This window comes from Triturus cristatus, chromosome 9, assembly GCF_964204655.1.
Source record: "Triturus cristatus chromosome 9, aTriCri1.1, whole genome shotgun sequence".
In the NCBI taxonomy this organism is placed as follows: domain Eukaryota; kingdom Metazoa; phylum Chordata; class Amphibia; order Caudata; family Salamandridae; genus Triturus; species Triturus cristatus.
This window is the reverse complement of record NC_140592.1, coordinates 211,775,701-212,929,133: the sequence shown is the minus strand read 5'-3', so window position 1 is coordinate 212,929,133 and position 1,153,433 is coordinate 211,775,701. Positions and strand designations below refer to the sequence as shown.

The 1,153,433-nt window shown below is 45.2% G+C and overlaps 2 protein-coding genes, 2 non-coding genes and 1 pseudogene across 5 annotated transcripts; 1 reads left to right on the top strand and 4 right to left on the bottom strand.

Annotated features, from left to right (window-relative positions):
- Positions 1-189,694: 189,694 nt before the first annotated feature.
- Positions 189,695-707,347, bottom strand: FAM3D (FAM3 metabolism regulating signaling molecule D). 2 transcript variants are annotated; one of them, XM_085624737.1, is made up of 12 exons: positions 707,080-707,215; positions 566,567-566,614; positions 449,493-449,639; positions 449,344-449,400; positions 448,340-448,447; positions 432,132-432,155; positions 405,759-405,882; positions 362,239-362,297; positions 330,100-330,150; positions 281,593-281,677; positions 263,621-263,747; positions 189,695-190,031 (listed from the first exon to the last, which is right to left on the bottom strand). In XM_085624737.1, the coding sequence occupies exons 2-12, from the start codon at positions 566,577-566,579 to the stop codon at positions 189,942-189,944; spliced, it is 885 nt and encodes a 294-aa protein (XP_085480863.1). In that variant the 5' UTR covers positions 566,580-566,614; positions 707,080-707,215; the 3' UTR covers positions 189,695-189,941. The 2 variants fall into 2 exon arrangements, with proteins under 2 accessions (XP_085480863.1, XP_085480864.1); XM_085624738.1 differs by lacking the exons at positions 449,344-449,400; positions 449,493-449,639 and having other exon boundaries at positions 707,080-707,347.
- On the top strand, positions 240,472-241,045 carry LOC146797627 (cilia- and flagella-associated protein 20 pseudogene; annotated as a pseudogene).
- TRNAT-AGU (transfer RNA threonine (anticodon AGU)) lies at positions 594,752-594,825 on the bottom strand. Its single transcript has one exon. It is a non-coding gene; the product is annotated as a tRNA-Thr (tRNA).
- LOC146797625 (uncharacterized) lies at positions 615,929-617,272 on the bottom strand. The gene has a single exon (XM_085627627.1). It carries the CDS (start codon positions 617,270-617,272, stop codon positions 615,929-615,931), a length of 1,344 nt encoding a protein of 447 aa, XP_085483753.1.
- A 3,473-nt stretch (positions 707,348-710,820) lies between the features above and the next one.
- LOC146797623 (U6 spliceosomal RNA) lies at positions 710,821-710,927 on the bottom strand. The gene has a single exon (XR_014969345.1). It is a non-coding gene; the product is annotated as a U6 spliceosomal RNA (small nuclear RNA).
- Positions 710,928-1,153,433: the final 442,506 nt, after the last annotated feature.

Below are 1,153,433 nucleotides of genomic sequence, written 5' to 3'. Positions count from 1 at the left end.
CTCAAATGACATCACTGATGACATTAAATGGTGTAAAGAAACTCATATGTACATATCTACCTCGGTAAGGGAAGAGAGGGAGCTGATTAAGGGCACCGTTAGGGCCCACCAGCTCTGTAAAACAACACCCTCCATGGAACCTTATCTTGGATTTGTTACAAAATGCAAATCACCGTTTTCTTTTAACCAGATTTAGATTGAATCAATTACATCTACTGATTGGAGCTAAGAAAGGTTGGAAAAGGGCGTTGGACCTTGGCCCTTGTTCTTGTGATAATTTTTCCCCCCAGGATATGATACACTTTTTCTTCTTCTGTGAGCACTTTATTGATATTAGGAAACGTTTTTTAATCTCTATATTAAGAGACAAAGGCTTTGCTCAAGTGAGACCTGCTTTCTTGTATCTTCAGCTGTTAAACAATGTATGGGAAACTTTTAATATTGCGAATTTTTTAACTGTGGTAATTCGCTCCTTGAAGAAATGAACTGTACCCTTTTAATGTTTTTAATTGGACACGTTGCCCTGTTAAATTTATCTGTGTCAATGTGTTTTTTTAGGTATGGTAATCTACCAAAATGAATTTTGTCTTTTTAATATGTATTTATTGTAGTATGCTTTTATGGTTTGCACTTAAACCGAATAAAGAGTTTATGACTGACTGACTGTGTGTTGATAGAATACGTTGCACTTCTGACTTCTATGTGTTGTTGAATATTAAAAAAAACGGTTCATATGGAAAATTAAAAAGAAACCAATAGAGAAGTTTTGAAACCTAAAAGAATCTAGGAACTATTCTAATTTATTCTTTACATGTATTTATGTGTGCAGCAACACAATTATAGACACAACAGCACTAGGAAAAAGAAGAAGCAGGGAGTGGGGGTAGGGGGGGAGATGGGCAGAATGGCACACATGCACAATTAAGTACAACACACATATAGACTAACAATGGCCAAAATGAAACACACCAACAAGGAGCACAAGTCACACAACCTGCCAACATCACACCACTGAATGAGCATAGAAGTGAAAACCACGCTGCATTCATAGAGGATGTGTACAAAGGCCAGTCGTTGGTGTTGTGGGATGTCTGCGACCGTGGTCATCATGGATGAGATGCCCAGCATGTGGCACATGGTCGAGTTCACTGTGTGTTATGTTGCCAAACGGCTGCTCCTCCCTTCCACAAGCCCCCACACTTTTGTACGGTGAGCTGTTGTATCTCGTGCACTCGTACGGCACGCCATTGTAATGCCTATTTGCGCATCTCCTGCTACATTCCAACTACAACATCACAGTGCCGTTTGGAGGTGGTGCATGCCACTTTACAACATCGACTGCTGCGGCTCTTGTAACAGGCCACACCAGAACACAGAGACACACTTACCGCACTTCCTGTACACAGACATGTCCGAGACACCCCGTTCCCCTTGCCGGATAGGCACACCCCTGCACTGACCTGTGAACGACAGACCAGCACACGCCAGTTGTGCATGCAGGAGGATGCGTACATAGCTACACATCCAGGCTCACTGCCAACGCTGAGGTGACAGCACACTGTGATGTTGCAGGGCTCGTGCCTATCATGCTAAGACAATGACCACAGGGACACACTTACTAAGATGTGGGTTTGGGGGGCATTGGCGGTCCTGCAGTTGTTGAGATGAGTCTTCTGGCCCTCATGGCTATCCCTGTATCATGCTCATTGACTCTATGGCACCTGTGGGTGTTCTGGTTTGGCTCTTGGCTGTGTTCCCTTTCATGGTGCAGGTAGTTGTCCTGCTTAACACCAGCAGAAAGCAGGTGTAAAATCCCTGGTGCTAACGTGTCTTATTGCCGGAATTTGTTTTGCATTGCAATTGGTTTGAAAGTTGTGATGTGATTTTTTTCGTGTGCACAACAATATACGAACTGAGCAGTGTATCTCGTCAAGATCCAGCACCTGACGCACTATTCCCAATCAATATAAATACAATGAGATTTCTTAATAGATTTTGTGTGTACACTGTAAGTGCAGCCAATACCTCAGTGCAATACAATACAGGATTTTAGTATTTAGAATAAATCGCAAAGGTGCACCTCGTGTCTTTTTGTACGGGAACGGCTACTCTCCATTTCATTATCAGCACTTTAACGGAAGTAAAGTTGAGATAAATCTAACACACTATTCAGAAGTTGGTGCAAACTGCAGATATCACCAGTACTCCAGCGATAAGTGCCCCAAAATTTAACACCATGGTGGACTCCATCAAATAACAGTAATAAGAACAAGAAAGAGTCACACAGCAATTAAAAGAACAACCAAAAACATTATTAATTTTTTTTCAAACTTTATTTTTTATAATAATAAATATATAAACGATAAACTATTTTCAAACTTATTTTTTTATTAGCATAAATATAAACAATAAACTAATAAACAAAATGTAACAACAATAATACAACAAGGCGGAACACTCCTGTAGGAACCACGGATGTCGACGACAGACCTGGAAAATCAGAAAGATTGTTAAAAAAACAACAACATGGTATTCTCAACAAAATACCACAAGAAAAAAAATAACAGATATATAAAATGTAAACAGCTAACAAAATTTTGTAAGTTTAACTTACAAAAACTGTAAATGTTGCCGCTTTAAAATATTTACCGAATCTGAGGATTTTTTTTGCAGAAGGCACCACGCCCACAACGTTTTTCTTCAGTGGTGAAGAAATTTTTAACTTTTTCCAAGGGGCAAACAAAGACCAATGCCACCTTCTTCATTCGCAAGATTTTCCAAAGAGTTCTGTTACGAGGGGATCCTAACAAAAAAAACTCGTGCGACACAGCGAGTATGATGAAACACCTAAGGACCCTTCATCCAAACAATCTTGCATGAGAAGAGTGCAAACAGATGAGAAACACTCCTGTTCTGTATCTATAAAAAAGAATCACAAATAAATGTATATTAATAACTTTCAAATTTATACTATTCCATTACTGTACAAACACATTTTATATAAAAACTGACTAAGAAACTATAGCCTTGAACCACAAGTGTGACGATCGTTAAAACACTAAATGCATAGTGTATACTACTTTGAAGCAGTTCATGCCCTAAAGCCTACCTCACTAAAAGACTACATGCTAACTGACTAAATGATTACAGTAGTATAAGGAGACACACTGGGTGAGTGACATGGTGTTTGCTAGAAGAGTATGAATACTAACTAGGGAATTGAAGGTGTGAAACACAACTGTGTAGGTGATTAGAGGACTGCATCCATACTGCATAGGCATTTAAAGCAGTCCATGTGCTAAGGCCTGGCTCACTGCATTACTTCTTGGGTACTGCCTGAATGATTAGAGTACAGCAAGGAGAGTGCCCAGGTGAATTTATAAGTGCTAGGCTTTTTGCACAGGGAATGGATTAGTACTTGGTACTGAATGGGTAACTAGAGTAGTGCAAAAGCAGTCACAAGTGCTGGACTGTATGGATACTGACTAGGAAATTTAAAGTATGAAAGACAAGTGTCTAGGTGGTTAGAAGACTGCATGCATAGTGCATAGGGGTTTGAAACAGTCCATGTGCTAAGGCCTGGCTCAGTGTATGAATACTTAGGCAGTGACTGAATGATTAGAGTACTGCAAAGATAGTATCTTGGTGAATTTATAAGTGTTTGGGTTTTAGCACAGTGAATGGATTAGTACATGGTGCTGGATGGGTCACTAGAGGACTGCAAAGGGAGTGACAGGGTGTTTGCTGGAAGTGAACAGATACTGACTGGGGAATTGAAGGTGTGAAAGACAAGTGTGTAGGTGCTTAGAGGACTGCATGCATAGTGGATAGGGGTTTGAAGAAGTCCATGTGCTAAGACCTGGCTCAGTGCATGAATACTTAGGCAGTGACTGAATCATAAGAGTACTGGAAAGAGAGTGTCTTGGTGAATTTATAAGTGTTTGGGTTTTGGCACAGTGAATGGATTAGTACATACTGTTGAATGGGTCTCTAGAGGACTGCAAAGGAAGTGACCGGATGTTTCCTGGAAGTGTATGGATACTGACTAGGGAATTGAAGGTGTAAAAGACAAGTCTATAGTATGTTAGAACACTACATGCATACTGCATAGACATTTGAAGCAGTCTATTTGGTACTTAGAAACTGATTAAATAATCAGACTACTTCTAGGACAGTGCTTAGGTAAAACTTTTAAATTTTCAGTTCGGCCACAGTGAACAGAATAGTACATGGAACTGCACCTTAGTGTCAAACCCTGACTCATTTTATCAATGCATGAGCAAAGACTAGCTCCTAATGCTACTAAAACTTGACAACATGAGAGGTTTTAATTTAGTTATCTGTCAGCAAATACACAATGTTACCAAATGCTTCTCTCACAGTGGTTCTCAAATGCACACAGACTCACAGTGTAATTATAGACAACAACCACTATACCTAGGAGTTTACCAAAAATCATTCACTACTGTGGAAGTGGTAAGCGAACTGCACACAATCTTCATATTTCAGGACTGCACTTTTGTGTCAAAGCCTGACTCATTTAATCAAAGCATAAGCAAAGACTGGCTTCTAATGCTACTAAAACTTCACAACATGACCGGTTTTAAAACAGGTATATGTCAGCAAATACACGATGTTACCAAATGCTTCTCTCACAATCCTTACCCAAATGCACACAGACTCACAGTGTGATTTTAGACAAGCAACACTATCCTAGGAGTTTACCAAAACTCATTTACTACTCTGGAAGAGTAAATGGTACTGCACACAATCTACATATTTAAGTACACCACATCAGTGTCAAAGCATGACTCATTTAATCAACGCATAAGCAAAGACTGGATTCTAATCCCACTAAAACTTCACAACATGACAGGTTTTAAAACAGTTATCTGTCAGCAAATACATGATGTTACCAAATGCTTCTCTCACAGTAATCCCAAATACACACTAACTCAAAGTGTGATTCTAGACAAGCGCCACTATCCCTATGAGTTTACCAAAACTCATTCACTACAGTGCAAGTGGTAAGGGAACTGCACACAATCTACATATTTCACTACTGCAATTTACTGTCAATGCCTGACTCATATAATGAAAGCATACGCCATAACTGTCTTCTAATGCTACTAAAACTTGACAACATGACATGGTTTACAACACTTATCTATCAGCAAATACACGATGTTACCAAACACTTCTCTCACAGTGGTTCCCAAATGCACACAGACTCACCGTGTGATTCTAGACAAACAACACTATCCCTAGGAGTTTACCAAAACTCATTCACTACAGTGGAAGTGGTAAAGGAACTGCACACAATCTACATATTTCACGACTACACTTTAATGTCAATGCCTGACTAATTTAACCAACGCATAAGCAAAGACTGGCTTCTAATGCTACTAAAACTTGACAACATGACAGGTTTTAAAACAGTTATCTGTCAGTAAATACACAATGTTACCAAATGCTTCTCTCACAATCCTTACCCAAATGCACACAGACTCACAGTGTGATTTTAGACAATCAACACTATCCTAGGACTTTACCAAAACTAATTCACTACTGTGGAAGGGGTAAGGGGACTGCACACAATCTACATATTTAAGTACAGCACATCAGTGTCAAAGCATGACTCATTTAATCAACATATAAGCAAAGACTGGATTCTAATGCTACTAAAACTTCACAACATGACAGATTTTAAAACAGTTATCTGTCAGCAAATACATGATATTACCAAATGATTCTCTCACACTGATCCCAAATACTCACTAACTCACAGTGTGATTCTAGACAAGCACCACTATCCCTATGAGTTTACCAAAACTCATTAACTACAGTGCAAGTGGTAAGGGAACTGCACACAATCTACATATTTCACGACTGCAATTTACTGTCAATGCCTGACTCATTTAATGAAAGCATAAGCCATAACTGTCTTCTAATGCTACTAAAACTTGACAACCTGACTGGTTTTAAAACAGTTATCTGTCAGCAAATACACGATGTTACCAAATGCTTCTCTCACAGTGGTTCCCAAATGCACACAGACTCACTGTGTGATTCTAGACAAACAACACTATCCCTTGCACTATATCAAAACACATTTCTTCATCTAGAAGTAGTACTACATTTTAGTATAGAAACATAACATAACTCATTTCACAAATTCATAAACAATGACTGGTTTCTAATTCTACCAAAATATAAAAACTGCACAGTTATCTGTCTACAAACACATGAAAACACAAATGCCAATCACAGAATGGTTTCTACATGCACACACATTGTAGAGAAAAAAAGTACTCCCTACACTTTAGCAGGAAAAATACATTAGTCTGATTAAAATCAAAATAGTCTACATACATCCCCTCACAATTAAATAACTCATCTTTCAAGTTCTTTTGTAGATTAAGGAGTATATCAATCACTCACCATATTTTCTTTTACAGAATCTCTGCACTGTGCACCTCTCAGCAAAAGCAAAGAATGAAAAAATTTCCCTTTCATTTTCCACACATATACATGTAAACATCAAATCACAATCCTTCGCACATAAACTCAAAAGCAAACACACATTTCTATTGGTTAAACATTTCAACCCTTTCCAACTGAAATACATTTCAACCCTTCCCCCAATCTGCCTTCTGCCTGTTACCATAGAAATAGGTCATAGAACACTGCACTGAGCTCACAGGTCACAAGTTCAGCACACAATGTTCCTACACAAGACAGGAAGTGTGCTTGACTTTTCAACATATCAGCTTATCATATATAATGTTCCTTACAATCTGTTTTTGTTAACCAATAACAATCATACCTTTAAAAAACAAAAATATACACCCTACCTTTCAGTGTAGAAAGTTGTTATGCAACCAATGATTTATTGTCGTTGTTCAAAAAACTTTGCCGTGGATCCGCGCACCCACCGCGAGAGAATCCGTGCATCCAACGCGATAGGATGCGTGCACCGTGCACGCATTTCGCCGCTTTTTTTTTTTTAAAAAGGGGGGCCACAGGGGGTCCTTCTGGGACCCCCTAAGCAGATCTAGAGGGTCAGAGTATTTCCACTCTGCCCCCTTTATATCTTTTACACACTTATTCCCCTTCCATCTTCAGCCTCGCTTCTACCGAGGCAGAAAATGGCCGCCAACAGTTCCAGGTTTCGAATGTAGAGAGACGCTCGACAGCCAATTAGCATTCAGCGCGCGATCGGGAGGGTGCGTGCTCCGTTCGGGGAGGGTGCGACAACAGATCCTATGGGAAATTGCATGGGGAAAACATGTTTTGGGACCCCCCTTTTTTCTCGGCCCCCGCTTCACGGACCACCGCAAACCTTTCAGGGTAGGAGCGGAGCGGAGCGGAGCTGGCCAAAAGTTTGGAGAATTTTGCGAAGATTCGTCAATCGGCGCCAAAGATATTCCCAATAGAATGTTGCGGATTTCCAATTGAAAATAGGTCCTAACTATAACTATCTACTGGCGGCCGCCAGTAGATAATGTATGTATATATTATCTACTGGCGGTCGCCAGTAGATACTTATAGTTAGGACCGAGTTCCCATAGGAAATCTGAAAATTCTATTTTGAATAACTTTGGCGCCGGTTGACTTATCTTCGTGAAATTTTCAAAACTAATGGGGCGCTCCGCTTAGCTCCTACCCTGAAAGTCTCGGGGTGATTCGTCAAGCGGGGGCTGAGAAAAAAGGGGGGTCCCAAAACACATTTCCCCATAGGACCTTTAGTCGAAGGTACAGCCCGAACGGCTGAACAGAATTACTTGAAATTTGGCAAAGAGGTAGTCCTCAGGTCAGGCATGTGCCTTTTGCTTAAATGGTGTAAATCCGTTCTGTAGTTCCTGAGAAAATCAAAAGTTAAATCACATATCTATCTGGGCGGAGCCTAACCACACATCTCATCGTGAGATCTGATTGGCTGTCAGCACTTCATCCAAGAAGTGTTGGCAGCCATCTTGGGACCAATATACATGATAGCACCTCATTAAAAAGCATTCCAGTTAATAGAAGGTTTTAAGACTTTAGTTACATTATAAATCATTTGTTGATTTGTACCATACTCATTTTAGGAATTGTGGTGTGTTCTAAGGTGATGTTACCATGTGAAAAAGCCTTCTGCTGTGATATCATGAATCATGTTTGAGAGAAAACTATTTTCTCATGCTTTCCCACAGAGGTTTGGAAGGTGATCTATAAGCTAACTAAGAGCTAACTGAGAGCATATTTTCTGTAAATTCACATTATCTTTCTCAGTCATGTGAGAATGAAGTCTGACATTCTCAGTAAAACATGTACACCCAACAAGGGCAGAGACTGTCAGTTGATTCCTTTGTGTTCTACTGCAGCTTCCCAGAGTGTTCTAAAGAACAACTAGAGCGCTAACAGTCCTACTTATGACAAACGTATGGCACACCTGAAGCCATCTTGGTTGGAATAAAGTGGTAATTCTTAAAACTTACTTTCAAGCCGTGAGGGGAACGAGCAGCGTGTCCAGCGTGCCCAGCAATAGCGCTCCAGCTCTCCAGCCGTGAGGGAAACGGCCAGCGCTCGCACACCGACGCCCGGGGGAACTTCAGTACCCAGGTGCCCCGGCGGCGGAAGTGACGCCGCACGAGCGCCAGGAGGCGCCTTAAGGCACGGAGCGCCCTGAGCTCCTCGGGGGACTTACTTTCAAGCCGTGAGGGGAACGAGCAGCGTGTCCAGCGTGCCCAGCAATAGCGCTCCAGCTCTCCAGCCGTGAGGGAAACGGCCAGCGCTCGCACACCGACGCCCGGGGGAACTTCAGTACCCAGGTGCCCCGGCGGCGGAAGTGACGCCGCACGAGCGCCAGGAGGCGCCTTAAGGCACGGAACGCCCCTCGCACCCACGAGTCGCACCCGCGGGAGAAGCCCGGGACAAGGGCGGGCCCTCTGTGGCCCTCAGAGGCCCGATTGAGGCCGGGACGGGCCCCTCCACTAAACCGTAAGACTTTGGATTGTTTTTAATTGTGTGGCTATTAAGTTTCATTAGGCTTATTGACACATGTTGGCGTTGCCGCATTTGTGTTAGTTTAATTGAAGTTTTAGGCCCTCCCAGTGGTATAATAAAACATGGCTAAAGCGATAGCAGGAGGTAAATCGGCGCCTATCTCTACGTTGGATAACTACCTAGTTAAAGTTGTCACTAAAATCAACAGTGATAGACGGAAATCATTAGGCCATGGTTCAAACACATTGCCTGCTGGTCCTTTGTTGAATGATACAGACATTGTACTCTCTACTTCATCCCACGTCACAAATTGTGTAAATGGAAAGAACGATTTAACACCTTTGGATGATCACATCCCTAGTGAACAGGAACTACGTGAAGTAAATAGAGATTTAACAACTGACGTTAACGAGACTGTAGAAGACTCTCCGGAACGGCCATCCCAGAGAATGTTAAGATCCCGTAAACGGACTCATCTTAAACAGGGTCCCACACGAAGTAATCATAAGAAGACGGGCTCTGTGCCAACTACTCAGGCCACTAAGGATACAGCCATTACTAATCATCCTATGGCTAAGCTAGATTCTGATCAACTTGAATCCTTGTTAGGCCTCGTAGAGTCTAAAATCTTGAAAATTGTTGAACCCCTAGTTACCAAAATTGGCGAACTATCTGTTGAGATTGAAGGTCTACGTAATCTTTTGGCAAATAAGACCATTTCTTCTGAGAACCCGACCAAAGCCGCGGAGGGCCTACCTGTCTCTGTTGATATTATGAGGCCCTCAAAGGACATTCTAAATAGCACAGCCCCATCGGTGACTGTTCCACCAGTAAATGAGAAGATTACCTTTCCCCCTGGCAGTTGCCTAAGCAATAATAATGCAACATCAAGTACACACCTGGGAGGTGCAAAACCAGATCTCCCCCCTGACTGCGCACCTTTTGTTATCGTGCTAAAAAATGTTCCTCCTTTGAAGGATGTTGCCCAGAACTCCTCCTCTGAAACCCATGAATCTCTTAAAAACAAATCAGTCTCGTGGCTAAACAGGAATTATGGTTTTCCAGTACATCTATCTCATCTGATTTTAACCGCGAGAAGAGTTTCCTGGGTTGGGCGATCACGCAAGACTATAAAGGGGGATTGTGTAATAATAAACTTTAGTAATCCCCATATAGTGCACAACATTCTATCAAAAGCCACCCTGCTTCCTTACACTGGTGAGGGTATTACCCTGCATTCACTGGGTCATTTCTATAAAGAACAGAAAATACTACCTCACAGTGTTCTATGGGAGTCTAGAGTAAGTCATCCTGAAAGCCAGTTTCCTCAGGGTCTTGCCGTTTCAAATCGCTTTCAGGCCCTGAGTAACTTAGACTCTAATGATTGACTGCATCATGGGGGCACTATAAGACTTAGCATGGAGAACTTGTCCGTTGTGGAGGGTGAGGTCATGGCACCAGGTGGTTCTGTATCAACCACATATGGAGAGGACATACAAAATGTCATGCCTGTGTCGAGGACTGTCAATGATGAAAGAGTGGATACGACTGTCAGTATCCCTCAAATGCCCCTTGGCACAAGCGTCCTTAGTTGGAATATAGCTGGATTAAACAACAAACTTCATGACCCTACTTGGAGGGATACTCTATTAGGTCATGAAATCATTGGCTTGCAAGAAACTTGGGACACTGAAAACACCTTTCTACTTGACGGATTTTGTGCCTTTTGGTCACCAGCGGTGGCCTCAAATAGGGGAAGGGCTAAAGGCGGCCTTTTGACCCTTATTGCACTAACCATTGATGGCAAATATAGCAAAGTGGAAACGGGTTCGCCTTACTGTTTAGCAGTCGAAATTAATTCCAACTTAAATGGGATCTGGCTCATAGTAAATTTTTATAATTCTTTTATTCAGAATATGCCTAATGAACACTTACGCAGTCTATTTGATTTTTTACAAATGTATAATGAACTTTGTAAAAATCCGTATTCGGTCATTGTGCTTGGCGATTTTAATGTTCATTTATGTTTTAAAGATTGTTTTATATGGGACAGTTTAGGTCCACAAGATCAAGGTAACTCCCATTTTGAACACACACCACAGGGGACTTTTTTAGATGAGCTTCTAGTTGGGAATCATTTGGTTTATCCCGTAAATGATATAAATGACACCCCGACCTTTAAAGGAAGTGGAATAGGATCCACTATTGACTACATTTTTGTTACATCTAATTTAGCTGGTAATGTAAGTCATTATAAGGTTAATTGGTCTACTCTTAGTGACCATAATCCTGTCCAGTTAACTCTTACTGATGATCTTAAAAAAGGAATAGCGGATAAACCTACTGTCAGTATACTGGACATAAGGCCGACAGACCAAATGTGACGCCTGAAATGGTGTCAGTTGGTCCCAGAGGATTTTACCAAAAATTTGTGGGAGACGGTTGGGGACGAAATACTTTTGTGTTCACAGGATGGGATCTGTAGTGATGCAGTGTTGACAGCTTATCAAAAAATCTGCTGTCAGGTGAACCGTGATCTTAAAAAAGTATGTAAGGATAATCCCAAAGTTGGGGAGAAATGGTTTGATCACAGTTGCTCATTCTCCCAACGGAAGCTTATGTCAGCTCTTAAAGCCGATCCACCGGACAGAGCGGAAATTGCCATCTGTCGGAAGGCCTACAAACTGGCTCAGAAGAAACGTAAAACCGAAATTAGGGAAAATGCATGGAATGACTTACTGTCTACTGATGTCATTAATAATAGTGCGAAATTTTGGTCCATCATAAATAAACCTTTTTTTAACGGTAAAAGTAACACTGAGCTTGAATGCGGCATCCAAGAGGATGCCTGGTATGCTCATTTTAAACTGGTTTATGATGGAGATGGTTTAAGGGCGGGGCCCTTATTTAATTTTGATAATTATACGTTGACCTTCACAGAAATAGAGGTGACAAATGCTATTTTACAAATGACAAGTAATAAGGCGCCGGGACCCGACGGAGTCCCGGCTGACCTTTTCAAATCAGATATTAAACTCTGGTCTAAAATTCTTTTTAATGTTTTTATAAATGCATGCCAAAAGGGCCTCCCATCAACATGGACGAAATCGGTCATCGTCCCTATTTTTAAAAAGGGGGATAGAGGCGACCCGAGCTGCTATCGACCAATTTCTCTTATAGACTCCTCAGTGAAAGTCCTGGGGAGAGTTGTTCTTGCCCAACTAAATGGTTGGCTAGAGGAATCTGGAAAACTCTCTATGGTCCAGTATGGATTTAGGAAAGGGATGGGCACCATAGACCAATGTTTAAACCTACAACTTTTAATTGGTAAATACACGGTGGCCAAAAAAGGAACCTTATTGGTTGCCTTTATGGACTTGTCCTCGGCCTTTGACCGTGTTAATAGATCAAAACTATGGCCTATGCTCCTAGATCTTGGTGTTGATAAAGAGATTGTCTATTTTTTAGCGGACCTACATAGAGAGTTAATAGCTACAGTTCGTTATGATCAAAAGGGAAATTGTACCAAAGATATACCCATATCTTATGGGGTTAGGCAGGGGTGCATCTTGGCACCTCTCCTTTTTACTTTATATATAAATGATCTGGACACTACCCTTGTCGCCTCTTGTAAAGATATCCCCCATGCGGGGAAATATTCAGTCCCTGCCCTCCTTTATGCTGACGATGCTGCCTTAATTGCCAGAACGGGAGTGGGCCTTCAGCTACTGTTAAATTCTTTCGCTGATTTCATGAAGGATTTGGACTTATCTGTTAACTTTGTTAAATCTCATGTCATGGTCATTGGCCCTAAATCTGCCAAATTCAAAACTTTTTCTTGTGGGGGGCATCAATTATCGAGAGTTTCTTCTTTTCCTTATCTGGGCGTCCTCTTTGATGATCGAGATTCCGGGGTAACCCAGATACAGGCAAAAAAGATTGTGTTCTCAAGAGCTACAGTAGGAGTCCTGGGCTTTGCAAGAAAACTGGGAGCCAGACCACTGAAGGCTCTCATCCAAGTCTACAAGGCTAAGTGTCTCTCCATAGCCTTGTACGGAGCTGAGGTCTGGGGCATTAAAAATGCTAAAAGCATTCAGACTGTCGAGGATAGATTTTTAAAAAATCTCCTCTCAGTACCAATTTGTACGGCTAATTATATCGTCCACCAGGAACTAGGAATTGGTTATCTTGAAGACAGCATTGCCCTGGCCCCGATCCTGAAATGGATTAGCATCTGGCTCAACCCGGATTTACATTTGAACCACACCATTCTGAGAGATTGTCTCTCGCTCGATCATGGTTCGTATATACCTTGGTTGAAATACATTCGGACCCTGGCCAAAAATCTCGGGAGACCAGAGCTGTATCTTTCTCCTGAGACTTTGGTAAAAGGCGACATCAACTGGTGTAAAGAAAGTTATAGTTGCATATCCTCTTTGGCAAGGGAAGAGAAGGAGCTGGTTAAGGGTTCCGTTAGGAGCCACCAGCTCTGTAAAACAACACCTCTTATGGAACCTTATCTGGGATATGTAACAAACCCAAATCATCGTTTTCTTTTAACCAGATTTAGGTTGAATCAACTACATTTATTGATCGGAGCTAAGAAAGATTGGAAAAGGGTGCTAGACCCTGGCCCTTGTTCCTGTGACAATTTCTCCCCCCAGGACATTATACACCTTTTTTTCTTTTGTGAGCACTTCATCGACATCAGGAAACGTTTCTTAATCCCAATTTTAAAAGATAAAGGCTTTGTCCAAGTGAGACCTGCTTTTTTGTATCTACAGCTTCTAAATAATGTTTGGGAAACCTTCAACATTGCAAGTTTTTTACCTGTGGTAATTCGTACCCTGAAGAAATGAACTGTACCCTTTTAATGTTGGTATTGTATTTTTAATGAAATCTCTGTTTTTAATATGTATTTATTGTAGTATGCTTTTATGGTTTGCACTAAAACCGAATAAAGACTTTATGACTGACTGACTGTGTTCTACTGCAGCTTCCCAGAGTGTTCTAAAGAACAACTAGAGCGCTAACAGTCCTACTTATGACAAACGTATGGCACACCTGAAGCCATCTTGGTTGGAATAAAGTGGTAATTCTTAAAACATTTAATTTAAAAAGGAACAAAATGAGGGGGTTCATTTTGCCATAGAAAGTATGATTAGTGCTGCAGAAAGAAACATTAGGGCACATTTTGAGTGACTTCTCAAATCCTATTCTATTTCATTAAAAAATTCTGACATGCAGACTGAAACATGCACTTTCAATACCAGCAGCAGACTTCCCTGGTGAGCAGTAGCTTTACTACAGTGATCTAATAAGCATCTAGAGTGCTAACATTCTGAATTTATGGCAAATTTGTGACACATCTGAATGCCTTCTTGATGGAATCAGAGTAAAAAACTGAAAGTATTTCCTACTGAGGAGACTGTAGTAAATGAGGAAATTAGGAAACATCATAACAAATAAGTCTCCCAAAATGGCCACCAGAGACAAAAGAGCCCAAATGTAGCCCAAATATCACCCAGATGTAGCCCAAGTATAGCCCAATGACAGAATGTCCCAGAGTGTTCTAACGAACAACTAGAGCGCTAACAGTCTTACTTATGACAAAAGTATGGCACACCTGAAGCGATCTTGAATGGAATAAAGTGGTAACACTTAAAACATTTAATTTAAAAAGGAACACAATGAGGGGATTCATTTTGCCATAGAAATTATGATTAGTGCTGCAGAAAGAAAAATTAGGGCACATTTTGACTTCTCAAATCCTCTTCTATGTCATAAAAAAATTCTGACATGCAGACTGAAACATGCACTTTGAATACCAGCAGCAGACTTCCCTGGTGAGCAGTAGCTTTACTACAGTGATCTAATGAGCAACTAGAGTGCTAACATTCAGCATTTATGGCAAATGTGTGACACATCTGAATGCCTTCTTGATGGAACCAAAATACAAAACTGAAAGTATTCCCACTGAGGAGACTGCAGTAAATGAGGAAATTAGGAAACTTCATAACAAATAAATCTCCCAAGATGGCCACCAGAGACAAAAGAGCCCAAATGTAGCCCAAATATCACCCAGATGTAGCCCAAGTATAGCCTAATGACAGAATGTCCCAAAGCGTTCTTAAGAACAACTAGAGCGCTTACTGTCTTACGTATGACAAAAGTATGGCACACCTGAAGCCATCTTGATTGGAATAAACTGGTAACACTTAAAACATTTAATTTAAAAAGGAACCCAATGAGGGGGTTCATTTTGCCATAGAAAATATGATTAGTGCTGAAGAAAGAAAAATTAGGGCACATTTTGAGTGACTTCTCAAATCCTCTTCTATTTCATAAAAAAATTCTGATATGCAGACTGAAACATGCACTTTTAATACCAGCAGCAGACTTCCGTGGTGAGCAGTAGCTTTACTACAGTGATCTAATGAGCAGCTAGAGTGCTAACATTCAGAATTTATGGCAAATTTGTGACACATCTGAATGCCTTCTTGATAGAATCAAAGTAAAAAACTGAAAGTATTTCCTACTGAGGAGACTGTAGTAAATGAGGAAATTAGGAAACATTATAACAAATAAGTCTCCCAAAATGGCCACCAGAGACAAAAGAGCCCAAATGTAGCCCAAATATCACCCAGATGTAGCCCAAGTATAGCCCAATGACAGAATGTCCCAGAGTGTTCTAACGAACAACTAGAGCGCTAACAGTCTTACTTATGACAAAAGTATGGCACACCTGAAGCCATCTTGAATGGAATAAAGTGGTAACACTTAAAACATTTAATTTACAAAGGAACACAATGAGGAGATTCATTTTGCCGTAGAAATTATGATTAGTGCTGCAGAAAGCAAAATTAGGGCACATTTTGACTTCTCAAATCTCCTTCTATGTCATAAAAAAATTCTGACATGCAGACTGAAACATGCACTTTGAATACCAGCAGCAGACTTCCCTGGTGAGCAGTAGCTTTACTACAGTGATCTAATGAGCAACTAGAGTGCTAACATTCAGAACTTATGGCAAATGTGTGACATATCTGAATACCTTCTTGATGGAATCAAAGTAAAAAACTGAAAGCATTTCCTACTGAGGAGACTGCAGTAAATGAGGAAATTAGGAAACTTCATAACAAATAAATCTCCCAAGATGGCCACCAGAGACAAAAGAGCCCAAATGTAGCCCAAATATCACCCAGATGTAGCCCAAGTATAGCCCAATGACAGAATGTCCCAGAGTGTTCTAACGAACAACTAGAGCGCTAACAGTCTTACTTATGACAAAAGTATGGCACACCTGAAGCCATCTTGATTGGAATAAAGTGGTAACACTTAAAACATTTAATTTACAAAGGAACAAAATGAGGGGGTTCATTTTGCCATAGAAATTATGATTAGTTCTGCAGAAAGAAAAATTAGGGCACATTTTGACTTCTCAAATCCTCTTCTATTTCATTAACAAATTCTGACATGCAGACTGAAACATGCACTTTGAATACCAGCAGCAGACTTCCCTGGTGAGCAGTAGTTTTACTACAGTGATCTAATGAGCAACTAGAGTGCTAACATTCAGAATTTATGGCAAATGTGTGACACATCTGAATGCCTTCTTGATGGAACCAAAATAAAAAACTGAAAGTATTCCCACTGAGGAGACTGCAGTAAATGAGGAAATTAGGAAACTTCATAACAAATAAATCTCCCAAGATGGCCACCAGAGACAAAAGAGCCCAAATGTAGCCCAAATATCACCCAGATGTAGCCCAAGTATAGCCCAATGACAGAATGTCCCAGAGTGTTCTAACGAACAACTAGAGCGCTAACAGTCTTACTTATGACAAAAGTATGGCACACCTGAAGCCATCTTGATTGGAATAAAGTGGTAACACTTAAAACATTTAATTTACAAAGGAACAAAATGAGGGGGTTCATTTTGCCATTGAAATTATGATTAGTTCTGCAGAAAGAAAAATTAGGGCACATTTTGACTTCTCAAATCCTCTTCTATTTCATAAACAAATTCTGACATGCAGACTGAAACATGCACTTTGAATACCAGCAGCAGACTTCCCTGGTGAGCAGTAGTTTTACTACAGTGATCTAATGAGCAACTAGAGTGCTAACATTCAGAATTTATGGCAAATGTGTGACACATCTGAATGCCTTCTTGATGGAACCAAAATAAAACATTGAAAGTATTCCCACTGAGGAGACTGCAGTAAATGAGGAAATTAGGAAACTTCATAACAAATAAATCTCCCAAGATGGCCACCAGAGACAAAAGAGCCCAAATGTAGCCCAAATATCACCCAGATGTAGCCCAAGTATAGCCCAATGACAGAATGTCCCAGAGTGTTCTTAAGAACAACTAGAGCGCTTACTGTCTTACTTATTACAAAAGTATGGCACACCTGAAGCCATCTTGATTGGAATAAACTGGTAACACTTAAAACATTTAATTTAAAAATGAACACAATGAGGGGGTTCATTTTGCCATAGAAATTATGATTAGTGCTGAAGAAAGAAAAATTAGGGCACATTTTGAGTGACTTCTCAAATCCTCTTCTATTTCATAAAAAAATTCTGATATGCAGACTGAAACATGCACTTTTAATACCAGCAGCAGACTTCCGTGGTGAGCAGTAGCTTTACTACAGTGATCTAATGAGCAACTAGAGTGCTAACATTCAGAATTTATGGCAAATGTGTGACATATCTGAATACCTTCTTGATGGAATCAAAGTAAAAAACTGAAAGCATTTCTTACTGAGGAGACTGCAGTAAATGAGGAAATTAGGAAATAAATCTCCCAAGATGGCCACCAGACACAAAAGAGCCTAAATTCAGCACAAATATCACCCAGATGTAGCCCACATGTAGCCCAATGACAGAAGTGTGCAAAACACTTATTTTTTGTGTATTTGCAGTTTTATATAGTGCAGACTTGTCAGGCATTGGAATGCTTTACATGAGCATTGGTTACATCACACAAGATCAAATTTATTTTGGTTGTAGACATGGGGAGATTAAGTGATTTGACCACAATCACAGAATGTTGAGCTTAAGCAGAAACTCCAACCTGGTTCCCCAGTTGCAAAGTCTGCAGCTCTGGAAGTAACACCACATCCTCTCGCCAAGGTGCAACATTTAATCAAGTGGTCAACTGGATAAAAAAACATAAAGATTACAAATAATTTAAAAGTTCTTTGTCGCTATTTGAAAATTCAGAAAATATGTCCTCATTTTAGTTTTTTAGAGCACTAACCATAATTTTGATGCAAATAAGACCCTCTCATATATGTAATTTCTAAAGAAAATACTCTAGGTATTACAGTTTTGATTACATCAAGATGACGTCAGGCGTTCCACACTTTTGTAATAAATATAGAATGTTAGCAATCTAGTTGTTCATTGGGATACTGTTGAGAGGCAGAGGCCAGGGGCACGGACTCTGAAAATTGAAGGAAGGTAGGAGAGTGCAGAGGCAACAATTTGACCACACTGGGCAGGCAGGAAGGGCAGTGGCAGCACAACAGACTATGGAGGGCAGTGGAAAGGGGGGCAGGGGCAACAAACCAACAATACAGGACTGGCATGAGAGGCTGTGGCAATATAATAGACCATTGTGGGCAGAAGGAAGAGGCAGTGGTAGTACAACCATACATGCCAACAGACCCGTTTCAGCCAGGAAACGTCCAATGTTTTTAAGCTCAAATGGGCTTTATTTGATCTGTCTTCTGTCTACAATCTCCTCTTTTTCAATGTAACTCAAAGGGGAAAATCAATACCCCAGTTTTTTTGCAAAATCTCCCTCTTACCAAGTTCAAAATGTTCGCAAGTATGGTACATTGAATCATGGTAGGCAGGAGGAATTGGGGTAGGGACATGGACTTGGATAACATAGGACAGGAGGGACATGGAGAGGTGCACTAAACAGACCCTACAGGGCAGGCATCCGGGTTTGCAGCAGCACAATACACCACACAGCACATGCGGGACGGGAGTGCAGCACAACAATCCATAGAAAACAATAGGGAGGGGACAGGACCATGCACATGGACAACAGAGAACAGATGGGAAAGAGGCAATGGTAGCTAGCTGACCATAATGGACAGACAGGAGAGAAAGCTGCAGCATAACGGACCATAAAGGGCAGGAGGGACGGATCAGGGGCATTACAATGGAACAGACAAGCCAGGAGGGAGGGAAAAGGGGGTCTGCACATGGAAACAGAGGGCAGGGGGCAAGGTGGCAGGGCAGGAGCAGCAAGATGACCATGGAGGTCAGGCAGGATGGGCACTAGAAACAAGACACACCATGGAGAGCAACAATGAGACTATGGTGGCATACACACAGACCATGGAGGGAAGGTGGGAGGGGGTCAGGGGCAACTAGCTGACCACACAGGGAAGGTGGGAGGGGCCATGCCAGCACAGAAGACCATGCTGGGCAAGCGGGAGGGTTAGTGGCAGCACAATGGCTATGATGGGCAAGAAGGAGGGTGCAGGGGCATGCACAAAGGACCATGGAGGATAGATGGGAGGGTCAGGACCTGGGCACAGACAAGAGAGTTCAGAGGAAGGGGCCTCACAACAGACCGCGCGGGGCAGGCAGGAGGAGCAGTTGTAGCACAACAGATCAGGGAGGGCAGAAGGGTGTGGCAGTAAAATGGACCATGGAGGACAGGAGGAAGGGGATAGGGGCATGGCATGTGGACAGGCAGGGTGGAGGTGGCAGGGACAGGTTACAGTCATCTGACAATGCTAGGCAGGTGGGAGGGGAGTGGCAGCTCAACAGAACACTCAGAGTAGATAGGAGTGGCAGGTCCATGGAACATAGTGGGCAAAAAGGATGGAGCAGGGGCATGCACAAAGACATCGGAGGGCAGGGGGAAGGAGAATAGGGGCAGCAAGCTAAGCACAGAGGCTAAGCAGGAGGTCAATGATGGGCCATAGAATTGGGCAATGGAGGGCAGGAGGAGTGGACTGGTACATCATGCTAAATTGAGGGCAGTGGCAGCACATCAGACCATGCATGGCAGGAGGGAGGAGGCTAGTCCATGGATTCAGACAACAGAGGATAGGGAGGAGGTGGATGGGGCAGCAAGCTAACTGTTCAGAGAAGGTGGGTATTAGGAACCTTATTGTTTTTAAAATGTGTGTCTGTGCGAACTACTTAAAATATGAACAAGTATGCAGCAAAATCTCACTTTTATTCAGGAAGAAGAGGACGTTTGTGACTGTGACTCCGGGTTCACTTGGCAGAAACACCCCCTGACCCTCCACACCCATCGCAAAATGTAATGCCCGTGGAAAGGGTAGGTGGACGCGGTGTTATATATAACATAGTCCTGAGAGCACGATTGAAAATGAAAACTAGATGTAGTATATGGTATAAACTATGCACCAAAAAGTGTGATATAAGATGAACCGGGGCGTGAAATATAATATGCAATACATTGTGCGCAATGACAGATTCATTGGAGAGCGCAAGATAGCACAAGCACTAGCACGTGCTATGCGATATGCGCCTTGGAGTGTAATATGCACAGGGCAGTGTTGTGTAACATAACGAGTCTCTAAAGTTGTAATATAAAATATGTGCTGGAGAGTGTAACGTTGCATATGCACTGTGACAAAGATATGGATCCCAGATTGTAATATGTATGGCATAGCGCTGTGCGTTATAACATACACATCGAGGAAGGCACGTTAGATGGGGCAATATAACCCGTGTGAAGGCAAGTGTGGCATGACATATTCACGGGGTGGTGTTACAGTGCACATGGGTTAGAGAGTGTCATAGCATACGCACTAGCTGGTGGAATACAACACAGAGGTGTGAGGCAATCGGCGGGCACTGGTGGGTGTAAATAATACAACAAGGAGTCTGTCAGTCTGAAAAATAGGCACAGTCACCAAAGGGATAGAGATAAGCGTAGAGTATGAAAGAGGAGCCTCAGAGTGCTGTTGGATTTCTTAGGATTTCCATCAATAACCAGTGATTGGTAAATATCATCATCTGGATATCCAAACCTTCCCACCACTGTGATTCACTCCATCTTGGAGTTTCATTCGTGGTAAGTTATTGACCGGAGCACGTATTCGAGGCCCGGGGAGGGGGAAGGAGAGAAGACAGCCAAGCCGCTAGCTAAGGCAAGATGTGTGATATATACCGAAATGATAAATAAGTGGTGCAGTGCAGTAAAGTGAAATATTAAAAAAGGATAAGGAGGAAAAAAGGCAATTTATTGAGAAATATTCCTGCCAATCCTTATCTAAAAATGGTGCAGAAACAGCTTCTAACAAATAGGCTGTTTTTCAATAGGGTCGACATGTTTCAGCCTGCTTGCCCAGAGGGTCAAATGGCTTTCGTCGGGACCTTCATTATATTTATCGCTACTGCAACAACAGTGAAAAAATAAACTGTGAAAGTATTAAAAAAATACGACCTTATTGTGGTGTATAGCTTCTTCGTACTGTCAGTATATACATGAACATCTGATCAGCACGAGAAGTGAACCTCACCTCACCCGGTAACAACTCAGGTATGAAGGAGGCCCCGCCCTCTCCGTCGGTACCTCAATGTAGGATCTGAGCCTCCACAATGCCACTCATCCATAGAGTTACTCACACACATAGTCACTCATGCTAATAAAGAATCAAACATACATTTACTTGCATATACAGTTATACACACACCACCACACCACCATGAGTAAAATGTCCGCTAAGTAGAACGTGTGTGAAACCTATGGTTTTTTCACTGAATTTGCAAGGTTTTTTAAATGCTAATTCCTAACTATAACGTGTGTGAAACCCATGGTTTTTTCACTGAATATATATATATTCAGTGAAAAAACCATGGGTTTCACACACGTTATAGTTAGGAATTAGCATTTAAAAAACCTTGCAAATTCAGTGAAAAAACCATAGGTTTCACACACGTTATAGTTAGCGGACATTTTACTCATAAAAAACCAATGAAATTCCCCCGTTATAGTTAGTTAAGCTAACTATAACTCGTGCACCCGCAATCCACTGCTGATGACGTCACATATTACATCACTCATGACATGGTCAGTGACATCACTCATGACATCACTGATGACATCTCAAATGACATCACTAATGACATCACTGATGGCATCATCCTTGTGATAGAGTGGCAGACCTCCTCTTCCCCTAATATAACCTTTGATACACACATTCAAAAATAGAAACTACAATGTTCAAAACAATGGACATACCAATACCAGTTACAACAACCTATTCAGTAATTCTAAGATCCACATACACATCCACTCATTCACCAACAGTCCTATACAGTCACTCATACATGTACTCACTCATCATATGTACTCACACACCTATTCATCCTGTTACACAATGCCACTCATCCATAGAGTTACTCACACACATAGTCACTCATGCTAATAAAGAATCAAACATCCATTTACTTGCATATACAGTTATACACACACCACCACACTTACTTCTACAGAAACTTACACATACTTAGTCTTTTGAACAATCACTTATAGAAATACATACTTATTCATACAGGAACTCTTTCAATCTCTCACATATACTCACTTATATACACCAATAGTCACATATACTAGTTTAAAACATATGTAGTTACTCATAAAGACACTATTGAGACAGTCTATCACTCACTAACACACCCATGCACACACTCATCCACCCATACAGTCCTGCACACATGCTGTCTTCAAGACATACAAACAGTGAGTCACTCATTCATGCACCTATGCACTACGTAATACCCCCCACCGAACCATACAGACACTCAGACACTCATACTGATGCTCAAAAAACCAACTAATAACCTATATAGACACTCATGTAGCTACTCACCAACCCATGCAGCCACTTATACACAAAGTGAGAGACTGATACAGATATTTACACATTTAAACATTACTCACTAAGCCATGTAATCACTAAGATACACTTAATCAGTCAGTTATACAATCAATTTTTCAAAAACAAATCATCCATTTAGACACTTATATACCCATTTATTCTTCCATCGACCTTGAGATATACATATATAAAACATATGTAATTTTCAGAAAAACACACATTCACTGGATGATGTCATCAGTGATGTCATTTGAGATGCCATCAGTGATGTCATGAGTGATGTAATATGTGACGTCATCAGCAGTGCATTGCGGGCGCGTGAGTTATAGTTAGCTGAACTAGCTAAACGGGGGAATTTCAATGGTTTTGTACAAATGAAAAGTCCAGCTAATTATAACGCCCCTGAAACCTATGGTTTTTTCAGTGAATTTCTAAGTTTTTTTAAATGCTAATTCCTAACTATAACGTGCCTGAAACCTATGGTTTTTTCAGTGAAAATATATATATACATTTTCCATACCCACTGTGGTGTTTATTTTTATCAAAATTGACATTGCATTTGAGCAGCTCACTGTAGTGTTAATGCGGCACTACTAAGACCAGCAGGCTCTGGGTGAGCCAACGCCCACTGGGGCAGGTGTTAATCATTAAAAGATGCCGGTGCTCTTTGCAGTGTTAAAGGAAGCCTCTGAAGAAATGCTCGAGGAGCATGAAACGCGTCAGGCAACAAATTCATTTGGACTCTGTTTTCATTTCCCTGCGCTGTTTTCCTGCACATTAAAACGAAGATTTATCTACCTGTAAGCTGGCTCTTCTAAGTGGGATACTTTTGATGTTGGATGTTTAACGGCCGATCCCGGTCGGGGAAGAGCCCTGCCACAGAGGTGTGGACCGAGCTGCAGGTATTTTGCAAGCAGCATTGAGGGCAGGAAGGTCGTGATGCAGGTTTTAAAGGGCAGCGCAGAGACTTTGTGACATTTTCCATACCCACTGTGGTGTTTATTTTTATCAAAATTGACATTGCATTTGAGCAGCTCACTGTAGCGTTATTGCGGCACTACTAAGACCAGCAGGCTCTGGGTGAGCCAACGCCCACTGGGGCAGGTGTTAATCATTAAAAGATGCTGGTGCTCTTTGCAGTGTTAAAGGAAGCCTCTGAAGAAATGCTCGAGGAGCATGAAACGCGTCAGGCAACAAATTCATTTGGACTCTGTTTTCATTTCCCTGCGCTGTTTTCCTGCACATTAAAACGAAGATTTATCCACCTGTAAGCTGGCTCTTCTAAGTGGGATACTTTTGATGTTGGATATATATATATATATATATATATATAGATATATATATAGTTCCACAAAGTCGCTCCTGCCGACAGACGGGGGACCCAAGGAAGGTGGCGCACACACCGGTGGAGCACGCCGGTAAAATAATCCAGTTTGAAGGTCACTGATAGTGCGCTCTCAGTAAACGAATCACAGGAAACTGCAGAGGATCCAAGGGTGTTTAATTACGATGCGTTTCAGCTTGCAACGAAGCCTTGTTCACGTAACCCAACAGTGCAATGTGAAACCATGACTGATAAAGCTTCAATTACTAAACATGAACAAAGGACAAAAGTTATCACATTGTGGTTGTCATGGCAGACATCTTTGAATGGTGACGATTACCGACGTTCATGGTCAGAACAAAATACACTTAATGTGGCCATGTATTCAATGCTGTGTTTGAATCGCACTGTGAGAGATCATGTCGTATAGTTGAACATGATTCTTATGCAGATTAGAATAAAGGCAAGGTGGCGTGCATCATGGACAAACTTAGTTATATCGAGGCATGTCGGCAGATATCTTAGAATAGTAAAACGCCCCTTGTTGTTGATAAACATCTTAATACAAAAATGTGCTGTTGTTGCCATAATATACAGGACCTGCTCATTGTGCAAAAAGATCCATCTGACCACACAAACAAATTATCCAACAATGCCCTAATGTAATCGTTAATAATAACAGAATATGGTAAACATACTGTGTATCTCGAATAGATACCGTCAAATCATGTAATAGCATTATAACTACATAGTGTAGAAAGATTCTAAAGGCATCTTACAAAATAAATTGCTGCAAGATTGCCCTGGGATAATAGTAACACGAATACTGACTACATGGAGCAAAAGAGCATAGAACACATTGATGCACATAGTGTGCATTTGCTGTTTATCAATATTGTCACGCCACTGTTACCCTCGCAAGAGTGAACCACAATAAAAGGGCAAGTGCCCCTGTGTATCATCAAATCCTCATGAAACCCACAGTTTTCTTATTTGAATGTCAGTGTGTAGAAAAAACTCAACCATTATATAATACATCGGACAAGTGCTGGTCTTGCAAAACAATGTCCAAATACCCCTGCGACAAATGCCAATGAGTACTTCCTACGTGATCTCAGAAGCCAGCCAGTCATGGTGCTATGTGAAGAAAAGGGGGAAAAGGGTAGGTTGCCCGTGAAGTGAACGTGCCAGTGTCTGGGCCCCTTCCTTTTCTCCTGTGAAAAGAGAGAGAAAAAGATAGTACACTGATGCCAGAATAGATCTATTTAAGTTCATCAGAAAACTGAAACTTAAAAAATGGCACAAACTAAAAAGACTAGGGGAAACGAGAAAAACTAGGATACACACCCCCAGGGACCAGGACAACATCAATGTGGGTGATATTGACACCCTCATTGACATGATTCAACTTAATCAGAATGAGCCCATTAACACCACTGAACAACTCACGCAGACGTGTGAACATATAGGCCTTGTCACTGACTGTAGTGCATCTTCAGGCTTCAGACCCAAATCTACATTTTTTCCCACACTTCCTCATGACACCATTGACACTTTTCACGAAAGTGTAGGCAAGGCTTTGTGCATTTTTAGGGACAGGAGTAAGGGTCACATCTCTCCCAGGAACAACCTCTCATTTGTTCAAAAACAGGCACTTAAGTCACTCATGGATGACACTGATATTGTCATCCGTCCAGCTGACAAGGGTGGCAATGTCGTGATCATGGACAATACATTGCAGAAGCTTATAGGCAACTTAATGACGTCAGGTATTATGAGATTATTAGTAGTGAAGGTTACAACAACAGCATCACTGAATTTTGGGACAAACTTACTACCTGGAAAGATAAGGGCATCCTCGAATGGGAGGAATTTTGTTATTTGAAAAATGATTATCCCATTCTGCCGGTTCTATATCTGCTCCCCAAACTTCACAAAGATCCCATTAATCCCCCAGGTCGTCTCATTGTCTCCTCTAGAGGAAGTGCATCAGAACATATATCTAAGTATGTGGATCACTTCCTTAGGGATAATGTCATCCGTCTTCCCAGTTACATCAGGGACACTAAAGACTTTCTCAACAAAATAGACGGTCTTGAATGGGATGATGAGCTCCTCATGATCACTCTGGATGTACAATCCTTATACACTATCATTGACCACCAGCAAGGACTAGAAGCTTGCAAATATTTCATTAAATCCAGACCTGCCCATTTCAGAGAACATAACAAAATGATTTTGGAAATGATCAAATATTGCCTTTCTAATAACATCTTTCTCTTTAATGGTGTTCTGTACCGACAGACTGTCGGTACAGCGATGGGTTCTTGCTGGGAGCGAACCTCTTCATGGGGCACTGGGAGGAAGAGATTTTTACCAACCCTGATTGGAATGTTGATCTTGGTCATGTCCGTATCTGGATGCGGTACATTGATAACCTGTTTATTGTGTGGAAAGGTGATCATCAGGAGGCGATCCATTTCATTGACAGGCTCAATATCAACAATAAAAATATTGTTCTCACGAGCAACATTAGCAAGACCCATGCTGAGTATCTTGATGTTAGTCTTGATATTAGGAACAATAAAATACATACCACTTTCTTTAGGAAGAGCACAGCAGGGAACAGTGTTTTACATGCCCTCAGCAGCCATCCTGAGACACTGAAATGGAGTATCCCCTACGGAGAGGTACTGAGGGCTAGCAGCAATTGTAACACGGAGGAGGCTTACCAACTTGAGAGCAAAGAAATGATGGTTAGATTTAAAATCAGAGGTTATCCCAATTGGGTGTTACAGAAAGCCAAAAAGAGAGCAGACGCAATGCCTAGAGCTCTTACCATAAGTGACAAGGAGACTGAAGTCCCTGACAGTGGTGATGATAACACCCGTTTGATCCTGACCTAAAATGCTGACTCCAACAACATTAGAAGAATCCTGGCCAAAAATTGGGACATTCTTAAATGTGACCACATGATTGGTAATCACATATCAGACAGGCCTACTATAACATACAGAAAGGGCCGGAGCATTAGGAACATGTTGGTTCACAGCGATGTCACTGTCTATCCCAACAGACATGAACATGGTCTGAAGGGATTTTTTCCTTGTGGACATTGCAAGGCATGCAAAAACAGCATTTTTGTCAAAAGTATTTCGTACAATGGTGTCACCTAAGAAATTGCACAATTCCTTACCTGTAGCACTACTTTCGTTATTTATGACATCGAGTGCCCATGCAAGCTTTGGTATATAGGGAGTACCACCCTGTTGGCCAAGAAACGTGTATTGGAACACTACCGAGCTATTACACACAATGATGATAAATATCCAGTGGCTCGTCATTTTAGGGATACACATTTTTCTAATCCAGCCCTTTTGAGATTTTTTATTCTGGAACAAATTACCATCAACCCTAGGGGCGGTAACAGAGTACTGAAACTAAGACAAAGGGAGTCTAAGTATATAGTGGACTTCCAGACTAAGGCACCGGGCGGGCTAAATCAGGATGAGGAATTGGCGATACACCTCAGAGAACATTAGACGATTCTGATTGTTCCCTTCATGCTATGTCCTACAGTTTTCCTCAGTGTTTAATGGTTTTAATATATCTGCGAGAACATTAGATGATTCTGATTGTTCCCTTTATGCTTTGTCCCACAGTTCTCCTTAGTGTTTAATGGTTATAATATATCTGCGATATATTTTTAATGTGCAATTTATGATTCTTCTCTCTTCCGTGTGGTGGATTTGTGCATTTGAGAACATTAGCAAGCTATATGTGTTCTATATACATTTTATATACATTTGTTTTTTACTATCTCTTTTTCTCTCTCTTTTCACAGGAGAAAAGGAAGGGGCCCAGACACTGGCACGTTCACTTCACGGGCAACCTACCCTTTTCCCCCTTTTCTTCACATAGCACCATGACTGGCTGGCTTCTGAGATCACGTAGGAAGTACTCATTGGCATTTGTCGCAGGGGTATTTGGACATTGTTTTGCAAGACCAGCACTTGTCAGATGTATTATATAATGGTTGAGTTTTTTTTACACACTGACATTCAAATAAGAACACTGTGGGTTTCATGAGGTTTTGATGATACACAGAGGCACTTGCCCTTTTATTGTGGTTCACTCTTGCGAGGGTAACAGTGGCGTGACAATATTGATAAACAGCAAATGCACACTATGTGCATCAATGTGTTCTATGCTCTTTTGCTCCATGTAGTCAGTATTCGTGTTACTATTATCCCAGGGCAATCTTGCAGCAATTTATTTTGTAAGATGCCTTTAGAATCTTTCTACACTATGTAGTTATAATGCTATTACATGATTTGACGGTATCTATTCGAGATACACAGTATGTTTACCATATTCTGTTATGATTAACGATTACATTAGGGCATTGTTGGATAATTTGTTTGTGTGGTCAGATTGATCTTTTTGCACAATGAGCAGGTCCTGTATATTATGGCAACAACAGCACATTTTTGTATTAAGACGTTTATCAACAACAAGGGGCGTTTTACTATTCTAAGATATCTGCCGACATGCCTCGATATAACTAAGTTTGTCCATGATGCACGCCACCTCGCCTTTATTCTAATCTGCATAAGAATCATGTGCAACTATACGACATGATCTCTCACAGTGCGATTCAAACACAGCATTGAATACATGGCCACATTAAGTGTATTTTGTTCTGACCATGAACGTCGGTAATCGTCACTATTCAAAGATGTCTGCCATGACAACCACAATCTGATAACTTTTGTCCTTTGTTCATGTTTAGTAATTGAAGCTTTTCACATCGCACTGTTGGGTTACGTGAACAAGGCTTTGTTGCAATCTGAAACGCGTCGTAATTAAACACCCTTGTACCTCTGCAGTTTCCTGTGATTCGTTTACTGAGAGCGCACTATCAGTGACCTTCAAACTGGATATATATATATATATATATATATATATATATATATATATATATATATATATATATATATGCATGGTAATATTCACAGAAAAAAACATAGGTTTCAGGCACGTTATAGTTAGGAATTAGCATTTAAAAAACCTTAGAAATTCACTGAAAAAAACATAGGTTTCAGGGGCGTTATAGTTAGCTGGACATTTCCCTCGTACAAAACCATTGAAATTCCCCCGTTATAGTTAGTTCAGCTAACTATAACTCGCGCCCCCGCAATGCACTGCTGATGACGTCACATGTTACATCACTCATGACATGGTCAGTGACATCACTGATGACATCACTGATGACATCATCCAGTGTCTGTGTGTTTCTATAAAGTTTAAATATGTTTATTATATATAGGGGAAGTCTTATTGAAGAATGAGTGGGTGTATAAGTGTGTGAATGGATGATTTTGTAGGTGCGTGACTGACTGTATAAGTGAGTGATTAAACGTATCTTACTGAATGCATGGGTTAGTGACTAAACTGTGTGAATGTCTGTGTCTGTCTGCTGGTGTGTAAGTCGCTGTATGGGTTTGCAAATTGCTACATGATTGTCTATATGGGTTATAGATTGGTTGTCTGAGTATTTGTATGGGTGCCTGAGTGTTTGTGTGTGTGGGGTGTGTGTGACTCTGTGCTTAGATATGTGAGTGGGTGATTCACTGGGTGTGTGGTTTCAAAACTAGATCTGTGATGGACTGTATGGGTGGGTGAGTGTGTATGGTTGTGCTAGTGAGTGAATCTATATTTCATTAGTACATGTGTGATTTAGTACATATGTGAACAGCAGTATATATGTGTGTTGGAGTACAGAAATGGCTATAAGTGAGAGTGTATGATTGTGAGAGTGGCTGTATGGATGAGTGTGTACTTGTATCATTGATTGTATAGGAGCGTAAGAATGTGCTAGTATTTGTATGAGTAATTGAGCTAGTGTGTTTATAACTGTAGAGGTGAGTAAATGGCAGTGTGATTAATTATTTGCATGACTGAGTAGGTGTGTGAGTACCTCTATGGATGAGTGGGGGTGTGTGAGTGTCTATATAGGTGTATGAGTGCATATGATAGTCCTGTACTGAGTGACCATAAGTATGAGTGACTGTACGGGTGAGTGAGTGGATGGGTGTGTAGACCTAAGAATCAGTGAGTGGGTATGTACTTATTGGTGTTGGAGTGTCTATGGTTTTGAGAATGGCAGTATGTAATTTAGAGTGGGTGTATCAAAGGTTATATTAGGTTGTGAGAAGATGCATCAAATTATCACATGGATGACGTCATCAGTGATGTCATCAGTGATGTCATTTGAGATGTCATCAGACATGTCATCAGTGATGTCACTGACCATGTCATGAGTGATGTAATATGTGACGTCATCAGCAGTGCATTGCGGGGGCGCAAGTTATAGTTAGCGGAACTAACTATAACTATAATAATTTTTTTCGCATTTTACCCCTGGGATTTGGCACCCTGGGGGCTAATTATTAAGGAAGCGCAAAAGCCTGCGCTTCGTTTGTTTGTTTTTTACGGCTGGATACGAGCACCCTGCACGCATTTTGCGGTTAAAAAAAAAAGGGGGCCCTGGGAGTCCTTCTGGGACCCCCTAAGCTACTCTAGAAAGTCAGAGTATTTCTACCCTACCCCCTTTATATCTTTCACACACTTATTTCCCTTACTTACTACCGAGGCACAAAATGGCTGCCAACAGTTCCTGCTTTCGAATATTGACAGACACTTGACAGCCAATTAGCATTCAGTGCGTGATCGGGAGGGTGTGCGCACGGTTCGCAGAGGGTGTGCTCAGGGTGCGCATAGGGTACGCGGATCCTGCGAGGCCATAGATATATATGTACTTTTAACTCTAATTTCCCCAGGAACTACTGAACGGATTTACACCATTTAAGCAAAAGGCACGAGTCTGAACTGAGGACTACCTTTTTGCCAAATTTGGTGTAATTCCGTTTAGCAGTTCGGGCTGTAGCTGCATCAAAAGGTCCTATGGGAAATTGCATGGGGAAAACGTGTTTTGGGTCCCCCATTTTTTCTCAGCCCCCGCTTGACAATTCACCCCGAAACTTTCAGGATAGAAGCGGACTGGAGCTGGCCAAAAGTTTGGAAAATTTCGCGAAGATTCGTCAACCGGCGCCAAACTTATTGGGAATAGAATGTTGCGGATTTCCTATGGAAAATAGGTCCTAACTATAACTACCGACTGGCGACTGCCAGTAGGTAATATATATATATATATGTATCAAGTTCTTAGTCTCTCAATTCCTTAGACTAAGGAAAGAACGCACTCACTCGTAGTTTTCTATCATGAAAAGGGCTTTATTTTCTTTTGCCAAACCCTACGCGTTTCGCCTCTGCAAAAGGCTTGATCACAGGATGAGGTTTTATGGCGTACCTCTCTTTTATGTTTAGCACACCTTCACTTCCTGTTAATTTTTAACTAGTACATTATGGTTAATGAAGTGAAGTGTATTAAAGTAAAGTGAAATAAAATAAAATACATTTGTGCTCTTTTGTCAAGTGAAATTAGTTACATTGTGTTTGCGCATTCGGACTTTTATCAATGAACTTTTTATACTTTGGTGTACTTGGTACTTATTATCATCTTTTGATGTTTGCCATATTCGTTTCTCAGTCTTTTGTTCCCCATTATTCCTCGTGGTTGTTGTTTGGGGGGTTTCTTTTTGATGAAGTTTTCTAAATTTTTTTTGCTCTCTGGTGAGCATTGTTTATCCAGTTATTTTCCGAACAGTCTTGTATTTTAATTACACCAAAGTATAAAAAGTTCATTGATAAAAGTCCGAATGCGCAAACACAATGTAACTAATTTCACTTGACAAAAGAGCACAAATGTATTTTATTTTATTTCACTTTACTTTAATACACTTCACTTCATTAACCATAATGCACTAGTTTAAAATTAACAGGAAGTGAAGGTGTGCTAAACATAAAAGAGAGGTACGCCATGAAACCTCATCCCGTGATCAAGCCTTTTGCAGAGGCGAAACGCGTAGGGTTTGGCAAAAGAAAATAAAGCCCTTTTCATGATAGAAAACTACGAGTGAGTGCGTTCTTTCCTTAGTCTAAGGAATTGAGAGACTAAGAACTTGATACATAATTATCGGCTGGATCCTGCCGAACAGACTCGCACCGCGCTGAAATATGAGCGCCTACGTCAAAAAGGGATTCAAATCGTATTCTCCATATATATATGGGCGGGACTCTAATTCAAATTAATTTGTTGTTCTTACGAGCCCGCTTCCTGCTTCATTGCCGCCAGTGATCAAGAGCTGGATGCAGCTCGAAACGCGTATGGCCCACGAAACGCTTGCAGCCTGCTGACTACACTGCTGCCTGCGGTGATTTGTGTTTGACCCCGATGTGTGTGGCATCTTCATGAGGGCAACTCTCTTGCGTTTGCATATATATATATATATATATATATATATATTCACTGAAAAAACCATGGGTTTCACACACGTTATAGTTAGGAATTAGCATTTAAAAAACCTTAGAAATTCAATGAAAAAACCAAAGGTTTCACACATGTTATAGTTAGCTGGACATTTCACTCGTAAAAAACCAATGAAATTCCCCCGTTATAGTTAGTTCAGCTAACTATAACTCGCGCGCCCGCAATGCACTACTGATGACGTCACATATTACATCAGGAGACTCAGCACAGTACAGAATCTTTTTCCCTGATTTACTATTATCTGCTCTTGCAAACTTTCCAGATAAAATGCAACATTCAGCACTACATTAGCGTAGCAGTTGACACCAGAGCTATTTTCAAAATAACATCCTACAACCTGTTCTTCATTTTCCTTATTCTTTTTGCTTGCAATTACATCACTCCTCTTTTTTTTCCTCCTCTCTACATCTTCATTACAGATATTCTCATTTCTCCTTTTACGAGAAACTACACGTTTCTCCAACACAGGATACTGACCTAAATGAGGAGCATAGCTTCTTCTTAATCTATTATACTCCTTTACACAGTTTGTATCAGCACTAACTTTTGAATCATCAAAGTCTATCATGAATAAACCTGATAATGTTTTCACTCGTGACAAAGCAACATATGCCATACCTTCTTCGAACACAGTTGAACCAATGTTCACAAATGCACAATCTACAGTCAATCCTTGAGACTTGTGAATAGTTACAGCATATGCTAGAGAAAACGGAAACTGCTTCCTACGTACATATAAGTCTTTCACAAGCATGAAACGAACTGTACAACGACAAATATCTTTAACTTCTTCTATCTGATCAAATTTTATTTTTAAACATTCAATTCCATCTTTTTTCTGATAATTAATAAAACCCACAACTCTTCCCATAGCTAAATTAACTAAACCTTTTTCAACATCCAAATTTCTCCTTAAAAATACTCTACAGTTCATGCAAACATATAGATTTTTTTCTAATCCAGCTGTTTTGGAAATCTTCTTCTCTAGTGAATCCAATTTATTTTTCAGCGTGCCTGTCAATTTTGTCCACTGCTTCCAATTTCCTGATATCTTCCTTTTCCAATTTCAAAAGCTCCTCATTGAATATTGAGCATTCACGTAGAGTTGGCATTAAGCAGATGACACTTTTGTTTTCTGCAATGTTCTTGTATATCTTCTCTGCAACTATTTCTTCCTATGGAAATAAATTATGTAGCAGCCGAGTCTGTAATGCTTTTTTGCCAGCTTCTGTGAGTAGTCCAATCCTGATATCTTTCAGAATACTTCCATATTCTTCATCGTTTGCTTGCCTCATATTAGTTGTAAGTTCCTTGTACTCAAAGAAGGACCAAATATTTGCATTACCGATGCTTCCCAATGACTTCTTCGTGTCTTCATGTGTCACAGTATTAAACACTGGTTGTCCTTTAACTGGAGTAAGTTGCAAAAGATCTCCAAAAACTATGACGTGTTTTCCTCCAAATAACACGTCATAGTCTGACTTCAGAATTTGCTGCATTCTTAAATGCACAAAGGCAAGCATTAAGTTCGATACCATGCTCACCTCATCAATAATGAGAACTTGCATCTTCTTCAATACTCTTGAAACTTCCAAGCATGCTTCTCCAGTTAGCTTGTTGTATTGTATTTTGTTCTCATGCTCCACTGGTAACATTAGCAAATGATGTAAAGTGATTCCTTTTATGTTATATGCTGCTAACCCAGTTGGAGCAGTAACCACACAAGACAAAGTAGAATCCGTTTTTTGCTGTAGGTAGCTTCTGATGACTTTTATAAGGAAACTTTTTCCAGTTCCAGCTTGTCCGCTTACATACATCCTGATTGGATGAAATGATGTGCATGAGCACTCTTTTTTTTCATGTAGAAATCCGTGATCAATTTTGTTTCTGATCTCTTCATAAATTTGTTGCTGCTCTTGATTCAGTTGTCTTTCCAAATTTTGTAAGTCTATAAATTCTTCTTGAGCTTGATTCATAGCTGTTTCCACTTCATTCATGGCTATTGATGCTTCATTTTCAATGATTGGTTGTCCTAGGGGATCTTGACTGAGTGTTCCTGAACTTTGGCTGTCTTGAGAACTGTCTCTAGCTACTTCAGCTGCAATTGTAGTTTCCTGTTCAATTTCTTCATTTAACATTTGCAGATAAGTTGTGAATGTTCTGCATTGTATGCTGTCTTTGCAAGCATTAAATGAATCTTCATAGCTTTGAAATTCTCCCAGTAGTTCATCCTCTGTACGCCATGGTTTAAACAGCTGTAAAAGAGCCAAGTAGTAAAATTCCTTTTTGTCAGTAGTGTCGCAACTCAGCTTCCGGTGATTTATCAAACTTCCTTTTGTTTGCTTCACCAAACATCCTTCCTCACCAATAACTTTATATTTTCCATTGTTGATGTCTTCTGCGGCTTTCCGTGAATAAATGTAGTTCTGCAGCACTTCATAGAGACACATGTTCTCCAGATGATGACTTCTCTTTGGGTAATATGTATCCAACATGTTTGATTTCAAAATATCTGTACTTTCTGGGTCATTCTCGGCCAAATATTCAATTTCTCCAACAGATTTCAGTACCCGATTTCTCATTGCTGCAAGGCCTAAACTTGCCCAAATTATTCTTCTTGATTTCGAGTAGAGACTTGCAGAAGATAACCTATCTGAACATTCGTAGGATCCAATTTCTCGATGCGATAACATCTTCAAACTGAAACTGTACAGCTTATTACTGACAGTTTTCTCGTGAGAAATCTCTTCCCACATTTCCTTCAATTCTGTTTTTTATGATTTCGTAATGTAAGACGTTACATATCGAGCAACAGCAATGGAATTGTCAGCTACATACTGTATATCCATGTTAGCGTTCCACATGGATAAAATCACTGGGTTGTAGTCATTTATATTTTTTGATTCTTCTTTTCTTTTAAGGTTATAGGTATTCTTAGGTGATTTTCTTGTGATAGTATGTCTCACAGCTGACATAAAACTGTTAACTCTTCCATTTGAAAGAACAGGTCTAGGAAATCCAAATCGACATTTAGTGTAGTATTTATCTTTGCTCTTGTATTTCCGTCGACAGTATTTTCCACACCGATGACTTTGGAAACGTAAAACTTGCTCCTTTAACTTTTTCTCTTCTGTGCTTTTTGGTATAGCACATGTTGCATATTCTTCAATGTAAGATAACACTGCTTCATCAGTATCTGTTCCAAACTTTGGGGCATCCTTGATCCACAACAGCATATGAATATGAGGAGCACCTCTTGCCTGGTACTCTTTTCTCCAAAAGAAATCCACTACTTCTCCTAGAGGTGGATTTTTTTTATTGCAGATGAAGGACATCATAGCCTCAAATCTATGATTGAAATATCTGCAAACATTAACCGGATCCAATGAGCACAGTTCTCCTGCTGTCTTGTATTCGATGTTTTTAATGTTTGAATTTGCCTCTCGTAGAAAATCCAGTAAATCATCCCAAGCGTACTCAGCACAGCTTAGGGTAAGGAACCATGTTGGTGTTCCTAAATTCCGTAACATGCATTTTAATTCACCATGGCGTCGGTACCAATATTCATTTGTCCCACGCTGACAAGCCATCAGATTGATCAGTTGTGTTTCCAAATGATCATCTCGGTGCTGCACTTTCTCCATAAAATCCTTAGCAGACACATTTTGTAAATGTACTCCACTTTTTAAAATGTGATTTACTGCATAAGACAGTGCAGACAAGTCGCTTTCAAATAAAAGATGGAACAAATAAGGAATACTTTGTCGAAATCTGGGATCTTCAGCATATAGTCTTGTAGTCCGATACTCAGAAGCTGGAATCTGTTCCGGACGTTCATCGTATCGTCCTCCTTTTCCTTTAGGAAACAGCTGGGGAAAACATCGAGCTTCCAAGCTCTCCTCCCATACACTCACGGGAGTTCCTTTTGCTTTCTTCATCTGAAATAGATCAATATTGTCTCCCATAACTTCTTTTGAATGAAGAGGATGTATGCTAAAATGTTCATAAATTTCTTCTTCCTTTGACTTGTCCACTTTTTCAATTTGTCCAGTTGGTGTTTCTGTGTCTTCTTGTAAATCTTCTTCTTCTTCTTCTTCTATATAAATTGATTCATACCATTTGTTATTCCTTTTCAAATACAAATTTGCTCTTTGTACTTTCCGTACATCTACCAGCTCCTGCCAAATCTTCTTATTCTTTGTAGGTACACCATTAACCAGAATAATTAATGGTTCAGTGTCCAAAGTATCCGCATCAATAGTTTCCATATTTTTTTTCAAATCCAAGGGCAAATACACCACTCTACCTTTTAAACCTCTCAGTAAATCTGAAGGAGGTAATTTACCAGTTTTGGGCTCCATACGTACTATGGTCTGGAACGGATGAACACATTGAATGAGTATAGACTCATATGTATTTAATTCAGAAAGTTCAGCAGGAATAGCATCCAATTCTAAATTATTATGTACAGCTCTGGTCGGCATTCTATTTTCCTCTAACTTGTTGTAACAGTATTTACAAATACGCTGAACTTCACCCAATTCAAAACAATTTTCAAGAAATATATAGGTGGCAAAATCCTTCCACTTATAATTATCTTCATTTTCACTCTTTCTGTAGAGATCAACATACCTGGTTTGTTTTCTATAATGAGTTCTGCGGCAACAAATACAAGTTATATTTGGTCTTTCATTAGAGATTATTGCAAATTTTGTTATGTGATCATTAAATGTCTTACTTACAGAGGGTTCTACATTTTCTTCCACTTCTTCCTCATTTACTGTGTCCTTCTCTGCACTGTTTTGTTCAGGACCAAAGTAACAAAACTGAATTTCATCAACAACCTTCTCTACATCTGATACCGTTCCACGGAACAGAGCCCTATTCAATTCATCTAACTTTATTGCTGGACTTTTAGCAAAATACAACCGTCTCACAAACTTTCTCATTTCAGTATGATGAACAGCCAGCATCCTAAAATGATGGAAAACACTATTACACACTTTTCTAGATAGACAAGCCAGAGAATGACCCTGCAAACCAGTATTCTCTCTCACTCTGCATGGATCTAGACTTTGAAGCACCTTAATCTTCTGTTTCACACTTTTTTTGCTATATTCTCTTAGAAACTCACGAAATTTATCAATAGATTCCTGACGCACAGTGCAAATACTACTACAATTCCAAGTGTACACTGGGGCTTTAGGACGTCTCCCCATAGCCTCATCCGCCATCACTTGTACCTCATCTCTTGGAACCATTATCTCCTTCTCCATTATGCAACCATTTTTCACTTCATAAGCACGACCTCTGGTGTCAACTGCATGCAGCAAACTATTACTTTGAAAATAGCTCTCTTCATTAAAAAAAGGTTCACTACTTGAACTATGCATCCATTTTCCTAAAAACACTTTACAAAAGTTTGTTCTGTTCACTACTCTTTTCCTTTTGCTATGTGATTTCAGTACATTAACCATTTTGTCTAATGTACGCATCCTATTCAAAATTAAAATGAATAGTTTCCTTTTTAATGCTAATGCCTTTGCTGCAATGGCTTCAATTTCTTTTTTTCTCTTATAAAACTTTGCCTTTTGCTTATATTTCTTCACATCCTTTATCAAATTGGACATAACTCTCCTCTGAAACATTTTTCTACGTATCTCTTTAAACGCTGTTTTTCTGTTTAAGTTTATCTTTTGAGTTGCAGAAGGTATATTTGCATTAACTAAATTCTCAATTTTTTCCTGTCCTTTTCGATTCAAATCATTCTTTCCAGTACAGACATTTTGTACATTTGTCCTTTTTTTGAATATGTTCCTTAGAAAATCTTTTTTTTGCTTACCAGAAGATTTTTTCTTCTTCCCAACATGAGCATCTTCAACTAACTTAGGTCCTCCAGTTGTCTTCAAATATAGGTTTTTTTTCTGCTCTTTTTTTACTCTGGATTTTGTAGGCATCTTAAATGTTGTTCACTGCTCTTCAGCAATACCTGAAAAAAACTAAAAAAAAATTCCGTTATTTAATTTAAATATATTACTACATTTGTTTTCACATTAGTCACAAAACGAAATTTCTTTGCCAATTTGAAAGCACACTTACTGCTCTTTTTTTTGGCAAGTAATAAACACTTTTACAGACTGACACATTATGAATCCACTTTTCAGATTTTTTACAAAGCACATGTCCAAACTGCTTTTTTAGACCAGCATCATTTGTAACCTGGGTGTCTGCCTACACTCCAGCAAGGGCAACCAGCCTTAGTGATGCTGAATGTATTTGCATTACTGACTGAAACCTCAAACCCCACTCGCTTGTGAATACTGTGCATGATTTCACATGGTAAGCAGCTACCTGTGTGCTAAGAGTCAGCTTCTGCACCAAAAAAAGGCTCCCCCTTTCCTTCTAATGCAACTGTGAAATCACCAGAGCAATACGCAATAAATCTCTGCCTGTAATTCCTATTTGCACACAGAGTCAAGTTTTCACATTAGTCACAAAACGAAATTTCTTTGCCAATTTGAAAGCACACTTACTGCTCTTTTTTTTGGCAAGTAATAAACACTTTTACAGACTGACACATTATGAATCCACTTTTCAGATTTTTTACAAAGCACATGTCCAAACTGCTTTTTCAGACCAGCATCATTTGTAACCTGGGTGTCTGCCTACACTCCAGCAAGGGCAACCAGCCTTAGTGATGCTGAATGTATTTGCATTACTGACTGAAACCTCAAACCCCACTCGCTTGTGAATACTGTGCATGATTCCACATAGTAAGCAGCTACCTGTGTGCTAAGAGTCTGCTTCTGCACCAAAAAATGTCTCCCCCTTTCCATCTAATGCAACTGTGAAATCACCAGAGCAATACGCAATAAATCTCTGCCTCTAATTCCTATTTGCACACAGAGTCATGTTTTCACATTAGTCACAAAACGAAATTTCTTTGCCAATTTGAAAGCACACTTACTGCTCTTTTTTTTGGCAAGTGATAAACACTTTTACAGACTGACACATTATGAATCCACTTTTCAGATGTTTTACAAAGCACATGTCCAAACTGCTTTTTCAGACCAGCATCATTTGTAACCTGGGTGTCTGCCTACACTCCAGCAAGGGCAACCAGCCTTAGTGATGCTGAATGTATTTGCATTACTGACTGAAACCTCAAACCCCACTCGCTTGTGAATACTGTGCATGATTCCACATAGTAAGCAGCTACCTGTGTGCTAAGAGTCTGCTTCTGCACCAAAAAAAGGCTCCCCCTTTCCTTCTAATGCAACTGTGAAATCACCAGAGCAATACGCAATAAATCTCTGCCTGTAATTCCTATTTGCACACAGAGTCATGTTTTCACATTAGTCACAAAACGAAATTTCTTTGCCAATTTGAAAGCACACTTACTGCTCTTTTTTTTGGCAAGTGATAAACACTTTTACAGACTGACACATTATGAATCCACTTTTCAGATTTTTTACAAAGCACATGTCCAAACTGCTTTTTCAGACCAGCATCATTTGTAACCTGGGTGTCTGCCTAAACTCCAGCAAGGGCAACCAGCCTTAGTGATGCTGAATGTATTTGCATTACTGACTGAAACCTCAAACCCCACTCGCTTGTGAATACTGTGCATGATTCCACATGGTAAGCAGCTACCTGTGTGCTAAGAGTCAGCTTCTGCACCAAAAAAAGGCTCCCCCTTTCCTTCTAATGCAACTGTGAAATCACCAGAGCAATACGCAATAAATCTCTGCCTGTAATTCCTATTTGCACACAGAGTCATGTTTTCACATTAGTCACAAAACGAAATTTCTTTGCCAATTTGAAAGCACACTAACTGCTCTTTTTTTTGGCAAGTGATAAACACTTTTACAGACTGACAAATTATGAATCCACTTTTCAGATTTTTTACAAAGCACATGTCCAAACTGCTTTTTCAGACCAGCATAATTTGTAACCTGGGTGTCTGCCTACACTCCAGCAAGGGCAACCAGCCTTAGTGATGCTGAATGTATTTGCATTACTGACTGAAACCTCAAACCCCACTCGCTTGTGAATACTGTGCATGATTCCACATGGTAAGCATCTACCTGTGTGCTAAGAGTCTGCTTCTGCACCAAAAAAAGGCTCCCCCTTTCCTTCTAATGCAACTGTGAAATCACCAGAGCATTACGCAATAAATCTCTGCCTGTAATTCCTATTTGCACACAGAGTCATGTTTTCACATTAGTCACAAAACGAAATTTCTTTGCCAATTTGAAAGCACACTTACTGCTCTTTTTTTTGGCAAGTAATAAACACTTTTACAGACTGACACATTATGAATCCACTTTTCAGATTTTTTACAAAGCACATGTCCAAACTGCTTTTTCAGACCAGCATCATTTGTAACCTGGGTGTCTGCCTACACTCCAGCAAGGGCAACCAGCCTTAGTGATGCTGAATGTATTTGCATTACTGACTGAAACCTCAAACCCCACTCGCTTGTGAATACTGTGCATGATTCCACATGGTAAGCAGCTACCTGTGTGCTAAGAGTCTGCTTCGGCACCAAAAAATGTCTCCCCCTTTCCATCTAATGCAACTGTGAAATCACCAGAGCAATACGCAATAAATCTCTGCCTGTAATTCCTATTTGCACACAGAGTCATGTTTTCACATTAGTCACAAAACGAAATTTCTTTGCCAATTTGAAAGCACACTTACTGCTCTTTTTTTTGGCAAGTGATAAACACTTTTACAGACTGACACATTATGAATCCACTTTTCAGATTTTTTACAAAGCACATGTCCAAACTGCTTTTTCAGACCAGCATCATTTGTAACCTGGGTGTCTGCCTACACTCCAGCAAGGGCAACCAGCCTTAGTGATGCTGAATGTATTTGCATTACTGACTGAAACCTCAAACCCCACTCGCTTGTGAATACTGTGCATGATTCCACATGGTAAGCAGCTACCTGTGTGCTAAGAGTCTGCTTCTGCACCAAAAAATGTCTCCCCCTTTCCATCTAATGCAACTGTGAAATCACCAGAGCAATACGCAATAAATCTCTGCCTGTAATTCCTATTTGCACACAGAGTCATGTTTTCACATTAGTCACAAAACGAAATTTCTTTGCCAATTTGAAAGCACACTTACTGCTCTTTTTTTTGGCAAGTGATAAACACTTTTACAGACTGACACATTATGAATCCACTTTTCAGATTTTTTACAAAGCACATGTCCAAACTGCTTTTTCAGACCAGCATCATTTGTAACCTGGGTGTCTGCCTACACTCCAGCAAGGGCAACCAGCCTTAGTGATGCTGAATGTATTTGCATTACTGTGTCCAACCTCAAACCCTTAAACTATTCTTTTATTATACCAGTACACCTTAATTTATTGTGAAAACATAGTCCATATTATTTTACATGTTCCTCACATTTAAATTTCTCCCAAAACAGAAAATAATAAACACAACTTCAACAAAAAGAATTGCATTTCTATCAGCAGAACCAGATAATGGCAAACTTTCCCTCTCTTTTTCCACACATATACATGTTAGTTTCAAATCTCAGTGCTTGCCCCTTTTTTTCAAATGTAATCACACATTTCTATTGGTTGAAAACCAACCCTTTTCCAAAAGTACCCTTCCCCCAACTTGACTTCTGCCTAGTACCCTTCCCCCAACTTGACTTCTGCCTGCTACCATAGCAACAGCTCATGGAACACTGCTGTGTGGAGTCAGGTCAGAAGTTCGCCAAACAATGTTTCAATTCCAAAGAGCAAGAGTGCTTGACTTTTCAAACCTAACAGCAAATCCATAGTACTGTTCTTTGGTAACACATTTTTCTGTACCAATACAAAAAATGCTTCTATTAATTTACACATACAGCCTAGTTTTTATTCTAGAATGGTATGAAACAGCCGATCAGTTCTTTTTTTTCTGAAAAAAATATGTATGCCTCCATTTCCAAACTGTCTTTCTTTTCATATTGCCATTCTACTGAAAGACACCTCCTGAGTGCATCCAGTTCTCCTTTGAAGATGTTCACAGTGTGGACGAATCCTCGCGAAATTTTCAAAACTAATGGGGCGCTCCGCTCCGCTCCTACCCTAAAAGTCTCAGGGGGATTCGTCAAGCGGGGGCTGAGAAAAAAGGGGGGTCCCAAAACACGTTTTCCCCATGCATTTTTCCATAGGACCTTTAGACACAGCTACAGCCCGAACGGCTGAACAGAGTTACTTGAAATTTGGCAGAGAGGTAGTCTACAGGTCAAGGAAGTGCCTTTTGTAGGTCTGGTGTAAATCTGTTCAGTAGTTCCTGAGAAAATAGCATTTAAATCAATATATATATCTGTGGCAGCTTACCGTGCGCTTACCGTGCGCTTACGGTAAGCTTACCGTACGCGTACGGTGCCGTGCGCGAGCTCAAATCTGATTGGTTGTCACATGACTGTAAACATTCGAATCGGACGAAATCAGGAAGTGTCGGCCGCCATTTCGTGTGTTTCACACAGAAAAAAAAAGGGAGATAACTTGAAAAGGGGACAAGGAAGAGAGTTACAGACCCCCTAACATTTGAAAGGGGGTCAAAGAAGGACAGAAAAGTACAAAAAAAACATTTATTAATTTAAAAAAAAATCACGGGGTACGCGTACGGTAAGCTTACGGTAAGCTTACCGTACGCGTACGGTAGAAAAAAAAAAAAAAGAAAGAAAATTCAGATTTAAGTGTTTAGATATTAGGGGGCTCTAAAAAGAGCCGTTGTGTTTATGAAGTGATTTTTTAGTGGTACCTACAAGTAAGTACCGATGCAGAGTCTAAGGTTCAAGAGGAAGACTCTGTTCCCTTCATCAGTGAAGTGTACACCATCTCCTCTATAAATGTCTTGCATGTCGTAACGCAAGTTGTTGTGGTAAATGGAACCCATACCATAGTCTCGGAGGAAAGCAGAAACAGATTTGTTGACGTGCTTTCTTGCTTTGTCAATCTGCGGACAAAAATGATTGGACCAGTTCCATTTTTGCCTTTGGCATATGTTAGAATATGCAAAGGCAGTTTTAGGGAAAAGTGAAAACAGTTGTGCAAAGGTCTCCTTCATAAGCATTTCCAGACCTACCCCAGTCAAAGTGCCTAGGTCATTGCCACCACAGTGCACTATTATGAGGTCAGGGTGTTGGATTTGCATGAAGGATTTCACCAATGGCATCAATTGGTGCCACTTTAACCCTCTCTGACCAATCCATTTAATGTCTACATTTGGCAAAGCAAGGTCTCTCACCATACCTGTTTTCTCTGCATACTTTTCACTCCAGAAGACATAGCTGTGCCCTACAATCCACACTGTGAACATCTTCAAAGGAGATCTGGATGCACTCAGGAGGTGTATTTCAGTAGAATGGGAAAAAGAAATGAAACACATTTTGGAAATGGAGGCATACATATTTTTTTAAAATAAAAAGAACTCATTGGCTGTTTCATGCCATTCTACACTAAAAACTAGGCTGTATGTGTCAATTTATAGAAGCATGTTTTGTATTGGTACAGAAAAATGTGTTACCAAAAACAGTACTATGGATTTGCTGTTAGGTTTGAAAAGTCAAGCACTCTTGCTCTTTGGAAATGAAACATTGTGTGGTGAACTTCTGACCTAACTCCACACAGCAGTGTTCCATGAGCTGTTGCTATGGTAGCAGGCAGAAGTCAAGTTGGGGGAAGGGTACTTTTGGAAAAGGGTTGGTTTTTAACCAATAGAAATGTGTGATTACATTTGAAAAAAAGGGGGAAGCACTGAGATTTGAAATTAACATGTATATGTGTGGAAAAAGAGAGGGAAACATTGCCATTATCTGGTTCTGCTGAGAGGAGAGAGGTGTACAGAACCGAGATCCTGGCTCTGATAATCTGCTGTTTGAGTGCCACATTTCTTTCACAACTAACTAATTTTAAAGGTGAGTTATGAGTTTGAGAGGGGATGTATATGGTAAATTAAGAAATGAATAATAGAATTGGAATTCCTTTTGTTGAAGTTGTGTTTATCATTTTGTGTTTTGGGAGAAATTTAAATGTAAGGAACATGTAAAATAATATGGACTATGTTTTCACCATAAATTAAGGTGTACTGGTATAAATGAGGAATACTTTTAGGGTTTGAGGTTGCAGTCAGTAATGCAAATACATTCAGCATCACTAAGGCTGGTTGCCCTTGCTGGAGTGTAGTTAGTCACCCAGGTTACACATGTTGCTGGTCTCAAAAAGCTGTTTTGGACATGTGCTGTTTTCAGAATCTGAAAAGTGGATTCAAAATGTGTCAGACTGTAAAAGTACTTATCACTTGCCAAAAAAAAGAGTAGTAAGTGTGCTTTCCAATTGGCAAAGAAATTTCGTTTTCTGACTAATATCAAACCATGACTCTGTGTGCAAAGAGGAATTATAGACAGAGATTTATTGCGTATTACTCTGGTAATATTACATTTGCATTAGTAGGAAAGGGGGAGCTATTTTTTCTGCAGAAGCAGACTCTTAGCACACACCCAGCTGCTTATCCTGTAGAATCATGCATAGTATTTACAACCGAGTGGGGTTTGCGGTTGCAGTCAGTAATGCAAATACATTCAGAATCACTAAGGCTGGTTGCCCTTGCTGGAGTGTAATCAGTCACCCAGGTTACACATGTTGCTGGTCTCAAAAAGCTGTTTGGACATGTGCTGTTTTCAGAATCTGAAAAGTGGATTCAAAATGTGTCAGACTGTAAAAGTACTTATCACTTGCCAAAAAAAAGAGTAGTAAGTGTGCTTTCCAATTGGCAAAGAAATTTCGTTTTCTGACTAATATCAAACCATGACTCTGTGTGCAAAGAGGAATTATAGACAGAGCTTTATTGCGTATTACTCTGGTAATATTACATTTGCATTAGTAGGAAAGGGGGAGCTATTTTTTCTGCAGAAGCAGACTCTTAGCACACACCCAGCTGCTTATCCTGTAGAATCATGCATAGTATTCACAACCGAGTGGGGTTTGCGGTTGCAGTCAGTAATGCAAATACATTCAGCATCACTAAGGCTGGTTGCCCTTGCTGGAGTGTAATCAGTCACCCAGGTTACACATGTTGCTGGTCTCAAAAAGCTGTTTGGACATGTGCTGTTTTCAGAATCTGAAAAGTGGATTCAAAATGTGCCAGACTGTAAAAGTACTTATCACTTGCCAAAAAAAGAGTAGTAAGTGTGCTTTCAAATTGGCAAAGAAATTTCGTTTTCTGCCTAATTTCAAACTATGACTCTGTGTGCAAAGAGGAATTATAGACAGAGATTTATTGCGTATTACTCTGGTAATTTTACATTTGCATTAGTAGGAAAGGGGGAGCTATTTCTTCTGCAGAAGCAGACTCTTAGCACACACCCAGCTGCTTATCCTGTAGAATCATGCATAGTATTCACAACCGAGTGGGGTTTGAGGTTGCAGTCAGTAATGCAAATACATTCAGCATCACTAAGGCTGGTTGCCCTTGCTGGAGTGTAGTCAGTCACCCAGGTTACACATGTTGCTGGTCTCAAAAAGCTGTTTGGACTTGTGCTGTTTTCAGAATCTGAAAAGTGGATTCAAAATGTGTCAGACTGTAAAAGTACTTATCACTTGCCAAAAAAAGAATAGTAAGTGTGCTTTCAAATTGGCAAAGAAATTTCGTTTTCTGCCTAATTTCAAACTATGACTCTGTGTGCAAAGAGGAATTGTTGACAGAGATTTATTGCGTATTACTCTGGTAATTTTACATTTGCATTAGTAGGAAAGGGGGAGCTATTTCTTCTGCAGAAGCAGACTCTTAGCACACACCCAGCTGCTTATCCTGTAGAATCATGCATAGTATTCACAACCGAGTGGGGTTTGAGGTTGCAGTCAGTAATGCAAATACATTCAGCATCACTAAGGCTGGTTGCCCTTGCTGGAGTGTAGTCAGTCACCCAGGTTACACATGTTGCTGGTCTCAAAAAGCTGTTTGGACTTGTGCTGTTTTCAGAATCTGAAAAGTGGATTCAAAATGTGTCAGACTGTAAAAGTACTTATCACTTGCCAAAAAAAGAATAGTAAGTGTGCTTTCAAATTGGCAAAGAAATTTCGTTTTCTGCCTAATTTCAAACTATGACTCTGTGTGCAAAGAGGAATTGTTGACAGAGATTTATTGCGTATTACTCTGGTAATTTTACATTTGCATTAGTAGGAAAGGGGGAGCTATTTCTTCTGCAGAAGCAGACTCTTAGCACACAGCCAGCTGCTTATCCTGTAGAATCATGCATAGTATTCACAACCGAGTGGGGTTTGAGGTTGCAGTCAGTAATGCAAATACATTCAGCATCACTAAGGCTGGTTGCCCTTGCTGGAGTGTAGTCAGTCACCCAGGTTACACATGTTGCTGGTCTCAAAAAGCTGTTTGGACATGTGCTGTTTTCAGAATCTGAAAAGTGGATTCAAAATGTGCCAGACTGTAAAAGTACTTATCACTTGCCAAAAAAAGAGTAGTAAGTGTGCTTTCAAATTGGCAAAGAAATTTCGTTTTCTGCCTAATTTCAAACCATGACTGTGTGTGCAAAGAGGAATTATAAACAGAGATTTATTGCGTATTACTCTGGTTATTTTACATTTGCATTAGTAGGAAAGGGGGAGCTATTTTTTCTGCAGAAGCAGACTCTTAGCACACACCCAGCTGCTTATCCTGTAGAATCATGCATAGTATTCACAACCGAGTGGGGTTTGAGGTTGCAGTCAGTAATGCAAATACATTCAGCATCACTAAGGCTGGTTGCCCTTGCTGGAGTGTAGTCAGTCACCCAGGTTACACATGTTGCTGGTCTCAAAAAGCTGTTTGGACATGTGCTGTTTTCAAAATCTGAAAAGTGGATTCAAAATGTGCCAGACTGTAAAAGTACTTATCACTTGCCAAAAAAAGAGTAGTAAGTGTGCTTTCAAATTGGCAAAGAAATTTCGTTTTCTGCCTAATTTCAAACTATGACTCTGTGTGCAAAGAGGAATTATAGACAGAGATTTATTGCGTATTACTCTGGTAATTTTACATTTGCATTAGTAGGAAAGGGGGAGCTATTTTTTCTGCAGAAGCAGACTCTTAACACACACCCAGCTGCTTATCCTGTAGAATCATGCATAGTATTCACAACCGAGTGGGGTTTGAGGTTGCAGTCAGTAATGCAAATACATTCAGCATCACTAAGGCTGGTTGCCCTTGCTGGAGTGTAGTCAGTCACCCAGGTTACATATGTTGGTGGTCTCAAAAAGCTGTTTGGACATGTGCTGTTTTCAGAATCTGAAAAGTGGATTCAAAATGTGTCAGACTGTAAAAGTACTTATCACTTGCCAAAAAAAGAGTAGTAAGTGTGCTTTCAAATTGGCAAAGAAATTTCGTTTTCTGACTAATATCAAACCATGACTCTGTGTGCAAAGAGGAATTATAGACAGAGATTTATTGCGTATTACTCTGGTAATTTTACATTTGCATTAGTAGGAAAGGGGGAGCTATTTTTTCTGCAGAAGCAGACTCTTAGCACACACCCAGCTGCTTATCCTGTAGAATCATGCATAGTATTCACAACCGAGTGGGGTTTGAGGTTGCAGTCAGTAATGCAAATACATTCAGCATCACTAAGGCTGGTTGCCCTTGCTGGAGTGTAGTCAGTCACCCAGGTTACACATGTTGCTGGTCTCAAAAAGCTGTTTGGACATGTGCTGTTTTCAGAATCTGAAAAGTGCTTTCAAAATGTGTCAGACTGTAACAGTACTTATCACTTGCCAAAAAAAGAGTAGTAAGTGTGCTTTCCAATTGGCAAAGAAATTTTGTTTTCTGACTAATATCAAACCATTACTGTGTGTGCAAAGAGGAATTATAGACAGAGATTTATTGCGTATTACTCTGGTAATTTTACATTTGCATTAGTAGGAAAGGGGGAGCTATTTTTTCTGCAGAAGCAGACTCTTAGCACACACCCAGCTGCTTATCCTGTAGAATCATGCATATTATTCACAACCGAGTGGGGTTTGAGGTTGCAGTCAGTAATGCAAATACATTCAGCATCACTAAGGCTGGTTGCCCTTGCTGGAGTGTAGTCAGTCACCCAGGTTACACATGTTGCTGGTCTCAAAAAGCTGTTTGGACTTGTGCTGTTTTCAGAATCTGAAAAGTGGATTCAAAATGTGTCAGACTGTAAAAGTACTTATCACTTGCCAAAAAAAGAGTAGTAAGTGTGCTTTCCAATTGGCAAAGAAATTTCGTTTTCTGCCTAATTTCAAACCATGACTCTGTGTGCAAAGAGGAATTATAGACAGAGATTTATTGCGTATTACTCTGGTAATTTTACATTTGCATTAGTAGGAAAGGGGGAGCTATTTTTTTTGCAGAAGCAGACTCTTAGCACACACCCAGCTGCTTATCCTGTAGAATCATGCATAGTATTCACAACCGGGTGGGGTTTGAGGTTGCAGACAGTAATGCAAATACATTCAGCATCACTAAGGCTGGTTGCCCTTGCTGGAGTGTAGTCAGTCACCCAGGTTACACATGTTGCTGGTCTCAAAAAGCTGTTTGGTGATGTGCTGTTTTCAGAATCTGAAAAGTGGATTCAAAATGTGTCAGACTGTAAAAGTACTTATCACTTGCCAAAAAAAGAGTAGTAAGTGTGCTTTCAAATTGGCAAAGAAATTTCGTTTTCTGACTAATATCAAACCATGACTCTGTGTGCAAAGAGGAATTATAGACAGAGATTTATTGCGTATTACTCTGCTAATTTTACATTTGCATTAGTAGGAAAGGGGGAGCTATTTTTTCTGCAGAAGCAGACTCTTAGCACACACCCAGCTGCTTATCCTGTAGAATCATGCATAGTATTCACAACCGAGTGGGGTTTGCGGTTGCAGTCAGTAATGCAAATACATTCAGCATCACTAAGGCTGGTTGCCCTTGCTGGAGTGTAGTCAGTCACCCAGGTTACACATGTTGCTCGTCTCAAAAAGCTGTTTGGACATGTGCTGTTTTCAGAATCTGAAAAGTGGATTCAAAATGTGTCAGACTGTAAAAGTACTTATCACTTGCCAAAAAAAGAGTAGTAAGTGTGCTTTCAAATTGGCAAAGAAATTTCGTTTTCTGACTAATATCAAACCATGACTGTGTGTGCAAAGAGGAATTATAGACAGAGATTTATTGCGTATTACTCTGGTAATTTTACATTTGCATTAGTAGGAAAGGGGGAGCTATTTTTTCTGCAGAAGCAGACTCTTAGCACACACCCAGCTGCTTATCCTGTAGAATCATGCATATTATTCACAACCGAGTGGGGTTTGAGGTTGCAGTCAGTAATGCAAATACATTCAGCATCACTAAGGCTGGTTGCCCTTGCTGGAGTGTAGTCAGTCACCCAGGTTACACATGTTGCTGGTCTCAAAAAGCTGTTTGGACTTGTGCTGTTTTCAGAATCTGAAAAGTGGATTCAAAATGTGTCAGACTGTAAAAGTACTTATCACTTGCCAAAAAAAGAGTAGTAAGTGTGCTTTCCAATTGGCAAAGAAATTTCGTTTTCTGCCTAATTTCAAACCATGACTCTGTGTGCAAAGAGGAATTATAGACAGAGATTTATTGCGTATTACTCTGGTAATTTTACATTTGCATTAGTAGGAAAGGGGGAGCTATTTTTTTTGCAGAAGCAGACTCTTAGCACACACCCAGCTGCTTATCCTGTAGAATCATGCATAGTATTCACAACCGGGTGGGGTTTGAGGTTGCAGACAGTAATGCAAATACATTCAGCATCACTAAGGCTGGTTGCCCTTGCTGGAGTGTAGTCAGTCACCCAGGTTACACATGTTGCTGGTCTCAAAAAGCTGTTTGGTGATGTGCTGTTTTCAGAATCTGAAAAGTGGATTCAAAATGTGTCAGACTGTAAAAGTACTTATCACTTGCCAAAAAAAGAGTAGTAAGTGTGCTTTCAAATTGGCAAAGAAATTTCGTTTTCTGACTAATATCAAACCATGACTCTGTGTGCAAAGAGGAATTATAGACAGAGATTTATTGCGTATTACTCTGGTAATTTTACATTTGCATTAGTAGGAAAGGGGGAGCTATTTTTTCTGCAGAAGCAGACTCTTAGCACACACCCAGCTGCTTATCCTGTAGAATCATGCATAGTATTCACAACCGAGTGGGGTTTGCGGTTGCAGTCAGTAATGCAAATACATTCAGCATCACTAAGGCTGGTTGCCCTTGCTGGAGTGTAGTCAGTCACCCAGGTTACACATGTTGCTCGTCTCAAAAAGCTGTTTGGACATGTGCTGTTTTCAGAATCTGAAAAGTGGATTCAAAATGTGTCAGACTGTAAAAGTACTTATCACTTGCCAAAAAAAGAGTAGTAAGTGTGCTTTCAAATTGGCAAAGAAATTTCGTTTTCTGACCAATATCAAACCATGACTGTGTGTGCAAAGAGGAATTATAGACAGAGATTTATTGCGTATTACTCTGGTAATTTTACATTTGCATTAGTAGGAAAGGGGGAGCTATTTTTTCTGCAGAAGCAGACTCTTAGCACACACCCAGCTGCTTATCCTGTAGAATCATGCATAGTATTCACAACCGAGTGGGGTTTGAGGTTGCCGTCAGTAATGCAAATACATTCAGCATCACTAAGGCTGGTTGCCCTTGCTGGAGTGTAGTCAGTCACCCAGGTTACACATGTTGCTGGTCTCAAAAAGCTGTTTGGACATGTGCTGTTTTCAGAATCTGAAAAGTGGATTGCAAATGTGTCAGACTGTAAAAGTACTTATCACTTGCCAAAAAAAGAGTAGTAAGTGTGCTTTCCAATTGGCAAACAAATTTCGTTTTCTGACTAATATCAAACCATGACTCTGTGTGCACACAGGAATTGTTTTTAGATATTTAATTTGTGATGGTGGTATTGTGATTTTCACTTGTAGGAAAGGGGTATATAGTATTTTAAGATTTGAAAAGATCATAAAAAATGTAGTAATATATTTAAATAAAATAAAGGAATTTTTTTTTAGTTTTTTTCAGGTATTGCTGAAGAGCAGTGAACAAAATTTAAGATGCCTACAAAATCCAGACTAAGGAAAAACCACAAAAAAAATCTATATTTGAAGACAACTGGAGGACCTAAGTTAGTTGGAGATGCTCATGTTGGGAAAAAGAGAAAGTCTTCTGGTAAGCAGACAAAAGATTTTTTAAACAATATCTTCAAAAAAAGGAAAAATGTACAAAATGTCTGTACTGGAAAGAATGTTTTAAATAGAAAACAACAGGAAAAAATTGAGCATTTAGTTAATGCAAATATACCTTCAGAAACAATAAAGATTAACTTAAAAAGAAAAACAGCGTTTAAAGAGATTTGTAGAAAAATGTTTCAGAGAAGAGTTATGTCCAATTTGATAAAGGATGTGAAGAAATATAAGAAAAAAGCTAAATTTTATAAGAGAAAAAAAGAAATTGAAACCATTGCAGCAAAGGCTTTAGAATTAAAAAGGAAACTATTCATTTTAATTTTGAACAGGATGCGTACATTAGATAAAATGGTCAATGTACTGAAATCACAAAGCAAAAGGAAAAGACTAGTGAAAAGAACAAACTTTTGTAAAGTGTTTTTAGGAGAATGGATGCATAGTTCAAGTAGTGAACCTTTTTTTAATGAAGAGAGTTATTTTCAAAGTAATAGTTTGCTGCATGCAGTTGACACCAGAGGTCGTGCTTATGAAGTGAAAAATGGTTGTATAATGGAGAAGGAGAAAATGGTTCCAAGAGATGAGGAACAAGTGATGGCGGATGAGGCTATGGGGAGACGACCTAAAGCCCCAGTGTACACTTGGAATTGTAGTAGTATTTGCACTGTGCGTCAGGAATCTATTGATAAATTTCGTGAGTTTCTAAGAGAATATAGTAAAAAAAGTGTTAAACAGAAGATTAAGGTGCTTCAAAGTCTAGATCCATGCAGAGTGAGAGAGAATACTGGTTTACAGGGACATTCTCTGGCTTGTCTATCTAGAAAAGTGTGTAAAAGTGTTTTTCATCATTTTAGGATGCTGGCTGTTCATCATACTGAAATGAGAAAGTTTGTGAGACGATTGTATTTTGCTAAAAGTCGAGCAATAAAGTTAGATGAATTGAATAGGGATCGGTTCCGTGGATCGGTATCAGATGTAGAGAAAGTTACTGATGAAATTCAGTTTTGTTACTTTGGTCCAGAACAAGAAAGTGCAGAAAAGGACACAGTAAATGAGGAAGAAGTGGAAGAGAATGTAGAACCCTCTGTGAGTAAGAAATTTAATGATCACATAACAAAATTTGCAATAATCTCTAATGAAAGACCAAATATTACTTGTATTTGTTGCCGCAGAACTCATTATAGAAAACAAACCAGGAATGTTGATCTCTACAGAAAAAGTGAAAATGAAGATAATTATAAGTGGAAGGATTTTGCCACATATATATTTCTTGAAAATTGTTTTGAATTGGGTGAAGATCAGCGTATTTGTAAATACTGTTACAACAAGTTAGAAGAAAATAGAATGCCAACCAGAGCTGTACATAATAATTTAGAATTGGATGCTATTCCTGCCGAACTTTCTGAATTAAATACATATGAGTCTATACTTATTCAATGTGTTCATCCATTCCAGACCATAGTACGTATGGAGCCCAAAACTGGTAAATTACCTCCTTCAGATTTACTGAGAGGTTTAAAAGGTAGAGTGGTGTATTTGCCCTTGGATTTGAAAAAAAATATGGAAACTATTGATGCAGATACTTTGGAAACTGAACCATTAGTTATTCTGGTTAATGGTGTACCTACAAAGAATAAGAAGATTTGGCAGGAGCTGGTAGATGTACGGAAAGTACAAAGAGCAAATTTGTATTTGAAAAGGAATAACAAATGGTATGAATCAATTTATATAGAAGAAGAAGAAGAAGATTTACAAGAAGACACAGAAACACCAACTGGACAAATTGAAAAAGTGGACAAGTCAAAGGAAGAAGAAATTTATGAACATTTTAGCATACATCCTCTTCATTCAAAAGAAGTTATGGGAGACAATATTGATCTGTTTCAGATGAAGAAAGCAAAAGGAACTCCTGTGATTGTATGGGAGGAGAGCTTGGAAGCTCGATGTTTTCCCCAGCTGTTTCCTACAGGAAAAGGAGGACGATACGATGAACGTCCAGAACAGATTCCAGCTTCTGAGTATCGAACTACAAGACTATATGCAGAAGATCCAAGATTTCGACAAAGTATTCCTTATTTGTTCCATCTTTTATTTGAAAGCGACTTGTCTGCATTATCTTATGCAGTAAATCACATTTTAAAAAGTGGAGTACATTTACAAAATGTGTCTGCTAAGGATTTTATGGAGAAAGTGCAGCACCGAGATGATCATTTGGAAACACAACTGATCAATCTGATGGCTTGTCAGCGTGGGACAAATGAATATTGGTACCGACGCCATGGTGAATTAAAATGCATGTTACGGAATTTAGGAACTCCAACATGGTTCCTTACCCTAAGCTGTGCCGAGTACGCTTGGGATGATTTACTGGATTTTCTACGAGAGGCAAATTCAAACATTAAAAACATCGAATACAAGACAGCAGGAGAACTGTGCTCATTGGATCCGGTTAATGTTTGCAGATATTTCAATCATAGATTTGAGGCTATGATGTCCTTCATCTGCAATAAAAAAAATCCACCTCTTGGAGAAGTTGTGGATTTCTTTTGGAGAAAAGAGTACCAAGCAAGAGGTGCTCCTCATATTCATATGCTGTTGTGGATCAAGGATGCCCCAAAATTTGGAACAGATACTGATGAAGCAGTGTTATCTTTCATTGAAGAATATGCAACATGTGCTATACCAAAAAGCACAGAAGAGAAAAAGTTAAAGGAGCAAGTTTTACGTTTCCATAGTCATCGGTGTGGAAAATACTGTCGACGGAAATACAAGAGCAAAGATAAATTCTACACTAAATGTCGATTTGGATTTCCTAGACCTGTTCTTTCGAAAGGAAGAGTCAACAGTTTTATGTCAGCTGTGAGACATACTATTACAAGAAAATCACCTAAGAATACCTACAACCTAAAAAGAAAAGAAGAATCAAAAAATATAAATGACTACAACCCAGTCATTTTATCCATGTGGAATGCTAACATGGATATACAGTATGTAGCTGACAATTCCATTGCTGTTGCTCGATATGTAACGTCTTACATTACTAAATCAGAAAAAACTGTATTGAAAGAAATGTGGGAAGAGATTTCTCACGAGAAGACTGTCAGTAAGAAGCTATACAGTTTCAGTTTAAAGATGTTATCGCATCGAGAAATTGGATCCTACGAATGTTCAGATAGGTTATCTTCTGCAAGTCTCTACTCGAAATCAAGAAGAATAATTTGGGCAAGTTTAGGCCTTGCAGCAATGAGAAATCGGGTACTGAAATCTGTTGGAGAAATTGAATATTTGGCCGAGAATGACCCAGAAAGTACAGATATTTTGAAATCAAACATGTTGGACACATATTACCCAAAGAGAAGTCTTCATCTAGAGAACATGTGTCTCTATGAAGTGGTGCAGAACTACATTTATTCACGGAAAGCCACAGAAGACATCAACAATGGAAAATATAAAGTCATTGGTGAGGAAGGATGTTTGGTGAAGCAAACAAAAGGAAGTTTGATAAATCACAGGAAGCTGAGTTGCGACACTACTGGCAAAAAGGAATTTTACTACTTGGCTCTTTTACAGCTGTTTAAACCATGGCGTACAGAGGACGAACTACTAGGAGAATCTCAAAGCTATGAAGATTCCTTTAATGCTTGCAAAGACAGCATAGAATGCAGTACTTTCACAAATTATGTGCAAATGTTAAATGAAGAAATTGAACAGGAAACTACAATTGCAGCTGAAGTAGCTAGAGACAGTTCTCAAGACAGCCAAAGTTCAGGAACACTCAGTCAAGATCCCCTAGGACAACCAATCGTTGAAAATGAAGCTGCAATAGCTATGACTGAAGTGGAAACGGCTATGAATCAAGCTCAAGAAGAATTTATAGACTTACCAAATTTGGAAAGACAACTGAATGAAGAGCAGCAACAAATTTATGAAGAGATCAGAAACAAAATTGATCACAGATTACTACATGAAAAAAAAGAGTGCTCATGCACATCATTTCAACCAATCAGGATGTATGTAAGCGGACAAGCTGGAACTGGAAAAAGTTTCTAAATAAAAGTCATCAGAAGCTACCTACAGCAAAAAACAGATTCATCTTTGTCTTGTGTGGTTACTGCTCCAACTGGGTTAGCAGCATATAACATAAAAGGAATCACCTTACATCGTTTGCTAATGTTACCAGTGGAGCATGAGAACAAAATACAATACCACAAGCTAACTGGAGAAGCATGCTTGGAAGTTTCAAGAGTATTGAAGAAGATGCAAGTTCTCATTATTGATGAGGTGAGCATGGTATCAAACTTAATGCTTGCCTTTGTGCATTTAAGAATGCAGCAAATTCTAAGGACAGACTATGACGTGTTATTTGGTGGAAAACATGTCATAGTTTTTGGGGATCTTCTACAGCTTACTCCAGTTAAAGGACAACCCGTGTTTAATACTGTGACACATGAAGACACAAAGAAGTCATTGGGAAGCATTGGTAATGCAAATATTTGGTCCTTCTTTGAGTACAAGGAACTTACTACTAATATGAGGCAAGCAAACGATGAAGAATATGGAAGTATTCTGAAAGATATCAGAATTGGACTACTCACTGAAGCTGGCACGAAAGCATTACAGAGTCGGTTGCTACATAATTTATTTCCAAAGGAAGAAATAGTTGCAGAGAAGATATACAAGAACATTGCAGAAAAGAAAAGTGTCATCTGCTTAATGCCAACTCTACGTGAATGCTCAATATTTAATGAGGAGCTTTTGAAATTGGAAAAGGAAGAGATTAGGAAATTGGAAGCAGTGGACAAAATTCAGCATGAAAGAATTACTATTACATTAACAGGCAAACTGAAAAATAAATTGGATTCACTAGAGAAGAACATTTCAAAAACTGCTGGATTAGAAAAAAATCTATATGTTTGCATGAACTGTAGAGTATTTTTAAGGAGAAATTTGGATGTTGAAAAAGGTTTAGTAAATGGAGCTATGGGAAGAGTTGTGGGTTTTATTAATTATCAGAAAAAAGATGGAATTGAATGTTTAAAAATAAAATTTGATCAGATAGAAGAAGTTATAGACATTTGTCGTTGTACAGTTCGTTTCATGCTTGTGAAAGACTTATATGTACGTAGGAAACAGTTTCCGTTTTCTCTAGCATATGCTGTAACTATTCACAAGTCTCAAGGATTGACTGTAGATTGTGCATTTGTAAACATTGGTTCAACTGTGTTCAAAGAAGGTATGGCTTATGTAGCTTTGTCAAGAGTGAAAACATTATCTGGTTTATTCATGATAGACTTTGATGATTCAAAAGTTAGTGCTGATACAAACTGTGTAAAGGAGTATAATAGATTAAGAAGAACCTATGCTCCTCATTTAGGTCAGTATCCTGTGTTGGAGAAACGTGTAGTTTCTCGAAAAAGGAGAATTGAGAATATCTGTAATGAGGATGTAGAGAGGAGAAAAAAAAAGAAGAGTGATGTAATTGCAAGCAAAAAGAAAAAGGAAAATGTTGAAGAGGTTGTAGGTTGTCATTTTGAAAATAGCTCTGGTGTCAACTGCTACGCTAATGTAGTGCTGAATGTTGCATTTTATCTGGAAAGTTTGCAAGAGCAGATAATAGTAAATCAGAGAAAAAGATTCTGTTCTGAGTTGAGTCTCCTTTTTCAAAAGCTGAGTAATGATAAAACTCAAATAGAAAGTGCTACTGAAATTAGAAAACTTTTAGATGTATGTTCAGGACGAACACAGTTTTCTCAAAATGTACAGCAAGACGCACAGGAATTCTTGATGTATTTTCTTCAGGTACTGGAAGAAGAAGGGGTACACATTGAAAATATGTTTGGTGTCTCTTATAAATGGGAACATAGTTGTGAAAACTGTTTCAATACATGTGGCTCTAATGTTGATTCTGAAAGGTTTATTTATTTAACATTGCCAGACAGTAAAACAGTCACTTTTGCTAAATTAGTTAAAGATGCTAATCATAGCATGGAATGCAGTGAGTGTAAATCTGACATGTTTTCAACGTTAATTTTAAAGGACTACGGACAGTATGTAATTTTAATGATGCAACGATGTAGAGCTGATGGTTCAAAATTGGATACTTTAATAAAGAAGTTTATAGGACAGCAATTATCAATTTCAGGAAAAACTTTTGTAACAGTTGCAATAATTTTCCATGAAGGACCTACTGTAACTTCTGGACATTACACAGTTTATCTTAAATGTGAAAAAGGCTGGACACTGTGTAATGATTCCCAATTGATTTTCAAGCAACGTTTGCCTTTTGGTTTAGCAAATTCCTATCTAATCTTTCTGAAACCTAAATTTTAGAGAGAATTGGCATGATCTGTACAAAACAATTTTACCATTTTATTGGATTACCATTGGAATTTTCAAATAAAAAGATTTTTCAAATTACCATTTGGCCTAAAGGAAAGGTAACCAATTGTATTGTGGACTTATTTAATTCCCAATGAATCTTTCAGAAACCAAAAATTTGGAGAGAATCGGTAACATCTGTACAATTTAAATTTTGAAATTTTATTGGATTACCATTTGAAATTTAATCAAAAAAGATTTTTAAAATTACCATTTGGCCATAAGGAAAGGTAACCAATTGTATTGTGGACTTATTTAATTACTAATTAATCTTTCGGAAACCAAAATTTTAGAGAGAATCAGTAACATCTGTACAATTTAAATTTTGGAATTTTATTGGATTACCATTGGAAATTTAATCAAAAAAGAATTTTAAAATTACCATTTGGCCTAAAGGAAATGTAACCAGATGTATTGTGGAGTTATTTGAGATATATTATTTTTGTGATTATGCTTCTGTAACAAAATTGTCAGACGGTATTTTAAAGAAATAGTTATTGTTATTAGATTATATTTTTTTTGAATATTTTGCATTTCTATAATGTTATGTTTAAGTGAAAAGAGATTCTGGGCTTTTTTAAAACAATCTTTGAGATTGTTATTTTTTTTTTGCCCGCTGTTAAGTGATGAATGCAATTGCTTTCACGATTTATAGTGAGATGCAATATATTCTGAAAACAGCAAAAAAATGGCAAAAAATTGTTTTTGGAAAATATGTAAATACGTATACTGTATTATATAATGATTTATTAAATATTAATACTTTTTTCTTTTTTTTCAGATTGTGAAAGAAAATTTTCGGGAAAAAAAACAATTTTTACAAGTAATTTCAATTAAATTTTAATTAAAAAATAAAATTGTTGGGTGGGTCAGGTAAGTCAGAAATTAGATGGTCCCTTTCTTCCAGTTCTCCTCAAACAGATTTTCAGTATTTAGTTATTAATCCCTCAAGGACCTTGTAATGTGGTAATTGTTTTTTAGTGTTTTAAAAAAAAAAAAAAAAATACGCGTACGGTAAAAAAACAAAAAAAAGTTTTTAGGAAAAAATTTAAAAAAGTTGAGAGGTAAGGTTGGCTCTTAAAAGAGCCGTTGTGTTCATGCAGGGACAGAGGAAAGGAAGAATGGGAACATTAGCTGGTAGGACAAATGTGCTGGTCTATTTTGTTGTTAATGAGGGGAAGACTGGTCTCCCTATGAACAATTAGACCATGGCAAAATGAACACCGCATTGTAACCCTCGCAAACCGATGGTTAGTTTCCACAGGACCAGAAAAAGGTGAATCTGCCCCCACAGATGAAGTGCTCAGCTGAGCTTTCGAAGATGGACTCGGCTGAGCTGCTGTGGATGTGCTTGCTCGACTTTCTGAAGGGTTACCTCTAGTATGTCGTGCATGTGTCCTAGGGTGTACATCCTCAAGGTGTCGTAACATAGTGTGATTCCCGAAGGAATACTTCTTGTTAGGATTACCTCTTGAAAGTACACGCTGGCACAGCTTACAAGTCACCAAAGCAGCATTGACTTTTTTCTCGCCCTCAGGAAAAGTAAAATACTCCCATATAAAAGAGCTCTTCTGTTTCCTCTTTCTCTGCCTGATGGTGGTGCTGCTAGCCTCACTCTCAGCAGAGGAGTGCTGGTCTGCCATCGTATCACAAAGACAACTCAGCTCCTTCTCCTAAGGGATCACAAGCAGAAATGAGTGGAATGGGTGTGGTGTAGGAGAGTTCTAGAACTGAAACTACTTTGAACCAATCAAAAGTTTTGTTTCTTGATCACATGACCCACCGTGCGCGTACGTTACGCTTACGGAGCGCTTACGGAGCGCTTACGGTAAAAGTACGCATGCGCGTAAAAAAGACATGCGCTCGCGTGCATGCGCATAACAGGCACGCCCCAACACTTCCGCGTAACGTGCGCATGTAGCGTACACGCTTACGCGCCACGTACGCAGTACGCACGGCTACGTAAATTGCGTAACCATACGCAAAAAGAGTAGAAATATTACGAACATTACGCAAACCGTATGCTTACCGTAAGCTTACCGTACGCGCACGTAAAAAAAAAAAAAAAGGAAAAAAAAAAATCACTATGTTATACTAATATATCTTACCTGTTTGGTAAAAAAAGAAAAAATGAGAAAAAATAATATATTGCAGAATTTTTAAAAATTAAGCATAGTGTTTTAAGAGAATATAAAGTAAAAAAAAAAAAAAAAGTAAAAAAGCTTGCAATTAAAAAAAAATAAACACATGTTTAATATAAGAATTTGTATTTAAAAAACCATACAAAAACAATGAAAAAACCATGGGAATCACACATGTTATAGGTAAGAATTAGCATTTAAAAAACCATACAAATTCACTGAAAAAACCATGGGTTTCACACACGTTATAGTTAGGAATTAGCATTTAAAAAACCTTGCAAATTCAGTGAAAAAACCATAGGTTTCACACACGTTATAGTTAGCGGACATTTTACTCATAAAAAACCAATGAAATTCCCCCGTTATAGTTAGTTAAGCTAACTATAACTCGCGCACCCGCAATCCACTGCTGATGACGTAACATATTACATCACTCATGACATGGTCAGTGACATCAGTCATGACATCACTGATGACATCTCAAATGACATCACTGATGACATCATCCTTGTGACAGAGTGGTAGACCTCCTCTCACCCTAATATAACCTTTGATACAAACATTCAAAAATAGAGACAGAAATTTTCAAAAAAATGGACATACCAATACCAGTTACAACAACCTCTTCAGTAATTCTAAGATCCACATACACATCCACTCATTCACCAACAGTCCTGTACAGTCACTCATACGTGTACTCACTCATCATATGTACTCATACACCTATACATCCTGTTACACAATGCCACTCATCCATAGAGTTACTCACACACATAGTCACTCATGCTAATAAAGAATCAAACATACATTTACTTGCATATACAGTTATACACACACCACCACACCACCATGAGTAAAATGTCCGCTAAGTAGAACGTGTGTGAAACCTATGGTTTTTTCACTGAATTTGCAAGGTTTTTTAAATGCTAATTCCTAACTATAACGTGTGTGAAACCCATGGTTTTTTCACTGAATATATATATATTCAGTGAAAAAACCATGGGTTTCACACACGTTATAGTTAGGAATTAGCATTTAAAAAACCTTGCAAATTCAGTGAAAAAACCATAGGTTTCACACACGTTATAGTTAGCGGACATTTTACTCATAAAAAAACAATGAAATTCCCCCGTTATAGTTAGTTAAGCTAACTATAACTCGTGCACCCGCAATCCACTGCTGATGACGTAACATATTACATCACTCATGACATGGTCAGTGACATCACTCATGACATCACTGATGACATCTCAAATGACATCACTGATGACATCATCCAGCGAATGTGTGTTTTTCTGAAAATTACATATGTTTTATATATGTATATCTCAAGGTCGATGGAAGAATAAATGGGTATATAAGTGTCTAAAAGGATGATTTGTTTTTGAAAAATTGATTGTATAACTGACTGATTAAGTGTATCTTACTGAATACATGGCTTAGTGAGTGATGTTTAAATGTGTAAATATCTGTATCAGTCTCTCACTTTGTGTATAAGTGGCTGCATGGGTTGGTGAGTAGCTACATGGGTGTTTATATAGGATATTAGGTTGTTTTTTGAGTATCAGTCTGAGTGTCTGCATGGTTTGGTGGGGGGTATTACGTAGTGCATAGGTGCATGAATGATTGACTCTCTGGTTGTATGTGTTGAAGACAGCATGTGTGCATGTCTGTATGGTTGGATGAGTGCGTGTATGGGTGTGTTAGTGAGTGAATGACTGTCTCAATAGTGTCTTTATGAGTTACTAAATATGTTTTAAACAAGTATATTTGACTATTGGTGTATATAAGTGAGTATATGTGAGAGTGAGAGATTGAAACAGTTCCTGTATGAATAAGTATGTGTTTTTATAAGTGATTATTTAAAAGAGTAAGTATGTGTAAGTTTCCGTAGAAGTAAGTGTGGTGGTGTGTGTATAACTGTATATGCAAGTAAATGTATGTTTGATTCTTTATTAGCATGAGTGACTATGTGTGTGAGTAACTCTATGGATGAGTGGCATTGTGTAACAGGATGTATAGGTGTATGAGTACATATGATGAGTGAGTACACGTATGAGTGACTGTACAGGACTGTTGGTGAATGAGTGGATGTGTATGTGGATCTTAGAATTACTGAAGAGGTTGTTGTAACTGGTATTGGTATGTCCATTTTTTTTGAAAATTTCTGTCTCTATTTTTGAATGTTTGTATCAAAGGTTATATTAGGGTGAGAGGAGGTCTACGACTCTGTCACAAGGATGATGTCATCAGTGATGTCATTTGAGATGTCATCAGTGATGTCATGAGTGATGTCACTGACCATGTCATGAGTGATGTAATATGTTACGTCATCAGCGGTGGATTGCGGGTGCGCGAGTTATAGTTAGCTTAACTAACTATAACAGGGGAATTTCATTGGTTTTTTATGAGTAAAATGTCCGCTAACTATAACGTGTGTGAAACCTATGTTTTTTTCACTGAATTTGCAAGGTTTTTTAAATGCTAATTCCTAACTATAACGTGTGTGAAATCCATGGTTTTTTCACTGAATTTGCAAGGTTTTTTAAATGCTAATTCCTAACTATAACGTGTGTGAAACCCATGGTTTTTTCAGTGAATTTGTATGGTTTTTTTAAATGCTAATTCTTACCTATAACATGTGTGATTCCCATGGTTTTTTCATTGTTTTTGTATGGTTTTTTTAATACAAATTCTTATATTAAACATGTTTTTTTTTTTTTTTATTTGCAAGCTTTTTTACTTTTTTTTTTTTTTTTACTTTATATTCTCTTAAAACACTATGCTTAATTTTTAAAAATTCTGCAATATATTATTTTTTCTCATTTTTTCTTTTTTTACCAAACAGGTAAGATATATTCGTATAACATAGTGATTTTTTATTTTCCTTTTTTTTTTTTTTTTTACGTGCGCGTACGGTAAGCTTACGGTAAGCGTACGGTTTGCGTAATGTTCGTAATATTTCTACTCTTTTTGCGTATGGTTACGCAATTTACTTAGCCGTGCGTACTGCGTACGTGGCGCGTAAGCGTGTACGCTACACTCGCATGTTACGCGGAAGTGTTGGGGCGTGCCTGTTTTGCGCATGCGCGCGAGCGCGTGTCTTTTTTACGCGCATGCGTACTTTTACCGTAAGCGCTCCGTAAGCGCTCCGTAAGCGTAACGTATGTGCACGGTGGGTCATGTGATCAAGAAACAAAACTTTTGATTGGTTCAAAGTAGTTTCAGTTCTAGAACTCTCCTACACCACACCCATTCCACTCATTTCTGCTTGTGATCCCTTAGGAGAAAGAGCTGAGTTGTCTTTGTGATACGATGGCAGACCAGCACTCCTCTGCTGAGAGTGAGGCTAGCAGCACCACCATCAGGCAGAGAAAGAGGAAACAGAAGAGCTCTTTAATATGGGAGTATTTTACATTTCCTGAGGGCGAGAAAAAGTCAATGCTGCTTTGGTGACTTGTAAGCTGTGCCAGCGTGTACTTTCAAGAGGTAATCCTAACAAGAAGTATTCCTTCGGGAATCACACTATGTTACGACACCTTGAGGATGTACACCCTAGGACACATGCACGACATACTAGAGGTAACCCTTCAGAAAGTCGAGCAAGCACATCCACAGCAGCTCAGCCGAGTCCATCTTCGGAAGCTCAGCTGAGCCCTTCATCTGTGGGGGCAGATTCACCTATTTCTGGTCCTGTGGAAACTAACCATCGGTTTGCGAGGGTTACAATGCGATGTTCATTTTGCCATGGTCTAATTGTTCATAGGGAGACCAGTCTTCCCCTCATTAACAACAAAATAGACCAGCACATTTGTCCTACCAGCTAATGTTCCCATTCTTCCTTTCCTCTGTCCCTGCATGAACACAACGGCTCTTTTAAGAGCCAACCTTACCTCTCAACTTTTTTTAATTTTTTCTTAAAAACTTTTTTTTTTTTTTACCGTAAGCGTATTTTTTTTTTTTTTTTTTTTTAAAACACTAAAAAACAATTACCACATTACAAGGTCCTTGAGGGATTAATAACTAAATACTGAAAATCTGTTTGAGGAGAACTGGAAGAAAGGGACCATCTAATTTCTGACTTACCTGACCCACCCAACAATTTTATTTTTTAATTAAAATTTAATTGAAATTACTTGTAAAAATGGTTTTTTTTTTCGAAAATTTTCTTTCACAATCTGAAAAAAAAGAAAAAAGTATTAATATTTAATAAATCATTATATAATACAGTATACGTATTTACATATTTTCCAAAAACAATTTTTTGCCATTTTTTTGCTGTTTTTAGAATATATTGCATCTCACTATAAATCGTGAAAGCAATTGCATTCATCACTTAACAGCGGGCAAAAAAAAAATAACAATCTCAAAGATTGTTTTAAAAAAGCCCAGAATCTCTTTTCACTTAAACATAACATTATAGAAATGCAAAATATTCAAAAAAAATATCATCTAATAACAATAACTATTTCTTTAAAATACCGTCTGACAATTTTGTTACAGAAGCATAATCACAAAAATAATATATCTCAAATAACTCCACAATACATCTGGTTACATTTCCTTTAGGCCAAATGGTAATTTTAAAATTCTTTTTTGATTAAATTTCCAATGGTAATCCAATAAAATTCCAAAATTTAAATTGTACAGATGTTACTGATTCTCTCTAAAATTTTGGTTTCCGAAACATTAATTAGTAATTAAATAAGTCCACAATACAATTGGTTACCTTTCCTTATGGCCAAATGGTAATTTTAAAAATCTTTTTTGATTAAATTTCCAATGGTAATCCAATAAAATTTCAAAATTTAAATTGTACAGATGTTACCGATTCTCTCCAAATTTTTGGTTTCTGAAAGATTCATTGGGAATTAAATAAGTCCACAATACAACTGGTTACCTTTCCTTTAGGCCAAATGGTAATTTGAAAAATCTTTTTATTTGAAAATTCCAATGGTAATCCAATAAAATGGTAAAATTGTTTTGTACAGATCTTGCCAATTCTCTCTAAAATTTAGGTTTCAGAAAGATTAGATAGGAATTTGCTAAATCAAAAGGCAAACGTTGCTTGAAAATCAATTGGGAATCATTACACAGTGTCCAGCCTTTTTCACATTTAAGATAAACTGTGTAATGTCCAGAAGTTACAGTAGGTCCTTCAGGGAAAATTATTGCAACTGTTACAAAAGTTTTTCCTGAAATTGATAATTGCTGTCCTATAAACTTCTTTATTAAAGTATCCAATTTTGAACCATCAGCTGTACATCGTTGCATCATTAAAATTACATACTGTCCGTAGTCCTTTAAAATTAACGTTGAAAACATGTCAGATTTACACTCACTGCATTCCATGCTATGATTAGCATCTTTAACTAATTTAGCAAAAGTGACTGTTTTACTGTCTGGCAATGTTAAATAAATAAACCTTTCAGAATCAACATTAGAGCCACATGTATTGAAACAGTTTTCACAACTATGTTCCCATTTATAAGAGACACCAAACATATTTTCAATGTGTACCCCTTCTTCTTCCAGTACCTGAAGAAAATACATCAAGAATTCCTGCGCGTCTTGCTGTACATTTTGAGAAAACTGTGTTCGTCCTGAACATACATCTAAAAGTTTTCTAATTTCAGTAGCACTATCTATTTGAGTTTTATCATTACTCAGCTTTTGAAAAAGGAGACTCAACTCAGAACAGAATCTTTTTCTCTGATTTACTATTATCTGCTCTTGCAAACTTTCCAGATAAAATGCAACATTCAGCACTACATTAGCGTAGCAGTTGACACCAGAGCTATTTTCAAAATGACAACCTACAACCTCTTCAACATTTTCCTTTTTCTTTTTGCTTGCAATTACATCACTCTTCTTTTTTTTTCTCCTCTCTACATCCTCATTACAGATATTCTCAATTCTCCTTTTTCGAGAAACTACACATTTCTCCAACACAGGATACTGACCTAAATGAGGAGCATAGGTTCTTCTTAATCTATTATACTCCTTTACACAGTTTGTATCAGCACTAACTTTTGAATCATCAAAGTCTATCATGAATAAACCAGATAATGTTTTCACTCGTGACAAAGCTACATAAGCCATACCTTCTTTGAACACAGTTGAACCAATGTTTACAAATGCACAATCTACAGTCAATCCTTGAGACTTGTGAATAGTTACAGCATATGCTAGAGAAAACGGAAACTGTTTCCTACGTACATATAAGTCTTTCACAAGCATGAAACGAACTGTACAACGACAAATGTCTATAACTTCTTCTATCTGATCAAATTTTATTTTTAAACATTCAATTCCATCTTTTTTCTGATAATTAATAAAACCCACAACTCTTCCCATAGCTCCATTTACTAAACCTTTTTCAACATCCAAATTTCTCCTTAAAAATACTCTACAGTTCATGCAAACATATAGATTTTTTTCTAATCCAGCAGTTTTTGAAATGTTCTTCTCTAGTGAATCTAATTTATTTTTCAGTTTGCCTGTTAATGTAATAGTAATTCTTTCATGCTGAATTTTGTCCACTGCTTCCAATTTCCTAATCTCTTCCTTTTCCAATTTCAAAAGCTCCTCATTGAATATTGAGCATTCACGTAGAGTTGGCATTAAGCAGATGACACTTTTCTTTTCTGCAATGTTCTTGTATATCTTCTCTGCAACTATTTCTTCCTTTGGAAATAAATTATGTAGCAACCGACTCTGTAATGCTTCCGTGCCAGCTTCAGTGAGTAGTCCAATTCTGATATCTTTCAGAATACTTCCATATTCTTCATCGTTTGCTTGCCTCATATTAGTAGTAAGTTCCTTGTACTCAAAGAAGGACCAAATATTTGCATTACCAATGCTTCCCAATGACTTCTTTGTGTCTTCATGTGTCACAGTATTAAACACGGGTTGTCCTTTAACTGGAGTAAGCTGTAGAAGATCCCCAAAAACTATGACATGTTTTCCACCAAATAACACGTCATAGTCTGTCCTTAGAATTTGCTGCATTCTTAAATGCACAAAGGCAAGCATTAAGTTTGATACCATGCTCACCTCATCAATAATGAGAACTTGCATCTTCTTCAATACTCTTGAAACTTCCAAGCATGCTTCTCCAGTTAGCTTGTGGTATTGTATTTTGTTCTCATGCTCCACTGGTAACATTAGCAAACGATGTAAGGTGATTCCTTTTATGTTATATGCTGCTAACCCAGTTGGAGCAGTAACCACACAAGACAAAGATGAATCCGTTTTTTGCTGTAGGTAGCTTCTGATGACTTTTATTAAGAAACTTTTTCCAGTTCCAGCTTGTCCGCTTACATACATCCTGATTGGTTGAAATGATGTGCATGAGCACTCTTTTTTTTCATGTAGTAATCCGTGATCAATTTTGTTTCTGATCTCTTCATAAATTTGTTGCTGCTCTTCATTCAGTTGTCTTTCCAAATTTGGTAAGTCTATAAATTCTTCTTGAGCTTGATTCATAGCCGTTTCCACTTCAGTCATAGCTATTGCAGCTTCATTTTCAACGATTGGTTGTCCTAGGGGATCTTGACTGAGTGTTCCTGAACTTTGGCTGTCTTGAGAACTGTCTCTAGCTACTTCAGCTGCAATTGTAGTTTCCTGTTCAATTTCTTCATTTAACATTTGCACATAATTTGTGAAAGTACTGCATTCTATGCTGTCTTTGCAAGCATTAAAGGAATCTTCATAGCTTTGAAATTCTCCCAGTAGTTCGTCCTCTGTACGCCATGGTTTAAACAGCTGTAAAAGAGCCAAGTAGTAAAATTCCTTTTTGTCAGTAGTGTCGCAACTCAGCTTCCTGTGATTTATCAAACTTCCTTTTGTTTGCTTCACCAAACATCCTTCCTCACCAATGACTTTATATTTTCCATTGTTGATGTCTTCTGTGGCTTTCCGTGAATAAATGTAGTTCTGCAGCACTTCATAGAGACACATGTTCTCTAGATGAAGACTTCTCTTTGGGTAATATGTGTCCAACATGTTTGATTTCAAAATATCTGTACTTTCTGGGTCATTCTCGGCCAAATATTCAATTTCTCCAACAGATTTCAGTACCCGATTTCTCATTGCTGCAAGGCCTAAACTTGCCCAAATTATTCTTCTTGATTTCGAGTAGAGACTTGCAGAAGATAACCTATCTGAACATTCGTAGGATCCAATTTCTCGATGCGATAACATCTTTAAACTGAAACTGTATAGCTTCTTACTGACAGTCTTCTCGTGAGAAATCTCTTCCCACATTTCTTTCAATTCAGTTTTTTCTGATTTAGTAATGTAAGACGTTACATATCGAGCAACAGCAATGGAATTGTCAGCTACATACTGTATATCCATGTTAGCATTCCGCATGGATAAAATGACTGGGTTGTAGTCATTTATATTTTTTGATTCTTCTTTTCTTTTTAGGTTGTAGGTATTCTTAGTTGATTTTCTTGTAATAGTATGTCTCACAGCTGATATAAAACTGTTGACTCTTCCTTTCAAAAGAACAGGTCTAGGAAATCCAAATCGACATTTAGGTGCCAATTCCGATCCGGTAAAAAAATTCCCCGTCCGACTCGTATCCGGATTTTTTTCCGTCCGAATCGTCAAAGTAGCGTACAAACTGCCAAGTACGATTCGAACGGAAAAAAGTCCATACGAATCGCATTGGGAAGATTTCCCCACACGTCCTCGGGTCGGGAAAAGTCACCGACACGTCCCTGGTCGAAAAACCCACCGTGCGGAAAAATAAAGTCCGACTGCGCAAGTACGATCCCTCCCGTCCTCCCCATTTCACAACCGTACGCAAAAAACACCGTCCGAACCGAACTCCCATAGCAACCATGGAGACATGTGCCCGCATACGCGCCGAACACCCCACCACCCCCCCGCCCGCGTATGTACGCACCGAACCCCCACCCCAGCAGTGCATGTACGCCCCGAACCCCCACCCGTGTATGTACGCCCCGAACCACCACCCGTGTATGTACACACCGAACCCCCACCCCAGCAGAGTATGTACGCCCCGAACCCCCACCCGTGTATGTACGGACCGAACCCCCACCCGTGTATGTATGCACCCAACCCCCACCCCAGCAGTGTATGTACGCCCCGAACCCCCACCCGAGTATGTACGCACCGAACCACCACCCGTGTATGTACGCACCAAACCCCCACCCGTGCATGTACGCCCCCGAACCCCCACCCGTGTATGTACGCACCAAACCCCCACCCGTGTATGAACGGACCGAACCCCCACCCGTGTATGTACGCACCCAACCCCCACCCCAGCAGTGTATGTACGCCCCGAACCCCCACCCGAGTATGTACGCACCGAACCACCACCCGTGTATGTACGCACCAAACCCCCACCCGTGCATGTACGGCCCCGAACCCCCACCCGTGTATGTACGCACCAAAACCCCCACCCGTGTATGAACGGACCGAACCCCCCCAGCCGTGTATGTACGCACCGAACCCCCCCCAGCCGTGTATGTACGCACCGAACCACCACCCGTGTATGTACGCACCCAACCCCCACCCCAGCAGTGTATGTACGCCCCGAACCCCCACCCGAGTATGTACGCACCGAACCACCACCCGTGTATGTACGCACCAAAACCCCACCCCTGCATGTACGCCCCCGAACCCCTACCCGTGTATGTACGCACCGAACCCCCACCCGTGTATGTACGCCCCCGATCCCCCACCCGTGTATGTACGCACCGAACCCCCACCCGTGTATGTACGCCCCCGAACCCCCCCCCAGCCGTGTATGTACGCACCGAACCACCACCCGTGTATGTACGCCCCCGAACCCCCACCCGTGTATGTACGCACCAAACCCCCCCCAGCCGTGTATGTACGCACCAAACCCCCCCCCAGCCGTGTATGTACGCACCGAACCACCACCCGTGTATGTACGCACCGAACCACCACCCATGTATGTACGCACTAAACCCCCACCCGTGCATGTACGCCCCTGAACACCCACCCGTGTATGTACGCACCAAACCCCCACTCGTGTATGAACGGACCGAACCCCCCCCAGCCGTGTATGTACGCACCGAACCCCCCCCAGCCGTGTATGTACGCACCGAACCACCACCCGTGTATGTACGCACCCAACCCCCACCCCAGCAGTGTATGTACGCCCGAACCCCCACCTGAGTATGTACGCACCGAACCACCACCCGTGTATGTACGCACCAAACCCCCACCCGTGCATGTACGCCCCCGAACCCCCACCCGTGTATGTACGCACCGAACCCCCACCCGTGTATGTACGCCCCCGAACCCCCACCCGTGTATGTACGCACCGAACCCCCACCCGTGTATGTACGCCCCCGAACCCCCCCCAGCCGTGTATGTACGCACCGAACCACCACCCGTGTATGTACGCCCCCGAACCCCCACCCGTGTATGTACGCACCAAACCCCCCCCCAGCCGTGTATGTACGCACCAAACCCCCCCCAGCCGTGTATGTACGCACCGAACCACCACCCGTGTATGTACGCACCAAACCCCCACCCCAGCCGTGTATGTACGCACCGAACCACCACCCGTGTATGTACACCCCCGAACCCCCACCCGTGTATGTACGCACCCAACCCCCCCCCAGCCATGTATGTACGCACCGAACCCCCACCCGTGTATGTACGCACCAAACCCCCACCCCAGCCGTGTATGTACGCACCGAACCACCACCCGTGTATGTACGCCCCCGAACCCCCACCCGTGTATGTACGCACCCAACCCCCCCCAGCCGTGTATGTACGCACCGAACCCCCCCCCAGCCGTGTATGTACGCACCCAACCCCCACCCGTGTATGTACGCCCCCGAACCCCCACCCGTGTATGTACGCACCGAACCCCCACCCGTGTATGTACGCCCCCGAACCCCCCCCAGCCGTGTATGTACGCACCGAACCACCACCCGTGTATGTACGCACCAAACCCCCACCCCACCAGGGAATGTACGGACCGCACCCCCACCAGTGCATGTACCGACCGTACTGACGCCAAAAAAACACGTACTGAACCAGGACAAACCATACTTACACAAGGAGAGTCAAGTAGAGTTTCCCCACACCACCAAACATGCCCAACAACCCCACAAACATCACATACACTCACCTGCAACTGCCAAACTGCCAAACAGAGGCCCAAAACTCAATCACTCCTCATAACACACCCACACAAATTTCAAACACAGCCACACCCACAAATGGACCAATAAAAATGGACCACACACACAAACCATGAGCCTTTGCAACAGACCCACTGCTGCCAGAGCCCACAGACGACCCACACCACCATACTTGAACCTCACACTTGCATACCTTCACACAACCACCTACACAAACACCCCCTCATCACATTCACACACACACCTCCACTACCACACCCACACACCCACAACCATCCACACCCACACCCCCACAACCATCCACACCCACACCCCCACAACCATCCACACCCACACCCCACGCCATGTCCACCACCAAGAATCCAAAGTTCACAAAGGAGGAGCTGGAGATCCTTGTCGACGAAATCCTCAGAGTCGAGCCACAGCTCTTTGGGACATTGGTCAGACAGACCAGCATATCCGAAAAAACGGCCATGTGGCAGAGGATCGTCGATTCTGTGAATGCTGTTGGGACCACCAGAAGGACCAGGCACGAGTGCCAATCCAGGTGGTACGATCTGCGGAGGACGGTCAAGAGGAAGATGACTGACAATCACAACCAGGGGAACATCACTGGAGGAGGGCCGCCCCCCAGACCGGTACAATACCATCCCTGGGAGGAGAAGGTGATGTCCACGCTGGCGGTGGAGGGACTACACGGACTGCCAGGACTCCCAGACCCTGGTGAGTACACAAACAACTCACCTCACATGGGGGGGATGCCATACACAATCAATCATGCATGCCACCCCCCCCAAGCCACCACCGGACACAACAACACTCCACAAACACACACATGCCACTAGCGCCTCCATGCCCCATGCATCAATCAGGGCCATGCCAAGTCACAGGCCACACAAAACACCAACACAACACAGGATGTGGTCGATGCTGGGAGTGGGGGCATCAAAACTAACATTGAGCAACTCACAAGCACACAACAATGCCCTCAGCCCATATGGCCCAGGGCACAGCCATACAAACTGTGTGTACCCACACAGTACTGTCTTGCCTGCAAATGGTGGCTGCCATGCAGGATGACATGGGTCTGAAGGCACAATTTGCACATAACAGCAGACAATGAAGATGCATCGCTCTGATAGAGTCTCAGCACACACCGCCACAGCAGCAGCCTACACTCAGACACACTGCCCAATGGGTGCCCGGAGAACAGGGACTAACTCACATGAACAAGCCAATGGCCATTCAAAGACCGGCTAACTGTGTGTGCCCAGGAAGCTGGCCTGAGGTGACAGAGAGTGACAAAGAGAGGGAGGGAGAGGGGGAATGAGAGGGAAGGAGACAGAGGGGGACACAGGGAGACAGACAGAGGGAGGGAGTAGGGTGACAGAGGGAGACCGACAGAGGGAGGGAGGAGGGTGACAGAGGGAGGGAGGAAGGGAGACACAGGGAGACTAAATCACCCTTGGGTGGTGTGGCCATGTCCACTCGTCAGCCGGTGGACTGTGTGCATGCAGACCAGGTCTGGCAGTGCCTCAACCCCCCCTTCCGTAGTTGAAGACCGGTCCATGTGTCAATCTGTGCACGAGTCCATCCGTGCTGCAGGCACAGACCTAACCACACACCCAGTATACCCACCCACTGTGTCGGTAAGAACCCTGTCACAAATGCTTCAGTCCCCTACCTGCAACATCAAATTGCCTTGGCAAAACACCATTTGGCCACGTACAGTGCAACACGTAAGGCGCCTCTGCATGGCTCGCTACGCCCGCACACCACACTGCTGACTGTGTACCCAAATAGATGCATCAACTAAGATTGTGTATCACACATGCGTAAAGCCCTGACAGCTGTGGCCAAGGGACATAGCCATGCACAAGTGCACTGTGAGAGGAATGCAGGACAGATCCAACTACCCAGAGGAAGAGTGCCAAATCAGAAATGCATGCAACATGGATGCCACATGTGACACTGTTAACATTGTCTCTCTCACACACAGGTCAACGTCGACGAATACCCCCCAACACTGGGGGGAAGTCTCACAGGACCAGGCTCCGCGGGATGAGGACCCCACCGCCAGCGATGACTCTCACCACTCCGTGGATGACCCAGACCAACCTGGCCCCTCTGGTGTCCAACCACCTGCAGCACCTGCGTCAGGTACAACTGTGCCAACCACCACCCCCATTCCTGCCACATCCCAGGAGACGTCCAGGAGCCCTGCCCGCACACGACCACCCAGCCAGTCTGCCCAGGAGGGACACGGTCCTCCGGGCACCCAGGAGGAGGCAGGCGGCAACGCAGATGCCATCCCTCAGGGGTCCCGGAGACCCGATGCACCCACAACGGCAGGCCAGGTGCACGTGGGCAGGGGTGGCGGGAGTGGAGGACGGCGGAGGCGCGAACCTGACCAGGCAGCTCAGGACCCGGTAGTGTCCCAGGTCAGCAACATCCTGGATACATACCGGCGTGACACCAGGGGCATGGACCAGATTGCGTCCACCCTCAATGACATCAAGGGGACCCTCCAGGAGATGAAGACCCTGCAGTCCCAGCAACATGCCTGTCAACTGCAACACCAAGGAAGGATGGAGGATAGACAGGCTGAGCTCGTGGCGGTGCAAACCCAAATGACCGGTGTACTCCGTCGGATTGCCGACAACATGGGCAACCCTCCCTGTGGCACCAGGCGAAGGCCATTACCAGACACAGGGAGGGATCAGGAGGAGGAGGATTCATCCGACGGAGCGTCACAGACATCGTCACGGACTGCTTCCGAGGGTCCCCGCAGGAAGGTGGGTCGTCCACGAAAAAGACTGTGAGAGTCAGCAGAACATCACCATCTCCCAGGTCACCTGGCCTGGCACCTGGCCCTCTGGCCCAATAGCAGCACATGACATTCTCTGCCACATGGACTTGCTGGTCACTGTCTGACCTATGTTGACGAAGACTGTGGCATGGACTCTGACATTTTGCTACGGCAAGGATACCAACTCCCCCAGTGAACTTTGGATTCTACACTCCCGCTGTGCACCTCTTGTCATCCCCACAAACCCGTACCCCACCACAAATAAATTAATCACACTTACAAGATGATGCCGTGATTCTGCATTATTACAATACATGTGTGTGTCGTAAAGTCAAAGCATGCCTGATCTCAGAATTAACTCCAACCATCCAAACCGTGGGGTCGCAGTCTTGCCCAGGACACACATGGGTCCCAATGTATCATCTGATACAGACATGGAGTACCATACTCACCTGTGCTGGGCCCAACCAGCTGAGTGGTTCCCGCACAACTGTGGCTACAGACACATTCAGGGGAGCAACAGTCATGCGCAGAGGTCAGGGATCATGTGGAGTGACCTGGCTTGCCGCTCCCAGGTATGTCTAGACATGTGTCCCTACAATGTGCAGCATGCTTGCGTCAGGCGGATGTTGAGAATGGTGGCTAGGCCAAGGTTGGATGCATGGAGATGCCAGAATGCAGTTTAGGATCACAGTGCCACATGGTTGTGTTGGGGTTGTGGGCTGCATCATGAGTGTGGGCGTGGATCGAGAAGGTCATCCTGCAGCTGGCTGTGAAACATTCCCCCCATCCCGTTTGGACGTTGATGTGGCCTGGTTGCCCGACGCAGTAGCAGAGCTGTGCAGATGCACTCCGGATATGGACAAGTACCATGGGAGTCGTAAGGCACATGTCCGTAGACTGCAGGGTAGGATTCGACACGGATGTTGTAGTTGCCCTGGGGGATGGTCTCTCTTGCCTTGAGGTGGATGGAACTGTGCATCTTGTGCATAATACAGTTCCCACTCCCTGACAAACCCCTAGCATCTTGTCACTCTACACATAGACACATATGCACCACCTATGAAAACTATGCCAGACATGCCGCACGCACAGTGGCAACAGGCCACCATTGACAGGGAAGAGGCACCTTGGAGACAGAGGGACACATTTATTAGTCATGTGTGTTGGAATGACAATGATACTCTGTCAACACATACACAGGTCATGTGGATGAACATGTGGGAGCAACACTGGCACCCCCCATTGCAACACAGATGCTGGTATCCCATTGACCTGGCACACAAGTGACGGATAACAGCTAAACACCCCCTGCTGCCACGGAGAGGCCGCTATACACCATTGAGGCCCTGATGGGGCAATCACACACCATGTCAACCCGGTGCAACCTGTATGTTTCCGAGGCCAGTGTTACACACAATGATGGCCTCATCACAATCCCCAATCCCCTGCCACATGACAGTCACCAAGTCTGACCATGGCTCCAGGTGAAGCCTGCCCCATGTCATGTTCCCCATGTAGGATCACCATGTATGCAAATGGAACACACATGAACCGGAGAAGTGCACACAGACTACAAACAATTCACACACCCAAAACGACGTGAGGCATCCCTTACCCTAAGGAGATTTCAACACTTGCCCGTGCATGTGACGCTGAATCAGCACATGTTGCTGTGTTCATGAGGAGTAGCAGGAGCACAACAATGCCACCAGCAGACAGCATGCACATGGACCTGTGGAAGAGAGACAAACAAGGAGTCAGCACAAAGGAGCACATCCGCAAGCATGTACTCAACACGTATCATGTTGTCAACATGACAGGTGACAATGATGACCCTCAGACAACATCCTTCCATTGCGCCATCACTTGAGTGACACTTCAATACACACCACTGACTCACTTGGCAGACATGCAGATGGACACACACATTGCAACACATGCCACACACGGCCCAATGCGTGCACACTCAGACACTGGAACTCACCACTAAGCAAAGAAGTTGCGTATGAGCCGACTCCGCATGTCCTCCACAGCCTCCTCCTCCTCCACATCACTTGCCCCGTCACCAAGGCCTTCATCCTCCACGGGTGGATGGTCCTGGTCATCTTGATCCAGTATGAGTGGAACAGCTTCCTCCACTGCCATGTTGTGCAGCATGCAGCAGACGATGATGATCTTGCACACCTTCACCGGGGCATATGGGAGTGCTCCGCCGGTCTTGTGGAGGCACCGGAATCGGCTCTTCAGAAGTCCAAACGTCCTCTCAATGACTCTCCTGGTCCGCCCATGTGCGTTGTTGTAGCGGTGCTCGGCAGCCGTGCTGGGGTTGCGGACAGGCGTCATCAGCCATGGCATGTTGGGATAGCCAGCGTCCCCTACAAGGAAACATCATGGACAGAAGTGTGTCAGCACAGGCAGTGAGATTGGAAGATGACGCCAAACACTGAACTGCCAGAGTCTACCCACCAACAATACATGCTCGCTCGTTCCGCAGCTGCAGCATCATTTCAGGCAGCCTGCTACGCCTCATGATGAAGGCATCGTGTGCTGATCCTGGAAAGCGAACACAGACATGTGAAATCACCATGTTGGACAGACACACCACAAGGGCATTAATGGAGTGATAATGTTTGCGATTCCTATACACCACCTCCTGTGCCTGTGGTGGTACCAACGCAACATGTGTCCCATCTATGGACCCAATGACATGGGGCATCCCTCCCAGGGCATAGAACTCACGCTTGACATCTGTCAACTGCTCACGAATTGGGAATTTAATGTACTCATCCAGGTGAACCAACATGGCCTCTAAGAAATCATGCAGAACACGGCTGAACATCGTCTGGGACATGCCCCCGACATCAGCAATGGTATGTTGGAACGTACCCGTGGCAAGGAAATGTAGGGCTGCCATCACCTTCAACTTGGGTGTCAGTGCACTGGGATACCTGTGGCGCGGGAGGAGTTGTGCTTCCAGCCGGCCAGTCAACTCATCAATCAACCGTTGGCTGAATCTGTAGCGGCGTATACAGTCCCGTTCATGCAGGGCAGCCATGTCTGGCATACGTCGAGGGAGAGGCGGAGCCCTGCAGTGAAATGGAAGGAACACCGAAGAGTGAGCACTGTACAACGACATCGTCAATGCACTGAGCACATGTTACACAGCCAATACACATATGCCACGTTGTGAGTCAGGTCTGTGCCACATTTCCTGGACACGTACGCCAGTCAGGTGACACTCCTACCAAGGGACAGCCACTAACGGAGGGGGGCAAGATCACGATGACATGGCATGAGACTAGCTGTGGGCCAGTGTGAGTGAACATGCACACGCATCACAGGATTCACAGACATCCACACATGTGCAGAAGTAGTATGCGTATGGTACAGACAGGTAGTTGGATGCGATATGCACTGGTCACATGTCATAGGAATAGGACAGGCCACACACATTGCCTTTGAGGAGTACCTGTCGAGACAGAACATACATAGGGAGCATGTGGATATGTACTTGTGTTGATACTCCGTGTAGTTGCATACATACACACCTCATGGCAAATCACATATGTGGGCTGGTGTGCGGAACAGTGTGCCATGCCCATCGACACACAGACAGATGTTGGCAGCAGCAACTGCTGATGCATTGAACCACACACCTACAGCAAAATCATGGAAAGACATGCCACACACATGACATGGTTGCAGCGTGCAACGCAGCCATACACATGTCATGTGTAATATTCCGTGTACCTGGCATCAGGGGACAGGTGCGGGTGTCCGTGACTGGGACATGCAAGTGACTCATGGCTCCACTAGTGTGTACGACATGCACACATGTCAAATGAGTGCAGGGGATGTGTTGTACAATGCGCACCATCACACACGACATGTGTACACAGCTCATCGTACATGTGCTTTGCCCACACCTCAGGGGTAAAGTGCCACATCACATCCTGACACACCTGTGTCACACACATGTGGTATTGCACAGACAATGCATTGGTGTCCACCCTTGGCAATACCTGTCTGCTCCATTCCTGTCTGTGTGCCGCCTGTCACCACTGACAGTTGTGAAACGCACCGTACATACGCTCGGAGTGCGTGTATAGGGTCCCTGGGCCAATATTGCCGCTGGCGTATGCGTACGCCACAGTAGTACGGACCGTACAAGCGCTTGTGCGGTCCGGATCACAATATGGGCGCTGGCGTATGCGTACGCCACAGTAGTACGGACCGTACAAGCGCTTGTACGGTCCGGATCACAATATGGGCGCTGGCGTATGCGTACGCCACAGTAGTACGGACTGTACACGCGCTTGTACGGTCCGTACTACTGTGGCGTACGCATACGCCAGCGCCCATATTGTGATCCGGACCGTACAAGCGCTTGTACGGTCCGTACTACTGTGGCGTACGCATACGCCAGCGCCCATATTGTGATCCGGACCGTACAAGCGCTTGTACAGTCCGTACTACTGTGGCGTACGCATACGCCAGCGCCCATATTGTGATCCGGACCGTACAAGCGCTTGTACGGTCGGTATCACTGCTTGTGGGGTGCCCTAGGGCGTGGAACGCACCGTACCTGTGTGTAAATGTATGAAAACACATAGGGGACACATGAGGGACAAGTATAAGGGCCTAAATGCATGATGGTTGCCATGGAGACTGAGTTAAATTTTTGAATTTGAGCACCAGGTGCACAGCAGAAGTCAGTTTGAAAGAATCTACATTGTTGCAATGTGGATATTGACTTGACATCATTATCAAAACTGAAACCATGCAAAGCCACACACTGGGGTAGGTTTGAAGGGATTGGATGAAACGTAGGATGCTAATGTGACTGACCAATCAATCTGTACTCCTATACATGAACAGGCCAGCCAGGCATATATAAGGCAGCCAGGTCCCATGAGAGAGCACTTGCCTGCACATCCATTCATCCATGACCACTGCTGCTGATAGTGATTCCTCTGGCACCATGTCCAGGACTGTGGAGAGGTCACAGCCATTCACCCAGGAGGAGAACCTTGCCCTGATAGATGTGATCCTCCCACAGTTCCAGAGCCTGTATGGTCGACCAGGGGTTCAGGTGAGTGCAGACTCCACTAGCTTAGACTGTGCCCCTTTTGTGTGACAGTGACTTCTGGCATTGTGTCCATGTGTGACAGACATGCACTGTTGTTTGGAGTGGGTCCCAGGGTGTGGAAGGCCTCATGTCACCCATGCAGAGCATGCTGTGTTTCCTGTGTGCACTCCTCACTTGCATAGTGCCTACTGTGACAATGAATGCAAGGTGCATGCCACATTCTGCCTGCATACTCCTCCTGGGGATGTTGTTTCCACAGTCCTGATGTGATCCTGTGTTCCCCCCAGTGTGACAGGTGTCAGTACCCATGGATGTGTGTTTGTTCAGTGTACCTGTGCTGTGAGTGTCCAAAGGCCGTGTTCGTCCCCTGCACATTGGTGTGTGTGTTAGTCCCCTGTCATGTGGGTGAGTGCATATGGGGAGTGTTGCACACAAGCAGCATGAGGGATGGATATGGCCTGGCCATCCGATGTGAGCAGGGAGCAGTGCTATGTGCATGCCGTGCTGAGCCAGCCCCACACCTGTGACACCCCCGTCTACTGGCACATGGGCAGAGTGAGGTGTGTACCCGCAGTTGGCAATGCCATGTGATTGTCCTGTACCTGTGTGTGTCTGTGTACTCTGCTGAGGTAGCATCAGTGTGCTGGGGCAGGTGACTGCTGTGAGGTGCTGTACATAATCCTGGTGTAGCCTGTGAGGCACAGTGTGATCCCTGGTCAGTGAGTGTGTGGTACCCCTCATGCCACCCGTGTGCTTTCACTGGCACGTAGTGCATTTGGCCTTCCACAGTGGATAATGTCCCTATGACAAAGGTGCAATTAGTTGCATGCATACCATGGCCTGTTCATAATGAGGATTGTTCTATATGTGTGTCTCTGTGTCTTTGCTCATGTGGATTAATGTATTCTCTCTTTTGCATCCTCACAGGTAGGCGCCATTGCCAAGGGGGAGATCTGGAGGGAAGCCGTCAGTGCCGTGAGGGGTACAGAGGGTCGGAGGCGGAGCCTGTCTCAGGTGAGGAAACGCTGGCAGGACATCCGGTGCTGGACGAGGAGGATTGCACGGCTCCTGCTGGGGGACTCACCTGAGAGCCGTAAGAACCGTGGGCGCCGTCGTCTGACCCACATCCAGAAGCGTGTGCTGGCGGTGGTCTTCCCCGATATGAACAGGCGCCTACAGGAGAGGCAGCAGCAGGAAGGGGGTAGGTACATGTGTGTCAGTTGTGTGTCCCCAGCCAATGTAAGTGTGCAGTTGCATGGATACACTGCCAGGGTTTGATTGTGCAGTGCGTCAACTTCTCCACAAAGTAGCACAGTGCTGTTCTCACTCCCTCCCTTCCCCTCCTTGCAATGTGTTCCCTGGTCTGTCTGTAGCCACTCTTGCACAAGGTTATTTAGGCAGGCAGTTCATGCAGGTGCCCTATGCTATCAGCATCATGTGTGGGGGTGATGTGCCACAGGTATGGGGACCTTGCGTGTGCCATGGCCAATTTCAGTCATTGTGGTGTCCATGTCACTTGGCACTGATTGTGAATCACGACATAGGGGTGTGTCTCCAAAATGTACAGCCTTCCAGCATGCATGTCCAATTGTGTGCCCTCTGACATGATGTGCCTGAGTGGGAGGCCTGCTAAGTGCAGGGACGGTTGCTTAATTTGCAGTCATGTCCATCCTGGACCATGGAGGAGTGTGGGCACTACTGTGCCCTGGGGCACCTCTTCCTAGGTATCATGTGCGTCATCCAACAATATGGCCATTCACTGTGTCTTCACCATGGGTTGGGTAGGGTGGCATTGTACCCTGGGCTCAACTGTTAGGACCTACAGGTTGCTACATGTGTCCACTGTACAGGGGGACCCATTTTGCTTGTGCATACTCACAGTGGGCATTACCTGTGTGTGTTGTTGAGACAATCTGATGATGTTTGCCTGTCAATGATGTGTGGACATGGCCACCAGGGGCTGTGTGTGTACAGTCATGAATTAGTGGAGGCCATGTGTTTCCATCCCAGAGTAAGAGGTGTACATACTTTCTCCGTCTCAATGAGATTGTCTCAGGTGTGGGTGGTTTGTGCGTACAAGGCCTACATGTCAGAAGCTTCATCCTCCTTGCTGGGTTTAGCCTGTGTGTGATGTTTGACTGGACATACGCTCAAGGTGCAGTGACCCTGTCATGTGTGGCCTGGTTTCATGTATTGCCTTTGCAGCATGCGGCAAGAGTAAATGGATATGATTCATGCTCATCCCTTTTTGACGACGCAGTGTGGTGCAGGTGCTGTGCACATTTGTCCCCAGAGGCTGGCTCCTCTCTAAAATTTCAGGTGCAGTGATTTGCTGTTGTGTCATGATCTCCATTGTGTCTCAGTGGCATGGTGGGTCGAAAAACTGTGTGTTCCATGGCCTACATGTGTACATTGTTTTGTAGGTGTTACTCCTGTTGCTTTTCAGGCTATGCAATGTGACCTATGTATATTTGACTCATGTGACATATGTGTACAGGTGTCTGATTTTCTCCTGTCTCTTCACCTTGCCCACAGCATCGCCGGGGGACACGGAAGGAGACACTAGCACGGACCGGGAGGAAGGATTGAGCACCAGTGCCAGCAGTGCTGTCCTGTCTGGCACATGGAGTGGCACGGAGGCCGAAGGGAGTGAGGCAGAGGACCTGTTGACTGCCAACACAGACTATGACGCAGACGGGTCCGAGGCTGAGCTCCCAGAGGTGGCGGAGTCTGCCCCCCCAGCTGATGGCAGCCCTCCACATCCCCCTGCCACCTCAGGTTCCATCACCGGCCTCCCACATGCTCGTGGCCCTTCCCTCCGTGCTCGGTCCCCACATGTCTCCTTCCTGCCAGGCACCGCACCCCCTGCCCCTGTCACCACTGCTGCGGTGAGTGCGGAGTCTGTGGACATCCTGAGGCAGTTGCAGGTTGGTCAGACTGCGATGCTAAATGTCCTCCATGCCCACACCCAGGTGCTGACCCAGATGGAGGCATACATGGAGGGCATGTCGGCTGCGCAGTCTGACCAACGGCAGTTGCTGAGGTCCATAGACTCCACACTGACTGCAGCACTGGATCTCCTGCAGCGCTGCGTAACACCCCCTACCCCTGCCCCATCCACAATTCCCACTCCCGTGCCTGTCCCACGCACATCCAGACGTCAGCGTGCACGCACCCCAACAGACACAGGCACCACACCACCAGGGAAGTCGAAGCGCACACCTCCTGTCACGCACACACAGGGTGAGGAAGGCACACCCACTGGGTCGGGGGGGAAACGTAGAACACGCAGCCACAGTGGGAGTCCGCATTCCACACAACCCACTCCCTCCAAATCCACTCCCCTTAGCTCTCCTGGCCAACAGTCAGTGACAGCATCATCCACTGCGAGTGTGCCCCCCAGCCCCAGGATGACACCACCCCGCAAGCGGTGGAGGCGGGACCCAGCCAGGGGAGTTGAGTCCCCCACCCTGTCCACACCCTCCCCCAGTGGCGCTGCGACCCATCCCTTTGCCCCCCCCCCCCCTCCTTGGGGCCTGTGGTTGGATTGGGTGCGGGGGAGTCGCTGGGGGAACTTGCCGACGTGTGCAGCGCCATTCTGTCCTCCACCTTTGGCGCTGGCACCCCCCCTGTGGCAGAATCATCCCTCCCTGCACCCACAACACCTACCCTTTCCCCTCCTGTCCCTGCGGTGCCTGTTTCCACCCTCCCCCCTGATGCCCCCTCTTCTGTGGATGAAATGGACTTGTGAACTGTGCAGGCAAGCTAGGGGACACACGTCCCGATGTGTACCCCCCCCCCGGACTTTGCTGCTGGGCTGGCCCATGGCCCTTGTACATAGTGGACATTTTCTCAGATATATTTTCCTGCTGAATAAAGCCTTTTCTTTTGGTTTTGCACACTGATGCTTTCCTGGACTTGCTGTTGGTGCTGGTGCTCCCTGCGTTGGGGTGGTGATAATGTGTTAGGGGTCTGTGAAATGTTGGAGTGTGCTGCTCATGGGGTGTACCCTGCCATCTGCGTGCCATCACAAAGGTCTCTGCCAATGGTATTTGGTCATGTTTGCTCTCACTGTATGGTGACATTGTCCCAAGGTGTGTTCCATCCTCTGTGGAGCAGGCCATTTTCCCTGCAGGGTGTCTCCCAAATGCTGTGCTGTGCTGTGTCTACATTTCCTGGATGTGTGAGGGTTGCCGTTCAATATAGCCATGCTGGCTCAGCGATGGCTCCGCCTGCATCTGGGGTATCACCCTTGTAGGTCACTGAACTTGTTGATGGGGTATATTGTCCTATGTCTGGGCACTGCTGGGAGTGATAGGTACACACCCCTCCTGTGTCTGGGCACTGCTGGGAGTGATAGGCACACACCCCTCCTGTATCAGGGCACTGCTGGGAGTGATAGGCACCCACCCCTCCTGTGTCTGGGCACTGCTGGGAGGACTCTGCACCCACCCCTCCTGTGTCTGGGCACTGCTGGGAGTGATAGGCACACACCCCTCCTGTCTCAGGGCACTGCTGGGAGTGATAGGCACCCACCCCTCCTGTGTCTGGGCACTGCTGGGAGGACTCTGCACCCACCCCTCCTGTGTCTGGGCACTGCTGGGAGTGATAGGCACACACCCCTCCTGTCTCAGGGCACTGCTGGGAGTGATAGGCACCCACCCCTCCTGTGTCTGGGCACTGCTGGGAGGACTCTGCACCCACCCCTCCTGTGTCTGGGCACTGCTGGGAGGACCCTGCACCCACCCCTCCTGTGTCTGGGCACTGCTGGGAGGACCCTGCACCCACCCCTCCTGTGTCTGGGCACTGCTGGGGGTGTTTGGCACACCCCATTCTTATTGCAGGTTCGGTGCGTACATACACGGGTGGGGGTTTGGCGCGTACATACACGGGTGGGGGTTCGGTGCGTACATACACGGGTGAGGTTTCGGTGCGTACATACACGGGTGGCCGGGTGGCGCTTGGGTGCGTACATACACGGGTGGGGGTTCGGTGCGTACATACACGGGTGGGGGTTTGGTGCGTACATACACGGGTGGGGGTTCGGTGCGTACATACACGGGTGGGGGTTCGGTGCGTACATACACGGGTGAGGTTTTGGTGCGTACATACACGGGTGGGGGTTCGGGGCGTACATACACGGGTGAGGTTTCGGTGCGTACATACACGGGTGGCGCTTGGGTGCGTACATACACGGGTGAGGTTTCGGTGCGTACATACACGGGTGGCGCTTGGGTGCGTACATACACGGGTGGGGGTTCGGGGCGTACATACACGGGTGGGGGTTCGGGGCGTACATACCAGGGTGGGGTGGGGGTTCGGTGCGTACATACACGGCTGGGGGTTCGGGGCGTACATACACGGGTGGGGGTTCGGGGCGTACATACCAGGGTGGGGTGGGGGTTCGGTGCGTACATACACGGCTGGGGGTTTGGTGCGTACATACACGGGTGGGGGTTCGGTGCGTACATACACGGGTGGGGGTTCGGGGCGTACATACACGGGTGGGGGTTCGGGGCATATATACACGGGTGGTGCTTGGGTGCGTACATACACGGGTGGGGGTTCGGGGCGTACATGCACGGGTGGGGGTACGGGCCGTACTTCCACGGGTGGGGGTACGGTCCGTACATACCCCTGCCCACGCTCTGCGTGCCTGGGTACGGGCCGTACCCATGCCTTTGGTGGGTGGGTACGGTGCGTCCCCCCATTGTTGCGGTGCCGTGGGGTCCGCACCGTACACAGGCCTTGGGGGCGTGGCTACGGGTCGTACCACGCGTACCCCTACATGACCCCAGCAATGCTGGTACGAGCTGTACCAAGGCCTTTCTGACGTGGGTACGGGCCGTACCGCCATTGTTGGAGTGACGTAGGGGGACGCGTGGTACGTTCCGTACCCACGCTCTTGCGGCCTGGGTAGGGTACGTACCGGTTCGCGTGACCATCCACTTCCGTTGTGGCGGACGCTTGCGTTGCTGGCCTCGCCCCCACACCCTGGCAGTGTCCAGGCCCTGATGGTCAGGTATCTCCAGGCCATGTGTGATTTGGTACCATGTGTTGGTGTTGTGTGTCCTGCCCCTGCCCCCCCCTTTGCCCCTGGTTGTTGTGCTGACCTTCTGCGGCGTCTGCGTCGGTTCCTGTACGCCAGGTGGACTGCTAGGAGGGCAGGGATGGCACGTAGGTTCGGGTCCATGTCTGTTCGTCGCGTCCAGCTGCTCCTTGCGTGTGTCGTCCTGATTTCCCGGCAGTTTTTGGCAGCCGGTAAATATTTACCGTGCGGGATGACGTCGGTTCGAATCGTACTTCCTGGTTCGTGAAACGTAGGCTGGATGCGTACCGACGTCACGTCGGCGCCTTTCAGGATCGGAATTGTGTTTAGTTTCTGTTCGGTCGGTGTTTTGTTCGATTCGTACGGAAATGGTGTTTCCGTATGAATCGTACTTGCATTTTCGGATGGATTTCGCACCGGGTACGAGTCGGACGGAGAAAAGGCTCCGTCCGACGGTTCGTACCCGGTTTTTACCGGATCGGAATTGGCACCTTAGTGTAGAATTTATCTTTGCTCTTGTATTTCCGTCGACAGTATTTTCCACACCGATGACTTTGGAAACGTAAAACTTGCTCCTTTAACTTTTTCACTTCTGTGCTTTTTGGTATAGCACATGTTGCATATTCTTCAATGAAAGATAACACTGCTTCATCAGTATCTGTTCCAAATTTTGGGGCATCCTTGATCCACAACAGCATATGAATATGAGGAGCACCTCTGGCTTGGTACTCTTTTCTCCAAAAGAAATCCACAACTTCTCCAAGAGGTGGATTTTTTTTATTGCAGATGAAGGACATCATAGCCTCAAATCTATGATTGAAATATCTGCAAACATTAACCGGATCCAATGAGCACAGTTCTCCTGCTGTCTTGTATTCGATGTTTTTAATGTTTGAATTTGCCTCTCGTAGAAAATCCAGTAAATCATCCCAAGCGTACTCGGCACAGCTTAGGGTAAGGAACCATGTTGGAGTTCCTAAATTCCGTAACATGCATTTTAATTCACCATGGCGTCGGTACCAATATTCATTTGTCCCACGCTGACAAGCCATCAGATTGATCAGTTGTGTTTCCAAATGATCATCTCGGTGCTGCACTTTCTCCATAAAATCCTTAGCAGACACATTTTGTAAATGTACTCCACTTTTTAAAATGTGATTTACTGCATAAGATAATGCAGACAAGTCGCTTTCAAATAAAAGATGGAACAAATAAGGAATACTTTGTCGAAATCTTGGATCTTCTGCATATAGTCTTGTAGTTCGATACTCAGAAGCTGGAATCTGTTCTGGATGTTCACCGTATCGTCCTCCTTTTCCTGTAGGAAACAGCTGGGGAAAACATCGAGCTTCCAAGCTCTCCTCCCATACACTCACAGGAGTTCCTTTTGCTTTCTTCATCTGAAACAGATCAATATTGTCTCCCTTAACTTCTTTTGAATGAAGAGGATGTATGCTAAAATGTTCATAAATTTCTTCTTCCTTTGACTTGTCCACTTTTTCAATTTGTCCAGTTGGTGTTTCTGTGTCTTCTTGTAAATCTTCTTCTTCTTCTTCTATATAAATTGATTCATACCATTTGTTATTCCTTTTCAAATACAAATTTGCTCTTTGTACTTTCCGTACATCTACCAGCTCCTGCCAAATCTTCTTATTCTTTGTAGGTACACCATTAACCAGAATAACTAATGGTTCAGTTTCCAAAGTATCTGCATCAATAGTTTCCATATTTTTTTTCAAATCCAAGGGCAAATACACCACTCTACCTTTTAAACCTCTCAGTAAATCTGAAGGAGGTAATTTACCAGTTTTGGGCTCCATACGTACTATGGTCTGGAACGGATGAACACATTGAATAAGTATAGACTCATATGTATTTAATTCAGAAAGTTCGGCAGGAATAGCATCCAATTCTAAATTATTATGTACAGCTCTGGTTGGCATTCTATTTTCTTCTAACTTGTTGTAACAGTATTTACAAATACGCTGATCTTCACCCAATTCAAAACAATTTTCAAGAAATATATATGTGGCAAAATCCTTCCACTTATAATTATCTTCATTTTCACTTTTTCTGTAGAGATCAACATTCCTGGTTTGTTTTCTATAATGAGTTCTGCGGCAACAAATACAAGTAATATTTGGTCTTTCATTAGAGATTATTGCAAATTTTGTTATGTGATCATTAAATTTCTTACTCACAGAGGGTTCTACATTCTCTTCCACTTCTTCCTCATTTACTGTGTCCTTTTCTGCACTTTCTTGTTCTGGACCAAAGTAACAAAACTGAATTTCATCAGTAACTTTCTCTACAACTGATACCGATCCACGGAACAGAGCCCTATTCAATTCATCTAACTTTATTGCTGGACTTTTAGCAAAATACAACCGTCTCACAAACTCTCTCATTTCAGTATGATGAACAGCCAGCATCCTAAAATGATGAAAAACACTTTTACACACTTTTCTAGATAGACAAGCCAGAGAATGTCCCTGCAAACCAGTATTCTCTCTCACTCTGCATGGATCTAGACTTTGAAGCACCTTAATCTTCTGTTTAACACTTTTTTTACTATATTCTCTTAGAAACTCACGAAATTTATCAATAGATTCCTGACGCACAGTGCAAATACTACTACAATTCCAAGTGTACACTGGGGCTTTAGGACGTCTCCCCATAGCCTCATCCGCCATCACTTGTTCCTCATCTCTTGGAACCATTTTCTCCTTCTCTATTATACAACCATTTTTCACTTCATAAGCACGACCTCTGGTGTCAACTGCATGCAGCAAACTATTACTTTGAAAATAACTCTCTTCATTAAAAAAAGGTTCACTACTTGAACTATGCATCCATTCTCCTAAAAACACTTTACAAAAGTTTGTTCTTTTCACTAGTCTTTTCCTTTTGCTTTGTGATTTCAGTACATTGACCATTTTATCTAATGTACGCATCCTGTTCAAAATTAAAATGAATAGTTTCCTTTTTAATTCTAAAGCCTTTGCTGCAATGGTTTCAATTTCTTTTTTTCTCTCATAAAATTTTGCTTTTTTCTTATATTTCTTCACATCCTTTATCAAATTGGACATAACTCTTCTCTGAAACATTTTTCTACGAATCTCTTTAAACGCTGTTTTTCTTTTTAAGTTAATCTTTATTGTTTCTGAAGGTATATTTGCATTAACTAAATGCTCAATTTTTTCCTGTTGTTTTCTATTTAAAACATTCTTTCCAGTACAGACATTTTGTACATTTTTCCTTTTTTTGAAGATATTGTTTAAAAAATCTTTTGTCTGCTTACCAGAAGACTTTCTCTTTTTCCCAACATGAGCATCTCCAACTAACTTAGGTCCTCCAGTTGTCTTCAAATATAGATTTTTTTTGTGGTTTTTCCTTAGTCTGGATTTTGTAGGCATCTTAAACTTTGTTCACTGCTCTTCAGCAATACCTGAAAAAAACTAAAAAAAAAATTCCTTTATTTTATTTAAATATATTACTACATTTTTTATGATCTTTTCAAATCTTAAAATACTATGTACCCCTTTCCTACAAGTGAAAATCACAATAACACCATCACAAATTAAATATCTAAAAACAATTCCTGTGTGCACACAGAGTCATGGTTTGATATTAGTCAGAAAACGAAATTTGTTTGCCAATTGGAAAGCACACTTACTACTCTTTTTTTGGCAAGTGATAAGTACTTTTACAGTCTGACACATTTGCAATCCACTTTTCAGATTCTGAAAACAGCACATGTCCAAACAGCTTTTTGAGACCAGCAACATGTGTAACCTGGGTGACTGACTACACTCCAGCAAGGGCAACCAGCCTTAGTGATGCTGAATGTATTTGCATTACTGACTGCAACCTCAAACCCCACTCAGTTGTGAATACTATGCATGATTCTACAGGATAAGCAGCTGGGTGTGTGCTAAGAGTCTGCTTCTGCAGAAAAAATAGCTTCCCCTTTCCTACTAATGCAAATGTAAAATTACCAGAGTAATACGCAATAAATCTCTGTCTATAAATCCTCTTTGCACACACAGTCATGGTTTGATATTAGTCAGAAAACGAAATTTCTTTGCCAATTTGAAAGCACACTTACTACTCTTTTTTTGGCAAGTGATAAGTACTTTTACAGTCTGACACATTTTGAATCCACTTTTCAGATTCTGAAAACAGCACATGTCCAAACAGCTTTTTGAGACCAGCAACATGTGTAACCTGGGTGACTGACTACACTCCAGCAAGGGCAACCAGCCTTAGTGATGCTGAATGTATTTGCATTACTGACTGCAACCTCAAACCCCACTCGGTTGTGAATACTATGCATGATTCTACAGGATAATCAGCTGGCTGTGTGCTAAGAGTCTGCTTCTGCAGACGAAATAGCTCCCCCTTTCCTACTAATGCAAATGTAAAATTACCAGAGCAATACGCAATAAATCTCTGTCTATAAATCCCCTTTGCACACAGAGTCATGGTTTGATATTAGTCAGAAAACAAAATTTCTTTGCCAATTGGAAAGCACACTTACTACTCTTTTTTTGGCAAGTGATAAGTACTTTTACAGTCTGACACATTTTGAATCCACTTTTCAGATTCTGAAAACAGCACATGTCCAAACAGCTTTTTGAGACCAGCAACATGTGTAACCTGGGTGACTGACTACACTCCAGCAAGGGCAACCAGCCTTAGTGATGCTGAATGTATTTGCATTACTGACTGCAACCTCAAACCCCACTCGATTGTGAATACTATGCATGATTCTACAGGATAAGCAGCTGGGTGTGTGCTAAGAGTCTGCTTCTGCAGAAAAAATAGCTCCCCCTTTCCTACTAATGCAAATGTAAAATTACCAGAGTAATACGCAATAAATCTCTGTCTATAATTCCTCTTTGCACACACAGTCATGGTTTGATATTAGTCAGAAAACGAAATTTCTTTGCCAATTGGAAAGCACACTTACTACTCTTTTTTTGGCAAGTGATAAGTACTGTTACAGTCTGACACATTTTGAATCCACTTTTCAGATTCTGAAAACAGCACATGTCCAAACAGCTTTTTGAGACCAGCAACATGTGTAACCTGGGTGACTGACTACACTCCAGCAAGGGCAACCAGCCTTAGTGATGCTGAATGTATTTGCATTACTGACTGCAACCGCAAACCCCACTCGGTTGTGAATACTATGCATGATTCTACAGGATAAGCAGCTGGGTGTGTGCTAAGAGTCTACTTCTGCAGAAAAAATAGCTCCCCCTTTCCTACTGATGCAAATGTAAAATTACCAGAGTAATACGCAATAAATCTCTGTCTATAATTCCTCTTTGCACACAGAGTCATGGTTTGATATTAGTGAGAAAACGAAAATTCTTTGCCAATTTGAAAGCACACTTACTACTCTTTTTTTGGCAAGTGATAAGTACTTTTACAGTCTGACACATTTTGAATCCACTTTTCAGATTCTGAAAACAGCACATGTCCAAACAGCTTTTTGAGACCAGCAACATGTGTAACCTGGGTGACTGACTACACTCCAGCAAGGGCAACCAGCCTTAGTGATGCTGAATGTATTTGCATTACTGACTGCAACTTCAAACCCCACTCGGTTGTGAATACTATGCATGATTCTACAGGATAAGCAGCTGGGTGTGTGCTAAGAGTCTGCTTCTGCAAAAAAAATAGCTCCCCCTTTCCTACTAATGCAAATGTAAAATTACCAGAGTAATACGCAATAAATCTCTGTCTATAATTCCTCTTTGCACACAGAGTCATGGTTTGAAATTAGGCAGAAAACGAAATTTCTTTGCCAATTGGAAAGCACACTTACTACTCTTTTTTTGGCAAGTGATAAGTACTTTTACAGTCTGACACATTTTGAATCCACTTTTCAGATTCTGAAAACAGCACATGTCCAAACAGCTTTTTGAGACCAGCAACATGTGTAACCTGGGTGACTGACTACACTCCAGCAAGGGCAACCAGCCTTGGTGATGCTGAATGTATTTGCATTACTGACTGCAACCTCAAACCCCACTCGGTTGTGAGTACTATGCATGATTCTACAGGATAAGCAGCTGGCTGTGTGCTAAGAGTCTGCTTCTGCAGAAGAAATAGCTCCCCCTTTCCTACTAATGCAAATGTAAAATTACCAGAGTAATATGCAATAAATCTCTGTCAACAATTCCTCTTTGCACACAGAGTCATTGTTTGATATTAGTCAGAAAACGAAATTTCTTTGCCAATTGGAAAGCACACTTACTACTCTTTTTTTGGCAAGTGATAAGTACTTTTACAGTCTGACACATTTTGAATCCACTTTTCAGATTCTGAAAACAGCACATGTCCAAACAGCTTTTTGAGACCAGCAACATGTGTAACCTGGGTGACTGACTACACTCCAGCAAGGGCAACCAGCCTTAGTGATGCTGAATGTATTTGCATTACTGACTGCAACCTCAAACCCCACTCGGTTGTGAATACTATGCATGATTCTACAGGATAAGCAGCTGGGTGTGTGCTAAGAGTCTGCTTCTGCAGAAAAAATAGCTCCCCCTTTCCTACTAATGCAAATGTAAAATTACCAGAGTATTATGCAATAAATCTCTGTCTATAATTCCTCTTTGCACACACAGTCATGGTTTGATATTAGTCAGAAAACGAAATTTATTTGCCAATTGGAAAGCACACTTACTACTCTTTTTTTGGCAAGTGATAAGTACTGTTACAGTCTGACACATTTTGAATCCACTTTTCAGATTCTGAAAACAGCACATGTCCAAACAGCTTTTTGAGACCAGCAACATGTGTAACCTGGGTGACTGACTACACTCCAGCAAGGGCAACCAGCCTTAGTGATGCTGAATGTATTTGCATTACTGACTGCAACCTCAAACCCCACTCGGTTGTGAATACTATGCATGATTCTACAGGATAAGCAGCTGGGTGTGTGCTAAGAGTCTGCTTCTGCAGAAAAAATAGCTACCCCTTTCCTACTAATGCAAATGTAAAATTACCAGAGTAATACGCAATAAATCTCTGTCTATAATTCCTCTTTGCACACAGAGTCATGGTTTGATATTAGTCAGAAAACGAAATTTCTTTGCCAATTTGAAAGCACACTTACTACTCTTTTTTTGGCAAGTGATAAGTACTTTTACAGTCTGACACATTTTGAATCCACTTTTCAGATTCTGAAAACAGCACATGTCCAAACAGCTTTTTGAGACCACCAACATATGTAACCTGGGTGACTGACTACACTCCAGCAAGGGCAACCAGCCTTAGTGATGCTGAATGTATTTGCATTACTGACTGCAACCTCAAACCCCACTCGGTTGTGAATACTATGCATGATTCTACAGGATAAGCAGCTGGGTGTGTGCTAAGAGTCTGCTTCTGCAGAAAAAATAGCTCCCCCTTTCCTACTAATGCAAATGTAAAATTACCAGAGTAATACGCAATAAATCTCTGTCTATAATTCCTCTTTGCACACACAGTCATGGTTTGAAATTAGGCAGAAAACGAAATTTCTTTGCCAATTTGAAAGCACACTTACTACTCTTTTTTTGGCAAGTGATAAGTACTTTTACAGTCTGGCACATTTTGAATCCACTTTTCAGATTCTGAACACAGCACATGTCCAAACAGCTTTTTGAGACCAGCAACATGTGTAACCTAGGTGACTGACAACACTCCAGCAAGGGCAACCAGCCTTAGTGATGCTGAATGTATTTGCATTACTGACTGCAACCGCAAACCCCACTCGGTTGTGAATACTATGCATGATTCTACAGGATAAGCAGCTGGGTGTGTGCTAAGAGTCTGCTTCTGCAGAAAAAATAACTCCCCCTTTCCTACTAATGCAAATGTAAAATTACCAGAGTAATACGCAATAAATCTCTGTCTATAATTCCTCTTTGCACACAGAGTCATGGTTTGATATTAGTCAGAAAACGAAATTTCTTTGCCAATTGGAAAGCACACTTACTACTCTTTTTTTTGGCAATTGATAAGTACTTTTACAGTCTGACACATTTTGAATCCACTTTTCAGATTCTGAAAACAGCACATGTCCAAACAGCTTTTTGAGACCAGCAACATGTGTAACCTGGGTGACTGACTACACTCCAGCAAGGGCAACCAGCCTTAGTGATGCTGAATGTATTTGCATTACTGACTGCAACCTCAAACCCCACTCGGTTGTGAATACTATGCATGATTCTACAGGATAAGCAGCTGGGTGTGTGCTAAGAGTCTGCTTCTGCAGAAGAAATAGCTCCCCCTTTCCTACTAATGCAAATGTAAAATTACCAGAGTAATACGCAATAAATCTCTGTCTATAATTCCTCTTTGCACACAGAGTCATATTTTGAAATTAGGCAGAAAACGAAATTTCTTTGCCAATTTGAAAGCACACTTACTACTCTTTTTTTGGCAAGTGATAAGTACTTTTACAGTCTGGCACATTTTGAATCCACTTTTCAGATTCTGAAAACAGCACATGTCCAAACAGCTTTTTGAGACCAGCAACATGTGTAACCTGGGTGACTGACTACACTCCAGCAAGGGCAACCAGCCTTAGTGATGCTGAATGTATTTGCATTACTGACTGCAACCTCAAACCCCACTCGGTTGTGAATACTATGCATGATTCTACAGGATAAGCAGCTGGGTGTGTGCTAAGAGTCTGCTTCTGCAAAAAAAATAGCTCCCCCTTTCCTACTAATGCAAATGTAAAATTACCAGAGTAATATGCAATAAATCTCTGTCTATAATTCCTCTTTGCACACAGAGTCATGGTTTGAAATTAGGCAGAAAACGAAATTTCTTTGCCAATTGGAAAGCACACTTACTACTCTTTTTTTGGCAAGTGATAAGTACTTTTACAGTCTGACACATTTGAATCCACTTTTCTGATTCTGAAAACAGCACATGTCCAAACAGCTTTTTGAGACCAGCAACATGTGTAACCTGGGTGACTGACTACACTCCAGCAAGGGCAACCTGCCTTAGTGATGCTGAATGTATTTGCATTACTGACTGCAACCTCAAACCCCACTCGGTTGTGAATACTATGCATGATTCTACAGGATAAGCAGCTGGCTGTGTGCTAAGAGTCTGCTTCTGCAGAAGAAATAGCTCCCCCTTTCCTACTAATGCAAATGTAAAATTACCAGAGTAATACGCAGTAAATCTCTGTCAACAATTCCTCTTTGCACACAGAGTCATGGTTTGATATTAGTCAGAAAACGAAATTTCTTTGCCAATTGGAAAGCCCACTTACTACTCTTTTTTTGGCAAGTGATAAGTACTTTTACAGTCTGACACATTTTGAATCCACTTTTCAGATTCTGAAAACAGCACATGTCCAAACAGCTTTTTGAGACCAGCAACATGTGTAACCTGGGTGACTGACTACACTCCAGCAAGGGCAACCAGCCTTAGTGATGCTGAATGTATTTGCATTACTGACTGCAACCTCAAACCCCACTCGGTTGTGAATACTATGCATGATTCTACAGGATAAGCAGCTGGGTGTGTGCTAAGAGTCTGCTTCTGCAGAAAAAATAGCTCCCCCTTTCCTACTAATGCAAATGTAAAATTACCAGAGTAATATGCAATAAATCTCTGTCTATAATTCCTCTTTGCACACACAGTCATGGTTTGATATTAGTCAGAAAACGAAATTTCTTTGCCAATTGGAAAGCACACTTACTACTCTTTTTTTGGCAAGTGATAAGTACTGTTACAGTCTGACACATTTTGAATCCACTTTTCAGATTCTGAAAACAGCACATGTCCAAACAGCTTTTTGAGACCAGCAACATGTGTAACCTGGGTGACTGACTACACTCCAGCAAGGGCAACCAGCCTTAGTGATGCTGAATGTATTTGCATTACTTACTGCAACCTCAAACCCCACTCGGTTGTGAATACTATGCATGATTCTACAGGATAAGCAGCTGGGTGTGTGCTAAGAGTCTGCTTCTGCAGAAAAAATAGCTCCCCCTTTCCTACTAATGCAAATGTAAAATTACCAGAGTAATACGCAATAAATCTCTGTCTATAATTCCTCTTTGCACACACAGTCATGGTTTGAAATTAGGCAGAAAACGAAATTTCTTTGCCAATTTGAAAGCACACTTACTACTCTTTTTTTGGCAAGTGATAAGTACTTTTACAGTCTGGCACATTTTGAATCCACTTTTCAGATTCTGAAAACAGCACATGTCCAAACAGCTTTTTGAGACCAGCAACATGTGTAACCTGGGTTACTAACTGCACTCCAGCAAGGGCAACCAGCCTTAGTGATGCTGAATGTATTTGCATTACTGACTGCAACCTCAAACCCTATAAGTATTCCTCATTTATACCAGTACACCTTAATTTATGGTGAAAACATAGTCCATATTATTTTACATGTTCCTTACATTTAAATTTCTCCCAAAACACAAAATGATAAACACAACTTCAACAAAAGGAATTCCAATTCTATTATTCATTTCTTAATTTACCATATACATCCCCTCTCAAACTCATAACTCACCTTTAAAATTAGTTAGTTGTGAAAGAAATGTGGCACTCAAACAGCAGATTATCAGAGCCAGGATCTCTGTTCTGTACACCTCTCTCCTCTCAGCAGAACCAGATAATGGCAATGTTTCCCTCTCTTTTTCCACACATATACATGTTAATTTCAAATCTCAGTGCTTCCCCCTTTTTTTCAAATGTAATCACACATTTCTATTGGTTGAAAACCAACCCTTTTTCAAAAGTACCCTTCCCCCAACTTGACTTCTGCCTAGTACCCTTCCCCCAACTTGACTTCTGCCTGCTACCATAGCAACAGCTCATGGAACACTGCTGTGTGGAGTTAGGTCAGAAGTTCACCACACAATGTTTCATTTCCAAAGAGCAAGAGTGCTTGACTTTTCAAACCTAACAGCAAATCCATAGTACTGTTCTTTGGTAACACATTTTTCTGTACCAATACAAAACATGCTTCTATAAATTGACACATACAGCCTAGTTTTTAGGGTAGAATGGTATGAAACAGCCAATGAGTTCTTTTTATTTTAAAAAAATATGTATGCCTCCATTTCCAAAATGTGTTTCATTTCTTTTTCCCATTCTACTGAAATACACCTCCTGAGTGCATCCAGATTTCCTTTGAAGATGTTCACAGTGTGGATTGTAGGGCACAGCTATGTCTTCTGGAGTGAAAAGTATGCAGAGAAAACAGGTATGGTGAGAGACCTTGCTTTGCCAAATGTAGACATTAAATGGATTGGTCAGAGAGGGTTAAAGTGGCACCAATTGATGCCATTGGTGAAATCCCTCATGCAAATCCAACACCCTGACCTCATAATAGTGCACTGTGGTGGCAATGACCTAGGCACTTTGACTGGGGTAGGTCTGGAAATGCTTATGAAGGAGACCTTTGCACAACTGTTTTCACTTTTCCCTAAAACTGCCTTTGCATATTCTAACATATGCCAAAGGCAAAAATGGAACTGGTCCAATCATTTTTGTCCGCAGATTGACAAAGCAAGAAAGCACGTCAACAAATCTGTTTCTGCTTTCCTCCGAGACTATGGTATGGGTTCCATTTACCACAACAACTTGCGTTACGACATGCAAGACATTTATAGAGGAGATGGTGTACACTTCACTGATGAAGGGAACAGAGTCTTCCTCTTGAACCTTAGACTCTGCATCGGTACTTACTTGTAGGTACCACTAAAAAATCACTTCATAAACACAACGGCTCTTTTTAGAGCCCCCTAATATCTAAACACTTAAACCTGAATTTTCTTTCTTTTTTTATTTTTTTTTTCTACCGTACGCGTACGGTAAGCTTACCGTAAGCTTACCGTACGCGTACCCCGCGATTTTTTTTAAAAATTAATAAATGTTTTTTTTTTACTTTTCTGTCCTTCTTTGACACCCTTTCAAATGTTAGGGGGTCTGTAACTCTCTTCCTTGTCCCCTTTTCAAGTTATCTCCCTTTTTTTTTCTGTGTGAAACACACGAAATGGCGGCCGACACTTCCTGATTTCGTCCGATTCGAATGTTTACAGTCATGTGACAACCAATCAGATTTGAGCTCGCGCACGGCACCGTACGCGTATGGTAAGCTTACCGTAAGCGCACGGTAAGCGCACGGTAAGCTGCCACAGATATATATATTGATTTAAATGCTATTTTCTCAGGAACTACTGAACAGATTTACACCAGACCTACAAAAGGCACTTCCTTGACCTGTAGACTACCTCTCTGCCAAATTTCAAGTAACTCTGTTCAGCCGTTCGGGCTGTAGCTGTGTCTAAAGGTCCTATGGAAAAATGCATGGGGAAAACGCGTTTTGGGACCCCCCTTTTTTCTCAGCCCCCGCTTGACGAATCCCCCCGAGACTTTCAGGGTAGGAGCGGAGCGGAGCGCCCCATTAGTTTTGAAAATTTCGCGAGGATTCGTCGACCGGCGCCAAAGTTATTCAAAATAGAATGTTGCGGTTTTCCTATGGAAACAGGGTCCTAACTATAACTACCTACTGGCGACCGCCAGTAGGTAATATATATATATATATATATATATATATATATATATATATATATATATATATATATAATATCAAAACACTACCCTTTCAGGCGTAGAATGAAGAATAAATTATGCAAAAAAGAAGTAGTGAACTCTGGGTAGTTCTCAAATTTAGGTGGAAAGCAACTCCTGTATAGAGCACTCTCAACACCAGTGACACTCTAGATCTGCTCACCTCAAATGTCTGTAGTGTAAATAAACGGCTAAATAAAGTTAATATAGCTAGTTCCCATAGTTATTTTAAAATGTATCCACCCCACACTTTACTCACTCTTGTTAATACACCACAGTTCCCACACACACACCCACTTCATCTACGGCTAAAACCACAGGGAAAAGATCTCCTGCAAAGAGCCCCTCTTGCGGGGCCTATTGGGCATTGCAGCACCAGCTCAACGAGGAGCTGCCCTATGATGAAGCATAATACCCCCCGGGGTGTGTGAGGGCCCTTGCTCCTTATAGGAGCTAGTCCCCTTTCCTTTAAAGTCTCCAAACCCATTTTCCTTCCTTCAGTGTGGAACAGCACACCTCATGATTTACAGTTCATACCTTGGGGCTCGTGTGCCAGACCGTTATTTGTCCCTGGTCCCCCCCTGTTAATGTCTCACTCACATACCAACTCTCAGAGCCACTGACAGATCCTAGAAGAGCCTAACAATCATACCACCACCGTAAGAGGCCCTGCTGCACGTTCCTGCATGGTGTGGCATGCACCATTTCGTGCAAGCCACACCACGCAGAAACAAGGGTGAAATTCCATGTGTGCACAACATGTGCCTCCCCGCATGTGCCCCCAGGCTGCATGTCCGCCACCCTTTTCATGGCTGTGTAGTGTGCCCTTACCTTCATGTCCCCCACCCTTTTCATGGCAGTAACCCTGCAATGAAAAGGGCGGTGGATATGCAGGTCGGAATATGCTCGGCGGTGCTGGCATTGGCACTGCTAACATATTCAGGCTGTTGCCAGACCGCCGCTACAGCAGGATCCTTGATCCCAGCAGAGGCGGCTGTCTTGTGGTGGTCCCTGTACTAGGGCGGGCAGGTCCCAGGGCCGCCGTACTCATAATAAGGCCCTTAACCTTTTTATGTGTGTTCAAGTAAGGAATTTTATTAAAACGTTTGCATGAGCCAGACATAAACCATACAAAGCCTAATACAAAGAAAATACGAACGAAGCATAATTTGCATGTGCAGTCAGGTAAGAACAAGAGTATGCAAAGAAAAGTCAAATCATACATGTGGGGTTGCATAAGTGGCAGGAGAGAATCAGTGTGGAAGTTTTCTGATGATTTACATACATTGTGAGTACCAACGTTATGACATCATACAGAAGTAAATCTCCAATTATTGAAATATACAAACAATGTATGTAGCATACTTTGAGATCTGTACACATTTGCATGAGAAAACTAGACTAGACTAGATAAGGACACTGACTCATAGTTCTTGGGGTATTCTTTTTAATATTGGAATAACATGGGTGTCGTAAGCAAAGTGCAAAATATATTATATCTGATTTAGCAGCATACATAAATCACTGATTCCTTAAAATTTGGTGTGATGGAGTTCAGTATCTGTCTTGTTTATTGTAAAGGCATGGACAACTGCACAAAACAACAATTAAAGGAAGCAGGTACAGACTGAACATCACTGTTGATTTTTTGGGCCATGTCCCTTCTGCACCACAGGGATTTTATTCTCTTCTCATTTCTTCCCTGTCACAAAACTACACTATTTGCTTTTTCTCTGTTTCATGATTTTGTTTTGTAGTTTGTGCCTTTACAGCACTCTAAGGGGGATATTCTCAAGAACGTGTGATAATCATCGCAAAATTAGCTTAACACAACTTTGCACATTGCAGTCAATCGCGGAAAAATAACACTGTGGTAACGTGGTATTCTCAAGCCGGTGATACCATGCAAGAGGCTCACAATAACGTGTCAAATGTCCGTGATAAAGTTAACGCGAAACACAAACGCTAAAAAAGCTGCAATGAAGCCAATTGCGATACAAAAATCAGCGAAAACCAACGACAGGCCTGCAATTCCCACGCGTCATGTGGGAAAAGGCACTATAAAAGCAACAAAAAAAAGGGAGAAAAATAGAAACTGCGTATCACCATGGAATTCGGAATCACAAACGTGTTGTGTCTATGGTCTTTCAAGTGCGGTAGCATGGATGAATGTAGGGTCAGTGAATTCCTCTTACGTCCATGTGGCTCATGTCGTTGGACTTGGGTCACAGGGTGACACATTGCCGAATGTTGTCTGGGTGTCGCCGACACAACCACAGCGAAACACGCATTTGTTACTTCCTTGTCCAGCCCCGTACAGAACAACGCCCAGGGCCCCATGCTCATTGTTCAAACCCTTATGCTGGACTGGCATACGCCAGGCCAGCCCACTCCACCTACGCTCACAGGGGGTACGACAACGCTGCATGTCCCAGGTCTTTCATGTATGAATCTGCTGGTCACAGGTCTAGTTGTCAGCATGCCACAGCCACTCCCTCACGGCTAGTGTACACCCACACCACACCCATCCAGCACACGCATCACAGCACATGTGACCCTGTCAATAAAAAGAACCGGGCGCACGTGCTGGACGCCATTTCCAACCTCTCTCAGTGTGTATCGTGTGGTGTGCATGTAGGCATGGGGACCCAGAGGCCTGCAACATCACATTCCACAGGCCCAGAGGTGACATGATGGCATCCGTATCACGTGACCCAATTATAGAGGGTCCATGAGTTGCAGGGCACAGGCTTGGTGGCACCGGATACATTGCGGCCGGCACAGGTACACCGCCATGGGACTGTGACTTTCGGTGCACTGAGGTAGGGGTACCTTAAGTGCTGAGCGGGTGTGCAGCCTGCGATGATGCACCGTCCTGGTGGTCCGGACTGCTCAGGTTTTGTGTGACCTGCTGGACTGCAGTGTAGGCCTGAGCCTGCGGACAGGGGGGGCCTATTGCCATGTGGTGTGGCCTTGTGGGTCACAGGGTTAGTGGCACCTCAAGGGCTGAGCGGGTGTGCAGCCTGCGATGAGGCTGTGTGCACTAGTGTGTCCTCTGCCATGGCGAAATCAAGACCCAGCACCAAAAGTGAGACCTGGTGGCCTGCAGAGCGGGGCTCCATGATGTGGCGGATGCCATGTCCGCGGGCCCCGGGTTTGTAGCTTGCAGCGGCACGTGGTGGGCCCTCATTGCTACACTCCAAGGGCGGAAGGTGAGCAGTGAGACCTGGGTGTGCAGGGGCGGGCATGCACTACCGGGTGGCGGGAGGGGCTGGGGTGCAGCTCCCTGGGTGCGCAGGGGTGGGCATGCACTGCTGGGCAACGGGAGGGGCTGGGTGCAGATGCCTGGCTGCGCAGGGGCGGACAGGCGATGATGTTGTGTGCACTTGTATGTACTGTGCCATTCATGTATCTGGACTCTGTTACAGATGATGGGTCTGTCTCATATGTTTGACCTGGTGAACTGCTCTACATACCGGCATGTGGTTGGAGACACACCGGTGGCAGCAGGTGAGCAGTGTGGTCTGGGTGTGCAGTGTCAGCACTCTGTCTCCCTGTCCCTCTCTTTTTTTCTCTATCTCTCTCACCCCTCTCTGTCCGTCTATCTCTCTCTCCCCCTCTCTGTCCGTCTATCTCTCTCTCCCTCTCTTTCTCTCTCTCTCCTTCGCTCTCTCTCTGTCCCTTGATGTGTGCAGGACACACCTCCTCATCATAATTTTTGTGTTGCATGCTGTGACCTACGGAATGTCCCGAGGGGATCCGCCATGTGTCTTCATTTCTGTTCTGTGTGTAATACATTTTCATTTGTTGCTTCGAAGGTGAATGTGTGATGTTCATTTTCGTGACAACACATGCATGTCACCAGATGTGATTGTGCGACATCAGGCTGATTATTTGGTACATGATTACGTGTAGTTGATGTGGCATGTCTTTGGCCGGGGGGGTGCCAGGGAGGGGGGGTCCTGGGGGTGGTGGCGGTGGGTGTTGTGGCCCTCTTGGGTGTCCAGCACGCATGTTCAATGGCTCCATGGCATCTGTTGTTCTTCAGGTGTGGCTCTGGGCTGGGCTCCCTTTTCTGTTGCAGGCTGGCGTCCGACTTTGCACCAGGTCAGAGCAGGTGTTATTTTTCTGGTGCTAACGCGCCTTATCGCATGTTTCGTGGTCTTTTTGCCGATGTGGCTGGTCATTGAAAATGTTGCGGAGTGGTGTTGTCGCAGCTTTTTGCTCGGGAACACCTACTCTGCATCTCATTAGCGAAAGTTGCCGGGGTCATCTGTGACGATGTTTTTTGCGGCTGCTATCTCAGGTAAACTGGTGCTATGGGCTGTAAGCACCAGCTTGTGAATGGGGTGATACATTTATCACAAGTTTGGCTGCGGTAAAGTGCCGTTAACTTGGCGATAGCTCCTTGAGAATATGGCCCGTCATCTTTTGCATTTCTCAAGGTCAATTTGAGTCAAGTATGATGTGCTGCAATGTGACCTCAATATGGCTTAGTAACGCCACCTGCTGGAATAAAGCAGTCATACAAATGGCGGGAAGCAGAAGACACAGCCTGCAAATGGCATTGAATACGCATGCAGGGGTTCACGGCATACAGGTCTTGATTGACTAATAACACACCAAGCCACTGCATCACTGCTGACCATACCAAGCACACATCGCTTTAATTGGGAGGTAAAGCAACAAGACAGCACCTAGAGGTATATTCACAAGGACCTATCTCCAATTTATCTCCACCTTAACACATCAAAAGTGGAGATAGATTTAACACCCCATTCACAAGCCGGTGCAAACTGCAGACATCGCCAGTATTCCCGCGATGACTGCCCCAAAAAATATTTCCACGGTGGACAACACCAACTAACCCTAATGAGATGCAGAGTAGGCGTTCCCGTGCAAAAACACACAAAAAAACCACAACACCACTTTCACAATGACCTGCCAGATCTGCGATGCGAACCAAAAACAGGCGATAAGCTGCGGTAGCAGCAGGGAATTAACACCTGCCTTTTGCTTTGTGTTAAGCAGGATGACTACCTGTAGCATAAAAGGGAGCCCAGCCAAGAGCCACATCGGAAGACCGACAGATGCCATGGAGACAATGATCATGTAACGCGGAAACCCATGAGGGCCACAACACCCACCGCAACCACCCCCAGACCTGTCCCCACCCCACCTCCGGACATACACATACTGTGTACGACAAAAGCACATGATGATACACATTGCCAAAAATAAACACACATGTGTGGCCAGAAGAATGAGAAACAGTCACACAGCACTGAAGTTAGAACCAAAAAATGTATTGAAATACAACACAAAACACCAATGCGGAAGACTCCTGTCGGGTCCGTCAGGGACAACTCGAAGTCACAGCCTGGAAAATAAAGCACAAAATCAGGACGTGCGTCATGCGCACATCAAAGGAGCGAGACACAGAGAAACAGAGAAGAAAAGAAAGCTAGAGAGAGAAAGAGAGGGAAGGAAAGGAATGGAAGGGAGAGAGAGAGAGAGAGAGGGAAGGGAGAGAGAGAGACACTGCCACCCCTGCGCACCCAGGCCCCACTGCTCACCTGCTGCCACCGGTGTGTCCATCAGTGGGCACACCATATGCCCATGCAAGTACCAGGCCCCGGACCCGCGACCATGGCATGGTCCACATCATGCGGACCCGCCCCGCGGCCCATCAGGTCCCACATATGAGGCTGAGTCCTGATTCATCAATGGCGGAGACCACATCAGTGCACACATCATCATCGCAGGCTGCACACCCGCTCAGCTATTTCAGTGCCACTAACCCTGTGCAATGCCAGTCAGCGCCATGTGGTGGTAGGCCTGTGATGGCTGCAAGGCTTTGGGTGCCACTAACCCTGTGCAACCCCAGTCAGTGCCACGTGGTGGTAGGCCCGTGATGGCCGCAGGGCTTCGGGTGCCAATGACCCTGTGCGCAACAACTCATGGGCCCATTATGATTGAGAACCGTGGAGCGTCTGTCATCCAGTCACCACTGGCAGAGGGGAATGTGATGTTGTCTGCTCCTTATATTTGCGGGGTCACATGGCCTGTGATGCCTGTGCCGGATGGGTGTGGTGTGTGTGCAAACCAGCCTTCAGGGAGTGGCCGTGACAACTAGACCAGTGACCTGCACAGCACCAGCGAGTACGCCTGCGACAGGTAGCTATGTGGGCCCCCCCTCGGAGCGTAAGCGTAGTGGGCTGGCCTGGCATACGCCGGACTAGAGCAGGGCTTGCAACAATGACTCGGGGGCTCTGGGCGTGGTTCAGTCCATGTCCAGACAAGGAAGTGACCAATGCGTGTGTCCCTGTTGTAGTGTCCACGGCACCCGGAACACAATAGGCAATGTAGCACACTGTGACTGGCATCCCACTAGATGAGCATCATTGACAAATCACTGTTCCTACATCCATCCGCGCATTCATACATGAATGATGAAAGACATGACACAGCAGTGTATTACTGGATGTTTATTGCACATCCAGTGGAGGTTTGCAGCTGGAGCGGTACAGGGCCATGCCAAGCACACCACACAATATGGGCCCATGGAGGGCCAGCCAGAGTCTATCCTGGGATGTCAAGTACTGCAGAAGAGGAAGGGTACAGTCCGCAGTCTATCAGGGGTCAGTGGAAGGTCATGGGGTCATGTGCGGCACCAAGCAGAAACAGGCCAGGTGGCAGAAATGAATGCTAGGGCCTCCTTCTGAACTCAAACCCATCAACGTCCTCGGATGTGTGCTCTGCCCCACCTGTGGGTGTTGCAGTACCGGCTGCGGCACTGTGTGCCACTGACACATCAGGGGCCGGAGGAGGATTGTCGGCCGCACTGTGTGGCAGTGACACAGCAGGTGCTGGAGTGGATACGCCTGCCACACTGTGAGGCACTAACACACCAGGAGGTGGAGATGTGGATGGTGTGGGGGCAGCAGCATTCACCAGCGCCACGCCTTGTGGCATCAATGCCATGATGAGAATCTGCAGGGCATGGTAAATCCCAGCTACATTACGCTGATGTGTAGCAGTGGCTGCCATCCTTTCCGCCTCCGTCCTCACTATGTTCTCCATGAGCCTCCACATGTGTGCTAGCTCATGGCTGGCATCGCTGGAGCCACTCTGAGCGTACAGGTGTTCTTTTCTCCGCGTCATGACTCCAGCGATGTCAGTCAGGGCTTGTTGGAGACCATGGAGCGGGCCTATACACCATGGATGGCATCCAGTTTGGTAGCCATGATGTCGAACCCCACCCACACCTCCTCAGCCATCTCCCTCTGGCCCTCCAGCACACGGCATTGGAAGGCCATGTGTTTTTCCTGGGGGTCTTGGGAGACTGCCGGGGCTGTGGGTGCCTCCCGCTGGGTGGTTTGGGTAGTGAGTGGGGTCTCCTCAATGCAGCCGTGATCCTGGAGGTGAGTTGCAGATGATGTCAATGATGTCTTGGAGGGCTTAGGTGTCGATGCTGGGGGTGTCCTCCTCGTCATCAGTGAAGAGTGGCTGGGACTTCTCTGCAGGAGGTGTTGACGGTGCCCCTGCAATGTGAAGGGGAGATGGTGTATTACAATGTGTCCACAAGTATGTAGCCGCATGGGACATGTTGACATTCAGACAGCATGACATTGTACATTGTGTCTGTAGATCAGGGCCATGACCCACAGTCATTGTGGTTGTGCACTGTGCTCTGCTTGATTGTGCATGTGTGCCATTGTGGCCATCTCCACCCGTCCCCCCAGTACCTGGTGGTCACTCACTCTGTTGCGGTTGTGTTGTGTCCTATCGAGCAGTGTCTGGTCCCCCGACTCCAGCCACAGTCTCCACACTGATGACTGTTGACACTAGCTCCTTCATGTCATCGAGCACGAGCTGTGGCGCTGGGCCCCCACCTCCAGTCTGCATTGCTGCCTTCTGGTTGGTTGCGAGTTTATCCCTGGTCTTGCGCTTGATGTCAGTCTATCGCCTCTTGACCTCATCCATTGACCTCTTGTGCTCTCCAATGGCCTTCACCTTGTCCACGATGTCCCTCCATATTCCATTTTTGGTGCCCAATGACACGTTGGAGGTGAGGAACAGTTGTTGATGGTGTTCCATCACCTCCGTGACTAGGATCCTGTTTTCCTGCGGATAGAACTTCGTCTTCCTCTTCTTCTTGTCCTTGCCCTTCTTTGTCTCCTAAGTCCCAGGCTGGTCCTCCGGGGTGCTTGTGGGGTTGCGCTCGTCCTCTGCGCCTGCTCCGGCTGCCTCCAAGGTGCTTGGGTGTTGGTCAGTTTGTGTTTGAGTGTTTTTTCTACTTTTATGGTGATTTTTCCCACCTGCCATGTGTGTATTGCAGGCCTGGCGCTGCTTATTGCTGAATTCCTCATCGCGCTTTGGCCCATTGCATGTTTTTTCGCGTTGAGGTTTGTGTTTTTATCTCTGTCGAGGTGGTTGTATCACGGACATTGGCTGCGTTTTTGGCGGACTATCACATGGTACCACCGTGTTGTGAATTCCACGATGACATGGGGTTATTTTCCCGCGATAGGCTGCGATGTGTAAAGTTGCATTAGCATTCTTTGGTGATGTTTAGCACACGTTCTTGTGAATATACCCCAAAGAATCTTAAGCATCGAAAACCATGGAGAGCATACCCACACTAGATGTTTATTATCACGCCCCCGCATCTGCCCAGAGCCCCAGATGGAAAGTGTAGCTGTGGAATGCCAAAGAGCACTCCTTCTCCACCTTTTAGAGGCAGACATCTACAAGTTATGCCACACACTCAACATAGCAATGGCCAAGTCAACCACAACCGTTTCAAATTCTGACAAGCTAGGGAAGAACCTGAGAAGTTGCTAGACACTTTACATGCGCGGCTGAAAAACTGGTGGCGACCTGTACCTTCACTTATGAAACAGAGGAACTGCGGGCCAGATTATCCAAGGGTGTCCATTTTCTAAACACTGGGGATGCCTCTGACCAACATCCTCACACTGGCCCACTCGCTAAGGTATCCACCCAGGCAGGAACCACCACTCTAATCTGGGTAAGCTAGATGCACACTAAAAGATAACCTGTGCTCACCCTTTGGTAGCTTGGCACAGAGCCCAGTCAGGTTTATCTAAAGAGGCAATGTGTAAAGTATTTATGCAACACATCCACCTAGTGACACAATGAATACACCACAAAACGACTCCAAAAAGGTTTATAAAGATAGAGAATATTTATCCGAGTAAAACAAAACCACAATGAATACACCACAAAACGACTCCAAAAAGGTTTATAAAGATAGAGAATATTTATCCGAGTAAAACAAAACCACAATGACAAAAATCCAATCAGTAGAAGTCGAGAAATTAGTTTTTAAAAATTAAATGCAAAAACAGTGCGTAGAAGTCTCGAGCGACCTATGCAAATCCAAATTTCAAGTTGTCTACATGACTCTCGCCGGTCCCGCTAAGAAAGTACCCAGGATGGAACAAAGCATTGACGCTGAGGGCTCGATGCGTCGATCTTTTTTTATGCAGTCAGGTCGTTGTGTCATCGTCGAGCTTTGCTGAGGTGAAGGTAATGCATTATCTTCGAGCAGCACAGAGAGTCATCATTGGGCAGTGCAGGCTGTGGAACCACTGACTCTGTGTTGGCATCGAAGTGCAACGTGTCGTTCCGATCAGGGCAAAGGTGATGATGCATTGGTTTTGTAGCAAAACAGCTGTAGACCCCACTCATGATGCTCAGATCCTGAGGAGGGCACCTCAGGCAATGGTAGTATTCATAGATGACAGAGTCCAGCAGCCCCAGCAGGACTGCAGGAAGTTTTTTGTGTCCCTGAGACTTCAGAAAACAGAAGGCAAGCCAGCGAGTTTTGGAGATCACTTGGCAGGAAGGCAGAGACCAGCTCTCCTTCGGCAGAGTCAGGGAGCAGCAGGCAGGAGGGCAACATGCAGAAAAGCAGTCCTTCCAGAAAAGCAGTCCAATTGAGTCCTTTAGGTAGCAGAGTAATCCTTTTGACAGAGGTTCGGTTCAAGATCCAGAAGTGTCTGATTTTAGGGGGTAGGAGACCCAGTACTTATGCCCAAAAATGCCTTTGATGTAGGGATGACTTCAAAGCAGCTCTCTGAAATGCACAAAGATCCCTTTCTACTCAGTCCTGTCTGCTAGGCTATCTGTGGGGGGTAACCGAGTGCTTTGTATGTAGGCAGGACCCTAACTATTAACATGTTAGTGTCATCCCCTCCCATTCCTCCCTGCCCAGGAAGAACCACCAGAATGTAGATGAATGCAGATGAGTCCTCGGAATGCAGATGAGCCTTGCATTTCATTGTTTGTAGCTGTCTAGAGGGAATGCACAAAGTGTGTCTGTCACCCACCCGAGACGTGTATTGGAGACAGGCTGCCAGACATATAGAGCAGTAAGTGCAGAGAAATGTCCACTTTCTAAAAGTGGCATTTCTAAAACAGTAATGTTAAATCCAGCTTCACTAGTAAGGAGGATTTATCATTACCATTCCAAAGATATGAAACATGAAAAAGCTACTTCTCTCTTATCTAGAATTACAGCTTAAATGTAAATTCCCAATGTTGGCCTATGAGAGGGATAGGCCTCACTGTAGTGAAAAACGAAATAGGCTGTTTGTCACTACCAGGACATGCAAAACAAAAGTACAGATCCTCTCTTTTACTTACACGGCACCCTGTATTTAGGGTTACTTAGGTCATACCTTAGGTATGACTTATATGTAATAAAAGGAGAGTTCAAGGCCTGGCAAGTAGTTTTAAATAGCAAGTTGAAGTGGCAGTAAAATGCATACACAGGCACCGCAGTGGCAGGCTCTGGGTCTGGTGAAGGACCAGTATCTTGGTAGAATGTTTCGACTATCCTTTGAGCCAGAACCCCAGAAAGTAGTCAAAACAGAGGGAACCATGATCACAGCACAATGTAGAGAAGAAGACATCACAAGGAATGTCTCATTTTTCAAAACGTAAGCTGATCAACAGCAAATGGACGAGAGAGGCAGTCAGGGAGATGAGGATTGAGGTGATTATGACACTGGCTGCAACACTGAGGTCCAGATGACAGCACGAGTGTAGCAGTTCTGCTCGTCCTTAAGCTGGAGATGTGTCAGCTAGGATTGTGGCCAAAGACGCAACACTGCCAGCAGTTCTGAGAGGAATGACAGGGGACTTCCAGGTACTGTCCCATAGCTTCGCCACACCATCAACTGCTCCAATGAAACCGCCACCTTCCCCAACGACGGGAAACATTCCAAGATCAACCCTCTGCTGAAGAAGCCATTCGCCGACCCGACAGACTTCAAGAACTTCAGACCCATCTCATTTCATTAATACACTTCAGCTACTCCAGGTAAAAACATGTATTAGTTTAAAATCAATGCATAGTCAAATTCCTTCACCAAAAGTGTCTATGGCCATCTCCACGGTGCAGGACTTAAGCATACCTCGTCAAATTAGTGACAAAAAAATCAAATAATTCTTCGGCCACATCAATGGTTTCAACTATGCTTAACCTAAAAGTTACATCAGGAACGTGGTGTCAAGGGGACGTAGAATCTCCTATGATGTATTCCTAGCATGGATGAAGAGCATGGCATTGAAGCAGGAAAACATATTTTCATTTTCATTCAGAAAGATCCACAGCAGTAGAAGCTGGATTAATTACAGATGAGGCTCAAAGTAGTAATCCAATCTGCTCAAAATAACCTTTTGCAATGTATGTAAGCAAAAGACGAATGAAGAAATTGAAAAGACTGAATAAAAATTTTCAGAAAAATAAAGCTAAAGAGTCTGGCATTGCTAATTCGAGTAAATCAATGGGAAGACACAAAAAGCACTTGATTCTTACAAACCCATCCAATTGTATACTAATACAGAGTCCTCTTCACATTTATTTAAGGTTACCAATGAAAACTCTACTATGGAAACCATGATCACTTAAATGGATATCAATCAATCAATCAATCAGTAAATTTGTAAAGCGGGCTACTTACCCGAAAGGGTTTCAAGGCGCTGGGGGCGGGGGGGGGGGGTGCTGTTGCTACGGGTCGAAAAGCCTGGTCTTGAGTTGTCTCCTGAAGGTCAGTAGGTCTTCGGTTTGTCGTAAGTAGAGGGGGAGGGTGTTCCAGGTCTTGGCGGTGTGGTGGGAGAAGGAACTGCCTCCAGAAGTGGTTCTACAGATGCGCGGGACCGTGGCCAGGGCGTGGTCAGCAGAGCGGAGTGTCCTGTTGGGTACGTAGAAAGAGAGTCGGCTGTTGAGGTAGGCTGGGCCGGTTTTGTGGGGTGCTTTGTATGCGTGGATCAGGAGCTTGAAGGAGATCCTTCTGTCGACGGGGAGCCAGTGCAGGTTCCTCAGGTGGGGGGTGATGTGGTCACGGCACGTGGTGTCGAGGATCAGGCGTGCAGAGGCGTTCTGTATTCTTTGTAGTATGTTGATGAGCTTGAACGAGGCTTCGGCGTAAAGGGCGTTTCCGTAGTCGAGTCTGCTGCTGACTAGGGCCTGGGTGACTGTTTCCCTCGTGTTTGTCGGGATCCATCTGTAGATCTTGCGGAGCATACGGAGGGTGTTGAAGCAGGTGGAGGAGACTGCGTTGACTTGTTTGATCATGGTGAGTTTCGAGTCGAGGATGACGCCCAGGTTGCGTGCGTGGTGGGTAGGGGCCGGGGGGGTCCCCAGTGATGCGGGCCACCAGGAGTCGTCCCATGCTGAGGGGTTGGACCCGAGGATGAGGATCTCCGTCTTGTCTGAGTTCAGCTTAAGTCGGCTTTCCTTCATCCAGTCGGCGACGGCCTTCATTCCCTGGTGGAGGTTGGATTTGGCGGTGAGAGGGTCCTTGGTGAGGGAGAGGATCAGCTCCGTGTCGTCAGCGTAGGAGATTATGTTGAGGTCGTGCTGTCGGGCGGTGCGTGCTAGCGGTGCCATGTAGACGTTGAATAGCGTCGGGCTGAGGGAGAATCCCTGTGGGACGCCGCAGATGATCTTGGAGGCCTCGGATCGGAACGGGGGAGACGGACTCTCTGAGTTCTGCCGGAGAGGAAGGAGGTGGTCTAGTCCAGGATCTTCCCCCGGATCCCTGCGTCTTGGAGGCGCGTGCGTAGTGTGTGGTGGCAGACAGTGTTGAAGGCGGCGGAGAGATCCAGGAGGATGAGGGCCGCTGTCTCGCCGTTGTCAAGAAGGGTCCTGATGTCGTCTGTGGCGGCGATGAGGGCGGTTTTGGTGCTGTGGTTGCTGCAGAATCCTGATTGGGAGGGGTCCAGGATGTTGTTGTCTTCGAGGTGACGGGTGAGCTGGATATTAACTATCTTCTTGATTACCTTTGCTGGGAACGGAAGCAGGGAGATGGGCCGGAAGTTCTTGAGGTCGCTCGGATCTGCCTTGGGTTTCTTCAGTAGGGCGTTGATCTCTGCGTGCTTCCAGTTCTCAGGGAAGGTAGCGGTCTCGAAGGAGAGGTTGATGATGTTGCGCAGGTGGGGTGCGATGGAATTTCCGGCTTTGTTGAAGATGTGGTGTGGGAGAGGGTCAGACGGGGATCTGGAGTGGATTGTGCCCATGGTCTTGATTGTGTCCTCGATGCTCACGTTGGCCCTGGTTGTCAGGGAGTCGTGGACGGTGGGGTGCGGTGGGTCCGGTGCGACGAGGCCCGCAGGGGTTGTCCGGGGTTTGAAACTGTCATGGATGTCGGTGATTTTTTGATGAAAGAAGGTGGCGAGGGAGTCGAATAGGGCTTGCGATGGCGGGATGCCATTGGCACTGGAGCTGGGGTTGGAGAGTTCCTTCACGATGTTGAAGAGCTCCTTGCTGTTGTGAGCGTTGTTGTCAAGGCGGTCTGTGAAGGAGGTCCTTTTGGCAGTCCTGATGAGGTGGTGGTGGTTGCGGATGGCGTCTTTGTGGGCTGCGCGGCTGTCCGGCATCTTGTCGCTATGCCATATGTTCTCTAATTTCCGGCAGGTGCGCTTTGAGGCGAGGAGTTCAAGGGTGAACCAGTTGGCTCTTTTGCTCGTGTCTCTGTTGGTGCTTTTTTTTTTTCAGCAGGGCTACGGTGTTGGCGCAGTCGTTCATCCAGCGTTCGAGGGTGAGTGCACCATCATCGGGGTTGGTGGGGTTGGGCGGAGGGTTGAGTGCGAGGCTAGTCTGTAGTTGTTCTTCAGTGACTTTGCCCCAGCAGCAGTGGGGGATCTGTAGGGTGCGGTGGTGTGTGGGGGGTTTTCGGAAGGAGAAGTGGATGCAGTGGTGGTCTGTCCAGGTGAGTTCAGATGCGTGGCTGCAGGTGACGTGGGGGCTGGAGGAGATGATGGCATCAAGGGTGTGACCGGCGATGTGGGTCGGCGTCGTGACGAGCTGTTTTAGTCCGAGGTTGGCGAGGTTGTCGATCAGGGTGGAGGAGTTGTTGTCGTTGTTGTTTTCCAGATGATAGTTCAGGTCTCTGAGGAGGATGTAGTCAGTGGAGGTCAGCGCGTGTGTGCTGATGAGGTCGGCGATGGAGTCGCAGAGTTGAGGCTGGGGTCCTGGCGGTCTGTAGACGAGGGTGCCTCTTAGGGTGGTCTTGGGGTCCGTGTGGATTTGGAAGTGTATGTGTTCGGCGGTGCTGAGGGTGTCGTTGGTGTTTGTTGAGACCCTGATGGTATTTTTGTGGACGATGGCGATTCCTCCTCCGGCCCATTGGTGCGGTCTCTGCGGGTGATCTTGTAGCCGTCGGGGATGGCTATGGCGATCTCTGGTGAGGAGGCTTCGTTCATCCAGGTCTCGGTCAGGAAGGCGACGTCCGGGCATGCGGTGACGAGTAGGTCCCAGAGCTCGACGGCGTGTTTGCGTGCGGAGCGAGTGTTGATCAGGATGCATCTAAGCTGGTTGGGTTCCGTCATGGCGGGTGTCTCGGTCCCTTCGAGGCATGAGAAGCTGCAGTTCAGGCAGGTGAAGGGACCGTGGGTGCGCTTCGGGGCAGCCTTGCAGCAGGTGTGGGTCCTTCCTGGGTTGAGAGCGACGAAGGTGTTGGCGTCGTAGCGGAGGCGGACTTCCTGGCTGGTGCGGGGGGCAGGGGTTCTGGCGCTGGGCGCGGTCCAGGCGCGGACGGACGCAGACAGGCTTGCCTTAGGCGCGCCTTTGACACACCAGCGGCGCGCCCGCTGCGCGCGGCCGCCATATATGGGGAGGTGGGGAGGGTGGAGCAGCTGGGAGGTGTGTTGCAGGGGCAGCGAATGGGCGCGGAGGGGACGATGCCGCAGGGGAAGCAGTGGCGGGGACGGGGGCTGGGGAGCGGAGCGGAGCAACCGCGGGGAGGAGAAAGGCAGGGGTCAAGAGGGCACAGTAGTCAGCGAGAGGAGCACAGAATCAAACGGGGCAGCAGCAGATGAAAATGGGGCACAGAGTCAAGGGGGCAGCAGTAGAAGAAAACGGGGCACAGAATCAAACAAGGGGGCAGCAGCAGATGAAAATGGGGCACAGAGTCAAAGGGGGCAGCAGTAGAAGAAAACGGGGCACAGAATCAAACAAGGGGGCAGCAGCGGATGAAACAGGGCACAGAGTCAAAGGGGGCAGCAGTAGAAGAAAACGGGGCACAGAATCAAACAAGGGGGCAGCAGCGGATGAAACGGGGCACCAAATCAAGAAGGGCCACGGAACAGAACGGCAAACGGGGGGGCACAGAAGAGGAGTGGACAGGCAGAGAAGGCACAGAAGAGCGGATAAAAACCAAGGCCACCACTGGCCACCAGGGATGAGGCGCAGGTGGAAGCCTGCGGGTGGTGGAGGGCCTCGACTTCGGCGGCGATCAGGACACTTCAGTGGGGGTGCAGGCGGAGCTGCAGCGGGGGGGAGCGACCTACCAGGAAGGTCAAGGGTCGCTATCTCAATACCCTGTAAAGTTCCAACTTACAGTTAAGCTGTAGTACGGAGCAATTGCGGGCAGATTAGGTAAGTGTCATGTGAAGTGAGGGCGGGGTGGGGGAGTGACAAATGCCTTAATAGGTAAATAAAATAATAAATAAATAAAACTACTTACCTTGCACTCACCACATTCCCGAGTCGGCGATGTGGAGAGAGCAAGGTAAGTGGTTTTATTTTATTTTTTTACCTATTCCGTCAACTGTCACTTCCCCACCACGCAAGATAAGTGGTTTTATTTATTTATTTTATTTTACCTATTCCATCATCTGTCACTTTCCCCCCCGCCCGCTCCACGCCACACCGCGCTTCCCTGCTTGTCCAGCCGCAACTGGTAGGGAGTGTCTCCAATCTTCCTACACAAACAACTCAATTGCAATTAATACATTTACCTAAGAAGGAGTTAGGTGAACCATCAGCTAAAAATGTAATCACTGTTAAAGAGCAGCAAATCCCAGACACTATTGTGATTTCCATTTCAGATCGAAATTTGAAGAACACATAACCATTACCAAGCAACACAACTGCACAATACAGTCAAGTAGTAATTTCTCCCAAGCAACAGCAATACGTAATATACCCTAAGGATTCAAACCCTAATGAGGGATTGGAGTATCTAACTAATCAAGCACTAAGTAGCACAACAGGACAGCACGGATGTAGCAATCTAAACCAATTCAGGGACTGGATTCCTCAACTGATCAGACATCATGTGATGGCTATATTAAATCGTATGGCTGTCGGATTGTTAACATTGGTTAACAAGATGTGCGCACAAAGTCAGACGAAAAATGGACCGCTTACTAAATTCAATCCAATGACTGAGCATAACTTAAAAATGCCAGTTTGTCCAACAATCCAGGTTTGTCTGAAGTCTTCCCTGGATGACTCGGTCCCCGAAAGTCTGTTGAGCATTGAGCTCACTTGTAAAGTATACCAAGAAGGCCACAATCAGGGAATATTTGACTCACATGACCCAGTGAAACCTGTGAAGGTAAATCAAGTTTTGGATTTCAAGCCACTCTACCAATTGAGGGGTTGCTAAGATGTATTAAATCGGCATAACCTTTTGACAGTAAGAGTATCTCAGTTCAGTGACCTCAGCCGATCTCTTGTCAGTTTGTTTTCTTGCTGATAAAAACAGTAATGTTGAATTCCTCAGAGAAAACTGGCGCAATTAAGGATATCGCACAGAAGATCTGGGCCAGAAAAGAGGAGCTGGAGGAATGGGAAATTCTAAGAGCACAAGTGAATGAAGCCAAATAACTGCTCATGTTCGTATTGTCAAAAGAACCGTGCTGGAAGAAGAACAGCTTTAATTCTAAAACATTGTGTACAAGGGATCAACATACCTAACATTAGTTTTAGAGACAAAGAAGATCATCAGAAATGTATCCAGATATTTTGATGGAATATCGCTGGCTTTGTGCACCACTTGAAAAGTTAAAAACATGATCTTCGCACTTTCTTAAATAGGTTTTATGTGGTATGTCTGCAAGAGTCCTGGGGAATAGACAACTGTAGCATAACCAACTTTAGAACTTGTGAAAAATAGGGCACAAAAGCAAGATTCAGCCGTCCATCCGGTGGGTAGCTTACCCTAAACAATTACCAATTTAATCTTAGTTGTGAAGAGATTCTGACTCTCTCAACACATTTTGGCCTTTAAGGCAAGCAATTTCAAGAAGGAACATCTTTGTTTTATAAATATTATGTTCCATCCTTTAGGACAGACTTGGAAAATTTCATTAGAATCTTGGAAGAGCTAAAGTATTTAACTGAACTGAACTTTACAGAAAGTTACCTTGCATAGTTTTACGTGACTTCAACAAAGATCTTCTTGAAGTTGTTTTGGACTTGAGTTCATTACATGAAGGGCTAGATGAAGCTTTTTTCATTCCTCAGCCTATGTTTAAGAGAAAAACGTGAACCCATTCTCAGAAATTCAAGCACCTGAAAACATTTTTAGTAAAATCAGGATTTTGCTGCGTCAGTGGGCAATTTTCAAATGACCAACTGGCAAGAAACAATTTGCGACTCGCAATTAAGAAATATTTAGGAATCGCTATTTTGTAAGCGATTTCTACATGCATAGGCTTTTGCGATTCCTTATTAGCGAATCCTTATTTTTCGCTAATAAGGAATCACAAATGGCATTTTTGATGCATGTGCTAGCTAGTTCTATGCCAGCTTCTTCATGGTCGTAAATAATAAAAAGGTAGGATGGTATTTGAAATTATCAGACAAGATTTTATGATTAGCTACCAACTCAGTGTTAGGAGAAGCTCTAAATCAATTTCATAAACTCAAGTAACAGAATTTGCACTTGGAGTGAAAAGTGGGACAACATAACAAGAATTATCTCTGTTCATCTCTTGCAGGACACTAGAACCACCTTACAGCCTCGAGGAAGTCACATCGCTAAATGATCTAGGACAATATTAATTATAAAGAGGAAATATAGGAGATCAATGAGGAATCTCTTACTTTTTCTGCAGAGTTTGGAATGATTTTATGCTATTGAATAATTGAGAGTGGTTTTGAGGAAATCTAGACAGATGAAAAAAACAGATGAGGCCGATAAGAAAAAGGCCTCACTGCATAAAGCAATTGAAACACAGGATGCAAAAAAATCTGACAACTAGTGGTGACCGGTTCATATTCACACAGGTCAGTAAATATGACATTCCTTTCACAACATGGGAGATGTGATGAAAGTAAGAAACTGGTCGAGGTTGAAGAATGATGTTTATTCAAACAAATGATGCACAACCTCAAACCACATCAAAACCTCAAACGGAGTCAGATCAACTGTCACAGACACCGTATAGAGTGCAATGGAATGCTCTATGACAAGAATGGAAGGGAAACATACCAAGTGCTATATAAATATGTTATATATAAATACTGAGTGAAGGTAAATATCAATCAAGATCACCTATATGAAAATGCTACCCTAATACATTATTAAAGGAAACCACAACATATTTCCTTCACATAGTAAAATATACTTTGTTCCCACACTATCCAAATTTAGCATATAGAACAATAAGCAAGCGTCTCCGATATGCAGTTGTTGGAAATCATAATCCTTATGCCAATTAGGTGCGCGATGTTGACGGGGTTGGAAACTCAAATCATTTTGATTTCCTTGTGATGTTATAGGTAATGCCTGCACACCACAGCTCCCCAACCCAGAACTACTGCACTTATAGATCCTATCCATGCTCCAGACCTTGCCATCTTCCAAGGCTACAACTTTGGGGTTTACTTAGGCTACTCTCAGAGGTTTGGAAAACTTACAGACCCCACCTCTAACATAAATAGCTTTTTTTACCACCACCCATTCTCCTACATTCCATTTTCTATCTATCACGCCATGCCTGCCATCACATCTTCTCTTGTAATCATCTCGGTGCTGCCTGACCTTTTCCTCCACTACATCTTCATGCACCCACCTTGTTTCACCCCCCCAACCAATTGGGGAATAGCTCAGTACCAGGAAGCCTACCTTTGAGCAACATAAAAAGGGAAACCCCAGTAACTGAATCAGGCGCAGTATGATATGCCCACAACTGTTTTTTAACCACAACATCTACAGGTACACCAGATGCATGCGCTGATTCAATCAGGTTATTATAAGCGCACTACTCACTCATGAGGGTCTCAAGGCACTGGCGTGGGGGGCAACAGTTCCATTTCAGTTGAAAGCCAGGTCTTCAGAGCCTTCCTGAAGGTGTCCAGGGAGGGGGCATGCCTGATGTTAGTGGGGAGTTCGGGCCAGGTCTTGGCCGCGATGTAGGAGAAGGATCTTCCACCTGCTCTGGCTCTCCGGATGCGCGGGGTTTCAGTGAGGAGTAGGTTGGTGGAGCGGAGGTTTCTTTTGGGTATGTGGAGGGTGATTCGGTCATTGAGGTACTGGGGTCCGGTGTTGTGTAGGCATTTGTAGGCATAGGTGAGTATCTTGAAGGTGACTCTTTTCTCGACAGGGAGCCAGTGGAGCTTGCGTAGGTGTTGGCTGATGTGTTCGTGTTGGGGGAACCTGAGGATAAGTCTGGCGGCGGTGTTCTGTATTGTCTGGAGATTGTGGAGTAGAGACTGATTGAATGCACTCTTTTAGCATGCAGTTCACCCTTTCAATGAGGCTTTTTGCCTTAGAACAATGCAATGCAGTTTCTTAAGTGGATAATACACACTCTTTCAAATATTCCTTCATTTTGTCCGAAGTGAATTGGTCACCATTGTCTGTTATAAGGGAGCTAGGTATCCCCTTCTGTCATGAAGGTGTCTGACAAGAATTCAATCATGTCCTGAGTTGTAATGTGACTGACTACTTTGACAACAATAAAGTGAGAATTGCAGTCTACCAATACTACCATAAACTTTCTGTCCATCTGGGACTTTTGAGAGGACCCATAATGTCTAAACCAAGTTTGTCCCATGGTTTAGTAGGAACTGTTACAGGGGATAATGGCACTCTCCTTACAATTTTACTTTTGTCACTCAAGGAACATGTAATATAGTTACTTACTTTCGATTCCACCATACTATCAATTCCAGGAAACCAATACGTTACCCTAACTTTTGATTTAGTGATACTGTGACCCAAATGATCCTCATGAGCCAAATCCACAACTCTTTTCCTTAAGTACTTGGGAGGTATCAGTTTGTCATCCCGCATAATCATGTCATTATGGATGTACGATTCATGTCTAACTTCCCAAAAGCAATGGATATCTTCCCTCAATCCATTAGGTTTGGGTGGCCACCCTAGTATGATTTTGTCCTTCTGAGCCAAAAGAATGACATCATTTTTTGAACATTTCCTCTACTCTTCCCTGGTTATGCTTGGAAAAGTCACCAGAAACACAGAATCCTCAGTACACATTCCATCAACCTCCTTCCCTCCCTTCCAAGGTAAATAAGGTAAGCAATCAGCCACGTAATTTTTGTTACCAGGAACCAAATAAGTTTTAAAGTTATAGCCCTCCAGGTCCAGAATCCATTTGGCTATCCAAGGAGTAGCGTGCTCTCTCTGCTTGGAGGAAAAAATATACGTCAGCAGTTTATAATCTGACTTCAAGGTAAAAGGTAAAACCCACAAAAATAATCTAAAAAGCATTATAGCCCAATAGCATGCAATATATTCTCTTTCTATTATATTGTACTTCAGCATCCTTCAATAATCTTGATGCAAATGTGATAACTCTCTCTTTTCCATCCACAACTTGCATCAGAGATGCACCTATTCCCTTTCCACTCACGTCGGATGTTAGGATAGTTTTCCTTGACATGTCAAAATTTTCAAGGGATGGTGACTCAATTATGGCTTGTCTGACTAACTCAAAAGACTTTCCACAAGGCTCATCCCGCTCAAAATGTGTTCCTTTTTTAAAAAGATATCTCATAGGTGCAGCATTTTTAACAAATGTCACCATGTACTCAACACCTCTTTGTTTGTGGGTGGAGGTGCTTCTGACTACATCAATTTTAGGTTTAATTCCATCTTTAGATATATTGTGGGCCACACAATTTACTGATTGCACATAAAATCTGCATTTGTCGACCATGATAGTTAAACCTGCATTCTTTAGAGTAGTGAGAACTGTGTCCAATGTAGTATGGTGATCTCCCAAAGAATTACCATATACAAACTTGTCGACCTAAAAGTAAAGGATATTCTTTATATCTTTTAACAGTTGGTGCATGACCGTCTGGAAGACAGCTGCCGCAGATGCCAGACTGAATGGTATTCGGCAGTACTGGAATGCCCCAAATGGTGTGATAAATAAGGTGGGCGAGTTTGAATCTGGGTGGAGCTCAATTTGATGATAGGCCGAGGAAAGGTCTAATACAATAAAATACCTTGCGTCACCTATTATACTGATCATTTTATTAAACTTTGGAAGGGGAAATCTGTCCACCCAGATGTTGGTATTTAAATCTGAGATCCACAGATAGACGTATGCCTCTGCCTCCAGATTTTTGAGCTCCAACTATGGAAGCAGGCCATAATGAGCTTTCAATCAGCTCTATTACGCCTTGCAACTTTAACCTGTTCAATTTTTCCTCTAGTGCTTCACGCATAAGATTAGGAATGGTTTTTGCTTTATATGCAATCGGAACTGCATTACTTTTTCGTACAATTCTATGTTGAAAATCATTTAAATGTCTCAACTGTTCAGTAAATAGCTCTGGGAATTTTTCTTGGAGCTTATTTTTTAAATGCACATTTGCAATGTCCATGACAGATTGAACACTATTCGGATCCAATTTAATGCCTAGTTCTTTTTGGTGCTTCCAGCCAAGTAAATTTGATCCTCTCTCAGCAACATAGATTTTGGCTACATTTGAGTGTTCCTTAAAAGAAATGCACATTTCTGACATACCCATCAAGGGTATAGGCTCTTGATTCACCCCCAGCTTGATATCTGCACAATTGAGAACATTACCATTATTTTATTTCCCAATTTTTCTTCAAATGCTTTGTGATCAATAAAGGTATATGGGGAGCATGAGCCAGCAAATTCTTTCTTCTTTGCAACAACAAGCTAAATTTCACAAACAGGATAGTCACTGCCATCCTCTATCATAACTGACTTGATTTGGAAGACATACTTGTTAGCAGGCACATCAGTCTCTTCTACGGTATGAATGTGCTTCTTTTCTTTCTCAACAGCCCTACAAACACGTCCAAAATGACCTCTTTTGTTGCACTTACTACAAATGCTTGACTTTGCTGGGCAAATAGGACTATTGGCTAAATGGTTATAATTGCTGCAGCGATAGCACTTATACTTTTTTTTGCCTCTGTTACTTTAAACAGGTTTATCAAATTGTGTTGCTTGTTTTTGTCTGCCACTATTTCCTTCCTTTTAGACTGAGTCTTCACTACATGTACTGTCTCAGACACATTGCTTTATTTCATCTCTTTGATACATTCGGCTGTGTGCTCCTAATTTTAGCTAAATCTATGGCCTCTTTCAAATCTGGGTTATGAGCAAGTAACGTTTTCTGCACCCTAGAGTTATTGGTGCACCTCATCAACTGGTATCTAATGAGGGAGTCACATAAGGAATCACATTCACATAAGTTGGCCATGCCCCTTAAGCTAGCAAAATAACTAGTGACCTTCTCCTCTTTTCCTTGGAGCCTACAAAATAACTTATGTCTTTCTAGCACTATATTTATTTTCTTCCCAAAATGTTCCACTAACCTGTGAAAAGTCATGCCACAAACATCCTCAAGATCCTCATCATCATCCTCTTCCAGAGGAGAATATACCAAATTTTCATACACTCTCCTGACCTGTACACCCAAATTGTGCAATAAAATATCCTGTTTGCTCAATGAGCAAAACCTTTTACCCCAATTGCAATCAAATAAGATGGGAATATTTTTTCTCACTCCTTCCATGATAGAGAAGGTTCACATTCTTCATCCAGAAATGATGGTGAATGTGCCATATTTGCGACAGCCATGACGTATTGCACTTAAGCTCAATAGGAATAAATATAAACAGAATTAGCAAAATTATAAAAAACAGTATAATGAAACAATAAAGCTACTACACAGTCATGTGCCACCCTGCAAAAGAAGAATGGGTTAATAATTTCTCCATCATCATTCCCTGTAAGGAAGGAAAGGGTTAACTCTTCTTGAAAACAAAGAAACTTCCTAGAGAGGCATGGCTCGTCACACAGACTGGAAAGAGGGAAAGTGGCTCCACCAAGGGGTGTCCCTCAGTGCCGATGAATAGAAGGAAACTTCCAAAGAACACCAAGAGTGGATGCTCACCGAACAGCTCCAGCACTTTGATTTCCAAAGCCGGCATGTAGAAAGTAAGTCGATGATCAGATTCCTGCCTTGAATATTGGAATACAGCTGCAGTCACCAATAATAAACTTGCGCTCATTTTTGATCTGTGAAAATCTACCATTTCAGTGCAGCAACATTAAATGGCAGAAGGCAAATCGCTGACTAGATGCGTAGCAAATGACCCTCTCTGGAGTAGTCTTCCCAGCTTTTATTCCGAGCGGATCTGTGCTGGATGTTTTGTATGTGTGCTCTTGTCTTAAAGGATCTTGTACAGGTGTGAGATCAGTGTCCTTTAGATCTTCTTCCCCAAGAGACATTTCTCTAGTTTTGTCAATTTCTCAACTTTCTAGAGACCTTACAGAGTGTTGCAACACCCACTACCATACTTGGTAATAGTGGAATTAATTCCCTGATGTTATGCTCTTGATGGACTCAAATGCTATGATACCATCTCTCTCAAAAAGCTCACCTTTTTCTGTTGCAGCTTCTTTGGCTCCATATACTAATTTAGTGAAATCAGGTGTAAATAGACAGCTGCTTTGATCAGTATTACATCCCAAACTTTCAGTGTTTCCGTGGTAACTGAACATTAATACAAACCCCATGATCTGTGCTTTTGGGCCAGCCACATGCTGCACTAATGATGGCTACACAAAAGCCCCAGGAGCTGCCTCCGCTACCCCTTGACTCAGCAGTCTAAAAGACAATAAGTGGAGTGTTGCCAATAGGAGTAGGACATTCCTCATCTCTCTCTCCTGACCTTCACAAAAGCAGGCCATTTCCCCAATAGTAGGTGGAAGAACCTGGGAATTGTGGTTGCTCATGCACAGTGCAGACAACAGAGAAATGGTGGATGCTGCAGGAGATCAGTTTGGATTCCCACGACAGAGGTCCACAGAGAAGCCACAACTGTTGCCTACACTGATGTGGCCATCAAGCATAGGAAGAGAATGGGTGCTTAGGGGGGCCTGGCCCAGGAAGCGATCATGTACAACACATGCATGGATGAGACTAGAGGAGAACTGGTGGAGTGCAGCAGTTGGGATGCCTCTCAGGCTGGTGAAGTGTCAGTAAAGAAGGAAGCAGATATCCTTTTCAGATGCAAGATGGTGCCTCATGGCTGGCAGCATAGGGGGCTGAGAGTAGTCATTACAGATATAATGGCCTTCTGGAGAGGGAATAGAGACCAGTCTTCAAAGATTTTAGTATACCCTACACTATATAAAGCATACACATAGAGTAAGACTAAGTAAACAGAATAATACCTTCTCCTCGGAAAACAATGTCTCTGAAGCTACTATCAAATGAAATTCACAAAGGACCTCTTTCAGGTGCTGATACATAACTTTCCTCCTTTAGATGGTAACTAAACCAGGAACCACAGTAGGTCAAACGAGATCTGAAGGAGCTGGGAAAATGAGTGTATTCTTTGGAACATATAAGTCATAACAGAGCTGAGAAAGTGGATTTCCTGAGACAAGAATCCCTGGTGCAAAGATATCAGAATGTGGCATGCCAGAGTCACACGGAAGATCTTGAGAAACTCGGTTCTCTCTGAGAAACCATAGAAGGACCTGGGGAGTCCCTAGAGGGTTACAGGACAAAAACATAGAAGACTACATTCTAAAGATGTTCCTGGTGCTTCTCCAATTGGACTATTAAGAACGTATTGAACTAGACATGGCTCATAGAACAACACTTGTCTCGTCCAGGGGAAATAGGCCCTCTGCCATACTCAACAAAATACTATCACAAACAAATACTAATCTACAGCTAGCAGGGGCACGCACAGAAAAAAAGTACAAATTGGAGGCAAGCCCTGATGTTTAAATGCCAGAATCATAAAATTGAGAAACAGAGGAGTGTCTCAAAAAGAAGAGGAGGCATGTTTAAGAAACTGCATTATTATTTGGGGTGGGTGACTACCCACTTCAAGGAACAATCACAACCCTTGCCAAGGTGAACCCCCAAGTCACTACATTAACTAAGCCCTACTCCCTGGTTGCCATGACACAGAGAGGCTTAACTTATGGTAATGTAAAACAAAATTGTGCAGTACAAAACAGGAATAGGGTCAAAATATAAAACAATAAAATCCCAAACTGAATTAGAAAGGTATACTAAAATGTAATTACACAAACAAATTAGACAAATCCGTTAAGTGGAAGTGGAGATATGAACTTAATTTTTTTCATTTACAAATAGCACCAAAAAGCACAATCAACAATGATAGTCAATGGGCCCAGGAGTGTGGCACCTAGGTTCAGTTTGAGGCTGACCACAATGAATGGTGGGTCGTATACACCATCCAGAGTGTTCTTGGTCAAAGATTTTATCTGCTCACTCAGTCTTTTAAGTCCCAACTCACCAAGGAAGTACACTTCTAAAACCCCTAGGACTTCAAATGAGGCACCTAGAGACTCAAAGGGTATCAGGCAGAGGCCAAGAACAGGGCCCAATCTGTGCCCAGTTGCCATTGGCCAGTTGGGAACTTTCAGGAAGAGGCCTCTTGTAGCTTGTTGTAGCGCTGTAGCTTGCACAGGAGGTTAGCCTTCTGACCCCTGGAGCCCACTTCTTTGTCCTGGGTACAAGTGTGAGCAGGGCCAGTCCATCACTGATATCAGGTCATAGACAGGAGGTCCAATCCTTATTTGATCTTCAACAGGTCTAGAAGGTGTTCGCTATTAGGTGCCTGGAGATGCAGCATTTATGCCTGGCACTAGGTGTGGGTGGGAATGACTCCTAGGCACCCCCCAAAGAATGAAGTTAACGTTCCTGTGCCAGCCCTGCCCACTTTTGGCACTTTCTAGATGACAAAAGTCTTTGACCACACTAAACTTGGGTTCTAAAGGGTGGGAGTCATTGTGAGGAGTGTACTATGGTAATCCAAGTGTCTAACTACATCTAACACTAAAATACACTTTGAGGTAGTATAGAAAGGTGGAGTATAATGTGGCGATGCTGGTTAGGCTTTACCATGTAATACTCTCACTGACCCCAAATATGGTCCTTGGATTCCCAATAATAAATCCTTAGCTCATCTTGGCAGAGTGGCAAAGAGCAGTCAGGCTTTACTAAGGGAACATGTGCTAAGCAATTTAGACAACATGGGCGATAACTAATTGACATGACTCAATAGTTTATTTTTATCTCAATTTAGCTCTAAAATAAACATGATCAGATACATATACCTGGAGTTATGGATTTTAGAAGGAAACATACATCATAGCAATTCAATACTTCAGAACGTTTGAAATACGGTCAATGAGAAATAGTGGTAGTGACAATCGGTCACTTGCAGGTTGACTTGCATGGAATCCAAGGAGGGTTAAGGTGATGCGGGTCCCAGGACCAACCCAAGACATTCATTTCAATTTTATATGGGCTGTGGAACCTGAGTGCAGAGTTGCCCTGGCTGCCCCTGGTGCTGTACCGGAACTGCAGGAGAGCTGATTTTTACTGCTTACACGGTGCTTCGGGAAAAAGGGTCCAAAATGTGGACAACCACGCAGCTGCTGACATCGGATGCAGGCTTTGCGGAGTGCCCTGTAGGTGCAGCATCGAGTGAAGGACTGGTGACCATCAAGCTTTGGCAGTGGTAAGCACGTAGCAGATAGTTACTTCAATGTCCAGTGGTCCCAGGAAAGACGGTAACTGCATGAAATAGTTCCCACAATGCACTAGACTATCTGCTTTTGGGCGATGCTTTGGAGAGCCCGATGGCCAGCTATTCTTTGGATCCGGAGCACAGATTTACCTGCAGTTTACAGGGGACTAGTACCGCTAGTCCAAGGTTGTCTGAGGGCGCTTCTGGCTCTCACAGGGGCCCCTCTGTCTGGGAGAACTGACCTTTAGTCCAGGACAAATCTAGTTCATGCAGTTCCAGGAGTGTTGCCATTGATGCATAGTGGCCCTCTTTTGGTTTATGCAAGTAATGTTGCCACAGACACGGGTCTCTTCTTTGTCCTCCTTGATGCAAGTTGGATCATAAATGTCGTTCTGGTGTCTGGGGGGATCCATTAAATACTAGCTTCAGGGGAGTTACGGGTGTGGGAGCATGTAGCCAATAGGCTGCTAGTCCTTGCAGCTAGTCCACCCCTAAGGTGATCATTCAGGGTTTAGATCAGATTTTCTACCCAGAACCTACTATTTTTACCACTTTTTAAGAATGGCAGAATTCGTCCTTAGGTTTAAAGACCAGGTAGCTCATCCTAGAGGTGTGGCTGCCCTTCTGGGGGTGTGACCCTCCTGCATAGCTAATTTCCCTCCAGCCCAGGTGCAAATTTGCCTTGTGCAGTGGAAGGGCTGTTTACTCCGGGAGACATCCTGGATGCATAACAGAGGTGATGTAGCCTTTTAAGCACACCACCTTGATGTGCCACTTCACAAGCCATACTGAGAGGCAGGAGCTGTGACCACCTTCCTGCTCGGAATTTTGTTCCTGACTCCTGAGAGTGTTCGCACTACCTGGCAGGAGGTCAGATCATGTCCTGCCAGAGCACAGTAAAGCTTGGGCAACTAGGTGGGCAACCTTTAAGGTAGTCACCAGTGTGCATGGCATATCGCCCTTGCCATGAGATTTGTGTCAGGGCTGAGAAGGCACATTGTTTGATATCAAACATGACATACTTAGGTGGTACCATCATGGAGCTAGTGACCCCAGGTTTGTCTGGGTGCAAGCCAATGTTATCCTATGGACTGCCTATCACTTATAGTGTACTTTAACGGAAAAGGCCACTTTATGGACATATAAGCTTGCACTTACAGGTTCATACCTTTAATATAAGCCACCTTGCCTCCTGGGCTCAGGAGGCCTTCCCTAACGTTGATTGACATATATTAAAAGCGGTGCATTGACTTTGCCACACATGGTGAGGTAAAGTCAAAATGGAGCAGTTTGCACTGTTCCTGCAGTGAGCAATGCAGGCCTGCTGTCAGCAGTGTAGTTGGGTCACTCAAGGTGGAACTAACAGTGCTGCAAGCCCTAGGGACCCCTTTAAACCCCATGCTCTGGGTTTCACTGGTACCACATATTAGGGACTTATAAGGGGGACAGTAATTGTCAATTGGGGTTGCCAATCTATACATAACTGTTTTAGGGAGAGAGCATTGCCACTGGGGCCTGGTTTGAAGGGTTCAGTTCACTGCCAGAGTTGAAAACCAGCATCTAGTAGTACAAATGGGGACAACAAGTTGGGGGACATCTGCAAACAGCCCTGTTTCTTACAGGCAGGCAGTGTACTCACAATAAACCCAGGGACAGATGGCTGATAGTAGAAAAGCAGAGTCCATTAGCATCCAGACAATGGTTCCACAAAATATGTCTTGCCATCCTTTTCTTTTTACCTTTCAAGTGTGCTCCAAGAGGTAGATGTAAATCCAGCAGACTTGTTAAGCAGGATGTGACACTCAAGCAGCAGTTGACACTGTAGTAACAAAAGATATGCCCACAGCTCTATCCCTGCATATTCTGCTGGGTTCAGAGGAGTCATCTTTGCCCATTCAGGTCAGCCTATTGTTTGCTCTTGGTAAACCTTTCACACCATTTTTGCAACCTATTGAATTACTTATTCCTGACTGTGAGAAGTTGGAGACCAAGTGCAAATTAGCTGCAGGGAACCTCAGGCAAGGAAAAGGTAACTTTCTAAAAGTTACTTTTCCTTAATATTTATTACAAATCCAAATTAAACATTTAATTGGATTTTTAATAGCTATTAAAATGCTTTTTTCTATCTGCTCACATTCCTGAGATGCAGTTTGTGTAATGTAATATGTACTCTGTTTTTCTTGATTGGACAGACAGGCCTGCCAAGGAGAAAATAGCTTTTGGCTGCATGCAACTGTAAGGACATTTTAGCATTATCTTTCTATGTGTCATATTTTTAAATGCTATACACCTGTGTTTATTTTGTCAGGTTACTGGGAAGGTTTTGCACTGCTACAGTAAGGCTAAAGTGGTAAGCTGACGCCATGTCTCCACTGCCACTATAGTGGATGGCACAATAAGTTCTGCAGTCCACTAGTGGTATTTAACCTTCAGATCCTAGGGTACATTTTGTACCATATACTAGTGACTTCAAGGCAAGTAAATATACCAATTAGAAATATTCCAATTTAACCATGTTTAAAGGGGGAGCACAGGCATTTTACTACTAGTTAGCAAGGGTATAATACACAGAATTTTAAAGCTAGTAAAAGTATTCACCACGTAGAAAACGTAGATTTCCTGGGGCATGGAACTCAACATGGCCAACATTCACAAAGAAAGGAAGGCGCCATTAGCCAATTCTGCAGAGCTGATTCCAGAGGCCCACAGCTGTTTCCACTATGCCAAGCCCAGCTGTAGAATGTAATGACTACAAAAAGAGAGGTCCCAATGTACTTCCTTGTTAACATGAAGAATTACACAGTAGCTTGAGAGTACACTTTCAGGAGACTGGAACTGGGCAGAGGAGATAGTCAGTAGGAGGAAAAAAGGTGACGAAGAAAAGAGGATGAGGTATTTGGAAGGTCCAGATAACAATCTAGGATAGTTCAGTAGAGGAACTGATCGAGACTTAAGGAGTTTTGTTTCTGGTTGATTATATTGGGAGGGTGTTTGGTTTAGCTAGAGATCTAACAATCATACTAAAATCCACATCAAGCTGGGAGTCCTATGCACATTATTAAAGGGGGTAACTGTTTACTAGCATCAGATAGCCAGAAAGTCACATTGTAGTATTGATATGGAGGCACTGTGGTCCTCTCCAAGGAGGAAATTGGTGATTAGCTGAGGTGCTAATTGTATAAGGATGGAAGTACCTGATAGAGATGGATTGCACATATTATTCTGCATCGGCGCAAAACCTATGCTAGAATAGACATACTCCCACTCGATCACTCCCTGGAGTTCTGCCACTCTGGATTTTGTTCAGGTGACAGGCACATTAAGCTGGGGGCAACTACCATAGTTCTGAGGCCCTAACTGATGCCTTAAAGGGCACACTACATAAAGTTCTGATATCCAGGGTAGCCATTACTCTGAGATTAAAGAATACCTACTTAACAATGACACAGGTGATTGCAGTGTGCAAATCATTTGTAAAATTCTTAAGGCAGTGACTGGAGGCATATGCATATCAGAAGTGGCCACACGTTAAAATATAATGTATGACGTTATTCATGAGTTACAGACTGAATGAACTAAGTACACTAGAACTCAGACCCGGTCCCAGAAAATATGGCTGAAAATATTGGCAGTTCAGGGCAACATTTGCACAATGGACATTAACGAGGTGAACCATTCATTATCTAAAAATCAAATAAAGTGGGCAAATATTGTGGCGACAATAAGAATAAAACAGACACAAGCATGTATTGGGGTTATTGAAGTGAGAGAGGAAGTGAGGCTAATCCAGGAGCCAGAAAGCTAGAAGCCTTACAGGAATCCAAGCAGCATCAATACCCCAAGGAACCGCTAAATCCTGTCTAAATGGCTGTGTACATGGAGGAACCAGACCTAGATATGATATCCACAGCATGTTGGGTGGGTCCAGAGAGCCCAGTTATATCTGAAGAAATGATCAAGGTGATCAAGACTCTGCAGCCAAATAAAGCTCCATGACCAGGTGGATATTCTCCAGCTTTTATTTATTATTGTAACTAAGCTCTATAATACAGTTGCAGGGACAGGAGGGGTTACACCTTCAATGGCAGAGGCCGGACACACTGTGCTGTTGAAGCCAAATAAAGACACAGAGTAATGCAGTTTATCCAGTCCCACGTCACTTCTGTTTGCGAATGTTAGGATCTCTGTGCAAGTTTTGGCCACAAGTTTATTTTTTTTATTTTCAAATTTTTATTTAGTCAAAACAGACAATTTTTTTCTCAATTTTCCATACATTGCAAGATACCACACAAAAGGAATTGTTTCTGTCCCACCCTTCTCACTCCACCCACCACCCTAGAGTTGGATCTAAAAAAGAAGAATTACATTTTAGCGAAGGAAAAAATAATACATCAGAAAAGAAAAAACAACAAAAGAGAAAGAGAGAAAAAAGAAAAGAGAAAATAGCTACAAATCCTATAGCTAAAACATGCAGCATATCTGCAGTTATTATTCCATTGCTCCTTCCATCCACTGTTTGATTGGAGCCCAGACTTCCCTACCCCTTTTCCTAGCATTGGCTCCCCCACGTTCATAAACTGCTGTTTCAGAGCGATATATAGCAAGAAGTCTCCCTAGCCATTGCTGCCCATTTGGTGGTTCGGGGTCCAGCCAAGCTGTGGCCAGACACAGTCTTAGAATAGTCATGGCTATAAGTAGAAATATCTGGTGTCTCCAAGGGATCTCCATATCGCTCACTCCTAAATCTAATTAACCCGGTGAAAGAGGAATAGGAAAGCCTAGCTGTGCTTCAAGTATTTTGCCAGCCTCTTTTTCAGGTTCTCAAGCTTAGGGCAATTAGCAAATAAATGATTAAGATCTGCGGCAAAACAGCCACACCTTGGACAATAAACACCCTTGGAGCCCCCCATTTAACAATCTTCGGCAGAGTGATGTAAAGATTGAACCTTGTTTTATTACATTGGATCTGTAAATTAGCAGCGATAAATGAAACCTGCGCAAGATATAGGGATTCTTCACAATCTCCTGACTCCATATGTAGAAGCTCTGACCAGCGAGCAGAATGTTTCAGTAAATCATCTGTCATTTCTTTGTTTAATTGTTTATATATAATGGTGAGGCAGGGTGAAGATTTTAACATTAAATCCACAAGTTCTACCCGATTGAAGCCAACACTTCCGCCTCTTTTTTTAACCAAAAATCCCTAATTTGTAAATACTTAAAAAAATGGGTATTACTAATGCCAAATTTGTCCTTTATTGCATCAAAGGAGAGAATCCCTACTTCATCTACCAGATCAGCGATCACCTTCATCCCCCTCTGAATCCACTGTGTCATATATCCATCTTTAAAAATATCTGGTAGTAGAGGATTATCATCTAGAGGGGTATATCTATTTATCCTACCAATACCAAACTTCTTTCGGACAGCTGTCCATACCTTAAATGTGCCCATGATAAACTTAAATCTAACCCTTTTAAAATATCCATATTCAATCTGACAAAGGAGACAGCCTCGAGCCTCAATGCCCATTATCAATTTGTAGATAGATACCGGATCTCCTTCCTCTGAGCTGGTTCACGCAGAAGTTAGAAGTGTCATCATCTGTTGAAGTGTTGACGTATAATAATATCATTGAAAGTTAGGGACTGCCCATCCCCCTCGTTCTCTTGGCAGAGTCAAAAAATGTAGAGCTCTTCGGGGGCGTTGCCCGGCCCATAAAAACCATGAAGCCAGCTGATTTAGAGATTTAAACCAGCGGCTTTCCACTTCCAGTGGGATGGCCCTTAAAAAATACAGTATTCTGGGAAGAAACAACATTTTAATCACATTACTTCTCCCTATTAATGTGAGCATAAGATTATTCATTTGAGAAAAATCAGTTTTGGACTTCCGTAATAATGGGCCTAAATTTAAATCGACAATGTTCCCAACATTTGCTGTTATCTCCACCCCTAAGTATTTCGCCTTGGGAACCACCCGAAAGTCATCTAGTTGGACAAATGCATTTATTACCACTAAAGTTTTACTTTGATTAAGCAAATATTCAGAGAACCGTCCAAAACTGGCAGCTTCCCTTTCAATTTCCCCCAAGGCATCCGATGGATTGGGAGTGGTAATGGCCAGGTCATCCGCGAATGCGAGAATCTTAGTATCAACCCCCTTATTATGCATAGCAATAATACTAGTATTATGCTCGATCTTTCTAATAAGGGGGTCGATATACAGCGCAAATAAGAGAGGTGAACACGGACACCCTTGACGGGTCCCCGACAGATCGAGACGAGCTCAGACATATCTCTCATTACAACGACCCGAGCAACTGGATCACGATACATTGTCTGTACAGCCTTAATAAAGCCACTGCCTAGGCCCTTTCTATCTAATATAGCCCATAGGAAAGGCCAGGAGACCCTATCAAAGGCTTTCTCTGCATCTAGCAGGATTAAAGCCATAGGGTCTCCGGCAATTTTGAGGCATCAAACAGGGCGATTGTCCGCCGAATATGATCCGTGGTACTACGATCGGGAACAAAGTCATGCTGGACAGGGGAAACAAGCCTCTTGATCACTTTGGATAAATGATTGGCTAATATTTTGGCATACATTTTTATATCACTATTAATCAACGTGCTAGGTCGGTAAGACCCTAACTCGTGTGTGGGTTTATCCTTTTTTGGAAAGACCACGATATTAGCATACCTCCAAGAATCCGGAGCCTCCCCACCTAATTGGGCATTCATAACTATCTCTCTCAGCATATCATTTAAGCATGGATAAAAGATTTTATAAAATTCCCCTGGGACTGAATCAATTCCAACCGTTTTCCCACTTGGTAAGGAATTGACCGCACTGCTTACTTCCTCCTCTGAAATTGGAACCTGAAGGAGCTCAGCCTCCTCCGAGGTTAGTTCTCCAAAAGGTAAATCAGAGATATAATCCAAATATTCGGTGTCATCAACGTGAGAATTTTCCTTGTATAAGTGCTGATAAAATCTCTAAAATGCCGAGCGGACAGCTAAAGGATCGGAAATTGTGCCCAGGATAGGATCCCTTATTTCTTAGATGGCCTCTTATACAATCCTCTCCTTGGTACATCTTACTAGTAATTGTCCCACCCTTTTGTTATTCTCATAAAGTTTACTGTGCCATGCCATATACTTGCCAGCTGCCTTTTTAGCCGAAATCTCTATTATTGCAGATTTCCCAACTGCTACTCTGGCTTGTGCTTTCTCGAGATTCCCTCCAGCCGTGATTTCCGCATCTAAGTGTCCTTCGGTTTCTATTAACTCCGTATATAAATCCTGTTCTAATTTCTTATTCTTTCTCTGCTCCACCCAGCCATAACTCAAGGTCTCCCCCCTAACCCCCGCCTTGAGAGAGTCCCACACGATATCTGGTCGAGCACTCCCCTTATTTTCTATAATAAATCAGGGAATCCAAGCCTTCCTATGCTGTATATATCCGCTGACAGTAAAGCCATGTCAAAAGTCTAACGTGAGACTGGAGATGTATTATCTTGTATAGTTATTTCAAGGACGAGGAGGTTATGATCGGACATAACCCTGGGGTATTTATGGATCTGACCTCTCTGTGCAATTGCAGGAGATACAAAAAGGTAATCGAGTCTGACATGAACTTGATGAAGGGCCGAGGAGAAAGTATAGCCGGGGTCACCAGGTTTAAGCATGGCCCAGACATCCCAAAGACCATGCAGCGCACATAAATGTGCAACAGACATAAACCTTGGGCTTGCGGCCCTGGTATAATTTTTCCCCCAGATAGCCTCCTTGCGGTTTTATATTTATATTAAAATCACCACAAATGACTAGAGGCAGAGGTCAGACAACTAGTTCAGTGCTCAGCCAATCAAACAATACAGGGTTGTCTAAAACAGATCCATACACGGAGCATAAAGTAAATGAGCAAGCATTCATGACACATTGAACAATAGCCCATCTCCCCATCTTATCAGAGCTTAGGCATGGAAACTTAGCTCTACCCCTTCGGGCCATAATAGCAACACCCTGTGTTCATGTCCCTTGGGTTTTACAGGTACTTAATTGGTAACAAGCCAGTTCTGCAACTTTCTGGCGGCCAGCTTCTATGTGGGTCTCCTGAAGACACACAATACCTGCCTTTACATATTGGATGGCCTCATTAATTCTGCGTTTCTTCTGTGGGTTACTTAAACCGCAGATATTCACAGACGCAATCCTTACCATGCCCTTAACCATTTATCCCCCGTAAAAAAGGTCCCATTCTCTCTGTCCAAAAATCCCCTCCCTTTACAACTAAACTCGTGATTAAGGATCCAGACCTGCCCAACCCCCCCAACCCAAAAAACCCAGCAAAATAGGTACGATGACCCTTGTGATGCCTCCTGCATCCTGCTGTCACCCGATGCCGCCACCTCCCCCCAGAAAGAAACCAAGAAATAACATAGAGAGAAAATTAAGAGAAAATACAAAACATCTTAACCGTGAGGAATCGAGAAAATGTTCATTATTTCCCTGCAACCGATATTTCCTACAGGTACTCTTGAGCCTGAATTTCTGAATTGAACACTCGGATCACCCCTTTATATATAACTTTCAGACGGGCAGGGCTCATTAAGTATACTTCACAGCCTACTTTCTGAAAAGGAGTAATCAACTGTCTGAGTAGCCACCTTCTCTCCACTGTTGTGTGGCAAAAGTCAGGCCTGACAAAGAAAGTGTACCCCTCCGCTGAGCGTCTGGCTTCAGGTCAGGCCTTATCAAAAACTGCCTGTCGCAACAAAAAATTACCAAGGAAAATCAAAATAGCTCTAGGTTTATCTTCGTGAGCACCTTGTCCCTTTTTTTTCTCAGCATGAGGGGGAACTGTGCACTCTCTGCTCTTCTGAGTCCCAGTCCCAGTGCTTCAGCTCCGGGAAGGCTCCCCTAAGTAAACGCAGGACAAACCCCTGGATATCCTCTCCTTCTGCATTTTCGGGTATGCCAAGCAGCCTCAGATTATTTTGTCGCTGACGATTCTCAAAATCCTCGAGCTTCCACATGACGTCTGTCATTCTGGCCTCATTTGCAGTTGCTTGTTGCCCACCGGACTCAGCCCCTCGAGTGCCACTACCCGCTCTACTAGTGCCACAGTCCGCTCCGTGATCTCAGAGCAAGCTTTATTGATTTTTCTTATGGCCCCCTGCAATTTCTTTGTCACCACGTGGGCCCGTTTGTGTTCTTGTCGGGCTTCAATTTGCATTTGTTTAAGGGTAGAATAGATTAAACCCATTGAAGGAGAGGATTCGGCGGAGGCATTTGGCCCAGAAGTAAGCTTAGCTGTCTCCTGCTGGATGCAGTCCTCTCCTATTCCTTTAGCCTATGAATCCAGGAGGATCTCCGAATAATCCCATTTCATCTGCCTGGACTGGCCAAAGTCTGATTCATACCCCTTAACTTGCAGCGATTTCCCAGTAATATTTTTCCATTTTTTTAGTGCAGAAACCCGTTTCCGAGTAACGGGCTCAGTTTTAGAACTATCTGATTCTTCTCTGGAATTGTCAAGGTTCGAACCACCCAGCTCACTGTCCATAGAAATTTCGGAGTCGTCAGTGAGAGAGTAAAACTTATCAGCCTTCGGTGTGCCCACTCCATTTAAATTGCCCATAATTACATTAGGCTCCGTGGGCATACTAGGCCCCCCCAAGTCCAACACTCCTTCTTGTCTCACGAGAGAACCTATCGAGTCACCCCCGCCGCACAAGTATCAGGCAACATACTAGAAGAGCTAGAGAAAGTATCAATTTGTTTTGCAAGAGTCTGAGCCAAAGTCTCTTTTTTTAAATTACTCACATTTTGAGGAGTGTCTCTCAGTTCGGTCAGATCAGCCTGTTCCTTACTGTCAGGTCCCTCTTTTCCACTTGCCTTCTTGCTACCGGAAGGTCCACGTCCCGAGAACATCCCTGGGACGGTTGGCTGTTTAGTTTTTCCTGCAATCTCCGAGGGACGCTGCTCCAGAGTCTGACGTCTAGGATTGCCCTCCTCCTCCTTCTCACTGAACGTTGAGGGAGTAGCGTCCTCACCCTTGCGGCCAGCCAGCATCTTCCGGGAAGAAGATAAACCTTGGGTCCCCCCGTGGCTATCACCGCTCCACTCTCTGTCCGGTCCCTGGGGGGCTTCACTGCATTCGGCGGCATTCTGCACCAAAGCAGATGAAAACCGGCGTGATCAAAGAACCTAGCAAGAGCGCCCGACACCAGCTGCACAAGTCGTCCCGCAATCAGCCCAATTTCAACTCCAGAGGTAATTTTTATGGCTGTAATTTCCTTACATCTCCATTCCGTGGAGTGGGAGCGGCATACACAGCAGTCACGCAGCCGCCATCTTGCCCAAGAACCAGGCCACAAGTTTAAATGAGTTAATGCCTCAGATAATACAAACAGCTCTGGTTTTCTATAAAAGATGTAAGTGGGAGCTAAAGATGGCCCATCTGATAGCCCTAGCAAACAAAAAAGTAAGAGCATGAGCTCCTGTCACTGCAGCCTTTGATAGAGTAGACATGGGTTTTCTTAATGCTAGTCTACAAGTCAGATTGTTTGTCCTACGGTTTCTGGAAATGGTCAAAACAGGGAACTTATGTGTTGCTAATTGCTCGCATTGGGCCAAGGGCAGGGACTTCCCTAAAGTACACATGTAAAGGGGCACTCAACAGGGATGTCTATTGAGCCCCTCCTTCTTATTTGTATTATATCTGGAGCTGCACGATGAGAAACCTTGCTTGAAAAGAGGAACATTTGGGTAAAATTGTGAATTGAAGAATTCAAGCTGTCTGTTTTTGTAGACATCTTGAGCTCCCTGTCAGACCCAAGCAACTCCCTGCAAACCTGAATTGCATTTCTGTGCAACATCGGGATTTTAGCTGAACATACACAAATCAGAAGCTTCAAGTCTCATTGGTCCAATTGATGACCAGTCCTGGCTTATAAAGCACTCTTCATTTAAATTGAGCTCTTCCATCATCACATACCCAGGGATACACCTTACAATATTTAGCTCGAGTCTACAGCTCCTTAAACTCCCTCAATTAATGCAGGAAGATAGGAGCTACTTATTGATATGGCACAGCCACCCTCTTTCCTGGCTTGGACAAATAGTCAGGGTCAAGATAATAATATTACTCAAAATATTATTCCTGTTTTCCATTCAAGGTGATCATAAACATCTGGTCCAAATACAGCAGATCTGTACCAGTTCTTTTCAAGGGGGACGTAGGGCACAAGTCTCCTCCAAAATTGCCTTTAAACTGGCCACTAAAGTGGGTTTAGGCATCCTAAATATATTGCTTTATTACAAGGTATACCAACTCTGTTATTTCTTGATGTGGTCCGGGGCCGAGACAGAGAAGCATTGGGGCTTCTTAGATCAGTCCTTATCAGGGAGACCATTGTTGGAGGTACCTTGTTGAGCCCCCATGTATGAACAATATGAAAAGATCTCCCATCACAACAGCCACGCCGAAGGTATCACACCACATAAGAACACGATTTAGACTCACAAGTTTTCCATTTCCTTTAGATACCAGTTTGGGAACTGAGAATTCTCCCATGGTCATGAACATAGGTCCATTAAAATGGGCAACTTGCTTGAAAGGAGGGTGAAGAGATCTTTTAATCAACTCAAAAGAGACTGTTCTCCAGGAGACTGAAATGTACATGCATGCTCAGGTAAGATATTGGACCTTGACTTGCCATCTCAGACGAGCTGCAACCTGCCCTCTGAATCAGTGTGAGATACTTCTCTGGAATGTGAAAGATGGTTCACATCTAATCCCTAGACTCTATAAGGTGTGTTTTGTAGGGGAGACCAAATAGAGAAACACCTCTCAAATCAAATAAGCAGAGGAATTAGGGCATTCTTTCACAGAGGCTCAATGGGGAATAACGTTCATATATAACTTATTGGACTGTTCTTCTATTAGAAGAAAGTAGTTCAGGCCCCTGAATCCTTAGTGGGCGTTAGGTCCCTAAAGACTTAGGGGCAGATTTACAAGAAAGTGACTCATCCCTAGAGATGCGTCACTTTCCCTGCGCCACCTTGAGGAACCATTGCACCACCATGGATGCACCGTATTTACAATACGGCGCACCATGGCGCAAGGATTGACCGATGCGTCAGAATTTCTGACGCATCTGCAGGGGTAAAAATCAGTCATTGCTAGAGTTGTGTCGCAAGGACGATGCAACTCCAGCAATGCAGTTTGAGGCCTATTCCCACTACACTGCGTCACTCCTTACGCCTGCTTCAAGCAGGTGTAAGGTTTTGACGCAGTGGCGTCCTAGAATTGACGCAGTGAAATTTTGTAGATTTCACTGCGTCACTTTTACAACGCTTTCCTGCGTGGGAATGCCCACCCTGCATACATTATACCTGATGCAGGTATAATGTGACGCAGGGTTTTACAACGTCACGCATCTCCCTACATGTGTCACGTTGTAAGTTGGCCACATTTTTTACGCCGCCGCTGTGTCACAAACGTGACTCAACAGAGGCACAAAAGTGTCGCAAGGGGCTTGTAAATCTGCCCTTAATGTGGTATAATGTCGGGATGGATGTCTGAGGTGACCCGTAGGGGTTAAAAAAGAGGTTTTACACTGCTAGTATACTGATATGATGTGTGCTAAACAATCAACATTAACTAAAGGAGGCTCAGCTGCAAATGGAAACGATTTTGTTGTCTTTCCACAGGGCTGAGAAATGCCTTTTCATCTGTGTGGCGAACTTCCAGCATATCTCACAGAAGCCTGCAGAAGGGTTATGTCCAAGCTTCCAGAGCTGCTGACTTTCAAAGTGTGGAACTAGGTTCAAGCCATGGCGGCGGCTCAGCATATTGTGATCCCTTTCCAATCACTTAATCTTCCTGTGCCTAAAAAAATGAATCTGACCCTCTATAATGTTATCTGGTGCTCATGTAGAGCCCTCTAATGGACTTTTTCCAAGTTAGAACTATATAGAACTGGAAAAAAATTAAAAGAAATGCTTGAAGTGCTAAGGGCGACACAAATAACGGAGGGATTCCGCTGCAGCTATGGTTTTGGGCGGATTTAAGAGGGGAAGTCAGAGAAAAGTTTAATTTGTTGTACCTGATCTGAAATGCCCAAAACCCTGTGGATACATGGAAGGTATCAGGAGTAAAAGGAAGTAAACAAAAGCCCTTTGTTAGAAATGGGATTTCTGGTTGGCTAGGGCTTGCGCCAAAGCCAGACAGAAACCACCACTCTAGTCAGGGCTGGGGAGTTACACGCCAAAGATAACCCCTGCTCACCTCCTTGGTAGCTTGGCACGAGCAGTCAGGCTTATCTCTGAGGCAATGTGTAAAGCGTTTGCGCGCGCACCCAGCAACAACACCCTAGGCCCACCACAAAAGAAACTCCACACAAGGTATTATAAAAATAGCCTTTGTATTATAGCAAAACACATTAGATAATAAATACACACTTTACAATGTGCCACTGGCACAGGGAGAATTTACAAGGGAATTATTTACAGGGGACAGGGTCTCATGGACCACTGTCAGGAATAAGCACTTGTAGAACTAGCACTTTGTAAGAATAATACTTTAGGGCATAGCACATACAATCACTGTAGCACCAACTTAGAATATATAGCGCACAACCAGGAACTACTGGTAACAGGTGAGTCCCACCTACGCAACCCTAACCACCTTAGGAAAATATCACGCAGGGAAACATGAACACACTAGCATAACTACCGCTAGTAAAAACAATCTCCAATGCATAAACACAGTTTAGGAAGGAAAATATCATGAAGACATTGCGCAGGCGCAAAAGTACATATATGCAAATCACCAGGTACCCTAGGGGAGGGCACAATACAGAAAAACTGTCCCCAGGCCAACTGGCCTCTCAGGGGTGCAGAAATGACCAATCCAATAATGTCAGGGCGCGACTGCGCAGGCGGCGCAAGCCAGGCGCGCAATGCACAACCTAAACGTTGCAGCTGCCCACTAAGTGCTGGGCAGCTGGAGAAAATGAGCGTGGGCACTACTGTGCCTTTGGAGCCCTCTCTGGGCTGCGACAATGGGCTGCCTCGTGGGCTCAATCAAACAAATATGGCCCCCAATAATGTTGGAGAGCACCAGCGCTCGAAGAAAACAATGCGGGGTGTTGGAGCCTCACGAGCGCTCTAAAATAATATGCCCCCACGATGGAGCACGCAGGGCGCTCTTGACCACGAAATGCGGGCATCGTTGGAGCCTCTCGGAGCTCGGAAACACTCACGGCGCCGCGTGGGCGCCTCGTGTGTTCATCCCACACCAGAAAATGCCCCTGGACCTTTGAGCGCTGAGCGAGGCTTTCACTTTACAACGGGCCCACGCTGGAGGCGGGGGCCGCTCGAAGAATCAGCCGGTCTGGGACCGGCACCCACAGTACCCGTGCGGAGTCCCCAGCCCTTCCCTACTCACCGGGCTGTTCTGTGGGGACTCCGCTCCTCTGCCGGCAGCACTTCTTGGTCGCCGGAGCACGGGGTGGGCTCCCGGCGGCTCCCTCCGTAAGCGACATCCTTCCTGGAGGCCCCGATCACGTGGGCCACACTCCCTCCCGCTGGACCAATCCCAGCGCGGCAGGGGGATGACGCGGCCGGGACTCCGGGCTGCAGCGGTGATTTCTCCTTTCTCTTCACCGAAGCACGGGGCGGGCTCCAGCCTTCGGTTGGCGATACGATAAAGCAAGCGGGGTGGGCACCCGCCAACGAGCACACAATGCGGGGTGGGCACCCGCGAAGGCTGGCACAAATATGCGGGATGGGCTCCCGCAAAAATAAAGAGATGAGCGGGGTGGGCACCCACCAACGAGGGCCACAATGCGGGGTGGGCACCCGCTTTAAATCCTGGCCACAGCGGGGGAATCCCTACGTCGGGATTCTCCCGCAAATACTCGCAGCTCAGCGCTGCTGGCCACAGGTGAAGGCACTCCTCAGCAACAAGGGTGCAGCGCTTCCCAGGCGCTTGGGGGGAGGAAGCAAGTCCAGCCAAAGTCTTGAAAAGCAGGGGGGGCAAAGACTGGGCCCAGGGGCCAGCTCACAGGGCCCTCCAGCAGGGAGGCATTCCCCAGTGGCGGTCTCTCCTGGCGCCCAGCAGCAGCAGGCCCCCCTAAAGTTGGATCAGCAAGAGAACAAATTGTAAGGGGACACAGCCCCTTTTTATACAGTAAAAGTCTTTGTCTGAAGGTGCAGGGAAGGGGCGAACCAGTTACAACAGGTTCCTGAGCACTTTGTTTTGCTCAGCCCCTCTCCCTATTCACTGGCAGGGCTAGGGTCATTAGACGCACCACAGGGGCCGGAGCCAGTATTGTGTGGGGAAAGCCCTGTCCTATTCAGGACCCAGGTGTACTCCTCCCCAGCCATCAGTATGCTAAACTCCCATTCACCACTGGGTGACTCCTCCAGACTCTGGGGAATCCCTAGCCCGTCACATGACCTCCACCAGCCAATCGCCAGACAAGCCACACATTTCATACTGCACACCGAAGTGCCCACTTCTAGAAGTGGCACTTCCACACTAGGTACATGCACGCCGCACACATCATCGCGCAGCATTCAATCACACGAGTCCGCACATACCAAACTCGGGCCTGCACACCCCACGCATCAGGAACTACCAGGACACATACATTCCCCCATGCATTCCTATGGGAGGGCAGGCCAACCTCACTACACGCACGCACTTTACCCTGGGACACAGCGGTAAAGTGCGCAGAAACCAAAAATCACTACACCAAGTCACCAATAAAAAGGAAAAAGTCTCGGGGGTGATCCTGCCAGAAGGGCCAAGTCCAATACAACCCCCTTCCAGCCAAAACGCAGGGTAGACCAATCACCACCGTGATGGTCTTCCCTGCTTGGGGCGATAAAACACGGACGCAGGCCCGCAACGGCAGGGACACTCTCCGGTTTTACGCCACTCTGAACTCACATGGTTTCCTCTGAAAAAACTCGGCGGACCAGCTGGGCTACCCCCCTGGTACTCCTCAGCAGTCCGTGGCCAGGACCAGGCCCTAGACCATCTAGGCGCCACTGGTCCTTGCCTAACTACAGAGTGGGGGGTAGTAACCCCTGGCACATAGCGGCCACTCTCCACTCTACCCCTCATCAGGGCAGTTCTAACCTGCCACTGATCCTCCAGCCCAGGGTCTGTACCCTCAAGCTGACCAACAGTCACGGGTGAGGCTCTCCTCCCCCTACCTCTTCTTCTAGGGTTCCGTCCTCTCTTCCTCTGAGAGGCACCCTCATAACTCAATTTACCCACCAGCTCAGGACCTCTCCCTGAGAACTGGTCTCCCAACCTAGGGTTTAACCCCTCAGGTTGCACCGGGGTCAGAGGTGGGCTCTCCCACCCTCTGCATCCCCTTCCAGAGTCCTGCTCCCTACCAACTGAGGCGGTACCTCTGGAAGAAGAACCGGTCAGGACACTGGTTACAGTCGTCCTACCCTTCAGGTCAGGCTGAACCTGGCCTCCCAACCTCTGGTCTAGAACCTTCGGTGGAATAATTGCCTGGCACTCCAGGACTTCGGGGGACTTACACACCATCCCCCTGAGAGTAACATATGCCTCATATGTTGCATGACAGTCTGCCTGGCGCAGATCTCCCGTCCCCTGTCCACCTGACAGTGCGCGAAGATCCCCCAGGACAGACGTGTGGTCACCATGGTCACCTCTAGGAGACTCAGCCCTCACGGCTGGTCCCTGACCCACTGGCTCCTCCACCGGGGAACACAGACCCATGCCACTCCTCTCGCTGGACTTCTGTACCCTCCCTACTGGAGCGGTACTGCCTGACACCAGAACCACTGGAGCTCTATTTACAGAGACTCCAGGTTCGCCATACACTAGGCGATCCTCCTCAAGTGGCCTAACAGGACAGCCTAGGCCCCCAACCTGGTGTTCCCTGAAGAAACCATCCAGGCCCTGAGACTGGGTTTCGGGCCTCTGGAGACTCAAAGTCACCCACTCACTCCTATTCCACTGAGATAGGCCGTGAGCCCCTACACCCCTCTCACTACTCTGGGACCTAGCTGGGCTACTCTGAGCCTCTTCCCCAATACTGGACGGGAAGATACCTGAGCCACTACTATTGGACGTACTCTCCCATGCTTCATCAGAACCTTGGGCACTCTCCCAACGGTCCGCTTCTATTGCCAGGACCCACGGATCCAAGGCGTCACATTCGCACAGGTGTTGGCGCAACCCGGGATAACAACTCCTGAGCATCTGCTCTTTGAGAACCAGATCAAACAGTTCCCTAAAATCACATTCCGGGTTAACCCTCACCCAATCGCACAGTGCATCATCACATTCTCCCACAAACTCCTCCCACGACTGGTGAGACAGCTTCTTACTGCCCCTGAATTTCAACCTACATTCCTCCTCTCGGGAACAAGGTAACATACTCGGGGAATCGGGAATGGGACATCCTGCACTAGACTCTCTATCGCTGCCACCACTGGACTCCACCCTCTCTGGGGAATCCAGAAAACTACCACTGCGCTCAGGGAACAACTTACCCTCTAGAGCTAATTTCTCCCTGGCAAAAGGCCCTCTCAGCCTCCGCCATCTGTTTCTGAGCTAAGACCCTCTCGGTCCCCTCGGTCTCCAGCTTGGCATGCTCTAACCTGAGCTTCTCCATGGCCAGCTGATGCTCCCTCTCTTCCCTCCTATCCACCCACTCCTCTGGGGACAGGAAAAGGGATGGGGCGCTGCTCCTGACACTGGACCCAGCAAGGGACTCCCTATCTATGGGGTCTTCACTGTCTACTGGCGTCCCTGTCAGGTAACCTTCCTCCTCCTCAGACTCCTCAGGGCTCCCCTCAGACCCACTACCCTCACGGCGTGCGGCCCGGGCCCTATCTTCCTCACTGCGCTCTCGCTCCCATTCATCCTTTTGCCATAGGATCAGGTTGTCCCTTAGTTTGGACTGGGTATCTGACTCACCCACCTCAATGTCTCTCTCTTCACAGAATCTGACCAACTCCAACATACTGTATCTAAACAGACCACAGAAATTAAAAGCAGGCTCCATTTTGGCAGACGTTCTCGAGAAGAGTTTAACACAAGGAACCTGGGGGTCTGAGCTAACACAGGAGTACATAATTCACAAAGGATACAGTAAGCCCTCTATCCAGAGAACTCACACTCACTTGCCTAGTGCCACACACCACTCATTTACACACAACCCTCCCCTCGGACTGGTAAGGCAGTTTCTACCACCCCTGATTCCTCAACCTGACCACAAGTGACACAGGTACCAACTCTGGGCGCAGGACGGGGGACAAATGTACTGGACACAATTACACAATGATACCTTCAGGAGAAGAAATAATGGAACTTCAAAAACAATAATCCCCAAAATCTGATTATCTAAAGGCAGAGTTTTGTGGTGCAGCCAGTTGCCGCTGCGGTACAGCGCAAACGCAAGTCCAAATCCCACCGCTGATCACCAATGTTAGAAATGGGATTTCTGGTTGGCTAGGGCTTGCGCCAAAGCCAGACAGAAACCACCACTCTCGTCAGGGCTGGGGAGTTACACGCCAAAGATAACCCCTGCTCACCCCCTTGGTAGCTTGGCACGAGCAGTCAGGCTTATCTCTGAGGCAATGTGTAAAGCGTTTGCGCGCGCACCCAGCAACAACACCCAAGGCCCACCACAAAAGAAACTCCACACAAGGTATTATAAAAATAGCCTTTGTATTATAGCAAAACACATTAGATAATAAATACACACTTTACAATGTGCCACTGGCATGGGGAGAATTTACAAGGGAATTATTTACAGGGGACAGGGCCTCATGGACCACTGTCAGGAATAAGCACTTGTAGAACTAGCACTTTGTAAGAATAATACTTTAGGGCATAGCACATACAATCACTGTAGCACCAACTTAGAAGATATAGCGCACAACCAGGAACTACTGGTAACAGGTAAGTCCCACCTACGCAACCCTAACCACCTTAGGAAAATATCACGCAGGGAAACATGAACACACTAGCATAACTACCGCTAGTAAAAACAATCTCCAATGCATAAACACAGTTTAGGAAGGAAAATATCATGAAGACATTGCGCAGGCGCAAAAGTACATATATGCAAATCACCAGGTACCCTAGGGGAGGGCACAATACAGAAAAACTGTCCTCAGGCCAACTGGCCTCTCAGGGGTGCAGAAATGACCAATCCAATAATGTCAGGGCGCGACTGCGCAGGCGGCGCAAGCCAGGCGCGCAATGCACAACCTAAACGTTGCAGCTGCCCACTAAGTGCTGGGCAGCTGGAGAAAATGAGCGTGGGCACTACTGTGCCTTTGGAGCCCTCTCTGGGCTACGACAATGGGCTGCCTCGTGGGCTCAATCAAAAAAATATGGCCCCCAATAATGTTGGAGCGCACCAGCGGGGTGTTGGAGCCTCACGAGCGCTCTAAAATAATATGCCCCCATGATGGAGCACGCAGGGCGCTCTTGACCACGAAATGCGGGCCTCGTTGGAGCCTCTCGGGGCTCGGAAACACTCACGGCGCCGCGTGGGCGCCTCGTGTGTTCATCCCACACCAGAAAATGCCCCTGGACCTTTGAGCGCTGAGCGAGGCTTTCACTTTACAACGGGCCCACGCTGGAGGCGGGGGCCGCTCGAAGAATCAGCCGGTCTGGGACCGGCACCCACAGTACCCGTGCCGGCAGCACTTCTTGGTCGCCGGAGCACGGGGTGGGCTCCCGGCGGCTCCCTCCGTAAGCGACATCCTTCCTGGAGGCCCCGATCACGTGGGCCACACTCCCTCCCGCTGGACCAATCCCAGCACGGCAGGGGGATGACGCGGCCGGGACTCCGGGCTGCAGCGGTGATTTCTCCTTTCTCTTCACCGAAGCACGGGGCGGGCTCCCGCCTTCGGTTGGCGATACGATAAAGCAAGCGGCGTGGGCACCCGCCAACGAGCACACAATGCGGGGTGGGCACCCGCGAATGCTGGCACAAATATGCGGGATGGGCTCCCGCAAAAATAAAGAGATGAGCGGGGTGGGCACCCGCCAACGAGGGCCACAATGCGGGGTGGGCACCCGCTTTAAATCCTGGCCACAGCGGGGGAATCCCTACGTCGGGATTCTCCCGCAAATACTCGCAGCTCAGCGCTGCTGGCCACAGGTGAAGGCACTCCTCAGCAACAAGGGTGCAGCGCTTCCCAGGCGCTTGGGGGGAGGAAGCAAGTCCAGCCAAAGTCTTGAAAAGCAGGGGGGGCAAAGACTGGGCCCAGGGGCCAGCTCACAGGGCCCTCTAGCAGGGAGGCATTCCCCAGTGGCGGTCTCTCCTGGCGCCCAGCAGCAGCAGGCCCCCCTAAAGTTGGATCAGCAAGAGAACAAATTGTAAGGGGACACAGCCCCTTTTTATACAGTAAAAGTCTTTGTCTGAAGGTGCAGGGAAGGGGCGAACCAGTTACAACAGGTTCCTGAGCACTTTGTTTTGCTCAGCCCCTCTCCCTATTCACTGGCAGGGCTAGGGTCATTAGACGCACCACAGGGGCCGGAGCCAGTATTGTGTGGGGAAAGCCCTATCCTATTCAGGACTAGGGGTGGGCGGAATTTGCGGAATTAACCTTCGCAAATTATCGCGAGAATGTTTAAAATTATCGCAAACAAGCAGAAATATCGCGAAGATGCGGAAGTTTTTTTCCGGCATGTTCGCGCGATTTTCTGCATGGTTGCGGGTCGCCAACTTACCCATGTGGCTGCTTGCGGGCGCGGCCATCTTGTTTTGAGTTGTTCTCGCGGTGCATGATCGCGAGAAGAAAGACGTGATCGCGCGACGCATGACGTCACTGCGGGCGCGAACTGTCGCGAGACAGCGCAAATGGCTAAAAACAATACAACATCTCATGGAGAACGCGACCGGATCAAGAAAACTTGTCGGCGAACGCAGGGATTCAGGTAAGGCGATCGCGCGCGCGCGAGAATGTATCATTTAACAGCGCGAGCAAGAAACAAATTATCGCCAAGCTGCGGAAACCAGAATTTTTGACATTTTCGCGCTCTCCGCGGAACGCAAAAATGTCAAATTATCGCAATTTCCGCGAACGGAACGAAATTTTTGCCCAGGCCTATTCAGGACCCAGGTGTACTCCTCCCCAGCCATCAGTATGCTAAACTCCCATTCACCACTGGGTGACTCCTCCTGACTCTGGGGAATCCCTAGCCCGTCACATGACCTCCACCAGCCAATCGCCAGACAAGCCACACATTTCATACTGCACACCGAAGTGCCCACTTCTAGAAGTGGCACTTCCACACTAGGTACATGCACGCCGCACACATCATCGCGCAGCATTCAATCACACGAGTCCGCACATACCAAACTCGGGCCTGCACACCCCACGCATCAGGAACTACCAGGACACATACATTCCCCCATGCATTCCTATGGGAGGGCAGGCCAACCTCACTACACGCACGCACTTTACCCTGGGACACAGCGGTAAAGTGCGCAGAAACCAAAAATCACTACACCAAGTCACCAATAAAAAGCAAAAAGTCTCGGGGGTGAACCTGCCAGAAGGGCCAAGTCCAACACCCTTTATGTAGTGTTCACACCTTGCAATTCTCCTGTCCCTTTGGGACCAAAGATGAAACTGTTGAGAAACCAAGGTTAGGGCCAGGGGTAAAAACCGTGATCCCATTGTGTGACATCACTTCCACCTCCCCAGGCTTTCTGCAGAATCAGAATATTTAAATCCAGTCTTCATTACTATGGTCAGACATGTAGACTATATCTCCTTGTCTTCTTTAGCAAATAAGGGGGCAGTGTAACAAGGGCTTTATCAAAAAAGCGGAGATAAAACTATCGCCCTATTTACAAGAGAGTTCTAACATGCATAATCGCATGTTAGCACCTTTTTTCCCAACGCCTCCCTTTGCATCTCTAATGAGATGCAAAGTGGGCGTCACTGGACTACCTTGTAAAATATCGCTGATGTTCACATCGCAATATTTACAAGGCAGCCCACGGGATTTCAGCAGACGTGAGATTTTGGCGAAAACGGCGGGGCAATGTGTGGCGCAAGCTGCGGCGGCCACTTCACACGAGCCCTGACACTTAGGGGCAGATTTACAAGCCCCTTGCGACACTTTTACGCCGCCGTTGCATCACTTTTGTGACGCAGCGGCGTCGTAAACATTGCGCCATGTTGCAACATATTTAAAACGTGACGCATCTACTTTATACCTGCGTCAGGTATAATGTATGCAGGGTGGGCGTTCTGACGCAAGAAAGCCTCGTAAAAGTGATGCAGTGAAATCCTTAAGATTTCACTGAGTCACTTTTACGACACCACTGCGTCAAAACCTTACGCCTGCATGAAGCAGGCGTAAGGAGTGACGCAGCACAATAAGTATAGGCCCTAACAAGAATGGATGCCATACGCATTTGTCTATCCTTGTGCCACGGTGCGCCGCATTGTAAATGCGACGCATCCGTGGTGGCGCAAGGGTATTTTTGTGTGTCACATCTTAACTGCTGCATCCCTGCTAATATGCAGAGATGCGGCAGTTCTTGTAAATCTGCCCTTTATTTTCTTTACAAATTAAGAACTGTGAGGCCCCTTGCGCTGCCGGAACTTCACTTTTTGTAACATTCCCTGGCGCAGAAGCCTGCGTGATATAGCACATGGCACTTTTTTTGGCTTGTTACTGCCTGATAAATATCGGTCCCTTTAAACGCAGTTTTCTGCGTTGGAGGGCCGTGCAGTGGGTGTTGCTGGGGGCGTTACCAGCAACATCCATGGCTTTTGACACTGCCCCGGATTTACGAGAAATCGTAAATCTGAGGCAGTGCCAAACTCTTACGCCTTCCCAGGCGCCTTCTGCAGCACACAAAGAAAGAGGAAAAATCCTCTTGTGATTATTTTTGTGCCGGAAGTTTTCCCTTCCTTTACAAAAATAATCATCCCCGCAACGCGAGCACCCTTGCACCATGGTGCACTGGTGCCTGCGTTGGCCCGCGGCAACCCATTGTGCGCCGGCGCAGGGGAAAAGGACAGGAATGCGCCGTATCTGATAGATAGGGCTCATTCCTGCCCCTTTCTTTTGTCGTAGGGCAGCGCAGAAGGAAGGCCTGCTGCACTGCCCTAACACAAAACCTCATAAATGAGGCCCTGCGTGCCTCTAAAGAGGCTGAATTCTCTACACATGGCTGGCTACTATTAGCTGCAATGAAAGGCAATCAACCACTTTGTCAGCGGTAGATTTGCCCTGGCTGATGATGAACAAGATCAACAGTAAGAAGAAAGGCGCGCTGGGAGCGTTCACATCTTTTAATAATACTTACCATCTCCTGGAACGTGATACCTCTCACGTTTTGTGTTTTCCATCATATGATAAAACCACTGCTGAGTAATGGAAAGTTTGCCTTTATGTATCAAGGATGTAGATTTTACAGAACAGATTACAGCAGTCACAGCTCTTTGAACAGCCCGCCATTCCCCGGTGAGGGTTCTGCTCTGTGGATCTGAAAAATAAAACTGCATTCAATAACTTTCTGTGGCTCTTCCTGCTGATGGTCCCCTTGGAAGAATCCGCAATATGCGGAAATAAATCATGCGCGCCTCTGCAGTGAAAAGTGCCATCCAGGGACGCGGGCTGCTTGGAGGGATCTCAGTGGAAATCTCTTACACACTTAGCGCTTCCCCCTTAGTGTCGACCAAGGGACTGGAGGAGAGACAGCTGTAATACAGCTACTCTGACAAATGAAAATTATGTCGCTGTTGCTGCAGTAGAAATTCAAAAAATATGTTTTTCCTCATTTCCCTGCACAGGTTCTTCAGCTTTAAATGTTCAATCCTATTTGTACGAGTGACATATCAAATCAGTGTCTAAAATGTTTTATTACACAATGTACACCATTATCATAGTTCTGAACAAGCATCAGCAATGCAACCGGGATGAGGAGTTGGTCTAACGGTTAGGGCGGTTGACCTTCAAACTGGCGAACAGGGTTCGAGTTTCGGCAATGACGCATCCTGTGATTCTGGGAACATCACTAAATCTCAACGTGCCAAACAAAAATGAATGTGTCCTCATGTAGTGCAGCTGGTGCTTTGTAAAGTGCTCTGATACCCGATACCTTCCGATCAAGTTAACCGCTGATTAAAAAAAAGAAAGCTACTGTTCTAATGTAGACTGCCAGCCTTTTGGCTTTGTCAATGCTTGGGTTTGTTTTGTCATGGCTTTCGTAAAAGTTTATTTCTGGAGGAGCTGCCAGGCCTCAGTGAGATTAGCACAGAGGACTTCAACCTTTTTTGCTCTGAGCGCCCCCTCATCCCCAAGCAAGGTGTTTTGAAGTTGGGCCTCCCCTTCAAACCTATATGGCAAGGAATTAGGGAGGGGAGGGATGCTCGTCGGGGGAGGTCATTTCAGGGTTGATTTTCTGTAGCTCGTAATCCACACGTATTGTGGGACTTATAAAAAGGCAAAAGCATCAAACAAGAACAGAATGGATCAAAAACACTACTGCCCATAATTGGGCACCTGTGGGCACTCCACCTGCTGCATTAATGATGGCTGTAGCGCTGAGAAGCAGGTCATCTCCTCTTCGTTCACTCCTTCCCCACCGCCTCTGACCATCACTTCAATCTCAAAGCAAGTCGGGTCTCTTTCTGAAATAAAATGAGCTACTACATGCTTTCCCCCTTTTGTTGCGCCAAAGGGCCATCTGCCTTAATGCTAGCAAAGAAAATGAGCCCTCATGCCCACTTTTCATTGTAAAGCATTCATAATTGTGATGGAGTGTCTCCGTGGGAAAAAATATCACTACACCTGTTTCACTAATAATGGCTAGTGCCTTGCTGTCACCTCTGATGCTTGTTCACAACATGGGCTTCCATCTCACACCATACCTCTCTCTCCCATCTCTCATCATCTCTCTCCGTCCCTCCCATATCGCAGCACAGTGGCGGCTGGTGAACTTGGAAAGTGGTAGGGCGAAAGTACATGTCTTAGATCCAATTTAGTAAGCGAAGTGAACAATCCCTTTGCCCTTGAAAGGGATTTCTAGGAACTTTGAAAACAGCCTAGACCTGAAAATATTTTTGAATTGGTAAAACACTTTTTACACTAGCTGTGCAGCCATAGGCTAACGTTTTGAGTTGGTAAACTAAAGCTTTGCACTAGCAGTGCATCCAGGGGATGTTGTTTCGAGTTGTTAAAAGTGTATTTCCCAGCAGTGTAGCTCTAGTTTGCCCTTTAGAACAACTGAAGTGCAGACAATTTTTTCTAGGGTATTTCAACAGCGAAAGGATGTTTGTAAAAGATTTCACATGTAATTACAGTGGGTTTTTTAAGTGGACATTTTATTACTTTAGTGCACAAGCTGGGTCTGGTAGCTTGATGGACTATGCACAAGCAAGACAAACCTGTTGATTCTGCCTTATCCACAATTTAGGCTAGTGGAGTGCAGGAATTAAAATCGGTGTCTTCCGATTTGAAGGTTGGAGCATGTCCCACAAGTGCCCATAAGTGTCTTGTAACAATGAAAACATGATTTGAGGGAGAGAATGTTATGAGTCAGGAAACATTGAAAGGTACCTACAGCAGTTACAGGGAACGTTATGCACTGGAGATCCGATGCTTGTATAATATACGGCCAACGAGCGTCTCGTTTTGTTTACCTTTAGTGCTTGCTGGGACTCCACGGCTATGTAGGTGTTGGACCCGGCCTCGTAACATGGCTCTACTGGTCCCCACCCCACCTAACCTGGTGCCGGCGGCCCCAATCCCCCGGCCTCACCAAGCCTTTCCACCAGAACACACGCACTCAACCCGGACACCCTCGTCCATGGCCTCTCTCCTTTCGGCCACCCCGGGCCCGCGTGCCCACTTCATGCACCAAGATGGCCGCCCGGCCCCAGCGCGACCCGGGCCTAGAGGCGCCACTCCGGCTGGAGGACATCACACTTCCAGGGGTTGAGAGAGGGAGGAGCAGTTTCTATCGCACCTCTGAACTCCCCTGGGACGATGGGTTTCGATCGGCCCTCCGGCCTCCCTGAAGGCTGGCTCCACGCCTGCTGGGTGTCTGGGACTCCTCCCGACCCGGCCCTGAAAGGATCAAAAGACAATGGCAGGAAACCCCCGACAAGCGACCCCCAGGTGACAAGACCCCTGCCTGCACAGACTCCGGACATCAAAGAGGGGTCGACCTATAACCAGGGGTGCTCTGGGACTGTCCGGCAGATTCGACGCTGGAACAACGAGAGCCTGCTGACGCGGTCGCGGCTCCTGGAACTTAGAACTACCTGAGCCCTGCTGAGTGACTCGCGGCTCCCTGAAGATCGTAAGACCTCCGAACTTGTACCTGAGCCCTGCTGAGTGACTCGCGGCTCCCCGAAGATCGTAAGACCTCCGAACTTGTACCTGAGCCCTGCTGAGTGACTCGCGGCTCCCCGAAGATCGTAAGACCTCCGAACTTGTACCTGAGCCCTGCTGAGAGACTCGCGGCTCCCTGAAGATCGTAAGACCTCCGAACTTGTACCTGAGCCCGCTGAGTGACTCGCGGCTCCCACAGACTCCACTGGTCCCGCCGGACCCCACGACAACCAGCCTACCCCCCAGCTCGAGGATTGTGAGCTGTGCGCCGGGTACATCCTTACCTTGAACTTTTGTGCCAAAGACTGTCCCGCTACCCCCTATCCCTTCCGAGACTCATTGAGCCCGCGCTCTCCTTGTACATATTTGCAGTGCTAACCTATTTGATAAAGATTGGTTCCTGAGAACGCACGGTGTGTTGTTTCTGTGTCGTGTGGTGCCCAAAGTACGATCCTCGAGACGAGACTTCTCCTCCTGAGGAGTCTCCCGCCAGTGCCCGGCTACGATACTTGAGGGTGGGTCTCAGGGTAGTCAGGACTCCCTTCCCGGGCTCCTCTGAGGTCGCCGTCTAACATTGGTGGCAAGCGACGGGATTCGGGCCCATCACCGAGAGATCGTACTGTGAACGACGGACGCGCTACCAACAAAGATGGCAGAAGGAAACACCGTGATCCCCGCAGAAATCAACACCAACAGGGTGTTCCAGGTGGAACAACTAGAAGAATACACACACAAAGAACTAAAACAATTCTGCAAAGAACTTAGAATCGCTACCACCGGTCTCAACACCAAGGAAGATTTGCAGAAAGCACTGAAAGCCTGGGTGGATACCGGGGCCTCCCGCCCGGAAAACACGGGGGAGCGCCCCGACGAGGCCGAACCTCCCCAAGGCGAAAGCAGCAACAATCAGGTGCGAAACATCGTACCAGAAGGGGGCCTATCCCCGGATGAACTCGCGGACAGAGAGAGAAGCCGCAATCACGAACTCGAGTTAGCTAAGCTCAAAATCGAAGGAGAATTAAAGTTAGCAGAGAAAAAGCTAGCAGTAGAGCAAATGCGCGTGCAAGGCGAGCTAGAAGAGAAGAAGCTCCAACGGGAACACGAAGGGAGGAAGCTCCAACTGGAGCACGAACGCAGCTTGAAGGAAATCGAACTCAAGGCCAGAAGTGAGGAAGGGAGGCCCCCGGGAAACCGAGAGGCGACCTCCCCAGCGGAGCAGAAGGTCCACATCCCCAAAGATGTGGTCAAGGAATATTATAAAAACGATGACATTCAGCAATGGTTCAGGGCCTACGAGGTCGCCATGACCTCTCATCGGGTCCCGCAGAAGGACTGGGGGGCAGGGTTGTGGGGACGATTTCTGAGCGAAGGAAGAGACACCCTGCTCGACCTACCCCTCTCTCTGCAGACCTCCTACAGCCACATGAAAGAGGCTCTACTCACAAGGTACGGTCTCACCCCCGAGATGTACCGTCAACGATTCCGGGACTGCAGGAAAATCCCGGGCACCACCTGGGTAGAATATGTAAACTTTTTTAGTCGGGCCTTCGATGGGTGGGTCAAGGGCAGCAAAGTCACCACTCTTGAGGAACTCACCGACCTCCTATTGTGGGAACACCTGGCTGCGAACTGCTTTGTGGAACTACGCCAGCATCTGCTCGACAGCAAACTCACCGATCCCAGGAAGCTGGCGGTGGAAGCAGACCGCTGGACCAACACCCGGGTCACCCGGGGCATGGTAGGAGAATACCCCCGAGCCAGTCAGGGACCACCCCGCCAGAGAGGAGGGGGGAACCAGGGAGGCCAGAGAGAGTCCCAGCCTAGTCCTCCGAAGACCCAATCTCCACCTTTCCCAGCGCCCCCCCCACCAGTAACCGGACCCCCCGGGAGACGGGGACACAGAGTAACCGTCACTTGTTTCCGTTGCCAGAAGCCCGGGCACTACGCCAATGACCCAGAGTGCCCCATGGCCACCCAAAACACCCCTGCAAGAGAGATAGCCAACGTAGCTCTGGAGGAGGAGGTTGAGGAAGCCGGGGAATGGGAACCCGCAGCCATGGCCCTAGTATCCCTGGGAGATAGGGAGATGGTCCCTGGTAGCCTCCTGCCCTCCAACACGAAGAAATACGGGCAGCTCGTTAAGATCAATGGCCACCAAATAGAGGCCCTGCGGGACACCGGGGCCAGCATCACCGGTGTCCTCAGGCACTTAGTCCCCGAGGAGCAGATCCTCCCCAACGTCTTTTGCCCAGTCATTTCCGCCGATAATAGAGAGAGTATGTGTCAGGTAGCTCTGGTGCCGTTTGAGTGGGGTGGAGTAATAGGCAAACTGAGGGTGGCCGTAAGAACCTCCCAGCCGGTCGACTGCCTCCTAGGGAACGACCTGGAGAGTTCACCCTGGAAGCACGTCGAACGCAAGGCCCACCTAGGGATGATGGGGCTCCCCGAGTGGGTGTGCGCCACCACCCGATCTATGTCAGCCCGACTCACCCCCCTGGGAGAAGTCGAAGACGCCCCGACTGAAGAAGTCAACGCAGTAACCCCCGAGGGTCCTCCCGTCCCCCCATCGGAGGGGCCCGTCGCCAGCGACAAGCCCTCCCTGCCCGACACCACCCAGGTCCCTGAGTTAGGCGATCTACCCGAGTTGGCCCAATGGCGCCACGAGGGTGGACCCACCCGGGAGGAGTTTTGCCGGGAGCAAGCCACCTGCCCTTCCCTGGTCGGACTGCGGCGCCAGGCCGAGGGCCAAGCCGCAGGCGACCAAACTGGCACGCACCGAATTTATTGGGAAAATAGCATTTTGTATAGTGAGCAGAAGTCGGTGGAGCTGGGATCCGGACGGGTGCTGGTGGTACCCCTCCGCTTCCGAGACTTCCTCCTGGGCTTAGCCCACGACGTCCCCCTTGCCGGCCACCTGGGTCAAGACAAGACCTACAGCCGTCTCGTGACCCATTTTTACTGGCCTAAGATGAGAGCAGCCGTAGAAGCCCACTGCAAGTCCTGTCCCACGTGCCAAGCTAGCGGGAAGAGTGGGGGGAAGCGCAAGGCTCCCCTCCAACCCTTCCCGGTCGTCAGTAACCCCTTTGAACGAGTCGGGATCGACATCGTGGGGCCCCTGGACCCCCCCACCTCCCAAGGTCACCGTTTCATCCTGGTCCTGGTGGATCACCCCACCCGATACCCTGAGGCGATCCCCCTACGCACCGTCACGGCCCCCGTAGTGGGCCGGGCCCTGATGGGGATCTTTTCCCGGGTAGGGTTCCCCCGCGAGGTCGTGAGCGATCGCGGCACTAATTTTATCTCGAGGTACATGACGTCCCTGTGGCAACAATGTGGAGTGTCCTACAAATTCACTACCCCGTACCATCCCCAGGGGAACGGCCTAGTAGAGAGGTTTAACCGGACTCTGAAAGGGATGATCACCGGCCTAGAAGAGCCCCTCCGGCGTAAGTGGGACGTCCTGCTCCCCTGCCTCTTGTTCGCTTACCGAGAGGTCCCCCAGAAGTCCCTAGGCTTCAGCCCGTTTGAGTTGCTCTATGGACACCCCGTCCGGGGTCCCCTCAGCTTGGTTAAGGAAGGGTGGGAGGCGGCACCCCAGACCACCCCACAAGATGTGTTCCACTATGTGCTGACCCTCCGGAACCAGACCAGGAAGTTCCGAACACTGGCCGAGGCCAACCTAGAGACAAGCCAAGAAGAGATGAAGCGCTGGTACGACCAGAATGCCACTCTGGTCGAGTTCCAGCCGGGCCAACAAGTATGGGTCATGGCTCCCGTGAAGCCAGGCGCCCTCCAGGACAGGTGGACCGGGCCCTACAAAGTGATTGAGCGGAAGAGCCCAGTCACATACTTGGTGGACGTCCAGTCGCCCCGGGATCCCCTCCGGGTCCTTCACGTGAACCGCCTCAAGCCTCACTTCGTGCGGACAGAACTAAGCCTCCTGCTGGCCACCGATGACGGGGCCGAAGATGAGTCCGATCCCCTCCCGGACCTCCTGTGTGTCAAGGAGCAGGATGGCTCCGTGGAGGGAGTGAATCTCTCCCCAGCTCTCACTACCCAGCAGCAAGAGGACTGCCGCCAGCTACTAGGACAATTTGCCGACCTCTTCTCCCTGATCCCCCGAGTCACCGAATGGTGTGTCCATGACGTGGACACCGGGGACAGCCAGCCGGTGAGACACCGAGCCTACCGGGTCCCCGACCGGGTCCGGTCCTGCATTCAAGCTGAAGTCTCAAAGATGTTGACCATGGGAGTGATCGAGCCATCTGACAGTCCCTGGGCCAGCCCCGTGGTCCTGGTCCCGAAGGCAGCGGCCCCCGGTGTCGCCTCCGAGCTCCGGTTCTGTGTGGACTACCGGGGGCTCAATGACGTCACCCGAGCCGATGCCCACCCCATCCCACGAGCCGACGAGCTCATTGACCGACTCGGGGCAGCACGGTTCCTCAGCACCTTCGACCTCACCTGCGGATACTGGCAGATTGCGCTCACCGAGGGGGCCAAGGAGTGGTCTGCCTTCTCCACCCCAGATGGGCATTACCGCTTCCGCGTAATGCCCTTCGGAATGAAAAATGCCCCGGCCACCTTCCAGCGACTGGTAAATAGAGTCCTGGCTGGGCTAGAACAGTTCAGCGCGGCATATCTGGACGACATCGCCGTTTTTAGTTCCGGATGGAGTGAGCACCTCCAGCACCTCCGGAGGGTGCTAACCGCCCTGCGCCAGGCAGGCCTGACAGTAAAAGCCAGCAAGTGCCAAATTGGACAAGGATCAGTAGTCTACCTGGGGCACCAGGTCGGGAGTGGCCAGGTCGCCCCTCTACAACCAAAAATCGACGCCATCGTGGCCTGGGAACCCCCCACCACCCAAACGGAGGTCCGAGCCTTTCTGGGCCTCACTGGCTACTAACGCAGATTCATCAAGGGGTATGGCAGCCTTGTCGGCCCCCTCACAGAACTCACATCCAAAAAACAGCCAAAAAAGGTTCAGTGGACAACCGCCTGCCAGGAGGCGTTCGATGCCCTAAAGAAGGCCATGTGCACGGCCCCCGTCCTCCAGGCTCCCGACTACTCCAAGGAGTTTGTAGTCCAGACCGATGCCTCCGAGCATGGCATTGGGGCCGTCCTGTCCCAGATGAATGACCAAGGCCTGGACCAGCCCGTCGCCTTCCTCAGTCGGCGGCTGTTACCCAGAGAACAGCGATGGAGTACCATTGAGCGCGAAGCCTTTGCCGTGGTCTGGGCACTCAAGAAACTACGCCCTTACCTGTTCGGCACCCATTTCAAAGTCCAAACCGATCATCGGCCCTTGCGATGGCTTATGCAGATGCGGGGAGAAAACCCCAAGCTACTGCGGTGGTCAATCTCCCTCCAGGGGATGGATTTCACCGTGGAACACCGTCCTGGGACGGACCACGCCAACGCCGATGGCCTCTCCCGGTTCTTCCGCCTCAGCGAAGAGAACCCCCCAAGATGATGGGCAGTTCTCTCCGGCTTTCAGCTGGGGGGGACGCGTGTTGGACCCGGCCTCGTAACATGGCTCTACTGGTCCCCACCCCACCTAACCTGGTGCCGGCGGCCCCAATCCCCCGGCCTCACCAAGCCTTTCCACCAGAACACACGCACTCAACCCGGACACCCTCGTCCATGGCCTCTCTCCTTTCGGCCACCCCGGGCCCGCGTGCCCACTTCATGCACCAAGATGGCCGCCCGGCCCCAGCGCGACCCGGGCCTAGAGGCGCCACTCCGGCTGGAGGACATCACACTTCCAGGGGTTGAGAGAGGGAGGAGCAGTTTCTATCGCACCTCTGAACTCCCCTGGGACGATGGGTTTCGATCGGCCCTCCGGCCTCCCTGAAGGCTGGCTCCACGCCTGCTGGGTGTCTGGGACTCCTCCCGACCCGGCCCTGAAAGGATCAAAAGACAATGGCAGGAAACCCCCGACAAGCGACCCCCAGGTGACAAGACCCCTGCCTGCACAGACTCCGGACATCAAAGAGGGGTCGACCTATAACCAGGGGTGCTCTGGGACTGTCCGGCAGATTCGACGCTGGAACAACGAGAGCCTGCTGACGCGGTCGCGGCTCCTGGAACTTAGAACTACCTGAGCCCTGCTGAGTGACTCGCGGCTCCCTGAAGATCGTAAGACCTCCGAACTTGTACCTGAGCCCTGCTGAGTGACTCGCGGCTCCCCGAAGATCGTAAGACCTCCGAACTTGTACCTGAGCCCTGCTGAGTGACTCGCGGCTCTCCGAAGATCGTAAGACCTCCGAACTTGTACCTGAGCCCTGCTGAGAGACTCGCGGCTCCCTGAAGATCGTAAGACCTCCGAACTTGTACCTGAGCCCGCTGAGTGACTCGCGGCTCCCACAGACTCCACTGGTCCCGCCGGACCCCACGACAACCAGCCTACCCCCCAGCTCGAGGATTGTGAGCTGTGCGCCGGGTACATCCTTACCTTGAACTATTGTGCCAAAGACTGTCCCGCTACCCCCTATCCCTTCCGAGACTCATTGAGCCCGCGCTCTCCTTGTACATATTTGCAGTGCTAACCTATTTGATAAAGATTGGTTCCTGAGAACGCACGGTGTGTTGTTTCTGTGTCGTGTGGTGCCCAAAGTACGATCCTCGAGACGAGACTTCTCCTCCTGAGGAGTCTCCCGCCAGTGCCCGGCTACGATACTTGAGGGTGGGTCTCAGGGTAGTCAGGACTCCCTTCCCGGGCTCCTCTGAGGTCGCCGTCTAACAGTAGGTATCTGCCAGGCTGAGCTGTGTGCTCCTATGCAACTGCAAGTGGGTCTGTTGAACTCCTGATCGGAAGTCAGTATAGGGCTGGGTCTGAACTTGCTTCTCCCCGCTCCAACCTGTCTTCTGATAGGGTGCTTGGATAGCGGGATGAAATGCCTCCCCGCCCGCGCAGGCTCCATTTTTCAGACATGCTGCGCTGATTTGGGCATGAGCAGCATGTCTATGGCTTGCGAATGTTTGAAGGGAGCTGGGATGTAAAGTACCCCTCAAACATGCGCAGTCCCCAGAACTCTGCTAGTAGGACTTTCCTTTTTACTGCTGACATGCGCACTTAGCCCTGACAGCACACAGACAACAGAAATGAAAGCATTCAAAGTGACAGGTGTGTCAGTTCATCTGCTGTCATTTCTGCTGCTGTAGCTGCAAAAAGCAACTTGTTCATGTTTTTCTGATTAAGTTAGTGAGGTTGCGCTCCAGCTCACCCCACGGTCCAGCCGCCCCTGTCTCAGCTTCCCTCTTATTTCTCTGATGCCCAAATCATGGTGTCTACTCTGCTTCATTTTTCCCCTTCCCGTGGGCCATTGCTCCAAGGCTCAAAGAAACACTGGCACAGGAAGTATGCCCTGGGCCTCTAATGCAGCTGCAGCACCAATGATACCTACAGCTCTGCAAAGCAGGCAGTCCTCTCTGTCCACTTAGGTGGGTCATTACCTCTAGGCCAGATGCCAAAGCAGGCTTTTCTGCCACTTTGTGTAAAACACAACAACAAAAAATACAGTTAATAATAATAATAATAATAATAAAACAATTTCTAAAGCGCCTGGTTACACTAGAACAGTGTGTCCCCGCGCTGACAGATGCTGCTGCTCCTCAAAAGACCAAGGTCCGGGGCACGCCTGGATTCCTGGAAAAAAGGCTATTATTTACGTGGGAATAGGTGAGTTTTCAGTTTTGATCTGAATCTTATCCCCTTTCCTCCCATGTTACTTGGATCATGTTCAGTGCGCAACAATGGTGACCTGGGCCCTAATGCTAGCAAGGAAAATTAACCACATCTTCTTTTTCAAAGTAAGATTGCCATAACTGGGGTCCAGTGCCCACTCACAAAGGGCAAGGAGGGGGCTCCTGTGCTGTGAAACAGATAGTAGAGAACTATGGAAAACACATGCCATCTCACCAAGGTGTCTGCTACCTGAAAGAAACGTAAATATGTGCAATGGATAATCATTAAATATAAAGGCTGCTTTGGAGCAAGTGTAGCTTTTAATTAATGGAGTCACTCAGCTTCATGGTGACAAATATGTATTCCTATAGAGAGGTAATATTTGTGTCTGTTAAAAGGAGTGGAACCTTTTGATGGACATATGAAAATATTTACACTAGATATAGTATGGATGCTTATCACTATAATGTGTATTTTTAAAGCACTTGGGCCAGATGTACGAAGCATTTCACTGGTCGCAAACAGCCCATCTGGCCGTTTATGACCTGTAAAATGCATTTTTCCATGTACAGAAGGCAAAATGCGACTCAGTAACTTGTTACAGAATTGCACTTTGCTTTTGCAAATCGGTATTATCCCTTCCTAATGCTCAATAACACTGGCATGTATGAATGTTTTGCAACCGAAAATGCGGTCGCAAAACAGTCACAGTTACCACCAACTCAAGTAGGTGGTATCCCATTCGCAAATGGGAAGGGGGCCCAAAGGGACCCCTTCCGTTTGTGAATGTGGGTGCTAATATTTTTTAAGAGCTCTGCCTGCTCCTAAAAAATGAAAAGGTAGCTTTAAATTTTTGAAATGCATCCCATTTTCTTTTAAGGAAAATGGACTGCATTACAAAAAAATATATTTCTTTATTTAAAAACCAATCGCAGGCCACCATCCATGTGATTGCAGCCATTCACAATGGGTAGCAAACTGCGACCTGCCTCATGAATATTGATGAGGCAGATCCATTTGCGACCCCACTGTGAATAGCTGTTGTACATTGCAGTTTGTGATTTCCTATTGCTAAAATTCACTAATAGGAAATCTCAAACACGCTATTTTGTACATCTGAATCTTGTTTTTTTCTGAAACAGAAGCTTGTTTTATGCAGTGTAATTCAACTTAACAATAATGACATTCACAGTGCTTTCTGTTACCTTTTAGCACTTTAAATAAGTAATGTTTCCTCACTGCATCAATCAGGATTTACTTCTGTGACTCTCCAGTCACACACAAAGACATCTGCAGTGATCACATTAGCCAAATGAGGCTTCATAAGATAAAAGAGTATATATCCCTTTGATTAGTTTAAATTGCATTTATTTTTCATTTGAGGTGCGTTCATGTTTTTGTGTGCAGTTACCCAAATGTGAACAAAAAACAATGAAATGCAGATTTCTTTCTTCATTTTAGTCATGTCTTTGACCCCGACTTCACATTCACTGACCCTGCCCCATGTCACTCAGTAGTACCGTCCTGACACTTTGTTATGGGCTTCGACTCCTGCATGTAAATGAAGACAACCTAGAAAGGCGCCTTTCACGCTTCCAGGCTATATTTATCTACATGTAATTGCAGACCCATTTGCATCACCCCTCTCCCCGGGAACACATCCACAGCACCGTGGGGGCCATGCCCCACAGTTTGAAGACCTCTGGGTTAGCCAATGGCTAAAGTGGATTGATCATTGCTCCAAGCAGTATGCTTTAGCAGGCAGAAGACAAACATAAGAACAAATCCATGGATTAAGAGGGCTGGCTGAAAGTCCTTGTAGGCAAGGATATTATATATTAATAATTTTAGTGTGTTAGAAATGGGATTTCTGGTTGGCTAGGACGTGCACCTAAGCCAGGCAGACCCCACCACTCTAGTCACGGCAAGGGAGTTACACACTGAAAATAACCCCTGCTCACCCCCCCTTGGTAGCTTGGCAGAAGAGTCATGCTCATCCCAGAGGCAATGTGTAAAGCATTTGCGCAACACACTCACACAGCAGCGACAAACTAGGCACACCACAAAAGAAACTCCACACAAGGATATATAAAAATAGCCTTTGTATTGACCATAAAACACATTAGAACATAATCACATATATACACAGTGCCACCAGGCACTTGTCATGACTTCACAGGTGTTGCATAAATCACCTTGCCCATCGGGCAATTGTCATAACATTACATATATCACAAGGCCAATCGGGCCACAGTCATGACCACTATAGTTATGGACCAGTAGCTACTGGTAATATTGCACTCAGCACAACACGGTATGTATACATATGATCATCAGTGCACCAGTACACACTTGCCACCATACACGTATTGTGAGCACCTCATGCCCACTTTAGCCACATGCAGATCAAATATGCCCTTTAGCGTGGGGCACACAAAGTCAGGTCAGGCAACCACAAGGAACAGCCTCTGCCCTCCTCTTATGCGGCTCGGGCCTCTCAGGCTACTGGGCCATCTGGCCAGCTAACACCAGGAATGCAGCAATTACCAATGCTGATCGGGGCCTCAATGCTCCTATTTCAAATTGAGGAGCAGGGGCCTCCGTAACGACAGTGCCCCAAAGGTAGGTACACCCGGGAGTGGAGGAGGTCCCTCGACCCACGTTGGCAGCAGACCTCTCTTCGCAATAAAGGTGGTTGCTCGCGAGTGCGCAGCCCCCACTGCAATACACAGCAACCTCAGTCCCACTCACCGATCACAGGGGGGCTGAGTGGTTCAGTTTGCAGCCAGACAAGGTACCGGTCCTTCTTGACTTTGTAAGTCACCCCCGGCAGCCACGTCCCGAACTTTCTCTCCCAGGCTTCGGTCTCAGCACCCAGCCCACAGGATGCCTTGGGGCGTCCTCGTGGGCATCTGGGGGTGTGGCTAGGCCCGCCCTCTTCCAGCTTCAGCATGAACCCCCGGGACAGGATTCCTTGCTGCTTGGGTGCTTTTTCCGTTGCAGTCAGGAGCGCATACCCGCTTTGCCCCGACCACCACCAGGCTCAGGCAACATGCGGGGCTCTCCTCTTCTACAATGGTGCCCCGTCCACAGTCAGGCATCCTTTGCCTGACTTCCGGTGACTTCCACAGCCACAGAATAACGAAGTCTCCCCAACTTTCTGCTCGGGCCTGATTCCTCTTCGGTGCGATTACCCTCCTCTGCGTCAGCCGCACTTTTAGAGACTGAGCCCACGTATCGGGCTCTGACAGCAAATTCAGCCCCTGTCACGCGTTGCTGTTGGTAGGCACAGCGCTCACCATACACTGCTTTTAAATCCCTGGGAGATCACTGGGGGCCCGAGTAGGAAGTCGGTCCAGGCCAGCACATATGGCTAAGTCCAGATGGCGGTTCCCTGGTAGCCCAGCAGTCCTCTGGGGCAGCATACAGGACCAGCAGCATCTGGTCCCAAGTCCAAGCAAGCTCAAAAGACATGGGACCACAGCCCCAATATTTATAGTCCATAAAGTCTTTGAGGTCTGCTGGCACAGGGCTCTGAGCCCAGTCCAAACCAGTTCTAGGGTGCACTTAAAATACCTTTACAGTGCACAACACTTCCCATTGTAAGTGTATGCCCTGGCCCCGGACAGACCACGGGTGGGGCGAGCCATCATTGTGGAAGGCAGGCACAGCCCTATTCAGGTGCAGGTGCTATTTCTCCCACCACTCCAAATGCGACCAGACCTATTCATCCGGACTCTCTGGAGCCACTGCACCTCCCCAGCCCCTGTCACTCCAAAGCCAGACAGTCAATATACATCATAGCAGAGGACCAAACACACATAGCACACAGAAATGCCCACTTGTAAAAGTGGCATTTCTAAAATGGTAATAATAAATCCGCAACCACTAAAAAATGTATGTGTCTTGTAAAGCGCACTGCTGCCCTGAGGCGTCGTGGCGCTGTAGACCGCTGGGGAACCCGTCCTGGCTATCCCTGTGAGATGGTCCCTCCTGGGTTTCTCCAAGGTGAAACCAGGCATCCCCGGCGAATGTGGGGGGCCGTTGTGGAGATGAGGCAAGCTAATGCCCAGAGTTGCCGAGTGTGTTCCTGATTAGAGTAGGTACCGAGGCGAGAATTATCGAGTCCGTTTTTGACCCTGGTCCACGACCCTGCCGCGTCGGGAATTGAACCCTGGTCCCTGGCCGATTCTCTGCTTGCGGATCTGCCGCCTCTAACCAGTGAGCCACACCTCTCCACATAGCATTTATCATCACTATTCCAAACATACCAAACTTGATCACGCTACCCCTCTCATATCAGGAATTACCACTGAAGCACACATCAGGGAATCCCCAATGCATTTTCTATGAGAGGGCACCCTCACAGCAGTGAGAAACCAAATAGGCTGTTTGTCACTACCAGGACATGCCACACAGTTAAGGCACATGTCCCAACATTTACGTACACCCCACCCTGCCCATAGGGCTACCTAGGGCTTACCTTAGGGGTGACTCATATGTAGCAAAAGAGGAGTCACAGACATGGCATCCACTTTATGTGCCACGTCACAGCAGCAGTAAACTGCGCACACAGGGCCTGCAGTGGCAGAGGCATGAGACAGATTTGAAAGGCTACTTTGATAGGCGGCGCAAGCAGCGCTGCAAGCCCACCAGTAGCATTTGATTTACTGGCCCTGGGTATAGGAGATACAACTGTACAAGGGACTGACAGGTAAATTAAATATGCCAAACAGGTGTAGACCAATCTTAATAAGTTTACCATCGAGAGCGCATGCACTTTATCACCGAACAGCAGTGATAACGTGCCCAGAGCCCTAAAACCACCAACAACAGGTCAGAAAAATTACAGGAGGCAGGCAAGAAGTTCTGGGTTGACCCTGCAAAAAGGGCCAAGTCCAACACAACCCCTTTCCAGCCTAAAGCCAGGGTAGACCAATCAATACCTTGATGGGCTTCCCTGCTTTGGGCGAAAGAACATGGACGTGGGCCCACAACTGCAGGGGCACACTCCAGTTCTATGCCAATCTGAACCCATGTGGATCCCTTTGTCAAAGCTCCCAGGACAAACTAAGCTACCCCACTGGGACTCCTTAGATGTCCATGGCCAGGACCAGGCCCTAGGCTGTCCAGATTTCTCTGGTCCTTGCCATCTCACAGAGTGGGGGGTGGTAGCCCCAGGTAAATAATATCCATTCTCAACTCTCATCAGTGCAGTTCTACACTGCCACTGATCCCTCCACCCATGGTCTGTACCCTCTGGATGACCAGGGATCACGGGCGAGGCTCTCCTCTCCTACCCCTCCTGCTGGGGTTCTGCAATCTCCTCCTAGAAGAGGCACCCTCAGAATCAAAAACTGTGTGGGCGCTGATATCACCCTCCCACACAATTATCCCACCAGTTCAGGATCTTGACCCTGCAACTGGTCTCCTAACCCAGGGACCAAACCCTCAGGTTGAACCGGGGCCAGAGGCAAGTGCTCCCTCCTTCTGCACCCCTTCCAGAGTTCTGCACCCTCCCACCTGGAGTGGTACCCCAAGCAGACAAAATGGTAGGGACACTGCTTACAGATGTCCTTCCCTCCAGGTCAGACATTACCTCCTGAACCTGGCCTCCCAATCCAGGGACTACACCCTAAGGCTGAGCACTTGCCTGGCAAGGCAGGACTTCCTGGCGTTCATGCAGGCCTCCCCAAGGGTAACACATACCTCATGTATTGCGTGACAGTCTGCCTGCTGCTGATCACCTGACACCTGCCCATCTGACAGTGCTCGAAGACCCTCAAAACAGACACAGTGTCACCATGGTCATTCCTAGATGGCTCAACCCTTAGGGCTGGCCCCTGACCAACTGGTTCTCCCACTGGGGACCGCATCCCCTCTCACCCCTCCATCTAGACTTCTGCACCCTCCACTCAGGAGTAGCACCACCAGATACCAGAAATAGTGGAATGCTGCTTACAGACGCTCCAAGTTCTCCTGACACTAGAAGAACCTCCTACAAGTACAGCCTAGGATCCCCACCTGGGGTTCCCTTAGGGAACCCTCCAGGCCCTGGAACTGGGTTTCGGGCATCTTGGGGCGCATCCCGTTCTGCACTCCCTCTCCGCAGAGACAGGACGCGAGTCCCTACACTCTTCCCACTACACCGGGACCTATCTGGGCTACTATGAACCTTTCCCACCACCCTCGGTTGGGAAATACCGGAGCCACTCCCTTTAGGGTCACTCCTAAATGCCTTTCCAGACCCTCTGGCACTCACCCAGAGGTCTGCCTCCCGTGCAAGCTCCCTGGGTTCAGAGAACTGACACTCCAACAGGTGTTGGCATAGCCCTGGAAAACGGAGCATGTGCTCTCTGACAATCAGATTGAACAGCCCTTCAAAATTGTTTGCTGTGCTACCCGTCACCCAATCCTCCAGTGCATCACAACATTCATCCACAAACTCCGCCCCAAGACTTGTGAGACAGTTTCCTACTGCCCCTGAACCTCAACCTATACCCTTCACTCGTGACACCCTCTGCCTGAGAACTAGGTACCATGCTCTGGGATCTGGGAGTGGAACTTCCTACACTGGACTGTACATTGCTGCCAACACTGGACTCCACCCTTACTGGTGAATCCAGACCACTGAAGCTCCACTCAGAGGACAACCTATCCTCAAGAGCTAGCTTTTCTTCAGCGCAGGCCCTCTCTGCATCCACCATCCTCTCCTGCGCTAGGCAGGCAAGGCACATAAACACACACAAGTGCAACATAAGACTCCTAGGCGTTAGAGCTGAAGCAGGACTACACAACAAGAAAAATGATGAATATGAGGAGAAACAAAAAAATTCAGGAGAAAATTCAGGAGAAATCCCAAAACACGTGATTTGTCTAAATGTAGAGTTTGCAGTGCAACCATGCATCACTATGGTCCTGTGCAAACGCAAGTCCTATCCCACCGCTGCCACCAATATTAGAAATGGGATTTCTGGTTGGCTAGGGCATGCACCTAAGCCGAACAGAAACCACCAATCTAGTCAGGGTAAGGGAGTTACTCGCTGAAAATGACCCCAGCCCACCCCTTTGGTAGCTTGGCAGAGCATTCAGGCTTATCTCAGAGGCAATGTGTAAAGCGTTTGCACTGCACACTCACACAGCAGCGACACACTAGGCACACCACAAAAGAAACTCCACACAAGGTTATTTAAAAATAGCCTTTGTATTGTCCATAAAACACATTAGAACATTATCACATATATACACAGTGCAACCAGGCACTTGTCATGACTTCACAGGTATTACATAAATCACCTTGCCCATCGGGCAATTGTCATAACACTACATATATCACAAGGCCAATCGGACCACTGTCATGACCATTACAGTTGTGGACCAGTAGCTACTGGTAATATTGCACTCAGCGCAACACGGTGTGCATACATATAATCATCAGTGCTTCTTAGTACACACTTGCCACCATACACATATTGTGAGCACCTCATGCCTACTTTAGTCACATGCAGATCATTTATCCCCCCTTAGCGTGGGGAACACAAAATCAAGTCAGGCAACCACAAGCAGCAGCCTCTGCCATCTTCTTATGCGGTATGTGGTGCTCTGTGCCTCTCAGGCTACTCTGCCATTTGCCCAGCTAACACCAGGAATGCAGCAAATACCGCTCCCGATCGGGACCGCAATGCTCCTATTTCAAACCGAGGAGCTGGAGCCTCCGTAACAACAGTGCCCCAAAGAGAGGCGCCCCCTCGACCCACGTTGGCAGAGGACCTCTCTTCTCAATAAAGGTGGTTGCTCGCAGGCGAGCAGCCCCACCTGCAATACACAGCAAGCTCAGTCGCACTCACCAATCACAGAGGGACAGAGTCGTTAAGTTTGCAGCCATTGGCTGCCGAACAAGGTACTAGTCCTTCTTGTCTTTGCAGGTCACCCCTGGCAGCCACGTAGCTAACTTCCCCTCTCGGGCTTGGGTCTCAGCACCCAGCCCGCAGGATGCCTCAGGCGGCAATGACCCGGCGTCCTCGTGGGCTTCTGGGGGCGTGGCAAGGCCCCGCCCTCTTCTAACATCAGCAAGAACTCCCAGGCCAGGATTCTTTGCTGCTTGTGTGCTTTCTCCGTTGCGGACAGGAGCGCCTTCCTGCCTTACCCCGCCTACCACCAGGTTCAGGCAACAGGCGGGGCTCTCTTCTTCCTCACAGGAGCCCCGTCCACAGTCAGGCATCCTCTGCCTGACTTCCGGTGGCTTCTGACAGCCACAGAATACGGAGTGAAGTCTCCGGAACTTTCTGCTCGGGCCTGATTCCTCTTCAGTGCAATTGCCCTCCTCTGCGCCTGCCACACTTTTAGAGAGTGAGTCCACGTCTCGGGCTCTGACAGCAAATTCAACCCCTGTCACGTGTTGCTGTCGGTAGGCACAGCGCTCACCATGCACTGCTTTTAAATCCCTCTGGGCAGGCCACAGCCCCCTGGGAGATCACTATGGGCCCAGATAGGAAGCAGGCCCAGGTCAGCAAATATGGCAAAGTCCAGATGGTACCAAATAAATCACAAGTATGGGAGCTTGTGTTTTCTGCACACTGTATAATCCAATTTTAGACCACCAGTGTGGGTTACTCATGATATGCTGATGTTTGAAAGAAGCCATGAAGATATTGGCAAATGCTGGTGCCCCAGAAAAACCCATTGATGTACCTGAGAGTTGTGCATAATATGTTTCATTCCATTTGAAGTAACTGTGGTGTAAGCAGTAATGTAAAAGTTGTAGCAGAAAAACCTTGTCTGTGTTAATATCATCTAATTCCAGTAGAGCCCACTCCTGGTGGGTCTTCAAGATTTTTGTGTATCTTCGGTATCATGTATAAACAAGGTCTTCGAGGGTTAACTGTTGTCAAATATTGTCTAGTGGGACCATCAATCCATTTCATGTCTACTGCATATTGTAAAATCTTGTCCAGTAGCTCTAAAAGGTCCAGCGTTGGATCTGGCTACTAAAGGTACGGTCTTTTCAAAACGCTTTGACAACAATTTGAGTTAACATACACCTCTACAAACTGTGTTCTTTACATGTTTTTTGAGCCTCCATTCGGACATACATGTAATTATTTAAATTATTTTGTCATTTCAGACATTGCCCCTGAGGAAGGAACTTGTATGTTCCGAAATGCATAGGGCATGGGCACCCTTGAATGTATTATTTTGCAAATTTGTAATTGCATTGATGATTTCTGTTGTAGTACTTGAACATTGTAATTCTCAACAAAATATTGAATTCTATGTCATTTAATATAAATGCATGTAAATACCATGCAACTATGGTTTGAAATGTTTCTTTACAAGCAAATTATTGGTAAAAAGTGTATACACGTCTAAAGACTGTTGGTTATAGACCTTTGAACAGTGCGCAGCAAACACAAGCTCCCATACTTGTGATTTATTTGGTATTTTATGAGCAACTGCTGACAGCTCTTGCTTGCTGTAGCACCGGTTGATTCTTTCATCAGCTTGAAAAAAAGAGGAGTGCACCCCCTACCCCATAACTCAAGTCCAGATGGTGGCACACTGGTAGCCCAGCAGTCCTCAGTGGCAGCATACAGGACCATCTGCATTTGGTCCCAAGTCCAAGCAAGCTCAAAAGACATGGGGTCACAGCCCCAATATTTATAGACCATAGAGTCTACAGGCACAGGGCTTTGAGCCCAGTCCTAAACAGTTCTGAAGGGCACTTAAAAATATCTTTACAGTGCACTACACTCCCCATGGTAAGTGTATGCCCTGGCCCCAGACGCACCACAGGGGGGAGGGGCCATCATTTTGGAATTCAGGCACAGCCCTATTCAGGTGCAAGTGCTTCTCCTCCCACCACTCCAAATGAAGACCAGGCCCATTCAAACCTAGTGCTGACTCATCCACACTCTCTGGAACCACTGCACCTCCCCAGCCCCTGTCACTCCAAAGCCAGACAGTCAATAAACATCCTAGCAGAGGACCAAAGAAACATAGCACACATAAATACCTACATCTAAAAGTGGAATTTCTAAAATAGTAATAATAAATCCGCGACCACCAATATGCAGCATTTATCACCACTATTCCAAACATACCAAACTTGATCATGCCACCCGTCTTATATCAGGAATTACCACTGAAGCACATATCTGGGAATCCCCAATGCATTTCCTATGAGAGGGCAGCCTCGCAGCAGTGAGAAACCAAATAGGCTGTTTGTCACTACCAGGACATGCCCCACAGTTAAGGCACATGTCCTAACTTTTACCTACACTGCACCCAGCCCATAGGGCTAGCAAAGGCCTACCTTAGGGGTGACTGATATGTAGTAAAAGGGAAGTCACAGATGTGGCAACTACTTTATGTGCCACGTTACAGTGGCAGTAAACTGCACGCGCAGGCCCTGCAGTGGCAGGGGCCTGAGACAGGTTTGAAAGGCTACTTTGGTGGGTGGCACAAGCAGCGCTGCAAGCCCCCCAGTAGCATTTAATTTACTGGCCCTGGGAATAGGAGATACGACAGGTACAAGGGTACAAGGGACTGACAGGTAAATTAAATATGCCAAACAGGTGTAGACCAATCTTACCAAGTTTACCATCGAGCGCACATGCACTTTAGCACCGAACAACAGTGATAAAGTGCCCAAAGACAGGTCCGAAAAATGACAGGAGGAAGGCAAAATGTTCTGGGATGACCCTGCAAAAAGGGCCAAGTCCAATATAGTGCAATGAAAAGGTTTTGACTTTTGCCAGGCTGAAAACGCCCTGATAATTCATTTAACAATTGCATTCTATCTCTCCAAATTCATAAGTTCCACAATTATGCTTATTTAGAGTGCAGGAAAACCTGAAAGTAAAACAGTGCAGTGGTAGTATCTTTTCTGCTTGATATTACCTCCTGAATTAAGCACAGCTTTTCTATCGCTTTCCACCAAGTTTGTTCCACTTTTGTGACACAAACCCGGCGCAAAATGTTGGGGTGTGATTTATTATCCGACACAAACCAGGATTTGCATTTGAAAGTATCCTAAAGTAACAGAATGTTGCACTATGAGCTACTTTGCACTACTTTGCTTCAAGGGGCGTTAAATGGGCACTAAATTGATGTTCACATGGAACCACACGAGTTTACACTAAAATCCCTATCTACGAATAATATTCGTAGACATGGATTTGCACCAAAACCTTACATCCCCTCATGGCAGGTGTAATAAGGAGAAATATTTTTATTTCTCCTTACTATTCCAACTTTGCATGTCTGCTGCATTGCACACCACATATATGAAGAGGAAAAAATCTTAAATTATATTTTTATTACTGAAAGGGTCACTTCCCAGTTCAAAATCTATGCTTTAGGGAATCTTTTCACTACGGCACAAGGGTGTGTGCATTACCATGCTGCATCAAAGGAAGATTTTATTCTCTATCTCTTTGACGCAAGGCAGCACCACTTTGGTTGCTGTACTGCTTTGCATCACATTTTTACAGATTTTATACAGAAAAATACAGACAGAAAACTGCATATTTCCTGTCTGCATTTATTTTCAAATGAGGTAACATAGAGAAAATGTGGATTCTTTTGAGTGACTCTCCATCCTGTGATTGATGAATGAACTTCAGGCCAATAGCTATCCAGATTCAAATGACAGGGATGTTAACAATTGAATCAGATTTCCTTAAATCATTGCACATCTCTTCATATGTTTCTACTATTATGCTAATAAGTTCCTGTGGGTATATCTTTTATTATAGTTGGCAGGAAATTGTGGTAGACCCTGACAGGCATCAAAGTGTGAATGGACATTTATCATATAGATTATATACATTTAGAAATATATGAGTTATGGCTTCATTTGTTCAAAACACAAAATAAGTATGGATAAATACCAATAAGCTGGCCAAAAACATAAATATGAATGAATACAATTGGCAATGTTAAAAAATATATATACCATAAAACAAGGATCCCTGGTATACGTTCCCACCCATTTTGATGCATGTATTTTTGCTTGGTATAAAAAAACAGTCCTATTGTTTCAGTAATGGGATGCAGAAATGGTGAATCAGCAATGATGCAACACTGTATCACTCCAAATCTGCAGAAGGGCAAAAATAAGTAATTTTGTTCCTGAACATTTTGGCCTGAATATACACCAGATGCTTCGTCTGATAAATCCCATACATTCTCCTATCAAAATAGGTCTATTTTCAAAAGCAAAACATATGGTGACACTGGTTTAAATTACCTATGTCATCAACATGCTCGATTTTCAAACGCACTTTCTAATTTTATTGGATGGTTTTGAAAATGCTGTTAATACAAAACAAGTGCTTGGCCCTGTTGAGCTATCAGGCTCCATGTGACTGCGCATTTACAGACAAAACATTGATACATGCACAGAGACATTAGACCAGATGTACGAAAGATATTTGTATTTGCACATTGTCCAAATTGCTATTTTGGCAGTTCGTGAATGCAAAACTCCCTTTTTAAAAGTACAAAAGGCAATTTGATAGTTCTTATTTACATTTTATTTCATTTGGTAATCTTTATTTTTGCAATTCCAAATAGGGAATTGCAAATAGGAATTTCCAAATAGTGAATTGCAAATAATATGTATGAAACATTTCCTAATTGCGACTAGTTGCAAAATGCGGTTTAGGAACTGCAATTACCACCAAATCAAAACAGGCATTAATCAGGTTCAACATATATCAAGTTGCCCAAAATGCATCAAACCCTTACACAGTGGCAGCTGTGTATGCTCTGGCAAGGATGAGGATGATTTTGGCTAGTATGCAGAGCACGAGAATTGAATTGAATTGAAAGGACATTTATAAAGCGCATGGCTACCCCAGAGCATCCCAATGCTATAGCACTCCCAGAGCAAGTAGAAGAAATTCCGGAAACAGAAAAGTTTTTAAGCATTTACGAAACAGAATATAATTGGATTCAGATCGAATGGTCAATGGTAGGCCATTCCAAAGCTTCGCAGCATTGTAGCCAAAGCATCGTCCTCCACTACGCATTCGTTTTATAACGGGTACTAAGGCCAGGTGTTTATTTTCTGATCTCAAGGATCTAGCCGGACAGTAAAACTGAATAAGAGATCTGACAACTGGGGGGCCCTTGAAAGAGCCTTGTGAGCAATACACAAGGCTTTAAAAGGAATCCTTTGGGGGACCGCCAGCCAGTGAAGTAATGCAAGAGAGAGTTTGGCAGACATCCACCTAGCAGAATTGGTGAGAAGTCGTGCTGCACAGTTCTGAATGACTTCAAGTCTATTAATGGCCGCCAGAGGAACTCCCAGATACAGAACGTTTGCATAGTCCAGGCGCGACAGAATAAGCGCCTGGACCACTGTTCTTCTGACAGTGAGTGGGAGTAGATGAAGAATCTTCCTTAACATTCTGAGCAATCCAAAGCAGCCAGCGGCTACCTTACTCGCTTGCTTCTTAAAGTTCAGATCATGGTCGATCCAGACTCCCAAACTCTTAATTTCTGTTTTTGGAATCGGAGCGGGGCCGAGACAGTTAGGCCAGAAGGGAGCTATGGTGGATGGAGAACAATTTCCAAGAAACAGGAGCTCCGTCTTGTCACCGTTAAGTTTTAGGTAAGAAGCATCCATCCATTTTGACACTTCTTGCAGACACAGCATGAGACTAGGAGCAGACTTATTTTCTTGGCTAAGTGATACCACTAACTGGGTATCGTCTGCGTAAGTAATAATCTGAATTCCATGAGGGATTACCAGTTCGGCAAGGGGACTCATGTACACATTAAAAAGAGTGGGGCTCAGGGACGAACCCTGAGGGACCCCACAGCCAAGAGGCAGAGGTTCCGAAGCAACATTTCCATCAAAGACCACAAATGAGCGGTCCTCAAGATAGGACTGTAGCCACTTTAGTGCCATATCAGTAATTTGAAGGCCTTTGAGTCTTTGAATTAAAAGTTGATGGCTCACGGTATCGAAAGCTGCGCTGAGATCGAGCAGAATCAATGCAGCACAGCCTCCATCATCCGTGATCCTTCTTACACTTTCCGTCACAACTAACAAAGCTGTTTCCGTACTTTGTTGGGCTCTAAAGCCCATCTGAGTTGGATGGAGGCAGTTGTTAGTTTCCAAGAAGGATGAGATCGTAGAGTTGACATATTTCTCTGCCAGTTTGCCAGTGCCCGGCAATAGTGAGATAGGACGATAATTAGACAGTGTTTCAGGATCCAGATTGGGTTTCTTTAATAAGGCTCTGACCATAGCTTGTTTCCATAAAAGGGGAACAGAGCCTGATTCTAAGGAGGTATTGATTACTTCAAGAACAGTCGGGGCAATGGTTTCAAAAACTCGGTTTAAGATCGTAGGGGGGGGCCACATCTGAAGGAGTCCCAGATTTAACCTGGTTAAAAATATTCTGAAGAATAGTCAAATTTATAGGGGGAATAGTCTCTAATTGATTAATAGCAGAGCGTACGGGGGGTGTTATCTGTGATTCTAAGCCCACAGGAAACGCTTGATAAATAGCTTGGATTTTTTCGTTGAAGAATTTAGCAATTAGATTATAGTGTTGGAGAATATCCTTGTCGATGCTAGAGGAAGAGGGGGGGATAAAAAGAGATTTGGCAATTTTAAAAATTTCACGGGGGCGATTTTCAGCTAAAAGAATTTCTCTTTCGTAGAAAGCGGATTTAGCTAATTTTATTTCAGGGGAGGATTTTAGAATAACACTTTTTGATCAAATAGAGGAGAAGGTATTTGATAAGTATATGCTTAGTAGTCAGGTCATTTGGATTTAACAGCTGATTTACATCCATGGCTACAGAGCGCAACAGACAGAAGCAATGCTATTCCACCCCATGTGCAGGTACTGTGTTGTCTACACCTTTTAGCTTCTGGAAAATACCAGGGAATAATACCAGTAGCAGGAGGAGTGTCTCAAAGTGTGTTGTCACATTTGTATCCATAGGTTTCTTGATCCTGCATCACCCCAGGACTTAAAACATATCAAACTCTTATTTTATTGTCTGCCACATTGTCCCAATGTTATAGGATTATCTGTAAATTAATTTATTTTCCTTCAATATGCAGGTTGTGTGTGGTGCGTCCTATGAAATAACAGACCTTGTCTCCCTGTTTACAGGCAGTGAAGATAATCAGGGCCGGCTTTAACACTGGTGGCGCCCTGTGCGGCAATGTTTGTTGGCGCCCCCACGGACTCCCTCACTACCACCCTTTAACTACAAGGTGAGTCACATGTCATCCACACTGGTAGACAGTATAATTTGCGAGTGCTTGGTCTGGAGAAGCACAGACTCGGATTTTAAAACATACCCCCATGGTTGGGGGTTACATTTAATAATAAGGATTTTGTTTTTTACCGAAATGAACCCTTTTTGAACCATTAGAGTAATGAAAGACAGAAGAAAAAAAACATAATGCTGTAATCTTTACCTTGCAGTCTGCATGCAGTGCTTTGATGACAGTTATTAGATCACTGTTCCATGTTAGGAATTTAACATCTACACTGTCAGTAACAAAAGGATCTCTATGACAAAAGCACTGATCCATTTAAACTATATGCACTTTGTAATCTGCATGGTACACATTCATTGCAGCAGGGATATTAGCCCTCTGTTCTACCATAAAATGAGTTAAAACTTCCATCAGACAAAACTCCTTCAGGCACATACATCAACCATTTTTGCGAGCGCAAATGGTACGATTCGCAAAAATCGGTCGTTTCCGCCCGCAAAAAGGGCATTTGCGATGCATCAAGGTTCAAGGCACTCGCAATTTGAGAATTCGCATTTAATTGCGATTTCTCAAATTGCGATTGCATTAAAGGAATCGCAATTTGAGATTCCTTAAATGCAATGCAAGAACCACTTAAAAATAGCGATTTCAATACTAGGGGGCGTAAACTACCATGCAGTTGGGAAGAGGTGTGGCGCTACGGCCAGGGCGAATGACGCTGGAATCTGGGGCTCACGGTTCGATCCCCAGCATCGGCGGCAGGTCAGCCCAGCACCATGTGACTCTGGGCATTAGCTTGCTTAATCTTCCCTACGGCCCCCAGCGCCGGGATGCCTTCGGGTAGCTGTTCGTGCTTTACAAATACTGGATTTACATTGACATTTTACAGGGTGTCCTTTGGACACCCTTGCACCCTTGAAATTTGCTTGCGCAATTTGCGAGAACCTATTGGTACTCGCGTTGCACATGAAATCTCCCGTTCATTCCTATGGGCCTGTGGGCCCATAGGAATGAGTGGGAAGGCATTCCTTAATTGCGACTCGCAATTTGCGACTCACAATTAAGGAATGTTCAGGAATCGCTATTTTAATAGCGATTCCTACATGCATAGGCTTTTGAGAGTCCTTAATTGCAATTCCTTAATAATCGCAATTAAGGACTCGCAAATAGTTTCTTACTGCATGCGCCTACTTCTCTCTCCTGGAAGCACATTAATCACAGGAGTTATCTTGACATTTTTATTGTTGTATGAAAATTGCCGGAGGCCAGCAATGCAGCAGCAGGTGCTTTAAAACCATAAAATACTTCCAAACACGGCGCCCCCGGGAAGAGTCAGCAACCGATGAGGCGACACCGGTCGCACTGCCCTAGAGCGAACCCTGTAGATAATTCCTATATGTTGGGCCACAGTGGGATATATAAAAGGCTGTCTCAAGGTGATTTTGGGTATGGTTTTCTAAATTGTTAGCCAAAATTAATTATTTTACACCCTCTTTATCATGCAAAGTAATAACCCGCATTAATATAAGCTTCCTTTACTTTTTAGGAGACAGTGCATATGCATTATGGCCTTGGATCGAAACGTCATATTTAAACTCAAGTGTACAGAGTGAGCAGAGATACAACCGTGCTCACAAAACTACATGCTCTGTTATATTAAGGACCTTTGGAATACTAAAAGGATGCTTAAGGTGTATGTACAAGAACGGTGAAGCCGTCCAGTACCATCCTGGCATATATGCTGCAAAACCATTGTTACATGTGAAGTTTTGCATAATCTTGCTACGAGGAGGGGCTTCTCGATGTGGAAATTGATTCAGAATCTGATCTTGAGGAAAGAATACCACAAATACAACACCAACAGGATGGTTCTCATACTACTAAGGGTAGTGCATGTCATAGAGATATTATTAACAATTATTTTTTATGGTAAGTGAAAAGAAAAAAAGGTAAATAAATACAAGAATACATGTTTGATTTGCTTTTAAACTCACAAAAAAACTTTTATTAGTGAGGCAGCAAAATGTTTTTTTTACAATGTATCCAGACACAAATTTGTCCTATAGTTTTGTGTTTTGCCAAACAAGATGGCCAAAAGTAAGCAGCATATGAAAAATACAACAATCAAATCAGTGTTTTCTTCTTGCTCTGCTTGCACTACTTTTCTCAGCAGTATGTTTTTCTGGAGTACCACTAACATCTGTACAAGATGCATGCCAGGGTGTGTGCCTAAGGTTGGAGACTTCAGACACTGAGAGACTACTTAGGCTTGATGTCACACGCTACATCTCTACAGCAGTGACCCATATCAGTGTGGCTATCTACAGTGCACCAGGAGAAAATGTGGGAGTAGCCTGTGCCAGACGGTTAATTGATCTACTCAGTATATCAAATCGCAAAATGTGTTGGTGATGTCTTCGTTTTTACGTTGTATGGTTTTGTTGCATTGTTGTGAGTTTGTCCACAGATTCTGAGTTTAGCAAAATTGTAATTCCCCATAATTCGACCATCCTCAACAATGTTTCTAAATCTTTCTTACCCATCAAGCAAGCGTGACATTGTACGAATCATATACAACTACTTTTTATATTTCTTGCTTGCAGGCTCTGCACAGAAAACATTGAGGCCTCTAAACCCCGCCCCCCCCAAAGAATTGAGATGTCTTCGAACAATGATCTTTTGCAAGAGCACCAGTATTACGAGAAGCTGCTGCAACACCCTGCAAAATATCTGTCTGGCTTTCAAGGATGTTGGGGTAGTTTCCCTGACTGTGGTTGTTTAATGTGCTTCATATTCAAACTCCGAGAGGGGTAAACCTGTAGCTCTTCTTCTGGATGGTACTTGAGGTGTCTGTGGGGCAGGTCTTTCTTTGAAATCCTCAATATCACAAGGACTTTCTATAGTGGCAATTTGCACCCTATCAGGCTCTTTCTGTGAAACGTCTGTGATAAATATCCAAATGTACTTTAATATTTGTTTTTTCTTTACTTAAAGAATATTAAATTTGTGTTCAAGGTACTTCTCTCACCACTGTCTACTTTGAATGGGAAATTGTTTAAAGCTCAAGCAATGTACATGTGTTTCTAAACTTAAACAATAAGATTCATTATTTTCACTTTTACAATACCTTCCATAATGCATTAGAAAGTTATAAAAGCATATAAATGGATCTATCTTTCAACACTATGATTAAGTTATTAAGTAAACATACTTTCACATCTATGGAAATTACATGTGCATTTTATAATGTTATCTTGAGTTGTAGATGGTGAATCAACATTGGAAACACCCACAACACACTCAGGATGAATTGTTGCCTCAATTAGAGTTTCCATGGTTGTTGGGGCTGCCTGCTGAGATAGTCCTCCACCTGCCCCACATGCCTCTGGCAAGCGACTTGCAACATTCTCTTTGGTTTGCGATCTTGAGTTATACCATCTTTTGCTTATTTCAGGGATGGCACAATGTGTGACACCAATGGAATTAACCTTGTCCAGGATGTCGGTCCAGATGACATTCTTTTGGTATTCTGGCACACTTAAGAAACTCATTCCAAAAATACCCTCATGGGACACTCCTCAGTAAGGACCTCTGGCTTCTTCTCTAAAAACCTCATCTGGTGCTCTCTAGCAGCAAGATCTTTATCACCTTCTTTTCTTGACATAGTTCACCTTCTTTGCAGTGCAAAAATCCAGTGTCTTGACAAACACCATCTTTCCCTGGGTGTTACTAAACACTATTAAGGGGATGTATTTATCAGCTTCCTCATCATTCTTCTATCAAAACAAAACTTTTTCTACTTGCAATTTTCTAATAACTAAATGCATTTGAGAGATTCCCTATTAGGAAATCCCTAAATCACAAATGTAAATTGGGTGCAATCACTATTTTATAAACACTAACCAAAATGTATGTATATCTAGCCCTTGGTGACTGATGTTTAATGTGAACCAATAGAAATTCCAAATCCACCAGCTCTGCACACACACAAATGACACCTTATCGATGTTAGAGTTGTCACATTATACAAATGCTATGAGAAACCTCATGAGGATAGGCAGAGCAAAACACCTGTGAGCTGAATCCTTTGTATTTACTTGTGAAATTATATTCAAGATTAGTTGGCTTTGGAACTTGTACTTAAGATATTTTGTGGAAGTCACATTCACAATTAACGCCCATCATGGCATGGCAGGACACTAGGATTTGTTATGTTCTTTCTATTGAAACAATGCTAGTCTCAGTTTTTTTCTTATTTTTGGAAACTGGCAGGCAACTGAAGCTTAAATGACTTTGCATCTTCTTTTCACAGCCTTCCTACTTTATGACAAATTGCTTTTTCTGCATTCTGACAATTGATTTATTTCAACTGACATAGTTTCATCATACATAGTGTCTATCCAGAAAGCCCTCTGCCAAAGGTTTCCAGATCAAGAGACACATAGAAGACAAGGTCTTGAGGTGTTGATAAATGTTGTATTCATTCATCATAGTATCATGATTCCTGATACATATGAGGGACATCAACATGCCTGTGATGGTGGGAATGGAGGATGGCTTGCCATTGGAATGCATTTCGCCATCTGAATACAAGCTAGATAGGCAGACAAGGCAGATTGGAGAAGATTCTAGGGTGGATTTTGAAAAGCCAAGATGGGTCACGTGAGTTGGTTTTGCTAGAAGCAACACTAGGAAATATCGTGCCCTGTGGCAGTACCCATGGGGTATCTTATGTAATATCACTTACAATTTAGTTGTGCAATGACCACTACAATTAACAAACTTGTTTTTGGGGCATCAGGAGCATGGAAAGATTATTTTATTAGGATTGCAGCAGTACTAATGGCACCTGAAGCACAGTTGCTTGGGGGAGAGTTTTTACTATGTGATAATTTGTCTACTGAGCACTACAAACAAAATGCCTCTTCAACAGACAGCACTCCAAAGAATGAGAAAGCAACAGCATATGGAGACCGACAGCTGAACTAACCTCCCAAAAAAAAATTAAATAGTTGGCATATGGCTGGCCCAGAGCAGGAGCAGATAAATAGTGGTACTCAATGTATCAATAGTTGGCATATTTAGATCATATGATTAGATTCTGACAATTCAGAAAGAATATGATCATAATACTGGATGTGTTATGGACACCAAGGGCATGCCTTTTATCCCCATTGCTTTCTGCCCACTCCTCCTTACTACCTCCACCGCTGTTTATCTTTTCCCCACCCATGCCCTCTTCCTTCTTTCCTTTTTAACGTACCTGCACATTGTTTTGTTCCTCTTTCATTTTTTTTATTTATTTTAAAATTTTCAGTCTCCATCCCTTTCTTAACCACTAGCACCTGCTAGAATTATTTTTAAAGTTCATGATTTTAAGCAGCAAATAATATAATATAATCTACAGAATTGTGTCTAATAATGTCATTTATTTATGCCACATTTTGGTGAAAACTCCGGATGTATGACGTTACAACGCACACTATTACAACGCATGCACTTACAACGCATTTTTTACAACGCATAATCCATTACAACGCATGACATTACAACGCATGACACTACAACGCATTTTTAAAAAATACCTTTACAACGCACTACCATTACAACGCATACTACCTTTACAACGCATACCATTACAACGCATAATATTAAATTACATTTAAGGTAAGTATTAGATAGTATAGGGGTAAAAATTACTATTCTAACTCCAGGGGGTGCAACAGTAGGGTAAGTGTTGGATAGTGTAGGGGTAAAAATTACTATTCTAACTCCAGGGGGTGCAACAGTAGGGTAAGTGTTGGATAGTGTAGGGGTAAAAATTACTATTCTAACTCCAGGGGGTGCAACAGTAGGGAAAGTGTTGGATAGTATAGGGGTAAAAATTACTATTCTAACTCCAGGGGGTGCATCAGTAGGGTAAGTGTTGGATAGTATAGGGGTAAAAATTACTATTCTAACTCCAGGGGGTGCATCAGTAGGGAAAGTGTTGGATAGTATAGGGGTAAAAATTACTATTCTAACTCCAGGGGGTGCATCAGTAGGGTAAGTGTTGGATAGTATAGGGGTAAAAATTACTATTCTAACTCCAGGGGGTGCATCAGTAGGGTAAGTGTTGGATAGTATAGGGGTAAAAATTACTATTCTAACTCCAGGGGGTGCATCAGTAGGGTAAGTGTTGGATAGTATAGGGGTAAAAATTACTATTCTAACTCCAGGGGGTGCATCAGTAGGGTAAGTGTTGGATAGTATAGGGGTAAAAATTACTATTCTAACTCCAGGGGGTGCATCAGTAGGGTAAGTGTTGGATAGTATAGGGGTAAAAATTACTATTCTAACTCCAGGGGGTGCATCAGTAGGGTAAGTGTTGGATAGTATAGTGTAATATTATGCGTTGTAATGGTATGCGTTGTAATGGTAGTATGCGTTGTAATGGAATGCGTTGTAATGGTAGTTTTTAAAAATGCGTTGTAGTGTCATGCGTTGTAATATCATGCGTTGTAATGGATTATGCGTTGTAAAAAATGCGTTGTAATGGTAGTGCGTTGTAAAAGTTGCGTTGTAAAGGTTGTTCCCCGAAAACTCCACATTGGATATAATGGATGCTGGTTCTGTCTCTGTTTCGTACTCCTGTATTCACTCCCTATCATCCGGTTACCCTATGCATTTTCTCTACCCAGAGGTTCAGCAACAGCAAAGACAACTTATTTAATATTTTCGTAACAGCCATAAACACTAAGTAGTATTAATAAAACTTTTAGGGCCATATGTAGGAAGCCCAATACCGGTTGGTAACGGCCGATTTTCGGTAATTATCCCGTTACCGACCGGTATTCAGGCTTTTGGTATGTAGGGGGCACATTTCAGGATTCGGTAATTTACCGAATCGGTAAAATTACCGAATCGGTAATTTTACCGATTCGGTAAATACCGAATCCTGAAATGATATGTAGGGGGAGTGTGTGGTTGTTGTGGGGATTCGTTATTTACCACCAACTAAAAGTTGGTGGTAAATGACGAATAGCTGGAAAAAAGCATTTTTTTGCACTTTGAAGTGTGCAATGTGGCAGACATACATGCCCTTAGGGCATGTATGTCTGCCACATGTGCACACATGCAGGAATCAGGGGTGCAACAGGGTGTCACTGTGACACCCTGCCACCCTTGATTGTGCTCCCCCCATTACCGAATCGGTATTTACCGATTCGGTAATGGTAACTGGCTTCCCATTGATTCCTATGGGCCTCCTGGCCCATAGGAATCAATGGGAAGCCAGTTACCATTACCGAATCGGTAAATACCGATTCTAAATTACCGACCCATTCCGAATCGGTAAATATTACCGATGGATTACCTACATAGCATTTACCACTTCATAAATACCGAATCGGTAAAATTCGGTATTTATGAAGTGGTAAATGTTAGGCTACCTACATAAGGCCCTAAGTGTACTAAGTACATTGCAACATTCATGGTTTCTTCTGCTGTGTTTCCATAGTTTAGCCTGATCTTGCACGTTCATGAATTGCCTTTAATAAATGCTGCATATTTATTTCCGGATGACGGTGACCGGGAAAGCACAATGTTTTCTTAGAAAAGGGGATAGTGTTAACAGATACTACTGCTGATATGAATTACTCTGATTTGCCAAAGAACTGTTACATGGGACCTTGCCATACTAAATCAGTGCTATTAACTAATTTACTATGCAAGAATTCTGTATAACAAGCCCTTGATTTTGAGGGTGAGCCAGGGGACTTTCCCATTCCACTAGAGACTTTGTCTGATTATTTTGTGATTTAAGAAGATTTTTCTTTTTCCCTATTTGGTATGCTGTCTAATCATTTCTTTATTTTGCTGCTCATTTGGGACTTTAAGAGATTTTAGTTTTTTAACTACTTTGTACTTATTTTGCACTTTGAGCCTTCATAGCATTTGTTCTGTACTGCTTGATTTTGAAATGTTTGTAATAAAACGTTGCAGCTTTTTCCTTACCTAGAACTCAGTTATTGAGTGGTCTCAGTTGCTTTGTTTTGACTCTCTGTGAAACTGATGTTGGGTGGGTTTGCTTTCTCCAACTTTGTTTCTTGAGGGAGAACCACATGAGGTAAAATCTCATGTTTATAAATGTTGGGGTGTTCTGAAATATTGGGATGCCGTTTTGCTCCCACACCCAATCCATTGTCTTGCCTTTCCTTATAGGGATAATCCACAAAATTGAAAGAGGAAAGACAGTGGAACTAATTCATTTAATTTATTTTTCCACCAGAAACAAGAACTTAAGTTACTCGAAAGAGGAAAAACAAAACAATTCAAAGAAAAAAATTTGAATAACTAATTAACATTTGCCAGTGGTAGACTAGGGTAATTATTAGCTGTTGACACATGATTTATATGGCAAGGAATACGTTGTAAACAATATAAAAAGTTAAAACAGGCCTACAAAAGGCCAAAAATGGCCCACACATGGACCATTCAGACTAACCCGTTGGGCACCTTATGAAATTTCCTTTTTGGCCAGTCAGGGTAAGTGAGATCAATTAATGAACGTGAACACCTGTATGAGCTCAAGCTTGTTGTGCTGTAGCTGTAGTGTTAGAAGTAGCACTGTGTACTTGGATCTATTGTTTTTTTTAGTCTGGTTTGCCATGTTCACTGTACTCAGGCTGCTTTTGCTTTTAATAAAAAGCGATTTATTGAAAACTTAATTATGTGTTTGCAGGTTCCAAGTCAAACAAAGCAGGTTAAATAAACATATTTGCATGCCTTAGTGTGATGTATGAAATGGATGTTATATATGCAGGGTCACTGAACTAGTGATGCCCGGATGAAGGCCGATGACTGGTAAGGGCATAAGTGAAGGTTGAAACATGTTGGCTAGGTAAAAGTGGTTAGATGATTCATTATAACTCATCAAGGGTTTAATCTGACTTAAGGTGGTCTTCCCCAAAACCTTTTGGCTGCTTACCTCCTCTTTTTTGCTATATCTTTTTGTTGTCCTTAGGACTCTCAGCACTTCGCCATTGCTAACCAGTGCTAAAGTGCATGTGCTTCCCCCGTAAACATGGGTACATTGGTGTATACCCAGTTGGCATATTTAGTTTACTTATAAGTCCCTTGTAAAGTGGCATACCATATACCCAGGGCCTGTAACCTAAATGCTACTAGTGGGTTTGCAGCACTGATTGGGCCACCCACACAAGTAGGCTTTCAATCCAGTCTCAGGCCTGCCTTTACAGGGCCTGTGTGAGTAGTTTACTGCCACTTCAAGTTGGCATTTAAAACTCCTTGCCAAGCCTTAAACTCCCCTTTTATTACACATCCCTAAGGTAGGCTCCAGATAGCTCTATGGGCAGGGTGCCTTGTAAGTCAGAGTTAGGACATGTACTATTAAGTTTTACGTGTCCTGGTAGTGACGAATAGCTAGATTAATTTTTCATTGTTGTGAGGCCTACTCCTCTCATAAGCTACCATTGGGAATTCTTTTTAAGATGTAGTTCCTGATTAGAAAGAAGTAGCTGCTTAATGTTTGATATCTGTGAAATGGTAATGATAAAACCTCCTTACTGGTAAAATTACATTTTAAATTATTATTGCCACTTTTAGACAGTGTACATTTCTCTGCCCTCACTGCTCTGCGTGCCTTGCAACCTGTCTCCAATTCACGTCTGTGTCGGTGACAGCTACATTTTGTTCATTGCCTCTAGACTGCACAAACACTGGATGGATGGATGTGACACAGTACTCATCTGCATTCATCTGCATTCTGATAGCTTTTCCTGGGCAGTAAGAGAGAGTGGCAGTTGACACTTACAGCTGAATAGGCAGTGCCCTGTTTCTAGGGGTGGGCGGAGGTAGCAGAGTTGCACTCCATGGAATTCTGCAGAGCGGAATAAAAACTCAGTGGAATTCCGCATAGTTACGTGAGCGGGTAAAGTCGCTCCACTCGTCCACTCCTTGGCATTACATTGGCTGTGGCTGCTTTTTAATAGCATGCGATGTGTACTCGTCGCCTGCCAGACTTCACACTTAATGTTCTCCATCAGAAGGCAAAGGGGTGGTGGAGCTTAGTGTTCAACAATAAGAACAGGCTGCTGCAGTGCAGCTGACGGTTACGAAATCGAAACCTTAGTCACAAAGAAAGCCTCTACAGGTGCAGAAGCAGCTGAAATGCCACACCCATCTACCATTTACATTATGTGAAGATTATTTGGAGAAAATCAAGGCGCAGTAACTATAGCAGGGTTGTCCACCTCACACAGCCCTCACTCACCTCAGGATCAGAGCCACCCGCACAGTGCTCTTGGCCTGCCCACCGCTCGTCATGCCTGCAGCTGCCCAAGCCGGGGAATCTGGTAGCTGTATACCTGGTGTCTCTGGCTCTCTGCGAGCCAAGTTGTGGCATGGTGCTGGAGGAGCTGCTGCCTGTAGAAGTGCGCCCACTTTACCCAGCCCCACTGGGGGTTAGCTATGATGCTGGGGCTGAATGGTGCTCAGAGAGGCAATGTGGAACCGCCTGGCTGGGCCTCGGCCTCACATCCTCCACCCTCTGTGCCTCTCTCAGGTTTGCTGTCTGCAAGGCGTCACCAGCAAGGCCCCACCCTGCCTGGCCAAGAATGTGGCTGCTTGTAGACGGGTGGCGCAGGTGACCGTCGAAGCATCTGGGGCCTGGGGGTGACCTGAGCTGTTTGGCTCCCTGTGATGGTGGTATGCAGTGTTTGTATTTGGGGCTGGTGTTTTATTGCTTTTCTAAATCACGCTGTTGACAAAAAGACTCTGAGGCGACATAAATAATTAATAATGGGTGCCAGTAAACTCCACTATGTGATGTAGGCTGAGTTTTTGCCAAACTCAGCCCTCCAAGCGGAGTGCAGAGTGACAAAAACTCTGTGAACTCCACCATCAGAGTGAAGTTTACTGCCCACTCATCCTGTTTCCCATACAAAGGGCTGCTTACTCCCTACTGATAGTCTGGAGTAAGGGCGAGGAAGAAAGGACCTGAGTGCACTTCAAAGACCCTTCTTTAAAGTCACACCCACTTCAAAGGCACAACTGGGTATAAGTACTGGGCCTCTGACCCTACCAAGACTGTACACAACTGGACCTTGGAAAACCTCTGCCAGGAGCAAAGACTGCTGTGCTGCAAGGATTGCCACTCCTCTTGACTGCTGCTCTGGAAGATCTGGAAGAGACTATCATGGCCTAGAAGCCTCCCAGAATCCAGACTGAGGTCAGAGCATTCTTGGGCCTCACTGGGTACTACAGGATGTTTGTCAAGGGATATGGCACCATTGCTGCCCCCTTTACACATCTGACTTCTAAGAAGCAGTCCAGAAATGTGTTTTTGGCGGTGGCATGACAAAAAGCATTTGACTCTCTGGAGCAGGCCATGTGCACAGTCCCAGGGCTCAGGGCCCCTGACTTCTCCAAGGAGTTTATTGTTCAAACAGATGCCTCACAACATGGCATAGGGCCAGTTTTATCACAGCTAAATGAAGAGGGCCTAGACCAACCTGTATCCTTCATCTCCAGGAGATTACTCCCCATGGAAAAGTGGTGGAGTACTATGGAAAGAGAAGATTTTGCCGTGGTTTTGGTACAGGAGAAATACCTGTTTGGCAGTCACTTCCGTATTCAGACTGACCACAGGCCCCCCCAGGTGGCTAATTCAAATGAAGGGTAGAAATCCAAAACTGTTGAGGTGGTCCATTTCCCTACAGAGAATGGACTTCAGGGTGGAACACAGACCAGGGGTAGATCAAGCCAGTGCTGATGGCCTATTCAGGTTCTTCTGCCTTAGTGAGGAGAACCCCTTAGAGGTTGGGTAGATCTCCCCACTTTCAGCTGTGGGGACATGTGTTAATCCTGTCATCCTTAGGGGGGTTTACCCCCCAAATGTTTTGGCTGCTTTTCTCCTTTGTTGCTGTATCTTTTTGTTGGCCTTAGGACTCTGAGCACTTTACCACTGCTACCCAGTCCTAAAGTGCATATATTTCTCTATCCGGCTGGATAGTTGAAATATAGATTTGATTGCATTCTATATTTATTTAACTTGCATTACTTGTTACAAGGACCACTGTCCACGTTAAGACTAGTGGCCTTGCAGCACTGATTGCCCTAATAAAACAAGTAGCCTTTCAAACCTGTCTAAGGCCTGCCATTGCATGGCCTGTGAGGGCAGTTTACTGACACTTTGCCTCTGCATTTCAAACTCCTTGCCAAGCCTTAAACTCCCCTTTTGTAACACATAAGTCACCCCTAAGGTAGGCCTTAGGTAGCCCTAAGGGCAGGGTGCTGATTTATTAAAAGGTAGGACATGTTTAAGGTTTATATGTTCTGGTAGTGACAAACAGCCAAATTATTATTTTTTAACTATAAGGCCTACTCCTCTCATGATTAAAAGGAGTAGCTGCATCATGTTTCAAAATCTGTGAAATTGTAATGATAAATCCTCTTTACTGGTAAAGTAAAATGTAACATTACTATTGCCACTTTTAGCAAGTGGACATTTCTCTGCTCTTACTGCTCTGTGTGCCTTGCAGCCTGCCTCCAATACTCATCTGGGGTGGGTGACAGCTGCACGTTGTGCATTCCCTTTAGACAGCCACAAACACAGGTAGGATGGGCATGACAGAGAACTCATCTGCATTAATTTGCATTCTGACAGCTCTGCCTGGTCAGGAAGAGAGAGGGACAGCTGACAGTTACACCTAAATATGCAGTGTCTCCCACGCAAAGGGTTGATTACCCTCTGGGACTAGGGCTGGGAAGAAAGGACCTGAGCGCACTTTAATGATCCTTCTGTGAAATCAACCCATTTAAAAGGCACAACTGGGTATAAGTATTAGGCCTCTGACCTTACCAAGACAGTACACAACTGGACCAGTGAAGAATTCTGTCAGGAGTAAAGACAGCTGTTCTACAAAGATTGCTACTCTGCTTGACTGCTGCTCTGGAAGAACTGATTTTCTGCTTTGCTGTGCTGCCCTGCTGCCTGCTGATCTCTGCCCTGCTGAGGACAAGGACTGGACCCATCTCAGTTGAATCCAGAGTGACTCCAATGGATTTCTAGCTTGGTCCCTGAAGTCTCAGGGCACCAAACACTTCCTTCAACCATGCAATAGCACCGGGACCCCATCTGTGAGTCCTGCCATGCCAAGTGATGCCAATCCGGTCCAGGTCTCTTAAAAGGTTGCTGTACAAAACCATTCAAATCAATGTAGTGACAACTTAGCACCAATCAGAACTGACACATTGCCTTCTACGCCAATGCAGGAGCTGATTTATGACATAGCTTTGACAGAATATGCGGCTCGATGATGACAGATTGCCTGCATTGTAAAGGGTTTGGTCGACGAAGCCTTCATCGCCTGCGCAGATTGGAACCAGGCATTGAGTCTTCAATGTTGAGGCTAGCTCTACAGAAGGTACTTTTTCAGCGGGACCTTTGCGAGTCCTGTAGAGGCCTGCAGTCCACGTTCCAGCGTGACCTTGATCTTGCTTTACTCATATAAATATATGTATTTTTCCAAGTGTGTGTGTGTGTGTGCGTGTGACAAATTCTTTACACATTGCCTCATTGGAAAAGCCTGATTGCTCTGTGGCAAGCTACCAAAGGTTGAGTACAGGTTATCTTTTACTGTGTATCTAGCTTACCATGACTAGGATTGTGATTCCTGCTTCGACAGGGTGCATACCTCTGCCAACCAGAAACCCTATTTCTGACACCAGCTCTTATGTCTAAGCAATCATTGTCTACAAATGACATGATTAAAGTTCAGTGATAAAATATAGTTTGGCAATGGGCACACTGTGCATGGGTAAAGCAACCCTTGTTACCATACAGAAATATTGCAGGGAAGGCAATGTGTATGGTGCAAGTCAACCATGATGCACAGCCAATGTCTTAGCTACATGCAGGGACAGATTTATCAACATGTTGCTCCAGTGCAAAGTCACAAAACGTGACATAAATCAATGCAGTGCTGATATAGTATTTACTTTCTAGCCCAAAACTTCATTTGCGCGGGAAAGTATCCTTAAAGTAACACAAATAGGCTTTGCTGTAATTTGCATTGAAGAAGCATGTCAAAGGTTATACATGTGCATTCCCATGCTATCATCCATTGCTTTTGACACAAAGCTCAATGTTCTAATAATGCTAGACAGGGCCTTACACCCTAAAATAACGCATCCTCTATTAATTTCTCCAAACATTTCCTACTTTGCATGTGTGCTGCACATCGCACATCAATTGAGTGAAAAGTTTTAAAGTTAGCCTAAACATAGTATTTTATACTGGAATGTTACCTTTCTAGTACCAAATCCTAGGCTTGACATCACACACACACCTTTGCCCTATTGATGCTGGGCACATGTTAGAGCACCACCACAAAGTATGACAACAGCCATGAAAGACCTTAGTAGATATGGCGCTGCACTGTGTTTTTCCCTGTGCACAATGTATTTCACTAAGTTGCTGTGCTGTATTGTGCAATTTGTTTTAATTAACCTGTCCCATAGTGTAATTTCCACTGATGTGAGAAGACAATTTTCTCCAAAGTGAAACAGACAGACCTATCTTTCTATGTGCTGAGTACTCTGGCCCAACTAAGGAGTATCCACAGTTGTAAAGTTACTATTAAATCATAGTTTGCAAATACTGATAATGAATAAACTCACACAAAAGTGTAAGTTTACCTTTGTGAATCAGGCTCAGGGTTTGAACTACAATGGGGGTTAACATTGAATTTGGCAGTTACCGAAATAAAATCTGCATGTCCCAGTGTTTGCTGTGGAAGTTTCCAACTGTAAAAGTTCCGCAGGTTTAACCTGCCTAAATTGAACATTAAAATATTGCACCTGATAGTTACTGTTTGCAATAAACATCTGAACTTTTATAAATGCTAACAGCTGATTCAACAATATACCAACAAATAGACACATACAACTTTGTATTTACCTAAGGGATGTTTCTTTTAATAAATAAAAAAATATATTCACACCACCAATTGCCTGCAGCTTCGCCTTAAACCAGGATGTCTTATGTGTAAATCATCTTTGCATTTGAAAGAGCTATAGTAGTCCGTGTTAAAAGGAGTATTCAAAAGGCACACTGCATCTTCTTCAGTAATCATCGCACCTCCTTTAGTAACGCAATGCACAAAAATCTTTTGATCGCTGGCCTTAAACAAACGATTAACCCATCTTCCTTGGGATGCAGCCCTCCATTTCCAAAACCTCCGGCCAGCCATCATATTTGTTTGACTGTTTCTCATTCTTTAGGTGCTGTGAAATAATAAACCATAAGAAGGTTAATATGAGCTATTTGCAGTGCTGTTTAAACACATTGGCCATCTAAGGACCCATTGAGAAACATGTCACTCTTTTGACTTGCCTACTGATGGTTGCCATTAAAATAATGCAACTTTCTATGTAATGAGCACAAGTGATCAGAGGTACCTCAATGCTGACATAGACTGTAGTAGTGCACCAAATAGTTCTTGACCTTCAACAGACACATCTGCCCCCTCAGCAATATCAGAAGAGTTCCACAGGAGTCAATGTAATGTACAGTGCCTGGAAATGTGATTACAGAGTCTGGGGAAGATGTGTTACCAAACAATAGGAGGGATGCAATCTGATCACTCACTGCTGGTGGACTGATCACCGTCGTCTCCTATGCTGATGACACCTAACACAGCATCTCACCGATGGACAAAACAACCACCAACAGAACCCACCTCACCAACCGCATGACCATGGTAGCAGACTGGATGTGGACCAACTGCCTGCAGCATAAATCCGACAAGTGGGAAGTACTGGTCTTCGGCAACAAGACCTCTCCATGGGACTCTGCATGGTGGCAGTTGGAGCTAGGACCAACACCCACAGACCACGGAAGAAATCTGTGGAGAGGGATCATCCTAGACTACAAGCTCAACATGACAGCTCAAGTCAATGCAGTGTGTGCCTTCTGCGTCCATGTCCTACGCATGCTGCGAAAAATCTTCAAATGGTTGCCTCAGAACATCAGATGGATTCATCATCAGCAGGCTGCACTAGGGCAGCACTCTCTAAGCTGGAATCTCCAAACAAGACCTACACAGACTCTAGACCATCCAGAAGACCCCTGTAAAACTCATACTGACCTCCCATGCAGCACCCACATCACACCACACCTCAAGAAGCTTCACTGACTCCCCATTCACAATCACAGACAATTCAAACTTCTCATACACACATATAACGCCCTGAACAATACAGGACCAGAATACCTGAACAGCTGTATACACTTTCACCAATCCACCAGAAACCTATACTCTGCCTCACACTCACTTCGTCACATTTCTTGCACACACAAAAGCAAAACTGGTGGTCGCTTATTGTACTACATTGCACCCAAGACATGAAACAACCTCCCTCAACACATCAGCCCCCTCCTCACTTCTTGAGTTGCACAAGAAGCTGTAGACCTGGCTCTTGGGATAAGCACCTTGAGGACTGAAAACATACACACCTGCACAAGCGCCTGGATATCCCCTGGTGATTAGTGCTCTATACAAATCAATGTACCATAACATAACTACTGCAACCCATTCCGCAGTGGAAATTTGCTAACAGTGAGGGTCATTTACATATCCATGTAGAAGAGTCTAAACTACACCACAGAATATTCAAAAATGTCAACAAGTTCGGACATTACAGTGAGAAAACCAACAAAGTGGGTAGGGGAATGTGGTGTTACTGCCAGAGCAAGGGAACCAGGTTTGAGTCAGCGTCTATTCAACCTCCTGTAATTCTGTGCAAATCTCTTACTCTCTCTGTACATAAAATCAAGAAAATGAATGTGTCCTTGTGCAATGTAACTGGTGATCATGTAAAGCATCCCAATATATTTGGGTCATGATTGCGCTATATAAAGCTTAAAATAAAAAAGCACACACATCAGTTACTTCTTTTCCACACACACTCACACATACCCACATGCCATAATTCTTGCATTCTCAGTACATTCTCCCTACATCTCATCTCACTTACAACCATTCGCCACCCCAAACAGAACTCACAACATCCAAAAGTCATAAAATGTAGTCTGCATCTTCACCAGAGTTTGCCTTCCCCTATACCACGCATAAGCATTCCTTACTCTCTTTGCCGCATATCCCTACACACTTGAAGAAAGTGAACCTTTTTTGTCAGCACTATCGCCATCTGTCATCTGTAAAATTAATGCACTGCGGGTTAAAATTGGAAAAAGAATATTATATTATAGTAATCAACACAGTGGTAGTGCTAACCTAAATTAAGAAACCTGGTCAAGACTGCACATAAATGTATTGAAATATGCCTAGCGTCACTCAAGTATGCATTTCAGTCTGTTAAACAGGTGTTTGCCTTGGCACAATGAAAAAGATTTGTATGATATTATATCAGCTCACACTTGGCATACATATCAATTATACATGTAATAGTATTTTAGTGTAGTATAGATCACAGTATAGGCTAAAGTACTTCCAGACATTAAACCAATACATTAGCCAAGCCCATACATAAATAATAACAGAGGGACAAGACATCTCTAAACGAAGTACACTTTTGCGACTATTGAATAGATACAAAGACTTTGAATGAGATGGCTTATTCCTCTCTCCTAAATGAGGGTAAGTCAAGGTGATGGTCCCTGCCCATGAGAGCCTTTATCTAGAATATATTCACACTCCAACCAAAATGGGAAATAAACACTGCCATGGTTTTTGTGGAGAAGCCCATTTGCATTTCAGGAATTCTGCAGTTTGTCTTGGAAATATTTTTTAAGAGTAAACCAAACTTCAACAAGCACATTACAGTTTGGGGTAATAACAACACAAATGCTCTAAGATAGTGGTTTCTTAACTGTTTAACTTCTGTTGATCCCCACTTAATCATTACTAGAATCTGGGAACCCCCACTGAACCATATTGGAATCTGGGGACTCCCACTGAGTCATTATTGGAATCTGGGTACCTTGGCCTAAGGAATTCCATGGATTTGAACAACAAAACAATAAACAAAAATATGGACACAAGCATTTATCAAACAAATGATGAAATAATGTATTTAATTCACAAATATACAAAAAATAAAAAATACATTTTATTAAGGTTGTAGTTTTTCTGAATTCAATGGAGGCCAACCTTCATCGGTACTATATTCTGTTTGACTGCTCCCACAAATCACTCTGAGGATACCAACGTAATTTTTAGTCTCCAATTTCAAATGCCTTCACATTTATAGATGCTTTTAACATTTCCAATTAAAAATGTTACTCCTTTGTTTATAAACACATTGTTAATAATGTTTTACTTTCTAAACAGTTACAGACCACATAAGTAGGCATTGTGGACCCCAAGGGATCCCGACCAAAGGTTAAGAACCACTGCTCTAAGATACCCCTGATATTTTCATACATTAATTTTAAGATAAAATACTTTGTGAATGGTAAGTCATGCTAGATCAAGAAGATGTGACCTTAAGGTCTCCCCTACTGATAGTGATTTGGATTTGTGCACCAGACTCCATTTTTAGAAATCACTTTACCTATTCCTAGTAGTAAGATTTAAATATGTTATTTTTGATGTTATTGTGACAAGAGTCTACATTCAGCAGCATTTTCCTGTTATTTTATTAGTAGCATATGAGACATAAGTCTTCCTGAGGTTCCCTAAAATATCAATGTTATAGGGTTGTCTGGTATATATGTGATATATAACAGTGATACGTGCATAAAGGGGTCGCTTTTGGGGAATACTTATGCTGGCTGGTATTTTCCCTCACATTAATATCCTGCTCGTTACGGACTATCAGTTAGATTAGGCAGTAGTCACTGTATTATATAAACATGGGAATTGGACAACTCAGGTTAGAGAGGTTGTCACCCCGAACTGACCAGAGCACTGTTAGATTTCTAGACCGCTGGCTACCATCCTTCCTGGACCTAAGATTGAACGATGGAGCTAAAACTGAGATTCACTGAACTCTGCCAGCAGCAGGCACCCTATTCACTGCCTTTATCAGCTGAAGCTCTCATAACACAGAGGCCCTCTGTGAGTTGGGAGTAAATAGTGATAAGGTTGGTTGTAGGAGTGACGGTATCTGGTGCTGTGAACCATGATGGAAACATTCATTGTGTTCCCTTGTATCCTGACAATATTAATAGCAATCTGCTTTATATGGTTGTTGGTCCTGGCCCATGTACTAATTCATAGGATGTTGCAATGCACATTGTGTCATTATTAGTAGAGATGCTTGAGTTTGACATTCTAAGTATGAAATGTGTGTTTCCTGAATACCACTGCATCTCTGGGAAAAGGACAGTTTAGTTTAAAAGAGTGCTTACTTCTTCCCATAGAATGGGGCAAGATGCAGGTCTGTGGTAAATCGGATCTGCCTTTCTCATACATAATACATTAAGTTCACTGCCTTACAAGAGTGAGCTTGGATGTCCAAACCCGCAGACTCAGGGTTTATCCCTAAGATACATAGCACTACTAGCACTTAAGAAATGTCAGCACATGATACACTGAGGCTTTCAACCCCATGCACATCTATAGCCTCTATATGGCATAGGAGTGTTAAGCTGTAAGAAACAGGGCACATTATTGCTGTGAGCTGTGACTGAGGTATAACAAGAAAAAACTGTTTGAGCTGTTTGATCTACAGAGTTTTTTGAGGAACACCTGGCTCACCCTTGGTAGCTTGTAGCAAACAGGAAAGCGTTCAGGAGTGTGGCTCAATGGTTAGAGCGGCAGACCCTGAAGCAGAGTTCTGGCCAGGGAACAGGGTTCGATTCCCGCCTCGGCAGGGCTCGGGCTCAATTTCCTCGGACCTGTCTATTCTCGCCTCGTGCCTATTCTAATCACAGGCCCCACGCTGCAACTCTGGGCAATAGCTTGCTTGGCCCCAACAGCGCTAAGGATGCCTGGCTTCACCCTGGGGGTGCCCAGGAGTGGACACTTCACAGGGAAAGCCAGGAAGGGTTCCACAGCGGTATGAGTATCAGCGCCAGGAAACCGCAAAAGGCGACACCGCAAGGTGGCCGTCTGGTGACACTGCGCTCTATAAGTACCTTGACATTTACATTTACAAAGCAGGTTATTAAATAAAACGCAACTTCAGTGTCACAGAAAATAGGACAACCTGATACAGAAATCAAAGGTTATGACATAAACACCCATTGAAAGGTGCTGAGAAAAGCTGTGTAACCTCTCAATTGAGGTGGTCGATAGCATGCACAGCTCACAAATAAGTGTATGGGATGATCACAGACAAACATGTGCAGGCCTTTTGAAACACCGTTAAACTGAGTTTAGACAAACTTAGTTTCATATTTGAAAAATGTTGCAAATGCAGAAGTTCATATGAATTTATCTTGACTGCTCTTTGATTTGTTCAGCTCCACTCTCATATAACAGCAATATAACAATGTAATGTCAGTGTGTATACTGTGTAAACCTATGTAATGTGAAGTATTTCCCATTTGTGTAGTGACTTTTGTATAGCTAGAAAATCACTGAATATAATGGTGTTAAAAGTACAGTAAGGTATAAAATGTTCAATGTAAACAACCTGATCTCTTCTGTTTGTTCAATCCTTCCCTGTCCTCTCCTCTTTCCTTCTATATCTAATCTATAACTATTCCTCTTTCTCTTGCCCTCATCACCGTCTTTCCTTCCCTTCCTTACCCTTTCCAACCAACTTTTCATTCACATCTACTAACCTATCTAGCTTGTAAACTCCCCCATTGTTTTCTGTGCTTTTACCCTCACTCATTACTTTGTTGTAGTCATAGGAAGGTACATATGAAGAAGGTGCTGCTCAGTACTGCTGCATGAGAAGGAAAAGAAAAAGTGGTTTCATTAGTCAAAATTAGATGCTTGTGTGACATTCTAACCCAGAGTTATGGCCCCAAAGTACATGAAAGAGCCAAGAGAGTATGCACTTTATTTGAAGATAGTTTGGAAATATGCTGGTTAAATAGTGCAAATTACACTGTACAATATTTAATTTCTGTATTAGTTATAACATGGAATGTTTGTGATTAGGTTACCCTTTCTTGTGAAGTTATAAAATCGCTGATTATAATGGTATTAAATAGATAGTGCCTAAGACAGTCTTCAATGTGTCTCCAGATTTAAAAAATGTATCTGTCCATATACCTCCCTTTCACTTCTAATCCATGGATTGAACTCTCTGGTCTTCTCTCCTGTCTCTACTCTTTCACCTCTTTCTGTTCCCCTTACACCCCTTGTTCCTTTTATCCTATCCTTTCTGTCCTCCAGTCTCGATTAACCTTCGGACTTAGAAGACATTTGGAAGAATTTTCTTGAGAAAGTAGAGTTCAGAGGGGCAAGGCTGCAGAAGGTGTCGGAGGTAAAGGCATTGTTGTCAAGGAGCTACTCAAGATTTTTATCTTTGGACTTTATCACTTTTTTGGAAGTAAAACATCTCTAGCTGGACATAGCTGCCGGCTGTAGCTTACGAAAATTCCATGAGGCTAGATACATTTGCCGATAGGTCCCACTGAACAGGCTTTGCTGCTGAGGAAAAGAACATTGGGCAAAATTGGGCCAACTAGTGATGCACCTTGGGCGGATCGGCTGGCAGGTAGATCACTGTCTTCTGTCAGTTCTCAGAGCACTTTTTGGTGAAAAGCCTTATAAGTCATAACTTTTAAGGTTAGGGAGGAGCAGCACCTCTAACACCACTTACAAGGTCTAGGACAGGGGACACATCAGAGGGGTTTATGATTCACTTGGGCAGAGTCCAGGTGCAGGGATCAAGGTCTCTGAAACTTGTTTTATCCCTGTAGCTCACACAAGAGTCAGCCAACTAGCCCTTGGAATCACTTCAGGTGGTCCTGGGTACCATCAGATGGTCTAGTTCTCCTGCAAGCAAGAAGGCAGGCCTTCCAGGAAAAGGCCAGTCCTCTGGTAGCAGAAAGACAGTCCAGGGGGTCCAGACAGTCATTCTAAAGTATTCCACTAGTCCAGGAGTGTATTGAAGTAGTGTTCTGAGGGTCCAATATTTATACCTGGTGCCAGCTTTAAAGTGGGTGGACATCCTAGGCTAACCCCACATCTGGTTCTGAAACGTTCTTCCCTTCGTCTGTCAAAGCTCTAGTAAGTCTGGGGTGACAAACGACTAGTGTCAGGTTCCTGTTTGTGTACTGGAGGCAAGCCCCTTCGAAATGTAAGTGGGTCAGGGAACAGCTCTGACATCTGCAGTCCTGACAGGATGACTCTTCCTGCCTACAACCAGTCCCCTTTGTCTCACTGTCTGGCCAGAACACCCCCACCCCCAACAGTACAACCATTTAAGTCACGTGACCCAGGACTGTGGCAGCAGGCACCTAATGATTAGGGCAAGAAAATGCCAACTTCCTAAAAGTAGGATTTTCAGAATTGTGACTTAACATCCGCCTTTACCATTAAAAAGGATTTGAGACTGTAATTCATTTGGGTCCAAAGATGATAGTTGTAATGCCCCCAATCAATAGTTATCACTTATTAAATACAATAATGTAGCCTAGCGTTCTCCAATAGGAGAGATAGGCCTTACAACAGTGAAAAACAACTTTAGGAGTTTTTCACTGCAAGGACATGTAAAACCTAAACACACGTCCCAATGTTTACATCACATGAACCCTGCCCTATGAGCCTTTAGGGCCTACATCAGGGTGTACGTGCACGTATTTAAAAGGTAGATTTAAGTCTCGCAAAAGGTATATTTAACTAGGTTGAAATGGCTGTTTAAATGTGCATTACAGGCTGCAGTGGCAGCCTGGGACATGTTTCAAAGGGTTACTTTAATGCGTGGTGCAATAAGTGCAGCTGCCCACTTGTAGCATAAAAGTTACAAGCCATGGGTATATGTAGTACCACTGACTAGGGATGTACAAGTAAATGAAATATGCTAACTAGGTATAATCCAATTGTACCATGTTTTATGGAGAGAGAAAAAGGTTAGCAGGGAAAAAGAGCCAACGGAAATGGGTTCAGCTGGTTCATTTGTTGAAGGGAAGGCCCTTCAACAAATGGCCAGGTTCAACATATACCCTATTTAATCTATGTGCAACCTACTCTGTTGTTTTTTATCCTGTCCTGTCAACTTCCCTAAAGCTCCATTCCCCATACTTTCCCTCACTTCTAGGTTGCAACTAACAGGAGGATGTCTGTAACAAAATCAGTTTAATTAGTTCTCTTTATGCAAACCAAACAAACTCAAGGGCAAACTCTACTAACTTATCCTTAATACCTAATAGATCCATGTCAAGGCTCATTCCCACAGCAGGAGTCTACAACGAGTAACTTAGGAACTACTGATCGCTTGCCATCACCATGGAAGCCGCTCTCAGAAACAAATCTAACACAGTTACTCATAGCATATGGCCACATTAAAGAGGGCTGCTTTGATCATCTCTAGACCCTTGAAGTGGCAGGCGGCACAGCCAATGACAGGGTCACACATTAACAAAACCACACTTAACCTGCATCATGAACATGCTTTCAATCTAGGAATGTCACAAGGAGATTAGTCATGTTGCAGGCTTTGGCATAATAATTGTCATACTTAGCAGGTTTTGGAATGTCTTTATCTAATCATGGCAAATTGGCATCTATCACTGGGACTTTCTAAGAATCATTGACCTAAATGAGGCCATCCATTGCAAACTGCCCCCCGGCATTATACTGAGCATCCTTGGCACAATGGTTGCCTGTGCATACCATTGGCATCATTGACATGTTATAGGCATTCTTGGCATTGTGGTGCATCTCCATGGCATGAGATGGTAACACCTGGACAGTAAAGGCAAAATCTGTCCATGTGAGGCATTTGTACAGGTGAGGTGGAAATTACAAGATGATGTTTAGAGAACACTTATTTACTCAAAATAAATATTAGTGTAGAAAGAAAAAGGAGTTTTTCTTCGGTGAACAATTGTTTTTTTAACCCAAATTGGAAGTCTGAAAATATGTTTCAGGCATAATCTGGTCTGCTGAGTTTGGAAGATAAAATTGTAGCATTTCCAAAGCATATTTAATGGCAACATTTTAGTTATAATTAGTGCTGAGTTGGGTGTCTTTTGTGTTATATATAGGGCTCTTGCTGCTATCGCTCCTCTTTCATTACTCATGTGGAGACAGCTTTACCCGATATTGCGGTTAATAACACTGTCTTACACATAGCGTGGTCCCTACTGCATTTGTTGTTCAATTTTGTAATGTTGAAGGATGTGGTCAAAATTTTAATATTTATTTGCAGCTTGGGATGCTTTTCCTTGATCAGAAAATTAGTTAACCTTATAAAAAAGCTTGGAGACTCGAGGTGTAGCACAATATGGGCTTTTAAGGAATCAAATAGCACAGCGCATAGCCTGTCAGCCAAACCTCAAGTTCCACATCTATAGACAACTTTATATTCTTCTCATACGTCCTGATTATACATTTCCAAATGAAGCCACCTGCGGCCCCGTTACTGACCCCAAATAAATGACAAGTAAAACCTAAAACTAGGCCTGAACAAGTATGAAAACTGCAGTTCCAATAATGCCCGGCTTTCACAACCCCTTTCTGTGGAGCAATTCCAAAGCACCGCTAATAAGTACATTAGAAATGCATATAACTGAGATCAATAGGTAAATGTACAGGGGACTATCCAAAAAACACCTCAATTTCCCCCTAAATCATGAATAGCGCAGAGACAACAGGTCTGAATTGAGTTGAAACATGTTAAAATTCATCAAACCCCACTGAAATTGACCTCAAGAGCCAATCTTGCACAGCTAACCCAAACGCTTCTCACCTTTAAAATAGTGAGTGAGTTGAAGCTGAGCTGTTTCTGGCTAAGGTGGTACTGCACACTGATATTGTTAAATAACAGAAAACGTGGTAAAGTCTTGAATTTAATAGTACACTGTGACAGTGTATATTTAGTAATAGAAAGCAATCTGTCAGGACAGTGCTATTTCTTTAAAAAAAAGTATATTCAATAAAACATGTCATCTTTTTTGCAGCATATTCACAAGTTCCTGAATACAATATCCCTACAATACTTCAGAAAAAGAAGAAAGAACATCAAAATCGTTATTGAGAAAATAACATAAACGCATAACAGATAAAGATTCAGCTAACAGCCTAAATTCAAAAATAAATCTTGGTAAGAAAAGTAGCATGCTTTTTAAAAATTCGTCAACTAAACAAAGACCAAGAAATGGACGTGGTCATACGAAATATGTGAGAGACCAATCAGGAACACATACAATGGATTAGGAAAATCAAAGAATGTATCTAAAGGTGAAAATGAAAACAGGACTGTAAGGAGGATGATAATTAGCGACCTTTGATAATTTATTTTCAGGATACAGTAATAATGAAGATTATGACATCAATGAAGCAGGTAAAAAGGAGAATGGCTGTATATAGCCAGAGGCAGTTTGCTGAAAATTTTTTAGAAAAGTATTTTTCTCCGAACAGGAAATTGCCTATTCTCATTCAGAAATAATCCAAAAAATGTAGATAGACTGGTGAGTATATCAACACAAAAATATGATGGACAGAATGCTGAACAGTGTCATTCACTTTCAATCACAAATCTGGATTAAATCCATCGATGTTTTTGCTCACCATGCGTGGGTTTTTTATGTGTGTTGTGTCTTACATGTTTAATGTATTGGTGTTTTTAAGTAACATGCTTCACACACATGTCTCCTAAGTTAAGTCTACCTGCTCGCAGACAGCTTCCAAGGGTTGAGCCTGGGGCTAATGTATTGAGACCTTTACTGGACCTTATATTGTGTTGGTGGCCTTTTTGCTAGTTTTAGGTACACTTAGCCCTACCGATAATCCACCTTCCGACAGCAAGTAGACACCTACCACTAGTAATAAGGCTACAATCACAATAAAAGGTCCAGTCAAGGTCTCAATAAATTATTCCCTAGATCAACCCTTGGTAGCTGGCAACGAGCAGGCAGCCTTAACTAAGGAGACAGGTGTTTAATGCATTTAAAAACACCAATATATTAAATATGTAAGACACAACACACTATAAAAATCCAACACCAATTTATAAACATAGGAACTATTTTTATAATTACATTTTACACCAAAATGAAAACAATCCAACGCTGGGAACCAGAGATAAGAGTTGTTAATGATTAAAAGTAAAACTAGCACTTAGAAACAAAAGGCACTCAACCGGTCAAAAAAGGTCACACTGGACCGGGACAACATCCAGAGTTCAGGCCACCCACGATGTAAAAATGTAACACTTACTTCCAGAAGTGTTTCTTAATGCAGGAAAGTGGTCCACAGCACCAGCCAAGGGTCCAGTTGCTGTGGTTTGCCTCTAGGGGTCTGGGACTACAACTGCCACAATGCACCTTGTCAACTTATGTAGCTTTTAACAAAAGTTGCTCCAAACTTCTCCAAACTTCTGGAATGTCTTCCTGAAGTTTCTCTTGTGGGTTTAAAGTGTCCACAACATCAATCTAGTGGTCTAGAATCTCTAAGATGGTCCTTGGAATGTTGGGACTACAATTCCTACTGCACCTGACCAAATCCTTAAAAGTCCACTCGACGCACTCCAAGCTGGGGACTTCTTGGTGGAGATGATGCAGGTGGTCTCTGTTAACCTGTAGCTTCAGGTAGTCTACTCCTTGATCCTTGTCAGGCAAAGTCCTTAGGGCTGTGGTACCATATTGTGCAGCAGGTGCAGTCCTTCGCAGTGCTGTCCTTCGGGTGCAGACCAATATTGACCCTCCCCTGGTTGTCTGTCCACTTTGGGAGTTAGCGAAAAAACAGTGTGGGAACTTGGTATATGACTTTTTATTAAAGGTCACCATTTATACATAGACAACTTCTACACTGGTGTGCAATTGTTCAGGAAATTGTTCAAAGTGGACACTGTTGCTTGTGGCACAATCTGCTCTATCCATAAAGGTTACCCAAAAGAGATTGTTTATAAAAGAAACTTGAGATGGGACAGTGAGGTGCTCTGCGTAGTTTTGAACTTGTGGCATAAAACTTTTCGGACAGGAGAGATGTCTACATGCTGACCACCATCCATGATGAAAGTACTTCACCTGTGACTGTTCGGGGTCAGGTTGCTGAAGTGTGCAAACCTGTGTGAATTTTAGACTACAGTAAGCACATGGGAGGAGTAGATAGAGTACAGAGGTTGGAACCTAACACTGCTGTTAATAAGGCTTACGTTGGTGTAATAAGTTGGCTATCTATTTATTCCATTTAGCAACCTTCAATGCTTTTGTGGTATTCAAAGACTGTTTTCCAGAGTCAAAGATTACATTATTTTACTTTCAGCAGTCTGTGATAGACAGCCTTGTCATAGAGGAACAGGCAAGAGTTCCTGGAGTTGCAGCTGTGGAGGATGTGGCTAGATTGAAAGATCACCTCTTTCCTGATCACATTCCTCCCATGGCCCAAAAAAACATTTCCCAGTAACAAATGTAGAGTCTGTGCCCGAAGAGGTATATGGAAGGAGATTCGTATGTACTGCCCGATTGTGCTTCTAATCCTACGATTGTGCTTCTAATCCTGGCTGTGTGTGTACACATGTTTTAAATTGTACCACGTGCAACTGAGTTTTTGGGTGCAACTGTGAGCGAAAAGTAAACTGACTGGTCTGTATTGTTTTATATTTTTGGTTCAGATTTCATGGTTGACATTAGTGTGGTGTATTTAGTTAGAGCTATTCTGTTTGTAGTTATAGTTTTGTATCTACCTCCAATTGGTTTGTGTTTTCTTGTTTGTTAAAAAAAATGTGATGGTAGTGTGCGTGGACTGGGGCTTGGCTGGTGGTGTGCTTGGACTGGCAATTGGCTGGTGGTGTGCGTGGACTGGCGTTTGGCTGGCAGTGTGCAAGGACTGGCACTAGGCTGTCGGTGTGCGTGGACTTTCTGGACTATCTATCACAAAATGACCTGGTTTTCCAAGGAGGTCACCTGCGTTTTTGGTCCAGGATCACCTGCGTTTTTGGTCCAGGACTCGGTGGCCATCTAGGAAAACCTACCAGACCCAGACATTTCTGAAAACTAGACTCATAGGGAAGTCAGGGAGGTGTATTTGCATGCATCCCACAAAGGTTTCTTACCTGGAGTCCCCTGCAGACCTGATATTTAGCTAAAACAATCATGTTTTCCTGACATTTCTGTGTTGGAAAGTTGTGGGATCACTAGGCCGGCACTAGGCAGGCATACTTTCCTACCAGACAGCATTTTTGCAATGGGGAAAAACAAAATTGGCAGTTTATTCCTCACCAGGGCTAATAAAACATCTTATATAATGTCCCTGCTTATGGTTCCAAGGTACCCTACACCTGGGGCACCTAGGGGTAGTTTACTACTTTGCAAGTACCTTCAATTCCAAAGTCGAATTTTTATATGATTTCAATCTAAAAGCAGCCTGCAAGGCAGGGCTGGCTTTTAAAATGACAGTAGCATAACAGTGGTGCACACTTAAGTACATCAAGTCTTTTGGGCCTCTAGACCAATATACCCTACTATATACTAGAGACTTACAGGCAGATTGTCAGTACCAATTGTAATTATACCTAATGTACTTTTAAGAGCACCAGCCCTGGGTCTGGTTAGTGGAGCTCAGGGCATGTTCAGAAAATAAGCATCTTTTCGTCAAAATGGGGTCATAAAGTGGAGGAAAACTTCAAACAGGTCCTAGTGTCTTACATTTCGAATAAGATATTTTGGACCACAAAAAGAGATCGAAGAAAATGTAATTGAAGCACAAGTTTTCAAGGCAGCTATCACTTCTGAAATTGTGTTAGATGGTTTTAGGAAAGAATGTTCTGAATGTACAACTAACTCTAGAGTGGTATATGAGTGTTCCCATGGAACCACCTGTTAGTTTAGACACAAATCCTTATGTACTAACAAGTATACAGAGGGATCTGGGCCAAAATATTACATCTCCTTGAGACAAGCGTAACAAGGAGAAATACATTTAATTCTCAATACATCCCCAAATTTGCCTGTACAATCCACATACAAAATGGGAAAAGACCCCTTTCAATACAGTCATATGCTTCACAGAATGCACACACACTTGTAATATGGTGCAGGGTATCTTCATTGATTCATGACGCTCAAAGGTGCACCAGTTCTTAGTGGATATGATTTATTTTTTGACTTTGCCAGAACTAAGTACAGCATGTTTGCACGGTGCACCACGTTGCACCAAAAAACAATAAATATCCACCTTAAAATATAGTATAGACATACTAGACTACACAGATAATCACAGACATGGCAAACAATACACTTTGGGCCATATTCTCAAGGAGCTATTGCCGAGTTAACGGCACTTTAGTGCAGCCAAAATCACGATACATTTATCACCCCATTCACAAGCTGGTGCTAATAGCCCATAGCACCAGTTTACCTGCGATAGCAGCCGCAAAAAACATCGCCACAGATGAGCCCGGCAACTATCGCTAATGAGATGCAGAGTAGGCGTTCCCGTGCAAAAATCCATGACAACACCACTCTGCAACAGTCTCAACGACCAGCCACATCGGGCAAAAGACCAGGAAACATGCAATAAGGCGTGCTAGCAGCAGAAAAATATCACCTGCTCTGACCTGGTGCAAAGTCCGACGGCAGCCTGCAACAGAAAAGGGAGCCCAGCCCAGAGCCACACCTGAAGAACAACAGATGCCATGGAGCCACTGAACATGCATGCCGGACACCCAAGAGGGCCACAACACCCAACGCTACCACCCCCAGGACCCGTCCTCCCCGGCACCACCCCCTGGCCAAAGACATGCCACATCAACTACACGGAATCATGTACCAAAGAATCAGCCTGATGTCACACAATCACATCTGGTGACATGCATGTGTCGTCACAAAAATGAGCATCACACATTCACCTTCGATGCAACAAATGAACATTTATTGAAATAAACACAGAACAGAAATGAAGACACATGGCGGCTCCCCTCTGGACATTCCGTAGGTCACAGCCCACAAGACAAAAATCATGATGAAAAGGTGTGTCCTGTGCACATCAAGGGACAGGGAGAGAGCGAAGGAGAAAGAGAGAAAGAGAGGGAGAGAGAGATAGATGGACAGAGAGGGGGAGAGAGTGATAGACGGACAGAGAGGGGGAGAGAGAGATAGACGGACAGAGAGGGGGAGAGAGAGATAGACAGACAGAGAGGGGGAGAAAGAGATAGAGAAAAGAAGAGAGGGAGAGGAAGAGAGCGTGCCGACACTGGGCACCCAGGCCACACTGCTCACCTGCTGCCACCGGTGTGTCTCCAACCATGTGCCGGTACGTAGTGCAGTTCACCGGGTCCCACATCTGAGACAGACCCGTCATCTGTAACAGAGTCCAGATACATGAATGGCACAGTACATACAAGTGCATACGACATCATCACCTGTGTGCCCCTGAGCACCCAGGCAGCTGCACCCCAGCCCCTCCCGCCGCCCAGCGGTGCATGCCCGCCCCTGTGCACCCAGGCCTCACTGCTCACCTTCCGCCCTTGGCGTGTAGCAATGAGGGCCCACCACGTGTGGCTGCAAGCCACAAGCCCAGGCCCACGGACATGGAACCCTCCACATCATGCAGCCTTGCTCTGCAGGCCACCAGGTCCCACTTTTGGTGCTGGGTCTTGATTTCGCCCTGGCAGAGGACATACCAGTGCACCCGGCCTCATCGCAGGCTGCACACCCGCTCAGCCCTTGAGGTGCCACTAACTCTGTGACCCGCGAGGCCACGCCACGTTGAGGTCGGCCCCCACTGTCCGCTGGCTCAGGCCTACACTGCGGTCCAGCAGGGCACACAAAACCTGAGCAGTCCGGACCGCCGGGACGGGGCAACATCGCAGGCTGCACACAAGCTCAGCACTTAAGGTACCCCTACCTCAGTGCACCCAAAGTCACCGTCCCGTGGCGGTGTGCCTGTGCCGGCCGCAGTGTATCTAGTGCCACCAAGTCTGTGCCCCGCAAGTCATGGACCCTCTATGATTTGGTCACATGGTGCGGACGCCATCATGTCACCTCCGGGCCTGTGGAATGGATGTCGCAGGCCTCTGGGCCCCCATGCCACATGCACACCACATGGATACACTCCGAGAGAGTTTGGAAATGGCGTAGAGCATGTGCACGCGGCCCTTTTTATTGGCAAGGTAACATGTGCTGTGATGCGTGTGCTGGATGGGTGCGGTGTGGGTGTACACCAGCCGTGAGGGAACGGCTGTGGCATGCTGACAACTAGACCTGTGACCAGCAGATCCCTACAGGGAAGACCTGGGACATGTAGCGTTGTTGTCCCCACTGTGAGCCTAGGTGGAGCGGGCTGGCCTGGCCTGGCATATGCCAGTCCAGTGGAACGGGTTTGAACAATGAGCCCGGGGCTCTGGGCATTGTTCCATACGGGGCTGGACAAGGAAGTAACAAATGCGTGTGTCGCTGTGGCTGCGTCGGCTCCACCCGGACAACAAGTCCAACGACATGAGCCACATGGACGTAAGAGGTATTCATCCATACTACCACACTTGAAAGACCATAGACACGACACATCTGTGTGATTCGGAATGTTTAATGCACATTCAGTGGAGTGTTGCATCTGGAGCAGTACAGGGCCATGCAAACCCCAGTTTCAAATGTTGGCCTGTGGAGGGCCAGCCAGAGTCCTTCAGGGAATGACAAGTCCAAAGGAAGAGGAAGAGTTCAGTCCGCAGTCTGATAGCTGTGTCATTGGCAATCATACAGAAAATGGCAGTCTATTGCGAGGTCCAAGGTGAGTGTCGCAGAGTGTATCGGGGGACATTGGAAGGTGATGATGCAGAGGGCAGAATCAAGCTGAAACCGGCCATGTGGCGGAGATGATTGCTACAGTTTTCTCCGTACCAGTAAGGCGCTTTCATCTGCATCTTCGTCCTCTGCTGTGTCATGTGCCTCATGTGTGGGTGGTGCTGGCCTTTCTCCAGCACTGTGTGGCAGTGACACCTCAGGGGAAGGAGGTGGAATGTGTGCCGCACTGTGTGGCACTGCCACTTCAGGGGGCGGAGATGTGGATGTAGCGGTAGCAGCAGCATGCATCGGCGCCAGGCTTTGTGGCAGCAATGCTATGAGGGTGGTTTTGAGGTCATTGTGGAACCCAGCTCCCTCTCGCTGGTGTGCAGCTGTGACAGCCACTCTTTCTGCATTGGCCCGCTCCATGTTCCCCATTAGCCTCCACATGGTTCCCAACTCCCGGGCGAGCTCGCTGGAGCCATTCTGACTAGACAGTCGTTCTGTCTCAGAGTCAGGACTCTGGCGATGTCAGCCATGGTTCATTGGAGTGCATGGAGCAGACTGTGGGTGTCCGTTAGGGACTGTGTGTGGTCCCTGATGGGACTTAGACACCCATGTATGGCATCTAGTTTGCCTGCCATACGGTCGAAGCCCATCTGCACCTGTTCAGCCAGATGATCCTTGCATCCCAACACACGGCATTGGAAGGCCATCTGTTCTTCATGGTTGTCCTGGGAGGCAGCCGTGGTGGTGAGTGCTGCCTGCTGTGTGGTCTGTGCAGGGGGTGGGGTGTCCCCATTGCAGCTGGGCTGCCCTGCTCCTGGAGGTGGGCTCCGAAGACTGTCAATGAACTCTCGGAGGGCGTCGGAGTCGAAGCCGTGGTGGTCCTATTCGTCATCAGAAAAGAGAGGTTCGGGCTGCTCTGCAGGAGGTGTTGACTGTCCCTTTCAAATGTGAAGGGGAGATGCAGTTTGACAATGTGTTCACATGTGTGTTGTCGGCTTGTGTATGTTCACATACAGACTGCATGACTGTGTACATCGTGGCTGTTTTGGAGGGGCTGCCTATTTGCTGCGGGACAGTGGACATTTCAACAACATCACAAATGTGTGTTTGAACTTGTGCATTGTCTACTCACATTTCCCTGCAATGCCAATTGTGATTGGCCAGTGTCTACACCCAGTGGGCGCCAGTTGTGTCCTGTGTTCTGTTGTGGATGTGTTGGGGTTTGTGCCACTTTGTTGTCAGTGATGATGTGCTCTGCATGTTATATGTGTGTGCTGCATGGGGGGGTTGCACCTGCTGCTCTGTTTTGCTGCCACTTATTCCTTTCATGGGGTGTGCCTTTGACTTCTGTGCTTGCACAGTGCTGACATGTAGCATACTTGGGTACATTGTTCTCTTTGTGGGAGTTGGGGTCTGGGGCATGGTTTGTCTGCAGATGTGCTCAGCTCAATTGTGCATGTGTGCCATTGTGCCCATCTCCCCCTGTCCCCCCAGTCCCTGGTCGTTACTCACCTGGTGCTGTTGTGTCCGGTCCTGTTGAGCAGTGTCCGGTCCCCCGACTCCTGCCACCGTCTCCCAACTGATGACTGTGGACAACATTTCCTCCATGTTGTTCAGCTCCTCCTGTGGTGCAGGACTCCCACCTCCAGTCTGCATTGCTGCCTTCCGGTTGTTGGCGAGTTTCAGCTTTGTTTTGCGCTGGACGTCATTCCAGCGCCTCTTGTCTGCTTCCTTTGTCCTCTTCAGCACTCCGACTGCATTCACCTTGTCCACGATGGACTGCCATAGTCCATTTTTTGTTGCCAATGACACAGTGGAGGTGACGAACGGTAGTTGATGGTGTTCGACCACCTTCGTTATCAAGATCCTGTTTTCCTGCAGACTGAAGCGCTTCTTCCTACTCTTCTTGTCCTTGCTCTTCCATGACCCCGAGGTCCCAGGCAGGTCCTCCGGGGGGCTTGTGGGGTTCTGGTTCTCCTCCGTACTTGCTCCGGCAACATCCATTGTGCTTGGCTGTTGTTTGGCATTTGTTTGTCATTTTTTTTCCTACTTTTATGGTGAATTGCAGGCCTGCAGCTGGTTTTTGCTGATTTTTGTATCGCGATTGGCCTCATCGCAGCTTTTTTTGCGTTTGCCTTTCGCATTTTTGCGGTGTGACGTTGATTTAATCGCGGTCAATTGAAGTGTTATCTGGGGAATATCGCATGGTACCGCCGTGTTGTTAATACCTGGTTAACACTGCGTAAATTTCCTGCGATGGACTGCGATGTTGAGGGTTGTCTTAAGTAACTTTTGCGATGGTTATCACAAGTTCTTGAGAATATACCTCTTAGTTTCTATTTTTAAACCAATCGAGGAGGTTCTAAAACCAACTTTTTATTGGGTTTTTTAAAACAATAAAAAAAAAATCTTATTGAAGTTTTCTATTTTTATGGATTAACTATAAATGAAAGCAAAGCAGTGTGTCAGAACTTAGGTACAAAAAATACTTTTATAGGTGGCTTTGTGGGCAACCACCTTTTTAACTGAGCTCTGACACTCTGCTCAGCCCTACAGATATCACATAGCCACAGGTGAGGCAGTGCAGTCCAATTATGGTGAAGCACAAGTGAGAGTATTGCTATTTTTACTTTAAGGACATCCTGGGGAAGTATATCTCCCAGTTGCACCATGTGATTCAAGGCTGCAAAACAGGTAGATGCCCCCCATTTTCCCTACAGATATCACATAGCCACAGGTGAGGCAGTGCAGTCCAATTATGGTGAAGCACAAGTGAGAGTATTGCTATTTTTACTTTAAGGACATCCTGGGGAAGTATATCTCCCAGTTGCACCATGTGATTCAAGGCTGCAAAACAGGTAGATGCCCCCCATTTTCCTGTCCTTTGCATTTGGCAGCATTACATGGTGGGTATGCCAGGCATTTGCATACTTATGCATCCCAGAAGTATCAAACAAGTTATTTTTGTGAGTGCCATCCTTAATTCCTTGTGGCACAGGCTGGAGGTCACCAACTTGGCACTTGTTTTCTTCAGCTGGTATGGAGACAATCTCATAGAAAGTGGACTTTGGAGTGCTCCTGTTCTCCTGTTTGACATCATGATGCTATTCAGGTTGTCAGTGGTCTCTTCCTGATGCAATTTTCCTGAAAGTCCGGAGGTAAATCTAAAAAGACAGGAAACCCTCCAGTAAAAAAAACACAGTGAACAAGGCATGTACATAGTCAAGTGCTGATCCATAATCATAGCAAGAAGATTTGAACTACTTAAAAAAGAAAAAATACAGTGATAGAAACCAACCAGAAGTAGTTTTGTTAGGAGATATTAGATCGGTTTTTTTGGGTAATGCTCTACTGCAACTCTTAAAAACGCACAATACTTAGGAGAAGAGATCCCAATATTTTGCCACAAAAACAGTCAGGCTTAACTTAAAGGCAATGTGTATAGTTTGTATGCAGCACTCAAACTGTAATAAAGTGAAAACACAACACAAGAACACTCCAAATAACACCAATTTAGAAAAATAGAGTAAAATGTAATGCATTATTTGACACCAAATCCAATCAGTAGAACCAGAGTTAAGAATTTTTAAATGTTTTTGTGCATCTAGTGCCTAGAATATCAAAGTGTCAACCGTGGATATCTAGTCGTGTGAGTTTGGGGAAAAGTTAAAAGTTATAGCTGACTGAGAAAAAGCGCAGTCCGGATATAAGCAGTAGATTAGGCGTGGTCTTGCCTTATCTTTGGACTTAAAAAAACATTTTAAGAAAAAATGTCAGAGAACGTAAAGTTCAGCAGGTCAAGGCAGCTGAAGGTGTCCAAGGAGGAGGTATCGTTGCTGAGGAGCAGCTGGACAAAGTTGCAGCAAAGATTACTATCTTCAGACTTAGGGCCTGAGTTAGATCTTGGTTGTAATGGTCCTGCAGTAATTTTTTCAACAGAATCACCACCCGCCTACTTGGCGGCCCAACTACTCTATTTAGAGTTTGGCAGGTCAATGGACAAAAGACAGCCAGAGTCTAGCCGACCCCACAAGGATTTCTCACCGCGTTGATGGTGTCATAGGCAAAAGCAGCTGTCGGCAGGAGTCTAGCAAGATGACCACTGAGTTACTCTCAATTTGGCTTTCTGTCTAGGCAACTGTGGGGGAAATACCTCCTACTTTGGGTTGGCAGAATCATAGGCTATGAGGTAAGAACTTACGGTTTTTACTGTTTTCCACTGCCGTTTCTGTTCTGAACCCCATCGTCCAGGTCCCTTCTTTGCAGCTCCATCCCCATCACAATGCCAAACAACTCTGTTGTCGCTGGGATCTCAGGTAAGCAACTTTTACAAATGACGTACTATGAATCGTGTGTTGACAATTGAAAGCCTTGTGTATTTTTACATTGCTCTTACACACGGTATTTTCTTAAGTGTAATGCAGTAGGTCATTTCCAACATTTTCCAACTTAGCAAGGTAAAATGAACACACCTGTATTGATACTTAAAAAAATGGTTTTGTGGTGGTTGTGGGTGTTGTGCTTGTGGTGCCTGTGGGTCTACATTCAGTAGAGTGTGTATGTTGTTTGTGGGGCATGCAATATTTAACAAAAGGGAGCATCACACATTACCTACATATGTTTATGAGGCAAACACAACATATATGTATAGTGATATAAAAAATAAGTTGTTCTTACCATTCTTCACTCCATCAGCAAACTGCCGCTGGGACCATACCAGCACAACGGGGACATCTAAATAGGCTTGGCGGAATACTGCTGGCCTGTTGATGATGGAGCCAGCAGAGCAGGCATAGAGGTAAATATGGTAGGCGGGGCTCCGTCAACTCGACAGAGCACTTAAAACTACACCACGGAGGGATGGCAGGAGTACCACCAAGATCTAAATCAGGCCACTAGTCTCTTTTTTGAAGGTCAAAAATCTTCAGTGGGACAAAGCTGCAGGCTGTAGCTGACAAGTGCTCCATGAAGCTGAGTAGCCGTCTCACAAAGAGTTGCTGAAAAGGATTTTCTGCTGTGGGAAAGAACGTAGTGGGAACTACAGCAAAGTCAGGCCAACCGGCTATGCAACTTGGGCAGATTGGCGAGCAGGTAGTCCTGGTCTCCTCTCGGTTCTCAGAACGCTTTCTGGCAGAACACTTTTTAAGTCCCAAATATTGCATTTTGGCTGGTTGGGCACCTTTAGCACCACTTCCAAGGGTTCAGAACTAGGGGGAATCACTTGGAGAGTTAGGACTCACTTCAGGCTGGTTCAAAATCCACTTTAAACATTGTTGGATCTTTTTGTATCGCCTTATCTCTAAGCAGGAGCCCGGCAAACTGGCCCCTGGAGCCACTCTGCTGGTCTTGGGTCCAAGCAGAAAAGCAGTTCACAAACAACAGGGCAGTTCTCTAAGGGCACTGCAGGCCTCACGCAGCAGTAAAGTGATGGATCAAATGCTTTGATTAATCTCAGCCACTGGTAATTATTCGGGCCGCGTCCCAATCAATCGTTATTGACACACCATCTCGCGTACATTTGGACCCAGCCAAATTCAAATCAATCTCGACCCTGCTCCAATTGGAACAGTCCAGTCAGCACTGTCAAGCCAGGTCCTCCCTGAACCGGAACACAAGCAACCCAGGACTGGTTTCGCCCTAGTTATGGGCTCATCAGCCGGTTCCAGTGGTCCAGTGTGCATGGAACCCACGTCTGGACATACTCGCCCCACTTAGGGTGACATACTAATGTATACAAAAAGTGATGGATGGAATGCGTGAACTAATCTCCGCCACTGGTTATAACTCGGGCCGCATCCCAATCCATCGTTATTTTGCACACCATGTCACCTCTGTTTGGACCCAGCTATATGTAAATCGGTCTTGCCCCCGCCAGAATTGGAACAGTCCAGCCCTAACTGCCAAGCCAGGTCGTCCCGGGACCAGAACACAAACAACCAAGAACAGTTTGGCCCTAGTTATGATAGCAGGTCAGTCCTCCGAGTGTCCTCCGCAGGTACAGAAGTGAACTGAAGAGTGGGTTTTTATAACTCGTGTCCACTTTGAAGTGGAACAAACGTCTACATTTTCCCCCCAAGGATGGTTCTAGAATTTCCTTCCTCCATCCCAAGGCTTGTGTGAAGTTCTTTGTGTTTTTGCTGTGACGGCTCCTTTGAAATGTAATTGGGACTTGCACAGCTAGGCCCCTCCCATCCTGTAAGGATGACCTATCCTGACAACATTTAGATCCCCTTTGTGGCTGTCTGGGAGGGATACACAAAGGTTGACTGCTAGTTACACCTAATCATGTGACCCAAGATACAGGTTGCAGACACCAAATGGTTAGGATAAGAATATGCCAACATTCTAAAAAATCTTTTTCAGACTTGTGTCTTAAAACCCAACTTTACCAATAACGAGGATTTTAAATTTAAATTCTTTAGAACAAACATAAGATTTCTGCCTGTTCTCAAACAAAAGTTATCAATTAGTAACTGTAATAAGGTAACCCAATGTTATCATATGGAAGAGGTAGGCCTCACAGCAGTGAAAAAGGAAGTTGTGAGCTGTTCACTTCCAGAACACGCAAAACTTAAAATACAATGCACCCTGTCCTATGGGCTATTAGGGCCTACACTAGTGGTGACATATATGTAATAAAAAGTAAGTTTTAGGCTTGGCAAAAGGTTTATTTTGTCCAAATCAATTTGTCAGTTTAAAACTGCACACAGGCTGCAATGGTGGGTGGCACAATAAATGCTGAAAGCCCACAAATAGCATTTAATTTGCAAGTTCTTGGTATACGGTGTAACACTTTACTGGGGACTTATAGGTAAATTAAATATGCCAAACAGGTGTAAGGCAATTTTTCCATGGTTTAGGGAGTGAGCACAAACATTTTAGCACTGGTTAGCTGTCATAAAGTGCACAGAGTTCTAAGGCCAACAAAAACAAATTCAGCAAAAATGAGTGAAAAAAGCAAAAGGTTTAGGAGAAGACCAGTCTGAGGCTGACAGGTCTAACAAATCCCTTCATAGTAAAACCTAATTTTGAAACAATTTCAGAATCCTACTGTATGTTTGTTTTGCAAAACTTAGTAAAGGCCTTGCAAAAGTAATTCAATACTCTATCATTGTCTCTATGGGTGTCACAGGAATACCGCTGTAACAATAGGACACCAAAAACAAAAACATGAAAGCAGCCATCTGATTGTCCTATAAAGTGTACATTACTCAGAAATTAAGCCCTCCATTTTCAGAAATAAACAGATGGCAATTTCTTCAACACCATATACACATTTCTTTTACAGATTGGACAATTGCTGTTCACGTAATCCATTTCCAATATCACTTGAGAAAATTGTCCAGAGCAGGAGCCATCTACTATTGTACACACAGGAGTTTCTCCTGCTGGGAAATCACAACATGATGACGTAGTAGTGCCATAACATCTGCAGCATAGCAGGGGTGGACGAGGACAAGAAATACGCCAGGCATCAAAATAAAAGTGGCCCCCATTAGCAAACCAGATTGCAGTTAAGTGGCCCCTATTTTTACAACAGGGCAGTTTGAAACTTGTAAAGACAGGCTGTATGGCTCTTTGCAAAGTGTCTGAGATTGTGTATATTTGTTTTTGCTGCAGACAATGCTTGTGGTAATATCAGTGAAATCAAAAAGAAAAAACCTGGCCCACCTGGCATAACACTGGCCCACAAGCTGCTGAAAAACCGTCCCACACACTGAGCTGAGAGACAGGCCCATTGGGCACTGCCTGATTACCCTATAGGCCAGTCCGACCCTCCAGCCCTGTCTACTACATGTGTCAAACAGGAACTGTAGTATGGTTTCCTCTTTGACCTGGGCAAAAGAAAATCAATGCCCAAAACATTACTTGATTCTTGTGCAAAACAGACTATGCCATATTATTTTGCTTAACAAAGGGCAACCTGTAGAGAACTCAATGGGCACTAGTGGTATGTAGAAGAACCTGCATGTTCTCCATTCTCACCACGTTCTCTGGGCAGAGATTCAGGGACAAAATCAGAGAGAAGGCGAACAGTGAGAAACTGCCACACAAGTACTGCCAGACAATAGCAGAACGACCATCCAGCATGCAGTTATTTAAAACATACTACAAATAATGTATGGAAGTTGTGCCATCTGGAAAGACAAATACCAGCGATGAAAACTCTGCTACAAAAAAATCACAAAGCTTTGTGCAAAACAGTCAAAAACGTTATATGAAAAACTAAATAAAATAATAAAAAACATACACAAGTTCATAAGTAAAAAGAAAAAAGAAAAAAATATAAAAAATGTAAAAAGGTTTTTTTTTAAAGTAGGAGAAAGCTTCAAATTAAGAGCCTTTAAATTTGTTGGAAAAATGTTACTGTCTGAAAATTGTGTACTATCGCAGGTGCTGTAGACTTGTATTTGTGTAACAAAAGGACACATGCAAGACACTTTAATAACCAGAAAAAATGGAGGAACCAATTTTGGCAGGTGTAACATTTTGTAGACATTTGCACTACATAAATTACAAGATATAAGATAATACTTTCAAAATACAGCACTTTGCTTATGTATTATTTGCGGATTTATAAAAGTTGGGTGACATGGTTAAACATGACACATGTTTTAAATAGAGGAACATTGTGAAACAAAGGAAAAAAAACATGTGGCCTAACAAAGCTCAAACATTCATTGAAAAAAGATTTAAGTGACGTTATTGGAAGGTGTTGAAATGGAACTACAACACACGTATATAAACCTAAAAAGCTCTGAAATTTGCCATAGTTCAGTGAACTAACTGTAACTTGCACCCCCGTCATGCACTCCATATGGCATCACATACTACACCACTCATGACATGGTAAATGAAATCATTGATGACATCACTGGCATCATCACCTTGTACTAAAGCTGTATGTGATATCTCCAGAAAATAACATTTGAATTAGAACTACCTCAAACCAAGTCTGAAAACTTAGACAGTGGATCCACATTACTTATCTGGAAAATCAGTTTAACAGTGGGAATGCAAACCACCCCTCATTTTTCCAGTTCTAAGTTCTTGCAAAAGGAAGGAAGTGCTATGCAGTGCACTCGAAGGACCACAGTGTGACCATGCTGGTTGTGTGCATGGCAGCCAATCTCAAAGAGATGAAGGGACATCTCCTGAAGTTTGTACTTCTTGCTGTAGGAGCTGAGGGTTTGTTCAGCAACTAGAAGATGGAAGGAGAGTGTCTGGCCCTGCAGGAGGAGACACTATTTAGGAGGAGAAGCCCACTGTAGTCCTGGCATGAGGAAGAAGCCGACTGCCAGTAGGAATGAAACCAGGAGCGACACATTGTGTGGAGTCTTTCGTTCTCTCTAAGCAGGTACTGCTGTGAGCTGCACCAACCTAAGTGAGAAGCAGCATTGTGTCTTCCAGCACCCTGCCGTGCTCCCGAAGGCTAGTACTGCTACTGCTTTATGCCCAAGAGACACTGAATCACTGCCAATTCAGAGGTCCTGATCAGCCTGGAAGGCTACAACTGTCAAAGAAATTCACCAGCTAAAGACCGGGCCTGGAGGCTGCAACTGCTGTGATGGATCAACTGTCCACAATTGGCAAGGATAGCTGCAATTGCTAAAGATAATTGCTGTTGTGCACACCTGGCCACCAGCAGATATGAAGAGCTGAATCTTCCTCTCTACTTATCTCCTACCAGTTTTCTGTGATCTCTAAAAAAGTTAGGGTACCTCATATGAATATCAAGCATCTGGTGATAGCAAGGACAAACCCACCAGGTTAAAACAGGTGGAACATAATTAGAGAATTTCATGTTGAATTAGTGTGGTAACACAAATTTCACCTAGTTATTCCACATTCCTCATGTTCATTTGATAATGGCCCTCAAAATATTTAACAATGGCATGTGGCGTCAGTAATAATAGGTGCGATATTGCAGTACCTTGTTTACAGACCACTCGAAATTAGGGTCTATGAGCTCTGTTCTGCTTTCAACTAGGATATTACGGCTTGGTTGTTGTAATAAATGCGACTGAAATATGGTGCATACACCTTAGATTTTTCTAAAAGCACTAGGCAGCAATAAATGTGGAAAACTCCATATGTCACACACTGTTAGAAATTGGGTCTCTAGTTGGCCAAGGTTTGCCCCCTGCACAAGTAGGGACCATAGTCCTAGTCAGGATAAGCTAGATACACACTTTAAATGAACCTGTCCTCACCCTCTGGTACCTTGGCACAGAGCAGGCAGACTTAATTTAAGAGGCAATGTGTAAAGTATTTGTGCAACACACACACATACTGTAACACAATGGAAACAACACAAAAGACTCCACACCTTAGCCTTAGAAAGATAGAGAATATTTATGTGAGTAGAACAAGGCCAAAGCAACAAAAATCCAATCAGTAGACGTTAAGATACAAATTGTTTTTAGATTTAATGCAAAAAACAGTGCTTTGAAGTCAATAGTGCTAAAAGGTTACTTGAAGTCACAAGGGACTGGGGTAAATCCAAAGTTCAGGCCGACTGCGATGAAGAGCAGGCCGGCTACGAGATTCATGCAGGTCCCACTAAAAAGTACCTTGGATGGAGCAAAGCGTCAACGCTAAGGGCACGCTGCAAAGATCTTTTCCATGCGTCGTCATCGAGCTCTATTGGGATGCAGTTAATGAGTTGTCCTCGAGCCGTGCAGAGCATCGTCATCGGGCTACACAGGCTGTAGAACCACTGTCATTGAACAGCCTCTGTGTCTGTGTCGAAGGTCGAAGCGTCGGTTCTGCCTGGAGCAGAGGGGGTGATGCACAGGTTTTGTAGCAAAACAGCAGCAGAACATACTTCTTAGGACCAATACTGGAGGGGGCATCCCAGGCAAAGGTAGGACTCACAGTCCTTGTCATCAACAGGGCAGAGATCACAGGCAGCAGGGTAGCTCAATGAAGCAAAGAAGCAGTTCCTCAGAAGAGTCAGTCCAGGTAAATTGGCAATCCTTAAAGCACAAAAGTCTTTACTCCAGCAAAGTTCTACCCAAGTCTAGTAGTGTGCTGTTTGGTAGGGTCAGCTTCCCGGTACTTATACCCCAATGTGCCTTTGAAGTGGGGGGGGGGTGACTTCAAAGCAGCTCTTTGAAGTGCTTAGGCCCACTTTCATCCCAGACATGTCTGCCAGGCTATCTGGGAGGGGGTGTAATCAGAACTTTGTGTTTGACACAGGACACTGCCTATTCAGCTGTAAGTGTTAGCTCCCACTCTCCTTTCATGCCCAGGAAGTCAAACAGAATACAGATGAATGCAGATGAGTCCTCTGTCACATCCACCCTTCCTGTGCTTGTGGCTGTCTAGAAGGAATGCAAAAAGTGTAGCTGTCACGTAGCCCAGACGTATATTTGAGTCAGGCTGCAGGCACACAGAGCAAAACTAAGAGCAGATGAATGTCCACTTTCTAAAAGTGGCATTTCTGTAATAGTAATGTGAAATCCAACTTTAACACTAACGATTATTTATCATTTTAAAAAATATATATATTTTATTAGTTATTTCTATGCACTTAAACATACAGTTGTACATGTATTACATATAGCAAAAGAGTTGCTGTTATGATCCTGTATATGTTAAATCGGCTTTTCCATCATATAAACACAGCAATATATACTATATAAATAATTGTAGCATGCGTACTTTTATGTATGTATAAAATATCCCAGTCTTCCTTTATGTTGGACCCGGCCTCGTGGCGTGGTCCCGAACCCTCCTACCCGACCCGACGGGGGCAGCCCCCACCCTTCGGGGTCCCTCCGGATTGTACTTTGCTATCCGCACCAGCCTACGCGACACGGCTCGCCCCGGCCTCGGCCCCAGCAAAGCCCCGACATCGCGGCACCAAGATCTGGCCAGGGGGCACCAAGTGGCCACTCCACCGATCCCGGAGGAGGGGAGTTTCGATGGGACCCTGTGGCATTCTACACTGAGATGTTGCTAAGTAACATGTAACATGACCATGTCACACATTGGAATCTCTGAGGTCATAGATTGTTGTAAATAGGAATGTTCTGTGAAGTCAGTTGTTTGATGTTATGCTGGCTGATGGATGGGATCTTCTTTCTTGGATTAAACTCACTACAACTTTATACCTGTCTTATCCATTCTTTGGACCTGGAGAATACTTCACTGGCGTAGTCGGCACAGGAGTAATGAAGAGTGAAAGAAAGAGAAGATCTCAACAACTATTTGGCTGCATTTAATGCCTTAAGGAACTGTCTCGCGTTTGAAGAAACTCTCTGCCACGTATTAATATCTGATTCATCACATTGGAAGGTCATTCAACTTAACACAGTACTCTGAGGGTGTTAAAAGAAACTCTCAAGTGGTGTTTGGATCGTCGTTACATCTCTGTAAGCTGCGAGCATTGTCAGAAGCTGCGAGCAATGTCGGAACATCTATACTGATTCCCTTCATCGCGTAATTGCATCTTGGACATACGCGAGGAATTGGTGTTCATGTAATGCGGTAACGTATGTGTATTGATACATGCGCAGACTGTTCCTGTTCTTTTTGTGGTGCATCGGAGAGTGGTATGAGAATATATATATTTCATCAATGTCGTGCTGGTTCCATGGCATGTAGGGATACTTGAAACTACATCGTGGTCGTTCCCCGGCATGTGTGAACATTTGAAATTTCATAAGTAAACACCGGGATCCTAGGTGACGTGACACCTTCTTACCTGGAACTTGGATTTTCTTCTGTCCGGTTCGTTCCATGTTCTGCTTCTTCGTCGTCCATTATCCTCAGCCTCTTGCAGCGTCAGCAGTCTCTTGAACGCACTGGAGGATGTCATCACGCACCACGCTACTGTTTGCGCGTGCGTGGTAGCCATCTTGGTGACTGTATCCTAGCAACAGTAATATCATCATGCACCACGCTACTGTTTGCGCGTGTGTGGTAGCCTCCTTGGTGACTGTATCCTAGCAACTGTACAAACTTTATTTACAAGCTTCGAACAGCACGCGTGGATGTGCTAATTTCATTTCAAAGGAGGCGAACGAAGTTTCATCAAGGGAAGTGTACGAGCAGCACGCATGGATGTGCTACTTTCGTTTTAAAGCAAGCGAAGGAAGTTTTATCTGGGGAAGTGTCCTGTAATAGTTGTTTTATTATGAATAGCATGTGGGAAAATTCAACAGTTTAATTAAAATTGTATTTGGTATACAGTGTTAAAAAAATGATACAAAAAGATTAATACTACTTACTGTATCACAGTAAATAAGCCTTTTGTCTGTATAACTTCGGAGCTAGGTAGTTAACTCTCTGTTATTTATATCGGTTGAAGTCAAGTTACCTCAAACATGCAGAATGTTACTGCTGCTCCATTCTTTTTGTCGTGTCCTGGGTCACCTCCCATTAAGTGGAAAAAATGGAAGGTGGTTTTTGAGAGGTACGCCAGAGTGTGCGGACCATCTTTGAGCGCAGAAAGGAAGTCATCTCTGCTTCTGCATTGTTTAGGTTCTGAAGGTCAGGATGTATATGATCACTTGCCAGAGCTTCCAGAGTCAGAGGCGGGGAGATTGAATGATTACGAAATATGTATTAAGAAACTTGATAAACATTATCTTCCTAAAGTTAGCACGATTCTAGAAAGATATCAATTTTCAAAGAGGATGCAAGCAACTGAGGAAACTATTGAGGATTACATAACCCAACTAAGAAAATTAGCGTCATCATGCAAATTTGACAATCTGACTGATGAACGCATTAGGGATCAATTTATGTTTGGGTGCACTATTGAAAAGATTAGAGAGGAATTGTGGTTGAAGGATGAACCGACGCTGGATGAGGTGTTAACAATTGCCAAACGAATTGAACATTCGTTAAAATGTGTTGCTGTTATTAAGAGGGACGCTGAAAAAGGGTCTAAAGTTGAATCTGTGAAAGTAGAGACTAAAGATCCCAAAAACGAAGTAAAAAGTAATCCTGAAAAGGGGTGGTCTGAAAGAAAATGCTACAGATGTGGCAAAGCGGGACACCTTGCCAATGACAAGAAATGTCCGGCGCTCAATCAAACATGTTCCAAATGTAAATTAAAAGGGCATTTCACGGAGTTATGCAAAACAAAATATAAACCTAAGGTAAAAGAAGTTGAGATATACCAAAGGGAGTTGGAACAGTCGGAGGATCATGTGTTTGGGCAGATAGTAATACAGGTTGATAGTAAAGGCAATACTAAATCTTGTCCTCATGATGAAATTGTAGTAGATGGAGAAAAAACGAGAGTACTATTTGACTCTGGGGCAAAGATTACCATTGTGTCTAATGAGTTCTATAACTCAAAGCTCAAAGGAAAGATCAGTTTGATGAAACCCGATATCATTCCTTTGGCGTATGGAGGAGAGCCAATAAAACTTCATGGATACTTTGTGGGATTGATTGAATATAAAGACAGGATGGCATCGGGAAAAATTTATGTGTCAAAGCGGGGTGATAGTATAATTAGCTGGATTCACCAAGGCGATTTAGGGGTGTTTTTAGATCCTAACGCTAATCCGTGTATACAGCTAAAGGATAGGATTCAATCAGTGGATAGGTACGCCAATGAGGAGTATGTTCAAAATTTAAGGAGGGAGTATCCAAATGTATTTAAGGAGACTTTAGGCTGTTTAAAGGGGTACCAACATAAAATTCAGCTGAAAGGTGATGCGATTCCCGTGTGTTGTAAGGTGAGAAGTGTGCCATTATCAGTTAAGGAAGACATGAAGAAGGAAATACAAAAGTTAAGCAGTTGTGGTATAATTGAGGAAGTAGAGGGATCAGAATGGTTGGCTCCAGTTGTGGCAGCACGCAAACCTAATGGCAATCTTCGTTTACGCATTGATTTAAGACAACTTAACAAAGCTGTGGTGGTGGATAGGTATCCATTGCCAAACATAACTGAATTGTTGACCTTACTTGATGGTGCTAAAGTTTTTAGCACCATAGATCTCACTTCTGCATATCACCAGATAGAGCTAGATGAATCATCACGGGACTACACATCTTTTGTCACACCCTTTGGAACGTATAGGTTTAGAAGAATGCCTTTTGGATTGGTGTCAGCCTCTTTAGTGTTTCAGAGGGTGATGGAGAGGGTGTTAAAAGATTTACCAGGGGTATGTGTATACCAGGACGATATCTTGGTGTTTGCAAAAGATGAGATGGAACATGACTTGAGGTTGAAATCCGTTTTGGGGAATTTGTGCAAATATAACCTTACGGTTAAGGTGGAAAAGTGCAAGTTTAGATCTGACAACATCAATTACCTGGGTCATAGTATTTCTGGGGAAGGAGTAAAACCTAAATCTGAGTTGATTGAGACTATTACGAGGATGTGTTCTCCTTCTGACAAAACCGAATTGATGAAATTTCTAGGCATGATAGAATATTATGCAAAATTTGTTATGGACTTTGCTGTGGCAACGGTGAACATGAGGCGATTATTGAGGAAAGGTGAAGAAGAATTTTTATGGTCTGAGATGTGTGAGAATGAATTTATAGCCATTAAAAAGAAGCTTAGTCAAGCTCCTTCTTTAAAAAGTTTTAATCCTGCAGGTAAATCCATCTTGGTGACTGATGCGAGTGAAAAAGGTCTTGGAGCAGTTCTGAAACAACATGGGACCGATGGCATGCGCACAATAATGTTTTTGTCAAGGAGTCTTAGAGATCCTGAGACATGATATTCAGTGGTGGAAAGGGAAGCCCTAGCTGTTGCTTGGGCTGTCAAGAAGTTAAAGAAATTTTTGTGGGGCGTTGATTTTGAAGTCCATACAGATCATAAACCCTTGATTGAAATATTCAGTAAAAAGGGGTTAGACCTCATTTCTGGAAGGATAACTAAATGGATTATTGGCTTACAGGAATATAATTTTAATATAAAATATATTCCTGGTATTGAGAATGGAATTGCTGATGTTCTTTCACGTCTAGTTCCAAAGAGTAGTGTGCGTGAGGACTGTTGTTCTGACGATGATGAGGAGGATGAAATAGTGTGTGCAGTGGATCATAGTATTATTTCAGAGGAAAGGTGGTTGAGGGAGTTGAAAGATGACGTGACATTGAGTGAAGTGACATCTTTGTTAAAGAAAGGGTGGATGTCTAGTAGAGAGGGGTCTGAAGGCACAAGATCCTTTTGGACAGTACGTAATGAATTATCGGTTGATAATAACTTGCTATTTAGGGGAACAAGATTGGTTCCTCCGGCTAGCCTTAGAAAATAATTAATTGATCTAGTGCATGTGGCGCATTCAGGGTTGTCGAAAAGTAAAGAAAGACTTCGCATGTCATATTGGTGGCCTGGAATGGACAACATGATAGAGAGAATTATTAGGGATTGTGTTACTTGCGCAGTAAGTGATAAAAATAAATGTGTTCATGTGCAACTTATGGTCTTGAGGAAACGCCCTAATGGTCCGTGGCAGGAAATTGCTTTGGACATTGTGGGTCCTATTCATGAGAAAGGATCACAGATTTACATTTTGGTGGTTATTGACATGTTCTCTAGGTGGCCTGAGATTTTCTTTCTATCAATGATTAATACTTCTAAGGTGATAGAGTGCTTGAAACTCTTATTTGCTAGAGAAGGTTTCCCAAAATCAATATTGTCGGACAATGGAGTCCAACTGGTTTCGAAAGAAATGGAACAATTTTTAAATGCTAGAGGTATTATTCACAAGACCTCTGCCCTCTACCATCCTGAAGCCAATGGGATGGTGGAAAGATTTAATAAGGTTATTAAGGAAACTATTGTATTGGCTAAAGGTGTGGAGTTAGAGTGGAAAAAACAGGTTTTGGAAAAGGTTGAAGAGTACAGATTGGCTCCCCATGCAACAACAGGGAAGTCTCCTTTTCTGTTGTTTCGGGGTAGAGTACCCAACACTAGTGTAGAACCTTATTGGGTTAACAAGTATGAACTTGCTAAAGGCAAGGAGTGTGTGTGTGATGGTGAATGCATGCTAAAATTAGAAGATGAGAAGGCTAAATCTAGAAAGGCATATTTTGATGTGAAACATGCAGTAAAGAAAACTAAAGTAGATATTGGTGATTGGGTCAGGATTAGATGCCCTGGGTTGTTGGGGAGCTCTATGTCAAAATTCATGAAGCCCATCAAAGTAATTAAAACATTTAATAATGCCATCCAAACGCAAGACCATAGGATTTGGAATCTAAATAGAGTTGTTGTGTGTAATAATATGCAGAACTTAAATAAGGAGTCAGTTTCTGCTAAGGATGTGGAGGAAAAGGAGTTGAACTCTCAAAGAAAGTCTTCAAGGATGGTTAAGAAACCAAGTTATCTTGCTGATTTTGTTTGAGATAATTTTGCAATTTTTATTTTAGAAAGGGTAATGATGGGTTTGGTACATAGGTTAAGTTGTGTTGAGATTTAGCTTCATGTTTAGTTCTTTTGGACTTTGTATTAATTCAATGTGTATTTATTCAATGTGCTTGTATGTTCTCTTATGAGGAAGGGAGATGTGTGGCATTCTACACTGAGATGTTGCTAAGTAACATGTAACATGACCATGTCACACATTGGAATCTCTGAGGTCATAGATTGTTGTAAATAGGAATGTTCTGTGAAGTCAGTTGTTTGATGTTATGCTGGCTGATGGATGGGATCTTCTTTCTTGGATTAAACTCACTACCAGAACTACCGCCCCATCTCGCTCCTTCCTTTCCCGGCCAAAGTCATCGAGAAGGTCGTCAACAAGCAACTGGCAGCCTTCCTCGAGACGAACGGATCCCTCGACCCATCACAGTCCGGATTCAGAGCCAACCACAGCACCGAGACAGCCCTCATCGCAGCCACCGACGACATCCGAGCCCTGCTCGACAACGGCGAAACAGCGGCACTCATCCTCCTAGACCTCTCCGCAGCATTTGACACTGTCTGCCACCGCACACTAGTCCAACGCCTCAACGACACCGGCATCCAAGGGAAGGCTCTGGAATGGATCATCTCATACCTCTCCGGCAGAACACAGAGAGTACGCCTCCCTCCGTTCCGCTCCGAGGCCACCGAAGTCATCTGCGGCGTCCCGCAAGGATCGTCGCTCAGCCCTACTCTCTTCAACATCTACATGAAACCCCTCGCTGCCATCGCACGCCAACACAACCTCAACATCATTTCCTACGCCGATGACACCCAGCTGATTCTCTCCCTCTCCAGAGACCCCGACACCGCCAAAGCCAGCCTGCACGAAGGGATGACAGACGTCGCTGAATGGATGAACATCAGCCGCCTGAAACTGAACACGGACAAGACAGAAGTCCTCATTCTGGGACCATCACCCTCCGCATGGGACGACTCCTGGTGGCCCCCGGCACTAGGCACCGCACCTGAACCGACGGACCACGCACGCAACTTGGGCGTCATACTGGATTCCTCCCTATCGATGACCAGACAAGTCAACGCCGTCTCCTCAGCTTGCTTCCACAACCTCCGCTTGCTCCGAAAGATCTTCCGATGGATCCCGACCGAGACCAGGAAGACGGTCACCCACGCTCTCGTCACCAGCAGACTAGACTACGGAAACACCCTCTACGCCGGTACTACAGCCAAGCTTCAGAAAAGACTTCAGCGTATCCAGAACGCCTCCGCCCGACTCATCCTGGACGTCCCCCGTCGCAGCCACATCTCGTGCCACCTGAGAGACCTGCACTGGCTCCCTGTCAACAAGAGGATCACGTTCAGACTCCTCACCCACGCACACAAGTCCCTCCACGACCTAGGCCCAGGGTACCTCAACAGCCGCCTCACCTTCTACACGCCCACCCGCCGGCTACGTTCCGCTAACCTCGCCCTCGCCGTCGTCCCTCGCATCCAGAGAGCCACCGCTGGAGGAAGGTCATTCTCCTACCTGGCAGCTAAGACTTGGAACTCCCTTCCCGTCCACCTGCGGATGACCCAGGACCACCTGGCCTTCAGGAAACAGCTCAAGACCTGGCTGTTCGAGCAGTAGCAGACCCCCTTCCCCAAGCGCCTTGAGACCCTTACGGGTGAGTAGTGCGCGATATAAGTTCCATGATTGATTGATTGATTGATTGACTACAACTTTATACCTGTCTTATCCATTCTTTGGACCTGGAGAATACTTCAGACCCCCAACCGTCCCCCAACGCCTGGTTTCGATCGCCCCCCGGCCTTCCTGGGCGCTGGCGCCTCTCCCGCTGGGTGTCTGGCCTCTCCCATCCCGGCCCCTCCGCCCCCCAGGCGCAAGGGTCCGGACATCAAAGGGTTCCAGACCTATATCTGGGGCAGCTTCAAACCAGGACGGCAGTTGTATCCTGGAGTCGAGAGCCCTGCTGATCGGATCGCGGCTGACCCTACGGAGAAAGACTCATTACTTGGAACTTGGAACTCTGAGCCCTGCTGACTGCGTCGCGGCTCCCCCCTTGCTGAGAAGAAGACCCTCACGGAACATCGGAGCCCTGCTGACCTCGTCGCGGCTCGACCTCGCAGAAGTAAGCCATCGGAGCCCTGCTGACCTCGTCGCGGCTCGACCTCGCAGGAGTAAACCATCGGAGCCCTGCTGACCTCGTCGCGGCTCGACCTCACCGCAGCAATCCCCCGAGCCCTGCGGACGACGTCCCGGCTCCCGGAACCCCCCCCGGCTCGAGGATTGAGAGCTAGGCGCAGGGTGTTCCAGTACCAGGCTAATACTGAGACTGTCCCGCTACCCCATCCCTACAAGACTTTGAGACTCTTTTGGGTCCCTCGATCCACCTGTAAATATTACCACAGAAATCTGCCTTGGTTACCGATAAAGACATATGAGAATTGATACCCTGGTTGTGTCCCTTTGTGGTGGTGGGGTTGCTTGGCTGATACGATCATAGGAGAAGGACCTCGCCCAGGAGCCTTCTCAGCGGCGCTCGGCTACTCGCCTACGGAACGGTGGCCCTCGGGGTGGTCAGCCCGACACCATCGGGCTCCCGGAGGGTGCCCTTCTAACACTTTACATGTGTGTACTGTTACCTCTATTGACATAACAGTGTTTGCATACCATGAGTGCATATTCCTGCCAACTGTTTGAAGTCTTCAAATTCACCTAAGTGTTTACCATTACTCTCTGCATATATATCACGTGCCAGAACACCAAGAATAATGGCACATAAGCAATATTCATGTACATCTTTGGAGGTGATAGATATTATTATTTTAGTGTGAAAACTACAACTAAAAGAAAAAGAAGAGAAATCAAATATAATGCCAGTAGTGAAAACAGTGCAAAAGGTGTGGTCTAATGTATGTTGTAGCTAAGCCGAATTGTTGGTAGGCAGTTCAAGCCGCGCTTCATGTTTTGTTTATGGCTAAATGGATGTCAGGGTGATGTATAACAAAGTTTGCTTTCATGGAACGTTTCTCAGTCACGCAAGTTCAGGTCTCATCTCGACAGATGCTCCATGCTTCAACAACACCTGCAATGTGGTGTACTCACTGGGCGTTATCTCCAGCATTATCTCCTGCCTGCTGCGGAGGAGGTGTATGCATTACAGCATTAGGATGTATAAGTGCTTTGAGGATGTTATCCCAGGATTGTGCTATTGGATACTTGCGCAGCCCTGCCATTTCTTCCCTGTGGAGAACGGTGCTTTCTGCCTGTGCCCATACCTCTAGGGATTTCAACCAGCTAGCCATCGCAGGAGGATCCTTATGTTTCCATCGTTTGGTAATTAGCCTTTTTGAAGTTATTAGACCCAGGTTGTGGAATCTAGAGCTCACCCTATTGTCTTTGGTGCAAACATAAAACCCCAGGATACAGACCTCCCTTGTGTTGGGCACCTGGGAGCTGGTACACTTTGCGAGTGTCTCTGTTATCGTGTGCCAGTATGTCAGGAGTAAGGGACAAGACCACAACATATGCAGGAAGTCAGCGCCATTGAGCCGACATCGCGGGCAACTAGAGGTATTGATATCGAAATATTTGTTTATTTTATCTGGTGAGAGGTACGCTCTGTGCAATATGTACGTTTGTATAGTTTTTAACCTGGAGTTACGCGGTATGTATGTAGCGCTGGCTAATATGTGTCCCCATTCTTTAACAGTCCAGAGTTGGCCTCTATCTTCAGCCCATTGTGCACAAAGACTCGTTAATGGTTTTAATACGTGTATGAGTAAAGCTTGTACTAACCAGTGGATCACATGCGATCCCTCCCCCATAACATGCAAATACTGTATCAGCAGATGTGTTGGAGGCTCAGTTGTCAGCTCTCCCCATGCTAGCGTCAATGTCCGCATTATAGCCATGTGCAGGAGAAATTGGCCCACAGGCATGCCACTATCTGCTGCCAAGGTTTCAACGGGTGAAAGTGTGCCTTCAACATACAGGTCTCCTAGTGTTTCCACGCCTGGCTCACCCCAGGGCACCAGCTCTATTTCTGTCACAGCGTCTCTGCCTCTGGGGGTTCCGGTAAGTGGCAATGTCGGGGCGTAAGGGACTGTGTCTCTGGTGAGTTGTAGACTCCTCCGGTAACATCTATGAGCTAGCTCAATATGCATCTGAGGCGGGCGGGAAAACTTTGCAAGCGGGTGAAATACACTATATAATTGGGTCTGTGTCCATGGAGGCGACACGGTTGTCGTGTCCTCCAGGTTTTTGCCACTCATCCATTTTGGGACCCATTGTAGCTGGCTGCTAGGTAATAGAGTTCCATGTTCGGAACTGCCAAACCACCTTGTTCTGGTGGCGCATGCAATTTCTGTAATGCTATTCTGGGCCTGCCCTTATTCCAGATCAAGCCTCGGATCAGGCCCTCCAGTTCTCTAAACAATCTGACTGGAACATATACTGGAAGATTTGCAAAATAGTACAACAATCTCGGTAGTATTATCATTTTGACTAACGTGATGCGACTCATTACGTTTAATGGGAGGGTCTTCCAGAACTGTATCTGTGCCTTAACAGAAGAGATGGCTCACACCAGGTTGCTATCCAATATATCCGTTGGGGAACTATATATGTAGATGCCTATGTATCTGAATGTGGTCGGGTACCAGGCGAGGGCAGTCTCATTGATGATTATGTCTACCTCTGCCACATTATTATTGAAAGAGTAGACACCCAATTTAGACCAGTTCACCCGGAGTCCCGACATCGTTTCAAAAGTTCGAAAAAGTTCCGATATAGCTGGGGGAATATTATGCAGGTCTTTCACATATAAAAGCAGATCATCCGCGTATAGGGAAACCGCGTGTAGCCCATCTCCCAGGGGAATGCCCCAGTCTGTGCCATTCTCCCGAAGCAGGACTGCTAATGGTTCCATGGCGAGAGAGAAGAGCAATGGGGATAGTGGGCACCCTTGCCTGGTTCTTCGTCTCACACGTATAATGTCAGAGATTAGCTTTCCCGTGCGGACTCGTACCGTAGGGGACTTATATAGTAACTGTACCATTTGCAAATACCCATCTCCCAACTTGTATTTGCTCAATACTGCTGCAAGATAGGGCCATTCCAAAGAATCGAAAGCTTTTTCCAGATCCAGCACCAGATAGCCAGAGCGTGGGCAGCGTTCTAATGCAAAATTGTGAATTCTGAACAGCCTACGTATGTTTAAAGAGGTACTCCTAGTTGGGACGGATCTGTTTTGATCTTGGTGTATCAGAGTTTTGACCAATGGGGCTCTACGTTTGGCTAATATGGAAGTAAATATTTTATAATCAGTGTTGAGTAGTGCCAGCTGGCGATGGGAGCCTAGGGATTCAGGATTCCTGCCTGGTTTCAAGAGGGAGATCAACAGTGCTTCGTTTTGCGTGGGTGTGAGTGCTGAATCTTCTGTTGCTTCTTTGTATACCCGTAGTAGCTCCGGTATTAATATGTCCGAGTAAGCTTTATAAAATTTTACCGGCAACCCATCTGGACCTGGAGATTTACCATTCGAGAGGGAGAAAATGTTTACTCTGATTTCCTCCGGTAGAATAGGATCATTCAATTCCTCTTGTTGGCGTGGCGCTAGTTGTGGTAGTGTAAAATTGGTAAGAAAGGCCTGTATGTCTGCGACTGTAGTTTGCAAGTGAGATTTATAAATTTCGGTATAGTGTTCTACAAAAGCGCTATGTATGCCTCTCTGCGCATGTACAGTGACTCCTCGCACGGTGCTTAAAGATGTCAAAGGTGTGGTCACAGCATCTTGCCGTATCAGCCATGACAGTAATTTACCCGGTTTGTCCCCCATATGGTGAGTCCGCGCTGAGTGCGCTGCATAATTTAAATGGCGGAGTCGCTCTAGTAGTTGGGAATGTTCCTCTCTATCCTGCGCCAATGGTATTGTGGAGCCCCTCACCGCCTCACCCTCTCTCGGAAGCAGTTTATTTTCAAGGTCTGTTAGTTCAACCTCCAGTTGTCTTCACATACCCACCTGCGCGCATAGGCAATCACCTCTGACCACTACCTTAAATGCATCCCATTCTACTTGTGGCATTGTGGCTGTATCCGCGTTGTAGATTACGAAATGGCGCATCTAATCGGACATCAGGTTGCAACCGCCAGGTGAGAATCAGCAGCCTGGTGCATTCCCATTCTACCTCTAACACGTGCGGGTTATGATCCGAGTGCGTCCTACCCAAATAATATACCGCGGAGATATGTGGAAGCAGCTCCTCTGAAAGCATGTATCGGTCTAGTCGCACATGTAACCCATGAGCTCCTGAGTAGTAGGAGTATACTTTATTATGGGGGTTGCGATGCCTCCTTATATCCCTCAAGTACCATTGCATTGCCCAGCTATTCAACGCCTTCATAGCGATGTGAGTACTCGTGCCTGGGAGGGGCAGAAAGGAGCGGTCCAGAGAGATGTCTAGTACACTATTGTAATCTCCCCCCAAAAACATGGGAATGTCATGCCATGGCGCCAGCACGTGCGATAGAGTGTCTAGGAAAGCAGCCTGCTATGTGTTGGGGGCATAAAGCGATGCAATGACAATCTGCCTCCCATCTAGTGTGCCTCTAACTACTACATACCGGTCTTCTGTGTCTACCAACGAATCCGGGATTTTAAATGGAACCCCTGGCCGAACCCATATTCGTGCTCCTCGTGCAAATGCCAAATACCCTGTTGCATATAATTGGCCACGCCAGTGGCAATGTAGGTGTACAATTTCAGCTTTAGCTAGATGTGTCTCTTGGAGGAGAGCTATTTGTATTTGGTGTCGCTTAAGATACGAATATATCTGATATCTTTGTGATGGTGTGTGCATGCCTCTCACATTCCATGTGCTGATCTTAAGTGAAACCATAGTGTTTGCAATCTACTGACATTAGATGTACACATGTCCGCTTGATAAACACACTTGGTGCAATAAACCCAGCAGTTAACAACTCGCCCAGCCGGTTGATTTGCAGCATTCCGCGCTTCATAGTCTGGCATATAAGAAATTATATCTAAAAAAAACCCAATAACAACATCGTTCTCTTAATAAATTCCAAAAGGGCGAAAATGCAACTAGCAGTCGTCCAAACCATCAACAAAGATAACAGTCAAAGAATGTTGAGGGGGGGTGTGCTTCGCACTGCGCTGTGCTAAATATCAAAATGTGTGGACTGTGTCTCAGAGGCTCCCCATCTCCGACCTAAATATAGAAAAAAAAGGAGGCTACCCTCACCAACATGCTGCTTTCCGTGGAAATATAAGTACATACAGGAGCGCAAAAGTCGGCAACAAAATAAGTGAGCTAAACCATACCTTCCCAATCTGGACCACATACACACCCCAGTTCCCATGTCCATATTTGAGTTCTTATCGATGACCATCTTGTAGAACTATATCGTAAATGGCTGTACACAACTTCACTCAAACCTTGGGACCTCTGCCAGCATTACATCCAATGGCGGTGTCCTTCTGCGTTCATACTATATCATCAGCCGTTTGCGGGGTAACAGTCGGTTGGTCGCCGGAGTCCTGCGAGGTTTGTATGCCATAAGCTCGATCATCATCGCTTGTTTGGTCATTATGGCTGGAGTTTGAGGCATCTTTGGTTAACAAGGAGCCACTGATTTCAGCTACTGCCTGAAGAGCTTCTCGCTGTCCGCTTAGGACCAATTCTGAGTGTGGCACCGCAGTAGGTGACGATGGTGTTTGCCCCCTCACTGACCTTCGCTCTCTTCTGCGGCGGCAAAAAGGGGCCTTTAACTCCGGCATCTTTGCCACAGTGTCCGAGCCCCGAGGTCCCGCGGCATTGAATGTGTCCATCCAATTCTCCGCCTCCTCCGATGTGGAAAGAAAATGTGTTTTGCTGTTAGCAACCACTCGTAGGTGGGCCGGAATTAACAGGGAGTATTGTAAATTGCTCTGCCTGAGACGTTTCTTCACCGCCATGAATGTAAATCTCTGCCTCTGCACTTGTATAGTGTAGTCCGGAAAAAACATTATTTTGCGATTGTCTATTTGAATGTCCCGTAGCTTTCTGGTTTCTTGCAGTATAGTGTCCCTGTCCCTGTAGTTGAGGAGCCGAATGAGAATGGGCCGCTGATTCAAACCCGTAGGAGGGGGTCTCGCTGGGACTATATGTGCGCGTTCAATTACAAAGTGGGGTGAGAGGGTCCCCTCCGGTAGCAGATCACAGAGACAGTTTTCCACTTAAGTGGTGGGTTCCCTCCCTTCCTTTCCCTCCGGTAGACCCACTATGCACACTTTATTCCGTCGTGTACGCCCTTCGGCATCTTCAGCCCTCTCCTCCAGGAACTCCACTCGATTTAATACATTTTGCACATGCTTATCCATTTGCGTCACCTGCGGTTTGATGTCGGCAAGTGTGGTCTCCAAAACTGTGGTACGATCTACCAGCTTCCGGTGATCTGCCTGTAGAAGGGTGAGGTCTATAGCCACCTAATCTATTTTGGTCTCCAAGGAGGTGCGGGTTTGATTGATGGTATCTTCCAGCCTTTCCACTGCAGCAAGTACTGCATCTAACTTGTTAGAGGTTTGATCCGTGAGCCCTTGTTTTGCCATCTTGTCCGACTTAGATTTAGTTGAGAGAGGTAGTGCTTGTTCTCCTCCCGTTCCAGTCCGTGCGCGGTTGCCACCCAACATTAGACGCAGGATATATACACAGAGTGTCGCGCACTGTGTGTGATGACCCTGGTGCTGTGTCTCTGGACTTGCAGGTTTCACAGTTTATTTTGCGTTTGCGCTAACTAGGACCAAGCATGTAGCGCTTTACAACCAAGAATGCTGGCAAAGGGTCCACATGGGTTTTTCCGGTCTCTCCCACTGCAATGCGACCGCTTCTCAGTCCTGGCTTGGGGGCACTTATAACCCAGTCCCAGCGCTCAATAACTCGGTCTAGGGTTTACCGTGATGGTGACCATGCATCCAGGGCAAAGGTGCCGCCGCCCAGTCAAAAGCAGCCACGCCTTCAGGGATCATCCCAGGGGCATAGATGGTCTTCTTGAGGGCAGAGTGTGCCTGGGAGCATGTGGCAAACCGTGTTTCAGAGCCCACGCCACGTGTTGCATCACGGTGTTGCATCACGGTGTTGTTGTGACAAGACATCTTTTGCACTTTGGGAGATGGTCTGCGTTTACCTCTGCGGTCGTGATCTCTGGCGGTGTCCACCCCAGGACTGGCGTGCTTGATCTTAGCCCATGCCTCCATGGTCAGTACTCTGTGGTAACAGGGTCCTGGTGTATGGCGTAATGGAGAGAACCCCGTTTGTCACTGAAGGCGATTACGTCCCACTGCTGCTGTGAGCATAGGTTGAGTTCACTACCAGGCAGCGTCTGGTCTTACACGTGACACCAGCAGGGGGACCTCCGGAGCGGGCCACATGGGTCACCTTCTAGGGCAGTTGTAGGGGCCCTCCCCGTGCGGCAATGCTGGCGGCCCCACAAACAGAGCGGAGCCCCAGGCGTGTGCAGACAGCCCCGCTCATGGGAGTTCCCGGCGCCTCTGGAAGGAGCCCGGCAAAAACAATATGCCAGCTAGTGCAGCAGGAGGATGTGGAGACTCGAAGTTGCGATGGGGTGGTGCCTCATCTGACAGAGGCGATGTGAGGGCGATTCCGGCCCGGGTGAGCCCCTTTCGCTTTGGCTCAATAGTGCCAAATTCCCCGCCTGGTTGGGTGAAGACAGGCACATGCGGGCGGTCCCGCTACAGCCTTGGCAAGGTCTTGCGGCTCCTCCGAGTTTGCCGGTTAAGCCGTTGTTGGGGGGGGGCCGCAGTGATGAACTCCGGACTAGCTCTATACGAGCTGCGCCATTTTTCGTGGCCTTGTGGGCGGAGTCAAGCCGCAGGCTCGCGTAGTCGACCTCACCCGCGCAGCAGCGGCTCGCCAGGCAGCCCACGCATCCAAGGATCCCGATGCGGCATGCGGGGTCCGGATAGGCCGAGATCTTCAGCGGAGTGTCAATCCATGTTCATGTTAGTGCAGGATTAATTGGGAGCCCTGGCCGATGTCTGCAATCGGAGATTTAAGACTGGTGAAGGGAGCCTCAGACGGAGCTCTACCCAGGCACGTCTGCTGCCATTGCCTTCGTAGCCACGCCCCCACTAACGATTATTTATCATTACCCTTCCAAATATATGAAACATGATTTGGCCACTCCTTTCTAACCAGGAATTACAGCTTAAAAGTGTTTTAAGGAATTCCAAATTCTAGTCTACGAGAGGTGTAGGCCTCACTGTTGTGAAAAATTAATTTAGCTGTTTGTTACTATTTCGACATGTAAAACTTAAATGTACGTGTCAAACCTTTTACTTACACAGCAGCCTGCCCTTGGGCTACCTAGGGCCAACCTTAGTGGGTGACCTACGTATAATAAAATGGGATCTGTTGACTGGGTGTGAGTGTTTGATTGGTTCTGATGCTCCGTCCATCACCACCCCCTTTTGTACTGCTTTGTTCGCCATAAGTTGGCAGGGTATGCTCAGACGTGAGTCCCTTGCGCACTTTGCCACTGGATTCAAGCAAGCCTGGCTGAAGATGGCTGAAATGCCAGAAACCGGTCCTAGGAAGCTTGTTTCCGGTCCAGGGAAGGCATGGCTGGGCAGTTCGGGCTGGATTGTTCCCATGAGGCACAGGCTCAGACTGATTTGCATATGGCCATGTCTGAACTGGGGTGGCAGAGTGGGCTAAAGAACGGTGATGGATCAAACCCAGATCTGTTGACTGGGTGTGAGTGTTTGATTGGTTCTGATGCTCCGTCCATCACCACCCCCTTTTGTACTTATTTAATTCAGAACAACTTCCAAGGTGAGGCACACCAACACCTGCAGCAAGTTGTCTCAAACACTTAAAAATTGCACAAAGAATGGACTCAGGTGAAAAAGAACCAAACGTGTTTCTGCACCCTCGAGCCTTGATCACGGGTGAAAGTCTTTAAATTTTAATTGCCCACGTGTTTTTAAAGACGCAGTTACATCATCTTTCAGAGTGCACAATTACAGTGTTCCATACCTCAAAAGAAAGCAACGTGATTTTTCTTTCAATTCTAATATTCAAACTGTTGCTGTCCTGTATTTCAATAAATACCGTTTTACGTGCACTTCTCTCATTTTAACCTTTGTTTTAACCTTTTACCTCTCCGTGCAGCGTTATCTACTCTTGCGTGTCATGAGTAATGTAAAATGAGAGGTCATGTCCTGAATGATATACTGTGCCAGGTCATAATCAGTGCATGATGGGAGCACAAGTTAATTGACAATTTACAGTTTTATTTGGGGTTTTTAACATTTCTTTAATAGTGTTTTTTTTGTGTGAATATATGACACTGGTCAGTTATAGTTAGGACAATGTTTCCAGGGGGAAAGTACTTTTATTTTGCTCATAACTTTGGAGCAGTTTGATGATTATTCATGAAACTTTCCAAAAAGAAAACTCTCATCTACATGAACTTCTTCCTTGAATAATCCAACAAGCGGGAGCACTGAAACGGTCCTAAAACAAGTTTTCCCAATTCATTTTTCCAATTTGAACATTTATACCACAAAAGACAACTGATCGGAATTACACTAAATTTAGCAGAAAGCTTCATTTTGCTCCAGAAAGCATTATTTTTGTGGTTTGGTGTAATCTGTTCAGTAGTTTTTGAGAAAAAATTTCAAAATGCATTGTATACCATGGAGCTCACAGATTTAAAGATAAGATCTGATTGGTTGCCACCACATCAACAAAGATGTGGCAGCTGCCATTTCAGGACTCAGGGGCACAGTCCCCTGTCCTGAATTTCCCTCCAAACAAATAGGACGCCAGGGTAGGAATACCCTGCCGCAGGCCTTGTGGGTAGAGTCTCAGGGTCCCAATTGGGCCAAAGCTTTTTTTTTTAACTGGCATGGCGTAACTGTAGTGAATACATGGATCCTCGAAAATTATAATTAAAAAATGTGGGTTTAAGTACACTTTTAAATTCAAGGTCCAGAGGGGTTTTTATGTGCCCGAGTTAGGCGCAAGTAACTTGGCTGCCCATTTTCTTACATTGTTCTCTTTTTGCACAATAACATTACTGTTGTGACCTTTTGCACATATTGTCATGTGTGACAATGTTTAGTTTTTCTGAAACTACTTCTGTTTAAACATCTGGCTTCATATATCATTATCACGATGCCTCGGACACCAAGTACAAGGCTTTTACGCACGATGTACAAATGTCATTCTATCTTCATCCACAGGGTGACAGGGCTATCTACTTACTTATAACATTGCTAATCTATATGTACATCGCAAGGATGCTTTTAAATATAAATAATAAGCATCTCAGAGGATTAGCAGAGGAGGCACTTCAGCTGACACTGAGGGTCCCTGCATGCTGAGACATCACCTCGCAGCTGTCTGACATGTCTTTGAGGGGGTATCCAGTTCTTTACCAGGACAGAGTCCTACATTCTGTCCCAACAGGTAATAGGGTTGGATCATCCTGTGGGGGTATTTCTTGGCTATACACCTGCACACACTCTAGACATACACAGCATAAGGATTGCATAGTAAGAGTACGCCTGATTACTACCCTGTATTATATGCCTGCAAATATACACTGTCTTACCACCATGGTAGGACTATATCTGCTATTTACTCTTTGGCGCTTGTAATCACTTTTATCTGCTTCTGTCTACTGATTATTGCAGCACATGTATTTTATACAAGAATAACGTTGGCTGGTCTCTAAGTCAACACATCATGTGGGAGTGCTTGGAATCAGTCTAGACACCTCACCCAAGGTTTATGTTGTGTAACAAATGCGCAGATCCTACGGATTAGTAGGAACTACACAGGGTTGTAGATTTATTTTTCATGGGGGGGCACAGCACCCTCCCCAATCGTTTTTCGGGCCTAGGGGACACCATCCCTCCAGGGCCATTTGAATTATAACTAGGAGGGGGGATAGAGCTCCCTTCCCTAGCCTTTTGGAAGGCCAGAGAACCCATCCCAGGTTTTAAAAAAAATTAAGATGGTCATCAGCCCCGGGACCCCATCCCATGGGGCCTGATGTGAGAAGTGCCCTGGGAACCAAATCCCCCAGAACACTGCTGCTTCATACCCAGAAGAGTGCGGGCATTCCCTGTTCACACTCTCCTTGGCAGGACACACAACTTTACTCTCGCCCAGCTCCTACCACCATCAAAATGGGTGCTGACCGGGGAGTTGGCAGGCTGCAGGGGCATTGGGTCTCCACCCGCAGGCTCCATAACATTTGGTGCTGGGTGCCCAGGGGGAGCATCAGGCCACCCACTTTATAAAAAACAAAAAGGAGATCCCACCAGTACTTGGTATGGATGTTGTCTGGGAAGCTGACCAGGGCCACGGGGACTTTGGGGCTCCCCCCACTACTCTCAATGGTTTTGGTAATGTGGTAGGGTAACCAGATCTTGAGAACCAAAAACCGGGAGATTTTGGAAAAATAGAAGGACTACACATTTTCATCCACGGAATGGCTCAGAATGACAGCTGTCATCAACATAGGATCACAGAAGATGCATTAAGAAAGTAAATAAAATGTAATTTCTACAACCAAAATCATACCTATTAATTAAATTGCTTACTTGTAACAGTTGCTAACTAGCTAAGCTCTAGAATACCCAAAAAGTGCCTCTCACTATTTTCAGTCAACATCCTCTAATACCGGGACATAAGCCAAAATTTCTGAAATCTGCTGTGACAGCTGGTGAAAAACCGTGACTGTCCGGGCAAATCCGGGACGTCTGGTCACCCTATAATGTGGGTGCCCTGGGTGGGCACTGGGGCACCAAGCTTTAGAAAAAATAGACAAACAATGAATACCAAATGAAGGAGCAGGGGCACCACCAACTATTTTTTCAATATAGTGGAGAGCCTCCAAGGAGTGCAGCGCCCCCCAGCAAAATAGAAAAACACAGTAAGTCTCCTGGGCCATTCAAACCATGACCCCCAGCAGAGCTTACTTGAAGAGCACATCAACATATATAAAGCAGGCCTATTGTCAAAGAGGCTCCAATAACTATAATTCTATAAATCTATACCCTTGTCGCTGAGAAGTTTGGGGGAATTTTCCTCCTTTAGGAAGGGACTAAAAACACATCTTTTCCCTAGGTCAGATTAAATTCTTCTGTTACTGTGTTTTGCGTGTATTGGTAAAATGTCTAAGCGCCAGAATACCCTTCGGGTGACAGTTTGCGCTATACAAATACGCGATACATACATACATACATAATCAAATGTATGTTTTATAAATTTACACATTGCAATGCTTAATCAAAGTGATTGTCATAAAATATTTATTAAAGCCATAAATGTTTGTCTCATGTCTATGAGTCTTTTTCTAACATTTTTCAGGCCAAGAAATGTAGCCATAGTACCAACCACAAGGGGTCCCAGCATTGCAGATGAAGAGCATACAGCTCCAGCTCAGAGATCTTTAAAAACATATGGTAAGCTCCTCTGAGGTCATGGATTCAATGACCCAGGAGACTTACTGTGTTTTCTTAAATATTGCTAGGCAGGTGCTGCGTCTCCAGGCCTCAATAAAATTAACAAGGGGCACCATCAGGGGCAAAACATATTTAAAAGTCCTCACAGGGCATTATGGGATGCTCAAAATGAGAATTTCCTTCCACTCAATTTACTTTATTTACACTTTGGGTTATTGTGGGGGGCTCACTGCTACTTGCTCCACAGACAGCACCCTTTCTTGTTGCTGGCGGGGGCTGGACACTTGTCTTTTCCCGTGGGTGTCCTGAAGCCCGTCCGTGGCACCCACATTTTTTTATGTTGGGGCTCGCAGGGGAAGCCCCAAAACCCCCGCAGCCCCTGTTGGCTATCCAGCCACAACCCTGCATGGGGCCAATCATTTTTAATTTACATGGGCACTCGGCCACCCACCAGGGGTACACCAAACATTTTTTCAAGTTGGGATCCATGGGGAAGCCAGGCGATCCCTGCAGCACTTGCCAGCTCCCCAGCCAGCACCCATCCTGGGTGCGTTGAGAGCCAACTCCATTCCTTTGCTCCCACCCGGGCAGGAGCAGCTTTTCTCTGTTCTTCTGCTGGGTGGGAACAAAGTTGTGTTACCTGCTGGGGAAAGAGCAAGCAGGGAAAATGTGTATTCACTGCTCCTACACTCTCCCAGGAAGGGGATAGCAGTCCCCCTGGTGGTGGGGTCCCGGGACACTGCTCTAATTGGGTCCTGGGAGATGGGGTTCCACTGGCTTGTATGTCTCATGGAGACCTCATCTGTTACAGCCAGCCGCTTCATTCCACTAGAGTTCATCCAGCAGCTCCCTGACGAAGACACCTTTGCCTCGAACACCGCAGTTGACATTTTGCTTCAAAAATTCTTTAAAGGGTGAAGGAAAAATGAGAATGGGCCAATTCACTTTATATACCTGAACCCCACCTCAACAAGGTTGGCTAAAGCTTTTGACTTTGTCCCATTCTCATGTGAATAGATGTCCGTGGTTGGCACTTTCATCATTTAGGTGCCAGTATTCACTAAAAAATTATAATAAATCATAACTCATGTTCTTCTTATTGGATTAATAATTTGTGTTGGTGTCATTCTATTCATTACAGTTTTCTCCATTGTTCTAAATAGTTATGGGATTTTTCTTGTGTTATATTTCCACATTATCACTGTTGAAGTTCTGATTAAATACCTTAAACATCCACCTTAAGTTAAGCCTGAATGCCTGTGTGCTCAGCTACCAGAGGGTTAAACATAGGTTAATTTAGTGACGTTGATGGCTCACTTTGACAGGGATTTAGGTTGTTGCTTGAGAAGGATCTTCACCCCCTCAGTCAAAAAGTCAAAAAACCCATTTCCTACAAATGTTAAAAGCAAACTATGTGTCACTGAATGTAAAATGATGTTAGCTAATAAACCAGGGCTGGTTGGAGGGGTCACAATTGAAATGAGGATAACAATGATCTAGTCTTTAATAAATAGTACATCAAAAAGATTTATTCTTCCTTATGTGATTTCTTCCTTGTGAGGGAGAAGCTTCAAATGGCCGCATCAATTAAAGTCATTCAAACACTCCTCAGCCTTTAGTTTTGCCAGTTTAACTGTATCACACATATACCATTCTTTGTAGGGAAACAGGCCGCGTGAAATGATTTGTCTCTTCTTTAATAGTTCATCCCTGGAGTTGACGCGAGCCTTTCGTCTCCACTCTTTTCCCTCAACTCAATGTTAGCATTTATCTATTCAAGAAAGGATGCCATTTAAAAATAAGTACAGGAACTGTTTTCGCAAAACAGAAAATGCTTGGGATCCTCATTCCCAATAGTTCCCATCCACTTTGACATCTTCTCCCAATGTTTCCTTGCAGATGACCACAATGATGGAAGATGTTATCCGTGTGTAGAATAATGGAAATGGAATACACAGAGTGAGAGCCAGCACACGCTACGGCAGGCACATCCAGGGAGCAGGAGAGACCAGCGCGAGCCAGCCCAAGAGACCCACCCGGCCCACAGCCGGCACCATGTTTGAGAACACCTTCCAGAGTGGCTTCTTCTCCATCCTCTACAGCATCAGCAGCAAGACGCTGCAGATCTTCAAGAAGTTCAGAAATGGACACATAAAAAGGATTACAGGCAATGACATGCAATCTCTGGTGCTGGAAGTGAAGGGAACCAATGTTAGTACCACGTATATCACATGTCTGGCTGATCCAAAGAAGACCTTGGGCATTAAACTCCCCTTCCTCATGATGATCATCAAGAACCTCAAGAAATACTTTATGTTTGAGGTGCAGGTCTTGGATAATAAGAATGTGCGCCGGAGATTCCATGCAAGTAACTACCAGAGCACAACACTAGTAAAACCGTTCATCTGCACAATGCCAATGTGGCTGGATGATGGCTAGAACCAAATTCAGTTCAACCTGTTCGACTTTACCTGACAAGCGTATGGCTTCAACTACATAGAGCAGCTGTGTGTACAGGTCCAAGCCAACTTACACAAGGGTGTATTTCTCAAATCGCCCGTACTCAGAGGATGTAATCCCTGCAGAATTCAAGATTTACCTCCAGGGGCTGAACACGGCAAAGCAATGAGAGGATGATAGCACCCGTTTCGGACCTCAGAGCCACATCCCGAATATATATATATATATATATATATATATATATTATCTACTGGCGGTCGCCAGTAGATAGTTATAGTTAGGACCTATTTTCCATAGGAAATCCTGCAACATTCTATTCCCAACAAGTCTGGCGCCGGTTGACGAATCTTCTCGAACTTTTCCAAACTTTTGGCCAGCTCCGCTTCGCTCCTACCCTGAAAGCTTTGTGGTGATTCGTCAAGCGGGGGACGAGAAAAAAGGGGGGTCCCTCAGAGCCACATCCCGAATATATATATATATATATATTATCTACTGGCGGTCGCCAGTAGATAGTTATAGTTAGGACCTATTTTCCATAGGAAATCCGCAACATTCTATTCCCAATAAGTCTGGTGCCGGTTGACGAATCTTCGCGAACTTTTCCAAACTTTTAGCCAGCTCCGCTTCACTCCTACCCTGAAAGCTTTGTGGTGATTCGTCAAGCGGAGGACGAGAAAAATAGGGGGGTCCCAAAACGCGTTTTCCCCATGCAATTTCCCATAGGATCTGTTGTCGCAGCTACAGCCCGAACCGCTGAATGGAATTACACCAAATTTGGCAAAGAGGTAGTCCTCAGTTCAGACTCGTGCCTTTTGCATAAATGGTGTGAATCCGTTCAGTAGTTCCTGAGAAAATTAGAGTTAAAAGTACATATATATCTATGGCCGGGGAGGACCTGCGGACCCTACCCGCACCGTAAGCGCACCCTCCCCGAACCAAGCGCGCACCCTCCCAATCGCGCGCTGAATGCTAATTGGCTGTCGAGTGTCTGTCTATATTCGAAACCAGGAACTGATGGCAGCCATTTTCTGCCTCGGTAGAAGCGAGGCTGAAGAAGCAAGGGGAATAAGGGCGTAAAACATATAAAGGGGGCAGAGTGGAAATACTCTGACCCTCTAGAGGTGCTTAGGGGGTCCCAGAAGGACCCCCTGGGGCCCCCTTTTTTAAGGGTTGGGTGCGCGGATCCAAGGAAAAAAAAAATGAAAAAAGACAAGAAATCATTGGTTGTATGACAACTTTTTACACTGAAAGGTAGGGTGTATATTTCTGTTTTTTAAAGGCATGATTCTTATTGGTTAACAAAAACTGATTGTAAGGAACATTATATATGATAAGCTGATATGTTGAAAAGTCAAGCACACTTGCTGTCTTGTTTAGCAACATTGTGTGCTGAACTTGTGACCTGTGTGCTCAGTGCAGTGTTCCATGACCTGTTTCTATGGTAACAGGCAGAAGGCAGATTGGGGAAAGGGTTGAAATGTATTTCATTTGGAAAGGGTTGAAATGTTTAACCAATAGAAATGTGTGTTTGCTTTTGAATTTATGTGTGAACGATTGTGATTTGATGTTTACATGTATATGTGTGGAAAATGAAAGGGAAACGTTTCCATTCTTTGTTTTTTGTAGATTGTGTGCAGTTCCCTTACCACTTCCACAGTAGTGAATGATTTTTGGCAAACTCCTAGGGATAGTGGTTGTTGTCTAGAATCACACTGTGAGTCTGTGTGCATTTGGGAACCACTGTGAGAGAAGCATTTGGTAACATTGTTTATTTGGTGACAGATAACTCTTTTAAAACCTGTCATGTTGTCAAGTTTTAGTAGCATTAGAAGCCAGTCTTTGCTTATGCATTGATAAAATGATTCATGCTTTGACACTAATGTGCTGTACTTTAATATGTAGATTGTGTGTAGTCTCCTTACCCCTTGCACAGTAGTGAATGAGTTTTGGTAAGCTGCTAGGGATAGTGTTGCTTGTCTAGAATCACTCTGTGAGTCTGTGTGCATTTGGAAACCACTGTGAGAGAAGCATTTGGTAACATCATGTATTTTCTGGCAGATAACTCTTTTAAAACCTGTCATGTTGTCAAGTTTTAGTAGCATTAGAAGCCAGTCTTTGTTTATGCGTTGATTAAATGAGTCATGCTTTGAAACTAATGTGCTGTACTTAAATATGTAGATTGTGTGCAGTACCCTTACCTCTTCTAGACTAGTGAATGAGTTTTGGTAAACTGCTAGGGATAGTGTTGCTTGTCTAAAATCACACTGTGAGTCTAAGTACATTTGGGTAAGGATTGTGATAGAAGTGTTTGGTAACATCGTGTATTTGCTGACAGATAACTGTTTTAAAATCGGTCATGTTGTCAAGTTTTAGTAGCATTAGAAGCTAGTCTATGCTTATGCATTGATAAAATGAGTCAGGGTTTGACACTAAAGTGCAGTACCATGTACTATTCTCTTCACTGTGCCAGAACTGAAAATTTAAAAGTATTACCCAGGGACTGTCCTAGCAGAAGTCTGATGATTTAGTCAGTTTCCAAGTACTCATGTTGTGAACCATACATTACCACATAGACTGCTTCAAATGTCTGTGCAGTATGCATGCAGTCTTTAACATACTATACACTTGTCTTTCACATCTTCAATTCCCTAGTCAGTATCCATACAGTCCAGCAAACATCCTATCACTCCCTTTGCACTCCTCTAGTGACCCATTCAGTACCAAGTACTAATCCATTCACTGTGTCAAAAGCCAACCACTTATAAATTCACCCAGGCACTCTCCTGGCTGTACTCTAATCATTCCGTCAGTTCCCAAGTACTCATGCAGTGAGCCAGGCCTTAGCACATAGACTGCTTCAAATGCCTATTCACTATGCATGCAGGCCTCTAACCAGATACACAGTTGTCTTTCACACCTTCAATTTCCCAGTCAGTATTCATACACTTCTAGCAAACACCCTGTCACTCACCCAGTGTGTCTCCTTATAGTACTGTAATCATTCAGTCAGTTAGCATGTAGTCTTTTAGTGAGGTAGGCTTTAGGGCATGAACTGCTTAAAAGTAGTATGCACTATGCCTGTAGTGTTTTAACCATCGTCACACTTGTGGTTCAGGGCTATAGTTTCTTAGTCAGTTTTTATACAAAATGTGTTTGTACAGTAATGGAATAGTATAAATTTGAAAGTTATTAATATCCATTTATTTGTGATTCTTTTTTACAGATACAGAACAGGAGTGTTTCTCATCTGTTTGCACTCTTCTCGTGCAAGATTGTTTGGATGAAGGGTCCTTCGGTGTTTCATCATACGTGCTGTAGAGTATTTCTTGTTAGGATCCCCTAGCAACAGAACTCTTTTGCATATCTTGCACGTGACTAAGGTGGCATTGATCTTTGCTTGCCCCTCGGGAAAAGTAAAATATTTCCACACCACTGAAGGAAAACATTGCGTGGCGCGTCCTCCAAAAATTCATCCTTAGATTCGGTAAATATTTTAAAGCGACAACATTTACAGTTTTTGTAAGTTAAACTTATAAAATTTTGTTAGCTGTAAGCATTTTATATATCTGTGATTTGTATCTTGTGGTATTTTGTTGAGAATAGCATGTTGGTTTTTTTTTAACAATCTTTTTGATTGTTTTTTTTTTGCCCGCTGTTAACCCCTTCTGTGCCACGCCCTTTCCCCCTCCTGTGCCGGGCGTTTTATTAGTAGGTGGGGTTCATGACGAGATAGTCTCGTCATGGGCACAGCGCGACCGTGCTCCATGACGAGACTATCTCGTCATGGGCACTGAAGAGGTTATGTGATGGGTACGATTGAAATCACTATTGTTAGTGAAATTTAATATATTCTGAGAACAGCAAAAAAGGCAAACAAATTACTTTGTGGAAATTATGCTGTGTTGTAAAAAATGTATTATTACAAGTCATAATTTTTTTTTTCTTTTCTTTCACAGATCCAAATTTAAAAATAAGCAATTTTCTATGAATTTAGATTGCAATGAAAATCTGAAAAAAAATGTATACCATTTTTTATTGCTATTACTGTGAAGGTAAGTTTAACTAAGTCTCAATATGCAGAATGAGGAGGTCTGCAAGAAGCTACAAAGTTGAAACACGTTTCTAAAAATACTCTGTTTATACCTATGTAGTTTTGAAATCTGACCATAATCAGATATCATGTGACCTGCAAAAAAAGAGATTTCAGGGGTTCATAATATTTCCCATTGTAGCTATTGAAGGACCGCAATTATTTCAATCATTCTTCTTTGAACATCTTTGCAGACAAAACTCTGTGAAAAAGTCAGTCAGTCAGTCAAATACTCTTTATTCGAATCGTTAGACTCATAAAAGACATTAAAAAACAACAGTACAAATTTACAATCACAAAATACACATATGAAAAAATTGAAAAAAATAAATAAAACATAAAGGGCCATATGTAGGTAGCATAACATTTACCGATTCATAAATACCGAATTTTACCGATTCAGCATTTATGAATTGGTAAATAGTATGTAGGTAATTAATCGGTAATCATTACCGATTCGGTATATATCGGTATTTATAAATCGGTATTTACCGAATCGGTAATAATGCATCCCTTCCCATTGATTTCTATGGGCCTGGAGGCCCATAGGAATGAATGGGAAGCCAGTTACTATTACCGATTCGGTAAATACCGAATCGGTAATAGAGGAGGCATTATAATGGGTGGCAGGGTGTCACATTCACACCCTGTTGCACCCCTGATTCATGCATGTGTGCACATGTGGCGCACATACATGCCCTAAGGGCATGTATGTCTGCCACATGGCACTTCACAAATTGCACAAAAATGCTTTTTTAACGGTATTCGTCATTTACCATCAACTTGTAGTTGGTGGTAAATAACGAATCCAGACACCAATTATGCACTCACTTGAGTGCCCCCTACATAGCATTTCTGGATTCGGTATTTACCGAATCGGTATTTTACCGATTTCTTAAAATTCCGATTCGGTAAATACTGAATCCAGAAATCAGCCACCTACATCTCAAGTGCCTCAATACCGGTCGGTAACAGGATATTTACCGAATTTCGGCCGTTACCGACCGGTATTTGGCTTCCTACATATGGCCCAAAGTTTTGAAAATATAGTTTAAAAATAGTTTTAAAAATATAAAAACAATATTTTTAAAATACCCAATAAAAACAAATAATATTTTTTAATTTTTAAAAGAATTAATTGAAAAAATAAGTTTAAAAAATGGTGATAAAATAGTATTAAAAAAAACATAATTAATGAAATTGACACACTGAAATTGAAAAATATAGAAATCCAATGAAAATCATTAAACATGATATCTTTAGAGATAAGTTATAGATGGGAATTAGCATTTAGAAAACCTTTGAAATTCACTGAAAAAACTATAGGTTTCATGCACGTTATAGTTAGGAATTGGCATTTAAAAAACCTTTGAAATTCACTGAAAAAACCATAGGTTTCAGGGGCGTTCTAGTTAGGTTTTGGCATTTAAAAAACCTTAGAAATTCACTGAAAAAACCATAAGTTTTAGGGGCGTTATAGTTAGCTGGACATTTCCCTCGTACAAAACCCTAGAAATTCCCCCGTTACAGTTAGTTCAGCTAACTATAACTCACGCCCCCGCAATGCACTGCTGATGACGTCACATATTACATCACTCATGACATGGTCAGTGACATCACTGATGACATCACTGATGACATCTCAAATGACATCACTGATGACATCACTGATGACATCTTCCATGTGATAAATTAGTGTATCTTCTCACACCCTAATATAACCTTTGATACACCGACTCAAAATTTCAGACGGCCATTTTGAAACCCATAGATACTCCAATACCAATAACTACATACCCACTCATTAACTCTTAGGTCTACATACACCTCCATTCACTCACTCACCTGTACATATGCATTTATACACCTATATGGACACTCACAAACCGCCAATCATCCATTGAGGTACTGACACACCTAGTCAGTCGTGCAAGTAATTAAACACAGTCCAATTTACCTACCTATACAGTTAAACACATTCAAGTTCACTTAATCATAAAAATAGTACCACATTCTTAGGCTCTTATACAATCATTGATACAAGCACACTCTCATCCATACAGCCACTCTCACAATCACACACTCTCACATATATCCACTTATATACTCTTACACACATATATACTGCCTTTCACATATGTAGTTAGTCACACATGTACCACTGAGATATACATTCAATCTCTAACACACCCATACATACACTCATCCAACCATTCACTCCATCACAGATGCACTCTTAAAACCATGCACCCATAGAATCACCCACTCACACATCTATGCATAGAGTCACACACACCCTACCCACACAAACACTCAGGTACCCACAGAGATACTCAGACAACCAATCAATAACCCATATAGACACTCATATAGCTATTCACAAAACCATGTAGCCACGTATACACCTACACACAGACACATACAGACATTCACACAGTTTAGTCATTAGTCTGCAGTAAGATACATTTAATGACTCACTTATAGAGTCAGTTACGCAGCTAGAAAATCATCCATTCACACACTTGTACACCCACTCATTCTTCAACAGACCTTTCTATATATATATTAAACATATTAAAACTGTACAGAAACACTGGATGATGTCATCAATGATGTCATTTGAGATGTCATCAGTGATGTCATCACTGATGTCACTGACCATGTCATGAGTGATGTAATATGTGACGTCATCAGCATTCCATTGCGGGGGCGCGAGTTATAGTTAGCTGAACTAACTATAACGGGGGAATTTCTAGGGTTTTGTATGAGGGAAATGTCCAGCTAACTATAACGCCCCTTTTCAGTGAATTTCTAAGGTTTTTTAAATGCCAAAACCTAACTATAACGCCCCTGAAACCTATGGTTTTTTCAGTGAAAAAAAAAAATATATATATATGTATATATATATATATTCAACAAAACTTCCTCTCAAGTAGGAAAGTCGACGCCATGTCTTTGTGCTCCAATAATTCCCTTTATTAAGTCAGCTTAAAACGTTGGATGCGTTTCGCTTGTCCTGCAAGCTTGTTCACCAACCTTGGTGAACAAGCTTGCAGGACAAGCGAAACGCGTCCAACGTTTTAAGCTGACTTAATAAAGGGAATTATTGGCGCACAAAGACATGGCGTCGACTTTCCTACTTGAGAGGAAGTTTTGTTGAATGTTACCGGACCGTGCTTGGGAGGTCCGTTCGTCGACGCGCCCCCTGGTCTGGAGGCGGTAGGCGCACCTGAGCAAACGGAGGAGCAATATATATATATATATATAAATATGTATGTATATATATATTCACTGAAAAAACCATGGGTTTCACTCACGTTATAGTTAGGAATTAGCATTTAAAAAACCTTGCAAATTCACTGAAAAAACCATGGGTTTCACACACGTTATAGTTAGGAATTAGCATTTAAAAAACCTTAGAAATTCAATGAAAAAACCAAAGGTTTCACACATGTTATAGTTAGCTGGACATTTCACTCGTAAAAAACCAATGAAATTCCCCCGTTATAGTTAGTTCAGCTAACTATAACTCGCGCGCCCGCAATGCACTACTGATGACGTCACATATTACATCACTCATGACATGGTCACTGACATCACTGATGACATCACTGATGACATCTCAAATGACATCACTGATGACATCACTGATGACATCATCCTTGTGATAGAGTGGCAGACCTCCTCTTCCCCTAATATAACCATTGAAACACACATTCAAAAATAGAAACTAAAATGTTCAAAATAATGAACATATCAATATCAGTTACAACAACCTATTCAGTAATTCTAAGAACCACATACACATACAGTCATTCACCAACAGTCCTCTACAGTCACTAATACATGTACTCACTCATCATATGTATTCATACACCTATACATCCTGTTACACAACGCCACTCATCCATAGAGTTACTCACACACATAGTCACTCATGCTAATAAAGAATCAAACATCCATTTATTAGCTTATACAGTTATACACACACCACCACACTTACTTCTACAGAAACTTACATATACTTACTCTTTTAAACAATAACTTATAGAAACACATACTTATTCATACAGGAACTCTTCCAATCTCTCACTCTTACATATACTCACTTATATACACCAATAGTCACATTTACTAGTTAAATAGATATGTAGTTACTCATAAAGACACTATTGAGACAGTCATTCACTCACTAATACACCCATACACACACTCATCCACCCATACAGTCCTGCACACATGCTGTCTTCAATACATACAAAGAGTGAATCACTCATTCATGCACCTATGCACTACATAATACCCCCCACCGAACCATAAGACACTCAGACTGATACTTAAAAAAACAACTAATAACCTATATAGACACCCATGAAGCTACTCACCAACCCATGCAGCCACTTATACACAAAGTGAGAGACTAATACAGATATTTTCTTATTTAAACATTACTCAGTAAGCCATGTATTTACTATGATACACTTAGTCAGTTACACAAAAAAAAATTCAAAAACAAAGCATCCATTTAGACACTTATATACCCATTTATTCTTCCATTGACCTTGAGATATACATATATAAAACATATTTAATTTTCAGAAAAACACACATTCACTGGATGATGTCATCAGTGATGTCATCAGTGATGTCATTTGAGATGTCATCAGTGATGTCATGAGTGATGTCAGTGACCATGTCATGAGTGATGTAATATGTGACGTCATCAGTAGTGCATTGCGGGCGCGCGAGTTATAGTTAGCTGAACTAACTATAACGGGGGAATTTCATTGGTTTTTTACGAGTGAAATGTCCAGCTAACTATAACATGTGTGAAACCTTTGGTTTTTTCATTGAATTTCTAAGGTTTTTTAAATGCTAATTCCTAACTATAACGTGTGTGAAACCCATGGTTTTTTCAGTGAATTTGCAAGGTTTTTTAAATGCTAATTCCTAACTATAACGTGAGTGAAACCCATGGTTTTTTCAGTGAATTTGCAAGGTTTTTTAAATGGTATTTTTTTTTTTTTCTTCTTTTTTTTTTACATATTTTTATTTTAATTGTCTATCCTTTTTTAAAGACTATGGTTAAATTTAAAAAATTCTACAATATGTTTTTATTTTACAATTTTTTTAAAATAAACAGGTAAAATTTATTAGCAATACATTTTTTTTTAAATTTATTTATTTTTTTACCGTGCGCGTACCGTAAGCGCACGTCGCGCCGTAATTATGCTAGTTTTCTACGCTGTTTGCGTTCATTTACGCAATTTGCGTAGACGCACGTCACGCGCGCATAGCGCGCAACGCGTACGCTGCACGCGCACGTTACGCGGAAGTGAAGGGGCGTGCCAGTTTTGCGCATGTGCGCGTGAGCGTGTCTTTTTTACGCGCATGCGTACTTTTTGCCGTAAGCGCACCGTAAGCGTACCGTAAGCGTACGGTAGGTCATGTGATCATGAAACACAACTTTTGATTGGTTGAAACTACTTTCAGTTCTAGAACTCTCCTACACCACACCCATTCCCCTCATTTCTGCTTGTGATCCCTTAGGAGAAGGAGCTGGGTTGTCTTTGTGATACGATGGCAGAACAGCAGAGCTCTTCTGAGAGTGAGGCTAGCAGCACTACCTTGAGGCAGAGAGCGAGGAAACAAAAGACCTCTTATGTATGGGACTATTTTACTTTTCCAGAAGGCCAGCAAAAGGTAAATGCACCCTTAGTGACTTGTAAGCTGTGTAAGCGTGTACTTTCAAGAGGGAATCCTGACAGTAGGTATTCCTTTGGGAATCATACCATGATGAGACACCTTAAGGATGTACACAGAAGGACACATGCTCGACTTACTGGAGGTAACCCTTCAGTAAATCAACCAAGCACATCCACAGCAGCTCAGCCTGGACCATCATCTGCAGGGCCAAGTCCTTCTTCTGCAGGTCAGGTGAGCCCTTCATCTGTGGGGGGAGCATCTCCTTTTTCTGGCCCTCTGGAAATTAACCCTCGGTTTCTGAGGGTTGATATACGGTGCACCACTTGTCATGATCTAATTTGTCATAGGGAGACCAGTATTTCCCTAGTGAACAATAAAATAGATCAGCACATTTGTCGTAGAGACTAATATTCCCAATCTTTCTTTCCTCTGTCCCTGCATGAACACAACGGCTCTTTTAAGAGCCAACCTTACCTTTCATCTATTTTTTATATATGTTTTTTAAAACTTTTTTTTTTTTTTCTACCGTACGCGTAATTTTTTTTTTTTTTTTTTAAAAACACTAAAAATCAATTATCACATTACAAGGTCCTTGAGAGACTACAATTAAAAACTGAAAATGTGATTGTAGAGAAGTAGAAAAAAAGGAACCATGATATTATTGACTTACCATACCCACTCAAAAAAATATTTATTCATTTATTTATTTTTTAAATTGCTTTAAAAATGGTTCTAGTTTTCGAAAATTTTCTATCTCAATCTGAAAAAAAGAAAAAAGTATTAATATTTTTTAAAACATTTTATAATACAGTACACATATTTACATATTTATCAAAAAATATTTTTGCCTTATTTTTGCTGTTTTCAGAATATATTGCATTTCACTATAAATTGTGAAAGCAATTGCATTCATCATTTAACAGCGGGCAAATAAAAAATAACAATCTTAAAGATTGTATTAAAAAAGCCCAGAATCTCTTTTTACTTAAACATAACATTATAGAAATGCATAATATTCTAAAAAAATATAATCTAATATCAATACTTATTTCTTTAAAATACCGTCTGATATTTTTGTTTCAGAAGTATAATCACAATAATATATCTCAAATAACTCCACAATACATCTGGTTCCATTTCCTTTAGGCCAAATAGTAATTTTAAAATTCTTTTTTGATTAAATTTCCAATGGTAATCCAATAAAATTCTAAAGTTTAAATTGTACAGATCTCACCGATTCTCTGTAACATTTTGGTTTCCGAAAGATTTATTAATAATTAAATAAGTCCACAATAGAATTGTTTACTTTTCCTCATGGCCAAATAGTAATTTTAAAAATCTTTTTTGAAAAAATTTCCAAAGGCAATCCAATAACATTCCAAAATTTAAATTGTGCAGATGTTACCGTTTTTTTCTAAATTTTTGGTTTTCCAAAGTTTCCTTAAAAAATGGAAAAATTCCACATTACAATTGGTTACCTTTCCATTAGGCCAAATGATAATTTGTTAAATCTTTTTATTTGTAAATTCCAAATGGTAATCCGGTAAAATTGTTTTGTCCAGATGTTGCCAAGTCTCTCTAAAATTTAGGTTTCAGGAAGATTAGATAGGAATTTGCTAAATCAAAAGGCAAACGTTGCTTAAAAATCAATTGGGAATCATTACACAGTGTCCAGCCTTTTTCATATTTAAGATAAACTGTGTAATGTCCAGAAGTAACAGTAGGTCCTTCATGGAAAATTATTGCAACTGTTACAAAAGTTTTTCCTGAAATTGATAATTGCTGTCCTGTAAATTCTTTATTAAAGTATCCAATTTTGAACCAGCAGCTCTACATCGTTGCATCATTAAAATTACATATTGTCTGTATTCCTTTAAAATTAACGTTGAAAACATTTCAGATTGACACTCACTGCATTGCATGCTATGATTAGCATCTTTAACTAATTTAGCAAAAGTGACTGTTTTACTCTCTGACAATGTTCAATAAATAAACCTTTCATTATCAACATTAGAGCCACATATATTATAACAGTTTTCACAACTATGTTCCCATTTATAAGAGAGACCAAAAACATTTTCAATGGGAACCCCTTCTTCTTCCAGTACCTGAAGAAAATAGATCAAGAATTCCTGTGCGTCTTGCTGTACATTTTGAGAAAACTGTGTTCGTCCTGAACATACATCTAAAAGTTTTCTAATTTCAGTAGCACTTTCTATTTGAGTTTTATCATTACTCAGCTTTTCAAAAAGGAGACTCAGCTCATAACAGAATCTTTTTCCCTGATTTACTATTATCTGCTCTTGCACACTATCCAGATAAAATGCAACATTCAGCACTACATTAGCGTAGCAGTTGACACCAGAGCTATTTTCAAAATGACATCCTACAACCTCTTCTTCATTTTCCTTATTCTTTTTGCTTGCAATTACATCACTCCTCTTTTTTTTCCTCCTCTCTACATCTTCATTACAGATATTCTCATTTCTCCTTTTACGAGAAACTACACGTTTCTCCAACACAGGATATTGACCTAAATGAGGAGCATAGCTTCTTCTTAATCTATTATACTCCTTTACACAATTTGTATCAGCACTAACTTTTGAATCATCAAAATCTATCATGAATAAACCTGATAATGTTTTCACTCGTGACAAAGCAACATATGCCATACCTTCTTTGAACACAGTTGAACCAATGTTCACAAATGCACAATCTACAGTCAATCCTTGAGACTTGTGAATAGTTACAGCATATGCTAGCGAAAACGGAAACTGCTTCCTACGTACATATAAGTCTTTCACAAGCATGAAACGAACTGAACAACGACAAATGACTTTAACTTCTTCTATCTGATCAAATTTTATTTTTATACATTCAATTCCATCTTTTTTCTGATAATTAATAAAACCCACAACTCTTCCCATAGCTCCATTAACTAAACCTTTTTCTACATCCAAATTTCTCCTTAAAAATACTCTACAGTTCATGCAAACATATAGATTTTTTTCTAATCCAGCTGTTTTGGAAATGTTCTTCTCTAGTGAATCCAATTTATTTTTCAGTGTGCCTGTTAATGTGACAGAAATTCTTCCATCCTCAATTTTGTCCACTGCTTCCAATTTCCTGATATCTTCCTTTTCCAATTTCAAAAGCTCCTCATTGAATATTGAGCATTCACGTAGAGTTGGCATTAAGCAGATGACACTTTTGTTTTCTGCAATGTTCTTGTATATCTTCTCTGCAACTATTTTTTCCTTTGGAAATAAATTATGTAGCAACCGACTCTGTAATGCTTTTTTGCCAGCTTCAGTGAGTAGTCCAATTCTGATATCTTTCAGAATACTTCCATATTCTTCATCGTTTGCTTGCCTCATATTAGTAGTAAGTTCCTTGTACTCAAAGAAGGACCAAATATTTGTATTACCGATGCTTCCCAATGACTTCTTCGTGTCTTCATGTGTCACAGTATTAAACACTGGTTGTCCTTTAACTGGAGTAAGTTGCAAAAGATCTCCAAAAACTATGACATGTTTTCCACCAAATAACACGTCAAAGTCTGTCTTCAGAATTTGCTGCATTCTTAAATGCACAAAGGCAAGCATTAAGTTTGATACCATGCTCACCTCATCAATAATGAGAACTTGCATCTTCTTCAATACTCTTGAAACTTCCAAGCATGCTTCTCCAGTTAGCTTGTTGTATTGTATTTTGTTCTCATGCTCCACTGGTAACATTAGCAAACGATGTAAAGTGATTCCTTTTATGTTATATGCTGCTAACCCAGTTGGAGCAGTAACCACACAAGACAAAGTAGAATCCGTTTTTTGCTGTAGGTAGCTTCTGATGACTTTTATTAGGAAACTTTTTCCAGTTCCAGCTTGTCCGCTTACATACATCCTGATTGGATGAAATTATGTGCATGATCACTCTTTTTTTTCATGTAGAAATCCGTGATCAATTTTGTCTCTGATATCTTCATAAATTTGTTGCTGCTCTTCGTTCAGTTGTCTTTCCAAATTTTGTAAGTCTATAAATTCTTCTTGAGCTTGATTCATAGCCGTTTCCACTTCATTCATGGCTATTGATGCTTCATTTTCAACGATTGGTTGTCCTAGGGGATCTTGACTGAGTGTTCCTGAACTTTGGCTGTCCTGAGAACTGTCTCTAGCTATTTCTGCTGCAATTGTAGTTTCCTGTTCAATTTCTTCATTTAACATTTGCAGATAAGTTGAGAATGTACTGCATTGTATGCTGTCTTTGCAAGCACTAAAAGAATCTTCATAGCTTTGAAATTCTCCCAGTAGTTCATCCTCTGTACGCCATGGTTTAAACAGCTGTAAAAGAGCCAAGTAGTAAAATTCCTTTTTGTCAGTAGTGTCGCAACTCAGCTTCCTGTGATTTATCAAACTTCCTTTTGTTTGCTTCACCAAACATCCTTCCTCACCAATGACTTTATATTTTCCATTGTTGATGTCTTCTGCGGCTTTCCGTGAATAAATGTAGTTCTGCAGCACTTCATAGAGACACATGTTCTCCAGATGATGACTTCTCTTGGGATAATATGTGTCCAACATGTTTGATTTCAAAATATCTGTACTTTCTGGGTCGTTCTCGGCCAAATATTCAATTTCTCCAACAGATTTCAGTACCCGATTTCTCATTGCTGCAAGGCCTAAACTTGCCCAAATTATTCTTCTTGATTTCGAGTAGAGACTTGCAGAAGATAACCTATCTGAACATTCGTAGGATCCAATTTCTCGATGCGATAACATCTTCAAACTGAAACTGTACAGCTTCTTACTGACAGTTTTCTCGTGAGAAATCTCTTCCCACATTTCCTTCAATTCAGTTTTTTCTGATTTCGTAATGTAAGACGTTACATTTCGAGCAACAGCAATGGAATTGTCAGCTACATACTGTATATCCATGTTAGCGTTCCACATGGATAAAATGACTGGGTTGTAGTCATTTATATTTTTTGATTCTTCTTTTCTTTTAAGGTTGTAGGTATTCTTAGGTGATTTTCTTGTGATAGTATGTCTCACAGATGACATAAAACTGTTTACTCTTCCATTTGAAAGAACAGGTCTAGGAAATCCAAATCGACATTTAGTGTAGTATTTATCTTTGCTCTTGTATTTCCGTCGACAGTATTTTCCACACCGATGACTTTGGAAACGTAAAACTTGCTCCTTTAACTTTTTCTCTTCTGTGCTTTTTGGTATAGCACATGTTGCATATTCTTCAATGTAAGATAACACTGCTTCATCAGTATCTGTTCCAAACTTTGGGGCATCCTTGATCCACAACAGCATATGAATATGAGGAGCACCTCTTGCCTGGTACTCTTTTCTCCAAAAGAAATCCACTACTTCTCCTAGAGGTGGATTTTTTTTATTGCAGATGAAGGACATCATAGCCTCAAATCTATGATTGAAATATCTGCAAACATTAACCGGATCCAATGAGCACAGTTCTCCTGCTGTCTTGTATTCGATGTTTTTAATGTTTGAATTTGCCTCTCGTAGAAAATCCAGTAAATCATCCCAAGCGTACTCGGCACAGCTTAGGGTAAGGAACCATGTTGGTGTTCCTAAATTCCGTAACATGCATTTTAATTCACCATGGCGTCTGTACCAATATTCATTTGTCCCACGCTGACAAGCCATCAGATTGATCAGTTGTGTTTCCAAATGATCATCTCGGTGCTGCACTTTCTCCATAAAATCCTTAGCAGACACATTTTGTAAATGTACTCCACTTTTTAAAATGTGATTTACTGCATAAGACAATGCAGACAAGTCGCTTTCAAATAAAAGATGGAACAAATAAGGAATACTTTGTCGAAATCTGGGATCTTCAGCATATAGTCTTGTAGTGCGATACTCTGAAGCTGGAATCTGTTCCGGACGTTCATCGTATCGTCCTCCTTTTCCTTTAGGAAACAGCTGGGGAAAATATCGAGCTTCCAAGCTCTCCTCCCATACACTCACGGGAGTTCCTTTTGCTTTCTTCATCTGAAATAGATCAATATTGTCTTCCATAACTTCTTTTGAATGAAGAGGATGTATGCTAAAATGTTCATAAATTTCTTCTTCCTTTGACTTGTCCACTTTTTCAATTTGTCCAGTTGGTGTTTCTGTGTCTTCTTGTAAATCATCATCTTCTTCTTCTTCTATATAAATTGATTCATACCATTTGTTATTCCTTTTCAAATACAAATTTGCTCTTTGTACTTTCCGTACATCTACCAGCTCCTGCCAAATCTTCTTATTCTTTGTAGGTACACCATTAACCAGAATAATTAATGGTTCAGTTTCCAAAGTATCCGCATCAATAGTTTCCATATTTTTTTTCAAATCCAAGGGCAAATACACCACTCTACCTTTTAAACCTCTCAATAAATCTGAAGGAGGTAATTTTCCAGTTTTGGGCTCCATACGTACTATGGTCTGGAACGGATGAACACATTGAATGAGTATAGACTCATATGTATTTAATTCAGAAAGTTCTGCAGGAATAGCATCGAATTCTAAATTATTATGTACAGCTCTGGTCGGCATTCTATTTTCCTCTAACTTATTGTAACAGTATTTACAAATACGCTGATCTTCACCCAATTCAAAACAATTTTCAAGAAATATATATGTGGCAAAATCCTTCCACTTATAATTATCTTCATTTTCACTCTTTCTGTAGAGATCAACATTCCTAGTTTGTTTTCTATAATGAGTTCTGCGGCAACAAATACAAGTAATATTTGGTCTTTCATTAGAGATTATTGCAAATTTTGTTATGTGATCATTAAATGTCTTACTTACAGAGGGTTCTACATTCTCTTCCACTTCTTCCTTATTTACTGTGTCCTTCTCTACACTGTTTTGTTCAGGACCAAAGTAACAAAACTGAATTTCATCAACAACCTTCTCTACATCTGATACCGTTCCACGGAACAGAGCCCTATTCAATTCATCTAACTTTATTGCTGGACTTTTAGCAAAATACAACCGTCTCACAAACTTTCTCATTTCAGTATGATGAACAGCCAGCATTCTAAAATGATGGAAAACACTATTACACACTTTTCTAGATAGACAAGCCAGAGAATGACCCTGCAAACCAGTATTCTCTCTCACTCTGCATGGATCCAGACTTTGAAGCACCTTAATCTTCTGTTTTACACTTTTTTTACTATATTCTCTTAGAAACTCACGAAATTTATCAATAGATTCCTGACGCACAGTGCAAATACTACTACAATTCCAAGTGTACACTGGGGCTTTAGGACGTCTCCCCATAGCCTCATCCGCCATCACTTGTACCTCATCTCTTGGAACCATTATCTCCTTCTCCATTATGCAACCATTTTTCACTTCGTAAGCACGACCTCTGGTGTCAACTGCATGCAGCAAACTATTACTTTGAAAATAACTCTCTTCATTAAAAAAAGGTTCACTACTTGAACTATGCATCCATTTTCCTAAAAACACTTTAGAAAAGTTTGCTCTGTTCACTACTCTTTTCCTTTTGCTATGTGATTTCAATACATTAACCATTTTGTCTAATGTACGCATCCTATTCAAAATTAAAATGAATAGTTTCCTTTTTAATTCTAATGCCTTTGCTGCAATGGCTTCAATTTCTTTTTTTCTCTTATAAAACTTAGCCTTTTGCTTATATTTCTTCACATCCTTTATCAAATTGGACATAACTCTTCTCTGAAACATTTTTCTACGTATCTCTTTAAACGCTGTTTTTCTGTTTAAGTTAATCTTTTCAGTTGCAGAAGGTATATTTGCATTAACTAAATTCTCAATTTTTTCCTGCCCTTTTCTATTGAAAACATTCTTTCCAGTACAGACATTTTGTACATTTTTCCTTTTTTTGAATATGTTCTTTAGAAAATGTTTTGTCTGCTTACCAGAAGATTTTTTCTTTTTCCCAACATGAGCATCTTCAACTAACTTAGGTCCTCCAGTTGTCTTCAAATATAGGTTTTTTTTTGTGGTCTTTTTTTACTCTGGATTTTGTAGGCATCTTAAATTTTGTTCACTGCTCTTCAGCAATACCTGAAAAAAACTAAAAAAAAATTCCTTTTTTTTATTTAAATATATTACTACATTTGTTTTCACATTAGTCACAAAACGAAATTTCTTTGCCAATTTGAAAGCACACTTACTACTCTTTTTTTTGGCAAGTGATAATCACTTTTACAGACTGACACATTATGAATCCACTTTTCAGATTCTTAAAAAAGCACATGTCCAAACTGCTTTTTCACACCAGCACCATTTGTAACCTGGGTGACTGCCTACACTCCAGCAGGGGCAACCAGCTTTAGTGATGCTGAATGTATTTGCATTACTGACTGAAACCTCAAACCCCACTCGCATGTGAATACTGTGCATGATTCCACATGGTAACCAGCTGGGTGTGTGCTAAGAGTCTGCTTCTGCACCAAAAAATGGCTCCCCCTTTCCTTCTAATGCAACTGTGAAATCACCAGAGCAATACGCAATAAATCTCTGCCTGTAATTTCTCTTTGCACACAGAGTCATGTTTTCACATTAGTCACAAAACGAAATTTCTTTGCCAATTTGAAAGCACACTTACTACTCTTTTTTTTGGCAAGTGATAATCACTTTTACAGACTGACACATTATGAATCCACTTTTCAGATTTTTTAAAAAGCACATGTCCAAACTGCTTTTTCACACCAGTACCATTTGTAACCTGGGTGACTGCCTACACTCCAGCAAGGGCAACCAGCCTTAGTGATGCTGAATGTATTTGCATTACTGACTGAAACCTCAAACCCCACTCGCTTGTGAATACTGTGCATGATTCCACATGGTAACCAGCTGGGTGTGTGCTAAGAGTCTGCTTCTGCACCAAAAAATGGCTCCCCCTTTCCTTCTAATGCAACTGTGAAATCACCAGAGCAATACGCAATAAATCTCTGCCTGTAATTCCTCTTTGCACACAGAGTCATGTTTTCACATTAGTCACAAAACAAAATTTCTTTGCCAATTTGAAAGCACACTTACTACTCTTTTTTTTGGCAAGTGATAATCACTTTTAGAGACTGACACATTATGAATCCACTTTTCAGATTTTTTAAAAAGCACATGTCCAAACTGCTTTTTCACACCAGTACCATTTGTAACCTGGGTGACTGCCTACACTCCAGCAGGGGCAACCAGCCTTAGTGATGCTGAATGTATTTGCATTACTGACTGAAACCTCAAACCCCACTCGCTTGTGAATACTGTGCATGATTCCACATGGTAACCAGCTGGGTGTGTGCTAAGAGTCTGCTTCTGCACCAAAAAATGGCTCCCCCTTTCCATCTAATGCAACTGTGAAATCACCAGAGCAATACACAATAAATTTCTGCCTGTAATTCCTCTTTGCACACAGAGTCATGTTTTCACATTAGTCACAAAACGAAATTTCTTTGCCAATTTGAAAGCACACTTACTACTCTTTTTTTTGGCAAGTGATAATCACTTTTACAGACTGACACATTATGAATCCACTTTTCAGATTCTTAAAAAAGCACATGTCCAAACTGCTTTTTCACACCAGTACCATTTGTAACCTGGGTGACTGCCTACACTCCAGCAAGGGCAACCAGCCTTAGTGATGCTGAATGTATTTGCATTACTGACTGAAACCTCAAACCCCACTCGCTTGTGAATACTGTGCATGATTCCACATGGTAACCAGCTGGGTGTGTGCTAAGAGTCTGCTTCTGCATCAAAAAATGGCTCCCCCTTTCCATCTAATGCAACTGTGAAATCACCATAGCAATACGCAATACATCTTTGCCTGTAATTCCTCTTTGCACACAGAGTCATGTTTTCACATTAGTCACAAAACGAAATTTCTTTGCCAATTTGAAAGCACACTTACTACTCTTTTTTTTGGCAAGTGATAATCACTTTTACAGACTGACACATTATGAATCCACTTTTCAGATTTTTTAAAAAGCACATGTCCAAACTGCTTTTTCAGACCAGCACCATTTGTAACCTGGGTGACTGCCTACACTCCAGCAAGGGCAACCAGCCTTAGTGATGCTAAATGTATTTGCATTACTGAGTCCAACCTCAAACCCTTAAACTATTCTTTTTTTATACCAGTACACCTTAATTTATCGTGAAAACATAGTCCATATTATTTTACATGTTCCTCACATTTAAATTTCTCCCAAAACAGAAGATAATAAACACAACTTCAACAAAAAGAATTCCAATTCTATTATTCATTTCTTAATTTACCATATACATCCCCTCTCAAACTCTTAACTCACCTTTAAAATTAGTTAGTTGTGAAAGAAATGTGGCACTCAAACAGCAGATTATCAGAGCCAGGATCTCTGTTCTTTACACCTCTCTCCTCTCAGCAGAACCAGATAATGGCAAACTTTCCCTCTCTTTTTCCACACTTATACATGTTAATTTCAAATCTCAGTGCTTCCCCCTTTTTTTCAAATGTAATCACACATTTCTATTGGTTGAAAACCAACCCTTTTCCAAAAGTACCCTTCCCCCAACTTGACTTCTGCCTAGTACCCTTCCCCCAACTTGACTTCTGCCTGCTACCATAGCAACAGCTCATGGAACACTGCTGTGTGGAGTTAGGTCAGAAGTTCGCCAAACAATGTTTCAATTCCACAGAGCAAGAGTGCTTGACTTTTCAAACCTAACAGCAAATCCATAGTACTGTTCTTTGGTAACACATTTTTCTGTACCAATACAAAACATGCTTCTATAAATTTACACATACAGCCTAGTTTTTATTCTAGAATGGTATGAAACAGCCAATCAGTTCTTTTTTTTATGAAAAAAATATGTATGCCTCCATTTCCAAACTGTCTTTCATTTCTTTTTACCATTCTACTGAATTCCACCTCCTGAGTGCACCCCGATCTCCTTGAAAGATGTTCACAGTGTGGATTGTAGGGCACAGCTATGTCTTCTGGAGTGAAAAGTACGCAGAGAAAACAGGTATGGTGAGAGACCTTGCTTTGCCAAATGTAGACATTAAATGGATTGGTCAGAGAGGGTTAAAGTGGCACCAATTGATGCCATTGGTGAAATCCTTCAAGCAAAACCAACACCCTGACCTCATAATAGTGCACTGTGGTGGCAATGACCTAGGCACTTTGACTGGGGTAGGTCTGGAAATGCTTATGAAGGACACCTTTGCACAACTGTTTTCACTTTTCCCTAAAACTGCCTTTGTGTTTTCTAACATATGCTAAAGGCAAAAATGGAACTGGTCCAATCTTTTCTGTCCACAGATTGACAAAGCAAGAAAGCACGTCAACAAATCTGTTTCTGCTTTCCTCCGTGACTATGGTATGGGATCCATTTACCACAACAACTTGCGTTACGACATGCAAGACATTTATAGAGGAGAAGGTGTGCACTTTAATGATGAAGGGAACAGAGTCTTCCTCTTGAACCTTAGACTCTGCATCGGTACTTACTTGTAGGTACCACTAAAAAATAACTTCATAAACACAACGGCTCTTTTTAGAGCCCCCTAATATCTAAACTCTTAAATCTGCATTTCATTTCTTTTATTTATTTATTTTTTTACCGTACGCTTACCGTACGCGTACCCCGTGATTTTTTTTAAAATCAATAAATGTTTTCTTTGTACTTTTCTGTCCTTCTTTGACCCCCTCACAAATGTTAGGGGGTCTGTAACTCTCCTCCTTGCCCCCTTTTCTTGTTATCACTCTTTTTTTTCTGAGTGAAACACACGAAATGGCGGCCGCCGCTTCCTGGTTTCGGCCGATTCGAATGTTTACTAAGATCTAAGAGCCAATCAGAATCGCGCTCGTGCACGCCACCGTACGCGTACGGTAAGCGTACCGTAAGCGCACCGTAAGCTGGCTCAGATATATATATTGATTTAAAGGCTATTTTCTCTGAATCTACTGAACAGATTTACACCAAACCTACAAATGGCACTTCCTTGACCTGAGGACTACCTCTCTGCCAAATTTCAAGTAATTCTGTTCAGCCGTTCGGGCTGTAGCCCTGTCTAAAGGTCCTATGGAAAAATGCATAGGAAAAACGCGTTTTGGGACCCCCCTTTTATCTCAGCCCCCGCTTGACGAATCCCCCTGAGACTTTCAGGGAAGGAGCGGAGCGTAGCGCCCCACCTATTTTGAAAAATTAGCGAGGATTCGTCGACCGGCGCCAAAGTTATTCAAAATAGAATGTTGCGGATTTCCTATGGAAACGTGGTCCTAACTATAACTACCTACTGGCGACCGCCAGTAGGTAATATAAATATATATATATATATATATATATATTTTTTTTGATAGTGTTATGAAGGGCTGTTAACACAGATCCATTTTTATAAATTATGGAAAGAGTGTTTGAAGGCAACTAATGTTTTATTTGTTTGTGGTTTTCTTTTTTTTGTAATAAATCAATTCCCCATGGTATCTTTTTGTTCATACCATGCCTTGTACCTTCTGGGCCATCGTGGGCTGATGGCCTTAGGAACCATCTGGACAATTTTAAAGTCATGTGATACTCGCCGGTGCTTCTCATTCAAGACCCTCCATTCCTGCCATGCCTCTTCCAGACAGCTTCCTGATCGTCTATGAGGAGGGCAGTCCTACTGAGAGGCTTGAGGGTAGGACATGTGTTGACTAGTTTGAGGACTGAACATAACTCTAGTGGATTTATACATCGCCTTTACTGTAAAGTGAAATCAAACCTTCCTGCTTCCTCTCCCCAAATAAAGACTGGGTTAAGTGAAGAAAAAAATAGAAAACAGGATAAACAACTATATTGTCATTGTCAGGCATGAGCTTATCACATGACTCAGACTTGAAACCCCTCCTCAAAGAGAAATCCACAAAAAAAAGTAACACAGTTTACATGTGAAGATATTAATATGGTGTCCATATACCTCTTCAAAGGGGCTTTTGCTCTTCAGGCCTTTTCCTCCCACGAAAATCCAGTTGTCTCGAAAAGCCAATTTGCTTGCAAAGCTGCTTCCCATATCAGTAAATATTTTACGTGCTTCGTCGGTCAGCCTGAAGAAAAAGAGCCAGAAACATTTGAAAGGTTCACTTAATCTATCTTATTTCTCTCTCACTTCTTAGATGGGAGTTACATTTTCGGTTGCTCAGTGTTTTTCACAGATGTGTGCTGATAGGTATTATACATGCAAAAAGAACTATTGATGGACAGAATGCAGAACAATGTCATACATTCACCCCAGTACAGAGATCTGGGCCTAAATCCATCGTTTTTTGGCTCACCATGCCATTCCAGTTTGGACCCAGTCATATGCAAATCAGTCTTGACCCTGTGCCCACTGGGAACAGTCCAGCCCGAACTGCCAGGCCAGGTCCTCCCTGGACTGGAAACAAGCATCCCTTTGAAAGGATATCTTGTGTTTAAGATTGGATCTCTAATACTATAGTTCATGTTCGCCCATGCAGCTTCTCTACCTGCCATACTACATTGAACCAAAAGCTTATTAGCATTCCTATCTACATTATAAATAGCATTGTATCTCCGTTTAAAAACCTAGAAGGCATACAGGTATGAGCACTTTCTATTTCTGTTTATGTTATAAATTTGAATCATTTATATTGATTTACCAAACTATGAAGTGCTGAGTAGTACTACTCATGTACTATAAAATTCATGTTACAAATCTACTGCCAGAGACCTCCTCTTCTCCTATCTTTTCTGTGAGTGAGTACATGAGTGCCTGAGTGGGTTTGTGAGTGCATGTGAGAGTGTCTGAGTAGGTCTGTGAATGAGTGTGTGAGTGGGTCTGTGAGTGGGTGTGTGAGTGCCTGAGTGGGTACCTACATGCCTATGTGGATGTTTCAGTAGCTGTGTGAGTTACTGGGGCCACTGAAGAACCACACCTGTGACTTAATCCAACAAGACTCCACAGTTTAGCACAAAATATCTGCCCAAATGGAGTACTATCTACTGTTTTTTTAGTAAGTGCTACCGCCTTGGAGAAATGTCCAGCATGAGGAAATGTCACCAGTGACCTTGCGTGTGTTTTGGCAATGTGATTGTTCCTGGTGCATCTTCTTTATCCAGAAATATGTGATAACATAAATCTCCTTATAGAGAAGATAACAAGACTTCAAAGAGGTAAATCTCCACTAAACAAGGGTCTTCTTAACGCCTTCCCTGCGGGGGTAATTCCCCCAAAGTGCGGGGGGAAAGGGGTCAGCGGCGCCGCTGTGCTCGTGATGAGCTCAGCTAGCTCAGCTCGTCACGACTCACAGTGGAGCTGTGCTCATGACGAGCTGAGCTCGTCACAGCCCCGCGGGCCGCGGCCGTTATGACGAGCTCAGCTCGTCATGAGCACAGCTCCACTGTGACTCAATGAGCATGGAAGGAGTTAACTATATGAAGCAAGTGCTTCTTTGTTTGGTGGAGATGTCCTCAATTTTTTCGGCATCAACAATGCCTCACTAATCAGCGGGAAATGCACTGCAGTGGGTAGTGGGTGCTTGTTAAGCTCGCCATCATCCTGGCAAAAGGCAGGAAGACCTTTGCATACTACTTGGGTGGGTGGGGCCAAACGGCGAAGCTTTCAAGTGATTTGTACATTTGAATTCTTGTAGCAATTTAAAGTTAGAACCATGGACTCTGCTCTCACCCGGTAAGGAAAAGAAAGGACCCACTCATCACAGTCACTACAGATAAACAATCCATTCACTGCCACAAAGCATTTCTAACCTGTCAATATGGAATTGCTAAGAAAACACACTTGCTTTGACTTTGCCAACCCAGGAGTCAGAATCAATTGGCCTTTGCAGAATGGAGCTTCAGCTGGGGCACCTGCTATGTTTATATTTGTAAGTGCTACCAGTTGAGTTTTAAGTTCTTTGAAATGAGCATTAGGACCAGAGCGGCCACGGGGACCCCATGCTCCTGGGGCCCAGCCACGACTTAATGGGGGAGAGGGGCTGCACGGCTCCCCTTCATGGGCAGATTTTTGCCCGGAAGACCCCATTCTCAGGGTCTGGTCATATCTCTCTGGGTGCAGTGGTCCCATCCAGGGCACCCAGTGTGACCCCAAGGTCCCAGCCAGCTCCCTGCCGCCTGCGGGAGCAGGCATTGGTCTCACACACAGGGAGCTGCTGGAATTGTATCTCCCTGTGTGCAAGAGCAATCCTTTCATCTCTTTCCCTGCCTGCATGTCTGAGGCAGGGAAAGAGATGAAAACTTTGCTTCCTACAAGCAAGAGCAGTTTGACAGCTCCCGCTTGCTGTGAGCAGAGAGTTTGCTTTTGCTTGGTGGGAGCTGTCAACGCTCCTACCAAGCAAAACCAAACAGCTATCTCCCAAGGGTGGGCACCTCAAGAGATAGCAGGAGCTGGCCCTGGGGAGTGGTGGTCCCCAGGGCCATATATGGCTCCAGGAATGGGACCGCACAGCCCCCTTCCTTTGTTATACTAGGGCCTGCTCCGGGAAGGTGGTGGTCCGCGAAAGCTGTATATGGCCTGGGACGGAGGTCTCGTAGTCCCCCTCCTTTTCAAAAATGTATTTGGCCCGTGCCACCCTATCTATTTTTTTATTCATAGGCCCGGTGAGGTGGTTGTCCCTGGGCCTTTGGAGGTGTCCACGAGCCCCCCGAATATTATTAGCTTGAGCCCTGGGACGGAGGTAGATACGCTCTTTGAGGGGGGCCCTGTGCGCTTCCTTCTATTTTTTAATAAATCTTTTAATTCCCCCGGGACCTGGCCCACATGGGGGCTTTCTTTAAAAACAAGAGCAGGAGACCACAATTGTTTTTTTTTTCAATTTTTGCAGTGAATTCACAAATTCTCATTATTTTGCAGCAAAAGTTATAAAGAAATGCTTTTTTTGCCCCGATGGGGCATCTCTGGGACTCCAGGACCAAAACTAGGGGGTTAGGGTATTTGTGTGTGCTGTTTTTTGGGACTCGGCTGATTGGGAGTACCAAAATGCCTACCAACACTTCATGGTTGAAGTGTTGTAGATCTCTGCATGAGCTCGTCATTATTAGCAAAGGCTTTGAGCCCTAGCTATACAAATTTGGATTTCCTTTAAGTTCTCGAAAACTACTGAACAGATTTACACCAAATAACTGAAAGTGTGATCTGCAAACTAAAAGAGACCCTTCTGCCAAATTCAGTGTAATTCCGTCCAGCAGTTCTTGCAGCAGGCGTGTCTAAAGACTCTATTGGAATGAACATGGGAAAAAAACTTTTTTTTATCCCCGTTTTTCTTACCCCTTGCTTGATAGATCAACCAGAAACTTTCTAGGCATAACTAGAGTTGCTGGCAGAATTTATTTGAAAATGTTCGTGAAGATTCATCAAACTGAGCCAGAGATATAGGCAAGACATAAAACCATTTGCTGTAGAAACGACTGCCACTAGGTGTAGAAATATATACATATGTGTGTGTGTAGGAAGCTGACTGTATATATTATACCAAAGTAAGGTATAGCATGCACAGAGTCCAGTGGATCCCCAGAGGTAGGCAGAGGTTAAACCTGACCCTTTATTTGTGGTAGTGTGGGCGAGCAGTAAGGCCTTATCAGAGGGTAGGGCTAAGCATGCATTGTACAAATTGGGTAAGAAGTTATTTCGAATACTCAAGGACTGAACTCTGACAAATTGGTTTGTATAAAACAATTATTATTTAGCTATATATATTGTCTAGAAACAAGCCAGGCCTGGTACAAGCATATGCAATTTATATACAGTTTGGATGCAGTGAATTAATTCACAGTAGAATTACTTTATATTTGCAGATAGTCAGAAATATTTTGCAATTTTCTTTTCTTACGGAGCCAGGAATTTCTAGATGCAAGGCTGGTGCATTTCCTGAGGGAAGGAAAAAGGAGGCAATTTGTTTTGCAAACTCAACACAGGTTTACAGTTCTGCTCACGAGCCACACCTAGTCCTGAGAAGGCAGAACCGTGGGTGAGATTCAGTCAAATGAGCACTCAAGTCGCACCCTCAGCGGCACAGAGGTGGCTGGGTGTAGAGTGCAGGGACCACAAATATTAGCCAAAGGGCTAGGCACGGTAGTGGGTTTGCAGATTGCGGCGCACAGGCCACCAGGTTTGGAAAAGAAGAGCTCCTGGGGTCGAGGTCAGTGCTGAAGGGCCCAATGGCCAACACAAGACCTACACCACTAGCAGCACAGGGGCAGCTGGGTGTAGGATGTGGTCTTGGCTGATACTGCAGATTCGGTCACGGTTCCCTCAGAGTCGGGCAGCTGCTGTTGAGGCAAATGGGGTCTTTGGAATTCATCGTTCTGTGACCGCAAGCGTTCAGTGATGGAGTCGGTCAGACGGTCGTGGTTGCTCTTTCTGTACCACACTGGTTACGGGTCGGTCCAGGTGTTACCTTTGGTTGCGGTTGAGGGTACCTTCCGGTTGTTGGCTACAGGTTGGGTTTGGGAGCTTATAGAGTTTCAGGGTTCACTGGGATCCAGGCTAGGATCGCTGGGAGTACCTCCTTAGGGTGTTGGCTCACTCGGGCACTGGAAGCGGAATGATGGAGACTCACAGAGTCAACCAGTCAGAGCTGGTTACTTTTTAGAAAATCCGGTGATCACGGGAGACAAAGTACTTTTTAGTTGCAAAGGCAGGGCAGGTTCTCCGTTCTTTTTTAGGACTGCTGGCTCCAGGGCACACCGAGGTTCTGATGGAGGAGTCTGAGGTTGGGACAGGACAGTAGGACTGGGGCCAAGTCAGTTGGTGTCATCCTCTTCTTCTCTCTGCACAGCTTTTCGGTCCTTCTTCTTCTTGCTTCTTTTTGGCTCGGGTCCGAGGAGACAAGGTTCATGGCTGCCCCTAAATACTGAATTTAGGGGCGTTTCAGGAAGGTTCAGCTCGGACCAGTAGGTCCCTTCCTTGGGGTGGGTACACCCCCTATTATGCTGCCCTCCAGTGGGAGTGGGGCATAGGCCTCACTCTGGTTGGCTGGGTCCCCCATCTGCAAATTGGCGTGGACTGAGAGTTGATCTTCACCTAGCCTCCCCCACCTGGGGGGTGGGGTTGGCAAAGGTGGACATACCCCTCTTCCTAACTTGGTTTTCCCGCTGATTCTCCTGCTTAAAGTGGTTGGTCAGAACTGGTGGGGGCCAGTTGCTGGGAGCAGCAAATGGCTGGGGTAGCTCACAAATTTAGCAGGTCTTTGAAGCCTCCCCTTTGTGGACCCTGCCCATTCTAGGGGAGGAGGCATGGCACCTCGTCCCTGGATATGCTTTGTTTCAGGACTCCAAGAACGGCAGGCTCTCGACCCAGGGGTCCAGAAACATTTCTGGTGGTGGTAACTGGTGAGAAGCCACTCAGCCAGGACACTAGAGTTAGGTTGTTTTTCAGGGGGCATCTCCAAGATGCCCTCTGAGTGTATTTTCCAATAAATCCCACACTAGCATCACTGTGGGTTTAATGTGCTGAGATGTTTGGTACCAAACTCCCTAGTTTTCCTCAAAGCCATTATGGTGCTGTGGAGTTTGTCATGACAAACTCCCATACTATATACTCTTTATGGCATTACTGCACTTACAATGTGTAAGAATTGACTTAGACAATGTAGGGGTACAGGGCTTCCCTATGCCAGGGCAGTGGGTTGTATGCATTGCGCACAGGTATGTGTGCCATGTCGACTCTTCACTTTGTTCTGCACCAAAACATGCTGGCTGCAAAGGCAGTGTGTGTGTGTAAAGGTACAGCGCCTATAAGGGTGGCGCAGTGCGTGCTGCAGCCCTTAGAGGCCTTCCCTGGTCACAGTGCCCTTGGTACCTGGGGTACCTTTTACAAGGAGCTTACATGTGGCCAGAGAGTTGCAAATTGGGATTTGAAACAGTACAGTTTTAGGCAAAGAACATAGACCTAGATACCTAGTTGGCAGGAACACAGGGCACACTCTGTCAATGTACATCAATATTAGGCAAAAGGTGGGGGCAACCATGCAAAGAGGGGTACTTTACAACATCAACAGCATTTCGGCCATCCAAGCGGCCTTGCTCACTGATGATGAGGAACCATTTTTTTAGATTTTCAAACACAAATGCTTTCCAGGTAAGTGAAAAAATACTATGCTCAATACCGACCTTTATTACAATCAAAATTGCATGTTAACATTCTGTAAGAATTTTTTTTAAATATACCATACAACTGTGTAATAGTTGCTCTACACAAGCATTTGACTATCTCAACAATTACTGTGTTTGCAGGCAGACTTACAAGCAGAGTCATATTTCAGTTTCTTAATTTTTTCCCTTTCCAGTCTCTCTCACTCGATCTTTCTCCTTCAGTGTGTTGCCGACCAGTGTCATACTCTTAACAACTGCCAGTGAGTTGAGATTAAATACAGCTGTCACTCCACAATGTGCCCATATGATGTATTGCCATGCTCTGCTCAAATTGTATTCTTTTGCAAAATAGTAGAGAGCCCAAAACCATTTCGTACATTTTAGAATGGCATGTTCATAATGGATCTGGGTTCATCTAGGTATGGCTTCCTGGTGGAAAATTCAAGTAATGAGATGGCTGGTTGTGCACCTGGGTGAGCCTGTTTGAATTGTGGCTAGGGATACCTGCTTTAGATGGTGCCCTACCCAAGTGGGTCATCTTTCCTTCGGGTGTATTGGTCAATCCCATAGTCACTCATTTGTGTGATGTCTCTCGCATGGCCTCACAAAGTGAATGGTATTGGAAGCCATATCTTTACCTGTAGTCATGCCCAAGGGGGCCTACGAAGAACCATGCATGATCTGCTATTCTGATTCCATGTTTTGTGATGTCTGAGGTTCCTAAGCACAGTCTAAAATAATGTGTGTGCTAGCACCCTTAAGTGACCCCCAATGCTTACCTATTTCCTGAACCCTTAAAATTATAAAATGATAACTGAAAATTGTAAAAAATATAATCCATATGGAAGATATTGTTATCCCACCTAGAGTTCTGGAGGGAAAGTATCTACTGAATCTCTCTAATATAACTAAAGATGTGTATACCGATCCTCTTCTGTATAGAAGCCCCAGGGTGCTTCTGTATCCATCCCTATTATGTACCTTGACTTCAATTTTCTCAGATTTCTTTCTCTCCCTTGCATATTGATGGGAATGGAGTCGAGAACAGAATGCATGAGGCGTGAAACCTCGTTCCTGATGGAGAAAGATTTTTGCTAATGAAATCTGCTCGGGAAAATCCCACCTTGTGTGTGTTTTAATTAATGACTAACGTGTGTGAAAACCGAAATTACTAAAACATGAAGACTTAGAAGGTACGATAAAAAATGTGCAAGGCTGCACGGATTTTTAAGAGTCAGAATAACACATGTAGTATGGAAGATTTCTTTATAGGGTTTTAAATAAAATAATAGAATGAGAAAAAATTATTAATTTGTGTGTCTTATATTAATGTACTTATGTTTCCTGAACTGCAAGGAATATTCAAGCACAAACACGAAAAATCTCTTTTATTCTTCGTGAAAGTAGAGTCTAGAAATGTAGAAATGATTTTTCTTTTCGCTCTGCTTTCCTTGCTAAAACGTGTAGGCCTAAGCAAATGTATTGGTTAGGGGATGTGTTTGCATGCTCCTTTGTGTCTCTTCATGTCGTTTCCTGATGTCCTTGTAAAGAATAACATTTACACCCTTAGAGAGCAGAGAATAGTACAACTCTTTCCTGTCTAGGCGAGGATTTAGAATGAAACTGTTGCTATATAGTTACAAAATGTGTAATTGTAGTTTTCTTCTTCTTCTCTAGGAAGTTAAACAATTTTAGACAAAGACTGTTTAGAGAAATGTGTAAAGTCATCGTTAGGAGATGTTTGCCTCCCCTAGTTCTGACCAATGAGAGTGACTTGTAGGGTTTAGGAGAGTTTCTAACTTAGTGTAACAAAGTTGCGAAGTCAGTATAAAGACGTTGGTGGGAAAATGATCATCGGCTCATTCACATTCTGGTGACCTATCCTGCATCCGTGGTATGCTGTCTGCTGTGCTGTGGTGTGCTGATTCCTGAACTGGCTGGCAAACCTGACTGCGGAAACCCTTTCACTAGAGACTTTGCACATCGACTGGTGATGCTGCCTACACTATTCTCATACAGCCATGGAGATAGTTATCTTGACTAATTGCATGCTGGGCATTAGTTTTCTCTAATTTATCGAGAGGTAACTGAACTATAATTTCTCTCTTGTTTCCTTGTTCCCTCTCTTCCACCCTTATTTCTCACCTGAGTTTGATGATCTCTCAATTACTCAGCTTGTGATAGCTGTGATGTTTTACCTGTGATATTGTGAACAAAGAGTTTATCTTATGATTTTAAGCATTTTGAGAAGACCGAAACAACAACCAGCCAACTTCTTAATGTGCGTCGAAAAGGAGAGACTCTCATCAAACCACCCCCACAGATTTTTAACAGGCTTCCCTGTAGAGGTGGGCATGAGGAACTCAGGTGGCCAGAGATATTCTCGGAAGTTGGAAGGAAATTTCCTAAAAATAAGAATCTCGGACTTCTCTTCATTGCACTTGAGCTGTGCATCCGCCAACCATTTGAAGATAGAAGATAGACAGTGTTGGACCGATAGAACAGAGTCTACATTTTTGTCCCAGGTAAAATGCAGCTGGGTGTCGTCAGCATAGGCCATCACCTTGGCCCCCAGCCCCTCCGCCAGATATATCAGAGGTGTGACATAAATATTAAAAAGAAGGGGGCTAAGGGAAGATCCCTGGGGGACTCCAGTTGTCACTGACTGAGGGGAGGAGGAAAACTGTGGAAGCCAAATCTGCTGGACCCGCCCCTCCAGGAAGGACCTAAGCCAACCCCAGACAGTGCCCGACACACCAATCCAGGCAAGTCGCGCAAGGAGAAGTGAATGAGGGACCGTGTCGAACGCCGCCGAGAGGTCCAGCAAAATTAATGCTGCCCTCCCGCCGGAGTCCAAGCACTTACGGATGGCCTCCGACACCTCAACCAGGGCTGATTCGGTACTATGAGAAGCCACAGAAGCCAAGATGGAGACACACTAGCTTGGGCCAAAGGGGACGTAAAGCTCTGAACAATAGCAAAGATTTCTTTGGAGTTGTTTCTGGCCGAATCAATGCGGGCTGAATAAAATCGCCCTTTAGCCAATGTTATGGCTTCATAGTAGACTTTTTGCTTGTCTCTAAGCTTCCGCTTATCTGCCGGGCAATATCCACTCCGGTGCCAAGCACGCTCAAGAGTCTTACATTCATGCTTCAATGCTTTAAGGTCCAAGTGGTTTAGAAGGAGATTCCCTAGCCAGCCTGGTGGGGCGTTGTGGGACTAACATGTCCACTGCCTTAGAGACCCAACTAGTGAATCCAGCCAAACAATTCTCAAGCTCCCCTGCCAGAATAGGCCTGGAAGTTTCCAAGGCCTGATTGAATTCAAGTGGGTCAATTTTACCAAAGGCTGGTTTGCAGTATGAGGGCGTAAAAGGCTCAGCAATGGACACTTCCCACGAAAAGTAAGTTATAAAGTGATCCGACCATGAGACCGGGCAAGGATCCCTTAGTAGAATAGGGAAGTTGGTACAAATAGGGTCCAGTATATGACCAGCCTGATGTGTAGGAAGGCTGACCTGCTGATCAAGTTGAGCCAAGTGTAAGATTTCCAACAGATCGCGCGTGTCCTTGGTGTCCACTTGATCAAGATGGATATTAAGATCACCCAGGATCATATAGTGAGAAAATCTCACAGGCCTGAAGAAAAGATCCCACCGGGCCAGGGGACATATGAATCAAAGAGCCTCCCAGGGTAAAATGTTCTGAGAAGCGGATGCTGAAGTCAAGGGCCTCACAACCTCCCCACGAAGTGACATTCCCCCTGCGAAGGTCCCACTTGTTCTTATAAATGATAGCCACTCCGCCTCCTCTCCTCTCAGCTCCGGTCAGCTCTAGAGATCTTATAACCCACAGGCGTGGCAGAGTCGAGCCAAGTTTCAGTCAAGAACAGCAGATCAAGAGAACTGTCCTCTAGAAGGTCAAAAACATCTTAATGATGTTTCCTAAGGGAGTGAGCATTAATCATGGCTGCCAGAATAGGGGGGGCCCTAATCGGCTGACCAGAGAGAGTACAAGTTTTATCCAAGGTAACAAGCCCAAAGCACAGCTTACACCCGCAGGATGGATAAGCGTCTTTGGTCCCCTCAGACACATCCCAGTTACCTAAATGGCGGCAAGTGGCAAGATCGAGGGCCCGTAGGGCAGCCCCAGTATAACTCCGTCTGCACTCAACTCCTGGAGCCTTGCGGCAGCGTGACTGGTGCTGGCCGCTTCCGGGATGCTGACAGGCACAGACGGGCTTAACCTAGGCGTGCTGTTGGTGCGCCAGCAGCGTGCCCACTGCGCGCGTCCACGCAGAGCGCATTTAAGTATCCCCGGGTGCCAGAAAAGCTAGAGAGCAAACTGCCAAAGATGGCGGCTCTCGCTGGCACTGCGGGTAACCAGGAAGTAAACAGCACCAGCAGGCGGCTTCAATGCAAGGCAGTAATGAGCAATGATAAAATATTTCAAAACATCAGTTTAAAATTTTATAGTGGAAGTAAGTGGTCAGAGGTCAGTGGTCTGTGCAAAATAGCAATTTAACAAGAATGAATTCAGCAATAGCGGAGCGGCAAACAGGAACCCCTAAGGCACTCGCGTCCGCGCAGAACGCATTGCACCATATATATTGCAAATTTAGTTCTGCAGTTGAATTGACCGCTGATGTTGACCCCTGCTGTTTTTCACATGTGAAGAGGGAGGGGATTTAAACTTCACCAAATTCTTCCTGTGTTTGCTATGCTTTTCATCTCCCACACTTCCAGAATCTTGCGCTCTTTGTTAACCATAAGGATTGAGTCAGAGTGTTGTTCTCTAGGTTGCTCTTGACCAGATCCTACCTCATTGCTTTTGCCTTCCGGAAAGTATTCCCCGGTCTCCAAGGGGCCATGCTTCCCACTACTGGGTTGTTGAGGATCAGGTGCCAGTATTTGTCTAGAATGGCTCTAATGGTGGCTTCCTGCTTATTAGAATTAGTTACAAGCCTAAAGTGAGGGTCTATTTTTCCAAGTATCCTGTTGCTTGCTTTATTGAACAGAATCTGGCCTTTTGTTCTAGATTCAGCCTTTGTGATGGCATCCTCCAAGGTTTTGTTGGAGTAACCTCTAGCTCAGGACCATATTCTCAGATCTTCCACAGCACTCTCCTCCTCCCCCTGTTCACTGCAGTTTCTCCCGACCCTCAATGTCTCTCCATATGGGAAGCTCCTGTTGGGACTATGGGGGTGAAATCACTTTGAATGTAAAAATGTTTTTCCTGCAGTGTGCAGTGGGTTTTCTATATAGCTTGTGGGGGCTAATTCCAATTAGGGGGGGGGCCTCGTGGACCCTCCCGGCCCAGAGACCACCATCTCCTCAGAGTCAATTAAATTATTATGAGGGAGCTCGTGGACCCCCCTGCCCCGGGGACCACCACTTCCCTGGGGGTTTACATGTTTGGGTTGGAGGGGCCTCATGGACTACCACCTCCCAGGGCCAAACTCTAAAATTGGGGTCCGCCTCTTCCAAAGCCCCTAGTCAAGGAAGGAGAGGGGGCCATGTGGCCCCCCCTATCCGGGCACCCTCGATCGCCCTGGGGACCGCCACCCCCCTGGGCCAGCTCCAGCAATGTCCCGGGGTGCCCACCCCTGGGACATTGCAGTTTGCTATGGCTTTGCAGGAGCACCGCTCCCACCAAGCCATAGCAAAATCTTTGCTTTCAGCAAGCAAGAGCTGAAAATGCTCTCACTTTCTGAAAGCAGATCATGTCTGTTTCCCTGCCCATTGTCAAGCGAGCAAGGAAACAGACAATGCTTTGAGAACCAGGGAACTGCATGTTAGCTGCTCCTTGGGTCTCAAAGCAATGCCGGCTCCCGCAGGAGGCTGGGAGCCAGCAGGGACCTAGGGGGCCTTGAGGCTTCCCAGTGGTCCCCAACAGAGAGGCCTGGCCCTGGGTCCCCAGGGCCAAAGTTGGCCCTGGAAGAGGGGTCATGTGGCCCCTCTACCTTTTAGAAAAAAATATATTGAAGTCTGGCCCTGGGGGATGGGGTCCCCGGGACCAAAATAGGCCTGGGGACTTATAAAGGCCAGGCCCCGAGGACGAAATTGGCCTATGGAGGGGAGGCCACACGGCTCCCCTCCCTTTTTTAAACAAAAGGAGGCAGGCCCTGAGAGATGGGTTGCCTGGGGCTGAAATCAGCCCAGAAGGGGGGCAGCGCGGCTCCCCTTCCTCTTTTTAAAAAAAATATAAAAGAGGTAGCAGGCCCTGGGTATTGGGTCCCTGGTGCCAAAATCGGCCCAGGCGGGGTGGCCGTGCAGCCACCTTCTATTTTTTATATAAAAAAATAAAATAGGGTGAACCCCTTCCTAAAAAATAAAAAAATTAAAAAGCCGGCAACTCACCCGAGGTCCGCCCCCTTTCTCCACTACTTGGCAAATGTGCCTCTTGGCGTGCTCCTGGTTGGTGGATGAAGTTCCCTTGGCTGCTGAGGGTCCTTAGAGGTTACCTCCAGTAAGCCCCACACACTGGGATTGCTGAGAGCTGGTCAGAGGCCCAGTCCCCTTTCTCCGCCACTCTGCAAACGCAACTAGCAGCTAAAAAAACAAAGAAATTCACTGGAAAAAAACAAAAGTTACAGGGACGTTATAGTTAAGGCTGTGCGGTAAACTTCACTCCGCAGGCAGAGTTCATGGAGTTTTTGACACTCTGCGCTCCACCTGGAGTGCGAACTGTGCCAAAAACTACATCTACCCTGCGTGGTGGAGTTTACCAATGTTTGTGTGATGAGGTCCCTGCAGTTGTGGCACACTCCTCAACAGTGCTGTGTTTGTGAATGCAGGGGGCCACGCGGCCCCCCGAAGCCCCGGCGACTGCAACCTCCCCACACAGCCCCCCCACACAGCCCCAGGGGCCATCACCTCCCCGGGGCTACTTTGCAAATTTGGGGGCCATGCGACCCCTTCCTGGAGCTTCAAATGGCCCTGGGGACTGCCACCCCCAGGGCAGGGTCCAGCAATGTGGGACATTGCAGTTTGCTAGAGGATGGCTCCCACCATCCCATAGCAAACAAGTACATTTTGCTCTCACTTGTTCAAAGTGAAGCACTCTGCTTTTTACCTCCAGGGAGCTGTAGCTTAGCTGCTCCCCGGGGGTAAAAAGCAATTCTTGCTCCCGCAGGAGGCAGGAGCCGTTTGGGATGGCTGGGGCTTCAGGTTCCCCCTGCGGTCCCAAAGATGATGGCCATGCTCTGGGTGATGGGGTCCCCGGGGCCAAAATTGATCTGGGGAGGGGGGCCACGTTGCTTCCTCCCTTTAAACAATAAAAAAAAAGGTATGACCTGGCGCTAGGGGATGGGGTTCCCGGGGCCAAAATTTACCCGGGAGCGCTTGGTCCCACCCTCATTAAATCCCCCCCAAAAATGTTTAAAATGTCCAGGCCCCAGGGGATGGGGTCCCTGGGGTATATGTTGGCCTCAGGAGGGGGCAGCACGAATCCCCTCCTGTTTTATTTTTATTAAAATTTAAAAAATGGGTGAGGCACTGGGGGATGGGGTCCCCGGGAACAAGAGGGTCAAGGGAAGGGGGGCCACACAGCCACCTTCCTAAAGTAACCTTCAAAATACACAAAGCCCGCAAGTTGCCGGAGGCCCCACCCTCTTTCACCACTACTCTGCAAATGCACCTCCTTGAGCTTCTGGTTAAGGGATGAAGTCCCCTTCACTCCTGAGGGTCATTAGAGGCCAACTAGCCCAGCTGTTAGCTGCAGTAATCCCCACACAGTGGGATTGAATGAAAGGTGGTCAGAGGCCTCGCCCCTTTTTCTACCACTCTGCAAAGGTGCCTCTCAGCGCACTGCTGGTGGGGCGAAGAGGTCCCCTTACGTCCTGAGGACCGCAGGACTAAAGTGGACTATATCCCCTAAGCAGAAGGCCACCAGGAGGTGTGTTTGAGACTGGTGAAGAAAGGGGGCGTGGCCTCTGACCAACTTGCGGAAATCCAGCTGTGTGGAGCTTACTGGAGGTAACGGGAGGGCTAGTTGGACCCTAGGGACCTTCAAGAGGCAAGGGGACTTCATCCCCCAAATAGTAGTGCGCTATGAGGTGCGTTTGCAGAGTGGAGGATAAAGGGGGCAAGGCCTTTGAGGACCTCTCAGCAATCCCAATGTGTGAGGCTTACAGGAGGTAACAGGTGGGCTAGTTGTCCACTAAAGACCCTTACCAGCAAAGGGGACGTCATCCTCCCAACCAAGAGCGTGCCAGGAGGAGCGTTTGCAGAGTAGTGGTGAAAGGGGGGCGTGGCCTGCTCTCAGAACTCAGTAATTCTGCTGTATGGGACTTACTGGAGGTAATAGGAGAGGTAGTTGGCCCCCAAGGACATCCTTGGGGGCCAACACCCTTCCTGGTACCTCCAGTAGGTCCCACACAGCAGGATTGCTGAGAAGTTCTCAGAGTTACACCAATTTTGTCAGGAAGCTTGATTTCTGTTGGCAGACTGTGATTTTAGTGATTTGGTGTAAATCTGCTTATTAGTTTTAGAGAAATTAATGCTCAAATATATTTGTATAGCTGGATGGTTGGGCTTGAGGGATTCTTGCGAGACTCCTTCAAAATCTTTCTAATTGGCCTACGGCGACTTTGCTCCCATGGGAGACATGCTCCTGTGGGAGAGAGCAGTCTGATTGGCCACCAGCAACTTAATAAAACTGTTGCTGGCAGTCATTACAGGCTTCAGGTACTGACTCCTCTGTCCTGAAGCTTGAAAAAAATATTGAACATGTGGGGGAAGGGTAGGGATACCCTGCCCCCATAGGCTCTGTGTGTGTCCCTCTGGGTACCCCCACAGGGCCGATGGTGGCAGGGTATCCCAACCCTGCCCTCTCATGTTCAATTGTTAAAATCCAAAATACCCCAAAATTTCACAATTGTTGCCACAATCCTATTGTCACACAGAGGTATTAGGCCCGGTTAAGAAATGGCATTTTTGCATGCTCACATTTTTAAGCTGCCTTCTCTTCCTAAACACGGTGACATTTGGCAAACATTTATTTGCATGCACATATGAGATAATATTCCTCAAACTCAGTTTGCTTTCAATACCACATCGTAGGCACTGTATCAGAACACCCTGAACAGTCTGTACAAGGGCTACGTTCAGCTCACAAGATGTTGTTATTTGTTTTTGACCGATCGGCAACAGGACTATAACAATAAAATAAACAATTGCGGCCTGACTGGGGCTTCAGCATTGCAACATGGAGGAAATTATATATAATATGACATCAGGTCCTTGTTTATTCAAAGGAGCACTTCACTGGCACTGAGGTCGATCCATGCCAGAATTGCAGCTCAGCTGATTCCTGTCACCTCATGTGAGGGATGTTGTCCAACTCTACACCTAGATGGGCAGCTTGCAGATCTTAACCCACAGGTAATGGGGAGTTAGCCTACCCAATAGGGATTGGCAGATATATACACCCTAGACGTAATAGGTTAGGATGTGCTAAGTAGGAGTACATTTTATGTATTTTATTACAGTACTTGTATACAAGCATATATTCTTTGTAATAACCAAAATGTCATCCTTGTTATAATGCTAAGCACGTTATTCTGTTTCTTCCTATTAATTATTGCAGCGCATGTATTTTACGCAAGAATCACAATGATTCGATAAATATTAAAAAGCTTTACTGTGTACCTCTTTGGGTATGCATTAATAACTAAGCAAAAATGTACAAGATCTGTTATCACAATTTCCTTGGGGAGTCAGGGTTGTCATGTGCTGAGGCTGAACATCCATTTGTCTCTCTGTAAGGTTAGTGGTACAGGTGGTACACTGTGACCTATCAGGGCTATATGCCAACATATCCTGAGGGGTGCTCAGAATCAATCTCACACCAGTGCAATGATTATGTTGTCCAACAAAACACAGTTTTACTTAAGAAAGTATAAGCCATATGACAGACGTCCCACAGGGTCGCAGAAACAACAAATGGCAGCTGCAATTTTTTATATATGTATTGGGTGGGTTGTAAGTAGTGCTCTCTCTCTGAGCCCATTTTGGGCCCCGGGGACCCCATCCTAGGAAGACAGGTATGTTATTGAAGGGGGGGGGGGACACACAGCCCTCTCCCGAGCCGTTTTTGACCCGGACCACAATGTATGAATTAAGGGGAGGGGAACCATGGCCCTCCTCCTTGAGCCGAAGGAGGCCCCAGGGATCTAATCCCCTGGGATGAATTCAACCAGAAATGGGGTAGGGCCAAGTGTCCACTCTCCCTGGCCCTAAGGAGGACTGGGAACTCCATCCCCGGGGAAGTATACAATTGAACGGGGAGGGAGGCTGCACAGTCCCCCTAATCAAAGCTTAAATAGGCCCTTTTGGACCCCATGCCCTGAGGGCGGTTACTTCAATTAAAAGAGAGAGGGGCCACGTGGCCCCCCTCCTTGAGCCGTTAATAGCCTGGGAACCCCATCCTCTGTGACCAGCTCACTTACTGTGTCCTGTGGGGCCAACCCACTGGACCCAGTAGTTTCCATGCCCGTACTACCGCAGAACAGAACACAAGTCTGCTCCCAGCCAGAGGGAGCATTTTTAAATCTCACTGACATAGTCACCTAACTATAACGTCACTTTAACCTTTGATTGGCCGGAGACACTCTGTAGTGTAGTTAAAGTTAGGATTACTGGAGTTAGGAATTCCTCCTATATTTAACTAGCTACTCTGCGATGCACTGTGTTCTCACAAAAGATATGATTTGATATGTCATAGCTATTAGTGTATAGAATATTATTTAAGATGGTATAACTGATATAAAAGGGTAAAAGCAGTGCTGGAGAAGACACAAGCTATAGTTAATGCAGTGTAGCTACTGAGTTTGATACAATTATTGTGTTTCTTGGTATAGAGATGCGAGAGTTATAATACTTTGAAGGTGTTGCATAAATTATAAATTGAAGTTATAAATTTAAAAATGCTCATTTTTGTGTACTTTAACATTTGTTTGTACCAAAAGAATAACATAAGCTATAGAATTTTAAAGGTGGTGCATAAAGTGTAAATGTAATGAATAACAATAATTGAAGAATTTCTAGTGTATGTGTATCTTAAGTTGGGTTTGTATAGAAAGAATACATAAAGTTTTTCTAACTATGACAATAGTTTAACCTTTGTTTTTTCATTGATATACATATACACACACATTTGGAAACATTTACATGAAGTACCAACATATGTTTTTAACAAAATGTAGTAAATAAGAAATAAAAACCTAAGTGGGGGTGAGTAATGTTTTCAAAGGATTGTTTAAAAATATTATTTAAAGTTAAAATCATGTATTAAATGAATTTATCATTTAACAGTTTTGTGTTATTAGTTTTAGGTTAATTAGATATTTTTTTAATGAATTTGCACGTATCTTGTACATTAAACTATTTCCTGATATTTTGTTTTCAAGAACAATAAACTTTAATCATTTTCTCATTTTCCTATAACCTCGGTAGTGAAAAGATATTAGTTGTAGTTTCACTCTTTACTCTTGGATATTCTGTTATGGGTGACTCCATCCTATGATTTCAGGGGCTGGAAACATGTAAATCTACACATAGGTGTAATCTCCACTCAGAAAAGGTGAACAGCAAAAAGTGGAGAGTTATACCTAGGTGTAGTGGTAAATATACAAATTAGTATATATGCACATGTATTTACCTTTGTGAATCAGGCCTTTATCGTTTACAAACCTAACAGATCTTAACAATTGCATGGTTTATTTCTCAAAAGCTGTATTTAAATATTAATGTATTCACTGAAATCATTTCATGAGGGTCTCGGTACTCTACCAATGAAATGAGGCTCTATGCATACTCACTTTGTGGCTGGATCATCAAAAGTGGCTAAAAGTATCAGTGTTCCAGCCTCTATGTTTTTTAAGAACTTTAGCAGCAACTTTATATCTGCAATAAGAAATACAGGTGATGTTACATATTCTTCTACAGTGTGTCACAGGGCACTACTGAAGGATGTTCTATTATAACCAACAGACCTTTAAATAAAACAAATACTGCCAAACAACAGAACATTGAACCAAAATTAATATTACAATAAGCAAGGTGGATGGGTGCGGAATCGTAAAATGTTAAATAGTGGTATGTTAGAGCAGCCATCCATAATGAGTGACATTTAGTTACTACTAATTTTTCTATGTTCACCTTGATTACTGAGCATGTGGTATTTGTAATCTATGAGGTGAGATGGAATTCAGTTTCCAGCATTCTTTCAAGATATACGCCAACATTTGAATATCTTATCCTGACTAGGTACATAGCCCTTACTCCATGTTACATTTTATTTGGCTCTGCATTGCAATGTGTGTCCTTGATCAGACAGTCAAGATAAAAAGGTGTGGTTTTACTGATTTGCCAATTTTTGTTCATTCTGCTGCACACTGCTACATAATTCTGCATCAATGCAAGGCTAACTTGCATGCACATTTGCATTACCTAACTTTTTCAAAGGAGGGACATTCAGTGATAGGTCGTGCAAAAATGCCTTTCTTTTATGTTTTGGTCAATGCTAACTAGCTCCAGTTATTGTTTTAAAAAACCTAAAGATAAGCAAATCGTCATTCAAACTAATTATCAGCAGATCAAACATACATATTGTACGTCATGAAAAACAGGCTGTAATTTATCAGTCATCGATTCAAGAGACCCTCATAAGGAACAGATATAATTTCATCAAGTGTTAACTCTTCTGTTTCCAGTCATCAATACTTGATTATTAAGAAGTAAGGATTAGTGCCACTTACAATTTTCAACGGTTTTAGATCATTTGCATCTAATAGATATCCTAAGCTATTTAAATGAAGAGTAGTATTTCCCTTGACTATTTTCATGGTTAAAAGATTATTTAATACTAATCATCTAACATTTTTTGGGCGCATCACTAATTCAAGGCATTTCTTTGCACACAGAGTTATTTAGCTGAAGGGTAGCCACTGTTTCATCTCAAGCTGCAGGGCTCACGTGGTAGCCAAACAGCATGCTACTGGTGTGTTTAAGGCCATGTCAATTAAAATCACTGACACATGGTGCCCAATTCACTACGGTAAATATAAGCATATTTTGATATTCTCTATTTCCGAGTGTAGATTTACACCTATGTGAAGTATTACTCATCTCTAGCCCTTCAAATCAGGTGTTGAAGCCTCATACTACTGGATTGCTGGGTGAAAAGTTACTACTAGTAACTTTGCTCAAGTAGGTGGAGATTTTCACTATTGTGACAGAGATCTCCTCATATTTTCCATAATGTATATCTATCAATCTCTCTCTCTCTCTCTCTCTCTCTTTCTCTCTCTCTCTATATATATAGTGAGCAAGGCGGTCCGCCGCCGAAACGCGTCTAGGTCATCTGGAATAAAGAATCTTTCTTTGGCAGAATTTCCCACGGAGTCAGCGCCTTCTTTATTGAAATTAGGACTGGTACTATATATATATATATATATATATATATATATATATATATATATATATATATATATACACGCTCCAAACCTCCTTTAGTTTTCAAAGAAGGAAAAGCGGCACTCACGGGGCTTCATTGTAGTAATTTATTAATCTTCAGACAACAGATGCGTTTCAGAAATGTTCCTTCGTCAGTGTTGTTTACGTGACGAGCTGGGCGGCAACATTTAAAGCATCACACATATTATCATGAAAACTGATGACAAAACGCTATATTATGGGCACCATTTTGAAAGAGTATATCTCTTAGTTGTTACAAATAAACATGTAATTATAATGCACCACCAGTCAAGATATATAAATTCAACCATGACACAATTGTTTTTTCTAATAATTGATGCAGTATAAACGTGATAAAATACAGAGCAATCTTGCCGTGTATCGGCATTGGCAACCTTCACTACCGGTTGCAGGCATGCTCATGTATTTCATGTATAATTCTGCAGTGTATCAGCATACACTGGATGCAAAATTAAAGGAAGTTAAAGATAGCTGCTCTAGGGTCCCTCAAATGGACCTCTTCATTAACTATCACAGAATACTAATTAATTGCCCACTATTTAATCCATTCGGGGATTTTGTTTGTAGGTCCATGATGTAACGGGACTCCAGTCTCCTCAACCTCAGCACTCTATCACTTCCTCTGTCATTTAGGGGTATACAAACGATGCTGAAATACTGTAACAGATCCCTGTTACTTTTGTGTTTTATAGCAACATGATGTGCCACAGGATAATTAAAATCCTTTTTCACAATGGCACGCATGTGTTCCAGCTCTCTCAATTTCACACTTTTTATGGTACTCCCTATATAACTAAGTCCTAATGGACACCTGAGACAGTAAACTACATGTGTTGTTTGACAGGTCATAAATTTGTTGATCTTTTTATCTGGTTTCAAACCATTAATCTCATAGGTTAAAACTCTTTTGCTGAAGGCGCAAGCTTTGAATCTCCCGCAGATAGAGAACCCCTTCATTTCATTCAAGGTTCCCTGTTTCACTGGAATACTGTCCAAGTGACTGTGTTCTAGTCTTTCTTTCAATGAGCGTGCCTTCCTGAAAGTTATCAATGGTGTCGCTGGAATATCGGCACCAATGATAATATCCATTTTTAACACATGCCAGTTCTTCCTCATTATATTTCTGAGTGTATTATCATCATCCGAGTAGGTGGTTATCATACGAACTTTTCCATTTTCCTGTCTTTGTTTTTTCTGTTCTAGCAAATCTTTCCTGGGTAGCAGTTCTACTTTTCTTAAAGTCTTTTCTAAAAGTCCTGCATCATATCCTCTTGCTAAAAATCGATTGGTACTCTCTTTGGCTGCTAGATCAAAATCAAATTCTATGGAGCAGTTCCGTTTTAACCTCAAAAACTCCCCATAAGGAATACTGTCCTTTGGTTTTTGTGAATGACTGCTTGAGCCATGTAGCGTACTATTCCCAGCAGTGGGCTTTCTGAATAGAGCCGTAGTTACCTTTCCATCTTTGATCTCGACTCTCAGTTGCCACCAAACTAATCCCACCGAGAATCGCAAATTGATCTCGTTCTCATTCAGATGTGCTATATAATCATTAGCCTCACTGACTATGCCTCCCCACACCAAGAAAAGATCATCGATATATCTATACCATGATACTATCTTGTTGGTACACTTCTCATTGATGGGGAACCAGGCCACCTGCTCCTCCCACCAGCCTACTAATAAATTTGCATAACTGGGGGCGAAGCAGGTGCCCATCGTGGTCACCGAGACCTGCCTATAAAGCTCTCCCTGAAAGATAAAAATGTTACTAAACAGGCAGAACTCTATTAATTCAAGCAGCATGCTGTTATGAACCGCAAATTTCAATGGCCTTTTTTGCAAGAAATATTTTACAGCATTCAAACCTTGTGAATGATTAATGCAAGTATATAGACTAGTGATGTCTAGTACTATCAGACAATAAGATGGCTGCCATTCAAGTGCTTCTATATGATCAATAAAGTCGGTGGTGTCCTTGATATATGATTTCAATTCAAGTACAGCACTAAACAGGAAATGATCTAGAAATCTTGAGAGATTTTCTGTGAGACTTCCCATAGACGAGACTATCGGCCTCCCTGGTGGTTTGTTTTTGTCTTTATGCACCTTCGAAAGATGATAAAAAGTGGGTAAGATAGGGTTGGTAGTTCTCAGAAATAAATGTTCATCAGAATTCAACATGATTTTTTTATAAGAGCATGCAGTTGTCGAATACTCTCTTGATATACGTTTACAGTGGTCAGTTCATATTATTCTCGATTTCTCAACTGCCGTAAGGCCTCTTCCACATATTGTTCTCTTGACATGAGGGCAATGTTCCATCCCTTATCCGAGGGTTTGTAGACAATTGAGGTATCCTGATCCAGATTTATATATATATATATCTATAATATATATATATATATATATATATATATATACCTACTGGCGGTAGTTATATTTAAGATGCAGTTTCCATCGGAAGAGCGTTTTTTAAATTAGCCAATAACTTTGGTGTCATTTGACGAGCCCGGCCGAAATTTTCAAAACTAATTTGACATTCACTTCAGCTGCTGTTTTGAAACTTCCGGGGTGATCAGTCACGTGAGGCCCGAGAAAAAGAGGGGGTCCCAAAACACTTTTTCTCAATGTTAATTTCTATAGGAAATTTTAGACACGGCTACAGCCTGAACTGCTGAACAGAATTACACAAAATTTGGCAAAAAGGTAGAGCTTGGTCCAGGAAGTTACCTTTTTGTTGAATGATGTAAATCCGTTCAGTAGTTGCTGAGAAATTCAAAGATTTCTCAGAAATTCAACTGTGGCCGCAGTGGATCTGCGGGCCCTCCCAATCTCATGCCTGAGATCTGATTGGCTGCCAACACTTCAAACCAGGAAGTGCTGGTAGCCAGAAAAAGTGTTTAAAAAAAGATAAGGGGGCAGGGTAGAAACACGCTCACCCCCGTAGGCCTTTTGGGTGGGTCCCAGAGGGCCTCCCCAGGGCCCAAAAGGATTTTTTTAAACATTTCAGCGGGAGTGACGTTGGATCAGAAAATCCAGCCCAAACTTTTCACACGCTTTATTTAATTAGGCCCCCCGGGTGGGCAGGTCCTGGGGACAATTACATATAATGATAGGATGGCCCTGTTGGCCCTCCACAGCCCCGTGGACCGCCACCTCCCTAAGGCTATGTTAAATATAAATGCATTGCGACACCAGCCCCCCGCAGCCCCAGGGACCGCCACCTCCCTGAAGCTTAACTGATGTTGGAGGGGGGCCATGCGGCCCCCCTCGGGTAGCCCTACATGGCCCTGGGGCCAGCTCTAGCATTGTCCTGGGCTGCCCACCCCCGGGACATTGCAGTTTGCTATAGCATGTCAGGTCTGCTCCACTTCATGGAAGCAAGAGTAGTAATAGTGCTCTTGCTTCCATGAAGTGGAGCAGAATTGTGTTTGGACAGAGGGAGCTGCATGTTTGCAGCTTCCTCTGTCCAAAAGCAATGCCGGCTTACACAGGAGATGGGAAGTCGGCAGGGACGGCGACGGTGGGCCTTGAGGCTTTCCCCGTTTTCCCCAACGAGTTGGCCATGCCACAGGGGATGAAGTCCCCAGGGCACTATCTCCCCATTTGAAAAAAAAATGATGAAGGCCTTGCTCCGGAGGATGGGATCTACGGGGCCGAAATAGGCCTGGGAAGGGTGGCCGCATGGCCCCCCTTCATTTATTTTTACAAAAAGATATATAAAGGCCTTGCCCCGGGGGATGGGGTCACCGGGGAAGACATTAACCTTAGGAGGGGGCAGCGTGACCACCCCTACTATTTAAAAAAATAAAAATAAAGGGCCGGCCGCAGGGGATGGGGCCCCCAGGGTCATCATTGGCCCAGGGAAGGGGGGCACACAAACCCCCTTCCTATATTTTTAAATAATAAAAAAAAGAAAAAGGTCAGGCCCCAGGGGACGGGCTATAATCGGCCCGGGGAGGGAGGCCATGAGGCCCCCCTTTCCATTAATACACAAAAGATTGGCCCTGGGGATGGGGACACTTGGGCCATAATTGGCAGAAAGAAGTGGGCTACAACGCCCCTCTTCCCTATAAAAAAAATGTATTAAAAAAACTCTAGCAAGTTGCCGGAGCCCACGCCCCCTTCACCAGCTCTCTGTCAACGTGCTTTCTGGTGCAGGTGTGGTTGGGGAATGAAGTTCCCTTGAATGATGAGGGTCCTTGGGGGACAACAAACCCTCTTGTTAGCTCCAGTAAGTCCCAGACAAAAGGATTGCTGAGAGGACTTTGCAAACGCGCCTCCTGACAGACTTCTGTTTGGGGAAGGAACTCCACTTTACTCCAGAGGGCCTCAGGACTAAAGTGGACTATTTCCTCTAACTAGAAGTGCGTAAGTAGGCGCGTTTGTAGAGTGGTAGATACAGTGGGTGTGGCCTCTGACAACTACTCTGCAATCCAGCTGTGTGAGTGCTACTGGAGGTGGCAAAAGGGACGGTTTCCCCCGAGGACACTTAAGAGCCAATGGGACTTCATCCCACAACTAGTAGTGTGCTAGGAAGCACGTTTAAAGAGTGGTAGAGAAAGGGGGCGTGGCCACCGAACACCTCTCAGTAAACCCATTGCGTGGGACTTACTGGAGGTAATAGGAGGGGTAGTGGCCCCCAGGGATCCTCTGGACCTAAGGGGACTTCATCTCCCGACTGGTAGTGCACCAGGAGCCACGTTTGCACAGTGGTGGAGAAAGTGGACGTGGCATGACAACCTATCAGCAATCCTGCTGTGTGGGACTTACTGGAGGTAACAAGAGGGGTAGTTGGCCCCCAAAGATGTCTTTGAGAGCCAACTACCCCTCCCGTTATCTCCAGAAAGTTCCACACAGAGAGATTGCTAAGAGGTCTTTGGAGGCCACACCCCCTTTCTCCACTACTCTGCAACTGTGGCTCCACTCATGGTGCATTACTGGTTGAGCGATGAAGTCCACTTTAGTCGTCGGGGACCTTAGGGGCCAAGAAGCCCCCCTGCTACCTCCTGTAAGTCCTACACAGCCTGCAAACATTATTACTACTTAAAAAACAGAAATTCACTGGACGTTATAGTTAGGAATTCACTTTTTGCTGAAAACCTTCAAAATTCACTTAAAATAACCAAAGGTTACAGGGATGTTATAGTTAGGGCCAGATTTCACTCATACAAAGCCAGAGAAATTCAGCAGTTATAGTTAGATGAGCTAACTATAACATGGGCCCCTGCAATGCACTGCTTATAAACTCACATATTACATCACTCATAAGATGGTCAGTGACATCACTGATAATAACACTGATGAGAAACTTCCCGGGCCACTTTGGTAAATGAGCTGTCCATCAGCCTGGAAAATGTCGGGAACACCATTGAATACTGTTAATGTGGAGGAGCGGGCCAAGCGGGTGGAGCTTGTAGATGATTTTGCACATTTGCATACTCAGCAGTAATAAAAAAAGAGAACCATGGACAATGCTCTCAGACCGGAAGACGTCAAGAAAGAACCCACTCGTCTTGGAAAATCACTACAGAAGAGATTGCACTCCAAAAAATATGGCGTAGGGATATTATCAATAATGTCATAAAGATGTCATGAGTGATGTGATATATGTGGTAATTAGTAGTGCATGGCCAGGGTGCAAGTTATAGTGTCCTTAGGGCACAAGTTATACTTACTTAAGATAAGTATAAATGGTGAACATCTGTGGTGTTTAGACTTGACTCTAAGGGACATCACCAAAAACAAAATATATGTAAGTAGTGCTCCCAGGGCATTTTGGGGTATTCATTGATGGGCGTGTAATCAAGGAGGGGGGACACGAGAGCTGGATATTTAGAGAGGTCCTGTTCTAATGCTCCCAGTGGTCTACGTAGGAAAAGACAGGTAAGAGCAGTTCCTCTAATTGGCCAATTTGGAAGTATAGTAGTAGTTACTATGATCTGAGAAGGGAAATTTCAAATTCAGATCTTGTTGCCCTCACACACCTGTTAGGGTGTCATGCTTCATCATTGGGCGTGCTCCTCGTCGGACCGGCGGTGCAATGTCCGACGGGCCTGGTGGCTTCTTTTTCGGAGGTCTTTTGATCTGAGTACGCCGTTTTGTATGAAGACCATGTGAATGATTATGGAGGGTAATAGCTCCTAAGAATGTGGGGATTCAAGAGAAATTAAAATAGGCCCTGGCCCCTCAATAGTTTTAATAAGGTTAAATAGGGCTGGGACTAAATAAAACCAGGGAGGCTACTTATGTGATGCAAGGTATCAGGGTAGCCTATAGTTGACAAGGGTCAACATGTTTCGTGTCACGGTGCTCAAGATTGAGCGACACTTCTTCAGGACCGTGGGACCAGTAAAGAATTCGTATACCTCAGTTTTCTTATAACGGGGTATTACAGGTCAACCACATACCAACTGGACCTAAGTATGGTTCAGAATAAAAGGCTCCGCCTCAGAGTGAGGGGTTCAAAGCTTCATAGGTAAGGGAGTAGTAACCGGACCACTGGAACGGTCCCTCCGAACGTTGACGGGGGCAGGTCACAACAGGACGTGTCTACTCCTCACCTGGATATTGATGGACCAGTGAATATTAAATGAGTGGCTGTGGCTGCTCATTTATCATTCACTTTTTTTTTTGTTTCTCTTTTGGCCGTGGTCCCACCCGGGACACCCAGTATTTCTATTAAAGGGGCCGCAGGGGAAGCACCTGGATCCCCGCCGCCCTGCGCGCTCCCTAAAAGCACCCTGTTTCATAAGGCCACCTAGGAGCCCACATTTTGTTATTTAAGGGGTACCCCAGTGCCCAATCAGGGCACCCAACACCATTATTATTTGTTGGGGCCACTGAGGGGCCTCAAGGCTCCCATGGCCTTGCTGGCATTTTCTTTTTTTTGCTATTAAGTGCCATGCCTTGGTGCCCATCTGGGGCATGCCATAACTAACCCTATCATTTTTTTCTAAGTGGGGTGCCCACCCGGGCACCACACAATGTGTCCCTCATTGGGGCGGTGAGGGGGAGACCCTGGGCAGCGCAGGCTGGCCGGCTCCTCTGCTTGTACCCATCACATGTGCAGCAGGAGCTGGCATTGCTCTAACCCGGAGGGAGCAGTTTTCTTTTGCTCCCATAGGATGGGACAATTAAAGCATTTCCCTGCCTAGGAGCGTGAGCAGGAAACTGTTTTGTTCTCCCACTGTGCGTGAGTAGCTTTGTGCTCCCATCCGGTTGGAGAACTTGGCATTTTCCCTGCTCGTGCCCACAGAAATAGACGGTATCCCGGGGGTTCGGGACAGTGCGATACCGTCACTGAGCCGGGAATATGGTCCATGGGGCAATTGTATGGCTCAGGGAAGGGGCCTGCCACACTACATTACCTGTAACTTGCCACTGTACCATGCAGTGTGTTCAGGCAGATCATATATTTTAAGGTTTCATAACTGTTTCAATTTGTGCAGTGATTTCATATGCTCTAACTTCTGTAACATGCAAGCTTACATGTAGTGCATGGAGAAAGGGCCATTTTTAATGTATTTAAAGTTAGCAATATTTGTTATTGTTGTATATTTGCAATAGGTGGATGTAATTCATGGCAGTACCACAGTACGTGGTTATCAAAATTCATTAGCTGATTAGGTAATCATTGGCTTTATAGAAGTTAAAGGCAAACATCCTGTTTTTAGGTACATTTTCCAGACGTTGTGCGCCCTCTGATGTAGGTATTAGGTTTAGTATTTTTGCCCTAACTATTACCAGTTTAGTAAAGTGGTAATAGGTAGAGAAAAATATTGATATTTGCTTTAAAAAGTACAGAGAGTGGGGGAGTACTGCGGTACCCTACATTTTTTTCCAAGGTTAACATTTGTGATTATAAATGTTTCTATATTTTTATACCAATGTACGGTGAACTGGATTTTTATTTTTAAAGTGTAGCATGGTAATAATTACTAATTAATGAGCAGCTCCACACACATTTTTGTTAATATTTCAATATGTAAAAAATTGAAGAAACATTTTAGCACATAATATGATTAAAATACAGAACCATATAGTGTACTTCCATTTTTTTGGGTGGTACTGTGGTACTCCCAATTTGAAAACAAATATATATATATTACCTACTGGCAGTCGCCAGTAGGTAGTTATAGTTAGAACCTAGTTTCCATAGGAAAAGCATTTTTTGATTTGCTAATAACTTTGGCGTCATTCGATGAATCTTCGCGAAATTCTCCAAAAAAAGAAGTCTATCCAAGTCAGCTCCTATCCTGAAAGGTTGGGGGTGAGAAAAAAGGGGGGGTCCCAAAAAGCATTATTCGTGTGTTAATTTCCATAGGAGATTTTGAGACAGGCTACAGCCCGAACTGCTGAATGGAATTACACCAAACTTGGCAAAAAGGTACTGCTTGGTTCAGAAAGCGACCTTTTTTTTAAATGGTGTAAATCCGTTCAGTAGTTGCTTAAAAATTTTGAAAAATAAGAGTCCAAAAATCAATTTCCAATAGGAAACTTTAGGCAAGGCTACAGCCCGAACTGCTGAACGGAATTACCCAATTTGGCAAAAAGGTAATGATTGGTTCAGAAAGTGACCTTTTTTAAAAAATTGTGTAAATCCGTTCAGTATTTGCTGAGAAATTAAAAAAATAAAAGTTTCAATATCTATGGCCAAGGTGGATTCGCGAACCCTCCCGACAATGAGCTTTATTCTAATTGGCTGTCAACACTCCAAACCAGGAAGTGTTGGCACTTGGCAGCCATTTTGTGACTCGGTAGAACCGAGTCACAAGAAAACAGAGAATTAAGCATGCAAAACAAGAAAAGGGGGCAGGGTAAAAACACCCTGACCCCCTAGGCCTGCTCAGTGGTCCCAAAAGGACCCCCAGTCCAAAGAAAAGAATTTTGTTGAAAAGAAATCGGGAGAATTTGCGCTGGGTGCGCGGATCTGGGACTGAAAATTAGAAAAAAAAACCCAGGTGGGCCATATCCCGGGAGTACTCATAAATTATGTTGCAGGGGTCCATGGGGGCCCCGCAGCCCCGGGGACCACCACCTCCCCAGGGCTTATTAAATTAAATACAGGGGGCACACAGCCCCCCCGTAGCCCCAGGAACCGCTTTCCCGGGGCTTTCTAAAGAAATATGTGGGGGGTCCTAACTCCCCATGCTGCTCCGGGGACCGCCACCTCCCCAGGGCATTTATCTAAATGGGGGGCATCGTGGGCCCCCCGAGCCCTAGGGACCGCCACCCCCGGGGCTACAAAAAAAAATTAGTGTGGGAGGTCTCAAGCCCCCCCCCCACTGCCCCGGGGACCTCCACCTCCCCGGGGCACTTAATATTGAAATATGGGGGTCCGTGGCGGACTCCCAGCCCTGGGGACCACCACCTCCACGGGGCTTCACACATGTTGGGAGGGGGGCCTGGAGTCCTCAATGGCCCTGGGGACCGCCACCCGCCAGGGCCGGCTCCTGCAGTGTCCCGGGGTGCCCACCCCCAAAACACTGCTGTTTGCTATGACAGGGCGGGAGCTGTGCTGCTCCCGCCCTGTCATAGCAAACACTGGTTTGGATTTTGTAAGCGAGAGCAGGTTTCCTGCTCTCGCTTACAAAATCCAAACAAGATTGCTTTTCCACAAGGGGAGCTGCATGTTAGCAGCACCCCGTGCGGAAAAGCAATGTCGGCTCCCGTAGGAGGCGGGGAGCCAGCAGGGACCGTGGGGGTATTGGGGCTCCCCCCACGGTCCCCAACGGAGTGGCCAGGCCCTGGGAGATGGGGTCCCCGGGACTAGAAGTGGCCCAGGAGGGGGGCCACGTGGCCCCCCCTCCCTCAATCAAAAAATAAATAAATAAAAGAGGCATTGTCCCTGGGATGGGGTCTCCGGGGCCAATAGACGCCTCAGGAGGGGGGCCACACAGCCCCCTCCTTAAAACATATATTAAATAAAAATCTATATGTGTGGCCATGCCCCGGGGGATGGGGTCCCTGGGGCCGAAACTGGCCTTGGGAGGGAGGCCGCGCGGCCTCCTTCCCGTTTTTTTTTTTTAAGTAAAAAAAAAAGAGCAGGCCCTAGGGGATGGGGTCCCCAGGGCCCCAATTAATGTAAAAGAAGGGGGCCACACAGCCCCCCTTGTAAAATAAAAAATTAATTTAAAAAATCCGGCATTGCGGCTAGGCTCCGCCCCCTCCCTGCAGCACTCAGCAAATGCACCCCCTGGTTTGTTGTATGTTGGGGAATTAATTCCCATTGAATACTGAGGGTCCCTGGGGCCCAACTAGCCCACCAGGTACCTCCAGTGTGCGCCACAGAGCTGTGTTGTAGAGAGGTGTTCAGAAGCCACGCCCCTTTTGCACCTCTCTGCAACGCAGCTATGTGGTGCTTACTAGAGGTACCTCGTGGGCTAGTTGGCCCCCAGGGAGCCTGAGGATTCATGGGGAATAAATCCCCCAATTTACAACGCGCCAGGGGGCACATTTGCACAGTGATGCAGGGAGGGGGCAGGGCTTGACATAGCAAGTGTGCAAACGCACCCTGTGGCAAATTGTAAATTGGGGGATTAATTCCCCTTGAATAGTGAGGGTCCCTGGGGGCCAACTAGCCCACCAGGTACCTCCAGTATGCACCACAGGGCTGCGTTGCAGAGAGGTGGTGCGAGGCCACGCCCCTTTTAACACCTCTTTGCAGCGCAGTCCTGTGGCACTTACTGGAGGTACCTGGGTGGGCTAGTTGGCCCCCAGGGACTCTCAGGACTTAAGGGGAATAAATCCCCCAATTTACAACGTGCCAGGGGGTGCGTTTGCACAGTGGTGCAGGGAGGGGGCGGGACTGACATAGCAAGTGTGCAAACGCACCCCCCTGGCACATTGTAAATTGGGGGATTAAGTCCCCTTGAATACTGAGGGTCCCTGGGGGCCAACTAGCCCACCAGGTTCCTCCAGTATGCACCACAGGGGAGCGTTGCAGAGAGGTGGTCCGAGGCCACGCCCCTTTTTACACCTCTCCGCAGCACAGGCCTGTGGCGCTTACTGGAGGTACCTGGTGGGCTAGTTTATTCCCAGGGAGCCTCAGGATTCAGGGGGACTTAATCCGCCAATTTAAAACGTGCTCTCTTACGCATTGCAAAATGGGGGATTAACTCCCCTTGAATCCTGAGGGTCCCTGGGGTCCAACTAGCCCACCAGGGACCTCCAGTAAGCGCCACAGAGCTGCGTTGCAGAGAGGTGTAAAAGGGGCGTGGCCTCGGACCACCTCTCTGCAAAGCAGCTCTGTGGCGCTTACTGGAGGTACCTGGTGAGCTAATTGGCCCACAGGGACCCTCAGGATTCAAGGTGACTTAATCCCAAAATTTACAACGTGCTAGGGGGAACGTTTGCACAGTGGTGCAGGGAGGGGGCGGGGCCTGATATAAGAAGTTAGCAATCCTGCTGTGTGGGACTTACTGGTGGTAATCAAAGGGGTAGTTGGCCCCCAAGGTTGACGTTGGGGGCTAACTACTCCTATTGTTACCGCCAGTAAATCCCACACAGTGGGATTGCTAAAACGTGTTTCGAAGGCCACGCTCACCTTTCTCCACCGCTCTGGAAACGCAACTGGTATGTTATAGTTAGAAATTAGCATGTCAAAAACCTTTGAAATTCACTGGTGCCCTCTTGCCATGTGACTTTAAAAAAAAGCTTTTGATTGGTTCATAACATTTCCCATTGTAACAGTTGGAGGACCCCACCCATTTTAGTCATTCTCTCTACACTGTTTGATGAGAGACACCTCTTCTGCTTACAGAGCTTTTTTGAAAACTTTTTTGCTGTGTACACATATCTTATAGCACACACAACATGCAACGATCATCTTGATCAATAATCATGCTCTATACAGTAGCCATCCACGTGTGATAGTCATGCATCAGAAACGTTACATCAAAAAACAAATTTGTGTTACACGATGCCCCTGGTGTGTGTGTGTGCGCCCATTATTGTGCTGCCTTTCGGCCTGGGTATTGGTGGCTCGAAGGGGTATCATCAGCCACGGGCAGAGAGCACATCCTAGATCACATGTGACAAACAGTAATGAGTAATGTCTAGATTTGTGTTGCAGTATGCTCTCTTGTCAGGCTTTACCAGTATAGTAGTGTGTCATATGTGAGACTTTCAGATTCACGTTTGACATGCATTGCTTGACTGTAATGAGCGTTATCACTGTGTATGACGTAGCCTCACTGCTGATCCTCCCTCCATCCGAGCACATTCACATGTGTGCGCTTCGCGATAGCAACATTTTCAATAGTACCGCACACCATTGACATGCATGTCTGCGCATATCCACAAGCTTGACAACGACATGTGATGTTGTCCATTCATTGTTTTCGGACAGCATCTCATTATCGATAGTTGCCGCCCTCCCGGTACATGCTACATTAATGTAAATTGCGGATTGTGCGACGTCAAAACTGCAACAAGGACACACACATAAGTACACTTCCTGCCCAGGCAGGAACTGAACAACGCCCAGGTCCCGGGAATAACTATTCACACCCCTACGCTGGCCTGGCGTACGCAAGCCCAGCCCACTTTGCGTATGTATAAATAGGATAACGACGACGCCACATGTCTCAGTTCTTCCACACTGCTTCAGGTGATATGCCCGCATCCACCTTGGATATCACAATGCGCAATAAATAAAGGGATCCATGAGGTGTACATCATCATGGCAATCAAAACTCCATTTGAATTGTGAACCCTGCTGGCCGTCGTGTTTGGACACACAACAATGACAGCAGGTGAGCAGTGGGGCCTGGATGCACAGGGGCTGCAATTGAGCATGGTGCTGCGGGAGGGGTGGGGTGGGGTGGGGTGCATCAGCCTGAGTGGCCAGGTGTGAACAAGCAATGTTGCCGGCTGTAATGATGTGATCTCTGACCTCATTCAGTCAAATCTGTGTCTCATTTTAAGGACCTGCTGGACCGTACTGTAGGCCTGAGCCAGCGGGTAGCAAAAGCCCTACAGACACGTGGCGTTGGCTTTTGAGGCACTGCAGTGAGCGGATTACTAAGTGTACATGTACAAAGGCTTGCCCAACTGCATTGCACGCGCACATTATCCTTCTAGCATGCGCTCTGATCCTTTGTATGTGAACGTTGGCATAATATGTTATTATTTACCCTTGTGTATTCTCGTGCACTCACACTCCTCTTTGAACCACGATTACCCCTAACAGTTGGTAGATCGTACTTCAAGAGGAAGGATGCACTCAACTGGTGTTCTCTCTTAAGCTTGAAATAAACCTTCATTTACCTTAAGACGTTTCCACCATTATATTATTTCTGCCTTTTCAGACACTGAGTTAGTTGCACGAAAAAGCACGCAGCAGGTTCTCAACCGGTGCTGATGCTTTGGCCTTTCTGACGCCTTCCATCGTGGTATCAAGACACCGTCCCCGACCGGAGACCTGCTGTGCCACCCTGAGAGCAGCACCCCGGAGTTCGAGCTTGCACCGGCACGTCGTTGGACACACCGGTTGTGGGAGGTGAGCAGTGAAGCTTTAGTGCGCAGGAGCTTCAATTGAGCATAGTGCGGGGAAAGGGGCTGGGGTGCAGCAGCCTGGGTGCACAGGTGCAGACAAGCGATGTTGCCGTAGATAATAATATAATCTCTGGCCTCAATCATATCTCTGTAAGACTTGCTGGACCGCACTCTTTCTCACAGACCCCAGCGTCCCAGACACATGGGTTTCGGGAGGTGAACAGTGAGGGCTGGGTGCAGTAGGCCGATGCTCTGTCTCCTCCTCCCTCTGTTCTTTTGACTCTCCCTCCTCTTCTCCCTTCCACCCACTCGCTCTCTGTCCCATTCTCACTTTCTTCCTGACTACCTTTCTTTTTAGGTCTCGCCTACGCAGTGCATATGCAATGCATAGGAGACCTTTTTGTCGTCGTGCAGCTCTTTTTACAAAGCACATACTCGTGCTTGTGGCAGCATACGGCTTGCGGGAGTGCGCAGGCACGTGCCACAAGCACGAGTATGTGCTTTGAAAAAGAGCAGGATGTGCGATCACGCACCTGCTCATCGCCAGCGCACTCATTCAAGCTCCTCTGAGCACCACTCGCGTGCTTTTTTAAATTGTCTTTTAGCGCGCGCACAACTCCCGGGCTTGTTATTTCATTGTATTTATTTGGACGTTTTTAGAGTGCCTAAGTGGCGCCTTACGAGAACTTCAGGGCACATGCTGGTATTGCCTCTTTTCTGATGCCAGCTCATGAGCGCGGCTTAAGGCTGCCTCTGGTCTCATGCGGTGAGCCAATGGTGGTGAGTTTTAGGTATAGGAACCTCATACTGTGAGCAGGAGCCAGTGTCACTGGGCAGGGTGCCTAGGGTCAAAGGGAAAGGAGCCTTTAGTCTTGTGCAGAAGGCGCTTGCTTGAAACGTACAGTACGTAGGGCTTTAAGTGGGCCGGGTCCCTCCTGGTCGTAGACCTGCCAGCAATTAACAAGCATTTGCAATGCAATAGGTCTCGCATTTACGCGAGTTTGAGCTATTGACAATGCAAATAACAATGCCTTTTATTTTTAAAAAGGCATTGTCATTTACAATGCCAATAGCTTAAACTCGCGTTAATGCGAGACCTATTGCATTGCAAATGCTTGTTCTCTTGGACATGGCACACATACTTATGTTTCTTTTTTCTCTTGCACGTTTTGTACGCTACTTCTGGAGGAGTCCCACCCACTTCTTTCATGTTTTACTGTTGTTCAAATAAAGTGATGTTTCCATTTATTTGTGTTGTTTTAATAAGTCATTTTTTTTACCAATCAATAAGTGAGTGTATGGGTCTTCTTTTTCTGACAACACTTGTCTGTAGTTTATTGTGAAAATCGGCGGTTGATAGTAAGTTATGAGGGAAAACATTTTTAATTTTGCGGTGCACCTACCAAATATAAACCAATAGACTATTACATAAATGAAGCCTGAGTAATTCTACAACGGCAAGGGTTCTATGAGTGTATCACTTTCAGTTTCTCAGTATCTCAGTGTCATACCCAAGTGTAGCAGCATCTCATCTCAGCACCATGTCACTCTGAGCAACACCGCACTTTCAGTCCGGTAGGAGTGACTACTTCATTTCACACTAACCCACAGAGGTTACCGTGCTCCTATCCTCCTGTTTCCTACTATTTTTGCCCTTTTTCCCCCTTACTTGTTTCAACAGAATCACAAAATGGCTGCCAACACTTCCTAGTTGCAACCGCTCGCACTGCTTGCATCCAATAAGCAGCAAACTCGATTCGGGAAGCCTAATGGAGGGCTTTAAAAACATTTATCCTGCAAGCAATCGTGGGCAGGTAACCCACTGGAGGGGATAAATGGTGCTTAAACAGACTACGCTGCCCAGAATGCAACAATATCGGCACACCGGAGGCCAATTAAGGTACTGTGTACTTAAGAATGCGAGGGGCGGCGAGTCATGCACGTAACTTTTTCCTGCTCACGAGGCCTCTGAAGAGATGGTGAAAGTCCATCGAAACGCGTCAGGCCACAGGATGTATTACGGAATCGGAAGCTGCCTGTTTCCCATATATAAGGATGTTTCCTTCTTCGCAGTATTGTGCGGCCTCAATTGCTGGGAAATTTTTGGTATATATATATATATATATATATATAATTCACTGAAAAAACCATAGGTTTCACACATGTTATAGTTAGCGGAAATTTTACTGATAAAAAACCAATGAAATTCCCCCGTTATAGTTAGTGCAGGCAACTATAACTCACGCGACCGCAATCCTCTGCTGATGCTAATACTGTATTTAGACACTTATTTGCCCATGTCTTCTTCCATACATTTTTAGCTATACATATATTACAAATATTTTTTTTTCATAAAGACACATATGTCATCAGCAGAAGATTGCGGTCGCGTGAGTTATAGTTGCCTGCACTAACTATAATGGGGGAATTTCATTGGTTTTTTATCAGTAAAATTTCCGCTAACTATAACATGTGTGAAACCTATGGTTTTTTCAGTGAATTTGCAAGGTTTTTTAAATGCTAATTCCTAACTATAACGTGTGTGAAACCTATGGTTTTTTCAGTGAATTTGTACGGTTTTTTAAATGCTAAGTTACTTTACGCCATTCGTGGCGTGCGCGCCCACTTAACGCAGCTCGTTCCATGCGGGCACGGTGCGCTTCGCGCACCGCGCGCCCACTTTACGCAGTTAGTGCCGTGCACGCACGGTGGGCACGCGGTACTACGCGCACCGCGTGCCCACGTTACGCTAGATGGGCCATGTACGCACGATGCGCTTCGCTCACCGTGCGCACATGGAGGACATATGATGCACTTCGTTTTGAAAGGTAATATTTTAATTTTTCGTAATTCTTATAAGCCATGCACAAATGGTGCCCTTCGGGCACCATTTGCACACGGGGTGGACAGAGTGTGGATAATTTTTTTTTTTATTTATTTATTTTTAAATATTATAGTTTATCTCAACTGTTATAAGCCATGCTCAATTGGTGGCCTATGGCCACCAATTGCACACGGGGTGGGGAGAGTGTGAATAATTTTTTTTTTTATATAATTTTGTCCGGTACGCGTACGGTAAGCGTAATCGGCAAAATTAGCGGAAAAAAAAAATTCCGTTTTTGGCCTTGGGGGATCTTTGGGGACTCCCTCAACATGGCTATGTGTGTGGGAGCTGTCTAAACAGCCCCTTTACATGTTTTTGGGCTTTGTATTTTCATCTTCACTCTCAGTGCAAAAGAGAAAATGGCGGCCGCCGCTTCCTGGTTTCGGCCGATTCGCATGTTTACTAAGATCTAAGAGCCAATCAGAATCGCGCTCGCGCACGCCACCGTACGCGTACGGTAAGCGTACCGTAAGCGCACCGTAAGCTGGCTCAGATATATATATTGATTTAAAGGCTATTTTCTCAGAATCTACTGAACAGATTTACACCAAACCTACAAAAGGCACTTCCTTGACCTGAGGACTACCTCTCTGCCAAATTTCAAGTAATTCTGTTCAGCCGTTCGGGCTGTAGCCCTGTCTAAAGGTCCTATGGAAAAATGCATGGGAAAAACGCGTTTTGGGACCCCCCTTTTATCTCAGCCCCCGCTTGACGAATCCCCCCGAGACTTTCAGGGTAGGAGCGGAGCGTAGCGCCCCACCTATTTTGAAAAATTCGCGAGGATTCGTCGACCGGCGCCAAAGTTATTCAAAATAGAATGTTGCGGATTTCCTATGGAAACGTGGTCCTAACTATAACTACCTACTGGCGACCGCCAGTAGGTAATATATATATATATATATATATTCACAGAAAAACACATAGGTTTCAGGCACGTTATAGTTAATCAGTGATGTCATTTGAGATGTCATCAGTGATGTCATGAGTGATGTCACTAACCATGTCATGAGTGATGTAATATGTGACGTCATCAGCAGTGCATTGTGGGCGCGCGAGTTATAGTTAGCTGAACTAACTATAACGGGGGAATTTCAATGGTTTTGTACAAGTGAAAAGTCCAGCTAACTATAACACCCCTGAAACCTATGTTTTTTTCAGTGAATTTCTGAGGTTTTTTAAATGCTAATTCCTAACTATAACGTGCCTGAAACCTATGTTTTTTTCTGTGAATTTCAAAGGTTTTTTAAATGCTAATTTCTAACTATGCCTACAGAGATAGGACATGTGAAGAAAGAAGAAAAAATGCACAGAAAGAAAAAAACAGAAGTGCAGAAAGAAGCAACAGAAGTCCTCAAAGACGAAGAAAAGTGCAGGAAGAAGGATAACGTGCAGAAAGAACAAAAAGAAGAGCAGAAAGAATCCTTGTTGCAAAATCATCCTGTACCCTCAACTTTTTCAGACGGATACTGGTGGTAACTGAGTCTGACTAAACAGTCCTAGAGCCAGTGCTATGTTAAAAGACACTTAGAATACAGTGAAAACACCTACATAGACTAGGGAACATTATGCGTTGGGGTCCCCCTGTGATTAACATGACCTCCTCTGTAAGCCCCTAGTATATAATAGGGCAGAGGGATTAAAACTACCTCTTAAAACAGGCCACAGGGCGTTTTTGCACACTTTAACTCAGGCCCCGTCCCCTCCCTTCACCACTGTGTAAACACGCCCTGTGTCCATTTTTAGTTGGGAGATTAAGTTCATTTGAATCCTGAGGGTCCCTAGGGTCCAACTAGCCCACTAGGTACCTCCAGTAAGTGCCACAGAGCTGCATTGCAGAGAGGTGTAAAAAGTGGCACGGCCTGGACTACCTCTCTGCAATGCAGCTCAGTGGCGCTTACTGGAAGCACTTGGTGGGCTAGTTAGCCCCCAGGGGACCTCAGTATTGAAGGGAAATTATATCCCCAATTTAAAACGTGCCATAGTGCGTGTTTGCACACGTCACCTCAGGCCCCGTCCCCTCCCTTCACCACTGTGTAAACACGCCCTGTGGCTGTTCTAAGTTGAGAGATTAAGTTCCCTTGAATCCTAAGGGTCCCTAGGGTCAAACTAGACCACTAGGTACCTCCAGTAAGCGCCACAGAGCTGCGTTGCAGAGAGGTGTAAAAAGGGATTTGGCCTCAGAACACCTGTCTGCAGCGCAGCTCCCTGGCGCATACTGGAGATGCCTGTTGGGCTAGTTGGCCCTCAGGGACCCTCAGTATTGAAGAGGAATTAATTCCCCAACTTACAAGTCGCCAGGGGGCGCGTTTGCAGAGTGCTGCAAGGAGGGGGCGTGGCATCCGGCACGATGCCAGTCTTTTATTTATTTTATTTTTTTAAGAAGGGGGGCTGTGTGGTTCCCCTTCTTATTCTAATTTATTGGCCCTGATGACCCCATCCCCCAGGGCCTGTCTTCTAATTATATTTTTTTGATCCCAATCCCCAGGGCCGGCCACTGTTTTTTATTATTTTTAAAAAATATATATTTATAGACACACCTAGGACATGCTGGACAAACCATACGTACCTATCACCATGACGATTTGCGTGATATTCATTAAAAGGCGACTATGCATACAATGAATCCACGTGGAATGTATTTACACCACTAGTGAAGCTCTGACATGTCTGATGCCCTACCGTGCCCTAATCCCGGTAGACACCCTTGTCGTTTATTTATACAAACATGGGTAGCTATTGACGGGCACATTTAATACACATGCACACCAAGCCATTCAAAGGGGATTCGACAAAAATTCGACCAAAACTATGCGAGAAACCCCCCTCACGGTTAATAAAACACACATCCACTGCCGGATGTGTAATACTTTTTATTTTACTCTCTGGAAAGGGGACGAACATCACTTGAGAGTCACAGCGCACTCCTGGCAGAGCCCAATGCTGTGTTACACCCACCATTGCCTGCCGAGTGCCACACACCTCTGTGTTGTATTCCACCAGCTAGTGCATATGCTATGACACTCTCTAGCCCATGTGCACTGTAACACCACCCCGTGAATATGTCATGCCGCACTTGTCTTCGCATGGGTTATATTGCCCCATCTAACGTGCCTTCCTCAATGCCTATGTTATAACGCACAGTGCTATGCCATACATATTACAATCTGGGATCCATATCTTTGTCACAGTGCATATGCAACGTTACACTCCCCGGCACATATTTTATATTACAACTTTAGAGACTAGTTAGGTTACACAACACTGCCCTGTGCATATTACACTCCAAGGCGCATATCGCATCGCACGCGCTAGTGCCTGTGCTATCTCGCGCTCTCCAATGAATCTGTCATTGTGCACAATGTATTGCATATTATATTTCACGCCCGGTTCATCTTATATCACACTTTTTGGTGCATAGTTTATACCATACACTATATCTAGTTTTCATTTTCAATCGTGCTCTCAGGACTATGTTCTATATACCACTGTGTTCACCTACCCTTTTCATGGGCATTACATTTTGCGATAGGGGGTGGAGGGTCAGGGGGTGTTTCTGCCAAGTGAGCCCGGAGTCACAGTCACAAACGTCCTCTTCTTCCTAAATAAAAGTGTGATTATGCTGCATACTTGTTCATATTTTAAATAGTTCGCACAGACACACGTTTTAAAAACAATAAAGTTCCTAATACCCGCCTTCTCTGAACAGTTAGCTTGCTGCCCCATCCCCCTCCTCCCTATCCTCTGTTGTGTGAATCCATGGACTAGCCTCCTCCCTCCTGCCAAGCATGGTCTGATGTGCTGCCACTGCCCTCAATTTAGTATGATGTACCAGTCCACCCCTCCTGCCCTCCATTGCCCAATTCTATGCCCCATCATTGACCTCCTGCTTAAACTCTGTGCTTAGCTTGCTGCCCCTATTCTCCTCCCCCCTGCCCTCTGATGTCTTTGTGCATGCCCCTGCTCCATACGTTTTGCCCACCATGTTCCATGGACCTGCCACTCCTATCTACTCTGAGTGTTCTGTTGAGCTGCCACTCCCCTCCCACCTGCCTAGCATTGTCAGATGACTGTAACCTGTCCCTGCCACCTCCACCCTGCCTGTCCATATGCCATGCCCCTATCCTCTTCCTCCTGTCCTACATGGTCCATTGTACTGCCACACCCTTCTGCCCTCCCTGGTCTGTTGTGCTGCAACTGCTCCTCCTGCCTGCCCCGTGCTGTCTGTTGTGAGGCCCCTTCCCCTGAACTTTCTTTTCTGTGCACAGGTCCTGACCCTCCCTTCTATCCTCCATCGTCCTTTGTGCATGCCCCTGCACCCTCCTTCTTGCCCATCATAGCCATTGTGCTGCCAATAACCCTCCCACTTGCCATGAATGGTCTTCTGTGCTGCCATGGCCCCTCCCACCTTCCCTGTGTGGTCAGTTAGCTGCCCCTGACCCCCTCCCACATTCCCTCCATGGTCTGTGTGTATGCCATCACAGTCTCACTGTTGCTCTTCACGGTGTGTCTTGCTTCTAGTGCCCATCCTGCCTGACCTCCATGGCTATCTTGCTGCTCCTTCCCTACCCCCTTGCCCCCAGCCCTCCGTTTACATGTGCAGACCCCTACTCCCTCCCTCCTGGCTTGTCTGTTCCATTGTAATGCCCCTGATCCGTCCCTCCTGCCCTTTATGGTCTGTTATGCTGCAGCTTTCTCTCCTGTCTGTCCATTATGGTCAGCTAGCTACCATTGCCTCTTGCCCCTTTGTTCTCTGTTGTCCATGTGCATGGTCGTGTCCCCTCCCTCTTGCTTTCTATGGATTGTTGTGCTGCACTCCCATCCCACATGCCCTGTGTGGTGTATTGTGCTGCTGCAAACCCTGATGCCTGCCCTGCAGGGTCAGTTTGGTGCACCTCTCCATGTCCCTCCTGTCCTCTGCTATCCAAGTCCATGTCCCTACCCCATTTCCTTCCATGATCCAATGTACCATACTTGTGAACATTTTGAACTTGGTAAGAGGGAGATTTTGAAAAAAAACTGGGGTATTGATTTTCCCCTTTGAGTTACAGTGAAAAAGAGGAGATTGTAGACAGGAGACAGATCAAATAAAGCCCATTTGAGCTTAAAAACATTGGACGTTTCCTGGCTGAATCGGGTCTGTTGGCATGTATGGTTGTACTACCATTGCCTCTTCCTTCTGCCCACAATGGTCTATTACATTGCCACAGCCTCTCTTGCAAGTCCTGTATTGTTGGTTTGTTGCCCCTGCCCCCTTTCCACTGCCCTCCATAGTCTGTTGTGCTGCCACGGCCCTTCCTGCCTGCTCAGTGTGGTTAAATTGTTGCCTTTGCACCCTCCTACCTGCCTTCAATTTTCAGAGTCCGTGCTCCTGGCCTCAGCCTCTCAACAGAATCCTAATGAACAACTAGATTGCTAACATTCTATATTTATTACAAAAGTGTGGAATGCCTGACGTCATCTTGATGTAATCAAAACTGTAATACCTAGAGCATTTCCTTTAGAAATTACATATATGAGAGGGTCTTATTGGCTTCACAATTATGGTTAGTGCTCTAAAAGACTAAAATAAGGACATATTTTCTGAGTTTTCAAATAGCGACAAAGCACTTTTAAATTATTTGTTATCTTTATATTTTTTTTTCCAGTTGACCACTTGATTAAATGTTGCACTTAGGGGAGAGGATGTGGTGTTACTTCCAGAACTGCAGACTTTGCAACTGGGGAACCAGGTTGGAGTTTCTGCTTCAGCTCGACATTCTGTGATTCTGGTCAAATCACTTAGTCTCCCTATGTCTACAACCAAAATGAATATGTTCTTGTGTGATGTAACCAATGCTCATGTAAAGCAGTCCAATACCTGACAAGTCTGCACTATATAACACTGCAAAAACACAAAATAATAAGTGTTTTGCACACTTCTGTCATTGGGCTATATTTGGGCTACATCTGGGTGATTTTGGGCTACATTTGGGCTCTTTTGTCTCCGGTGGCCATCTTGGGAGATTTATTTGTTATGAAGTTTCCTAATTTCCTCATGTACTGCAGTCTCCTCAGTAGGAAATGCTTTCAGTTTTTTACTTTGATTCCATCATGAAGGTATTCAGATATGTCACACATTTGCCATAAATTCTTAAAGTTAGCACTCTAGTTGCTCATTAGATCACTGTAGTAAAACTACTGTTCACCATGGAAGTCTGCTCCTGGTATTAAAAGTGCATGTTTCAGTCTGCATGTCAGAATTTTTTAATGTTTTAAGTGTTACCAGTTTATTCCAATCAAGATGGCTTCAGGTGTGCCATACTTTTGTCATAATGAAGACATTAAGTGCTCTAGTTGTTTTTAAGAACACTCTGGGACATTCTGTCATTGGGCTATACTTGGGCTACATCTGGGTGATATTTGGGCTACATTTGGGCTCTTTTGTCTCTGGTGGCCATCTTGGGAGACTTATTTGTTATGAAGTTTCCTAATTTCCTCATTTACTGCAGTCTCCTCAGTAGGAAATACTTTCAGTTTTTTACTTTGATTCCATCAAGAAGGCATTCAGATGTGTCACACATTTGCCATAAATTCAGAATGTTAGCACTCTTTTTGCTCATTAAATCACTGTAGTAAAGCTACTGCTCACCAGGTAAAACTACTGCTGGTATTGAAAGTGCATGTTTCAGTCTGCATGTCAGAATTTTTTAATGAAATAGAAGAGGATTTGAGAAGTCACTCAAAATGTGCCCTAATTTTTCTTTCTGCAGCACTAATCATACTTTTTATGGAAAAATGAACCCCCTCATTTTGTTCCTTTTTAAATTAAATGTTTTAAGAGTTACCACTTTAATCCAAGCAAGATGGCTTCAGGTGTGCCATACGTTTATCATAAGTAGGACTGTTAGCGCTCTAGTTGTTCTGAGGAACACTCTGGGAAGCTGCAGTAGAACACAAAGGAATCAACTGACAGTCTCTGCCCTTGTTGGATGTACATGTTTTACTGAGAATGTCAGACTTCATTCTCACATGACTGAGAAAGATAATGTGAATTTACAGAAAATAAGCTCTCAGTTTAGCTTATAGATCACCTTCCAAACCACCTTAGAACATACCACAATTCCTAAAATGAGTATGGTACCATCAACAAATGATTTATAATGTAACTAAAGTCTTAAAACCTTCTATTAACTGCAATGCTTTTTTAATGAGGTGCTATCATGTATATTGGTACCAGGATGGCTGCCAACACTTCTTGGATGAAGTGCTGACAGCCAATCAGATCTCAGGATGAGATGTGTGGTTAGGCTCCGCCCACATATATATATGATTTTACTTTTGATTTTCTCAGGAACTACTGAACAGATTGACACCAGACCTGCAAAAGGCACTTCCCTGACCTGAGGACTACCTGTCTGCCAAATTTCAAGTAATTCTGTTCAGCCGTTCTGGCTGTACCTTGGACTAAAGGTCCCTATGGAAAATTGCATGGGGAAAACGCGTTTTGGGACCCCCCTTTTTTCTCAGCCTCCGCTTGATGAATCCCCCCCGAGGCTTTCAGGGTAGGAGCGGAGCGGAGCGCCCCACCTATTTTAAAAATTTCGCGAGGATTCGTCAACCAGCGCCAAAGTTATTCAAAATAGAATGTTGCGGATTTCCTATGGAAACACGGTCCTAACTATATCTATCTACTGGCGACTGCCAGTAGATAATATATATATATATATATATATATATATATATATATATATATATATATATATATATATATATATTACCTACTGGCGATAGCCAGTAGGTAGTTATAGTTAGGACCACGTTTCCATAGGAAAACCTCAACATTCTATTTTGAATAACTTTGGCGCCGGTCGACGAATCCTCGCAAATTTTTCAAAATAGGTGGGGCGCTACGCTCCGCTCCTACCCTGAAAGTCTCGGGGGGATCCGTCAAGCGGGGGCTGAGATAAAAGGGGGGTCCCAAAACGCGTTTTTCCCATGCATTTTTCCATAGGACCTTTAGAACGAGCTACAGCCCGAACGGCTGAACAGAATTACTCAAAATTTGGCAGAGAGGTAGTCCCTAGGTCAAGGAAGTGCCTTTTGTAGGTTTGGTGTAAATCTGTTCAGTAGATTCTGAGAAAATAGCCTTTAAATCAATATATATATCTGAGCCAGCTTACGGTACGCTTACCGTACGCTTACGGTAAGCGTACGGTGGCGTGCGCGAGCGCGATTCTGATTGGCTCTTAGATCTTAGTAAACATTCGAATCGGCCGAAACCAGGAAGCGGCGGCCGCCATTTTGTCTCTCGCACTGAGAGTGATTTTTAAAATATCAAGCCCAAAAACATGTAAAGGGGCTGTTTTGACAACTCCCTCCCACATAGTCATGTTGAGGGAGTCCCCAAACATCCCCCAAGTGCAAAAACGGTTTTATTTTTTTTTCGGCAATTTCGCGGGGTACGCTTACCGTACGCTTACCGTAAGCGTACGGTAAAAAAATAAAAATAAAAAAAACACTATCCACACTTACCCCACCCCCTGTGCTTTTGGTGGCCGAAGGCCACCAAATGTACAGGGCTTATGTTAAGGGCAAAAAACACTATCCACACTTACCCCACCCCCTGTGCTTTTGGTGGCCGAAGGCCACCAAATGTACAGGGCTTATTATAAGGGAAAAAAACTTAGCATTTAAAAAACCTTGCAAATTCACTGAAAAAACCATAGGTTTCACACATGTTATAGTTAGCGGAAATTTTACTGATAAAAAACCAGTGAAATTCCCCCGTTATAGTTAGCGCAGGCAACTATAACTCACGCGACTGCAATCTTCTGCTGATGACATATGTGTCTTTATGAAAAAAAAATATTTGTAATATATGTATAGCTAAAAATGTATGGAAGAAGACATGGGCAAATAAGTGTCTAAATACAGTATTAGCATCAGCAGAGGATTGCAGTCGCGTGAGTTATAGTTGCCTGCGCTAACTATAACGGGGGAATTTCACTGGTTTTTTATCAGTAAAATTTCCGCTAACTATAACATGTGTGAAACCTATGGTTTTTTCAGTGAATATATATATATACACACACACACACATATATATATATACATATATATATATTTGTTTTCAAATTGGGATATTTATATATATATTCACTGAAAAAACCATAGGTTTCACACACGTTATAGTTAGGAAATAGCATTTAAAAAACCTTACAAATTCACTGAAAAAACCATAGTTTTCACACATGTTATAGTTAGCTGGACATTTTACTCGTAAAAAACCAATGAAATTCCCCCGTTATAGTTAGTTCAGCTAACTATAACTCGCGCACTGCTGATGACGTCACATATTACATCACTCATGACATGGTCAGTGACATCACTCATAACATCACTGATGACATCTCAAATGACATCACTGATGACGTCATCCATTGAGTATGTGTTTCTGAACAATTTTAATATGTTTAATATATATAGGGAAAGGCCTGTTGAAGAATGAGTGGGTGTATAAGTGTGTGAATGGATGATTTTCTATGTGTGTGACTGACTCTATAACTGATTCATTAAATGTATCTTATTGCAGACTAGTGACTAAACTGTGTGAATGTCTGTATGTGTCTGTATGTTTGTGTATAAGTGGCGGTATGGTTTTGTGAATAGCTATATAAGTGTGTATATGAGTTATTAATTGCTTGTCTCAGTATCTGTATGGGTTCCTGAGTGTTTGTGTGGGTAGGGTGTGTGTGACTTTATGCATAAATGTGTGAGTGGGTGATTCTATGGGTGCATGGTTTTAAGAGTGCATCTGTGATGGACTGTATGGTTGAGTGAGTGTATGTATGGGTGTGTTAGGGATTGAATGTATATCTCAGTAGTACATTTGTGACTAACTACATATGTGAAAGGCAGTATATGTGCGTGTAAGAGTATGTAAGTGAGTAGATATGACAGTGAGTGATTGTGAAAGTGACTGTATGGATGAGTGTGTGCTTGTATGAATGATTCTATAAGAGGGTAAGAATGTGGTACTTTTTTTATGACTAAGTGAACTTGAGTGTGTATAACCGCATAGCTGAGTAAATGGGAGTGTGATTATTTGCGTGACTGACTAGGTGTGAGAGTATCTCTATGGATTATTGGTGGTGTGTGAGTGTCTATATAGGTGTATAAATGCATAAGATAGTTTTGTATGGAGTGACTGTAAGTATGAGTGACTGTACAGCTGAATGATTGGAGGTGTATGTAGACCTAAGAGTTAATAAGTGGGTATGTAGTTATTGGTATTGCAGTATGTATAGTTTTGACATTTGAACTCTTAAATTTTGAGTTGGTGTAACAAAAGTTATATTAGGGTGTGAGAAGATGTGCTAATTGTTCACATGGATGACATCATCAGTGATGTCATCAGTGATGTCATTTGAGATGTCATCAGTGATGTCATGAGTGATGTCACTGACCATGTCATGAGTGATGTAATATGTGACGTCATCAGCAGTGGATTGCGGGCGCGCGAGTTATAGTTAGCTGAACTAACTATAACGGGGGAATTTCATTGGTTTTTTACGAGTAAAATGTCCAGCTAACTATAACATGTGTGAAACCTATGGTTTTTTCAGTGAATTTGTAAGGTTTTTTAAATGCTATTTCCTAACTATAACGTGTGTGAAACCTATGGTTTTTTCAGTGAATTTGCAAGGTTTTTTAAATGCTAATTCCTAACTATAACGTGTGTGAAACCTATGGTTTTTCAGTGAATTTCAAAGGTTTTTTAAATGCTAATTTTGGATTTTTTTAATATATTTTTTATATATTTCTTTTACAAAGATTTCCCTATGTATGCATTTATAAATTATCTGTATCCTTTAATTTTGTGTGGGTCCTTTTTTTTAAACTTTGAATTTGGATAAAGTTGAACAGCATAGTTAATATCTTCTATTAACTTATGTCCACTTTATTTCTTTTTTTTTTTCTATAAATATTTAGGGTGTGCGCACTGAGCGCGAACCTAGTACGTTTGCGTACGTTTTTCATGTATGCAGGCGTACGTTATCTACGTACGCATACATACGTTTTAGTGCGCGCTCGCAGCGCGCACCTAGTACGCATGCGTATGTTTTTTGTGTACGCATGCGTGCGTTATATACGTACGCATACGTACGTTTTAGTACGCGCTCGCAGCGCGCACCCAGTACGCATGCGTGCGTCGTACGTGCTCCACGCGCTACACTCGCGTATACGCGTAGAGTACGTGCGCTGACGTTCGCGCATGCGCGCATGCTGCGTATGCGCGTTACGTACACGCATAATACTTATGCGCATGCACGTGTACGCGTTTGCACATGCGTAATTGCACCGTGCGCGCTCGGAGCTTGCTCCGTGCGCGCACCTCGGGTTATGTGATTAATAAAACAACAATTTTAATTGGTTTTTATTACTTTCAGTTTCAGATTGTTTCAACACCACACCCAATCCCCTCATGGCAAGTCATGTGATCAAGAAACATCACTTTTCATTGGTTCAAAGTACTTTCAGTTCCAGATTCTTCCAAAACTACACCCACTCCCCTCATTATTAGTTCTGATTCCCTTGGAGAAGGAGCTACTCTGTTTTTGTGAGACAATGGCAGAGCACCAGCCACCTTCTCAGAGTGAGCAGGACACTCTTGAGAGACAGAGGCAGAGGAAGCAGAAAGACTCCTTCATATGGCAGTTTTTCACTTTTCCTGAGGGACAAAAGAAGGTGAATGCACCAAAGGTCACCTGCACACTGTGTCACCGCACCCTGTCACATGGGAATGCTAATAAGAAGTACTCTTTTAGTATTCACACTATGATGAGGCACGTTGAGGCAATGCATCCTGTCACTTTTCGTCAAGCTTCTGGAGCAAACCCTCCACCTGCTCAGCCGACGACATCTGCAGCAGCTCAGCCGAGCACATCTTCGGCAGCTCAGCCGAGCACTTCTTCTGCAATGGTGCCTTCACCTTCTAACACACCTCTGGATATTCGTCCTTGTTTTGGGAGGATGAGTACACGGTGCATGGATTGTGCTACTCTTATTACTATGGGTGAGAGCAGTATTGATCTCATTCAGAGGAAATTTGAGGAGCACCCTTGCACTAGGCCATAGTTTTGTTATTTTTTTTTCCGTTTTTCTCTTCCTCTGTCCCTACATTAACTCAAGGGCTCTTTTTAGAGCCACCTAAAATCAAAACACAAAAACTTGTTTTTTTAATCTATTTGTCTTTTTTTTTTTGGGGTGCGCGCACCCTGCGCGCACCCAATGACGTTTAAAAAAAAATCCTTTTTCTCACCTTTAGTAAACCTTCAGGGACTCCCTGACAAAGAGAGGGGAGTGGCAAAGTAATTAAAAAAGAGATGGTGTGCATTTCACAGATGAAGGGAAGAGAGTCTTCCTATTAAACTTTAAACTCTGCATCAGTACTTACCTGTAGGTACCCAAAAAAGATAATAAGCTCATTTTAGTGCTGCATTTGAATTGGCTGTATTTACAAGGAGAGGAAAAGACACACAGAGTGGCTTATCCTCTCCTTGTAAATATGGAAAAGCACCCTGCGCCACTAGTACGTCAAGAAAAGTGACGTAGTGGTGACGCAGGTGGCTTGTAAATCTGCCCCAGAGATGTTAAGGAAATTAAGGGTAAAACAGACAAACAGAGAGTGACAGATAAGGAGACACAGAGCAAACAACTGAGAAGGAGTAAGGCAGTTAAAAAGACTAAGACATAAGGATACAGAGAAAGAAACATGGATGAAAAATTAGTGATGGAGGTAGTAAAGGTAGGGGAGTAGTAGAGAAGGAGTGAGGGAGTTACAAAAAAGTAGTAAAGCAGGAAGAGTGAGTGAGAAGAGAAATGAGAAAAGCAGAGTAAGGAGAGGTGAAGAAAAGGAAGCATGAAACGAAAGCAGTGACACATACAGATATTTTAAACTTACCTGACCATCAAAGTAACTTATTTAGAAATAAATGTTTTTATTTAATTGCAAGGAAACTGAATTACATTTTCTAAATTTTCTTTCTAGTTCTGAAAAAAAGTATTAATATTCAACAATACATTTTATCAAACAGTACATGTTTTTTCATATTTAGCAAAGCAATTTTTTGCCCTTTTTTTGCTGTTTTCAGAATGTTTTGATTTTCACTGAAAATAGTGAAATCAATTGTATTCATCATTTAACAGTGGGCAAAAAAAAAACAATCTGAAAGATTGTTTAAAAAAGCCCCAAATGTATCCTCACTAAAACATACCTTAATAGAAATGTCAAAAATACCTTTTAAGAACAATAACAATTTACAAGAAATAACGTCTGTAAACCTTGTTGCAAAAGAACATTTTCCAAAATAATATCTGTCAAAGAAGTCCACAAGTGTTTGTTTTACCTTTCCTTGAGGCCAAATGGTAAGTTTAAAATCCTTTTTGAGTGAAATATCCAATTTTAATCCTTTAAAATGTAAATAATGCTTTCTTCAGATGCTGAATTTAGTATTTAAAATTTGGGTTTCAGAAAAATTAAGTAACAATTGGGTAAATCATAAGGCAAACGTTGCTTGAAAATCAATTGAGAATCATTACACAGTGTCCATCCTTTTTCACATTTAAGATAAACTGTGTAATGACCAGAAGTTATAGAAGGACCGTCATGAAAAATTATTGAAACTGCTACAAAAGTTTTTCCAGATATAGATAAAATTGATTACCAACAAACTTCTTTAGTAAAGTTTCCAATTTTGTTCCATCAGCTCTACAACGTTGTACCATTAAAATTACATACTGTCCATATTTCCTTAAAAATAACGTTGACAACATTTCAGATTTACATTTAGAACATTCCATGTTGTGATTAGCATCTTTAACTAATTTACTAAAAGTCACTGTTTTACTTTCTGGTAATGGTAAATATATGAACCTTTCAGAATCAACATTACTACTGCTTGTGTTCATACAGTTATCACAACAATGTTCCCATTAATAAGAGACACCAAATACATTTTCTACTTCTACTCCTTCATCTTCAAGTACCATCAGGATATACATCAAGAATTCCTGTGCATCTTGCTGGACATTTTGTGTAAACTGTGTACATCCAGAACATACATCTAAAAGATTTCTAACATCAGAAGCACTTTCTATTTTATTTTTATCATTACTCAGGTTCTCATAAAGGAGACTCAGCAAAGAACAGAATCTTTTTTCATGATTTAGTATTATCTGCTCTTGCAAAGTTTCAAGATAAAATACAACATTCAGTACTACATTTGCGTAGCAGTTGACACCAGAGCTATTTTCAAAATGACAACCAACAACCTCTTTCACACTGTCCTTTTTCTTTTTGCTTGCAGTCACATTACTATCTTTTTGTTTTCTCTTCTGTACATCCTCATTACAGATATTCTCAAATCTCCTTTTCCGACAAACAACACGTTTTTCAAACACAGGATACTGACCTAAATGAGGAGCATAGCTTCTTCTTAATCTATTATACTCCTTTACACAGTTTGCATCAGCACTTACTTTTGAGTCATCAAAGTCTATCATGAATAAACCAGATAATTTTTTCACGCGTGACAAAGCAACATATGCCATACCTTCTTTGAACACAGTAGACCCAATGTTTACAAAAGCACTATCAACAGTTAATCCTTGAGACTTGTGAATAGTTATAGCATATGCTAGAGAAATCGGAAACTGCTTCCTACGTACATATAAGTCTTTCACTAGCAAAAAACGAACTGAACAACGACTAATGACTTTAACCTCTTCAATCTGATCAAATTTTATTTTTAAGAATTCAATTCCATCTTTTTTCTGGTACTTTACAAAACCCACAACTTTACCCATAGCTCCATTCACTAAACCTTTTTCTACATCCAAATTACGTCTTAAAATTACTCTACAGTTCATACACACATAAAGATTCTTTTCCAAACCAGCTGTTTTTGAAATGTTTTTCTCCAGAGAATCCAATTTAGTAGCCAATTTGCCTGTCAATATAATAGTTATTCGTTCATGTTGAATTTTATCCACAGCTTCCAGTTTTATGATCTCTTCATTTTCCAATTTCAAAAGTTCTTGATTGATTACAGAGCATTCATGTAGTGTTGGCATTAAGCAGATTACAGTATTTTGTTCAGCAATTTTCTTGTATATTTTCTCTGGAACTATTTCTTCTGTTGTAAACAAATTACTCAGCAATCGACTCTGTAATACTTTTCTGCCATGTTCTGTGAGTAGTCCAATTCTTATATCTTTCAGAATACTTGCATAGTCCTCATCATTGGCTTGCCTCATATTGGTAATGAGTTCCTTATACTCAAAATATGTCCAAATATTTATATTGCCTATACTTCCTAACGACTTTTTCGTGTCTTCATGTGTAAGTGTATGGAATAGCGGTTGTCCTTTAACTGGAGTAAGTTGCAAAAGATCCCCAAAAACTATGACGTGTTTTCCTCCAAATAACATGTCATACTCTGTCTTCAGAATTTGCTGCATTCTTAAATGCACAAAGGCAAGCATTAAGTTTGATACCATGCTTACCTCATCAATATTGAGTACTTTCAATTTCTTCAATACTCTTGAAACTTCCAAGCATGCTTCTCCTGCTAGTTTGTGGTACTGTATTTTGTTCTCATGCTCTACTGGTAACATTAGCAAACGATGTAAGGTAACTCCTTTTATGTTATACGCTGCTAACCCAGTTGGAGCAGTAACAACACAAGACAAAATGGAATCCATTTTCTTCTGTAGGTAGCTTCTAATTACATTAATTAAGAAACTTTTTCCAGTTCCTGCTTGTCCACTTACATACATTCTCATTGGTTCAAAAGATGCGCATGAGCACTCTTTCTTTTCATGTAGTAATCCGTGATCAATTTTGTTCCTGACTTCTTCATAAATTTGTTTTTGGTCTTCATTCAGTTGCTGCTCCAAATATGTTAAGTCTACTAAATCTTCCTGAGCTTGATTCATAGCTGTTTCCACTTCATTCATGGCTATTGCTGCTTCATTTTCTACGATTGGTTGTCCTAGAGGATCTTGACTGAATGTCCCAGAACTTTGACTGTCTTGAGAACTGTCTATTGCTACTTCAGCTGTAATTGTTGCTTCTTGTTCAATTTCTTCATTTAACATTTGAACATAAGTTGTGAAAGTACTGCATTCTATGCTGTCTTTGCTAGCATTGAAGGAATCTTCATAACTCTGGAATTCTCCAAGTAGTTCGTCCTCTGAACGCCATGGTTTAAACAGCTGCAAAAGTGCCAAGTAGTAAAATTCCTTTTTGTCAGGAGTGTCGCAACTCAGCTTCCGGTGATTTATCAAACTTCCTTTTGTTTGCTTCACCAAACATCCCTCCTCACCACTGACTTTATATTTTCGTGTTGTTGATATCTTCTGTGGCATTCCGTTTAAAAATGAAGTTCTGCAGCACTTCATAAAGACACATGTCCTCAAGGTGATGACTTCTTTGTGGGTAATATGTGTCCAACATGTTTGTTCTTAAAATGTCTGTACTTTCTGGTTCGAACTCTGCTATATATTCAATTTCTCGAATAGATTTCAGTACCCGATTTCGCATTCCTGCAAGGCCTAAACTTACCCAAATTATTCTTCTGGATTTGGAGTACAAACTTGCAGATGATAACCTATCTGAGCATTCGTAGGATCCAATTTCTCGATGCGATAACATCTTTAAACTGAAACTGTATAGCTTCTTACTGACAGTCTTCTCGTGAGAAATCTCTTCCCACATTTCCTTCAATTCCGTTTTCTCAGATTTAGTGATGTAAGATGTGACATACCGAGCAACAGCAATAGAATTGTCAGCCACATACTGTATATCCATGTTAGCATTCCACATGGATAAAATGACTGGATTGTAGTCATTTATATATTTTGACTCTTCTTTTCTTCTTAGGTTGTAGGTATTCTTAGGCGATTTTCTTGTAATAGTATGTCGCACAGCTGACATAAAACTGTTTACTCTTCCTTTTGAAAGAACAGGTCGTGGAAATACAAATCGACATTTTGTGTAGAATTTATCTTTACTCTTGTACTTTCGTCGACAGTATTTTCCACATCGATGACTTTGGAAACGTAAAACTTTCTCTTTTAAGTTTTTCTCTTCTGTGCTTTTAGGTATAGCACATGTTGCATATCCTTCAATGAAAGATAAAACTGCTTCATCAGCATCTGTTCCAAATTTTGGGGCATCCTTGATCCACAACAGCATATGAATATGAGGAGCACCTCTTGCTTGGTACTCTTTTCTCCAAACGAAATCCACAACTTCTCCAAGAGGTGGATTTTTTTTATTGCAGATGAAGGACATCATAGCCTCAAATCTAAGATTAAAATATCTGCAAACATTAACCGGATCCAATGAGCACAATTCTCCTGCTGTCTTGTATTGTATGTTTTTAATGTTTGAATTTGCCTATGGCAGAAAATCCAGTAAATCATCCCAAACGTACTCAGCACAGCTCAGGGTAAGGAACCATGTAGGAGTTCCTAAATTCCGTAACATACACTTCAATTCTCCATGGCGTCGGTACCAATATTCATTAGTCCCACGCTGACAAGCCATCAAATTGATCAATTGAGATTCCAAATGATCATCTCGCTGTTGCACTTTGTTGAGAAAGTCCTTTGCTGACACATTATGTAGATGTACTCCAGTTTTCAAAATGTGATTTACTGCATAAGATAGTGCAGACAAGTCACTTTCAAATAAAAGATGGAACAAATAAGGAATACTTTGACGAAATCTGGGATCTTCTGCATATAATCTTGTACTCCGATACTCCGAAGCAGGAATCTGTACTGGACGTTCATCATATCGTCCACCTTCTCCTGCAGGAAACAGTTGGGGAAAACAACGAGCTTCCAAGCTCTCCTCCCATACACTCACAGGAGTTCCTTTTGCTTTCGTCATCTGAAACAGATCAATAGCGTTTCCCATAACTTCTTTAGAATGAAGAGGATGTATGCTGAAATGTTCATACATTTCTTCTTCTTTTGACTTATCCACTTTTTCAATTTGCCCAGTTGGTATTTCTGTGTCTTCTAGTATTTCTTCTTCATCTTCATCCATATAAATGGCTTCATACCATTTATTATTTTTTTTCAAATACAAATTTGCTCTTTGTACTTTTCGTACATCCACCAGCTCCTGTCAAATTTTCTTATTCTTTGTAGGTACACCATTAACCAGAATAACTAATGGTTCAGTTTCCAAAGTATCTGCATCAATTGTTTCCATATTTTTTTTCAAATCCAATGGCAAATAGACAACTCTTCCTTTTAAACCTCTTTGTAAATCCGAAGGAGGTAATTTACCTGTTTTTGGCTCCATACGCACTATGGTCTGAAACTGATTGACACATTAAATGAGTATAGACTCATATGTATTTAAATCAGAAAGTTCTGGAGGAATATCAACCAATTTTAATTTTTTATGTACAGCTCTTGCTGGCATTCTATTTTCTTCTAACTTGTTATAACAGTATTTACAAATACGCTGATCTTCACCCAATTCAAAACAATTTTCCAGATATATATATGTTGCAAAATCTTTCCACTTATAATTATCTTCATTTTCACTTTTTTTATACAGATCAACATTCCTTGTTTGAATTTTATAATGGCTTCTCCGGCAACAAATACAAGTAATATTTGGTCTTTCATTAGAGATGATAGTAAATTTTGTCATTTCATCTTCAAAATTTTTACTAACGATGGGCCATATGTAGAAAGCAAAATTGCGATCGCAAACGCCGAAATTCGCCAAATTTCGGCGTTTGTGATCGCAATTTTGCTAAGTGGGATTTAGGAAGGCAAATCTGCATGCAAAATAAGGAATCTCAAAATTTGCGATTCCTTATTTTGTAAATGCATTTAAGGAATCCCAAATAGCGATTCCTTAAATGCAATGTAGAAAGCACCCAAGTTGTGCTATTTTGGCTTAAGGAATCGCAAATTACCACCAACTTCAGGTTGATGGTAATTTGCGATTTCTTTCAATAATGCAGTTTTTTGCATTATTCAAAGTGCCATGTGGCACACATACATGCCCTTAGGGCATGTATGTGCGCCACATGTGCACCCATGCTCATTACAGGGGTGCAAAAGGGTGTCATATTTTTTGTGCTATAACAACAGATCTATTTAAATATTGGGCCCTTACTAATTTACAAAAAATAACAATGTTAAAAAGGAAACGGAGAAGGCTATTAACCACATTACGCAAAGAAAAAGAGGATGCTATCTGGGTAAAAATAAGAGAAGCTGCAATTAACGGGGAAATGAGGCAATTTTGGTCCCTTATAGGTGAGGGGTGCGGACTGAGAACAAGCCCTTTACCCATCCCTATTGAGGAACAAATATGGAGGGATTTTGTCTCTAATCTTTATGCAAGCAATAATACGGTGACCTCGCAAGTACGGCCAAACGAAATGAGCTTGTCTTTAGAGCCATTTACAGAAAAGGACATAGACTTAGCTATTGGAGAAATGAGGCACTCCGGGGCTATGGGCCCGGATGAATTGCCCATTAATGTACTAAAACAGAACAGGGCTAAATGGAGTATGCTACTCTGTCCAATTTTCAATATTTGTTTATCTAGAGGTAAGGTTTTACCCTCTTGGAAGGGAAGTATCCTGGTACCATTGTTTAAAAAGGGAGATCGTTTATCCCCTCAGAATTACCGCCAGATTGCACTGTTGGATGCAATAGGCAAAGTTTTTACAAGATGTCTGCTCAAACGAATAAATGATTGGGTGGAGCATTTAAATATTCTTCCTCTCGAGCAGACAGGTTTCAGGAAAAACCACAGTACCATGGACAACTTAACAGCCCTCCAGGTAATAACCGATAAATATATTGGAGCCAGAAAGGGGAGAGTCTATGCGGCATTCATAGATTTCTCCACGGCCTTTGATAAGGTCGACCGACAAGTACTGTGGAGAAAGCTACATGCCCTGGGAATGCCTCATAGACTCTTATGCTTGGTACAAGATTTGCACGATAACACGTGGTGCAGAGTGCTATTGGGGGGTGAAAGGGGCTTATCCCAGCTTATTCCATCGGCAAATGGCCTTAAACAGGGCTGTCTTTTAGCTCCTCTTTTGTTTTCCCTTTACGTTAGTGATCTCCCCCTTATCATATCTGTATGCGAAGGAATTGCCCCACGTCTGGGAGACAGATATATCTCTTGTTTAATGTATGCGGACGATATATTAATCCTAGACCTTACTCCAAAAGGCCTTAACAACCGTCTGCATTCATTATACGCATTCTCCGAAAACCATTTCCTGAAAATAAACATTTCCAAAAGCAAGGTAATGTGTATGGAGGGGCGAAAAAAACTGAAGTTGGAACACATTAGCTGGGAGCTGGGAGGCCAAAAACTAGAAAGAGTAACATCATACGTATTTTTGGGTAAGGTTGTAAATAGCAACTTGAGCAACAAATCCCATATAGAAAATAGTTCCCGCAAGGCAAAGTCGCAGGGAAATGGGTTAAGAGCATTATACAAATCAACCGGTAAAAGACACTTTGGTTATTTACTGGAGGCTTTCCGGGCAAAAGTCCCCCCAACTTTGCTTTACGGCATAGAACTCATCGACCTAGTCGAATGGGGTTTTTTGGACATTATCGAGGGCTCCCTCTTGAGAAGCTTAACTTCAGTTAATAATAGTTGCAGTGCAGCAGCCCTTCGTTTAGAATTCGGTCTAAGAAGTAGCTGGGCACAGGGTCTGGCAGGAGTCATTCGCTGGGTTATCTGTTTGGTCAAAGGAAAGCCAGCCACACTAAGATCCCTAATCACAAAAGAGTTGATGGGCCCACTAAAAGAGCATTCGATTCTTATAAAGAATTATAGGAAGGCCATTACACTCTTGGACTTAGAGGAAGCCACTCTTTTAGACCTTTCTATGCAACAATTAAAATTTACATTAAAACAAGCCACATGGAAGCTAAGCTACGAAAGGGATCGTAACTTGATTGTACAAAAGAAGGGGGCCACCCAAGCTGTTGATTCCTATTTGTTTAAGCAAATACAACCTTACGCCTCCTGGAATATACCCCACGGTTTGCGCCGTTTTTGGCTGCTTCTTAGGCAGGATCTCCTTCCACTGAATAAGCTGTTGGCCAAATGGCATGGTATATCTAATATATGTAACCTTTGCAATATCTCAGTCCAAGACTCTATACATGTCCTTCTAGTCTGCCCAGCATTAATGGCCCACCGTCGTCTGTGGGTAAAGCCTGTATGTATTCAGTTTGGTATTTTATCCGCAAGATCTCTGATAGATGCTATCTTCAGTCCCCCAAACGAAATTTTCTGTAACAGAATTTTTAACTTTTTCAAATTTTTTTTAGAATTGTATTAGATGAACGGCATGATAATCTGTACATTTTTTGCTAGAAAAAGTCGATTATATGTGGTCTCATTTTATTATATTTTGGCTGTTATTTTGTAATATGTGGATCTCCAAGGAGTTCCAAAATCATATTTAAATAAAATTGAATTGAATACTACAATTCCAAGTGTACACTGGGGCTTTAGGACGTCTCCCCATAACCTCATCAGCTATCACTTCTTCCTCATTTCTTGGAACCATTTTCTCTTTTTCCATTACACAACCATCCTTAACTTCATATGCTCTACCATTGGTGTCAACTGCATGCAACAAACTATTACTGTGAAGATAACTCTCTTCATTAAAAAATGGTTCAGTACTTGAACTATGCTTCCATTCTCCTAAGAACACTTTACAAAAGTTATTTTTTTTTACTTCTCTTTTCCTTTTGCTTTGTGACTTCATTGCATTGACTAATTTATCTAATCTACGCATCCTGTTCAAAATTAAAATGAATAGTTTTTTTTTTATTTCTAATGCCTTGGTAACAATACTTTCAATTAATTTCTTTTTCTTATAAAATTTGGGTTTCTTCTTATATTTTTTCACATCCTTTAGCAAATTTAACATCACTCTTCTCTGAAACATTTTTCGACAAATGTTTTTAAAATCTATTTTCCGTGTTAAGTCACTCTTTCTTACTTCTGAGTCTACATTAGCATTTTGTTTTTGCTGTCGACTCTGTTGTTGTTTTGTACTTGAAACACTGTTTGAATTTATCTTACGATCATTTTTTTTTTTTTGGAAGATATTTTTTAAAAATTCTTTAGTTTGCTTACCAGAAGACTTTTTCTGTTTTCCAACACAAGCTTCTCCTCCTATTTTTTTTTTACCAGTTGTCTTCAAATATAGTTGTTGTTTCTTTTCTTTTCTCTTTCTTGACTTTATAGGCATCTTTATATTTTTTCACTGTTGCTCAGCAATACCTGCAAAAAACAAAAAAAAAATACCTTTATGTAATTTTAATTCATTACAATTTTTTTCTTCAACTTTTCAAATCCTATCACATGAGCTGATCCTTTCCTACGAGTCCAAGTCTTACAAAACAAGAGAAACATGAATTAAATCTCTGACAACAATTCCTGTGTGCACACAGACTCATGGTGTGATTCTAGGCAGAAAACGATATTTGATTGGTAATTTGAAACCACATTTACTACTGTTGAGGAGCAAATGATAATTACTATGACAGCCTGACACATTTTTCTTATATTTTAGAGAAGCAGAAAAGAGCACATGTCCTTACACCTATTTGAGACCATGACCATGTGTTACAGGGTGAGTGATTAAACTAGAGCAAAGGAAATGAGCCTTAGTGACATTGAATCTGTTTGCGTTACACACTGCTATCTGAAACACCACATACAGCTGAGTAGTACGCACGGGAGTGTAGGAGAAGCTGCTGCGTGTGTGCAAAAAGTGTGTTTCTGGAGACTGTGTATTGTCAGTTGCAAGAGAGATCTGCATGGAAACTTGCACAACTGCATGAAGAGTGCAGACATGCGTATAAGAGTAGATGTGTGGTAAGGGTTAATTTGAGTTTTGAACATGTAGGAACTACCTCCGCCATTGCAAGATTTGATGGTAAATCTACCCTGTGGTTTTCAAATGTGTTAGCATTTGCCTCTCATTTGTGAGATAGTGATTTCTGCTGAGTGCTAACCATCACAGTTGAAGAAAACAAGCTGGCCCTTTCCTGAAAGAGCAAGTTTTACAGAACAAAAGCAACACAAATTAAATCTCTGACAACAATTCCTGTGTGCACACAGACTCATGGTGTGATTCTAGGCAGAAAATGATATTTCCTTTGGCAATTTGAAAGCACATTTAGTACTGTGGATGGAGCAAGTGATAATTACTGTGACAGCCTCACACATTTCCCTTATATTTTAGAGAGGCAAAAAAGAGCACATGTCCTAACAGCTACTTGAGACCATCAGCATGTGTTACAGGGTGAGTGATTAGAGTAGAGCAAAGGAAATGAGCCTTGGTGACGTTGAATGTGTTTGCATTATACACTTCTATCTGAAACACAACACAGAGCTGAGTATTATGCATGGGAGTGTAGGAGAAGCTGCTGCATGTGTGCAAAGAGTGTGTTTCTGGAGACTGTGTATTGTCAGTTGCAAGAGAGATCTGCATGGAGACTTTTTCAACTGCATGAAGACTGCAGATATGTGTGTAAGAGTACATGTGTGGTAAGGGTTAATTTGAGTTTTGAACATGTAGGAACTACCTCAGCCATTGCAAGATTTGATGAAAAATCTACCTTGTTGATTTGAAATATGTTACCATTTGCCTCTCATTTTTTTGATAGTGATTTCTGCTGAGTGCTAACCAACACATTTGAAGAAAACAAGCTGGCCCTTTCCTGAAAGTGCAAGTTTTACAGAACAACAGCAACACAAATTAAATCTCTGACAACAATTCCTGTGTGCACACAGACTCATGGTGTGATTCTAGGCAGAACACGATATTTCCTTTGGCAATTTGAAAGCACATTTAGTACTGTGGATGGAGCAAGTGATAATTACTGTGACAGCCTCACACATTTCCCTTATATTTTAGAGAGGCAAAAAAGAGCACATGTCCTAACAGCTACTTGAGACCATCAGCATGTGTTACAGGGTGAGTGATTAGAGTAGAGCAAAGGAAATGAGCCTTGGTGACGTTGAATGTGTTTGCATTATACACTGCTATCTGAAACACAACACAGAGCTGAGTATTATGCATGGGAGTGTAGGAGAAGCTGCTGCATGTGTGCAAAGAGTGTGTTTCTGGAGACTGTGTATTGTCAGTTGCAAGAGAGATCTGCATGGAGACTTTTACAACTGCATGAAGACTGCAGATATGAGTGTAAGAGTACATGTTTGGTAAAGGTTAATTGGAGTTTTGTACATGTAGGAACTACCTCACCCATTACAAGATTGGAAGGAAAATCTACCCTGTTGATTTCAAATGTGTTAGCATTTGCCTCTCATTTGTGAGATCATGATTTCGGCTGAGTGCTAGCCATCACACTTTAAGAAAACAAGCTGCCCTTTTCCTGCGAGTGCAAGTTTTACAGAACAACAGCAACACAAATTAAATCTCTGACAACAATTCCTGTGTGCACACTGTCTCATGGTGTGATTCTAGGCACAAAACAGTATTCCTGGGTGATACCAGGCCCTTTCCTGAAAGTGCAAGTTTTACAGAACAACAGCAACACAAATTAAATCTCTGACAACAATTCCTGTGTGCATGTTGTCTCATGATGTGATTCTAGGCACAAAACAGTATTCCTGGGTGATACCAGTACATCTTAACTTATGGTGAAGACATACTCCATAATATCTTTCAAGTTCAAGGCACTTAAATATCTTCCTTAACATAAAATGTAAAACACAACTTTTAAAGTGGTAGGAAAATGTACCATGCTATTTTCAAATGTGTTTGCATTTGCCTCTTATTTTTGAGATAGTGATTTCTGCTGAGTGCTCACCAACACAGTTGAAGAAAATGAACTGCCCTTTCTTAAAAGTGCAAGTTTTACAAAACAACAGCAACACAAATAAAATCTCTGACAACAATTCCTGTGTGCACACAGACTCATGGTGTGATTCTAACCACAAAGCGATATTTTGTTTGGCAATTTGAAAGCACATTTAGTACTGTGGTGGAGTAAGTGATAATTACTGTGACAGCCTGACACTTTTTTCTTATATTTTAGACAAGCAAAAAAGAGCACATGTCCTAACAGCTCCTTGACACCATGACCATGTGTTACAAAAAACAAGCTGCCCCTTTCCTGCAAGTGCAAGGGTAATAGAGCAAGACCAACATGAATTAAATCTCTGATAACAATTCCTGTGTGCACACTGTTTCATGGTGTGATTCTAGGCAGAAAACAGTATTCCTGGGTGATACCAGTACACCTTAACTTATAGTGAAGACATACTCCATAATATCTAACATGTTCAAGGCACTTAAATATCTTCCTTAACATAAAATGTAAAACACAACTTTTAAAGTGGTAGGAAAATGTACCATGCTATTTTCAAATGTGTTTGCATTTGCCTCTCATTTTGTGAGTAACTGATTCTGCTGAATGCTAACCATCACACTTTAAAAAAACAAACTGCCCCTTTTCTGCGAGTGCAAGGCTAACAGAACAAGAGCAACACAAATTAAATGTCTGACAACAAATCCTGTGTGCAGACAGACTCATGATGTGATTCTAGGCACAAAACAGTATTCCTCAGTGATACCAGTACACCTTAACTTACAGTGAAGACATACTCCATAATATCTTACAAGTTCAAGACAGTTAAATATCTCCTAAAACACAAAATGTAAAACACAACTTTAAAAGAAGAATGACAATTCTAATATTTATATCAAAAATCACCACATACATCCCCTCTCAAACTTATAACGCACCTTTAAAATTAGTTAGTTGAGAAAGAAATGTGGCACTCAAACAGCAGATTATCAGAGCCAGAATCTCAGAGCTGTACACCTCTCTCCTCTCACCACAACCAGTAAATGGCAATGTTTCCCTCTCTTTTTTCACACATATACATGTTAATGTAAAATCACAGTCCTTCCCACATTTTTTCAAATGGAATCACACATTTCTATTGGTTGCAACTTTCAACCCCTTTCCAAATCATCCCTTCCCCCAACATGACTTCTGCCTGCTACCATAGCAACAGGTCATGGAACACTGGTGTGAGCAGAGAGGTCAGAAGTTCAGCACACAATGTTTCTAATCAAAAGAGCAAGAGTGCTTGACTTTTCAAACCTAACAGCAAATCCAAAGTAATGTTCTGTGTGAACACATTTTTCTGAACCAATACAAAACATGCTTGTAAAAATCTAAACATACAGCCTAGTTTTAACTGTAAAATGGTTTGATTCAGCCAATCAGTTCTTTTTAGTATGTATGCCTCCATTTTTCAACTGTCTTTCTTTTCATATTGCCATTCTACTGAAAGACACCTCCTGAGTGCATCCTGTTCTCCTTGGAAGATGTTCACAGTGTGGATTGTAGGTCATAGCTATGTCTTCTGGAGTGAAAAGTATGCAGAAAAAAGAGGTATTTTCAAAGACCTTGCTTTGCCAAATGTAGACATTAAATGGATTGGTCAGAGAGGGTTAAAGCGGCACCAATTAATGCCTTTGGTGAAAACCTTTCTACATCTCCCACAGCCTAACCTTATTATTGTGCACTGAGGTGGAAATGACCTAGGCACTTTAACTGGGGTAGGTCTGGAAATGCTTATTAAGGACACCTTTATGCAATTGATGTCACTTTTTCCACAAACTGCCTTTGTATATTCTAATATATGCCAAAGGCAAAAGTGGAACTGGTCCAACCAATTTTGTCCGCAAATTGACAAAGCAAGAAAGCACGTCAATAAGTCTGTTTCTGCTTTCCTCAGAGACTATGGTATGGGTTCTATATACCACAACAACTTGCCTTACAACATGCAAGACATTTATAGAGGAGACGGTGTACATTTCAATGATAAAGGGAACAGAGTCTTCCTCTTGAACTTTAGACTCTGCATTGGTACTTACTTGTAGGTAGGGGTGGGCGGAATTTGCGTAATCGCGTTATGCAAATCTCCGCGAAACGGTAAAAAATATCCGCGAACATGCAGAAATTCCGCGAACACTCAGAATTGCTTGTTCGCGATGCTTTTTTCCTGTTCACAGTTGCTGTTTGCGTGCTGGGGAGAAATATCTCGCGAACACGCATTTTGAGAACGCGAACAAGAAAAAATTTCGCGAAGTCGCGGAATGCAGAATTTTGGGCAATTTTGCGTTCTCCGCGGAACGCGAAATTACCGAAATTCTGCAAATTACCACCCAAGCCTACTTGTAGGTACCGAAAAACACTCAATGAACACAAGGGCTCTTTTTAGAGCCACCTAATATCTAAACACTTAAACTTGTTTATTATTTCTATTTTTTTTACATTTTTTTTCGGGTGCGCGCAGAGTGCGCGCACCTCGCGATGTTTTTAAAAAAAATTAAAATCATTTTTTTTGCCCTTCGTGGTCCTACTGTGACCCCCTGACAATGGCTTGGGGGTCAAGAACTCCCTACTCTGCCCCCTATTCACGTTCTCCACCTTTCCTTTTCAGTGCGACAGACAAAATGGCGGCTGACACTTCCTGATTTCGACCGATTCGAATGTTTACTGACATCTAACAACCAATCAGAATTACGCTCGCGCACGGCAGGGTGCGCGCACAGGGCTTGCACAGTGCGCGCACCCTGCGCGCGTATAGATATTGATATGCTTTTAAATGCTACTTTCTCAGGAAATACTGAACAGATTTACACCAGACCTGCAAAAGGCACTTCCTTGACCTTATGGCTACCTCTCTGCCAAATTTCAAGTAATTCTGTTCAGCCGTTCGGGCTGTAGCTGCGTCTAAAGGTCCTATGGAAAAATGCATGGGGAAAACGTGTTTTGGGACCCCCCTTTTTTCTCGGCCCCCGCTTGACGAATCACCCCGAGACTTTCAGGGTAGGAGCTGAACGGAGCGCCCCATTAGTTTTGAAAATTTCGCGAGGATTCGTCAACCGGCGCCAAAGTTATTCAAAATAGAATTTTGAGATTTCCTATGGAAACACGGTCCTAACTATAACTATCTACTGGCGACCGCCAGTAGATAATATATATATATATATATATATACTGACGAAAGCTACGGCTGAAACGCGTCTGTTTGTTTATTTGTTGCACGAAATAAATCCTAATTGGATTTAATACCAACGGGAGTGCTGGTCCTTTCTGCCTTGAAACAGCAGCGGAGCGCTATATATATATATATATATATACTTAGAACTATTTTCCCAACCTATTACCACTTTATAAAAGTGGTAATAGGCATGGGAAAAATACCAAACCTAATACTTACCTACATTGAATAGCATAATACAGAACACAGAGAAACTATACGTGAAAACAAAATAACTGCCTTTAACTTTTGTAAAGGCAGTCATTAGCGAAGCAGCTAATGACTTGTCATCACTATATACCTCAGAAGTATAGCGGTACTACCAAGGCCACAGATATATGTAAATTAAAACTTATAAAATACTTACCCTACTAATTTCATTAAAATCCGACTGACGGTATTTGCTCTATGCAAAATACAAAAGTCTCTGTAAAATGCATTGGATTCTATGCCCGCATTGGATTTCGGACCCCCCGTTTTCCTTTCTATCCCCTTTACAAAACGCTGCAAAACTTTCAGAACTCCAAGAATGAAAGGGGCACATCAGGTTTGAAACGTTTCGTGGACATTTGTCATACAGATGCAAAGTAATTATGGGCCAAAAATCCCTATCTCTGGTCACTCAATATATATATGATTTTGATGTTAAAAGCATTTAGTATTAGTTCCATTGGCTGTTGTTTTATTTCCCTACCTCCACTGTTATCTATGGGAGTGTGTTGCAGTACATGTGAATGGCCAAGTGTGATGCTTGACTTACTCCAAGACTGGGCTGGAGTACATTTGTGACTGTTGGACACCATTAGGGCTGTACTAGCTTTAGAAGTGTAGTTGGTGAAAATTAATGACTATATCCCCCTTGAAGCGGTTTAGAAATAACATCACCCTCCATGGAATATCACTAGACTTAGTTGAGTCTTTTGGTTATTTGGGCATCCATGTCACCAGTGAAATGAAGTGGAGTTCCCATTTGGCAAAAATGTTCTTAAACCACAAGCGGGTATCCGGGGCGATCTTAAGAGAACAACAACTCTCTGTAAGCAAACCAATATCCCCGGCCCTTGTGGTTTATGAAGGTAAAGCACTCCCCTCAGCCCTATACGGGGCTGAATTATGGGGCTTTGAGAACATCACTGACTTAGTAAGATCGGAGAATAAATTTCTTAGAGGTCTGGTTTCCCTTCCAATCTCTACTCCATTGAAGCCCCTGTATTTAGATCTGGGCAGACATTCCATCAAGGATATTGTACGCATCCGCCCTTTACTATTTTGGGCCCGTATTAGATCGACCCCAGAACTGTCCAACTATGCCGCAGCTTTTAGCGATGTCATCAAAGCGGATACAGGCCAGAGGGTCAAATGGATTTTAAACCTTAGGCGTCTCCTATTTGATATAGGTCTGGGGGAGGCATGGGTTAACCAGACCCCGCCTCCTAAACAGGATATAAAGAAGGCTTACTGGAATTGGGTGGAGGTGGTACAAGCGACCAGTGCGGACAGGGAAACCCTCACTGAGCGGTTCCTCGAACACAAGCCTGTTCGGAAATTGGAAGCATATCTTGATTTTATCCAAATTCCAAGAGATAGGTCTCTGTACATGAAACTGAGAATTGGAACTCTCCCCATTAATGATCTAATAGCGAGCTGGAGGGGGAGCGACCGAACTGCAGTAGTAACAGTAGCAGCTCCATGTCCAGGATGTGGAGCTCGCACAGAGTCCATTGCCCATTTTATGTTTGCCTGCCCAGTATACAGACACATATGAAGTAAGTGGCTAAAACCTGTTTGCATATTGTTGGGCTCAAGAAATTATTTGTCTGTTTTACCCCTCCTTAGAACAGATACTACCTCCCTTACTGTGATCTGTGGGGTAGCTAAATACCTGGGATGTGCATGGGTGAATCGCTCGAAGTTTTTGGCAACAAAAAATATGGGTTAGGCTTGTATGAATTGCTCTGTATTATATCGCTCTGCACTGCTTTTTATGATATTCAAATTTTATGGGTCTCTCCCTATCTTTTATCTTTTTACAAATTGAATTTTACTTCTGTAAATAGCAAATTTGTAATGAACTTCTATTGCTAGTTTTATGTCATGTTTTTATGAATTGTATAAGGATTGACTCTGCTTTTATGATATATCTTTTGTATCGAATAAAGCATATCATATCAGTTTGTGAATAGCAACAGGCTTACTCTTTGGGGGGTGTTTGCATTAGCATGTCTCTTCCTAACTGCAGCAAGCACACCCATAAATAATGGCTCGTAAGACACTTACCCCCAGAATACATATCGAAGAAACCAGTTTTTATCACCTCTCCATTGGATCCTGTGAAGATATACAAAGCAAATGATTCATTGACACACAAAAAACACAATGAAAGAACAGCATGTGGAGTATTTTCTCACATAATCTCACATCATTCTCCTTTTAGAAATAACTATCCTTTACCTTAGTTAGGTTTTTATATAATCATTCCCCACTTTGAATAATAATAAATACCAATAATTTGATGTTTTCTTAAGTCTATTAATTAATATGTTTATGTTCATAAAAATGGCATATTGATGGCACCTGAAAAGGAGGTAACTGGACGCCACACTCCGAGGATGTATTAATGATTCAATACTTCAGTGAACTAGAAATCAACATTTTGGTTGGAGTCACTGGTCGATTTAACCCAAGTATTGTCACCAGCACAGGCAAGTGAACACTCCGTCATTTGGGAAAAGGCACAGTATATGTATGATCTGTAGGTGTTGCTCCTAACCCAAGGACTTATCAGTAAGGTTTTGTTTCTTGATTTGAATGGTGATATATGTGACACGGTTCACAGGGTGTGCTACCAGGACTTTGAGCACTACTAACAGCACATATATTTTTATATATATTTTTTTTACACTGCAGTTTATACCTCTGGCCTGGTTGATAAAGAATTTTACAAACTTTGGCATATGTCACAATAGGCAGTGATGCTAAAGTGGTAGCCAGGAAGAAACATGGCATATTTAACTTAACAATGCAAGGGGGCGTGGCTTGCCACTTGACGAGGATTACTGCTTGATGAGGAGCTCCAGAGCATCTGTGGGGATATTTCCAGCTGGCCGTCAGCTTTCCTGTCAAAGACTACACCCACAGTGACATGAGAATAGCAGAACCCCTTCTGCTCAATCAAGTCTGTCTGCCTCTTGTGCTAGCTGACTTTGGGTGAAACGACGGGATGAGCACTGACAGTGCGGTCGCGCCTACAATTTTGGTAACAATGCTAAGGTAAATGTTGGCTCACAAAACATTGCGCCTCTACAGGTAAGCCTGCATTTTTTCAGCACAAAAACTAAGCTTCATATCCTGCCCACTTGGTCTTTTTGGGAGAATCTCTGGTATTGCTTCCTTTTACTAATGCATTATTTATTCACTGAATTCCTAACTGCTTGAATACATAGTATTTTTTACAGTGTGGAAATGTACAGGAATGTGTGCCTTAAACTCTTCTTTTATAAAATTCATCAGGTGTTGTTGGTGATTTTTCCCGCTGACTCCTATTCAACCATATGGCCATAACCAGAAACCTTAAACTAAATACACCTGTTACATCCTTGTCTGCACAATATTCTATTGACACAAATAACTCCTTCGCCACTCTTGACCCCGCAATGGAAGATCTTGGTACTCTCCTCATGAGAATATGCCATCCTGGTAATTCTTCATTCTCCCATCCTCCACTAAAATTGTCTCCATAATTCCTCTGACAACTCCTCGACCAAGTAATAAAAGACTGAAAAAAGATCCTCACTCAGCTGTTAAAACTATCACCTCTTTCTCCATTGAGCTCATTCTAGAGGAAATTAAAGCTTTAAAACCTTACTTGGAGGACCCAATAAGAAACATCAGCACCTGGATGACAAATGGTCTTTAATTGAGAATAGAGTTGGAGACATGTATCAATGGATCAGAGACATACGGGACACTGCCCAAGACGTTAAACTTCTCCAAAACGAAGTGGCACATCTTAAAAAATTGACAGAAGATTTAGAGAACAAAACAACCTCCGCATTTATAGTCTTGAGGAGGGGGTGGAAGGCGCTCAACGTATTTAATTTTTTCAGTCATTCATTCTCAAAGTATTGGATATGCCAGAATCTACCCATTTGAACACACAAAAAGCTCATGCGCCTTACACTCCTGTGATGCCCATTTTGGCCTATTTCATCCATGTATCTTTAAAGTGACATATGAAAATAAAACGAGGACGTATGAGGGTACCTCTCCATTGCAGAAGTTTATAGATAAATGTAAAATTGAAGCTACAGATACCTCTTAATTTCCATATCCTAAAATACTCCTCCTGTGGTGTGTCTGTATGTTATTTATAAATGACATGAGCCCATGGTATTAAGTTTTGGTATTCACATTCTTGTTTTACTTACCTCATGTGCGATAACAATGTATGTCTTCTCTTTCTCCCATAGGTACCATCCTCCTCATGTCCCTCATGGTTGTATTTACATATCTATATATGTAGTCTTGATTATCCCTTCCTGGTGGCCTCACTACCCCCACTCATTAGTTTGCTTACCGGTTTGTTACTTGTATCCTCCTGTCCTCCCAATTATGGTTACATTCTCCTACTTTTCTATTCTATTTTCTTATTGAGCTCTTCTTATTCCTTCCGTTCTCTCTCTTTCTTTCATTTGTTGCTTTTTTCTAGTCCTCTTCATTTTCTTCAGTGGTCTTGCACTTTTTAAATGTTATTCTCTTCCCTTTTACTTCATGTTGGCAATTTCATGTATAAAGTTCTTTATTTTATGAGTATAGGGTTACATAGCATATATCTGAGAGTATTTTATTTACAGTAACACTGGGCAATGCTCTCCGCTCCGCTGCCACGGAATTCAGGCAAACACTTGATGCCAGCTACTAAACTGCACCCACAAATGCTTTGATAAAGCAACTTTACATGCTAAAAATCATATAACCAATTCACAAAAGTGAACTTTGAAAATGAAAAATATCAGGCAATGAGAGAGGTGATGATTTTGGGGTCCCCCCTAACCTAGGGGGAGGACCGAGCAGATGTCTTGAACACAAAAAGCATATCATGCTGAACGATTCAGTATCAAATATCAAAATAATTCTACAAAGAGGTGCAGTTCAACTAGTCGTTACTAGGTGTCCCTCACGAGTCAAATGCAAAAGCATTGAAATTATGACATTAAGCTGCAGTTCAACTAGTCGTTGCTAGGTGTCCCTCAAGTTAAATGCTTTTACATTTGACTCATGAGGGACACCTACTAACGAATAGTGGAACTGCAGCTTCATGAAAGGGTTTCAATGCTTTTGCATTTGACTCGTGAGGGACACCTAGTAACGACTAGTGGAACTGCAGCTCTTTGTAGAATTATTTTGATATTGGATACTATAATATTCACTGCCCACTGCTAATCTTGTCCCATAATGCTTTTCAGGGCCTTTGGTTGGGATTGTACTTTTGCCCATAACTGTGCTTGGGGGGTCCTAAGAGGATGGGACCACCAGCGAATCGTTCAGCAAGATGTGCTCTTTGTTTTCAAGGCATCTGCTTGGTTATCTCTCTAGGTTAGTGAGGATCCCAAAATCATCACCTCTCTTACTGCTTGCTAAATTTTAATTTTCACTTTTGTGAAATGACTATATGCACTTACGCATTATTAAGTGTATGAGGTTTCTGTTTTATTAATTGGGAGTCCGACGGAACGGAAGTTGCAGAAGTTTTTGTTCAACTTTGTGGAATTCCACGTAGTAGTACTCAACGAATTATGCCCACCCTTAATTTACATTATGCATAGTTCTCTATGAATGTGTAATGATGTATAATGTTAAAGGGTTGTATCCACCCATCAAATGTCACTTAGCCAAATTAAAAGCTGACAGGTTTATTACAAGAAACCCATATTGTTGACCTAGAAGTCAAGAAACTAGCATGACCAGATTGAGAGGTTACTAGCTTATTTCAAAATTAACAATCAATAACATACCACTTACTATTTTTAACATACATGCTCCACACAACTTGATAAATCATTCTGCTGCAATAATATTCACAAATTGATGTCTCCCTTTGATGACTGTTTTAATCTTTGTGGCAATTGCAACCTAGTAATGTTCCCTTTTTTGGATAGGTCCTCCAAGACTCCTTTTGTTTTCTCTTCCATGCACAAACAATCCACTTCAACCATTCACCAAAGACCCCTTATAGATTCTTGGAGTATTTGGAATCCCTTTTCTCGAGAGTACGCCTTCTTTTCCCCTGTCTATTTTTCCCAATCCAAAATTGACCACATATTCGCCTTTAAGCATTTATCTTAACACGTTATTCATGCTGATATGGATACCATATTAATCTCAGACCTTGCTCCGGTTCTGTTAGACTTAAACACCTTCCCACTCATCCAAAGAGAAGACACTGGAGATTTAATACTTCTCTTTATTATACACTACTTTTACACAGCATTTTGATTATTTTATATCTGAGTTCTTTTCATTGAATGAATCCCCGAATATATCATATCAATATGTTTGGGACTCCTTTAAAGCTTTTTTTAGAGACTTTTGGTCTCATTGCAGCTCGTTGGTGGTGGTCCGCCCGACATCTGAGGAATTGGTCCGACCACCATATTACGATACAGGCGGTTCGTTCGATGCCTGCATGGGAAATACACTCCACCTCCTACAGGCTCAAGGAGCCCGTCGGGCTGGATGAGCAGATCATAATCCCCAAACTGGAGGTGGTGCCTTCTCAGGCACTGCCGTGGGGACTACATGGAACCTTTCGAACAGCCTTTTCATGTCGGTTCTGCCACCATGAAAAGGCTGGCAAAAAGGGTCTTTTGGGGCTCCCTAGAAGAGGCCCTGTCCCCTGTGGCCCTCTGTTATGGGCCCTAGGGTGCACCTGTGGTGCCCCACTAAAGATCCATGCATCATGGTGCCTACCTCGTGGTGAATGGAAGTGTATTTTTCCTATTGCGGTTAGTGCTGCGGCCCGCAGCTCAAGCTGCAATAGGAGAAATACACTTTTCGGTGGTCGCATTCAAATCATGGTAGCAGGACCACAGACTCCTTGTCAGGTGGTTCCATTTCCGCTATGATACCAGTTGGACACTCATTCGGCTGGCATCGTAATGAGGCTCATTATTATTACTTATGTGACAAGCAAAAATCAAATAAAGCTTTGGATATCATGAAACGCTTTAAAACACTAGAACATTCCCACTTTTCTTCCAAATCTAAGTCCTGCTTAGATGAATTGAAAAGCTATATTTGAATTCAATAAACTCTCTACAGAAGATGCTGACTATTTTCTTCCTAAATCCAGTGCCAAATACTATGGTTATGGTCAAAATAAGGCAGATAAACTTTCAGCAAACTATGTTAAAGTTAAGAAAGATCAAGTCAAAATAGATACTATTTTATGAGAGGACTCTAATCCTATTTTTAAAGACAACAATATCTTGGCTTAATTTACTTCATATCTATCTTCAATTCATTAAGAATTTGATTTAAGTACTGATTTTTCCCACCTAGCTGAGAACATTGTTATTCAGGACATGAAAAATGCAATCAATTATATCAACAAGGGCACAGCTCCTGTCCCAATGGATTCCCTGTCGAATTATATTTTCATTTCGCCAGAAAGCTACTTCGTAAGTTACTTTACTTATTTACATTTTTGCTTCTTCTAATATTGCTACTGGTAACTTTTAAGATGCTTTAATTTGCCTTATTCCTAAAGACAAAAAAGACCACAGATTGTGTGAAAATTATAGTATAATAATTCGGACTATAAGATCTTTGCTGCTAAAATTCTTTCTTTACGCTCAGACCCGCTACTTCCACATTTAAATGGTGAGGAAAAAGCAGTTTTTTGTAAGGGCAGACATCTTTCAGACAACACTAGACTCTTTTTGACATCTTAAGCGAAACCAAAGCCTACAAACATTCACTAGCAGCTAACTTGTTGGACACTGAGAAAGATTTTGATCGCATGCCATGGAACTTTATTTTTTCTACTCTTACTTAGTTCAATGTTGGGCAATTTTTCATTAATTTAGTGTCACTTTTATACTCATCTCCTAAAGCATCAATATTTGTCAATGGCCTAATTTTTACTCCCTTTCCTCTTCACAGAGACGTCCAACAATGATGCCTTCTTTCCCCTTTCTCTTTATTCTTACACTTGAACCATTTTTATCCAAGATTCAACAACATAGGTGCCGATTCCAATCCTGTAAAACCCGGGTACGATTCGTCGTACGGAGCGTATTCTCCGTACAACTCGTACCCGGGAAATCCACCGTACAATCCAGCAAGTACGATTCGTACAGAAATACCATTTCCGTACGAAACGTACAAAACACCGTACGGCTAAAAAATACCAATGAGTCTGATCCGGGACAGCGCGTACGCGACGTCCGTACGGAGTCAGGCAGCGTTTTACGGACCAGCAAGTATGAATCGTCTCTACGTCACTCCGCACAGCTATTTTTTTACGGCAGCCAAAAATTCCTGGAAAACTGAGTCCGACGCGAAAACGGAGCCCCGGTACGCGACGGACAGCCATGGACCCCATCCTACGTGTCATCCCGGCCCTCTTAGCCTACAACCTGGTGCACCGAACCCAACGCACACGCCGCAAAAGGTGAGAACAACACCCGGGGGCCAAGGGGGGGGGGGTGAGGGGCAGGAAACATACACCCTACCCAAATTAAAACCTACAATATTGAGGACATACATTACCTCCAGGGTCTGGTCACTTCGGGGGGTGTGTCCACCAATCTCTGCGTCCCGCAACAAAGGAAGTGGCTGTGTACGCGTACCCCTGCGGTAACACTACAATAGTGATACGCACCGTACTCACACATCCATAGCGTGGGTACGGTCCGTATCACTATTGTAGTGGGGCCGTAGGAGTACACGTGGTACGGACTGTACACACGCTCTCAGTGCGTGTGTACGGTCCGTATCACTATTGTAGTGGTGTCGTAGGGGTACGCGTGTTACGGACTGTACACATGCTCTCGGAGCGTGTGTACGGCCCGGACCACACGTACTCCTACGGCACCATTACTATAGTGATACGGGCCGTACACACGCTCTCAGAGAGTGTGTACGGTCCGTATCACTATTGTCGTGATGCCGTAGGGGTATGCATGGTACGGACCATACACACGCTCTCAGAGCGTGTGTACCGCCCGTATCACTATAGTAGTGGTGCCGTAGGGGTACGCGTGGTATGGCCTGTACACACGTTCTCAGAGCGTGTGTACGGTCCGTATCACTATTGTCGTGGTGCCGTAGGGGTACGGGTGGTACAGCCCGTACACACACTCTCAGAGCGTGTGTCCGGCCCGTACCACGCGTACTCCTACGGCACCACCACCATAGTGATACGGACCGTGCCCACACATTCATAGCATGGGTACGGGCCGTATCACTAATGGATTGAGGCCATAGGGTTACGTGTGTTACGGACAGTACACACCCTCTGAATGCGGGGGTAGGGTCCGTATCACACGTACCCCTACGGCACCAGTACATTTGGCATACAAGGCGTACACACGCCACGAATGTTATCTTACGGCCTGGTGCAGCATATCACCATTATATTGGTGTGTGTGGAGGCCCAGGACAGCAGTGTACTGCACCAAGGGGGTGGGTGTGTGGCTGCATCGGACTCCCAGCAGTGGACAGACATATGTGGGTGGGTGCATATCACTACCAGCAGTGGACAGAGACATGGGGGTGGGTGCATATCACTACCAGCAGTGGACAGACATATATGGGTGGCTGCATATGACTACCAGCAGTGGACAGAGATATGAGGGGTGGGTGCATATGACTCCTAGCAGTGTCTACACATATGAGTGGTGGCTGCATATGACTCCTAGCAGTGTCCAGACATATGAGGGGTGGCTGCATATGACTACCTGCAGTGGACAGAGATAGGAGGGGTGGGTGCATATGACTACCAGCAGTGTTAAGACATTTGAGGGGTGGCTGCATATGACTACCAGCAGTGGACAGACATGTGAGGGGTGGGTGTAAATGACTACCAGCAGTGGCCTGCAATATAAGGGGTGGGTGCAGAGGACTCCCAGCAGTGTCCAGACATATGAGGGGTGGCTGCATATGACTCCTAGCAGTGTCCAGAGATATGAGGGGTGGGTGCATATCACTCCTAGCAGTGTCCAGACATATGAGGGGTGGCTGCATATGACTACCAGCAGTGGACAGAGATATGAGGGGTGGGTGCATATGACTACCAGCAGTGTGCAGACATATGAGGGGTGGCTGCACATGACTACCAGCAGTGGACAGACATGTCCACTTGGACCCAGCACCAATAAGTTTCCTCAAGACCATTGCTTCAGTAATCGTACCCACTGTCACGGATCTCATCAACAGCTCGTTCGCCCACGGAACCGTTCCCGACAGCTGGAAGAGTGCTGTGGTTAAAGCTCTCTTAAAAAAACCTCAGCTAGACCCATCGGACCTGTCTAACTACAGACCAATATCTCTACTCCCTGGTATCAGCAAAGTCACTGAGAAACTGGTAAACACCCAACTATCCCAGTTCCTTGAAACCAACCACCTGCTTCGACAATCCCAAACCGGATTTCGCCCGGGCCATGGAACAGACACTGCACTCCTCGCAGTCATCGAGGAGGCAAGGGGCATACTGGATTCAGGAGGATCAGTGGCAGTGATCCTCCTGGACCTGAGCGCAGCCTTTGATACGGTCAACCACCGTATCCTTCTGCATAGACTGGCCGTTGCAGGACTTACCGAGACAGCAATCAAATGGGTTGAATCCTTCCTTTCAGGGCGCACTTTCCAAGTGTGGGATGACAATCATCATTCATCTACCCTCCCACTCACAAGCGGCGTCCCCCAGGGCTCCTCCCTTAGCCCGACGCTTTTTAACGTCTATATGGCCCCACTCGAGGACGTGGTAACCCCATTTAATATAAAAATGGTGAGCTACGCTGACGACACCCAACTAGTCGTCTCCTTGTCCCAGTTGACTGACCATCCAGAAAATCTGACTAACTGCCTCATAGGAATTCATAACTGGATGAATAACTCATCACTAAAACTGAACGGGACAAAGACAGAAGTGATGCTGCTAGGAAAGCAATGGACGACCATCCCTCCAACACTCTGGCCCGATGTGTTCGGAGAAATCCCCCACCCAAAACGTGAAATCAAGACACTCGGGGTGTGGCTCGAACCACAGCTCACGATGAAAACTCAAGCCACTAAAATCTCTGGCACCTGCTTCGGGCTCATGCGCACGACCCGCAAAATCCTGCCCTTACTGCCACCTACTTCCAGGAAGCTACTCATCCAGGGACTAGTGCTGTCCCGCCTAGACTACAGCAACCTGGTTTATCTGGGAGCCCCCGAGTCCACCATCACGAAACTCCAGCGGACACAGAACGCGGCGGCACGCATGCTCACTAACACCCCCTCCAGAACGTCTGCCAAGCCGGCCCTCAAAGCCCTTCACTGGCTCCCGGTGCGCCAGAGGGTGCAATTCAAAGCGATGTGTACAACACACAAGCTGTTCAACGGATCTGGTCCAGCGATCCTTAGTAAAATGATCACTCCCTACATAGCCACCAGATCCCTACGATCGCAGAATGAGAACCTTGCCAGCACCCCTAGATTCAAAAGAACCCGTACAGGAGGTCGACAATTCTCCGTTCAAGCGGCGAAGGGCTGGAACGCACTCCCCCGCTCCCTCAGACTGGAACCCAACTATCTGGTCTTCCGCAAGAAACTAAAGACTTACCTATTTCCTAAATAAATTCCTTCTGTTGCTCTCCCCCCCCTCTCCTTCCCCTCTACAGGACTTCAAGTCACATAGCGCGGGGATGCCCTTGGGTCACCAGGCGCTCTAGAAATCGCTAAAATAAAATAAAATAAAATAAATAAATAAATGTGAGGGGTGGGTGTATATGACTCCCAGCAGTGGGCTGCAATATGAGGGGTGGGTGCAGAGGACTCCCAGCAGTGTCCAGACATATGAGGGGTGGCTGCATATGACTCCTAGCAGTGTCCAGACATATGAGGGGTGGGTGAATATGACTCCTAGCAGTGTCCAGACATATGAGGGGTGGCTGCACATGACTACCAGCAGTGGACAGACATGTGAGGGGTGGGTGTATATGACTCCCAGCAGTGGCCTGCAATATGAGGGGTGGGTGCAGAGGACTCCCAGCAGTGGACAGACATGTGAGGGGTGGGTGTATATGACTCCCAGCAGTGGGCTGCAATATGGGGGGAGGGTGCAGAGGACTCCCAGCAGTGGACAGAGACATGGTGGTGGGTGCATATCACTACCAGCAGTGGACAGACATGTGAGGGGTGGGTGTATATGACTCCCAGCAGTGGCCTGCAATATGAGGGGTGGGTGCAGAGCACTCCCAGCAGTGGACAGACATGTGAGGGGTGGGTGTATATGACTCCCAGTAGTGGGCTGCAATATGAGGGGTGGGTGCAGAGGACTCCCAGCAGTGGACAGACATATGTGGGTGGGTGCAGATCACTACCAGCAGTGGACAGAGACATGGGGGTGGGTGCATATCACTACCAGCAGTGGACAGACATATATGGGTGGGTGTATATGACTCCCAGCAGTGGCCTGCAATATGAGGGGTGGGTGCAGAGGACTCCCAGCAGTGGACAGAGACATGGGGGGTGTACATTATTATCAGATGACCACAACTCCATGGGTGTATGTACGCATCCCTAACTTTGGACTATGATGATAGTGCCATAACAACACATCACTAACAGCAGTGTCCCACTCCCAGGAGGATGGCTGTCTTTCCCCCACTGCATGACACACAACATGTGGGTGTGAGGACAAATAACACATGCATACCCACCCCTGGCGGATGCAGCACAATACACACACTGAGATCATGCCACAAGACTGTATAGTCATGTCACTGCCTACTAAACTAAGAGAGCCAAAGGGAACACACACTGTCACGCACATCCCAGGACTGATAGGAATGAACAGGTGCTGGGCCAGCCACCAAGATGTTTTCTCTCATGGAAGGAATAGGGTGGAGTTCCCGCAGATACAATGCCCACAATTGTGAGTCAGGTGCCCAAATACCCTGCAGAACAAGTACCATATGTGTGCTAGGCCGGGATTACACACATGCATAGTGCTGAAAAGGGAGAATTTCTCCATGAAGGCATTTCAACATACTCAATACACAAGTACAGTGACTAGCAAGGATGGCACAGACGATGCAGCCGGAGACATTGCTGAGCAGGCATGGCCATAGTTGAAGGGATCCGTCACCAACAAAGGAAATGTAGACACAGGTCAGCACAACAATTGTGCAACTCTTTGCAGGGAAGATGTCAGGTGCCACAGAGGAAGGAACACTCCTTGGGACAATGTCTCAAAAACAAATGAACACACACTACCAATGATTTTTTCCAGAGACCTTGTGATGGCACGCAGATACCATGGTCCACCTCATGACCATCAGACTAGAACATTTCTCAGAACCATAACACATTACCACAACACCAACTCCTGGAGCCTCAGCACCAACATCAATACCAGAAATGCAATAGTGTTCAAAGTAAAAATAAAATGCTTTATTCAGCATAAAAAAGAAATTAAGAAATAACACTATATACAAAGGCCAATGGCCAGTCCATAATAGAAGTCCTTGGAGGGACACATGGGCATGTGTCTCCCCTAGCTTGCCTGCACAGTGGAACCCTCAGGTTTGTCGACCGGGGGGGGGGCATCATGTGGGGAAGGACCAGGCACCACAGGGACAGGATGGGGAAGGGTAGGTGTGGTGGGTCCAGGGGTGGACGTCTCCACCACACGGGGTGGGGCAGCGCCAAAGGTGGAGGTGAGCACGGCGCTGCACACTTCTGCCAGGGCGTCCAGAGTAACCCCTGCACCGGAAGAAACCCCAGGGCCAACGGAGGGGGGGGGGTGGCTGAGAAGATGGGGTGCAGCGCTTTTGGGGGAGGGGGTGGACATGGGGGTGGACTCAACTCCCCTGCCCGGGGACTTCCTCGCCCGCTTGCGGGGTGGTGTCACAGTGGGGGTGAGGTCCTGCTCAGCCATGTAGACCTCTTTGGGTGACAGTTTGGCAGGGGAGCCAAGGGGAGTGCTTTTGGAGGGACTGGGTTGTGAGGCCTGCGGACTCAGACTGTGGCTGCGTGCATGTCTTTTTGCCCCAGACCCAGTAGTTGTGCCTACATCCCCCTGAGTGTGCGTGCCAGGAGGTGTGCGCTTAACCCTTACTTGGTGGTGTGCTGCCTATGTCTGGTGGGGTGCGTGCTTGGGAATGTCTGGGTGTGCATGGGACAGGTATGGGAGAGGGAAGTGTGGATGGGGCTGGGGTAGGGGGGGACGAAGCGCTGCAGGAGAGTCACAGCAGCAGTGTGGTTGACAGGAAAGTTGTGCAGGCAAGTGTCCTCTCATGGGTTCTGGCTGACTTATATCTGTCTTGCTGGGGGCTTTCATTTATAGGAGTACAGAGTGATTGGTCAGACTCATTTGCATCCTACGTTTCCTCCAATCCCTTTAAACATACACCAATGACACGAATTTGCATGGTTAAAATTTTGAGCATCAGAGCAAGGCAAACACCACTTTGCAATATTGTAATTTTTTTCCCAACTGACTTTTCAAGCCCACATGATGGCCACATTGCAACTGAAATCTCTGTATCCATGACAACCAGCATGCATTTTGGGCCTAATACTTGTCCCCTATGTAATTTTAGAATCCAAAACACATGTACGGTGCGTTTCACACGTACCGGTACACGTACGGCACCACTACAATAGTGATACGCACCGTACTCACACATCCATAGCGTGGGTACGGTCCGTATCACTATTGTAGTGGGGCCGTAGGGGTATGCGTGGTACGGACCGTGTGTACAGCCCGTACCATGCATACTCCTATGGCACCACTACTATAGTGATACGGGCCGTACACTCGCTCTGAGAGCATGTTTACAGTTTGTACCACGCGTACTCCTACGGCACCACTACTCTAGTGATACAGACCGTACCCACGCAATGGATGTGTGAGTACGGTGCGTATCACTATTGTAGTGGTGCCGTAGGAGTGTGCGTGGTACGGACCGTACACACGCTCTGAGAGCGTGTGTACGGTCCGTACCACGCGTACTCCTACAACACCACTACTATAGTGATACGGGCCGTACACACGCTCTGACAGCGTGTGTACGGTCCGTACCACGCGTACTCCTACGGCACCACTACTCTAGTGAAACGGGCCGTACACATGCTCATGTGTGATGGGGGACTATGTGGCACACTTCCCCTTCACACTTTGCACCTGTGTGCCTGTAGTACAAATGTGTCAAGCACACCATCACTGGTATGGCACAGTCACCACCATCCGCAACTATCCCCTGATGCCAGGGACAGGGACACTAACAACTGACATTTCACGATCAGCGTGCCCTGATGTGACTATGTCATGTGTGTGTCATGTGTTCCCATGAGCTTGCTGTTAGTGTTCCGTCAACTACATTTGCTGTTGCTGCATCCAACACGTGTCTGTGTGGAGATGGGCATGGCACACATCTACGCACACCATGCCACATGTGGATTCCCACGTAAGCAGGGTCTGTATGCATCGGACATGATATTTTCACATGAGGACATATCTGCGTCGTCTCAAAGTCTGTGTTTTCTGTTTTTACGTGTACCCCTTCATTGCAATGTGTTTGACCTGTACATTTGACATGCCATGTGACCTGTGCGTCTAGCTTGACGTCAGCTGTCTGTATGAGATGACATCCTTTAAATGCAGCTATGTGAATGTATGTCACTCCTGTGATGTCTCTGGCTGTTCCCTCAGACTGGCCCCCAGGTCGTTTCAGGGCATGTCATGTAGACTTGCCAATCAACGGGTGTATCTGGCTTTTTGTAGGAGTGTTTGACTTGTCCCTTTTCCCTGAGTGAGGGATCCTGTGAAACCCACTGATCTTGCCCAGCAGTAGGAGGACCCAAGGAACCTCTGCCCAGCCTGACTAGGAAGGGCCCCCTACCCCTCTGTAACAGAACCCCTTAAGGGCGCCAGATACATCTGCGCCATCAAGACTTTCAAGAGCAAACTGATTGCCGGAACTGAATGCTGAGACTGCTTGTCCAGACTAAACCTTGAAACTACCTACCTAACCAATTGTGGTATCGCTGAGGATCAACCAGGTCTTAGCGCTGTGACCCCTGCGCTCCCTGACCTGGCCTGGGATCCCCGGCAGCGTGCTCCGTTGAGCGCGGAGCCCCCCAGCTTAATTTGAGCCCCCCCTGTGGCGTGGAGGCTGAAGCGCGCACCCCGCTGCGGCCCGGAGGCCGGAAGAGTGCCCCTCATCGTCGCGAGGCCCGAGGAGAAGCCCGGGGCCCCGTCGCTGCCGTCGCAGCTGTGGTGAAGGAGCGTGAGGCCGTGGCCGGCCCCCGTCGCAACCGGATCGCCTACGGATTTCGGAGCCGGTGTGGACGCCTTCCCGACGTCGAGCAAGGTAAGCCCGGAGGCTTGGGACTGACCCCGGTGCGCCCCCTACAGGCTGGGAGCCACACCGCACCCTGAGCCCGGGTTCCCTCTCCGTGGGAGTCCCCTGGTCACCACGACAGAGAGACCCCTCTGAGGGATTCGCCCCTTGTTCCCCACTGACTATTCCGGAACTTTGTGTCTCCCGAACTGCACCGGAGTACGAGAGGCTCGCTCCGTGCGACTCGTTGTGCTCCGTGAACTGCTCCGTTCTGAAGTACTCATTGCTACGGATTACCAGTAGCGATATGTTCTAAATGCTCCGCTCTGAAGTATTCATGGCTATTGATTACGAGAAGCGCTATGTTCTAAATGCTCCGCTCTGAAGTATTCATGGCTATTGATTACGAGAAGCGCTATGTTCTAAATGCTCCGTTCTGATGTATCCTTTGCTATTGATTACGAGTAGCGCTCTGTTCTAAATGCTCCGCTCTGAAGTATTCATGGCTATTGGTTACGAGAAGCGCTAAGTTCTAAATGCTCCGTTCTGAAGTATCCTTTGCTATTGATTACGAGTAGCGCTCTGTTCTAAATGCTTCGCTCTGAAGTATTCATGGCTATTGGTTACGAGAAGCGCTATGTTCTAAATGCTCCATTCTGAAGTATACATTGCTATTGATTAAGAGTAGCGCTATTTTCTAAATGCTCCGTTCTGAAGTATTCATGGTTACTAATTACGAGTAGCGTTATGTTCTAATGCTCAGTGCTGACGTATTCACTGCTTACTGATTACGAGTAGCGTTATGTTCTAATGCTCAGTGCTGAAGTATTCGCCGCTTACTGGTTACGAGTGGCGCTACGTTCTAATGCTCTGCTCTGAAGTATGCACTGCGTGCTGGTTACGAGTGGCGCTGTGTTCTAATGCTCTGCTCTGAAGGTGTTCGTCAGATTTGTCCCAAGGTAGCGGTAGGCCCGCGAGGTCTGCCCTGGGTCCCTGCACGCCCCCAGGAGTAGCGCTACAATCCCCAAACCCTACCACGGGAAGTAAAATATAGAAGGTACTGCTGAATATCATACTGGTGAATATCATACTGGTGAATATCATACTGGTGAATATGGTGCTGGCGGATCAAACGCTGACATAAGTGAATTGCCATTGTCATCTTCTTAACTGAATTTATATCTCATGAAGTGCATATATATGTTATGAATTGCCTTGTTATCCCATGAACTGCATTTATCTCGAACTGCTTGGATAAACTTGAGTTATTTGCATAAATCTCTACAGTGTGGCGTCCCTTATTGTGTGCGTTCCTTGCTTCCATGGATGTGCGTGTTGTATGGTCGCTTTACACACAAGCCTTTGGGTGCCCAGCCGCTCGTGTCACGTTACCCCCTTAGGGCCTGGAGACCCCAGGTCTTACATTGGTGGCGAGCGGTGGGATATTAGGACCTGTGACCATACAGCACCCTTCCGTGAAGCGGAGGGCGCCACAATTAAACGCCTGTTGTTTCAAAGCTCTGCAACTAGTAATTGCTGTATTTATTGATTCCACTGTCCAGGCTGAGAGTGTAAAAGAATCCTGGTTAGCTGGTCACTGTCACCCAGATCCTAGGAATTTCTTCCTTAGTATCTAGGTCCCCACCTGTCAAGATGGAATTTCGGTGAAGCAACTGAGAGAGTTCGGGCAGGGGATGGGGGTGCCTGAGGTGCGGAGGGCCAAAGGACCGGAACTCCGTACCGCTATAAGGGCATGGGTAGAGGCCCACCCAGAAGGGAGAGAGGATGAGGGACAGGAGGCGCCAGATGCACCTCAGGAGGAGAGCACCCAAGAAGTACTAGACATACTTAATGTGGATATGTCTGAAAATGTGCCCCCAGGGAGACGTTCTGGGGCCAGTAGTAGGACAGGGTCTAGGAGGAGCGCGTCTCCAGAGGAGTATGAGGACAGGAGGGAGGAGGGAGGAGAGGCAGTTAAAGTGGGAGCTGGCCAAGTTGGAACAAGAGAGAGAAAGGGAATTGGCCAAATTGGAACAAGAGAGAGAAAACAAGAGATGGGCAATGGAGGAAAAGAAGCTGGCGCACGAGCTTCAGCTGAAAGAGTTGGAACTGCGCGCCCTCCAATTGAATGCGTCCAATAAGGACAATGGTGGCAGCATACCAAAAGATCCCCAGGAGCCAAAGTTACCCAAGGATGATATCGCCAGGGTGTCTGAGGAGGCATTGGTGGGTGACCCTGAAGGAGGTGGTGCAGGGATCTTCCAACCCAGTGAGGTGGGAGAGGTGGCGGATAGCCCAGCTAGGTCCCAGGAAAGTTAGAGGGTTGTAGGGCCTCACGACCTATCTATAGGAATGCGTGAGATGGGGAGGTGTCCCGAGGTGCCCCAACCGCAGTCTCAGGGCCTGGAGAGTTCCGTAAGTGAGCCCCAGGTTGGGAGCCTAGGCTGTCCTGATGTGCCGTCCAGGGAAGGGGAGCCCCTAGTGTCAGGAGGACCCGGGGCATCTGTCAGCAGAGCTCCTGAGGTTCTGGGGTTGGCCCAGTCGCAGGGTTTAGATCCTGGGCTGGGATGCCAGGTTCAGGGGTTGCCTGACCTGGCGGGTGGGACGTCTGTTAACAGTGTCCACCCAGAATTGACTTCCAGGGGTACCTTTCCAGGTGGGGGGGTGCGGAACTCTGGAAGGGGGTGCAGAGGGAGGAAGGTCTCGCCTCGGGCACCGGCACAGCCTCAGGGTTTAGACCCTAGGTTGGGGAACCTGTTGAAGGGTAAAGGCCCTAGACTGGGGAGAGAGTGGTGGTCTGCGGGTGCCTCGCATGGGAGGAAGGTGAGGAACCCCAGAAGGAGAGGTATGGGGAGGAGAGCCTCGCCCCTGAAAGCTGGTCAGCCTGAGGGTGCGGACCCCAGGTGGAAGGACCAGTGGCAGTTTGGGACTGCAAGGAAGAGTAGGAGAGTGGTCAACGGGCACTACAGGCCTGGGGCTACTGCCCCCCACTCTGCGAGACCACATGGGCCAGAGACATCTGGATGGCCCAGGCCGGTCCTGGCCACACCTATCTAGGGAGCCCCAGTGGGGTGGTTTCGTTGGTCCAGGGAGGTCTGAGAGGGAACCGTCGAGTTCCAGAGTGGAGGAGAACCTGCGGGTGCTCCTGCAGTTGCGGGCCTGCGTCCACCTTTTCTCGCCCCAAGCAGGGAAGCCCATCAAGGCATTGATCGGTCTACTCTGGCTTTCGGCTGGGGGGGACGTGTGTTGGACTTGGCCCTTTTCCCTGAATTTTTTCGTTTTTTGTATTTCTCCCAAGATGGCTGCCACAGGCCCCTGCTACTGCAGAGTGGTCTTTATTAGTAGCACCCTAGCTGCCAGGAGCTGGCTGGAACCCCACAACAATGTTGCGACACCAGCCCGCCTTTTTTGTCCCATAGGTAGAATGGGCAAGCTCCTGGAATGTGCTGGAACCTTCTAGAAGGGAGGTGTGGTTTTACTTTTGCCGCCTTGGCTAGAGATCACCTGACCTAGGGATACATAAGTGAGAGGGGGAACTTTTTCTAGTCAGTTGGCCAGTGGGGTAAAGCAGAGCTGGAGAATCCATGCAGGAGTGTAGGCGGTAGGGCCTAGCCAGGGACTTATGCCTCTGAGAGTGACAGGATTTAGGTGCTGCCTCTTAAGTGAGTGAGGGATCCTGTGAAACCCACTGATCTTGCCCAGCAGTAGGAGGACCCAGGGAACCTCTGCCCAGCCTGACTAGGAAGGACCTAGTCGCCAACTCACCCCCTACCCCCCTGTAACAGAACCCCTTAAGGGCACCAGATACATCTGCGCCATTAAGACTTTCAAGAGCAAACTGATTGCCGGAACTGAATGCTGAGACTGCATGTCCAGACTGAACCTTGAATCTACCTACCTAACCAATTGTGGTATCGCTGAGGATCAACCAGGTCTTAGCGCTGTGACCCCTGCGCTCCCTGACCTGGCCTGGGATCCGCGGCAGCGTGCTCCGTTGAGCGCGGAGCCCCCCAGCTTAATTTGAGCCCCCCCTGTGGCGTGGAGGCTGAAGCGCGCTCCCCACTGCGGCCCGGAGGCCGGAAGAGTGCCCCTCATCGTCGCGAGGCCCGAGGAGAAGCCCGGGTCCCCGTCGCTGCAGCTGTGGTGAAGGAACGTGAGGCCGTGGCCGGCCCCCGTAGCAACAGGATCGCCTACGGACTTCGGAGCCGGTGTGGACGCCTTCCCGACGTCGAGCAAGGTAAGTCCGGAGGCTTGGGACTGACCCCGGTGCGCCCCCTACAGGCTGGGAGCCACACCGCACCCTGAGCCCGGGTTCCCTCTCCGTGGGAGTCCCCTGGTCACCACGACAGAGAGACCCCTCCGAGGGATTCGCCCCTTGTTCCCCACTGACTATTCCGGAACTTTGTGTCTCCCGAACTGCACCGGAGTACGAGAGGCTCGCTCCGTGCGACTCGTTGTGCTCCGTGAACTGCTCCGTTCTGAAGTACTCATTGCTACGGATTACGAGTAGCGATATGTTCTAAATGCTCCGCTCTGAAGTATTCATGGCTATTGATTACGAGAAGCGCTATGTTCTAAATGCTCCGCTCTGAAGTATTTATGGCTATTGATTACGAGAAGCGCTATGTTCTACATGCTCCGTTCTGAAGTATCCTTTGCTATTGATTACGAGTAGCGCTCTGTTCTAAATGCTCCGCTCTGAAGTATTCATGGCTATTGGTTACGAGAAGCGCTATGTTCTAAATGCTCCGTTTTGAAGTATCCTTTGCTATTGATTACGAGTAGCGCTCTGTTCTAAATGCTCCGCTCTGAAGTATTCATGGCTATTGGTTACGAGAAGCGCTTTGTTCTAAATGCTCCATTCTGAAGTATACATTGCTATTGATTAAGAGTAGCGCTATGTTCTAAATGCTCCGTTCTGAAGTATTCATGGTTACTAATTACGAGTAGCGTTATGTTCTAATGCTCAGTGCTGACGTATTCACTGCTTACTGATTACGAGTAGCGTTATGTTCTAATGCTCAGTGCTGAAGTATTCGCCGCTTACTGGTTACGAGTGGCGCTACGTTCTAATGCTCTGCTCTGAAGTATGCACTGCGTGCTGGTTACGAGTGGCGCTGTGTTCTAATGCTCTGCTCTGAAGGTGTTCGTCAGATTTGTCCCAAGGTAGCGGTAGGCCCGTGAGGTCTGCCCTGGGTCCCTGCACGCCCCCAGGAGTAGCGCTACAATCCCCAAACCCTACCACGGGGAGTAAAATATACAAGGTACTGGTGAATATCATACTGGTGAATATCATACTGGTGAATATCATACTGGTGAATATGGTGCTGGCGGATCAAACGCTGACATAAGTGAATTGCCATTGTCATCTCCTTAACTGAATTTATATCTCATGAAGTGCATATGTATGTTATGAATTGCCTTGTTATCCCATGAACTGCATTTATCTCGAACTGCTTGGATAAACTTGAGTTATTTGCATAAATCTCTACAGTGTGGCGTCCCTTATTGTGTGCGTTCCTTGCTTCCGTGGATGTGCGTGTTGTATAGTCGCTTTACACACAAGCCTTTGGGTGCCCAGCCGCTCGTGTCACGTTACCCCCTTAGGGCCTGGAGACCCCAGGTCTTACAAGGAGTATCACCAAGCTGGCATACATGTCCTGGATGTATTGCACAGACCAGACTCTGTATTTATCTGATGTGTAGTAGCAGTTTAGCATGTGCTCTCTTCATTGACATTGATGTTGTTATGCTCTAAATCTTCGTTATTCAATACAATTTTCTGCAGGGCACAGCCTGTCCGCGACAAATGCCAGACTTGGGTGCCATGAGGGTACGTGCCTGCATCCGACGTTACAGATTCACTCAACAGTTGATTGAGGACTTGACCGACAAGCTGGCACCACACCTCCAACCGCGACACATGTATCCTACTGCGCTGACCCCCAAGATGAAGGTGATGGCAGCCCTACATTTTTTTGCCACAGGTACGTTTCAATTCACCATAGCTGATGTTGGTGGCATGTCACAGACAATGTTCAGCCGTGTCCTGTGTGATGTTTTGGCAGCCATGTTGGAGCACCTTGATGAATTCATCCATTTTCCTACTGCTGAGGCGTTGACAGGTGTCAAGGGTGATTTCTATGCCCTGGGAGGGATGCCCCATGTCATTGGGTCCATTGATGGGACACATGTGGCTTTGGTACCACCACAGGCACAGGAGGTAGCCTATCGCAAACGTAATCATTACCACTCTATAAATGCCCTTGTGGTGTGTCTTCCTAACATGCTGATTTCCCATGTCTGTGCACGTTTTCCAGGGTCAGCACACAATGCCTACATCATGAGGCGTAGCAGGGTGCCACAAATGATGCTGCGGCTGCACAACGAATGAGCATGTCTTGTTGGTGGGTATACTCTGTTTGTCCTATGTGTTGCGGTATATTTGGCTCTTACGGCATCTCCTGACCCACTTATTTACACGATGTTTCCATGTAGGGGACTCTGGCTATCCCAACATGCCATGGCGGATGACACCTCTCCGCAACCCAAGATCAGCTGCAGATCACCGGTAGAACAATGCACACGGGCAGACCAGGCGAGTGATTGAGCGGACGTTTGGCCTCCTGAAGAGCCGATTCCGGTGCCTTCACAAGACAGGCGGGTCCCTCCCATATGCACCGGCAAAGGTCTGCAAAATCTTCCTCGTGTGCTGCATGCTGCACAACATGGCAGTGGAGAAGGCAGTGCCACTCAACCTGGAGCAGGATGAGCAGGAACATCCACCCGTGCAGGATGAAGGGCTTGGTCACGAGGCAAGTGAGGCGGAGGAGGAGGATATCCAGAGTCAGCTCATACGCAACTTCTTCTCATAATGGTGAGTCACTGGGTCTGAGTGTGCACGCTTGTAGCCTTGGGTGGCATGTGTTGCAATGTGTGTGTCCAGCTGACTGTATGCTAAGTGACTTAGATGTGTGTTCTGATGTGTCACTCGAGTGATGATGTCATTCCACACATTTTTGCAGAGACACTTTCTTTTAAATTAGCATGGGGACACAATAGTTCCTGTTTAGTAAATGACCATGTGTGCGGAGAAAAATCTTTGAGCTGACTTCTCGTGTGTCTGTCATTCGCAGGTTCTTGCGCATGTTGTCTGCTCGTGTCATCGTTGTCCTCCTGCTATTCCTCATGAGTATTGCAACGTGTGCTGAATCAGGGTTCCATGCACGGACATGGGGAAATGTCATTTTGGGTAAGGATTGCAGCCAGGCATTTTGGGGGTGGTACGTGTTTGGAATGTGTGGGGACTGCTTCTGTGCATGTTGTGTTACCATGCATACATTTCGACTCACCATGGGGCACATAACATGTAGCATGACTCCCATGAATTGATAGTCACCCTTCGTGACAGTCATCTGTAATGGATTTTGGATTCTGCTGAAGGCATCAATGTGTGTAAAGCTTCCCTCTGAAACATACGGGATGCTACGGGTGGACATAGTGTGGGACATCCCCATAACAGGCTCAATGGGGAATTGCAGCCTCTCCGTGTGCAGCAGGAGGTGTTTGGCTCATCCCCTTAACTTGTGTTCCAGTTCATTTGGATTTACAACACCCGTGTTGTGAAGGGGGTGTCCAGCGTAGGTCCCACATGTTCAGACAAATGACCTGTGAGACTGTTCATATTGATGCATTTCCCTTAGTGTGAGTTTGAGTAATAAAGGTGTTCCTCACCCTCCAAAGTGCCTCATCTCTGTCAATGCAGGTCTCTTGCCACTTTGCATGCGTCATCTCTGGCATAGTTGTCAAAGAATGTGCATATGAGTGTATGTGTAGTTCGGCAACATGCATGCAGTTCTTCATGGCTAATGATCTCTATTGTGCATGAAGTCCATGGTTGTGTATGTATTTGGGCAGGTTGCTCCCCCCAACGGGCCGTCAAAGCCTGCTGAGGGTGTGTCTCCTGTGCACAGCTCGGCCTTCTGTTTCCTGATCCTGTGTCAGTCGTCTTTGGTAATTGTTCATCCATTTTCTCTGGGTGAGCAATGAGTAACCTGACACTCCTTCCTTTACGTACGCCTGTTGCAGTTGTCCTTTCTGACATCCTTGTCTTTGTGTGCTACTTTCGGCCTAGTTTCCAGTGCATGCCGCCTGCTGCTGCGGTCCCTGCGGCAAGGGTCCACCAAGTTCCCGGATTCTGCAACCCACACGCCTCCAAGATGCTCCTCCCTTCCTCCCTCCACCCATTCATTAGGCTGTCATCAGCTTGTCTGTGCCACTGTTGCGGCCACGCGGTGCAAAAGGCAGGACCGTCAGCGCATGCAACATGCACATTGCACGACCCTCATGTCCTTGCATGACCCACATCACACAACAGTCTCATGTTGCAGCCACCCTCCAAGCAATGTCCAACCGAAAAGCAACCGCCTGCTCTCAGGCATACCCAAAGCGCACACACGACACCTTCGCATGCTGAGTGTGCAACTCCAACTGCCTACACAGCGCTGCCCCGCCTTCAAGGCCCTATCTCACCAACCAGGTCATGTCCCTCCTACTCCACACCGGCTCCGTCCAACAGCACGCCATTGGACTCTGTTACCTCCTCAACACAACAGGCTCACACATCACCTTCATGACAGTGACCTGGATAAAAGCATCCTCAGCACACAACTTCTTCATTGCCTTCTCAGACGGATACAAGAGCACCCGCAGGGACGGCAATAACAATCCCGGAGCATGAATTGATATCTATTCCCAAGTACGCACTCAGGGTCACAAATCTGGTTTGGCACAAACCCCCTGCAAACCCTCAGAGTAACACTCATCTACAGATCTCCAGGCCTACATCCACAATTCCGCAAAGCCATCAACACGTCCATCTTTACGCACGCCCTCACATCCACAGGACACATGTGGCTGTGGGCTAGGAACTTCTGGCTGGATGAGAACCACACCAGCATCCATCATTGGTCCATCCACATTAGCATCCACGTCTCCGACAAGCAACACACTGCCACACACCCCGCTACCAAGGATGCTTGATGTAAGTCAACACAGACATGCTGTGTGGGACACTGGAACCAACACCACCGCCACACCCTGCAACCTCACACACTGGATCAGCAACTGATCCAACAATCTAGCCACGTTGATTGACTTTCCTGTGACGCACATCAACAATTAAGCCACCTGGGACGAGGCAGACCTACTGGACTCATACACATCTAGCAGGACTCTTGTGTACAGCTTGCAACACAAATAACCATCAGTGGCCTTACAACCCAGGAAAACGGCACACACAGCCATCACCATGTCATCAGCAAGGACAATTGGAGATCCTTCAGATGGTGCTGAAGCCAAAAAAGCGCAAGACATCAAGGAGCTCATCAGCATTGTGAGTGCACTGACATCAGCTCTCCATCCAAAAGACACCCCACCCTTGCAAGGCTGAGCCAATCCCTTGCAACTTTCTACCACTGCAAGCTCATGGACATGCACGCAAGCCTTGGCACACAGAGGCAGAACGCACTATTATATGCAGGACCAAACCCCTCAGGTTTAGCACTTCCATCATCAGGAGATACAACACCCGGCTCATGTGCAACATCCACTGGGGATCTCCATCAGGCCCCTTCCCACATAACATCTCAACCACATCATTCCCCATCCTTGTAGCCCCCGTCCAGCACGTCATGTATGTATCATTAGAGTTAGCCACATTCCATGGTAGATAGAGGCATGCAGTGACCCAGGCCCTTCTTAGACAACGGACGGCAGGAACGCAGGCTCTCAAGGAACATCACTGTGCTTCTCTAGCCAGCAAATGTCATCAGGAAGACAGGCAACGAGCAACTGACAAACTTCCTCCACGCAAAGAGCGCCAGGCAACCTGCACAAGACCATCTTCCACAGTAATCACCCCACTGCAACCGTCATCATTGTCACCAACTCTGACAACTTTGCCCTGCTCAACAATGGTGAGGCCACCCCCCTTGACCTCTCCACAGCATTATACATGATGTGCTCACACACTGTCAGCTCACACATCTCCAACACTGGTATCCAGGGGATGGACCAGGATAAAATCACCAAGTAGCTCACCAGCAAGGCCATGGGAGTGGGACTCAAGCCTTAAGCATGTAGTACAGTGGCATCATCTGGCACATGGCCCAGTGCTCATCTCTCAGCGTGTCAATCTTCAATGTGTACATGACCCCCCTCTCCACCATCACATGCGCACACAACCTCATCATCATCTCGTGTGCCATTGACAGCCAGCTGCTCCTCACCTCACCAAAGACACAGCCATTGCCAGTTCCAACCTTCAAGAAGGCATGAGGTCCCTTGATGAATGTCTGAACATCAGCCACCTGTGGCTGGACTTGGCCAGGACTGAGGTCATCATCTGAGGATTGTCCTCTTACAGCTGGGTCAACTCCTTGTGTCCCACCCGCCAGGGCACTGCACCAGCACCCAGTGGCCACACACGCAAGATGGTGTGCATCATGGACTCCTCGCTCACAATTGCCATGCAACTCACCAGCATCTGTACCTCATGCTGCAACACCCTCCGCATGATGCACATGATCCATAGATAGATCCACTCCAAGGCAAGACAGACCGTCCCCCAGGTCCACGACACCAGCCATGTCAACTACAGCCCCACCCTATACAAGAACAGCCAAACTCCTGGAAAACTTGTCCACATCCAGGGTGCATCTGCACACCTCAGCTTCAACATCCCGTGCCCCAGCCACATCACCGTCCACCTGAGATAGCTGCAATGGATCACTGTGTTCTGCAGGATGACCTTCACACTCCTCACCCACACTCAGGAGGCAGTCCACAACCCCAGACCCCAAACCAACCTTGGACGTCTGTCATCCAAGACCCCGTTGGGCCAACTCCGTGCATCCAACCTTGCCCTGGCCACCATTCTTCACATCCACCAGCATGCAGGAGATAGTTCTCCCACCTGGCCAAACATACCTGGGACTCCCTCCCCGGGAACCTCCACATGAGCCATGACCTCTACGCCTTAATGATACTCTTCCAAATTGGTCTGTCCGCACAGTATTGCAAGCCCCCCCTCAGCAGCTTGAGGCCATCACGGGTGAGTATTGTGCTCCATGTCTGTATTGGATGATACATTGTGACCCATGTGTGTCCTGTACCGGACTCGGATCCCAGGGTATGGATGGCTGGAGTTAGTTCAACACTCAGGCATAGTTTGACATTTCTCCACACATATGTTGTGGACTCATGCAAAATCACTGCAACATCAATTTAGAGAAATTTCGTTTTATTCTCGGTGGGGGGCGTGTTTTGTGGGAACAAATAGGTGCTATACAGTGTGGCTAGAATCCAAAGTTCACAGGGGGAGATGGGATCCTTGGCATTTGAAGTCATCATAGTCCAGAACACAGTGTTTGTCATCATTGGTCAGACTGTGACCAGCAAGTCCATGTGGCAGAGAATGTCAGTGAATGAGGTGATGCTGTTGCGCATGAAGACCAGGTGCCAGGCCAGGTGACCTGGGAGATGTGGATGGTCCGCTGCCTCTCACGGTCTTTTCCGTGGACGACCCACCTTCCTCGCGGTACCCTCATATGCAGGCCTTGACGATGTTTGGGACGCTCCGTCAGACGAATCCTCCTCCTCCTCCCTCCCTGTGGCTGGTGGTGGTCTTCGCCTGGTGGCACAGGGAGGGTTGCCCATGTTGTCGGCGATCCGACGGAGTGAACGGCTTATGTCCATTTGCACCGCCAGGAGCTCATCCAGTCTTACCTTCATCCGTCCTTGGTGTTCTTGTTGACTGGCGTGTTGCTCGGCCAGCTGGTTCCTAATCTCTGTGAGGCTCTACACTACCTGGCTGATGGCCCTGGTGTCACGCCGGTTTGCGTCCATGATGTTGCGTATGTGTGACATACCGGTCCCTTCAGCTGGCTGGTCAGGCTCTCGCCTCCGCCTGCCTCCACTCCCACCACCCATGCCCACACGAGCCTGGCCTGCCGTTGTGGGCACATCGGGTCTACGGGACCCCTGAGGGATGGCAGTTGCGGGGTTGTCTGCCTCCTCCTGGGTGCCCGGCGAACCTTGTCCCTCCAGGTCAGACTGGCTCAGTTGTTCAGAGCTGGCAGGGCTCCTGGGTGTCTCCTGGGATGTGGCAGGTATGGGGGTGGTGGTTGGCACAGATGTTCCTGAAGCAGGTGCTGCAGGGGCGTGGACACCAGAGGGTCCAGGTGGGTTGGAGTCATCCACGGAGTGTTGCGAGGCGTCGCTGCCGGTGGGCTCAGGTTCCTCCCGAGCCTGGGACTGTGATTCTTCCCCCCCATTGTTGGGGGGAGATCCATGAGGTTGCCCTGTGTGTGAGAGAGAGACAATGTTAATGCTGTTTAATGCGACATCCATGTTTCATACATATTCTAGTTGGCACAGTTCCTCCAGGTAGTTGTATGTGCCTAGCATTCTCCTCAATGTTCACTTGTGGATGGGTGTGTTGCGGGGGACAGATTGATATGTTCTCCTGAGTGTTTGACATGTAGATTTTTGGCTTGGATGCTTCTTTGGCTATGGATTGATCTTGTTGTGTCACATGTCCATTGTGAGAGTGGGTAAATCCATTGCCTGCCCCAGGATGTGTGCTTGTGTAAGGGGTGTGTGTGACAGGGCCTGCTGGTGGGTGTAGTGTGATTTGGCAGTGGGTCTCCCAGGTGATGTATCTGCCCCCCCATGGAGCATGCTGTCATGACAGTGAGTGTGAGTTCCTGTCCTAGATATCTGAGCTTGTTGTGTTGGTGTTTGAGTTTGCAGTGGTCACAGGAGGGCCTTGTGCTGCCTACAGCAGGGCCAAGTGTCAGCTACCTTGTCAGTACTTAGCCAGTCCCTGTGCATTGAGCATGGTGCATGGGTATGTAACTGGGCCATATGGGCTGAGGGCAATGGTGTCTGATTCAGAGTTGTACAATGTGTTTTGTGAGCCCCCCTCTCCCAGAATCCCGGACATCCAGTCTTGGGTTAGTGCTTCGTGTAGCCTGGGACATGGCATGACCTTGCTTTGTGAATGGGGCATACACATGTTAGTGGCATGAGCGTTGTTTTTGAGTGTGGTTGTGTCCGGTGAGGGCTTGGGGGTAGTTGTGAGCATTTTGTGTAGTTGGGGTGTGGATGCTAGTCCCCCCATGTTCCATGAGTTGTTTGTGTACTCACAAGGCTCTGGAAGTCCTTGAAGTCCGTGTACTCCCACCGGTGGAAGCAGGGCCATCACCTTCTCCTCCCAGGGATGGTAATGTACCGGTCTGCGGGGCAGCCCACCTCCAGTGATGTTGCTCAGGGCGTGGTCCTCGTTCATTTTGCACTTGACTGCCCTCCGCAGATCGTACCACCTGGCTTGGCATTCATTCCTGGTCCTTCTGATGGGTGCAACAGCATTCACCCTATCGACGATCCTCTGCCACAGGCGTGTTTTTCAGCTATGCTGGTCTGTCTGACCAATGTTCCAAAGAGCTGTGGCTCGACTCTGATGACTTCGTTGACAAGGATATCCAGCTCCTCCCTTGTGAACTTTGGATTCTTGTCTGTGGGCATAGTGTGGGGTGAAGGTGTGGATGGTTGTGGGTGTGTGGATGTGAATGTGAAGGTGTGTGTGGGAATGTGAAGAGGGGTATGTGTGAAGGAGTTTGTGTGAAGGTGTATATGTTAAGGTGTATGGGTGCAGTTGTTGGAGTATGCTCTGTAGCTGCAGTGAGTCTGTTGCAAAGGCTCATGGTTTGTGTGTGTGGGCCCTTTTTATTGGTCCATCTGTGGGTGTGCCTGAGTTTGAAATTTTGGTGGGTGTGTTATAAGATGTGGTTGTGAGTTTGGGCCTCTGTTTGCCTGTTTGGATGTGCCAGGTCAGTCATTTTTATGTTTTTTCTACTGTAGACGTGTTTTGTGGTGTTGTGCGAGTCGAATTGACCCTCCTTGTGCTGTTTTACAGTGTCCTGGTTCAGTACGAGTCGTTTTCGCGTATGTAAGGTGCGTACATACGTGATGTTGTTGTACCGTGCTCGCATACGCAATGTTGTTGTAGGGTCCGTACATACGCGATGCTGGGGGACGGGGCTGGGGTACGGTGCATCCAAGTACAGGGCTGGGGTATGGTGCGTCCAAGTACGGGGCTGGGGTACGGTGCGTCCAAATACAGGGCTGGGGTACGGTGCTGGGGTACGGTGCGTACAAGTACGGGGATGGGGTACGGTGCGTACAAGTACGGGGCTGGGGTACAGTGCTGGGGTACGGTGCGTAAAAGTACGGGGTTGGGGTACGGTGCTGGGGTATGGTGCGTACACAGACAGGGCTGGGGTATGGTGCGTCCAAGTACGGGGCTGGGGAACGGTGCTGGGGCACGGCGCGTACAAGTACGGGGCTGGGGTACGGTGCTGGGGTACGGTGCGTACACGGACGGGGCTGGGGTACGGTGCTGGGGTACGGTGCGTACAAGGACGGGGCTGGGGTACGGTGCGTCCAAGTACGGGGCTGGGGTATGGTGCGTACAAGTACGGGGCTGGGGTACGGTGCGGACATGGGGGGTACAGTGCTGACATACGGGGGGTACGGTGCTGACATACGGGGGTACGTGCGGACATACGTGGGGCAGAGGGGGGGGCTGTACGACTCGTATCCCAGGCACAAGTTTACCCAGGATACGAGTGGTACGGAGTTCGCTACGTACGGGACGTTTTACATACGCTTGTGTATTCGGAAGGGCGGTACGGATCGTACTTGTGCGCTCGGACTTCAGTTTTACGATTTGTACGTAAAACTGTCCGGGTGCGTCTCGTAGACCTTTTCCCGATACGAATCTTATGTATTTTTCACGTACGAATCGTACTTCACCGGTGGGACGGGACTTGTACGAATCGTACGTAAAAATATACAGATACGAGTCGTACGGGAATTTTTTTTACCCAATCGGAATCGGCACCATAATAGTATACAAGGATACAAACACTGAGATGAAGAGATTGAATTCTCAGTTTATTGAGACAACATTCTTTTATATATGTCTTCTCCTGGTTCCTCCTTACAACCATTTCTAGACACAGTCTCTGCTTTTACTTTAATCTCAGGCAATAAATGAAATTCTGATAAGCGTGAGATCCTTCCGCTAAATAAGTTGTGTCTTAAACATGACTTTTTATCATCAAACTTTCTCTGGACTCCAGTAAAATATGTGGGTATTTGGTTTTCTGATGCTGTTAAAACCACAATCACCCTTAAGTCTTCCATCTTCTTGCTTCTTTAACAACTTCTAGCTCCCAATGGAATCCATTGTTTCTTTCTTGGTTGGGTGGGTTGGATCCAATTTATCTTTTTTTTAATGCAATCCCCATCAATATGCCAACTTCTATTGTTTAATAAAATATATACTATTTTAACTTCTTTTTTATGGAACAATACAAATCCTTGTTTGTTTCTCAGTAGGTAATTTTCAAGCATACCATAATGCTTTCTTTTTGAAGCATTCGGTTCTTTATCAAAATCACCAATACGCAAGTGACTCCACCATATGCAGGGTGTTAGAATTGTTTTTATTCATCTCTTTTCTTTTTCAGAATTGTTGTTGTTTACTCCACGCCCTACTTCCATGTCTCTTCCTGTTCTTAAAAATGCTTGTTGGCTATTGCTCCCAATATATGTTTATTTTTCTTCTAATATTGATTATATTCTTCAATCCTCAATTTGGTATGATAAACTTATTAAAATTAACAACAGAACTGTCTATTGGAAAACCCGTAGACATGCACATTTTTTATGGAGCCACCAATTATTTCAAGAACAATCCTGTATTTGCTTCTCTCAATCTCAATCCCATTTAATTTCCCTCCCTCATATGAAAACAAATTAAATTCTTTGATTCAGGGCATTTCTAATTCTTACAATACTCTATATTCAAGTCCCACTCTTACTTCTACTACTCCCTCTACTACTTCCAATCTACAACCTGTGTTATCAACCCTTCCCACAGCCTCGCGTATTTACAGCATTCTCATTTCCTACCCAGCTATTAGACAAAAACACAATATTGGAGTTACAATGAGAATCTGATTTGCAGACTTTGTTTCCTACATCTCTATGGAGCAAAACTTGGCTTGAGATCCCCAAACATCTTGTTCCGCTAACACAACCCAAACTCTATTTTTCATTTACAATAGGCTCATGGTCACTCCAGCTATGTTACACAAATTTAATTCCATTGTCTCTCCATATTGTTGGTCACACAACACTTCTGGTTCAGATGTAAAATATATGTTATTCGAATGTCCGACTACTTACCAATTTTGGTTAAAGGTTTGGTCACAAATCAACTATAGTTTCCATACACATATATCTTTCAGTTTTACAAATGTAATCTTAGGTGGTCTTTCTGATGATTGGAATGACTGTACTTTTAATGTCCATATATTTTTTCAAGCAGGGTGGTATGGTGTATATTATAATCATAGACTACATGGAGCATATACCACCCCTTTATCTTTACATATTAAAAGGCAAATTCTCTGGACATAAGTAATGATTTTCCTTGAAGAAGTATATAAACCTCCTGTAATTACTTGTTTACTTCATTGCTAATTGTACCTATATGCATTGCTTTCATTCACTATATTTTACCATTTAATTTATTCTGCACTGGTACTTTCTTGTAGGTACATCAGTTCGCCTCATTAGTAATTTATTATAATTTTTTATGCAAATATTCTTACTTTCTCTGTTTTTCTTTCTTTCCTTCTACGCTTTGGTTATCTAAGAACTTTATTATAATGTTACTAGATATCTCACTGTATGCATTATAATATTGATTTATCACATTGTTGATTCTAATTATTGTTTCTTTCTTTAATAAACTCTATCCTAAAAATTTAACAGAGCAAGTTAATATCTAATAGCAAGAAATTTAAATAGAAGTCAATTCAATAATATGATGCAAAATTGGAAATAAAAAGGCAAAACATCTGTGAGCCTGGAAATATACACAAGTATGTTAGTTTTTCTTGCGGTGATCTAAAAGGATTCTGTTGCTCATGTTTGTAAAAAAGTTATTCAAAGGCATTAGTTCCAGACAGTTATATGATTGAATAAGGCATGCCAAAACAACAAATGCATTTATGATGCCATCATTATAATGCATGACTTTAGCACGCATGCATCTACAATGAAAACATTTAGCATGCATATGCCTTTAGCATGCCTGCCTGTACAATGAAATTTTCATGGTAAAGGCATTCTTGTTGAAGACATTTGTGTGGTAAACGTTTAATGGTAAGTATAAATCTTATTTGAATATCAACATAAACAAATTTCGGAGTCTGTGAGGCTTACAGTGCAATGGTCTGATCGTACACAAATAATGAAACCTGAACAGTGATGACAGACTGATCAGGGGCAGCTCCTCCACTAGGGTAGAGGAGCGTCACCCCACTGCTTTCTTGCAGTGCGAGCAGAAACATAAAATGGTGATGACTTTCAGTACGACAGCAGAGACATGAAAAATAGTCATGTCCTATTTTTTGTTTAATTTATAAATATTATTTATTTATAGTAAATTTTTATGTGTGACATCTCTACCCTGACTGTGGAATCTCCACAGTCATAAAATTGCCATCAGTAAAATTCAAATATTAGTTTGTGAGCACCTAAAGAAAATAGTAAACTTACACAAAAGTGTAAGTTTAAGATTGTGAATCAGCCGCCTGGTGTGCAAACATTTTAGACAAGCACCAAAGAAGTTTCACAATTTGCTGTCTCCCGCTGGGTTGATTAACATAATTACAGGAAGTGAGAAAGAGTAGAGATTTTCAAACATTAAACTTCATCTCACCATTTAAAAATGCAATGTTTAGTCCTCGACCAATGTTATTTTTTACACTGCTCATGATTCTGAAATACAAAAATGAAAATTTGTAAGAAATTATTTACAAGTATAATTATTATTCATATAACATTTTCAAATGCATTTGCCCTCCATCCGTGTCCCACACACGCAAGAGAGTGAGAATCAAAGTACAGAAACAATGAGGATATAAAGAGCCATATCATGAGGCTATTCTCTACGCTACAGCAATGCAAAAGAGGTCTGTGCTTTCTTTCTTGTTTAAGCATATAAAGTAACTCAGAAAATCTCAAAGTTACTTCACAGGCTGCAAAAAGCACAGCTTAGAAGCATAAGTAAATAATTCATTCTTTAGGCCACATAGATAGGTTTTTTTACCCACATTTGCTGAGCAGAGCTGTAAGGAGGGAAAAACACACAGTCTTCCACTATGCTTGCTGGTAATTACCCTACCATGCGCAACTCACAGTCACTCGGACAGACACTCACACACAGATTGAGACAGTCTCACAGCCACTCAGATGACATATGTTAGAAATAGTACAACTCAGTAGTGCAGAAAGTTTGGTGGTTTAACTTATGCAGTAACTTAGTATACATCGATAAGTGTAAGAAACTTTTACCGAACACAAACGCACTGGATGATGTCATCAGTGATGTCATTTGAGATGTCATGAGTGATGTCACTAACCACGTCATGAGTGATGCAATATGTGAGGTCATAAGCAGTGCATTATGGGGGTATAAGTTATAGTTAACTCAGGTAACTATAACTGCTGAATTTGCATGGTTTTGTGCATGTGAAATCTGAATGGAACTACAATGACCCTGTAAACTTTGTTTTTTCAGTGAATTTCAAGGCATATTTTAATGTTATTTCCTTACTATAACATCCTTTTAGCCTTTGGTTTCTTTAGTGAAGTTCAAAGAATTTTTTATTTTATTTCCTAACTGCAACCTTTGAGAGTGGGTGTGAGTGGTTGTATAGAATGGTGAGTGGGTATGTGGTGTGAGTGTCTTACAGGTTTGTGAGTGGGTGTGTAAGTGGTTTTGTGGGTATGTGAGTAAGTGTGTGAGTGGCTGTATGGGTCTGTGAGTAGGTGTGGGTGTGGATTTGTTGATATGTGAGTGGCTGTATGGGTCTGTGAGTGGGTGTGCGAGTGGCTATATGTGTCTGTGACTGGGTATGTGAGTTGCTATATAGGTCAGTGACTAGGTGAGTGAGTGGTTGTATGGGTCTATGAGTATGTGTCAGCGGTTATATGGGTGTGTGGCTGTATGGGTATGTGAGTTGGTATGCGAGGGATTTTGTGGGTGTGTGATTGGTTGTGTGAGTGGCTGAATGGGTGTGTGAGTAATTTTATGAGTGTGTCAGTGGCTGTATGGGTCTGTGAGTGGGTCTGTGAGTGGGTGTGTGGTTATGTGGATGTGTTAGCAGGTGTGTGAGCGGCTAAATGGGTGTGTGAGTGGGTGTGTGAATGGTTTTGTGGGTGTGTGAGTGGTTCTGTGAGTGACTGTGTGATTTATTTATTTTGTCATTCGAAAAACTGTATTCGATTCTTACGAATCATGAAAGTACATAATTACAGTGATAAAATATATACAATGCATAAAAATGATTCCATATTACATTTTGCAAGAACTTAGTGAAACCAAACAGCATATATATTTTTTTTTCTGTAGGCTGCCAATTTCTTTATATCAGTCCAAGGGTGTCAGAATAAAAATATAGCTTAAAATTACTTAAAGCCCTATTCCCCAATTTCCCTATCACAATTCATATATTTTCCTGATTTGCAAAGCAGTTCTAATAAAATTTAACACAGCGCAACAAATGACAGCATTGGACAGAGATCGTAAATGATTAAAACCGTCCAGGTATGAACAAGGGGCAATTTCCCTCAGAATGGGCCTAATAAAACGTGCCCTTACATCTTTATATAAAGTGCAAAACAGCATAAAGTGCATTGTGCTTTGTTCGGCTGAATTATTGCATGGAGTGAGTCTCTCACACCAACTCGCCTGGATAGGAAAAGCCGCTAGAAAGTGCAATGTGCAGAGACTAAACCTCGTCAGAAGGAAGCGGGAATGTGTATGGGTACTAAAAGATAAATAAAATTGTTGTATTTTTGGCGACACATAGAATGGGGTCTCATAATCCAAGTTAGGTATAACTAACTCATTATAATAGGCATTTTTAATCATTGATTTTATATTAGATGGTGTGCCATCCGGATTTTCAAAAATATTTCCTAAGCCAATCTTACTTAAAACATTTTTGATATAACAGAGCCAGGGAATAGACGAAACATTTTCTAAACTTAGACAATCCCTTATGATCGCTCTGGTAATTGATAACTCTTCCGATGACCACACTTTCCCCCATAAAATCAGGGGTGCGATTTTGACTCAACAAAATCCAATCCCAGCTCTGAATGGCAAAATTTTGTAGGAGAGCTGGTGGGAAGCATCAGCAATCTTTTTATGAATTTATTTTCCCAAATTTGCAATTGACTGTTTTTTTTACATCCCCATACTCCTGCCCCATAGGTTGTGACTGACCGACACTTTGATTTATATACGGTAAGAATTCTGCCACTGACTTATGACCCACTTTGGACGCAAAGCGAAACAGGCCCTCTATGATTCTGCTGGTCTGTTGGGCCCTAGTCGCAATCGAATTATCCCAGTTTAATTTGTTGTTAAAAGCATTCCCTAGATATGTGAAAGAAGGGACCTTTTCAATGTGTCTACTGTTTACCACAAATTTCCTCGTTTTTGTGTTTTTCGGGCCACAGACCATAATAAAAGACTCCGTTATAAAATCAGTAAAAGCAATCAGGGCTTTTTGTAGACTATTGGCCGTCAAGGTCATCAATACGGTGTCATCCACGTATGATAACAGGGGAACCGGATTTCCTCCTACAGTCGGGTAATCCAAGTGCTGCTCTATTAGAATTTCTCCATCCCATTTGTGTATAAAAGAAATAAAAAGGGGGCCAAAATGCATCCCTGATGTAAACCCTCTGTGGATGCGATGAACCTAGATTTTTCTCCTCCTGGTCCATAACGTATGGAAACAGAGGTAGATGAATGCATCCTACGTAGGAGGGTAATAAGTGCCTCTTCAAAGCCCATCTTTTCCATGAGTAACCACAGCTTCCCCTATTAACTGTGTCAAATGCACTGGATAAGTCCATGAAGGCCAAGTGGATCGATCCTCTCTTGGCCTTCATGTATTTACCCATAACTAAGGTCAAATTGAGGCATTGTTCGTTCGTACCCATCCCCTTTTGGAAGCCTTATTGTGAATGGGATATCAGGCCAGACTCATTCGCCCAAAGCTCAAGATGGGCAAGAATTACCCTCCCAAGACTTTACATGTTGCGTCAATTAGGGAGATAGGCTTGTAACAAGTGGGATCATTCCTACTGCTCTTCTTGTATATTGGGACCACCACGCTTCTTTCCAAGAATCAGGGATGCGGCCCACTATTACCGATCTAAAAACATTTGCCAGCAACGGTGCCCATATTAGGGGATTACCTTTAAACATATCTAAAGGGACACTGTCTGGCCCTGGGGCTTTTGCAGAAATGCCCTTCAGCAATGATGCTTCAACCTCCCCAACCGTAATGGACAGACTCAATTGGTTTGCAGTTGCAAAATTAATGGCTAAGTCTTCTTTTTGGTTTTGCAATGATACACCCTTGGGATTAAAAAAATTTGAGAAATGGGCTACCCATGCATCTTCATTTATTAATGATTCCATGTTCCTCACCTCGTCTGTAAAGAGTGGGTCATTTATGACTTCCCAAAAGCCTCTGGAGTCCTTGAGGGCACCAGCTTGCTCCAGGTCATCCCAAGCAAGGCTTCCTAACTCTTCTTCTCTTTTCCCAATTACTAATTTATAGGTTTGTCTTGCTTTCCTAATTAAATCCCCAGCACGGGGGACCATGTCCAGGGCTTTTTTGAGATCTTTTTGGGCCTTAGAGCACGCAGCATTTAACCATTTTACAACCTGTGGTTCTTTTCTCTTTATGGATCTTGTCAAATTACTAGTCACGTCTCTACAAATTTCTTCAAAACTCTGTATGACCTCCTCCGAACTAAGGACTTTGGATAAACATATCATAACCTTATCAATATTAGAGCGTACGATGTCCTCTTCGAATTCAACGGGGTTTATTTTACTCCATTTTAATCTCACCCCTTGGTTAGAGTTATAATTTAAGGCGAGATCATCACTGTTACCCATTGCTACCTTTATTCGTAAACTGACGGCAAAGGGGTGATGATCACTAGTGGGGTTGGGTTCCACCGCAACATTTTCCACCAAATGGGAACATTTCCTAGAAATCAATCTAAAGTCTATAGTACTTGCCCTACCCCCTCCCTGGAATGTTGGATACTGATTAAGTGGAGTACAAACCAGAGTATCAATAAAACATAATTCGCTAGTTACGATGATATCATTTAGAGCCTCACCCTGGATAGTGTGTTTAAAGTGTGGGAGTGGTTGGTTTTCAATGTCTTGCACCCCACAAACCATGTGCGAGCTATACTAACATAAGGTGCAATTGAAATCCCCCAGCCAAATTATACAAACAGGAAAACATTTTACTATGGCCTTATTTATCTCCTCTTTTAAATTAATAATGACCCCACTATCATTGTGATCAAAAATGTTATGATACCAATTAATTAGTCAAATTGGAACATCGGTTAGGTTTGAGACCAGGATGATCTGAAACCAAGGGGAGTCCATAATATTCTCAATTTTTATCGCTCCATATTTTACAGAGATTAGGGTAGCTATACCACCCTTTGCCCTCCCTGCAACAGATGGAATTGCCTGGACACTAGATGAGCAGAAACCACCAATAACCACCTCATCCCTACTCCAAGTTTCTTGGAGGCAGATGATGTCAAACATCTTAACATATGATAGCCAGGCCTCATATGAGATTCTTAATCTAATACCCGCAATGTTCCATGAAGCCATTCTTAGAACTTGTGCATTTTGGGTGGGTATGACCATTTCACCCACACTAGGGTCAACATCGGGATGTTCTAATGACAAAGTACTCATTTCCACATTGTGTTTCTCACAAACTACAGGTAAGGGATGATCAGAATTATCTACCTGATCGGTTACATGTAAACAATCTACCATGTCATTAAAGAGATTGGAAGCTTTCCCAGGGTTACTATTTATAATTTCCAGTTTCTGCGGGCCGCTAATGCTAAAAGCCAGTCAGTCTATATCTCCAAGGTCACTCAATGGCTCATATTGATTTGAATGATACCATGGGGGGTACATAGGATGTTGGTTAATTTGTCTTGATCTCACTCTTTCGGTGATAGATCCCAGGTCTCTCGGTGGCAGATAGAAGAAACCCAGTGGTAAGATGGAGACCCCCCTAGGATACAAGGACGAGGTGTTAGACCTTTCTAATATAGTTTTAACTAATCCTGGAGATCTGAAGGATAGAACAACACAGTCTCCCTGAAATTTCTTGGTTGATTGCCCAACCCACCCAATCCGACGAACCATTTTAAAATCTGTGAACAGTGAGTCATCCATCCCCGTCTTCTCCCTCAAGAAATGGAGTGATCTGTTCCTCAATGAAGACCAGTGCTCAAAAACACCTGGTAACAGTGGAGGAACATTGGCTAATATTACCGTAAAGGGGGTGGCTTCAGGGGGCAGATGGAGGTTTGTAGGTACACCCTCAAAAGATTTTTGCTTTCCTCCTATTGGGCTTGGGATATGGCGTTGATTACTCCCGAACTGGTTACCATTTGGGGTATTTACTACCCAAGCATGAGTGAGGGCTAAATTCCTTTCAGATGAAATGTCCTCCACTCTATGCTGTGACAGCCCTTCCCCCGTGCATGACAAACTGTTCTGATTATTAGCAGTATTAACAGTATTAACAGTTATGTTTTTATCCATATTTCTATTAATAACATAAGTTTCCCCCTATTAAAAGTAGTTGTGATCATGTTGCTGTTTGTCATAGTTCTTTCAAGGTCCGACAATCTAATTTTAATAGCCAACAGCTTTTGAGTCAGTGGGTCTAGAAGTGCCGTTACCATAGTTTCAAGCTTTTTCCAGTAATCAACCTCTATAGGGAATGGCCCCCCTGGAACAGCCTCAGCGTTGGATATCTTTAACTCATGGATAAGCTCCTTGTCGGTGGATTTATTCCTCCGAAGCTTGGGTAGTGGTAGCTGTTGTTTACCTGCAGCTTGACCCTTTCTCTTCTTTGAAGGTGGGGCAGAGCTATTCACATGGTTGGTTTTAGATTTGGATTTTTGACCCCGAGTAACCACATTAGACTTAGTTGGAAAGTTGGAGATATCATCATTGTCCTGTGTTTTTTGGCTTTCTGTATTCTCGGTGTCTTAATCTAATATGACTAAACTGTTGTTTTGGGTTACAGGTGCCTCTTGGGCAAGACCTGAGGCGGGGGCAGAAACAATAGAGGCTAGGCCCGTAATGTCAGATCTGTTGTCAGTATTTATTGCAGGCTCAAGGGAAAGTCTCCTCTCGGTTAATCTAATTTGGTGCATCAATACTGACTCAGCCCTTAATAAAAAAGAGTCCAATGTCCCCACAACCCCCTGACCATTTCCAGGCCTGGACCTACTCATGCTAGCAAGGCCTTTCAGACTTTTCAGGCTATGATACAGATTTAAAAAAAAAATGTTTTTTAAATGGCTTAATACCTTTCAAAAACTGAGAGTCTGCTGAGAGTCCGCAGTCTGCGGACAGAAATAGATGATAGATGATAGTAGTATGGCCCAGCCTCGACAGTTTTGATGACATGCCCTTGAGGAGTAAGGCAGCGCTTTAAGCGCTGGGTGATGCCTCCTCCTCGCGAGCGGTGGCGGCGGCAGCTGAGAAAAAGTGACTGGTGCACCCTGGGACTTGTGGTCCCACCAGGGCGAAGTGCTCAAAATCAAAAATGCGTGTGGCAACTGTCAGGGCAACTGTCAGCGCTACCTGGGACTTCGGTCCCATCAGGAAGCTTGCAGGGATCCCCTAGATATCAGCCCAAACACAGGAATCAAGGTAGCAATATATCAACATTGGTTTTTGCAAATGAACATGTACACAAGCAGTTCCACACGTTCCATACGTCAGGTTAGTTATTCCTTTTCTTGAGAAATTGGCATTGAATGCGGAGCAAGGAACAGCTCAGCTGGTGTGTTCACAGGTTTTTCCAAACCTTATAATCTAAGTTTACAATTCTCTCGTGATCCACAACTGCCTTCTGCCTTCTTCCTCCCCCTTCCTCCATATGGGATCGCCTGTCACAGCAGTGCCTGCCTGCCTGCTGGGGGACATGCTCCAGGCCCCTGGCTCCTGGTGGTAGCCTCCAAATGTCCCCGATATGATTCTACCTACAGGTTCCACACAGGCTCCACACACTATGCGAGTCCTCCGTGCCTCCACGCAGGAGGGGTGACCACTCAGCACCCCGCCTGCCTTCCGTAGATCCGAAGAGCGGTGGCGGGTCAATGGGCACCCCTGTTTTCCCTACACCCTGCTGTGTGTAAAATAAAGGGTGGGCCGCAAACAGGGAACAGAGCGTGGGGGACTGGAATCAGGAAACGCCGAGAGCAGCCGGCGTCCTCCTCGCGCCTCCTCGATCAGCGCGAAAACCCGGACTGGACTGGAGAAGCCTGGTCACTTGCTGCACTTCCTCTCATCTGAGTGAGTGGGTATGTGAATGTCAGAGTGGGTCTGTAAGTGGCTGTATGAGTATCTGAGTGGGTCTGTGAGTGGATGTGTGAGAGTACGAGTGGGTCTGTGAGTGGATGAGTGAGTCTCTGAGTGGGTCTGTGAATGGGTGTGTGAATGTCTGAATGGGTATGTGAGTGGGTACTTGAGTCTCTGAGGGGGTCCGTGAGTAAGTGTTTGAGTGTTTGAGTGGGTCTGCGAGTGGGTATGTGAATCTCTGAGTGGGCCTGTGAGTGAGTGTTACAGTGTCTGAGTGGGTGTGTGAGTGGGTGCATTAGTGTCTGAGTAGGTCTGTGAGTGGATGCTTGAGTGTCTGAGCGGGTCTGTGACTGTTTGTATGTGTCTCTGAGTGGGTCTTTGAGTGAGTGTATAAGTCTCTCAGTGGGTCTGTGAGTGGGTATGAAAAAGTCTGAGTCAGTCTATGAGTGGGTGTATGAATGTCTGAGTGAGTCTGTGAGTGAGTGCATGAATGGATCTGTGACTGATTGTGTGTTTCTGAGTGGGTCTTCATGTGGGTGCGTGAGTATCTGAGAGGGTCCCTGAGTGGATGTGTGAGTCTCTGAGTGGGTCTCTGAGTGGGTGCATGAGTGTTTGGGTGGGTCTGAGGGGGTAATAGATAGTCAAGCCTTTGTACTGGTCTGGTGTGTGCCACATATGGCCCTTTCCTGGAGCTCGAGGGCCAACTCGTGTTTTCCCTTTTACAGTGATTGTATGTGTTGAACCGAAAAGTATATAACCTCATGTTTGAATACGAGCCAACAGTCTTCTCGGCGCACCTGATGGGTGAGGTTCGGAGAGGCTCCTCTATAGAGTACTTTGTTTAATAAACGATTGAACCTTCTTCACTGCCAACTGACTGATTATTTGGTAATGGTATTGGGACTATTGGAAAGTATAGTCCTTTAGTTTATTTTTATGGTACATCCCACGGTCACCCAAGTCCTCATCACTAGCAGACTTGACTACGGCAATGCACTCTAAGTCAGCATCTCAGACCAACTCACACAAAGACTTCAAACCATCCTGTACACCTATGCCAGCCTCCTCCTAGACTTCCCCTGAAGAGCGGACATCACTCCCTACCTTATGGAACTTCACTCGCTACCCATCCAGAAACATTACAAATTAAATCTTCTCATCCACCCATACAAAGTCCCCTACCGACTCACGCCAACTCTACAAACCCTCCAGACAACTACGCTGCACCTTTCCCTTGCACAAATCTCCCACATCCGCAGAAGCAACACAGGCTATCGCCACCAAAAGCTGGAACAAACTCCCTCTTCACATCAGGACCACCACTCCACTTCTCAACTTCAGCTTCCTTTAGTTGCCCAAGAAGCTGAAGCCCAGGCTGCCTAACTAGGAGCACTGCCGGACCTATACTCCTCCTTCAGGGCCTGGATACCCTCATGGGTTATAAGTTGTGCCATACAAATCTACATAACATAACATAGCATATATCATGCAGTTTGCATGCAGCTCTTTGATGTCAGTTCATAAGTCACTAAAGTCACTAGGCCTAAAAGTGAAGTAAAAGAGTGCTTATTTAAATTACTGTTGTTGCCATGTTAACTGAAAATAATACATTAACCCCTGCTGTGCTGAGGACGTAATCATTACGTCCTGGCACTGGCCCATGGGGGAAGCACTGGCGCTCCCCCCATGGGCCGCCCACCTACATGCCCCCACTGGGGATGGCAGTGGAAGCACTTCTACTGCCACTCCAAATGCCCCTCTGCAACGGATGATGTCAGAGTGCTGAGGGTGAGCTGGCGTCATCATAGGCTGCTGGGTACGTGCTGAAAGCCACTTGCTTCCAGCACGTCCAGAGAGAGAACGTGTTTCAGGTACGTCTTTCTCTTGGGGAGATTCTTTGGGGAAAACAGACACAGGGGCAAAGGAAAGAGTTTCCTTTCTTCTGTACCTGTTTTGAATGGATTCCTGCTCTGCAAAAGCGGGTGGACAACCAGGGATTTTTTTTGTCTTGTTGGGAGAGCGACCCCTTAGGCAAGGGTCACTCCCCTGGGTGCATGTGTAGCCGGGTTTCGGCCTCCTGGGGGTTGATGCCGCCATTCTTTATGCGAGCAGCCCCCAGGGGGGCCAAACCCACTGGGTTCGAGGGGATTTCATTTTGTGAGTGAACCCTTGGGCAAAGATTTTTTCCCAGGGGGCAATGTCCTTTTTCCATGTTTTGGACTCCACTGGGGCTAGATTGGCCATTTTTTTGCAGGTATTGATCCCTCGGGCAAGGATTGCTCCCATTTTAGGGATGAATTTTTTGACAATTTAGGACCCCCTTGGTAACAGATCGGCCCTATATGTTTTGGCCATCTGTCCCCAAGGGGGGCAGAAGCCACTAGATCACAATGGATTTTATCGTTTATGGTGCAAAATGTTTTGGGGAGTGGCCCCTGGGGCAAGGGTTGATCCCCTTTCAGGAGGGAATATTTTGGCTGTTTCTGCCTCATTGGCAGATAGGTGTTGTATTTTTAAGTCCATGTGCCCACAAGGGGGGGGGGGCAGAAGCCACTAGACCACTAGGTAAAGTTTGTGTTAAATGTAGTTCAGCTGATGGTCTGCGTGTTTTGCCATTATTTGTGATCGTAACATTTTTTCCCCTTTTTAGTTTAGTGCAAAGCTTTTGTTTTACTTTGGTGTAACTTGTGCTTGCAGTTTTGATATGGGTAGAACTGTAGTTTTTGTAGTTGCAAGTGTTTGGTAAGGACATTTTTTTAATATTGTTTACTCCAAATGAGTACCAATGGTATGCATGAATGTGTTTTTTTTAAAAAAAATGTTGTAATAAAAGCAGCCTTCTGTAGCTTTTGTTTGAATTAGTGGGACATTATCCTTGTATTTGTGAACAATGTGTATTGTGTTGCCTTGTGTGTAATTTTCTTTTTTTTTCTTCTCTAGTGGGATATCAGTGCTTGCTGTGTCTGTGCAGAGTAGTCTAGCAGTCTCTGGCAAGTGAGTGGTATTGCTTTACAGTATATAGGACTTTGTGTGCTTTGTATTGATGACTTTATCTTGCAAATGCTATATGCCACTAGGTTTTCTTTTTGTTTTATAAATCCGCGCTATGTTTATTACTTTTTTTACACAGTGATTGGTACTGTTGACTTATTTGTCCAGATACTTGTATACCTGAGGATTATGGCTAGCTGCAGGATGACAGATCAGTAGGTTTTTGGTATGCTTTTTAAGTCTTCTTCTGATCATGATTATGAAACTGACTCTGCATCTGAGTCAGAGGAGGAAGGCCAGGATTCTGCAAGTGAATTTTCTACCCTAGAGGAATCATCTCACAATGAAGCCACTGCTTTTAGAGGAAGACACTGGTGTACCTATAGTACAGCAAGAGCCTTCTGGATTGCAGCATGGGGCTTCAAGGCTCCCCATTGGAAGTGCTGGACTCTGGATTGACACAAACATGGTGCAGCCGGTTTTGCCTGCCTATAGTGTTGTTACAGGGTGTAGATTAAATTGTGAAGATTTTTTGCCTATAAATTTCTTTCAGTTGTTTTTGGACAATTTATTTTTTGCTGAGATTGTTGAGCAGACTAATTTGTATGCTGAACAGTTTTTGAGGGACAACAGTGCCAGACGTAAGCCCCACTCTGGTGCTACCCAGTGGATTCCCACAAGTTTGGATGAGCTGAATAAGTTCTTGGGTTTAACTTTTGTGATGGGCCTAATAAGGAAGCCATCGCTGTCTTCATATTGATGGCAATGGCTATATTTCCTGCACGCATGAGTTGAAATCGGTAGTTGCTTCTTCTTCGGATGTTGCATTTTGTTGCTAATGCTTCAGTGTAGACACAAGATAACCCTGATTGTGACAATCTTTTTAAGGTTTGGCCTGTCCTTGATCACTTTGTATATCGATTTTCAGAGAGCTTTGTGCGAGGGAAAGAAATAGCTGTAGGTTAGGTTTTGGTCCTGTTCAAGGGCCCATTGGTTTTTAGGCAATATTTCTATCAAGAGGGCATGTTATGTAATTAAGATATATATGCTGTCTGAGAGTAGTACTGGATATGTCTATAATTTCAGGGTCTACACTGGTAGGGATTCCAGTATTGAGTTTGACCCCCCTGGTTGTCCGTCCACTTTTGGAGTTACAGAGAAACATGTGTGGGAACTTCGTAGAGGACTTTTTAGCGAAGGTCACCATTTATATGTATATAACCTTTACACTGGTGTGCCATTGTTCAGGAAATTGTTCAAAGTGGACACTGTTGCTTGTCGCACAATCTGCTGTAACCGTAAAGGTTAGCCAAAAGAAGTGGTTTGTAAAAAAAACTTGTGAAGGGATAGTGCTATGCCTTGCGTAGTGATGAACTTCAAGCTCTGTAATTTTCTGACAGGAGAGATGTCTAAATGCTCATGGCCCCCCTCGCAACAATCGTCAGGAACCACAGGCTCAACATCGTCTCTTACGCCGACGACATCCAGCTGACCCTTTCCCTCACTAATAAACCCAACATCACCAAACACAACTTCCTAGAAGGGATGAAAGCCATCGCCACCTGGATGAAGAACAGCTGCCTGAAACTCAACTCATCCTTGGCTCCAGCCCCTCTGCCTGGGACGACTCCTGGTGGCCTGCCACCCTCGGAAATCCCCCAACCCCGACAGACCACGCACAAAACTTTGGCATCACACTAGACTCGTCACTCACAATGAACTGCCAGATCTACGCCGTATCCTCGACCTGCTTCAACACCCTTCACATGCTTCAAAAGACTTTCAGATGGATCCCAACCGAATCTAGGAAACCTGCCATGCACACACTTATCAGCAGCAGACTGGTCTACGGCAATGCTCTCTACGTCGGAATCAACAAGAAACTCCTTCGCAAACTCCAGACTGTCCAGAACGCTGCAGCCAGACTGATCCTCGACATTCCCTGTTGCAGTCACATCACCCAACACCTCCGCGATCTCCACTGGCTCCCAGTCGAAAGAAGAATGACCTTCAAACTCCTCGCCCACGCATACAAGGCCTGTCACAACACCGGACCCGCATACATAAACAGATGCTTCTCCTTTCATGCACCTAAAAGACACCTCCGATCAGCCCATTTCTCTCTGGACACCGTTCCAAGTATCATCAAGACCAGACCAGGAGGAAAGTCCTTCTCCTTCCTCACAGCCAAAGCCTGGAACATCCTCCCCTCCACCTCCGGCAATCTTCCACATTGCCCCAGTTCAAGAAGGACCTCAAGACCTGGCTCTTTGGATGACCCCAGCACTCAACGGAGTCGCCCCCCTCCACCCCAGTGCCTTGAGACCCTCACGGGTAAGTAGCTGCACTTTACCAACCCTGATTGATTGATTGATTGATTGACTACCATCCAAGATGAATTTACTTCACCTGTGACATTTTGGGGTCAGGTTGCTGAAGTCCGCAAACCTGTGTGCAATTTAGACTACTATAAGCACATGGGTGGTGTAGATCGAGCAAATCAGAGTTTGGGACCTTAAACTGCTGTTCGTAAGGTGTCCAGTTGGTATAAGAAGTTGGATATCCATTTATTACCTTTAGCAATCTACAATGCATTTGTTGTATTTAAGGATTGTTCGTCAGTTTCAGCAGTCTCTGATTGGCAGGCTTGTTTTAGTGGAACAGGCAAGAGTTCCTAGAGAACCAGTGGTGGAGGATGTGGCTAGATTAAAAGATCGCAAACACAAGGAGATGATGGACGGAGTGCTGAAGCTTTTCAGACACTCCCCCCCAGTCACAGATCTAGTTTTAATCCATCATCATTCTTTAGCACACTTTGCCACCCCAGTTCAGTCCCAGCCATATGCAAATTAGTCTTGGCCCTATGTCTCATGGGAACAGTCCAGCCCGAACTGCCAAGCCAGGTCTTCCCTTGACCGAAACAAGCATCCTGGGACCAGTTTCAGGGTAACACCCCTTATCAGCCAAGCTAGCTTGAATCCAGTGGCAAGGTGGGCAAGGGACCCACGTCTGGGCATACCCTGCCAACTTTGGGAGAACAAAGAAAAGACAAGAAGATGATGGACAGAGCGCTGAAACGTTTCACGCCCAGTCACAGATCTGGGTTTAATCTGTCATCATTCTTTAGCACACTTTGCCACTCCAGTTCAGACCCAGCCATATGCAAATCAGTCTTGGCCCATTGCCTCATGGGAACAGTCCAGTCTAAACTGCCAAGCCAGGCCTTCCGTGGACAGGAAACAAGTATCCTGAACTGAGGTGGTGAAGCGAGCTAAAGAATGAAGATGGATTCAACCCAGATCTGTGACTGGGGGGAGTGTCTGAAAAGTTCAGGGCTCCGTCCATCATCTCCTTGTGTTTGCTCGACTGAAAGATAGCCACTTTCCTGATCAACTTCCTTCCACGGCCAAAATAGGCTTTCTCACTAAGAAATGTATAGTCTGTGCTTTCCTGATCAACTTCCTCCCACGGCCAAAAAAGGCTTTCCCACTAAGAAATGTATAGTCTGTGCCTGAAGAGATATGCGGAAACATAGTCGTATGTACTGCCCCTATTGTCCTTCTAATCCTGGGCTGTGTGTGCCCACATGTTTTAAATTGTACCACATGCAACTGAGTTTTTGGTTGCAACCGTGATCGTGAAAGTAAACTGACTGGTCTGTATCGTTTTATATTTTTTGTTCAGATTTCATGGTTGGCATTAGTGTGATGCATTTTTTAGAGCTGTTGTGTTTGTAGTTATAGTTTTGTATCTATTGCCAATTGTTTTGTGTTTTCTTTTTAGTATAAAAAGTGTGATGAAGTTGTGCGTGGACTGGCGCTTGGCTGGTGATGGCATGGACTGGGGCTTGGCTGGCAGTGTGTGTGGACTGGCGCTTGGCTGATGGTGTGTATGGACTGGTGCTTGGCTGGTGGTGTGCGTGGGATGGCGCTTGGCTGGTGGTGTGTATGAACTGGTGCTTGGCTGGAGGTGTGCATGGACGGGCGCTCGGCTGGCAATGTGTGTGGACTAACACATGGCTGGTGGTGTAGGTGGAGTGGTACTTGGCTGGCAGTGAGCATGGACTGGCGCTTAGCTGGAGGTGTGTGAGTAATGCTGGTCACTACACCCACTGCTAGCCAAACGCCAGTCCATGCACTCCATCAGCTGGTGTGGTTGCTGTGTCAGGCATGTGGGCGTATGAAAGTGATGGATCCTTGAATGGCGCTGCCTGTTGATGTGAGTATTGTAGTTTGCTGGGCCCACGGCTGACAGCGTGAATGGTCTTGTACGTGTCATGAATGAAAGCTGTGTGAATGGACTTAAAGAGGTTGGAGCCTTTTCGTAGCTTTACAGCTCCCGAGCTGTGAGTCAATGGTTCAGGTTCTTAACCTTTTGATTATTAGCAGTGCATATCTCTTATTAATACATTTTTACGCTTTGAATCTTCACTCACCCGTGTGCCAAGTCAGATTCCAGAACTGTGTCTTTTTATACAACTTTTGAGGTTTCAACCGATTCTGGGTAACAGACCCTCATAAGAGCCACACAAGTCACCCCATCCTGGATATCCTTGTGTGTCTAGTTTTAAAGAATGTACAGGTTCCCTAGATTTCCATAGGTGCCGGCTGAGCTAGGGCCCAAAATACACAGCTAGGCACATTGCAAAAAAAGGGTTGGCTTTCTGTGGAAAAATGTGATGTGTCCGTGTTGCGTTTTGGGCCATTTCCTGTCACAGGCAATAGGCCTACCCACTCAAGTGAAGTACCATTTTTATCGGGAAACTTAAGGGAGTGCTGGTTGAGTGGAAGTTTGTGGCTCCCTGCAGATTTCAGAACTTTCCATCACAGAACTGTGCAGAAAATGTGCTTTGTATTTTACAAAGTTTGAGGTTTGCAAGGGATTCTGGGTAACAGAACCTGATTAGAGCCACACAAGTCACCCCATCCTGGATTCCCCCATGGGTCAAATTTTTATAAATGTACAAGTTTGCTTAGTTTCTCTAGGTGCCGGCTGAGTTAGGGCACGAAATCCACAGTTAGGCCCATTGCAAAAAAGGGTCAGTTCTCTGTAGAAACATGTGATGTGTCCACATTGCGTTTTGGGCCATTTCCGGTCAATGGGCACTAGACCTACCCACACAAGTGAGGTCCCATTTTTATCGGGAGACTTAGAGGAATGCTGGTGGTTGGAAGTTTGTGGCTCCCTGCAGATTCCAAAAGTTTCCATCACAGAACTGTGAGAAAAAAGTGTTTTTCTTTACAAAGCTTGAGATTTGCAAGGGATTTTGGGTAACATTACTTGGTGAGAGACACACAAGTCACCCCATCCTGGATTCACCTCGGTGTCTAGTTTTCTAAAATGCACAGATTTGTTAGGATTCTCTAGGTGCAAACTGAGCTAGGGCTCTAAATCTACAGCTAGGCACATTACAAAAAAAGCGTAAATTTTCTGTTGAAAAATTTGATGTGTCCATGTTGTGCTTTGGACCATTTTCTGCCGCAGGCAGTAGGCCTACCCACACAAATGAGGTACTGTTTTTATCAGGAGACATAGGGAAAAACAGAATAGTAGAACTAGTGTTATTACCAGTAGTATTTCTATGCATTTCTGCCTTCCAAATGTAAGACAATGTGTAAAAAAAAGACAATTTAAAAAATGCCCCCTAATTCACATGCTAGCATGGCTATTTTTAACGTGGAGACTTGGAGGCATGTTGGGTCAGTGGATGTTTGTGGCTTCCTGCATATTCCAGAACTTTCCAGCACAAAAATGTGAGGAAAATGTTTTTCTATTCACAAATTTTGAAGTTTTCAAGGGATTTTGGGGAGGAGATCCTTGTGAGAGCAACACAAGTCACCCCATCCTGGATGTCTCTGGGTGTCTAGTCTTAAAAAATGTAGAGGTATGCTAGGTTTCCGTCAGTGCCAGCTGAGTTAGGGCCCAAAATCCACAGCTACGCACATTGCAAAAAAAGGGTCAGTTTTCAGTGAAAAAATGTGATGTGCCCATGTTGCGTTTTGGGCCATTCTTTTGTCACAGACTCCAGGCCTACCCACACAAGTGAGGTACCATTTTTATCGGGAGACTTGGGGTAATGCTGTGTGAGTGGAAGTTTGTGGATCCCTGCAGATTCCAGAACTTTCCATGACAGAACTGTGAGGAAAACGTGTTTTTTATTTACAAAGTTTGATGTTTGCAAGGGATTATGGGTAGCAGAACCTGAGGAGAGCCACACAATTCACCCCATCCTGGATTCCACTGGGTGTCTAGTTTTCCAAAATGTACAAGTTTGCTAGGTTTCCCTAGGTGCTAGCGGAGCTAAGGCCCAAAATCCACAGCTAGGCACATTACAAAACAAGCATTGGCATAGCCAATAGGTCTCGCTTTTGGGACTTTATAAGTATTTAGTTATGTAGCACAATATCTTGGGGCAACAACATTAACTGTTGTATGGTTAAACACTTATAAGGTCCCAAAGGCGAAACCTATTGGCTATGCAGTACTGTTACTGTTGCTATACGGTTTTTTGTAGTGCGTGGGATGGACTTGTTTATGGCTCATATGCGGCTGGGTAACGTCATCCGTAGCAGTGTTGCCTCTTCCGGTGCAGCTGGGGTAGAACGACGAAGTAGGTGGAAATAAAGACAAGTGCCCTGAACCTCCCACCCGATTCTGGAGGGTTGGCATGTAGGATCCCTGTCATATTGGTAGGAGCCCTCAGTCAGTTTCTTACAGAAAAGTACATATGCAATTGCGGCGTTTATTTTTTATTTAATAAAATTATTACACCAATGTTGTGCACAGGTTTAAAGAGGCTCCTCCCTAGTGTCACCAAATGAACAAATGTGCATGCTTTGCCGCACACACTAAGGGGTCCAGTGCAGAAGGGTGGATGTGCCGATGGAAATTAGTTAATTATCAGCACAAAACGAACTTGACGTTCAAAATACGACGTTGAAAAACGCAGGCAGAAAGCAACAATTAAAAAGCAGACTGGGTGAAAGTGCAGATGGAGGTCCGCGATGGGCAGAAAACAATTTTTAAAAAAGAGTTCTCCTGAAGGACAGAGAAGGAACGTGAGCGTAAGTACACTGTGTTCGCCCGGTGCGCCTACTCAGATTTAAATGGAAGTGAGGCATGGCTGAGCAAACGAGTTTGGAGGCAGTCAAGAAGAGCGGCATTGAAGTGAACCGATGGCAGGCAGGGGCGGGGTAAAAGTAATTTTGTATTGAATGCAACAGGTCTTGTGGGCACTGAAGCTCGACCTGTGAAATAGCAGCAGGGAAGGGGGCGGAGAGGAGGCTACGAGGGAGAGCGACGTAAAGCTATATGGCTGCTTTGCGCGCGTGCACGCCTCGTGCACTGTAGCTCTATGCCAGCGGTAGCACTTTGAAAAGTCCCTTACAAAATGTCTCTTCGAGACAGCGCATGCGCTGGGCTCAGCGAGACCTAAAGAGGGTCACTTTTCAGTGGAAAAATGTGATGTGTCCATGTAGCATTTTGGGGCATTTCCTGTAGCGGGCACTAGGCCTATCCATGTAAGTGAGGTAGCATTTTCATTGAGAGACGTGCGAATGCTGGGTGGGTGGAAGTTTGTGGCTCCCCGAAGATTTCAGAACTTTCAATCACAGAAATTTGAGGAAAATGTGTTTTTTTGACAAAGTTTGAGGTTCGCATGGGATTCTGGGTAACAGAACCTGGCGAGAGTCACACAAGTCACTCTATCCTGGATTCCCCTAGGTGTCTAGATTCTAAAAACATACAGGTTTGCTAGGTTTCCTTTGGTGCCAGCTAAGCTAGGGCCCAAAATCCACAGCTCGGCACCTTGCAAAAAAAAGGGTCTGCTTTCTGTGGAAAAATGCGATGCGTCCATGTTCCGTTTTGGGCCATTTCCTGTCAAGTGTACTAGGCTTACCTACACAAGTGAGGTACCATTTTATTGGGATACTTTGGGGAATGCTGTTTGAGTGGAAGTTTGTGACTCTGTAGATTCCAGAACTTTCTATCACAGAAATGTGAGGGAAATGTGCTTTTTGTTTTTTTTACATATTTGAGGGATTCTGGGTGGCAGAACCTGTGAGTCACACAAGTCACCCCATCCTGGATTCCCCTGGGTGTCTTGTTTTAAAAAATGTACAAGTTTGCTAGGTTTCCTTAGGTGCCGGCAGAGCTAGGGCCCATAATCCACAGCCAAGCACATTGCAAAAAAAAGAGTCAGTTTTCTATGGAAAAATGTAGTGTGTCCACGAATCATTTTGGGACATTTCCTGTTGCGGGCACTAGGCCTATCCATGCAACTGAGGTAGCATTTTTATCAAGAGACTTGGAGTAATGCTCGGTGTGTCAAAGTTTGTGGCTTCCCGGCAGATTTCAGAACTGTCCATCACAGAAATTTGAGGAAAAGTGGTTTATTTTACAAAGTTTGAGGTTTGCAAAGGATTCTGTGTAACAGGACCTGGTGAGAGTCACACAAGTCACCACCTCGGTGTCTAGTTTCCATAAATGTACATGTTTACTAGGTTTGCCTAGGTGCCGGCTGAGCTAGGGCCCAAAATCCACAGCTAGGCACATTGCAAAAAAAGGGTCCTTTTTACTTGTAAAAATGTGATATGTCCACATTGCGTTTTGTGCCTTTTCCTTTCACGGGCCCTAGGCCTACCCATGCAAGTGAGGCACCATTTTTATCAGGAGACTTGGGAAAAGGATGGGTGGGTGGAAGTTTTTGGCTCCTCACAGATTCCAGGGTTTTCCATTACAGAAATGTGAGGAAAATGTTTATTTCTGTACAAAGTTTGAGATTTGCAAGGGATTCTGGGTAACAGAACCCGGTGAGAGCCACACAAGTCACCCCATCCTTGATTTCTATGGGTGTCTAGTTTTTTAAAAAAAATATACAGGTTTGCTAGGATTCTCTAGGTGCAAGCTGAGCTAGGGCTTGAAATCCACAGCTAGGCACATTAAAAAAAAAGGGTTAATTTTCTGTTGAAAAATGTGATGTGTCCATGTTGTGTTTTGGGCCATTTCCTGTCGTAGGCACTAGGCCTACCCACACAACTGAGGTACTGTTCCTATCAAGAGACTTAGGAGAACACAGAATAGTAGAACAAGTGTCATTACCAGTTGTATTTCTATGTGTAAAAAAGAAGACAGTTTATAAAATGTCAACTAATTCACATGTTTTGTTACAAATTTTGAGGTTTGTAAGGGATTCTGGGTATCAGAACCTGGTGACACAAGTCACCCTATCCTGGATTCCCCTGGGTGTCTAGTTTTTAAAAATGTACAGATTTGCTAGGTTTCTCTAGGTGCAAGCTGAGGTAGGGCTCTAACCCACAGCTAGGCACATTGCAAAAAAAGGGTCGGTTTTCTGTTGAAAAATGTGATGTGTCCATTTTGTCTTTTGGGCCGTTTCCTGTTCTGTCGCACTCACTAGGCGTACCCACACAAGTGAGGTACCGTTTTTATCAGGAGACTTAGGGGAACACAGAATCGTAGAACAAGTTATTACCAGTTATGTTTCTATGCATATCTACCTTCTAAATGTAAGATAATGTACAAAAAAGAAGTCACACATACTCAGAAATGTGCAAATAACCACTGCTTCTAAACTCCATATCTTGATCCCATTTCAGAAATACATAGGTTTCCTTGATACATATTTTTCGCTCAACAACGTATTGTATTATTCCTGGTACACAATAAAAAACCAGTGCAAGGTCCAGCTCAGTTATTTGCTTCGGGTACCTCGAGTTCTTTGTGAACCTACAAGCCCAATATATCTCCGCAATCAGAAGGGTCCAGCAGACATAATGGTATATTGCTTTAAAAAATCTAGCATAGTTAGAAGAAGTTACTAGTGAAAAAGAGGGAACAATCAGCTGTTTTACTTCAACTCAATTTCAATATTTTTTTATTTCAACTTTTACTCTGTATAGGTAAACCTTGAAGAATCTCCACAAATGACCCCTTGCTGCTTTTAGAATGTTATCTTCTTTTTAAAAATGTATAGCTTTCCAGGATACATTATTGGTTTATACCCATTTCTACCTCTAACTAGGAGTTTGAAAGCACAAGAAATAGGAAAAATAGGCTATGTCCCAGTAAAATGCCAGAACTGTGTAGACTTTTTTATTTTCTGATAAAAGGCTGCCTGTTCCCGAAATCTCAGAAGATAGAGATTTTAGCACTACAATCCTTTCATTGATACTATTTGCAGGGGGAAAAAAACACAGACGCTGGCTTCTGCAGCACTTTTATCAAATGTTTCCGCCAAAAACCTAAATTTAGCTGTATTTTGCCTAATTCTTCAGTCCCCTCCAAGGGAATCCACAAACTCTGGGTACCTTTAGAATCCTCAGGCTGTTGAAAGAAAAGGACGCAAATTTGGCATAGATACCTATGTGGCAAAAAGTAATGGGACATAAGCGCAAACTACCCCAAATAGCCACAAAACAGTGTGGCACGGGGGGGGGGGGTGTGTTAACATCAAAGGCTTGTTTTTCACTTTGAAGTGATATTTTCCATTAAATGTTTTTCTTTTTATTTAAGTTTGAGATGCTATCCTCCAGATAGTTTGAGAGAGAAGGCTTGGAGTCCTTCAGATGTTGAGAAAGAGACTCAGAGGTAACCCTCCTCCAATTCCTTCTAAGATCTTTGGCTCTCCCAACGCTTGTCAGGTGTAGTTGGAAAGGGATCAAGAAGTGATCTGACCAGATCACCGGAACAGGTGGATAGACTACGATGTCGGGGAGGTTAGAGCAAATCAGCTCCAGTGTATGGCCTGCCTTGTGTGTTGGAAATAGTACGCGTTGAATTAAAATGCAGCCGACTAGTGTGGAAATGATGTTGGTACAATGCAGGCAGGTAGGAACGTCCACATGTAAGTTCAAGTCGCCTAACATCGTAAAGTTGGAATACAGCGTGCTTGCCTCAGCAACGTAATCCACAAGGGTGGGGACAAATTTAAGGCTGGAGTCAGGTGGTTTGTAGAGCAGGAGCCCTGAGCAGGAGCTGGACGCAGAGAGTTTGATACAGAAGGGCAATCCTTCGATGGAATCAATCTGCTCAAAGTTGGACGATACGATCTCCCATCTTGTTTTGTGGATGATTGCTAACCCACCCCCAGGTCTCCCACTTTGCTTATTAGCACAGACTATGCAATAGTCCTCAGAGTTGGCCAGAGTCAGCGCGGGATTAGAATCATCACGAAGCCACGTCTCAGTCAAGAACAAGAGGCCCCAGTGGTTTTCTACAAGGGACTGATGTATGTCCAAGGCTTGTTTGGGCAGGGATCTGCAGTTGATCAGGCAAGCCTTTAGCTCAACTTTCGTGGGTAGTGTAGCAGGGTTAAGACTAAGGGTCTTACTTTGCTTTATGAGGCAGCTGGTATTAGGGATAAACCTACAGCAAGGGCATATGTAGGTTCCTTTTGGACCTCCAGGGGTCAAAAGAGGCGGGTTGGTGCAGGGTGGGGGCCTGAGGGAAAGTAACTCCGTCCGACTAAACATATGACGGTGGACGCTGGAAATTAGGACAGCATCACTGGCCCTGGCCGCCGTCCCACCGCGGACAGGCGCAGACGGCCTTGCCTGTGGCGCGCCTATGGCGCTTCAGCGGTGCACCTGCTGCGCGCATCCGCTGCACGTCGGCGCCATAAGCTCTAAAAATAGCCCGGCCGAGTTGGAATGCTAGAGCGTCACCCTGCCAAGATGGCCGCTCATAGATGTCCCTGTAGCATGGGGTTGCTGCGGTGGACCGGGGAGTCGGCGAGCACGGAGGCGAATAGCGAAAAATGCAGCACAATTGTCTGCACTAGTGCCGGGACACCCCGTTTGGGGTAGCTGCACACTCTACAAATGACTTTTATTTTATTTGTTCATTTATTTGTTTTTCTTTTTGCTGTTAATGTAACTTTCCAAAAGCCTTCAGTTAGTTAGTGAATATACACTTGTTTTGTATTAGACAACTTCCAGTGAGGTACTCACCGGGACAGGGGGAAACAACAGGAAGATGTTTCTTCATAAGAGCAGTCTTGACTGCACAATGTGAACAATGTAACTTTTCAAGGATTAAAGCGTAAAGACTATTGTACGAGTGTGAGAAGATGGGGAGTTTACCTATTCCCACAAGCTTACTGAAATCCTATTTGAGGATGAAGAAGATTAAAGAAAATATGTTGCTATATGTTGCAAAGTCATTTTATGCCCTGGGCACCCCCATCTTGTTTTGCTGAATGGTACTGGTGGTTACTGACTCTAACTGACCCAGGGCTCTGCCTAACTGCTGAATACACATTTACATACACTACAGTACACTATGGGTTACGGTACCCCTGTGATTGCCATGACCTTCCCCATAAGGCCCTAGTACATAATAGGCCAGTGGGAGTGAAACTACCTTTACATCCCTAGTGTATAATAGGGCATTACAGTTTAGAGGCCAGCAGCTCTTTCAGCACTTGCATGTGTGCACTGCTGAAGCCTGAGATCAGTGTAAAATGATCCCTGTGTTGCAGGACTGCTTTTAAAATGCAAATTGTGCCCAAACTCGACTTTGGAGTTTGGGACACCTAAACAATGATAAACTAAAAAGTTTGGGCATATTAGGTTCCCCCAGGCTCTCCCCTATGTGTCCCAGGGGTGGTGGGGGCACGTCTTTATAAAGAGGACCCTTATAAAATGATTTGTATATGTCCTGGGTTTAGTGAAATTGCACATTTCACTCCCAACATTGTGGCTAAGTGCTTCTCAAAATCTACTTTTGTGCTAGGAGCACTGTGGAGTGGGGATCTGCAATATTTTTACATATTCAGAACCCCTAAAATCCCCCCTAAGTGTTCCAAGGGTGTGGGTTCCTGTAGATATTGGTAGATCCTTAGAAAATATGTTTTATAAGCCCTCATGTTGGAAAAATGACCCGAGTCATTTTTCCCATTGCAAATCTCCAGCCGCACAGGTTAACACTGCACAAGGTTATTTACTAATAACAAATGTCAAGGTATGTGATAAAAATATCATTCGGTGACTTCCTTGAATGGTACTGATAAATCCAACAATGTGGTATTGTTGAATGCATCCTAATATGTACAGACAAGAAGTTATAAGACGTTCTTGTCTGTCAGCCAAAATTCAGACATCCAGTGGTCTTTCCTGATGGGTCAGAGTTAAGTGGATTAGCCAGGCTCCTTTGATGAGATGATAAGTAGCCCCTGGGGTTATAAAGCCTTTTTGGGAAGGCAGGGTTCTGCTGGATAGGAATGCCAGAGCAGGGGGAGGGGTCATAAACAATATTCCTCAATAGAAGGTGGCGACAAGCAGAAGAGGCCAGTTTCATTTACACCTCTACTCTTTGTGCCCAGCCAGATGGTAGGATTAAGGAAGGAATGAGCAGATGCAAGGGGGTGAGTCGATGGAGATTAATCATCTAGCAAGCTGTTCGCTCTGCTAGAAAATCAGCCCTGATGTATTTTGGAGAAATGGTACTCTCTGGGATAATATAATGCCATACTTAGTAGGCTGTGGTCATACATTGGGGTATTGCCATGCACATCACTGGACAGGAGTGTCCTACTACTTGACCCAGAGAACTTGGAATAAGTATCTGAAAGGGGCAGAGCCTCTCAGATCTGCTGCTTGAAACTTAAGGAAGAAGAAGTGTTGACTCTGGAAGTTTGATTTGCCCCAACCAGGCCCTGTACTCTGACTGGCTGCGCCTGCTGCACAATCTGGAATTACAGCCCTGTCGACGTACCTTGCTTCAAAAGGACTAAAAATGGACTCCTTGCAATCTACAGGTTAACAGAGCTCACCTGGAACATCACCATCAAGAATCCTCAGCTTGGAGCACTACCAGTGGATTCGTAAGTGTCTTGTCCAAGTGGATTGTGGGAATTGAGGTCCCAAACTTTCAAGGGCCATCTTGGAGCTTCCAGCCCTTTTGAGTAAGTTTTGGACACTTTGGGACCCTCAAAGGAACTTCAGTAAGAAGTTCCAGAAATGTGGAGAAGTTTGGAGCAACTTTGGAAAAAAAAGCTCCAGAAGTTGACCGACTTGACCTGACCAGCCAATCCCGCAACCCTCGACGACAAGCCGGCCGGCTGTCCAGGTTTGTCCCCCTGAAAAGCTCCTGATGTCTGACTTCCAGAGTTTGACCCGTAGTAAGCTGAAATGCAAGCCGGCGGACCCTCACTGAATCCAGCCTGGTGAAGAGCAGCGGGGGACCCCTGAAGAAAAAGCTCCGTATAGGTTTCTACGTCCGAACTAAGGAGAGGTGACTGGGACAAACCCCGAGACTGGAGCCTCCCACCTTCAACCAAGAGCTGGCCTGGATCCCTGGTTCATCCTGCTGGAAAGCTCCGGAGGTCAGACTTCCACAAGTTAGACCAGGAGCTGGTCGCAAGGCAAGCCTGCGAACTCTCACCGATTCCAGACTGGCTGAGTGTTTCGAGGGACCCTGGGAAGAAAAGCTCAAAAAATGTTTCTAAGTCTGAAGGTAAAAAATCTGACCGAGACCTACCGTGAGCAGTAGCCGTGCACGGCTCCATTGCGGTCATCCTGAAACTTTGACTTTGTCTCGGTCTAGTACAAACAGATGTCCCAATGGGCTATATAGGTTTAAATGTGCTATATATTGCTAAATCTTTACAAATTCATATCTCCGGTTCCCTACATTGGATTTTTTTTCATTTTGGCTATTGCTCTTCGATGTCTGCTGAGTTATCGCTGATAATACTGTCCAACATATTATGCAAAGGCTATATACTTGAGCATTGATTCTCTCATCAGAACTCTTTATTAAGTGTCTGAACTGACACTTTATTTGACTTTATTCCAACATATTTAAATTAAGGAACTTCCTTTATTGAACATGCTTGCTACATTATTACGATATTTATTGTTATTTTGACTAATATTCTATCTTACTTTATATTGAAATATCAATTATCAAATTATGTTCCCTTCTAATGCTGATAGTTAAGAGACTAATTCTTTTTTAATTAATTATGAAATATTCGTAGAACTGAGAATAAAACCCTTCAACTCAAACAAAATTGTCTTTATTGACTTACTAAAAGCCATAATGATTTAACATGCTCTTCGATTGATGTAGTTGGTTGCTCCGTCTTATTTCTCCTTGCCGACAAACAATGGCCCTTATGCCCAGGGACAGGGGTTAATTAACAATTACATCGAAAAATAGAGGTATAGAAAACCCCGTTCCTTCATCTGCCTGGTACACTTTCCTTGCAGCGGGCATATTAACCTTCTGTGCTACTTTATAATGAGTCAAATTGCCACTAAACAAAACTCTGATTTCTCTCCAGCAGGAATAATAATTACTGGAGTTATCTTGACATTTTGATTGCAGCATATATCTACAGGATGCACAATGAACTCTTTAGCAGGTGCTTATAAAACCTTGTTATTTCTAAACATGGCATCCTCCCCAAGGTCAGTGCCTGGTGCAGCTGCACCGGTTACACTTCCCTAAAGCCAGGCCCGGTTCTGCTTGCATGTACTGAGGTATATTCAAGAGGTAAGAACAGATAGATTATTATTAATTAGTGACAAGTTTTGAGAAGATGAAAATATACTGCAGACTTCCTGCTCGCTCTCCTTCTCTCATTCTCTCAACTGACTCTCAGCAATAAACTCCAGCAGCATGCTGTGTGAAATCATATATTCTAGACTGAACAAGGTAAACAGTGAAGCATACAGCAGAGGAAGAGATAATACTAACCCTAATGACATGTAAAGTGCTTAACTGTCTATTGTAGGTAGATTCTTGCTATGTACTATGAATATGCTTAATAAGATAAACATGCAAATATAAAAGTGTATAATTCTAAGCAAATATTAATGAGCAAACTGTGGCCATAAACAATTACCATATATATATATATATATATATATTATAAAAAGTATTCCTTACACGTCCTTGCCCAGATATATACCAAGTATAATGTGATATGTACCTATATGATAAGAGAAACATCTCAAGTTTGTGTAGGACGTGCTAACTCTGGGGGAAGTAGACTTCCCTCCGCCATGCAATAACTAGGCTTGGGCAGAGTTTTACTCTGTGGAACTCCGCGAAATGCCAGGAAATCTCTACCGCACTCCGTGGAGTTCTGCCAGAGGCAGGTTCTGCTAATTTGCACTGCTCATGCTGATTTTTAGTGGGGGGAGTTTGTCCCATGCTGGAAAATCAGCGCAAAGGGTACCACGTGTCGTACCAGAGGGCGTTGCTGCTTTCTGCTGCCTGAGTAGGCATTTTACCCGAGCAACAGCTTCCTCAACCCAAAAACTCGATGTCAATATGAATAACAATACACTCACGTATAAAAATGAAATTGCATCGTTATTGACAAATTCACCCGTTGTGAACTTCACGTCAACCCCCACTCAGAAATACGTAGTGAGGCAGGCCCTGAGACCCAGGCCTGAGGTCACTGATTGACAGATTACAGGTGGGGTGGCATGTAGGCAGCAAACAAACATGGAAATCCCTGATTGATCCCCCAGATAGGCGCAAAGTTAGATAAAGTTACCTCCATTGCTGGATGGATCAGGAAAATGGATCTCATGCTTTGGGAAGAACACCAAGGGAATAAACCTAGCCAAAGGGCGATATCAAAAGTCTGCTAAGTAGTCTCATTTTAGGCAGACCAACATGCTGTTCACCCAAGCTCACATCCCAGCAATTATGCTGAAAAACACTAAGCATAATAGGACGCATTCAATTCATAGAGGCACCGAATATGAACATCCCTGAGGGAGATGTTCCCTGACCGCCCTGACGTAGGAGGGCCAATGGCAGAGACAGTAACTGATTTTCTGCATAGGATAAGGTAATGATGGGGACAGGAGACAGGAGAGCCGTGGACTGACACAGGCCCACAAGTTGCATTTTTTTACAATATTCTCAAAAACGGGCTTCCCATCAAGATAGAAAGCATATTGGACAGAGTGGTTAGATTAGACACGAAGCCTTGGTGGGAGATACAAATCCATATATTTCATTACCACAAAAAAAAGGGAAGGATAGAGAAAAACAGGAGCAAGCCCAGTGAGACACCGCTAAATTGGCCCAACACAAATTAAAAAAGACCACCCTTGAGGGGTGGTGTTGGCTGCTAACGTGCAAATGGCACCAGTTTTAAAGAGGGCTCCACCGTAAAACCCCAAAGGGTTTCAACCTAGCTATAGAAGCAGAGGCCAAGGAGTTCGGCAGCAACCAGACCTTGGGGAATTTTACTATTGCCACAGGATGAGCCACCTGGCAGATCGATGCTGGTAAAACGCATACCATGAACAGAAATCGATGGCCAGGGTCAGCCACTACAAAAGAAAGCCCAGGAAATCCAAAAACACCTTACAATCAGCCACAGGGAGGCCAGTCAGCTGCCGCATCCCATACAAGGGATCAGTTAGTTGGACAAACACGTGGCAACAGAAACCACAGACAGTGAACTCAGCCCAACAGGGACCAGGGCCACAGCCTCAGCAGGGATGGATAACTGTCTGTGGAGGTAATGCCTTCAAGCAAACACAGAGTCCAAATGCACAGTAAGATAAAACCCCAGAGTAAAATGCTACCCATTCACCGACATCCCAATAATTAACTGTACCAAAGCTAAAAGAAGGAGATGATGATGAAATTACAAACTTTTACTTGCATCTGGGGATTCAGGGCTCCTATCTGTGTTCTGTCAATCAGGTAACCTCACTAAAGTCCGCCTGTTAGAACTGGGGGTCTCTAGTTGGCAGAGGTAGGTACCTTTGACCAAATAGGGACCCTTGCTTCTAAGTCAGGGAAAGGGGATTACACTACTGGATAACCCCTGCTCACCCCCTTGGTAGCTTGGCATGAGCAGACAGGCTTATCTCAGAGGCAGTGTGTTAAGCATTTGTGAACACATACAGTAATACAGTGAAAACACTACAGATGGACACCACACAGGTTTTATAAAAATAAGTATTCTTTATATAGACTTAACACAAGACCTCAAATGACAAAAATCCACAATACTGTACTCAAAATTGACTCAAAGATGGTAGAATTAACTTAGTTCAAGTTGCTGGTAAATGCGACACAGTTCTCACAAAAGTACCTGGATGCGTAACGCAAAATAAACAAAAGGCTTGCAGCATTGGAGATGCGTCAGTTCCTTGCTTTGGGGGAGACGATGCATCACGTCTCAATGCTTGCGCAGAGTAGGGGATAAGTCTTGATCCTTACCGGAGAGGAGGTGATGCGTAGATTCTTGTGCTGCAACCCGGTTGCAATGCGGCAAGACGGCACCTCGATGCGATGCGACAATCTGGTGCGATGCGATAAGATGGCACCCTTGATCCGACGATGTGAAGTCGTTGCGTGCATGCCCTGGCAGCCTTGCGGCTACTCTGTACTTTGGAGCTGCGACAGGCCCTGTGACACGCTTCTCCGGTGATGTGACGGTGTCCCTCACGGTGGCGACATGCTTCTCTGGTGATGCGACGGCAGACAGTTGCGACAAAGACATGCTTCTCGGGAGATGCGGAGGCGGCATGCTTCTCAGGTGATGCGACGACAACAGCTGCGGCGGCGACATGCTTCTTCTTGTTGCGTTGCACTTCCAGCTCCCAGCGACTTGCAGGCTTCTGCAGATAGAATTTCCAGCAAGGAAATTCAGAGCGGAGCTAGTGGTGAAGTCTTTTGTCCCTAAGACTTCAGCAGGAGGCAAGCACAAGTTCAAGCCCTTGGAGTAATATTCTGTAAGATGAGGAAAGTTCTGTAAAAGTTCCTTCTCCTTTCCTTGGCAATGAAGACACCACTGCAGGCCAACCCAGCAAACAGCACACTGGCAGAGGGGCAGTCTAAACTCCTGCAGCTTCCTTGGTTCTTCTCCTTGGCAAAAGGTTCGTCTTGTTCCCAGAAGTGATCTAAAGTCTTGGGGTCTGGGTCCCCATATTTCTGGTTCTGGTCACTCCTGGAGCACTTTGTTGACAAGACTCCCTCTTTCCTTTCACAGTGCAGGGCAGAGACATCAGACGAACCACAGGAGGTGGAGCCAGCATTGTGGAGGGAAGGCACAGCCCTATTTAGGTCCCAGGTGCAACTCCTCCCACCCATCTTCATGCAGATCTTTCTATTCAGCCCTGTGCTAACTCACCCTCTCTCCTGGAATCCCCCAGCCCCTGTCACTCACAGAACCAGACACACAATACACAACCTAGCAGAGACAGTTAAGCAAGAAAAAAACTACTTTCTAAAAGTGATATTTTCAAACACAGAATGTTAAGACAAACTTTACTAAAAGATGTATTTCATCATTCTGAGTTCAGGCATACTAAACTCGAATTTCTACCATGTTCCCTGAGTCAGTTCGGATTATAAAATGAAATAATCCAACTGCCCATTCTGGCCTATGGGGAACAGATAGCCTTGCAATTGTGAAAAACTAAAATGGCTATAATTCACTATTAGGACATGCCACACACACCAGGGCATGTCCTACCTTAAACTTACAATGCACCCTGCCCTTGGGCCTACCATAGGGGTGTCTGATATGAAGATAAGGGAAAGTGTAGGGACTGGCAAGTGGGTGCACTTTGCCAGTCAGCATGGCAGTACCAGACTGCACATAGGCTCTGCAATGGCAGACCGGAGACACACTTTACAAGCTGCTTCTGTGGGTAGCACAACCAGTGCTGCAAGCCCACCAGCAGCATTTGATTTACAAACCCTGGGCACACATGGTGCACTGTACTAGGGTCTGACAAGTAAATCAAATAACCCAATCATGGAGTCACTAATCAATACATCAATTTACAATAGGGAGCACTTGCACTGTGGCACTGAATAGCGCTGGCACAGTGCCCAAAGCATCTAAACCAGCAAAACATATCAAAAACAGAGGAGGCAATCAGAAAAAATGGAAGGGAGACTCACGCAATGGTACCAGGTCTAACACCGCCATTAAGGGTGCCTGCGTGAGCCAAGGCCCCACTCTGCTGCTGATCACGCATGGCGGGGTTGGCTGACCACGCTCCAGGGGAAGGGAAATCTGATGTGAGGTGGTACGGCTCCCATACCAAGTACTGAAAAATCAGGCACCAAGGTCCCCGCATCTAAAGTTAATGGTACGGGTTCCAATGACCAAGTCAAAAGCTCCCCATTCTCGGGCATATGGCCCGGGACCCATATTTTCTGTATGGAGATTAGTTCCAATAGTGCCCCAAAAACTAGAAGTCTTTGGCCAGATGGAGGCCCCCTTTCAGTTTAAAACAAAGCTGTCCTCAAGTGGTGGGATCCAGGATTCCAGCACGCTTGGGATAGTGAAGATCCCAAAACCTCCAATGCACACGCACAAAAGTCAATAAGTTACGAGGTGCCCGCATAGCGCTGAGTCGCTTGAGAGGTTTGTCAGGTTAGCCAGATGTCACGGAGCTGCTTGGCAGTCCTGGTCCATTTATCACCCCTAGGCAAAGTTCGGCGAGGGTTCCTGGCCTCGGCCCTGGATTCCCCAAGCTCTTCTGATCTCGGCAATGTTTTCTGCTCTTTCCTTTGGGTTTTGTTTAAATATCCAAAGTCTGGTCACTGCGCCATAGCCCTCCAAAATAAGCAAGAGGAGGATGCCCGCTAGCTGAAAGTCCCTAGCCACAAGCCAGGAATCGTAGATCCAAACCTGACTGAGAAGAAGTGGTCTGAGGGAGAGAGGGGTGCCTGGGAGAGGGGAGGCCGTAAAGTCCATCACAGCTCCAGATGAGAGTGGAACACAGAATGTGCTCACCCCCGTATCAGGCCTAGCATTTGACCAAGACACCAGGTCTCACATACACCATTTGGAGAAAGCAGTAATCCCGGCCTCGGACACCAAAAGACAGTGATCAAGGGTACATGGGAGCCACAAAACGACTTTCTGACCCCTCGCCTCATGATAAGTGAAATAGAAGATCAAGCAAGATCTAGAAAAATGTCCAAAACCCCAAAAAAGGGCCCAAAAGTTAGCCCAAAAAGAGAAGCCTCTAGAGAAAGGGTGGATCTGAGATATCTCGCTTCACAATGGAGGGGCACGTTGCATGCCATATGTTGAGACACACTTGATCTTGGGGCACGTTAAAACCACCAACAACACTCAACAGTGACAACCCCCCTCCACATACAGTTCCTCGCATGTGTAGGCTGAAATGTACCTGCCCCAGTGGCGCTCTCAGGCACACATCAGGAGAGACAGGGTCTCGGGAAACTGGCGACACGCATAAAACCCTAGATAAAAACTGTTAGATACATACCTATAATCACAAGAACACTCCATCAAAACCTAATCCAAGCAACCACTTAAGTACAAGGACTCATTAAATAGATTATTTCGCCTGATTACCCATAAGCCACCTTTAAGATTTTAACCATCAAAAATATACTGCCACGACCAGGGCCACCATCGGGTGCCCCACAACAAAATAGAAATTGAGTAAATGGAGTGTGGAGAACACACCCCTGAGGTAAATACAGGATTCCCGAAGAAACGATCATTAACAATGATGCACATGCAATGTTTTTCTGAAATAACAAATGAACCAAGGTCTTAACCAACAGGTCTGCTGTTGAACAACCATTATGCCGCTCATGGCGGGCCCTGCGGCAGACGCCCTGTGGTGGCTGTGTATAAGAGCAGGGGGCTGCTGGCTATTCGTGTGGCAGCCACCCCGTGACATCCGCAGGTAAGATCTGGGGAAAGCCACTGCCCCAAAAACTTGTGCCGCACAGGCAGACCCCGACCACCCCAACCCCCTTTGCTACGCCACTGGAAAACACCCAATAACTAGAGTACCACAGACATCTCCCCTGGATCCATATCAGAGACCTACAATGTTCAATCACAAGGTATGTATTTTTGCACTTCTTGGTACCCTCTGTCTAGTTTAGGTTCTACTGCACCTATTTGCTGCCAAAGAGCCACCTGGCCAAATGGATTCTGTTCAGAATCCATCACAGGGCTTGTGTATCGATTTCTCCCATGTCACTTATAATTACTCCAACTCAAACACTAGCATCCCACATGCACTACAAAGTGCAATTTTACACAAAACGTATCAGCTCATGACTGCTGTGGGCTCTAAGACATCATCCAGGTGGTGTTACGTCTGTTTGCTGATCCCATATGCAGTAGGTGCAGAAAGACTTTACTTATCTCAAGAGGTAGCCCCGGAAAAATTAAAATGCATTCTCCACTTAAACCTATGCCAAATCTGGGCCAAAATCCAGCCTAACAAGGTAGACCACCACAGAGTAGTAGTGAATCTGACCCGATGCAAGACCAGCCCACGGCTTTATAACTTTTCATAGAGTTTAGCGATATTCAAACTGAGCTAGACAGGATGCGCAGGAAGGGAACCATAGAGGAGGATACTGTTTGGCCCTGAGACTTCACAAAAGAAGAGATTCTTAGAGGAAGCAAAACGCCAAACTCAATGCACAAACACATCCAGTCTTGCCTCTATTTGTGGTCCAAGGGTGGCCCTTAGCATATCCGTGCCATTCTTCTTTAACAACAAGTGGACCCCCAACATCAAGTTACTGTGTAGGGCCATCCAGCTCGATGATACAAAGGGAAATTAGTCTCATAGGGAAGGGTTGAACAAAAGCATAGACACCCAATGTCAGGAAATCTAGGACACCAAGGTGAGCAGATACACTTGGCTTGAAGGGATGGGGCCACCCCTAATTGTATTGAAACGTACACTCTATTTCTTATGTTTCAGAGGCAAAGGAACGCTTCCACTGGGCATGAATGAAAACTGTGGCACAGCCCTGCACATGCTGGATATGTAATTGGGACAGCAGTGGCCCGTGCAGGTAAGAGCGGTGGGGCGGTGGAGCCAGGTTGCGGGTGGGTATTGGACAGACAACCACAAGGGAAAATTAAATAAATAATTAATTTTCCCTTGTCGTCGTCTGTCAAAATCCCTCCCACCCGGCCCCACCACCCCACTACTCTTACCTGCATTAGCCACTTTTGAATGGGGCATCTCCAGGCTGATGGATATGTACTGACCATGTGGCGCATTTGCAGACACTCAGCTCGTCCCCAGATGGTGCAGACTTTGCTCTCTCGTCACCATACACACCCCTACCCTGGTCATTCCCGGAGAAGAACTCTCAGACTTGTATCATTACCCGCTAAAGAAGAAGACAACATGACATTGCACAAGAATTTAGACTGTTCCCGACGTCACAAGTATCAGCAGAAGGGTCCATGCCCTTCTTCACCACGCAGAGGAAAGCTAATGGCCGCTGGCTTCAAATCACTAGATGGAATGCTTAAAATAATGAACAGCACTGAGTTTGGCCTTAATTCAATCAATGAGGAACTGAGAGCAATCTGCCTCATACTGATGCAGCATCAGTATGTGTTAGAGTTAACGACCGCGACGGAGGGATTGGTGTGTGCCAAGATTGGTGTGTCCTGCTGCACATTTATCCCAGGGAATCACCTGGATAATGGGAGATTGACTCTTGCCAATCACGCACTGCACCATTTTCAAAGAGACATGCCATGAGTGCCCCTGAGCCGGACATGTTGCCCACTGGCAGCATTGTGTCCACACAAGGTCGAGTCACACCTGTATTCCTCATCCAATACCTTCAGTTATGGCTTCTAAAACAGAGGTACACATTCTCTACCAAAAATGGATAGCTAGAAACAATCTATTGCATTCAATGAACTGTATTAAAGTCTATGTTAGATGGATTATAAATTGAGATAGTCCTCAGACCCTATGCTTGTGACTGTGCTCCCGGCCGCATTGCTCAATTAAAGGAACTGTTCCCGTTTTGCCAAATGCCTCTTGTCGCATATTTTTTCGAGGTATTTCATGCTAAAGCAACAGCATATTCTGAATAGGTGCACAGCATATTCTGAATAGGTGCACAGAGAGTATTTTAAAAACTAATAAGGTATAACTTCTGCTTTTACTAGTCAAAAATATATCCTAGGCATAATCTTACAATGTACTTTTTGTTTTTCCTTTTGTTGGAATTGGTTTCATACACAATTCAGAATATTTTATGCCCTTCATGGCTTCTGGCATTGCCATTAATCTAAGTAGAGTTGAAGATGTAAATGAGTATATATTTCTTTACTTCAGAATTCAAAACGGATTAACTCTTTTGCAAAGTAAATTGTATTAAAACTCACAAAGATATCTGAGCAAACAACGAGAATAATTTCTGCAGAATTTTAATGCCTAGTAAAATATTAGAAATGTAGTCATATTTCTATGCGGCTTTAGATTTACTCTGTTCAAAGGCATTTTGTACAGTTACATATTTTACTCAGGGAGGTAAATCTACCTATGACACCGGAAAAAAAACGATGGACTCTCGGGGCATCATTTATTAGTTGTTCAGTAATCTGCTTGCAATATATTTCAGGAAATCAGAACAATAAATAGGAAGGGGCGAAAACATTTCTCTACTTTAATGAAGCAATTTGTATGTTTTCCCTTAAAAGGTATTAGAGTGTAGTAAAAAACAAACTGGTGAATCAAATATTATTTCAAAACAAAGGAAGTGAGCATTCTGTATATATATAAATATTTCGGGCAAGAATGGCCGTGTAACTCTCAAAGGAACCGGTATCCACAGTGAGTGAAGCCCCGGCTTTGCACCATTGAACGCAAAAGACACACAATTGATGGACGGAATGCAGAACAAAGCAAAACATTCACCCCAGTCAAGAGATCTGGGTTAAATCCATAATTCTTTTGCTCACCATGCCACCCCAGTTTAGACCTGGCCATATGCAAATCAGTCTTGACCCTGTGTCTCATGGGAACAGTCCAGCCCGAACTGCCAAGCCACGTCCTCCCTGGACCTTAAACAAGCATCCTAGGACCGGTTTCGGGCTTTCACCCCTCTTCAGCCAGGATAGCTTGATTCCAGTGGCACAGTGAGCCCAGGACCCACGTCTGGGCATACCTGACGCACTTAGGGCGAGAAAGCAAAAAACACACAATTGATGGACGGAATGCAGAACAAATCAAAACATTCAACCCCAGTCAAGACATCTGGGTTAAATCCATAATTCTTTTGCTCACCATGACACCCCAGTTTAGACCCGGCCATATGCAAATCAGTCTTGATCCTGTGCCTCTGTACTGGAGTGATTTGCATATGGCTGGGTTCAAACTGGAACGGCATGGTGAGCAAAAAAACGATGGATTTAGGCCCAGATCTCTGTACTGGGGTGAATGTATGACATTGTTCTGCATTCTGTCCATCAACTGTTGTTTTTTCATTTGTCACCCCGAGTGGGAAGGGTATGCCCAAACGTGGGTCCTGTGCTCTCCATGCCACTGGAATCAAGCTATCCTGGCTGAAGAGGGGTGAAACCCCAAAACCGGTCCTAGGATGCTTGTTTCTAGTCCAGGGAGGACCTGGCTTGGCAGTTCGGGCTGGACTGTTCCCATGAGGCACAGGGTCAAGACTGATTTGCATATGGCTTGGTTCAAACTGGAACAGCATGGTGAGCAAAACAAGATGGATTTAGGCCCAGATCTCTGTACTGGGGTGAATGTATGACATTGTTCTGCATTCTGTCCATCAACTGTTGTTTTTGCATTTGCACCATTGAACAACAAATATATATGATCAATGGAAAAACAAAATACAATTCCGAGGTTAACCCCCAGTTTTGGAAATAAATAGGTGATTCGACGTAGGCTGCGTGAAGCCCTCTTTTGCTAAACTGTGCTAATAAAGAAAGTTTGTAGCTCTACGCCTTAATGACCCCGATTTAAAGTCGGGAATGCACCTATGTTTTCAAAATTGTAACTATGTTTGAAATTAATAAGAAAAGCAGGAATATTCCTTTGAATTGCATATTTCCTAAATATGTAAACATTTAAGGACAAGGGGTGCACGTTTTCGCCTGTTGAAATCGACCACGAACATGCATTTGCACTTTGAAACATTCATGTTTCTCTACGAGGTAAATTTTTGCTCCGTAGATAAATCCGTCGCTCACACCATTTTGGGGCGTCACCTCCACATTCCCACACGGAATGCATGCACATTTATTTGTTACCATGAAAGGAGTACGTCTATAAGCATATTCGGGGCGGGAAGTCATCAGCAAAAAACTGAATTCACCCCGGAAACTGGCAGCTGAGAGCAGATGTGTTCAAATAGAATTTAAACCATGGAGGCAAATAGCCATGTGAGCAAATCACATTTGCAAGGGCAAAATTACACTATGCATGCATCTGTGAATCCAGAATTAGATTGTGCCCCCATACAATATTTTGTTGTGTTTTACATAAGTGTGAAACTATATTTGTAAATTGCGTTTTACCCTATAGTATTTTTTTTATAACACTTTCACATTTCTTTATTCGTGTTTAGCAGGGGGAATAGAGTCATAGCAACAGGGTATACACGTCAGTATAGTGTAGTGTAGTGGAAGCCCGCAGAAACCACTAAATCCATGGGCACATATGGTACATAAGTAGGACACAGCACCACATAAACATCCGATGATAAGCAGGCAAACCCAGGACAAGAGGAGGACGGAGAGAGGGGGGGGGGGGGGGGGAATCCCGTGGTGAGGGAGGGGAGAAAAAAAAGGAAGGGGACGGAGAGCCCCCCCCCCCCCCCCAGTCAGGGGAGAGAAAAGAGCAGGGACGATAGGAGACGGCAAAGAAGAGCAAGGGAGAAAACAGAGGAGGAAGGAGCGAAGGTCGAGTGAGGGAAAGGGAAGAGAAAAGGGGGATATCAGAAGAGGGAGGGAAAGGTGGAGGAGAAGGTGAGGAGGAAGGACAAGGAGTTGGGGTCCAGAGGTAGGTCCACAATGACAGCAGCAACCCATGAAATGGCCAGTGGGGGATGACCAAAGCTTGTGGGACCACAATAAATTAGAAGACCCATCCAACGCAGAAACAGTGCGGAACGCTCAGCACCGCCTTCCTGCAGGAAGGGCGTCCAGGTTCAGAGGAAGGTCTCCGCCTTGTCTTGTGGATTTTAAATAACTCGCTCATACAAGGCCGTCTGCTACGTAACTGAGAGCCATTCTTCGTGCATTGGGGGAAAAGAGGGGGGGGGGCAATGCCGTAGAACAGAGATTTTTGCCTTTGCAAGGGAGGTGTGGAGCATTCGTGTCAGGACAAGGTTGGAGAATCCATGAAATCATGGAGCAGGATCAGGGCTTGAGCTTGCAGCATAGGAATTGGCAGAAGATATCCAAAAAGGGCCGGACAGTGGGGCAGTCACAAAGAATTTGAACCAGATTGCAGCAGCGTACATTGTTGGAGTGCCAGCAGTTGGAGTGGGGCAGCAGTCCTGCTGCCGGTGACTTTGCCAGGATCCAGTGCCAGTCAGGGAGTGATTCAAAAAGGCAAAACTGCAGCTGGGCCTCCCTGGCTCCACTGCCCAGAGCCTCCAATAGTTCCGCCAAGTCTTACAGCTCATACTCTACCTGGAGGCGAGCCTGCCACTTGCTGCGCAGACTGTCTATCAGGGGCGAGGAATTCCAATGAAGGATCAGGAGGCTGTAAAAGCTGGACATCGCCCCTAGAAGTGTTTCCAGACCTTTAAGTTGCACAACACTATGGAGGGAGGGTCCATGGCCGAGGGGCCTAGGTGGTGGGCGAGATAGTGACTCAGCTGGAGGTACCTCCAGTACTGATGGGGCGGCAGACAACTCTTTATGGAGTGCTTCAAAGGACTAGAGGGACCCTGGGCAAGCACATGATGGAGGGTAAGAATCCCTGTAGTGCACCACACACTCTAATAAAGCACCTCACCACCAATGCGAGGGCCGGCATTGCCCCACAAGGGCACCTGATCATGCAGGCAAGCGTCCACGAGAAGAGACGGTGTGACACACCCTGTATTTGGCCATAGCCTGGAGCATTGGATTCCTCAAACTGGGGTTGGAAGCATCATACCAGGAGATGGGGTACAGCCCCCGTGGGCACTCCAGGATGTTTCGTTCAATTGTGACCCATAGCGGGGGTATGGGGTCTAGGGGAGCATGCAGGCAAGTTGCACTAAGTTCAAGGCTAGGGCATAATTCTAAACTAGGGGTGGCTCAGTCCGCCACAAAAGCGGTGGGCTATGAGTCTGCTAGTGGCCAGCATGGGCGGGATTACCCCCAGAAGAAGGACCTGATGCCCTTATACAATGACCGCAGCAGTAAGAGAGACATGAGCAAGGGAAGCATGCCCAAAACGTAGGTGAATCTAAGCTGAGTCACCATGTTGACCACCTGCACCCTGTCCCACAGCGAGAGACCGAGGTGGGACCACTTATCCCAGTCCAATTTTGTGCATACCAGTAGCGGGTTGAGCTTGTCTGCCACCATGCAGTCCAGACCTTGGTTGCTGTAGATCTGCAGGTATTTGAGAAGTGAGGGCTTCCACTGAAATGGTTAGGCAGATACAGCTGCTCAGGTGGTCACCCGCAATATCAGAGATAAAGGGTCGGCGCTCCCTCAGGGATAGGAATGCCTGCCAACCGTGGTGACTGGTGGAGGGACACGACCAAGGCTCCACTGCCAGGAGGAAAAGAAGGGAGATAAGGGGTGGGGGTGGCCCTACCGGGCCCCCCTGCGACGGGGAAAGAGTCTGAGAGAAAATCCCTACAATTGACCTGAGCAGTAGGGGAGTCATAAGGTCACTGGACCTTGGCTATAAAGTCCGCTCCGAGGCCAAACTGCCGGAGTGTTGTAAAGAGGTAGCCCCACTCAATCCTGTAAGATGCTTTCTCAGTGTCCAGGGAGAAGGCCAGGGCATTCTTTAGCAGAACCTTGGTGGACCACACTGCATGGGCCAGGATACGGAGGTGGTTCTGTGATGAGAGCCAGGAAAAAAATCCACCTGGGAGTGATGGATCAGTGTCCAGATCACCACCTCTAGAAATGTGCCACCAGAACCCAGCCAAGATCTTGATATCCCTGTTTAGCAGAGAAATGGGCAAAAACAAAAGATCTCCAGAAAAGAGCACACTTGCGTTTGCCAGTTGGGCATTGTAGTGCTGGCTAACAAGTAGCATGCCCTATGATGAAGCATGACACCCTTCTGGGTTTGTGAGGTCTCTTGCTTCTGAGCAATCAGACTCCCACCTTATTGATTCCTCAGCTCACTACTGACCTGTCTCCCTTATATCTCTTTAAAGGAACTGCACACTCCTTTGTTGTGATGCTTGACTTATTGAGGAACCTGTAAGCTGGACCTCAGTCAGCAAGCTTGTTACTGAGAAGCCAGAGTTCAGAGTCCCGACCTGGGAGCAAGTTGGGCCGCTCCTCTACGGTCAACAGATGGTGCTCCACCCTTCCACCGTATCACTGAAACTGGCAATGTCAACCCATGTAAACCTTAACTCCACTGCAAGGTCGGCTATCTTGGTGCCCATGCCCTCCATGCGATGATCCACTGTGGTGATTTATTGCAGAATTCGGTCCATCGTGGGGTCTTGAGGTGGGTCAGTCGCAGGACAGAACAGCAAAACAACCTCCGTGAAGAACAGCTGGTGGGTTGATTTTCCGGAAGGCATCCTCAGCACTACCGATGCAAGGAAGGCCCACGTTCCCTCAGTGGACCCGGCGAGTATCCTACCAGCTGGCTAAGCGGTCTGCATGGAGGGAGGAGAGGCAGGTACCGGAGGTCCCGGAATGAAGGTTGGTATGGGCTTGGGAAGGTTACTGGCACACTGCCTCGTATGCAGCCTCTTATGAGGTTGGTCGCCCAGCCGGGTTGCAAAGCAGGCACCCACGTGCAACCTGAAGCCACAACTCATGAGGGGAGAGAGGACCTGAGTAGGCAAGGTGGGATGGCCTCTGCGGATCAGTCCAAGGGGCCAGGCACGCAGCTTACCAGATGCAACACCACATGGTTCTCCACCGCCCAGTTAAGGATGGGATGCAATGCAATGCCCCATGCCACATGGGTCCCAAAAGGCATGTCCAGCAAGGGTTGAGGAGATGGAACAGTGGGAAGGTGGCATGTCCCACCAGGGGGGAGTAAGCCCACGGAAGGCCAAAAGCATCCCCCAGTCCAAAACAAGCCCTAGCTGCATGTGGTGACAGGAACCGGCCGTGCTCCTACTCCAGCAGTGCGAGGGCGCCCAACTGTCCCGGGATGCCCCAGGCAAACAAACAGGGCACTAGACTCCCCAGTCCAGCCTCAGCTCTAATCCAGGTGTGGCCGATGAGGGGGAAGGGACCACCGATCCTGCACAAAGTCACTACCGGCACCAAAGGAGACAGGCAGGGAGGCGGGCCCAACGGTCTCTATAGGGGCCAGCCAGCCATGACCCATGGAAAGCTGATGAGGCTAAGAAGAGGGCAGTGGGCCCTCCAAGAGGTCGAGAGCTCACCCGGCCCTGGCAAGTCCCAAGCTAAAATGGGCTTCTACCAGAGCTGCATGCACACACCGTTCTCCACCCACAGCTGTGGGGGAGCCAGGACCTCCTCTCTGCAATTGGCACAAAAAGGCAACAGTTAGCCACCGTACAGGTGTGCAGTCCTTGCACCGCTGCACGCCAGCCACCTCGAGGGCCCCAGTGGGGCTGGCCCACGCTCCAGGCGAGGGAGGTGCCCTTTTGCAGGTTTGACTCAGCTGGTGATGCTACTGCATCCCCTGTGGTCTCCTGATTCAGCAGAGACAAACTCACAGGTGCCCATTTCCATTGTTACCATAACATAACATGTGTATTTGTAAAGCGCACACTCACCCCAACAAGGTCTCTTAGTGCTGAATTACAGATGTTTATTGTTACCCAACTCAATAGTACTCATTTAAACAACCTCAGATGGATGAAAGGCTGAGTGGATCGACCAGGATTTGAACTTCTGACCATGAGGTCAAACACAGGCCCCTGCAGTGGATGCATTTGTCCAATGAGCCACAAGACCCGACTCTGTCCACTATTGTATTTTATGGACATCAGTTCTTAAGAGGCCAAACACCTAAACACCTCAAAGATAAGCTAGTTGGAATATTATGAGGGATTATCTAGAGCTGATTCAATGCAGCGTCCTTGCATTGTATGTAGGATTATTTAAAAAAAAAATAATAATAATAGGCTTCCTTGAAGTGAGCAATATATATTTCAGCCAAGGACTCCAAATATTTCCTTTTATAACATATATCTTAGTTGACAAAAGAAAGAGGCAAAGACATAGGATCATAGCAAGAAAATGCCACAATATGAGAAAGGAGTAGGAAAGTAAAAGAAGGAGTAGGGAGTAGGAGGGAACATGGAGGCATAGAATGGGGAAACTACACAACTTGGAAGAAGTGGGATCAGGGGACACCAGTTGTGGAAAGAACAACCTATGGTTTCAAAGCATGTTGGGGATATCAGTCGATTAAACAGTAAAGATTGGTGAACTATTGCTGGGAAGTAAATATAAATGTGCATTTATTCATAATTGGTAGCACGTTGATAATGGCGAGACTGTGGAAGTCATCCAGAATGGACATTATTGGAGGCATACTTTGAATGTGGAATATTAGTAGACCTAAAGAAGAAATGAGAGAGACCCCTTTGCAACCAGGGGATTAGGGTACTACTAAAGGTAGTGAAAATGTATTAACCCTTGGTGATAATAATACGTTTAAACAATTGAGTTAAGTCCCAATCACACCCCAAATTTTGAGCCCATGTGTTAGAACGTCACAGCTTCAAAAGACCACAACAATCACTGTATTTTAAAAATATTTGTGTACAATTTATTAAAAATACATTGCGAATGCAATTAAAAATAGACATACAACTGTCTAATGTCTTAAAACAGAAAACATGTAACACAAGCTTCACATATAATTGATAGTAACTTACTCTATTGAGACACTTAGCTGTAACAAACAGATAAAAGAGAGACAACAGAAGACAATATTTTTGTCATTAATTAACACATCCGTTCTGTCAAAGATCTTTTCTTAATAGTTCATCCTAAGCTTTTTATCTAATTCTATTTTGTTAGGAGAACCTCTTCCAACAGATTATGTAGCTCTCCTATAATTGGCACTGGTTGGTTACCATTGTATCACACCCCCTGTTGGTAAATTACATCATATTAAATTCTTTACATTCATATTTGCCAACAGGGGGTGTGATACAATGGTAACCAACCAGTGCCAATTATAGGAGAGCTACATTTTTTGGTCTTGAAAAAGATGGAATATTGAATAAAGCCATCGAAATGCGTCGACGCCGAAATCAACATAATCCGTTGGAAGAGGTTCTCCTAACAAAATAGAATTAGATAAAAAGCTTAGGATGAACTATTAAGAAAAGATCTTTGACAGAACGGATGTGTTAATTAATGACAAAAATATGGTCTTCTGTTGTCTCTCTGTTATCTGTTTGTTACAGCTAAGTGTCTCAATAGAGGAGGTTACTATCAATTATATGTGAAGCTTGTGTTACATGTTTTCTGTTTTAAGACATTAGACAGTTGTATGTCTATTTTTAATTGCATTCGCAATGTGTTTTTAATAAATTTTACACAAATATTTTTAAAATACATTGATTGTTATGGTCTTTTGAAGCTGTGACGTTCTAACACATGGGCTCAAAATTTGGGGTGTGATTGGGACTTAACTCAATTGTTTAAACGTATTATTATCACCAAGGGTTAATACATTTTCACTACCTTTAGAATATTAGTAGACACCAGTCATCATTTAACATTCAATATATAACCACATCATGTGAACTGGCGGTAACAAGAGTGAACAGGTTGTTAAAAGGGTAGCACAGTAAATAATACAGCAATACAACTATAGCAGCAAACCTTTTCTTCCCCCAAGACTTACGTTTTGTCCTCGAAGCACATTGAAGGGCCAACAACATTAGCTGCTCCACTTATTATTCTAAATGCGTAGTAATTTTCAGGGCAATGTTTTTCAATTCCACATTTCGTTGCTGGTGCTTTTGTAGCTAAATGGAAAGTAAACAGAACACATTTCTTAATATTTCAGGTTTTGTTTAAAATTACGACAGTGGTGCTTTATGATTGTGTGGTAGCCAAGGTTCCCAGGATAGAGGATATACATGTCTTGTGCATCTCTTATCCCATGAGATCAAAGAATGGTGGGTAATCAATTTATTGCTATGACATGTGCTCCTGGTTGTTACAAGCCTCTACTGTAAAATGGGGATTTCAGGAGTCTGATGCGATAGTAATCTGATGGCACCCCAGCGCAAGCAACTTCATCGATCGAATGCAGTCGATACACAGAAAAAGCACGAATTAAGAGGTGTGGCTAATCAGGGAGTGAGAAAGAGTCGCCAAATGAGCGACTTTATATCAGTCCTTAGAGGCTCTGAAAATCAGCCTCTAATTAACATTGGTTCTGTATAAAAAGGTTCGGTATAAAAATGCTATCTAGTACTGCATTTAGGGCACGGCACTAGAAGGTCACCACTTTTGCCACGACTAGGACGCAGCTATCACTTGGTCCCAATAAGCAATGGCCACATTGCTGGATAATGAGGATGAAAAAATAGTGCTTAACCAGAGGCACCATAAAACCATGCATCCATCCTATCATTAATATAACATAAATACAATGGTTTGCATGTATCATAAACCCTGTACTAAATTACCACATCACTTCTTGGAGGATGGAGGGCTGCACATAGTGATTTCTTCAGACAGGGTAGTGAACTATGTCTCAACCATTATACTTCTCAAGGTAAAAGGCTGCATGGTTCACAGTAAAGAACAGGTAGGAAAGAAATACCCATGACACAGACGGTCCATTCCAATGATATAGTAACAATGACTCAATATTGTTGCCTGTACTCTTTTTATATGATAAATGCTTCTGGAATGCTTGATAGTATTGCAAAGTTCAAAAATAAGAGGAATTTCTTACAGTATGTTACTTGGATTTTTCTGAGGACCAAACATAGGGGCTTATTAGGATGATGGGCGAACTTCAGTCCGCCCGCCACCCTAGCGGTGCTGGGACCAGCTGCCAGCGGTGCGGCGGTCCCGCACCGCCAATTAGGATGTGACCGCCACCCTGGCAAGGGGCCCCCAAAGCAATTCCCGCCAGCCTTTCTGCCGCCATAGAAAGGCCTTGCCAACCGTCAACATAATATGGTTGGCGGTGCTTGGAAGGCACTGCCAGCATGTTATGCCCCAGCTACGCCCGGCCGGCATTCGTAACGATTGCCGACTGGCGGAAAAGAGGCGGACGGACTTTCTGCCCGCCGCAGTGCCCCCCGCCATGATAATATGGCAGGGTAAATCATGTTTTGATGGCGGGCGGATCTCCGCCGCCAGCCAGGCTGTGGCCATCCACCCACCATCATAATGACCCCCATGGTCTCTAAGCCCTGTTGAGGAGTTGGTTACTGTAGTCTTCTACAGTTAGTGCCCTTAACCTGGAACCAAGATCATAATCTATTACTTGTTGAGTGTTCAACATACGGGTATTATGGTGAAGGTGTGTGGGTGGTTAGTCACAATGGAGAGTCATTGCAACCTTACCCTAAACTAAGCATGTTCAAGGATGGCAGTGGTTAGGGATGGTATAGTATGTATGCTGCTTATTGATCGGTTTGTGTGTGCTTCCTTAAAATGTGTTTTTTATGTCTTGTTCCATCAGAGGTATTGTTAATGGCAGTCGGTCGTCCAGGCCATCATGAGAACTCCGAATTCACATAAATGAGTTACAGTGTACAGAAGGTAGGTCTGTGTGTGCATGTAGGCAATTGTGTGATTTTGTGATGTGTCCTACACGTGTACTATGTTGTCTGCTAAGTATAATTGTTGGACAGTACTTACCTGAAGAGGCTAATGTGGTATGTTGTCAGAAACAGTGTCATAATACAGAGGAGGAGAGGACATGATATGGAGGAGCAATGAGGTATGGTGGAGAGTATTGATAACTGATGCAGGATACCTTGTTCTTAGAGTTCTTATGCAATGTTAATAGTTGAAGTAGCATTTTCAGAACCACTTTAGGCATGGGTGAACAACTTGGGATTATTTGCATTATGGTATTTTGTAGTGTGTTAAAGTTTAATGGTATTCCCACTGATGCTGTGTGGTGTGAATGTTAGATGCATGTGTCCCATTCATAGCCTTGTAAGGATTGATCCGACTAGTGGCACACAGCACAGGCATTAGTGGTGTGGTGTAATATGATGAGGTTTGCAAAGATGTGAAATAGCTGTATGGAGATGTATAGTGAGGTGAATTAATACAGAAATAAGCAGAAGAACATAACTTTTTTTCTAGCACAAAGCACTGTATATGGTTTTATTTCAGATGATCTGTCAATACTATTAGTGAAGTCCACAACTGCTAATGGGCTGTTTTCAAGCCTTGGGGTTTCATTTAGATATTGAGGGAGTAGGTTCAACTCCCTCTCCACTCTCAGGGTTCATCTGCCTCTTTCATAGATTGGCAACGTGCTAGCTTACAGACATAGGAGCCTCAACTGGCTTCAGCGATGGAAAGCCTTGACAGACTGCACATCCGTCGTTGGGCCGTTTGTTACTACACATCAAAAAGGCCCATCCTCTTTAGCGTGTTCATTCTAACGTTCATTTTATCCGTTTGAGACCAAAAAGAAATCTCGGGGAAAAAATCCAAATAACCAAGGCGGTCCGTGAGAAAACACACAGAGCCCGATTCACAAAGGTAAGCTGAGACAAAAGTTAAACTTTAAGACTTTCAGTATTCACAAAGGGCATTTGGGCATTTATGAGTAGTAAAGTTAGAAGTTTGTCTCAGTTTAACTTAAGATTTGTTCTTAAGTCTAACTGAGACCAAACGTTTAGGTAAACTGAGACAAAAGTCTAACTTTACTAATTGAAAATGCCCTTTGTGAATACCAAAAGTCGCAAAGTTAGACTTTCGTCTCAGCTTACCTTTGTGAATCGGGCCCAATGTACATAAGAGATATTTTTGTTTTTGTTTTTCAGACACAACCCCATGCCTGAGGGGGTTTGCTTACAGAAAACAAAAACGTTTGCCAGCTCATTTGGAAAACGTCTCCTCCTTCTGTGCATTCACATCAGCAGCAGATGTACAGAAGGCATTGAGATCATCGCCAGGATGTTAGGATCTCAAAATATGGCAGGCAGTCTTCCACTAAGGAAGGAGAAGCCAAGGCCTCTATTGACCTGTCAAGTTGGTGGGATGTGTGCCAATGTCTATGTGACCTCTTAATTCATTTTTGGAAAATGTTCTGGGTAGAATGAGATTCCAATGAAAATGGAGATTATGAATTGGAACACAAATCAATAAGAACATTTCTCCCTTTTTTAATAATGACTGGTACCATGGCATGGTGAGCCTGGTCGAGCTTAATAAATCATATGTTCTGAAATTGGGGAAACCTTGTGCAGATATGAGGTAACACATTAAAGGGTTCCCAGTGAAGAACATGTTCTAAGACTTACTGTGGTGGAAGACTTGGAGCAGTCCCAAGACAGATGTTTGTGAAATACTTTCTGTTGTCTTTCCATATGTACTTAGCCTTTTAAGACGTAATGCAGCTAGAAACAAGATAATCAGTATGTTTTGTATTTTTTATATGGTGGCATAAAGGTGGAAGAATCGGTATCCTTATTTTCAAAATCTTGTGTGAACCCATAGACAGAGCAATCGCAGATTAACCCACAATTTAGTCCAGAGGTATACAACCTACTGATATGATAAAAACAGCCAAGGCAAGCCTGCAACCAGGTCCCTTGCTCACATATACCCTCGTAAATGGGCACTCGCTGGTTGCAGCACTCATCATGAACTGACCGGTACTCACACTGACTAGAGAAGTATAATAAAGAATGAAGAAAACACTATTTCATCTGAGTGCCTTGTTTGTCCAAGAAATGATGCACCCAAAAGCCTAAACCCAACGCAAGAAAAATACTGACTTGCGTCTGAAAGGACAGGGTTTTAAAACGAGGAATTAAGTGCACTGTCATTCTTCTGTCAGCCGCATATATTCAATATTTTCACCTATCACTGAACTTGTCTGGAGTTAGAATAAAATTAAAGGTACAGTGATTCTAGTCCGGGACCAAAATAGCTCTGAAAAGCACAAAATACCTCAATGCAAATGTAATATTATCCTGAAGAAAATTCAAGAGCACAGACAGTTTCTGTGCACCATTCACTGATCAGAAGTCAACTTCTTAGACAACAGAAGACTGCAGGCACTATTTTGCAGATTTGCATAGGTAGATTGTCCATACAGACTAGTGCATCTCAAAAGTAAATGAAAAGCTGGCCAATAACATCCTTGGGATGCTAAGCACTGCTCCCAGAAGCCTCAGATTCAAAGTTTTAGATTCATTACACTAATGTAAAAGCCTTGCAACTGTACTAATCCTGTGGCAAGCCTCAAATCTGGTGCGCTAAGTAATCAATTCCTTTCTCAAGACCACAAAAGAATGCTGAAAGCTCACACCAAGCTAAAGACATGGTTACCATTAAGCAAACATCAAGCCCAAAAGTCAGTAACTCCAAAACAACTTGACTCTCCGTTTAGTACAGCCACCTAGCTCCATTCTGATGGGAACACCTTTTCTCCTGAACTACAGCCAGAGGCCAGAACCCATTTAGGTATTTAATTTTCAGTGATAGTGAAGAAAAAAGGTAAAGTCACCTTTCTTTGCAATATTAAATATTTACAAATCTTGGAAAACATTAAGACCTGTAATCATTCCTGTTATGTTTCCGCTCTGGGTTTTACTGTTATCAGTGAGCTTAGTAATTCCAATGGTGAAGAAATATTGTAAATCATGCGTTTTTGGGGAATGTTATGCAGAAGTTGGATCTACTGTTTATACGTCCGCGTATATTTCACCAGTATTCCACCTGGTGCATTTGCCTGTTTGAAGCAGGTGAGATCTGCAGGTGGAATTCCACTTTATGATGTTCCTGCTGAGCTCATTATTCCCATGTCCCAGAATTACAGAGGGGCCTGTGAACCAATCATGTTGTGGCCTTTGAAGCAGCCTATCAGAAGGCAGTTTAGGCAATAAATGTAGTGTGGCCCAAATGCTGTTTTAATCTGTGGGGCTGAACCTATGAGGATGGAGGTTTCGAAAACGCGTCAGGCTGCTCCTGCTTCGTGTATGGTCTGCTGTGCATTGCTGCTGCCCGAGTGCTCCCTCAACCTGTGGGTAACTTTGTAGCAACATATTTTCACGGCTGCCCAGCCGTGGAGGGAGCACCACCGCTAGGATTGGCAAAGCAGGCTAGGAGCTGGAAATACATCCAGTTCTACATGGGGCAAGCAGTGCCAGGAATTCAGACTGCGCGCACAGCGGGGCCCATTGGAGGGTTATGCATTAAGGACCCAGAGGACACAGCACCCATCAGGGTGAGACTGCCGCACTACATGTCCCAGAATTCCAGAGGGGCCTGTGAACCAATCATGTTGTGGCTTATGAAGCAGCCTATCAGAAGGCAGTTTAGGCAATAAATGTAATGTGGCCCAAATGCTGTTTTAATCTGTGGGACTGAACCTATGAGGAAGGAGGTTTCTGAAACGCATCAGGCTGCTCCTGCTGCATGTGTGGTCTGCCGTGCATTGCTGCTGCCCGAGTGCTTCCTCAACCTGTGGGTAACTTTGTAGCAACATATTTTCGAGGCTGCCCAGCCGTGGAGGGAGCACCACGGCTAGGATTGGCAAAGCGGGCTAGCGGCTGGAAATACGTCCAGTTCCACATGGGGCAAGCAGTGCCAGGAATTCAGACTGCGCGCACAGCGGGCCCATTGGCATTAGGGACCCAGAGGACACGGCACCCATCAGGGTGAGACTGGCGCACTATATGTCCCAGAATTCCAGAGGGGCCTGTGAACCAATCATGTTGTGGCTTATGAAGCAGCCTATCAGAAGGCAGTTTAGGCAATAAATGAAGTGTGGCCCAAATGCTGTTTTAATCTGTGGGACTGAGCCTATGAGGAAGGAGGTTTCCGAAACGCGTCAGGCTGTTCCTGCTGTGTATGTGGTCTGCCGAGCATTGTTGCTGCCCGAGGGCTTCCTTTACCTGTGGGTAACTTTGTAGCAACATATTTTCACGGATGCCCAGTCGTGGAGGGAGCACCACCGCTAGGATTGGCAAAGCAGGCTGGGGGCTGGAAATACGTCCAGTTCTACATGGGGCAAGCGGTGCCAGGAATTCAGACTGCGCGCACAGCGGGGCCCATTGGAGGGTTATGCATTAGGGACCCAGAGGACACGGCACCCATCAGGGTGAGACTGACGCACTACATGTCCCAGAATTCTAGAGGGGCTGTGAACCAATCATGTTGTGGCTTATGAAGCAGCCTATCAGAAGGCAGTTTAGGCAATAAATGTAGTGTGGCCCAAATGCTGTTTTAATCTGTGGGACTAAGCCTATGAGGAAGGAGGTTTCCGAAATGCGTCAGGCTGCTCCTGCTGCGTGTATGGTCTGCCATGCATTGCTGCTGCCCGAGTGCTTCCTCAACCTGTGGGTAACTTTGTAGCAACATATTTTTGGGGCTGCCCAGCCGTGGAGGAGGGAGCACCACCGCTAGGATTGGCAAAGCGGGATAGGGGCTGGAAATACGTCCAGTTTCACATGGGGCAAGCAATGCCAGGGATTCAGATTGCGCGCACAGCGGTGCCCATTGGAGGGTTATGCATTAAGGACCCAGAGGACACGGCACCCATCAGGGTGAGACTGGCGCACTATATGTCCCAGAATTCCAGAGGGGCCTGTGAAACAATCATGTTGTGGCTTATGAAGCCGCCTATCAGAAGGCAGTTAAGGCAATAAATGTAGTGTGGCTCAAATGCTGTTTTAATCTGTGGGACTGAGCCTATGAGGAAGGAGCTTTCCGAAACGCGTCAGGCTGCTCCTGCTGCGTGTGTGGTCTGCCGTGCATTGCTGCTGCCCGAATGCTTCTTCAACCTGAGGATAACTTTGTAGCAACATATGTACATATATATATGAGAGTGTGGTAGAAGAATTAAAATAACTAAACTTGAAAACTCGAAACACCGAATGGAAATTCATCAAAAGAAGCCATGAATACGATCAACTCATGAGAAAATTGAAGGAAGACAATGGTATAGTCATTCGAAACTCTGTCAAGGGTGGTAATATTGTGTTGATGTCCACAAGTGATTACACCAATGAAGCTTATAGACAATTCAGAGACAACTCGTGCTACGTAAGAGTACCATGGCAGAAATGAAATCCACGAATGCAAGATACTATAACCAATTGTTGGCATGGAAAAATTATGAAACTTTAACAGCCCAGGAATATAAATACTTGGAAAAAGGAACATCCAGTTGTGCCCACGATTTATTTTATTCCTAAGATACACAAGGATCCACTCAGACCACCTGGTAGGCCAATAATATCAGCCAGGAACAGCCTACTAGAACATACCTCTCAATATGTTGACTTTTTTCTCCAAGACCTAGTGAAAGCCCTACCATCTTATGTATGTGACACTGGGAATTTTCTTAGAAAACTCAAAGATTTCAACTGGAAACCTGGATATTTGTTCATAGCTTTAGATGTGAGCTCATTATGTACCAGTATTCAACACCACGACGGATTGAGGACACTGAGATTTTACTTGGACAAACTAACAGAAATGCCAGTGGACCAAAAAGAAATGTTCATTGTAATGGTAGAATTTTGTCTAAGGAACAATATATTTATGTTCAACAATCTACTGTATAGACAAGTCAGAGTAGTAGCCATGGGTGCCAGCTTCTCCCCCAGCTATGCGTTTTTGCATATGGGCTGGTGGGAAGAGCTGGTACTGAAAACCCAATACCAACATGTGATGATTAAGAACATAAAAATATGGTTACGTTTTATAGACGACTTGTTTGTGGTCTGGGAGGGTAGTATTAATGATGCCAATGATTTTATCAAAGCTCTGAACATCAACAACTTGAACTTACAGTTTACAGCCACTATCAGTGACACAGAGGTGAGCTTCCTAGACACCAAAATCTATGTGCGGGATGATAAACTTAAGTCCAAACTATACCATAAGGAGACCGCAGGGAATTCCACGCTACATGCGAGCAGCTCCCATGCCAAGGCTCTGATTAACAGCATCCCCTATGGGGAGATGCTTCGACTGAGGAGGATTCACAGTAATGATGATGATTTAAGGGACGCTCAGACTGCAAGCAAGATCAGGTTTCTAGAGAGAGGGTATACTAGAAAAGTGATTGATAATGCCATCCTAAAATCTATGCGCAGGGACAGATTTGAATTACTTTCTACAAACCACCCTAGTGAGTCAAGTCCCGACATAAAACTTTTAGCGAGTGCTAGTAAAACCAGTTAGGAGTTCAGAATAATCATACAGTATAGCCAGCAACAAAAGCAACTTCAATCAATCATTTCACGCAACTGGCCCAAGTGATCTTATCATATTGAAGGATTTACCAACTCGACCTTCCATCACATACTGTAGAGGTTTTTCAATGGGGGATGAGTTGGTGAAAACTAGCCCAGAAGTCATTGAAAATACGAATTGGCTACAGATACACAAGGGCTTCTTTAGGTGTAAAGCTGTAAGGCATGTCAGCAGGGAGAAAACCGAACAACTTACATGACCCCATTTAGCACAAGAAGTATTAAAATATTTAGGGGCATATGTATCAAAAACAGTATTTGCGATTCTCAAATAGCGATTTTTTGAGAATCGCTACTTGAGAATTGCAAAACAGGATGTATTTAAAAATTTGCACATATTTTGCGCATTCTTAATATTCCTTAATTGCGATTAGCAAATTGCGAAATCGCAATTAAGGAATACCTTCCCATTCATTCCTATGGGCCAGGAGGCCCATAGGAATGAATGGGAAGTCATTCTCCAATTGCGATTCGCAATTTGCTAATCGCAAATTGTGAATAATTTCAAAGGTGCAAGGGTGTCATGATGACACCCTGATGCACCCCTGAAATGAGCATGTGTGCGCATATGGCGCACATACATGCCATAAGGGCATGTATGTGCGCCACATGGCACTTTGAAAAAGCCAAAAAGTGCATTTTTCAAAGAAATCGCAAATTATCACCAACTTGAAGTTGGTGGTAATTTGCGATTTCTTAAGGTGAAATCGCACAACTTGGGTGCTTGTTACATAGCATTTAAGGAATCGCAATTTGCGATTCCTTAAATGCAATCGCAAAATAGAGAATCGCAAATTTGCAATTCTCTAATTTGCGATGCCCCTTTGGGATGATACATCCCAAAAGGCCTTTTCCTGTTCGCAAACGGGGCGATTCTGAGAATCGGCTCGCTTGCGAACGGGAAAAGGGCTCGATACATATGCCCCTTAAACTTCTAACGTACAAAACCGAGTTTGCGGTATACATACTAATTTGCCTTTGCAACCTACATTATGTAGGGAGCACCAAATTACCGGTGCATAAAAGAATTTTACAGCACCTTAAGGCAATCAGTAATCGGGATAACACCTACCCAGTGGCACGCCATTTTAGAAGTAAACACGACTCAAGAAGCCAAGACCTCAGATACTTTGTGAATGGTACGGTCTCACCAAGTAGACGAGGGGACAACAGGGAACATCGGTAATGTCAGTTGCAAACCAGATACATTTTAGAGTTAAACTCCAAACATCTAACAGGACTGAACGTGACACAGGATATGTACACTTGCTTATGAACTGGCTTTTTGAATGGGTATTTTAAAAATGTGGCATTTTTATCGAAATTATCTGTTAATTTATATGAAAAGTTTTATCCTGGGTCTTATCATGGTTTTATCTATGAATGGTTTAACAATGTATATAGTTGTTTTAAGTCTAGTATTTTACTATGATTTTTTTTATATTATTGTAGTTATTCACATGATGATGATTCTTTCAATAATATTATATATCTTTATACATTTATGGCTATAATGATAGAAACCTTCGAGGGACTCAGGAGTAAATTTGCAAACTGCATCAGTACATTGACAAGGAATTTGCACAATTTGCACTTAAACCAATGAATTAGCAAATTTTATGCACATATATTTATATATTTGATTATTTATCCAATACAACTTGCATTATGCACTAATCGGGTATTAATACCGATATCATTGGCAATATGTAATAATGTAGATGCAGAGAAATAACAAGTAAAATAACAGAAAACCAAAAACCAAACCACCAGATGAAGGTCATATTTTAAATACCCTTGTAAGACCATGCAACATTTTGACATAAGCATCACCGGGAATTGGGGCGCCAATACCCTTGCACGCAATGAATACCGAAAACAAAAACACACAAACTAAAAAAGAAACGCATTTGGTTATATACAAATTAATGTGACTTTGGTGAAAACCATGGGCACTTACAGCACTAAGGATATAAACAACAAGCACTCTTGCACTTCATTCGCACATATTCACATACCCCAAACATTATGGATCAGAATATAGATTCAAAGACAGGATATATATCAGGGTTTGAGGTTGAAAGTCTGAATATATGTTGATTTTATAAAATTGTTTTTTATTTATCTTTTATCATCTAAACTTTTTTACATCAACAAGATATTGAATTGAAATGTTAACCCTGTATCCATGTAACACCTCAATAAGGAACTACAATTGTATAGACCAAAGAAAAACTACAAATGTAACTTTTCTATCTTTATGGCGTAGTTTGCACAAGTGATTTCAATTACATTTGCACTTGGTTCTTTAAAAAGATTGAATGTAACGTAAGACTCCCGTGTGAGCTGAAACGCGTCATGCCGATCTGCACTAAATAAAGGAGATAAAGCACTTACTCTGTGGTCCGGTTCCGTCTTTGGGCTATCCAGTCAGAACACAGAAATGAGTGGATATATATATATTCACTGAAAAAACCAAAGGTTTCAGGGGCGTTATAGTTAGGAATTGGCATTTAAAAAACCTTAGAAATTCTCTGAAAAAACCATAGGTTTCAGGGGTGTTATAGTTAGCTGGTCATTTCCCTCGTACAAAAACCTAGAAATTCCCCTGTTATAGTTAGTTCAGCTAACTATAACTCGCGCCCCTGCAATGCACTGCTGATGACATCACATATTACATCACTCATGACATGGTCAGTGACATCACTGATGACATCACTGATGACATCTCAAATGACCTCACTGATGACATCACTGATGACGTCATCCATTGAGTATGTGTTTCTGAACAGTTTTATTATGTTTAATATATATAGGGAAAGGCCTGTTGAAAAATAGGTGGGTGTACAAGTGTGTGAATGGATGATTTTCTAGGTGCGTAACTGTGTCTATAAGTGAGTCATTAAATTTATCTTACTGCAGACTAGTGACTAAACTGTGTGAATGTCTGTATGTGTCTGTGTGTTGGTGTATAAGTGGCTGCATGGTTTTGTGAATAGCTATATGAGTGTCTATATGGGTTATTGATTGGTTGTCTGAGTATCTGTATGGGTGCCTGAGTGTTTGTGTGGGTAGGGTGTGTGTGACTCTGTGACTAGATGTGTGAGTGGGTGATTCAGTGGGTGCATGTTTTTAAGAGTGCATCTGTGATGGACTGTATGGTTGGGTGAGTGTATGTATGGGTGTGTTAGTGATTGAATGTATATCTCATTTGTACATGTGTCAGCAACTACATATGTGAAACGCAATGTATATGTGTGCAAGAGTATATAACTATCTATATGTGAGAGTGTGTGATTTTGGGAGTGGCTGTATGTGCCATAGTGCAAGGATATCTGTGTCATGTGCTGTTTGTTTTTCTGCAGGAAGACACAGAATTTGTTAGTATTTTTATGAGTAAGTGAACTTGAGTGTTTTTAACTGTATAGGTGAGTATATTTTACTGTAATTAATTATTTGCATGACTGACTAGATGTATCAGTACCTCAATGGATGATTGGCGGTGTGTGAGTGTCTATATAGGTGTATAAATGCACAGAGTGACTGTAAGTATGAGTGACTGTACAGGTGAGTGAGTGGAGATGTATGTAGACCTAAAAGTAAATGAGTGGGTAAGTAGTTAATGGTATTGGAGTATCTATGGTTGTCAAAATGGCTGTCTGAAATTTTGAGTGGGTGTATCAAAGGTTATATTAGGGTGTGAGAAGATGCACTAATTTATCACATGGATGACGTCATCAGTGATATCATCAGTGATGTCATTTGAGATGTCGTCAGTGATGTCATCAGTGATGTCACTGACCATGTCATGAGTGATGTAATATGTGACGTCATCAGCAGTGCATTGCGGGTTATAGTTAGCTGAACTAACTATAACAGGGGAATTTCTAGGGTTTTGTACGAGGGAAATGTCCAGCTAACTATAACACCCCTGAAACCTATGGTTTTTTCAGTGAATTTCTAAGGTTTTTTAAATGCCAATTCCTAACTATAACGCCCCTGAAACCTTTGGTTTTTTCAGTGAATTTCAAAGGTTTTTTAAATGCCAATTCCTAACTATAACGTGCATGAAACCTATGGTTTTTTCAGTGAATTTCAAAGGTTTTTTAAATGCTAATTCCTATCTATAACTTATCTCTGAAGATATCATGAAAAGCATTCTTTTTTAAAAGTAGGGTGCACATTCGTTTTGTGGAAAAGCATCTTTGTGATTGGTTAAGAAAAAGCAGTTTCAACGTGGAGTACATATCATAGGATAAAATTTGCTCAGCTCAACCACACCTGCTACTTGCATTTGGAAGGCACTGTTCGAACTTCAAACAATCGTCAACTTTTAACCTGCATGTGTCGTTAAATGTTCAAGAAAATGTTACAGAAAAATATCGTAAAGTTTTAAAAAATGTATGAACTTTTAACCTGCACGTATTGTAGAATGTTCTAGAAAGTGTGTTGATAGAATACGTTGCACTTCTGACTTCTATGTGTTGTTAAATATTTTAAAAAACGGTTCATATGGAAAATTAAAAAGAAACCAATAGAGAAGTTTTGAAACCTAAAAGAATCAAGGAACTATTCTAATTTATTCTTTACATGTATTTATGTGTGCAGCAACAACATTATAGACACAACAGCACTAGGAAGAGGAAGAAGCAGGGAGTGGGGGGAGGGGAGGAAATGGGCAGAATGGCACACAAGCACAATTAAGTACAACACACATATAGACTAACAATGGCCAAAATGAAACACACCAACAAGGAGCACAAGTCACACAACCTGCCAACATCACACCACTGAACGAGCATAGAAGTGAAAACCACGCTGCATTCATACAGGATGTGTACAAAGTCCAGTCGTTGGTGTTGTGGGATGTCTGCAACCGTGGTCATCATGGATGAGATGCCCAGCATGTGGCACATGGTCGAGTTCACTGTGTGTTATGTTGCCAAACGGCTGCAACTCCCTCCCACGAGCCCCCACACTTTTGTACGTTGAGCTGTTGTATCTCGTGCACTCGTACGGCACGCCATTGTAATGCCTATTTGCGCATGTCCTGCTACAATCCAACAACATCACAGTGCCATTTGGAGGTGGTGCATGCCACTTTACAACATCGACTGCTGCGGCTCTTGTAACAGGCCACACCAGAACACAGAGACACACTTACCGCACTTCCTTTACACGGACATGTCCGAGACACCCCGTTCCCCTTGCCGGATAGGCACACCCCTGCACTGACCTGTGAACCCCAGACCAGCACACGCCAGTTGTGCATGCAGGAGGATGCGTACATAGCTACACATCCAGGCTCACTGCCAAAGCTGAGGTGACAGCACACTATGATGTTGCAGGGCTCGTGCCTATCATGCTAAGACAATGTCCACAGGGACACACTTACTAAGATATGGGTTTGGGGGGCATTGGTGGTCCTGGAGTTGTTGAGATGAGTCTTCTGGCCCTCATGGGTATCCCTGTATCATGCTCATTGACTCTATGGCACCTGTGGGTGTTCTGGTGTGGCTCTTGGCTGTGTTCCCTTTCATGGTGCAGGTAGTTGTCCTGCTTAACACCAGCAGAAAGCAGGTGTAAAATCCCTGGTGCTAACGTGTCTTATCGCCGGAATTTGTTTCGCATTGCAATTGGTGTGAAAGTTGTGATGTGAATTTTTTTGTGTGCACAACAATATACCAACTGAGCAGTGTATCTCGTCAAGATCCAGCACCTGACGCACTATTCCCAATCAATATAAATACAATGAGATTTCTTAATAGATTTTGTGTGTACACTGTAAGTGCAGCCAATACCTCAGTGCAATACAATACAGGATTTTAGTATTTAAAATAAATCGCAAAGGTGCACCTCATGACTTTTTGCACGGGAACGGCTACTCTCCATTTCATTATCAGCACTTTAACGGAAGTAAAGTTGAGATAAATCTAACACACTATTCAGAAGTTGGTGCAAACTGCAGATATCACTAGTATTCCAGCGATAAGTGCCCCAAAATTTAACACCATGGTGGACTCCATCAAATAACAGTAATAAGAACAAGAAAGAGTCACACAGCAGTTAAGAGAACAACCAAAAACATTATTAATTTTTTTTTCAAACTTTATTTTTTATAATAATAAATATATAAATGATAAACTATTTTCAAACTTTATATTTTTATTAACATAAATATAAACAATAAACTAATAAACAAAATGTAACAACAATAATACAAAACAACAAAGCGGAACACTCCTGTGGGAACCACGGATGTCGACGACAGACCTGGAAATTCAAAAAAATTGTTAGAAAAACAACAACATGGTATTCTCAACAAAATACCCCAAGAAACAAATCACAGATATATAAAATGTATACAGCTAACAACATTTTATAAGTTTAACTTACAAAAACTGTAAATGTTGCCGCTTTCAAATATTTACCGAATCTGAGGAATTTTTTTTGCAGAAGTCGCCACGCCCACAACGTTTTTCTTCAGTGGTGATTTTTTAAAAAACTTTTTCCAAGGGGCAAACAAAGACCAATGCCACCTTCTTCATTCGCAAGATTTGCCAAAGAGTTCTGTTACGAGGGGATCCTAACAAAAAATACTCGTGCGGCACAGCAAGTATGATGAAACACCTAAGGACCCTTCATCCAAACAATCTTGCACGAGAAGAGTGCAAACAGATGAGAAACACTCCTTTTCTGTATCTGTTAAAAAGAATCACAAATAAATGTATATTAATAACTTTCAAATTTATACTATTCCATTACTGTACAAACACATTTTATATAAATACTGACTAAGAAACTATAGCCCTGAACCACAAGTGTGACGATCGTTAAAACACTACATGCATAGTGCATACTACTTTGAAACAGTTCATGCCCTAAAGCCTACCTCACTAAAATACTACATGCTAACTGACTAAATGATTACAGTACTATAAGGAGACACACTGGGTGAGTGACAGGGTGTTTGCTAGAAGAGTATAAATACTAACTAGGGAATTGAAGGTGTGAAACACAACTGTGTAGGTGATTAGAGGACTGCATCAATACTGCATAGGCATTTAAAGCAGTCCATGTGCTAAGGCCTGGCTCACTGCATGACTACTTGGGTACTGACTGAATGATTAGAGTACAGCAAGGAGAGTGCCTAGGTGAATTTATAAGTGCTAGGCTTTTCGCACAGGGAATGGATTAGTACTTGGTACTGAATGAGTCACTAGAGGAGTGCAAAGGCAGTCACAAGTGCTGGACTGTATGGATACTGACTATGAAATTGAAAGTGTGAAAGACAAGTGTCTACGTGGTTAGAAGACTGCATGCCTAGTGCATAGGGGTTTGAAGCAGTCTATGTGCTAAGGCCTGGCTCAGTGTATGAATACCTAGGCACTGACTGAATGATTAGAGTACTGCAAAGATAGTATCTTGGTGAATTTATAAGTGTTTGGGTTTTAGCACAGTGAATGGATTAGTACATGGTGCTGAATGGGTCACTAGAGGACTGCAAAGGGAGTGACAGGGTATTTCCTGGAAGTGTATGGATACTGACTAGGGAATTGAAGGTGAGAAAGACAATTGTGTAGGTGGTTAGAGGACTGCATGCATAGTGGATAAGGGTTTGAAGCAGTCCATATACTAAGGCCTGGGTCACTGGATGAGTACTTGGGTACTGACTGAATGATTAGAGTACTGCAAGGAGAGTGCCTGGGTGAATTTATTAGGGTTTGGCGCAGTGAATGGATTAGTACATGATGCTGAATGGGTCGCTAGAGGAGTGCAAATTGAGTGAGAGGGTGTTTGCTGGAAGTGAACGGATACTGACTGGGGAATTGAAGGTGTGAAAGACAAGTGTGTAGGTGCTTAGAGGACTGCATGCATAGTGGATAGGGGTTTGAAGAAGTCCATAAGCTAAGACCTGGCTCTGTGCATGAATACTTAGGCAGTGACTAAATCATTAGAGTACTGGAAAGAGAGTGTCTTGGTGAATTTATAAGTGTTTGGGTTTTGGCACAGTGAATGGATTAGTACATGCTGTTGAATGGGTCTCTAGAGGACTGCAAAGGAAGTGAGAGGATATTTCCTGGAAGTGTATGGATACTGACTAGGGAATTGAAGGTGTAAAAGACAAGTGTATAGTATATTAGAACAGTACACGCATACTGCATAGACATTTGAAGCAGTCTATTTGGTACTTAGAAACTGACTAAATAATCAGACTACTTCTAGGACAGTGCTTAGGTAAAACTTTTAAATTTTCAGTTCTTCCACAGTGAACAGAATAGTACATGGTACTGCACCTTAGTGTCAAACCCTGACTCATTTTATCAATGCATAAGCAAAGACTAGCTTCTATTGCTACTAAAACTTGACAACATGAGAGGTTTTAAATTAGTTATCTGTCAGCAAATACACGATGTTACCAAATGCTTCTCTCACAGTGGTTCTCAAATGCACACAGACTCACAGTGTGATTCTACACAACAACCACTATACCTAGGAGTTTACCAAAAATCATTCACTACTCTGGAAGTGGTAAGCGAACTGCACACAATCTTCATATTTCAGGACTGCACTTTTATGTCAAAGCCTGACTCATATAATCAAAGCATAAGCAAAGACTGGCTTCTAATGCTACTAAAACTTCACAACATGACTGGTTTTAAAACAGGTATATGTCAGCAAATACACGATGTTACCAAATGCTTCTCTCACAATCCTTACCCAAATGCACACAGACTCACAGTGTGATTTTAGACAATCAACACTATCCTAGGAGTTTACCAAAACTCATTCACTACTCTGGAAGGGGTAAGGGGACTGCACACATCAGTGTCAAGGCATGACTCATTTAATCAACATATAAGCAAAGACTGGATTCTAATGCTACTAAAACTTCACAACATGACAGATTTTAAAACAGTTATCTGTCAACAAATACATGATGTTACCAAATGATTCTCTCACACTGATCCCAAATACACACTAACTTACAGTGTGATTCTAGACAAGCACCACTATCCCTATGAGTTTTACAAAACTCATTCACTACTCTGGAAGAGTTAATGGTACTGCACACAATCTACATATTTAAGTACACCACATCAGTGTCAAAGCATGACTCATTTAATCAACGCATAGGCAAAGACTGGATTCTAATCCTACTAAAACTTCACAACATGACAGGTTTTAAAACAGTTATCTGTCAGCAAATACATGATGTTACCAAATGCTACTCTCACAGTGATCCCAAATACACACTAACTCACAGTGTGATTCTAAACAAGCACCACTATCCCTATGAGTTTACCAAAACTCATTCACTACAGTGCAAGTGGTAAGGGAACTGCACACAATCAACATATTTCACAACTGCAATTTACTGTCAATGCATGACTCATATAATGAAAGCATAAGCCATAACTGTCTTCTAATGCTACTAAAACTTGACAACATGACATGTTTTACAACACTTATCGGTCAGCAAATACACAATGTTACCAAACACTTGTCTCACAGTGATTCCCAAATGCACACAGACTCACAGTGTGATTCTAGACAAACAACACTATCCCTAGGAGTTTACCAAAACTCATTCGCTACAGTGGAAGTGGTAAAGGAACTGCACAGAATCTACATAATTCACGACTACACTTTAATGTCAATGCCTGACTAACTTAATCAACGCATAAGCAAAGACTGGCTTCTAATGCTACTAAAACTTGACAACATGACAGGTTTTAAAACAGTTATCTGTCAGTAAATACACAATGTTACCAAATGCTTCTCTCACAATCCTTACCCAAATGCACACAGACTCACAGTGTGATTTTAGACAATCAACACTAACCTAGGACTTTACCAAAACTCATTCACTAATGTGGAAGGGGTAAGGGGACTGCACACAATCTACATATTTAAGTACAGCGCATCAGTGTCAAGGCATGACTCATTTAATCAACATATAAGCAAAGACTGGATTCTAATGCTCCTAAAACTTCACAACATGACAGATTTTAAAACAGTTATCTGTCAGCAAATACATGATGTTACCAAATGATTCTCTCACACTGATCCCCAATACACACTAACTCACAGTGTGATTCTAGACAAGCACCACTATCCCTATGAGTTTACCAAAACTCATTCACTACAGTGCAAGTGGTAAGGGAACTGCACACAATCTACATATTTCAGGACTGCACTTTTCTGTCAAAGCCTGACTCATTTAATCAAAGCATAAACAAAGACTGGCTTCTAATGCTACTAAAACTTGACAACATGACCGGTTTTAAAACAGTTATCTGTCAGCAAATACACGATATTACCAAATGCTTCTCTCACAATCCTTACCCAAATGCACACAGACTCACAGTGTGATTTTAGACAATTAACACTATCCTAGGAGTTTACCAAAACTCATTCACTAGTCTAGAAGAGTTAATGGTACTGAACACAATCTACATTTTTAAGTATAGCACATCAGTGTCAAAGCATGACTCATTTAATCAACGCATAACCAAAGACTGGATTCTAATGCTACTAAAACTTCACAACATGACAGGATTTTAAAAAGTTATCTGTAAGCAAATACATGATATCACCAAATGCTTCTCTCACACTGATCCTAAATACACACTAACTCACACTGTGATTGTAGACATGCACCAATATACCTAGGAGTTTACCAAAACTCATTCACTACAGTGCAACTGGTAAGGGAACTGCACACTATCTACATATTTCAGGACTGCACTTTTCTGTCAAAGCCTGACTCATTTAATCAAATCATAAGCCATAACTGTCTTCTAATGCTACTAAAACTTCACAACATGACAAGTTAAAACAGTTATCTGTCGGCAAATACACGATGTTACCAAATGCTTCTCCCACAGTGGTTCCCAAATGCACACAGACTCACTGTGTGATTCTAGACAAACAACACTATCCCTTGCACTATACCAAAACACATTTCTTCATCTAGAAGTAGTACTACATTTTAGTATAGAAACATAACATAACTCATTTCACAAATTCATTAACAATGATTGGTTTCTAATTCTACCAAAATATAAAAACTGCACAGTTATCTGTTTACAAACACATGAAAAACACAAATGCTTATCACAGAATGGTTTCTACATGCACACACATTGTAGAGAAAAAAAGTACTCCCTACACTTTAGCAGGAAAAATACATTAGTCTGATTAAAATCAAAATAGTCTACATACATCCCCTCACAATTAAATAACTCATCTTTCAAGTTCTTTTGTAGATTAAGAAGTATATCAATCACTCACCATATTTTCTTTTACAGAATCTCTGCACTGTGCACCTCTCAGCAAAAGCAAAGAATGAAAAATGTTCCCTTTCATTTTTCACACATATACATGTAAACATCAAATCACAATCCTTCGCACATAAACTCAAAAGCAAACACACATTTCTATTGGTTAAACATTTCAACCCTTTCCAACTGAAATACATTTCAACCCTTCCCCCAATCTGCCTTCTGCCTGTTACCATAGAAACAGGTCATGGAACACTGCACTGAGCTCACAGGTCACAAGTTCAGCACACAATGTTCCTACACAAGACAGGAAGTGTGCTTGACTTTTCAACATATCAGCTTATCATGTATTATGTTCCTTACAATCTGTTTTTGTTAACCAATAACAATCATACCTTTAAAAAACAGAAATATACACCCTACCTTTCAGTGTAGAAAGTTGTCATACAACCAATGATTTCTTGTCGTTTTTCAAAAAACGTTGCCGTGGATCCGCGCACCCACCGCGAGAGAATCCGTGCATCCAACGCAATAGGATGCGTGCACCGTGCGCGCATTTCCCAGTGTTTTTTTTTTTTTAAAGGGGGCCCCAGGGGGTCCTTCTGGGACCCCTAAGCACCTCTAGAGGGTCAGAGTATTTCCACTCTGCCCCCCTTATATGTTTTACACACTTATTTCCCTTGCGTCTTCAGCCTCGCTTCTACCGAGGCAGAAAATGGCCGCCAACAGTTCCTGGTTTCGAATGTAGAGAGACACTCGACAGCCAATTAGCATTCAGCGCACGATCGGGAAGGTGCGCGCTTGGTTCGGGGAGGGTGCGCTTACGGTGCAGGTACGGTCCGTGGATCCTCCGCGGCCAAAGATATCACTAACTTTTTTACCCTAATTTTCTCAGGAACTATTGAACAGATTCCCACCATGTATGCAAAAGGCACGAGTCCGAACTGAGGACTACCTCTTTGCCAAATTTGGTGTCATTCCGTTCAGCGGTTCGGGCTGTAGCTGCGACAACAGATCCTATGGGAAATTGCATGGGGAAAATGCGTTTTTGGACCCCCCTTTTTCTCGGCCCCCGCTTGACGGATCACCGCAAAACTTTCAGGGTAGGAGCGGAGCGGAGCTGGCCAAAAGTTTGGAAACTTTCGCGAGGATTCGTCAACCGGTGCTAACGTTATTCCAAATAGAATATTGCGGATTTCCTATGGAAAATAGGTCCTAACTATAACTATCTACTGGCGACCGCCAGTAGATTATATATATATATAAATATATATGTATCGCAAAAAAGGTTGCCCTCGTAGGAATGCTACGCACGAAGGGGTTCACACACACGTGTCACTGGCAGCAGCTTCACAGCCTGTCTCACTCCTCTCCTGTGGTGCCATACGCGTTTCGAGCGTCTCTGCGCCCTTGGTCACTGGCTGCACAAACGGGAAACAGTCTGCTTGATTACATGCACGTGTTTTATTTAATTATTTGAGTCCCGCCCATGTGGGCTGTGGCAAAGCATTATGGTAGTTGCTGTTCATATAGCCAGACTCCGTGCACAACCCCAGTGGGTACATCTGTGACTCCGTTTAAAATATCATCCCAAGTGGTTGGAAGAAGTAAACAGCGCTGCTGGGTTGCCAATATCGTATATATATATATATATATATATATATATATATATATATATATATATATATATATATATATATATATATATACGAACATACACACACACACACACACATATATGTATACACACAGGCACATATATATATATATATATATATACACATATATTTACACAGACATATATATACACACAAACGCACACACACATATATCTTTATTTTTTTTACATCCAAGAAAATGCTACACTCGGTAAATCTGCAATTATCCCAGATTTACTGGGTTCAGCGCAATAATGGATGTAAAATCGACATTGTGCCACTTGGTTCAGCCATACGCTAGCATCCTCGGTTGATCATGCCGAGCAGAACCACATAGTTTCCAATATATATATTAGAAAACTGCCGCGCTGCCACTTTCTGATAATTTCAGCAGCAATCGTTGGGACTACAGTCCAAGATTCCAGGTCGGTACTTTCTGTGTCAGAAAAGCGGCTGGATGTTGGATTGTGGGACCGGCAGAGTAGCACCTGTGTGGTTGGTCCAACTGGCAGGATTGAGAACGCCACCCACATGGGGGAAGATACCGAGCGTCCCAATGTCTGCTACGTCCACCGTGTCATCTTTGCCTATCGGAGTGAAGCAGGCGCCATTAAATGATGGATACCGACGGCACTGTTCTGTCGAGGAAGGCATCTGAGGAAGGAAATAATCCGAAATGCATCATGCCATTCCATTAAATCAGCCGGTCCAAACGATCCACTGTGTGTGCCTGGTCTTTCTTTGCAAGGGGCCTTGGACGTGATATTGTGGTGCATGGCCACTAAGCACCTTGGACACCCCATCCACAAGCAGTGCGGCAGGTTGAGTGGCACTTTGGACTCCTTCAAGACTTTTGGAAAACTGCTGCGCCGCCGCTTTCTGATAATTTCAGCAGCAATCGTTGGGACTGACTACAGTCCAAGATTCCAGGTCGGGACTTCCTATGTAAGAAAAGCGGCTGGATGTTAGATTGTGGGACCGGCAGAGTGGCGCCTGTGGGATTGGTGCAACTGGCAGGATTGAGAACACCACCCACATGGGGGAAGATACTTACCGAGCGTCCCAACGTCTGCTATGCCCACCGTGTCATCTTTGCCTATCGGAGTGAAGCAGGCGCCATTAAATGATGCATACCAACTGCACTGTTCTGTCGAGGAAGGCATCTGAGGAAGGAAATAATTCAAAATGCATCATGCCATTCCATTAAATCAGCCGGTCCAAACGATCCACTGTGTGTGCCTGGTCTTTATTTGCAAGGGGCCTTGGACTTGATATTGTGGTGCATGGCCACTAAGCACCTTGAGCACCCCATCCACAAGCAGTGTGGCAGGTTGAGTGGCACTTTGGACTCTTTCAAGACTTTTGGAAAACTGCCGCGCCGCCGCTTTCTGATAATTTCAACAGCAATCGTTGGGACCGACTACAGCCCAAGATTCCAGGTCAGGACTTCCCGTGTCAGAAAAACGGCTGTATGTTGGATTGTGGGACCGGCAGAGTGGCACATGTGTGATTGGTGCAACTGGCAGGATTGAGAACGCCACCCACATGGGGGAAGGTACTTACTGAGCGTCCCAACGTCTGCTACGCCCACCATGTCATCTTCGCCTATCGGAGTGAAGCAGGCGCCATTAAATGATGGATACTGACGGCACTGTTCTGTCGAGGAAGGAATCTGAGGAAGGAAATAATCTGAAATGCATCATGCCTTTCCATTAAATCAGCCAGTCCAAACGATCCACTGTGTGTGGCTGGTCTTTCTTTGCGGGGGGGCCTTGGACGATATATATATATCTATATAAAAATAAATATATCTCCTCTTCCCAATACGGATCCGGAGAAAGGAGACGGCACTCGATGGGGCTTGAATTAAGATGTGAGTTTTATTACATCACAGAAAAGAGAGGTATCGTTTTCAGCATCTACCCGTTTCAGCGTTTAGCCTTTGTCACGATGCTGACACTGTGTTACCGGGCAACATAAATACGTAATTATTCTAGACATTGAAAAGGGGTGAATTTACAAATGTAAACTTGAATCCACATTTAGGCGGCCATCTTACAGTGTTCAAAAATAATAGCAATGTGTTTCCATAACATTTCTTATGACGTTACAATCAATCGGTGTACTGATATACATATGAAGTTACAGAATTACACAATTCATGATTTCTGAGGTATATATCATCCATTCTTGAAATAAATGTTCTAATTTTTCAATTTTTCAAAACCATTGTGCAAAAAATTACACACACAGTTATTTGTAATTAGGTAAATCCTGTAACAAAGAATATATTTCTGTAGACACACTATCTAATATAGCGAGTATATCTTTAACCAATATGTCCCAAAATTACATGTAATTTTGAAGTGCCGCAAAAAATACTTTTAAAGAAAATGTTGACTGCATCTTTCATTATACTCATCAATAGATACAGATATAATTCAAAGCAATAATCTGGCGTTTGATTTAAATTTTAAATATTTGAACCATCATTCAATGCGATCTGTACCTTTTATTCAATATATATGTAAATATATATGAAAAGAGAAAAGAAGGCAGAAATTATAATATATCATTTTTTCCCCCAGAGTTTTATATAGCGCACACTTGACCCACAGGTATCAGAATGTTTTGCATGAGCACCAGTTACGTTACACAAGGACACATTCATTTTTGTTAGGCACGGGAAGATTAAGTGATTTGGCCAGAATTACAGGATGTTGAGTGTCATTGCCGAGACTCGGTCCCGATTCCCCAGATTTGAATTTTTCACTAGCTCTTGCTAATGTAATAACCGGAAGTCCTCACACAGACCCAAGTCCAAAGCAATAAATTATTAAACTTTCTGTGTGTGTGGAATAATGAGGAGCTCAGCTTTGTGTTTAAATACAACTGGAGGACATGTCCTCTGAGTTTCACAGTGTCTTATGATCTCATTCTAACACCCATCTTCTCCAGAATCATAACCTACAATCATCTAACCTTATTGTGGATGTTTCTGTAAATATGTACCCTTCTTTGCCTCGGAGAAATTCTTTCCCTGGCAAATGCTGTGGAGAAACCCTTCCCCAATTCTAATGTTCACAGCTTTTTAATAAACACATTTTGCAGCCATTACAAATGCATTGTATAAATGTTTTCAACCCATACTCTTGTACATTTTGCAAATATGGAATACAACCCAAAGACCTGAGCAGAACTCTTGGGAGCCATGTTTTACAGGGACGCCCAAAGGAATATTCAATTTTATAAAACACAAGAAGAAGACACCTAGATGCCCAGGCTCTTCAAAGTGGCAAAACATGGGCTAACGAAAGGGGCGTGTCCTGTGCCAAGCTTTCTTTCCAGAGGCTCTGCTAACTAAAACTGGTGAATTTCTGTGCTTTTTTAGTTCAAAACGTTAATGCTCTCACAGGCATATTCACCTAACTATAATGTAACTTTAACCTTTTTCCAGTGAATTTCGAAGTTTTTATAAAAATACGAAAACAGATCTTTTATCACACCTAACTACAATGTTACTTTAACCTTTGATTTTGTCTGTGAATGTCTAGGGTTTTTTAATGGAAAGTATTATTTTATTACCATACCTAAAGCCAACACCCCCACCATGCATGACCAAAGGCCGTGCGCGGAGGGCGGTTGGCCACAGGGCCTTATGATTTTTAAAGGGGAGGGGTCCAGACACCTCCCCTACCCAAGCCCAGCCTGTTTGTTATGAAAGTGGAGGGGGTAGCGTTAATAGGGGAGGAGGTCCAAGTAACCACCCTCCCGTGCCTTTTTAGGCCCTGAAGACCCCATCCCCAGGGTAATTTTTTATGAAAGGGGAGAGTGGCTTCATTGCCCCCTCCCCAAGGCTTATTATGCCCTGGGGATCCCATCCACCAGGGCCTTTTTTTACTATGAGAGTGGGGCTCATAGCCCCCTTACCTGAGCCTAATTAGGCCCTGGGGACCCCATCTCCAAGGGCGTTTTTTTAAATGAAAGGGCAGGGGGGGTCACGTAGCCCCCTTCTCTGGGCATTATTAGGTCCTGGGCACCCCATCCCCCAGGGCCATTACTTAAAATAAAGGGGAGCCGGCATGCAGGCCCCCTCCCTGAGCCTTTTTAGGCCCTGGGGACCACATCTCCCAGGGCCAGTACTGAAAATGAAGTGTATTGTTTTGTGTTTCAAATTATGGAAATGCCTTAGGCTGGTGTCCCCGGCTTCCAGTAATGACTCAGTGGGGATCCTCAGATTCCAATAATTTGATCATTCCAGTAATGACAAGTGGGGGTCCCTGTATTTCAATATTGATTATGATGGAGTCCACAGAAATCAAAAGGTTAAGAACCACTGGTTTAGATCATTTGTAACCATTTCTTCCGTTTGTGTGTTTGATGAAATATCATTAGTGGCTAAGGGCAGGGCCTGATATGGGCCTCTTGCTCTCTGTGCTATAGTGTCGAAGCTATGCCCCACTGAAGAGACCTAACAAGTCCAAGACTGCTTTGGGGTTACTTGTGTATGTGTACCTTTCTGCATGTGGCATCTTATGGAAGTTTGGGATGGACTGTCCTCTGAGAAACAGCGACCAGTAACGGTTTGCTTTAGGTAGAGATGTTACCCAAAGACATTGGCAGTGATTTAAACTATTTGCTCTTTTTTATGTCTAATGTAATTGTTCTGACTAAAAAGAATTTGCATTCCCATTTGTATAAACAATATGCCGTATTCTTTTATTAAAGACTCTATGCTTGCTAATCATGACAACATTGTGAAGGTGTGAAGGATTCCTTAGCCATATTGCACGAGGACCTTCAGTTTATTCCATAATAGATAAATAAATGGTATAATAAATGCTATACTCACCTACAATTTCTTGTGGCACAATATCTAGGTGAAATAAATCAACAATATCTGTTAAATATGATCTGCATTTTTTATAATTCCAAAACAGACAGTATATAAAACCATACAAATTTAGGAAAGAAATAGGTTTTGGCATTCATTTTAAATTCTCTAATTCAAATAACACAGGAAAGCGAATGTGATAGAGTTATTACTCAGGTAACTAAGCATTCCTCCCCACATACATATAATTACAAGTGAGCATTTTTATCCAAACGTGTAGAATATTCTTCCAATAAGACGTGCCTCTCTTAAATAAGGAAAGTTTGATTTATGCATTGTTTTTTCAGAGGCTGCTCCCGATTATTTTCGATATTTAAACTCAATAACAATTATTTACATACAAATATTCATAGATAATTAGACTTTTATATTCTCTCGTCAGGTCTTGAGATTCTAATTAAATATTGTACCGTAGAAGAAAGAGCGTCCAAATACTAATATTGTTAACAATATTCTTTGGTTTAAGGATTTTTTTCCGCTTCAGTTCTTAATAATTCCAGGAGAAAATACCACACACTGTCCTTAATATTTTAATCTTTATCACCCCTTATCTATGTTTGAATTGATACCCAGAACTTCATGTTGGAATATATTGGCTTATAGCTAAAAAAAAAACATCATAAGTATATAGGGCATTGGAAAATACAAAAATTGTGGCCTCTGCAGTCCTTTTCAATGTTTTTTTGAATTGCAAGCATGTGCTGCAAAAATGAAAAGAAAGAGAGAAAACATGTCACCGCTTAAACATGAAAACCATATGTGTTAGGCCTGTCCGCATTAGGGTGGTTTTCCCCCAAACTTTTTGCCTTACTCATACTTTTTTGCTGATCGCGTTTTGTAGACCTTAGGCCTCTGCAGACTTTACCACTGCTAACCAGTGCTAAAGTGTATGTGTTCTCTCTTTTAAACATGGTGAAATTGCCTTCCACCCAATTGGCCCATATAATGTACTTGTATGTCTCTAGTAAAGTGGTACCACAAGTAGTCAGGGCCTGTAAATTAAATTCTACTAGTGCGCCTGCAGCAATGATTGTGTCAATCACTTAAGTAGCCCTTTTAAACATGTTCCAGGCCTGCCTTTGCAGTCTGTGTGCAGTATGAAACTGTCATTTCACCCTGGCAAAAAAAGCTTTTGTCAGGCCTAAACATCCTTTTTAATACATATAAGTCACCCCTAGGGTAGGCACCAAACAGCCCATAGAGCAGGGTGTGGTGTATTTAAAAAGTTGGACTGGACATATACTTTTAACTTTTACATGTGCTGGTAGTGAAAAACTCTTAAATTTGTTTTTTGCTATTGGAAGGCCTTCCTCTACTGTAGGATAACATTATGTTAACTTATTTCACTTAACTAGTGCTAACCTTCAATTAGGAGCATCTAGGAGTGTTGAGGTTGATGTCTAAATAATTGCAATTTAAGACCCTCTTTAAAGGTAAAGTCGGATTTTAAGTCAAAATTGGTGCCTGCAGCTTATTTCCTGGGTCGCATGACTAGTTGTATTTTGCAGTTGGTCTTTGTCTATTGCTCCCAGACAGTGAGGCAAAGGAGAATAGGTGTTGGAGGATGGTATATCTCTGACTTGATGGGGGGGAGAGCTGTCACCTACAACACTTGCATATCACAAAGGCTCTGCCAGAGCACTCTTAAAAAGGGTTTGACACTAGTCTTTTATGACCTTAGACATGCAGGGGACCAGGGCAGGGAGGCAGGACATTCCAAGCACCTCTGGGGATGGAATCCTCCAAAACCATCTCCTACTTCAAAGTGGGCACAAGGTATAAAAATTGGACCCTAAACCCCAACTCTTGAGTACACTCCTGGACCTGTGGATACCACAGAAGAAGGACTGCAGTGCTTGTTTGCTGCAAGAAGGAATGCCATTTTGTTGGCCTGTTAGTCTGCTGCCATGCCGTCTGCTGCCATGCCACCTGCTGCCCTGCTTGCTAAGAAGGAAGACTGGACCTGCACCCTTGATTCCAGACTGAAGTCACACCAAGGGTCAGCTGGCTGACATCCTAATCTGAGCTATTACAACATAATAAGCTCCAGAGGCCTTCCTGCATCTGCCCAGCTGGCCTGCTGCCTGGACCTGCAACTGGGCCTGTCTGAGCCCTGCTGGCTTCTTTTGGAGTGAGTTCCAGATCCCCAAGAGGTGAACCTCAAGCTCTGGACCCTTGGTGTGGAATCAGTTATCTCTCGCCTCAAGAAAAGGAGAAATCCTGGAGTTTTGGGCTCTTTGCGACCACGAGCGGGCCTGTTCGCACCATGATGTTGCTGTCAACGGCTGCTTCTCACCACCCCCTCCACCTGAAAAGGAATTCTTTGTGCTGGCCTTTTGAAGTCAACTCGCTTTGAGCTTTTAGCCACTGCACTTACCTGAAATATTTAGAATTACATATCTCCAGTTCAACTGATTGGATTTTTGTCGTTTTAGTGTCAAATAATTTATTAAATGTAACTTTTTTTCCAAATTGGAGTGGGATTTTTATTGTGTTGAGTTTTCACTTTATTACTGTTTGAAGTATTGCATAAATACTTTACACATTGCCTCTAATTTAAGCCTGACTGTTTTTGCGACAAGCTAGCAGAGGGTTAAGCACAGGTTAATTTGGGGTTTGCTTGTGTTTCACTCTGACAGAGATTGCATTTGCTGCTTGGGTAGGATTTCATCCCCCTCGATCAGTAACCCAAATAATATGCTTGCAATAATAATTTAAACTTGAAAAAAGCCATCAGTTATAAATTTACTGGAATGTAAAAAATTCTTCGTAGGAGAAAGATGTACATAGAACAGGGTGTAGAAACAATGTTTTGTTTTAATGCCCATCATAGCAAAGAAAAGTCACACAATTGGCTTTGAATTATTGTAACTTGAAGACGTGGGGCCTTAGTCACAAAGGTAAATTCCACAGTAAATGTAAGTTTAAGACATAATTTAACTTTTTGATGCCTAACATAAATCTAGAAAGGGATCCCTCGCAGGCATTTACATGGGCAGATATTTCCACATGAGTGTGGCCATTCCAAGATTTGTTTTGCCTTTAAAATTAGGAAATACCCATAGACAAATTTGCTTGTGTGTATTCCCAACCTGCAATCAGACCCGTTTCCATCGTAGCAAAGGTCAGAAATTTACTCCAGCTTAGGGCTGGAGCAACTTTTCTTCTAGGATAGGAAGGGGAACAAATCACACACACGTTTAGTGAGAGTTTAGAGAAAGGGCTTTTCTCTCAGGAAAAAATTATTTCCTCTTGGAGAAAGAAATAGAAATAAATATTGTGTTTGAACAGTGTGTCTAAACACCCATATGGAATTCTCCACTATCAAGTGGGACTAGAAGCCCTTAGAAGTAGTCACATGACATTTAGAGAATTATGTCTGTGAACTGTGAAACGCACAACTTTACAAGCACATTTCAGGGAATGATTCAGAAACCTAAAAATTAACAAATCTGCCCCTACATTTTGGCATAAGTCTACAGGTTCAGGTTTACTACTTTTTTGTGAATTGGGTCCATGGTTTGAACATACAGTGATGACTAAAAAACAGTAACGAATGTACAGAAAAAAATTAAAAGGTAATGTAAAGTGCGAGTCCAACTCTTGGCACTGAAGTGCACTGCTTTGTAGGCAGATGCGCACATGTGAGCAGGATAAAATGACATTACTCACAGTGCAAAGGAGCCACTGGCTGAAGTGGCCTGACCCACTAGTCCCCTCAGTATGGTGTTAAGAGTGAAAGCAAAATGTCAATGACAGTTGAACAGACTAATGGATGAAGAGAGGAAGATGCAAAACACATCTATATATCTTCTATTTATTATTTTTTTATCACACAAAGCTGGTGAGAAAACTAAAGAAGCATGTAGACCAGACATAAAATCTAGGCTTTCCTGTTTTTACTTACATTTCCCAGGTCACCTTATTTATTCTGCATTCTTGGATACATACTTGAAATGGCTGGATTTTCACAAGAGATACCAGCCAGATTTGTTAATTTTATCATACTTGTTATGAGGCCCTTACTCTCAGCAAATCTATCCTTATGTAACATGAAAAGAGGACTTTAAAAGTAGTTGATCTGTCTTTTACATTGCATTTCATTCCTCACTGCAGGTAGTACAACTTTGGACTTTCGACTCCTCCTTTTTATAAATATTTTCTGGGTAACATATAAAATTGCTGTATAAAATATTAGTTGCTCTGCAAGTGAGTAGCCGATTACCTCCAGCATGGCCTCCACTGTTCCATTAATGTTTTCTACACATCACTTGAATCAACCCCCCCAGGCCTTGCATCCAGCCCCTTTTAAGTAGTAAACCCCACACCACACACAGCCTTCTGGCACGTACAGCATGCAATAGGTCTCTCAGGTCCTGGCGTCACCCAGACAGACTTACTGACTTTGTCAAACAGACACAAAACCAAAATATAAAATGTCATCCTATTGGCTTTCTCAAGGGGTTATCATATCAATATATATAAAGCAGACCTATCATCTTTCTCCGAAAATCGCCAATATTTTTAATCTAATGTATATTTTAGTCATTCACACAATGTAATGCTTAACAATAGTGATTTCTTTTAACATAGTTTTTAATAATACATTATGTGGGTTGAAAAATGTTAAAAGAATGACTCAGGGTCGAGGGCAAGATGGTGTCCACTTGCTGAACGTGTGTGTGAGCAGCTCCCGTGTCTTCACCACTCTTTAATCGATGTAGCAGGTCGGAGAAATAATGCGTTATGCATTATGCTGCGGATTATGGAAAGATGATGCACGGAGTAAACCTTGTAAATTTTACAGAGTAAAAAGACCCTTTTTTTTAAAGGTCTTTGCGGCAAGCCAAACAAATGTGAAACTATCGGACACGCCGTGGAACGGGACCCCGCTGCAGGGTAAAGCACGCTCACCTGTGGTGCGCAACTGTGGTGTCTGGGACCGGAGAGGAGGAGCGGAGCAGACTGGCATCGGCGAGCAGCCCTGGCTGGTGTTGGTGTGTCGGAGCAGCAGTCTAGGCGATCTAGAAGTGGTTTTGTTCCTTAGTCTGGGATTTCTTGAGAGTAGACAGATACCGCTTGTGGTGAATTGTGTTGACGGACCGAACGGATTGAGCGGAGGCTCTACGGGTTGGACACGCACATCTTCGGGCGTATCTGCGGCGATTCAAACTGCAGAAGGGTGGAGTGCAGTCGGTCAGTTTCCTCTGGGGTGCGAGTAGCTCCGGAGTGTGGCGTTGTAGTCCCTGTGCACGGTGAAGCAATTGGGAGCTGCAGTGGAGTAGCAGGGCTGATCGAAGGAGTTTGGAGGAGTACGCATCAGCGGAGTCCGCGAAGCTGCAAGTGGGGTGCATATTAGCAGACTTTCCTGGCACTTTGAAGTAAGTGTTTTGTTTTAGCTAAGTGCACTGGTGGACAGCCCTGATAAAACTCTTGCTGTGTCATTCGACATGCCTCCTAAAGCAGCCTAGGGAGGAAAAACCAGAGCTAGTATGGAAGTCGTGGTAGAGACTAGAGCAGCGCTCGCAGGTGGTAACGCTAGAGCTCTCCTAGAGAGTTCAGAAGGAGCTATGGCAGGAGGAGGAGATCAAGGAACACTTATTAAGAAGATTCCCCAGATATTTCAGGTGGTTACCAAGAAAAAGCAATCAACCTCTAATATATCTAAGTCGGCATCGGTGGAAAAGGCAAATGAGGGTAACGGTAATATTGACAGTAACGTCGAAAAGGGAGAGGACTCATTGGGAAGGGCAGCTATGCCGAATCAAGCAATATCTGAATTTGAATGGGTTAATGGCAATAATCTGGCCACTATAGGATCAGTGGCTATAGAGGCTGGGGGAAAAGGGATGACTGTTGGACTCCATGAGGAGGATGATGGGTCTGAAGTAATAGAACCAGAGTCTAGGGTAATAGCCGATGTTACTGATGCTCATAGCAAGGAAGTCGACTCAGGGGAGAAGTTCTTTTCACTCTCCGAACCCTCAGATATGTCTGAAGATGATGGCGAGATAGGACATAAATCAAGCTCCTGGGAGGGCTCAATAATAAGTCTCGGTAGCGATCCGAATACCACAAACCCGGAGGATGATAATCTAGACCTACCCACTGTCCGTAAGCAAATAACTACCAAGGATAGGGGTGGGGGTCAGAAGGGACAAAGACTCCGCTCTGGGACTTTTCTTTGTCTGGTCAAATGGCTCTTGAAGATGCTAACCTTTCTGACCAAGCTGTGGGTGGGATTACAGTAGGGCCGGATGAAGAAATCTCCCTGGAATCAATTTACCAGTGTATGTTAGATCATATAGTAGAGACCCGGACTGAGAATTTGAAAACCCATACAGCATGTCGCAAGCTCCAAAACACGGTCAGAAGGATGGTCAAAATATGCAATGAATTCACAGAGAGTATGGTTGAAGTTGAGACTCGAATTACAACGTTGGAAGATCAAATGGAGGCATAAAAGGGGGTTACAGAAGCAATAAACGCTCACAAAGAAGATGTCCAGATTAAGCTTCTAGACTTGGAAAATAGGCTTTGTAGAAACAATCTCAAAATAATAGTAATACCGGAGGGGGTTGAAGGACAGGACATTCACAAGTTTGTGGTGGAATTGTTTTAGAGGCTTTCCCTGAGCTTAAGGAGTGGAATTGGGCTGTGGAAACCCCGAAACCAGTCCTAGGATGCTTGTTTCCAGTCCAGAGAGGACCTGGCTTGGCAGTTTCGGCTGGACTGTTCCCATGAGGTACAGGGTCAAGACTGATTTGCATATGGCTGGGTTCAAACTGGAATGGCATGGTGAGCAAAAAAACGATGGATTTAGGCCCAGATCTCTTTACTGGGGTGAATGTATAACATTGTCCTGCGTTCTGTCCATAAACTGTTGTTTTTGCATTGGAATTGGGCTGTGGAAGTCCAAAGGGCGCACAGGTTTCCCTTCAAGCAACGACTGGCAAAAGGGGGACAACCAGAACAGCGGCCACGGGCAATCTTGATCTCCTTGAATAATTTTTTGGCTCGACAGGCTGTATATGATTTGGCACGGCCAGATAAAGAGAGGATGGGGAAAGGTTTGCAATTTTTTGTTAGGCCTGACTATTTCCATTATATGGTTGAGAAGAGATGGCGGTTGCGCCAATTAATCACTCCTTTTCAGGAAAAAGGAGTACAAGCTTTTTTTGTTGAATCCTGCCACCTTGAAAGTTTTGGCTAAAGGGCAAACACGCTTCTTCATTTCGGAGGAGTAGGCTAAGGAATATTTGACGACTCTGTGAAAAGACCTGCTATTGTTGAACAGAAGGTTTTCACTTTTGTTTGCCTGGTTATAAACAATTTTGTATGGGGATTAGAAGGTAGCATGATTTTTATTTTTTGAATTTTATTTAAGGCTATTTCAGATAGTGTCCTCCTATAAGTTTGCAAATATTATATGTTGACTATTAATAACCAAGTATATTTTGGTGGGTGGTTGAACACAAGGTGGTATACTCACCTTCCATCACAGGGCTATGTGCCCTATTGCTGATTTTTGGGGAAAGGGTGGGGGGGTGGTTGAGAGGGTAGAGGGGGACACGTGGGTGTTGAGTGGGAAAGATGGTTTGGGTGACAGGGTTGGGATGGGTAGGCAGGGGGGTATTAAAAAAATTCAAAGAAATCAATCCATAGTAAAGTGTATAGCAAGGTCATATTTGCAAATGAAATTGAGTTACAAATGTTTGTAGAAAAGATAAATTGGTTGACAGTGAAATTGGTAAAATATAGTGGGTAAAATGGCTGTTAGTGGAGTACGTATATGTTCATTTAATGTTTGTGGCTTAAACAATATTAATAAGAGGAGACGGGTGGCAGCTGATTTGCGTTTAATGCAACCTGACATTTTGTGCATTCAAGAGGCGCATATATCTTGGGCTAAACATAAGGTGCTAGAAGAGCTCGGATATACGCTACTGGCTGCAACCACTCAGACTACTACCAGTAGGGGGGTTGCTATTCTTGTACGAGGGGACATCTCAGGGGCTGGGAGGTAAAGGTCAGATAAACATGATAGATGGGCGATAGTCGAATATATTATTGGTGGTAGTAAGGTGACAATCTGTACAATATATGGGTCGAATTTCGATGAACCTCTTATACTAGAGAAATTGAATATGGAATTGGCGTTGTGGGATACCCCTTTGATAGTTTGTGGGGATTTTAATTTACATACAGAGGGACATCAGCTAGATGACGACAATTATAAATATATGGGTCGGAAACCCAAGGTTTTTAAAGCATAAGGGCAGCTGTTAAAAGATCATGGATTGGTAGATGTATGGCGGCCTTAAATTACCCGGATCCTGGCTCTACGTTTTACTCATATCCCCATCATTAATTAGTCAGACTTGACTATGTGTCTCTGTCTAAGTTACTTATGGGTGGTGCAAAAATTCAGGTATGGCCTAGAAAAACTGCAGATCACGTCCCACTACTGTTAGATGTCTATAGTTTTAGGCAGTCAAAATCTCACAGGGTGTTTATGTTTAATAGGAAATTTTTAATGGAGAAGGAATTTATTGATCATATGTTGACCTGGGTCTCTCAATTTTTGGAGGTTAACAGGGAAACTTCTTCTAGTGCAATAGTATGGGATACCCTCAAAGCGATAATACGGGTTGAAGTATTCAGCTATGGACTGGCCAAACAGATATTAGCACAAACCTTGATACAGCGGCTCCTGGAAGATTTAAGGAAGCAAGAACAAGAGCTGATACAGGTGCTTCGATGGGGATTAGAGGTTGATGATATACAAACCAAGATTGCATGTTGTAAAGCCAAAATCAATGCGATATGGTGTAAGGAAATTGCTCATCAATATAAGCTGTATAAACAAGATAGATATGAGTACGGGGAAGCTCCAGGACGATGTCCTGCACAAAGGTTAAGAGTCAGACAGTCTTCACAGAAAATTAGGGCGATGGTGGATGCAGCTGGTAATACAGTTGAAACTTTGGAGGGGATATTGGGAATATTTTATCATTTTTATCAAGAATTGTATACGCAAAGGGATGTCAATGAGCAGGAAATAGAGAACTTTTGTCAACAATTGAATTTAGCTAAGTTCAGTCTTGAACAGCAGTTGGTACTTGATGCAACAATTACTATGGAGGAATTGGAGGAGGCAATGGGCTCATTAGCGAGGGTTAAAGCTGCAGGACCGGACAAGCTTCCTCTTGAGCTTTATCAATCACTCTTTCAAGCTTTGAAAAAAGATATGCTAATCACATTCCAAGGGGCGCAGGCTGGGAATTCCCCTCCATCATGGGATGAGGCGAACATAGCGGTGTTTCTCAAAAAAAGATAAGCCCTCAAACCTAGCAGGAGCATACAGGCCAATCCCTTTGTTAAATTCAGATTGCAAACTTTATGCGAAAATACTCGCCAATAGGCTGGTGCAAGTTATCACACCATTGGTGTCTATTTATCAACATGGATTTATACCGGGCAGAAGTACGGTTAACCATATTAATAGAGTAGTTTCTCTTATTGATTATGCCAATGTAAATCAAAGGAGGTGTGGGCTGATTTTTCTCGACGCGGAAAAAGCGTTCGACCGTGTGTCATGGTCGTTTTTAGGGGCCATCATGCCGGAGACAGGGTTTGGACAGGGCTATATTGGTGCTATACAAAGTATGTATAAGTCACCACGAGCTAGGATTTGCGAAATGGGTAGGGAATCAGAGCAAGTTTGGATAAGCAGGGGTAGAAGACAGGAGTGCCTGTGTTCCCCCTGCTATTTGCAATGTATATTAATCCTTCTTAGGTCATGTTGGAGCAGAGTGAGCCTATCAAATCTATGAGTTGTGGACAATATCAGGTACGTGTTTTAGCCTATGCAGATGACATAGCGGTTGCATCCTCAGATCCTGCGGAAGCAGTTACAGAGATAGAAAGATTAGCTGGTATATTTGGTGAGGTTTCAGGCTATAAGTTAAATGCTTCCAAAACACAGATTGTATGCACTAAGTTGGCATGTTCAGGCGATATACGGGTAATGGACGAAGCCACATATTTAGGTATTAAAGGGAGAATGTAATTGCAGGATTTGATAGATGTGAATTGGAGTAGTATTGTCTATGGGATTCAAAAGCAGTTAGATCGTTTAGAATGCTTGCATCTCACAATGGTGGGAAGATGAAATGTACTTATTATGATTATCCTTCCTAGAGTTATGTATTACTTTAGGGAGGTTCCGCTGGAAATAACCAAAATAGAACTCCAAAGAGTCCAATCTATCTGTGATAGGTTTATATGGTGGCAAAGGAATGCGAGACAGGCGTTTAAATATATGATGCTACCAAGCAATCGGGGGGGGTTGGTCTGTCCCTAATTTAATTTTTTATTTTTATGTTTGTATACTTCAAAACATACGGATATTACTGACAGGTGAAGATGATTTGATAGCGGAATCACCGTCAATATATCAGTTGTTGCTAGGATTGGAAGCTAGAAACCTCTTAGTGAAGTTCTATGAACCAAGTTATTTGAAAAAACTTGGTTTAAGGTTGTGCTCGCAGCGTATAAGCCATGGAAATTGGAACGGAAAATGTTAGACATTTCACGGTTTAGTTACTATATGCCGTTAGATGCGTCATCCATTTTCCCAGCTATATTTTGGGACTTCAGGATGCAGAGTTGGAGGGCTAAAGGGATTAGACAATTAGGAGATCTCTTCGAGGGGGGACATTAGACTCATTTTCAGGCTTAGTGAATCGATATGGACTTCAACAAAAGGAATTTGTGTAATATCTGCAAGTGCGGGATTTTTTATTTAAACATCATATTGGTGATGGAATAACTATGTATCCGATGGTTGAGGCTATTAGAAGGAGGGTACGGCTTGGGGCATTGTATGCTATATTAGTCGAGACACAACCAGATGATATGACTGCACAAACAGTTAAATGGAGTGAACGGTTGGGCCCGGAGGGCGAGTATGTGCAACAATCAATTGAAGTGGAAGCAAAGATCTTATTATCAGCGAATTTGAAAGCGCAGGAGGGCGAGTATGTGCAACAATCAATTGATATGGAAGCAAAGATCTTGTTATCGGCAGATTTGAAAGCGCAACACTACAAGACGATTATGTATTATACACCAGAGAGGATTATGAAGTGGGGCGGCTCTAATGATGGGAAGTGTTTTAGATGTAGTATAGAAAGAGCTGGCATTGTGCATGTGTTTTTGACTGTAATGTGCTTCCGCAATTAAGGCTTCAAATAAACCAGTTCCTGTCGTAAATCCTAGGACATCAAATGTATATGACAAGGGACATAATGCTGATGGGGGTAGGGGATAATTTACAAATTTGTCAGCCGGCATATAAATTCAGATATATTATATTCATTGCTGCGGCTGTGGCACCGCTGTTTTTGCATCTGTGTGGTTTCAGCGGGACATCCCTACATTTGAGATGTGGCAGGCAAAATTTCATAATATTTTTAATTTGGAGTATCGCCTTTACTCTCTTAAGTCAATGAAGCGGAAAAAATTAGGTATCCTGATTTGGGGCCTGACGGTTGAACATCTGAATTAATTGTAGGATTTAGGTAAAAAGTCCATGTGTATAATTGTTTTTCTTTTATATTCGTTGTTCTGGCTCCATGTTACGTACTGATATGTTTTGTTATGACCATGAATATTTGTGTATAAAGTATGTGTTGTCATTTGCTATAGATTGAATAATATTTTTTTTTTTTAAAGAATGTCTTAGAAACATATTGTTTAGCGTTTTTGTTTAATAAAAGCTACATTTCTCTGAGTCTTTCTTTTTACATTTTTAACTCACAAAGTGCAATCATAAAAACAATCGAAGGTCATGCACTCCAGCTGAAGAGATTAGAGCTCCAGCTAGGAGTGGGTTAGTGACCCAGGAGACTAACTTTTTTATGTTGTTTGCGTGGCTGCTACACTCCTTGCAGTCTCCACAGCATTAAATGAATGCTTGCTAGTGCCAATGCCCCACATAGGACACCACACAGGTAATCAAAATAATGTAAATAGCCCTCACAGGGCATTATGGTGTTCTCCTTCACAGAGCAGTGAATAATAAATGTGTCTCCTTCCCTTATTTATTATTCATTTTTCTTTTTTTTCAATTTGTTTTGGGTTTCCCGGTACCCACTCAGAACACAAACATGTTAGATAGATAGATAGATAATGAACTTTATTCGATATGTAAAAACAATATCATAAAAGTACATACAGATAAAAAATTTGTTAAAAGAATAAAATTTCAGTTTTTTACAACAATCTCAAATTCAATTAAAATTACAGATGCACGACAGAACATTAATACATGTGTCAACTAGATCTGCATTGTGGCCCTCAGCTTCATGGTCATTTTCAAGTAGGATGATATGGCTGCCAGGGCTAAAGGGGTATCCAAAGTTTTTAGTTTATGATAAGCCACATGTTTTATTTTGTTTATTGGGCAGCAGAGAGAACCCCCAGGTCCCCTGTGGCCCCAGCTTCTAGCACACACAGTGCAGTCGGTGGGGGCTAGCATATTTTTTATCACCTGGGAGCCCTGGTGCCCACTTGGGGCACCAACAACTTCCTTTTCAGTTTTGGACAATTGGGGAAGCCTAGCAGGAGCCCAACAATTCTTTTTTTTATTTTATAGGTGTGTACCCTGGTGTCCAACCCAAAGCCCCCAAATTAGGGGGTCATTGGGGCCTGGGATGGGAGCCCCAAGGCCCCCATATCCCCAGCTGGCCATACTTGGTGCTGGCAGGTGCTGACACATTTCCTTTCCTACCACTCAAGTGGTAATAAAGCTGAGTTCCCTGCCACAGAGAGTATGGGCAGAGTATGCACACACTCTTCTGGACAGGGAACAACAGTGCATGGAGGTAAGCTCCCTGGGAGAGTGTGAAGTAGAGCTCCACAGGGGATGGGTCCCCGAGGCAGATACCTTGCTAAGAAATATGGCCCTCTGGGATGAGGTCCCGGGGGCTCAACAGTGGTTCTGGGATGGGTGCTGTGTGCCCCTCCCTTATTTTGTAGAAATTGGGCCAGAGGAATGGTGTCCTCTTGGCTCTATAGTGGCATGGGACAGGAGTTGCATAAAACCCTCCCCTTTAATTTGCTTTCAGACCCAGGGGCCGGGTCCTCGGGGCCTAAGAGTGGTGAGCCCACTCACTCCCCATAATCACCTGGCTCGATGGCCCAAGGAGAACTTACCATATATTTTTTAAAGCAGTCCACACTGGAGGTTTTTGCTCTTCACCTGGAGTGCAGACCCCCTTGGATCTATGGCTGCACTTTGAAGCTTGAACATTAAAAAAAAAAGATTCTAACACTAGTTTAAATGTTTTTATTTTAAAATGTTTTATTCAAATGAAAAAGACACATAAACCGTTATTAAACATTTCAATGTATGGATTTATGAAATATATATTTGTTTATAGTTATTGACAGATTTCTGTACAAAGCCAATATGTCAGCTTTATATATGTTGATGTGCTGACTCAAAGCCATTAGGTCTGCCTTAATTAAACTGACACCCTTTATATTGTTACATGACACAGTCAGCTGTGTGCAGCAGTGGGTGTTGGGTGCTGGGCCTGACCATAGGCTAAGCACTGTGGCCAACACCTGCTACCAACCCCATGACATACAAGGCCAAAAGGAGTGCATGCCGGGGTTGGACTCCAACCCCATGCCAGATATAGCAATCAACATTTTACTTTACATTACAATAAAAACTTAAAAATTCACGGAAAAAGGTTAAAGGGGTGTTATTGCTAGATTAAATTGTCAGTTAAAACACACCATTTTAAACAAACAAACCACTGAAATTAATCAATTATATTTTAAATATAATTCACTAAAAAAACAAAGGTTACAAGGACATTATAGTTAGGCTCAGATTGTACTTGTACAAAACCAGTGAAATGTAGCTGTTATCGTTACCTGAGCTAACTATAACTTATACCCCTGCAATGCTCTGCTTATGAACTCACATATTACATCACTAATGACATGGACAGTGACATCACTGATTACATCATCATTTGCAGAACCACTCATACACCTACTGACACACCCACACAAGCACTCATACACCCACTCACACACCTATATAACTGCTCGCACACCCACTCACTATTCTATAGAACCACTCACACACCCATTCAATCACTCATATAGCCACTATTACAGCCACTCACTCACCCATACAGCCACTCACTCATACATACAGTTACTCATTGAATCTACTTATTCATCGAATCACCCACTTACACCCCCACTCAGTCACCCATACAGCCTCTCAACAGAAGCCTCACTCACCCATACAACCACTCACGTGCCCACTCACACAGACACTTATATACCCATTAACACACCCATAGAAGCACTCACACAACCACTCACTCACCCATACAGCCACTAACACAGAAACTCACTATCCTTTACAGCCACTCACAAATCCACTTAGTTAACCAAACATTCACTCAAACAGCGTGCTGGATACGGACAAGGGTTTTTCCAGCTGCGGTAGGTGCAGGTAAGCATGGGTGAGGTGGGGGGATGTAGACAGATGACGGAATAGGATTTATTTATTTATTTAATTTACCTATTCCATCGACTTCAACCCTCCTCCCGTCCCGCCCCACCATGCTTACCTGCAGCGGCCACCACTGCCCAATTCTGGTGCATTTTGCAAATAAGGACTATGGCCCATTACCTAAGTGGAACTCTCAGGAGCCATGTTTTTAAAGGGACGATTAAAGGAATCTTCCATTTTATCAAACACATGAAGGAGATACCTAGATACCCAAGCTCTTCAGAGTGGCTCAACGTGGGCTAGCGAAAGGGGCGTAGCCTTTGTCTACCTTTCTCTCCAGAGGCTACTGGTTGCACCAATCACGTAGCAGTTTAAAAGTGAAGCTCCTTTTCTTGTGGATCTTACCTTCACATATAAAAATAGACATTTTAATATTGTGAAGCCATTTCTGTTCACAAAACACAGGAAATTATCTGTAAAAGGATTTACTGACATGCAATATTACACAGTGTGATTTAACAATATTACATGAAAGGGACACTTCCCAGTGGCATAGTGGGGTGGTGTGCATTGGGAGGTAGCAAACAGAAAGAGAAGGATAAAACTTGCTGTCAGTTTAGCTGGACTATACCTAGCATTGTCCACCGAACAGCCACCCATTTCCCCAACTGGAGATGTGTTGCTATTACTCAGACAATGGAAGTGCACATCACAAAGTGTACTGAAAGCACTACATGGAAAATACATAATGAATGAAACGCGCCCTGGAAGCTTGTCTAAAGCTCCACGGATTGTTTGATGATCGCTTTGTTTTTAAAGCATGCTGAACTTTTGACCTTCTATAAACAGCTCTCAGTCAATGAGGCAATTCTCACTATATGCAATGCTCTGTACATAATTACATTTTCAGTTTTATTATTGAATTTTTTCTTCAATTACTGTGTTGGCTTTTCTATATTTTATCCCCAAGGTCAAATTAATGGCAAGGGACGTTATAGTTAGAAATTAGCATTTAAAAAACCTTAGTAATTCCCTGAAAAAAACACAGGTTTCAGGGACGTTATAGTTAGTTGGACATTACTACAACCTTTGGTTTTTTAGGGAATATAAATAAATAATGTGTGTGTGTTTGTGTGTTTACTATATCATTTAAACAAAATAACTTACCTGAGTTATAAAGTACTGCATTGTAAAGGTACCTTTAAAATGGGCTGCACTGTACTTACCGGCGTGGTAAACACTGAATGGTAAAGCTGCGTTGTAAGGGTGACATACCTCCATGTGGTCTCATCTCTAATGAAGGATAAAAGTCTCTTGTGTTTGGCCACACCACTCTAATTTGAAATTTTACGTTTATCCAAGCAACACTTTTGTATCAAACTAAGTGGCCTAAATTAACATTAAAAACATAACAATTTGTACTGTCTGGTGTTGTTGCAACATTAAATGACCATTGTAACATTAAATCACCACAAAGGGGCCGATTTAATTGTAGGCGGAGAAGGAACTCCGTTGCCCTGGTGCAGAAACAGGTCTCCTGCCGAAAATAAACTTGGCCCCAAAGATACTATTTAAAACTTCAGATTAACACGTCCTATGTTTACTAAAATAATCTTACCGAAAGCTCTTTTGAGTGGGTCCGATTTCAAATATGTTTGAAAATATGTACGCGTGAGCATCCATGTTGTAATTAATGTGATCAGAACCATCGCAAGACGAAACAGACCTGGAAGAAAATTATAGAACTTTTAAAAATCATGAAATAACCATGGCATTTAGCAACACTGTGACAAAGCAAATTGCACATGAGGCCAGATATAACTAACAGGCAGGTCGAAGAAAGTGGGTGCAAATTGCAGCTGCCTTTCATTTTGTGATCTGACCTACTGACCAATATGTACTCGCATAAAATGTCCAGTAATAGGGTGACACAAAAAGACCTGCCTGTGAATATTAATTATATAGACCAACAGTTGGTCCTTGGACTCCTTTATTATCAATAAATCTCAAAACGTTTTTGAATCCAGTTTGCATACCGAAGCATATTCGGCATATAATAATCAATATACAATGCACCTTGTGAAAAAAATAAATATAGATACCCACTGTTTAAAATAAAAACTCTATTTTATTCATAGTATCAGAAACACATGTTAGGACATCGTTAAATATAGGGAGGTTGCTCCAGATGGGAGGAGGGAAGTGAAAAGTGTGCTCTAGTGCATGATAGAAAGAACAAGAAATGAAGGTAATTCAAAAGGGGGGAGAAGTTTCAGTGATTTAACATAAAAAACTGGTTATAACATTAGCACCAGTTGATTGAGGCCTGTCCATGTAAACATCATTATTTTAGTCAAAACAGATTGTATGACGATGCAGAGAAATGTATCATCAGTTCAAGGGACAGGGTGGTGGTGTCATATGGTACAGGCCTTTGTAGGGGGTAAAAGCCTACGTTTCGACCCGTCTAAGGCGTGAGGGTATTTCGGAACCTCCGCATGCGGGTCTTCCTCAGGACAGGGGAGGAGTGGGGCAACCTACAGAAGTAATGGTTAAAGATAGTATCAAGGATGACTCAAGGGTTAAAAACAGTGGAATCTAAAGGGTATCTCGGTTACTGACCTAATTTAGGTGCCTGACGTTGGAAAGCCCTGCTGCCAACTTCCACGAGTGCACAATCTGTGGAATCAAGGTGCATAATTTAGATGGCCCATAGTGAATCAGGGTCGCAGACTACTTTAGTGATTAAGTAGATGTCCTCACACACTTACCCGCATCACACTCGTGGAGGGGGTAGGCCACAGACACTGTAGGTGGTGGGCCCGTGTGTATTATTCTTACAGGAATTGTATTAACAATGAAGGCTCGCTCCAGAAATATAATGCCGGTATCTGTTGAAAAAATCACCCTGTTTTGCCCTAAAATAAAAGTGAGGCATGTTTTAGAATCCCAGTTGGAAAATGGAAAGCCGAGCAAAGACGAGCGATTGAGGCCTAAGCCCAGGGTCATAACAATGCCTTGTTTTGAACGCTCAAGAAGACCTCCGGGGATCATCTGTCAGAGAAGCGGCAGGGGACTGACTGCCGTAGAGATGCCGTTTATAAAGCATACACAATACGCGGGTATTTTACGGGCTGCCGTGCACGTACACCGTGTGGTGAAGAAAGACTTCCTACAGGACCCAGAAAAAATAGACATAATAAGCGTGTGGCTCAAGAAAACTAATGGGCATGATTTACACCACGTATTTCTAAGGAATTGGTGCACGGGCTCCTGTGAAATTAGTAGGGTGCTGTGCAGTGGCATTACAGTACATGTTTAAACCACCGAATATACAATTGCATACGACCCGGGAGCGGCAAAACCAATAGGTATAAGCTCGCACGGGACATAAACTGGATTCCTCAATACAATGTTAAAAAACAGACTAATACATAGGTCACACGTCGGAATCGCGTGTGGCAATCACAATGAATGCGTAATGGTACTTAATTAAATAAGGTAATTCTGTCAAACAAGTACAAGTGTTTGTAATGTTTCAACAACATTTGGTTTAGGAAGCCTTAACGTCATGTGTGAAAATTACATTACATCATATGTAGCAATTACAATAATTATGGTGATTTTCCCGAGCCAAACTTAGGAATATTACGGTGAAAATAGATGCGGCATTAACACACAGACAAGGACATGTAGTGTAAGAAACTTTAACATCATGTGTGACAATTTCAATAAATACATTGTTAGGGTAATTAGCCCCATCCAAACTTGGGAAATTTACAACAAAAACAGACAAGGACATGTGTGGGAGGTTAAACAAACATGAAGTCTATAATACAGAGTTGTGTATGGTACATCAAGGTAAACAGTACACACATGTCGTGTATGATGCTGTAGAGTGAAGTAACACATTCATGTATGTACAATGGAGATGGAACGGTGTGATCATCCATCCAATTTAAATGAGCAAGATAGTAGGCATTGACGCTCTACCACATGGTAAGTGAACAGCAAACTGAAGCAGAAATAGAATATTAATTAGGCAGGTTGCTTTTTATTCGATCCAGTGCAAATGGCTATGAAGATAGTAGAGATGGCCTGCAAGAACAGCAGATACCCCATCCTTGCGATTCCATTTTAAACCAGAAAAGATTTTTATTTGAAGGCAGGTCATGCATCAAGGGGCAAGTGGTGCTTTTAAAAAGTGTTTCCATTTGGGAAAACATTGGTGAGGCATGCACTTATCCCATAGACCACACGTTACTTGGCACCCACCATGAGGGCGCCCAATAAGAAGTAGACAGTCCACTTTCTTGGAGGTTCTGGTAACTTTTCAAGTGATTGCAACTACAATGGTGGCAACTATTGCATCACTTTGCAGTTGACAAATAGGATTGGACGCCCCTTTCATACCCTCTCTGAATTGCGATTTGATATGTGTCTCAAAAGCCATTTTACGAATAGAAAACCTTTTCCGAATTGGATAAAGAGTATAGTACATTGTAAAAAAAACATTGTGGGTTCTTAAATCCTGTTAGTTTGCGAAATGCACAGTTTGGGGCTGTAAAAGGGTTTTATACATCTGCCTCTTATTCATTGTTATGCGGCCTTTGTTAAAAAACGTATTGAGTTGTTCATGTAAAACTCACTTTTGTGCAGGGTGGGTGATATTTATTTCTTCGTAGCTATTGCGGGCACAGTATCCAAAGAAAACCTATCAACCTGCACACAATACATTCAGATTCTAAGTGACATCTAACTCGAAATCTACAACAGTGACTGTTAAACCACCTGATAATTGCTGTAATACTGCCCTGCGCTATTTCTAGAATAAGAGAGCGAGAAATACTAGGCCTGACTCACAAAGGTAAATTGAGACAAAAGTCTAACTTTACCACTTTCGGTATTCACAAAGGGCATTTACGAGTAGTAAAGTTAGACTTCTGTCTCAGCTAAACTTAAGTTTTGGTCTTAAGTTTAATTTTTTGATGTCAGTTAAACTTAAGACCAAAACTAACGTTTAACTGAGGGAAAGGTCTAACTTTACTACTCGTACAGGCCCTTTGTGAACACCGAAAGTCGTAAAGTTAGACTTTCGTCACAGTTTACCTTTGTGAATCGGGCTCACTGTGTCCACTGCACATGTCGTTCAAGATGTTGACTTGAAGTTTCTCTTTTTTGGCAGTGTGCCTTAGTCAAGAGATGTCTCCAGAGGAAATGTTGAATATCATATGTCTTCCAAACTCACTTTTTTCAAGGAGATATGTTGTTTTCTAAGATGCTGCTCTGCTGTTGCTGTGATGTCACAGTATCTTGTGAATGTTGAGAATGTTATCATTCAAAGTGCTGGCTCTGTAACTGCTTCTACTGCTGCCAGGCTGTTCATGGCAGGTGACGATCCACAGCTGTGTAGTCGCTCAACTAATAAACTCATCTTTCAAAGAATTTCCTCTGGAGTGAATTACCACAAATTTCTGGCGATGATTTGACTACACAGCAGAGCCCACAGCATGAGCGCTCCTCTTCTTACAGTCTCATCTGCATCTTCAATCATCAAATCTCCTCTACACTCAAACAAGGTCACCTGTCTATGCTTATTATATTCCAGCCATCAACCAGCCTCAACATCTTTAATGGACAATTTTGTCATTATTCTTATCTAACACTCTTTTTCATCGCACCTGTTGGAATTTGCCTGCCTGCTCCTGTTCATCACCATCAGATACTGCACCAGCTCCACGTCGGTTTCATCTCCATTTGTGGCACCAAGATCATGCTTTCCAACAACTGTGCTGTTCTGCTTGGTTTCCGGTGAGAGCTGCAGTGCCTCTGTTTGTCTCCACGGAGTTTCTGATGACTCTTGCTGTCCCTTGTTACCTTCGCTTGTTTGGCGTTTTCAAGTGAGTGAAGTCTGCTCCCGGTCTCACTCTTCCCACACCTCAAGTGGGTCATATTTCTCTATTTTTTGTTGTTTTGCCTATTTTTGGCAATTTGTTTCATCGCGTGCCCAACCTGGACAGACACGCACAAGCCAATGCATGCACACTCCTATCGCCTTGCGCACTTTACTCTTCACCGCACACGAGCCTGTTTACTCTTCAATGCACTCGAGCCTGTGCTTGCGCATTTCCGCTCAGCCTCTTATTAAGTTACCTTGGTAACTCTCCTCTATGACACACATGAATCTGTGCATGCGCATTACTGCTTAGTGCGTTCCTACGTTTCCATGGCAAATTTCAACAAAGGTTTCTTCTGCGATGTCTTTTCTTATGTATTGAACAGCGCCATCACGTCTTAACTCAATTTTAACTACACGTTCATATGCGTACCTCAGTGATTAGCACACCATTTGAACAGCATCATCATGTCTCAACTCAATATTTTCTACACGTTTCTATGCAAACCTCGGTGATTCGCACACCATTTCAGCTGTATTTGATTCCTAGTGTGTTCCTATGTGATCCTATTATTCACACTTTAATTTTTCTTCAAATTTTCAACATCTACATTTCAATGTGTGCATCACAGTGATTCACACACTTTCAGGGACTTCTTCTGCATTACTGCGTGCCGCTTCAGGAAAGAAAACGAGACGATAACACTTTCTAACATGGCCCCAGCTGCCTGGGAAGATCATTTTGGGAACTTGTACTCATGTATAGGCTCCAACCAAGCAGCTTCAATTGCTCAATATCCCCTTTTTGAGTACCGTGCAGAGGATGTTCCGGTAATTACGATAATGGAGGTGGAAACTGCCATTCATAAACTTTTACCCAATAAAGCACCAGGCCTAGATAGGATCTCAGGCGATCTTTATCGGTCAGAACCTAAAGTATGGGCTCCCTATCTCTGTGTCTTGTTTAACTCTATACTACTAGGCGCGGAACCGCCAGAGACCTGGCGTGGAGCAGAGATTGTGCCTATCTATAAAAAATGATGTCCACTACAACCCTCGAATTATAGGCCAATTAGTCTGATCGATATTACCCAGAAGTTGCTTGGACGTATAATTCTGGATAGAATTCAGACTTGGGAGGAGGATAATGACATACTGAGTATCCTGCAGGCGGGTTTTAGAAAGGGCACTTCAACTATCGATCAGTTATTTCGACTCCAGGTCCTCTATTGGAAAACTGTGAGTGTGGAGGGTGGCAGCCTCTACCTCATCTTCGTTGACCTGACGTCAGCATTTGACCTGGTGCCATGAGAAAATCTGTGGAGAGTTCTACAGGAACTTAACATCCCTCCGTATCTTCTGGATGTTCTGAGAAGGCTCCATATGGAAAATTTTGCCCAGGTTAGATGTGGGAAATATGGAGAACTGTCTGCACGTTTCCAAGTGAACAGAGGAGTTCGCCAGGGATGCGTGTTGGTGCCTACCCTGTTCTGTCTGTATATTAATGGGCTTATTAACCATCTTGAAGGCATTAAGGACACTGATGCCCCAAGACTCGCCACTGGTAGGGTACCGGCATTGATGTTTGCCGACGACACCTTGTTGTTGTCCCGAACATCTGCCGGCATTCAGCGTAATTTAGACGGCTTTGTGGACTTTTGTACGGAAAGAGGTCTGGAGATCAACTTAGCTAAAACGAAGTTTATGATCCTTAATCCTCCCAAGCATACACGCCCGAATCCAGTTTTGAACGGTATTCCGCTTGAGCGAGTTAAGACGTTTGGACTGACCCAAATTGTAGGAGGAATGTCTAAGCTGTTTAGAGGTTCGGTCTTTAAGCCTGTTGCGCCAGTTGTAGAAATTTATAAGACACAAGCTAGAGTAGCGTCCATTTATGGAGCAGAATTATGGGGATATTGTAAGCCTCCAAGCCTAACCAGGATTGAACACTCCTTTATGAGAAATCTGTTGGGCCTGCCCCTAAGCACCCCGTTGGTTCCCATCAGGCTTGACTTAGGGTTGGTACCTATGGATGAGGAGGTGGCGTTACGACCAGTGATTTATTGGAAGAGACTCTGGTCCTCTCCGGAGCTGGGTTCTTTTCGGGAAGAATTTAAGGGGGTTTGGTCCCAAATTAAAAATAAGAAAATCCCCTGGTTAACCCATATTAGGGATACATGTGACAAGATTGGTCTCCCAGAATTATGGGGTTCCCCGGAGGTTTCATGTTTGGCAATTTCAAGGGCAAATCTGGTAGACCAGTATAGGCACTATAATCTTATGAGCCTTCATGTGAATTCTGGTGTTGGTAGATTGACTGCCCAGTTTCTCGAAATTAAAGTTGACTATAGGAGGGAGGAATTTCTTGATCTGATTTTTCCTGCTGTTGCTAGGAAGTTGTACTTCCAGCTGAGAATAGGCAGTCTACCACTTAGGTCTTTTACCACCAAATGGGAGCCAAATAAAAATACTGATTGCCCTGCCTGTGGTTTTCGAACGGAAAATGAAAAACATGTTTTTTACTTTTGTCCAGTGTACCATCAGTTATGTAATCGTTGGGTAAAACCCATTTGTAAAAATCTGGGATTTAGAGACTGTGAAAATGCTTTAAGAGTACTGAAATATGATACCCTCCCTCCGATTGTTTTTGCAGTCTCCCGTTTTTTAAATGGTATGTGGATCAAACGCAGAATTTTCTGTAATTAAGCAACAAGTCTAAATGTGTTTCACATTCCTTTATTGTATCTTATGTACAAATTCTGATTTTATTATGCTGTTTGAATTTATTTATTGTATAATGATGAATTGTATGTTGTGCATAGTGCATTTGTACTTTTATGGCCTTTGTGGCCGAAATAAAGATTTTGATGATGATGATGATGATGATGATTTGCACACTTTTTATTCCCCAAAATGAATATTGTGTCTACTTTATTCTTTGTATTTTACCATGTGCACCATGCAAGCAATATCCCCACCTCCATAATTCCTTGATAATCCAGGGGAGCCACCTGTAAAATGGGGCGTTTGGTTTGATGCGTTTGAAACCTATTTGGGTGCCATTGGAGCTTTAAGATTTTCTTCAGAAAGGAAAAAGTGTCTTTTGCTTAACTCGTTAGGATTCGAGGGAAGGGCAATTTTTAAGCATCTCCTGGAATTAGTTCCCAATGCCAATGAAGTTTTGGATGAATACCTAACAGTTGTACAAAAACTGAAAATTCGCTTCGACAAACAACCCAGTTTAATGGTCTTAAGGCATAAATTCTTTCAGAGAAAGCAAACTGATGGGGAAGACGTTGATGCTTACATCTCTGTTCTTAGGAGATTAGCTTCAGTATGTATTTTTGAGAACTTTACTGAACAACTTATCAGAGACCAATTCGTCTGTCAATGCAGGGATAAGCATATATGACAGAAACTATTTGCTATGGGAAACCCGTCTCTTGATGAGACGATTAAAGTTGCAAAAAGTATTGAAATTTCACAAGTTTCTCTTAAAGAACTTGATGAGAAACCTGTGGAGAATGTAAATGCGATTGGAGTCACTAACAAATCTAAAAAAAAGTTTGCTAAATATAGTATAAGTAATCCTATCAAATCTAAATCTGATTTCACTATTCCCAACAACATGTGTCTCCGATGTGGTCGCGTTCCTCACACCAAGGGCAGCAAATGTCCTGCTTCTAATGTTATGTGCAAAAGACGTGTCACTATTCTAAAGTGTGTCTGAAGAAGAGATTCAAAAAAAAGAGTGTAGCTTGTGTTATGGAGTCAGATGATGAATCCGATCCTGAAGTCATCTCTGTTGTTATGGATGATTCTGCTTCAAGTGATGTCACAAGTGAACCTCTGACTGGGAATCCCTCCATGTGTGTTGATCTCATTGTTGAGATTCTTGTTGGAGATAAAAAACGACAACTGTTGGTGATTCTGGTGCCAGAATCACCATGATAACTCAAAAGTTGTTCACTGAAACATGGGGTGACAAGGAGTTATTTCCTCCAGATTGTCCTCCTGTCTCTTATGAGGGACACAAAATTGAGCTTGTTGGTTTCATTGAAGATATCTTGATGTTTAAAGGTAGAAGGATCAGAGGAAAAATGTATGTTGCCGTCAAAGAGTTGAACATCCTTGGGTGGTTCCACCAGGGCCTGTTTAGTATGGTACTCAAGCCAGGAACAAAAGAGCAAGTTATGCTTGTTACATGTGAAGATGAAGGTATCAAATGGAAAGTCGAGTTTCCTTCTGTTTGTGGTCAAACTCTTGGAAAAATATCAGGGTTCAAGCATAAAATTATTGTAAGGGATGGTGCTATGCCAGTCAAGCACAAACTTAGGAGTGTCCCATTTAGTATTAGAGATGACTTAAATAAACAGCTCAAGATTCTATGTGACAAGGGTATCATCGAACCAACTGAGTAATCTCTATGGTTGTCACCACTGGTTGTAGATCGCAAACGTGATGGGCAGTTGCACGTGTGCGTTGATCTCAGATCCCTCAACAAAGAGATCTGGGTAGACTCACATCCTCTGCCTAGAATCACGGATTTATTCACCAGTGTCAAGGGTTCCTATGTGTTTTTAAATCTAGATCTGGCTACCACATATCACCAAATTGAGCTGCATCCCGAATCACGCTCTCTTACTGCTTTTATGTCCCCTCTGGGAACTTTTCGATATCGGAGGATGCCTTTTGGGCTTGCCTCCGCTGCATCTGTGTTCCAGAGGGTTATGCAGAATTTGCTGAGAGGAGTTGAAGGGTTGCTTGTCTTTCAAGATGATGTCCTTATTCATGCCAAAGACAACGACTCTCATGACAGTATCCTCAGAAAACTACTCAATATTTTTTTTTTTTAAATGGTGTTGTTCTAAAGACTGAAAAATGTAAGTTCCTTTGTAGAGAGATTGAATATCTCGGGCATCTGCTATCACATGAGGGCATTAAACCTAGACAGGGTCTTATTGATGCAATTTCTAATGCTCCTGTACCTAAAGACAAGACTGGTGTCAAGTCTCTGCTAGGTTTATTCGAATACTATTCTAGATTTATTCCTATTAGTAACATGCTTAAAATCGGTGTCAAGTTTGATTGGTCCGCAGAGTGTGACACTGCATTCAATGCTGTCAAGTCATCTCTTAAAAGAAGTGATGCCCTTGCTCCATTTGACCCTGAATTACCATGTTGTATAGCTGTGGATGCTAGTCAGGTTGGATTAGGGGCCATCCTCACACAAAGTTGTGGTGACAAGGAAAACACCGTTGCTTTTGCATCCAGGGTGTTAAGATGTGCTGAAGTCCAATATTCGGTTATTAAGAAGGAGTTAATTGCTTGTTTGTGGGCCATTGAAAAATATCGCCCTTATGTGTGGGGAAAGCAGTTCAAACTTATTACGGACCACAAACCTTTAGTTTCTATCTTGGTTTCCGGTCCCAGTAAGTGCTGTACCCCCAGGATTACCAGGATGGTTTGCAAGCGCCTACAATATCAATTTGATGTGTTGCACATTTCTGGTGGGAAAAATGGGAGGGCAGAATTTCTTTCTCGGTTCCCTCAAAGCAGTGATTGTTGTGAAGGTATCAGCTTTTAAGAACTGTATAAGGAGGATGTGGAAGATTGTTTTGTGGCCTCCATAGATATCTCTGATCTTGCCCTTGGTTCTGAAGATAAATGGAGGAAGGCTTTATTAGAAGATGATCTTCTCCAACAAGTGTGTAAGTTTGTCAGAGAAGGGTGGCCTAGAGAAAGGGCTTTGTCTTCTGTTTTACAGCCTTTCTGGAAGGTTGAATCTGAACTTTCATTAGAGGATGGTCCTTTAATGAGGTGTGACAAACTTATTCCACCCCATTCTTTTAGGCCCATCATCATCATCAAAAAAGCTCATGAGGGACATTTGGGGTCCACCCTCACTAAAAGATGTGTTTGTAAAGATTTCTGGTGGCCAAGTATGGATGTTGAAATTGGTGTTATGGTGGAAAACTGTCCTGTATATTGCTCGGCTGAGAAACATTTCTAGGTTACTACTCCTCCTCTTTTACCCATTGAGTGTCCTTCTGGACCTTTGGTCAAACTGGGTGTTGATGTCATGTGGCCTTACGAGGTTTTTCCCATGGGAAAGGGGTACATTATAGTGTTGATGGATTATGCTTCAAAATGGCCTGAGATTAAATTGGTCAAAGAAGCCAGCTCCACTAGTGTTATAAAGTTTTTGAAGGAGGTCTTTCTGAGAGAAGGGTTTCCCCAGTTCCTTGTTTCAGACAATGGAACTCAATTTGTGAGTGAAGAATTTGAATTCTTCCTGACCTCTAATAGTGTAAAACATCTGAAGAGCTCTCTTTATCGCCCACAGACTAATGGACTTGTGGAAAGAATGAATCAGGTTGTGGGTAAGTGTGTTAGGTGGGCTGTAAGTGGTCACCATGATGTTGAAAAATCATTAGAGAGTATGCTTTGGTTTTACAGGACAACTCCCCACTCATCTACTAAAGTTTCCCCGTTCGAGCTTCTGAGGGGAAGGAGGGCCAATATGTGTTTCAGGCCAGCGCGGATGAGGAGACGGTTGAGATCTGGTCCGATGTTGAGTCTCTAATGGAAATTGTTAAAATTAACTCTGAAACTGTCCAAACTAAGCAAAAGGTTTTGTTTGACAAAAAGAGAGGTGCCAAGGTTGTTTACCTTTGTAATGGTGATTTTGTTCACAATATGATTCCTGTGCATTCCAAGAAAGGGAAGCGTAAGTATGGTAAACCTATCAAGGTCATCAAGATTGGTAACAATTCTGTCCAAGTGGAAGGGGGTCATTGGTGGAATATTTCTAAAGTTGTTAAAACTAGACATAGTCCCATATTAAATGGTCAAGAGGATTGTTCTCCTCCTGTTCCCCTTGAGCGTAGGAAAAGTTCCAGGATAATAGTTACACCCAGAAGGTTTCGCAAATAATCTTCTCATTTAGCTAGTTACTGTGTTTTTATTTCTTTGTACTTTATTCCGTTTTGTATTTGTTGTTTCTTTATTATGTTATTTGGTTGGAGAAAGGGAGGTATATTGTATTCTAAGATTCTGCTCTGCTGTTGCTTTGATGTCACAGTATCTTGTTAATGTTGAGAATGTTATCATTCAAAGTGCTGGCTCTGTAACTGCTTCTACTGCTGCCAGGCTGTTCATGGCAGGTGATGATCCACAGCTGTGTAGTCTTTCAACTAATAAACTCATCTTTCAAATAATTCCCTTTGCAGTGAATTACTACAAGATCCATGCCCTTTTTGTTTAATAAAAGAAGGCTGTACGCATCAAGATCAGTTTCAAAATGGGCATCGTCAACAGTTCTTTCAGGGAGGGTTTGATTCCAACCAATCTGAAAGAATTGTGGGACTTTGAAAAAAGCTTGACTCCGCTCCTTGGACCCCACAAACCATCACCTGATCACTAACCTACCGTGGCTACTAGGAATTATGGAGCCACCAGTCATCATGCAGCCATAGGGACATGCAAAATTCAATGGTATATTTGGTGACAAGTAGTCATGCTTGTATCTTTATAGGGAAGCAACCACAGCTCTGGTTGATGTGCAATCCACTAGCCTGAAAATTGTGGACTTGGGGGAACTTGCCCTCCTCATGCTCTTGGACCTCTCTTTAGTGTTTGACACCCTTGACCACCCAACATCATTGCCTAGGCTATCAAAGGTGGAGGGGATCTCAGTCACCCTTTTAACAGATCAGAGAGATAGACAGGGGGTGGCCCACGTGGCTCAGCTAAAATCATTGCAGTACATCATCATCCGTCACGCGATAAATAAATCATGTTTGAAAGCATCAAAAACAGAGATAAACAGAGTTTTTGATTTATTTGGCTAAAGCATTTTAGATCCGATTGTAAATTTCAAGTAAGGAATAAGGACTAAGGAATAAGGACTTTCGAATAAACTACAAGTCATCATGTTTTCTACCATCTCTAAATACCAGAAATGACTTAGCAGCTGCTCTCCCAGAAAGATAGAGCCACCAGTGGTAGGGACAGTAAAGGTTCAAAAATCGATTAAAGGGTATGCCCTGCTGGTTAGGATCTCTGAAGCCATTATCAATGAGTGGTAAGCAACACCGCAGTAAAAGCAGTCGTCGAGTTTATCAAAAGACTACTCATATTTCTTCTGCTCTCACGAGGGTGAGCTGGCTCCCTGTAGTGCCTAGAATTACACTGACCTACGCACTGTAATTCCTAGGAAGTCACTGACTTCACTCCTTCCTGTTGAAGTAGGATGATGAGGTCAACATACAAACAACTCTTGGTCCCCATTAAATATGGAACGAAAAAGGTAATGCCAAATCTTGGCCTCAGGCAGATGACCCAGCTTTTACCTCTTAGAAAAGTGTAAATGACCCTTTAGTTTGAATACGCGTCTTTGTTGAAATACAGTGCTTCATTGCTATACATAGGTCTTTGTTAGAGTATATAAATAAGATGATTGGTTGACAGGCAACCATTCCAAGGTACAAGGAGGTCACACAAAGTACTAACAATTGATTCAGGGAAACAATATTAAAAAAGCAGAGAGAGAAATACAAATCACACAAGGGTAACGAATAAGAAGGCCCTTATGAAACTCAGTGTACAGAGGGAGCAATGGAAGGAAATATTCAGGAGTTCAGCAGCAAAGGGAGCTGCACAGCAACATTCAGAAAAAGAGCAGCAGATGGTGCCTGGGAACAACATAACAGGATTAGGGGTAAAATACAGGTTAAAAGGGAGCTAGTTATTAATGGAGGAGAGTGCAGTACTGTGTGCAAGGGAATAGCAATGCACGAGGAGCGTGGGAAATGGTACAAAGGAGTGCAGTGCAGCATGTATGGGGAAAAGCAAACTGGAGTGGGAAAGCAAATCAGAGAATAGGAGAGAGCAGCACAGGACACAGGGGCGAACAGATGAGGATGGTGCAGGAGGGTAACTGCAGGGCACACTTGGAAGGTAGCAGGGAGGGCAAGTGGGGTAAGTGCAGAATATAAGGGAAAATGCAAGGGAAGAAAGAACCGTACTTGAGGTGAACATAGGATGCTTGGGCAGAATGCTGGTTGCAAGGGAGAACTGAAAATGAAGTGGGAGAACATACAGAGATAGAGTCTCTGACACATACACTTCCTCTGTCTAGTTCAAAGAGTCCAGGGAAGATGGTGGTACCAAAGAGCAGAACATCTACATGGCAGGAACACTATTAAAAAAAGAAATATTTTTCAATTGCTCTATTAGATTGAAGGCAGCTTCTTCTACTTCTGAGCCTCTTTTTAAAATTCCTACTATGCTATAGAACTCAGTACAGATGGGTCATAGAAGAAAACATGAGATTTGTGCAAGAATCATCCACAAAAAGGCAGTCATTTTTTATGTTTAAGTATGTATGTAGCTTGAATATAGCTAGGTGTAGTGGAGTGCAAAATTAGGAAAAGATTATCTGAGAGATTTGAGGGCTGCTTACATTTTTCAGGTCATGTATTAAATCAGCAGACCTTCCAGTCTCAACATAAAAGGAGGTGGAGTAGTGAGATTGCCAGGAGTGCTGAACTTTCTATCTGTATGAAGTGTGGAAGATATGTCCGGTCCATCAGACTGGTAGGTATGACAGCTACACTGGAAGCACCTTGAAATCTCTAGCAGAGAGCTCTAACCAAGCGTGAATATGCAGTACCATTTATATTCCTTAGGAATGGGGTGAAGACCAGAGGAGGAGGTGCCTGCCATAGAAGAAAATGCACATATACATTTTAGACCATCTCTAGCACACATAAGAGATGCACCCTAGCCAAACATTAGCCTCACTACAGATCAAACTGAGAGCTTCAAGAGTACCAACAAATTAAAGTACTTAGGAGAGGAAGGCAATCCATGAGATCACTAATAGAAACACCAGGACTAGGAAGTATAGAATAAAGAAAATAGCCAAGATTCAGGAAATTACAACATATAGGTCGACAGCAGCACAGGAGTGCAGCACTGTGTACTATGGGAGCAAAGGTGAGGGTGCAAGGGATTGTAGGATATAGCACAGAGAATTAGAATTAAAGCGTGAAGTGGAGAGCTGTGGCAGGTTCAAATGAAGAGCAATACTGGGAAGTGCACTACAAGTATATTGGAAGAGCAGTGCAGGCTACACAGAAGAGTGCTGGAGGAGTGCAGAAACGTTTTCATGGGAGAGTGGTGAATGGGAAGCATTGAGCAAGGTTCAAGAGAATAACAGGGATACAGGGTGAAGATGGAAAGCAGTGCTGATGCATGCAAGTGTAGAACAGGCTGAAGAGGAAAAGTATCCCAGGGTTTGCTGTGTGCAGGAGGAAAGTTAAGGTTGTAGGTGACCGCATATGGGCCAAACATCAAATGCAGCAGCAGTGTCCAGGGTGCAGGTGAAGGACAGAGAGAGAGAGAGAGAGAGAGAGGGAGTGCATGGCAAGAATGCAGGGTCCACTTGAGAATAAACAGGGCAAAGGGAGAAGGCTGGGTGTAGGTAGAGAACAGAATGCGTTGAGGAAATGAACGGTGTGTGAGTGAACAGAGTGTGGATGGGAGAATGAACGGGAGATGAACTGCACATAAAGACCCCCTCCATATACATAGTGTCCCTGACACGTCAACGCCCTTACTCCCTCACTCCCTATGTCAGGCCACTTAGGAGGATTGACTGCCGCACGCCACTCCATGTCATATGTAGAGATGACTGAATTTTATAGCCCACTGAGGAAAAGAACTGATGAACGCATAGGCCACAATAGCAGAAAAGCACACACCCACAGTAGGCCACTTTTAGCACTCACCAAAGAAATAGTGCAGAATTACAGGAGACCTACTACAGACCGAACAAAGATAATGCATACTGCCACATAAAGGAAACACTTGATATGTCTAATTAAATAAAAATCTCTCTATATTAAACAAAGTTTGTTCTCAAATATTTAATGAATATTGGCCAAGCCAATAGGTCGCTCCAGTAAAAACCTTCACCAATGCTTTTTTTGGGCTGCAATATTGAAAGGATTTATATATTAGCAAAAAGAAAAATCTTTCAAAGATTGCCACAACGGATGCATGTGTATGCCAGTGGCCATCGCTGAGGAATATTTTTTTTGCTTCAAGAAATATCCTTTCCCTGACGGGTGCCACACTTTTGTGACCACACCTAGTGGGCATCTTTAAGCAAAGGAAATATTATTCAAAGATTGACAATTCAGTGGCCATCTTTTTACTTTAGTATTAATTTACTGTTTCAATAAGGCAGCTGAACAAATCAGAAACTAAACAAGCATGGGGCAGATATTGCACAATGGTGGACCTGGTAGTAGCATCTAGTTGCTGGCCTTTTGCACATTTAAAAAAAATGGTACAAAATCATTAGAGAATGGGTGAAAGTAGGCAGGTGGATGTTAATGGCATGAGTAGTGGGAGGGAAATCAAATGTCACAAAAAAATGTTGCCTGGTTGCAACATGTAGCTTCTGGGCCCTTGTAGAAATAAAAAAAATAGAACAATAAGAGCAGGGAGCAGTAGGCGAGAGGCAGGGGAAGATGAAGGCATGAAGGGAGCAAATTCCCTAACATGAGTGGACTGAAAGAAGGCTGCAGTGCCATCACTAAACAGAAAAAATGAATAAATAAAATTATGAAGTGGGGCTGAAGAGATAAAGGAAAGTGATGTCCTCCCTTAGATGCAGAAAGCAAAATAAGAAAAAGACCACTCACATCAGCAGTGGAGGGATAGAAATCAACCAACCAGAAACATGCAGGCTGTCCTGTTTTCAGTGTTTATGTTTTATGAATTTCACTGGTGTTTTATAAGTGTTTTCCAAACCTTTTAAAATCAGTGTTTATCAGCGTTTATTCAGGTCCCTATCACCTAAAATAGACACAAAGCTTTCAATTCCAGTGTTTACAAAAAATTTTGTTTTTATGCTGCAATTGTTATAAATCACATATTTAATTTAAAGGAGAAGTAATGGAGGGTATGAAGTATCTTCCCATTGGCCGTGTTTTCAATGGATTAGTAGGCTGTTTTAATCAAAGAAAGTCTGTGTATTGCACTCCCACTCACATACATATCTCAAGACTCCTGCTCACATTGCATTACCTCTCACACTTAATCATGAGTCAAATGCTCTAATAAATTCATTAATGGACACAATTGGGAGTCATTTGCCTGCTCCTTACTGGATATTTTGACATTTTAGGGGTATGCAAACCTGCCAGCAGTATAGTACTTGTGAACACGTTAACATTTTTTGCATTGAAGCCCTGCATTCTAGGGCATCTGAAACTTTATGTTTTGAGTATGCTTGCCACTGCCTTTCGGCATTCTTTGCCTTACTACATTAAGGTGGTTCCACTGTTGCACATTCATAGTGTTCTGATAGCAAATTCCTCACTTCGTCAGTCATCACCTTTTAACAGATATCACATTGCATTCAGGGGCTTGAAATGTTGCTGTTGACGTTGTAACTTTAAGCTCAAAAACCCCAGGTGTAAAGTGCAGATGGGCAAAAAGCCAGAGGTAGCTGAAGGTAACACACAACACTATGGAACATGTTGGTGATGTGAATTTTGTTGATATGTGAAAAACCTTGTGTTGTGTTCACCACTATTCCATGTGCAAGGTGACAGTACTCTTTTCACAGGTACTTGTCACTACACCTTGCACTGAGGGCCTGATTCACAATGGGTCCTATGACTCACAAAGGTATGAGTGTGGAGTCTTCGCACTGGGGGACGAATCTTCACAGTTGGGGCAGAATCTCTCCACTAAAATTCTCAGTGCGGACATACAGCCACGAGTGCGGAGATTTAGCCCTGAATGTTGAGATTCTGCCACAAATGCATAGTGTAATTGTGATAGTACATCTTGGCCATGAGTTTTATGAGTCAACCATTTCACTGATCAGTGAAAGAATTCAACACTGGCAAAAGATCATATATGATTTTAATATTCCCAGATTCTATACAGTATATAAAATATTCAGATCAGACCTTTTTTTTATTTTTTATTTTATCTGCTTTTCTTAAACAATTGTTTCAAAGAAATAAGCAATTTTCATTGGATCCCTTCTTCTTGTCGAAAGTGGGAACAGTGTTCACAAAGCGTTGGTTGTACTGCATGCGCCTCTTTGCTCAGCCAGTCTTCTTTTTCTTCTTCTCTTGCTTAGCCACCTTTAGTGTTTGACCTCTCACTCAAGCAGAATAATCTTAGACCAGTCTTTCTTGCTGCATTTTATATGCATATTCTGTTTACTAGTGCTATTGGAGTGTGCATGCCTTTAGGAAAGACGGTTTGGGTGTCCGCTAATTGTTGCTGACCCATCCTACGGGACTGATCAATACCAGGAAACATTTCTTAAGCAAACATTACTGAGTGGATTCTGTATTACTTGCAGTAGAACTGGGTTTCTAATTCGGGTTAGCACATTGACTGAGTTCTTAGTGCCTGGGTGTCAGAAAATCAAACCTTGTGACTCTAGGGAGACCTAGAGAATGCATCAATGCAGAAGTACTATTTACGTACTGCAAAATGACATTCAAAATCTAACCAGTGTAAACTTTCACCTCCAGCTTGCCCATCTTTTCTATGGGGAGATCCTCACACATATAAGTATACTACTTTGGGCTCGATTACGATGTTGTTAGGAAAGGCTCCGGATGGGATTCGGTATTGCAGAATCTGATTCGGAACACTTGTTACCTACCGAATCGTACAGGATTCCCAACGACCGATTACGATGCCCAGAAACCATTTGAGAAGACTGAATTCGTTCTGAAAGGCATCCGGAGAGCCCGAGTCTTTCAGAGCCGATCCGTACAGCTCTATGAACACAGTTTCCGGACAAGTGATTACAATGACCAATTCTGACAGCCGTTCTGATTCGGTTTGCCCGAGATGAAACAGCTGCCGGAATCTGTCTTTGGGGGCCCGTTGCGGGCCGCCCCTTCATACTGAGACTTACGCATGGAGCCAGTGGGGGTAACCGAGGGACCCCTCTTCCCAACCATGCACAGTGTGGCAGGCAACATGGGGCCATCCACAAAAGAATACACACATTTCTATTCAAAGTAGTAAATGTACTTCATTTCAGAGCTGGGGTGAGTTCAGCACCACACAAGGCCAACCACTTTTACTGCAACACACTCCTATAGAAAATAAAGGTGGTAGGGACATAAAATAAAACCCAATTGGGAATTATGTTAACAATGTACTTTAATGTTGAACAATATCTAAAAACAAAACATATTTTTTATTTTATTTTAATTTATTTTATGTAACCTTTTACATTGAAAAATGTAACATTATTTTTGGGTAAAATATAATGACATCACATAATTAATTCTATGCATCACAATTAATTATAATTTAAAATATATATTTTTTAATTCTTGTTTTGATGCTCTGGAGGTCTTGGAAGTCCAAAAATGTTCTAAGTCCCAACTTTTCAAAGTTTCTGGAGTAGATCTTCTTGGTCACTTCTAAGGCTCCCATGACCTTAGGGAGAGGCCAACTGCAGGGTCCATTACAATTCCAGTAGCTACTGGTCAGCTGGTCACTTCAGGAAAAAGGCCTCTTTCAGCTTGCTCTGCCCATGCAGCCACAAAGGAGGTCAGCAAACTGACCCTTGGAGTTCACATCTAAGTACTGGTACAAGTGGCAGCAGGTCCGGACCTTCAGGTCCCTACACAGGTCTCAAACAGCAGGTCCAGTTATCTTCTGTTGTTCCACAGGTCCAGAAAGTAATCTGATGAGTTGTGAGTGAGATGCCACTTTTGTAGAATTTACTAGCCAGTGGGTAGGTAACTCCTGGACACTCCATAACAAATAATAAAAATGTGGATGTAAATATCCAGTATTTGTAAAGCACGAACAATTACCCGAAGGTTTCAAGGCGCTGGGGACCCTCGGGAAGACTAAGCGAGCTATTGCCCAGAGTCACATGGTGCTGGGCTGATCTGCCGCTGGCACCAAGGATCAAACCGTGAGCCCCTGGGTTTCGGCATCAGTTGCCCTGGCCGCTGCGCCACACCTCTTTCACATTCCCAAGGGCAAACCTTTCCACTTTTGCAGCTCATCTTGTTTGCTTGACTACAAACTACCCCAGAGGGAATTATTTTGTGGCAAATCAAATATAGTAGAATCGTCCTGCCCCTTGTGGGAGCTTGTATGCCAGCCCGGGGTGATTTTAGGGAAATGAGCTGTTCTCTACCCATCAGCTTTACTAAACTGCTTTTATTTTAGGGAAATGTGCTGTACCCTCCTCGTCAGATTTTCAGTGCTTTTCAGTGATAATAGCTCAAATTCCTCAGCTCACATTCATTATTATTTGGTTGCAACTTTATTCACAATGTAGGGGCTGATTAGGACACACTGACATTGCTACCAGCAATCAGACTGACGCATTAGGATGCAGTCGGTCGAACCGCATTGGCCCAAGAACCGACCAACAACTTCCGACAGGCTCAGGCGGTCATTCCAATTGTATTCCCCACAATGGAGGTGGTGCTTTCTCAGGCACTGCCGTGGGGATTAAGATCCACCTTTCCGCCAGCCATTTCACGTTGGTTCTTCCGATGTAAAAGTGTTGGAAGAAAGGATTTTTTGGTGCTCCTAGTAGGGCTCCTTTCCCTGGTGTTCCTCCTCTATGGGCCCTGGGGGGGCACCTATTGTGGCCCCCATAAACATCCCTGCATTGTGTGGCAGGCACCGCATGGTGCCTGCTACAGGGTGCATGGATGTTTACAAACATGCCTTTTTGCATTGAGGCTTGTGCTGCGGCCCATTTCCGGGCCGCAGCACAAGCCTCAATGCAAAGAGGCATGTTTTCGACTGTATCCATGGCGGTCGGATCGTAATTTGGTGGTCGGGACTACCGACTACTTCTTCACCAGTCCTGTTCTCGCAACGATTCCGAGTGGACCTTCTTTTAACTGCCATCGTAATCGGCCCCATAGTCTCTATTTGTCCATTGCACCAGAATAGGGCCCTTTCCATAGTCATTCTGGACAGAGCGGTGCAAGCTGATTTCGTTCCCAGCTTCACATTACCCTGTTTTTTTCTCTGCAAACACCCACAACGAGCAAGTGTAGATTGTACCTTACTTAGCTTTTCTTTTCAAATGTATATGTTTAATTACTAATGCCACCAAATGCCAACATTATAGATGGATTGATGAAGGTTGCCAACGTTTTTAAACCTTCTACTAAAAACCGTCCCATTGATGACCTTGTTAGAGCATTAATGAACACAAAAAAAATTGAAAAACGGAAATTGGAACCTAGCTAAGGGAGATAAAAGACTTCCGCCATGTTTCGAGCCTCCCCTCCGCTCTTCTTCAGGACCACACAGGGACCAGCCATACGAATGTTAGTGCACGCACAGTAGGTGCGGCATCTTTTTACTTCACTTCACTCATTACCTTATTTTTAGGTCACCTAGGAGTGGTACACACAGGGCTGGTCCCTGTGTGGTCCTGAAGAAGAGATGTGGGAGGCTCGAAACATGTCGACTTACGCTTGGGATGCCTAACTCATCACGGTTACGTTTTTCCTATTAGTTATACCAGTTTTTAAACATATCAACTAGGAGCAAGAATAAAGTCATTCGCCCACTATTTAGGTATTTTTAACCCATTTGGTTCCATTCCACATCACTACACTACACATTTATCACATGCAAGTGCTCCTACGTAATACCGTCAGTCGTAGCATGCCTCAATCTGCAGCGGATTGAGAGGACCCCTCTGAAGAAGCATGTCACCAAGGGGAAACCCTGGTGAATGAGGGGACTATAACAAGAACATTTTCTTTCCCATCAGTAGACATTCCCACTCTACCTGAGCGGAAGTCTTTTATCTCCCTTAGCTAGGTTCCAATTTCCGTTTTTCAGTTTATTTTGTGTTCGTTACTGTAGAAGGAGGGTGAACCTAGCGTAGATCTCTGTCTCCCCATGTTTTCTGATCTTGTTAGAGCATTGACATTTTAGGTTGAAACATCAATACACTTAAAAACCTGAATGATATTTTAACTGCTGTCCTTTCTAACTGTAAGAACAGATGATGTCCTCTATATGTAGATTTTGCGTCACTTCCGATATATAGAATGATATTCTAAGCACCTATTCACTGCACTGCATGTGCAATATTTTGCCCACTATTTGCCAACATTTCAGTGAATATTTCTGTATATATTTTGTATGTGACATGACATTCAATTATTGATACACTATCACTTTAATGACTATGTAATAAATAGAATTAAGGAGCAATATTGGCCTCTCCAACCATTTATTGGCTGTTGTACACAGGCATTTCTAACTGCTAGAACTAAGTAACCACCTATATAGAACATAGTACTATTTCGTCAGGTCTGGTTTAGCCAAGACCTTTTGATTTTAGTAGAAATTATATATTGACTTACTTATAGCTAGCCATCTTCATTCATTGGTCTATTGTGTCATTCTCATTTTTCATCAACCCTTCGATAGCATGTAGCATGGGGCAATGGATCAGGCCACTTTAGCTATCGGCTAATGCCACTGTGAGTGATAGCATTCCACTCTTTCACACAGAGCACATCCAGACACAAAAATAGTTCCCTTCAGTCCCAGGCAGTAAGTACTAATGCAAAGTGTGCTTTTCGAGCCAAATATTTTTTTCTCCAATTTTTTAAATATTTTTAGGGCCTTCTGGCTCCAACATCAATGTTTTATGAAAATGATGGCAAAACAAGCATTGAAAAAGTCAAAAGGCTGGCTGCTAAAACCCGAATGATTGGCTTTGCCAATACTTGTTTCAGTGCAGCAGCCAAATGAGTCCATAGTGGATGGAGTTTTGCCCTACTTTCCTTTGCACCAAGCAGCAGCGTTGCAAAACTCAGCCTTTTAGTCTGTTGGGCACAGCACTTGTAGTCCGGTGTGTAGGGACTTGAAAGCCTGATACCGAGAGTCACAAATCAGAGACTGGGTTTCAATGCAGAGTGGGGAGATCAGAGACACAGTCATAGTAGAATGCCACAGTGTTAGATGATGGCCTGCCTGCGATATGCAGCTTGCTTCAATACTTTGAGATCCTTGTGGATCTACTCTGACCACTCAATTGAAGGCATACAAATGGTAGTCACTTCACTCAGTCTTGCAATTATCCTCTCACTTGTCTCACTCCAAGTTTCAATATGAGAAGGAGAGAAAGAGACTGAGTAACAACTCTGACCCACCCTTAACCTAGCTACTGTTACTGTTCCAGGCTCAGGCCAGTCCACAGAGAGCTGTATGAGACTCAGAGGCAGAGTTCAAAAATAGAAAAGTGCATCAAATGAGCATCAATGGATATTGAAAGGTAGGAAAGGAAATGAAAAGGGAGTGACAGACTGTTATGCTGTCATACACAAATAGTATGCTTGCAACGTTCTTGTGACAGCAGTGGATGTTCTGACATTATCCTGGCTGCTTATGTTGTGCTCTATGGAACTTCCAGTGTACTAAAGGATTTCAGTTCACCTGGACACCCAGCACACCTTCAAGGTGGCTTGCATCCAGCATGGGGGATCCGATGCTTTGCATCCCCTACACTAGTGCATCTGGTCTGAAATATTTTACTTGAAGGCTAATCATCAGTTTCTCAACGAGCGCAAGGTAAATAGTTTCATTTATTTAATTACTTACTTTACTCCTGTCCGTCATATGTCTGAGTCCACTATCCGCCCACCTTGCCCCTCCCCTGCCCCGCAGCAATCCTGCTGTGAGCCGCCACTGCCTTTTATTATAGCTGTTCGATAGGATTTAATGCCTATTGCGTTAAAAGCATTACCGCCCACTAGTGTTTGAAGAAGTGAGCACAAGCACTTTAGCCCTGTTTAGTAGTGGTAAAGTCCCTCCAGTCCTACGGCCATTAAAAACGAAATTCAGAAAACAGGAGGGGAGAAGGCAAAATGTTTGAGGGTGACTCTGCAGTGAGGGCCAAAATCAAACAGTAATGAACTTATGTATGAGTATGTGTGCAAGTATACTAATAATGACCATTTGTACAATAAGTCTTACATTTCGGCCTCACTCTTTGGTAGTCAAGGTAATTATCTTGAAAAATTGGAAGATTAGTAGTACATGATCCACTGAGATCTTTAACGTGAATGGGATAGTATACTACATAAATTACACAAATATCTGTGCCGTAACATCATTATTCCAATACCAATCGTAATAAGATACTAACATGTGCTCTATCGGTTATCCAGAGTACAGTTTTTAGAAGGTACATTGTACACTCTGAGGGGCCGATTCACAGAACTAATCTGAGATAATGTCCTAGACGTACTACTTTTGGTATTCACAGAAGGCATTTAGTAGTAGTAAAGTTAGGACTCCTAACTTTACTACTACTAAATGCCTTTTGTAAATACAAAAAGTCATAAAGTTAGGATTTTGTCTCAGTTTAGTAGTAGTAAAGTTAGGAGTCCTAACTTTACTACTACTAAATGCCTTCTGTGAATACCAAAAGTAGTAAGTTTAAGATTTTATCTCAGATTAGTTCTGTGACTCGGCTTCTGAGTTATTTTATGATGATTTAAACTAGACACCAGCAGTTTACACACACACATACTGCTAATGTAAGTGCAAAAACCATCACAGTCATTGCACCACAACTATACTTTGGATACCCATATAATTCTATGGAAGGACTGGTGCCTTATCCTATATGGCTATCATAACATGTAGTCTGATTTTGAAAACTAACGTAAGCCAGAACAGTAGTGTTGTAGTACAACTTTAAGGAGTGTGATTTGGACCAACAAAACCAGCTTCCAAATAACTGCACAAATTAGACATGCTTGTGATGTAGCACTATCACTGTCAACTAGTTTTAGCATAATAAACACTGGATGCGACAACAAAACCACACATGAAATCAAATTTGCACCATGCACATGTTAAGTGTATTTCAATAATACTGAGTAAAGACTAGAATACAAGAACCATAAAAGTGTGCTTTGAGCTGTAGAAATAGAAGAAATAATTAATATACTGTGTGCTTAAAATGTTTAAAAATAATATTTTCTGATAGCTTAACAATGTTGAAATGAAAATCCATGAAAACATACACAGACAATATGCGAACTAATGTAAACAGAAATGATAAATCATATATGCATGCATACATGAATCTCAATCTAATTGTGCAACGTTTATAACAAATGTAAAAGTCATTTTATGCTTTGATTGTAATGCATCATAGAGATGGATAGGCTGGTGCTAAATTTTTGCGATACAGCTTACGTGAATGAAACATTTTGTGTAGTTGCTTTACATTGATAAGAATCTAGAGTTATTTAAACAACAATGATTATATGTTTTATAGAGTTATTTCACATGTAGGTACTTTGTGGCTCATAATATTAGGCCATAGTTAGGACTGAAAATGCCTATACAGTCACTTATGACAACTTAAAGTACTTGATTATTTGACATGAATACTTAATTGGATTTATTATGCTTGGGTCTAATTGCACATTCGTTTATTAATAAGATTGCATTGCTTTATATGCATTAAATGATTTTCATTTTTCGATTGCATTTTCTTCATGGACTGATATGAAAGGATTCTGCTTGTCTATCCATGTTACTTTTTATGCTCTTTCACATGACATCCCTAAAGCCTAAAAGATACTTTTTTGACACTTCTACATGGTCTAATATGTGGGAACTTAAACCTTTGACACCAGTACATGGAAAGCAACATTCTGAACTGTTCTTTGTGGACTAACCTGTGTGCCTGGAACAGACGATTAATTCCCATAAACTGCTTGGGAACAATTGTCTAAAGCATCTTCTTTTGCACCTTGTGAGTGGAAGATGGTCACAATGTGACTGTCCTTTGAGGAGTGACGGCTGATGTCACCTCTGGATGCAGCAAGTAATATTTTATTGAAAGGAGCCTTAGGGGGTCATGCATGCAGCAGCAGAAGAAGCACTCGGGCTCTTATCCTTGCATGCTGTTGGACACTTGCAGATGCTCGCATAGACATGCTCTTAGACTCTTGGACTGAGACATCCTTTCCTTGGCAGTCCGCGTTTTCCCAGTGCTGAGGCTGCTGATGCTGACTGTCACCGGGAAACATCGTTTACATCGCGATGTTTACACCACCATACCTTTACAACGCGGGTATTACAATGCAAGTCATTACAATGACTTGCGCTGGATGGCGCTCTAAACTGAGGAATAGTACGATTTACTATTTCAACACCTTCCCTACTGTACGTAGACTGGAGTTGGAATAGTAAATCATACTATTCCTAAGTCCAGCGCCCTCCAGCGCAAGTCGTTATAACAACTTGAAATAATAATGCCTGCAATGTAAAGGTATCGCTTTGTAAACACTGTGATGTACTGTCGTATATTCACTGTCACCTCCTGTGCTAGCTTTGGAACTCATGTCAGTGAGGTTCGCTGACACTACTGGTTCGCCAGTCTTTGCCTCCTTTCCCTAATTCTAACTCTGACCGATCTCTCTGCCTATGCTAGAGAACTGTTCTGAACTATTCTCCTGCCTTTATTGGTGGTAAGAATTTACCTTTGCTTGGCGAACTTTGTACTTCTATGTCCCTTGTATGCAATCCCAGGACGTAGATTTTTAAAGGAAATTTTAAAAAAGGCCAGGTTCACTCGAGCCAAAGAAGCACTGATCTTCCTACAAAGGGCCAGTGACCCGTTAACCTTGTGTTCTGTTATCAGTTTCCTGAAATTTGCACTAAGACTAAGGGTAACTAGAGGATAGCATTACCTGAGAACCCTGTAGGATTCCCCACCCGCCTACTGTGATTAAGTTTTTATGGTGCCCGTATTGTGAATAATGAATTATTTTATGTATATAGACTCAGTCAATGTTCTTGTATAATGATTTAATACTATTTTTACTTGTATATATATATGTATTCTTTTACGATGGTTTTCAACCACCGAATAAAGAATTATTGATTGATTGATTGATTGCTTGGCGAACTTGATGGACTTTGTGGCTAAAATACTAATTTTCAGATTTCTTCGTAAGAGTTTATTTTGATTTACTTCTGCTAATGTGTAGTTTTAAACTACATTTTTCAAATGCTTATCTAGACTCATAGCTTGCCTAAATGCTGATGATTACTTTGAAATCTAAATTGTTTAATACAATCACCAAATTCAACCCTTATTGTCGCAACTTGAAATGTTCTTTGCACAGAGACCGTGCATACCATAGTTTAGATTCTAATCCTTAACAGGGACAGTCATAGATTATTGTCAGAACACCAGATTAATTTGCTATTATTCTGCATGACCACGGCAGAACTATTGGTTTGAATGATTTTGGCCCGCCAGAACGTCTTTAGGAGGTTCTGGATTCCCGTTGTAATTCTATACATTTACAGCATGTTTTGAGAGTGATATATTTGAATTAGATTTCCAATCTGTGATTTGGCTACAAATTAAATTGGTCCTCATTAGGTAGCCAACAAGAGACACCCTAGTTCCTCACTTCTCAAAGCGATGAGTAAGCTTCATCGGAGAACCAATGCCTCTTTGGGTGTGGTAGTTACCAAGAAGTAGAAAACTGTGTTAGATAAAAGTGGGCCCCGGTAAAATGCTGCACCACATGCTACTATCACTTAAAATAAGCATGTGCCTCCCCTGTACATTTTGCCTATGCACATACATGTAGAAGACATGGTTCATTAACTCATCTCTGAGTGACCCTTGTGGTCTACCACTAATAAATCGGTTCAATCACCAGGTTCTGTTCTCCTTAACTCCACGTTGCCATTTTATTTAGCCACCAAAACCTTTAACCAATGTTTTCTACCAGCAATTATTTAATTTAACAAGCGTTCTCTCTTAAACTTTGCCTCATGTTTGTAAAACGGGAATTCACCTAACTGGTCCTCCTGCTGCTTCTTTGTCTCCTGGCCTTCCATTTCTACATTTGTTGCACGTGTGTGTATGTGCAATATATATGTGTACACGTGGCTATCTAACAGTATGTGTGGTGTGTACTGTGGGATGGTGTGCCTGTGTTCATTGAGGGCATTCCCACTCTTTACTTGCACTTTAATGTGCGTTGTTTGCATCCACATGGCACATGCCTGAGTTGTGTTCTGCGCGCGGGATGTATGTATGTTTTCGAGATTCACTGATATAAAACTTCATGGTTCCATTTTCTGTTTTCCCCCGTTAGTCACGTCGCCAAACATGTATACTCTTGTTTCCTAAACACCTTGAGCTTTGATGCTCCCTCCATACTGCCCTTATGTAGGTAGAAATATACGTTTCTTAGTGGCGTCTGCTGGCCTCTGCTTTAATCCCTGACTCCAGTTGAGACAGGACTTTCCTACCCTGCCTCCTCCATTCTGACCTGCTTCTGCTCTGGCGTGCTGCGCTTCACAGTGACACGCAGTGGTATTACTCAAGCCTTTATTACAACCATCACTATTGCAGCATGAACAACTTACCTGGGGGGCCTATTTTCAAGATGCGCCTGAGTTATCATTTACCGCTATTACTTTCCTTCGTGTGATTTTGGCGCGGTGGGTAATTAACCATCTTTATAAACTGCGCAACACGTTTCTTAAACCCTCTGGCATTTCCAAGCTGCGACAATTAACATAATAACACCTTCTGTAGTGCAGACCTGTTTCTCATCAGAAACAGAATCGTTGCACTCTCGTCTGTACAGCTTCTTGCACAGCCGGGAGATTTTCTTTCTTTTTTTTTGTTTTTTGAACTTGACGCGTCGCAGGCAGGAGCAGAACGGCGTCAATGTGTCATACAATTTTAAGTGACGTGTTTTTGACAGCTGAACGCTCGCTATTGTTTCAGAGGTGAATTTCCCAGCAACGGATGACATCAAACGTTAATAAATCGCAGCAAAACAAACCAAACCCTTCGAAAAAACTTTTGTAACCGAATCCTGAAGCAATGTTCCGTGTCGGATCTGATTTGCAGCTGGCAGTCGACAGACGCCGTTTCCAGTGTTCTTGGCTTTTAAAAGTATCTTCCAGGTAAGGGCCTTGTTTGCTAAATTAGATCTGCAGCAAAAAGTTTTGTTTGAGGGTGAAATATGTTTCCCTCTTGAGAACAGTAAGACACTTGCGAGGTATATATCAAGATAATATTTTTTTCGTTGCCCGCAGTAAAATGGAACACCTAAAAAAAAAAAACTATGCTCCATTCAAGAGTGAACACACTGTTCCTGTCTTAAAGACTCGCCACCTGGGTGTGGCTTTTTTAACGTAGCATATGTTTTTCATCGGACATCATGGTATGGTCAAGCGGAAACAGCATATGATGTCGGATTTTGGTTTACTTACTTATGAAGATATAACCCTCAATCTCAATGATAGGAATCTTGCTAAGTCAACCGGCAGTTTAATTGACAAACCTCTGTAGCTAAAGTCTAAAGAAGCAGGCTTTGCCCAGAGAAATGGGTTTTAATAATTAAAGCTGCAACAAACAATACCAAATTAGAAAAAAAGAAATAATAAAATTCCCACCGTATTTAGTCAAAAGGGGTTAAGATTCAATAAACAAAATGACACAAAGATGGTAAAAATTAGGGGCGAGAGTAATTTGAATAATTACGCATTACCTTTGTGATGCGAAATTACGCGATTGCACCAGCTTGAGTAATTAAGGGCAATTTGGGTAAAAATCCTACTGAAGGAGCACAGGACCAACAAACCCATTGCCAGATTTACTAAGGGTTTGCATTGCCCTTACGTCACGCAAGGTGATGCAAGCAACATGAGCCCTTAACTCAGATTTACTAAGTCATGCACAGCCACCTTGCGTGGCTCTGCCTGGCTTGGTAATTCTGGAGTAATGCAAGTTGCTGCCTAGAATTACTCTGCTTTGGGAGGCATTCCATGTGTGGAGTGTGGGTGCTCCCACAAATTCACCCATGGATTTTGAGGCATTCTCAAATTTACTAAGAATAGTAAACCTGGGAATGCGTCAAAAGGCTACTCCTTGCCAACAGAGGTGTAATTTCTCCTTGTTATTCTCTTTCTAGATGTACTGTAGAATGCAGCACTTGTAGAAAGAGGGAAATGCAGCAGAGTATTTTTTTGTGTAGGAAGTTATAACTTCCTGCACAAAACACAAACCAACCTTTAACCCAGGCACCCTTGCACTATGGCATAAGGGTGCCTGCGTTGGTGCTGGGCAGCACTCAGTGCGCCGGCACAGGAAGAGAAGAACATTCCTGTTCCCTCCCTGCCATGCAGTGCAGCAAGTTGTCTTGCTGTACTGTATTGCGTTGCGTGACCTTTCAGTAAATCTAAGACTGAGAGAGAGCAAGCGGCTGCTGGCTACTGCTGTTTATGTCCTGTAGCATTTAGTGCTATTTTCTCAGAGCAAAATGCATCATTTTAGACGCAAGGGTGCAGTTTGCACTAATAACATAGCGCTAAATGCTGAATTATGGTTCTCTCGAATTACACATAATAACCAGTGATTTTGCAGTAATGTAACTAGATGCTGTAGCTGATAAGGGCTCTAAGAGGTCTGATACTTAGTACAGCTGATCTCTCAGGTAACCTTGACCATTGCTTCTTGTTAGGCTAAAAGTGGACCAAACCACCCAATCTGTTTCACAGTGGCCACATCTTCGTGGGGCACCCTTGGCACCTTGTCCAAAGTTTCTGGAAGTGTTGGGATACTCTTCCTAGGCTTACCCACGACTCACTACCTGATTGAGAGGGCCCCTAAAGTTTGGGCATAGTTCAGCAGAGGAAGTCTGATTAACCACTTACTCCAGGCAGGACTCCCACCAAGATCCAGTGCAGTCCACTCCCAATTGGACAGATAGCACTTCTTCCTCAATGAGACCTTCTTCAGCCGTTTCTGTCCCTGAGGCTAACAAAAGGTCAGATTTCCTGAAAAGTCTTGGATACAGTGTCAAGGCAGCACTGCCCTCAGTGTTCCTCCAAGCAGGTAGAATACAACTTGCGAGTAGGCAGATGTTCTCTCCTAGGTTTTGGAGTCTCTTTTAGAGTTTATTTGTGTTCTGAATAGCTGGTCGTGGAATGCTATTTCTATCTTGTATACATGTTAGTGATTGGTCCAATCCTAACAGAGTTCTCACAGCCTAGCCATTCCACTGTTGCAGAAATTTATTTTACTTCAGTGTATCCCATAAGCCTTAGTACAACATGGCAGAAACCTTGCCTTAGGCTTTCAACCTCCCAAACTCCAAACAGGGCTTGCATTATGGAAATGAGGATGACCCCCTTGTCACAGAGGGTAGATGTGCAGGTTAGAGCTCTGGAACTCCTTTTACATCAAACTTGTTTAAGGCATAAACGTGTCGAAAGCAGGACCTAAGCTTGGCAGTAGTTAATATAGTTCTAACTCCCATAATACAGTGTACATCAGCAGTAAATACTGCTCAAGCATGCATGCTCATAGAACCCACTCTCTTATTCTATGGCAGGAATGCCTTTTCAATTCTTATCTGGGTTGTAACTACCATCACTGCATCAAAGAGAAACAATTGCTACCCGAGTTCAGTTCAGCAAAAAAAAAAAGAAAAAATGTTGATACATTTAACAGTACAATTACACTTTGAATGAACTATGTTGGATATTCCTGTCCCAATTTGTGAAAAAGTGACCTTTATTCAGAAGCACACCATCTCCATATGAAAAGCTACACTTCCGCAGTACTTTGTGGCTCATCACTGTAAGAACATACTATTGTTAATATTTATCGTGTTTCACTTTTATACATTGAGTGTCTAGACTTGTGGTCTATAAGGCATGTTTAAGGGTGTCATAGATTATCTTTAAACATAGCTTTTTCTACATGCTAAAAGAGTTTGCTCTGCCATGCAGAGCTAGGCTACAGTTTTTGAAGCCACTATGATAAGCCAGTCCCATATGTTATATACATAAGTATTGCAAATATCCAATATAGCCCACAAGTGACTTTTAACTTTAATGCCTTTGGTTTATTTTCTATGTGAACTTACGGTTACTGTTTGACCTAGCCTTGTCTGCAAGGTCACCCCAAAGCGTTTTGCCTTTTACCCTCTACTTTTTGCTGAATTTAATTTTGTTGGCTTTAGGACTGTGTGCACTTTACCACTGCTAACCAATGCTGAAGTGCTTCTGCTCTCTCCCCAAAACATGGGTAATTTGTTTATACCCAATAGGCATATTACTAGTAAGTCCCTTGTCGAGTGGTATACCATATACCCAGGGCCTCTAAATTAAATGCTACTAGTGGGCTTGGGGCACCTTTTGTGCCACCGACTTAAGTAGCATCTTAAAACATGTCCCAGACCTGCCACTGCAGCCTGTATACAGTTTGAATGCAGTTTGTACTGACATCTCGACTTAGCATTAAAACCCCATTGCTAAGTCTTTACTACCCTTTTTATTACATGTACGGCACCTCGAAGGTAGGCACTGGGTAGCCCATATGGCAGGACACTCTTTAATTAAAAGGTTGGACACATACTTTTAAGTTTTACATGTCCTGGTAGTGAAACACTCCCAAATTAGTTTTTCACTACTGCAAGGCCTACCCCTCCGAGGGATAATGATGGGGATTCCATATTACATTTTATAAGCTATAGTTTCCAATTGGGAGGTGGTGGCTATGTCATGTTTGGTGTCTATGAAATTGTAACGATAAACATTCTTTAATGGTAAAGTCCTATTTTGAAATTGCCACTTTTAGAAAGTTTAGAGAATACATGTACCCCATACCATAAATCCGGGTCTAGTTTATAGTCAGATACATTAATTGTTAATATCTGTTAGTGTCACTTATTCCCCTTGTTATTTTTTGAATTTTATTTTTAACCACTAGCCGTCCACATGTGCTTTTTTATGTGGATCTATGCACCTATCACATTATGTGAGATAAAGAAAAGACATGGCATGTGTAAAAGATGTTTTTCACTCAAGTCAATGTTTTTACTTCAGGAACCATCCGTATGCATTCAGTGTTGTACAGTAAACAAATAGTTGACATTTATCGGGATGGTTACTTAAACGTCATAGTAGACAAAATATATTCACAACATCTAATATTGTTACAAAGTAACATTACATTTATAATTGTACAGAATATGTAATCACAAATAGTGTTTGTTGGGAAAAAAGTTTCCAGCAATGCAAACCAAAAAAAGTTACATGTTTCCATAAGCTGGGGACATACTGTGATCCTCAGAAATGCAGTCCAAAAGGTACTAAAAGGCCCTTACTGGTCAGAGGTCATTCTAAAGGTCACAAAGGTATCAATACTCTCTTTGCCTTTCCATCTATAATTTTTATTGAGGAATGGCTGTCTCCTGACCACTTTAGTATGTATGCCAACGTGAATTGACCTTCTTGTTGGGCCTGTGTGTTTTGGCAAAGGTCTTCCTCAGGGCAGGAACTGTGCATATATGGGACTCTGTGTGAAATATAAAGCAACAGGTTGGTAGTCATGCCAGTCTGCTCGAATTGCTTACGTTAAAATCCTATTTACAAAAGCCCACCTAATTACTGGTTTCCCAGATTAGGCCAAGTCACAAGGACAGATCACACATTAAATCACACTGGTCGTATTACAGTTAGTGAATTCTGGAAGTTTGATTTTTGTTCCTTGATAAATTAAATCTTTTTCTTCTATTGTACTGTTAAATGATGGGCTATTCCCACATTTGTGGTCACCTTTTATTGGTGGCAAACTGAGCATAGTGTTCAATGGGGGAGTCTCAGTTCTGCGCATTTTGTTTGCTCTGACCAGTCTTGGAGTTTTTTCTTTTGAGGGCAAACAGAGGCACTTCTTTGAATTGTTCCAGACCATTGACTATTTCCATTTCTTGTGGATGGAATTCTTCACCGCTTTTGTTGCTCCAGAGAAGGTAAGCACACATTCCATCATGTCATTCGTGGTGTGATTCTTGGTTCTAGCAGGGTCACACAGCGGGTGTACTACACCCATTTCATTGCTGTTTTGAGTAATTTCCTTGGATAATTTATCTGTAATTGTTTGCTTATTAGATCTTCTCCATTTGCGCACAGTAATCCTCTCTCTTGGAGCAGTTCCGTCAGATCCTTAAGAAGTGACTATATGGCAAGCTGTCTCTTAAATTCCTTTGATGGAAACTTGAGTAGTGTAGGAATGTATTTCAATCATACTTCTTGGTATGTAGAGATGGGTTGATCCTATTCATCTAATGCCTCAGTGTGATGCCTATAAAAGTTATCTCTTTTTTGTGAAAAGACATGGGTTGTTGCTGTATATCCATTTCTCCTTGAATAGTGCCATGAACATTAAGGGCATCTCCGGTGCGAAGGGACATCCTGCTGCTGTCCCCTTCATTTGTAGATAAAACTGCTTATTAAATTTGAAAAAGTTCAAAATGGCGCAGAGGTGTGGACTGGAGCACAGCGCAAGAGAGGCCGATGTTTGTGGCCAGAGGTTGTCCGGTTAAACACTGCAAGGTTTGGGGCAAATGGTTGGGGCAGATGAAATAAAATCATCTAATTTTAGGGGCTGTGTGCACTGTGTGGGATTTTGCGAGACCGGGTATTACAAATCCATCCTCCCTTGTATTTGTAGCATGAGGATGCCTTTTAACTGCTATACTATGCTGTACTGTTTACTGCTGGTTTTTCTTGTTCACTAAACCAATAAAATTGATTTTCCCCAAAAATATAATTTGAAAACGTTAAACTACAGGCAAACTGTTGCAAGCTTTAACTGAAATTCTGTTGGGACTTTGCATGGTTGCTTTTCCTTTGTTAAGAAAAATTCCATTGCTTCAAATCTGCTTTCCAGTGGAATGTTAGTATACAAACTGACAATGTCTAGTGTGAGAAAAGTGTTGGTAGTTTCATCGAACGGCATGCCTCCCATGGTATTGATTGCATGCATGGTATCTCTGAGGCAACTGGGAAAATCTGAGATGAGAGGTTTGAAGAATATATCCATGTATTAAGCCAGACATCCCAGTATCGAGCTGATACCTGAGATGGAGGTTCTTCCAGGGGGGTTGTGTGGGTCCTTATGCACCTTTGGGAGGATGTAAATAAAAGGTATCCTTGGGTTTTTGTTGAACAGGTATTGCTCTTCTTTCTTTGATAGCCAGCCTCCTTGTTTGCCTTCAGCGATTAATTGCAGATCTTGTTTGAAATCATTTTGCTGGGATTTTCTTGAATAGCCCTGTAATATTCTTAATTCTGTAGCTGGTATACTATCTCTGCTTCGTACTTCACTCAATCCATGATGATGATACCCCTGCCTTTGTCGGCAGGCTTTATTATTATCTCTTGACTGTTTTTCAATTTTGTCATGACTTCCTGTTCAGCTTTAGTTAGAAAGTGTTCTCACAGGCTTAAATATATGTAGTCTATTTAAAGCATGACAGTGACTAAAACTTGGAGCTCCAGACAAAAATAGATTGACGAGTTGCTCAGAAGACAATTCACTTTCAATATTGGGAGTAATATACAAAGCTCGGGTTAACAAGCTGAGGTCGACAAAATTACCAGATGGATGAAAAAACAAATGAGGGCTGCACTACATGAAAAGTTGATATTGGAGCACCCCAGAGCTGGTACAATTCCTCTAGGTCTTCAAGTAAGAAACCTCCCTGTCATATTTGTGGATGTCCCCGAATACATTGGCGACTTTAGCCATATTGGAACCAAATGCTCATACGCTTGGATGTTTCAATTCATCAAGACAGCTGAAAGACTGAGCAAGAAAGAGCTGGAATTAATTAAAGAATTGAAAGAGGCACTTTTAAGCAATGCAGCAGTCAAAGACGCAAGAACATTGCTGAGTAAAATAGAGAAAGATACTACAATCTTTAAAAAAACACTGAAGATTTCAAGAAAGCAAAATTACATAGGGACATCAGTAATTTCGATGTGAGACGAGGATATCCCTACCTAGATAAGGACTTCTACAAACAAGCTCTAAGAATACAAATGCATTGACTAAGGCTAGTCTACTGTGATGCTTATGTAACAATCCCGATAAATGTGTATTATTTGTTTATTGCACAACATTGAATGCATTACGGGCGGTGCCTGAAGTAAAAACTCAGAATTGAGTGAAAAACATATTTTATACATGCCATGTCTTTTCTTTATCTCATGTAATGAAATAGGGGCATAAATCCACATCAAAAGCAGAAGTGTGTAATCCGAGGGGTTACAGAAAAAGTTCACAAAAGAACAAGAAGTGATAAATGACAATTACGGATACAAACAATTGATGTATCTGCCTATGAACTAGACCAGGATTTATGTCATGGGGGTACATATATTCTCAGCACATTATTTGATCCCAGCCCCCTACCATCACAACAGGATCACTCCCCATTGCGACAGACACTTTTAGAAAGTTGACATTTTCCCATCCTAGCCCTTTTGTGCCTGTAGTCTGTCTTGGGTCACTTTACTGGGTGTAGCTGACAGTTAGACTTTGTGAGTTTCCTCCAGACAGTCACACAATAGAGGGAATAGGTGTGCCTGAATGGGCCATTTGCTGGCAGGATGGGTGGCGGAGCTGAGCACAGCCCCACTTACAACTGAATAGCTTGTGCTCTGCCCTCACACAAAGGACCTAACGACCTTGCATTGTCACTTCAGCAAGCTTGAAGCCAGGGCAGGGAGGCGGGTAAATTCATGAACTTCAAAAACACAATCTAGAAACTTCTCCCACCTTCCAGAACAAGGGCACCAGATTAACATCTCTTCAGTAATACTCTGCAAAGAAGAAGGACTACTGTGCTGCTACAAAGACTGCCACTATGCCGGACTGCTGCTCAAAGGAACTACTGCCCTGCAGTGCTGACATGCTGCCTGCTGCCCTCCTGCCTGGGGATTAAGCTCTGAACCTGCAACTTCATCTTGAACTCAGGGCCCCAGAGTGACGACTCCAAGGGCTAGCCAGTTGGCTTCCTAATCTGAGCCCCAGGGATATAAAAGGCTCCTCAAAAAGCTCCTGGACTCAGCTGTAGCGAGTTCCTGACCCCCCAAGAAGTGCCTCTCGGGTCCTGGACCCTTGGTGTGGCTCACAGGCTCTATAAATAAAGATTCCTAGCTGTTTGTGACCGCTAATGGGCCTATTTGCACCAAGACCGCGCCACTCACACTGAAGTTCAAAGTAAGCCACCGCCAGTCCATCTCTTCGTACTGCAAGCATCGATAGCACGAGGAGGGACGTAAAGCTCATGCCTGCCCAACCCCGACACCTGACCTGCTCTCCGCACTATGCTGACCAGTGCCTGCGACGCTCTCTTCCGATTCTTTAAAAATTAATGCCTCTGTTTCTACTGATTGGGTTCTTGTCATTTTGGTCTTGTTTTATTTATTAAATACAGCTCTAGTTTTCTAACTTTTGTGGGATCCGTTTTTCATGGTGTTTTCACTGTTCTACTGTGAAAACAGCGTAAGCATAGCAGAAAATACAATTAAATGTCAGGTCACTAAAACAGTTTTCCTGACCTCTAATTTAATTCTAGTGTTTGCTCCGCTTACGCTGTTTCCTCACCTTACATTATGTGTCACTGCACGCCTACTATTGAGCTACTAATGCATACGCTGTAATGTAGTGCTTATAAAACTACTGGCATCCTGCAACAAGAATTATCATTTCTTTACAATTTCTTTGTGGTCTCCCTTTTTACTGTCTCTCTCATATTGATTGGTTTCTCTCTCGATGCATTTGTCCTCTAAATGATTACCGGTTGAGACTTTGTTTATTGTTCACACACTACTACCCGGGTCTCGACTGGGATAACAGGTTTTCTCCTGTTCTTGTTTCCAAAAACTTATCAGCACGAGGAATCTATGTAAAAACACTGCAACATTCCTAAGTGCAACCACTACCATACAAATACAGACTGCATCTGAAAACACCTTCTTTGGTAAAGCTGGAGAAGTGTGGCTCACTGGTTAGAGTAGGCAGACCTGGAAGCAGAGGTCAGCCCAGGACCAGGGTTCAATTCCCGGCTCGGCTGGGTCTTGAGTCCATAAATTGTCCATGGACTCGATAATTCTCGCTCCAGTGCATACTCGATTCATGGGTTCACACTCTGCGACTCTGGGCAATAGCTTGCTTAATCTCCACAATGGCCACTCGCGCGGGATGCCTGGCTTTCACCTTGTGGATGCCCTGCTGGGTTATCTCACAGGGGAATACCAGGACGGGTTCCCTAAGCAAGCGCTTAGAGACCGGTTGGTGATTTGCGCTATATAAAATATCTGTACATTTACATTTACAAAGCTGTAACCTGCTCTTGATACCTCCGTTCAATACCAAAGACAATTGTTATTATATCCTTGGAAGGGTTTTAGTTGAGATGATTTAATTGCTTTTGAATTATGTGAATCCATTTTAAAGAATAATGCAGCAGTTCAATAAAGCAGTTGAGTGCAACAAAACTCATTTTCAGCTTCCAATGAATTGCCTGCAGGTATGAAAGAGTATACTTCCAAATATGATATTATAGACAATTAGTCAAAAACAGATTCACAAGCATGTTGCATCACCTTCTAAGATTTACTCCATGGTTTCCTAACCCCACACCTCCCCACCCCATCTTGCCCTGCTCCAGTCCATGTGTTGGTAGGATAGTTTTTGTCTTGACAACTCTCGGATGACAAGAGTTGCCATGTGCCCAAAGAGATAATAAAATAACAGGTCATTGGGCCTCATCAATATATGCATAGGTGAGTATGACTATACTGTATCAGACATTTACACATATTGACCTAACAATAACAAAGTTACAGGGATTGCATGGAAAAAGTAATTCAATACTTGTGCAAGTAATTTCAGAGTGCTATATTTGTTTCACTCAGTTGTAACACCCTTGCAATTCTAAAATTACTTTATTACAGTTATTCAACTCTGAATTTATTCAGTACAGTTCTCCCTCATATTTACTTCCACCGAAGTACAGACTTACGAAAGGATTTTACAAAGCCACCTCCCTAGTATCCTCTGTGTTGAAGTCTAAGGGCCTCATTTGAAGTATGGCAGTCAATCTGCCAACTTTGACAATTAATGAACCACTAAACTTAATGTCCCTAACTTGGAGCCAGAGGTTTTCCTCTTAAGCAGCTCGCAACTCCATGGCCATGGCTGTATAATTGAAAATATAACAGTGGTGGTAGATCTGTATGCCAAAGCAGCCATCTGGATTTGTGATTACAAATGTGAACTCCGGCGATGTACCCGCAAAGGTATATACATATTTTTAATGTCACTGACATGCTAGGAGATTTGTCCCCCCAGGTCAGAAACATTTTCATGGTTTTCAGTGCAAGATCGCTATGATTTGCATGATATTATTCCCGTCATAGGAGTGAGCACAAGCAGGCGAAACAGTAACACAAGCAGGTTACCATTCCCGCTGGTCCCCCGCGGGAGTCCTTTTCTGGAAATACCAAGTTATAGGTACTATTGACCTGACTCAAATAAGAAGAAGGGTGAGCTAATTACCTACCCTTAGAGAGTGCTTAAGATTAGCACTAACTACATAGGTCCAGAAGAAAGCCCCCCGACCCTATGAGCGAGTAAAAAGGCTGAAACATGTCGACCTTTCACATGGACAATAAGGTGCTATAGAACAGTGACTTTTCTATATGCGCACCACCACAGTTTTTAACCTCACCTCCTCTCCTACCAAATAAGGTTCGGTTGGGAAGGAATAGGAAGCAATTTTAATTCACCTCACTTTTCGTTATCACTGATCACTACTGCTATCACCAGTTGGTCTACCTCCAGGTGGAGGAAAGTATTTTGTCAAAAAAGACCCAATGATGATGCTTTCAAATTTTATGATAAGGTAGAATCAAGATATACCGCTTCACCATCTCTGTACGTGAATGGGGGTTTTTAAGTTGGTAAACACACCTGACCCTGGTAATACAGGTACAAGTGATCTATTCTCCCCTTGATTACCTATCTCTGATCGGAAGCTGAATGGATCCGAGCTTCTCTCTCACTCCCTTGATTAAATACATGATATTATTCCACAGAAGTAATGCCACCGAAAATTAAAGTAGACTAGCCTCCCCCAATCAGACAGGTGGTCCAACACCATTTCCAGTGGCATAAAGGCGACCAGAACAGTTTTCTCCATCGTGGAACCAGAAGTGGTTCTTCAATTACAAACATTTCCTTACCCGACTTCTAACTCATGCAGGGTGTTTGGTCCTGGCCTTTTTGCGGGGTCTTCCCCAGATTTTTGACTTTTGTTGCTGAAACCATTGTTGTTGGTTTAGTACTCCGTGCATTGCTAAGCAGTGCCAAAGTGCTTGTTCCCTCTTCTTCAAACACGGTCAATTTGGCCAACACTTAATTGGCACACTTAATTTACTTGTACATTCCTAGTAAATTGTACAACATGTCAGCCGAGCCTGTAAATTAAATGCTGCTGCAGTCATTGTGCCATCCATTAAAGTAGACTTTAAGAAGCCTGACACTACAGCCTGTAGAGCAGTTTTAAAGCGTAATTTCGACCTGGAAAAATAAACCTTTTGCCAGGCCTAAACCTTCCTTTTTTTAGTACTTATAAGTCCCATCCAAGTAGGTCCTAAAGGCTCATAGGGCAGGGTGCATTATATTTAAAAATATAGAACATGTGTACCTTTGTTTTACATGTCCTGGCAGTGAAAAACTCCTGAAGCGGTTTTCATTGTTGTAAGGCCAATCTCTCCCATTGGGTAACACTAGGTTACCAGGGCCTCCGTGCACTTTAAAGACACAGCTGGGCATAGGTACTGGACCTCAGTGAACCTGTGAAGACTCTGTCAGGGAGAAAGACTTCTGTGCTGCAGAAAGGACTCCCACTCTACTGGTGTTGTTTAAACTCCTGCCTTTCTGTGCTGACCTGCTGCCTGCTGCCCTCTTGCCAGGGTGAGGAGACCGGATACGTGCATCACTTGAACCCAGAGGGACACCAAGGGCTAGCTGGCTGGCCTCCTGATCTAAAGTCTCAGGGACATAAAAGACTTCTAACCAAACTGCTTCTACACCTGGACTCTTTCATCTGTGAGTCTGCCCTGCCAAGTGGTGCCACCACAGTCCTGGACCCTTGGAAGTGGGCCTAACATGTATCTACAGCAAAACAAGCACATCCTCTGCTGAGTGACACATCACTGAGCAGAACCGGCACATCTCCTCGGATGAGTGGCGCATCTTCAAGCAGAACCGGTGCATTGCCGCTGTTGTGTGGATTGGACCCCTCACAAAGGACTCATATCACTGCAGTCTCCCACATCTAGGACCGATGCATCAACTTCAGAACCGCCACTGAACAATGTTTTACCGGCACAAGCTCCTCGCATCTCTCTTTGACAGCAGCCTTGACAACAGATCTCTGCATCACAGTTTCACTACTCGTAGGAAACGACACATTACCTCGGCTGCGCCTAGCATCCTCAACACCACAATTCACATCGCAAGCCCCATTGACAGGATTATTGATGTCGACACATGAGGACCTTGTACTGCAGTCTCTTTGTACCTCGAACCAATGCATCACCTCAGCTGTGCGATGCATCTTCGACGCTGATCCATGCAACGCTCGCAACCCGGATTAAGATACTTTGGTTCAGCGAGCCTAACATGGTCCCTGTAGCCAGCCCGCATTCCATTGCGGTCGGTGTGAACTTTAGACTTTGTCCTGGTCTGGCGCTACCAGATATCCCAAATAGCGTTTTTTCCTTCTTGGCACTAATTTGCCTACAAACTTTGAAATTCAGTATCTCAAGATCCACTTGGCTGCTGCCCTAAAAAAGCTGATTTACACAACTGTTTGTGTTAGCACATTCTTGGGTTGTATGATCCTTGATGCAAGAATTGCCCTCCTTTAAAACATCATCTACATATTGTTTCCCCATGTAAGGTTATTGGTTGAGGGTCGTTGAAGTCCCACTCAGGTAACAACCACATTGTTTGTCAAGGTAAACCACCAGCAGACATGAAATGAACCTGTGCTTAACCCCCTGATAGCGTGGAACAGAGCAGTCAGGCTTAACTTAGAGGCAATATGTAAAGTAGTTCTGCAGCACAAAAACAGTAATAAAGCGACAACACAACACAAGAAAAGCCCCAAACCAATCTACACCCATAAAGTAAATTGTAATAAATAAAATAATACCAGCATGAAAAAATCCAGTCCGTAAACAGAGACATTAAATGTTAAAGTTTTTCGTTAAAATAGTGCCTAAAAGCACAAAGCACCACTTGTGGTCATCTGGTATCGCTGCTCTGGGGGAAAGTCACATGCTCAGGCTGACCACGATGAAGCGTAGGTCGAATACAGGGACCAGGTTAGTCCGGTTGAAAAGTTACTTTCAAAGTCCGGAGCAAAGAGGGAACGCTTTGCTGGAGGAGGCTGCAAGGATGAGCCTGAATATTGTAGAGGTTTGTCACTGTAGCGCTTAGAGTTGGTTGGGCATCACAGTAGGTCGTCACTGTTGCACGAAGAGCTGGTCAAGCGTCGTGGGCGATCGTTCGCATCAGCATTCGTCATGAGCTGTTGTTGCTCTAGGACGAAGTGTGGGTCTCACATGCCAGTTATCGCTGGTCGTTGCTGTCAATGCCAAGAGCAGGTCTCACCAGAACTATTCGTTGGCTGTCGTTGTGGGTGGCAGAGTCTTGGCACGAACAGGTCTGCAGGCTGTCATGAAGAGCCCAAACCTCAGGATTTATACCTTTTATTGTGGAGGAGTACACACAGATGCCACCCAAGGGTCAAGGACCTGGAGAGGCACCTCTTGGGCACCAGGGACTCACTCTAGCAGAGGCCGGCACGGCTAAGACAGGTCCAGTTGCAGGTCCCCGCGAATCCAGTTGCAGCAGGCAGGCTGGGCAGTTGCAGGGAGGCCTCTAAAGCTTGTTTTGTTGCTGTAGCTAACACAGGAGGTCAGCCAACAGACTCTTGGAGTCATACTGGCTAGCCTTGGATGTAGGCAAGCAGATCCAGTCTTCCTTCTCAGACAGCAAGGCAATCTTTTAAGCAGCAGGGCAGTTCTCTGGCAGCAGAACAGTCCTTCTGTAACTACCACAGGCCCAGGAGTGTTCTGAAGAGTGGCTCTGGAGGTCCAATATGTATTCCTGCTACTGCCTTAATGTGGGGGGACTCCTTGTCCTAACCTCTTATGTAGTTCTGTAAAGTTGTTCCACTACCCCTGTCAAGGCTCCAAATTGTCTGGTAAGATAAAGAGAGTACAGTCATGGTGTCAGATTTCTTTGTGTGTGCAGGAGGCAAAGCCATCTATAGTGCGAGTGAGCTGGTAACAGCCACATCCCAGTCATCCTCCCAGAATCGTCCATCCTCTCCACACATAAAAGCCACCTTTGTGTTACTGTCTGGAAGCAATACACAAATTGAAGCAGCAGAGGCATTTACATCATGTAACTCAAGACACTGACAGAAGTCAAAAGATGGTTGGGACAAAAAACGGCAACTTTCTAAATGTGTCATTTTCAGAATTGTGACTTAAAATACGTCTTACCATTAAAGAGTTTAACTTACAATTTTTTTTAGTTTAAACAGAATATATCTATCTGCTCCCAATCAAAAAACCATGGAGTAACTCTTGGAAGGTGATGCAACATGCTTGTGAATCTGTTTTTGACTAATTGTCCATAATATACTATTTGGAAGTATACTCTTTCATACCTGCAGGCAATTAATTGTAAGCTGAAAATGAGTTTTGTAGCACTAAACTGCTTTATTGAACTGCTGCATTATTCTTTAAAATGGATTCACATAATTCAAAAGCAATGAAATCATCTCAACTAAAACCCTTCCAAGGATATACTAACAATTGTCTTTGGTATTGAGTGGAGGTATCGAGAGCAGGTTACAGCTTTACCAAAGAAGGTCTTTTCAGATGCTGTCTGTATTTGTATGGTAGTGGTTGCACTTAGGAATGTTGTCCTGGCTTCAGATTCACTACAGGGGGTATGCAGCCCTTTGTGGGGACAGGACACAGCCTATTCAGGTGAAAGTGAGGTTGGGTCCAGCTCCTCCCTCCCATCCTGCAGGATGGGCCATGAACTCATACCTATGCTCTCATTGTGTGCGGCTATCTACGGGAAATACACAAAGCCCAGCCTTTACCCACTCTAGACATGTGATCAGAGACAGGCAGCATGCACCTAATGGCTAAAGTAAAGAAAATGCCAACTTTCTAAAAGTGGCATTAGAATAATTTCAATTTAAAATTCTGACTTCACCATAAGTTTGGATTTTAAGTTGTGATTCCAGAGACATCAGACTGGAAGGGTTTATCTCATTCCAAATATGAATTACACTTATAAAATGTAATAAGGTAATCCCAATGTTATCCTATGGGAGAAATGAACTTGCAGTAGTAAAAGTGACTTTGAGAGCTTTTCACTACAAGGACATGTAAAACATAAAGGTACATGTACTGCCTTTTAAATACATTTCACCCTGCCCTCTGGAATGTCCAGTGCCTACCTTTGGGGTGATTTATATGTATAAACAGGGAAGGTTTGGCCTGGAAAACTATTTTGCCAGGTTGATATGGCATTGTAAGCTGCAAAGACAGGCTCTGTAATGGCAGGCATGAGCCATGGTTAGAGGGCTACTTAAGTGGGTGACACAATACGTGCTGCAGGCTCACTAGTAGCATGGTTTGAAAGAATCAAGGGGTGCCCCTGAGATTAATTCCTAAATCAGGGTGCTATTAACGTTTAGTTGTAGGATAATTTAGGAATATTATTTAACCCCTTCGCTGCTGCGGACATTCCGCTGCAGCGCTGGGGGGGGCAGGGGGGCAGCGCGCTGGGCCTGTGCTCATGACGGAGCCGCTCCGTCATGAGCCACAGTTGAGCTGTGCTCATGACGGAACGGTTCCGTCATGACTCCACCCATTTGCGTTGTCGCCCCGCACAGGCGGGGAAACAGCGCCGCGCAGGCAGAGCGGCCGCCAACAGGATTGTCATGACGGAACCGTTCCGTCATGAGCACACGGCAACCGTGGCTCATGACGGAACGGTTCCGTCATGAGCGGGGAAGGGGTTAAAAATGCAAAATACAAACACCTACAAAACGGACAATTTGTGAAAAAGATTTGAATTCTTATGTTATGCTGAAGTTTCTCACTCACTTCATAAGGAGTAAAAAACAAATGTTCGATCTTCTGTTTTGAGTTTAAAAATAACCGAAATGTGTGAATATGATTTGAATTCTATATATAATGTACAAATAATATGATATGAATAAAATGTATTTGATACACTCTCCAAAGTTCTCAGAGATATATTGTCACAAATTGTCCGTTTTGTAGGTGTTTGTATTTTGCATTTTTAAATAATATTCCTAAATTATCCTACAACTTAAGGCTCACTAGTAGCATTTCATGTACAGGCCCTGTGAACAGATAGTGCACTTTATTAGGGACTTATAAGCAAATTAAAAATACCAATTGGGGATGAACCAATATTACTTTGTTTAGGGGACCGAGCACAAGCACTTTAGCACTGGTTTAGCAGTGGTAAAGTGTGCAGGGTCCTAATACCAGCAAAACGCTAAAACACAGTCAGAAAAAGTAGAAGAAGAAGCCAAACAGTTGGGGGCAGACCAGCCTAAGGCTGTCAGGTCTAACACAGTCATTGCTGTATCATCAATACAGTTGCGAAAAATGAGGAATAGGGGTAGAGGGAGACTAAAACAGAAAAACAACTGGAACTGGAGTGTCATACGTTTATGGCACTTGCCCTTCAAATCGTTAGATGCAAATGTGTCTGTCATTCCATTCCTTGTGTACTATTGATTGTCTTGAGGGGACTTCCAGTCATACATCCCTAGGGTCAATGTTACAATGTGGTGCATTGATACTGTAGTCTTGGTGGATCGAATTAAGTCAGTGCAAGGAACTTCAAGGTGGACTTAATGTTCTTGTGCATATTCTCTAAAGAAAGAGAGGGGCCCCTTATCGTCCAAGGAGTAGGGAACCAAATAGACCAAAGTCACAAAAACAATCTCATTTGGGTAACAGCACTCACATTACTTTCATACTCAATCATAAAATTATCACCAAAACATGAACAAAATAAATTATTCCCACAGATCCTGGAAACTCAATATGGGTCAATTCAACCTTATATAGTTTATTATATTAAAATTATGTTATAACACATATATTCGTAAAACCAAAGTCATTCCTGCAATTTAAAAAAGATTAAAAAAATACAAGTGTCAATTCATTATTAAAATTTGCAAAAAGAAAAACAAATAATGAAAAAGGTAGTTATACAGAGACAAAACCGTACAGTATGGGAGAATTGGCAAGAAAAATATTTATAGTCAAAAAAGAACAACACCAATCTGACATAGATTACTTTTTATACAAAGATGCAACTCATTCTCTTATACTTTGTTTGGTATAACAATTATCCTCAAAGATCTAGAATGGTCTTTTCATGCAAGCATCAACGTGTTTCGGTGGGTACTATCATTCGACCGCCACCTTCTTCAGGAAAAACACGATATCTCCCCAATTCGAATGTTCATCTTAAAAATCTTCCAGACTTGTTTTCAGTCAAAACAAACGTATCCCCGTAGTTCAGTGAAGGCTGTATATATCTACAATTCTGTCAAAGAGTGTCACGGGATTTCGCCACCAACTTTGTGGCTCAAACCCAGTTAGAAAAATGAGACAATGAAAACATCCAGTCCCTTCCGTACTACGTGGAGGAGTATAGGAGACCACCTAAAGACAGTTGTAGGTGCTCTCATTAATCGTAGCTCCTTTCTCCAACCTAGATAATCGCTTACACAGACATCCTTATTCTATCTAATATCCAACGACACAGCACAGGGTGTACGCCTCCGTGATTGAAAGACTTTTCAGTGATATAACATGTTTTTAATATAATAAACTGTGTAAGGTTGCATTTACCCATATTGAGTTTCCAGGAGCTGTGGGATTAATTTATTTTGTTTATGTTTTGGTGATAATTGTATGATTGAGTATGAAAGTAATGTGAGTGCTGTTACCCAAAGGAGATTGTTTTTGTGACTTGTGCGTATTCTTACAAGTATGGAGTCCAAGCTCATGGGTATTGCTGACCCTCCTGTACGCCTACAAGTTTTCTTTATAATCTCTACGTGTGCTTCAGCCCAGTATTTTGTTCCTGTCAAGCTGGTGATTTTGCCACTTACCGTGACAGTGCAGTTTATCTCTTGGCCACTAACACTGCAAAGTCAATAAACTTACATCTGGGTTTTAAGTGTTTGGGGCAAGATGCTAAGGTCAGCAGGCCCACCTTTGACAAGCCCTGTTTTACCCATCCAGTAGTCAAGGAGCTTGGGTCTGTGTCCCCTAGATCTGTACAAATTCAAACCATAAGGAAGACTCACGCTTCTTCCTGTGGTAGGTGCCCGGTGCATGAAGATACAAAAACAGTTCACGGCTTAAACTCGTAATATCACTCACAATTTAAAGAAACAGGTTGCATCACTAAAAATCTGACACCCCTGTTTAAAAAAGGGAATTCCAAAAGAGCTAACATTAAATCAAACACTCCTAAATATCTCCAAATATGACACCTTAAAAATATCATGCAGGAATTCCAGAATACTCAGGAAGGCAGCGATTGTTCCCTAGCTCCACACAGCAAAAGTCACAACAGGATTCAACAATACTCTGAGCTAAAGAACCAAGCAGAGAATGGTCACTGGATGCAGTTATTGATTAAAAAGTGTCTGTCCCACAATGTTCCCTCTTCAACTTCCCATGGCTTCGACTTCTCTCAATTAGGGAGCAAGTTTTGGAAAGGATGAGAACAGAATTGCCCCCCAAAAAATCAAGGAGAAGTGCCTAAACAAGACCTATGTGTAGATGTCAATAGCAGCTTTCAAAACATTGTCTGCTCTCGAAATTTAAAAAGTATTTGAATCCATATGCATAGCATGTGTTATGTACCCTAATGCTAATCGTACAGTGACACCTCACGACATCATCTTAAAAGGTGTGGATAGTGTACCACGTATCTGACGATCACCACACCACATGCTGAACTGGACTGGATTGCCTCAGTGCTGTACCATGATACATATCTGTTTGTAACCCAATTCTCTAGTCTTTCTAGGTGCCTTTTAAAGCATAAATTAGAATCTTTAGCCACTCTTCCACCACAACCTGACAGACGATGTTGACGTCACATCCTGTCAGGAACCGTCTATGTTTAAAATGTTCATGCCTCCTTGTGTCCATGCCTTCCCATGTAATGCAGTTTCTATAGCTCAATGCATCTTTGTCTCCCTTTGTTCCTGTGCCTTCCCGGATGAACGCCTCTGTGTCACCTTGTGCTTTCCTGCATCCAAGACTTACTATTCCCCTAACTCCGCCTCCATGTTTCCTCCCTCCTCCCAGTGCATTTGTTCTCTTTGTTCCTGCTTCTTGAGGCATTTCGAGATCTGGCTCTCTCCCTGCCCATTTCTTCACTCGCCTGCCTTTCAGCATGTTTTTCATTGTCTTTGAGACAAGAGTAAAACGTCTGTTTCCAATGTCCATGTTTGGCTTTCTATTCCTTACTAGTCAAGCCTGCTTTCATGGCCGGACTGGCCAGCCGGGCATGCGGGCAATCCCCTGGGAGGTTGGAGCCCCAGGAGGCCGGTTTTGACACTTGGAGGCCGGTTTCGGCCTCCAGAAGTGGTGGTGCACGTTACGCTATTCCAGAGGCAACTTTAAAACGTTGCGCTGGTACTAGAACACATTAGCACTTCTGGACACAGGGGCTGAAGTTAGAATTTTGTGCCAGGACTGTTTTAGGTTCCCAGTCCAGCCCTGCCTGCTTTACGCACTCTCAGTGCATCTATTTCTCATGGCCCTGTCTCGCCATTCGCCTGTGTCTCCCTGTGTCCTTAACTTACGCTTAACATTCTTTGAATGTACAAAGGAATACATAATTGAGTATTTTTAAAGCATGAAATGTTTAATGGATAAGTGTAACACGGAATCTAAGAGTGCTTGAATCTAAGAGTGCTACACAACTCGTACGTGCACTCCTCTTGCATATTTCTTAAGTGAGGTTACCCTACTTTTGCGCTGGCTCGGAGTCGAGCTAAGGGCCTGTTTGATTCATTTACAGTGTCTAACGAACTTACATTTAACCTGGAACTTCTCTAGTTAATGCATAAATTACAGACAGCACGAGTCAGAACAGTGAGTGAGCAGTCATTTCCTCTTTTTACTAAGCCCGTCCGTTTGCAGTTCATGGGTTAATTTGGAGAAATTCCGAGTTAAATGTATGTGCTTAGAAACTGCAGATGGGTAAATTACAGGAGGTCAGCTCTGCCCTGAGGCAGCGCGACTGTTCATGCTATGGGAACAGTTAATTTATGAACACTTCGTTTGAAACAAAAAAGACAAGAGAACAGCTCTATTCAAGCAATAAGGTTAATTGTTAGGTAAATATTCACACAGCGTTAATTTGTGGACTATTTGCATTATACTGTGCACTTGCCACACACAGCTGTAAATTTAAGCGACCCAGGAATGACACAGGCATAAGTGGTGCAATAAGTGTGGAAACGTAAATTAAATAATCCCTTTTTAAAGGGCGTGCATTGGAGAGAATGTTAATCATTTAAAGTTGACAGCAAAGCAATAAAGTTTAATTTTAATACAAAATAATTTGCCAGAAAATTCTTACTGACCTCACTGCGCAGACTATCCGCACATATGGATATAAACATTGACGAAGGTAAGAATGATGCATGAACTTCACCCAGGTTTACAAAGACATTACAAGAAGCTTAATTACATATGCACACCATGGGCATGTACGTAAACTACATGACCAACTACGGCTAAGCTGAGGCACACACTATGTAAGAATTCGGGCGGGGTTGGTAAAGGTGGCATAAAAAACCCCAAGGAAGAGCTCACACCTTTCGTCTTTCTGTTCATGCACTTATATATAGTAATAACGTCACTCACACCCCAATGGGGTATTTTAGTCCATGTTCATAATAATTGCAATAAAGCTTAATTCTTTCTTTTTTGATGCCAGAAGGAAGGCCGTGAGAAAATACCTTGCCCCTAAGCAAAGTAAACATTGCAGGTGGGCAACAAGGTGATTCTTCCTTGCCCTCACTTTGGCTTTCGAAAAATTGATTCGACCACCCAAATTTCTGCTGTTCCTGTTGAAGAAGGCTGCATAGAAATATCTTGCAATGTTTTCTTATTTGTATAGATTTCGCTACAGCCATTGTTAAGGCGTAGTAAGAGGGAATGGGCTTGGTTTTGGTGCAGCATCACTCTCCGCCTTGCCCTCGAACAGAATTTACACACAAACACCAAAGGTATTGATTCAAACTCTAACATAACCAGTTGTGTGTAATCTATAACTTAAACGGGACAGACCTCCAAGAGGTGGAGGATACGGTTTCAAGTTTCCTCGTAAAACCTAATCTTCAATGTACTTATTTTTTCAAACTGAAGTACTATTTGCATTGATTATACTCTAATAAAAGTACATAGGCAACTCTCATTTGCTAGTTTCATAGCATTTGCTGAATAATGCCACATTACTTTGTTTTGATTGTAACTAAGGAGACCTAGAAGGACACACAGAGCAAAGACCATGGCGGATATTACCTTCCTCCTCCGTCTTCCTTGTCACAGTCACCCAGGAGCACCCTGGTTTCCAGGCACACCATTCACCCATAAACAAAAAGTCACCACCCAATATGGTGGCCTGACAGGAAGTACCTGTCACCTGACCTATAAGGGTGGGCAAACACAGGAAACATCCTGTTTTTTTCACTGTGTTCCGGCTGGAACACCCATTGTATCGTGAGGCCATCCCCTGCTGCCGGTTGCAGTCTCCGGTCTCGGTAAGTTGTTTTTATTCTATGTTTTTAGTTACGGGGTCTGCTCTAGCGTCCCCCTTTTTTCTTGAGGCCGCCGCTCCCCTCTATGCGTCGGTTTGCTCTGGAGCCGCTCCCGCGCTGAGCAATGGGGAGCGGCTGCCTGTTCATTTCTCCTTGTGAATCTCCCTCTGAGCGTGGCTGCAGGCTGGTGTGTGCTGCCTTCAAACAAAACCGGCATTTCGATTCATACACAGCGGACCAGAGACCGGTAAAAGGCTGTGAGCACTAATCTTGCACACTCGTTATTTCTGGGCTAATAATGCCTCTGAATTCTCACACCGCCGCTCCCGCGCTGGGCGTCTGGGTGCGGTGGTGGTAGGCGTTTTCTGCTCCTGCACTATAGTGGTCAGGAGCGGCTGGAGTTTCCTACCTTTTTTTAATGGACTGGTGCCTCATTGTGGCGTGCGCCCGGCTGTCTGTTCCCTGTGGTTTCCGGCCACGTGGGGCAGATCCTGGGGTCCTTTGTGGTCTCTGGGTGGCCGTATTTGGCATGCCACGTCAGGGGGGTGGGGCAGTTGCTTGGCAACGGTGTCCCTCATCCCCTTTTTTAAGGATCCTCTTTCTTCACAGCCGTTGTGGTTTTCGTCATGGAGGCGAAACGCTCTGTGAAGCGTCCCCGCCTATCTTCTGGGTTGGATTCTGATCCTGCTTCCTCCCTGCAGCCTGGGGGCATGGATCTTGATGTCCTGCAGGCTATGATTAATAAGGCGGTGGATTCTGCCTTTGCGGCTCGGGATTGGCCGGTGCCTCAGGCCCTTACAAGTTATTTTCAGCCTGACCCTGACGGTTCTGATGAGGAGCAGCGTTGGCGCTTTGTGAAGGGCGCCGAATTGAGGGAGGTCCTGATACACTTGAAGGACAATTTGGCCTTTCCAACTGTTGTTCCTCTGGAAGAGGAGGAGTATTTTTTCTCCCAGTACCGTCAGAGGGAGCCTGAAGCCCTTCCCACTCATAAGGCCATCCAGGGGCTTCTGTCCAGAGAATGGGCTGATGTTGGGAAGGCTGGTTTCCCGCAGTTCCTTGCTAAGAAGTACCCTCTTCAGGGCTTTCTGACTGAGTTTCTCCCTCAGGTTAAGGTGGACTCTCTCATGGTTGGACTAGCCTCCAGTGGTTCAATTATCTCTGAGGATGCCTCTCCTAGCGATCCTGTGGATAAGTGAGTGGACAGTGCTGCTAAACGGGCTTACTCCGCTGCTAACTTTTCCATCAGGGCGGGGGCTTATGTCTCGTAAGTGGCCCAGTCCCTTCTCCATGATTTTCAAGTCTTGTCTGAGGCCCTCCAGCAGGGGGAGGACGTTAATTCCCGTCTGTCCCTTATGGAACTGCAGGTTTGCTTTTTGGCGAACACTACTTTTAACTCTCTGTCTGCTGCTTCTGCAATTTCTGGTTCCATTGTTTCTGCTCGTAGTAACATCTGGATGAGGTCTTGGAAGGTGGGGCCTCTCAGAAGTCTCTTCTTTCTCGCTTGCCCTTTGATGGTGCTGTCATTTGGGCCTCGGCTTGAGGGTCATCCGAAGAAGTCAGTGGAAGATCGTAAGCTCCTGACGCCTCTGCGACCTGCTTTCAGGGTTCAGGGATTTGGTTATAGGCATGCCTTTGGGAATCCCCCCTCTGCTGGGCGGGGTTCCTCCCAGGGGGAGGGGTCGTGGCCATGGCACTCCCTTCTCTGCGAAATCCCGCCAACAGCCAGAGGGTGCTGCCCTTACCGATGAACCTCCCAAGTCCTGACTATCTCAAGGTGGGCAGCCGGCTTGGCCTGTTCTCTTCCACTTGGGCTCACCACGTCACCGATTCCTGGGTTCTTCGTCTGGTGGTCGAAGCTTATTCTATCGACTTCTCTTCTCGTCCACCAGATTTTTTTGTGTCCACTCCTCGGAATCCTCTGAGGCTGCTGGGGTTGCGGCAGGGGATCCTGGATCTTCTCCAGAAGGGTGCCATCGTTCCTGTTCCCGGAGCAGAATTGGGTCAGGGTTGCTACTCTCTGATATTCCTGGTGCAGAAACCGGGGATTTCTGCCCTATCCTAGATCTCAAGACCGTGAACTCCTGTGTGCCTGACCAGAGGTTCAAGATGGTGAATGTGCAGAGGATCCTTCCCCTTGTTTCCTCTGTGGGCTTTCTGTGGTCCTTGGACCTTTGGGATGCTTATTTCCATATTCCAGTGCATCCTCTCTTCCGAAAGGTATTTTCGGTTCTTTGCCCTGGGTCAGCACTTCTATTTTTGTGTCCTCCCTTTTGGGTTGGCCTCTGCCCCTCGGGTGTTTATTAAGGTCGTGGCTCCCCTGGTGGGTCTATTGCATGCTCAGGGGGTGCTTTTGTTTCCCTACCCTGATGACAGGTTAATTTCTTTCTCGTCTCTCCTTAAGGCCCTGGAGGATGTGACGTAGGTACAGCTTTGCCTGGAGTCCCATGGGTTACTTGTGAATCTCAGCAATTCCCACCTCATCCCGGCCCAAGAATTCCAGTTCATCGGCGCTCTCTTCAATACCCGGTTGGGGATGGTGTTTCTTCCTCCAGCTCACCAGCTCCAGCTCCAGCTCTGGTCTCGTCTGGAGTCCCTCCTATCTGCCTCATCAACCACTGCAAGGGACTGGTTGCGGGTTCAGGGGGACATGTCTGCTTCTCTTTTTCTGGTTCCTTGGGCTCGCCGACACCTCTTTCATCTGGTGTATCACCTTCTGTCTCACTGGGATCCGGGGTCCCAGGACTACGAAGCCTCTGTTCCAGTGACTCCCGCCATTTCTCTCCAGCTCCCGTGGTGGCTGGTTCCGGACAACCTGGCGAGGGGGGTGCCCCTGGACCCTCCCCTTTCCTGTACCCCGACTACAGATGCCAGCCCTTGGGGTTGGGGTGCCACCCTCGGGGTTCTTTCTGCTCAGGGTCCTTGGTCCCCCGCAGAGAGCTGGATGTCCTCGAATTGGAAAGAGCTGGCTGCTGTGTATAAGGCTCTCCTGCACTTTGCCCATCATCTGAAGGACGTGTGGGTTCAGGTCCGGACGGACAATCAGGTGGCCCGTGCCTACTTGAATCATTTGGGGGGCACTCGCTCTCCTCTTTTGGCTTTCCTGGTGGATCAGATTGGGTCATGGGCGGAAGCCAATCTGCTGGATCTGACGGCTGTGTATCTGCCGGGGAGGGAGAATGGACGTGCGGACAGCTGAGTCACCTTTTTCCTTCTTCAGTTTCTCTGTCTCTGTCTCCTCTGGTCTTTCGGGATCTGTCGGGGAGGTTCGGGAGGCCCTGGTTGGATCTCTTTGCATCCCCTCAGGATGCTCTTCTGCCAAGGTTTTGCACCCTTCTTCCTTGCGTGGAGGCGTGGGGGGGGGGTGGATGCCCTGAGTTTCCCTTGGCTTCAGGGTCTTCTCTATGCCTTTCCTCCTTTTCCCCTTCTCAGCAGGGTTTTGGCCAAGATCAGGGTGGAAAGGATGGTGGTTCTATTGGTTGTCCCCTTTTGGTCTCTCCAGCCTTGGTATCCCTTCCTTCTTCATTTGGCTGTTGCTCCCCCTTGGAAGTTCCCGTTGTCCCCTTCTCAGCTCGGCTTTCCTCTCCTGTCTCGACCAGGCTCTCAGCCAGTTGGTATTGGGGGTTTGGAAGTTGAAAGGTGTCAGCTAGTGTCTTTGGGTTGTTCCTCTGTGTTGGCCCTGTCTATACAGAATTCCTAGAAGAGCAGTACCCTTAAGGTCTATGTGCGTCACTGGAGGAATTTCTCTGCTTGGTGTTCCTCGTAGGGGTGTCTCCCTGATACCTGTGAGGGGGGTTCTGTGCTTGAGTTCCTCCGGGATGGGTTTTTGCTTGGGCTGTTGGTATCTACTCTCCGCAGCCGGTGGTCCGCCATTAAGGCTTCCCGGGGGGCCTCTATCGTCTCTTGTGAGTCCTTGGCTTCTCGCCTTCTGCGCAGTTTCTTTCTTTGACGGCCTGTCGTTGCTTCTCCTGTTCCCCCCTGGGATCTTCCTTTGGGCCTTCATGCCTTGCAGCTTTTCCCATTTGAACCTCTGCCTTCTGTGTCTCTGGAGTTTCTCACCCTGAAGGTTTGTTTTTTGGTGGCCATTACCTCTGGGCGGCGTTTGGGGGAGCTTGGTGCTTTGCTTTGCCATTCTCCCTTCTTGCGTTTCTTCCCAGACAAGGTGGTCCTTCATCCTGACCTGGCCTTTCTTCCCAAGATGTCCTCTGCTTTTCATTTGTCTCAGGATATTGTCCTTCCTGCCTTTTATCCTGCCCCCCCTCAACGGAGGAGAAGATCCGGCTCCATTCCCTGGATTTGACTAGGTGATCTGCCTTGAGTGTACGGCCTCCCTTCGCATGGTGGATTTTTTGTTTGTCACCTTTGGTGTTGCCCGCCAGGGTCATCGGCCTACCACGGCTACTGTTTCTCATTTGGTTTGGTCCGCTGTCTCCTTGGCCTACCTGCACTCGGGGGTCTCTCTTCCCCCGGTCATTCAGGGCGTTCCACCAGGGGTGTGTCTTCCTCCTGGGCTTCTTTTAAGGGGCGTCCTTGAAAGATCTTTGTGCTGCGACGACTTGGTCATCCCCACATACTTTCATCTCCCATTATAGGTTGCGGATGGGGGAGGTTTTTCTGAGGATTTTGGTTCACCTGTCCTTGCAGCTGTTCACTGATTGTGTGTACTTATCTGCAATACATTTTCCTTGGCATCTTTGGTGCCTGTTTCTTTTTGTTCGTCTGGCGCTTGGGTATACGCTCCTGGGTGACTGTGACGAGGAAGACGTAAGAGGAAGGTAATGACTTGGTTACTTACCGGTAATCTTCATTACTCCGAGTCATAGTCTTCCTCGTCACAGTCATATTCCCTCCCTCCCGCCCTTGGGTGGGGGGGGGGACGAACAAAATATTTTGTTTTCTTTTGGTTTTTTCTCTGCTTGTGTATTTCAGGATGTTTCCTGTTTTTGCCCCACCCTTTAAGTCAGGTGACAGGTACTTCCTGTCAGGCGACCATATTGGGTGGGGACTTTTTGTTTATGGGTGAATGGTGTCCCTGGAACACGGGGTGCTCCTGGGTGACTGTGATGAGGAAGACTATGACTCGGAGTAATGTAGATTACCTGTAAGTAACCAAGTCATTACCTGCTATGGGGCAACACTTGAGTTTCATGGACTGCAACGGCATCCTGCAAAGGTAGGTGGGGATTATGGATATGGTCCTGGCACTTCATGTGTGCCCTTTTTGTTTAAACTTGGAATTATGCGAAATAACTGATAAGCCAAGTCTGGACACCATACGTTTAGAACGACAAGTCCAGTGCCAGATTTTTTAGAATAACTGGTGACTATGTAAACGATTTCTAATTACCTTCAGTATATTCATTTTATGACTTTATCCAGAGAGCCTCTCCTTCATCCTGAACCTGGTCAGACACTGTCCACACTCTTGCTACCCCTTTTAGGTTTGTTTCAAATTTGATTGTGATTTTATAACTTCCTCTTCCGGTTCAACTTCATCTTAATTTCGGAAGTCTTCTGTCTTGCCAGGTTTGGAGTTGACATTTTTTTCAGTTCCTCTCAGGAGAAGCGATGACAACAATGCATTGCAGTTTATTTGATGCAATGAAAAAATACTCCCAAGCTCAATGAAAAGGTGATACAGGGTGGGGACACCGGAAACAGTGATTGCCAGGATGAAATTAAAACGATCTACCCAGATGTAGTCTACATATGTATCCAATAATACCCCCAAACTATATGGAGTCCTATTCTGCTGGTATTTGCAAAAGCACTATGAAATTTAGGCAATCTCCTGTATGGATTGAGAGGGTGTAGCACGGAGCATCCTTTCAAATTAAAAAACGATGGAGGTTCTGTAAATAAATGTAAAAATCGTAGTGCACATTCTGAATGAGAGCAACGGAAAATCTACCTATCTCCAGAGGAAGTGCTTAGTCTACAGCAGAATCTCGTGCCAGTATTTCCTACAGAACAGGAGTGCAGATAGCGGGTTTGTGTACTTGTTCTACGGAAATCTAAAGATTTAGCAATTAAAATGTTGCCAATGTTGTTACTTTCGAATATATGAAATATTGTAAATGGATTGCATCATTTTTTTACATATATTTCTGCTTGCACCTCTAATGAAATGATTTACATGTATGAAACCATTGCTTCACGAGGTCATTCACAAGTTCTGCACAAATACAAATTGTTTGTCTTCTTTGACAGACTGCTAAAAAATGAGCCCCAGTTCTTAAGGGCTGTACTTGCAGTGAAATAGAAGGCCATGTGTTAGACTTGGCATCCTTGGCATGGTTTCTTCTGACTTTTTGCGTGTGCCTCCTATATTTTTGACTGTGTCTGGATTTGGTTTTTGCTGGTTTAGGGACTCTGGGCACTTTGCCACTGCTGACCAGAGCCAAACTGCAAGGACTCCCTGTGTAAAGTGTAATTCTGATTGATTAACCATGATTGCCATATTTGATTTACTGGTAAGTCCCTAGTAAAGTGCACTGTGTGTGCCCAGGGCCTGTTAATCAAATGCTACTAGTGGGCCTGCTGCACTGGTTGTGCCACCCACACAAGTAGCCTTTCAAATGTGTCTCAGACGCACCACTGCAGTGTCTGTGAGTGCAATTTTGAACTGCCATGTTGACCTGGCAAGGGCATTCACTTGCCAGGCCCTAATCCTCCCTTTTCTTACAAGTAAGTCATCTCTAAGGTCCCTCCAAGGTACCCCCATGGGCAGGTTGCAGTGTATGTTAAAGGTAGGACATGTACTGGCAGGGGAGGCTCCTCCATGTGGGCGGAGGAGTGTCGCCCCACTGCTTTCTCGCAGTGCGAGAAGCAGAAACATAAAATGGTATTATAAATACCATTTTATGTTTCTGCTTCTTGCACTGCGAGAAAGCAGAAGGGTTTGGTTGGGGGTGGGTGGGTCTGCTTGAGGGCAGGGGAGGAGTGGCTAGCCCAATGCTGCTGGCCCTGACTGTTTGGTCAGCCCTCTGGGGCCAACCAACCAGTCATGCACGCTCTCCCTTTTCTCCATGTAGGCTGAATGCAGCCTACATAGATAAAATGGCCTCCCCATAGACGCCTGTGTGGTCTGCGTCCCTGCCAATCACAACGGTGCCAATGCAGCATTGTGATTGGCTTAGGGAAGGGAGGCTGCCTGCTACCTGTTCTAAGGGACCCGGCCAGCAGCTGAGATGGTGCGGGACCCAGGAAGGTGATTTTTTTTTTAATTAACCTCCTCCACGCATGAACACAGCCACAACTCCCCCACCCAACCCCCCACCCGCGAGTCATGCCGGCCATAACTGTGCACTGGTTTGTTTTACATGTCCTGAAAGTGAAATGCTGTGTATTTTGTTTTTCACTATTGCAAAGACTAGGTCTTCCATAGGCTGTCATTGGAGCTGCCTTGTAACATTTTACAAATGTAACTTTCAATTGGGAACAGCTAGAGATTTGGAGTTTAGGCTCCCTGAGCTTAGAATTTAATAACACACCTTTTAGTAAAGGTGGTTTTTAAATTGTGTGTTTGAAAATGCCCCTTTTAGGAAGCTGGCATCTTCTTGTTTAACCATCCTATGTGCCTCTGCCTGCTTGTGGATTCACTGTGTGGTTTTAGACTGAGAGGGGCTGTTTGTGCATTCACTCCAGATACTCACACAAAGGGAGCTGAGGTGTGTCCTGCATATTCTCAGAGACCATCCTGTCTAATTTATTTTCATTGCTTAGTTTCAGGTATGCCTATGGTCTTAAGGGACCTTGAGATGAGGCACACATGAAAAAACAAATATAGAGTGTTTGTATTTATCACTTATAATACCCGTCAGTCCAAATTCAGCACAAGAGCTGCTGATGAAAAAGTTTGCCAGATGGACAATAAAGGTTTTGATTGCTTTCCTTCCTTACAGACATTACAACAAAAAACATTCTATTTAATAAATATAACTATAGGCAATTTACCTTCAAAGGCAACTTTTCAGGAATCTACTTCTTGTTCTAGAGCCAATGTTTACATTTTTTAATTCAAGTGGGAACTAAGTACTGCTGTTTTCTTAAGAATAGCGCAATGTTTAGACAGTAGATTTGAAAAAACCACGATAATTCACAAATTATTAATCCTCTTTAACAGTTTTCAAAGATAGTCAATTAATTTTCTAAGGGAAATTCTATTTCTTTCTACATTCGGGGTCAACTATAGTTTCTGTATTAAAAATATTAATGTTTAAACAATGTTTTTCTGAAACTCTTTTACATTTTGTGATGTTATTTTACAGCAATTTGGTGGGCTCTTCCATTAAATGCAAAGTATCTGCATTCATCAATATGCTGAAAGGATGACCTCACAAACTAAGGGCCTCATTACGATGGCCATCTTTTTAGGCAGGTGTCTAAGGAGTACATGTCGGTAGTTCCACCTGTCCAATTACAATGCGACCTCCATGCAAGCAGTCGGAAAACTGCTCTGTTGCATTGCCGCTTGTGCTGTGGCCCCAGAGAAAGGCCAGAGCACAAGTTACAATGCAGAAGAGAAGTTTTTAAACATCCATGAACCATATGGTGCCTGGCACACAGTGCATGGATCTTTGGGGGGGCACCACATGTGCCCCTCCCCTGAGATCATAGCAGGGTCCCATGAGGGACGGGGTTCTGCTAGGGGCCCCCAAAGTCCAATTCCGCCTGCTTTTACATGGCAGTTGGACCACCATGTAATGGCAGAGGGAAGAGGGACAACGTAATCCCTACGGTGGTTACTTCACAGGTACCACCCCCATTGTAGGGATTATGGTCGTATTAATGCTCCGATGGGTTCCTTGTGCCTGTCAGAGGAGTCGGTCGGTCCCTCCGTCTGCTGAAGTCTGACCGACCGCATTGTAATGTGGGGGTTGGACCGCTATGCTGGATGTCGGTGGGCACGCCACCGATGGCCTGTCGGTGGCTGGCCCACCAACATCGTAATAAGGCCCTAAATTTGATATAAATTGCATCTTGGAGATGACAAGGCTTAGTTACACAGGGGGCTATTCACAAACTGAATTTTGAAATATAAAAAGTAGTATACAATAGTACTACTAAATACAAAAAAAATGCTATTCACAAACCTTCGAGTGTAACTCTCCACCTCCGAATCTCCTGTCTTTTCTATTGGTATATCCTCATACATGTAAATTTATTAGTTAGATGTAAATGTGGGAGGAACAAGGGGAGGTGGCTTGAAAAGGAGCATACTCACTACTAGATGAGGGAAGTTGTTTGGGGAAGAGTAAGGAGGGGTATAGGAAGGGTTAGGGAGATGTTTAGAGAGGGACACACACCCATCCACAAAAGAGTAAGCTCATTGCTGTTCACAAACTGAACTTCTATATACACTTTAGCCAAAAAGGGACCCAAAACAAAAGCATGTTACTCCAGCTAAGAGCTAGAGTAAGTCCAGCACCACACATGACCAACCCCTTGTACAGCAGCACCCTCCAATTGAAATGGATGGTGGTAGGGACTTAAAATAAAAACCCATAAGAAACAATATTAAATTAAATGGTTTCAAATACTTAAAATATAAATATTAATGTTAAAAAACATCTAAAAATAAAACAAATATATATTATTTAATTATACAATACTTTAACAACCTTTTGTGAATTTATAAATTAATGTAACTAGCTTTAATTAAGATGTAATAAAATCCCTTGTAATTAATTCTACACATTACATTTAATAATTATTAATGCACAACAAAAAAGATTTTTATTAAGTTTAGGTGGAATTTGTTTTTTTTTTACTGTACACCTCAGTAAAAGATTTTCACCCAATTTAAAATATATTCAAATTAATGAAAGATTTATTTCAAATGTAAGAGCACCATTATGATGCCGGGCGGTCAGACCGCCAACCACAATTGAGGCGGTCAGGAGGCCGCCAACAAGCAATTGGGCAGTCTGACCACCATATTAGGATGCGACTGCTGGGCTGGTGGTCGCTAACTCGTTGGGGGCAATGCAGCCAGGATAAAGACTCGCAGCACATGCTGACACCCTACAGCATTTCCTGCACGTCCGTGTGCCATGCACCTTGTCGTGCGTGGCACACGGTGCACAGAGGTGAGTGGGGGCACTACATGTGCCCCCAGGGTCATTTTTCATTGGACCATGATGGACGGGGCCCTGTTTTGGGCCCCCAATATCCCTTTCCAACAACGTTTTCATGACGTAGTTCCCACCATGAAAAGGATGTCGGTAAGGGATATTGTCATCCTGACGGTGGTGCCTGCCTAGGCACTGCCGCAATGCTAGGACGATGCTCCGACCGCTGCCTCATCAGGATCTCTGATCCTGGCAGAGGTGGCTGTCTTTTGTCCGACAGCTGTGAGTCTGATCACCAGTATCGTAATGCAGCGGTCTGACCAAAGAGATGTCGGCAGTCGGACCGCCACATACGGCCTGTCGGTGACCCGACCACCCGACATAAAAATTCAGGCCCTACGTTACTGGTGTTGCAGTATTTGTTTTAGTTTGTCCTACATTTACAATTAATATATAAAATATATCTAATTCATTGACAATTATTTCTGACATAAAAATACTTTTACTAATTAGTTTTAAGTTAAATAAACTGTTTTTCTTTTCCCTTTAATTTATCATAAGGAGACTCCGCAGTTGGTGTGGAGATCTCCGCATGGTAAAGTATAAGGAAAATATAAAAAGTTTATTAATCTTTATAATAAATCAGCAAAAATATTTGTATGTTCAATATTAATGTATAATTGTTGAAGAACAAAATGGAATGGCTATTAACTCAAATTTGAATGAAATCTTTTATTAATTTAAATATATTAAATTAGAAATAAATTATTTTTTGATAGTTTAAATTAAAAAATACATCCCCACTAAAAGTGAAAACAATATAAAAAGTGAGGGACATAATTAATTAAAAGTAATTTATTTAAATTTTAATAAAAATAATGTCACATTAATTTTGAAATTCCCAAAAAATGATTGCAATATCTTACAATTAAATAATAAATGTGTACTATTTTCAGATTTTATTTCACAGTAAATTATGTTAATTTACATTTTTTACTATTTCAAATAACATAATTTAATTTAACGTTATTTCCCATGGGATTTTATTTTAAGTACCTACATCCCTTTTTTGAGGGGGGGGGGGGGAGGTTGCAGTATTAGTTGTTGGCCATGTGTGGTGCTGGGGTTACTACTGTTTTTTTTTGTAAGTAACAACTTACACTTCTTTTTCAAGGGGTGGCTATGTGCAAGTACTGTTTTGAGTAACATTACACTTGGATTTTATGAATACTGAAAATAGTAAAGATGCTCAGAAGAGTAAAAGCAAATTACATCTCTGTAAGTTACCTGTGTGAATAGTCACAATAATATTGTGCTACATGCTAGGTAGGGAACTAGCAATGTCTCTACAGCAACAGATTTATCTGGCTCACAGCAGGATGCCTGCATAACTCCAAATATCCCCCTACATTTTGAATACTGAGAAAATGTTGTGCCAAAGGATTTTCTATTTGGTACATACATACAGCAGGCTTGCAAAAAATGACATGGCTTCTTTAGCATGTGCAGTGAGTATCATTTTAGAAATATGGTGAATTATCACCTGCCATATTTAGAGATCTCCACCGGTATGGGTGAGATCTCTATGACTTCAGAGGCACCACCATCATGGCATCTCCTTCGAAGGCACTTAAAGTTTGCTTATCAGCTATCCTGTTCAGGTGACCGCTCAACAAACCTTTTTGTTTTTCAAAAACATATTCCTCTAGAGGGGAGTTGTTTTTGAACCCCCCCCAAAAACAATGATTTTGACTACCTTGAAGATTTTCCAAGGGCGTGGAATTATTTTTTAGGTTCAGGACTACCATGCCATACCTAGCAGTAGGGAACAGAAAAGCAGAAACAAACGGGACAGAAAAAGGTATGCCTGCTCTAAATTGCTCAGACATTTTTAGGTGTTTACAATGGCATGATGTCAATTCTGGCCATCTTTGTAAGGATTCTATTAATGGAGCCTACGTTGGCTCCGACTTTATAATAAATGATGAGTTGCCTGTTCTAAATAGAGTTGACAAACTTTCCGTTTGATGGACAGGGCACTCCACTGTGTATGTGGTGGAGTTCCCTGTCCATTAAATTCTGAATAACCCCTTCAATTTATCAGTGATCTGAGAGTTTTTATGCAAATGTCATAAATATGATTTTATAAATAGATGTTTATCTGTGGCGGAGCCATGCAAGCTCATATACAGGATCTACCAGGTTCTCCCCTCCTTCACTGACTCTAATTCAATTTTTCATTGTAGAATAACCCAGGAGTAGTAGGAAATATTACTCCTCAGAGTCTTTCTAGCAAGCTCAGTTATAGTGTGGCCTTTGAAGCTAGCCTTTCAACAGCATGGATGGTTCCCCTCATCCTGAGGAGCAATTGGGGCACAGGAAACGATTGAATAGATTTTCCACTGATAGGGAGAGTGAGGAACCCAATATTAATAAACAAGCACAAGGGCAGCTCAGGCAGTTCCATCAGTTTAGATAGAGTCCTGTGATTTTGGAACCTTATAGAATAGAGCTGCCTGCAGTAATTTTAGCAATAAGTCAGAAGAGTTGCTTAAAAGTTGGAAGGCAAGAGTGTGGGAATTTACTGTAGATTTGTTCAAGGCCTTCAGCGAACCAGTGCTAAATTAACTCTATATTATTTTGTTCACCCCCCTGGAAATCGGTGCATTACTAGACAGAGGAGTTGGCCTTCCAGAGTGCACATTAGAATCAAGGATAAGAAAGATATCTAGTAAGTAGTACCATATGCTCAGTTGAGACTGGACTATTGCTGGAGAGAGTGGTTGAGCCTAACTCCCATTTCTATCTATACACAAAAGGATTAATCAGTGGAGGAAGTGACAATGTGCAGGTCTCTAGTATGTAGTAGTGACTTTTCAGTCAACATGAGTGTGGATTTTTTACCGGCTCAGCGGCACTAATCCTCTTCATGTGGAGGACACTGCCCCTGTTCTCTCCGTCTCGCGGGTCAGAAGCTCAATCTTTACGCTCTACATTTCATCTCTATATTGCTCAGTGGGTTTTCATAACAACCAAGTAATAATTCAGTTAAATTCACATACAGGTGTAATTGGCACTTATACATTTTGGTATTATTTGGTATTATTTTGGTATTATTTATCCACTTATCGTCCCTGTTATCTCTCTGTCCAAAAGAGTTTGAAATGCCGTAGACACCAAAGCACACTAATCACTGCTGGCCTAAAATGAACTGCCATCAAACCGATTATCACGTGTACCATTAAAACCACACATTGAAAGTTGTTGCCTCTATATAAAAATCCCTACCTATTGTGTTCTGGCCCCCACACTATTTTCGCTTTATGTGAATGGTGTGGTGGATTTTTTGAGCCAGATTCCAGCTGATACACCAGCCCTGGCGGGGGACAAAATAGCAACTCTTCTCGTTGCTGACGACACTCTCTTGATCTCCAAATCCCCTATGGGTCTTCAGACACTACTTACTCGCTTCCAGGCTTTTTGTACACAAAGGGGCCTTATTATTAACATCTCTAAAACAAAATTTATGGCTTTTAATCCTGGAAAACAGTTTAGACCCAAACTCATCCTTAATGGCTCATACCTTGAGCAAGTCCATTGCTTTGATTACCTGGGAAAGAGGCTATCAGATAAATTGTCATGGGGACCCCACCTGAGGAAGATGCTCCTAAATCATAAAAGAGCAGCAGGGGCAATCTTAAGAGAGCAGCGCCTGTCCACCTCTAGACTGGTCTCCCCGTCCTGGTCGTATACGAGGGAAAGGCAGTAAGTTCGGCAACTTATGGAGCGGAACTTTGGGGGTTTGAGCAAACAGCAGAGATCCAAAAGTCAGAGAACAAGTTCTTAAGAGACTTGGTCTCTGTCCCCCAATGTACTCCTTTAACACCTCTGTTAGACGGTGACCTCAGAGGAGCCCGGAAGGGGGTCCTGACTACCCTGAGTCCCACCCGTGTAGTATCGTAGCCGGGCACTGGCGGGAGATTCCCCAGGGGGAGGAATCTCGCAACTAGGATCGTACTTCTGGCACCACACGACACAGAGTGACCACACTGGGTATTCTCAGAAAACAAGCTTTATCAAATAGGTATCACTGCAAATATGTACAAGGTGAGCACGGGCTCAAGAGTCTCGGAAAGGTAGGGGGTAGCGGGACAGTCTCTGGTAACGGTTCAAAGTAGGGACGTATCCGGCGCACAGCTCACAATCCTCGAGCTGGGGGATACGTGGTCGGAGTCGGGGTCCGGCGGGACCGTGAGAGTCTGGGGGAGCCGCGAGTCACTCAGCGGGCTCAGGTGCAGGTTCAGAGGTCTTACGATCTTCAAGGAGCCGCGAGTCACTCAGCAGGGCTCAGGTACAAGTTCGGAGGTCTTACGATCTTCAGGGAGCCGCGAGTCACTCAGCAGGGCTCAGGTACAAGTTCGGAGGTCTTACGATCTTCAGGGAGCCGCGAGTCACTCAGCAGGGCTCAGGTACAAGTTCGGAGGTCTTACGATCTTCAGGGGGCCGCGAGTCACTCAGCAGGGCTCAGGTACAAGTTCGGAGGTCTTACGATCTTCAGGGAGCCGCGAGTCACTCAGCAGGGCTCAGGTGGGTTCAAGTTCCAGGAGCCGCGACCGCGTCGGCAGGCTCTCGTTGTTCCAGCGTCGAATCTACCGGACAGTCTCAGAGCACCCCTTGTTATAGGTCGACCCCTCTTTGATGTCCGGAGTCTGTGCAGGCAGGGGTCTTGTCACCTGGGGGCCGCTTGTCGGGGTTTCCTGCTATTGTCTTTTGATCCTTTCAGGGCCGGGTCGGGAGGAGTCCCAGACACCCAGCAGGCACGGAGCCAGCCCGCAGGGAGGCCGGAGGGCCGATCGAAACCCATCGTCCCAGGGGAGTTCAGAGGTGCGATAGAAACTGCTCCTCCCTCTCTCATCCCCTGGAAGCGTGATGTCCTCCAGCCGGAGTGGCGCCTCGAGGCCCGGGTCGCGCTGGGGCCGGGCGGCCATCTTGTTGCATGGAGTGGGCACGCGGGCCCGGGGTGGCCGAAAGGAGAGAGGCCATGGACGGGGATGTCCGGGGTTGGTGCGGGTGTCCTGGTGGGAAGGGTCGGCTGGGCCGTGTGCTTGGGCTGCAGGTACCAGGTTTCGGTGGTGCGGGGGCACGGAGGGCCATTCTACAAGGCCGGGTCCAACACGCGTCCCCCCCAGCTGAAAGCCGGAGAGAACTGCCCATCACCTTGGGAGGTTCTCTTCGCTGAGGCGGAAGAACCGGGAGAGGCCGTCAGCGTTGGCGTGGTCCGTACCAGGGCGGTGTTCTACGGTGAAGTCCATTCCCTGGAGGGAGATTGACCACCGCAGTAGCTTGGGGTTTTCTCCTCGCATCTGCATGAGCCATCGCAAGGGCCGATGGTCAGTTTGGACTCTGAAATGAGTGCCGAACAGGTAGGGTCGTCGTTTTTTGAGTGCCCAGACCACGGCAAAGGCTTCGCGCTCTATGGTGCTCCACCTCTGTTCTCGGGGCAGCAGCCGCCGACTGAGGAAGGCGACGGGCTGGTCTAGGCCTTGATCATCCACTTGGGACAGGACGGCCCCAATGCCATGCTCGGAGGCATCGGTCTGGACTATGAACTCCTTGGTGTAGTCGGGAGCCTGGAGGACGGGGGCAGTGCACATGGCCTTTTTTAGAGCATCGAAAGCTTCCTGGCAGGCAGCCGTCCACTGCACCTTCTTTGGCTGTTTTTTAGACGTGAGTTCAGTGAGAGGGCCGACCAGGCTGCCATACCCCGAATGAATCGGCGGTAGTAGCCCGTGAGTCCCAGAAAGGCTCGGACCTCCGTTTGGGTGATGGGTGGTTCCCATGCCAGGATGGCGTCGATCTTTGGCTGTAGAGGGGCGACCTGGCCACTCCCGACTTGGTGCCCCAGGTAGACTACGGATCCTTGCCCGATCTGGCACTTGCTGGCTTTTACGGTGAGGCCTGCCTGGCGCAGGGCGGTTAGCACTCTCCGGAGGTGCTGGAGGTGCTCACTCCACTCTGAACTGAAGACAGCGATGTCGTCCAGATAGGCCGCGCTGAACTGTTCTAGCCCGGCCAGGACCCTATTCACCAGTCTCTGGAAAGTGGCCGGGGCATTTTTCATCCCGAAGGGCATCACGCGGAAGCGGTAGTGCCCATCGGGGGTGGAGAAAGCAGACCGCTCCTTGGCCCCTTCGGTGAGCGCAATCTGCCAGTATCCGCAGGTGAGGTCGAAAGTGCTGAGGAACCGGGCGGCCCCTAGTCGGTCAATGAGTTCGTCGGCTCGTGGAATGGGGTGGGCATCGGCTCGGGTAATGTCATTGAGCCCCCGGTAATCCACGCAGAACCGGAGCTCGGGGGCGACACCGGGGGCCGCAGCCTTCGGAACCAGGACCACGGGGCTGGCCCAGGGACTGTCAGAGGGCTCGATCACCCCCAGGGTCAACATCTTCGAGACTTCAGCTTGAATGCAGGACCGGACCCGGTCAGGAACCCGGTAGGCTCGGTGTCTCACCGGCGGGCTGTCCCCGGTGTCCACATCGTGAACACACCAGTTGGTGACCCGGGGGGTCAGGGAGAAGAGGTCGGAAAATTGTCTGAGGAGCTGGCGGCAGTCCGCTTGTTGCTGGGCAGTGAGGGCTGGGGAGAGGTTCACTCCCTCCACGGAGCCATCCTGCTCCTTGACACACAGGAGGTCCGGGAGGGGATCTGACTCATCTTCGGCCCCGTCATCGGTGGCCAGCAGGAGGCTCAGTTCTGTCCGCACGAAGTGAGGCTTGAGGCGGTTCACGTGCAGGACCCGGAGGGGATCCCGAGGCGACTGGACGTCCACCAAGTAGGTGACTTGACTCTTCCTCTCAACCACTTTGTAGGGCCCAGTCCATCGGTCCTGGAGGGCGCCAGGCTTCACGGGGGCCATGACCCACACCTGCTGGCCCGGCTGGAACTCGACCAGAGTAGCATTCTGGTCGTACCAGCGCTTCATTTCTTCTTGACTCGCCTCCAGGTTGGCCTCGGCCAGTTCTCGGAACCTCCTGGTCTGGTTCCGGAGGGCCAGGACATATTGGAACACATCTCGGGGGGTGGTCTGGGGTGCTGCCTCCCACCCTTCCTTAACCAAACTGAGGGGACCTCGGACGGGGTGTCCATAGAGTAATTCAAACGGGCTGAACCCTAAGGACTTCTGGGGGACCTCTCGGCAAGCGAACAAGAGGCAGGGGAGCAGGACGTCCCACTTACGCCGGAGGGGCTCTTCTAGGCCAGCGATCATCCCTTTCAAAGTCCTATTAAACCTCTCTACTAGGCCGTTCCCTTGGGGATGGTACGGGGTGGTGAACTTATAGGACACCCCACATTGTTGCCACAGGGACGTCATATACCTTGATATAAAATTAGTGCCGCGATCGCTCACGACCTCGCGGGGGAAACCCACCCTGGAAAAGATCCCCATCAGGGCCCGGCCCACCACGGGGGCCGTAATGGTGCGTAGGGGAATAGCCTCTGGATAGCGGGTGGCGTGGTCTACTAGGACCAAGATGAAACGGTGACCTTGGGAGGTGGGGGGGTCCAGTGGCCCCACGATGTCGATTCCGACTCGTTCGAAGGGGTACTGACGACCGGGAAGGGTTGGAGGGGAGCCTTGCGCTTCCCCCCACTCTTACCACTGGCCTGGCACGTGGGGCAGGACTTGCAGTGTGCCTCTACTGCTGCTTTCATCTTAGGCCAATAAAAATGGGTCACGAGACGGCTGTAGGTCTTGTCCTGACCCAGGTGGCCGGCGAGGGGGACGTCGTGGGCTAAGCCCAGGAGGAAATCTCGGAAGCGGAGGGGTACCACCAGTACCCGTCCGGATCCCAGCTCCACCGACTTCTGCTCACTATACAGGATGTTATTCTCCCAATAGATTTGGTGCGTTCCGGTCTGGTCACCTGCGGCTTGGCCCTCGGCCTGGCGCCGCAGCCCGACCAGGGAAGGACAGGTGGCTTGCTCCCGGCAAAATTCTTCCCGGGTGGGCCCGCCCTCGTGGCGCCAATGGGCCAACTCGGGTAGATCCCCCAACTCGGGGACCGGGGCGGGGTCGGATGGTGCGGGTTCGTCGCTGGCGACGGACCCTTCTGATGGGGGAACGGGAGGACCCTCGGCGGGGACGGTACTGGTTTCTTCGACCGGGGTGCTCTCGACTTCTCTCCGGGGAGTGAGTCGGGCTGTCATAGATCGGGTGGTGGCACACACCCACTCGGGGAGTCCCATCATTCCTAGGTGGGCCTTGCGCTCTACGTGCTTCCAGGGAGAACTCTCCAGGTCGTTCCCTAGGAGGCAGTCGACCGGCTGGGAGGTTCTTACGGCCACCTTGAGTTTACCTATCACCCCTCCCCACTCAAATGGCACCAGGGCTACTTGACACATACTTTCCCTATTGTCTGCGGATATTACGGGGCAAAAGACATTGGGAAGGATCTGCTCCTCGGGGACTAGGTGCCTGAGGACACCGGTGATACTGGCCCCGGTGTCCCGCAGGGCCTCTACCTGGTGGCCATTGATCTTGACGAGCTGCCCATATTTCTGTGTGTTGGAGGGTAGGAGGCTACCAGGGATCATTTCCCTATCTCCCAGGGATACTAGGGCCATCGCGGCGGGTTCCCACTCATCGGCTTCCTCAACCTCCTCCCCCAGGGCTACGTTGGCTATCTGTCTCGCCGGGGGGACTTGGGTGGCCATGGGACACTCTGGGTCATTGGCGTAGTGCCCGGGTTTCTGGCAACGGAAGCATGTGACGGTCACCCGGTGTCCCCGTCTCCCCGGGGGCCCGGTCACTGGTGGGGGGGGCGCCGGGAAAGGTGGAGGTGGTGTCTTCGGGGGGCTAGGCTGGGACTCTCTCGGCCCTCCCTGGTTCCCTCCCCCTCTCTGGCGGGGTGGTTCCTGACTGGTTCGGGGGTACTCTCCTACCATGCCCCGGGAGACCCGGGTGTTGGTCCAGCGGTCGGCCTCCACAGCCAGCTTCCGGGGATCTGTGAGCTTGCTATCCAGCAGATGTTGACGTAGCTCTATGAAGCAGTTCGCAGCCAGATGTTCCCATAACATGAGATCAGTGAGTTCGGCAAGGGTGGTGACTTTGCTGCCCTTGACCCACCCATCGAAGGCCCTACTAAAAAAGTTTACATACTCCACCCAGGTGGTGCCCGGGATCTTCCTGCAGTCCCGGAACCGTTGGCGGTACATTTCTGGGGTGAGGCCGTATCTTGTGAGGAGAGCCTCTTTCATGTGGCTGTAGGAGGTCTGCAGGGAGAGGGGTAGGTCGAGCAGGGTGTCCCTTCCTTCGCTCAGAAACCGCCCCCACAACCCCGCCCCCCAATCCTTCTGTGGGATCCGATGGGAGGTCATGGCGACCTCGTAGGCCCGAAACCATTGCTGAATGTCATCGTTTTTATAATATTCCTTGACAACATCCTTGGGGATGTGGACCTTCTGTTCCGCTGGGGGGGCCGTCTCTCGGTTTCCCGAGGGCCTCCCGTCCTCATTTCGGGCCTTGAGCTCGAGTTCCTTTAAGCTGCGTTCGTGCTCCAGTTGGAGCTTCCTTCCTTCGTGCTCCCGTTGGAGCTTCTTTTCTTCCAGTTCGCCCTGTACGCGCATTTGCTCTACCGCTAGCTTTTTCTCCGCTAACTTCAATTCGCCCTCGATTTTGAGTTTGGCTAACTCGAGTTCATGACTGCGGCTTCTCTCTCTGTCCGCGAGTTCTTCCGGGGATAGGCCCCCGTCTGGTACGATGCCTCGCACCTGATTGTCGCTGCTTTCACTTGGAGGGGGTTCGGCTTCGTCGGGGCGCTCCCCCGTGCCTTCCGGGCGGGAGGCCCCGGTCTCCACCCAAGTTTTCAGTGCTTTCTGCAAGTCTTCCTTAGTGTTGAGGCCAGTGGTAGCGATTTTAAGTTCTTTGCAAAATTGCTTTAGCTCTTTGTGTGTGTATTCTTCTAGATGCTCCACCTGGAACACTCTGTTGGCGTTGGTTTCTGCGGAGCTCATGGCGCTTCCTTCTGCCATCTTTGTTGGTCGTGCGTCCGTTGTTCACTGTACGATCTCTAGGTGATGGGCCCGAATCCCGTCGCTTGCCACCAATGTTAGACGGTGACCTCAGAGGAGCCCGGAAGGGGGTCCTGACTACCCTGAGTCCCACCCGTGTAGTATCGTAGCCGGGCACTGGCGGGAGATTCCCCAGGGGGAGGAATCTCGCAACTAGGATCGTACTTCTGGCACCACACGACACAGAGTGACCACACTGGGTATTCTCAGAAAACAAGCTTTATCAAATAGGTATCACTGCAAATATGTACAAGGTGAGCACGGGCTCAAGAGTCTCGGAAAGGTAGGGGGTAGCGGGACAGTCTCTGGTAACGGTTCAAAGTAGGGACGTATCCGGCGCACAGCTCACAATCCTCGAGCTGGGGGATACGTGGTCGGAGTCGGGGTCCGGCGGGACCGTGAGAGTCTGGGGGAGCCGCGAGTCACTCAGCGGGCTCAGGTGCAGGTTCGGAGGTCTTACGATCTTCAAGGAGCCGCGAGTCACTCAGCAGGGCTCAGGTACAAGTTCGGAGGTCTTACGATCTTCAGGGAGCCGCGAGTCACTCAGCAGGGCTCAGGTACAAGTTCGGAGGTCTTACGATCTTCAGGGAGCCGCGAGTCACTCAGCAGGGCTCAGGTACAAGTTCGGAGGTCTTACGATCTTCAGGGGGCCGCGAGTCACTCAGCAGGGCTCAGGTACAAGTTCGGAGGTCTTACGATCTTCAGGGAGCCGCGAGTCACTCAGCAGGGCTCAGGTGGGTTCAAGTTCCAGGAGCCGCGACCGCGTCGGCAGGCTCTCGTTGTTCCAGCGTCGAACCTACCGGACAGTCTCAGAGCACCCCTTGTTATAGGTCGACCCCTCTTTGATGTCCGGAGTCTGTGCAGGCAGGGGTCTTGTCACCTGGGGGCCGCTTGTCGGGGTTTCCTGCTATTGTCTTTTGATCCTTTCAGGGCCGGGTTGGGAGGAGTCCCAGACACCCAGCAGGCACGGAGCCAGCCCGCAGGGAGGCCGGAGGGCCGATCGAAACCCATCATCCCAGGGGAGTTCAGAGGTGCGATAGAAACTGCTCCTCCCTCTCTCATCCCCTGGAAGCGTGATGTCCTCCAGCCGGAGTGGCGCCTCGAGGCCCGGGTCGCGCTGGGGCCGGGCGGCCATCTTGTTGCATGGAGTGGGCACGCGGGCCCGGGGTGGCCGAAAGGAGAGAGGCCATGGACGGGGATGTCCGGGGTTGGTGCGGGTGTCCTGGTGGGAAGGGTCGGCTGGGCCGTGTGCTTGGGCTGCAGGTACCAGGTTTCGGTGGTGCGGGGGCACGGAGGGCCATTCTACGAGGCCGGGTCCAACAACCTCTGTTCCTCGATATGGGGAGGCACAGGGTGAGCGATACAGTTAGATTACGCCCCCTTCTGTATTGGGCACGATTAAGATCCACCCCTGAGTTATCACACTATGCGCAGGTCTCAGCGAACTGATCACTTTGGACACGGGTAAAAGGGTAAAATGGCTCAACGAACTTAAGGAACTCTTATTGTCTCTGGGTCTAGCTGATGCATGGGGGAACCAAGCTCAGCCATCCAAGGCTGAGCTAAAAAAGATCTATTGGAACTGGATACACCAAAGGCTCCTGTGCTACCCGAGGTATGGGAAAATATTAGAGGATTTCTTACAGCACAAGCAAGTTGGCCATTTGGAACCCTATTTTGATTTCATTCGAGTCCCCATGGACAGAAAGCTGTACATACTTTTTCGGTTTGGGTCTTTGCACCTTAATGCTTCAGTCGCCCAAAGGGACCCAGCAAAAAATCTTTCTTCCAGCTGTCCGTGTTGCTATGCCTTGCATGAAACCATAGCTCACTGCCTATTTGCATGTCAGGCTTATCGACAGGTCAGGATTAAATGGCTTAAACCCATTTGTGTCCAGCTAGGATCAAGGAACCATCAAGTTGTACTTCGCAACTTGAGATCTGATGCGTCCAGGCCAGTCTTTGTGTGTGGAGTTGCCAAATTTTTGGGCTGTGCTTGGATTATTCGAATGAAAGCCATTGCTAAAGCTATAAAATCAGTCAATGCTGCTACCTAACAAATAAGAATCCACTTTTTTGTGTAAGAGGGTAAGGAATGAACTATGCCTGTGAGATTCCCTTTGACACCAGTAATTCGTTTTTAACGGGAACTTGCCTTTTATGAATTGTTGTTTTATCTACTGGTGCCACAGTTTGTCTTTTAAACTTTTATATATTATTTTTAACTTTCAAAAATCTTGAAATGTATAATATTGATTTTATGGTTGTGAAAGCTTTTATGATAGCAATTATCGAATAAAGCTAAATTGAATCGAATTGAAAAATCCCTACCTATTCACTTCTATGTGATATTTTGGGGGGGATTCAATGCCCTTTCACTGTCTTGCCCGTTTATTATGGTTTTCATGTGCTAAATGTACATATGTTATGTCATTTATGAGTAACTACACTAGAAGTAATTTTCATTGTATCTTAATTAAATCACCTATAAGACTACATGTATGCTCACAATTCATTTATTTGTCCATCAATGAAAATGATTGAATGAATATATTCCATTTCTATCTATGTCTTGGTACCTTTATAGCTTCCTATAGAATTAAGGTAAGTTTAAGAGTGATCAGGAGGAAGATGTTCAGTTTTCTTTGACTCACCGATTGGACTGGCAGCTGTGGCCTTGAAGGCAAGGGGTGACAAAGTCATTCTACCCCTTGAGTTCATGGCCCCAAGGAGAGTTCCTGACAACTTGGGAACATCTGGAAGACGAGGACTGAAAAACAGAGCTTTTCACTACCAGTTCTGAAAGTAATATCTGTTTGGGACCACAGACATTTGGGACCTGATTCACAAAGGTACTCCATGCTCGTAGCAGAGGCCCCACAGTCGTGGGGGATCCTCCGCACTCAGGGCAGAATCTCCACAGTGAGAATTCTCATAAGTGTGGAGACTCCCCAACGACGGCGGGGCTTTGCCACGAGTGCGTAGGCCTTTGTGAATCAGGTCCTTGGTGTTGTGAGGAAAACTGTTTGTAGACAGAGAATATATTTTCCTAAAACTGAACTTTTTTAGATTATTTTCTGCCAGCATGGAGGCCTTAAGTTTTTGTGAGCTATAAGAACAAAAGTTACTTACCTGTAAACTGTGGTTCTCCAGTATTGGTGTCTTTCATAGATTCACATGCTTGAATATTCCCCGTCGTCGAAGTGGGAGCCCCACGGTACATAACATAGCAATGTAGCAATAACACAACCATAGATAGGTAAGAAAAAACCATAGAGTAGCATTGAATCATAGAGCTTTTAGATAAAAAAACTTGTCACTTTTATAACATATTACAGTCATTGTGAATAGTCCAAACTCCAGCCAATCAGGCGTTAGCACTCTCCAAAATGTTCTCCTCAGAGGTTCAGGCCCTCAGATTTTCTTAGCACAAGAGTAACAAAGAGTCAAGGAGAAGAGAAGAGCCAGTGATGGGAGGAGGGTGGGTAGCATGTGATTCTATGAAAGACACCAATACTGGAGAACCAAAGTTTACAGGTAAGTAACTTTTGTTCTTCTCCAGTATTGGGGTGTCTTTCATAGATTCACATGCTTGAATAAGAATAGTAGGCAGTGATGCCAAGATAATGCAAGGTACATATAAAATCATCATAATACACAGTACAAAGAGATACTGAAGCATAAAGACGAAAAATGGTACCTTGTATACAGGAAGAGGGAAGCAACAGAGGCTCACCTTACTTAAAGAGATCACGGAGGACCGCTTGCCCCACGGCTAAGTCAGCGTCGTCAGCAGCTTCCAGACAGTAATGTTTGGTAAAGGTGTGCCTGCTGGACCATGTTGCAGTCCTGCAGATGTGTTGAAGAGGCACACCAGCAAATAGCGCAGTAGAACAGAAAACTTGTCTGGTAGAATGTGCTCGAACATTTGCAGTAAGTGGCTTCCCAGCTTGCTGATGGCAAAAGGCAATTGTAGTAGATATCCAGCGTACAATAGTCTGTTTAGTGACTGGATGTCCCTTTCGCATCCGTCTGTAGGCCACAATAAGCTGATCAGACTTACGGATACTAGCTGTCCTTTGCAGATAAAATTTCAGACATCTCTTGATATCTAAAGAATGGAGAGTCCTCTCTGCTGATGTTTGAGGATTAGGAAAAAACTTTTTTTAAATGACTGGCTCATTAAGACGGAAATCCGATGGCACTCTGGGGAAAAAGGACGGATTTGTGCAGAGCAAGACAGAGTCCTTGGTGAATTGAAGAAAAGGCGGTTTAGTAGTAAACGCCTGTATGTCACTGACTCGACGTGAAGAAGTGAGAGCCAACAGCAGCGAAGTCTTCGACGTAATGATTTTTAGATCGACCTTATGGATGGGCTCATACGGTGGCTTCATGAGTTGTGCCAATACAATGTTCAAATGCCAAGGAGGAGGCGGTCGACGAATTGGAGGAAACATCCTAAAAAGACCCTTGAAGAACTGCTGAATGACTCTGGAAGAGTAAAGAGAGGTGGAACCATCCTGTCGAAATCGTGAGATTGCAGCCAGAAAAACTTTAAGAGAAGAATGCGAGAGGCCAGATTTTGCTAGATTTAAAAAGAAAGGCAAAAGTTGGTCTGGTGTGGAATGAACAGGATGTACCTGAGCAGCGTCGCACCATAGACAGAAACGTTTCCATTTGAGCTTGTATGTTTTCACAGTGGAGGCTGCTCTAGCCTTAGCAAGAACTTCCCTGCCGTCGGAAGAAATGTTTAAATTGGCAAACTCATAGTACTCAGGTTCCATGCCGCTAAGCGAAGAGAGGCTGGGTCGGGATGACAAACCTGTCCCTGATCCATGGTCAGAAGGTCCGGAAGTGGACGGAGCAGAATCGGGTCGCACTGCGATAGGAGCAAGAGTTCCATAAACCAGACTTGTCGAGGCCACCTGGGAACTATTAGAAGAATGCTGCAAGGTTCTTTCATCATTTTCTGAAGAACCCTGGGGACCAGAGGAATCGGCGGAAAAGCGTAGGCATATATTTTTGACCAGTTCATCAAAAAGGCATTCCCGCACGACTCTGCTTGGGGAAGCCAACTTGCGTAAAATGGGCATTTTCGGTTCAGATGGGTTGCGAACAGATCCAGATTCGGGGGGCCCCATAACCGAAAGATGCGATTCAGTGTGGGTTGATGCAACTCCCACTCGTGATTGGACGAGGTTGACCTGCTTAGAGAGTCCACCAGAATGTTGGACGCTCCCGGAACATGCACTGCCGTCAGAGTGATTTGATGCTGGATTGCCCAATCCCAGATTTGTTGAGCTTGAAGAGATAGCAAGATGGACCGTGTGCCCCCCTGTTTGTTTATATAGTGCATGCATGTTGTGTTGTCCGTCCGGATCAACACCGAAGATCCCTGGATGATGGCGCGAAAAGCCTTTATCGCCAGAAAATGGCAAGTAACTCTAGAAGGTTGATGTGCCAGGTTCTTTGGTGGGTATCCCACCGTCCTTTCACTGTGATGTTCTGAAGGTGTGCTCCCCACCCTTTGAGAAATGCTTCCATTGTGAGAGTGAAACTTGGACTGTCCACCAGAAATGGACGACCGGAAGAGACGTTTGTTTCGAGAGTCCACCAGAACAGAGTCGTTTGCATCCGAGATGTGACCTTGATCAGATCGTTGAAGGATCCTGAGACTTGAGCCCATTGCTTGTCGAGTTCCTCCTGGATGGGTCTCATTTTCAGGCGGCAGTGAGGGACTAGGGGAATGCAAGAGGACAACATCCCTAGGAAGGACTTCAACTGCCGAACAGAAACTGACTTTTTTAACCGGAGGGAGACCACTAGGTTGCAAAGTCGTTGAAGCCTTTCGTGTGACACAAAGGCCTTTGAAAGTTTGGGGTCTAGGCTGGCCCCCAAAAACGTCCTGAGTTGAGCGGGGACAAATTGAGACTTGTCCATGTTGAACGTAAGGCCCAGAGACTGGAAGAGGGACCTCCAAAGTAGAGTGTGTTGGGATGCCAGTTCGAACGACCGTGCCTTTAGAAGGCAGTCGTCGAGATAAGGAAAAATGTGTACGCCTTATAGACGAAGGTAAGCTGCCACCGGTGCGAGGACTTTGGTAAACACTCGGGGTGCAGAACAAAGGCCAAATGGAAGGACTTTGAATTGGAAATCTCTCCCAGCCACTCTGAATCTGAGGAATTTTCTGTCTCTGGGCAGAATAGGAACATGAACATAAGCATCTTGAAGGTCCAGTGTGGTCATGTACTCTCCTAAGGAAGGACCTCCTGAAGAGACAACATGTGGAATGTTTGCTTCTTGATGTACTTGTATAGGGCGCGTAGGTCCAGGATAGGGCGCCATTCTCCCGACTTTTTCTGTATATGGAAGAACCTCGAGTAAAATCCTCTGCCCCTTTGTAAGTTCGGAACCACTTAGACCGTGCCTTTTCTCAATAAGATTTCTAGTTGACCTAAAAGTTCCTTCGGATGGGCAGGAGGAGGACCTCTGGGTGGAGAAATGGGAGGGATCTTGACAAACTCTAGAACGTGCCCCCTGCGCACAATATCTAGAACCCATTGATCGGTAGTAATCAGTGACCATTTGAAGTAGAAGCGGGAGTTCGACCTCCAACCTTGCGAGGGTGGGAGGCATCATGGATGGTAGATGGAAAAAGTCATTGTTTCTTGGAGGAATCCCTTCCTCTATAAGAGAATTTACCTGTTGACTGTCGGTAAGATGGGGCTGGCGGTTGTCTGTACAACTGTTGATTCTGGGAGGAGTAACGTTGTTGGCCTTGAGAAGAATTGTATGGTCGATATTGATTGGAACCTCCCCGAAAGGAAGAGGAGGAGCCACGACCCCTCGTGCCCCGAAAGGGCTGTTTTTTCAATTGAAGTGTGCCGAGAGCACGAGCAGTGTTGGTGTCCTTCTTGATCGTCTGAAGGGCATCATTGATGTGTTGGCCAAACAGTGATTCGCCGTCATAAGGCATGTCCAATATTTTTGTCTGCACCTCTTGACGGAAAGAAGTGGCTTTTAACCAGCCCCGCCGCCTGAGGACAGCAGCACCCGCTAGTTGCCGGAAACCAGTAGAAGACATGTCAACAGCACAATCAATAATCTCCGAGGAAATCCTTTCCCCTTCTTGAAGAATCTTCAGCGCTTCTGCTTTAGAAGGTTTTTGTAGTGAATCTACAAGGGGAGCAATGTCTGAAAACATTTGTCGGTCATAACGGCCGAGGATAGCTAGAGAATTGGCCGCTCAGACCGTAGTTGCCGCCATAGTGGAGAATGTTTTACCAAAGGCATCAAGGCTTCTCCCCTCACGATCCGGAGGAGCCGATACTGGAGACGAGGGATTCCTGGCACGACGTTGTGCTGCCTGAGTAATAATGGAATCAGGTTTCGGCTGTGCAATAATACAAGCAGGCAAATTTTCCGGGGCCTTGTATTTTTTATCTAGTCGTGGCAGGACAGCAGGAATGGAATTAGGGTGTTGCATGAGCTCGAGACCCTCTTGCCAAATAAAATCAATGATGGGAATAGCACGCACTTGTTTCTGTGGCTGATCATTGAAGTCATACAAGAAACAATCCTCCTCTCTAGTGACCATCGGGAGGTGAAATCTCTTTGCCGCCCTTTCCATGAGGACATGAAATCCACCTATGTCCACCGGTGGAGAATCAAGAGGAGCTGGAGCGGTGGGGGAAGGCGTTTGAATCTGATAATTGTCCCATTCCGTGAACAGGGATCAATCATCCAGCTCACCCTACTCTCTGTCAGCAAAATCAGCATCATCATCATCCTCCTCAATTACATGAGGAGCGTCTTGGCGTGGTAACCTGGACGCCAAGGTAGAAGGCGTAGAAAACGGTTCTGTAGGAAGCGGAGGTGGAAGAGGCACTTGTGGTCCTGGAGAAGCCTGAACCAAGTTTGGAAAACGTCTGTAATAGTCATCCAGCATGAATTGAAGGTTGGAAATAAGGGACATAGGAATCTGTGCCATAGGAAGATCCGGTGCAGGCTGGTTGGTACGGCCTGAAAAGTCCACATACTCCTGGTCGTCATCAAAATCCTGACATTTAATTAGAAGCTCAGAGGGACTGCGAGCAGCCCTAAATATGTCATCCTCCTCTGATTCATCATCACCAGCGTCAGAAGAGAACAGTTCTGCTGGAGGATGAGAGAAGCAGTTTGGATTGGCGTCATGGTATCCAAAGAAGACCATCGACATTGAAGCAGAGAACCTGAACACTTCAGAGGAACCAGATCCATGGATGCAGCCGTTGACGCTGTCGCGGTCGACGAGAGAAGATGCTGTTGTTGTTGAGCCACCGTCGATGAAGCCGCTGTCGACTAAGCCACCGACGACTAAGCCATCGCCGTCGACGCCATCATCGATGAAGCTGACCCTTTCGTGGACGAGGAAGTGCGTTTCGACGAATGCTTCTTCTGCTTGGTAGACGCCATCGACGAAGTCAAAGGCACCGTAGATGATAGAGGCCTCACCTTCACTGACATCAACGTCGACGGCGATGACGCCGACGACAGAATCATAGCCCGCATCATATATGAAGAAGTTGAAGTCGTCGTCGTAGAAGCGACGACAGCAGTCCTCGTCGACGGAGGAAGCGACGACGAGCTCGTTGACGAGATAACCAGTTTTGTAGGCAGAAACTGCTCAGATAGAGTCTTGGACACCTGAGAGTCAGATCTCGGGGGCGTAGAGGGTGTAAATAAACTCTGAGGGGCAGCAGACACCCCTTTTGAAGTTGAAGGCCGGTCAGTGGACTTGACAACATGATGTTTCTTCGCCACCTTAATTTTAGGAGAAACATTCTCCAACTCACTGGCTCTCTTCAAAGATGAAGTAGTCCGGACTGAGGAAACCCTCTCCACATCTGATAGAGGGTTATCCATAGTCTTCAACTTCTGAAGCCACAGAAGGAGACGCCCCTCCCTGTCCTTAAGGGTCTTTTGAGAGAAAGTCCTGCAGATTTTACAATCCTTTACCTGGTGTTCAGGGTAGAGGCAATAAATGCACTTCTTATGAGGGTCCTCAGAATGAAGTCGCTGTTTTCCACATGTCCCACAAGGTCTGAAGAGGGACTTCTTGGTTGTAGACATGGCAAAAGTTGTTCTTTGAGAAGAAAAATGACAAAAAACTGAGCAGAGGACAGGGAGACTCCCTCACACAACGTGCGGTAGAAAATCTGAGGGCCTGAGCCTCTGAGGAGAACATTCTGGAGGGTGCTAACGCCTGATTGGCTTGAGTTTGGATTATTCACAATGACTGTAGTATGTTATAAAAGTGACAAGTTTTTTCTTTCTAAAAGCTCTATGATTCAATGCTACTCTATGGTGTTTTCTTACCTCTCTATGGTTGTGTTATTGCTACATTGCTATGTTATGTACCGTGGGACTCCCACTTCGACGACGGGGAATATTCAAGCATGTGAATCTATGAAAGACACCCCAATACTGGAGAAACAAATGCTCTTCTGTCGCCAAGTGGCTATTTGAAAAGAATCTCCTCAAAGGATATTACTGAGGGGGATATTCACAAGAACATGTGATAACTACCGCAAGAGTAGCGTAACGCAACTTCCAATATCGCAGCCCATCGCAGGAAAATAACCCTGTGTCAACGTGGAATTCACAACAAGGCGGTACCATCCGATAGTCCGCCGACACGGCGGACAATGTCCGCGATACAACCCCCACGACGGAGATAAAAACACAAACCACAACACCAAAAAACACGCGATGGGCCAAAGCGAGATGAGGAAATCGGCGATAAGCAGCGCCAGGCCTGCAACACATACCTGGCAGGCCGAAAAAAATCACAATAACAGTAGAAAAAACACCCACACCCAAACTGACCTACACCCAAGCACCATGGAGGCAGCCGGAGCAGGCGCAGAGGACAAGTGCAACCCCACAAGCAACCCGGACGACCAGCCTGGGACATCGGGGACGGGGAATGGCAAGGACAAGAAGGTGAGGAAGACGAAGTTCAGTCCGCAGGCGAACAGGATCATAGTCACGGAGGTGATGGAACACCACCAACAACTCTTCGTCAACTCCAACGTGTCATTGGGCACCAAAACTGCAATATGGCGGGACATCGTCGACAAGGTGAATGCCGTCGGAGAGCACAAGCGGACAATGGACGAGGTCAAGAGGCGATGGAATGACATCAACCAGAAGACCAAGGAGAAACTCTCCGCCAGCCAGAAAGCAGCAATGCAGACCGGAGGTGGGGGCCCAGCACCACAGCTCGTGCTGGATGACATGGAGGAGCTGGTGTCGACAGTCATCAGTGTGGATACTGTGGCCGGAGTCGGGGGACCGGACACTGCTCGACAAAACACAACACAACCGCAACAGGGTGAGTGACCACCAGGTACTGGGAGACGGGTGGAGATGGCCATGATGGCACACATGCACAATCAAGCAGGGCACAGTACACACAATGACCCTGGCACCTCGCCCAGACCCACAGACTGTTACAATGTACAGTGCCATGCTGTCTGAATGTCAACCTGTACAATGCAGCTACATACATGTGGACACGTTGTAATACACCATCTCCCCTTCACATCTTAGGAGCATCGTCAACACCTCTTGCAGAGCAGTCTCAGCCACTCTTCACTGATGACGAGGAGGACAACACCAGCACCGATGCACAAGCCCTCCTAGACTTCATTGACCTCATCCGCGACACACCTTCAGGATCAGGGCAGGCTAGCTACATCGAGGAGACCCCACCCACCACCCAAACCACCCAGCAGGAGGCACCCACAGCCCGGCACCCTACCAAGTCCCTCATGAACAACAATTGGCATTCCAATGCCGTGTGCTGGAGGGCCAGAGGGAGACGGCTGAGCAGGTGCGGGTGGGGTTCGAACTCAGGGCTGCCAAACTGGACGCCATCCTTGGGTGTCTATGTCTGACCCATGGTCTCCAACGAGCCCTGACTGACATCGCTGGAGTCATGACGTGGAGAGTAGAACAGCTGTCCGCTCAGAGTGGCTCCAGCGATACCAGCAGTGAGCTAGCACACATGCGGAGGCTCATGGAGGACATGGTGCGTATGGAGGCTGAAAGGATGGCAGCCACCGCTGCACATCATCGGAATGTAGCTGGGATCTATCATGCCCTGCAGACCTCCAACATGGCATTGCCGCCACAAGGCGTGGCGCTGATGAATGCTGCTGCCCCCACACCATCCACATCCCCACCCCCTGGTGTGTCAGTGCCGCATAGTGCGGCAGACGTATCCACCCAGGCCCCTGTTGGGTCCCGTGCTCTCCATGCCACTGGAATCAAGTTATCCTGGCTGATGAAGGCTGAAAGCCCGAAACCGGTCCTAGGATGCTTGTTTCCAGTCCTGGAAGGACCTGGCCTGGCAGTTTGGGCTGGACTGTTCCCATTGAACGCAGGGTCAAGACTGATTTGCATATGGCTGAGTCCAAACTGGAATGGCATGGTGAGCAAAAAAACGATGGATTTAGGCCCAGATCTCTGTACTAGGGTGAATGTATGACATTGTTCTGTATTCTGTCCACCAACTGTTCTTTTTGCATAAGTCCATTCTTAGACATTGTAAGTGCAGTGCTGCCATTAAGAGTATACAGTGCTGGGAGTTTGTCATTACGAACTCCACAGCACCATAATGGCTACAATGAAAACTGAGAAGTTTGGTATCAAACTTCTCAGCACATTAAACCCACACTGACGCCAGTGTGGGATTTAATGAAAAGTGCACACAGAGGGCATCTTAGAGATGCCCCCTGAAAACTAACCTACCACTAGTGTCCAGGCTGAGTGGCTGCTTTCAGCTGCCACCACCAGACATGTTTCTGGGCCCCTGGGTCGAGAGCCTGCTGCTCTCTGGGGCCTGAAACACTGCACATCCTGGGACGAGGTGCCAAGCCTCCTTCCCAGGATGGGCAGGGTTCACGAAGGGGAAGCTTCAAAGGCTTGCCGCCTTTGAGAGCTTCCCCAGGCCACTTGATGCTTTCAACAACTGGTCCCCACTGGTTCGGACCCCCAATTTGGGCGGGAGAACCGGCAGGAAAAGCAAGTGAGGAAGAGAGGTGTGCCCACCTCTGCCAACAACACCCCTCAGGTGGGGGAGGCGAGGTGAAGCACAACTCTCAGTCCATGCCATCTTGAAGATGGGGGACTCAGTGAACCAGGGACAGGCACATGCTCCCCTCCCACCGGAGGGTGGCCTAATAGGGGGTGTACCCACCCCAGGGAAGGGACCCATTGGTCCCTGCCTTTTACCTACCTGTAACGCCCCTAAATCTAGTATTTAGGGGCACCCCTGAACCTTGCTTCCTCAGACAAGAACCTGCAAGAAGAAGAAGAAGAAGAAGGAACTGTGGAAATTTAGCTCGCAAACTGAACATTATCTGCGCCATCTTGCCCCTCCCCAGCACCACGCGCAGCGACTGCACAGCCGCCATTTTAGGCACCCCGCTCTCTCCCCGCTCACTCTCGACCGCCAGCGTTTTCCCTTGGCGCTGCAAGCATCCCCCGCGCGCCGGCCACCCCAGCTCTCTCATACAGGCCATAAACCCTCTCCTTCTGCGCGACCCTGCTACGGAACCACTTCCAACCGACAACCCATACATGGTCATGCCTCTCCTTTGATAAACCCCTTCCTCTGCGCCCCATTGTCTGAACTGGTCCCAGGCCATCACCTAGCCCTGCGGATGCAGTTTACTGCCCCTACTGTAAGGGAAACACCCCACATCAAAGGGATTACAGTAGAATCAAAGCCCCTACCCCCTGAGACCCGGCCGGTTGCACACACCCCCGGGAATTAGCGGAATTCCCTGCTGCGCGATAGCCATCTCCCACTACGGGTAGGGTGGGAACCTCTACTGTAACCATGTGTGGGATCGGATCTGAGCCGGAGCTTCAGGGGATATTTCCCCGCACATCAAGGGAATCTCAAGAATATACTATGTGTAATAAAGCAATAAACCAGTGTATAAGAGACCAGGTCTCAGAGATGCAGTTAGAGCACCTCGTGACGATACCTTGCTGTCTGATCTGATGTGTTCTGCTCCGACGGAATAAAACTTTGTTTCCTGCCTTCCAGTCTCCGGCGCCTGCCTCTTTTATTGGTAAATTATCGAGTGGTATGAGAGGCGATTACCGCCGGGCAAATACTTGAAAGATTATCGACTGAAACTGCCGCTACCATTTAACAATTGGCGTCCCAAACGTGGGGCCCATCAGCGACACGTGGATCCAGTGGGAGAGGTCCCGACGACAGAGTGAACGACTGCAACGATCGGGAGAGCTCCTGCCCAATAGACCCTCGTCTGGCAGCCGATCATCCGAACTTCACTGGTTCCGAGCAGACCTCTCTCGAGTGATCTACGGTCCTGACTGGGAACCATCAGGAGTGCCGCGGCAAATACGGAGAATAGAGGACGATCGGGCGCTGGAGGCGGAAGACGAGAAACTGTCCAAGCGGTCCGGGTAAGGTCTTGAAATACGACAAAAGTGCGAAATAATTGATTGATTGTTTGAATACTAGTATTGCTCATTGATTGTGCTCATTGATTGTTCTCTTTGAGATATTCGCTGTCTACAAACGGGGAGGAGTAGAAATACTCTCTCTCTCTCTCCCTTTGCAGATGGTGAAGGGTAGGTAACGCAGACTTTTGTCCCCGTTGAAACCCGTCGTGCCTATCTTTATCTCCCCATTGATTGATTGTCCGAACATTGATTGTTTTGAAGAATAATGCTTTTGAGATATTCTCTGTTTGCAAATAACGTAGAATAGGAATATTCTGTCTAGTCTTTGCAAATAGTGAAGGGTAGGTAACGCAGACTTTTGTCCCCGTTGAAACCCGTCGTGCCTATCTTTATCTCCCCATTGATTGATTGATTGATTGTCCGAACACTAGTTGTTCGATATTGGTTCTTTGGAGGTATTCTCTGCTTACAAATAACGAAGAATAGAGATATTCTGTCTAGTCTTTGCAAGCAGTGAAAAGATAGGTAGTGCTGACTTTTGTCCCCGTTGAAACCCGTCATGCCTATCTTCTCCCCACTGATTGGTAGTTGGTTCTGCCCGGACCGCTTATTAGAGGTGAACCATCCGGCTCCACTGGAAGGCACCCCTAATAAGGACATGTTCACTAAATATGGACTAGTCGCCGTAGCTTATAGCAAGCTGTGGCATAAATATACCAAGAAGGACCCCGAAAGTCAGTGGCCACTGATGGGATCCTTCGACGACCGCAAGATAGAAGCGCTAGAAGTAGCTCTGCGTAGCAATAAGACGACGCCTACTATGCTTGACAGTATTGGCATGTGGCGCAAAGAAGCGACGCAACGGAAAAAGAGGGAAGAAGTAAAAGCAGAAAAGGAATTACGAAAGGCAGCTCACCTAGCCGCTAAAAAGTTAGAAGAAGACATAAAGGAGAGAAGGGAAACTAAACTAAGACAGGAGCCCGAAACCTCAGGCCAGTACGCTGTTAGGACCCCTTCTTTGCTCTACCCTGTATTGTCCTCCAAGCAGCAAACGAATGACGAATTACTGTTAGGTCCCCCGACCATTTACATGCCCCCTCCGTATGCACCCTCCCAATCGGTAGTGCAACACCCACAACCCCCGAACACGAACGAAAGCAGTACAGGGGCCTCGGCCCTCACGGCCTCCGCGCCGGCTGAGCCTCTTGTACTGAACCTAACGTCGACTACAACGCTAGACGACCATGAGATAGGAAAGAAAGAGTCCACCAGAATGAATCGGTTAACTAAAGATGAACGAGCAGGAATTGACAAGATAGTAGGGACGCTGGTGGAGCGAAAAGAAAGTGAGGAGTATATAACAGACGTGTATAGCTCGTATGCCGACAGCCGCAGACGACACTTCGTCGTACGGCTCTGTTATCACACCCTGAATACATATGAGGATAGGTACCATGATAAAGGTCCCGAAGGCCTAGCGGCCCTATATAGGAAGGTAGACATTGGGGAAGAAAGAGAGGGCGATGTAACGAACCTCTTCACTCGTACACTCGAGGTCTACCGACACCTTACAGAACATGGACAGACAACCAAAACAGAAACCCCCATAGCAACTAAGCCCCAGGGAGGAAGGGCCGATGCCATGATGCCCATTAAAGAAGCTGCCCCCTATTGGGTCCCCCCACGGGGTCAGGGAACGCACAACGACATCAACCACCAAGATGCGAAGGGAAGGGTTGTATATAACTGGGTCTACCAGCCGTGGGACCGGCAAGATATTTTGACCTTTAGAAAGACCCTACCCGACTTGAGAAAGAACCCGACTGCCTTCTACACTGAATTAGGCACAGCCTTAGGCTCAACGATAATGACGTTAGCAGATATCGACTTGTTCTTTGGGCTATGTCTGCCGGCTGATGTGTGGAAACAAATCCGGAAAGTTGACCACGCTGAGCCGTTCGGATATACCTGGGTACAACTCGATACCATAGATAAACAGCGAGAACCTGGACAGAAACCCCCGAAAGCCATCTTAGAGCTCCCAGACAAGATTGTACAAAAGCTGAAGACTTTAATCCCAGAAAGAAAGGTAGACTGGTCGATAGTGACGGCTTGCCGCCAGAAACCCCAGGAGGATGTGTCTGAATACTTCTCCCGATTCGAGACTGTGTTTTCCGATTACAGTGGCCAAGACATGACCACCGCAACCGGACACCACCTCTTTGTCCAGAATTATGTAAAGGGTCTGTCTCAAGAAGTCTCCCAGAAGCTACAGACCAGCGAGAGTAGCTGGGCAGCCTCCAAACCCGCAGCAATTCTCCAGATGGCCCAATACTACGAAAATCAGAAGAACGAGAACGATAGGGCATCAGAGAAGAAGAAAAAGGAATTAAAGGAGAGGGTGATGATAGCACAGTTGCAAGGGGTGACCATAGGAAGGGAACCCCCAAAAGAGAATTACCAACCAACCGCCCCTAGAAAGCTACCCCCTAGAGACCATACACCTACACCCTACAACGGACGGAGAGACTTAGATGGAAATCAATGTGCGTTCTGTAGAGGGTTCGGACACTGGAAATCCCAGTGCCCGGTCCTTTTGGAACTGAACAAAAATAGGGACCCCAATAGACACAACCGGAAGTTTGTTGATACCCACCATCAACGTCACCACACTTGATTAGGATCACGTGCAATCGAGCAAACGCCATTTTTTTCCGAATACGCTAACCAGATCGCTGATACGTACAACGCTCCAGCAAAATAGTATGATCAAACATTTTTAATAAATTACAAGTATAACAACATTCCGGCAAAATGAACAGGATAAAACACGTTTTAAAACAACTATTTACATGACAGTCTGCTGCAACCTCCATCCCAAAGCCTTAACGTCCACGTGACACCGTCCTCGCCTCTCCTTCCTCGAAATTGCAACATTGGCCTGTTTTGGGCGGTCCCTCTTAGTTGACTTTGGGCTATAAAAGCCATGCAAAAATCCATTGACATCAGTGGCGAGCGATTGTGCGAATAGGCCGGAGGCTATACGAAGCGCCGAAGTTCTGGCAACACCAAGGCGGAGCCCGCCACGCTGTGCGGGCCTTTCCGCTTTCTCTTCTTCTTTCGTCAATAAGGGCTGATGCCCTGGCGGGGGGAGGCGCCGCGGACGGACCTCCCCCACCTCCCCAGGTGGAGGCTTGCCAGGCACCCCAACCGCCTTTAACTCTCCGGCCAGCTAAGCTGCACCCAGCCATCTTTTTCATCGGCCTGCTGAATTTCACCCTGGCACGCTGTGCGGGTCTTCCCAGTCACTTCTTCCTTCAATAACGGAGGGTGCCCTGGCGGGGGGAGGCGACGCGGACGGACCTCCCCCACCTCCCCAGGTGGAGGCTCGCCAGCAGATGAGGGCACCCCAAACCACACCTTTCACACGTCGGCCAGCTGAGCTGCGCCCTGCCACTTCATTCGCCGTTCGGCTGAGCCGGCACCCCTGCACGCGGCCGCCAGGCAACCACCCAAGCACCGGGTTCACCAGGACTGCCGCTAGCGCCCGACGTGAGGAGTGGGCCCCCGCAGCAAGGTAATCGGGGACCCACCCCGGTGGTGATACCATCCAAACTGCTGTCGTCACTGCTACTGGAATCACCCCGGTGGCAGCACCACCCGAACTGCTGCTGTTACTGCTGCTGGCTCCTCTCCGGTGACTGTACCGAAGAGCTGCTGCTACTGCTGCCCTTGAACTCCGGCGGTCGACCCCTCCGGTTCCAGGCCTGGCCCACCGTGAGACACTTCTGGACTCAAAAGCTTGTTTGCTAGGGCATGGGCCCCACCCTTGACAGAACGCTCCCCTCAGCCTTGCAGAATTGGTTGGAGTCATTTGACATTCGACTCCTGCGGACTTCCGGTAAGGACAAAACCACCGCCATTGCTCTTTTGCCCCCGGGCGGCAGCCGCCTTGCCTCCGCTTGGTGCAGTGAGAAAGTAAAGCGTCGGCGGAAGAACCCGCCTGCTGCCCCGCCCTAAGAACAAACCGTGGCTTTGCTACAAGGTTGCAGTGACGCCATGCTGACGCAAAGTTGACGCTAACGAAAGTTCTCGAACTACCGAAAGGAATTCTGGTTCAACTGCTAATTCATGGAAAGACTTAGACTGTGCACTGGCCCGACCCCGCCCCAAGATGGCGCTGATGTAGGAGTGGCCTATAACTCCTTGTGGCGTTCCAGCCACGTGACATTTGTGTTAAAAAGACATATATATATATATGTATGCGATGCTTTCACGCATGATGGTGGGGGAAAGGGGGGAACCGATTTTTATGTTAATCTAGTGTTGCTCATGTTGCTCGACGCCTCTCACACCGTGGCCGGTCTATAGCGGCTGTAGGCCCGTATTTCCATACTGACATTGTTTTAAATAAAGGGCTTCTTAAAAAGGAATTACGAAATCAGTGTCATGACTAATCATCTAGGTTGTTGAAGGTTTTTCTTTTGAATAAATGATTGTTACTCCTAAACGAAAGCATACAGATAATACAGACACAATTTGCCTAAAAATCTTTTTGTTTAACGGAATTTGTACCCATCCCGCCTGCCCTTTTTCCAAGAATTGTCAAATCAATAATGAACTATAACTTAAGGTATATGTCGCATGCAAGGTATGATATCCTGCACCATAATACACGACCAATTGAGAAATACATGCACGACCAGGGAACGCGAATTTAGGAGATGAATGAACTAGAGCATCTTTGCCTCGAACTAAAGAATAATGGGTCCGTGGTATTACCCACCCCTGCGACTAGCCTGGTACATGGTAAGTAGAACCTTTCGTGTCTGCGCGCGCTGGGGTATTTTGAATACTGCACCTCCCCTCCCCTCTTATTTCCCCTCTATAGGTCACGACGAAGTTCCGACTGAAGAGTGGAGTGGACATGGACCGCACCAAGTTCAATATCAGGGAAAACATAGACAAACGTTGTGAGATAGTGTGTAAAATTACAGACCACCATTGAGAACATGAAAAACTGTATGATATGATTGTGCGTGTGTACTACGATTATACGATATGAATGTGTATGCATTTCATGTTCGGATCACTTGAAGAGAGCGTCATTGTATGATTGAAGTGTGCGTCCACCGATCAAAGGGAGGAGAATAAAAGGGTCAGACAACCCATAAGATAAACTACAAAATACTAAAGGTACGCAGCATGCATAGGAATAGAGGACAGGAAAGGAGAGGTCCCCGTGCTCGACGCAACCCTGAGTCTCCGTCTTGTTGCATGTACTGTCATACCCTATCCGGCATTTGTGTGTACATGATCACCGAATTTATGTCTTTTCCCCGCTTGTGTTTTCTTACATGGAACAGACCCATGCTACTCCATGTTGTGTGTGCACCAAGTGGCCTATTATCTTACCCATCTCTCTCTCTCTCTCGTTTTGTGTCGTATGTATGCCAAATTAGCCTACTTGATGCACACGTCTCTCTCTCTCTCTCTCTCTCTCTCTCTCTCTCTCTCTCTCTCTCTCTCTCTCTCTCTCTCTCTCTCTCTCTCTCTCTCCCTCTCCCCCTCCCTCGCAAAAGGCTCTCTCTTGCCCTCTTTTCTTCTTGAATAAATTAACGACATACACCCCTTTGGTAAGTGTATAATTGGCCTGAACACAGTGGTGTTCGAACAAATTGACAGAAACAAAAACGACCATACTTTACCACGTTACTACCTCTCCTTTTTACAAACATTAAGCCTAATCGGCTGAGAAGGAAAGGACAGGTAAGACGACTGATGTCTCCCAATCTGACCCACAACACGGGGACTATATGTCAGTGGTTTTTGTTCTTAAAGGACACCATCTCCACCACCCAGAATTACCCCTGACCAATTAGCCCGAAATAGAATGTCTAAAGCACCCTGTTCTCCCAAAGATAACTCCAGCCCTATACTAGCCGTCTCAGAGTATCCCGAACAAAACAGCTGATGGCCCCTGTTTTAAACTGATAAAGGGTCACCTACTGTATGAAAAGGATACTCGTAAACGCATGACCATAGCACCTCGCACTTACGGGTATTACCAAACCTTGCATTATAGGGCGCAGAAACTGACACCTAGAAGGCCAGACGATGGACAGGGACACCCACAGAACCCTGCACCACAGCAGCAATTAATAGATTAGTAACACGCACATTAACATCAGAGTTAATAGACACCAATCATATAGTTACAGATAAGAGCATTTCCGCAACTACTCAGTGGTTGGGAGAGAGAATGAAGTATGTAAATGTCTTCCCTGCCAAGATCTCTAAGACTTTCGTTTCTTATAACCTATTCAAGGATAACCTGCAGACATCGGAAGAGAGGGGTCGGATGTGACGCACAGTCTGGCTGCGGATCATAAAACATCTATGACATCGACCAAGGGGGAAGCGACGAAGCAACAAGAGTGTGAGACGAGGCACCATTATCAGAACGATGAGCGCGAAGGGCTACATCGAGGCCCCTGCTCACTGACCAGCGTGCCTGAAGTCTTAACCCGTCGGGCCCGATTGATGGGCCCAGTGCCGAAAAGATTCTGCTCTCCTTGGTCCGCATTTTTGATCTGATCCCATGCCACCCCATTCTCTCTTCCTCTTTCATTTGGACTATGACTTTGACCTACTACCGAGGAACAAAAGGCCGGCACCCTGTCTCAAAGGTACCTGTGGTGAACTGTGTTAAGGAACAGGACTATGATCAAAGAACAGTGAGTGGTCACACCCTGCCACGTGAAGAAATCGGATTTGAACTGGACCTTAGTTCCACCGCCGGTGCTCAACAGTGCCAACGAAAGAAGAACAACAATGAGAGCTTACCAGTGATAGCTCTTTATAAACAAGGACACTGGAAAGAAGAACCCATGTCAAAGTTGAAAATCCTCTCCCAACCACCTTATTATATTAACTATCTTCTTATCAAGTTTTCATGATGTTGCATCAATCACTTCCGACTGTACACTGAGAAGTTAAGAAATGTAACTTTGTATAGTAACATTCATACAACACCAGCCATGTACACAACTATACTGCAACTTTGAATGTACTTCCTCCTCGCCTGCTTCATCAAACTGTATGAGACAATGTACAAATGTGTCAGATTACTCCTGCCTACCCTAAAGACTCTGTATCTTTAAATGTGTGACGAACATTGACGATACTGTAACTGAAAGGCTAACAAAGGCGAATATTGGCCGGACAAGCTGGCGAGATATGTTAAAAGGGAGGACTGTGGAAATTTAGCTCGCAAACTGAACATTATCTGCGCCATCTTGCCCCTCCCCAGCACCACGCGCAGCGACTGCACAGCCGCCATTTTAGGCACCCCGCTCTCTCCCCGCTCACTCTCGACCGCCAGCGTTTTCCCTTGGCGCTGCAAGCATCCCCCGCGCGCCGGCCACCCCAGCTCTCTCATACAGGCCATAAACCCTCTCCTTCTGCGCGACCCTGCTACGGAACCACTTCCAACCGACAACCCATACATGGTCATGCCTCTCCTTTGATAAACCCCTTCCTCTGCGCCCCATTGTCTGAACTGGTCCCAGGCCATCACCTAGCCCTGCGGATGCAGTTTACTGCCCCTACTGTAAGGGAAACACCCCACATCAAAGGGATTACAGTAGAATCAAAGCCCCTACCCCCTGAGACCCGGCCGGTTGCACACACCCCCGGGAATTAGCGGAATTCCCTGCTGCGCGATAGCCATCTCCCACTACGGGTAGGGTGGGAACCTCTACTGTAACCATGTGTGGGATCGGATCTGAGCCGGAGCTTCAGGGGATATTTCCCCGCACATCAAGGGAATCTCAAGAATATACTATGTGTAATAAAGCAATAAACCAGTGTATAAGAGACCAGGTCTCAGAGATGCAGTTAGAGCACCTCGTGACGATACCTTGCTGTCTGATCTGATGTGTTCTGCTCCGACGGAATAAAACTTTGTTTCCTGCCTTCCAGTCTCCGGCGCCTGCCTCTTTTATTGGTAAATTATCGAGTGGTATGAGAGGCGATTACCGCCGGGCAAATACTTGAAAGATTATCGACTGAAACTGCCGCTACCATTTAACAGAACGAACAGCCGTGCAGCAGCAAACAAGAGGAAGACACCCACTGACTTGGCCCCAGCTCTACCGTCCTGTCTCCCCCTCAAACCTGCACCTGCGAAATCCCGGTGTGTCCTGCAGCCAGGAACCTCGAAAACCCCGGAGGACCTGCCTGCCTTCAACCACAAAGACTTTGTCTCCCATGAACACCGGATATGTTCACCTGCAACCTCTGGCTCCGCCGGACACGCGAATCCGCCCCATTCTGCACCAGCCATCCAGGGCCCGAGCTCCAGTGGGCAAACATCACAAGGGGGTCACCCCGGCGATCCTGACCCGAGATCCGGTGACCCCTGACCTGCCTCAAGCCTCCAGCCGACACCTGCAGCCTAAATCCAGACGGCCCCCCTAACCGCGACCAGGAGCTGGTAAGAAGATCCAACCCCAAAAGGCATCCCTGCACCCAATGCCCCACGGCCTCATGTGCCCAAACTGACGGTGCCTAACCACCTCCTAACTTCCCAACTTACCTCTCTAAGTGGTGGTCACACACAGAAGACCTTCGTCCCCAAGCCTGCAGTGTCTTTCCAAACCGGAGGTTCTCCATTTAAAACAACAGGGCGTCTAAAATCTAATCAGCACTCTGCGCCCGGCCGCCCTAGTGCCGCTAAGGGTGCACCTTTGGTGCTACTTTGTTTACCCATTTGCCCTGAGCTAAAGTCCAGGAGCTTTGCTCCCACAGCCAAGTAGCCTGCTAGTCAGCAGCCACCTACCAGTGGCCTCTTATCCCGCGTTGGATAACATTGGGCCTCAGCACTCTGCACCCGGCCGCCCTAGTGCCGCTGAGGGTGTAACCCCTTGACCCTGGGGAATCCCTAAGTCTAACTCCAGAACCTCAACTACCACTACCAAATACTTACCTCAAAACCGATAACACTATTTTCCTCCATAGGACAACATTGACTGTTTTTCTGTGAAAAATTTCTAAGTGTGGAGTTTGAGAAACTAAAGAAATTCTTTAAAGTTGCATAATCTAACTAAAACAATTTTACTTACCTGTTTTCAGGAAATGTCTGAGAGTAGTATCTAGGTATACTACTCTGTGTAAGCCTAGTAATCTCAAAAGTTACTTACCTGCTATTTTACTAAAACACCTATTCAAGTCTATGTACTGCAAGTATTGCATTTCTCTGCATCCATACTGTAAATCAAACCAAAGTGCATAAACAATTATCATTCAAACTGTATTTCAATTGCATTACTACTGTAAAGTATTTATTGATTACCTGTGCCAGGCTTGCTTGGTTCTAGACCATAAAATAAAATAATTAAAAGAATATTTTTATACAAAAACAATTGATCTGAAGTTCAGTCTTTGAGTGTTTGAATTCATTTGCTAACTGAGTGTGTACAACAAATGCTTAACACTGTCCTCTGATACTGCCTTACTGCTCAACCACACTACCACAAATAGAGAGTAAGGTTCTATCTAACCTTACCTCTGCCTACCTTTGGGGTTCCACTGGACTCTGTGCACACTATACCTCACTTTGGTATAGCCCTCTCAGACCGCCCAAACCAGTCATGCACACTTCCCCCTTCTCCCTTCTGTATTACAGCCTGCATGGAGAACATGCCCACCCCTCCAGCCCCTGGCTGAGTACCGTGTCATGGCACTCAGACCAATCACAACTCTGCATTGCAGCGTTGTGATTGGCTAAGGCGAGGGACCCTGGCTGCCTGCTTCCTGTTCCTGAAGTCAGAGGCAGGAGAGCAGGCGCAGAGACACAGGACCCGGCTGAAAGGTACGTTTTTTGTTTTTGCCCCCCCTGCTCGACCCTTTGCCTCCAGCTATCCCCCGTGCCCTCCCCGCCACCCGCGACCTATGCCAGCTGCCAATGCATAATCTTCCTGATCATTGTTTATGTCATCATTGTTTATGTGTCAGCAACAGAAGCCTTCTCTGCATTAAGAACAACACTGAATAAGAACACTTACATAGAACAGGCCATCATTTGGCCAGCCTCTTGGCGAATATAAGAGGCGGTAATCCTTACCAAACTAAATGAAACCTAAGACCCCCAGGGTATATGGCAATTTCTAAAATGGATGCATTAGTCTATTTAGCTATCTTACAAGCTAACTCATAGCCCGTCTACTTTCCTACAGGAACAGAAATCATCCGCCATGTGCTAATAAATAGTAAATTTTTCACCTAAAGGCAGCCCACCAATAAAAGTACACCTTACAAGAAATATTATCATAAAAATGTAATGAATAGGACATGTGGGGCCTGTCTCCGTATCACATTGCCAAAGGGTCAACTATCAGTGGCCAATTTAATCAATATGATAATTACAAGACTCATGAGATGTACATCTTGGCTTCCTACTTCTTTTTTTCAAAACTGTGAAATTCTGGGGAGTGGCTTGATGAGCCGTAATGGTGGACGTGTGCTGAGTGAGCTCCGTCCAGCCTACGTAAATATCCTCTAATTATCCTGCCTTTTCCGATCCTAATTGGCTCCACAGGCGCCCTGAGTGGGGCACGAGTGGGGGCACATCTAGAGCCCCATGCTGTCGCTAGTGAGTGGCCCGGGAACCATGCTCGGAGCAGCTTGAGGAGCGGCCTGGTATCCTACAGGAGGCGGAGCGGCGCGGCCGCCCGGAGCAGCGCTGAATTGACTGAGGGTCGCGTCTGGGGCCCGAGGCGGAGAGCCGGCACGCCCTTAAGCCGGTGAGCGCTTGCAGCGGTGGAGACAGCCCGTACAAGGCCCCAGCTGTCTCCCTTCCTGTGCGGTGTTCTGGACGGCCGCGGAGGGGTCGGCAGTCATTTGGGGTTACAGGTGGCCTTGTAGGAGGTGAGGGGCCGCAAGCCTTGGAGCTAGGCAAAAGCAGTAGTGTGTCCGGTGCTTCCTCCCCCCCATCGGGGGTCAGGCATCTGTGAGCGGTGGACTTTCCCCCCCCTTTCCTGCCTCTTGAGAGGGCAGCGCGCTCCCACCGGCGGCCACATCGGGTCGCGGGGGCAAGAACATCTCCGTGGCAGACTGTGGTGTGATCAGCTGAGGCCAGGGACTGGCTTTTGTGTGCCTGAGCAGGTCCCCCCTTGTTGTTCACCTCATACTGCGACTCATGGTTGGGGCTGGAGGCCCTGCAATCGGCGGCCAGCACGGGCCGCGCAGACTGAGTGGCGGTCGGCTGGGGGCCCTCTCTTGGCTGGACGGCCCCCCCTGGACTTTTGAGGTTGGTGTAGCTGAGGCTGAGGGTGTGGCCCTTGGGATGGGTGCCGCAGTAGCGTGGCGACAGGGGCCGCCATATTGGACCATCGGAGCCGGGCAGTAGATAGGCGCCCCCCTGTCCCTGACGGGACCGACGTGGGGCGATCAGCGGTCATTTTCGACCACGGGGGCAGCTGTGCAGTGCCGGAGTACATTTAACAGGAGCCGACACAGACCTGAGGTGGTGAGTGAGCCCATCGACCCCCGAGTGACGAATAGGCCTGGGGGTGAGGCCTCTGGTCCCTGCAATAGTGTGGAGCGGGGCGTGCTTGTATCTTCGGCCGCATCGGGCTGCTTGGACTTGCTGAATAGGGGTGCGGGCGGTTGGGGGCGTGGGGCCCGGAGTAGCTGGACAGTTGCACCGGACTGTATTTGACTGTGGCACACACGCTGGGGCCTCTGGGCTCTTTCCCCCGCCCGAGACTGCAAACTCCTATTCGGCGGCTGGGTCGTGTCGCTGTATCTTGCGTGAGGGCTTTTTCCCCCCCTCCGCCCCGTCCTAGTGGGACCCCCGTGGGTCCTCAGACACTTACTCGGCGGTGTCTACTGCTACATCCTCTCATCTCTTGGGGGATCGGAAGAGCGGGCTTGGAGGCACGTCGGGTGCTAGGAGACGCGGAGACAGCCATGATGAGGGACAAGGTGGGCGGAGGCTCGTCCAAGCAGGGCCCGATCGACAAGTTCACCGGCCCAGGAACAACAACAGCGGTGTCCGGGGGAACATAGGGGGCTATGCCGGATAATGCAGCGCTCATGGCCGCCATCACTCAATCTAGGAATATGCTGAACGCTAAATTTGGGGCAGTTGGCTCCGATGTCATGCTCCTGCGGCAAGACCTGCGAAACACTGTATCACACATAACTGAGGCTGAGTCCCGCATATCATGGGTGGAGGACGACGTTACAACACTGAAGAAGCGTGTGGTCGCCCTGGAGACCACCCAACGAGGCCTTGCGCTGCGGGTGGAAGATGCTGTTGGGTTCCCAGAGGGCTGTGAAGGGGGAGATATGGAATGGTTCCTCACGCAGTGGCTGGAGGTCTGGCTCCCTCCGGAGTCTATGTCCCGGTGTTTTGTAGTGGAGTAGGCCCACCGGGCGCACATGCAGAAGCACCGCCTGGGGCCAGTCATCACAAAGCTTTTGAATTATCATGATCGCGACGCGATCCTGAAGCAGGACAGGATTAAGGAACCCTTGGCACCCACTTCTTTGACTCACCGGAAGAGGTGTTCAAATGGACTGATGAGACAGTGCGGGTGTGGATGCATGCTCACACACCGCCTGGAAGGGAGTATGATTTCTCGTCGAACTAGGCGGTCCGAAAGGGTCCCCAGCTGAAGCAGAAGGGCACCAGAAGATCAGGATCCAGGCGTCGCTCTCAGTCATGTGGCATATTGACTCGGGCTGTCTTGGCCTCCGGGCGACAGACATTGGCAGCCTGATCGGCAAGCCCACTAGGGGCGGTGGCGAAGTGGACTACATTGTTCTGATCGGAGGGGCTCGTTTATGGGCCGGGATCGCTGTTAGACTCTTGCTAGCGGAGAGTGTGCCTATGACAAATGGGCTGTAAGTTGGGGGTTCATTGGTCGGGGTGGGCTGTGGCCTCCCGTTGGGGGCTGCAGGTCACTCCCGCTGCGACAGATGCTTCATCGTTCTTGAGGTCTAGGGAGAGGGGTTTGTTGGGTGGTCTTTCTTTCTGTTTTCCGATCGCACTTTCTCTCACTGACGGTAGACATTCGCGCATATACCAGATGGTATTCCCTATCCTTGCATTTGCAGACACAGCCTCAGATGGCCGACATAACCAATAGGGAGCGGGTGTCCCCTGGTACACTTCACATCATTAGTTGGAACATGAGAGGAGCCCTCGATAAGATCAAACGCGGGACTATACTCCAGCAGGCCAAACGGGCCGGGGCAGATGTCCTTATGCTGCAAGAAACACATCTCATGGGATCGAGGGCCCTGTGTTTTCAACGATTTGGGTATCAACATGTGTTTCGCTCTGGCTTTGTGAGGGGATCACGGGGGGTGGCAATATTGATTCACCGCCGAGTCCCCTATACATGTCAGGCAGTGGACGGACACTCAGGGGCGGTACCCATTCCTGCAGGGCAAGGTTGGGGAGGAATCCCTGGTGTTGGGCAGTGTATATGCTCCCCCCCGCTACAGTGGAACCTGGTGGAGCGACTCATGACTCTATGGGTGGACATGCCAGATAGCCTGTCCGTGGTTGGCGGCGACTGGAATGGTGTGATGGAAATGGCCAGGGATCACTGGAGGGTAGGGGGGTGTACAGAGGGTAGTCACACTACGAGGCTGTACACCTTGGTGACAGGGCTTGACTGGGTAGACACATGGCGTTGCTTACACAGGGATGACCGGGAGTTCACGTATCTCTCCGCGGTCCACGACTCCTATTCCAGAATTAATTACCTCTTCGTTCCCCGAGTGGCGGTGAGTAGGGTGGTGGTGGCGGAGATTCTTCCATGGGGCCTGTCAGATCACTCCCCAGTGGCCCTCACCTTGCAGATAGGGCGGATGCGGCAGCCATTTTTCTGTGAAAAATTTCTAAGTGTGGAGTTTGAGAAACTAAAGAAATTCTTTAAAGTTGCATAATCTAACTAAAACAATTTTACTTACCTGTTTTCAGGAAATGTCTGAGAGTAGTATCTAGGTATACTACTCTGTGTAAGCCTAGTAATCTCAAAAGTTACTTACCTGCTATTTTACTAAAACACCTATTCAAGTCTATGTACTGCAAGTATTGCATTTCTCTGCATCCATACTGTAAATCAAACCAAAGTGCATAAACAATTATCATTCAAACTGTATTTCAATTGCATTACTACTGTAAAGTATTTATTGATTACCTGTGCCAGGCTTGCTTGGTTCTAGACCATAAAATAAAATAACTAAAAGAATATTTTTATATAAAAACAATTGATCTGAAGTTCAGTCTTTGAGTGTTTGAATTCATTTGCTAACTGAGTGTGTACAACAAATGCTTAACACTGTCCTCTGATACTGCCTTACTGCTCAACCACACTACCACAAATAGAGAGTAAGGTTCTATCTAACCTTACCTCTGCCTACCTTTGGGGTTCCACTGGACTCTGTGCACACTATACCTCACTTTGGTATAGCCCTCTCAGACCGCCCAAACCAGTCATGCACACTTCCCCCTTCTCCCTTCTGTATTACAGCCTGCATGGAGAACATGCCCACCCCTCCAGCCCCTGGCTGAGTACCGTGTCATGGCACTCAGACCAATCACAACTCTGCATTGCAGCGTTGTGATTGGCTAAGGCGAGGGACCCTGGCTGCCTGCTTCCTGTTCCTGAAGTCAGAGGCAGGAGAGCAGGCGCAGAGACACAGGACCCGGCTGAAAGGTACGTTTTTTGTTTTTGCCCCCCCTGCTCGACCCTTTGCCTCCAGCTATCCCCCGTGCTCTCCCCGCCACCCGCGACCTATGCCAGCTGCCAATGCATAATCTTCCTGATCATTGTTTATGTCATCATTGTTTATGTGTCAGCAACAGAAGCCTTCTCTGCATTAAGAACAACACTGAATAAGAACACTTACATAGAACAGGCCATCATTTGGCCAGCCTCTTGGCGAATATAAGAGGCGGTAATCCTTACCAAACTAAATGAAACCTAAGACCCCCAGGGTATATGGCAATTTCTAAAATGGATGCATTAGTCTATTTAGCTATCTTACAAGCTAACTCATAGCCCGTCTACTTTCCTACAGGAACAGAAATCATCCGCCATGTGCTAATAAATAGTAAATTTTTCACCTAAAGGCAGCCCACCAATAAAAGTACACCTTACAAGAAATATTATCATAAAAATGTAATGAATAGGACATGTGGGGCCTGTCTCCGTATCACATTGCCAAAGGGTCAACTATCAGTGGCCAATTTAATCAATATGATAATTACAAGACTCATGAGATGTACATCTTGGCTTCCTACTTCTTTTTTTCAAAACTGTGAAATTCTGGGGAGTGGCTTGATGAGCCGTAATGGTGGACGTGTGCTGAGTGAGCTCCGTCCAGCCTACGTAAATATCCTCTAATTATCCTGCCTTTTCCGATCCTAATTGGCTCCACAGGCGCCCTGAGTGGGGCACGAGTGGGGGCACATCTAGAGCCCCATGCTGTCGCTAGTGAGTGGCCCGGGAACCATGCTCGGAGCAGCTTGAGGAGCGGCCTGGTATCCTACAGGAGGCGGAGCGGCGCGGCCGCCCGGAGCAGCGCTGAATTGACTGAGGGTCGCGTCTGGGGCCCGAGGCGGAGAGCCGGCATGCCCTTAAGCCGGTGAGCGCTTGCAGCGGTGGAGACAGCCCGTACAAGGCCCCAGCTGTCTCCCTTCCTGTGCGGTGTTCTGGACGGCCGCGGAGGGGTCGGCAGTCATTTGGGGTTACAGGTGGCCTTGTAGGAGGTGAGGGGCCGCAAGCCTTGGAGCTAGGCAAAAGCAGTAGTGTGTCCGGTGCTTCCTCCCCCCCATCGGGGGTCAGGCATCTGTGAGCGGTGGACTTTCCCCCCCCTTTCCTGCCTCTTGAGAGGGCAGCGCGCTCCCACCGGCGGCCACATCGGGTCGCGGGGGCAAGAACATCTCCGTGGCAGACTGTGGTGTGATCAGCTGAGGCCAGGGACTGGCTTTTGTGTGCCTGAGCAGGTCCCCCCTTGTTGTTCACCTCATACTGCGACTCATGGTTGGGGCTGGAGGCCCTGCAATCGGCGGCCAGCACGGGCCGCGCAGACTGAGTGGCGGTCGGCTGGGGGCCCTCTCTTGGCTGGACGGCCCCCCCTGGACTTTTGAGGTTGGTGTAGCTGAGGCTGAGGGTGTGGCCCTTGGGATGGGTGCCGCAGTAGCGTGGCGACAGGGGCCGCCATATTGGACCATCGGAGCCGGGCAGTAGATAGGCGCCCCCCTGTCCCTGACGGGACCGACGTGGGGCGATCAGCGGTCATTTTCGACCACGGGGGCATCTGTGCAGTGCCTGAGTACTTTTAACAGGAGCCGACACAGACCTGAGGTGGTGAGTGAGCCCATCGACCCCCGAGTGACGAATAGGCCTGGGGGTGAGGCCTCTGGTCCCTGCAATAGTGTGGAGCGGGGCGTGCTTGTATCTTCGGCCGCATCGGGCTGCTTGGACTTGCTGAATAGGGGTGCGGGCGGTTGGGGGCGTGGGGCCCGGAGTAGCTGGACAGTTGCACCGGACTGTATTTGACTGTGGCACACACGCTGGGGCCTCTGGGCTCTTTCCCCCGCCCGAGACTGCAAACTCCTATTCGGCGGCTGGGTCGTGTCGCTGTATCTTGCGTGAGGGCTTTTTCCCCCCCTCCGTCCCGTCCTAGTGGGACCCCCGTGGGTCCTCAGACACTTACTCGGCGGTGTCTACTGCTACATCCTCTCATCTCTTGGGGGATCGGAAGAGCGGGCTCGGAGGCACGTCGGGTGCTAGGAGACGCGGAGACAGCCATGATGAGGGACAAGGTGGGCGGAGGCTCGTCCAAGCAGGGCCCGATCGACAAGTTCACCGGCCCAGGAACAACAACAGCGGTGTCCGGGGGAACATAGGGGGCTATGCCGGATAATGCAGCGCTCATGGCCGCCATCACTCAATCTAGGAATATGCTGAACGCTAAATTTGGGGCAGTTGGCTCCGATGTCATGCTCCTGCGGCAAGACCTGCGAAACACTGTATCACACATAACTGAGGCTGAGTCCCGCATATCATGGGTGGAGGACGACGTTACAACACTGAAGAAGCGTGTGGTCGCCCTGGAGACCACCCAACGAGGCCTTGCGCTGCGGGTGGAAGATGCTGTTGGGTTCCCAGAGGGCTGTGAAGGGGGAGATATGGAATGGTTCCTCACGCAGTGGCTGGAGGTCTGGCTCCCTCCGGAGTCTATGTCCCGGTGTTTTGTAGTGGAGTAGGCCCACCGGGCGCACATGCAGAAGCACCGCCTGGGGCCAGTCATCACAAAGCTTTTGAATTATCATGATCGCGACGCGATCCTGAAGCAGGACAGGATTAAGGAACCCTTGGCACCCACTTCTTTGACTCACCGGAAGAGGTGTTCAAATGGACTGATGAGACAGTGCGGGTGCGGATGCATGCTCACACACCGCCTGGAAGGGAGTATGATTTCTCGTCGAACTAGGCGGTCCGAAAGGGTCCCCAGCTGAAGCAGAAGGGCACCAGAAGATCAGGATCCAGGCGTCGCTCTCAGTCATGTGGCATATTGACTCGGGCTGTCTTGGCCTCCGGGCGACAGACATTGGCAGCCTGATCGGCAAGCCCACTAGGGGCGGTGGCGAAGTGGACTACATTGTTCTGATCGGAGGGGCTCGTTTATGGGCCGGGATCGCTGTTAGACTCTTGCTAGCGGAGAGTGTGCCTATGACAAATGGGCTGTAAGTTGGGGGTTCATTGGTCGGGGTGGGCTGTGATCTCCCGTTGGGGGCTGCAGGTCACTCCCGCTGCGACAGATGCTTCATCGTTCTTGAGGTCTAGGGAGAGGGGTTTGTTGGGTGGTCTTTCTTTCTGTTTTCCGATCGCACTTTCTCTCACTGACGGTAGACATTCGCGCATATACCAGATGGTATTCCCTATCCTTGCATTTGCAGACACAGCCTCAGATGGCCGACATAACCAATAGCGAGCGGGTGTCCCCTGGTACACTTCACATCATTAGTTGGAACATGAGAGGAGCCCTCGATAAGATCAAACGCGGGACTATACTCCAGCAGGCCAAACGGGCCGGGGCAGATGTCCTTATGCTGCAAGAAACACATCTCATGGGATCGAGGGCCCTGTGTTTTCAACGATTTGGGTATCAACATGTGTTTCGCTCTGGCTTTGTGAGGGGATCACGGGGGGTGGCAATATTGATTCACCGCCGAGTCCCCTATACATGTCAGGCAGTGGACGGACACTCAGGGGCGGTACCCATTCCTGCAGGGCAAGGCTGGGGAGGAATCCCTGGTGTTGGGCAGTGTATATGCTCCCCCCCGCTACAGTGGAACCTGGTGGAGCGACTCATGACTCTATGGGTGGACATGCCAGATAGCCTGTCCGTGGTTGGCGGCGACTGGAATGGTGTGATGGAAATGGCCAGGGATCACTGGAGGGTAGGGGGGTGTACAGAGGGTAGTCACACTACGAGGCTGTACACCTTGGTGACAGGGCTTGACTGGGTAGACACATGGCGTTGCTTACACAGGGATGACCGGGAGTTCACGTATCTCTCCGCGGTCCACGACTCCTATTCCAGAATTAATTACCTCTTCGTTCCCCGAGTGGCGGTGAGTAGGGTGGTGGTGGCGGAGATTCTTCCATGGGGCCTGTCAGATCACTCCCCAGTGGCCCTCACCTTGCAGATAGGGCGGATGCGGCAGCCATTTTTCTGTGAAAAATTTCTAAGTGTGGAGTTTGAGAAACTAAAGAAATTCTTTAAAGTTGCATAATCTAACTAAAACAATTTTACTTACCTGTTTTCAGGAAATGTCTGAGAGTAGTATCTAGGTATACTACTCTGTGTAAGCCTAGTAATCTCAAAAGTTACTTACCTGCTATTTTACTAAAACACCTATTCAAGTCTATGTACTGCAAGTATTGCATTTCTCTGCATCCATACTGTAAATCAAACCAAAGTGCATAAACAATTATCATTCAAATTGTATTTCAATTGCATTACTACTGTAAAGTATTTATTGATTACCTGTGCCAGGCTTGCTTGGTTCTAGACCATAAAATAAAATAACTAAAAGAATATTTTTATACAAAAACAATTGATCTGAAGTTCAGTCTTTGAGTGTTTGAATTCATTTGCTAACTGAGTGTGTACAACAAATGCTTAACACTGTCCTCTGATACTGCCTTACTGCTCAACCACACTACCACAAATAGAGAGTAAGGTTCTATCTAACCTTACCTCTGCCTACCTTTGGGGTTCCACTGGACTCTGTGCACACTATACCTCACTTTGGTATAGCCCTCTCAGACCGCCCAAACCAGTCATGCACACTTCCCCCTTCTCCCTTCTGTATTACAGCCTGCATGGAGAACATGCCCACCCCTCCAGCCCCTGGCTGAGTACCGTGTCATGGCACTCAGACCAATCACAACTCTGCATTGCAGCGTTGTGATTGGCTAAGGCGAGGGACCCTGGCTGCCTGCTTCCTGTTCCTGAAGTCAGAGGCAGGAGAGCAGGCGCAGAGACACAGGACCCGGCTGAAAGGTACGTTTTTTGTTTTTGCCCCCCCTGCTCGACCCTTTGCCTCCAGCTATCCCCCGTGCCCTCCCCGCCACCCGCGAGCTATGCCAGCTGCCAATGCATAATCTTCCTGATCATTGTTTATGTCATCATTGTTTATGTGTCAGCAACAGAAGCCTTCTCTGCATTAAGAACAACACTGAATAAGAACACTTACATAGAACAGGCCATCATTTGGCCAGCCTCTTGGCGAATATAAGAGGCGGTAATCCTTACCAAACTAAATGAAACCTAAGACCCCCAGGGTATATGGCAATTTCTAAAATGGATGCATTAGTCTATTTAGCTATCTTACAAGCTAACTCATAGCCCGTCTACTTTCCTACAGGAACAGAAATCATCCGCCATGTGCTAATAAATAGTAAATTTTTCACCTAAAGGCAGCCCACCAATAAAAGTACACCTTACAAGAAATATTATCATAAAAGTGTAATGAATAGGACATGTGGGGCCTGTCTCCGTATCACATTGCCAAAGGGTCAACTATCAGTGGCCAATTTAATCAATATGATAATTACAAGACTCATGAGATGTACATCTTGGCTTCCTACTTCTTTTTTTCAAAACTGTGAAATTCTGGGGAGTGGCTTGATGAGCCGTAATGGTGGACGTGTGCTGAGTGAGCTCCGTCCAGCCTACGTAAATATCCTCTAATTATCCTGCCTTTTCCGATCCTAATTGGCTCCACAGGCGCCCTGAGTGGGGCACGAGTGGGGGCACATCTAGAGCCCCATGCTGTCGCTAGTGAGTGGCCCGGGAACCATGCTCGGAGCAGCTTGAGGAGCGGCCTGGTATCCTACAGGAGGCGGAGCGGCGCGGCCGCCCGGAGCAGCGCTGAATTGACTGAGGGTCGCGTCTGGGGCCCGAGGCGGAGAGCTGGTACGCCCTTAAGCCGGTGAGCGCTTGCAGCGGTGGAGACAGCCCGTACAAGGCACCAGCTGTCTCCCTTCTTGTGCGGTGTTCTGGACGGCCGCGGAGGGGTCGGCAGTCATTTGGGGTTACAGGTGGCCTTGTAGGAGGTGAGGGGCAGCAAGCCTTGGAGCTAGGCAAAAGCAGTAGTGTGTCCGGTGCTTCCTCCCCCCCATCGGGGGTCAGGCATCTGTGAGCGGTGGACTTTCCCCCCCTTCCTGCCTCTTGAGAGGGCAGCGCGCTCCCACCGGCGGCCACATCGGGTCGCGGGGGCAAGAACATCTCCGTGGCAGACTGTGGTGTGATCAGCTGAGGCCAGGGACTGGCTTTTGTGTGCCTGAGCAGGTCCCCCCTTGTTGTTCACCTCATACTGCGACTCATGGTTGGTGCTGGAGGCCCTGCAATTGGCGGCCAGCACGGGCCGCGCAGACTGAGTGGCGGTCGGCTGGGGGCCCTCTCTTGGCTGGATGGCCCCCCCTGGACTTTTGAGGTTGGTGTAGCTGAGGGTGTGGCCCTTGGGCTGGGTGCCGCAGTAGCATGGCGACAGGGGCCGCCATATTGGACCATCGGAGCCGGGCAGTAGATAGGCGCCCCCCTGTCCCTGACGGGACCGGCGTGGGGCGATCAGCGGTCATTTTCGACCACGGGGGCAGCTGTGCAGTGCCGGAGTACATTTAACGGGAGCCGACACAGACCTGAGGTGGTGAGTGAGCCCATCGACCCCCGAGCGACGAATTGGCCTGGGGGTGAGGCCTCTGGTCCCTGCAATAGTGTGGAGCGGGGCGTGCTTGTATCTTCGGCCGCATCGGGCTGCTTGGACTTGCTGAATAGGGGTGCGGGCGGTTGGGGGCGTGGGGCCCGGAGTAGCTGGACAGTTGCACCGGACTGTATTTGACTGTGGCACACACGCTGGGGCCTCTGGGCTCTTTCCCCCGCCCGAGACTGCAAACTCCTATTCGGCGGCTGGGTCGTGTCGCTGTATCTTGCGTGAGGGCTTTCTCCCCCCCTCCGTCCCGTCCTAGTGGGACCCCCGTGGGTCCTCAGACACTTACTCGGCCGGTGTCTACTGCTACATCCTCTCATCTCTTGGGGGATCGGAAGAGCGGGCTTGGAGGCACGTCGGGTGCTAGGAGACGCGGAGACAGCCATGATGAGGGACAAGGTGGGCAGAGGCTCGTCCAAGCAGGGCCCGATCGACAAGTTCACCGGCCCAGGAACAACAACAGCGGTGTCTGGGGGAACATAGGGGGCTATGCCGGATAATGCAGCGCTCATGGCCGCCATCACTCAGTCTAGGAATATGCTGAACGCTAAAATTGGGGCAGTTGGCTCCGATGTCATGCTCCTGCGGCAAGACCTGCGAAACACTGTATCACACATAACTGAGGCTGAGTCCCGCATATCATGGGTGGAGGACGACGTTACAACACTGAAGAAGCGTGTGGTCGCCCTGGAGACCACCCAACGAGGCCTTGCGCTGCGGGTGGAAGATGCTGTTGGGTTCCCAGAGGGCTGTGAAGGGGGAGATATGGAATGGTTCCTCACGCAGTGGCTGGAGGTCTGGCTCCCTCCGGAGTCTATGTCCCGGTGTTTTGTAGTGGAGTAGGCCCACCGGGCGCACATGCAGAAGCACCGCCTGGGGCCAGTCATCACAAAGCTTTTGAATTATCATGATCGCGACGCGATCCTGAAGCAGGACAGGATTAAGGAACCCTTGGCACCCACTTCTTTGACTCACCGGAAGAGGTGTTCAAATGGACTGATGAGACAGTGCGGGTGCGGATGCATGCTCACACACCGCCTGGAAGGGAGTATGATTTCTCGTCGAACTAGGCGGTCCGAAAGGGTCCCCAGCTGAAGCAGAAGGGCACCAGAAGATCAGGATCCAGGCGTCGCTCTCAGTCATGTGGCATATTGACTCGGGCTGTCTTGGCCTCCGGGCGACAGACATTGGCAGCCTGATCGGCAAGCCCACTAGGGGCGGTGGCGAAGTGGACTACATTGTTCTGATCGGAGGGGCTCGTTTATGGGCCGGGATCGCTGTTAGACTCTTGCTAGCGGAGAGTGTGCCTATGACAAATGGGCTGTAAGTTGGGGGTTCATTGGTCGGGGTGGGCTGTGACCTCCCGTTGGGGGCTGCAGGTCACTCCCGCTGCGACAGATGCTTCATCGTTCTTGAGGTCTAGGGAGAGGGGTTTGTTGGGTGGTCTTTCTTTCTGTTTTCCGATCGCACTTTCTCTCACTGACGGTAGACATTCGCGCATATACCAGATGGTATTCCCTATCCTTGCATTTGCAGACACAGCCTCAGATGGCCGACATAACCAATAGGGAGCGGGTGTCCCCTGGTACACTTCACATCATTAGTTGGAACATGAGAGGAGCCCTCGATAAGATCAAACGCGGGACTATACTCCAGCAGGCCAAACGGGCCGGGGCAGATGTCCTTATGCTGCAAGAAACACATCTCATGGGATCGAGGGCCCTGTGTTTTCAACGATTTGGGTATCAACATGTGTTTCGCTCTGGCTTTGTGAGGGGATCACGGGGGGTGGCAATATTGATTCACCGCTGAGTCCCCTATACATGTCAGGCAGTGGACGGACACTCAGGGGCGGTACCCATTCCTGCAGGGCAAGGTTGGGGAGGAATCCCTGGTGTTGGGCAGTGTATATGCTCCCCCCCGCTACAGTGGAACCTGGTGGAGCGACTCATGACTCTATGGGTGGACATGCCAGATAGCCTGTCCGTGGTTGGCGGGGACTGGAATGGTGTGATGGAAATGGCCAGGGATCACTGGAGGGTAGGGGGGTGTACAGAGGGTAGTCACACTACGAGGCTGTACACCTTGGTGACAGGGCTTGACTGGGTAGACACATGGCGTTGCTTACACAGGGATGACCGGGAGTTCACGTATCTCTCCGCGGTCCACGACTCCTATTCCAGAATTAATTACCTCTTCGTTCCCCGAGTGGCGGTGAGTAGGGTGGTGGTGGCGGAGATTCTTCCATGGGGCCTGTCAGATCACTCCCCAGTGGCCCTCACCTTGCAGATAGGGCGGATGCAGCAGCCATTTCGGTGGCACCTCTCGGTTGGGAACCTACAAAATGATGCCTATAGAGAACACATCAGCAGCGCCTTAGATCAATACTTGACAGTTAATGCGGGGTCAGTCTCCAGGGCCGAGTCATTGTGGGAGGCGTTGAAACCTACGCTGATGGGGGCGGACATTTCTTGGTGCGTGGCGGCTCGCAGGGCGCGTAGGGAAGCGCTGCTACAGGCAGAGGTGGGCATTAAGGATCTTGAACGCCGGGGCTGGGAGGTCGGAGGCGGTCAGGTCCGACGACAATTGCTGATGGCTCAACAAAATGATGCTGCGCTGCTGATGGTTGGCAATGCGTAGTAGGATATATCAGTGGGGGGATAAATCCAACAAGATGCTCCACCGGCTCTGTCAGGGACTGTTCCATTCCCAGGCCCACCCTGGCATATTGGGCTCGGCAGGCGAGCCGCTCACGGATCCGCTGACCTTAGCGGAGAGCTTTGCTACATATTATGCAAACCTATATGCCCCTAGAGAATGTCTGCCGGCCGCTCCGATAGATCGATTCTTGGATGACCTCCCGCCCAGGGCTCTGTCAGATGAGGTAAGGGAGGAGCTGGAGCATCCACTGACAGATGAGGAGTTAGGCACTGCTTTGGGAGATCTTAACTCCGGGAAGGCCCCGGGGCCCAATGGGTTTTCCAGTGAATTTTTCAAACACTACTTCCTGCAGCTGGGACCTCACTACCGCTCGGTGGTGGAGGAGGCACGAGAGTGAGGCTCTCTTCCCCTAGATTGGAGGGATGCAGAGGTGGTTGTCTTTCACAAACCAGGCAGGCCTCCGCAGACCAACACGGATCACATCGCCCCATCTCTCTTCTGAACGTGGAGGCCAAAATACTGGCCAAAGCCCTGGCAAATCACTTATTTCCCCATATTACTATATATCAATGTATGGAAGGAGTGGGCAAGTACTCTGTCAACAATAAATTATTGTAGTCCAAAGAAATTATTTTCTGTAGTCCAAGAAATTTCTTCCAAAAAGATTCTTTTATTCTTTCAAATTATTTTCAAGTTGGTGCTCCAACACATTCTTAGAAGTCCAAACACAATTTTAGTTACATATAAACACAGCCAACGCATTTCGTCCCCCTTGGGACCTCATCAGGGCTGCAAGAATAAAAAAGAAATTATCACTAATGAGTAAATCATACGTCTCTATAACCCAATTCCTGCTTACAGTCAAATTAATGTTATCAAGTACATCTATAACCTATACATCCTGCCTATATGACAATCTTAAATTTGAAGAATTTACCTCTACATCCTGCCTAAATGACAATCTTATTCTTGAAGAATTTACCCAAAACCATAATCACATAATATTGAAAAGAATAACATGTTCATTTGTCAGAACAAATCCACCAGGGAGACCGATAGTAACGGGTATTGGGAGTATGACTGAACATTTGTCAGAGTTCGTTGATATGTTTTTAAAACCATTGGTGACTAACTTACCGTCTCACATAAGGGACACTATTGATGTTCTAAACAAATTGCAAGATATTAAATGGGAACAGGGTATGAGTCTAGTCACACTAGATGTGGTTGGACTCTACACTTGCATTGATCATGTGAGAGGTGTGGAGGCATTGAATTATTTTCTAAGCAGTCGCAGTGCAAGTTTGAGGGACCACTCTATGATGCTAGTGGAAATGAGTCAATTAATATTGAACAATATTTTTTTTCTTTTTGAGGATGAGTGGTTTCATCAGATTAGGGGAACAGCGATGGGTTCCATGTTTGCTCCCTCTTATGCCAACCTCTTTATGGGTTGGTATGAGAGGGAGCATGCCTGGGGTCTGAATGCTTCAGAATGGACAGATTATATTCTGTTTTGGGTCCGCTTTATTGATGATGTTTTAATGATTTGGAGAGGAAACACTGAGAAACTGAATGAGTATTTGTTATATCTCAATTGTAATAATTTTAATATAACTTTTACGATGGGATGCAGCTCAGAAAGGATACATTTTCTGGATGTGGAATTATTCATTGATGGGGACTCCATCAATAGTAAATTATTCAGAAAAAGCACTGCTACTAATTCTATACTGAGGGCTGAAAGTGCCCATCCAGTTTCAGTGATTGGAGGGATCCCTTATGGGGAGATGGTGAGGATACGCAGGAATTGTAGTTTACAAACTGATTTCATTAAGGAGTTGGACAATCTCCACAAACGATTATCACAGAGAGGATATTCCAAAAATATTCTCCATAAAGCCAGGAGCAGGATAATGAAGGTTGAGAAAAATACTACTTTAGTACAGAAAGACAGAAGCAGCTCTGCCGAGCGAATATCATTTGTGACAACCTATTGTTCACAAAAAAATGACATTTTTAAGGCTCTGAGAAGAAATTGGGATCTATTAAGAGGTGTACTGGGTTTAATCAATGTTATTGGGGATAAACCTGGGGTGGTATACAAACGTAGTCCAACTATAAGAGAAATGATCACAAGGAATTATATTGAACCTGTAGTAAATGTGAAATTAAATTGGTTGCCTAAACCACCGAATGGTTTCTTTACTTGTGGATCTTGTAATGTGTGTGATATGGTCATCAATAAGATCAAAAATTTCATGTATAACACTATGAAAAGATATAATATTAAGGAATTCATCAATTGCAACAGCATGGGCGTTATCTATGCCATAATATGCGCTTGTGGAAAGATCTATATCGGTAGTACTAAGGGTAGTTTAAAGCTTAGGATACAGGAACATAGAAGATCCATAATGAATCATGATAACAGATCCCCTCTGTATTTGCATATTAAAGAGAAACATCCGGGGGAGAACAGTATTAAGTTCCATGGTATGCAGAGAATTTTACCAGGAAAAAGAGGTGGTAATTGGGAACTCAGGATTAGACAAAATGAAGCTAGATGGATAAGTCGTTGTAGATCGGTGGAGCTGGGGCTTAACAGTGATACAGAGCTCCACTACTTTTTGGAATGATGGAATCAATAGTATATGCATAAATGTGGGCCATCATTTGTGGATTTTTTTTCATGTGTCAAATAAGACAGTGTATACTTTAAATTTGTAAGTGATAGCAACCTGGGATACGCATACAGTAAGAAGGTGCATTTTAATTAGCTTGGACCATTCAGTATTCTCGATGAGTTATTTATTTAGAGAATAAGATTAGTTGTTTATACTTTGAAAGCATCTACGATTGACTAATTGTATACCACTGCAGTGGTCTTAGTACTGGATTTATCAATTGAGGTTAAAAAACTAAGCACACAGGATCACTGATCCCAAGGGTAGCCGGTATTATATATGCCTGATTTGATGGGCCACCGGCATTAGGAAGCACTCGTGGATTAGTGTAAAGCCTTGACGAACTCGCAATTAGTGGCGCTGAACTGTAAAAGTTATTGGGTAATATTATTGTTCTGTTGAAGTAAATATATGGGAATACGCTGGATTTGCGCGGCCGCTCCCATGCGGACCGGGCAGGAAGCACTAATGGATTAATTAAGTTAAAGACACAGCGCACTACGATCATGATGGATTGTGAGAATGCTTGAGAATAGTAAGGATACGGGAAGCCGGATCTGATTGGCCAATGGTATGAGGACCGAGTAGGAAGCACTCTTGTGTTATGCAAATTGCAGGCTTAGAGAGTGGGAAATATGATTGGCCAACGATATTTGTGGGGAACGTTCTACGCACCAGTATAGTGGTTCAATGGAGAAGGCTGAATAATGAATTTGATTGGTGGACAACGTACGGACCAGAGAGGAAACTGTTTATGTTAATTAAGGAGGGGAATGGCGGGACACGTGATTGGCTGAATAATAGTATATAAAGGAAAAGTAAAAGACACAAGGTAACAGCGGGGTTATTCGAAAGGAGGTGGAGGCCACGAGGAACCCAGGGCCAGAATAGAAGGTATGAGGCTATAACTGAAGATTTAGTTGTTTCAGGATGATGCTCTGTCTAATTAGGTTCAGAAAGGAATACTGATTTGGTCCTTCTGTGTCATGTTGTTATAGGACTCGATATGTGGAGAATACCCTCTATTTAACTAGAACGGACATAGAATTAGGTGAGGATTAAGGATGGGAAACGGAGGCTACTGTAGTAAATAGTAATATGGGAATAATATGATTATTATGTTTTTTCTTATTTAGAAAGCTTTTAAATTGATGGAAAAACAAAGACTGGGATGATACTGGCACTAATCCAGAATTAATATTTCACACCACAGCGGTAATATTTAGGAGGTATGCGATAGATTATCTTATCGTAAAAAGAATTAACGATACTAAGGATGAAATTGGACAGCCAATTATAATAAAGTCTAGGAATAATGAATTATATTAAAAATAAATTGCAATTAGAAAATTGCAAATCATATTTTATCCTATTTAGATTACGTTTAATTTGATGAGAACTAAATAACAGACCTGGATGATACTGATATCCTTCCAAGATTGGTATTTAAAGCCGTCGTGTCATTATTTAGGAGGTATGTGACAGGTCAATATATTGAAACGACAATGAGATTATTATAATCAAAATTGGATAGAGAATTGTAATAAAGTACATGAGCAATGATTTCAATGATGTGTTCTGAATCTTCTATCAGATCATTTTGTGTGATCTAAATCTCAGCATGACAAATTAACATGTTATTCTTTTCAATATTATGTGATGATGGTTTTGGGTAAATTCTTCAAGAATAAGATTGTCATTTAGGCAGGATGTAGAGGTAAATTCTTCAAATTTAAGATTGTCATATAAGCAGGATGTATAGGTTATAGATGTACTTGATAACATTAATTTGACTGTAAGCAGGAATTGGGTTATAGAGACGTATGAGTTACTCATTAGTGATAATTTCTTTTTTATTCTTGCAGCCCTGATGAGGTCCCTAGGGGGACGAAACGCGTTGGCTGTGTTTATATGTAACTAAGATTGTGTTTGGACTTCTAAGAATGTGTTGGAGCACCAACTTGAAAAAAATTTGAAAGAATAAAAGAATCTTTTTGGAAGATATTTCTTGGACTTCAGAAAATAATTTCTTTGGACTACAATAATTTATTGTTGACAGAGTACTTGCCCACTCCTTCCATACATTGATATATTGTTTGTTCCAGAGTGTTTTTTTTACGGTGGGCCACTGGAGGTGGAGTGGAATTTATACGTTCAGTATTATTGTATCAATTTTATATTCTTCAGTGCACACATATTGGACCCTCATCGTTTTGGATGTTAGATTTTACCCCATATTACTACTCTGGTCCATCCCAACCAGGCTGGATTTATGCCTCAGGGGGCGACCATGCATAACATCAGGCGGGCTCATGCAGCAGTGGCGGACATCCAGCAGCTGGGAGAACCGGCAGCGCTATTATTAGCAGATATGGATAGGGCATTTGATTCCCTTAGCTGGGTGTACCTATTTGCATTGCTAAATAGACTAAACTTCGGACTGCGATGTAGGAGAGTAGGATCTGCTTTACATGGTTACCCCCACTTTTTGCTGATGTTTCACTGTTTCTCGACTTTAGTCTGGCTGGGGCCCTGCTATTCAGGACCCCAGCCTAGCTGCTTCCTCTCTAAATTGATTCCATGTACACTAGGTACATCACAGATTGGATTCTGAGGTGCCCTTATGAGTCCCTAGTCTATGGTATACTATGTACCTAGGGCATAGGTACCCCAGAGGCCTACCAGGGGCTGAAGCATGTATTATGCCACCCCTGGAAAGCCCTCCAAAATGACACAGCAGGTCTGCTACTGCAGCCTGGTAAGGTGGTGCATGCACCCCTTACTGAGATATAGGTTCACTATATCTCACTGATCACTGAACATAGAAACCTATCAGTCACCCCTATGGCAGGCCTTATCAATACTGAAGACAGAGTGCTTGGTTATATGTGAGAGGGTGCCCAGGCATGAGCTGAGCCCCTCTGCAGCCTGAGGAATCTCTTCTCCGGGGTTGTCAGTGGTGCAGCCTGACCATAATACTCTTAAGTGCATTATATTTAAAATGGTTAATGCTAACTTTGAACTGGGTGCACGGAAACATGTTGTATTTGGTGTCAAACACCTTGGAATCATACCCCCACATCAATTCCTGATGTAAGAATATGATCCCACCCTTCTAGAGGGAGAGACATGGCAGTACTGGTATACACGGTAGAAACTTAACAGAGCCCTGGCATCAAAAAATGGATGCTGCAGCCACAGACACAGGTCTGGCCTCCTGCTGCTGACTGAACTCCGGCAGGGGAGGCCTGGACAATAGGTTTCCTGACACAGGCAGGTGTAACCACCTCCCAGACAGGCTTATGTGTATTGGGGCTGGGTGGGAGCACTATCAGAGTGCTTTGAAGTCCTGCATTGGGGGCACATTTGGTGTCCCTGTGCATAGTCCAGCTCAAACCTGTTCAAGGGCTTCCAGCCCCTGCTCTGGCGCGAAACTGGACAAAGGAAATGGGTGTAGCCACCCCTCTTTCCAAACCTTCCCATAGGTGGGTCCCTAGAGTTAGTCCAACACCTTCCTTAGGTATAAGTAAGGAACCCCTGGCAACAGGACTTTAGATATTCCTGGAAAAAACTCTGAAGCTGAATCCTAGATCTTCGACGCTCTACTAAAGACTAGAGGACTGAAGAAATCTCCCTTGGGGTCAAGGAGTGACTCCCCTGCTTGGCAGGCACCAACAAAGAATTTTGCCAGTCTGCATCTCTGAAGCTCCCACCGGACTCCGAAGTATTTGCAGCCCAGAAAGAGGATTTCCAGACATCTCAGTGGCCGACCAAGGTCCCCAGCAAAGCTGAGACCCGCAGCCCTCATGAGTAGCGTGGAACCGGAACTCCTGGTCACTGTGTACTTTTGCAAGTGCATTGACTTCTCTACGTCTCTCGAAGTCGTGCTTGGGGTTCTTGTAGCCCCTACCTCGAGCAGAGAATCCGCCGAAGATTGTTCGCCTAGTCACCCCGAGTGACCCGTGGGCCGCCATTTTGTGTTTCCTCTTGAGGCTCCTTCGTGATCCCTGAGCCGTCGACTGTTGGGTCCCTGTGAAGGCAACTTTGATTTTCCTTGGGCTTCCCTGGTTGCTCCAGATGTGCCCTGACTCCCTACCAAGTGGTGAATCCCTCAGACCTTGCTGGTCTGCACCGCAGCATCTTTCTCCTTTCTGCGAGGGTTGCTGTTGCCAAGGCTTGTTGTGTCCAATCTGGGCACCGACGCTGCAGCACTCGACATCCTTTGTGGGACAGCTCGAATCCAGCTCCTGGTTGTCCTCGACGTCTCCTGGTCCTTGTGGCTGAAGAGTCAAGCTTCACCTTCTTCACCTGAAATCACCCGACATCGGTGGGCATCCGCCTATCGTCCTCCTGGTCACTGGCTAGTGACCGAGACTCTGTCCCATCTGATTTCAGGTTCTTCTCAACTTCAATCCAGGCTTGGATCTTTTCGTACACTTGGCATCTTCCCGGCAGCAGCACTTCTTTGCCAGCTCCCATTGAAAACGACGACCCGACACCATTTGACACCTATGCACCTGGCTTCCCTGGGTGAGGTAACATGAGTACTCTGGTGCTCCAGAGGGTGTTGACCCTAGAACTTCCTAAGTCCCAAAGGGTTTGGTCCTGACTCATTTCTAAGTGTCCCTAATCTTTAAAAATCTAACCGCGACTTTCCCCATAGAAGCTAACAGGCGCTCGCTGCTGTGTTCTCACACTGCACACGGCCCCCGTGGGTCCCCTGTGTCACTACCTTGGGCGGTTCCTTGGGGTGCCAGCGATTCTACAGGCTCTAGGCCTTGTGTCTAGTTAAGTCGTGGTTCTTATACCACTATTTTAGTACATGGTTTGGCTCGCCCCTAGGGCCTGACGTGTATTTGTGCTATTCTACTGTAATATTTGAAGTGTAACTTATGTGTTTTGACCTCTAGCCTCATAAAGAGACTAGGAGGGTGTGTTTAGAAATAAATACATATATTTTATATATATACCTGGTGTGGTTTTCTTTCATTTAGCCATTCAAGAGATTATAGACTGGTAAAACAAGCTGCTTTACATTCCTTCAAGACTTAGCCTGAAGGCTGCTCTCCATAGCTACCATTAGAATAGCTTTCAATAAAGGTTGTCTTTAACCTATCATCAATAAGGGGTTGTTTGGACTGGTACAGAGTGCCCACTATAATTAGTGGACAGCATATACCAGGCCAACTTCTCACACGCGATTCCTGTCCTACTTGACTCTTTTATACACCGACCTAACAGCGTCGCTGCTGTGGCCGGCGCAGCCTCCTCCGCGTTTTTCATCGGACAGGGCACGAGACAGGGATGCCCCCTGTCCGCATACTTATTTGCCCTTGCAATGGAGCCTCTGGCTGCGTGGGTGCGAATAGATGCGCAGGTGCAGGGCTTTGAATGGGCACAGGGACTGTCAGACAGGATAGCATTATACGCGGATGACGTCCTATTTTTCCTCATGAATGTGGACAGGACGGGACTACGGCTACTGCGTATTATGCAGATTTTTGGGGAGACATCTGGACTATATATGAACCCCGCAAATCTACGTTGTGGATTCTTGGAGATCAGGCGGGAGTGGGCTAGTGGGTATCGTCGGTCCACTTGGCAACAGGGGACTGAAATATCTCGGCGTGTCCATATTGGACTCCTGGGAGAGGAACTTGGTTCCGGTATGGAAACGAGTGCGCGATGATCTTAAGACCTGGTCCCGTATGCCCCTGTCCATATATGGCAGATCGGATATATTCAAAATGGTTGCGCTTCCTCGCCTCCTATACCAACTGCAGAACCACCCTTATTAGATTTCACCTAGACGGTTCCGACAAGTGAATGCAGCTTTCGGACAATTCTTATGGGAGGGGGGCAAGGTGCACCTGGCCCTGCGGACGTGCTTTTTATCTACTTATTGGGGGGGGCTAGCGTCCTCGGACATTCTCTCGTATTATCAGGCCTCGCTCCTGCTCGTATTAAATGAATGGTGGTATGGCAATTGGGAGGATCCGGCATACGCGGTCGAGTGGCGGCTTATGGGAGACCGTTCGCTGCATATGATATTGTACTCGGCATCGCTGCGGGGCTCGCTTCCGTCGGCAACAAGGGCTGTGTTTCAGGTCTGGAGGCAGGCGCTGCGCAGGATGGGGTGGTGGAATACACTGACATGGGAGACTCCCCTCTAGAATAATGTGCGATTGACGCAGTTGGCGGCCCTGCCAGGATTCCGGAGGTGGGATCATGTAGGTATCTGTCTTGGGAGACGTCATGAGGGGACTGGCTCTGAAATCCTTCCAGGACCTTCAGAAAGAATTTCACATGCCGAAATCCCAATTCTATCAGTACCTTCAATTTCGGCATGCCCTGTCCCCCAGCCTAGAGGGCCTGGAGTCCTTGGCGGAGTTCAGCCCGCTAGAGGCGAAAGTTTTTATGGGAGATCTTCAGGATCGCAAGATCTCCAAGATCTATAAATCCCTAGTTACCCATTGCTCCCCCACGCCACATAAACTCCGGGGGGATTGGGAGGGTGATGTGGGTCCCTTAGACGAGGAGGATTGGACGGAGGCCTTGGCTGCTCCGCCGGGGGCGGCCATAGCAGTAAGGCTGCACCTCGTCCAGTTTAAATATTTGCATAGGGTTTACTTTACACGGGTTCGTTTGTGGAGGGCGGGGCTGATTGCCTCTTCTGTGTGCCTTAGATGTAATCGGGAGGAGGGCACACTAATACATACTCTTTGGCAATGTCTCTCCTTGGATCGCTTCTGGAGGGGGGTTATCACATGTTTATCAGAAGTATTGGGTTGGGATCTCCCCCGCTCGCCGAAACTTGCTCTGTTACATGTTATCGAGGGGATAGGAGGTAACATCTACAAACGCCACTTATTGCAGTTGGGCCTTACTCTGGCGAAAAGGGATATAGCAAGGGTGTGGAAGGCACCGAGGGCCCCTTCAGTAGCTGCGTGGAAGAATGGATTGGACTTCTGTATGGGCTTGGAGAAACCCATCTTCATTGCCAGGGGGTGCCCGCACAAACACTTTAAAATCTGGAAAAGGTGGGCGGATTATCGTGGACTGCTGCTAGAGCCGGTCTCAGTGGCAAGGGACCCCCACCTAATGTGATTCCTCTTCCATTGGGTGGATTAAGGGGGTACTGTGTGGTTGGGAATTCCGATTGATAGACCTACCGTACTATCATAATGGTTCTGTCTAAACGTGGGTGTTTAATGCGATCGGCGGCAGGGGTTGGGGGCTGGGGGGGTAAAATTTTATTTGTATTGCTCTTCATTTTCCTGTGTCTTAAGATGAAAATGTCAAAGTCAGTATAATATGCTTTGATTGTGCAGATGCCTCTGGGGTACAGAGCCCTGCTATAAATGTGTAATTTGACAAATAAAATCTGTTTTTTTTTTTAAAAACTATGACATTCTGATACAGTGAAGTACAGATGTATTGAAACAACACATTATCAATCAAGCTTGAGAGTGAGGCAGCATAGGCAAAGTCAATGGGTCAAGCATATAACTGAAAATTCTACTTATATAATTTGTGTGTTAGTATGACATTTTGAATAGGCATGTGCATGATTGCATGATTGATTCCATGGTTAGATGAATGGGTTTATGCACGGATGGATAATTACATGCACAGATGGAAATATTTACCCATCCACTGACTCATTCTTGCATTCATACACTCTGCCCTACAGACTGGTGCACATACACAAACTTTATGTTGTTAGCCAGGCCTGTTGGTTTTGCCAATGCTTATTATTAGGCCATATGGTAATTATGTTTTCTTACCTGTTGCTCGCATCACTGAGGAAGCGTATTAAAGAGTCCAGGTGAAGTCTGGAAGAGGAAACAAGTGTTAGGTCTATGAGCAAGGTATCAATGATGAAATATGACAATTGTGATAATTATGGCATATGTTTATCTTTTGCAAATAAAAAAACTAAAAACTAAAATATTGTATATGAATATAAACAAATAATAGTGTGCACCTACGTGTATTGCTGTATATTCTATTCTTAAGCACACAAAAGGGTCCAAGTCAGACAAAAATACTCAAGACAATACATTATCCGACCTAAGCGTTCAGTGTTATCCACCATCATTAACCATGTGGGGTTAATTTATTGGAACAGAATCTGTGCAGCGGAAACCCCACTGGAATTCCAGAACCACTCGAGAGTGTGGGGCCTGAGGTGGAGAGTTAAGGCACCAGTGGAGAGCAGTGTGTGCGACGAAGGATATGGATGGTTAAGGAGGGGCAAAGGTACAAGGGCACACATATTAGGTGAAAACTGTGTTAACTGACCACACAAATGCCACAGGAATTAAGAACAAGAATGTGCAATGCAAATTGGTCTTGCATTTGTGAGAGTTAAAGGTATTGGCACTGTAAATGGGAATGTCTTTTACCCATGGGTTTTGGATTGGAGTGGATGTAAGTGGTGTGGAGTGGAATTTTGTGGTTTCAAATTGTTAGTTGTGAAATTGCGTGGAGTGATTTTGTGGAGTGAAATTATGTGGCATGGTGTGTAATAGAAATATGTGGATAGTAATGATGTGGTATTGAGTGTACTGGGATTATGTGGAGTAGGCTTGTGTGTCAGAGGGTAATTATGTGGAGTGGTATTTTGTGTGGTGGAGTGGTATGTTGTGGAGTTTAATTAAGTGATATGCTGATGAGTTATGTGGCATGATGTGGAATTCTTTGGTGTGGATCGGGTGTATGTGGTGTGTTGTGTAATTGTATTGTTGAGTTGAAATATGTGGTTAGTTGTCAAATTATGTGGTGTGGAATGGAAATGTGTAATGTTGAATTGTGCGGCGTGGAAGTGTGGTGTTCTGAGTGAAATTATGCTGATTGGAATTATATGGCATGGTGTGGAGTGTATTTGTGTGGATTGTGTTACCAAGTTTAAAAATGATAAAACAAAATTACAAATAAAGGCAGCCTTTGATTCTACACAAATTTACAAAACCTTATAATATGCAAAGACTTGTCCAAATATCAAAAAGAAAACATGCAGAGTCAACCCCTAGCGACATTTGCGTTCAGGAACTCTACAGGGGGCTTGAACAAAGCACATTTAGAGGGGACATTCTTCCAGTAGATGGAAGCATGTTGGCTTTAGTCCCAAAACCAATAAGAGGATAGTTTGAACTCCTCACCCAGCAGCCAGCACAGTACCAGATTGTGCTCATGTACAGCTTCTGGAGGGGAGGGAGCTGAGAGGAATAAACAAAAACAGACGTGGGGAGGAAGGAGCTAGTTTTAATGCTATCCTACTGGGGTAAGAAGGGGAGGTGGAGAAAGATGTGTAACACAGTGGTGCTGGAGATGTGCAGACAAACTTCGTCACACAGAGTAGCTCCCTGCCTTTTGATTAGGGTTCCTCTCTGAATTTGGCTCGAGTGGTGGGATTGGTTTGGTAGTGTTATGTAGCCCCAGTTTAGACTCCGCCAGTGCTGATGGTGCTGACGGTGGCTTTTTAGTGCTCAAGAAGCTACCGACTCACAGGTGTGCAGAACACAAGCTTAGACTCTGGTGCTGGGGTTGGACTATTAGTGGCAGGTACTGAATGCCTCTGAGGTCAGCATACACTCCACACTGGGCTCTGTAATGGCTTGCTAACAATTCAATATCCGGAGAACTCCGGGAGTGGAGGGAGGAGGCTGGGCAGAGCAGCGAAGGCAGAAGGAGGCACTGATGAGATAGTTTAAGGCAGGCTTAATTCCAAATCACTTAGCAGCAAAAGCATGACGGCCTCATTATTTACCGTGCTGTCTGGTGAGAACTATAGCAAGATGCCCTAAATGACATACATAATGTTTTCTCAAAATGCCAGTTCTAATGAATCACGGGAGGAGGTGGCTCACTTGGTTGAACACAAGAACAATACAAAACTATATTTCAAACCTTTGACAAATGCACGCATTGAACTGTTCAACGCTCATTTCACAGTCCGCATTATCCAGTGATCACTTCTATTATTTGTCAGTGAGTGCAGTGGTGGCCAGAGTGTCACAACCAAAAACACACAGAAAGGCAGGCAACTGCAGTGATACCTAGTCGCCTCAATGGAGACTGCAGGCAGTGCTTCAACAAAATGCCTCCTTGATCACCGTGAGCGTATGCTGAAACAGGCAAAAGAGAGACACATAAAATAAAGTCAGCAGGGCGAGCCCTACAGCAGTGTTTCAGGAGCAGCTGGGCCCCCAGCTAGGACCCCCGAATTTTTAGTGGCCATGGTGGAGTGGGTAGAACTCCAGGAGCGGAGGGAGGAGGCTGGGCAGAGCTGCGATGGAGGCAGGAGTAGGAAGGAGGAAGCGTCTGCTGCAGCGAGGGCCAGCTGAGCACGTGTTACGCTGCCACCTGCTGCTGCTCCTGGTCCCCAGCCGTGTTCTCTGTGATCCCCCGTGGGGGTACCAGTATATGGCGTCAACACCAGGGCTCACAGAAAAATGCCAGCAGGACCGCTTGGATGGTGGTGACAGCGATTGGCATGATGGGATATGTAGTGCTTGCAACTCGTACTCTTGTTTTGCTTATAGCATTTTAAAGGAAAAACGAACTATGTGTCCCTGAATTCAGTGGACCAGTATTTGATTTCTGTGACTAGGTGAAAAGGCGAGGAGCCACTGGGAGAAAAGGAGAAAGACAAAATGAATATTCATTTTATGGACTAAACACACAGTGATGCAGAGGTAATTAGGGCGGGCATGCATGAGGTAGGAGAGTGGCAAGAGGGGTGGGGGACAGGAGAGCAGGAAACAAATAAACAAAATAGTCCCTCAAATGAGCATAACTATACAGTAGGTAGATCCTGCTCCTGTGGGAGGAAATCAAAACAAGCATTTGCAATGCAATAGGTCTCGCAGTTGTTAAGAGTTTGAGCTATTGGCACTGTAAATGGCAATGCCTTTTATTTATGTGTGGGTTTTTAAAACATAAATAAAAGGCATTGTCATTTACAATGCCAATAGCTCAAACTCGTATAAATGCGAGACCTATTGCATTGCAAATGCTTGTTATAAGAAGTGGTAACAAACTGCAAGTATTTGCTTTTATGACAGAACAATATTAAAAGGAAAGCATAGCAAGCAGACTGTAAATGTACGCAGCCAGGCCTGGTTTGTCTGTGGGGGGTGGTGCGTGGCTAAACCGGGGTGACAAATACAAGCATTAGCGAATACTGATCTGCGTGCTGGTGGTACGAAAACATGTTTTAAAATGTGTAATTACCTAAATAATGTAATTACTGAAAAGGCATCAGAGGTTGAAATGTTTATAATTTGAAGAGCACCTAAACCTGTCAAGCGTTTATAAAATGCATGCTGCTGCTTCCGAATTTGCTATGACACTAGTTTTGAAAGTATATGGTAAAAACTGAAGTTAATAATTTAGTAAGTATTGGAGCTAACATTTTTCTAAAAAAAATATATATATACAGGAAACAAACAGTTTTTGCAATGTGTGCAGACGAAGAAATGCGTGCAGACAGGAGCAGATAAACAACCCCAAAAAGTACATTTGAAATGCATGGAGACAGGAGGAGCCGAAGAACTTCACACAAATGGTGGTTAACAAGGAGGCCCTAAATGCAGAGCGATAGCGATCAGGGAAATGAGGCTACAACCAGATCAGGCTTCCCCAGGGACGAGACTCTTAGGGGCCCACAGCCAGGCATCCTGTCCGCAATCAAAGATTGGGGACAAGATAAGAGAAATGGTGGAGGGACGAATATGGTGGAGAGATCTTCTGCAAAACTCCAGTATCTCCCTGGAGCATTGGTAGGTAGTTGATTGCTCACCTAAAGTGTCTGAACAGCAAGTAGTGGGAGGGATCGGGAATAGTACCAGAGGAAGCGGTATTTGGTAGGTGTGAAAGAAGAGATAGAAAGTAGACATCGGGGTAGGGTGCTTAGGAGTGACAGCGCAAGGAAAACTGTGTTGAATTTTAGAGGGCGTAGCATAGGCATGTTTGTTGTCTCCTGTTGAGGCTCTGTGGTTGACGGTGTCGAGGCGACAGGTGTTTTCTATTTGTACTGTAGTTATATGCTGAATGGGACATTCATGAGAGGGGGTGGTGGGGAATAGGGAGAATGTATCGCATATTGGGTTGAAAAGGGTTGTGTGTAACATTTATGGATGAGTGTGTTACGCAGGGCTGTGCGGTACGGGCTGTTATTTGTGGTTGGAGGACGTTGTCTAGGGACGGGTAGTGGAACACCTGTATTAAGTGGTGATAGGTCGGTTTTTAGCAGGGGTTATTATGTTTGGTATTTCCTGGGTTGGGTGTTGGGTGTATACCCTGGGCTGGTGGTAGGTAGGGTAGTGTTATGAGCACAGCCTGCGGTGACGAAAGATAGGGGGTTGGCGGGGTCACCTGAGTGTAATGCAGTCCTTAGCTGGGCAGCTGCGCTGACATCTGTGACAGATCAGAGTCCGTTACATTCAGACAACCTTCTGTTGCCCCCTCCGTGGAGCTGCTGAATAATGAATACCTTCTCCTCGGGAGGGGGCGCGGGCGATGCGCTTCTAGGTGAAGAGAAAGGAATGGGCCAAACCCTCGGGGGACATTCCCGGACATCTGCCCCTCGCTACAGCAGGAACATGGAGCGGGGGAGGGGAGAGCCGAGGCGGGGCGGGTGCTGTTGTTGCAGTCACTAGAGGAAATGAGCAGGAAGACTGGGGCAGGACAGTGACAGGAGAAGTGGGTGAGGAGGCGGGGAAGAGAAAGGGACATGAAGGGATCAGGAAGTAAAATAAACTGAAGAAGAGGGGCGGAAGAGGCAACTGAGTAGAAGAGAGAAGGGGGAATGAAGGGGTAGAGAAAAGGACAGCAGAGGGAATGCAGCGAGGGAGACGGGGCAGAAAAATGGGCACGAGAAGATGGAGTGCGGGAAGGGGAGAGACGTCAAAGAGACCAGTGAAGTGGGGCAGAGGCAGGAGAGAGTGGGAAAGGGTGTGAGGAGAAGGGACAGTATAGGAAGCGAGGCTACGGAAAGAGCGGGGCAGCACAGCGAGCGAGCTGCTGGGGTAACAACAGGACTCAGGAGGGTGGCGGAAGAGTGTCAGGTGAGGGAAAGAGTGGCAAAGTAGAGCAGCAGACGAGGGAGTGCGGAACTGAGCGATCGGATCGGGGGATGGGAAGGTTGGAGAGAGGATAGAGAAAGCGAGACGGTGAAGGAGGGAGAAAAGTTAGGAGAGGCAGTGAGAAAGGGGAGATAAATAATAAGGAGCAGCGAGGTAGTGACTGTAAGGGGGAGGACAGCGCACAGAAAGTGAAGGATGAAGGCGCGGAGAGAAGAGATGGAAAGGAGCTAACTGTAAACTGAAACTAACAAAAGGAAGTCTCTGACTGGATAAACAAGCACAAGCCCGGCAGAGCGTGGCGCGCGCGCTTGGCGGGAGAGCTTGATGACAGTTAATAGCTAACTGTAAACTGAAACTAACAAAAGGAAGTCTCTCACTGGATAAACAAGCACAAGCCCAGCGGAGCGTGGCACACGCGCTTGGCGGGGGCGGGGGAGCGCATTCCAGGCAGGGGAGCGGACACTTTGAAGTGCTCCCAAAAGCGGAGTGCATGGCGGCACCTGCGCGTGATTGTGCGCGTGCTAGCCATGCAATCCGCTTTTGGGAGCACTTTGAAAAGCCCTTTTACAATAGTCTCGCCTTGCGATTGCTTACGCGATAGCAAGGCGAGACCTAAAAAAGCAGAGACAAGAGGAAGGACTGACCAATCGCGAGCAAGTATTCTTAGAGGACACAAAAAGACAAAGGGGGGGGGGCTGTAATCCCACATATAAGTATATATAAGTATATATATTGGTATATACTAAAGTATATACGGGAGGTCTTCAATGCTCGAACTAAAAAAAGAGAGGAGACAAGGGAGGAAAGTGGATAGGCAATGGAAGTGGAACAGAAAGTGAGCCACGGATTACAACCCAGGAATGTAAGCATGGATTAGTGTCACGACTGCAGTCAAGCTGATGGAACATGGGGCTGCAGAAATTGGTACAGAGAGTAGGCGGCCTAGATAAAAAAGAAAAATCTTCAGCCCTTTAGAGTAAGTAAGGTAACTGGATGTTTATTTTCCATCCTTTAAACAATGATACCCAAGATAAACTCTGAAACAGTAGATATGCTTGCTTACACTGACACATGTGGTCCACTGCCTCCCCACCACCCACCATGCTTGGGGACTTTTGGACCATTTGGAGCATTCAACTCAGAAAGTGAAATGTTAACATTGGTTTAAATCAATTATTCTTAGGTGAATGAACTTTGGGTAAGCACACACACAAGGGCATGTGTTCCATTTTAACATACTTCAGAAATATTTTGGAGACTTTTGTTTATTTATAATATTATTTATGAATAAAGAGCAAGAACTATAAAATGTTACATTTCAAAAATAAATTATTAAGTACATGAAAATGGAAGACAAAGTGATCTGGTGCAGACTGTCATTTCAGCTGCAGTGGGAGGCAAGGAGTCTCCTCTGCTATGAAATCAAACATGAAGGAACAGGACTGTCTGTTCGTTTGCTTTCGGTTTTAGCAGAACCTGCCTCTCACTGCAGCTGAAGCATTTCAGCTTTTCAAATTAACCCCCTCCTGGGACGGTTAACTCCTTAGCTATGACAAAAGCATGGGCACGTCTGCCCCACCCATTTCCCCTCCCTCCCCCCTCCAACCCTTTGTTACCGGAGTTCTCCAATAAAACAAGCATTTGCAATGCAATAGGTCTCGCATTAGGAAAGTTTGAGCTTTTTGTATTGTAAATTGACTAATTTTTTATTTATGTGTTGGTATTCAAAATATTGAAATTACTAGCTTTCTCATGTACAATGTCAATAGTTTTAACTGTTGCAAATGTGACACCTATAGCATTTGTAATGCAATATGTGTTGTATTTACGTGACTTAGATGTATTGATATTACAAATAACAATGGCTTTTAATTTTTGCAAATAATTAATACTTAAATAAAAGTTAATGTAAATTATAATGGCAATCGTTTAAACTTTTGTTAATAACTCTTGTGAAGATTATGTTTAGTGTATTTAATTGCGCCTAAAATCCAAGAACAGAAGTTAAATATTATCATTTTTTTTGTGCCATTTGTAATAAAGCCTAAATATTGAGAGAACATATTAGAGCCAGTTGTTGTTGAATGGTTGTACAGATTGATACTGTGGTGGCGGTGAGTGATGTTGTGGTGGTGTCGAGTGATGCTGTGGCGTTAATTGATGCTGTGGTAGCGCATAGTGATGTAGTGGTGCCCTTGAGTGATGCTGTGGTGGAGCTAAGTGATGCTGTGGTGATGCGATAGATAGATAGATAGAGTGCAATAGTCCGATAGATAGATAAGATAGATAGATTAGATAGATAGATAGATAGATAGATAGATAGATAGATAGATAGATAGATAGATAGATAGATAGATAGATAGATAGATAGATAGATAGATAGATAGATAGATAGATAGATAGATAGATAGATAGATAGATAGATAGATAGATAGATAGATAGATAGATAGATAGATAGAGAGTGAGGACGATAGATAGATGGAGTGTAATTATGTAGAATATAATTATGTGGCACTGAGTGGTTTTGTGTGGAGTGTATGTTGATTTTAGTGGTGTGTAATTATGTGGCATTGAGTGTTATTTTGAGTGTATCTTGCATTGTTTGCATTGTAATTAATTGGCACTGAGTGTTATTTGGAGTGCATGTGGCATTGAGTGTAGTGTAATTATGTGGTGTGTAATTATGTGGCGCTGAGTGGTATTTGAAGTGTATGTGGCATTGAGCGCTGTGTAATTATGTGGTGTGTAACTATGTGGCACTGATTGGTTTTTGGAGTGTCTGTTGTATTGAGTGCATTGTAGTTATGTGGCATGTAATTATGTGGCTCTGAGTGGCATTCGGAGTGTATGTTGCCTTGCCTTGTATTTCTATGGTTCCTTAAACCCTTAGAGGCAATTCTTTTATTTTAACTAAAAGGATGGTAGTTAAATGGTGTTTACGGCAGGATGGTCGTTAAATGGTGGCTACGGAGAAGCTGTGTGCTGAAAGGCAAAGAGAACATGGGCATGAAAGTGAAAGCGAGGATGAAAATGGAATGAGTGTGGCAGGATGGTCGTTAAATGGTGGCTACGGAGAAGCTGTGTGTTGGAAGGCAAAGAGAACACGGGCATGAAAGGGAAAGCAAGGATGAAAATGGAATGAGTGTGGCAGGATGTTAGTTAAATGGTGGTTACGGGGAAGCTGAGTGCTGAAAGGCAAAGGGAACACGGGCCAAAGCTGGAAGAAAACACGAGATGCGAGAGGCATGTGTGTGTGGCAAACACTGGTGGGGCTTAGAGCATTCTGTTGCTGCCTTGATGCCTGTGTGTGTGAGCAGTGGGGCTGTGTGTGTGTGAAGTGCCTAAAGTTGCAAGAAAACATATGGTTATTTAAATCCTTAGACGCAGAACTAATGGAGCCAATGTTATCGACCTTAGAAGGATGAAAAGGGAATGAGCGCAGCATATGTTAACTTTGTAAGCGCAGAAAGCGTGCAGGGCAAACTATTATTTTGGTTGTTTGAGACTCAGATCTGGGCAAAGCTGCAAGAAAACACGGAGGGGGCAGGGCGGGGGAGAGATAGGCGAGAGGCATGTGTGTGTGGCAAACACTGGTGGGGCTCAGAGCGTTCTGTTGCTGCCTTGCCTTGTATTTCTATGGTTCCTTAAACCCTTAGAGGCAATTCTTTTATTTTAACTAAAAGGATGGTAGTTAAATGGTGTTTACGGCAGGATGGTCGTTAAATGGTGGCTACGGAGAAGCTCTGTGCTGAAAGGCAAAGAGAACACGGGCATGAAAGTGAAAGTGAGGATGAAAATGGAATGAGTGTGGCAGGATGGTCGTTAAATGGTGGCTACGGAGAAGCTGTGTGCTGGAAGGCAAAGAGAACACGGGCATGAAAGTGAAAGCAAGGATGAAAATGGAATGAGTGTGGCAGGATGTTAGTTAAATGGTGGTTACGGGGAAGCTGAGTGCTGAAAGGCAAAGAGAACACGGGCCAAAGCTGGAAGAAAACACGAGATGCGAGAGGCATGTGTGTGTGGCAAACACTGGTGGGGCTCAGAGCATTCTGTTGCTGCCTTGATGCCTGTGTGTGTGAGCAGTGGGGCTGTGTGTGTGAAGTGCCTAAAGTGGCAAGATAGCATATGGTTATTTAAATCCTTAGACGCAGAATTAATGGAGCTAATGTTGTCGACCTTAGAAGGATGAAAAGGGAATGAGCGCAGCATATGTTAACTTTGTAAGCGCAGAAAGCGTGCAGGGCAAACTATTATTTTGGTTGTTTGATACTCAGATCTGGGCAAAGCTGCAAGAAAACACGGAGGGGGAGGGCGGGGGAGAGATAGGCGAGAGGCATGTGTGTGTGGCAAACACTGGTGGGGCTCAGAGCGTTCTGTTGCTGCCTTGCCTTGTATTTCTATGGTTCCTTAAACCCTTAGAGGCAATTCTTTTATTTTAACTAAAAGGATGGTAGTTAAATGGTGTTTACGGCAGGATGGTCGTTAAATGGTGGCTACGGAGAAGCTGTGTGCTGAAAGGCAAAGAGAACACGGGCATGAAAGTGAAAGCGGGGATGAAAATGGAATGAGTGTGGCAGGATGGTCGTTAAATGGTGGCTACGGAGAAGCTGTGTGCTGAAAGGCAAAGAGAACACGGGCATGAAAGTGAAAGCGAGGATGAAAATAGAATGAGTGTGGCAGGATGTTAGTTAAATGGTGGTTACGGGGAAGCTGAGTGCTGAAAGGCAAAGAGAACACGGGCCAAAGCTGGAAGAAAACACAAGATGCGAGAGGCATGTGTGTGTGGCAAACACTGGTGGGGCTCAGAGCATTCTGTTGCTGCCTTGATGCCTGTGTGTGTGAGCAGTGGGGCTGTGTGTGTGAAGTGCCTAAAGTTGCAAGAAAACATATGGTTATTTAAATCCTTAGACGCAGAATTAATGGAGCTAATGTTATTGACCTTAGAAGGATGAAAAGGGAATGAGCGCGGCATATGTTAACTTTGTAAGCGCAGAAAGCGTGCAGGGCAAACTTATTTTTTTGGTTGTTTGAGACTCAGATCTGGGCAAAGCTGCAAGAAAACACGGAGGGGGGAGGGCGGGCTGTGTGCTGAAAGGCAAAGAGAACACGGGCATGAAAGTTAAATCGATGGATGGCAATGCGTCCGTGAGACTAGCCATGTGGTGGGGGAGGGACAGTTGTGAGAGGCGCCATGAGGAAACAATCTCTCGGCATGCTGTGGCGGGGGCGGGGGAGTGCATTCCAGGTGGGGGAGTGGACCCTTTGAAGTATGATGCCGAGGCTGTGGCTACACGTGCACGCGCCAGTGGGCTGAAGCGCTTCCCCAAACGGATTGCATGGCGGCACGATGCATGTGATTGTGCGCGTGCTCGCCATGCAATCCACTTTTGGGAGCACTTTGAAATGCCCCTCTTACTAGAGTCTCGCATAGCGATTGCGTTTAACGCAATCGCTAGGCGAGACCTAAAAATCCCCAAAAGACAGTGGAAGAAGAACAAAGGTAAGATTTAAGGGTGGAGTGCGCAATACCCCCACACAGATTGAAGAACTCTGTCCTACAGTAAACCTTCTCCCCAGACCTAAACACATCTCACAGAAGTGCAAGCTTACTGCCTGGGGCAGCACAGTATACCAAGAACCTCTTCTGTTGACCACAGTATGAAAATATGGAGTTACACCAATGAATCAATTAATGCACCTTTATTTGATTCTAAAGTCGTGGTGACACGAGCAATGAGAGGGTTAAAATGCATACAGTTATAGCAGCTAGTAAAACTGCAAAGCTTAAAACTAAGTGTTCATAGCAACACAGAAGCACAAAACCAAAACAAAGTGCATACTATTAAAATGACCGGCATGTTTGTGACTTGACTAACATTCCCGGCATAGTGGTAGGTTGGATTAAATTAATTACGGGGTGCTGCAAGTGTGGAACAACTAATGGATTTACAGCTATCTAGACATCAAAAACCTCCAAGGATCCGCTATGGTTCTAGAAGTTTAAAGCCGAGGGCATCCTGCGATTCACAGATAAACACCGCACTTTCTAATCTCATTTTATGTCCTTAAGTACCATAAACGAAAACTGAGGCCAGTAAGTCAACTATCAATTGTTTTCCGTAACCTTGCTGCCTCTATCAAACACAATCTAAAGCAAATAATGTGATTCCCTAAAAACTGCAAGTACAGAACTTAAAACAGTTTAAAAAAGGTTTTAGGTAATAAATTAAACAAGGTCAATTTTTTTTACAGAAGAACATAAAGTGCATCAAAGATTGACCAGACAGGGAGGAGCCAAGATGGCGACCGGGACGGCAGCGTAGGCTCCCGGCTCCGTGAACCTCCGCACCCCGCACAGATATCCTGCACGAGATCCTTAGCCTGCGCCATCTACCCGTGTTGGTGAACGCGAGCGGCAACCGGCCGTGTGACCCCGAAGTTTCTGGCAGCGGTACCGCCGGAGAAATGTCCGTCTGAAGTTTGGGGCCTGTGCAGCCCTGGAGCCGGGACCTCGAGTGAACGCCGTGGCCGGGCGGCAGTGCAACAACAACGGCCTTTGGTGACTGGGTGTGGTCGGACTGCCGGAGTGGTGCGAATGTCGGACTGCGCTTCGCCGTGGTCGCTCCTGCCACTAAGCGTAGCTGAACGAGTGCGTGCCCGTGGTGGCAACTCCAAGACTCTCCGGTGATTGCTTCAGCCTTCGCCGGTGAGCTGCCCGGACGCCGCCCGTAACTTGTCCCGATTCTTGCGGGCTGCTCCCGGATTTTCGCGGGCGCTGGTCCGTGGTGGGGACGACCGTGGCCCGTGACCACACACCGGACACATTGTTTGCCTGCCCTCGGAACCCAGTTACCAGTGCCATGGAACCCGAGGCGCTTGTGTCTGAGCCCCGGCCCCGATCTGGGATGGACCTACCCAGCGGCCATTTTGGTATGCCTGAGTCCACCATCCTGTACACCGGGTTGCAGCAGGATTGGGAGGGTGCGACTCTGAGGAGCGTAGCGGAGCGAGCGCCGGGAGCTGTACTGGGGTACGGTGACCTTCTCGAGGCTCTCGGTGCCCTTCACTCCACCCTGATTCACGGAGCCTGGGTGTTGGGGAGTAAGCTCGATGGAGTGACATCAGCGTCGGAACAGTTGCCGCCTGCCTATCCCCAGGTACACTGGGACTTCTCACGCCGCGCACGGGGGGACAGTGTCGTGGCCGCCCCTGTGAATAGTGCACGCCTGGACTCTCCGGACAGTATATTAACGTGCGATCAGCTGGCTGTGGATTTGGTCTGTCCCGGAGGTTTCGGACCTGAGTGGGGGGTGGTGGCCTTGTCCCGTGCGCGGTCTCCGACGACCCAGGCAACGTCCAAGCAACGGTCGCCCGCCCTGGCTGATTCCGCCTTCCTGGGCCTGGTGTGCAGTGTAAATCCTGGCTCGGCATCGGGAAAGACGATCCTCCCTAGAGCTGACTGTGTCGATCTTCAGAGCCCTCTACCCTACCTGTGTGTGTCGCTTCCTGAGTTTTATTGGACACTTCTCTTCCTGGTAACATTGGACATGGCACTGGGACGAGGGGTATGCATGGGTGGGTTTGCAAAGAGTGGCCAAGGATGATGCTGACCCTTCCGAGGTGGTCACCTACTAGGCGGGCGGGCTCGGGAGTTGTGTGCTCTCACGGCATAACTGTTAGTGTACCAAGTGCGTAATGCTCCTTACTCCTCTTTGACAGGGTCGATTTTGTGTTCTTTATTGTGTGCTTTATGGGAAACCGTGTGGTGCGGGAGGGAGAAGCCGGGGGCGTGTTTTGCAGGCCCTCCTCCAGTTTATTAATACTCTCTCTACCCCCCCGTCTGGTGGGGGCTCTTTTCCCACTTCTTTTCTCTGTTTCTTCTATATTTCGGGTCTGGTTCCGGGGCGACAGGCACACTGCTGGGGGGGGGGCCGTACTCATCTGCAGAGGTGCAGGGTGGGGGGTTGGAGGGGGGATCCTCTAGTCTTTCATCTCCTTTTTTCTATGGCCTCCTTTTCTTCTCTTATTCTTCTTTGTCTTTTTCTGGGATCAGCATGGTAGTACTCCTTTGTTGTTAATCACTGCTGTTTCCGGAGTGCCATAATTTCCATGGAGTTTCCTGGGTCTTGGGGCAGGGGGTTGCAGGCGCAAATGGCCGTGTCATTCCTCTACATCCTGAACTTCCTGTTTCAGCGCCATTGCTTAGATAGACTGCTGTGTATTGTTTACGTTCATCGTTCTGCCTGCCATTTCTCGCTGCTGGGAAACTGTTTGGCACCTGATCCTTCCATCCTTTTCTATTATAAAATGTAAACCTTTATTATCCTGGTCTCCTACTTGGGCTGTTCAGAGACTGAGAGAATGCTAGCGTCGAGATTCTGCTCCCCGAGGTACTGACTGTGATAGACCTGCTTTCTGTTATTCTGATTGTTTAGCGGCCGGCCCCGGGGGTTGTAGGCCCATATGTGTAATTGATTGAAATGTCAATAAAGGTTTTCAAAAAAAAAAAAAAAAGATTGACCAGACAGCACATCTCACAGGCAAGCGAATGCAGTGCTTCCAAAGGCACCCTGGGCCTCCCAAAAACAGAGACGCTGCCACACCATACCTGCTCTACAACGAAAGAGAAGAGATCCTTTCCAACATGTCCAATCTAAGGTTAAATACAGATTGTGCCCATCTGTTAGTAATAGCATGCTCAAGTCCCTAACACAGTGTTTATTAGATACTGTGGGTAGCCTCTGTGCCTGGCTGAGTTCTTGAGATCGGAGCTCAACCTAAGTCTTTCACGGTGCTTTGCACATAGCACAGCCAGGGGTTCGACAATCCCTTCTCAAGTCTCTGGCAGTCGCTCGCATATGACCTCTTTATTCAGAATCATCTCCTTTTTGTCCCAGATCTCAACCCACAGCAAAAGATGGGCCAAGTTCACTTGCTCTGAGATATACTATAAACCAAGCTCTAAGTGAATACCAAAGTGGGAGCCGGTCGGGGAAAGACTTGGGAGACGTCTACATATGCGGCTTTCTTCAGTCTGTGGAGGGATAGAGTTAAAATATCCCCAGAACGCTGCTCCATACTGAGCAGATCTGAGACAGGAATGCTGTTCATCAATGATGCCCAGAGAAAGACTTGTGAATTTTTGGCTAGAAACATGTGTTATCCATCTGTGTTCCTCTGGGTTCCAAGTAAATATTTAATAGAGTAAGTGCCAGGATTGATGTGTGCAACCAAAATAGTGTTTCCACAGTGTGAAAATATGGAGTGACACCAGTGGCGTAACCCAGATTGTCAAGGATGAGGTACCTTTATGCATCCCTAATTGTATGAGCATCTGCGATTATCTGGCCTCTATTTCTACTCCCAGACAATACCAAGTTTGAGCTGATGTGACCAGTTTTAATCCTGCAAGAAGTCAAGCATGGCTTTCCAGTGCTAGAAATAAGATATTAACCTGCACAGCTGTGGTGGACACGTGGATAAGCAATGCATATGAATGATTACAAGATCAGCAAGAGGTGCAGTGAAGCAAACTATTAATGAAAGCATTACCACATGAAAACTACAATGACCCTAATGCATTGATTATTGAGTATGTGGGCTACCAAGTCAATGCTGGATTCAACTATGAAGTAGCAGCTGAACTGCAAAACCAGAACCACAAAGTCAACCTCTAATGGAAGTCCAGATGGAGAGTAACAATTCAAGAAATACATTGAAGGCTAATTTGATGCAGTGGACTCAAATTGTGTGTGTTGGATTTTAATGTGGCTACCCAACAGAGAATGCCAGAAAGCAACAACAGATCTCATTCTTTAGGAATCTCAGAAAGCAAACATAGACTTAGAGGAAACAACTGGTGTTCAGGAGTGAAAGAGATCAACACAGAGGCTGGTCTACTGTGGTGCTGGTAGCATGGCCTCGCCATCTTTACCACCGTGGCGGTAATCAGAGTGATGACCTCAACCATGGTAAAGCCTTCAGCTTGCTTACTGGCTTCCAGCTGCACACAGTGCATGTGTGAGGTTTGCGGCAGAACTACAGCCAAGCACCATCCCATACGTGAAGTGTGCACAAAATTTAAGAAGAGCATTAGGCTTACCTGTTCAAAGAGAACAGCATGTGCACGCAATGTCCTCCCTAGGCTCTATCTCCTCCCCACATTGGATGATTGAAGCCTGACAAGGAGAAGCAGCCATCCAATAAGGACTTCAGCTGTATCCTCCTCTCCTTATTATTGAAGTGAATCCACTCCCTGCCGTTCCCACTTTCACCAGGGCCTGAACACTTTAGTTACCCTGCATGTGGGTATCAAGGACCCCCTGTGGAATAATATAATTCCTGGGACAGGGCACAAACACAGTGGAAAATATAGTTCCCAGGCAATGTGAGGTTATCAAATTAACAATATAGTACAGGAAATGAGTTAAACAAACAGATAATAAAAAATCACAAGTTTAATTAAAAAAACATATACAATGAAATATTGTTAAAAATACATGATCTAATGTCACCAAAAAGTCTATTTAAAATACAACGATAGCAGAAATAGAATCTTCTAATGACATCAATGGATCTATTAAAATACAGAGTGGCAGAAATAGGTTTCTTCGACGCGCGTTTCAGCACGTAAGTGCCTTCGTCAGGAGTAGCCACAATACACCTAAAATTTAATTAAAACAATATTTAAAAACTCATTCCTGTAGTATAGGACAGTAAATCTCATTACATTTGAATCTCGAAAAGCTGTGTTGCTGTCTGCTAAAGTTTAATAGACATACAAATTGAAGTTTCAGGGTCTAGCATTTGCGTGATATCTGTACATTTAATCAGACATTATAGAAAGAGTGCATAGAAAGAAAAATGAATTAGATAGAAACGTGCAGAGATAGACCAGGTTCCCTATTCTGCTCACTATTTATTCCACTAAATCACCAGTGTATTTATAGAAAGAGCCTATTCATGAGAGTGAGACACATGATGCTTACTTCTCTCTTATTCTATATATGGACGTGATCTTCTGATTAAAAACTTAAGGGTACCGTAAATGGATCTCGTTCTGTGGAATATAAACATGATAATTTGAGTAACTTAGTAGGATGTTCTAGATAGTATTATCTTTGTGATATTTAAATCTGAGACACATGATGCTTACTTGTCTCTTATTATATGTACAGACGTGATCTTCTGAGCAAGAACTTAAGGATGGAGTAAATGATTATCGTTATGTAGAATATAAACATGACACAGTGATTAATTTAATAAGATGTTCTATTATGTATTATCATTGTAACATGTAAATGCTCTATATTAATACAATGTAACCTACTTAAGCAAAGCAGGATTGGCATATGACAGGGAACTGAAGGAAGGAACTTCTCTTTCAGATATGTTTTTGTTAAGTTAAAATCTGTAAATAAGAATTCAGAAAAGATAAAAAAAAAGGATAAATTATTGTATATATTTGACGAACACTATACCTGAATGTTAGAGAATCTCTAATATATTAAAGGTACTAATGATGAGACGAATAGCAAGTCAAGATTGTTCTTGGCAAAATATAGATCTGATTTCCCATCTATGAACTAATAGGAAAACTGTTAATGTTTTAAATCAAAATCTTCAATCGTTTCATATGAAGGGAAGCCTAGTTAAAAAAAAATAATCATGTCATTTATAGTGCGGTCAAAAAAACCCAGGTGCGGTCCCGGTTTTCCCTTCGAGAATGAAACGAATGCGGAAATGCTAGAATTTTCGTAAAAACAAATTACGAGGGCAGGCTTCGTATTAGTAATCTTGTGGGTCTAATATGAGAAAAGAAAAATTCAGTGTGATAAACTTAGGAGATATCAGAAGTTTAAATAAATGGGGTCACGACTATGCTTACCGGATAAAATATGTATCTCGATTATATCGGATCCTGGGTATGGCGTACGTGGATGTAGCGTAGACAACCCGGAAGTGTAGCTGATCTGTTTAAATAGAAGCAGCTGATTGGTTAATGGAGTCACATGTAGCGTTTGCGCGGGGCACGTAACAAGACATGTGTTCGCATTGACTATTGGTCCACGGTTAACGTGAATATGAAAAGCAAGGAAAGACTTGAGTGTAGTGTATTGCTGTTGATAGATGCGTGAAATCATACGATCATTATAGATTCGGTAGATACAACAACAAAATTGAGCACTAAATAATTTCGAAAAAAGTGGAATTGATGCTTTTTGGGAAAAACCACTATTACCTTCAAATGTATCAATATTATATAATAAAATAGATACTGTAAGTGTTAATGTATTAACTATAGGGTCCATATTTATATACCTATAAAATCACAAATACAGCAGCAGTTGACATGTAACTATTATGTATGTCAACATCAAATTACGATGTTATAATTGGATGTGCAATACAAAACAAAGGAAGAGCTGGACGGGATACATATATTGTATTAAACTAGATGTAAATGGATGTAAATCTATAGGTATATAAATAGGTGTGTGGGGTTTGAACAGAACTGTCAACCCCAATAGAGATGGTGGGAAGTGCGAAATAGACTGGATGTTGTCACCAAGTATGAGCCTACTTAGTGGCCATACGTTTTCTTATCTATCATATATTATTATTTTTAGATCTATTTATATAATGTAAATGGGTACTAAAAGAGTACATTTTATAGTCATTTAGTAATATATTCAGAGTATATAATAAGTCATAGTGTGATTCTCATTTATAAACTAAACACATTCATTGGGGGCCGAACATAATCTTTATGAGAATGTTAAGTGATTGCATTTTCCCAAGTTAGATCATTGTTCAACCCACATTTGAATGTGTTTAGTGAGAAAATCCAGTAGACTTCTCTTTTTTTGCGGATTTGTAGCCCGCCTTTTATCGTCTGGTGTTTTGATTTTTTCTAATATTCGCCACCGGGTTGAATACGCTACATCCACGTACGCCATACCCTGGATCCGATATAATCGAGATACATATTCTTATCCGGTAAGCATAGTCGTGACCCCATTTATTTAAACTTCTGATATCTCCTAAGTTTATCACACTGATTTTTTCTTTTCTCATATTAGACCCACAAGGTTACTAATACGAAGCCTGCCCGCGTAATTTGTTTTTACGAAAATTCCAGCATTTCCGCATTGGTTTCATTCTCGAAGGTAAAACCGGGACCGCACCAGGGTTTTTTTGACCGCACTATAAATACCATGATTATTATTTTTTAACTAGGCTTCCCTTCATATGAAACGATTGAAGATTTTCATTTAAAACATTAACAGTTTTCCTATTAGTTCATAGATGGGAAATCAGATCTATATTTTGCCAAGAACAATCTTGACTTGCTATTCGTCTCATCATTATTAACTTTAATATATTAGAGATACTCTAACATTCAGGTATAGTGTTCGTCAAATATATACAATAATTTATCCTTTTTTTATCTTTTCTGAATTCTTATTTACAGATTTTAACTTAACAAAAACATATCTGAAAGAGAAGTTCCTTCCTTCAGTTCCCTGTCATATGCCAATCCTGCTTTGCTTAAGTAGGTTACGTTGTATTAATATAGAGCATTACATGTTACAATGATAATACATAATAGAACATCTTATTAAATTAATCACTGTGTCGTGTTTATATTCTACAGAACGATAATCATTTACTCCATCCTTAAGTTCTTCCTCAGAAGATCACGTCTGTACATATAATGAGAGACAAGTAAGCATCATGTGTCTCAGATTTAAATATCACAAAGATAATACTATCTAGAACATCCTACTAAGTTACTCACGTTATCATGTTTATATTCCACAGAACGAGATCCATTAACGGTACCCTTAAGTTTTTAATCAGTAGATCACGTCCATATATAGAATAAGAGACAAGTAAGCATCATGTGTCTCACTCTCATGAATAGGCTCTTTCTTTAAATACACTGGTGATTTAGTGGAATAAATAGTGAGAAGAATAGGGAACCTGGTCTATCTCTACACGTTTCTATCTAATTCATTTTTCTTTCTATGCACTTTTTCCATAATATTTGATTAAATGTACAGATATCACGCAAATGCTAGACCCTGAAACTTCAATTTGTATGTCTATTAAACTTTAGCAGACAGCAACACAGCTATTCGAGATTCAAATGTAATGAGATTTACTGTCCTATACTACAGGAATGAGTTTTTAAATATTGTTTTAATTAAATTTTAGGTGTATTGTGGCTACTCCTGACGAAGGCACTTACGTGCCGAAGCGCGCGTCGAAGAAACCTATTTCTGCCACCTCTGTATTTTAATAGATCCATTGATGTCATTAGAAGATTCTATTTCTGCTATCGTTGTATTTTAAATAGACTTTTTGGTGACATTAGATCATGTATTTTTAACAATATTTTATTGTGTATGTTTTCTTAATTAAACTTGTGATTTTTTATTATCTGTTTGTTTAACTCATTTCCTGTACTATATTGTTAATTTGATAACCTCACATTGCCTGGGAACTATATTTTCCACTGCACTTTAGTTACCCTGTCATTCCTCCTGACTGTATCCCACCTGCAAAACCAACTGCCTTCGTGATGCTCCACAGGAGTGTCCCAGGAATGCCAGTGTTCTGTGCATGTGGTTGACTGAGTGTGAGCTTGTTTTAGCATGTGTAGGGTAGATTTTATGTTGATTTGGTAGTGGTGTGTCTGTGGCTGTATGTGTGCGTGTGTATGTGAGTCTATGTTGTTCGGTGGAGCATGTCTGCCAGGGTTCATGGTGCTTTGTGCCTGGGTGTGTTTAATCAGATCTGACAATGGATTTGTGAATATTTTACCCTGCAGTGCATTGTATATTTGGCTACCCAGGCTCCCGATTGCTTTTCATTGTTTACTGTTCAGTTTCATAGGGTAGCAGCCAAGCCAAATAGGACGAGAGGTGGCGTTCTGTACCTTAAGAGTCCTACAGAGCAAGAGATGAAAAGGTGCAGCCCCTACATGCACTTCGACTACAGACTTGAAACATTAATAACATTGACACTGAAGCTTATGTTCTGTCGTGGCTGGTGTTTTACTGTATCTGCTCCTTGAGCTCATCCGGAGGCTTACCACAAAGATGAAAGTCATGCCGAGTTATTCAAATTAAAGTGAAGCAACATTTTAATTTGTGTTTTGATTTCCCACGTGTTTTTTTGGATAAAAAACAGAAGGATTCCCATCTTGAACTATGTTAAAACATGTTGGCTCATTTAGCCAAAGGAGCTGAGGGGCATTTAAGGATGAAAGCACAGTCTAGAATGGGGTGACCCACTGAGCGTTGACATGTTCTAGCTGCAAAGGAATGTCTTCTATACCTTCAACTGTTCAATAAACAAAATGTGTAAATAGTTAAGCATTGTGAGACTGGCTAAGAAAGTATGGTCTAATGTGTGAAACAAGTATCCTGTAACACTATCCTGATCCCAGTCTATTAGGAGTGTGTGTGAAACATCAAACACTGGCATGCTTATTCTAAGGCTTTAACTACTTATCGAAGCATGAGCTACCGCTGCCCTTGGCTACTTGCCCTGCATTTGACTGCCTGAACGCTGCATTATTTGGCATCTGATATAAAGGAAAGGACTATGATAGGGAATGGGATATTTGAAAATTATGGCAGCTGCCAGGCATGCTCTCCTCTTAGCTGCCCTTGCGTCATTGAGAGCGCTAATGAATATGGTATTCATCAATGCTCTCAATATGGCTGCCGCCAGGTCTGCCATTCAAAAAATCCTTGAGGTCAACCAATGCCTCCAGGAACGGCATCAAAGTGGCCTCCCTAATTTAGGCCGCTTATCCAGTACTGTTGGTGCTATGTCCAATCTGTCTCTGTCTAAAACGTCAATCATGGTGGTGCAGGCCATCAAGCACTGGGAGAAACCTCACAATACATTGTGAACATTAGTTAACTTTTTTCTCACAATGGGATCTCCCATAAGAGATAACAGGTCCATCAATGCTAGAATCTCATGGTGGACTTATTGCCACTGATATTTTCCCTACAGCAGCTCTCTTGCATGGATGTAAGAGTTGTTGAGGATAAAATTGTCAGCGGAATAGTTACAAGAAGTCAAGATTCAGGAGGCACAGATGGTATCTCTGCTCCACTAGCTGTAGGGCAGTTGATCCGCCCAATTGAAAATGAGGCCCTGTATAAGCAGGCATGGAGCCCCTCAAAGGTGTGCTTCTTACACACACACACACACGCGCGCGTGCGCACGTGCACACACGCACACACTTTCTTTTTCTCTCTCTCTCTCTCTCTCTTGAGGAAGGGAAGTGTCGCCTTTTTCCAATACCTATTTACTAATATGCTCAGTGATCATTAACCTTGCGCAACTATAGAAAAACAACACAAAATAAGAAATTCAGGGCAGCGCACTCATTGCTAAAATCTGCATGTGAAATGCGAATGCGGGTTTAGAATCAGGCATGGTGACCTCAGCTTTTCAGATTTGAAGATAAAGTGAATGCCAGTGTAGTAACATTTGCATGTAAAATGTTCTATTTAAAGAACTTCCTAAGATCTCAACAGCTCCCCTAAAAGCTTGTCTTGATGCAGCAACTAGACTTATAATGGGATCAAAAAAATTCGACCACATAACTCCACATCTGAAACCACTCAACTGGCTACCATACGAGGCAAGAATTGAGGTAAAGATTGCATGTATTACACACAAGACAATACACCACAAAACTCCACATTACCTGGCCCATAAAATTACGCTGTTCGGAGGCAGTAGACCCTCGAGGGGATCCGAGGATTTTTTACTGAAACCAGCATTCTTCCGGAAGAAAAGAACATATGATTGAGCGTTCACGGGAGCTGCACAAAGGATTTGGAATACGTTCCCACCGAATATTAGAAGAATCACCGATGCGCCACGATTCAAAAAAGAGACTAAGTACTTTCTGATAGGTACATTTCTTACATAACAAACAACAGGAATTACTAAAACTTTTGGGAAATCTTCAGTCAACCCAGCGATCCTCTACACTCAGCTGTTCAAGTAAGCTATTATGAGCAGGACTAAAGTCCTGTTAATCGCAGAACAAAGAATCTGGCCACTTCACGAATCAATCTACTGACATTGATTGAGCTCTAATGGCTATTTTCAGCTAGGGTGGATACAGTTAGTCCCTCGAGTACCAACAGTGATGTTGTCTATGGACAGGTACCTTGATCAATCCACAGTTATATTTGACTAGTCTAGCAATACTATAACCAGTGTGGATATCTAAGATCTAAGTAATGGTCTTATTTTAAATTCAATTATGATATGACATGCTTTACTGTAATCGAATGATTTCTATTATTCTTGTGGTTTGTGTGTGGATAAGCATATGCCAATGTTATTGGAATGCGTATACATGTTCTGAACGTTAAAGAATTGTATTTCTGCTGATTTGAAGATGGTTAAAATGTAAAGCGCTCTGGCACCCACATTTTGGATCTTGTTCAAGCTATAGAAAACACTGAATAAATAAATAAATAAATAAATAAGTGAATATAGATTTTATAAATAGAACACATTTGTTTCATGTGTAAATGTCATGTCTAAAGTGAGATTTTTTTTAATTCGATTTAGTTTTGGGGGACGCATAATACCACACAGAAATTAAGCATAGTGAAGCCAAGCCACTTTCTAGAGCAAACAATTTTGAAAGTGATGTTCCCACGCCCACCTGTGGAGGACCAGGGTTGCTTGGCACACCATTAAAGCACAGACAATCTTTATGAGTCTTCCTTCAGAAATGTCTGTAAAACTAATTTCCTTGAAGCCAATTCATTTACTCGAGACTTGTACTGTAAAATGCTCATGGGTGGGGTGGGGAGGGCAGGGCAGGTGAGGTTAGTGGAGCACTAGCCCACTAAACATCCACCAAGTCACCCTTACCACGTCTTTCCTACACGGTGAAATCCATGTAAAATATTGTTGGTGCAAGATAATAAAAAATTAATATCCAACCAGGGCCGGACTGGGAACCCAAACCGGCCCTGGCAAAGTGCTCGGCAGGCCCCCCTGGGAGGTTGGGGTTGCCCCCGAGTTCTTTGCCAGGGCCGGTTTTCGGCCGATTTTGTTACAGGGCCGATTTTGCAGCTATGCTGCAAAAACGGCCCTGTAACAAAAACGGCCCCCAGAGACCCAAAACCGGCCCCCACCGGTGCGGCGCACCGGGGGATTGCCCGGTTCCCGCTACGGCCAGTCCGGCCCTGTATCCAACCGCAGAAAGAAATGGCTTAATCAATGCTTGTTCAAACTTTTTTCCGGTGGTCTGGCTGACTGGTGATTGGCAGCTTATGCTTTCAAGAGTTTTTGAGCTCCCTAGTATCTGAGTGGTTTACATATAGTTCACCATTGTTTGGCATTGTGAGGGCTTCAAATAGCTGAAGATGGATGATGAATACAAACTTGTATCGAACAGGATCCACACAGTATGTCTTGCCCGGAAGACAAAGTCCTTTTACTTTATATCCTACACATTATGGTATTTTTGAGGATTTGAAGACCGCAAGAAAGCAACCCTCATGCCCCTACTTCTGCTCTTTCTCTGAACCCTCAACAGCTATGGCCTGATTATATGTACCTCACCAGTGACAGACCAAATGTGCACTGGTGATGGGTGAAACGTGAAAAATGTCATTTGCACTTGTCCAAAAGTGAAAGAAGCCCAAACCCACTGACTGGAATATACATTAGCATTGAACGGCTAATGGTAAAGCTAATATAACAATTCCCAATTTCCGACTGTAAAATTGGTCAGGCACCACTGCAATGCATGTAATACAGCAGCTTATGTTTTCCATTTCATAACAGTTTTAACCTTTCTTCGCCCCACTGTAGAGTCTCTCAAACACAGTCACTGGGATCATGCGATCCAATGTAATTTGGGGAAAAGAGATACCCTTCAGATGGGTGTGATCAGTGACTACACCTGAAAGCATGGAGTGGTCTGGGGTCCACGGGGCCCTCTTTCCCCCTTTCAGGGGTCGCCCTCAGGGGCTCACTGACTGAGTACCATCTCTTTATGGTGCACAGTCAGTGCACTTTTTCACAGGTCCTTTGCCTATGCACGTATGTCTACAGTGCAGCAGCGAGAGTATGGGAAAACAAGGGTACCCCGATACGCGAACCTGGGGTGAGTATATGCTTAGAGAAAACAATGGTTCAGAGGTGGCCCTGGGGGTCCAGGTATGTAGTTAGTGCTCCCTAAGGGAGACACTTTCAGACAATTTCTTTTACAATGACAATTAATCACGTCGGGAGGATCTAGTAATGTAGAGGGGCAAAACTGTCTTGTAAAGTAGGGTATTTATTGCCACACGGTAGGGTAATAAATACGCTACCTTACAAGACAGTTTTGCCACTGTACATTACTAGATACTCCCGACGTGAATAATTGTCATTGTAAAAGAAATTGTCTGAAAGTGTCTCCCTTAGGGAGCACTAACTACATACTTGGACCCCTAGGCCCACCTCTGAACCATTGTTTACAGCGCAGCACCGGCACAAAGCAAAGTGGTTCTTCATTTACATGGAGCCACGCCTCCAAGTAAATGTGGCCACGCCCTCTAATGATCGCAATGGCACACTCTGTATTACCAATGGAGATGAACAAGCAGCTACAGACCCTCCGTGATACCAGAATACCCCGGGGCCCAGAAAGCAGGGGTATATGCCCTTTAGGCCACCAGGAACGCTGTGTAATAACTTGGAAATCCTGCTGTGCTGAGGGCAAATACGGTTAGCAACCACTTACAACTGCTTATCTAGGGAAAACAATCTTTTCTACTCCACACTGCAGTGCACGTGTTTTTTATTCTTTTTGTTCGTACATTTTGAAACTGGAAATTAAGACAAAACTACTTTGAACAAGGGTATAATATCTGAGTCATTCAGTTGCTTAAACAACTCTAATTACAAGTCTCCACACCAGTAACACAAATGCAATATGCAGAGGCAGAAAATTGAAAGTCTATGACCCCTTGAAATGAAACACAGACTTGTTGTTTTTTTACACCTTGCCTATTTTCTTTGAATACTGATATTTTCATGTAGACATCTTTACACCCCATTGACTACGTACTCGCGCACCACAAACAGAGACCAGATGTTGGGATAAACTTATCCAAGGGTGTTATGTAGCACCAGCTATCAGCTTCAGCAGGGCTCCTACTGGGGCAGATTACATGATTTTATTACCCTTCTTCACTGTGATCTGTGATTGGAAGGTCACATGACAGGGGCAGAAGCTGATAAACAGTTCAAGCAAGCAAACGTCCTTGTCACATCTGCTGGGTGCAGAAAGAAGCCAAACAGGATGCACTTAGGCGGCATTGTGCCATGCACACACCCTTTCACCATCGTGCAAGGGTGCATGCATGATGTCTAGAGTAGGGCTCTTAATAGAAGGGCACATCATTTCCAGTAGAAAATCCTTTACTTAGACACATTTTAAACAAGCATTGGCATAGCCAATAGGTCTCGCCTTTGGGACCTTATAAGTGTTTAGCTATGCAACAGTTGCATAACTAAATACTTATAATGTCCCAAAAGCGAGACCTATTGGCTATGCAAAGCGGCCTTGCTGCCGCGAAAGTGAAAGTGATCACGATCACGATCAAACATCAAAGCGGCCTTGCGGCCACGAAAGTGAAAGTAATCGCAGTAAAGCTCGGCTCGCGTGCCCGTGCACATGCACTGTAGCTCAAGGCTGGCCTGGTAGCACTTTTTGGAGCCCTCTCAATAAGTCTCGCCAGACCAGCGCATGCGCTGGGTCAGGCGAGACCTAAAAATTTCAAAATATGTGTGTGTGCTGTGCATTAGAGCACACAAATGAAGGTAGAAACGTTTTCAGAAAATAACGATTTTCTCAAACCTTACAACTACCTCAAAGAGGTCTCAATTTTGGTGCAATGCTCAGTGTACCTTTTTGATAGATAGGGATTTGTGGCAAAATCTATGTGGGGTTGCCTGGGAACGCCCATTGGCCATCAATGGAACACCCCATTGTAGCGAATTAGGGCAAAGCACTACTATAATTGTTACTTTAGGTCTACATTCCAGTGCAATGCAAAATGTACCCTGGAATGTAAATCCCAATTTGGGGCTTTGCCCCAGTTTGTGTCACTTCTTATGACACTGCACCAGCACAAAGCCTTTATAATCTGGCCCTCATTTCAAATCATCTGGCTATAGATGTCGGCAGAGAATGTACAGTGATATGTACATTGAGAGGTCATGATAGGAATATGTGGATTTTGATCTAACATTCGCCAAAGTTCTGTCCAGACGCTTTTATTTTAACAAGTTCACCCGTACATTTATGGAAAAGGGTACTTACGACTGATCCAAGCCCTCTATGTACAGAGAAATTCAATTTTTCCTCCAAATCCCTCATTTATATCACAATGTCCTCTGGGGAAGCAGCTGAATGGGTTATTGGAGCAGGATATGTTTTCAAATGATTGCTCAGGAAGGGGTGACTCTCCCCATTACATAAGTGCAACAACAAAGAGAGTGACCTGTGTTATACATCTATAGATTAGTCACTATACAAACACTCTAAGTCCAATGCAACCATTATTGCACTCTGTTCATTTGGTATGACACAGTGCATGCAATTATTAATACAATGCATGAATTATTAAGACTCTCAATAAATGAGAACCTTATATCACTTTTCTCATTCCATAATATCATATACAACAGCCACCTTCTGTGCAGGTATCATTGGTGGGGCGGTGGGGCCGTGTAAGGGGGTATTCCGAGGGACAATGCCGAGGGAAAATTAATTATTTATTTAATTTACCCGCTGTATCGTCCCTCGGAATACCCTCTTACACGGCCCACCGCTGTTACCTGCACGGACTGCGGCTGATATACAAAATTCATGTAGTCACAGCATTGGAATAAAACACTCAGAAAGTGCAACAAAAGATATATAAGGTGAGGATAGGCCATCACCTGTGTTTTGAAATGTGTCCTTGCAACATAAATTGTGTGAGGAAAAGAAAACAAGCATTGGCATAGCCAATAGGTCTCCCCTTTGGGACCTTGTAAGTGTTTAGCCCAAGCTATTGGCTTTGCCAAAGTCTTTAAGCTGTGTTGTGCAGCAGCGTGCCTGCTGTGCAGCATGTTGAAAAGTTATAATAAAGTTTAGAACTGCACTAACCCCCTCCCACACACCAGTAGTAGCTACAAATTTTTAAATATCGTTTTTGAGAGCTAAGTTCATTTAAACCTTTTAAAGTTTTTCCAAACAACAAAATATATTAAGTTTAGAAAAACGAACAGATAAGGCCTACAAAGTGTCCCCCGAAACAGGAGTATAATTCTTGCATCTCTAGAGTAATAAAGTGTAGCGCGAGTATTTCCTAAACCCCACTACCCAACAATCTCTGCCTAAATTAATTTGTGAGTCGATTAGATCATCTGCAGTCATCGAGCAGTTAAAGTGCATATGGCGCAGTGCAAACTTGCAACTTATTGAGCCATAGAAAGGGCACGTTTTAAAACTAAGCAATGCATCTAGAATGGAGGCTTGTAGTGCAGACGGCAGAGCCAGTAAAATGCAGTTACTGATAATCCAGCCGTATGTCAAAATCGTTTCTCAGGCCACTTCTTTTAAATATTTACAGTTGTTTAAGTGCATATGATGTTGTGCACACTTAGAACGTATTAACTTATTAAGCAATAAAAGAGCCCATTATTTAAGACATGTCGGTGCCTGTGAAATAGACGCTTTTGATACAGATGGCAGCCTCACCCCCACTGTTGCCCACTTAAACCCAATTGCTGCCATAGGCAACACGGATTAAGTGCAAGTAGTTTGTCTGGAAAAAGTAAGGCACTGCTGAGATTCGAACTCAGGATCTCCTGTTTACTAGGCAGGCGCTTTAACCAACTAAGCCACAATGCCGCCTGTGCACCTCGTTGTTTCCACTTTATCCTATTTCCTGTTGTAAATGTCATGTGCTGTAGTTTTCAGTACTCTAAAGTCTTGATATTTTTCACCTGTTCCCAACAAGAAGATGGACAGAAAAACCTGATACAGGAATGGAAAAATTAGAAAATGGCTCATGAAAAGTTTATATCGGTACAGATACATATTCATATTCATTTGTAATATTTTGAATCATGAACACCATGCACTGGTGGATGAAGTGCTTTACATAGAGGTAAGTACGATATGTAATCGAAAGAAAAATGTTATAAAGATCACCAAAATGTACAATATGAACATCTACGTAACCTCTCATGACCACTAGTCGCCCCACCTGTGCTGTGCAGAGGTCACTGCCACATGCTATATCTGTAAATCCATGGTGTGCTCACAAAGGTACGAAAGTGTTTTGGATGTAAAATTCGATACATTGTCTTCGTCTCCAAAGATAAAAACGACAAGATTTTTTTGTGCAGTTTTATATAGCGCCAACTCCATTTGAAGGTATCAGAACGCTTTACACGAGCACCAGTTGCGTTGCAGGCGTCACTTTCTCACCAAAGAACACATTTTAGTTTTCCCGGTACAGCTGTGGAACCCATCAGGCAGTCTCAGAAAGAAGGTGGGATCTGTTGTCGTGGGACCCCACGAGGTAAACAGCCCTTGAAGTGCAGGTTGAGAGTCTCATGAAAACACGGAGGAGGCTGGTGTTAGCAACTCTTGTCAGCTGTAACAATTGAAGCATCCACCCCTGCACCAATTACAATCATTGTCAAACACCAGCCACCACATCACACGGTTATTTACCAAAATAAACAACACTCCTCACTCTGGTGTGCCACGTTAAGCACCCTGCACTGTGAATATCGTTTTTTTTATGTGGAGACCCTACAAAGGAAAAAGGAGTAAAACAAACTGGCCAATACGGGGATTGAACCCTCGTCATTGCTGTTATCAGCACAACACTCTAACCAACCAAACTAATCATGACATTGACTGAAACTGGAAATCCGTACTACAGGACAATCAATTCGTCGATACAGGGTCTGTATTTCATTTGTAAACATTGTTTCAGCAGACGTGGAGATAAGCCATTTCCTGTCATCATAGTTTCCCCGCCAGGTACCGAGGTGCTCAGACAGTCCTAGGTCCACTCACAACTTGCACAAAGAATCAAGGGATCACTGAGTAGCAGATACATTATTCAATGAATTGCACTGAAGGTGCCTGGCTAACAAGATCGACACGGCGAGCATCTCCAGGTAAAATGGATTGAAAACAAGAATCCTTCGCAATTACAGACAAGCGCGTGCGCATTGCGCTGAATGTAAAAAAATAAAGTTTGCGAATGAGAGGAGGAGGCAGCAGGGGGAGGGGAGAGAGGAGGGGGCCTGGGCCTGTTTCCCTTGCAGGAGCAAGTAGGAACCATATGTTAATTGCACCCAGATGAGTTTAAAGCTCGCTCCCACAAGGGAATCGCCAAACATGAACACGTTGCCATTCAAAGCAATGCAATGCATGCACGTTTTTGCTTTTCCTAAGCAATGCATGCGCGCTACGTAGGCGAGACCTAAAAATGTTTTCATGATTTGAGCAGGGATCAAGATACATCATTGCCAGCCGCTGTCCGTGCAGGTAACAGTGGTGGGGCGGTGGAGCCATGTAAGGGAGTATTCTGAGGGACGATGCAGAGGGAAAATTAATTATTTATTTAATTTGCCCTCTGCATCGTCCCTCGGAATCCCCACTTACATGGCCCCACCGCCCCATCGCTGTTACCTGCATGGACCGGCGCTGATTATTGCTCACATTTGCGTTTAGGGTTGGGTTACTGGCTAAGGTAAACTCCCGTGGTTATCATGACGGAGTAACAACTAATGAGCAACTAATCAGCAGTCGCATGGGTGGGGGAAATCTTTTATCAGATTCCAGTTGTTCATTTGTGTCTGTTTCCAGTCATCTCAACAAGGGATTGGACCTGTAGGTTGCTGATATTTTGGTGTCCTCACTCTGCACCTCTTTTATCCTGCTGTGAGTGTCAGGGTTTGCCAGCCACCGATAGGTTTTTACTTTAGGTGTCAACTCTTTCTTCGGGCAGCGAGCTTCAGTCTGCCCGTAATCGTTTCAGATTTAGCTCTAACGGGGGTCCAAGAGTAAGGCAGGCTCCGGAGCGTTGCATGTTACAATCTCGATCACAATAATTTCGGATTACATTGTTTTAAATCTCTAAATCGGTTACATTTATGTCGCTATAATAAGTGCAGAAACATTTTCCCCTACCTTTATTTCGAAGTTTTTAAAGTGTTTAATATGTATTTATAGTTTTTACCCTTTTTTTTTGTTTGCATAGATATATATTTATGTATATAAATATATACATATGTATAGTAAAAAAATCTGAAATTCACTAAATAAACAAAGTTGAAGGCCAGTTATAATTATGAATTAAACATAAAATATTCATAACATATGCACGTTATGCACCACAATTCATAACTTATACAAAAGCCATACAAACCATAACTCTCACACCAAATGCAATGCTCATGACCTCTCCTATATTGTGACTGGTGTAATTACAACTGTTGTAGATAATCTTACAGGTGAAATTACATATCACATTACCCTTCTCACTTTGAAAGAGATGACTATGAATAGATTAATATTTATTAGTTTGAGTAGTTGTTATTTAATTGGATTTTGTTTTTAGGCCTTGTTATTCATTGGTTAAAATATTGTGTGGTCAGAAGCATTACATTTTGTGTGAGATTCTCAAATTCTGTGTGGATTCGCCAATCCTGGAGGATGTCTGGAACGGCAAGACACGGGAGGATCCAGAAATGTTAAAAATTCAGAATAGGATTTGCAAATCCTTCATATAAATTGGAAAAATATTCAGCGCTCTGCTGCTGTGCTTGGCCAATAGCCACATATGGGTGTGGGCCACACACAGCATTGTGAGAATAGGGCCTGGCTGTAGTCCAGGCCTGGCTTTCTAGTTCCTGATGCACATGGCCAAAGGCCATGCACAGCAGTGGTTGCTGCTCGTGGCACAATGGAGCTCTGTGACCATTCCATGTTATACACAGTTGTAAGCCTTCTGCAGCGGGGATTGGTTGCACACTGCAAGTTGGATGCAGGCCTAGGCTACCTACTGCCAATCCTCCCTTTGCACCGCCAGCCTGTGTGCAGACAGGATTGTAAATTTGTGCCCCCTAATTCAGTGCCTCCTAATTCATTTGACAAAAGTTGGTACATTTAGTGCATGAGAGTCATCTGTGTCAGACATTCATGCTTAAGAGATTGAGATGCCCAGATGAAAAAATAGGTGCAGGACTGCAGTGTGTGTAAAGAATCAGAAAAAACATGTGAGAGTGGGCTTGGGGTTCCTGCTCAGAAACATCATGTGGCTGAAGTGAGGGGAGTCTGGGAGAAGAAATGCTTGGATTTCATTGGTCCATTTGTTTTCTTACCTGATCAGGAAAAGTTTGCAGCAGTCATTGTGGATGTTAAATTTTGATGAGGTTTATCAGCACTGACTCCAAATTAGCTGTTTTGGGGAAGGTCTTCAGAAAGGAAGGTATCTCTTTCGTCTTACTTACAGACAATGTCACCCAGATCACTTTTTTGGAAATTAGGCTATTCCTGGATAACCTGTGGTTAATATAAGTGTACGTCCTTGTATAATCCCCAAAGTAATGGTTTGGTGGAAAGGGTCAACAGATTAGTGAAGGGAACTACGGAAATGGTGTACAGTGCAGGACTGCCAATTCAGAATGCCATTAAAGATATGTTGTGGGCTTATCGCACTGCGGTAAATGCTAGCACTAGTAAAACTCCCTTTGAAATGAAGTGGGGGAGACAGCCTGGTACAAAGTTGGTTCCTGCTTGGCTGCAGGTATGTTAGAAATGGGGGTCTCAAGTTGGCAGTGGCTTGCACTCTGTCCTTGTTGGGACCCTTTCTTCTAGTTATGGTAAGGTCGTTACACACCCAAAATAACCCCTGCTCACCCCATTGGTAGCTTGGCATGAGCATTCAAGCTTATCTCAGAGGGAATGAGTAAAGTATTTGTACATAAACTCTGAGTACACAGTGAAAACACCACAAGCAGACTCCACATCAGTTTAGACAAATAGTCAATATTTATTTACTAAAAACAAGATCAAAACAACAAAAATCCAACATACATAAATCAACATATCACTTTAAAAAGATTTGAACAGTTCAGTCCATATAAAACTATGGATGCATCACTTTTTAGTGCAAAGTGTCTAGGATGCATCAAAATCAAAGACAAAAACACACGCAAGGAAGATGATGTGTTTGTACCTTACGTACAGGGAAGATGATGTGTCAGTTCCTTGCTCCCAGGGAGGTGAGGCATTGGTTCCTCACTGCCACGTATGGGAGGTGATGAGTCGGTTCCTTACTGGAAGAGGAGGTAATGCTTTGGTTTCTTACTGTGCGGGGAGGTGATGCTTCGGTTCCTACTGCGCGGCCTTGGTTTCTTACCGAAGCCAAGCGTCGATGTTGACTTGGTTCACAGGTACAATGCGTGGAAAATCCGGATGCCCAGGGATCGATGTGGTGGTAATGAAACAGGCGCTGAATTGCTTCACCCAGCCGCGAACAGGTGCTGCATCGATCCTTTGGCCACAGTGCAACTATACAATGGTTTTTCAGCTGCACAGCTGTGCCTGCATTGGGGTTGGAGCGGGTGCCTTGGACGTTGGAGGAACGGTGCTTGGGACTCGGTTGTGACCAAACCGCAAGCTTGCTGTTTCAAAAGCAGAGACAGATGGTCGCCGCATGGATTTTCTTCTTCTTTCTGCTGCAAAGCCACCTCCAAGGGCCCAGATCTGGAATTGGCACCTCATTGCAGGTCAGAACTTCCAGCAGAGGACTCCAGGGGGTTGCAGGTTAAGTCTTTGATGGCCCTGAGACTTCTTAACAGGAGGAAGCTCACACAAGCCTTTGGAGAATCTTCTCAAGCAGTATACAAAGCAAAGTCCAGCTCTTTTCCTCTCCAAGACGGAAGCAGCAACTGCAGGCCATCCCAGCAAAGCAATACAGCAAAGGGGCAGTATTCACCCTGACAGCTCTCCAGCTCTTCCTTGTGGCAGAGTTTCCTCTCGATCCAGAAGTGTTCTAAAGATGTGGGGACATGGGTCCAATACTTAGACCCCTTGCCTTTGAAGTAGGCATACTTCAAATAATAGACTTTGTAGTGCACAGATCCTGCTTGCCCTGTCCTGGCTCCAGACACACTACAGGTGGGGAGACAGCATTGTGAGAGCACAGGCACAGCCCTATTCAGGTGTCAGTGACAACTCCTCCCACCACTCTTGCTCAGGAAAATCCATCAGCCTGGTGATGGGCAATCAGGATATGCAGGGCACACCTCAGCTCCCTTTTTGTGACTGTCTAGAGTGAAAGCATAAACAGCCCAACTGTCAGTCTAAACCAGACATGGATTCCACAGGCAGGCAAAGGCACAAAATGCTAAAGCACAAAAATGCCCACTTTCTAAAAGTGGCATTTTTAAACACACAATTTAAAAAACAACTTCACTAAAAGATATATTTTTACATTCTGAGTTCAGGGAGCTCAAACACCAATCCTCTGTATGTTTTCAATTGAAAGTTACACTTGTAAGATGTTACGAGGCTGTTCCAATGCTAACCTAGGGTTGAGAGGTTTCCCCTTCCACACATTAACGAGATGCTAAGCACCATGGGTGATGCCAAGATATTTTCTGTGATCGACTTATCCGTGGCGTACCATCAAGTGGAGTTACACCCACAATCTAGACTCCTCACTGCGTTCACCACTCCTTTTGAGGCTTACATGTTCAAGAGAATGCCGTTTGGCCTAGCATCTGCCGCGGAAGTATTTAAAAAACTAATGCAAAGAATCTTAAGTGGCATAGAAAAAACGTTTTTCTTCCAAGATGACATCTTAGTATATGGTGCCTCTGTAAAAGAGCATGATCGTACCTTGCAACCTGTGTTCAGGAAATTGATGGAAGCGGATTTGACAGTGAAACAGAACAAGTGTAAAATTAAAGTCAGTTCTGTAGACTACCTGGGTCACACCATATCGCAAGAAGGGTTCAAACCTAAGTCCAATCAGTTAAGGATGCCCCTATCCAAAAAACAAAGAAGAACTCAAATCCATCCTGGGGTTAATCGAATATATGACCAAGTATGTCAAGAGATTTTCAGAAAGGTGCGAAAGTCTACGTGATCTCTTAAGGAAAGACAATGATTTTGTTTGAGAAACAAAACACAGCACCACGGTAGACAATATAAAAGATGAGAAAACAAGGGCACCTGCTTTGGGGTTGACCCCATAAAAAGAACATACTTGAGCATGGATGCATCAAACAAGGGACTGGGAGCCACTTTATCGCAAAAAGGAGAACAGGGTGAGACCATTATTGCTTATGCTTCCCGATGCCTAACCTCTGCTGAACGCAATTACTCCGTGGTGGAAAGAGAGGCCCTTGCAGTTTTCTGGGCAGTATTACATTTCAAGTTCTATCTTTGGGGCATAAAATTCACCATCCTAACCGACCACAAACCGCTGATATTTATGTTTTCAGCCATGAAAACCAATTGAGGATCTCCACGAATATCCAAAATGGAGATTAGGCCTTGAAGGTTATTGTTTCAGGATTGAGTACTTACCTGGGGGTGACAACGTAATAGCAGATTACCTCTCTAGATCACCGCTAGAAGGAGAAGTGCAGGATGAACCCCTGGACATGCCTGTCTTTGCCATACAATTAGGAACCATAACAGAACATGGATGGAATGAAGAGATGGGCAATGACAAAACGTTAGGTTTTTCTCAAAGAGTTACTTATCAAAGGCTGGCCTGAGAAGCGCAAAGATGTCAGTGAAGAGCTGCAAAGCTTTTGGAAGGTCAGACATGAACTATCCATGATTGACGGGAGAATATACAGAAATGACAAGGCTATACCGCCTAAAAATTTGAGAGCAAAAATCATAGACTTAGCTCACGAAGGGCATTTGGGAAGGAGTCTAACAAAGAATAGAGTAAGGAACAGTTTTTGGTTCCCGAACATGGACTCTTGGGTAGAGCAAAAAGTAAAAGAGTGTACGAGCTATGCAAAAAGTGACAAGACAAAGATGGTGCATAAAGTACCATTATCCCCAGTCGAAGTACCTAGCGTGCCATGGAGCAAATTGGCCATGGACATAATTGGTCCTATGGAGAACCTAGGAGCAGAAAAGAGATTCATGATGGTACTCATCGACTACACCTCCCATTGGATAAGATATAAGTTTGTATCACATACCACTACGAAAATCCTCATTGAATTTTTTAATGACTTATTCAGCTGCAAAGTAATTCCCCAAACTTTAGTCACAGACAATGGGGTACAATTTGTGTCAGGGGAGATGAAAAAATTCCTAAGCAAATTGGGGATCCCACTTGCAAAAACGGCATTGTATTGCCCCAAGGCAAATGGACTTGTAGAAAGGACGAACCGCATGATTAAAGACAACATCCAATTAGCCATGGTTAATGGTCATGATGTAGACAAGTCCTTACGTGAGTACATGTGGTCTTACCACACCTCCCCAACTTAGTAACAGGAATCTCCCCTTTTGTATCCCTCAGGGATAGAGAGCCATGCACCAAAATGAGCTCCATGTGGTTGGGTGGAGGGAGGCCAGTTCACACAAATGTGCCCCTCATCAGTGAAAGAAGGAAGAGACACCAGCTCAAGTACAAATGTTGGTATGACTCTAAACATGGTGTCAAGAATCAGGATTGGAGGGTTGGCGATTCTGTAAGAGTTAAGATACCTACCAGAGAAAAGATAAACCACAGCAAGTTTTACCCCACACACCAATTGACTGAGGTTAAGAAAAATGTGGTCCATCTTGATAATGGTCAAGCCTGAAGTGGGGATAGCATTGTAAAAGCTGATATTGATTAATATACATGTATTACACATGTACATGTACATTTACTCAGCCTTGTACCCTTTATTTCCCTGTTAGCCTCATTCTTTGCCTTCCTTCTATCACTTTCTCTCTTTCATTCTCTCTCTTTCTTTTCCATGCTCGTGCCTTTCCTTACCCCTTCCCTGCGTAGGGAGATGTGTTGTAGTTTCTCCTTCCTTCCTTCTGCCCCCTTGGTACTTTCCCTCCTCCCCTCCCAGTTAGAACGTTCCTGGAGTTTGCCTTAGAACGTTGCCTGTGAGCAAGTGATACGGACAGTGGATGACTGACAATAAAGACGCAATTTCCATACCTGCTGCCTCACGCGTCTTTCTTACATCACAACCATTAGACAGAAACAGATGTATACAGTTATAAGCACCAATAAAGTAAGTCGAAGGTAAAATTCTACCATAGTGCTAAAACAATGAATGTATTCAGGCATATAGATACATGACAATAAAAATGCGTACTCCAACGATGCAACCATAACTAGATGTACGTAAGTGTACCTAGCATGTATGTAGGTGTATAGCCAAGAATCCCCCTAGGAAAGAGCCAACCCCATTACCTGATGTGAGAGAGCGAAGGACCCCATCTTTATCTTGAATTGGACACCCCGCGAGGGATGTGAGACCACTGTGTACTGGAGTGTCTGCAGGCAGGGACTTCAGAGTCTTGTGTTAGCATGTCTGCATGAAAGTTTCTTCTCCTCTGGCGGCCCACTGAAGATGTAGTGCTTATATACCCAAATGGTACCCTCAGGGTTTCTACCTAGATGTGTCATTGTACTATGGGCATGTCGGCTAAGGATGAGGATAGTGGTGACCCTTATACAGCGTTAATATGCAGAAGATGGTAATCCTGCTGTGATACTGAGAATCATCATGCATATTAAATTAGGCTAGTTCTCAGAGAAAACTACATGACATTTATGCAGCGCCGAACAAGGTAAAGGGTCAGTGGCAGAACCGTTATATAGAACAATAGAACAATGGTAGGACAAATGAAGGTAAAAGGTTGTGCAACTACCTAGGTCTATATTGGGGTACATTGGAGTTCATAACAGTTCTGAGAGGTTTGAAATGTGCCAAGGCAGTTGTTGGCTGGGCCTGGCTTGGGATGGTGCAAAGGGGTTGTCTCCTGATGGAATAAAATATTTTTGTCAAAAGCCCTACACTGTAAAGTGAACTTACTACAAGAGGGCTGTGCACATGTTCTGGTCGAAGTCTAAGTATTATGGCTCACGCTATCTGTGCTTGCCCAAAGGCCCTGCATCATGGGGATTGTGCACAGGGAGTGATCACTGGTCATGGTTGGGTGAGCACAGGAACTGATTAGCACACATATATTCTTTTAAATCTTAGAAATTCACTTATAAAAATTTGAGTTAAAATACAGCTATGGTTACAAAATAAAGCTAAAAACCACTGAAATTCCTAATATATTTTTAAGACCACAATACATAACGTGTACAAAAGCCATGCAGACCATCATTCGAACACCACATGCAATGCTAGGTATAAATCTGACAATTTGGATGAAAAACAACAGTAAGCTAAAATTATAAATACAATATTATTGGGTTATACCCTTGGGAGATTCCTTGATCTCGATGGGGCAGATATATACCATTCTTAAGGTTTCTCAATTTTGTTTTGGTCCCCAGCAATCTATGATGATTTATGCAGTTCTTAGTTATATGAGAGAAATCACAAAAACACCACCTCCCTCTGCTCTCATGGGTTGCATATAAGGCCTTGCATGAGCATCATAATAGAAGACTTCTTTCCAGAGACTTTGCTTGAAATCCACTATTTCTTCTTGTATACTTGTTATGTACTACATAGTCCTATTTGATTTAGCAGTATTTAGTAGCAATGTATTTATTTCATTGCATCTAATGTGGCTTTGTTAAAAAGAATTTGCTTCCAGAATTGATCACTTAGATTTTTAGCAGGGACACCTGGGGAATAGAAATATTGATTGTTGGTATTGAAGGTTCTGGTGTGATTGCTAAATGGCTAATATATTAGTATGCACTTCTTTACACTATAGTTGTCTACAAGATGGGAGGTTGGGAGGTTACCTTGTACTTGGTTCAGTACAATTTCTTCTTACATCCAGCTTTGGAGAGTCATTTGGTGAGTAACTTCTGCTCTAAATGCAGAAGGCTAATTGGCAGGCGGGACCTCAGGTAATTTTGTCCCCTTTTTCCATACATCTGAGCATTTATACTCTTGTTCTCTTAGGCTTGGAATTCATGGGCTACTGTGAATGTCTTGATGATGATCTCAAAATTGGGATCCACCAGTCCGCATGCTGGAGAAGACATTTCGGTGGGACCTGATTTTGGACCTGATGATTTATATTTTGTCATCTCACTTACTCGTCTCTTGATATTAGAAATTTTAAACCACTCCTATGACTGTAAATATTTACAGTTAATTGATTATCATATGATCCCCGGGTGCGATTAATGTTGCTGTCACAGAAAATTACTTCATCTTGTTGTGTCCACTTGCTTGCACACAAATAATAATCTAATGGGAATAATAGGCCAAATAAAACCAGACTACAGACCACTTTAAGGAATAGCATAGCTCCTTAGAATTGCTAAGACCTGCCAATTCAAAGTATTAAAGCCCCTGCGTATGAGAATTAATGATCCTTAATCATCATATAAAAATAGTCCTCCTGAGAAAAATCATTACTCTCTCTACACTCTAATTCCACAATTTAGGGCCCGAACAGGATGGCGGGCGCACTAACGTCTTCCCACCACCCTATCGGATGGGGACTGACCGACTAGCCTTCGGTAGTCCCACCACAGGGATTACAATGCGACCACCTACAAGGTGAATGCACCGTGTGTTCTTTGCATTGCGGCAGGTGCTCCTGGCTGTAGCACCTGCCGCAATGCAAAAAATGCACCCTGTACATATCCCTGAACTACGTGGCAGGCACCATGCGGAGTCAGCAACATGGTGTGGGGATATGTAGGAGGGCACCATAGGTGCCCTATAGTGCCCACACTGGTGGACCAGGGGTGAAGGTAGGCCCGGTTTGGGCGACCAAAGTCCATTTCCACCTGCCTGTCATGGCAGTTAAACCACCATGAACAGGTGGGTGGAAAGGGACATCACAATTCCTATGACAGCGCCTGGTAGACACTGCCACAATTGTAGGGAATATGGTCCCCTCCTCCGACCGCCACCCATCCACCCACCATTGTAATGTGGTGGGCGGATATGATGGGTCCGATGCCAGTGTGACCGCCACCGACGGGTTGTCGATGGCGGTCCAACCGTCATCCTAATCGGGCCCATCATTTTGTTCTTAGTAGTCTTTGTACTGTTCCCTTGAAAGTATACCAGCTCTTTTGACAAACTCTCTTTGATTTTGTTAAAATATTCCTGCTCTTCTGCAAAATGTTACATTTTCCACGATTCAAGGTATAGAAGTCCTGCTTAGAATTATCAGTAATGCAACCATTGAAATTATAGCACCCATGCGGAGAAGTGATGGTACGGTGTGAATGAACTGAAGGTGTACAAAAACATCTGTTGTCCAAAATAAAGAGCATCACGCGGAGGTGGTGTTAAAAAGTACTGATACTGTGCTGTTGAAAATACTGCAGCCCTGTTGACACATGGAAACTTAAAACAGAGCTGTTATGACCTGCAGACCTCAATGGCAGGCACAGCGATCTACTTAAACAAAATCAAATGATTGCCACCTGAGTTCAGAAGTTTACATACCGATTTCCTCAGCGGACACATAAACCCACCAACTAATGTTTCCCAAAAGGCCAGTGTCCCTGGAAAAACCTGTAGTGTTGAAGTAGTGTCAGCTACACCTCCCTTGTCATTGGCTCCTTGATGGTGGTCCTTGATAGGGGTGTGCATTAAAGCACAATTAAAAGGCAGGTGTTCCAGAAGTATCACACCTCACCCATAGCTCCTCTAGATCCACCTCTCAGCTCAAGTCCAGCTGAGAGCTCCACACGTGTTTCCAGATTGTGCTGGCACAGCTGGCACAACAGACCAAAGGAAGGCCAAGGCTCCACACTACAGAATGTCCCAGTGCTGTGACATGTGCTGGAGTATGAGCACTGTGACTGATCCCAGCACATCAGTGCATATTCTGGCAGTTACCATCAGTGTGTATCGTTCCTTTTATCAACGGCTGTTCCCCTCGCTGCCCCGTGTCTCTCTGCCTGTTTTTGACTTCTGTTGCTTAGCTGCCCCTGCATTTCTGTGACCTTTTTGCCTTCTGTGCCACTCATTTCCCCCCAATTTTTGTGACCTTTTTGCCCTTTCTTGTGACCTTTTTGCCTTCTGTGCCACTCGTTTCCCCCTGATTTTTGTGACCTTTTTGCCCTTTCTTGTGACCTTTTTTGCCTTCTGTGCCACTCGTTTCCCCCCGATTTTTGTGACCTTTTTTGCCTTCTGTGCCCCTCGTTTCCCCCCGATTTTTGTGACCTTTTTTGCCTTCTGTGCCACTCGTTTCCCCCCAATTTTTGTGACCTTTTTGCCCTTTCTTGTGACCTTTTTCTCCTTCTGTGCCACTCGTTTCCCCCCGATTTTTGTGACCTTTTTGCCCTTTCTTGTGACCTTTTTTGCCTTCTGTGCCACTCGTTTCCCCTCGATTTTTGTGACCTTTTTTGCCTTCTGTGCCACTCATTTCCCCCTGATTTTTGAGACGTTTTTGCCCTTTCTTGTGACCTTTTTTGCTTTCTGTGCCACTCGTTTCCCCCCAATTTTTGTGACCTTTTTGCCCTTTCTTGTGACCTTTTTGCCTTCTGTGCCACTCGTTTCCCCCCGATTTTTGTGACCTTTTTTGCCTTCTGTGCCACTCGTTTCCCCCCGATTTTGTGCCCTTTTTGCCCTTTTTTGTGACCTTTTTGCTTTCTATGCCACTCGTTTCCCCCCGATTTTTGTGACCTTTTTTGCCTACTGTGCCACTCGTTTCCCCCTGATTTTTGTGACCTTTTTGCCCATTCTTGTGACCTTTTTGCCTTCTGTGCCACTCGTTTCCCCCTCAACTGTTGTGCCCTTTTTGCCTTCTGTTTCCTTCTTCGCCCCTCACTGCCCCCGACGCTGTGTCCCCTGCAGCCCCGCCCCCTGACTGCCCATTCGCTGCCCCCACCTCCCGCCTTCCAGCTGCTCCTCCCTCCCACCTCCCCATTATGCCTGCTGCTGCGCGGCCGCGCCGCTGGTGCGCCACTGGCGCACCTAAAGCAAGCTCATCTGCTCCTGTCCGTGCCTGGACCGTGCCCAGTGCCAGAACCCCTGGCCCCCGCACCCGCCACTACGACGCCACTACTCTGCACGCTCTCACCTTCGGACGGACCCACACCTGCTTCAAGGCCGCCCCAAAATGCACACAGTCCCTTCACCTGCTGGAACTGCAGCTACACCAGCCACAGAGCAGACGAACCACCCGCCAAGAAAGACCTCAACCACCTCCGATGCATACTACTGAACACCCGCTCCGCACGCAAACACGCCGTCGAGCTCTGGGACCTGCTCAACACAACCTCCCCGGACATCGCCTTCCTGACAGAGACCTGGTTGAACAACTCCTCCGCACCCGACATCGCCATAGCCATCCCAGACGGCTACAAGATCACCCACAGAGATCACACCAAGGGAGTCGGAGGAGGAATCGCCATCGTCCACAAGAACAGCATCAGGGTCTCGACCAGCACCGACGACGCGCTCAGCACCGCCGAACACATGCATTTCCAGATCCACACAGACCCCAACTCCACCCTCAGAGGCACCCTCGCCTACCGATTCCCCGGACGCCGCCCCCCCGTTCAGCGACTCCATCGCCGACTTCATCAGCACGTACGCCCTGACCTCCACCGACTTCATCCTCCTCGGAGATCTGAACTTTCACCTTGAGAACAACAACGACAACAACTCCACAACAATGATCGATAACCTCGCCAACCTCGGACTGAGACAACTCGTCACAACGCCCACCCACTCCGCCAGCCACACGCTCGACCCCGTCTTCTCCTCAAGCCCGAACGTCTCCGTCAGCCACACCACCGAACTCCTCTGGACCGACCACCGCTGCATCCACTTCACCTTCCAGAAACCCACCACACACCACCGCACCCAACAGATCCCCGCCACCGCTGGAGCAAAATCACTGAAGACCAACTACATGCAAACCTCGCTCTCAGCCCACCCACCGAACCCTCCTACACCGACGACGCTGCCCACAACCTCAGACGCTGGATCGAGGACTTTGAAGAAACCCCCCCACAGAGACACCAGCAAGAGGGCCAGCTGGTTCACCCCAGAACTCCTAGCCTCCAAGCAAGCCTGCCGGAAACTAGAGAAGAAATGGCATAGTGAACAAACTCCAGACAGCCATGCAGCACACAAGGACGCCGTCCGCAACCACTACCACCTAATTGGCTGCCAAGAAGACCTCCTTCAAAGACCGCCTTGAGAACAACACACACGACAGCAAGGAGCTCTTCAACATCGTGAAAGAACTCTCCAACCCCAGCTCCAACACCAACGACATCCCGCCGTCGCAAGCCCTGTGCGACTCCCTCGCCACCTTCTTCCACCGCAAGATAGCAGACATCCACGACAGCTTCAACACCCAGACAGCTCCAACAGACAGCGACACAACAGACCCTCCACACACCATCGACCACGTCCCCTTGCTAGCCTGGACCAGCGTGAGCGTTGATGATACCATCAAGACCATGAGCACAATCCACTCCGGCTCTCCGTCAGACCCATTCCCGCACCACGTCTTCAACAAAGCAAGCAGCTCCATCGCACCCCACCTGCGTAACGTCATCAATCTCTCCCTCGAGACCGCGACCTTTCCAGAGAGCTGGAAACACACCGAGATCAACGCCCTACTCAAAAAACCCAAGGCACACCCAAGAGACCTCAAGAACTTCTGGCCCATCTCTCTGCTCCCCTTCCCGGCCAAGGTCATCGAGAAAATCGTCAACATACAGCTAACCCGATACCTTGAATAGAACAGAATACTGGACTCTTCCCAGTCTGGGTTCCGCAGCAACCACAGCACCGAGACCACACTCATCGCCGCCACCGACGACATCAGGACCCTGCTAGACCACGGGGAGACCACAGCACTCATCCTCCTAGACCACTCCGCTGCCTTCGACACCGTCTGCCACCGCACACTACGTGCACGTCTCCACACCGCAAGGATCCGAGACACGGCTCTGGAATGGACCACCTCCTTCCCCTCTGGCAGAACCCAGAGCGTCCTCCTTCCCCTGTTCCGTTCCAAAGCCTCTGAGATCATCTGCGGTGTACCCCAGGGATCCTCCCTCAGCCTGACACTGTTCAACATTTACATGGCCCCGCTCACAAACGTCGCCCGACAGCACGACCTCAACATAATCTCCTATGCCGACGACACTCAACTGATCCTCTCCCTCACCAAGGACCCCATCACAGCCAAAGCCAACCTCCACGAAGGAATGAAGGCCGTTGCCGACGGGATGAAGATCAGCCATCTGAAGCTGAACTTGGACAAGACAGGGGTCCTCATCCTCGGCTCCAACCCGTCAGCCTTGGATGACTCCTGGTGGCCAACGGCACTGGGGGCAGCCCCGACCCCCCACTGACCCCACACGTAACCTGGGAATCATTCTCAACTCAACGCTCTAAATGACCAAGCAAGTCAACGCCGTCTCCTCCTCCTGCTTCAACACCCTCCGCATGCTCCGCAAGATCTACAGATGGATCCCGCCAGATACAAGAAAGACAGTCACCCAGGCTCTCGTCAGCAGCAGACTCGACTACGGAAACACCCTCTACGCGGGAGCCCCGTCCAAGCTCATCAATTGACTACAATGCATCCAAAACGCCTCAGCACGACTGAACCTCGATGTACTACGACACCGCCACATCACCCCCCACCTGAGAAACCTGCACTGGCTCCCCGTCAACAAGAGGATATCCTTCAAGCTCCTCATCCACGCACACAAGGCACTCCACAAGACCGGCTCAGCCTACCTCAACAGACGGCTCTCCTTCTACACCCCCATCCGCCAGCTACGCTCCGCGGACCTCTCACTCGCCACCGTCCCGCGCATCCGAAAAACAACCACCGGCGGGAGATCCTTCTCTCACCTCGTCACCAAGACATGGAACACCCTCCCACTGAGCCTACGACAGACCCAAGACGTCCTGACCTTCAGGAGGATACTGAAGACCTGGCTGTTCGATCAGTAGCGGCCCCCCCTCCCCCACCCCCCCAGCGCCTTGAGACCCTCGCGGGTATGTAGTGCGCTTAACAAATGACTGATTGATTGATTGATGCCCCTCCGAATCTCGGCCTTTCAGCTGCGGTTCCCAACGAGGGATGCTACAACGTCAATGAAAGGGCAGCAGCGTGACTGTGAGCTGCTTGCCTTTCCTCATAAAAGTATAGGAGGCCTGCTGTATGGCTCTTACAGTCCATTAAAGGCCCAGTCATCCTAAGGAAAAGGGCTAGTGGTGTCACATCAGTGTTCTGGGCCAGAAGAAAAGCACTGTTGTGTCTCCCACTTCCTCTGGGTATGCATTGAGCCTGTGTAGAACAGTGAAGGGGGAGTTTAGACTCCACATGATCTCCCTGCTGAGAGTGCCAACAAGCAATGCAAATGCCCATTTCTTTATAGAGGGCTTCCTATGTATAACTACCCACAATGCTTTAGCTGAGGCACAGGAAGATAATAATATCAATCTGCTCGGTTTTACACAGTGTGCCGAAAATCTGATGCAAAAATGAAGACCCACTCTTTTAATTAGTTGTATTGGTTTTGTAAAACATGAATCATCTTTCCCGTGCACATATAGTTGTAATCGATCACCCAGGATGTCCACTTAACCACAACACCACGTTAGAATTCATTCGCCAGGCAGACAAACTTGTAAAACTGTGCACACAGCACATCTTAATACTCACTACTCACACAAAAGGGAGTTTCATAATTTAAAAAAGAAACGTAGGCCTGTGGACAGTATTCATACTTGTTTCTCTTTCTCCTACCTATTTGTTCTCATTTTCGCCTGTTTTTTTTATCTTTTCCCAGTCACATGAATGAAGAGAGGCCTCTGAGGTCAGAACCCGTAGATCTATCTCTACAACAACATTGTACATGACAAGAAAGAGGATGTAAAACGGAAATACAGTCTGTTGTTTAACAGAAAAAATACAGATGGTAGATAGCTGGAACATTTACTGACTCCAATTTAATAACTGGGGGATTTCACACCCATACAATATCTCTGATCCTTATAGAAATGTACATATTTGCTCTTTAGTTTAACTGCTGTTCGTCTTATCTTTACCTAGAGACATGCATGGAGAAAGGCTACAGAGGTCAGAACTCACAAATCCGCCTTAAGACCCAGTACTTTGTAGTAAAAAGGATGTAGCACTGAAATACAGACTGTTGCCTTGGACAAAAATATAGGTGGCAAACAATGGAAACCACAGTAACTTGCGTCTCCATTATGAATGAGGGGGTTTACACCGAATACAATCTCACTTGCCCTAATAAAAATATACCTAGATACAGAATAGGTCTTTCTCTTTAGCTTTTCTGCTTCATTAATTTTAGGCTACATTTCTATAATGCTGGCATAATCTTGCATAACTTTGCACTGTGCTTATTATGGGAAATTCCCCAAATTATGCATTTATACCATCTGGTGCATAATTAAACCACTTTCATGGCAAAATGTTAGTGCAGGTGCAAGGGAAGAACATTAGAAGTGCGCGAAATTTTGTTTTCGCATAATTGCAAAACTTTTGGGAAAATTTTGTAGAATTCCATATAATTATACAAAATGCAAAATCAACATTTAACGCTATATTTTCCTGGAGGCAAAGGTACATTTTCCACAAAAAATGGCACCAAAAACAAGACTGCCATGAAAAACTGCCGCCTGGGTTCTGGTAATTCACATTGTTCTTGCGTTTCTGTGCTATAATGTTGTCACAAATGCACAGATGTCGATTCATTAAACTGCCAGGGGTAGCCAAAGTGACATCACATGCCATGTGATCCCTGCCTGATGTCACAGGAAGTGACATCGCATGAACTCTGACCAGATGACTTCACAGGAAGTCACATCACCTGTCCTTTGACCCACACCAATGGTGTCACAGGAAGTGGCATCACACAAACTTTGACCTGGTGATATCACAGGAAGTGACATAACCTGCGCTTTGGGCCCCCATGAAATCAAAGAAGGCGACATTGCATGACCTTTAATTTGGTGCTATCAAAGGAGGATAAACATCTAACTTTTGGTTAATTACATTCCAAATAGTGTATAACAATGGAGAATACACCAGTCAAGTTGAAATCAGCCATTACCAATATCAAGTAACTTATGATGGAGCAAAGATTTGGTATTCAAACACTCTTATTTGTAGGGGTGCATCATAATCATGTGTAGAGTGCACATGCATATAATCCTGCTCATGCAACGTAAAGTGCTTGGTTTGTGAATTGTGCTAATGTATCTACGTGAGGTACTTTAAGGTACTGAAAAATGGTAAATGAAGAAATGCCAACATGAAGAAAATATGTTGTGAAGTTCTACACTATTCATGTACTAAATGTGATAATGTGTTAATAATTTCATTCCATAATTAGGTAAATGTGTTAGCCAAAATGTAATATAGTTATGAACATTCATAATGCTTAAATTATACATTCTTATGTTATGTTACCCAAAGTGGTAAGCCTGAAATGCAACCCCTGACAACTCTCACTTTAGTATTAATTCTCTGAATTTCATGTGCACTGTGGAAGTTGTTCTTTATCACATTTTGCATTGCAGGTGGAGAAGCATTCGTTAGGCAAAATAATGTCTTGTTTTAGCAGCTTGGACAGGAGAGAAGAAGTTACAATCACATGACTCAAAGGCGAATGTGGAAAGATGCTGGTTTTACACAGGAGAAGGTATGAGAAGCAAGTCCAAATTGCTGCAAATGGAAGTACATGAAGAAGAAAAGAAGTGGAAAAGTACGCTCATAACCGGACCCAAAGCTGTGCATCATGGGAAAGCTAACTGTGGCTAACTGATTGTTGGAATTGGGGAAAGAGCCCTACATCTTTCTTGCCTTTGAAGAAGGAGCATCTCAGAACAAGCTCTTTTTTGCGATGGTGGCTTAATGCTACCTGGCTCATCTCGACAGTGGAGAGACCTCTTAGGAAGACTCCACGACTAATACCTTTTTTCCTCTGGCCTCAAATTGCTTATCCATTAGTGTAGGGAGATCATCTTAGCAATAGAGTAGGTATACATTTGATGCTTTTATTCACCAACCCCGATGCAGGGAAATTTGGACTCTTGCTTCCTAATCATCTGTATCCTCTTTCTTGAATTGTTTTACTCATGGTGCGCTGTCTGAATTTGGTGATTAGGGTGTTTCCTTTGTATTTCTATACACTTGTGTTGAGGAGCGTTTATGTCCAACTATTTCTGGCATTCTAATAAATCAATCTAACCTTTCTAAATTGTCCTTTTGTTATTATGTGTTCGGAAGTAGTGGTTAAGTTGATTGTTTACTTACTAATTATATTCTTCCCTTGAAAATTTCATACTGCTAAAAAGATCCATCGGAAAGTTTCTCTCGAAAAGTTCAGAATACATTTATGGGCCCCTTTTCACTTACAAAATGGGAAGGTTGGTGAGCCTATAATGCTGAAAACAAGTTCACTTTATCATTTGTTTTAGAAACTAAGGGTACCATGCAATTAGATCCAAGTCTTGGAACGTAGATAGCAGTGCTATTTAATGCAGGTCAAACTTTCCTAGCAACCTTCCTTTCCATGACAGTATGCACACTTCTATACCTATGGAGCTCATGAACCTTTCCAGGTTTACTATCTTGAATTTCTTCTGCAGAAACCATGCACATCCCTAGTACAATACACTTGTGTTGATCAATATATCTGCATTAACAATTTAAAGAGTGTTACGAAACTTTGGGCAGATTTTACTCATATGGATGAATGATATTGCTGTCATCTTGATACTGCATTACTAATAAGAAGAGATGCTGCTGCTCAGCTTCCATGGAAAGAAGAAGGCGCTGATTGGGTGGATAGACAGAGTCCAACAGTTCACATGTCTCCATCTAGAATTGCATCTGCTGGTATGAGCTGGTTCTAGTGATGACAGGAGCATCCTCCTATGTAGAGACTGACTTGAGGGTAAGTTGATGTTCAGCTAATCTGAAATCCAGAATAGGCTGATAGTGCCACAGATATGAAATACAGATCCCAGAATAGGATACTGGCTGGTACAGAGAATAGTTATTGTACTGATAATTGACAGTATTGATAAGAGAACAAATAGGTGGACTACAGGAAATCAAGGTGGCTAAAAATGCTGTGTAATACTGGTTCCATATTTCTACACATGACAAGCTGATGTGATGAGGCTGCATATCTACTGTGACAGAAAGAAACAAAATGGACAGCAAGTTGGGGTTTTGCCACTAGTGCTTAGAAGCATGGTGGCTGCTCTCTTCTTGCCCCTGCTGACCTTTACGATCACTGGCAGATATCTTCAGGTTGCACAGGCCTCAGGGGGAATAGAGATTGATCGAGGAGTAACTGTTGTTTGCCTGGCCACCAGGAGAAGGCCGATACTGCATGGCTGCATGGTAGCTGCTGTCTTCGTGCTCCTGCATAGGCTATTGGCTTCTGTGATCACTGGCAGATTTCTTCAGGTGGCATAGGCCTCAAGGTACGGAGAGACTGATTGAGGAGTAACTGTTGTTTGACTCTCAAAGTGTGGAGCTGCTTCTCTGAGGCCGCTTCTCTGAATGAGGGAAATGACCAGTTCATTTTTTAAGAGGATACCTCCTGTGGCACATGTAAGCAAATCTATTGATGGCTTCATTCAAATTTAGCTGCTTAACCTCATTAGGTTTACAAGCCATTATCATTAAATCACTGAGTCTCTTGTCTCCACATTTGTGCACATCATTTTTTTACCCTTTTTATACAGGAGAAGAATCTTTCATTGCCAGCAGTAGTAATAGGTAATGTAAGGACAGGATGCAAAAGATCTAAAACCTAAGAAAATGCTCCTGGTAGATACATGAGATGCTGCCTGACAGAGTGAATATCTGGTAATTTATTCTCTCTAAGATATGATTTTGAAGTTTCCAGTTCAAATTGTAGAAGACTCCAGTCTACTGCAGCGCCTGGGTATTTGTCAACAATAACTAGTGCAGAGGAAAAGTCCAGACAATTTGCTGCTTTTAGATCGAACATTCCAACAACAGACACGAGGCCCATGTTGTCTGTAAATCGAGCACCAAGCGCATTTACAAACCTATCCAAAGTAGAGAAATAAACTGCCTGCTTTAAATGCTCAAACAGTGGAGTTTTACTATCTGAGACATCAAAATGTCTGGATCTTTTCCCTACAGAAGGACAGAGAAAATAATCTGCCAGTTTGTTACTCAATTTATGGTGTCTCAAAGGTGGAGCCCTTGGATTGTATTTTTCTTGAATCTCAATTCCACACTGCTCTGCTAAGTCCTTAGCCTGACTTAACAATGCAGTCCACTGGCTGTCTTGACGGAGTTTCACTAAATCACTTCTTGTTAACTTAATTAGATCACATACTCTCTGCAAGTCAAGGTCTTTGTTCTGTACTAGTACTTTGGATAGACTGTGAGTCTTTTGGAGAGTGAGTTCCATACACTGCAATATAAGCAAGAAACCAAAGTTTTCACTGTTCTTAAGAAGTCCTTTGGCTTCTGAACTAGCCTCCTTGTCTTGTTGTGATTCTATTATACAGATAACAGTGATAATAGACTCAAATTGCATCTGTACTTTTCTCACACAGGAGTACCAGTAAAACCACCTCATACCTGAGAGTCGTTCTAGCTCCATTATAAACAGATTACTCTCTTTATGAGCTTTCATGAAGAGCTCATGCCTTGGTGAACTTTGTGAAAGAAAAACATAAACTACTTGCAATGTTGAAAATAAATGTTTTACTGGTTGTATGTTAGTTACTGTTGCTTGTGATGCGAACTTTCTTATTTTTGCTTGGACACTATTTAAACAGCCACTCATAATGAATGCTCCATCATAGCACTGTGCAATACATTTCGTCCAGTCAAGTCCAGCTTGCTGTACTGCTTCAACAATGGCTCTAGCAAGGCTATAGGCATCTAACCTATCCATATGGTAAAATCCTAGTGCGTTCTCCTGAACATTTCCATCACCATCAACAAAGCGGATATAACATCTCAGCTGCTCTTGATGTGAGACAGCTTTAATTTTATCAACTAGCACTGCAAAATATTTTGTCACTTTTTTGACAATACACTCATGGACAACCACCACAAATATCATGTAATTTTTGTAATCAGGAGAGGTATAGTGCTCACACCTCCTGGACATTTTTTCTTTTTATCTCTTATCTTTATCAGAAATCATCTCTAACAATGCAATGAAATGTCACCTATTATGACAATGATCAATTTCAGACGTGGCATGGAATGCAGGTACTTGACAACCCACAAAACATATTACCATAAGCAGCTGCTCCACATGTTGTCTATGCTCCTCAGTTTCGTGCTCTACACCTCTTACTATCATGGAAGAAACTGACTGCTGACGATTTATAGGCATCTGTAATCTTTTGAAGCTGGTCCAAGCAATAAATGACGATTTATACTTCTCTGACTGTGAATGTTTAGACAAAGAATGAGTAAGCTTTTCCCACTTACTGAAGCCAATGTCAACGAATGCAGCATTACCAGATTCACATCCTTCTTCTCCCACAGAACCAGCACTAAAATGTCTGCATGCAAAACAATAAACAGCATCTTTAAGGACTGAATACTCTCCCCAAGGATGGGGTTTGTAATCTCCATTAAACCTACGTCATGCAGTTAAGGGGAATGTTTGAAGTTTTGGTCGCTCAGGGCCGCTCTAATGATTCAGTGACAAGCCGCCTGCCAAGAATTCACTTGCTGGTGGGATTTTGATGTTGGTGTCTGACTAGTTTCTTTGATTCGAGGTGCCTCTATTATGTCACTCCTCAAAAAGGATCTGGCGGTATTATCATCACAGGATAATGAATAGTTAACAAGGCCAGCCAGGGAAGTACTGTCGCCAAACCTGCCAACATAAGAAGATGAATCTTCAACCTCAGAATAAAATGAACACTCAGCACTGTCAGCATGTGAAGAAATATCAGTAATGGCAGAAATATCATCAGCACAGGAAGAAGCAGCTGCAATCCCAACAGATGATGTTTCAGGGATGCCATAAGAATGTAAGCATATGCCTTCACTGCTAGACAGAGCAGCATCAGACAACTCTTTTGTTCTCTTGCCTTCATTAGAACCTGTAGGGGGGTCTATGGTACTCCTGTTTTTTAGTGGACAAATTCACTATTGATCTTTGTTTTGGATCATCGGGTTTTGTGGAAGGGAAAGACATTTTTCTATGTTCTGTTGCTTAAAGCTAAACTCAACAATTCCACTGCTAAAATGTTTATAGAAAAAAAGGTTAGGACACTGGACATAACAGTGAGAAATCATTGGACACTGTACAGTGAGGAAACATTGGACCATGCAGGGTAGGAGGGAGAGGGCAGGTGCACGGACTGGGACAACAGAGGGCAGGGAGACAGTGGGAAGGGGCAGAAAGCTAAATGTGCAGGGCTGGAGGGAAGAGCAGTGGCAGAAGAACGGCACAGGGCTGGACGCGGTGGAAGTGGTATAGACTTGGACAATGGAGGGCAAGGAGGAGGTAGGATTAGGGGCAGCAAGTTTTGACGGGGCAGCTCAATTGATAATGCCAGACCAGAGCCTGCGTCCAGCACCTCTGGCGTGAATTGCAATGGATATCTTACTTTACGTTACAAAAACCCTAGAAATTCACTGAAAAAACAAAGGTTAAAGTGATATTATAGTTCAGGAATTGTAAGAATATTCAACTTTACATTAACAGAACCTGAGAAATACACTGGAAAAAACAACGTTTATATTGAAGTTATAGTTAGGTGGCAATGTCATGTAAAACATACCATTTGAAACTAACAAAACCATGGAAATTCACCCTAAAGTAACTTTTACTTGTGCCCTACTATGCACTGCTTTTACCCTTATGATAGAAAGAGAGATACAGTCAGAGATAGCCAGAGAGAGGAAGAGTGATGTTTTTTTAAAGAGCCAGAGGTGAGAAAAGAAGAGAGTGAGAGATAATTTTATCAAAAGAGAACTTGGAAGGTAGGAGCCTTTGCAATTGTCCACATAGCTCATTCCTTAAAACGCCTCAGAGCTGTTTTCTTCCTCTGGCAGGGTGGAGAGTGAGGAAGGTGGCTCAGCCATAGTGAGGTGAAGCGGGAAGCTTGAATGTCCCTTAGTGCTGGGGAGGGGATGAGAACCACAAGCATCACCCATTATTAAGATCCTTATTAGAAATTCAGGTATTTCCCCATTAAAGTATTACCAATGTGTTTAGAAGTGCCCTTGCAGTCACATTAAAAGTCCCTTTAAAGTGGCAGCCAGTGCTACCTCCTTAGAAGTGACAGTACTCATTGAATGTATTATATGTTTTATAAACAACCTAGTGTTTGGGGAAGGACATGCTTAGCTTGGCTCACTGCTAAACTCTAGGACATAAGCAACAGTGAGTGCAGAGGCCATGCTACCAGCCCCATGAAGGCTCTATAGATACATTGGCTCTCTTACAAGTGATGTGCTCCTGCAAGAATGCTCAATAAGTTTCAACTGCTGATGACATCTGCTGTGATTTGCAGATGAAGTGTTCTAATAAAGGAAAAACTAAAGCATCCTTTTTGGGATGGAATATTGAGCACTTTTCAATTGGGTGAAAGTGACATTTCTACAGAAAGTGCTTACAAAAATGCAAAGTGAAGGGCTATATGAAAGCACTTGGCCGTCCTCTACAAATACACACTACAGATAAGCAGATAAGAGTATCACTTGTAGTCCCAGCAGCAGAGCTTACATCACCAACAATTGATTCAGACCAGTTTCACACCCCCAGAAAGCAGAGCTAGTGAAGCACATAGCCATGCTCCCCTTTCTTTTATTTCTCAATTTCCTTCTTTTATGCATGTGCACACACAAAATTCTCTACTTCTCACCTTTTCACCACCCTTGATATCACTGCTTACCGTTCTTTTTGTTCACTTTTTCACTGTCTCTATTTTTTTTATCTCTCTTCCACTCAATTATGGTACTCCTTTCTCTTGCCCACTCCTTTACCAGAATTGTACTCTTTCCGTGCAGCACTTTCTTTCTAATCTTTGTGTCTTTCTGAGTTTCTTACTATTTCATAGCCCATTCTCTGTCTTTTCCTCCCTCCTATCTCACACCTTACCTACTCTATCTCTCCAATCAATCAATCTCTTCTTCTCTAGGTTCTCCTCTACCCTTTCTCTGTCACCTCGCTCGTAAAGTTTTCTGTTAGTTCTCCCTCTTTGCCTCCTCCTCCGGTACTGCAAAGGTCCGTTGGCCTACAGGGACATCACTGCTGCAGTACATGTGAAGAGAGGCTGACGGGGCAGGGACAAGGGCAACATAAAGCAGGATCCGGCAAGGAGGTGAAACGGTGAAATGGCCTACCACACCTGGGCTCCAGCAAGGCTGGTTAGGATTGCAACCCACGTCTATCATGTGCTGGCAGGGCAGGGGAAGGGTCAGATGAATGACGCTGCCGGCCTCATACAGTGAGGAATGGGGTGAAAATAGCTCTTCACAGCTTCTTTTTTAAAACCAAATGCTCCTTTGAAACCTGGTGGAAAGGCGAATGTTTCTCCTGAAACACGCTGATGGGAAGAGTGTCCTGCACAGACTTTAAAATGCGGAATGTTTGAGTGTTTTTAATATCAAATGTTTTTAAAATAAAATATATATATATGTTTTAGCTAAACCAATTATAATTAAATGATATGGGACGCAGATAGGTGCAGTGAGAGCTGTAAGCCAAAAGAAATGTTGATGTAAATCAAAAGTGTTTTTGTGGTTTCTCGCTACCACATCTCTCACCGGCACCGCCTCTAAATGCATGCGTGCATTCAAGGGAAGCTCAGCAAGTTAACATACATTTAAAAATAATTATTCAGAAGAGGTGTTATTTCCTTTGGTCTTCTGGATAGAATATGCATGATCGACTTGTAAATATACTTGTAATATGCATGGTGTTTGAGGATTGTCCAGCTTTAGCGCAAGTGGTGCCCAGTGCGACAATCTTTGTTGGCCCCTCTCTCACATGCATTTCATAGTTTTATAGCACAACTCATACCAGTGGTATAGGGTGTCAGAGCACTTTACGTGACACACAATACAGAGTCAATGAAACATGCAAGTGTGAATCAGTCTACTGGCTCTTCACAGCTGGGCTTCAGCAATGCTGATTCTACTCATTCCCCACCCTTCGCCAGCCTCAATCTGCACACATTATTGTATCTATGGGTGGCCCAAGCCAACCCCATATATGGGTGGGGCGGCCCAACAGGGGGCATGTAAGGAAGCTGCCAGCTCCCCCTCACCTGCTTACAAGATTTAGCCTGTTCCTACTGCAAGCTTTGAGAGGGGGTGATTATGCCCCACATAACCACTGGCGATGCCAGACAATTCAGGTCAGCTCACCGCAAAACCTTTCAAAATGGGCACACCACTGGAAACAAAAATAACAGCCCACAACTGGGCCTCATGCACTGACCCTTCACCCGTTGCTCAAATGCCCAGTTTACCAATCCGACTCTTGGTGTCAGGGACAACTGTTAATGGGGTACTGTTTCTTACCTTCACTCAACACTGTTCATCCAACATGTGTTGCTGGCCAAAGTGAGGGACACTACCGTAGGAGGAGAGGGGCAAAAGCAAGGGGCCGGACAGAACAAATAATTATACCAGGAAGCCAGGGCCATCATTTACCACCACTGGCTGTTTGTTGCTTTCAGATTCTACCTGGACCCGGACTTGGCTTGGCAGCTGGACTGGGCGGGGACCATCTGCACAATGTACATGCATTGCACAGCCTCCAAGAGTGAGCACCACCACAAGGTCTTCTAACGACTTAGAAGGAGGAGAGTGTGTGGTTTGTGATGAGGTGAGGGAGGGCGTGTGGAGAGCAGGCGGCAGGACAAAGTGATATGATTGATGTGATATTATCCAAGGACCATCATTGCTAAAGCTTTTATGTGCTCCTACAGATAAACAGCCCTGTGAGTAAACACGCCGCTTGGGTCGTCACGTGATGTGCAAATACACCACTAGGGGGTGGTCATGTGAAGTTCATTTTTTTTTAAAGAACCATTTTGTCCATGCGAGCACTGGCTGGCCGACCCCAGGAGGCTGGAAACAAATGTGAGAAGTGAATGATGATTATACTGGCCAAGGGGTTGCAAGCAAGGTGACAGGGGTCACAACAGGTGGCCTATGGGTCACAGTTGCAACCTCTGGCAATCCCTTATTGGCGTCCATGCACAAAGCAACATAATTATGAGGTGTAAATATTTTCTGAAGTTTACCTTAAGAAGGGTAACGCGAAGTTCCCCAAATTACTTGAATTACGCCACCGTAATTAACAACATGAATGACCAGAACAAAAAACATATGTCTTTTTGCTATTATTTTAGCAGAAAATGCACTCTGGCATCCAAACTGGATGAGATGATGCTTGAGAGGATGCTTGAGAGGATGCTTGAGAGGATGCTGTCACACAAAATTAAGACGTGCATAGTGTTGGACTGGCCTTACAGGCAGTCTGACAATCAGGCACTGCCAGATGGGCCAGTTTAAAGCAACCAGTGTGCAGGCTGCTTTATTTGTCCTGTGGGCCACGACAGGCCCAAAAGAATAACTGGCACTGGCCCTTTTAAGGTAGCCCACCTGGCACTGTCAGGCAGCGAGACACCTGGAAAGGCCATGGCATGCAGCTTCAGGCGATGTCTGCTCGCCTCTGGGAGACCAGACCTGGTCCACAGTAGCACATGGTTTCATCAGTGGTCGTAGTTTCCTCTGTGGAGAATCCCCCGCTTAATAACTGAAACTGCTTGGAACTAGAGCCAAGTGTAAAGGTTTGATTCTCACTTTTAGACAGTTTCTAGACAAGGGATGTGAATTCAATGTCTACAGTTCAGAAACTAGTTTTGGGTGGTTCCTGTTCAGAATTCATATGCAAATAATTATTTGTGTAAGGTGTTGACTCTCACAACAGGTAGTGAGGATGCCAGATGCGAGAAGCACAGATAATACAAGCAGAATCCGTGTGAAGCTCTACACATGACTGTCATCAGCCTACTTGGGTGGATCCCTCAAGGAAAAGACAAATGCCCCAGAACCTTCCTAGAAACGTCTCAGACTAATTTCCCTACCATCACCAAAATGGCAGTGCTCTAAGAGGAATAGTCAGCAATCCCTTGCGAAATAGGTCAAATGGAATTGTTAAGTACAGTCCTGTCTCCATCCCTCAAAACTTTAGTGTTTGGGGCTATACCACACAGCTGAGGAAATCAGGCAATGCACTCCCACTGTCAGTGGAGGCAGTTTCAATACCTAAATCTTGCACTTTGTCAAAGCCAAGGGCAATCCATAATGGATTCTACTGGTTTATAGCATACATGCACATAGAATCAACATGGAGTCCTGCTAGCAAGTGCCATACACACAACACACACTTGACACATTTACATGAATATCAGTGCAGGGTCTGGGCATGGCATAAGAATGGAACTTTGCATGAGTGGGCCAGTAGGCATCATGGTCAATTCCGAGAAACAGGAAAAAATCTTCTTCCCATGCTATGGAGTCAAAAATAGCATGCTATCACCCCCACTGATGGTGCATTCTCCAGGGACACAGACGGTTGGTAGTCTTGTGTCAATAAAGGTCTCCACATATGTTGGAAGAAATCTGCTGCGATTATTAGCATAATTCCTGCCCACATCAGAAAAACCGTTCGCCTAGGTGTATGGCAAGAGTACATATCTCATCTCTCTCCGGGAAAACCCCACCTGGTTACAACACGACCCCTGACCATGTGTTCTGCCACATGTTGACCAGCCTCTTCCTACTTGCTTATAGAGTGCAACCACTACAGTTTTTCCGTAGTGGTCCAAGAACTGTGAACAAGTCTAAGGTATTACTGAATCTGCTGAAGTTTGTGGCAGTGGCATCTTCTCTATTTTGTGAAATATGTACCTTGTGCTCTTTAAAGTAAAAAAATAGTTTTTAAAGTAAAACAAACTGTTTTGGTTTGAAGTACAATCTTCAAATCTCTGTAGATAATTATACCTCCCAACAGTAACCCAAGGAAACGGATCACTGAGGGGCAGAAGATGTTAAATCCGTGCAACCTGTCAAACCCACCCGTTGGCGCTGTGCCCACTAGGACACAAAATTGCACGCATGTAGAGAGACTATCAAACCATATGTGAAGGAATTTGACCTATGTTACTAAGGTGACATAGTGATTGATATGGAGTGATACCAGGACCTATAAAAACATCACAGACTTCCCCGTCATGCAGCAAGTGCAAATGGCAAGACCATCAGCCACATTTTACAGACCTCCTAACCACACACTAAAGTGCACAGCACTCACACGGACAGACATGCACTCACAAACACATAGAGAATAAGAGATTACAGCTATGCACTGTGAGGAACATCTGTTGCACAGATATGCCTACCTGATCAGTTGTATAACTTAAAATGATGGGGGCCACTGCAGAATGAGAAGAGGGGCCGCTGAGTCTCCCATACCTCACAGATATTCATTGATCTTGGGCGCAATGGGCTCCACTTGAAGGATATAGGGGCCCTTGAAGGACTGGGGCCTGTGTTACGCCCAAGGCACAAATGACAAAATAAGTGCTCACCTCAACACTGCAACGCTGACTACAGAACTACCACAAAACAGACAAGCATTTGCAATGCAATAGGTCTCGCATTTACTAGAGTTTGAGCTATTGGCATTGTAGATTACAATGCCTTTTATTAATGTGTTGGTTTTTTAAACAAATAAATAAAAGGCATTGTCATTTCCAATGCCAATAGCATAAACTCTCGCAAATGCGAGACCTATTGCATTGTAAATGCTTGTTTTTGTTGGACTTGTATATAGCGCAAACTCGACCATAAAGTATCAGAGCGCTTTACATGAGCATAAATTGCATTACGGATGGACACATTCATTTTGTTAGGTAAAGGGGATATTAAGTGATTTGCCCAGAATCACAGGGTGCTTGAGCTGACGCCGAGACTCGAACCTGTTTGGTTCTCCAGCTTCAAACTCGGCCGCTCTAGCCACATCCTCTCCTTGACCTATAATGTAATTTTACCATTGCTAGCGACAATTATTAAGCTCAGAGTCTACAGTAGTCCTCTCTGTGCTACCCCCTAAGAGGGAAGCAGGGATGACAGGGAAGCAGAGGAGACAGAGAAGGAGAGACAGGGCAGCAGAGGAGAGACAGAGAAGTAGAGGCGAGACAGGGAAGCAGAGGAGACGGAGAGGCAGAGGACACAGAGAAACTGAGGAGGCAGGAAAGCAGAAGAGAGACAGGAAAGCAGAGGTGAAACATGGAAGCACATGTGAGACAGGGAAGCAGAGGAGACAGGAGCAGAGGAGAGACAGGGCAGCAGAAGAGAGACAGGGAAGCAGAGGAGATAGAGAAGCAGAGGAGAGACAGGGAATGAGAGGAGAGACGGAAGCAGAGGAGAAACATGGTAGCACATGCGAGACAGGGAAGCAGAGGAGACAGAAGCAGAGGAGAGACAGGGCAGCAGAGGAGAGACGGAAGCAGAGGAGAGAGAGAAGCAGAGGAGACAGGGAATGAGAGGAGAGACGGAAGCAGAGGAGAAACATGGAAGCACATGCGAGACAGGGAAGCAGAGGAGACAGAAGCAGAGGAGAGACAGGGCAGCAGAGGAGAGAAGGAAGCAGAGGAGACAGAGAAGCAGAGGACACAGGGAAGCAGAGGGGACAGGGAAGCAGAGGAGACACAGGAAACAGAGGAGACAGAGAAGCAGAAGAGACAGGGAAGCAGGGATGACATGGAAGCAGATGAGACAGAGAAGGAGAAACAGGGCAGCAGAGGAGAGACAGAGAAGCAGAGGAGAGACAGGGAAGCAGAGGAGACAGAGAAGCAGAGGAGACAGAAGCTGAGGAGGCAGGAAAGCAGGGGAGAGACAGGAAAACAGAGGAGAAACATGGAAGCACATGAGAGACAGGGAAGCAGAGGAGACAGAGAAGCAGAGGAGAGACAAGAAAGCAGAGGAGAGACAGGGAAGCAGGGGAGAGACAGGGACATAGAGGAGTGACAGGGAAGCAGAGGAAACAGAGAAGCAGAGGAGACAGGGAAGCAGAGGAAACAGGGAAGCAGAGGAGACACAGGAAACAGGGGAGACAGGGAAGCAGAAGAGACAGGGAAGCAGGGATGAAAGGGAAGCAGAGGAGACAGAGAAGGAGAGACATGGCAGCAGAGGAGAGACAGAGAAGCAGAGGAGAGACAGGGAAGCAGAGGACACAGGGATGCAGAGGAGACAGAGAAGCAGAGGAGACAGAGAAGCAGAGGACAGAGAAGTTGAGGAGGCAGGAAAGCACAGGAGAGACAGGAAAGCAGAGGAGAAACATGGAAGCACATGAGAGACAGGGAAGCAGAGGAGACAGGAGCAGAGGAGAGACAGGGAAGAAGAGGAGAGACAGGGAAGCAGAGGAGACAGAGAAGCAGAGGAGAGACAGGGAATGAGAGGAGAGACGGAAGTAGAGGAGAGACAGGGAAGAAGAGGAGAGACGGAAGCAGAGGAGACAGAGAAGCAGAGGAGACAGGGAAGCAGAGGAGACAGGGAAGCAGAGGAGACAGAGAAGCAGAGGAGACAGGGAAGCAGAGGAGACAGGGAAGCAGAGGAGACACAGGAAACAGAGGAGACATAGAAGCAGAAGAGACAGGGAAGCAGGGATGACATGGAAGCAGATGAGACAGAGAAGGAGAAACAGGGCAGCAGAGGAGAGACAGGGAAGCAGAGGAGAGACAGGGAAGCAGAGGAGACAGAGAAGCTGAGGAGGCAGGAAAGCAGAGGAGAGACAGGAAAGCAGAGGATAAACATGGAAGCACATAAGAGACACGGAAGTAGAGGAGACAGAGAAGCAGAGGAGAGACATGGAAGCAGAGGAGAGAGAGGGAAGCAGAGGAGAGACAGGGACGTAGAGGAGAGACAGGGAAGCAGAGGAAACACAGAGGCAGAGGAGAACCGGGGAAGTAGAGGAGAGACGGGGAAAGCAGAAGAGACACAGGGAAGCAGGGCAGACAGAAGTCCTGGAACTGCGGCACACAGGCAAGAAACTGGGCAAAATTAGGAAAGGAAAAGGGGTAAGTGGAAGGCAGGGAAATTGGCAGAGTATTGAGACAGTGAGTTGCAGCACAAGGGGCAACGGTGTTACGTCTTCCAGATTGTGAACCGAGCCGTGAATTAGAGATAAAATTCCGGAATCCTGCAGGGGCCCGCGCTCTCCTTCGAGCCCCTAACAGAGCTAAATACTTTCCATACAAAGGGGAAACAGAAAGGAAGACACTCAGTGGGGCAAATGGCAAACATGCCAAGCAAACACCAGCATCTAACCGAGAGAGGAACACATCTAAACTGTACATTCCTGAAGGTCACTGCTTCCTTGCCCTTGGTAACCACTGCAGGGTTTGCGAACCTAAGGTGCATACACACACACTTCTGGACACAACTTAAAATAAATATGCACAAACACATAGTAGAATTATCAAAGCGTCCAGAGATGCCTGGTAGCCACATTCCGTGCAGCGGCGCATCCATCGCAGGGACGAGCACAGACAGCAGCGAGCTGCACAGGAGCAAGGGGAGGGACCGGTGAGTGAGAGAGAAAGAGCAAGAGGGAAATAATGAGAAAAGTACGGGTGTGGGGGGAGAGAGATGAGAGAGATGGGTGAATATTAAGAGGGCACCGCTATACAGAGGTATACAGGGAGAACAAGACATGCCTTCAAACATGCGTCGACATGAGCCACACACCTCCCTAATAACATACATGCAGGACCTTCTAGTGTCCTGTTGTTTGGTGAGTTTTGCTCTGTACAATGTTGTGTTTGCATGGTAAACAAATTAAACTCGGCATAAGCGTGTTTTGTAAGGGTTCAATTTCCACGTGCTTTCTCTTTCAATAAAGGGAATTTATTTCCAAATGAAATGCGCCCTGGCTTCGGAAAACGAGGGTGAGAGAGGCAGGGGAGTGAGAGTAGAGCAATATAAACAAGCGCGCGTGGCGGCTTTAATTACAAACAGATGGCCCCTTTCTATAGGTCACTCCTAGAGCACCGAATCGAGCAGAGCATCAAAGGGCTGGGTGAGAAGGGAGGGGGGAATGGAAGGAGCAGAGGAGCAGAGCGGCTAAAGTGAAAGAAAGCTATAGAGAAGGGAGGGGGAGTGGGAGCAGCTGTGCACGTGCATGTGATCGTGCACTCAAGGTTTAGGCCAGCCAAAACTGTGGGTAGCACTTTGAAATTCCCACATATAAAATGTCTCTTCGAGCCTTTGGCTCAGCGAGACCTAAAAAAGAAAGTGCATACGTGCAGATAGGTCGCTAAAGTATTAGTGACAAAATCAGCGAAAGGTACTGAAATAATGAACTAAACGATACATAAAGCTATTCTTTGACCTTCACATACCGACCACTAAGAAGTCAGAACAGTTTGCAGAGACACCCACTCATGACCACACATCCATCTGACAACCTTTAGGAGCGCACCACCGACACAGCACAATACACACCACAAAAAAACCATACATGCACATGCTTTCAGGCATCCATAGACTGTGCAGATCTTGCCGTATTGCAGGAAAACATTTACAGGTGTAACCGTACTACCCAATCACACGGAGAGCGACACAGGCACTAAATAACGTTTGCAGCGCACCGCCAAACACTCTCAAAGTAGCACCAACAACCATTTAACTTTTTATTTATTGGCTTCACAGAGGATCTTGCTTTTATAGCAAGGGCATATTGATGCTAATCAACATTGTTCTCTGTCGCTATAAAGAGAAAAGACAGTTATTTATTGACCTAAAGTCCTGTAGGGTATTTGCCATCCATTTGCGGTAGGACTTTGAATCCCAGAGCTTGGCGACCTGATAAGCTGTCAAGAGTGCTTCCCCTTTAACCTATGATACTGGCAGCAAGAAAGGAACTGACAGAGAACTGAAATGAGTGCCTCTGCGGAGGAGGGACTTGCAGGGGCACCCAAATGTTGAGTACTTACTGCTATTATTTCTATTACTCGGGTGATAGCACCGTCAGTGCTAAAGGAAGATGGAAAGTTGGTAAAATCCCTGTAAGGTACAGAAGAAGGAAATGCAGTGGAACCTCGAAAGTTATGGCTCCTTATGTCTCTTTAGTAAGATGTGCTGGGATGGGGAGCCCTGGTGCCTGGTGAGGTGTATTTTGGGCCCTGTTGCTGGCTATAATAACTTTCCCCTATAGGATGATAGAGGGTGGAGGGGAATAAAAAGGATGCAGTAAAGCAGAAGCATGGAGACAAGATGCACCGGACTGATGCAAGTACCCTCGTAGAACAAGGAAGCCCTCGCTCCTGCATAGGATGCAGGCAAGATTCAAGCCTCCAGGTCCTAGGCTGGGATGGTTGAGTCACAACCACAGGTATAATCTCCTGCCAGATCAGGGGGCGCTCCCTCGGCATATAGAGCACAGGTGTGTGGGTTAAACATCATTAAAGCTCACTGGATCCGTCATAGGAAGGCGGGACCGGCATCGGACATGCCGCATGTATGGTGGTCGTGCGGGCCCCTGATGACCACACTGGGGCGGGCCTATCGCGCGCAATGGTGACGCGACAGGCGCGCCCCGCCAATGGTTGGTCTCTGGGTTGAGGGGTGCGTGCCCCGGAAGTGATTGTAATCACTTCCGGGGCACGTGTCGCATCAACGCTAGGCCGGTTAGAACCGTCCTGGCCTGATTAGGGTTAGAATAAAAGGTTGGGGAGCGGCGGAGTCTACCTCTTTGCTCGCCGCTCCCACAGCTTGCCCTTAAGGACATCAACCTCGCTAGGAGGCTGTAACCTATCCAAGTAATCAATGTAATGGTTTATCTGCGTATTGTTTAAATATTATAATTAAAATTGTTGATTGAATTTTATGTTAATAAATACGGCCGGGGGTTTAGCGACTTCCTAATCCAAAAATTGCCTTGTGCTAAGCGTGTTACTGTCTTAGTATTGATAAGGGAGGAGGGGGTCTAGGCAGTACCTGGCCATATAGAAAGGCGGGACCGGCATCGGACACGCCGCATGTATGGCGGTCGTGCCGGCCCTCGATGACCACACTGGGGCGGGCCTGTCGCGCGCAATGGTGACACGACAGGCGCGCCCCGCCAATGGTTGGTCTCCGGGTTGTGGGGTGCGTGCCCCGGAAGTGTTTGTAATCACTTCCCGGGCACGCATCGCATCAACGCTAGGCCGTTAGAACCGGCCTGGCCTGATTAGGTTTAGAATAAAAGGCTAGGGAGCAGCGGAGTCTACCTCTTTGCTCACCGCTCCCACAGCCTGCCCTTAAGGACAACAGCCTCGCTAGGAGGCTGTATTTTAATTTCCCCACTCACCGTTCCCTAAAAGCAGGGTTTACAGGGTGTATTGTTAGGAAGTTATTTTTCAGGTTGACATGGTTACGTTTATCATATGTGTGATGATTTTCTTTCCCATTGTTTTAGGAGATTGTTTCCTTGAACAGGTTATGTTTATTGTTGTATTTTAGGGCTATTCCTTCAAGTTGACATGGTTATGTCTATTCTTATGTGTGATAATTTTCTTTCCCATTATTTTAGGAGATTGTTTCCTTGAACAGTTTATGTTTATTGTCGTATTTTTAGTGCTATTCCTTGGTCAGGCGGTAAGGCCATGATTGGTGAGCAGTAAATTTAAGGTCCTTAGAGGGCGGCGCCATTCTTGTATGGGGTCTCCCAAGGGGGAGGGACAAGTGGTCTCTCACAGAACTCCAGGGGCAGTTACAGCCGGTTGGCTGGATGGGTGTGGGGGAGTCACGCTTTCCAGTAGGCTGCTTGGCCACCCCGCACGTACACGGCGCAAGTAAATGGCGCATAACTGCAAGGGCCCCTTATGGAGATAATTTACAGGTCGTATGGGGGTGACCTGGGGGGGAAGTACCCTCACGGTAAACGGGCCCCCTGCGCATGCGCACTCCGTTGGAGTGCGGGCATAATTTGATAAGGATCTGGCGCCAGTTCATGACCTTGCCGTAGGCTCAAAATAGGGATACGCAGAAAATGAAATGTTATTGTTATGATTATTGATTATAGAATGTTTAGATTCGGATAGGAATATATTTGTATTAGAGATATGTTAAGGTTATCAAAATTACATCTGTACCTATCCAAGTAATCAATGTAATGTTTTTTCTGCGTATTGTTTAAATATTATAATTAAAACTGTTGATTGAATTTTATGTTAATAAATACGGCCGGGGGTGTAACGACTCTTAATCCAAAAATGTCCTTGTGCTAAGCGTGTTACTGTCTTAGTATTGATAAGGGAGGAGGAGGTCTAGGCAGTACCTGGCCATACGGGAGAAGGCTGGTTTTCTTAAGCCAGCTCAGACCGCGCTAGCACATTGGGGAGCTGTGGCCTTTCCCACTTGGTTTGACAGAAGTGGATTCTGGACAGGGGTAACCAGCGCTGCATTGGAAGAAGGGTCACAGTGCCCTAAGTTGTAGGGCTTCCAGGACGTCCTTCAGGGTCTCCAGTAGGTCACCTGGGCCGGACTGGGATACCAAAGCAGCCCTGGCAATTTTGTTGGACCAGCACCTGGTGTTGGGGGGGGAGAAATAGAAGTGCGAAGTATTGCTTCTTTTGTTACTGGGCGCCGATATTGCAGCATTGCTGTAAATCGGCCCCAAGTAACAAAACCGCCCCCCACCACTGCAAAACTGGAACACACCCTTCCGGTTTCCTGGAGCAAGCCCAATGCCCACTACTGCCAGTCCGGCCCTGTAGGCCAGTGCTCACTGTGGCATCTCTGCTGATGGTGATATCAATAGTACCGGTGATTTTGGCCTGCACCTGCCCCCCACACAGCAGCCAGCGCAACGTTGGTAGCACAAGGCTCAAAATCACATTTACAGCGCTACCACGAAACACTGAAACGATAGCATAACATGCTATTTTATTTTCCTATTTATTGGCTATATAAATAACCTTGTTTTGCTTGGAAGAGCATCTAGGCACCTGCTACGAACTACCTCTTCACCAATCACCGCTGTAAAATGTAAACCTGTGTAATACTCCTTTTAGGCTGTTCAAAAATGTGAAGGGCACTTCAAACAAGCGGTGACTGAAGGGGGCTGACCCAAACAAGCCAAAGGATGAAGGCGGCTCATCCTTACTCCACACTCGGTTCATTGTTCGCAGTGAAACATCTTAACTACTCCAGGCCTAAAACTAAGTATAATCCGTTTGGACATAGTGATCATGCAGGCTTTACCATGAAACTAAATAGCACAGTCCTCTCAGACAGTGATAGGTTTATGGCAGCCCCCAGTGAATGCTCCAGACCTTGCCTGGGGTGGAGCTTCAAACCAAAAGTTGTGGTTCCAAAATAGTTTAGATGGAACTAAAAATTACACTTCAGTTATAGTAGATTTCTGATCCAGTAGGCAAGGTTTCACAGAGTAGCAAGGCCACCATATTCAAGAAAACACGGCCTTGTTCGCTTTATTACCATCGCTTCTTACTTAGAGCCAGTGGAGTAGCTAGACCTACTGACACCGATGCGGACTCTAAGTTTGCCGCCCGGTGCAGTTAAGGGGGGGCGGGCGACGGACGACTTGTTCGCAGGAGGATGGTGGTAGTCGACAGACCCGACCTGCTCGCCTCCACCGCACCCAAAAAACAGTGCTGCCCGGGGCAGACTGCCCCCCACCCAGCTATGCCACTGCTTAGAGCTAGTTGTCTGTGTCTCAGTGCCAATATTGGCAACACACCCCACCTACACAACAACAGAGCATGCATGCTGAATAAACAACAGAGGACGCCAGTATGGAGGGGAGGGGCATATATACCCTCCCCTAGTTCCTGTCGCGCAGGAAGTGACGTGCCTAGTACGCCACAGGCAAAGGGGGACTCCTCCCTGAGTCCTGACATCTGAGGGGGGGGATTGATGCCCAAATCGCACAAAAGGGGCCGCCCACTTAAGGTGGCCCCCTGTGTGGGCCGCGGGTTCAGGGTCCATGCTCTCAGACACCAACTGGCCTAAGTGTAAAAAAACTATTTTCAGAAGCAAAAATGCTGTTCTAGAGGACTCTTCAAAATCTACAACGAACTGGTAGCCACCAAAATGGAGTCAGTCAGTCAGTCAGTCAGTCAACAATAGCTTTATTCGGTTAATAATTAAAACCATCAAGCGTACACAAAATTTCATTTGCAAAAAGTTACACTTAAGAATAATTTACAAAGGAATTTCAGACAACACACAATTAATAATCATGCATAAAAACATATTTAAACAAAAAATTGGCGAACAATTACTTTAAAAGGTAAGACAACCCAGGAATTATAAAACTATTTTATAGTTTCGAGAAAGAAGATTAAAAAGCCCAGTCTCAGACTATCAAACAGACTAAAAAATAGGGGAAGGATATGTTAAACTACATTCGATTTCTACATCTAATAGCCCCGGTAAGATAGCTGGCTACTCCAAAACAGACCAAAGGAGAACCTAGCATTTGCAAATATACCAACGCGGGCCTCACTTGCTCAAAGTGGCAGTTCTTGAAAATAGGGCAAATAAATTTCTTACGTTGCGAAATATAAAATTTACAGAAAAAAACCATATGCAACGTATTTTGTTCAGAGGCATTATCACAAGGACAAAGGCCCAAGGTGCCCTCTTTAAAGAAACCCTTCGGGTGAGCTAAAAGCCAAGGTAGCATGCCATGTTTAAACCTTGTCAATAAAAACAAGTGAGATGGATTGTTTATATAGGTCAAGTATGGCTGGATCTCATTGCCCATACTTAACATGACAAATCTCCTAACGGATGGTTTGCACACTTCCTCGCCTTCCCTCGACAACCTTGCCCTACACATGAACTGGGACTTAAAATCTCTTATTTCTGATTTGGTCAATTCACATGGTCTATCAAATAATTCTAAATAGCCAAGAGTCTCCAGCTTAGATTTAATATATCGCAGCCAAGGAATACACATGGCTTTATCAAGGGCCAAACAGTCTTGAATAATGAGCTGATTTAGGCTTGGTGGATGCTGCGCCCAAACCCTTAACCATCCCATTAATGGGGCAACAGAAATCTGATCCATTAAGTACTCAGCCCCCAAGTCTTCATAAATATTAAAAATTGGAGTAGAAACAGGTAATGACAATAGTTTCCGAAAAAAGGCATTTTCAATTAATTGAATCTCTACTGGCGATGTATAGCCCCAGACCTCACTGCCATACAGGGCCATAGGCACGCACTTGGCATTATATATCTTCAAAATCGCGGGCAAGGGTTTGCAGCCCAACCGTTTTGCAAAACCCAACAAGGCTCCTGTTGCCCTAGCGAGAATATTCTGTTTCTGTGCACGTTGCATGACCCATGATCCTCTGTCATCAAAGGTGATCCCCAAATACGGAAAGGTCTGCACTTTGGTAAGCTCCTGCCCATTACAGAAGAATTTTGCCTTTTTTGCTGCCCCATATCCTATTGTCATTGAATGGGATTTTTAAAAATTTATTACTAAGTCCAAGGAGACCATAAAATCGTTAAAACCATTTAAAAGGGCTTGAAGGCCTCTCGCAGTTCTTGCCAGCAAGACCGCGTCATCCGCATACAACAATGCGGGAATCAGCTTAGTACCTGCTCTTGGTATATCTTTACAAGATGAGGACAAAACTTCCCCCAGGTTATTAATATAGAGCGAAAAAAGCAAGGGCGCAAGAATGCACCCTTGTCTTACCCCTCGCTTCACCTGCCAGGCTTCAGTTAGATTCCCGTCCTTGTTGTAACGAACAGCAGCAGTAGTAGTCTCGTGTATGAGTGCTAAAAAGGCAATCAGCACGGGGTCAAGACCCATAACTGCCAGGGAAGCCCATAATTTTTGACGATTTACAAGGTCAAAAGCAGTAGACAGGTCCATAAATGCTAAGTGTAAGACCCCCTGCTTCGCTATCGTGTACTTCCCAATTATAAGGTGCAGATTGAGGCATTGACCCACAGTGCTCCTTCCCTTTCTGAACCCATATTGAAGGTCCGAAATAATGGAGTTGTCCTCCAGCCAAGTAGTTAATCTTGCGAGGACAACTTTGCCCATAATTTTCATAGCAGAATCTAAAAGAGAAATAGGCCGATAGCATGCCGGATCCTCTCTTGCACCTTTTTTAAATATTGGTACTATCACAGCCTTTCCCCAAGAACGGGAAGCACCCACCTTCGCTACAGCATTAAAAACTAAAGTTAAAAGCTTCGCCCAGTAGTTTGAATCTGCCTTATACAAGTCTGCGGGAACGCCATCGGGACCAGGTGCTTTGCCCTTTGCCATAGACTCGATGGCGTCCCGGACTTCAGCCTCATTAAAATTAATTTTCGATGACTGATTAATATCCCCAAAATTTACTGGATTTTGATCTGGAATTTCAGAGTAAAGCCCACTAAAATGAGCCACCCATTTGTCTGGTGGAATAAGGCACTCGTTAATAGTGTTCTCTAATTCATTAAAAAGTGGGCTATTAATTACTTTCCAGAATTGGGAACTACTTTTTAAGACACTAGCGTCTGACAATTCTTCCCACGCCATATTTTTTAAATGAGTTTTCCTTGCCTTTAGTGTTTTTTTATAGGATCTTCTTGCCTCCGCAATCCTGCTGGTGTCTTTCCCACCATCTTTTAGGGCCAGTAAGAGAGCAGAGTGCGCACTACAACATGCCTGATCAAACCAGTTTTTAAGCTTCTTAGGTCTTGGTTTCCCAACGAGGGTTAGATTATCCACAATCTGATTGGTTATTCTCTCGAAGGCACCAAGAATATCCCCTGGTTTAGATTCTATTGCTTCACAGATGTTAAAATCCTCCGAGTTGCTATGATACAATTTGTCTAGAAAATCAATCGGGGTAATAACGTCCCATCTCAGACGTGTTCCCTGTTTAATAGGGACTAAGTTTAAATTAGAATTTGTAGTCATATAATTTGGCCTAATCACAGCATTAAAGTTTAATTCCAAAGATAGAGGATTATGATCACTTAGGGCATTTGGAGTAACACGAAAGGGACCTATCCGATCCTTCAAAGGACAGGAAATTAGTATATGGTCAATAAAACTATTGTGGCCCTGGCCAGTAAATGTGGGAACAGGAAGTAATGAGTCCTGCGTTGGAACAAATAAATGAAAGGCAGATACAATACTCTCTAGAAACATCCCACCCTTTGAATGATCAAAGTGGGCTTCCTCCTGAGGACAATAAACCTGATTAAAATTTCCAAAGCAATTGGGTTGACATACATGAATATTAAAATCGCCGAACAATAACAAAAAATAAGGTGTAACATTATTTGCATCAAAATCATCCAAAAAGGTGGATAATGCCTTTAAATGCTCCAATCCATCCAACCTCGTGAATGAGTTATAAAAATTCACAACCAATATTGACGGAAGATTATCACCTGCTATTTTAACCGCCAATATGTTAGGTGAGCTAGTCATTACGAGTTCTGTGCTATACAATAGCTTAAGACTAAATAATAGCAAAAGACCACCCCTGGGTCTCCCCGAAGATGAAGACTCAGCATATTTAATAAATGACTGATACCCGTCCAGGTAAAAAGAGTCTTTAGCCTCCCACGTCTCTTGCAATGCAATTATATGAAAAGTAGAGAGAAATGACTTCCAGCATATGTCCTCTCTTTTCGCTCTCAGCCCGGCTATGTTCCATGACAAGGTCATGACCTTGTTTGCTGATGAGTTTACCCCCTCAAGCCCTTTATCTTGTACCACACTATTTCCTATGAGTAATGGTTGGGGGAAGGGGTCCACTACCTCATCACTTACAAGGGCCCTAACAGGCACATAACTAAATACACCAGCGGGGACCATGTCACACTGATCTTCTTGAGTAATCTTAATTATTGGCTGAATAGTGCAGTTACCCTGAAATGTCTTTCGAGTTGCGGGACTATCACCGGAGCCATAAAGTACGGTATTATAATTAACAGGCATCACATTTCCCTCTTCTTCAGTAAACGACCATCTGGATTCAATATCCAAAAGCTGGATATGAGTTACATTGAGTCAGTCATTAATGTCCAGAGAACTGAGGGCCTCGTATCTGTTACTAAGGGCCAAAGTCCTAATCGCAGAGACAGGTTGAGCATTAAAACCACTATTTCCAATCCATCTCTGTGTGTGAGGTGGATAAAAGAACCCCAGCGGGAGGATATTTACATAGTCCTCATGTAGTCTAGACGTCCCTGCCTGTCTAAAAATATTAGCTACCAATTCAGGGGAACTAAAACTCACGACAACACAGTCACCCTTAAGTGTCTTATTTAACTTCCCAACCCAGGGAACCCTTCTAACCATATTAAAGCACTCAAAAAGGTGACTCCCCAAAACTGTCTTTCCAGCTAAAAAATGTAGGACTTTGTTCCTCAAAGAGGACCAATTCTCTTCCTTCCCGTCTGTGGGTACTGGTACATTTGCCAAAATGACAGTATAAGGACAAGCCTCTGGTGGCAAATGCAGAGGGTATTCTTTAGATACCTGTGTAGGGGGCGTACTTACTCTCCTTGTCATATCCTGAGGTCTCAGAATAACACCACCAGAGGGTCCTGCAACTACTGGGGGTGGGTTAGTAGAGCCTACAGCAGTAGTTATCATAGAATCAGCTAGGTCGGATACTCTGGAAATTGCTCCAGTTAAGATGGGCCTCTCCAGTAAATTACGGTTTGATAATAATGTTTCCTGGCCTGCTATATGCCGCTCAATCAGAGTAAGTCTATTGTCAATTTTATCAAGTCTATTCAAAACCGGCGACAGAGAAGCCTTCAATTGCTCGTCCATAAGCTTTAGTAGTTCAGTCAGGTTAAAACCAGTAGAATTTACAGAAACCTGAGCAATATTAGCATCTGACCCATGGGTCTTATCACCCTGGGCCAGGGGGGCCAATATACATTCCTGGGGAACTAGGTCATTAACAGGCTTTAAATTCCTAGATTGTTTTACTTTTTGACGACTTCCATTAGGGCCCTTAGTCGCTTTTCTTTTACCCTTATTTAATTTAATAGTAGAGGCAAGAGTTGCTCGAGATTGGCCAGAGCGTGTAGCTGGAGGAGAGAGAAGAGGACCACCAGTACAATCTAATGCCAGTGGAACAACAACACTATCTTCTGACGCAGGCTCTACAAAAGATGGACGGCTAGCCAGCCTCACGTCAGTGCCAGTAGTAAGTACACCCGATTGTGTTTCAAGATTAGGCAATAATAATGGTTCCAAAGAAAGTCTCCTCTCTACAATTTCGATTTCTCTGGCAACCACAGTTTCAGCTTTCTTCAGAAAAGCATCCAAGGTCCCCGAGCCCCCTTTTGCCGAACACTTGATATTGTTTTTAGCCATAACAAATATAAAAAATCACAAATATGGGTGCAAGCGTGGCAGACCAAAATTTAAATGGAAGCAACCTATTTAAGCTCAAGAGCACACAGAGCGCTAAGTAAATATTATCAAACTCCTTAGTAGCTATACCAGCGTAACAAGGCTCCCACTGGTCATCAACATAGTGGAAATATTTTACAATAACTCAACAGTGGCACCACACGATAATAATGTCACACAATAACTGTTCGGGGGGTAGCCCAGCCCAGCCTCTTCCAGCCCCGGACGGCCACAGACGGCCCGCCCTTTGCCCGGGCTTAGCCCGCGCGCGGTCCCGCGACGTGGGGGGTGGTATTACTTTTAAAGCGCCTTCGGGCGCGAAATTCTGGTGTCCGCCTCCGGATGTCGGTGCAGGGGAGCCTGGGAACTGAAGTCCAATAGAGCCTCCGCACAGCGGTCGCCGCCAGTCCCACAGCGACAGCGGGAGAAAGGGAAATGCACACAAGGACCCAACTGCCCCCTGAGTAGCGCCACAGGTAAGAAAAGCACCACCAGCTGTAACAGGCAGATTAGCGAGCAGGGAAGGATGGTGGTAGTCGACAGACCCGACCTGCTCGCCTCCACCGCACCCAAAAAACAGTGCTGCCCGGGGCAGACTGCCCCCCACCCAGCTATGCCACTGCTTAGAGCTAGTTGTCTGTGTCTCAGTGCCAATATTGGCAACACACCCCACCTACACAACAACAGAGCATGCATGCTGAATAAACAACAGAGGACGCCAGTATGGAGGGGAGGGGCATATATACCCTCCCCTAGTTCCTGTCGCGCAGGAAGTGACGTGCCTAGTACGCCACAGGCAAAGGGGGACTCCTCCCTGAGTCCTGACATCTGAGGGGGGGGATTGATGCCCAAATCGCACAAAAGGGGCCGCCCACTTAAGGTGGCCCCCTGTGTGGGCCGCGGGTTCAGGGTCCATGCTCTCAGACACCAACTGGCCTAAGTGTAAAAAAACTTTTCAGAAGCAAAAATGCTGTTCTAGAGGACTCTTCAAAATCTACAACGAACTGGTAGCCACCAAAATGGAGTCAATGTGCCCTCATTTCGATCCAAAAAATCAGAGGCCAAAAATTATTGAATTTAATGTGCTCTGTTACATTTTTGTAATGAGAGTCTAAGGACCTACATAAAGTACCTCTTAACAACAGGCATTAGGAAGGCTTGGCTGGACTTTGTAATGGGAAACATGTAGTCACTTTCTTCAGCAGTGCCACAAACTCCTACTTTCACCATTGTCTCACCCTCACTGTCCCCGCCCCCCCCCCCCTTCGTCTAAGGTGAAATGTCGCTTTCTTCGGCATTACAGCTAATCAGCAGGTTAGCTGCGGGGCAGGATACACATCCTGATGCAACCGTTGGGCACTTCGCTCCACCGCACCTTTTTTTCCACTTGAGTGAGAGCTCATTGTGTGGGGTGCCAGGCAGGCAATCTACCATTCCGAGGCTCTCAGCAGTCCGGAGCCGCGCTGGCCGGCAGCGCGCGGGCGCCACTTAAGCGCAGAGAACAGGGTGTACCTCTGCGCGCCAAATGTCAACGAGCACCCCGGCCTGAAAAGAACGACAACCTCCGGCTCCCATCAGAAAGAAAATTACCAAGAGCATTTTTCTAAAATACAGTTCAATTAAGCTTTTCAAAGGTCTTCTTCGTTATTACTCGATTCAATGTCACTTAATCCCAGGTGTTTTTACCAGACCAAACTCCATTTCTGGTGTTCATTTATGTAAATGGGCCGGCCGTCCTCTGGGCATTGATTTCTATGGCTATCCAGAAGAGACTGGTTCTATTATTAGATGTACATAGAACAGACTGCTCTCACTTGGGGTCCAGTTACAAGGCGTGCAGCGTGGAATCACCCAGTGAAATTCAGCTCTGGACAATTATGGGATATGTGCGGGAAGCGGGGATTCAATTTTACTGGCCTGGAAACTCTCCTCTAGAATAGCTTTAGGAAAGGGCTGCATTGCATCCAGAAGCCTTTTATTGCGTCCCATATACCCTCAGCCACGGCACCAGGGGGAGCATGAAATGCTCTCACCTGCCAGGAAACATCTTCCAATTTCCTGCCCAAACCACAGTACCCAGATCCGCCCTAGCAAACATATACCACCTACTCGGAGCAGGTGGTACAATGAAGTCACAGTCTAGCATAAGCACTAAGTAGTTCACTGGTGTAGCAATGTATGTGTTGGTCAAAACATGGGAAGTGCCTCATTTACTTATGTAACAGACACACAGATGATGGACGGAATGCAGAGCAAATCAAACATTGACCCTCCAGTCAAGAGATCTGGGTAAAAATTCATCGTTCTTTTGCCCACCATACCACCCCAGTTTAGACCCAACGATATGCAAACCAGTCCTGACCCTGTGCTTCATGGGAACAGTCCAGCCCGAACTGCCAAGCCAGGTACTCTTGGAACGGAAACAAGCATCCTGGGACTGGTTTTGGGGTATCACCCCATCCTAGGATGCTTGTTTCCAGTCCAGGAAGGACCTGGTTTGGCAGTTCGGGCTAGACTGTTCCCATGAGGCACAGGGTCAAGACTGATTTGCATATGGCTGGGTCTAAACTGGAATAGCATGGGGAGCAAAAAAACTATGGATTTAGGCCCAGATCTCTGTACCGGGGTGAATGTATGACATTGTTCAAAATTCTGTCGATCAATTGTTCTTTTTGCATTTGTCACCCCAAATGGGATGGGTATGCCCAGAAGTAGATCCTGTGATCTCCATGCCACTGGAGTCATGTAAGTTAGCCTGGCTGATGAGTAGTGAAACCCCGAAACCGGTCCAATGATGCTTGTTTCCAGTCCAGGGAAGACCTGGCTTGTCAGTTCAGGCTGGACTATTCCCATGGGGAACAGAGTCAAGATTGATATGCATATGGCTGGGTGCAAATGGAATGGCATGGGGAACAAAAAACGATGGATTTAGACCCAGATGTCTGTACTGGGGTGAATGTATGACATTGTTCAGCATTCTGTCCATCAATTTTTCTTTTTCCATTTACTTATGTAGCTAATGACAGAAAATCAAATCTCCCCTGATGAAGTGTAAAAAATGAATGACAGATGAAGTTCGTGAAATCAGCGTTCATTGGATTGTGTTAAAACGAGATTGAAAAAAAAACAGAATCTTTCAACAGAAGTAGTCACAATCGAATTTCTAAAAATATTTTTTCATTTTGGAACATTATTGAATTTGAACAACTTTCCTTAAAATTGATGGCATTTGTCCAAATTCTAGTGCAACATGGATTGGGAGAAAGGGATCTTGCTGCAGTTTAATCAGCATGGAAACATGTTTGCACCGCAAAACGTATAAAACATTAGATGTTTTTAAGATAGAAACAGTTGGAATCATTTTGAAAAATATGGAATGCTCAATAAAGGGTGCCTATTGGTGAGTTTTCAGATTTTCCCGATCAATTGGCAACTCACAGCAGCCATCAGAATGACGAATCAGGAAATTTCAAATATGACAGAAAAAGAGAAGATACTCTGAGCTGCTCAAGTGAAAAAGATAAGTATTTTAGAAAGGGCAGATAAGGTCACATTATCGTACAAACCAGCATGCAGTATTTCATGCTCTATGCAACACTTTTTCTCTTGCATGGTTCAATAAGGATCGGAAACTTCTTTTTGGCTAAAAGCGTTTTCAATCAGGTTGCCCCTACTCACTTTTCTGACAACCGCCTTTTCTCTTCACTACTTCTGTACGTTCTTTACCCTTTTACCACTCAATTTTTCCTTTATTCATCTCTTTATTGTCTTCTACCCTTTGTTCATCCATCTTTTCTCCCCAATGACTCTGGCTTACCATTTGTATTAGCTTCAATCAGTGGTTGCTACGTCCTCCCTCTGTGCCTTCCCTACTTGCAACATGTCCTCACTTCTGAGGAAGCTCAGGCCATAGGCACCTCAGCTCAGTGCTCCTATGTGCTTTTGTATGGGTGACTCATTGCCTTACTCTTGTAACTGCGTACCTCAGTTGGACAGCGCTGTCATGGTCTTGTGCAACGTGCATGCTATATTAAACATGTAAAATTAAATAAATATTTCCAAATAGTTGCCATGTAATTGTAAACCAATCTAACAGTGGCGTAGCAAGGGTACCTATGCCCCCATACAAGGAAGGAGCAGTGCTTAATTTGTATTTAAAAAAAACAACTAAATAATAAGTGTCAGGGCTCTTGTGAAGAGGCCACTGCAGCTTGCACCACACATTGCCCCGCCATGCTGCCAATGATAGTAACAACACAACTACTAACCATCACACTCCTACGAGTGTGATGTAAGATTGACTAGGGCGACAGATAATGGAAATTTTTAATGTATATTGATTTAATAATGAACTGTTGTGATCCTTTATAAATTAGCCAGACAGCGCCACCCTGTGACAAGTGCCAGTGGTGATAATTGAGTGCTGGTGCCATGCACAGGAAACCACAGGCTCAAATTAGGCACTGCCCCCCATAAACCTGAATTGGCACTAAGAAAAAGCCATAATTATGGTCATGTTGCCCTCTTAAACCCCGGTGCCCTGGTGCCATTGTACCTGCTGCCTGCGGCAGCCGCTCCATTAGGGCGGCGGAGCGACGCCACCCTGCCACCACCTGTACATAAAACAATAATAAAACAGCTTAAACCTTAATGCCTTGGACCTGCCCCCAGGACTTTGAAGAAGAGTCTTGGGGGCAGGTCCAGGGGATGACACTGCTGGTGGGGGAGGGGTGTCACTCCCTTCACTGCGCATGAGGTGTTTGGCCAGCCATCTCAGGCCGGCCAATCCCCTCATGCGCAGTGAAGCTCTGTCCAGCCTCAGCTGCGTTGCTGGGGCTGGAGAGAGCAGGCACAGGGGTTCAGTCTACCTGGGAGAGCAAGTTGCCCACCCTCAGGCCAATCCTGAAGCTGTTCTCATGAGAGAGAGGCTTCAGGATTGGCTGCAGAGCAGGCTGGGAGCCTGTGCCCAATCCCGGAGCCAGAAACTGGAAGCGCCGATGCACCGGAGACAGCGGCGGCAGCGTTAGGGTAAGTTTATTTATTCATCTATTTATTTGTACCCAAGCCCTCCACACCTCTCTCCTCCCTCCTCCCCACCTCCCTACTCTGGCCCGGCCAACCCCCCACTTTGGCAGGGGACGGGCCGCTACTGCCTGCTGCACCATTGTGTTTTCACTTGCCAGTCAGTAGGTGCTCGAACCCACCGTACTACCCACTGCTGAGAGTGGAAGCTGGGGCTCTCCTGCATGCACCCCCTCCCTCCCCCTCCCTCCTCTTCCCAGCCCGGTTTCGCACGGCTCCACATTTTCTCTACTTTAATGTAGGCAAACGCTTTTACACATTTACATAATTATCTTGTTTAGGTATTCAGGGCAAATGACATCAATTAATTATTTTGTGATTACAGAGCTGAATCAGCCTGTTGATAAACAGCTTTGCTTCTTCCAACACATCATGGCCGTTTTGTTGCCAGTCTCCCAACGTGGAAAGCACGCTTGGAACATTACTGTGATAAATGAGTCTGTCGAAGCACCGCTGAAAGTAAAGCAGGTTTTTTGTCGTTTATTTCATTCCGTAAATGCATATGTGTCCATATTAAATGGCAACAATTTGCAGTAAGTCTTCTTTCTGCTTTGTGTACCAAGCTGTGCTGTACACACGGTAGGAAATTTATCTGCTCTAAAAATCTGCATTGCTCTTAGAAAACCCTGCAGTTTATATTATTTCTGTGTGATTAGAGTTGTTTCTAGCAGCTTTAACAGCAGCAGCACACATTGCACGCTGACTTATTTGTGACATGGATGCAGTTTGTATTGTGACATAGGCGGAATAGGTTTCCTGGCGAATTGCCCATTCACAGTGTCCAACCCTCTGCGATTGGCTATGACTGGGTAGATGGTGGCCTGCAAGAGACAGCAGATCTCCACCCCACCGATCTCATTTCGAAATGGGAAAGTCTTTTTAAAAAGGCACCTTATATCTCTTAAAGTGACAATTTTTTTTTTAAAATAAAAAAAAAGTTTTTCCTTTTGGTAGACACTGAGGGAAGTATGTAGTTTTTCCACTGACTACTTACTGTCTGCTTCCCCCTTCCTTCCTTGACCACTCGGCACCATTCCCAAAAGGGATGCTGCCTCACTAGAATAGCTTTACGTTTGCTAATCAGATACTACAACCCCAACTCCGGTATCAGTTTCTGATCAAAGGTTTGCATATGCAGTTCCTGTCACAAACCATAGATACTTGATTTTGAAATTCAGAATTAGGAGTGAGAAAGCTTTTTCTGGTCAGTCTGCAGCCCTAGTTCCTTTGGGAATCTTCTGGGCCCCTGGTCTCTCTACAGCGAGGTCTTAGGCTGCACCTGGTCGTTTTTAGTCAGGTGGGCCCTCTTGGAGTCAGGAGTCCTTCGGCTTTTTAGTCCCAGTTCTAGTCCCCGCGTGCCAGCAGGATTAATAGTCCCTGAGTGAGTTATTTTCTTCTAGTAATGGAGTCCTCCAAGGTCCAGGAATGTTCTGAGGAGGTGGTGGGGGATGTGCTTGATGTATCCTGTGCACTAGCCAGTGATTGGAGATACTACCACACAATCCTAACAATTTTCTAGCTGTCCCCCTTTCTTTTTTTTGTTTCCGTAGTTGTTAGAAATGGGGGTCTCTAGTTGGCAGAGGTAGGTACCTTTATCCAAATAGGGACCCTTGCTTCTAGGCAGGGTAGGGGGGATACACTCCTAAAATAACCCCTGCTCACCCCCTTGGTAGCTTGGCATGAGCAGACAGGCTTATCTCAAAGCTCAGAGGCAGTGTGTAAAGCATTTGTGAACACATGCAGTACTACAGTGAAAACACTACAAATGGACAACCCACCAGTTTAGAAATATAAGTAATCTTTATCTAAACCAAAACAAGACCAAACAACAAAAATCCACAATACAGTATTAAAAGATCATGGCTTTCAAATGGTAGGAGCAGTTCAGTTCCAAGGAAATGCGAGATACGACACTTTCACACAAAGTACCTTGGATGTATCAAAAAAAGCAAGCAAAAAGGGTCGCTGAGAAAGTGATGCATTGGTTCCTTACACTCAGGGAAGGTGATGAGTCGGTTCCTTGCTCCGGGGGAGTTGATGCATCGGTTCCTAACTGCTGCGCAGGGGAGATGATGCGTCAGTTCCTTACTTGAGAGGAGGAGATGCGTTGGTTTCTTAATGCATGGGGAGGTGGTGCGTCCCTCAACGATGCGACAGACTTGGCACATCAATGCATTGCATGACGATTTGGTGCAATGCGTTGGTTCTTCTCCAATCGGGCCTCCGTCAGAATCGATGCTGTGATCTCAGACATCGGAGATCGGTGCACAGGATTTAACACACAGCAGACACTTCAGCCGCGAGCAAGCACTGTGTCAATTATTCGGCAGCGGTGATGTGTCGAAAAATTTTCTCTTGCACTGCTGCGATGCGTCGGAAACAGGAGATGCGTTGTTTTCACAGCTCTTGCAGTTTTCAGTTCCAAAACAACCTCCAGAGGCCCAGAACACTGGCAGGCACTTCTCAGCAGGTCAGAACTCCCAGCAGAGAAGTTCAGGTGGGGACTGGGGGTGAAGTCTTTGTGTCCCTAAGACTTCAGAACAGGAGGCAAGCTCAATTCAAGCCCTTGGAGATCTTCCTCAAGCAAAGGACACAGCAAACAGCAAAGTCATTTCTCCTTCCCTTGGCAGCAAGTAGCCACTGCAGGCCAACCCCAGACAGCAAACAGCACAGAGGCAGTATTCCTCCTCAGCTTCTTCAGCTCTTCTCCTTGGTAAAGGTACCTCTTGATTCCCAGAAGTGATCTAAAAGACTGGGGTCTCAATCCCCCTTTTTATAATCCAAAATCCTTTGTTCTCTGTGGCAGAGAAGCTCTTTACCCAGCAAAACCAGTTCTGTCCTCTCTGGTGCAGCTTCCTGGTAGGAGGTGGAGACAGCGTTGTGGAAGGCAGACCAGGCCCATTCAGGTGAAAGGAAATCTCCTCCCCTACTCTAAATGCAGCCCAGGTCTATTCAGCCCAGCCCTGACTCATAAGACTCTATGGAGCCGCTGCACCTCCCCAGCCCCTGTCATCAAAAAAGCCAGACAGTCAATACACAACCTAGTGGAGGCACACTGGATGGTTAGGCAAGAAAATACCTACGTTCTAAAAGTGGTATTTTCAAACACAGAATGTAAAAATCACCCTTACTAAAAGATGCATTTTAAACATTCTGAGTTCAGCCATAGCAAACTTTATTTTTCTATCTTGTTCCCAGGGATAGTTATGCTTATTAGATGTTATAAGCGAATTCCCCATTCTATCCTATGGGAACAGATAGCCTTGCAATAATGAAAAAATAAATTTGTCGTATTTCACTATCAGGACATGCAACACACACCAGGGCATGTCCTACCTTTCACATACACTGTAACCTGCCCACAGGGGTACCTTGGGCCTACCTTAGGGGTGACTAACATATAAGAAAAGGAAAGGTTAGGTGCACTTGCCAACTTGACATGGCAGTAATAGACTGCCCACAGGCACTGTAATGGCAGGCCTGAGTTACATTTACAGGCTGCTTATGTGGGTGGCACAGCCAGTGCTGCAGGCCCACCAGCAGCATTTGATTTACAGGCTCTGGGCACACACAGTGCACTGTACTGGGGACTGTCTAGTAAATCAGATAAGCCAATTATAGAAACACCAATCCATCACAACAATTTACAAAGGGAGCACTTGCACTCTGGCACTGAACTGCAGTGGTAAAGAGCCCAAAGCATTTGGACAAGCAAAACGAAGTCCAACACACAGCAAAAACACAGGAGGCAAAGGCAAAAAATGCAGGGGAGACCCATGCCATTGGTGCCAGGTCTAACAGGAGTTTTATACAGGGTGAACTTGACCCGAAGATATCAGAGCGCTTTACATGCGCACCAGTTGCGTTACACAAGGACACATTCATTTTTTGTAGGCGGAGGAAGATTACGTGCTTTGCCCAGAATCACAGGATGTTGAGCGTCATTGCCAAATCTCGAACGCGGTTCCCCAGATTTGAGATTGACTGCCCTAGCCGTTAGGCTACATACTCTCCCCCTTTTGCAGTGCTTCCTCTTTGTCATAGTATAGAATTACCCAGAAACCCCTGTTCCAAGATGGTGGGACCCAGCTGCCACCAGGCAGGCCTGTCTCCAGCTTCTTGGCCACACGCCTACTTGACAGGGTCAAAACAGTTTTTTCTCCCTATTCTGTGACTGGAGCCTAACTGTCTAGTTGAGAGATTCCTGGGAATGGACAGAAGAAGCCCTCTGTTAGACCCAGCGGTTTTGGGCTTTCTAAGATGCATCGAAGCCAGTCATAATCCACATTCCAAATAGGATGAGTGTGATACAGTTGTGTGATAACCTGCGCTCACCCTCTTGTAGCTTGTGCCAAGCAGTCAGGTTTATACTCAGGGCTCAAGTGTAAAGTATTGGCACAACACCCTCCTTTGCAAATTACTGCGCACGCTACAAAAAGACTCCACACCAGATGTATAAAAACACTTGTCTTTGTATTTCACAAAAACAATGAAATCAAAACGAGATGCACATTGTATATACGCTCTACAGATACAGGCAATAGTCAAAACTCTATTAAAATCAAAATGAAACACACATCGTAGATACACTTTACAGTTATATGCAATTGTCAGACTTTCCCATTAGTAGAAAGGTTAAACAGTCACAGTTCTTTGACTATGCCTCGTGAGCCAGCCACAGCCAACAACACCAGCCAAACATACACATTGGCTGGCACCTCATTGACTAAACAGTCAGAACCACCTAACATGGAAAAAAAACTGTTACTTAGTTTCGCCCATCCAGATTAGACTTCCAGGTGCCCTACGATACCTGCACGAGTGAGGAATCAATTTCCCCCCCATAGACAAAAGGTTGTGGCCCAGGAAGGTGGTGTGCTTCCAGGTCCGGAGAAATGATTTCCCCTTAAGCGTAGGTGTGACCTGCTGTAGACCCCCGGAAGTCGACTGCAGATGCCCACAAGGCACACAAAACCTCTTGTGTCTTGTCACAGTGTTTTCTGAAACAAAACACACTGTGGCATGGGTCGAAGGAGAGGAGAGGGAGACAACGACTTTGGTCAGAGACCGCGATGTCAGGCACTGTTGTCCTCCTGATCTGGAAGCCAAAGAGTGTCACACCTCCTGGCTCAGGGTCTCAGAACACTTCTTGGGCACCACATGTTCTGGAGTGCAAATGAGCCCAGGCCTCCTGGTTGCAAGCATGGGTTCTTCGGACTCTGCAAGCTTCCCCCGCACTCCTCAAACTCCTCCCTTCCCCAGCAACTTAGATGACTGCTGATCTTGCGAACACACTCCTCTTGCACAGCGAGATGATGGTGTATGTCAGGACGGTCTTTGTCCCCACCACGATCACTTCCACCTGTCTCCACCACGCCCAGTGCAGTCCTTACAATTTCGTGGAGCCAGTGAGATCCTTTGTGATCCTGGGATCTCATGGACAGGAGGCCAGCTCACCGGACCTTGGAGAGTACTTCGAGATTCAGGCCATGACAGTTGGCACTTAGCTGCAGGCCAACAACATCCAGGAAAAATTCACCAAGTGATAGACCCATTCTTGGAGCACATCAACCTCCAAGTCACCACAAACCTGTGAACAGTCAAGCTGCAGTTTTTCCTCCTGGCCTAATGATTCCTTGTGTCAGTGTCCCAGTATCAAGCCAGTGTAGTATTGTTCCAAATCCAAAAGTGTCTCTACTTTCGGAGGCCGAAGCCCCATTAGTCATACCCACCAAAGTCTTTAAAGATACGATCAGTTCAAAAGGCCACCTCGGAAATGCACAGGCCCGCTCTAAATGTTGTCCTGTCTGCCATCCTACCGCAGGAGGTTTGATCACAATCATTAGCGGGGCAAGGACCTTGCACCTTGAAATGAAGGTGCCAATTCCACCCCTATGTAACCGTCCCCGAAAGGCCCCTTAGAGTCAGGGGTCTGCAGTTTTCAGTGAAGCCATTGTTTCTGGTTCTCTATCAGGAATGAACAGATGGGGTTGCCCCCTAGCACCCGGTTGTGAATTAGGAGACAGAACGCCAGGCACACAGAGCCCTGAGAATCAAAATGATCACTTTCCCAAAGTGACAGTTCCAGCACAATAATGTCAAAACCCTCCCACTTCCGGAGAAGATTTGCCATTACAAACTCATCGAAACAAAACACCACACTGTTACTATTCTGCCCATAGGAAATAATGCTTGACAGCCTTTCCCTTCATGCTAATCTAGTGTGAGAATCAGGCCCTATCGTGCCGAACACATCATCCAGTGTCAATCATGACTCTTACAGTTAACACATATACATACACTTGCCCAACCTCTTCCCAGCACCAGACCCTGTCGCCAGGGAGAATTCTGATATAGCAGGAGACATGTGGAGACATGCAGAACCTTGGCACGTAACTTTATGAATGCTAAACCAAGTAACAGTAACCTGTGCACACAGGTTCCACTAGGGCAAACCTGTGACACAATCGATGAGCTACCTCTGTGGATGGCTCAACCAGTGTGGTAGGCCGACGGAGGTGCATTTGAGATACATGCCCCTGGTTTAGATCTTACACCATGACAAGGGACTTACAGCTAATTTGAATCAGCCAATCATATTTACACCAATCCACATATGTATATGACAAGCACTGCCCTTTGACACTGCACAGATTTGTCAAACGCTCTCAAGTCCTAAGACTAGCATCTAGAGTAGCGGAAAACTGAGAAGGAGAAATGTAAAAAGTTGAGGGAAAGCACCCTAGAAAGGACCATTTCCAACACTACCCCCTCCCAGCTGAAAGCCAGCAGAGTTTAACCACTACCTCGAAAAAATTCCCTGCACTGAGCAATCTACACTGGACAATGGCCCAACTCCCATAGTGAAACGTGATAGTCCTACACCCCTTTGCGGAACCTTGTTTAATCCGTTCCACTTACTCCCAAGGCCCACTAAACCTCCCATGGGAACCCCCCTGGCCCAAACCAATGCCACTGTTTGCACCGGGGGTCTGACTCCTGTCCTCGCCCCCGGGCATGCTTCGTTCACCATCAAAGAACCAGAAAAGGGCAGTGACATCCCACAGTGTTCAGAACCAGGTTCCTACCTGCCTTGAGCCCTCTGACTTGGGTAGTTGTCCAGGGGGGGAGGGGTTGATCAATCTCTGGGCAAAACCACCACTATCCAGTTCGCCTCTCACCAGTTCAGGAACAGTCTCCTGAGCCTTTTCCACCAGTGTTGGGTCACAACCCTAGAGCTGGATAGGGATTAGGGGCAATCTCTATTGCCCCTATCCTCTTTCTCTGGAGTTCCACACCCCCAATTGAAGAGGGGTACCCCCCGTATCCTGAATGGGGGGATGTGTGTGTCAGTCACCCTCCTCATTCTCCCTCCTCTAGGGAAGACCCTTCTGTTGATGGCATCCTGGTACCACCCTGGCTTCACCCCTGGTGCTACCACTTGGAGTACACCACACCCTGGGCTGAATAGGAGGCATCCTGGACCTCGTCCCACCCCTTCTCTCCCTTCTCCGCTGAGAAGAGTTAAGGGGACCCCCAACCACCTAACCAACAAGAAATTGCCTGCCCTTATCCGTACCTCCCCCACCACTGACAAGGGATCACCAGACTCACCCATGTCAGGTTCCTCTCCAGCCACCATGCTGGACCCAGTTGACATGCAGCCACCACGTGGGCCAGACCCAGCCCTCGTGACTGGGAAATGCAACCCGACTGCATTTAACCCCAAAGCCATCATCCCTTTTCTTGCCCCATACCATATCTTCTCCCTGCATTCGCCATTTTACGTTCCCATTGGACTCTACTAGACTCCATCGCGAGCCCCGTTCCTCCCTGCCTGCCTCTCAGTTCCCTGAAAGACCAACACTTAGTGGTAACACTGCTTCTTGCCTGGGAGGACACCACACGCCTTCCCTGCAGCTCTAGATTCTGGAAAACCTCGAGAGGCAGACCCTGTCCCTCATTATCCAAAACCTCACTCTCATCTGAATCCCAGCGGCACCCCTGGCTTCCAGCCAAGCCGACTGTGGCATTTGCTGTGCCCCCCTTCCCCGGCGGCCTTTAAAAGAACACCTTGGGTCTGTGTGGAGTCTCCTGAGCTGGGTCCCCTCCCCGGTTTCCCATTTCCTGCCCAAACTCACCCACAGCAAGTACTCCTGCTGGGTCTTCAGACTTTGATGTGACTTTTGTGAACACAGAAAGGTTTCAAAACTAGAAGGGCAAACCACAGCAGAAAAAAACACGTCCTATCCACACCGCTGATCACCAAATGTTAGACCCAGCAGTTTCGGGAAGACTAAGATGCATCGAAGCCATTCAGAATTTACTGTTCCGAATAAAATGAGTATGATACACTTGTCCGATAACCTGTGTTCACCCTCTGGTAGCTTGGTACCTAGCAGTTAAGTGTATCCCCAGGGTTCGAGTGTAAAGTATTGGCACAAACCCCCAACACACTGAACACTCTACAAAAAGACTCCACACCGTATGTATAAACACACTTGTATATACACTCTACACTTATATGCAATTGTCAAACTTTTCTTTTGAAATCAAAACGTAACACACATTGTATATACACTTTATATTTATATGCAAAATTTTCTAACTTTCGCATTAGCAAAGGTTAAACAGTCACAGGTCTTTGACTATACCTCGTGACCCAGCCCCTCAGTCTTTAACTACACCAGCCAACGATACACGTTGCCCTGGCTGGCACCTGTTGACTAGCAGTTCAAACCAACTGACACAGAAAGAAACAGTTACTTCGTTAGGACCATCGGGATTTTACCTCCATGTGCCCACATGGAATTCTGCCTAATTAATAATCAGCAAAAAGAACAGATGATGAACGGAATGATGAACAAATCAAACATTCACCCCCAGTCATAGGTCTGTGTTTGATCCATCGTATGTTTGCTCATAATGCCACCCCAGTTTGGTCCCAGCCATATGCAAATCAGTCTTGACACTGCTCCTCATGGGTGCAGTCCAGCCTGAACTGCCAGGCCAGGTCCTCCCTGGACCAGAAACAAGCATTCGGGGACCGGTTTCGGGGTATCACTCCTCATCAACCAGGTGAGCTTAAATGCAGTGACCCAGTGAGCACAGGACCCATGCCTAGGCACATCCTTCCCACTTAGGGTGACAAAAGAAAAAAGAACAGATGATGAACGGAATGCTGAACAAATCAAACATTCAACTACAGTCACACATCTGGGTTTAATCCATTGTTTTTTTGCTCACCACCCCATCCCAGTTTAGATAAGTCATATGCAAATCTGTCTTCACCCTGCTTCCCATGGGTACAGTCTAGCCCCAACTGCCAGGCTAGGCCCCCCTGGAACCGGAAAAGAGCATCCTGGGATCAATTTTGGCATGTCAACCCCCTATCGGCCTAGCTAGCTTGTATCCAGTAACCAAGTGCACACAGTACCCACATCTGTGCATACCCTTCCCACTTAGGGCGACAAAAGCAAAAATAACAGACGATGAATGGAATGCTGAACCAATCAAACAATCACACCCAGTCGCAGATCTGGCTTTAATTGACTGTTTTTTTGCCCACCATGCCACCCCAGTTTGGACTCAGCCATATGCAAATCAGTCTTGACACTTGTACCCATGGGAGGAGTCCAGCCTGAATCCCAGGCAAGGTCCTCCTTGGACTGGAAACAAGCATCCTGGGACTGGTTTCGGGATATCACCCCTCATCAGCCAGGCTAGCTTGAATCCAGTGACACAGTGAGCACAGGACCGACGTCTGGGCATACCCATCCCACTTAGGACGACAAATGCGAAAATAACAGATTATGGACGGAATACTGAACAAATCAAACATTCACCCACGGTCACAGATCTAAGATAAAATCATCATTTATTCACTCAACACACCATCCCAGTTCGGATCTAGCCATATGCAAATCAGTCTTGGCCCTGCTCCCCATGGGAACAGTCCACCCCAAACTGCCAGGCAAGGTCCTCCTGGCATGGCAGTTCAGGCTGGATTGTTCCCATGGGGAGAAGGGTCAAGACTGATTTGCATTTGGTTGGCTCCAAACTGGAATGGTGTGGCGATCAACAAAACAATGGATTTAAACCAGATCTGCTACTGGGGGTAAATATTTGATTTGTTCAGCATTCCATCCATCATCTGTTCTTATTGTAATTAATAATCAGGACCTAACTGTATTTGGAAGATTGGACCCAGTTATTGGGAAAAAGGCAGGCCCCAGAGACATCCCCTTATACTGTTTCGAGTGATAGTTATAAAAATACAGATGTGTTTCTACACAGCAGCTTGCCTTATGCTTGAACAAGGCTCTTAAGCTGTGAATGTGGGCCTAATGCAGTAATGGTCAATTGGCAGCTTATGCTGACACTCAAACTAGGACTTATTCATATAATTAGGAAAGTTCCACTTTACCAGCTTCCGAAATTGGCACGACCCCTGCATGAAAAATACAAGCTAAGTGCAGGAAAATATAATTCAATCAACCTGTATGTGATTCCTCATTAGGTATGATGTGTAGTTAGTTATCAGTGACATCCTAATGATTCAGGGCAAAGCGATAAGGCCCCACATTGGCAGAGTCAGCTGTGTTTCCTATTAACTTGTCAGCGCCCTTAACAGTGCTCTCTCAAATAAGTGAAATATAAATCAGGTAGTCACCCTTGAAGTGCTTAACAAAAAGAGAGAATCCTGCTAGCCTATTCATTTTTCACAAGCAATAGCTCTTCAATCATTACTCCCCCACCAGTAAATATATTTGTATAGTTAATTAGTTAGAATTATCCATGAGACATTGTTGTTTATAATATAAGAAACTTCATTCATGCATACATCTAACATTATTCCTCAAAAAACCAATAGGTAACACAGTATTTCATCATAGCATGCTCATCAAGCAGAAAATAAAATGAACCAACATACAACAAACACCAAACAATTCTCACATCCATATCAAACATACACAGTCACACATTCTAAAAACACCCCACCCTCCTCCCCTGATCTCTTCTTAATATCACAGAAAGGAGACCCCCTCCTCAGTCTTCCATTGCTGTGTCTAAGCCAGAGGGTTCAGTAAACGGTCAGCACACGCTTTGCTGGCTTCAGTAATTCATAACCACCTTCTTCAGGACCTCTTTTCTTCTCTACTTAAACAAGGTTGCTTCTAAATGTTCCACTTTTGAAGTATTATGAACTGACCTATAAAGTTACTGCAAGGAGTTGGTTAGGATCCTTAAAGGTCAATGTCAAAACGTAAAAATTATTTAGAAATACACAATTTGTAAAAATGAATGGGGCCTGATTCACAAAGGTAAATGTGCATGTGTAGATTTAGTCCCTTGCAAATGTACTACTGCACCTAGGTGTACATCTCCACGTTTTTGCTATTCACCATTTCCAAGTGTAAATTTACATGTAATTGTAGACGTACATGTTTCCACCCCCTGGTGAAACCTGCTACAAAAGAATTAATGGGTGTAAAGTTATTATTAGTAACTTTTCTCCCTAGGTGGAGATCACCACCTCTGTGGCAGAGATCTATGAACCGAAATGATGTAGGGGATGGAAGTGGAGGTCTCCACCCATGGCTTAGTGAACAGTATTTCTAAGTACGTGGGTAGTACTACTCTAGTACTACTTCACATGCTACAAAATGTAGCTTGTGAATCGGGCCCACAGTGTCCAAAGCAAAGCAAAACCCTCCTACTGAGCTCACTTTAATCATGTATTTCACCAACAAGACTACAGGAAACTCGCTGTCATGTACGATTCAGCATGCTCAACAACTTAGGCCCTCCTCACAGGTGGGGAATTTGCTTTCTGATTTCTGTGCAAACAAATTTTGATGCAGGGATCAAGATCATGAGTTTCATAGGACTGTATCCCCTGCAATTTTCCCCTGATACACTTCAGCAGGTCAAAACTGTTACAATTTATTGAGGAAAAATGCCCTGTAAATACCAGTACTTTTGGATTGTGGCGAAACAAAACACCAAAACCCACATGATAGGCCCAATTTTAAAGGCACAACTTATAACTGGAGGTAATTATCATGCCTTTAAAATTTCTATGCCTTGGTTATCTGATTTTAAAAGGTTCAAAAATGATCTCATCATCTCCGTGGCCACTTGTAAGGAGGGTTATAGAGTTGAACCAAATTACTTAGTTAGATTGTAATTCAGTGGCAGCTACTGGTTACAAAATTTGCTGGTGCGCAATGGCGCCAAACTCAACATAAATGCCGCACTTCTCTCTGGTGTTCCACAAGCAGGAATGGAAGGACTTCCCTTCCTGCTAAGTGGAACGCAAATCCAACCAATCCTGGAGCTGCTCTAATCAGCATGAGAGCAGCTCCAGGACTAGTGGAGGCAGGCTAACCCAGCGCTCATTTGAGACTATGGGCATGCGCCCGAAATCCCCTAGCTGTTTCACAGCCGGGGGATTGCTGTGTGTACAGTGCACATGTCGGTCTGGCCATAGGTATCCAGCCAGCAATCCGACATGCCCACTGAAAGGGGCTGCAGTAATCCTCAAGTAGCAAGATTCAGCGCCATCCCCTACCTCACGCTTGCGCTACACACAGCAGGAGCTGGTGGCAAAATAAAATGGCATTATTATGCCATTTGATTTATGTGTGTTTGGCTGCTGCACTCGCAGCGGGCGGGGTGATGCTCCTCCGCTCTTGTGGAGAAGCCGCTGCTGTTAATTATTTTGTTCAGGAAATTCATTTCATTGGTGAGGACAAACATATTGACAAAGATTGGCTTTTTGTAACCAGTTCTGCAGCAGCGCAACAGTGGCCCACAATCAATGTAAATTTCTTTAATATCCTTGGCCCGCTATACCGAGACAGAACTTGATTTTCGCTCTCCCCAGTATTGGATATGCACACTTTGAATGTCATCTGAAAGTGACTAATTATACTTACTGTTACAGCAGAGATATTGTCAATTCAATATGTGTATATTTTTGTCTATTCTAAGTCTTCATTTCATAAGCACTCCAACCAATACACTATAAGATTTAATGAATGAATTGCCTGTCCTGAGGAAGACAGCCATTAACTGTGGGAATGGCTCGATGTCAATGCTGCCCATCACAAGAGAGTTGATGCATGTAATGTTTTGATGAAATCGCATTTTGCAACATTTCAAGTACTTTGTTAGAATATATTTGGCTAATGAGGCTTTCTTTCCTCACTTGCCTCTAATAGTGGTAAATACGAATGAAGTGTTATCTCAATAGGAAGGCATTATTTTTGCATGGTGCATAATGTTATAGTGTTTACATTTTGTTATGAATAATGTATTTCAAAATAAATGTACTTCTTTCACACTTTCCTAGACAGTACCAAATGTGTCCTACTTCGTTCCTGAACTGATAAGTGTCTCTATAAGTCAGTGCATAACCTTTCCTTTCTTGTTTACCTTCCAAATGGGCATGCTCAACAGCATATCAGTAGGATTTATTCTTTTGGAGATGCCAGCTTTGATTTATATTAATTGTGGACTGACAACATATGTGGCCAGAGACTGAACTAGAAAGCTAACCTATCGAGGAGCTGAGAACAGGTGCTCTCCTGCCATTTACAATAAGATCTAACTATCTCGCTGCATCTATGTACCACTTCTGAATGACACCGAGGGGATGGGATGAAGGCATTCACAATGTCTGATTGTCACCTCCAATTGTATTACTCTACTGCATGGATATGCACTACTAATCCTGAAGTGATGGGAGCTCACAGTTGCTCAAATTAAAATATTGTTAATGTTGGGCAAGTGGATAAGAACATGTCTGCCTCAGGAGTTCAGATGCAGGTCTCACCACAAATATATTTGACTGCTCATTCCCCAAGTCCTTTATGACACAGTCGAGCATATCCTGAGAGAACACTGAGGGCCAGGTTCTCAAATGTTTAGCGTCGGGTTAGAGTTACTTTTTTTAATGCAAACCCGCCGCTAAACCTGTTTTGGGATTAACAAACCAACACAAATTGGTATTTGCGTTGGTTTGTATGGAAAAATAACACAAAGCAGCGAGAAACACTGCTTTGCATTACTTTGCGTCACTGGGGCGTTCTATAGGTGGTACATAGGAGTTCCCATGCAACCACCCATGCTTTTTGATGCCAAACCCTATCTACTAACATTGGCAAACAGGGTTTAGTGCCAAAAAATAACGCTGCTGGAAAGCAGGCGTTAAAAGGAGAAATGGTGTAATTTCTCCTTGCTTCTCCGACTTTGCATGCTTGCTGCACTATGCAGCACACATTCAAATTAGGAAAAGCTTTGAAGTGGGTTTCCGCATAGTATTTGTACTGGAGTGTACCCTTGAAGTACAAAACCTATGATAGACTCAGGCAATCAGTCTAGAGCTTTGTCGCTAAGGTGTGTGCCTGGCACATGGCCGCTGAAATCAGCGCTGCTGCTAGGTAGAAGGGAGGAGAGCACCATATCTCTGTGAAAATGGCGCTCTCCTGTTCTCTTCCTGTCATTCAGCACAGCTTCTTTGGATGCTGCGCTGCGCTGTGTTGCCTGACAGCTACTATAATCCGGGCCTGAGTTTCTGCTTTCTGCTATGTTACATAAGCCCCAATAAGGTGATAAAGTCCCACATTTGAGAGTGGGCCATCGTCATTTCTTGGAGTTGATGAGTCAACTGTGGCTTTCCAGGATCTTTCTTAGTTTGACCTTTATTGAATCTTTCAGTCATCTACATATGGATGTGGTGTATTCTTAAACAGTGAATCAAAGCTACTTATAAAGGCAGAACATCTGTACGCCTATTTATTTTTTGTGCATTTATTGTAGAGCACAGTTACCACTGCTGATGGAGTCTCTTTCCGATAAATAGCTTGCTAGGGTGGTCTACCTTGCAGTGTAATTTGGCTTAAGTAAAGGCCTAGGTTATTAAGGCCTTCCAAAATTTTAATAGATGTTGCAGGGATCTGATTCCTGTGGTCGCGGTTTTTGGCCATTTGGGCTCTTTTCATCATTACTAATGTTTTTTTATAACAAAAATGTATAATTAGCATAAGATGTTTCTTCTCCTCATCACATGCCTTTATCTTCTCCTCATATGTTATTAAGGCTACTTATACTAGCATCTTCAGTCAGGTCCTCAGCTGAACTGTTAGCGCAACTTCCAGCCATATGGTAGTGTTTGTGGACTTGGATACCTGTGCCTTGAGGGAGTTTTATTTTTGGTCCTGTGGATATACATTTTCTCGAACATGGATCCCATGCACCCAAACAAACCCCAAGGGGCTGCTGGTTCTAATACTTGTGGTCGCAAAGACTCGGTCGGCAATACCAACAAACGTGTCAAAAAAGATCAATCCTCACCAACAAAATCATCTCTTCCTCTGACTTTGGAGGACAATATGGATGAATTGCGCAACATTCAAACTTTTCTGACGGAAACCACGGCGACACTTCAAAGAATTGAGAAGAAATGGTCTGGTTTGGACTCAAGGCTTTCGGATGTAGAACAAAAGATTAGTGATGCACAATATGTTGTTGCCAAGTGGACATTCTTTCTCGAGACGGAGTACAACTGAAGAAAACTACAGAAGATTTAGAAAATCGAAACAGGTGCAACAATCTACAAGTTTATGGAACTCTGGAAGGCTCCAAAGGTTTGGATATGATCTCCTTTTGGAAGATTCACGTCCCTCAGATAGTTGGTTTGCCGAAATCTACTGATCTCAATATTCAAAGGGCACACAGGATAGGCCCCCAGAATGCATCATCCTCAAACAAACCACGGGGAATCATTGCATATTTCCTGCTATACTCTGATCTCATGGTGATTCTCAACGCAGCTAAGCAACATAAACAAGATGCTTTGGTCCGGTCAAAAAATCTTTTTCAGTCAAGCTGTCTTTACTGCTAATCGCCAAAAAGAGTTTCTAGACCTCAGCCCAACGCTGAGATCCATGAATGCCCGCTACGTTCTTATTCATCCCTGTTTCTTTAAAGTGACCTACAAGGACCAAACTTTCACTTTTGAGGATCCTGCTGAGCTTAGGAAATGTATCCACGTTTACAAGGGAGAAGCTATGGAACTGAGCAAAATTTAAATGTTCCACAGGTTTCCCCTTTGTATCTTGTTCGATGCTGATGTCCCTATTCGCGCTGTCCATCTGTTTGGTTGTGTATGCTTCAGTCCGTTGCATTGTCTCCCTCAATGTTTGGTAAGTTCCCTTCCATTGTGTTGCTTATGTTTATGTCTCATGATTACAGTTTTCTGATATTTTGTTGTCATTAACTTTGTTCTTTCTCTGTGTTCCTCTCTGGGGCGGCCTCTGTTCTTCTCGCCCCCCTCCTATATCAATGTTTTTTTTGTTTGTGAATATTATGACTAAAGTCTTTTGACTTTGTGTCATCTTCTCTTTGGTTATATTTCAAGGGAGAGTGTGTTCTCCTTTTGCCTCTCCTGCCTATCTCCTTCACCCCTTCCTTTTTCTCCACTTTTTTCCTTTCCTCCATGCCCTCCATTTTATTGCAGCTTCTCTTTCTCTCTATGTTTTCGTTTTTGTGTTTTTTTACTATTTCCTACCTGGTATGTTTAATTGGGTACACCAGACTAGCTGTTTTAATTTGCTTCCTATTTCTCAATTCTCATTTTTCCTTATTCCCCAGCCTTTATCTGTTTTTCTCTTTTTTGAATTATCTTCCTTTCAGGACTTGTACCGCTTTATGACATTCTGCCTTTTGCAATTCATCTATTTTTTTTTAAGTTTCATGTATTTTTGTGCTCAATTTGTAATACGTTTTTTCGATCAGTGGACAACATGGGAATGTTAAGAGTATCCGCAATCCAGTTAAAAAACGTGTATTATCCCATCTTGCTAAATTGAAATGTCATGTAGCGTTATTGCAAGAAACGCAACTTAAAGAGCAAGATTTGTCTTCCTTGCGTAAACTATGGATTGGAAATGTTTTTTGTTCCCCAGCACTTAACAAGAATGGTGTAGTAATCCTGTTTCACAAGTCACTAATTGTTCTTTTGCAAACTGAGGTCGAAGACAATAACAGTAGATGGCTTTTATGAATGCTAAAGCTAAAACCATACTCAACTCTACATTTGTAATGTGTATGGCCACAATGGTATTGATTTAGTATTTTGGAAAGATTTATCTACTCTCCTTTCTTCTCATGCCTCGGAAAACTTGATGTTGGGAGGCAATTGCAATCAACTTATGGATCCTTTTTTTGACTGGAACTCCCAAACCATATTCATCCCCAATAAAATGCAAAAGACTTTTCACAAAGCTATTACATCTAGAGGGTTGTTAGATGCCTGTAGAATTTCTCACCCCGATGTCTTGGAATTTTCCTTCTTCTCTCCTGGTCACAGGTCTCATTCCCAAATAGATTATATATTTCTCACCCAATCATCTCTTCAATTCATGACAAATGCGGAAATTGGCTCCATTCTCATCTCTGATCAGGCCCCCGTCATATTAGACATGGACTATCCCACATCCGCACCCATCTCCCGCCGATAGCGTTTCAACAATGCCCTTTTTGTTAGACACTCACTTTGTTGAACACTTTACACAGTTTATGCAGGAATTTTTCAATAATTATCTCTCCGTTGTTTCACAATTTCATTTTGCTTGGGATGCTTTCAAAGCTACCGATAGAGGATTTATAATAGACTTTGTTTCCCAGGAAAAAAAGAAGGCACTTAAGGATACAACATTAATTCTAAAACAAATTCAGGCCCTAGAGCACGAATATTTTACCTCAAAGTGTTCTGATACTTTGTCCAATCTTATTAAAGCTAAAATGCAGTACAATAAACAATCCCGGGATAATGCCTGCAACAATCTCCCTAAACTTAACACTAAAATGTATGGCGGCCGGAGTAAAGCTGGCAAATCCCTAGCCAACTATCTTAAAATTAAAAAACAATTATCCAAGATTGTTGCCATCACAGACAGCGCAAGAACCAGACACATCACAGATACTAAGATTCTCGAGTGTTTCACTGGATATTATACTTCTCTCTAAACCCCCAAGTCGACCCCTTCCGCTGACCAAATTGATTCATTCTTTCAAACCATTCCCAAACCCTCTAATAATCACGTTGATCTCACATCTCTCGATAGTCCAATATTAGAACAAGAAATCACAAATGCTACTAATCAACTTCCTAAAGACAAAACACCTAGTCCAGATGGTTTTACTGTACAACGTTTCTTCCTTCATTTCAAACAATTTCTGGTCCCTCAGTTGTTAGTCCTCATAAATCACTTCCTAGCCTCTGGGGAAACGCGGGGTTCCTTCACTCAAGCAATGCTTTGTTTGATCCCTAAAAAAGACAAAGACCCCTCTTATTGTAAAAATTACAGACCCATTTCCCTAATTAATACGGATTGTAAGATCTTTGCCAAATTTTCAGCCCTTCGTTATCAATCATGTAATCCCAGACCTTATTAATATATATCAATCAGGGTTTGTAAAAGGGCGTGCCATTACAGATAACTCCAGGACTTTTCTAAATATTATTCATTTAGCCTCCAAGGCAGACTCACCAGTTGCTGCAATTACGTTAGATGCTGAAAAAGCCTTTGACAGAGTAAATTTGGAATTCATTTTTGGAGCATTAAAGTGGCACGGCTTTCCCCCCATTCTTAGATACAACCAGTTGTTATACTCTGCACCCTCCACCTCTATTTGGGTGAATGGATGTCAATCCAAATAATTTTCAGTCCACAGAGGAACTAGACAAGGGTGCCCTTTATTCCCACTTTTATTTATTCTTGCCCTAGAACCCTTCTTGGAAAAACTTTGCAGTTCTCCACAGTATATAGGATTCCAATTTAAACATACAGATATTAAGTGTACTGCATATGCGGATGACATTTTACTATACCTCTCTAACCCCACTACCTCTGTGCCAGCGTTTTTTTCTTTGCTAAAAGAGTATTCTCTAGTCTCTGGTGATAAACGTAATATTGACAAATCCAAGGTCATGCCATTAATTAAACATTGCTTTTCTCATATGTTTAAAAATACAGGGTTCAAATGGGACTCCAAAAGTATTAAATGCTTAGGTATCCTCTACACTAATAGTATCAAAGAAACCATTAAAATTAACCGTACAGATATACTTAAAAAACGTTCGGCACTCATTTACAGTTGGTCCCCACTATTTTTGTATTGGTGGGGTAGACTAGCTACAATTAAAATGATGCTCCTTCCAATCATCACTTTTTTATCTCTCCATGCTCCCATTCACTCTCCCACTTTCTTTCTTCAAGATTATTAACTGCTCTTTTGCCAAATTCCTACGGAATAATCGCAAGACTAGGATTTCACTTATTCGACTTCAGCAGCCCCATTAATTAGGAGGAGTTCATTTTCGTAATCTTAGACGTTATCATTCTGTGTTTACACTGAAACAAGTTTGGGCCTTTCTATCCGACTCTTCACATACACCATCAACAGCCTGGACCTCATTAGAACAATCCCAACATGCACCATTCTCTTTTACTGCAGCCACTCCTTTATCTCAGGCCCCTAGACGTTTTTTACTCCTACTTTCACGCATACTACTGCAGTTGCTACTTCTTTGTTTAAAGTTCACCTTTCTCACTCGGATAATTTTGCACAACTCCTGTTTGGTACAACAATCACTTAAAGATAAAAAAACAGAGCTCTATTTTGGAAAGAATAGTTTGATAAAGGCATTATCACATTTGAGCACTTGATGATTGACTGGTCTCCTATGGACTTCACAGAGATCCAAGAGAAGTATGACATATCTCTCTTACATGCTCCTCATTATTGTCACCTCAGATCATCTATAACTCAACTCCAATCCCAGAACTCTTCCTTAGACTCACACAATCAGACACCCACTCTCTCTCTAGATTCCTCTACTCAGTTCACGGCATCCGTTATTTATAAGATATTGTCTCATCCTACTGATCTTAGAACCAAATCAAGTTTAGAACTTCTATGGGAAAAAGATTTGGCACAAGAACTTTTGATTCAGACTTGGGGCTCCATCTGGACAAAAATTCACACCTCCTCACAATCAGCAAGTACAACGCAGACCCTATATCATTTTTATAATAGGATTTTTCTTACCCCTACAGATCTCCATAAGTTCAAGTTGTTGGATGTTACGAAATGCTGGTCTTGTCCTCATGAAAATAGTGATTTACTTCATATGTTTTCTCTGCCCCTTGGTTCAGAGCTTTTGGTTACTCAGTTGGAAGAAATTGAATGAAACTTTATCTACCAATGTTCCTTTTGGTATTGTGCACGTTTTTCTGGGTGGCTCCTCTTCTACCTTTCAGAACATTACCACCAATTGGAAGGATACTGCTAAAATCTCGTAACAAGCTTGGTGGAACCTGTTATGCCATCATCACAGACTAGATATCGCACATGCCACCTCTATACCCCTATTGATTAAAAAAGATTTACTTTGGTCATCACTCACAACATTTCTTTCCAGGATTGCTATTTGTCCTCCTTCGTATGTACATCGTCATCAATCCTTCTTATAATATTATGTTCAGTAAGTTCTAATTGCTACTTCTGCATTACTGTTTAGCTACCTCTTATTATTTCCCCTTTTCTCCCCTTCCTCCCCCTCTTTACCCTTATTTTAAAATACTAAATAGTATTTGGTTTAAATCGGTTTTGATCATATACTTCTCAATATGGCTCACACCCTTTTGTGGTTCAACTTATTTCTCTCTTTTACTTATTATGTTTCAATTTGGGTAATGGTACTGTTTGAACTTTGTTTGTATAATTTTTACTGATATTTTACTTTGTATATTATCTCAATAAAACATTCTAAACAAAAAATATTGCACCAATGACGGTATTCAGTATTTTCTGTAAGCTATACAAAGATTTGGTGAAAGGCCTAGATGGGCAGAGTTCCCGTAGTTCAGACAGGGTTGGACTAATACATTAGCCAAGATGATTTTGTTGGGCAGAGAAAGAAATGCCACGATTCATATGAGGACGAAAATATTCAATGAGCATGGTTTTGTGATGTTAGATATTTGCTTTTCAAGGTTTGAGTTCGGAGTCAAGATGTATCCCTAGCTTTTCAACAGATGACGCTGAGCCTGGGGTGTAATTCCAGAGGGTAATGGAGTTAAAAGAAGAAATATTTCTGTTGTAGACTGATTAAATTTAAGAAAATGTGTGCCATTCACAAATGAATTCTATCAAGTAAGGCCGTAAGACCAGAGGCTTTATTCGAAAGATCTTTTTTTAAATTGATTACAATTTGGATGTAAATTTTAAGAGGTAGATTTTAACCCAAAACTGTTTAAGTCAGCAGGCAAGAGGTTGAATAGTAATGGAGGGATGGACAACCCTTGGGAGAATGTCACATAAAAGTGGTGTGGCGGAGGAGCAGAAATTGAGGGCAGTCATTTGTGATTGCCCTGGGACCTTTTTTAACGCAACCAGATGTAAAGTCTTCTAAATCACGATTTGCGTTGGTTTGTAACCTAAAGTGATGCAAGGCAGGGCCTTGTCCTGCCTTGAGTTACTTTTTGTCAAGGAGGCTTTTCATGGATGGTGCATGGACTTTCCCATGCAACCCCCCACCCCCCCATGTGTATTGACGCAAATCCCTCTCTACAAAGAATTGTAGACATAGATTTGTGCCCAACTGTTTCACCTCACTGAGGCAGGCGTAACAAGGAGAAAATAATTTCATTTCTCCTTGTTTTTTCCTCTTTGCATGTCTGCTGCCTTCTACAGCACACATAAAAAAAGGAAAACTGACTTCAAGCATATTTTTTGTCCAGGAAGGGACCCCTTCCTACACAAAAACTATTTTGAGTGGATTGCGTGAATTGGCACATGGCAGCCACAAGAGCACCAGTGCAAGAAGAGAGCAGAACTGCGCCACTTTTAAGTAGCTATGATGCAGTTCTGCTCTTTCCCATTTGTGCAAAACAGCACAACAACTTTACTTGCTGTGCTGCATTGCTTGAACTCTTTGCATAAATATGCCCCTAGATTCTTGATACCTTTGGTGGAAAAGTAACTTTCAGAAAGTGTACTTTGTTCGACCTGAGAGAAAACTGGTTTAGTCTCAGTTTACTTCTTAGATCAACTCCAGATGCTCAACATATCCTTCTCTGGCTGTTAACAACTCTGCTCCTGCAGGACAATAACTGAACTCTGGGTACAGAAATGCAGGGATGTTGCCCACATATGGTCAACTAATAGTGATTAGCCATCTGGGAGGAAACTTGAACAGTTGTCAAAATGAACAGCAACCTTAACAGCTCTACATTTGGCTTGGGCATGTCAATTAGGATTGACATCAACTGTCACCGTCCATTTCCAGCCCCATCCCATGCTATCTGACCCCAATGTCTGCAGAGTTGAAATCCAGCTCCGACCCTGACAGAGGGGAGGCAAGAGTTCCTCCAGGTGCATGGTTGTGGCATCCATCTTGCTTTAGGGCTCATGGGAAAGATTGTAGCACACAAAGTGAGAAAGTACTGTAAAAGGAGGTGGGGAATTATTAGAAAGAAGTAAGCACTGGATAGAGGGAACTCTCCACTCACTGGCTATTGCACAGGATAAAACTGGAAACTCCCCACCACCTCCACAGATGATTCAGAACACTCCTGGACTTGGGAGGAAAACATCCTTATAGTGACGATTTCTGCTTGACTGCTAGATAAAGAAGACTCAATGGTTCTTCAGTCCTTTCAGAACCCACAGTCTGAAGCAGCCTTCCAACTGTTAAGTTGTTGGTTTCCTGTTTTCTGGTTTCAGGGACAATAAAAGCAAAAGGACTTCTGCCTCGAAGCGGGCCTAACCAATCAATGAGGACAACAAAGACAAGGTGCTGAGGTTTCCTTAGGGACGGAGCACCCTCTAAGGGCAAGAAACCCAGGTTCAACCAACTCAGAACTTTTTGCTGTGTTTTAATCTGGCTGTGTCTCTGTAAATTTATCCAACATGATGGACTCCTGACGGGCTACAATTTAGCCTTTCCATGCTCAAGGATTTTGAGAACCAAAAAAGGGACTGAGTCTGAATGTAAAATCTTGGTGTGGGTTAAGGTGGCAAGTGTAACACAACTGCGAAGCTACCTGAATGGCTATAAAATCTAGCTTAACCCCAGTCAGAGCTTTTGGTGCCAGACCAATGCCTTTAGCATTAGCTCAATGATGATGTATCCAATTTCTAGGGACCCTTACAAGCTTTGGATCTGTATCTTGGGTTGCAGTAGGTCTTTGAGCTCCCTTCAAAATGTAGACTTAGTCCCAAGGTAAATACTTTGAGCAGTGTGACCCAGTTGGTTTATCAGACTTTCACTGCATCACAGTCAGCATGAAATCACAATCAGATCCTGGACAATAGCAAACTGATATTTTACATGGTTTTATGTCAGAACCACACAGGCTTTTATCATGCCTGCCTTAATAATGAGGTCTAAACCATGAATGCTTCTTATAATGCACTCCGTAACCAAGCAAGACGTTTCAACGACTTGGCTTAGGGAAAGCGCTGGAGTTGGAATAGCATAATTTGCTACTCCAATTCCAGTCTGCGCAACAGTAGGATTTAAAGTCCAACATCAGTTCAACAACGATTCCGTAAGGCAAGTAGGTGTAATGACTGGTGTGGTAAACAAATGCATTGTATAGATGTATTCGTGGTTCGGACCACGTTGTTAAGGCACAACGTGGTTCAAGCTGTGTTGTAAATACTGTTTCCCATTTTACATTGGTGCTTTACTTATTCTAGGTGCTTCCTGCCTTAAATCTTTTGTGGAGCAGGGTGGCGAGAGCAGATCTGCTGCCGAACACTTTGCCAGAGTCAGAGCTCGGACTGCAACCATGAGAAGAGCAGAGTTGAGGCAGGACGCAGTCTTTAATGCGGCAGAAACTGTTGGTTGTGCTCATGTCCTCCCTTTTCAAGGCCAGACCACCGCGGTCCTGCTAGGTAGATGGTGCCTCTGGGGACATCAGAGGGCAGTGCCGGAGACTTCTGGTATCTGGCCTAGGAGCAGCGATGCAGTGCAGCAGCGAGAAGCCATCACCAGTGTAGCTTGGAGTCCGCGGCTGAAGCCTCTTAAGGCCGCCGTGCCATACACTGTCAGCCTTGTGGTCTCCAGTGCTTCCAGCATTCAGGCACTGGCTCAGGTGCACCGACTCCTGAAGGAGTAATTTAACTGTTTTGACACTAGGAACTGCAGAGAGAGGTGAGGCAAGCCTGCTGTCTGCCCAGACTTGCACTGCAAGAGCCCTCCACAGGGTCTTTCATAGGCAAATTTGTCTTTCCCCCTGCAGATGCTGAGGCTGTCCAGTCACCCTCTATGCCACTTATATGCCCCACATTTGGAACTCACCCTGTGAACCCTACGATTGATACAGTCTGATATGGCCTGGGACGGCCTGCCACAGGTGCTGTTAGCCTGGGAAGTACCACTAGAGGCACCCTTCAGTTGCCCTCATATACCACTTGCTATTGCTTGTTGCTCTTTTGCTATCACACTGATGGATCCACTGATCTACAGATTTGAATCTACTGAGTTTGCTCATAGATCTGTGGCCCTGTATGGTGCTGCTCAGTTCCTAATACAGTAGAAGCTATTCCACCTTAGCAATGACTAGGCAAGCCTAGCGCAATCCGGTGTTCGACAGTGGCTAGGTGCAGTCATTCTTATTGCCTCGCATTTCATGTCATATCAGAGGTTTCACCGAGCCTTAGCTGAGGCAGCACTAGCAGGAGTAGAGGGAGATCCATTGGGAAAGTAAGAAAGAGAACCATGAGATCTGGTAAGATCTGTATACCAGTTAACCCAGCTAATAGACAACAATTGTAGGGGCAAAAATAAATATAAAAACAAATAACACAATAGCAAAGAAGAGCTGTAGGAGATGGGGGGCCATAAGTGACACCCCGTACCAGGAAGCAGTGAGTGTTGTATTGCTTCCTGCTAAGAAAATAAAAATTACAGACTTTACGAAGCCTGTTATCAACATCGGTTTCACCTCTCTGTCACAATCTCAAGGCCTACTATTAGAAGAGACTAATCAATCCATGAAATCAAGCCAGCTCTTGACGAAGAGTCCTAGCCCCGCTAACAGGAAGAAAATTACAACGCAATCCATGGTACACTCATCAGGCCCATCGGATTCAAATGTTGGACACTCCATAAAATGAAGTGTAATCAACAAACTTAGCGGGGGTTCACGCAGCATTCAGCAGAAGGAGGTGCATTCTAAGATGGGCAAATCTGCTTGAGCAACCTCTTGGTTCAGACTTGCATCAACAGTGTCAACAGTGTCAATAACAGGGCTTTATACATTGAAGCTCCCGTTCTGGTGGAAGTAGACATGTACAAGCCAGCAGACTCCCTTATCTTAGGAGATAAAATTGATCCTCCTTAGCCCTTTTGGACCGCACAAGCTTAGTATGAGCAGGATTAACAAGAGGGGTATCATGTCAGAATATAATCATTTTCTGAGTCAATTAAAGCTGTAGTTTGCAAAACCATCTTTTCCGCCGGTTCTACTGACTCAAGCTTACCCAAATCTGATCATTACCAATCCACTTAATGATAATATCTGAATAAAATTCTCCATTCTACCTGGATCTTCGCATCCAACAGAGGAATATGCCATAGCAGAGGCAGAAAATGAAAGGGGCAGGTCATTTGTTAATATTAGTAATTCCGCCTGGCTGAAGTTGTCACTCTGGAACTCTCTCTATTGCAACTAGGAAGTGATATCTTCACCCTTAAATTTCATTCTGATAAATTAAATCTTCAGGTGGATTTACTCAATGTGTTAGTAGTTCATGTCATTAGAATAGATAATAAACTAAAGGCACTAAATGAAATGATTCTTAAAGTTCAAGCTGATCCTGCCACCAGTTATCATACTTGCTTGTGCTTGTCCACTCTTGATCTGCTGACCTCTGTTTAATCCATTTTAGCTACGATTTTGGAGGAAGTTAAAGGTCCTTGATCTGAATCTGATGCTCCACCCAAAGACATCCAATAAAGATGAGACAATGCTGGAGGTGCAACAGATAGTATCATCAGTTATGGCTCAGCACGAGAACAAACGGCCAGCGAGTGCAAACAAAGTCGCCTCACTTAATGAACTATGAACTGGCACCGGGCAGGCAAATACCATTTATCGATCTGTGGGGACACCAAATTCCCCATCTTTTGCACCTCAAAGGTCGTTTTCAAAAAGAGAAGAAAAAGAGCAGAGAAAAGCAAGAAAAAATCAGGGTAACCAATCATGTCAAGATAGGGTTGATTTGGATAAACCCCCCCTTGCAATCACCAAGTTCTTCCGCCCAAGCTGAAACATCCGCACATTCACAATCCTCCAAAAAAGCGAAACTGTCACCAGTTGGAAAGCTAAATTATCCAATCTTTCAAACTAATACTGTTCCAAAGGTGGGATAGTTGCAAGCTTGAGTGGATCAAAATAAACAGGAGCCAACTACTAACTCGCAAGTTCCATGCCAGAGTCAATCAATCTCTCATCTCAACCTGCCGGTCCTTACAGGGTATCTTCCCTCCATGATGCCAGTAGTGCCTATCTTAATGCCTCCCAGGGATAGCGATGATATCATAATTCCCAAAGAAGAAGCACCGCTCTTCAGTCAGCAATCTGACCGGTGTCATGAGGCCCAAATGTATGAAAAGGCAACAGGCAGGCCAAAATTCCAAGTCATAGGTGACCTTGTGTCTTCGTACTTGCACTTGAAGCAACAGCATAAACCTTTGAATGTGGATTACATTATCCCTAGGGACTTGGAGCACCACCCCCTGGAGCCACTGCATATGTCTGATGTGACAACATTCAGGGTCTGAGGCCATAAGCAGACCTTGTTTGCAAATGAAGAAACTTGAGATGCTTCCCAGCTCTGTGTCCAAAGGCAAACACGAGATTATCAAAAGAAATGCCATACTTAAATTGACTGGTACATTAAAGGGCTTGGAATATATAACTTCTAACTATCTTAAGTCCATAGAATTTAAGTCCCACTCAACGTTGCAAGGCAGGGATATTACTGCGATCTCCTAGTCTACCCAGGAAATAACGAACCAGATCTGGGAATTTAGGGATAAGTTAAAATACTGGGCATAAAGGTCTTAATTCAGGCCCCCCCCCGGTGTTATCCCACCCCCTTATCTCTGAGTCCCACAAATCCTGTATCATCACATAGAGGCATTCTTAAAGGTGCTCTTGGTTCACAACTGCACAGGAGTGATTATGAATGCCTGCAAGTTACCAGCAACTATTTTGATATTGTTTCACGCTGCCAAATTAACACTTTGCCTCCTGTTCATTATGTTGTTGGGTCGGGGACCCAGTTAACACAGGGGTTTTCCTGTGAATGCAACTCATTTTCTCCTCTTACGCCTGGAAAATTAGACGTCGTCCTTAGTCCCATGTTGGGTATAATGAGACTTGGTTAACCTATGTGCACCGATTCAATTGCTGTTTTCATGACAGACAATGGTCACACCGGATCCAAAGCTATAACATCATCCAAACAATATATGCCCCAGCCATTATTAGAAAGAGTAACCTGAAAATGATTTGCGGGCTGTCAACCTCCAAAGAGGGGAGAACCTTTTGTCTCCCGATGCCCCTCCCGTCAAGTCTTGAAGTACAGAAGTTGACTATTCTCTTCTGGATGTGGCAACATACCTCAGGGCCAAAATGATTTGTGGGTCAGCTTTATGAATACATTTGCAATAGCTTGCTTGCCAGAGTCTTCGGCAGTAAAGGTATTGCACTTAAGTGAATTCAAGACCTTTCGTCTTGCTGAAATTTCATTCCTATCCAGCGGAACACTGACTGGCTGGTCAATTACCTGTCAGTTATGGTTCACACCAGAACCTTCTTATGTAAAGCTGACACACCTTTTTATCTCTGCCTTAAAATGACGACACAGCACAAGGCTGGGTATTATCAACTTTTACAATAACATTCCATCTGATAATAGAGATTTTGTGTTTTGTCTAGTCTGGAGCTGGACACAGATTCCCCCACGCTATAAGTGGCAAAGACTTGGGCTTGGTGTGGGGGTATTTTAATGTCCATCTTTGTTCTACTGTGCTTCAAGATGCTTGTGGGCTTTTAGACGTAGATGGAAGCCTACAGACCCATTTTTCACATGATAACTATGGAAGCAGTCTCAACTTTATTAAGACTAAGTTAAACATGGGGGTTTATTAATTAATCTTGCCCCTTTTTTGAACACATATGTGGGCAATGGAGAAAGCTCTCTTATAGATTTTATCTTTTTAGCAACTAACAACGAAGGGTCTTGGTTCCCGCAGCAGGAGGTTAGAAACAGTTTTGCTAGGAGCATTAATGCCATCTTTTGCTCCTCTGCAAAACCAGGCAAAAGATCTATCCGTGACATGTCAAAAATGTATCAGGCTGAATTCTTAAGTGTGTCGACGTATGTGGCTAGGGTCTGGGCAATCAGCAAAGCAACTGCGCTACAGATCACTGGAAATAGGGCTACCCTTCGTCTGCTGTCACTCCCCTAATGCACTGCTACTTATATCTGCCTCAAGAAGCTGGGGTTATTACATTTGGAGGATCAAATAAGGACTCGCCAATTAACGTTGTGACACTGAATCTGAAACAACAAGGCACCAGCTTTAAATAGAGCGATAATCGAAGACTGACTGTCCCTGTACCGTGTTGTTGAATTCCATGGTTGACGGAAGTCAGGGACATGGCTTGGCCCTGTCCATACCTGATTTGTTTGAAAAGCTCACAGCTTTATGCTCCTAGAGCAAAACGGTAATGAGGGACATGTGTTGTACACTGTATGGTGTTGAGTGGTGGGGAAAAGCTAGAGCTTTGCCATCTGTCATTTCTTACATCTCTCTGTCTTCAGCCATGTTTCCTATTAAAAGCACAGTCCATAAGAATTTCCTTCTATTGAGGTTTAGACTAAACCTTTTACACAGGTTAGTCGCTTTTCCCCACTGTAATAATTGGGAGTGCGACCCTGACTCATGCCCCTGTGACAAGGTTTATGCACAAAGTATTTTAAACATAATGTTTTTCTTCAGCTTTATTCTAAACCTAGGTCTTGCACTATCAAAGACCTTCTAAACAAATTGCACACATGTATTTTATTTTCTCCAACGTTTAGCAACCGATGAAACAATATTGACAGTCTATACTAATCTTAGACTTGTAATGAAAATTAGGGAGACTCTTGAGCTTGATCATAGATAACTTTTTTGGGCCTATTATCGATTTGTGGTGCGGATCTTCTTATTGGAGGTTTTGGTTCTCTACTCCTTGGACAGGTTGTTAGGATAATGTGCCCTTTGTTCAGGAGGGTCTTGATTCTGAATTCGCACCTTTTAATATTTTCTAACTCTGAAGATTGCTGACAACAGGAGCTCCAACAGTTTTATATTCTTTTTTAATTGTATTATCTCTTATTATATCATGCTGGGCCCCCATTGATTTGAACTAGCCCCAAACCATTTTTCCTACCCAATGCATAGCACTATCAGCACTTCATCTATTTGAGGCCTTCAAATCGATCCATCCTGTATGATAGTTCTCCCTTTACTTTGAGGCATGTAGGAGTATCATCTGGATTTGAGCCCTGGTGACTGGGTTCTACCCACAAAGTATTATATGCACATTGATTTTTAGTTATTGTCATATTGAAATCATGATCATGTACTATTAAAAGACACCTTGAATAAATACTCCACAGGACTTTGCACATAGGTCTTTTTTCCTCAGCAATTAGCAATTAGCACTCAAAGAAATATTAGCAATAGCCTATATGTGTCTTAGACTTGTGATCATGCTCAGGAAGATATATGATCATGATTTGTGTGTGTCAATATGTCAGAACTTGTCATGATTCGTGGTACAACAGAGAGGTGTTCCCCCTCCTGACACTTACTCTAGTAGAAGCACATATCTGACCCTTTTATTTAAGGTTTGTGTTCTCCTTCCTTTTTTCTCTGGTCACTAGATCAATGTGTATATCTGTGTAAGAGGCCTTTAAACTAGAATTTGTATTTTTGATTGTCATCAAAATACTTCCAGACTGTGAAGTTTGTTGGAACTGGGAGACGCCAAACATTATATTGCTCTCACCTGAATTCCTTTTAACTATTTGTATTGTTTCAACCTCCCTCGATATTATTGCATTGTAATTATTATACTTTTATGGTCTATTTTAAATTAGATAGCATAAAGTTTTAAAATTGTATTTAATTTAAATCCTTCAGCATTCACATTTTTTGTTTCCCTTACCTAATTCGAATATTATGGTAGCTTTGTGCTCTTTAGTTTTTTTTATCTAGTTTTCTAAACTGGTTTGGGAAGTTAATTGCATTGTTTTAGTGACTTTCGAATTGTTGATAGTGCTTAGAAAAACACATTTCTCAGGGGATTTTTTTTGTGCCACAACTATCAGGGTGGAGGATATATTCCCTAAGAACTTGGCATTAGACTGATCAGGGTGATTTGACTAAGTTGGGCATGGCAACCCCCCCCCCCCAAATTAATTATTCACTTTCTGAGAAAGGATCAAGGAAAACAGGTGTAGTGACATGCCTTTTTTCAGTGTGGTCTGTGTCTTAGGTATCTTATGATGTTCTGCCACTGCTATACATTCTTACCCAGTCAGATCTGGAGCTGAGTATTGTTTACAATACATCCATTTTGAATTTCTGGAATAAGTGTACCATGGCCAGTGGTCTCAAGTAGATGTTAAAGAGAAGTGGTAACAAGGGTGGCCACAAAACAAGGCTCGATATCAGGGATGCTACTGGAGGAAAGCTTAGGTGTATTAACTCCTCACTGAAGTTTAATTGAAGCTGAGTCTGGTAATCAGTCCACTGGGGAGTTCACATCACATAGTTTTAATTAATTCAAGCCCCAAAAGCAATGGTGTTCATTGCAGTTTTAGTGGTCAGTACATTTATTACACAATGTTGGGAAAACAGACAGCCTTCAGAACATTGTAAACGGTGGAAAACGTTATCCAGGATACATAACTTTGAGTATCCCTATCCATTGTGGAATGGTGCATTAAAAAAATGGCAAAGTGGGGGATAACTTTGAAGTGACAAACAATGTTTGAATGACATGTTTTTATCAAAGTATAAAAAGGACCAATTGTCTCTAGACGCAGGGCTTGTTTTAGAGTCCCTAATAGAATAATCATAATGGGAGACAGCCATCTTTAAATTATTATTTAATAACGAAAATAGGCTGCTATTTTATGAATTTAAATGAAAAGAAACAAAAAGTAGTGTCTAATGTATCTCCAGAAGTTTCTGTTCCACATCAGACTTTCATGGTATAGAGCAGATACACTTTCATATCATGATTCTAAATAAAAAATTATGTACATATTTAGAGGATGAATATAGACATTCTGATTAAATGTTGGACATCTGTTATCAAGATTATGGCGTGGCTTATCCACTTCTGTTCCATTGACTCTGGTCTGAAAGGAAACAGTGACATCACTGTCAGCATGTGCCTTTAGACCTGATCCACTTTCCAAGTCGTTCCAGTTAAGGCTTTTGGTCCACACTGTTTCCTGTAGCTTAGAGATCAAAAATAATTTGGATTTCTGGGTGAACAACATCCCATAGGAAGCATGGATAATGCCATGTCCCTTCAATAAAACACATTCTCGAATTGGGAGCAAGTATGAGGAATTCAATTGGAATGATATGACCCCTTATACTATTTCCCTTAATGAGTCTTGCCATTGGGATGGCACTCTACCACAAACCGACAGAGCGTAACACTCTCCTGATGTACTCAAGTTATCACCCCAGAGGCCTCAGGGATGGCTTACCCTACGGCCAATTTCTTCGGATCCGTAGAAACTGCAGATGGCACGGGGATTATTTTAAAGAAGCACCTATCCTCTCACAAAAATTGATCACTAGAGGTTACCCCAAACGGATTGTATCCCGTGCATCGAAAAGGGCATGGTACTGCCATAGGGAAGTCCTACTCTCTCCCACACCCAAACGGACTAACTCACGTATCCCATTTGTTTCTACATACAGACCTTCTAGCAACTCAGCAAGGTCATAAAAAGAAACAGGCCAATATTGCGGATACATGCACCTTTTAAGGAACCTCCCTTGTTCTCCTACAAAAGAGGTGGCAACTTAGCGGACAAACTGGTCCATGAAATTACCTGGCCCACGCCTGAAAGAAGAACACAAACAGTGACCTCACTGTGGGGGTTACCACCGACCGTGGATCACTACAAATGCCACTCATGTACCTCGTGCAACTACACCTACAACACAAAGGAATTCATTTATGCAGGACACACGTACAAACTTAACAACTTTACCAACTGCCGTACATCTAATGTCATTTACGCAATATAATGCCCGTGTAATCTCTTATACATAGGCCAAACCACCCAGATGCTTAAACAACATATTCTCCAACACCAAAGCCACATCAGATGCAATGTCGAAACAGCCCCGTTGGTCAGCCACTACAGAGAAAAAAAACACTCCGAAACTGACCTCACCTGGCTGGTGATTGACCACCCCAAGCTCCCACTCAGGGATGGCAACCTACAGTTGTTATTGAACAAATGTGAGTGCAGATGGATTGCTCATTGCAATTCTGTTGAAAATGGTCTCAACACCCTTGATGAATGGAATACAGTTATCACAGCCCCATGTACATTGCGCAACTATCGGACTCTCTGTAATCTTCCCCTGTCCCATTGTCTATCCTGAAACCATAATTAGACACCCTCCAAGCTACAGGCTCTCCTGTTACTCCATCTTCCTTTTCACTGACCTGTGCATATTACTACTGTGGCCGCCCTACATCACAAATTGTTTTCCGCTGTATCACCATTATCTCTGTTATGTTCTGCTTCAATATCCATTGGCTTGTGTCCTAATAATTATTCATCCATCTGTAATTAAACTAATTCATGTATTGGTGTGTCCACATTGTAACCCTAACTGTATTGACAACCCTATGTACATAATACAACCCCTGCAGTATTGACTGCTCGCTTCCTGTAATAGGCACTATGCATAGACCTTATCGTGCTCCTTATTGCATTGACGAATTGTTTATGAAGCAGAATGCTATCATGTTTTCCTGCTGTGCCACCTGTTGAACTACAAGTCACATTAATTCTTGGAAAGTCACATGTTTTTTTAATTAGTTTAAACATAAGTACGGTGTATTGTTCTTTCCGCTTATGTATGGGTAATTGTACTGCAGCCTTGAACCCTGAACTTCACGGCATATCCGATTTCCTTTAAATGACACTTCTTTGTCCCCCCGGGAGACCTTTCCCTACCCTTTCCTTTCCCCTGTCTATTTTTTTTTCCCTCGTTACGGCCGTCACGTAACGCTGCGCCGCTTCTTCCTCCCCAGTTCCTTTCGGAATTGTGCTTTCGGATGCTTAACTCGCCCTAGCACTGCTCGCAGTGTAGAGGCTTCATTCCTCCGCTACAGCTACGATTATCTAGCTCGCCCATCGCGCCACTCCACCCTCGGACTTCATGCCCGCTTGAAGTAAGTACCGCAGAGCCACCGCCTCGACCGCCCTAAGCGAGCGGTTGATTTACAGACATACCATTCAGACCTGAAGTGTCCAATTTCAAAGCATGTTGCCCCGCGTTGCTTTGAGTCGTTCCTCCTGCCATTTCCCTTTCAGATTTGGGCTATTGCCCCATTACCGGGTGTGCTTTGCCTTGATTCCCAAGCCTTGCCCAGTCTCCTCACATACGGTTCTTACCCTCCAGGATCTGTTCTGGTAATGATATTACATATATGATGGCTCATTGCGGTTTTCACCATACTTATGTCCAAACCAGATACACCGCATGCCTTCTTTCTGTTCATTTATTCTCTAGCATCTACATATTCGCTCAATGCCCCGCTGAACTTGAATCACTCTGGAACATTCCTCTCTTAGTTAGGCAATTTCTACTTACTCATTTGTTGTACCTCTCCCATCTCGTCCCCTCTTCCTTGGACCGCTCAATTATTTATCTGTCCCTCCTTCTTTTCCCTCAGAGCACTACCCTAAACTGTACGGCCATTGTCCTGAGGACGACCTGCAATCATTCAGGTTGAAACGCCGTCGACTACCCAGCCCAGAACTCAGGCGCTGTTGTGGTCAATCTATTTACCTGAATACCTTGTAAAAAAAAAACACTGTATATAACGTGCAATTTGGACCACTTTAACTTTATTGTATTTTTTCGCCGTTCACGCTGTACTTCACACCCCTGTGTCACTGCTCCGCCCTACTCTCTCACTTACACTCCCAGTGCTTACCCTGTGTGTTATGGTCATTATGTATTTATGTACTGTAGTGCTTCCTAACTACTTATGAAATTATAGTTTATTTTCACTTACCCTACCATTACGTTGTGGTTTCCCTCTCCATTTTTTCCCTCCCCAATTGTGATTGACATCACTGTTCTGAATTGTCTTGTTTTTAAATATTGTCCAGTTGAGACATTGTTTTTTGCTATAAACTTAATGAGTCTCGCAGCAATGTTTTGTACCATCTATACACTTTTCATCAATGTACCTGAAAAGCATGATAACTTTTACCCAACCAATCTGCTAACAGCCACTGGCTCTGTGATCACCTTTACATTACAATCCCTGGCCAGTTCCTCTTTTTCCAATTATTTATTTATTTAAGCCTCATACCACCAAAGATACTGCCATCTCAGGTGAACATTTAAGGCCATTCTTGCAACTGATGCTCTTGCAGTGGCCCCACCACACCAAACTGTGATAAAACACTTGTACCGCTTTGGTGTTAGATGGAATCATAGGACTGATCTACTTTCCTGGACTAACACACCACCACTCTACCTCAGGAAATCAGCTCAAATAGCCTCCGCCCCTCCCGAGGTAGTCCCCAAATCCATCCCACAAATATGATGAACAGCCTTGAGTCAATCTTGAGGGGAAGGAGGTGTTGGATTCAAACAACTTTACATATCTCTATTCTGCCCAACAGCACAAGATAAAACATTAAACATCTCCGAGTTCTCTCCAGAAGGCAAAAAGAAGCAGTATCCACTCGCACCACCGAGTTCAACAAAATGTTAAATTCCAAAATCTTGTCCTATCATCCATGGATCCCGGGCAGGTGGCAAACATGCTTTTCATTCGCTTTGGGGTGGCCACATCATCTACATCTAGGGATCTGGACAAATCTAGCCAGCCTTTGGGGAGTCTAATACATTCTATGGAGTTCCTTCTTTCCATGGGAAATTTTCCTATTGGCCAGACGTTACCCATAGTGACTCATTTTTTATGAAATCTTTAATTTGTCCCTGATATTACCAACTTTTTGACCCATTCCCCAAATTTCATACCTAAAATCCTGAAATAGACAGGAACAAAACAGGATTAGAGATTTGTTGAAGATCAGGATTAGCCTGCATAGAACACATTCAAAGATAACCCTCAAAGAGGAGGTGATATATTTTAGTTAGACATGTCAATGGCAGAGCAGTTCTCATAGATCACCAAAGCCTATTTGGCATTCAAACATTATTTCACTCCTGGCTTTGTCCTTCTGTTAAGAGATGACAGCTTTACACGTTTCCCACATGATGCAAAAGTCCCTGAATCTGTATAGTCCTATAGGTTCTGTCACTTTTTCAGCTTATTTTTAAAGCTAAGAGTACCACCTGACTGGTGTCATGGATTGTATTTATAATTTATGGCATGGCCACTCTCCTAGCAATGTTCAAATGTGCCAGAGGTGAATGCAGGAAACAAAGAATGTATATCTTTGGTGACAAGACGAAGGTTTGGTGAACCCACTTCTGCCTCTATTTTACGGGCCTTTACTCACAAAATAAAAGCATTTGAGAAGCAAAGATTCTTAGTGAACCTCAAACTATTCTTAATTGTTGCTGTGTCTAAAGCCTGCTTCTTCAAACTGAATGTGATTAACAAAGCCCTTTTGATCCTACTGTAGACGAATCTGATATTACTGATGCTTTCGAACTCTCAATGGCACATTTATGGCCATTCCAAATGCAATAGTGATCGAGGTCATCTATCAGCACCGGCAAATAATTCTCCATACCGGTACTTTTGACAGTCCACCAAGCGGTGGTGCTGTCTGTCTAATTGTAAGATAAGCATTACATCAGAGTGTTTTATAATTCAAAATATATTAAAAATTAATAATACCTGCCGCCCAGGCCATTCTTTTAGCTTTAAGTGGCCTGGGGAAGTCTGACTTGTCACATTTGAAAGAGAGTGATGGTTAGATGTTGTATTGGTAGTGTCAGTGGCAGCGCCGACAGGGGCAGCGAGTGGTGCAAGTCGCTTTGGTCTCCTAAGAAGGGCCCTGGAACTTGCGTTTTTACAAATTAAGCACTGTATAAAATACATTATAGATCAAACCAATGCAATTCTCAATTTTGCACATTTGCCTTTGAATCATCTTATTTTATTGTCTAAGAAAAAAAGAAATCAATGAAATGTAGAACTTGCATTACCTTTTCCTCTGAGTCTATGATTTATTTCGCTCCTATATTATATGTAGATTTTCAAGTGAACTTATTTAGATTGACTCCTTCAGTATTGTCGTATGAAACTATGGGGCTAGACTTTGACTAGAGCGAAACAGTGCAGTCTCATGTCGCAACCACAGCGGTCTCCAAACCTGCTTCATAACGATCCCATAAATGTGATCCACACCTTTCCAGTAATGTTTACAAAGATGATGACGTAATCATGTCACTAAATAACAACGGACTCACACATTTTTTTAAGGTCAACCAGTAGCTTGGCTCTGACCCAAGGGAGCAGGCAATGTTCTGGGGCAGGGAGCGCCATAAAACAAGTTGAACGGTTTCATAGAATCAGTCTGGTAGATTCCAGTGTGGTGGAACTATTGCTAAGTTTTAAGGGTTGGCCACCATCGGTGAAAAAAGCATTGGCAAAGCCAATAGTCCTCGCCTACTAGAGGTGTTTTTAGCCACGTTGTTGTATGGCTGAAAGTAAAGTATAATCAAGATCTACCGCACAAACTGTAAATCCGTGAATGAGGGTTTTTAACAATGCGGGACCCCGACCCTGGTAGTACACGGGACAAGTGATTCATTCTCCTTTGATTATACTGTAGTTGGCCTGGAAGCCGAATGAATGAGAACCTATTTCTCCCTCCCCATTGATTTTGAGATGGCTGAAAGTAAAGCCAGCTGGCAGCATCAAAGTGCTTTTTAGGTCTCGCCTGAGCTATCGCGTAAGCGATGCTCTGCGAGACTTATTGAGAGGGCTCCAAAAAGTGCTACCAGGCCAGCCTAGACCCACAGTGCATGTGCGCGGGCGCGCACGCCATGCTTCTCCGATTACTTTCATTTTCGCGGCCGCTTTAAAGTTTGATCGCGGTCGCGATCACTTTCACGGCCGGCGCTTGTTGTCATTGCTATACAACAAGTAACATAACATTGGAAACTCCACATTCCGAGCACTAACCCCACAGGCATTCTTGACAATGGTGTTATATTCAAGAACATAATTATCTGCACTTGTTTGTCGACGCATTCACACATCATCATGACATTTCACGCACAGCCCAGTATAATTATACTCTGAAAAGAAGCTGGGAACGTCTTCTGCACAGGTTGTCATAAAAGTCATCAGAGTACCTAAGGAAATTATAACCAAGGTTAAATAATGTGCAGCAACATGAAGAGCACGTCTAGTTGTCCATGAGGTGGAAAGGTCAAGACTTAATCACTTTAATATCAAAATATATTTCATGTAGTAGGTCACATTAACCGAATTCCAACACTAGGTGCTGAGAAAGATTACAGACCAGAGATGGAGAAAATCATGATGAGTTTCATAAACTGCAGACTTCTAAAATGAGCCATATATTTCTGTTATAACTTGTGGTCTCGCCCAATATATCCAATTATTTCTTTTTATCCACGTGGGTATACTATACGCCAGCAACCACTCTCACAATATTTCAGTAATGATTTAAAAACGGGATTTTGAGCAAAAGTTCCTAAAACTAACAACTGAATATTACTGTCATGGTTCTCGGTCAGCTTTTCTGTTCTGTAACATTATACACGTCATCAACAATTCAGAACAACGCCTGATACCATGAGAGGGCTTTCTGCACTTATTGCGATTAAGCACGTTTTGGGAATATATGGGAGTGATTGACAGGATGCACGTTTTTGAAATTCCATCTCTGTCTGCACACAGCTTTGAGCACTATGTGAATCGATTTAAAAATAAACTTTACATAGGATCAAAAAAACCTGTGAAAAATATTGTAGCAGGGCATTTGTCAGACAGCAAATAAAAATATATTAAATCTCGAATTTTTAGCTAGTATAAAAGGGTTTCCTTGTAAGTCCTCGAAAAAGAAGTGATCGCCTAGCATTACCAAAAGGGAAACCTCATGACTTCCTAATGACCAGGATGCTGAGCACTCAGCCTGAGACACAAAATGTGGCGCTAAAACTTATTTGACACTCTGGGATGGCTTGATGGAGAAATCAAGTCATACCTACTGGCATGTGTTGTTAATGTTGACATTAGATACAGTATTACACAGTCATCAGAGACGTTTTAACGCATGGGCAAAGTGGGCAATTGCCCAGGGCCCCCACCCTCCAAGTGGCCCGCTCTGAAAGTGAACTTTCTCTCTATTTGACCTCTGGCTATTGTATTTCTCTCTCTCACTAAACCTCTCTCCCTCTGTCTGCCACTGCCCCACTCAGTCTTTCTACTCTGTGTCTTCTTAACTATGTTTGGGGTCCCGGGCAAGACATATTTCAATTGTTGGTGACCCTGTTATAGTTTGGCATATCATTTAGTATTGTTTGATATTGCAGAGGTAATGAATTATCAAGAAATGATCAGTACAATAGATTGTTTTTCCATATTGCCCTCAAAATACGTATTGCCCGACCCCCCAAAGACATTACAATTCTGTCATTAATATCCCAATAAAGATTTACTGCCGACAGAGATTATAATTTTGATCAAGGAGATCTGTTCTTTCTCAGGGCATTGTTTTAGGGTGCTTCTAAAAGTTAAAGAACAATAACCTTGAGAGATAAAGGTCCAGTGGCGGCTCGCAGAGGTAACGCTGTGGGGCGGTGAGGCGGGGCTGGGTGAGGGGGTAGTGTAGTCCAACATACGGTGGCAGATATTTATTTATTTATTTATTTACTTTCACCATTGCCGTCGTATGTCGGACTCCACTCCAAGGGCATCATTTACAAGCCCATTGCGCTGGGGATGCGTCACATTTTTTGATGCACTGGAGGTGCAATGGGCCTGCCTATATTTACAAGGCCACATAAAGTCACCCTGCGTGACTTTTCGTGGCCTTGCAAATATGGGCACTTTTCACGCATTGTTCTGAGTGACAGGGGAATTCCATGGGTGTTGCTTAGGATGCTCCCACGCAACATCCATTGAACCTGAGACATTCCCAGATTTACAAAGTTTTGTAAAGCTGTGAATGTGTCGGAATCCTATGCTTCTTTTCTATATGGACTGTAATCCCACCTGCTGCTTACCATTAGTTGATTCCAGCATTGACCTTCTTTACAGCCTGCTAATTGGTTCACAACCTGATACATCACTTCTGTTTTGTTGCTCAGGAGCACCGCTAAACTGCAGAATAATTTCTATTAGTGGGCATCCGCTTTTATCAGGTACTGTTTCTTCTACCTCCCTCCCATTCCCCTTGCCGTCCATTTTTCATTTATTTTTAGGTCTCGCCTGAGCCAGCGCATAAACTGCCCGGCGAGACATTTAGTGTGTGGGCTTTTAAAAGTCCGACCACACGCTTTTGGCTGGCATAGAGCGTGCAGTTACGCGCACAATGATGAGCAGAGGCGCCATCTGGCTTTCCTCTCTCGTCATGGTGCCCGCATATCCCACACCACTCGCCAGCCTGCTTTTTTGCCATTTGCCGACCTCAATTAACTTTCGCGCATGTCTAGGCCCCCACTCTGCTCCTCACTCCTTTTGGCTTCAGTCTGCTAGCCCCGCCTCCCTCGGCATCCTTCCTCCCAATCTCTTGCTCCCCCCTTCCTCTCACCTCACTGTACCCTTTCTCTCCCCAGCCCGTCCTCTCTGCCCACACTCCTCTCGGCTCTACTTCCTACGCTCGAGGGGCGCCGAGGCTTCCATCTCCCCCTTTCCACCCCCCACTTCCCCTGCCCCTTTCCTTCTGTGTTCTCCCTGCCCCTACTCACTCCTCGGTGTCTGTCACTCCCTAATGCCCCGGTGCTCTCTATTTCCTATTTGTCCTCCTCACAGTTCACCCGCCTCTCCCACGCTTCATGCCTCTCCCCTCCCCGGTTTCTGTAGTGCTGTGTATCACTGCCTTTCCACTGGTCTCTCTCCGTGTATTTTTCACCCTTGGCCTCTTCCCTCCTCACAATTCCCCGTCAGGTCCCTCCCACCCTCTCTTCCCTGCAAACACACTGGGCAGAAAACAATGTTTGATACACTTTTTCAGACGTGTGGTTAACCCAAAGTGTTAAGCAGTTTACAAGTATCTTCTTGTTAGTGTATAATCGCACTCTAAAAGCAGTCAACTGCACATTATTTTAATTTTACAGAACAGCGAATCTATTTGTACATCTCATTAGGTATTTCAAAACCTCCTCCTCAGCATAGGTTATATGATGATTCACAAAATGTGACAACGTCGGAGAGGCACTGTACGCTTTTGACCTTTTTTCTGTTTTGCCTGACATTTCCAAATGTTTCAGCGCTCTTTCGCCTTATGGAAAGTTGCCAACAGGATTTAAATAAAGAGGATTATAAAAAAGGAACACTGATAACTGCTGTCACGTGCAAATTCTACAGACTCATCCGTAATTGACTGTCAGTGATGAAAAAGAATGCCAAACGTACATTTATTTTATCTTTGTGAATGTTACGAGCATGGCACTTTTGTTACTTCCGGTTAGGTTTAAGAGTGAAGTTTGTGTAACACACCCATGAAAGCTCAACTTTATTACATAGCCCTTCAACATCGGTGAGGATTGTTGTCATTCCGTGCCACAGTCTGTCAAACCGGAGTCCTACTTCTATTTCCTCAGCTGGACCCCCTTTGAGGTTTGCAAATCCGGTCACCAATCTAGGATGCATTTTGAGAGCAAATTAACCGTGTCTCACCTCAGATGCCAAGCAAAGGTCTGCCCAGGGCAGCCCCCTCCCCCCACCACTTTCTGACCCTGGGGGAAACTCAAACTGCGACCTTCACTCTTTCATTTTGGGGCCTTGTCACATTTTCGGTGAACGATGGCTGCGTTAGGAGTATCGATTCATTTGGAATATAAATTATATGATACAGTTTGGAATTAAATTTAGCGGAACGCTACACAGGAGGGCAATAAAGCACCAGCCTATTACTTGCCAGCAGCGAGGCGGCAGCTGGGGGGCGGAAGCCGAGCATCGGCTCTGGAGACGCAGCCCTAAATATCACTCACCTCAGCCCTTCAACGTCACCAGCTAATTTTAGACGCAACATAAAAACAAGCATTGGCATAGTCAATAGGTCTCTCCTTTGGGACCTTTTAAGTGTTTAGTTATCCAGCACAATATCCTTGGTGCAACAAATCAACTGTTGCATGGCTAAACACTTATAAGGTCCCAAAGGCGAGACCTATTGGCTGTGCCAATGCTTGTTTTAATTGCTGCAAGGAGGGAGGAAAGGCCACGTGGGAGGCAACATGAAGGGAGGGCACATGGAGGGGAAACAGAAAATGCAGGGTGTGAGGAAAACAGTGCTGTGCCGCGGCCAGCGGGGTCTGTGACATAGTGCTTTTTTTAATGCGAGATGGCAGGTAACATGAAGGGGTGGGTAAAAACAAGAACTATTACACACTCAGCGGTGCTCGCATCATAGCGCTTCTATTTTGTTATAGGGGTGCTGTGGCACCACGGATAAGAAAGGGGGCAACACAAACAATGAATGGAGGGTGGTTTGGGTGGACAACACGGACAATGGAGGGAGTGTAGGGGGATTATCAAAACAGAAAACTGAGAGAGGGTCAGTTGGACAACAGGTACAACAGAGGGACGGAAGATGTAATCTCAACACGGACAATGAAGGGGGTAGGTGGGATAAAACGAACAATGTAGGGACATCAGAATGGGGAAACACTGGCAATGGGGGGAGGCTAGGTGGGGGAAATATAGGCAATGGAGGGTGGTCGGATCGGGCTAAGAATAAGCAGGTGGACAATGGAAAGTTGGAGGGAGGTTTTGGGAGCAAGCACACGGACACCAAAAGATGGGAGTGGGACTGGTGGCAGGCAGAGGGACAGCAGAAGGGCGGCAAGCCAGAGAAATATGGATGGGGGAGAAATACATGTGAGAGAAAGATGAAAAACACGCACTCTCACAGAGTACTTGTACACAAAGAACAAAATATAGCACATAAAACAATGAGTAGTGGAAGGATACAAGTAATGCATCCATGCTACAGGAAGGGGCAGACACACAAAGAGGTAGGAAGCCTACAGCAGCTGACCAATAAAAAAGAAAGAAAAAGGAACGACAATGAAGCCAAGCAATGGTATGCAATGGGTGGTCTCTAAGCCCCTTTGTTAAAAAAACAATAAAGGTCTCTCAAGAGACAGCGCATGCACTGTCTAAAACCAATCTTAACAAAGACTGACTTGTACATTTAAGAAAGTATATTGCTATTGTGGAATAACCTACAATTAAATACCAGATCACCAGTGATAACAGTCATAGGGGGGCAACATGGAGTGCATTATTGGGCACTCTACCAGTTTGCACGATTCCTTAGGTTTCCCATTCTCTCATAGAAACCAATTTCTGAATAATATGCAAAACACACGTATTTATCACCCATGTATGATGTCGTTTAAAAAGTTTTTTTAAGGTTCACATGTGACATGTGTCTAGAACAGACGTTTAGTTATGCTTGTATACAGTGGTTCGACAGATGCTTAAGCATGAATCTGTATGTGTGTGTGTACTCTATGACATTTATGTATACATTATTTTCCACATTAATATTTTCCACATATGTGGGCAAAGTGAACATTTACAGGGGAACGTCAGAGGAGTGAACATGGGTATATACATGTTTGTATCCACCCAAAATGTGGTCCATTTTTGTGTATTTGCAAATGCTTTTCATTTTTGGACGGGGAAAATAACCTGTTAGAGAGATGGATGATCAGGCCAGGGATTCCCGTTTGCTGGGGAGCATTGAATAGAATAAAAAAAGGGATAAGATGCTATAGAAAAGAAAACATGTTCACAACTTGGCCAACAGTAGTTAACATGTATAATATTTTATAGCTCCTATCAATACCAAAGTCCATAGGTGATCAGCATCTTATTCAGCTGCGGATACTCCACTAAGGTGGAGGAGCGTCACCCCACTGCTTCTCAGCATTGGAACAAAAGAAAAAGAAAATGATGCTAACACAATGTTATCATTTTATTTTTCTCTACGGAGCCAGGTTGGGCGGGTCAGGGCTTCTGTCACAGAGCAGGAGGAGTGGTATATGCACCTTAAGTGCACATGCCGGTTTAGCCGGCCGTCTTGGGCCTGTCAAACAGTCATGTGCACTTAGCATGTTTTTCACCGGGCTGCAATGCACAGCCTGGGGGGAGATCATGCACAGGCTCTAGGTCTCTGTCTGAGCACCGAACCGGGGCGCTCACACCAATCACGACGCTGCTGTCATGGTGACAGCAGCATTGTGATTGGCTTATGGGAGCCTGGGTGCATCCTGCTTCCGGAACGAGGAAGAGCAGAGGACGGCGAGAAGCGTGCATATGAACAGTTAGGTAATCTTTACTTTTATTTTTCATCCCCCCCACCCCACCACCCCCATCTTGCAGCAGCCATCATTGATCTTATTGCTGCCACAAGGGGGCTTACCAGGTTAGAGTTAGGGTTTTAAACATCCGAGTAACGTTTGATGCAACATTTCAAGGAACTGATGCCGGGCAGTCCACATCATGAGGCCCAGACTGCAAAACACTACAATCCCCTGTAAGGAACTGTGAAATACTGCAGGAACAAGTATATTCTTTACTTTTTGGCTACAAAATAAATGTAACATTTTGAGTATGAGATAGTGGTAGACTGTGTTGAAGAAGCTTTTGTGGGTTACACACAAACATTAAAAATTAACTGTGTTTTCGACTTTTTGGGCCTGATTCAAAGAGGTATTTTCATCTATAAAAAATACGTCCTTCTATGCCTGCCCGAAATTCACAAAAGAATTCCGTGTAGGCCAATATGAGATGAAATGCACAGGTTTCAATCCCTCACAAGGGGTGATGAGTGGGTAGCAGAAGGCGTGGTTTGCCTTGCAGTACTGTCAAGGGCCACAAACAAGTACTTTTTGGGACATTTCCACACTGAAATCTGACTCTTCCTCAATATGTATATTGGTTGGAAAGGTACTGCAGCCTAAGGCTCGAGTAACTCCCCTTAAAGGATGGGAAGGGGAACGGATCACCCCTGGATTTGCCTGGTCACGGGAAGGGTTTATTTTATAGTGGAACATGCTTCCCAGCAGAGAAAGAAAGAAAGGAAAAGTATTTTTGCACATTCAGGTGTCCGTCCCACTGTGTGGAATTGAAGCTATATATTTTGTTTCTAAACATAACAACTTAAGTTTTACCTTCCAATAATTGGATGCAGTTGCTATACATCCATAGTTCGGTAAAAGCAACCCACTTTAATCAAAAATTCAACAAAATTGGCTGGCAGTGGACCTCCCAACCTTAAATGACGGACACAAGTGGCTGGAAAAAAGTGTTAACGATTCGAAGTCAAAGGGCTGATCCACCTAGCACCTCACAGTCAGTGATTATTAGAGGCTAATGAAAGGTGGCAAGCTGTGGTGGTTCAATCTGATAAAAAAGATGTGACCAAAATACCACTCCACTAATAATTCTTCCAAATTGACATTTTCCTCTAAGCTTCTACATCACTCTTAAAAAACATCCTAATTAGTGACTTCAATTAATGCATAAGCCTGAAGTAAACTTTTCCTTGGAGACGTAGGGCCAAATGTACAAAAAAGCCTGTTTGCGATTTCCTATTTTTGAGATTCGCAATTAGGAAATAGCAAATAGCTATGTACAACAGTGTCTCAGACACTGTTTGTAATTCCCAATGGGTCGCAATTGGACCGGCCTCATCAGAATTCATGAGGTAGGTGTTAATTTGTGACTTATTGAGAATTGCTAGATGGTGGCGTGCTGCAGTTGGCAGACTACCATGTCTGTGACTGCTTTTTAAATAAAACAGTTTTTTTAAATGCAGCCCGTTTTCCTTAAAGCAAAACAGGATGCATTTACAAAAGTGTTCTTTTCATTTTTTTGTGTAAGAAGTGGTCCTTGGGACCACTACCTCCTCTGAAAAGTTTTTGGCACCCCTATCCCCCTTCCCCTTTGCGAATGGCTTACCACCAACTTCAATGGGTCGTAAATTGTTACCTGCCTGATAAACATTAATGAGGCAGGCCCATGGTGACACTTCTAGAATCCCAATCATTGTAAAACACACTGTTGTACGGAGCTGTTTGTGAATTCCTAATGTCTAATCGCAAATATTCACTATTAGGAAATCACAAACGGAAGTCTATGTATATCTGGCCTTTGGAATCTGTAATTTCCTAAGCAGCAGCCCTAATATTCAAATTCAAATGGTACTTTTCTGTCTTTCTAAAATTTTAGAGATTCTCCAAAAGGCCAGACTCAAAAGCCTTTTCCATTATTCGCATGCCAGTTATGTATATTTATCGTATTATAAGTCTGTAAAAATATGGTTGAAACTGAGCAATAAATTTGAATTTTCAATGTGTGATAAAAAACGATGCCACGTTGTTCAGTTGGTGCATGGTTCTGTTACAATAAGCACATAGAGTTTGTGGTGGAAGAAAAAACATATTTATAATTTGTGTTATGAATTAATATTTGCCTTTGGTGGTCTAAACGTTTAATGGGAAAGTGACTGAAAGTAAATAAAGTAGGGGCTGGTGTCCTCATATTATATGAAAAATGCTTGCAAGAACTACAGGTTCTACGCATGCTAAGAAAAGATGAACTTCTCTGTGTAATTTGGATAGCAGAAACATTGGAATCTACACAGAAGTAGGCAAAAGTAATACAATTATGCAGACGCATAGAGTAAAGTGTAGGGGTTGGCGAAGAATCCCGCTCTGCCGGAGGAGTTTGCTGAGTTTTGCCGAAGCAAGACGGAGTTTTTTGTCTTGTGGCTTGCCAACATTAGGTTGGTGAGCGTGAGCAAGAAAAATCATGTGCTAGACCTCCCCCTGACAAGATTTCATAACGCAGGCAGCCGCTGCAGGTCACTACTGCTCACATTGAGAAATCTGCCACTCGTGTTCAGGAAGCTGATGCTTGAGTAGAATAGCTATTAAAAATCAGCGCAAGCAGTGCGACGTACCGTATCCTGCCTAGCTCACGGAACTCCGCCTAGCCGGCAGAGTTTTTGAGTAAGCCTGGGCAAAGCACTACGCTACGCTCGCATAGTTTGCGAAGTTCGCGCTACTTCGCACTACGCGAACTGCACGTAGCACAGTGCGAACCCGCGTAGCGTAGTGTTGCATAGTGCTGCGGTCATTTTTTGCTTGCTCGCGGTCCTCAACGTCAAGTTGGCGACCGCGAGCAAGCAAAATGACATCCCGGAGAGACTTTTTCCTTGTTCGCGATCAGCAACATCAAGTTGGCGATCGCGAGCATGGAGAATAAACCTCCCGGCGAGATTCCCAACGCGAGGAGGTCAGGTTTCTCATTGCGAGTGGTCGCGTATGCTCGCGACCGCTCGCGATGAGAAACTACCAGTTCGCGTTGAGAAAGCTGCCGCTCGAGTAAAAATCTACTCGAGCAGCAGAAAACTACAGCTCGCACTGTGCAAGATGCCATTTTCAATGATTGCACAGTGCCGGTTGCTTGTCCGCACTGTGCAATCATTGAAAACGACATCTGGCACAGTGCGAACAAGGTACTACGCAGTTCGCGAAGTGCTACGCGTAGCTCGCGTAGTGCGAAGTGCACTTTGCGTAGCTTTGCGAAGTGCTACTTCGCGAACTACGCCCAGGGTTATTTTTGAGCACTTCCCAGAGCTCCATGTAGCAAATCTCCGCGAACTCCACCCAGGCATTGTAAAGTGAAAACCATTTACTTTCAACATGAAAAAATAGACGCTTCCTTAATGTGCATTTGCCAAACAAAGCAGGCTTTTGATTCTGTTTGTAGTGCTACATTTCAATCATAACAGTACAGTAAAGTACAAAACAATACTACAGCATGCAGCATAGCGAGGGGTACATCACACTACAGAAAAAACATGAGCATGGATTTTTGCGCCCTGCTTCATTGGCTTGTAAGCGAGGAATAATATTTGTTTGAACAATAAAGTTCAATTTTTTATTCCCAAAACGTAGGTCTATTTTTTTCTATGACTCACCATCATTTACTACCAAAAACATGTACTTACATACACTGAGATCTTCACCATGCTGGTGGAGATCTCTACACAGAAAAGATAGGTGTGGCAGAGGTCTGAACATTTTTTAGCAGTCTGTGAGCAGTACTGCTGTAGCAGTACTCAGTACTAGAAAATGCAGTTAGTGATTACGCCAAGTAGCGTCTAAATCAATGTTCCCTTATTATGTAGTGAAACATTAATTGATAAGTTCATAAAAGATCTCATGCAACATACCAACCATATATCTCTGTATATGATCTATGTGTGCAATGTTTTGACCTCATATTGCTCAACCACAGTGCCAGCCCACTTGCAATAGGAGAGGTTCATGAATACAGCTTATTTTATTTTAAGTGCAAATTTGATTTCCCTTTGAACCCTTAATTTTTTTATATTCCTGAGTGACAGGAAGACACATAAAGGTTGCAGTTTTTCAAACAGAGCTGTAGATGGAAACATGAAGAGTAAGCGAGGCAGTAGAAAAAAAAACTCAACGATGGAACCTGTCAGAAATGCACGAAAGAAGAAAAGTTGCATTTGAGCAGACAAATGATGCTGACCTGCAGAGTGTTAGGACAGGGTTCTAATTTCTTGAGAATGGACACATTTTCGTCTCATATACACACTTTTTAATTTTGGTATACTTTTATTAATTCAGCCAAGCACAATCTTCTAGTAGGCTGGACTTCACACAGGAGAGCTGCTGGTAGGTATCTGGAGAGCTACCAGTAGCTCATGAGCTGCTCGCTGGAGTAGCCTGCTCTAAAGTGACCTTAATTCACAAACACCTGCCGTTAAACCTTAAACCTAATTTACAGGCCTAGGTTCCCCGACGTGTCTGCTAAACTTGTTTATCAATTATTTTCCAAAACAGTAGCAAGCAAATTGCTGAAGTCCAAATAGACTTCATCTATTTCTCCATTGAGCGTGTAGTACTGCAGCTTCAGCATTTTTTTATATCATAGCCCGCATCCTTCTCAATTATGTCCTTACCCAACTGATCAGGCTCACATTAGTGTGTGATCTTGGGAAGCGCAGATACGTCTCCATTTTAAGTATGTTGCGTTGTCTCAAACCCCTCCTAGGCGTGCAAGTTCCCCCCGCCCTTCTAGGCCATCAGGCATGGTCCCCTTCAGCCAAACATTCAGGGGACAACAGTTTGTGATGCCTAAAGGCCGCAGTTTATTAAAAAGCATGGATCATACATCTTGCAACTTACTGTTTGGTCATTCGTGGCCCAAGCTTGTTTATTACATATCACATCTATAACTCTGAATATTGTCCACTGGTTTTCCCTCCATTTCTGTCTGACAGCACTGCACCTGCAAGTTGGCATTTTTGAAGGCATCTCAAGTTCTATGGGTTCTAGGCTTTCCCTGTTATCGAACTTGTGGGCGTCCATCAGATCCAGCCCGGGCTACAAGTGCCGTTCTGTTACCCTGGACACTTGCTGGCCACTTGCCTTCTCCCCATGTCACTGTGGTGTGGCATTCCAAGGGCAGTGGCTGAGCAGCTCTTCTATTTTGGCTGTCATAGTGTGCTGCCACCTGCTTTCCCGTGTCCCTGCCATGAGGCATCCCAAGGACACTATCTGAGCAGCTCCTCAAACTAGGTTATTCTTTTCTCTGGGTCCCCTTTTTGCTGCCTCCGCCTCGCCTTCATCCACTGTCCTTATGGGTGCAACAACCGCATTCTCCTGGTATGGGGGCCAAGGTCAGCCTCTAGTGCCAGCCTTTGACCCTCCTGGCAGCCCCCCGCTTGGATCATTGCGTGGTTTGTAAAGTTTTAAAAGACGTGCCCAATTGTTAAGCTACCTTTTCACTGGGTTTCACCCCTGGTGCTTCCGGTGGTCCCACCACTGTTCAAGATTCCCTTGGGGCCCATATCTGGTCGGCTTCACCTCCCTGGCCTGCATCCCTAGTCTGCGAGCAATTCAACAAACCAGAAAAAATGGTCTTGGTAGCAAGGTCATGAGGGCAGTAATCACTGTAGTCCACAGCTCATATCCTTCTATTGCCTTTTCCCAAAGTGGGTGTTACTACTTACAAGTGAATTTGTTCTTCTAGACACTGACACATCGGTTTGCAGCATTTATACAGCTTGCATTGCTGTGTAGATATTCATGCGGATTTCCCTTATGAGTAATGTGCAAAAGGGTAAACAACTTTTACCACGAAACTTTTTGCCCGCAGGAAATCACAACGCGGTCGTTACAACGACCGCGTTGTGATTCCGCATACCATTACTCCGCAAGTCGGAACGACTTGCGGAGGGGGGGAAGGTGTTGGATTTAAAATCAAACACCTTTCCTACTGTCCGCACAGACTGGAGTTGGAATAGTAAATTATACAATTCCAACATCCAGCGCCCCCCCTCCGCAAGTCGTTGTTACGACTTGCGGAGTAATGGTATGCGGAATCACAACGCGGTCGTTGTAACGACTGCGTTGTGATTCCCTGCGGACAAAAAGAGTGTGGGATAACAACACACATTCGTGCAAAAGCAGTGTTCAGTGTTGAAAATTACACTGATGCTCTTCCCCACGTACTCACCCCAATCCCTTCATGTTTACAAGATCACCTTCTTACTTCTACGAAAATGGTGATACTATGTGACTAAGCGGTGATGCCCATATAAGACATTCCACCCTGAATGTACATTTCCATGTCTTTCTCCATGAAACCGGTTTACCTGATGAAAGGAAGTGGTATCCACCCTGTTTTGTTTATTCCATTGCAGGTTTTTCTTGCTTAGATGAAATACAGCTATGCCTATGTCCTGTATTAAGAAGACAGCAGACCAACAATACAAACTGCTTGTTTGCTGCACTCCTTTCAGACTGGGCTTAAGCCTGGGAAACGTCTTGTAGCTGTGACTTGCGGAAAAGAGGAAGACATTACCTGCATGTTAGAGGCTGGCTGTGCCTGCTAGGGGGAGTGCCGGATCCATGGGAAAACCTACATAAGTCCCTGCTGATGGGAAGGACCCGCAGGGGAGAACAGCTTGACAGACTGAGCCAGCCCAGGAAACAGGAGGTTGACACAGTGCAGCTGCCCAGGATGAAGAACCACACTGAGCCTCTCCTCACGAGTTTCTCGAAATAGGGTGGGGCATTTACCATTATAATAGGGTCAGGCACTTACCACGTGTGCTAAATACCACCCATTCCAAGTTTTTAAACAGAAAATGGAGCAGAACATGCAGAATCGATTTTTAACGCACCAAATTCCTTTTTCCTGGCCTTTTACTCTGATAAATAATAGCAGGTTTGGCCTGCTGGAATTTTTCAGGGAAAAGCTGCGATGAAGTAAAAAGGATAACAAAACTTGTAATTTGGAGCCTTGGGCAAACACGTGTTTACACAGAGATTAACATTAAGCCCTTGACTCGTAATGAGGGCCCTAGACCAAGGGAACATTCCATTGCCTCTACACATCGAGAAAGGAAAGCGTGCATCGACATTAACCCATCCCATGGCTTTTTGATGGCATAGCCCTCTTTATCCAGCTTCAGAAGGCACCAGCAGATAAATGCTCTTCACACACCTGACATAGGTTCTATTTATGGTGGCAGGAAGAGGTTGTACTGATGCTTCAACCAGTTGGTCTGGAGACATTTTTATTTGAAGTGCCATTCAAGCTTAACTCTAGACTGATCAGTTTTCCTGTGGAGACTGGTGCCACCTCTGGCCACAGTGGGTGCAGGCAGTACCACCGGTACCCATACAACTAGAAGTTCTTGACAAAGGTCTGTAGATCTTGTAATATAGGCACGTATATTGTAGGGCAAATTTGGGTGCCAATATTAAGAAGTGGTCCATTATTTTTCATCTGTCCTATTTATAAAACAAAACTACAATCGACACTTAAGTTGAATGGACTTTGATCTTTCGAAACCAGCACTGGTAAATGCACATCATCTCACCAAGACAGTCCCATAAGGAGCACCAAGACATTACAGAAATATTTTTGTGGGTGGGTCCTAGTCATTTGGTGGTTGACTTTTATGGTCTTTTTGGGCTGCTTTGTATTATTCAGGCCTAATGTTGGATGTGATTGTGATACCTTTTATTCAAACAGTTTTTTATACCAGCATGTTACCCAGAGACCTGCCTTGTGTCTAGTAGCCTCAAATCTTTACCCTCTACCCACCTTTCAAACTCTCAAACTCTTTAGCAGGAGTTTAGCCTTTGCTATGAACTAGGGACTTGAATGCTTCTGGACATATGAGTCCATCAGAACCCCACAAAATCATTAGGGCCATAAGGCTAATTATAACAGAGGTCTAGGGCCTAAGGGCCTTTTTATGAGTTTGGTGGTACTCCTGTCAGTCCGCCACCATTGCACCGATAGGAGGACCACCAAGCGCATAGTGTGCCTGGCTGCCAGATTACGAATGTAATCCATGTCGGGCGGCGGATGGTTCTGCAGAGTTCTCACAGCGGTAAGTTGGTAGGCTCATAGGACAGCCTAACATTCAGCCCGCTGCTGTGACATCGCCTGCAGCATGTGCATGCATGGTGTGGCACGCATGCCACACTATGCAGGAACAGGGTGTAATTTCAGGGGGGCTGAATATATGCCCCCCCACATGCAGCTCCAGGCCCAGATCTGGCAGGTGACCCTGTTAGGGCCCTCTTAGTTGCCTCCCCGCCACTCTTTTCATGGCAGGCTCACCACCATGAAAAGGTGGTGAAAAGGCAACTTGTAATGCTTGTAAAGATTTATAGAGTGTAGATTGGGTTCTGCCTAGTGTGGATTAGAAGGCATGGTGACACCCTTCTACTTTGTTGTTTGCTTTGGCTTCTTGTGCTGTCATGGACGTTCCATCATGAATTTTTGAATTTGGGTTGGTATCAATGTCCAGAGCGATGTAGTCTGCCAATCAAATTATCTTCACAATAATCCTATTAGGGGGCTTAGTTTGTGATTGTTTTGTTGGTTGTAAATGCTTTCCATTTGTAAATTGTAGTGATTAGCTCACTCTGTGACAGGAAAATAGGCTAGTACTATCATTTTTTTTAATTCGAAGACAAATAGACTGTTTTTAGCATATTCTACAGTTAGGGCCTCATTCCAACATTAGCAATCCAACTGCTAGACCGCCATTGTGGCAGTCAGGAGTACGCCGCCAAGCCAGTGGCATCCCTACCACTGCATTGCGAGAAGACTGCCTGCATAGTGTCATGCTTCAGCTCACAAATATGAGTCTGAAGTCAATGCCACCACATTGCAGCGCCTGTACTGTCATGCATGCACTGTTAACATGCACCATATCATGCATATCACACAGTGCGCGCACAACATTGCGACTTGTGCACCTTTTATTTGTGTGTCAGGTGTCTAAAGCTCATACATAGAACACAAAATTCTCTGAGTTAATTTATGGAATACAAAAAGCACAAATGAGAAACAGTGAACAGAGATTTTTCACTCTCTATCAGGCACATGCATCAACCTTTTTTGCGAGTGCAAACGGTGCGACTCGCAAAAATCGGCCATTTGCGCCCGCAAAAAGGGCTGTTGCGATGCATCAAGGTGAAAGGCACTCGCAATTTAAGAAAATGCAAATAATTGTGATTTCTTAAATTGCAATTGCATTTAAGAAATCTCAATTTAAGATTCCTTAAATGCAATGCAAGAACCACTTTTAAATAGCGATTTCGCTATTTGTGCTCTCAAATTACCGAGCAATTGAACTGGTCGGTAATTTGCAAAAACTTTGAAAAATGCACTAAAGTGCATTTTTCAAAGTTTCATGTTGCGCACACACATGCCCTTGGGGCATGTGTGTGCGCAACATGGTTGCACATCGCAATTTCAGGGGTGCAGCAGGACACCCTTGCACGCGCATGCGCAATTTGCGAGTACCTATTGGTACTCGCAAATTGCGCATGCAATCTCCCATTCATTCCTATGGGCCTGTAGGCCCATAGGAATGAACGGGGAGGCATTCCTTAATTGCGACTCGCAATTAAGGATTGTTTATGAATCGCTATTTTTATAGCGATTCCTACATACATAGGCTTTTTATTGTGATTCCTTAATTATCGCAATTAAGGACTCGAAAAATCCTACCTTGATGCATGTGCCCCTATGTTTTGTTCTGCCTAAAGGTCATGAATTAACTCGGGGAAATTCCAGGTCATGTGTAAGAACCTCAGACATCTCCCATACAAAAAACAGGTGCTTGCCTCTGCCACAGACCAGCGCAGCTCTTCATGGCATGGCCCCAAGGGTTCGCCGCGTTCCAGAGAATCTTCAGAATTATTTCTGTCCTTTACAATTGCTAATAACTATCAGACAGAGCGCCTCAGGAAGACGAGACTAGTCTGAAAGGGTGTGCATTCTTATTTAAAAGAGAAAAGTGCTTAATTGATTTTCAGTTGGTTGCAACTTCTCAAGTGATGCGGGGGGAGGGGGGTGGGGGGAACTTATTCATGCCAAGCACTATTTACCATACCAGAACTAAAGTAACTTTATTTAAAATTAAAATCCTCAGGTTTAAATTTCAGCATGCACTGGAGCCTGGAGTTAGGGAAAATATACCCTTGACAAATTCTCCCGATTCGTGCACTGGTTGTGAGTTGGGTGCAACTGATGTAGCACAGGTGACGTGTATCTGTCCTGCTCTCTAAGGCTTTAGGTGACTCTCCCAGGACAGCCCTGGCAGCTCGTGCTGCTGCTGTGCTGCTTCTCCCCCAGGGCTCCCCGCGAACTGTGGATGTTCAGTTTAAAGACACCAAGACGCGTCAAGTCTCACCACACACACACATCTGTGCGGAGCTGAGCTACTGTATGCAGAGGAGCTAAAGGATGAACAAGCCGCATCATAGATGCCCAGCTTGAAATGCAAGAATAATTAATTATCAATTCTTTTCCTCTTTTTGTCTGGGGTGTCTACTGGCAGGAAGCAAGTTAAGTCATATGCCTAAGAGATGAACAAATTGCAGAAAACGTTTTAGGGCCTGATTATAACTTTTTGGGTGTGGCACAGGGCTGCCACGCCAGCACGCCACTGCCACACCACCAAAGCTGTCCGCCAACCGCCCGCCAGATTAGGAGTTTTCTCCTGGTCTGGCGGGAGGTGCTTTGGCCGTCCTAGGTGGTGAGCCTTAGAAAGGCACCACAATGGGAACGCCGAAGCATATTCCTGCATGGACCAAAATGCACAATATTGTGCATTTCGTTCTGTGAGGGGAATCTGTGGGAGTTTACAGACAGTGGGGCTCACCATGTGCCCCCCTGCCTGCACCCCTGTGCACAGAGGCATCAGGGGGCCCCTTCATTTCGTCACCGCCACCCTTTTTATTGCAGGCTCACTGCCATGAGAAGGAGGGCTGTGAGGAAATTCATAATATGCTTGGCAGTGCAGCAGCTGCACCACCAGCATATTATGGCCTTTACCCATTGCTCCCCCGCCATGGGATCAAAGATCCCGGCCGTAGCAGCGGCCCTGAGGCACTCCCACTGCCGTAGTCGTGAAACAGTGAGTGGACCGCCAGTTCAGCGGTCCAGGGACCGCCACCGCGGGTTCAGGGGTCCCATGGACCGCCAACCTCGTAATTAGACCCTTAATTTTCAATGCTTCAAAAACACAGAAAAAAATGGAGATATAAAGATCAGCAAGATGTGTCTGATTCTTTGTAAAACAGCCTAAATAATACATTGTATATGCGTAGATTGATGCGTTTAGTTATGGTAATACCGGCGCGATACAAACCTAATTGAGTGAAGGATTACAAGGTTCCAAAGACTTATGGCTTACAAGTTGCATGCAGGTATTTGCATTTGTTGCATAACACAGTGAGCTTATTTACTTTTACACTAACTTAATCTAGTGGCCTGCAGATTACATTGGTATCTTTGCAACACCCACATAGAAGTCTTGACCCGCAGGTTGCATGCCGTGCTCTGCAGCAGGAACAATAACTCTATAACCGTGTTATGATGATTCCAGCGTGTGGCTAGCAACCACAGATCTCAGCATTACATGCAATTCAACCATCTGTATGATGCATGTCATGTTGCGGATGACGAGTTTTGTGGGTGTAGATTGCAGCAAGGGCGGTGCCCATCTCAATTATGTGTTCTTAATAAATCTAGTGGCTGTCACTGACAGCCAGATCTACAGCCTAAGAGTGATGAATGGTAACGCCCTGATTACCGAACGTGATCTTCATGGCACTGGCCCTCTCATCCGTGTCCCAGCACTTCACCTCTCTCCTCCCTTCCATTATCAAGTGCTTATCTGCCTAGATGGACTTTACTGCTTGGGATGTATGGCAACGCTGCACATCTAAAGGGTAGTGCTAGGTGAAATAAATGAATATAACCGGTACAGATTGCCCCTCCCTCTCTAAACATTTTTGGAATGCACTTGTGTGGTCCAAGAAGCCATCCATGGTGTTGTCGCTGTTCAAAATGCTCTAGCAGCTTCAGAGTGCGTAACCACTCGAAGTGGACGCGTTTTGGCCTCTTCGGTCGGCAGAGCAGCAGACAAAAGCTCATAAAACTCGTTAAGAGCTTAGCAGGGCAGGGCTGAGAGGTGGGGTGAAGGCTGCTCTGTAAACCAAGATCAGTAAAGGAGCAAGAGGAGGATATTATGAAATGCAAACAAAGAACAAATGGACCGATAGAATGGCAAACAGCGCACGCAGGAGAGAGAAAGGCAGGTAAGGAAAATAATGTGAGTAATGAAAGAATTGCGGTAATTAGAAAGGAGGAAGGAGACGGAAGAAAGGTGAAAGGAATTAAAGGTGGGAGGAAGGAAATATTAAAGGCTTTGCGGAAGAAAAGGTGGATAAAAAAATAACCTGAAGGGTGAGTGCAAGAACGGGATGAAAGGAAAGGGGAAATAGTTGGTTAATTGATGATAGCCCCAGCGTGAAGAGAATGGTCATTAGATGGATGGATGGAAAATGGAAAGATGAAACTATACAGGGGTGAAAGGATGGATGAATGAAAACAAGTGGTGGAATTAAAAAAGATGGTGGGAATATTGAAAGGATGGAAAGATGAAAGGATGAAAGATGGGTGCAACGGTGGCTGGATGGATGGAGAGAGGAGTGGGTGTGAGGGTGAAAATAACTATTCCACGAAAGGTCGGCTTACTGCCTTTATTAGCTCTTTGTCATTAAAAACTTGTTTCAAACCAGGGATATTTTCATCTTCTGGGTCTTCCCATGGCCACCACTGCTTCGGAAGCAAGCCGCTATGAAGTGTGATAAGTAGTAGGATGAACATTTAGATGAATGAAATTATAATGTGTCAGTGGCCAATGGATAACTGTTAGTCTAGTAATGGTGCTTCACGAGCTGAACGTCAATAAACGTAATTTTACTGTTAGCTGAAGCCACCAAGTTTTATATGCTTCAGCCTAAAGGGCTTCTCACTGGAGTGCTTGTGCAGGGCCGGCCTTAGGGCTGTGCGACCGGTGCAGCCGCACCTGGCGCTGGTGCTGGCTTCGGGAGAGGCTCTGTGTTCAAAAATAACTTCTGGTTTTAAAAGCACCTGCTGTTTCCTTGTGTGTCTAGCAGTTTTCAGGAAACAATAAAAATGTCAAGATAACTAGATTTGTAGTTCTGCTGGAGAGAGATGGAAGTTTTGTCTAGTGGCAAGTCTGACTCATCATAAAGTAACACAGAGGGTTAATATACCTGATGCAAAGAACTTGTACAAGGAGATCCCAGAATGGTAATCCTCACTGTTTGTGTAGCATTTTATATAGACTGATTTACACACGTATGATTCATTGCCTCAAGGGCCGGCCCTAAATGGAATTGCCTGGGACAGCGCCATTGGCGGAAAGAACATTTGTTGGGTTTGCTGCGGGGGAATGGGTCATTGCGGTGGGTGGCAGGGGGTGTGAGGAAGATGGAAAGAGGGCAGGGGGTTGATGGGGTGCTATCAATTAAACTGAGGTACATTAAGGGCTAATTATGAAGTCTTTACCGGGACCATTGAGACCAAGTGGGATGGACGAGCTGCTGTTTTCATGAGATTAAGTCAGACAGATGCTTGCTGCGCTCCTCGAAATATTGGTACCCCAGGCCTGCGCCCACCTCGCCCATGCCCAAGGCCAGACCTGAATGCCTCTCTGTAATGTGTTGAGTGATGTAAAGTGCTCTGATACTCTAGGGTTCGTATGAGTAGCGCTATAAAAAACATGAAATGCATGTGAGAGAGAACCAGCAGCGAAATGAGTGACATTGTTGGAAGGTGGTAGTGAGATAATCTGTGGATAATGAGGTCATTGGAGGGTGTGGCAAAAACAAAATGGCGCACCAGGCACCTCTAACACTGAAACCAGTCCGGGACATGTGCTCTGTAGACGCCAAAAAGCAATACAGACTTTGTCTTTTGTTTAAAATTGTCCTCCTTCTGCCAATCCTCCTTAAAAATACTTGTCAATCTAAAAGAAGCTTCTTGGGCACTTTTCATTGACAACCTTAGTAAGAAAGGACTACTTTACAGTTTATTCAATGAGGAACAGAGCAGTAACCTGTGAAACACCATGGGCAGCCTTTAACACAGTGCAAGTGTCTCTCTGCCATATATGTCAAAGCAACTCCACTTGCCCCATTCCACATCACACAAGCATCAATAATGGTGTAATTCGATTTACACTTGAAATTTAGCCAAAATTCAAAGTTTAACAGGTGGGGGGGATTAAGTTATAAATAAACCTGCCTCATAAGATTCTACTACAAATCTAGATGTTTATATTAGAAGTTTTGAGCTTATTGCCATCAAGCAATTGATGTTATCCCTTCTTTTTTGGTGACACCTGCCTGCGCCTAGCTGGGTGTCCAGAATGCCGCAATATTCATTGACATCAGTGGAAGACTAGCCCTGGAGAAAATATGGCCATTCCTCTTCATCTCAAAAGAGAGCGCTGAAGACTTAGGCCCTCATGACTCCTGTGTCAGTGTCCTGTACATTTCAGTGGGTCCAGGTAATGGGGTTACTGAGCCCATCGTAATTTCAAGTCTTTGTTTTTCACGCAAGACTAGCAGCCGAAATCTGTGTGTATAAAAGATTGAGGGAAAACATGTGAAAATAACTCCAGAAACACTGATATTCTATAGTAAAGAATAGGCAACTTTTCTGGATACTTCACTATACATAAATACCCACACCCATGTGGGTATGTCACTATGGTAAACTATATGGAAAAGTAAAAAAGTTTACTCAACTTCAAACGCGTTTGTAAAAAGATTTTTTAAGTAAAATATTAATTTTTTAAAATATTTTTTACATGTAGAACAAAGAAAAAAAAGCTAAAGCGCTAATAACTACATTTCAAAGTAAAACTGTAATTGTTTAAAATATATTAAATGACATTAAATTGCTTCTCCCAAGGTTACATAAACAAATTCTCACCTAAAGTAAAAACAATTCTTTTTTTATGACAAATTCATAGATATTTAAAGTGCTGAATAGACTAAATGTATTCTTCTTGAATAAAAATGTATTTTATATTAATTTTTAAATACAAAAATGTATTAAAATATTTTATAATTAAAATAAAATATGTAATATTTTTGTAATTAAATTACATTTATTTATATTTTTAACTATTGACCTTAACTTAATTTTATGTAACATTATTTCCTATGGCGATTTACTTTACGGCCCTAACTCCGTTGACTTCTATGGGAGGGTGTTGCAGTACAAGTGGTTGGCCATGTGTGATGCTGGAATTACTCCAGCTCTGAGATGAAGTACTTTACTGCTGTTTTGGGTCTCTTTTCTGGCTGTAGTGACTTTATATGTGTGATTTGTGAATAGGAATAGGCTTACTCTTTTGTGGGTGGATAGATGTTCCCTTCCTAAACCCTCCTTCGCCCTCCCTTAGCTCCTCCTTACTCCTCCCTATTCCCCTCATCTTTAGTAGTATGTATTTATGATTGTCCAGCCACTTCTCTCTGTCCCTCCCACATTTTCTACTGAAACATGTACTTATGCGTGAGAAGACTCCACACTCGGGCAGAGATATCTGCATAGAAAGAATAGGAGAGGTGGAGGCGTAAACTCTGCACGTAGGTTTGTGAATGGCATTTTGTACTATTTTGTAGTACGTTTTGTGCTAGTACAAAACAAACTACAAAATACAGTTACTGAAAAAAATTGACCTCAGCGTGATGTTAAATTTAGCATAATCACTAACTGCTTGACCTAAAAACTTAGCCTAGTAATTCAACTTGTCTAGATCACCCAGACTCCTTAATTCCTTAATATCCATCACCTCTATAATTTAGGGATCACAATGACGTTATAAGAAAGGTTCAACTGTGGAAGAAAGGGAATAGGGAAAAAACCTTCCCACATAAATCAAACACTGTCATGAGATGTTCACATTCCCTACAATGTTCTCTAATAGGTTTCCAGGTTAGTACTTTACATTCATAGGACGTACAAAATGCAAAATGATAAGTGTGACCAGTGACATGCAAGTAGCCTATCAAAGGAACCGATCATTTTGTGGTCATGTGTGGCATTTGGAAGCCACAACAGAGCTTTAGGAGGAGCATTACGGTTGGCATATACTCTTTAATAGCAATTCTCACTCTCTTTACTCTGAATAGTTGGATCACATTTTGTTTTGGAGTTTCTACACACATCATTTTCTCATGCTATATCTAGTCCACAAACAAACATGCAGCCCACAATAGTCATCTGGTAGTCTCCAGGGGACATCAGCTCAACCCACTAGAACACAAGCCCCATGCAGATCCATCCAACAGCCCCCAGGCAGCTTCTTAATTACTACAATCTTACCAACAATAGAAAATGACAATCACTAGGATGTCAGAGCCAGCGATCCTCAGATGTCCCAAATTACAATCAAATTACCATCAAAGGTTCTGGAGGATCCTACCAGCCATGAGGATGTCCGGAAGTGATTTGGAGACCTAGGTTTGAAGTTGTTCAAATTCATGACGCCTACCAAAGTGCTTCCATCTTTGCTTCATTTTCATTGTGGAGATGTTAATGGTAGTATGGAGGGCTTTGGAACAACATGAACACTGACTGAGGAGGAGCTGGGGAAGTGTCAAGATAGCCTTAGAGATCTAAAATATACATTCATGATTTTCGCTTTGAAACTTTTTTGCCAAATTGATCTAAAAAGTTGGAAGAATTTGGTAGGAATAGCTTCTGGTGGCTAAGCCCATTTTTCTCAGGAAAACTATAACTGTGGCTGTGTTATGCCTGAGTCTGGCTACGCAACATGGTCATTGTTTGATAAATTACTCCAGCGCATGCAGAGTAGCACATGCAGTGAGCAGCCAAATAAATGAGGATCGAGATTTCATGCAGACTTCAGCCTCCTGGGCAATAGATAAATGTTTGTTGGACAGAATCAAATAAAATACAGTAGGTCCCAGAGGCATTAAGAAACTCAGCCTTTACATGATGTGCAGTTTCCCCACTACTATGAATCTCTGTAGATCAAAAGAACCACATTTTGGTTGGCAGAATTAACTCTCTGACAAGTCCTATCGCTCATAGGCCAACCAAAGGACGCCTGCACTGACTTTTTCCATGGGCACTCTTGACTTTGAATTTCTCTGGTGCAATTCCATCTGCCCCTGTGTGAACCGCTAAGACATTTGCCTTTTTTAATCCTATTTTTGGTTCTCCATTATGGACCGAAGTGTGCATACCAGCCTCAGGTCACAAGTGCTTCCCTTAATAATTACTACCATAACCTATATGCAAAGAGATAATAGTAAAATTACTCTGGACTGAAGCAATTGGCTTATTTACTGCGCATATAAATTGTTATTAAAATTGCAATTTAATAATATGTTTGGCATGTAGCCGATAGTTTCTGGCACATTTCTGCTACCAATTACATGCATTGCAAACGGAGACTGTTTTATTAGCATTTAAGTTCTTCCTGTGGCATCTCTTACGAATAGGAACATGAATGGGTGTATCCACTGTGATGAACCAATCACATTTGCAGGTATTTAAGGTGAGATTTTCCTTCTGAATTAAATGTTAACCCTTCAGTCATCTCTGACATGCATTGCCAAATCTGGCTCTGAACTTAATTAATAATACTGAAATTGGGGTATCTTTGTGTTAAATAACTTCTTGGGAATGTGGTAGCTCTTCTTTTTTTTAGCCCTGCCCAAGATTAGTCATTAAGCCTTAATCACACAGGTGATTAATGTATTCCCTTTACTAGGCACAGGTCAGCCCTGTTGGCTCCAACACATTGTTTCCCTTTCCTTTTGAATAACTGGAAATACAGAGTGGGGATCAGCAGTCATTTTCAACACACCTATAAGAATAATAGTATGAAACACAAGTCAATTTTAGAGCTCTGCTTGAAAGAAAACAAAAAGGAAGCAGGCAACTCTGGGTAGTTCCCAAGTTTAGGTAGAGAGCTGCTCCTTTCTATGGAGTTCCCTACAACACCACCAACACTCTGAATCTGCTCACACAAATGCCTGCTGGTCTAGCAAAGTTTTCAAGTCCAGTCCAAGCTAGAAAGAGACAAAGCCTTTTTTTTTATTTTTACAGCAAAGTCATAAAGTAGAGGATTAGCTCGTGCCATCCAGCCAAGCTGAAAAAAATGACAAAACCCTTTAACCACTCCAGGCACAGTATTTCAACTTTAGATCCATAAAAATAACAGAAATGTTACTTGATAGTTTGCAAGCACTGGTTATTGCAACGCATTCCTGTCAAAAAATATGCAGATTAACTAAATCATAGAAAATGGCATTCATAGTGAAACATGTATGGTGTTAATTATGTTAGAAGGTAACACAGTTTGTCATGATCAAGGATCGGCATTAACATACATGTTAAGCACAGGATGTTGCAAAGGAGACAGGGAGCCATATATATATCATGCTCCAAGTACAAAGTACAGCACTCGCGGAGACTCTTTACCTAGATTTTATTAGGTAAAAATGGCACACTAGACGCGTTTTGGTGACTGCCTATCTCAATACTATATATGTGTATGTGTGTGTGTGAGCGTGCGTGCGTGCGTGAGTGTTGTGTGCGTGTGTGTATATATATATATACATACACACACACACTCAAATACATATATCCTATATATATATATATATATATATATATATATATAAAGAATTTAATCGCCTAATGACGACCACCAAACCGATCTGCCAAGCTTTACTATTGTCAGGGCGACTAGGATTATGTGCCATGGAGGACCAAATTGTGTGGCAAGGTTATTTTATTTTCGCAGAAAAGAGCAGCACATTGTCTTATTTTTGGGGGACATTTACAAACCACTCGGCCTTCTGCGTCATTGATAATGTTGTCACTAAAGTTCCTTGAGTGCATTATTGGATCATATTACATGCATAACACTGCACGTCAACTGTTAAATGCACCATTTACCACATTCGCCGTCTTCCACTAAGAATAATCACTATAAAACGTATTGTCTTCTGGAATTATACCTGAGTTATCAAAAAAGCGAAAAAATAAATAAATAAATAGATAAATAAATACACCGTCAAAAAAACATGTAAGTTCACCAAAGTAAAGTTTCTTTCTGCATGTCACAAAATGTCGTTGGGGTTTAGGAGGACAGGCTTGAAGAAAAACTATGGAGGTATAACCCCCAAAGGACCCGCGTCTGTTCCTAGTCGCCATTGGCACTCGCCCAAATGTGACAATGCAATTTCAAAAGTAACCCCTTCTCCCAAGTGGCAACATTCCTTCTCTGCTGACGCTTTAACCCCAGACCGCGAGCCTCTGCCGCAGAGCAGCTGTCATCGGCGCTTTCCTGCTCAGTAATGCTGTACGGTAAGAGAGTTCTGACAAAGTTGCAGCTCGTTTTCTGATGCGTTCTAGAAATTTGCTTCAGCAAACCAGTCTTACCTTGGATCTGTGTTATGTTACCCTGTGGCACGGGGGACCAGCCTGCGTGTGGGGAGTAAGGACGTGCCCCACGTTACCTCAGCGCGCCGCGGCTGCCGTGCCTAGTGTGTGTACCGCCCGCGTGCAGGTGCAATGGGTCATTCGGTTGTCAGGGTGATGAAGGGCTGGGCTCACGGCGACAGCCTGCGAAGCCGGAATGATGTGCTCGCGCAGCACACCTGTAATTGACTCTGCTCTGCGGCTGTTCAGCTCCACCCGCTTAATGGCCACTGGTTCCTGGAGCGATGTCTCAATAAGGGTTGCTCAATGCCTTTGTCGACTGCACAAGCTGCGGTTACAGCCAGGTGACAAGGTGTTTGTTGCATGACAGTCTATGTGCCCTGTACGTTGTTATGCACATATATTGACTTGAACCTTTGACTGTTTTATCTCAAGCTAGTATTTGTACCTGATCAAGTTCAGTGGCAGTCGGGGAGCGTTTAGTATTCATTCATGACTTAGTAGTTCGGCTTGCAGTAGAACTAGTTTGACGTGGTTTGGATGTCAGCTCGTGCTCAACCCACAGGTTGGAGTGCCCTGCCCCAGGGAGTAGGCACGCGCACTTCCGCATTGCGTGAAGCATCATCTGAAAAAGGACAGAGGCCAGACTTTCCCTGAAAGTGTGACCTCTTGCCGAACCAACAGGTAAGGCGGCATCTAAGCTCCTCCTAAACCTTGCTCCTCTAAAGATGTTTTGCATGTTTCGCACCAACAGTATGCAGTTTTTCCTCTTTTTTGGCGGTTTGCGTAGGTTGGTAAATGGGGCGGGCCCACGCTTTTCTCCATAGCTCAGAGAAGAGGCCGAGCGGCAGGTAAGCGCATATCCAGACTGCTTTTTTTTAAAGAGTTAATGCCCCGATTACTTACCGGTAATCTTCATTACTCCGAGTATAGTCTTCCTCGCCACATGACTAACAAAGTGAGCTTCAGCTCCACACCAGAACCCTCCAAAGCAAAAAAAAATCAGCCTCCCATGCCTCCCATCCCCTCCCAATATGGCCGACCCAGTACACCCATGACCTCTATAAGAGGCGGGCCGGCCCAACCCATCAGCCTGAAACTACCAAGCCAAAACATGAAGCCGATAGCCAGACAGGGAGGGAGGGATGGGAACTCATGTGGCGAGGAAGACTATACTCGGAGTAATGAAGATTACCGGTAAGTAATCGGGGCATTACCTCCTCGTTAGTCTTCCTCGCCACATGACTAACAAAGTGAGCACATACCAAAGCCAGGCGGCTTCATGGAAACTCACAAGGAACCAATGGACCAGAAGGGAAACCCACGAGAAAGGGCAAACCCAACAGCCCAACGAGCGGAGAAACCACCCAAGAGAGAGGCACCCACGGGCAGGAGGAACCAGCCCAGGACAGAAAAACACCGGAAGGGCCGAAAACCCGGACCCCCCCAGACAAGAGGTGCCGCCAGAAAATCCGCCCACCAAGGAAAAAAGGAGGACAGAGAAAGCAAGGCACCAGACCACACGGTACCAAAAGGCAACTGAAAACAGGCCCACAAACAAAAAGCAGCAAGCTGTGCCAAAACGCCAAGACCGCCCAACGGACAGCCCAAAGCGAGGGGGGACCCAAACGGCCCAGGAGCCACCGGAGCCCCACAGGGAAAGAAGAAACAGAGGGCAGCCACACCACAGAGACCCAACAAAAAAGGCCACAGCAGCAAGGGACCCAGGCCGACCAAAGCCCAGTCACGCGCACGATGGACCACCAACAGCGAGAGAGACGAACCACCCCCAAACCAAGGACCGAGGGGAGAAGAAAACAAAAGCCACCAGAGCCGGAGGCTAACAGGGGCAGATGCAAAAGGACCGACAGGAGCCGCAAGAACGGGAGGAGGCACAGAAAAGGAAACCAGCACCCCACCCGAACATCAAAACGAAAGGCACCCAAGCCCCACCAGCAATGAGAGACAGGAGGGACAAGGACCACAGCCGCCCAACGGAACCCCGGACGGGAACGCGACAGCAACGAGAGAGCCCAGACCGGCGCAAGGCAAAGTGCCCCCGTCAGCAAGTCCACCGAAGAAGATCAAGGCCAAGCCCCAAACAGGAAAGCAACCACCCACCAGGGGACCCAAGCACAGAAGCACCACGGACCCGGAAGGAAGGGGAAAGCTGAACGTACGAGCAACACAGCCCAGTGCAGAGGACAAGCAAAACGCCCCAGCAACAGTCCACAAGGGAGCCGACGAGGCAAGCACACGGGAGGCAAAACCAACCAACCCCGGGACACAAGTAATACCAAAGGTAAAACATTTCCGAAACTTACTGAAGGAAATACCATAAATTACACTCTAGACCGAGCAAACAGTGACATTGCAAGACCAGGGAATGAACACCCAACCTTCAGAGTAAGAGACTAAGACATTAACCAGTTAGGCCAGAGTGACTCCTTAAAGCCCACAAGGCCAATAGCAACACAAACCAACCCCCAGGACCGCCCCAGCCGAAAAACGGAGATCCAACAGGGATCGGAGCGAACACAGGGGCAAGGCCACAGGCCGCAAGCCACCAAAGGCGAGAAAGACAGAAGAGCCGGACGGAACGAGGCCGAGAAAACCCAGGGAAAAAAACCCGAGCCGGAAGGACCCCGCACCCCCTTCAAAAGAAGGAACGCTGCACGAAAAATGCGTGTCAACCCCGCGCAGGGGCCACACCAAACCACACAGAAGTGTTCCAACGATAGGAGAAGAGCCGCCGAAGCGAGCACACCAGGGGCAAAGAAGAACAGGAGCAAATCCACACAGGGAGCGTCGAGCCCCAACGGGAAAGAGAACCTGGGAAAACCATCAGCCCAGGCGAGCCCCACCAGCAGGAGAAACATCCCGGCCGAGCCAACAGGCCCAGGCGCGAAACAGCCCAGGGACCCTGGCAGAGAATGACCGAGGCAAGAGCCCCAAGAAGCCCCCGCGAGGCAGGGGCAAAACCAAGCCAGGAAACGGCCAACAGAAGGCCCACCCGGCAGAGTAAAAATAAGTGCAGAAGAGCCCAACGGAACTACTCAGGTCAATCACCCCGTACAAGGAAGCAAGCAGCAAGGACAAGAAACCACAGCTGCAAAGCGCAAACAATCACCTGCAAGGCACTCCAGGCACCAGAGGCCGACGGGAAGAACAAGCAAGCAAGAGCCCAGTCACATGGTGACGTGCAACACAGCTGTGTGGCAAGAAACGTACGGATGAGGCCTGCACAAGGGAACAGGGACCAAAACCACCGGACACCAAAGCACCCCACATCACACCAGCGTAAAAAAACACCCACACCAGAGCCCATGGAAGGACTCAGGAGAAGCGAACACGCAACGAAGAGGAGGAAGGTGCAAGGGACGCGCACCAAGTCAAGGAGCAGGAGGAGGACGGAACACCACCGCAGCAGCCCGAGGAAGGCAAGCCAACTGGCAACAACCGGAGTAGAACAGGCAAACAGAATCCCAGCAGTCAAGCCAGCGTGCACAGCTCCCTAAAATCCCGAAGGCCACAGCAACCAGTACAGACCAAGGACAACAGCGGGGATCCGGCAGGTACAGGGGAACCCAGGAAGGAAGGCGAAACCCGGGAACGGGTCCCCCCGGCGAACAGCCCAACACCAGGGCCACAGCACCAAGCACGGCAAGGCAGAAGAAGAAACCGTGCCGAAACCCAAGAAAGAACCAGGGACCGAACCAGGGTCCCACAGACAACGCTCAGAAACATAGGGAACGCATCGCGGAGGGGCGTGTCACCCAAGCGCAGGGGCCATGCCAATCCTCTTTGCATCGTACCAAATTTAGAACATGTGCCACCGAAGCGAGCACTCCCAACTGAGCAACTACAGCCAGGTGGTCCGCTAACCAGGAACCAACCAGCCCGCACCCGAGAAAAGACGAAAACAGGGGCTACAGGGAGGAACGGCCGCAGGACCAACGCGACAAGAAGAGAACCCAGGGAATTGAGGAGCCAAAAAAGGAGGCGCTGCCACAGAAAATCACAGAAAGAAGAGTCTGAAATTTAGCCAACATATGACATGTAGACAGTGATTGCGGGACACGAACCCATGTCCTGTGAGATCCAATATAACCACAGGCACAAGACTTACCATAGAGCCATAGCACCCGGTCAATACGGAACGTCACACGAAGCCGCGCAGGGGCCAGGGGAAATCCACAGTAACGAACCCAGCCACCCATTCCCCGCCGCCCGCACGCAAACAATGAAAGGCGGGCGGCAAAGGCAATGGTACAAGAGACGCGACGACCCGGCACCGAGTCCAGGGAAACACAGAAGGGGACCGGAAAGACCGGCCCCCACGCAAACCCCCCCCACCCTGAAAACCCACGGCTCGCTAAAGCAGAGCCTAACCGGCACCAAGGAAGCCGCAACCGCCACACACACCGGGGGCAACAAGCAGGGGAAACAAACAAGGTCCAAGCCCCAAGGGTCCGCTAGAGCAGGACCTCCAACCCGAGACCCACGTACCCGCAACAGCAGGCACCATGAACCTGACGCACTCAGGAGAGACAGAGCCGACAGGCGAACCGAGGCACACAGCGACAAGGACGACCAACGAATGCCAGTAATCCATATAATAGGAGACAAACACAGCAGCCAAGAGGGCAGAGCGACTACCACCTTTCAAGAAGTGAGCGAGGCCTAGGTCCTGAAACCCTGGAGAGACAGGAGAAAACCAAAGCGGACACAAAAGTGGCGCATACAAGCAGTCAAGGTGGTCCCAACACGCAAAATACCAGCATAGAACAGCAGTGCAAACAAGAATGGCACTACACATACCCGAGGAAGCGCACCCACGCAGCGCAAAGGAGGCAGCCCGGCCACCGGACCCCCCGCACCTGATGAAAACAGCCCCGAGCACGCACAGAGACCGAAGTCGTGGGAGCCAGGCCCCGCCCCTCAGAGGCGGACCAGAGAACGCCTGCCGGAAACCAGGAGGAGAAGCCCCAATCAACGGAGCCACGGAGTCCAGAAACCCGCGAAACTCCCGAGCAGACCCTGGTAGGAGCGGCCAACCGAAGAATGCACCAGCCCCTGCACCCGAAGGTAAGTGGGGGAGACCGGGAAACGGGAGCGCGGACGCCCACAATTGCAGCGAAATATAGGGAACCGCAGGGAAGCGGGGAAAGCGCAGGGAACACCGCCTGACAGCAGGCAGCAACCTCCACAGAGACGGGCCGGGACAGTGCAATTTCCTCCACGAATCGCTGTCTGTGCGAGTGGAATCCCATGGGGGACCTACACGGATCAAGGGAGAAAGTTCAAAAACTCGATCACGCAGCCAAGCAGAGCCGCCTCCCGCGCCGAAGCGGGAGGCGCACGCCGCAAATCGCGGAACGGGGCCAAAATCAGCCACGAGAACCCCCCGCCCGAGCTAGAGACCCGGGGGAGGCACGGACAACCCCCCACAGCTGCCGCCCGCACATCAAGGAAAGGCGGACGGCGGATACCGGCAAAAAGCACAAAGGGAGTGCTCGTAGAAGGGGGGCTGTCACAGGCGAGGCACAGAAGGCACGAAGCCACACAAACGCCCCCCAGGGAAACACAGAAAGGGGCATGGAAACAACAGCCCCCACGCATCCCCGCCCCCCCTGAAAAACCCACGGCTCGCTAAAGCAGAGCCAAACCGGCATGAAGGAGGAAGTAAAGGAAACCCAAACCAACCTCCACACCAGGGGCCAACAGCAGGGGAAAACAAACAGAGTCCAAGCCCCTAGGGTCCGCTAGAGCAGGACCTCCAACCTGAGACCCACGTACCTGCTACAGCAGGCACCACTTACCTGACGCATCTGGAGAGACGTGCGCAGAACAAAAAAAACAGGCTGATGGGTTGGGCCGGCCCGCCTCTTATAGAGGTCATGGGTGTACTGGGCCGGCCATATTGGGAGGGGATGGGAGGCATGGGAGGCTGATTTTTTTTGCTTTGGAGGGTTCTGGTGTGGAGCTGAAGCTCACTTTGTTAGTCATGTGGCGAGGAAGACTAACGAGGAGGTAATGCTTTTAGTGCCAGTGCTCATAGGCAATCGAGAGAGATGGCTTTCAATTGTAATCTTATATAAACTTCACTAGAAGCCATTAGCCACGATAAGCACCCTTTTAACACCTTGGTCGGTTCTTTCAGTGAGTCGGCTCTGGCAATAGTTCATCAAGCCAGAGAGATAAACATATTTTTGTTTCCTGTTCACCTGTTCCATGGTATCAGGATACAGGATGTACTACCTTCTTCCTGCAGCCCATGGCAGGTTTGGCTAAAACTACGAAAAGGGAAAGTGAAGGGACAGATGAGCTTATAGGCAGGAAAGAGCCCAGCCAAAGTGCAATGTGTGAGGGAGAGAGTAGGTCAACCAGAAGAAATAGTGGCGAGCCAGGGGACGGTGAGGGGAACCTGACAGATGGGCGCCAGCCAATTGAGAAGTAAAGTAAATCAAGAGATTGCAATCTAAGGCACAATACTTCAGCGGCGAACTCTAGGTTCCACACCTCGTGCCTGTTTCATCAAATAGGGAGTCCTCTGCACTGAGTGTCCGGCACCAGCCATTACGTGGTGCCTCTGTGTTCCAGATCCTGAAAGTGTAATTACGAGTGGGAGTGCACCAGGCAAAAGAAGTCCAAGGCAATCTTGTAATATGTAAAGTCTTTATTTTGAATTGATTTTTTTCAGATAGTAATGACAAACTTCATCTTAACCAACGCGTTTCGTTCTCCTTGGAGTACTTCATCAGGGCGTAAGTTATGACTTAGCAAAATCTTGATGTCAGCAAGTGGATCGGTTTAACCGAACTAAAGGCTCCAGTGTGACGTGCTGGACACAAATTGGGTAAGCAGTGCCGAAAGCCAAGAGTCGTGGGGAAAGCAAAAATCAATTCAAAATAAAGACTTTACATATTACAAGATTGCCTTGGACTTCTTTTGCCTGGTGCACACCCACTCGTAATTAAACCAAGAGATTGGATAACTGAACCAAGGATGAGCAAGAGCTGGAGTAGGGTTAGCCGAAGGGAGAACGGGTAATGAAACTTAAGACTGGCAGTGAACCAGGGTGATGGAAGGTGAACTAGAGGAGAAGGGTAGCTGAACCAGTGGAGAGAGGAGATGAAAACTGGAGAGATAATTCATGATAGAGAGGATGTGAACAGTGGTAGCTGTAAAGCAGGACAGGGGAGGGGACAGGTGAACCAAGTCAGAGAACAGGCTTACCCAAGGACAGCAGTGATGAAACAGAGGAAAGAGTAGGCGGACCAGTGGGCAGAGACGTTTGGAGAAGAGTGTGGACCCGGGAAGAGAGCATGTGAGCTAGTGTATATAGCATGTGGATCACGTGGCCGAGGTGCCTCAAACCAGGAAAAGAGGAAGAGCTAGTGGGGGATCGATTAGTGGTTCAGGCATATATCAAGTGAACAAAGAAAGAGGAAAAGTGAACCCAGGGGCAGAGAAGGTGAACAAAGGTCAGGCGGGACCATCGTGAAACAAGAGCAAGAGGAACTGAACCAGAGTAGATGGTAGGCAGACCAGTGTTGAGAAGAGGACTACTTAAGTCAACCCCTGTACTTTCAAGATTTGTCTCTTTTGAATTACTTGCACCTCTTATGTAATTTCTTGTCCATTACAAAACAATATATCTCTCCTAGGATTCAGATGCAGCATCTGATCAGTGTGAACATTTAACATCACTACTATCTGCTCACACCCCACGCCCTAATCTCCCCCATCTTCACCTCACATCCTGGGCACCACTGCCCCGTCTGTGTGAAAACGATTGTATGCTGTAACCCTATCATATTGTTTTGTCTTGTATGAACAAGCAGAAATCACTCTACTGTTTCAACATGCTACCAGTGGTTCCAGCACAACAATAATGTACGTTACATGTACCCCTTGTTAACAGATGTAGCACTTCCGGGAGGGGGACGGAGTGCTAAGCAAACAAATGAATAGGAAGAGACAAATAAAAAAGGGAGTTTTAAACATGGGGAAAGTGGAAGAGAACTTGAGGAAGGGGTATATGAACTGTAGGGCAAGTAGGTCAGGGATAGGAAACATGAACCAGTGGAGAAGGGGTGGTTGCAGCTGTGATAGAGGATGTGCCATAGGAGAGAATAGGTGAAACATAGGATAGGGGTTATCAACCAAGGGAGAAAGGTAAACAGCAGAAAGGAGGGGTCTAACAAGGCTGCATGAGAGATGAATTAATCGAAAGTGAAAGATAACCAGATCAGGAGAGAAAGATGTGAAAAAAGCAAGGGAGAATGTGAACTAGGGTAGACGCCTATAGAACTAGGGGAGACGTCAGGTAGAGCTAAGCAAGTGAATGGTGAAACACAGGAGAAAAGAGGTCTGCTTGAGGAATGAAGAGCAGCATCAGGTTTTAGGGGAGGCGGACCAAAGAAGACTAGAAGGCACTGGCTGTCAGGGTGTAAAAGGCACTCCTTGGTCTCTGTCCTCTTGTTTCCGGTGTCTTGCTCCACAGTGATGCAGAGGTGGTTTGCCAGTATACCACCAGCTGGGTAGGACACTGCAGAAATTGCATAGAGAGGGGGTTGGACCAGCCTTAGCCACAGATGCCTGGGATAGGCCAGTTGATGTCCACCTTCAGCTGTTCATATACAATGGCACCATGGTAGTGTGTTTCATCTCGGGTATAGTGGAACACCACAGGGCATGCGGTGAGGGCAATAGTTGCAGCACTCAATCCCTCCATGTTGGTGCTGGGACCACCCATTTTGAAGTAAGCTATGCAATATGGTGGTTTTGATTCCGTAACCTACTGTAAGCTGCCATTTCAATATGGCTGCCAGCTCTTTCTGGATATACATTTTTTCTGTCATGTATTTACCATATAAATTGCCGTCCTTCCAAATGAGTCCATCCCAAATGATTTTGGTGCATGTTCCAGGTCGGGTTCTTCAACCTGCGCTCTAAATATTTTGTCACTGCCATTTTTGCGGGTTAGTGGGTTTCATAATTATATTCATACAATTAGTAATCTATAATTAGAAAAAAATCTGTTTTGACTTTACATGGAAGACTCAACCCATTGTAAATGAAGGCAGAGCTAGTTGGGTGAACCCTCGAAATGGCCATAAAAATGTTGTATTCTATAAAACAGGATCAGCTCAATGGAGAACATGCTTTAGACATTGCAAGTTACAGGACTTAACCTTTAGCTCAGTGCTTTTGGCTACTTCAGGAAAGAGATGAGACCAATGGGTGCCACAACAGACAAATGGAGTGATATGACAGTAGAGAAGGTTAGAAGTCAGCATTACAGGCAAACCTATACACATAGGGGCCGATTCCAATCCTGGAAAAAGGCTGTACGAATCGTTGTACGGAGCGTTTTCTCCGCACGACTCGTACCCGATAAACTTTCCGTACAACCTAGGAAGTACCATTCGTACAGAAAGCCTATTTCCGTACGTTTCGTACAAAAGCCCGTACGGGTCAAAAAAACCCAACGATTCTGATCCGGAACAGCTTGTACGCGACGTCCGGACGTATTCAAGCAGCGGTTTCTGGCCCAGCAAGCACGATTCGTCCCTACGTCACTCCGTACGGCTCTTTTTTACGGGAGCCAAACACAGCCAGAAAAGCAGAGTCCTACGCGAACCGCTACGCAACGGAGCCCCGGTACGCGATGTACACGCCATGAACCCCATCGTACGTGTCATCCCGGTCCTCCTAGCCTACGACCTGGTGCACCGGACCCGACGCACACGCCACAGAAGGTGAGAACAACACCCAGGGGCCAGGGTGGGGGTGAGGGGCAAGAAACATACCCCATACCCAAATCCAAACCTATAATATGGAGCCCATACATCACCACCAGGGTCTGGTCACTTGGGGGGGCGTGGCCAGCAACCCCTGTGTACCGCAACAACGGAAGTGGACGTGTATGGTGCATTGCACACGTACCCCTATGGCACCAGTACAATAGTGATACGGACCGTACACACGCAATGAATGCGTGGGTACGGTGCGTTTCACACGTACCCCTGCGGCACCAGTACAATAGTGATACGGACCGTACACACGCAATGAATGCATGCGTACGGTGCGTTTCACACGTACCCCTACGGCACCAATAGAACAGTGATACGAACCGTACACACGCAATGAATGCGGGTGTATGGTGCGTTTCACACGTACCCCTACGGCACCAGTAGAACAGTGATACGGACCGTACACACGCAATGAACGCGGGTGTACGATGCGTTTCACACGTACCCGTACGGCACCAGTACAATAGTGATACGGACAGTACACATGCAATGTATGCGTGGTTACGGTGCGTTTCACACTTACCTGTACGGCACCAGTAGAATAGTGATACGGACTGTACACACGCAATGAAAGCGTGTGTACGGTGCGTTTCACACGTACACCTACGGCACCAGTACAATAGTGATACGATGCGTACACACGCAATGAATGCGGGGGTACGGTGTGTTTCACCCATACCCCTGCGGCACCAGTATATTTGAGATACGAGGCGTACACACGCCACAAATGTGGGGTTACGGTCTGGCCCTGCATGTTACCTTCATATTGGTGTGTGTGTAGGTCCAGGCCAGCAGTGTACTGCTCCAAGGGGGTGGGTGGGGGGTGCAGAAGATTCCCAGCAGAGGCCAGCCATATGGGGGTGGCTGCAGATGAATACCAGCAGTGGACAAACATATAGGGGTGGGTGCAGATGAATACCAGCAGTGTTCATACATATGGGGGTGGGTGCATATGATTCTCAGCAGTGGACAGGGACATGGCGGTGGGTGCAGAGGACTCCCAGCAGAGTCCAGACATATGGGGGTGGGTGCAGAGGACTCCCAGCAGTGGACAGAGACATGGGGGTGGGTGCAGAGGACTCCCAGCAGTGTCCAGAGATATGGGGGTGGGTACAGAGGACTCCCAGCAGTGGACAGAGATATGGGGGTGGGTGCAGAGGACTCCCAGCAGTGGACAGAGACATGGGTATGGGTGCATATGACAACCATCAGTGGCCTGCAATATGAGGGGTGGGTGCATATGACTCCCAGCAGTGGACAGAGACATGGGGGTGGGTGCAGAGGACTCCCAGCAGTGGACAGAGACATGTGGGTGGGTGCATATGACTACCAGCAGTGGCATGCAATATGAGGGGTGGGTGCAGAGGACTCCCAGCAGTGGACAGAGACATGGGGGTGGGTGCAGAGGACTCCCAGAAGTGGACAGAGACATGGGGGTGGGTGCAGAGGACTCCCAGCAGTGTCCAGACATATGGGGGTGGGTGCAGAGGACTCCCAGCAGTGGACAGAGACATGGGGGTGGGTGCAGAGGACTCCCAGTAGTGGACAGAGACATGGGGTGGGTGCATATGACTACCAGCAGTGGACAGAGAAATGGGGGTGGGTGCATATGACTCCCAGCAGTGGACAGAGACATGGGGGTGGATGCATATGACTCCCAGCAGTGGCATGCAATATGAGGGGTGGGTGCAGAGGACTCCCAGCAGTGGACAGAGACATGGGGGTGGGTGCAGAGGACTCCCAGCAGTGGACAGAGACATGGGGTGGGTGCATTTGACTACCAGCAGTGGACAGAGACATGGGGGTGGGTGCATATGACAACCAGCAGTGGCCTGCAATATGAGGGGTGGGTGCAGAGGACTCCCAGCAGTGGACAGAGACGTGGGGGTGGGTGCATATGACTACCAGCAGTGGCATGCAATATGAGGGGTGGGTGCAGAGGACTCCCAGCAGTGTCCAGACATATGAGGGTGGGTGCAGAGGACTCCCATCAGTGGACAGAGACATGGGGGTGGGTGCAGAGGACTCCCAGCGTGGACAGAGACATGGGGGGTGCATATGACTCCCAGCAGTGGACAGAGACATGGGGGTGGGTGCATATGTCTCCCAGCAGTGGACAGAGACATGGGGATGGGTGCATATGACTACCAGCAGTGGACAGAGACATGGGGGTGGGTGCATATGACTACCAGCAGTGGACAAAGACATGGGGGTGGGTGCATATGACAACCAGCAGTGGCCTGCAATATGAGGGGTGGGTGCATAGGACTCCCAGCAGTGGAAAGAGACATGGGGGTGGGTGCATATGACAACCAGCAGTGGCCTGCAATATGAGGGGTGGGTGCATATGACTCCCAGCAGTGGACAGAGACATGGGGGTGGGTGCAGAGGACTCCCAGCAGTGGACAGAGACATGGGGGTGGGTGCATATGACAACCAGCAGTGGCCTGAAATATGAGGGGTGGGTGCATATGACTCCCAGCAGTGGACAGAGACATGGGGGTGGGTGCAGAGGACTCCCAGCAGTGGACAGAGACATGGGGGTGGGTGCATATGACTACCAGCCGTGGCATGCAATATTAGGGGTGGGTGCAGAGGACTCCCAGCAGTGGACAGAGACATGGGGGTGGGTGCAGAGGACTCCCAGCAGTGGACAGAGACATGGGGGTGGGTGCATATGACAACCAGCAGTGGCCTGCAATATGAGGGGTGGGTGCAGAGGACTCCCAGCAGTGGACAGAGATATGGGGGTTGGTTCAGAGGACTCCCAACAGTGGACAGAGACATGGGGGTGGGTGCATATGACTACCAGCAGTGGACAGAGAGATGGGGGTGGGTGCATATGACAACCAGCAGTGGCCTGCAATATGAGGGGTGGGTGCAGAGGACTCCCAGCAGTGGACAGAGACATGGGGGTGTGTGCAGAGGACTCCCTGCAGTGGACAGAGATATGGGCGGGGGTGTACATCATTATCAGATGACCACACCTACATGGTGGTATGTACGCATCCCTAACTTTGGACTATGATGACAGTGCTATAACAACACATCACTGACAGCAGTGTCCCACTCCCAGGAGGATGGATGTCTTTCACCCACTGCATGGCACACCACATGTGGGTGTGAAGACTAGTAATACATGCATACCCACCCATGGCGGATGCAGCACAATACACACCCTGATATCATGCCACAAGACTGTATAAAGTGGTACAAAAGGGGGTGGTGATGGACGGAGCATCAGAACCAATCAAACACTCACACCCAGTCAACAGATCTGGGTTTGATCCATCACTGTTCTTTAGCCCACTCTGCCACCCCAGTTCAGACATGGCCATATGCAAATCAGTCTGACCCTGTGCCTCATGGGAACAGTCCAGCCTGAACTGCCAAGCCATGCTTTCCCTGGACCGGAAACAAGCTTCCTAGGACCGGTCTCTGGCATTTCAGCTGTCTTCAGCCAGGCTTGCTTGAATCCAGTGGCAAAGTGAGCAAGGGACTCACGTCTGAGCATACCCTGCCAACTTATGGCGAACAAAGCGGTACAAAAGGGGGTGGTGATGGACGGAGCATCAGAACCAATCAAACACTCACACCCAGTCAACAGATCTGGGTTTGATCCATCACCGTTCTTTAGCCCACTCTGCCACCCCAGTTCAGACATGGCCATATGCAAATCAGTCTGACCCTGTGCCTCATGGGAACAGTCCAGCCCGAACTGCCAAGCCATGCCTTCCCTGGACCGGAAACAAGCTTCCTAGGACCGGTTTCTGGCATTTCAGCTGTCTTCAGCCAGGCTTGCTTGAATCCAGTGGCAAAGTGAGCAAGGGACTCACGTCTGAGCATACCCTGCCAACTTATGGCGAACAAAGCGGTACAAAAGTGGGTGGTGATGGACGGAGCATCAGAACCAATCAAACACTCACACCCAGTCAACAGATCTGGGTTTGATCCATCACCGTTCTTTAGCCCACTCTGCCACCCCAGTTCAGACATGGCCATATGCAAATCAGTCTGACCCTGTGCCTCATGGGAACAGTCCAGCCCGAACTGCCAATCCCTGCCTTCCCTGGACCGGAAACAAGCTTCCTAGGACCGGTTTCTGGCATTTCAGCCGTCTTCAGCCAGGCTTGCTTGAATCCAGTGGCAAAGTGAGCAAGGGACTCACGCCTGAGCATACCCTGCCAACTTATGGCGAACAAAGCGGTACAAAAGGGGGTGGTAATGGACGGAGCATCAGAACCAATCAAACACTCACACCCAGTCAACAGATCTGGGTTTGATCCATCACCGTTCTTTAGCCCACTCTGCCACCCCAGTTCAGACATGGCCATATGCAAATCAGTCTGACCCTGTGCCTCATGGGAACAGTCCAGCCCGAACTGCCAAGCCATGCCTTTCCTGGACCGGAATCAAGCTTCCTAGGACCGGTTTCTGGCATTTCAGCCGTCTTCAGCCAGGCTTGCTTGAATCCAGTGTCAAAGTGAGCAAGGGACTCACGTCTGAGCATACCCTGCCAACTTATGGCGAACAAAGCGGTACAAAAGGGGGTGGTAATGGACGGAGCATCAGAACCAATCAAACACTCACAAAACCTTGACTGGGGGTGAGTGCTTGCAATGTTCAACACTCCGTCCATCATTTCCTTTGGTTTTTGCTTTGTTCGCCATAAGTTGGCAGGGTATGCTCAGACGTGAGTCCCTTGCTCACTTTGCCACTGGATTCAAGCAAGCCTGGCTGAAGACGGCTGAAATGCCAGAAACCGGTCCTAGGAAGCTTGTTTCCGGTCCAGGGAAGGCATGGCTTGGCAGTTCGGGCTGGACTGTTCCCATGAGGCACAGGGTCAGACTGATTTGCATATGGCCATGTATGAACAAGGGGCGGCAGAGTGGGCTAAAGAACGGTGATGGATTAAACCCAGATCAGTTGACTGGGGGTGAGTGCTTGCAATGTTCAATACTCCGTCCATCATTTCCTTTGGTTTTTACAAGACTGTATAGTCATGTAACTGCCTACAAAACTAAGATAGCCAAAGAGAACACACACTGTCACGCACATCCCAGGACTGATAGGAATGTCCAGGTGCTGGTCCAGCCACCAAGATGTTGTCTCTCATGGAAGGAATAGGGTGGAAGTCCCCTAGATACAATGGCCACAATTGTGAGTCACGTGCCCAAATACCCTGCATAAAAAGTACCATTTGTGTGGTAGGCTGTGATTACACACATGCATAGTCCTGAAAAGGGTGAATCTGTCCCTGAAGGTATTTCAACATACTCAAAACACATGTACAGTGACTAGCAAGGATGGCACAGATGATTCAGCAGGAGACATCGGTGAGCAGGGATGGCCATTGTTGAAGGGATCCGTCATCAACAAAGGAAATGTTGACACAGGTCAGCACAACAATAGTGCAACTGTTGCAGGGAAGATGTCAGGTGCCACAGAGGAAGAAATGCTCCTTGGGACAATGTCTCAAAACAAAATGAACACATACTACCAATGATTCTTTGCAGAGACATTGTGATGGCACACAGATACCATGGTCCACCTCATGACCATCATACAAAAACATTTCTCAGAACCCTAACACATTACCAGAACACCAACTCCAGGAGCCTCAGCACCAACATCAAGTACCTGAAATGCAATAGTGTTGAAAGTAAAAATAAAGGCTTTATTCAGCACAAAAAAATATCAAAAAATAGACTATTTGCAGAGGCCAATGGCCAGTCCATATGTAAAGTCCAAGGGGGTCGTAGGGGACCGCGTCTACTCCTAGCTTGCCTGCACAAATGAACCTCCAGGTTCGTCGGACGGGGTGGGGCATCATCTGTGGCAGTACCAGGCACCGCAGGGACAGGAGGGGGAAGGATAGGTGTGGTGGGTGCAGGGGTGGACGTCTCCACCACAGGGGGTGGGTCAGCGCCAAAGGTGGAGGTGAGCTCGGAGCTGCACACCGCTGCCAGTACCTCCATCCGAACCCCTGCACCTGAGGATTCCCCAGGGTCAAGGGAGGGTGTGGTGGGTGAGGGATGGGGTGCAGTGCTCCTGGGGGAGGGGGTTGATGTGGTGGGGTACTCAACTCCCGTGCCCAGGGACTTCCTCGCCCGCTTGTGGTGGGGTGGCTCAGCGGGGGCAAGGTCCAGCCCACCCAGAAAGAGCTCCTTGGGTGACCGTTTGTCAGGGGAGCCAAGGGGAGTGGTTTTGGAGGGACAGGGTTGTGAGGACTGTGGACTGCGACTGTGGCTGTGTGTATGTTGTCTGTCCCCAGACTCTGTGGGTGTACCTACATCCCCCTGAGTGTGCATGCCAGGAGGTGTGCGCTTTGCCTTACTTGGGGGTGTGCTGCCTGTGTCTGGTGGGGTGCGTGATCATGACTGTCTGGGTGTGCGTTGGACAGGTATGGGAGAGGGAAGTGTGGATGGGTCCGGGGTGGAGGGGACGGAGCACTGTAGGAGAGTAACTGCTGCCGTCAGGGAAGAGTCCATGGACCACAGAATCCTGCGTTGGTCAGACATCGTTGCTGACAGGCCCTCCATGAACGACACCATCTGTGTAAGCAGTTTAGTGTGGCCATGGAGGACATTCAGCACCGATGCCTGCCCAACCTGCAACTGCCGCAGTATGTCCACAGACTCTTCACTGAGGGCAGCAGGGGTGACAGGGGCAGGGGGTGCGGTGCCTGGGCCGAAGGAGACATGGTGGGCCTCTGCACGGACAGAAGGGACGGGAGCAACTGGGAGGGCAGGGATGGTAACGGAGGAGGCGGGGACAGATGTGGGGATGCTGCCAGGTGTTGTTGCAGCCTCCGCTTCCTCGAGGAGGTCAGCGTCGGACCCGTCGGCGTCGTAGCTGGTATCGTCTCCAGACAGGTCCTCGGACTGACTCCCCTCGCCCTCCGTGTCACTGCCTCCTTCTGACTCTACAGCACTGGTGGCACTGTCTCTGAGTCCCTCCTCCAGGTCCGTGCAGGTGTCTCCTTCGGTTTCCGATGATGATGCTGTGGGCAAGGAGAAGAAACAGAAATGCATCAGTCACCTGTATACATCTGACACATGAGCACAAAAACAATAGGTCACAGTGCATATCAGGCAATGCATCATGAGTAACAGCTAGATTACTCCGCACATATGTAAGCCCTGTACTGCCCAGTTGGTAGACCCACTATGCCACTTGGACACAAGGAAAAAAATAACACACTAGGCCACAACTTGAATGAGAAATACACTGAGAAGCTAGTGTCTGTGAACAGGTGAGCACAGCAATACAATGAAGTCATGCCACCTCTTGTTTACCCTGAAAGAAACAGTAGTGGTGCACCCAACGTAAACTAACACACCTCACTACTCAAGGTGTCACCACACTCAGAGACCTGTAAGTACTTTGGAACACAAAACGGAAAAATGTTGTTACCTTGGGACTCACAATACTTCACACAATCGACATGTATTGAATATGGCAATTCACCATTTCGTGAAAAGAACACTTATGTGCCTGCCTGAAAGATGTCTCCCAAGGAAGTGCACACAAAACTACATTTACACTGTCATTGAAGAAGCTGGCACCTTTTTCAAAGAAGCCACTTTTAGAAATAAATGGTGTTGCAGAAAGTACATATACATGGGCCCACGGAGGTCTTGATGTCTTGACACACTTTAGTTTGTATCACCAACAACAAAGGAGTTTCACAAAATCAAGACCACTGTGGGAACATGTATACGGAGAGTCTGCAACACCATTTAATTCTAACAGTGGCTTCTTTGAAAAGGTACCAACGTGTTCCATGAAAGTGGAAATGTCGTTTGGTGTGCACTTCCTTGGGAGACAACTTTCATGCAGGTACATTAGTGTTCTTAACACTAATCATCAAATTACCACATGAAGAACTGTTGACAAGTGCTGTGAGTGCCAAGGTACAAACATTTTTGACTAACAATTTGAATTATGTCAGTTGTCACATGGCCATCCGTTACCTGATGACACAGTTGGCTACACATATGACCCACTGCCTGTCATGTAGAGTGGCACACATGTCCAAACCCAGGACAATGCATAAGCTAATGGGCCTGCAATTGTGTTGTAAAAAACATAGCTGTACTGTGGAGACACCCTCATGGCAAGCCAGAATGTCCACACAGATGTCAGCACACAAAGACCAAACTGCGTTGCATCTGAACCACACACATGTGGCAATAGTTTATGAGCAGTATTCATGTTGTTAAAAAAATGACACAGGCTGCAAAGCACGAACATTAAGCACTGGCCACCATCACAGGGGCACTGCACGGTGATTCTTTGTACAGCCAATTCTCACACACAGGTCAGACCTGGCAAGGAGAAATCAGGGGTGCCCATGTAGACCTCTTCCGCACAACCCCCCCATACCTGAGTGAATGTGATTGATACAGATCAAGAAGTGACACCTCTTAATCAGGGTTTCCAAAACTGTGCAGCAACAATTGCTAAATTGACACAACATCACCTCGTGGGGATGGCAACACATATTTGTGACAAACAACCATCAACAGATTGTTGTGAATAGCCACACAGGCACTGCCCAGTGTGAGTATGCACAAGCCAAATGGTGTATCCCTGTCCAGTGGACACATGTAGCACACATTGGAAATATACAAACTAGGCCAGGGAACAATGCCACAGAGGCAGACCTATGCTGAACCCACAGAGAATGTGCACAGTGCTGGATGACACACATGATTAGGAGGCCAGGGTGTCTCAGGGGATTGTAGTGGGCACACTGCTCCGTGTTCCTGGAATGAGCTGACTGTACTGTGAGCAACCGTCATGGCACTATGCATGTTTCCCACTCATGCACATCATGTCTGAGGCCACAACATTGGTCATGCATGGTGCAAGGGTGTTCAGTTGAAACCTCACACTCCTATGTTGAGACTCATCATCAGTGCCAACAAATATGGAACCCCAACATAGTGAACAGGTCATGGCACAGGCATGGTACCAACACATGTCACAGACCACCCTCCCACATGATGCGGAAAGCAATGTGCACTTTGATTTTCTGGCACCCTAGATGACCATGTGCAAATGTGATTACACACAGACCAGGGGACACATGTCAAGGAGGGGAAGGGATGAAAAAGAGCACCAGGTGACATTGGGGAACAGAAAATGCACTGCACATATAAACTCTGGGAGTGTATCCAGGCTACAGAGCACTTCCAAAAGCTGGTGACACATAACACAACAAACAGCCATGTGCCTACTGCAGTCTCTCCTGTAACTGCCTATCGAGGTCAGGGAAGACCACCGCCAGGACACGGGTCATGTGGGAGGTCAGCCACCGGTGCCCGCCGTGGGGGCGAGGAGTGTCGAGCCCCAGCTGAACCCGGGCGATCCGCCGGGTCCAGCACCGGATGTCCTGCCACCGTTTTCGGACCTGTGGTAGGCGCCGACTCCGATCCCCCGCCGATCTCACGGCACTGACGATGTCCTGCCAAATCAACATCTTCTCGTAGGCAGTTACCTGTCAGGATGACAAAGTGAGACAACATCACTACACCTGCTCCATGTCCCAGAGACACACATTTGAACATCTTTGATATGTTGAACAGGGCATAGGATGCTGACAGGAATGGCATCATTCTCAATGAGAAATTGGCCTGTGTGCAAGCTCCAATGCACTACATGGCATTGAAAGTCACTGATCATGGCACACACTGTGCAGCACATGCAACAGCAGGCTGATGGACAGCATGTGCCAAGCAGTCACATGTCGCACTCCACTGACGCACCCTCAGCACACTAGACAGATACACCCAGGCACAGATCACTCACCTGTCAGTCACAACAGCGGATACAACCCTCACTCTGCACATGTGCCACTTGCCTGTGGGGTGTCACAGGTGTCGTGCTAGCTCTGCAAGTCAGACACACAGCACGGCTTACTTGTCACATCAGATGGGTAGAGCTGTAGCCTCCACCATGCAGCTGTGGTGCAACACTTCACATAAACACTCGCCCACATGACATGGAACATTCACACACATCAATGTCCATGAGGTCGTACACATCATTTGGACACTCTCACCACAGGTCCACTCAACTCATACACATCTGTGGGTACAGTCACCTGTCACCTGGGGGGGGACCACTGAATCACCTCAGGACAATAGTAAAAAAAGCCACCAAGGATTTGCCAGGCTGAATGTGTCATGCACCATGCAGTAAATGTCACAGTAAGCACAATGCAAGTGAGGAGTGCACACAGGAACTACCTCATGCTCTGCATGAGAGACATAAGCATGTCCCCCCCCGGGACCCACTCTAAACAACTGTGCATGTCTGTCACACCTGGACACAATGCCAGAAGTGACAGTCACACAACAGGTGTATAGGGAAAGGTAGTGGAGTCAGCACTCACCTGCTCCCCTGGTCTCCCATATAGCTTGGGGTACTGTGGGAAGAGGACGTCCAGCAACGCCTCATTCTCCGCTAGGGTGAATGGCTGGGCCCTCTCCACAGTACACAACATGGTCCAGAGGAAGCAGAGACAGCAGCAGTGTGGTCGACTGGAAAGGTGTGCAGGCAAGTGCCCTCTCATGGGTCCTGGCTGCCTTATATCCGTCTTGCTGAGGGGCATTCATTTAGAGGAGTACATAGTGATTGGTCAGACTCATTCGCATCATACGCTAATTCCAATCACTTTAAACATACACCAATGACACGCATTCGCATCGTTCAAATTTTGAGCATCATGTCAAGTCAACAACCACTTTGCCATTGCCATTGTTAAACTTTATTTCGGCTCAAAAAGGCCATAAAAGCGTCATAAATTATCACAATTCACAGTTAAAATAGCCAAATCAGTTCACAGTTGTAAGATGTTACATAAAGCATTCATACAGCACAAAAGAGGAATACAAAAAAAAAAAAATAAGAATATTTATACTGAGAAGTTAATTACAAGAATTTCCTACGTTTTATCCACATAGCATTAAGAAACCGGGATACTGCAAAGACTATTGGGGGTTGGGTATCGTACTTCAAGACTCTCATAGCTTTTTCGCACTCTCTAAATCCCAGGTTGTTACATATGGGCTTAACCCAGCGTTTTCTTTGCAGGTAGTATGTGGGGCAGAAAAAGAAGACGTGTTTTTCGTCCTCCAGTCTATATCCACAGGCCGGGCAGGCGGTAGTATTATTTGCATCCCACCTGGAGGTGAACGATCTAAGCGGAAGACTGCCCATTCTCAGTTGGCAATAGAGCTTCCTAGCAGCCGGGGGACTAACCAGATCTAGAAATTCCTCTCTCCTATAGTTATCTTTGATTTGTAGGAACTCAACCGTCAGCCTACCGATGTCAGAGCTCTCATGGAGACACATGAGATGGTAATTTCTGAACTGTTCGGCCAGTTTTGCTTTTGGTAGGGCCGGGCATGAGGCCTCTGGTGAGGCCCATAATTCAGGTAGGCCAATCTTGGTACAGGTATCCCTAACAAATCTCAGCCAGGGAATATTCTTGCTCTTAATTTTGGGCCAAACCCCCTTGAATTCCTCCCGGTAAAAACCCGACTCTGCGTTAGACCAGAGTCTCTTCCAATATATCAGTGGGCGCAACGTTACCGCCTCTTCCATAGGTGACAGCCCACAGTCCAACCTGATAGGGACCAACGGGGAGCTAGAGGGCAGACCCAGTAGACTCCTCAAAAAAAGGTTTTCAGTCCCGATCAGGCTATGTATTCTAGAATGTCCCCACAGTTCTGCTCCATAAGTGGAGGCTGCTCTTACTTGGGTCCTGTAGATTTCTATTGCTGGAGCCACTGGTTTGGAGACCGAGCCTCTAAAAAGTTGGGAAATTCCCCCAGTGGTTTGGGCAAGTTTTAACACTGAGTTAGCAATTTGTCCCCCCCATCCAAAATTTTCTTGTAGTATAATCCCCAGATATCCGAACGTTGTCACCCGCTCAAGGTAGACACCATTCAGAACTGGGTTTGGACGTGTGTGCTTGGGGGGGTTGAGGATCATAAATTTAGTTTTAGCTAAATTGATCTCCAGGCCTCTTTCAGCACAGAAATCCACAAAGCCATCCAAGATACGCTGGATGCCAGTTGACGTTCGTGACAGCAACAAGGTGTCGTTAGCGAACATCAACGCTGGCACCATGCCCGTAGCAAGTCTTGGCACGTCTGTGTCCCTGATGCCTTCCAGATGGTTAATGAGCCCCTTAATGTATAAACAGAATAGCGTAGGTGCCAACACGCATCCTTGACGGACTCCACGGTTAACAGGGAAGCGGGGGGACAACTCTCCATGTTTACCACATCTGACCTGGGCGAAGTTTTCCATGTGGAGTCTACTCACAATATCCAGAAGATATGGGGGGACATTGAGAGCCCGGAGAACCTTCCACAGGTTTTCTCGCGGTACCAGGTCAAATGCCGACCTCAGGTCAACAAAAATGAGATAGAGGCTGCCACCCTCTAGAGTCACGGTCTTCCAATGTATGACCTGGAGTCGGAAGATCTGGTCGACAGTGGAGATTCCCTTTCTGAAACCCGCTTGCAAAAAACTTAAGATGTTGTTATCTGTCTCCAAGGTCTGTAATCTATCCAATATTATACGTCCAAACAGCTTCTGTGTGGTATCAATTAGGCTGATGGGCCTATAATTTGAAGGTTGTAGGGGACAGCCTTTCTTAAATATCGGTACGATCTCCGCACCTAGCCAAGTCTCTGGGGGTTCCGCACCCATCAGAATAGAATTAAATAAGGAACAATGATACGGCGCCCAGATCTTTGGTTCCGAATGATAAAGATCGCCAGGGATTTTGTCCAATCCCGGCGCTTTGTTAGATATCAACAGATGTATAGCAGTTTCCACCTCCTTTATCGTTATCGCCGTGGCAACCTCGGCTCGGCAAACAGGTCTGGGGAGAGAAGTAGGTATAGATAGCGAGTTGCCGTTTGAGCTTGAGTAGAGGGCCCCATAATGGGCTTCCCATACCGCTGGGGCTATATTAGGGAATGAGATGGTTCCTGGTTCTTTTCTGCCCTTGCTGACGATGGTCCAGAAGCCCTTGAAGTCCTTAGCCTGCAAAGTTAGTCTTAACTCCTCCCATATGTCGACCTCCCAGGCCTTTCTAGCCCTTTCTAAAGTTTGTTTGTACTGTGCCCTCAATATTTTCGTCCTGGCTTTATCCAGGGCCTTGATAGCCATAAGCAAATCGCTCTTCGACTTCCTGCACTCAGCAGAATACCACAATTGCCTTTTAGGCAGATGGGGCCTCGCATTCCCAGTCGGACAGAACACCTTCGAGAGTTTGTTTGCTAGTTGTATATGAATACTTGTAGGCCCGATCGCCTGTTCTATGGGAATTCGATTAGAGCCAGCCTCAGACATTCCAATAAGATGGGGTAGGGCAAGACTGTAGATCTCTGACAGTTTATTTGGGCTGGCAACAATGCGAGGCCATCTTACCCTTCGTCCAAGATAAGAGGTTGTGCTATGGGAGATACTGATGTATCGTAGCTACTCATGCCCCAGCTACCTGGTTTAAATGTCACAACCAAAGCGTTGTGATCGCTATCATTCCCTTCTGACACCCTGAAATTGAGTACCTTATCCCACGATCTAGTTTCAATAAGAATGTAATCTAGGATAGAAGTTTGACCAACTCTGTTGAAGGTAGCTCGTCCTGGTCTATCAGAATCAAATCTCCCATTACATGCCCTCAAGGATAGAGAGAGAGTTAGTGCGGAAATCTGGAGGACCAGAGGGGTCCAGGCTTTGACCTTGGAAATCATAGGATCAGGAATATTCCGGTGTTCGTTTTCAGCAGTTGGATCATCTAGGGCCGACACACTAAGTGGTTCATATTGGCAGTTAAAATCGCCACCCACTATCACGGAATATCCAGGATCAAGGGACAAAATAAATGTATTTAACTGTTCAACGGCCTTAGATTCCCGGCCACCCTGGGAAGGTCTAGAATAGACATTGAGGAGAGCCAAGTGAATGTTTTTAGGCAACTCAAGCAAAATACATTGAATGTCATCTGAATTGGTGTGAAGCTGCCTTGCTAAGGCACCCAGGTGGAGAGCAACCCAGGTGGTGAGACCCCCGGATGGTCTACCCCTACCGCTGGTTACTGCTAGTGTGTTAAAAGATACAAAGCCTACCCTTTGAAAGTTTTCTAAGGCCCATGTCTCTTGCATTCGGCAGACATCGAAATTATCTATGAAGGTGCCCCAGTCTTCACATGTCAATTTGCTCTTAAGGCCTGCCACATTCCATGAGAGCAAGCTGGGGCTCAACTTTAGTTTGGTTATGGCCGAAGACTGATCAGCGGGAGAACTATTAATAGTTGGTGAGATGGATGCCCTACCCGGGGTTGCCCGCACAAGCCCGGGTAGGGCTCGAGTCAGAGGCTCGAGTAGGCAGGTTTGCGACTACAGGTGACTTTACTAAAGCAATATTGCCCAATGAGGAGCGTTTATTAAGCACTTGATCAAGAGAGAGTCTTTTCTCAGTGAGTTCAATTTCCTTCTGTAAAACTGACGCAGCTCTCGTAATAAAATTATCCAGGGTTCCAGCCACTCCGGACCCGCAAAGAGACTTCCGGCCCTTCTTCATGCCAGCAGTGGCCATTGCCTGTTTTAGTGAGATGGTGTAGGGCTGAACGCAAAGATGAAGGTGTGCCTGTTAAGCCTCCGAGCACTAGGAATCAGAAGTCGGTCCAACACACAACAAAGCGAAACCTCACTCACAGAATGCTCACCTGAAGAGCCAAGAGATGTGCCCCGTCCCGACCTCTGTCGGTCGCTGACGGGCTCAGACGGGCCCGCCCTTGTCCCGGACTTCGCCCGCGCTGCGGAAATACGCTCACGGAGATATGAGGACGCGCAGGGGGCGGGGTCTTGAGGAAGAGGCAGCAGCAGGAAGGTGAAGGGCTGCTGGACCTCGCAGTCCTCAATTCAGGGATCCGTTTTCACCAGCTTCAGGCTTCACGAGCGGCTCCCGCGGAGCGGGGGCTGCGAGGATTAAAGTAGTGTCCAGGGGCGGGTCTTGAGGAAGAGGCAGCAGCAGGAAGGTGAAGGGCTGCTGGACCTCGCAGTCCTCAATTCAGGGATCTGTTTTCACCAGCTTCAGGCTTCACGAGCGGCACCCGCGGAGCGGGGGACGCGAGGATTAAAGTAGTGTCCAGGCGCGGGTCTTGAGGAAGAGGCAGCAGCAGGAAGGTGAAGGGCTGCTGGACCTCGCAGTCCTCAATTCAGGGATCCGTTTTCACCAGCTTCAGGCTTCACGAGCGTCTCCCGCGGAGCGGGGGCCGCGAGGATTAAAGTAGTGTCCAGGGGCGGGTCTTGAGGAAGAGGCAGCAGCAGGAAGGTGAAGGGCTGCTGGACCTCGCAGTCCTCAATTCAGGGATCCGTTTTCACCAGCTTCAGGCTTCACGAGCAATACACTATGGACATAACCACTTCAAGTCTGTCTTTTGGATTAGAGGCGGTGGCCGCACATGATATGGAACACTGGGGATGAAATGAGCAGCACATCAGAAGCCGTTAGACCAGTCTGTTGAGATGTAGTTTGCTCTGCTCGGGGGTATCCTTCTCGCTCACGGTGGCCAGCGGAGTCCTAGCAGACGTCATGTTTGCAGTGGACCCTGAGCGGGTCTCCGGTGTAGGGGTTGCAATACGGGCCCTGATTTAGTCCCTCATGGCGGTGCCGCCTCCCTCTCACCGCGGCCGTCACTGGGCTCTGCGTGCCGCTCCCACAGGTGTCCGCGCGCTCCGCCCTCCACCTCCGGCGCGCAACCAGGCTCGTGCACTGCCCTGCAGCCCGAGCACACACCACTTCCTGTGCTTGCCCTCCACGTCTGACAGGTGTCAGTCTCCCCTTCGACCGTCACAGCACGAAAGAGGTGTATTCCTTTAGTAGATGTGCTATCTCCACAGGGAGAATATTTTCCTGCTGGCGGCAGTCCAGATAGGGGGAATACAATTATGGGGTGCCTCACTCTTTCAGTCCCGCCCTCGCCTCTGAGATGCCTGCCTCGCCTCCTCGACCTTTTCCACTTTGCAACATTGTATTATTTGGCCAACTGACTGTTCCAGAACACCTGATGGACACATTGCAAATGAAAAATCTGTATCCATGACAACCAGCATGCATTTAGGGTCTAATACTTGTCCCCTATGGGTCCCGATGTAAATTTGAAATCCACACACATGTACAGTGCGTTTAACACGTACCCGTACGGCACTAGTAGAATAGTGATACGGACCGTACACACGCAATGAATGCGGGTGTACGGTGCGTTTCACACGTACCCCTATGGCACCAGTAGAACAGTGATACGGACCGTACACACGCAATGAATGCAGGTGTATGGTGCGTTTAACACGTACCCGTACGGCACCAGTACAATAGTGATACGGACCGTCCACACACAATTAATGCGTGGTTACGGTGCGTTTCACACGTACCCCTACGGCACCAGTAGAACAGTAATACGGACCGTACACACGCAATGAATGCGGGTGTACAGTGCGTTTCACACGTACCCGTACGGCACCAGTACAATAGTGATACAGACCGTATACACGCAATGAATGCGTGGGTACGGTGCGTTTCACACGTACCCCTACGGGACCAGTATAACAGTGATACGGACCATACACACGCAATGAATACGGGTGTATGGTGCGTTTCATACTTACCCGTACGGCACCAGTACAATAGTGATACGGACCATACACACGCAATGAATGCGTGGGTACGGTGCATTTCACACGTACCCGTCCGGCACCTGTACAATAGTGATACACCGCCCCACCGAGTGCCCTGATTCGGCAACCCACACGCCTACAAAATGCTCCTCTCTTCCCCCTTCACCCATTCTAAATGCAGCCAGCAGCTTGTCTGTGCCACTGTTGCACCAACGCCGGGCCAAAGGCAGGACCGTCTGTGCCTGCAACGTGCACAGTGCATGACCCTCTGGTCCTTGCATGACCCACGTCACACAACAGGCTCATGCTGCAGCCACCCTCCAAGCAATGTCCTCCAGACAATCAACTGCCTGCTATCAGGCAACCCCTAAGTGCACACACGACACCTTTGCATGCTGAGTGTGCAACTCCAACTGCCTACACAGCGCTGCCCCGCCTACCAGACACTGTCAGAACAACCAGGTCATATGCCTCCGACTCCACACCCGCTCCGTCCACAAGCACGCCATTGGACTCTGTTACCTCCTCAACACAACAGCCCCACACATCGCCTTCATGACAGTAACCTGGTCAAAAGCATCCTCAGCACACAACTTCTTCATTGCCATCTCAGACAGATACAAGATCACCCGCAGGGACGGCAACAACAATCCCGGAGGATGAATTGCAATTTATTCCCAAGTACACCCTCAGAGTCACAAATCCGGTTTTGCTCCAACCACCTGGCAACCCTCAGAGTAACACTCATCTGCAGATCTCCAGTCCTACATCCACAATTCCGCAAAGCAATCAACACGTACATCTGCACGCACGTCCTCACCTCCACAGGCTACATGTGGCTGGGGGACAGTAACTTCTTGCTGGAGGAGAACCACACCACCATCCAACATTGGTCCATCAACATTTGCATCCACGTCTCCGACAAGTAACACACTGCCCCACACCCCGCTACCGATCCCCCAAAGATGCTTGATGTAAGTCACCACAGACAAGCTGTGTGGGACACTCGAACCAACACCACCACCACACCCTGCAATCTCACACACTGGATCAGCTACTGATCCAACAATCTTGCCACATTGATGAACTTTCCTGTGAAGCACAACAACAGTTAAGCCACCTGGGACAAGGCAGACCTACTGGGCTCATACAGATCGAGCCGAACTCTTGTGCAAACCTTTTAACACAAAGTACCTTCATTTACCTTATAGCCCTGGAAAACACCACACACAGCCATCACCATATCATCAGCAAGGACAAGTGGAGATCCTTCAGATAGGGCTGAAGCACCAAAACACACGACATCAAGGAGCTCATCAGCATTGTCAGTGAACTGACAGCAGATCTCCATCCAAAAGACACCCCACCCTTGCAAGGCAGATCACATCCCTTGCAACTTTCTACCACTGCAAGGTCATGGCCATACACAACAGATTTGGCACACAGAGGCAGACAGCACTATTATCCGTGTGACAAATCCCCCTCAGGTTCTGGACTCCCGTCAGCAGCAAATACACCACCTGGCTCATGTGCACCATCCTCTCTGGCTCTCCATCAGGCCCCTTCTCACACAACATCTCAACCACATCATTCTCCATCCTTGAAGCCCACGTCCAGGGCGTCCTGAATGTCTCATTTGAGTTTGCCACATTCCATGGGAGCTGGAGGCATGCAGAGACCCAGGCCCTTCTTCAACAACGGATGGCAGTACCGCAGGATCTCCTGGAACATCACCCTGCTTCCCTACCCAGCAAATGTCATCAGGAAGACACTCAACGAGCGACTGACAAACTTCCTCCGTGCAAACAGCTCTAGGCAACTGGCACCAGAACATCTTCCACAGTAATCACACCACTGCAACCGTCATCATTGCCAGCACCAACGACAACTTAGCCCTACTCAACAATGGTGAGACCACCCCCCTTGACCTCTCAACGGCATTGTACACCATGTGCTACCACACTGTCAGCTCACACATCTCCAACACTGGTATCCAGAGGAGGGCCCAGGTTTAAATCACCAAGTAGCTCACCAGCAAGGCCCAGGGAGTCGGCCTCCACCCTGCAGCATGTAGTACACTGGGATAATGTGGCCCATGCCCCAGGGCTAATCTCTCAGCATGACGATCTTCAATGTCTCCATGACCCCCCTCTCCACCATCACATGCGCACATGACATCATTATCTCGTATGCCATTGACACCCAGCTGCTCCTCAACATCACCAAAGACCCAGCCATTGCCAGATCCAACCTTCAAGAAGGCATGAGATCCATTGACGAATGGCTGACCATCAGCCACCTGAGGCTGGACTTGGACAGGACTGAGGTCATCATCTGAGGATTGTCCCCTTATGGCTGGGTCAACTCCTTGTGTCCCACCGGCCTGGGCACCGCGCCTGCACCCAGTGGCCACGCACGCAAGCTGGTGTTCATCATGGACTCATCGCTCACAATTACCATGCAACTCAACACCATCTGTACCTCATGCTGCAACACCCTCTGCATGCTGCAAATGATCCACAGATAGATCCACTCCAAGGCAAGACAGGCCATCCCCCAGGTCCACAAACACCAGCCGGGTCAACTACAGCAACGCCCTCTATGGAGGAACAACAGCAAAACTGCAGGAGAAGTTGTCCACATCCAGGGTGCATCCGCACACCTCATCTTCAACATCCCCCGCCCCAGCCACATCCCCGCCCACCTGAGATAGAATTGCTCACTGTCTGCTGCAGGATCACCTTCAGACTCCTGAACCACACTCAGGAGGCAGTCCACAACCCCAGCACCAAAACCGACCTTGGACGTCTGTCATCCAACACCCCGTTGGCCCAACTTCGTGCAGCCCACCTTGCCCTGGCCACCATTCATCACATCCGCAGAACAACTGCATGCAGGAGATAGTTCTCCCACCTCGCAAAACAGACCTGGGACTCCCTCCCCGGGCACCTCAACATGACCCATGACCTCTAAACCTTCATGATACTCTGGCAAATTGGTCTGTCTGAGCAGTATTGCAAGCCCCCCCTCAGCAGCTTGAGGCCATCACAGGGGAGGATTGGGCTCCATGTCTGTATTTGGTGATACATTGTGACCCATGTGTGTCCTCGACCGGACTCAGATCCAAGTGTATGTTATGTTATGTTAGCTGGTGTTTTATTGAGCGCTCAGCTACTCAAGCAGAGTGTCCCGGCGCTATCAGACCCATAACGGCAGAGCCCCGGCGAAATAGAGGAGACTTATTGGCCGAACAGCCACGTTTTGAGCTCCTTTCTGAACGACAGTAAGCTCTCACTCTTTCTTAAGGACAGTGGGAGGGCATTCCATGCCCGGGGCGCAAGATATTTAAAAGACCGCCCACCGAACCGAGAACGCCTAATTGCCGGGACCGTGGTCAGAGACAATGATGCCGAACGCAAGGCTCTGGAAGGCAGGTGAAAACCAATTCTCTTCCTCAAACAGAGGACACCAGTGCCATGGAGTGCCTTAAACGCCATGGTGAGAGTCTTAAACTCAATGTGTTTCTGAATTGGCAGCCAGTGAAGAGACTTCAGCAGTCCCGCAGCATGGGATTGATGGCCGAGGCCAAAGATTGCCCGTGCGGCCGAGTTCTGCACTACCTGCAAGCGTGAAAGAAGGTACTTCGGGAGACCCAGGTAGAGGATGTTAGCATAGTCCAGCCTTGATCCTATCATAGCTTGCACCGTGGTTTTCCTATGGGCAATAGATAGGAAAGGGAGGACTTTCCTTAGCATTTTCAGTATCCCAAAACATTGACCGACCAGGCTCAGAATCTGTGGCTTAAGAGTAAGACAATTGACCATCCTAACACCAAGATTCCTAGCCACCGAGGCTACAGCGGAAGGAGGAAACATATCCGCCGGCCACCAGGACTTCCAACAGGGATTCGGAGGGCAGCCGAAGAAAAGAACCTCAGATTTGTCTGAGTTGCATTTCAACTGATTAAGTTGAAACCAGGCAAAAACCGCACCCAGACAGCTTTTAATGCGATCCCCGTTAAAGTTCATGTTTTTTCCGCATGTGAAGAGAAGCTGAGTGTCATCAGCATATGAGACAATCTGGTCGCCAAATGACTCAGCCAGAGCCGCCAGAGGGGACATATATATGTTGAAAAGAGTGGGGCTTAATATCGACCCTTGGGGTACTCCCACCTCCAGATGCGGCACTGCCGCCGAGTACGGGGGAGCCCAGACTGTCTGTTGCCGGTTGGAGAGAAAGGACTTAAACCATCTGAACACCGTTCCCCCGACGCCAATCTCCAAGAGTCTAACCAATAGGCGGTCGTGTGGAACGGTGTCAAACGCCGCTGAAAGATCAAGCAACACCAGCAGTGCCTTCCCTCCAGTGTCCTGGACCTCCTTAATGGCCTCCGCCACCTCCAGCAGTGCCGTTTCCGTGCTTATATTCGCACGGAAACCGGATTGGGTATAATGCAGAACACCGTGTGACTCAACAAAGTCTGAGAGAACTGACTGTACATGCTTTTCCGCCACCTTAGCCAAGACCAGGAGCAGAGAGATAGGCCGGTAATTAGCATGGATGGCAGTGTCCAGAGAGGGTTTCTTCAAAAGAGGAAGAACCAGCGCCTGTTTCCAGGCAAGCGGCACTATCCCTGTCTCCAATGAATGATTTAAAATCGGATTAACAATGAGGTTGATGACATATGCCACTTTGGCTAGAAACTTAGCGGGACAGGGGTCCAGCGGAGATCCAGATTTCATTTTAGAAAGAAGTTCCAGTGAGGCTTGAGGCTCAATAGGAGGAAAGCTCGACAAACTGGGCAGTCCCGAGTCAGACACAAAGGAATGGGGTTCTGGATTAGACAGATGGCTGGAGTTAGTTCCACACTCAGGCATACTTTGACATATCCCCACACGTATGTTGTGGACTCATGCTAAATGACTGCAACATAAAATTACAATTATAATTTTTTTATTATAGGTCTGGGGCGTGATTTGTGCACAGAAAAAGGTACAATACAGGGACCATAGAATCCAAAGTTCACAGGGGGAGATGGGATCCTTGGCATTTGAAGTCATCAGAGTCCAGGCCACAGTGTTTGGCATCATTGGTCAGACTGTGACCACCAAGTCCATGTGGCAGATGATGTCAGTCAATGAGGTGATGCTGTCACACATGGAGGCCAGGTGCCACGCCAGGTGACCTGGGAGATGTGGATGGTCCGCTGCCTCTCACGGTATTTCCGTGGACGACCCACCTTCCTCCGGGGACCCTCAGATGCAGGCCTTGATGATGCTTGGGACGCTCCGTCGGACGAATCCTCCTCCTCCTCCCTCAATGTTCACTTGTGGATGGGTATGTTGCGGGGGACAGATTGATATGTTCTCCTGAGTCTTTGACATGTAGATTTTTAGCTTGGATGCTTCTTCGGCTATGTATTGGTGTTGTTGTGTTACATGTCCATTGTGACAGTGGGTAAATCCATTGCCTGTCCTGGGGGTGTCTGCTTGTGTAAGGGGTGTGTGTGACAGGGCCTGCTGATGGGTGTAGTGTGATTTGGCACTGAGGCTCCCAGGTGATGTAGCTGTCCCCCCATGGAGCATGCTGCCATGACAGTGAGTGTGAGTTCCTGTCCTAGATATCTGACCTTGTTGTCTTGGTGTTTGTGTTTGCACTGGTCACAGGAGGGCCTTGTACTGCCTACACCCGGGCCAAGTGTCAGCTATCTTGTCAGTACTTTTCCAATCCCTGTGCATTGCGCATGGTGCATGGGTATGTACCTGGGCCATATGGGATGAGGGCAATTGTGTCTGATTTGGAGTTCAACAATGCGTTTTGTGACACCCACCCTCCCAGCATACGGGACATCCATTCTTGGGTTGGTGCTTCGTGTAGCATGGGACATAGCATGGCCTTGCTTTCTCAATGGGGCATACACATGTTATTGGCATTAGAGTTGTTTTTGACTGTAGTTGTGGCCGGTGAGGGCTTGGGGGTAGTTGCGTGCATTTTGTGTAGTTGGGGTGTGGATGCCATTACCCCCATGTTACGTAAGTTGTTTGTGTACTCACCAGGCTCTGGAAGTCCTTGAAGTCCATGTACTCCCACTGGCGGAAGCAGGGCCATCACCTTCTCCACCCGTGGATGGAAATGTACTGGTCTGCAGGGCCCACCCCCTCCAGTGATGCTGCTCTGGGCGTAGTCGTCATTCATTTTTTGCTTGACCGCCCTCCGCAGAGCGTACCACCTGGCTTGGCGTTCAGTCCTGGTCCTTCTGATGGGTGCAACAGCATTCACCCTATCGACGATCCTCTGCCACAGGCGTGATTTTTCGGCTATGCTGGTCTGTCTGACCAATGTTACAAACAGCTGTGGCTCGACTCTGATGACTTCATTGACAAGGATCTCCAGCTCCTCCCTTGTGAACTTTGGATTCTTGTCTGTGGGCATGGTGTGGGGTGAGGGTGTGGATGGTTGTGGGTGTGTGGGTGTGAATGTGAAGTTGTGGGTCTGAATGTGAAGAGGGGGTATGTGTGAAGGAGGTTGTGTGAAGGTGTATATGTTAAGGTGGATGGGTGCAGCTGTTGGTGTGTGCTCTCTAGCTGCAGTGAGTCTGTTGCAAAGGCTTATGGTTTGTGTGTGTGGGACCTTTTTATTGGTCCATTTGTGGGTGGGCCTCAGTTTGAATTTTTGGTGGGTGTGTTATAAGGGGTGGTTGTGAGTTTGCCCCTCTGCCTGTTTGGATGTGGCCAGGTCAGTCATTTCCATGTTTTGTGCACTGTAGACGTGTTTTGTGGTGTTGTGCGAGTCAAATAGACCCTCCTTGTGCTGTTTTACATTGCCTATGTACGGCGCGTACATACGCGATGTTGGGGTATGCACCGTACATACGCGATGTTGGGGTACGCACCGTACATACGCGATGATGTTGTTGTGAGGTGCGTACATACGTGATGATGTTGTTGTGCGGTGCGTACATACGCGATGTTGGGGTACGCACCGTACATACGCAATGATGTTGTTGTGAGGTGCGTACATACGTGAGAATGTTGTTGGGTGCGTATATACGCGATGTTGGGGTACGCATCGTACATACGCGATGATGTTGTTGTGAGGTGCGTACATACGTGATGATGTTGTTGTGGGGTGCGTATATACGCGATGTTGGGGTACGCACCGTACATACGCGATGATGTTGTTGTGGGGTGCGTACATAGGCAATGTTGGGGTACGCACCGTACATACGCGATGATGTTGTTGTGGGGTGCGTACATACGCGATGTTGGGGTACGCACCATACATACGCGATGATGTTGTTGTGGGATGCGTACATACGTGATGTTGGGGTATGCACCGTACATACGCGATGATGTCAAGTCAAGTCAAGTCAGAGAATTTATATAGCGCACTACATACCCAGAGGGTCTCAAGGCGCTTAGGGAGGGGTGGAGGATTACTTGTCAAATATCCACGTTTTAAGTTGCTTTCTGAATGCTAGGTGGTTCTGGGTAAGGCGAAGGTAAGTGGGAAGTGAGTTCCAGGTTTTAGCTGCTAGGTAGGAGAAGGATCTACCTCCCATGGTGGTTTTGTTGATGCGAGGTACAGTGGCGAGGGCTTGGTTGGAAGATCGTAGTTGCCGGGGGGGGGGTGTAGAAGGACAGTCGTGTGTTGAGGCATTCTGGTCCGATTTCGTAGAGTGCTTTGTGTGCGTGGGTTAGGAGCCGGAAAGTGATCCTCTTATTGACGGGAAGCCAGTGGAGGTTTTTCAGGTGACCAGAGATGTGTTCTTTACGCGGGATGTCTAATATGATCCTGGCTGAGGCGTTTTGGATTCGTTGGAGTTTTTTCTGGAGTTTAGCGGTAGTACCGGCGTAGAGGGTGTTTCCATAGTCCAGTCGGCTCGTGACCAGAGCGTGGGTGACCGTTTTCCTAGTTTCGATGGGGATCCAACGAAATGTTTTTTTGAGCATGCGCAGAATGTTGAAGCAGGATGAGGAGACAGCGTTGACTTGTCTGTTCATTGAAAGTGAGGAATCCAGGATGACGCCTAGGTTCCGTGCGTGGTCTGTCGGGATGGGTGCTTTTCCAAGGGCTTCTGGCCACCAAGAGTCGTCCCATGCGGAGGGGGATGTACCTAAAATGAGGACTTCTGTTTTATCTGAGTTCAGTTTCAGACGGCTGTGCTTCATCCATTCGGCAACTTCTTTCATTCCTTCGTGAAGGTTAGTTTTGGCGGTGCTAGGGTCATTGGTGAGTGATAGGATCAGTTGAGTGTCATCCGCGTAGGAGATGATGTTGAGGTTGTGTTGGCGGGCGATGGCCGCGAGGGGGCTCATGTATACGTTGAAGAGGGTGGGGCTGAGTGAGGATCCTTGTGGTACACCGCAGATGACTTCAGTGGCCTTTGATTTGAAAGGTGGAAGGCGGACTCTCTGGGTTCTTCCGGTGAGGAACGAGATGATCCATTCTAGTGCTTTGCCTTGGATTCCGATATTTCTGAGGCGCTGTAGAAGGGTGCTATGGCAGACTGTGTCAAAGGCTGCGGAGAGGTCGAGGAGGATGAGGGCGACTGTGTCTCCATTGTCCAGTAGAGTTCTAATGTCGTCTGTTGCTGCGATGAGGGCGGTCTCAGTGCTGTGTTTTGCTCGGAAGCCGGACTGTGATGAGTCGAGGGATTTGTTGGCTTCGAGGAAGGCGGCGAGCTGGTTGTTGACAGCTTTCTCGATGACTTTGGCCGGGAATGGAAGGAGCGAGATGGGGCGGTAATTTTTGAGTTCGGTGGGGTCCGCTGTGGGTTTTTTCAGAAGGGCGCTGAGTTCAGCGTGTTTCCAGCTTTCCGGGAAGGTGGCGGAGTTGAAGGAGCAGTTGATGACGTCTCGGAGGTGCGGTGCTATGATGGAGTCTGCTTTGTTGAAGATGTGGTGAGGGCATGGGTCTGTGGGGGATCCTGAGTGGATGGAGTTCATCAGGTGGATGGTGTCCTCAGTGGAGATTGGGTTCCAGTCATTAAGGATGTTCATGTTTAAGGGGGGTGAAGGTTCAGCAGATGGTTGGGTGGGTTGGTCTCCGGGTTGGTTGTCGAAGCTGTTGTGGATGTCTGCAATTTTGTTGTGGAAGAATGAAGCTAGGGAGTCGCAGAGGGCTTGAGAGGGGGTGATGTCGTTGGAGTTGGCCGAGGGATTGGTAAATTCCTTGACGATGTTGAATAGTTCCTTGCTGTTGTGGGCGTTGTTATCTAGTCGATCCTTGAAGGCGGTTTTCTTGGCCTTTCGGATTAGTTGGTGGTGACTGCGGGTGGCGTTTTTGAAGGCGTCCTTGGTGCTGGTGGTTGGGACTTTTTTCCAGGCCTTCTCAAGGGAGCGGCAGAGTTTCTTGGACTTCTTGAGATCATCGTTGAACCATGAGGCCTTCTTGCTGCCAAGTTTGCTTTGTCGTTTTTTCAGTGGTGCTAGGATGTCGGCGCTGTTGGATAACCATAGGGTGAGGTTGGTGGCGGCTTGGTCGGGGTTTGAAGAGTGGGCTGGGGTGTTTAGAAGGAGCGATGAGGAGATCTGGTCGATGGTGATTTTGTTCCAGTTTCTTTGCAGAGTTGGTTGGGGGTGGTTGATGGGTTTGGGCTTGTTGTAGGTAAAGTGAACGCAGCTGTGGTCAGTCCAGAGGAGAGCCGTAGTGTGGCTGAAGGAGACATGATTGCTGGAGGTGAAGATAGGGTCGAGTGTGTGACCTGCGATGTGGGTGGGGGAGGTGACCAGTTGTTTAAGTCCGAGGTTGGCGAGGTTGTCCAAGAGGGTGGTGGAGTTGCGGTCGTTGTTCTTTTCAAGGTGAAAATTGAGGTCTCCCAGAAGGATGTAATCTTTGGAGGGGAGCGCGTGTGGGGTGATGAAGTCCGTGATGTCTTCACTGAATTGTGCGCGGGGTCCTGGTGGCCTGTAAAGGAGGGTGCCTCTGAGTGTGGTCTTGGGGTCGATGTGGATCTGGAAGTGAAGGTGTTCAGAGTTGGCGAGATTGACGTCAGAGCTGGTTGAGATGTGGATGGATTTTTTATGGACGATAGCGATTCCTCCTCCTGTGTGGCCGGTACGGTCCTTGCGTATGATCTTATAATTTTCTGGGATGGCGATGGTGATGTCTGGGGCGGAGGAAGCGTTCATCCATGTTTCTGTTAGGAAGGCGACGTCCGGAGAGATGGTGTCTAGTAGATTCCATAGGTCGATGGCGTGTCTGTGGACCGATCGGGTGTTGAGCAGGATGCATTGTAGGTGGTTGGGGTCGGGAATCTGGGGTGTGATCGTAGCGGGGTTGGTGACGGTACCGATGAATTTGCAGGAGTAGCATGAGAAAGGTCCATGGGTGTGTCCAGGAGCGGCTTGGACGCAGTTGGTGGAGCGGCCGGGGTTGAGGGCTAGGAGGGTGGTGGCATCGTAGGTAATGCGGGAGGGGTGGACTTTACGAGGACCAGGGGCTATGGCGCTGGGCGCGGTCCAGGCGCGGACGGGCGTAGACGGGCTTACCTTTGGCGCACCTTCGGCGCGAATGGGGCGCGATCGCTGCGCGTGAACGCTGCGCGCGGGAGCAACTGTCATATATGGATAGTGGAGGGGAGGGGCGAGGGCGGCTCAGCTGGGAGGCGGGGCGGGCTCACGAGGACGACAACAACAAACAAAATGGAGACGGAGGGGGGAGCACAGCGGAGCGCTAGGGGCAAACGCGCAAACAGAGTAAAAACACAGTATTAAATGATAAAAGTGCAAATGAAGCAAAGCGGCAACCAGGCAGATAGCAGGCAATACTAATTGGCAATTTTAGGTAGCAATGCAGCACAACGATACCAAATGTCTCCAAGGGACACTGGGAGCGACCACTCAGCCCGAGAGAGAGGAGATGATGTTGTTGTGAGGTGCGTACATACACGATTTTGGGATACGCACTGTACATACGCAATGATGTTGTTGTGAGGTGCGTACATACGCAATGTTGGGGTACGCAGCGTACATACGCGATGATGTTGTGATGTTGGGGTACGCACCGTACATACACGATGATGTTGTGATGTTGGGGTACGCACCGTACATACACGATGATGTTGTTGTAAGGTGTGTACATACACGATGTTGTTGTGAGGTGCGCACTTATACATGGGGGGGGCCTGTACGACTCGCACCCCGGGAACTACTTTTCCCGGGATACGAGTCGTTCCAATTTTGCTTTGTAGCAGGTAAAGTCATTCCCCATGTACGGGACGTTTTCCATACGAATCCTAAATCGGAAAGCCGGTCCAGATCGTACTTGTATGGTCAGACTGTATTTTTAGGCTTCGTACGGAAAAGTGTCCGGGTCCGTCTCGTACAACTTTTCCCGATCGAATTCGTACGGATCGGGCCGATCCGTATGTATTTTTCCCGTACGAATCGTACTTCACGGGTGGGACGGGACTTGTACGATTCGTACGGGAAAAATTACGGATGCGAGTCGTGCGAAAAAAAAAATACAGGATCAGAATCGGCCCCAAAGTGTTGGATAGCGGGTGGGTAAAAATTACTATTCCCACTCCAGTAGGGAAAGTGTTGGATAGCAGGTAGGTAAAAATGACTATTCCCACTCCAGTGAGTGCAACAGTAGGGAAAGTGTTGGATAGCGGGAGGGTAAAAATTACTATTCCCACTTCAGTGAGTTCAACAGTAGGGAAAGTGTTGGATAGCGGGTGGGTAAAAATTACTATTCCCACTCCAGTGAGTGCAACAGTGGGGAAAGTGTTGGATAGCGGGTGGGAATAATGTACTATTCCCACTCCACCAAGTGTAACAGTAGGGAAAGTGTTGGATAGCGGGAGGGTAAAAAACACTATTCCCACTCCAATGAGTGCTACAGTAGGGAAAATGTTAGATAGCAGGTGGGTAAAAATGACTATTCCCACTCCACCAAGTGTAACAGTAGGGAAAGTGTTGGATAGCGGGAGGGTAAAAATTACTATTCCCACTCCAGTGAATACAACAGTAGGGAAAGTGTTGGAAAGCCGGTGGGTAAAAATTACTATTCCCACTCTAGTGAGTGCAACAGTACGGAAAGTGTTTGATAGCGGGAGGGTAAAAATTACTATTCCCACTCCAGCGAATGCAACAGTAGGGAAAGTGTTAGATAGCGGGTGGGAATAATTTATTATTCCCACTCCACCAAGTGTAACACTAGGGAAAAAGTTGGATAGCGTAGGGGAATAATTTAGTATACCCACTCCTGCAATATAATTAACATTAATTAACAAGTAATTATTTTGTCAAAATTAATTTACCTCGTACCATTTTCCCCTATAAACGTCACCTACAATATTGTAAAATATTAATAAATTAACATAATTAATTACCAATTAATTAATTAACTAATAACAATTAACAATAAAATTAATAACCATCAAATCTAAATTAATTCACACAATTAACACTATAAAAAACTTTAAATAAATATAATATAAAAGATAATAAAAATTACATTAAAACTAAATTACTTCCTACCCTACTCTCCTATCAACCCTCAACCCACTCCGAAAAAAAGTACACAATTAACATATTTACAAATTAATAATTGATAATTAATATCTAATTATTACTAATTATTAAAACAATTTGCACAATGAACATAATTACTAATGAATTATTAATTGATATTACTCAATTTATAATTAATTAACAATAAATTAACTAACTTAATTAACAATATAAATTATGAAATACAAACCTATTAATTAATAAAATAATTAAATAATTAATTTCAATTAAATTACATCCCACCCTATTCCCCTATAAACCCACAACCCGCTACAGAATTAATTTACGCAAAAAGTAATTAACATATAATCAATTAATTCTAAATAATTCTTAAAAAATATACTATAATTAAATTACTTCCCACTCTAGTGAATGCAACAGTACGGAAAGTGTTTGATAGCGGGAGGGTAAAAATTACTATTCCCACTCCAGCGAATGCAACAGTAGGGAAAGTGTTAGATAGCGGGTGGGAATAATTTAATATTCCCACTCCACCAAGTGTAACACTAGGGAAAAAGTTGGATAGCGTAGGGGAATAATTTAGTATACCCACTCCTGCAATATAATTAACATTAATTAACAAGTAATTATTTTGTCAAAATTAATTTACCTCGTACCATTTTCCCCTCTAAACGTCACCTACAATATTGTAAAATATTAATAAATTAACATAATTAATTACCAATTAATTAATTAACTAATAACAATTAACAATAAAATTAATAACCATCAAATCTAAATTAATTTACACAATTAACACTATAAAAAACTTTAAATAAATATAATATAAAAGATAATAAAAATTAAATTAAAACTAAATTACTTCCTACCCTACTCTTCTATCAACCCTCAACCCACTCCGAAAAAAAGTACACAATTAACATATTTACAAATTAATAATTGATAATTAATATCTAATTAATTACTAATTATTAAAACAATTTACACAATGAACATAATTACTAATGAATTATTAATTGATATTACTCAATTTATAATTAATTAACAATAAATTAACTAACTTAATTAACAATATAAATTATGAAATACAAAACTATTAATTAATAAAATAATTAACTAATTAATTTCAATTAAATTACATCCCACCCTATTCCCCTATAAACCCACAACCCGCTACAGAATTAATTTACGCAAAAAGTAATTAACATATAATCAATTAATTCTAAATAATTCTTAAAAAATATACTATAATTAAATTACTTCCCACTCTAGTGAGTGCAACAGTACGGAAAGTGTTTGATAGCGGGAGGGTAAAAATTACTATTCCCACTCCAGCGAATGCAACAGTAGGGAAAGTGTTAGATAGCGGGTGGGAATAATTTAATATTCCCACTCCACCAAGTGTAACACTAGGGAAAAAGTTGGATAGCGTAGGGGAATAATTTAGTATACCCACTCCTGCAATATAATTAACATTAATTAACAAGTAATTATTTTGTCAAAATTAATTTACCTCGTACCATTTTCCCCTATAAGCGTCACCTACAATATTGTAAAATATTAATAAATTAACATAATTAATTACCAATTAATTAATTAACTAATAACAATTAACAATAAAATTAATAACCATCAAATCTAAATTAATTCACACAATTAACACTATAAAAAACTTTAAATAAATATAATATAAAAGATCCATAAAAATTAAATTAAAACTAAATTACTTCCTACCCTACTCTCCTATCAACCCTCAACCCACTCCGAAAAAAAGTACACAATTAACATATTTACAAATTAATAATTGATAATTAATATCTAATTAATTACTAATTATTAAAACAATTTACACAATTAACATAATTACTAATGAATTATTAATTGATATTACTCAATTTATAATTAATTAACAATAAATTAACTAACTTAATTAACAATATAAATTATGAAATACAAAATTATTAATTAATAAAATAATTAACTAATTAATTTCAATTAAATTACATCCCACCCTATTCCCCTATAAACCCACAACCCGCTACAGAATTAATTTACGCAAAAAGTAATTAACATATAATCAATTAATTCTAAATGATTCTTAAAAAATATACTATAATTAAATTACTTCCCACCCTATTCCCCTATAAACCCACAACCTGCTACGGAATTAAATTACGCAAAAATTAATTAACATAAAATTCATTACTTTAAAAAAATTCAAACATACATTACAAAAATAATACATACTCTTTACACATAGGTGCCGATCACGATCCTGTAAAAACCGGGTACGAACCGTCGGACGGAGCATATTCTCCGTCCGACGCGTACCCGGTCGTACAAAATTACAAACATGGAATTACGATTCGCACGGGAGCACCATTTCCGTACGAATCGTAAAAAACCCCGACCGAACAAAATAAACATACAAATGCGAACCGGGAAAGCGCCGACCTGACGTCGGGACGCACGCAGCCTGCCATTCACGAACCAGGAATTACGATTCGCACCGACGTCATCCCGCACGGTGAATATTTTCCGGCTGCCAAAAACTGCCGGGAAATCAGGACGACGCGAACAAGGACTACCAGTACGCGACGGACAGACAGGACGACGCGAACAAGGAGGACCAGTACGCGACGGACACACAGGACGACGCGAACAAGGAGGACCAGTACGCGACAGGACGACGCGAACAAGGAGGACCAGTACGCGACGGACAGACAGGACGATGCGAACAAGGAGGACCAGTACGCGACAGGACGACGCGAACAAGGAGGACCAGTACGCGACGGACAGACATGGACCCGAACCTACGAGTCATCCCGGCCCTCATAGCAGTCGACCTCCTCTACAGGTTCCGACGCAGACGCCGCAGAAGGTCAGAACAACTAAGGGAGGGGGGAATGTGGGGTGGGGTGGGGGTGGCAGGACCAGGGCAGGCCACAAACCCCCCACCAAAGTCACACAGCACACATGCCCTGGACATACCTGACTCCCATGCCCTGGTCACTACGAGGGGGTGGGGGCGTGTCCAGATAAGCCAGCGACCGTACAACGGAAGTCCGTCACGACGCGAACAGGCAACACAACCAGACAGGTACGTCCCGTACCCACGCCTGAAGAGCGTGGGTACGAGTCGAACCACGCCCACACCCACGTCACTCCAACAATGGCGGGACGGCTCGTACCCACGTGGCAAAGGCCTGGGTACGGCCCGCACAAGCATCACATAGCGTGGGGATGGAAATGTACGGACCCTACCCCCACCCGTATGCATGGAGCGTACCCCCACCCCAACAGTGTAAGTATGACCCGTACCCACACCCGCGTACGTATGGAGCGTACCCCCACCCCAACAGCGTAAGTACGACCCGTACCCACACCCGTACCCACACCCGCGTACGTATGGAGCGTACCCACACCTCAACAGCGTAAGTACGACCCGTACCCACACCCGCGTACGTATGGAGCGTACCCCCACCCCAACAGCGTAAGTACGACCCGTACCCACACCCGCGTACGTATGGAGCGTACCCCCACCCCAGCAGTGTAAGTACGACCCGTACCCACACCCGCGTACGTATGGAGCGTACCCCCACCCCAACAGTGTAAGTACGACCCGTACCCACACCCGTGTACGTATGGAGCATACCCCCACCCCAACAGTGTAAGTACGACCCGTACCCACACACGCATACGTATGGAGCGTACCCCCACCCCAACAGTGTAAGTACGACCCGTATCCACACCCGCGTACGTATGGAGCGTACCCCCACCCCAACAGTGTAAGTACGACCCGTACTCACACCCGCGTACGTATGGAGCGTACCCCCACCCCAACAGTGTAAGTACGACCCGTACCCACACCCGCGTACGTATGGAGCGTACCCCCACCCCAACAGTGTACGTACGACCCGTACCCACACCCGCGTACGTATGGAGCGTACCCCCACCCCAACAGTGTAAGTACGACCCGTACCCACACCCGCGTACGTATGGAGCGTATCCCCACCCCAACAGTGTAAGTATGACCCGTACCCACACCCGCGTACGTATGGAGCGTACCCCCACCCCAACAGTGTAAGTAAGACACGTACCCTCACCTCAAATGCATGGAGCGTAGCCCCACCACAACAGTGTATGTACGACACGTACCCCCACCTCGAATGCATGGAGCGTACCCACATCCGTGTATGTCATGAGCGTACATATTGTGAAATTGGAGAGGTGGGTGCAGAGTCCTCCCAGCAGTGCCCAGACACAGGAGGGGTGTGTGCAGAGTCCTCCCAGCAGTGCCCTGAGACAGGAGGGGTGGGGGCCTATCACTCCCAGCAGTGCCCTGAGACAGGAGGGGTGGGTGCAGAGTCCTCCCAGCAGTGCCCTGAGACAGGAGGGGTGGGTGCAGAGTCCTCCCAGCACTGCCCTGAGACAGGAGGGGTGGGGGCCTATCACTCCCAGCAGTGCCCTGAGACAGGAGGGGTGGGTGCCTATCACTCCCAGCAGTGCCCTGAGACAGGAGGGGTGGGTGCAGAGTCCTCCCAGCAGTGCCCTGAGACAGGAGGGGTGGGTGCAGAGTCCTCCCAGCAGTGCCCTGAGACAGGAGGGGTGGGGGCCTATCACTCCCAGCAGTGCCCTGAGACAGGAGGGGTGGGTGCAGAGTCCTCCCAGCAGTGCCCTGAGACAGGAGGGGTGGGGGCCTATCACTCCCAGCAGTGCCCATGGAACGCAAAGGGTGGAGTAGTCACAGATACCATGCCCAGAAATGTCAGTCAGGTGCACAAAGACCCTGCAGTACATGTACCACATGTGTTTGAGGCTGGGAGTATACGCATGCATAGCGCAGAAAAGAAAACATGTACACATGAAGTCATGTCAATAGGCCACATACACAAGTACAATGACTACCAAGGATGCCACGAATGACGCAGGTGGAGACATCGCTCAGCATGCATGTGCAAAGGTGAAGAACTACGTCACACACCCAGCTAATGGACACACAGCTCTGTGCCTAAGTCAGGGGACACCCTGCAGGGAAGAAGTCAGGGTACACAGAGGAAGGAATACACCTTGGGACAATTGCAACATGCAGCAACTGCATACATGAATGGAGAAAGGTAGCTAACACGGTGTGATGGCACACAGATCCCAGGGTCCCCCCTATGAGCAGCACACTACTACATTTCCCACACACCCAACACATGACCAATACCCACAACCATGTAGCAGCCCCACCAACAGCAAGGCCAGCAATGCAGGAGTGTTCCAAGGGCAAAAATAAATAGCTTTATTCAGCATGATAAAAAAACTAGTATGACGTGAGTCCAATGTCAACAAAGGCCATAGGGCAGTCCAGGAGTCCCAACTGGATGGGGGACACAGTGGGATGCCTGTCCCCTAGCTTGCCTGCACAGTCACAATCCGTCGTCTTCCACAGGGGTCAGGGCAGCATGTGGGGGGGAAGAAACAGGCACCGCAGGGACAGGAGGGTGAAGGGTAGGAGTCGTGGGTGCAGGGATGGAGGACTCCACCACAGGGGGTGGGGCAGGGCCAAAGGCGGAGGCCAGGATTTCGCTGCACACCTTAGCAAGGTCCTCCAGGGACTCCCCTGCACCCAAAGGAACCACAGGCCCCAAGGAGGGGGGGGGGTCAGAGGGATGGGTCGCAGCGCCACTGTGGGAGGGTGTGGACAGGGGGGGGGGGGAATCAAGCACCATGACCGGGGACCTCCTTGACCGCTTGCGGGGTGGTGTCACTGTGGGGCTCAGGGACAGAGCGGCCATGAAGGAGTCTTTGGGGGAGATGTGGCCAGGAGAGTTGAGGGGAGGGGATTTGGAGGGAGTGGATTGGGTGGAATGCGGACTCCCACTCTGGCTGCGTGTCACACGTTTGCCCCCCGACCCAGTGGGTGTGCCTACTGCACCCTGTGTGTGCGTGTCAGGAGGTGTGCGGCGGACCTTCCCTGCTGGTGTGGTGCCTGTGTCTGTTGTGGTGGTTGCATGCTTACATCTGGGTGTATGTTGGACAGGCATGGGAGTGGGAAGTGTGGAAGGAGCAGGGGTAGGGGGTGGGACGTAGCGCTGCAGGAGACCCACTGCTGCAGTCAGTGTGGAGTCTATGGACCTCAGCAAGTTGCGTTGGTCAGCCTGCGATGAATGAATGCCCTCCAAGTATGCCTCCATGTTGTTGAGGACCTGGCTGTGGCCATGGAGGACATTAAGGATCGCAGTCTGACCAATCTGCAACTGCCGCTGGATGTCCACAGACTCAGCATTGGTGGCAGCAGTGGAGACAGGGGCAGGGGGTGCGGTGCCTGGCAGGAAGGAGACATGTGGTGACCGGGCACGTTGGGAAGGGACACGAGCATGTGGGAGGCGGCTGATGCCAATGGAGGGGGCGGTGCCAGATGTAGGGCTGCTGTCAGATGGAGGTGCAGCCACCGCCCACTCGGAGTGATCATCCTCGGACCCGTCCGCTTCATAGTCTGTTGTGCCAGTCGACAGGTCCCCGGGGTCACTCTCCACCGCCTCTGTCCCACTCGAAGTGCCAGCCCCGATGTCACCGCTGGCACTGGTGCTCGGTCCCTCTGGGCCGTCTGTGTCCATGTCTCCCACCGTGTCCCCCGACGATGCTGTGGGCAGGGTGAAGAGACAGAAAGTAATCATACACCTGTATACATATGTCACATGAGTACAATCTACGTAGGTTACAGTGCATAGCCTGAAACAAAGGATGAGTTAAAACTACAAAACAAGGTACATACGTAGGGCCTGCAAGACACAGTTGTGTGACCCACCATGGCATGGAAAAACTATGGAGAGCATGACACAATAGCAAATTAGATGACATGGCATTCTGACTGAGGAGCAAGGCCCTGGGGACAATACAGCACTGCATCTGCACCACACAGCGTGGCAGGAAATTGGGATGAGCAGGGACCAAATCCAGGAACTAGAGGCACATGCAGCATAGGTAATACTGAGAACATGCCCACCCTGACTGCCACGCTGCACCTTGAGTGTATGTCCAGACAAACATCACACACTGGCCAGTCCGAGCAAGGAGATGACAGGTCTTGACATGTAGGCCATTGCCGCCCCACCCACCCCCTACATGAGACACATCTGTGGAGACACAGGAAGCACTTACATCTCTTAGTCTGGGTGAAATACACATGGGATGCAATAATTCAAGATTGCACACAAAATACCCAAGGTGCGGCTGTCCAAAGAATCATGTACAAATGGCCATCATCAGATGATTGCTACGAGACACACAGGCAATGGCCACCGTGAGTATGAACTTGGAAAATCATGTCAGGCTGGACAGTGGGCACTTGTAATACATCTCACGTCAATAAACATGGTGCCAGGGGACAATGGCACAGAGCACAAGCGATGCTGTAGACACAGAGATTGTCGACATTCTCGGATTACACACATGATACCTAGGAAAAGATGCCCCTGGGGACAGTAGTGGCCACACAACTCCATGCTCCTGAATGGAAATGACTGCAACACACGCTAACATCCCTGCACTATGCGTAACGCACACTCATGCACATCATGTCACAGGCCACCACATGGAACATGCCTGCTGGAAGGCCTCGCACTCAAGAGATTAACTCCCATGTCTGAAATCAGCATTAGTGCCAACTGACATGGAACCCACAAGTCCAGAACTGGACAGGGCAAGGTCACTAAACCTCTTACACACCACCCCCACACATGACGCTGCAGGCATTGTACACTTGGAGAAGGTGTCAGGCTACATTACTTTGTGATGGAGTGACTACACAGAGACCAGGGAACACATTGCAAGGTTGGGAAGGGAGGCAGGTGAGGCCTGCAACACTGTGGGTAACAGGATCGTCACAACACCATAAACCCTGGAAGTGTATCCATGGAACAGTGCACTTACAAATGCTGGTGAAACACAACAAACACACACATGTACCTACCCCCTTCCGGCTGCTGCATGTCCTGTAGACGCCTGTCCAAGTCAGGAAAGACCACCGCCAGCACACGTTTCTGGATGTGGGAGAGACGGCGGCGGCCGCGGTTCTTGTGGCTCTCAGGTGAGTTCCCCAGCAGGAGCCGTGCGATCCTCCGCGTCCAGCACCGGATATCCTGCCAGCGTTTCCTCACCTGGGACAGGTGCCGCCTCCGACCATCCGCACTCCTCACGGCGCTGACGGCGTCCAGCCATATCTGCTCCTTGGCAGAGGCGTCTACCTGTGAGGATGAACAAGTGACACTACATCAATACACCTTGCACATGTCACGGGGACACAGATTAGAACACATTTGCAGTCTACAGCAAGGCATAGTATGCATCCAACGCATTGCACCTTTGTCATAGGGACATGATCCTCTGGGGGAAGGCCAAAAGCAGTACGTGCCATTGGAAGGACACAGGTGGAATGAGGGCAACTACACAATCAATGATCCTGGCTCACACTGTGCATCACACCCACCCCTCCTGTCTCAGGGCACTGCTGGGAGGACTCTGCACCCACCCCTCCTGTCTCAGGGCACTGCTGGGAGGACTCTGCACACACCCCTCCTGTCTCAGGGCACTGCTGGGAGGACTCTGCACACACCCCTCCTGTCTCAGGGCACTGCTGGGAGGACTCTGCACCCACCCCTCCGGTCTCAGGGCACTGCTGGGAGGACTCTGCACCCACCCCTCCTCTCTCAGGGCACTGCTGGGAGGACTCTGCACACACCCCTCCCGTCTCAGGGCACTGCTGGGAGGACTCTGCACCCACCCCTCCTGTCTCAGGGCACTGCTGGGAGTGATAGGCCCCCACCCCTCCTGTCTCAGGGCACTGCTGGGAAGACTCTGCACCCACCCCTCCTGTCTCAGGGCACTGCTGGGAGTGATAGGCCCCACCCCTCCTGTCTCAGGGCACTGCTGGGAGGACTCTGCACCCACCCCTCCTGTCTCAGGGCACTGCTGGGAGTGATAGGCACCCACCCCTCCTGTCTCAGGGCACTGCTGGGAGGACTCTGCACCCACCCCTCCTGTCTCAGGGCACTGCTGGGAGTGATAGGCCCCCACCCCTCCTGTCTCAGGGCACTGCTGGGAGTGATAGGCCCCCACCCCTCTTGTCTCAGGGCACTGCTGGGAGTGATAGGCCCCCACCCCTCCTGTCTCAGGGCACTGCTGGGAGACATCAGGCATTCCCACCCCTGGGACCCCCCCTGCAGTACAAAGCATGTGTGTCACACCTGGACACAATGGCAGACGTCACAGTCACTAAAAAGGGACACAGTCTGTGCCAGTGGACACTGAACTCACCTGATAACCTGGTCGCCCATACAGCATGGGGTACCGTGGGAGGATCACATCCACCAAAGCCATGTTCTCCTCTAGGGTGAATGGCTGTGACCTCTCCACAGCCCTTGACATGGTTCCAGGGAATCAGTAGCAGCAGCTGGGTCGTGGAATACAGAGATGTGCAGGCAAGTGCTCCCTCATGGGACCTGGCTGCCTTATATCTGCCTTGCTGGCCCATCTCATGCACAGGAGTACAGAGTGATTTGTCACTCACATTTGCATCCTATGTTTCCTCCAATCCCTTCAAACCTAGCAGTCTGTGGGTTCTCTATCGGTTTCATTCTCCAGCATGATGTCAGCCCCACAAACACATTGCAACAAAGTAGAAGAATTCCAACTGACTACTGCTGTGCACCTTCCAGAACACATTCAAATTTTGAACTTGGTCTCCATGACAACCAGCATGCATGTAGGCCTCAATACTTGTCCCTCATGTGTCCCCTATGTAATTTGGAGCTCCACACACAGGCACGGTGCGTTCCGGGGCCCTAGGGCACCCCAAATGCATTGCAACGGACCGTACACGCGTGCCTACGTTCACTATCACTATGGATGTCCTCGCGTATGCGTAGTCGTAGTGGTACGGGCCGTACACACGCCTGTACGCTCCCTATCACTATGGGTGGCCTCGCGTATGCGTAGTCGTAGTGGTACGGGCCGTACACACGCCTGTACGCTCCCTATCACTATGGGTGGCCTCGCGTATGCGTACACGTAGTGATAGGAAGCGTACAGGCGTGTGTACGGCCCGTACCACTACGAGTACGCATACGCGAGGCCACCCATAGTGATAGGGAGCGTACAGGCGTGTGTACGACCCGTACCACTACGAGTACGCATACGCGAGGCCACCCATAGTGATAGGGAGCGTACAGGCGTGTGTACGGCCCGTACCACTACGAGTACGCATACGCGAGGCCACCCATAGTGATAGGGAGCGTACAGGCGTGTGTACGGCCCGTACCACTACGAGTACGCATACGCGAGGCCACCCATAGTGATAGGGAGCGTACAGGCGTGTGTACGGCCCGTACCACTATGGGTGTTCTTGCGTATGCCTACTCGTAGTGGTACGGGCCGTACACATGCCTGTACGCTCGCCATCATGATGGGTACACATACGGCAGCACTCCCATAGTGATATGGGAACGTACACAGGCCCTCTTCGCAGCAGTACAGTGGTTTTCACACATCACAGTGGTGACAGGCGGCACACAGGTAGGGATAGGGCGGACATACTTGTCCATGGATGGAAATACTTGTCCATGGATGGACATACTTGTCCATGAATGGACATACTTGTCCATTAATTGACATCAAGGCATCGTCTGTGCATTACTACATGTGTGGGGCACAGGTGTGACGGCCTGTGATGTGGAACATTACTCCTGAGTCGAGAAGGCACCAGATGTATGATGAGATGTGTACAGATGTACTGTGTGATGGTGCAATGTGTGCCAGGCATGCCCTTGACTCGTTTGACATGTGTGCATGTCGTACTGCACACTTGGGGTGAGCGTCACTGGCATGGCACGGACACCAACACACGGAAGTGTCCCCTGATGCCCGGTACAGGGGTTATCACACCTGACTTGTCACTACCCACGGTGCACAATGTGACTATGTCATGTATGTGTGGGGGCTTCCCATCAGGTTGATGTTGGAGCACCCTCAAAAGCTGCAGCCGTTGCAGCAACCAACATGTGTCTGTGTGTAGATTGTCATTGCACACTGTTCCGCACACCATGCCACATGTGGCATCGGATGTGAGGTGCACATGTATGCATGGGACACGGAGTAGCGTGACAAGGACATGTCAGCATCCTCACAAGGAATGTGTGGTGAGTCATGACATGTGCACCTTCATGGCAAGGTGTGTGGGCTGTCCTAGTGTAATGTCATGTGACCTGTGGCTCCAGTGTTCCGCTACCAGTCTCGGCAATCGGCATCCTACTGCTGCTGATGTGTGGGCGTATGTCACTCCTGTCTTGCGTCTGGCTGTTCACTTGCACTGGGACACAGCTATTCCCATGGTGTGGCATGGGGAGGTTCTCAATCTCCGTGTGTAGCTGGGTCTTGGTAGGAGTGTCACCTTGCATCCATACGTGTCCTGGGCATGTAGCACATACCTGACTCCCTATGTAGCATATGTGTATTGACAGATTAACATGTGCTCAGTACACATGATTTGTTGTCGTAGTGCACTCACTCTTCCTTGTCACTTCCAAATTACTGCAGAGCGCCACCTCTTGCCCGACCAATTCCGGACTTGGCTGCCATGCAGGAGAATGACAGCATCCGGCTCTACCGCTTCACCCAACCGGTGATTCTGTAGTTGACGGCGAGACTGGCACCACACCTGCAACCGCAGCACAGGTATCCTACGGCACTGACACCCCAGCTGAAGGTAATGGCTGCCCTACATTTTCTTGCCACGGGTACCTTTCAATATACCATAGCTAATGTTGGTGGCATGTCCCAGAGCATGTTCTGCCGTGTGCTGCATGATTTCTTAGAGGCCATGTTGATTCACCTGGATGACTTCATCAAGTTCCCAACCCCTGAACAGATGACTGCGGTCAAGCGTGGATTCTATGCCCTGGGAGGGATGCCCCATGTCATTGGGTCCATAGATGGGACACATGTAGCTTTGGTACCACCACACGCACGGGAGGTGGCGTACCGCAATCAAAAGCACTACCACTCCATCAATGCCCTTGTGGTGTGTCAGTCCAACATGTTGATTTCACATGTCTGTGCTCGTTTTCCAGGATCAGCACACGATGCCTACATCATGAGGCGTAGCGGGATGGCTGAAATGATGATGCAGCTGCGCAACGAACGGGCATGTGTTGTTGGTGGGTACAGTCTCTCTGTCCTGTATTTTGCATAGCCTACCAGCACGACCGCTTCACCACTTCTAACGATGTCCATGTGCTTCCCATGTAGGGGACGCTGGCTATCCCAACATGCCTTGGCTGCTCACACCTCTCCGCAACCCCATCACGCCGGCCCAGCTCCGCTACAACACCGCCCATGGCCGGACAAGGCGAGTGATAGAGAGGACGTTTGGCCTGCTGAAGAGCCGATTCAGGTGCCTCCACAAGACCGGCGGCGCGCTCCCATATGCCCCGGCGAAGGTCTGCAAGATCTTCATGGTCTGCTGCATGCTGCACAACATGGCAGTTGAAAGAGCTGTGCCACTCATCCTGGATCAACGTGACGAGGACCATCCACCCGTGGAGGACGAAGGGCTTGGCAATGGGGCTAGTGATGTGGAGGATGTGGAGCCGCAAGAGGACATCCGGACTCGGCTCATACGCGACTTCTTTGCTTAGTGGTGAGTACCAGTGTCTGAGTGTGCACGCATTGGTCCCCGTGTGGCATGTGTTGTGATGTGTGTCTCCACCTGCATGTATGGCACGTGAGTCAGAGGTGTGTGTGGGTGTGTCACTGGAGTGATGGTGGCAGTGATGGTTGTATTTCCCCAGTCATAATTGTGACCTAGCATGTTGTGATCCATACATGTGTCGAGTAAATGCACATGCAAGTGGCTGTGCTTTTTGTGGCTGACTTCTTGTGTGTCTCTCTTCCCCAGGTACTTGCGCATGCCGTCTGCTGCTTGCATTGTTGTGGCACTGCTATTCCTCATGGACATGACATCGTGGGCTGACTCAGCGTTACAGGCACGGACACGTTTGGAAGTCTCCATAGGGTAAGGGATGCATCTGGGGTGTATTGGGTGTGGCAGTTGTTCACGATGTATGCACACTGCCCCTGTCGATGTTTGGTTCCTCTGCAGCCATGTAGCATCACCATGGGACACGACATGCAGCTGTGTACACCTGAATAGATGGTCTGCCTGGTTGACAGTCATCAGTGATGGGATAGGGGATTGTGATGATGGCATCAATGTGTGTGACACTGCCCTCGGACACATACGGTTAGCATTGGCTTGACATGGTGTGGAACTTCCACATCAGCGGATCTATGGTGTATGGCAGGCTCTCCGTGAGCAGCTGTGGGTGTTTAGCTGTTAGCCGACGCTTGTGTGCCAGTTCCATGGCGAACACGCATTTGTGCTGCAGAAGGGGGGTGCCAGTGTTGGACCCACATGTTACTCCACATGATGTGTTCATGTGTACTTCAAGTTGCCTCTGCAATCCCGAAAACATGACTAATAAAGGTGTCCCTATACCTCCAAGGTGCCTCTTCTCAGTCAATGCTGGTGTGTTGCCACGGTGCATCCAGCATGTCTGGCATGGTATTCCCTGATTGTGGCTATGTGTCAATGTGTCGAGTAGCAAGATGCAAGCTGTGTGTGTGGGCTGAGACTGTGTATTGGGCATGATATCCATGACTGTGTGGGTATTGTGACATGTGCCATCCCCATGCATCCAACGTTGTCCAGGCCCCCATTCTCTGCATCCACCGGACTCAAGCTTGCAGGACATGGTTCTGCCACCTGTCTACACATACCTGGGTGCCCCCCAGGACACTGGACTGGATCCCTGACCTCTGCGCATGACTGTTGCTGTACTCAATGTGTCTGTCAGCACGGTTGTTCGGCCACCCCCTCAGCTGGTTGGGCCCATCACGGGTGTGTATGGTGCTCCATGTCTGTCTTGCCTAATACACTGTGACCCATGTGTCCTGTGCCAGACTCAGGCCCCAGGGTGTGGATGGTTGAAGACAAAAGATGACTCAGGCATGTTTAGACTTTACATGACACATGTTAGGTAATAATGCTACCAGCAGGCATCTACTCTTCATAGTGTGATTTATTATTGGGGGGGGGGGGGGGCAAAGTGAGGGGCTTTCCGGGATTTTGGAATCCAAAGTTCAGTAGGGGAGTTGGTGTCCTTGCCATTTGAAATCCTCAGAGTCCATGCCACAGTCTTTGTCAACATTGGTCAGCCAGTGACCAGCAGGGCCATGTGGCAGAGAATGTCGCTTGATGCTGTGATGCTGTTGCTCCAGTGGGCCAGGTGCCAGGCCAGGTGTCCTGGGAGATGGTGATGTAGCGCCGACCCTCACGGTCCTTTCCGTGGACGACCCGGCCTCTTGTGGGGACCCTCAGCAGCAGGCCGTGACAACGTCTGGGATGCTCCATCGGATGTTTCCTCCTCCTCCTCCTGATCCCTCCCTGTGGGTGGTGATGTTCTCCGCCTTCTGGCACAGGGAGGGTCGGCCATGTTGTCGGCCATCCGACGGAGTGTATCGTGAATCCCCTGGAACGCCGTCACTTGCTCAGCCTGTCTGTCCTCCATCCTCCGTTGGTGTCGCAGTAGACAGGCATGTAGCTCCGCATGTTGCTGGGCCTGCTGGGCCTTGATCCCCTCGAGGACGGACACAACCTGGGCCATGCCCGTGGTGTCCTGCCGGTATGAGTCCAGGATGTTACGGACATGGGAAAATACCGGTTCCCCAGCCAACTGGTCAGGCTCGCGCCTCCGCCGTCCTCCACTCCCACCACCCCTGCCCACTTGCACCTGGCCTGCCCTTGTGGGCACATCGGGTCTCCGGGACCCCTGAGGGGTGGCATTGGCGTTGTCGCCTGCCTCCTCCTGGGTGCCCGGGACACCGTGTCCCTCCTGGCGAGCCTGGCTGCATTGTGGTGTTGGGGCAGGGATCCTGGGTGTCTCCTGGGATGTGGCAGGAGTGGGGGTGGTGGTTGGCACAGTTGTACCTGACGCAGGTGCTGCAGGTGGTTGGACACCAGAGGGGCCAGGTCGGTCAGGGTCGTCCACAGAGTGGTGAGAGTGGTCGCTGCCGGTGGGATCAAGCTCCTGCAGATCCGGGTCCTGTGAGTCTTCCCCCCCAGTGTTGGGGGGTGAACCACGACGTTGACCTGTGTGTGAGAGAGACAATGTTAATTTTGGTCCATGCAACATCCATGTTTCATCAGTTTCACAGTTGGGACATTTCCTCTTGGAATTGGGATCTGTCTTGCAGTCCACTCACAGTGCACTTGTGCATGGGTGTGTCCCTTGGGCACCACTTTGGCCCCTTTAACTATGTGTGGCACGGTCTTTCTTGCTGCATCAAGTGTGACTGCAGTCAGCAGTGGAGTGGGCAGGTGTGGCGAGCCATGCATTGGCGCCTTCCGTGTAGCACTGTACATGTGCACATGGAGTGGATCCACACACTTATATGATCCAGGTAGCTGTCGTTGTGCTCGTGAACAGGTTGTGACATGGCCCTGTGTTTTGCCATGGGGAAGAGGGGGGGTTCTGGGACTGGCCACCCTTGTCTACATGCACGCAGTCTACCTGCTGACGAGCAGACATTCCCACACACCACACGGCTGATTTGCTCTCCCTGTGTCTCCCTCCCTCTCTGTCCCCCTCTCCCTCCCTCTCTGTCCCCCTCTCCCTCCCTCTCTGTCCCCCTCTCCCTCCCTCTGTCTGTCAGCCTCCTCCCTATGTCCGTGTCCCTGTGTCTCCCTCCCTCTCTGTCCCCCTCTCCCTCCCTCTCTGTCCCCCTCTCCCTCCCTCTCTGGCCCCCTCTCCCTCCCTCCGTGTGTCAGCCTCCTCCCTCTGTCCATCTCCCTGTGTCTCCCTCCCTCTCTGTCCCCCTCTCCCTCCATCTGTGTTTCAGCCTCCTCCCTCTGTCCTTCTCCCTGTGTCTCCGTCCCTCTGTGTCCCCCTCTCCCTCCATCTGTGTGTCAGCCTCCTCCCTCTGTCCGTCTCCCTGTGTCTCCCTCCCTCTCTGTCCCCCTCTCCCTCCCTCCGTGTGTCAGCCTCCTCCCTCTGTCCGTCTCCCTGTGTCTCCCTCCCTCTGTGTCCCCCTCTCCCTCCATCTGTGTGTCAGCCTCCTCCCTCTGTCCGTCTCCCTGTGTCTCCCTCCCTCTCTGTCCCCCTCTCCCTCCCTCTGTGTGTCACCCTCTGTCACCTCAGCCCAGCTTCCTGGGCACACACTGTTAGCAGATCTTTGAGTGGCCCTTGGCTTGTTGATGTGAGTTTGTTTCTGATCTCCAGGCACCCATTGGGTGTGATGTGTGTCTGTGCGCTGCTGCTGTGGTGGTGTGTGCTGCCACTCTTTCACAATGTTGGCTGTTCATTAGCTGCTGTCATGTGCAAAACAGTGCCTTCACCCCCATGTGTTGATGCAAGGCGTCCGCCATTTGCTGGCAAGTCATTCCTGTGTTGGGACACACTGTTTGTCTGGCTGTGACCTAGGCCATATGGGCAGAGGGCATTGTTGTCTGCTTCGGAGTTGCACTATGTGATTTTTGGGGCCCAGCCTCCCGCCATCCGGGTTACCGTGTCATGTGTTGGTGTCTTCTGTGGCCTGTGACTTGACATTGTCCAGCTGGGTGCATGGGGCATGGTGGCAGCAGTGACATGTGCGTGCTCATGGAGTGTGGTTGAGTCATGCGATGGCTTGGGGTGGTTGCGTGCCTGTTAGTGATTTTGGTTGTGGATGCCGTTCCCCCCATGTGAGGTGCGTTGTTTGTGTACTCACCCGGGTCTCGGAGTCCTTCTAATCCTTCGACTGCCTCCACCGGCAGTATGGCCATCACCCTCTCCTCCCAGGGCTGGTAGTGTACGGGTCTGCGGGAGGGCCCTCCTCCTGTGGCGTTGGCCTGGTTGTGTTCCTCCTGCCTCTTGGCTCGGACCCTCCTCCGCAGATCGTACCACCTGTTCTGGCATTCCTGCCTGGTCCTTCTGGTGTCCGCAACAGCATTCACAGCATCGACGATGGTCTGCCACATGGCTGTTTTTGCTGCAGTGCTGGTCTGTCTGACCAATGTTCCAAAGAGCTGTGGCTCGACTCTGAGGATTTCATCAACAAGGACCTCCAACTCTCGGTTACTGAACTTTGGATTCTTGGTAGTGGGCATGGTGAGGGGTGTGGGTGTGGATGGTGGGGGGGTGTGTGGATGGTTGTGGGTGTGTGGGTGTGGTTGTGCAGGTGTGTGTGTGTGAATGTGATGAGGGGGTGTTTGTGGAGGTGGTTGTGTGAAGATGTGCAAGTGTAAGGTGTGGTGAAGCTTGTAGTATGGTTCTGTGGTGTCTGGCAGCAGTGAGTCTGTTGCAAAGGCTCATGGTTTGTGTGTGTGGGCCCTTTTTATTGGTCCATTGGTGGGTGTGGCTGTGTTTGAAGTTTGGGTGGGTGTGTTATAAGGAGTGGTGGTGTTTTGGGCCTCTGTTTGTTTTTGGCAGTTGCAGGTCAGTGAAGGTGTTTTTGTAGTGTTTGTTGGCCATGTTTAGTGGCTTTGTGCCATTCGTATAGTGTATTCTTGTGTTGTTTTGTTTTGTCCTGGTTGTGTACGTGCGTTTTGAGCGTGTGTATGGTGTGTACATGGGCCATTTGGTTGTACGGTGCTGTCCTTGTGTGTGGCTTGGTACGACTCATACATGCGGTTGTGATGTTGGGGCCTGGGGTGCGCTCCGTACTTAGGAGGTTGTGTTGGGGGTGCGACTCGAACGTACTGGGGTGTAGATACATGGGGGTCGGACACGTACAGGCGTGGGGGTTCGACTGGAACGTACTGGGGTGTACATTGACGGTGGTCGGACACGTACAGGGGTGGGGGTACGACTCGAACGTACTGGGGTGTACATTGACGGTGGTCGGACACGTACAGGGGTGGGGGTACGACTCGAACGTACTGGGGTGTACTTAGACGGTGGTACGACACGTACAGGGGTGGGGGTACGACTCGAACGTACTGGGGTGTGGGTACACAGTGGTACGACATGTACAGGGGTGGGGGTGCGACTCGAACGTACTGGGGTGTAGGTACACGGGGGTATGACACGTACAGGGGTGGGGGTTCGACTCGAACGTACTGGGGTGTATATATATGGGGGTCGGACACGTACGGGGTGGGGGTATGACTCGAACGTACTGGGGTGTGGGTACACGGTGGTACGACACATACAGGGGTGGGGGTGCGACTCGAACGTACTGGGGTGTAGGTACACGGGGGTATGACACGTACAGGGGTGGGGGTGCGACTCGAACGTACTGGGGTGTACTTAGACGGTGGTACGACACGTACAGGGGTGGGGGTATGACTCGAACGTACTGGGGTGTGGGTACACGGTGGTACGACACGTACAGGGGTGGGGGTACGACTCGAACGTACTGGGGTGTATATACACGGGGGTATGACACGTACAGGGGTGGGGGTTCGACTCGAACGTACTGGGGTGTATATACATGGGGGTCGGACACGTACAGGGGTGGGGGTTTGACTGGAACGTACTGGGGTGTACATTGACGGTGGTCGGACGCGTACAGGGGTGGGGGTACGACTCGAACGTACTGGGGTGTACTTAGACAGTGGTACGACACGTACAGGGGTGGGGGTACGACTCGAACGTACTGGGGTGTGGGTACACGGTGGTACGACACGTACAGGGGTGGGGGTGCGACTCGAACGTACTGGGGTGTATATACATGGGGGTCAGACACGTACAGGGGTGGGGGTTCGACTGGAACGTACTGGGGTGTAGGTACACGGGGGTTTGACACGTACAGGGGTGGGGGTGCGACTCGTACTGGGGTGTACATACACGGGTGGGGGTTCGACACGTACACGGGTGTACATACAGGGGGGGGTGTACATTAACGGGGAGTACGACTCGAACATATGGGTGCTGGGGGGAGTGTTTGGCGCGTATGCGGGCACATATCTCCATGGTTGCAATGGGAGTTCGGTGCGGACGGTGTTTTAACCATACGGTTGTGAGTTCGGACGCACGGGTGGGATCGTGATTCCTCGGTCGGACTTGACTTTTCACGTTTGTACGGTAAATCGTCCGAGGACGTGTCGGACACATTTTCCGACCCGAGGACATGTGGGGAATGATTCCAAATGCGGTTCGTATGGACTTTTTACCATGCAAATCGTGATTGCCAGTTCGTACGGAACTTGTACGATTCGTACGGTAAAAAGACCGGATACGAGTCGCACGGGGATTTTTTCTACCGGATCGTAATCGGCACCATATACTAACACTTAAAACACTAAAAAAAATAGATATTTTTAACAACTATATTATGACTGTCGATATTATTAACTTCGATATCGTGAAAAACAATATTTTTTACCTGCATTTCGATATTCTGCACCACTATATTTTTGAAATTCGATTTTATGTCCACTCGATATTTAAAACTCGATATTTTGCAATATCGATATTTAAAATTCGATATTTTGACTGTTTACCAGTCAGGGTACACAAAAAGATATAGGTGCCAATTACGATCCGGTAAAAAAATTCCCCGTGCGACTCGTATCCGGTCTTTTTACCGTCTATGTACACCCCAGTACGTTCGAGTCGTAACCCCACCCCTGTACGTGTCTGACCCCCATGTATGTACACCCCAGTACGTTCGAGTCGAACCCCCACCCCTGTACGTGTCCGACCCCCATGTATGTACACCCCAGTATGTTCGAGTCGAACCCCCACCCCTGTACGTGTCCGACCCCCATGTATGTACACCCCAGTACGTTCGAGTCGTACCCCCACCCCTGTACGTGCCGTACCACCGTCTATGTACACCCCAGTACGTTTGAGTCATACCCCCACCCCTGTACGTGTCGTACCACTGTCTATGTACACCCCAGTGTGTTCGAGTCATACCCCCACCCCTGTACGTGTCCGACCCCCATGTATGTACACCCCAGTACGTTCGAGTCGAACCCCCACCCCTGTACGTGTCTGACCCCCATGCATGTACACCCCAGTACATTCGAGTCGAACCCCCACCCCTGTACGTGTCCGACCCCCATGTATGTACACCCCAGTACGTTCCAGTGGAACCCCCACCCCTGTACGTGTCCTACCCCCGTGCATGTACACCCCTGTACGTTCGAGTCGTACCCCTGTACGTGTCGTACCACCGTCTATGTACACCCCAGTACATTCGAGTCGTACCCCCACCCCTGTGTGTCCGACCCCCATGTATGTACACCCCAGTACGTTCGAGTCGAACCCCCACCCCTGTACGTGTCCGACCCCCATGCATGTACACCCCAGTACGTTCGAGTCGAACCCCCACCCCTGTACGTGTCTGACCCCCATGTATGTACACCCCAGTACGTTCCAGTGGAACCCCCACCCCTGTACGTGTCCTACCCCGTGCATGTACACCCCTGTACGTTCGAGTCGTACCCCCACCCCTGTACGTGTCGTACCACCGTCTATGTACACCCCTGTACGTTCGAGTCGTACCCCCACCCCTGTACGTGTCATACCACCGTCTATGTACACCCCTGTACGTTCGAGTCGTCCCCCACCCCTGTACGTGTCGTACCACCGTCTATGTACACCCCAGTACGTTCGAGTCGTACCCCCACCCCTGTACGTGTCGTACCACCGTCTATGTACACCCCAGTACGCTCGAGTCGTACCCCCACCCCTGTACGTGTCGTACCACCGTCTATGTACACCCCTGTATGTTCGAGTCGTACCCCCACCCCTGTACGTGTCGTACCACCGTCTATGTACACCCCAGTACGTTCGAGTCGTACCCCCACCCCTGTACGTGTCGTACCACCGTCTATGTACACCCCAGTACGTTCGATTCGTACCCCCACCCCTGTACGTGTCGTACCACCGTCTATGTACACCCCAGTACGTTCCCGTCGCATCCTCAACACAACCTCCTAAGTACGGAGCGCACCCCAGGCCCCAACATCACAACCGCATGTACGAGTCGTACCAAGCCACACACAAGGACAGCACCGTACAACCAAATGGCCCATGTACACACCGTACACACGCTCAAAACGCACGTACACAACCAGGACAAAACAAAACAACACAAGAATACACTATTCGAATGGCACACAGCCACTAAACATGGCCAATAAACACTAAAAAAACACATTCACTGACCTGCAACTGCCAAAAACAAACAGAGGCCCAAAACACCACCACTCCTTATAACACACCCACCCAAACTTCAAACACAGCCACGCCCACCAATGGACCAATAAAAAGGGCCCACACACACAAACCATGAGCCTTTGCAACAGACTCACTGCTGCCAGACACCACAGAACCATACTACAAGCCTCACCACACCTTACACTTGCACACCTTCACACAACCACCTCCACAAACACCCCCTCATCACATTCACACACACACACCTGCACAACCACACCCACACACCCACAACCATCCACACCCCCCCCACCATCCACACCCACACCCCTCACCATGCCCACTAACAAGAATCCAAATTTCAGTAACCGAGAGTTGGAGGTCCTTGTTGATGAAATCCTCAGAGTCGAGCCACAGCTCTTTGGAACATTGGTCAGACAGACCAGCATTGCAGCAAAAACAGCCATGTGGCAGACCATCGTCGATGCTGTGAATGCTGTTGCGGACACCAGAAGGACCAGGCAGGAATGCCAAGCCAGGTGGTACGATCTGCGGAGGAGGGTCCGAGCCAAGATGCTGGAGGAGCACAACCAGGCCAACGCCACTGGAGGAGGGCCCTCCCGCAGACCCGTACACTACCAGCCCTGGGAGGAGAGGGTGATGGCCATACAGCCGGTGGAGGCAGTCGAAGGATTAGGAGGACTCCGAGACCCGGGTGAGTACACGAACAACGCACCTCACATGGGGGGGACCTCATCCACAACCAAAATCACTAACAGGCACGCAACCACCCCAACCTATCGCATGACTCAACCACACTCCATGAACACGCACATGCCACTGCCGCCACCATGCCCCATGCACCCAGCTGGACAATGTCAAGTCACAGGCCACAGAAGACACTAACACATGACACGGTAACCCGGATGGCGGGAGGGTGGGCCCCAAAAATCACATAGTGCAACTCAGAAGCAGACAACAATGCCCTCTGCCCATATGGCCCAGGTCACAGCCAGACAAACAGTGTGTCCCCACACAGGAAAGACTCGCCAGCAAATGGCGGACGCCTTGCATCAACACATGGGGGTGAAGGCACTGTTTTGCACATGACAGCAGCTAATGAACAGCCAACACTGTGAAAGAGTGGCAGCACACACAACCACAGCAGCAGCGCACACACAGACACTACACCCAATGGGTGCCTGGAGATCAGAAACAAACTCACAGCAACAAGCCAAGGGCCATTCAAAGGACTGGAAAAAGTGTATGTCTAGGAAGCTGGGCTGAGGTGACAGAGGGTGACACACAGAGGGAGGGAGAGGGGGACAGAGAGGGAGGGAGAGGGGGACAGAGAGGGAGGGAGAGGGGGACAGAGAGGGAGGGAGACACAGGGACACGGACAGAGGGAGGAGGCTGACACACAGAGGGAGGGAGAGGGGGACAGGGAGGGAGGGAGAGGGGGACAGAGAGGGAGGGAGAGGGGGACAGAGAGGGAGGGAGACACAGGGAGACGGACAGAGGGAGGAGGCTGACACACGGAGGGAGGGAGAGGGGGACAGAGAGGGAGGGAGAGGGGGACAGAGAGGGAGGGAGAGGGGGACAGAGAGGGAGGGAGACACAGGGACACGGACATAGGGAGGAGGCTGACAGACAGAGGGAGGGAGAGGGGGACAGAGAGGGAGGGAGAGGGGGACAGAGAGGGAGGGAGAGGGGGGCAGAGAGGGAGGGAGACACAGGGAGAGCAAATCAGCCGTGTGGTGTGTGGGAATGTCTGCTCGTCAGCAGGTAGACTGCGTGCATGTATCCAAGGGTGGCCAGTGCCAGAACCCCCCCTCTTCACCATGGCAAAACACAGGGCCATGTCACAACCTGTTCACGAGCACAACGACAGCTACCTGCATTATATAAGTGTGTGGATCCACTCCATGTGCACATGTACAGTGCTACACGGAAGGCGCCAATGCATGGCTCGCCACACCTGCCCACTCCACTGCTGACTGCAGTCACACTTGACGCAGCAAGTAAGACTGTGCCACACATAGTTAAAGGGGCCAAAGTGGTGCACAAGGGACACACCCATGCACAAGTGCACTGTGAGTGGAATGCAAGACAGATCCTAATTCCAAGAGGAAAAGTGCCAACTTTGAAACTGATGAAACATGGATGTTGCATGGACCAAAAATAATTAACATTGTCTCTCTCACACACAGGTCAACGTCGTGGTTCACCCCCCAACACTGGGGGGGAAGACTCACAGGAGCCGGATCTGCAGGAGCCCGATCCCACCAGCAGCGACGACTCTCATCACTCTGTGGACGACCCCGACCGACCTGGCCCCTCTGGTGTCCAACCACCTGCAGCACCTGCGTCAGGTACAACTGTGCCAAACACCACCCCCACTCCTGCCACATCCCAGGAGACACCAAGGATCCCTGCCCCACCACCACAATGCAGCCAGGCTGGCCAGGAGGGACACGGTGTCCCGGGCACCCAGGAGGAGGCAGGCGACAACGCCAATGCCACCCCTCAGGGGTCCCGGAGACCCGATGTACCCACAAGGGCAGGCCAGGTGCAAGTGGGCAGGGGTGGTGGGAGTGGAGGACGGCGGAGGCGCGAGCCTGACCAGTTGGCTGGGGAACCGGTATTTGCCCATGTCCGTAACATCATGGACACATACCGGCAGGACACCACGGGCATGGCCCAGGTTGTGTCCACCCTCAATGAGATCAAGGGGACCCTCGATGAGATAAAGACCCAGCAGGCCCAGCAACATGCGGAGCAACATGCCTGTCTACTGCAACACCAACGGAGGATGGAGGAAAGACAGGCTGAGCAAGTGACGGTGTTCCAGGGGATTCACGATACACTCAGTCGGATGGCCGACAACATGGGCAACCCTCCCTGTGCCAGACGGCGGAGAACATCACCACCCACAGGGAGGGATCAGGAGGAGGAGGAGACATCCGACGGAGCATCCCAAACATCGTCACGGCCTGCTGCTGAGGGTCCCCGCAGGAGGCCGGGTCGTCCACGGAAAGGACCGTGAGGGTCGGCGCTACATCACCATCTCCCAGGACACCTGGCCTGGCACCTGGCCCACTGGAGCAACAGCATCACAGCATCAAGAGACATTCTCTGCCACATGGCCCTGCTGGTCACTGTCTGACCAATGTTGACAAAGACTGTGGCATGGACTATGAGGATTTCCAATGGCAAGGACACCAACTCCCCTACTGAACTTTGGATTCCAAACTCCCGGAAAGCCCCTCACTTTATCCCCCCCCCCCCAAATAAAAATTCACACCATGAAGAGAAGATGCCTGCTGGTTGCATTATTACCTTACATGTGTGTTGTAAAGTCTAAACATGCCTGAGCTCTCTTTTGACTCCAACTATCCACACCCTGGGGCCTGAGTCTGGCACAGGACACACGGGTCACAGTGTATTAGGCAAGACAGACATGGAGCACCATCCACACCCGTGATGGGCCCAACCAGCTGAGGGGGTGGCCGCACAACCGTGCTGACAGACACATTGAGTACAGCAACAGTCATGCGCAGAGGTCAGGGATCATGTCCAGTGTCCTGGGGGGCACCCAGGAATGTGTAGACAGGTGGCAGAACCATGTCCTGCAAGCTTGAGTCCGGTGGATGCAGAGAATGGGGGCCTTGCCAACGTTGGATGCATGGGGATGGCACATGTCACAATACCCACACAGTCATTGACTACATGCCCAATACACAGTCTCAGCCCACACACACAGCCTGCATCTTGCTACTCGACACATCGACACATAGCCACTATCGGGGAAAACCATGCCAGACATGCTGGATGCACCGTGGCAACACACTAGCATTGACTGAGAAGAGGCACCTTGGAGGCAGAGGGACACCTTTATTAGTCATGTGTTCGGGATTGCAGAGGCAACTTGAAGTACACATGAACACATCTTGTGGAGTAACATTTGGGTCCAACACTGGCACCCCCCTTCTGCAGCACAAATGCGTGATAGCCATGGAACTGGCACACAATTGTCGGCTAACAGCTAAACACCCACAGCTGCTCACGGAGAGACTGCCATACACCATTGATCCGCTGATGTGGAAGTCCCACACCATGTCAAGCCAATGCTAACCGTATGTGTCCGAGGGCAGTGTTACACACATTGATGCCATCATCACAATCCACTATCCCATCACTGATGACTGTCACCCAGGCAGACCATCTATTCAGGCGTACACAGCTGCATGTCGTGTCCCATGGTGATGCCACATGGCTGCAGAGGAACCAAACATCGACAGGGGCAGTGTGCATACATCGTGAACAACTGCCACACCCAATACACCCCTGATGCATCCCTTACCCTATAGAGACTTCCAAACGTGTCCGTGCCTGTAACGCTGAGTCAGCCCACGATGACGTGTCCATGAGGAATAGCAGTGCCACAACAATGCAACCAGCAGACGGCATGCGCAAGTACCTGGGGAAGAGAGACACACAAGAAGTCAGCCACAAAAAGCACAGCCACTTGCATGTGCATTTACTCGACACATGTATGGATGACAACATGCTAGGTCACAATTATGACTGGGGAAATACAACCATCACTGCCACCATCACTCCAGTGACACACCCACACACACCTCTGACTCACGTGACATACATGCAGGTTGAGACACACATCACAACACATGCCACACGGGGACCAATGCGTGCACACTCAGACACTGGTACTCACCACTAAGCAAAGAAGTTGCGTATGAGCCGAGTCCGGATGTCCTCTTGCGGCTCCACATCCTCCACATCACTAGCCCCATTGCCAAGCCCTTCGTCCTCCACGGGTGGATGGTCCTCGTCATGTTGATCCAGGATGAGTTGCACAGCTTTCTCAACTGCCATGTTGTGCAGCATGCAGCAGACCATGAAGATTTTGCAGACCTTCGCAGGGGCATATGGGAGCGCGCCGCCGGTCTTGTGGAGGCACCGAAATCGGCTCTTCAGCAGGCCAAACGTCCTCTCTATCACTCGCCTCGTCCGGCCATGGGCGGTGTTGTAGCGGAGCTGGGCCGGCGTGATGGGGTTGCGGAGAGGTGTGAGCAGCCATGGCATGTTGGGATAGCCAGCGTCCCCTACATGGGAAGCACATGGACATCGTTAGAAGTGGTGAAGCGGTCGTGCTGGTAGGCTATGCAAAATACAGGACAGACAGACTGTACCCACCAACAACACATGCTCTTTCGTTGCGCAGCTGCATCATCATTTCAGGCATCCTGCTACGCCTCATGATGTAGGCAACGTGTGCTGATCCTGGAAAACGAGCACAGACATGTGAAATCACCATGTTGGACTGACACACCACAAGGGCATTGATGGAGTGGTAGTGCTTCCGATTGCGGTACGCCACCTCCCGTGCGTGTGGTGGTACCAAAGCTACATGTGTCCCATCTATGGACCCAATGACATGGGGCATCCCTCCCAGGGCATAGAATCCACGCTTGACCGCAGTCAACTGTTCAGGGGTTGGGAACTTGATGAAGTCATCCAGGTGAATCAACATGGCCTCTAAGAAATCATGCAGCACACGGCAGAACATGCTCTGGGACATGCCACCAACATGAGCTATGGTATTTTGAAAGGTACCCGTGGCAAGAAAATGTAGGGCAGCCATTACCTTCAGCTGGGGTGTCAGTGCCGTAGGATACCTGTGCTGCGGTTGCAGGTGTGGTGCCAGTCTCGCCGTCAACTCCAGAATCAACCGTCGTGGGAAGCGGTAGCACCGGATCCGATCATTCTCCCGCATGGCAGCCAAGTCCGGAATTGGTCGGGCAAGAGGCGGCGCTCTGCAGTAATTTGGAAGTGACAAGGAAGAGTGAGTGCACTACGACAACAATTCATATGTACTGAGCACATGTTAATCTGTCAATACACATATGCTACATAGGGAGTCAGGTATGTGCTACATGCCCAGGACACGTATGGATGCAAGGTGACACTCCTACCAAGACCCAGCTACACACAGAGATTGAGAACCTCCCCATGCCATGCCATGGGAATAGCTGTGTCCCAGTGCAAGTGAACAGCCAGACGCAAGACAGGAGTGACATACGCCCACACATCAGCAGAAGTAGGATGCCGATTGCAGAGACTGGTAGCGGAACACTAGAGCCACAGGTCACATGACATTACACTAGGACAGCCCACACACCTTGCCATGAAGGTGCACATGTCATGACTCACCACACATTCATTGTGAGGATGCAGACATGTCCTTGTCGCGCTACTCCGTGTCCCATGCATACATGTGCACCTCACATCTGATACCACATGTGGCATGGTGTGCGGAACAGTGTGCAATGTCAATCTACACACAGACACATGTTGGTTGCTGCAACAGCTGCAGCTTGTGAGGGTGCTCCAACATCAACCTGATGGGAAGCCCCCACACATACATGACATAGTCACATTGTGCACCGTGGGTAGTGACAAGTCTGGTGTGGTAACCCCTGTACCGGGCATCAGGGGACACTTCCGTGTGTTGGTGTCCGTGCCATGCCAGTGACGCTCACCCCAAGTGTGCAGTACGACATGCACACATGTCAAAGGAGTCAAGGGCATGCCTGGCACACATTGCACCGTCACACAGTACATCTGTACACATCTCATCATACATCTGGTGCCTTCTCGGCCCAGGAGTAATGTTCCACATCACAGCCCGTCACACCTGTGCCCCACACATGTAGTAATGCACAGACGATGCCTTGATGTCCATTCATGGACAAGTATGTCCATTCATGGACAAGTATGTCCATCCATGGACAAGTATGTCCATCCATGGACAAGTTTGTCCATCCATGGACAAGTATGTCTGCCCTCTCCCTACCCGTGTGCCGCCTGTCACCACTGTGATGTGTGAAAACCGCCGTACTGCTGCTAAGAGGGCCTGTGTATGTTCCCATATCACTATGGGAGTGCTGCCGTATGTGTACCCATCGTGATGGCGAGCGTACAGGCATGTATACGGGCCGTACCACTACGAGTACGCATACGCGAGGACACCCATAGTGATAGTGAGCGTACAGGCATGTGTACGGCCCGTACCACTACGAGTACGCATACGCAAGAACACCCATAGTGGTAGGGCCGTACACACGCCTGTACGCTCCCTATCACTATGGGTGTCCTCGCGTATGCGTACTCGTAGTGGTACGGGCCGTACACACGCCTGTACGCTCACTATCACTATGGGTGTCCTCGCGTATGCGTACTCGTAGTGGTACGGACCGTACACACGCCTGTACGCTCCCTATCACTATGGGTGTCCTCGCGTATGCGTACTCGTAGTGGTACGGGCCGTACACACGCCTGTACGCTCACTATCACTATGGGTGTCCTCGCGTATGCGTACTCGTAGTGGTACGGGCCGTACACACGCCTGTACGCTCCCTATCACTATGGGTGTCCTCGCGTATGCATACTCGTAGTGGTACGGGCCGTACACACGCCTGTACGCTCACTATCATTACGTGTACGCATACGCAAGAACACCCATAGTGGTAGGGCCGTACACACGCCTGTACGCTCCCTATCACTATGGGTGTCCTCGCGTATGCGTACTCGTAGTGGTACGGGCCGTACACACGCCTGTACGCTCACTATCACTATGGGTGTCCTCGTGTATGCGTACTCGTAGTGGTACGGGCCGTACACACGCCTGTACGCTCACTATCACTACGTGTACGCATACGCGAGGACACCCATAGTGATAGTGAACGTAGGCACGCGTGTACGGGCCGTTGCAATGCATTTGGGGTGCCCTAGGCACCGTACCTGTGTGTGAAGCTCCAAGTTACATAGGGGACACATGAGGGACAAGTATTAAGGCCTACATGCATGCTGGTTGTCATGGAGACCAAGTTCAAATTTTGAATTTGTTCTGGAAGGTGCACAGCAGAAGTCAGTTGGAAATAATCTACTTTGTTGCAATGTGTTTGGGGGGCTGACATGATGCAGGAGAATGAAACCGATAGAGAACCCACAGACTGCTAGGTTTGAAGGGATTGGAGGAAACATAGGATGCAAATGTGAGTGACCAATCACTCTGTACTCCTGTGCATGAGATGGGCCAGCAAGGCAGATATAAGGCAGCCAGGTCCCATGAGGGAGCACTTGCCTGCACATCTTTGTATTCCACGACCCAGCTGCTGCTACTGATTCCCTGGAACCATGTCAAGGGCTGTGGAGAGGTCACAGCCATTCACCCTGGAGGAGAACATGGCTTTGGTGGATGTGATCCTCCCACGGTACCCCATGCTGTATAGGCGACCAGGTTATCAGGTGAGTGCAGTGTCCACTGGCACAGACTGTGTCCCTTTTTAGTGACTGTGACTTCTGCCATTGTGTCCAGGTGTGACACACATGCTATGTACTGTAGGGGGGGTCCCAGGGGGGGAATGCCTGATGTCTCCCAGCAGTGCCCTGAGACAGGAGGGGTGGGGGCCTATCACTCCCAGCAGTGCCCTGAGACAGGAGGGGTGGGTGCAGAGTCCTCCCAGCAGTGCCCTGAGACAGGAGGGGTGGGTGCATAGTCCTCCCAGCAGTGCCCTGAGACAGGAGGGGTGGGTGCAGAGTCCTCCCAGCAGTGCCCTGAGACAGGAGGGGTGGGGGCCTATCACTCCCAGCAGTGCCCTGAGACAGGAGGGGTGGGGGCCTATCACTCCCAGCAGTGCCCTGAGACAGGAGGGGTGGGTGCAGAGTCCTCCCAGCAGTGCCCTGAGACAGGAGGGGTGGGTGCAGAGTCCTCCCAGCAGTGCCCTGAGACAGGAGGGGTGGGTGCAGAGTCCTCCCAGCAGTGCCCTGAGACAGGAGGGGTGGGGGCCTATCACTCCCAGCAGTGCCCTGAGACAGGAGGGGTGGGGGCCTATCACTCCCAGCAGTGCCCTGAGACAGGAGGGGTGGGTGCAGAGGCCTCCCAGCAGTGCCCTGAGACAGGAGGGGTGGGCGCTGAGTCCTCCCAGCAGTGCCCTGAGACAGGAGGGGTGGGTGTGATGCACAGTGTGAGCCTGGCTCATTGATTGTTTAGTTGCCCTCATTCCACCTGTGTCCTTTCAATGGCACGTACTGCTTTTGGCCTTCCCCCAGAGGATCATGTCCCTATGACAAAGTTGCAATGCGTTGGATGCACACTATGCCTTGTTGTAAACAGCAAATGTGTTCTAATCTGTGTCCCCGTGACATGTGCAAGGTGTATTGATGTAGTGTCACTTGTTCATCCTCACAGGTAGACGCCTCTGCCAAGGAGCAGATATGGCTGGACGCCGTCAGCGCCGTGAGGAGTGCGGATGGTCAGAGGAGGCACCTGTCCCAGGTGAGGAAACGCTGGCAGGATATCCGGTGCTGGACGCGGAGGATCGCACGGCTCCTGCTGGGGGACTCACCTGAGAGCCACAAGAACCGCGGGCGCCGCCGTCTCTCCCACATCCAGAAACGTGTGCTGGCGGTGGTCTTTCCTCACTTGGACAGGCGTCTACAGGACATGCAGCAGCCGGAAGGGGGTAGGTACATGTGTGTGTTTGTTGTGTTTCACCAGCATTTGTAAGTGCACTGTTCCATGGATACACTTCCAGGGTTTATGGTGCTGTGCAGATCCTGTTCCCCACTGTATTGCAGTGCTCTCCTGCCTCCCTTCCCCTCCTTGCAATGTGTTCCCTGGTCTGTGTGTAGTCACTCCATCACAAGGTTATGTAGCCTGACACCTTCTCCAAGTGTACAATGCCTGCAGCATCATGTGTGGGGGTGGTGTGTAACAGGTTTTGTGACCTTGCCTGTGCCCTGTCCAGTTCTGGACTTGTGGGTTCCATGTCAGTTGGCACTAATGCTGAGTCCAGACATGGGAGTTAATCTCTCGAGTGCCAGGCCTTCCAGCAGGCATGTCCCATGTGGTGGCCTGTGACATGATGTGCATGAGTGTGCGTTGGGCATAGTGCAGGGATGTTAGCGTGTGTTGCAGTCATTCCCATTCAGGAGCATGGAGTTGTGTGGCCACTACTGTCCCCAGGGGCATCTTTTCCTAGGTATCATGTGTGTAATCCGAGTATGTCGACAATCTCTGTGTCTACAGCATAGGTTGTGCTCTGTGCCATTGTCCCCTGGCACCATGTTCCTTGACGTGAGATGTATTACAAGTGTCCACTGTTCAGCCTGACCTGATTTTCAAAGTACATACTCACGGTGGCCATTGCCTGTGTGTCTTGTTGCAATCATCTGATGATGCCCATTTGTAGATTATTATTAGGACAGGCGCACCTTGGGTATTTGGTGTGCAATCTTGAATTGTTGCATCCCATGTGTATTTCACCCAGACTAAGAGATGTAAGTGCTTCCTGTGTCTCCACAGATTTGTCTCATGTAGGGGGTGGGTGGGGCGGGCATGGCCTACATGTCAAGAACTGTCATCACCTTGCTCGGACTGGCCAGTGTGTGATGTTTGTCTGGACATACACTCAAGGTGCAGCGTGCCAGTCAGGGTGGGCATGTTCTCAGTATTACCTATGCTGCATGTGCCTCTAGTTCCTGGCTCATCCCAATTTCCTGCCACGCTGTGTGGTGCAGATGCAGTGCTGTATTGTCCCCAGGGCCTTGCTCCTCAGTCAGAATACCATGTCATCTCATTTGCTATTGTGTCATGCTCTCCATAGTTTTTCCATGCCATGGTGGGTCACACAACTGTGTCTTGCAGGGCCTACGTATGTACCTTGTTTTGTAGTTGTGACTCATCCTTTGTTTCAGGCTATGCACTGTAACCTACGTAGATTTGACTCATGTGACATATGTATACAGGTGTATGATTAATTTCTGTCTCTTCACCCTGCCCACAGCATCGTCGGGGGACACGGAGGGAGACATGGACACAGACGGCGCGGAGGGACCGAGCACCAGTGCCAGCGGTGACATCGGGACCTGTCGACTGGCACAACAGAGTATGAAGCTGACGGGTCCGAGGATGATCTCTCCGAGTGGGCGGTGGCTGCACCACCATCTGACAGCAGCCCTACATCTGGCACCGCCCCCTCCATTGGCATCAGCCGCCTCCCACGTGCTCGTGTCCCTTCCCAACGTGCCCGGTCACCACATGTCTCCTTCCTGCCAGGCACCGCACCCCCTGCCCCTGTCTCCACTGCTGCCGCCAATGCTGAGTCTGTGGACATCCAGCGGCAGTTGCAGATTGGTCAGACGGCGATCCTTAATGTCCTCCATGGCCACAGCCAGGTCCTCAACAACATGGAGGCATACTTGGAGGGCATTCATTCATCGCAGGCTGACCAACGCAACTTGCTGAGGTCCATAGACTCCACACTGACTGCAGCAGTGGGTCTCCTGCAGCGCTACGTCCCACCCCCTACCCCTGCTCCTTCCACAATTCCCACTCCCATGCCTGTCCCACATACACCCAGACGTAAGCATGCACCCACCACAACAGACACAGGCACCACACCAGCAGGGAAGGTCCGTCGCACACCTTCTGACACGCACACACAGGGTGCAGTAGGCACACCCACTGGGTCGGGGGGCAAACGTGTGACACGCAGCCAGAGTGGGAGTCCGCATTCCACCCAATCCACTCCCTCCAAATCCCCTCCCCTCAGCTCTCCTGGCCACATCTCCCCCAAAGACTCCTTCATGGCCGCTCTGTCCCTGAGCCCCACAGTGACGCCACCACGCAAGCGGTCAAGGAAGTCCTCGGTCAGGGTGGTTGAGTCCCCCCCCCTGTCCACACCCTCCCCCAGTGGCGCTGCGACCCATCCCTCTGACCCCCCCCTCCTTGGGGCCTGTGGTTCCTTCGGGTGCAGGGGAGTCCCTGGAGGACCTTGCTAAGGTGTGCAGCGAGATCCTGGCCTCCGCCTTTGGCCCTGCCCCACCCCCTGTGGTGGAGTCCTCCATCCCTGCACCCCCAACGCCTACCCTTCACCCTCCTGTCCCTGCGGTGCCTGTTTCTTCCCCCCCACATGATGCCCTCACCCCTGTGGAAGACAACGGATTGTAACTGTGCAGGCAAGCTAGGGGACACGCATCCCACTGTGTCCCCCATCCAGCTGGGACTCCTGGACTGCCCTATGGCCTTTGTTAATCTTGGACTTACGTCATACTAGTTTTTTGGTCATGCTGAATAAAGCTATTTATTTTTTGCCCTTGTAACACTCCTGCATTGCTGGCATTGCTGTTGGTGGGGCTGCTACATGGTTGTGGGTGTTGGTCATGTGTTGGGTGTGTGGGAAATGTAGTAGTGTGCTGCTCATAGGGGGGACCCTGGGATCTGTGTGCCATCACACGGTGTTAGCTAGCTTTCTCCATTCATGTAAGCAGTTGCTGCATGTTGCAATTGTCCCAAGGTGTATTCCTTCCTCTGTGTACCCTGACTTCTTCCCTGCAGGGTGTCCCCTGACTTTGGCACAGAGCTGTGTGTCCATTGGCTGGGTGTGTGACGTAGTCCTTCACCTTTGCACATGCATGCTGAGCGATGTCTCCACCTGCATCATTCGTGGCATCCTTGGTAGTCATTGTACTTGTGTATGTGGCCTATTGACATGACTTCATGTGTACATGTTTTCTTTTCTGCGCTATGCATGCGTATACTCCCAGCCTCGCACACATGTGGTACATGTACTGCAGGGTCTTTGTGCACCTGACTGACATTTGTGGGCATGGTATCTGTGACTACTCCACCCTTTGCGTTCCATGGGCACTGCTGGGAGGACTCTGCACCCACCCCTCCTGTCTCTGGGCACTGCTGAGAGGACTCTGCACCCACCCCTCCCGTCTCAGGGCACTGCTGGGAGGACTCTGCACACACCCCTCCTGTCTCTGGGCACTGCTGGGAGTGATAGGCCCCCACCCCTACTGTCTCAGGGCACTGCTGGGAGTGATAGGCCCCCACCCCTACTGTCTCAGGGCACTGCTGGGAGGACTCTGCACACACCCCTCCTGCCTCTGGGCACTGCTGGGAGGACTCTGCACCCACCCCTCCTGCCTCTGGGCACTGCTGCGAGGACTCTGCACACACCCCTCCTGTGTCTGGGCACTGCTGCGAGGACTCTGCACACACCCCTCCTGTCTCAGGGCACTGCTGGGAGTGATAGGCCCCCACCCCTACTGTTTCTGGGCACTGCTGGGAGGACTCTGCACACACCCCTCCTGTCTCAGGGCACTGCTGGGAGTGATAGGCCCCCACCCCTACTGTCTCAGGGCACTGCTGGGAGTGATAGGCCCCCACCCCTACTGTCTCAGGGCACTGCTGGGAGTGATAGGCCCCCACCCCTACTGTCTCTGGGCACTGCTGGGAGGACTCTGCACCCACCCCTCCTGTCTCAGGGCACTGCTGGGAGGACTCTGCACACACCCCTCCTGTCTCAGGGCACTGCTGGGAGTGATAGGCCCCCACCCCTACTGTCTCAGGGCACTGCTGGGAGTGATAGGCCCCCACCCCTACTGTCTCAGGGCACTGCTGGGAGTGATAGGCCCCCACCCCTACTGTCTCAGGGCACTGCTGGGAGTGATAGGCACCCACCCCTACTGTCTCAGGGCACTGCTGGGAGTGATAGGCCCCCACCCCTACTGTCTCAGGGCACTGCTGGGAGGACTCTGCACACACCCCTCCTGTCTCAGGGCACTGCTGGGAGTGATAGGCCCCCACCCCTACTGTCTCAGGGCACTGCTGGGAGTGATAGGCCCCCACCCCTACTGTCTCAGGGCACTGCTGGGAGTGATAGGCCCCCACCCCTACTGTCTCAGGGCACTGCTGGGAGTGATAGGCACCCACCCCTCCTGTCTCAGGGCACTGCTGGGAGTGATAGGCCCCACCCCTCCTGTCTCAGGGCACTGCTGGGAGGACTCTGCACCCACCCCTCCTGCCTCTGGGCACTGCTGCGAGGACTCTGCACACACCCCTCCTGTGTCTGGGCACTGCTGGGAGGACTCTGCACACACCCCTCCTGCCTCTGGGCACTGCTGGGTGGACTCTGCACACACCCCTCCTGTGTCTGGGCACTGCTGGGAGGACTCTGCACCCACCCCTCCTGTCTCAGGGCACTGCTGGGAGGACTCTGCACCCACCTCTCCAATTTCACAATATGTACGCTCATGACATACACGGATGTGGGTACGCTCCATGCATTCGAGGTGGGGGTACGTGTCGTACTTACACTGTTGGGGTGGGGCTACGCTCCATGCATTCGAGGTGAGGGTACGTGTCTTACTTACACTGTTGGGGTGGGGGTACGCTCCATACGTACGCGGGTGGGGGTACGTGTCGTACTTACACTGTTGGGGTGGGGGTACGCTCCATACGTACGCGGGTGGGGGTACGTGTCGTACTTACACTGTTGGGGTGGGGGTACGCTCCATACGTACGCGGGTGGGGGTACGGGTCGTACTTACACTGTTGGGGTGGGGGTACGCTCCATACGTACGCGGGTGGGGGACGGGTCGTACTTACACTGTTGGGGTGGGGGTACGCTCCATACGTACGCGGGTGGGGGTACGTGTCGTACTTACACTGTTGGGGTGGGGGTACGCTCCATACGTACGCGGGTGGGGGTACGTGTCGTACTTACACTGTTGGGGTGGGGGTACGCTCCATACGTACGCGGGTGGGGGTATGGGTCGTACTTACACTGTTGGGGTGGGGGTACGCTCCATACGTACGCGGGTGGGGGATGGGTCGTACTTACACTGTTGGGGTGGGGGTACGCTCTATACGTACGCGGGTGTGGGTACGGGTCGTACTTACACTGTTGGGGTGGGGGTACGCTCCATACGTACGCGGGTGGGGGTACGGGTCGTACTTACACTGTTGGGGTGGGGGTACGCTCCATACGTACGCGGGTGTGGGTACGGGTCATACTTACACTGTTGGGGTGGGGGTACGCTCCATACGTACGCGGGTGGGGGTACGGGTCATACTTACACTGTTGGGGTGGGGGTACGCTCCATGCATAAGGAGTGGGGGTAGGGTCCGTACATATCCGTCCCCACGCTATGTGATGCTTGTGCGGGCCATACCCAGGCCTTTGCCACGTGGGTACGAGCCGTCCCGCCATTGTTGGGGTGACGTGGGTGTGGGCGTGGTACGACTCATACCCACACTCTTCAGGCGTGGGTACGGGACGTACCTGTCTGGTTGTGTTGCCGGTTCGCGTCGTGACGGACTTCCGTTGTGGCCGTCGCTGGCTTAGCTGGACACGCCCCCACCCCCTCGTAGTGACCAGGGCATGGGAGTCAGGTATGTCCAGGGCATGTGTGCTGTGTGACTTTGTTGGGGGGTTTGTGGCCTGCCCTGGTCCTGCCACCCCCACCCCACTTTCCCCCCTCCCTTAGTTGTTCTGACCTTCTGCGGTGTCTGCGTCCGAACCTGTAGAGGAGGTCGACTGCTATGAGGGCCGGGATGACACGTAGGTTCGGGTCCATGTCTGTCCGTCGCGTACGGGTCCTCCTTGTTCGCGTCGTCCTGTCTGTCCGTCGCGTACTGGTCCTCCTTGATCGCGTCGTCCTGTCTGTCCGTCGCGTACTGGTCCTCCTTGATCGCGTCGTCCTGTCTGTCCGTCGCTTACTGGTACTCCTTGATCACGTCGTCCTGTCTGTCCGTCGCGTACTGGTACTCCTTGTTCGCGTCGTCCTGTCTGTCCGTCGCGTACTGGTAGTCCTTGTTCGCGTCGTCCTGCTTTCCCGGCAGTTTTTGGCAGCCGGAAAATATTCACTGTGCGGGATGACGTCGGTGCGAATCGTAATTCCTGGTTCGTGAATGGCAGGCTGCGAGCGTCCCGACGTCAGGTCGGCGCTTTCCCGGATCGCATTTGTAGGTTTATTTTGTTCGGTCGGGGTTTTTTACGATTCGTACGGAAATGGTGTTCCCGTGCGAATCGTAATTCCATGTTTGTAAATTTTGACGACCGGGTACGCGTCGGACGGAGAATATGCTCCGTCCGACGGTTCGTACCCGGTTTTTGCCGGATCGTAATCGGCACCATACTGTTCTCACCCTCTGGTAGCAGTCAGGATTATCTACAAAGGCAATGTGTAAAGTATTTGTGCAACACACACACACAGTGGAACACAATGAATACACCAAAAAAAGACACCACACAGGTTTTACAATATAGATAATATTTTTATGAATAAAAAAAGACCAAATATCCAATAAGTAGAACCAGAGTTAGACATTTTGACAGAATACCCCAAAAACACAGCTTAGAAGTCAATAATGCTGAAAGGTTATTTTAGGTTGCACTAGACTGGGGTAAATCTAAAGTTCAGGCCAACCGCAATGGAGTGCTTGTTGGATACAGTTCCAAACAGGTCCAGCTAAAGTTTTACCTTCCCAAGCTGAGCCAAGAACCCCGTTTGCGGGGAAGACAGTTGCCGGGAGGAGGTAGAGCATCACTAATGCTGATTCTGCGAGTGTGAAGAGATGGGTGGGTGTCGCGGACAGAAGACAGGGCTGCACCGTCATGAGCAGTGATGTTTTCTGTGTGAGGAGACGATGTTGCGGCAGCTCACACTGATCCTTCGAGCGATTGGCACAGTTCCAGTGCGAACTAGACTGTTCGCGGTTGTGAAAAGCCCAAAAGCTTGTTTTCAGGGGCTCAGGAGCTGTAGGTGATGAAAAAAGCTGTAGAACCCACTTCTGAGGTCCAGAGCTTGGAGGGGCACCTCAGGAACAGTTAGGACTCACAGATGGCAGAATCCAGCAGCACCAGCAGAATTGTGGGAAATCTTGTGTCCCTGAGACTTCAGAAAACAGGAGGTAAGGCAGCTAGTTCTTGGAGAACACTTGGAGGAAAGGCAGAGTCGAGCTCTCCTTCGAGCAGAGTTAGGAAGGCGCAGGCAACATGGCAAAAAAAAAAGAAAATGAGTCCTTCCAGAAAAGCAGTCCAGCTGAGTCTTTTAAGCAGCTCAGCATTCCTTTTAGACTGAGGTTCAGTTCAAGATCATGAAGTGTCTGATTTTACGCCCGGCCCCCGGGATGTGGGCTAAACGGCTGTGTGCATTGCTATACTGAGGGGTGTGATCTGAGATTATACGCGGGTACCAGTTGCCCTAATGGATGTTTTGTTTATAATGCTGCAATAAAAACATGTTTAAAAAAAAAAAAATGAAGTGTCTGATTTTAGTGGGTCAGAGACCCAGTACATATACCCAAAAGTGCCTTTGATGTAGGCGGTGACTTCAAAGGAGTTCTGTGACATGCACAAGGATCCGTTTTAACCCAGTCCTGTCTGCCAGGCTTACACTGGGGGGTAAATCAGTGCTTTGTGTGAGGACAGGACACAGTCTATTCAGATGTAAGTTTGAGCTACCTCTCTTCCTTCCTGCTCTGCAAGGCTATCAGAATGCAGATGAATGTAGATGTGTCCTCTGTCACACCCAGCCCTTCCCATGTTTGTGGCTGTCAAGAAAGATTACACAAAGTGTAGCTGTCACCCAGCCCAGATATGTATTGGAGACAGGCTGTCATGCACAAGGAACAGTAAGTACTGAAAAATGCTCACTTTCCAAATGTGGCATTTCTAAAACAGTAATGTTAAATCCAACTTCACGGGCAAGGAGGTTTTATCATTGCCATTTCAGGCATATCAAACATGAAAAAGCTACTCCTCTCTGATTGGGAATTACAACTTAAAGGTATATTAAGGAGTTCCCAATGCTGGCCTATGAGAGGGGTAGGCCTCACAATAGTGAAAAGCAAAATAGTATGTCACTACCAGGGCATGCACAAGATAAAGGTACATTTCCTACCTTTTACTTGCATTGCACACTGCACTTAAGGTTACTTGGGGACTACCTTAGTGGTGACTGATATGTAATGAAACAGGAGTTTAAGGCTTGTCAAGTAATTTTAAATGGCAAGTCAAAGTGACAGTAAACTGCACACACAGGCACTGCATTGGTAGGCCTGATACAATTTGAAAAGATACTTGTGTGGGTAGTACAATGAGTGCTGCAGGCCCACTACTAGCATTTGAAGTACAGACCCTGGGTATATAGTATTCCACTTTACAAGGGTCTTAACAGTACAACAAATATGCCAATTGGGTATATATCAAAGTCACGTTTAGGGGAGAAGCTCATGCACTTTAGCGCTGGTTAGCAGTGGTAAAGCGCATAGAGTCCTAAGGCCAACAAAAAGAATCTGCAAAAATAGGAGACAAAAGGCAAAAAGTTGGGGGAAAGACCACCTTTAGGATGACAGTTCTAACACTGACGTTGCAGTCATCTTTGCTGAAGAGATTCTCTTCACGGCCTCTGAAAGAGCGATGCAGGTAACATGCATTTTCCTTATGTAATAAATTCTCTAGCGAATCATGCCGTGTCCTTCTGGCCATATATCAGCTGGCATCAAACCGTCTTTTTTTTATCACAATGTCTCAATTAATTTCTTTCTTTTCATTCCAAGCAATATTTATTATAAACCTAAAACTCAATTGGAGTTTGTGGACACTTTAAGGTGTATGAACTGCGATGGAACGTATCGAAAATTGAATCACCCAAATATGACCCACTTAAACACGAGAGGTTTGATGGCTGCGTGAGGCTCGGCGTCTTGGCGTTCTCATTCTTGCCCCTCTGCTAAACCTGTTCTGATGCTTGGAGCTTCGAGATTGCTGGGACAGGTGGAGCCGGAGTTGTGTTTGAGGCCCGCTGTCTGTTTTGCATTCTTTCGGATTCTTTCGGATTCTCCCGAGGGGTTGTGCTGCTCGAGGGCTGGTACCTTGGAGTCTGTTCCCGCTTCCCGCTCCCGCTCGGGTTTGATCGCTGCGGCTCTCCTGTGGGCCGCTCGTGTGTCGGCGTGTTGGATCCGGAGGGCTGAGGGAGAAGGTAATCTTGGTGACACTCCGACAATTTGACTGTACAGAAACTTTTAAACGCGAACTCTGCTTACTTGCTGGGGGACCCTCACTTGCTGTCCTGCTGCTGGTGCTATCGCCGCCGTCCCGGGGTGCCTCTTTGCTGCGTGTCTCCCCCGCCGCCGCCATTACCTTTTGCGGCCGAGAGCGGGAGGAGACTACAGCCCCCAGAGTGCTTTGCGGGCCCAGACGACATCCACGCGCCCGGAGGCGCATAAAAGAGCATCGCTCCTCTCGGAGAGCGGGAAACTTTCAAACGCGAACTCTGCTTACTTGCTGGGGGACCCTCACTTGCTGTCCTGCTGCTGGTGCTATCGCCGGCGTCCCGGGGTGACTCTTTGCTGCGTGTCTCCCCCGCCGCCGCCATTACCTTTTGCGGCCGAGAGCGGGAGGAGACTACAGCCCCCAGAGTGCTTTGCGGGCCCTGACGACATCCACGCGCCCGGAGGCGCTTAAAAGAGCATCGCTCCCCCCGCGTCGTGGGACGCGTGCGGGCGGCGCCGGGAGAAGCCCGGGACAAGGGCGGGACCGTCTGTGGCCGTCAGGGGCCGAGGAGGCCGGGCTGGGCCAGTACTCTAACGTTTGGAAGGAGGTCGCTGAAAGTTGAGCGAGGTAACGGGCTGTTTGACTCATTACCTAGGAGGGGAGGCTTGTAATATTTGACTCGGGATTAACAGGAGAAGGCCTAACTACTGTTAGAAACTCTAAAACCTATAGTAGTGGCGTTATGCCTGCAAAAACCCGAACACGCCTTGTAGAAGCCAACACAATGGACCTAACAGATACAAGGAAAACGACTAGAACACTAAAGACCCCCCCACATGTTTCAGCGCCACAAACGGCAATTGATCGAATGGTGCTTAAAGCCATTGGTGAGGTCTCCTGCGAAATTGCACGCACGGAAAGGCGTCTCTCATTAACACCCCAACTGAGCCAATTGATCTCGCCCTCTACTACTCCCTTATTGACAATTCAGGACTCGGCTTTGGAATCGCCAGAGATTGTTAGTTCCTACGTACAGATATCCCCGGATAAGTGTCCAAATACTAGGGGTAAAGGGGTTATTACGCAAGCTGGCAACAGGAAAGTGAACAGTAAAAAGAAATCCAGACTCAAGAAATGTAGAGGCCGCCCAGCCATCAACAACAGTAATGAGACAGTAACTACTATGGTGGAGGGAATAAGGGACCAAGCCAATGGGTGTACAAGTCCCCCCGGCCTGGGCATCAAATATTATTAGTGACTTGAAGTTATACGTTGAGCAACTGATTGATGCCCAGACAAAACAAATCCTGAGTAGGCTGGATAAAGTAGTGTCGCTAGTAAAACAAAACGGAGGGGGCAGTAATACGGCTGTTACACCATTGCCCTGTATTGCAACTGACAACATAGCTCCAATACACTCAGCACCCACCCAGAGGGAGAACCTCAAGGAAGCTGAGTCACTAACAAATAAGAATCCACCTACCATCCCACTAGATCACACCGTAGTAGGGCCATCAAGTGGTCATATAGGACCCCCACCTTTGCCCATCCATAACCCCCTTGCCACTGGTGGACGAAACATAGACCCCAGTCAGAGCATTAGAGAGGTACCTTATGTTAAAGTAGGTAACAAGGGGCCATGCTTGAATTTACCCCCAGAAGCAGCCCCTTATGTTATTATTCTCACAGGGGTCCCAGAACTAAAAGCTGCCCAAATAGAGACGCATGACGAGCTCAAAAATAAAGTCACGCATTGGCTGAATAGGAATAGGCCATTGCCAAGGGACGAACAGGGAGAAATTCTGCATGTAAGAAGGGTCAGGTGGATTGGAAATAAGGTAAAAAATAAAGCGGGTGACTGTGTGGTGATAAATTTTAGGGCCAGTAGAACAGTAGATTATATATTAAGTTGGGGACCGGCAGCTACGTATAGTAGTATTAGCCTTGCACCCTTAGGGTCCTTTTATGCCAATGATTTAAATCCCCTGTCTAGGAATTGGCTAATGCAAGACAGTGAGGAGGGCTACCAGACCTGTAATAAGGGTTATGGCACGAAATGATATGTCCCACACAGAAATCACGGTAGAATTACCCTGTCAAACAGGTTTGACCCCCTTCTCCACATGAATGAGTGGGATTGACTGCAAAGGGTGGAAGATCAAATGGAGCAAACCGTACAGGAATTGTCCTTTGTTAAATCCCCCCCCCCATAGGTAATGACCAAGTCCATTCCGCAGGGGGTAAATCAGGCCATGGTTATCTGGTGGGGGAGAGACCCCGGAATAATAACACTACGGTAACTAAACTCACACTGATAAGGAATAAGGTAGGCGCGCAAGAGGATAAAATTAGTGAGTTGGAAGCACAGGGGCCCGTTCAATCATATTATACACAAGTGGTACATACTGAGAGTGTATTAATGAAAGCCACTATTGATTCTAAGGCCCTCTTACCTATTACTCAAATAGAGCCTTCAGGTTTGGAAAGGAAAGAGGGTATTGAAATGATTTCCTGGAATATTGCGGGGCTGGCTTCCAAATTCCACAACCAGGAGTGGAGACAGTACATCAGCAAATTTCGCGTAATCTGCCTACAGGAAACCTGGGTGGTGGACCACAATTCTTTTCACCTTGAAGGGTTTAAGTGTTTTTCTGCGCCCGCAAGGAAAACGGCACCAGGAAGACCAATGGGAGGGTTAATTACATATGTGGATTTACAGCTTGAAGGTGTGTGGGTCGACTTGCAATGGAACTCAGTTAATATACAAGCTATTGGATTTGAAGCGAGAAAGATGAACATTGTTCTGATTAATGTATATAACGCTGTTCCAGGGAATGGGAAGAGCTCTACAATTCAAAACCTAGACAGTTTACTTACTGATGAGCTAGCGCAGAGAAAGAGAGCAGTAGCCCCATATGTGATTTTAGCGGGGGATCTAAACTGTCACTTGTGTCCCAACCTAAGATGGATGGAGGGGGCCTGGGCCGGTTGTACAGTGGAAAAAGGCCCACATCTTGAACATACCCCTGAGGGACTGGAGCTAGAAAGGGTCCTGAATAATCATGCACTTAGGCACACAATAGATCTGATGGGGCCTAAAGTCGGTCATAAAATAACACCAACATTCAAGGGAAGAGGGTATTGTACTATTATAGATTACATAGCAGTCTCTATCCCCTTTGTGAATTGGCTATATAAGGCTAGCATTGAATGGAGCATATTTAGCGACCACAATCCCCTAGTTCTGTGGATAAAGAACTGGGCCCCTTGTAAAAATAAGGAAAATGATAATGCAAATAGTATATTGAGGGCTATGGACCAGGGGAGAAGGCTCAGATGGGCCCGGGTGGATGGGGACGCCTTTTATAGATCCTTAATGGAGGACGGTAAGGAAATGATTGGGTTTTTTTTAGACCCCTCACTCGAGGGACCCATGGTGGTTAAAGCCTTTGAGGCAATGGCACGCCTCATCGATGGACTATTAAAATCACCCGTGGCTGGCCCGATGAAATGCTCCCCCAGATGGTTTAATAAAGATTGCTCTAGGGCCCACAATGAACTGAAAGAAAGTTTAAAAAAGGTCCCTAGAGACAAGGGGCACATTGCACAATGCCGGATAGCATATAAAAAGGCCATTAAATTAAGGAAACTGGCTCTCCAATCACAGACATGGGAAAACTTATGGGAGGCTGCTGATAGAAAAGATTCTAGGGCATTTTGGGAAATAATAAACAACCCTTGTTTCCAGGATGCGGCTGCACCGGTAATTGGCACTACCATTCTCTCTGAGCAATGGTTTGACCACTTTAAGGTACTATACAATCATGCTAATGAGCATCCGGTGGGGGGTGAGGTTATTTGCCCATGGATGACAAATGTAGAATTCACGGTAGATGAATTGGTAGTGGGGATTAAAGGGTTGACACAGAATAGGGCCCCTGGCCCGGACGGCATCCCCCCGGATCTCTACTTAAGTGAAGTTGATCTCTGGGCACCTATCCTCACCAGAGTAATAAACACGGCAGTCTCTACAGGCATGCCAAGATCCTGGTCTGCAGCCACGATAGTCCCAATTTTTAAAAAAGGGAAAAAGGATGACCCCCGGTGTTACCGCCCGATTTGCCTAATTGATGTAACGGCTAAAGTATTAGGGAGAGTAGTCCTGAACCGTCTCTTAGACTGGGCGGAGGAACACCATATAATAACCGACCTGCAATATGGTTTTAGAACAGGAAGGTCAACTACAGATCAGTGTCTGAACCTTTATTTATTAACGGCCAAGTATACTATTGCAAGCAATCAATCGATTTACATGGGGTTTATGGACCTCTCATCGGCTTTTGACCACGTCAATAGAGAAAAGCTCTGGAATCTGATGACCAAACTAGGGGTAGAAGAAGGCTTGGTAGTCATTTTAAGAGCACTCCACTGGAACACCTCCGCTAAAGTGCGCTATAATCTGGAGGGTGATACTACAGCTCCCTTCCCTTGCACTAGCGGGGTGCGCCAGGGTTGTATTCTGGCCCCGTTTTTGTTCTCATTATATATAAATGGGCTAGAACAGGCACTATGCAATTTAAATGCAGATACCCCTAGAGTAGGCGCACGAGCAGTTACGGTGTTGTTATATGCTGACGACGCGGTACTTTTAGCCCGAACACCGAAAGGCCTCCAGACCTTGCTGGACGGGTTTGTTAGCTTTATGGCCAGTTTAGATCTATCAGCTAATTTAGCCAAGTCATATGTATTGTTGGCAGGGCTCAAACCATGTAAAAAGTTTTGCTTCAAAATCGGCTCACACATAATGGAACAGGTTAAAACCTTATCCTACCTGGGAGTTTTATTTGATGGGCTTTTAAATTTTAAGTTTTTAATGGAAGGGAGAAGTGCAAAAGTAGTGGCCTCTACGGGGGCCATTATGAGCTATGGACATAGGCTGGGTAGGTGGTCGCCTGAACAGGTCATGCACCTTTATGGCTTAGTTTGCTGCCCCAAAATAATTTATGGGGCTGAAGTTTGGGGTTTCGCAAACCCCTTACAAATTCAAACTGAGGAAAATAAATTTCTTAGGAAGGTCTTACAAATCCCACAAAGTACGTCAGCTTATATCGAACATACTGAACTGGGAAGGGTATACATGGAGGACCTGATTAAAGTCAGACCACTTATGGCCTGACTAAGAATATGGACTAATAGTGAGGCGGGCCTGAGCAGGCAAATAATTAGTGATTGTATGGGTAGAGATAAGGGGATGGACATCCCATGGTTGAACTATGTAAAGGGTGTTCTAACTAGATTAGACTGTAAGAACCTTTTTACCGAACCCACGACAATCACCACTGAGGATAAAACCAGTATTAAAAGAATTTTTTTGGCAAAGGAGTCTGCTCGCAGAGCCGCCGCAGAAGAAAGCAAGTCTACCGTCCGTAGTTTTAGTCTAGTTAAGTCAGTAGAAGGCATGGAACCCTATCTTGCCTTATTATACAATGCACAAGATAGATTTTTAATTACTCATTTTAGGCTCAACCTTTTACATCACCTTTTGGCTGATCTGCCTGGTTTTACGGCCATGGTTGAGCAGAAGGGTACCTGCGGCTGCGACAATAAGTCTCCGCAGGATACCCTTCATTTTGTACTTCTCTGCCCTTTTTATTCAGTTCCCAGACGCCGTTTTTTAGTAACGTTCTTAAAACAAATGAAATTTAGACATGCCAAAGTTGCTCTTCTACATTTACAAAAGGTTGGGAATCCATTGACGCTAGCTTGTATTATGAATTTTATTAGAGTTGCAATAAGATTGAGACACACTAGAGGGCTACTTTGAAGGCCTTGATGTAAATGGCCCCCTTTATGTCAATGTAATATGAATTGTATTGAATTGTTTTTAATTGTAATATTGTACTTTTATGATATTTTTTAAATATCGAATAAAGGATTTTGATGATGACCCACTTATACATTTTTATAGAGAAAGATCAATATGTTGGTGGAGCTTAAATCCCTGTTTCATTAGGGATTCTGGAAGGTCTTTTTGTGCTGATAATAAAAGATCTGGCAACAGCTACCCTGTCACAATTAAACTACAAATAGTTGATTTTTATTCCAAATTGATTGCTGTGGGGTTGAAGATGAGGGCAATATTACTTCACTGTAAAAAATGTGTTTTTCCCAAATGAACTGGAGCATGCAGGCATCAGGATTCCAAATTCCTTGATCACGGGCTGATTTGTATGTGTCTGAGTGGATTTCAACATTCTGCTGACAGGATGTTAACATGGCTATGAGAAGAACATATGACTGATAACAATGGATTATCTTTCTATAACAGCTGAATCTGTGAAAGAGAAGGTGGCTTAAAAATTTATGTAAATGACACACATCTCCAACGTTTGCTCTATAAATGTAGCACTGAAAATATTTACACATGCTCCTCAGAAAAGTATTTTCAAGAGTTATAGTGCAATTACTAAATTGTTCGCCAACCAACCAATTGCAGAATAAACAAAGACGAGTGATAAATATCATCTGACGTTACTTAAAAACATATTGAACGTGTACCAATCTACGAGAAGATGCACCTTTATGGAGTCTCATCTTTTGAAACAGGAAAATGATAAACTCCCTATTGGGAAGGAATTCAGGAATGGGGCCTCAGGTTGGACACAGCAAAACCAAAGGGGATGATGGACGGAGTGTTGAACAAGGCAAGCACTCACCCCCAGTCAACTGATCTGGGTTTAATCCATCATCATTCTTTCGCTCACTCTGCCACCCCAGTTCAGACATGGCCATATGCAAATCAGTCTGACCCTGTGCCTCATGGGAACAGTCCAGCCCAAACTGCCAAACCATGTCTTCCCTGGACCGTAAACAAGCATCCTGAGACCGGTTTCTGGGTAACACCCTTCATCAGCCAGGCTAGTTTGAATCCAGTGGCAAAGTGAGCAAGGGACCCATGTCTGGGCCTACGCTTCCAACTTAGGGTGAACAAAGCAAACACAAGGAGATGATGGACGGAGCACTGAAACTTTTCAGACACTCACCCCCAGTCACAGATCAGGTTTGAATCCATCATCATTCTTTAGCTCACTTCGCCACCTCAGTTCACACCCAGCTATATCCAAATCAGTCTTGAACCTGTGCCTCATGGAAACAGTCCAGCCCGAACTGCCAAGCCAGGTCTTACCTGAACTGGAATCAAACATTCTCGGACCGGTTTCTGGGTAACACCCTTCATCAACCAGGGTAACTTGAATCCAGTGGCAGTGCGAGCAAGGAACCCACGTTTGGGCATACCCTGCCAACTTGGGGTGAACAAAGCAAACACGAGGAAATGATGGACGGAGCACTGAAACATTTTTCAGACGCTCACCCCCAGCCACAGATCTTGGTTGAATCCATCATCATTCCTTAGCTCAGTTCGCCACCTCAGTTCAGACCCAGCTATATGCAAATCAGTCTTGACCCTGGCCTCATGAGAACAGTCCTGCCTGAACTGCCAAGCCAGGTCTTCCCTGAACCGGAATCATGCATCCTGGGACTGGATCCTGGGTAACACCCTTCATTAGCCAGTCTAGCTTGAATCCAGTTAGCAAGGGTCAAATTTCTGGACATACCCTGCCAACTTAGGGCGAACAAAGCAAACACAAGGAGATGATGGACGGAGCACTGAAACTTTTCTGACACTCAGCCCCAGTCACAGATCTGGGTTGAATCCATCATCATTCTTTAGCTTACTTCGCCACCTCAGTTCAGACCCAGCTATATGCAAATCAGTCTTGACCCTGTGCCTCATGGGAACAGTCCAGGCTGAATTGCCAAGCCAGGTCTTCCCAAAACTGGAATCAAGCATCCTGGGACCGGCTTGATTCCATTCCAGGGAGGACCTGGCCTGGCAGTTTGGGCTGGACTGTTCCCATTGGGCGCAGGGTCAAGACTGATTTGCATATGATTGGGTCCAAACTGGAATGGCATGGTGAGCAAAAAAACGATGGATTTAGGCCCAGGAGGGGTGAATGTATGACATTGTTCTGCATTCCGTCCATCATTTGTTCTTTTTGCATTTGTCACACCGAGTGAGACGGGTATGCCCAGTCGTGGGTCCTTTGCACTCGATATCACTGGAGTCAAGCTCTCCTGGCTGATGAGGGCTGAAGCCGGTGCTAGGATGCTTGATTCCAGTCCAGGGAGGACCTGGCCTGGCAGTTCAGACTGGACTGTTTCCATTGGGTGCAGGGTCAAGACTGATTTGCATATGGGTGGGTCCAAACTGGAATGGGATGGTGAGCAAAAAAACGATGGATTTAGGCCCAGATCTCTGTACTGAGGTGAATGTATGACATTTTTCTGCATCCTGTCCATCAATTGTTCTTTTTGCATTTGTCACCTCGAGTGGGACGGGTATGCCCAGACGTGGGTCTCGTGCTCTTCATGCTACTGGAGTCAAGCTTTCCTGGCTGATGAGGGCTAAAAGCCTGAAACGGGTCCTAGGATGCTTGATTCCAGTCCAGCGAAGACCTGGCCTGGCAGTTCAGGCTGGACTGTTTCCATTGGGCGCGGGGTCAAGTTAGATTTGCATATGGCTGGGTCCCAACTGGAAGGGCATGGTGAGCAAGAAAACGATGGATTTAGGCCCAGATCTCTGTACTGCGGTGAATATATGACATTATTCTGCATTCTGTCCATCAATTGTTCTTTTTGCATTTGTCACCCCAAGTGGGACGGGTATGCCCAGACGTGTGTCCTGTGCTCTCCATGCCACTGGAGTCAAGCTATCCTCGCTGATGAGGGCTGAAAGCCCGAAACCGGTCCTAGGATGCTTGATTCCAGTCCAGGGAGAACCTGGCCTGGCAGTTGGGCTGGACTGTTCCCATTGGGTGCAGGATCAAGACTTATTTGCATATGGCTGGACCCAAACTGGAATGGGATGGTGAGCAAGAAGAGAATGGATTTAGGCGCAGATCTCTGTACTGGGGTGAATGTATGACATTGTTCTGCATTCTGTCCATCAATTGTTCTTTTTGCATTTGTCACCCCGAGTGGGATGGGTATGGCCAGACGTGGGTCCCGTGCTCTCCATGCCACTTGAGTCAAGCTATCATGGCTGATGAGGGCTGAAAGCCCAAAACCAGTCCTAGGATGCTTGATTCCAGTCCGGGAAGGACCTGGTCTGGCAGTTTGGGCTGGACTGCTCCCATTGGGCGCAGGGTCAAGACTGATTTGCATATGGCTGGGTCCAAACTGGAATGGCACGGTGAGCAAAAAAACAATGGATTTATGCCCAGATCTCTGTACTGGGGTGAATGTATGAAATTGTTCTGCATTCTGTCTATCAATTGTTGCTTTTGGCACCCCGAGTGGGACAGGTATGCCCGGACATGGGTCCCATGCTCTCCATACCACTGGAGTCAAGCTATTCTGGCTGATGAGGGCTGAAAGCCCAAAACCAGTCCTAGGATGCTTGATTCCAGTCCAGAGAGGACCTGGCCTGGCAGTTCGGGCTGTACTGTGCCCATTGGGCTCAGGGTCAAGACTGACTTTCATATGACTGGGTTCAAACTGGAATGGCATGGTGAGCAAAGAAACGATGGATTTAGGCCCAGATCTCTGTACTGGACTGAATGTATGACATTGTTCTGCATTCTGTCCATCAATTGTTCTTTTTGCATTTGTCACCCCTAGCGGGACGGGTATGCCCAGACGTGGGTCCCGTGCTCTCCATGCCACTGGAGTCAAACTATCCTGGCTGATGAGGGCTGAAAGCCAGAAACCGGTCCTAGGATGCTTGATTCCAGTCCAGGGAGGACCTGGCCTGGCAGTTCGGGCTGTACTTTTCCCATTAGGCGCAGGGTCAAGACTGATTTGCATATGTGTGGGTCCAAACTGGAATGGCATGGTGAGCAAAAAAAACGATGGATTTAGGCCCATATCTCTGTACTGGGGTGAATGTATGACATTATTCTGCATTCTGTCCATCATCTGTTCTTTTTGATAATTAAAGGGAACAAATACAGAGAAGTCCCATTACAAATGAAATATCCTTTTTTTATTTATAACCCTATTTAGTGTCAAGACAAGGACTTTGCAGGCCCTTTAAACAACACATGGCTGGCATTTTTCTTTTGGCAACCCTACTTTATATTTCTTTTCATGAAATGCATTCTCACACTAGAGCAGTAAATGTAAAATACAAATGTAAGGGGGCCCAGGGTGTACTGGAACCAGAAAAAAAAACCCTGGTACAAAGATATGTAAATAAGCAAATGATCTTTAAAGACCTGTGAAAAACTCGGGCGTGCTGGAGATAAGACTCCAGACTCTGCCCAGCCGAGCATACAGCAGCTCAAGTTGTAGCAGCCTGGGCTGAGATACACAACGGGGGGGGCTGAGGCCCTTTTAGCCCTATGGGCGTTGCATGCCTGGTGCTCAACGACGGGCCTGTTGCAATCCAGCCTATTGATTCAACTTTGACTTTGGTGTCGGTGCTTAATATGAGCTGGTGGTTTCCAGTGCTCCGCAATGACACTTAATTGTCAACACCGGCACTCATAGCAGCTACCACGTGGTGGCACTGTTTGCATAATTTTGAGATGAGCAGTATGAAAATTGTTTATTAATTCAATATACAATTAAACAACCAATGCCTGTTGCTTTGGGGGTGTAGAACAATCTGAATCGTCACACTCGTAGCAATGTGATGGTCAGAAGTTGTGTAGGTACTGTATTTGGCGTTACTAGCAGTGGCAATTGCTGGTGCAACCGGCAGTGCACTCCTGATAAAGGCCATGGCATTTAAAAAAAATGTTTTTTACAAACTAAGCACTGGGTGTCAATGTTAGAGCGTCCTGATCAATGGGTCATAAGAGCTGCACACTGGCCTGGGGACTTGATAATATTAGGCAATTTCAATTGTATTATGAACTATGAGCTAAATACAACAATCCGATCTGCAAATCTCCATATTATCATAATTAGGCATTCTATTAAAGACCTAGCTCAGGTCCAGGATTTTGTTAATGCAGGGAGGAAATGTATCCTAGATAGCCTGGTGTACACCTATTGGGACTCCATTTCTGGACACTGTGTCCTCTCCGCCATAAAACTTCACCTTCTCAGGAGGTTGAGGAATGAAATTATATCACTCAGTTCTCCTATATGACTGGTATGATTACAGGAGCCAGAGATCAGGGTCAGATCCCACGCTTTGAATTCCTTGAACTCTGGTCAAAGTGGGCAAAGCGTGCAGCGTGGGCAGAATGGAGTTGCCCCATATCTGACTACCAAGATCTTAATTTTAGGTCTTCAGCTTCAGGCGATATTACTGCGCAGGATGGCCTGCCCAAGGACAATGCAATATGGCAGTGGGGCATTAAAATGGCAAAAAAGAAAAGGTGTTCAACTAATTGCATGCATTATTAAAGCTTGTCTCAAGCTACACAGGAAGCCCATATTTGGCGCATGTGAACCGTCTAAGGATCAAGGAAGCAACACTCCAGATACCTGGTAGTATCCAAACATTGATATGCAAACACCGCCTCAATCAACATATTTCTTTAATAAACTCAGATACTAAAATATATGCCAAATACTGGCTACCCAACTTACTGCGTATAGACCTGGTATGCCCACAACATGGGTTAATCCCCATTAGAGATGCCACTAACCATATAAACACTGCTATTGCTTTATTTGACACAACTAACACTCTTAGGAGACAGGTCAGTATGATCCTCAAAGGTGCTGAAAAGGCGTTTGATCAGGTTTCTTGGGTATATCTTATCATGGTTATCAGCGATAAATTTATGAATTGTGTACACAGCCTCAACCGGAACCCAAAGGCTAGACTGGTTTTAGATGGACGTAGCTCTCTCCCATTTCGAATATGTAAGGATACACAGCAGTGCAGATTATCTTCTCTATTGTTTGCCCTGTATAATAAGCCTTATCTAAAACAACTGAGTAATAATCCCTGGATTTCACTGGTACTACTGAACGGGGCGGAAATCAAAACAAGTGGACCCATTCCAAGCTACTGATCAAATTTTATTGAGGGTGAGAGTTTTAGGCCTATTTCTGGATAAAGGGGCTGATTGCAAGTTTGGTGGACAGGTTTACTCCGTCACAAACATGATGGATATCCCGTCTTCCAAATTACAATTCTATTATATCCTATGGAACTTGGAATACGATCAACGGAATATCCATCACGTTTGTGATGGAGTATCCCATCCACAAAAATCCAAATCAGGTCCATAGAATCAATTTATCAAAAACACAAACATTACTTAATTTCACAACTGATAAAAAGTTTCAGGGGTAGTCCTAGTAACTTAAATAGGTTTAACTTAGAGGCAATGTGCAGAATGTTTTAGCAATACAAAAATAGTATTAAAGTGAAAACACAACACAAACCAATTCAGCCACATAGAGTACATGTTTGTAAATAAAACGACACCAACACAAACGTAATCCAATCAGTAGAGCTGGAGTTATAAATTTGTGGAGTTTTTAGCACTTTAAAGATCAAAGCATCAACCGCGTGAGACCGAGGCAAAGTCAAGAGTTAAGGCCGACCACAATGGAGCACCTATTGGATACACAAGGTGGGTTGTGCCTGGTCTCAGCTTACCTTTGGATTTAGAAGAAATTGTGAAGAAAAGTTCCTGAGAAGGTAGTGTTCAGCGGGACAAAGCAGCAACAGGGTATCTGAGGAGAAGGCAGTGGCGTTGGGAGCCACTGAACGGAGTCTTGGATGAAGATTTTTACTTTCAGACTTGGTCACTTTTTGGAAGTTGGAAATCTTCAGCAGGACAAAACTGCAGGTTGTACCCAATGAGGGCTCCACGAGGTTGGATACCTTTGCTGAGAGGTCCCTGCCTGCTGGTTCTCCCAAAGTGCATTGTCGGTCGGTCTGACTTCACAAGAGCTCCCACTATGTTCTTATCTGTAGCCGCAAATTATTTTCATTGAGACCTCTGAGCAACTGTATCCAGACTCATGGAGCCCCCTTCAGCTACGGCTTGCTGCTTCATACTTCTGGAGGTTTTCAACTTGAAAAAAGTTGTCTAAGTTCTAAGGAAAAAAGATTCATTGAGATCGATGGCGACAGGCTCCCCATTGATGATTATGACCTCCTCAGCCTGGAAATCTAGTTTTCTCCCTCTTGGACCTTTTCACGCCATTGTCGACGTTTCCAGCGAGACCTCGTTGAGTGGCTCCCCAGCAACCATGGATCCCACCCGGACATAGCCTGCTGCACTGCCCCAGTAAACTCTACCTTGACCTGCACCTTTCTTTTTTATTTTTTTTTATTTTTTTTATTTATAATTTTTATTCAGCAAAAGCAGATTTCATTATTATTACATGAAAACAAATCCTTTTACAATACAAATACAAAACTGAGACAAATTCATTACAATTTTTTGACTATAACCTTCAATCATAGCCAACCTGTTATTGGTGCCCATAATTGCTCGCCAAATAGCTTCCTTCAATAGCCTTTCAGTTTATATAGAGCCATTTCCATATTATACAAAGCAAGAATCCTAGCCCTCCATTCAAAAAATAGGGGTGGGTCCTGGCTCAACCACTGCGAAGTTATGCAAAGACGCATCACAGCCATGCATAAAAATAAAAAGCCCTTTTGTGGTGCTAACCGTTTGTTAGTTATTATGCCGAATTCGATGCCGAACAATGCCAATCCCACGTTAAGGACTACTGGTATTGCCAAAGAAAATTCAGAAAATGTTGTAAGTCACGCAGGAAGGGGGCTAAAGACGGACATAGAAAAAACATATGTGCGGCATCAGCTGCAATCGCACCACACCGGGGGCACCTATCCCCCCTTCCAGTCTTCCATTTAGCTATCTTAGCGGGAGTATAGTATAAGTCGAAAATCGCCATATAACACTGACTCCTAAAGCTCCCAGTCAACAGTATTGAGTTAGCCATTTCCTGAGCTTCCTGTAGATCTATATTCGAAACCCCAAACCTGTTTTCCCATTTTTGTTCCTGTATTAAAAGGTCGTCTTGCTGCCCCGACTAGCTTCTTGATACATTTGCGCCAACTTACCCCTACGCATTATTACCTCAAGAATGGGTATTCCCTCAAGTGAGCAAGTGCCCTTTATAATAGCTTTGTCTAGAAAGCTCCGCAACTGTAAATATTTGAAAAAGTCACCCTTATCAAGATCAAATTTCTCCCTCAATGAAGCATACGACCTAATTTGACTATGTTCACAGAGATCCCCAATAGTCCCAATACCGGCAACACGCCACTTTCGCGTGACAGAATCCCTTATCTTAAACAATGCACGTGTCTTTTTCCATACAGAAAACGCAGCCATCAGAATTTTAAACCTAGTTTTCTTATAGTAGCTCGGCTCTATAATCCTAACAAATAAATACCGAGCTTCTAGGCCCATAATTAATTCATAAATGGAAGGAGAAGTAGCCGGATCCTGAACAACCCTTTCTCCGGAAATCAAGACCCCAATGTGCTGAAGCAGTGATATATAATAATAAAGACAGAAATTAGGGATAGACCACCCCGCACGACTTCTAGGTAAACAGAGCCATCTCAGGGCTCTTCTCGCCCTTTTATAGCTCCATATAAACCGGGAACACATCCTTTCTATTCTCAAAAATAAAGAGTTGGGAAACCATAACGGAATAGCTCGAAATAAGTATAAGAATTTTGGGAAAATTAACATTTTAATAACATTACTTCTTCCATAGAGTGACAAATGCAAGTGATCTAGTTTCTCCAAGGTTTTATTGGAAGCTATAACAATAGGATCAGCATTTAAGGCAGGGATGTCCTCTACTTTCGCAGAGATTTTAATACCCAGATATACTGCCTCATCGACTATTTTAACATCAGATGGGCATCCCTTGACTGAGTGTAAAATCTGGGTTTTGGCTAAGTTCAATTTATAGCCTGATATCCCTGCAAATTCCTTAGTCATAATCTCGATTCTATTTAAAGCACTAACCACATCCCTTGTGAGGACTGCTAAGTCGTCAGCATAGGCTAATACTTTAACATCATGTTGCTGAGGTTTGACTGGAACAATTAGTGAGTCGTGTTCTAACGGCTCTATATATAGAGCAAAAAGAAAGGGCGAGCAAGGGCACCCCTGTCTGGTGCCCCTGAACACTCTGAGCTCCTCAGATTCCACCCCTGAAACCCGAACTGTGGCAGCTGGTTTCCGATATAAGGCCTGGATAGCCTTCAGAAAATCAGGAGGGAATCCCTTCCATACAAGAACCAACCACAAATAGTCCCAGGAGACCCTGCCGAATGCCTTCTCGGCATCCAACAGGGCCACTCCCATCTGGGAATCCGTCGCCTGTGCCCAGACTAATAGAGATATGACATGACTTATATGGTCAGTAGTACCCCGAGCGGCAATAAAGCCGTGCTGGCGTACTGAAACTATTGAAGTAATGACTCTAGCAATTCTCCTAGCGAGTAGTTTGGAATATATCTTGCTATCAGAATTTATTAGAGATATAGGTCGATATGACCAAAGCTGAAGCCCATCCTTCCCCTTCTTCTTAAAAACCACAATCACCGTTTTAGACCATGAGTCCGGAGGAGAGCCTTCAAAAGCGTGCTGAAATAGATTCATTAGCTCTACCCTCAGCTCCACCCTGAACATAATATAAAACTCCAGTGGAATTTTGTCGGGGCCCATCGCTTTACCACGCGGAAGCGAGAGAAGAGCCGCCTCCACTTCTTCCCATGTAATCGTCTCCGATAAAATATCTTTCTGTACTCCTGGTAGAGAAGAGGACACAATGCCTGCTAAATAACTGTCCGCCTTATCTGTTTCTTCATTGGAGTATAGATCCTCATAGTAAGCCTGAATGGCTTTCCGAACCCCTTGAGAAGATTCCTGAATTATTCCCTGATTATCTTTAATTTTAGTAATTGTGTTTTGTACCTCTTTTTGACGAAGTCGGTTAGCGAGAATTCTGCCAGTCTGCTCCCCATACTCATAGCACTCCCTTTTATGGAGCTAGAATTTAGCAGCAGCCTCATCAGCAAACTGCTGATAAACTACAGATTTTTTAATAGCGAGCTTTCTCAACACCTGATTCAGATCTGCTCCTTCTTTTACTTTTTTGTCCAACTCACGTTCCACAATACTAAGATCCAAGATACACTTTTCCATGATTTTCTTCATATTTTTGTGCTTTTGTGCAGCGAAGCTCAGGGTCACACCCCTGAGTCCCGCCTTAAAAGCGTTCCAAACCATCCCTCCTGCAGCGGAGTTCCTGTTTATCTGAAAAAAAGCAGGACATCCAATCCCTAATACGGTTGCAATACTCCAAATCTAGCAGCAGTTTTCTATCAAAGGTCCACTCAGAATTACGGGGGGTAAATGTGTCAAACTCAATCTCTAAAATTAAAGGGTTATGGTCAGAAATAAACATTGGCAAAATAAATATAGACACCTTACCCAGCATAGAGTAAGAGACAAGGAAATAATCCAGTCGGACCAGCTTTTTGTGAGGGGCTGAAAAGAACGTATGACCTGACTGACCAGCATTTTTCTTAAGGATTTTTCACTCCGAAGGTAAAGTGAGACCAGACCCAATCCTCCTTGTGTTTCCACCCTGTGCCCTATCGAGGTCAGCCTCAACTTTTGACTTTGCCCTGGTCTCGATCAACCAGATACCCGCGGCTGGCGTTTTGATCTTTTAGGTGCTAGAATTCACTTAGAACTTTAAGAAAATCATAACTCTGGTTCTATTCATTGCATTTAGTTCTTTTTGGTGTCATTTTATTTATGAAAATGTTTTCTATTTTTCTAAATTGGTGTGAGATTCATCTTGAGTAGTGTTTTTCACTTTAATACTGTTTGTGTGCTGCATACATACTTTATACATTGCCTCTGAGGTAAGCCTGACTGCATTGGTGCCATGCTACTGGAGAGTTAAGCATAGTTTAATTTAATATCACAATTCACTAAATTCACTTCAAAGTTACTGTAGCCAGAAAGGACAAAACAGGCTCAAATGTACTCCAGCCAAGCATTGAGTAAGACAAGCACCACACATTGCCACTCATGGGTACAACACACTCCCATAGAAGATAATGGAGGCCCAAAATAACAATAGGGAAAAATAGGAACATTTATATTTAACAATTACCAATTTTTGTGAAAAATATTCAAATTATAGTATATTTTTAAAAAACGTTTCCCATAGACCACTGCTTACTCTTGAAAAATTAAACTAAAACATTTCATTTTCTTTTTAGAAATGCATCTCGTTTTTCTTTTCAGTAAAATTGGCTGTATTGAAAAAAAGATTGCTTTATTAAAAATCAAATACAGGTATGATGGTCTGCTGACCCCAGCAGGTTACCATCCCTGTGATGTCTGCAATTCCGAGTGGGTTGCGTATTTTGACCTACCTCATTAATATTCATAAGGTAGGTCAATTTGCAATCCACTAGAAATCACTATTTTAAAAATAAAATTGTCATACATTAAGAATTTTCAATTTCAAAATTGCAATTTGTTAAGAATCACATTTTGGAAATTACAGTTCTTAATGTTGAGACAACTGGCCCAATATTCTTAACTTTTGTATTCTGTCCCACAATATTTTTGACATCATGATATTTTTGACACAATATGTGTGTCTCATGATATTTTGTAAACAATATTTTGGCAAAATATTGTTAAAATACTGCCTTCAATGTATTTTCAGGCCACTGGTTCTTTCCAGAGGATCACTTCTGACAACATAGGCAGCTCATAGGCAAGTTAACCTCCATGCTTGCATGACACTAAGGGGCCGATTCCGATTCGGGTCGGAAGGGCACCGAACGCGATCCGACCGGAAAAACTACGCACCGTACGCGTGGTTTTTGCCCGACTCGTACAGTTGTACGAGCGAGCAAGTAAGATGCGAGCTACATGGAATTCACCGACCGACTAATTTCCAGGGTCCGAACCGCGGGGTGGGCACACGCATATAGAATAAATTTAAAATGCCGCAATCGCGGGGTGGGCACCCGCAATTAATAAAAAGTAATTGGCAGCATAACCAGCGGAGTGGGCTCCCGCTCGGTCCCGTATCACGGGGAATCCCTACCACGGGGGTTCCCTCCGACAGGGGCTGTAGCTCGGCGCTGCGAAGCCCACGCTCTCCCTCAGCTGGGCCAGTTTAAAAAGCAGAATACAGCGCTCAGGCGCTGGAGGACTATAGCAAAGCCTTGGCAAAAGCAATAATAAAGAGCCAAAGGTCCCAGCAGTCCTGGAGGCATCAGGGGGGCAAGGTAGGGCCCAGGGGCCAGCACACAGTACCCTCCAGCAGGGAGGCAGCCCCCATGGCGGTCCCTTCTGGGCCCCACCAGCCACACGCCCCTGGTAGATTCAAGACAGAGCAAGAACATTTTCATGGGGTCACAGCCCCTCTTTTATACACCAAATCCCTTTGTTCTGGGTTCAGGGTGAGGGGGAAAACCAGTCGCAGCTGGTTGGGGAGCACCCTTGATGTGCTCAGCCCCTCACTCTATTCACTGGCAGGGCTAGGGTCATCAGTCGCACCACAGGGGGCGGAGCCAGCATTGTGTGGGGAAAACCCTGCCCTATTCAGGTCCAAGGTGCACTCCTCCCCAGCCATCAGCATGCTAATCTCACACTCACCACTGGGGCAGACCCAACCAGACTCCTGGAGCCAGGCCCACCAGCCAGCTCCAGCCAATCACACGCCAGACACACTGCACACAGAAGTGCCCACTTCTAGAAGTGGCACTTCCACACTAGGTACATGCACGCCGCACACATCATCGCGCAGCATTCAATCACACGAGTCCGCACATACCAAACTCGGGCCTGCACACCCCACGCATCAGGAACTACTAGGGACACATACATTCCCCATGCATTCCTATGGGAGGGCAGGCCTATCTCACCACATGCACTCAGAGCGCGCACGTACTTTACCCTGGGACACAGGGAAAGTGCGCAGAAACCAAAAATCACCACACCAAGTCACCAATAAAAAGCAAAAAGTTCAGGGGTGAACCTGCCAGAAGGGCCAAGTCCAACACCACATAATGAATATATATACATAAAATAAATGTTCCTTACAGTTTTAAAGCTCTTGTTCTTAATACAACTTCTGTGATGATAATGAAATGCATAATGAGATAGATGTTGCTTCATGTTAGAACTGGGGGTCTCTAGTTGGCAGAGGTAGGTACCTTTGACCAAATAGGGACCCTTACTTCTAAATCAGGGAAAGGAGATTACACTACTGTATAACCCCTGCTCATCCCCTTGGTAGCTTGGCGCGAGCAGACAGGCCTATCTCAGAGGCAGTGTGTTAAGTATTTGTGAACACATACAGTAATACAGTGAAAAAACTACAGAGGGACACCCCACAGGTTTTATAAAAATAAGTATTCTTTATGTAGACTTAACAAAAGACCACAAACGACAAAAATCCACAAAACTGTACTCAAAATAGACTTAAAGATGGTAGAAGTCACTTAGTTCAAGTTGATGAACTTTACTAAAAGATGTATTTTATCATTCTGAGTTCAGGCATACTAAACTCAAATTTCTACCATGTTCCCTGGGTCAGTTAGGATTATAAGGTGTTATAATCAAACTGACCATTCTGGCCTATGGGGACGGGTAGCCTTGCAACAGTGAAAAACGAAAATGGCTGTGATTCACTATTAGGACATGCCACACACACCAGGGCATGTCCTACCCTATACTTACAATGCACTCTGCCCTTGGGCTTACCTTAGGGGTGTCTGATATGAAGAAAAGGGAATGTTTAGGGACTGGCAAGTGGGTGCACTTACCAAGTCAACATGGCAGTACTAGACTGCACACAGGCTCTGCAATGGCAGGCCTGATACACACTTTAGAGGCTGCTTCTGTGGGTGGCACAACCAGTGCTGCATGCCCACTAGCAGAATTTGATTTACAGGCCCCGGGCACACATGGTGCACTGTACTAGGGTCTGACAAGTAAATCAAATAATCCAATCACTAATCAATACATGAATTTACAATACAGAACATATGCACTTTAGCGCTGATCAGCAGTGGTAAAGTGCCCAGAGTCATAAAACAGCCAACAACAGGTCAGAAAAAATACAGGAGGAAGGCAAAAAGTTCAGGGATGACCCTGCAAAAAGGGCCAAGTCCAACACTTCACATTTGCTTCACATGGAGTTACATCATCAACACAGGGGGTCGATTCCGATCCTGTATTTTTTTTTCACATACGACTCGTATCCGTATTTTATTTCCGTATGAATCGTACAAGTCACGTCCGACCCGTGAAGTACGATTCGTACGGGAAAAAGTACATACGCATCGGCCCGATCCGTACGAATCGTAGCGTGAAAAGTTGTACGAGACGGACCCGGACACTTTTCCGTACGAACCGTAAAAAGACAGTCCGAGCATACAAGTACGATCCGGACCGGCTTTCCGATTTACGATTCGTACGGAAAACGTCCTGTACACGGGGAATGACTTGTACAAATGCAATTTCGGTGTACGCACCGTACATAGCAATGGCCGTGTACGCACCGTACATACGCAATGTCAGTGTACACACCGTACATAGCAATGGCGGTGTACGCATCGTACATAGCAATGGTGGTGTACGCACCGTACATACGCAATGTCGATGTACGCACCGTACATAGCAATGGCAGTGTACGCACCGTACATAGCAATGGCGGTGTACGCACCGTACATAGCAATGGCGGTGTGCGCACCATTCATACGCAATGTCGGTGTACGCACCGTACATAGCAATGGCGGTGTATGCACCGTACATACGCAATGTCGGTGTACGCACCGTACATAGCAATGGCGGTGTACGCACCGTACATAGCAATGGCGGTGTACGCACCGTACATAGCAATGGTGGTGTATGCACCGTACCTAGCAATGGCGGTGTACGCACTGTACATAGCAGTGGCGGTGTACGCACCGTACATATGCAATGGCGGTGTACGCACCGTACCTAGCAATGGCGGTGTACGCACCGTACATATGCAATGGCAGTAAAACAAAAGAACTACGGCTGACTACTGGTTTAGCACTTAAAATCCCAAAGTCTCAAGATGGTATATGTTCCTGTGCACAAGTCTTCCGGAGTTCGCCGTAGAACAACTCCACTGGGGGCCAGATGAGGAGAACAAAAGCAAACGAGGAAGGTGCACCAATGAAAAAAGTCCAAATCCAAGCAGGTATCCTTTAGTATTTCCTTTTTATTTCCTTCTAGTATAGAAAGACAAGAACCAGCCAACGCGTTTCGTTCCACAACGGAACTTCTTCAAGGCAAAAATCGAGTCTATGTAGCAATGGAGGATGAAATGCAATGTAACACGATTCCATGTGCATAAAAAGTTCCTAAAAACGACAATCCACTGTGTAAAAAATAATCGACATAAGAAGAATATATATCAGACACAAACGTATAGAGAGTAATCCCTTGAATATTTCATTATGTTACTCCATAATAAGAGTGCAATTGATAGGGTTCCAATGATCTTGTAAGTCCCGTAAATACAAAGCTCCAGGAAAGGCACCAGTAAGCGACCTGCAATGGCGGTGTACGCACCGTACCTAGCAATGGCGGTGTACGCACTGTACATATGCAATGGCGGTGTACGCACCGTACATAGCAATGGCCGTGTACGGACCGTACATACACAACGCATGGGGGGTGTGTGCCTGTACGACTGGTACCCCTGTACCCTACTGAACCACGGACACTATAAAACAGCACAAGGAGGGTCTATTCGACTCGCACAACACCACAAAACACGTCTACTAAAAATGGAAATGACTGACCTGGACACATTCAAACAGGCAAACAGAGGGGCAAACTCTCAACCACCCCTTATAACACACCCACCAAAAATTCAAACTGAGGCCCACCCACAAATGGACCAATAAAAAGGGCCCACACACACAAACCATGAGCCTTTGCAACAGACTCACTGCAGCTAGAGAGCACACACCAACAACTGCTCCCATCCACCTTAACATATACACCGTCAGACAACCTCCTTCACACATACCCCCTCTACACATTCACACCCACACCTTCACATTCAGACCCACACACCCACGACCATCCACACCCTCACCCCACACCATGCCCACAGACAAGAATCCAAAGTTCACAAGGGAGGAGCTGGAGATCCTTGTCAATGAAGTAATCAGAGTCGAGCCACAGCTGTTTGGAACATTGGTCAGACAGACCAGCATAGCAGAAAAATCACACCTGTGGCAGAGGATCATTGATAGGGTGAATGCTGTTGCACCCATCAGAAGGACCGGGAATGAATGCCAAGCCAAGTGGTACGATCTGCGGAGGGCGGTCAAGCGCAAAATGAATGATGACTACGCCCAGATCAACATCACTGGAGGTGGTGCGCCCCGCAGACCAGTACATTACCATCCCTGGGAGGAGAAGGTGATGGCCCTGCTTCCGCCGGTGGGAGTACATGGACTGCAAGGACTTCCAGAGCTTGGTGAGTACACAAACAACTTACGTAATATGGGGGTAATGGCATCCATACCCCGACTACACAAAATGCACGTAACTACCCCCAAGCCCTCACCGGCCAGAACCACACTAAAAAATAACGCTAATGCCACTAACATGTGTATGCTCCATTGAGAAAGCAAGGCCATGCTATGTCCCATGCTACATGAAGTAGCAACCCAAGAATGGATGTCCGGTATGCTGGGAGGGTGGGTGGCACACAACACATTGTTGAACTCCAAATCAGACACAATTGCCCTCATCCCATATGGCCCAGGTACATACCCATGCACCATGCACAATGCACAGGGATTGGGAAAGTACTGACAAGATAGCTCACACTCGGCCCGGGTGTAGGCAGCACAAGGCCCTCCTGTGACCAGTGCAAACACAAACACCAAGACAACAAGGTCAGATATCTAGGACAGGAACTCACACTCACTGTCATGGCAGCATGCTCCATGGGGGGACAGCTACATCACCTGGGAGCCCCACTGCCAAATCACACTACACCCACCAGCAGGCCCTGTCACACACACGCCTTACACAAGCAGACACCCCGGGACAGGCAATGGATTTACACACTGTCACAATGGACATGTAACACAACAACACCAATGCATAGCCAAAGAAGCATCCAAGCCAAAAATCTACATGTCAAAGACTCAGGAGAACATATCAAACTGTCCCCGCAACATACCCATCCACAAGTGAACATTGAGGAGAATGCTAGGCACATACAACTACCTGGAGGAACAGTCCCAACTAGAATGTGTATGATTGGCGAGGTGGGAGAACTATCTCCTGCATGTCAAAGACTCAGGAGAACATATCAAACTGTCCCCCGCAACATACCCATCCACAAGTGAACATTGAGGAGAATGCTAGGCACATACAACTACCTGGATGAACAGTGCCAACTAGAATGTGTATGATACAAGCATGTTGCATGAAACAGCATTAACATTGTCTGTCTCTCACTTTGGATTCTATGGTCCCTGCATTGCACCTTTTTCAGTGCACAAATCACGCCCCAGACCTATAATTAAATAATTAATACGTGAAATTTTATGTTGCAGTCATTTAGCATGAGTCCACAACATACGTGTGGGGATATGTCAAAGTATGCCTCAGTTTGGAACTAACTCCAGCCATCCATACACTTGGATCTGAGTCCGGTCGAGGACACACATGTGTCTCAATGTATCACCAAATACAGACATGGAGCCCAATACTCACACGTGATGGCCTCAAGCTGCTGAGGGGGGGCTGGCAATACTGCTCAGACAGACCAATTTGGAAGAGTATCATGAAGGTGTAGAGGTCATGGGTCATGTTCATGTGCCTGGGGAGGGAGTCCCAGGTCTGGCGAGGTGGGAGAACTATCTCCTGCATGCAGTCTTTATGTGGATGTGATGAATGGTGGCCAGGGCAAGGTGGGCTGCACGGAGTTGGGCCAACGGGGTGTTGGATGACAGACGTCCAAGGTTTGTTTTGGGTCTGGGGTTGTGGACTGCCTCCTGAGTGTGGGTGAGGAGTCTGAAGGTGATCCTGCAGCAGACAGTGAGCCATTCTAGCTATCTCAGGTGGACGGTGATGTGGCTGGGGCTGGGGATGTTGAAGATGAGGTGTGCGGATGCACCCTGGATGTGGACAACTTCTCCTGCAGTTCTGCTGTTGTTCTACGTAGAGGCCGGTGCTGTAGTTGAGCCGGCTGGTGTCGTTGACCTGGGGGACTGTCTGTCTTGCCTTGTAGTGGATCTATCTGTGGATCATTTGCAGCATGCGGAGGGTGTTGCAGCATGAGGTACAGATGGTGGTGAGTTGCATGGTAATGGTCAGCGATGGATCCATGATGAACACCAGCTTGCGTACGTGGCCACTGGGTGTTGGTGCGGTGCCCAGACCAGTGGGACACAAGGAGTTGACCAAGCCGTAAGGGGACAATCCTCAGATGATGACCTCAGTCCTGTCCAAGTCCAGCCTCAGATGGCTGATGTTCAGCCATTCGTCAACGGATCTCATGCCTTCTTGAAGTTTGGATCTGGCAATGGCTGGCTCTTTGGTAAGTTTGAGGAGCAGCTGGGTGTCAATGGCATACGAGATGATGATGAGGTTGTGTGCGCATGTGATGGTGGAGAGGGGGGTCATGGAGACATTGAAGATCGCCACGCTGAGAGAAGAGCCCTGGGGCATGTGCCACATGACCCCAGGGTACTACATGCTGCAGGGTGGAGGCAGACTCCCTGGGCCTTGCTGGTGTGCTACTTTCTGATTTAATCCTGGGCCCTCCTCTGGATACCAGTGTTGGAGATGTGTGAGCTGACAGTGTGGTAGCACATGGTGTACTATGCCGTTGAGAGGTCAAGGGGGGTGGGCTCACCATTGTTGAGCAGGGCAAAGTTGTCGTTGGTGGTGGAAATGATGACGGTTGCAGTGGTGTGATTACTGTGGAATATGTTCTGGTGCCGGTTGCCTGGAGCTGGTTGCGTGGAACAAATATGTCAGTTGCTTGTTGAGTGTCTTTCGGATGACATTTGCTGGGTAGGGAAGCAGGGTGATGTACCAGGAGATCCTGCGGTACTGCCGTCCGTTGTTTAAGAAGGGCCTGGGTCTCTGCATGCCTCCAGCACCCATGGAATGTGGCCAACTCAAAGGAGACATTCAGGACGCGCTGGATGTGGGCTTCAAGGATGGGGAATGATGTGGTTGAGATGTTGTGTGGGATGGGGCCTGATGGAGAGCCAGAGTGGATGGTGCACATGAGCCAGGTGGTGTACTTGCTGCTGACAGGAGTCAGACCTGAGGGGGGTTTGTCCTGAGGATAATAGTGCTGTCTGCCTCTGTGTGCCAAGGCTGTTGTGTATGGCCATGAGCTAGCAGTGGTACAAAGTTGCAAGGATGTGATCTGCCTTGTAAGTGTGGGGTGTCTTGGATGGAGATCTGCTGTCAGTTCACTCACAATGCTGATGAGCTCCTTGATGTCGTGTGTTTTGGTGTCTCAGCACTATCTGAAGGATCTCCACTTGTCCTTGCTGATGATATGGTGATGGCTGTGTGTGATCTTTTCCAGGCCTGTAAGGTAAATGATGGCTCTTTTTGTTGCAAGGTGTACACAAGAGTCCGGCTACATCGGTAGGAGTCCAGTAGGTCTGCCTTGTCCCAGGTGCCTTAACTATTGTTGTGCCTCACAGGAAAGTCCGTCAATGTGGAAAGATTGTTGAATCAGTTGCTGATCCAGTGCGTGAGGTTTCAGGGTGTTGCGTTGGTGTTGTTTTGAGTGTCTCACACAGCTTGTCTGTGGTGACTTACATCAAGCATCTTTGGGGGATCGTTAGCAGGGTGTGGGGCAGTGTGTTGCTTGTCGGAGACGTCGATTAAAATGTTGATGGACCAATGATGGATGGTGGTGTGGTTCTCCTCCAGCCAGAAGTTACTGGCCCCCAGCCACATGTAGCCTGTGGAGGGGAGGGCGTGCGTGCAGATGTACGTGTTGATGGCTTAGCGCAATTGTGGATGTAGGCCTGGATATCTGTAGATGAGTGTTACTCTGAGGGTTGCCAGGAAGTTGCTGCAAACCCGGATTTGTGACTCTGAGGGTGTATTTGTGAATCAATTGCAATTAATCCTCCGGGATTGTTGGTGCCGTCCCTGCGGGTGATCTTGTATCCGTCTGAGATGGCAATGAAGAAGTCGTGTGCTGAGGATGCTTATGTCCAGGTTACTGTCATGAAGGTGATGTGTGGCCCTGTTGTGTTGAGGAGGTAACAGAGTCCAATGGCGTGCTGGTGGACGGAGCGGGTGTGGAGTAGGAGGCACATGACCTGGTTGTTCTGACAGGGTCTGGTAGGCTGGGCAGCGCTGTGTAGGCAGTTGGAGTTGCACACTCAGCATGCAAAGGTGTTGTGTGTGCGCTTAGGGGTTGCCTGATAGCAGGCGGATGATTGTGTGGAGGACATTGCTTGGAGGTTGGCTGCAGCATGAGCCTGTTGTGTGATGTGGGTCATGCAAAGACCAGAGGCTCGGGCACTGTGCACGTTGCAGGCGCACACGGTCCTGCCTTTGGCACGGCGTTGGCGCAACAGTGGCACAGACAAGCTGCTTGCTGCATTAAGAATGGGTGGAGGGGGGAAGGGAGGAGCATTTTGGAGGCATGTGGGCTGCAGAATCATGGCACTCTGCGGGGCGCTGCCACAGGTGAGGCAGCAGCAGGCAGAAGGGGTGAGAAACTAGGCAAAAAGTAGCACACAATGACAAGGAGTTCAGAAAGGCACAGGAAAGGAAGGATTGTCAGGTAACTCATGGGTCACTACGAGAAAATGTATGACCAATCACCAAAAATGACGGGCACAGGGTCAGGCAACAAAATGTGGAGCTGCGCACAGGAGACACACCATCAGCATGTGTTCACGTTCCGTTGTGTGGAGCAACCTGCACAAATACATACACAACCAGGGACTTCATGCACAATAGATATTATTAGCCATGAAGAACTGCATGCATGTTGCCGAAGTACACATACACATATGCCCAATATTTGACAACTATGCCATAGATGACGCATGCAAACTGGCAAGAGAGCTGCAGTGACAGAGATGAGGCACTTTGGATTGTGCTGAACACCTTTATTCCACATACACACACAAAGGGAAATGCATCCATGTGAACAGACTCACAGGTCAGTTGACAGAACATGTGGGACATACGCTGGACCCCCCCTTCACGACATGGATGATGTAAATCCCAATGAACTGGCACACAAGTCAAGGGGATGAGCCAAACAAATCCTGCTGCACACGGAGAGGCTGCAATTCCCCATAGAGCCTGTTGTTGTGATGTCCCACACTATGTCCACCCGTAGCATCCGCAATGTTTCAGAGGCAAGGTTTACACACATTGATGCCTTCATCAGACGCCACACTCCACTACAGATGACAGTCAAGAAGGGTGACTATCATGTCATGGGAGTGATGCTACATGTTATATGCTCCATGGCGAGAAGACATGTATGCATGGTACCACAACATGCACAGAAGCAGGCCCACACATTCCCAAGCCGTACCACCACCATAAAGCCTTGCTGCTATCCTTACCCAAACTGACATTTCCGCATGTCCGTGCATGGAACACTGATTCAGCACACGTTGCAATCCTCATGCGGAATAGCAGCAGGACAAAGATGACACGAGCAGACCACAGGCGCAAAACCTGGGAATGACAGACACACAAGAAGTCACCTAAAACAATTCTCGCCGCACACAGGGACATTTACAAAACATGAACAATGTTGGACACATGTCAATTTCAAAGAAAGTCTCTCCGCAAAACTGTGTGGCATGACATCATCACTCGAGTGACACATCAAAACACACATCAAAGTCACTTTGCATTCAGTCAGCTGGACACATACATTGCAACACATGCCACTCAATGCTACAAGCTTTCACACTCATACCCAGTGACTCACCATTATGAGAAGAAGTTGCGTATGAGCTGACTCCGGATATCATCCTCCTCCTCCTCCTCATCAATAGCCTCATGAGCAAGCCCTTGATTCTCCACGGGTGGATGTTCCTGCTCAGCCAGATCCAGGATGAGTGTCACTGCCTTCTCAACTGTCATGTTGTGCAGCATGCAGCACACGAGGAAGATTCGGCAGACTTTCTCTGGGGCATTAGGGAGGGACCCGCCTGTCTTGTCCAGGCACCGGAATCGGCTCTTCAGGAGGCCAAACGTCCTCTCAATCACTCGCCTGGTCTGCCCGTGTGCATTGTTGTACCTGTGATCTGCAGCTGTTCTTGGGTTGCGGAGAGGTGTCATTAGCCATGGCATGTTGGGATATCCAGAGTCCCCTACATGGAAACATCATGTAAAAAAGTGGGTCAGGAGATGGCAGAAGTGCCAAAGATACTGCAACACACAGGACAAACAGAGTATACCCACCAACAAGACATGCTCGTTCGTTGTGCAGCCGCAGCATCATTTGTGGCACCTTGCCACGCCTCATGATGTAGGCATCGTGTGCTGATCCTGGAAAACGTGCACAGACATGGCAAATCAGCATGTTAGCAAGACACACCACAAGGGCATTTATCGAGTGGTAATGTTTTCTATTGCGATAGGCTTGTTCCTGTGCCTGTGGTGGTACCAAAGCCACATGTGTACCATCAATGGACCCAATGACATGGGGCATCCCTCCCAGGGCATAGAAATCACCCTTGACATCAGGAGTAGGAAATGTGATGAATTCATCAAGGTGCTCCAACATGGCTTCTAAAACATCACGCAGGACACGGCTGAACATTGTCTGTGACATGCCACCAACATCAGCTATGGTGAATTGAAACGTACCTGTGGCAAAGTAATGTAGGGCTGCCATCACCTTCATTTTTGGGGTCAGCGCAGTAGGATACATGTGTCGCGGTTGGAGGTGTGGTGCCAGGCTGTCGGTCAAGTCCTCAATCAACTGTTGAGTGAATCTGTAACGTCGGATGCAGGCACGTTTCCTCATGGCACCCAAGTCTGGCATTGGTCTTGGGACAGGCGGTGCCCTGCAAGACATTGTTTGTAAGAATGAAGATTTTGAGTCTGCCAATATCAATGTCAATGAACATAGCACATGCTACACTGCTAATACTCATCAAGTAACTATGTAGTCGGGTGTGTGCAATACATACAGGACACATATGCCAGCTTGCTGGCACTCCTACAAAAAGCCAGATACACCTGTTGATTGTCAAGAGTTCATGACATGCCCTGAAATGAGTTGGTGGCCAGTCTGAGTGAAGAGCCACAGATATCACCGGAGTGACACACAACCACATAGCTGCATTGGAAGGATGTCATCTCATCCACACAGCTGACTGCAAGGCACACGCACCGGTCACAAGGAATGTCAAAGTACATGTCAAACACATTGCGATGAAGGGGTACACATGACAAGAGAAAGACACAGCCATTGAGACAATGCAGACATGTATGCCTGGGAAAATATGATGTCCGATGCACACAGACCCTACATCTGTGGGAATCCACATGTGGCATGGTGTGCGTAGATGTGTTCCATGCCCACCTCCACACCGTCCCATGTTGGATGCACCAACAGCAGATGCAGTTGACGGAACACTGACATCCAGCTCATGGGAACACATGACACACACCTGACACAGTCACAAAGGGGCACGCAGATCGTGACATGTCAGTTGATAGAGTGTCCCTGTCCCTGGCATCAGGAGACAGGTGCGGGTGGTGATGACTGTGCCATCCCACTGCTGCTGTGCATGACACAGTTGGACTACAGACACACGTGGCAAGTGTCAAGGTGATGTGTGCTACATAGTGCCCCATCACACATGACATGTGTCCACAGGTCATCACACATCAATAGTGCTACTAGATGAGATGACCTGTGCAATATCACAGGCTGACACACCTAGGGCCTGCACATAACAGTATGCAATGACAAGTACTTGATGGACAGCCTTGTGCGACTCGTAGCCCTCCATTCCTGGCATGTGTGCGCCTGTATTACCATTGTAAGCGTGTGAAATGCATACCCGTAGGTGTCTAACGCACTGTACTACTAGTGCGTACCCGTAGGTGTGAACTAGTGCGTACCCGTACGTGTCTAACACACTGTACTACTAGTGCGTACCCGTAGGTGTGAACTAGTGCGTACCCGTAGGTGTGAACTAGTGCGTACCCATAGGTGTTTAACGCACTGTACTACTAGTGCGTACCCGTACGTGTGAACTAGTGCGTACCCGTAGGTGTCTAACGCACTGTACAACTAGTGCGTACCCGTACGTGTGAACTAGTGCATACCCGTAGGTGTCTAACGCACTGTACTACTAGTGCGTACCCATAGGTGTCTAACGCACTGTACAACTAGTGCGTACCCGTACGTGTGAACTAGTGCATACCCGTAGGTGTCTAACGCACTGTACTACTGGTGCGTACCCGTACTTGTGAACTAATGCATACCCGTACATGTCTAACACACTGTACTACTAGTGCGTACCCGTAGGTGTCTAACGCACTGTACTACTAATGCGTACCCGTACGTGCGAACTAGTGCGTACCTGTACGTGTCTAATGCACTGTACTACTAGTGCGTACCCGTACGTGTGAAACGCACCGTACACCCGCTATCATCGCGTGTGTATGCTTCGTTTCACCATTGTACTTGTGCCGTAGGGGTACGTGTGGTACACACCGTACCCACGCATTAATTGCGTGTGTACGGTGCGTATCTCTGTTCTAATGGTGCTGTAGGGGTATGTGTGGTACGCACCGTACCCACGCATTCATTGCATGTGTACGGTCCGTATCACTGTTCTAATGGTGCCGTCGGGGTACGTGTGGTACGCACCGTACCCACACATTCATTGCGTGTGTACGGTCCGTATCTCTGTTCTAATGGTGCCTTAGGGGTACGTGTGGTATGCACCGAACCCATGCATTCATTGCGTGTGTACGGTCCGTATCGCTGTTCTAATGGTGCCTTAGGGGTACGTGTGGTACGCACTGTACCCACGCATTCATTGCGTGTGTACGGTCTGTATCACTGTTCTAATGGTGCCGTAGGGGCACGTGTGCAACGCACCGTACATGTCCACTTCTGTTGTTGCGGTATGCAGGGGTTGCTGGCCACGCCCCCCCAAGTGACCAGACCCTGGTGGTAATGTATGGCCTCCATATTATAGGTTTGGCTTTGAGTATGGGGTTTGTTTCCTGCCCCTCACCCCCACCCTGGCCCCTGGGTGTTGTTCTCACCTTCTGTGGCGTGTGCGTCGGGTCCAGTGCACCAGGTCGTTGGCTAGGAGGACTGGGATGACACGTACGATGGAGTTCATGGCGTGTATTGTCACGTACCGGGGCTCCGTTGCGTAGCGGTTCGCGTCGGACTCTGCTTTTCCGGCTGTGTTTGACTCCCGTAAAAAAAGAGTCGTACGGAGTGACATAGGGATGAATCGTACTTGCTGGGCCGGAAACCGCTGCCTGAATACGTCCGGACGTCGAGTACAAGCTGTTCCGGATCAGAATCGTAGGTATTTTTTCCACGTAGTGTCTTTTGTACGATTCGTACGGAAATAGGCTTTCTGTACGAATCGTACTTCCTAGGTTGGAGTGCCTGCCGTCGTTGGGTACAGGCCAAAGGCTCCATTGGCAAGGCAAATATTAAAGGAGACAGTAGGCAACCCTGCTCCTCTGAATATCAAAACAGTCTAAATTGTGGTACCCGTGCTCACCCCAGCAGCCGATCTCCTATATAAGGCTCAGATCCAACTCATATATGTAGGGCAAAAACCCATTCATTTGGGGGAGGCCAACAATTAGGCCCAGTTCAGGGTGTCAAAAGCCTTTTATATATCTATTGACACCATGCTCCATCTCCTGTCATCATGGAGGGAAACATCCATCATACAGAGTAGCTGGCGTATATTTAGGAAGGTGTTGCGGGCCGGAATAAAACTGGATTGGTCTGTATGCACCAAAATATCCACAATGGAAAGAAACCTATTGACTAACACCTTTCCCAGCACTTTATAATCAAGGTTCAAAAGAGACTTCGGCTGATAGGATCTATCAATTAAAGGGTCATGCCCTGGTTTAAGTAGGACCACTATCCTCCCTGAGAGATTGTGGTAATTGCCTCAACTGTCTGGCCTCGTTAAAGACCTTGAGGAAGTTTGTGCCAGGATTGACACATATGTCGCATAATACTGCTAGGGGTCTTATTGTGAACAATTAATTCAATAGCATGCTGGATCTCTTCCAGTTGGAGGACAGCTCCCAACTCATTTCTTTGTAATAACGGCAGCCGAGTTAGCGGAAGCTCGCAGAGATAGGCTTGCGTTCGTGAAGGAGGTGAGGTGGTCTCTGCTGAATATAATGAGCAGTAGTACTCCATGAAAACACCATGGATAGCTGCCTGTGTGTTAACCCTCACACCATCTGGTAGCCGAACGGCAGGAATCAAGAGCCTCTGCAAATTTTCTCTCTCTAACCAAGCCAGTAACCTGCCAGAGTGATTTCCCTTGCATACAAAGTAGCCGGGCCCCACCTACAATCATGCTTCCCAAGCAGCACTTCTGACTCCCTGTATTCCTTACAGATGAATCACAGTCGGACTAGTCCCAGGAGGCTTGTTTTCTGGTCCAGGGAGGACCTGGCCTGGCAGTTTGGGCTGGACTGTTCTCATGGGAAACAGGATTAAGACTGATTTGCATATGGCTTGGTCCAAACTGGGGTGGCAGGGTGACCACAATAAAACAATGGATTTATCTCAGATCTTTGACTGGGGTTGGGGGTGTATGAATATTTGACAATGTTGAGCATTCCGTCCATCATCTTTTTGTGTAGCTATAGTTGCCCTAAGTGGGAAGGGTATGCACAGACGTGGGTCCCGAGTTCACTATGCTACTGAATTCGAGGTAGCCTGGCTGACGAGGGGTGACACCACGAAACTGGTCCCAGGATGTTGTTTTTCTGGTCCAGGAAGGACCTGGCCTGCCAGTTCAAGCTGGACTGTTCCCATGGGGAGCAGGGTCGAGACTGGTTTCCATATTGCTATGTCCAAACTGGGATAGAGTGGTGAGCAACAAAACAATGGATTTAACCTAGATCTGTGATAGGGGTGAATATCTGACAATATTCAGCAATCTGTCCATCATATTTTTGTGCTGCTGAAGAGCGTCTCATTCTCCAGAGCCCGCATCACCTGTTCCATGCTGAGGAGCTCTGTGGTTATTAACTTGGAGATCACCCACGTCCCTCCCATGCAATGACCTTGCATCCCCACTTGATGTGCATCCTACTCAACTACCCTAGATGTATCTGTCTCCCTATTTAGTTTGAAGTAGGTGAGAACCACCTGGGTAGAGGGGACCTCTTTAAAGGGTGGGTCAAGGAGGGCCTCCATTTGGAGCTTCCAGACTGGAATTTGAAACATCGGTCTTCCCCATTTGATCGTAAGCAGTAGGTCCGACAACGTAAGTGCTAAATGCACAGCGCACACTAGGCCCCCACCCAGAGATTCACTACAAAGGAAGAGATCCAACCTTGTGTGGGGACCATGGACCCGGGAGTAAAAGGAGTATTTCGAGCCCGTGGGATGAAGCAAGTGCCATGCATCATGCAGCCAATTGCAGGCCGTCCACTCTCTAAAGTGGTGTGTCATTTGGATATTGGCGACCCCCCTTGGAAGGGAGGAGATCGGTCCCTGTTGACACCAGGCACCCAGTTATATTCTCCGTCCAATAGCCCAGGCATCTGGGGATCTTGTAATAGTGCCAGGGTAAGAACATACATGAAGCGCGACCCATCCAGTTGACCCTCAAGAATCACAGGCCTACATCTTTATCAACCCTGTGGGAATCCACCACATATGGGTCACCCGGCCCACCCAGACTAACACTCACTGAGCATAGGCCGACAATATGGTACCGTAGACCTAATCTCTCCATTTCGCGCTTACCTTCCTCAACTCAGCATGTGTGATATGAGTTTCCTGTAGAATCGCAATATGCACATGGTTGCGATCAAGGTAAGCATGTATTTTACATGTTGCTTTAAGCTGTGTCTCAATTGTTTTGAGTAGAGTGGAAAATGTTATAAATTGTAAAATTACTATTGGGAATTAATCACATATGCAAAGTTGGTTGTGATGTCTTACTGTGAGTCTACTTGTGATAGTGCTTGTGTAGATTGAGCTGGTTGTGGCTGACTCACCGGTAGTTGATATAATGGTAGTGGAGATAATGGTGGTCAGGGTTTTAGGTTTATGTGTTGCCAGGGGATTGACAATAGGATTGTGGGTGGTGTAGACCTCACAGGTCTGTGGAATTGTAAGCATGCCTTGGTCCTATAGATTGACATTAGCATTTTTTGTTAGCGTCTCTGTCATCTTTAAGGTGATGGAATGTTGGCTTGCACCCGCTTTCCTCAAACAATTATTGTGTAAAATATGTGTGCTGCAATAATCAATAGTAGGAAACAGATGTGTCATCAGCATTACAACAATGGTAAAGAAGATAAACAATTCAACCATTGTGATGTCACAGAGAAAATATATTCTCGCATATAAGTACTTTTATATTTTGTACCCCTACTAGCGCTACCTATCCTAGTGTGCTCAGGGTGGGTGATTCTGCCAGAATCCCTGTAGGGTGATCTAACTTCCACATACCTGTGGGTAGGTGTCTTCAGGGAGTCCGACTTGGTGGAGAGCTGGGCTTTATCCCTTGCAGGAGGTAAACTGGAATCAGCTGGACTGGAAAAACAGCTTGGGGTAACTTCACAGTGCCAGCAAAATGCTTCTCTTACTAAACAAAGGACTGATGTCGTTTACATAATGAATATCACCCATGTTGCCATGCCAAAATCTCAGTCAGGCTGCCATTATTGATTCTACCCTGACAAAGCTGTTACTGAGTGAACAATAATGAACAATATTATTTTTCACATTGAACTTTAACTTTAGCACAGCATATTCAAGACTCTGATAATGTGCCTACAAAGATGAGTAAATGTAAGCAAAGTTATTTCGCTGAACATTAGCCATACAAGCACTCATGCAAAAAGTGTGTCATATGTCAAAGTTCAAGAAAAGATGTCAAGTTTAAACCTGAGCATGTAAAATGAGCCTAAATGTGACCACATGACAAACAGGGTCACTGTAAGCAAGGAGAGTATGCAGGCCGTTGTTAGCGTGATGCGGAGAGCAGATCATGGGCGGCCGAGCTGGAGCTTTGCATTGACAGGCCGGTGGTTTATGCTGCTGTGTGTATTTCAGTGCGAGCGCCATGGTCTTGGTGGGAATGGGCCTGATCGTGTTTGCAACGAGCACTTAGGCTTGATTTGAAAAGCACTGAGGCTCACCAAGGGCCCAGGATTTGAGAGGCACCACTTGAGGGTCAAGAACTTGCTGCAGCTAGCTGGGTTCAGGAGCTGGTTGGGGAGTCTCTTATGTCCCTGAGGCTCAGATCAGGAGACCAGCAGACTAGCCCTTGAGTCCCTCTGGGGTGCTGGGTTCAAGATGAAGTTGCAGGTCCAGCTCTTCTTTTCCCAGACAAGAGGGCAGCAGGCGGCAGATCAGCACATCAGGGCAGAAGTTCCTTTATAACTTCAGCCCAGCAGCACAACAATCCTTTTTCTTGGCAGACCGCCCACAGGTCCAGAAGTGCACTGAAAATGTGGTGTCTGAGGTACTTCTTTTCTACAAAGCTGTGCCTTTGAGATGGAGAGAAACTACTAGTAAGTGGGACTGGGCCCAGCTCCCCCGCCCATCTTGCCAATGATGTATAGGAGGAATACACAAAGCCCAACTGTCACCCACACCCAGTCATGTGACCCAGAGACAAGCTACAGGCACTAAATGGCTAAGGAAAGAAAATGTCAACTTTCTAAAAGTGCAAATGAAACAATTGATGGACGGAATGCTGTACAATGCAAACATTCACCTCCAGTCACAAGGATCTGGGTTTAATCCATCATTCTTATGCTCACCACACCACCCCAGTTTGGACCCAGCCATATACAAATCAGTCTTGACCCTGTTCCTTGTGGGAACAGTCCAGTCCAAACTGCCAAGCCAGTTCCTCCCTGAACTGGAAGCAAGGTCGAGACCGATTTGCATATGGCTGGGTCCAAACTGGGGTTGGGTAGTGGGCAAAAGAACAATGGATTTAACACAGATCTTTTGACTGGTGGAGAATGTTTGCATTGTCAGCATTCCGTCCATCATTTGTTTGCTGGCATTTTCAGACTTGTAATTTAAAATCCGTCTTCCTGTAACACTTTTCGCCCTAAGTGGGATGGGTATGCCCAGACGTGGGTCCCTTGCTCACTGTGCCACTGGATTCAAGCTAGCTTGGCTGAAGAAGGGTGACATACCCTGAAACCTGTCCCAGGATGCTTGTTTCCGGTCCAGGGAGGACCTGGCCTGACAGTTCGGTCTGGACTGATCCCATGAGGCACAGGGTCAAGACTAATTTGCATATGGCTGGGTCCAAACTGGGGTGGCATAGTGGGCAAAAGAACGATGGATTTAACCCAGATCTTTTGATTGGGGAAGAATGTTTGCATTGTCAGCATTCCGTCCATCATTTGTTTGCTGGCATTTTCAGACTTGTAATTTAAAATGCTTCTTCACCATAAGTAAGGATTTTTAATTAGGATTACAGACATAACATGAACCAGTTACCTTTTCCCATTTGGAAATTATACCTACAAACTGTAATACGGTAATTCCAATGTTATTCTATGGGTCAGGTAGGCCTTGCAATCATAAAAAACAAATTTAAGAGTTTTTCACTACCAGGAAATTTAAAACTTAAAAGTACATGTCCTACGATTTAAATAAATTGTAACCTGCCTTCTTGGCCGTCCATGCCCTACACTAAGGGTGACATATGTGTATTAAAAAGGAAGGTTTGGGCCTGGCAAAAGGTTTATCTTGACAGGTCGAAATGGCAGTTTAAACTGACCACACAGGTTCTGCATTGGCATGTCCGAGACATGTGCTACTTACTTTGGTGGCTTACCAGTTCTGAAGCCCCACTAGTGGCATTTAATTCACAGGCACTGGGCACATGTGACATTTTACTAGGGACTTAAAAGTAAATTAAATATGCCAATTGGGTCTAAGCAGATGTGACCATGTTTTAAGGCAAGAGCACACTCACTTTGGAAGTTATTAGCAGTGGTAAAGTGCACAGAGTATTAAGACCAACAAAACACATATTTATAAAAATGTTGGCATGAGGGCCAAGGTATTGGGTTGATCCAGCAGAAAGGGCCAAGTCTAACAACAGACATTTAGGCCACCCCCCAAGGCAACCTAAACGCATTATATCACAGATTAGGCTAGTCAAGTTCAAGTCCCCCAGAAACCTAACTTAGTGGGTCCGATAAGCACCAGAGATCCTAAAGCAAGGAGCAAAACAGCCCTAGCCATGAGAAGGTTCAGCACCTGCCCTGTAATTAACAGAGGCTACAGGGCAGAGCATGTCACAACACCCTGCACCACACTGTGTAAAAAATGTGGAAATTTGGGCCTAACTTTTCTACTTCTAACCATTGGTCCTAGGTTGGGTGGCTGCATTATGAAGATACGTTAGCAAATTAAGTTTAACATTCTTTTGTTTGTTAGGGTTAGTAGGCTGTTTGCAATTGTATTGTTTTCACTTGTATGTTAATATATTGCAGCTGTGTTAGGATACTAGTAACGTTTAGGAATTTATAGGATGTGTTATTTGGATTTTCATGGTGCTTTGTTTTGTGGGTGTGAATGTTTTTTTTTACGTTTCTGATATAGTGATCGTCTTTCAAGAATGATATCTTGTGTTTTAAAGAAATGATTTGGAAGGTTTACTAATCAATACATTTTCAAACATTTTCTTTAAGTGTTTTAGTTTTCTGGGAACTTTTCTTTTATTGAACAATTTTGTTTTGTTTTTTGAGAGTGTCCCTGGACTGTTTTAAATTTAGTTTTTTTCATATAATAATGATGTGTTTTTTATTTATGTTTATATATGTGTTCAATCTATAAAGTATAAAGTTTTCTTTTTGCTATTGTTATTTATTTTGTTCACCATAACTTAATTATAGTATACATTATGAATTGAGGAGTTGATTTACGTTACTTGTTTAACTTAAAAATGAACTGTAGGCTGATATAGCACATTGAATATGTTCATGTAGTCTATTGTAATGTTTTTTTTTTGTTTTTTTTTTTTTTGTAAAAACCTTTATTGACATTTCAAACAAAAGACAAGTATGGGCCTACAACCCCCGGGGCCGGCCGCTAAGCAGTCAGAGTAACAGAAGCACATTTTAATCACAGGCAGCACCTCGGGGAGCAGATTCTCCATGCTAGCATACTCTTGGCCACTAAACAGCCCAAATAGGGACCAGGATACAAAAGGATTTCATTTTATAATAAGGGATAGAAGGATCAGGTGCCAAACAATTTCCCAACAGCAAAAAATGACAGGCAGAATAGTAAACGCCAACAATAAACAGCAATCTATCCAGGCAATGGCGCTAAAACCGGAGGTTCAGGATGCGGAGGAATATCACGGCCATTTGCGCCTGCAGTCCCCTGCCCGAAGACCCAGAAATCACCACGGAAATTGAGGCACACATAAAAAGCAGTGATTGGCAGCAAAGGAGATCTACCGTGCTGACCCCAGAAAAGAAGACAAAGAAGAATAAGAGAAGAAAAAGGAGGCCATAGAAACAAAGTAAAAACTAAAGAATCCCCTCCCCCCACCCCCCCACCCTGCACCTCTGCAGATGAGTACGGCCCCCCCCCCCCAGCAGTGTGCCTGTCGCCCCGGAACCAGACCCGAAATATAGAAGAAACAGAGAAAATGGAGTAAGAAAGGAAACCCCACCAGACGGGGGAGTAAAGAGAGTATTAATAAACTGGAGGAGGGCCTTCAAAACATGCCCCCGGCTTCTCCCTCCCGCACAATATGTTTCTCCCCAAAGCAAACAGTAAACAAACACAAAATCGATCATGTCAAAGAAAAATGGGGAGCATTATGCACCTACTACACTATTAGTTATGTCATGAGAGCACGCAACCCCTGTGCCCGCCCGCCTGTTAGATGACAACCTCTGAAGGATCAGCCTTATCCTTGGCCACTCTTTGCGAATCCACCCATGCATACCCATCGACCCAGTGCCATGTCCAATGTTACGAGGAAGAGGAGCGTCCAAAAAAGACCAGGAAGCGACACACACATGTAGGATGAACGTCTCTGGACACCAACACAGTCGACATTATGGAGGACCATCTTTCCCAGTACTGCCCCAGGATCTGTACTGCACACAAGGTTCAGGAAGGCGGAATCAGCCAGGGCAGGCGACTGTTGCTGGAATATTGCCTGGGTCACCGGAGGTTGCGCGTGGGACAAAGCCACCACCCCCCGCTCAAATCCAAAACCTCCGGAACAGACCGGACCCACAGCCAGCCGATCACACGTTGGCACATTGTCCGAAGTTTCCAGCTTTCCCCTATTCACAGGGGCGGCCACGACACTGTCCTCCTGTGTAGAGTGTGGCAAGTCCCTGTGTGCCTGGGGACAGGCAGACCGCAACTGTTCCGACGCTGAAGAAACACTATCAAGCTTTCTCCCCAATACCGAGGCGCCGTGAACCAGGGTGGAATGAAGGGCACCGAGAGCTTCGAGAAGGTCACCGTACCCCAGCCCAGCTCTCGGCGCCCGCTCCGCTACGCTCCTCTTAGGCACACACTCCCAATCTTGCGGAGACCCAGTGCACAGGATGATAGACTCCATCCTAGCAAGATGGCCGCCGGGTAGGTTCATCCCAGATTGGGACCGGGACTCAGGCACAGGCGCATCAAGTTCCATGTCACTGGAAACAGGGTTCCGGGGGCAGACAAAAATATATACACAGTGTGTGGCCACAGGTAACAGTCATCCCCACCACGGACCAGCGCCCGCGAGAATCCGGGAGCAGCCCGCGGAAATAGGGACGCGTTACGGGCAGCGTCCGGGCAGCTCACCGGCAAAGGCTCAGGCAATTACCGGAGAATCCTGGAATTGCCACCCCGGGCATGCACTCGTTCCGCTACGCTCAATGGTAGGAATGACCACAGCGAAATTCAGGCCAATATTCGCACCGCTCCGGTACTCCGACTCCACCCAGTCACCAATGGCCGCTGTTGTTGAACTGCCGCCCGGCCTTGTTGTCCACCCGAGGTCCCGGTTCCAGGGTTGCACAGGCCGCAAACTTCAAATGGACATTTCTCCGGCGGTACCGCCGCCAGAAACTTCAGAAGCACACAATCGGTTGCCGCTCTCAGCCACCAACACGGGCATATAGCGTAGGCTAAGGATCTCATGCAGGATATCTGTGCGGGATGTGGAGGTTCACGGAGCCGGGAGCCTACGCTGCCGTCCCGATCGCCATCTTGGCTCCTCCCCCTATTGTAATGTTTTAAATAAAAATATATTACATTTTGTTAACAAAATTATTTTATTTCATTCTGTCATCTGTTGTTTAAATATGTAAATTAAACTATTATTGCCCAAAACAATATAACATAAATTCTAACTTATATCATTTCTAAGTTATTGATTAATACTCACAGTTTGATTTTCTTTCATTGTTGGTTTGGGTTATGAAGTTTGATGTGTTTTTTCTTTGTAGCTACAATTGGTTAGAGTTATATGTATGCTACTATGTCTATTTATTTTCAAATAGGTGAACTTAAGCAGCAAGCATGTCATGCATTTGTCTATTTTATTTAATATGTTCAGGATATAATTTTACAGCTATTGTTAGACTTGTCATCCTTGGGGTAGGGGTGGTCTTCCCAACACATTTTTGCATTCACCTCTCCTATTTTGCTGATTTTGTTTTTGTTGGCCTTAGGACTTTGTGCATGTTATCACTGCTAACCAGTGCTGAAGTGCTTGTGGTCACTTCCTAAAACATGGTAAAATTGGTTTACACCTGATTGGCATACTTACTTTGTTTATAAGTCCCTAGTACAGTGGTATACCACATACCCCGTAATTTGTATTGGAGGAGGGTGGGTGCACACTGCCTCACATCCCAGCACACAGTTTGCCCCGATGCATCATAGTAAATGCAGTGTATGATAACACTTACTTCGGTGTCAGGCTTTAGTTTTTCACCATTGTTGGTGCAGTCAGTGCTGTGTCTCTCTAGACACGTGTTTCAGTATAGTTGTCCTTCTTCAGTAGAGAACAACACATTCTTTTAGGGGGTGCTGGGAATGCTGGCCAAAGTCTTCTTAGGTCTCTCTACCACTTGCTGGGCACAGGTGCATCAACCAGAGCTCGTCGGCTCATTAGCTCAAGGGAACTTTTTCAAACAAGAGGAGGGTGGGCGCACACTGGCTCACATCCAGCACTCAGTTTGCCCTGGTGCATCATAGTAAATGCAGTGCATGATAACACTTATTTCGGTGTCAAGCTTTAGTTTTTCACCATTGTTGGTGCAGCCAGTGCTGTGTATCTCTGGACACATGTTTCGGGATAGTTGTCCATCTTCATTAGAGAGCAAAACATTCTTTAAGGGGGTGCTGGGAATGCTGCCCAAAATCTTCTCAGGTCTCTGTACCACTCACTGGGCGCAGGTGCATCAACCAGAGCTCGTCAGCTCATTAGCTCAAGGGAGCCTTTTCAAACACGAGGAGGGTGGGCGCACACTGCCTCACATCCCAGCACTCAGTTTGCCCCGATGCATCATAGTAAATGCAGTGTATGATAACACTTACTTCGGTGTCAGGCTTTAGTTTTTCACCCTTGTTGGTGCAGCCAGTGCTGTGTATCTCTAGACACGTGTTTCAGGGTAGTTGTCCTTCTTCCATAGAGAGCAACACATTCTTTAAGGGGGTGCTGGGAATGCTGCCCAAAATCTTCTCAGGTCTCTGTACCACTCGCTGGGCGCAGTTGCATCAACCAGAGCTCGTCAGCTCATTAGCTCAAGGGAGCCTTTTCTAACACAAGGAGGGTGGGCACACACTGCCTCACATCCCAGCACTCAGTTTGGCCCGATGCTTCATAGTAAATGCGGTGTATGATAACACTTACTTCGGTGTCAGGCTTTAGTTTTTCCCCTTGTTGGTGCAGCCAGTGATGTGTCTCTCTAGACACGTGTTTCAGGACAGTTGTCCTTCTTCAGTAAAGAGCAGTACATTATTTTAGTGGGTGCTGGGAATGCTGCCCAAGTGATTTGTATCATATAAGCTCGCAAGTTAAAGTCTGTTTGCCTCCAATATTAACATTTTATAAAAATAATGAAGAAAATCATTAAGACAAAAGATACAGAGCTTACATTCAATAACCTGCATAATTAGTTTTTCAGTACAGTGCTTCATACCAGTGTTTGGAAAATGTCTCTCTCTGCAGTGTCACACTCAAATATTTTGCCTTCCTCCTCCTACTTTGTCTGACTTTGTTTTTGCTGGCCTTAGAATGCTGAGCATTGTACTACTACTAACCAGTGGTAACCAGTGGTAAAGTGCATGTGCTCTCTCCTCTAAACATGGTAACATGGTAACATGAGCTCATCCCAAATTGGCATAGTTAATTTTCTTATAAGTCCCTAGTAAAGTGAAATACATGTGCCCAGGGCCTGTAAATAAAATGCTATTAGTGGGCCTGCTGCACTTTTTGTGCCACCCACTTAAATAGCCCTCTAACTATGTCTCAGGCCTGTCATTGCAGAGCCTGTTTGTATAGTTTTAAACTGTCATGTTAACCTGGCAATTTAAACCTCTTGCCAGGGCTAAAACGTCCCTTTTTAATACATATGTCACCCCTAACGTAGACTCTAGACAGCCCAAGGGCAGGGTGCAGTGTATTTAAAGTAGTAGGGCATGTTCTTTTAAGTTTTACATGGCCTGGTGGTGAAAAACTCTTAAATTTCTAACTACTACAGGGCCCATCGCTCCCAGAGGATACCATTGGGATTACCTTAAAATATTTTATAAGTGTAATTTCCAATTGTGAAGAGAGAGATAAGACCTCTGAATCTGGTGTCTCCGGAATCACAATTTAAAGTCACAACTTATGGTACCGTCAGATATTAATCTGCAATTCTACAATGCCACTTTTAGACCGCTGGCATTTTCTTAATTTAGCCGTTTGGGGCCTGCTGCCTGTCTCTGTTCAGTCTGGGTTGGGTGAAAGCTGGGCTTTGTGTATTCCCTCTAGACAACCACGCACAAAGGGAGCTTGGGAGCTTAGATGTGACTTGATGGCCATCCTGGAGATTGGAGGTAGGAGCTGGGCACAGGCTCACACTTACACATGAATAGGCTGCATCCTGTCAATACACAAAGGGCTGCATAACCCCCTGTAGTGAATCTGGAGCCAGGGCAGGAAGAAAGGACCTCTCTACATGTTAAAGACCCTTCTCTGAAGTCTCCCCCATTTCAAAGGCACAACTGAGTATAAGTACTGGAACTCTGACACCATGACTTCAGTACACTTCTGGACCTGTGAAGTCTCTGCCAGGAAGAAGGACTGCTGTGCTACTGAAGGTCTGCCACCCTGCTGAACTGCTGCTGTGCTGGGCTCTGGCCTTTCCGTGTTGCCCTGCTGCCTGCTGCCTGCTGCCCCCCTGCCTGGGTGAGAAGGATTGGACCTGCATCACTTGAACCCAGAGAGACCCGAAGGGCTTGTTGGCTTGCCTCATAATTTGTAGGCTCAGGGACATAAAAGCCTTCCATTCATTCTCCTCCTACGCCTTGACTCTGTAATCTATGAGTCTGCTCTGCCAACTGATGCCACCCCAGTTCTGGACCTTTGGAAGTGGGCCTAAAGTGTTTCCTCCAGTGGAACTGATATATTCCCTGCTGTATGAGCAGAATTGACACATCACCGCTGTTTCGGGAAAAAGAAAGGTGCATCACCCTCAGAACCAGCACATCGCCTTCGGAACCGCCACTGCAGAATCAAAGAGTTGCTGCCATTGCATGGAGAAGATTGACACATCATCTCTACTGCGTGGAGAAACCCGACGCATTGCCTTTGGAACTGTTGCATCTAGGGAGCTGGCACTTTGCCTCAGCATCCAACGCATTGGCACTGCTGTGTACAGAAAATCTATATATTGCCCCTACTGCGTGGGGAGCACTGCTCAACTGCACCTTGCATTTTTGTCAATGCAACCAGGATTAATGTACTTTTATTCAGCGTGCCCCACTTATTCCCTGTATCTGACCTGTGCACCATTGCAGTCAGCCTAAACTTCTGACTTTGTCCCGGTCTGGCGCAACCAGGTATTTCAAATATGAGCTATTGCTTCTAAGCGCTATTTTATAGTTTATGATTTAAAAATTCATATCTCGACTTCTACTGATTGGATTTTTGCCATTTTGGTCTTATTATATTTACTAACATCAGCCCTATTTTTCTAACCTGGTGTGGAGTCTTTTTGTGGTGTTTTCACTGTGTTTCTGTTTGAAGTGTTGCACAAAAACTTTACACATTTCCTCTAAAGTTAAGCCTGACTGCGCTTTGCCAAGTTACCGTTAGGTGAGCAGAGGTTAATTTAGGGTGTGTGTTGTGACTTACCCTGACTAGGATTTCGGTTCCTGATTGGACAGGGTGCATACCTCTGCCAACCAGAAACCCAATTTCTGACACCACCTCCGCACTATTTCTAAAGTGCCGTAAATAACAGGTGTGACTATTACTTTGTTTGTGGTCATGTGATTGTGGTTATAGTTACATTATATTGCAGCATATTTGCGCCACCAGAGCATCACATCTGTGATGATCTGGAGGTGCTGTGTGCAGACCCATATCTACGAGCTCATGCAAAGCCACTTTGTTTGGCTTTTCATGGCCTCAAAGATATGGAGTGAGAGAAAGAGGCATTCCATGGGCATTGCGGTGGTTGCTCCTACGCAAAGTCCATGGATTATGACACATTCTCAGATTTACAACATGGCATAAATCTGGGAATGCATCAAAAACGAGTGCCTCCCCAGAGCAGGTGTACTAAGGAGAAATGTTCTAATTTCTCCTTGTTATTTCCTCTTTCTATGTGAGAGGGGAACACCTTCATTGATTGTTTTTGTGCAGGAAGGTGCTCCTTCCTGCACAAAAACAACCCTGCCAACAATGCAGACCCCCTTGCACCATGGTACAAGGGTGCCTGCATTGGTGCACAGCTGCAAAATGTGTGCCGACGCTGGCTGAAAGGACAGGATTGCACTGTATCCAGTAAATACTGTGAATAATTGACGTTGGCCAGCGCAGCAGGAAGCCTTGCAGTGCTGCCCTACTCCAATTTCTTGTAAATAAACCCGTGATCTTGGAGTTGTCTAATTCGAAACTTTTTCTCACATTAAAGCAAAGATTGATAAAACTGGCAGGTGTGTGATGAGCATGCTGCACATTTGTTTCTGGTTTAGCATCTGAGAATTGTTCTCACAAACGAGATCAAAGCCATAAAACTAGGAGCAGCTTTGACACATATTCACTTTCCTCCCGCATCTGGGTAATCAACAGAAAAGTCCTAAAATTAGCCACAAGGGTGAAACATTTCCCGTGGCAGATGTCAACCAAGCCAGTCATAAAACAGGTTTTAAAATTAACTACGAAAGTTGATGCTCAGACTAAAGGCAGAGTGATGCACATTTGAAAGAACAGGCTACGCCTAAATATACATCCAGGGACAGATTTACAAGCCCCTTGCGCCACTTTTGCGTCCCTTTTCCCATGTTAAAAGTGACGCAAAAGTGGCACAAGGGGCTTGTAAATCTGCCCCCCAGTTTGGCTTTTGAGCAACGCATGTACAGCAATGAATTAACTGAAATAAAGCACTTTCTAGGTATGTATTTCGCATAAAGGCTACTTTCTGGAAGAATAAACTGAGTGATAATATTGATACTATGGAACAGCCCACAACCTTTATTTTGTTTCACTCTTAATAAGTATGTGCTGCTGTTACCAACTCAGAGCTGCCCATTTTCTCGAGTTTAGAAGAATGGAGAGTCTCGTTGGAATTTGTTGGGTTTAAATCCCAAGTGCAGGCTGCACACAGACAGTATAAGTGTATTCTCAACCCACTGGGCTATTGTTGGCTAATTAGTTTTAAAATAACTAAGGTAATGTTGGCTGGTTCTATGTAAGAATAATTCATAATCTGTGAAATCTCTGAATGGGCTACTGTCACCACGCAGGAGTGAAAATATGCCTTTTCAGGAAGAACAGATGTCTAATAAACACACCCATGTGTGCAAGTCTCTGTGGGGACCCACCACTGACTTCCTTTTTTAAAGAATATTTTTAATTCACCATCAATCAAACACATTTGTACAATAGTATCCATAGATAAGTATGTACACGGGGAAGCATTCTTAATCATCACAACGAAAAATAGAGGAACACAATACATTATTGACAGCCACCCACCACTGACTTCCATCACCGTTTACTATTCTTACTCCAAGCCCACTTAGATCTCCATGAGAGTTAGAAGAAAGTAAATGTTCCTGCAATAAAACTTTGAAAGATATCATCTTTTTGATCAGGGGAAGGTTGCAGAAATCCTCTAGCAATGGTCCCCACAGTGAGCTCTATCCCCTCCAAGCAGAGACGTTTTAAGGCATGGGCAAAGTGGGCTCTTTCAGGGGACCCATTGACACAGCCAGCTGTGCTCTGCAGAGACTCTTGCCTTGATGACCTTGAATCATTTTCAAACAGATTGTTGTAAATAGATTTTTCTTTCACTTATTTGTAATGTGTGAGAGTCTATTTCAGACATTTTGCAGACAAAATGTGTTTATGTTTCATGCAACATCCTTATAAAAAGTTTGTTTTAGATCAAAACAGGACCTCACATATGAGGAATAGGAGAGTGTGACAGAGATTATTTGCAGTAATATTAGTGAGCTGCTGCTGTGTTACAACACTGAAAGCACACATCACTATCCCTGAATATCAGATGTACACATATTTAGAATTTGACCAAAAAGGGCATGAAAGAGCTGAAACTGGATCATAAAATCAAAGCTGTTCTGAACAGGGGTCCCAAAATACATTTGGCTCAGGGCCCCCAAAATCCTTAAAACATCCCTGCCACCAAGAGTGAGAGAGACACACACACACACGCACACACACACACACGTACGCACGCACATACACACACACATCACAGAGTAATACCATCAAAACAATGTGCCGCAATATTAGGCTTAACTGATATTTCCCAGCGTTAATAACATGGCGCCCACTTATAATATTGCAAAAAATGCAAAGATCATCGACAGTTATTCACCCCAAACAGGCAAAAATTAACAGCTTAAAACCAATAGCCCATTGTCAAGGGATAATGCTTCGCTGGACGAGAAATGACTTATTGGCGAACAACACTAGCACACAGCCAAAGAGATGCGGCACTGATTGTCCATGATAGGCTTATTGCCTGGACTGTTCCCATTGACCAATTAAATCTATAGTACACATTGCAATGGCAGTTTGGGCCTAAGGTGACATGAACACTGTTCATCTCCCGATCGGTTGTGAAATCCCATATTACTATACTACAGTCACGTGTGCCTGACTTTGTGTTAGCTGCGCAATAGTTATCATGTTAAATTAGAACTTATCATTGTTTTTCTCACCAAAAGTCAAGTCACTGATACATCAAGGTTCCCTGTACTAAATTCATCATCCGAGTCCCACGATCTTGAATGTGTCTCCCAAATCATATGATGATTTCTCAATTATCCTATAGACAGTGCTTGAAATGAAAAAATAGAAGTGCAGGTACTCTGTAGCAAGTACCTGCTTGTTTCTGAGAAGTGCCAGTACTCTCCAATTAAAAGTATAGCATTTCTCTTGAGAAGTGCCGGTACTCTCCCTCCCAAAATAAAAAAGTGCTGGTACTTCGTACCGGATGGTACCGGCCTATTTAAAGCTCTGCCTATAGAGATTTTTATACCACCCCCTCACACTGGCGTAAGTATTCAGGACATGCACTTGTCAAATTAATATCCTTGAACCAGCAAGACAAACCCTTCCATCTCCACCATCACTGTTATCAGACAATGCTATAACACCCTCCAAAAATTCTACAGCTTTCATAAAATGTTCTACACGCATTTGTGCAAAGTAAGTAGACCACGTACGCTCAGCTCGATCTGCATTTACTATCCCACTCCACATACAAGCAAGACAAGCATGTACAATGCAGCAGGTCTCGCATTTGTGAGAGTTTAAGCTATTGGCATTGTAAATGGCAATGCCTTTTATTTATGTGTTTTGAAAACCTGCAAGTGGTGCGTGAACACGCACTTTGTACTTATAGTCGTTGCTGACGAGTTGCAAGGCTGGCAGTAACTGCATCTCTTTTACTGCCAGCCTTGCTTCTCGTTGTGAGAAGGTGGCTTGGTATAGTTACAGTGGGCACCCTGTACCAATCCACACGACCCTTATGATGTAGGAGGTCAAAGATAACCTTATTGAAAGCTATCCTAGTGGTAGCTATGGAGAGCAGCCTTCAGGCTTAATCTTCAAGGAATGTAAAGCAGGTTGTTTTACCAGAATATCACATCCTGAATGACTAAATGAAGGAGAACCACAAAGTAGTTATATAAAAATATGTATTTATTAATATAACACTCTCTACTATCCTCTACACGAGGATGGAACACAAAACACACAATAATGGATCAATAGAACAGTTGTAAGTAGCACAATACACAGCAGGTTCCAGGGGGAGACCAAACATATACTAAAATAGTGGTATAGCAATCACAACTTGACTAGACACAGTGCCTAGTGCACGTAGAATTGCTGGGACCCCAAGGAACCACCAAGGTGATGACACAGGAGACCCAAGGAGGACAGGTGCAGTGTGGAAACACGACCTCGTACTCTGTACAACTCTATGGGATAGTCACGATTGCAAAGTTTATGTTTAAGGAACCGTCTAGGAGGAATTCGAGCAAACCCTTCGGAACTTAAGAGTTTAAAGAGCCACCCCACCCATGGATACTGTAGTATCAGAGTTACCTATCCCAGGGTAGTCTGGTGCATAGGTCTGAATTGGCATCGGAAACTCTTGTTGTTCTCTGTAGAAGGAAGTGAAGAAGTACTACTGCCGTGAAGGTGAAAAGGGTCTGGTGGAATCCAAGCCTGGATTCTGGAAGAGAGGAACCTGAAAGCAGAGGGGACAGAGTCTGGGTCACGTAAGAGTGACCAGGGGCACGGTAGATGAATGCCCACCGATGTTGGGAGCTTCAGGTGCGAAGAAGGGATGCTTGACTCCGCAGCCACGAGGTCCTGGAGGTGTCGAGGACAACCAGGAGCCGGAGGTGAGTTGTCCCACGAAGGATGTTGAGTGCTGAGGGGTCAGTGTCTGGCGGGAGTACCAACAAGCCTTGGCCACAGCAACCCACGAGGGAAGGACAAACAGGTTACGGTGTGGAACAGCAAGGTCCAGGGGACTCCCCAAGCAATGGAGTCAGGGCACATCTGGAGCAACCAGGAAAGGCCAAGAACAATCAAGATGACCCTCAGGGGGACCCACAGACCGAAGGACCAGGAGTCGCGAGGGGACCTCGAGCAAGCTTGCAAAGCACCAGCCCATGGAGCAGACGTGTGAGGAGGCTGGAGTTCTTTGGTGCAAATACTGCTCAGGGTCAGGACCACTCGGGGTCCAATGCACAACACAGGAATTGACAATAAGCATATGCACTTGCAAATGGATGAGGTGCACAGGGGTTTGTGTTACGCAGCCCCCATGAGGGATAATGGCCTCAAACTCGGTGAGAGGGCAGATCAACCTCAGGGACCTTCTGGAACCCACCTCCTGTGTTGTCCGCAGGAGCTCAGGAGCAGCTAGCGGTCAGTTGCGCTTTAGGTGCCTGCCAAGCAGGGGAGTGACTCCTTCACTCCAAGGGAGATTTTTCTGTTGTATTAAGAGCCCCACAGGTCCTGCACAGAGCCTGTATGGAGTCACAGCACAAACTAAGCTTCGCACGGAAAGGGGGATGAAGTCAAGCCCAGTCGAGGTCCAGCGAAGTCCAAGTGTCCAGGCGGTCGAAGGTCAGTGGTTTCTTCTTTGTAGAATCTTGTCCATGTAAAATCTAATGTCCTGTAACCAGGTAACCCATTTTATACCCACAGGAGGGTGTTGGACAGATTCAGGGGACCCTCCTAGGGGAGGGGCAGGACAGAGGGGTGGCTACACCCATGTCCTTTATTCAGTTTCGCGCCAAAGCAGGAGCCAATGGCTTCCAGGACTGGTTTGAGCTGGACTATGCACTGGGACACCAAATGTGCCCCCAGTGCAGACTTTCAGGCACTCTCAGAGTGCACCCACCCAGCCCCAATACACTAAACCCTGTCTGGGAGGTGGTCACACCTCCCTGTGACAGGATGCCTATTGTGCTGCCTTCCTCTACTCGAGCTTGGCTCAGCAGCAGGAGGGCAGAAATGTGTCTCTGGCTGGCAGCATCCATTTTGTGCTGTCCCGGTCGAGAAGGCTTTCACCGGGTTGACCGGTGACCCCAATAAAGCCCGCTTCTGAAGGGTGGAATCATATCTACCAATTACTGGTGTGGAGGTATGATTCCAAGGTGTTTGATACCAAACACGATATGTTTCTATGCCGCCGTTTTCGAAATAGCATTTAGCGCGAGGTTATAATGTACCTATGTCCGGCTGAGTCACAAACAACCTGGGTGAATGGTCCCTGAAGGCTGCAGAGGGGCTCTGCTCATGCAGGTGCACCCTCTCACATTCACATAAAACCCAGCACTCTGCCAGCAGGATTGTTAAGGCCTGCTATAGGGGTGACTTATAGGTTTTAAGCGTAGTGACCATTAAATATAGTGAACCTATATCTAAAGTAAGTGGTGCAAGCACCATCTTACATAGGCTGTAGCAGACCTAGAGTTCCATTGTGTATGGCCTCTCGTGGGTGGCAGAATACATGCTTCAACCCATGGGCGGCCTCTGGGGTAAATATGCCCTGGGTACATGGTGTACCATATTCTAGGGACTGATTAGGGTACCCCAGTATCCAATCTGGAGTGTACCAAAGTACATGTATGTCAATTTAAGGGAGAAAGCAGATAGGCTGGGGTCCTGATTAGCAGGGTCCCAGCCAGACTAGTCAAAAACAGTGAGACATCAAGAAAAAAGTGGGGGTAACCATAAGAAGCAGATCCTACTTTCCTACACTCGTGAGCAATGACTATAAGTACAAAGTGTGTGTTTACACACCGCTTGCAAGTTTTCAAAACACATAAATAAAAGCCATTGTCATTTACAATGCCAATATCTCAAACTCTCGCAAATGTGAGACCTATTGCATTGCAAATGCTTGTTTTACTTGTGGTTCAGTTGTACCTAGTGCTGAGCTGTGTTGGGGTACTCAAAAATAAAATGGGTTAAATGCACCTGGACTGCTGCAGAGGTACTTGTGTGTGGAACAGTTTTCTGACAAAAATAAAAATTTCACAGTTAACTGATTAATGGTCCTGCTGCAAAAAATAGAGTTTTGTCTAGTGGCAGTTTTGACTCACCATAAATTAGTTCAGAGGGTTAATATGTCTGCTGCAAAGTTCAGGGGCATTGCTGAAGTTTCAAGATTTTTTTAGGATTATTTCCCATATGTATCTGTTTCCGTGGACTTCATTGTTTGATTTTGCTTGCGAGAAAGTGACATTTGGTCGTTAAATGTCACCCATAAGGACAGATAGCCTCTTCTATCCCTCCATTCTCATATTCAATCCAACTAACAGACACACATGTACACTGCTCAAATTAACATATTTCCCAATATTAACCACCACTAATTATTTTTGGGTTCCGGAGTAGCGTGCTATTCGCCGAAAAGCGACTCAACGCCTCGTCAGGGGTAATAAGCGCTACATAATTACAATTACATGCGCAATGTGTAACCTTGACAGCTACGGCCAGCCCCTCCTTACATTCTGCAGCCCGGCCCTCGCCCAACATTTTGCGTTGCGCCACTGAGCCTCATGTCGCCACAGGGAAGAGAGTCTGAGCTTGAGTGTTCAAAACCTCCTAAAAGTGTACAACCTTACTCTTGCCAGGTAATCTACCACTGTGATCCACTGTAGGGCTTCTGTTCTCTGTCCTGACCATAGGCAGCAAGGATTTAAAGCATAACACATTTTCAATACTGAAAACACAGCCAAAGTAATTAGATGCCGCAGCTGGGAGCTCAGACCGATATAAGCCATCTGATATATCACACTCTACCGTGCAGTTGCGCTTTTTTTTTTAGACAAGAATTAATATGGCACTTACTTTAGATTGTGATGAAGTGTGGAATGGAAACAAGGCTTGCTTATTTTCATACGTAAACAGGTTTTCAATAGAACAATTTAATTTACACTGAACAAAAATAATTTGCCTACAGCCGTTCTAAACAAAGAGAACGTCCGACCAGGGAACTGAAGAAACCGTGATCCATTTAGGAGGGCACTTCCTGAAATCTCATTCCTTCTCAAACTGGGGTTTGAGACTGTAGTGGTATAAACCTGCAGTGGCATAATTACTGGTTGTCCAGACCTGACACTTTTTAAAACAACGTTTACGTCCCTAATTCTTAAAAAAAAAAGAAAAAGGAATCGTTGGCACGTGGGTGTTCGTTCTGTCTCCCCATGCATGTATTTATAAAACACACGGTGGTGTTCAACACACATGAATGAGAGGCTCCTACCTTGTGTGAGTTACAGCTCCAAGTTTATTAATCTCATCCATCAACTGCCCACATCAACTGCCCACATAAGAACTCCACTACATTCTAAGATCCAAGTGGAACCTTGGATTATGACACATCACAAATCTTCCCTCTTTACAAACAAAAGAATACCATAATGAACTAATAACTTAGGATCCGAGAAGATCCAGCAGAACTACCATCCCTTAATGTAAAGTTTCCAAATATGATAGCCCAAAATGAAGAGAAAACAAACTGAAATGTAGTCATTGACATACAGGCAACATGTTCCATATTAAAAGTCTAAAACTACATCTAACATATGTAATCTTTCATATACAAAGGCTGTTTACGCACTCTCTGTTTCTTTTCCCTAACAGAGCTTTAAAAGGAATGTGACACAGTTCGTGGTGAATCACCACCTTGTCCAGAATACTAATTACGAACACAACCATAATGCATTAAAGCCGATTCAGAATTGGATTTATTCACCACAATCCGACTTTTATTCCAAATTCTCCCCTCATCAGTCTTCACAGCATTTTTTAATAATTTAACAACTCTTCTCTCTTTCGCATATTTTGACCATGGTTGACATCCTATGGGTGCCCTTATTCTGACATAGTCACCCACAGCCACACGATTGACTAGAACACATTTCTGTTCGTCAAAATACTGTTTCCTAACCTCTTGTTGCCTAAGCTCTTTACACCTCCAATCACCAACATAATTATTCTTCAACCCTTTATCCCACACCATCCATCCTGGACACAGCTTAGAGTGGGCTGCTCTTCCATTGAACAATATGCCATTATCCTGTCTTGTACAGGTTTCCAATTTAAATTGCTTGCCCTAGCTACTTGAATACTCTCTTTGAGAGTTGTATTCACCCTTTCCACAGCTCCATTGGGTTCTGGGTGATAGACAGAACTCTTTTTATGAATTATCCCACATTTATTTAAAAATCTTGGCATCTATGTTGAACAAAACTGAGGACAATTATATGATAGAATGCAATTAGGATAGCTTTCCCTCTTGAATATCTCTTAAATCTTTTTTATCTCACTTGCTGAGGAAACGTCTCTAACAGAGCTTACTTCAATCCATCTTGAATATAAATTCAATGGGGAAAGGGAAGACGGCTCGGACAACAGCGTTCTGTGTTCTACTGGATTGGTCTAACAGCTTGCCTTCGATCCGGTTGACAACTAATGGCTCCCCCAAAAGGTGAATTCACAGCAGGTCGGACTACTAACCCGAAACTCCGCCGCCACTGGCGTGGCTAATCCTGCTACAGAGGTGGCAAATGGTGTATTGAAAAAGGCTTCTCTACGTATGGGCAAGCCGATTATGCAACTGCTGTACTTGGGAGAGGCTGTTGATCTTCTCGCTACTGCCTCTGAACCCGCCATGGCAGAGATCGTCATGGAGGCTGTACAACGTAAGCTAGCAGGATTACCTGTGGGATCGCTGGATGCTACGCTGGCGGCAAGCGCTGTGAATGCTGTGAGTACTGTGGAGTGGGGAATGGAGTCGGCAGATACTCTGGGAGATGCGGCTGGCTTGGGAGCAGTTCTTGATTTACAATTTGACAGTGGACTTACAACAGGCTTATCATTGCTTGCTCCACAGGAAACTGATAATAGTAATGGGGGTAATGCCAGTGATACAACTGGCGAGCTGACCAGCTCCTCTGCTTCGTTACTTAACGATAGCGAATCAGGCAAAGAAAACCTGCAATCTATAAATACGATCTCTAGCGCTCTCTCAACTGCATTTGTAGGCCCGGCAATGTGGAATATGGCATACTTGCATCTCTGCAATCACATGTGCCATCAGTAATAGATATAGCTGAACTGCCTAACTTGATAAACTCTTCACAGAATGGTGTAAGTGTGGAATTACCAGCTGATACATCATTGCTTTCTCTATCACCAATGAACATCGATGACTCATCTGGTCACTCATCGGAGGAGATCACCAATTCTCAGCTGCAGACTGCAAAGAAGAAAAAGCGCAATCTTAAGCTCGTTAAATCGGCAAGGGCGGGTCGCAAGGCTGGTGTATCTAACAAAGATACTTTTACTTATCAACAGCAAGGCAAAACTACGACCACTTCCAAAGCTAAATCAAACACTCAGGACAGTCCTCTACGTAAGTGGGTTACTTCTGAGGGGGAAGTCAAGGCGATTGTTTTGAGGCTATCTGGACTTGTGCAAAATCCGCCGATCATTAGAAGTCAGCCTGCTCCCACCTCTCTTTCTGTAACTGATCACTTGTCCAAGTGTGCTAGCATGACCAGGGGCTCTGAAACTGTTAAATCGTCTGCACTATCCAGCGCTACACCTGTCGCTAATTAATCCAGAGATCTATCAATGCCAACGCAACATCAAAGCCTTCAGTAGCTTTAATTATGCAGGCGTTATCAGCGCAAAGATCTGCGGCACAGGAATATCATACACAACTTAGGGCGGATAATGCCAACATACAGCAATCATTGTTAGCAGTAACTAGTAAGGTTGCAGAACTTGCAACAGAAATGACTACTCTACAGCAACGGCTATCTGATAATGAAGATGCAGTGACACACTCTACTAAACTGCTACAAGAACATGATATGCAACCCAATGCTCTACAGGAGAAAGTCGAAGATCTTGAGACCGCCAACGCCGGAACAATTTGCGAATATTTGGGATCCCGGAAGGCAGATAAGGCTCGGACCAACGACTATTTATCGTACAAACATTTCAGAAGGCCTTTCCTGATTTAGCAGACTGGGACTGGGATTCCCAAATACAAAGAGCAAATAGGTTACCAATTTTCCTCAACCAAGCAGATCAGTCCAAGCCACGCCGACCATGACCAATACTCATATATGTTGGCAAAGTTTTACTACGTCAGGCTATTGCAATTAAAGCCGGACCTACTACACCAGTTTTAGTTGGTTCATTTTCCATCATTGCAAGATCTGATCTATGTAAAATCAAAATGGATAAAAGGTGGAGGATAAGGCAACTTATCGACTTTTGGAATGCTCTTGGTGCACTGGTCTATCTGCAAGAACCTGCCCGATTGAAGTTTATTAAAGATGGCAGGTCACAGATTTATTATACTGACCAAGAGGCAAAACTGGCGCTTGGTAAACTGCAACAAAATCTTTAAAGAACATGATCTGAAAATACTTGCTGGTTTGGGCCATCTGAAGCAAGGCTGCCCTGAATCGTTACAAATATAGGGGAGTTGTCGTTTCTTTTCTATTTTTCGAAATCCTCTTGTTTTCTTCTTTGTTTTCTTTTCTTTTTCCCTATTTGTTTGCACAAGTGCTGCATTATTAGCCAATGCCGGGAGGGTCTTGGAGGGTTCTGCTTCTTTATGCTGTCATCGATCGACAGCAGGTTAGTGGGGGTGATTCCTTTTCTAGGATACAGGGTAGGGGGTGGGTACCCTGCCTTGGTTTAGGGGGTGGTGGAGGTGGAGGAGGATTTCAGCTGACCGAGGGGTGGCGTATTGACAAGCATTGGTTATGGGGGTGTAAGTCACGGGGGTACAGATTTAACTAGCAATGAGTATTGATAAAAGTTACAAAACCTGCATGGGCAAGAATAATTTGTTTATGTTTTTTATGGAAATACTGAAAAGGTTGTTGCTCTCTAAATTACCTTTGAAATTCTCCAAGGAGAGAATCAGTGTGAACCCAAAATGTTATAGGTTATACAATGGGTACAATTAGATGCATAAGTTGGAATGTGGCAGGACTAAACTCATCTATTAAGCGACGTCTGGTCAGAGAAGAGCTTAAGATGTATAAACCGCATTTGGTTGTTTTAGGAGAGACACATTTGGCATATAAAGACAGGGGCTTGTTCAAACAGCTCGGTTTAGAGATGTTAGAATGTACCTCGCAGGGTGTAGCAATCAGAGGCGTAGCAATTCTTAAGGACAATCATTTTGTCTGTAAAAAACTTTAAAAAGCTTCTGACCCAGGTGGCAGATGGGTCATCTTACAACTTGAAATTAACAATGAAAAGCTAGTCTTGTGTGCATTGTATGGGCCAAATCAGGATGATCCTACTCTTTTTGATAAACTAATGTTGAAGCCTCTAGATAAGCAGGGGGAAATAATTATTTTGGGTGACTTTAATTGCACCTTAAACTATTCAATTTACTCAACAAACAGGCTTGCCTTTCCATGAATGAGCAGGGTCCGAAAGGCAATTCTTGAATTGGCTCGGCTTCATAGGCTGACCTACTTACGGCGTGCATTACACCCCGCTTTGCCCGGTTTCACGTACTCCTCTAGACCGCATCGACATTATTCTAAAATTGATTCAATTTTTGTGAGTAGCTGTCTTTTAGAAAAGTCACATGTAGAGGTCTGTCCACGGATAACATCTGATCACAACCAGCTTTTGATTTGTTTTCAGCCTTTTATTGGGGACAGGAGCAATCGCCCTTTTTCATTTCCAAGGTATCTGCTGTCTTATTCACAATATATTACACATATTCAAGGGGTCCATACTGATTTCTTACAATACAATATGGGATACAATGAAAGCTTTCATACGGGGGTCCACCCAGCAATACATTTATTATTCATATAAGGCTAATCAGAGGCGGGTGAACGAGCTCTGAAATACTTTACCAAAACTGGAGGTAGCACACGCTCAGGAGATTATGTCGAATGGGTCAAATAGTGAAGCTATATATTCTGCACTAATAAATACAAGGGTGCTTATGACTCGGCAGTTTAAAGAGAAGGCTGTAGCTGTCTATAATAAAAATCGATTGAATCAATGTGAATATGGGGATCAGGTTTGGCGGCTACTGGCTTATCAGGTTGCAGACAAGAAAACTAGAACCAGGATTGATTCAATTAAGGGTAGAGATGGTTGATCATACAGCTCAACTAATTAAATCTTAGAACAAATTTTATCAGTTCTATTAGCCTCTTGCTTATATCCCAAAATAAATAAAAGTTTGGCGGTCTCTAACTTCCTGATTTTAAACTTTATTTCTGGGCGGCGTTTACAGGGCGCATACAAAGTTTAATAACTGATAAACTGCCATACCATGGGCTTGTCTTAGCATTAGGTACAGATACCCGTATGTTTTTGTGTAGGGTCAACAATCCTAATTACTATAAAAGAGTCTGGTTTAAGACTATAAGGGATATGATTCGTATATGGAATGAAATTCTTGATCACTGTTCACTTACCTTTGAGGACCTTACCAGCCATGACCATTTAAAATGATGGAATAATCTATCTCTCCCGAGTATATTTCATGACTGAGTTGCTTGTAATTGGGCTAGACATGGCACTGGAAGACAGGGACAGCTATATGACCACTCTTGTTTTGCTACCTCCACATCGTTGTAACAATCTTTTGATCTCCCATACCAGTCATTTTTTAAATACTTACAATTTAGAGATTATTTTCTCAAACGACAATCAACGCAACCCCACACTCTCACGTAGTTCTCCCATGTTTTTTTAAATCCGTCTTTTAAAGCCAGAACTAGCTCAATGTATACACATCTACGCTGGGTTAGAAGTGCTGATCTTAGTGATTTAGCTAATAAATGGAGTCGGACACTTAATATGGTTACAGATGTATCTGAAATTACGTTGGCTTTAGATAAATTAAATAATTCTGTACACTCTATTAATCTGAAGCTGCAACATTTCCATACTATCTGCATGTTATATTATACTCCGGAAAAAATAGTTAAGTGGCAGCAATCATCACAGGCATCTGGTAGTGGGGGTACGGATAGATCATGTTGTCCTAAGTGTGGCCAAAGAGCAGCCGATATTCATCACATGTTTTATCTATGTCCTACACTTTCGGATTTCTATGAAAAGGGTATACATTATGTCGGCCAACGCTTGAGTCTTGATTTAACTTTTACCGTTAAAGAGATTATGCTGGGGTTTAAGTTGTGTGATGACCCCTATATGGGGTGCTTTATGTCAATTTTATTAGTAACTGCCCGTCTCTGTATCGGGAGAGAGTGGATTAGCCCTAACTCTCCTTCACTATTCGATTGGCTGGTCCTCATGAAGGATATTTACGAAAGAGAACGTGAACTTGCTAAAACTCGATCTACTCTTTCAATGCTAAGATTCAGTCGTATTTAGAAATATTTTGAGCATTAGTATGGTATGTTACCAGACTGATGGTGGATGCTCCTAGGATGTCGCTGTATTAACATTTATATTGCTTATCTAAAAGCTGACTATGATTTGCTCTTCTTAAAGTCTTTTATTGTTTCTTGCTCATGTGTTGCACATGTGTTGCTCGCTCTGTGCTCTTTATTATTGCTAATGTTTTGATTATCTTGGATAATCTTTTTTTTTCTTCTTTGTTTTTCTTCTTTCAACATTGTCTGTACCCCTCGTTAAAAAATTAAAAATATATATATCAATTCAACACAACTATCAAATAAGGTGTGACACTTTCCCATGCAAGGGTCCTACTATATCTATGGCAATTTTATTCCGAGGATGTTTTGGGAGCTTTCTGCAGACCGTGGACATTTGTTTGTTTTTCAAGATCTTATCACCCACACAACACTGCATGCAATCTCTCACCATCTTTTCAACTTCTTTATCCATTCCTGGCCACCAGAACTGCATCTTTAATCTCTCTTTCATCTTCACAATGCCTAGGTGACAATCATGCGCAAAATTAAGTAGTTTCTTTCACACCCCAAACAGTGGTACAAGTTTTGTTCAATGAACAACCATACCATTCATCACTGACAATTCTTCACAAACCATTGACCACGGTCTTTCAAAATGCTTGTTTTTTCCTAATAACAACAACTCAATTACTTTTGTAATTTCCATTTCCTTGTTTATCTCACTCTTCTATTCCACCTCTTCAACCACCCCCCAATGTTACCTCACACACATTTACTACTTCATCCACATCTCTTTCCTCTTCCTAATCAACCTCTCCTGCATCCACCAAGAGGGACAAACAATCATCTGAGCAATTGATCACACCAGGAATATAGTCAACTGAAAAATTATACTCTTGAAGTGTTATGATCCATTTCCTAATTCTTGACGAAGTGGAATCCAATCCTTTTTTGAAAAAACCTCTTTCAATAGCTTATGGTCTGAAAGTACTTTAACCTTCATGACCCAAATCAAATTCCTGTATTTTTTCAATGCCCAATAAATTGCCAAAGCCTCTTTCTCTATAACAGAGTAAGTCTGCTCCAAACCTCGCAAGCACCTGGAAGCACAAGCTATTAAATGTTTCACACCATTTCTCTTCTGTATCAACACTGCCCCAATGCCCTTAGCACCGGCATCGGTCATAACATGTGTATCCTCACCCAGTACAAATGTCTGTAAACAGGGTGCTTTTTTCAAATCATCCTTGACTGAATTGAATTCTTTTCTGCACTCAGAACTCCGTTCAGAGCTCACATTTTTGCCAATTAACTTCCTGAGATTTAGGGACAGGTGTACGGCGGAATTTAGCATGCGCAAACGGGTTTGCGACCCATTTGCGCATGCAAAATTCCTGTGGGCCATGTACAAACACTATTTTGTGACTCGCAAATAATTTGCGACTCGCAAAATAGTGTTTTGTCACGCACTATTAGGAAGGGCATTCCCTTCCTAATAGCTACCCCCACAAGCCATGTAAAAATGTTTTGCGACTGCAATTGAGGTCGCAAAACACTCGCAGTTTACCACCCTCTCCAAGAGTTTGGTAAAGCTCTCACAAAAGAGACGGGGTCCCCAGGAGACCCCTTCCCCTTTGCAAATGCAGGGGAAAATATTTTTTAGGGGCAGGCAGTGGTCCCAGGGACCACTACCCGCCCTTAAGAAATGAAACTAAAACGTTTCATTTAAAAAAAAAAAAAAAAAATCGTTTCTGTTTTCCTTTAAGGAAAACGGGCTGCATTTGAAAAAACACAGCTTTATTTAAAAGAAGTCCCAGACATGGAGGTCTGCTGATACCAGTGGGCCACCATTCCTGGGAGAGTCAGCCATTACCAATGGGGTCGCAAATTGCGAGTGCCTCATTAATATTGATGAGGCATGCAATTTGCGACCCCATTTGGAATCGCAAACAGTGTCTCAGACACTGTTGTACATTGGAAATTGCGACTCGTAATTTGGCGCAAATTACAAGTCGCAATTTCCAATGGTCGTACTTTTGCCCCTTTGTGTCTTCTCTGCATAACCTTGTATGAATTTACAGTAATATTCTACCATCCCCCAAAAGGATACCAACTCTTCTTAATTACCGGGTTCCTGTAATCTCACTATGGTGTCAACCAACTCTTTTTTTGGAAACACACCTTGCCCAGTAATGCAATGGCCTAGGTAATTAGCTACTTCTACACAGAGTTTACACTTTTCCTTTCTCAAATTTAATCCAGCCTTCTTCCACCTTTCCAACACTGCACACACCCTTGAATGATGTTCTCTTTTCATGCTACCATAAAATAACAAATCATCCTGATAGTATTTTATACTGGAGACTCCTTTCAGCACATTGGACATTATTAGCTGGAACACCTAGGCCACTGAGACTAAACCAAATGGCATTCTCTTGAATTTAAATGTTCGCATGGGTGTGATAAACTCTGTCAATTCCTGTGAAGATTCGACTAGCTCCACCTGATGGTAAGCGGAAGCTAAATCTAAAGTGGTGAAGTATTTGGCACCCCCCCCCAACGTGGTGATAAACTCATCAATGTTAGGTAAAGGAAACGATCCATAACCACCTCCCTATTGAGAGCAGGCAAATCAATACACAAACTAATCTTAACACTGGATTTCGTGGCAACAACAATCGGAGTCAACCACTCCGTTGCCTCAACTGATTAAATAATTCCCATCTCAATCAGACGCTTAATCTTTTTCCATAAACTGCTCATCCAGAACTGCCAAGGAATCATCCACTTCTTGCACTTGCACCTGTGGATCAGCATTCAGATTCAGCATAACACTTAACAAAGGCTGATGCAGCCACCTTAGTAATGCATCCCCTCTCTTGGCAACATACACCTTTCCAGTAGTCATCCTCCCACTCAGTTCAATACACGCTGTGAAATACTCTAACATGTTTATTGTCAATCCTCCATACCCTACAGGTGAAATGCCCGCCCCGTGTAGCTTCACTCTATCTCTAAAGAAAACATCAAATGTATCCTTGTTAATAATTGTCAGGTGTGAACAGCAATCAAACTTCATTTCAAGTACTATTCCCTCCATCATAACAGTATGTGATGGATGCTTGGCTTTTCCAACAGCAACCTAAAACAGAATCTGTTTAACCTAAGGCGGATCTCTTCTTTTATCTTTTCTTTTACAACACTTTAAGAAATGGCCTTTTCTCCCAGAAGCATTACAAATGGACTGTAATGCCGGACAGAATGTGTCATTCGCTCTATGACCTAACCTGCCACACTGCATGCAGGTGTTTCTGTTATCTTGCGCACTGTTCCTTTCTGGAACACGTGTTATTCTCCTATTTTCTGAATCTGAGGAAGTCTTCCTCTTTACTTGGGAAATTACTTCCTCAACACCTATTTCCTTGAACTTGTTCTTAGCATTTCTAAACTCATCTACATGAATCATCATATGCTCCACCCGTTTAGCAACTGCTATCACCTCATCCAATGGCAGCTTATCTTTCAACCACAACTCTTCTCTTATTTTGTCATGTGAACATTTTAACACAAATTAATCCCTAATTCTCTCTAATATCGCCCCACCAAATTTGCAACTGGCCGCTAATTTCCTTAATCTAGTACCAAAATCCTAGACCAAAATCGTCTTTCCTTTGCTCCCTCAAACCAAAATAATAACTTTCCATAATGGTACTGACACGTGGCAGATAGTGTCAATCTAACTGTAACAGACATATTACATATTCATCCAATGCCCTCTGATCTGCAGCACTTGGTTCTGGCAATTCATGAAATCTTCTTGACCTTCTCCACCTAAACAATCTTGCATTCTGCACTTAAATTTGTTTCACAAACTCCTGCGTAATTTACAAAATGTTCTTCCAATTCTGCCACTTAATTGTCGGTTCACCTGGATTAGTAAACAAAAATGGTGGCTGTGTCACATTCTGCATTTTCTCTAAAAGTGTTCAGACTTTAACTTCTTGTTTTTGAGTGTTTCTCTGTAAACAATCAACCCCTGTGCACTTACAGGTGAAAACGAACCCAGCAAAATTATGTAAAAATATATCTTTATAGAGAGAGTTACAAATAAAAAAGTGCTTCAATTTTCATGACAGAGAATGCCATTAATATCAGCGCCCACCAAACTGCCACATCCATGCTGTGAGAATCTTCAGTGCTAAAAGAAGGAAATCCAATACCTGGTGAAATGTAAACTGCCAACAAAATAAAGTTCTGTCTAAAACCTTAACACAACTCCAGCTGGGTCCCCATAGATTCTTCAAATGAATATTCAAATCACAAATTGATGCACAAAGCTCACACCAAACTTGATCAAAAGTATGATGTTCAGCGTTTAAGGCAGATAGGAGTGGGCTGGGGGAGAGAGGCGTCATGAAAGCGCTATACACTAAAATGCGATCTACCCCGCTAATTGGACCCAGGGCACATACGGTGAAGATTTGGTACACGGCACTAACAAAATTGGGCTGGAATGGAGTTATCACCCAACTCACTCCACTTTGGGACACACAACGACTGGGAAGACTTAGAAATAGTAAGGGTTTTCACAGATGGGATGATATAGGCATCTCCATGGTGGGTGACTTATGGGTCAAGGGTGAGATGGTCATCTTTGATTATCTTCAGGAACACTACGAGATGGCACCCTCTGAATTATTCAGATACATGCAGATTAGGCACACACTTATGGCAGTCATACCAACTGGCACCACACTTCCGGAGGCCTCCCCAGTGGAGGATAGGTTACTGACTGACCACATGGAAAAAAGGGCTACCTCTCTCACCTATCGCAAACTGGTTAATAATCTACCTGATCAAACGGAAATTCTACGTATAAAATGGTCCACTGAACTGGGTGACATGGATGACACAGATTGGCAGGAGGCACTTTTGTCTCCATGCAAAGTAGCTATACCCTCACGACTGAGACTGGTACAACTTAGGATATTACATCACAAGTACTACACCAGGGTCACCCTGCATAGAATAGGGAGTGCCACACATCCGTTTTGTCTGAGGGAGTGTGGAGAGGAAGGCACATTCTACCACACCATATGGCAATGCCGGCGGATAATGCCGTACTGGATAGCAGTACTACGAACAATGTCTCAAGTAAGTGGTGTCTCGACTCTGCCAGAGCCCAAACGATGTCTCCTAAATATATGGGAGCCCACTGACCTTACTCATGTATTACAGGATTGGTCGACCCTTGGGATGATGTTCACCAAACGTAATATAGCCCGATTGTGGGAATCAAGGTGCTCACCAAAGCTACATGATTGGTGTGAAGACATGGATGGGGCCATGGTGGCAGAGAGGGCTACATATATACACCGGGGTTGTCCCAAGAAATGGGAGCCAATATGGGGAGCATGGAATAAATATAGGGGGTATATTTGTGCTCCACCTCTGACAGTATCCAATGAGGGTTCCGAGTGAAGGGGGTAATGAAGAAATCAAACAATTTGTGCCATCGCATTTCCGGTTTAATGTGCTAACTGTATTCATGATGTGCATATGCAAGTGGACTATGTGTCAAACAAGTGGCTGCAATGGTGCAAATGGTGTTTATTTTATACTCTGCCCTATTATTAATAAACAGACTAAAAAAAGCAAACGTATGCTGTAAATGGTGTGCCAATCATGGAAGCTTCTATACCAATCAGCACTCAAAGAGAAAAGAAACTGGGAACAACATGAATTCCCAGTACTCCTATGTACATCTTCCCAACCACCTAAAATGGCGGCCATGCGTGATCACGCTTGCCTTCGGTTTGTTTTCCACTGCAAGTTGAGCTTGCTCCTTAGGTTCTCCACCCAGCAAACGGACCTCTTTTAATGGGAACTTGACCTTGTCTCTAGGGCGATGGGGTACAGTCTTGCACACAGCTGCGGTGGAACGCAAATGCATTTCAGCACTTACACTCTGCCGATCTCCTCACTAGCTCTCTATGATCAGCATGCGGCCTCTTCTACGCCCAAACTCCTTAGCACAGGAGGACTACATACCGCATCTTCACCAACGAAGCGGCTATTGCGGTAAGCTACACGTACGCCGGTGCATAGAAATAATATTGAGGTAAAAATATTGAATTGCACAAATATTGTGGTACACATATCGTGGGTGACGAATATCGACAGTAAAATCCTCGTGGTCAAGAATATCGATTTTAGGTAAGTAAAATCTATTTAAAAATTATCGAAGTGTTTAATATTGTTTCAAAAAATATAGGCCCCCATTAGGATGGCGGGCGGGCGGATCGCCACCACCGAGCAGGCGGTGGCCACCGCCGGCCTGGCAGTGGCGATCCGCCTGCCAGATGGCCCCATATCAACCCCTGCCATATTAGAATGGCGAGGGGCACTGCGGCGGACGGAAAGACCGTCTACGGCTTTCCGCCGATTGGATTCTCGACCGGGTGGAAAAGGCCCTTAATATGGTAGCGGTGCCTGCATATTAGTATGTGGCATTTACAATGCCTTTCCATGGCGGAGACTTCACCATGGAAAGGCATGCAAATTTCGCTTCGGGGCCCATTGCGGGCCCCCAGGTGGTTGGAGGGCTGCACTTGGGGGGTACCTATGGTACCCCCCAACATTGGCATGGACAAGGTGGCAGACGCGGTGCCTGTCACGCTGTGCATGTCAATGCACAACATGCATTATTGACATTGCGGCGGATGCTGCTTACAGTACCACCCGCCGCAATGTTAATAATGCGGGATGTGACCGCCAGGGTGGCGGTCGCATCCTGATTGCCATGGCAGGACCGCTGCACCTCTTGCGGGTGGTCCCCTTTGCCGTTGCATGACCGCCCTTGTAATGGACCTCATAGTTGTTAAAGATATCGATTTTTTTATTAATGTTATGTATTTAAGTATATATTTTATGTGTATGATGTTTGTTTTTTGTATAAGAATTGTTTGTATTTTTATTATATGTAATAAAATGTTAGTAGTTAATAATTTTTATTTTTATTGAATTTTGAGTTTTTAGATCCATAGTGGATTGTGGGTTTATAGAGGAATAGGGTGGGAAGTAATTTAATGATATACATTTATTGATTTTTTATAGTAGTTATTACATTTTATTTATTTGAAATTTGCATTTTTAGTTCCATAGCGGGTTGTGGCTTTATAGGGGAATAGGGTGGTAAGAAATGTAATTATATAAAATGCATTGAATAATTTTTATTTAATAATATTTGTTTAGTTGTGATGTTATATTGTTACATTTGTAAATTAATATAATAATTGTTTAATAATTAGTGGCTAATGAATTTAAATGAATTAATTAGTAATTAATTATTGTAATTCATTTTAGGTGTTTTTTGTGGTGTTTATAGGTGTTAATGGTGTGAAGGGTGGGAAGTAATTTATTTTTTATTGATTAATTATTAATTAGGTGTTAATTAATTTAAATTAGTTAGTTAGTACTCAATTATGTATGTTTTATGTCATATTTGTAGGTTTTTGGTATATGTAATTAACATTACAATATGTGTTCTTTGTATATGTCTAATATATTTATTTGTATATTTTTACAATATTGCTTATTTATTTGTAATTTTATTTTATTGTTTAAATGTTATTAGTAATTTTTGTTTTTCTGCTATCAAATACTTTCCCTACTGTTGCACTGACTGGAGTGAGAATAGTAATTTTTACCACTCCGCTATCCTATACTTTCCTTATTGTTGCACTCACTGGAGTGGGAATAGTAATTTTTACCCCTCCGCTATCCAATACTTTCCCTACTGTTGCACTCACTGGAGTGGGAATAGTCATGTTAACCCCTTCGCTATCCAGCACTTTCCCAACTGTTGCACCCACTGGAGTGGGAATAGTAATTTTGACCCCTCCACTTTCCAGCACTTTCCCTACTGTTGCACTAACTGGAGTGGGTTTAGTAATTTTTACCCCTTTGCTGTCCAATACTTTCACTACTGTCGCACTCACTGGAGTGGGAATAGTAATTTTTACCCCTCCGCTATCCAATACTTTCCCTACTGTTGCACTCACTGGAGTGGGAATAGTCATGTTAACCCCTTCGCTATCCAGCACTTTCCCAACTGTTGCACCTACTGGAGTGGGAATAATAATTTTTACCACTCCACTAACCAATACTTTCCCTACTGTTGCACTCACTCGAGTGGGAATAGTAATTTTTACCCCTCCGTTATACAACATTTTCCCTACCGTTGCAATCACTGGAGTTGGAATAGTAAATTTAATTCTCCTACTATCCAACATTTACCCTACTTTTGCAGTCAATGGAGTGGGAATCGTAAATTTTACCCCTCCGCTATCCAACACTTTCCCTACTGTTTCACTCTTTGGAGTGGGAATAGTAATTTTTAACCCTCCGCTATTCAACACTTTCCATTATTGCAGTTGGAATATTAAATTTAATTGTTTCGCTATCCAACATTTTCCCTACTTTTGTATTTATTGTGTTGCGAAATGTACTTTTTAATTTTGTTTTAATAGTTTAATGATTTAATTAATTATAGAATGTTTTTTTAATTAGAAATTATTGAGATATGTATACATTTTATTTTTATATAATTTAAAAGTTTAAAAATGTAATAAATATAATAGTTAATAAATTATTTTAAAGTAAATATATGTATATGTATAAATAATCATGTTTGTGTGTATATTATTTTTTTATTAAGTTGAATTTTTATATTTATTTAAAATGTGTGTTAAATGTAATTAATTTTGTTAAAGATATTAATATTTTATATTTTTAATATATATTATTTTATTGATATTATTTAATCAATATTTTTTTCATCTATATTTTTCATTTCAATATTTTTGATTCAATATTTTTGTACTTACCTGTTTAAGTACAGGGAGTCGAAATTTTTACTATCTATATCTTTTTTCCGATATTTTTACCATTGATGTTTTTACCGTCGATATTCTATCAGTGAACCATGTCAATCAATCAATCAATCAATCAGGCATTCGTTAAGTGCGACTACTCACCCGTAAGGGTCTCAAGGTCCTGGGGGGGGGGCGGTTAGCAGGCTCCAGTCCATCAAGGGGGGGTCTGTCGAAGAGCCAGGTTTTGAGGTTTCTTGCGAAGATTGGGAGCGATGTTGTCTGTCTGAGTTGGAGCGGCAGGGCGTTCAAGGCTCGGGCTGCGAAGAAGGAGAAGGAGCGGCCTCCCGATCCAGTCCTTCTGGTGCAGGGGACCACAGCATAGGAGAGCTGGGCAGATCGTCGGGTCCTCTGGGGTGCGTGGAATTTGAGTCGGCTGTTCAGGTATGCTGGTCCGGTGTCGTGGAAGGCCTTGTGGGCATGGGTGAGCATCTTGAAGGTGACTCTAGCTTCAATGGGGATCCAGTGGAGTGTGCGCAGGTGTTGGGAGATGTGGCAGTGTCTTGGCTGGTCGAGGACCAGTCTTGCAGTGGCGTTCTGGATGTTCTGTAGCTTGCGGGTGAGGTTTTTGTTTATTCTGGCATAGAGTACATTGCCGTAGTCGAGTCTGCTGGGGACCAGGACGTGAGTGACGGTCTTTCTGTGTTCGAGGGGGATCCATTTGAAGGACTTACGTAGGAGGCGGAGGGTGTGGAAGCAGGAGGACAAGACGGAGTTGATCTGGCAGTCCATATTGAGCTCGGAGTCCAGTATGATTTCCAGGTTGAGTCCGTGGTCCGTGGGGGTGGACGGGCTTCTGAGGGCGGGGGGCCACCAGGTATCGTTCCATGCGTTGGGGTTTGGGCCCATGATGAGTACTTCTGTTTATTGGTACTCCGTAATTTTACTATTCTAGCACCGGTGGACATACAGCCTTCCAAAGGTTTTCTGACGACACGACACTCTTAGTGAGGAGGGTTTGAGTAGTAAAAAGTAAGTTATACAGTTCAGCATCCTAACTCACCTCTAATTAGTGAATTGATCCACCAAGAAACTAATCCCCTTATTCCCGTTCTTTACAGAAATAACTACAATCCCATCACGAGATGAGACGCATATAAAGTAAGCACACTTGTTTAAAAACAACTGAATGTATGACCTTATGAATGGTTATCAAGTCGTGCTGATCTAATTGGTCGTTTTCTTCCAGGTCTAAAAAGACTTCCCTGGACGTTATGCTCCCTTTTGAATAAAGGTACAAATATTGGAAAGTTGTGCAGTTGAATGGCTAGTGCAGAGGTTTCTAGTAGTACTAAGTCTTTTCTTGTTTTCTTAGCTTTTAGGTCCTCATGAGAGTCCCAAGAATAGACGGGGCTTGAAACGCGTCGACCATAGCTTATTGGCCATAAGAGTTTAAAATAATTCCTAAAAACTTGCATTTGTGTATCATTCTGGCAAAAAATGTTTCTATGGCCTTTGTGAAAATATTTCTTGATTGAACTGAAAAATAATTTGTGATTGGTATGTTGAAATATGTATGTTTGGAACTGCGCAGTATGGTATGCGAATGAATGTATGATATGACAGATTGGTGAAAAATCGAGTGTGTCTGGAGTGAAAAACTTTTTATGTTCACAGCTATTTCTTGTGATTTTTCTTAAGATATGTGCTTGAAATTCATATTTTGAAGTCACTAAAAATTAAAGTGCCTACTAAATAATAGAAAACAAATTTATTAAACAGACGGAAAAAGTGGTCTTGAGACTTATGTTTTTTTCATTCAATATAGTCCTCCGCTAAAGAAATGCGGACATTAAATTGAGACTCAGTATTGGTAATTGTGGTGTTACTTACGTTTACAGGCTAGTCCTTACTGATGTATGCCTAAACCCAATTTTGTTGAATTGGTATTTAGTTGCAGGCACGTACGCCAGCTGCTGAAAACAAAACTGCATTTGACTCCTTTTGGGCTTGATGATGAGGTGACTGTGGGAGGGATCCCGTACTTGTCGTCAAATTATGTGGTGTTCTCCACACATGAATAAGAGAGGCTCCACACCTTGTGTAAGTTACGCTCCAAGTTTATTCACCTCATCCATCAACCGCCCACAGCAACTGCCCACACAAGAACTCCACTACATTTTAAGATCCAAGTAGAACCTTTGATTATGACACATCACACACACAGGACAATTGAGAATGCATGACAAAATTTGGGGAATTTCCAAAGAAAAACAGAACAACATTTTTGTAAATGGTGCGCAAGAAACGTGCTGTGTTATTTTATATACCAGTAAAATGGAGTATTGGGACGATCCGTTTTGAAAATTCCAGCAGGTGGGGCTGTGTCTGAGCCTACTCTCGTTTATGGTAAGTGAGAACTATATGAATAACAAGATGGGGGGATCAAGTCCTCGGGGTCATATTGTGGGTCAAAAATTGGAAATCATCCCAGCCGATGTAAGTACTTCAAAGGTCAGATTTTGGCTGTACCACACAGGCAGCTGTCAGTGGCACCCCTTTCTCAGGTAGCGTTTTGCTCCTGGGAATTCCCTGTGTTACTTGGAGGAGGGGTGAACGCATCACAGCTCATTGCACTGCAGATGCCAACCCCAAGCGCCTGGCACCTCACTGCACACCAGACATCTTGAAACGTGGAGCTCCTTAGCACTTCCCATGGAAACAAAACTCTGTGTGTGTGTTTCAGAGTGTTTTGAATTGCAAGAGGCGGCTTTCTTTTCTCCATCGAACAGAAAATAAGCTGATGTCACTAGTAGTGGCTGCACTTACGTTGGGGACTCTATTCACCGCATTAGTACATCCTGGTACCTCTGATCAACACCATTGCGAGCGTTCTGCTGATGGGTTTTGATTTTTTTTTACGTTATAGCGCTTATGCGAGCAGTTTGCATATGTTTTTTTTCAATACCATGAAATATGCAGAAACTGTATTTTGCATCACAACCGTACTCCATGACAATTTTAATTAAAAAGTAAATATAGCATTGTCTTTCATCTCGGCTACTCAACGAGCACCTTTTAAGCAGATCTTCAAGATTACAAGTGCCGCTCTGCTAATTCTGGCAAAACTTTAATTCGAACAACAAAACAAAGTATGTAATATGTATACTCGTTGTTTGCATTTGCAACATTTGCTGGCTGGAGCAGGATGTACAAATCCTACGCTGTGGATCTGCTCTTAACTGTAAGAACGCTGGTTGTTATCAACCCGCAAAAGGCAGTAAGTGCCCTGTGTATGCTATGCATTCAAAACTCTGTCCCTAGCAAACGACGCGCTCCAAATCAGTCACTAGATGTGTTAATTACACTTGGCCTACAGCACAAAGTAGCTGGTGAAGAACACATTCCAACACCCCTCAAACAAATAAAATGTATCCTAGTGCCATCTTTTGCACTTTCACCAAAAACATGGACAGGGGCCCAGGTGTCAGAAAAGCGCCTGGTGCGCTGCCAGACCATATATCGCTTTGAACAGCTGATAATTGTCCTGCTCCAACCGTTTCCCTTTTTAAAATCACGCTCTGGGCACAATAGACTGGGAACAAGACTGGGAACAAGGATGCTCATCACAGGAACTATTTATAGTTCAGGGCCCATGTTAGAAATGGGGGTCTCTATTTGGCACCTTTGTCCAAGTAGGGACCCTTCTTCCTAATCAGGGTCATGGATGCGTTATTTCTCTCAAAGTACCTGTATTTGCGTCAAAATTCACAAGGCCAAACAAGCGCAGATATGGGAAGCGTCGAGAACACAAAGAGAGGCGCCAGTTCCTGAGACCATGGGGACGCAGGAGAAGTGATGTGTTGTGGCCTGATTTTAGATGAAAAGAAAAGGGGCACAAAGGATTGTAAAGGAGGGGTAGACACTGAGAGGAGTATGACATCATAGTGTGTTGCGCACTGTATTGGTCAGTTGATGTAACGCCGCTCTGTTACAGATTGGCTACATCACTGTGTGCCACACTGGTATTGGTTGTAAAAGCTAAACAAGGAAGTGGAAGAGGAATTGATTGTGGACAGTCATTTGTGAAGGACAAAGAAATTTAGTTAGTGAGAAAAAACTTGAAATACTGAAGAATATGAAAAGCTTGATGATGGAAAAGGTGCCTGTACCCATAAGAGGAGGACAACCGATACCACCTCACAGTACACCGGCACTGTATATTTCACAAGAGAGAGGATATCATACATACATGTGGCTTGAAAATCAAATGAATTACACTGAGAACAATGGTCCCTTGGCTTTTCACAATATGGAACATTTAACGTTAGAATTCTTGAAAGTTTGAGAAGACAATTGTATGAGATCAAACCACCTCCTCGACCGATGCAATTTGAAGCACCCAGTGAATGGGAGCATGTAGCTCACTAAAAAGAAAAACAGAAATATAGGGGAAGGTACAAGCATACCCTGAATAGATACATTGAGGCCAGGTGGGATGCACAACAAAAGGCTTGGAGAACTGACATAGCAGAAGGAACTAGAATGTATCATGTACTAGTTGTAGAGGGTGGGGGAAGCAAAAGGAAAAGAAAAAACACCTTGAAGAGACGAAAACCCAAGCTCCTGCTGGAGGTAGTGATAGTGAATTTGATGATGACTTTTTAAATGAACTATTGCTGAATCATCCACCACCTGATAATGAGAATCAGCCCCAAATCTAACAAACTCATATCTTGGCAAATTTCCTGATGCACCTGCTGTACCTATTCCAGTTCCACACACACCTTTCACGCCAATGGGAAGTAATGCTGAATTTCCAAACACTACTAATCAGACAGTTCACAATGTGCCAGACACAATAACAGCTCCTGTAACTACAGGTCCTGTAGACCCTTTACATCAGTTTTGGAAAAAGGAGAAGTCAGTACACACTTTGGCAGTCTCTACTGGGGAAAATGGTCCAACCTCTACTCCTGGTGACTTGAAACTAAAACAGCCTACACAGACACCACTGGTTTTGACTCCAGCTGACTTGTCAAATAGAACGAACATTGGTTCAGCTGTACATTCAGCATGACTTAATTCCTCAACAGGGAGGCTTAGGCAAACTCAACCTTTCTACATACTCGAGAATGATGTGGTAACTCCACAAGTAACTTAGAGTGCCACGGGAAACACTCTTACATTGGGAATGCCTGATTCCCTTTTACATTCAACTCCTATTGCAGGAAAGCAAGATTGTCATGAGGATTTATTTCTGAATATGTCAAAAGAACAAACAGGTCCCACTTCTCAAGAAATTGATGACTGGCTTAGAGTTATTGACACTTCTACAAATGAAAAGGTGCTGGAAAAAATAGAGCAAATGTCCTGGGAATGAATAAAAATAGGTTCCTTGATGTCACAGAACTTAAAGTAGAACTGGAAGAGATGATTGTAGGGACAATAAGCCCGGCCAGGATAAGTGCTTATCAGGACGATGAACTACTGTTCATTTGTTACGACCTTACTAGATGTGCTCGAAGCACTCATCAGAAGTTGTCTGAATTGGCTCAGAAATGCAAGGTGGATGTACAGAAATCCAAGTTGTTGCAGAAACCCTGCAGAGTAAATTTCAGTGACAGAGGTAGTAAAAACATGAGACTTTCTGGAATGAGATTGCAAGTTAAGGAATTACTAGCTATCCTTAGGAAATGGGGAGAACTATAAAAATGGGAAGGATGCAAAGAAGGTTACAATGGATATGCTCCCAGCTATTGAAGATGATGGGGGTGAAGACATAATGATGCTTCCTATGAGAGAAGTGCCTGGGGTAGAATATTTACATGTTCCTTGGACTAGGTTAGACATATTGTCCTTTACAAATGATTTTCCAAAATTGAGAGAAAATCCTGTTGTATGGTACAGACAGGTCAAACGGTTAGTAAAGGTTACAAAGATTCTGCTGTAGGAATTGGATACCTTATTTGACATTGTAGTCCCAAGTAATTTGTGAGCAGAATGCAAAATTGCTGTTGATTGGCCTGACACAGAGCCAGCTAGAAATGCATGCTTGTACAGGTGCACTATCTGCTGAGGTGATGAAGAAATATAATCAAGCCATCACCTATTTACTAGGAAAACTTCCCCTAATGAAATTGATTGGGTGAAAATAGATTGGATAAGCCAAGATTTGAAAGAAACAGTCCATGCCTTTTGTGAGAGAGGGTTGCAGGCATTTAAGCAGTACAGTTGAATAGAAAGTGTGCCTGAAAAGGATATGGGAAATTTCATTTATTGATTTGTATATAGATTGAGACCTGAGATTGGCAATAGGATTCAGCAGCATTTGATTTGTTGGCAAAGAAAGCCTGTAGATAAAATCCTCCGATATGCAAAATATTGTGGGGATAAGATTGCAATGAAGCATAAAAGGCTTAAGGATAAATTGATGGTTGCACAAATGAAAGCTGTTGAGAAAAATCATAATGTATCAGATGTTGACTACAAGTCTGCCGTGCATGGAGATTATCAGCAAAACCCTAGAATGTGAGGGGTAGTTGGAGTACAACAACAGGGTATGCCGTCACAAGGTAGAGGTCAGGGTGTTCCAATTAATGCATTGACAAAGACAAATCTGTGTCACATTTGCAGCAAGTTAGCGCATTGGATGCATGAATGCTGATTTAATCCAGTTAATCAGGGATATGGAGGACAGATTCAGAATGTTGGCCATGCACAATCACAGGGAAATGGCATGACTCAAACTCAAAAGGGTCACAGACAAAGAAATCAAGCTTCGAATGTGCCCCAAGCCCTGATGCCTCAAACGAATGGCCAGGTTCAGAGATATAATTCAAATCAATGGTTCAATGCAATACAGAGAACCTTGTGAACCAGAATTTGTCTCAACAATTTTCTCTGATTCAGATAGATGATGCCGACTCAGATCTGTCCCAATGATGGTGCCTGGAGAGGGAGGAGGAATGCATGCTTGGCGCATCCTTAGTGATAGACCAAAGTGGTCCCTATGTGGAAGGTAAAGTACCGATCTAATTTCTTGTTGACACTTGTGCTACCCGTTCTACTGTGAGAACAGTAGAAGTTCCAAAACTGCCCCTCTTGGGAGAAAGAATCCAAGCCATCGGAGCCGCAAACAACCAGATGTCAAACCCGATAACGAAAACTGTGCCTGTGAAAATAGGTTCCTTAGAGGATTTACACAAATTTGTTGTGTTCAATTCAAGTCCAGTTAATTTACTGGGACGAGATTTGCTATGCAAGCTTAATTGTTCAATTTACTGTACTCCAAATAAATTGAATTTCATACAAATGATAAAGATGTCATTTTCAAATTGGCTAAACAAAAGTCAGAAACTAAGACTATTTACCTTGCTGATCCAAAATGACCGGTCTCTTGATTGTTAGAGACACTGTGTCGTCAGAAGTCTGCGACTTTACAGGAAAAAATACTGTTCTGATTAGAGGTGTTGCTCCAGTAAAAATCACTGTGAAGCCTAATGCAGAATGTTTGTGAATTTTACAATATAATTTGAGTCCCAAAACCTTTGCAGGGATCACTACCTTGAATAATTCAATGATTGAGCAAGGAATCCTGATAGAAATAATGGGAAGCCCATGTAAATCTCCTATTATGGGTTTGCAGAACGCTAATGGTAAGGACCATATTGTTCAGGATTTGCACTGGATTAATCAGATTGTGGCTTCATGTTGTCCTGTGGTACCGAATCCAGCTGTGATATTTTTTCTAATTACATTTGAGGCTGAGTTGTTCTTTGTCATTGATTTGTGCCAAGCCTTCTTTTCTATTCCTTTGCATGATGATAGCCAAGTCCTTTTTGGTTTCTGGTTTGTCAGTTGTGACTTGGCATGGTGTCACACAAGGGTATACGTATAGCCCTTCAATATTTAATCAGAAATTGAAGAAAAACGAAGAGTCTTTAGTGATGCCAAATCATTCTGCTCTTGTCCAGTAGATTGACAAACTGTTGAAAGCATCAAGTACACAGGAGGCTAGCACACGTGATACCATTGCCTTACTGAACCATTTAGGTGAGAATGGACATATAGGGGTCGATTCCGATCCTGTATTTTTTTTTCCCTTACGACTCGTATCCGTATTTTTTTTCCGTACGAATCGTACAAGTCACGTCCGACCCGTGAAGTACGATTCGTACGGGAAAAAGTACATACGGATCGGCCCGATCCGTACGAATCGTAGCGGGAAAAGTTGTACAGAAAACGTCCCGTACACGGGGAATGACTTGTACATATGCAATGTCGGTGTACGCACCGTACATACGCAATGTTGTTGTACGCACCAATGTTGTATTACGCACCGTACATACACAATGGCGGTGTATGCACTGTACATACACAATGTTGTTGTATGCACCAATGTTGTAGTACGCACCGTACATAGCAATGTCGGTGTACGCACAGTACATACGCAATGGCGGTGTACGCACGGTACATAGGAATGGGGGTGTACTCACCGTACATAGCAATGGCGGTGTACGCACCGTACATATGCAATGGCGGTGTACGCACCGTACATACGCAATGGCGGTGTACGCACCGTACATAGCAATGGCGGTGTACGCACCGAACATAGCAATGGCGGTGTACGCACCGTACATATGCAATGGCGGTGTACGCACCATACATACACAATGGCGGTGTACGCACCGAACATAGCAATGGCGGTGTACGCACCGTACATATGCAATGCGGTGTACGCACCGTACATAGCAATGTCCGTGTACGCACCGTACATACACAACGCATGGGGGTGTGTGCCTGTACGACTCGTACCCCTGTACCGTACTGAACCACGGACACTGTAAAACAGCACAAGGAGGGTCTATTTGACTCGCACAACACCACAAAACACGTCTACAGTGCACAAAACATGGAAATGACTGACCTGGACACATCCAAACAGGCAAACAGAGGGGCAAACTCACCACCACCCCTTATAACACACCCACCAAAAATTCGAACTGAGACCCACCCACAAATGGACCAATAAAAAGGGCCCACACACACAAACCATGAGCCTTTGCAACAGACTCACTGCAGCTAGAGAGCACACACCAACAACTGCACCCATCCACCTTAACATATACACCTTCACAAACCCCCTTCACACATACCCCCTCTTCACATTCAGACCCACACCGTCACATTCAGACCCACACACCCACAACCATCCACACCCTCACCCCACACCATGCCCACAGACAAGAATCCAAAGTTCACAAGGGAGGAGCTGGAGATCCTTGTCAATGAAGTCATCAGAGTCGAGCCACAGCTGTTTGGAACATTGTTCAGACAGACCAGCATAGCTGAAAAATCACGCCTGTGGCAGAGGATCGTCGATAGGGTGAATGCTGTTGCACCCATCAGAGGACCAGGAATGAATGCCAAGGCAGGTGGTACGATCTGCGGAGGCCGGTCAAGCGCAAAATGAATGATGACTACGCCCAGAGCAACATCACTGGAGGTGGTGCGCCCCGCAGACCAGTACATTTCCATGCCTGGGAGGAGAAGGTGATGGCCCTGCTTCCGCCGGTGGGAGTACATGGACTGGAAGGAGTTCCAGAGCCTGGTGAGTACACAAACAACTTAGGTAACATGGGGGTAATGGCATCCACACCCCAACTACACCAAATGCACGCAACTACCCCCAAGCCCTCACCGGCCAGAACCACAGTAAAAAATAACGCTAATGCCACTAACATGTGTATGCTCCATTGAGAAAGCAAGGCCATGCTATGTCCCATGCTACACGAAGCAGCAACCCAAGAATGGATGTCCGGTATGCTGGGTGGGTGGGTGGGTGGCACAAAACACATTGTTGAACTCCAAATCAGACACAATTGCCCTCATCCCATATGGCTCAGGTAGATACCCATGCACCATGCGCAATGTACAGGGATTGGGAAAGTACTGACAAGATAGCTCACACTCGGCCCGGGTGTAGGCAGCACTAGGCCCTCCTGTGACCAGTGCAAACACAAAACACCAAGGCAACAAAGTCAGATATCTAGGACAGGAACTCACACTCACTGTCATGGCAGCATGCTCCATGGGGGGACAGCTACATCACCTGGGAGCCCCACTGCCAAATCACACTACACCAACCAGCAGGCCCTGTCACACACACCCCTTACACAAGCAGACACCCCCGGGACAGGCAATAGATTTACCCACTGTCACAATGGACATGTAAAACAACAACCTTAATACATAGCCGAAGAAGCATCCAAGCCAAAAATCTACATGTCAAAGACTCAGGAGAACATATCAATCTATCCCCCGCAACATACCCATCCACAAGTGAACATTGAGGAGAATGCTAGGCACATACAACTACCTGGAGAAACAGTGCCAACTTGAATGTGTATGATACATGCATGTTGCATGAAACAGCATTAACATTGTCTGTCTCTCACACACAGGGCAACGTGATGAATCTACCCCCAACAATGGGGGTGAAGATTCACAGTCCCTGGCCCGGGAGCAACCTGATCCCACCGGCAGCGACGCCTCTCAACACTCTGCGGATGACCCCGACCTACCTGGACCCTCTGGTGTCCAAGCCCCTGCAGAACCTGGTTCAGGACCATCTGTGCCAACCACCACCCCCATTCCTGCCACTTCCCAGGAGACACCGAGGAGCCCTGCCCGCAGTGAACAACTGAGCCAGTCTGACCAGGAGGGACAAGGAGCGCCGGGCACCCAGGAGGAGGCAGACAACACCGCCACTGCCATCCCTCAGGGGTCCCGTAGACCCGATGTGCCCACAACGGCAGGCCAACCTCGTGTGGGCAGGGGTGGTGGGAGTGGAGGCAGGCGGAGGCGAGAACCTGACCAGCCAGCTGAAGGGAGCGGTATGTCACACATACACAACATCATGGAGGCATACCGGCGTGACACCAGGGAGTTCAGCCAGGTAGTGGTGACCCTCACAGAGATCAAGAACCAGCAGGCCGAGCAACACGCCAGTCAACAAGAACACCAAGGACGGATGGACGCAAGACTGGCTGAGCTGCTGGCGGTGCAAAGGGACATAAGCCATTCACTCCGTGTGATCGCCAACAACATGGGCAACCCTCCCTGTGCCACCAGGCGAAGACCACCACCAGCCACAGGGAGGGAGGAGGAGGAGGATTCGTCAGACGGAGCGTCCCAAGCATCGTCATGGTCTGCATCTGAGGGTCCCCCGAGGAAGGTGGGTCGTCCACGGAAAAGACCGTGAGAGGCAGCGGCACATCCACATCTCCCAGGTCACCTGGCCTGGCACCTGGCCTTCATGTGCCACAGCATCACCTCATTGACTGACATCATCTGCCACATGGACCGGCTGGTCACAGTCTGACTTATGATGCCAAACACTGTGGTCTGGACTCTGATGCCTTCAAATGGCAAGGATCCCATCTCCCCCTGTGAACTTTCGATTCTATGGTCCCTGCATTGCACCTTTTTCAGTGCACAAATCACGCCACAGAGCTATAATTAAATAATTAATACGTGAAATTTTATGTTGCAGTCATTTAGCATGAGTCCACAACATACTTGTGGGGATATGTCAAAGTATGCCTGAGTGTGGAACTAACTCAAGCCATCCATAAACTTGGATCTGAGTCCGGTCGAGGACACACATGTGTCTCAATGTATCACCAAATACAGACATGGAGCCCAATACTCACCCGTGATGGCCTCAAACTGCTGAGGGGGGGCTTGCAACGCTGCTCAGACAGACCAATTTGGAAGAGTATCATGAAGGTGTAGAGGTCATGGGTCATGTTGATGTGCCCGGGGAGGGAGTCCCAGGTCTGTTTGGCGAGGTGGGAGAACTATCTCCTGCATGCAGTTTTTATGTGGATGTGATGAATGGTGGCCAGGGCAAGGTGGGATGCATGGAGTTGGGCCAACGGGGTGTTGGATGACAGATGTCCAAGGTTTGTTTTGGGTCTGGGGTTGTGGACTGCCTCCTGAGTGTGGTTGAGAAGTCTGAAGGTGATCCTGCAGCAGACAGTGAGCCATTCTAGCTATCTCAGGTGGACGGTGATGTGGCTGGGTCTGGGGATGTTGAAGATGAGGTGTGCGGATGCACCCTGGATGTGGACAAGTTCTCCTGCAGTTTTGCTGTTGTTCTACGTAGAGCCCGGTGCTGTAGTTGAGCCGGCTGGTGTCGTGGACCTGGGGGACGGTCTGTCGTGCCTTGTAGTGGATCTATCTGTGGATCATTTCAACATGCGGAGGGTGTTGCAGCATGAGGTACAGATGGTGGTGAATTGCATGGTAATTGTGAGCGATGGGTCCATGATGAACACCAGCTTGCGTGCGTGGCCACTGGGTGCTGGTGCGGTGTCCAGACCAGTGGGGCACAAGGAGTTGACCCAGCCGTAAGGGGACAATCCTCAGATGATAACCTCAGTCCTGTCCAAGTCCAGCCTCAGGTGGCTGATGTTCAGCCATTCGTCAACGTATCTCATGCCTTCTTGAAATTTGGATCTGGCAATGGCTGGCTCTTTGGTGAGTTTGAGGAGCAGCTGGGTGTCAATGGCATACGAGATGATGATGAGGTCGTATGCGCATGTGATGGTGGAGAGGGGGGTCATGGAGACATTGAAGATTGTCACGCTGAGAGAAGAGCCCTGGGGCTGAGAGACCCTCAGAGACAAGAAACGACTATGTAGGCAATCGGAGAGACGCTGGCGCTCTGATTACTCCACAGACAATAAAACTCGCTATCGAGAAACCATCAGCGAATATAAAATGATGATAAAAGCAGCACAAGCCTCATACTTCTCCGCGAAAATTTTACTTGCCAAATCCAAGCCCAAGGAAATTTTCCAGATCATCAATACCCTCACTAAACAGTCCCCTTGCACGCAGGCGGATGTGTCTAATACCCACTGTGACGATATTGCAGAGTTCTTCCACCAGAAAATTAGCTCTATCTACTCCTCCTTTCCCCCGAGAAATCCTAACCAATCCACCCCCTTTCCTGATCCCGCCACCTCACCACCAACTCATCAGTCACTTTCGCTCACTCACTTACCCCCTCTGGATCTAGCCACTCTTGACTCTCTGGCTCGGAAAGTACAATCTGGATCCCCAGAAGACCCAGCTCCACCAGACATAATAATGGCAGCCTCGCAGGTCACCCTACCTATTATTAAGGAGGTCTTAAATGCCTCCATTTCTTCCGGTATGGTTCCGACTGTTTGGAAACAAGCGATGGTCAGAGCCTTATTGAAAAAGCCTACCTTGGACCCCACTAATCTGAACTATCGTCCCATCTCCCTGCTCCCATGGGCAGGTAAGATCCTGGAGAAATATATTAATTCGCAATTAATACACTTCCTGGAAGATAACCACCTACTGGATCCAACCCAGACGGGCTTCAGACCAAAACATGGCACCAAGACCGCCCTTCTCATGGTTACAGAGGAAGCCAGAAAAATCCTCGATCAGGGAGGATCAGTGGCAGTGATCCTCCTTGATCTCAGTGCGGCCTTTGATACGGTCAGCCATGTCACCTTGCTGGAACGCTTATGCCAAGCCGGGATTAAGGATAAAGCCTGGGCCTGGTTCCAATTCTTCCTAGAGAACAGGTCCTTTCGCGTGTTTGAAGGCGATTCGTTGTCCACCAGGAGACCTCTGAACTGTGGAGTCCCTCAGGGATCCTCTCTGAGTCCTGCCCTCTTTAATCTGTACATGAGGCCACTGGCTGATGTCGTCCGCCCATTTGGAATAAAGATCATTTCCTATGCGGACGATACGCAGCTGGTGGTCTCCATGTCGCAGGCTACTAATCCACCTGTCTGTGGCGGGCTCAGAGAGTGTTTGGAGGCAGTAAAGACCTGGATGTCCCTGTCTTGCTTAAAACTGAATGGGGACAAAACCGAGCTCTTGCTCCTAGGTCCCTCTGATCTCAGCCTCCCCACCTCCCTGTGGCCGCCTAGTCTGGGCTCCCCCCAATCCCTAAAAATAGCATCAAGAGTCTGGGAGTTTGGCTGGATAGATCGTTGTCTTTTAATATACAATCTTCTAAACTCTCAGCCACCTGTTTTGGCATCATGAGGATGTTAAAGAAAATCCTCCCTCTCCTCCCTCTGGATGCCAAACAGGTGGCCGTACAAGGTCTTATCCAGTCACGCCTGGATTTCAATAACGTATTATATCTTGGCGCCCCAGAATCCACTCTGAGAAGACTGCAGACAGTCCAGAATTGCGCAGCACGCATTCTACTAGACCTCCCCCGCAGACAGTCAGCAAGGTCAGGACTGGTATCTCTCCATTGGTTACCGGTGCGCCAGAGAGTAATGTTTAAAGCTATGTGTATAGCTCATCAGGCCTTCTGGAACGCCGGCCCCAGGATCACTCGGGATCTAATTACCCACTACATTCCCAGAAGAAGTCTACGTTCTACTCAGACCTTCCTCGCATTGACCCCCAGAATTAAACGAACCAGATCCGGAGGCAGGACATTCTCCTACAACGCCGCAAGGGTTTGGAACGCCTTGCCGCTGTCTATTAGAGCCAACCCCAAGCTAACGGTCTTCCGCAAACAACTGAAAACCTGGTTATTTCACTCAGTCTAACCTTCTCTCCCTTCCCCTCTCCTGAGTCCACTGGTCGGACTATTGGTACTCTTAGCGCTTGGACGCCTTCGGGCAGCAAATTCGCGCTCTACAAATGCACTTCCAATTCCAATGACCCCAGTGTACTACATGCTGCAGGGTGGAGGCCGACTCCCTGGGCCTTGCTGGTGAGCTACTTTCTGATTTAATCCTGGGCCCTCCTCTGGATACCAGTGTTGGAGATGTGTGAGCTGACAGTGTGGTAGCACATGGTGTACAATACCGTTGAGAGGTCAAGGGGGGTGGGCTCACCATGTTGAGCAGGGCAAAGTTGTCGTTGGTGGTGGCAATGATGACGGTTGCAGTGGTGTGATTACTGTGGAATATGGTCTGGTGCTGGTTGCCTGGAGCTGGTTGCGTGGAGGAAATTTGTCAGTTGCTTGTTGAGTGTCTTCCGGATGACATTTGCTGGGTAGGGAAGCAAGGTGATGTACCAGGAGATACTACGGTACTGCCGTCTGTTGTTTAAGAAGGGCCTGGGTCTCTGCATGCCTCCAGCACCCATGGAATGTGGCTAACTCAAAGGAGACATTCATGACGCACTGGACGTGGGCTTCAAGGAGGAGGAATGATGTGGTTGAGATGTTGTGTGGGAAGGGACCTGATGGAGAGCCAGAGTGGATGGTGCACATGAGCCAGGTGGTGTACTTGCTGCTGACGGGGGTCCAGAACCTGAGGGGGGTTTGTCCTGCGGATAATAGTGCTATCTGCCTCTGTGTGCCAAGGCTGTTGTGTATGGCCATGAGCTAGCAGTGGTACAAAGTTGCAAGGGATGTGATCTGCCTTGCAAGGGTGGGGTGTCTTGGATGGAGATCTGCTGTCAGTTCACTCACAATGCTGATGAGCTCCTTGATGTCGTGTGTTTTGGTGTCTCAGCACTGTCTGAAGGATATCCACTTGTCCTTGCTGATGATATGGTGATGTCTGTGTGTGGTCTTTTCCAGGCCTGTAAGGTAAATGATGGCTCTTTGTGTTGCAAGGTTTGCACAAGAGTCCGGCTAGGTCTGTAGGAGTCCAGTAGGTCTGCCTTGTCCCAGGTGCCTTAACTGTTGTTGTGCTTCACAGGAAAGTCCATCAATGTGGCAAGATTGTTGGATCAGTTGCTGATCCAGTGCGTGAGGTTTCAGGGTGTTGCGTTGGTGTTGTTTTGAGTGTCCCACACAGCTTGTCTGTGGTGACTTACATCAAGCATCTTTGGGGGATCGTTAGCAGGGTGTGGGGCGGTGTGTGGCTTGTCGGAGACGTCGATTGAAATGTTGATGGACCAATGATGGATGGTGGTGTGGTTCTCCTCCAGCCAGAAGTTACTGGCCCCCAGCCACATGTAGCCTGAGGAGGTGAGGGCGTGCGTGCAGATGTATGTGTTGGTGGCTTAGCGCAATTGTGGATGTAGGCCTGGAGATCTGTAGATGAGTGTTACTCTGAGGGTTGCCAGGGAGTTACTGCAAACCCGGATTTGTGACTCTGAGGGTGTACTTGTGAATACATTTCAATTCATCCTCTGGGATTGTTAGTGCCGTCCCTGCGGGTGATCTTATATCTGTCTGAGATGGCAATGAAGAAGTCCTGTGCTGAGGATGCTTATGTCCAGGTTACTGTCATGAAGGTGATGTGTAGGGCTGTTGTGTTGAGGATGTAACAGAGTCCAATGGCGTGCTGGTGGACGGAGCGGGTGTGGAGTAGGAGGCACATGACCTGGTTGTTCTGACAGGGTCTGGTAGGCTGGGCAGCGCTGTGTAGGCAGTTGGAGTTGCACACTCAGCATGCAAAGGTGTAGTGTGTGCGCTTAGGGGTTGCCTGATAGCAGGCGGATGATTCTCTGGAGGACATTGCTTAGAGGTTGGCTGCAGCATGAGCCTGTTGTGTGACGTGGGTCATGCAAAGACCAGAGGCTTGTGCACTGTGCACGTTGCAGGCGCAGACGGTCCTGCCTTTGGCGTGGCGTTGGCGCAACAGTGGCACAGACAAGCTGCTGGCTGCATTAGGAATGGGTGGAGGGGGAAGGGAGGAGCATTTTGGAGGCGTGTGGGTTGCAGAATCAAGGCACTCGGCGGGGCTGTGCCGCAGGTGAGGCAGCAGCAGGGGGAAGGGGTGAGAAATTAGGCAAAAAGTAGCACACAAAGACAAGGAGGTCAGAAAGGCACAGCGCAACAGGTGTATGTAAAGGAAGGAGTGTCAGGTAACTCATGGGTCACTACGATAAAATGTATGACCAATCACCAAAAATGACGGTCACAGGGTCAGGCAACAAAATGCGGAGCTGTGCACAGGAGACACACCATCGGCATGTGTTCACGTCCCGTTGTGGGGAGCAACCTGTACAAATACATACACAAACAGGGACTTCATGCACAATAGATATTATTAGCCATGAAGAACTGCATGCATGTTGCCGAAGTAAACATACACATATGCTCAATATTTGACAAGTATTTCATAGATGACGCATGCAAACTGGCAAGAGAGCTGCAGTGACAGAGATGAGTCACTTTGGATTGTGCTGAACACCTTTATTCCACATACACACACAAAGGGAAATGCATCCATGTGAACAGACTCACAGGTCAGTTGACAGAACATGTGGAACATACGCTGGACCACCCCTTCACGACACGGATGATGTCAATCCCAATGAATTGGCACACAAGTTAAGGGGATGAGCCAAACACATCCTGCTGCACACGGAGAGGCTGCAATTCCCCATAGAGCCTGTTGTTGTGATGTCCCACACTATGTCCACCCGTAGCATCCGCAATGTTTCAGAGGCAAGGTTTACACACATTGATGCCTTCATCAGACGCCACACTCCACTACAGATGACTGTCAAGAAGGGTGACTATCATGTCATGGGAGTGATGCTACATGTTATATGCTCCATGGTGAGAAGACATGTATGCATGATACCACAAGATGCACAGAAGCAGGCCCACACATTCCCAACCCGTACCACCACCAAAAAGCCTTGCTGCAATCCTCACCCAAACTGACATTTCCACATGTCCATGCATGTAACGCTGATTCAGCACACGTTGCAATCCTCATGAGGAATGGCAGGAGGACAACGATGACACGAGCTGACAACATGCGCAAAAACCTGGGAATGACAGACACACAAGAAGTCACCCAAAACAATTCTCGCCACACATGGACATTTACAAAACATGAACAATGTTGGACACATGTCAATTTCAAAGAAAGTCTCTCCGCCAAACTGTGTGGCATGACATCATCACTCGAGTGACACATCAGAACACACATCAAAGTCATTTTGCATTCAGTCAGCTGGACACACACATTGCAACACATGCCACTCAATGCTACAAGCTTGCACACTCATACCCAGTGACTCACCATTATGAGAAGAAGTTGCATATGAGCTGACTCTGGATATCATCCTCCTCCTCCTCCTCATCACTAGCCTCGTGAGCTAGCCCTTGATCCTCCACGGGTGGATGTTCCTGCTCATCCGGATCCAGGATGAGTGGCACTGCCTTCTCAACTGCCATGTTGTGCAGCATGCAGCACACGAGGAAGATTCGGCAGACCTTCTCCGGGGCATAAGGGAGGGACCCGCCTGTCTTGTCCAGGCACCGGAATCGGCTCTTCAGGAGTCCAAACGTCCTCTCAATCACTCGCCTGGTCTGCCCGTGTGTATTGTTGTACCGGTGATCTGCAGCTGTTCTTGGGTTGCGGAGAGGTGTCAGCAGCCATGGCATGTTGGGATAGCCAGAGTCCCCTACATGGAAACATCATGTAAAAAAGTGGGTCAGGAGAGGCCTTAAGAGGCAAAGATACCACAACACACAGGACAAACAGAGTATACCCACCAACAAGACATGCTCGTTTGTTGTGCAGCCGCAGCATCATTTGTGGCACCCTGCTACGCCTCATGATGTCGGCATCGTGTGCTGATCCTGGAAAACGTGCAGAGACATGGCAAATCAGCATGTTAGCAAGACACACCACAAAGGCATTTATCGAGTGGTAATGTTTTCTATTGCGATAGGCTTGTTCCTGTGCCTGTGGTGGTACCAAAGCCACATGTGTACCATCAATGGACCCAATTACATGGGGCATCCCTCCCAGGGCATAGAAATCACCCTTGACATCTGTCAACTCCTCAGGAGTAGGAAATGTGATGAATTCGTCAAGGTGCTCCAACATGGCTGCTAAAACATCACGCAGGACACGGCTGAACATTGTCTGTGACATGCCACCAACATCAGCTATGGTGAATTGAAACGTACATGTGGCAAACAAATGGAGGGCTGCCATCACCTTCATCTTGGGGGTCAGTGCAGTAGGATACCTGTGTCACGGTTGCAGGTGTTGTGCCAGCTTGTCTGTCAAGTCCTCAATCAACTTGCGTGTGAATCTGTAATGGCGGATGCAGGCACGTTCCCTCATGGCACCCAAGTCTGGCATTTTTCTTGGGACAGGCTGTGCCCTGCAAGACATTGTTTGTAAGAATGAAGATTGAGAGTCTGCCAATATCAATGTCAATGAACATAGCACATGCTACACTGCTAATACACATCAGGTAACTATGGAGTCGGGTGTGTGCAATACATACAGGACACATATGCCAGCTTGCTGGCACTACTACAAAAAGCCAGATACACCTGTTGATTGTCAAGTCTACATGACATGCCCTGAAATGAGTTGGTGGCCAGTCTGAGTGAAGAGCCACAGATATCACCGGAGTGACACACAACCACATAGCTGCATTGGAAGGATGTCATCTCATCCACACAGCTGACTGCAAGGCACACGCACAGGTCACATGGAATGTCAAATGTACATATCAAACACATTGCGATGAAGGGGTACACGTGACAAGAGAAAGACACAGCCATTGAGACAACGCAGACATGCATGACTGGGAAAATATGATATCCGATGCACACAGACCCTACAGCCATGTGAATCCACATGTGGCATGGTGTGCGTAGATGTGTTCCATGCCCATCTCCGCACAGACCCCTGTTGGATGCACCAACAGCAGATGCAGTTGACGGGACACTGACATCAAGCTCATGGGAACACATGACACACATCTGACATAGTCCCAAAGGGGCACGCTGATCCTGACAGGTCAGTTGATAGAGTGTCCCTGTCCCTGGCATCAGGAGACAGGTGCGGGTGTTGATGACTGTGCCATCCCACTGCTGCTGTGCATGACACAGTTGGACTACAGACACACATGTGGCAAGTGGCAAGGGGATGTGTGCCACATAGTGCCCCATCACACATGACATGTGTCCACAGGTTATCACACATCAATTGTGCAACTAGATGAGATGACCTGTGCAATATCACTGGCTGCCACACCTAGGGCCTGCACATGACAGTATGCAATGACAAGTACTTGATGGACATCCTTGTGCGACTCGTAGCCCTCCATTCCTAGCATGTGTGTGCCTGTATTACCATTGTAAGCGTGTGAAATGCGTACCCGCACGTGTAAACTACTGCGTACCCGTATGTGTCAGACGCACTGTACTACTAGTGCGTACCCGTACGTGTGAACTAGTGCGTACCCGTACGTGTCAAACGCACTGTACTACTAGTGCGTACCCGTACGCATGAACTAGTGCGTACCCGTACGTGTCAGACGCACTGTACTACTAGTGCGTACCCGTACGTGTGAACTAGTGCGTACCCGTACGTGTCAGACGCACTGTACTACTAGTGTGTACCCATACATGTGAACTAGTGCGTACCCGTATGTGTCAAACGCACTGTACTACTAGTGCATACCCGTACGTGTGAACTAGTGCATACCCGTACGTGTCAAACGCACTGTACTACTAGTACGTACCCGTACGTGGGAACTAGTGCGTACCTGTACGTGTCAAACGCACTGTACTACTAGTGCGTACCCGTACGTGTGAACTAGTGCGTACCCGTACGTGTCAAACTCACTGTACTACTAGTGCGTACCCGTACGTATGAACTAGTGCGTACCCGTACGTGTCAAACGCACTGCACTACTAGTGCGTACCCGTACGTGTGAAATGCACCGTACACCCGCTATCATCGTGTGTGTATGCTTCATTTCACCATTGTACTTGTGCCGTAGGGCTACATGTGAAACGCACCGTACACCTGCTATCATCGCGTGTGTACGCTTCGTTTCACCATTGTACTTGTGCCGTAGGGGTACGTGTGAAACGCACCGTACATCCACTATCATCGCGTGTGTACGCTTCGTTTCACCATTGTTCTTGTGCCGTAGGGGTATGTGTGAAACTCACTGTACACCCGCTATCATCACGTGTGTACGCTTCGTTTCACGATTGTATTTGTGCCGTAGGGTTACGTGTGAAACGCACCGTACCTGTGTGTGGATTTCAAAATTACATAGTGGACACATAAGGGACAAGTATTAGGCCCTAAATGCACGCTGGTTGTCATGGAGACAGAGGTTTCAGTTGAAAAGTGTCGATCATGTGTCCTGGAACAGTCAGTTGGCCACAAAATACAATGTTGCAAAGTGGTTGTTGACTTGACATGATGCTCAAAATTTGAACGATGCGAATGCTGCCATTGGTGTATGTTTAAAGTCATTGGTGTATGTTTAAAGGGATTGGAGTAAACGTAGGATGCGAATGAGTCTGACCAATCACTATGTACTCCTCTAAATGAATGCCCCTCAGCAAGACAGATATAAGGCAGCCAGAACCCATGAGAGGGCACTTGCCTGCCCAACTTTCCAGTCGACCACACTGCTGCTGGCTCTGCTTCCTCTGGACCATGTCACGTACTGTGGAGAGGGCCCAGACATTCACCCAGGAGGAGAATGAGGGCTTGCTGGACTGCCACCTCCCACAGTACACCAAGCTGTATGGGAGACCAGGGGAGCAGGTGAGTGCTGAGTCCACTACCTTTGCCTATGCACCTGTTGTGTGACTGTCAATATTGTGTCCAGGTGGGACAGACATGCAAATTTGTTTAGAGTGGTCCCGGGGGGGTGGGCATGCTGATGTCTCTCATGCAGAGCATGATGTAGTTCCTGTGTGCACTCCTCACTTGCATTGTGCTTACTGTGACTTTCACTGCATAGTGCATGACACTTTCAGCCTGGCAAATCCTTGGTGTTTTTTTTCCTCCTGTCCTGAGGTGATTCAGTGGTCCCCCCGGTGTGACAGGTGACTGTACCCACAGATGTGTATGAGTTGAGTGGACCTGTGGTGAGAGTGTCCAAATGATGTGTACGACCTCATGGACATTGATGTGTGTGAATGTTCCTTGTCATGTGGGTGAGTGTCTATGTGAAGTGTTGCACCACAGCTGCATGGAGGAGGCAACAGATCTACCCCTCTGATGTGACAAGTAAGCCATGCTGTGTGTCTGACTTGCAGAGCTAGCATGACACCTGTGACACCCCACTGGAAAGTGGCACATGTGCAGAGTGAGGGTTGTATCCGCTGTTGTCAATGACAGGCGAGTGATCTGTGCTTGGGTGTGTCTGTCTAGTATGCTGATGGTGCGTCAGTGGAGTGGAACATGTGACTGCTTGGCACGTGCTGGCCTTCAGCCTGCTGTTGCATGAAATCAGGGTGTGTATTGTGCTGCATCCGCCATGGGTGGGTATGCATGTGTTATATGTCCTCACACCCACATGTGGTGTGTCATGCAGTGTGTGAAAGACATCCATCCTCCTGGGAGTGGGACACTGCTGTCAGTGATGTGTTGTAATAGCACTAAAATCATAGTCCAAAGTTAGGGATGCGTCCCTACCACCATGTAGGTGTGATCATCTGATAATGATGTACACCCCCCATATCTCTGTCCACTGCTGGGAGTCCTCTGCACCCACCCCTCACATCTCTGTCCACTGCTGGGAGTCCTCTGCATCCACCCCCATATCTCTGTCCACTGCTGGTAGTCATTTGCACCCACCCCTCATATGTCTGGACACTGCTGGGAGTCCTCTGCGCCCACCCCTCATATTGCAGGCCACTGCTGGTAGTCATATGCACCAACCCCTCATATGTCTGGACTCTGCTGGGAGTCATATGCACCCACCCCTCATATTGCAGGCCACTTCTGGTAGTCATATGCACCCACCCCTCATATGTCTGGACACTGCTGGGAGTCCTCTGCACCCACCCCTCATATTGCAGGCCACTGCTGGGAGTCCTATGCACCCACCCCTCATATTGCAGGCCACTGCTGGGAGTGATATGCACCCACCCCCCATATGTCTGGACACTGCTGGGAGTCCTCTGGACCCACCCCTCATATGTCTGGACACTGCTGGGAGTCCTCTGCACCCACCCACGCACCCCCTTGGAGCAGTACACTGCTGGCCTGGACCTACACACACACCAATATGAAGGTAACATGCTGGGCCAGTCCTCTAAGCCCACATTCCAGGCCTCGTATCCCAAATGTACTGGTGCCGTAACGGGGTACGTGTGACATGCACCATACCCACGCATTCATTGCGTGTGTACGGTCTGTATCACTGTTCCACTGTGCCGTAGGGGTACGTGTGGTACGCACTGTACCCACGCATTCATTGCGTGTGTACGGTCCGTATCACTGTTCTACTGTGCTGTAGGGGTACGTGTGACACGCACCGTACCCACGCATTCATTGCGTGTGTACGGTCCATATCACTGTTCTACTGTGCCGTAGGGGTACGTGTGGTACGCACCGTACCCACGCATTCATTGCGTGTGTACAGTCCGTATCACTGTTCTAATGGTGCCGTAGGGGTACGTGTGCAACGCACCGTACACGTCCACTTCCATTGTTGCGGTAAGCAGGGGTTGCTGGCCACGCCCCCCCAAGTGACCAGACCCTGGTGGTAATGTATGGCCTCCATATTATAGGTTTGGCTTTGAGTATGGGGTTTGTTTCCTGCCCCTCACCCCCACCGTGGCCCCTGGGTGTTGTTCGCACCTTCTGCGGCGTGTGCGTCGGGTGCGGTGCACCAGGTCGTAGGCCAAGAGGACTGGGATGCCACGTACGACGGGGTTCATGGCGTGTACGTCGCGTACCGGGGCTCCGTTGCGTAGCGGTTCGCGTCGGACTCTGCTTTTCCGGCTGTGTTTGACTCCTGTAAAAAAAATAGCCGTACGGAGTGACGTAGGGATGAATCGTACTTGCTGGGCCGGAAACCGCTGCCTAAATACGTGCGGACGTCGCGTACAGGCTGTTCTGGATCAGAATCGTAGTTTTTTTTTACCCATATGGTCTTTTGTACGATTCGTACGGAAATAGGCTTTCTGTACGAATCGTAATTCCTAGGTGGTAGGGACAGTTTACCGGGTACGAGTCGTACGGAGAAAATGCTCCGTACGACGATTCGTACGGCCTTTTTCCAGGAGTGAAATCGCCCCATAGTGTCCCTGTCTAAATTGCAATTTGCAAAAGAGATGTTCTGCATCTTGGACATCATATTAAGAAAGGAGCAAAGAAAGTGTCCCATGGAATCATAGCAATTTTGACAATGAGTCCACCCAGTACTCAAAAGGAAGTCTGTGTGTTTTTGGAAATGGTTGGCTATTGCCATCAATGGCTTCCTATTTTTCTCCCTGACAGCTAAGCCTCTTCAGAGGCTGACACACAAAGATGTGTCTGACCCGGTACCTTGGTATGATGATTGTATGTGCTCTTTTACTTAACTGTGGGAGAGTCTTTTTCGAGCTCCAGGTTTGGGAATGCCTGACTATAACTAGAGCTTTACTTGTTTTGCAGTGAGCACGGTGGTTGTGCCTTGTCAGTGCTAGCTCAAATGCATGGTACTGCACGTAGACCTGTTGCCTATTTTAACCTACTCTTGATCCTGTAGCCACTGCATTGCCTGGATGTCTGAAAGCCGTTGCTGCAACGTGTGTGAGTGTGGAACAGATGAGAGTATTGTTATTCAACACCCATTGAAAGTTCATGTGCCCCATTCAGTGTGAGTGTTGCTCACTCATACTCGAACGCAACACCTCAATAGCAGCAGCCTCCAAAAATATGAGCTGATTATTTTGGGAGCTGAAAATGTTACGTTGATGAAATGCATGAGCCTAAATCCTGCAACTTTGATTTCCCTTCCTGGAAATGAGATTATGATTGATGAAGCTGAACATGATTGTCTGGAAGTGACTAAGCTAAGCACAAAGCCCCCTCCCGACAAGCCTGATACCCCTTTGCCTGAATCATATCCTGTGATGTTTGTTGACGGGTACTGTCTGCGAGAGACGGAAGGATATCTGAAAGCTCCATATGCAGCATGTACGTTACAGGTGTGGTTGAAGCTTCATGGTTGCAAGGAGTGTTTTCTACACAAGTGGCTGAGTTGGTAGCCTTGATGCAAGCTGGTAGCATCTCTGACCAAATGCGAGTCACCATCTTCATCAATAGTCAGTACAGTTTCGGCGTTGCAAATGACTTTGGACAATTGTGGTCACAGTGGGTGTTTGTGACGTCGTCTGGTTCCCCTATCCACAATAGGGAGAGTGTGAGAAACCTCTTGCTGTCATTACAAGTGCCTACCCAAATAGCCATGGTGACGTGTGCTGCCCATCGGCAGGGCAATGATTATGTCACAGTCGGCAACCGCTATGCCGATGAGACTGCACACAATTGCTCTCTAAATTCTTACACCTTCAATGGAGATCCCATGGAAGAGAAGAGTTGAAAGAATCAGTCACAATGGTATTCCACAAATTTGTGAGTAACCATGTTCTATCCCCAAGTTCTTGCCGAATTTAAATATTGAATATTGAGGTCAATGTCCTTACATGCATTTGGCCACTCCTATGGAAGAACATATTAATAATAGGGTAAATAAACACCAGTCAAGTGTTATTAATAGAAAGGAAAGGGGCATGGTAATACTGTACTTTAAATTGTCCTTTAGAGATGTTAGCTTCAAAAAATAAAACACCAGGGTTAGCAGTAAGCCTTGATGCGGAGGAAGCATTTAAGAAAAGAATTTGGGAATATTTGTTCTTGGCAAAGGATTGCATGAAGATGGGTGAAGAACGGATCTCTAGTATGGGTTTCTTATACAGTAGATGAGAGCAAAAAAGGTATTTAATGGCATTGTGCGCTTAAAGCCACCTTCGGGGAGGGGCACAAAGCAGGACTGTGCCTCCTCACTGGTTCCTGTCAATCCAGGTATGGAATTCCAGCTGTTGCATTAAGACAAAAAATGCTGGTTTAAAGTTTTTCTTTTCCAAGAAAGAATTTGAAGCAACTTATGATGAAAATATTCAAAATTGATGAGCATAAACAAGGGACAACTAAAAATAATGATAGCTTCCATTTTGGGATGGAAGTTACTAGAGCCGCCCCAATTCGGAATAATCATAATTTTGCATACTTTTCTGGAGATTTTGCAAAATTATACAAACTATGCACACCTAGGCTCAGACTTATGACACGTTGTGCCAGTGTGCATCACCAAAGTGATGCAAATAGGCTCTAAGGGATCTATTATGATGTAGCGCAGATCGCCACCGCCTGCATGGGGGCGGCGATCTGCCCTACATCATACCCCACCCGCCACCAATTTCCTCCCCGCCATATTAGTATGGCGGGGGGGACCCCAGCGGACAGAAAGATCATCCGCTGGTTTTCCGTCGGTCGACCAGTCGACCGGGCGGAAAAGGTGCTGGATATGGTGGCGATGTCTGCTAGACACCGCCATCCATATTGGAATGGCTTTCCATGGCGAAGACCCCGCCATAGAAAGCCATGCGGATTTTGCTTTTGGGGGCCTGCCACAATGCTGGGAATAGAGGATGCCACTGCCACTGTGGCGGTGGCATCCTAATTGCCGGTGCGGGACCACCAGCCCTCAATCCTAATAGACCCCTAAGTGTTGTATTGCGATTTATTTTCCAGTTCAAAATTAATTTTGTGCTTTAGGTAGTCTTAAAGTAATGTGTAGTAGCACTAGGCACGACCTTGTGCTATGGTGCCACAAGGGATTGTCCCCTGGGTGGCACATGGATATTCGCAGGGAACCAACCATGTATTCTGACACAAATCCCTATTTACCAACATTGGCACACAAGGATTTGCATAGAAATATTATGCCTTCTGGACGCAGGAGTAATGTTTTCAACTTTGCATGTGTGTTGTAATATACAGCACACATACAAGGTGGAAAGAGCTTATTCCCATGAATAGTACTTTACACTAGCTTCGCATAGTATTTTGTATTGGAAGGGTACACTTCCAGTAGAAACCTTACACTGTATATCACACGCACACCCTTGCAATATGTTGTAAGCATGTGTATTTAGCACAAGACAGCCAAAAGAGCAGCAGAATAGGGGAAGAGAGAAACAATTCCATATCTTAGTAGATATGGCGCTGGTCTGCTCTCTCCCTTTGACGCAATACAGTTAATCAACTTATGTGACTGCACTGCGTAGCGTCAATTCTTTGTAAATGTAAAATTAAATATTGTCCTATAAATGGCCTTTTTCAAAAAGGTTTTTCCTAAAAGGCTATAACATTAGTTGGAGTTTTGAGGTGGTCCCTTGTTATGTGGGAGGCAGCACTTTTATTTAACTGAAAAAGTGATAATATTAGGTTCATTCTGTAAATAGCGTAAATCCGTTGCTAAAGCTATTGCGTGAATTACCATAGTCTATAAGAGAGGTGAAACAATAAACTTCAATCTGAATCACACCACTTAAAGTTATTTTGCCTAGCATTTGCTTGCATTTACTAAGTAAACTTTAGACGCCATCTCCTGCCTATATCAACGTGTACTCTTCTAAAAGCATTTGAGAAGCAATCCCACTGTGTGTGTACAAAAAAGAGGACTGTGGTGAGGCAAGCAAACCTGAATAGAACAATCATTGTAATGTTTGCATATGAAGCTAGAGAAGTTATGAAAATGTGGCAATTATAAAGAAACCTCAATCCTTTTCAAACCTATTTATCTGAACAATTGACTGTACTGCATTTCATTGCAAAATCACAGTGTACAGTTTAGAGCAGTGGTCCTTAAGCTTTTGACTGCTGTAGGCCCCCCACATTGAATAATTACTGGAATCCAGCTACCCCCACTGAATCAATATTGGAAGCTGGGAAGCCCTGGCTCAAGCAGTTTTTATGATTTGAATCTCACAACAATACATGGAAATACAGAATGTAGTATGCACCAAAGAAATACTCAAATATTTTGTTTAATTCACGATTAAATATGGAAAAAAGCTTTCACATTTTCAATTTTGCTTCTTTACTTTTATACTTTATTAATTTCAATATTGTTTAATTTTATAAAACAGTTGTGGAGCCCCTGAATAGCCCTCGAGGACACCCAGAGGTCTTAGGCCACAGGTTAAGAACCACTGGTCTAGAAGCTCTCTCAAATCTGTATTAAATAGAAGCAAAGATTGTCCGTGCCATTTTAAATTTGCCTGAGCACCACTGATTATAAAGACAAGCGGATTTATTTTTAAGTATGATTTTGGATCTAGAAAATGTCACGGGGTAGGCGGAACACGCAGAGTTTAACTTCTGAGAATTCTTCAGAATTACATTTTAAGAATGCGAGATTCCTCGGAGTTCTGCCAACGGGTCGGAAAATATGCAGCTCGCACTGCTCGCCCTGCAATTTAGCACTGGTAGGACAAGCAGCACTGAAAAAGCAGCACAAATGGTACCATGCATTGCGCAAGAGCGCATGGCCATTCGAGTTGATTTTGCTGCCACTCAAGTAGACAATCTACTCAAACTGTAGCAAATCTCCTCAAGAGGCAGCCCTCTGAACATGACAGCTCGATATCACCTGTGACTTGCCAAATCTCGCTGGTGCTCAACAGCTCACATTTTCTGGAGCCTTCCTGGAGAAAAGTTCTGCCACATGGCGATTAGCATAATGATGAACTTCACTCAACTTATAATTGTGATCAGTGTTCAAACAGATGTTTGCACAGCTGTCATAAAAATATGGGGCAGTTGTCATCGAGGGGAAAAAGTAGTCTTGGAACCTAACATTATTGGCTGATATGAATATGCCTTCATGTTTACTGGTTAGTGCTTAATGTTATACGGTGCCGGGATTCGAATGTCTTGCAGAAAAGTGACTGTGCTCTCAGGATGCCCAGCACTTCTTTAAAGTTGGTACGTATTTATTAGAAGTATTCTGTGGTACTCTTCCTTGCACATAAGCTGTATTCTGGTTTCATAAGGGTTTTAGTGAGGCATTTCATCACACTGCTTTTAGTCTCTTTTGGCTTATTTGGGTGCAGAATGTGGGGTTGAGTCTGGCTCCTTAGTGCCAGGGTCTTATTCAGAATGGGAAGAAGTAGCAGTCCATTTTAGGGGGTCCAGTTAGTCCATCCCAGGCGAGAAACAGAATGGGGTTTGGAGAAAAAGAAAGAAGCTCATCTTCTTCTCCCAGGGTAACGACATCTCCCCCGCACCTTAACATAGGGAACTAACAGTCCTTCCCCATTCCGTTCTCCTTTTCAACTTAACTGGAGGAATATAAAGGAGTACAATCACAATAGGGAGGGCCCGTCCACCATTCAGAAAGCCTTCAGTAATCCCTCAGCCAGCTCTTTCGGGCCGAGGGATTACGATGGCAGATTTTCACTGCCTTTCTGTGCCGGACTTTCCGACACAGAAAAGCTGTGGGAAACTGTCTTTTGGGGTCCCTGGCAGGGCCCCCATGGGTACAAGGCCACCAAATGGTGGCCTTGGGGGCACCTATGGTGCCCCCCTGTTGATCCCTGCACCTTGAGGTGCCTGCTCTTAACAAAGAGAGCATGCATTCTGTTCGGAATGCATGCTCCAATTGTCGCATCCTACTTGCTGGGCTGGAACCAACAACAGGATGTCATTCGGTTCAAGTTCCCAAGCAATGTGGGATAGAATCCGGTCCGTTGGCATTGTAATCGGGCCCTTAGTGTGATGCATGAATGTGACTCCATTTTCTTGTGTCACGCTTGAGCACCAAGTATATTTTCAAACGTATAAAAAAAGTAAAAATGTTTTTGATTATGTGTGCTTTCTATATTATGTTTTGCATTAAATGCTTTGAAAACATATCTTTACACTTCTCACTGAACTAGGGAGGGATTGTTGTTCCTTTGTAGACTATGATAACGCAAGGTGCCTACTAATATCATAGTAAACCCTTGTTAACCATAACTGACTAAGGGCCAGATTACGAGTTTGGTGGTCCGACCACCTGAGAACCATGTTCACGTCATCCAAGCTACCACCCGTCGCATTATGAGTTGTGATGTCTGAAACACTGACCGTGGCCAAGGCAGTCTACCAGGCGGGATCCTGGCAGTCTGTAATGATCGCGTTGTGTCCTACAGCGCTACTAGGTCCGAGGTTCACAAGCTGAGCATATTACATCTACACAGTCATACCCGTGGTCTCACAGCAGTGCTCAACAGAGGTTGAAGGCCGCAGTACGTGTCAAGCAAAATAAATATATAACCATTGGATGGATTCAAAAACTTCATACCTGATGTGCTTTGGCAAATAGACATGCCTGCAAGTCAGTCTATAAAACACACAACTGCACCACAGTAAGAACGCCTGACAGTCATTTTCTCTGCTACACATTATCATCTTCACATTTAGCACTCTCCACCACCTGTAGCTTTTTATTTTTTGGGCAGCTATTAACCTCTATAACTTGTTTGTTCTCCAGTCACTTATTGCCTCTCATGTTTGTATTCTTCACCAGGACTGCTAAAAAAAATAGTTGGTGACAGTCATGGTGGATAAAATCATTGGAGTAGAGCCTCATATGTTTGGGTCCCAATTTCAGCATACTCCTCTCAGTAGGAAAACTGACATGTGGGACAGGATAGCCAACCAAACCAATGCTGTTGGTAACACCCTGCACACCCAGGGAGACATTAGGAAGAGGTGGAACGACCTCAGGCTGAAGGTACAAGCCATGTACAACAACCACCAACTGGAGGCTCAGAGTACTGGTGGTGGCACTCCCAGCGCACCACTGCAACTATTACCCTGGGAGGAGAAGGTGTTGGTCATTGTGCATACTGAGGACTTATCAGGAATTGAGGGGGGTCGACTCTGGCAAGTCGCTCTCAAATCTGTTTTTCCCATTCTGTTCTTTATCCAGTTTCCTAACATGCAATAATCAAAGTATCTGAGATGTTGGCTTGGCTGTGGCAATGTGTATTGTTGCATAGAAGAGCAGATATATCCAAATCCATAACATGCTATTTGTTTCAATGCTGCCTGTAACTGTATTACCATCAAAATATCTACCCAGGACCCATAAAATGTGTGAAAATGTAAATGTAGGGTCCATCCCAAATGTCTGTTGCCAACAGCTATGGTATACTGATCGTTTGTCAAGTGTTGGTAAAGTGAGATTGAAGTGACTACAACTACCATGAGGTGCTGTTACTCCAATTCTAACCAAGCTTATAGACTCCTTTTGCCCTTCTCACTTGTCTGCCATGTCACTACTGAAGTTCACTTTTAATGCAGGTTACCAATGATCAAGTGTTGGTAAAGTGGCCTTGAACTGACTACAACTACCATGAGGCACTGTCCCTCCACCTCTAACCAAGCTGATACACTCCCTTTGCCCTTCTCAATTGCCTGCCATGTCACTACTGAAGTCCACTTATCATGCAGGTTATCAATACTCAAGTGTTGGTAAATTGAAATAGAAGTTACTATAACTACCATGAGGCCCTCTCACCCCAACTCTAACCAAGCTGGTACTCTCCTTTTGCCCTTCTCACTTGTCTGCCATGTCACTACTGAAGATCATTACTCATGCAGGTTACCATTACTCAGGTGTTGATAAAATTACATTGAAAAGCTACCACTACTACCATGAGGCCCTGTGACTGGAACTCTAACCAAGATGCTACATTGCTTTTGTCCCTTTCACTTGTCTCCTATTTTACAACTGATGTTAACTGTTCATGCAGGTTACCATTTCTCAAGTGTTGCTAATATGATACTGAAGTGACTACAACTACCATTAGGCCTTGTCACTTCAACTCTAACCAAGATACTAGAATGCTTTTGCCCTTCTCACTTGTCTGCCATGTCACTACTGAAGTTCACTACTCATGCAGGTTACCATTACCCAAGTGTTGCTAAAGTGACATTGAAGTGACCACAACTACCATGAGACCTTGTCAGTCCAACACTAGCCAAGATGTTACACTGCTGTTGCCCCTTCTCACGTGTCTCTCATTTTACGACTGATGTTAACTGTTCATGCAGGTTACCATTTCTCAAGTGTTGCTAAAGTGACATTGAAAAGCTACTACTACTACTACTACTACTATGAGGCCCTGTGATTGGAACTCTAACCAAGCTGCTACACTGCTGTAGATACATCACTTGCAACATTAACAATGTTCTCTATCACTCAACAGGTTGATCCACCACTGCAACTGCACATAAGTTGGAAACCGAACAGAGTTGTTCTCCCCCTACAGGACAAAGTCCTCAGTGATGGCAACGCTCTGGATGAGGTGAACCTGGATGACGCTCCTGGCCCATCTGGTCAGTCTGGGCAGACATCAACTGTGGGGCTCACTGTGCACACTACAACACCTCTCAGCACCGCTGAAACATCACAACCAACCACTGTACCCCCGACCTGTGCACCTAGCACAGTCTGTACCATCCTGTGCACCCCAGTCCTGGATTCTTCGTTGGCTAACACAACCCCATTCATGGAGGAACCAGGACCCAGTAGTAGGGTGCAGTCTGTGCCAAGGGCACAGGACCGTGGGGGGAGGCACATTGGTAGGGTAAGTGTAGGCCCACAAAGTGAACCTACTTAGGCCCCGTTCAACCAGGCTGCCCTCATCCAACTTCTGGGAGTCTACCAGGACTCCCAAAGTGCCATGGGCTAGGCATTGGCTGAAATTCAGAAAATTAAGGAGCAACAGAGGGACACATACCCGAAGGTTGTTAACATCCACACTGAGGTGGCCGGCATCCACACTAAGGTGGCCGACATTTGCACAGAGGTGGCCTCCCTTGTTAGGGTGCTGCAGGATACTAACACCCTCCTCTGCAGGGCTTTCCACCTGCAGCTACCCCTTCCTCTGGTCCAAGTACATCCCCAACATCTACATCTGCCACAGTCACAGAAACGGAGGCCCTATCTGAGGAGCCCATGCCTGCAAGCACCCCTGTTACAGCACCTCCAAATCCCGCTTTCTCAAAAAGAGGGGACGTCCACCCAAAAAACCAAGGAGCTCAGGATGTCAAGACAAACACCACCACCAGGAAAAAAACCTTTCCCCTAATGTCCTGCTGTGTGTGCTACACTAGTAGTAGTAATTTATTTGTTGATTAATTAAAATCATTACAAACATGTGCACACCCACAGAAAAATAAAAAATAAAAACACCTTTGAAAAGAACCACTACTTGTAAATTAATAATTAACAATTTTTCAACCTAACATTAAAACCTTTACATAAAACAGTAATTAAGAAGCATTATAATCAATAAAGTGCATTATACTTCCAATAAATACCATTTAAAATGCAACAAAATAAAACAACATATATTAGCAGCGGTTATTGTAATTTGCAATTATTTCACTATTATCATTTCATGTTTGATGATAAAACAGCATTATGCTTACAAAAATACCTTTTACTGACCGTAAAAAATATTTTAGCAACATCTTTCTAAAGTGACATATATTAGCAGCAGATATTACAGTTGAGATCCTTTTACTATTATCCATTCATAAACTACTATAAAGTGCATTATGCTTACTAAGGAGCTTTATGTTAGCACATTCACTTTGTTGGACTATTCCTGCCCACTTTTCTAAATCTGATGTGAGGAGTATGTTTGACTTTGGACTAATTACCATTTGGACTCTACTTCAATGTTTTCATCCACCATGACTGAAGACTTTTTTTTTTGCACTATTGATTTTATCTTTTGATTCTTTGGCCTTGTCAACTTCATTATAAACACATGTCACCAAAACAAGATCTCCTGTTGTAATTCCTACAGCCTACAGATAACAATGTTAACGTATTACCAGGTGAACTTTGCAATGTCAAAACAAGGGACTTCTGGATATGTGGATATGTTGTATGTAAACAATGTTCAACTCAGGATCACTAGTCTCCTAGATGGAAGATAGGCAGAAGGGAAACATTTAGTTACACACTTTCAGATCATACTACCTGACATTTCCCACACAAAGTTAGGAAAGATCCACTTACCTACAAGCCAGGCCCTCTCCGGTAGTTGTTGTGACATTAGCTTGCATATGGTGTTGTTCTGCAGTACGTATCCACGGGCAATAGGGTTTTGCCCTGATTATCCCACCACATCTGGGCAATAACATATGAGAATGAAAAAAGACTGATGTGTGGGAATCAATAATAGAAATTTTCTGTAGGAAAAAACGTAAATTAGTCCCTACATGTGGGTCCTCAGTCCCTAGGCTTATTTCTTTTTATATTTTTAGTACTCACAAACCAACTCCAAACTAGACTTTCAGAAAGATTCTTTCTCTTTTCAAACGTAGGAAAAAACATAAACAATAAACAATCATCAATAATTCATGATTCCTTCCTACCCATACATTCAGAGATCGGTTGCTAGAAACACAACAATTTGTAAGCAATCCGTATGAGAGGTAGTCCAATACAAACAGGAGTGGATTACTTCCAACTTCCGCACAGTCCCAAAGTGTGTATCCGGGTGATACTCCAATTTCTGTGGTCGATGTGTTTCAGCCCACTATGTCAGGCCTCATCAGGACATGGCCAAAAGGAAAAAAGCACTGGTATGTGGGAAAACTGAGTGGGAGCTGCTGGAAGAGCCAGATAATCACCTCTCAAGGCAAGGGGAAAAGCCTCGACCAATTCCTCCAGACTCGGCGTTTCAACAATGAACTTACAAACATTGATATTAGAGGAATTCCTCCCTCCACAGGCACACGCTCAATGTGGGGGAGCCTCCTTGGACCATATGCATCAATAAAATGGGCCTGCCAGGAATGGTGTCTGGACAGTCATGCACAGTTAGTTTACCCTTCAGAAGGTCCAAATGGTATATTGTGTGTCATTGTACCTCACATCACATTTCATGTAGGATGGGCCTAGCCTACATGCTGCTAGTGGGCTGTCTCAGACAGTGTAGGTCAGGACCGGGGTTGAGGTTAGATGACCACTAAAGTGTGTACCCGCGCTTTAGTTGTGCATAGCATGTGACATGGGCTCATGAAAAATGTTGACTTTGGGTGAATGTTAGTGCTAGATGTCAGCGTGAAATGTATCAACCCTACAGTTCTCCTCAAACTTCCAGTTACAATCAGTTTCTACATCTATTGCATCCACACAGGTCAACGCACATCAGAAAAACAGCTATTGGGAAAGCCATCACCCAGAAGGTGCAGACCCTTGGGGTCTATAACCGGCGTAGTGCCCACAGCAGGAAGAGTGGGAGGACATGCAGTGCTGGACTCAGAAGGTCATAGAGGTCCAGCTGGTGAAGACCTCCCAACATGGAAGGGGCATGTACCGGACCCTGACCCCCCTTATTGCCCCCATACTAGCAGTGGCCTACCCAGACCTTGATGGGCAGTTAAAGGCCGAACAGTAAAAACAAGTGGTTGAGTCCTAGCCACAGTCATACATGTTACTCTGCATGTGTGTTACAGGCAGGCATGTCCAAACCAAGATTAGTGGAGGCCCATGTGCCACACACAAGTTGAGTCATTTTTGGTGTAAATGTGGTAGTAGGTCTATGCTGCGGTGCTCTGGCTATTGTCTTTCTGATCTGGAAGAGAGCAGAGTCCTGTCAACATCCAATTCTCTCCTTTTTAGTAGTCACCTAGCTGAGTGAAGTGAGTAATCATCTCATGTTCTTAGTGAATCTGGGTGACAATTGTACCACACAGGCAACTAGTCATGCTTGTGTGAGGAGTGATGTACCCTCACTACTGGCTCTCATTTGATGTTGGCCCTATTGCATGTGACATAACATAGAGGGTCATTACAATGTTTATACCATCGGAACGCGATTTTCCCACTGCCACATTACGATGGCAGGGGGATCCAGACTGTGACGGTGGCGGATGCAAAGACCGTCCACCACGGAACCGCCACCTGGTGGACGGTCCAAATAGGCTAAAATAGTGCCGGTGCCTAGCAGGCACCGTCCACCAAATTAGGATGAGGTCTTCAGCCAGCCTTTCCATGGCGGCAAAACCGCCATTGAAAGGCTGGTGGGGATTGGTTTCAGGGGCCCTTGGCGGGCCCTTCTTGTGTTGGGCGGAGGTGTGGGTGCACTGGGGGGGGGTACCATCATTTCACTGCACCAAGTGGCAGGCCCCATGTGCAGCGAAATGCACAACATGCATTTTGAATATCGCGGTGGGTGTTGCAGTCAGCAGCACCCGCCGCATGTTAAAGTGCACAATGCGACCGCCACCATGGCGGTCGGATCCTACTTGGTTGTGCAGGACTGCCGCATGTATTGTGGACGGTCCCGTTCACCACCACGATGGCGGATGGACTCCAGTCCGTCCGCCATCGTAATCGGCCACTAAGAGATCACAGTAAATGCAGTGACTGTACAACAGTTCCCATTGGTAAGTACTGGTTATACAGTGAAATGAGAGTGAAAACATCACTCGTGCTATCAACATTAGTGCCTACATGTTGGACTGTGTGAATTTGCCAGTTGATGGTTCATCTGCAATAGTGTTGCTAAGCACTCATTCACTGATTAGAGACATGCTCTATGTAAGTGAGGAGTAGAACTGTGAGGAGCCTATGTGAGTGTGTACACTGATCCTTCCAAGCCAATCTTAGTATGCCATACCAAAGAGTGGTGTTATGTGCCTGGCCATTGTGGCTCTAGTGATACCACATCTTCATGTCATAGCTGTTCAGTAACACCCAACACCTTCAAAGGTGTATTGGCTTGTGGATATACAATTTGTGACTGGCGTCATCACCTGTACCAAAGCAGGATTGGCGATGTTCATAAGGCTACATGGAGTCTTGTGCTGTGGGAATTCAGAATATATCTGTTCCAAATGTTTGGAACTTTGGGGCCCATTAGGATGGTGGGCAGATCGCCCCCGCCGGGCCGGCAGTAGACACCGCCGGCCCGGCGGGGGCGATCTGCCCACCATCCTGCCATGAATGACCCCCCGCCACATTAGGATGGCTGGGGGGTCTGCGGTGGACGGAAAGACCGTCCGACGCTTCTCCCCCGGTGGACCCGTCGACCTGAGTGAAAACCTGATGGGCAGAGATGAGCCTTTCCATGGCAGCGTTGCCGCCATGGACAGGCATGCGGTCTTTGCTGTTGGGGGCCTGTTTTTGGGCCCCCAGGATGTTGGGGGGTGCACATGGGGGATACCTATGGTATCAGGCACCACGCGGTGCCTGTCACCTTGTGCATGCCAATGCACAACGTGCATATCCAGCATTGTGGCGGACGGTGCTGTGAGCCCCGCTGCCACAATGCTGGGAATGGGGGATGCCACCGCCACGGTAACGGTGGCATCCTAATTGCAGGTGCGGGACCGCTGCACCCCTGGCGGACGGTCCCGCATTCCGTTACACTGGCCCGCCATCGTATTAGACCCCTTTATGTTCTCATGGAACTTTATCTGTGAATTGTGATACTTAGGTAAACTACATGTTTTGAAATTACCTTAGACTTTTCAGATAGTGGTCAAATCATGTAATTCGGAATTTAAAGTGTCATCAGTGTGCGATGAGCATTTGTATGGGTCACTGAATATTGATCAACAAAATATCGATGTAAAAAATTGTCGGGTCAAAAATATAGGATACAAATATATCTACTGCCTATACTTAAAGAGGTAATTACAAAAATATTGGGAACAAATATTGTTTACAATAATATACTTGTATTAAACATCGATGTTTAAATATATATGATTTAAAATATTATAATGAACATATTTCTAATACTAAAATTGATTTACAAAAACAAATAATCTAATATTATCAAAAATATATGTATACATATTTAAATGTACCAAAAACATAACATATTAAAAAAGGAAACCAATCTAATTTAAGATAAAATTAAACAACATGCATTTTTTACAATTTAATAAAAAATAATATGCAAATAAAAACATAAAAAATCATCTATATGATTATAAAATTATAAAAAAAATACAGAATTATATAAATTGAAATATAAAAAATATTTAAAAAATATATACATATAAATTTCCCACTATATTAAAACTAAATAAATATACCAATATGTACCCCCACCTAAAACAACACAACAATAACATTTTTTACATAACACAACAATATGATTTACTACTATACCTACAATAAATATATAATTACATAAAATATAACATTACAGAAAACTACAAATTACTATTCCCAGTACAATAAAATAAAACAATAGAAATTATAATGTACCAAAAAATGAATATTTTATATTCCCACTCCAGTCCGTGCAACAGTAGGGAAAATGTTGGAATGCATAGGGGTAAGATTTACTATCCTCACTCCAGTTAGTGAAACAGTAGTGAAAGTGTTGGATTGCAGAGGGGTACAATTTACTATTTCCACTCCAGTCAATGAAACAGTAGGGAAAATGTTGGATTGCGGAGAGGTAAAATTTACTATTCTCACTCCAGTAAGTGAAAAAGTAGGAAAAGTGTCAGATTGAGGAAGATTAAAACTTACTAATCGCCCTCAAAATGTCTACAAAAACGAATTTTAAAAATAAAGCTAAAATATAAAAAATTAATATTTTATATGTAATATATTACATGTAAACAAATAATGAAAATTAAAACATTTCTGAAAATTAAAAACATAATAATGTTACAAATAATTAAAAAAATGAAATGCAATATTACTTCACAAATAAAAAAATCTCAAAAAGTATTTATTATTAAATTAAATTCATAAAATAAAGTTAGTTATAATTTCCTCCCACCATCTACCACTACAAAACTTACAACCAACACCTTACACTAAAATAAAAACACACATATTTTACAATATTAACATTAATATGTATTAGAAAAAAATTATGTATTCAATAAAAAATTATTAAATATGCAATTACATTTATTTAACTTTCCACAACATACCTCCACAAAATATACACCACTGTGTATTTAATGTATTATTACAGTTTAATGTAATAATACATTAAATACACAATTAACACATTAGATATAAAACATCAACATTAAAATAATTAAAATATTTATAATTTACAATTGATTTAGTTCCCACACTATACCCCTATAAAACCCACAACCCACACCTAAAATAAAAAAAATTAACCTAATGCATTATCAGTTAAATAATTCATATTAATAAGAAAACAATTATTTGCAATTAAATAACTGCCAGTCCTATACACCCATAAATCCCACAACCCACTCATAAAAATTAATCATTAACTAACAATATTACCATAATTAATTATCAATTAAATAATTAACATTAATTAACAAATATTTTCAATTAAATTAAATTACTTCCTACGATATTCTTGCACTCGATAATTCCATTCCACAATATTTTTGATTCGATAATACTGTCACTCGATATTTTTGACTGGATATTCTGTCTCACTATCATTTGTATGTGAACATGATGTCTGCCACCACAGATATTGATGATACATTGGTGTTCAACTTCAACTTCAAGACATAATGATCTGTTTTGAGGGATAGGTAGATCGTTTCGACTCTGGGCCTTGCGTAAGCATTGTGTAGATCTAAAAATTGTATTCATCCTATATTGTTGCATCTCTTTACAATGGTATACACCAAGGGCCTCACTATGATGTTGGGGGGAAACATTTTCTGCCCAATACAATCTCGGATTCATGAACCGACCGACTCGTGGTTGGCTGTTCTGCCCAACCGATTATGATGCGACCGAACAGTGTTCGGTCGCAGTCCTTGTTCCGTTTGGGAGCCTGTGTTCTGCCCGACAACACAAGCTCCTATGAGGAGACTGGGAGTGTGTGAAAAAACCTTGCACCCTGTTGCGGGTACCCAATTGTTTTACAGGAGGGTCCCTTAGGTACCCCTTCAGCCCCGAACCAGAGGCCTCAGGTCAGGGGGCCCTCCTAGGACCCCCAAAGTCTCTTTCTGACAGCCTTTTCTTGTCAGACAGGCCAACTCGGAAAAGTTGTTGGAATTTGACATCGTTATCGGTCAGTCGGAAATGATGTTCGTAGAGGTGCACGATGCGGTCTGACCAACACGAATGCTTCAAGAGCCAGTCGGAACCGATTCAGAGTGATCGGGTGGTTTACTTTTCTGACTGTGCACATCATAATCGGTCGAGCGGATTGTAAACTGACTGAGTCGGTTGGAAGGGTTCTGACACGGTCTAGGAAATTCCGACTGTCAAGGGGAGGCTTTCCGTCCGACATCATAATGAGGCCCAAGTGCCAAAGTATGCAAGTTGATCAACAATCCTAGTATGCACATAAGGATGGAGTGTAGAGAATTCCATCTATGCAGTTGGGCCAGTCATGGGTTCTGACACATGTGGACCCAACTGTTTGCAGGTCATGTAGCATGCTTGCATGTTCCCATGGTAACTTAGAAGCCTATGGAGTGAACCATGTAGGTGGTGTGATAAGTGAATTTCTTCAATGCTTTCAGTGGATTTGTGATGGTCAGGTGAGGAAATGCAGTTGCAATAACCAATGTTTTTGCACTTTCAGAGATATCCAGGGCAAGCAGAGAGGAAAGGGACAACTTCAATGACCAGGAGGGTATGAGGAGTGTCCCAAAGGACAACATCAATATCTTATCATTATCTGAGTCATCACCCGATGGACATTCCGATGTTGTGGTGGACCCAACAGAATCAGTTCTACCTTTACCCTTGTCTGCCACTCCCAGTTCCAATACCACCCGCCCTGTTGTTCCCCCACAAGTTTTCTGTTTCCCTTCCCCTAAAAGGGGAGTGGTCTCATTCGCTGCAGGCACCTCAACCCCTGCCACTATTAGCCCCGCTGCCCTGAGGGAGGAGGTTATCGACCTCCTAAGGAGTATCTCTGATGGTCAGAATGCAGTGCTGAATGCCATCCAGGGGCCAAACACCAAGATTACCCAAATGGTTGCCTTCCTGGAAGGCATTCACACTGCCATGTCTGGCCTACAGAGATCTTTTTAGGCTCTGCCCTCCTCCCTCATGGCAGTGCAACCTTCCACCCCACTCCTGCCCCTTCCCATCCATATTCCCTCTTCCCAAACCTATCCCTCACACCTAAGCATGCACATACTTCAACAGACCTGAGCACCACACACAAACAGAAGACATCCAAGACACTCAAACATGCACGTTCACAGCAGACACTAACCTCCCTCACTGGCTCCACCTCCTCCAGCTTACCCCAAGGCACCACAGTAACAACCATCCTTGCAGACACCACACCAACACACACTGACCCCTCCATAGACACACCCATACCCACAGACATCACATCAACAGCCACAGACTCCTCCACAACACCTAGCACATCCACAACATTCCCACCCAAAAAATGCATACGTTCACAGTCACCCACACAACAGCCACCATCACAACACACAGTGCAAACAGCAGACCTAGCACACACTTCCACTCCATCGTCTTTCCTATCCATAGTCCATCCCAAATACGCTACCCATTTTTCCTGCGAATCACCCATGTTTGCCCTTGCCCTTAACCCTCTAATACCTGCCTCTCCAAAGTCCTAAAAACCTCTCCACACCCAAACCCATCTCTTCCACGTTCAATGCCACCTTTGAAAAACAGCCTCCCCACCCTCTAAACCCAGCCCTTAGAAGTAAATAGGGAAAGAAATCCTCCTAAACCCACCCAAAATCCCTAAACCCAAGATGCCCCCTTCCAGGAGAAACCCTCCCCTCCCTAAACCTCTTCTCCCCCTTCCCAAGGACCATCTTCAAGGTGCCTGCTGTGCCCAATGGATGCCCCTTTGTGAGGAGGTTCTCTGGCAGTGTCAGTAAAGGCAAATTACATCTCACAGCCTTGTGCTGTGACACATTTGGATACTATGGACTGCCCATTGGCCTTTGTTTCCCTTGATGGGTTGTTAGAGTTTGGTTAAAACATATCTTCTTTTAGAAGACATTCGTCCTGCCATTACATTTCTATTTGATGTTCTTGTATAGTTAGGGATGTGTGAGTACAGATGTGTTTGTTTGATCCATGATTTCTGATCCAGGTGATGTGGTTAGCATGATGTGCCGTTAGAGCCAGTGCTGAACTTAGACAGGACAAGGGAAAAGGTTGGATGTATGTCTTTGTGGGTTTACATCCAAATGGGCCAGACATTGCATTGGGTGATATGTTATATGGTAAGTATTTCAGCTTTGCCCGGCCCCGTCCACATTATTTAGGTTGCACTTCTCCCTATGATGTAGGTTGGATATGTGTTTGATGTGTTGTAGTTAGATATTTGTATATCTGAACATGGAGGGTGTCAACTTGATATACCTTTGTGTAGTTCTGCATGGATATGTGTCCATTTTCCTGTGTGTACCTTACATCGACTTTATCTAGATTTGTGCCACATGCTGTTAGAGCAGTGTATGCTTTCCTAAGTTGCACTTACCACTGCCTTCACATGCATGTCACTTGGTTATGCATGCTATTGGTTGTCCCTGATATACTTAAGTTCCCTTGTCTTGTGCACATGGAGTTTGTCAGGCATGCGCAAAATGCACTGTGCCCCAGCGCCCCAGCCTTTGAGGGTTCCCCTTGATAGAGGCAGAGCTATCATGCAGAGAGTTTTTCCATTGTGCCCTTGAAATGTTTCTCACACTGATTCTATGTGATCTCATTGACTGGCATTGGCTTTTCATGTGAGTGATGTGTGAGGGTTTAATACAGAGTTTTAGCAGATAGAGGTGCCGATCACGATCCGGTAAAATTTTTCCCCGTACGACTCGTATCCGGTCTTTTTACCGTACGAATCGTACACGTGCCGTACAAACTGCCAATTACAATTCGCATGGGAAAAAGACCATACGAATCGCATTCGGAATAATTCCCCACACGTCCTCGGGTCGGAAAATGTGTCCGACATGTCCTCGGACGATTTACCGTACAAATGTGAAAAGTGAAGTCCGACCGCGGAATCACGATCCATCCCGTGCGTCCGATGTTACAACCGTATGGAAAAAACACCGTCCGCACCGAACTCCCATAGCAACCATGGAGACATGTGCCCGCATACGCGCCCAACACTCCCCCCAGCCCCCGTACGTTCGAGTCGTACCCCCCGTGTATGTACACCCCCACCCGTGTATGTACACCCGTGTACGTGTCGTACCCCCATGTATGTACACCCGTGTACGTGTCGTACCCCCCGTGTATGTACACCCGTGAACGTGTCGTACCCCCGTGTATGTACACCTGTGTACGTGTCGTACCCCCCGTGTATGTACACCTGTGTACGTGTCGTACCCCCCTGTATGTACACCCGTGTACGTGTCGTACCCCCATGTATGTACACCCGTGTACGTGTCATACCCCCCGTGTATGTACACCCGTGTATGTGTCATACCCCCGTGTATGTACACCCGTGTACGTGTTGTACCCCCCGTGTATGTACACCCGAGTACGTGTCGTACCCCCATGTATGTACACCCGTGTACGTGTCGTACCCCCCGTGTATGTACACCCGTGTACGTGTCGTACCCCCCCTGTATGTACACCCGTGTACGTGTCCTACCCCCGTGTATGTACACCCGTGTACGTGTCATACCCCCATGTATGTACACCCATGTACATGTCCTACCCCCGTGTATGTACACCCGTGTACGTGTTGTACCCCCCGTGTATGTACACCCATGTACGTGTCATACCCCCGTGTATGTACACCCGTGTACGTGTCGTACCCCCCCTTGTATGTACACCAGTGTACGTGTCGTACCCCCCCGTATGTACACCCGTGTACGTGTCCTACCCCCGTGTATGTACACCCGTGTACGTGTCGTACCCCCCTGTGTATGTACACCCGTGTACATGTCGTACCCCCCGTGTATGTACACCCGTGTACGTGTCGTACCCCCCGTGTATGTACACCCGTGTCGTACGCCCCCGTGTATGTACACCCGTGTACATGTCGTACCCCCCGTGTATGTACACCCGTGTACGTGTCGTACCCCCCGTGTATGTACACCCGTGTACGTGTCGTACCCCCTGTGTATGTACACCCGTGTACGTGTCGTACCCCCGTGTATGTACACCCGTGTACATGTCATACCCCCCCTGTATGTACACCCGTGTACGTGTCCTACCCCCCGTGTATGTACACCCATGTATGTACACCCGTGTACGTGTCGTACCCCCTGTGTATGGACACCCGTGTACGTGTCATACCCCCCGTGTATGTACACCCATGTACGTGTCATACCCCCATGTATGTACACCCGTGTACGTGTCATACCCCCCGTGTATGTACACCCATGTACGTGTCGTACCCCCGTGTATGTACACCCGTCCGCACCGAACTCCCATAGCAACCATGGAGACATGTGCCCGCATACGCGCCCAACACTCCCCCCAGCCCCCGTACGTTCGAGTCGTACCCCCCGTGTATGTACACCCCCACCCGTGTATGTACACCCGTGTACGTGTCGTACCCCCGTGTATGTACACCCGTGTACGTGTCGTACCCCCGTGTATGTACACCCGTGTACGTGTCGTACCCCCGTGTATGTACACCCGTGTACGTGTCGTACCCCCGTGTATCTACACCTGTGTACGTGTCATACCCCCCCTGTATGTACACCCGTGTACGTGTCCTACCCCCGTGTATGTACACCCATGTATGTACACCCGTGTACGTGTCATACCCCCTTGTATGTACACCCGTGTACGTGTCATACCCCCCGTGTATGTACACCCGTGTACGTGTCGTACCCCCGTGTATGTACACCCGTGTACCTGTCGTACCCCCCGTGTATGTACACCCGTGTACGTGTCATACCCCCCCTGTATGTACACCCGTGTACGTGTCCTACCCCCGTGTATGTACACCCGTGTACGTGTCGTACCCCCGTGTATGTACACCCATGTACATGTCCTACCCCCCGTGTATGTACACCCGTGTACGTGTTGTACCCCCCGTGTATGTACACCCGTGTACGTGTCATACCCCCCGTGTATGTACACCCGTGTACGTGTCGTACCCCCCCTTGTATGTACACCCGTGTACGTGTCGTACCCCCCCTCCCGTATGTACACCCGTGTACGTGTCCTACCCCCGTGTATGTACACCCGTGTACATGTCGTACCCCCCTGTGTATGTACACCTGTGTACGTGTCGTACCCCCCGTGTATGTACACCCGTGTACGTGTCGTACCCCCCGTGTATGTACACCCGTGCACGTGTCGTACGCCCCCGTGTATGTACACCCGTGTACATGTCGTACCCCCGTGTATGTACACCCGTGTACGTGTCGTACCCCCGTGTACGTGTCGTACCCCGTGTATGTACACCCGTGTACATGTCGTACCCCCCTGTATGTACACCTGTGTACGTGTCCTACCCCCGTGTATGTACACCCATGTATGTACACCCGTGTACGTGTTGTACCCCCGTGTATGTACACCCGTGTACGTGTCATACCCCCGTGTATGTACACCCGTGTACGTGTCATACCCCCATGTATGTACACCCGTGTACGTGTCATGCCCCCCGTGTATGTACACCCGTGTACGTGTCGTACCCCCGTGTATGTACACCCGTGTACGTGTCGCACCCCCCGTGTATGTACACCCGTGTACGTGTCATACCCCCGTGTATGTACACCCGTGTACGTGTCGTACCCCCGTGTATGTACACCCGTGTACGTGTCGTAACCCCGTGTATGTACACCCGTGTACGTGTCATACCCCCGTGTATGTACACCCGTGTACGTGTCGTACCCCCCCCTGTATGTACACCCGTGTACGTGTCCTTCCCCCCGTGTATGTTCACCCATGTATGTACACCCGTGTACGTGACATACCCCCGTGTATGTACACCCGTGTACGTGTCATACCCCCCGTGTATGTACACCCGTGTACGTATCGTACCCCCCGTTTATGTACACCCGTGTACGTGTCATACCCCCCGTGTATGTACACCCGTGTACGTGTCGTACCCCCGTGTACGTGTCGTACCCCCGTGTATGTACACCCGTGTACGTGTCGTAACCCCGTGTATGTACACCCGTGTACGTGTCCTACCCCCCTCTACGTTCGTGTCGTACCCCCGTGTATCTACACCCGTGTACGTTAGAGTCGTACCCCCACCCGCGTATGCATGGAGCGTACCCCCACCACAACATTCTAAGTACGGAGCGCACCCCAGGCCCCAACATCACAACCGAATGTACGAGTCGTACCAAGCCACACACAAGGACAGCACTGTACAACAAAATGGCCCATGTACACACCGTACACACGCAAAAAACGCACGTACACAACCAGGACAAACCAAAACGGTATAAGAATACACCATCCGAATGGCACAAAGCCATGTACATGTCCTACCCCCCGTGTATGTACACCCGTGTACGTGTCGTACCCCCGTGTATGTACACCAGTGTACATCTCGTACCCCCCCCTGTATGTACACCCGTGTACGTGTCCTACCCCCCGTGTATGTACACCCATGTATGTACACCCGTGTACGTGTCGTACCCCCCCGTGTATGTACACCCGTGTACGTGTCATAGCCCCCATGTATGTACACCCGTGTACGTGTCATACCCCCATGTATGTACACCCGTGTACGTGTCATACCCCCCGTGTATGTACACCCGTGTACGTGTCGTACCCCCATGTATGTACACCCGTCCGCACCGAACTCCCATAGCAACCATGGAGACATGTGCCCGCATACGCGCCCAACACTCCCCCCAGCCCCCATACGTTTGAGTCGTACCCCCGTGTATGTACACCCCACCTGTGTATGTACACCCGTGTACGTGTCGTACCCCCGTGTATGTACACCCGTGTACGTGTCGTACCCCCGTGTATGTACACCCGTGTACGTGTCGTACCCCCGTGTATGTACACCTGTGTACGTGTCGTACCCCCGTGTATGTACACCCGTGTACGTGTCGTACCCCCCCTGTATGTACACCCGTGTACGTGTCCTACCCCCCGTGTATGTACACCCATGTATGTACACCCGTGTACGTGTCGTACCCCCCGTGTATGTACACCCGTGTGCGTGTCATACCCCCCGTGTATGTACACCCATGTACGTGTCATACCCCCGTGTATGTACACCCGTGTACGTGTCGTACCCCCGTGTATGTACACCCGTGTACGTGTCGTACCCCCCGTGTATGTACACCCGTGTACGTGTCGTACCCCCCCTGTATGTACACCTGTGTACGTGTCCTACCCCCGTGTATGTACACCCGTGTACGTGTCGTACCCCCGTGTATGTACACCCATGTACATGTCCTACCCCCCGTGTATGTACACCCGTGTACGTGTTGTACCCCCCGTGTATGTACACCCGTGTACGTGTCATACCCCCCGTGTATGTACACCCGTGTACGTGTCGTACTCCCCCTTGTATGTACACCCGTGTACGTGTTGTACCCCCCTCCCGTATGTACACCCGTGTACGTGTCCTACCCCCGTGTATGTACACCCGTGTACGTGTCGTACCCCCCTGTGTATGTACACCTGTGTACGTGTCGTACCCCCCGTGTATGTACACCCGTGTATGTGTCGTACCCCCGTGTATGTACACCCGTGCACGTGTCGTACGCCCCCGTGTATGTACACCCGTGTACATGTCGTACCCCCGTGTATGTACACCCGTGTACGTGTCGTACCCCCCGTGTATGTACACCCGTGTACGTGTCGTACCCCCGTGTACGTGTCATACCCCCTGTGTATGTACACCCGTGTACGTGTCGTACCCCCATGTATGTACACCCGTGTACATGTCGTACCCCCCCTGTATGTATACCCGTGTACGTCTCCTACCCCCGTGTATGTACACCCATGTATGTACACCCGTGTACGTGTTGTACCCCCCGTGTATGTACACCCGTGTACGTGTCATACCCCCCGTGTATGTACACCCGTGTACATGTCATACCCCCATGTATGTACACCCGTGTACGTGTCATGCCCCCCCGTGTATGTACACCCGTGTACGTGTCGTACCCCCGTGTATGTACACCCGTGTACGTGTCGTACCCCCCGTGTATGTACACCCGTGTACGTGTTATACCCCCGTGTATGTACACCCGTGTACGTGTCGTATCCCCGTTTATGTACACCCATGTACGTGTCATACCCCCCGTGTATGTACACCCGTGTACGTGTCATACCCCCCGTGTATGTACACCCGTGTACGTGTCGTACCCCCCCTGTATGTACACCCATGTACGTGTCCTACCCCCCGTGTATGTTCACCCATGTATGTACACCCGTGTACGTGTCGTACCCCCGTGTATGTACACCCGTGTACGTGTCGTACCCCCGTGTATGTACACCCGTGTACGTGTCATACCCCCGTGTATGTACACCCGTGTACGTGTCATACCCCCCGTGTATGTACACCCGTGTACGTGTCGTACCCCCCGTTTATGTACACCCGTGTACGTGTCATACCCCCCGTGTATGTACACCCGTGTACGTGTCGTACCCCCGTGTACGTGTCGTACCCCCCGTGTATGTATACCCGTGTACGTGTCGTAACCCCGTGTATGTACACCCGTGTACGTGTCCTACCCCCCCTCTATGTTCGTGTCATACCCCCGTGTATGTACACCCGTGTACGTTAGAGTCGTACCCCCCACCCGCGTATGCATGGAGCGTACCCCCACCACAACATTCTAAGTACGGAGCGCACCCCAGGCCCCAACATCACAACCGAATGTACGAGTCGTACCAAGCCACACACAAGGACAGCACTGTACAACAAAATGGCCCAAGCACACACCGTACACACGCAAAAAACGCACGTACACAACCAGGACAAACCAAAACGACATAAGAATACACCATCCGAATGGCACAAAGCCATGTACAAGTCCTACCCCCCGTGTATGTACACCCGTGTACGTGTTGTACCCCCGTGTATGTACACCCGTCTACGTGTCATACCCCCTGTGTATGTACACCCGTGTACGTGTCGTACTCCCCCTTGTATGTACACCCGTGTACGTGTCGTACCCCCCCGTATGTACACCCGTGTACGTGTCCTACCCCCCGTGTATGTACACCCATGTACGTGTCGTACCCCCCTGTGTATGTACACCCGTGTACGTGTCGTACCCCCGTGTATGTACACCCGTGTACATGTCGTACCCCCAGTGTATGTACACCCGTGTACGTGTTGTACGCCCCCGTGTATGTACACCCGTGTACATGTCGTACCCCTGTGTATGTACACCCGTGTACATGTCGTACCCCCGTGTATGTACACCCGTGTACATGTCGTACCCCCGTGTACGTGTCGTACCCCCTGTGTATGTACACCCATGTACGTGTCGTACCCCCCGTGTATGTACACCCGTGTACGTGTCGTACCCCCCCTGTATGTACACCCGTGTACATGTCCTACCCCCGTGTATGTACACCCATGTATGTACACCCGTGTACATGTCGTACCCCCCGTGTATGTACACCCGTGTACGTGTCATACCCCCCGTGTATGTACACCCATGTACGTGTCTTACCCCCGTGTATGTACACCCGTGTACGTGTCATACCCCCCGTGTAGGTACACCCGTGTACGTGTCGTACCCCCGTGTACGTGTCGTACCCCCGGTGTATGTACACCCGTGTACGTGTCGTACCCCCGTGTATGTACACCCGTGTACGTGTCATACCCCCCGTGTATGTACACCCGTGTACGTGTCATACCCCCCGTGTATGTACACCCGTGTACGTGTCGTACCCCCCGTGTATGTACACCCGTGTACATGTGATACCCACCGTGTATGTACACCCGTGTACGTGTCGTACCCCCCCCTGTATGTACACCCGTGTACGTGTCCTACCCCCGTGTATGTACACCCATGTATGTACACCCGTGTACGTGTCGTACCCGTACACCGGTGTACGTGTCGTACCCCCCGTGTATGTACACCCGTGTACGTGTCGTACCCCCCGTGTATGTACACCCGTGTACGTGTCATACCCCCCGTGTATGTACACCCGTGTACGTGTCGTACCCCCCCTGTATGTACACCCGTGTACGTGTTCTACCCCCCGTGTATGTACACCCGTGTACGTGTCGTACCCCCCCTGTATGTACACCCGTGTACGTGTTCTACCCCCCGTGTATGTACACCTGTGTACGTGTCGTACCCCCCCGTGTATGCACACCCGTGTACGTATCCTACCCCCCGTGTATGTACACCTGTGTATGTGTCGTACCCCCCGTGTATGTACACCCATGTACGTGTCGTACCCCCGTGTATGTACACCCGTGTACGTGTCGTACCCCCGTGTATGTACACCCGTGTACGTGTCGTACCCCCCCGTGTCTGTACACCCATGTACGTGTCGTACCCCCCGTGTATGTACACCCGTGTACGTGTCCTACCCCCGTGTATGTACACCCGTGTACGTGTCGTACCCCCGTGTATGTACACCCGTGTACGTGTCCTACCCCCCTCTACGTTCGTGTCGTACCCCCGTGTATCTACACCCGTGTACGTTAGAGTCATACCCCCACCCACGTATGCATGGAGCATACCCCCACCACAACATTCTAAGTACGGAGTGCACCCCAGGCCCCAACATCACAACCACATGTACGAGTCGTACCAAGCCACACACAAGGACAGCACTGTACAACAAAATGGCCCATGTACACACCGTACACACGCAAAAAACGCACGTACACAACCAGGACAAACCAAAACGACATAAGAATACACCATCCGAATGGCACAAAGCCACAAAACATGTCCAACAACCACTAAAACAACACATTCACTGACCTGCAACTGCCAAAAACAAACAGAGGCCCAAAACACAACCACTCCTTATAACACACCCACCCAAACATCAAACCTAGCCACACCCACCAATGGACCAATAAAAAGGGCCCACACACACAAACCATGAGCCTTTGCAACAGACTCACTGCTGCCAGACCCCACAGACAACCTACAGCACCATACTAGAAGCTTTACCACACCTTACACTTGCACACCTTCACACACACACCTTCACAAACACCCCCTCATCACATTCACACACACACCTGCACAACCACACCCACACACCCATAACCATCCACACACACCCCCCCCACCATCTACACCCACACCCCTCACCATGCCCACTAACAAGAATCCAAAGTTCACTAGCCGAGAGTTGGAGGTCCTTGTCGATGAAATCCTCAGAGTCGAGCCACACCTTTTTGGAACATTGGTCAGATAGACCAGCACTTCAGCAAAAACAGCCATGTGGCAGACCATCGTCGATGCTGTGAATGCTGTTGCGGACACCAGAAGGAACAAGCAGGAATGCCAAGCCAGGTGGTACGATCTGCGGAGGAGGGTCCGAGCCAAGATGACGGATGAACACAACCAGGCCAACGTCACTGGAGGAGGGCCGTCCCGCAGACCCGTACACTACCATCCCTGGGAGGAGAGGGTGATGGCCATTCTGCCGGTGGAGGCAGTGGACGGATTAGAAGGACTCCGAGACCCGGGTGAGTACACAAACAACTCACCTCACATGGGGGGAACGTCATCCACAACCAAACTCACAAACAGGCACGCAACCACCCCAAGCTATCGCATGACTCAACCACACTCCATGAACACGCACATGCCACTGGCGCCACCATGCCCCATGCACCCAGCTGGACAATGTCAAGTCACAGGCCACAGAAGACACCAACACATGACACGGTAAGCCGGATGGCGGGAGGGTGGGCCCCAAAAATCACATAGTGCAACTCAGAAGCAGACAACAATGCCCCGTGCCCATATGGCCTAGGTCACAGCCAGACAAACAGTGTGTCCCAACACAGGAATGACTTGCCAGCAAATGGCGGACGCCTTGCATCAACACATGGGGGTGACGGCACGTTCTTGCACATGACAGCAGCTAATGAACAGCCAACACTGTGAAAGAGTGGCAGCACACACCACCACAGCAGCAGTGCAGACACAGACACTACACCCAATGGGTGCCTGGAGATCAGAAACAAACTCACATCAACAATCCAAGGGCCATTCAAAGATCTGCTAACAGTGTGTGCACAGTAAGCTGGGCTGAGGTGACAGAGGGTGACACACAGAGGGAGGGAGAGGGGGACAGAGAGGGAGGGAGACACAGGGAGACGGACAGAGGGAGGAGGCCGACACACAGAGGGAGGGAGAGGGGGACAGAGAGGGAGGGAGACACAGGAAGACGGACAGAGGGAGGAGGCTGACACACAGAGGGAGGGAGAGGGGGACAGAGAGGGAGGGAGACACAGGAAGACGGACAGAGGGAGGAGGGCCAACACACAGAGGGAGGGAGAGGGGGACAGAGAGGGAGGGAGACACAGGGAGAGCAAATCAGCCTTGTGGTGTGTGGGAATGTCTGCTCGTCAGCAGGTGGACTGCGTGCATGTAGACAAGGGTGGCCAGTGCCAGAACCCCCCCTCTCCTCCATGGCAAAACACAGGGCCATGTCACAACCTGTGCACGAGAACAACGACAGATAGCTGCATCATATAAGTGTGTGGAACAACTTCATGTGCCCACGTACAGTGCTACACGGAAGGCGCCAATGCACGGCTCGCCACACCTGCCCACTCCACTGCTGACTGCAGTTACACTTGACGCAGCAAGTAAGACTGTGCCACACATAGGTAAAGTCGCCAAAGCTGTGCCCAAGGGACATACCCATGCACAAGTGTACTGTGAGTGGAATGCAAGACATATCCAATTTCCCAGAGGAAATGTTCCAACTTTGAAACTAATGAAACATGGATGTTGCATGGAACAAAATTAACATTGTCTCTCTCACACACAGGTCAACGTCGTGGATCACCCCCCAACACTGGGGGGGAAGACTCACAGGACCCGGCTCGGCGGGATGAAGGAGCCACCGGCAGCGATGACTCTCACCACTCTGTGGACCAACCCGACCCCGACCAACCTGGCCCCTCTGGTGTCCAACGACCTGCAGCACCTGCGTCAGGTACAACGGGGCCAACCACCACCCCCACTCCTGCCACATCCCAGGAGACACCCAGGATCCCTGCCCCACCACCACAAAGCAGCCAGGCTGGCCAGGAGGGACACGGTGTCCCGGGCACCCAGGAGGAGGCAGGCGACAACGCCAATGCCACCCCTCTGGGGTCCCGGAGAACCGATGTGCCCACAAGGGCAGGCCAGGTGCAAGTGGGCAGGGGTGGTGGGAGTGGAGGACGGCAGAGGCGCCAGCCTGACCAGTTGGCTGGGGAACCGGTATATTCCCATGTCCGAAACATCCTGGACACATACCGGCAGGACACCACGGGCATGGCCCAGGTTGTGTCCATCCTCGAGGAGATCAAGACCCAGCAGGCCCAGCAACATGCGGAGCAACATGCCTGTCTACTGCAACACCAACGGAGGATGGAGGACAGACAGGCTGAGCTTGTGACGGTGTTCACGGGAATTCACAGTACACTCCGTCGGATTGCCGACAACATGGGCAACCCTCCCTGTGCCAGAAGGCGTAGAACATCACCACCCACAGGGAGGGATCAGGAGGAGGAGGAGGAAACATCTGATGGAGCATCCCAAACATCGTCACGGCCTGCTTCTGAGGGTCCCCGCAGGAGGGCGGGTCGTCCACGTAAAAGACCGTGAGGGTCGGCGCTACAGCACCATCTCCCAGGACACCTGGCCTGGCACCTGGCCCACTGGAGCAACAGCAGCACAGCATCAAAAGACATTCTCTGCCACATGGCCTTGCTGGTCACTGTCTGACCAATGTTGACAAAGTCTGTGGCATGGACTCTGAGGATTTCTAATGGCAAGGACACCAACTCCCCTAGTGAACTTTGGATTCCACACACCCGGAAAGCCCCTCATGTCAACCCCCCCCCCCCCACTAAAATAAAAAGTCACACCATGAAGAGAAGATGCCTGCTGGTTGCATTATTACCTTACATGTGTCTTGTAAAGTCTAAACATGCCTGAGTTCTCATTTGACTTCAACCATCCACACCCTGGGGCCTGAGTCTGGCACAGGACACACGGGTCACAGTGTATTAGGCAAGACAGACATGGAGCACCATACACACCCGTGATGGGCCCAACCAGCTGAGGGGGTGGCCGCACAACCGTGCCGACAGACATATTGAGTACAGCAACAGTCATGCGCAGAGGTCAGGGATCATGTCGAGTGTCCTGGGGGGCACCCAGGTATGTGTAGACAGGTGGCAGAACCATGTCCTGCAAGCTTGAGTCAGGTGGATGCAGAGAATGGTGGCCTGCTCAACGTTGGATGCATGGGGATGGCACATGTCACAATACCCACACAGTCATGGACATCATGCACAATACACTGTCTAATCCCACACAAACAGCTTGCATCTTGCTACTCTACACATAGACACATAGCCACTATCACGGAAAACCATGCCAGACATGCCGGATGCACCGTGGCAACACACCAGCATTGACAGAGAAGAGGCTCCTTGGAGGCATAGGGACACCTTTATTAGTCATGTATTTGGGATTGCAGAGGCAAGTCGGAGTACACATGAACGGGTCATGTGGAGTAACATGTGGGTCCAACACTGGCACCCCCCTTCTGCACCACAAATGTGTGATATCCATGGAACTGGCACACAAGTGTCGGCTAACAGCTAAACACCCCCTGCTGCTCACGGAGAGCCTGCCATACACCATTGATCCGCTGATGTGGAAGTCCCACACCATGTCAAGCCAATGAAAACCATATGTGTCCGAGGGCAGTGTTACACACATTGATGCCATCATCACATTCCACAATCCCATCACTGATGACTGTCAACAAGTCTGACCATCTATTCAGGTGTACCCATCTGCATGTCATGTGTACCATGGTGATGCAACATGTCTGCAGAGGAAACAAACATCGACAGGGGCAGTGTGCATACATCGTGAACTACTGCCACACCCAATACACCCCTGATGCATCCCTTACCCTTAGGAGACTTCCAAACTTGTCCGTGCGTGTAATGCTGAGTCAGCACACGATGACGTGTCCATGAGGAATAGCAGTGCCACAACAATGCAAGCAGCAGACGGCATGCGCAAGTACCTGGGGAAGAGAGACACACAAGAAGTCAGCCACAAAAAGCACAGCCACTTGCATGTGCATGTACTCGACACATATAAGGATGACAACATGCTAGGTCACAATTATGACTGGGGAAATACACTCATCACTGGCGCCATCACTCCAGTGACACATCCACACACACCTCTGACTCACGTGCCATACATGCAGATGGAGACACACATCGCAACACATGCCACACGGGGACCAATGCGTGCACACTCAGACACTGGTACTCACCACTAAGCAAAGAAGTCGCGTATGAGCCGAATCCGGATGTCCTCTTGCGGCTCCACATCCTCCACATCACTAGCCCCATTGCCAAGCCCTTCGTCCTCCACGGGTGGATGATCCTGGTCATCTTGATCCAGGATGAGTGGCACAGCTTTCTCAACTGCCATGTTGTGCAGCATGCAGCAGACCATGAAGATTTTGCAGACCTTCGCCGGGGCATATGGGAGGGCGCCGCCGGTCTTGTGGAGGCATCGGAATCGGCTCTTCAGGAGGCCAAACGTCCTCTCTATCACTCGCCTTGTCCGGCCATGGGCGGTGTTGTAGCGGAGCTGGGCCGGCGTGATGGGGTTGCGGAGAGGTGTGATCAGCCATGGCATGTTGGGATAGCCAGCGTCCCCTACATGGAAAGCACATGGACATAAGTAGGACAGGAGAAGCGGTCGTGCTGGAAGTCTACGCAAAATACAGGACAGACAGACTGTACCCACCGACAACACATGCTCGTTCGTTGCGCAGCTGCGTCATCATTTCAGGCACCCTGCTACGCCTCATGATGTAGGCATCGTGTGCTGATCCTGGAAAACGAGCACAGACATGTGAAATCACCATGTTGGACAGACACACCACAAGGGCATTGATGGAGTGGTAGTGCTTGCGATTCCTGTACGCTACCTCCTGTGCCTGTGGTGGTACCAAAGCCACATGTGTCCCATCTATGGACCCAATGACATGGGGCATCCCTCCCAGGGCATAGAATCCCCGCTTGACCCCAGTCAACATTTCAGGGGTTGGGAAATGGATGAAGTCATCCAGGTGAATCAACATGGCCTCTAAGAAATCATGCAGCACACGGCAGAACATGCTCTGGGACATGCCACCAACATGAGCTATGGTATTTTGAAAGGTACACGTGGCTAGAAAATGTAGGGCTGCCATTACCTTCAGCTTGGGTGTCAGTGCCGTAGGATACCTGTGCAGCGGTTGCAGGTGTGGTGCCAGTCTCGCCGTCAACTCCATAATCAACCGTTGGGGGAAGCGGTAGCACCGGATACAGTCATTCTCCCGCATGGCAGCCAAGTCCGGAATTGGTCAGGGAAGAGGCGGCGCTCTGCAGTAATTTGGAAGTGACAAGGAAGAGTGAGTGCACCACAACAACAATTTATTTGTACTGAGCACATGTTAATCTGTCTATACACATATGCTACATACGGAGTCAGGTATGTGCCACATGCCCTGGATACGTATGGCTGCCAGGTGACACTCCTACCAAGACCCAGCTACACACGGAGATTGTGAACCTCCACATGCCATGGCATGGGATTAGCTGTGTCCCAGTGTAAGTGAACAGCCAGACGCAAGACAGGAGTGACATACATCCACACATCAGCAGAAGTAGGATGTCGATTTCAGAGACTGGTAGCGGAACACTAGAGCCACAGGTCACATGACATTACACTAGGACAGCCCACACACCTTGCCATTAAGGTGTACATGTGATGACTCACCACACATTCATAGAGAGGATGCAGACATGTCCTTGTTACGCTACTCCGTGTCCCATGCATACATACGCACCTCACATCCGATACCACATGTGGCATGGTGTGCGGAACAGTGTGCAATGTCAATCTACACACAGACACATGTTGGTTGCTGCAACAGCTGCAGCTTTTGAGGGAGCTCCAACATCAAGCTAATGCGAATCCCCCACACATACATGACATAGTCACATCGTGCACCGTGGGTACTGACATGTCAGGTGTGGTAACCCCTGTACCTGGCCTCAGGGGACACTTCCGTGTGTTGGTGTCCGTGCCATGCCAGTGACGCTCATCCCAAGTGTGCAGTACGACATGCACACATGTCAAAGGAGTCAAGGGCATGCCTGGCACACATTGCACCGTCACACATTACATGTGTACACATCTCATCATACATCTGGTGCCTTCTCGACTCAGGAGTAATGTGCCACATCACAGCCTTTCACACCTGTGCCCCACACATGTAGTACTGGCCAGACAATGCCTTGATGTCCATCCATGGACAAGTATGTCAGCCCTATTCCTTCCTGTGTGCTGCCTGTCACCACTGTGATGTGTGAAAACCACCGTACTTTTGCTAAGAGGGCCTGTGTACGTTCCCGTATCACTATGGGAGTGCTGCCGTATGTGTACCCATAGTGATGGTGAGCGTACAGGCGTGTGTACGCTCACTATCACTATGGGTACGCATACGCGAGCACACCCATAGTGGTACGGACCGTACACGCGTGCGTACGTTCACTATCACTATGGGAGTGCTGCCGTATGCGTACCCATAGTGATAGTGAGCGTACAGGCGTGTGTACGGTCCGTACCACCATGAGTACGCATACGCGAGCACACCCATAGTGGTACGGACCGTACACGCGTGCGTACGTTCACTATCACTATGGGTGTCCTCGCGTATGCGTACTCGTAGTGGTACGGCCCGTACACACGCCTGTACGTTCACTATCACTATGGTTGTCCTCGCGTATGCGTACTCGTAGTGGTACGGCCCGTACACACGCCTGTACGCTCACTATCACTATGAGTACGCATACGCGAGAACACCCATAGTGATAGTGAGCGTACAGGCGTGTGTACGGGCCGTACCACTATGAGTACGCATACGCGAAGACACCCATAGTGATAGTGAACGTACAGGCGTGTGTATGGGCCGTACCACCATGAGTACGCATACGCGAGCACACCCATAGTGGTACGGACCGTACACGCGTGCGTACGTTCACTATCACTATGGGTGTCCTCGCGTATGCGTACTCGTAGTGGTACGGCCTGTACACACGCCTGTACGTTCACTATCACTATGGTTGTCCTCGCTTATGCGTACTCGTAGTGGTACGGCCCGTACACACGCCTGTACGTTCACTATCACTATGGGTGTCCTCGCGTATGCGTACTCGTAGTAGTACGGCCCGTACACATGCCTGTATGTTCACTATCACTATGGCTGTCCTCGCGTATGCGTACTCGTAGTGGTACGGCCCGTACACACGCCTGTACGCTCACTATCACTACGAGTACGCATACGCGAGAACACCCATAGTGATAGTGAGCGTACAGGCGTGTGTACGGGCCGTACCACTACGAGTACGCATACGCGAGAACACCCATAGTGATAGTGAGCGTACAGGCGTGTGTACGGGCCGTACCACTACGAGTACGCATATGCGAGAACACCCATAGTGATAGTGAAGGTACAGGCGTGTGTACGGGCCGTACCACTACGAGTACGCATATGCGAGAACACCCATAGTGATAGTGAGCGTACAGGCGTGTGTACGGGCCGTACCACTACGAGTACGCATACGCGAGGACACCCATAGTGATAGTGAACGTACAGGCGTGTGTACGGGCCGTACCACTACGAGTACGCATACGCGAGGACACCCATAGTGATAGTGAACGTACGCACCAGTGTACGGTCCGTACCACTATGGGTGTTCTTGCGTATGCGTACTCATAGTGGTACGGCCCGTACACATGCCTGTACGGGCAGTTGCTATGCATTTGGGGTGCCCTAGGGCCCCGGAACGCACTGTACCTGTGTGTGAAGCTCAAAATTACATAGGGGACACATGAGGGACAAGTATTAAGGCCTACATGCATGCTGGTTGTCATGGAGACCAAGTTTAAAGTTTGAATTTGTTCTGGAAGGTGCACAGCAGAAGTCAGTTGGAATGAATCTACTTTGTTGCAATGTGCTTGTGGGGTTGACATCATGCTGAAGAAAAAAACACAATAAGAACCCACTGACTGTGCTAGGTTTGAAGGGATTGGAGGAAACATAGGATGCAAATGTGAGTGACCAATCACTCTGTACTCCTGTGCATGAAACAGGCCAGCAAGGCAGATATAAGGCAGCCAGGTCCCATGAGGGAGCACTTGCCTGCACATCTCTGGATTCCATGACCCAGCTGCTGCTACTGATTCCCTGGAACCATGTCAAGGTCTGTGGAGAGGTCACAGCCCTTCACCCTGGAGGAGAACATGGCTTTGCTGGATGTGATCCTCCCACAGTACCCCATGCTGTATGGGCGATCAGGGTATCAGGTGAGTGCAGAGTCCACTAGCACAGACTGTGTCCCTTTTTTGTGACTGTGACTTCTGGCATTATGTCCAGGTGTCTCACACATGCTATGTACTGTAGGGGGGTCCCGGGGGGGAATGCCTGATGTCTCCCAGCCAGAGCATGCAGTGGTGCATGTCTGCCATCCTCACTTGCATCGTGTTTACTGTGACAATCACTGCATGGTGCATGCCACATTCTGCCTGTCTTATCCTCCTGGGTATGTTGCCTCTACAGTCCTCATGTGATTATGTGGTCAGCCCAGTGTGACAGGTGACTGTACCCACAGATGTGTGTTAGTTCTGTGTACCTGTGCTGAGAGTGTCCACATGATGTGTTCGTACCCTGGACATCGGTGTGTGTGTAAGTCCCCTGTCATGTGGGTGGGTGCATATGTGGAGTGTAGCACCCCAGCTGCATGACGGATGGATATACCCTGGCCATGTGATGTGAGCAGGGAGCAGTGCTGTGTGTCTGACGTGCAGAGCCAGCCCCACACCTGTGAGCCCCCCCCCCCAGTCTAGTGGCACATGTGCAGAGTGAGGTTTGTCGCTGCATTTGGCCATGGCAGGTGAATGTCCTGTGCCTGTGTGTGTCTGTGTACTCTGCTGCGGTAGCGTCAGTGGCCTGTGGCATGTGACTGCTTAGAGGTGCTGCACATTATCCTGGTGTAGCTTGTGATGCACAGTGTGAGCCTGGATCATTGATTGTGTAGTTGCCCTCATTCCACCTGTGTCCTTTCAATGGCACGTACTGCTTTTGCCCTTCCCCAGAGGATCATGTCCCTATGACAAAGGTGCAATGCGTTGGATGCATACTATGCCTTGTTGTAAACAGCAAATGTGTTCTAATATGTGTCTCTGTGACATGTGCCAGGTGTATTGATGTAGTGTCACTTGTTCATCCTCACAGGTAGGCGCCTCTGCCAAGGAGCAGATATGGCTGACCGCCGTCAGCGCCGTGAGGAGTGCGGATGGTCGGAAGCGGCGCCTGTCCCAGGTGAGGAAACGCTGGCAGGATATCCGGTGCTGGACGCGGAGGATCGCACGGTTCCTGCTGGGGGACTCACCTGAGACCCATAAGAACCGTGGGTGCCGCCGACTGAGCCACATCCACAAGCGTGTGCTGCCGGTGGTCTTTCCAGACTTGGAGAGGCGCTTACAGGAGATGCAGCAGCAGGAAGGGGGTAGGTACATGTGTGCTTGTTGTGTTTCACCAGCATTTGTAAGTGCACAGTTGCATGGATACACTGCCAGGGTTTAAAGGTGCTGTGCAGATCCAGTTACCCACTGTATAGCTGTGCTCTCCTGCCTCCCTTCCCCTCCTTGCAATGTGTTCCCTGGTCTGTGTGTAGTCACTCCTTCACAAGGTTATCTAGGCTGGCACTTTCTCCACGTGAACTATGCCTGTAGCATCATGTGTGGGGGTGGTGTGTAACAGGTTTTGGGACCTTGCCTGTGCCCTGTCCAGTTCAATACATGTGGGTTCCAAGTCAGTTGGCACTGATGCAGAGTCCAGACATGGGAGTTAGTCTCACAAGTGTCATGCCTTACAGTGCGCATGTCCTATGTTGTGGCCTGTGACATGATGTGCATGAGTGTGCGATACGCATAGTGCAGGGATGGTGGCGTGTGTTGCAGTCATTCCCATTCAGGACCATGGAGCTGTGTTGCCACTACTGTCCCCTGGGTCATATTTTCCTAGGTGTCATGTGTGTCATCACAAAACGTGGACACTCTCAGTGTCTACAGCATAGGTTGTGCTCTGTGCCATTGTCCCCTGGCACCATGTATATTGACGTGAAATGTAGTACAAGTGTCCACTGTACAGCCGGACCTGATTTTCCTTGTTCATAGTCACAGTGGCCAGTGCCTGTGTGTCTTGTTACAATCATCTGATGCTGGCCATTTGTATATGATTATTTGGACAGGCGCACCTCGGGTATTTGGCGTCCAATCTTGCATTTATGCATCCCCTGTGTATTTCACCCAGACTAAGAGATCTAAGTGCCACCTGTGTCTCAACAAATTGTCTCATGTAGGGGGTGGTTGGTGCGGGGCAAGCCTACATGTCAAAACCTGAAATCTCCTTGCTAGTTCTGGCCAGTGTGTGATGTTTGTCTGGACATACACTCAAGGTGCAGTGAGCCAGTCATGTTGGGCATGTTTTCAGTATTACCTATGCAGCATGTGCCTCAAGCTCATGGATTTGGTCCCTCCTCATCCCTATTGTCGGCAACGCTGTGTGGTGCAGATGCAGTGCTGGATTGTCCCCAGGGCCTGGCTCCTATGTCAAACTCCATTTCATGTCATTTGCTATTGTGTCATGCTCTCCATGGATTTTCATTGGCATGGTGGGTCAACCAACTATGTGTTGCATGCCCTACATCTGTACCTTGTTTTGTAGATGTTACTGATCTTTCTTTTCAGGCTATGCACTGTAACCTATGTAGATTGGACTCATGTGACATATGTATACAGGTGTGTGATTAATTGCTGTCTCTTCACCTTGCCCACAGCATCGTCGGGGGACACGGAGGGAGACATGAGCACAGACGGAGCGGAGGGACCGAGCACCAGTGCCAGCGTTGACATCGTGGCTGGCACATTGAGTGGTACAGAGGCGGAGGAGAGTGAGGCCGAGGACCTGTCCACTGGCACCACCGAATATGAAGCCGACGGGTCCGAGGATGATCTCTCCGAGTGGGCGGAGGCTGCACCACCAGCTGACAGCGGCACAACATCGCACCCCGCCCCCTCCATTGCCATCAGCCGCCTCCCACTTGCTCGTGTGCCTTCCCAACGTGCCCGGTCACCACATGTCTCCTTCCTGCCAGGTACCGCACCCCCTGCCCCTGTCTCCACTGCTGCCGCCAATGCCGAGTCTGTGGACATCCAGCAGCAGTTGCAGATTGGTCAGGCTGCGATCCTTAATGTCCTCCATGGCCACAGCCAGGTCCTCAACAACATGGAGGCATACTTGGAGGGCATTCACTCATCGCAGGCTGACCAACGCAGCTTGCTGAGGTCGATAGACTCGACACTGACTGCAGCAGTGGGTCTCCTGCAGCGCTACGTCCAACCCCCTACCCCTGCCCCATCCACACCTCCCACTCCCATGCCTGTCCCACGTACACCCAGACGTCAGCATGCACCCACCACGACGGACACAGGCACCACACCAGCAGGGAAGGTCACCCGCACACCTCCTGGCACGCACACACAGGGTGAAGTAGGCACACCCACTGGGTCGGGGGGCAAACGTAAGACACGCAGCCAGAGTGGGAGTCCGCATTCCACCAAATCCACTCCCTCCAAATCCCCTCCCCTCAGCTCTCCTGGCCACATATCACACAAAGACTCCTTCATGGCCGCTCTGTCCCTGAGCCCCACAGTGACACCACCCCGCAAGCGGTCAAGGGAGTCCCCGGTCAGGGTGGTTGAGTCCCCCCCCTGTCTACACCCTCCCCCAGTGGCACTGCGACCCATCCCTCTGACCCCCCCCTCCTTGGGGCCTGTGGTTCCTTCGGGTGCAGGGGATTCCCTGGAGGACATTGCTAAGGTGTGCAGCGAGATCCTGGCTTCCGCCTTTGGCCCTGCCCCACCCCCTGTGGTGGAGTCCTCCATCCCTGCACCCACGACGCCTACCCTTCGCCCTCCTGTCCCTGCGGTGCCTGGTTCTTCCCCCCCACATGATGCCCTCACCCCTGTGGAAGACGACGGAATCTAACTGTGCAGGCAAGCTAGGGGACACGCATCCCACTGTGTCCCCCATCCAGCTGTGACTTCTGGACTGCCCTATGGGCTTTGTAAATATTGAACTTCCTACAAACAAGATTTTTTGATTCATGCTGAATAAAGCTATTTATTTTTTTCCCCTTGGAACACTACTGCTTTGCTGGTATTGCTGTTGGTGGGGCTGCTACATGGTTTTGGGTGGTGTTCATGTTTTGGGTGTGTGGGAAATTTAGTAGTGTGCTGGTCATAGGGGGGACCCTGGGATCTGTGTGCCATCACACGGTGTTAGCTAGGTTTCTCTGTTCATGTAAGCAGTTGCTGCATGGTGAAATTGTCCAAAGGTGTATTCCTTCCTCTGTGTACCCTGACATCTTCCCTGCAGGGTGTTCCCAATATTTAGCGCTGAGCTGTGTGTACATTAGCTGGGTGTGTGACGGACTCCTTCAACTTTGCACATGCATGCTGAGCAATGTCTCCACCTGCATCATTCGTGGCATCTTTGGTAGTCATTGTACTTGTGTATGTGGACTATTGACATGACTTCATGTGGACATGTTTTCTTTTCTGCGCTATGCATGCGTATACTCCCAGCCTCGCACACATGTGGTACATGTACTGCTGGGTCTTTGTGCACCTGACTGAAATTTGTGGGCATGGTATCTGTGGCTACTCCACCCTTTGTGTTCCATGGGCACTGCTGTGAGTGTTAGGCACACACCCCTCCTGTGTCTGGGCACTGCTGGGAGGACTCTGCACCCACCCCTCCTGTCTCTGGGCACTGCTGGGAGTGATAGGCACACACCCCTCCTGTGTCTGGGCACTGCTGGGAGGACTCTGCACCCACCCCTCATGTCTCTGGGCACGGCTGGGAGTGATAGGCACACACCCCTCCTGTGTCTGGGCACTGCTGGGAGGACTCTGCACCCACCCCTCCTGTCTCTGGGCACTGCTGGGAGTGATAGGCACACACCCCTCCTGTGTCTGGGCACTGCTGGGAGGACTCTGCACCCACCCCTCATGTCTCTGGGCACTGCTGGGAGGACTCTGCACCCACCCCTCCTGTGTCTGGGCACTGCTGGGAGGACTCTGCACCCACCCCTCCTGTGTCTGGGCACTGCTGGGAGGACTCTGCACACACCCCTCCTGTGTCTGGGCACTGCTGGGAGGACTCTGCACACACCCCTCCTGTCTCTGGGCACTGCTGGGAGGACTCTGCACCCACCCCTCCTGTCTCTGGGCACTGCTGGGAGTGATAGGCACACACCCCTCCTGTGTCTGGGCACTGCCGGGAGGACTCTGCACCCACCCCTCCTGTCTCTGGGCACTGCTGGGAGTGATAGGCACACACCCCTCCTGTGTCTGAGCACTGCTGGGAGGACTCTGCACCTACCCCTCATGTCTCTGGGCACTGCTGGGAGGACTCTGCACCCACCCCTCCTGTGTCTGGGCACTGCTGGGAGGACTCTGCACACACCCCTCCTGTGTCTGGGCACTGCTGGGAGGACTCTGCACACACCCCTCCTGTGTCTGGGCACTGCTGGGAGGACTCTGCACCCACCCCTCATGTCTCTGGGCACTGCTGGGAGGACTCTGCACCCACCCCTCCTGTGTCTGGGCACTGCTGGGAGGACTCTGCAAACACCCCTCCCGTGTCTGGGCACTGCTGGGAGGACTCTGCACACACCCCTCCTGTGTCTGGGCACTGCTGGGAGGACTCTGCACACACCCCTCCTGTCTCTGGGCACTGCTGGGAGGACTCTGCACCCACCCCTCCTGTCTCTGGGCACTGCTGGGAGTGACAGGCACATACCCCTCCTGTGTCTGGGCACTGCTGGGAGGACTCTGCACCCACCCCTCCTGTGTCTGGGCACTGCTGGGAGGACTCTGCACACACCCCTCCTGTGTCTGGGCACTGCTGGGAGGACTCTGCACACACCCCTCCTATTTAACAATATGTACGCTTAGAACATACACGTGTGTGGGTTCGCTCCATGGGGGTACGGGTCGTACTTACACTGTTGGGGTGGGAGTACGCTCCATACGTACGCGGGTGGGGTACGGGTCGTATTTACACTGTTGGGGTGGGAGTACGCTCCATACGTATGCGGGTGAGGGTACGGGTCGTATTTACACTGTTGGGGTGGGGGTACGCTCCATACGTCCGCGGGTGAGGGTACGGGTCGTACTTACACTGTTGGGGTGGGGGTACGCTCCATATGTACGAGGGTGAGGGTACGGGTCGTACTTACACTGTTGGGGTGGGGGTACGCTCCATACGTACGTGGGTGAGGGTACGGGTCATACTTACACTGTTGGGGTGGGGGTACGCTCCATGCATACGCGGGTGGGGGTACGGGTCGTACTTACACTGTTGGGGTGGGAGTACGCTCCATACGTTTGTGGGTGGGGTACAGGTCGTACTTACACTGTTGGGGTGGGGGTACGGTACGTACATACACGGTTGGGGTGGGGGTACGCTCCATGCATACGGGGTGGGGGTACGGGTCGTACATACACTGTTGGGGTACGCTCCATACATACGCGGGTGAGGGTACGGGTCATACTTACACGGTTGGGGTGGGGGTACGCTCCATGCATACGGGGTGGGGGTACGGATCGTACATACACTGTTGGCATGGGTGGTACGCTCCATGCATACGCGGGTGGGGGTACGGGTCGTACTTACACTGTTGGGGTGGGGGTACGCTCCATACGTACGCGGGTGAGGGTACGGGTCGTACTTACACTGTTGGCATGGGTGGTACGCTCCATGCATACGCGGGTGGGGGTACGGGTCGTACTTACACTGTCGAGGTGGGGGGTACGCTCCATACGTACGCGGGTGAGGGTACGGGTCGTACTTACACTGTTGGCATGGGTGGTACGCTCCATGCATACGCGGGTGGGGGTACGGGTCGTACTTACACTGTTGGGGTGGGGGGTACGCTCCATACGTACGCGGGTGAGGGTACGGGTCGTACATACACGGTTGGGGTGGGGGGTACGCTCCATGCATACGTGGGTGGGGGTACGGTCCGTACATATCCATACCCACGCTGTGGAATGCTTGTGTGGGCCGTACCCAGGCCTTTGCCACGTGGGTACAGCCGTCCCGCCATTGTTGGGGTGACGTAGGTGTGGGCGTGGTACGACTCGTACCCACACTCTTAAGGCGTGGGTACGGGACGTACCTGTATTGTTGTGTTGACGGTTCGCGTCGTCAGGCACTTCCGTTGTGGCGGACGCTGGCTTTGCTGGACACGCCCCCACCCCCTCGTAGTGACCAGGGCCTGGGGGTCAGGTATGTCCAGGGCATGTGTGCTGTGTGACTTGGGTGGGGGATTTGTGGCCTGCCCCTGGTCCTGCCCCCCCCCCTTCCCCCCTCCCTTAGTTGTTCTGACCTTCTGCGGCGTCTGCGTCCGAACCTGTAGAGGAGGTCGACTGCTATGAGGGCCGGGATGACACGTAGGTTCGGGTCCATGTCTGTCCGTCGCGTACAGGTACTCCTTGTTCGCGTCGTACTGATTTCCCGGCAGTTTTTGGCAGCCGGAAAATATTGTCCGCGCGGGGTGACGTCGGTGCGAATCGTAATTCCTGGTTCGTGAATGGCAGGCTGGCTGCATCCCGACGTCACGTCGGCGCTTTCCCGGATCGCATTTGTATGTTTATTTTAGTCGGTCGGGGTTTTGTACGATTCGGACGGATATTGAGTTTCCGTGCGAATCGTAATTCCATGTTTGTATATTTTGACGACCGGGTACGCGTCGGATGGAGAATATGCTCCGTCCTACGGTTCGTACCCGGTTTTTACAGGATCGTAATCGGCACCAGAGTGTGTGTAACTTGTTGACATATCCATACAGATGTTTCTTTTACATAACAACAGAACCTTGGATGTGTGCATAAAGTGTCACATTCACTATAGCATCTGGTTTATAGTTGGAGTGAGAGGGCCTCATGGTAGTTGTAGTCAATTCAATATCATTTTAGCAACATTCATGATAAGCTGCTTGAATTTTTAACTTCAGTAGTGGCATGGGAGACAAGCGAGAAGAGGCAAAAGAGGCAAAAGTAGTATTGCATCTTAGTTAGCGTTGGGGTGACAAGGCTTCATAGTAGTTGTAGTAAGTTCAATATCAATTTAGCAACATTTGAGTCATGGTAAGCTGCATGACTTGTGAACTTCAGTAGTGACATGTGAGTCAAGTGAGAAAGGGAAAAAGGAGTATAGCATCTTGGTTAGTGTTGGGCTGACAAGGCCTTGTAGTCAGCTCAATGTCACTTTAGCAACATTTGAGTCATTGTAAGCTGCACTATAAGTGAAGATCAGTAGTGAAATGGGAGACAAGTGAGAAAGGTCAAAAGTTATGTGTGACAGAGATTATTAGGTGTGATAGTGTTGAAGAGGTGGTGTTGTGGGACACAAAACATGCACACATTACTACCAGTGTCCATAATTTGTAATCACATGTCCGTTTGTATACAGCGTGCTTGTACAGTACCAGTGTTGTTGCCTAGGAGGCCATCCTACAGATGTATTTGTGATGATTGATAACATACAATCCCAGACAGGGTACCTATATATGTGTAAAATTACTTAAGGACCCCACCTCCCTTTCCTGGTCCATGGTGGTGCATTGTTTGCAGAGGAGTCAATGGCAACAGGAAGTTGTATGACTTACTGTGGATTTCAACCACAACGGACTAGGTTTTGAAGGTGGTTGAGGAGGTAGAGCAACTGCATGACATGCAGAATGGGCTCTATGTCTCTAGAAGATGAGTAGAGTTAGTAGAGGTGAGTTTGAGCCTCTTATGCCTCTCTTTCCGCTGTTTCAGATATGGTGGTTGCACTGCCAGGGTCATGCTGGCTGAAAAGCAACTCGTAACTGGGCGGGCGGTTCCGGTGGTGGCCCGAGTCTCCCACAACCTCATTGGCCCACTCCGCAGTCCTGTACTTTGAGTTGGCTGGCAGAGTTGGTGGTTCGACAGCGAGCTTCATAAAGCCAATCCTCCCAACTTCTCATATGGTGGTCGGACCACAGAGCTGACCGCGCTCGAACCGCCACCATGAGTACAGAGGTCCACGAGACTGCCAAACTTGTAACCAGGCTCTAAGTGTCATACCATGGCTGACTAAGATCCTGCTAACATAATTGGGGGGGGGGGGGTGACTTGCCGCAATGAAAATGGATTGATTTAAAGTTTGCCAGACAGAGTAGTGTCTGTTGCGATGGCAGAGGACATTACCTCTGCCATCCTGAGGTACTCCACTCCCCCAAGTCGTCTCTGCACCTTGGAAGGAACTGCCAGTCTGCTTTGATGGACACACACCAAACATCTGAAATTATTTGTTTTTCAAAGACAAACTCCCAACATGGGGGCACTTTATTGAAAAACAGAAAAATAAAGACAACTCTAAATGCTAGGCATTTTCTCTCTGTCTCCATTGGAGTTTTCATTCTATCGGGCAGCCACCAGAGGAAGTTTCAGTCAACAGAACCAATGAGGGCTCCTTTGACTGAAAGTCTACTGTTGGGTTTAGCTGGGTGGAATTTGGAGTGAATGTTGGAATGTGGAGTACTGCATGACTTCACTGTTGGGGAGAAAGTGAAATGTTATGTTTGAAACTACTGGGAGTTAACTTTCCTCTGGCTACCTTGCCGGTTGTATCTTTCATGCTTAAAGTAAACTTACTACTACAAGAGCTTCAAGTCTTCTGTATCATCTCTATCCTGGTACTTTTCACTGGCAATGAGTGGAGAGACAGGACACGTGCTCACAGCCAGCAGGGTGGCATTTGAGCTCATTAGCAGGCGGAAAGTACGAAGGACGAGCCTTGGCGAAGAGAGGAGAGAAGAACCACAGAAGCGACCGGCATTAGGTGACATCAGGGCAATTAAATTGCTTTTCATGAAATGTGAGGTGTTTTGGAGATGAGGAGCTGTAAACCAACATGTATCAATGACTTGTCAAGGCGGCAATGTCACAGTGAAACACAAAAGTACTTGCGTTCCAGATGCGTTGGAGCAACAACATCAGTAACTTCTGGGGCTGCTCAGACATGTGCACGTAGTACTTGCGGGCCAAATGCACCACAGCACCAACGTAAAGAACATCATAAATGTCTGGTGTGTATTATGTGTGCCACAATATTGGGTTTACGAATATAATTCATTTGGCACAAAAGGCATAATATGATGAACTCCAAAATCAAAATACAGCAAAGAATAGAAGCTGAATCCAATTCATTTGAGAAGAAACAAAGAAAAATATATCTTTCCCTACACTGCTATAAATGAGGGTCCTACCAATCTCTCTTATATCATATCCCAAAGGTGTCAGCACGTGTTGACTTCCTAAGAAGTACTCACGTCAAATGGGTCTGATAGCTTAAATCTATGGAGCTCGCTTTAAGATGCTCCTTCTCCTCCGAATATTGGCAGAAGTCTCTCAAATCTGACCCTGCCCATCATACAAAAAGACAATGTTCAACCCACAATATGTCACATGGTGTACTTTTTCAATTGCAACGTTTTCAGTAGCTTTCCACAGGAGCTTTCATTAATTTTTCTTCATCTTCCAGTGGCCTTGGGTTCCAGATAGGTCAGGCACGAAAGGCGTCCTCCATTCTCGCCTTCCAGACTTCTTCACAGACATTCTGGGTATCTCCTTAAATCTAAGAATAACGAGGTCAAATTCCTGCACCTGCAGTAGGATGAGAACATATTGTCTCCGAGCACAAAAATGATTCATTTAATTAATTCTTGAGCAACCAAGGAGAAACGAAACTCAAAACAACTTACAGTTTGGGCCTACAATTTAGGCAACTTAAACTAAACACAGTTTACATTGCATGAGTATATTTTCATCCTGCAAGTTACACATACAGGAATTGTAAATGTCACTAATACATGTAACATCATATTTGAATGTGCACACTACATTTCAGTGCTACTATAACGTGAATAAATGCATCTTAATAATCATGAAACACTGCAAATGCCAAAAATACATGTGAGTCCGTTTAAACCATGAGTATAGTGCACCCATACAATTTAGAGTGCTGTAAGTGCTCTATCACCATCGAGAGCTGTAGTCTTTCACGCAGCAGGCACAGATAACTGTTGGCACAAGACCAGTCCACTTGAATGTATTTACCGGTTGACTTTAAGATATTGTTAGCGAGCAACCGTGGGGATGGCGGCATTTCAATTTTGATGTGAAATATAGCTGCAGCATTTTAAGCATTTATCTTGACAAGCATTATAAACCCTGTGCTTAAATGCATTTTTACAGCACTCCTTGACTATCAAAATAACCTGCATGACTTTTTCCAGCGAAATAGCCCAGGAGTGCACTCCAATGCGTTCGTATTGAATGCCACGCTGTCTAACACTGGAATGTGTTGTGCATGACTGGATCCAGCTAAAAAAGTGTTTTGCATGCAGTTTTTCAGCGGTCCTAATGTGAAGTGGGAGATATGACATTTAATCACACCTTGAGTAGTGAAACCATTCACATTAAAGCTAGAAAACAACTGCAAGTGCTTTTTAGGTGACATTAAGAGCATTTGGTGAGTTGCACACATTTGAAAAAGTGTGGATCATGGTGATTTGCATACCTTTCATAGATTTGATCATAAGGGGTGGCTATTTTAGTTTTTTTTTTATATACTTTTCTTTTTATCTATTGATGCATATTGTGTGTGGTACAATGAAACAAAGTGTGATTCCCCCACCTGCCTTTCTGGCATCTCCTGGTTTACCTCCTGTAATCTGGGAGCAATGGAAGGAAGGATTCGAAGCGTATTTGGAAGCCATTGAGGGTGATGTGTTCAATATTGTGTCACTTGTTGGGGACAGAGGGAAAGAAGGTAATCAAACATCTCCCAGCGTCAACTGTGTTGGGGGAGGGTGACGTTTTTAGATGAATATGCATCAGCAATTAAAGTGTTGGGTTTATGATTTAAAAGAAAAAGAAATGCTATTATGGAACAGCTAAAATTTTATAGAAGACATCAACTTCCAAGTGAATCAGTAGAACATTTTGTAAGTGATCTGAGGGTACTAGCGTTGACGTGCGACTTTAACATGATCAAGGAAGAGGTGATATATGATCAAATTGTGGAGAAATCTAGCAGTAAAAAGGTGCAGGAAAAGTTGTTGACAGTGGACAATCTTACATTGGAAAAGGCTATTGAAATAGCGAGGGGAATTAAATCAACAATGAAGTTCATGGAACAAATGTAAGCATCTACATGCCTTGCATCTGGAAGATAAATCAAAGAAATAGTAGACCAAAAGTCAGGAAATGAGAAAACTGCCGGAGTTCTATCGATGGGATAGCTAAAACCAGTTAGGAAATTCTCCTAGTTGGCCTCGTGTAGACAAATTGTATGAGAAATGTAGGAAATGTGGGCTAAAGGAGCCTAAGCCATTGAAGAGTGTAAACACGGTTGGGAATGGTCAGGACCTGGCTGGTCAATCCAATTTGAATGAAGGAAGTGTGGTATTCATAGTGGACGAAGAGCGACAAAATGAGGGTAAGGCCACAAGTGATAATGGAGAGGTGTCACTAGTAGGTGGTCCTGTTGTGCCTAGTAGAGATGAATGGAGACAGTGTCAGTAAGATGGCTGATTCTGGATCGTTGTTCACTTTGATATGTTTGGAAGAATGGAAAACATTTCGGAATGTACAATTATGAAAATCAAAAGCGAAGACTGTAGTGTATGGGGTAAACCCATTGTGGTAGGTGAGTTTAATGCAGTGCTAAATTTCACAGGGAGTGTGGCAGACAGCACGGTGTATGTGGCTATGAAAGGCTCTTGTTTGTTGGAGTGGTTAGACCAAAGAAATCTTGGCATCATCTTGAATCCCAACAGCCCAGAACAGGTGATGTTATGCAATGAGAAAATGAGTGTGCTGACAGCAGGGAAATGTGCATGGACGATTACTTTCCGGAAGTGATTGGCAGTAAGTTGGGAATTATAAATGTGTTCATGCATCAAATACATTTAGAAGCAGAAGCTGAACCGGTGATGCACAAAGCAAGACATGTCTCCATTACCATGAAGGAGGAATTGAGTAAGGACCTCAAGAAGTTATGTCAGCAAGGCATAATAGAGTCCATAGAGAGCTCAGACTGGCTTTCGCCAGTAGCACTAGCTAGGAAGGTTAATGGCACTTTGAGGATTGACCTGAGAGACCTTAATGAAAGGTCCAATATTGCCAAAATGCCGACCACTCTCAAGGGGTCAAGTATTTTCTCTACATTTAGACATGTCCTCCACCTACCCTCAAATGCCATTACATCAAGGCACTCTCCACTTAACATCATTTGTTACTCATGGTGGGGCTTTCAGGTTTAAGTGGATGCCTTTTGGATTGACTTTGGCTCCATCTGTGTTCCAGCATGTGACTGAGGAAATGTCCAAGGGGATTGATAACGTAAGGTGTTTTCAGGATCATAAATTATTTTTTGGGGCAGATGAGAAGGCACATGATAAACCCATAGCATTAGTGTTGTCCATTCTGAAGGATAAAAGGGTCACTTTGAAGCAGAGTAAATTCCAATTTGCAGTAACCAGTGTGGAATATTTAGGACATACATTGACGGCCAAAGGGGTGGAGCGGAAGGAATATTTAGAGAGGGCCATTAACCCCTTCGCTGCTGCGGACATTCCGCTGCAGCGCTGGGGGGGGCAGGGGGGCAGCGCGGTGGGCCTGTGCTCATGACGGAGCCGCTCCGTCATGAGCCACAGTTGAGCTGTGCTCATGACGGAACGGTTCCGTCATGACTCCGCCCATTTGCGTTGTCCCCCCGCACAGGCGGGGAAACAGCGCCGCGCAGGCGGAGCGGCCGCCAACAGGATTGTCATGACGGAACCGTTCCGTCATGAGCACACGGCAACCGTGGCTCATGACGGAACGGTTCCGTCATGAGCAGGGAAGGGGTTAAAGAATTCCTTGTACCACAAAATAAAGACCACTCACAGTCTTTCTTTGGCCAGCTAGAATTTCATATACATTTTCTGCCAAAATGTGCAGAATAGACAACAATTATGAGAGTTTTATTAAGGAAACATGAAAGGTTTGTGTGGGCTGAGAAAGTGGAGAAGGTGGACAAGGAGTTTTGTTTGATTAAGGAAGAGATAGCTGACTCTATCCTGCTCAAGTCTTTGGGCACCCTTGATCCGTGCATCATAGTTATGGATGCCGGTCAGTATAGACTTGGTACAGTGTTGATACAAGTACAGGATGGCAAGGACGCAGTGGTGGCCTTTGCCTCACGTGTTCTTCATGGTGCAGAAAGCACATATTCTGTGGTTAAGAGAGAAGCGTTGGTGTGTTGGTGGGGAGTAGGCCATTTAGAAAATATGTATGGGGATTGCAGTTTACTTTGTGAATGGATCACGAGCCTTTGACAATTGATTTATTACCAAAGGAGCTTGCAAAGCAACTCCTAGAATAGCCAAGTGACACTACAGGTTGCAAGAGTTGCAGTGCAAATTTGAATACATTCCAGGGATGAAAAACATCTTTGTGCACTGTTTATCACACATGCCTTTGGAGGTAGATGTAAGGGTTGAAGAAGATAAGAACAATCATTTCTGTGTAGTAGCATGTTCATCAGCTGATGAAAAGGGCTGCATGGATGAAGAGGAGTGGAGGGATGAAGTGAAACTAGATAGGGTGGTGCAGGAGTTAATATCATGCCTAAATAAACATTGGTACAAAGGGAGAGTTAATGTCTCGCTGAAAATGTGCAAAGAGGTTTTCTGAGAATTAAGCATTTTAAATTGAGTTGTGAGATGTGCAAATTTGTTGGTGGTGCTTCAGGGTGTGCCAGCAAAGGTATTGAATTGGCCCATGAGGCCACATAATGATGAGAGCAATGAAAAAAATGTTCAGGGACACCTTTTAGTGGCCAGAAATGGATAGACTGGGGGACCATTGGGTAAGAGATTTAGGGCCATATGTAGGTAGCTAAATACCGGTCGAAATTCGGTAAATATCATGTTACCGACCGGTATTTAGGTGATTGAGATGTAGGAGGCCAAAAAGCAGGATTCGGTAATTATGAATCGGTAATTACCGAATTCTAAATTACCGAATCGGAATTACTGAATTCTTATTTACCGAATCGGTAAATAGGAAATGGTAAAACGAGAAAAGAGATGTAGGTAAATTCGGCATTACCGAATTGCATGAAATTCGGTATTTAAGAGTCGGTGTTTAACACTGAGTGAAAGCAGGTGGTAATCAGCTACAGTGCATATAAGCAATCCCAAAATGCAACAGCGTGATCAACATGGCGGCTCTCTATGTGACTGCAAGGCGCCTACGTCTACAGGCAGCAGGAATGAGGATTTGGAGACGGGAGGAGCGCATTTACAGACAGCGCATCACACTCTTCCAACAGACTGAGGCTGAGATACATGAAAGGTACAGGCTACACCCCCAAACCATCATGGACCTGATAAGGGACTTGCACCCACTCCTGGACCATCCAACAACAAGGGCGCACACCATACCACCACATGTGCAGGTGCTGTGTAGCCTCCATCTACTCGCATCTGGCAGTTACCAGGGGGTGATAGCTGCGGTAGGCGGGGTATCCCAGAGTTGCCTGTCTTATTTCTTCAGGAAGTTCCTGGATGCCATGATGCAGAGAATGCAACACTACATTAGCTTCCCAAACACACAGCCTGAACTGCTGAAAATCATGACAGACTTCTACCAGATGGCACAGTTCCCGCATGTCATAGGCTGCATCGATGGCACACACATTCCAATCTGCCCACCAGCAGCCACTGAGTATATCTACAGCAACAGAAAGTCCACCCACTCCATAAATGTGAAGGTAATCTGCGATGCTGCCAACATAATTACTGACATCGCAGCCAAATTTCCTGGGAGCACCCACGACTCCTACATCTTGCAGAACAGTGGGATCTACACACGCCTGGTTGCGGGAGAATTTGGAGAAGGATACCTGCTAGGTAAATCACTGTGACACTCCCTTATACTTACCACAGATGAATGTGTATTGGTGTATGTGACTAATGGCACCCTCTTTCTCACCTAGGCGATAGTGCATATGTCGTGCGGTCATTTATCCTCACTCCCTACCTATACCCATCAACCCTGAGTGAGAGACGATACAATGTGGCACACAAATCAACACGAAACGTGGTGGAGCGCACGTTTGGACTATTGAAAAGCAGGTTCCGCTGCCTCCACAAGAGAGGAGGCGCACGCCAGTACACACCCATCATCTGCTGCAAGATCATTGCTACTTGTGCAATGCTGCACAACCTTGCCACAAAGAAAGGTACAGAAGTGGAAATAACAGATTTTGAGGAGGATGATGATGATGAATTTGCACAGCCAGAGCCCAACGCAGCAGGAGTGCCAGCAGCAACAGATGGGAGAGAGAGACGGGCAGAGATCACATGCAACTATTTCTAAGTAAGTAAGGAGACACAGCCAGTTGTTGGATGCAATGACGTAGTTTTAATTTGGGGGCACTACGCCACAACACAAACAGCCAAACTGGGCTTTCAAATTGGTGACATCCATTGTAGGAAGTCATGGGTTACTTCACCCAACTCTGTCCTGGCAGTGTGGCCTGCATCAGCGTCTGCGGCCATGCACTACAGTGTGGGATGCCAGTCACTGACTGTCCTCACTGGCTGTGGGACCAGTGGCAGCCCCATGCCGTCTGCTGCTCCTCCGTGTGTCTGTGACATGGGGGGTAATGCTGCTCCTACTGGTCGTGTCCTCGCTGTCCACGACATCCACAGCACCAGTATTGGCAGACTGGCTCGTCAGCAGCACCTCAAGAGCACTGGTCACCTTAACCAGCCCCTTAGTAACATCAGTGCTGCAGTGCGCAAGCCCCTCCTGCATGGCCACCGAGTGCCTGCAGACCAGAGAAGTGGCAGTAGCTAGTCGGTTCACTGCCCTGGTATGGTGCGCAATGTTCTGCCTCTCCCTTCGACGTGTTGCTCTGTCCTCTTCCATTTTACTGCACAGCAGCATCACAGACTGTGACATGTCCCGCATGCCCGCAGCCATCTCCCTCATGCCCTCAGCCATTGATGAAATGCCCCTGTCAATATTACCCATTTTGTCATTTAGGCACTTCATTTGTCGTTGTACCGACTGTATTACTTTGCCTTGTAGGCGCTGCACCTTCACCATGGTTACCTCCAGCCCTCCAAAGACACCATGGCTCTCACCCAGAGGAGGTGGACTGCTGACACGAGCCCTGCAGCGGCATCTGGCAGCTGTGTTTGCTCCCTCAACGGTGGACAGCACACCAGCATTGATATCATCCACTGGCACATTGGTTGTTTCATCCCCCCTCGAGTCTTCTGAGGAGGACTCGGACACATGCAGTCTGCCAACAGCATGCCTCCTAGGTCTCACCACTGCAGGTGGTGTTGATGCTGGTGAGGCTAGCAGTAGCGGCGATGTTGGGCTTGGTGGCGTAGCCGGGTGTGTTGGCGAGCCTGGCTGTGGTGGTGAGGCTGGCTGTGGTGGTGTTGTGTGCCCTGCACTCGTGGTGGTCTTCTCGTGGATGTGCTTCCTGGGTGCCCTCTCTCCCTTCTCCTGAGCAGTCCTGCGCGATGTCTTGCCTGTGGACAGAAACGTTACATTAGCTCAGTGTACCTGCAGGCCTACATTGCTCACATCATAATACATTTGTGCAACACTATCTCTTTGTCCTCTGCCTGATTCTCGCTGATGTGTGTCACATGCCCTGTTGTTGGGTGCGAATCCTGTCATGATAGGGGTTTCACTGACCACATCACCCACAATGCATTGCTGGTCTGACCTAACACCTGTACTGGAGTGGGACTCACAAAGCACAATTGGGGATTTGGGATAGGGGAAGGGGGGACACAATGCTGCGCATGCTTCTTACCTTTTTTGGTCGCAGCTCTGGCAGAGCTGTCTGCATCCCCAATCCCAACAACACTTTCAGGCTCTATGGTGGACTCCACGAGCTGCTCCAGTTCAGTCATGTCAGGTGCCCTGTTCCTTCCTCCTCCAGTCTGGCTGGCCTGTTTTTTCAGCTCAGCCATCTTCCTCTTGGTGATGATCCGGATGTCGTACCACCGCTTCTTTAGCACATCAATGTCCCGGGGGTGACTCCAATCGCATTTACCTGCAACTGTATTCCTTGCCAGATCCTTCTTTTTTCAGACTCTGCAACTTTCAGGAACAGCTTTCCAAAAAGCTTGTTGTGGTGCTTAACCACCTCCTCCACAAGTACCTGCAGTTCCTTCACGCTGAATTTCATTTTCCTCTTCCCTTCACCTCCATCTGTGTCCTGGCTGGCCATTGTACAGGATCACTTGCAAATGTTCAGGCACTGCTCTGTTGCACTCCTCAGCACTTCCAGCCTCTTCAGAGGGTTCTGATTGTGTGCACCTGCGTGGGTGTGGCCACTTCCTGGTTGGGAGGGGTGGTGGTTGCACATGATTGGCTGATTCCTCAATTGCAGTGTTTTTGAAATACCGATGCGGTAAATACCGAATCGGTATATACCGATTCGGTAAATGCAGATTCGGTAGATACCGATTCTGGAATACCGGTCGGTATTGTGGAATCGGTAAACTTTTTCCGAATGTTACCGATTCGGTAAAATTTACCGAACAATTACGTACATACGAAATACCAATTTCTAAATACCGATTCGGTAAAATTCGGTATTTAGGAATCGGTAATTTTCACTTACCTACATATGGCCCTTAGTAGCTTGTGACCTTAGTGACAAGTTAAAGGTAATGGTGCCAAGTTCTGTGGAGGCAGTTCCAATGTCAGAGCAACTCTGAAATAAATTGGGCATGGTTAATATTGGACCCATGAACATGCTTACGGAGAGTTGTATGTATGATATACTGTTTATTGCTTATATTCTCTGTGGCCCAAGGCAACATTTTTGAGGGCAGTAGATACATGGGAAGTTGTAACATTTTTGCACAAGTTGTTTTGATGGAAGGGGCTCCAACTGTGCTGGTAATGCATAATAGAGTACAGTTTACGTCTGAGGATTTCAGCAAGTTTATGAACAATTGGGGTGTAAAGCTTGTGATTACCTCCCTGGACCATGGTTTTGTGGAGAGGTGCAACACAGTGATTAAGGATAATGTGCAATTATCATTAGCAAATGGGTTGGTTTGAATCAGGGAACTGGGGGACTTGGTGTGGGTAATACTCACCACTTCAAATGCAGTCACTGGTATGTCACCCTTTGATTTACTCAAGGGGAGGTTGACTGCAACCAAATTGGTGTTCCCATGGTAAAATGGATAGGATGTGTTGGAGAAGAAAAAAGCAGTTAAGGAAAGGTGTGAGGCTGCATGAGGGAAATATGTCTCCGAGAACAAGGATGGGTGGTTGATGGTCAAGAAAGGAGATTGGATCAGAGTCAAATTGCCTGGCATAATTGCCAAAGGGCATTCAACATTTTATGATCCTAAAAAAGTAGTGTGTGTGAAGAGGAGTGTGGTCAAACTTGAAGATGGCAAGCAGTGAGAAGTCCACCGGGCAAAGTGAGAAAAGCTCTTACTGATACCCGTGTTGTTCCAGAGGAGCTACGTATTGGAGCTTTAAGGGAGAAGAGTCATCCATACACAAGCACCTCTAGGGAGAGAAAACCATCTGTGTGGTTACATAACTATGTATCGTGATAATTTTTCTTGAATATTTTCCTTTTTATTGTTTTTGTTGTAACAATTTCTTTTGAGATTTTTTATAAGGGGAATATGTGTGGGGTTTAGCTGGGTGGAATGTGGAGTTAAGGGTTGGAATGTGGAGTGCTGCAAGACTTCACTGTTGGGGGAATGTGGAATATTATGTTTGATACTACTGGGAGATAACTTTCCTCTGGCTACCCTTCTGGTTGTATCTTTCGTGCTTAAAGAAAACTTACTTCTACAACAGCTTCAAGAGTTCTCTGTCATTTATTTATTTATTTATTGATAAAGTTTTATATAGCGCGAACAAGATCACAAAGGATATCAGAGCACTTTACAAAAGGATGGAAGGAAGGCAATAAATGCAGTAACAACATCGGGTACGAGCAGAAACAAGAATAATCGCATAATTGCACTACGAATGGGTCAAAGGAGAGTAATACAATAAACAGGCAAATAACGGAATACAGGGGGGGGAAGTATGCTGTAAAGAAGAACAATATCCAATGATGGTCAAGTGGTTGTAGGGGCAATGGCTTTGAGCAGGTGAGTCTAACCACAATCTTTAACTGGATTCGAGCTTCGAAGGGCAACCCTTTGAGAAATTTTAGGACTGGGGATATATGCATATTTCGTTTGGTACCTGTAACCAGTCTAGCCGCAGCATTCAGTGATGCCCTTAGAGGAGCCAAGGTGTGTTTGGGGAGGCCACAGAGCGTAGCGCTGCCATAGTCTAATCTCAGTAAGACAAGCGATTGGACCAGATGCTTGAAATCAAGTTGCGGAAGGAATGGTTTGATATTTCTAAGTGTCCTCATCAAGTGATTTGTTCCCTTACACACATTGCTGATATGATTCTTCAGGTCCAGGATGATTCCGAGAGATTTGGCTGAGTCTATAATGTGGGGGGTGCAGTTGAAAGCCGTGAGGTGGTTCAACCAAAGGTTTGGCTTAGGAATGTGGGTCAGAGGCGAGATGAAAAGGAATTCAGTTTTGGAGGTGTTGAGCAGTAGATGGTTCTCAGTTAACCAATTTTGAGTGAATGTTGGTGTAGTGTTGAGTGAGATGATGTTATCCGGGCTGGAGATTTTTAAATAAAGTTGCGTATCGTCCGCATACATATGGAAGAGAATGTTCATGGAATTTAATGAGTTAGCTAATGGTTCCAGGAAAAGGCTGAAGAGTATGGGAGATAGGGCAGACCCTTGGGGTACCCCCATGAGAACTGGGGAGGGTTGTGAGAGAGAGAATGGTCCGCCTTGACTCTTTGTGGTCTGTGGTGGAGGAAGGATGAGAACCATTGTAATACCCGGCCACAGAAACCCATCCTGTTCTTCAGGATGGATAGGAGGTTGTCTTGATTGACCGTGTCAAATGCGGAGGAAAGGTCAAGGAGGATTAGGAGGCATGATTTGTTTTGGTCTAGCATTTTTATAATGTCATCCAAAACATGAGTCTGCGCCGATTCAGTACCGTGCCCCTTCCGAAAACCAGATTGATGCTGGTCAAGGTGTTGGAAATTCTCAATGTGTGCACAAAGTTGGGATTGTATGCATTTTTCTAGTAGTTTGGCTGGGGTGGAAATGTTGGAGATAGGGCGAGGTCGGCTCTATCTGCGTTCGTTTTTTTTAGTATAGGTGATACCTGAGCTGCCTTTAAGCAGTCTGGGATCGTGCCTTGTTACAGTGAAGCGTTTACAATCCTTGTCCTGGTGGGGATTAGGGCATTCTTGATTTCTTTGAAGATGGCCGGGGGCAGCGGGTCGTTGAAGTGGGTAGAAGGGTCGATATTTTGGAGAATCTTTTTGATGTCTTGTTCACTGAATGGGGTAAAGGTGTCCCATGATGCATTGTTCTTGGTATTCATGCTGATAGGTTTGCAGTTTTCTACAAGATGAAAGGGTTGTGCGGACCCGGAGGATGGCAGTAGAGCCTTCTTAGAGGAGAGCTCAATGGAGATGAGTCTTGATTTCTCAGTGAAGAAGACCGCCAGTTTGTCACAAGAGGGTGGACTGCCTCCAGAAGCCGAGTTATTTGGAGCTACCACTGATTGCTGCTTGACCAATTTGAAAAGTTTCTTGGGGCGGTTTGCAGCTTGATCCAGTTGGTGTCTGAAATATTCTGCCTCAGTGGTCTTGATTTGTTTGTTGTAGAAGCTCCTAACATGTCTAAAGGAGTTTTAGTTGTTCCGAGGAGGGTTCGGGTCTTCAGGCGCATTCAGAAGCCCTAGGGTTGCGGCGTTCCATATTTAAGTTGTCATTGTACCACGGTTCAGATATTTTTGAAGAGGCATTGTTTTGTTGGAGTGGTGCAATGTCATCCATGATGTTGGAGATGGTAGAGTTGTAGGAATCAGTGAGTAACTGTACCTCAACCAGGTCAGCTTGGGAGGAGAGGGCTGCTAGTTTATCTGGATTTATTGATCTGAGGTCCCTTTTCCATATCTTTAATTTCGTTGTTTGAGCCTTCCTCAAATAAACCTTCCTGTTAATATAAAAGAGGATGCTATGGTGGTCGGACCAGTCGCAAGGGGTAATGGAGTCCAATGTGATGGTCTGTTATTTCGAGATGATGAGGTCTAGAATTTCTCCTTTATTATGTGTTGGTTGGTCACAGTGCTGAATCAATTCTTGATCATTTAAAAATGATTTAAGGCAGGTTACAGCGTGGTCATTGGGGTTAGACCAATGATGGTTGAAGTCACCAAGGATGATTTGGGACACTGCTGAGTCGACATTGCCAGAGATGAGTTCCATTAGTTGCTTGATGAAGGGGAGATTTTCACCCGGAGGGTGATAAAAAGTGTGAAGTTTACAAACCGGCAGGTTATTACTTGAAATGCTGAGACCAAGGTATTCACAGGATGAAGGCGTAGAGTACTCCATGAGAGAAATCGAGAGTGAGTTCCTATGAATACAGGCTAGGCCACCACCTAGCTTCCGAGCTCTGTCTAGCCTAATTATGTCATGTGTAGGAGGAACTAGGATGTCTAGGATGGGAGTGGAGGCGGGATTTAGCCAAGTTTCAGTGAGGATGATGATGTCTATATCATTGTCTTGGATGAGGTCAAAGATATCGGAGGCGTGTTTACTGGCTGACCTGCAATTGAGTAGTACACATTTGAGTTGTACCGGGTTAAGGGGGAACGGAGTCTGGATGACGTTCACTCTCGTGAGGTTATCTTTATTGATGACTCTAGGATTATAAGGGGGAGTGGATAGATTGTATTTGTCCTGGAGGGTTCATGTTGGTGTTGTACCTAGGCGAGTAAGAGTTGTGCAGGTCCTTGAGTTCATTGGACGCCACGTAGGTCTTAAATCTTCTGGGGCGGGAGGGGGAGTTAGGTAGGGGTATGGTTATCTGGACTGTGGGGCGAAAAACTGACCCATGTCATCTCTAACCTTAGGTAAGACTCTGGGCAAATTCGCCGAGGTGAGGACGGAGCTGATCCCTGGGAAAAGATAATTTGAGAGGGCTTTAAGTTCATGAAGTTCAGTAGAGAGAAGGTGCAACTGGAGAGATAAATCATCCAGACGCGACATCAGGTCTGAGTGTTGGGAGAGGGGTAAAGGGTATGTTGGGAGAGCGGGCGGAGAAAGGGGGCCTCGATGTGGGCCCGTGGGGTCCAAGGTGAGGCTGTGTCGTTCCTGGGGTGGGAGTTGATCGTTTGGGACTGGAGGAGTTCCACCGTCTTTGGACATCGAAATTTGTACATTAGCGGGGATGGTCTGAACATTGAACTGAGTATCAGGTACGGTCAAAACAGGAGTGGATGGGTTTGATTGATCCTGGTCGGAGAAGGGGTTGGGATGGTCCTGAGAAGGGTTACGGGGTGGCATGTTCATGGGCTGAGAAGGGGAGTCACTAGTATCCACGGATCTTTTAAGGAGGGCAAATCTGTCATCAAAGATGTCCAGGTTCTGATCTGTGGCCTGCAATAATATAGTCCCATTGTTGTAAATGGATATAGTAGCATTTGCTCCAAATGGGGGCGAGGTCGTAATCAGGAGCCTTAGACCATGAGGGAACTTTTTGGCCAAGGCGATTCTGAGTAAGGAGTGGAATGCCGATCTCCACTGAGCTCTTCTTTTAGTATAGAAGATCAAGTCACTAGTAATAGCACCCTTTTTGAGACAGAACTAGAGGTCAGAGATAAGGTTTTCAGGGTTAGCTTTGAGAAGTCTGTGTTTCATAGATTTAATCGCATTTTTGGAGAGGTTAATCGGATAGATAATTGTGTAGCTATTAGTGCCAAACTTTTCTAGTCTGGAGTTCATTTTGCACTACGCAAGGGCGGCCGTGAAGGGAAAGAATTTATATGTAGGAATTAACCGGATTTCAAAGTGTAGATCTCCCTAGTTGTGTGGTAGCCCGTGATCGAACTAACTAATTCCAGTTGTGAGGTAGCACAGTAAAGCTGAGAAGTCAGAGTGAAACCGGAATCAAGAGTGTACTCCCCACTGAAAAGTGTGAATTGTGCGAGCACCCTATACCTGTCACGGTCAGATTAGCGAATTTAACTAGTCATGTCTATCCTGGTAATGATCATCTACCAAATTCTAATTGAGGTAAGCGGACTGAGGTTTTGGCAGGCAGAGTAGTTCATCATGTTTGTGACTGAGGACCCTATCTGCCAAACTCTAAATATGGTGCCTTTGTCCTTAAACATTTCCCTTAAAAAAATTTTTTCGAGTGAGCCCCTGACCAGTAAATGCAAAATTTCCTCAAGTATTTTTAATCTTTTTCTTACCTACCAACCCCTACAAACTAATTTAAAGATTTCTGCAGAAGGTATTGAGGACATTGGATATTATCCCATCAATAGAAAGCATGTCCTAATATTAAGAGACTACAATAACTGGCTTGAACAACCAGGAGTGGTGACCTCTGGTTTTTAAATGATTTAAAAGTATTTGATCTTATCCCAGTGGATCAAGAGTTTACTCATCTCTATAGGCATCTTTTTAAATCAATTTTCATCACCTTTGATCTAAACTGTGACTCAGGCCCTTGCATCCCTCTGTCATTGTCTGCACACCTTGATTTTCCATTTCTCTTAAAAATGTTCACACTGTCATACCAAAGACAACCTAAATCTTTAGCTACTAAAGAAATCTGAACATTATTTTCCCTACAGGAAGCCTCTAATGTAATCCTTGGTGTACTACCCCAGCATACCAACAAGCAGGGCAGGGAAATAAACAGACTCTTGACCACATTTAACTAAACGTTATAACTCCTACTTGTTAACATATTGTTTTAGAAACCTATAATCGACCTGCTAATCTCAACCGCAGAATTAACCCATGCGTACCTCAGAACTCCCTTCCTGGAAATCAGAAGCAGAGAGAAAATGGAGACAACCCAGTAGCAAAATCACAATACTCCACTGCCCTTACAATGTATAAATCATATTATTTTATTGAAACTGAAATAATATTTGACACCTTTACTTATGCCCTTAACCTACCAAAAGAACTGCTTTGAGTGACCGAGTATTTATCTACAGTCAGTCAAGGCATTTTGTGCCCTCTCAAGACACTGCTCTCTGTGATATTCTATCAACCTTCCTTATTCATAATAAAGATAATATCAGATCACAGAACAGGGAAGACCTGGCTCTTTTTTATCAACTCCCTAAGGTAGTTGACCCCATCACTCCTTCCAGACTCTCTGCATCTTCCTATGATATGCTCCCACCAAGATGATGCAACACTTTCTGATCTCAGATCTGCACAAATCTATTCAGTCTGTCCTTTACTTAGTGAGTAGTAACAAATCATTGGAAATCAGCACTGATTAGATCTTTGTTAAAAAGCCCACTCTTTCTTCTGAAAGATTAGGCTTTCCTCCCTGGCGCAAATTCTTGTAAAAGTAACTTTCACACACCTCCAGACATTTCTTAAATCGAAAAACCAGCTCCCTTCTTCTCAAACAGGCTTTAGATCTGTCCTGTATACTAGACTATCTGTGCAGATTGCTTGCCCTTGAGCTTCTTCCTAGATCCATCGACTGTGGTGTGCATCAGACTTCAGTATTTTGCCACTGTTATTTGTCATTTATATGTTGCCACTTACCTGTCACTTATATGATGGGGAGCCCAGTTTTACAATTATGTACACTTACGATGCATAACTGACATGCAAGTTATCCTTCTGCCTGACCTCTGTGCGTTCTATTTCTAATAATACCAATGTTCTATATTAGATGTTTAGCAATTAGAGCCCCATCAATTGGCCAATGGGCATGGACCCATCGCTTCCTCCTTCCAAAGGAGTCGGTATCCTGGGCATTATGATTGACTCAAGCTTTTGCTTTGAGCCCCACATCTACAGAATTGCAACCACCTCTTTGAGGCATGTCACACCTCTGAACATATATCCTACCCAATATCACGTCTGTTTAACACATGACTGTGGTTGTTAAGGTGATACAATGTCACCTTGACTATGGCAACTCATCATCATCCAAATACCTATTCAGCTCCAAGGCATAAAAGCACAATGCAAATAAATTCGATAAAATCATATGCAAAATCAGAACAGTAAAATAAAATAGACTTAAAATTAGAAAATTACGTAGTACCGTAACGTTTCTTTAAGTGCATCTTTGATAAAGTTCAAACCAGCATAGCATATGTATGGCGAGGTTAACTTCTGAAATTTTAATAAAGCAGCACAATCTTGTTTAATGTTGGCCGCGCGCAGATGGGGTACCAAAAAACGTCTGCTCAGAGGACTATACGTTGTTCAAAATAATATAAAGTGGCTCGTACTTTGATAGTTGGGGGTAAATCTTAGCAGCATATGGGGAGCGAATCAAACCATGTGCCCTGAATCGGAAAAGCAGTTACAAAGGTCAAGGTGCTGAGCCTAAAACGGATAGGATAAAATCCATATTGGGAATTTTGGATGAGCCAGATGGGGCTCTGAATGTGTAACCACTGTCCTCAAAGATTCTGCCTTTAATTTACGCAAGCATGCCCTACATGTTAGATATATTTTGTTCATGGTATCTTTAGAGACTGTGTTTAAGACCCCAAGGTAATCATTGTAGTGGGGAACACCCATGTCAGAGAAACTGTGTGTTCAAATATAAAAACCACGAAATTGGATGTACTTACTTAGTCATGGGCCAAGCAGTCAATCAAAAGGTTTTTGATAATCCAGAATCCGAATGTTGACAGATTTTATGCCTAAATATGTTATATATGTTAGATATGTTTTTTTCATACTGCCATTATAGACTGTGTTTAAGACCCCAGGGTTACCATTGTCCTGGGGGACACCCATGTCAGAGAAAGCGTGTTTCAAATATAAAAATCATGGAATTCGAAGTATATTGTCATGGGCCAAGCAGTCAATCAAACAGGCTTTTCATAGCCCAGAATTCAATTGGTGCCAGATTTTATGCCACAATATAATAGAGGCCAGCCAAATCAGATCTTCCAGGTAATTTATCCTTATTTCATGTGACAAATTATATTTGCTGTGGCCCTTGTCACGATCAATAATTTGATTAGAAAGCAATCTTCAATTCTCTGAAGTAAAAGGGAGTCAGTATGTCCCCACACACCAGCTCCATATCAGGCCAGTGCTGAACATCTTACCATCTAAATACAATTGGGGGGCATATTATCAAGACAGGCGATAAAATTATCGCCGCTTTAGCGCCAGAAAACTGCCGCTAAAACGGCGAGAATGGGCTTGATAATATGCTCTAAGGAATTCCAATTGAAGACCATGTTAGATGTGAAGGACATCTAACCTGAGCTTCAAATGGAATTCCATAGAGCATATTATCAAGCCCATTATCGCCGTTTTAGCTGCAGGTTTCTGCCGCTAAAGCGGGGATAATTTTATCGCCTGTCTTGATAATATGCCCCTAAGTTCCTTCACAGGTCTTTGATGGAGTCTTGCAACTCTAAAGACTGCATTGACAGCTCTCTGATATAGACCTGATGTTCAGTTGATAGGACCTCTTTAACTCTTCATCAAAGGGGAAACTGGAATAATAACATTTCTTAACCCAATTTATCAATGAGGTCCCGATCACATGTATTTTGACCTTGGTTTTTCTAGGTCTTGAAACTACAGTGTAAGTCTTGGAAAATTTACAGTTAGGTTAAACAAGTTCATAAAGACGGCAAGCCCATCGATCAGAAAGGGTTGCCCATTTGCTGTTCTTGCAAAAAGAACTGCATTTTCTGCATATAAGAATACAGGAATAGCTCACTTTCCAATTTGGGGCATATCCTTTCCACAGTTCATTAAAAGTCATCCAGGCCATTTATATAAAGCAAAAAAAGAAAAGGTGCCAAAGTATATCTTTGCTGGACTCCCCAAAATGTTTTAATAGATGAGGTGCAGACTCCGTCTTGGGAGTGGTAAACTTTCACACAGGTATCCCAAAACAAGAGGTAAAGGAGACCAATTATCCTCCAATCATTTCTCTATTCTGGACAATAAAACAAAACCCAATTTTTTGGAGGAGGTGTCAAGTAAATATATAGGATAATATCCAGAGGGATGGTTTATATCTCCCAAGTCAAATATGGGGGACAATGATTGCCTCTTTCCAGGAGTACAGGAGTGGGCCAGTTATTATGGCACAAACCAGATTCGTCAATAAAAGCCATCATAACTCCATATTAGCTTTAAAGATGTCACGTGGGACCCCATCGGGTCCAGGGGATTTCTTGGAAGCGCACTTGTTAATAACATCAGTTACCTCACTGAGGCTGATTGACTGTCTAAGAGCATCAGCAGATGCCATATTCACGTCAAACACCTCACCCTTATCCGGTAACGTGTTTCCCGGAGCAGCATGAAACACTGTTATAAAGTGTTCCTCCCAACTATCTGTGCTCAAGCGACCGATGAGTTTTGGTTCCTCGTAATTCGAAAAAAGGCCTATTCACAAGTGTCTAAAACCCCCAAGTATCACTTACATTTCAAGCCACTATCAGATTATCCCAAGCCTTATGTTTAATTTCTTCCTTCCTGGCTTCTAGACTTGTATATGGCTGCCGGGATTCTCCTCATATTAATAGCAGACCTAAGGTAGGCTTTCAAAGCTTTCATCAGAGATTTATAGACTGCTAAGCAACTCAAGCTATTTTTTTCTTCCGGAAGAGCTATTAAGAAGACTGCAGATTGCACAGAACACAGCTGCATTCCTGATCACTGCCTCTTGCTGCTGCATCATATGCCTTGTTCGGTTTCTGTTGTACTGATTGCCCATTAGAGAAGGAGTCTTATTCTAGTCATTTATCATAGTCAACCATGTATTTTATGGCATTGTTCCTTCAGTTGTGATCTCCAAATTTCACTTGAACACACCTCAACGGTTTGAGCTCCACCAGCCAATTTCTGTTTGATATCCCAAAGGCCAGGACTGTCTTTTATGGACATAGGGCCTTTTCAGTGGCCCCTGCAAGAGAATGGAAAAACTACCTCATGAGCTTTGCTTGCTCCCATCTAATAAAGATTTCCAGAAAATAGTGAAAGCTTTACTTTTTATATCTCTTTAATGTAAAACATTTCTATTCAATATTAATGATTCTCCATTGATTTTGAGTTACCCTTTCCAACGCCAAGAATACTCACTGTACATGCGCTAAACAATCTATAACATAACATAACATAACAACACATGACATGACAATACATTGTTATTTCATCCTCCTTAATTCCTAGCTTAAGATTTAGGCTACAAAGCATGATAAAATAACGCTCTTAGCCTTTCTTTAGTATACATAGTGAAGACAAAGTATGTCTCTGCGATCTAGGATTATAATTATATTCTGTTCCAGTTGGGAGATGATGTCGTGAAATGAATTTCTCTGAGATCAAACAGCAAGAAGCCAATATCCCTCTTGTCATCATAACAAAAAAATCCCCCTCTCAGCCAAGTCAGTGTGTGAGGTTCCTATACATTCCAGACAGTAGGCAATACACAATCTTCACACTAAATGCAAATTTTCAAACCCCATCACCTCTTGACATTTTAAGAATTCCTTTCATTAATTGTGTTATATTGCAACACATGAGAAAACAAAACCCACTAACCAAATAAAAATGTGAGACACTACATAATACTGATAAAACTATTATGTAGTATGACAAAATTGAATTAAAGGGGACTTTTTTAAATGCAGACAATAAAAATTACAACCTGTGTGTGCAGAAAAACAAATGCAGTATGTCAAAGTATAAGACAAAATAAATAAGACCTATCTAACTATACAAAGTACAAAGAATTGATTGTGAAGAGAATATAGAAATCTTAACATTAAAAAAATAAATAACGTGTACATTAAAAATGAATGATTTTTCTCATTCTTTACCTTATATTTCATAACATCAACATATGAATAAATAATGATTTTCCTTCTGATAAATGATATTCAACTATAAGACTTAGGACATTACTTTAAAATACATTATTTGTGCTCCCTAGGCTTACTTTATGTCTGTGAAACATACCATGGATGTCAGTTTATGCATAAAACACATTAATATAGAGGCACATCCACATCATCCTAGAACACAGACATATCCCCATCATCCAACACTAAAGACTGAGCCTGGGGAACCCTGACAATATATATATATTTTTTTAACTGCATGGTTTTTTTTATCTTTACATGTCTGCTGCATTCTGTAGTACACATACTAAAATGCACTGCATTCTGTAGCACACATTCTAAGATAAAATTGCCCCAAAGGACAGTTTATGTGCAGAAAGCTACACCTTCAGGCACAATAGCTATCCAGGGAAGACAGAACACAAACACCATTGGCTCATGCCACAAGGGTGTCTGCGTTGACACTATGCAAGCAAAAAGTTCAACACCAGTATGAGAGAGCACAACTTTACCATATCCTCAATATATGGGCCAGTTCTGCTCTCTCCCTTTCACACAATGTAGAAAACCAACTATAGCTTATGAGCTTGGTGCATGAAATGTAAACCAATAAAGCACTGGGATAGACTTATAAAAAAAATAATAGCTAGCCAAGAATACTTTAGACATTGTAAAAATAAAATCTTAAACATTATGGCGAGAGGCTAAACGTCCACATCCCTGTAGAAAGAAATGGTATGATTATACATGGACAACTTTATTTGGCACTTACCCTGAGTAGTAGGTAATGTCTTCAGTGAAGAGGTGTCTTTACCCTCAACTCTAGAAACCAAGCCTGTTTAAATCAGTGATGTCACCTACTCTCCTTCTACAGTCAAGTCCTCGTGTGGTCTTTACAGCCTTCGCATTCTTGGCCTGTTTCTCTTTAGGCCCGTACTGATCATGCCATCATTTCCTACATTCCACCACAGTGTTTTGTGATGGTGCTACAGCATTAATTTTGTCCACAACTGCTTGCACCAGAGCATACTTCTTAGATAAGATTAATTTTGAGGTGACAAAAAACATTTATTTGCTTTGTCACCTCAGTACTCAAAATTTGTTTTCCTCTTCCATTTAAAGTTTAAGACAATGTTTTTATAGATTAAATACATAAATGATGACTATTTAACTGTAGTGAAGTACTAAGAGAGCAGACGAGAAAGTAAAAGGAAAAAGAAAAGATTATAAAAAGACAGCATGTATAGTGCATATGCAAACTATGAATTTGTAAAACTGTTATTGAATCATGAAACACAATGCAAACAATACATTGAAAATCAGAAAATCAAGAAATAAACAGTGTTACAGGAACGCTCAATGAAGCTTAGTACCTTCTTCAATAGATGGGTCATGGCCTAGAACAGTGGCCGCAGATGAGTCTATAGAACCTGTAACCGGGGACCAGAGGGTGTCTATGCGTATGGCCAAAGTTGAAAGATGAACAAATGATCTATTTAGTCAATGATTATAAAAATTCCATTCCATCAGGCTTGCAATTTAATAGCTGTTTAGTCTTTCCGTTTTTCGTCATTTGTTAAATAGCAAAAACCAAGAAATCAATAGTATTTGTAGGACATTGGGAGAGGTCCCATACATCCAATACACTGCCTAACTACCTTCAATCAAAATTGATGAGTGTGAGGGCAGGTGAAGATTGTATGAAAAAGATCACCTAAGAGAGCAGTGCAGGACCAACAATCAGGTGAAATTAAATGTATTTAGAGACAAGGGTATGTCAAGAGAAGCCTATCACAGATTAAAAAATACTATTCGCTGCTCTTGCGCATTACAGATTTTGATTCAAATGTATTCCTTAAAGGTATTGACCATCAGACATTAAAATCTTTTTACCACTGGAGTTCCGTGTTACTCTTAGCTTGTGGAACAGAGGTTGTAGTGAGAGATCTGTAAATAATACAAGTTGAGGATGAGGATGAGATGAGATGAGCAAGATGTGAATGGGATACTTCAGGACTGCTGCTAGAGATGCTTTCTGTTAGTTGCATATATTGTGGAGCATTATAATTTGATAGATTGAAGTGAGATTGAGCTTGATAAAAGGGAAGAATATTATCTACATCAAATAAGTTGCTTAACCCATAAGAGTCCTTTATCTCTCCAGGATTTCCAGAAACAGTTTGCCTTTTATTTTATTTAATGAATTGTACAACAAGGAGGATTCTAAGAACCTGTCCCTTTCATTGAAATGGGTCTTTATGATAGGACAACATTTTTTAAAAAAGAATTTAAGGGTAGGAAAGAAAGGAAGGTTTTCAAGTAAAAGTTCAAAATTTGTCACATGAAAATAGGGTATATAGGAAAGTTTGAGTTCCACCCACTTTGAAGGAGGGTGTGCTAGGTCATCTGTAAACAAACATCGGAATTTATTTAAGAAGAAAGCACTATGATAAGATAAAAAAAATTGAAAATAAACTCCCCTAATTCTTTAGCTTTCTGAAGTCTAGAGCAAGAGAGACATACAAGGTTTCTTATTAATATATAAAAAGTTACTCAAATGGTGAATATAAGTTTCAAATAATGTCTTGGAATCCATATAGGTATGTTAGATAAGCTAAAAATGTTGAATATTGAATCTAATCTGCCCCACCATGATAAGAATAAAGGATTCCATCCAGATGTAAGAGATGTGATTTTTGTGATTACTGAGTTTAAATTGTGTATATCTTTAATGGTGTTTGCAAACCATAAACCTAAGAATAAAATTTGTTGAGGAGTCCAGGCAAAATGAGCACATGCAAAATATATTTTAAAGCAAAATATATTAAGAAGGATTATTTACCATTTATTTGTGTTGAGTTTATTTTGGAAACCCTAGCAAAGTCATTAACTTAATTTAAGAAAGCAGGTAAGGAGAAGGGTGAGCTAGATACAAACATCAGAATGTTGCCCACATAAACAGCCAATTTAACCCATCTCTCACCATATTGAAAATCTCAGATATCAGTTTTGCTGAATTATGAGTAAGAAAGGAACTAAAGCCCCCCAAAAAAGCAGTAGTGAAAAGTTTAGTCTTGCCTGACTCCTCTATTTAGCTAAAAGGATTTTGATAAAAGACCAGTGACAAGTATAATTGCAGATGAAGAAGAGTATAGGAGAGAAACTAAATCAAGAAAATAAGGAACAAAACTGAATCATTTAAGGAAATAGAAAATGAATGATCAATTCATAAAATTGAAAACTTTCTCAGCATCTAGAAAGATTGTCTCTAAAGAGTGCGTATATTTATTGGACTCGCTTAAAATATTGAGAAAACGTTTTGTGTTGGCTGTCAAATTTCTGACCTTAACAAACCCTGTTTGTATCAGTTATGGTCGGAATGGATCAAGATGAAGAGCCATAAGCTTAGCTAAAATTTTATAATCCAAATTAACAAAAGAGATAGGTCTGTAATTTTTGCACATTTGTGATGTTTACCCTCTTTACTGAAAAGCACATTGAGGTTCATAGAAAGTCCCCTTTGCTGATTTTTTAAAAACCTTTATTTTTAAGTTTTGTCATAAACAATAAATCAGCAGTTATTGGATTGCAGAATATAGAACAGGCTCATTCCAGGAGACTGCATTATGAGCCAATCAACCCGGTCACAATTCCTCCGCATCCAACCGGGAGACAGCTTATTTGAGTATCTCGAGAGTATGTCTAGGTGAGAGTAAGGAGGGCAAGGTCACCCTGGCAATGTCTGCCAAGCCTGCGTGGTGTAACAAGTGCTCAGGCCCAAGTGAGAATTCAAGACAAGCCTCCTCGAAAGATATGAAGGTCACTCTGGGGTATAAATCCCGGAGGCAAGCCCTCCCCCCATTATGCTAAACCTGTCTAGAGATAAACAGCACTCCCTGCACCAACTTTTGTGAAATACTACTACTAATATTCAAGGAAGAGCTAATTGTGAACTGTATTCACCATAATGCAAGGGGGTGAAATCTGCTGGGGTCTGAGGCAGTCTGCTCTCATGCCCCTTCTGCATAAAAAGGCCCCCTTGAGCCAGTGAACTGATAACTTTTTGGAGATGCCCTGTGCACCTTTGAGAGGTACTGAGAGGACTGTGGCAGCATTTGCAGCAAATCCTGATAAAATTTATTTTTGATCCCTACTGATGAAGGATAAAATTCATAAACACGTGTCCAGAGATAATCAGAACTGCCTGCACCAACATTCGTGACGTACTCCTACTAATATTCAAGTAATATCTAGTTGTGAACTGCATTCACCATAATACAAAAGGGCCAACTCTGCTGGGATGTCAGGCAGTGGGCTCCCATGTCCCTTCCGTTTAAAAAGGCTGCCTTCAGCCAGTGAGCTGATAAGCTTTTGGAGATGCCCTGTGCACCTGTGAGAGGTACTGAGAGGACTGTTGCATTATTTGCAGCAACCCCTGATAAAAGTAGTTTTTGAGCTCTCCTAATGAAGGATGAAATCCAGAAACACGTGTCTAGAGATGGCCAGCACTACCTGCAGCAACTTTGGTGAAATACTACTACTAATGTTCAAGTAATATAATTGTGAACTGCATACACTATAATGCAAAGGGGAGAACTCTGCTCGGAAGTGAGGCAGCGTGCTTCCACCCCTCTTCTGTTAAAAAAGGCACCCTTGAGCCAGTGAGCTGAAAAGCTTTTGGAGATGCACCTGTGCACAGTGAGAGGTGCTGAGACCTGAGAGGACTGTGGCAACATTCTCATCAACCCCTGATAAAATTAGTTTTTGATCTCTACTGATGAAGGGTGAAATCCAGAAACACGAGTCTACAGATAAACAACACTACCTGCACAAACTTGGTGAAATACTCCTACTAATATTCAAGTAAGCGCTAATTGTGATCTGCATTCACCATAGTTCAAAGGGGTGAACACTGCTGGGAAATGAGGCAGTGTGCTAACATCCCCCTTCCGACAAAATCTATGGGTGTTGAGTGGGAACACCCAGAGCAATGCCTATGGAACGTCTCCTTGATGTAGAGTTTGGCAAGGTAGAGCTTTGCACCGCCTTGCCTTACTCGGTATCTATGGGGCCATGCAAAGCACGCAGGGTGACTTTGCTTCGCCTCATAGATATGATTGAGAAGCCTGCACCACCGTATTGTCATGAAAGGTGACATTCCAGCATGCAGGCCTCTTGTAAATGAGGGCCTAAGTGTGGTAGTATCTGGCTTATGAAGAAGCTGGGGTAAAACGTTTTTAATGAATATGATAGAATCAGAACCTTCCATACCCACTGCAAAAAGGTGAATATTGTTTCTGCGGTTACAATTTTCTACTTCTTCAACATGTTTTCTGAGGTGTGTCCATTATCAATTTGAATACATTTATTCTCAAGTCTTTGAAGTTGTTGATTTGTTTCCTCCATGTAAAGCTAAAGAAGCCTAATTTCTTTCAGAAGGAGCTATATGGAGATCAGTGTAGGTGACTTTACTGGAGAAGACTCACCACTTTTGAATTTGGTTTTAATGGAAGACATATTTGTAGAATGTTGGCCTGCAGTGGATGCTTCTGTCTTGGGCAGAGAAAGGACTGGACTGAACTTTCTGCAACTTCTTTTGTTTGAGCTTCTCCAAGGGCTTGAGGTAGCACTTGTCCCCTGTCCAAGAAGTCTCAGGAACAGCAAAGACTTCAAATTCATCTGCTACCAGCACTGGGAACTGTCTGTTTTGTGCTGCAAAAGAATAAAAAGTAACCTGACACCATCAGCGATGCCGCTGCCAGCTCAGTGTCCTTAAGGCCCTGCAGAGGGCATTGCCGCACTTGGCACCGAAACCCCGGTCTCAACGCCATCACCCCCCTTCGCCACCACCGAGCCGCTGCTTGCACCATGACCTGATGGCACTGCACTTCGCACTGCCTTGGTGACACTGACGCCCTGTTATCCCTGCCGCTCCATGCTGACATTGACGCTGCTGCTTGCACTGTGGTTTGAGGGCACCGCTCGTAAGTTACACAACTCACCGCTCCGTCCCACATCGCAGCCTAGGCCTAACGATGCTGGCGCAATCGACTCTGGTTCATCAGCCGACGACAGTGCTTCAGCAACAACAACGCTGCTGCTTGCACCATGCCCTGCCAGCACCAAAACGAGCACCGCACTACTTCCCATGACAGCCCTGGTCTTAACAATGCCACTGGATGAAAATCAACATACCGCTGCCTGCACCGCGACCTGAGGACACCACACGCTGACACGCTGCACTTCGCACCGGAACCTCAATGCCTGCCGACTTCATGCTCCCGACTTCAACCACTCGTGGGTGACTTCAAGGGCCCGGCGACTCCTGCACCGACCTCTGGAACTGACGCCTGCCGACGCCGGCTCTTCGGAGTTCGCTGTGAGGCCCCCAACGCCCTACATTTCTAAAGGTACTGTTTTGCGGGTCTTTCCGACACCGTAGCTGGCCTACAATGGTGCGGTCAACCAGAACTGTTGTTCACGACGCCGTGATAGCCCCAGACAGAGCTACTGACTTTAAGGAACTGTATTTTAAGTCTATTTTTGATTATTGATATTTCTAAGAACTGAATGGTGGACTTTTTTTTTTTTGTTGGTCTTGTTTGCATAGATGAAATATTGGATATTTTTTCTAAAACTAGTATAATGTCCTTTTGTAGTGTTTTAACTGTATTACTGTTTGTGAAATGCAAATGGTTTACACACGTGCCAAGCTACTAAGTGGGTGAGCAGAGGTTATTTTAGAAGTGTATCCCCCGTATCCTGACTAGGAAGAGGGGTCCTTACTTGGACAGGGTAACAACCTGCCAACTAGGGATCCCCATTTCTAACACATTGCACATAAAATGGCAGACTTAACTTTCTTACACCTCAGCACCATGAAGCATCCTCACAACAGTGTAGATCACTGAAGACAAAAGAAGGGCTATGACCATGCCTATGGCCTTATTTACTTGTCAGGGAGATGTGTAGCTTAAGCGATCAGTTCATTCTTCACTCTGGCCGTACAGTTTACAAAGGGATAGGCGCTGTGCTCCTCAGACGGGCCCCTGCGGTCGAGAAGTAGAATCAAACAGCCATGGAAATCCATGCAAAGACAATGGCTCTAGAACATGCAGGATACTGCCCACCCCTACATCCGTATTTCCTCATTGCCTGGACTTATGAGACGAGCATTCAACCTGTTTCGCCTTTCAGTCACCACGGAGCTCTGTAAGCGAGAGGCCATCTTCTTTGGCACCTGGCCACCCCCCTCTGGTATTCCTCTTCTCTAACGTTGAGGTTCCTTGGCCAGCTGCCCACCAGGAGAGCACCTCCATCCTTCCTTGGACTCTCCTGGATGGTACCTTGCTCCTGATTTTCGATATTGAAAGAATCAACTCTATGTGAAAGCGTAAAAATGTGTTGCTTTTTGAGCAGAAGCACAAAGCAATTGCATGATGTAAATCTGGCTTGCATCACGCAACTCTTCTTTACAACAATCAAGAATGTGTTGGGTTACAGCAGGTTGTGCCACAACTACGACCTTATATCATTGCTGCATCGTGTAGCGTTACACTTGCATCATGGTGTGGCATTTAGAAAACACGATGCATCCTGGAGACAATAAAACAGTGTAACACAACACAACTTTTTACAAAGCAACACTACATAATGCAGTGTTAGGTCATTCCTAGTAAATCTGGGCCCTAGTTTTAGCCTTCAGGGGAATAAGTTAGTTTAGGTGGTATGATAGCTTTATATTTCTTAGGATTAGCAAACGCTGACCAGTCAAATTGTTTATTATTTCCTGGGGCTGGTAAACAATATATATTTTTAAGTACAGTTCTTTATCTGTGTTCTTCAATAATAATTCATGTGTTTTATTCATCTTTAGTAATTGTCCAGTATTGTGAAATTAGAAAATAAATCTGTTGAAGACGAACTACCAGAACCTTAAATGCCTTTAATGGAGCTGCTAAAGTGGTGGCATCATTAAAGGTACTGATCCTTTGCCAAGTGGGTGCCATTTTGCATGCATATGCTTGGCAAAATACTTTGCTGTGCAAGACAAACTTGGGAGTTTCTTCTGACACAATAAATCACAGTGGCCTGACGTGCAGTTGGTTTTCATGTGGCACCGCCATATTTCCCTTTGATTCCGTAGCAATCTTTAGCACATTCTCTAAGCAATGTATTGTGCTTAGGCACTGTACAAGGGATCGCTGGAAGGGGCAAGGTCCCCACCTTATCAAAGCTAATCTACTGTGACATTTGAAAGTATTGAAATTGCCTTGCTTCCACAGGTAAAGCTGCTGAGATGAGCAGAACATGTGCTCTGGGTGCAGTGTTCATGTGTGAAAACATGAGGCATAGTTCAGGATGGGGAGCCATCACGGGGCATATTATCAAGACAGGCGATACAATTATGATGTGAAGGACATCTAACCTGGGCTTCAATTGGAATTCCATAGAGCATATTATCAAGCCAATTATTCTCGTTTTAGCAGCAGTTTTCTGCCGCTAAAACGGTGATACTTTTATCGACTGTCTTGATAATATGCCCATAAGTCTCTTCAGGCTGCACCATGCCACTTTCTGTATTTCAGGTTATAAAGCAGTAGTTGTCTCTTTGAGAGGGGATCCACCCTTTCACAATATGAGTAACAAGACCCCTGAATTGAATGTTAAAATGAATTTACAGCTCCTTTTGTGAATAGCCTCATGGTCTCCAGTGCAAATGACCCTATGCCAGCAGGTTTGATTCCTGACAAATGTGAGCCAATGACCAATAGCAACAGGTTGTAACTTTTAATGGTTGAATCAAATGTGCATGTACATATCGCTCTGCAAGTACACACATTATCATCGAATGAAAAAAAACACTACTGAAGTACTGCAGTAGTCTATTGCAGTAAGTGTAGTGTAGAAGACTATTGCAGTAGTTCGCACCTAGAGAGATCCCTTCTTGTGTCATGCGGTATATAAATGGTCCCAACTCAGCATTGTCAACAAGCTTTTCATACTCATTTTGTCAAGTGTGTACCTTTAGAGTCCCATATGATTACCTATTGGTGGGCTGAATGCTTTTCTAACAGTTTGGAAACAATATTGCTCATTTCTACTTCGATGGGCGCTCTAGTTTCAGATCCCACACAGTCTAAAGCAGAGGTGTACAAAGGAACAGATCCATGTTGACATCACCATACAATGAATCTAATGGAATCCAAATTGTGTTGTAAGTGAAACCTTGAAAATGTATCATGTAGCTGGACCTCTGTGTCTACATTTCTCCTTTCTGGTCAAATGTAGTCTTCTGTAGTAATAATCAGATTCTGAGAAAATATATACATAGAATTCATGCAAGGCAGAACCTGCAACTGAGCTCTGCTGAAATGCATGGAGATCAGCTGCTGAGAAATGAGTGAATTCAATCACTTGCAGAGGCAATGGGCACCGTGAAAAATCTCAGAAACTGATAACATGCTGTGATCGGCTCAGTGTAATCTGTTCTTTGTGTACTGCTTAAAGTACTACCATAGTCTTGCTGTTTTGTATATTATGGTTGGTAGGCGCGGTTACCACACCTCAGGCTTCACACATATGTCTACAGATGGTTCTCTCACATCAGCTGCACATCAACTATCAAGACACATAGTAGATAAATAGATAGTGACTAATTTTTCTACAATGCACACTTCATGTACACACATATTTGTTGAGGTTCTTTGTTTTGTTCTAATCTTATATAATGCAAAATGTGGTCAGTGCTGGTACATTTATGTAGGAAATGATTACATGTTTTGTGTGCTTTCCTCCAAATGTTGGTCCTTTATGTTCTGCTATCATTGAAACTCTGTGCACTTTACCTCTGCTAAATTAGTGGAAATTCCTTGTGCTCTCTTTTTGAACCTAAATTCATTTGGCGCAATAAACTTTCCTATAATGCCATTGTGTATGGTGCAGAAATATACCCCTGGCATGGAAAGATAAATGACACTTGTGAACTGCAACAACTATTGTGCCGTCCACTACAGTGGCAGTGAAAACCTGGCTTCAGTACTACCCTGTTTCAGCCTGACCTCTGCTGCACAGACCTGTAAAAATCACCCTTTTCACAGGTAGAAAAAGCTGATTTCAAATAATAAATAAGTCACCCTTAAGCACACCTTGTTTTCAAAAGGTAGGGTGCGGAGTGGAAAGTGTGTCATTGGAAATGGTATGTTCCTTCAGTGACTAGGCTGAATACGGCAGTGTCACTGGTAAGGATGTAACAGATTATACACTTTAATCTGTAACATCTAACCTGTACCAGCTACAGATGCAATTCAAAGACTGATTCGTATATTTAAGAAAAATTGAATCTTATGGTGAAGTCAGACTTTTATTAAATATACTAGAAATGTAACTTTAAGAAAGTTAGTTCACCCTGGCCTAAAGCAGTGGCTAACTTGTATTGGGTCTCCCGCAACTGCCCAGCTGGTACTTTGCCTTAATGAAGTGTGTAATGGATGTAAACGCTGCCCCAGATCAGAAACAATGGAAGGTGATGTTCTTCCCCTTGCAGGAAGACCAGTTTGGGTACATCCAGGAACTACATTACCTTGAGAAGGGATATGTCGTAAACGTAAGGGGAAGCCTAGAGGAATCAGCCTTTTGTTCCTCTAGTCAGGATGGCACCAAACCCGATTGTGAGGAAAGCTACCCAAGATCTAGTTTTGACTGATCACAGAGTAGGGGACTGCTCATTAACCTGGCCACAACTCTGGATGGGCACACAAGGTTTCCCCATCTTTGATTTAGGCAATGAGGTGCACTGTGGCATTGTTTGCAGTAGGACAAACAAGAACTGATGTGAAAATGGGTAGGGTTACTCCTAGGAACTTTTACATGAAGAGGTGTGGCGCCGCGGCCAGGGCGACTGACACTGGAATCTGGGGATCACGGTTCGATCCCCGGCACTGGCGGCAGATTAGCCCAGCACCATGTGACTCTGGGCAATAGATTGCTTAATCTTCCCGACGGCCCCCAGCGCCTAGAGACCCTTACGTGTGATTGTTTGTGCTACAAATGTGGATATTATTCTTATTATTACCCCATTGGTTCAGGAAGAGCCAGAAGTTACCACCATCAACTAGCTGGTACCAGGCATAAATGTGGCACCCCAAGGCACCATCCTAAGAATGCTTTCTCAACCTCTGGAAGATCGGACCTGCTGTCTGTGACCTGAGACAAGCCTGAAGAACTAGACATGCTCACTCCTATTCCCAATACAAGGAAGTGGGCACCAAGGGTGAATTGGCTAACCTTAAATGTGGCTACAGGAACAAAGCAAGTTGCAAGATGCCTTTTCCATGAAGTGCCCAGCAGACAAGTTGCAAATGGGCCTAGACTGTAATTGAGTATTGGCTACAGCCTGATGCCTGAGAGTCTCTAAATGGCTTTTCCTAAGGTTCTGGGGCTCTTAGAAGTGTACTCTTGTTGTTGTTTGGGTACTAGAAGCAAATTTGGAACATTTTGAAAGATTTCCTCCAGAGCTCAAGAGCTTTATCCAGGCCCAGTTCAACAGCATCAGATTGAATTTCAGCTTTGTCCCACTCAAAGATTCCTACACGTCTGAAAGTGACAAAATACCTTTCTGCGCCCGGACTTAAAAAAAAATCAATCTCCAAAGCTCAAGAGTGCTAGTGAGACCAACCTGCTTCAGGAATCTAGCCTTCAGTTTCACAGCGGCAGCTACAAAGAGTCACAAAATCCCTTTTCAATGCGGAGTTGCAAACTATTTCTAACTATATGACTTACAGACTTTCACTGGGACCAATCCACTTGGTGTATCCAACCAGGACTCCATTGTGGCTGGCATCAGATTATGCCTAAATCCTGCTCTAGTGCTTCTATAGATATTATTGGCACTTAGTACCTTTTACTTCTATTTTTACTTAAAATTATAAACAAAATTATATTTCCAGTTCCCCTTATAGGATGTGTGCTGTTCTGATGTTTGCTTCTGTTAGAAATGCGGGCCTCCAGTTGGCAATGGTTTGCACCTTTGTCCAAATAGGGACCCTTCTTCCTAGTCAGTGTAAGGGGGATACACTTCTAAAATAACCCCTGCTCACCCCTTGGTAGCTTATCACGACAGGTAGGCTTACCTCAGAGGCAGTCTGTAAAGCATTTGTGCATGCATACAGTAACACAGTGACTACAAATGGACACCACACCAGTTTAGAAAAATAAGCAAAACTTTATCTAAACCAACAAGACCAAATATGACAAAGATCCAACATACAATACTATAAATATAGTTACTTTGCAAGATAACCTATAAATTGCAGAAATAACTGAAAAACACAGTTCTTTCAAGTTGGTAGCTCCGTCCAGGGCTACGGCGATGCAGAAAACAGTTCGAGCTGACCGCGTTGGTATGGGCCAGCTAAAGCTTCAACAGACTCGTAGACTGTACCTTTCTCATTGCGGTCGATCCTGTTGGTATGAGTCGGTCGGGGCAACCATCGCGGTTGCAGTGAAGTGAAGCAGTGCAGCATGCGATGCCCTCACGGTGCGGTGCAGGCAGCGGCTCTTTGACGGTCATCCAACAGCATCGGTGAGACCAAGGATTATCATACTGAGTGAGGCGGTGCTCAATGCGGTGCTGGCTTGTCACGATGCAGGCAACAGAGCTGGTCAGGTTCGGGTCAGGCAGCAACGATGTCGGTGGCGTCCAGTCAGAGTGAACCAAGGCAGTGCAGTGCCCACAGGACGTGGTGCAAGCAACAGCTCGGTGATGGTTGTCCATCAGCGTCGGTGAGACCAGGGATGTAGTGCGGTGGTGCCCTCTGAAGTGCCTTCGGGACAAACAACGGACTCAGTGACAGAGTCGGCTGCTCTTTTCTTCTGCGGCGACTCAAACCAGTGCTTCCAGAGATGGTTCCCAGAAGGATGGTGACGTTTTTGCTGTTCCTGAGACTTCTTGAGCAGGGGGCAAGCTCTACCTCAAGCCCTTGGAGATACTTTGTCAAGCAGGATACATACAAAGTTCCTCTTCTTGGCAGAAACAGCTACTGCAGGCCAACTCCAGACAGCACACAGCAAAGAGGCAGTACTCCTCAAGTTTCTTTCAGCTCTTCTCCTTGGCAGATGGTCCTCTTGAAGTTCAAAAGTGATCTAATGTTCAGGGGTCTGAGCCCCACTTTTTTTATTACAAAATCCTTTGTTCTCTGGAGGCAGAGAGTGTCTTTAACCAGCCAGAGCCAGTTCTGTCCTATCTGGTGCAGCTGCCTGGCAGGAGGTGGAGCCAGCATTGTCCAAGGCGGCAGACAAGGCCCATTCAGGTGTGAACGAAATCCCCCCCCCAATCTGAATGCAGCCCAAGTCTATTCAGTCCAGCCCTGACTCACCCTGAAAAGGCAGGACACACCTCCCCCCCAAGTGGCTATCTGAACAGAATGCACATCCCCAGCCCCTGTCAATCCAAAAGCCAGACAGTCAATACACAAATCTAGCAGAGGCACACAGGATGGTTAAGCAAGAAAATACCTTCTTTCTAAAAGTGGCATTTTCAAAACCAGAATATAAAAATCATCCTTACTAAAAGCTGCATCTTTATATTCTGAGTTCAAGCATACTAAACTAAATTTTCCTATCTTGTTCCCAGGAGCAGTTATACTTATAAGATGTTATAAGTAAACTCCCCATTCTATCCCATGAGACGTATAGCCTTTCAATAGTGAAAAAGAAATTAGCAGTATTTCACTATCATGGCATGCTACACCCTTCAAGGCATGTCCTTCCTCTCACACTCACCGCACCCCACCCACAGGGGTACCTCGGGCCTAACTTAGGGGTGACTCACATTTAAGAAAAGGGAAGGTTAGGGCCTGGCAAGTGGGTGCACTTGCCAGGTCAACATGGCAGTACCAAACTGCGCACAGACACTGCAGTGGCAGGTCTGAGTTACATTTACTGGCTGCTCATGTGGGTGGCACAAACAGTGCTGCAGGCCCACTAGCAGCAAAACACACAAGATGATGGACGGAATGTTGCACATTGGCAAAACATTCACCCCCAGTCATAGATCTGGGTTTAATCCATTGTTATTTTGCTCACCACGCCACCCCAGTTCAGACATGGCCATATGCAAATCAGTCTTGACCCTGTGCCTCATGGGAACAGTCCAGCCCAATCTGCCAAGCCATATCTTCCCTGGACCGGAATCAAGCATCCTAGGACCGGTTTCTGGGTTTCACCCCTCTTCAGCCAGGATAGCTTGACTCCAGTGGCGTAGTGAGCACGGGACCCACGTCTGGGCATACCCTTCCCACATAGGGCGAACAGCAAAACACACAAGATGAGGGACGGAATGTTGCACATTGGCAAAACATTCACCCCCAGTCACAGATCTGGGTTTAATCCATCGTTATTTTGCTCACCACGCCACCCCAGTTCATACATGGCCATATGCAAATCAGTCTTGACCCTGTGCCTCATGGGAACAGTCCAGCCCGAACTGCCAAGCCATGTCTTCCCTGGACCAGAATCAAGCATCCTAGGACCGGTTTCGGGGTTTCACCCCTCTTCAGCCAGGATAGCTGAACCCGAAACCGGTCCCAGGATGCTTGTTTCCGGTCCAGGGAAGACATGGCTTGGCAGTTTGGGCTGGACTGTTCCCATGAGGCACAGGGTCAGACTGATTTGCATATGGCCATGTCTGAACTGGGGTGGTGGAGTGAGCTAAAGAATGATGATGGATTAAACCCAGATCAGTTGACTGGAGGTGAGTGTTTGATTTGCTCAAACGCTGCATCCATCATCCCCTTTGGTATTGCTTTATTCGCCCTAAGTTGGCAGGGTATGACCAGACGTGGGTCCCTTGCTCACTTTACCACAGGATTCAAGATAGGCTGGCTGACGAGGGTTACGAATCCGAAACCGGTCCCAGGATGCTTGTTTCTGGTCCAGGGGAGACATGGCTTGGCAGTTCGGACTGAACTGTTCCCATGAGGTACAGGGTCAGACTGATTTGCATATGGCCATGTCTGAACTGGGGTGGTGGAGTGAGATAAAGAATGATGATGGATTAAGCCCAGATCAGTTGACTGGGGGTGAGTGTTTGATTTGCTCAAACGCTCCGTCCATCATCCCCTTTGGTATTGCTTTGCAGGCCCACTAGCAGCATTTGATTTACAGGCCCTGGGCACACACAGTGCACTGTACTATGGACTTAGTAGTAAGTCAAACAAGCCAATCATGGATATACCAGTCCATAGTCACAATTTACAGTGAGAGCATATGCACTTTAGCACTGATCAGTAGTGGTAAAGTGTTCAGAGTCATAAAACCAACAAAAACAGGGCCCAAAACAGGAGGCCAAAAAGCAAAACATCTGGGGATACACCCGCTGGAAAAGCCAGGTCTACTAGCTACATAATGCTTCTTTCCAGCACTTTCCCTTGTAAAATGCTTTGCAAGGTTGTCATATATTTGTTTGTGGTGTTTATATAAAAGGGGGAATGGAAGGCCTAAGACTGGCTAACACTTGTAGTTTTTTGTGTTTATTGTTGAACTTCAGGAGTAAGTCAGGTGTGGGAGAGGAGTACTTCTGAAATTCAGGAGCAAGACTGGAATGCTACAAGAATAGATCCCATCCACACATAACAAAATAATTTTTGATCAGTCCCATTGGTTTCGCTATTGGTATCACATTGGGATTGGCAATCATTTCGGTACCTTTCCTCAGGACTCCAGTTCTTAGGTCTCAAGCCACACACTTGTGTGTTGGGGAATATTTATAGGGAATGCGCATGCTAGTCCCTTGGGCAGGTTGTGTCATTTCTTTGGAATTAGCTTTCAAGTTGCTGATTACCTTGTGGGCTTGTAAAGGATATGTAGAGTCATAAGGCCATGTTGCAGGGCACTTCTTAGCAATTTGTTTTCTGTCGCGTTCTCATCTCATACCAGTTTTTATTGGGTAAATGTGCAGATTTGTTTTCCCAGTTAGCACATCCTCATGGTTCTTGCTCATTTATTGCTCAGAGACATGTTGTTTTTTTTGGCTGGCTAAAGAGCACAGGTGTGATTACATAGGCAGCAAACCGCTTTATGTATAGCAGCTACAGGGGCGTAACACAGGCCCCCGCGGACCCTGCGGTGTGGGGGGGCGGAGCTGCAGGGGGCCCCCTCAGCACAGTACTCAGACCAGACAGCTCCAGAGTAAATCCGGAGCAGAGGGCCCCTCCGTGTACCTGGCAGGGGGGGGCCCCTCAACTTTTGTTACACCACTGAGCAGCTAGAAGGTCTATCTGTAAGAGCATAGTCAAATGTTTCCGTAGGTGAGCCAGTGGCTTAGGGACGGGCATAAATAGAATAATACTCAACAGTAAATTGTAAGTTAAAATACTCTCACTCAATACATAAATTACAGGACTTAACAAATCTATTATGTTTTACAGAATTATAGAAGGTACATATTCTAAACATTCCCGTGTTTACAAGTTCCCAGGAATAAGAGACTATTTGCAGGTAGGCAGGATTCTCTGGTAATCAGTGAGGCCTTGAATAAAGGCATTGTTTCCAAGAAAGAAAAGAAGAAAGAACACATAACCACTGGAACAAAAGTGGGAAATATGATCTGAATATGGTCGAGAGAGGAAAGAACAACACGAGCCAAATACGTATAACTATCTACAGCTCCATGCAGTCATGCAAATAAAATGTGCTATATAATAGAGAATGGTATCAAAGTACCATAAGCAAGTAAAGTTGTGAAATACCTTGTCCAACCAGTTTAAATCTTAGTTCAAATAGTTTTGCAAGCATTAACTCCTTATAAGACAAGCATTGGCAAGCCAATAGGTCTCAGCTGTAAAAGTAAGCTATAGCCATTACCAATGCTTTTTTCCTTACTGTTTGCATACGAACACATGCATTAGGATGCAAGCACACCTATGACCAGCAATCTTCAATAGGCTATTAAAAATCCCAGTCCAAAATGGCTTCTGATGAGCACACATATATTACACAATTCTGCCATTTTGTTATTTTTAATTTACAGTTGTAACATGGTGACGGACAAGTCAATGAAAGGAAACTAAAAATGTATATACAAAAACAAAGTGCCTTCCAGCTCAAAAAATTGAAGCAAGCGGTTTTGAAGCACATTGCTGGGCTGTAATAAAAAAAGCAAACATATAATTAAAAAAACACTGGGAGTGAGATGGGTAGCAGAGAAAGTGGCATAGGGGAGGGAAGCAAAAAGAGACACAGCTCGTGCTGGGGGAAAGGCGAAATATAGGAGAAGGCAGGCTGAGAGAGAAAGGAAACATATGCAGTCCCAGACAGCACTGACTACAAAACAAAGAGTCCCCTCGAGTCAGCAGTGTTCGTATTTTATATCAATTCTGAACACAGTGAGACCGAAATGCTCCCGAACAGGATAAACACAAGAATAACAATGTAAACTATTGAACCGAGAACAAACAAGTGAGATACCCAGCAAGGCAATCCTGCCATGAGCAAGGGCCTGAACTGAATTGCCTAGTCTGCGTTCTTCATGGGACTTTAATCTGTTAATGCTTCCTGCCTGCTTCCTTTCACAGAGCTTATAAATTGGTTGTTAATGGGTTTTGGGGAACAGCCGATCCCTGGGTGTGTGTTCCCTGGGGTTGTAGGGCGAGTGATTCAGACCAGGCTATTGCTGGGCTATTTTTGGGCTATGCCTAAAAAGCAGGATAGCCCAACATATACAACCGGCCACTTGAGACATACTGCTACCATTTTGCAAGTCTAATCACAAAAGGGGCTCCACTTTATATGTGGAGAGGGGAACAAGAGGCATGGGGTTCTAGGAGCTGACAGCCTCCAATACTGAATATTTACCACAAAAAGCTGCTCCTAATGTGATGACCAAATATAGTTACAAGAACGTCGTGAGTGTGGGCATCTCACAAAAAGTAACGGACTGGTCTCACACACCACCTGGTGTCATGCTTCATCATCGGCCAGTACTCGCCCTCTAAAACCTTCGTTTGATAGAGGGCGGACATACACCTGACGACAGGGATGCACTTCTAAATAACTAAGTGGGGGCCCGTGATATTGTGAGTGGATTTAAAAATCGTTATGGTTATCAGAAGTGCTATTTTAATGTGACTGATAACTATATGATATTAAAAGCATAGGACGGTGAATGGGGTGATTAGTGTTTCCTAACCGTCTCGTGGGTGGTCAACATGTTTCTGCCGTGTCGGCCCAGTTGGGTCCAAGGCATTCATCAGGACTTAAATAAACAGGGGCTCCGTTCTTACCAACTGGTGGCAAGATACTACCACTGCGTGGGTGTGGCCAAGGCCACTCTCCACTTCCTAAATGGCTTCCAACGGTAAAGCCTACAGAGAATATGGGAGAAATCAGAGTTATTTAGTACATTTTTGGGTCAAAAAACCTGAAAAGGAAAAGAGAACAATGCATGCATTGGTTTCTATTGGTGAGTGATTATTGCACGTGACTTTGTGACACTCTATTTGTGTACACATAATTGGAAAAGGAGAGGTGGTAGTAGCTGAAGGCTACTACTTGTCTTACCCTAGTGGTAAGGATTACTTGCCCCATGGGGGGAGGGGGAGGAGAAAAATCCTGTTTGTCCGCTTTAAATCCTGTTTGTCCGCTCTGTAAAAAAAAGCATAAAAACCACAGTTTTCATCAGTCAAACTGGTGGAGGAAGACCTCCAAACATTTGGTAAACATCCACTCGTGCACCCGATCGAGTACGTAATTACTCGCATGTCTCTCAACTCATTCACACTCTTACTATGACAGGAAATGTATTCCTCCTGAGTCCTATGCGGCTGCTCCCGGTCCTCCCGAATGTCGGAATGAGAGGGAGCGGTCGGGGTCGTTTATAGTGTGGCCGTGTCACTAATTAGTGAGAGTGGCGCGAGTTAAAGAAAAATAAGTGTTGTCTGGTGTGCGTCTTCCGGTGTCCCGGGCGATCAAGAAAAAACATGCCTGAACTCAAGATGGCGTTATAGGCGTGTCCAAGAGAGTACGCGAAGCCAGGTATGCCCATTCAATGTGAGGCTGGGGGCAGCCCGCGGGGTCTCGTGGTTGACTGAAGTACCATGTATGCCCATTCGATGTGAGGCTGGGGGTGGCCCGCGGGGTCTCGTGGTTGACTGAAGTACCAGTCAGAGCGTGTTCAGTTGTCGAAGGGACGCCGCGTGCGTCAAAGTGTGGGTTCGCGATTGGCCATAGTACGTCAGTGCGTGCTTGGTTGGCATGGTGACGCCGCGCGCGCCGGACGAAGAGTGGAGCGCTGAGGGCAAAGGATGAGTGCTGCCTGTATTATGTAGTGTGTAATATGCTAACGTATGCCCATAACGTATGCCCATAAGAAGAGTGGAAAAGGGCTTATGTTAAATGTATTGAAGAGCGAAAAGTTAAGAAATAAAAATAAAAACTGTGCGCTATGTAGGTGCTGCTGACACGTTGGATCATCTCAAGGAAAAAACATGCCCTGACGGTGACTCGCAAATTGTTAAGGCGCTTAGAGGCGTGTGCCGTTGTCAGGGTAACTTTACATGCGGTTCAGTATTGGGCGAGATAACAATGTGGATTACGCAGTGATCACAAAGGTGGCGCCCGCCTTATGGTATGGATGCGTGCATAGTAACACTGCATGCGGTTCAGTATTGTATGCGGGGGCGAAATAACGAAGATGTCATGGATTGCGCAATGATCACAAAGGCGGCGCCCGCCTTGTGGTGTGGATGCGTGCATCGGTCTGAAAGTAGAGTTACTGGGAGTTAATAGGAGTCGATGTATAAGTGTGTTCAGTGAAAAGATATTCAGAAAAGACACATTTATATCTCTGGTTCAGTACATGTTGTTAATGCAGGGGTGTAAGCAAAACGTGGTTGAGAGCATGTAGATGGTATCAATGCCCTATTGTGTGCGCTCTGTAAAAGGGAAATATACAATTCCTGTAGGTATAGAGTGGAGCTTAGCTTGAAGAGATAGCTGTCATGCTAATGGACAAATATCATCGCCCTAGTTGAAGCCACGGGATGTCATTGTTAAGGCCCCTTTCATGGGATCATAAGCGATAGATCCATCGTTGCTCCCTCACGTGTAGGGCTTTAGTTAAGTCGAATTTGCTTTTTTTTCATGACCTCAAGAATGGTCCAGCTCAGATCCGTGTCATTGTGATTTTTTTCAACAAAATGCCGTGTCATCCTTGTGTTTGGTTTTTTGCACCTGATCGTGCTTCGGTGTTCATTAATGCAGGTTTTGATCTTCCTTGTTGTCATGCCCACATACTGGAGGTTGCATGGACATGTTATCAAATACACAACATTTTCGGTGTTACAATTACTGAATGTTCGGAGCGGCCATGGTTTGCCCGTGCCTATGTCCACTTCTTTTGTGTTCTTGGTGAGATTGCATGATATACATCTGCCACAGGAAAAGTGTCCCACTGCTCATGGCTGATCCCAGAGTCTCTGTTGTTCAACGCCCTCTTTGGTAGTCATCTGGGCGTGTACTAGTTCATCCCGTAAACTTCTGTTGCGTTTGAATGCAAACAAAGGTGTTTGCCAGCACTGTTCAATATATGCCATCTTTTTCTGATGATTTTTTGGACTAAGTTAGATACTGGGGTGAACGTGGTGACGCACACTGGTCTTCCTGTGTTTTCTTTCTCTACATTTTCCAAAAGTGCTTCTCTTGAGTTGTTTCCTGCTCTTTTCTTCGCCTTTCTCACCATTTTTCTTGGGTAGTGGCGTTCGATGAGTTTCTTCTCAAGATGTGCTGCCTGTTCCTCATAGGTGTCTTTGTCAGAGCAATTCCTCCTGACCCGGAGGAACTGACCGACCGGTAGGTTTTGTTTGAGGGCTTTTGGGTGGTAACTCTCATATAGGAGTAAACTGTTCCTGTCCGTGGGCTTATTGTGTACCATGGTTGCTATCCCCTCGTTGGTAAGTGTAATATCCAAGTCCAGAAAGACAGAAAACCATACAGTTTTTCTGGACTTGGATATTTCACTTAACACACTTATACATCGACTCCTAGTAACTCCCAGTAACTCTACTTTCAGACCGATGCACGCATCCACACCACAAGGCGGGCGCCACCTTTGTGACCATTGCGCAATCCATGACATCTTCGTTATTTCGCCCCCGCATACAATACTGAACCGCATGCAGTGTTACTATGCACGCATCCATACCATAAGGCGGGCGCCACCTTTGTGATCACTGCGTAATCCACATTGTTATCTCGTCCCCGCATTTAATACTGAACCGCATGTAAAGTTACCCTAACAACGGCACACGCCCCCAAGCGCCTTAGCAATTTGCGAGTCCCCGTCAGGGCATGTTTTTTCCTTGAGATGATCCAACGTGTCAGCAGCACCTACATAGCGCACAGTTTTTATTTTTATTTCTTAACTTTTCGCTCTTCAATACATTTAACATAAGCCCTTTTCCACTCTTCTTATGGGCATACGTTATGGGCATACGTTAGCATCTTACACACTACGTAATACAGGCAGCACTCATCCTTTGCCCTCAGCGCTCCACTCTTCGTCCGGCGCGCGCGGCGTCACCATGCCAACCAAGCACGCACTGACGTATTATGGCCAATCGTGAGCCCACACTTTGACGCATGCGGCGTCCCTTCGACAACTGAACACGCTCTGACGGGTACTTCAGGCAACCACGAGACCCCGCGGGCCACCCCCAGCCTCACATCGAATGGGCATACCTGGCTTCGTGTACTCTCTTGGACACGCCTATAACGCCATCTTGAGTTCAGGCATGTTTTTTCTTGATCGCCCGGGACACCGGAAGACGCACACCAGACAACACTTATTTTTCTTTAACTCGCGCCAATCTCCCTAATTAGTGACACGGCCACACTATAAATGACCCCGACCGCTCCCTCTCATTCCGACATTCGGGAGGACCGGGATCAGCCGCATAGGACTCAGGAGTAATACATTTCCTGTCATAGTAAGAGTGTGAATGAGTTGAGAGACATGTGAGTAATTATGTACTCGATCGGGTGCATGAGTGGATGTTTACCGAATGTTTGGAGGTCTTCCTCCACCACTTTGACTGATGAAAACTGTGGTTTTTATGCTTTTTTTTATAGAGCTAGGGTAAGACAAGCAGTAGCCTTCAGCTACTACCACCTCTCCTTTTCCACTTATGTGTACACAAATAGAGTGTCACAAAGTCACGTGCAATAATCACTCACCAATAGAAACCAATGCATGCATTGTTCTCTTTTCCTTTTCAGGTTTTTTGACCCAAAAATGTTCTAAATAACTCTGATTTCTCCCATATTCTCTGTAGGCTTTACCGTTGGAAGCCATTTAGGAAGTGGATAGTGGCCTTGGCCACACCCCTGCAGTGGTAGTATCTTGCCACCAGTTGGTAAGAACGGAGCCCCCTGTTTATTTAGGTCCTGATGAATGCCTTGGACCCAACTGGGCCGACACGGCAGAAACATGTTGACCACCCACGAGACGGTTAGTGGACACTAATCACCCTATTCACCGTCCTATGCTTTTAATATCATATAGTTATCAGTCACATTAAAATAGCACTTCTGATAACCATAATGATTTTTAAATCCACTCACAATATCACGGGCCCCCACTTAGTTATTTAGAAGTGCATCCCTGTCGTCAGGTGTATGCCCGCCCTCTATCAAACGAAGGTTTTAGTGGGCGAGGACTGGCCGATGATGAAGCATGACACCAGGTGGTGTGTGAGACCAGTCCGTTACTTTTTGTGAGATGCCCACACTCACGATGTTCTTGCAACTATATTTTTGTCATCACACTAGGAGCAACCATTTTGCAAGTGACACGGTGGGTGAGCAGTAGGGGTTTCAATCGCCTCCATCCCACCCTATTAGTTTATAAGGTTTTTTCCACTTGCTTTAGTTCCCAAATATTTCCGGTCAGCATTCTTTGGATACAGGTGCACAGGGTGCGGTTATGTATATTGGTGCTCAGGTGCAGGGCGTATGGTCTATAAGTTGGCAGGGTTTTAATATAAAGTTTATTGTTGTTGCCGTGAGTGAATCAGAATAAAGGGGAGGGTGTACGGAAAGGATTCCCGTAGGAGGCAGGAAACTAAAAGTTATGCTTAGATGTTAAGAGATGTAGGTTAAGTGCTAGGGGAAGTTAAGGTTACTATTTCAATTGTGCATTAGGGTAAGAGTTAGATATTTGTAGGATATAATGTGGGGGACAAGGCTTTTAGCGGTGGGGGTCAGTAATCGTAGGTGACTTGCTGTATAGTGAGGTTAATAGTTTGCAAGGCATAAGGCCTAGGGTTTGTATGTCATGTGCACCTGCTTCAATAAAATCGTCCTTTTTCACACCAAAAATAGTTCTCTGGTCTGTTCTACTCCCCTCTCGCCCTAAGATGTGTTCCTCCGACTCAGATCCTCATATGTTTGTCAAACTTTCAGTGGGAAGTGATACATTACTGTTCAAGGTCAAGCACATTCCTGTGCAGTTTAAACAATAACCAGGCCTGTAGCCAGAAGTAGATTTTAAATGAGCACTTGGGGTGCATTTTCTCACTGGCACTAGTAGGGGAAATGCTATAGTATGCAGGGTTCTTTTGCCACTTTTTCATTATTAGTGTTATTCAATTTGTAGGATTTTTTTTTTTTAAAGAGCGCGTCTTAAAGCACATCCAGTCAAGTTTCCACACCCCAATTTCAGATTGGGATGTGGAAAGTTGAAAAGTCGACTGACTCAGAGGTTTGTGTATTTTCCAAACATGCCATGCTTACTGCAACAATGATGAACACTAAATTGAATTTAAATGCAAATTTACTTGGATGCAGAATGGGGAGTTGCCATTTGATCAAAACCACCATTCAAAACTGGATGAACTTTAACTAAGCTCAGACACTGATCATGCAACCATCATAGTTAAAGCAGGCAGTTTGTGCTGAAGGTCCGGTACAGAATGAGACCTCCCTCACACAGCCACCAGCAAGGCAGGAAGCCATGGTAGGAGTTAGATGACTGAGGGAGCCTTGGATGAGGCCATTGTCTGAGAACACTAGTTCCATCCCAGTCACAGGAGCCCCAAAGGCTTTGCCACTGAATGGTGAATTAAACATTTGCATCTAGATCATGCTCGGTGATTTCTTTAGTCTTTGATTCTGCTTGTGTTGTGTCTCCCATTTGGCTGTTGGAGAGCACTGGACTGTCTAGAATTACAAATATTCTCCTCCATTTCACGTGCAGGAGATTCATTGCATAGACTCATCATGGTGCCACTGTCTACGTGGCGAACAATGCTTGGACCAGCATTCACTTTTCAGAGTGGTGAATTAGAAGGCGGGGGGTCTGCTATGGCTACTAGACATTGAGAATATTTACTTGCAGGGGGATCATTTGGCATTTCCAAAGGTGGAAGCAGAAGTCACTCTTCATCGATATGCACCCATAAAGAGACTTCCAACTTTAAGTGTGTAATAGAAACCCAAAGCACCTCCATGATAGAGACCAAATCTCTCAAAATGTATGCTGTAATTTTCATTGACCATAAATTCTAGTCATCACAGACATACACAGAAAGAAAAAGTATCAGCCCTTTTCACAGAGAGTGTATAGCAACAAATAACAATTGTGTGTGTGTGGGGAGGAGGCCTGGACAAAGTGCCAGGGTTAACAAACTTGCCAAAAAGTAATGTGAAGCATTCCACATTGGGTAGAACTCAATAAGACGTTGGGTGACACTTGCAGGGTAATTGTTTGATCATTGTATAAAGGAATTTACAAAAAATAAGTGCAAAATTGTGCATTTTAAAGCACATTGGCCCCGAAGCGTTGGCCAAAACATTATCTAGAACTCCACTTAAACTCTCGTATCACTCTTCATGTCTCTCCCTTCTTTCTGTCTTCTCCACTCTCTAATAAATCTATCTTCTCTCTTTCTCTTTGTCTCACTACCTTGTTTTCTTCTGCGTCTTTCTTTCGTCTCCTTATTCACTTTTCTCTTCTCTCTTGCATATTCCATTTACTCTCCTCTCTATTTCTCCTATTTGCTACTCTATTTTCATACTTCTCTTGCCTGCCCCCTTTTTGCTAGAATCTCTTTTTTCAGACTTCTCTCTACGTCTCTCTCTTTCCCCTCTCTCTCTCCTCTCTCTCTGTTTCCCTCTCTCTCACTAGCCCCCTTTTCTCCCTTTATGCTTCTCCTCTGAATCTCCTCTACCATACCATCAACATCCTGTAGATCTTCTTCTCAGGAGTTGCTGAAGAGAGCGTTGGCTCCAGACTCTAGGTAATTAATGTACAGTAGAATAAAACACAAGCATTTGTAATGGAGCATTGCCAGGAGTGCTTAATTTGTAAAAAAAGATAAATGCCAGGGCTCTTGTCAGGAGGTAATTGCACATTGCACCACACATTGCCCTTGCCATGCTGTGAATGATAGTAACAACACAACTGCTAATCATCACACTCCTACAAGTGTCACAATTCGGACTATTCCAGACCCCCAAAATTATAGGAATGGCTTGGTCGGCAGGATTGAATCAACAAGTGACTGTTGTTGTGGTCCTCTCTAAATTAGCTAGACAGTGCCACCTTGTGGCAAACTGTCACAGGCGCTGGTGTGGACAATTAAGTGCTGGTGCCGAGCACCAGATACCAGCGGCTCAAATTAAGCACTGATCGCCAGTAGTAAACACCATTTTCCTTAACAGTTCAAATTTTAGAATGCAGCATGGTTAAGGTATGGGAATATATTCTGCTCCAGAGGCAGTGGCTTTGAAAATTTGTAATGGTACATCTAAAAGAAAGCAAGCACGAGACCTAAAGAAAAAAATAACGTTTTATCATGTCAAGAAGGCAGGAGAATTATGCATTTTTCATTTTTTAACTACAGATACATAAAACAATAAAGCTGCTGCTATTAAGGACAATTTTGGTTACGCAGCTGTTGTATTCAAAGGAGTTGTTAAGTTTAGCTGTAACTGTCAAGGGGACAAATTTAGCTATTTTTCTCCTTTTTATTCCCTTCCTCCCCCACTCCCAAAAAGAACACGGGCAGCTCGCAGAGTTTCTGAAGAAATGTTTAAAGGAACTGAATTCATATTTCAATTCATGCACTGTACCCGCCAAAAATATAACACCTTCTCTTCACTAATGATTCGCATTTATTATCTTTTCACTAAACAATAACTTTTAAAAATAATCAAACATTGACTGAAAAATAGATCAGCTTTTTATAATGAACAATTTGAGTTGGCATTTGCCGTTTTTGGTTGTTCTTTCTTCACCCGTAAAATAATTTTGCACGTGGATAAACTTCTTCTCCGATGACACTCCAGTTGTGAGGGTGTTTTGGGTCCAATCGCACACTCGAAATGGGCTTTCTGCTGCCCTTTATAGGAATACCTCTCCACCCATATCCAGACTGCACCTTGGTTGGAAATTTTGTTTTTGCAAATATTCAAAAACATATGAGCTCTAAACATTTCAGAACATCCTAGCCCAGAAACGCCAACTCTCTGCTTCTGTTTTAGGATTTACTAAAGCTCAATACTATTCCATCCTGTGATACTCCGCATCACTAAATGGATTTACGGGTTCAAGATCACCGTTTGTAAATACATTGCACGCAAAAATCAAGTTATTTCCATATGTACTTTGCGGCAGATTTACAAGGACTGGCTCATCTCTGCATATTAGCAGGGATGCGCCAGTAAAGATGTGACGAGCAAAAATACCCTTGCGCCACCACAGATGCGTCACATTTACAATGCGGTGCCCCGTGGCGCAAGGATAAACAGATGCATGCCATATCTTCTGTCGCAAGGGCAGCGCATTGCTGGAGTCATGTCGCAAGCGCGACGCAACTCCAGCAATGCTATGGGACGACCTATACTTATTGCGCTGCGTCACTCCTTACACCTGCTTCAAGCAGGCGTAAGGTTTAGACGCAGCGGTGTCGTAAAAGTGACTCAGTGAAATCTTGTAGATTTCACTGCATCACTTTTACAAGGCTTTCTTGCGACGGAACACCCACCCTGCATACATTATACCTGATGCAGATATAATGTGGCGCAGGGCTTTACAACGTGACGCATCTCCCTCGAAGCGTCACGTTGTAAATATGTTGCATAGTGGCGCATTGTTTACGACGCCACTGCATCACAGAAGTGACGCAACGGTGATGCAAATATGTCGCAAGGGGCTTGTAAATCTGCCCCCCAGTTCTAAATGCACTAGCAACTTTTCGAATCAGGCGGTTGGACTTGTGTAACATGCTCCATGGATAAATGAACATTGATATTATTTTCAAGCACTGTAAAAGCAGCCAAAGATTGTGTTGGTATTACTTCTTGTTCCCTCCTACGGTTTACGTTCCTGAATACTGAATAGGCGCGATCACACCGATGGAAAGATGGGGACAGTTAATTAGAAAAAGGTAAGCCCCTTGGAAGTTTTGTTTTAGGTCAGGGATCAGGGGGAAAAATACTATAAACAAAGCTAATAAGTATCCCTCTAGACCTATATTTCTTTTACTTAACAAATAACTTATTGTGGGTTCACATAAAGAAAAGGCCACCAATTGTATGTTTACATTCCAACTACTGAATTTATTTTTATAAATTGTTTTTTAGATATTTTACTTATTTATATACATTTTTCTCAAATATACATCGGATTCTTTTCTTGTTACTAAAAACAACCTATACAGAAATATTCTGAATTACTCTGCGCTTACTCAACTTTATCAACACAATACATAAAGGTATAGGCTAATAATCATTCTGAAAAACATCTCTCCTATGATTTGAGAGAAATCCCCACAGCAATCACTCCTCTACTCATACTACATGCATATCACTATCATACGACACATTCACACTACACCCCAGATAAGCACCAACGATGTTGCTGGACTAGCCAGGACTGGGCCAAATGCTTGACCCTTTAATTATGATGCAAAATACTGGGGTGTGTCACTCTGTCTGGTCGACGCACGTTTCGGTGGATCTAGCTTCTTTTCTTGCCACCTTCTTCAGGACCTGTTGTTTGCGAATTTTTTATCGCGGGCAAAGATGAGGGGATTGTTATTCTGTAAATCAATTAGATAGTATTAGAACATAGTTCCACACCATATATTATTTATGTGTCCCACAGGAGAATGCTTCATTATTCTCCAATATATACAATTAAAAAACCAAGAATTTACACTTCTGTCAAGATTACAAACGTGCCTGTGGCTACATAGCTCTCTAAGAGTTTGAAAAAGATATATAGTGGTTGCTCAGAGAGTAGAAAGGATAGGATAAATGAGAGGGATATATACTTCAAGTAATCTTACTTTTACCCTTAAAAATCTTATTTCTCTACGGGCCTGTGTCCTATTTGCTGATGTTCTCTGTTTTTGGAGTCTCGCTGAGATTACTCCATTATATTACTTCTTATTCGTGAACATACAGGAGAGAACCTAGAGCTACCTGTTCTGTGCTGTTATTCAGGTAGTAAAGGTCTTCCTCTCAGTTGGTATTTCATATGTCACTCTTCTTATTTCCCGATATGGCCAGTGCTGCAAGGAGATTTCATATTGTTGTTACACATTATACTTTGTCTGTGGATACACTCCCTATTCAGCGTATCTGCTTTGTATCTATATTGTATGTACCTTGGTCAGTCCGGGTTGCGATCCTAAGAATCAGTACCACAGATCGTCGTAAAATTGTTTGTTCTTTTTTTCCTTTTTTCAAGCCTTTCTCACAGAGCACATGGCTAACCAGCCCTCAAAAAATCTTCCAGGTGCAGTATAATCTAGTGAGAGGTTTGAAAATAATTAGCATTTCTAGGTCTTGTTATTACCCATACAGCATATTTTAGTTAGTGTGTGATTACCTACATAGTCTTTTTTGTAAACAGCGAGGGGTATTCATTCTTCCCGTTTCTTATTTCATCGTGTAGTCGCGTTGTTCCATGAGGGGATGGCTGGTTCCATTCTTGTTGTGTGCTCTAGAAGGTAATAAAAAAATTTTATAATGAAAAAGTAGGGCGCATTATGAGGCGACTTCTTATTGTTATTCTTATAATATTGCCAAAAAGTCTCACTAGAGTTCGTTTCTCACTAATGTCTGTGATCGTCGTATTTTTACTAGAAACTATCCATGTAGAATTACAAGTCCTGTGTACTCTGATTACTGTTTCTCCCCCCCCAGTGAAAATCTTTTTTGTATATTGGGGGTATAACTGCATGTAGACTTCCTAGTTTGTTAAGGTACTAAGACGAGGAGGGTAAGATTAAATCTACCAGCCTACAAAAAGTTCTAGAATGTCCTTTTTCTTGGCGCGGTATCTTACCTATCGGCGATTTCGTATTCTCCTTCGACAACGTGGTAAACAGACTCCGGCTCCGATGTGGTGGCCGTGAAACCATTCCCTCTTTATACGGTACAAACTTTCTAATTACGAACACCTGTGATGTTAAATCACGTGTTCCCCTGCATGCCGGTATACGTCTCGCTCGGTGTGCCTATGTTACTGTCGGTTCCATTTTGAAATGGTAATCGCGTAATTGACCTCCATGAGGCAATTCATTTACTAGAGCCGTTTGGCAATTAGAGTTGTCATTTTTACTACGGTTACACCGGAGGATTATTGTCCAATTTATATCGTATATATGTTCCAATTTCTAACAAATATAAAGATATATTGGTGGTCATACATTATCCGAAAGACTACGCCGCCATTTTGGAATGGGTCGTATCCAGCTATTCAGCGGTTTACCCACTCGATATTTATCGGTTGGTTTTTGGTTTTATAATTGCCGATAATTGCTTTTATCACCATTTCCCCGAGGCACTGATTATCAGGTTTATGTCCTGTGGCTGTTCTACTGTTTGACACACGTCAAAAATAAATTGCTGGACATCCATAGTGCGAGGTAATCAGCCACCATTTTGGTACGGGTCCTATCCAGCTATTCAGTATGTTTGCCTGCTGAGCATTTATCGGGCGTGTTTAGGCGTACTAGTTGCTACGCAAAACGTAGTCAGCATTTTTGCAACATGTACGATCTAGTTGTTCAACCCAATGTTTCCTTAGTGTGTATCAGCCATATGTAAACGTACGCTTTAATGTGTGTAAACAGTCTAATGCCAAGTACAGGATGGCCTGTTGCCCAAAAAGAAGAATAAAAGTTAACATGAAATTATTCTTGTGTGTATGCATATTCAGATCAAAAAGCTCCACGAAATTGCTCCAATGTTACTACCATATATGTTATTTTACATGGTTTCCAGAAGGGGATTTTGCGAATTGTTACTTTTACCCCAAATTTATAGAAACACTATGTGTGGTCTGGTCAGATTTAGTATAGTATAAATTAGGTTATAATCTATACTATCTATAGTGATTTCATACATTCTGTTATCCAATCGTTGGGAGGAGGGAAAGTGGTCTGTACAGCCCTTATCTTGTGTACCATAATATTTCTTCGTTGAGACCCGTTTTGACTGTATCTAAGGTATAGATCCAGTAGGTCTCACGTGTTTTTCTGACTTCTTGTATATCTTTTCCTGCGATGTATTTGACTTTTTCTAAGATCAACCATCTTAGTTCTTTCTCACTATGTTGGAAGTCAATGCAATGCTGTACCATTGGACTTAGTAGTTTTTTTGTTCTGATGGCGGATCTGTGCTCACTATATCGTGTTCTAAATTCCCGACCCGTCTCGCCTACATAGCCTAAGGCACAGGGACATAATATAAGGTATACAAGATTTTGGCTTTTGCAGTTAGTAAAATCCCGTAATTGACCTCCCTTACCTTGGTATTGCCAGAATTCAGTGACGATGGCACTGTCACATGCAACACATGTACCACATTTGTGATTACCTAGGATCTGGGGTCCTACCAAGGTTGTTTGTGAGTTTGACTGTTGTCGTCTGGGCCTAGTATGCACAAGACTATCCTTCAGGTTCCGATTCCTACGAAATGCAAGGATGGGTTTCTGAATGATCTCAGGTCCTTCCCCGGTATTTAAAATGTGCCAATTTTTGTTCAAGACCTTTTTTATTTTGAAGTTTAGGGTCGAATGATTCACGACACACACCAACTTGTCATTCTTGGGGCGAGAATTACCTGCTAATAGGGCATCCCGATTATAATAGCGTGCCCTTTTGTATGCTGTTCTAATCAACCATTTGGGATAGCCTCGTGTGAGTAGTCTCTGTTTCAGGTCTTCTCCGTGTTTGTCAAAGTCCTTGATGTTTGAACAATTCCGCCTGATGCGTAAAAACTCTCCAAACGGGATAGAATCCTTTTGACAGTTTGGATGGTAACTGGTGTGTGATAGTATGGTATTTTTGGAGGTGGGTTTTCTAAAGAACCCGACTGAAATCCTGCCTTCCTCTTCCTGTATTGTGATGTCTAGAAACTCAACTGATGTAGTGCTGGTGTTGCTAGTGAATTTCAAATTTTTATCACTGGCATTCAGCCAGTTGATGAAAGTGTCTAGAGTTTCTTTGTCTCCACGCCAGATAAAAAAAAAAATATCATCGATGAATCTATGCCATTGACTGACATTCTCGTAGAAGGGAGCAATTTCGTTGAAGATGTGTTTGAGTTCGTATTCCCCCATATATATATTGGCCACACTAGGGGCACATGATGCCCCCATGCTGGTACCTTTAGTTTGTTGATATAGGTCCCCTCTGAACTCAAAATAATTGTTTTTAAGCACTATTTCCAAACATTCAATTATAAACTTGTTAGGTCTTTCTCCTGGCGATCTTTCTAGGAGTGTTTTAACCGCTTCTATTGCCTCTTGTTGCGGTATATTTGTATATAGCGCTTCGATGTCTAGGGTGACCAGGATTTCATTCTTGGGGTCATAGGGTACATTCTCCAATTTTTTAATAATATCCCCTGTGTCTTTGATATAAGATTTGTATTGGGTGGTAAGAGGGCATAGGAACTTGTCCACATACTTAGACAGTGGTTCAGTCGAGGAATTGATTGAAGAAACTATTGGACGTAGTGGTGGATCTTGAATATCCTTGTGTGTTTTAGGTACACCGTATAATGCTGGAATTACTGCATTCATTTTATTCAAAAATAGATATTCTTTCTCGCATATGACTTCTTCCTCATAGGCCTTGCTAGTCGTGTGATCAATGGTTTCTTTCAGTTTTGTAATAGCTCCTGATTTTATGGGGCTGTTAGCCTAGGTATATAAAATGGAAGCTCTACAGACCTTTGGTTTCACTGATGCGGATTGCATAGCTTTAATTGGGAGCACTAGTAATCCCAACTGCAATACCACACTAACCAATGCAGCCAATATTGAATGGCAAACATTACTCAACTTAAGAAAAAAATGTAAGAGAATGGAATCTCATGCCACTTATATGTTAGAGTATCTCAAGGCGGGAGTTATTCCATCTGGCCTACGAGTCCGCAACACTCCAACACTATTTGTGGAGTTACGGAAATTTCTAGAGAGATGGTCCCACATAAGCAATAGATGTTCAAGAGATTGGATGATTTTAATCATCGAGACAGCGAAGGAGCTAGTGGCAGCTCTAAACACACAAATTCAAGAATTAGAAGACAAACTCAAGAACAACACAGCTTTAGATGAGGCTAAGTCAAAACTAGATAGTATTAATGCCGACTTACATGACTTTGAGGAATATATCTTAAAAAAGAAAACGGAAAAACTTAAAAAAGATATCAAATGGTTTACGCAAGAAAAGGCATACCCGTACCTCAGAGCCAATTACTATCAAGAGTGGCAAAATGAAAGCAACCCCCACGCATATGTACAGAACAACAAGAGAAAAATGGTTACTTTCTCAGACACAAACTCATCGGAATCGGAAGGTGATGCCCCCAATAACTATGAGGACACTCCCCAAGGCCAACGATCCTATAGAGGAAGAGGAGGCGAATACCAATCATACTATCAAGCCCCCCAATCTTTTTTAGGGAGAGGTCGGGGTCGGAACAGATTCCGTTATACGAAGTCGGACAGGAGAGGATACCAGTCTATGGACCCTCAACCTCCTCAGATGTACATGAGGACCAGAAACCAGCAGTACTGGAGGAACTGATGGTCAAATCTAGAACAGATACTATACCTATTTTCAATATTTCAACACATATGTTAAAGCCAGAAGAAACAGCCGTCCTAAGTAGAGGACTATCCTTCGTACCCAACACACACTGCAATAGGTTCAAACTTATGCAAGACATCTTTTCCTTCTTCAGGAAAATTCGCCTGAAAAAGTTCTTCTTGGGTAGAGAAGAAGGTGAGCCAGAAGGTAACCTTTCAGGGTGTAAATTGAAATCTACCTTCACACCAACCCTGGAAATGGTGGGTGCTGAAGTATCTGTCTTTGAGAAATCTGTCCTTAATGACATGAATAAATTATTGAAATACAACTACCATAGCAAATCCAATTTGACAGCCGGAGAGAGCAAGGCGCTCCTGGAACTGCAAAATACACCGGAGCTTACCATAAAGCCCTGTGACAAAGGGGGAGGCATAGTCCTTATGGACACTAAGAAATACGAGGAAAAAGTCTACCAAATGCTGAATGTAGTTGAACACTACAAACCCATAAAATCAGGAGCTATTACAAAACTGAAAGAAACCATTGATCACACGACTAGCAAGGCCTATGAGGAAGAAGTCATATGCGAGAAAGAATATCTATTTTTGAATAAAATGAATGCAGTAATTCCAGCATTATACGGTGTGCCTAAAACACACAAGGATATTCAAGATCCACCAGTACGTCCAATAGTTTCTTCAATCAATTCCTCGACTGAACCACTGTCTAAGTATGTGGACAAGTTCCTATGCCCTCTTACCACCCAATACACATCTTATATCAAAGACACAGGGGATATTATTAAAAAATTGGAGAATGTACCCTATGACCCCAAGAAGGAAATCCTGGTCACATCGAAGCGCTATATACAAATATACCGCAACAAGAGGCAATAGAAGCGGTTAAAACACTCCTAGAAAGATCGCCAGGAGAAAGACCTAACAAGTTTATAATTGAATGTTTGGAAATAGTGCTTAAAAACAATTATTTTGAGTTCAGAGGGGACCTATATCAACAAACTAAAGGTACCAGCATGGGGGCATCATGTGCCCCTAGTGTGGCCAATATATATATGGGGGAATACGAACTCAAACACATCTTCAACGAAATTGCTCCCTTCTACGAGAATGTCAGTCAATGGCATAGATTCATCGATGATATTTTTATTTTTTATCTGGCGTGGAGACAAAGAAACTCTAGACACTTTCATCAACTGGCTGAATGCCAGTGATAAAAATTTGAAATTCACTAGCAACACCAGCACTACATCAGTTGAGTTTCTAGACATCACAATACAGGAAGAGGAAGGCAGGATTTCAGTCGGGTTCTTTAGAAAACCCACCTCCAAAAATACCATACTATCACACAACAGTTACCATCCAAACTGTCAAAAGGATTCTATCCCGTTTGGAGAGTTTTTACGCATCAGGCGGAATTGTTCAAACATCAAGGACTTTGACAAACACGGAGAAGACCTGAAACAGAGACTACTCACACGAGGCTATCCCAAACGGTTGATTAGAACAGCATACAAAAGGGCACGCTATTATAATCGGGATGCCCTATTAGCAGGTAATTCTCGCCCCAAGAATGACAAGTTGGTGTGTGTCGTGAATCATTCGACCTAAAACTTCAAAATAAAAAAGGTCTTGAACAAAAATTGGCACATTTTAAATACCGGGGAAGGACCTGAGATCATTCAGAAACCCATCCTTGCATTTCGTAGGAATCGGAACCTGAGGGATAGTCTTGTGCATACTAGGCCCAGACGACAACAGTCAAACTCACAAACAACCTTGGTAGGACCCCAGATCCTAGGTAATCACAAATGTGGTACATGTGTTGCATGTGACAGTGCCATCGTCACTAAATTCTGGCAATACCAAGGTAAGGGAGGTAAATTACGGGATTTTACTAACTGCAAAAGCCAAAATCTTGTATACCTTATATTATGTCCCTGTGCCTTAGGCTATGTAGGCGAGACGGGTCGGGAATTTAGAACACGATATAGTGAGCACAGATCCGCCATCAGAACAAAAAAACTACTAAGTCCAATGGTACAGCATTGCATTGACTTCCAACATAGTGAGAAAGAACTAAGATGGTTGATCTTAGAAAAAGTCAAATACATCGCAGGAAAAGATATACAAGAAGTCAGAAAAACACGTGAGACCTACTGGATCTATACCTTAGATACAGTCAAAACGGGTCTCAACGAAGAAATATTATGGTACACAAGATAAGGGCTGTACAGACCACTTTCCCTCCTCCCAACGATTGGATAACAGAATGTATGAAATCACTATAGATAGTATAGATTATAACCTAATTTATACTATACTAAATCTGACCAGACCACACATAGTGTTTCTATAAATTTGGGGTAAAAGTAACAATTTGCAAAATCCCCTTCTGGAAACCATGTAAAATAACATATATGGTAGTAACATTGGAGCAATTTCGTGGAGCTTTTTGATTTGAATATGCATACACACAAGAATAATTTTATGTTAACTTTTATTCTTCTTTTTGGGCAACAGGCCATCCTGTACTTGGCATTAGACTGTTTACACACATTAAAGCGTACGTTTACATATGGCTGATACACACTAAGGAAACATTGGGTTGAACAACTAGATCGTACATGTTGCAAAAATGCTGACTACGTTTTGCGTAGCAACTAGTACGCCTAAACACGCCCGATAAATGCTCAGCAGGCAAACATACTGAATAGCTGGATAGGACCCGTACCAAAATGGTGGCGGATTACCTCGCACTATGGATGTCCAGCAATTTATTTTTGACGTGTGTCAAACAGTAGAACAGCCACAGGACATAAACCTGATAATCAGTGCCTCGGGGAAATGGTGATAAAAGCAATTATCGGCAATTATAAAACCAAAAACCAACCGATAAATATCGAGTAGGTAAACTGCTGAATAGCTGGATACGACCCGTTCCAAAATGGCGGCGGAGTCTTTCGGATAATGTATGACCACCAATATATCTTTATATTTGTTAGAAATTGGAACATATATACGATATAAATTGGACAATAATCCTCCGGTGTAACCGTAGTAAAAATGACAACTCTAATTGCCAAATGTGAGAAAGTGGCTCTGTATATACTGTTCCCTAATAGGTACAGGGTGTACAGAGTCCACAGTCCCCCAGAGGCTGATAGAGGTCAAAGTTAGGTATGACCTTACTCTCAAAAGTGGTAGCTTGGTCGAGCAGTAAGGCAGTACCAGAGGACAGTGTAAAGCATTTATTGTACACACTCAGTCAGCAAATGGTTTCACACACTCAATAACTGAACTCTAGGCCAATGGTTTATATATATAAAATATATGCTTGTTTTATTTTTAGAACCACAAAGGGGGTAAAAATATACTTTCTCAGAATGAGAGGTTGAATATAAATACTTTTGTCTTAGGCAATACATTTGTGTAAACAGTCACAGTTGGTTGCAATAAACAATCCCATTTCCTAAACATAACAATGCATTGAGCTCAATGGTAAATTCAGGTTATTTGTAATAAATTACTTTTCAGATTACTTTTGGAATTCCAGGTCTGGCTCCTAGAACCAGCCTGGGGCCAGTATTCAGAATCAAGTGATGAAAGTCGACTTAATAACTGTAATGATTTTTAAATAATATTTAGCTATTTCAAAAGTTAGCACTTAGAAAATATTTCACAGAAAACATTCAATGGATCTCTATGGCAAGAAATTCAAATTGCAGGTAGAGTACTTTATCGTTACTTTAGTAATCCAGGACTGGGTGCCTAGACCCAGGACTGGGGTCCTTATCAAAAGCAGGTAAGTAATTTCGTTTGCAGAAATGGTACGATTTTAAAAGAATATTTCAAATTTGCAAAAGTAGACACTTAGAAGAAATTTCACAGAAAAGCAGACAATGGTTTCCTATGGGAGAAAAATGAGTTAGAGGTAAGTATAGTTGTGAACACTTTTCAGAGTCAGGGCTGGGCACCAAGATCCAGCACTGGGAGCTCACCTAGGAGCAGGTGAGTAAATTCGTTTTTGTCACTTGGCTGATTTTTGGTGAATTTTTGCAGTTTTGAAAAGCTCACACTTAGAAGATTTTTGAAGAAAAAGTCAGTCAATGTTACCCTATGAGGAAAACGAAGTTAGCGGTTTAAGGGTAAGTACTCGACTGGTAGTGTTGAAATTCCGGGCATGGACTCAGGGGTCCCCCAGTGTCAGGTAGGTACAGTTGGTTCACCCTCAGCGGTTTCAGGACGGCCGGGTGCAGAGAGAGTTGGGCCCAATGTTATCCTATGAGGGATAGGGGGGCCTTGGTTGGTGGCTGCTGTCTGGCAAGCCACGCGGCTGTGGGAGCTGGGCTCCTGGTCACTTACTCAGGGCAAGTGGGGAAGTAGGTTAGTGTAGAGAGGGCACTGCCAGGGCCACTCGGGCGGCTGGGTGCAGGGTGCTTTTGAGCCTTAGGGCGCTCAATGGAAATCAATGGGAATGTTCCGGTTTGGAAAGAGGCTGGAGGCCCGGGGACGAGGATGTTTCAGGTGCCACCACCACTTCGAGAGGTAAGTTGGGTAGTTTTAGGTTAGGTGGGTACCCCGGGATTGGGCACAGGGGGTCGCAGGGCGCCGGGTGCAGGGGTGCCTTTTGACGTCGGGAATCTTACCCTCTGGTTGATCGCGGCTGGGGTGGCACTTGGTTCTGAGGCTGCAGGCTTCTTCCGGGATGTCGAGGGGGGTCCTTGGGTGCCGGACTCTGGGTCACAGTCGCCGTGGGGTTGTCCTATGGAGTCTTCATTGTCTAAGTAGAAGAACCTGGAAAGTCCATCTGCATTGGCATGGGCAGTCCCTGGTCTGTGTTCCACTTCAAAGTCCATTCCCTGTAGGGAGATGGACCACCTCAGTAGTTTTGGATTTTCCCCTTTCATCTGCATTAGCCATCTGAGAGGTCTGTGGTCAGTTTGAACTAGGAAGTGAGTGCCAAACAAGTATGGCCTCAGCTTCTTCAGGGACCAAACCACAGCAAAGGCCTCCCTCTCAATGGCACTCCAACGCTGCTCTCTAGGGAGTAGTCTTCTGCTTATAAAAGCAACAGGTTGGTCTTGGCCTTCATCATTGGTCTGGGATAGGACCGCTCCTATCCCTAGCTCAGAGGCATCAGTCTGCACTATGAACTGCTTGGCATAATCTGGAGCTTTCAGAATTGGTGCTGAGCACATTGCTTCTTTTAGGGTGTCAAAAGCCTTTTGACAACTAACTGTCCAGTTAACTTTCTTGGGCATTTTCTTGGAGGTGAGTTCTGTGAGGGGGGTCACAATGGACCCATACCCCTTCACAAACCTCCTGTAGTACCCAGTCAAGCCAAGGAATGCCCTGACTTGGGTCTGGGTTGTTGGAGCTATCCAGTCCATGATGGCCTGGATTTTGGGTTGTAAGGGCTGTACCTGGCCTCCACCTACAAGGTGGCCCAAGTACACCACAGTGCCCTGCCCTATCTGGCATTTGGACGCCTTGATAGTGAGACCTGCACTCTGCAGAGCCTCTAAAACCTTCCCAAGGTGGATCAGGTGATCCTGCCAGGTGGAGCTAAAGACAGCAATATCATCAAGATAAGCTGCACTAAAGGACTCCAACCCAGCCAGGACATGGTTCACCAACCTCTGGAAGGTGGCAGGGGCATTCTTTAACCCAAAGGGCATCACAGTAAACTGATAATGCCCATCAGGGGTGGAGAATGCTGTCTTTTCTTTTGCTCCTGGGGCCATGCCAATCTGCCAATACCCTGCAGTTAAGTCAAAGGTACTGAGAAATTTGGCAGCCCCCAATTTGTCTATCAGTTCATCTGCTCTTGGGATAGGGTGAGCATCTGTCTTGGTGACAGAGTTGAGCCCTCTATAGTCCACACAGAACCTCATCTCTCTCTTTTCACCCTGTTGATGAGGTTTGGGGACCAGAACCACTGGGCTAGCCCAGGGGCTCTCTGAAGGCTCAATGACCCCTAACTCCAGCATCTTGCTGACCTCAGCTTTGATGCTTTCCTTGACTTGATCTGACTGTCGATAGATTTTGTTCTTGACAGGTGCACTGTCACCAGTGTCCACATCATGGGTACACCAGCTTGTCAGACCAGGGGTCAGGGAAAAGAAGCTAGCATATTGTTGCAAGACTTGCTTGCAGTCAGTCTGCTGTTGGGCAGAGAGGGTGTCTGAGAAAATCACACCATCTACTGACCCATCTTTTGGGCTGTAGGATAGGAGGTCAGGGAGTGGCTCACTCTCTGCTTCCTGTTCTTCATCAGTCACCATCAGCATGGTGATGTCAGCCCTATCATTGTAGAGTTTAAGGCGGTTCACATGGATGACCCTTTTGGGTGTCCTGCTAGTGCCCAGGTCAACTAGATAGGTGACCTCACTCTTTCTCTCTAGGATAGGGTAAGGGCCACTCCATTTGTCTTGGAGAGCCCTTGGTGCCACTGGCTCCAAAACCCACACCTGTTGCCCTGGTTGAAATTCAACCAGTGCAGCTTTTTGGTCATACCAGTGCTTCTGGAGCTCCTGGCTGGCCTCAAGGTTCTTGGATGCCTTTTCCATATACTCAGCCATTCTGGACCTTAGGCCAAGCACATAGTCCACTATGTCCTGTTTGGGTTCCTGAAGAGGCCTCTCCCAGCCCTCTTTTACAAGACACAGTGGTCCCCTTACAGGATGACCAAACAGAAGTTCAAAGGGTGAGAAACCTACTCCCTTCTGTGGCACTTCCCTGTAAGCGAAAAGCAAGCATGGTAACAGGACATCCCACCTCCTTTTGAGTTTCTCAGGGAGTCCCATGATCATACCTTTCAATGTCTTGTTGAACCTCTCAACAAGGCCATTGGTTTGTGGGTGGTAGGGTGTAGTAAACTTGTACTGCACTCCACACTCTTTCCACATGTGTGTTAGGTAAGCAGACATGAAGTTGGAACCTCTGTCTGAAACCACCTCCTTAGGAAAACCCACCCTGGTGAAGACACCCAGGAGGGCCTTGGCTACTGCAGGAGCTGTAGTAGTCCTAAGTGGAATTGCTTCAGGGTACCTAGTAGCATGATCCACTACTACTAGAATGAATTTGTTCCCTGAGGCTGTGGGAGGTTCAAGTGGAACCACAATGTTCACACCTACCCTTTCAAAGGGGACCCCCACCACTGGTAGTGGAATGAGGGGGGCCTTTGGGTGGCCACCTGTCTTGCCACTGGCCTGACAGGTAACACAGGAGCTGACAAACTCCTTCACCTTTTGGTGCATCTGGGGCCAGTAAAAGTGACTCACTAACCTTTCCCAAGTTTTGGATTGCCCCAGATGTCCAGCTAGGGGGATGTCATGAGCCAAAGTTAGGAGGAACTCCCTGTACTTCTGTGGCACTACCACCCTCCTGGTGGCTCCAGGAGTGGGGTCTCTTGCCTCAGCATACAGTAATCCCTCTTCCCAATAAGCTCTGTGGGTACCACTGACATCTCCCCTGGCTTCTGAAGCAGCTTGTTGTCTCAGGCTTTCAAGAGTGGGACAGTCTCGCTGGCCCTGGCACAGCTCTTCCCTAGAGGGTCCCCCTGGGCCCAAGAGTTCAACCTGGTAAGGGTCAAGCTCCATGGACTCAGTTCCCTCAGGGGTATCTACATCCTCTCCAGGGGGAGAGGTGTTCTGAGTGTTTGGCTGTACAGAAGCTGGTCCCCCAGTCTCCTTACCCTTCCTCTTGGTTGGTTGGGCCATTATTCCAGGCTCCAAACCTACTTTTTCACCCTTCCTCTTGCTCTGTGCTCTGGTTTGCACACACACCAATTCAGGGATGCCCAGCATGGCTGCATGGGCCTTTAACTCAACTTCAGCCCAGGCTGAGGTTTCCAGATCATTTCCAAGCAGGCATGCAGCTGGCAACTTTGGAGAGACCACTACCTGTTTCAGGCCAGTAACCCCCCCCCAGCCTAATGTTACCATGGCCATGGGATGACTAGTGGTGACACTGTCAGCGTTGGTGACTGGGTAAGACTTCCCAATCAAGTATTGCTCAGGGGAAACCAGTGTGTCTTTCACCATAGTGACACTGGCACCTGTATCCCTCAGAGCTTCTACCCTAGTTCCATTTACCCAGGGGTACTGTAAGTATTTCTTTAAGTTGTGGGGCCACACAGCCACAGTGGCAAACTCCACTTCTCCCAAGGAGACTAAACTTGCTTCAGTGTGTTCCCAGATTTGCTCAGGGTACACCTCTGATCCCATTTGTATACTTGCTGCCCCAGGAGTGGCTGTACTGGGTGCCTTAGGGGCTTTGTTTTGGGGGCAAGATACAGTTAGGTGTCCCTGCTTCTTACAGGTATTACACCAGGCCTTTAAGGGATCAAAGTTCTTCCCCCTATATGGTTGGGGCACATAGGGAGTAGTTTGGGTCCCACCCACCTGAACAGGTTTTTGGGGCCCTTTGGAAGACTCAGACTTTTTATCTTGGGGATTCTCACCACCTTTCCCCTGGGGAGGTTTTGTGACCACCTTCTTTTGGTCACCCCCAGTGGTTTTCTTGGTCACCCTAGTCTTGACCCAGTGGTCTGCCTTCTTTCCCAATTCTTGGGGAGAAATTAGACCTAGGTCTACCAAATGCTGATGCAACTTTTCATTTGTGCAGTTACTCAAAATATGTTCCTTCATGAATAAATTGTACAATCCAGTAAAATCCTGCACACCATGTCCAGCTAACCAACCATCCAGTGTCTTCACTGAGAAATCTACAAAATCAATCCAGGACTGGGTCTGGGTTTTGTGAGCCCCCCTGAATCTAATTCTATACTCCTCAGTGGTGAATCCAAATCCCTCAATCAGAGCTTTCTTCATGAGGTCATAGGATCCTGCTTCTGGCCCAGAGAGAGTCAGAAGCCTGTCCCTGCAGTTACCAGAGAACAGTTCCCACAGGAGTGCCCCCCAGAGAGGTTTCTTTACTTTCCTGATATCACAAGACCTCTCAAAGGCTGTGAACCATTTGGTGCTATCACCACCTTCCTCAAATTTAGGGACAATCCCTTTGGGGATTTTAAGGTCAGAAGTTTCCTCCCTATCCTTGTTTTTATTATTGCTGCCACCATTGATGGGTGCTAAACCCATCTCTCTCCTTTCCTTTTCTAGAGCCAGGAGCCTGGACTCTAGATCTATTCTTTTGGCCAGCCTCACAAGGCTGTCCTCTTCACTGGGGGGTCCCCCAGTGTTGTCTCTGGGACCGGAGCCACCTGTGTGGTCTCTAGGTGCCCAGATGCTATGTCTTGAGTTGGAGGGTATGGGTGCCATCTCCTCCCTAGGGAATAGTATGGGGAGGTTGCTGTCCTCCTCCCCTGTTTCCCTTTCCTCATCTGACTGGCCATCACCATGTTCAGATGGGTGGTCTTGAGCATACTCAGCCAGGAGCTCCTGGAGCCCTTGTTTGGTTGGATGCTGACCCATTTGTAAATTTTTGAGTTTACATAAGGACCTCAATTCCTTGAAAGACAAGTGTAAGTAAGGTGTGAGGTCGAGCTCCTCCACCAGGTCCGTGTTATTATTATCACTAATAGCTGGGTTTGTTTGAGACATTCTAACCTGACAGTTCTAACCCTCTACCCTGACTATAGTGACTTTTATTTTTCTAAAATTCTAATGGGACTTAAGCAAGGCCCTAGCAAGACTTTTAGTAATTTTGGAAAAACCAATCAGAATTCTAAAGGCAATTTTTAAGAGTTCTGTCGTGTGATCAGATGGTAACCAAGTAGTCCAACAAATGCAAGTTTGTATCCCACCGCTGATCCACCAATGTGAGAAAGTGGCTCTGTATATACTGTTCCCTAATAGGTACAGGGTGTACAGAGTCCACAGTCCCCCAGAGGCTGATAGAGGTCAAAGTTAGGTATGACCTTACTCTCAAAAGTGGTAGCTTGGTCGAGCAGTAAGGCAGTACCAGAGGACAGTGTAAAGCATTTATTGTACACACTCAGTCAGCAAATGGTTTCACACACTCAATAACTGAACTCTAGGCCAATGGTTTATATATATAAAATATATGCTTGTTTTATTTTTAGAACCACAAAGGGGGTAAAAATATACTTTCTCAGAATGAGAGGTTGAATATAAATACTTTTGTCTTAGGCAATAAATTTGTGAAAACAGTCACAGTTGGTTGCAATAAACAATCCCATTTCCTAAACATAACAATGCATTGAGCTCAATGGTAAATTCAGGTTATTTGTAATAAATTACTTTTCAGATTACTTTTGGAATTCCAGGTCTGGCTCCTAGAACCAGCCTGGGGTCAGTATTCAGAATCAAGTGATGAAAGTCGACTTAATAACTGTAATGATTTTTAAATAATATTTAGCTATTTCAAAAGTTAGCACTTGGAAAATATTTCACAGAAAACATTCAATGGATCTCTATGGCAAGAAATTCAAATTGCAGGTAGAGTACTTTATCGTTACTTTAGTAATCCAGGACTGGGTGCCTAGACCCAGGACTGGGGTCCTTATCAAAAGCAGGTAAGTAATTTCGTTTGCAGAAATGGTACGATTTTAAAAGAATATTTCAAATTTGCAAAAGTAGACACTTAGAAGAAATTTCACAGAAAAGCAGACAATGGTTTCCTATGGGAGAAAAATGAGTTAGAGGTAAGTATAGTTGTGAACACTTTTCAGAGTCAGGGCTGGGCACCAAGATCCAGCACTGGGAGCTCACCTAGGAGCAGGTGAGTAAATTCGTTTTTGTCACTTGGCTGATTTTTGGTGAATTTTTGCAGTTTTGAAAAGCTCACACTTAGAAGATTTTTGAAGAAAAAGTCAGTCAATGTTACCCTATGAGGAAAACGAAGTTAGCGGTTTAAGGGTAAGTACTCGACTGGTAGTGTTGAAATTCCGGGCATGGACTCAGGGGTCCCCCAGTGTCAGGTAGGTACAGTTGGTTCACCCTCAGCGGTTTCAGGACGGCCGGGTGCAGAGAGAGTTGGGCCCAATGTTATCCTATGAGGGATAGGGGGGCCTTGGTTGGTGGCTGCTGTCTGGCAAGCCACGCGGCTGTGGGAGCTGGCCTCCTGGTCACTTACTCAGGGCAAGTGGGGAAGTAGGTTAGTGTAGAGAGGGCACTGCCAGGGCCACTCGGGCGGCTGGGTGCAGGGTGCTTTTGAGCCTTAGGGCGCTCAATGGAAATCAATGGGAATGTTCCGGTTTGGAAAGAGGCTGCAGGCCCGGGGACGAGGATGTTTCAGGTGCCACCACCACTTCGAGAGGTAAGTTGGGTAGTTGTAGGTTAGGTGGGTACCCCGGGATTGGGCACAGGGGGTCGCAGGGCGCCGGGTGCAGGGGTGCCTTTTGACGTCGGGAATCTTACCCTCTGGTTGATCGCGGCTGGGGTGGCACTTGGTTCTGAGGCTGCAGGCTTCTTCCGGGATGTCGAGGGGGGTCCTTGGGTGCCGGACTCTGGGTCACAGTCGCCGTGGGGTCGTCCTCTGGGTCTTTGTCCACTCCGGCACTGGCCAGGCTTGGCTGGTGCAGAGTGTGTTGGGTCCGCGGTCCCGGGCTGGTGCCAGGGATAGCAAATAGGTTTCTTGAGTAGAGCCTCTACTCGTGGGAGTCCCAGGGGCTTAGAGCTAAAAGGTAGCCAGGTCCTCCGGGGTTGGTGAGGTTGCTGGCCACGTGGGATGCCGCGCTGGTGCAGGTTCGAGAGTCGACAGGCCGGTAGGGCTGGGGCCAAAGCAGTTGGTGTCTTCTTCTCCTTTTAGCAGCTGCAGGGCAGGTCTTTGTTCTTCTTGCTCTTCTTGTCGTTTTCTATCTGGAATCTGAGGAAGGAAGGTTCAGGGTGCCCCTAAATACTAGATTTAGGGGCGTTACAGGTAGGTGAAGGCCAGGGACCAATGGGTCCTTGTCCTGGGGTGGGTACACCCCCTATCCTGCCTCTCTCCTGTGGGAGGGGGGCAGTAGCCTAATCCTGATAGGGTAGGGCCTCCCATCTTCAAGATGGCGAGAGCCCGGAGATGTGCTTCACCTCGCCTCCCCCTCCTGAGGGGTGGGGTGGGCAGGCTGGCACATCCCCTGTCCTTGTATGGGGTTTCCGGCCAAGCTTCCCGCCAGAGTGGGGGGTTGCAGTGGCCTGGGGAAACTCCAAATGGCGGCATGCCTTTGAAGCTTCCCTTTGCTCATCCTGGGGGAGGAGATTTCTCACCTCACCCAGGATGTGCATTGTTGCAGGCCCGGGAGAGCAGGGGCTCTCCCACCCAGGGGTCCAGCAACGTGTCTGCTGTGTGGCAGCCTGGGCAGCCTCAGAGCAGACGTGGATTGTAAGTTAGCTGTAAGGGGGCATCTTCTAAGATGCCCTCTGGGGTGCTTAGTACATTAAATCCTACACTGGCATCAGTGTGGGTTCAATGTGCTGAGAAGTTTGATACCAAACTTCCCAGGCTTCAGTGTTGCCAATATGGTGCTGTGGAGCTCGTGTTTGACAAGCTCTCAGCACCATGTATTCTTAAATGACAGCACTGCACTTACAGTGCCCAGGAATGGACCCGGGTACTGTAGGGGCACAGGGCTCCTGCTCCTGTGCCCACACCATAGGCGTAATGCACCCAGCTAGAGGGGTGGCTGACATATGCCTTGGCAGTGTAGGTGATGGGCATGGTACACAGTGATGTGTGCCATGTCGACTCTTTGTTTTGTCCTGCACCCAGACACTCAGCCTGCAAGGGCAGTGTGTGTGTAAGGGTACAGGACCTCTGAGGGTGGCACAATGAGTGCTGCAGCCCTTAGAGGCCTTCCCTGGTCACAAGGCCCTGGGTACCTAGGGTACCATTTACTAGGGGCTGACATGTGGCTAGGGTTTGCCAATTTGGAGTTTGTGTGGTTTAAGGAAGGAACATAGGCCCTGGGCACCTGATTGGCAGGAACCCAGGGTACACTCAATCGAAGTACATTCAGCAGTTTAGCAAAAAGTGGGGGCATACCATGCAAGAAAGATGGCACTTTCTCACACCAAACGGCTCTAGTAAATGAATTGCCTCATGGAGGTCAATTACGCGATCACCATTTCAAAATGGAAACGACAGTAACATAGGCACACCGAGCGAGACGTACACCGGCATGCAGGGGAACACGTGATTTAACATCACAGGTGTTCGTAATTAGAAAGTTTGTACCGTATAAAGAGGGAATGGTTTCACGGCCACCACATCGGAGCCGGAGTCTGTTTACCACGTTGTCGAAGGAGAATACGAAATCGCCGATAGGTAAGATACCGCGCCAAGAAAAAGGACATTCTAGAACTTTTTGTAGGCTGTTAGATTTAATCTTACCCTCCTCGTCTTAGTACCTTAACAAACTAGGAAGTCTACATGCAGTTATACCCCCAATATACAAAAAAGATTTTCACTGGGGGGGGAGAAACAGTAATCAGAGTACACAGGACTTGTAATTCTACATGGATAGTTTCTAGTAAAAATACGACGATCACAGACATTAGTGAGAAACGAACTCTAGTGAGACTTTTTGGCAATATTATAAGAATAACAATAAGAAGTCGCCTCATAATGCGCCCTACTTTTTCATTATAACATTTTTTTATTACCTACTAGAGCACACAACAAGAATGGAACCAGCCATCCCCTCATGGAACAACGCGACTACACGATGAAATAAGAAACGGGAAGAATTAATACCCCTCGCTGTTTACAAAAAAGACTATGTAGGTAATCACACACTAACTAAAATATGCTGTATGGGTAATAACAAGACCTAGAAATGCTAATTATTTTCAAACCTCTCACTAGATTATACAGCACCGGGAAGATTTTTTGAGGGCTGGTTAGCCATGTGCTCTGTGAGAAAGGCTTGAAAAAATGAAAAAAAGAACAAACAATTTTACGACGATCTGTGGTACTGATTCTTAGGATCGCAACCCGGACTGACCAAGGTACATACAATATAGATACAAAGCAGATACGCTGAATAGGGAGTGTATCCACAGACAAAGTATGATGTGTAACAACAATATGAAATCTCCTTGCAGCACTGGCCATATCGGGAAATAAGAAGAGTGACATATGAAATACCAACTGAGAGGAAGACCTTTACTACCTGAATAACAGCACAGAACAGGTAGCTCTAGGTTCTCTCCTGTATGTTCACGAATAAGAAGTAATATAATGGAGTAATCTCAGTGAGACTCCAAAAACAGAGAACATTAGCAAATAGGACACAGGCCCGTAGAGAAATAAGATTTTTAAGGGTAAAAGTAAGATTACTTGAAGTATATATCCCTCTCATTTATCCTATCCTTTCTACTCTCTGAGCAACCACTATATATCTTTTTCAAACTCTTAGAGAGCTATGTAGCCACAGGCACGTTTGTAATCTTGACAGAAGTGTAAATTCTTGGTTTTTTAATTGTATATATTGGAGAATAATGAAGCATTCTCCTGTGGGACACATAAATGATATATGGTGTGAAACTATGTTCTAATACTATCTAATTGATTTACAGAATAACAATCCCCTCATCTTTGCCCGCGATAAAAAATTCGCAAACAACAGGTCCTGAAGAAGGTGGCAAGAAAAGAAGCTAGATCCACCGAAACGTGCGTCGACCAGACAGAGTGACACACCCCAGTATTTTGCATCATAATTAAAGGGTCAAGCATTTGGCCCAGTCCTGGCTAGTCCAGCAACATCGTTGGTGCTTATCTGGGGTGTAGTGTGAATGTGTCGTATGATAGTGATATGCATGTAGTATGAGTAGAGGAGTGATTGCTGTGGGGATTTCTCTCAAATCATAGGAGAGATGTTTTTCAGAATGATTATTAGCCTATACCTTTATGTATTGTGTTGATAAAGTTGAGTAAGCGCAGAGTAATTCAGAATATTTCTGTATAGGTTGTTTTTAGTAACAAGAAAAGAATCCGATGTATATTTGAGAAAAATGTATATAAATAAGTAAAATATCTAAAAAACAATTTATAAAAATAAATTCAGTAGTTGGAATGTAAACATACAATTGGTGGCCTTTTCTTTATGTGAACCCACAATAAGTTATTTGTTAAGTAAAAGAAATATAGGTCTAGAGGGATACTTATTAGCTTTGTTTATAAGATGGGGACAGTTAACACCAGGCTGCTATTATGTTTTAATATTAAAATAACTAGTACTTTCGAGGTGGCTGGTATAATTATAGATGCATTACCAGTACTTTTAAGCTTGACAAATACACTTTTATTGGAAAAGAATGAGAACTAATTAGTAAGGTTGGTTACACCTTTCTATGCAGGCCTGCAGTGCCTGTATACTAATTCCCGAAAGAGCTGCTCCACTAAATTATACAGTACCAGCACTCGTTAGCAATCACCGCTGAGTGGCAAGAATTGAATGGACATATTTTCAGTTCCATTCTCACCTAAGTTATGACAAAGAAGGGTTTGTACTGAGAAAAGATTGCAAGACTGTTCCCCTTGAGTCACTTTCTTAAGCGCGCTTCTGTCCATTCCCATTTCTGATACATAAATGGCTGTCACAACCCAAACTCTACCACACTTTCAGAAGCAATGTCTAATCAGGAAATCCCCAGATTCCCCCATAACATAGTCCTTTGATTACCTTTTGGGGATGTGTCAGAGTCCTTCACAAGGCAGGTGGGACTTACATTTGACTCACATTGTTCCAGCCTACAGCCTTTTTTACTGTTGAGAAAAATAGCATGGTGAGGTTAATGTACAGGATCCAGAGGTCTTTTTTTTTAATCAGAAACCAGGCTTCAAGCCTGGTATGACAGTTTGTTGGGTTAATGAGCCCGCTGTAGAGGATTGCACATACCCTACATTTCACTACTACTAATCTGAAGTGCCACAGCCTGCATACCCTCTATTTCACTGAAGGGCTGATATACAGAGCTAACCATCTTCCAAGAATATTTTAATACCTAGATAACTCATCAAGGGCAACACACTGACAGTTCATGCATTAGAACCGAATATTATGGGAGCTGCCACGAGGGCATCTGAGGCAAGAAGCAATAGTATTAGTTTTTGACTTCTCCAGTCTCTGGTAACCATTGACTAACTTTTAGGGCCATATGTATCAATGTCAGGTTTTGCGATTCTCAAATAGCGAATTTTTGAGAATCGTTATTTGAGAATTGCAAAACGCGATGTATGTAGGATTTGCAATAAATTTTGCGAATCCTACATATTCCTTAATTGCGAATCGCATCGCAATTAAGGAATACCTCCCCATTCATTCCTATGGGCCTAGAAGCCCATAGGAATGAATGGGAAGACATTCTCAATTTGCGATTCCCAATTAGAGAATCGCAAATTGAGAATGCAATTTCAAGTGTGCCAGGGTGTCAAAAGAACACCCTGTTGCACCACTGATATGAGCATGGGTATACATGTGCGCTCATACATGCCACTTTGAAAAATGCAAAAATGTGCATTTTTGAAGGAAATCACAAATTATCACCAACCTGTAGTTGGTGGTAATTTGCGATTCCTTCTGCCATATTCGAAAAACTTGGGTGCTTCATACATTGCATTTAAGGAATAGCAATTTGCAATTCCTTAAATGCATTTGCAAAATAAGGAATCACAAACTTTGCGATTTCTTAATTTGTGAGACAGTTGTGCTTTCATACATAGCACTATGCCAAATTGCGATCGCAAACGCTGAAATTCTGCGAATTTTAGCGTTTGCGATTGCAATTCGCCTTGATACATATGGCCCATTGTGATCTTTATGTAGCACAATCTTAAATCTAGGAAAGCACGTCACCGTGCTTTTTGAATTTCCTTTTGAAATTTTTCTTTTTCTTTTTGGAAAAATATGTTTACGTTTAGAACATAAATTGTTTTTATGAGGTCCTTTAAAATTAATTTACTAAATGCTTAATACTTGGTGAACATTTATATACCTATGTGGGAGACAACAGGAGAATCTAACACTCTTCAGACATTGGCACTTTCCTGCAGGACTGCTCAACTTTCAATATAGAAGGGCCACTGATTCACTACGGAATCTTATCAGGACTTCGCAAGAGGGGAGATAATACTTTCAAAAAGATAGTATTCACACATCTCAGGATGGTTGCTATTCGTATCAGGATAGCTGCTCTAATTTCCTTAGATACAGAAAACCCACTTGTTTTAGAAGTCCCTGCACTGTGCATACCTGGGACACAAAGAACCGCTTTCCAATAAATAGATATTTTATGTTCCAAGCGGAGAGCCTTTCTGGATTAATGAGGTGCTGTATGATCGGCTCTAAATCTGTGCTGAGTACCTCTGTGACCAGTTGAGACTTCCTACTGTGTCAACACTGGTCACTCCTGCTGGATAATCAGTTGTGTCGAAGTTAAGTCTGTCGCTGAGAATTTGGCGGAACAACGCAGCCACTTTAACTCAAGATATAATCAAAGATTGCCTTAAATGTGATCATGGCCTATTGATTCCTTGGCTAGCTGGAGTTCAAAAAATATTAAGCGCCGTAAATAGAGGCAACCTCTTTTCTGACCCATTAGGAATTGAACCCAAAGATAAGGTAGAGGTCAAACAAGCACTTTATGCACTTTTTGACACAGAAAGAATGGAAAGGGAAATATTAAAACCCACTGTAGTAAGATACATGGAGAACGACATGTGCCTGCAACCATTCCCACTCTATCTTACCCTACCCATGTCCAACTGGGAGAGGTCTTTGCTATTCCGTTTAAGGGCAGGCTCTGTAAAATTTTTACTGGGTTTCCCTTTGGGTTACCATCGTTCAACAGTGTATAGTCCTTGCCCGTGTGACGGTATTAGCACACAGAATGATTTACATTTCCTATTCTTCTGTAAATTTTATTTAAAATATATAAATTGGTTTTTAACACCATATTTTAGAAAGCAGAGACCACTCTCTCTGGAGGAGTCCCGTTCAATGTCACTTTCTCTGGAGACAGATGAATTAATTTTTCGCACCAGCACTTTCTTAAGACTTATCACACGTGCACGTAAAATGATGGAAAATCCTTGATTTGTTGCTGTATTGGTTTTTAATTTTATGAAACTGTATTGGAATATTGTAATAATGAATTATTTTTTATATGTACTTTTATGAATTTTATGAAATTTGAATAAAGGTCTTTTGATTGATTGATTGATTGAAGTCTGTCGCTGCAATCTAAATTTGAATTATCAACATCCCACCGTAGGTATGAAACTGGTACACATTAACGTTACATTTGACCTGCTTTCTGCTCAGACACAAATAGCTTTAGATGTGTGACAGTCCTCATGTAATAAATACTCAAAAAATGAACAACAGAAACAACAAGCATTTGCAATGCAATAAGTCTCCCGTTTGCGAGAGTTTGAGCTATTGGCATTGTAAATGACAATGCCTTTTATTTATGTGTTTTGAAAACCTGCAAGCGGTGCGTAAGCATGCACTTTGTACTTATAGTCGTTGCTTGCGAGAAGCAAAGCTGGCAGTAACTGCGCCTCTTTTACTGCCAGCCTTGGTTCTCGGCGCCTCCTTACAGCCTCAGCCCCGCCCTCCGCCAACATTTTGCTCACTGAGCCTGATGTCGTCGCAGGGAAGAGAGTCTGAGTGATGGTTCTGTTCTCTGTCCTGACCTTAAGCAGCACGGATTTAAAGCACAACACATTTTCAATACTGAAAACACGGCCACAGCATTTAGATGCCGCACCTGGGAGCTCGGGCCAATATAAGCCATCGGACATATAACACTCTCCACTGCAGGTGCGCCTTCAGATTGTGATGAAGGGTAGAATGGAAACGAGGCCTGCTTATTTTCATACGTAAACAGGTTTTCATTAGAACAACATAATTTATGCTGCACAGAAATAATTTGACTATAGCCGTTCTGAACAAAGAGAACGTCCAACCGGGGAACTTTTAGGAAGACACTTCCTGAAGTCTCATTTCTTCGCTAACTAGGGTTAGAAACAGTAGTGGTACAAACCTGCAGTGCCATAATCACCGGTTGGCCGGACATGGCACGTTAAAAAAAAAGTGTACGCACCTAATTAAAAAAAAAATGTTGGCACGTGTGTTTTATGTCTCCCCGTGCATGGATCTATATAACACACAGGAGAATTGAGAACGCATGACAAAATTTGGGTAATTTCAAAAGAAAAACGGAATACAATTATTGTAAATGTTGTGCAAGAAACGTGCTGTGTTATTGTATATGTTAGTAAAATGGAGTGTTGAGACGATCCGTCATATTGTAGTCAAAAATTAGGAATCATCCCAGCTGGTATAACTACTTCAAAGGTCACATTTTGGCAATATTACACGGGCAGCTGTCAGTGGCACCCCTCTCTCAGCTGGCGTTTTGCTCCTGGGAATTCCTAGTGTTATTTGGGGGAGGGGTGAACACCTCACAGCTCATTACACTGCAGATGCCAACCCCAAGCGCCTGGCACTTCACCGCACACCAGACATCATGAAACATGGAGCTCCTGTAAGTCTAGTAGGTTCAGGCTGCCGTTTGAGAAAGATCCATGGTGCATCACAGCGTTACGAGGTATGCAAGTCACGGCCTAGAAAGGCCGGGAGTTCAGCACGAGGAATATCTCGGCTTTCAAGAGGTTCCACCCTGGTCCAGACTTAGCAATCCAGAACCGTGATGCGAATGGGAATGCGATGGATGGGGAGGAATGGTCAGAAGGGGAGTTTGAGACAGAGTACCCAGAGGCGTCTGGTCCACCCAGAAGTAATCCCGGAGTCAGCAAGGCCTTCCAGAGTTTCCTGTGAACCCTGTTGCGAACAGAGAGGACAGTCGGGAAAGACAGATCCAGTACAGACTGCGACAAAGCACAGAAACGGCAAGCAGGCTGAGGTACTCTAACTTCTAGAGGAGCATGTGGATGGACTAGGATCCTGGCAGTGGTCTGTATATGGTGAACATTCTGAGAAGTTGGTGATTTATGCACCGTTGATGTGATTGCTAATGTTTTTTGTAGTAAATGAGTAGGCATAGAAAGGTATCTTCTTGAAGAGCAGTTTAATTAGGCAGAGCAGACACAAGAACGGACTCTCCACGACAGAAGCCAACAGCAACTGTCTAGGAAGAGAACCTAGAACTCACAGGGCAGGGAAGAACGTAGGAGAATAAACATTCCATAAGCATAGAAACACTAAGCATGTACTACACATCTTCTTCCCTTCTAAAGAAAACAAAACCAAACAAAAAAAACACATCAACAAACAAAATCTTGCAAGTAGGTTGGAGCCCTCCTAAAACGTGGAGTGCGATTGGAGACCAAAGGCACAGGTAGAGGAATAGGATTAGATGTTGACGAATCCCCAGCACCCCCAACCACCAGAGGTGCAGCAACAGCAGAGTGAGACTCCGAAGGCAGAGAAGCCAAAAGATACCCACTGCTACCTTCTTCAGAAGAAGGAGATTCCCCAGGAGAGCCTCCAAGACTTTCCAAAGAAGCACCTCTCCGATACAAAGCTACCCGCCTGAAATTCCAACATTCCCCATTGTTAAGAATGACACAATGATCCAAAACCTTCTTGACCGTAAATGGACCCTGAAATTTTGACAACCCTTTGATTATCCTGCCCCTTTTTACCTTGACCAAATCCCCCACACAAAAAGGGCGCACAGAAGAAGTAGGCAGCAACACAGCAAGATCCTTTTCCCCAGCAACCACCTTCTTCATCCAGGCCGGAATCAATTTAGAGCCAGGAACCGGCCCCCTCATCATTTGAAAAGGAGACAGCTGACCATCAATTAGAGGTGTAGTGCGATATGCCCACAACATTTCATTGACCATTTTCCGAACAATAGAACCATCAGAAAAAGCCATCTGTATGATGCCCTTTACCACCCTATTGGCCCTTTCACAAATCCCATTGCCTTGTGGGTTGTACAAAGATGTGCGATGGTGAGATATCCCACATCCCATGAGAAAAGATTGCATATCAGAAGAAATCAATTGAGTACCATTATCAGTTATGATTATAGAAGGAAGACCCTCATCCTTGAAAAAATTTCCTAAGAACCTGATAGTGGTATCGGTAGTGATATTGTTGGTAAATTCCACAACTAACCATTTTGAAAAAACATCAACCACCACTATGGCAAATCTGTCTTTCTCATGTAACTCACCCATGGGACCAATAAAGTCTAAGCAAATGGTGTGCCACGGTGAACCTGGATTAGGTAGATGCCCCTGAGAAGTACCAGGACAAACCTTGAGTCTCTTCTCCCCCTCTCTGCATGTTGGACAATTCTCCACCCAATCTACAACTTGAGAATCCATGCCAGGCCACCAGAAATTGTCTTTGAGACGACGCTGAGTGAGAGTTTGACCCAAATGCCCCTCATGTGCCAAGGCCAAAAGTTTGCTCCTCAGACCACAAGGAGGTATGAACCTCTCCCCTTTTGCAATAAGATTGTCCCCAACTAAGGAAAGATCATCCAAGACCTTGAGAAAAGGACGCACAGAAACCGACACCGCACTCTCCCTTCTGGAACCAAGCGAAATAAGTTTGATAACTTCCTGCAATGTCACATCCACAGCCATCTCTCTCTCCCAATCACAAGCCTGGAAAGCCCCTTCACCAACAAAGACAGCATCTTCCACTGAAGCTACAGCAATATCATTAGAGGAGCTAGAAGTGGAAGAATCAAGAACTGACCTCCAATCCAAAGATAACCTTGAAAGACAATCCGCTTGAGTGTTCTTCCAGCCCTGGATATGTTGAACAGAGTATTGAAATTCTTGGAGCTTAGAAGCAAGCCTCGCCAGTCTAGCAGAGCCTTTGCCCGTGCCCCCGGGAGAGAGAACTTTTATGAGGGGCTTATGATCCGTCTTCAGCACAAACTTCAAACCCCACAAATAAGTTCTAAAGTGTTCCACTGCCCAAGCAGCAGCTAGAGCCTCCCTCTCAATTACTGAATAATTTTTCTCCGCATCAGTTAAAGTTCTAGAGGCAAAAGCCACTGTACGCTCAGATTGATCATAAAGTTGAGATAACATAGCCCCTAAACCAGTAGCACTGGCATCTACGGTCACCACAGAAGTCTTTTTAATATCAAAAGGAGTAAGCACTTTTGCATTGCAAATCTCTCTTTTGATGGCCTCAAAAGACTCTTGCAACTGGGAAGACCAAACAAAACTAACACCTCTCTTGAGGAGTGACCTCATGGAAACAGTTTTATCTGAAAAAATTTTCACAAACTTTGAGTAATATTCAATAAGTCCCATAAAGGAACGCAACTGATCTTTGTCCTTAGGCCTGGGAGCAGAGTGAATAGCACGACATAAGTCCTGTTTTGGACGTACACCACTGGCACTAATAGTGTAACCTAGATAATCTATCTGTTCAGTCAAAAACTTGCACTTGTCCCTACGCAACGTCAGGCCGGCTGACAAAAGTCTGTCCAAAACCAGCCTGAGAATGACATTGTGTTGCTCTTCAGAGTCACCATAAACCAAAATGTCGTCTTGGAAAAACACAGTATTACCAACACCTTCAAAAAGATCAGTTACCATCCTCTGAAACACACTGGCAGCCGAAATGAGACCAAAGGGCAACCGTGTGAATTGAAACGTGCCAAACGGTGTGATAAAGGCTGTCAAGTGTTTAGAGTCCTTGTGAAGATCAATTTGGTGATAAGCACTTCTAAAGTCTAACTTAGAAAACACCCTAGCACCATGCAGAGTAGTGACTAGTTCCGAAATGTTAGGGAGTGGAAAAGTATCCGCAATCACACAGTCATTCAACGACCTCAAGTCAACACAGAAACGGAGTTTGCCATCCGATTTTTTTGTGACGACAATGGGAGAAACCCAAGGTGAAGCCTCCACAGGTTCAATAACCCCAGAAACAAGCATGTCATCAATCATACTCTTAACCTCTTGCCGAACCACTATGGGAATGTGCCTCGCTTTGTGTTGTACAGGAACAGAATTCTCTTTTAAGATAATACGATGGGAATACTCCTTGAGCTGACCCAAACCCTCTCTGAATACCGAGTTGGCCTTCTCTAGGATATCCAGTAAGCCACTGTCTTCAACAACCATTACCTGTGGGGAAGCGCAGGGATTGACAATTATCCCTAAGTCATATTGGTGAATCCACCCAAGTATAGCTGGACCAATCTTGGACACATAAACCTTGCCATGTATTTTCCTGTACGAAAAAACAATGTCCGCTGTGAAATACCCCACAATGTCAATGGTCTCACCTTGATAACCACCCGGGGAGATGTCCTTGGGTAGAAGACACTTGGAACCCCATTTGTCCCTGAAAAGTTCATAAGGAATGATAGTGTACCTAGAACCTGTATCCACCATTAAGTACACTTCTTTACTATCAATGGAGAAGAGGGCTTTAGGCCTAACCTTACGCCTATCATCAACTTGCCCTGCAGAATCTTCATTAATAACCAAAATTTTATGGCCCTCCTCATCAAATAGAATGGAGTCTTCAACAGTGGTGACAGAAGAGCGAGATTTGCCACGACAAACTCTGGCATAATGGCCCATTTTACCACACTTAAGACACTCTTGTTTAGCTGCAAAACAAAATTTTGAGTCAGAGGAATGGACAGAGCTACCACATCTGTTACACATGCGAGATGAAGACAACTTTTGTGTAGATGGTGGTTTGGAAGTAAAGTTCTTTTTAAAGACATTTTTGTTCTTAACTGCAGCAACATCAGAGAGTTCGCCAGAAGCAAAAGTTTGTTCTGAGTACTCTTGGGTCGAGACTTCATTAACATCACTAGACGGTTTCTTCTCCAGTTCTTTCATATATCCTTGTGAATCTTCAACAATTTTAGCTAATTCAATAGCAGTTTGTAAGTTAGGATTTTTAGCCGCCCAAAGACGCTCCTGAACTTTCTTATTGTTACATTGAACGATAAGTTGATCTCTAATGAGCTCATCAGTCATATTGCCAAACTTACACTTGACCGACATTTCTCTAAGTCTTTCCACAAAATTGTCGATAGTTTCACCCATCTTTTGACCCTTGGTATAAAATCTATACCTATTCATGACCAAATTCTCCTCTTTGGCATATCGGACTTCTAAGCGACAAATTGCTTCCTTATACTCGTCTGGGACAGGTTGTCCATTAGCCTGTAGTGCCTGTGGTAAATAGCGAAAAATGCGTTGACCTTCCTTGCCCAAAGAACTCAAAAGTAAGGCTTTCTTCCTTTTTGCAGAATACTCCTGTGCATCCAAAGCATCTAGATAATTATCAAACATTGGGAACCAATCATCCCACGAGATGCTGGGTTGACCGGGACTAACCAAGAAACTTGGAGGAAGAACTATCGAGGGATTTTCGTTGGACATAGTTATTTAAAAACAATGCGTGAGCACACACACAGGAGAAAATCGAAGAATAAGGATCAGAATGCACACACAGGAGAAACAACAGAACCTGCATGAGTATTGTCACTGTACTGATGCAAGACGGAGTATACACACAAAAAGAAACAACAGTACCTGTGTGTCTCCTAACAATACACAAGGCGTGTGTATCGCCGGTGTTACCAGGACACTGCACTGGATCAGAGTGTATCTTCACAATACACAAGACGTGTGTATCGCCGCTGTTACGCTGCACCGGAATGCTGTGAGGCGGAGCTGATGCACGTCCGTGTCCGTAGTGATGACAACGATGTAAACAAAGATGGCCGCCACGTAAAGGACGTCAGAGCGTCACAACGTCAGAGCGTGAGAACGTAAGAACTCCTTAGGACCTCACACAGAACGCCGAGGATTGTAGTGCAAGGTTCCACGACGTCATCATTCAGACTGCTGCCAGGAAGAGGAACGAAGCTCCCGCTGCACCAACTGCACCAACTGTCAACTTCAAAGAGACACGGCAGCGAGGAGAAGCTGAAGACACAGGTGCGCAGGAACTTGGAGCTGGAGACAACAACAACTTGGCTCAGCCTCACACACCACCAGATGAGAGTCAGGGCGACTCAAAGCACTTCCAAGCTGCCAAATGAGCTATGAAGTCAGGACAGTCAGACTGACAACCTCAACACCGACAGAACATCGCAAAATCAAGCCTCGGTCCGATGAAGGCTTGGATCAGGAAGTGGACACAAAGGTAAGAGTGGTGTGAAGGGTGAAGATCTTCCGCTCTTGTGCAGAAACTGCTGTGTGGCTTGGGAATGCAGCGTATGGGTTAGAAGCCAGTCGTCGCCAAATTGTAGTAAATGAGTAGGCATAGAAAGGTATCTTCTTGAAGAGCAGTTTAATTAGGCAGAGCAGACACAAGAACGGACTCTCCACGACAGAAGCCAACAGCAACTGTCTAGGAAGAGAACCTAGAACTCACAGGGCAGGGAAGAACGTAGGAGAATAAACATTCCATAAGCATAGAAACACTAAGCATGTACTACATTTTTCATTTTGTTTTGGGGAGGAATGTAGTATTGCCCGTCACGATACTTGTGTCAAGTCTGGCCAACTGTGGTAATATTGCCAGGGGTGTGCATAGTAAGTAATATGTATACTCGTTGTTTGTATTTGCAACATTCACTGGCCGGAGCAGGATGTACAAATCCTACGCTGTGGATCTGCTTTTCACTGTAAGAACGCTGGTTGTTATCAACCTGCAAAAGGCAGTAAGTGCCCTGTGTATGCTATGCATTTGAAACTCTGGCCCTAGCAAACGACCCGCTAGAAATCGTCACTAGCTGTGTTAATTACAATTGGCCTACAGCATAAAGTAGCTGGTGAAGAACACATTCCAACACCCCTCAAACAAATAAAATGTATCCTAGTGCCATCTTTTGCACTTTCACCAAAAGCGTGGACGGGAGACCAGGTGTCAGAATAGCGCTTGGTGCGCTGCCAGACCATACATCGCTTTGGACAGCTGACAATTGACCTGCTGCAACCGTTTCCCATTTAAAAATTCACGCTCCGGGCACAATAGACAGGGAACAAGGACACGCTTCACGGGAACTATTTATAGTACAGGGCCCGGAACTGGCTTCTGAACTTTTCCTTGTCCGTGCTGTTCTACACACTTTTCCAATGGGGCCTGTGACTCAGAGCTGCAGTTAACAGTGACTGCATGTACCCGGCATGCTACCGTCGGCACCTGCGCCTCCGTGAAGGGAGACTGCTGAGGGAAAACAACAGTTCCGGGCAGCATTTGTCTGTCTATTACCAGCAGTGGTCAGAAAGTCCAGGACCTTTTTTCTTTTGTGAATTTAAGACTGGAAAGGCAAACTACGGGAGCCTCTCTGCTTTGCAGAGTGCACCCCATTCTGGTAGCTACAGAAAAAAAGAAGATAAAGGCATGCAATCAGCGTGCGTGCCCCTGCTTGCTCTGACGGCAATACTCCATGGGAGCGAGCTTGTGAGAAATGGTGAGACATGCACCCACCATTAGCCAATTGCAGGCTACGATTTTTAAAGGACACACAAAGAAGCCAATCCGAAGCATGGGAGGAGTCAGACTCCACAAAACAGATACAACAGATTGCCTAACAGCACAAGCGCCGTGTAGGTCCAACCTTAAAAGGAAAGAAAGGACTTTTGGTCAGACCGCAACAGGGGTGGCCTTCTCTGTTTTTTTCTAACTACTGCCTAGATGCCTTATCTCTATTCTTGGATCATCACATTCTTCTCTTTACTTTTAAAATGTATTTCTTTTAAAAAGAACAGAATGTCACAAAGTAGTCATTTAGGTATCACAGCACCTTTTCCCTGGAGCTCAGATGGCAGCTGCATCAACATGGTGAGAAACAGCTTCGCTCATTGTAGCTTGGGGCACCCACTTAATTGTAGATCTTCGTGGATCACTTTGGCTTTGCTGGATTTGTCCTCCCATTGCCGCTGGTTTCGGTCACCCCTGCAATTCACACCACTTCAGACACAGCAGAGGGAGGCAGAGAGTATGATCAGTGATGCAGCACCTGCAATCCTTGCTACAGGGAAATTGTCATCTCTGGAAATCTCCAATCACTCCTTGACAACAGCACAGGAGCTGGCATGGGCTCTGCCATACAGCAAGACTCCGAAATGGGAAACATTGTTTACCCCACATTTTTTACTCTGCATGGCTTTACGCAATAAATGTTCTCAGCTCCGGGCTTTACACCACAAAACTGTTACAACGCATTCCCCAAACTAACGGCCCCCTGGAGTTAGAATAGTAATTGCGTTGGAATGGTGAATGCATTGTAACGAATTACGCTGTAAAGCCCTGCGTTGTAAAAGATTTTGCAGAGTAAAAACTGCGGGGTAAAAGCATGCGGGGTAAATGCATGTGGGGTAACGTCACATAACCCTCAGTAACACCAGTATGCACCACCCTTAAGGAAAGGTTCATGCCCCACAAGTACGCCACTACGCCACTACCAGACTCAAACCAGCCAATCGTGAAAAACCTTTGAATCCTCCAATGATGGCTGTCGCAGCTTTCGATGAACGCTTCCACCAGACACATTTGCATACTCAGAATCCTATGGGAAGCCAACAGATTCTGGTTTCACTGACTCTCAGGTGTGCTTGTCAAAGATATTTAAAGGTATTCATACTGCACCCTGCATTCTAGTGCAGCACTTTTTCCTACTCTTCCACTCTGCGCTACTCACTCTCTTTACCCTCTTGTACCCACTTCTCTGCATTGCATTTATACTGAAACTTGTTCTACCAGTCTAACACCTTGCCTCATAAATCAACAGAAAAAAGTCCTTGTGTTGCTGAAATTGGTGCCCAAGTAGATGTCCTGCAAAGCTGCTGTTGCTTCCTGGGAAGAAAACAAAAAGTAACAAGCATTAGCAAATCTAATTTGCAGCATATTCTGCAGATTTTAACAAAAAAACTGTTTCTACCTCAAACGGATCAAAAGTTAAAAAAAAATTAAGTGATACGTGTTGTTCCACAGTAAAAGGCCCTTTGCATAGCTGATCTGGTCACCTTTCTGTTGCTTATTGCTATAGCTGCGCATTAAAACTGTACTAAAGAGGTGTAACCAATGCCCAGACAGTGTTACCAAGTTTACAAAAGACAAAATAATGAAGTATTACATACTAGAAAATGTGACATTGTGCATAATTTTCCTTTTCTTGCTGTATAATTTACTAAACCCTTTGGCCCTCTCCTGCCACCTAAGGCCAGTAGCCCTGACTATAACTGTTTTTGTACAGCTTTTTAAATACTATTTCCTAACTATACCATCCCTGTAACCTTTGTTTTTTTGTGGATCTTGAAGGTTTTTTAAATATTATTTCCTAACTGTAACTTTTCAGAGTGGGTGTGTGAGTGGATAAATGGGTCTGTGACTGGGTGTGTGAGTAGCTCTGTGGGTGTGAGAGTGGGTTTGGAAGTGGCTGTATGTGTCTGTGAGTTGGTGTTTGTTCGACCTGGCCCTTTTGACAAGTTTATCCCCAAACATTTTATCTTTTGCTTTCTATTTTTCTGAGCCTGTTTTTGTTGGCTATAGGATTCTGGGCACTAAACCACAGCTGACCAGTGCTAGAGGTTGTGGGCAGCATGGTCAACCCTGGGTGTGAGCGTGTCCAGGCGGGACCATGGTTGGAAGAGGAGCTTAGTTTTTTCCCGCTGCGGGCTGGGCTGACAAGGATGACTGCACCTGCTTCCCACGACCTGCAACAAAGAGGACTCCCCAGTGGCAAACCTTGAAGAGGAATTAAGCCCCAGGAATTCCTCGCAGCTGCGCTGCACTACTGTGAGCAGCTACTAGAATACATAGCCTTGATGGGAACCTCCCTCCACCTAAAAACTGCCCGCATTCCATGAAGGTGACCGGAGCGATTGGGATATAAGCATATACCTCATTGTGGGGAGCACAAGGTTTTCTCCCTGTACCTTCAAACTGCTGCATGTGGTTACGGCAACACAGTAGAAATTGTCATAGGAGTGCAAAGAAGCTGCACCCTATCTGTTCATGGTGACTTTGGGTGAGTTAGGTATGACTGAATCATTGATGCTATGCCTCTAGATGCTACACCTTTTGTGTCCTGAGGGAGTCTGTATATTTGGATGGCAGGACATGCACCATAACATTTTTCATGACGTGTGCAGTGTATATGTAATCCCTTTGTTGACCTAACTGTGATGTTTATGGCAATTGCCTTATGGTGAAGTGATTTATGATTTATGAGTTATACATGTTATGTTTTTTACTGAGCTGCCCCGATAAAGCGCCGGGACACTCCTCTGGAGCAGCCGTGCGCTATAGAAATAAAATTTTAACATAACATAACATAACATTCTGATGACCAGTGCCTAGTGGCACGGTAATCCATGTAATTGTGGTCTTATGTAGTTTATGTTCATGTTTATGACAAGCGCCTAGCACAGTGACTTATGTGAAGTGGCCGAATGTGCTTTACATACTACAAAATGAATTATGGTCTACTGTGTTTTTTAATTCAATTCAATTATCTTTATTTGGATAAAAATATATATCCATAAAAGCACTGATCAAAATGCCAGCAATTAAATACATAGAACTATAGTAAAACACGCAGGGATAAAAAATACAACAACATCATAAAAACAGTTTCCCCATAGAGACCTGTAAACACAGATCAAATAGCAACATAATAATACAAGGGCTTGTAAAATGCAATCAGGTAAATTACAATACAGCAACCTAAAATAATTCCAAGGGAAAAACATATAAGGTAAGCATAAAGGCCATCAGAACGGGTACAGGAATGAGAAAATAAGCACAAGAGTCCAGATGTTTCACAAAAAATCACAAATAATAAATTGAAACACAATAGAAACAGCCATCCATCGGTGCTCATTGAGGCGCGTGAACAGACAGCCGCTTTCAAAAAGGATCCCACACGAACAACTAGTTCCTCATCCTCCAACTTAAGAATTTTGTGTAGGCTACTTTACAATCAATAATGGCAGTTTTCTTAAAAAAATTGAATCAAAAACCATTTTACATATTTTTGATAAAACTTACAAAAGAATAAAAAATGTAACATTGATTGATTACTGCGATCGTCACAGGGGCAAGGGTTTTGATCAAGGTTGGCATTAAACCTCAAGGGAAAACAGAACGAAAATTTCAGAGTACCTGCCCTTAGGCGGAAAAGCAAACCTCTTTTCCAATGACCTATGGTCTTCAAAAGATAACTAGATGGCAAGCATGTTAATGAACAAGATGCATCCTCTAAGGACATATACCTTGCAACTGAGGATTTCAGAATCTACTTTTTATATCTTGCATTACTATATTGTTCATATAAAGCCTCATGGAGGGATTTTGAATTTTTGGTTTGTGCCCTCCATAACAGTTGGATTTGAAAAGATATGTTCAAGATTCACGCTGTTTAAGCTCTACCTTACAGCGGCAAGCCAAGGTATGTCCTTGCCCTTTTCGCATTTAAGACAATCAATTATTACATCTCTCGTAAGGGTCGCTGCCGGGTTTTGACAGATCTTAACCCAAAATATAGCTGGGCGAGCCTTGATATATTCTTCAAAGGGGATGACGGACGGAGTGTTGAACATTGCAATCACTCACCCCCAGTCAACTGATCTGGGTTTAATCCATCATCATTCTTTAGCTCACTCCGCCACCCCAGTTCAGACATGGCCATATGCAAATCAGTCTGACCCTGTGCCTCATGGGACCAGTCCAGCCTGAACTGCCAAGCCATGACTTCCCTGGACCGGAAACAAGCATCCTGGGACAAGTTTATGGCTAATCAGCCATCATCAGCCAGGTTAGCTTGAATCCAGTGGCAAAGTGAGCAAGGGACCCATGTCTGGGCATACCCTGCCAACTTAGGGCGAACAAAGCAAAACCAAAGGGGATGACAGACGGAGTGTTGAACACTGCAAGCACTCACCGCCAGTCAACTGATCTGGGTTTAATCCATCATCATTCTTTAGCTCACTCCGCCACCCCAGTTCAGACATGGTCATATGCAAATCAGTCTGACCCTGTGCCACATGGGAACAGTCCAGCCTGAACTACCAAGCCATGTCTTCCCTGGACCGGAAACAAGCATCCTGGGACCGGTTTCTGGCTAATCAGCCATCATCAGCCAGGCTAGCTTGAATCCAGTGGCAAAGTGAGCCAGGGACCCACGACTGGGCATACACTGCCAACTTAGGGCGAACAAAGCAAAACCAAAGGGGATGACGGACGGAGTATTGAACATTGCAAGCACTCACCCCCGTCTATTGATCTGGGTTTAATCCATCATCATTCTTTAGCTCACTCCGCCACAGCAGTTCAGACATGGCCATATGCAAATCAGTCTGACCCTGTGCCTCATGGGAACAGTCCAGCCCGAACTGCCAAGCCATGTCTCCCCTGGACCGGAAACAAGCATCCTGGGACTGGTTTCTGGCTAATCAGCCATCATCAGCCAGGCTAGCTTGAATCCAGTGGCAAAGTGAGCAAGGGACCCACGTCTGGGCATACCCTGCCAATTTAGGGAGAACAATGCAAAACCAAAGGGGATGACGGACGGAGTGTTGAACATTGCAAGCACTCACCCCCAGTCAACTGATCTGGGTTTAATCCATCATCATTCTTTAGCTCACTCCGCTAAACCAGTCCTAGGATGCTTGTTTCCAGTCCAGGGAGGACATGGCTTGGCAGTTCGGGCTGGACTGTTCCCATGAGGCACAGGGTCAAGATTGCTTTGCATATGGCTGGGTTCAAACTGGGACAGCATGGTGAGCAAAAAAACAATGGATTTAGGCCCAGATCTCTGTACTGGGGTGAATGTATGACATTGTTCTGCATTCTGTCCCTCAACTGTTGTTTTTTGCATTTGTCACCCCTGGGAAGGGTATTTTAGCAGATTCTTCCTGTGATCTGCACACAGTTATTTTTCTTCAGTTTTAAAGAAAAAGAAGCAGATTATTCCTGTGATCTGCACACTAACATTTTTTTTAAAAAAAGAAATAGTTTCTTTTCTCCCAGATTCTGTATTTCTTTCCTGTCGAAGCAATTTCTTCCCGTATTCTACATACGAAACCCAAATTTGATGTTTTTGTGAATAATTACTTAGGTGGGTTGTTATTTTTCTGATTTCTTCTCTTTTCATTTTTTTTTTCTCTCTCTCAAAGCTTTTGATCACAATTCTGTACGTTTCCCTTGCCATTCACTACCAATATGCAATCTGTCAATCCACCTCCTGCCTTTCTGGAATCTGCGGGGGATCCACCAGTTAGGTGGGAACTGTGGTTTGACGCTTTTCAAACCTATTTGGGTGCTATTGGAGCATCCAGATTCGGCGATGAACGTAAAAGATTTTTACTCCTTCATTCACTTGGTTTTGAAGGGAGGTCCATCTTCAAACATCTTCCTGAGATTGTTCATGTTCCAGGAGAAGACATAGATGTATTTCAAGATGCAGTGACCAAACTTAGGACAAGGTTTCACAAACAACCTAGTCTGATGGTTCTTCGACACAAATTCTTCAAGAGGCAACAAAAAGATGGAGAAGATGTTGACATGTATGTTTCTGCGTTAAGGAAACTTGCCTCTGAATGTCAGTTTGAGACATTTTTAGAGCAACTGATCAGAGATCAATTTGTCTGTCACTGCAGTGACAAACAGATAAGACAAAAACTTCTTTCTCTCTCGAATCCTGATTTAGATGAAACTATTAAGATAGCTAAAAGTATCGAAACTTCACAAATATCTTTAAAAGAATTGGAAGACAAGCTTCCAGACCCGGTGAATGCGATCTCGTCCAGTTCAAAATTCAAGCGCAGTGACCCCAAACCAGAGGTTAAAGATAATGAGTCTAAAAGATCCACTTCAAAGAAAAATATGTATGTTTCACATGACCCCAAGAATATGTGCAATAGATGTGGTAACAAACAACATCAGAAGGGGACTGGATGCCCAGGGATAAATGTTATATGCAGTTATTGCAAAAAAACAGGGCATTTTGCCAAAGTTTGTTTCAAGAAGAAATTTAATGAGCAAAAAAGGTCTGTTGCATGTGTGTTAGAGTCAGACTGTGAGTCAGATTCAGAAACAATTGGTGTTGTTCTAGATAGTCCTGATCATGTTTTAAAGATTTCTGATGAAACAGACTGTGTCGATCCGATCGTTGAGATTTTGGTGGGGGACAAAGCACTTAATTTACTTGTAGACTCTGGAGCTAGGATAACAATGATAACCAAGGAACTATTTGAGGAAACTTGGGGAGATAGGAGTCTGCTACCCCCCGATCGCTCGCCAGTATCCTATGAGGGTCGTAGGATAGAACTGTTGGGATACTTTGAGGATGAACTTCGATTTGATGGTAGAGTGATCAAGGGCAAGATTTATGTTGCTGTCAAAGGACTAAACATTTTAGGATGGTTTCACCAGGGGTTATTTGGGATGATCCAAAAACCAGGTTGCAGGGTGCAGGTTTTAACAGTTTCTGATGGTGGTTTTGATGGCAATATAAAATGGGAACAACTTTTTCCTACTGTTTTTTCTAAGGGGTTAGGAACGATCCGAGGGTTCAAGCACCAAATTATTGTTAAAGAAGGGTCACTACCGGTTAAGCACAAGCTAAGGGGTGTCCCGTTCAGTGTTAGGGAGGACCTTGAAGTAGAGATTAAGCGCTTGTGCCAAGAAGACATCATTGAAGCAACAGAGTCGTCTTTATGGCTTTCTCCTCTTGTCGTAGCACGCAAGAGGTGTGGTAAGTTGCGTGTCTGTGTGGACCGTAGGTCCCTGAATAAGGAGATCTGGGTGGATTCTCATCCTCTGCCAAAAATTGACGATTTGTTTGCATGCGTCAGGGGTTCGAGATATTTTTCCAAACTAGATTTGGCAAATGCTTACCACCAGATTGAATTGGAGGAGGAATCTCGTCATTTTACATCATTTATTTCTCCTCTGGGAATTTTCCGCTATAAACGTATGCCATTTGGTTTGGCTTCTGCCGCGTCGGTTTTCCAACGTGTGATGCAGGGTATGTTGGGTGAAATCAAAGGGGTGCTGGTATTCCAAGATGATGTGCTGGTTCATTCCCAAGATATTACTTCGCACAATGTTTTGTTGAGGAAGGTCTTCGAAACGTTCAGAGAATATGGAGTGGTAGTGAAGCCAGAAAAATGTAAATTCTTATGTGATGAAGTCGAGTACTTGGGGCATCACATTTCTGGCAAAGGTATTCGTCCTAGGCAAGGTTTGTTGGATGCCATTGTCAATGCGCCCGTTCCGAAGGATAAGACAGGGGTTAAATCTCTGTTGGGTTTATTGGAATATTATTCTAAATTTATTCCAAACTATGCCTCGGTTGTTAGGCCAATCAGCTATTTATTGAGGAAGGGTGTTGTGTTCGGTTGGTCGAAAGAGTGTAGTGCAGCTTTGGAGACTGTGAAAGTTCTACTTAAGAATAGTGAGGCACTCAAGCCTTATGATCCTTCCCTTTCCACTTGTATCACGGTGGATGCAAGTCAAGTGGGTTTGGGATGTGTTGTTACGCAAGATACTCGAGGTGGTGAAAACACTATTGCTTTTGCATCCAGAGTTTTAAGGGATGCAGAAATGCAATATTCTGTAATAGAGAAAGAGTTGTTGTCTTGTCTCTGGGCTGTGAGTAAGTTTCGTACGTATGTTTGGGGCAGACGGTTCACTTTGAGGACCGATCATAAACCCTTGGTGAATATTCTTGGTGTTGGTACTAGCAAGTGTTGTTCACCGAGGATTGTGAGAATGGTTTCAAGGCTTATGCAGTACCAATTCGACGTGGTCCATGTTTCTGGTGGTAAAAATACAAGAGCGGATTTCCTGTCTAGATTTCCTGTAGGCTTGGACCAAGGGGTCTGTTCAGATGAATACCAAGAAGACGAAGACGATTCAGATGATTGTTTCATAGCTGCTGTAGACATTGCTGTTGGAGACGAAGGGAGTTGGTTAGAAGCCATTGCTCAAGACGAAGTGCTTCAGCAAGTGAACCATTATGTGATGAATGGTTGGCCTAGAGAGAGTACTTTGGTACATTATTTACAGCCATACTGGAAAGTTCAGTCTGAGATTTCCATCGAAGGGGGGGTGTTAGTTCGGGGAGAACGGCTTATTCCTCCTCTTGGTGTTAGGAAAGATATTATTCTCCGAGCTCATGAGGGTCATCTAGGTTTGACTCTCACCAAACGAAGAGTTCGAGATGGTTTCTGGTGGCCATCTATGGATTCGGATGTCACAGAAGTTGTTGACAGGTGCGTCATATGCAGCAAAGCTGATAAAGGCTTGAAAGTAAAGACCCCACCACTCTTGCCAGTTGACTGTCCACCGGGTCCCTGGAGTAAGTTGGGGTTGGACATCATGGGGCCAATAGAAGGTTTGCAGAATGGTGGACGTTTTGTTCTGGTTTTAATCGATTATGTCTCAAAATGGCCAGAGGTTAAGGTTGTTAAGGATATTTCTTCTTCTACGGTGATTATGTTTTTGAGAGAGGTGTTTATTCGAGAGGGGTTTCCTGAGACATTGGTCACGGACAATGGTACTCAATTTGTTAGTGTAGAGTTTGAGTCTTTTCTAAAGTCTTCCAACATTAAACACACGAAAAGTTCGCTGTATCACCCACAGTCTAATGGTCAAGTGGAGCGCATGAACAGAGTGGTGGGTGACTGTATCAGATGGGCTAAGAGTGAAAGAGTTAATATACAAGGTTCCATTGATAGTATGCTTTGGTTCTATAGAACTACTCCCCATTCCACCACTAGAGTTTCTCCATTTGAGCTATTGAGAGGACGTAAAGCCAATACATGTTTCCGACCAGGTTGGATGAATAAGTGGATCAAATCGTTACATGATGTCAACAGTCCGATGGAGATCGTGAAAAGGAATGTTGGGTGTGCTCAAGTCAAACAAAAGCGGTGGTTTGATAAGAAAAATTCCGCTAGGCTTGTTGAAGTGCAGGTGGGGGATTTTGTTAGGATTAAATCTTCCATACATGTCAAGAAAGGAGAGAGTAAGTTTGGACTACCCATCCGTGTCATAGAAATCGGTAGGAATGCTGTAAAGGTTGAAGGGGGTAGTTGGTGGAATGTAGGTAAAATTGTTAAAGCTAGGGAAACAAGTGAGACAGGAGAGCCTTACTCTTCTGATGCTTTAGATGCTGGTCGTAGAACTGGTGATGTGCGTTCTACTGTGAGGAGGAGTAGTAGGACAAGCAGATTTCCCATGCGTTTTCGTGAGTGAATCTATGTCGTAGAGTTTATGTGAAAGTTGGGGTGTTTTATATTTTTTTGTGTAACGTTTATTTTGTTTTCAAAAAATGAGAAAGGGGGATATGTTATGCCTGGTTATTAGTCTTAGAGTGTTAGCCTGTGTGGCAGGGTTTCATTAGGAATGTTCATGGGTTGCTGGGTGATGGTGTCAGAGGATTCCAGGGTTTTGAAATGATGCGAGGACGTTAATTGTCGAAGGCGGATGTCTTTTGTTGCCTCTGCTGTGTTGACCAGTAATAAACCAACTTCAAGGATTCACGACTTCTGAGTTTATTACTACACAGACGTGGGTCCCGTCCTCTCCATGCCACTGAAATCAAGTTATCCTGGCTGAAGAGGGGTGAAACCCCGAAACCGGTTCTAGGATGCTTGTTTCCAGTTCAGGGAGGACCTGGCTTGGCAATTAGGGCTGGACTGTTCCCATGAGGCACAGGGTCAAGACTGATTTGCATATGGCTGGGTTCAAACTGGAACGGCATGGTGAGCAAAAAAACAATGGATTTAGGCCCAGATCTCTGTACTTGGGGTGAATGTATGACAATGTTCTGCATTCTGTCCATCAACTGTTGTTTTTGCACTTATATAATCTTCAACATATGGCAATTTCAATTCCTTATGACAGACATATTGTGAAGAAGAAATTGGGGCCCCCAATAGTTTCCGGCAAAATCTGTTTTCCTCACCCTGGATGCTGCTACACTTTGTGAATCCCCAAACATCTGCACCATATGTTGCAGTGGGGATACACTGTGATTTGAAAATTTTGGTGATGGATAAAGCCACCTCAGCCTTTTTTGGTTGTGAAAGGCAAAGGATTGAATTAGTGGCTTTTGAAAACTTGCTCCCACTGTGTGCCACATGGTTAACCCAAGAGCCATTGGCTGCTTCTACCAGCCCTAAATAGGGAAAAGTGCAAGTGCGATGTAAACATTCGGGCCTATGGAAACTGTGTTAATAAGATGCTTTTTTGGACCATAGGCCATTAAAAACGATTTTTTTAAATTAGTGCAGAGATCTAGACCAGCCATAAAATCCACAAAAACCCAGACTAAAGTGCCTAGTGCATTGGGTGTGCGGCCCATTAGGACCGCTTCATCCGCATACAGTAGGGCGGGGAGTATATTACCGTTAATTCTAGGAACATCATTAGTAAGAGTAATCAGTGAACGATGTAAATCATTAATGTATAAAATAAATAGGAGAGGGGCTAGTACACACCCCTGCCTGACCCCTCTACCAATATTGATGTCATTTGAAACCTACCCGCCTTTACCAATCCTCACCTGGGCTTTCAGATCCCTATGAAAATAAGCTAAAAAATGAACCAAAGCCTCATCCAACCCGTATTTTAAAAGAATCGACCATAAGCTTGACCTGTTAACAAAATCAAAGCCTAAGGTAAGATCCATAAAAGCCAAATAAATAGGAGGTTTCCGGGCTATGGTGTATTTGCCAATAATCAAGTTGACGTTTAGACACTGTTCCACTGTGCCTATTTTGCTTCTAAAACCTAACTGGCAATCCTCCTCAGCCCAAGACCTCATCTTGTTAAACAGTTCCTAATGTAGTTTTATGTACAATACAAAGGATATTTTTGATATAACCTTCTGTGTAGTCTCTTTTTGTGGTGTGCCTAGAGTGTCACTGGTGTATGTGTGTGTGTATTGTGAAAACGCTTTATACATTGCCCACAGGATAAGCCTTACTGCTCTGTCAAGCTACCAAGGGGGTGAGCATGGGTTATCATGGGTGTGTAACTCCCTTACCTCACTAGAGTGGTGGGTTCTGCCTGGCTTAGGTGTATATCTTAGCCAGGTAATCAACAAAGGAGTGTGTCAAAATATTAAAAAGAGAGAAGAGCGAGCATGTAAACAATCGCAGTAAGTTTCTACTGTTGAAAAAACCACTCGGTTTCTTTTAAAAAGCCCTCACTCACCAACCTGGTTGGTGACATGCTTCATCATTGGGCCCCACCAGGAGTGGCCGAATGCCACCCTAGTGTGCTGCGATGCCAGTTTACTGCGGAGCTGGTCAAAAAAGGTTTGTGAAGAGTGAATTAGTGAAATTTAAAAATTTAAGAATTGTGTCAAAAAAATCCTTCATTAATTTTGCCTATCAGACATGGATAAAAAATTTGTGTGGGATAAAGAATTGGAATTAAAAGTTCATTTGTATCCCTATGGGTGCTGTCAACATGTTTCTGCCTTAATGAGTGTTAGTCAGGCTTTCATCAGGACCAAGGGAGTGATAGTGAAGACATCAGATCTGACCACCAAACTTAAGAATTGAGGTTACCCTGCCTCTATCCTTAATAAAGGTTACAAAAGAGCGAGAAATCAGCAGAGAGAAGCTCTTCTTGAAGAACACCCTAGAGAGCCTAATGTCATTCCTTTGACGTGTGTAACCACTTTCAGTTCAGCGTCAGACACAGTAAAAAAAACCATTAACAAACATTGGCGTATTGTGAATAGCTCCAATAGAAAATGGGAAAACCCCCTTTTTTCTTTTAAGAAAGGACGTAGTCTTCGTGACTCCCTGGTTAACACCCTCCCAATAGAGGCGCCTACTATGGAGCCTCCATCCATCACTGATGCCTGGGGCCCTACCCAGAATTACAGGGCATTTTCCTTGCTCTAATTGCAGCATTTGCCATCTTACGTCCCACACAAAAACCCTGACCCTTGGAACTGGCAAAGTATGGACGCAGAGGGTCTATACTAACTGTAACTCTACAAATGTGGTGTATTTGATAACCTGCCCTTGTGATCTACGATACATGGGGATGGCCACTCGTAAAGTTAAATTACGTATTTGTGAACATCGAAGTAACATCAGGTGTTGTCGGGCTACCAACAAATTGAGTGAACACTTTTTACAATTTAATCACACTACCAACGACATGAGATGGACAGTAATCGAACAGGTTTCCACTTGCAAAAACACTCAGAAGATACTCTATGAAAAAGAGCAGAGATGGATGTACTGCCTTGGGACACATCACAATGGACTGAATGACAATATCCCTTGGGCCACCATTCTATAGGTTGTCCATCAATCTACCGTTGTCATCGCCTGCTTCAGAGTAGCTACAGGCTTATTATTAACAATTTCTTTGTAGCCTAACATGATTAACTGGCTGGTTTGCGCTTTGTATCCAGTCCTTTCCCAGCCATATTTTGGTAGTGTATCTCCCACTCGGTTTTGAATTCTATATTGTGGCTACTCCACCTCCTTTACACCGCATTACTGACCATTTAGCTTATCTTTCGCAAATCACTATTATTAAGTATTAGTGGTCAGTGCCTTTTGTCCTTTCTGTATTTGACCCATTCGTTACAGCGATCTAATGCTCCGCTGTTTATTATTTTTCTACACCATCAATATATCCCTTTGGCACTCTAAATTATATGAGTTGCTACCCCCGAGCGTCATTTTTTGTTTTCTGTAAAGCACGTAATTTGTCCGCGCTTCCTTAGTACTTGGGATCGCACCCGTTCATTTTTTTTTGGATGCTCTCCCCTTATCTACCAGACAGGCGTATCTCATTTAGGGCCTCATGTAGGTAGCGAAATACCGGTCGGTAACGGCCGAATTTCGGTAAATATGCCGTTACCGACCGGTATACAGACAAGTGAGATGTAGGAGTCCAAAAACCACTTTTCGGTAAATATGAGGCGGTAAATACCGATTCATAGTTACCGAATACAAAATTAACGAATCGGTAAACATGAAGTGGTAAATATGAAGTGGAAATAATTAAAATGACATGTAGGAGCACTCGGTAAATAAGAAATCCAGGAAAATCGGTAAATAAGAGTCGGTAATTAACACGGATTGAAAGCAGGTGGTAACCAACAGCAGTGCAGCTCAGCAATCCCAAAATGCAACAGCGTGGACAGCCTGGCAGCCATGCACGTCATTGCAATGCGCCTACGTCTACAGGCAGCAGGACTGAGGGTTTGGCGACGGAAGGAACGCATCCACAGACAGCGCATCACACTATTCCAGCTGACTGATGCAGAGATACATGAGAGGTACAGGCTACACCCCGAAACCATCATGGACTTAAGCAGGGACCTACACCCACTCCTGGACCAGCCAATAAGAAGGGCGCACGCCATACCCCCACATGTGCAGGTGCTCTGCAGCCCACATCTGCTGGCATCCGGCATTTCGCAGGTGGTGACAGCTGCGGTGGGTGGTGTATCCCAGAGTTGCCTGTCCCGTTCCTTCAGGAATTCATTCCCCCATTACATTGGCTGCATTGATGGGACACACATCCCACTCTGTCCACCAGCTGACACAGAGCACATCTACAGGATCAGGAAGTCCACCCACTCCATCAATGTGCATACCGAATGGAATGTTATTGTGAAAGGTCCCGTGGGTGGCAGAACCAAAAGGTGCGCGTATGCTATTTACAACGAGGTCTGCAAGTTGTCGCACAGTGAGGCGGCCTCCAGACTGAGAGCCATTGACCAAGCGAACATGGAGAAGGCCTAAGCCGTTATAGATATTAGCACTAGCACTCTCACTCCTAGGATTCATGCATGAGACAATGGGCACATGCAAGTACACGGCGCATGCAATGTACAAGCCCCGATTTCGGCGTGCGTCCTACGAGGTATCCCAGTGCCTGTGATTACACCTTCTTTCACTGTGCTTGCAAACGGTATTCATTTAAATATGATAAATGATGTTTGCTGCGGGATGTGAGTGGTAATCCCGTACATAACTGTCTCGCATGAAGTTGTCTGCTGCAATACTGTTCTTATTCCACCCCCGCATGGGCGGCGGGATGTTTCCATCTGACCTTCGATTCCAACCTTGAAAGCAGAGTCCAACTAGTTGAGCAGAATAGAGCGCCATTGTCCCACAAACAGGTGCCTTTGACTTCCCTCGTGAAATATTTGTCCTTCACGTTGCTGCTACGCGCACTGAGGAACAGGCGCTTCTGAATACTGACCTCCCCCTGCATTTCGGCTCTTTGATCCAATGTATTATCAATGCCTCGTCCACGACCGGCCTGGCTCAATTTGTGTGAACATGTGGGGCTCGGGTCTCGTGACCTCCTTCCACACTATTATTTGTGTAATTTCGGCATTTTACATTCACTGTTCCCGAGCATCTTTGGAGGTGTTCCGCTGCATCTGGCGCTGGTGGAAGGTGTGCTGCTTTTACTTTTCATACTACGGAATGGCTGCTCCTTCTGTGCCACACGAGCGCCTGTCCCGTCTGCATCTTCTTCGTGATAGGATGCTTGACTTCTATGGTACTTTGCCATTGGCGACTTTGAGCCTGGCTTATGGATTATCCTTCAGGTATTCCTACTTCACCTGCGTACAACCTGTATTGCACTGCCTGCATTGTCCCTTTGAATGGCCTCTGGATTTGTGCTTGACCAACATGCTGTCTCCGGTGCCGGATTTCGATCGACTGATGCGGCCCTTAGTGTTTCACGAGTTGTCCTGTTATGGTGTCCGGATCATGGAGTGTGGAGCGGCGCTTGGTATCCTGGGTAATTGGGACATCTCAGCGGCAGCCTACGACTTCTTGTCCATGAGCTATTTGGAGGAACATTCCGGGTGCCCTCAGATTGTGCTAGAGGCTCCGTTGGTTGGAGCACACGTATGTTCCTTTTCTTTACTCAATTGGATGGCTGAGACTTTTAGTGGCCCTGAAAACGATTGGCTGTTGGAAGCCGTGGCCACATATGCTGCCTATACATTCATGGATTGACTGGATAGTCGTCCATTGCGCCTGTGCTACTGGACAGCACCCTGGCGCGACATTCATTTCTTTTATTTCTCGTTTTTCTCTTCCTGATGGTCTGCTTGAGTTGTTTACTATATATGCATTGTGTTTTTTACAATTGTATGCTGCAATTAATTGGACTGTAGGACTTTGGCGCTGCATTGGTTATGCCCTGTCCTGCTCTGACCAAACTGAACTCTGCTTTCTCTCTTTTCTTGCCTATTACATATTGCTTCGCTCAAGGGGGCGTGTAGTGAGTTCTCCCTGCATACGAACATGCATTGTTCAGTTGGCATGACCGCGTTGAATGTTATGTAGCCATATTTGTGTCTTTGCACACGACACTGCGTTTACATGTTCTTTCTTGAATAAACTGATGACTCGAAAATTCCTTCAGACGAGTGCATTATGTTGTTCCCATCCCAAGCACTGCGCAGCGACCTTGGTCTGTACATGCTGTGACACACAGTCTGGAATTTTACACAATGCATGTTTTCCACTCTGGGTTGTTCGACCCACGATTTAGCCATGGCACACGCGCAGCTGCACATACCTGAATGTTGGTGCTTTTAATATCACAGACATCATGTTTATTATTCAGACCGAAGGCGAGCCTTCCTGCGAGGAGACTCCTGATGCTCCTGTGATGTGATTTCACTGAGCTGATCTTTGAGGTATGGGGTCCCCTATTCAAGCCTGAGAGACCTTCTATGATGGCATGATTGTGATATTGGCTACTTGGTTAAGGGTAGGTGGTAGTATCCTCGGTATTTTCCGAATCGCTAAATACCACCTCGGTATTTACCGAATCGGTGGATTCCACCTCGGTATTTACCGAATCGGTGGATTCCACCTCGGTATTTACCGATTCGGTGTATTCCGATTCGTAATTACCGAATGTTACCGAATCGGTAACTGTTACCGAATTTTTACCTACATATAACTTACCGATTCTAATTTACCGATTCGGTACGGCTCGGTATTTACGAACCGGTAAAATTTATTTACCTACATGAGGCCCTTAGTGTTGTAATCCGCTATTGGCTAGGCTTACTAGAGTCTTTCTGATACGTCCCCAGAGCCCACGTGTTCCTTATTCTAGGACGAGTATTGGCCCAGGTAACACTCTCAAAGTCACATGATCAGTATGACGTTACGTGACTCCCCACGTGACGCTCCACGTGACCGCGTTCCATCTTCTTCTGGCTTTATATTCAATAACCGGACCGCCGACTCACTATCGTCGGGGTCCGGTTCTATGAGGGTTTGCGGAGGTCCATAACGGGTGCCTGGCGCAGAAGGCGTGAGTCATATTCTTCAAACATCAGCTAAGTACTAACCTCTGCCACAACGTGCCTTGATGCTTATTTTTTCCTTCTTCTTTTGTTATTCTCCCGCTCCCCTCTATTATCTCTCTCAGGGTGTGCCATTTCGCCACCACCCCCCTCCTGTAACCCATGGTGCACTGAACCTTTGCACCTAATGTAAGAACATTACGTCTCTCATTGCACTTATGTTTTGCCCAGCAGCACTTTGAAGTTTGGTCGCTTATTTGTTGGCCTAGTTCACTTGCTAGAAAGTAACGTTATGTGGGCATTTTGATCCTCTATGTCGAACAACTAGTTGAATGAATAAGACAGGGAACGTTTGCTCTCTGCTCTTTCACAAGGACTCCATTGGTAGTCCTTTTATTCACACAAGTTCACCGATAGCAGCACCTGAGATCCTGTTACTGCTAATGTAGTGCACCACGAAGAGCACATTTGCATGTTTTCTAACTGTGACATTTGTTAGAAGCATACTGACTTAATTTTGTTTGTCTTTTATGTTTTTCTGTGTTGTATGTTTCTTTTGTCACAAAAAAATCCCCTTTTTTTGCCAGAATAAACTCGGTTCCTCTCTACTCATGACGGAATCTACTCCGAGTGTTTTCTTATATTTTTAACACTTGTAAACCCTTGGTTAGGGCGGGACTTAGCGCGCCCATACCGCCGGGTCTTCACTATCACTCCCTTAGTCCTGATGAAAGCCTGACTAACACTCATTAAGGCAGAAACATGTTGACCACACCCTTAGGGATAAAAATGAACTTTTAATTCCAGTTCTTTATCCCACACACATTTTTTATCCATGTCTGATTAGCAAAATTAATAAAGGATTTTTTTGACACAATTCTTACATTTTTAAATTTCACTAATTCACTCTTCACAAACCTTTTTTGACCAGCTCCGCAGTAAACTGGCATCGCAGCACACTAGGGTGGCATTCGGCCACTCCTGGTGGGGCCCAATGATGAAGCATGTCTCACCAACCAGGTTGGTGAGTGAGGGCTTTTTAAAAGAAACCGAGTGTTTTTTTCAACAGTAAAAACTTACTGCGATTGTTTACATGCTTGCTCTTCTCTCTTTTTACTATTTTGATACACTCCTTTGTTGATTACCTGACTTATTTTGAGGGGATTAGGAGTGTTCCTATTTTGTTCCCTTCCTCTCTTGTTGATTTTTGTATATCTTAGCCAACCAGAAACCCTATTTCTAACAGTGTGTGAGTGGCTGTGTGGGTCTGTACAGTGTAGAAAGGGGGCAGGACCTCCAACAGGAGGGGTTCAAGGCCCCCAATGATCCTCAACATCTAAGGGTACTTCATCCCCCAATGAGTAGTGCGCTAGGAGAAGCATTTACAGAGTGGTGGAGAAAGGGAGCGGAGCCTCCGACAAGCTCTCAGCAATCCCACTGTCTGGGACTTACTGGTAGCAACAGGAGGGGTTCTTGGCCACCAACAACTCTCAGGATCCAAGGGGACTTCATCCTCCAACCACTAGTGCACCAGGAGGAGTGTTTGCAGAGTGGTGGAAAAAGGGGACAGGCCTCTAAAAACATCCCAGCAATCCTGCTGTGTGGGACATACTGTAGGCAACAGAAAGTAACAGGAGGGGGTTCTTGGCCCCCTAGGACCCAAGCAGCCAAGGTGACTTCATCCCCCAACCAGTAGTGCACCAGAAGATGTGTTTGCAGAATGGTGGAGAAACGGGGCATGGCCTCCGAAGACCTGTCAGAAATTCCACTGTGTGGGACTTGCTGGAGATAACAGGAGGGCTTTCTGGGCCCCAAGTACCAGGCCTTTTTGAAATGGGAGAGGAAGGCCGCAAGACCCCCTTCCCGGGCCAGTTTTGGCCCTGGGAACCCCAACATCCAGGTCATGGCTTTAAAAAATATATTTTGAGGAGGGGGCAATGTGCCCCCCCCTCCCTGGGCTGATAGCGGCCCTGGGACGCCATCCCTATTTAAAAAAATATTTAAAGGCTGGTCCCGGACCAGCCTTTAAATATTTTTTTAAATAGTACTAGGGATGGGGCCGTGGGACCCCCCTCGCTGGGCCAAGGACCTCATCCCCCTGGGCCCAGCCATTTAGAGATGGGGAGAGGGCTGTGCAGCCTCCCTCCTCGGGCCGAATTCGGCCCTGGGGACCCCATCCCAGAGGCCGGGCTATCTGAAAGTACGTGCCTCCAGGGCACCCACTCTCCACTGGGATCGCAGGGAAAGCCTGGAGGCCCCTGTGGTCCCTGCCCGCTCTTGGCCTCTTGTGGGAATTGGCGTTGCTTTCACACACAGGGATCTGCTGGAAAGGCATCTTCCTGTGTGTGAAAGCAATTCTGCTCCACTCCCAGCAAGCAAGATAATTTTTAATGCTCTCACTTGCTGAAAGCAGAGCCTTTAGCTGTGGCTTGGTGGGAGCCGTAATGCTCCAGACAAGCCACAGCAAACAGCTTTGACCCAGGGGTAAGCACTCCGGGACATAGCAGGAGCCACTACAGGGGGGTGGTAGTCCCCAAGGTCATTGATGGCTCCAGGAGGGGGGCCACTCTGCCCCCCTCCTTTATTGATTGCCCTGGGGAGACGGTGGTTCCTGAGGCCAAGGGGGATCCAAGAGGCACCCCCATTTAACAATATAAAAGCCCTAGGGAGGTGGTGGTCCCTGGGGCATTAATAAGCCCCAGGAGAGGGACCGTGTGTCCCCCTCCTTGATTTACAAAATGCCCCTGGAACCTGGTCAACCAGGGGGTTGATTACTACAGAAGCGTGGGAGCCCGCGCTTCTGTTATTTTTTTATTTTCGGCGGGAGTCATGGATCCAACATGACTCCCCCAAAATATATTTTTGGGGAAATACTTTTTGGGCCCTGCGGGGTCCCTTTGTGTCCCCCCCTATATTTCTAGGGGCCAGGGTATTTCTTCCCTGTCCCCTTTTCTTTTTTTTATGTTTTCTCTGGGAGTTGGCTCAAGCCGAGTCCCAAGGTGGTTGCCAACACTTCCTGGTTTGAAGTGTTGGCAGCCAATCAGATCTCAGCACAAGATCGGGAGGGGTCACGGATCCTCCGCATCCCTATATTTACAATTAGAAATTTATTTTAATAACCCTGCAACTGACGGATTTACAACAAATCACAAAAAGACACATCCCTGAACCAACATCTACCTTCCTGGCAATTTGATGTAATTCCGTTCAGCAATTCAGGCTGTAGCCGTCTCAAACGTTTCTATGGAAACTTACATGAGGAAAATGCGTTTTGGGACTGTCGGACCTCACTCCGTCCCGCCATGACCCCGTCCCGGGGCCCCCTTGACTCTACCGCTCTCTCTCCTTTTCAGTCTGCAGACGCTGGTGACCACATCGAAGTACAGCAGGAGGAATGCGGTGGCTGACCCTTTAATTCCAGTTCCTACTTCGACAATCCAACCCCTTGGGAGGCGGAGTTACAGCATGATGAGCCGGATAAAGATAGGTGGCTCCAAGAAAAAGGCGGAACCTGGAAGGAGGAAGCAGAGAGTCGGAACCCATGTGAGCAGATGCCGAGGATCCTGGAGAAGCTGAGAAGGGACACCGAACCTCCGCTGGAGCAGCCGAGAAGAGACACCGAACCTTCGCTGGAGGCGCCAAGAGGCCAACAGGAGGACACTGCGCCCACCCACGGCACCAAAGGGTCGTGGCTTGAACAGGTGCTTGCTTGGGTACAGGGGCTCTGGAGCAGGGTGGGAGCTCGTAAACCGGCCGGGCAGACATGTAAAGCTCTCCAAATCCCGCCGTAGGCAATTGTAAGCATTAAATCGGCATAGGGCTGCCTGTCTGATTCCCTCCTTCTCCGGTGACGGTGTCTTCCTTCCGCTCCCGCATAAACCACCAATGCTGCCCTGTGATTCCCAACACGGGTCTTTCACCCCCTGCAATGGTTTTTTTTGGCTCCAGATTTCGTGAGCACTAACCAGTGCCTTTTGTGTTGTTTGTTTTCCATTTCTTGCCTCAACCCTGATGGCTAGAGAAGCCCAGCCCAACATCGTTAAGGAGAAGATGTTTCCTTCCCTCAGGAAATCGTCGTCGGGACTGTTTTTATTAGACTGTTTATTCCAACCTGTTCTATGCTCACCTTTGTTCAATAAAAGCGGGAGCCTCTCCCATAGCAAGAACTGTCTTGTGGTCTGCCTAAATCCCTGTCGCACTCCCACACATGGCGAGCCAGATAGGAGCCAGGACCTTCCATTGTAACGGAAAATGGAGGCGTTAATCCAGCACCTGGCAGAGAGACAAAACAAACTGGAGTGGGCAGTCGAGAGGCAAATGTCCGCCGCCCAAGCTGACAGGGACCTCTTTAAGGACTTAATAAAGGGACAAATGGAGGCCCTCATGCGCGTCGGGGAAGAAGCGGTACAGGGTGGTGGAGGTCCAAGGGGAGGCAAATTCATTTCCTCCGCACCAACTGTATCCCTTCAGAAGTATGTCACCGGAGAAGATCCTGACGCATTACTCCTAAACTTCGAGCGGGCCGCCAGGGTCTCGGGTTGGCCGGTAGCCAAATGGCCCTTCTTCCTGGCTCCTCTGCTGTCCGGTGAGGCACAAGCAGCCTACCAAGTAGCAAACTCGGGAGGCGTCACGCCCTATGAAGAGGTGAAGATCATCATCCTCGACCATTTGGGCATGGATTCAGAAACCTATAGGATGAAAAGAGAGAGGGTCACTGGGGGATAACCCCAAAACGCTTTACTTTAAGCTGAAGCTGGCGGCGGACAAGTGGCTAAAACCAAACGAACGAAGTAAGGACGAAATTATGAACCCCATCTATCTGAAACAGTTTGTTGAGGCATTGCCCTACCCCACTCAGAGGTGGCTGAAACAGCATTCAAACCTGACACCAGAGCAAGCCGTGGATATGGGCGCGTCATACTCTAGAGCCCAACCCCGTAACCCCCATTGGGAAGCAGAAAAACCGTCTCGACCCCACTCTGCCCCACGAAAACCCCTACGCCCTATCAAGGATCCCGAAAAGATTCCACCTCCGTGGGCGGATGGCTCTCCTTCCCGTGGACCGCAATGTTTTGACTGTGGGAGTTGGGGCCATATCGCTCGGGCATGCCCAAAGAAGTGTCTGGATGAGCCTATGGACGCGAGCTGCATACCCCGGAGCATCCTATACACAGAGGAACTGGGCTCCTGCTTCTATGTGAGTGTACGGGTGAACGGGGTCCACATTGAGGCCCTTTTGGATTCGGGGTGTAGACAGTCTGTGGTCCACGCCGACTTGGTTAGGGAAGGACAAATCACTCCAGGAGGAAGGGCCTTCATCCAGTGTGTTCACGGTGATGTTAATGAGTATCCCACAGCTAGAATACCTCTTATATGCCCTGGGAATACCCTCACCAAGGTGATAGTCGGGGTATTGCCTACTCTCCCTGAACAGTTGATTTTAGGTACTGATAACCCCCACTTCATGGCTCTTATACGGGCAAGGACAAGGACAGGGCTTCCCGTACCTACAACAGACAGCAAGGAGGTCCCGAGAGCCTTACTCACCCAGGAACCCTGGCACTATGACAAACGCTTCCAATGGGCCCAGACTAATGACCCCACTCTTGCCTCAGCATGGCAACAAGCCAGCGCCACTGCCACTAACCCTGTACCAGTATTCCCTATGTTCAAAGTAACCAACGGATTGTTGTATAGGATTGCTAAGGTCAATGAGAAACCCCAGCTGCTTGTCCCCTCTGACTTTCGAGAGCAGGTCATGTTCTACACCCACTCTCATTTGTTAGCGGGACACTTAGGACCTGACAAGGTAACCCAGAACCTTCTAAGACACTTCGGGCCCGATTCACAGAACTAACTTAAGACAAAATCCTAAACGTACTACTTTTGGTATTCACAGAAGTTAGGATTTTGTCTTAAGTTTATCTTAAGACAGACTTAAGACAGACTTAAGACAGACAAGTTAGGATTTTGTCCTAAGTTTGTCTTAAGACAAACTTAAGACAGACTTAAGACAGACTTAAACCAAACTTAAGACAGACTTAAGACAGACTTAAGTTAGGATTTTGTCTTAAGTCTGTCTTAAGTCTGTCTTAAGTCTGTCTTAAGTCTGTCTTAAGTCTGTCCTAAGTGTGTCCTAAGTCTGTCTTAAGGCAAACTTAAGACAAAATCCTAACTTCTGTGAATACCAAAAGTAGTAAGTTTAGGATTTTGTCTTAAGTTAGTTCTGTGAATCGGCCCCTTCTATTGGCCGGGCATTTATGCCCAGGTAAAGACATACTGCCAAGAGTGCCCTATATGTCAGACAAAGAACCCTTACCGACCAAGACGCGTTCCCCTACAGCCCTTACCAATAATAAGGAAACCCTTTGACCGAGTGGGGATGGACCTCATAGGACCACTACCTAGAACCTCAAGGGGACACCAATATGTATTACTGATGGTGGATTACTGCACACGCTTCCCAGATGCGTTTCCACTGCGAGCACCCACCCCCGCTGTCATCGCAGACAGACTCCTGGAGTATTTTTCCCATATTGGGTTTCCCCGTGAAATTTTTACAGACCAGGGAACCCCTTCATCTCCAAGCTCATGAAACAAGTTTGTAAACTAATGGGCATCAAACAGATAAAAACCTCGGTCTATCAGCTACAAACTGACGGTTTAGTAGAGCGTTACAATGGGACCCTAAAACTAACCCGTAGGAAAATGTTGGAACTCGAGGGAAGACAGTGGGATCGCCTCCTTCGGCTTGCCCTGTTTGTCATAAGGGGACAGGTCCAGGGGAGTCTTGGCAGCTCCTCTTTTGAGATATTGTATGGAAGACAACCCCGGACCCTGTTGGAAATGACCAGGGAGGCCTGGAAGAAAGAAGCTGACGAGGCGGTAGGATTACTCGAGTATACCCAACATCTAAAGTCCCGTTTAGGCAAACTGCGAGACCTGGCCCACACCAACCTTGAACAGAACCAGGGCAAACAGAAAGTTCAGAACGACAAGGGGAAGAGCTGGCGTTCTCTTCAGGTAGGCGATTGGGCCTTGGTGTGTTTACCTAACTCCCTAAACACGATAAAGAACGAGTGGAAGGGACCCTACAAAGTGATAGAAACCTTTGGCAAGACAACGTACAGACTACAGATCGGACCCAACCGAACCCAGACGTACCATATTAATCTCTTAAAGAAGTGGATAGGTCCTCCTCCCTCTACCCGTAACAACCATCTGATACAGGTCCCTAGCCATGCGGACAGCACTTTAGACCAACTACTTGTAAACGACCTGCTCAGTCATCAACAACGAGAGTCCTTACTAGACGTCTTGATGAAACATAAAACCCTGTTTTCAGACCAACCCGGCCGGACCACCCTAGTTGAACACTGCATTCACACCAAACCCGATAAAGTGGTTCGTCTCCACCCCTATAGAATACCCGCTAACCGTAGAGAAGCCATCTCCAGAGAAATCCAGAATATGTTACAAATGGGGATCATTAGACCCTCCCACAGTGACTGGTCCTCCCCATTGTTCTGGTTCCTAAACCTGATGGGAGTATACAGTTATGCATCGACTTTAGACGGGTAAACGCCATCTCTACCCTCGATGCATATCCATTACCCCAGGTGGACGAGCTCATAGAACGCCTAGGGGACGCCAAATACATAACCAGTTTAGACCTATCAAAAGGATATTGGCAGGTCCCCCTGCGTGCCTCAGACCAAAAGAAAACAGCCTTCACTACCCCAGATGGCCTGTTTGAGTTCACTGTCCTACCCTTCGGGTTACACTGTGCCCCAGCCACTTTCCAACGCCTCATGAACCAGGTTTTGCGACCGCACCAAGAAAACTCCTCAGCTTATCTAGATGACATCGTCATTTACAGTCCGACCTGGGAGGAACATCCAGAACATTGTCATCTGATATTGAAAGCCCTGGGGCAGGCGGGACTGCACATAAACTCAAAGAAATCAAAGATAGGGTACAATAAAGTGAAATACCTAGGTTATGTCCTGGGGAATGGGTGCATAGAACCACAAAGCGAAAAAGTGAAAGCTATCACGGAGGCACCTCTCCCTACCAAAAAGAAAGGGGTACATGCTTTCTTAGGCCTCCTTGGCTATTACCGACGCTGCATACCACAGTATTCCACCCTCTCAGCTCCACTCACGGATCTCCTTAAGAAAGGGGCGGGACCACGCGAGCTGCTCTCTCCCTCTCCCTCTGTCCAGCTCGCCTTTCGAGACTTGAAAACAGCTATCACCCAGGGTCCCGTGCTTATCACCCCTGATTACTCCCAGACCTTTATCCTGCAGACGGATGATTCCGAGGTAGGGGTTGGAGCTGTCCTATCTCAGATAACAAAGGAGGGGGTAGGGCGTCCAGTCCTGTTCATCCGCCCGCAAGCTGTTCCCCAGGGAAACCCACTATCCGGTCCTAGAAAAGGAGTGCCTAGCCATCAAATGGGCCATAGAAAAACTGCGTTACTACCTGGAGTGAAATAAGTTCACCTTGTATACCGACCATGCGCCCCTGGTATGGATGGCTCGAAACAAGGGGAACAACCCCAGGGTCATGCGATGGTTTCTCTCCTTACAGCCCTTTGTATTTGAGGTCCGACATCGGAAGGCAGCCCTGAACTCTAAAGCTGATTTCCTTTCCCGGTTCCCTGTCCTCCCCGATCGGGATGACTCTAGGGGAGGGGTATGTCGGACCGCACCCCGTCCCGCCATGAACCCGTCCCGGGGCCCCCTTGACTCTACCGCTCTCTCTCATTTTCAGTCCGCAGACGCTGGTGACCACGTTGAAGTACAGCAGGAGGAATGCGGTGGCTGGCCCTTTAATTCCAGTTCCTACTTCGACGATCCAACCCCTTGGGGGGCGGAGTTACAGCACAACGAGCCGGATAGAGATAGGTGGCTCCAAGAAAAAGGCGGAACCCGGAAGGAGGAAGTAGAGACTCGGAACCCGTGTGAGCAGACGCCGAGGATCCTGGAGAAGCCGAGAAGGGACACCGAACCTCCGCTGGAGCAGCCGAGAAGAGACACCGAACCTTCGCTGGAGGAGCCGAGAGGCCAACAGGAGGATGCTGTGCCCAGCCACGGCCCTCGAGGGTCGTGGCTTGAACAGGTGCGTGCTCGTGTACGGGGGCGGGGAGCGGGGTGGGAGCTCGTAAACCGGCCGGGCAGACGGGTAAAGTTCACCAAATCCTGCCGTAGGCACTTGTAAGCATTAAATCGGCATGGGGCTGCCTGTCTGATTCCCTCCTTTTCCGGTGATGTTGTCTTCCTTCTGCTCCCGCATAAACCACATATGCCGCCCTGTGATTCCCAACACGGGTCTTTCACCCCCTGCAATGTTTTTTTTTGGCTCCAGATTTCATGAGCACTAACCAGTGCCTTTGGTGTTGTTTGTTTTCCATCCCTTGTCTCAACCCTGGCGGCGAGAGAAGCCCAGCCCGACATCGTTAAGGAGAAGAGGTTTCCTTCCCAGAGGAAAACGTCGTCGGGACTGTTGCTATCGGACTGTTTATTCCACCCTGTTCTACGCTCACCTTTGTTCAAAAAAAGCAGGAGCCTCTCCCATAGCAAGAATTGTCTTGTGGTCTGCCTAAATCCCTGTCACACTCCCAAAGGGACCCTCCCCTTTTTCTCAGCCCCCGCTTGACTGATCACCTTGAAACAAGACATCAGCTGAAGTAAGTGGCAAACTTTCCAGAGCATTCATCAAACGACTCCAAAGTTAGTGGCAAAATGAAAAAACACTTCTCCTATGGAAGCTCGATCCTAACTATAACTACCTACTGGCGACCACTAGTAATATATAGATAGGTTATAGGGACTTTATAGTTAGGAAATAGAATTCAAAAAACCTTAGAAATTCACTGAAAAAAGCAGAAGTAACATGGACAGTATAGTTAGTCTCAGATTTCACTCATGCAAAACCATAGAAAGTCACCAGTTATAGTTACCTGGGTTAACTATAACTTATGACCCCACAATGCACTGCTTATGACCTCGCATATTACATCACTCATGACATGCTCAGTGACATCACTGATGATACCACTCATTACATCTCAAATGACATCACAGGAAATAAAGCAGTACCAGAAAACATTTAAAAAATAAAATAAATAAAACTAAATGTGAGATAGGTGTCTGTGGGTGAGTTGAGTGTCTGGCAAACACCCATGACTGCGAGGAATTTGATGCCGGGCCTGACCAGCGGTTCGTCCCTGCAGCCAGCCTCCCACAGTGTACTGCCAAAGGTCTTCTGCAGTGTGGAGTTGGTGCCAATAGTGGGGGTTGGCTGACCATTGGAGGGCTTCAGAAAAGTCCTGCTAACCCCCACGGTCGAAGGCTGTGCACAAAGGGGGTTGTGCACCCGAGTGGGGTGGATGCAGTGCCCCTGTGGACAACCCCAATGTGCAGACTTTTGGGCTGTACTCACTGGATGTTGTGCAGCCAGTACTGCAGCCCAGACCTAGCTACACATGGTCGAAGACCGCACGCTGTGGGGGAGTTGGCTGATAATGATGACAGAGTATCCATACCGCCAAAATAATTGTCGACCAGCACATGTTATATGTGGGCAGACCATTGGTGTTACTATGACTGAGCCTACTCCATCTCCAACATAGTTAGAACCTTCTGACAGAATGAGGGTCAATTGAAAATTGACTATATGTTCGCCAGCCCAATTGGGCTGGGCGGACATATAGCTGTTTTTTGCTGGGAGATGACTCTAGGTTATATGAGGCACAGTAGTCTGAGGGTGGATCAGAGGACCGAGATACTTTGCAGAGGGGACTAAAGATGAATTGGTGAATAAGAGTGTGGTCTATGAAAGATGGCAAAAAGGGTTTGAGAAACTAGTATGGCTGAAGTCAACAACAATGATTAATGGCTTACGAAATTCAGCAAAGGGCAGCTCAAGATCATAAGAAGGTTCCAAGGAGGTGATGAAGGCTCCAGTTATAGATCACCTCAGATGACCTACAGAGGGATTCTGTCTGAGTAACAAAGTGCTCTGATTGCCAACTGTAACAGGACTGAGAACCAAGGCCAATAGTTATAACCTACGGACCAGGCAAGTGGTCTGTGAAATGCTGAAAGCTAGATGAGGGGTTGTGGAGATACATATGTGGCAGAAGAATTTTGAAGGCCAGCAAAGAGACACTGGGTGTCAAGACTGGTAAAATAGTGTCTGTGACTGTCAGACCTTTGTGCTGACTTTCCAAGGATGCGCATGTGTGGGGGATATATGGCAAGCGTGTTGTAGTAAGACCCATGTATGGTGAAGTTTTAAGTGCTGAGACCTGTGGGATGCATTCTACATTGCCCCAGGCTTAGCATGGCATGTAAGGGAGAATAGATACAGAGTGAAAGATAATGGAAGTGTATTGACTGCATCCCTGTGAGTGGGAGGTGGAGACCCAGAACTGACGTGAAGGAGTAAGCAGAAAAGGCGTGTGAGGTCCATGTAAGCAAAGGACTGCTTAGTTCTTTCTGAGTGGTGGCATACATGGTAAGAGTGAGGGTAGGGAAGAGATTTCTCTTGTTAGAGATGACAAATGTTTTAAGCAGGGCCTGTCCTTTTGTCGGTCCTACAACATTTTCAATAAAGTCAATGAATAAAATATCTCTATCTGTTTATTTTGTTCTGTATCTGTGATTTCTATATGTGTTTCTTGGATTTACTGGAAATATTGATTCATATTCCAAAGACATTCAGCTCAATCATTTATTGTCCCATTCTTTCGCTAGCTAGCTCTATCGATGAAATACTTCCTTCGACAGCCAGATGGAGTAGTGGCAGATGGAGGAAGGATTTTACACGATACACCCTATTTAGGGTAAAACCTGCTTGTAAGGGACACAAAAGAAATACTGGCCACAATACCCTGGGAAAAAAACTTCTGGGTGTGGGGTGGGCATTCGTGTTTAGTCTGGGGATGATATAGGTATTGTCCTCCGCCATCCTCTGTCCCACAAACTCTTAATCAGACTCATAACCTTTTTTCTTTTTGTCATGAGATCGTAATGAAGCTTATCAATTATACTGCATTGGTGACCTGATAGGGGACCCTTTGCAATTGTTTCTATTTTAATAAAATCTCCCTAAATATTAGATGACACCATATCACTGGGAGAATATATTTTGAGTTCTGAGTACAAATCATTATTTATAGGTGCTCTAGTCTGATTATCTCAATTGACCTGAACTAGAGTTAATTATTTCAGGATGCACTGATTTGTTGCAGAAAAATAAGTATTCTGTCAACATGGAGCATTCTGGTAATCCTATATCTAGACCTGGCACATTCCCACAGCTTTCTTAAGCCTTGTTGCGAAGGTCCATATTATCTTTATCATTAACCACCTCTGTGGGTAAATGTAAAGGAATAGGACCATATATGGAGCATGAGACAACTCCACAAAGGGCCCCCCAGGTTGCTGTTTCTTGGCTAATTGTAAAATGGAGTGGCATTCTGTAACATGTTTGTCAAAATACCTTGAAAACATTCAAACATTTGAGATCTTTAGTCCCATGAGTTACTTCTTGCATCTAAGTCAGTTTTAGCACTAAGAGTAGCATGTCACAAAATCACACAGGGTTTGTGATCACAAAAGTACTTATCATTGTGTACAAAAGCCCTATTATGAGTTGAAAAAGTTTTCGACTAGGTCGCTTTGCAAAAGACAATTCCATTAGTAGAAAGTCTGTGTGCCATTTGTGACCATTTTTTCTGAGTGAAATAATAACGCATCAGGACACTAACTTGCATAAGGAGATTGATGTCAATTGTGTTAACTCCTTATTTGCAGTTCTACCTTGTGTAAGTGCAGATTGAAATCTGCACAAGGCATAATAACACATTTCAGCTTTTTAGACAAAGCTGAGTAAATAACGAGTTTTCACTGCTATTTGCATATATACTGTCCATGTTGTGCATTCTATTTATCCAGCCATCAGGTGCATATTAAAGTTTCTTTTCTATTTGCAAAGCCACCATCCAAACAGTACATAATTTCTGCTATTTAGCCAGCAGCCAGGTAATCAGTTAACATTATTTGCTATTCGCCAGGCCACAGGCCAAATAGTGCATGATAATTGCTATTTAAACCACAGCCTGGGAAATAATGAAGTGTATTTGCAACACTGAGTGAAGTTTCTTTGCTGTTTGATTGAACGCTGGCCAAATGATACATAATATCTGTAAATTAGCCACAGACCAGGTACATTTCGAAGTTTCTTTATAATTTGCTTTGCTGCCACCTAAATTCGTAGATAACCCCCATTTTTTGCACAGCTGTAGGCCAAGCAGTGCAGAATCTCCACTATTTAGCCAGCAGCCAAGTAAATAACAGAGAACATTCACTATTTATCTGGCAGCTGGCTATATGGCCCCTACCTTTAATTTTTTTTTAGTATTATCCAATTTAATTGTTCTTAATTTACCGACCTCAGAAAATTTAAATACTCATTACCACTGAGCTTTAGATCACTGCAGAATTCAGAAGTATGTCTTAAACTCACTCAGCCATTTCAGGGCTAACATATGGTCCATGCATGTGGTATGTTAAACTATATAGAAGTCCACAGAAATCAGGATTTGCCTTTAGGTCAATGATCACAAGCCCCGCTCACCTACCATGTTATCTGTTATGAAAAGGTTATAAGACATGATGAGAAGTCTTGGTAAGAAAAACGCTGCCGGGTTGCAGCTTTCAAACTATTAAACATCACTACTGGTATTATGTATTTTGTAATTGTGAGAATTAGAATTTATTTATCGAGATTTATATAGCACAAACTTGACCCAAAGGTATCAGAGCGCTTGACATAGCACCACTTGCGTTACATGAGGACACATTCATATTTTGTTAGGCAGGGGGAGATTAAGTGATTTGCCCAGAATCACAGGATGTTCAGCGTCATTGCCGATACTCGAACCCAGGCCCCCAGATTCATAGTTGACCGCCATAGCCGTTAGACCAATCCTGAACTATGGTACCCAGACCAATTTCCCTACCGCTGAGTGTGTCTCCAACCAGCTGTTACATGGTGCAGGTGGCTTAGGCAAGCTGGGCCATGTTGTCTGTGGCTCGTCCAACATTCCTCTAGCCCTGCATAGGTATTACAGCTGGGGCCGATGATTTGGATGGGCGATGCATAGCATACAATTGTAGATTGATAACTGTAAATAATGGGAGATGCTTTCCTCCTTGGGGTTCTAAATGCCATTATAGATACCTCAAGGCTCACCCTTGTTGTCTGTTTGATGTCACTGAGAACTTCCTGATGAAAACATTCCCACCATTCACTGTTAACCGTCTCTAATTCAATATATTTGACATGGCCACTTGCAGCTCTCGAAAATTGTATCAGCTTATTTGTGTAAATGTCAGCATTAATGCTGGTGCACTAAGCATTTCTAGTGCTGCAGGTGCAGACGCTCATCTGGTCATCCAAGTTTCATGAAAAAGCTTGATGAACGAGCTGCCTGGCTGTCCTTCGAGGCGTTAGCCTGTGATGACACCTCCAACAGAGTCAATACTTTGGTTACTCGATAGTTCAGAGGTGTTTTGTGAGAGCCCAAACTATAGAGGTCAGAGGGTAACACAAACACTTAGCTTTCCAACTTCAAGAGGATCCATGGGATTCATAATCAACAAAAACCACTTGAGACAAGAAAAGAACTAAAACACGAGGACCAGCTTGAAACAATGGCGTGTATGTAAAGCCAGTTTGAATTATGAGGGTTATATTCACAAAGTATTGCCTATACATAAATTTCACATAAAACAGAAAAATACAGGGTTTGAAGATTAACAGGTTCAAGAACACAGAATTTGCAAATGAGAAGGTTCGGAAACACCAGGGAAAGTCTGGCGTCCTAAACTTACAAAAATAGACACACGCTGAGAGAAAACTCAGCGTGTCAAAGGCCATTCATTTTTAGTTTTTGCACTAACAAACTCCAACTTTGGTACTTTGTTTTAAAAAACAAAAAAACTCCACTGAAGGTACAGAGACCACATGCCTGCCTCACAAAGATCTCTAAATACGGCAGGCTGCATTCCGCAAGTAACTGTAGCACGAAAACAGTGTTTCCTGTGGAATAGTAATCAGAGTAAAGTGGGCATTTTTGTCAACTATAGTTACACTTTTAGAGCAGACTAGTGTGATAAATATGCCCTGGTCAAAATAAAATTTAGATTCCGTCTTAATGCTGTTGTTTTAACACTTACGGGCTTATTTGGGCTTTCGCTGGCTGTGTTGCGTCGTGGTGCGGGGACGCCTGGCAGCCGCTGCGCAGCGCAATAATCAGGCCACACATGGATCGGAGTATCGGCGTGAATCCCGCCTCGGGGCAGGCCCCCCTTTATTTAACTCTACGCGTACGCCACCGTCGCGGCGTACGCATAACGTAGTCTACATACGCGCTCTAGCGTCAGACGCTAGAGCGCTAACTGCAACATCCCTCTCCAACTTGGATGATGAAACTCCGACTCGAACTCCCCACTCAGTCACTTACTTGGCAGGCAAAGTCTCTGAGGCGGCTGCTTGGTGGAGGATTCCCTCTCAGCCCATACCTGGTCGTCGCTCGGGTGTTGGTGTCTGGCGGGCAGGCGCGTTCCGCCCGGTCGGCTTTGGAGCTGGGCCCGCCCGGGTCTGTTGTCGACTCGGGCTGGGTCAGAGGAGATGAAAGTTCTCTTTCGGGAATCCTTGCGTCCTCCTCCTCTTCCTCCGCAGTCTCTGGCCGGTGTTCTGTAGCCAAGGGGATTCGCTTGAACCACGAGATGTTACGTGTGGCTGATTCAGCCCCTCTTCGGGCCGTGATCATTGTCCCGTGGCGGCGTTCCACTGTCCAGCTCCCGGGCTTGTACCGTGGCTTGAATTTCCCCCCGGGTCTCCGGGTCTTTATGAGGACATTGTCTCCCGGCCCCAGGGCACGCTCCCGGCTTCCCCTGGCCCGGCTCGCGTGCTGGTTTCACCGCTCTCGCCTTTGCAGTGCCTGCTCCGCTTCAAACGGTGGGGGGGGCCCACCCGGGGACTGTGGGTAGACCATCACGGCGTGTTCCTTGCAGCATGAGGGCCCATGGGGTTTGTCTGGTGGAGCAGTGTGGTGTGCTGCGATACTCCCCAAGGAACTGTTGGATCTCTTGTTCTGGGTCCAGATGTTCGGCGCTGGCTATTCGCAGAACTTTATTTAGTGTCCGCATGAAGCGTTCGACCTCGCCGTTGGCTTGGGGCCACTGTGGAGTGATCCGTCTGTGGCGTATGCCTTGATGTGCGAGGAATTCGTGGAATTCATGGCCCTGGAACGGTGGCCCGTTATCGCTCTTCAGTTCTGAGGGGCGCCCGAACATGTGGAACATCCTCTCTAGTGCGGGCCCTACAAACGTGAAGGCTGTGGATGGCAGCGCCTCCACTAGGGGGTATTTGGAGAAGTTGTCCACGACTACCAGCGTTACTCTCCCGTCGGGGAGGGTCCCAAAGTCCACGCTGATTTTGTCCCAGGGATGTCTCCCGGGTTCTTCAGTCACGATGGGGGCTGGAGGTTCAGGTCGGCTAGTCATCTGACATGCCGGGCAGTTCCTTACGATGTCTTCCACCAATGCGTCCATTCCCGGAAACCACACCTTTTCTCTCATTCTGGCCTTCATCCTCTCTGTTCCTTGATGACCTCTGTGGGCCAGGAGGGTGGCTTGGTGGCGAAGCACTGCTGGCATGACGATTCTAGCTCTTCTCAGGACTATTCCATCTCTGGTGGCGCTGAGCTCATTCCGTACACGCCAGATCTGCTGCAGGTCAGCCCTCTCGTCTTCTGTCCATGTGTTGGCAGACTGTAGGAAGTTGGTCCACGACCCCTGTTGGAGGGCTTCCCAGGTTCTGGTCATTACGGTGTCGCGCTCCGCAGCTTGCAAGATCTCTTGGAGTGTCAGTACCTGAGGGCAGGTTAAGGCCGCGATGAAGTCTAGATGCGCTTCGCCCGCGTCCTCTTCGTCCTTCCCGGCTTGTGGGGGCTCTCTTGTGTCCGGGTGTCTGGACAGGAAGTCGGCCGGGTTCTTGGCGGCAGGCCGGTAGGTTATGTCCATATGGTACTGTTGGAGTCCAATGGCCCATTGTTCAATTCGCGGCGGGGGGTGTGGTGCTGTCCCTTTAAAAAGGGGTACCAGTGGCTGGTGGTCCGTCACGACCGTGAACGGATGTCTACAGACGTATAGGTGGAAGTGTCGACAGCCCCATCTTATGGCTAACGCCTCCCGCTCAATTTGGGAATACCTTTGTTCGGTTGCTGTGAGTGCTTTGCTCGCATAAGCCAATGTGGCCCACCGCCCTGGCTCCTGTTCCTGTGTGAGGACTGCCCCGAGTCCCACCGGGCTGGCGTCGACTAGTAGCTCCGTCCTTCGTGTGGGGTCGAAGTAGACCAGAGTGGCTTGGTCGAGGAGCACTGTCTTGATGGCTTGGAACGCGATGACTTCCTGGGGCCCCCACTGCCACGGTGCGTCCTTCTTCGTCAGTTGTCTGAGAGGCTCGGCAATCGTCGCTAGGTTCGGAATGAATCGGCCGCAGTACGTGGCCATTCCCAGAAAGCTGCGTACCTCCGAGGCAGATGTGGGTGCTGGGGCGTCCTTGATGGCTTGGGACTTCCGGGGGTCCACCTGAATGCCATTGTTGGTGAACTTGTACCCGAAGAATTCTATCTGCTGCTGAAATAGCTGGCACTTGTCCTTGTGGAGTGTGACTCCGTAGTCCTTGAGGCGTGTCAGTGTGGCTCTGACTCTCCGGTAGTGCTCATCTATGGTAGTGGAGTGGATCAGTATGTCATCACTCACATTCATAACTCCTGGCAGGCCTTGTAGTATGTCCCTGATCGTGTTCTGGAAAATCTCCGCCGCGGACGATATCCCAAAATTGAGCCGCCGGTATCTTCTCAGCCCAAGGTGTGTACTGAAGGTGGTGATGTACCTACTCTCTCTGGCTAGTGTTAGCTGGTGGTAGCCGGCGTTTAAGTTCAACTTGGAAAACCACCGTGCCCCGTTGAGGTCCGCAATGATGTCGTCCATGGTGGGGGTGATGTGTCTCTCCCTCTTGATGGCTTTGTTGGGGAGCCTCATATCAATGCACACCCGGATCTTGCCTGGTTGGTGGGGCTTTTCCGCGATTACCATTGGGGATACCCATGGGGTGGGGCCAGTGACTGTTTCTATGACCCCTTGTTCTTCCAGTTTCTTGAGTTCTTCTTCCACCAGAGGGCGTAGATGAAAGGGGATCCGTCTGTGCTTCAGTGCCGTGGGTGTTATGGAGTGGTCGATGTGGAGTCTGACCGGCGGGCGCTTGATTTTCCCCAGGCCTGTGAACAGTTCCGGGAACTGGTCCAGCAGGTTGGCCGTTTGATTATCTTGAACTTTCCGGATGAACACTAGGAGTCCTAGGTCCTCGGCGGCGTCTCCACTTAGAAGCGTATCTACCTCTTGGTTGATGATGTGTACATCAATGGTGATCTTGGCATCTTCTGTTCCCACCGGTACTGTCATTTTTCCCAGAAGGGGTAGTGGGACATCGCTGCCATATGCATATATGCGAGCCTTCGATGCCTTGAGTTCTGGCTTCGGTCGGAGTCAGTTGTACTGCGTCACCCCTGTGGTAAATATTTCATTACCGGTACTATTTTTATGCGGTAAAATCTAGTAAGAATAACTCAGTAAATATAAGAGGCAGAATCCGTGGTATTAGAGGTTCTAAAAAGGCTTTATTCCTTTACAAAGGAAATACAATTCGAATTGCAGGCTTCAAATTCCATCACCACGAGAGTTCAGGAAGGAAGGGCATACATTATTGACAGGTAATAGTATTTATATGGAAAGCATTACGTTAAGACAGATGCAAGAGGCGTAACAGCTGATAATACAGATAAAATAGGCATACGTAACTAAAAAAGGCGGACATATAGGCGTAACTTATAAAACGTCATTATACATGATGTCACAAGTGGGTGGATCCATAAGAGAATCCTGCAATGTCAGCGGAAATATTTGGCAGAGATGCGCGCGCAGCCGCATGACGTGTGATTGACGTGCAACTAGAGGGTGAAGGGGACTTGACATTTAGCTCTACATGTGGAGACAGAAGTCTGGGGTCATGTCAACCTAATCCCAAATCATATCTAATATCCTATGTTTAAAGAACTGTGTTATCCAAAAGGAAAGGTCTCTAGGATAGAATCTATTCTATACTGACTGTTAGTGCGTGTACAAGCGTCTAAGTGTCTACATGAGATGCGAGGGGGCAGGAATCTTCCATGGTGACAGGGGCTATGAATTACTTGCATGAGGACAGCGAGGCCTGGCCCTTTGCATGGTAGCTGGAAGAATGTTTACCTAAACTACTAGACAGGAATGCATCGGATGAGGAGCAGAGCAGATAATCTTGAAGGTGAAATACAGTTCTTGGCAGGCAATAGGCTGGATCAGGCACCGTTAGCCGCGCAGGGAGTAGGACAAAGTTCATGGATACAGATGCAGGCTCGGACTGGAGCTTTCAGAGGCAGAAAGCGGGAAAAGGCTTGATGGCAGAATTCAGGGCCTACTCGCCTGAATCTGTAAAATGTGGAAAGTGAACCACATAAAGTCGGTGGCCTTTCATACTTAGGAATGGAATATCTGACCCATTCATGGCGGATCTGAAAGAGGACATGTTGACGGTGGACGCACATGTATTTGCGTCTTCAGAGCTGGAACTGGAGGGAACATACATGTACTTATAGCATGCACATGGAGCCGTTGGGGTCTACGATAGGGGACATAACTGATCACAAAATTCATATTTCCTCATTCCCTCCTTGTCCCCTACGGACCCTCAGGAGATATCGATCTTCATCAATCCATCGATCTGTTCATATAGCATCATTTGTTCTTCTTTCTTCTTCCGGGATTTTGAATGAAAACTTGGAGGTGGGATACACGATGTGGCACACAGGCCGCAAATCGCTGGCCCACATTGTAGACATAAGCAACAACTGAATAGTATGAGGAAGCCAATACCTAGGAAGGATAGGATCCTCCATCCCCAGGCGGACAACACGCCCCAGAACCAGCCGGACCAAGTCCAGGTGCCTGGGCTCTGGTGTATCTGGCTTATAATCTTATGAAGGCGGGTTATGGCTTTATATACTGACGGCGAATTTTCTGGTATGAAAATGCAGCAACTTGATCCGATGACCCTACAAGCTCCGCCCCTATCGGCCAGGATGACGTCAAGGACAAGACGATTTTGAAGCACAACAATCCGCATAGCAGACTGCTCTTCTGTTAGATTGCCTAAGGCGGAAGTAGTCTCGTTCACTACTGCTTCAAAGGTTCTAGTTAATCTACGTATCAGCTTACTATTAGTGACTGTACCTATATAGGGAAAGAAACCTTTATTAAAATCTGTGTATTGCTCCCATGCTGTTTCAGTGTAATCGACTATTGGGAGATCTCTCTGCTGTCTATTGTGTACTAAATGGGTATTTCTATGATAATCAGGAGGAGCTAGGAAGACAGGTGGCAGAAGGAATGCTATGTAACAGGTACCATCCCAATCTAGGGGTAGACGTATATATGCGGTCTGGCCACATATGAAGTAGGAATGACGGGAAGCTTTAAATGTAGACTTGCCTTGATCACTGAATTTTATTACAGTGGTGCATTTACTATGGCCCATGTGTATGGAACCATTCTTTCTTACACATAATTCCCCTTTTACTGGGAATACTGACATGGCGGGCAAGATTGGTGTAGCTTCAGATTCAACGTTCAGGATCATGAGGTTAAGTGTAAAATTACCTAATCCATATACTTCATTTTCTAGATCAGTTCCTGTTCTTTTGGGAAGTCCCTCCTTGTTAGGGTAGCAGACTTTAAGCAAAACTAGGTTCAGGTTTCCCCATACCCAGTTGTCTTGATAAACTGCGGAATTTGAATCTAGGGAATTAATCAAACTAAACCATGCTCCACAGGAGCCATTGTGTGTGAACGGATATGGAAAGAGGGGCAAGACTCCCTTATAGTTCTGATAGGGAGGGAGTCGGCCACATATCCAACAATTTGTGGCATTGCTGGTCTGGTGAGAATGATGTAACATACTAATGAATGTGTTGTTGCGCAGCGCAAATCTATAGGACAACTCATGCGGAGGTAATTCGCTAAAAGAGTGTTCTGCAGTTACATTGTAAGCACGCTTAAAAATAGGGTAATACATGTGCAATAGTATACTGGAAATGATGATCAGAAGACTTAGAAAAAACAAAATTAATAAGGTTACTGTGCAGTGACTACGAAGTGATTTACAATACGCATGCTTTTTAAGCTGCATCTGTTGATTTCTTTCTCTATTCCGGTCTAGAGGATACATGTCAGAGACAAATTCAACCGATTCACCTTGGAGAGGACTTAAACAATCAAATTGTCTGACTTACTAGACCTTAATTTCAGTTTATAAAGTTCCGTTTCTGTGGGTTCAACCAAGGGGAGCTTTGAGTCTGTTTGTGAGGAACAGGGCTGAGTGTTCACACTGGATGGTAGTCCATAAAATTTCTTGATATGACTCGAGTGCAACCACCCTTTACGTCCCTCGATCTTCACGGCTGTCCTTGTTGTTAGTAGAACAAGCTTTGGCGATTTCCACCTAGGCTCCAGTTGGGTCTTTCGGTCGAAATTCCGGACCAGAACCAGGTCGCCCGGAACCACGTCATGGGGCTTCACCTCAGTATTATCGGGAAAAGCTGCAGCTACCTGTGAACGACAAGATTGTAGTGCAGACATCAAGGAAGCCAGGTAATCTGTCAGCATATTACAGTCAACATCAGTGATTTTGCGAGGTATAGGCGTCCCCCACATATTTGGTGGTCTACCGAAGATCACCTCGTATGGGGATAGCCCTGTTCGAGAATGTGCTACCATTCTCATGTAAAAGAGCGCAACTGGTAAGGCTACTATCCAATCGACACCTTTTTCTCTACATATTTTGGACAATCTAATTTTCAGAGTTTGATTATGGCGTTCCACGAGACCTGCTGCCTCGGGATGTCGGACACAGTGGAATTTCCATTGGTAGCCTAACAAAAAGGAAACATGTTTCATTAGTTCGGATGAGAACGGCTGACCGTTATCTGAGTAGACAACACGTGGTAAACCGTACCGTGGGAAGAATTCTCGAACTAACTGTTTGGCAGTAGTCGGGGCAGTGTAATCTGAAACCGGGTAGGCTTCTGTCCAACGGGAAAGAGCACAGACAACTACGAGAACATATTTGAATCCTCGACATCGTTCCATCTGGATATAATCCATCTGGAGGACTTCAAAAGCATGATCGGGAGATTGAAATCCACCCTGTTCTACGGGGATGCTTTTACCTGGATTAAACTGACAACATATCATACAGGTACGTACTTTCTGTTTGGCTGCTGCTCGCAAGTGTTTGTTGAACCAAATGTGTTGAATACTGTCTAGCATAGCTTTTTCTCCTAGGTGCGCTGGACTATGTATTGTGTTAATGATGACTTGAACCATGGAGTCGGGAAGAAACCATATAGATTTTTCCTTCGTCATCCATCCTTGATCCGTTTGGATCCCTCCTAATTCAGTCCATTTCTTTATTTCTTCTGGTGTAGCATGTGTCTGTATGTCAATTACATCAAGGGCGGGATCCTTAACTGTCATGCAATGTGTTGGTGTCAGAACTATTGTCTTTGTCGCGTCAGTTGTGTGAGTCTGGTTCTGAGCAGTCTGTTTAGCTGTTCTGTCAGCTAGGTCATTACCCTGAGAAATGATATCGGTAACTTTTGTATGGGCTTTGCATTTCATAATCGATATTGCAGTAGGTAAATGAATCGCGTCTAATAGGGCTTGAATGAGGGGTCCGTGTTGGATGTGGGCACCGTGAGAAGTTAAATAACCTCTCTCTCGCCACAGTACGCCGAAGTCATGGACGACTCCGAATGCATAACGTGAATCTGTGTATATGTTGACTTTCTTATCTTTGGCTTGAATACAGGCTTGTGTCAGAGCGATGAGCTCTGCTGCTTGAGCTGACAAAGTGTTAATACAATTTGTTTCAATGACTTCAGTGTCTGTTGTGACTGCGTAGGCGGCCACTAACTCTCCTGTACTTGTTCTCATACATGAACCATCTACATATAATGTCAGGTCTGGATCTGATAAAGGGATGTCTGTCAAGTCTTGTCTGGGTTTCGTCGTGATAGTAATGACTTCGACACAATCATGTGCCAATGGATCTGTTCCGCCTACTGGTAACAGTGTGGCAGGATTTAACGTATTACAACGTCTGATTTCTATGTGTGGCTGAAACAATGTCAATTCGTAACCGGTGAGTCTCGCTATAGTCAAGTGTTGTGTTTGTGTGCGGTTCAAAAGAACCTCTACTGCGTGTGGTACTTGTACTGTCAATTGGTGTCCTAACACTATGGTATCGCTTTGTCTGATTGCTAAAGCTGTTGCTGCCACCGATTTCAGGCACGCAGGAAGAGCCTGAGCTACTGGATCTAATGTACTAGAGAAATAAGCACATGGTTTGTGTGATCCTGCTTGTTCCTGAGTGAGTACTGACAAGGCAGTACCTTCGTGTTCTGTAACAAAGAGTGTAAACTGTTTACTGTAACATGGTGTTGCTAAAACAGGTGCTTGGCATAAAGCTTTCTTTAAGCTTTCAAAAGCATGTGTATGTTCTTGAGTCCAAGGGAGGACAGTCGATGTGGCTGCCTCCTGTGTTGTCAACTGGATGAGTGGTTTTGCTAGAAATGCATATTGAGGGATCCACTGCCTACAGTACGAGGTGAGGCCTATAAAAGCCCGCACCTCCTTTTGTGTCTTGGGTGGTGGCATGTTAGCGATTAACTGGATGCGATCGGGTGTAAGCTGTCTTCCCTCCTTGGACAGCGAGTGCCCAAGGTAAACAACTCGCTGGACACAGAATTGCAGCTTAGAAGGGGACACCTTGTGCCCCTTGTCAGCCAAAAATTTTAAAACCGTCAGTGACGCTGTTTCACATTCAGGTTCGCTTCGGGCGGTGATCAGCAGATCATCGACATATTGAAGCAAGGCAGTGTTAACTGGCATGTGGATACTGTCAAGTTCTCGTTTCAGTGCTTGGCTATAGATGCTGGGGCTTTCTGTAAATCCTTGAGGTGCGCGTGTGAATTTAAAACTTCGTCCATTTAAACTGAATCCGAACAGATATTGACTTTCCGGATCTATTGGGACGCTAAAGAAAGCATTCTTGAGATCAATTACAGTGAAGAACGTTGCTTCTGAGTCAATAGCTGTTAGTAATGAAGAGATATCTGGGACCACAGGGTATTGTGGTACAATACATTTATTTAGTTCGCGCAGATCAATAACCAATCGATATACTGGTGGTGCTTTTGGATCCGTTCTTTTAAGAATCGGAATTATTGGGGAATTGCATACATTGGAGTCTGTTTCGACGACCACTCCTTGTGCAATGAGCTCGTCAATGATTTGCAGCAAAGCCACAACAGCATCTGGTGGTAACTTGTATTGTCGCATTCGTGGTAGTACTACTCCTGTTTTCAGTGTGACTCGATATGGTGTAATGCTCATGCAACCAACATCAGTGGGGCCTTGTGCCCATAAATGTGTAGGTAAATTCTGCAGCCGGTGATCCATGTCTCTGGACACGTAGTGACCTTTAAAGTCACGTAGAAATAGTCGTACTCCTTCCGGAGAACAACATATTATAGCTCCTAGGGCTTTCAATGTTTTTATACCTAACAAGTTCTCTGGACATGATTTAGTAAGCAATAAGTCTGTAGTACGTGTCAATGGACCAACCGTGAGTGGAAGAGGTTGTGTTACGTCATTAATTATAGGTTTTCCTGAGAATCCAAGGGAAATATTCTGTGAGCCTGAGAGGGGTGCCCCTGGAACTTCACTGCGTCGTATAGTTGTTCTGCTTGCCCCTGTATCAAGTAAAAACTTTCTGTCTTCCCCTAATAGTTCACTATGTACATAAGGTCCCTCTTGATCTACAGGAACCTCAATAAGGGGTAAGCCAACTTCCCTCTCTAGGCTATTTCATGTGTATCGCTGATAATCGGGATAATCTGCTTGTGCATACTGATACATCTGTTGCGTTGTCGCTTGTGTGGCAGCAATAGGCTGCGCTTGTGGTGGTGCTACGGTCTGTTGTGGAGCTGCCTGTTGCGGAGCTAGTTGTTGCGGAGCTGACCTAGGTTGTACATGCTGAGGGATTTGTTGTTGATTCTGATCCTGTCTAGGTGGACGTGGTCTTTCCTGGGTTCTACCTGTGGCAATGTTATGTTTCAAGACTGGACAATCGTGTATATAATGACCTTGTTGTTTACAATAGTTGCATGTCCCTTTCGTTGGACCTGCGGAATCACCCTTTTGATGACCATCAGCTGGAACTGACTGAGCAACAAGCATTTTCATTTTTGTATCTTTCATACGTCTTTGTTCATGTTCTTGTTCTTCTCTAATTCTATTGTGGTGATATTGTAACATCTGTAACATCTGTGACGGGGTGTTACCTTGCCAGGTACTCTCGAATTTCAATACTCTATTCTTAACTTGCGGCAGGGAATTTTCAACTAATTTTGTCACAAACAGATGTGGATATGACTCGCTACTTGCTTTTATGCCACTTTTGATACCAAAACATTTTTCAAATCGGGAATAGAAATCACTAGTGTCTTCATCTTGCTTTTGTTTACAGGCTGAGATTGCACCCCAGTCCTCTTTTTTCGTAGTTAATAAACGTGGCAGTACCTGCACTAGTAATCCTGGTAGTGCTGTAGTCTTTTCCCCAAGCCCTGCTCCTGCAGCTCGGGCCTTCTCTTCGTTTTCTAATGCTGTCCAATCTATCTTTTGGTCTCCCACCTCCCATTCCTTTTCTTTGAGTTTCTCGTACACACCGGCAGGCATTAACACTTTCAATATTTTCATAATGTCGGGGTAAGTATACTCTCCCATGAGTAACATGTCTTTTATCTCACGGTGGAAACCTGCTGGATCCTTGTCATGGCTGGGTACTACTTTCTTCATTTCTAATAATTCAATTTTAGTTATAGGCGTGTACACAAACACGCGTGTAAAGTTATTACCTTCACCCCTGATTGGGTGTACTTCGCGTAACGGGTTCTGTCTATCTATGTGATACATTTTTCTTCCCATAATGGGAACCGGAACGTGTTCTGGACACACACGAAAGCTATATACTGGTTTCGGAATTCTAGAATTTCTTTAATCAAATCAGTACCTGACCCTCTCCATGTATTCGTGAGTAGTTCTGTCAATATGTCAGGTAAGGGTCCTGGATCGGAGTGTTGGCTTTTATATAATATAAGGAGGTGTTGAATCATGTATCTACTAGCTAAACGTTGTTCGTATGGGGCAAGATTCAGAAACGTGTGTGCTAGTGCATCATCATTGTATTCGCTGGGACTGTCAGCCCATTGTACTGCTGACCTGGCTAATTCTTGTTCATCCATGGAATCGAGCATATGGTACCCCCTTCGATCTCGGAGTAATTTATCAGCGGCTTGGAATAGGTGTTCAGGGGATCTTGTATTTAACATAGGGTTTGTAAAATGTCTATTACATTCTGGACGTATCGGACGTATCGGATCATTAAAGCCTCTAGCATTATTATGGGGTCTTCCTCTACCTACGTAAGCTATCGTATCTAATTGTTCTGATTCTTGCTCCTCCTCTTCCTCTGATTCAATTCTGTCTGCTTCTCGTCTTTCTTTATGTATTCATTCTATTTCCTTGCGGATCTTTCGATACATGGCTATTATACACGCCTGTTTATCGTGTTTCTCTTCTGATATGTTCTGACCCCATTTGACAAGTTTTTGCATAATATCATGATCTGCCCCAGGCCTGTCTTGGTTCCTAATCACGCAATTTATGAAAAAGCGTAGTAGTTGTCTTTGTACATCCACTTTCTGGTATTCCATAGCTTCGTTAATACTTTCTGGACCTCGCCCTGTTTGGACAAAGCGATATATATTGTCTAGGTGTTCAACCATTCCTGGTATCGTCATTAAATACAATGTAGCTCGTCGTATACGTAGTGATGATATGAGCAATTTGTCCTGTTTACCTGGTACTGGATCGTATCTACAATCCACAAGCTGTTCTTTAAACATGTCGGATGTCGCTAGTTGGGGTGTACGTTGGAGTGCTAAATCTCTAAGGGTCTGTTTATTTCGCGGCGGTGTGGCAAACATGTCTGTCGTACCTCCGGTAGCACCATCTGAAGTGCTGGGCAAGAAAGGATTCGTTGGACGTAAGATAGAAATCGTAGATGCGGGAAAAACAGTAGAAACGGACGGACCTGTGGGAACGGGCGTAGGAGTTTGTTGTTGTGGGGATACAGACGGATGCTCTTGGTGTTGAACACCATCGGCAAGCGGTGTGGGTGTTATGGTATTAGCATACTCGGGAGCTACGTCATCTAAATAGGAGGAAAGGAAAACGTCCTTTGCTGTTTTGGGATGTGCTTTTATCGGGAGCAATGGAGGAGTCAAGTCTTTTGGTATTTCCGGGGTAGCCTTAGGTAACCCTTCGGCCAGAAGAGGATACATACCATTCATAAGAGTGTTTCTTTGTCTATCTACTTGTTCTGATTTTACTCGGGTACCTTCCTCAATTAATAGATTTTCTCGGGTTTTATTTGAATTCTCCCTACCTTTCTCTTCCTGTCTGAGCGCTTTTTCTGTACGTCTATATGATTCTTTACGCCATAATTCAATGGCATCTTTCTGTGACTGTCTGGCTTTCTTTTTCCATAATTCTTCTTCTACTCTCATGATGCAATCTGCATCCCAGGTCCCCGCTGCGGGCCATCTCTGACTTTCTGGCACATCCTTGGTGTAGTCCACCCATAAATCAAGAAATAATACGGCATCTAGGCCATGTTTATGATACATAAAGTATCCTGGAGTATCCCTAGGTGGAATGGGAACAGCTTCTTCGAGTACCCCTTTTCTAGTTTTGATCTGTCTTAATTTCGAAAAGAGCGGCATTTTTAGATCTGGTTACTTAATTTTAAACACACTTAATACTTAATACAATAAACACAATAATGAACAGTCATTCACACCACAATATGTAGAACGTATTTAAAACATTTAACATTTAACATTGTAACGAATAATGATAACTAATAGGAAGCTAGTTACTGACATAATACTGACACTAGATAATACTTATTTATATGCAAGACATACTAGATATACTGCTAAACAGTACAGATACACTGCTGAAACAGTGCAGACCGGATTTGTGTACCCAAACCCGTCTTGACCGGCACAGACTATGTGCACGTTAAATGCCTCCCCGGCAATGGTACTCACCGGGTAGCTCGGAACGGAAGGCCTCGGAACGGAACTGAAACTGGACCGGACTGGACTCGACTCGACTGGACTCGGAACTTCGGAACCTGGTGGGCCTCTGTATACCTCGGATCTTGCTCTCTCAGCTAGGCTCTGGTCGGGATACTTCGCACTTCTCACCGCCTCGTCTGGGTGTTGATCGCAGCCTCAGTCGCCCCCGCTTGGCCGGAGGGAGATACAGGAAATCCTGCAGGTACGCGTTTTTGTCCGTTCAGCTGTAGCAGGAGACCGGGCCTGCAACGCACCGCCGGCGCGTGAGATGAGAAAGTGTCCCTATTCGGGCGCCAATTTATGTGGTAAATATTTCATTACCGGTACTATTTTTATGCGGTAAAATCTAGTAAGAATAACTCAGTAAATATAAGAGGCAGAATCCGTGGTATTAGAGGTTCTAAAAAGGCTTTATTCCTTTACAAAGGAAATACAATTCGAATTGCAGGCTTCAAATTCCATCACCACGAGAGTTCAGGAAGGAAGGGCATACATTATTGACAGGTAATAGTATTTATATGGAAAGCATTACGTTAAGACAGATGCAAGAGGCGTAACAGCTGATAATACAGATAAAATAGGCATACGTAACTAAAAAAGGCGGACATATAGGCGTAACTTATAAAACGTCATTATACATGATGTCACAAGTGGGTGGATCCATAAGAGAATCCTGCAATGTCAGCGGAAATATTTGGCAGAGATGCGCGCGCAGCCGCATGACGTGTGATTGACGTGCAACTAGAGGGTGAAGGGGACTTGACATTTAGCTCTACATGTGGAGACAGAAGTCTGGGGTCATGTCAACCTAATCCCAAATCATATCTAATATCCTATGTTTAAAGAACTGTGTTATCCAAAAGGAAAGGTCTCTAGGATAGAATCTATTCTATACTGACTGTTAGTGCGTGTACAAGCGTCTAAGTGTCTACATGAGATGCGAGGGGGCAGGAATCTTCCATGGTGACAGGGGCTATGAATTACTTGCATGAGGACAGCGAGGCCTGGCCCTTTGCATGGTAGCTGGAAGAATGTTTACCTAAACTACTAGACAGGAATGCATCGGATGAGGAGCAGAGCAGATAATCTTGAAGGTGAAATACAGTTCTTGGCAGGCAACAGGCTGGATCAGGCACCGTTAGCCGCGCAGGGAGTAGGACAAAGTTCATGGATACAGATGCAGGCTCGGACTGGAGCTTTCAGAGGCAGAAGGCGGGAAAAGGCTTGATGGCAGAATTCAGGGCCTACTCGCCTGAATCTGTAAAATGTGGAAAGTGAACCACATAAAGTCGGTGGCCTTTCATACTTAGGAATGGAATATCTGACCCATTCATGGCGGATCTGAAAGAGGACATGTTGACGGTGGACGCACATGTATTTGCGTCTTCAGAGCTGGAACTGGAGGGAACATACATGTACTTATAGCATGCACATGGAGCCGTTGGGGTCTACGATAGGGGACATAACTGATCACAAAATTCATATTTCCTCACCCCCCTGACGGTAACTGATGCTCCCGTGTCGATCACCGCGTTCACCTTTGAACCTGCGACCCTGACGTCGCACCGGGGTTGTGGTCGTCTTGTGCTTTTTAGGGCTTTGGTGAACGAGATCACGTATGTCTCCTCTCCATCATCAGACTCCGAGTCGTCCTCCTGCAGGGCTCGCGTGTGCCTGGGTTCAGTGTCAGTGCGTGAGGAGAGGGACAGTTGGGATAGCTGTCTCACCATGCCTTTCGCCGGCCTCTTGCCCCTGTGATCCTTCCGCGGGGCGCGCTTCCGGCAGACGGAGGCAAAGTGGTTCAGGGTGCCGCAGCTGGTGCACGTTTTACCTTTCGCAGGGCACGTCTTGCCTTGGTGTTCTTCGTACCCGCAGTAGTCACACTGTGCTAGGGGCGACCTCCTGGACGTTGGTCGGTGCGTCTTTTCGCGCGTCCTCACTGCGTCTGCGCGCTCTGTCTTGACGGTCACTCCTGGCCCCGTGCCTCGTGTCAGCGCTTGTTCCATCTCCTCCGCACGTGCGTCGGACAGGTCGTGGGACCGTGCCAGCACTAGAATGTCGGCCATCGGGATGTTTGGTTGGCGGAGGATGAGGCTCCGCAGCTTCTTGCTTCGGATGCCATAGATGAGCTGCGCCCTGATCTCTTCCTTTGCTCGGTCACCAACCAGGTGAGTGTCCGCGAGCACCCTCAGCCGTGCATGAAAGGCATCCACTGTCTCCCCCTCTTTCTGCTTCGCCTGACGCATCTTGAAGTTCTCGAAATTTGGGTTCATTTGGGGGTCAAAGTGAGTGTTGAGGGCCGTCACGGCCGTGTCGTAGTCGTCCGCATTACCCGTGTTGGGAAGGTGCTTAAACAACAGGTAGACCTCCTCCCCCGCGTAGTGAAGAAGGAGCGAGCGCTTCACCGCCCCGTCCGTCTCCCGAGAACCGATGAAGTAGTTGTTGAGCCTACCGATCCACGTCTGCCAGCGCGGGGCGGCCGTGGCGGGGTCAGCCGTCTCGCTGAAGGGTGGCAGGACACCGGTCGGAGGGTGAAACGGGTGGGCAGGCGCCTGGGCTCCGTCATCTCCCATGGTGCGTCAGTGAAGGCGTGGTGCTGGGATGCAGGGCAGCTGCTAGAGGACCAGCGTGGCGAAAGGCAGACGAGGGCCACGTGGTGGTATGCCTAGGCGACTCCGGGGTCTCTGGAGGGCTGGCGCAGAGGATGTGGCACGAGGAACCAGGAGGGGCGCAACGCTGAGGCGAGACCAGCGGGAATCTTCATCCACCGGTTGCAGTCAGTAGTGGTTGGTGCACATACGCTCACCGTGTGGAGGGGGCTGCAGTGAAGTCCAGGCCCAGACAGCAGCAGCTGAATACTCAGTCACGTAGTGACCCAGGCTCGAGCGAGCAGCGTGACAGGCCGGAGGGGGGCTCGGACGAGGCTGGAGCAGAATCGCGGGACTGCCACGATCCTGGGAGCACGAGGCAGCGCTTGTTGCTGTACTCACGGCAGGTCCGGCCGCCTCGTCGCCAATGTTGCGTCGTGGTGCGGGGACGCCTGGCAGCGCTGCACAGCGCAATAATCAGGCCACACATGGATCGGAGTATCGGCGTGAATCCCGCCTCGGGGCACGCCCCCCTTTATTTAACTCTACACGTACGCCACCGTCGCGGCGTACGCATAACGTAGTCAACATACGTGCTCTAGCGTCGGACGCTAGAGCGCTATCTGCAACAGGCTGTATTTCGTTTTACTAAGTAGCGGAGAGATGTACTCTGCTTTACTTGCGGAATGTCGGAAGGGAAAGCAAGGGAACCCTACTCACGGCGGAACCAGGGTAAGTAACTATAGCACGAAAACAGTGGTTCCTGGGGAATAGTAATCTGTATACAATTCTGTAGAAAGCGAAATCGCGATAGGGAGGGTTTACAATGATGTAAGAGAGAGAGCACCGGAAACACCAGTGGTTGTTTAACAGAAATGTATGTATTGATCATACAATGTACAGACAAAATTCAGTTGTGCAAGGTGTCCCAAGTGTACTACGAACCTAACAGTGATAATGAGTGCTGTGTGACTGGTTCACTTTCACCATTGATGAACCAGTCACACAGCACTCATTATCACAGATAACTGCTGTATATTGTAATTTTTTTTAGACGTGGTCGCTTTCAATTAGCAAAAATTATGAAACCTTGTAAATACTGTCACATTATGTCACTCAACTGTTAGGTTCGTAGTACACTTGGGACACCTTGCACAACTGAATTTTGTCTGTACATTGTATGATCAATTCATACATTTGTGAGAGTACATCTCTCCGCTACTTAGTAAAACGAAATACAGCCTGCGAAAGCCCAAATAAGCCCGTAAGTGTTAAAAGAACAGCATTAAGACGGGATATAAATTTTATTTTGACAAGGGCATATTTATCACACTAGTCTGCTCTAAAAGTGTAACTATAGTTGCCAAAAATGCCCACTTTACTCTGATTTAAACACATGGGGGCAGATTTACAAGCCCCTTGCGCCTCATTTACGCCACCGTTGCGTCACTTTTGTGACGCAGTGGCGGCGCAAATCCTGCGCCATGGCGCGGGGTACTTACAACGTGACGCATCTGGGAGATGCGCCACGTTGTAAAGCCCTGCGCCACATGTAGGCGATCCTGCGCAGGGGGGGGGCGTTCCGGCGCAGGAACGCCTCCTAAAAGTGGCTGAGTGAAATCTACAAGATTTCACTCAGTCACTTTTAGGCCCATGCTGCGTCAAAACCCTGTGCCTGCCTGAAGCAGGCGTAAGGATTGACAAAGCATTAACAAGATAGGGCCCCCAGAGCATTGCTGGAGCAGCGTCGCGCTTGCGACGCAACTCCAGCAATGCGCCACTGTTACGGCACAGATGCGTCACGCATCTGTGCCGTTTTTGCCCCATGGTGCGCCGCATTGTAAATGCGGCGCATCCATGGTGGCAGAGGTGTGGCGCACAATAACTGGCACATCCCTGCTGACATGCAGGGATGCGCCAGTTATTGTAAATATGCCCCATGGAGCCTGATTCCCAAACTTACTTTTGTGTAATCTTACGATTGTTTGCTATTCACAAAGGTATTTACTGGTCGTATCTTTATGACTGCAGAGTCTCCGCACAAAAAGATAGGACGGTCCTTTTGTTTCATGTGTGATAAATATACTGCTAATAAAATACCTTTGTGAATAGCAAACAATCATAAACTTACACTCAAGTATAAGTTTAACTTCCTGAATGAGGCCCATGGTGCTGCATCATGCCTGAACCATGGTTCCCTTATGAAGTAGCACTGGCATAGAAAAACCTGTCACAGTGTCACCGTCCTGAAGGAAACCTGTTACTAACACCCACAAATGACATGTCACAACACAGTCAACATGCAAATCATAGTGATGGCTTGCCTATAGAGGTCTTTCAAGTAAATTCAGCTTCTGACTGAAAACAAATTGGGAGTGTTTTTGTAAGTATATGAGACCGATATGCTGTGTGAATCCATGAGAGGCACTGACTGCATTGATTCTACAATAGACAGTGACAGGCCTGTAGCCAGAAGTATATTTTTAGGAGGCCATTGCCCTTAGTTATGACTAAACATTAAAGCTGTGCCGTATAAGTGAATTCTTTCCCAAATACTGGCTCTACTGCTAAATATCGGCCCTAGAATTTCATAGTAGAAGAATATCGGCAGAATATCAAATAGGGAAGTACAGATTTACTATTCATAAGTCCCCATCTACACACCTTGAAGATATATATATTGCGAAGGCACATGTATGTGGAGTAGGAAATAGAAAATTTATGCTTACTTACCTGTCCAAACTCTGAATCAATTTTCCTGTCCTTGATATTCTGTGCCATTGTTGTTCTGGTTTTGATATTCAAGTTGTGCACCGTATTAATCATGTAAGGGAATACGTGGATTTTAATGTACACATTAAAGCACACTCAGCCAGCTTTCCATAATCCAACTTTAAATCCTATAAATCAGATGGAATTTAAAGTAGAGGACTCTAAGTTGTAAAGTAGGCTGACTCGCAACTTAGTGTAGTTTCTAAACTGTTCAGGCTTCATGAAATGCAAAGTTTATGAAGTATTTTATTTAAAAGACATATGTTGGCCTCAGCTGAGAGCCTTCCATCCCACACCTTTTACCTCAGGTGGTGGATATCTAGCTTCTATACTCCATATTTGGTTGCTGGAGGATGTCCTACCTGTACATTCTGCATCAGGAAATCACCATAACTGGAATACCTGAAAGGATAAACCTAACCTCACGTTAAGTTAAGAAACTTCATCTACTCCTTAAACTTTGGATTTTCATAACTTCATCCATCTTGATAGCTGAAGTTTTAATTTACCTCACCACTAATCTAAAATAACTATACAGAGAGCTTGGAGCATGTCCTTCAAGAACATTTGGACAAACTAGTGGCGAACAGTGTGTTTTAAACATTTTAGGATGGCAACAATAGTGAAAACTAAATAAAATGTAAATGTCATTTTAGAGGGATAGTTCCTAGAATGAAATTTACTATAAGGTTGTAACAATATAGCAATAGTTTCTTTTCATTTGATCAAAAGCACTACTCAAAACTGTAGTGACTTGAAGTAGGCTCCGACATTGGCAAACAACCCTCAAAGTTACAGGTAGTTTGCACGAAAGGTGTTGTACAAAAGGAGACCTTTGTTAGAAATTGACCAGCAAGACAGGTAGGCATGGTAAATGATAGGTGACTGTGTAGGCCCGGTATGGGTTAAATTGAGGCCTGTGGACTGGCTGAGGACACTAGTCAATCTCCAGTCAGAGGAGTCGTAGATGGGTAGACAGCAGCACTGACTCTAATGCTCTTAGTGGTGGTTTTATGCTTTGCATCTAGGACCATGCTCTGTGATAACATCTCTCTTCAATGCAGCTTGCATGGTTCTTATCATTTGGATACTACACAGTCCTCACCTTCTGGAATTATATACATTTTCGACTCCTGCACATGCAGTACACTCCTTGCATAAAATCCGCAAGGTGACAGTTTCTCTGTAGCTAGTATTGCTTGGACAACCATGCACTTTTCTGAGGGGTGAACATAGAAAGCATGGAAGCCTATCATGTGTCCTAGATATAGAAAATATTTACTTACAAAGGAATTGTTCGGCATTACTACAGGTGCAGATAAAAATCATGCTTCATGTTATGAAACATTTAGGATAATCCCATATTTAAATCCACACTAGAAAGTCGAATCACCTGCTCAATAGAACTTGGACTTCACAAGAAGTAGTTTGTACTATCCAGTGACCATAACAGCAAATTTGGACATGGCTGATATGCATTAATAAAGAAGGCGTCAGATCTTCTAAAAAAAAAAGAAGGCATCAGCACTTTTTACCAAATAGCATATAGTAACAAATAACAAAGGGTTGCCACTGTTAAACAATTTGCAAAACACGATGTGGATCAAGTAACTATGAGACCTTATTAGGACTTTAATAGCACTATGCAAGGTGATCCTTTAGATCTTACACTAAGATCCTGTTAAGAAAATAAAGTGCAAAGTTGAGCATCTAAATCAAATTGGACCTGTTGGATTGGCAAAAACATAGGGCCTGATGTACATCTTGGCAGATGGGTTACTTTGTCAAAACGGTGATGGATATCCCGTCCGCTGAAATATAAATCCCTCAATACCCTATGGGATCCAATGGGATTTATATTTCGGCAGATGGTATATCCATCACAGTAACAACTGTACCCCACTTGTATGACTGGGTTATCACCCGTTCAAAGAAAGGCTCCCTAAGCCTCCTAAGACAAAAGGAAAATCAAGATTGTGTCTTGCAAATTGAACCATTCTGGGATGTGGGTAGCTACAGTATTTGGCCAGAGCTCATTTGGCACCTAGGGAAGCCTATGAAACGGCATGTCTTTGAATAAAGCAGGACAATGCAGCTTCAATATTTTACACACGCAAGCCCGGACGCATGAGTAAAACCAAAAGTGTCAGGTCCAAACACACGTGTTAAGAAATGTGTATTACCATTGAGCAAATATTTTATTTCTTCGACCAGACGACTGGGCTCGAGACCGAGCTAGTCGATCTCCAAAATCTCCCGCAATCATTTACATGCATAATTAGACACATAGAGGTCTCTTTAATAGAGACACTGGTTTTCCCAACAAAGCGAGTTGGTCATCCCAGTAGTAAATGGGAAAGGATTTGGCTTACCAAACAGAGAGCAGATGCCTACATTTTCCAGAAATAATTCTTGTGCTTTTTTAGACATACAGAGCTCTCCCTACTAGAGACACTCGTTCTATTTAAAAAATAAGCTAGTTGGTTGATACAGGAGTAAATGGTAAAATGTTTGTCTGACACTGGTCTTTTGGCTTACTCAACAGAGTAAAAGTAGTGAGAAAAATCTGAACAAGAAAATGCGACCCTGAGGTCGCATTTTCCATTATACAAGTATACATTCATTCAGCCAACACAATTTATTCTTCTCACTTATGTTGACATGACATGCTAGTCTAAACAGTTTATTTTGGACGTTGTTTTATAGTGGTGCCCTCGGTTGCAAGTGTCACCGGATGGTGAACAAGTGTATAAAAACAAGGAGATTGAAGCCTGGTTTAAAGAGACAGAGGTAAATGAGTTGGGATGAATGGGGTCCAAGTGGCTAATGCATGAATGTGATCATCATTTTTTGAAACTACAGTAATTTTCTTTTCTTTACCTTTTCAGCTATTTATTTGTTCTGTGTCCTGAGAATAGCCCAGCAAGTAATCTAAGTGGGTTCGAAATGCGCTCACTATTTTATTGTTGACCAAAGAGGTGTTTATGTAGATGAAATACCACTCGTGCTCACCAAACATCGGTGCTTTTTAATTGCTATACACACGAAGTGAGAAGAGCAGGGTCACCATTGGCCATTGCCTCTGAAATTAACTGAAAAACGATCAATGTAGACAATTTCCAGATGCACTGTGTGTTTATGAAACTGTGGATAGAATTTTTTTTACAGAACCAGAGCAAAACATGGGTTTTATATGTTTGAATGTTATGTGATTTGTTTGTATATTGACAATATTCTGTGTTATTTAATGACTTATGTTGTTGTGTTCTCAGTGTATGTTTAATTTGTAAAAAGGCCTATGTCAGAAAATGTATTTAAAAAAGAATCTCTTTCTAATAAACAATTAAAAAAGAACAAAATTAATTTGAAATTATCAAAATAAAAAATGTTTTGTTCCAGATCATATTGATTAGGTCTTTTGATCTTGGGACGAAAGGATGAATAAATGATTATCAGTACTGGCATTCTCTGTGGTGTTTTCTAGTTTATTGGCCTGGCCTTACTGATTAAGGGCCAAACCCTTTTTCGATTTGCTGATTTAGATTGTGGCAGATGGGTTACTCCGTCAAAACGGTGATGGATATCCCGTCTACTGAAATATAAATTCCATAATACCCTATGGGATCCTATGGGATTTATATTTCAACTGAACCCCACTTGTATGACTGGGTTATCACCCGTTTAAAGAGAGGCTCCAGAAGCCCCCTAAGACAAATGGAAAATCAAGATTTTGCCTTACAAATTGAACCATTCAGGCGATGTGGGTAGCTACAGTATTTAGGCCAGAGCTCATTTGGCACCCAGGGAGGCCTGCCCGGTCCAGTTGTATTTCTGAAAACAAAGCACGTAGCAAAGTCTGGGATGGCATTCATGGATCCAAATATCTTTTCTTACCAAGACTGCCCTACAAACACCAAACTTTGGCTAAATCACTAATTTTACTCATATTCTGAAGGAAAATTCTGGATTCTGTGAGAATCCCTAAAATGCCTACCACCCAGCTTTCCCACACTTCTCCCAATAAAAATGCTACCCCATAATTTTCACCAAGTATTATGCCTTCAGTACATTAATTACATAGAGCCTCATAACATCAATTTATTTGTTACGTGCATACATTCAATAAGGATCAAGCAGAATTTCAAAGAAGTCAATAAATATCAAAAAGCAATTCATAATTGTTAGACCCAGCATCCTAGGTGCCGTTTCCTCTGACTTTTTGCTTCCTGCCTCCTGTTTTTCCTGACTTCATTTTTGCTGGCCTAAGGACTCTGGACACTTTACTACTGCAAACCAGTGCTAAAGTGCATGTGCTCTCTGCTTACAACATGGTAACATTGGCTTATCCACAACTGGCATATCTAATGTATTTATAAGTCCCTAGTAAAGTGCACTACATTTGCCAGGGCCTGTGAATTAAATGCTACGGGGGGGGGGGGGGCGCTTCGCTGATAGTGCCACCTACTTTAGCCCTTTAAATATGTCCACTAGCGTATAAACAAAAAGGTGGAGGGTAGGTCACCGTACGTTCCCCCAGAGTATCAATAAAAACAAAAAAAATAAGTTTGGCAGTGCTAGGAGCGAAAAGAGAAGGATAGAAGATGTGCTGCTTCGTAATTTGACCAATACGATCAGTAATCCAGAGGACGTCACAGAATCAGAATTTGTCCTAAATGCTCTAAATCCATTCTAGGATAAGATAAAAGTTTGGAAACGGTATATTGACGATGTGCTGCTAATCTGGACAGGGACCATGGAGGAGGCACTTGAATCTGGGAATTGGCTAAATGCAGTCAGCCTGTTCTTGTGGTTCACTATCACCAATGGTGGAAGTGAACTCCACTTCCTTGACCTCCTGATAAAAAAAATGGAAAGCTGGAGAGTGAGGTTTTCTACAATCCGACAGACTGTAATAACCTCTTGTGGTTTGAAAGTTTTCACCCCTACAGATTTTGGGAAAATCTGCCAATAAGGCAGTTTTTGCACCTGCCACGCAATTGTTCAGATGTGATGGACTACAGGTCACATACTAAGAAACTGTGTGAAAAACTATTAAAAAAAGGACTATCCCCCAAGAAAACTCAAGAAAGCAAACAAAAGAGCCCTGAATAATAACAGGGACCAACTACTGACGATGTCCAAAAACAGCGATAGGCTTTCCAAAAGGTCATTAATAAAAACTGGAGTATCCTACTATCAGGTGGGCTTAAATTTCAACAGCCAATGTACTCATTCAGGAGAGCGACTAACATGAAAGACTTTGTGGTACATACTCGGCACAGAAAGATTACAGACCAGAGCAATCAGATCACCCTTTGGAATCTCCCACCCCCTGTTGGTTACTCACCATGTGGAAATTCTAGCATATGCCCTCTGACTAAGAGAGCAAAGGAGTTGGACTTGAATATGAGGATGAGGACACCTTGGAAATTAAAGAATCTGACTGATTGTAACACTATGAATGGGGTGAATGTGGTGTATGTAATAAAGTGTCCATACAACCTCATCTATGTGGATATAACTATCAGAAATGTGCACACTCGTATCAAAGACAGCCAAAGTACTATTTAGTGTAAGAGAGATGCCACAAAACGAACACATCATTACATAGAGAAAGGGCATGTGGAAAATTAGATGGAATGGTATGTATTAGAGAAACTCACGCAAACACGTACAGACATGACAAGACCACTCTTAATCTTTGAACACATATGGGTGTATAGGCTACAGATGGATCTGTATGGGCTGAATGATGAGATACCCAGGGGTAGCCTAAATTCTTAAATTATGATCATACACTTTTGGAATTTTTCTGCCAATACATAGGTATAGAGATCGACTTACGGAAGACCTATGAAAGAACTTCCCTGTTATAGGGGTAATAAGAATGTTTGGAGCAGATGAAAAGCATGAAAGGAATACACTTGACTGTACAATTAGGATCCTCCTGGCACTCTCCACTTTATCCCACATATCATGTGCCACAGTAGGATTTTCGGCTTGAGTTTATGCTCAAGGTTTTTAATGCCAAAATAAACAAAAAAAGCATTGGGTTAGGAGGGAGAGCTCCATTTCAAGAATTCTTTGATAGGCTCCTCGGGAGGGGGGGGGGGGGGGGGGTAAAATGACACCAGAAAAGTGTAATTGTACTATAAATTCACAGTCTAGCAGGGCATTCAGCTCACTAATAAGACCATGGTGTGATAATCAGCCATCCGACCACCAGCAGAGATTACAAAAGTTCTTTGCACATGCAGGGCCCTCACTCCCTAAAGCACACCTCTCTAATAAGACCACGGGGCGAAAATTAGCCATCCATCTACCAGCATGGATTACAATAGCTCCTCGTGTATTCTTTATGGCCCTCAGTAAGAGAATGACTACAATTCTCATGAATACCCCGCACTTGAAGGGCCCTCACTTTCTGAACATGCCCACAGGATGTCTGGCCGACATCCGCCTATCAACTTGGAAGGTGAACTGCTCAAATAGACGCCAGCCTCTGCCGCCGCCTGTACCGGAGCGGTTATATGTAGGTAAACCCGTGTGGTGTACCTGTCGACGAAGTGGGGCAAGATTGATTTTAACACTTCCCTTCAGCCCACGCTGTCATCAAGTTGGGATGGGGGCTTTGGGCAGTGTAGGGGTCCCAGTGCTACTGGGCAGTTTGTTAATTGTAGGATCCCAGCGTATCGGGAGTTATTGCTGGAAATAGGTTTCCAAACAAGAGAGTAACCTGGCCTTATTCCAAGTATGTAAAGTGTGCATGTGAGGTGCAACAAATGACACGGCAGTGCATAACTACATGAAGCTGTACAGGGGAACTTCCTCTTGACGCAACACTTTGTGTGGTAGGGGTATAACATGGGTGTTGCTATGGGTGTTCCCATGCAACACCCATGTCCACTGATGCATTTCCAGATTTACGAGCTACGCCACCCTAGGGTTTTTTCCTCTTTCTGCATTCTACAGCCCGCATTGGAAGAGTAAATCACCTCCATTGATTTTTTTTGTCCAGGAAGGTGCCCCTTCCAGCAAAAAATCAATCTCCCCACGACGCAGGCATCCTGGCACCATGGTGCAAGGGGGCCTGCGCCGACGCATGGCAACAGTATGTGTGCCAGTGCAGGGAGAAGCATAGAGATGTGACATATTGTTGTAAATATGTGCATCCCTGTGCTTTGAAACTGACGCAACGCGGCACAGCAAAATGACTGCGGCACCGCACTGCGTTAGTTTCTCATGGGGCCCCATTTGCCTATCTGTACGGCGATTACCATATGTCACCCATTGCCTATATGTGTGCATAGTGTGTGCAAAGGATAAACTGGCATGGAAGGAGGACCACTTGGTGGACGCTAGCATATAGGAGCAGCAGACATGTTCTGAATGACCTAATGTTTACTTAAGTAACAGAAATGTTTCAAATTAATGAATTGTGACAGCACTGATCAGAAGACTAATTGTGGCCCCACTAGACATGATGTAGCAGGGTCATGTGCAGAATACATTTCCTCATAGATGCTGAGGTGTTCCCCCAGCATAGTTCTAGTCATAGGCACCCCCATGCCCCAGTAGATGTGAAAAGATGCCCCCCTCCAGGTAGGACGACCTACTTACCCCACTAACCTTTGTTACCTTGTGATTGGTGTGCGACTACAAAGGACATCACCCCTCCTTGACCAGGAAGCCAGTATCCCCTAAAGTCTTGGGTAAGGAACAGTCTAGTTAATTTATTACTATAATGTGTTCATAAGGATATTGTTGGTATAATATGTCAAGGTTGCATGTTCGCCTATGATGGTTTTGTGCCCTCCCTCTATTCATGTGTGTCAGTTCGCACTGACAGTGCACTTGCATGACTCTGTTTCAAATACAAGTACCATATATATTCTAATATCGGAAAGTAAGTTTCTCTTTCCTTTCCCTAATACTATATATCTTTTGTTAATCCTTTCCAAATAGGATAACGTATTAACTAGATCAATTATTAAAGAGCTTATAGAGCGCTCAGTAACGCCATCTCGGCGTGTCCCCGCGCTAGAGCTACCATCGATCACCAAGAACCTGAGACCTACACAGTGTATAAATGTGTTTTAAGCTTAGCCCTGAACAGTTCTTCACTGCTCTCCAGTCTCAGAGCAGGAGGAAGTTTGTTCCAGTGTTGAGCTGCTTGGCACGCAAAAGATCGTCCACCCATTCTAGCCTTCCTTATCCTGGGGACTGTCAGCAGCCCGGCACCCTCCGACCGGAGGGTCCTTGTTGGTTCGTAGCGACTGACTAGATCCCTAAGGTAGACGGGCGACCTGCCCCAGACAATTCGGTGACAGACGAGAAGGCACTTGAACCGCACACGTTTCTTCACAGGCAGCCAGTGAAGCGCATCCAGAGCCATTTGAGAATTAGCCCTCCTAGGTCTTCTTAGCACCAATCTAGCGGCGGAATTCTGGATAACTTGCAGGCGACCCAGGCCGCCCTCGGTGGCCCCTAGGAACAGTACGTTTCCGTAGTCCATCCGAGAGGTCACCAGTGCCTGCGTCAGTGTCCTTCTGGCCGCTATGGGTAGGAGGTTTAAGGTTTTGTTTAGAGTCTTTAGTACTCCAAAACATTTGCCCACAAGACGCCTTATGTGGCCATCATAGGAGAGAGAGGAATTCATCCAGACTCCTAGATTCTTAGCCTCCTCACAAGGTATGGGGGTAGGGCCAAGGCATGGAGGCCACCACTCGGCTGACCAGTTTTCGCTTTTTCCCCCCACCACCAACACCTCAGTCTTAGAGCCATTGAGTTTTAGGCAGTGGGAGTCCATCCACTCAGCTAGTGCCTGCATACAGGACTTAAAGTTGGCGGGGGTGTTGGCGGTGTCCTGTGATAGGGAAATCAGCAGCTGGGTGTCGTCGGCGTAAGACACCAATTCTACCCCAAATGATTGTACAACCTTCGCCAGGGAGGCCATGTAAAGATTAAAAAGAGTAGGGCTCAATGCTGAGCCCTGAGGCACTCCCTGATCTAGTGGCATCTCGACCGAACGACATGTCCCTTGCTGTACCTGGAAACATCTTTCAGTGAGAAACGACTGTAACCAGTACAGCGCAGGGCCCACGACCCCAGCTTCGCTCAGACACCGTAGCAGGATGGAATGCGCTACGGTGTCAAAAGCCGCGCTGAGGTCGAGCATGATCAGGGCCATTGTATGTCCTGCATCCGCACCAGCTCTTAAAGTCTCAGAGGCCCGTAAGAGAGCTGTCTCCGTAGAGTAGCCCGCCCTAAAACCGGATTGTGAGGGATGTAGTAAGTTCCCTCTCTCCAGGTGCTCAGTAAGCTGAGCATTGACCACCTTCTCAGCCACTTTCGCCACATACGGCAATAAGGAGATAGGTCTGAGGTTTTCCAGCACTTCCATGCTTACATTCGGTTTTTTCCTTATTGGCAGTACTATGGCCTTCTTCCACTCCTCAGGGACTCGTTGCGTGGAAAAGGAGGTCTGCAAGACATGTCTGATGTATGGTTCCAGGGCTGCCAGGCCCTCTGAGATGACCCAGGCCGGTGCCGGGTCGTTGGGGGAACCCGACTTCACACTACGACAGATCTTTATTAGACTGTCAGCGGCGGGTACCTCGAAAGTTTGCAACGAGGAGTCAGGGGCCACAGGCGAACTGCCTGCTATAAAATCCATGCCCTTATCTGGTTGTTGGGTGAAGGAGGCATAAATGGCTTCAACTTTGTTGGAAAAAAAGTTAGCGACTCTATTGCATCCCTCCACGGTGGCCCTTAGGGGGGTGTTAGAGCTGGAGACTAAAGATATTTCTTTGTATATTTTAAACAGTTCGCATGAGGAGCTCTCGGCAGCCTCAATGCGTGTCTGGAAATATTTAGCTTTAGCTCTACGCACCGCGTACTGGTAGCTTTTGTGTGCTAAGCTATAACTGTTTTTACCTTGTTCGCTCGGGTTCCTTCTCCAGCACCTTTCAAGTTTTTTACAATTAGACTTGATTTGCTGGAGTTCTGGAGTGAACCATGGGGCAGTACGTTGTCTGCCTTCCCTTGCTTTACCCTTACTCATGGGGGCTATCTCATCCAGGGTTGCAATCACAAGCTGATTAAATTCATTATTCGCCTGATCACTGTCCATAGCATGCGGTAGTTGCGCTTTCTGGATGGCGCAAATGAAGTTTTCTTGAGAATATTGTCTCCATTTCCGTCTCATAATATTTCCCAACCCATTCTCAATGGCCCTAACTGGTTGGTAAAAACATTGGAAAGGAACCAGGAAGTGGTCTGTCCAAGGGAGCTGACACGGTGTAAGTGCCTTTATCAAGTCCCAGCTCGCGAAGATAGGGTCCAAACAATGACCCCTCTGATGTGTAGCTGCAACACTTATCAAGTCCAGTTGTAGTTCTTGTAGGACTAGACGAACGTCCTCTGCCTCCTTTTGTAGGGGATCCTCTAGATGTAAGTTCAGATCACCCAACACCAACACTTTATTGTGTTTGATCGCAGATTGAGTAGCCCCTTCCAGTAAACTACTACGGAAGTTGCCCAGAGAGCCAGGAGGTCTGTAAATTAGGATGCCCGTAATTGCCTCGTGTTGGGTCAGTTTGATGTTAAATTCACCCGCTTCGCAGTTATCAATTTTTACTGGTTTTATAACACACTCAAAAGGTTGTTTGACAATGATGGCAATGCCACCATCCCTTCCCTTTTCTCTATCAAGTCTATGGAGGGTATAGCCTGGCGGAATGGTATCCACTATATCTGGATCCGAATGTTCTCCTAACCAGGTTTCAGTTAGAAATAATATATGCAGGTCCTCATCTAGTAAGAGATCCCACAACTGAAGGGAATGTTTGATGAAGGACCTACAATTTAAGAGCCCCCCTTTAGCAATAATCGCTTCAGGGTCAGGGACGGCAGACAAAAGACACCTCCCTCTGAATGTACAATGAGGACATGGACCCAGGTCAAGTGGCTCCATCGAGTGGCGACAGATCGTGAGTGAAGCGGGACACAGGTCCAGCAGTCTCTTACTTGTGTAGGACTGCCCGCGGCACCCCCGAGATGTAGGGGTCTGGGCCCCTGGCCACGGTCGGCCGCGGACCGGCGCGCCCGCTGCGCCAGCCCGCTGCGCCGTCTGAACCCCACACACATATTATAGGTGATGAGGAGGGTGGGAGGCCGGCGCGACTAGAGCGCAGCCCCTGCCCACACCCAAGATGGCGCCCGCCGCCGCCTCAACCGGGAGTAAAAAACGGCTGGGCGAGGCTGTCAGCGAAGAGAGTAGCGTGTGTAGGGTGTCAGAGTACCTAAAAACAGTTCCCACTTAATGCTAGGAATAAACCCCTCTTAGAGTAAAAAGTGCATCAATCACAAACACGATCTAAAAATCACAATTAATATCGCTGGAAAGGCAGAGACTCAATGATGCTGCTCTGTAGTAGCTCGCAGCCCTAGTCCTCCCTCTAGGGAGAGCTCTAACAGGCAGCGAGCAGCTGACAGAACCCTGCTAAAATAATCTGGGAGGGCGGGAGGCCGGCGCGACTAGAGCGCAGCCCCTGCCCACACCCAAGATGGCGCCCGCCGCCGCCTCAACCGGGAGTAAAAAACGGCTGGGCGAGGCTGTCAGCGAAGAGAGTAGCGTGTGTAGGGTGTCAGAGTACCTAAAAACAGTTCCCACTTAATGCTAGGAATAAACCCCCCTTAGAGTAAAAAGTGCATCAATCACAAACACGATCTAAAAATCACAATTAATATCGCTGGAAAGGCAGAGACTCAATGCTGCTCTGTAGTAGCTCGCAGCCCTAGTCCTCCCTCTAGGGAGAGCTCTAACAGGCAGCGAGCAGCTGACAGAACCCTGCTAAAATAATCTGGGAGGGCGGGAGGCCGGCGCGACTAGAGCGCAGCCCCTGCCCACACCCAAGATGGCGCCCGCCGCCGCCTCAACCGGGAGTAAAAAACGGCTGGGCGAGGCTGTCAGCGAAGAGAGTAGCGTGTGTAGGGTGTCAGAGTACCTAAAAACAGTTCCCACTTAATGCTAGGAATAAATCCCCCTTAGAGTAAAAAGTGCATCAATCACAAACACGATCTAAAAATCACAATTAATATCGCTGGAAAGGCAGAGACTCAATGCTGCTCTGTAGTAGCTCGCAGCCCTAGTCCTCCCTCTAGGGAGAGCTCTAACAGGCCAACAGATTCAGAAATAATAATTTCACTAAACAAGAATACAACACCTTGAAATCTTTGACTCATGATACCAGCATTGTCATACAAAAAGCTGACAAAGGAGGTGCCATTGTTATAATGGATAGGACCTTTTACAATCGAAAAGTGGAAGAGCATATTACTGATCCGAGTACTTAACTCTTATTAGACCAAGACCCCACACAACAACTAATTTCAACTTCGTTGTTTCTTCCTCTTCTATTTATTTAATTTCCGTTTGGCTTGGGAACTATATAAGATATACAGGCAATCTTTACATTATGTATAAGGAATGATTTATATATGTTACTCCGCGGACATTGACTAATGTTGTTTGAATAATGAAAAATAGTTTGTTTCCCTGCAGGCTGTATGTAATATGAATATCATTTATATTGTTTTCAGAATTTAATCCCCTGAAGAAGGGCCATGTAGGCCCGAAATGCATTGGGCGGGCAGCATCAAAAAGGACAGCTTTATGGACTGCATTTGAATGAATTTGGATAAACAACTTATCTGTGATTTGCAACAGAATAAATGTTGAATTCATTATGAAAATATGAGCCAATGTTTCTTGGCATTTCATCGTGGAGTTTTTTGTAAGTAATTGTACAGGTTATTGACGAATTTGTTTGGTTAACTTTGTGAAAGAGCGTTTTGCTAAACGCAGTGGTTACGGTGCACAGAGGTCAAGTTTTCATTAACTTGAATTTAGATGCAATGTTTATCGCATGTTTGGACAGCGTGCTTGCCTCCGTAGCACACCAATAACTTATTTCAGTGTAAATTAATTTAAACTTATATAATAGTGGGGTGCCCCTCTACCCTCTTTAAAAGTGTCACAAATAGGAAAGGCCATGAAAGTTGCTGGCTTCAAAACATGACTCAATGTCTATACATTGGTGCAAACTATTTACTCAGCAAATTCTTGTTTGACATACCATGAGTGATAAGTTAGAAGGGAGATCCGCTAAATCCAATTGAATTATTGGCCTCTCAGCTGTGACTAAGAACTATTGTTGGTACCACATTTTATATCATCTCACACACACAACACTGTGGCGTCCCTCAGGAATCCATCATATCCCCTCTATTATTCAACATCTGTTTAACACCCTTCCTAAACCTGACTAAATCATTCAACTTTACATGTTACAACTATGCAGATGACACCCAAATTATTTTAAAAAGGGATGGTCTGGTAGATATCTACAATTTAAAACATGATGATGGGGGCGTGTTCTCGCTACGCATGGAGTGAGATGCACGCCGAGGGAGCTCCGGTCACCCACTGCCTGCATTTATTGCGGCACCGGGGCATCAACGGTGACACTGCTTGGACTGCCTGGGCATCGGAGGTGTCAGGGAATCCTCTGCACACCCGGCGCGCCTCTTTGGGTGCTGGTGGCTGTGTCCTTGGCAGCTTTGGTGTAGGGGCCTGGTCCGGGAGCTCACAGCCACCATCTTGATTCCCTCCGACTAGGGAGAGCACCCGGCGAGTGAGGGTTCCCTTCTGGTACAAAGCGGCGCACCGGGGAGCTTCACTGGACCACCTGGGGATCGGAGTGGAGCTGCAGTGACTTGCCCTCGCTACCTTGGAGCGCAGGAGGTGTGTCGCGCAGCGGGTGCTGGGACTACCGCCATCTTGTGCCTCTCCGCACGGTTCAGGAGATTGTGCTGCGGAGCCCCTGGCTGACTCTCCACTCCCCGCTGGTGTCCTGGAGGTTCTGCGACGCTGTGCCACCTGTTGTGGAGAGGGGTGAGGTTAAGTGAGTGGCGATCAATGACTGACCTCTCTCCTGGGACCCGCTACCTCCTGCTGCTGAGGGTGCATACTGGACGTGGGCCCTGGACTGGTTCTGCTGTCCCCCTGGTCTCCTACCCTAGGGACTCTTTGGAAGAGCGTCCCCTATCGGATGTGACCACCTGAGGCCCTGAGACTCTGTTTGGCCGTGCCTGTCTCCTACCGGAGCCCCCATCTTCTGGCCAGGGCACGACTGCTGTGGGCACTCCCGAATCTGCTTTCCTTGTTCTGGCCACTGAGATGCGCTGGGGCCCCCTGGAGACTTGAAGTGTATGCCTGATACAGCGCCGGCTCCCTGTGTGAGCTTTACTGTGGTGCAATCCCCTGCGCAATCCCGCCGGGGGCCCCTCCCCCTGCTGTGTGTCTGACCCCTGTCCCTGTGGGGCTGCATACATGATTGCTGGGGGATTTTTCACACCTGCTGGGGTTCTACGAGGCTCGCCCCCCCCATCCTGTCTATTATTATTATTATTAATATTATTATGTTTCTTATATAGCGCCTGAATCGACCCCCGAAGGGGTATCTCCGCGCTTGTCTTGGGAACCCGTCCTGGCTTTTCCCTGTGAGATAGCCCCTACAGGCATCCCCAAGGTGAAAGCCAGGCATCCCGCCGCGGGGGGTCGTTGTGGAGATTAAGCAAGCTTAATGCCCAGAGTTGCAGAGTGTGAACCCATGATTAGGTCAGGCACCGAAGCGAGAATTATCGAGTCCATGGACATTTGAGCTCAAGACCCTGCCGCGTCGGTCCCGGGTCTGACCTCTGCTTCAGGGTCTGCCTGCTCTAACCAGTGAGCCACACTTCTCCATGACTTTTGGTCTTTCATTCAGCTCGAAAGGGGGGAGCTAGAGGGGGCCTTGGACACTGCAGGGAGAAGCTGCTGCCCCACTCCCCTTCATGGCAGATCACCCTGCTCAACTATGCTACGGCGGCTCCTAAATCTCTACTGGGGGATGTGCTCAGCCTCCTGCTTTATTCCTCCATCCTGGCTCTTTGTATTTGAGGGGTCATGCCACGCTCTAAAGCTGGGAAAGAAATCGTTCATGCCCGAGAGACAATCCTGTGCCAGCTCTGTGGAACAAATCTGGTTCTGCACCCTCTGTGGCTATGGCAATTTTTGACAGAGGGCCCCTCCGATCCTCTCACTCAATCCTTCATGGCCAACTTTTTGCAGGAAATTAAGTCCAAAATTGGATCACTTAGAACCGAGTTTCAAACCTTCATCAAGGAACTCAGGAGAGATGAAACAGATATTGGAGGGAGAGTGGACGATCTCGAGAAGACGGTTGATGCTTGCATGGTAGATCAAGAGCAACTTTGGCAACGATTGGCCCTCCTGGAGGAACAACATATTGAGCTCCAAATTAAGCAGGAGTTCTTAGAAAACCTTAGCCACTGTAGTAACTTGTGCCTGAGGGCTGTTCCGACGAGGGCAGAGGGCTCTGACATTGTGACTTTTGTTGCGGAGTTGCTCCATGAGATCAGAGGGGATGACGATGCCTCTCCACCTGCGCTTGACAGGGCTCACCGTGTGGCTGTACCCTCTGGGCGCTCTGGTGTGGTTCCCGAAATATTAACCAGGGTCCAGTTTTTCACAGAGAAGGTGGCCATCTTAAAGGCAGCACGTTCCAAATCGAAGTTAACCTACAAGGGTTCCACCATTCAGCTCTTCCAGGATCTTGCTCCCACCAGGCTTCGTGGCTGCAGGGACTTCAAACCCATCACTGACAAGCTTCGTGAGCTGGGCATTCAGTACCAGTGGGGCCATCCCTTTGCACTTATCTTTCAATGGCAATCCAAACGCCGGGTGCTGCGATCCCTTCAGGAGGCCTCTCAATTGTTCCGCCTCCCGACCTCCTCTCCGTTGCCTAGCCCTTCACCTTTGCCCCCTTTGGATCGAGAACCTGCAAAGCCACAATGGGCTAAAGCACTCAAACTACGCCGGCTGTCTAAGCGTGTGGAGCGGTCCTCCTCTCAGGCCAAACAGGACATTATCCAACATCTTCGCTCCCTGAATGGAGGGACGTCTCCCTCCTGTTCACAGTCAAAGCAGAACTGAACGATCACCCATGTTTTAAAGGGTCATTGTCTTTGCCACCAGCAGTTCCCTGCGGAGGCGGGGTTGGGCTCCCATGCTCCCTGTTTATTCTTTTCTCGCCCTGACTATAGTGTGGCAGCGGTGCCGGTGTGCGACCCCTAACAGCGGTGCTGATTTCCCGAGACTCGCCCCCCTCTCTATTCCTAAGAGAGTGACATCTCTGGGATGGCTTGTGCTATTGAGCCTAGACTGGAATAGGACTTGTTGGCCATGTTGGCCATTGTTGAATCTCGAAACTTTGCTTTCCTTTTTCCTTTCTTTCTCCTTTCCTTTCCTTTCCTTTCCTCTCCTTTCCCTTTTTCCCCTGTCTGGAGGGAGGGAGGGCCTCGCTACTGGGAGCGTGACATTTCTCTGCGGAAGGCTGTTACTTTGTGTATTGACTTCCTCCTATATAATGCTGGGTATTGAGATGCATTCTGGCTGTGTCCACTTTTCTTGGAGGTTTGATGGGGGAGAACGGGGGGCTCTGGGCCATATCTTGGTCTCACCACATTTGATGGCATTTGGATGCAATCAGCTTTTACCATGACTTCTGCACCCTATTTGAAACTCCTTTCCCCTAATGTAAAGGGTCTTAACTCGCCTAACAAACGTTGTCAAATTTGGCGCAACAGAACCCAGACATTATCTTCTTACAGGAGACTCATCTGCTAAAGGCGGATACTTCTTGTATGGCCCACCCTAAATCTCCCTTTCAATGCTGGGCATCTGCGGCTACAAAAACGGCTGGGGTGGCTGTTCTCTGCAGGGCAAGAATCCCACAGTGGGCTGCCAGAGTGATCCATGGCAAAGATGGCAGATTTCTTAAATTAGAGGTCCGGGTTGGGGTACAGACATTCACTCTCTGCAATATTTATGCTCCCAATCAAGCACAGGATCTCTTCATCAGGGAACTCCTATGGGAACAGATAACACATGACGATCATCAGCTCATTTTGGGGGGTGACTTCAATCTGGTGTGGGATGCGGGATTAGACCGTTGTACTGGTACGTTTCATAGGGCTGGGGCCAGGTCTGCTTCTTTGAAGACACAGTTTACTGAATTGGGACTGCTAGATTTTTGGCATTATCACTCCCCTGCTACACAAGATTATTCTTATTATTCCCATGTCCATCGCTCCTACTCCCGCATTGATTATCTATTTGTTCCCCACTCCCTGGTTCCATGATGTCCTTTCGGCTTCTATGTTCGATATTTCCATTTCGGGCCATGCACATGTGGAGCTTCTGCTACACGATGGCACACCTCACTCGCGTCACTTCCCTCGCTGGAGGCTTCCCCCCAATGTCCCAGTGAATGTTGCCGAGATCTGTGATGCTATCCTGTCCTATTTTTCGTCCAATGATCTACCAGAAACACCTTTCCCTGTGGTTTGGGACACCTTTAAGGCCACAATTTGGGGTACATTACCTCCATTGCGATAGCTTGGGCTTGGGAGGCTAATCTGTTCGAGGACAACTTGTCCAGGGAAAGCAAAACGCTGGAAAAACTAGACCAGGAACATCATACTTACTAAGTGACGCCTGGCTATGCTTCGTGGCCAGCTACGGGCTCATAGGACTAAAAGTGAGAACAAGCCCTATTGGCATTAAAGCAACGATACTATGAAGGGGGGTACAAGGTGGGAACAGTCCTAGCATGTCGCCTTCGGAAGCAGGCAGTAAAGGCTAACATTGCAAAAATTAAATTAGATGATGGCACATGGGCTACCACAGAAACCGCAAAACTAAAAGCCTTCCACGATTATTACACTTCTCTTTACGTACGGAAGCCTCCTAATTCGGATCAGATTCAAGCAGTCCTGGGGGAATGCAGATGGACTCCGATCGATGAGCATCAAGCGCCACTTCTTGAAGATCCACTTACGCTTGACAAACTTACTGGTTCACTGAAGGACCTACCCATCGATAAATCTCCGTGCCCGGATGGTCTCCCCATCTCTTTCTATCGCACTTTTCTCCCACAGATACGAGAATATCTGCTCCGCCTTTTTAATTCCTTTTCTGATGCTGGAGGCCCCTCCAATTCTATGGCATTGGCCGAGATCGCACTGCTCCCTAAACCAGGGAAGGATCCCATGGTGTGCTCCTCTTTCCCCCATCACGCTTTTAAACACGGATCTCAAAATCTACACTAAAATTATGGCCAAGCGTCTTGATCCACATCTGCCCGGGCTTATCAAGCCTGATCAGGTTGGCTTTATTCGTCAACGGCAGGGCGCGGATAATGTGCGGCGTATTGCTCACTTAGTCGGGAAGGCCCACCACTGGAACATACCCTCATGCTAATTGTCACTCGATGCTGAAAAAGCATTTGACTGAGTGGGCTGGGCCTTCTTACGGGCCATCTTACATAAGATAGGGCTGGGACCTCAGATGATTGCCAGGATCATGGCACCTTACCTTTCACCTCAAGCCCAGGTCCGGGTTAATGGCCAACATACGGGTCCTATCCATGCTTACAGGGACACCCAGCAGGGATGCCCTTTATCTCCACTGCTATTTGTGCTTGTCGTAGAACCTCTTGCCATCCTGATCCACCAATACCCTGACATTACAGGCATTGTTCATGGAGGAGTGGACCACAAAATCGCCTTGTTCGCGGACGATCTCCTTCTTACATTGTCACGACCACGTTCCTCTTTGCCCGCCCTTCATACATTGCTTCAGTCTTTTGAAATTGCCTCAGGTCTTAAAATCAATCATGCAAAATCATGGGCATTAAATCTTACAATCCCTGTATCCGAGATTCCTGTGCTTCAGTCCCTTGTCCCATATCAATGGGTCTCACACTGCATTCGGCACCTTGGCCTTAATTTAACCTCTAATCTTAACACGTGGTCACAAGCCAATTTGCAGGAATGTAAAATGGGCGCTTTGGAGGATCTGCGAACGTGGAAATCTCTCCCTATCTCATGGCTGGGGCGTCTGAACGTGGTTAAAATGTCGGTGCTGCCGAAAATATTATATTTATTCCAGACTCTGCCCACGCCTTTTCCGCAACACCCAATCCAGAACCTCCAGCGCGGGCTTACAAACTTTATCTGGGGAGGGCAGCGGCCACGCTTTTCTAATAAAATACTTATGCTACCTCGGGACGGGGGGGATTGGCTTGTCCCAACTTACTGGAGTGTTACTGGGCCTCATGTCTCCATTTTATTTCGGAATGGGTTGCGCGAGAGAGCAAGAAGTTTTGGTTCCATATGGATAGGGTGGTGGCTTGCCGACCCATATGGGATCTTGCCTGGCTTTCACGGGAGGCCCGACCATGCAGCGCTTATATGACCATACCAACAAAAACTATGTTGGATATTTGGGACAAGTTGGCGCTATCCAGGTGCCTCACTTCCTTCCCGTCACCTCACACTCCCATTGCTCGCAACTCACACTTTCCACCTACTCTACATCCACACTCTTTCCAGGCCAGGTCAGAAGGGGGGTGCCGGACACTCTGGGACCTTTAAGAGGGAGACACCCTTAAATCCTTTGAACAATGCAAACAGGAATTCTAGCTCTCCGAGGGGGCTAGATTACAATATCTCCAACTTCGACACTGGGTACAGGCGTCGTCTTCCACTCAGGGAGCCACTCGTCCTTTCACTCCCTTCGAATGGCTGGTGTGTTCATATGATGAATCCAGGGGTCTGATATCTCGCACATATCAAGTCCTTCAACATGTCCTGACCTACCCCTCATACGTATCAGTCACAATGGCAGTCCGGCACCTCTGATGAAATCACACCTAAACAGTGGGAGTACTTATGGCGCGATATCCCGAGGTTTTTCGGCAGTATTTCTCAGAGGGAATCCGCATATAAAGTCATGACACAATGGTATTACATTCCCCATAAGTTGCACAAAAAGTTTCCCAATTCCTCCCCTGTTGGCTGGCACTGTACGAGCGCTACTGGGGACTTTCTCCACATTTGGTGGCATTGTCCGCTATTGACCGCTTACTGGAAAGAGGTCCTTAGCCACATTAAGCAGGTGATTAGCTACCCACTGCCCGAAACCCCAACCACACTCATCTTAGGCCTCAAACCTGCAAAACTACTTGCCATAACGCACAAGGACTGGCACCTAATTCTACACATGCTTGGCACAACTAAACAAACAATAGCATTATACTGGAAGAAGGCTGCAGCTCCCCCAGTGAATGTTTGGTTCACTCGTTTGTGGCATACCATGGCAATGGAGCTACCCACGGCGCGGCTTCAGTTCCGCAACACTAAATTCACGAAAACTTGGCAACCATTGGTAGATTATTTTTGCAAGCTAGATCACACCCATCTCCAGCCCCGAGGCCTTGGGCTTTACACCACTTTGAGGACAACATACTCCTCTCCGACGTAGACAGACTCTGGGGGTCCAATAGGGATACTGCTTAATCTACCCTCTGCATGGTACTGACCCTGTGCATTGCCATGACTTCCCTCGGGTCCTTCTCCACACTGGGCTACTTCATTCACAGGTGCTCTGTTTCTTGCTGTGGGACATTTCGTTCACCCCGCCTACACTTCACGTAGCTCCTTCCTCCTAAAGGGTCCCATCACCACCTAGTCCCTCCTCATATGTTGGATGGCCTTTTTATCTCCCAGAGTAATGTCCTTCTATATATGTCAGATTTGTAATGCGCCATTGCTTTGTCTTTTGTGTTTTCATTTGCTGGAGCTGTTAATAATGCGCCCTTTCCTTGGAGATCTATGCTGAAGAGCTACCGGAATCGTCCCGGCCTAAGGACTTCTGGGTCCTGCTTACATTATATCTATTGAGCCACCCTGTTTTGTAAGATGTCATGCACTCCCATTTCTTTGCTAGGGATACCTGATGCAATTGGTCTCGGATCATTTTGTCATTTTAACATGTGTGCTTATCAGAAGTCAAACTGCTTTCGATCTGTTAGTCATATTTTTGATGTGCCAGAGGGAGTGGGGGGGAGCTTTGTTCGTCCGTTACAGACATTAGTCGTTACTCCACTGTTTCATATATCTGCTAGTGCAAAGCTGGAGGAACCACAAAGTTGATAGTTACTTGCCTAATATGTCCTACTTGACGCGGCCGGCACAAAGCGGTTGTAGGCAGCTTGCTGTGTAAATTTCCCCCACCTATACTGCATGATCTCATCTTGCGCTGCCGGCCCGTTCAGGGATGTAGGCACTACGCTGTGTTCAATAACTCTAGCCTTCAATAAAGGTTTTGAAACTCAAAAAAATGATGCGCCCTTCCCTTTCCTCTCCTTCCCTGGTCTTTTTTTCTCTTTTTTCTACTTTCTTCCTCATCATAATATTTTGATTGTTGTATTGTTTTGATCTGTATTTTCAATAAAACAGGCTTGTAGCAAAAACATGATGATTGATGAGAACATGGCTGATGAATATCTATCTAAAATGATCTAAGGATAAATACCACAATTACATTGATGACGACCTGCGGACAATGGCTAAAACACAAGCCTACCACCATATGGCATAAGGAACATGAGGCCCCTCCAACAATATCAATAGGAGTCGGAAGCCTAAGGGTAACCATGGATTCAGTGCTATATTTGATACTACATGTTAATAACGTCAAACAGAGTACCTTCTATACATTGAAAACATTATGTAGTATTCTCCTATATCTTTGATACCAAGAGAAACTGCAAGTCATCCTCATGTGCAATCTCTAAGATTAACTATATCATCATCCTTTATATTGACAAACCTGTATTCATCATACTCAAAATACAAATCATCCAAAATGTTGCTGTAAGACTTGTTCTTCACCTTCACCCAAGCGAACGCATAACTCCAGTTTTGCAATCACTCCCCTGGCTATTTATAGCAAGAAGAGCAATGTTAAAGACACTTTGTATTGTCCACTGAGCCTCCTAAAACACTATATCTACGTGCTAAATTCATGCAATACAAACAAAACAGGACACTGCGCTCTGGGCTTGCACCACTTATCATCGTCCTTTTTATGTCTAAGTGAAAAAGAAATAATCCCAATTCTTTTTTAAGAAGAGCTGTTTTTTTAAATTCTTTTTTGTATGCTCTTTTCATAATTCAACACAGAAGGTTACATCCTTGCTTTTCAAGATATTCTTTAAAATAAATTGCTAGAACTGCACCAGCCGACATGTGTTTCGCCTTCAGCAGTCAATTGGACCAGGGCTTTCTCAAGGCTTCTTAATTCATTAATACATCTTGATTAGTTCCTTTGATCACATTTAAAATTTGGTCAATCTTCAAATACACAGTATTTGTGGTGATATTTCTATTCTGTTTGTGCAGTCACAGTCCCGGGTCAATCCCTCATGTTTACATTGTGGCGGTCCGCCACGATGTAAACATGAGAATATGATAATATTTAAATTAGCTATGAAAATACTTCTTTAAATAAATGCCTGCATATAGGAATCAACAACTTTTAGGAGACTAGGGGTCATATTTACCAAGGTTTTGCGTCGATCTTGTACCACGCAGGGGTCGCGAGGGCAATACAAAACCTAAGTGAGATTTATCAAGTCACACATGGCTACTTTGCGTGGCCCTGGATGGTTTGGTAAATCTCTAGTAGTGCAAGACAGCGCAAATTACTCTTTCTATTTGTGCTGCATTCTGCAACACAGATAGGAAATTCCTCTCAGGATTTGTTTTGTGCAGTAAGATGTACCATCCTGCACAATAACAATCCTGCATATAATGCAGGCACCTTTGCATAATGACACATGGGTGCCTGCATTGGCACTAGGCAGCCAAAAGTTCGCCGGTGCTAGTAAAGGGCAGGAATGTGTTATATAATGGTAAATACGGTGCATACGGCGCAGCGCAGCAAGGTGGAAATACAGAGAAAAAGCATTGGCAAAGCTAGCAGGTCAGACGATGATGCCAGCTTTTTGGCTTTGTCAATGCTTGTTTCATTTTGCATGTTTTTTGCAAAAATGTTTTGCTAGGCCCTCATGAATCTAAACAATTATTTATTGCTCTCAAAAAGCCCACATTGCTATCATAGTCCCTAGTGCATAAGGGAAATACTCACAGTGAAACTATCCAATGACTATCATAACTTGGCCTTATTTGAATGCTGTAGAGGGAAGAAGAACAATGTGAACAACACAATAACAGACCAATAAATGAACAGGTCCGTGTGAAAGTCCCTATAAGTCCATAATACATATCATTTTAGTAGAAACTGAAGGTTTTGGCTAGCACCAGACTTAAAAATGAATTTCTTTTGGCTGCCTTGCTTTCTGAAATAAGTCCAACATATAGCCGCCCAATACAATTATTAAGTGGCTTATTTATGAGAGGTTTGCCCACCCGGAGCGTCACATTTTTTGACGCTGTGACGGTGCGAGCCTCTAAATCATATCTATTAGGTGACGCAAAGCCACTCTCTGAGGCTTAGCATGGCCTCACAGATAAGGAGTAAGGCAAAGCAGCGCAAGTCTCTGCCTTTCCTTACTCTATGTCAAGGAGGTGCTCCCTGGGCATTACAGTGGATTTTCCCACGCAGCACCCATGGATTTTGACGTTGCCCCAGATTTACTTAATTACATGAACTTGGGGCAGCGCCAATACTTTATTTCTCTTTGTTGTTTCCTCTTTACATGCGTGCTGCATTCTACTGCACATATAGAAAGAGGAAAACGCCTCTCAGGACTGTTTTTGCGCAGAAAGGTCCTCCGCGCCCTGGGGGATGGGTCCCAGGGGCCAAAATCGGACCAAGAGAGGGGCTGCATGGCTCCCCTCCCCTTATTTATTTAAAAAATAAAAAAAAAAGAGACCATGTCCCAGGGGATGGGTCCCGAAGCCTAATTTGATAGGAGAGGGTGGCCGCTCAGCCCTCTCTTCACTTAAAGTTAAAAAAAGGCTGGGAGATGAGATAAAAGGGCCGAAATTGGCCTGGGAAGGGGGACCTTGCAGCCCGCTCACCCATTCAAAAATGGCCTGGCCCCTAAGGATGGGGTCCCCAGGCGGAAATTAGCCCAGGGAAGGGGGGGCCAGAGGCCCCACCCCCTTTCACCAACAGTCTGCAAATGTGTCTCCTGGTGCACAACTGGTTGGGGGTTGAAGTCCCCTTGGCTACAGAGGGTCCTTGGCACCAACAAGCCCTCCTGTTACCTTCAGTAAGTTCCAAACAGCAGGATTGCTGAGAGGATTTCAGAGACCATGCCCCCTTTCTCCACCACACCGCAAACATGCTTCCTGGCATACTGCTGGTGGGGGGTATGAAGTCCCCTTGGCTCCAGAGGGTCCTTGGGGCCAACAAGCCCTCCTGTTACCTCCATTAAGTCCCACACAGAGGGATTGCTGAGAGGTCTTCGGAGGCCATTCCCCTTTCCTCAACCACTCTGCAAATGTGACTCCTGGCACACTGTTGTTTGGGGGATGTAGTCACTTTGGATGCTGAGGGTCCTTGGGGGGCCAACAAGCCCGCCTGTTACGTCCAGTAAGTTTCTCCTCAACTCGATTGCTGAGAGGACTGTGTAGGCCACAACCACTTTCTCCACCACTCTGCAAGCTCACCTCCTGGTGCACTACTGGCTTGGAGATGAAGTCTTCTTGGCTCTAGAGTGTCCTTGGGGACAAGCCTTCCTGTTACCTCCAGTAAGTCCCCCACAGCAGTATTGCTGAGAGGCCTTTGAAGGCCATGCCCTCTTTCTCCCTTACTCAGCAAATGCGCCTCCTGGCACACTACTGGTTGGGGGATGAAGTCCTCTTGAAAGCAGAGGGTTCCTGGGGACCTAGAAGCCCTCCTATTACCTACAGTAAGTCCGACACAGCAGGATTGCTGAAAGCTGGTTGGACGCTCGACCCTTTTCTCCAGCGCTCTACAAACACAACTACTAGTTAAAAAACTATAGAAATTAACACCGAAAAAAAAACTGATGTCACAGGGACATTGTAGTTAGGAAATAGAATGTGAAAAAACGTAGAAATTAATTTAAAACAGCAAAGGTTACAGGGTTGTTATAGTTTGGAAATAGAATTAAAAACACCTTAGAAATTCACTGAAAAAAACAAAGGTTACGGGGATGCTATAGTTAGGCTCATATTTCACTTGTACAATACCAGTGAAATTCAGCAGTTATAGTTACCTGAGCTTACTATAACTTATGCACTGCTAATGACCTCACATATAACATCACTCATGACATGGTCAGTGACATCACTCATGACATCACTGATGACATCTCACACAACATCTCTGATGACATCATGGATTATATAATTCACACAACCACTCACACACCCACTCACAAGCCCATGCAACATCTTGTACACCCACTCAGACACCCAGCCAACCAGTCACATGCCCATTCCCAGACCCACACAATTACTTGTACATCCACTTACTCATCCATAGAGCCACTCGCACACCCACTCACTGACTCACACAGCTGCTCACAAAACCACTCATTCACCCATACAGCTACTCATACAACTAGTCACTCACCCATACAGCCACTCACACAGTCACACACTAATCCATACAGCTACTACACACCCACTTATTCACTTATACAGCCTCTCACACACCCACTCACCCTTACAGTCTCTCAACACAGCTATTCACTCACTCAGAAAACCAATCACACACTCACTCACACACCCACACAACCACTTACATATCCATTCACACATCCATACAAGTGCTCACACATCTGCTCACTCACCCATACAGCCATTAACACAGACACAAACTCTCCAATGCAGCCACTAACATACCAAGTCTCATAACCAAATTCCCACTTAAAGAGCCACTCACTTACCCATATACACTTATTCACCCAGTCACTCACTCATATAGTCATTCAGACACCCACTGAATCACCCATACAGTCACTCACTCAACCATACAGCCACTGACACACCCACCCACTCACTCACCAGTGCAGACCAACCCACAGTCACTCACTCACCCACACAGCTTCTCATACACCCACTTATACAGCCATACAGCCACTCACACACCCATATAGCCACTCACACATGAATACACACAACCAATCACATATCATCTGTTAAAATTAGTATCACTCAGTAGTTCACCTAGCACACTAATGAAACATTTGTAGTAGCTTAGGGTATATGTTTAACACTCATACATTCTCAGAAAACACATATGCTCACTGGATGATGTCAACAGCGATGTCATCAGTGATGTCACTGACCATATCATGAATGATGTAATATGTGAGGTCATAAGCAGTGCATTGCGGTGGTGGAAGTTAAAGTTCTGTCAGGTACACTCCCACTCACAAACACACACAGTCACACAGCTACTCACATAACACATAATATATGTTAGAAACAGTATCACTCATTAGCAGTACACAAAGTATACTAATTTAACTTTTATAGTGCCTTAGTATATATGTTTAACACTCAGACTTTTACAAATGACACACACGATCACTGAATGATGTCATCTCTGAGGTCACTGACCATGTCATGAGTCATGTAATATGTGAGGTTATAAGCAGTGCATTGCGGGGGTGTAAGTTATAGTTAGAATACAAACAACACAACAATTATACAACCGTCGCACATCTCTGCAATTCAGAGAAGTGGCAGAATAATGGTGCTCAGTACACTACAACACAGCTGTCGCCAAGATGTGTATGTCTGGATCAGAGAAACTCTCTGCTCACACCCATGTAGCAAGAGAAATTAGCATGGCACTCTTAGGATATGCTTTTGCTTTTTTTTACATTTAGGACTAGGTGCAAGTGATTATATAACTATATTTTCAAGCCAGATACAGTAGTAACTGGGATAGATATTCAGATGATACAACTAAAACTTCTCGATGTTATATTGGAAAAGATTCCTTTATTTAGTGATAATGTTTTGTGCACAAGCTAGGAACATGCCAACATCATGATTTCAACAATACAGCAGACATTGCAGATGTTTTTACAGTGTTGATCGACAGATGATTCCAGCCGACACGTGTTTCGTCCCAGCATGGGGACTTTTTAAAGGCTATGTACTAGTGAGGTTACCATCCAGAAAGAGTTCGAATATGCGGTAAGCACAGTCCTGTGGGCCTATTGAAATGCCAGGAAAATGTCAAATCAAGAACCTGCTTATCCAGTCAGAGGCTTTACAATGGTAGCTTCCAAAGTAACTTTTCTCACTTTGCATTGTAAGATTTGTTTTGTATCCTAAGAGGACTAACTCTTGTAGTCTCTTAGTAAATATGTTTAACACATAAACATTTACAAAACACTCAATTTCACTAGATAATGTTATCAGTGCTGTCATTTGAGATGTCATCAGTGATGTCACTGACCATGTAATGAGTCATGTAGTATGTGAGGTCATAAGCAGTGCATTGAGGGGGCCATAAGTTATAGTTAGCTCAGGTAACTATAACTGCTGCACTTCACTGGTTTTGTACAAGTGAAATCTGAGCCTAACTATAACATTCCTGTCACCTATTTTTTGTGTGTGGAAAAAAAAATAATATATATATAAATATATACATATCTGTATGTATATATATACATATGTATGTATGCATGTATGCATGCATGTATATATATGTATGTATGTATGCATATATATATAATATATATATATATAATAAAGCTTGATACGCGTAGTCAGCAAATTCTAAGGGGCTATGTACATAAGACCTGAGCGACGATCCTGAGTGTGCCTCCACGCAAGGGGAACTTTGTTTGTATATTTGAGTGACCGCCCCGGGTCACGGATGGCACCACCATATGAACTCTGTGGGTTCGCTGCTGCTGGAGCTCGAGCGGCGAGGCGAAGCGGGAGATGCCTGGTATTGCAATTACATTTCTCATGTGACATTTTGTTTCCCCGATTATTGATTGTTTTTTAAAAGCTTGAAATGGTTTGGCGGTACCCTACTACAACTACCAGCCCCAGAAGGCACCAGAATTATTAAATCAAGGAATAATAAAAACTAACGAGGGAAAACGCTGGTTGCTGATCGCTATTCTTTTGCTTCAAAGGTTACCATGAGAAAGGGCGTAATGCTTGAAACGCGTCTGCAGCAAATTCTAAGGGGCTATGTACATGAGACCTGAGCGGCGATCCTGAGTGTGCCTCCACCGCAAGGGGAACTTTGTTTGTATATTTGAGTGACCGCCCCGGGTCACGGATGGTACCACCACATGAACTCTGTGGGTTCGCTGCCACTGGAGCTCGAGCGGCGAGGCGAAGCGGGAGATGCCTGGTATTGCAATGGCATTTCTCATGTCACATTTTGTTTCCCCGATTATTGATTGTTTTTTAAAAGCTTGAAATGGTTTTGCGGTATCCTATTACAACTACCAGCCCCAGAATGCAGCAGGATTATTGAATCAAGGAATGATAAAAACTAGCGAGGGAAAACGCTGGTTGTTTACCTCCATTCTTTTGCTTCACAGGCTGCCCATGAGGAAGGGCGTAATGCTTGAAACGCGTCTGCAGCAAATTCTAAGGGGCTATGTACATGAGACCTGAGCGGCGATCCTGAGTGTGCCTCCACCGCAAGGGGAACTTTGTTTGTATATTTGAGTGACCGCCCCGGGTCACGGATGGTACCACCACATGAACTCTGTGGGTTCGCTGCCACTGGAGCTCGAGCGGCGAGGCGAAGCGGGAGATGCCTGGTATTGCAATTGCATTTCTCATGTCACATTTTGTTTCCCCGATTATTGATTGTTTTTTAAAAGCTTGAAATGGTTTTGCGGTATCCTATTACAACTACCAGCCCCAGAATGCAGCAGGATTATTGAATCAAGGAATGATAAAAACTAGCGAGGGAAAACGCTGGTTGTTTACCTCCATTCTTTTGCTTCACAGGCTGCCCATGAGGAAGGGCGTAATGCTTGAAACGCGTCGGCAGCAAATTCTAAGGGGCTATGTACATGAGACCTGAGCAACGATCCTGAGTGTGCCTCCACAGCAAGTGGATATTTGTATATTTGAGTGACCGCCCTGGGTCATGGATGGCACCACCACATGAACTCCGTGGGTTTGCTGCCGCTGGAGCTCGAGCAGCGAGGCGAAGCGGGAGATGCTTGGTATTGCAATTGCATTTCTCATGTGAGATTTTGTTTCCCCGAGTGATTGTTTTTTAAAAGCTTGAAATGTTTTGGTGGTATCTTATTACAACTACCAGCCCCAGAATGCACCAGAATTATTGAATCAAGAAAGAATAAAAACTAACGAGGGAAAATGCCGGTTGTTAACTGCCATTCTTTTGCTTCACAGGCTGCCCATGAGGAAGGGTGTAATGCTTGAAACGTGTCGGCAGCAAATTCTAAGGGGCTATGCACATGAGACCTGAGTGACGATCCTGAGTGTGCCTCCACCGCAAGGGGAACTTTGTTTGTGTGTAAATATATCTATATATAATTCAAACCTTCCTTCGCAGTTAACCTCTGCCTCTTAGCGGTGGCGGGCTGCCGGCAAGGTCGACCCTTAAATCCAGCAAACAATTAATCCTTTGTTTTCAAAGATTGCTCCAAACCCCAATTTGTTTCAATCAGCGTGCTTTATTTAATTTTAAAGCAATGGCAAACACTGCCCGACGCGTTTCGGAACCAAAGTTCCTTGGTCACGGGTCAACCAGACGTTTAAGTGTATCATGTGATATAGTGCAAAAAATGTTGATAATACAAACAAAGGACTACATTGCTGCCTTGATTGTGTGACTACTTACACCACCATTTTGAAATGGTTATCTTGTACTGGATGATATCTGTTTTGATAATATCCTTAGTCTAAGCATATAAGCCACAACTTAAATCATTTAAAAAATGACGAAAACAAAATTATGGTTTCACACATGATAAAGTAAAATTCAGTCCATAATATATTCAAATGAGCAAATAACACAACTTGTAAATCACGATAGTGCTCCAAATCAACTTATCATGTTGTGTTTAGCAATTCTACCCAAGTGGGTAAATAATCGCAACCACTACCTCAATGTTGGCTGCTCATTACAGTCTAGCCCCTGTGGGCCAATATCCAAAAAATACGTATTTCCAGTTCATTCAATAATACCATTTCATGTGGCTTAATTCTGCAATTCTTCACAACAAGGCATATGCTCTGTCTCCTACAAAATAAAATCAAGTGCACCCATCAATAAAATGGCCACTTACCTACTGTTAAAAACAACACAAACATCATGTACAAGTGGCAACACTACGAAATTAAATTCATTGTATGAAGAATCATTACATTTTACTGGTCAGGTTTTAGCTATCTCAGCCGAGATGAACTGATAGCTCCTCATCTTTGTTGATGCCCCCCGGATACATGTTTTCGTACTTTATTATCAAACGTGATTCTAATCTAAGCAACTCTTGTATCCTGTTTCCTCCTCTCTCAGAGATGGCAATTCTATCGAGGGCACAATATCTCAGCAAACTTGTATCTTTATTGTGGCATTCTTTAAAATGCCGGGCAATGGGGTATTGCCTGTCCTCATTCGTTATGGCACGGATGTGTTCTAAAATGCGCAATTTGACTTGATTAATGGTACTGCCAATATATACCAACTGGCAAGGGCATATAAGTGCGTACACACAAAAATCAGATTTACAGTTTAAATGTCTTGTTATGATGAACGGTTTCATGGTTTTAGATAAGACTATCTGTTTACAGTTGAAACTGTTCCTGCATGCTTTGCATGATGTACAAGTATAAAATCCCTGAATATTGGATCTAGTTTCATTTTCAGGTATTAAAATGTTTCTGCACAATACATCTTTTAAAGCTGGACATCGTTGAAATGTAACTTTCGGGTAACTATCAATAAATTTCACGAAGGTGTCATCCATACGTAACACCTTCCAAAATGTATTTAAACACTTTCTGACATCTCCTGCCTGATGACTGAACGTGGTGATGAATCTTATAGACTCATCCTCCACTTCAACGTCAGCTTTGGTTTTAAGAAGTTCCTCTCTTTTCATTTTCATGACTTTATCACATGCCTTTCGGATTACCTTATGAGAGTAGCCTCTCGCTTCAAACCTGCCTCTCATTATGTTCATCTCTTCTGCAAATGCAGTTTCCGAGGTACAATTTCTTCTAGCCCTTAGTAGTTCCCCATAGAGTATACTATTAATGAGATTTAAAGGGTGACAACTTTCAGCATGCAAAATGCTGTTCCCAGCTGGAGCTTTACGGAACAGTTTACTTTCCAGCCGATTCCCATTAGTTTTTACTTCCATATCTAAAAACTCAATAGAATTTTTATCGATTGTGCACGTGAACTTTAGATTAAGACTATTTTCAGTGAGGGAATTTGCGAATTTAACTGTATCTACTTCGTCTCCCTTCCAAATGCAGAATATATCATCGATATACCTGGCCCAGAGGACGACCTAATGGTTAAAGGCACTGATGTTTTTCGCCACCTGCTCCTCCCACCAGCCTAGGTACAAACCCTCATAGCTGGGGACGAAGCAGGTTCCCATCGCCGTTCCCTGGGCCTGGCAGTATATCACATGATCAAAAATGAAAAAAATATTTTTGAGGCAAGTTGACATCATGTTAAGTAACATCTCTGTGTGCATGAGATAACACTTAGGTCGATCTTTTAAATAATATCTGCAGGCTTCTAGGCCTAATTCATGAGCTATGCAGGTATACAGGCTATTAACGTCAAGTGTTAATAGTAACAAGTCTGGTTCCCCAATTACATCCGTATCTTTTACATACGAAGGCAATGCTTGTACATACGGCCTTAGAAAATGGTCAATATATTTCGAGGTGTTTTCAAACATACTTCCTATGGAAGAAACAATCGGATTTCCTGGTGGAACATCTTTATCTTTATGTACTTTAGGTATTAAGTACATTGCTGATAGTTTAGGATATTTACAGTATAAATACTTGTACTCATCACTAGTGATCAAATTTTCACTTTTCCAATTTTCCAAATGCTTTTTATATGTATCATTACTCTTTTCATAGCATCGTCTGTCACTTTTCACATAACTATCCTCATCATTCAATTGTCGTATTCCCTCTTCTAGGTACATGGTAAGAGGCCATACAACTACGTTCCCTCCTTTGTCTGCTTTTTTAATAACTATCGGCCTGTTGTCCTGCAATTCTTTGATAGCTATTTGTTGTTTTTTAGTGAGATTGCTATTAAACTGGGGTTTGTGTTTTGCCAATTTTTTTTAATTCTTTCAATACTCGTTTCTCAAATATCTCTGTTGATTCATTATACAATTGGGGCCAGAATACAGATTTTGGTTTAAAACCACTTTCACAAGAATCATCAATAACCACTTCATCTTGTGCTAAGCTGATCAAAGGATCGTCCACCCAATTCTCATCTCCCAATTCTCTCAGTGTATGCAATGTTTCTATATCACCAATTGATAATATGGGTTCTTTATCCATAGTTGGATGTACCACTTCTTTAATTTTAATTTACGTATGAAAAAAAAATAGATCGATCCTACTTTCTGTATAATTAAAACTTCTACTTGGAAAAAAAGTCAGTCCTAAAGAAAGCACGTCAATTTGTTCATTAGTCAATAAAAGATTAGAAAGGTTCAAATACCGTAAGGGTGTCCTTCCTTTTGTGGCTGTTTTGCCCCTTGTGACCATTCCCATGAGACTTTGTATATTTCCTTGCTGCTTTGTGCCCTGCCTGCCGCCTCTGGCGCCTCGACCTTGACCTCTTGTCGCTTGGGGACTTGCTGATTCCTGCCTTCCCTTGGCAATTATGTTGTACTCCTTTAAAGTATTGGATTTTACACCTTCCGGGGTTTTACCTTTCCCCTTCTCCATAAGTTCTGTTTCCAGTGGTCGCGATATTGTAGCAACTTCAATTGAAGCTCCATTATTGGTACTCTCGGTATTAGCAATTCCTTGCACTTGATCCATATCCGGTATCACTTTTTCTCTCAAATGGTCAAATTTTCTGCCAAAAGCTAGGATCTGACCTTGTTTATAATCCAGTTTGTCACAATAGAATTTCCGCAGTTTTTTCTGTTTGATTTACTCCTCAGCCTTTTCAAGTCATGAATTTAGTTTTGCCATTTCGGTACCTAATTCGCTCGTAGTGCATTTATTTTTCAACAGTTCTGATAATCTTTCTATCTCCATTGCAAGTCGTTCTGTATCTTTAAGCGCATATTTTATCAAAAGTTTTAGCATCACAGTAGAACACTCGTGGTTATTTTCCATCCACTCTTCAATTAAATTAGGATCAGGGTCTTGGAAAGTTGGAGTGATGAAAATGCACAAGCCCCTTGGGACTCTTCCATAGTCTACATACTTTTGAAGGGCTGTCGCCTCCCACCACGTTGCTTGTTCTAATTTGGCCGCTTTCCACAGTTTATCCAATAATTGGCTTTTGCTTTGAGACTCTTCCGAGGTTGTGATGCTACCACTGTTACCACTGACCTGGTCATCTGTAGTCGGTATAAATAGCAGCTCCACTGCTTCTCGTCGTGTTGCCTCTCTGTTTGCCAACATTCTGCTTTTATTCTCGGGAACCCGATGTAAGCTGTTCCCGTCCTGGTGTTTCTAATTGCATGCTTGCAGTTCGTGACGCGCCCGTCACAGCGCTTCCACCAGCTTCGGATACCTGCCACGTAAACCTTTAAGGAGTTGACGGGTTCTTCTTCTAGATACACCGTACTGGACCGCTGTGCTGCACCGTGAAGTCAGCTGACCTCCCGTAAGCGTTCCGCAGATCTCGTTACCTTTCTAGAAATCTTCCCACTACTATGATGGATTCGCGGTGTTGTACGAAGCGGGCAGAGGAACACTTTAAAATATTCAAACCTTCCTTCGCAGTTAACCTCTGCCTCTTAGCGGTGGCGGGTTGCCGGCAAGGTCGCGACCCTTAAATCCAGCAAACAATCAATCCTTCGTTTTCAAAGATTGCGCCAAGCCCCAATTAGTTTCAATCAGCATGCTTTATTTCATTTTAAAGCAATGGCAAACACTGCCCGACGCGTTTCGGAACCAAAGTTCATTGGTCACGGGTCAACCAGACGTTTACGTGTATCATGTGATATAGTGCAAAAAATGTTGACAATAATCAAACAAAGGACTACATTGCTGCCTTGACTGTGTGACTACTTACACCACCATTTTGAAATGGTTATCTTGTACTGGATAATATCTGTTTTGATAATATCCTTAGTCTAAGCATATAAGCCACAACTTAAATCATTTAAAAAATGACGAAAACAAAATTATGGTTTCACACATGATAAAGTAAAAGATTGTAATGAGCAGCTAACATTGCTGTAGTGGTTGCGATTATTTACCCACTGGGGTAGAATTGCTAAACACAACATGATAACTTGATTTGGAGCACTATCGTGATTTACAAGTTGTGTTATTTGCTCATTTGAATATGTTATGGACTGAATTTTACTTTATCATGTGGGAAACCATAATTTTGCTTTCGTCATTTTTGAAATGATTTAAGTTGTGGCTTATATGCTTAGACTAATGTTATTATCAAAACAGATATTATCCAGTATTAGATAACCATTTCAAAATGGTGGTGTAAGTAGTCACACAGTCAAGGCAGCAATGTAGTCTTTGTATTGTCAACATTTTTTGCACTATATCACATGATACACGTAAACGTCTGGTTGACCCGTGACCAAGGAACTTTGGTTCCGAAACGCGTCTGGCAGTGTTTGCCATTGCTTTAAAATGAAATAAAGCAGGCTGATTGAAACGAATTGGGGCTCGGCGCAATCTTTGAAAATCAAGGATTGATTGTTTGAGAGATTATATATACATATATATATATATATATATATATATATATATATATATATATATATTCACTTAAAAAACCATAGGTTTCACACAGGTTATAGTTAGGTGGACATTTCACTCGTAAAAAAACAATGAAATTCCCCCGTTATAGTTAGTTCAGATAACTATAACTCACGCGCCCGCAATCCACTGCTCATGACGTCACATATTACATCACTCATGACATGGTCAGTGGCATCACTCATGACATCACTGATGACATCATCCTTGTGATAGAGTGGCGGTCGCGCGAGTTATAGTTATCTGAACTAACTATAACGGGGGAATTTCATTGGTTTTTTACGAGTGAAATGTCCACCTAACTATAACCTGTGTGAAACCTATGGTTTTTTAAGTGAATTTGCAAGGTTTTTTAAATGCTAATTCCTAACTATAACGTGTGTGAAACCTATGGTTTTTTAAGTGAATTTGTACGTTTTTTTAAATGCTAAGTTATGTATTTATTAATATATATATTTTTTTAAGGTTTTTCACAGTGCGCGCACCGTGCGCGCACGGAGCGGCGCGTGCACCTTGCGCGCGCGTCGGGCGCGATTTTTTGTAAAAACAATAAAATGTTTTTTTCACCCTTGGGAGTCCCTCTGTGACCCCCTGACAAAGGCTAGGGGGTCAGGAACTCTCTTCCCTGCCCCCTTTTCACGTTTTCCCCCTTTCTTTTTCAGTGCGACAGACAAAATGGCGGCCGACACTTCCTGATTTCGACCGATTCGAATGTTGACTGACATCTAACAACCAATCAGAATTACGCTTGCGCACGTTGGGTGCGCGCTTATAGATATTTATATGCTTTTAAATGCAATTTTCTCAGGAAATATTGAACAGATTGACTCCAGATATGCAAAAGGCACTTTCCTGACCTTAGGACTACCCCTTTGCCAAATTTCAAGTAATTCTGTTCAGCCGTTCGGGCTGTACCTTCGACTAAAGGTCCTATGGGAAAATGCATGGGGAAAACGCGTTTTGGGACCCCCTTTTATCTCGGCCCCCGCTTGACGAATCACCCCGAGACTTTCAGGGTAGGGGCTGAGCGGAGCGCCCCATTAGTTTTGAAAATTTCGCGAGGATTCGTCAACCGGCGCCAAAGTTATTCAAAATAGAATTTTCAGATTTCCTATGGAAACACGATCCTAACTATAACTATCTACTGGCGACCGCCAGTAGATTATATATATATATATATATATATATATATATATATATATATATATATATATATATATATATATATATATATATATATAGATATATAAAACCTACTGGCAGTCACCGTTAGGTAGTTATAGTAGTTAGAACCTAGTTTCCATAGGAAAAGCGTTTTTTGATTTGCCAATAACTTTGGCGCCGTTTGACGAATCTTCACGAAACTTTCAAAACTATTTCTTTACTCAGGTCAGCTCCTGACTTACAAGTTTTGGGGTGATTCGGCAAGGGGGGCCGAGAAAAAAGGGGGTCCCAAAAGCTGTTTTCTCAATGTTAAATTTCCATTGGAAACTTTAGACACGGCTACAGCCTGAACTACTGAACGGAAATACACCACATTTGGCACAGAAATAGCTCTCCGTTCAGAAAGCACACTTTTCTTTAAATGGTGTAATTCCGTTGAGTCGTTTTTGAGATATTTAAAGATTTACAGATATCAATATTTGAGAATTGTGAGATCTGATCATCTGAGCCTTCCCGAGCACGAACTTGCCTCTGATTGGCTGCCAACACTTCAAACCAGGAAGTGTTGGCAGCCATCTTGTGCTTCAGACCGAGATAGAAAGAAAAAGGTTAAGAAAAAAAGATTAAAAACAAGTAAAGGGGACAGGGTAAAAACACCCTGACCCCCAGGCCTGCTCAGGGGGCCCCACAGGGACCCCTAGGCCCAAAAAAAGCATTTTCTTTCAATTTTTGGCTGGGTCGCGCCGGGTGCGCGAACCCCGTCGAAAATGAAAAGAAAATGGAGCGCTCCATTTTTTAAAGCCCCCGGGTGGGCCAGTTCCCAGGAGCAATGCTTATTTATGTAGCGGGCCTGTGGGGGGCCCTGCAGCCCCAGAGACCACCCCCTCCCCGGGGCTTAATTTTTTATGCCTGGGGGCAGGCGGCCCCCCTGCTGCCCTGGGAACTGCCACCTCCCCAGGGCTTAGTTGTAAAGTGTGTGGGGGGCTGCTGCCCCCCCACACTGCCATGGGGACCGCCACCTCTCCAGGGCAATGCTTACTAATGTATGGGGAGCCTCATGTGCCCCCTCAAGCCCCGGGGACCGTCACCTCCCCGGGGTTTAAAATAAAAGAATTGAAGAGTGGGGGGGCTCCAGCCCCCCACACTGTCCTGGGGACCACCACCTTCCCGGGGCACTCTTTAATTAAATGCAGGGGTCTGTTACGGACCCCCAAGCCCTGGGGACCACCACCTCCCCGGGGCTTTAAACTATAAGGGAAGGGGGTCGCGCTTCCCCCCGGGAGCCCTTGATGGCCCTGGAGACCGCCAACCCCCAGGGCCGGCTCCTGCAATGTTCCTGGGTGCCCACGCCCAGGACATTGCCGTTTGTTATGACAGGGCGGGACCACGGCTTCCGCCCTGTCATAGCAACCCTGGTTTGCTTCATTGAAGCGAGAGCAGGAAAACCTGCTCTCGCTTCAACGAAGCAAAGCAGGATTGCTTTTGAGCAAGGGGAGCTGCATGTCAGCAGCTCCCCTTGCTCAAAAGCAATGCCGGCTCCTGCAGGAGGTGGGGAGCCGGCGGGACGGTGGGGGCATTGGGGCTCCACCACGGTCCCCAGTGGAGAGGCCAGGCCCCGGGGGATGGGTTCCCCGGGGCCAGAAGTGGCCCAGGAGGGGGGCCACGTGGCCCCCCTCCCTTAATAAAAAAAGGAATGGCCGGGCCCTGGGGGATGGGGTCCCCGGGGCCGAAATTGGCCTGGGGAGGGGGGCATTGCGGCCCCTCCCCAAAATAATATTAAAATAAATAATGGCCAAGCCCCGGGGATTGAGTCCCCAGGGCTAATAGTGGCACAGGGAAGGGAGAGCACGTGGAAGGGGGAGCATGTGTCCCCCTGTCCATATACTAACAAATTTAAAAAAAGGAGAAGGCCGGCCCCGGGGGATGGGGTCCCCGGGGCCATAATTGGCCTGAGGAGGGGGGCCACGCGGCACCCCTCCAAATGTTGTTTTTTAAATAAACAAATTTGGCCATGTGCCGGGGGATGGGGTCCCCGGGGCCTAAATTGGATCGTCGTGGCGCACTGCTGGTGGGGCGAAGAGGTCCTCTTGTGTCCTGCAGACCTCAGGACACAAGTGGACTTCATCCTTCGAGCAGTAGTGCGCCAAGTTGCGCGTTTGCAGAGTGATGTGAAAAGGGGCTTGGCCTCGGACCACCTCTCTGCAATCCAGCTCTGTGGCGCTTACTGGCGGTACCTGGTTAGCTAGTTGGCCCCCAGGGACCCTCAGTATTCAAGGGGAATTAATTCCCCAACTTACAATGCACTAGAGGCTGCGTTTGCAGAGTGGTAGAGAAAGGGGGCGTGGCCTTGTATGAGAAGTTAGAAATCCTGCTGTGTGGGACTTACTGGAGGTAATAGGAGGTTAACGTTGGGGGCTAACTACCCCTCATTTTATCTCGAGTAAATCACACACCCTGGGATTTCTAAGAGGTGTTAGGAGGCCACACTCACCTTTCTCCACCACTCTAGAAACACGACTGCTATGTTATAGTTAGAAATTAGCATTTAAAAAACCTTTGAAATTCACTGAAAAAAACATAGGTTTTAGGGACGTTATATTTACAAATTAGCATTCAATAAACCTTTGAAATTCAATGAAAAAAACATAGGTTTCAGGGACGTTATAGTTAGATGGACATTTCCCTCGTACAAAACCAGAGAAATTTGTCTGTTATAGTTAGTAGAGCTAACTATAACTCGCGCCCCCGCAATGCACTGCTGATGAAGTCAAATATTACATCACTCATGACATGCTCAGTGACATCACTGATGACGTCACTCATGACATCTCAAATGACATCACTGATGGCATCATCCACGTGATCATCTGATGCATATCCTCACACCCTAATAAAACCTTTTATACACCCACTCTAAAAGACAGACTACCAATATCGAAAACCTAGACACACCAATAGCAGTTAGTAAATACCCGCTCAGTGATTGATACGTCTACACACACATTCAGCCACTAACCCATTTAGTCACTCATACACGCAGTCATTCATCAATACAGCCACTGATATAGCCACTCATACACCCATATAGACACTCACACACTGCCACTCACCCAAAGAGTTACTCAAAAACCTAGTCAGTCACCCAAAGAATTAATTACACTGCCATTTAATCACCTATACAGTTATACACACACCATGTCACTTATTTATACAGACACGTACTGTCTTCGACAATTACTGACACAAGCCCACACTTATCCATGCAGCCACTGTCACAATCACTCACTGTTACATATACTCACTTATATACTCCAACACTCTCAAATACTGCCTTTCACATATGTAGTTACTTACACATTAACCACTAACATATCCATTCACACACCAACACAGCTATACGTACACTCAGTCACCAATACAATACCTAACACACGCACTCATAAACCCATACACCAGTGAATCACCCACTCACACACCCATGCCACAAGTCACACACACCCCCATCCACACAGACACTCAGGCACCCATACAGGTTCGCAGACAACCAATCATTCTTCAATATACCTTAGCATATATAGATATAACTTTCTTGACATTTTTAGAAACACTCAGTCACTGGATGATGTCATCAGTGATGTCATTTGAGATCATCAGAGATGTCATCAGTGATGTCACTGAGCATGTCATCATTAATGTAATATGTGAAGTCATCAGCAGTGCATTGCAGGGGCGCAAGTTATATTTAGCTCTACTAACTATAACAGCCGAATTTCTCTGGTTTTGTACGTGTGAAATGTCCAACTAACTATAACGTCCCTGAAAGCTATGTTCTTTTCAGTGTGTATATATAAAGATATATATCTGCCATGTTAAACATTGTTTGATTTATAGAGATCTGTTTTAATCAATCCAGTTGTGCACTCTGCAAATCGTAGAATTCCATAGATATAACAGCCTGTGACCTCACCTGCATTTATTCAACTTTCGGTATTTATGGGAAATGAAAGATGAGCAACTCCGTGGGCAGGCGAACTGTTTACGACAACCGGCTACATGAAAGGCAACGGGTTAACACCCTCGCTATTGGTACTGTCTTCCTTGCTTGATATTAGATCAAAAAATGGAGGAGAACGTCATGTGCGGCACGAAAATAAGTCAACTGACCTCTAAATCCCTTTGATTCTGTCGATTTCCACCAAGATGAAAATAAAACGATCCCACTCTTCCACATCTCAAAGAAATGCGATAAAGCCATTTTCACGTTTACCTCTCACAGAGTTCTATATTTTCCATTAGCAAACTGTTCTTTTGTTGTTATTCCGTTCTGGGTTCCCTTTGTTGCCGTTCCTTTTGTATGCCGTTTGATATTGATCACCCTCAATGTGACTTATTTTTTCAACGCCTTAGATAAAAAAATAGGCTGCCATATTGATGGCCGGCAGACACGTGCCTCAAACAACTGTATTTAGAATTATTTAAGGGCCTATTTGAAATTGCTACCGGATAGATAACAAACAGCTTGTTTTTCATCCAGGCTTTCTGTAAAAAAATGCACAGGACATAAACAATACTCTGAAAACTCACGGTTTCATTTGCATTTCAAGATATAAGCGGGGCTCCTGAAAAGGTACCAGTAGGTATTTATTTTAAACACTGAAAGCAGCGCGAAGTAGACCTTGAATGGTAAATTAAGTATGCATTGAAAGCAAAAGCCAAGGTTTGTTTAGGGAAAAAAACATTCAAGCACGAGCAGGAAAATTATATATATGACTACAACATTTTCTTTCACTCCTTGCCTGTTGGTGGCGCTCTTGTCTAACGCATTTTCTTGTGAAGTTCTAGTCTGTGCACTGAATTTATTGTAAAATTGCTGCATGACGGATAAAAAGAACGCTTTTTGAATAGGTGGCATTATATTTATATAATATGCATTGGTAATGTAGGGATAGGAACAAAATTTGTACACTCATTTGTTTTGGAAAAACATTGTTTCCTCTAAAGTAAAGATTCGAATTTCAATTACTATCTTCCCAGCAAATGGACATAATCTTATGTATTGCGTTAGGGATACATTTCAATATTTGAATGCAAAATCGATCTGTATGTATAAACGTCCAGTCTCTATTCCTATAATGTGCTGCTCAGTTGCCCTGTTCACTCTAAACAAAATATATAACGCGAGTCCATATTCACATTTATTAGTGCCCTTTAAGCGGTTATTTCGTTTCAAAGAAAAACAGCAAAACAAGATGACTGAATACAATCTGAAACAAAACAAGTTCTGCAAAAACAATAGGTCTGGCTTCTTTGTAATAACACGTGAAAACAATGGCATGCACAAAAACGGAAATATTATTCAGGGGCGTAGCTATCGATCTTGCAGCGGGTGCAGTGGCACCAGGGCCCAGAGGCCTGAAGGACAACTGAACCATGGTTATCACAGTATCTTACCTCTTAGCCATTGGTGAGAGGGGCTTATAACTATGCTTGTATTAGTGCCCATGGCACCCTTGCCACACCACTGAGATTCTTTGGTCCATGCCTCTTTGGAATTGACAGTGCTTGTTGTTATTAGTTTGACATGTCCTGATTTGACCATTCTCGTCACCAGTTTAGCAGGGAAGGGGTGTATTACCCTCAGGGCTTTAACAGTAATGAAGAAGTGCTCTGACCAATCCTACCAGAGATGGTGAGAGACTTGTGTGTGGTGCTTGTTCGTGGTAATCATAAGAAGCCAGGCAGAGTCCTTATTTTGGGTCGAAATGGTGCAATACTGTAGTGGGTTGTTGTCTGGATTCGATGAGGGATGAGTGGGTGTCTTCATCTTTTACCCAAAGGAGTATGAAGTCGCTCAAAAAAAAAACTGCTTACAAGAGGAGATAAGATGATGAGTGTCATAATCTAGGACACCAACAATAAATCTATTTTGCTGCCAGGTGGGTGGCATAAGATGTTCAGCTGCAATGGTTTAGATATTGTGTTTGTAATTTCTACATTAAAACACTGCAACAAGGAGTAATTTATTAAGTTAAACAGTTTACATTGAAGGGATTCCTTGCAGGTCAGGGCAACTTCATCGATGAAGAATATGTTGCATTCCAGTCATAGGTTAAGATCAAATAGTGGCTATGGTGAATGAGTGAACCCAGGTTTCTCTGAGTGCAATACTGCCAAGTTCTTCTGCAGAGGGCCAGTCAGTGGGCTGTTGATTTGGTGGAGCTGGACTACACTAGTAGTAGGATTGGCATTAGGAAGCTCAATCGAGAGGTGGAGGAGTCTAACATCAGGGGTGTGATTTAATACTTGATTGAATATTGTGAGTGTATATGGTGTATATCGTTAGTATTGGAGTGGATTTGTACCAATGTATTGTTATATTGACTTATACTTGCAATTTTTATCTGGGTTCAATTCTCAAGGCATTAGTGAGTGGTCATGTGAGGTTGGGGAGTGTAAGGGGTTTGACTAAAGGGGTGATAGTCAGTTTAGATATTGTGTATGGTATGGGTATTAACATCAATTGTCATGGTAGAACAACTTTTGGATTTCAGGGTATGAAATAATGTGTGTAAGGCATGGAGCATAATATCTAAGGATTGGATCAGGACCTTCCAATTTTCATACAAAGAGATGTGTAGCTTACATTTCTTTTCACTGCAACTTGACATAGTAGCTTGTTTTCGGTATTTGATTTTTGTGATGTTTTATTGGAGCCCATTCTGAGATTATAGCATTTGTCACTGATTAAGATTAAGGCTCCCTGTTTTCCGTTTTTACAGATTAATACAGACAGAAAAGAATGTGTTTTCTGTCTGCATTTATTTTTAAAAGTGGATAAATACAGAAAATTGTGCTTCTTTTAAGTGACTCTCGGGGCTGTCTTTCATGAATTATAGCCCAACAGCTGAGCAGATGGACAGCATCAGAAATTAAAAAACAGGATGACATTTCTTTAAATAATGGCATGTGTCAATATACATTTTTGGTATACTGCTAGTGTTTACCAGTGGATGTATTGTTATGTAATATTTGGCAGCTTAAATAGCTAAAACACGACATACATCAAAGTATGAGTGCACGTCTATCAGTTGAATAAATATGGAAATGTACAGTTTTACATCTTCATTCATTCGCAAAACACAAAATAAATATGGATAAATACAGCTAAAATGGCCCAAGAATAAATATGGAAAAATACAGACGGAAATGTTAAAAAAATAATTACCATAAAACCGGGAGCCTTTATTAAGATTCAGACTGTGGCGTTTGAGGGTTGTTATAGGATTGGGGGAAATAGGCAGTGCTTAATTTGGTAAAAAATTTTCTCTTGTAACTAAATATCAGCACACTAAAAGCCAAGACTGGTAGTCTTAAATCCACCTCATGCCTCTTCAATCCATGAGCTGGCACTCCCTGCCCCTTTATCTCGCTCTTGCAGGTTCCTGCTTTCTCCTTTTGTGACTGTTTTGCCGTCTTTCTCTTCCTCCATCTTTCCGATCTGTGTGTTTTTCACTCTCTTGCACTCAATTAATTTCTAATGCAGAAAAATAAGTGCCAGTTCCCTCAAAAAAGTGCCAGTGGCCCCTACTGGCAACCACCGGCTCAAACTAAGCACTGGCAACAGGCTCACTGAGATGTACTTACATGCATCTTCGGGTCTCATCTGAAATGCAGCTCTCATGGCTTGGCTGCCTGAAGTATAGTGTGGAATACATCAAAAATATAGTTAAATGTCATATGAGCTATAGATGTTCATGCGTGTGACCTCACATTTGGTTTAAAGCACATTGCGGTGGAAAGTGTGTAAAACATTAAGGAACACAAATCACCTTCACATGCAAAATCATATTTAGTAACACGGAATTTCTAGCTGCAAAATCAGCCTCGGTGCAACATCAGCATGACAGTGTAAACACTTTTAGGAGCACAAATCACATTTTTAAGGAAAAACACAATTAGTTTCAATAATAACATTTAAGTTCAAAATTACAAATGGTGCAACATTAGCAATGGTGTGTATCCAGTTAAACAGCCACGAATACAAGCACAGCACATTTTTAGCTCGATTTCACCAAAAATTGGCTGTAGAGCTCCGCTTTACTGGGAGTTAAACATCTGATTATTCAATTGCACATGCCCTATTATTTTTAAAAAGGTGCATAGCATCTATATTTACTTCATGTTTAGATTGTGACACTTTCAACTCAAGTACATGATAAGGAAAAGTTACATACATCTCGACTCACAAGACATAGACAGATCGCAGAGGCTCAAATCTAAATGCTACTTCTCACTTAAATAGAGCTTACTGGATCAGACAGTAGACATTTTCCAACATTATTTCATGTGGGGGTCCCAGACAGCTTTAGGGGTATCACAGAAAGTTTCTTTTCAATAAAAATGATTAAAAAAAACACACAATCAGTAAAAAGTACAAAGTAATCAAACTTGGCAAAAAGCCTCCTGAACTCTGCATGCTTTATTCTGTACTTTCAGCTTTAAATAGAACTGCAATCATTTTGTCTGCAATATCAGATTGTCATATTCTGACACAACAGACATTTCATGTTAAAATTCAGTTCCTCCAACAAAAAAAACAATATCAGGTGTCCCTGGGCACACTTTCTATAATATATAAGAAAAAGTGTTTCAAATTATACCTCCTGAAGTGCTATGACACACTACAGTGATAGCCACAGAACGCATATTGCCATAGTCTTCTAAACAGGGAACTGCACGTTTAAATCAAGCAGTGACAGTGCCAACTTTACGTTTGTAGTTAAAAATGATGTAGTGTTAATGAAATAGAAATGACTGGCCGTGGATCCATCACTGCACTCTTGAGGGGCTCATTTACAAGCCCATTGCACCACCAGTGCGTCACTTTTATTGATGCACCGGCAGCGTAATGGGCTTCACCATATTTACAAGGCCATGTAAAGTCACCCTGCCTGACTTCATGACCTTTTAAATATGTTTCTCTTTCACGCATAACTGTGCGTTCCATGGGTGCTACTGTCAGTGTTCCCACACAACATCAATGGAACATGCTGCATTCCCAGATTTACAACATTTTGTAGACCTGGGAACGCGTCAGAATCCTATGCCTGCCCTGGGGAGGTGTAAGGAGGTGCAGCAAGGAGAAACTATTTTATTTTGCCTCGTTTTCTCCTCTTTCTATGCGTGCTGCATTCTGCAGCATGAATATAAAGAAGAAAATGCCATCAGTTACAATCATCCCCTCAACGCAGGCACCCTTGCAAAATGGCCCAAGGTGTCTGCGCTGGCATACGGCTGCTGTTTGTGCACCGACGCAGTGGAGGACCGGAATGCACCGTATCCTGTAGATGTGGCGCATTCCTGCCCTTTTCTTTTGATGCACGGCAGCACAGCAGGAAGGCTTGCTGCACCGCTGTGCGTCAAAATATTGTAAATGAGGTCCCCCACGTATGCTCACAGCAAACCAGTTCACCTTAATCTGAGTAGACATCACTTTTGCATGGATTCTATGGTATGAGTGCCCAAGCACTGCTTTAATTGGAGCAGTGAGATTTTATGAGTGTCCCCTGTGCATGACCTAATGACTCTAAAGTTGCCGAAGGCTGCACCTGCACTCAGTGAATTCAAGTTTAACTGGAAGTCCTAGACTCACGCTGCTGCCGCTCCTAGTTGGTCCACATCAGCCTCATCCACGCCTGCGGAACTTGCTGTTACCTCACATCCGTGTCTGTACAGTCCGTGCAACAAAACACCAGTGCATGTCTGTGCATGTCAGAGTGTGCCGCTGCTGCTGGTCTGGGCCAATCCCACAACTGGAGATACATCCAGTTTAAATAATGGACATTGAGGGCCCCGGGCCATGAAGGCTAAGTTCAGGGCTGTCGCTGTGGGAATGCAGCAGACAAGATACTTATTGGATAATCTTCACTGCTGAAGCGCCCCAGTTCGCATGACCCATGCCCTTTCCCATCCCAGCTTACTCTAAGCCACAGAAATAGCACCATCCCCATACGTGGCTAGGATCTACCCAATGATTGGGATGAGGAAGGAGCCAAGCACACACTGATATTATAGTTTGAGCTCTCAACAGTGATGACTGCTGGTGGACAGAGAAAGCTTAGTTCATTAGTTCCAGATGGACCCCTGCTTGATCTTAAATATGAAGCAATGCAGTTTCCAAATGTAAATTTTCCTGGGTGAATTCTCACACAATTAAAAGAGGGTCAGTGTTCCTGCACCCAGATTTCTGGAGGCGGAAACACCAAATTGATTTTACTTGAGGGATGATCCATCTCATAAATCAAATTGGGTAAGGGCAGTGGGCCGGTTCCTAGCCCCCTGTCAAAGCATGGGGAGTAATATCATATGTAGTGGTCCAAGCAGGTGGTAAATGTTTGCATTAATCCACATAGTATTAGGAATTCACATAGAATGCTGGGAAGAAACAAAGGGTCCGCAAATTGTTCAACGTTCCATGAGGTTTAGCTTGCAATAGCGGGAATTCTGATTGCAAAACTGCCCATGGCAGAAATTCTCATCACCCCTAATCTCCACAAAGAAGGCTGCATTACTTGCTCCCTCCAAGTAATAATTGTGATTACAAGGATCTTATGGCGTTCCTACATTCCTACATTTCTCTGTATTACAGTTCTGTGCTCACCAAACTTTTCTCCCTTCCACCATTTGCTCTTATTAATTTCAGGGCCATTCCTTCTGAATCGTGATTACATTCTGAATGGTAGTTTATTTTTTTATTTTTTTTAAAGATTTTCTCAGTTGGTACATTGTATTCATAACAGCAATGATAATCATAGCAGGTAGATTATATTGAATGCTGACGTTCTACATATTGCCTAGATTAAACCAGTGTATCTTCTATACAGCATAACAGTATATCAGTGACAGTACATCTGCATACATTAAGGATTCGTTTTAAATAAATCAGGGTTTCTTGTAAATAACTAGTAAGAGGTTCCCAAAAGTTAGATGGCTTAGGGGCAGTAGGCAATACCTCAGCATATAACAGAAAGTTATCTCTGCAATAGATAGTGTCCGTTATCCAGCGTTCTACAGTAGGTGTTTGTTTACTGTCCCAGTGCATTGCGACTCTTCGCCAATAATAACATTATCGCAGTTAGTTTTTTCCTGAGAGATTTCAGAGGTAGTTGGTGGCCCAGTAGACACAATTGTGGTGTACAATTTAATTTGCACATCATTATTTCTTCCAATAAACAAATCACTTGTTCCCTGTATTGTCTGATCTTACCACAGTTCCATGCTAAGTGTATGAAGTCAGCCTGATCAACCCTGCATCGTTTACAATGCGCACTGTAACTAGATCCATGTGTATAGTTTGAGTGGGGTATGATAGGCTTGGTGTAAATATTTATAATGGATAATACGGAGATTCCCATTGGGTGTTAACAGTTCAGTAAGTGTACAACAGGTTTTCCAATCGTCATCATTTAAGGGGGTCTTCAATAGTACATTCCATTTATCTCGGGCTCTGTGTGTATTTGCACCAATTTCCATCTGTACTTTTTGTAGAGTTGTGCTACTATGTTAATGTGCTTTGGGGTGGCGATCAATGTCTGTAGTGATTCTACTATGGGAGGTTCATTCAGATAGGTGGGATACAAGACCCTGATAGCCGCTCGCAACCTGTGATACGTAAATCTGAAAAACATTGACTGGTTACTTATCTATGTAACGTCATCAGGAGTGATAAATGTACCAGTGGGGTAAAGGTCTCCCATTGTTGTTATACCCACTTGTGTCAAGAGTGTCATGCTGCTTTTATCCTGTGTGACTGATACATCTGGGTGTTGAGCTAAGGGCATATTTGGGGCGTAAATGGGGACCTTTTTAGTAAATTGACTAATTCGATGCCATGCTGCGGAGGTTGTCCGTATTGTATTTATTTCGCATTTAGAGAGGTGTGGTTGGTTGTGTAGAAGTATACTTGCTAGGGCAACAGGGTCGGCATCCTCCACTGCAAGGTGTGGCATATGCTGTACTGGATGATACCAATAGTGTGCATACTGTGCTTGAGCACACAGATAGTATAAATACATGTCCGGAACTGTAAATCCGCCGGATGTATATGGGAGTGAATAATGTGTTGAGATTGATCCTCGCCTGTTTACTAGCTCATATTAATTTAATGAGGTTTGTGCATATTCTTTTAAAGATCGGAGTTGGAGGATGTATTGGGATATTTGTGAAGAGATAGAGTAATTTGGGCAGTATTACCATTTTTACTAGTGATATTCTATCTGATAAGGAGAGGGATAGTGTTGTCCATCTGGTAATTTGTGTTTCTATCTTATCAAAGTGCGACACCATAATCATATCTAATTACTAATTCGGGATCGCAATGAATCCAGATTCCTAAGTATTTTATCGGGTCTTCTTGCCAAGTTAGCGGGAATTCTATTTGTGGTGTTTGTGTGTTTACTGTTAGTGGTATTATCGCTGATTTATCCCAGTTTATCTGAAGGCCCGATTGACATCCAAATTGTATATATTCTCTAAGTAGTGGGGATTAGTTTGTGTTAGGGTCTCTAAGGTACAGCACCATTTCGTCCTCATATAGCGAAATAACAAATGGGCCGCATTTGAAAGCATAATGCTGTGTGCGCGTATTTTTGACGTATTTTACAGGCTAGGGGTTCCAGTGTGATAGAAAATAATAGGGGGGATACTGGACATCCCTGTCGGGTGCCCCTTTATATTGGGATGATCTCCGATATGTGCCTGTTAACTTTGATACGGGCTGTGGGTTTATTATAAAGTAGTTTAATCCAGATAATAAACATGGGTGATAATCTAATCCTCTGTAGTATTGTGAACATATATGTCCATTCAACTGAATCAAAAGCTTTGGCCGCATCGAGCAGCACCGCCATTGCCTGCAAGTCTGGATTTAGCTGATGTAAGAGAGCAAAAATGGTACGAATATTGTGTGCGGTTGAACGGGCTGGTATGAACCCAGATTGGTCCGGTAAAACTATAGTTGACATGAACGGTTGTAGTCTTGTGGTGATCATTTTTGCTAAGATCTTAACATTTGTGTTTATTAAAGATAGGGGTCTGTAGGATTCAGCTTTTTCAGGGTCTTTATCTGGCTTCAGTAGAGTAACTATGAGTGCTTCACGTAGTGTGGGGGGAGAATCTTATTATTATAGGCTTCATCGTACATTTCAATAAGATATGGGCTTAACAATTCAAAGTACGCTTCATAGAATTCCCCTTTGTAGCCATCGGGGCCAGGTGATTTACCGTTAGGTAATGACTTAATAGCTAATTGTATTTCTTCTTCAGTTATAGGCTGTTCTAGATATTCGTGTTGATTCTCCGAGAGCCATACTAACGCTATGTCTTCAACATAGGGTATAATTTCGGGTGTGGATGCTGTATCGTGCGTTTTGTATGACGTGCAAGCTTGTTCCGTAAGGAGCCGATAATCAAGCCTTAACCAACTGTTGTGTACTGTTGATGAGTGAGTGCTGTCTTGTATAGTGGGATTGCACATCCGCCACACGTCATACATTCGAAATTCAGTCATGCAGTTTAGCATAGCCGAAACAGCACGGGTATGATGTTCCGTCGTGTTTTGGGATCTATCTTGTGTTTCGTCAAGTGCCATATTCAAGTCCCCTCCCTATAGCAAGTCCATGGTTGGTAGATCACAAATTTGGACCCTAAATTTAGAACGAAATCAGGATCGTCTATATTTGGAGCATATACATTGATAAGTCCTACTTTCGTGCCTCGCAGTATACCTGTGATACTTACATATATGCCTTCGGGGACTGTGAACGTTTGGTCCGGTATAAAGCGAGTCCCTTTTCTTATTAGAGTCATCACCCCGCGTGCATAGGAAGAATAAGATGATGACACCACTAGTTCAGCCCACCTGTTACCAAGTTTTTCTGCTTTCTGATGAAGTAGATGTGTCTCCTGAAGTAACGCTATGTCTATAAGATACCTATCTAGGTATACAAAGATTTGCCTAATTTTTCTGGGATTGTTAAGGCCTCTCACATTTCAGGTTATACATTTCAAAGGTGGAGCCTTAGTTATGGTTTGTGTTTATGTATCGATGAATGTACCAGTTATGGAGCATAATGCTGTCACTTCCCTCAGTGTTCAGAGCGTCTGTTTGTGCTGCAACCAAGAACGTACTACACGTACATGTATATTGATATGAAACTAACACGTTTATAATTACCTCCATTTCGAAACTCCGTCTTTGCCCTCCCCCCCACCCACTTCGCTATCCCAATTATAGCGAAGACAATCCCAGTTAACTAAGAACAATTTCACCCGACCCCGGAGTGTTCCCTATTAGGGAAGAGAAAGTTGTGGTGTACACAAAGGTGGCGGAAACTGTCAACCGTAAACCCCAATGACAGGCTTATGGGGGATCGAGTCTACCATCACATAACATTCTGTGAGGCTATTGTGTTGATCATAACCAAATATCGTTAACAAGTCACCTGTTTGATATGACTGATGACAATTAATATAATGATCAGAGGCGCCTCTGGCATTTAACTATACAGTATTACATACAGATATATATTACGCGCTATATATTTAACAGTAGTATTTAAGACTTATCTGAGTCCCCAGATGGCATCTGCAAGAGTCTTTAGTTCGTTCCCTTAGGATGTGGTTCCAGGTATAAGATGTTCTATTCCACATCAGAAGTATTCTCCTGCTCAGGCTGCGTCCCTCTTGGAGATTTCCGTCTAGTAGATTGTGGGTGTTTGAATTGTAAGTACTTAAGGACCTCCTTGGGTTCATTGACAATTTTACTTTTCCCATCATCAGTGATCCTTAAGTGAGCTGGCTATATCATAGCATAGTTAATGTTATTCTCGCTTAATTTCTTTTTAACTTCCTAGAATTTCTTCCGTGCTTCTTGAACTTGCGAGGTAAAATCCGGGTAAATGGATATGGTCATTCCTTCATGGTGTAGTTTTCCCAGTTCTCGGGCTTTACAGAGTGCCGCATCTCTGTCTCTATAAATCAGTATTTTGACGATTATAGGGTGTGGTCTCCCCCCGGCAGCGGAGGCGGTGCCAGAGATCTGTGTGCTCTCTCCACAATGAATATTTCTGAAAAAGTTTCTCTGCCAAGGAGGGCTGTTGAAAGTGTCTCAATGTAGCGCTCCATATTTCCCGTTGGTGTTGATTCCACTACCCCCATCAAGCGCAGATTGCTTCGTCATGATCGCACTTCTAAATTTTCTGTCTTTGCCATCATGGCTGACATGGCCTTGTCTGTTTTTGCTTGTTTTAATTCTAGTTGATTCTGAGCATCTTCCGTGTCTGATATGAGGCATTCCACCATGTCAATACGCTCCGTGTGTTTATCTAGTCGTTCGGACATACAGTCGACCCGATATGTCAAGGTGTCTATTTTATCACAAGGTTTGTTTGGCACGTGCACAGCTCCTTTTAAAACAGTTTGACAGTTAATGTTGACTTTTCAAAATTTTGAGTGGATGTTAAGACCGTGCTTCCAGGGTGTCACTCCTCTGATGCGAGTGCCTCAAATGAAATACTGATGTAGCAAACCCTAGAATTAGGGTGTGTCCCCCGGGCACTGGTTGAATGAATGAATCATTTGCATTGTTTAAACCAATAAACGATTGTTTGTGATTTTCAATAAAGTTGCACTCTTGTCAATTCATTTGAACGTTCGTTTAATTCATCACGACGTTTTTTTTGTAACGAAAATGCAGTGTTTAACAAATTCTACGTGTCTCACATATCCCAATGCATTTCGGCTTAAACATAGCCTTCGTCAGGGGTTTATCTATAACATAAATGAACAAAATGAGCTTTCCTGCAATGTATCTAACGGACAAAGAAAACAGTAAGTTCACTTGGCTACAATGTGTCAATTGCATACCGTAAGTTTGTGGTTTCTCCTGTTCGCCGTGAGTCTAGCATGCTCCGGTTTTTATCTATGTGTGGATCTTTATGTGAGTTTGTGCGAGTGGCTTTTTGAACTTCGATTGAAATTCGTGGTGCGGAAGTGACTATGTGTATGCAATTTAATATGTTGGGCTCACTGGTGTTGGTTACTTACTCGTGAGTCAGCGTAGTCTGGTTCAAACTGAGCTCCTTCGGTGTGTGTCGGTCGCTGAAGCGCTCTCCCTTCGTGTCGGTGGTTGGATTGGAAATTTCATGTCGGTTCTATGGGCGTGTGATTAGGTGTGCTTTGAAGTGTAAGAGTCGAAATAGGACTTTGAGTGTGGCGGTTAATAATGGTGCAAGGGTTTCTGGATCTAGTAGTGCTTGTGCGCTGCTTAGATTCTACATTATGTCTGATGGTAGATTGATTAACACATAATATTGGAAGCATGAACGGTCATAAAAAACTTCTCAAGATAATATCAATTAGGCAATTTAAATCAGAGATAACATGTAAATTCCATGCGATCATTCATCCCATGTGGTTTCATGGAATTTAGTAGACGTATCCAATAATTCTCCCGTTTTAACAATGTCTTATGGTTGTCTCTTTCTTCAATTCTGTTAACCGTTTCTAGGACCATGAATTTCAATTGGCTTACGTTGTGACCACTTTCTTGGAAGTGGCTGGCTACTGTGGATTTTGCATTGTTTGTTCTAATGTTGCTTTTATGTTCATTCAATCGTACTTTTATTTTTCTTTCTGTTTGTCCTACGTATATCTTCCCACATGGGCATTTTAAGGCATATATGGTGTTTGTAGTATCACACGTGGCTGTTACTTTCAGTTTGATGTTATGTCCTCTCATTGGGTGAGTTATTTGTGATCCTGGTATAATGTTGTTCACACTCCATCATAGCTACTTCAAATGGAAATCTAACTGGTATTTACAAAAGACGGGAACATCGATGGGCAATTGTACTGCCCCAACATATGCCAATATCTTCATGGGCAATTTTGAGCAGACACACATACTAGCTGATCCAGAATGGCATAATCATTTGAAAATGTTTGTACGTTTCATAGATGACATCTTCATCTTATGGCAAGGATCTACAACAACTCTTACAAACCTATTGGAACAACTCAATACCATCGACCAAAGACTACAATTCACCTTTGAGATTCAACATCACAAAATAAACTTCTTGGATGTGACGATCATACAAACAGACAAAGGTTTTCAGACAGATCTTTATAGAAAAACCACGGACAAGAATAACACTCTGGCATATAACAGTTTCCACCTCAACGCCTTAAAAAACCATTTACCTTTCACACAAATCCTCAGAGTCAAACGTATTGTATCAGAATCAGACAAAATAACAATACGCACCAACGAAATGTTACAGCGATTCGAAAATAGAGGATACCCCCGAAATATCCTACATCAAGCAGAGGAGAGAAACAACAAGATTAGCAGAAAAATGGCACTACTACCAAGTAAGAGGAATCAACAAGATCGCATGACCGTGGTGTCAAAATACTCAACCATGAGCAAAAGATTTAAGGATACCATTAAAAAGCACTGGCCCATACTCCGTGTAGAACCAGATTTTCACCGAATTTTTGAAAATGAACCCATATTTGCATACACCAGAGCTAAAAACTTGGGAGAAATAATAAAGAACCCCATTCAATCAAATCCACTCATTCAATACAAAGGCACAATCGCTTGTAAAAATTGCAATAACTGTAACAACATTATACCAGGATCACAAATAACTCACCCAATGAGAGGACATAACATCAAACTGAAAGTAACAGCCACGTGTGATACTACAAACACCATATATGCCTTAAAATGCCCATGTGGGAAGATATACGTAGGACAAACAGAAAGAAAAATAAAAGTACGATTGAATGAACATAAAAGCAACATTAGAACAAACAATGCAAAATCCACAGTAACCAGCCACTTCCAAGAAAGTGGTCACAACGTAATGAACATAAAAGCAACATTAGAACAAACAATGCAAAATCCACAGTAGCCAGCCACTTCCAAGAAAGTGGTCACAATGTAAGCCAATTGAAATTCATGGTCCTAGAAACGGTTAACAGAATTGAAGAAAGAGACAACCATAAGACATTGTTAAAACGGGAGAATTATTGGATACGTCTACTAAATTCCATGAAACCACATGGGATGAATGATCGCATGGAATTTACATGTTATCTCTGATTTAAATTGCCTAATTGATATTATCTTGAGAAGTTTTTTATGACCGTTCATGCTTCCAATATTATGTGTTAATCAATCTACCATCAGACATAATGTAGAATCTAAGCAGCGCACAAGCACTACTAGATCCAGAAACCCTTGCACCATTATTAACCGCCACACTCAAAGTCCTATTTCGACTCTTACACTTCAAAGCACACCTAATCACACGCCCATAGAACCGACATGAAATTTCCAATCCAACCACCGACACGAAGGGAGAGCGCTTCAGCGACCGACACACACCGAAGGAGCTCAGTTTGAACCAGACTACGCTGACTCACGAGTAAGTAACCAACACCAGTGAGCCCAACATATTAAATTGCATACACATAGTCACTTCCGCACCACGAATTTCAATCGAAGTTCAAAAAGCCACTCGCACAAACTCACATAAAGATCCACACATAGATAAAAACCGGAGCATGCTAGACTCACGGCGAACAGGAGAAACCACAAACTTACGGTATGCAATTGACACATTGTAGCCAAGTGAACTTACTGTTTTCTTTGTCCGTTAGATACATTGCAGGAAAGCTCATTTTGTTCATTTATGTTATAGATAAACCCCTGACGAAGGCTATGTTTAAGCCGAAATGCATTGGGATATGTGAGACACGTAGAATTTGTTAAACACTGCATTTTCGTTACAAAAAAAACGTCGTGATGAATTAAACGAACGTTCAAATGAATTGACAAGAGTGCAACTTTATTGAAAATCACAAACAATCGTTTATTGGTTTAAACAATGCAAATGATTCATTCATTCAACCAGTGCCCGGGGGACACACCCTAATTCTAGGGTTTGCTACATCAAGGTGTCTATTTTACCATCAATGTTTGATAGTGTTGTCTGGATCGCGTTGAACATTGATTGGAAGTCTACTGTCGCATCAGGACCTGCTGCGGTTGTACTAGCCTGACTGCTTAGGTGGATATCAGTGCTGCTTTCAGCTGTTTTTTTGTGGTTCTTAAATTGTAACTTGGGCTGATTTTTGTCTGGTTTCTCCATGTTTGCAGAAATTAGGAAGTTTCGTAACAGGTCTCAGTATTACTTCGTGGCAGCCTAGACAACGTACTCGTAGCTGTGAGTATAGTATATTGAAAACGATGCTGTTTAGCAGCGATGGCAGAGCAGACAATCCCACAGCACTGGGGTATGATGCAGTTTTATCCTCCACAGGAAGGCAGAGGGCCAATTTGTGCCTTGCACGTAGCCGTGTGAGCATACAGTTAATTCAGTATGTTTTTTCGCCCGTCACCCAGGGGGGCTGCGCCGGTTTGAGATCTTCCAGGAGCAGAGGTATGAAGCAGACCGTGTCTATAGTGTGAGAGGTTACTCGTACAGGCTGTAGAGCAGGTTAATGGAGCATTATATTGGCACGTGGTAATAAGAGTGCGCAGTGCTAGCAGTTACTTCAGCTCAGTCCGCCCCATCAGGCCCTCCAGTGCCTGTGACCCTTTAAAACGTGCTGTATGCAACACAAAACTTATTCTACTGTATGGCACAGGTGTAGTGTTGTAGTGAAGACAGGGTTCTGCCTGCACACATTGCTATGTTAGCATAAGTGTTTTAGAAGTCTAATCGCCATCTTGCCACTTTGCCGACTTTGCACGTGACACTACAGGTAACTGAAAATTAGTGAAAGTAAAACTGCTTGCTTGCTTTTTCTTCACATGAGAACGGTCTGTTTTTCACATCCCTAGACTTACACCTCAACCTTAGTCTGAACACTGTGTGCAGAAGCCTTCAAGGTCAAATAATAATGTATGCTGTTGATTTGGGTTGATCGGCCCAAGCTCTAGACACAACAAGCACACAGCTGCAAATATCTGAAACTCGGGTGCCTTTAATTTTGCATTGCATGCATGATGCTGGCACTTGGAGAAAACTTTTTCATCTACGGAGAGCGTTGCTGATCCTGTGATGTGATTCACCTAAGCTGATCTTGGAGGTATGGGGTTCCCCATTCAAACCTGGAGACCTTCTATTATTATAAAACTAGCTTATAGCCAGGAAAGGGTGGTATACAAGGCGCTATAAACCTGTTTCCACTATCATTATAATATGATTTCTCCCTTTGTGTTTTATGGAATTGTAACAATGCTGATTGTTTTATTTCTAATCATTTGTCTGCTTATGTTAGCCAAAATACTGCATCTTAACTCCGTGTAGTACGGAGAACGAATGAGACACTGATTCTAATCGGATAGGGGTTCTGGGTACTGAGGTGCTTTCTGGTACACCACAATTCACTGAGGTCCTGGTTTCCTGTGCATAGTTCTGTGCATGAGCAGAATCCCCGCAACAGTGTAGGGCACGCGGGGGCTGCGCCACATCGCCACATCAATCCAATCCAGGTTTCGCTCCTCTTTGTGTTAGTTGTATATTTACTGCAGATCTTGGTGCTCACTCGAGGTGGTATGCCTTCAACACAGGTCCGCCAAGAAGCACCCGCCCACAGCAACTTCATCTTCTGTTCTCTTTTGTCGCATCCAGCGCTGGTCTCACCCTCCTCGCGTGAAGCACCGTGCTTGTCGTGAGTGTTATTAGGCCGGATGCAGCTTTCTGTGGTAGTAGGAGTTACGTCATTCAGTGCAACACTCAGGGGGTTTCATTCAGTGCAACACTCAGGGGGTTAGTTGCGTTACATTAATGCTGGAGGTGTGCACCGCCTCACCCACCGGGGCCCACCAGATACACCCAGCAGCAGAGGTGCCTGATTGTGGCACCTGTGCCCAACGGGGCCTTTGTATTGTTTGTTCGTTTATATGTCTCTTTTTTTATCGTTCCCTCTGTGCTTTAGCAGTGTTATGACTGTACCGTGGGATCGCCAATCAGCGCATCGGCCCCTCACCTCGGCCTTTTTCGCTGTTCTCCCGTGTCTCGCTCAGCCCAGGCCTTGGCCACGCTGTGTGGGTTTCAATATTCGTCTTTGATGGCAGGGGGGCGGACAATGTTCGCTTTGGTAATGGGAGTTATGCCGCGCAGCGCTGTGGCTAATGAGCGGGTTTAGTCTGAGAAAGTTGGAGTCCGCATTGTTGCACCTGTCTTGGTTCTCCAAACATAGTTAGCAGTAATGGTGTCTGGTTATAACGCCTGTATCATGTGGAGCCATTATGCTGTTTTTTCTCTCACCTTTCAGGCAGAGTATACAGACATCGGGATCCAGCAAAGAGGGATTCCCCAGCGCTCGCGGGGGTAGGTCCGCTCGCCGCTGCCACAGTCTACAAGCCTTCGTCTCAGTTGTTGCGCACGGAGCTTGCGTAATGGCTGTGCCCAGGTGCGCGAGTCCACGATGACCAGGCCGCGCCCCGGTCAACCGCTCAGTTTTTTACTGCTTTCCAGGTGATGTTCAATGGCAAAAAGTTATCTGCACAGAGGACGCTACTTTCAGCTGCACAGGTGATCTTCTCCATGAGAGATTAGTAGGTTATAGACGCAGGATCATTTTAGGATTGGGACTCGATCGGAGGAGCTCGCTCACACCGCGGCCATCTCCTGGCGTGGTTAGCTCCGCCCCCACTGAATGGTAGTCTTTGACTCAACTGTCGTGTCTCTGTTGGCAGGAATACACAGGAGTCAGGTAGGAGTGTTTCTACTTTTTTTATTGCTCCACTCTTTGTCGCTGCTTCTTAACCCACATCGGGTCGCTTCCCTTTCCCTTTGTGGTCTGCCTTCCTCCCAACTCCCCTGACTGGAAGTGGTGTCCGGTTCTCACCCCCTCCCCACCAGTCGGGTACAGGGTCCTGGTGCCCTTGTGCCCAGGTCACGACATCTCCCCTTTTGTTGCAGGAAAATGACAGAAGAAAGTGGTGATAGATATAGAGGTATAGGGAGAGAGAGATAGAGAGAGAAGAGAGAGAAAAGAGAGAGATAGATAGATAGAGAGAGAGAGAGAGAGAGAGAGAGAGAGAGAGAGAGACAAAGATGTGTCTTTGTCTCCAACATTACATTTCTTCAATCAGTCTTTTTGGTCTTTTGCATTCTCTTCTTGGATATGTCTCTCCTTTGTCTTTCTGCCATTCCTCATTCTGTCTCTCGTCTGTGCCTGTGTCTCCTGCGGCTGTGTCTCCTCCGTCTTCCTCCATGCTTTTTAATCCCTTAAAGTGAGAGCTGTTCCTTGTTATTCTGTAAGGGCCTGCTGTCGCTGTTATCATGGGCCCTTTCACCTGTGTCACCGTTAATGGTTCCTTTGAAAATGGACTGTCTGATTTTCTCAGCTGCCGCTGGCGTACCACCACTGCGTCCCCTTGCTTGAGGTGCGATGGAGTGGCATGTCTCCTGGTGTCGGCATACGCTTTCATTTTCTCCTTGGCCTCGTGGTCTCTGACAGCAATGCTGCTGTGCACTGGTGGCGCCATTGCTTCTAGCTGTGGTAGCCTTGTCCTGCTTGTTCTGCCCAGCACCAGTTGATATATGTTAATGTTAGTGGGAATTTGTAAAGCGCACGTACGCCGATTGGCTTCATGGCGCTGGGGAACCATATTGACGGGGAGGCAGAAGCTAGCCCTGAGTAAACAGCCAGGTTTTCAGGAGTTTCCTAAACACGAGAAGGTCGGTGCAGGAGCGAATTTCGAGAGAGAAGGAGTTCCACAGTTTAGGAGCAAGAGTGGCGAATCTGCGACCTCCTAGACGTACCTTTTTGAAGTTCGGGATAGTGAGAAGAGAAATATGAGCGGACCTTAGGTAACGTGTAGGAGAATACCTGAGTATAAGATTATTGATGAACTCCGGGCTGGTGCCATGCAGGGATATGAAAATAAGGCAGCCAGTCTTAAAAACACATTGCTGTGATATAGGAAGCCAATGTTGTTTCCTCAACAATGGGGAGGCAGATTGCCATTTAGGTTGATGGCAAATCAGTCGCGCTGCCTGGTTTTGAACCAGCTGAAGTCGTTTGAACAGATAGTGGGGCATTCCCAAGCAGACCGAGTTGGAATAGTCTAGATGAGATAAAACCCTAAAGATCATGGCTTGGATCAAGGCGTCGTGGGTAAGGAAACGGTGGATTTTCCTGATTTTACGCAATTGGAAAAAACACTTGGACACCACAGCTCCGACTTGGGTTTTCAATGACAAATCACTATCCAGGAATACTCCTAGCGTTTTAGCTGAACTGGAAGGGGTAGAAGGCGGACCAAGTGCAAGGGGCCAATAGTGGGGGCCCCAATGCTTAAGGCTATCGCCAGTGAGAACTAGTTCTGTTTTCCCAGGATTCAGTTTAAGATGATTAAAATCCATCCAAGTTTGGATAAATAACATGGTATCCTGGAATTCCATAATAGAGTTATTGGAACTGTCAACCCTAAGGAGGAGCTGAAGGTCATCAGCATAGTTAAGGACCAGCACATTTCTTTCTTTAAGTGACTTAACCAAAGGGGCCATATAGATATTGAATAAATGAGGAGAAAGGGCCGAGCCCTGGGGCACCCCACAGGTGGTAGTATGTGGGTTAGATGAGAACTAACCCAGGCGAACAGCTTGAGAGCGTTCCTCCAGAAAAGAGGAGAGCCAACGTGCTGCGGTCCCCCGAACTCCGGCCCTCCTTACACGGTCGACCAAAATACTATGGTCGACCATGTCGAAGGCCGCAGAAAGATCCAGCAAGACCAGGGCTCGAGGACAACCTTTGTCAGCAAAATCACGCAGGCTGTCAACAACCGTCAAAATCACAGCTTCGGTGGAGTGTGCGGGTCGGAAGCCAGCCTGATGGGAGTCCAGATATTTAGACCGCTCCAGAAAATTAGAGAGACATTTAGATATATAGCCCTCCAGGATTTTGGCCAGGAAGGGTAGCAAAGATATGGGACGATAGTTGGAAAGAAGGCCAGGATCAGCTCCCAACTTTTTCAAGAGAGGGACTACTATAGCTTTTTTGAAAGCCAAGGGGACTGTGCCTGATGTGATGGATTTATTCAGTAGGGCGAGAGCAGGACCAGAATGAATAGCAAGACACTCTTTTAGAATGCGAGGAGGGCAACAGTCAGAGGGAGCGCCTGATTTAGTTTCCACTAAAAGGGCTTGAAAGGCCTTTTCACTAATGATAGGGAAACCGCTAAGGGTACTGTTATTGCAGTGTGGACTGGGAGAACCCAACTGAGGGGGATGGGACGGCATACTAGCTTTTATTAAAGAAATCTTGTCAATAAAGTAATCATTCAATGAATCACATAATTCTTGGGAAGGCGCAGCCTTCAGCAGGGTACGCTCCGGGTTAGAAAGTTCATCTATTATAGAGAAAATTACTTTAGAGTTGTTATTAGATTTCAGGATACGGTCAGAGAAGAAAGCTGTTTTGGCAGTCAGAATGCTTTTCTTATACTCTTTCTGAGCAGAGATATACTGTAATATTTTTCCTGGAGTGTATTGCTGAAGCCATTGTCTCTCTAGTTGACGTACGGCCAGTTTCTGGGCCTTGAGATCATCCGAGAACCATCTGTTTGCCTCTGCCCGACGTACTAATTTTGCTCTTTTAAATGGGGCGTGTTTATTACTGGCATCGAGGAGCCATTTGGATTCTTTATTTTCCAGGGTATTAACATCATGGTCCAGTACCGGAATAGTGTCAGCTAGTGTGTTAAGGAAATCTTCTTTGTTAATAAGATTCCATCTTCTAGCGGAACCTCCTCCCAACGCATTAATTTTCAGAGGAGCTGATCGTGTGAGTAAGAATTTCAGTAGAAGGTGGTCGGATCAGATACAAGGTGAGACAATAGGGATGGAAATATTCACACCAATAACCCAAATTTGATCCAAAATCCGACCCTTAGAATGAGACGGGGAAGAAACAATCTGAGAAATATTTAAATTTCTGAGTAGGTCAGACATTTCTGCGGATTGAGGTCCTTCATTTGGATCATCGTACCAGTAATTAAAGTCACCTGCAAGAAGAACCCTAGCATGCTCCGTCACTAATTTGGCTATCTGTTCACTAAGCGCCAGAGGGAAGAGAGGCATCGGCTTAGGTGGTTTATATAATAAGACACAGACCAAAGAGTCGTTAGCTGACTCTAATTTAATCACTATATTCTTGGTATCGATGAGAGGAAGGCATGTCAAAGAGCAAAACCTGAGATCAGTGTGAATAACGGCAGCCACACCCCCACCTGACTTGTCCGGACATCTATTAGCAGACATGATGTAATAGTCTGGGGGAAGTGCTGCAAGTATATCCGGGGCAGAGTCATCAGTGAGCCAGGTTTCGGTCAATAACAGGACATCTGGTTTATCAGTGATCAGGAGTAGAAAAATCTCCAACTGATGCTTAACCAGGGAGCGGGTGTTAAGATAAAAAATAGACAAAGGAGCGGCTCTGTGTAAAGCCTGGATAGATGGATGCCGGTTATAGACCGCGGTAGACTGTATTTCCGAGAAACTGCTCCGTTTGATGAATAGATTATTATCAGCTATAGACGACGCGGTCTCTTTTGAAAGTTGCCAATTAGTGTCATGCAACTCCTTCAGAGTATCAGATAAATAAGTGACAGATTGGCCATAATGGCTGACCCCTGGGCCTATAGGGGCGCGGACGGGCGCAGACGGGCTTGCCTTTAGCGCGCCCTTGGCGCGCTGCCGGCGCGCCCGCTGCGCGCTCGCGCTGTCATCTGTTTTTATCCCCCCGGCCTCTAGGCGCCTAGAGCGCTGTCCATTCCCCCACCCAATATGTCTGCCAAAAGTGTCTGCCTGAATCTCCCAGCACCGTGAGGAGAAAGCGATGCAGGTTCCGACCGGCAGCGATGGCAGCGTAGGACTAAGTGAGGTGAGCCCTGAGTAGTGCTAAGGTAAAAGGAGAACACAACTAAAATATTACAAGACCAAAAGTAAATACTAGTTGTTTAAAAAACTCCCGGCTTCCGCCTCAGGAGTCGATATGAATACTGCGCTCTCGTGCTGTCATCTGTTTTTATCCCCCCGGCCTCTGGGCGTCTAGAGCGCTGTCCAGTCCCCCACCCAATATGTCTGCCAAAAGTGTCTGCCTGAATCTCCCAGCACCGCGAGGAGAAAGCGATGCAGGTTCCGACCGGCAGCGATGGCAGCGTAGGACTAAGTGAGGTGAGCCCTGAGAAGTGCTAAGGTAAAAGGAGAACCCAGAATCCCTTGCAAACCCCAAACTTTAAAAAAAAAAAAAAAAATCGTCACATTTATGTGATGAAAAGTTCTGGAATCTGTGTGGATCCACAAAATTCCACCCAGCTCGCATTTCCCAAAGTCTTCCAAGAAAAATGGTACCTCACTTGTGTGGATGGGTCAAGTACCCGCGACAGGCAAGGGCCCAAAAGATATTGAGGTGACTTCAAAATGACCTATCACAAAACAACCTGGTTTTGCAAGTGGGGTCCCATGAGTTTTTGGCCACGGGCTCGGCGGCCACCTAGGGAAACCTACCAAACCCACACATTTCTGAAAACTAGACACCCGGGGGAGTCGAGCAAGGTATGGCTTGCATGGCTCCCCCAACATTTCCCTACCCATAATCCCCTAGAAACCTCAAATTTTGTTGAAAAAATCTATATTTTCTCACATTTCTGTATGGGAAATCTGTAGGCTCACTGGGCTGACACATATTTCCTACCACCCAGCGTTCCCCCAGGTCTCCTGATAAAAATGGCACCTCACTTGTGTGGGTAGGCATAGTGGCTGCAACAGGAAATGGCCCAAATCGTACTGTGGAGACTTCAAAATTACCTATAAAACAACTACCTGGTTTTGGGGGGGGCTACCTGGAGTTTTGGCCCTGGGATTGCCGCCATCTAGGGAAACCTACCAACCCCACACATTTATGAAAACTAGACATCCTGGGGAGTCTAATGAGGTATGGCTTGCGTGGATCCCCCAACGTTTCCCTACCCACACTCCCCTGCAAACCTCAAATTTAGCTGAAAAAAACACATTTGCTACATATTTGTGGTGGCACAAATGTCATACCCCACAGCGTTCTTCTTAGTGTCCTGAGTAAAATGATACCTCACTTGTGTGGGTGTCCAATGCAGAATTGGCTAAAAATGAATTTAAAAAAAAAAAAATATAGAGCTTAGAATTACCGGTACTATGCCCTTATTCCCTAGGTTTTGGGCTCTTCCCAGTCACAGACCCTTGCCCCACCCACACAAGTGAGGTATCATTTTACTTGGGAGACTGAGGGGAATGCTGTGGGGTTGGATATTTGTGCCTGCACGGTGATTCCACCCAAAAATATGTGGAAAATGTGTTTTTTTCAGCTATATTTGAGGTTTGCAGGGGATTCTGGGTTGGGAAATGTTGGGGAATCCACACAAGCCATACCTAGCTGGACTCCCCCAGGTGTCTAGTTTTCAGAAATGTGTGGGTTTGGTAGGTTTCCCTAGGTGGCCGGGGCCAAAAACTCTTTGGACCCCTTGCAAAACCAGGCTTTTTTGTGTTAGGTAAATATGATGTTGCCTCAATAGGTTTTGGGCCCTTGCCTGTCACGGGTACTTGACCCACCCACGCAAGTGAGATACCATTTCTATTGGGAGACCTAGGGGAATACTGTGTAGAAGGACATTTGTGGATCCACACAGATTCCAAAACTTTCCAACACAGAAATTTGAGAAAAAGTGATTTTTTGCAGCTAAATTTGAGGTTTGCAGTAGATTCTCGGTAGGGAAATTTTGGTGGGACCCACTCAAGCCATACCTTGCTGGACTCCCCAGGGTGTCTAGTTTTCAGAAATGTGTGGGGTTGGTAAGTTTCCCTAGATGGCCACCGAGCCCGGGGCCAAAAACTCATGGGATCCCCCTTTGCAAAACCAGGTTGTTTTGTGATAGGTAATTTTGAAGTCGCCTCAAAAGGTTTTGGGTCCTTGCCTGTCGCAGGTACTTGACCCACCCACACAAGTGAGGAATCATTTTTCTCGGAAGACTTTGGAGAATGCAGGCTGGTTGGAATTTTGTGGATCCACACAGATTCCAGAGCTTTCCACCACATAAATGTGAGGAAAATGTGTTCTTTTTTTTACAAATTTTGAGGTTTGCAAGGGATTCTGGGTAATAGAACCTTGTGAGAGCCAGACAAGTCACCCCATCCTGGATTCCCCTGGGTGTCTAGTTTTCAAAAATGTATAGGATTGCTAGGTTTCTCTAGGTGCCGGCAGAGCTAGGGTTCAAAATCTACAGGTAGGCACTTTGCAAAAAAGCAATGTTCTGAAATATATGTCTCTATAACAGTTGATAGAAGTTTTCAAACCCAAATATAAAAATGGAAGTAATATCCGATCTTCATCCACAATCTTTATTTTCAGCTTCTGTCGTTTATCTTGGAAGACTTGTTAAACAAGAACTCTGTTTTCAAAGCAATCAGTTTTTCAAATCCTGTCGTATTTCTTGAATGACTAGTATTGAACATAAATTCTGTTCTCAGTTCGTACAACCTCAAAACATACAGCCAACACGTGTTTCGTCTAAGGTAATATTTTCCAAAAGACTTCCTCAGGGCTGTAATAAACAAATATATAAATCCATTACCAACTATTACCTCTCTCAAACTAAGTATACTTAGACCTCCACCAAACAGGAGAAAGGCAAAGAGGCGGAAACCGAGAATAAAGATAAAAGCAAAAAACCCGAAAAGTGCACGTGAGTTACCAACCACCTTGCAAAAAGTTTATAGAGAAAAGCAATCACATATTACCCCAACTTCATAATATTAAAAAATCCAACAAGAATAATCATCAGATAATATTTTAATCAGAGGTTGTAATAACTTCAAATGCATTCAGCATTACACGTGAAGCTCACACACCTCATAGAGCACCCCATACAATAGGGCCATGATATAAAAAAACACTAACCTCAAGCGGTAAGTAACGAAAATAGTCCTAAGAAAAAGTTTTACATTCTTCATAGGATCTAATAAAGAGAAGTAGGAAAATGATTCTCTTGTTACTTAAAAGCAAAAGTCACAAGAAACCAACTTTGGTATATCCATTTAACCACTCACCAAAATCCAAAGTAACGTTTCCTATTTATAAAAAATCCAATTCAGAGTTAGCAATATATGTAACGGCCAGCCCATAGACAATTCGTCCTTATTAGCAGGCTCCTGACCTCAAAAGTTATACACATATATTTTATAAGACTCAAGGATACATTTGTTTCACCAATTATTAATATTGTTTCATAATACCAATAATAAAAACACTTTAGTCCTTATTTAGAGACAAGCGAATACAACAAAACTCATTGGAAAACTGCAAAAAGATTCCATTCTTAACAGTTCAATCCATTCTCCAACCTCTAAAATGTAAAAGCGTGTTTGATATTAAAGCCGTCAGGTACAAGAAACTTATCTTATTCATTAAAACAAGCCAAGAAATAGCGCATCAGAATAATCATACTCTAAGTCTAAAACCTCACCTCCAAATTCGAAGCAGAAGGTTCCAGCGCGCCCTGCCACACAGTATTGATGGCGTATAGCATCAGCGCCATGTTGCCCTTTCTATTTATTAGAAACAAACACTCGTGAAGAGAAAGAAAGGACTAGTGAACTAATCGCGCGCCCGTTTTTTCGTAAATCAGCGCCATCTTGGAATGGGTTTGCTTAAACTTAGCAGGCGTTAGTGAACCTAATTTTTAATAATAGTTAGTAGATGGACCATATAATGGTATCAGTTCGAATCTAGCTTATCATAGAAGCAAATATGCAGCAACAACGGACATTATCCGCCCCCCATTTTCCTTACACTAAAAAAGCTGAGTGCGATATATTAAAATGAAAGTGCCATTAATAATTATCCAAAGCAATCATCCGCTTCACAAAAACTCCAAACCGCGGATTTAAACATCAAATTCTACACCAATAATTTAAAAGAAAGAGAAAATCGTACCTTAAACAACTTATTTACTCAAAAAGGAGAAACAGCCGCCCTCATCCTCCTGGACCTATCAGCAGCCTTTGACACGGTCTGCCACCGCACCCTATCAGCACGCCTCCATGACGCCGGTATCCAAGAGAAGGCCCTGGCCTGGACCACATCCTTCCTCTCTGGCAGAACCCAGAGCGTCCGCCTCCCACCCTTCCGCTCCAAAACCACCGAGATCATCTGCGGCGTCCCACAGGGATCCTCCCTCAGCCCGACGCTGTTCAATATCTACATGGCACCTCTCGCCCACGTCGCACGACAACACAACCTCAACATCATCTCCTATGCCGACGACACCCAGCTGATCATATCCCTCACCGAAGACCCCCACACCGCCAAAGCCAACCTCCACAGAGGAATGAAGGCCGAAGCCGACTGGATGAAGGACAGCAGACTGAAGCTGAACTCAGACAAGACGGAGGTCCTCATTCTCGGACCCACCCCATCAGCCTGGGATGACTCTTGGTGGCCCACATCGCTAGGCACGGCCCCGGAACCCACGGACCACGCACGCAACCTGGGGGTCATCCTCGACTCCACTCTCTCCATGACCAGGCAAGTCAACGCCGTCTCCGCGTCCTGCTTCAACACCCTCCGTATGCTCCACAGGATCTTCAAATGGATCCCCCTCGACATGAGAAAAACCATCACCCAGGCCCTCATCACCAACAGACTCGACTACGGGAACACCCTCTACTCAGGAACAACAAACAAGCTCCTGAGACTACTCCAACGCATCCAGAACGCCTCAGCCCGACTCATCCTCGACGTCCCCCGCCGCAGCCACATCACACCCCACCTAAGAGGCCTGCACTGGCTCCCCATCAACAAAAGGATCACCTTCAAACTCCTCATCCACGCACACAAAGCACTACACACACCGGACCCACTTACCTCAACAACCGACTCAGCTTCCACACCCCCACCCGAAGCCTCCGCTCAGCCAACCTCGCCCTCGCCACAGTCCCCCGCATCCAGAAAACCACTGGTGGCGGCAGATCCTTCTCCTACCTCACCGCCAAGACCTGGAACACTCTCCCCACCATCCTACGACAGACCCAGGACCTGCTGGCCTTCAGAAGACTCCTCAAGACCTGACTCTTCGATCAGTAGCACCCCCCCCCCCCTCCCCAGCACCTTGAGACCCTCTTGGGTATGTAGCGCGCTTTACAAATGCAGTGATTGATTGATTGATTGATTGATTGATTGATTGATTGATTGGGCCATTTCCTGTCACGGACACTAGGCCTACCCACACAAGTGAGGTACCATTTTTCTCGGAAGACGTTGGGGAATGCGGGGTGGGTGGAATTTTGTGGATCCACGCAGATTCCAGAACTTTCCACCACAGAAATGTAAGCAAAAATGTGTTTTTTTGGACAAATTTTTAGTTTTCAAGGGATTCTGGGTAGCAGAGCCTGGTGAGAGCCCGTCAAGTCACCTCATCCTATATTACCCTGGGTGTCTAGTTTTCAAAAATGTAAATGTTTGATTGGTTTCCCTAGGTGCCAGCGGAGATATGGTTTAACATCTTCTGCTAGGCACTTTGCAAAAAAAGGGTCAGTTTTCACTGTGAAAATGTGGTGTGTCCACGTTGCGTTTTGGGCCGTTTCCTGTCACGGGCACTAGGCCTACCCACACAAGTGTAGGTACCATTGTTCTCGGAAGACTTTATGGAACGTGGGGTGGGTGGAATTTTGTGGATCCACACAGATTCTAGAACTTTCCACCACAGAAATGTGAGGAAAATTAGTTTTTTTTGGACAACTTTTTAGGTTGGCAAAGGATTCTAGGTAACAGACCCTGGTGAGAGCCAGTAAAGTAACCCCATCCTGGATTTCCCTGGGTGCCTAGGTTCCATAAATGTATAGGTTTGCTAGGTTTCCCTAGGTGCCGGCAGAGCTAGGGTTCAAAATCTGCAGCTAAGCACTTTGCAAAAAAAGGTTCCCTTTTCATCGTGAAAATGTGGTGTGTGCGTGTTGCGTCTTGGGCCGTTTCTTGTCGCGTGGCCTAGGTCTACCCACATATGTGAGGTACCATTTTTCTCAGAAGACATTGAGGAACGCCGAGTGGGTGGATTTTTGTGGATCTACGCAGATTCCAGAACTTTCCACCACAGAATTGTGCGGAAGATTTGTTTTTTTTACAAATTTTTAGGTTTGCAAGGGATTCTGGGTAACCTGGTGCGAGCCAGTCAAATCTCCCCATCCTGGATTTCCCTGGGTGTCTAGTTTTCAAAAATGTATAGGTTTTCTAGGTTTCCCTAGGTGCAGGCAGAGTTAGGGTTCAAAATCTACAGCTAGACACTTTGCAAAAAAAAAGGGTCAGTTTTCACAGTGAAAATGTGGTGTGTCCACGTTGTGTTTTGGGCCTTTTCCTGTCGTGGGCACTAGGCCCACCCACACAAGTGAGGTACCATTTTTGTCGGAAGACTTGTGGAATGCGGGATGGGGGGAATTTTGTGGATCCACGCAGATTCCAGAACTTTCCACCACAGAAATGTGAGGAAAATGTGTTTTTCTTTTAACAAAGTTTTAGGTTTGCAAGGGATTCTGGGTAATAGAACCTGATGAGAGCCAGTCAAGTCACCCCATCATGGATTCCCCTGGGTGTCTAGTTTAAAAAAATTTATAGGTTTGCTAGGTTTCCCTAGGTGCTGGCAGAGCTAGGGTTCAAAATCTACAGCTAGGCACTTTGCAAAAAAAGGGTCATTTTTCACTGTAAAAATAAAGTGTGTCCATGTTGCGTTTTGAGCCATTTCCTGTCGCGGGCACTAGGCCTACCCACACAAGGGAGGTACCATTTTTCTTGGAAGACTTTGGGAAACGCGGAGTGGGGGGAATTTTGTGGACCAACGCAGATTCTAGAACATTCCACCACTGAAATGTGAGGATTTTTTTTTTTTTACAAAGTTTGAGGTTTGCAAGGGATTCTGGGTAACAGAACCTGGTGAGAGCCAGGCAAGTCACCTGAACCTGGATTCCCCTGGGTGTCTAGCTTTTAAAAATGTATAGGTTTGCTAGGTTTCCCTAGGTGCTGGCAGAGCTAGGGTTCAAAATCTACAGCTAGGCACTTTGCAAAACAGGGTCAGTTTTTACTGTAAAAATAAAGTGTGTCCATGTTGCGTTTCCTGTAGTGGGCACTAGGCCTACCCACACAAGTGAGGCATCATTTTTATCAGGAGACTTAGGATAACACAGAATTGTAGAGCACCTGTTATTACCTATTGACTTTCGTTGCATTTCTGCCTTCCAAATGAAAGATGATGTATAAAAAAGACGTTATTTTGAAAAATAACCTATAATTCTCATGCTAGTATGGGTACTCACAATTTTGGAAATGTGCAAATATCTACTGTTTCTAAACTCTATATTTTGTTCCAATTTAAGAAATACATAGGTGTCTTTCATACCGATTTTTCCATGTATATATTTTCCCAAATTAATTGCTATATACCCTGTACATAATAAAAAACCATTGCAAGACGCTGCTCAGTTATTGGCTCTGGGTTCGTCGGGTTCTTGGTCAACCTACAAGTCCTAATATCCCCACAACCAGAAAAGTCCAGCAAATGTAACGGTATATTGCTTTCAAACAGCTGTCATTCTTAGAAGAAGTTACAGGTGAAAACGTTGACACAAATGGCTGTTTTTTTCAACTAAATTTCAATTTTTCCTATATTCAACGGTTAGTTTCTATGAAGAAACCTTGAAGGATCTACACAAATGACCCCTTGCTGAATTCATAATTTTGTCTACTTTTATAAAATGCATAGCTTTCCAGGATCCATTATTGATTTCATACCCATTTCTACCATTAACTGGAAAGATGTTGAAAGCACAAAAAATAGAAAAAATAGGTTATGTCCCAGAAAAATGCCAAAACTGTGTGAAAAATGTTGGTTTTCTGACAAAAGTCTGCTTGTCCTTGAAAGCTGGAGAGATGGTGATTTCAGCACCACAACCACTTTTTTGATACCACTTGCAGGGAAAAAAACAGACGCTTTCATCTGTAGCTCTTTTTTGCCATTTAAAAAAAAAAAAAAAGATCTACCCGTATTTTGGCTACTTTCTGGATCCCCTCCAGGTCAATCCATAAACCCTGGTACCTTCAGAATTTCCATGATGTTGGAAAATAAGGACGCAAATTTGGCGTAGATACCTGATGTGGTCAAAAAATACAGGGGCCTAAGCGCGAACTACCCCAAATAGCCAAAAAAAGGTTTAGCAGATTGGGGGAAAGGCCTAGCAGCGAAGGGGTTAAGATAAACCTGTGTTAAAATTTGGTTTTGTAATTAAAATTACTTCCAAAGTCTAAATCTACCATCCTATTACATGTAAGTCACCCCAAAAGGTCTGCCTTAGTTTTCCCAAGTGTAGGGTCATTATAAAATATGTTCTATATGCCCTGGTGAGGGATAAACTGCCTATTTCATTTTTCACCATTGAAGCGTTTCTAGCTTCATAGGCAAACATGGGAATGCTTTATTAAACTTTAATAAAATATAACTTTTGACATGAGTGAGCTGGAACAATTATTCAAAGTATCAAAAGAATAGTTACAATAAATCCATCAACATGTCAAGTTTGGATTTATTATAGCTATTGCAGAAAAGTAGTTTGAGAACTTGCTTTCCTGAAGTTACCTACAGTAGCCCTGTATCAGCCTCTTCTGATTGCCCAGCCATTGACAGGCTGAGAAAAGCTGCTGCGAATTAGGGCGTATATTTAGAAGCCCCTGTCGCCACTACAATGTCACTTTTCACGATGTTGTGGTGGCGATAGGGGCTTCACCTTTTTACAAGGCCGCATTAAGCCACTTAACGTGGCTTACAGCTGTCTTGTAAATAAGGTCCGCTTTCACGCTATACTTAGCGTGAAAGGGGAGGGCAATGGGAATTGTGGGTGTTCCACCGCAACACCCATTGATTTTGACGCTGCCCCATATTTACAAGGGTGGCATAAATATGGGTCAGCACCAAACTTAAGACCAGGGAAAACCTGGTCTTACCCTGGCGCAACGAGGAGAAATGTTTAATTTCTCCTCGTTTTTGCTGTTTCAATGGGTGCTGAGTTCTGCAGCACACATAGAAACAGGAAAACGCAATTAATAAAATGATGTTTTGCAACTTCTATGTGTGCTGCATTAAGCAGCACACATAGAAGTTACAAAACGCCATTTAAATATTGTTTATGTGCAGGAAGAGGCACCTTCGTGCACATAAAGAATCTTCCCCTACAACGCAGACACCCTAGCACTATGGCACAAGGGTGCCTGCGTTGACGCTAGGCAGCTAAATGTAGCTCCAGTGCAGGGGAAATGCAGGGCTGCACCATATTGTAAATATGGTGCAGCGCTGCATTTCAGAAATGGCAGAGCACGGCTTGAAGCCAAGGAGGCTAACGCCGTACTCTGCCACTTCTATTGTAAATATAACCCTAGGTGTGAAGTGGCCTGGGCTGAAACAATGCAACCATCTAGTGGGAGAAGATGTGCTGCCTGCAGATGCCAGGACAGGAAGGATGCTGGGTAACCAAACTGGCCTTCAAAGGGAGAAGCACAGATAGCACAGGAACCAGGCCCACCCTCACTTCCTGCATCCCCAGCCAGATAGGAGCCCATCTAATTATTTTAGGAGAGTGGCTGGAAGGTAGGTGTAGGGAAAAGTTAGTCACACTTGTGGGTTGGGTTAGCCAGACCTGAATTCCTAGGAGAGATTTTCTCCATTTTGATTTGGACTGAGATGTGCATTCTGGGGCATAAATATGCCACACTTCCCAGGAAGAGGTCATTACAGAGGGTGGTAATTTAAACCCCGTTGGTGTCCCCCCCTCTTTCCAGCCCAGAATATGGAATACATAAACTGCACTGCACCTCAGATCCCTGCTAGGAAACATCAGAAGAAGAAGGACTGCCCTGCTGAACCATTGGGGGCCGATTCACAGAACTAATTTAAGACAAAATCCTAAACGTACTACTTTTGGTATTCACAGAAGTTAGGATTTTGTCTTAAGTTTGTCTTAAGACAAACTTAAGACAGACTTAAGACAGACTTAAGACAGACTTAAGACAAACTTAAGACAAACTTAAGACAGACTTAAGACAGACTTAAGACGGACTTAAGACAAACTTAAGACAAAATCCTAACATAAGTCTGTCTTAAGTCTGTCTTAAGTTTGTCTTAAGACAAACTGAAGACAAAATCCTAACTTCTGTGAATACCAAAAGTAGTAAGTTTAGGATTTTGTCTTAAGTTAGTTCTGTGAATCGGGCCCTTGGTCTGCACAAAGAGACGACTGCACTTATAATGAGAGCACTTGCTGTGCACTCAAGGATTGAGAAAGAGAGGACTTTGCCTGACTTTACAAATCCAGAAGTTGACTTCCTGAAGAGCAACAGGAGGAAAAGTGCAGGACAAAGTTACCAACATAATCTCCGACAAAGACAAGCCTAGCTGACCAGCTTCACCTGGACTTTACTGGATTTGAGAAGTGCATTGTGGGAATTGTATCCCCAAGCCCCCAAGAGGCAAATCAGAGCTTCTTGCCAATTGGCTGGTTTTTTGGACTCTCCAACCCCTCGAAATGACCTTCCAGAAGAAGTTCTGCAAGTTTGGGAACTTTTGGACAACTTTTGGGAAACAGCTCCATAAGTCTACCAACCTCGACAACGAGGGTCAAGCAAGGGATGACAAACTGCGATTCTGCCCGACTTGCAGGTTTGCCTTGCTGAAAGCTCCAGAGCTCTTTGACATTGATGTTACAGCAGGCCACCATCATCGAACTGGAAGCCGGCTTGCCGAAGATGACTGCTCGATGTAGAAGATAAAAGGCCGAAAAAAGTGACTCAGTGTAAAGGTAAAATCTTGACCAGCCCCAATTACTCAACATCTCCTACCTGTGCTCCATCGTGGTGGTCGGCTTCAAAACTTGATTTGGTCTTGGTCCAGCGTGACCCGATAGCTGGGGTTGGCTTTTTTCACTTTTAGTCTCTAGAAAGCATATTTCTGCATTTAATCTTTAAAAAATAATATTTCTGGTTCACTACATTGGATTCTTTCCATTTTGGTGTTATTTTAAAGATAGAAATATTCTCTATTGTTACAAATTATTGTTATTGGAGTTTCATTGTGTTTTACCTATTTATTGTTTTGGTGGTATTAAATGATCTACACACAAATCTACTAAGTTAAGACTGACTGCTCACCAGCCAAGCTACCAAGGGTTGAGCAAGGATTCATTTGTTGAGACTTCACTGGACCTTATTTGTGACTGTGGTGTTATTACTAGTTGTAGGTACCAACCTGCACTTACTAATAAACCACCTTCTAACATTTGGCCATCAGCATCTCCATCAGGGCAATGGAGTAATTTACTCCGCCTCCCAGGCAGAGAAGTGCCTGACCGCTAATAAATAAATCAAGCCTTTTCTAGGTGTTTCTGGCTACTTTGAGCAGTATGCTGTATGTGATCTCAAATTTGCCTTACAGCACATTGAGGTACAAAGTGTGTAAAGTTTTAAGGAACACAATTCACCTTCACATGCAAAATCATATTTAGCTGCAAGATAATTTCTAGCTGCAAAATCAGCCTTGATGCAACATCAGCATCATGGTGGAAACACTTTTAGGAGCACAAATCACATTTTTAAGGAAAAACACAATCAGGTACAAAAATAAGATTTATGTCCAAAAATTACAAATGGTGCAACATCAGTTATGGTGTGGAAACAGTTTAACAGCCACAAATCACAGCACAGCACATCTTTAGCTCGATTTCCTCAAAAATTATCTGTAGAGCTACGTTTTGCAGGGAGTTGTGTTGCAGCGTGGAACATCAAATTCCCCTTCGTCACAGACCAAATACCTCAACATCGAATTCACTCATATACATTCATTGGTGGGGCCCATAACACCAGTACTTACACTCTGTTGGTCTGCTTTCCTAGGGAAAATAAGCTTCCAAATGCTGACATGAAAGGAATACCTTTTACCTTACCCTAAACACACTGACTTCAAACCTAAGATATCCCACTCATAAGGAGATGGATCATTTAGTTGTTATCTATGATTTTAGTGACTAAACTCATCTATCTACACATTACTTCTTTATCCTAATACTCTTCTTCAAATAATCGACACAACACATTTGTCAATTAATCAAGTATTCTTTATCTAAGAAATATTGCAAGAAACGTTCGAAAATCATCATCAGCATTTCAGAGCATCATATTTACCTATTCTGGCTAAAGTCGTCCTCTAAGTCAGTCAGTCAAGGAAGAATTTTATTCAGCAAAGTTAGACCGCAATACAGTCTCTCAAAGATTCAGGATAACAGCTGTCCAGCAGTGTCACCGTCCTCTCCATCAGCATAACGTCAGGAAATCGAGTTTGTCAAAGAAGAGCGTGCGCATTTAGCTCAATCCCCTACCTACTTTTATAATGAAAATAATGTCAAAAAGTATCAAGATCGGGGTTTAGAAAGTCCTGATTGGTCGACTTGGGGTTGTGAGGTGAAGTTCTCAGGGTGTCCAAACGATGAACTCATCATACTTGCTGGTTCAGGTTTTTAAATCAAGCATTGTCTTTGGTATTGGCTTGTTTCCCGGAGCGTCCTTGAAGGTACATGTTCTCCCGGGGTCAGGTCCAGGCCACTGCTGCTAGCGGTGACGCATGCACACTTCACCCAGAACCTCGTGTTGTCAGGACAGTCACGTTCAACGTCTCGTTAAGCCATCTTGTTTAGGCCGAAATGGTCAACTTAAGCAAAAGAAACACAAAAACGTAATTAAAACATAGAAATGGCTAATAAAATGTTATCCCCTTGCTAATACCCATATGTGTGTGTATTTATCTAGCAGAAGCAACACTCAGAGCGATTTATACTCACTGAATAAAGCACAAATCACAAATACATCACCAAAGCAACATATATCATGCAATATTCTAATTTCCTACTATTAATGTGCGTACTTAAATTTACAATTAGTATAGCCATGCAAAGTGCAATTCCCACGTGTAATTCTTTTGTTAGTATGATTGGTAAATGTTTCACTGCAAACCAATTAATTTGATTACTATTAGTTAATTATTTAAATTAAGATAAACATGCAGAATGGGGGGTATACAAAATTTTGTATTACCCGCTCCAGCAATCCCCCCTTTGGTGATTACATCACCACTAATCAAACATATTGTATCCCTTTTACGGAATTTTAAATTGATTTCTTGTTTCATTCATATTTCAGTTTCCCCTGTTTCTTCTCTTTTTGCTGTTTTATACATGCTATCCTTTAACTCTTCTAGTTCTATTTCTTCGAATTCTCTTTCTTGTTTCTTATCCTTTCAACTTAAATTTTCTCTTTTTATTCTTTTCTTGTTTTTATTCTTTCTACAACAAATACAACCTAGTCTAATTATTAATACTAAAATAATCACACGTTAATGGAAATAATATCTTACCTATAAATGTACTACCAAATTTTACTACAAAGTCTTTAATCACTGATATCTTCTTACCAATCTTCTCCCTGAGACCTTCAACCTCCAGTGGTGCAATTTTATCATGCAATTCTGTGATATTCTTAATCTAAATATTCAAATCTCTACTTTCGTCAGGAATGTAAGTACAACAATGTTGAACTTTCAGCATTCCACAGACTCCACCCTCTTTTGCCAATAAAATATCAAGGGCAAGTCGATTTTGCATTACCATAGCACGCATGGCAACCATTTCTGTATTCAGCAATAAGAATCCTCCAGCGGTGCTTGTTGACAAGCGAACCACTACTGTTGAAAGTTTTCTCATTTTGTTTGCATTCAGAGATATTCCCACTGCGGGTATCAGTGCTCCAAAAATGTCACCCACAAGCTCAGTCCAAGATTCTCTCTTACTACGTGCTAAATAACTACCTAAACTATGTACACCATCTTCTCCTCTATCCATGTGAAAGATCTTTGGAAAAACCAGGTCAACATAACATGTGCCATACCAATGGTCTGGCAAACGATAATATGCCCTGTTCCCACAAATGAAATACAGTCCTGGAAAGACTGGATCTCTTCCACCTTTAAATCCCCATCCTCCCATGATTCGGTATGTATCATGGCACTCACTATTCCCTGGAAAATAATTGTCATACGCCGTCTGATTCCTTCTTATACACAATTTCCCTTTCTGAGGCCAATCTAAAGCCATAGTTGGACTCGTTTCTCCTTTCAAGTGTTTTTCCATTTCCACATCCCAAACTGTTTTCTCCACTTTCCCTTCTGAAGCATTTCTTTGCATTTTCAATCTTCTTTCTTCAACCATATCTAAAAATGTCTTCTCTTCTTTCTTTAAACTGCAAGTCAAGTTATTTCTAAATATACATTCTAAGGTTAGTTCTTTAGTCTCTAAGAAAAATTCACCTAATACCTTTGCAGGTTTTACCTTGTTTAGTTTGTTAATTGCTGGTACTTGTGAAAATATAGTATCTACATCTGAAAAAGAATACTCTAATTTACCTGTTTGATATAATAAACTAGCTATTACACTACATGTTATTCCATATGTTACAGGAAGGTGATGATAAGTCACTCCTTCAGATACAGATGCAGTTAATTGCATACATATGTAGCAATCCCTTACGTCCATTGTTTTTACATATTAATACAATAACTTTGAAAACACATTGTTAGAAAAATCTGTTATTGACCTGTCTTTATGTAAACAATTTTTATCTATTCTAGTTGGAACTACCTTTTGAACTTTCCTATATTAGTTATGTTATCACTATGTCCTTCTAATGTATCTACAGTAACTTTAAATGAAATTAGTAGAGCGAGAATACTCCAAAGAAGCATTAATAATCCTGTAAAACAACGACACATTTTGTAGCATCTTCTAAGGAAGGTACATCTACTTTTGCATCTTTTCTAAAATGAGCCGTGTCTTTTGACTTAGCCTCTTCTACTTCACAACTAGTTTCTAACCGAAGGATTCTAAGCACCTACGTGGTTCTACCAGTTTTTGTCTTTTTCAGTATTTTATTGTCTTTCCATCAATAACTTTCTTGTCTCATTCAGTTTGGCATCTCATCATCTTTCACTTTCCCTTCTTTTTCAACATACAGGTTGTCCTGAACATCCGCATCTTCTCCAATATCGGACAAGATAACTCTCAGGATTTCCGATTCTTCGTCTTCCTCAACCACTTCCGGTACAACCACCTCTGGATTTCCTTGGCTATCCGCCTCTTCCTTCACTTCAGGCAAGGCCACATATGTCCATTCCGGTGATTTATACTTCTGGTTAGGTTTTCTTGTTCTTTTGTTTTCTTTGACTACTGTTTGTTCTTCTTTTTTTGATTTCTCCTGACTCGTTACTTCATTCACCTGTTCAGCTCTAGGCGAATTCACACGTGTCAGTCGATATCTCAGTCTCTTTATTTTGTTTGGCCACACCTCGTCTTTTGCCGCTCTTTTCAATTTACTCCCTTTATCATTCTTTTCAGTTCTCCAAGCTCCCTTTCTCAGAACTCGGCCTTCTGGTATTGCATCTTCGCTTTCCTCAGACTCTGTTCCAACTTGCTTTTTACCTTCAACGAGTTCTTTTTCCACCTCTCCTTTTGTTTTCCCTACTTCTATCCCTCCTTGAATCTCCGTCACGCAATCTTCCTGCTGACTACTTGTCCCTGCTTCTAACTGGATGTTGGAGTTCCCCAAACCTCCTCGGGGGTCTTCCGCAATAATCTTTCCCTCTCTCTCTGTATCTGGCACCTGTCCATCTAAAGGTGTTATTTCGGGTGGATTTTCTCTCAATCTTTCATCTGGCACTTCCTTCTCATGGATTTCTTTTATTGTCTCTCCACTGTCCTTTTCTTTGTTCTTCCCTTGTTCTTTCTTGGACGAATGTGCTCTTTGTTCTGTCTCTGAGTCTGAACTGGTATCAGAAATCTGTAACCTTTTCCTCAGGGAATTACTTCTGGGGACCAAAGTTAACCTTGGCTCTGTCTCCCCCCTTTCAGGGTTTTCTCTTTCTTTGTCTTTTGGCTCTCCGTCATCTGACTCAGTACTGGATTCTAACTCATCAAAGTACTCTTCTTCTTTACAGTCAACTGGATTTGGAATTCTCAAAGTATGACTTGCATGGATCCAGTTCTTCAGTCCAGCACACTTCACAGCTGTTGTTGTAGTCAAGATGACTTGCCTTGGTTTTCCCCACCTGGGAACCAAACAGTTTCTTCTTCTGTGTACTTTTATCCTTACCCAGTCCCCTGGGCTTAGATCATGAGCTGGCTTCTTTTCAAGAGTGGTGGCATCCGCTCCAACCTGATGAAACACAGAATGAACTGCATCAGCCAGGCTTTTACAGTATTCCAATACCATGTCATCAGTTATTGTCATCAGCTTGTTGACTAATATAAATACATGTCTCATGGCGCGTCCCATAAGGATCTCATGCGGACTCAAACCAGTAGTTCTGTCTGGAATTGATCTAATAGTTATGAGTACTAGAGGCAAGACATCGGGCCATTTCATACCTGTGGCTAAACACATTTTCCCTATTCTGTTTTTGATAGTACCATTAATTTGTTCTACCACACCAGAAGCCTCTGGTCGGTAGGCACAATGCAGTTTTTGTCGTACATTCAATGCTTCACAAATCAGTTTTATGATCTCATTATGAAAATGTCCGCCTCTGTCTGATTCAATTGTTACTGGGAACCCAAATCTGGGGATGAATTCTCTCAACAGTAATTTTGCCACTGTCATTCCATCATTTCTTCTGGTTGGGAACGCCTCTACCCACCTAGAGAATAGGCACGCCATCACCAAAACATACCTCAACCTGTTACAAGGAGGCATTTCAATGAAATCCACTTGCATTCTGGTAAAAGGTCCTCCCTCTCAACCTATTGTTCCTAGACTCACCACTGTCTTTCTTCCTGGATTGTATTGCTGACAAATTAGACATCTTTGACATATACTTTCTGCTACAAGCCTGAACTTGGCATTATACCAAGTTTGTTTAAAGGACCTAATCATGGCATCTCTCCCTATATGTCCCTGTCCATGATACATGCGTGCCATGGCAGACATCATGCTATCAGGCATAACTGGTCTTCCATCTCGATAGCCCCACACATGATCTTTCTCTCTTGTTGCACATCCTGCTTTTACCCACTGTTTTATTTCTTCCTCTCCTGCTTCTTCCTGCAATTGTCTTACCTCTTCCCATGTTCCCACGGTGTTAGTAGACATTGGGAAGCAAGAAATCAACTCCTTTTCCTTTGCCCGATTGATTGAATTCTGATTTCGTGCACAATATTGCGCCATGTCATTGGTAAATTTATTTCAAGTGGCAATGTAATCACCACTGCGACTATGGGCAGCACATTTTACCACAGCCAATTGCCTAGGCAGCTGTATTGCCTCAAGCAACTTTCCAACCACTTCAGCATTCTTAATGGGAGTTCCACTTGAGGTTAGAAAACCTCTTTGCAGCCAAATTTGGCCAAAATCATGGACCACCCCGTAGCCATACTGGCTATCAGTTATCACAGTCACTCTCACACTTTTCCCAATCTTACATGCTCTGGTCAGGGCAACAAGTTCAGCTACTTGGGCCGACCTTACTCCTTTCAAATAGGATGCTTCCATCACTGCTGCAACTGTACATACCGCATATGCTGCACTCAGCACTCCTTCATCTGTTTTCAAACAAGATCCATCAACAAAAATGACATAATCACTTTCTGGCAAAGGTTCATCTTTTATGTCAGGTCTTGGTTTTGTACAGAAATCAAGTACATCCAAACAATCATGATCTGCTTCATCTCTTACCTCCACATGCTCTGCATCTGGCAACAGCGTTGAAGGATTCACATTTCCACATCTCACAAGACTCACATTTGTTGCACCTAAAATGACCTTTTCATACTTAGTCAGTCGGCTGTGCGTCATATACTGAGTACGACTCCTTGTTAAAAGAATCGCCACATCATGAGATACAAATGCTTTCACAGGATATCCCATCACAATTCCCTCACTCTGTTCCAAACTTCTACATGTAGCAGCTACTGCTTTCATACACCCAGGAAGGGCTACAGCTACTGGGTCCAACATGGATGAAAAATACGCAATTGGTTTCCTCAGTTTTCCATGCTTCTGTACTAGAACAGAAAGTGCACATACATTTCTCTCACTGCAATATAACTAAAACTCCTTGTCATAGTCAGGCATCCCTAATGCAGGCGCTTCACACAATCCTTCTCTCAACTTCTTGAATGCTGCCAACTCCTCTTTGTTCAAATCAATTGGATCTCTCACATCACTTCTTGTCAATCGTACCAAAGGTTTTGCAATCAATGAAAAATTTCCTATCCACTGACGACAATATCCAACCATTACCAGAAACATTCTCACTTTTCTTTGGGTCATTGGTGGACTCATTCTTTTTATGATCCTGATTCTGTCTATGGTTATTTTCCTGTGTCCTTTCTCAATGCTGTGTCCCAAATATTGGACTTCTTTCTTACAAAATTGTAATTTCGATGGTGACACTTTTAATCCTCCATCTACCAAATGATTCAGCAAGGCCACCGTGTCTACCTCACAAACTTCACGAGTTTTCGATGCCACAAGTAGGTCATCGATATACTGGACTAGTACTGAATTTTCAGGCATTTCTAAACTCTCCAAAGACTTTTTCAATAGCTGATTAAATATTGAGGGGCTTTCTGTATACCCCTGTGGAATTCGGCACCACGCCAAAATACGCTTGCCGAAACGAAATGCAAAAATTTGTTGACTGTCATGGTGCAATGGGATGGAAAAGAAAGCATGGCACAAATCAATCACTGTGTACCATTCTGCGTCATGAGGGATCTGATATAAAATCACAGATGGATTCAGTACAATGGGACAACATGGTACAACAATTTTGTTTATCTTTCTCAGATCTTGCACTATCCTGAACTTCCCACTAGGCTTTTTCAGTCCCATTATTGGTGAATTACATGGGCTACTCATTATTTCTCTCAAAATTCCTTGTTTTATCATTTTCTCAATCACAGGAGTAATTCCTTCGATTATTTCAGGTGTCAATTTATATTGTGGGACATTTGGGTAACATACTCCTTCTTTTACAGTTATTTTTACTGGATCTACATTCCTCATTAATCCTACGTCTTCTCCTGTAAAGTTCCAAACTTCTGCTTTTACTGATTGTTTTAATTCGTCAGGGTTAAATACAGCATATGTTCCTGTAACCTCTTTCTCTCTGTTTGCCATTGTCATTTTATACAGCACATCATCATCTGGTGTTTCAAAGGCTATTCCATCTGGAGTACAAAATATATTGCAATAAATCTCTACCTAACAGGTTCACAGGACTGGTATCGCACACTACGAATCTGTGCATTTCAGAAAATTTCCCTATACTAACTTTCACTGGTTCTGTAAGGTAAGTTTTAATCTGTCTGTTGGACACAACAACTACTTGGATCGTTTCATCCAAGAGAGGAAGATTCTTGACATCAGCTGATCTAACTGTTGATCGAGTGGCACCAGTATCAACTAGGAAAGTAATATTTTCATTATTAACCTTTCCATCTACAAATGGGCCTGTCTGGTCTACCACTAGAGTTGCGCCAAGTACGCACTCTTCTTCCTCCCTTCGGCACCGTCAATAACCCTCTTCTGAATCGCTTTCATCGCATTGCAGCCAATACTGCGAAGCAGCGCTAGCGCGTTGCAGCTTATTTACCTGTTCTTCGTTGTGGAATCCATTCTCCTTACTATACTTCTGGCAATTTTTGTTCTTTGGAAAAGGTGGTTTTGGCACCTGATTCTGGTGTGTTACACCCTGCTGTTGTCGTTGCTGTTGACCACTCACCTCATTCTGCACCTGTGGATTCAAGGATGGATTTTCATCGTTAGTACTTGGTGGATTCTTACACTCGGATTTCCAATGCCCTATCCTACCGCAATTATGACACGGAAATTTCTTCTTAGCTTCCTCAATATTCCCTTTATTTTTCCCAGGATTAAATCTTTGTTTTGACACAGCTTGTTCTACTAATTGTGCTTCCTGTCTCTCTGCTCCTTTTACTTGTGCCCACATAGCCTTCTCTTTTAGTTTTCGCTGTTTTGCTTCAATTTCATCACTGAAATATTTAGCATGCCTCAATATTTCATCTATTTTCTTATTTTGCCAATCTACTGTATGCTGTTTTATCATTTCACTAATTTCTGGACGAAGACCATATACAAATCTGTATACGAAATGACTAAAATCCTTGTCACTCAAATTTTCATCTCCACTGAATTGTTTAAAGGCTAAAATTAACCTCTCATAATAGGCATGTACTGATTCTTTGCTTTCCTGATGTGTTCTGTCAATTTTCACCCAATCTGTCTCTTTAGGGGGTACCTTGTTCTTCAAGAATGCCATAACCTGTTCATATTTCTTCATTACCTCGGGGTCTGGAGCTCCTTCCTTTGGATCCCTTGGGTATTCCTGTGTTGGCCAATCTATTACTATTTTGCATTCTGTCCATAGATCTGATGGTACTATTATGTCAAACAAGCTACTCAGATCAATCCACAATACTTTGGATAGTTTCACAAATCTGTCCACCTGTCTATACCACTCGACGGGTTTTTCACGCAGTCAAGGGAAGTCATTCGTAAATGACAAAATATCCTGTCTAGTCCATGGGACATGTACATATCCTCCTCCCGGAATCTCTCTCATAGGGCATTCTGTCACAACCTTCTCTTTCTCTCTCACAGGATGAGCTGAAAATGTTTTGTCTGAAACTTCATCTTGTTTGCGATACCATCTGCTTTTCCATTTGTCCACATCTTTCCATTTTCTCAACAAAATAATTATTTCCTTAATCTGACCTATTCGTCCTGTGGTATTCATGTTTTCAATATCTTTTTCGGTGAAATCTACTCGATAGGGTTTCTGTAGGGCTTTTACCTTCTCAATATCAATACCCATTTCATTTGCCACTTCTTCTAATCTTTCATGAAGACTCTTCGCTCTCCATGTTACGCTTTTGCACAGAAATAACAACTCCTCATCTTGGTACGTTTTTAACTTCTCTGTCGGGATAGTTCCTACTATTAATTCTTCCAGTACCATTCGTAATTTTGCTACATCTATTGACTGAGATTCCTTGTCTTTCTTTTGCAAGCTTCTCAACCATTCACTCAACTCCTCTGTAGACGGTCCTACTGGCTTCTCTACATTTCCTTGTCCAAAATCTTTTTGAGTTTCTGACATTGTCTCTATCATTGTCATACGCTTTTCTGCACATTTTTGACCTACAATTGGTTTATTTGATAAATTCGGTTCAATCATACTCATAGTCTGTCTCCTTGGATTCTCACTCTCACTCTTTCTGTTTATCAAAAATAGGCATTACTGGACCTATTGTTACTGGAACGGTTACCGCTTCTACATTCTTGGTCAACTCTCTTATTTTCTCGGTTAATTCTAGGGTAGTTTTTGCTAGTTCTGCTGGATTTTCTCCATCTAATTTTCCTCCGGAATTCTTTTCTACCTCTCTAATGGAATTGTTTCTTCCCAAACCTTGGAATTCTGGTTCCGTTTTTATGATTCGTACTGTTTCTTTCATTGGGGCACTTGGAGTTAATATTTCAGGTTCTGGTCGGTATGGTGGATTCTTATAGAACATATCATCAAGAATATCATCCTCTGATTCATTCATTCCATACCCTCTCGATTCCACATTATGCCTCTTTTCTACACGCTTTCGTCCTTCATTCTCTCCTGCAGTTCTTACGGGAAACAAACCCTCAGTCATACTTGCATTCCGCCACCTTCTCATTTGATCATCATGCGTCTCATGTCCGTATGATCTGCCAAACAGGTACCTATATCCTCTACCATTTCTCTGTCTTTCTCGATCATGCATCTCGTCTTCCCACTCCGTCAAAGCCTCAAATTGAGTCAGTCTAGGTCTCGGTTCTAAATTCATAATTTTCTCTCTCAAATTTCTCAAAACAGCCAAATTAAATGAACCATGACTTTTTCTCCTTTTCTGGTGGATCGTAATACATTTTCCCTTCTTTCGTGTTTCACTAGTCTCCTTTACAACTGTACCGCTTCTCCGTCCAATCGTAGCGCAACTCACACTAACGCACCAATCTGGAGCCTTTATGTCACTTTTACAATTCTCCAATCCCAGCGCGAATCTCACTAACGCACCAATCGGGAACGTTTACGTCACCCTGTATTTCTCCACTCCTAGCGCGGCGCACACTAACACACCAATCCGGAGCGTTTTACGTTTCTGACTGACTGTCCAATCCCAGCGCGGTCGTTCTGACGTCAGCAGCCGCTGCGGCAGCTCCTACTCCTGTCTTCCCCTCCTTTACAAATCTGCTGTGTAAGTTTAGTGCCCAGACACGGGCACTATAATTGAAAGCACATGGCTCGCAGTGGCGCTCGCGCACCACTCGCGCACCACTCGCGGGCTTCTTTGTTTTTAAAGCAGAAGTGAAAGTGAACACTTTCCCTGCCGCTTGTTCTCCATCTCACTGCCGATTGTTGCGGTATTTTCACCTAAGCAACAAATCTTGGATCCCTCGTCCCGTTTCAATCTGCTATGAGGACTTCTATAAGAGATATGTGGTAGGTTTCAAAAGCATGCATTTAAATTAAACAGGTTTTTTTTTTGTTTACCATTGCTGTTGACTCTTACCACAAATAATAAATATAAACAAAAGCGTAGATTTGCAAGGATACCGATGGTCCACTGTGTCCATTAGAATGAAAGCGTTCCATTTTCACAGTGCCTAACCATAATACGCCCAATACTTGACAGGGCAAAACCCGACTAAACGAACCACCCTTCTAAAGCGTTATTACTGCCAGACTCCCTATCCTGGTAGTTCTGTCCAAACAAAACAATACGTGCCTTTGCTGGACTTTGATTGTTCCCATCTGAACAAAGCGTTCAAGCTGAAGTCTGGCCCGTTTCTGCAGCCTTTCACAGCACCGGAAGGTGTGTGCTCTGCATGCGGAGACACCATGAGGCGCGCGCAGAGAGCCCGGGCCAGCTATCCTCGAGCACAGATTGTTTGTTCTTCCGCCCTGCAGCCCGCGCGCCCCCCAGCAGCCGTTTTCCTGCCATGCTGCCTCCGGGGTGCGGGCTGGCTTCACTTGTGATTACTCATCTCTTTTCACTTCACGGACCCGGCGCGACTGCAGGCAGGTTGTTATTCGCACTAAATTGGCTAGTAATGGTGGCTCCAGACATCCAAATAATTGTAATTACATGGGTGTCTTCTTGGCCCACTTGTGGGCCAAGGATGGCAGCAGCGGGGCAGGGAAAGGGGGCTTCTTAAGGTAGGCATGACGGAAGGTCGAGCTGTCCGAGCAGCCGCAGAGGAGCACGTGATATCCATGAAAAACACCCCGCTTGCATATTTAAATGTGTTTAGGGATTCCATGCGCCCGTTGGGTTGGTTGTTAATCTTTTTTTTTTTATGTTTGAAAAGCTTTATTTAACAATTAATAGTTTGAACCATATCAGCAATATACATAGAAATCAAATATAGAATTAATGAGCAAGCTGATACCTGAAAAGGAAGAATATATGCAGTTTTTGGGATTTTACATATGAAATGAGGGGAGAGCAGGAGGGAAGGGAAAATCAAGGAAAGAGGGGAAGGGAAGAAAGGGAATATCAACATTATGGCGTAGAAGAATAACACAGAGGAATGAATACTCAATTACATAATATGAATAAGCGAAAATAATTATAACATGAAACAAAATGTAAAGCAATGTAACAGGGTAAAATATGGAGAAACAGAGAACATAGTGATCAAGGGGGTTTAAAGTTTTCAGAGGATAATTGGGAAATGTTCTTCAATACAAGTCGATTTAAGTCGGTGGTGAGAGGTAACCAGAATAAGTCTTTATTAAGTGCTGGTGTGCACGAGGAGGCGAAGCCAACATCTAATCTGTGGAAGTGACAGTGGGTATTCCACCAATGTTGTATGGACACATTTGTGAGGGTTTTCCAGTTGAAGGAAATGTGTTGAAAAGCTAGAGCAAGCATGAGATCAAAAAGACCATGAGTATGTGGGGGAAGATCTAAAGAGTCAGAAAGACTTCCAGCAAAGAGGAGTGGAATAGAATAAGGGATTGAGAGTGTGAACAAACAAGAAATATATGGCCAAACTTTGTCCCAAAAGTTAGAAACCGGAGAGCAGAGAAAGAAAAGATGAAGGAGATCAGCATTTGAAGAGCCACAAGTCCAACAATTAGAGTCCGTAGAAGAAGAAGAAAAATGTGCTAAAGAAACAGGGGAAAGATAAAGTCTGTGATAAAGAAAAAACATAGATTGAGTAAGAGAGGCAGATTGAGAAATCTTTAAAGATCTGATCCAAAATTTATCCCAAAAAACAACAGACCATTCACAACCCAGGTCCGATTCCCAAGAGAGTTCCAGTTTAGATTTAGCACGATCCGGGTTGGGTATCAGATGAGGGTGAGGAGGAAAGGGAATAGTAAGTGTCAAGAACAATAGTCATAAGTGTAGTGAACTTGTGGAAAAAGGAGCTAGGGCAATGGAATACGGATTGAAATTGGGGGAAGGAGCAAGGAGAGACACCATCAAAAAGATGTCTAACCCAGATAATACCGTGTAATCTCCACGTTTTCCAGAAAATGGGTCTATTATTTAAGAGAATAAGCGAATTATGCCAAATAGGGGTATCTAAGAAAGATTCAAGAGAAATGGCAGAAGAACGGAACAAAGGTTTCAGTAGGGAACAGGTGTGTCTAAACAAGGGAAGAGAGGTAAGGGAGGTGTTAGCAGAAAAGCATAGCACTTCTGTGAAAGAATGGGGTAATAGTAAAATGTGTTCAATGGAAAGCCAAAGAGGAGTAAAGGGGGAGGGGTTCGACATAAGCCATTTTGAGGCTTGGCAAAGGGAGAAAGATTTATGATAGAGACAAAAATCAGGAAAGTTCACGCCACCATTAGATTTTGATTTACGAAGAAAAGATAAAGCAATTCTGGATTTTTTATTCTTCCAGAGAAATTTGGAAAGGCATGAGTCAATACGTTTAAAATAAAGAGCGGGAATGTGAACAGGGAGCATGGAGAGCATATAAATTAAAATTGGAGCAATCATCATCTTAATCTAGTCCAAACAACCCCATCAAGAGACAAAAAGAGGGTTCCAAGAAGAGATTAATTTCTCAATACGAGATAAGGCTGCGGACATATTCAATTTAATGGAAGAAGTGATGGAATTGGAGACCCAAATGCCTAGGTATTTAATTTTTGAACTATTCCAGGAGAGGAGAAGGAGTGGGGAAGACAGCGTTTAGTGAGAGGAAGAATTTTAGTTTTGTCTGAGTTGATTTTATAACCAGAAACTTGTGAAAAGTATTCAAATTCAGATAACAAAGGGGGAATAGATGTGTCAGGAGAAGAGATAAATAAAAGAATGTCGTCTGCATATGCAGAAAACTTTAGTTGATGACCATTGTAAGGAAAACCGGAGATGGAATCGTTGTTACGGATAGAAGTGAAAAAAGGTTCAAGGGCTAAAACGAAAAGAAGAGGGGATAAAGGGCAACCTTGATGAACGCCGCGTTGAAGAGGAAAATAAGAGATCTGGCCATTGACTAGAACCGAGGTTTTCGGAGCAGAGTATAGTAAAGAAATAAGTGATATAAAATTGGGACCAAAACCATGCCAGTGTAATGATGCAAACAAAAAAGACCAATCTACTCTATCAAAAGCTTTGTCTGCGTCAACTGAGATAGCAGCTAAAGAAGTGGAAAGGGAGGGAACTTTATTTAAAACATTGAGAAAAAGACGGGAGTTGTCAGAGGTTAGTCTACCCTTAACAAAACCGCACTGTTCTCTACCAATAAGATAGGGCGTGAGAGGGTCTAAACGTAGTCCAAGCAGCTTAGCAAACAATTTATAGTTGACATTAACAAGGGAAATCGGTCGGTAGTTTTTACAAAAGTGAGGATCGCTACCATCTTTAGGAATGAGGTAAATAGTAGCTTCCTGAAAAGTGCCTTCTGTCTTACCAGTTGAATAAAAAGAATGAAAAAGTGTTAAAAGTTTGGGGAGTAATAAGACAGAAAAATGTAAATAAAATTCAACAGAAAATCCATCTGGGCCAGGTGTTTTCCCCTTAGTAAGAGTGCGTAAAGCATTGGAAAGCTCCTGAAGTGAAAGATCGCTTTCAAGATCAAGAAGATTAAGATGGGAAGTAGAAGGAGTAAGAAGTTTATCAAAATAGGTCTGAATGAGAGTAGAGGAAGGGGGAGATTCTGGTGTATATAAATTCTGATAAAAATGTTTGAACTCATTAAGTATTTCCTGATCTTTGTGTAGAAGAGAATTACAAGAAGAGTAAATGGAGCCTATAAGAGTACGTTCTTTACGAGATTTGAGATAGTTTGGTAAGAGTTTCCCTACTTTATTATGACCATCATAGTAACAAGCGCAACTGCGGAGGAGCATTGATGATGCATTGTCAGTAGAAGATTTGTTGAACTCAAGTTCAGCACGTATCAGTTCTGGTGAGATAGAGTTATCTGAAGATGTATAAAATTGATGTTCCAAAAGCTTAATGTGTGCTAAAGTGGATTTCTGCTTCTGAAGAAAACGTTTCTTCTTTTTAGAGACAAAGTCTATGATGTATCCCCTTGCCGTAGCTTTAAAAGAGTCCCAAATGATATGAGGGGAAGAACTTGAATCGCAATTGAGCACGAAGAATTCTTTAGCGAAAGAACGAAAAGAGGAGGAAAAGAAAGGATCAGTAAGTAGGGAATTATTAAAACACCAGCGAGAGGATTTTGGACGGGGAGGAAGCAAATCAAGATCTGTGATGATTGGGGCATGATCAGAGATAACAATGGGTTCAATAGAGGAAGACAGTAGATTTTGACAAAGAGATTGAGGGAGGAAAATGTAGTCTAGGTGAGAAAAAGATACATGAGGAGGAGAGAAAAAAGAGTAGTCAAGAGTGAGAAAGCCTCCAAGAGTCCATGAGATGCGTCTGAGAAATAGTATCCAGAAATTGTTTGTGAGATTTATGTGGAGAGAAGCAGACTGTGGACTTACGGTCAAGAAATGGGTCTATAATTTGGTTACAGTTACCACCTAAAATGAAGAAATCATCCCGAAATTAAATACATTTTTGTGTAATCAAAGGCCAAAAAGAACAATCAGGCTGTGTAGGACCATAAATATTAAAAATAGTTAACGGGACAGAATTAATTAACAATTTTGCTAAAATCCATCTACCTTCCGTGTCATTTTCTTGCGATAAAATTTTACATTTCAATTTTTTGTGACAGAGGATGACAACACCATTTTGTTTATTGGCAGATGGAGAGAATAAGACCGTACCCACCCAGCTTCTTTTTAATTTAAGTGATTCATTTTCTGTAAGATGAGTCTCTTGTAGGAGAACTAAGTCAGGGTTGTACGAAGCAAGGTGGGAAAGAATCCTCTGTCTTTTAATAGGATTGATAAAACCCTTTACATTCCAGGAGATAACTCTGAATGTGAAAACATTAAAAATTGAGAAGACTTATATCAAATCAAACATGCGATAACATGTAGAAAAAGAGGAAAAGCCAGTGCAGAAATAAGAAAGAGAGTGAAAAAAAAGAGAAGAAAAGGTTGAAGAAGAAGGAAAAATAAAAGAAGAGGTAGTACATATCCAAAAGATGACTGAAAAAATATACCTGAGGGGTATGCAGACAAAGTAGGAATAGGAGAGTGATGATGAAGGAAGAAAGGAGAGAGAAGGAAAAGAGTAAAAGGGAAGGGAGGATAGAGGAGAAATATGAGAAGAGACAGTACATATCCAGGAGGGCCAACTGAAATTAACATACCTGAGAGGGAGAAAAAGAAGGACAACGGGGCAATGGCGACACACGACAAGACGGACCAACCGAAACAGGGACTCCGGACTGCATCAGGACGGGAAGGCAACAGAGAGAAGGAATACCACATGAGTTGAGGGATCATAAACAAATCTATATGAAAAGCCAAAAGAAACAGGTAACATGAAGATAGTAGCACGAAAAAGAATGACTAAATAACATGAAACAAAAACTGTGATAAAACTGAGAAACATACTTCTGCTTTAAATGAGCAATTACCAAAAGAGGCAACCCAGAAAGAGAAAAAGAACAATGTTAACCAACTTTAGGGAACCTCAAAAATAATTCACTGTATAACCTATAAAGAGAAAAAATACAAAATATCAACAAGAATCCTGCAAGGAAAAAATAAAGGTTAAATGATCAACCATTTGAAGAGTAAGTAGTGTCCATGCCGCTAGTAGTTTGAATAAGGATAAAGTTCTTGAGTTCCGCCGGATCCTGGAAGGTCCATGTTTTATTTTGGAACGTCACTTTGAAAATACATGGATGGAACAAACCATATCTGGCACCAAGAGATCGAAGGGGAGCACGAAGATTGAGGAACTCCTTTCTTCTGGATGCAGTAGCATTGGAGACATCTTGAGACAGGAACACCCTCTGACCCAACCATGAAATTTGACGCTTAGATCTAGCTGCAGAGAGGACCGAGAGGAGGTCTGTGAACTTCAAGAAAAGGATGATGACACCTCGAGGTTTAGCAGGAGCAGTTGAAGAGGAAAGTCGAGGACCCAGTCTATGCGCTCTTTGAATACTGAGAGAAGTAGACAACGGCATCTCTAGGAGCTTCGGGAGGAAAGAGGAGAAAAATGACACAGGATCGTCACCCTCCAAAGATTCTGGCAAACCATATATACGTAGGTTGTTCCTCCTATTTCTGTTTTCCAAATCCTCAGTGTGCTGTTGGAGGCAGAGAAACGTTTTCTCTAAAGAGGAAATCCATTGGGAATTAACCTGTATCTCTGAGGTTTGTTGCTCCAGTGAAGTAATTCTATTATCTTTTGTAGACCATTTTTCTTTAAGAAATTGCATTTTATTGTTAGTTTCCTCCACAAATGGACGCAAAGCGCGTATTTCTTCTAAAAGTAGCTCCATAGAGATGGTAGAGGGCGCCTTGTCAGGAGATGGAGGGTCATGTTTCTGACGCTTAGTTGAAGTGATAGGCAGAGAGGATTTGCTTAGAGCAGATTGCACCGACGATGAGCGATTAGAGGATATTCCAGCCATTTGGTCTGAAAGGGGAGAAGAGTTCGATGATGACGTTGATGAAGATGAAGACGCTGCTAGAGAGTCACCTTTCGATGGCACAAAAACAAATGTCAGTTTGCACAGTCTTCCCATAAGTCGTTGACATTCAGTGTTCAAAGATGAATGATGCACAAATGTAGAGCTGGTAGCAGAATAACATGGTCACAAAAAAAAATAAAAAATGATGGAGGTCTGAGGAGAAAAGCGGCAGAAACGATTCTTGATGTATCAGGAAGTCGGCACAGAGTAATTAGATGTGAATCACATAGCAGAGAGTATGCAAAAAACTATGAATGCATCAGGTAAGATAAAGTTCCGAAAAGAGTCCAATGGCAGCATAGAACCATTAATATCCTTGAATGATAGAGGAGATGCACTTAATAAAGCAGACAAGCTCAGGGTCGAGATACTGTAAGTCAGTTAAGTGTAAGGAGCAGTTGGTTAATAGCACGTAAGAGCCATTTCCTTGACAGGGAATACACCTGAAGTGGCGGACATTATGAAGAAGAGTGTACAGCAGTGTAACTAGATGAAGCGTAATGCATGCAAAAAATAAAAATGTCCTTACTGGGTTCAGCACATGTTCCTGGTAGTAAATAGAGCAGGCAGGACTCTTCAAAAAAGAAAACATCAAAAGTTCATGCAGGTGAAGTAAAGCAGAGGACGCAGAACATTAGGAGCCCCACAGACATAAAGCAGCCAGAAAACAAAGTCTGCAGTTAGTGAAAGAAGGCTGTCCGCGAGGGCAGTATGAAGACCGCACTCTTCATGACTGAGGCCATTTGCGGAGAAGCGCTCGAGCTGCAGAGGCGGTTAATTAGTCTGACCAGGCGCGCACCTAAAATGGCGGGCGCCGTGAGGAGAGGAGGACGGTAGCGGGGATAAGATGAAGCGCGTCGCGCTTAAATGTAAAAAACGGCTCACCGAAGGCACCGCATATACCGCTTGGCAATGCGGTTAATTTCCAAAGTAAAGTGCGCCGCAAAACGCACCGGCAAGCTCCAAAACGGTCCCGATGCAAGAAGCGGAGTCCTCAGGTGTCCATCCTGACTGGCGCCGTAACCACGCCCCCGGGTTGGTTGTTAATCTTGAATTGCTTTCAGTCTTCAAAACCAATACTCGTTCAGAACAGCTCCAGGTTTAGTATAGTTCATCAGCGGCCTGTATTAGAAGACAGAGTAAGTCGTCTTCACTTCCAATAGCTGTAAGAGAAGCAGAGCTGGGCATGTTGCAGTTCTGTATTCTAGACAGGAATGCTGTACACTGCAACAACTTTACCAGTTATGAATGTAAATAGACAATAAATGTAAAGATCGTGCTTGGAGAGTAGGTTTTTGTGGGGAGTGATTTCAATGGAGGGAGACATTAAACAAGAAATTATGTGCAGGTCCCCGAGTGAGAAATTCTTTAACACAAACTGTTAGTGACACAAGTGTGTGCAAGAGGTTGTTTCATGTGGGCTTCCTCTTTACTCTGAATAAACCGTTTAGCCAACTCCTTGAGTCTCGTCGCCCCCTCACTCCCTCTAAACAGCCACCTCCCAGCCTCCACCCATTGCCACTTTTTTATTTTCCCCAGAATGAGTGCCTTGCAAAATTGCTGGACTTGTTCCTTACATTGCGAGGTCAGCGCCTTTGGAGCATTTACCTAAAGGCCTGCACATCCTGAAAGTGCTGTGTATGTTTTAGGGTAGCTTGCACTACAGCTACCAATCTGTCATGGTTTGTCAGTGAAGCATATAAAAGTTTTCATTATTCCCAAGCCCAACCGATTGGCTTTGTTACTGCTTGTTTGGCAAATCCTTCATGGTGAGATGCAGAATGTAGATGTTAGTGTTCAGTTCACTTTTAGTCGGGTTTACTTTTTAACAAGGTTCTGATCATGTCCTCAAAATAGCCGTTACTCAGCACTGGCTTTTCATCCAACAGCATAATTTGTCCTGAGCATATAAAGTGCTGTGTGCTGAAGATTTAGAACTTGGTGCTCTTAATGACAGTGGCCTCTCCATTGAAAAAACGTCCGGAGCTGCTGACTTTGAAACTGGGGAGCCAGGTTTGAGTCTCAGCGTCAGCTCAACTACCTGTGATTCTGGTTTAAACTTAATCAATACCTTTCTATCTGTTATTTAACTAAACTTTTTCCATGCTGCAAAAACACAGGGAACATCTTTTTGCATCCTGTTTTGGACTTTATGCAAAGGAATTTATAAAAAAAAAATATTTTCTGTAATCCGTATTTCAGAAATAATTTTCCTCCAGAGCGAAACTGGTGTATATTTATTGCGGAATATTTGCTAAGCATATAAAATACATCCAATACTTTTAAGTCATTCTACATGCCAAACTAGGAAATCTTAGTCCCTGGTTTAATCTTCATTGTTTGAAAAATAGCCGACATTCATTCACTATTTATGCTCTCATGAAATAAATAAAAAATAGGCAAACTGTTTGGTAAGGTCACATTGCACTGTATTATGGTAGTTCTTGTGACCCATGGCTTTGGCTGCAGGTGGGTTGGCACAACTGTCAGAAAAGTGTCTCAATCCTGCTCTAGATTAGGTGGTACATGCCCCTGCGCCTCTGTTAACCTGTAGTTTGAGAGTATTTTTAGTTATTGTGTTTTCTTTCTGTACAAAATAAATCATGGTGGAACCGGGAATCTTATGCTAAAGCATCCCGGGAAACGAAAAAGTAAAACTGAAAAAAAGATTTTGGAGAAAAATCATGTGATGTCGCAGAAATCGCCTTATCTCATAGTGGTGTTTAATGTAAGTTAATTTACAAACCCCAGCCATCACATAAGGTTTCTGAAATGCCTCAGACCTGGCAGATTCTCTTGATGCCCATGAGCAGCAGTAAAGAGCATGTTCACCTGAAGAGAGTGACCACTTCACCATTCATCCCTTTGTGCCTGCAAACAGAGCTGAATGCTTCACCTTTCACCACTTTGCATCTGCAAACATAGCTGATCACTTCACCAGCTGAACATCATTTGCACAAGCGTTGTTGACACCCAATACTACTATGTTTTTTATTGCATATAATGCCATTACAATGCCAGTAGCTCCAACTCCAACAAATGCGTGACCTATTGCATTGCAAATGCTTGTTTCCTCTTTCTATGCATCATAGAAAGAGAAAAATGCCATCAATTACAATCCCCTCAACGCCGGCACGCTTGCAAAATGGCCCAACGGTGTCTGCGCTGGCGCACGGCTACAGTTTGTGCACCAGCGCAGGGAAGATGGACAGGAATGCCTCGTATCCTGTAGATATGGTGCATTCCTGTCCTGTTATTTTGATGCACGGCAGCACAGCAGGAAGGATTCAAATATTGTAAATTGGGTCCCTGTTAAAATTAGACTGCTTCCTCGTCCAATAGATATCTTCAAGTTTATTGAATACGTGTAGCACAACAGCACCAACAATTCTCTCGTCCGCCTCCCAGCTCCACGGAAAACGAATCTCCACTACATTCTAATCATGACCGCATCGCGTCCACCACTCAGCAGATCACGAGCAGGCACGAGATCACAACACATCCCCCTCCCATAACAGAAATTTAGAACCCAACAAAATACAACATACCCCAACAATAACACAGACCAAGAATTGATCCACCAAAATAAATAAAGCATAAACAAAAACCCTCCCTCAACAATAAACAAAAATACTAAATGACTATGCAATTTACCACATAAGTTCCATATCATTTCAAAACAAAATCATTGTACTTTGCTGGGATACGCTTATTCCCAGGGCTCCTATTTCAAAACAAAATCATTGTACTTTGCTGGAATACGCCTATTCCTAGGGCTCCTAATGTTGACAATGCCCCCAGGCACTTGAGGTTTGGAATTCGGGCATGGCGAAGAACCCAGAGATTTCCCTGTAAACTTCACCAGTCTGGACATACTCCAAGTCGAACCGGAATCCACTCTCACCACATTTATTTTTATGGCAACAATAGTGAACGGACCCAAGAAAGTGCTTTTGCCTTTCATAGTATGATTGGGATTCTTCACCATTACCTTGTCACCAAGTTGACACTTCTTCACTCTCACACACATTCTAGAATCATAATTCGATTTATATCTCTGTTGATAATCTGAAATGCAAGCCCGTTTGGATTCAACCGAGATATGATCATCTAAACATACAGGCAACCACGTAGGATTTAATTTAGAAACAGCCTTCCTACCTCGCAACGCTTCAAATGGTGAGCTATGAGTAATCATGTTAGGAGCAGTACGATGTGCCCACCAAGTGTCTCTCAACACCCCGCTGAAGGAAACTTTACACTCAAGGGCACACTGAGCACAACTCTTGACCACTCTATTCATCCTTTCAGTTAACCCATTACTCTGCGGTGAGTACAGCGCAGTTTTCTGGTGAACGATGTTATGTTCCCTCAAAAACTCACACATCTCATGAGAGACAAATTGTACTCCATTGTCCGTTACCAAAAATTTGGGCACCCCTTCCAAAGCAAAAACATCCTTAAGAAACTCGATCACAACCCTTGTGCCCACAGAAGAAACACATCTGGTAACTACCCATTTCGAGGTGTAGTCTACCAACAAAATAACAAAACGCTCACTGGACGGCAAAAGTTCAAATGGACCAGCAATATCCAGTCCGAGTTTGGTCCATACAATTTCAGGAACTGCCACCGGAGATAGTGGGGCAACATTGGTCACACGAGACTTATCATTTGCAGCACACAACAGACAATTTTTTACAATCTCCTCAGTCATGTGATCCATATTCGGCCACCAATATCTTTCTCTTACTCTAGCCTTAGTGAGGCTCCTCCCTAAATGTCCCTCGTGAGCAATGTTAATCAACCTGTTCCTAAAATTGAGAGGAGGAATCACTCTGTCACCTCTCATGACATTTCCATCATAAAACGACAACTCCTCCCTTACCGACCAATAAGATTTCATCTCTTGATCCAACGTCTGATAATCAGGCCACCCTACTCTTATCCACATCTTGAGAGAAGAAAGGACTTCATCCCTTACCACTTCATCTGACCATTCCTTACTCGACAAAGTTGGCTCCGATATCCAGCAAACATTACCAGTTTCAACCTCACCCGGACCTTTGGTGTCTTCTACATCATGGTTAACAGGTAACCGTGAGAGACAATCGGCAGACTTATTTATGATCCCAAAATTAAACTCTTGGAGACCCTCACTCCAACGCTTCAATCTAGGTGTCAACTGTTCACTGCGGTGACACGAAAATATCTGCACCAACGGACGATGATCTGTCTTAACCAGAAAAGGTATACCCCAAAGATAAAATTTAAAATGATGTACGGCCCAAAACACACTTAAGGCTTCCTTCTCTATGCATGAATAATTCACTTCTGCTTCTCTGAGGGCCCTAGAAGCAAAAGCAATAGTTTTCTCCTCCCCATCTACTACTTGCGAAAGAACTGCCCCCTAACCCCTTAGGCTAGCATCCGTGGTAAGGATAGTCTTCCGCTGAACGTCAAAATGCCCTAAAGTGGGTAACTTTCCAATTTCTTTTTTAATCACAGTAAAAGCATCTTCACAATCTTGTGACCAAACAAAATGTGTCCCTTTTTTAAGTAATACCCTAATGGGCTCAGACACACTAGCAAACCCCTTTACAAATTTAGAGTAGAATTCGGCTAAACCTAGAAATGATCTAACCTGATCCATATCTACGGGAGCAGGGACATTCACAATGCTTTCCGCAAGTTCCATTTTGGGTTGGATGCCTTCTCCTGAGATTACATGACCCAAATACGTAACAGATTTCAGCCCCAAACGGCATTTCTGTTTTTTCAACGTGAGACCCTTGTCCTTCAATCTCAATAATACACACAACAAAGTGGAACTATGTTCTTGCTCATTCTTCCCATAAACTAAGATGTCATCTTGGAAAAACATGATATTTGATATTCCTTTTAAAACCAGTTTCATTACCCTCTGAAAACATGCCGCGGCCGACGCCAAACCAAAAGGCATCCTTATAAACCGATATGCTCCCAGAGGTGTAACAAACGATGTAAGATGCCTAGAATCTTTGTGTAGAAGAATCTGGTGATATGCAGAGGATAAGTCTAGCACACTGAAAACTTGTGCACCTTTAAGCATGCTAAGGGATTCTGAAATGTTTGGTAGAGGCTGGCGGTCCACCCATATCCATTCATTAAGCCGGCTCAAGTCCACACACAACCTGACACTGGTTCCTCCATCCTTGGGGGCCAAAACAATTGGGGCCAACCACTCAGATCCTTCAATCCCTTCTATAACACCCAGATCTAGGAGTCTTTTGAGTTCTGACTCTAGTGGTGCCAACATCATATTCGGTACCCTTCTGACTTTATGTACACAAGGTACAGCTCTATTTTTCAGAACTATTTTGTGCTCAAAACCTTTGAGACATCCCAGGGAATCAGTAAAAACTTCAGGAAATTTAACAAAATAGTTCTTAACTTGTCTACTTTCCGCAATGTCCACTAACATAACCTGATCATTCGGATCAATGGCACTGGCATTAAGCATAATGCCCAAATCTCGCTGATGTCTCCAACCTAAAAGGTTATCTCCTCTCTCAGCTATGTAAACTTTACCTAATGCATGTCTGTCCTTGAATTGAATATTAGCCACTACATAACCCAGTACATTTATTTTGCTTCCATTATAACTTACTGGATTTATGTCTGGTGGCAATAATGACATGTTGTCAATCCCAACTACCTCATCCCACTGCCTGTTCCCCACCATCGTGAAAGGCGACCCAGAATCAGCTAAAACTACAAATTTAAATCCATCAACCAGAATGTCACATTCTGGCATAACCACTCTTCCATTGTCTATTTCATTTCCATCATTCTCAACATTGAGAATAATTGTTTGTACAATTTCAGCGCTTCTTTTTGGATATTTTGACTTGACAGAAGATCTGCAAACTCTGGCGTAATGTCCTTTAAGACCACACTTGTTACAAATAGAGTCTTTAGCGAAACAATGAGGGTAATTAGAGTAGTGCGTAAGACTCCCACACCTGAAACACTTTGGTTTAGAAACTTCTCCAGAGGTTTTATCACCATTGCCATTGTACATGGTAGAACGACCATCATGATCTATCTTACCAGATGACCCTTTCGTGGGGTAGCGTGACCGCACTTCTTTGTCAGAGATCTTTTGTTTATCGTTGGGGGCAACTTTGGCAACACTATCACTGCTTTCTAGGGCAGACTTGTCACTCAACTCATGAACATTCTCTTTGGTTTCTTTCTTTTCTTCTCGATCTTTCTTCATTTCCTCCACCCAGGACGAGGTATTCTCTAAACCTTCTACAATGGCAATTGCCTCTGGCAATGACGGATTTTTAGACAACAGTTTTCCTTGGACTCTTGTGCTGTTGGTGCATCTCACCAGTTGATCTCTAATGAGGGAGTCTGTGAGTTCACCAAACTCACACATTCGAGCCAGGGTTTTGAGAGCAGCAATATAACTCTTGACTCGTTCCACTGGACCTTGCACTCTGGTGAAAAATTTATGGCGCTCTAACACAACGTTAATCCGGGGACCAAAATATTCTTCAAGCATAGTCATGGACATTTCAAATACATCAGCTGGTTCTCCATCCCCACCACCTATAGGTATGGTGTCCATGCTATCATAAACGTTTCTTCCTTCCACACCCAGATTATGTAGAAGGATGGCTTGTTTCCTCACAGCAGAAAACTTTTCACCACCAATTGCCACAATATACGAGTCGAACAAATTCCTCCACCTTTTCCAAGGAAGGATGGGGTCACCCTCTTCAGAGAGAAAAGGTGGTGGTTGAGACATGCTGGAAGTATTGGCCATTCTGTATGTCCCAAAAAGACTAATGATTCAGTTAGATGGCAAGTTGTATTAATGTGGTTAACGTTGTATGAACAATATGCAACGACAGATGTCTTTTAGCAACAAAATATCACAGTTTGTTGAAAGATTATCAGAACAATTGGAATTCCCACTAGTATTTATCACCATTGCAGCATTGCATCATGTGACGTTTTTTTTTTTAGAGAAAAAAAAATTGTGTAACGCCGATAATTATAACATCTGTTATAACACTTCCCGTGCAGCGCTGGTATTTCTTTTCACAAAGTCTTAACTTTTAAAATGGTGGCACGTTGCGTGGCTTTGTCGTGAATACGTGCGTTCCAGTGACTCAGCTACTGCCACGAGCTGACGTCAATGAGGGTGGAGCGTGAGACGGGGCATGAGAACCAGCTCGAGAGTCAGCCATTGACCGTGAGTAACAAATGGAGGCTTTAAAGTGAAATATACGAAAACTCACAGTATGTTCGGTAGGTTAGCAATCCGTAACTGTATTCTGGTTCTGTATTCTTGCGTCGCAGTAGCTCATCATATCAGTTTTATTCGTTTTGATCAAATAGTCCAAAAGGGGAGTTGGTGTGAAGCTGCACCTGTCCCCAATCAGGTTAGTCAACAACTCGTCGCCAGTGTTAAAATTAGACTGCTTCCACGTCCAATAGATATCTTCAAGTTTATTGAATACGTGTAGCACAACAGCACCAACAATTCTCTTGTCCGCCTCCCAGCTCCACGGAAAACGAATCTCCACTACATTCTAATCATGACCGCATCGCGTCCACCACTCAGCAGATCACGAGCAGGCACGAGATCACAACAGTCCCCCATGAATGCTCACAGCAAACCAGTTCACCTTAATCTGAGTAGACATCACTTTTACATGAATTCAATGGTATCAGTGCCCAAGTACTGCTTCACATTGGTGGAGCAGTGAGATTTTATATGCTTCCCTGTGCGTGACCTGATGACCCCAAAGCTGTCGAAGGCTGCACCTGCACTCAGTGAAT

Coding starts and splice junctions, on each gene's coding strand:
- FAM3D (XM_085624737.1), bottom strand. Junction 432,156..448,339: donor CCCACTCAAAAGAGCTTTCG/GTAAGATTATTT, acceptor TATTTCACCTAG/ATATTGTGCCACAAGAAATT. Junction 362,298..405,758: donor ATGTGCTTCGAGGACAAAAC/GTAAGTCTTGGG, acceptor TTTGTATTTCAG/AATCATGAGCAGTGTAAAAA.
- LOC146797625 (XM_085627627.1), bottom strand. CDS start 617,272: ATGTCCAGGAGGTGTGAGCACTATACCTCTCCTGATTACAAAAATTAC.